The sequence below is a fragment of the Mauremys reevesii genome, linkage group 4, assembly GCF_016161935.1.
Source record: "Mauremys reevesii isolate NIE-2019 linkage group 4, ASM1616193v1, whole genome shotgun sequence".
NCBI classification, from domain to species: Eukaryota; Metazoa; Chordata; order Testudines; family Geoemydidae; genus Mauremys; species Mauremys reevesii.
Window position 1 is genome coordinate 103,267,151 of NC_052626.1, and position 1,116,118 is coordinate 104,383,268.

The following is a 1,116,118-nucleotide window of genomic DNA, read 5'->3' on the forward strand; positions in this document are numbered from 1 at the left end:
GTCTAATTTGCTGGGTATGTAATTGGTGCATTATTTTTCCATAACAACCTCCCACATTTTTAAGCCATTTCTCTAGTTTTGGACTATTTGTCGTCTCCCAGAGAGAGGCTATCAGTAGCCTAGCAGCTACAAGATTCCTTCATTTCTCTTTGGGTGACTCTTTCTGTCAGGTTTTACACTTTTCTAGGGGTAGGGATTTGGGGGATGGGGTGGGGAGGTGGAAGCTGGTTGATCACAGCTTTTAAAAACAAATATTTCCCAGCCTTCAGTGTTTGGGTGAGGGACACACGAAGGCAAAGTCAGACGATGACTGGTGTTTCCTTGTACAAAGTACAAGCCATGCAGCCTGCGCGCTCCTACCCGGTCCCCAGGCTACAGGCGCCGCGCCTTCTTGGGGCTAAGGACACCAGCGAGAGAAAGTAAAAGTGAAACAAGGTCCCTTTGCCAATCGGACTGACAGAGCTCAGATCCGGCGCAGACCGAGCAGAGCGACCGCCGCCCCCTGGCTGGATCGGCCGCGGGCCATGGCGTGGGCAGGGGGCTCCGCTGGGCAGCGGTGCCTGCCGCTCCTGGCTCTCGGCGGCCTGCTCCAGCTGGCAGGTGAACAAGGCTCAGCCGGGGGCGGCCGGGAGGGAGACCCGCGGGCCACGCCGATAAGAGTTGCGGGCGGCCCCGGTACAGAGTCGGGCCAAGCTGCGGGTGCCCCATGGCAAAGGGGGACGGGGGGGCGCAGCGTCCCTGGCGTCCTGAGCCTGCGGAGGCACCAGGAGCCGCGGGACTGGGCGGAGCGCTGCTCCCACCCGCGCACACCCTGGAGCCGGGTGGGATGGGGAGGGTTTGAGGGGCTCCCCCCTCTCGTTGCAGGGGTCAGTTTGCCTGGCCCAGCTGGTGTCTGGTTTAATTCTGTAACTGCTCCGTGTTCCGATTCCCCGGCCCGGCCTCCCCAAAGCTCCCTCGCCTCTGTTTGCCAATCCGATCTGGCCTCTCCCTGGGGCTCAAGGGTTACCCTGCGCCTGGCTCTTTGTTTAAACCGGACGTTAATATTTAACTCGCAAAGGGCCATTCGTTTAAAAGGTCACAAGTGGAGGCTGAGCCCGGTGTGGAGGTGGCGATAGTGAGTCAGTGACAGTCCCCACTCTGACTGGTACCAGGGTGCTTCTTTACACTGTTTTATTAATTAGTGTTATGCTCTCATGACAAGAGATTGAGCGGTAAATCTAACGTAATTAGATCTCAGGCCACTACCAGCCTAAATTCCCCCTGTATTTTCAACGAGGTAGCCGCTGCTGTGCTTCCTGTTCTATACCCTAGGGTTGTGTAGTTTGCTGTGTGCTATTAGGCAGTTGTGGTTAACCACACAGTTGGCTACATGGTGAGCAAAGTGATTCCCCTCTAAGGTGACCAGATGTCCGGTTTCAGAGGGACAATCCCAATTTTTTGGTCTTTTTCTTATATACTCTCCTATTACGCCCCCCCCCGCCGATTTTTCACACTTGCTGTCTGGTCACCCTATTTGCCTCTATCAGTAATTTGTACAATCAGCTGTTCTTTAAATCGCTGCCAGAGCCCAGGGGCTCCCAGCCGCTGCTACCGCTACCATGGGGCTCCAGCGGTGATTTAAAGGGCCAGGGGCTCCCAGCCACCACTACCCTTTAAATCAGTGCCAGAGCTTTGGGCCAGCACTGGTGGTGGCCGGGAGCCCCAGGCCCTTTAAATCACCATGGGCTGCACTGAAGGGCTGGCTGGGGGAGTCTGTCCCTGTCCCTGTCCTTTCTGATTGAGCTGCTCGCCCCACCTTGTTCAGGACCCTGGCCACCCTGCGTACAGGTAAGTCTCTTAACTGATTCCAGGGGTGAAAGTAATTTATCCTCCCACCTAACTCAAAGCTGAAGTTGGTTCCTTGTTCAAGGCTCTCAATTCTTTATTCAAAGGCTAATTAAAAAAATTCAATGTAAGTTTACATTTTTAGAAATTTCACCAAAATAAAGGATATATAGAATAAAACAAAGGAAAGTTTTGTAGCAATATAGACCCAAGCAAGACCCCAAACCTACATAGTATAATTGTTTCTTAATTAATAAGTAACTGAAATTTCAGGAAATATAAATGACAAAATACTTGGGTTGCTAGACCATGCTGAAGCCTGTGCCAAAAACCCAAATACAAGCCCTTCAGGCAGGGCCAGCTCCAGGCACCAGCTCAGCAAGCAGGTGGTTGGGGCGGCCAAGGGGAAGGGGTGGCACGTTGGGCTCTTCGGCGGTGGGTCCCTCGGTCCCTCTCGGAGGGAAGGACCAGCCGCCAAATTGCCGCCAAAGAGGAAAGCAGCACGGTGGAGCTGCCGCTGATCGCGATCGCGGCTTCCCCCCCCCCCCCGCCGCTTGGGGCAGCAAAAACCCTGGAGCTAGCCCTGCCTTCAGGGACTCTGGGTATGTACTGTTGTTGCTAACCCCTGCTGAAAGCCATGCCAACATGTCTACACTTCACTGTTATCCATACTAGCTAGATTAAAGCTACCACAGGTACGCTTACATGTGCTATAATCACATTTTTCATTTGCAGTGCAGACATACCCTGCATGACCACTAAAAATAGGCTTGTAAAAGGATTCCAGCTATTCCTGTTGGACCAGATCCTTAGGGCTGGTTATGCAGTAGCCATGGATGGGGTAACCCCTCACTGCCATATAAACTGGGATTTATCCCACAACAGTTGGCTCAGTGCAGGAACATCTCACCCCTTCTTCACAGGTGCAAGTTGGGGAATTGTTTGGGAAGGGAAGAGGAGCTCACATAAATCAATTTTTTGCCTCTCTAATGAGCTCCCAATATCCCGGTCCCTCTCCATTACTTGGGCTGCAGTATTGCACAGCCACCTGCTGTGGTATAGAAGATGGGACCAAGATCCCTGTATTCTAAAATATTTTTCTTTTTCTTTTGTTTTGTAATATCCTTCTACTTCTCCACCTCTTCACCTCCTCTGGTTGCCAGCTCCCTTTCAGTGCTGTCAGCTGAAAGACCTGCATTGGGGAGAACATTCCTTTTAAAGTTCCTTTGGAGGCAGTGGGAAGAGAGAAGAAACCAACACACTATCACATACATCATGGCGCTATAAATATGCATTGCCTTGCTGATATCCTACTTCCACCACTACTAGCAGGGTGCAGGAATCATTCTGCCTCTGGGTAGGGGTGCGGATGAATTAATTGGCCACCCATTAGGGAGGAGTTTCCCCCTCCACATCTGCTGAAGTTGCCTCCATAACTGTATTGTGTAGTTGGGCTGCATAGGTATGGTGGGTTCCTCACTGCTTCAGGATTCTGCAGTAACAATTAAATTATTGAGACCACCATCAGACCTCCTATGATCTGTGCAGGTCCTGTCAATGCAATGAGTACAGTAAGAAAGTGACACAACCTCCACTCTATTGTTTGGTAACCTTCCTCAGGCTCAGCATATGCCATCTCTTGTCATCTCTCCACTCTATGGAGTGTTATACAAGGCTTCCCCAAGGTCCTGATATGTGAGCAGTCAAACTGCCTGATCTCAAGAAGTTGAAAATCAACAACTCTGAGCCAAATGTGAATACACAAGACTTAGGTGGAGATCACCAATTTGAGAGACTGATGTCACAGTTCTCTATATTATTTGGTGATGCTGCATTACATCATCCTGTGTGTACAGAATGCAGCAAATATAGAATGCAGCAAATAGAGACAAGAACAGAAATGTACTGTGGCAAATTCAGGCCAATTAACTACCTGGCAGCCAGCAAAATAAGGTTCAGCTGGGGCAGGGTTGGAAAGAAACTAATCCAGGTTCAGCTGCTGGAGCAGATCTATCACATAAATCTGCTGAACCTGGCAGGATAGTTCACCATCACATCTTCACAGAGCCCGGGGTGAAGGTGCACGCCACCATATACGGATCCCGGAGGCCAAGAGGAAGGAAAGAAAGGAGTCAGGAAGATGCTGGTAGGGGTGAAGGAAGAGTCTCATAGTCCAGTGGTCCAGTCCCGTGGTTCTGGTGCCAAAGCCAGGCGGCAGATTCTGCCGGAAGGACTATATCAATACACCGTTCTTCTTTGGATTACATGGGGGGGGCGCTACCTTCCAGCCTAAGCTGGGTAGAGGCAGTATTAGATACCTGAGAAGGGGGCGGCTGACCGCCCGCCCCAAGTGTTCGATCGGGTTAGCTGAAGCCAAATACCGTACCTGAATAGAAACAGTGTCCCCAAGCAGGCCCATAGGCAGCCAAGCAAAAATGTGTATATTGAGACACCCTTTCTATTACTTTTGGCACCTTAAAGACTAACACATTTATTTTAGCATGAGCTTTCGTGAGCTACAGCTCACTTCTCATGCTAAAATAAATTTGTTAGTCTTTAAGGTGCCACAAGTACTCCTGTTCTTTTTGCGGATACAGACTAACACGGCTGCTACTCTGAAACCTTTCTATTACTGTTGTCATTTAGACTTGCCCAAGATTGAGATCATTATGGGGATACTGGAGTTCTTCCCTGGCTATTTTGAAACAGCCTGTGGAATTCTGAGACGTTTCCAAAGATAGATTCTTGCATGAAATCTATCTGTATTTATTATTCATCCGTCTCCTCAAAGGGAAGGAAGAATTTTTTTATTTCAGAAGTTGGAGGAAGCTCCCAGGGAGAGGCAGTTCTAAGATTTGATTTTGACAAATAGGGAGGAACTGGTTGAGAATTTGAAATTGGAAGGCAGATTGGGTGAAAGTGATCATGAAATGATAGAGTTCATGATTCTAAGGAATGGTAGGAGGGAAGACAGCAGAAAAAAGATAATGGATTTCCAGAAGACAGACTTTGGCAAACTCCGGGAGTTGGTAGGTAGGATCCCATGGGAAACAAGTCTAAGGGAAAAACAGTTTGAAAAATTGCCAACTCCCTCAAATAAACATTATTTAGGGTGCATGAGCAAACCATCCCACTGCATAGGAAAGATAGGAAGTAAGACCACCCTGACTTAACCAGGACAACTTCATTAGCCCCCCAAAAATAAAAAAGGATTCCTTAAAAAAGTGGAAACTAGGTCAAATTACATAGGATGAATAAAAAACAAAACAAAACACACAACACAAGCATGTAGGGATAAACTTAGAAAGACCACGGCACCAAATTAGATTAAACTAGGTAGAGACATAAAGGGTAACAAGAAAACATTCTACAAATACATTAGAAGCAAGAGGAAGACCAGGCACAGGGTAAACCCATTACTCACTGAGTGGGAAAGACAACAAAAAATGTGGAAATGCTAAATGCTTTTTTTGTTTCAGTTTTCACCAGAAAGGTTAGTAGCAATTGGTCATCTAACATAGTAAATGCCAGTGAAAATGAGGTAAGATCTGAGGGTAAAATAGGGAAAGAACAAGTTAAAAAATACTTAGACAAGTTACATGTTTTCAAGTCAGCAAGGCCTGATGAAATACATCCTAGAATACTCACGGAGCTGCCTGAGAAGATATCAGAGACATTAGTGATTATCTTTGAACACTTACGGAAGATGGGAGAAATTCCGGAGAGCTAAAAGAGGGCAAATATAGTGACAATCTATAAAAATAGGAATAAGGACTACAGGAATTATAGATCAGTCATCTTAACTTCAGTACCCAGCAAGATAATGGAGCAAATAATCAAGCAATGAATTTGGAAATACCTAGAAGATAACTAAATAACAGTCAATATGGATTTGGCAAGAACAAATCAAACCAATCAAATTGGTTTTTTTGACAGGGTAACAAGACTTGCGGATGGTGGAAAGTGGTAGATGTGATATATCTTGACTTTAGTAAGGCTTTTGATACTGTCTCACAAGACCTTCTGATAAACAAACTAGGGAAATATAGCCTAGATGGAGCTATTATAAGGTGGGTACATAACTGGCAGGAAAACCATTCCTAGAGAATAGTTATCAAGGTTCTCCATCATGCTGGAAGGGCATATTAAGTGGGGTCCTGTAAGGATCGGTTCTTGGTCCAGTTCTGTTCAATATCTTCATCAATGATTTAGATAATGGCATAGAGAGTACACTTATAAAGTTTGTGGACAATATCAAGCTCGGAGGGGTTGCAAGTGCTTTGGAGGATAGGATTAAAATTCAAAATGATCTGGACAAAGTTGAAAAATGGTCTGAAGTAAATAGGATGAAATTCAATAAGGACAAATGCAAAGTACTCCTAGGGTGACCAGATGTCCTGATTTTATAGGGACAATCCTGATTTTTGAGTCTTTTTCTTATATAGGCTCCTGTTGCCCCCCACCCCCATCCTGATTTTTCACATTTGCCGTCTGGTCACCCTAAGTACTCCATTTAGGAAGGAACTATCAGTTGCACACATACAAAATGGGAAATGTCTGCCTAAGAAGGAGTACTGCCAAAGGGATCTGGGGGTCATAATGGATCACAAGTTAAATATGAGTCAACAGTGTAACACTTGCAAAAAAGAAAAGCAAACATCATTCTGGGATGTGTTAGCTGGAGTGTTGTAAGCAAGACACAAGAAGTAATTCTTCTGCTCTACTCTGTGCTGATTAGGCCTCAACTGGAGTATTGTGTCCAGTTCTGGGTGCCACATTTCAGGAAAAATGTGGACATAATGGAGAAAGTCCAGAGGAGAGCAACAAAAATGATTAAAGGCCTAAAAAACATGACCTATGAAGAAAGATTGAAAAACTTGAGTATCAGAGGGGTAGCCATGTTAGTCTGGATCTGTAAAAGCAGCAAAGAATTCTGTGGCACCTTATAGACTAACATATTGGAGCATGAGCTTTCGTGGGTGAATACCCACTTCATCGGATGCACCACTTGCATCTGACAACGTGGGTATTCACCCACGAAACCTCATGCTCCAATACGTCTGTTAGTCTATAAGGGGCCACAGAACTCTTTGCTTTTTGAAAAACTTGAGTTTTTGTAGTCTGGAGAAGACAAGATTGAGGGGGGCATGATAAGTTTTCAAGTATATAAAAGGTGGTTACAAGGATGAGGGTGAAAATTTGTTCTCCTTAACCTCTAGGATAAGATAAGAAGCAATGGGCTTAAATTGAGGTTAAGGGAGGTTTAGGTTGGACATTGTGGAAAGCTTCCTGTCATGGTAGTTAAGCACAGGAACAAATTGCTGAAGGAGGTTGAGGAATGTTCATCTTTGGAGGTCAAGAACAGATCAGACCAGTGGTTCTCAACCTATTTACCATTGTGGGCCACATATGCAGCTCTCTATGTGTTATGTGGGCCGCATCCACACAATATATAAACTACCTGTATGACTCTGAGGATGTCACATGGGCCACAGCTGTGTGCTGATTGGGCCGCAAGTAGCTTGCGGGCTGCAGGTTCAGAACTACTGGATTAGACAAATTTAGTTATTACTTATTCCTTCCTTAAGTGCAGGGGACTGAACTACTGTGGTCCCTTCCTATTCTTACACTTCTATAATTCTATGACAAGGAATTGGTGGTATTGTGTCCCTCTTCCCCTCACCCCAATGGTGATGGGGACCAAGCAGCACAGTTTTTCCTTTAGAGGAGATGGACAAATGGCTTCTGACTGCGACACTGAGACTAGTGCTGAGGGCACTAGCTTGGGACTCAACTGGGTTAAGTTCTCTGCTCCACAACTGACTGCCTGCTTGGCCTTGGGCAAGTCATTCAGTCTTTCTATGCGTCATATCGCCATGGGTAAAATGGGGATAATAGCACTTCCCTAACTTACAGGGGTACTGTGAGGATACAATACATAAAAGAATCTGAGGTGCTCAGCTATTATGGTAATAGGGTCCATATAAATACCTGGGAGGGATGGATGGATGGATGGATAGAATGCACATTTCTCTTCCATTAGGTTCTAACACAAAACTCCAGTGTATTACATGTAATATGCAGTGTATTCACTTCTAAAGTTCCCCCTGCACTTTAGTTCCTAAGGACCTGGGCCGCCCACCTAGCCTGTGGTATCTCTATTATTTCATTCAAATAAAAGCAATTATCAATTTAGGAAAGAAAGCTTTTGTTCGATTACCATAGAGAGAAGTTATAAAGGGTTATGGGTGCAGAAACAGGCTACTAAAATATTGAATGATCCTTCAGCCAAATAACTGCTTTAAAAGGAACCTTGCCTTTAGGGTGTATTGCTCAAAGTATATACTTTCTGTTTTCGAAGAAACTCTTCAAGTGCTGATGGGAAGCACGCCACAAACAGTGTTACTGAATGATAACATCTCCATACCATGCATGATCTCTGGGTACAGTACAGAAGAACTGGATATCAAGAAAGTGGGAGTTACCTGGAATCTTAAGACTCCGAGAGCAGACCAAGAAGAGGAAGTATTCACATTTCATGCTGGAGACCATTTTCCCCATAGAAGTGGGGCCAGTATGTCTGACAGTGACCTGAGAAGAGGAAATGCTGCACTGTCTCTACCACAGATACAGTTTAAGGAAGCAGGAACATATACCTGCCAAGTTACTGTCACCCCTTTTGATGCTCAGGGAACAGCTGTTTTAGAGGTAGTTGGTAAGTGATTTTATTGTACCATTTCTTTCATATTGTATCATGGGGACTTGCAGACAGATGATTTGAATATGGGAGTCCATCCTAGTGGTACTAGTTTGCTCACCCTACAGAGCTTCTGTGGAGGAGTGGGAATTCCATGATATAAGTGGACTAGCCTAAGAAGTTGGGTAAGTTGTGCTGCCAGTAACGATGGCAGGAGTCTGGCGAGCACACCTGCCCTGGGAGTGTATATGTGGATTGGCAGTCTTCATCTTTGGGGTTTGTCCTGATATTTTCTATACATCTCCATCTCAGTTGCCTTGGAGAGGGAACAGTCCCTATTCTCTATTCACCGTCACTTTTCTTGCTACAAGCAGAGAAGACTGCAGCTCATTTTTCCCTACAACAGCTCCACAGTAGTATCAGTCAAAATATTCCCCTTCCATGATTTTTTTTTGCAGATGAGAGAAAATATGGATCTAAGTAAGCCTGGTTGTCATAATCATTAAGGTTCTAGCCAGATAAGGTTTTCATTATCCAAACCTTAGATTTGCAGTGGCATTTCCACTAGTCTGAAATGCTCTAAATCTGAGACACTATTATTCTCTCTACACACACACACACATATATATATATAATGATGGAGCAAGGCCAGATGGCTACAGGAAAGTACTGAGGAGCAGGTATGTTAGCTCCAGGCTAAGCAAATCCCTAGTACCATGGGAACCAAAATGGCAGTTGCTCCAGGCTAATCAAGGCACCTGGGGCCAATTAAGAACTTTCTAGAAGGCACCAGAGAGAGCTACATTGATTGGAGCACCTGCAGCCAATCAGGACAGGCTAATCAAGGCACCTGGTATAAAAAGGGGAGCTCACTCCAGTCTAGGGAGGAGGAGCCAGAGGAAAGATGTGTGCATGAGGAGCTGGGAGCAAGAGACACAAGGAACTAAGAACTGAGAGGGGGTACTACTGAAGGATTGAGGAAAACACCATACAATCAAGCAGCATCAGACACCAGGAGGATCCTGTGGTGAGGATAAAGAAGGTGTTTGAAGGAGGCTATGGGGAAGTAGCCCAGGGAGCTGTAGCGGTCAAGCAGCGGTTACAAGTAGCACTATAGAGACTGCTGCAATTCACAGGGCCCTGGGCTGGAACCCGGAGTAGAGGGCGGGCCCGGGTTCCCCCCTAGCCCCGCTACTCCTAATCAGACATAGAAGTAGTTGATCCAGACTATGGGTTTCATCCAAGGGGAAAACCACTGAGGGGAAGAAATCCGCCAATAAGCGCAGGACCTACTAGAGGAGAGGAGGAACTTTGCCTATATATATATATATATATATATATATATATATATATATATATATATATATATATAAAAATATATATATATATATATATATAAAAATATATAAATAAAATTTAGAAAGAGCAGAGAATAACAAAACCACCAAGGTCCCAATGAACATTAGTGCTGTTTATCATCCAAGTAATATTCCCTACTGCAGTCATATTTCTGGAGAAAGATGACACGATTAGGGGGAAAAAATTAAACATTGAACATATCAGACATTTAGGTAATGTGTGTCATAACAAAACTAACATTATTAAGGTGTCACCATAGCTATGATTATAATCTAACATATTCTAACTTTTTTCTCCGTACAGCTCAACCAACTGTCAGCCTGTCTCCAAAAGAAGTTACAATAGAAAGTGACAAGGAGAAGACTCTGTCATGTGAAGTCAATAAGTTCTATCCAAATTTAGTTGACATTAAGTGGATGAAGATTTCAAAGAATAACCAGGACAGTAGCGTAACAGCAGAGGATATCTGCACAGGAGCCTCTGTAGAAAATGAAGATGGCACATTTAATGTCACTAGTAAATTAAGGCTGCAACCGTCTTTGCAAGATAATGGAAATGTCTATAGATGTATTGTGAGTCACAAAACATTTCCTTCTGAGTTACTTCTCAATAGCATTTTAACTGTCACAGGTAACCATCCCTTTTAGGATCTTATCTCTTTTCTTTTGATATGTCATGTGTTCCAGAATGCTATGTCTAGACCAGGGGTAGGCAACCTATGGCACGCAATCTGATTTTCAATGGCACTCACACTGCCCAGGTCCTGGCCACCAGTCCCCGGGGCTCTTCATTTTAATTTAATTTTAAATGAAGCTTCTTAAACGTTTTAAAAACCTTATTTACTTTACATACAACAATAGTTTAATTATATATTATAGACTTATAGAAAAATACCTTCTAAAAATGTTAAAATGTATTACCGGCACACGAAACCTTAAATTTGAGTGACTAAATGAAGACTTGGCACACCACCACTGAAAGGTTGCCAACTCCTGGTCTAGACCGCTTTTGAATGAATTTAAACCATGTCAACCTTTTGCTATCCCTGGGGTGCAGTGATACCAGATGTCACTTAAGAGAGACAGCAGGGCAGGAACTGTCCATTCAGTGACACTCAAAGAAACAACTTTGGGAGTGGGAGGAGTGGCAGAGCAGCCAAGGAGAGCCAGTCTACAAAAAGAAGAGGTTGAAATATGTTGGTGCCACTGACACCTTTGGATATCAGAGCTGTTCCAGGTGCACCATCTTAGTGGCGTGTATTTTTGGTGGTAGGTCGGGCTAACAACATTTTTGTGCCTCTCTGAGCTTATTGAGTTGATCAAGACTTGTCTTTAACAAAAGGCTGGTTTTGACTCTACAATACATTGCAACACATTTTTGTGGTCTTCATCCTTGAAGGTTTGCAAATATGTAATGTTTTAAGTGGGCATTTCAGTACTCTTAGTGGTCTCTTATTATGGCCTTTGGAAGCTCTGATCTGATCCAACAAAACATACCTGGCAGTTATTCTCTGGTCTCTTTAGTAGTTCAATGGGTAATAATTTTAGGCCTACATTAACTTATCTGTGACATTACAAATATTCAACAAGGAAATGCAGGACTAGATTGTTTCACTAAATTCTTTGATTTGAGCAAGTTTAGGATTATCAGTTTTTTTTTTCCCATTCACAGCCCCCAGGTCCGATTCAAGCATTTTAATTGGAGTGGTCGTTGGAACAATAATAGCCTGTATTCTTGTGCTTGGTTTGGGAGTTTTCGTGTACGATAAATGTTTTAAGAAAAGTAAGTAGTTTTAAAAGTGCACTGTGCTAATGATATATTAATGGCAACTAATAGACTTAGAATTCAAATATTCACAAGAACTAACGCTAGTGGACAAACTTACAAGAATCAGTCCATCACCATGCTCTGTAGCTGCCCAGCAGTCAAGTGAAGGTTAGTCAAATGTCCCAAAAGCAGTACACACCATTGCTTTTGTTCCCCTGCTTATCCAGCCCCCCATTTTCACTGAATCCGTCAGATGCCTCTGAAGCCCTTTGGGGAAAAAATTGGGATCATTTTGTATTTTACTAGAACATTTTAAACAAATTGGAACATGGTAGATATTAAATAGGAGAAGTGACTTGGTAAGAAATGCTCTGCTTTCATATACTGTCACAAAAGGATTTGCTCTTAAAGTTGCCTTTTATTGGTTTAGTAGGTGAGACTGTCGTTCTGAATTCTTCCAAACGAACACAGCATCAGTAGTAACTGGAACTAACTGAAAGTGATAACTTTTAACAATATGATCTATTTTTTTAGTACTAACTGTACAGAAAAAATACAGATACATAAAAAGCGAGATGAAACCCTTGCTCAGATCACCCCTTTATTGAGAAAGATTCATGTGAAAGACTGAAAATTTGAGGACTATATGTATCTGACCATATAGTCACTTATCTGCCAAGGACTGTGGAGAAGAAACAATGATTGGGGCATTTGAATCAAGGGAATTCAACCAGGGCCGGCTCCAGACCCCAGCGCGCCAAGCGCGCGCTTGGGGCAGCATTTTGCCGGCAGGGCGGCAGGCGGCTCCAGCGGACCTTCCGCAGTCATGCCTGAGGGAGGTCCATCGGAGCCACGGGACCAGCGGACCCTCTGCAGGCACGTCTGCAAGAGGTCCCCCGGAGCTGCAGGACCGGCGACCGGCAGCGCGCCCCCTGCAGCATGCCGCCATGCTTGGGGCGGCCAGATTCCTAGAGCTGCCCCTGAATTCAACCATATGGTATAGTAAAAAAATACAGCATTGGTAAAGATAGTTCATGTTGATAAGCACAATGCTTTAGCGTACAGAAATACAGTGTAACTTTTATGTAGCAGAGGTAGAAAAATTGCACTTCATTTTTTAGTTTGTCATTTTTCACAACATGGTGCATTGTGCAACTAACTTATATATTTTATTGCAGTTCCACCAACAATAATTGCATTCATAGGGAATGTGGAAATGAAGCACTTGGAAGACACTTCTTTGTATTGTCAATTTTCTGGCTTTCGTCCAAAACCTATAACTGTAGCTTTTTTTCTGAAAAAGTATCAACAAGAACAAAAGGAGACAATTTACTATTGGAACAGTGAAAAGGATGTCATCCAACGAGATGAGGAAAGTGCTGCTCTCCTGTCTATGTCAAAGAATTTTCAGTTTCAGATACAGTTGAAGTCACTAGATAATGGCACTTTTGAAGTTCCATGCATCATTCGTATATCTCCAAATGTGCATGAGCTAAACAAGGCAGAGCTTTCTCTTGAAATTACGCACGAGGCCCTTCTGCAACATCCTGCTATCGAAATAACAGAATTGAAGGTCATAGGTAAGCAAAGTGCTTTGCAGTACGCAAAGTTTAGTTTCTTCAAGTTCAGTCACTGTCTGAATTAAGACCATAAGAACTGCACAATACTGAGTCAGACCAATGGTTAAGCCCACTCAGTATCCTGTCTCCAACAGTGGTCAGTACCAGAGCTTCAGGCAGAGCGTACAGAACAGGGTAATACTGGAGTGATCCACCTGTCTTCCCCTCCCACACAGTCAGATGTTTAGTGACACCCAAGACATGGGGTTATGTCCCTGACCATCTTGGCTAGTAGTCATTAATGGACCTACTCTCTGTGAATTTAACTAGTTCTTTTTTGAACACAGTTATACTGTTTGGCCATCACAGCATCCCAGACCAGTGAGTTCCACAGGTAAACCATGTGTTGACTGAAACAGTACTTCCTCTTGCATGTATTAAACTTGCTGACTGTTAAGTTCATTGGGTGACCCCTGGTTTTTGTATTGTGGGACAGGGTAAATAACACTTTCCTGTTCATTTTTTCCCACACCCTTCAAAATTGTATAGATCTCTATCAGATTCCTCCTTAATTGTCTCTTTTTGAATCTGAACAGCCCTAATCTTTTTAGTCTCTCTTTGTGTGGAAGCTATTCCATCTCTCTGATAATCTGTGTTGCCATTCTCTGAACTTTTTCCAATTCCACTGTATCCTTTTTGAGATGGGGCAACCAGAACTGGACACAGTATTCGAGGAGCAGGCACAATATGGATCAATATAGTGGCATTATGATATTTTCTATCCCTTTCCTGGTAGTTCCTAACATTCTGTTAGCTTTTTTGCTCACTGCTGTGTATTGAGCTGAAGTTTTCAGAGAGCTATCCATGACTACTCCAAGATCTCTTTATTCAGTGGTAAGAGTTAGTTTAGACCCTATCATTTTTTTACAACATGCATTACTTTGTACTTTTCAATGTTGAATATCATCTGCCGTTTTTTCATCCAGTGACCTAGTTTTTTGGGATCCCCCTGCAATTCTTCGCTATCAGCTTTGGACTTAGCTATCTTGAATAATTTTTCCCCAGATTCCCTTTGCTTGAAGATCTTTGGCATTACTTACCCTTACTTGGCATTGCTGTTGGTAACATATTATGTCCTATCTATGTGGTAATGTTAGTATCTCGGTACTGAATTCTTAAGTGTCTTCTCATATTTTTCCAAGAACTAGTAAAGTCACAAAACACTAGGATATTTCTCTAGTTTTCATTTGGAATGCTTGGAAACATGGATGCTTATGAATAACAGACCCTTCTAAGTAGTCAGAAAGTATCATGACATGTATCCGAAGTGGGTATTCACCCACGAAAGCTCATGCTCCTATGTCTGTTAGTCTATAAGATGCCACAGGACTCTTTGCTGCTTTTACAGAAAGTATCATGTAGATTTTGCATTGGAGAACTTAAAGGTTACACTTGAGATATACATAGAGTCAAGAAGCAATTACAGATGCCTTGCTAGCACGTTGGCCTCTGCATCATGGCCCAAAGAAAGCATGGTCTGTGGCATGTTAAAATTAAATGGGCTTCCTTAATTGGAATAGAATCCAGATCTACCAACTCTCATTTAAAACCAGGGACTAACTGTATATTGAACTTGACCCCAAAGCACAGAACTCTTCTACTGTGTCATTGACAACATGGGTGAGTGTAGCTGCTTAAGATAGATTTGTTGTCTTGGCATTACATTTTCAGTATTGGAATGGCAACTGTTACATGTAGATTGAGAATTATTTTCTTCCGCTGGACATTGAAAGTGTGTTCTTGATTTCAAGCTCTTTATAGGTTAATCAATCTTTTGTATCTGCTCCTGAAATTTATATTTTGGGTCTAGAACTGAGATGACAGCTAGTTTTGCTTTCTCAAACTGACTGACTGCTTAGTAGAACAGCTGTGTTAGTGTCTAGCTCTACATACAATGCATTAATGAAGCAACTTTCTGCCTGAAGTTAGAGGTAGTAGTATGTATGTCTGCTTTCTGTTCAGTATATAATATTGATAGATGTCCAAAGGGATTCTTCTTGTGGGCAGTGGGGTAGATTTCTCCTGAATAAATATCAGAAAATCTCACTTGCAAACACATGTAGACGTCTGCAGAGAGAGAAGCTTGAATTTAACCTTTTATTTTGTGATTTTAGTTTTTTAAGTTCACCTTTATGTGTACCTGAGCTCAGTATTTTATTTGGCCCACTGTGTAATATTTTATTTGCATGAACTATGACACTCATGTATGAGTGCTAAGTCTTAAGATTGCAAATGAGATGGATGTGGTAGAAGAATCTAGACATAAGGCCTCCTGCAAGATGCTCAGCACCCCCAAATCCCATTGATTTCTATGGGAGCAGATGGTGCTTAGTACCTTACAGAACTGGTCATGTGCTGATTATCACATTTTAAAAAGCTGATTCTTGTTAAATGCACAAATCTGATTGTTTTCCTTTCTAGCCGTGCCAGTGTTGGATCCAATCCTGTGTTCTACAGATGTGCCGAGACCAGATGAGCCTATAACTTTGACTTGCAGAATTCATTCTTTTTTCCCTGAAACAATTGAATTGGCTTGGTATAAAGATGATGTTCAATTGCCAGAGAAACCCTTCATTAGTGATGTGACAAGGGGACCAGATGGACTTCTCTTCTGCACCAGTAGCTTAATATTACATCTTGGAGTTAAGGATATTGGAAGGAGATTCATATGCAAAGCTAACCTTAAAGGCTCACACCAATATAAAGAATCTTCTTGGAAGCTGGAAAATTTGAGTAAGTTAATTCTCAAAATACTATTTTATTAGTAGAATGAAAACTATAACGACCATCACCATAACACACACACTGCTTTTAAAGGAAAAATTATCGATCTCTGGGTCACTTTCTGCAGTACTCAGGTGCTCCCTTTTAAAAGGTGAAATACAGCCCTCCACAAAGGGCCAGCAGAAGGCTTAGGCACCATCAAAGCCACATTTTGTGGATTTAACTGCTGCATAGGTCTAGAGCTGCTAGATCTTTGCATGGGTGAATTTTATCAAAAGGCAACATCCCCAGTAGGAAAAGGGGTGTATTTTTACACATTAACAGACACGTTAAAATCCTATGGTAGGAAAGACCATTGCAATTGTAATAAGTAGGAGCTTCGGTGTCACCTCAGTGAGCTAACACATATTGAAATATGGATTTTTAAACATGTAAAAACCCAAAGAAACCACATTTTTTCTTAGTGAAGACAAGGCCTTCCTGTTCTATCTCTAGGCCAGATCTTACACTCCTTATGCAAACAAAATACTCTTTGAAATCACTGCAGGTTTTGCCTGACTAGAAAATGAGTGGGTAAGTACAGAATCATGTTTTATACTTTTACTATCTATAAAAGAAAACCAAGAACAAATTCCTCCCCTAGAGTTTTCTTTAAAAATCCTGTGCATGGTTCAAGTTACCAATGTTTCTTTTCTGATCCCAGACTGATGCCTGCACATGCAAAGTTTCAGTTCTCAAGGAGGTTGGGGACATTTGTAAACTACTGTACAGAAATGTGGCATGTTTTATTTTCTGAAGCATTCCTCTGGGAAATCTCTCTCTCTCTCTCTCTCTCTCTCTCTCTATCAGGGGCGGCTCTAGGAATTTTGCCGCCCCAAGCATGGCAGGCAGGCTGCCTTCTGCGGCTTGCCTGCAGACGGTCCGCTGGTCCCGTGGCTTCAGAGGACTTCTCGCAGGCACGTGGGAGGTCCTCCAAAGCTGCGGGACCAGCGGACCCTCCGCAGGCTAGCCACCGAGGGCAGCCTGCCTGCTGCCCTCTCCGTGTCAGCAGAGCGACCCCCGCAGCTTGCCTCCCCAAGCACGCGCTTGGCGTGCTGGGGCCTGGAGCCACCCCTGCTCTCTCTATATATATTAGGGCTTCCAAGTGATTAAAAAATTAAACATGTGATTAATTGTGCTGTTAAATAATAGAATACCATTAATTTAACTATTTTGGATGTTTTCTACATTTTCAAATATATTTATTTCAATTACAACACAGAATACAAAGTGTACAGTGCTCACTTTATATTTTTGATTACAAGTATTTGCACTGTAACAAATAGTATTTTTCTGTTCACCTAATACAAGTACTGTAGTGCAATCTCTTTATCATGAAAGTTGAACTTACAAATGTAGAATTATGTAAAAAAATTGCATTAAAAATAAAACAATGTAAAACTTTAGAGCCTGCAAGTCCACTCAGTCCTACTTCTTGTTCAGCCAAACGCTAAGATAAACAAGTTTGTTTACATTTGCAGGAGATAGTGCTGCCCGTTTCTTGTTTACAGTGTCATGTGCAAGTGAGAACAGGCGTTCTCATGGCACTGTTGTAGCCAGTGTTGCAAGATATTTATGTGCAAGATGTGCTAAAGATTCATATGTCCCTTCATGTTTCAACCACCATTCCAGGAGACATGTGTCCATGCTTATGACAGGTTCTGCTCAATAACAATCCAAAGCAGTGTAGACCAATGTATGTTCACTTTCATTATCTGAGTCAGATGCCACTAGCAGAAGGTTGATTTTCTTTTTTGGTGGTTCAGGTTCTGTAGTTTCCACATTGGAGTGTTGCTCTTTTAAGACTTCTGAAGGCATGCTCCACACCTCGTCCCTCTAAGTTTTTGGAAGGCACTTCAGATTCTTAAACCTTGGGTTGAGTGCGGTAGATATCTTTAGAAATCTCACATTGGTACCTTCTTTGCATTTTGTCATATCTGCAGTGAAAGTGTTCTTAAAATGAACAACGTGCTGGGTCATCATCCGAGACTACTATAACATGAAATATATGGCAGAATTCAGGTAAAACAGAGCAAGGGATATACAATTCTCCCCCAAGGAGTTCAGTCACAAAATTTAATAAATGCATTTTTTATTAACAAGCGTCATCAGCATGGAAGCATGTCCTCTGGAATGGTGGCCAAACCATGAAGGGGCATACGAAAGTTTAGCATATCTGGCATGTAAATACCTTGCAATGCTGGCTACAAAAGTGCCATGCAAATGCCTTGTTCTCATTTTCTGGTGACATTGTAAATAAGAAGAGGGCAGCATTATCGCCTGTAAATGTAAACTAACTTGTTTGTCTTAGTGGACTGAGTGGACTTGTAGGCTCTGAAGTTTTACAGTGTTTTGTTTTTGAGTGCAGTTATGTAAAAAAAATCTACATTTGTAAGTTGCACTTTCATGACAAAGAGATTGCACTACAATATTTGTATGAAGTGAATTGAATTGAAAAATACTATTTCTTTATCATTTTTACAGTGAAAATATTTATAATAAATATACACTTTGGTTTCAATTATAACACAGAATACAATATGAAAATGTAGAAAAACATCCAAAATACTTAATAAATTTAAATTGGTATTCTATTGTTTAGCAGTATGATTAAAACTGTGATTAACCATGATTAATTTTTTTGAGTTAATCCCGTGAGTTAACTGCAATTTATATATATAATAAGACATCAAATAATGTAACAGACATTCATAGATGTAACACTTCTCTTTGTCAGACAGGATATGCTATTTTTTTACAGAATTGTATCATTTAGAGTCTCTACCTCTTCCCCATTGTTTTATTTCCATTTTCATTCCTATTTTCCTGTTTTTCTCCTTCCTCTCCTGTTGCTCACATACAGCTGTTAAGATCTTTGCTGTCATTGGGAGCACTACTGTGAATTTCTAATTGATAGAAACACAGCAGAAGGTCTGTACTTTTGTTTCTGTTTTCTCTCAACTGCCTAATCATTCTACCTTTGCCTTATTTGTTGTTTTATTTGCAGTATTTACTCCAAAAGTCTCAAATATTGTATGTGAGCCCAGTATCCCTGAGAGTGGGGAGGCCATCACATTATCTTGCCAGGTGACAGATTACCACCCAGCACAGTGTCAGGTGCGCTGGATGAGAGGCTTTGAAGAACTCACCAAGGCTGCAATTAAAACCCAGGACCCTCAGCTTGATAATGCAACAAATCTGTACCACAGAGAAAGCCAAGTGACATTTACACCTGAACCTGAGGACCATGCAGTAGAGTTCACTATTGAAGTCATCCATTGCAACAGAACTACAAAGAAGTCCTATCCCCTCATGTTAAAAGGTGATTATTTAATTGTCTGTTCTTTGTGCAAGGTACTCCTGCTTTCTCCTTAAGTCTTCTTTACATTATATGGGAAGGGCACAGGCCTAGAGCAGATGTTGATGTTGGACCAGCATTAACTCTCCTGGAGATATCTGATTAGTGACTCAGGAGGAATACTGTGTGGTGCATCTTCTCCCCTGGCTATTCCAGCCATAGCACAGCTCCCCGCTGGCCACAGACCCTGCCCCCACAGAGTTGAGGTGTGGTGTGAGGAAACGGAGTGAGCATGCAGTGAAAATGCTGCTCCTACCCTCTTCACCACCCAGTCTGGCTCCGCAAGATTCAGCTCCCTTCCCCTTGTATGTAAAGGGGAGAACAGAGTATTTTAATCAAGTAAAACACTTACTTGTCCCAGTGTCAATAGCCAACAGATTTCTGACAAGCAACCCTGCAATAACAAGCCAGTGTATGCAAGGTAGGGAAAAATACTCCATAAAGAAAGATTTAGGTTGAGAATTTCAAAACCACTGAGAGGATTTGGATACCTCATTGCCATTAACTTTAATGGGAACCAGGTGTCCAAATCCTTTAGGCAAATTTAACAATCTCAATCTCAACAACAAGAAAACAAGTACTCTTAGGTGTTATGGAACATTTCCCTCTCTGTGTCTTTTTTAAGACTAGAAGTATGAAGTAACTTCTTGGGATCTCTACCAAAAAGCAAAGAAGGAACTATTTTTTTAGAAAAACTCTGTAGCTGAACAGTTACTGAGAGGTATATAAACTAGTGCAGTGTTTCCCAAATTTGGGACGCCGCTTGTGCAGGGAAAGCCCCTGGCAGGCTGGGCTGGTTTGGGTGTCCACAGGTTTGGCTGATTGCGGCTGCCACTGGCTGTGGTTCGCTGCTCCGGGCCAATGGGGGCTGCTGGAAGTGGCACAGGCCAAGGGACATACAGGCCACTGCTTCCCGCAGCTCCTATTGGCCTGGAGCAGTGAACCGCGGCCAGTGGGAGCTGCAATCGGCCGAACCTGTGGACGCGGCAGGTAAACAAACTGCTCTGGCCTGCCAGGGGCTTGCCCTGAACAAGCAGCATCCCAAGTTTGGGAAACACTGAATTAGGGAGTCAAACTCTATAGCTTTTGTAGGCCAAGCTCATTGCACACACCAGGGCCCCCCTTCATCCCTCCATTCTCCACCACAAGCTCCCTGTATGCCACCCTCCCATCCCCCTCTTGCAGGGACTCCCTGCACCCTCACACTGTCTCTTATGACAGGGGTCTGTGTCCCCTCTCCGCCCCCCGAGGCCCATACCATTGTTCTCCGTTCTTCCTCCATGCCAGGGTTTCTGTTTTCTCCCTCCATTAGCCCTCCCCCATGGTAAGATCTCTATGTGCTCCCCCATTTTCCCATTCTAGAGGCTTTGGGTGCACTCTCATTCTCCATGCTCCCTACTCCCCTCTTCCAGCCCATGCCAGGGCTCTGGGTACCACTCTATTCCCCCCTCACTATTTTTGTTTGTTTTTTGGTTCTCCCCTTCTCTCTGGGAGATAAGTCATTCAGGGTGTCACCATATTAAACTTTATTGGGAAGATGGGCAGAGCTTAGATGGTGGGAGGGAGTTAGGCTGGATTGGAATGTGTTAATGAGTGCCATCAACTGCTTGTAGGATCTATAGACAATTAGATAAGTGGTTGAAGCTGTTGTCTGTGCTAACCAGATGCTATCGCTCATCTTCATGCATCCCACTTTCTGATTTTCGATTTTTCACCAAAATCTAGAGCATTCTGCCCACTGATGTCTATAACATTTCCTGAAATTTTGGAATTAAGCAGATGCATCATTTACGAGTTCTTGCATTACATCCAGATAAAAACAGAGAAATGTCATCAAATTGAGTGTAGGACTTCACTTCCCTTGGCCAATTATACACATGTATTTATGGGGGTGTGCAAAGTTATTCTTGTAATATGTTTAAACTACCAAAAGCACAGTCAATTCCTTAACCCTGAGCCTTTGGTTACTTCCTGTGTATCAGACCCAGTAGCTACCAACTTCACATTCTACTTTGTCTATATTTAACATTAACACAAACAGTAGTAGTACCTTCTTGAATATTAATTTTGTTTATGCAGATAAAATATATTTCAACACTTTTTGCAGGTTTCCCAAGAATTACAAGTATTGTTCTTAGTCCAAATGATGCAGAGTATGGAAAACCCCTTTCTCTGACCTGCAAAATCATGGATTTCTATCCCAACGCTATTCAAGTCCGGTGGTTCCAGGAGAACGATGAAATCAAGAAGGGTTCATCAATACACGAGCCAAAGCAGGATACAAGGGGCCTTTTCTGCACATCTTCTGCTCTTCAGCTAATACCCTCTGCTCGAGATTATGGCAGAAAGATTGGTATAATGGTGATGCACAAGACTCTGACAAAGCCCATTACAAAAAATGTGTATCTAAAACTTCCAGGTATGTTTAACAAGTCTGTGGGTCTATGACAGAGCAATGAGTTTTCTAGAACATGAGGAAAAATGTATTTTTGTTTTTCTGATAGAGGGCCAGATCCACCAACCATGGTGCTGGAGGGTGTAAATTATACCCTCTAGCAACAATGAGATTCACCTGACTATTGCTCTCCCTATTTGTGTTCTGCCAGGGGCAGTTTAGGCTCCAGTCAGGAGTCCCATAGATGGAATCTGCTGAAAAGATCTAGGGCCAGAGTTTCAAAGGTAGATATGTGCCTAAAGGTGCAGATAGGAACCTAGTAAGATCAACAAAAAGCACCTATATGATATCAGTGCCTAATTCCAATGGCTTTTCAGTGGGAGTTGGGCACTTAACCTGCCAGACCCATTCATAAATCCAGCTAAGCATTTATCTGCATCTTTGAGCACCTGAAGACCTTTGTTAGTCTGCCCCATTGACCATACCCCACTGCTGGCTACTTTTGGTGTAGCAGCAGTCCATAGAACTCTCCCTCCAGACCACCCCACCTTGAGGGACTTTTTGCCTCTGGGACCTTGTGCATTGGTTCATGTTGGCAGAAATTAGGATTAACCCAGGCTGAAATTAAACCCAAGGTTTGTCTTTTGCTAGCCATTTAAAATGCCAAGTTTCAGAAAGATTTGGGTTTCCTCCCCCTAGAAAATGTGTTACAAATAAAGAGACACCCCTTTCTTTCAAGTCTCTCCTAACATGCATCTTGTCTGTAAATGGGCCTAGTCACTTTGCAGTTAGACACCTGCAGCTGGTCTGTGTCAGCTAACTCAGGCTCTTGGGGCTTGGGCTGTAAAGCTGCGATGTAGCTGTTTGGACTTGGGCTGTAGCCTGGACTCTGGGACCCTGTGAGAAAGGAGGGTCCCAGAGCCCAGGATCCAGCCCAAGTCTGAAGATCTACACTGCACTTTTACAGTCCCACAGCCTGAGCCCCATGAGCCTGAGTCAGCTGACATGGGTCAGCTGCGTGTTTCTAACTGTAAGGTAGACACACCCTTAGGCCTGGTCTACACTAGGCGTTTAAACCGGTTTTAGGAGCGTAAAACCGATTTAACGCCACACCCGTCCACACTAAGAGGCCCTTTATATCGGTATAAAGGGCTCTTTAAACCGGTTTCTGTACTCCTCCCTAATGAGAGGAGTAGCGCTAATATCGGTATTACCATATCGGATTGGGGTTAGTGTGGCCGCAGATCGACGGTATTGGCCTCCGGGCGGTATCCCACAGTGCACCACTGACCGCTCTGGACAGCAATCTGAACTCGGATGCAGTGGCCAGGTAGACAGGAAAAGACCCGCGAACTTTTGAATATTTCCTGTTTGCCTAGCGTGGAGCTCAGATCAGCACGTGTGGCGATGCAGTTAAAAATCAAAATAAAGAAAGAGCTCCCGCATGGACCATGCGGATGTGATCGCTGTAAGGGCAGGCAAATCTGTTCTATCAGCGCTCCGTTACAGAAGACGAAATTCAAAATCATTTTTAAAAAATCTCCAGACAGACGCTATAGCAGGGGCTCAGCGCACTGCTGCGTGACAAACGTAACGGAAAGCCCAAGAATCAAATGGACGCTCATGGACTGGAGGACTCAAGCTATCCCACAGTTCCTGCAGTCTCTGAAAAGTATTTGCATTCTTGGCTGAGCTCCAAATGCTTCTAGGGTCAAACACAGTGTCCACGGTGGGTCAGGGCATAGCTCGGCAATTTACGCCCCCCCCCCCACCCACCCCCAGAAGTGAAAGGGAAAACAATCCTCTCTTGACTCTTTAACATGTCACCCTATCTTTACTGAATGCTGCAGATAGACCCGATGCTGCAGCACTCAACACCAACATCCTTGCTCCCCCCCGCCATGGGTGGCTGATGGTGCAATACGACTGGTATCCGTCCTCATCATCAGCCTATTGGCACATGGGGCAGTGCAAAAGGACTGGTAACCATGCAGACTAGCATCGGTGAGGTCTATCAAGGGTGCCTGGCCCTAATTTTTCCTGGTAGATGGTACAGTATGGCTGATAACCATCATCGTCATAGCAACAGGGGCCTGAGCTCTGTCAGCCCCCACACTTCATGTGTAAAAAAAAAAGATTCAATTGCCCCTGGACTAGCAGAGGGATGCTGGGCTCCTCTCCTCCACACTCCTTACTGTCCTGTCTGGACTATCATAGCAGCTGGAGGCTGCCTTCCACTCATTTCTCACTAACAAGTCAGTGTGTCTTATTCCTGCATTCTTTATTACTTCATCACACAAGTGGGGGGACAATGCTACAGTAGCCCAGGAAGGCTGGGGGAAGAACAGAATCAACAGGTGGGGTTGTTGCAGGAGCACCCCCTGTGAATAGCATACAGCTCATAATTTCTGCAGGATCTGACACAGAGCAGCTGTGCTCTCTGATACAGTGGTTCTCTAGTACACTTGCCCATATTCTAGGCAGGACTGATTCTATTTTTAGATACCAAAAAGGAGGGATTGACGCTGGGGCCTTGTCTACACTACAAGACTATTTCGAATCAACTTAGTTCGAATTTGTGGATTCGACCTTATGAAGTCGAATTTGTGTATCCATACTAAATACACTAATTCGAATTTCTGAGTCCACATTCACGGGGCCAGCGTCGACTTTGGAAGCGGTGCACTGTGGGAAGCTATCCCACAGTTCCCGCAGTCCCCACTGCCCATTGGAATGCTGGGTAGAGCTCGCAATGCCTGCTGGGGGAAAAATGTGTCGATGGTGGTTTTGGGTAACTGTCATCATTCAACCGTCACTCACAACCACCCTCCCTCCCTGAAAGCGCCGGCGGGAAATCTGTTCGTGCACTTTTCTGGTCGGTTACAGCGCGGACGCCACAGCACTGCGATCATGGAGCCCGCTGCGATCATCGCTGCACTTATGGCCGTTGTCAACTCCTCGCACCTTATCGTCCACCTCTTCCACGGTCAGCTGCTGAGAAATCGGGCAAGGAGGCTCCGGCAGCGCGGTGAGGAGAGTGGCGCAGACCTCTCAGAAAGCAGGGTACGCCGGGCAGTGGAGATCATGGTGGCAATGGGTCAAGTTCATGGTGTGGAACGGAGATTCTGGGCCCGGGAAACAAGCACGGACTGGTGGGACCGCATAGTGCTGCAGGTCTGGGATGAAACAGAGTGGCTGCGAAACTTCAGGATGCGTAAGGGCACTTTCCTTGAACTCTGTGACTTGCTGGCCCCTGCCCTGAAGCGCCAGGACACCCGGATGCGAGCAGCCCTGAGTGTGCAGAAGCGAGTGGCCATAGCCCTCTGGAAACTTGCCACGCCAGACAGCTACCGGTCAGTAGCGAACCACTTTGGCATGGGCAAATCTACCGTGGGGGTTGCTGTGATTCAAGTAGCCCACGCAATCATTGAGCAACTGCTCTCAAAGGTAGTGAACCTGGGAAACGTTCAGGTCATCATAGACGGCTTCGCCGCGATGGGATTCCCAAACTGCGGTGGGGCTATAGATGGGACTCACATCCCTATCCTGGCACCAGCCCACCAGGCCAGCGAGTACATTAACCGAAAGGGCTACTTTTCCATGGTGCTGCAAGGACTGGTGGACCATAGGGGACGTTTTACCAACATCAACGTCGGGTGGGCGGGCAAGGTTCATGACGCGCGTGTGTTCAGGAGCTCTGGTCTCTTTAGACTCCTCCAGGCAGGTACTTTCTTCCCGGACCACAAAATAACGGTTGGGGATGTGCAGATGCCTACAGTGATCCTCGGGGACCCAGCCTACCCGCTAATGCCCTGGCTCATGAAGCCCTATACAGGCGCCCTGGACAGAGAGAAGGAACTCTTCAACTACCGGCTGAGCAAGTGCAGAATGGTGGTGGAGTGTGCTTTCGGACGTCTCAAGGGGAGATGGCGGACCTTACTGACTCGCTCGGACATCAGCGAAAAGAATATCCCTGTAGTTATTGCTGCTTGCTGTGTGCTGCACAATCTGTGTGAGAGCAAGGGCGAGGCCTTTTTGTCCGGATGGGATGTTGAGGCAAATCGCCTGGCTGCAGTTTACGCTCAGCCAGACACCCGTGCCGAGAGAATATCCCAGCGGGAAGCGCTGTGTATCCGGGAGGCTTTGAAAGCAAGTTTCCTCGGAGATCAGGGTAACCTATGACTCTCCACTTGCTTTCAAGAGAAACTGACCCTGGGCCTGTGTCTGTTTGTGTCGATTTCGATCTGCGGCTACATGCCGCGTTCTCCAAGTTTCCCCCACTTCCAAAGCACGTTTTAAAGCAAAGTAATTGTTACACTCATTATTAATAAATCTTTGTTTTACTTTGCATTTCTGTTCTGGTGTTGAAACATGGACGCATACTGTGCCTGGCACGGTGTGCACTGACGTACAGACCGCTTCCTCCATAGAGGACTGACATCCTCCTGCTCCTACATAGGTCTCTGGGGTGGGGGACGGCTGAAAGTGGTTCTGCATGAAGGGGAGGGTTTGCAGGAAGGGGCGAGTGGTGCCTTCTTTGCATAGGGGTTTGGATGACGGCAGTGGGCTGCGGGTTTGTGCGTAGGAAGGGGTGATGGGTGTGGGAGAAGGGTGAGTATCTGTCCGTGGATGAGGGCTCTTGTTGGGGCTCAGGGCAGCGGATAGGCTCGTTGATCCATTGGAAGTGCATGGTAAGGGCAGCCTGCCTTTACATTAATGGCGTGGCAGGTGCTAGGACCCTGGACAAGCATACACATTACGGAATGACCAGGGGCAGCATACACAACACAGAATGACCCTGGTGCCTACTGACTGCAGTGTGTGTGTGCCCCGCAGTTGATCCTTTCCCCAAGTCTGTACCCTGGTACTGTAGGCTATACCGTGCAAGTATGAAACCCCTGTCCACCCCATACACCGAAAAATCCTCTGACAGGAAAGACATGACCGAAACAGTGATTAACAGCAAACATCTTTTATTAATCTAATAAACAGTGGGGGGATGAACCTTGGATTTGGGACTGGCTGAGCCTATAAGGGAAGCACTTCTACAAATTTCTAACGTGAGAAGTGCGGGGTACATGGTCGCTCTGTTCTGGTTCAGTGACAGTTCTCACGGCCTCTACCGCCCCTCCGTCTTGTACTTTTGGGTGAGGGGGGTCCAGGACTTCTTGGCGGGGGAGGGCGATTGCAGAGACACTGCAGGGGGGCCCTGTCCTCCAGCCTGCGGTCCTGCAGGACATCAACAAGGCGACGAAGCGTGTCCGTTTGTTCCTTCATGAGACCAAGCAGCGTTTGGGTGGTCTGCTGGTCTTCCTGCCACCACCTATCCTCACGTTCCATGAGTGTGCGATGCTGCTCACATAGGGTCTCCCTCCAGTGTTTCTGCTCTGCAGCCTCTGCTCGGGAGCAAGCCATCAGTTTAGCGAACATCTCGTCCCTAGTCTTCTTCTTTCGCCGTCTAATCATTGCCAGTCTCTGCGAGGGGGATGCCGGGGCAGTCCGGGAAAGAGCCGAAACTGTGTGATGGGGAAAGTTAGTGATTTCCTTGAACAGATACATTTTTGTGAACAGTGAACACCGTCTAGTCAATTTCTATGAACAAGACCGTACCGGGCAACAAGTCTCACGTGGTCTCAAGAGAAGCACGACATTTTGGGCTACGCTCTGATTGGCTGCGGCATTGCACAGGAGAGCGGAGAAGTCGGGAGAGATAGCTGAATCCGTCTAGCAGAGTCCTGGTAAGCCTTACAGTACATTATGCTTATCAGTTAACGGATAGCTGTGCCCTCCTGCTAAAGGCAATCTGGAAATCAGATACTATGACCCTTTTCCAGCCACTCCCGACACTGCAGGGGAAAGATCAATGTATGCTTTTCCTCTGTGGCCTACAGCACGTGGCTGCTAAGCGAGGGGCTTTGTTATGCAAAGTATAAGTAAACCATTAAGAACAGTAAGTATTCGCTAATTGCCCTAATTAGATGCAGCACTTCATGAACGAGATTACCCTGAGGCGGGTCTCTCAAGTACAGAAAGACAGGATGTTAAGGGAAGCACTTCACCGACCGGGACCCTACGCGGCCATGCTGGTTGAGGCGATGGTTCCCCTGTATCTACGGATGTCGTGGCATGGAAGAGTGTGCTTCACCGGAGGACCAAATCAGGCACCTCTTCCTAGAAACCTCCTGCGGAGGGTATTTGAGGAACTTTTTGACGCATTTGTGGAATTGTCCATGGAGAACTATTGTTCCATCCCAATCTGTGTGGACCTACTGTTCGTATAGTTTCCAGTTAAAAACTTTTAGATATAGTATTTAGATATAGAATTTCTATTTTTTGTATACATGTTTTCGTACAAATAAATGTTTTCTTGTTTATACGACTTACCGCCTGATCCTTTCCCTGACTCTGAGTCCGGGTTCACGGCCGGGGAGGGTTGGTAGGGGATCTCTGTGAGGGTGAGGAAGAGATCCTGGCTGTCAGGGAAAGCGGCATTGTGTTTGCTGTCGCCTGCGCCTTCCTCCACGGACCCTTCGTCATCTTCCCCATCGGCGAACATCGAGTAGGAACTGTCCTGGTTCACTATGCCATCCACTGAGTCCACGGTCACTGGTGGGACAGTGGTGGCAGACCCACTGAGAATGGCATGCAGTGCCTCGTAGAAGCGGCATGTCTGGGGCTGTGCTCCGGAGCGTCCGTTTGCCGCTCTGACTTTTTGATAGCCTTGCCTCAGGTCCTTGACTTTCACGCGGCACTGCATTGCATCCCGGCTGTATCCTTTCTGTGTCATGGCTTGGGAGACCTTCTCGAAGGTCTTTGCATTACGCTTGTTGGAGCGCAGCTCCGACAGCACAGACTCCTCGCCCCACACAGCGATCAGATCCTGGACTTCCCGGTCTGTCCATGCTGGGGATCTCTTTCTATTCTTCCATTGGGCTGACTCCTCTGCTGGAGAGCTCTGCATCGTTGCAGGTGCCGCGGAGCTCGCCCCGATGTCAAAGCAAGAAATGAGATTCTAACTGTCCAGACAGGAAAAGGAATTCAAATTTTCCCGGGTCATTTCCTGTGTGGCTGCTCAGAAAATCCAAGCTCGGACTGCTGTCCAGAGCGTCAACAGAGTGGTGCAGTGTGGGATAGCTCCCGGAGCTACTAAGTTCGATTTGCATCCACACCTAGCCTAATTCGAGCTAGCAAGTGCGAATTTAGCGTTACTCCACCTGTCGGGGTGGAGTACCAAATTCGAACTAAGGAGCCCCCTAGTTCGAATTAAATAGCTTCCTGGTGTGGACGGTTGAGCGATTAGTTCGAATTAATGCTGCTAAATTCAATTTAAGGTCCTAGTGTAGACCAGGCCTGGGAGTCATTCCCAATTTTGGCTTTTGCGCCCCTGGCTAAGAGCAGCCAGGGGCACTTATGACAGCAGCAAATGGTGCAAAACGACTGGTAGCCATGCTCATCTTTTTACCAATTTATGGATTGGTAGATGGTGCAGTATGGCTGATAACCATCTCTGCTGTCATGCAAAAGCAAAAGCATGCTGCTGTGTAGCGCTGCTGAATCGCCTCTGTCAGTGGCATCTAGTACACATACGGTGACAGTCACAAAAGGCAAAACAGGCTCCATGATTGCCATGCTATGGCATCTGCCAGGGCAATCCAGGGAAAAAAGGCGTGAAATGCTTGTCTGCCGTTGCTTTCCCAGAGGAAGGAGTGACTGACGACATTTACCCAGAACCACCCGCGACAATGATTTTTGCCCCATCAGGCACTGGGATCTCAACCCGGAAATTCCAAGGGGCGGGGGAGGCTGCGGGAACTATGGGATAGCTACGGAATAGCTACCCACAGTGCAACGCTCCAGAAGTCGATGCTAGCCTCGGACCGTGGACGCACACCACCGATTTAATGTGTTTAGTGTGGCCGCGCGCACTCGATTTTATACAATCTGTTTTACAAAACCGGTTTATGCAAATTCGGAATAGTCCCGTAGTGTAGACGTACCCCTAGAATCTCTACCTCCCCTTTCTGAGTGGAATGGGACCTGGATTGCAGATGGGTAGAGCCCTACCAAATTCATGCTCCATTTTGGTCAATTTCATGGCCATAGGATTTTTAAAATAGTAAATTTCATGATTTCAGCTATTTAAATCTGAAATTTCATGGTGTTTCAATTGTAGGGATCCTGACTCAAAAAGGAGTGTGTGTATGGGGGGTTTGCAAGGTTATTGTAGGGGAGGTTGCAGCACTGCTACCCTTACTTCTGTCAGCTGCTGGTGGCAGTGCTGCCTTCAGAGCTGGGCAGCTGGAGAGTGGTGGTTGCTGGCTGGGATCCCAGCTCTGAAGGCAGAGCCACCACCAGCAGCAGCACAGAAGTAAGGATGGTAGTGTATGGTTTTGCCACCCTTATTTCTGTGCTGCAGCCTGCAGAGCAGGGCCCTCAGTTAGCAGGCACTGCTCTCCAGCCACCCAGCTCTGAAGGTAGCAGCAGGGCAGAGGTAAGGGTGGCATGCGATGGTATTGGCACCCTTACTTCTGTGCTGCTGCTGGCAGGGCGCTGCCTTCAGAGCTGGGCATCTGGCCAACAGCCACCACTCTCCAGCCACCCAGCTCTGAAGGCAGCACAGAAGTAAGGGTGGCAATACTACGACCCCCCTAAGTACCTCCAAGTTGAGGAACACTGGTCTCCCCCATGAAATCTGTATAGTATAGGGTAAAAGCATACAAAAGACCAGATTTCACAGTCCGTGACGTGTTTTTCATGGCCAGGAATTTGGTAGGGCCCTACAGATGGGTGTTCCTGACACATTTATTCAATCACAATCCTCATCATTCTAATGAAGTGCTTAGCAGCACATGCCACTCTTTGGCCTTACTCCTGCTACTGGAGAGAAGTGATTTAGTGGCAGAACTCATTGATGCAGGATCAGATTCCCTGGCGCTCTCTGTTCTGCTTAGCACTTTTAACCTGTGCTTATATGGCAGAGTACTGTGCACGTGGCCTTGTGCAGGATCAAGCCCAGGTGCTCTGTCCCATAAAAAACAAGTGAATATTTTCTCTTTTGCTGGTTAATTTTCTTTTCTTGCTAATCCCACTGATAGTGTCCAGGAGTGTTTTACTGCACTGTGTTTCTAATGGAAAACTATCCCTCCTTTTTAGCCAAGTCTCCTGCTGTTTCTGAGATTAGAGCAACACCCGCATCACCCAAGGTCAACGAGACTGTCTGTCTTGAAGTTTCCATATCAGATTTTGTGCCGGAAAATATAAAAGTTGCATGGTATAAAGACTGGTTAGAGTTACCTAAGGACAACCATAACATAGATACTCAAATTGGAAAAAATGGTTTATGTTTCTCTACATTGAAAACACAATTTACTACTAATGCAACTGATAATGGAAAAATGTTCAGATGTGAGGTTATTCATCCAGAAACAAACTCCTGCACAGAGAAAAGGTTTATATTGAAACTTGATGGTAAGTTGGATTTTTTAATTAAGGGCCTGTAATGGGAGGCACTCACCTCTTGAGTGCCTGCTAGCAGCTGAGTGTGGTACTGCAGTCCTTTTCTCACCTTGTGCCTCCTACAAGCTGTTGGCTGACCTTGGTGGGTTTTCCATGACTTGACCCTCTGGCTCAGTCACTGAGTCCAAATGAATCACTTCCAGGGTAGTAAGGAGTTCAATAAATGAACGGTCCTGTTGCCCTTACTAGGATGTTCAGCCCTAGCTCTGAGCCCTCACATAAGTTCTGTCCCCTTCTTGGGGTTTATGCCACTGTGGCAGTAGGGGAAACCCAGGCTTGGCCCCCACTCCCGGTTCCAATCTATGGACATTATAAACAGCAGCTACACGTTGCTTGATTTTAGTTTGTTGCTGTTTCTTCCTGGGGCCTCTTCCTACTTGGCCCCTTTTAGCCCTCAGGGCTAAGGATTTTAGGTTCTCTCTCTCTCTCTCTGCAAACCCAGTTTAAGCAAATTCAGCAAGAAACAAACTCTGGTTCTCCCTCAAGAGCACAGCACTCTTATCCTCTGATCCCAGCTAGGAACTAACCTTTTTAAGGATCTGCAGTTCCTTTTATCTGAGCTTGCTAGACTCTGATTGGCTGCTTCCGTGAAGCCTCTCTAGGCAGACTTGGAGGACCCACCTTTGCTGCTCCTTTCTGTTTCACTTTGCTGCAGGGTATAGCAGAGCAGTGTGGCGTCCTGTGGGGAGCCACAAAAGTCAGGTGCACCCTATCACAGGGCCAATTTTAGGTTGGGTAATACCTTACTCTACAGATACTCACACTGATTTCAGTGGAACTGGCTAATGAAGGAAGGGCCAGATTTTAAAAATATTTAGGCAGGTAAAGTTGCCTATCCATCTTTAAGCACCTAAATATCTTGAAAATCAGCCGCCAAGATACCACTCAGCATGAGTAAAGTCAGGATCTGACCCTAAATAAGCTTGAGTCTCTATATAAGTATCAATGTAGAATTCACTGCCATAGGATACTCAGTTCTGAACCTTAGCTTTCCCTCCCAGCGTCATCCACTGAACTAACTATATCCACTTCCTTAGCTTTAGAGAGAAAATGGCCTGTTATATTATTAAAATCGAGATAGAACCTCTCAAGATACTCATGCTCAAAACTTGGCTTGTTTTAATGATCAGAGAAAATAAGTGAAATGAGTAAGTGAAGTAAGTTTTTAAAGGCTTATGTTGAGTTCAGAGGAGTTTGGATCAGGTCCTCTGACAGTGAATGTGAAAACAGATGTATTAAATAACAAGGGATGAGAACATATTTATAAGGATGCCATGGAACCGTACAGAATTTCGTAATGTATATAATTGTGTGTTTTCCTACTGATATGTTAACTACCCCGCTGATAAATGTATATTTATTATAGATAATATGGTATTTCTTCCTACTTTACAGATTTTTCTATCAGCACTGGAGATATACCCACTTTGACTGGATATCAGAACCACACATTGAGTGAGTTTTATATCAAACTGAGAAAAATTGCAAATCCTCCTAATAGCAATGGTCCAACCCATCACCTTGTCCCCCTCAGGCACAGGGGATGGAAAGCCTAGTAGGAGATGTGAGAAGGCCGCAATACTGTCTGTATGGCATCCTCCTCCCATTTCTCATATGGGTGTGGGATCAGGGATGTGTGTGTTGGGGCAGAATGGTGGTAGTTCAACCCTGCATAGAAAGAATCAACTCAAAAAGACCCCAAACTTTTTCACAGAGCCCTTTCAGCTGTGGAACCTCCTTGTGGATGGCTGAGGGGATTCTGGGGTACATGGCAAGTGGGGTAGTTGGAGAAGACCAGAGTAGGAACGTGAACACGCAGGGCTTCCACACAGATGGTCCTGGTCTCCAGCATATTCACAAGAACCCTGGGATTTGGGGACTGAAACCCCTTTTTGTCCCACATATAGAGGTAGCAAACCCACCACTCCCCACCCCCAGCTGGAGGAATAATCTGTTGGAAACACCACAAGTGGAACCTGCTTAGGGATGATTTGAACCTATGCCACTTTGTCTTCAGTTAATTAGTTGGGAAGGGGTTCTGTCACTGCAGGAGCACCTCCTTATGTCCAGGCGTGGCATAACGGCTCTCTCCCAGTATGGTACCCCCAGCCAATGGTCACTCTTGGTCTGGTCTCTCTTCCTGTAACTTGGCCCTCTGGCCACATCATGATTACTTCCGGAGTAATACAAAGCTCAACATAGAACAGTTCAGTTTCCTCACAAGAGGATCTTTGGCCCCAACTCCAAGCCCTGGGTCGTCACACCCTTTCCTTAAAGCTTTCCAATGTCCTTTTGCCCATCTCCTGGTTCATACCAACTTACCAATGGCTGACAGGGGAACCTGGGCCCTCCCACTACACTGGGTTCCAGCCCAGGGACACTATAACCAGCAGTCAAGTCTGCTCAGTCCCATAGGTGCCGACTTCTTTTACTGACCCTCTCTGCCCCCGGCCCTGCCCCGATTCCACCCCTGCTCTGCCCCCTCCCACCCCTGCCCCACCCTCATTCCAACCCCTTCCCCAAATCCCCACCCCAGCCCCGCCTGTTCCCCGCCTCCTCCCCTGAGCGCACCACGTTCCCGCTCCTCCCCATTCTGGCAAGGCGGGAAGCACTGATAGGTAGGCAGAGGAGCAGGGACGCGGCACGCTCAGGGGAGGAGGTGGAGGAGGAGGTGGGTCGCGGCGTGGGGGAGCTTGGCTGCCAGTGGCTGCAGAGCACCCACTAATTTTTTGCATGGAGTTGGCGCCTATGCTCAGTCCCACTCCTTGCTGCTGTTTCCTTGGGCTCCTTTCTATCCAGCCTTTCTCAGGCATTTCCCCCACAACCTCTCTAAGTTGACCCTTCTCTCTTGTACACCACAAGAGCCTGCTGCAACCCAGTAGCTACTACCTCCCCAGCTGCTTGCCAGTCTTTTCTGCTCCTCAATAACTAGGATCTCAGGGCTGCTGCTTCCTCCTTACCATCGCTCTGTTCCCATAGGGTGGCTGCAGGCTCTCTCACCCGGCAGTCCCCCTTCTTCCTTGTTTCTTGGTGCAGCAACCTCATCGTACAAGACTATGACCGCCCCTTTCTTCATTTGTTTTTAGTCAAGTTTCCCCCCCGCCCCATCCAGTCACTCAGTTTAGTTTCCTTAAGGAAACGTAGCCAGGGTGTTTTGGGTTTTTTTTGTACTATTCCATTTCCCTAACATTCTCACTAGTCCCTTTAGAAAAATCTTTAATTCTAAGCAGACTCAATGTTTCATAAAGAAACTTTTTTTCCATAGAACATGATCAACAGTTTCTGTGCTTTTGTACAGATTACACAGCCCGTCTATGTCTTGTTAATAAATGACCTTATCATTTAAGGCACAATGACCTACTAACACTCTAAAAATGACTGCAGACGCTCCCTGACTTATGCAAGCGTTCCGTTATGGAACGCCTTGTGTAACTCGAATTTTGCATGTCAGAAACATATATCCGACAATTACGCAAAAAACAAACAAACCCGAAACAAAACAAAACCCTTCTATTTCTAGCTTACGGAACTCTTTCTGTAAGTGCAGATTTGCGTAAATTGGGTTTGCGTAACCTGGGGAGCGTCTGTACTTCACTTTTTCTGTTGTGACTGTGGACTATAGTATTATCCTTGATTTTTGAGCATATATTATAGAACCTTTGTCTTTCTGTTTTCTTGGTCCATAGTTCTTGCCATTCCTTTGCACGCTCCTCCCTGGCCACACTTTTAAATTCTTGTCTACTTAAGGGTATATCAATATCCCTCTCAATTTAAGAGCATGTTTTGCTGTTTTTGTCAGCCATCTCATTTCCAGGCCTTCTGATATGCCTCAGGATCCATGCTGTTGTTACTTGCTTGCATTATTTCCGTAGTTAGGAACATTATTTCATGTATTATGTCATTTCCGCTTTCCAAAGTCCCTGTTCTGATTATCATTGTGCCTGACAAGGAATCAGATAAAATTACAGCTGCAGCTTGTTGCACATCTTTTATCCAGGTTAGTACCAACCTTATCCCCATTACTTCAGCCATCAGAATGGTCACCTAATTTGATAGCCTTTTTGATTGCTGGATTCAAAGACTAGGAACAGACAAGCCTGTTCCCACTCTACCAGTGCTGTCATCTTTTGATCCATCTGTATAGACTTGGCAAAGCTGGCCCCATTTTTCATAAATTCAGAAATTTCATTGGTCATAATGTTTTTTTCCCTTTCCCTAGTTTTTTTCATATAGCTCCAAATCTACAAATGGTGGAATAACTGTTCAGCTGTAATTTGATTTCCCATGGCTAACATTTTTTAGTTCTCTTAATTTTTCTTTTTTACATATCTTCTTCTTTACCCATTTTTGACCTGATAGTATGGGGAAGTCTCTGGCAATCTATATCATTTGTCTACTAAACTCTCAGCAAGCTCATAAATCCATTGTTTACTTCTATTTTCATTATTCCCTTTTGCCCAAAAGGTTTGATGTAATAGTTTCATCATTAGATTTATGGGTGCTTCTCCAGTGGCTATTTGCAGCACATACACTGGTGTTATCGTTGTGCCACATGCCAGTCTCAGAACCTAGAAACCTGGAATTGCTCCAGGCCCAAGCGTTGTTTTTGTGGCTGAACCAAAAGCTTGGGCTCTGTCGTCTAAACTGGTCTGCTCGATGCTTTATATACCATCATCAGTATCGTCTTATTTGCACCCCATTTGTTTCCAGCTACACTTTTAAGTGAGTTCATCTTACTTTTTATTATCTATGTGACCTGTCTGAGTTAATATATATCAAAACACTTCTCTTACGCACATAAACTTGTGAACTGTCTGAATTTTTTCATGATAAAGAAATAAGTCCAATTTTCCCAGATTTTCTCCCTGGTTAAAAACATTCATTTTGTTTGTGCAAGTGAGAATTTAAATCCCCAATCATTTCCCCACTTGGAAATTCTCTGGAGTGCTACATTTGTCTTTTCCATGCTACTTAAAGTATTTTTGGTTAGTCCATATAGCACAGTCATCTGTGAAAAGGAAAATACCTATTCCTGTCTGCACACTTTCTGGAAAGTTATTTATTATAATGGAAAACAAGGCAGAGCTGATAATACACCCTCATGGAGTTCCATTTGTAAGCTTGTAGGTTTTTGATAACGCTGTTCCCAGTTTGACTTGTATAGTTCTGTAAAAGCAGCAAAGAGTCCTGTGGCACCTTATAGACTAACAGACGTATTGGAGCATGAGCTTTCCGACGAAGTGGGTATTCACCCACGAAAGCTCATGTGTGATCCAGCCAACAGATCCAGACTAACATGGCTACCCCTCTGACACTTGTATAGTTCTGTCACTTAAGAGGTCCCTTATCCTCCAAAACATTCTCCCTTTTATTCTAGTTTTGACCAGTTTATATAGGAGGCCTTCCCTCTCTAGCATGTCATATGCTTGTTCAGTGTCCAGGAAGACAGTTATCATAAAGGTCTTAGCCCTTATGCTTTTTGGTGCCTCTGTTTCTCGTCTCACTATATGTTCTACTGTCCATCTTCCTTTTTTGAAACCACTTTGTACCTCAGTTACATCATTTTTCTTCAAGTATCCCACTAGTCTTACATGTTTCATTTTGCCCATGATTTTCCCCACACATGGCGTGAGGGCAATAGGCATCAGATCTGGTATGTACCTTACCTGATTTTCTAACTGATATCACCAATGGTGGTTTCCACTCTATTGGCAGCAGTCCTTTTTCCTCAGACATCATTATATAACCACAATAGACTCTTTCAACCCCCTTCTGGCAAGGGTTGAAGCATTTACTTATATTATCTTTACCTGTAGCTGTGTTTTTCCTTTTTCTAATGATTGCAATAAGCTCCTGTGCACTAACATTTTTGTTTAACACATCACCAATATATTCTCTCCAGCCGTTTAATAATTCAGTTATCCTCAATAAACCTCCTTTTTCACGAAACTCGTTGTTTTAATTCATATCACTACTGTTCTTTTGGAATGTTTTTGCTAAAATGCCTGCTTTTCCAACATTGGAAACCTCACTTTCATTGTTTTCAGTAAGACCAGGTATACATGTACTTTTATTTTTAAGTCCATTGATTCTTTGAATTTGCTTATATATTTTTGAAGTCTTTGATTCTTTGTTCAGTTTCCCCACAGAATTTTCTCCAGCTTTCTTTTTTTGTGTTTTTGATAATTCTTTGTGCCACCACTTTACATCGTTTACAATTCATTAAGTTGTTGTTCATTCTAATTTGCAATCCTTGTTCCACCAGGGATCCAGATTTCTAAGTCTGGGGCAATTTGATGTTTTATAGATGGCCAGATCAGCTGCTACTGTAATTCCTTTTATTAAGTTATTGAATTCTCCTAGGTTATCATATGTACCATTTATGCATACATTCGCATCACATTTATTCTTGAAAAAGCCCTAGTCAGCTTTTGGAAAATTCCAGCTAGGAACTCCTCTTCTGTTTTTGACATTTTCTCAGCCTTGGTACTCAGTAAGTGTAGGGAAGTGAGCTTGTCCCATTCCATCTTCATTATGAATTTTCCAGCTGCATCTACTAGCTGGTAGATTGAACACAGGTTTACTTATTAGCCATGTTTCTTGCACCCACATTACATTAGGCTTTTTTGACATTTCAAAGATGACTTAAATTCCTGTCCATGCATTATTAAAATATGCAGATTCAAACTAATGATCATTAAGACCATGTTATTTAAGCTGAGTTATTGCCTTCATTTAAAATTGCATGAATGTAATCTATTGAGCTCTTTAGATATTCTGTTTTTGCTATGATTTTAATCCTTTCATTTTCCCACCCGCCCATCTGCAAGATGCAGTTAATTGCTTCCATAATGAGCACTATAAACTTCTCTTCACCTACATCAATACATCAACCCCGCACCCCCATCCCACCTCTTCCTGTCCTCTCTCTGCCCCAGGCTCTGCCCCACTCCACCCCTTCTCCCAAGTCCCCACCCTGCCTCTTCTCACACCTGCCCCTTCCCTGCCTCATTCCACCTCCTCCCCTGAGCATGCCCCATCCCCACTCCTCCCCCTTCCTCCCAGAGCCTCCTGCACACTGCAAAACATCTGATTGCAGTGGGTGATAAGCGCTGGGAGGGGGGGAAAGTTGAGCGGTAGGTCCACCGGCAGGCGAGAGGTGCTGGGAGGGGGTGGAGTTGGCTACCAATGGCTGCTAAACACCCACTAATTTTTTTTTAGTGGGTGTTTAGCAGCCATTTAGTGGGTTGGCACTTATGTCCCTATGTCATTTTCAGCGTTCACCCTCCTGTCAGTTAGGGGTCTGCTGCAGCCCTACACCCAACCTGCTCCTACAGCCCAAGCCTCACTGGCTTCAGCCAGATGCTAGCATGCAGCCCCATCCCCGCCCAACCTAACCTAACCCCAGCCCAGCCCAGCCCAGCCCCTTCTCACCTGCAGCCTACAGCCAGCCAGTCCCCTTTCTGCCACAGACTCATTATTTTTATACTAACTGGCCTGCTCCTGCCCAGCTGAACTTCCAGATAAATTAAGTCTGGCTGTCCCCCTGGGTGCAGTCAGCTGATGCCTCTCAGGCCCACATTAACCCACTCAGGGTCCCTGTGGGTCCATACTCCATCACATCAATGTAATCATAAAAGATATCAGTGACATGTAAATGGAAAACATATAACTAACAGCAGAATGCAGCTGATTAATGAAATGGCCCTGGTGCTGAGGCCTTTATTTGTAATCCTCTTTTTCTGACAATTGTATCTCTGTTTAGGCCCTAGACCCATCAATCAAGAGATTAACACCCTGAAGATAGAGTGCATTACTAGCAACCCAAAGGCTGGTGAGGATGTGACACTTCTCTGTTTTGTACGTGGATGGACTACAGAGAGTACCTATGTTTCTTGGTTTAAGGGAAAATACCCCATTGAAGATGGAATAGAGAACACAGACTGTGAGGATGAATCTGGTTTTATTACTTCTGTAACTTTTAAACCTGAAGAACAGGACAAAGAATGCAAGATCAGATGTGAGGTTTCTACCGAAGAGGACTCCTTTGAGGATTCATATATTTTAAAACTTGCATAATCTCCCTTCAGCAACTCTATTTCAGTGCTTCAAGGGTTCAGTGAACTGTTACCTCATTTTAAAAAAAAGCATCTTTCAGGAATTAAAACTTTATCAACGTATACAAATACATTACTCAGGAGAACCAGGGTTTGAGAAAATATAGCTGTTTGGGACCCAAGTTCTTCTGCAGGACTGAAGTTGTCTAGACCCATTTTTCCCCATCTCAAGTATTTTTAACTTTGATTTCTTGGCCAGAGACTGTAATTATCCTATGATAAAAGAACGAAGGAAAATGGTTTTAACACCAACAGAATGAGTCCTTAATTAAAATGCATATTCACCAAGACTTGGAAAAATTATGAAATATTTTTTAAACTTTATTAATATCTTGGAAGGTTTTTATTGTAGCAATAGGGAAACAGTCTGGGAGTGAATTTGAAGGAAATCTCTTGGCTATAACTGAAGGGCAACTACTTCTGTATCAGAGGGGTTCCAGCATAAAGATACTTTCACTGTATGATGTAAATTACCCAGAAAGAGAGATGTAAACTTCCACAAATTCTTGAAAACATTCCTTTATATTGTCTTAAAATAGAGAAGGTGTAGATACTATATTTGAAGAAATTAAGGAACTCTGGTAATGTGTTTGACTTGATTTTTAATGGGGCTGAGCACACACTGCTTTTATTGATTTCTGTCCTGAATTTAACGGGTGAGCAAGATTGGAAATCAGTCTTTTTAAAGATTTTGTATATTGTATTTTGTATATTCAAAATCATGAGTAACTTCAGTGGGCACTGTGAGAGTTTAGCCCTTTGAAAAATCAGCCTATTATTGTTCTTAGATTTATGAAACCTTTCAGAAGACCACCTGAAATACAGTTTTCGCTGCTAGTATTCTAAAGGAAAACTAAGTCAGATGGATGTTACACACTCTTTGTTCCTGCATCTGCTTTTTTACCACACATATCTATGGTGCTATATTGTAATATGAAACACAGTGATGATGCTTTAAAGTCTGCAAAATAACACACCATATGAAATGGTGGAAAAAAGTCCTCGCAGGGTGATTTCTTACAAATGCTCATGATGCCACCAGAATATTTTGGATTGTAAAGGGGCTGGTGAAAAAAGTTTTAGCCCCAGGTTCAAGGGCTACAAAGTGAAGTTGAATAGTTTTAGCTTGCATATACTGTTAAAGAGTCACTCTACCTTTCAAGCACCATGTATGCTAAGCAGAAATACACTAAACTAGGAAATAATTTAAATAAAAAATGTATTTTTCCACCTCAATGATCCCATAAAATGGAACAGACCAAAAATCATGAGAGACTCTTAAGAGCACTCAAGCTTGTCTAAATATAAAAGTTTAGCGTAACATGCATCTTTGAAGTAAAATATAACCTTTACGCCAGTGCTGAATTACTCAGGATGGGTTCTAGAGAACCCTCAAGAGGAGAAAACTTCTGTGTGGACACACAGCAGTTCTTGCGAATTCCAGGACAGTTCTAACAGAGGAATGTTTGCATGTAGACAGGGCCTCAGTTTACCTGTACAGTCATAGGTAAATTCCAGATAAGATTTTGCCTTTTCCTTATGGTTTCTAGGTACCTATGGTGAATTCTGCAGGATTCAGACAATTATTTTATGCTAAATTATCCACCATTAATGCAATTATTGACATTAATCCTACAAAGTGTATAAATATTACCAATCAGGGTTTTGGTTTTTTGACATTCCCTAGCAAAATCAACTGTCATTTTTGCTGGGCAAGTCACAAACCACTGACCTCTCCCTGAGCCCTTATCGATCTACATCTCTCCTAAGAAATTTGCTAATCTTGCCCCTACTCTTTTCATCACCAGACATCCATTATCTCCTCTCTATCCCTTTGCCTTTGGATCTATTTTCCCACTCACTGGTTTCCAACCCCAATTAAGAGGAAGAACATAAAAAGAGCTAGGTACTCACTAGCTGAAAGAAAGAGGGGGAGTTGCAGCTGGTAACTGTTAAGGACAAAATTGCTCTGTTGGGATGGAGCTGGCGCTTGCTCCCAGATTGAAAGGGGCCAGCTTGTGACACAGGAACCTCTTGATGCCACCTGGCAGAAGGCATAGATAGTGCATAGAGCCTTATAGGGATCTCCTGGGTCAGTTATATGCATAATAATTCATAAAGAGTGGCATGTGAGATATCTGCTAAGAGCCACAAACACCCAGCTCATCATAACAATTTCAAAATGTATGTAAAGATAATATTATAAGGAGTATGTTCCTATACTGGAAATTATGTTCTTAATGTCTGTGAGTTAAAGCAGGTCACCATGAGGTGATAAACATGTTTCTTTCAGACAGGCAGGAGACAGCTATCTGTCTGGTTGTATGCAAAGTGAATATTGTATACTTCACAATGGATGCCTATTTGCATACTAAGCAACCAGATAATCAAATATTAATAAATTAACAAGAGATCATAAAATCTACAGGAAGGAGCATGCAGCCAGATGGTGTCTGGTTTAGGAATAAAGATCAAAGGGCTCTTTTGATATATCTGGGGTTGCAAAGGCACACCCTAGTATCTTTCACCTAGGATGGAAGCTGACAGCGGGCTTGCTTCATGAATGAAAGATCCCAACCAGGCATCTGCAATACACTGGAAGGATTTTGGGTGAGCTTTTGCTCTTATGACATAATAATGGCCTATTAGTTAAGTTCAGCCTCTAGTATGTGTGTCATGCTTTTATCTGATCTGTAACCCTTTGTTTTTAATATTGCTGCTTGCTATCATTTGAATCTCTGGTCTTGGTTCAATAAAATTGTACTTGCTTTCCCTATAAACAAATGAAATGCTTTGAGTTAAGTGGAGCTGTGTTTGGAAAGCTCTGATGTATAGCTCCTTTGGGAGCAGAGGATCTGGGAATTCTGTGAGAGTCCAGTAGCTCAGGAGCTGGGCACGCTAGGGAAATACCGTTGAGGATGTGAGGTCGGAGTGTGCCTATCGCTAACCTGTAAAGAGAGAGCGAGGCCTGCAGAAGGCTGGAAGGCAGGGCTTGTATTGCCAGAGGCTGGTGGTGCTAGGGAACTGACTCAGGAGGCACATACAAGGATTTCTTGCAGTTTCCATGGGTACGTCAAAGTTAGCCGACCAGTTTGGTGCTAGAAACAGTGACAATTTCAATGATAAGGTATTTAGAAATTGATATTCACTTTTCTTAATATGTTATCAGTCTATACATGATAGCTAACCTGAAACACTGCAAAGTCCCTAATTATAATAGGAGCTTACATAATGTACATATAGAAGAGCATACACTATGCAAACCGAACGCAATTCACAAATACAAAATTAATTTGGTCTCTGAAGCTAGAGCAAAATACCACTATAACTCATGGCATTCTGCAATCAAGACAATCTACCAAATGATACTTAAAATTAAAAATAATTTAATGGAGTTACAGCAGGGATGAATATAGTCCAACATTTTACAGACAAATATGTATTATTTGTTACTGTCAATACCTATTTCTAAAATTGGAAAGTTTAAAACTGTGTTCTTCTCACTGTTTAGCTTCTGTTTACTATGTATGTTTTTCTTAGCTTCAACAAAGAAAATAAATTAATCAGTTCACTAGCACAGTGCTGCAAAGTTTGTTGCAAAAAACAAATGAGGACTTAACATTTTAAAATTTTTCCCATTAGGATTTTAAAGTTTGGAAGAAGTTTATTTTGAAAATAGGTCTCTAACTTAGAGTACTCATTCAAAATACTTTATCTTCCCATAAGCAAATATTTGTTTTCATTATCATTTACATTCATAAAACAGGCTGAAAAGGAAGCTCTGTGACTAACTAAAATGTTAATAGGAAATCCCAATCTAGACAGATATGGGAGAATATCCACAATGATAAAAACTTGTTGGACACAGATGCCAGGGACACCAATCTGACAAAAGGAAAAAAAAGAAAAAAAACCCTCATTTTGTTTTGTTTTTATAATTCCTTATAATCAATATAAAAAATGCTTAGGATTTTTCTACACACGGAAGTTGCACCGGTTTAATTTAAATCAGTTTTATTAAATCAGTGCAACTTGTATGTGTGGACTCTCAATTTAAAAGAGGTTATATCAGTTTAGCTTGCACCTCTGAATTTACTGATGCAACCCAAACTGACCTAATCTAAGTTTAAACTGGTAAGAATTATCTACAACCAAAATTGCACCACTTTTACTAAATCAGTAAAAAATAAAGTCGTGCCTTTAGTAAAACAGGTACAACTGTGTGTTCAAACCAGGCTTAAGAGCCCCTATAAGTCTAATGACTTAAAACATGAGCTGTAGATACAGACATTTAAAGTCACTTGTTGGCTCCTGTGTAAAACTACTAAAAAAGACCCAGCATGGAGTAAAAGTTTGTCTGAAACGGGTACATATTTTCTGCTCACAGCCAAATTTTTACTTTCACTAGTTTCAGTAAAGATATCAAATGGTTTAGACTGATGGTCTCCAAAGCTTTTATCAGTTTTAAACAGATTCAAACTTGTTTAAACTATACATCCCTTTTGGGGAAAAAACACTTTCTTTAAAAAAAACCCAAACCCATTTTATAAATAGAATACTACACTACCACGTGTCTGACTCAGCCAGGCACCTGAGGTGCTCATACTTGACAACACTCACATCCTGCTACTAGGACTTTACTCAGAAAACCTCATGTTGCAAAGGTGAGATATTAAACTGCAGGGACCTCAAAGTGGCAAGGAAGACAAAATTGAACTATGCGCTACCACTTAAATGAATGACCATTACATTTTCCCACACTGATAACACTGCTCTACAGCCAAAATGCTTCTGAAATAAATGTAGTCCAACTTTACTAATTCTGGGTCACTGAGAACGAAAATGATGCTTAAAATTGTTGATTGGCTCTAGTTTTCAAGATATGCTATTGGGTCAGTATATACGACCCTTGACTTGGGAATAGCGGAGGATAAGTGAGTTATAAAGGGAAGGGAATCTCAATTTAAACCAGAAATTACTATAATACATCTTTGACTGGATCTATGAATAAATCTATGACTGGGTTTGGACAGTACTTGCTTTTTAGGCAAAACAATGAATGATGCAATCTGAAGCTGGTATTGCATCATACATGATATGAATTGCATCATGTTATTCCTAGAAGTCATGGATGATGCAATCATAATGAAGCTTACATCACTCTGCTGAACAAATTGCCCTATATCAGCTCTAGAAATCATACAGTGTCGTGCTCTCTTATTTGTCAGTGTTTGATTTTGTAAAGGGACACATTTCTGTTTAGCCAAAGTGAGCAGAGATGCCTCGTATTTGTGTGAACAGTGCAGATAACTTCTGCTATGTTTGTGGTGAAGTGACTTTTGCATCACAAAAGCACAGTATAACCACTATGGTTAAGAAAGCCTATCACCTTTATTTTGGCTGCAAAATTGGAGATCAGGACAAGAGGTTGGCCCCACACATATGCTGCAACACTTGTGCAACAAATCTTCACCAGTGGTTGAACAGGAAAAGGAAATCTATGCCTTTTGCAGTGCCAATGATTTGGAGAGAGCCAACAGATCATACCAGCAATTGTTACTTCTGCATGGTGCCTCCAGTTGGGAAAGATGTGTCAAAGAAGAAAAAGTGGACTGTGCATCATCCAAACATTCCATCAGCTATACGCCCAGTACTCCATGGAGAAGGACTGCTGGTTCCTGATGCACCAGAATCATTCTCACTTGAGTCAGACGAGGAAGAGGAAGAGGATGAAACTTCTGGTCCTGAACCATCAATGTCACAGGACCCACATTTTCTCCCATCCTCCTCCTCTGAACCACACCTCATAACACAAGGTGAACTGAATGACCTTGTCAGGGATTTGGAACTACCCAAGAGTAAGGCAGAGCTGTTGGGCTCCAGACTACAGCAGTGGAATCTCCTGGCAGGTGATGTTAGGGTTTCCATGTTCCGTGACCGTCAAAAGGATCTTGTCCCATTCTTCTTCATGGAAGGTGACCTCGTAGCCTGCAACAACATTGATGGTGTGATGGCAGCCCTCAACATCGTTCACGATCCAGATGAGTGGAGACTGTTCATTGATTCATCGAAGATGAGTCTTAAAGCTGTTTTACTGCATAATGGCAATGTTTTGCCATCAATTCCAGTTGGTCATGCAGTCCATATGAAGGAAACCTATGACAACATGAAACAACTTTTGAGGTGCATAAACTATGACCAACATCAGTGGCAGCTTTGTGGCGATTTGAAGGTTGTTGCTCTCTTGCTTGGTCTGCAGACTGGATACACAAAGTACTGCTGTTTTCTCTGCGAATGGGATAGTCGTGCAAGAGATTCCCACTACATCAAGAAAGACTGGCCACTCCGACAGTCATTGGAGCCTGGGAGGAAAAATGTTCAGCATCCATCACTTGTTGAATCAAGGAAGATTTTGTTACCACCCTTACATATCAAGCTGGGTCTGATGAAGAACTTTGTCAAGGCCATTGACAAAACACAAGCAGCTTTTAAGTACCTCCGTGGAAAATTTCCAAGGTTAAGTGAAGCTAAGATAAAGGAAGGTGTCTTTGTTGGTCCTCAGATTTGTGAACTTCTTTGAGATGATGCATTTGACCATGCACTGCGTGGCAAGGAAAAGACGGCATGGAAAGCCTTCCAGTTAGTGGCAATAAATTTTCTCGGAAACAACAAGGCAGACAACTACAGGTTGTTGGTGGAAAACCTCCTCAAGGCATACAAAAGCCTTGGTTGCAACATGTCACTAAAGATACATTTTTTGCACTCTCATCTAGATTTTTTTCCAGCGAACTGCGGAGTAGTGAGCGACGAGCACGGCGAGCGATTTCATCAGGCCATTGCAACAATGGAGAAACGCAATCAGAGCAAATGGAGCCCATCAATGCTTGCAGACTATTGCTGGACAGTGACAAGAGATGCTCCATTTAATGAATACAAGAGACAAGCCAAGAAGTGACGAGTAGACACTGAATAGGTTTAAACTATGTACTTAATAGTTTTTTGCCTTTTGGTTCATAATAAATTTTAGTTAGATAACCCTTTTGCTGATTTTTAAAGTGTTACATAAACAGGACAGGTGAAATATTATCATGTAAAGCAACCATAAACACATGAAAAGACCTAGGTTTACAATTTATGATTAAAACTCTACTATCTACACAATATACATAGACATAAAATGTAAAAAACTTAAATATCTTAGAAACAGTAGCCAATCAGTTGTTTTAATTGTCATATTTGAATTCAGCACATCAAAATACATAATAAATAGCACATTTTATCTCTGAAGCAGACAACTTCTCAAAAATTGTAGACCAGTGTAACTTGCAATCTAATTCCTCCATCAGCAGGGGCGGCTCTAGGAATCCGACTGCCCCAAGCACAGCGGCATGCCGCGGGGGGCGCGCTGCCAGTCGCCGGTCCCGCGGCTGCGGTGGAGCTTCCGCAGGCATGCCTGCGGGGGATCCACCCGAGCCGCGGGACCAGCGGACCCTCCGCAGTCATGCCTGCGGGAGGTCTGCTGGTCCGCGGCTCTGGTGGACCTCCCGCAGGCATGACTGCGGAAGGTCCGCTAGAGCCGCCTGCCGCCCTGCCAGCAAAATGCCGCCCCAAGCGCACGCTTGGCGCGCTGGGGTCTGGAGCCGGCCCTGTCCATCAGGTAATCTATGCAGATGGAGGCGGTAAGATAAAAACCACCTACGTTCATTTAAGTCCACTTCCATTTTGTCTTCTGTATTGGTATTTGATTCAAACAAGTCTTGTTTTGTTCCATCCTCTTCTTCAGAGTCTGTACTTTCTTCACTGTCCGTACTGCCCGAGCTTCACAAAATAAAGGGATTGTTTACATTCATTACTGAGAAGGAATTCCCTGGGGTGCATTGGGCTAATGGAGTTTTCCCAAGATTAAAACAGAACTGCAAATCAAGTTAGCATGTAGGAATGAGGCAAGTCTGACCATAAACACTGAGGGATCAGCTGGAACTACACTGCAGCATTAGCTATTAAACTTATTCTTCAGCACTGCCAGAAAGAATGAAGATTTTAGGGTGTTTTTTGACTTGACAAAGTTAACTGACCCATCTCCTCTCCCACAGCAACAAGGGAAAGGAAAGATGGCTGCCACTGCCCTCATGCAAGGGCAAATAGGAAAGTGGAGGGAGTATAGCTACGAGCCAGGCCAAACAGGCAAAAAAGCAGAGATGGGTTTCTTAATTTGTTCCACATGGGCCGCTGCAAATGCTAGAGGAAGCTCAGAAGTCGTCCTAAGGAGAGCAGGGCAACCAGATTCCCCACACCTCTTCCCTTCCAGACTGACATCCAGGTTGTTTCTTCACTTCTGCATGGACAGGGAGAACAGACAATAGGGTATATGGTGCTACTGTGCAAAGGTCAGAGGAGACATTCCAAAGAGACCCCTGAAAGGAAACTCTGGATGACTGAGTAGAAAGCTGAAGGGCCAGTGGAAACACTGGGGAAAACAGATTCCCCATAATCTGCTCTTTGAAAAAAAGATCTCCATTACAGCAGCACAAGGAGGGGGTCCTTGGCACTACAGAGCCTGAGTACACTGGCCTCCTGATGGTGTAGCATGCTGAAGGGAAGGCAGGCTCCTTGGGCTGGACAGCTCAGTGCCTCTGGAAATCATAACCAGGAGGATGACTGCAGAGGTTTGGACCAAGTGGCAGTGGAGGAAAGGAGCAAGGATGGAAGAAAAAAGGAAAGCTGAAGAAGTGCTGAGTAGCAAAGAGGGTTGATGCCTAAACCTCTTACAGAGGCAAAAGATGGAAGGGACAGGTGCTGGGCCCATCCTCTAATAAGTTAAGAACAGCAGCAACTACTCAATTTCTGTCTGAATTCTCTTTGTTAGGCAGGCCTTCCAAGCGGTCAAGAATCTGTACCAACAGATGTACTCAGTGAGGTTCTTCTGTACTACAAATTGGATGGAAAACAAACACTATTCACCTGGATTGTCTCTGGGATTCTGGTGTAAATGCAATGTGTTTTTCTTCCCATATATCTTCTTCATCAGAACCACCATCATCAAACTGCTGTATTCTCTCCTTACAGCATGCCTCAAACAATGCAATATTCCCCTACAGCAGAACACAAAGCGAAAATATGAACAGGAGTAAAGACCATTCACAAACTGTACACTACTCCATTTTAATATAGTCTCAGAAAAGGATAAAGGTGCATATAAAGAGCCCACACTATATCCCATGAATAAGATATGTGCCCAGATTTGGATTAATCAGCTGTGACTATGTTTTCTATGAGGGCAGTTCAGGAAACTCTGCCCTACAGAGTAACGGCATTTGTTTTACCATTTCCTGCTCACTCCCCTGGACATAGCTAAAGAACATGAAGTTTTGGTGACATTTTTCCCATTGTGGATTCTCTCTCAGCTCACTGCACCAAAGAATGCTCCATATTTTGGCGGGGAGTGGTGGGAGGTTGAAGGGAGAGGCACACACAGTCAAGGAGGGAGAGGTTAGCACACCAGAGAAACAATTTCTGGGGAAAAATCTTTACACTTCTGTCCCCTTTTCCTTTTACCTTGCTGGCTAAGACCATATTTTGCATTTTGGTGGAAGATTGAACGGCTACTACCCACACACTATAAACTGAATAAACAAACAGCACAGGCCCAGAGAATGAGATCTGAGTCTATTCTGAATCTGAGGGCTTGTCTACCCAGTGCAGCAATATGCACTAAAGCAGTGTAATTTCTAAAATACACCAACATGTTGTGCAGTAACTTTCTCATACAGATGCTGCTGGCATGCTCTAGAAGTTCCCTAGGGTGTATTAACTTAGTACTGTCAACAAATACAACATTACCGTGAGCTAGGGAACTCCTAAAGCAGTGGTTCTCAAAGTGTGGGGCACGTCTCCTTAGGGGGCACAGAAAGGATGACAGGACCATCCCCCATAGGGGATAGGAAGGGAATGCCATGCTTCCAGCCCTGCTACACCCCCAGATCAGCTCAGTCTCCAACCCCATTCAGACCACAGTCCAGCTCCACCGCCAGGCCCAGCTTTGCTCTCACCGACAGCTCCACTCCACACTCCATCCTCAGCCCAGCTCTGCCCTCATTCCTTCTCCGTCCCCAGACCAGCTCGCCTCTAGCCCCAGCTCCTCCCCCAGCTCTGCCTTCAGTCCAAGGTCTGCTCCTGAGGAAGCCTTGACTGGGCAGTAATGGTTGGGGGTGGGAACGGCGGCGGCAGCAGACAGGGCAGCGCATCTGGAAAAGTTTGAGCAGCACTGTCCTAGATCATGCCAGCATGGGTCTACAAGGGCCAGTTAGCACATAACACATTGACACACATCCCTCTAGTACGCTATGCTGCACTGTGCAGACAAGCTCTGAGGCACCTCTACCACAGCAAACAGGCAGCTTTTTACTGACTTTCCTTTTAGAGCTGGCTAACAGAAGCACTTGTATCTGGTCATACCTTAAAGTGAAAATGGCTCTGCTCAGAAGCTGATATAGAAAGCAGTGATCAAGTTTCCCAATGACACAGAGGCTTTACATCATTACAAGAAAGTGGGTGGATGAGCTACTCCTCAAAGATAATAGTGAAAAGAATCATTTGACCCACCACCATCCTACATGCTGAAGACAAGTTCTAAAGTTTTATTATTTGTTTAGCAGTCCACTCTCAAGCACAAAAAAGTCATGATAGCAGCAGGAACGTATACTCACACTTTCATTTGTATTGAGGGTAAAGTTGATATCTGACACTCGATCAAAAGACACACTGCAAAAAAAGTACAGATTTATGTACTAAAAGCAAAAAAGATGCTGAAATGTACACAACAAATACAGAGACATTTTCATACTCAACTCTTTACTGCGCAAGAATAGTAAGAGGACTTAAAACTATAAAACTTAAAAGTGGCAGAGTTCTGTGGCACCTTATAGACTAACAAACGTATTGGAGCATGAGTTTTCGTGGGTGAATATCCACTTCATCAGATGTATGTAGTGGAAATTTCCAGAGGCAGGTATAAAAATGCAAGCAAGAATCAGGCTAGAGATAATGAGGTTAGTTCAATCAGAGAGGGTGAGGCCCTTTTCTAGCAGTTGAGGTGTGAACACCAAGGGAGGAAAAACTGCTTTTGTAATAGGCTAGCCATTCGAAGTCTTTGTTTAATCCTGAGCTGATGATGTCAAATTTGCAGATGAACTGAAGCTCAGCAGTTTCTCTTTGGAGTCTGGACACAAATCAGATGTTAGGAATGGCAATATACAAAAACCTGTAGGAGAACACTTCAGTCTCCCTGAACACACAATAACAGATTTAAAGGTAGCCATCCTTCAGCAAAAAAACGTCAGGACCAGACTTCAAAGAGAAACTGCTGAGCTTCAGTTCATCTGCAAATTTGACATCATCAGCTCAGGATTAAACAAAGACTGCGAATGGCTAGCCAACTACAAAAGCAGTTTCTCCTCCCTTGGTGTTCACACCTCAACTGCTAGGAGAGGGCCTCAACCCTCCCTGATTGAACTAACCTCATTGTCTCTAGCCTGATTCTTGCTTGCATTTTTATACCTGCCTCTGGAAATTTCCACTACATGCATCTGCTGAAGTGGATATTCACCCACGAAAGCTCATGCTCCAATACGTTTGTTAAGGTGCCACAGAACTCTTTGCCACTTTTACAGATCCAGACTAACACGGCTACTCCTCTGATACTATAAAACTTTAGTAGCAATTTCCTACGCAGCAAGAAAATGTGTGTTTAGGAGAAACATGCCTCCTACTATCATTCAGTTAAACAATTTATCAAATCATGGGATGTTTTCCATGCACAAAATCTTACAAGGCAGTTAAGCCAATAATATAAAAAATGGCTACCTTTTATCAGAGACATGGACAAAATAAATCCAAATAAAATAACTAAATGCATGTAATGTGGTCAAACACCACACATCTCAATTTCTTTATCTATTTTTAAAATAGAAAAATAGTGAATACACAGTTCCAAGGAATGTCTACAAACTGACAGAATAAATTTAAAAAAATGAGTTGTCAACTAAGGCCCTAAATCCATCAAAGAGATCCATGCAGGCAGATTTTACACCTGCCCATGGACTTCAGGGAGACTCTGAAGACATCATAATGGTCCACCAAGGCAGATTCTTTTGGAAGACTGGACCCTAAATGTAATGTGTCAAAATTAATTGTAAACTTATTTCCTGCGCAAAGAAACCTGATGACCCTTTTCTTACTAACTAGTGAACAGAAAGGAAAACAATTTCATATGTGAAATACTAAGTTCAAAAACTAACATTTATTGTCCCTTTAGGCCTAAAAACTGACCTCTCCACAGTGAGCCCACCTGCAGAGTTTCATCTTAAGGACTGCAAACATTCAGTACTCTTCATGTCTAAAATACCCTTCCTGCAGATGTGAAATAGGGGAAAAAGTCTGCCAGCCTTTCAGGTATTCTCTCTTTAAGCACATATATGAGTGAGTTTAAAGTTAGCTGTGCATTTGTTAATCTTCCCCTAAATCCTCACAGCATTAAAGATCTGTTGGAGGAGGGGGTAGAAGAGAAACAGCATTTACAGTTCGTTAGATATGACCTTCAAAGTCAAAGCAGATCAATTTTTAGGCCCAACAATTTTAACAATATTCCTTTCACATAAAAGGACTAGAATCACATAACTGAACCACCATGCAAGTAACTAAAGAATAGCCAGCATTTACAGCTAGAAAGTAGGTAAGATTACAAGCAATGAAGTAACTCATATATATTATTTTTTAATGAGAGTCATGTGGTTTCTGATGGGCGATATCAGGGATCAAATTCATAGTGGTACCTAGAGGCACAACATCTAGGCAGAGTGCACACCTCAAGGGATCTGCATTATATTTATATAAGCATCTTGTTAATTATGTGTCATCTTCTTGACAGACTCACCCAAGCAGTATAGTGTGCTAGCTCCTATGGCAGGTGTATACCAAAAATACTGCTATCCAAGTATATTTAACTAACTTAAATTGACCTCTTTTCTACAGACTTCCACCTCCTGACAGTGAATCTTCATCTCTGCACTCAGAGGTTTCATATACAATTCCCTTCCCTGTTGAAAAGGCAGGAGTCAACCTCAATTAGTTTCCCATACTGTTTTGTAGGACAAGCTACAGTAAGGTATCAATAATCAGTATGACAACACTAATCTGCCTTAAATATTTAACTGCTGTCTTGGATTTGTTTTAAAAAGGATACTTTGTGCCATGCACACTTAATTCAATTTAATAAAATATGGGGATTAGACAGAAACTAATACTTATCACCAGCTTCAATTCACTCCTTTTCCAAGAGGGATTCTCAAAAGCATGGTCCTTTTTTCTTTTTTCTAAGAAATAGGGATCATCCTAAAGATTCTTGGGTTGTATTTTACCTAGACTAAAACTGTTCCCATTTTTAAGTTCTTCACTTACCCTAACTGTAGAAGTGTATGTCTGAACTGCTTTGCTCTCGAACACAGATAGATTTATGAAGCCCTTCCTTACTGTCCCCTACAGAAAACACTCATGGATGTGTTGCTTCTGCCAACTTTGCCAGGAAAAGTTAATTTCTGCTATGCACCGTGGTGTAGAATATACCCCATGTCTATCTACTATGCCTAAAAACTATCCCACCTATGAATTCTGCCCACACCAGAGCCATGTGCCAATGGTCTTGTGAATAAGAGAACAGATCCATAGGTTAAGTATGCTATTAAGAAGTCTAGTTATATAGTCACAAGCAATGTGTTCTCTTATGTAGCTACTGTGGGTTGGGGGGACGAAAGAAATAGTTTTGCTCTGAAAAATTGCTCAGGGAAGCTAATCTGCTCTTCCTGAAGCACTCAGTATAAGAACTGACCATGTTAGTGCTGATAAACAAGGCCAAATGCAGACAGCTCATGATCAGTCAAGGCTGCAGTTAATTACTGGGACACAGTCAAATGTGAAATCATGCAATAAAGAAGAAAATCCAAAGTTAAAACCAGCATAAAGTCATACTCACTTCCCGATGTCATCTTGATCAGCAAACTTCTCATTGTTGAAGCCAAACTGGTCAATAAAATTGGACGTCATTTGTTGCATCTGATAATCAGAAAAGGCCTGGCAATCCCAGGACCAATGACAGTGATATAAAGATTCTAATAATACTCTGAATACTATTTGCCCATTTTGCTCCAGAAATAAATTGTGTTAATCTAAACACAGGGGGTTATAAATTAATTTGTTTTAAATCTATAAATTATCTCAGCCACTGAATATACACTGACCCACATTTGATGGCTTTGATGCCAGCTTGGTAGCAGCTCTAATAGGAAAGTTAATCTTCACTCTACATGTGGTCTTAAATACCACCTTTCCAAATGCATTTCCCAGGACACACTGTGACAGGATAGCTTATTAGGTACCAAAGAAAAACTGCCTTCAACCTTGTCAACATGAAACTTTTAAACCACATGACTCATGGAAGAGGGGAGAGCAGGGCATTGTTATAAATAGAAAAAAAATGTGTGGGTAAGAAGTTATCAATCTCAACTATAAGATCTAACAGTATCTCTCGATTACCTCCTCCCCCCCCAAAAAAAACACAACTAGAAATCAGAAGAGTTAATGCAGACATACCACACATCTAAATTTAATGTTGCCAACTCTCACAATTTTGTCACAAATTTCATGAGATTTGGGGGGTTTAAGGTTCTTTGTTTTTTAAATAAAGTCTCGACAGACCTCAGATTACTGGCTTTAAAACTTGTGAAATTTCCCTTATTTAAAATAACTATTATTTTCAGTGGGGCTGAAGCCAAACTGCTCTCTGCCAAAACAGTCACCATTCTCTACAGACTTTGCATGTTGAAGGGAGACTGCAACCTCATTGTTTTCAATGAAACTTAACCCAGGTTACCCTCAGGGAAGATAGCCACTCTCTGGACTGTATGGTTAGTCAGCTAGATAGGATGTGGGAATATGAGAAGCCATAGATGGCCTGAAAAGGAGGTACTGAGAAGGTAAGGTATAGAGGAATAGATAATGGCAGAGGGGAAAAAAAACACAGGGTTGGGTTGGGGACAGGAAATTATGGAGGAAGATAAAACAGGGCAGTGATGGGGAAGGAGAGGGATACAATGGCAACTTTCTACACTCCTGGGATTAGGAGTGAATAAGGGGAACCTCCATCCAAGCAGCTACTGGAGAAGCCTGCCTTTTTGCATGTGTTTCATGTAGAATTTTGACCTGAAACATTCACAAGTGCCAATCAATCCCTCAGGTCTTTTATAGTAAACAGCACTACATTGGGCAAAACATATGGCTGGCCTAGTAATATTAGACCTTTGTTCTTCCTGCGCTGACTGTCCTTATAAAGCATTACTAGGTTTTAGAAAAGCACTAAACACTTCTTCTGTAAAGTACTTTGATAGCTATGGATGAAGAGAACCTATTACTGAATGCATGTGGATGAGAAGACATTCATAAAGGTGTTATGTTAATGATAAATGGAATGATGAAAGAAACTAAATTAATGGTGAAAAGTCAATTAGATTTTAAAAATTCTATCAGTTTTCAAGTGAAATAAGTGTAGGCAGCAACTTCTGTTTTATCAAATATATAAGTCATCCTAGTGACAGTATCTTTTAAAGCCTAATAGTGGGAAAGAGCACGCTAGAGAAGCGTTCCAAGACATAGTTAGCCAAGAGTCAGAACCTGCTGACATTTTGACAGGCCAAAAGGCAGATACAAGCTTTACAAAGTGAAAAATGAATGGAATCGCTGATATACTTCTGCTTGTTGCCCTTAAAATAAAGGGATCGGCAGAAAGATTTACAGCACGAGACCCTTCTTGGTGGCACCATCTCTAGGGTTTGTCATGAACTTCCCTAAACAAAGCTCATCAAGCAAGAAGGGGGAGTTAATTTTACCTTTAAAACTCCTAAAAAAAAAAAAGGTAGCAGAGCAGTCCTAACGTCTTTATGGCATCATAAATTAAGTTAGAAGTCAGGTGTGAAAAGTTATGAAACACGTCTGAAGATTTACTTTATAAAAAGGAATGATTTCTCCATCCAATAAAGAAAAACATTTTGCCTGCGAAAAGATCCCTTTTGCCTGAGTCATCAGGATCAAATCTACTTTAGGTGTTCTCATCTAGGGCAGCCTGAGATTTTACTTAGGTCTTTGAAGATAAATTTGGAGAGATTTTCATGAAAAGGAAAACACCACTTTTCATATTCAGTTATGCAGACTTGCATTTATTCCTTAACTATGCCTATATCACCAACTTTCTGGAAATCTCATGATGCTGCACAAGCATCAGCACAGCTCCGCTGGTGCTAGCAATTGTAGGAGCATTAGTGTACACTGGTTGGTTGTCAGAATTTTTAACCACTAAGTCATCTAACTTTGCTCACAGCAGGTCCAGACAACACAGTAGTAAAAATGCCAGCAGATGGTCTACAATATCACTACCACTCTTACCAGCACTAGATTTGATGGAGTCTTAAATTTTGCCCACAGAGCTCAATGTTTGAGATTACTTATGTGTGCATTACAAATTCTTTCTTGTCGTGTGCTTTGCAAATTGGGAGAACAAATTTCCAGTCATGAGGCAGCAGACTCTCCCCCTAATATTTAAAGTAAGGAAGGTCTTTAAAAAAAAAACTGTCCTGAGAATGAATTAATGAAAGTTTCCTTCAAAATGATAGAGTTTTAAAATTATTTCTGATGACAGAACTGACTGAGGCATTCCACTGATCAGAGACAGACAGAATGAAGACACTTCTGGACTGAGGATTCTTCATTAGAGAGAAATCGAACATTAGAATGAGACTGGTCAGGAAGCTGAAGAAAAGAAAGCTGGAGGCTGCCTGTTTTAGTCTGGGCCTCAGTAAATCTGGCAAACAAAGTAAACCCACCTAAAAAAGGTTAATAGGTTCCCAGAAGATCAGAAGAGTAGAAGGAAAAAGACTACCAGTGCACTAGACATTACAGTGCCTCCACTTATTCTAGAAAACTGATCTGCTCTTCCTTACAATGGTGTCTCCAGTCTACTGTCTTTCACGTCATACTCAGTTTTCTACAGAAGACACTATATCAAGGTACAGTTCTCTATTCTAGGCTTAAAAAGGACAAGAAGTCTCATGACAAACTCTTCTAAGACACTAAAAAGATTGTGTTACACCATTATCCCATATAGCATGCAACAGCAATGGTCCATCTGCATTTCTCAGGTAGATTAACTACCTAAACACATGCAGTTGCTGTGACAGTCTAGGCAGAGCTCACACTGAAGTACACAGTTAGAAGATGGTGCTTGAAGACTATGAAGGGTTTCTAAAAGATTCCACATTTCTACAGAAGCTGCTACCTTGCTGAAGACACCAACCCCATCAAATCTAGAATGGTGCAACTAAGATGCAATAAATCACTGAAATATCAGACATGAAAAAGTTAATTATCGTTTCTAAAATTAACAAAAACCTCAAGCAAACTTTTGGAACAACTGCACTTTATATAAATGATAAAGGCATATAAACTTTAAGAACTACAGACTGCAGTACTTGGGTTGAGGCAGTTATAAACAGCTAATGGTACAAGCAGCAATTTAAATAACTTTTGTTTAGTAACTTGAATCTATAGCACCTTCAGGATTGGAGATCTAAATCAATGTACACTGTATTCAGATTTTGACAGCTTTCACTTTCCTCCAGTGCCAACAGAGGAATAAGGAAGATGTACATTGCAAATGGAATGATGCTAGTACAGAACAGCTGTCACCCTTCACCCATCAAAAATGGCAAAGTACCAGAAGTGCTTCCAAAAACTATTTTCTAAATGAAAGTGCTAACTCAAGTAGACTGCTATACAGTTAGTTGGTGCTCTCAAAAACACCACTCATTTGTGTGGCATTACCATATTATATCCTGTAACATTGTCAATTAGCAAACTATAAATATGTATAGAACTTTAAACTGCACACTGCCTACATTTTTTATACACTTTCCTGTTTCACCACTGAATTCTCCAAATGGTGTTTTGCATCAAATGCAACCACCCATCCCCAAAGACAAAAATCCCACAGAAAAGCTACTTTTACAAAGAAGGCACACCTGTGAACAACACTGTTAAATTAATTTAACTCACTTGCTGCAAAGAAGAATCCTGTGAAAAACCAGTTTCTTTAAAGTCGATTTCATCATCGCTGGATGAATGAATGTGGCAGGTAGTAACCTAGACAAAAAAGTTTAGACAGCTATTTAATTAAACAAAAGGCTTTATGTAGATTAGAATTATTATGCAAGGTCATTAATTTCATTTTTAGACCAGCAAACACACTATTCCAACTGTAAATGCATATATTTCATCCACTAACATATTTGCATGTCACCAGTCATTACATTAGTGTTTGACACCTTTAGTGAATAATTCCATCTTTAACATCTAGCAAAACTAACTCTAGAGTTCCTTCAATGGATGCTACTTAATAGGTCCAAACTGGCCAAACAGGACAGGAGCAAAACTGTATCTTACCATTTAGATACAATATGAAATTATTCCAGTTAATAAGGAAGTTCTTCCATGAAGATGTGCTTATTAACAATTCTACCAATTAAGTGTAGCAGTCATCCACTGTGAATCAAAACACCTTTTACCCAGTTACAGCACTACACAGTTGAAGAAGAACACTGTTTTTGAGGGTGGAAGCTGAATTTGCTTTCCACTGAAGCACTGGCCACTGCTGGAGTCAGCCGCTGTCTTGCCTCACCAGTGTCCAATATAGCAATTGCTACGTGCCCATAAATCTGGAGACAATTTAACAAGGGGGAAAAACAGATTTAAAAAACCCCAAAATTAAAAAAAAACAAAACAAACCCCCCCACATTTTTACAGTTACACATCAGGGTCTTGATCCTCAGAAGTGCTGAGTGACTACAGCTCCTAATTAATTCTCAGAACTGGGTAAACATTACTAAGATCAGGTTTAGTAATGCTTTCTACGAAAACTAAAACACTGCATAGCGCAGTTGTTTTCAATCCGTGGTCTGCGGACCCACAGAGCCAAAACTAGGCATTTTAGTGTCCAAGGTGAGCAAACACATTTGCACCCCCTGCCATTTTTCATTATTTTCCCACCCCATTTTTTCCATTTCCATGATTTTGCACCCTGGGCAGCTATCCCACTCTGGTTAAGGCCCTGCTAAGGGGTCCACAAAAGGTGACTATGAAAATAAAGTTTCAGATCCAAGAAAAGGTGTTCCGTTCAGCTGATTAAAGGTATGTGAATACCCCCACCTACAGGTCAAACCCCAGAAGTGTTGTCATTACTGTAGAAGCCCACAGTTTAGTGCCCTCTCTCACACAGTGTGAAATGCCGTGCCGAGAACAAGCAATGTTTATGGCTGAATTTTGTTCAATCAGTTTTTAGTCTATGATTTTTACAGCAGGAGCCAACAGACCACAGGTTGAACTTCCAAAGGGGTCCAGCTCCATTCAAACTTTAAGGGTCAGCAAATGAAAAAAGGTTGAAAACCACTGATATAGAGAAGAGAGACCAATTCTTTTATTTGCTATTTTGAAACAAATTATCCACTTTCTGAAACAAATATGACAGCCTAAAAAATAATACCTTTAACGTTCAATTCACGCATAACAACAAATCAGTTTCACTCCCTAAAAACTACCCATAATCTGAGATCAAAGAAAGAATTCTAAAAGTGTAAAAATAAAACAGCAAGATTTTTCTATGCAATGTTTTTTAATTCATGGCCCCACAGGGGAATGGAATACTACTTGTTTTAAACTACTTAAGTAACCAAATGAATCCTTGGAACAATTCAACAGTAAACTGCAAATTACTTATAAATTATAGTGTGGATTGTGCATACGGTATATTTTTCACTTGAAAATTTGTTTTAGGCCTCAATTAGGCATTATAATATAGAACGGAGTAAATCATGTCATCTGATCTTGCTTTCTAGTCTACCAACACCATCTGTTCAGGATTAAACACAATCCTAATCACTTTTGTTTCAACTTCAAGTTTCTTAAATTTTAACTAGTAAATCTGTAAACAGGTAACTAAAACACAAATAAAATCAAACCGAAGTAAACACTTAAACCCTCAAGTCAAAATTCCAGATAACTGAACGGGCTTGAAACCAAACTTAGGCATATCTGCAAGAAAAACACTTCAGGATTCTTATCAAGCTCTTCATTTAACACAGTCAGTAGGCTCAAGCAAGTACTAGATTAAAAGACCAGTATCTGAACTCTTGCTCTAGTAGTTACCAAAGACAACAGCGAAACAGTTTTTACAGTTTGAGAAAAAAAATTAGAAGCTACTTAGTGTTGTTTACAAGTACCCATTGTGTATTCACTATCAGTTCTAATGTCTCCTTGAGATTTTTCATGTCTCATGAATGGAGCAATTTACCATTAGGATACACAAATTAATCTTTAAATGCATACCTTTTCCCCACAGAAATCACTTTCCTTAACTATTTAAGATTTTCAAAATAAGAATTGTGTTAAAGGTCCCAAAGTAATAATGTAAGAAAGGCTTTTTATTTTTGATGGAAGAGATACTATAATCATGAAAAATTGGAGATCTTTACGATGATTAGTTATTTCAATGAACTTCCAACAGCAAACTTGCTTAAAAGTGCTATTTTAATTAGAGCGTACGTCAGACCAGTTAGTGTACCTGGAGAAATCAGACCCCCATTTGTGAGAGACTTGCAGTTATCAGACTCAAGGGGGATCTACTACAGAAGAGCTAGGAGTCTTGCAGTTAATTCAAGAAACTTAAACTGAGCATGAGACAGTTCAGCATTAAACTCTGTTGGCCCCACTTTGGCTGGAATTCTGTTAGATATACAGTTTTAAAAGGAATGGGGCATATCTATATCAAAGAAAGTTAATAATCCAATATTCTATCTGGCTTAAAAATTTAGACTGACCTGGAGAAAACTTGTAAGAAAACCTGCTGGAGACTCTGACCGCACAACACTAGTAATCTATATTTTGGATTAATGTTTCTCAGATTAGGTTATTATTTATCGTGGCAGGTTGTTTTACCCCAGGATCAAGAAAAAGCTTTTCTCAAACAAAGAAATGTAATGGTTCCACACATTTACCTAAACAACGCAACATTTCTAAATGTCAGGAGGCTATGAAGATTATAAATTGGACCAGAATCACACTGCAAACCTGTGGGCCATTTCCAATAAGGCCACAGATCAAAAAAATTCATAGGATGCATTGTTTTCTTGAATAAATATCCAGTGCAGTTCTGACTAGTATCCACTGCAGATATCAGAAAACCCCATAAATTCATTGTTTTCATGCCTGTGTTAGGCAAATCTAGGGTTCTCTATTTTTATTTCACACATGGCCTTCTGCTGTGAATCTTGCATTGTTGTACTCTCACATGAAAATTTTAATAAATTAAGAACAGATTTAACAATCTTTATTCATTTTTTGGTCCAAATTAGTGATGTATAATTGCCACTTAGAGAAACCATAAAGAAACCAGTGATCCTTGGAGAAATTTAAAAAAAAAATTATAATGAGGCCCAAGTAGGCAACCACCTCAGTTTATAAATAAATAAATAATCAAGTTTGTCCTATTTTGAGTTGAGGGACCTGACTGTGTTACACTGACACTTTGACTTTAAATACAAACAAACAGAAAATGCTGTCTCTGTTTAAGACTATTTCTGCACCTCACAATTAGATGTGTTTAGACTATAAAAGGCCAATGTAAACTCTGAATCACTCAGTGCAGAACAGAATAATCATGACAGGACTTTAATCAAGGCAAAATTATATTTCTTCATTACAAGTGAGGTAGGTATTTGTGTGCATCATTCAATGATGCAGGAAGCAGTTTCACTTTAACTGTATGTATGTAGACTTGCTTACATATTGTACATGAAAACCCCAGCTTCAGCAATTTTAGTCTCAATTCTTCAAGCAGTTTTGGATTTACAAAGACCCCAAAGTGACCTCTTCCTGTTGGGTGGTACTTTAAGAGTGAGGTGCAATACAATATGAGCCCAACTCCAAACACCCTTGCAAAACCATATTAAATTGCCAATAAGGCAGCCGTATTTGCAAAGGAAACCAGGGAGGTGCCGATGCCACAGTGCAGCTACTGGAGAGGTTTGATGACATTCTGTCTGAGAAGCATGATGGCTGAAAAAGCCGCAGTGCAACTGTATCCCTGACACATGGGAAGGGAAAAGGATGCCCTTATAACAGCAGTAACTTTTCAAACTTCATCTTACAAAACCTACTAGATCCACGGTGTTCCTTTTGTTAGTTTCTCCTAAGGAGTTTGTACAGAAGGTCTCCCATCGCTCCCGGACATCATCTGGAAGCTCTAGAGTAAAACGGAGGAAAAAAGTTTTAGTACCAGTATAACTCAAAGCAGTTAGTTTTCACTCTCAGCTCCCAAAGTTAAACTTGCAAAAATCACTGCAGAACATGTTATGCTATACATACAATTGCAAATTTTCTCAGGCACTGTTTATTCTAACAAGGTGTGGTTTTCTGGCAGACATTTCCAGTCTATTAGATGACAATCTGAATGGCTCACTGGTGCAGTAAGCCTGTAACTGTACATGAGTATAAGGAATGTGGAAGTAACCTCGAGCACATGAGGACTTGGGAAAGATTAACACTGCAAGAAGGAACACATGGGATATCTGAGACTGAGAAGGCCTATGCTGGAGAGATTAATTATTCTAGAAGTACCTGTGTAAATAAGCCATTCTCCAGAAGAAGATACTTGACTCAGTGTAGTTTTCATTAGGGCAGGCCACCAGTGTTCCCTCTATTTTTTCCCCACACACGTGAAGAATTAATTTTGTTATGTGTACCAACATGGAGGAGATGTGTGACAGATCACCTTTGTATTGGTGCACATAACAAAATTCATGTGGTGGGGGTGGGCCCAAGGGGTTTGGAGTATGGGAGGGGACTCAGGGCTGGGACAGAGGGTTGAAGTACAGGGGTGTGAGGGTTCCAGCTCGGGGTGTGGGTTCTGGGGTGGGATTGGAGATGAAGGGCTCAGGGCTGGGGCAGGGTTGGGGTTGGGATGAGGGTGGGAAGCGGGCTCCGAGGTAGAGCTGGGGATGAGGAGTTTGGGGTGCAGGCTGCCCCGGGGCTATGGCAGGGAGTGAGGATTCCCCCCAGCTCTCTATACAGCAGCATCTGGGCTAGGAAGAGGCACCTCTCCCCACCGCAGCAGCTCTGGGACTAGGGGCGGGGCTATGGGATAGGTCCCTCTCCCCCACCCATGGCAGGTCGAGGGGTGGGCTGGGGCTGGGAAATGGGCACCTAACCTCTGGCCATGGCAGATTGGGGGGAGGGAGGGGCAGGCTAGGTGGGATCCGGGAGAGGGGCACCTGTCCCCCGGCCATGGCAGGTCGAGGGGCCAGGCTACGTGGGGTCCGGGAACCTCTCTCCCGGCTGTGGCAGGTCCAGGCCAGAGCTGGGTTCAGGTTGGGGAAGGAGCACCTGTCCCCCGGCTGCAGCAGGTTCACCAGGGCTAGGTTTCCTAAGCCCCTGCGCAGTGCTTAATAAGCTGCTGTGTGGCCACGCTGCTCAGAGGGAATTTAGCAGGCAACCCCCGCTCCATTTATTTGAAGCAGCCATGGCACTGCTTCCCTAAGTTTGGGGAGAGCAAGTCATATAATTTAATAGGTTACTTGGACTTACACAAACAGTAAGAAGTCTGCTTCTTTCCCTAGGACAAAACTTTTGGCAAGAAAGCCCCTATTAAAAGCTGCCTTTTACATTCCTAGCATGATTTAATTCTACAAATCCAACTAACAGAATGGTGAAACAAACCTGTTGAAGTTTAATGTTACCTTTAATAAGCTGTTGTACTAGTGCGCTGTTTGGCCCCTTATCAGTACTGTGCACAATACAGTTAGCTATCCTTGTTAAATGACCATATAACCATGCCACCTTCCTCCTTCAGCCCTGAAAAAGAGAAGTTCAAATGTTCATCTTCCCAGATAGCTGGCTGTTGAAGTATTTTGTAGTTATGGAACGTTAAGCCTATAAATCCAAGGAAGCAACACAAAAAGTTAGACCAGACAAGCGAGGAAGCAAAGTACTTTAAATACTCGTAAGGAGAATGAGTAATGTATACTTCAAACCAAAATGTTTTTTGGGCTGCTAAAACACATTTTTTGGGCTCCCTCTCTGAACTGTTTTTAAAATACATAAAGCTATCCATAAAGAAAGAGAAGCATGTTTAGTCATCAAGTTATTCTCCTGCTTCTACATAGTTTTGAGGGAAGTTAGTATGGTCAGAATAAGAGCAAAAATCCATTTAATATTAGATTCAATTTGCTAACAGGTTTGGAGAACCTACCTCACATAAGACGTTCAGACACCTTTCCTGAAAACTAATACTTTTCACTTAATACTTCAAAATATTCCAAAAAGGGAGTTTTGAGCCTCTAACAGTGCTAAAATAATTCATTAATTCAGGCTACAATAAAATATTCCCAGATTTTGTAAAGTCTGTCTCAGGGCTAACCTAACACAAGAGCTAAAAAACTTCTATGTACCAGATTAGTTGGGACTATAGTTTGAGAATGGCATTCAGGACATTACTAGAAATTCCTAGATCTTTGTCCAAAGTGTTCCGCTGCCAAAGCTAACGTGCCTGATGCATCCGAAGAAGTGAGCTTTAGCTCACGAAAGCTCATGCTTAAATAAATTTGTTAGTCTTTAAGGTGCCACAAGTACTCCTGTTTTTTTTTTTTTTGTGCCTGACAAGGAACTGGATATAGCAGCTCCCAGAATGACACCTTGCAGGGCTGAAGGACAACAGTTAAGACTAGCCAGAGCTGGCCTAGCCTTGAGAAACTGAAAGTTAGAGAAATATCTAGATCTGAGCTTCACTGCCAAACACCAGCAGCTGGTTGCAGGACAGGGATATCTGTCCTCAGCCTGGACATACTGGCTGCATTAGAGGAAAAGCAAGATTGCGTTAAGGAACCACTTGCCCGGTTGGACAGGCAGGCATCCAGTCTGCTGTTCAAATGAGCTTCTCAGTTATAAAAGCAACTAGATGGGCAGCTCAAGATAAAGAAAACTTAGAAGCCACATCTTGCACAAAAAGCTTGTCTACACAGGAGCACAAAGGAAAATTAATCCAAATTAACTAAAGGTGTTAAAGTGGATTAGTTAAAATGCATTAAACCCATGTGGAAACTCATGCAGAATTAAAGTGACCTTAATTAGGGTTTGTTTAAAGAATTAAGGACTTGTCTACACTGTGCCACAATGCACACTGTGGAGGTGTGAAAAGCAGATTACACCAAAATGTTATGCTCTAACTGCCCCACATGGATGCTGCTGGCACAAACTAAAAGATGTGTAGTTCACATTAACATAGCCCTGTTTGAAAGACTGCATTAAACCTCTGTGTAGAGACACATTCAGAAATGAAGTGGTCTTAAATCAATATAACTTAATGCAGGGGTTCTCAAACAATGGGTTGCGACCCCAAAGTGGGTCTCAACCCCATTTTAATATCAGACACCTTATTAAGAGTTACACTTTTATCAAAGTCTCTTAACCGATGCCCTTTCTTCATATGAATCAAGCCTGATTATAGTGAATATTTCACCACCCCAATCCACAATAAGAACCAAGACAAGATGTTCTCATGAGTCTTTTAGCTACAATTCAATCCAATCCAATTTAAAACTCATTTGGTCTCGCTTTTAAAGTTAATTGATTAAAGCACTAAGATCCACATGGAGTGTTGTCAGTTACTGTATGTAGAGAGGCAAGACAAGCCCATCAATGGAGAAACACGGCCATCAAGCAGAACCTCCTTGAGTATTGTGAAAGCAGAGAAGTTATTTAAGCATGGCAAGCTTAAGCACTGACATACACTGTGTGCACACTTACAACCAAGTGTGGTGTTCTTCCAGACTTAATCTGTACAACATTTACTCCTGGGGGAATACTACACATGCAAAGAATTTATGTCCCCCGCAGATTTCTTTGCTTGCCTGCAGAAAAATGACTTTCTGATGGGGAAGCAAAGGAAGCCACAGGAGCAGTCAATAACCCTTCCTAGCAGTATGTTTTGGGTGCCCAGGGCAGCCGTCAGAGAGGTAAATCATTGTGGGGCAGGAGGTGGAACTGAGGAAGACCCAGCAGGTGGCTCCTAACGTGTGCAGGCTCAGCTGCTAGTCGGAGCTGGGCTAGGGAGGACGGACTTCCTCTTCCCCTGCATGGCATTCGCGGCCAGGTCAGACCCACCCAGGAGATTTCTCCCCCAGCTGCAGAAAGCTCTGCAAACTCGTGCACCCTCTCCCCCTGCTTCCTGCGCCCATTGCTCCTCAGCTGCAGGGGGAAGGATCTCTGTACAAGGAGCTGCTCCCTCATCTGCTCAACCCCTGTGCATCCAGACGCCCTCATACCAAGACCCTCCTGCCAAGCCTCACCCCCAACCCCCTGCACTGAGATCCCTGCCGATGAGCCCCAAGCCATGCACACTCAGATCTCCACACTACCAAGCCCCAACCAGTCGCACCTCAATAGCCACCCCACTGAGCCCTACTCTCCCAGCATCTGGACCCCCCCACCCCACTGAGCCTCCCACACCCAGACCCCACTGAGCCTCAACCACCTTCACCTGGACTCCCAACAGAGTCCCATTACTATTGCACCAAGAACCCCCCAACAAGCCCCTCTGTATCCAGATCCCCTCCGCACCCAGATACCCGACTAAGCTCAGAGGGGCAGGGCTCTGGGGTGTTTCTGGGGCAGGACCCGTCCTTGCACTGTCAGGATTGGGTGCAGCCTCACTGCTGAGTCTGTGTCTGGGATGGGGGTGGAGGGAGCTGCACAGTGATCTCTCACCTCTGTGCGGCCAGTGCCCTGTGCTCCCGAGTGCCATGCTGGATCCTCCACATTTATTTGACAAATTAAATTTAAAGAATTTTTCCAGCATTTTAAAATACTGTATACAGAAATTTAAATTTTTTTGGTGCAGAATTTAATATTTTGGCACAGAATGCCCTCAGGAGTAAACATTGTTTGGCTCATTGTTTTACCTCTCCCTTTCTATCTGGTGCTCTATAAATCCTACATGAGTGATTGCTCAGGGTTTAGGGGTTTTTTTTGGGGGTGGGGGGAATTAAGGAGACTGAAGGCCTGAAGTGAATGACTTTTGTGATTATTTAATTACCATTTCCTCCCTCTCCCTCATTCCTACAGTACATCTATCAGCCTAAAACATGTATAAATTAGCATAACAGATGACTTGTTATCCTTGTAACTGTCCACATATGAGGCAGACAAATGACGGGCAGTTTCTCTCCAAATTTAAATCATGGTCTATTTTGGCGGTTGGAGGTACTACTTCCTATTGTAAGTTTGGAAGTATTTGGATATCACGGAAATGGGCATGGTATGAAAACCTATGTAATAGCTGGTCTCTCATTTCTGTCTATACCAAGACGAGAAGCAGACTCCACAAGACCAGAGCATTTGGCCAGGAATAAAAACAGCGAAAGGAGGAAGAATATGGATTCAACATCAGAAAATGAGAGACTATGTTCTATTATAAAGACAAAAAGATTGTAGAAGTTAAAGAACCAAGCCAAGAACAGCCCCTCAGTAATTTTGCTTTATACTGCATCCCCTCCCACAAAGCAACTCATGTGATGTTTAGATTGTAAGCGCTTGAAGTCCTTGTCTAAAGTGTCAGGCATAATTTTTGGTGCTATATAAATAGTGTGTAGTATAAATTAATTGGTGTCCTGTCACAGGAGTGTAAGTCTCACATTAGGCTCCCAATTTTAATAATCCTTAGGGGGAAAAAAACAAAAAAAACTTACTGAAGAACAAAACAACTGGGATTTCTTTAGTTATATTTACTACAGTTTGCAATAAGAGTTAAAGGTGGGCTTGCATATTTCTTACACAAGTCACTTCCATGCGTTCGCAATACATTCTCAGTTCTTTACTGAAGTAGGTTACCAGCCACAGCTATCAAGCTGCTTTATATGAAAAAGTCAGAGAACTGGCCTGTGGCCTGGTTCATCTTTGAGAAAGTCTGCACATCTTTTAATGGGAATTTGAGGTTAGTAGATCTGTAGGCAGTCATTTTCCATACTTCTTCCTCATGAGAGTTCAGTGTCAACAACACTATCCAACAAAGCACACCAACATCTTTGCAGAATAAAAAGTTACTTCGCTTATACAGTAACTGAGTTCTTCAAAATATGGGCCGCTACTGGTATTCCACTGCTGGTATGCATGCGCTCCATGAGCCAAACACCAGAAGATTCTTGCCAGCTGTGTCCATTGGTCTGTGCCTGTGCCCTTTTCCTCCTCATGTGATGAACTGAGGGCATAAGGGGTGGTGCAGACCAACAACTTCTACCACAAATAGCCCTAAGACCAGAGGGGGAGGGCAGTCACAGAACAGAGATAGGAACCGCACACCTTGAAGAACTCCAATTACTATGCAAGATAGGTAACATTCCCTCAAGTAATGGTCTATGTGTGTAATTCCTGTCGATGACGAACAAGCAGTACTGATTGAGGAAGGGGATGCAAGGACATCTGCTGCACCACCGATCAGAGGACTGCTCTGCTGAAGGAAGCATCAGATGAAGGATCTTGTACCAGGCTGTAATGTCTTGTAAAGGTGCGAACAGAGCCACACATTGTCACTTTACAGATTTTGAGGAGAGGGATGTCTTGAAGTGAACCTACTGATGCAGCCTCAGCTTTAGTTGAGTGAGTCCTCACATGATGGTGGAGAAGGGGCATCGTTAACTCAAAGCAGGATGCAGCCCAAAATCCATTTGGAAAGGGTCAGAGGAGATTACTTCCCCTCCCTTACATTCCACAAAGGATTTAAATAGCACTTTACCCTTTGTAGGTAGAAAACGATGGTCCAACAGATGTCCAGAGTGAAATCTCCTATCCTTCACTGGGTGCCATGAAGCTTTGGAAAGAAACAGATAAGTGAATATTCTGATTTAGATAGAACTCAGAGATTACATCAAAAATTCACCTCCAAAGTAGTCTCAGTGAAATTTTGTCTGTGGAAGAAAGTGTAAGGCAGATCAGCCAGGAGGGCCCCCAGCTTATCTACTCCTCTGGCTGAGGTGATATCAACCAGAAAGGCAACCTTCATCGACAGATGAACATGATGCCAAGGGTTCACACAGTCTTTGTTAATTCTGACAGGACTAGACTGAGGTCCCCGCCAAGGTAGGTTTTGTTATCAGAGGTTCTAACACCAACACTATCTTTTAAAAAACATTCTTCACCACTCTGGTTGTTCTCCAGAGGGTGACAGGTCTTGATAAGTGCTAAGTGTATCCACATAGAGCTAAGAGATACTTCCAAAGTCTTTCAAGAGAAAGGTAGTTCAAAATGACAGGGATGTTGTCATTTTCTGGGGTTATTAGACAATGTTGGTGCCAAGCCAAAAACTCCTTCCCACTTTTCTGTGTAGCACTTGTATGGAATCCTTCCTACAGTTAAGGACAGATTGTACTGCTTCTGAACATGCCTTTTCTAGGTTTGTTGCCCATACAAATATCAGGCTATCAGGTGGAGGAATGCTGGAGTGGGATGTCTGATCTTGCCTCTGTCCTTGTTCAACAGGTCTGGGAAGAGCTGAATATGGATGCATGGGCATGCTGATATCTGGTGAATGCTGGGAAACCAGAATTGCCTGGGCCATCTGGGCACAAATCAACATCATTGATACTCTCTGTTGCTTCATATTCCTCAGAACCTGAGGTAAAAGTGGAACATGTGGAAAGGTCTGTCAGTTGTCCTCCTCAGTTGGTGTTTAAATTACCTGTAGTCATCACATGGTAATGATGAGGTCGGTGTAACCACCTCTCCTGCACTTGAAGATTCCAACCCCATTTGAGCTGGTGATTCCTCCTCTTCCCTCCATTAGTTTTTGTGGTTCAGGATCTTCTCTGCAAAGGGAGGGCTGTCTGGATTCTCTGTGGTACTGTAAGAACTGTCGCATGTATGGATCCCATGGACCCCAGTAAGGCTAATGTGAGGAGACAAAAGGGAACTGGGGTGGTCTCCATGGGGTAGGGTACAATTGATTCTGGGGTGCACAATCTCTCTGATGAGATACAGACTCCTTGTCTCAGTGATGGGACTCGCCCCCTAACACTCAACTCATCAGATGAGGTAGCAGGTTCAAAATCCACGGGTGGTGCCGTTGATCCTGGGATCCTTACACCCCATCTGGTAGATGGTATCAGTGAGCGACACTCCCTTTCCTGCATGACTTGGACGAATGGTGTGGAGATGTCCCTGCTCAGGATCTGTTCTGACAGGAGTAGGGATTCCAGGTTAGTGAAGATGGCCATGTCCTCTGGGCAGCATACCTAGCCCTAGACTCAAAGGGAGTGGGATGGGCTCCCTTTTCATGGCGCCGCCAGCAGTAGTCTCATTGCAGTCTTTGGTACCAATGACTCATTACAAATGCGTAACGGTACTGTCTGTGTAGGAGGTACCCATTTTTGTTTTTATCTTGCCTGTACAGGGATTGCCCCACTTCTACACATAGTGCTGGTTTCAGGGTGCTTTTGCCCATCAGATCTGGGAGAATGCTAGCATTCTCCTTGTGCGATCCTAACACTCCTGTACCAGGGCATAGCCCTTCACTCAACTTGTAAGTGGTTGGAGAAAAGGCCCTCTCTTTGGATGAGAGCCTGGAGGAATCCTTCGCTCTACTCCTATGAGCCCCAGACCTGGAGCCACAGTGCCAGGAATGGCACTTCTCAGTACCTCTTCCTGATGTACAGGAGGGTCTGATGGACCAGAGTTGGATTAAGGGCTCACACCAGGGTCCATTAGGAATTTCCAAACCCTACACTTATTGGACCAACAGGTTCAGTCTGGGAAGGATCAACATTGCCAGGGGAAGAAAAGTGTAAGGAACTGAAATCAGAAAATTAAAAGGCCAACAGAAGCTTTAGTCCAAGTGTCAGTGTGCTTCCTTGCCCAAGTTATTTTACTAGCTTAACTTGTAATTATCTTTTGTACATGAATAAAAATACACTTCACATCTACTGACAAAAGGAGAAAAGCACGTTCAACATATTCCATGTTTGTTTATGCCTCTTGTAAAATTTGTTTTAAGGTGGGAGGGGGAAAAGGGAAGAACAGATTAAAAGCTGTATTATCCAGCATTTTACCAGCTGGAAAGCTCTATAAACCAGCATTTCTGATCTTCACTGAAGGTCCGATTTATCGTCCGGTTGGCACGAGGCCAGCAAGCTCCCTACCTGGCTCTGTGTGGCTCCTCGGAAGGGGCGACATGTCCCTGGCTGCCCCTAGGTGGAGGAATGGCCACGAGGGGTTCGGGGTGTGGGAGGGGGCTCAGGGTAAGGGGTTGGGGAATGGGAGGGTGGTGCTCACTTTGAGCGGCTCCCTGCAAGCGGCAACATGTCCCTGTTGCTCCTAGACAGAGGCTAGGCTAGGCGGCTCTGTGCACTGCCTGCGCCCCACCCCGAGGACTGGCTCGGCAGCTCCCATTGGTTGGAAAATGTAGCCAATTGGAGCTATGGGGGTAGCACCTGCAGGTGGAGGCACACCTCTGCCTAGGAGTGGAAGGGATGTTGCCACATGTGGGGAGCCACCAGAGGTAAGTGCCACCCGGATCCAGCAGCCCACCCCCCCTCCCACCCCCCAACCTCCAGCTCTGAGCCCCCTCCCACACCCAAACTCCCTCCCTCTTAATTAACTGGAATTTTTGACTTACCGATACCCCCTCCCCATTCCCCCAACATGCTGGATAACAAAGCTTTTACTGTAGTAGACTCAATTCTAAACTGATCACGCATTCATATGTTACATCAAATCTAATGTAGCACTTCAATTTTTGGGAAAGGAGTAAAGGCTTTGTTACTCACTGTTTCTTCTCATTCATTTCCCATGCTTCAAGTATTCATTCCACTAACTGGCACTTAAGAAAAAGCTATTAAAAAAAAGCATTTGCTTAGTATTTCTAGAAGCTTAAGTACAAAGTATCATATATTAAGATAAGTTCAAACAGAAGTAGCAATTAGTTTCAGGCAGAAAACTATTAGATCACATAACGGATTTTTAAGTTCACACAACAAAACTCAAAGTGCATTAAGCCCTTTTCACTATATTAAAGACCAAAATTCTTAAGATCAGCACCCTACAACTCCTATTTATGCATCTAAGTAAGTTTTCAGGTCCCTTTGTTCTCAACACAATCTGCTGAGTACTGAACATTTTTTAAAATCTGGCCCTAAGTGAACTATGAGCTATATTCAGAAAATCTATTTTAATGAATGACAAAATTAATAGCCTAGAACGTCCAGATTACCCTAACTTTGGGTCCCAAATCATATACTGTTTACAAGCCTCATACAATGTTTACAGGCCTCCCAGCAAACCAGAAAGGATTCTCTTCAGAGCAAGTCAAATCTACTCTTAAGTTAAAGGGATTCCTCTTCAGACAGACCCAAGACACTAGCTGTCTCCCACAACAGTCTCATCCTAGGAATGGATGAGCTACTGCTGCAGCCTTCCAGCCCCTAGCAGACAGGAGAGCAATCTACCGTGCAGCAACAAAACCATGCCTTCAACATGGGTAGTGAATTGTCACTAAATTTTTTTTTTTAATATTACATGCCTCTATTTAATAAGACATGGTTTTATTTCCACTAGAAAGAGAAACAGCTACAATAGTTAAGAACAAGGCTTACAATGTCAGAATGTCCACAAAAGCACAACTTACATGTTTCAGTAAGAGATTGTCCCCAATGGAGTCCTGATCTGTAATTGTGCCATTTTCTGTACTCTCAAGGGGACTTGCAAGAATCAATGCAATACAGATTTCTACTTGAGTATGCAAGAAGTTATTCCATGTGTATTTAAAGAACATATCCTGCAAGACAAATTCAAAAGGAGTTGATTACACACACTGGGGTCTTTTCACTGAACAAAACAAGCAGCAGTGTAGTTCTAGAAAGTCAGAAGTAACCAACAATCTCTTAAATACTTTAAAATTTTGTATATGGCTTAGATAGCAATTTATTGTTTTAGAACAGGGGTTGGCAACCTTTCAGCAGTGGTGTGCCGAGTTTTCATGAATACACTCTAATTTAAGGCTTTGTGTACGGTAATACATTTTAACGTTTTTTAGAAGATCTCTCTAAGTCTATAATATATAACCGAACTACTGTTATATGTAAAGTAAACAAGGTTTTCAAAATGTTTCAGAAGCTTTATTTAAAATTAAATTAATATGCAGCTCTTATTAGTTTAGTGTGATCCTTGCCCTTGCTGTTCCTTGCTGAGTTTTCCAGTGTCTGGTGGCACCTATTTAGATACTTTAAGCTGCACACAGGCTTCTGAGTAATCAGTTGATAACCGGCTGGCAGGAGATCAGTGGCTGGAACCCCAGATTGGCAGCTGAGGTGAGTGGAGCTGGTAGGGCTGAGCAGGGCCAGAAGCCTGGACCTTGTCTGGCAGGAGGCCTACGCTGGAACTCCAACTGGAAGCAAGGTGAGTGGAGCTGCAGCTGGCAAGGGGCCAGCAGCCAGAACCCCAGAGCAGCAGCGGGTTGAGGTCAGCCTGCCCATCTCTGGTGTTTCGGGGTGGACTGAGCATCTCCGCCCGCCTCTGCTCTGCGTTTTCAGCTGCTGGCTCCTGCCAGACGAGGTCTCAGCCCACTGCCAGCCTGGGGTTCCTTCCCCCCAGGCCAACAGCGGGTGCTGCGTGGGACCCCAGCTGGCAGGAGCCGGCGATGGAAACCCCAGAGCGGTGGCAGGCTGAATAGCTCAGCCCACCGCTGCTCTGGGGTTTCAGCTGCCAGCTCCTGCCAGCCGAGGTCTCAGCCTGATGCCAGTCTGGGGTTCCTTCACCCAGGCCAGCAGCGGGTGCTGAGTGGGATCAGTGGCAGGACCTCGGCTGGCAAGGGGCCAGCAGTGGGAACATCAGAGCGGCGACGGGCTGAGCGGCTCAGCCCGCCCCGCGTGCCATCAAAAAAGTGGCTTGCGTGCCACTTTTGGTACGCGTGCCGTAGGTTGCCAACCCGTTTTAGAAAGACAAAAATCTATGCACATTTGGCACCTAAATAGCAATTTTACAACCCATAGTTGCCATATGATGTAGATCAGTACTGGTCAATTTATAGATAGGGAAATAGAGGGACAAAAGTTGAGTCAGAAAGACAACCCAGATGTCTGTACTTCCAATCCTACCCTTCATCCCTACAATACTTTAATATTTTTAGGTTCAAGTACTGGGTACAGAAAGGCATATAGTAAAAAAATATGCCTTTAAATGTTATTTTTTCTGTCTCTTAGATCAATTATGTTTCTCGTATGGAGACAAGAAATTGGCAGCTGTCACTGGCAACATTCAGAATTATGAGAGAGTTCTTAGAAATACTCAAATTTAGCATTGCCATTATGTGTGACAGACATGGCAACTTCCTGTAATATACTTGAAAAACACTATTTAATTAAAATTAAGTAACTTGGAGTCCAAAGATACTCAGACTTTAAGGCCAGAAGGGACCATCGTGATCATCTAGTCTGACCTCCGGCATACTGCAGAACACAGAACCTCACCCACCTGCTCCCGTAATAGACCCCTACCTCTGGCTAAGTTACTGAAGTCTTCAAATCATGATTTAAAGACTTGAAGTTACAGAGAATGCACCATTTACATTATTTTAAACCTACAAGCAACCTGTGCCCCATGACGCAGACAAAACACCCCCAGGGTCTACCAATCTGACCCAGGGCAAAATTCCTTCTCGACCCCAAATATGGCAATCAGTTAGACCCTGAGTAGGTGGGTAAGACCCACCAGACACCCACCTAGGAAAGAAGTCTGTATAGTAACTCAGAGCCCTCCCCATCTAGTATCCCATCACCAGCCATTGGAGATGTTTGTTACTAGCAGTCACAGATCAGCTACATGCCATTGTAGGCAGTCTCATCATACCATCCCCTCCATAAACGTATGAAGCTCAGTCTGGACATCAGTCAGTTTTTTTGCCCCCACTGCTCCCCTTGGAAGGCTGCTCCAGAACTTTACTTCTCTGACAGTTAGAAACCTTGGTCTAATTTCAAGCCTAAACTTGTTTATATCCATTTCTGTCAGGTCCACACTGGCGCTTAGCTTAAATAACTCCTCTCTCTCCCTGGTGTTTGCTCTCTCTATATAATATACTTCAGAGGGATAATCATATCTCCCCTCAGCCAAGCTCTTTGAGTCTCCTCTCATGAGGTAGGTTTTCCATTCCTCAGATCATCCTAGTAGCCCTTCTCTGCACCTGTTTAGTTTGAATTCATCTTTCTTAAACATGGGAGACCAAAATTGCACACAGTACTCCAGATGAGGTCTCATCAATGCCTTGTATAATGATATTAACACTTCCCTGTGTCTACTGGAAATACCTCGCCTGATGGATCCTAGGACTGCATTACATTTTTAACGGCTGCAACTCATTGGTGGCTCACAGTCATTGTAAGAACATAAAAGCGGCCACATTGGGTCAGAGCAATGGTCTATCTAGCTCAGTATCCTGTCTTCTAACAGTGGCCAATGCCAGATGCTTCAGAGGGAATGAACAGAGAGAGGTAATCAAATGATCCATCCCATCACACATTCCCAGCTTCTGGCAAACAAAGGCTAGGAACACCATCCCCGCTTATAGTGGCTAATAGTCACTGATAGACATAGCCTCTATGAATTTACGTAGTTCTTTTTTGAACCCTGTTATAGTCTTGGCCTTCACAACAGGCCTCTGGCAAAGAGTTCCACAGGCTGACACTGCATTGTGTGAAGAAATACTTCCTTTTGTTTTAAACCTACTGCCTATTAATTTCATTTGGTGACCCCTAATTCTTGTCTTATGAGAAGGAGTAAATAACACTTCATTATTTACTTTCTCCACACCAGTCATGATTTCATAGACCTCTATCATATTCCCCCCCTCCCCCGCAGTCATCTCTCTTCCAAGCTGAAAAGTCCCAGTCTTATTAATCTCTTCTCATATGGGAGCTGTTCCATATCCCTTATCATTTTTATTGCCCTTTTCTGTACCTTTTCCAATTGCAATATATCTGAGATGGAGCAACCAATCTACATGCAGTATTCAAGAAGTGGGTGTACCATGGATTTATATGGAGGCAATATGACATTTTCCGTCTTATCTATTCCTTTCCTAATGATTCCCAACATTCTTTTAGCTTTTTTGACTGCCACTGCACACTGAATAGATGTTTTAGTGAAGTATCCACAATGACTCCAAGATCTCTTCCTTGAGTGGTAACAGCTAATTTAGATCCCATAATTTTATATGTATAGTTGGGAGTATGTTTTCCAATGTGCATTACTTTGCATTTATCAACATTTAATTTCATCTGCCATTTTGTTGCCCACTCACCCAGTTTTGTGAGATCCTTTTGTAACTCTTCACAGTCTGCTTTGGACTTACCCAACTATTCAAAATAGTTATCATCTGCAAATTTTGCCACATAACTGTTTACTCCTTTTTCCAGATCATTTATAAATGTGTTGAACAGAACTGGTCCCAGTACAGAACCCTGGGGAACATCGCTATTTACCTCTCTCCACTATGAAAACTGACCATTTATTCCTACCATTTGTTTCCTATCTTTTAACCAGTTACTGATCCATAGAGGACGTTCCCTCTTATCCCATGACACCTTACTTTGCTTAAGAGCCTTTGAAAATCTAAATACACTATATTCACTGGATCACCCATGTCCACATGCAGTTATGTATCACCGGCGCTAGATAAAAATTTGCTAGCTTTGTTTTTAGCGTTGCAACATCTCATTCATTCCCGTACCGATCAGTTTTTTATTGCTCATATCCGAAGCCACCAACCATTCCCTGGCATGTTGACAGAAGGCAATGCCCAGGCGGATGCCCAACTCAGGGCGTTCCCTTGTACTCCTATGGAAAGTCATGCCCTACACCATCAAAATGCCAAGGCATTGGCTAAACAATTTCAGATCCCTCTCTCAGATGCTCGAGGTATTGTTCAACAATGCCCTCAATGTACTCTTAACCCACAGGGTCCTCCCATAGGGTGAATCCCGTGGTCTCGAGCCAATCAACTTTGGCAGATGGATGTCACCCTTTTTCCCCCTTTCTCCCCTTGGAAATACCTGCACGTTGTTGTCGACACGTTTTCTGGTTACATTTGGGTAACTGCCCAAAAAGGGGAGGCTACCAAACATGTTTGTAATCACTTGATTCGCAGTTTTGCGGTTATGGGCAGCCCCATTGAGTTAAAAACCGACAATGGCCCTGCTTACTGTTCCTCCGCCATGGCCGCCTTTTGTGCCCGGTGGGGCATTCTCCACAAATTCGGCATTCCTTATAATTCCCGGGGTCAGGCCATTGTTGAACGGGCTAACCGCACCCTAAAGGAGGCCCTTACTAAACAAAAACAAAAAGGAGGAGTGCCCCTATCCTTACCAGATAAGGAAGAATGGCTAGCTCGTGTCTTGTTTACACTGAATCATTTAAATTTAACTTTGTTTAATAATCAGTTTTCGTCTAGAGCCCAGCGTCATTATAGACAGACCGAGCCCCTTCCGGCACCAAAGGTGATATATCGCAAGCTGCCAGGACCAGAGTGGAGCTTGCCCGTGCCGCTAATCACCTGGGGCCGGGGCTACGCAGCAGTGTCAACTGAAACCGGCCCTGTGTGGGTTCCCGCTCGCTTTGTAAAGCCGTGGAGAGATGGCCTGGCATCAGGGGCCAAAGAATCCCATTCCGGATTTCAGCCTGACCCTGACGGAGAGGGTGGACAAGATTGACAAGGCTCGAAAGCGTGGCACACCCAACGTTGCCATAACTTGGGGACAAGTCAAAGCTTTATCACAGCAAGCTGAATATGTATTAGAGCAAACTAAGGCAGATAAGACTACAGAAAATTACTTTCTTGCGCTAATAGCCAGCTTAAATGCTAATTCTCTTTGCTGGATTATGTACATTTGTGTGACCGTTCTGTGTTTGCCGCAAGGTGTTGCAACCCCTCTCCCTTCCACTAATGTGTGGGAGACATTTATTCACACTTTAAATCAGACATCCTTTTGCCTCTCCCAGCAAGTTACGGTGGGAGACATTTTAGGTACCTGTCTGATTCCTGTATGCCATAATCCTAATGATGTTGAAAATGCTACTTGGTTTTATTCCAGTCTGGAGCCCAATTCCACTATTCATGGTTTGGGCTATGCTGGCTATCATAATTGGGGACCTCAAACACCTCGTAGACCAAGGAATGCGCTCGCCCTTCGCACCCCCTATGCTGCCACACATAATATAACCTGTGCCCGCATGACTAATTGTACCATGAGTAATTGTAAGCATTTTCCTGCTCCAGCAATGAATTGTTCTGCTGTGACAAATATCTCCTATTTATATAAGCATGTACAGCTACCGGATGGGTGGTTTTGGACATGCTCAGGATATACTTTCAATTATATGCCCGCCAATCTTAGTGATGGCACTTGTTGTTGCCTAAGCCGACTTGCGCTCATATTACCAATCAAAAGGCAACTGTCAAACAATTTGCGAGTTAGTCGCAGTCTCCCTTTGGATGCTTCCTGTGATAGCCATGTACATTTACTTTCTAAAACCGAGACTGTTGCTTTGGCTGTTTCTCTTGTCGGGGTCCCCGGGTTGGCCACGGGAAATAGTATGCGAATTAATGGCTTGGCTTGCGCGGCCACTAAGGCCTTAAATGCCACATCTACCGCTATAGCCCTCCTTAATGATGAGCAGGACGACATCCGTCATGGGGTGTTGCAAAATCGAGCGGCTATAGATTATTTGCTTATGCTGCATCATTATGGGTGTGAAAAGGTTAATGATATGTGTTGCTTTAATATTTCTGATCATCATCATTCAGTTGAAAATCAACTCAAGATAATTAAAAATTTAACGGATCAAATCAGATACAATCCAGACCCCTTCGGGGGATGGTGGGATTGGCTCTCCTCATGGCTTCCTAACACTGGGTGGTTGCATCAGCTTGTAACCTTTGGGGGACTCACTGTACTATTACTCGTGCTGTTTTGCTGCGGCATTCAGTGTGTCCCTTCACTTGTTTCTCTCTTCATTAAGGGCTGTCCATGGACTAGCCCGGAGCCCCCCCAAAAGTATTAGTCATAGTTAACAAAATAAAAAGGGGGAGATGTAGGTACAAGTGCTGGCAAGCCACACTGTATCCGCATTGAACCGTTTATTAGAACAGTATAGTATGCACTTTCTGTTATGCTATCATTAGTCACTAGACAATGGCCCATTGAGGAGAGCCAACCTTAATCAATTAGTAGGAAATAAATAAGTATATCAATCATGTAGTAATGAGTAATTTGCTTATGAGAGAAGTATATTAATCATGTAATAATAAGTAACCTGCGTGTAAAAGAAATGAATAAAAGGAAAGGTCCGGGACTTTCCTGGGACGCCTCACTGCAACACCGTCTCTGTTTCCCGTTACTACACTTCCCCAACAAAATCATATTCATCTAGGTGTCTGATAATTCTGTTCTGTACTACAGTTTCAACCAATTAGGCTTACCAGCCTTACCCTGTGATCAAGATATACATCCAGGTCTTTCTCCTTTGCCGCTTCAACTGATAAGTCCCCAGCTTAGAACAAAAACTGTTCTTGTTAGTCCCTAAGTGCATGACCTTGCACTTTGTACTATTAAATTTCATCCCATTTCTATTAGTCCAGCTTTAAAGGAAATCCAGATCTTTTTGTAGGATATTCCAGTCGTCCTCTGTACTGGCAATACTGTAGGGATATTAAAGAAGGTTTATATTAAACATGGTTTATATGAGAAATGATTTATTGATTTATTGTTAATTGATACTTTATAACTTAAGGTTTATGTTAGAAGTAAATTTGTGATTCCCAACATTTAGCCTCTAACCTGCAAGCCACCAGCTGTGTCTGTGTGAAGCCTGCTCAAAGAAATACTTTGTATAAAACTTGTTAAACATTAATTAACTGTAAGTAAGCCAAAACTGTAGCTGTTATAGTGTATAGATAGAGACCCCCACCCTCTGTAAGTTTTCATCTCACTTTATCTTTGCTTGTTAAAAGACAGGGAGTCTCACATAAATTGGTAACACCCCAAAAGGTAAAGAGACAGTGAAATAGATGTGATTAAAATAGAGAATGTATGTGAATGCATGCCTAGTTTAAACAATGAATGAATGGTTAGGGAGTCACCAGCCTGAAGAATTCAGTGTTGGCTGAAGAAGGTGTCAAGTGGGATCAACCAGATGACACCCACCACACCTCAAAGGAAGGAAAAACAAAACATCTAATAACATGGAGCCAGCCATCTGCTGATTGATTTAGCAACAGCAGAATGAAGCAACTCCTATGAACTAACATAGGGAAAAATTCCTATAAAACTGGACTCTAAAGAATAAGGACTTTGAGTCTATGTTTCTTCTGCCAGCCTCCAGGAGCATCAGATGCATCTGACACAGACTTGGCTCCATCCTCATGACCAAGATACCTGGCCAGTAACTTGGCATGAGCAACATCTAGGCTGGTAACTATAACATCTATACAAAACCTGAATGAATGATTGTGTAAATAAATATGTGTGTGTGTGTGTATAAGGAATAAGTAGTAATAGAAACAAGTAGAAAAACATTGTTTTTTGTTTTGTTATGGTATTTACAATAAATGTGGCATCTTTGCCTTATCCCTCTTAATAAGATCCTGCTGGTTTTTATTATATTGGTACAACAATACCTCCCAATTTTGTCTCATCTGCAAATTTTATTAGCACACTCCCACTTTTTGTGCCAAGGTCATTAATAAAAATGTTAAATAAGATTGGTCCCAAGACTGATCCCTGAGGAACACCACTGGTAACCTCCCTCCAGCCTAACAGTTCACCTTCCAATATGACCCATTGTAGTCTCCCCAATATGTATTGTTTATAGCCTGGGGCTGGGGGAGAGGGGAAAGAGAATGTTATGTGAATCTTGGCAAGTGTTATGAACTTCAAATGACTGTATTAAACTATGTGCCAGATAAGAATGGACTTTTAGGACATACAGTGTTAAGTGGTTCTCCTGGGAATCTCTAGGGGGACGTGAATGTAAATTTCCCACATCCAGTTATGCAAAAACCCAGAGTTTTGAAGCTACCCCCGAAGAAATGATATTGTTGATTACCTGTTCCTGGAACCTGAAGATCGAAGACCCAAGCTGAATAAAGGAAAACCAAACTATTCATGGTAGTTCTGAATCTGAGATAGTTCTGACCTTGTAACCATGGGGAAAAACTCAGTCATGGGTTTTGAAAAACTGACACCTATCCGAGCCCAAGGTTAGTTGGGGTGATCTCTGGTAAGCTTATTAGCATGCATGTAGGTTTTTATTGTTTAATTTTTTTTCTGTAATACTTTCACCTTAAGAATAAGTGTGCTTGCTTAGATAGGGTTGTGTGAGCACTTTGCTTCCTCTCCAAATGATTTAAACAGCTAAGTGCAGACGCTGCTTGCCGGGAATATCACACAGCGTAAGAAGGGAACTGTGCAGCCTGGAAAAACCCTAATTAGAAGAGAGTGGAGACCTGGGTCTCTGCCCAAGAGATGTGACTGCTGAGGAAGCCTAGAGTGGGTGTCCTCAAGGGACCACAGAAAGGGAATACAGGTGCAGTTGCCCTGAACTGTGACGTAATGCATAATTCAAAATGTCTTTAGGAAATAGCAACAGTCTTCCTTAAGAAAGTGCTATTAAAACTGGATGGTTACTACTCACAGTAATTAAGCCTACCATGAGATTTATGGTATTTCCCATTCCAAGTATAGGGAATATCATAGTAAACTTTGCATTGCGGTAAAATCATTTTAAAATGGCATCCACTGCAGAATATGAAGAACGTTTATATGGCTTAGGCCTAGTTTTATTTTACACCCTACACTAATACAACGTATTATACAAACAGCATACCAAATTAAGATTATATAAAACGGAGGTGTTATGCAAAATCAAAGACGACAAAAATAATGGCAACTAATAAAAAGGTTAAAGCATAAGTAGGAAATAAAAGTCAACCTCGAAAAAATGCATGCTAGAACATAAGGCAAACATACACATTCAGTGGGAGAATCTATGTGGTAAGAAGATTGCCAATTATATACAAGTTTTCAAGTGCAATACAATGGCGAAACAACGACAGGTTTGGCAGCATACAGAGAGGTACCACTTCAGACGAGGAAGATAAAGGACTGGTTATGTCACAGATGGGACTGTACTTAATGCACTATATACAGTTGACACATTTAAAAGGAATTAAAATAAAAAAAATTAAGGTCAGGACAGAATGACTCAGGAAGAAAGAATAAAAGCAAAGTAAGTTTAGGTAGGTTGTCTGAAAGAATTTGAGCATGGGGAGATAGCAAAGATAAGGTAGCAATCTAGATCTGTCTGTAGAGTGTAAACACCAAAGAGTAAGAAAAACTACGTACTATATAGAGGTCTAAAGGGTAAACTATTAAGCAGAGCTGAGGAAAACTTTTGGTTACCATCGGGAAGAGAGTTTAACAAAATCCAGATGGTGGAATAGTCTCACAATGAAAGTGGTGAAAGCTTCATCACATGGCTTCCTGTAAAACACTCTAGGGCACAATCTGCACTGACAAAACGAATAGACGTTGTGATATCTTAACAGGACTTTACCATCTACTTTCTGTGATTTTATAAAAATGAAGAGGATAGTGTAGAGCTCTTAACAGTGTAAGTAAATTATTCTTACCAATACAACTCCTATACTGTTCAACTCCATAATTTCCAAGTTCACATTGTTTGTGTTAGTCTGTAGAAGGCTGGATATCAACCTAATCACATTTAAGCGAGTGTTTCCCACAGGCGGATCCAATACGCCCCATGTTGTCTTCATAACAGTTTTCTAGACAAAAAAAAAAAAAAAGAGTCCATGGGAACAATTTTTTTTAAAGTACACATTTCTTTCAAGTCAGCTCGGTGTTATTTATCCACAAACAGAAAATGTGGTAAGAATCTTGTATGGCCAATTTGGCAGCAGTAGCATGACATTTTGTTGTGGGACAGTTGTTTTAGTTCCATACGTTAACACTTATTTTCTAGCACTATGGATTGGGAACAATGAGAAGACAATTAGGCTGGGGGAAAATAAGATATGGCATATACAAACTTAGTGGCATTATGGACACCTAAAGGAGCTGCATTCAGCCCCATGATGGACATTTACCGGAGAGAACTGTGATTCAGAACACACTTCATCAAGCTTTAACTATTCAAGTCCAGTGTGTCTAGTTAAGCAGTTTTTGTATTTATCCAGGCAAGAAAATTAATAATTATTGTAGTCAATTTTCTAAAGTCAGAAGAGAGAAATAAACCTTAGCTGCAGACTTCAGAATAATTATGTTTGTTTTAATGAAGAGAATGTTGTAAATACTTAATGGTCCCTACTGCTGCCATATAAATGCCAGCATACTTGCACAGGAATTTAGGAATTGAGATACCAGATCAGAACAGTGGTTTGTGTACTCAGATAAACTGTCTGACAGTGGTCAATACCAGCTGCTTCCAAGGAGGGCAAAAAGCTCATAATGGACAGTTATGCAATAAACAGCAAACAGGGATTAGAAAGAAGTGTCCCCGTCATTTAGTGGTTCAGTTGTGCCCTGAATGGAGATTTTATCTCCTTTCTAAGAAAGCATCCTATCTACCTACTACAAATATGGATATTCTCATTATCCTTTAAATTCTGTGCTCTTGACTACAATTATCTTAGAACAATGAGTTCTGCAGGTTTCCTTAAAAAAAGTGCATTTTTCATTTTTATATCTGTAGCCTTTCAATTTCACCAGATGTCCCTGGTGATCTACAAATGATCTACCATCTCTCCTCTGTCTTTTAATTGACCTCATATTCTCTTATGCATATCTCTAAAGTGAGCTTTCCCAATCTTTTCCACAGTGTATATGGAAGCTTTGTCTCGCCCCCCATTATACAGCCTTCTTTTGGACCACTTATTTCTGCTTTATTTTGGTATGTCATACAAAAGCATGCTCCTTTCCAAAGAAAGGAAAGGATATTTTATTGCATTTTAGTACAATTGCTTTTTCTCTATTTTGCTCAATTAAACAAAGTCAAACAGTTGAAAATATGAACGCCAATACATTACAGGGGTAGTTGATCACTAATGAATAGCCAAACGATAAGTGGCTCAGAAAAAGGCTTATTGTCTCTGTGTTAAAAAGGCTAAAATGTACTTTTTAGCTTTCATTAAACTGGTTTCTGAGTTAAAAACAGTGGTTACTAACCTTTCGGTAACCACTGTTCTTCAAGATATGTGGCTCATGTCCATTCCACATTAGGTGTGCGCATGCCACATTCACCATTGCTGAAGATTTTTCCCTCAGTGGTATCTATCAAGGCAACTAGCACCCTCTGGTGCTGTGAGCTCATGCACCAGCATAAAGGGGCCTGGACAGTCCCACACCCTCTCAATTCCTTCTTGCCAGCTAACTCCGACAGAGGGGCAGGAGGTTGTGGAACGGACATGAAGAACACATCTTGAAGAACAAGAGTTACGGAAAGGTTAATAGTTTTTTCTTCTTTGAGTACTTGCTCATGTCCATTTCACAGTAGGTGACAAGCGGTACACGAGGTGATGGGCTCAGAGTTCAAGGACATTCAGACTGCAACACTGCTCTGCAAAACTTGGCATCATCTCTGGCCTGCTGGGTGATATGGTAGTGGGTGTAGAAGGTATGAACTGATGACCAGGTCGCTGATCTGCAGAGGTCTTGGACCAGGACATGGGCCAGAAATGCTGCTGATGAAGCCTGAGCCCTGGTCAAATGGACAATCAAGATGGCAAGAGGTTGGACTGCCCACCTGCTTGTAGCACGTGCACATACAGGGAGTGATCCAGGATTAAATTCTCTGGGTTGAAACTGATAGGCCTTTCTTCCTGTCTTCTACTGACAAAATTCTGCGTGGTTTGGTCCTCTCCATGTAGAAGGCCAGGGCGAGTCTAACATCCAGCTAGTGGAGACACCACTTCTCTGCGTTCCTGTGCGGTTTCAGCCCGATTACTATGAAACTACGAGACCACCTTTGTAAGGAACACTGGGTGGGGACGCAGTTGAACCTTGTCCTTAAAGAACACCATATACGGAGGTTCTGATGTAAGGGCCCTGATTTCTGAGATCCTCCTGGCCAAAGTAATTGCTACCAGGAAGCCAACCTTCCAGGAGAGATACAAGAGAGGGAACGATGCCAGTGGCTCAAAAGGGAAGGCCCATGAGTCTTGATAAGACCAGGTTTAGGTGGAATCAGTTTGAAAATCTGAGGATAAAATCTAATCCCTTGAGGAAGAGGATGGCCATTTCATGAGAGAAGACCGATGTACTGTCCATCAGAGGGTGGAAGGCTGAGATTGCTCTTAGATGCACTGTGATCGATGAAAAAGCTAGTCCTTGTTGTTTCAGATGGAGCAGGTATTCCAGCACAGACTGGAGGGGAAACCAAGTCGGAGAGACACCTCGTTGGGAAGGCCACACAGAAATGCTTCTACTTGGCTAGGTAAGTCGCTTTACTAGACAGTTTCCCATTACCTAGCAAGACCTGGTGGACTTGTTCTGAACAGGCCTGTTCTGCTGGGATCAACCATGGCACACTCACGTGGTCAGGTGGAGGGCCCAGAGGTTCGAGAGGAGTAAACGGTTGTGATCTTGCAAGATCAGGTCAGGGTGGGGCAAAAGTGGAAGTGTGGGTGTTACTGCCAGGTCCAGCAGCATACCAAACAAATGTTGTCATGGCCAAGCAGTGGCTGCAAGGATGACCCTTGCTTTGTCTCGCTTGACTTTCAGAAGGACCCTGTGTACCACAGGAATGGGAAGAAACACATAGAACAGGAGCTCTGCCCATGGAAGTAGGAAGGCATCTGAAAGAGAACCCAGGCTGTGACCATGTAGTAAGCAAAACTGCTGACATTTCCTCCACCTCTGACTTTGAGGAACAGGACTCTTCAGGAGACCATGGGGGAGCAGTACCCTTTGTTTCCATCGACCAGTGCCGTAACAGAGATATCTTTGCCGACACCAGAAGGGCCAGTTTTCCTCTGGTCAGTACCGAAGGGCCTGGTGCTGGATATGAGCTCGGGGCAACATGCTCCATTCTGTTCAACATGCTCATCTGAGCCAATAGTTGTCCCATCAGGGCCCTGGCCGCTGCAAAGGTCTCAAGGTTGGAAGGCACTGCAATCCCGCTGGATGTTCCCTGGCATTGGCAGATGGCCCCGCACCGGACCCAACGGCATCTGCAAGCAGGGTGGAGTCGATGGTGCTGCTAGCAGAACAGGAGTGGACATGTGGTCTGACACAGGTTGCACTTCCCATGTTTGTCCTTCCTCAACATTGGGCAGTGTCCTCTCTTGGACCAGCTTCTTGTGCTTCTCTCTCAGTACTGGACGGGTGCTGAGAAACATGCAGTGCCAGAGAGTGCTTTACATCGAAGCCGAGGCACAGAGTCCAACTCTGATGCAGGTCTAAGCGTGGCTTCCATTAGGACAGCTCTTAGTCTAGCCTCCCTGTCCCTTTTTGTACAAGACTTGAAGTTGCGGCAGATTTGGCAACACTCTTATGTGAGCTTCTTCCAGACATTTCAGAGTGTGGGTTGCCCACCAGCACAGGCTTGCCACAGGAGGTGCATGCCCAGCCCCTGGGGCAAAGTAAGAGATGGGGGGATCTCACTATATACAGTAATATTATCTACACTACTACTAGAAATTAAAATGGAAGGTAACTAAACTAGAGAATAACAGAAACCCCCCTGAACGAATCCCTTGCCGAAGCAAGAGAAGGTGTTCCAGTGACAATCATGGGTGTTAAGAAGAAACTGAGATGGTGTGGGGGACTGGGCCCTTTATAGTGGTCCATGAGCGCATGGCACCAGAGGGCACTAGAGCCAGCCTGATGGATACCACTGAGGGGGGAAAAAAATCTCTGGCGATGGTGCATGCAGTGCACACACCCCTAACATGGAATGGACATGAGCAAGCACTCGAAGAAAAATTATTATTTTTAAAGCCTTTATCACTAAATGACAGCCTGTAATCTGTCTCCATTTTCATTTGGATGAGTTACAGATTCCACTTACTTTCGGGGGCTCAAGTAGTAGCTCATGGAAGGATGCAAGTCGTGCTTTTATGGCTTCTAAAACACTTTTGTTGACTGAATATGTTGAATGGCTCATGCCCGGAGGACAGATCTCTATATGACCTTCAAATCTAAATATATAAAGAAGAGTTTGATGAGTATATTGCAGGATTAGTTACAATATTAACTCAAGTTAGAAACAATCTTAACACAGGTTTACAGAGCTGGTGCTATAACTAGAAAGACTATAAACAAAGGGTAAATCTAGAGCAGTGGTTCTCAAACTGTGGGTCAGGACCCCAAAGTGAGTCATGGACCCGTTTTAATGGGGTTGCCAGAGCAGACTTAGACGTGCTGGAGCCAAAGCTGAAGCCCAAGCCCTACTACCCAGGGCTGAAGCCAAAGCCAGAGAGCTTCAGCCTTGGGCAGTGGGGCTTAGGTTACAGGCCCCCTGCCTGCAGCTGAAGCTCTTGGGCTTCAGCTTCCCCACCTGGGGTAGTGGGGTTCAGGCAGGCTCAGTCTTCGGTCCCCTCTCCTCAGGGTTTGTCTGGTCATTTCCTCCTGTATGGAGTTGGCAACACTGCTTAATAGCAAGTCATCGTTAATCCCTAGGAAATGCTTTATGCCAAACAGTAAAAGCATGTAAGGCCTGGCCTACACTTAAAAATTAGATTAACCTAGCGGCAAAGCTCAGGGATGTGAACATTTTCATGCCCTGTGTGACACAGTTAGGTCAATCTAACTTCTGGCATAGATATGGCTAAGTCAGGGGTGGGCAAACATTTTGGTCTGAGGGCCCCATCTGGGTATGGAAATTGTATGGTGGGCCAGGAATGCTCATGAAATTGGAGGTTGGGGTGCGGGAGAGGGTGAGGGCTCTGGTGGGGGTGCAGGCTCTGCGGTGGGTCCAGAAATGAGGAGTTCAGGGTGTCGGAGGAGGGTGAGGGCTCCAGCTGGAAGTGCGGGCTCTGGAGCAGGGCTGGGGATGAGGGGTTTGGTGTGCAGGAGGGTGCTCTGGGCTGGGACTGAGGGGTTTGGTGGGTGGGAGGGGATCAGGGCTGGGGGGGAACTTGGGTGTGGGAGGTGGTCAGGGGTGCAGGCTCCCAGCTGCGCTTACCTCAAGCAGCTCCTGGAAGCAGTGGCTTGCCCCCCCCCCGCCCTTCCGGCTCCTATGCACAGTTTGCACTTTGGGCAGGGGCAGCATGCGTAGCCCCCAGCTATCCCTACGTGTAGGAGCCAGAGGGGGGACATGCCACTGCTTCTAGTAGCTGCGCAGAGCCACATGCAGAGCAGGACAAGCCCCTGACCCCACTCCCCGGCAGGAGCTCGAGGGGTGGATTAAAGGGTCTGACCGGCCAGATGCAGCCCGTGGGCCGTAGTTTGCCAACCCCGGGCTAGGTTGACGAGGAGTTAGAATACTTAACTTAGGCCAATTTAAGATTGTAGTGCAGATATGCCCTAAGTCCCCAATAACTTTCACTGACAGTCACTTATGCTCCTATGTCACTTTTAAAATTTTTCATCAAGATGACTAAAAATATTTAGAAGCATTTGTGTTCCTTCACAGCTAAGTTTTGAGACACAATGTCGAGCACGACAGCTGTAAATTGTAATGTCACGAGCCCAATTCAAAGCAGATCTGCTGCCAACGTAAACCCTGTGCCTCTGGCAGAGGAATCAACTTAAACAAGTAAAAAATTCAAACATTAAAGAGAGGCAAGTATGAGCAAACCGATAGGGAAGTGATCAAGGAGCGCGCATCATCTTCCTCCTGTTTCGGTTCTAGAAAAAGGAAAAGATTGATGCAAGGAAAAAAAGTTCTAGTCTGCTGAAGACTAGGTTGCAGATGCTTTGGGGTCAAAATAGGCCCATGGACTGGACCCAACCACAACAGATATTAAGGACCGCACCTGTTAGCATCAGCTAAGAGCAGAAGCTGAAACACAAGGAAAGCAAGACCAGACAGAAATGGCTTGTGGTCAACAGTCATAAGGGACACTCAGATGGGAGACATCAGCTATCAAAACAAGGCTGTGAAATGTAGGAACACGTCAAACATTTCATACCATGCTTTTCATAGAATCTGAGAATCTTGGGACCAGACCACAACTGAGAATACTGATGTGCTCAGACACTTATAATTCCATCACTGTAGTATCTAAACATAAGCTGATATGAAGGCCAGCATAAAGGATTTCAAAACCTGAGAAATAAAGCTGGTATTTTAGGATGCAATCTAAAAGTTTATATGGCTATGTTTTTACATTAGATCAAGAGGACCCTTCCAGGTGGGAAGCTGGCAGATACCTGTTGGGGGGTGCGGGAAGTGTATAATACATCCTGCAGTTCATGGAAGGATGCAAGACATGCCACCTCTACAAAAGGTAAATTCAGCAGCAGCACAAATCTCACAAAGGATGTGATCACAGATTGGGGGCGGGGGGAGAGGGGAGTGTCTTACATTGGTCGTCTTGTCTCAAGTAAGGTCAGTAATATTTGGACTGCACTGACTATTGCAGACTCATTTTTCTCTTTATGAAAAATATTTGATAGTAGTTGTTCTATAATTTCTTGCCTAGAGAGAAAACATCAATAAAGTTAGACATACAACTTTTAAAAATACAAATAACTGTTTATACAGAGACAAGCAACAAAGAGTCCTGTGACACCTGATAGACTAACAGACGTATTGGAGCATGAGCTTTCATGGGTGAATACCCACTTTGTCAGAGGCATCCAATAAGCCTGTTAGTCTATAAGGTGCCACAGGACTCTGTTGCTTTTTACAGATCCAGACCAACACGGCTACCCCTCTGATACTATACAGAGACAAGCAGTTACAGTGTTTCTTTGTAAAACTGCTGGCCAAGACTGGATGGAGGTTCAGAGCCATTTTCACATTTTTTCCCTCCTCCCACAATATTAAACTGGTTTCCGTCACCATTTTTCTGGCAGTTATTAGCCCACAGCAGCAGATCTAAGTGTTTTAAATCCAGGCTTCTGTTAAGTGCCAGCATAATGCACAACTATCAGACTAGACCTACCATGCATAACACTGTGTGATATGAAATTAAATTCAGCTTTGCTCACTTTCATAAATTTAGTTACTTCAAGAAACATCCATACATTTTGTTGGCTGCATGTAATGGGAAAGTAATTATTGTTATTTCCAAAAGGCTTCAAATAACTAAAAATAAATGCCACCATTCTCAGAGGTACAAGGCAAATAAATAAGAAGTTAAACTGTCCAACATACTTTTCTAGAGTTGCAAGCAGCGGGTCTGGTTCTGAACTGTTCTGTACTTGTAACATCTGATCTCTGCTCAGGCGAATAATTTCACAGAGCGACTGTGATGCATTTGAATGCCTCTGAAAAAAATATTTTTTGTTGTTGTTTTAAGAGCAGTATAGGACTACACACTATCTAAAGAACACTTCTCATCCCAGAAATTATGAAGCTGTGCACAAAAAAACATGACCATATGCCAAGCACTTTGTGTTATTTTACAGGGTAAGGTAAAGTTTTTTTCAAACACATTTCTAAACATCAAATGCCTTTAGACAGGACTCCATTCCACTGCCACCAAGATGGCAGAATAGCACTGCTTGGAGACTCCTGCCATCCTATCTCATCCCCTCAAGAATTTCAGGGGCCAGGTCTGATAACAGGTACTAATTCCATAAATAAGCAAAGTCAATACTGACATTAGAGTCCTATTTCTGATTACAGTATTGCTTTAAGATTTTCTGTCAGCTAACACAGGCCTACTAGAATCATAACTGCTTTTAACAGCAATAATTAATAAGCTAAACAGCTGGATCTTGACAAGCAGAAAATAATACTTACATCTTCATCTTGAGCTGGATGTACAATTTCTACAAGCCGCTGGATAATTCTCTCCTCATTTAACCACTGTAAAAAAATTTAGTGATATTGAATAAAAATGCAGTATTTTTCCTTTAAATCAGAAAAATATACAAAGCATAACCTGAGCATGTTGAGGGTCATCTATCAAAATTTCTTTAGTAGCACTCTTATTCTTCAAATTAATATTTTTGTATAATAATAAATTCAAAGTTTTCAGACTAGATACCAAGAGTAGAACAGAAATGTGTAGTGCCAGTGACTACTGCTGGCCTACTATAATCTTTTGTGGAAAGTAATTAAATACAATTTATGAAAAAGGCTTTCTATTTGCTTGATGATAGTGGCATCACACTTGACACGTTGCATTATAACTAGACTCTGAACAATAATGTTGAGGTACTGGGCTCCATATCTTCCAAGCTTTCTTCCTTATTTTCTCAACTTATAGGTAAAGAACTCTTCTCTATGAGAAAAACAGATTACCGTACTGGACCTGAAGAAAAAGGCAACACCATTTACAGGTCTTGGGATCCCAGAAGACTCATCTTCACATACTAGATGTGCACACATACCCCAAACTCCCATGTATTAGTGCAATTAGCTAAAACTGTCAGTGTAGCCCTCTGAGGAACACGTTACCAAACTGTTATTAAACAGCATTAAAAAAAATAAAAAAGCTCAGTTGGCAAGTTAAGAATTTGTATCTGTGCGCATAAAGAAATAAAATTAAACTTTTTGAATGGACTCCTGAGGCACTCGATGGATGGCTCAGAGGCTTTTACAAACGTGAGTACACAAAATGTATTATAAAAGTGGGTTTCTTTCACCTAAACAGATTCATCAGCAAATATATTAAAAACAATAACTCAAGCCAACCCCGTCCCCTAAAGCCTGGGGAGAGACTTCAAACTGCATTTACGACATGCTGAAGTGATAAATGCATCTAGGTGCTGGCAAAACCAAGGCAGGATTCATCTCAAGAAATCCTCCTCAAGTACATTCTGCCAAAACTCCCTGCCATTGATAATAAGGGAGCTCTTGCTCAAATACCTCTGCTGATCTCATACCATACTTGCTGCATTTGCAAAAGGCAGTATCTCTGTTACCCACATCCAAACTATTCAGAGCTTCATAAGGTGATAAATTCAGGAAAAAAATGCAGTGTCATTAAATACCAGATCTGCAGTAATTCTCTACACTGAGGGCTTGGCTACACTTACAAGTTGCAGCGCTGGTGGAGGCTTTCCAGCGCTGCAATTACACCCCGTCCACACTTGCAGGGCACAACCAGCGCTGCAACTCCCTGGTTGCAGCGCTGGCTGAAAACCCATCCCGGCAGGGGTATAAGGAGTGCAGCGCTGGTGATCCAGCGCTGCTCAGCAGGTGTGGACACTCACCAGCGCTTTAATTGTCCTCCAGGGAATAAGGAGTTATCCCAGAATTCCTGTTCAGCCACTCAGCTCATCAGTTTGCACTCTACTGCTCTTGCCTCAGGTGACCCGCCCTTTAAATGCCCCGGGAATTTTAAAAATCTCCTTCCTGTTTGCTGCAGCCAGGTGTGTGTGGAGTGCAATCAGTTAATCTTTCCAGGTGACCATGCCTCCACGCGGCAAACGAGCCCCAGCATGGAGCAATGGCGAGCTGATGGACCTCACCAGTGTTTGGGGGGAGGAATCTGTGCAGGCACAGCTGCGCTCGAGCCGTAGGAATTACGATATCTTTGAGCAGGTATCAAGGTCCATGCTGGATAGGGGCCATGATCGGGACGCACTACAATGCAGGGTGAAAGTTAAAGAGCTGCGGAGTGCCTATTACAAAGCCCGCGAGGGCAATCGCCGATCCGGAGCTGCCCCCACGACCTGCCGTTTTTACAGGGAGATGGACGCGACATTTGGGGTGACCCCACTGCCAATCCCAGGACACCGATGGACACTTCTGAGCAGGCTGGGGGAGAGGAGGAGGAGGAGGCGCAGGCGGAGGCGGAAACCGCGAGTGAAGCTCCTGGGATGGGGGAAGACACCCCAGATTTCCAGGAGGCATGCAGCCAGGAGCTCTTCTCAAGCCAGGAGGAAAGTACCCAATCGCAGCAGCCAGCAGTTGCAGAAGGACAAGCAGAGGAGCGGGTTACCGGTAAGCGGCTTTTATTTTCTGGGTGGAAATGTTTCTGGAGAGGAAGGGGGGTTATGGCTGCATGCATGCCAGACTAGTAGATGTGGAATAGCCCGTTGATGTGGTCTATCACGTCGCGGTAATCTGCTTCAGTTATCTCAGCAAAAGTTTCATCCAGAGCGTGGGCAATATGCCTGCGCAGGTTTATAGGCAGAGCCACTGTGTTCCTTGTCCCAGTCACGCTGACGCGTCCGCGCCACTGTGCTGCGAGTGGTGGGGGGACCATTTCTGAACACAGGCAAGCCGCATAGGGTCCCGGGCGGAATCCACATTGCTCTAAAAGAGCCTCCCGCTGTTCCCTAGTGACTCGTAGCAGGGAGACATCTTCCAGGATTAACTCCTGTGAAAAATGTTGGGAGACTCTTTAGTGAAGAGATAGGGAGATAGTGAAGATCACCCCTGCAGCTGCATCTTCACTCAACCCCTCTATCACTCCAGATTACCCAAAGCAACCAGCTCCCCTCTATCAATCAAGCCCCATTTCTCCCTCTATAAGCACCCCTCACTCACCATTTCGTGGCTTCTGTCATGTTATGCGTGTGGTAAAAGAATGCTAAAGTGAGAACTCCCTCAGTGTAACAATTCATGTCTGGAGATAGTGGATACAATGCTGCCCCTGTTAAATGTTGTCATTTCTGGGTTTCTACAGTGACCTTGACTACTGGACTGAGCAGATGTTCCACAGCACAAAGGCTTCAAAATTTGAGAAAAAATCCCCGAAAGAGCAAAGAGGACATGCTGAAAACTGTTCTTCATCACTCTGCTAGAGAGAGTAAGGAACTGAAGGACGGGAGAGAGAAGGAAAGCAGGATCCGCAAGAGAAATGCAGTGGCCAAGAGGAAAAGCACAGAGCGGCTGCTAAGCATCCTGTCGCGCCAAGCGGACTCTATCGAGTCACTTGTTGCCATGCAAGCAGAGCACTACCGTGCTACTCCCCCCCCCCCGTCCCAAAGCTTTTTGCCTTGTGCCCCAATGTCAGCTCAAACCACCTTTCCCCAGCATTCAGGTTCTTACCACCACCTGCTGCCTCCAACACCTCTACGTTCCCCAACCAGCCATGATACCTACCACCACCCTTACCCTCTGCACTCAACCCCCATCACCATGCAGTATATGCACCCTGAAGTGCAGGATTCATTAAACAGCACTCCAGACAGGACATATGCAAACTTGTGACTGTACAGTTCACCAACCCACACCCCTGCCCTCTTGTGTTCATGAAATGTTGTGTGTCTGTCTGTCAAGGAAGTTTTTTTCTTTTCAATAAAACAATTCTTGGCTTTGAAAACAGTCTTTATTATAGCAGATAGTGAAAGATACCTTAGCCCAGTAAAGAAAGAGGCACTGCAAATCATTTTAGGGATAATAGAATAACAGTGTAAACAGTGCAATTCACTCCCATGCAAGGCAGCAAACATTACTGTTGGCTTTCAGCCTCAAATTCTTCCCTCAAGGCATCCCTAATCCTTGAAGCCCTGTGCTGGGCCTCTCTATTAGCCCTGCTCTCTGGCTGTGCATATTCAGCCTCCAGGACTTGAACCTCGGTGGTCCATGCCTGACTGAATGTTTCACCCTTCCCTTCACAAATATTATGGAGGGTACAGCAAGCGGATATAACCGCGGGGATGCTGCTTTCCCCCAAGTCTAGCTTCCCATACAAGGAACGCCAGCGTGCCTTTAAATGGCCAAAAGCACACTCCACAGTCATTCGGCACCGGCTCAGCCTGTAGTTGAACCGGTCCTTGCTCCTGTCAAGCTTCCCTGTATAGGGTTTCATGAGCCAAGGCAGTAACGGGTAAGCGGGGTCTCCAAGGATCACAATGGGCATTTCGACGTCCCCTACTGTGATCTTCCTGTCTGGGAAAAAAGTCCCTGCCTGCATCTTCCTGAACAGGCCACTGTTCTGAAAGATGCGTGCATCATGCACCTTTCCAGGCCAGCCTGTGTAAATGTCAATGAAACGCCTGCGGTGATCCACAAGCGCCTGGAGAACCATAGAGAAATACCCCTTACGATTAACGTACTCTGATGCCAGGTGGGGGGGGGGCCAGAATAGGAATATGCGTCCCATCTATCGCCCCTCCACAGTTAGGGAAACCCATTTGTGCAAAGCCATCCACAATGTCCTGCAAGCTCCCCAGAGTCACGGTCTTTCTTAGCAGGATGCGATTAATTGCCTTGCAAACTTGCATCAAAACGATTCCAACGGTCGACTTTCCCACTCCAAACTGGTTCCCGACCGACCGGTAGCTGGGAGTGGGAAAGTCAACCGTTTCCCACTCGGAAACGCATGCACGCATCTTTCGGAACAGTGGCCTGTTCAGGAAGATGCAGGCAGGGACTTATTTCCCAGACAGGAAGATCACAGTAGGGGACGTCGAAATGCCCATTGTGATCCTTGGAGACCCCGCTTACCCGTTACTGCCTTGGCTCATGAAACCCTATACAGGGAAGCTTGACAGGAGCAAGGACCGGTTCAACTACAGGCTGAGCCGGTGCCGAATGACTGTGGAGTGTACTTTCGGGCATTTAAAAGCTCGCTGGAGGTCTCTGTATGGGAAGCTAGACTTGGGGGAAAGCGGCATCCCCGCAGTTATATCCACATGCTGTACCCTCCATAATATTTGTGAAGGGAAGGGTGAAACATTCAGTCAGGCATGGACCACCGAGGTTCAAGTCCTGGAGGCTGAATTTGCACTGCCAGAGAGCAGGGCTACTAGAGAGGCCCAGCACAGGGCTACAAGGATTAGGGATGCCTTGAGGGAAAAATTTGAGGCTGAAAGCCAACACTAATGTTTGCTGCCTTGCATGGGAGTGAATTGCACTGTTTACACTGTTATTCTATTATCCCTAAAATGATTTGCAGTGCCTCTTTCTTTACTGGGCTAAGGTATCTTTCACTATCTGCAATAATAAAGACTGTTTTCAAAGCCAAGATTTATTTTATTGAAAAGAAAAAAACTTCATTGACAGACACACAACATTTCAGGAACCTAAAAGGGCAGGGGGGTGGGTTGGTGAACTGTACAGTCACAAGTTTGCATATGTCCTGTCTGGAGTGCTGTGCAATGGCTGCTGCACTTCAGGGTGCATATACTGCATGGTGATGGGGGTTGTGTGCAGAGGGTAAGGGTCGTAGTTCTCAGGGCTGGTTGGTGAACGTACAGTGGCGCGGACGCGTTAGCCTGACTGGGACAAGGACCACAGTGGCTCTCCCTATAAACCTGCGCAGGCACATTCAGCCAGAGCGTGGGCAAACTTTTGAGGAGATTACTGCAGCCGATTACCACGAAGTGATAGACCACATCAATGGGCTATTCCACATTTAGGCATGCATGCATGCAGCCCTAACCCCCCCCCCCCTCCCAAAACAGTTCCACCCTGAAAATAAAAGCCGCTTACCGGTAACCTGCTCCTCTGCTTCTCCTTCAGCAACTGCTGGCTGCTGCGATTGGCTACCTTCCTCCTGGCTTGAGAAGAGCTCCTGGCTGCATGCCTCCTGGGACTCTGGGGTGTCTTCCCCCATCCCAGTAGCTTCACTCGCGGTTTCCTCCACCCCCCCCTCCTCCTCCTGCTGCTCCTTTCCCCCATCCTGCTCAGAAGTGTCCATCGTGGTTGTCGGACTGGCAGTGGGGTCACCCCCAAGTATCGCGTCCAGCTCCCTGTAAAAACGGCAGGTCGTGGGGGCAGCGCCGGAGCAGCGGTTTCCCTCGCGGGCTTTGTAATAGGCTCTCCGCAGCTCCTTTACTTTAACCCTGCACTGCAGCGCGTCCCACTCATGGCCCCTATCCAGCATGGACCTTGATACCTGGCCAAAGGTATCATAATTCCTACAGCTGGAGCGCAGCTGGGACTGCACAGCTTCCTCCCCCCAAACACTAATGAGGTCCAGCAACTCGCCATTGCTCCATGCGTGGAGGCATGGTCACCTGGAAAGATTAACTGATTGCACTCCACACCTGGCTGAGCAAACAGGAAGGGGATTTTTAAAATTCCCGGGGCATTTAAAGGGTGGGTCACCTGAGGCCAGAGCAGTAGAGTGCAAACTGATGAGCAGAGTGGCTGAACAGGAATTCTGGGATATCTCCTAATACCCTGGAGGCCAATTACAGCGCTGGTGTGTGTCCACACCTGATGAGCAGCGCTGGATCACCAGCGCTGCACTCGCTACACCCCAAGCAGACCAGGTGTTCAGCCAGCGCTGCAGCCAGGGAGTTGCAGCGCTGGATGTGCCCTGCCGGTGTGGACGGTTACTAATTGCAGCGCTGGAAAGCCTCCACCAGCGCTGCAACTTTCAAGTGTAGCCAAGCCCTTAGTTTCCTTTACATGGATTGCATTATCTCCAGTGAAGACAATATTAATAGAGAAGGAAGATGCTATCAGTGATGAGCTTTTCAAATCTTATTACGTTAAAGTAGTTTAAAGTTTTGTTCATAACTATAAAAAGGCTTTTTTATTAAAAAAATTAAATAAAAATTCAATGCAACTCAAGTGCAAAGTATCTGATGTGCATCTGAAGGAAGCTACCCTTGGAAGCCTACCTTTATATAGAGTATCCCTAATCTAAAGTGATTAGTTTATTAAAACTGGTTACCTACCTTCCGTAACTGTTATTCGAGATATGTTGCTCATGTCCATTCCAAGTAGGTGTTGGTGCAGCACATGAACGACTGTCAAAAGATTTTTCCCCTAGTGGTACCCATTGGGTTGGCTCTGGAGCCCCCTGAGGTGGCACCTTCATGGCAGTGTACATAAGTCCCTGCCGACCCGCCGCCTCTTCCAGTTCCTTCTTGCCAGATACTCCAGAGGGGAGGCATGTTGGTTGTGGAATGACCATGAGCAACACATCTCGAAGAACAGTTACAAAAGGTAGGTAACCGTTTTTTCTTTGAGTGATGGTTCATGCCAAACCCAAGTAGGTGACTCCCAAGCAGTTTCCTGGAGGAGGGGTCAGAATTCATCAAGCTGCAGACTATCAAATGTGGCATCAACCCTAGCCTGTTGTGTAATGGCACAGTAAGACGAAAAAGGTATGGACAGACAACCACGTTCCTGCCCTGCAGATATCCTGAATGGGGACCTGCACCAGGAATGCTGCAGATAAAGCTTCTGCTCTAGTGGAGCGCGCCATCAATGCCGGGGCTGGAATCTTTGCCAGGTCATAGCACATTCTGATGCAGGCCATGATCCAAGAAGAAATTTGTTGGGATGAGAGAGGAAGCCCTTTCATCCTTTCAGCGACAGCGTTGAAGAGTTGCATCTGTTGTCAGAGTTGTACCGGTGTGGTGCTCTGCTTTCTCCTTGTTGATATCACTCGGCTGCGTGTGTGAGTTCCCTCTGTGTGCTGCCCCAGCTCTGCGCAGATAGCTGACACAGCAGACCCGACGAGACCCCCCAATAACCACAGAGTCCAGTAAGATGCAAAGCCACATCGGCTAGGTTTATTGCGACCTTGAACACCCATGCAGGGTCCCCGTAGATTACTTAGTCTACCGGGCGTACTGCGAGAGAGTGCCCGGCTCAGTCAGTGACGGGACTTTCAACTGCCCCCTAGACCGGACAAAGACACCGCCCCAGGGATGCATTTTTATACACAGATACAAACAAGTTACACATCACACCTGACGTATTGAGGTGCAATCTTTCTACGTAGCACGGTACAACCCCTCTACGTATTAAGGTGCCGCCTCTCACCTTGTACATATTGGTTTGATTAAAACAACTCTATTTATCATATTACCCTTTTGCCCCTGTTTTACTTCTCATATACACTGTGGGACACACTGTCACAATCCCCATCCCAGTATTTCAAAACACTCAGCCTGCTACTAATGAGGAAACAGGTTATAACTGGAATTGCCCTAATAGGAGTGTGTTTCTATCTGTGTCACCAAAGTAAAAGGGCCAGAGTACACCAGCAGACTGGAAAAACATGGTTATGCTTGTATATAACTATACAAAATAACACAACCAAAAATAAAAAGTAAAAAGTTATTACCTTATTTAAAACTTGTAGCATAAATTTGATTAAAAAATATTAATGTTTGCCAAATGTACTGTATTAATTTGGTAACAAGGAATTTTGCATTACTTTATATTTAACATTATTTTAAAACTCTGCTATATGGAAATAAGAAAAGCCCATGTTTTAAATATTAGTTAGTATTTAGGATTATAAGCAGAGAGTACATTTCTGTTGCTTGGCAACCATATCTTCAAGAAAGTTAGGAATAATTGCAGCTGTTGCATTCCTGAAGGGTTAAAATAATTAATTTACTGGATTTAAAGTTTTTACCTTGTTTTCTTTTGTTTTTTGTTTTGTTCTGTTTTCAATTGCTTTATTTTTTGGAGGTTTTTGTAAAAACTATAACTTTTAACTTTTAAAACAAAAAGAGAGCCGAAGTGAGAAGAGGAGGGGGGGAAGGGGAGGGTGAAGAGCAACCCCTAGGAAGGTAGCGAGACCTGAGCCAAGAGAGATTAACTCTATCAAGGTATTTGAAAGTACAAGCAGCAGCAGCAAGTTTAGCAAACTGGGAAAACATATAAAGGACAAAGCTTAACTGGTATGTAAAAATATTTGAAAAAGAAGGTTATATTTTTAGATATGAGTGCAGAGTGTGGTTCCGTGGGTCAAAGCAATTGGGAACCTGCACAGTTGGGAATTGTGCCCCTGGTTTTTATCCTGGCTGTGAGAGGAGATTGGGGGTAGTTACCTGCTCTTGTAAAACGTGAATTTGTTCCCCCAGTGTCTGTTGCATTTGTGTGCATGCCAAATGGATGGTGAGGGTGCCCTTTTTTGCTGCAGTTAACTGTTTCTGGGCAGCTCCATGTGTTAATGCATCAATTCTAGGTGTTAACCTGCTTAATTTCAGTTTTTTACTTTGAAATTCTTTTTTATTCACTCCCCTGCGATTAAGTCGTAGTTCCTGTCTCCTAATGTGCTCTGTGAACTGTTCCATTTTTTCCTTCATTTGATTTACCAATTCAGTGAGAGTATTGTTTGCTACTCTTTCCTTCTGTGCACTTACTTGTCCCGTTCTGACAGGCACCAGTCTAGGTTCCAGTTTAAGTTTAACTGGAACCTGGTTTTTATCATAAGGTGATGGTTGCAATGCAGTGGACCCAGTTTTATCTTTTAATTTTACTAGGGCCACCTTTTTCCACTTCTGTCCCCATTCTTCAGGCAGAGAGTAGCTACCTGAAGCCTGCTGTTTACCACCAATATTTATAACAGGGGACGGCACATGTATTTTTTGTAAGTTCCTTACAGCTGTTTCCAGTGTTTCACTCTGTTCCTGTACTGGTTGTCTCTGGGCTGCTTGCCACCCTGCAAGGGGGGTGGGAGCATTCCAGGGCTGTGTAGCTTCTTTTGGTTCTTTTAACTCTTTTTTTGTTACTGTTACTTGCTTGGCCAGCATGCCAGCATGCTGTTTAAGCCATGTCACTGCCATAGACATGAGTTGCAAAATTTTTGCTTTTTTACTTTTATTACTATTTCTCAGAGCCTTGGTTTCTACCATTGCTCTACATATGCCAGTCCATGTTTCCCCACTCTCTTTTTAAAATTCATATGGACCCCCTTTACTGGCACTCCAGCGGGTCCTGGAGTTATCAAACTCCGTGGGGATCAAAAGGGAGGGGATCAGGGGGTTGCCTAGCTCGAGGTTTGCTGCCATGTTGGATTGCGATTCTTACCACGGCAGGTTCGCTTACTCACCAGATCAGCGGTCGGGGTCACCAGTGTTGTCAGAGTTGTACCGGTGTGGTGCTCTGCTTTCTCCTTGTTGATATCACTCGGCTGCGTGCGTGAGTTCCCTCTGTGTGCTGCCCCAGCTCTGCACAGATAGCTGACACAGCAGACCCGACGAGAACCCCCAATAACCACAGAGTCCAGTAAGATGCAAAGCCACATCGGCTAGGTTTATTGTGACCTTGAACACCCGTGCAGGGTCCCCGTAGATTACTTAGTCTACCGGGCGTACTGCGAGAGAGTGCCTCTTGGCAATGGACCCGGCTCAGTCAGTGGTGGGACTTTCCACTACCCCCTAGACCGGACAAAGACACCGCCCCAGGGATGCATTTTTATACACAGATACAAACAAGTTACACATCACACCTGACGTATTAAGGTGCAACCTTTCTACGTAGCACGGTACAACCCCTCTACATATTAAGGTGCCGCCTCTCACCTTGTACATGTTGGTTTGATTAAAACAACTCTATCATATTACCCTTTTGCCCCTGTCATTGGGATGGGCCAGCCTGTTCTTTGTTATCTGTGTGGAATGTGCAAGTATGTAAATGTTCTGATATCTAGCGTTCAGTACCTTTTAGGAACGTATCTTCTTGCAGCATTAGCCCTTTCCTTGCTTCTGTGAGCAGGGCCTGCCTCTGGCTCACAGCTTAACTTTGCTTTATGTTAGCAAAGTCTTGACCATTACTTTAGTTTAGGCCTCAGGCCTCATACCAGGCCTTTATTAGGGCCTGCACTTACTACAGCATCGACTTTCTAAACGGCTTTGTACACTCAATGTAAAAAGCCAGTTCTTGTCTAACGTTCAGAGCATACACTCTCTGTCATTGGCATGTAGGTTCCGGAAGAACACTGGCAGGAAAATGTGCTGATTTGCATGGAACTGCAAAACTTCTTTGGGGAGAAAGGCCAGGTGTGGACACAACTGCACCTTGTCCTTATAGAATCTCTATAAGGGGGCTCAGAAGTTAACGCTTTAAGCTCAGACATCCTTCTGGCTGAAGTTATGGCCACAAGGAAAGCCACCTTCCAAGAGAGAGCAAAGAGCAGGTTGCTAGAGGCTCAAAGGGGGGTCTCAGGAGCCTGGAGAGGACCAAGTTGAGGTCCCATGGGGGGGGGGAGGGGGAGAAGGGGAATCTGTCGCCGCACCTGTGGATAGAGTCTGTCTAGCTCCTTAAGGAAGTGTCCAACTACGGGGATAGCAAATACTGACTGCCCCACACACCTGGGTGGAAAGCGGAAATAGCTGCCGGGTGCACCTTAATTGATGAGACCACCAGCCCCTGTTGTTTTAAGTAGAGTAAATAGTCCAGTATAAAGGGGATTGAGGATTGGAGTGGAGAAAGTACCCTTCTGCAAGGACCAAAAAGAGAACAGTTTCCACTTGGCCAGATAAGTGGCGTGAATGGAGGGTTTTCTACTGCTCAGAAGAACCTCCCTAACCAAGTCGGAGCACTGAAACGCTAACAAGTTCAGCCGTGGAGTTTCCATGCTGTAAGGTGGAGAGATTCTAGATTGGGATGCTGGAGGCAGCTGTGGTCCTGCGTGATGAGGTTCGGAATCATGGGTGTGTCCAACGAGAGGTCTAACAGCATGGAGAACCAGTGTTGGTGGGGCCATGCTGGTGCTATGAGAATAAGCGGTGTCTTGTCTTGCCAGACCTTGAGGAGGACTTTGTGGATGAGAAGGAAGGGTGAGAACACATACAGAAGTCTTCCCACCCACAAGAGGAGAAAGGCGACCAAGATGGAACCAGGGCTGTGGTTCAGGAAGGAGCAGATCTCCTGGCACTTCCTGTTGCTCCGTGTCACAAACAGATCTATCTGGGGAGAACACCACCTCTGGAAGATATTGCTGGCAACGTCCGGGTGGAGAGACCATTCGCGGCCATGAAAGGACCTGCTGAGGTGATTAGCTAGTTTGTTTTGTGAGCCTGGCAGGTATGACACCTCTAACTATATCGAGTGGGCAATGCAGAAGTCACACAGTTTGAGGGCTTCCTGGGACAGGGGAAAGGAGTGAGCACCACCTTCGTTGTTTATATAGAACACTGCTGTAGTATTGTCCATTGTCCTCTTGAGCCAGGCCCTCAAGCCTACTCCAGCACACACACAAGTAGGGACATACCCAGCTGCAGAAAGCCAGACACTGAAATTAGCTCTGCATGGGAAGACTCAGCTAGCGAATTGTGCAGCAGTCGAGTGCACACCACTTTCTGGAGTGCAAACTCAAAATTGTATCGTCTCGCATTGCACAGAGGACTGTGCGGTGTAAGCTCATGAAAATTGCTTCCTCCCTCAATGTGGAGGAAGATATGCACAGCTTTTTGCCCCCCCCTCCCCAGTTTTGAAAACTGTTTTTAGAGAAAACAAAAACAAATTTATTAACTACAAAAGATATAAGGGATAGCAAACAGATCAAAGTAGGTTACTGAGCAAATAAAACAAACACACAAACTAAGCTTAATACACTAAAAAAATTGGTTACAAACAGTAATTTCTCACCGTAAATGTTGTTTTAAGCAGATTGCAGAGATGCTTGATGGCTAGGGGCGGCTCTAGCCATTTTGCCGCCCCAAGCACGGTGGCATGCCGCGGGGGGCGGTCTGCCGGTCGCCGGTCCCGTGGCTCCGGTGGACCTCCCGCAGACGTGCCTGCGGATGCTCCACCGGAGCCGCGGGACTAGCTGACCCTCCGCAGGGATGCCTGTGGGAGGTCCACCGGAGCCGCCTGCCGCCCTCCCGGCGACCGGCAGAGCACCCCCCGGAGCGTGCCACCTCAAGCACGCGCTTGGCGTGCTAGGGCCTGAAGCCGCCCCTGTTGATGGCAAGTGTCTCTTGCTTGCAGATTAAAACTCCAGGTTTTTCTTTCACAGGCCAGACACTTTCCCAACCTGGGCTCAGTCCCTCCCCCCCTCCACTTTCTCTTTGTTTCTTAGGCCTTGTCTACATTGGCAAGTTTCTGCACAGTAAAGCAGTTTTCTGCAGTGTAAATCCTGAGGTGTAGACACTGCCAGGCCACTTAGTGCACAGATACTCCTCAGTTGCAGCGTTGCAAAAAAAACTACCTTGATGAGCGTCATAAGCCTTACAGCACAGAGGGACCAGTGCTGTATTGGCAGTGTAAACACATAACAGCGCAGAAAGTAATCAGTTGGCCTCCAGAAGTGTCCCATAATCCCTCAAGTGGCCGCTCTGCTCGTTTTGAAGTTGGCTGCCCTGGAGATATGCACCCCTCCCCTTTCAAAGCTCCATTTCTGACAGCTGTTGTGTGCTGATCTTTTCCAGAACACAGAGCAAACCATTAATGTGGAATGCTCGTGCTGTTGAACACGGGGTGGGGGGGGTGGGGGGAGGTGCGTGTGTGTGTGTGCGCGTGTGCTGTGCAGAAAGTCCAGGGAGGGAGGCTGGTCTGATGTCAGCGTTTCCCACTTCCCCTGGCTCAGGACTGGTTGCTTCCTGCCACTGTCTGAACTTCAAAGACAGCATGTTGACACACTCTGTCCCCCAAAACACACTGTCTGTCCTCCCACCCTACACACACAACCCCCACCCCCCCCCACACACTCTCTCTCTCTCTCTTTGCCTGCCCCCCACTTCAGTTGAAAAGCAACTGGCAATGTACTAGGATGCCCATGGAACAATGGGATTGGGAAACCTGCATCATGTGATGCTGTGCCTGCCCCACAAGGCATTGCAAACCCTTCCCACAGCACCCTGCAGCCAGTTGCACAGTGGGATAACTACTACAATGCACTACTCTCTTTGCCGTTGCAAGAGCTGCTAATGTGGATGCACCCCACTGTCATAAGGAGCACAGTATAGACACGCAACAGCAGTTTAATTCCAGCACTTTAATAAAAGTGGTATAACTTGTTGCACAGAAACTTGCCAGTGTAGACATACCCTTAGATGTTTCCAGCAGTCATCCTGGGCGGGGATTCAGTGAAGAATGAACTTAAGTCACTCTCTGTTGCATCGCAGGCGTATATGAACAAAGCTCTTCAGTCAGTTTGATTGGCAGCAAAAGGTCCTTTATTTTTCTCCAGCATACATCTTTATACTCTTGAAGCAGGCAAGCAAGCAGTTGCTAATTGGTTAACAAAATTAACACAGCCGCAGCTGTAACCCCATAGGGTAATTATCATCCTAACACCTGTTTAACTTATCATCCTATTTACAATTAGCTGGCCGCTCAAGGCCAGCCCTTTACACACAGTTTCCAGTGTAATCGGCTCGTCCCAGAAGCCTAAACAATCTCAGCATTTCACATTCCATTCCCAACACCTCCCCCCTCTACCCAAAATCAAAAAAGGAGGGAAAGAAAAAAGGGATAAAAACATTAGCAAAACATTTCCAACTTATAACAGCATAACACCACAATCTATCACAAGCCAAAATTAAAACTTTATAAAGCCAACCTATATAACCATGCAATTCTTAACATAACCCCAACAACACCAAACAAAAACAAAACACAACAAATAAATGGTGTAAATTCTACAGGATTCCCCCCTTCTCTATAGCACACCAACTTGTGGCAAACTTCTATTACCAAATCACCCCTCAGATGTCAGGCGATCAAACTGACACTGAGGGAGGGGGGGTCCTAGAAAAAACACAACATAAACCACATAAAACGCAAAAGACAATTCTGGCCAGAAAAACAAACAAACAAACACCACAAAACAAAACATAAGACACATAACATAAATTTAACTCTATAAATAAATGCATGATACATAAAATGCTATGCAGCTAACACCAATTTTCTTAATATCTAAAAAACAAAACAAAACTACCCCTACTGGGCAAGCAATCATTACATACAATATACAAATACCCTTAGTACCATCAGGCAAAAAAGGGAAAATTACATCATCAATTAAATCATTTACAGTAATACAATTGCATCCTGACTTACTTCTAAATTCAAAGCTATTCACAGCTTAAGGGTTCTTACTATTAACTTCTACTTTTAAACCCCCAAAAAAATCACCACTTATATACCCTTAGCCTAATACAATTACAATTACATAGCACAATATACAATCTTCAACTAATGCAACAAAATTATTTATGACCAAACAATTGCAAACTAATATCTTTGCCTAAATTTATTTACAAACATTTCAAAACCACCAAAAACTTTTCTCTTTAGCATCTTTACAAAATTCAACTGCTATTCCCTCCAGCAACCACAGAGTTAACTTTGTACTCTGCCTAACATTACTCGCTAGTAGTTAATTACCTTTTCTATCAACTACACCCTCAAGGTTATCAACCAGTATTCCAAGCTTGTTGTCTGTTGCCCGCCGCCTGGGCCCGATCCTTTTTTCCTCTTCAAGTTCTCTATCTATTGCGTGCCTGCCTGGGCCCGATCCATATTTCCTCTTGCTAAACCGTTCCTTTTATGGACACCAACTTATCCCACTATCAATTTAGCTAGGAGGGTGTACTTCTTAACTAGCCCCTACCCTTCTGGTATCTTCTGTGAACAACTATCTGTACTTTCCCACCGTGGGGGCTACATCAAATATCAAACAATCATACAACTGCCAATAATCAGTACATAATACAGAATTTACAAAAATCTAAAAAGGCTAACAAAAGCACTTTACATAAAGGTATTTTGGGTCACATAAATTCAAAGCCATTCTCCCAAATTACCTAAATTTATGCCTAAATAACACCATAAACTCCCCCCCCCCTTTTGGCTGAGTTTTCTCAAACTTTAAAAACAAAAAAAACTATTAAACTCTAAAAAACCGGGGTAATACCATTTACAATCCAATTGGGGGGGGGGGCAATACATGCTAAAATTTTATCCAAAACACAGGGCGCAGCCTGTAGAAGAAACCCCAAAATCCAATCAATACCACATTTTTCAGCAGGAGTCCCAAATTTTTTCCTGCCAGTGTGCAATTCTTTGCTTCTTTACCAGGGTCAGTTCTCAATGCCCTTTTAGTCAGGAATTTCTAGACATTGGCAATATCAATGATGTGAGTGTTTTTTCTTCTGTTCCACCACCATCATGGTTCAAGTTCTACGGGGGAAATAATCAGGACATCATCCTATACATTCAGGCAAAGCAAAAATTATCTCAATCAATTAAATCATTCAGGGAGGATCAAACAAAAAGGATCCTGGCACAGCTAACAAGCAGTTGTCCTCCAGGGGCTCAAGGTGTGTACATCTTGTTGCTTTCTCAGTCATTCCATCCACCATTGCAGCAGTCATCTCTAATACTGACACTGTTGCAGTTTCTTCAGTCCTACTGTTTGCAGCCTCAAATCCCGAATGAGCAGTGGTAATATCTTGGACTAGTTCAGGAAATAGTTTTCCAGGCACTGCTTCTAAAGGCTTTAAAGTTTCAGCTGAGGTTTCCATAGATGTTACAGTTTCTGCAATGATTTGTTCTTCAATTGCTGCAGCTGTAACAGGCACAAATGTTTTTTGAGCCCCAGAGCTTTCAATACTAAAAATGGGTGAGCCAGTATCTGCCAGCTGCACAGCTAAATTCTCTTGCTCCTCTTCGTCTCCCTTTCCACACACAGGCAGTTCTTGAGGACACATGTCGCTCTGTAGAGGGGCCCCATTTACAACTGCCTCTGGGCATTCTGATACTAGGTTAGATGGCGCATCTCCTACATCATTCTGCATGGGGGCCTCAGCTGCAACCGCTTCAGTGGGCTCTGATTCCAAGGTAAACACAGGATCTTCTACCTCTGTCGTCACAGGTGCCTCAGTTACCCCACTCTGCATTGCATCCCCAATAAAAGCTTCCTGAGTGATCTGCCGCCCGTCGGATCCCTGAAGCCGAGCAGTTCGGGTGGGCTTGCGCAAAGTGATGTCCATAGCAAAGGCAGGTTGGGGAGGGCCAGTGGATCCAAACCCTCGAGACCCGCGGTCAATCGGGGTCGATCGGGGCACACATCCCTCGAAAGGTATTAACTGAGCAAGACGTGTACCAGCAGTTATAGTCACAGGGGGACAAAGGGCGCGTACCATCATCCCAATATTCCCCGTATGGTCGGCATCAATAAGGCCAGGCAAAACAAAAATACCTTGTTTCGATGTTGACGAACGGCCAATCAAAAGGGCACTCAATCCAAATCCTAATGGGCCATCGGTGTTGGAAGGAAGAACTTGAACCTCGTCAGTCTGTAAAACTACATCTGTCGCTGTGGCCAAATCCACTCCGGCACTGCCACGGGTTGCTCCGGTGAGGTGTTCTAGGCAGCCGGGTTGGCGGGTGGAGGCACTTGTGTCGCCGCGCCTCCGAGGGGCGCTCCGTGATCCGCTTCCGGCAGCGGTGTTCCATCGTTTTGTAACGCGCCCAACAGTCGGCGGCGCGATGTCCAAACTTATCACATCGTGTGCAAGCGCCAGTTGCAGCTTCAGGTAACACATCAGAGGCCCGCTGCCCATTTTGCATAGGGCAGTCCCGCCGGAAATGCCCGGATTTTCCACAACCAAAACAGGGCCGCTGGCCGGGTCGGTCTTCTAGCCCCCGCTGTCGCCCGAGCAGGTTGTAATGCCACGGCCAGTGCAGAGGCCTGTGCCTTAGCATGAATTGCTGCCTTATCCGTCTCCTCAAGCATAGCGGCCCTACCACATGCCTCAATCATTTCCATCAGGGTCGCAGTCTTGGGCAAGGTGGCTAATATACGGCGGCAAGTGGGATTTGCATTCTGGGTTGCAAGATCAAGTCCAACTGCAGTTCTGGCCTCTGGCGTCAGATTAGGAGATCTATCAATAGCCTCTCGAAGGCGATCCAAAAAGGTGGAATACGGTTCCGATGGGCCTTGTGTAATTTTAGCATAGGGAGGGGTCGGCTTCCCCATCTGGGGCACCGCTTTAAAGGCAGCCAAGGCTAGTTCCTGTGATTGCTGCAGGATCCGGGTTCAAGGCGAGCTTGCAAATGCGGGTCAACAAAGCGACCGGCTCCCAAAAACATATCAGCAGTGGCCACGCCGAGGATCATCATCCGTAAATCCAAATTGCGGACAAGAGCCAAGTCAACTCTCTTAGCCCAATCATCTTTCCACAACAGTTTCTGTGTAGGTGTAAGAAGCATGTCAGCTAGCTTAATCGCATCAGACGGACACATTGCTTGGCCAGCAAATACCTGTTCAATGATAGACTGTACATACGGATTATCTAGTCCATAAGCCATAATCGATTTCTGCGCTCACGGATCAACTTCCAATCCAAAGGGGCCCACCGCCGTCTATGATTAGGTGTTGAGGGTCTGGCGGAATCGCCGGCACGGCCTCAGGTGTTCGACCTTCATGGATGGCTTCTCTGTAAGCTCCGTGCCGGCGCTGTACCGGCGCCGGAGGGTCCCCAGTTGGAGGCCCGGGGCGGGGGGGCGAGTCGAATGAAAGCACTTGTGAAGATGCGATCGCGATGATCCAGGTGGAAGACCTTCCAATTGGTCCAACTTGTCACATATATGCTGCAGCTGTCGACCCTGGCGCTCCATCTCCTTATAGAAGGCATCAGACTGAGTAAACTGAGTAAACGTAGTCAAATCGGGATATGGGTTCGATGGCACATGTTCCACCCGAGCCTCCTCTGTTCCCCCGCAATCGTGGCACCCCCAGGCCCCGTGGACACGGCATGGCTTTGGAGGGGGTGCATACGGCAAGGCTGTCTCCATAGGCTCGGGCGTATCGGGGGGTAACGGGACCGTAGCAGGATCAATCATGTCGGGGCCGATAGCCACATTGGAGGGTAGTGGGGCCGTAGCAGGGGCAACATCATCCATGGGGAAGGGGTCGGAAGCCAAAGGTATCACCGTGTCCTCACCACCGAAAAACTCTCTGGCTCCAACCGGCAACACAGAAGGCATTCCGGGCGTTGGGCGGCAAAGCTCAGAAAGGGCCGCCTGCACTCCTGCCTCGGCCGCGAGAGTTTCTACTATCTCCTTCGCCTTATTCCATACTGGACTCAGGGAGAAGGCCTCCTTATCGCCCTGAGCCACCGACTTCCAAAGCTCGGAGCCTAGCCGCTCCCAAACAGTTTTATCAAAAATTGTACTTGGTTGAACAGAAAGTCCCCTTCTCCGTCCCCACCGCAGCAGACGGGATAACGACAGAGGGGAGCTTCTCTCCCTGCCGCTCCGCGATGCGCATCAAATATTCATGCACCGTCCTTTCTTCCGCTGATGCAGCGGTTCCCATGTTAGCTGCTCACCTCTGGGCTGGGGTGTGCTTCCCTTTTCAGACGCCCTGCGGCTTGCCACTCGACACTGAGCTCAGGTGCGCCCCTCTTTTCGGATGCCCTGCAGCTCCTAGCCGCTCGACACTGAACTCAGGTGCGCCCTTCTCTTCGGACGCCCTGCGGCCGCCGCTCGACACTGAGCTCAGGTGCGCCCCTCTTTTCGGACGCCCTGCGGCTCCTAGCTGCTCGACACTGAGACTCAGGTGCGCCTCCTTTTCTTCCTTTCAGTTCAGGCCACCAACACTATCCTCATTCAATCACGTCGGGGTCACCATTTGTTGCATCGCAGGCGTATATGAACAAAGCTCTTCAGTCAGTTTGATTGGCAGCAAAAGGTCCTTTATTTTTCTCCAGCATACATCTTTATACTCTTGAAGCAGGCAAGCAAGCAGTTGCTAATTGGTTAACAAAATTAACACAGCCGCAGCTGTAACCCCATAGGGTAATTATCATCCTAACACCTGTTTAACTTATCATCCTATTTACAATTAGCTGGCCGCTCAAGGCCAGCCCTTTACACACAGTTTCCAGTGTAATCGGCTCGTCCCAGAAGCCTAAACAATCTCAGCATTTCACATTCCATTCCCAACAACTCTCCGGCCTTAAATAAGTTTTACATATAGCAGGAATCCTTTCTTTTCCAATGTGGTCTCTTCCCCCCACACCCCTTTCTCCCCCAGTGGAAAAATACTGGATTCTATTATGGAGTCCAGTACCATGTGACTTTGATCACATGACCCTGCAGTGTCAAAGCAGCCATGAGTCAGAGGCCATTTGTAGCATCCCAGGAAGGTGGGAAATTAGCATCTTCAAAGACCTATTGTTTTTCCCATAATGGCCCATCCACACTGATTGCATTCTGTCTGGTGGGCATTCCTCAGGTGCAAACACTTTTGTAGTACAGATGTATAGTCAATATTCCTAACTTTAGATACAAAAATCCTACATGCATACAAATAGGATAATCATATTCAGTAAATCATAACCTTTCCAATGGTATCTCACAAGACCTATCTTGCATAAAATACATCTTAGATATGCTATAATCATATTATAACAATATTTTTATAAAGAATATGGGGTGTAGTGTCACAAAATTGTCACCAGAGACTTCATGTTAAAAGATTTCTCCCAGGTCATCTACATTTCCTTATATTTTGATGTCATTTGAAAGTTGGTTCCTGCTGAGTCTTTTTTTTTTTTTTTTAAACACATCACTCTTTGAAATAGTAAGCTGCAGAAGTCAGTGCTGTTCCTGAGGGAGAAAATTTTTCAATTTAACCTACCATAAAGACACATCTAATTTCAAACTAAAATACAGCTAAATTCCATTTGCAGGGAAGTAAATGGATATGGAGGAGCATCCAGGCTGAGATAGCCCCCTTATATACTGCATTAAAATTATTCAGTTTTTCACATTCTCCTGTTTCATTATGAATAGATGACTGCTTCATTCCATAAATTTCAAAATTACAAAAAATGAAAGGAGGAAATAGATAAGATTGTTTGCAAGATAATGGTGGCAGTTCTTGCATTACAACTCTCTTCCTATGTCTTTTTATTCTCTTAGGATTCTCATCATTTTGGAAAAAACATCAAGCAAGCAATGGTTGACATCATCGCTTTATTTGGCGTTGGTATGAACTCTACCAAGTGATTCCCTAATATCAATGCCAGTGTCCTACCATTGGGGTGAGAACTCTTCTGATCAATGAATGAAAGCAAGGTGTACTACGCAACGGTTAGAGGGGCATTTGGGTCATAATCATCCAGTGATCACCTGTGAATAAGGATTCAACACCTAGGCTGAGGTTCAAATGTCCTATCACTTTGCAATAGCTCAGAAGAGTTTTCTTCCCATAAGGGATAACTTTAGACATCCTGTGTGATTCTAGGGATAGTATAAGGCAACATCATGTGAAAGGCATGTGTACTGTAGCTACTGTAGGCCTGTCTCAATTTTGTGTACGTTTAGTAACTTTTTACTTAAAATCTGGGTCTACTTGTATTTCATAATTTAGTGGATAAAATTTATTAAGTCAACCTCAATCAGCAGAATGTATTTGACTTCATACATACTGGTAGCAAAACATCAATTAGTATATCTGCTGCTTCTGTCTGAGAGTGACAAGGCTTGTGGGTATTCATCTAAGTTGTCACTTTTAAAGGTATTTCTTTGCATTGAAAATATATCACAACCTGACATAACCTATGTAATGCACTAACTGAAAATATACTGTGCTTCTTGGAAATAAGTATATGCTGCAGTGGGTGGTAAAATAGTTGCATTACATAAGAGAATGGCAGGTATCACCTATTTTCCTCTGTTTTATAAGCATATAGTTTACCACATCTTAAATTTTATTACCATCCGAACATAACTGCATGTTGTATGAGCCAGTGCCTTAAAAATGAAAGGCCTCAAATACAGGGAAATCTTACACTTTAGTGATTTGATCACTAAATCAAACAGTTCAATTTTAGGAGATTACTTCACATCTTGAGCACCGATTTTGGGAAAAGTTGGTGTTTTGCATTCCCTTCAGTAAAGTCATCCTTAGGTTCAATCTGATTTCCTTTATGCATGGAGTTTCACAGAATTTTTGATTATTGAAATGGTGGAGTCCATGACATTTTGCAAGCATGACTCAACAGAAGTTGTATACATCCAGAATTACTTTGAAGTTATAATTGTCCTATCACCATTGTAGTCAAGAGGAGTTTTGCTTACTTAAGTACCACAGTTGGACACTATGAACCTGACCTGCGTGTGCTGAGTACCAACAACTTCTACAACTTTCAGTGGAAAATGAGGTGCTCAACAGCTTTCAGGATCATAACCGACACTGACACTTTTGATATATAATGTGGCATATTGCCTTTTTTTTCTGTTTGAAAATCTGGCAATAATACATCTGAGTATCTTCAATAGATTAAGGGGAGGAAGGCCAGTATACCTATTCTGTATCTGATCTTTTCCCAGAGCTTTGCAGAATAAAAATGTCAACAATACCAAAGCTGTGTCCTATGCAGAGTAAAAAAGACACCACTACAGTAGTTTTGTGTTGTCTTATTGAATATAATATAATATTCATTCAAAGCAAGACCATCATGAATTCAACAGAGACAACAGTTCTGCTATGAAGTGGCCTGGAAACTTTTTTTTGTGACAAAGTAAAAATAAAATCTTCACTGTGTGTTTGGTCTTTTTAAATGTCTAAAGTGCTTAACCAAATGAAGCGTCCTTTCCCTTTGGAATAAAATAAAGTTTTACATTTCAGCTTGTTTTCAACAATTCCAGATAGCAGCTGTAGAAAAAAGTGGAAGTGGAAAAAAGCCAATTTGGTCTTATTTAGTATCTGACTAAAATCAGTATTGCAGAATATTTTCCCATCTGAAGTGCTGTGTTGGCAACTTGCCCAAAACCTCATGCACAGCTCTAGTCCCCCAAGAGCTCTGGGGCTATTCTATCTTGCATCAGCAGTAATGGTCCTCCAGAGTTTTCATGAGAGCCAGGGATTGTCAGACTGCAGTGTGCTCTGACTATGCCCCCTCCTCTCCCAACAGGGCCAGGCAGAAGCATTTACATTGACATTAAACTACCCAAGGGTTTCCAATAAGACCAGGGAAATCCTCAGCTACCCAATTAAGGTGGCCTTTTTGCATTGCTGGATGCAGGGGCTCTCTGTAAAATGGAGTAGGTTGCAGCCTCCTTCATCATTACCAGGGAGGTGTGGCTCTTGGACACAACAGGGTTCCTATGCCTGCTCATTCTTGAGCCAACTGGCCAACCCACCTATTTGATGGTGTTCGTAGAACTGGGTGGAAATTTTTCATTAGAAGTTTTAGCTGAAAACTTGGTTTTGAATAAAACAAAGACTTTGTGGAAACTTTGTTTTTCTGAAAAACAAAACAAAACATGTCAGTCACTTGGTTTCCCCCTTTATTCTAGTAGAAAAAGGGGAGGAGGGAGTGGCAGTGTGGGGGTAAAACAAAACACAATTTCTCACACGTTTTTACTCCATTTCACCCTCTTTTCAACTGGAAAAGTGGGATTTTTTTTATTAGGTTTGAAAAATGAAAGTGGCATATAGTCTTTTTTTTTTTTACCTCCCCCCATTTTTTCCCAATGGGGAACAAGTAAAATGTGAGTGGTGGGGGGAGGAGTGAAAACAAGTGTTTCAAAATGTTTGACACAATGGGGAAGATTCTGGGTTGTTATTAATTTGGAGGGAGGGAAAATCGATCAGCTCTAGTTAATATTGGCCCCCCTCTCCTCTCACTAGCCCCGCTCTCTCCTTAAAGGGGGAGAGCGGCGGCTACAGCCAGGGCTGGGACACGGGGCAGCAGCCATTGCCCCCAACCTGGGAGAGAGTCACGACGCGGCCTGGGGCCACAAGGTTCTGCATAGACTTGTCCCTTGCGCTGTTTGCGTCCTACAGGTTGACCCGCTCCACTCGGGAAAACCTGGCACTGAGTGTTGAAGGCGCTTCAAACCCAACGGCGCGCGGAGTCCGCGCCGCTGAGGACACGGACACACACACACAGCCTGCTGCTGCTTCGACAGCTGCGTTTTACTTCCACGGGTTCGCGCGCGCAGCCTGGCGAAAGAGACGGAGGGCGGCGCGCGCGCCGGAGCACTTTCAAACCTAACGGCAGCAGCTGCGTTTGGTCTCGCGCCACGCCCGTGACCCGACCGTTGCAGCTGGCGCCTCGGGGAGGGGGTATGATGGTGGTGCAGGGGCTTCCTAGCGCGAACACGGCTACGCTGAGCATCTGAAAAGCCGGGCGAGACCGGGCCTGAAACTAACCGAGAGAAGGCTCTGGTGGCCCTCGTGGGAGCAGGAAAGGTTGAGCCCGGGCGCTGCCCGGTAGAGGGCTCCGGCTCCTTGGACGGGCCCTCACCACCTCCTTCTGAGGGCTGAGTGGGAGAAGGGCTCCCAGGACCTGCGCTGGGCCTTTGCAGTGGGCAAGGGGGGAATCCAGCTTTGCAGTGAGGAGAAGGCCCAGCTAGGACTTAGGCCAGTGCCGTGGTGCCCCTTCTCTCCCCCCGGGGTGGGGGTGTGGTGATGGCTGTTGGGCGGGGTCCCTGTCTGTGAGCCCAGTGAATTGAGTGACACAGGGCTCAGGCAGGATGAGCGCCATAAACAGCAGCTCGGTGGAGACCAAGTTGGATGGACACTACCATATCATAGGGATGAGGCGGCCATTCATTGTGCTGCTGGTGTTTGTGAGCTGTGCTGTGGGAGGTAAGACGCTTAAGGGCTCCTAATATTGACATGATAGCAAGCAGGTATAGTCACATATTGGATGACTGTAGCACGGCTTGTTCCTCTCAACCCAAGTGAACCTTGCAGACCTCTGGGAATAGAAAATCACTTGCTTGGCCTGTGTGATACCAGTCCTTTTCAGCATATGTGTCAGCAAAGTGTGTGGTTAATTATTGGAAATGGATCAGACCTAATTGCATTATGACATCAGACTTTTCACTTTGACTAGTTTCACCTTTTATCTCTAACCTTTTGCTCTCTCCCTGTGACCTTCACTGCCGCACAAGTTATATCATTGGGCTTCTCAGCTCCTTTTGTTACCTCTCTCTTCCTGCCTCAGCTTCCCTCTGCACTCTTCTTCCTCATCATTCTGTTCATCTCCTTCCCTTGTTGTGTCTCACTTGACTTCCACGAGCTCCACTTTTCTTTCTTTTGTTATTTCTCTGGTCACATCCCCTCATCAATCATCCATTTCTAGCCCCCCTGGCAAAAAAAATAATCGATCATACATTTTTATATAACAAAAGAGGTTCCAAAAACAGCAGGAATCAAGCCACTAATTGGAACCTGAATCTGGAACCAAATGCAGTTCTGCTTGAGCTATGTTAACCTCTTCAGTTATTGTTTCTCTGTTGCCTTTTAATTAAAGTGGTTTTCCTAATTGCTATGACCTACCTGAGACATGGTTGCAAGCTAGCAGCCTTGTCAGTGGAGAAACAATAGTGCAGTTATCATCCTGAGAAAGTAGCATTATACCAGAATTTACTCCAAAGTGTAATTCAGAATTCCAGAGGGCATAGTCTGTCCATCATGCTGCCTAATGTGTAATCATCATAAAGAGAGAAAATTGCCCAAATTAGATATAAAATGAGCTCTGCATATTTAGTTGAAAAGAACTAAACCATACAGAAGAACTTGGTTCCAGTGTAATTCCAGATAAAGAAAGAAAAAAGCTCATGAGAAAGGAGGCACCATCGTATAATGGCTTAGGAACTACATCACAAGATTTTTAAAGATCTCAGAAACAGAATGTACTCTGGACACTTTGGGTACACTCTCCCAGATCACCTGCTATTTCATGGTCAGTGCAGTCCTCCCTATCATCATTTTAAATCTGCAAGTTTACTTACCTTTACAAAGCACTAGAAGCTGAACGTTTCAAGCTTCTGCTGATGAGGTATTGAATAGAAAGGTACTCCATGCTGTGGTATTTTCCTTTTCTTTAAACTTTTTCTCCTTGAATTCTGGCTTTCCTTATTTTTTACACAGCTTTTCTGTTAACTGTTTTCCACCTTTACAGGACCAACAGTCTTAGTGATAGGAGGAAGAGAGAAAATTAAGTTCTTAGCTGTCCATTTCTTTTGTCTGAGGTATAGGGTTTGCTGATCTAACCCATCATTGCTTCAAGGTTACAGAGGTCTTACCATGGAAGAGAGTAAAGGAGTAGACCCAAACTGGCAGAGAAAAGTTTTGAATGTCAGTGAAGCAAGACTTGCTCTCCAGCCCCCTGCTCTGGGATGGGCAAAGGCCAGGGTCTGTTTTTTTCAGCAGCAATGGATGCAGACAGGGCCGGCTCTAGACCCCAGCGCGCCAAGCCGCGGGACAGTGGACCTCCCTCAGGCATGACTGCGGAGTCATGCCTGCGGAAGCTTCACCGGACCCGCGGGACCAGCGGCCCCTCTGCAGGCACGCCTGCAAGAGGACACCAGGAGCCGCGGGACCGGCGCCCGGCAGCGCACCCCCTGCGGCATGCCGCCTTGCTTGGGGCGGCCAAATTCTTAGAGCCGTCCCTGCATGCAGATCCCTAAGACCACTGACTGCAGGGCCAGCATTAGGACAAATGGCACTCTGGGCAAACTTGTATTTGGTGTGCCTGGTGCTTGTGGGATCCCCTATTGCCCCTGGGTTCCCCTCCATCACTCCAGCCCCCATCAGCTCCTTGGGCTCCCCTTTCCCCACAGTGCCCACAGGAAGGACTGCAGAGGGAGGAGTTTCTGAGCCCTGGGAGTTCCCTTAGCCATACACTCCTGACCACTCTTCCCGAGCCCTGGGAGTTCTACTGTGCTATACGCGAACCTGTGTTATATCGGGTCACGTTATAGCGGGGTAGAGGTGTACTCAGATGCTACAGTACAAAGCTACTTTGAATTTGGTAACATGTAACTGTGGCAAATGTTTTTGGGGAGGTGCTAATATGATTCTGTTGGTTAGATTTTTTGCTGGTGTATTTTCACTGGTGTATTTTCAACTAGACTTGATATTGAAAATAGGAAAAAGAAGCAAGTAATTGGTTTTATTGCACAATTAAATGCTGAATAACACTATCCTAGTTAACTGAAACACTTCTTCAGAAATTGTCTCTGCAGATCCCCATTATGGGATTTGCCTTCACTATATACCTTCCCTAAAGTGAATTCACACGTTGGATTATTTTGCTGTTTATTCAAAACCCCATTTGGTTAAACACTTTCAGATGTCCATAAAACATTTTGTGTTGTATTGAGGTAATCAGTTCGAGGCATAGAAAATAGAAGGGGGAAGGAAGAAAATATAAAATATCATTGGCAGATATAGTGAGTGCTTTTTGTTATGCTTGTCTCACTTTGCACATTTGAGCCAAAGGGAAATACCAATTCTGATTAGTGCTTACCAGTCAGACCAAGACCTTGAACTAGGAACATACATGCAGTTGTGCACTGGATATGAAAATAAGTACAGGTTGAACATTGAGTTTATGCATGTTAAATGTAAATTTTCACAACTCTTATATTAGCCTGTTTTCAAACCTAAAATCAAGTAGCAGGTACAGGAGAATTTCAGGTCAGATCTGCTGGGCTGCTTCTGAGCAGAGATGCATGTTTTAAAATTATATACAATGATATTGTTTCTATGTATAATAATCTCTTTTTATTTCCAGCTCTGTTGAGAACCATTCTGAAGAAATCACACATTCCTATTATTATAATTCTTTCTTTGATTGGCGTTCTCCTTGGAGTAGTGGGCTACTTTGTAAAGGAGGTACAGTATATTTAGTAACTATAACCGTTATTAATGTGGGCCATAAGGCAACACATGGGTTTTTTGTTTGGTTTGTGTTTTTTTTTCACCCCACAGGGTTATAAATAGAGAGAGAGTTTAATTTAGTGCAGGGGTTCCCAAACGGTGGACCATAGAACACTATCCTATATGACTATCCTTGTTTCCAGATACTAAACAACATTCAGAGGCAGCTAAAAATACATATCTAATACTAGTTTTCCATACAAGATATTTCTGCAGCTGGCACAGGGATGCTATGAGATTGTCAATGAGAGGGGAGTAGACCTTATAATTGTGAATGAGATGGGTTTGCAAGAACGCTCTTTCTATTAAGAAGTAGTTCATGCTATCAAAATATTTGAGAACTGTTGGTCTGGAGGTTAAAGTTCCAATCTAGGCTTAGAGATCTGGCTTTCGCCCACAATTGTCCCAATTTCCTCATTTGTGGAATAAGGATAATAGTTACTTAATTCATAGGGTCTTCTATAGACCCTATGAATAAACTGAATATTTATAAATCATTTTGAGATACTCAGATGGTAGGCACTGTAATTGCAAAGTATAGTTTCTGGACTGCCTGTTGTGGAAAAAATCATTTTGGTAAAACCTCACTTTTCATTACTGCACATAAACAATAGATTATGTGCTTACTGTTACACATTTGGGGCCTATTCATAAATAGTTTACTGAAGAAATGTTAGTGGAATAAAGTGACGAGAGTGTAATTGTTTCTTATCTCACAGCCTGAAAACTGAAGTAAAACAGGAATAAGTCTTTAAATGTGTATAGATATAGTGTGTCCTTCTGTTTAGTAAAAAGAAACACCAAATGTAGTTTAAAGGCTATATTTAGTTGTAAAGCAACATGTTTTAATCATTACCAGCTAATGAGAATTATCCTTTCTTTAGGAAAATAACTAAAAAGTACAAATGCAGAAGAAGATTAAAATCAATGATTAAATCAAGGTTTCCTGCTTGCTGGTTTACATTGTGATTAAAATTGATGATTTAAATCATTTCACTCTGCCACAGAGCAAATTAGTGGTAGAGATGGGTTTTATTACCCAACCATTGCTCAGTCTTAAATTTGTTTAGTCCACAGTAATGCACTAAACTATTGCTGCATCTCTGCATATGCATCAACAGTTATTCCCATTTTGTGACACTGCATTTGATTTTTTTCTTTCTTTGCACTTATCTTTATTGAATTTTATCTTGATAAGCATACTCTCCACTCCATTTTCCAGGTCATTAATGAAAATACTGAATAGTACCAAACCAAAGCCTGACCTCTGTTGGACCTAGGGTGACTAGATGTTCTGATTTTATAGCGACAGTCCTGATTTTGGGGTCTTTTTCTTATATAGGCTCCTATTACCCCCCCACCCCCATCCCGATTTTTCACATTTGCTGTCTGGTCACCCTAGCTGGACCCCACTAGATAGATGTTCTCAATTTGACAACAAACCATTGATAACTGCTTGTTGAGTATGGTCTTTCAACCAGTTGTGCATCCACCGTATAGTAAATTCATATAGACTACATTTCCCTAGTTCGTTTATGAGATTAGCATGTGGGACTGTCTCAAAAGCCTTACTAAAATCAAGATATTTCATGTCTACAGCTTCCCCCTATCCACTAGGCCTATAACTCTGTCAAAGAAAGAAATTAGTTTGGTTGGACATGATTTGTTCTTGACAAATCCATGCTGGCTGTTCCTTATAATCCTATTATCCTTTAGATACATACAGATTGAAATGGACTTTTCCAGTCTGCTGAGAAATTCTACAGATGTTCACAACCAAATATTTTCCCCAATTTTTTTCTTTTGCTGCCCAAATTCAAAAGTCAGTTATGCACTGAATTGTGGTCACTTCCAAAGCCTCTTAATAGGTTGTGGGCAACTTCTCAATTCTGCTCAGTTATAAAAATTTCACCTAAGACAATCTCAAATGCCTCGATTTTAAGAGTTTCTTCAAGCAGGTTTGGATTTTGTATTGTCCACCTGCAACTTGCAGGGTCCATATTTGGTCCCATTCCCTTGTCACATGTTTTTTTTATGGTTGTAACCTCCCTCACGAAACTAACATTTTGCTCTGTAAACTCTTTGTGTAGCCAAATCTAGTTTCTCTTTTTGTTCCTCCTCACTTCTAGTCCATGGTATTGCCACTACTCCCAGAGGCTCTTCTCTTTCAAAAAATCTTCTCATTATGATTATTATTGTCAGGCAAGAGGCAGAGAGAGCTCTTCTCTCCTGTAAAGAACTGTTTCTGATTTTTCTGCAAGAATAAAGAAATTTTGAAAATAGTTCTGTAGTTTTATGCTCAACTCCAGGTCTTCCTTACATATCAATCAGAAAATTGCCCTTCCTGGGTTTTCCTCTTCTTCTTTTAAGTCGCCGATAAGAGATTTGGCATACTTTGGAAGTGGTCAGTTCGAGCGCTCTTCTCTTTACGTACGTAGAATTAATCTATTCATACTCCTTATTTGTGCTCTGGAAGGCCTCAGAAGTTCTGAAAGCTTCTAGATTCATCATAGCTAGCTGGATAAGGCCTTGTATTCTTCTATGCGTACCCTCTGCATTTTCAAGTTTCAGCTTCTGTTATATCCCGTGGTGTCTTATTGGCCCTGGGGTTGGATCTTAATTCTGAAGAGGAGCCTGATCTGACACTGATTTTGGCCTTTTCTTTTGAAGCAGGGCTTTCCCCCTTGATTTGAGTCTCAAAGAGGCATCCTATTCACTAGGCCAGGGGGTAGAATAATAAAATATCAGGGTTGGACGGGACCTCAGGAGGTCTTCTAGTCCAACCCTATGCTCAAAGCAGGACTAGGCCCCAGACAGATTTTTTGCCCCAGATCCCTAACTGGCCCCCTCAAGGATTGAACTCACAACCCTGGGTTTAGCTGGCTAATGCTCAAACCACTGAGCTATCCCTCCCCACTTGTGAGTTGGGATCCCAAAGTGGATCATGACCCCCTTTTAATGGAGTCCCCAGGGCTGGTTTTATACTTGCTGGGGTCCAGGGCTGAAGCCAGAGCCCCACAGCCCAGGGCTAAAGCGGAAGCCTGAGTCTCACTGCCTGGGGCTGAAGCCCAAGGGGTTCAGCCCTGGGCAGTGGGGCTCAGGTTACATGACCCCCGCCCAGGGCTTCAGATTTGGCCCTCCAGCCAGGCTTGGGTGTTGGTCCCTCCTCCTGGAGTCGTGTAATAATTTTTGTTACCAGAAATGGGTCAAGGTGCAATGAAGTTTGTGAACCACTGCACTAGGCTTATTAGATGATGCTGGATTGGCATAATTGACGGTATTGGTATATCCCACCTGTAATGAACAGGGTATGGGCAGTCAGGCTTAGTGGTACTTGCAGGAAGTCAAAAACAGACAGCATCAGGTACTAAGCCGAAGGCCAGAGCCAGACTCTGGTGCCGAGCCAGAGATCAGAGCTGGAGACAAAGTTGGGTGCCAGGCCAGGTGTCAGAGCTGAAGATAGCATCGGGGTAAGGCAGAGGAGCAGGGGTCTGGAGTAGGGCAGGACAGCAGGAACTGGGAGTAGATGGGGGTCTAGGATGGAAAGAAAGGAACCAGGAGCAGGCAGGAATGCAGGGCTCAGGAGTCAGGTGAGGATGAGGGGTCTGTAGTCACAGACAGCCAAGGATTCCTCTGGTTCAGTGGTTTTCAACCTTTTTTAATTTGTGGATCCCTAAAATATGTTGAATGGAGGTGCAGACCCCTTTGGAAATCTGAAGTCCGCAGACCACAGTCTGAAAATCAGTGGTCTAGTTGCTAGGGCAACTTCCTCTTGTTATTTCCTGGTTCATATAGTACTCCTTAGCCGGTTGAGGGGGTTGAACGTTTCCCACAATTTGGGAGTTTTGGGAGCAGGGTCCTCTGTGAACTAGACCATCCCATAGACCCTTCCCTAGTTACTTGAGTGAGTTGCAGGGTGGCAGTTATGTCCTGAGTGGTGCCTGGGGACCTGTGGGGAGGCTTGTGATCCCTCCCACCACCATGGATGCCTTTAGCATATTGGCTATCTCCTAGGTATCCTTATCAAACTTGGAAACCTGGCTCCCCTGTTCCAGTCAGGGAAAATCTGTATCTACAGATCTGAGACATTTGGATCCTAAATATTAAGAACTGACAGTCAAGGAACATTCACCTACTGTGGTACTTGATAAACTTTTTCACTGTCCAACATAAAAACAGTGATGCAAAGAGGTTTGTTTGTTTGGTTTTTTAAAGGAGACCTTGGTTTACTTGATTTTTGGCAAACACTTCAACGCACTCACTCTAAAACTGAAAATTTATTGATCAAACACAAGAAAGAAAAAAAATGTAAAACAAGCATTTATATTGAAAATGAAATTGACTGATTCTGCATTGCAAGCTTAATCAAAACCTTTAAAATCTTTACCTCCTTTTGGAGGTAAAATCTGAGAGTCTCATTATCAGAAAAACTTTTTTGACAAAAAGGAAAGAGTTAACTTTACCCTCATTCCTGATGTATAAAGGTCTTTACTAGGGCTGTCAATGAGTCACAGTTAACTCCTGTGATTAACTGAAAACAAAATTAAAGCATTCATTTTTTAAACATGTGTGACATCTGATTAAAATAGGACCATTGTTGCAACCACTATTATATATTTGCAACAAATCTTGTACAAAATGTGGCATGTAAGATGTCTATGAAAATGTTATGATTTTCTGGTTGTGATTATGCTATCTGTATGCATGTATTATTCTTGCATTTGAAGTTATGAATATTGGCTCTATACCTGGATTTCAAATGATTGCTCCTGGGGTAACGCCCATAAGGTAGTTAGCCAGCACATCTTGGGGGGACTATTCAAAATAAGTGGCCCATCAAAAAGACACTTGACTCATAATGGACCCTGGGAGATAATGGACTTTCCTGCTGTGACAAAGCAAAATTTTGCATGGACATGTGACTTGCCCATGTGACTCCAAACTCCTATCTTTTACCTGTAATTTTCCATTAGCTGTGCTGAGGGCTTTGTTTGAAAGAATGGGTTTCCCTCCACATGGCAGAAGCTATAAAAGGCCCTGGAAATGCCTTTATCTTGCTCCAGCCTCTTTCCTGCTCAAACCTCTGGACTTTGAACTTCTGCTAATTGGAGCATTCTAACCAATGGGCAGAGGAGTTTCGCAAGGGAGTTCTCCAGGTGAAGGAGGAGCTAATACAGCATCTGTGGGGTAAGTGACTGTCTGTAGTGTGTGTTTGTTTGTGTTTGGGGGTTACTTGCTGTGTGCTGAGCTTGTGTTTGTCAGTCTGTTTGTTTGTTTGGTTGTTTGAGGGACCGTGTGCTGTGGCTGGCAGTTGGAGGCAGGTTTGAAAGCTCGAAGCCTCTGGTAATTGGCTGAGCCTTAATCAGTGGGCGGGGCATTCACTCAGGCCAGGGCTTTATAAAGCCGCGCACAAGTGACCAGGGGCTGCTAACAGGGAGTTTCGCAAGGGAGTTTAGAAGGGGAGTGGGAAGGGAGTGGGAGTCCCTCGCCGGCCGTAACCCCTTCCCTGCGGCCCCCCCCTAAAACCTTAAAACCTGTAAACCGAACCACATTCCAAAACACCTTTCTGTAAACTACCCTTCCACTAACTAGGAGACAATGCAGGCAGAAGCCCAGCAGCAGAGTGGGGGCTATCCAGTTTATTGCACTGAGTGTTGCATGTATGATTACCTGCCCTGTGGGCGGGTGGCGTATGTGTGCAGTCGGTGCAAGGAGCTCCTGGCCCTCAGAGACCATGTACGGACTTTGGAGGTCAGGGTGGCGGAACTGGAGGAGCTAAGAGAGGCAGAGAGGTATGTTGATGAGGCTTTCCGGGACACTGTAGAATTGTCCCACCTCTGCTCAGACAGCTCCTGTGCTGTTGAGGAGGAAGAACGGCCCAGGGAAGTAGAGCAGTCGATGGGAGCAGAGGGAAACCTTCCCGTAGTTGGGACCCTCCTTCCAGATGGTGCTGGGGTTGCCTCTCGCACTGAGGTTGCCTCTCCGGGGGAGGGAACTCCAGTTTCTAGGAAAAGGCAGGTGTTAGTAATGGGAGATTCGATTATTAGAAATGTAGATAGCTGGGTCTGTGATGACCGGGAGAACTGTATGGTGACTTGCCTGCCTGGTGCGAAGGTTGTGGATCTCTCGAGGCATCTAGATAGACTTATGTGTAGTGCTGGGGAGGAGTCAGTGGTCGTGGTACATGTAGGTACCAATGACATAGGGAAGGGTAGGAGAGATGTCCTGGAAGCCAAATTTAGGCTGCTAGGGAAGAGACTGAAATCCAGGACCTCTATGGTGGCATTTTCAGAAATGCTCCCAGTTCCACGCGCAGGGCCAGGTAGGCAGGCAGAGCTTCAGAGTCTCAATGCGTGGATGAGACGATGGTGTAGAGAGGAGGGGTTCACGTTCATTAGGAACTGGGGTAACTTCTGGGATGGGAGGAGCCTGTACAGGAGAGATGGGCTCCACCTAAACCAAAGTGGAACCAGACTGCTGGCACTAAACATTAAAAAGGTTGTAGAGCAGTTTTTAAACTAGGAGATGGGGGAAAGCCGACTGCTGCAGAGGAGCGTGTGGATCGGACACAGACTTCTCTTAGGGGAGAGTCTGATGATAGAGAATCTCCAGGTTATAGTCAGGAGCAGAGGACTGAAAAGTATAATGTAAGGGCCGGATCAGATGATAAACAGTCACATAAAAAAGAATCTGGCACATCAGAAAAAGGCAGGCTAATAAACAGGGACAAGTTTTTAAAGTACTTGTACACAAATGCCAGAAGTCTAAATAATAAGATGGGTGAACTAGAGTGCCTTGTGATAAAGGATGCTATAGATATAATAGGCATCAGAGAAACCTGGTGGACTGAGAGCAATCAATGGGACACAATCATTCCGGGGTACAAAATATATCGGAAGGACAGAACAGGTCGTGCAGGGGGAGGAGTGGCACTATATGTGAAAGAAAGTGTAGATTCAAATGAAGTAAAAATCTTAAGCGAATCCACATGTTCCATAGAGTCTCTATGGATAGAAATTTCATGCTCTAGTAAAAATATAACATTAGGGATCTATTATTGACCACCTGACCAGGACAGTAATAGTGATGATGAAATGCTAAGGGAAATTAGAGAGGCTATCAAAATTAAGAACACAATAATAGTGGGGGATTTCAATTATCCCCATATTGACTGGGAACATTTCACTTCAGGACGAAATGCAGAGATAAATTTTCTCGATACTTTAAATGACTGCTTCATGGAGCAGCTGGTACGGGAACCCACAAGGGGAGAGGCAACTCTAGATTTAATCCTGAGTGGAGCACAGGAGCTGGTCCAAGAGGTAACTATAGCAGGACCGCTTGGAAATAGTGACCATAATACAATAGCATTCAACATCCCTGTGGTGGGAATAACACCTCAACTGCCCAACACTGTGGCATTTAATTTCAAAAGGGGGAACTATAAAAAAATGAGGGGGTTATTTAGACAAAAGTTAAAAGGTACAGTGACTAAAGTATCAGAGGGGTAGCCATGTTAGTCTGGATCTGTAAAAGCAACAAAGAATCCTGTGGCACCTTATAGACTAACAGACGTTCTGCAGCATGAGCTTTCGTGGGTGAATACCCACTTCTTCAGATGCAAGTGAAGAAGTGGGTATTCACCCACGAAAGCTCATGCTGCAGAACGTCTGTTAGTCTATAAGGTGCCACAGGATTCTTTGTTGCTTTTACAGTGACTAAAGTGAAATCCCTGCAAGTTGCATGGGCCCTTTTTAAAGACACCATAATAGAGGCCCAACTTCAATGTATACCCCAAATTAAGAAAAACAGTAAAAGAACTAAAAAAGAGCCACCGTGGCTTAACAACCGTGTAAAAGAAGCAGTGAGAGATAAAAAGACTTCCTTTAAAAAGTGGAAGTCAAATCCTAGTGAGGCAAATAGAAAGGAGCACAAACACTGCCAACTTAAGTGCAAGAGTGTAATAAGAAAAGCCAAAGAGGAGTTTGAAGAACAGCTAGCCAAAAACTCCAAAGGTAATAACAAAATGTTTAAGTACATCAGAAGCAGGAAGCCTGCTAAACAACCAGTGGGGCCCCTTGATGATCAAAATACAAAAGGAGTGCTTAAAGACGATAAAGTCATTGCGGAGAAACTAAATGGATTCTTTGCTTCAGTCTTCATGGCTGAGGGTGTTAGGGAGATTCCCAAACCTGAGCTGGCTTTTGCAGGTGACAAATCTGAGGAACTGTCACAGATTGAAGTGTCACTAGAGGAGGTTTTGGAATTAATTGATAAATTCAACATTAACAAGTCACCGGGACCAGATGGCATTCATCCAAGAGTTCTGAAAGAACGCAAATGTGAAGTTGCGGAACTATTAACTAAGGTTTGTAACCTGTACTTTAAATCGGCTTCGGTACCCAATGACTGGAAGTTAGCTAATGTAACGCCAAAATTTAAAAATGGCTCTAGAGGTGATCCCGGCAATTACAGACCGGTAAGTCTAACGTCGGTACCGGGCAAATTAGTTGAAACAATGGTTAAGAATAAAATTGTCAGACACACAGGAAAACATAAACTGTTGAGCAATAGTCAACATGGTTTCTGTAAAGGGAAATCGTGTCTTACTAATCTATTAGAGTGCTTTGAAGGGGTCAACAAACATGTGGACAAGGGGGGTCCGGTGGACATAGTGTACTTAGATTTCCAGAAAGCCTTTGACAAGGTCCCTCACCAAAGGCTCTCACGTAAATTAAGCTGTCATGGGATAAAAGGGAAGGTCCTTTCATGGATTGAGAACTGGTTAAAGGACAGGGAACAAAGGGTAGGAATTAATGGTAAATTCTCAGAATGGAGAGGGGTAATTAGTGGTGTTCCCCAAGGGTCAGTCCTCGGACCAATCCTATTCAATTTATTCATAAATGATCTGGAGAAAGGGGTAAACAGTGAGGTGGCAAAGTTTGCAGATGATACTAAACTGCTCAAGATAGTTAAGACCAAAGCAGACTGTGAAGAACTTCAAAAAGATCTCACAAAACTAAGTGATTGGGCAACAAAACGGCAAATGAAATTTAATGTGGATAAATGTAAAGTAATGCACATTGGAAAAAATAACCCCAACTATACATACAACATGATGGGGGCTAATTTAGCTACAACGAGTCAGGAAAAAGATCTTGGCGTCATCGTGGATAATTCTCTGAAGATGTCCACGCAGTGTGCAGAGGCGGTCAAAAAAGCAAACAGGATGTTAGGAATCATTAAAAAGGGGATAGAGAATAAGACTGAGAATATATTATTGCCCTTATATAAATCCATGGTACGCCCACATCTCGAATACTGTGTACAGATGTGGTCTCCTCACCTCAAAAAAGATATTCTAGCACTAGAAAAGATTCAGAAAAGGGCAACTAAAATGATTAGGGGTTTAGAGAGGGTCCCATACGAGGAAAGATTAAAGAGGCTAGGACTCTTCAGCTTGGAAAAGAGAAGACTAAGGGGGGACATGATAGAGGTATATAAAATCATGAGTGATGTTGAGAAAGTGGATAAGGAAAAGTTATTTACTTATTCCCATAATACAAGAACTAGGGGTCACCAAATGAAATTAATAGGCAGCAGGTTTAAAACAAATAAAAGGAAATTCTTCTTCACGCAGCGCACAGTCAACTTGTGGAACTCCTTACCTGAGGAGGTTGTGAAGGCTAGGACTATAACAATGTTTAAAAGGGGACTGGATAAATTCATGGTGGCTAAGTCCATAAATGGCTATTAGCCAGGATGGGTAAGAATGGTGTCCCTAGCCTCTGTTCGTCAGAGGATGGAGATGGATGGCAGGAGAGAGATCACTTGATCATTGCCTGTTAGGTTCACTCCCTCTGGAGCACCTGGCATTGGCTACTGTCGGTAGACAGATACTGGGCTAGATGGACCTTTGGTCTGACCCGGTACGGCCTTTCTTATGTTCTTACGTTAGGACCTTCCAATGATTTGGAAGCAACCAGAGACTTATTAAGCCAGCAGTTTATTCCATTACTGCTACAAGCCTGAACCAAGAACTTTGCAATTACTATATGTATTTGATTCCTTTAACCAATTTTAACTCTCACCTTTTTTCTTTTTTCTTTTTTCTTTTTTCTTTTTTCTTTTTTCTTTTTTCTTTTTTCTTTTTTCTTTTTTCTTTTTTCTTTTTTCTTTTTTCTTTTTTCTTTTTTCTTTTTTCTTTTTTCTTCTTTTTTCTTTTTTCTTTTTTCTTTTTTCTTTTTTTATGAATAAATGTTTATCAGCTAGATTTTTGGGTAAGATTTAAGTTTATATATTGACCTGAGTGTGTGGCTTGTCCTTTGGGATCAGAAGAACCTTTTATTTGAAGAGATTGGTTTTAAAGAACCACTCATCTCGAAGTCTAGTGTTTTCGGTGGTAATATAAGGACTGGAATGCCTAAGGAAACTGCTTTCTTGACTTCTTGTTAGCCAGTGTGGTGAAACAGAAGTTTACTTTTGTTGCTGGTTTGGTATATCCTATGAGGGATTAGCCACCAGTCTTGGAGTGTATCTGCCCAATTTCTCAGCACTTTTTCCTGAATTTGGCATTCTCAGTTGTGACCCACTGAGGCATGGTTACTACGTGTTAATCACATACCTCTGGGCGGGAAGGGGAGGGATTAGCTGTGGAGGGATCTGACAGGGTGCAGTCAGGTGCAGTAACCCAAGCTGCCACCAGAGGGCGGGAAGAGAAGAGAAAGTGGCTCCCATCCCGGCTACAGCAGAGAGGTAAAGATCCTGATCCTGCCATGCCCCATGGCCTCTTGCTCTGGGGACCACCCCATTCCCCCACTGTGCCCCATTGCCCCTGGCTGGCTCTTCAGTATGGTGACTGACCACCCCTTTGCCCTCAGCCAGACCTTTGCTCCAGGAACCACCCCAGCCCTGTGCCCCATTGCCCCTGGCCGGCCCCTTGCTCCAGGGACCTTCTCCATGCTCTGGGGACCAACCCCTCACATGCCATGTCCCAATACCCCCAGCTGGCTCCTTGTTCCGGGAGGCATCCCGTAGAGAATGGGGATCTGGCAAATTCAGTCTCCCTGCACTAGCCCCTCTTCCCCTGCGGCATGTGGAGTCCGTAAGATAAAATCCACCCTCCCTTGTATACAAGGGCTCACTCAGCTGAAGAGAACTCACCTAGCTCAGTAAAAGACTCTGTTTAGCAATGTGATTAAAACTTTGATTAATTGTGATTAATTATTTTAATCACTTGACAGCCCTAGTATTTACTTTTCCTGTTTCTAACAAATGGGAGCACATAAGGTGGAGGAGAGAGAGAATAGAAAAGGTGGGGGAAATGCAGCTTTTTTTTTTTTTTTTTTTGATTCTGGGTGGCTCATCAGTTATGAATGGATGCTTTGGCTGGCAGGTCAACTGTTGCTTGGACTCTGGTTTACATTCTGTTCAGGGATGTCATCTGCTTGGGTCTTTTCTCCTTAGGGCATGATTGTAGTCATTTCACTATGCTGATGCAGTGCAGCTGATTTCAGGATTTGATGGAAGGCAGAGAGAATGAGATATGGGATAGGAGTAAGTAAGTGGTGAGAGAAGCAGAAGGTAATACAAGGAAGAGAGGCAGAACAGGATCTTATGTGCTTCCATGATGCTAGCAATTAGGTATCCCCACTGATGGGTTGAGGACTGGATGTCATCTGCTTGGGTCTTTTCTCCTTAGGGCATGATTGTAGTCATTTCACTATGCTGATGCAGTGCAGCTGATTTCAGGATTTGATTTTCAGGACTCACAAGTGAAGAACAAAGTTCTTTGAGCAAGACCTAATGGCCTTCATCTCAGGAAGAAAGTCTTTCAGTCTGGTCTGCTTCTTTTTCTTGGTGGTCAGGGAAGATGAGATTAGTTGAGATGATGAGCTGGCTTGTGCAAGGACACGGGATGATATGTATTTTTTTTTTCAAAATCTCTTTTTAAGAACACCCAGAAAGAAAAAAGTGGGCTGAATAGTCCCCTCTCCTTATTATTTTGTCCACCAGTTAGGCCTAATATCCAACACACCAATTTTGTTTGATTAATTTCTGGTTCTCCATTTTCTGTTTTTAACATACATGATTTCTCTATAGTCCTTGAATTATATCGATATGACCTTTTTTTTTGTTTGGACTAATTTAGTCTCTGTCTGGTTCTCCTGCACCATTTGACTTATTTCCCATCAGCATTTGTTGTTATAGGTTATTGTGGCATCTTACGAACTTTCACATACTTTTTATGTTTGAGCTCACAATTGGGGTAAACTTGTAAACCCAGTTATCACAGCAGGGATTTCTCTCAGCAGTCTATTAATTTGAGGTCTCTGGAATCACCAAGACTCTCACTTGGCCGTATATTTCGCTCTCAAGTAATTTCTCCCACAAGTATAGAACACAGTAGAGCAAGTTGCTACAAATGATAGGTCAGCAATGTTTTATGTGCGCAAAGGGGGAGGACTTGTTCATAACAACTTTGCAAAAAGTCTGTATAGCTATGAGTCTGGTGTATTTTAGAGTCCACCCGATTGACCTACGTGGTAGTGAGAATTCACAATGAGATCATCGGTCATCTGAGCAGGGATTCTACTGAGATGCACAAGTGGTCACTAAAGGATTCACTGACTTAGGACATTTTCAACCTTTGGGATTTTCTGAACATAGATCCTTTCACAACAAGATTCAACACCATCAGGGGCGGCTCTAGGCACCAGCGGGCCAAGCGCCCGCTTGGGGCGGCATCCTGGGGAGGGCGTCATTTGGCTCCGGTGGAGCTCCCGCCGGCATGCCTGCGGCAGGTCCACCGGAGCCCGGGACGAGCGGACCTGCCGCAGGCATGACTGCGGCGGGTCCCGTCTTCCCGCGGCTCCGGTTGAGCTCCCGCAGGCATGCGCCTGCGGCAGGTCCGCTCGTCCGGGCTCCGGTGGACCTGCCGCAGGCATGCCGGCGGAGCTCCACGAGCAAATGCCGCCTCCCAGGAAGCCGGAGCCGCGGGAAGAGGGGACCCGCCGCGGGACTGGGGAAGGGCGGCGCAGCGCTCCGCGCTGCTTGGGGCAGCCTACTTTGTAGAGCCGCCCCTGAACACCATGTGCCCACTTCTGTTCAAGAGCAGGCTCAGACATTTAGTTGATGACAGATGTGTTCTTTCTCAGTTGGAGGATTGATCTAATGTATTCTTTTCCCTCTTTCCCATTAATATTAAATGTGGTGGCAAAGATAAGGCTGGACTCAGCCACAATGATACTAGTTGACTTGGTAGGGGAGAAACAGCAATGGTACATTCTGATGGGATCCCTGGAGTACAACCTGGAACTGTGGGACCACTGTGCCCCCTTAACTCTGAAAGCTATGTTGGTGACAAGCAGCCAACCCCTTCCAGGCGCTGTGATCACTCAGCCATCAGCACGTGGAGACTCACACCCTGCAAAATTGCATGAATGCTCTCTAAGTCACTCATGAATCATACAGAGAGAAGCACCAACCAATTCCACCCAAGCCTTGCACCCCAGAAATATACCCCCTTGGACAGTCCAAGCTCATTAATTAGTTTGTCGCTTCCTCAAAGGAAAGTGGACATGTACCAGTCTTTGTAATCAGAGCCGAGATTTCCTGTGCACCTCAACCAAAAACACAGTTTTAAATAAAATATAAAATTGATTTATTAACGAAAGAAAGATAGATTTTAAGTGATTAGAAGTAGCAGGCATAGAGATCAAAGTAGGTTACAAAGGAAATAAAAATAAATTCACAGTCTAAATTCCACAGACTAAGCTAGATTGGAATCAAGCAGTCTTTCCCCCTAAGAGATGTTATAGGCAGCTCACAGTTCTCAATACACAGGCTGGATTCCCTTCCCAGCTTGGGACTAGTTCAAAGTCTCTGTCTTCCAAATGATCTTCCAGGTGTTGAGATGGGGGAGGAGAGAGGCCAGGTGATGATGTCACTGTCGCTCTTTTATACTTTCTTCCAGCTGCTAGAAGAATCTTTGTTGTGACGTCGGGATTAGGCTACCCTCATTGTGTACGTGCCCTCTTTGAGGAGTCTCTGGGATAGTGGATTCTTCTTGATTGGCCATAAATGCCTGTCTGGCCAGTGATAGTTGCTCCTTTGTCGTTGCTGAAAAGACCAGCTGTGGGCATCTTCCAACCTCACAACATATTTCAGTAACACATATAGCAATACTTCATATACAATGATAGTACATACAGTTCAACAGTATATTAAGGTTCAACAGATCAAGACTTTTAAAATAATACCTCGCAAGGCATGCATTGTACAAAACATATCATGATCATATGACAGTATTGAATATGGGGGTTCCAGAGTTCCTATTTTGAGGTACAGAGTGTCACATATATGGACTTATTTTTCTTATGCAAAGGAAATTACAGCTTCTACCATTAACACTGGATGTGCTGTTCCAGCAGCAAGGGAGTCTTTTATCCAGATCCTCAACTGTTACATCTAGCAGCTTGGGGAATAGGACTTTAACAGATTTAGAGAAATCTTGCTCCTTAGATGTGCAATGTGTTTCAAGAACAGGCAACTAGAAAATGTTATGATTTGATATAGAAAAGATTTGTTGTATAATTGCTTGATTTAAAAATTGGGTTTATTTAGTCTGAAGAAGAGAAGACTGAGAGGGGACATAAGAGTTTTCAAGTACATAAAAGGTTGTTACTAGGAGGAGGGAGAAAAATTATTCATCTTAACCTCAGGATAGGACAAGAAGCAATAGGCTTAAATTGCAGTAAGGGTGTTTTAGGTTGGACATTAGGAAAAACATCCTAACTGTCAGGGTGGTTAAACACTGGAATAAATTTCACAGAGAGGTTATGTAATCTCCATAATTGGAGATTTTTAAGAGCAGGTTAGAGAAACATCTGTCAGGGATGGTCTAGATCAGCAGTTCTCAACCAGGGGTCTGGGCCCCCCTGGGGGGCCACAGGCAGGTTTCAGGGAGTCCACCAAGCAGGGCCAGTGTTAGACTCATTGGAGCCCAGGGCAGAAAGCTGAAGCCCTGAGTTCTGCCACCTGGGTTTGAAGTTGAAGCCTGAGCAACTTAGCTCTGTGGGGCCTGCTGTGGCATGGGGCCCCAGGCAGTTGCCCTGGCTGCTACCCCCTAATGCCAGTCCTGTCTTTTATATGTAGAAAACCAGTGGTGGTGGCACATGTGGACCATGGAGTTTTTATAGCATAGTGTGGGGGCATAGAAAGAAAAAGGTTGTGAACACCTGTTCTAGATAATACTTAGTCCTGCCATGAGTGCAGGGGACTGGACTAGATGACCTTTCGAGGTCCCCTCCATTCCTACGATTCCACAGTTCTATGATAAGGATATTGATCTTGCGTCAGCTCCTATTCAGTGTATTTTAGAATATTTATTTAACTTTAAAACTGTGTTTATTGCCTCACTTAAAGTACATTTAGCAGCAATAGTAGCTTATCATACATCTACTGATAGTAAATCTATCTTTTCACGTGACTCTTAAAAAGATTTTGAAGGGTTTATTAAACTTGTATCTGCCAGTAAAAAATCCAGTTCTTCCATGGGATTTAAACTTGGTATTAACAAAACTTATGTTTCCACCATTTGAACTCTGTCAGGGTGTTCTTTATTTCATCTTTAAATTAAAACAGCTTTTATAATAGCAGTCACATCTGTTAGAAGAATTTGTGAACTGCATGCATTGATTCTTGACCCTTCCTACACTGTTACTCAAAGTCAAAATTGTACTTAGACATCAGCCCATATTTTTTCCTGAAGTAATTTTGGACTATCATGTTAATCTATTAATTTACTGGTCTTCTTTCCTAGACCTCATGCTCATAAGAGGAGTCTAGATTACATTGTTTAGATGCCAAGAGAGTTTTGTCATATTATGTGAATAGGACTGAGGAGTTGTAGGCTTCTCCCAAATTATTCATTTCCTATGCTGGAAATTTTAAAGGTCAAGCTATCACTACATAATTCTTGTCTAGATGGGTTAGGCAGTATATAGAGGAGAGTTATAAGATCTCTTCTGTTTCTCCTCCTGGGAACTCACTGCACACGAGCAATAGCTACCCCTGTTATATGTGCTAGATGTGTTTCCCTTACTGAAATTGCAAAGCCACCACTTGGCGTTCTAGTCACTCTTTAACTTAACGTTATGCTTTAGATTTTGTAGCTAGATCTGAGGCTCAGTTTGGCAGAGTGGTGCTTCAATCTTTAATTAGGAGGACCCTGTGTCCCTCTACCTTTTTATTTACTGCTTGCCAAATGATCCCAAGAATAGAAATATGCAGAGGACACTTGAAGGAGAAATGAAAGTTACTTACATGTAGGTGGAGTTGTTTGAAATAAACTCTGCATATTCATATTCCCAGTCTGCCTTCCCCTTTTCTGCTGAGTTCTAATCAATTTTATACTCTATGTTAACAGTGGTAGGAACTGAGGTGGCACCATGCCCCCTTTTATAGCCTCCCCCTCAAAATGTGCTTGAATGATGAGGGAAGGAGTAGGAAGGGTGCATGTGTGCTCTAATGGATACTGTATCAGCAGGTTCCACCATCCAGTCTGCACTGGTTGGTGCATCCCAAGAATGTGAGTATGCAGAGTCCATCTCAAAGAACTCTAGTTACAGGTAAGTAACCTTCATTTATTTCTGTATATAAAACTTCAATGTTTTCTCCCCAGGTATCTTTCATACTAGGTTCCTAGGTTTAGAGGGAAAGGCCTTCTGTGAAAGAGTTGTGCAAGTCTGTCATCTGGCAGTCTACGTATATTTGTTACAAGGCACTACTGACTTTTACTGTGAGCTTCATAGATGCTTGGCCTTAGATGGGTGCTGAGCATTGTCATTTTGTAATGGCCTTTTTCTCCCCAGCTGGGGAACCTGTGTGCATGGTTACTTGGAACCCATTGGTCCAAATTTTTAAAAGAGGCAGTGCAGTTTGGTGAGAGGAGAATGACAAATATTTAGAAGTCAATGATTGATCATATTGTCTTGACAGTTTGAACAGCAAAGGGAAATCAGTTGGTCCAGAATGATGATTACTTAATATCCTTCCAGATTTACAGATAGGAAAAAACCTTTTAATTCCCCCCCCCATTCCATAATATATATGTATTTCCCAGAAATCACTTAATAAATGTACTTTACTTTCTTTTGTATTGTCAGTTTCGCGTTTTGATAGAATACATTGCAGAAATTGATCCGATCCTGTTTCTTCATATGTTCACACCTGTTATAATATTTACTGCCGCTTTTGAAATGGATTTTTATATATTTCGGAAATCATTTTGGCAGGTAAGATGTGATTTCAGAAACTTCCTATTAGAGTTCATTATATGGAAAAGATAAGAGGTAATTGTGTCCTTGTTTTTCTTTGTGGCTGTAAAGTTGCAATGGTTTGGTATAAATTATAAATTATAAAAAGAAAAGGAAAAGCTTAATTGGAGCAATAGGACTTTAGAAACCTTTTTACTTTTTTAAATGTAGCGCCATCTCATCTGTGAGTTGGGAGTTTGCCTCTCTCAACCTGGAGTGAAGAAGAGAGAGGTCTTGGGGAGAGAGAACTGGGGTAGGTCATAGCCCTCAATTTCTCTGTCTTTCCAGTGCTGATCTTAAGGTCGGTGGGGGAGGGTATTAGAAAAGGTCTGCTCAACAGAGAGCTTAGAGGCAACTTCAGTGTAAAAGACCCAGTATACTCCTCAGGAAATTCTGCCAGCCTTGTTTTCTCCTTCACCACCCTGTCAGATGTCCATTCAATCCCTTCAGGAAAGAGAGTTGTCCCATGGTTACCCAGGCTGCCACACATTTTTCTGGAGTGAGTGCTCCTTTCAGCACCTCCAGCTAATTCTACTATCTTTGAGCATGAAGAGTTTCTTCTTTAGCATGCCCCCATCCCTCAACATCCAGAATTGTTCCTCAATCTTGAGAGGGGGCACAGGTGCTCCTTTCTATGCTGCAGTTCCAGTATTCCTTTGACAGCTGTTACCAGGTAAACCAGTTGTTTAAAATATGCTGATTTGGCTGGCACTGCCTGCTGCTGATAAATAAAACTAGCTGAACAGGGAGAAAGGCTTCTACCTATGAAAAAACATAAATGGATGAGGATTAGTTGGTTGCACCTAAATATATAAAAATAATAAACAACATAGATGGCTCAGAAAGTAATACCTGTAGTTAAGGTTGCATGCATTTTCCATTATAAGATTTTGTTTCAGTTGCTTGTAACTTTGACAAACTTAAACTGTTTGGGATGAAAATTTCCATGCTAGAGGTCTGTATGAATCAGAACGTGTCTGGCAAGTTTCAGCTAAAATTATAAAGCTGTTTCCAAGAACAAGGTTATGGAAAAACACGTTTTGCCCATGTAAAAGAATAATTCTTACAACTCTTTCATTGAAAAAACATAGCACCTCTGCTGTGGAACAAGATACTTTAAATTTGTCATTGGGGCAGGGTTGCTCTGGTGTCAGAGTTGTACCTTTTACTTTGTCTGTGAAAATTTGCCCAAATTGGGCATGTGCTCAGTGGAGTCTAATAAGAGTTTGACAGCTAAATTCTCCAAAGAGTCAGTCTGCACTGAGCATGCTCTATCCCCTTGCAGCTCCTATATGCTGACCGGATTGTGCATGCGCTATCTCAGGGTTGGAAAGGACTAGCAGGACTTTCCCTGCAACTGCTTCTCTTGGCTGCTGGATGCTGCTTGGCATTGGGTATGTGAACAGAGAGCAGGCAGACTGTCTTTCCTGTGCTCTCAGTGCTCCTGGTGCTGGCACTTAGTCAGTGAGGAGGAGGAAACAGACAGACTTGAATGCAAAAGGATCAGGAGTGTGGGTGGAAGGGGTGAGATATGCAGGGCAGAGAGACACTGGAGCTCAGGGGTGGATTTAGGAGCATGGGGGGAGGGGAATAGCAGCAGGACAGTAAGGGGAGATATGAACAAGTGATAAGGGAAAGAGATGCGGTGGAGGAGAGGGGAAAAAGCAAAGGATAAGGATGATAGGAGCAATGAGTGGGGACAGAGGCAGCAGTTAAACTGGGGGGAAATGGACCATGCCAGAGAGGAGCAGGAACTGAGGTGGTGGGGATAGGGTAGAAGGGGCCAGGGAAAGGCTTGTGGGGGACAGGAGCAGAAGAGTCTGTAACCACTAGTTACTACGTTCCCTGACATAGTTTAGATTTTAACAGATTATTCTTGAGTCTCAACATTCCTTTGCTTTCTAGTAAATAGTTGTGAAACCTTTTGGGTCAAGTGTGTCTCCATCCCCCTCTAGTGGCAGGTTCACATGGAAAAGTCTTATACTAATACCAGTTACTACAATAACTCAAGTGACAGAGGACTATGCTGTGGCTCTAGAGATCAACCCAATCCTGCTGAAGACCGTATTTGGGATCGTTATGGTTCCACAGAATGGAATTTTTGTTCTTTTCAGTTTTATGGGTTTTTAAAAAGGAAATTGCATCCAAAATTTTAAAAGAATATTAAGTTTGCAAAGTCCAGTATGCAAAGTTAGGAAATTATTGAATTAAGTGTGCTCATGCAACCTTAATTGGCCCTCTTGTTTATGCATTAGTACAGTCTTTAGTTACATGATCTCACAGTATATTTTCTTCAGGATCCCTACCTCATTTAGTGCACCTGATGGACTGTGCTTTGGGAACTCATTCAGGATGTTAGGTGAATGAAGTTCTTGTGTATAGGATTCCTGCCTCATTTGTTGCAGAGGTTGGAAAGTGTGATGAATGAGGAAGGGAACTGCAGGAAGAGAAGGGATTGCCTCATGGTTAAGACAGTTGAATGTCACACTGGAGAACTGGACTCTGTCCCTGCTTATGCCCCAGAGCTTCTTTGTGATGCAGGGCAAATCACTTAAACCAAAACTTTCATAGATGTCCATGGTGTATTCATCATTTTCTGAGTACCCAGCATGAGACACGGGTCTGATTTGCTGAAGTGCCGAGAACTCGCAAGTGAGGTCAATGGGAGCTCTGCTCTGAAGATATAAGTGCTATAAAATGCTAAGTACACTGACAAAAATAAATTAGCTGACCTTTTTGACAATTTTGTTTTTAATCTCTGTCCCTGAGTTTCCCCACATGTAAAATGGGGATAATATTCACCTCATCTCATGGGTTTTGTGAAGATAGGTTCATTAACATTTGTAAAATATTAAGATACTCTGGGTATGTCTATACTACCCGGCGGGTAGCAATCAATCTGTTGGGGATCGATTTATTGTGTGTAGTGTAGATGCGATAAATCGATCCCCGATCGCTCTCCCATCGATTGCTGAACTCCAGCAGTGCGAGAGACGGAAGCAAAGTCGACGGGGGAGCCGCGGCTGTCGATCCAGCGCTGTGAGGACGTGAAGTAAGTAATTTTAATTTGATCTAAGATACGTTGACTTCAGCTACGCTATTCTCATAGCTGAAGTTGCATATCTTAGATCAATTTCCTCCCCCTCCCCAGTGTAGACCAGGCCTATGATGACACCACTGTAGAAAAGCCAATGAGGAAATTAATAATTATATTCAATGCAGGGTTTGGATGGTGTGCAGCAAACAATGTATGGCGTTACACCCCGAATGATGAGAATAAAAAAGAAATATTGACTAGCTACCCATTCAGTGAACAGCTGTCCGTCCTGTGCATTGTATGAGGTAGAGTCTGGAAAATATTGGATGTAATCATATAGATTCATACATCTGAAGGCCAGAAGGGACCACTATGATCATCTAGTCTGTCCTCCTATATAATACAGGCCACAAAACTTATCTGAAATAATTCCTGTTTGAACTAGAGCACATCTTTTTAAAAAAATCCATTCTTGAGTTAAAAATGTCCAGTGATAGAGAATCTACCACAACTTTTGTTAAATTGTTCCAATGATTAATTACCCTCACTGTTAAAAGTTTACACCTTATTTCCAGTCTCACAGTCTCAATTTGTCTAGCTTCAACTTCCAGCCATTGTATCATGTTATGCCTTTGTTTGCTAGTTTGAAGAACTCATTATCAAATATTTTCCCCCTGCAATCAAGTGATCTCGTGACCTTCTCTTTGCCAAGCTAAATAGATTGAGATCCTTGAGTCTATCATTGTAAGAAATGTTTTCCAATCCTTTAATCATTTTTGTGGCTCTTCTCAGAACCCTTTACAATTTATCAACATACTTCTTGACACACTGTCATCATTGTAGCAGATCCCAAGGGGACTTAGTCTTCTTGCAGATAGCCCACTACCCAGATGGATCTCTAGCTAGTCATTAAGGTGGTCATACTTGATATGCAGTTTATGTCCATTGTTGGCAATCTTAGCATGCCATCAGACCTTTTTCATTGCCACTTGATTGCTGGTGGTGTAGCTGCATTTCCTTGGTGTAAACACTTTGGTCTTTTGTCCTAATAATATGTCTATGCCAAGAAAGCTGCCAAAACTGAATCAGTGCTGATGGATATGGTTGCTGGGTTCAGCTTTGAATACCCTTATTTCTGATCTTGAACTGTCATTTAATATGAAATAGCTGATGAAGACAACAAGAATAAAAAATGTCAATTTAGTGCTCTATGGCCTTGCTTGGTGCTCACATTTCGCTGCCACACAACAGAGTTGGTATAGCCACGATTCTGTAGATCTGCTGCTTGGGGTCCAGACTTCCCCACAGAGTCCACAGAAAGGCCTGAAATATGACAACAGCTGCTGCTTTGCAAGTATCCACATCTTTTAAGCATCCTCCAGCACTGTCAATAATGCTTCCTAAGTATATGACAGTTGCCACCTGCTTTATGTCTCACCTGGAATGGTAAATACTAAGCTGGTTGTAATCTGTACCAGCAGGCTGCTTGATGGTGTTTTTTGAATTTTGGACACTAGAGCTAGTAAATAAAGACTGTATTGTAATACGTATGCACAAGGGAGCTGAATTAGGATTGCATGAGTAACTTTAATTTTGGCGTTTCCTAACTCTTGAGTGCAGTCTTAGTGTTCTTATAACATAAGGTTTTTTTAATGTAATTATTATATAGATAAAGATCGACTATGTTCCCCAACCCTCACTTTAAAAAAAAAAAGTGATCAGTATGTATATCAGCACTTCAATATTTGCCTTTTCAGTTCAGATATAAACTCTTTTGTGAAAGCTGACAGTTAGAAACTGGCTGAAGAAATTATACAGAAATGTTTAAATTAGAGAGAACAAAATGAAATCTGAACAAAGAAACTGTTATCCAGCCGCTGATGGGAAAAAATATCTTTGATTCCTGCAGTTTGGTGGTGGTTGGGAAAATATTTTAATGCCCTTTCAATTTTCAGTAGCTGAAAGCATGCACAGACCAAATTGGCATTGTACATGACATAACCCAATATGCCATCTCCTGAGAAGCACATGTATCTTCTCATGGAAGTCTGCAAGTCCTAAAAGAGCCTAAAAGTTTGTTTATAGTACTGTACCAGTTAGTTGCTTTAGTCATGAACCTGGACCATATTGTGCTAGATGCTGTATTAACACAGAACAAAAATATGGTTCCCGCTCTGAAGAGCTTATAATCTAAATAGACAAGACAGACGAAGGGTGGGGAAAGGGTATAACGCACAAGCAGAGTGAACAATGTGATGGCAGCAAACATCATGTTAGTTCTATTATTTTTTTCTTTTGCTGGCTTTAGTTAGGAGGAAGGATAAGCTCAAGGAAGGGAAGAGAGTAAGTGGAATGGGAGAAGAGGGTTAGAGGGGTGATGCTGAGGTGAAGAGGTTGTGGAGGAGGAGGAGGGCTGGAACAATAGAACAGCGCAAAAAAAAAAGTTCAGTCAAAACTGTAGAAAGTTCTTCAAAAAACTAAAAAGGTGCAGTCACTGATTCTGCCCCTACTAGCTGGAGTCTCTGGCTGTCCCCTTTGCACTTTTCTCTCAAACCTACATGGCAGGGTGAAGGGGAAGACACCACCTGGGTTCTAGTGCATAGTTCAGGGTCTGAGGGATGTTGTGGGGAAGGTACCAGACTGGGTATAGGAAGTGCCACTTAAATACTTCAGATTGTAGGCTGAATATTGGTAATTTGTTAGAGAGGCTTGTTGTTTTGGCAAACGCCTGCCATAGCACTAGGAAATTGGGGGTTCTTCATATTGACATGCGGATTATTGCTTCAAATCCCAGTGCAGTCGTGCTTGCAAGTCTAGTAAAGAAATTAAAACTTCCAGCTTTACAATATTTTTTTTAAAACTACTATAGGTGCTTGAAGGATAGTTAAAACAGCCCCCATTAACAATTTACTTGATGGGAAACCTCTTTGAACAGTTAAAAGAATAGGCAGGTGATAGGTGATATCATTTGAAGTGGCCAGAATAACACACAAAGCAATTCACAATTCAGCCACCCATGCAACCGTAACCCTGTCCTGTAGTGATGCCATGAGTTTAAAAAAAAAATCTGTTTTAAAAAAAAATCAGTTAAATTTAATCCAGCACTACAAGCAGTGATATTATTCACTTGTGATTGTATGGTTATTGCAGGGTGTCTGCACAAAGAGGAATTAAGGTTGTTCACGTGCCTTAAAAACTGTTTATTTTAATTTCTTAACATGTTTGGATTTCTATTAATTTAACCTTAACTCTGAAATTCCTAGGGTTTATAATGCTTATTTATGGGATAATTATAATATCTCAATAATATTTGTACCTTTTAAATTACTTATATGCATTCAACCGTAAATCCAATTTAACATAGTTTTTGTCTGGGAATATAAAATGAATAATCTTGTGATACAATAGGATCTATGAATACTTTAAAATCTAATAATACATTTATGAATTGTCTTCACAGATATTTCTACTTTCAGTTCCTGGCTTTTTGCTGAATTGTACTTTAATTGGAGTGTTAACTTATAAAATCAATAAGTATAACTGGAACTGGCTCATTAGCATGTTGTTTGGAGTCATTGTTGGCACAACAGATCCTATCCTCTCTGTGGCTTCTGTGAAAAACATTGGTATGTCAATTTTTCCAACAGTTTGGAAAGTATGAACATTTTTAGATTTAAATAATCTTGCACACAGTACAGAAATTGAGACCTACTGTATTTCATCACTCTTGCTATTTTTTTAGCTTATCACATTCTTGAAAACAAAAATGGGGAAGAGGACTGGGAAAAATGAATTGCTAACATTTGTAAACAATCGAGGAAGACTCCCCAAAATAATAAAACAGAAGTTATAAATTGAATGTGGTGGACAGCAACAAAAAATTGTCAAAACACTCCATCGTGTGTGTGTGTATGTGTGTATGTATATATATATATATATATATATCTCCAAATATAACTGGTGCTATTAGTTATGGAGCTCTGCTTTGGATTCAGACAGGTTAATGTGAGCTAAAACAAAAGCCTCCGCAAGAATGTCATTGAAGCCAAATTATATTTAGGGCAAGAGCAAACTTAAAAAAAACAACTACTATTCTTTACTGACCTTTGTCTTTAGAACCCATAGTGAGTGATACAGTGACAATGTAACTAAACATAGATGGAGACCAAATGTTTTATAAGGGAAGCTTTTGTCCATTTCATTCTGAGGGAATGAAAGAAGCTAAAGAGTTGTTTGTGATTTTTGCCAAAACCCTTAAAATTCTTAACCTTGAAGTAAAAGTGACTGTCCCTTATCTCTTTGAGCATAGGGAACATGCTAAGATCTGAAACTTGTTTTTTTTCCCACAGCTGTAGCTAAAGCTTCCCCCAAAAACTTCTGACAAAAGAGGCCTGGATTTGAATGGGTTCTAGAGATGACATTCTGATCTCAGAACTGGAACCACATGTTCCTTCTGGCCACTGTATAAGAGAGAAGAAGGGCATGAGAAGTGAATCTTGTGGTGTGACAAAAAGCATCATAAATAAGGAAGAGCCTTATACGTGTTTTGAAGTTTCTCATATGTGATTCTATTATTCTTAGATTTTAATTTGAGAGCATCTTAATAGTTTGCATCCAGGAGAGTCAAGTTGTAGAGATGACCAAGCCACAGCAGCACATAAAGCTCAAAAGAAGGTGTCATGGTCTATTTTGAAAGATATTTATATTATATAGGATCCTTAGATAAAATTACCCCTTCCACAAGGTTGCCCTCTTTTTGGTATGGGAAGACATTTCTGAGTCCATCTTAGAAATAAAATTTTGACCTTTTTTTCCTTAACAGATTTGTATAATGGGGAGGCAGAGCTTACAAATATTTTTTCCAACTTGTAGGCAGCCACTCTGAATTAATATCTTTTAAATATTTAGGAATAGAAAAATATTGATCCTTACATTTTTTATTTGAAGGGGATTTCTTTTTAGGGTTTCTGAGGATTTAGAGTCTGCATCTTCAATCTTGAGGATTTTGCTAATTTTAGAAATTAATTTGAGTAAATTGGTCTACTACCCACAAAGTCAAACTAATATGGTTGAGGAGTCTAAGATGAAGAAAAAACTCATATTCTGGAGGATTATGATGTTAACCCTTGTAGGGCTTGTGTTCACTAGCAAATTAAGCTGTTAGAATACAGCCTTGAGGAATCCTGTTAACTGGCATGATGATAAATGTGAATTTGAAAGTCAAAATGGACTGGAACAAGACGTGTTTAACAGTGTCAGCTGTTCAAGGGTAAACCCTGGTTCCAATAGGGGTTTTCTCTTTTTTGCTTCTTTATGCTGTCTAAAAAAGGCCTGAGAAAATTGAACAATCCCTCCCCACTTTTTGTTGTTTTTAAATATGAAGAAGTCTTGTCTTCCATGTTTTGCTTGAGGTCTCCTAGAAGGTCTGGAGAACTGGAATTCTGTATTTTAGAATGTTTGTTTAGTTTAAAAGTGGGCTCTTAACTTTCAATTTCTAAGCTTTCTAATGTGTATGTTTTGCATCTTTGTTTGAAAATAGTGTTTTCTTAAGACAATCCATCAATGCTTTGTCTAGAGAAAGAGACCCCATTCATAACTCCTCAGATGCTAGAAATGATTCAAACCCAAAATCAAGTTCAAAATCAAGATGACTATTTAGAGCCCAGCACAGAGAATCACTTATCTAAGGGTCAAAATAGGCATGGCTTTGGCCATAATTTTACCGCAATGTTTAAGATTTGCAGTGAGCCAAAAATTTATTGCATGAATGGTATCCTAGCAGCATTCATCAATTGCCAATTCTCTCTAGTGGCTAGAATTGCTTGTGCTATGCCTTGGTATCCCCTGGGTAGAATTGCACACAATGTATCTCAAAAAAATTCTTTCTGAGTTAATGGAACCACTCACTAGATTCAATGCGAAATAAGGCATAATTCTTGGCCCTTATCCAAATGTCCCTTTGAGGTGAGGTAAGGTAAGACTAAAGAACATGCTGAAAGCCTGCTTAGTTTTTACTGTAGAGGGAGGGGAACTGTCACGGATTCACAGGATCGGTGCTACACCCCCAGCTTTGGAGGAACCCCTTCCATGTGCCAGACCCCAAGTAGTTTCACTCTTCCTTCAGGGTAGACCACGCAGCCTCACTGCCTTCTTAGACTGAACCTCTGTGGCTCCAGCACTCCTGCTTCATACTGTGAGCTCTGTTCAGCAAGTCATACTGAGATACACTCCTGGTAGACACTTATGCACTCTTCAGGGATTAATGCACCTCACCAAGTATCTGCAGTGACACTCTAACAGCATTGTCAAAAGAGTAGGGTTTATTAGTCAGGTGGAACACAGAATAGTAAATCTGTAGGTTGGCATAGAGAAAGGAAGATTAAAGCAGAGTCCAAGTCCAGTCTGGTTAGCTCAAAGCCCAGCTAAGCCGAACTCAACCTTTCTGTCTGACCTTGTTCAGCTCCCAGGTGAAAGCCCCTGACTCCTTCCAGCAACCAACTGTTACCCCTTATCAATCCTTTGTTTTTGAGCCGGGGCATTGGGCTCAGCTTCCCCGCTCAGAGATGGCAAAATCCATCTCTCTCTTAGTCATGGGTTGCTAGGTGTCAATGCCCTGGTGATTGGCTTTTTCATTGTATTCTTGGATGTTCCATTGATATGGGGTTGACCTCAGACAGTCTTTTTATAATGAACCAGTCAGGCTCAGACAGCTAGGGCAACATTCATACCTGTGTCTCTTAGCCTGCCCTGAGAGCAAACAGCCCTTTTTCTCTCACTGGGTAACCATGCAAAATATAAGGGAAACTGAAGCACACATAGGTTTCATAAAAATATTACAGAAAATTCCCACTTCATCACAAGAGCATATCCAGAGGACAAAGATAATTCAGGAGTTACAGGCCCTTTCCCAGGAAAATTAAAGCTACTCTTTTGAGGTCCCACTTCAGGCTGTACAATTTTCCACGCATCCTCTTCATTCATTTTGATTGCACTACCAGTGTTGTGTCTTATCAAAAACATGAGAATTTCCATATGTGATTAGAGCAGAGGTCTACTGAGGCTACATCACTGTATTGTCTTTTATTAGACTTCTCACAGGAATAGAGATCTACATAGGATAGGGTAAAAAAATAAGTTTTTATTAACAAGCATTTTCCAATATTAATACTCAGCAGCATAGCTCACCACATAAAGAGAGAGAGAGAACCTGTATATAAGTCACTTCCTGAGCCTCTCTTAAATTAACAGTGTGCCCAGATATATGTATCATATGTACAGTATGTCCCCCCTATAAATAAAAGAAGTTTGGAGATGCCATTACCAATGTTCCTGCTTCATAACAGCATTAGGACATGCCATAGTCCTTCCATTCTGTGTTTACAGCTTTATTTGGAGTGACACAGCCATGGTGTCATCTGGTGATTGTATTTGTGTTGATTATACTCTTCAGTCTGCCTGGAGGGTAGTTCTAAGGGCTTTTTTGTATCACAGTCTTTTCGTCAGAAAAGGACCTAGGGGTTACAATGGACGAGAAGCTGGATATGAGTCAACAGTGTGCCCTTGTTGCCAAAAAGGCTAATGGCATTTTGGGCTGTATAAGTAGGGGCATTGCAAGCAGATTGAGGGACGTGATCGTTCACCTCTATTCGGCATTGGTGAGGCCTCATCTGGAGTATTGTGTCCAGTTTTGGGCCCCACACTACAAGAAGGATGTGGAAAAATTGGTAGAGAGTCCAGCGGAGGACAACAAAAATGATTAGGGGGCTGGAGCACATGACCTATGAGGAGAGGCTGAGGGAACTGGATTATTTAGTCTGCAGAAGAGAAGAATGAGGGGGGATTTGATAGCTGCTTTCAATTACCTGAAAGGGGGTTCCAAAGAGGATGGATCTAGACTGTTCTCAATGGTAGCAGATGACAGAACACGGAGTAATGGTCTCAAGTTGCAGTTGGGGAGGCTTAGGTTTGATATTAGGAACAACTTTTTCACTCGGAGGGTGGTGAAGCACTGGAATGGGTTACCTAGGGAGGTGGTGGAATCTCCTTCCTTAGAGGTTTTTAAGGTCAGGCTTGACAAAGCCCTGGCTGGGATGATTTAGTTGGGGATTAGGTCCTGCTTTGAGTAAAGGGTTGGACTAGATGACCTCCTGAGGTCCCTTCCAACTGTGAGAGTCTATGATTCACTTGCTGTTTTTAGCATTACAAATCATATTTTTGTTAACGGATGTGGTTGCACCAATATGAACAGTCCTTAGGTGTCTGCAGATTCACCTAACTAATTGTTCATTTTCTGTCTGAATTACATATTACCTGAGTTGATCTGCTAGTTAAATTACTATGACAGGGTGCCACTGACCCCTTAAATTTTGCATAATTATGATGGAGTTTTTTGTGCGATTTCAGTGTTCTGGAATTTGTATCATAGAATGATTTCAATTGTCATCCATCCATCCATCTCTGTTTTATTTTATTGTGATCTGCAACTCTAGGCATTAAAATAAAAGAGACTCCTTCAGAAGTATTACTGATTTGAGCCATCTGCTTATTAACATCTGTGCCAGCCCCAACTGCCCTGCCCCACTCTCCCTGGAGCTCAGGCTGTCTGCCCTGCAACCGGATCCCACCTGCTGCTTCCAATGCCCAGGATCCTCTGGCCGCCATTAGTGAAATTTTTCTGGCAAACCCCCGTAACGTTCTGCCAACACCCTGTAACATTCTGCGAACCCCACTTTGGGAACCTCTGATCTATCTGGATTCCCAAAGCCAGTATATTCAACCATAGAGGACTTATCATTTGTGGGATCCAAACTTTTCGCAGACAAAACAGATGAGTTTTTACACACTCTTAAGGACTCGAGAGTGACATTGCGATCTCTGGGCATCCACACACCTAAGATCAAAAGATGACAGGGCTGTTATCAAGCCCCTCAAAGATTCTGACCCCCTCCATACGCACAACACAATAGATACTACTATCATCAGGGTCAAAAACAGAAAACCTTGAGGAGACAGCAATCTGCTCCCTCGAATACTACCTCTTAGCCATTAACCTCCAGACAACCAATTTGAAGCCCTGGTTAAGGGCCCCCATAACCCGTCTCTTTCAATGCTGGAACCATCTACAACTTGCAAGACATTTGGAGATCGCCTGATTTCCATTTTACCTGATCTGGCATAGTATTACAACAGACAGATGGGTATTAGAAATTATCCAAACTGGTTACTCCAACTCCCTTACTTCCAACCCCCCTACTTACTCCCTGTCAGGGTTCCCTCCCCACTCTGAACTTTGGGGTACAGATGTGGGGACCTGCATGAAAGACCCCCTAAGCTTATATTCCACCAGCTTAGGTTAAAATTTCCCCAAGGCACAAATTCCTTTCCTTGTCCTTGGACAGTATTGCTGCCACCACCAAGTGATTTAAACAAACATTCAGGGATGGGGCCACTTGGAGCCCTATCTCCCCCCCCCCCAAAATCTCCCCAAGCCTCTTCACCCCCTTTCCTGGGGGGTGGGGGGAGGGCTTGATAATAATATACCAACGGTTAGGTTAACAAAGTGAGCACAGACCAAATCCCTGGTTTTTAGGACACTGAAAATCGATCAGGTTTTTAAAAGAGGAATGTTATTAAAAAAAAATAAAAGAATCACACCTGCAAAATTAGGATGGAAGATAACATTACAGGGTAAATAAAAAGATTTAAAACACAGAGGATTCCCCTCTGATTCTGCTTCCCAGTTACAAAACAGAAATAAAATTACCTCTTAGCATAGGGAAAATTCACAAGCTAAAACAAAAGATAATCTAACACATTTCCTTGCTATTACTTACAGTTTTTGTAATCTTGGATGCTTATTTCAGGTAGGGTTTTAGGAGATGTTTTTTTCCTGCCCTGGTCCCTCTCTGTCCAAGAGAGAACAACAAAGAGAGCACAAACAAAAACCTCCCTCCACAGATTTGAAAGGATCTTCTTCCCTTATTAGTCCTTTTGGTCAGGTGCCAACCAGGTTATTTGAGCTTCTTAACCCCTTACAGGTAAAGGAGGGATTTTATGCTCCCCGTAGTGGTATGTTTGACACCCCTGTTTCCCGTGCCTCTTCAGGGACCCCTCTCACAAACATCTACTGTGAGAAGAGGTAACCCACCTCATATCTCTTGGAGCAGTAGAACCCATACCATCCGAGTATAGAGGGAATGGGTTCTAGTCCCACTATTTTCTCATACACAGAAAAACAGGAGGTTGGAGATCTATCCTCGACCTACGGCGACTCAACAAATATGTGAAAAAACAGTGATTCAAAATGATCACACTAGGCACCATAAACCCTGCATTAGGAAGGGGGGACTGGTTCTCAGCCCTCAACCTCCTGGATTAATATTTTCATACATACATACATTCCTCACATCGAAAATTTCTACGATTTGCAATAGGACAGGACCATTTCCAATACAAAATTCTACCCTTTGGCCTTTCCACTGCGCCTTGGGAATTCTCAAAGGTATTAGCCGTAGTAGCTGCCTATCTACGCAGGGAGGGAATCGTGATATTTCCTTACTTGGATGACAGTCTGCTGAAAGCACCAACACTACAGGCAGCCATAGAGTCCACTGAACACACAAGAACTCTGTTTAGCAGGTTAGGCCTTCAGATAAACATACAAAATGTACTCTAACACCAGTTCAACACCTGGAATTTATTGGAGCAGATCTCAACTTCTTTGAGGCAACTGCCTCCCTACCAGCAAAATGATTTCTGACTCTAACCAACTTGATCTCCACAGCGCAAAACAGCCCGCAAGTGTCTGCCAGAACTTGCCTACAAATTCTAAGCCACATGGCCGCAACGACGTTTGTGGTCCGACATGTAAGACCACTATACAGTGTCTACAAGCTAGGCTCCAGACAAATTATGTCCTGCATAGGCACAGTATAAACAAGCGCCTCACCATGCGGATACAATCAAAGACTCCTTTTTATGGTGGACCAGACCGAACAACGTTGGGTGTGGGAGGGGTGCCCTTCCTACAGAAACCACCGTTGCTCACTATCACCACAGATGCATACATTCTAGGGTGGGGAGCACATCTGCAACTACACTCTATACAGGGCTGATGGTCCATAGTGGAGTCCCATTTTCATATAAACCTGCTAGAACTGCGAGCGGTTTGGAACTTGCTCCCTCTTTTTATTGCTAATCAGAGACAAGATGGTGCAGATTCTCATGGACAATGTGGCTTGTAGATTCTACATAAACAGACAAGAGGGAGCATGATCACACTGCTTCTGTGTGGAAGCCATGCGACTTTGGCAGTGGTGCATCAAGCACAATGCCTATATTATGGCATCAGACCAACCTGGCTGTCAGAATACCTTGAACAGGAAGTTTTATCATGATCACTAGTGGGAGTTGAACACATGGGTAATCCTAGATATTTTTCCAACATGGGGGGTTCCCAACAATAGATCTTTTTGCAACTGCACAAAACACCAAATGCCCCCAGTTTTGCTCCAGAGCAGGACTCGGTCCACATTTTATGGGCGACACCTTCATCAAGTGGAATGCCCTCCTACTATACCCTTTCCCTCCCACCCCGCTTCTAGCCCGCATGCTTCACAAGATCAAACAAGACTGATCCAGAGTGATCCTAATAATCCCCACATGGTCGTGACAAACATGGTACCCTTATATTCTGCACATGGCTATCTGTCCACCACGCACACTCTCACTTCTACCTCACTGCTATCGCAGGACGCAAGTCACGTTATCCATCCAGATCCCTGGAGACTTCATCTCAAAGTTTGGCTACTGCATGGCTTAAACAGCTGTAGGGCAACTATCCGACTCATGTACATACATAAATGGAGGCGATTTAACTCATGGTGCCAATGCAAACAGACTGCACCTCTGTTAGCCCCCTTACCTCTCATTTTAGACTACTTGCTGGAACGCAAACAGATGGGCCTCTCCATGAGTTTGATACATGTACATCTGTCCGCCATCACTGCATTCCATCATAAAGTAGATTGATTCTGTACATTTACGCATCCACTCCCTAAATGCTTTTTTAAGGGTCTCTCCAATTCCTACCTGGAAGTTCAGAACCTCATGCCACTATGGGACCTCAACGTAGTCCTCCACGCCCCCACCTTTTGAGCCCAAGGCTATAAGCTCCCTGATACACCTTTCCATGAAGGTTGCATTCCTAGTGGCCATTCCATCCGCCAGGAGGGTTGGAGAACTGGCAGGAATCATGACCGATCCACCTTACACAATCTTTTTCAAAGATAAAGTATCCCTTAGACCAAATCCCAAGTTCCTACTTAAAGTTGTCTCATCTTTTCATCTCAATCAACCGATACACGTACTGACATTTTTTCCTAAATCACATGTGGACAAGTGACAGTCCAGATTACACTCCCTGGATATCCTCAGGGCTATAGCCTTCTTCATTGATAGAACAAAATCTTTTCGCAAGTCTCCAAAACTGTTTGTTCAATCACTGAATGATCAAAAGATAACGTCATTTCCAAACAAAGTCTATACAAATGGATATCAGACTGCATAAAATTGTGTTACCTCTAGGGTGACCAGAGGGCGTGTGTGAAAAATTGGGCCGGGGTGGGGGGTAATAGATGCCTATATAAGAAAAAGCCCCCAAAATTGGGACTGTCCCTATGAAATCGGGACATCTGGTCACCCTAGTTACCTCCAGCATGAACAACAACCCCCATGGGGGATCCGCATACATTCTACCAGAGGGCCTCTCAGCCTCCATAGTGTTTCTTAATAATGTTCCCATCACAGAAATCTAGGGCCAGAACCTGGGCTTCGCCACGCACATTTACCCAGCATTGCGCTTTGCAACAACTTGCATCTTCTGATACTATGTTTGGGCACACCATACTTTCATCTGCTACAAATTCAACTCCAAAGCCCACTCTTTCCACTAGAGGGCACTGCTCTGAAGTCACCTAAAGTGGAGCACCCACAGGGACATCACTCAAAGAAGAGAACATTACTCACCTTGTGCAGTAATGGAGGTTCTTTGAGATATGTGTCCCTGTGAATGCTCCATTACTCTCCATTCTCTCCTCTGCTTTTGAGTTTTATTACTAGGCTCTGCAATAGAGAAGGAACTTGGGGAACGGTGTGTCACAGTGCCAGAATCTCCCTTTATTGCAGAAGGTGAGTAATGTTCTCTTTTAAAGCTTTTTTAATCAGTTGTGGCAACCTCAATCCCAGAAATCTATTTTCCTCCTTATTCAGGTGCAGTCCATCCCATGAGAACAGTTGACTGTCCATGAATGCCTCCCAGTAGTCAAACATCACAAAACCCTTTTTATAGCACCATTGTCTGTGTCATTTATTGATCGTTATAATTAGGGCCCTACCAAATTCATGGACCATTTTGGACAATTTCATGGTAATAGGATTTTAAAATTGTAAATTTCATGATTTTAGCTATTTAAATCTGAAATTTCATGGTGTTGTAATTGTAGGAGTCCTGACCCAAAAAGGAGTTGTGTGGGAGTTGCAAGGTTATTGTAAGGGGGGGTGTTGCATTTCTGCTACCCTTACTTCTGTGCAGCTGCTGGAGGTGGTGCTGCATTCAGAGCTGGACAGTTGGAGAGTGGCTGCTGCTGGCCGGGAGCCCAGCTCTGAAGGCAGAGTCGTCGCTAGTTGTAGCGCAGAAGTAAGGGTGGCATGGCATGGTATGGTATTTCCACCTTTACTTCTGGTGGCAGGTTTGTAGAAATTTTGGTGGTGCCCAGAACCCGCCCCTGCCCAAACTCTGCACCCCAAACTCTGCCCCTCCACCTGCCCAAGGCTCTGGGAGGGAGTTTGGGTGAGGGAGGAGGACTGGGGTGCAGGCCCTAGGCTGGGGCATGGGATTGGGGTGCAGGGTGCAGGCTCTGGGAGGGAGTTTGGGGATGGGAGGGGTGCAGAGGGATGGGGTGCAGGGGTGAGGGCTATGGGGTTTGGAGTGTGGGAGAGGCTCAGCATGAGAGTAGGGGTGTAGGGGGTGAGGACTCTGTCAGGGGCTGGCAATGTGGGGTTTGGGGTGTGGGAACAGCTCATGGCAAGAGTAAGAGTGTGGGGGGTGAGGGCTCTGTCTGGGACTGGGGATAAGTTGTTTGGGGTGCTGGAGGGGTCAGGGCTAGGGTAGAGGGTTGAGGGTGTGGTGGAGGGTAAAATCTCTTACTGGGGGGGTGGGCTCTGGGGTGGGGCAGGGCTGGGGATAAGTTTGGGGTGCAGGCAGGCTGCTCCGGGACGGGACAAAGAGGAGGATTCCCCCCAGCCCTTTCCCTGCTGGCGGCAGCAGTAAGCTCTGGGGGAGGAGCCCCCCTTTCCTTTCCCCCCAGCAGCACACTGTTACTGCATGTGCTCCTAGGGCCCCCCTCAGGTCCAGGAATCTCCCTCACCTTCCCCGTGGTGGGTGCCGTGGGGTGCTGTTGCCCCTGACTGTAGCCTCACTGCGGGTAGGGGATGGGGCTACCTCCTGGCCCAGCATGGGGCAGGAGCAGTGACTGTGGGCAGGGGGGAGGGATGCCAGAACAGGGAAGGGTTTGAGGGGGAACGGCAGGCTCAGTCAGTCCGCCCTGGCAGTGGAGAAGGAGGGCACTAGGACCCTGCGGCAGCAGTCGCTGCAGGGAAGCAGCATGGAGGAGACAAAGACAGAGATGCTATGCTCCGGGGCCCGGGAAAGGCGAGTTGGGGGTGGGGGCAGCAAGTCGGGGCCACGGGACACTTGGGGGGGGGCACATTTTGGTGGAACTGAATATTGCTGGTGCCCAAGCACCACGTGGGTATGGAACTCGCCACCTATGTTCTGCGCTGCTGCTGGCGAGGTGCTACATTCAGAGCTGGGCACCTGGCCAACAGCCACTACTTTCTCGCCACCCAGCTCTGAAGGCAGCGCAGAAGTAGGGGTGGCAATACTGTGACCCTCCCCTAAAATAACCTTTTGATCCCCCTGTAATACCGTTTTGAGTCAGGACTCCCAATTTGAGAAACACTGGTCTCCCCTGTGAAATCTGTATAGTATAAAGTAAAAGCATACAAAAGACCAGATTTCACAGTCCGTGACACGTTTTTCATGGCTGTGAATTTTGTAGGGCCCTAATTATAATCTTGGTGCTTTCTAGGGATGGGTAGGATTCCACTGAAGATCACCTGAGCATCCATATCTTTAAGCATTTTCCCCAGCCTGGTGAAATCTTCCTTGATGCATTTCACTGAGAATCTATCAGTATAATTTGTTCCCACATGAGGGACAATCAGTGGATTCTTTCCTGCTCCCATTAGGAGCCTCTTCAGCCTCATCTCTGCATTCCATATTTTAGCTCCCAATAGACAGCATACCCTTGTGTTCTCCAGATCCACTCCGGTGACAGGCCTGTCTGTTCTTAGGAGGGAGTTCCCAGTCACGTACATTTGCCTCTTCCTGGTGTTGGTGCAATTCTCTGGCCTTCCTCCTGTTCTTTCTGGCTGTAAATCTTCTTGTCTTCATTTCTCACTTGTAATCTTTTGCAAGTCATCCTCTATTCTCCTGGGGCTCCAAACTCTGGCTATCTACACTTCTTATACCCCTCTTTTTGTTGGACTGGTCACATGCATAACATGTACTGAATGCTGCTAATGAAAACTTTCTGAACTTTTGTGCTAGGGCACATGGACACCATCAGTAGGATTCACATGTGCAGAACATTTGAAAGAACCACAGTTACTATCTGGCAGTAATCGTTCTATACTTATCTGTAACAAGAATTATTGGAGATGAGCCTCTGCATATTCACACTTTGTGCTCTATGCCCCACTTCCTTAGAGTTTCAGGTTAGGAATTCCCAAATTATTGGAAGGAACTGAAGCATAGTTGAGGCCATCCTCATTGTTCATACCTTCAGAACCCTCCAGGATGGGAGGGGGAAAATGGGGGAAGAGGGGTGAATAGCCCCAACAGACACTGCTTTCCAAAAGGTGCTGGAAGCTTGTGATGCAGCTACTTGATCCCACAAATGTGAATATGCAGAGGCTAATCTAGAAGAACTCTGGTTATAGGCAAGTAACCTCCATTTATGCAGCCACCTCCCTACTTATCTTCCAAGTTATTGATTCTATGCAGATACTCTGGAAATATATTTTCTGCATCAGCATATGTGCCTGTTGGTTGTACAAACTCTCATTACCTCAAGTTATTTTCATGGCTTGGTATTTGACTTTAAGAATGTGAATCTGTGGAAATTCAGAGAAATGCCACTTAGGATAAGTAACTTAGGTCTTGTCCACATGCAGAAGTTGCACCAGTTTAACTTAAATTGGTTTTAAACTGATTTAGTTAAACTATTGCAAATCCCTTTGTAGACACTCTCATTTCATTGTAAGAGTGGCTTATTCTGGTTTAACTTAAACCTATTCCAAATCAATTTAAACTAAATTGAAATAAATTTGGTTTAAGTTGAAAAAAGTGTGTCCACACAACCTTTTGTGCAGCAAATTTACTTAAAGTGGATTAAAATCACACCTTAGGTTGAATTGGTGCAATTTTCCTGTAGCTAACCCTCTAATTTTTATTAGTGTAGTAGAAGAGTTTCATATAATAGTTTGTTCTATTTTCTTTTTTTTAAGGTCTTTCAAAAATCGTCATTAATCTAATTAAAGGAGAGTCTTTGTTCAGTGATGCTACCACTGCAATTGTTTTTGAACTTTTCAGGGATCTTGTATCTGACCCACATACTGAAGTTGGTAAGGCAATATTTTCCATAATATTTATTCTCTTTTCATCCTCCGTTATTCTGAGGCCTGTGAGATCCTAGTTATGCAACAGAACTCTGATTTCTCTGGTAAACGCACACTAAATTCTATGATAAATTGACACTTTTGAGACAGGATAAAATATATTTAAAACAGAAGTAAAGATGCATAACAGTACCGAATGATACTAGTTTTTATAATGTTTAATAGTTCAGTAAAGCTATTTGGGTTAAAATAAACACCTTGTTTTTCATATTTCCTGTTGCCTCTGAAATTTCAAAATTGTGACATTTTAGAATTGACATTGTATAAACTGATTATAGCAGTTGGGAAACCAGAGGGTGTGGCCATTGGGCTGAGCATGTGTGTTGCAAGAATCAGATTTTTGTCAGTGGATTGTGAGGGGGTTTATTTGGAAGACACATTTACATATCTAACTTTAAGCTCATTGAGAGTTTCAAAGATCCAGTTGGGCGCCCTCCGCTGACCATCCTCCAGACTGCAGTGAGGAGATCCAAGCCTCTGGATCCTTGAGTGTTTTAAGCCTCCAAAGTTTGCATAGAGTCCAGTCACTGCTCAATCTTGGGTTCCCTAGGCACATCCTCAAGGTGCAAATTCTCTATGTCTAATTCTCCCTTCTGAGAACTGTAATCCACTGTCCAGCTGCCTTGCCTTCCTCCTCCCCACCCGAGCATAGCGTTAACTCTTCAGACTCCCTCATAGTTAAATATATTCTCTTCCAGAACTCTACCTCAAGCTGTAAGCCTTCTGATTTACAGTTTAATTCTTTCTGGAGGCTCATAATAATTGCAAAACATATAACACACATGGATTAACTTTCCACAGAGTCTAACACATTTTTTTATTTCCTTAATCATATAAAGTACAAGAGAGAACAAATCATTTAGAAAAGAATAAACATTCTAACTGCAGTACACCCTTCCTAGCTAATCCTTCCTATGGGAGTCCATAGGGGTGACCATCTGCGTCCAGCAAAGCAGACAGGGTTTGCTGCTTCACCTAGGCTTCTTCACTCTGGGGTGCTTCTCCTTCATGAAGTTCTCTTCCCCCAGCGCCTATGAGTATGCTCTCTTCTGCCACGTGCTTCCTTTTCCTGTGTTCTTTCTCTTGTTTGTATGCCCCACTTCCAATGTCTTCTTCCTTTGTTGTGTCTTTTGGTAACTTTCCACTGATCCAACCTTCACCCCCATCCCATCCCATCCCTGCAGAGGGGCAGGGTAAAAGTGGTTTTCTTAAGCTTGAGGTCACGTGTTATTTCTGAGTGTTTGCACCTGGGTTGTTGAGTTCAAAGTACCTTCCTGTTATCCTCAGTCTGAGGAAGGCATGCTTTTCAGGCTGATAAGACACGGTCGATACACAGAGAGAGAGGCATTCATGATACAGTGATTTTTATTATAAAATTTCATTATGTCAACCAGAATTCATAATTTGGACAGACAAAGCTCCCAAATCATCATAGGGGACCCACTAGCACTTATGAATTTTAGGAGGCCTATAAGAGCCTGGCCACCACAGGTCTTACCCTATTGTGGTTGTATAGAGGAGGGGACCAAACAAATTTATTTTCCACCATTTTTGTTATAGAGAGTGTAATTATCTTTTAAAGACTCTGAAGGATCTTGTGTTTCCAATCAGCTCCCTGTTGGAGGTCATCAGGAGGACCTCAAAAGGAATGTTTGGTCTCATTGTCGGTTTTATGTAACCTTTTTTTAATTGACAATATTGACTATGCTTCATGTGTTTTTGGAGCTGAAATTTCCCCCAATATTCATGGCACTCTTGTTTCTGAGCTTTGATGCTTTGTGTATAGTTCGCTGTAGTCACCATAGTCCTATACCTCAGGACAGATTGTTGGGAGGGGTTTTTTAGAGATGAAGTAGAACTGTGGCCAGTGTTGAGTTTGGCATAAAATTTGAAAACATTCAACCGTGGGTAGGCTCTTACCTTTGCAGCCAATCTCCAGCAGTGACTCTTTCTGGAGGTCTGTTGTTCTGGATGACCCCAGAGTTAAACTCTGCAAGATTAAAATCATTATCTGACATTGCATGCAAAGATATGAAAGAGTAAACTCATTTTTTGATAGAAATGTCAGAACCCTCTGCTAGCTTGGCTAATTCACATATTTAAAAATACAGTGGAAATTTGCTTACAAAAATTCATTAAAATTGCTGTTGTACTACAATACTTTCTTGTCCTCAAATATCTTTCCTGGTTTTCATAAGTCTGTGGGCTTTTGTTGTTGTTGTTGTCAAACTAACGTTCTTTTTGAAGACATGTGGAGAGAGCTTAGCTGAGCATTTCCTAGTTATCGAATGTTTGAATTTGGTGTGTTGAAGTCTTGCATTCCAGAAGATATAGGGACAAGAAGTCTCTCTTGTGCAACAGAAATTTTAACTCCACTTGAATGCATTTTTAAAAAGTGAATTACTAATTTATAATTCAATCTTATTTTCTTCTTTTACAGCAAAAGAAATTATTATTAAACTAGTATTAAAATTTATTGCAAGTACCATATTTGGATTTTTGAGTTCAAGAATAGTTAAATATTGGCTGTCTCATATCGTTAATGATGGATTAACTGAAGTAATTCTAAGCTTCTCAATGACATACCTGATTTTCTTCATTGGTAAGACAAGGAATAACTATGCCCCTATTAATTCAACTAAACAAAACGGAACCTGATTTTCTGAGGGGTTTTTTTGTTATGCGTATTCAAATATACATTTATTTACTAACAAAAATGTTACATTACAGTGAGGTTAACCTAGCCATGTGTGACATATTTAACAGCATAAACAGAAATATGGTAAATTACATACTTAATATCTAAACCTAGGAATGAATAATGTTGTATTGAGAACCTTAAATTCTGCATTACTTTGCATTTGACTGCTTTTATTTTAACTTTAATATTACATTAAAGAAGCATCTTAAAATTGTATATAATTTCTTGTAAATCCTGTAAATCCAGGTGCCTTAGTTACCATGAGTCCAATTTTGCAGGGTAGAGAGGAATTAAAACTAATAAATGGAAAAACTGTAAACAGTTAAACAATTTTAAGCACTGCAGGTCAGTAAATGAAAGTTTTACTGTTCTCATACTAACATTAACAAGGCTACGTTGTACATCTTTTTTATTTTATTATGTAAGTTTAACATGATTAGTTTATGTTAAATTATATTATTTTAAAAAGAAAAAAGATTACAAAATATTACATATGGTGTTTGCAAAATGGCCACATAAAGTTTTCAGTGCAAATATGTGGCCTCACATGGACAGTCAGTATATTACATAGCACTTTTTTTTGCTTATGTCACTTTTGGAGAACTATAAGTAGACAATGAAATTGCAGCATTTAGATTTGAGGCTCAAGCTTTCTGTAGTTTTGGTGTTCTTCAAATCAGGTGGACAAGGTAGTGCATCCAGGCCTGGGTAGGAGTCTTTGTCTCATGTCAAACCGCTCAACTACAATGCACAGTGCTCTCAGAGGTAATTCAAAGCTCCAGCCTCTCTGAAAGGGATGCCTTCATATTTAAATAATTAAAAAGGCCACACAACCCTATATAAATAGAAAATAGGGGTTTGGGGTTCATGAATTTGTTCATTTATTCTGAGAGGCTAAAAGCCCACACAAATATTTTTCCAGGTGAATCATAATATGTATCAGTGTTACGTATAACGCTGTGGATCACAGACAATATAGACACTTGCATTTGTGCTGATACAGCTTTTTTCAAGGCTTTTTTAACTTATGATCTTGAGAAATTTTCCTGCCCTATTGTTGTTGAGGAAATAGTGCACAGATCCCCTTAAGTTAGAGATTGATTTTACCCATTCAGAGAAAAGAGAGGTTTTCTTATCTATTAAGAGTCGATAAGACCATTATTCTGTTGTACTGTGGTTTGCACTGCTAGTATGCAAAATTTTGAGAAGTCCTTCCCTTCCTGACTCACCCAAGACCCAATCCCAGTTTCATCCCCTAACTGTCTAGTTGATTATTAAAAATACAGGGGGGCAGGATCAGCAACAGGTCACACACACAGTGCAGTCAGTAGGCACCCTGGTTGGTCTGTGAGGTGGTTTTCATGTTCTTCTTCGAGTGATTGCTCATATCCATTCCATGTAGGTGTGTGCGCGCCGTGTGCACATTCGTCGGAAGACTTTTACCCTAGCAACTCAGTGGGTCAGCTGGGCGCCCCCTGGAGTGGCGCCACCATGGCGCCGGATATATACACCAGCCGACCCACCCACTCCTCAGTTCCTTCTTACCGCCCGTGTCGGTCGTTGGAACAGTGGAGCGCTGCTTAGCTGACCTCCACTTCCCTAGCAACTCGTAGTTTCTCTCGTTAAGTATCATATATAGTTCAGATTTTTATAGCTGTAGATAACTTTATTTGTTTGTAGTATAGTATAGTGTATTTATTTCACAGGGGTTCGGGGTTTATCCCCTTCCCCTCACCCGGTGCCGGGTCCGATGCCCAGTCCACAGGGTTTTATAATGCTCGGCCGGCCTCAAGCCGATGCCGACAAGAGATCCTCTCCTAAGTGCCTCGAGGAATCTCACCTCACAGATAAGTGCCGCATTTGTGAGGCCTTTAATCCGAGAACAAAGGGGAGCGGGACTTTCGTCTCAAGCAGCTCCTGACGGAGGCAGCTCTTGCTCCTCCTCTCGGCACCGAGCGCTGGTTAGTCTTCAAGGAGCGCCCCCTCGGCACCGGATCGCCGGTACTGCCAAAGCCTCTCGGCACCGGCCGTCGATAGCTCCGATGTCCACCCGGCGTGGATCCCTCTCCTGGAGGATGAAGAGGCTCAAGATTCTTGCTGCGTCCGAGCCGCCTGCTCCGCAGCCCGAGTGCTATGCTAAGTCGGATCGCCCGGCACCGATGTCTGCCGTGGCGCCGACAATATCCGCACCGCTAACTCTGGCCATGCAAGAGCCATCGAGTCCGGTGCTGGAAAGCTCACTGGTACGAACCGTGGTTGAGCCTGTTATTAAGCTGCGTCGGAGCCGCCTGCTCCGCAGCCGAGCGCTCTACTAAGTCGCACTGCCCGGCACCTATACCTGCTGCGGCACCGACAGTATTGGCACCGTCCACTCCGGCCATGCAAGAGCCGTCGAGTCCGGTACCGACACGCTCCCCGGTACGAGCCGCGGTTGAGCTCGCTCTTCAGCTGCGTCAGAGCCGCCTGCTCCGCAGCTGAGCGCTATACTAAGTCGGTCTGCCCGGTTCTGATACCTGCCGCGGCACTGACAATATCGGCACCGTCGACTCCGGCCACGCAAGAGCCGTTGAGTCCAGCGCCTGAACGCTCCCCGGTGCGAGCCGTGGTTGAGCTCACTATTCCCTCCACGCCGGAAACATTTCCACAGTGAGGGAGTTGATGGCAGTGACAGAGCCTGCGCTGCTTCAACCCCCGGCACCGCCGGTGCGGGTTATATTGTCTATCGGCGAGCCTGTCTTGCTCAGGCCACCCTGCGTCGGCACCACAGAGCGGCACCATTCACGATCACGGTCCCACAGATGTTCTCGGTCCTGTCGCCAAGCCAGGTGCCGGCACCGCTCACGGTCCTGGCACCGTTCCCCATATCGGTACTGGTCGTACCCGTGGCACCGATCAGCGTCCCGTTCCCCGACCTGGTACACTCGGTGCCCATCCAGCTCCCGGCATCGCTCCAGGCACTGGACTCCCGTAGACACTCCCGGCGTCGAGCCTCGAGATCTCGGTCAGCCTCCCGGCACCGCTCCGGTCGCAGGTCTCATTCTCGCTCCCAGTACCGGTAGTCCTCACGGTACCAATCCCCGGTGCCGCGTCGAGCGCCATGAGCTGGAGAGGGAGACTCTGCCCAGGGCTTTAACTTCTCCATGGCCATCCATTCGGATGTGCACACCAGAGTCTTCCGGATGCCCCAGGCCAGGACCCTGACCCCCATCAGTGGCTGCCCTGTACATCTTGGGCATGCCATCAGGCCAAAGGCCTACCTGTGATCCCATCGCGCTCTGTTCCATCAGAACACTGGGTACCAGGGGCGACAGTTAGCCATCCCCCTCTGACCGGTACGGAGGAAGTCCGGTTCTGCCACCGGATTCCCACATCCCACCAGATCAGGAGGTCATCCAGGAGCATGAGCCCACACAGGACCCACTTGTCCCTGGCCTTTCTTCTCCCTCCGCCCCAGATGAGGCGGTGGCAGAAGTGTACTCCTTGGGCCCTCCCCTAATCGGCCTGGGGGCCCATCAGGACCTCCCGAGACGGGTGGCATTCACTATGAATCTCCAAGTGGCCACTATCCCGCCCGTGGGCACGGGAGTCGAATACATGTGCATGGTATCCTCCAGGGGCGACGGGCACCTATATGTACGTCTTTCCCCCTGCTCCCTTGTCATCTAGTCCGTCAATGAGACGCAACGCCATGGCCTACAGGGACCAGACCCTATGTCCAAGGGGGCTAGGCGAATGGACTTCCTCGGCCATAAGATGTACTCGGCAGGCGCCCTGCAACTTCGCGTAGCAAACCAGCAAGCCCTGCTTAGCCGTTATTATGGGCGGCGGTGGGAGAATTTACGGAGTCGGTTTCTCAGATCTCCCGTCAAGAGTTTGATGCCCTCCTGGAAAAAGGGCCGAAAGTGGCGAGAGCTTCCCTCCAGACCTTGTTAGATGTAGCGGACTCCACAGCCACGACTCTGGCCTCGGGTGTTGCCACGAGGCGCATTTCATGGCTCCAGTTATCGAGCCTTCCCTCGCAGCTCCTGCACACTATACAGGACTTGTCCTTCAATGACAAAGGCCTGTTCTCAAAACTGACCCTAGGCTGCAAGGCCCAAAGGACAGCGAGGTCACTATGCACTCCCTCTCGGCATGTACATGCCGATGTCTCACTGCCGACCTTTCCGCCAGCCTCACCGCCCTTACCCTACGCCTAGACAACGACAGGGCTTTGCCAGCAGGCGACGCTGAGGCAGTCGTAGGCATTGGTCGGGACCCCTAAAGGGCCAAAATCAGGGTCCTCCCAACCACCAATCGAGCAAACCTATCCCTCCTCGTCCCTCTTAGGGACCCCTCTCACGAGCAATTCCTCTTGCAAGAGGTGCGGGCGCTCCTCACCATCGGAGCTATAGAGGATGTTCCAAGGATGAAAGGGACAAAAGGTTCTAGCCCCACTAGTTCCTGATCCCCAAGGTGAAGGGAGGTCTCAGACCTATCCTAGACCTGCAGGAGCTCAACAAGTTATGATATACCTGGAGTTCCGCATGGTATTCATGGGGACCGTCATCCCATCCTTGGATCCCGGAGACTGGTATGCCGCCCTCGATATGAAGGGTGCGTATTTTCACGTCGCCATTTATCCTCCGCACAGAAGGTACCTCCGGTTTGTGGCCAACCGTCATTTCCAGTTTACGGTCCTCTCGGTCAGCCTCTATACAGCCCCTGTGTATTCACGGTGTCTGGCTGTAGTCGCCGCCCTCTCCGCCACCGTCGGATACACGTTCTCCGTCTCTGGACGATTGGCTCATTCCAGGGGCCACCGGGGCCCAAGTTACCACTCGTGTGGGCGTCGACGAGGTCCTATTCCTGCGTTTAGGCCTGATGTTCCATATAGCGAAATCCACCCTGATTCCCACTCAGGGAATAGACTTAACTGAGGCCACCCTGGACTTCAGTATCGCACAGCCTGCTTACCTACGCCTTGATTTCATGCGATGGTAACCATTGTACAAGGTCTACGGACCTTCCCGGCAACTTTGGCTTGAACTTGCCTAGGTTTTCTGGGCCACATGGCTGCCTGCACGTGCGTAACCGAACATGCCAGGCTTCGCCTCCGTACACTTTAATCATGACTCACCTCAGTGTACCACCCGGCCAGAGACAGCATGGTCATGGTTGCCTCGATCCCCATGAGCGTCGTAGGCTCCCTCGACTGGGGGTCGACGCCCTCCCTGACGTGTGCAGGGGTGCTGTTCGATCCACCTCACCCTCACCCTCAGTGTCCCTCATGATGGACGCCCCCATCTCTTGGCTGGGGTGCTCACTTGGGTCAGTTTCCCACTCCAGACCTTTGGTTGGCTCAACAGCTGCCCTTGCACATCAATGTCCGGGAGTTGAGAGCAGTCTGCCTTGTGTACCAGGAGCTTCAGCAGCACCTACAAGGCTGTTGTGTCTCGGTGTTCACAGACAACACAACGGACACCCATTGCATAAACAAGCACGGAGGAGCACGGTCCTCCTCTCTTTGCAGGGAGCTATCCAGCTCTGGGACTCCTGCACAGCTCAATCGACGGACCTGGTAGCGTCCTTTCTCCTAGGGGTCCGGAACACTCTGGCGGATCGCCTCAGCAGTTCCTTCCTGTCTCTCAAGTGGTTGATTCCTCCGGCTGTTATCCATTACGTTTCCGGAACTTCGCTCTCGTGGGAACAGAATGAGAGAGAAGTTCTGCTCATGCCAAGGCCTCTCCCCGGGCTCGATCTTGGCTGTTTTTCTGATGCCGTGGACGAGCCGTCTGCCGTCCGCTTTCCCACCGCTCCCGCTGGTTCGCAAGGTCCTAACACTCCTCAGGGACAGAGCGCATCTGATCATGATCGCTCCAGCGTGGTCCAGGCAGCACTGGTACACCATGTTGCTAGACCTGTCGGTGGCCAACCAATTCCCCTTTGCCCAGACCTCATAACGCTGGATAACGGCAAGCTTTACCACCTAGACCTGCAATCCCTGCACATCTCTGCATGCCTGCAGCGGGCCTAAACCGATCCGAGTTACGTTGTTCTGCCTCGGTTCTACAGGATTCTCCTGGGTGGTAGGAAGCCTTCCACTCGGTTAACATATCCGCCCAACTGGCAGTCTTTCTCTTGCTGCTACGAAACACAATGTTTCCCCCACAGAGGTTCTGATCCATTTCCTCTTGGATTGCCTATGGTCTTCAAACAGCAGCGCCTGGCACAGTTCATCATTAAGGGTGCACTTGGCAGCCGTCTCTACCTTCCTCCCAAGGGAGAGTGGCCGCTTCATATTCTCACACGCTGTGGTTTCTAGGTTCCTCAAGGGCTTGGGGCATTTATGCCCCCAGGTTCGCTGCCCCCACCAACTCCTGGGTCTTCAACCTGGTTATAAGCAGACTTATGCCTGCTCCATTCGAACCACTGACAACATGCTCGCTGAGATACCTGTCCTGAGGGATAGTTTTTTCCTTGTAGCCTTTGCATCGGCTGGACAAGTCTCCGAGCTTCGGGCTCTCACAGTGGACCCACGGTACACTATGTTGCGTAAGGACAAGGGGCGGTTGTGACCATGTCCGGCCTTCCTCCCTAAGGTGCTGTTGACCTTTCATATCATCCGCGATATCTTCCTTCCGGTCTTCTTTCCAAAGCCCCATTCATCGCGACGGGAGCACATTTGCCCTCCCTAGACGTCCGTAGGGCGCTCGCTTTTTATGTCGAGCGGACAAGCCTTTTTGTACACCCCCAACTCTTCGTTGTATTGGCAGACCGGATGAAGGGTATACCTGTCTCCTCCCAGAGCTTTCCATCTTGGGTGACATCTTGCATTTACACCTCCTGTGACTTGGCCCATGTTCCGTCGAGCCACCTTACTGCTCGTTTCACCAGGGCTCAGGCTTCTGCTGCTGCCTTTCTGACTCACATACCCTTCCAGTGCTACTACCTGGTCCTCTATCCGGACCTTTGCCTCTTTGGTCTAACTGTCCAGAGATGATGCAGCCTTTGGCTCAGCAGTTTGCTTTCTGCAACATCTCACTCCGACCCCACCGCCTACGTAAGGCTTGGGAATCACCTACATGGAATGGATATGAGCAATCACTCGAAGAAGAAAAAAGGGTTACTCACCATTGTAACTGTTGTTCTTCGAGATGTGTTGCTCATATCCATTCCAAACCCACCCTCCTTCCCCACTGTCGGAGTAGCCGGCAAGAAGGAACTGAGGAGTGGGTGGGTCGGCTGGCGTATATATCCGGCGCCATGGTGGCGCCACTCCAGGGGGCGCCCAGCCGACCCACTGAGTTGCTAGGGTAAAAGTCTTCCGACGAATGTGCACGTGGCGCGCACACCTACATGGAATGGATATGAGCAACACATCTCGAAGAACAACAGTTACAACGGTGAGTAACCGTTTTTTCTGTGTGGGTGGGGGGTACGTGACTTTGTGGCGGGGGAGGGCAGTTACAGATCTTCTGCAGCGGTCCTTGTCCTGGACCACAGAGCCACGCAGCTGGGGAATCTGTAACCGTCCTCCCCCGCAAAAAGGTCACATAGCCACCGCACACAGAGTCCCGAAAAGGAGGGATGGCAGGCTCCGTTGAAACAACCAGTCCGGCACTGCAGACCGCTCTAGGAGCAGGAGCCTGTCATTCCATGAGTTTAGAAGCGGTCTTTACATCAGTACACACCCTACCCACCACAGTCTGCATCCTAGTTTTAACCCTTTCCCGCCAAAGCAGTAATAAAGAAAACGGTGTTCATTAACAAAGTGCCATGCATTTTAGTTTTAAACGTGTGTTGGAAGGGGGGGAGCGGGTTGAACAGGGTATGTAACTGCAGAGGATAGTCAACATTAACTGGGTAAAGAAACGGGGGCAGGTTCAGCTTCTCTGTGTCGAAGAAAAACTCAGTTCTCGCTTTTTGTTTGGGTGCAGCAAAATCAAATACTTTATTATTTCTCCAGTAATTACAATGGAGGGAGAGAGTGCCATAGGACACAGGGTCCTGGACAGGTCTCTCAACTGGTAAACAATTACATCAAGCCTTTATACCTTTGTTACAGACAAGCTTAGACAATCATGGAGACAGTAAAAAGCAACAAATACATTTTGTTTATACATAAGCTTTTCTGCTATCTTACTAGAAAAAGCAAGACTGCACATTGCAAGGTCGTAATACTTTCACACAGTTCACTCTGTCTTACATTATCTTGCTTCTACAAATCTCACGTCATAAGGGTCACAGTATGGCCTGACTCTTGCTAACTGACTAACATGCATTAAAATCCCCTTCAAATCCTTATTAATTCTTTCCTTGCTTCCACACTCCCCCCTTTTGTACTTCTAGTACAACAAACAATTTCAAATCTCAATTCGCATTAAACCATGGAGTTTAGATTCTACAGCAGATATGTCAACCTGAGGGGTTGTCAAGGGATGTAATGACAATGCATGATTAGCATGATCATGAAAGGTATTATTACTATAATTATGTTTTTTTCAAAAACAACAATAATAACATAATCCTAAACTAACTAACAACACGACAAACAATAACATTCCCATAGGAATAATATAATGGGGTTGTTGTACAATTTTGATCACAAAGCATAAAACATCATACCTAGTACATAAAGTAAACACTCTATAAGCTATATGAAAGGCATTCTTTTCAGCTTAATATATATTCTAAAGCATGTGAATTTGCCCTTGCAATTCAGAGATTCTTTGAACCTTTGGTAACAATGAAAGCAAATTTTGAAACCGATCAGGCACTACCCTAGTCCAATCAAAATATACCTGAAATCTAAGAGCTACTTGCAACATTCTATCTGCATTCTATCTGCAGGCCAGTAAATGATATAATTGCCTGCAGCAGTGGTAAGATCAATATGTATATCTCGTCAAGTGTTATTCTAGGGGTACTGTCTATAAATCAGGTAGGTATACCAGGTGGTCTAATTTCCCAGATGTCTCGGCAAATAATTCAGTTCCACATGCATCCTCCCCATGGATCCAGCAGGATTCGGTATGTGGGAGCCCACACCCATCCTAACCGGTCCATATGCTTGGAAGGAGCACTGTGAATGTCCACACTTCCATCCAGAAAGTGTCCAAGTATGTCTTCATGACCACAGATCAGATGGTACTCCTGACGTGTCTGTAAGGGCAGTGGGCCAAGTCTGGTCTAGATCCCACTGCAATGCCTTCCCAGCCTCAGTGATATTGCAATACCATCTCTATCAGTAACTTCTGGGTCATAGAACTAAGGGCTGAAATGACATGTAACTTACCAACTCCAGCCTGTACTGAAGATAGCTGAGCTTCAAAAATAAGGCTAGTGGCCTTTTCTAGTTGGCCCAATTTCTTATCATGTTCTTTGCTTTTAAGATATTGGCCCTAGCCCACAGGGATCTGCTCAATTCCCTTTTTGTCCAGAGGAAATAACCCAGGCCTTTTGTTGTGCTAATCTAATGGCAGCCCCTTGTGAGCAATCTGGGTATGTAGAAGTGATTTGAAAACCTGATAAGGGCAATGTCATTTAAAATCCAATTAGGGAGGGCAATACATACTGAAGGATTTATCCAGAACACAGGGCGCAGCCTGTAGAATAAACCCCAAAATCCAATTAATACCACAGTCCCAAGCATGGGTCCCACAAATTTCTTCCTGCCAGTATGTAATTCTTTGTTTCTTCACCAGGGTCAGTTCTCAATGTCCTTTTCAGCCAGGAATTCCTGGACTTTGGCAATGTCAGTGGAGTGAGTGCTGCTTCTTCTTTCCCAAAACAATCAAGGTTTAGCATCCTACAGGGGAGAGGTTGCCAGCACATATCACCCTGTAATGGCTTTGCTTTTTTCTAGAAAAGTCTAAAGGCACAGTTGGTCTGTCAGTGGACAAGGGAGAGGTTGCCAGTACGGCACCTTGTCCTTATTCCTGCTGTCCAGAAGCACAGTGGAACTAGAAGAAAGAATAGGGTAATCATCAGTAGGAAAATTCTCCTGATGCGGAGGGGTCTTTTTTGCAGTGAGAATCCTGGGTCCAAGCAGTCAGTCTGTGGCACTGCACAACGGTGTTGGTAGTCAGCAGGACTTGGAAAGGGCCTTTCCAGCGTGGAGCCAAGGCAGTCCTTCGTTGATGGATCTTTATGGAGACCCAGGCTCCTGGTCCCAACAAGTGGCAAGGTTGCACAGGATCCTTCGGTAGTGCTTCCTTCACCTGTGTATAAAAAGACTTAACACATTTCATTAGTGCCTGACAATACTTAAGCATTATGTTATCCAGCAAATGAATGTCCATCTGAGCTGGGGTTAGTGGGGATGCAGTTGGTAGGCGCATTGGATGTCCAGTCAAAATTTCATGAGGGCCGAGTCCAGTCTTTCGATTGGGAATGGCTCTCATACACATCAGTGCCAAAGGAAGGGCATCTGGCCACTTCAAGTGTGTCTCAGCACAAATCTTGGCCAGTTTATTCTTTGTAAGTCCCGTTCTGGCGTTCCACTGTCCCAATTGTGGGTGGTGAGGGCAGTGAGTTGCACATAACCCCTTTACAATCTGTCCAGTAAAATGAGTTCCAGGATCACTGTTGATAGTCACAGGGATGCCAAAACGTGGTACAAAATCTGTAAGCAAAGACATCTACTGTCCTGCAGGGAAAAGCTTCAACCCAAGTGGTAAATACATCAACTAAAACTAATACATATTCATAACCACAACATTTAGACATTTAAATAAAATCAATCTGAATATTTACAAAAGGTCCCCAAGTCGGAGAGTGGGCTGGCCGCTGCACACCAATCTCGTGTAACTGCAGCAACCATTCCCCCCCCCCTTCCCTTGGTAGGCAGCCAAGCGGTGTCCTTGACTGGGGCCAGCGCATGTTAGCCATTCTCTTTTTTCTCCCTTCTTGGCGTTTTTTTTTCTTTTTTTTTTCCGTTAACATACAAAGGAAACTTTTACCCTTTACGTATACACCTTCTTTTATACCATGAACACATAAACATTACTGTTATACAGTACATTAGTCTTATTATTCAATGTATGCCACATATACCCTTTCACTAAAATAACCTTATTACAGAACTTTGGAACAACAAGCCAGGACAAGCACACCCACTTTGAGAAGTTCACTTAATATAACCTCTAGTCCAATAGCTTTCCACCATCCCCAGCCCTCTGGCTAAAAGTCTGAGGTAGCCAGAAGGATCCCTTGTACAATATGGGGAGTGGGTTAACTTTTCATGTCCTTGCTTCCAAAGACTGTCAGTATGATTTTAACAACAATTCTCAATTAAAAGATTTGGCCAATGTAGTTTCTTTCTCTTACTGAAGAAAATGTATTAGACTTTAGTATATCACATTTTTCTGATGTAACCAAACACTTAGAATACAAAGTTGAACAAAACAAGTATCTGCATTGCAATGCAACATTTTCGCTTGATGTCAAATCAGACCATCTCATGAAAATATTAAACACAACAATTTTTGGCCACGAGACAAACACCACAAAACAGAACATAGAACACACAACATAATTGTGACTGCCAGTAAATCATAGTACGTTGAATGCAGTGCAGCTGGCATTAATGTTCTTTGATTATCTGAAAGACAAAAACAGAGGTCCACCCCTTCGGGGCAGTTAAATACTTAAAATATACAAATACTCTTGTTGATTCTAGGCAAAACAGAGGAATTACCCCATATTTTCTCGTATGTGTTTCTTAGACAGCCCTGGTTCAGCGGCCTCTACCTTATCAGTTAGTTAATTTGCATTAACACAGATGCTCTCCGGCTTGCTTTTTTTACTGTTAACTCCTGCTTTTAAACACTGACAGAAAACATCACCTCTTACAGTGCCGTTAGAGCCTAATACAATTTTAATTACATAGCACTATATCCATTTTTCAGCTAATTCAACAAAATTGGTCACAGCCAAATTACAATCTAATAAATTTATTTGCCTGAATTCATTCACAAACATGTCAAAGACACCAAAAAACTGTTCTCTTTAGCATTTTTACAAAGCTCAACCGCTGTTCCCTCCAGCAACTCCCTTCCAACAGCCACTTTACCAATTCAAATCACCATTCCAAATATCCTTCTGAGTATATGAAATTCTCATGGTCATATTCACTTACTCTGTCTTTCCACTACACCCTCAAAAGTTTCCAACCTGTTTTCCAATCTCTCTGTCTGTTGCCTGCCTGTCTGGGCCCGATCCTTTTTTCTCGCTGAGCCGTCCCTATCCTAGGCACAACTTGTGCCACTACCAGTTTAGCTAGGAGGGTGGGCTTCACAACTAGCCCCCACCCTTCTGGTCTTTTCCCTAAAACATTTTTACTCCCAAACTACTCGAGTCCTCCCTAGTAAGGCTTGCCACCTGGGCAAAAATACATGGCCATTGGGTAAAGGCCATTTACTTAACACATAATCCAAACCCCTTTGGGGGTCTACCCAGAGACCCACCCATTTGTCTGCTGACACTTAAACAGAAAAGAAAAGTACACAGAGAGCAAAGAAAATTACAGTCTAAGCCAGATCTTTCCACTTCTATTACATTGTCCGTTACAGGGGGGCGGGACAGTAAAATCTCAGGACAACCTCAGAGCTTCATCGCACACATGGCTTCCACCCTGAGGAATTACGAACGAGAAGTTCAGTTCCGCTCACACACCCAACGCCCAAATGAACAGAGCAGAAAAACAACAGTAACCGGTTAAACAAAACAGAACAAAACTAAATAGTGCACCAAAACCAAATAGTGTTTCCTTATTCTATTAGAGCTCACCTTTAATCATGCAATCCTTATCATATAACACCAACAATACCAAACAAAGTAAACACAAAATAACAAGGGTAAAACAGATAGATGGTGTAAATTCTGCAGGGCTCCCCCATTATTAAGTGCTCACCAAACTGTGACAAATTCCTGTTACTAATTTATTCCTCATGTCAGGTGATCAGACTGACAGAGCATATAATCAAATTTTAAAGCTTCATTAAAAATAATAAAACAACAATGGAGAGTATTGGGAATGCTCCCACCTCACACAGGAAAAACATGAATGCCCCAAGCCTTAAACCACTTTAATACTCACACATGTCTCACTGGGAAGTTAAGCTTTGCAAATATAATTCCAATTCTGTAACTTGTACTGCCTTTGGTTTGCCTGTCTCTATTTTCCACAAGCAGCTGGGGCTGAAAGCAGTTTTCCTTTGCACTTAGCATAGTCCGCACTGATTCTCGACCTTGAACACAAAACAACTTCTCCTATCTCTGGGTGAAGCCGAATTTCAAATTAACCCATTCCTAGACAAATTCCTCACACTGTGTCAGAGGTTTTTCTTTGTGATTAAAGCTCCACTGAGATATATGATCTTATCTAGATTGAAGGTACCTTCTAATGGGCATTATTCAGATGGCTTTTCACGCATGTACAGATTCCAATCATTTAAATACCTGCAGGTTTTAGGACCATAATGTACGTACATGTAATATGCTGGGGTACCCTTAGGGGGTGAGGTGGAATATTTAGACAGTCCCTTATCCATTTTCTACTAAGGAGATGATCAGACTGTCAGTAGCCCACACGGAAGGGAAAGGGGAGGGAAGATGGGTTCACACACCCCTAGACCCAGGCAGCTTCCTCGCCGGACTATGCCAGGCTGAGTCAGCCCACCGTGGGTCGGATCTCCTAAAGATCCCCTAGTTACCGGGCTAGCCCAGTAACAGCCACTCACACTGGTGTACACACACACACACCAAGGCCTCTTTTTCTTCCTTTTTCTCTTTTTTAACCTTTTTTTTTTTTAACCACGATGCATCTTTACCTGGTCCGGACCAATACCATGAGGCGGTATGACAACCCCTCTTGAGGCCGTAAAAACCCCTCAGCACCGGTGCATTCTAATGCATTTACCTATGCATTACCTTATGCATTACCTTATGCATTTCCTTGGCCAACTCAGCAGTTCCCAGTACTGCTATAAACTAACCTTATTGGGGCCTCTCCCCAATACCACTTTGCATCTGATCCTGCCGCACAGTCAATAAGTTCAGATGGCGTGATCCCAACAGAGACAGACGTCCTCACGGAAAGTCCTCCTCCGATACCCCAATAGAGATTTCAAAAGGTCTCATACCTCTCATGTGGCGCCATGGGGTTTGAAGGGGAATGATCCGTAGTAGTTGTCTGTGGGTCTGTGGGCGTTGCCATCCCGGACGAGCCCCCAAATTGTCGAAGAAAAACTCAGTTCTCGCTTTTTGTTTGGGTGCAGCAAAATCAAATACTTTATTATTTCTCCAGTAATTACAATGGAGGGAGAGAGTGCCATAGGACACAGGGTCCTGGACAGGTCTCTCAACTGGTAAACAATTACATCAAGCCTTTATACCTTTGTTACAGACAAGCTTTAGACAATCATGGAGACAGTAAAAAGCAACAAATACATTTTGTTTATACATAAGCTTTTCTGCTATCTTACTAGAAAAAGCAAGACTGCACATTGCAAGGTCGTAATACTTTCACACAGTTCACTCTGTCTTACATTATCTTGCTTCTACAAATCTCACGTCATAAGGGTCACAGTATGGCCTGACTCTTGCTAACTGACTAACATGCATTAAAATCCCCTTCAAATCCTTATTAATTCTTTCCTTGCTTCCACATCTGTAAACAAACGTAACAGAGGTTACCTCGCTCACCGAGGAACCTAGCTTTCAAAGCCTCCCGGATGCACAGCGCTTCCCGCTGGGCTCTTCTAATCACACGACTGTCTGGCTGAGCGTAATCAGCAGTCAGGCGATTTGCCTCAATCTCCCATCCCGCTATAAAGGTCTCCCCCTTGCTCTCACAGAGATTGTGGAGCACACAGCAAGCTGCAATAACAATGGGATATTGGTTTCGCTGAGATCTGAGCGAGTCAGTAAGCTCCTCCATCTCCCCTTGAGATGTCTGAAAGCACACTCCACCACCATTCTGCACTTGCTCAGCCGGTAGTTGAAGAGTTCCTTGTCACTGTCCAAGGCGCCTGTATAGGGCTTCATGAGCCAGGGCATTAGCGGGTAGGCTGGGTCCCCGAGGATCACTATAGCGGGTAGGCTGGGTCCCCCGAGGATCACATCTGCACATCCCCAACAGTTATTTTGTGGTCCGGGAAGAAAGTTCCTTCCTGCAGGCGTCTAAACAGACCAGAGTTCCTGAACACACGCGCGTCATGAACCTTGCCCGGCCATCCGACGTTGATGTTGGTAAAACGTCCCCTATGGTCCACCAGTGCTTGCAGCACCATTGAAAAGTAGCCCTTTCTGTTAATATACTGGCTGGCCTGGTGGTCCGGTCCCAGGATAGGAATGTGAGTACCATCTATAGCCCCACCACAGTTTGGGAATCCCATCGCGGCGAAGCCATCTATGACGACCTGGACGTTTCCCAAGGTTTCCCCTTGAGAGCAGTAGCTCAATGATTGCGTGGGCTACTTGCATCACAGTAACCCCCACGGTAGATTTGCCCAAGCCAAAGTGGTTCGCTACTGACCAGTAGCTGTCTGGCGTTGCAAGTTTCCAGAGGGCTATGGCCACTCGCTTCTGCACAGTGAGGGCTGCTCGCATCCGGGTGTCCTTGCGCTTCAGGGCAGGGGACAGCAACTCACAGAGTTCAAGGAAAGTGCCCTTACGCATGCGAAAGTTTCGCAGCCACTGTGATTCATCCCAGACCTGCAGCACTATGTGGTCCCACCAGTCTGTACTTGTTTCCCGGGCCCAGAACCTCTGTTCCTGAGCATGAACATGACCCATTGCCACCATGATGTCCACGGCACAGGGTCCCGTGCTTTGTGAGAGGTCTGTGCCACTCTCACACTTCATGTCCTCACTGCGCTGCCAGAGCCGCCTCCGCCCGATTTCTCAGCAGCTGACTGTGGAAGAGGTGGACGATCAGGTGCGAGGAGTTGACAACAGCCATAACTGCAGCGATGATCGCAGCGGGCTCCATGCTCGCAGTGCTGTGGTGTCCGCGCTGTCACTGACCAGAAAAGTGCGCGAACTGATTTCCTGCCAGCGCTTTCAGGGAGGGAGGGCGGGAATGACGGTTGAATGATGACAGTTACCCAAAAGCACTCTCGACACATTTTTTCCCCCAGCAGGCACTGGGGGCTCGACCCAGAATTCCAATGGGCAGCGGGGACTGCGGGAACTGTGGGATAGCTGCCCACAGTGCACCGCTTCCAATGTCAACGCTTGCCCCGTTAGTGTGGACTCACAAAGTCAAATTACTGTCCTTAGTGTGGATACACACGTTCGACTTTGTAAGGTCGATTCCACAAATTCGAGTTAAGTTAAATCAAACTACTCTGGTAGTGTAGACATACCCTTATTTGTTGTTTGTCCTATTTCTGAAATATTTTTCATTGAGGCCAATCACTTTTTCTTTATATGTAGTTTAAACTTCAAGTTTTTTCTGTTGTATTATCGTTGGTTAAGTGCTTCACTTGAGCCAAACTTGGGTGTGATTTTCTTACTCTTCTTTAACCATTTCTCACTCCAGCCAAGTGCCTCTCCCCTCTCAACTTCTAAATATACTTTATTGTGAGTTAAATAGCATTCATGGGGGAGGCTGCTAGATCACCTGCATTGGTGGCCAGAACTTCTGCTCTTTCACTAGTCATTTCTGCTTGTTCAAGAGTGACTTAAGCAAAACTTTCATCTTGTTAGAGACTGACATTTCCCATTATAGAAATACCATTTACAGGTAAGAGAGAAATCTATTTAAATTTGAAAACTATGCACAGTACGTTTTTTACTTAGAAAGATATTCTTAATTTGAATGATGTCCCTGTGGGTACTCCACTTCAGGTGTCTGTGCACCCCTGTGCTGTTGATCAGAGAATTTCAGCAGCAGTATCCATCTGGATTGTGCGTGCGCCGTGGTTGTCTTGCAGCACCATTGGCACCTCATCTATTGTATGTGCGACTCGACACCCTCAGTTCCTTCTCAATTGGTCCCAGCCTGAGCTGGAAACCTAGAAAAACTAGTTCAAAATAGTTTTAAGTTTCATAGTATAGTTAGTAGTAGTTTAGCTAGTCTTCATTAGTCTTAGTTACTTAATTTTTTTCTTTTTCTTTCCTCAGAGCAGGAAACATTCAACCACACTCAACAATGCCTGGTTCTCCGGGTTTTAAAAGATGTGGCGCCTTCTGAGACGCTATCCCTGCCTGACAGTCATTCCCTCTGTGTCCATTGCCTTGGTGAGTCACACATCTCCCAGAAGTGCACTCAGTGCAGTACTTTGAAGGCCAGAGCTAGACAGGATCAAGACTTCCATCTGAAGCTCATCTGACTGGCCTCTGACTGGCCAAAAGACTCCCAGGTACATCACCCTCAGTGAAGGATAAGGCTCATTCCTCAAAAAGATCGAGGAAAAGAGCTATGACCTCACTGCAAAGACTAAAAATAAATGGTCTCCTGCTAGGTCGCTGTCCTCAGTGCCAACCGCATTGCGGGTAAGCACCTTTGAGGCACCAGGCACCTCTGGCACCATCCACACTGGGACCCCATTAGAAAGAGAAGAAGTCAAGGCACACATCTAAACCTTCCTCCTCCTCCTCTATGGCACCAACAACACCGGTGAAATACACAGTGCCAAAACCCTCACCAATGGCTGTGCCACCACCACTAGTGCCGACAACTTCCTTGGCACTGACAGAGAGGGTGAAGATGGCATAGTCCACACTGAGCAAGTCAGGTCAGAAACCATCGGGACTGTCCATGGCACCTTCTAAAATACTGACATCGGTAACAAAATTGATGGCACTACATCAGTTTCTACACCAGAAAGACATCATGGTATCCTCAGTACCGCTCTTGCTGCTCTTCAGCACCGATGGCTCCCCAGAGCATACAGCACCGGAGCCTCACCCACTGCCCCTCCATGCTCTAGCAATGAGGATGATAAACAGGAAGAGGTTGCTTTTGCTTTGCACCACTCTTCACCTGTCAAAAACAGACCACCTTTGGGACCCATGAAATCAAGGGCTCAATATGGGCAAGACATTCAGCCTTAGTACGGACAGCCATGGATGTGCCCACCCATGCCTTTTCCCATGCAGTGGTCACCCTGAGACCCATGGGCAACATACAGGACACATTACAACTGACCTCCAACCCCTCTTAGAGGAGAGATAAGATTGCCACCACCGTGCTGCATACCGGAGACCTCTGATGTCCCTGAGGAAATGGGGGATGAGAAAGAGGAGGGCACAGAGCAGGACATGATCTCACCTGCACATAACTCCTCATCACCAGACAAAACCATAATGCTCCCATCACTGCCGATGATTTTAACCAGTTCCAAAAACTGTTTAAAAGGGTGGCGCAGAGTCAGGAGATCCCTGTGTCTGACACACAGCACAAACTCCTCCAGATTCTCCAGACCTCTTAAACCTCTAAAATTGCGCTACCCATAAATGACGCCCTGATGAAGCCAGGAGAGACTGTTTGGCAAACACCAGCTACTGTCCCACCAACATGTAAGAGGGTGGACAGGAAGTATTACATGCCTGCCAAGGATATAAACTTCCTTTCCTCCTCCTCCCACCCCCCACCCCCAATTTCCTGGTAATAGAGGCCTCAAACCAACACGGCAAACAGCCACAGTATAGATCTAGTATCAGAGGGGTAGGCGTGTTAATCTGAATCTGTAAAAGCAGCAAAGAGTCCTGTGGCTCCAAAACATCTGTTAGTCTATAAGGTGCCACAGGACTCTTTGCTGCTAGTATACATCTACTCCACAGATAAGGACTGGAAGAGGCAAAAGGTCTACTCTTCTGAGACCTTACAGTTCTGTGTGGCAAACTACAGCATGCTCCTGGCCAAATATGACTATGACAGTTATGGCAAACTGAATTATTTTATTAATGACCTTCCAGAGGAGAGGCGGGAACAGTTCAAAGGTTTACTCCCCTAGGGACAACTTGTCGCCAGAACTGCACTACAGGTGTCCCTTCATGTGGCAGATATGGTGGCAAGAACAGCCAAAGCTGTTGTAATGCGCAGGGCATCCTGCCTGCAATCATCAGTAAGGCTGCAAGTCTGTCACAGAGGTCACAGAAGTCACAGATTCCATGACCTCTGTGACTTCTGCAGCGGCCAGCAGCAGCAGTTTGGGTGTGTGGGAAGGGGCTCAGGGCTAGGGGCAGGGAGTTGGTGGGTGGGTGGGGCGCTTACCTCAGGGTGGGGGGCTCCTTGGCTCCCACTGGCATGGCCCTGAAGCTCCTAGGCGGAGGAGGGGCCAGGGGGCTCCACGTGCTGCCTGCAGGCCCCGCCCCCCACAGCTTATGTTGGCTGTGGTTCCTGGCCAATGGGACCTGCGCAACTGGGGCATGTGGCGGGAGCAGTGCGTGGAGCCCAGGAGTCACTCAGGGCTCAGAATTGGATACACTGTTAAGTTTCACAGTGCTATCCTCGATCACTCAAGCAACTCTGAAGCTCCTTTGATCCACAGTGGGGCATTGCTCTACAGTTACCTGAAGTGGAGCACCCATACAGACATCATGCGAAGAAGAGACAGTTACTCACCTTGTGCAGTAACTGAGGTTCTTCAAGATGTGTGTCCCTGTGGGTACTCCACTACCCACCATCCTCCCCTCACCCTGTACTTTGGAGTTTGCATTAGGGACTCTACGGTAGAGCAGGAACTGAGGGGGTTGGGTCACATGCATGATAGATGAGGCACCAACAGTGCCGTGAGACAACCACTCTGCATGAGCGACCCAGACGGACACTGCTGCTGAAATTCTCTGATCAATGGTGCAGGAGTGCACTGATACATAAAGTGGAGCACCCACAGTGGGACACATCTCGAAGAACCTCAGTTATTGCACAAGGTGAGTAACCTTGTCTTCACTCACGTGTGTTGGAATATTTATGCACTGCCGTATTTTTCCAGGGACTGATACTGTCTGACTGATGCTCTGCCAGGGTAATGTTAGGTCCCCATAACTGCCTATGCTTCCTCCCCTTGCCACAAGTATTGCTTCAACCAGCCTGCCTATGAGCCCTTCCAGAGACAGAGTTAGAGCACCATAATTATTGTATTACGGGAGTTGTGAGAAGGCTATTTTCTTCTTCGAGTGACTGCTCATGTGTATTCCACAATAGGTGTGTGTGCTCGCCATGTGCACTGGTGCCGGAAGTTTTTCCCCTAGCAGTACCCATAGGGGAGTGCCTCTATGACCCTTGGAGTGGCGCCTCCATGGCGCGGTATAAGGGGCGCTGTGTGCTCCCCCCACCCTCAGTTCCTTCTTGCTGCCAATGAAGGTGCTTGCGAACTGCTCTGCTCCAGCTTGTCTGCAGCTTTCCTCTAGAACTGTTGTTCGTTGGGCACCGGGTACCGCATTGTCGGCGCGCGGTGACCCCTCGGTGCTACCTACCAGTCGGCACAGCTTCCAATCCTTGGGACACTCCAAGAAGGCTAAGAAGAAACCTTCCCTGCTGCAGCCCCAGAGCAGACTGTGGGAGAGGCTAGACGCATGTTGGGCAGTCCTTGGTCCCCATTGGCCTCCAGGCCTCCGACTCAGGTCAAGCAGAGTAGTGTGGCCTATTCGGAGCAGGCTTCCCTGACTGTCTGGATACCCACCACGCCTGAGGACCTGCAAATGGCCTGGGACCTTATGTCCTGCTGGTGCCAGGGGTACCACTAACGCTGGCTCCCTGGTCCAGAGGCAAGCCACTGTTGGGATTTCCACAGTGGCCCCCCTGCTCGGTACCGTTTGCGGTCGAGGGAATGTTTCTGACGCTGTTTGCTGCTCAGCGCACTGCCCGGTGCGGTAGTCCATGCCAGTCACCTTCGACCCCTACCAGGTTGTCTGGCTGGGTTCCGACTAACAGGAGCTCCAGGCACCGCTCCGCTCGAGACCAAGACTGATGGCACCAAAAGTCCTTGTCTCTGAGGGGCTATTGTAACCAGTTGTGACATGAACATTGACACCGTTCCTCTTCTTCGTCTCACTTCAGGACCCTGCTGCAGTACCACTCCTGCAGTCCCGGGCGTCGATTGCTGGCACCTCGCCGTCGCGGATCCTCCCACCGGAGCTGATTGCGGAGCAGTTGCTACCATTGGCACCGTTCCTGATGCTGCCGCTCATCCCAGTCTAGGGACAGCCGCAGATCGTACGCCAGCCCGGCTTCCCTTTGTAGCCGTCGATCGATGGGACAGGCCAGTGAGGCTGAACAGCCTGCTCCGCTGGTGCCACAGCAGTGGCACCGGGCTCCTTGGCCGGCACCGTGGTATCAATGGGCCCCATGGCCCCCGATGCTGCCCCTGCGGCTGCAGAAGGTTCAACAGGAGGTGTATATCAACAAAGGGCATCGACTTCGCATCCAGTGCCTAATTTCTTAGTGACAGACGCAGTCCAGTGACGTGGCATGCAACAACAGCCCTGAAACACAACTCATGATAAGGACTGGAAAAAACTTGAGCAGTTTTGGAAATAAGGCTTACTCCTTGGCTACTCCTCACCTCTGCATAGCCAACTATGCAATATTACTAACAAAATAAAACTATACAAACTACACAAAAATGTTCAAATTGATTAATTTATTGCCAAGAAAAAGGGAGAACAATTCACAGCACTTGATTCTGAGGACAGGGCTGCAACATCTCCGTTGACGGTGGGTGCAATGAGAAGTTCATGGCTCTCTCTTTCTGGCTTCTCCAAAGAGGTGCAATTCATGGTGGAAGACTTGCCAGCCCAAATTATTCGCCAAAAGGACAGACGACTCACTCCACTCACTCACGGACTCATGAGCGATTCTCCGATCCTTGGGAACCTATAACCCCAAACCGAAGAGGGAACAGAGGAATTACTTTACATCCCAGCGATACCACTGGCCAATGTATTCACAACAACAGCGGTGATTTGACTCACAGGGTCACAGACACAGGCCCTGAGGGGACAACAATCTGCTTCTCAAGCTGTATCCCAACCATCAACTTCCCCTAATAAGAACTCTGGTGGATGGAGACCAATGCTCAACCTCCGATAATTCAACAGGTTTATCAGAAACACAATGATTCAAGATGGTCACACTATAAGCGACTGCCTGCTAAAAGCATCAACCCAGCAGACAGCATTGCAAGCCACTGAAGAGGTGGTAACCCTCTTCATGAATCTGGGCTTACTAATAAATACCGAGAAGCCCACTCTAACAACAGTGCAAGAGCTGGACTTCATTGGGGCCCACCTCAACTCTCTATAGCCTCACTACCGAGACAATGTTCTTTCATTCTCACCAGCCTCATACTCACTTTGTGAAATAGCCCACAGGAATCTGCCAGGACTTGCCCCCAACTCCATGACCACGTGGCAGCCACAACAGTTGCTGTCAGACACACCAGATTAAACATTGTTTGCCTACAAGGAAGGCTACTTATCAACTTTGTTCCATACAGGCACAGCATAAACAAGCACCTCACGATATCAGGCAAAATAAAGGACCCCTTTCTCTGGTGGGCAAAACTGACCAATGTATGCATGGGGGCATCCTTCATTGAGACCACAAATGCCTCACTCCTGGGATGTGGAGTACACCTGCACCCACATTCTGTATAGGGCTGCTGGTCTCCTGCAGAATCCCTTTGACATATAACCCTATTGGAACTTTAAGCTGTCCGCAACGCTTGCTCCCAATTCCTGCCATTCATCAAGGACAAGGCTATTTGAAGCCTCAGCTTGTATGTATTATATATACAGACAAGGGGGAGCACACTCACAGTACCTCTGTGCAAGCCATAAAACCCTGACTATGGTGTGTCAGCCTCAATATCCACACCACCACAGCAGATACCCTCAGCAGACAAATTTCTCAGGACCGCGAAGGGAGCTCGACATGTATTTCAGTACTCCTACATGTATTTGAACACCGGGTGTTCCCCTCAGTAGACCTTTTTTTAACTGCACAAAATACCAAACACCCTCGTTTTTGTTCTGGTGCAGGTCTCGGTGTGCAGTCGTTAGATGATGCATTCCTCCTAGAGTGGAACGCTCCCCTTCTCTATGCCTTCCCTCCGATTCCTCTCTTGAACCGAGTGATCCACAAGATCAGGCTTGATGGGCCACAGTAATTCTACTATCATGGTCTCGCCAAACCATGGTATCCTTACCCCTCAGTATGACCGTGCATCTATGAATCATACTCTCACTTTGTCTCACCCGCTGTCCCAGGACTCAGGCTGTGTCCTGCATCCACAGAAACTCCGTCTCAGAGCATGGCTCCTCCATGGCTCACAGAACCTGAGCTGACCTGTTCAGAGGAGGTACAAAATATAGTTACACAGTGGAACAGAAATGAACTGTTCTCATACACCCTGAAGGGGAGATGAGTTAAGGTCTGGTGCCAACTAAAATGGATGATTTCCATCCCAGGGACATTACCCTTTATACTGCATTTCCTATTAGAACTCAAATGGTCAGACCTACACATGAGCTCAATAAAAGTCAATCTACCTACCATCACAACATTCCACTCCAAGGTGGATTGCCATCCTGTCTTTACCTATCTACTGGCCCAATGCTTCCTCAGAAGACTCAATAATGCCTACCCTGAACTGTCATAGAATTGGAAGGGACCTCAGGAGGTCATCTAGTCCAACCCCCTGCTCAAAGTAGGACTAATCCCCAGGTAGATTTTTACTCCAGTTCCCTAAATGGCCCCCTCAAGGATTGAACTCACAACCATGGGTTTAACAGGCCAATGCTCAAACCATTGAGCTATCCCTCCCCCCTTTGTGAGCCTACTACACCATGGGACCTGAACCTGGTCCTTCAAATCATCATCTCTTCCCCACGTGAACCCAGGATGACATAATCACTGCTACACCATTCTATGAAAGTAGCATTTCTTATAGCAATGACATCTGTCAGACGTGTGGGAGCACCGTGGGTTTTCATGGTGGAACCCCCATACATGGTCTTCTTTGAGGATAAAGCCTCCCTCAGACCACACCCCTAAACCCCACACAGATAGAACAGATTACACGTTCCATAATTTTGATGTTCGGAGAGCATTGGCTTCTTACGTTGACAGGACTAAACGATCCCATAAATCACCCAGTCTGTTGCTATCCATCACTAAATGCTCCAAAAGGAGCACCATCTCTAAACAAAGACTTTTCACGTAGATTCATAATCACACAAAACTCTGCTATCATCAGTTGAACTGCCAATCCCTCATGGGGATTCACTCACATCCCACTAGAGTCTTATCAGCCTGAAAGGCTTCCCTGCACAATGTACCTATCACGGACATTTCTAGAGTTGCTGCCTGGGTCTCAGCCCATACCTTTAGACATGGTCTATATGCCTTAGAGCAACAGGCAACATCTGATACCTCTTTCGAATGCTCTCTACCATCAGAGGTCACGACTTCGACTCCAAAGCCCCTCCTTCCATCGGAGGGCACTGCTCTGAAGTCACCTAAAGTGGAGCACCCACAGGGACAGCACTCAAAGAAGAAGAGAAGGTTACTCACCTTATGCAGTAGCTGGGGTTCTTTGAGATGTGTGTCCCTGTGGGTGCTCCACTACCTTCCCTTCTCCCCTCTATTTCAGAGTTTCTTTATTAGTCTCTGCAGTGGAGAAGGAACTGAGTGGGAGTTGGTTGCACAGTGTCGGTTAACTGCCTGCAGCAGCATGAGGCAGGGACCAAGCATATGCAATTCAACCGGCACAGCTACTAAAAGTCTCTGACTATGAGCACAGGGGAGCACGAACACCTAAAGTGAAGCACCCACAGGGACACACATGTCGAAGAACCCCAGTTACTGCACAAGGTGAGTAACCTTCTCTTCTCATGGACAACACTGCCTTGATGTTTTTACATCAACAGGCAAGGTGAGACCGACTCCTCTGCCCTCTGCCAGGAAGCCCTCAGGCTGTGGGACTTCTGTATAGCCCACAACATTTGCCTACAGGCCTACCACCTCCTGGGCGTCTGGAACTCGTGGGCAGATCGCCTGAGCATAGACTTCTCCTCTCAGCACTAGTGGTCTCTACACCCAGAGGTGGTGCACAGACTTTTCCAAGAGTGGGGAACTCTCCAGGTGGACCTGTTCGCGACTCGGCAGAACCGCCAGTGTCCCCGGTTCTGCTCTGGGGTGGGGGGGCTGGGAATGGGTGCTATCTCCGATGCCTTCCTTCTATCCTGATCAGGCCAACTTCTCTATGCCTTCCCCCCGATCCCACTGATTGGCAAGGTCCTGGAAAAGATAAAGACGGACAGGGCATGGATCCTCCTTATTGCCCTGGCGTGGCCCAGGCAACATTGGTACGGGGCCCTCACGAGCCTGGCAGTTGCCCCACCATGGCCATTACCATCATGCCTGGACCTGCTCTCCCAGGACCAGGGCTGCTGCCTCCACCCCAACCTAGCGGCACTCCACCTCACGGCGTGGCTGCTCAATGGTTAGGCTGGGAGGAGAGGACATGCTTGGAAGGGGTTCAGTGCATCCTCTTGGAAAGCAGGTGACCCTGCACGCTTCGAGCCTACTTGGCAAAGTGGTCTCAGTTCTCCCAGTGGGCAGCTCAGTGGGGCGTTTCACCTGTGGCTGCCCCGATCCAGCTCATTTTAGACTACCTCCTTCATCTCAGAGCCCAAGGCCTAGCGCCCTCGTCTGTCAAGGTGCACTTGGCGGCCATATCGGCCTTCCACCAGCTGGTGCCAGGGGCACACAGTATTCTCCCATGCTTTGACTGACAAGTTCCTTAAGGGTTTGGATCATCTCTTCCCGTACGTTAGGCCCCCAGTCCTGCAGTGGGACCTGAACTTGGAGCTGGCCCGGTTGACGGGTCCCCCTTTTGAGCCACTAGCTACATGCTCTGTCTTGATTTGATATAGTTTGACTGATTTGAGTGTTAGGGTTGCCTGAAAATTTAAACCAAAGAGATTACATGCATTTTTTGACAATACTGGTTATAGAGTTACAGTTTATTTTCTTCTTTTCAAATCAGTAAATCTGCTAGTGAAAAATTAGAGTGGGGGGAGAGAAAATTTTGTTAGACTAGTGGGAAATCAAAATGTAATATGTCCCTTAATAGCTCAGTCGTTTCAACTAAATAAATATTATTTATTTCCAGACCTATGATGATATCACTTTTAAGGCTGGTGCTGAAGCAAGAAACCAAACAAACTAGCCTGGGTAGTTTTAGCATAGTTAAAAAAATGCAAGAGAAATAATTGATTTAGGAACCTACCAGTGTAGGAACCAATAACAAGAAAAAGAAGAATTTGAAGGAATTATGTTTCTCTTTTTAATTATATTGCCAAAACTTATTTTTAATATTTTCTCCGATAGTACAAATAACACATTTTAAAAGTTCCCCAAAAAGCAAACTTAAAGTAATTATTTTAAGTAGGCAAATCTAATCATGAATTAAAATATAGTTTGTCACCTACAGTAAATTAAATGGGATTTAATGTACTTGTTTTTCTTCTCTTTAGCTGAATGGCTTGGAATGTCTGGTGTTATCTCGCTCACTGTTTTGGGACTTCTTTTAGATTCTGTAAGCTTTAGTCCAGGGGTTGATGAATTTATCTTTAGGTGAGTATTTACTTCCATTTTAAATTAACTGTTTTATGTCCTTCAAGATATTCCTTGTTGCTACTTATGTGTCAGGAGAGGGAACTGTGTTTATAATCAGACTAATCTGATCAATAATGGAACATACAAATGGTCCCTGGATTAGATGCTCTTCCAGTGGAGTGGTTCATTCATAATTAAAAAACAAACAAACTAGCGTTCTGGTTAAAACACAGAGAAAAGTTGCCTTAATTCCTTCTGGCTTTGTGGAAGGAGCGTACCTTGAGGTTCTTCTTCGAGGAGGGTCCCTAGGGGTGCTTCACTTTAGGTGTTCATGTGCCCCTGTGTGTGTAATCAGAGATTTGTAGTATCAGTGCCTGTTTGGGTTGCACATGCACAGTCCCCATTGGTGCTGCCTCAGGTGGTTATCTGGCACTGTGAGACCAACCCCCTCTCAGTTCCTTTTCTACCGCCTTTGGCTTGAGTCGGAGCATCTAGTAGCACCTCTGTGCCTAGTCTTATTACCATAGTTTTCACTAGTTAGATTTAATTCTTGCTCTTTATAGTTAATTCTTTTCTCCTCTTCTTTCCCATTAAATTTATTTTGTTTCTCAAAAAAATTGTTTTTTCATCAGACCAGAAGTTTAGGTTTCTGTTGTTAACTGTTAGAGTAGGCTATTAGTTTTTCCCCTTACAGGGGGAAACACTCCTCTGAGAGGCATCACCGGTTCCCTGGGTTTTAAATGCTGCCTCACCTGCAGACTTTCAGTACCTGTGTCTGACAGGCACTTGCAGTGTGTTCACTGCCTCGGTGAGACACACATACCTCAAAAATGCTCACAGTGCCACAACCTAAAAACCTGGATCAGGAAAGCAAGAGACCTACAATTTTAAATTCCGCCTAACGGAGAAGTCTCTCCGGCTGGCATCTGACCCTGAAGCATAGATAGACCCCCACCTGTCAGCAATCCTTTCTCCATGGCTCAGACTAAAGATCATCCCTCTAAGAAGGTGGCAAAAAGTGGGCCAGAACTTCTCTGCCTCGGGAATCTGCCAAAAAATGGTGTTCCTCAAACTAGCAAACCCCATTGGTACCGAGCGCACCGGCCTTCTCCATGGCTGAAGTAGTGGGACCCTCCAGTACCGTGGGTACCAAAAGATCAAAAGACTCCAAGCAGGCTCATTCTGACACGGGCAGTAAGGGAAAACCGAAACCCCATGCTTTAGTGCCGACAGAGCTAATTAGACACCTGGCGCTGAGCGGCTCGGCACCGCTGCAGATCGTGGTGCAAACTTCTGTTGGTATAACGCAATCCGTGCACGCATCAACACTGTCAATCATGCTGCAACAGTCGGTACTGACTGCTACACCTTTAAAGGCACTGATGCTACTGGCACCACAGCAATTCCTGCACCAGAAGGACCTAATGATCACCTCGATGCCAGAATTTCCTATTCTGAGCACCGATGTCACTCAGGCATGTTTGGTACCGAGCCACCTCACCACTCTACCTCGATCTGCTCCCCCATTCTCAAGTGATGAGGATGAGGACGAAGGGGAAATATAATCTTCACACCATTCTTCTCCCATCTGCATGCCTACCAGACCAAATCAACCACCACAAAGGGGATATCATACTGAACCCAAAGATTGACTCTGGTATGGGCACCTTTTCCACTACACTGGACTTATTGGAGCCAATGGGTGGAATACCCCTCACAACACCACAAATCTCCCAGCCCACCCAGGTTGAGCGTGTGTCATTCACCCTTACCTTTGGTGCTGGGACCATCTGAGCTTCCAGAAGAGGTGACTGAAGAAACGGATGAGATCTCTGAGCAGGAGATGGCACAAGCAGCCCACTTTTCATCATCTTCCCCCAACAACACTATCATGCCCCACCTTCCAATACGGGAGATGATTTCAAACAATTTCAAGACCTTGACAAGAGAGTTGCGAGCTAATTGGACGTTTCAGTGGAAGAAGTCCAGGAAGCACAACATAAACTCCTAGACAGCTTGCAGACATCGTGTTCCAAAATCGTTCTACCCATAAATGACCCAATTATGGAATCATCAGTAAAGTCAATTTGACAGACCTCAGCAACAATCCCACCCATGTGCAAGAGGTCTGAAAAATATTATGGGCTGGCAAAGGGAATGGGGTTCCTCTTCTCACACTCCACACCAAATTCCTTGGTGGTGGATGCAGTTAACGAATGGGGCAGACAACAACACTGCAAAAACATGCCTTATAATAGAGATTGGAAGAGGCTTGACCTCTTTGTCTGTAAGGCCTACTTCTTGGCGACTCTACATGTTAGGATCACCAATTTTGAGGCATTAGTTGCCAAACATGACCATACTAATTATTCAAAGCTATCAGACTTTATTGATTTTTATTCCTGAGGAGAAAAGAGAGCAGTTCATGTCCATTATCTCGGAAGGACACCTTATAGCCAGGACAGCATTGCAGGATGCCCTGGACTCCTCAGACACAGCAGCAAAGTTTGCAACCACTGTGGTAGTGATGAGAAGGGCATCTTGATTACATTTCTCTGGGTTCCCCTGAGAGGTGCAATCGACAGTTGAAGATCTTCCATTCAAAGGGCCTAAACTCTTTGCAGCAAAAACAGATGAGTCCCTCCACACACTCAAGGGCAATGTTGAAGTCCCTGGGCATTTATACACCTAAGATCAAAAAAAGACAGGGCAGATATTATGCCTCACAGAGATTCCGGTCCATTCACTACATGCAACCGCACAGACGATATGAACAACAAGGGCGGAGATAGCCTCCACCTCAGCCTGCTACATCTCAACAACCAACCTCAAGGCAGCAATTTTGAGACTTTGTTTGAGGGCCGAGACCTGCACATCATTCAGAATCACAAGATCAGATTGGACAAGTCCAAAGTCATCCTGATAGCCCCCATATGGCCTTGACAAATGTGGTTCCCTTACCTTCTCAGAATGGTGGTGTGCCAACCACACATTCTTCCTCTTCTACCTCATCTCCTTTCTCAGGTCGCAGGCCATATCCTTCACCCAGACTTAGAAAGACTCCATCGTATGGCATGGTTAGTCCACGGCTCTGAGGACCTGAAATGACATGCTCAGAGGAAGTACAGAACATTTTATTAAATAGTCGCAGAACAACCACCTATCACATATATCTACAAATGGAGATGATACAATACCTGGTGCCAAATGAAACAGATCACAGCAATCTCTACCTCGTTACCTCTGATACTGGACTACTTGCTGGAACTTAAGAAATTGGGCCTCTCCATGAGCTCAATCATGGTATACCTCTCATCTATCACAGCATTCCACCACAAGGTGGACGACTTATCCATTTTTGTGCACCCAATCACCAAGCATTTTCTCAAAGGCCTCAGCAACATTTATACTGAAGTATGAACTACTTCTCCATTATGGGATTTTAACTTAGTCTTCCAGGGCATCACTGGACTCCTGTTTGAACTATTAGTGACGTGCTCCCTCCTCACCTTTCAATGCCTCACAGATTTTCTTGTTGCCATCGCATCCGCCATCCACTATTCATAATATTCTTCACGGCACACCCACTATTCATAATATTCTTCAAAGATAGTTACCCTAAGACCTCATTTCTAAGTTCTTACCTAAGGTCATCTCATCATTCCATCTCAACCAACCCATCCACCTACCAACATTCTACCCAAAACCTCATGAGAATAGATGGGAGTCAACACTAGATGCCCTGGACGTCTGTGGTGTGCTAGCCTTTTACACAGACAGAACAAAGACATTCGGGAAGTCTCCAAAATTATTTGTCTCAATCACTGAACAGTCAAAAGGAGATGCTATATCTAAATAAAGACTGTCCAGATGGACTTCAGAATGTTTCTAATTATGCTATCACCAATATGATCTTCAACCTCCAACGAGGATTCACACACATACCATCAGAGCTCTATCAGCTTCAACAGCATTTCTTAACCATGTCCCCTATGGACATCTGTATAGTGTCAACTTGGGCCTCAGCCCATACATTTACACATTGTGCATTAGAATATCACATATCATCTGATGCACTATTTGATCTTACTGCATTATCATCTACCATGACTTCAACTCCGAAGCCCCTTCCTTCCACCGAAGGGCACTGCTCTGAAGTCACCTAAAGTGGTGCACCCACAGGGACACTTGTCAAAGAAGAAGAGAAAGTTACTCACCCTGTGTAGTAACTGAAATTCTTTGAGATGGTTGTCCCCATGGGTGCTCCACTACTGCCGGTTCTCCCCTCTACTTTGGTGTTTCTCACTAGATGCTCTGCAGCAGAGAAGGAACAGAGAGGGGGTTGGTCGCATAGCACCAGATAACTGCTTCAGGTGGTGCAACCCAACCAAGCACTGCTACCAGAAATCTCCAATTACAAGTGCAGGGGCACATGAACACCTAAAGTGGAGCACCCACAGTGACAACCATCTCAAAGAACCTCAGATACTGCACAGGGTGAGTAACCTTCTTATTTATATCTGTAGTGAAAAAAATTTGATCTCATGTGAAAAGGCCCCTGTGAATCTCTTTAAATTCTCTCCCACAAAAATCACTTGACTATCTCTTCATTTGTCCAAGTCTAGCTTGTTCATTTATTTCAGCTTGCCACAAGGACATCACCACTCAGAGCCACATTGATCAATATATTGAAAGCAATTAAATTAAACTTTGTTCAAACAAAACATTTGTAATGCAACTTCAATTTTAATACAACTTACAAAATTTAAAAAAATGTAATTTAGAACAGAAAACGGAGTAGGTACTGTCATCTATAATTTCTTGCTTTTTTCAAAAAGTAAATATTCAGAAAATTACAGTTACCAATTTTTAAGAAGCATATAAACAATATACATGAAAAGTGGCTGTAATTTTGTATCTTATTTTTCATGTAATCCTTTCTTAGGAGACATAAATCAATTATTCTTTTAAATGAAACAGTATAACTTACCAAACCCAAAAAACAAACCCAAAAACAAACCCAAAGGGAGCACAACAGCGGCTTATCAAAACAATATGTAGGGTATCTGTACCTGTAAATCCTCCATACACCACACCACCATAGTCACTTGAGGACACCTTCCAGCTCCAAATCATCACCTCTTTTGGAAGGAGACTCACATTTCTCTCCCTCCTGATCAGGGTTTTAAATTTAGACAGCTTCCTGCCTTACACTTTAATATCCCCAGCAAGCCAGTCTGCCTAAAGACAAGGTCCAATGCTTTGCTTTTTCTCTAAGGGCTATGAATAGTATACTGTCAGCAGTTACAAGTTACCACACAGCTCTTTCTGTTGAAGCACATTTATACTTAAAAGTAAAAGCATAGGGGGATATAGTGTACTTAGATTTTCAGAAAGTGTTTGACAAGGCCCCTCACCAAAGGCTCTTAAGCAAAGTAAGCTGTCATGGGATAAGAGGGAAGGTCCTCTCATGGATTAGTAACTGGTTAAAATATAGGAAACAAAGGGTAGGAATGAATGGTCAGTTTTCAGAATGGAGAGAGGTAAATAGTGTTGCTCCCAGGGGCCATGTACTGGGACCAGTTCTATTCAACATATTCATAAATGAGCTGGAAAAAGGGGTAAACAGTGAGGAGGGAAAATTTGCTGATGATACAAAACTTCTCAAGATAGTTAATTCCCAGGCAGACTGTGAAGAGCTACAAAAGGATCTCTCAGAACTGGGTGACTGGACAACAAAATGGCAGATGAAATTCAATGTTGATAAATGCAAAGTAATGCCCATTGGAAAACATCTTAACTGTTCATATAAAATGATGGGGGTCTAAATTAGTTGTTACCACTCAAGAAAGAGATCTTAGAGTCATTGTGGATAGTTCTCTGAAAACATCCATTCAATGTGCAGCAACAGTCAAAAAAGTGAAAAGAATGTTGGGAATCATTAAGAAAGGGATAGATAATAAGATAGAAAATATAATGTTGCCCCTATTTAAACCCATGGTATGCCCACATCTTGAATACTGCATGCAGATGTGATTGCCCCATCTCAAAAAAAAGATGTATTGTAATTGGATAAGGTTAAGAAAAGGGCAACATAAATGACTAGGGGTATGGAACAGCTTCCATATGAGGAGAGATTAATAAGGCTGATCCTTTTCAGCTTGGAAAAGAGACAAGTTGGGGGGCGGGCATATGATTGAGGTCTATAAAATCATGACTGGTGTGGAGAAAGTAAATAAGTGTTATTTACTCCTTCTCATAAGACAAGAACTAGGGGTCACCAAATGAAATTAATAGGCAGCAGGTTTAAAACAAACAAAAGGAAGTATTTCTTCACACAACGCACAGTCAATCTGTGGAACTCTTTGCCAGAGGATGTTGTGAAGGCCAAGACTATAACAGGGTTCAAAAAAGAACTAGATAAGTTCATGGAGGATAGGTCCATCAATGTCTATTAGCTGGATGGACAGGGATGGTGTCCCTAGCCTCAACCCTCTTCCCCCAAGCTCCCACTCCCGCCCTGTCTCTCCTCCCATCCCATTTTGTAGTTGTGCATTTGAGTTCTCCTTCCTAAGTGTAGAAATTTGCTCTTATCTCTGAATTTCATTTTGTTGATTTAAAACCATTTCTCCAATTTATCAAGTTTGAATTCTAATCCTGTCTTCCAAAATGTTTGCAGCCCCTCTGAGCTTGGTGTCATCGACAAATTTTATAAGCATGCTTTCCATTATCCAAGTCACTAATGAAAATATTGAATAGTGCTGGACCCAGGACAGATCCCTGTGGAACCCCACTAAATACATCCTCCCGGTTTGACAGGAAGCCATTGATAACTACTCTTTGAGTGTGGTCTTTCAACCAGTTATGCACCCATCTGTGGTAATTTCATGTAGACCACAAGTCTGTAATTTGCTTAAGAGAATGTCATGTGGGCGTGTGTCAGAAGCCTTACTAAAATCACAACTGCAGCTTCCCCCTATCCACTAGGCCAGTGGTAATCAACTCAGAGATCTTCCAAAGGGTACATCAGCTCATCTAGATATTTGCTTAATTTTACAACAGGCTACATAAAAAAGCACTAGTGAAGTCAGTACAAACTAAAATTTCTTACAGGCAAAATGAGAAAGTAAGCAATTTTTCAGTGTGTGTGACACTTGTATTTTTAGGTCTGATTTTGCAAGCAAGTAGTTTTTCAGTGAGGTGAAACGTGGGGTACACAAGACATATCAGACTTCTGAAAGGGGTACAGTAGGCTGGAAAGGTTGAGAACCACTGCACTATGCCATATCATGGACTTGAAAATTCTTAGTGGTTCAGGAGTTAATTTCTCAGTCTTGGGATTTAAGATAACATAAGAACATAAGAAAGGCCGTATCGGGTCAGACCAAAGGTCCATCTAGCCCAGTATCTGTCTACCGACAGTGGCCAATGCCAGGTGCCCCTGAGGGAGTGAATCTAACAGGCAATGATCAAGTGATCTCTCTCCTGCCATCCATCTCCATCCTCTGACGAACAGAGGCTAGGGACACCATTCTTACCCATCCTGGCTAATAGCCATTTATGGACTTAGCCACCATGAATTTATCCAGTCCCCTTTTAAACATTGTTATAGTCCTAGCCTTCACAACCTCCTCAGGTAAGGAGTTCCACAAGTTGACTGTGCGCTGCGTGAAGAAGAACTTCCTTTTATTTGTTTTAAACCTGCTGCCTATTAATTTCATTTGGTGACCCCTAGTTCTTGTATTATGGGAATAAGTAAATAACTTTTCCTTATCCACTTTCTCAACATCACTCATGATTTTATATACCTCTATCATGTCCCCCCTTAGTCTTCTCTTTTCCAAACTGAAGAGTCCTAGCCTCTTTAATCTTTCCTCATATGGGACCCTCTCTAAACCCCTAATCATTTTAGTTGCTCTTTTCTGAACCTTTTCTAGTGCTAGAATATCTTTTTTGAGGTGAGGAGACCACATCTGTACACAGTATTCGAGATGTGGGCGTACCATGGATTTATATAAGGGCAATAATATATTCTCAGTCTTATTCTCTATCCTCTTTTTAATGATTCCTAAAGATAGTTTTGAGTCTAAGGCCTGGTCTACACTACGCATTTAAACCGAATTTAGCAGCATTAAACCGAATTAACCCTGCACCCGTCCACACAACGAAGCCCTTTATATCGATATAAAGGGCTCTTTAAACCGATTTCAGTACTCCTCCCTGATGAGCTGGAGGCTGCCTCCCCCTCATTTTATCTCACTAAAAGTCAGTGTTTCTTATTCCTGCATTCTTTATTACTTCATCACACAAATGGGGGGACACTGCCACAGTAGCCCAGGGGGGTTGGGGGAGGAGGGAAGCAATGAGTGGGGTTGTTGCATTGGCACCCCCTAGAATGGCATGCAGCTCATCATTTCTGCAGGATCTCTGGGGCTCTGACACGGAGTGGCTGTGCTCTCTGGTTCTCTGGTACACTTGCCCCATATTCTAGGCAGGACTGACTCTATTTTTAGACAAAACATAAAGAAGGGAATGACCCAGGGAGTCATTCCCATTTTTGTCCATGCACCCCCGGCCGACCTCAGCGAGGCCAGCCAGGAGCTCCCATGACAGCAGCAGATGGTACAAAAGGATTGATAACCATCATTGCCAATTTCCAAATGCAAACGGTGCAAAATGACTGATAACCATCATCTCATCGCCAGTTTACAATGGCAGACGGTGCAATAGGGATGGTAATCGTCTCTGCTACCTTGCAAAGGCAAATGAATGTTGCTGTGTAGCACTGCAGTACTGCCTCTGTCGTCAGCATCCAGTACACATACGGTGACAGTGACAAAAGGCAGAACAGGCTCCATTAACACACAGCCTTCAGAGTGTAACTTGCTCCCAGCTACACAGCATTGAGTGCTACTAGCTAGCCACTCATGAATTACACTGCAGAAGAACATCAGCAGATTCCCACTCCCAGACTTTCCCCCAGAAGTGTGCATCTTGTACTTCTCAGTACTCTCCTGAATAATACAAGCTCATAGAAAGTCTGTCATTTCATCTAAGGAAAATGATATGGACAAATCTTGATATCCCAAGCAATGGTTCCCAAACACTTAAATCCAAACACAAGGTTTAGATAAAACAAGAAGATAAATGTATTGTGCATAAAAGTCAAGATAGAAAAGAAAAGAAAAAAAATGCAATTTAATACCCAATGTAACAGGTTAAGTGAACTTAAAATCTTAAAAGCAAAAGGTTTTTCTGACCATAAGCTGTAGTAAATTTCATAGGCTGGGTCTCTTTGCAGCCTTGGACCCCTTAGTTCAATGTTCTCCAGGTATTCATTGATGTTATTAGCAAAAGGATGGGAGGAGAAAAGGTGAAGTGGAGGGCATTGTCTCACATTTTTATACCACTCTCCCCTCTTTGAGGATTACCTCAAGCTGCGATGCAGGCAACATGCAGTCTGTTGCCGATGTGAGGTATGAACCATCTCTGTGATGAAATGTACATTTCTTGTTTACACCTTCCCGCCTGCTGGTGAATGGCTGCTTTAACACCTGGCCCTGGCCAGTGTGCCTTTCTGAAAAACTGGTTTTATGCGTATTATCCAGAATTATAGCATATTATAGTAACAATCATATAGCAGAATTTATAAATTAATATACAATGCTGATACACGTTTTACTCAGACAATAATGTTCAGCAGATTGTAACTTTTCAAATGATACTTCACAAGGCATACTTCGTACAAAATTTATCATAGTCCTATGAAATGGGTGAACATAGGGGTGCTGCTGCCAGTCCCTCTTTGAATCTTGTTAAATTCTTGACCCTTGGTGATATACTGTAACAATATGTTCCAGATAATAGCAGGCAGTAGCAGATAATAGCTTCCAACTACAGTCTGTGAATAAACAGCCAATATGAGGATTACATTAATGTTTATTCTGAAATGAAGACTAGAGCTGTGTTTTTTATAATCTATCCCTGTGCTTTTCTTTAACATAGGTTCTGGGCAATGCTGACATTTTTGGCTCATGTTATGATATTCATTATAATTGGAATTGTGATAGCTGTAAAAACCTTTCCATATGTGACTATTCGTGATTTGTTTTTTATCTTAACACTGTATCTTGCACTGATTCTTATAAGGTAAGGACTACTGTTTGCCCCTATGTAGAACAACCCTCTGCCCCATCCCCCTGCCTTTTTTTAAATCATGATTGCACATATGGCTTTAAAAATATTATCATCTGTTTTATGATGTTTTAAACTGCATTGCATTTTCTTTGTTTATGCAGGCACTGGCATGTTGGGGTGCTTTCAGAACTACAATTCTATGTTTATTTTAGATTTTATTTAACACTAACAGCAATGAATTCAGCTTCTAACAGTAATTGCTGGAATTACATTAATGCTTAGCATTTTGTGGGCTTGCAGGGGTAACCTTGTTAATAGGATTACTTTGCTAAATCATGGGCTGAGTCTGATCAGTTGCCTCATAGAGAATGTTTGAACTCTCATGGCCTGGTTGTATAAGAGGCAAAGAGGAAGTTCTACAAAATTTTGAATGGCAAAATTGTGTGGCATACAGCTTAAGTAATTCAAGCTGTCATCATTCTGTGGTTTAGTCTGTTGGGACAAAATATCAGATTTTATGGATAAAATCATATGGATTGGGAATGAACTGTCTGCTTCTATGGCTGCAGAAAGGAATCTGAAAGGGACAAATGCTATATCTTCTCTGAGTTTAGTTTGTGACTTGTGAGGAACTAGCAATTTTGGGAGCACTTTGTTCCAAAACCATGTCTTTTGCTCTGAGTAGTTCTTGGCTGGTGAAGGCCAGTGAGGAAGTACTGGGTCCATTGCTAGCAGAGAAAGGCAGCATTTCCCTTAGAACAAGGACAGGATGCCAGCTTCTCTGAAGGTAACGGCTGTGGGAATTTTGGTCAAACAGAAAAAACAAAAACCCCACCAATAGTACAACAAAAACCGCTGACAATCTGGCTGACTATCAGCCAGTATCCAAATTTGATTCTCAATCAAATTTATAGAGAAGTTTGCAGTAAGACCACTCTTACAGTACTTAAATGCCTTGGATCTACTTGACCCTTGGCAACCAAGGTACAGACCTGGATATGGGACAGTAAATGCACTATTGTCCCTGGTTGATTTTGATCTGGTGGTGAATGAAGATCAAGTATCTATGCTAATATTGTTAGATCTATCAGTGTAACCCTTCTGCTCATCAGAGTTGGCACAACAAGGGCCGGGTTCAGTATCTAGGGGTTCCGTTTCAATAACACCATGCAAAATCGGCTCGAGCCCCCACCCAGTGACCTGGGACAATTACATACCACCCCCCTGGGTGCCTCTAAAAGGCAATACTTTCCCTCTCGCAAGCACAGAGTCTGAGTGTAGCAAAAGCCTTTTAATAAAAGTGGGAAATAATGCGGCATTATGTTGGGGAAACACCACAAACAGGATTCATAACACAAACCATGAGCAAAAGACCCACCCCCAAGTAAGTTTGGCAGTGTCCTTTTCCCCTCAGGGTCCTAAGTCCAGCAACCTAAAAGTCACCCCGCCCGCAGTTTCTGTCCTTGGTTAGTACAGCCCCCAAAGTTCAGAAGTTCATCTGCAGAGTTTACCTCCCAGCCTGGGTAGAAGTAGTGGGGGAGGTATGGGGGGAATCTTATATGCTCCGCTGCTCGGGTTGATGGCCGATTGCCTGGCCTCTCCGTGGGGTTCTGCTGCAGTCTTCACCACCAGCTGCGCCTCTACACCAGCTGCACTGCTGCGCTATCCGCTCCTCTCCGCTAGCCGTCCTGCTAGCCGCTCACTAACTTGTCTTCAGGCACACCCTCCTACTTAACACAGCTCTCTGTGATCTCAGCTCTCAGTGATTTTAGCTGGTAATAGGGGAGCATCAGTGCTGGTACACCACTAGCCTAAAGTAGGTCTAATGCTTAGACCTAGGTATTAGTGATCTCAGCTCTGCAGCATGTAACAAGACTCCTAATGGAGACAAAATTAGCTCTGTTATTACACAGGGGAGAGAGGAGGGGGTCAGAGTGGTGTTTGGGGCCCATACTACCAGCTACAAATAACTGCCCCTCACCTCTATCAAGTCACTGGGTTTTGGAACCCATGTCGCTTGGCTAGCGAGTGCTACTTGGTTGAGGGCGAGTCCCTTCAGCATAAAATGCTAAGTACAGTTCTACTGTCCTTGATTCACATAACCAGGATAACAATGCTTTATTACTCCTGCCCCAATAACAAAGAGACTGGGGATCTCACAGCAGCCAAAGTGACCATTTGGGCAAGCAATCCCTTCATGCTAGGCAGGGTGGGTATGCCCATGCAAACGAGATCAGCCCCTGAAGTCCTTTTCCACAGCTCACCACCAGATGTCAGGGTAGAGTTCATTCTGACTCTGCTTACATCAGCAATCTTCAATACCATAGTTCATGAGGTAATATTGATTCATTTGCACACTGCATCAAAAGTGGATGCTGTTGCTTTTGGTTGGCTCTTCTTTCCCAGCTTAATGTTACCGTTGGATGGTGTGGGATCGTAGCTACTCCCACTAAACACCATTTGAAGTTCTTTAGTGTTCCATTTTATCTTCCCTCCTGTTCAACATGTGCATGGGATTGTTGAAGGGTTTGTATAAAGGTTTGGACTACAATGCTTTCAGTATGCTGATGACACCCAGCTCTATGTCTCTATCTCTGAGCATTGATATTTTTGCTCATTATCTTATTCTTTTATTCACACAGAGGTCTAGTTGTTTTGTTCTTGAGCCCTCTTCTGAGCCGCCTTGGTTATGGATTTAACTGTCGCTGGGGAGCTGTTATTGTCTGGAGTGGAATGAGAGCTACTTTTACTTTGAATATGGCTCTTGGGATTAGCCAATCAAAAGATCCGGGTATAGCAGCAATGAAGAACATGGTAAAAAAAAAATTTAAAGGGCTATCTACATTTTTTTCAAAACTTGTTCATAACTTGTACTAGATACATTTTGTTGGAATAAGTGATAAAACAATTATAAGGACGTTCAGGACCAGATTTTTCAAAGTAAGTGAGCCAAATATATTTGCATATGAGTAATCCTTGCATAAAATAACCAGCACAAGTACACACAGATTATTTAGTTACATAAAATTAGCACTTTCAAATCTATTCATGCAATTATGAGTACCTAACTTTGAAAATCTAGTCTGACTAATTTTGATTCATAATAGAAATATGCATGTAGATGCTACTTTTTATATTTAAAGATGCATTGCAGTTTAGTTTGTTTAAATGTTTATATATAATCTGAATTTTCACATACTATACAATGGGTCAGTATTGTTTCATTAACATTTTCAATATACTTATGTAATTAGCACAGAAATATTTTTACTACAGTTAGCTGTCCCTCTTAGAACTTTATGTGGATTCAGGTGCATCATGTGAGCCTTTGTGAACTAATCCATTTTCTGCTAGGGATGCTGTTATCTGGAACTGTGTTTGTTACAAGTGCTTATGGCTAAGATTTTTTTAAAAAAAAGCATGCTTGAAGTTGGGTCCTAAATCCATATTTAGGCACTCTGAAAATCAGGCCAGTTATTTAGTTATCTCTGGAGTTAGGAGGCTGACTTTAGGTATTCACTTTGAAAATTTTCTCCTATATTCTCTCCTGTGAAACTTTTGATGATTCTGGAACTGGAGCCTCCATTGTTAGATGTCTCTCTATTGTCTTGTATTTAGAAATGTGGTGGTACCAGAATTTAAGATATCAAAAATGAAAATCTCTGCCTCCATCATTGATGGTATCATTGCTTACTCCCATGTAAGATCTGAAACTCTCTCTGTTTCTGTACCTCAGGGATCTGATCTTCCTTTGCAGGAATTTTATTCACCTGTATCCTCAGCTCTGCATGGTAGTAGGAGTCCTTCTCCAAGGATGTTTTTGCCTTCATCTAGGCAACCTCGGTGGAAATTCTTCGCACTTCAGATTTCATGCTTTATAGAGGTCTTGTTCCACGGATCCCATCCTTTTATGGCACCATATGCCTTATCTTATGGGGCACAAATGTGGCCATTTGTTGACCCTCACCTTTTCCCATCAGCTCCTTAGTCAGCTGAATCAAGTTGCAGGGGGAAATTGTTGCTTTCTGGGAATCCTGCTGGACACACCCCATTATCCTGTCAGGAACTCTTAAGAACCTGCATCACTAGGAATCTCAGAATGAGCAGGAAGGTCTTGTGGAGGAATATGCCGACCAACCTACCCCTTTATCCATATCCTCAGTATCACCTGATGAGGCTGTGACACCATCAAATATGTTAACTTTAGATTACTTCAGGACCTCCTTAAAAGGAGGTGGACATATTAGATATTCCTTTGGAATTGTCTAGTAGAGAGATCATTAATTGTTTGACTTTTTTGCACTGGATATCCCAGGATCAATTAGCCATGCCTATTAACAAAGACATCCTTGAACTTGCTAAAAACTTGTGGCGGACTCTTGCTGCCTTTTCTTGGCTGTATCTTAGAGGGCAGATCTTGGGTTCCAAGTTCCTCTGAAGGCGTTTGAGTACTTTTTTATACATCTGGTACCTGGATTGCTGTTTTTAAAAATGGCTCATGAAAAATTGAAGTTGCCTGGGCTTTCTAGTTGTTCTCCAAGAGATAAAAGACCTAAGAAGATGGAGCTTTGGGGGAGGAAGGTTTATTTATCTGCTTTCTTGCAGTTTTGTAGGCCAATTATCATGCCTTGTTGGCTAAATATGATTTTAGGCAATGGGACAATGGTTTACATATGTCTGAGAAGCTTTCTTAAGAGACCAGAGATGAGGACATCTAGGAGCCAGCAGGGAAAATGGCTGTCTAGATCTGGCGCTCCTGCTCAGCTTCACTAAAATTCACTGACATCTGCTATTATTCTAAGGCCACAGCTTTTGTCTCAAAATGGTTCATCCTGCTTTTTAACATCTTAGTAGCAGATGGATCCATTTTTGGAACACCCTTTCCTCTCTTACTCTCTCACCACCCTCCGCCCCAAACTACAAGGAAGCAGAGGCTCTCTGACAGCCCTATGCAGGGCAGCATGACACTACTTGCAGAGGAGGTCCCTCTGCCTGGGCCTTTGATCAAGTCTATAAAATGCTAAAGCAGATATCTGAAGAGCAGATTCTGCTTAGGAATATGTCAGAGGATATCTCTGAAATTAAAGCCATGACTGATGCACACCAGGTCACTTTTCAGGGCCTATCTCTCCAGGATTGGGGAGGCTGAGAATCACCAGAGTTAAAGGGAGCCAAAGAAGTTCCCACCTCAGTGCCGTATCTCTCATATCTGCCATCTTGCCAATATGTAAATTGAGGCAGACTGAAATCAACACACTACATCCCACTGATCAGGAACTCAGACCAGTCTTGGTGCCATAGGGGACAGTATCTATATTGTATCCTCTCACTGTGGCACCAGGGTTGATTGATTTGCCTAACAAACTGTGCAAACTGGGGTTGGACAGCTATCAATCCAATCTCCTGACTCCATTTCTAACAGTGGTTATGGAGTTTTGTTTTACTGGTTTTGTGATTCTGTGCTGCATCCGCTCCTATGTGCAGCTTACATGAAATGTTGCTTCAGATCATTTTGAATTTCTTGCTAGAAGTTTTCCAGGAAAGTTAACACCCTACAAATCCATGCTTCAGATGTATCTGATATCTGTGGACCTATCACCAGGAAAGAAATATGTTCTCAGATGTATTTGAAATATTTGTTCTGCTCTTCAAATTTTAAAGGGCACTTGCACTGACCAATGCACCTTCAATGGGATTTGTCCTTTGTTTTACAAGTTTAATGGGCTCTCTTCTGATAAAAAATTGAATTGCTTTCTCTAAAGGTGGCATTTGTAGAGACATTCATTTCCATTCTGAAGGTTAAGGAACACCACTTCCTAGTTATCTGTCCATCTCTTCAGTTCTTTCAAGATTGGGATGACCACCATGGAGACATGTGGACTTAGTGGGTCAGGATTTCACCGGGTCATGGTCACTTTTTGGATCCTGACAAGTTTATGTCTGGAGTGAATCCCGAGTTCCACATGGATCAAACCATTATTCGATTCACTTTGTACCTGGACTTCGACTTCTCTCAGGAAAAAAAATATTCCTTTTGTGTGAAAAGGGCTTTGAGGTTTTCTCTCTCCTGTATTTACAGTTTTAATGAGGTAAAACAGTTTTTTTTATGTTGTTTCAAGGGTGACAATGAGAAAAAGCAGCCACCAAGATACTGTTTAGGACTGCTAAGTCCTTGATCCTCAAGTTCATATAGTGCCACTCTTCTATACCTTGGAGGATTAAAGGCATCTGCATAATTGCTATTTGGGTATCTACAGATTGCAATATGTCACTATCAGCTAGATTTCTGCTCCTCAGAGAACATTTCTATTGGTCAGAATTTGCTTACATGTACCATGTAAAGTAAGCTACAAGTAACACTTTAAGGTAATCTCTGATGGTCTGCTCACTACATCTATCATATGTTCATTCTGTTTCTCTCTATTAGTAAGATGGGAGAAGAGGAATGTGTAACAAAGGCAAATTACTTGTTTGTAATTCCTTTTGCTGTAGTCTTGTCCCCTCCTACACCTCCTTCGTCCTGGGTGCTACTTGAGAGTGTGGGTGGGGTTTTTTTGTTGTTGTTTTTCTTTGAGGGGTGGGATGAGGGAGGGTTTTTCTTTGAGGGGTGGGATGAGGGAGGGTTGTGGTTTTGTTTTTTGTTTTTGACCTACCTGGTTGTTCCTTGTCTTTTGCTCTTGAATAGTCTTAATAGAAAGAAATGGCTGCACTGATGTTTTTATATACCAATCTTACAATCTTGTTTCCTGTAGTGGGGTTATAATGTTATCTCTTCATACTTTCTTCCTCTTGGTAGAATGGGGGAAAAAAACGATACAAAAGAAAGGTAGTATGGTCCAGTGGTTAGGGCACTACCCTAGGGCTTGGGAGATCTGGATTTGATTCCCTGCTTCACCACAGACTTCCTTAACTTTGGACAAGTCCCTCAGTGCAACGAGGATAATAATACTTCCTTAATTCACGGGATGTTGTGAGGATAAATACATTGAGAAGTGAAGTGCTTTGAGAAGCATTATTAAATACTTAAAATATTTAAAAAAATTATTATAAAAAGGAATTACTTTTAATTTAATTTTCCTTATTTGGACATTCTGGCAGCCGTGAAGAACATATGGTTAAATTTAGCAAAATTATGAATAAACAAAAACATCCACAGTTTGAAGATACATAGTTGCGTTGCACTGTTGAAGATGATGTCAGCAAAGGCATTGTTTATGGAAAATATGTAGAGTACCTCACTGTTCAAAATAATTTGCATTTTACTTTATACTACTGATGATAACACTGATTTGAAGTGGTGAAATGCTCTCTTTGTTTTTCTGTTTTAGATATTACTGTATGCAGGAACAGCATCATTAATGACTTTGATGATTAATTCTACCACGGTGAAAAAGCTGGTTACAACACTGGGTAAAACACACTCATTGATATTGGGGAGGGAAGGAAAATACTAAAAATAATATCTTTGATATTCAGTTAATTTATAAAATCTGCTTTGTTCAGTTCTGGCCTATTTGGAAGATATTAGATTGAGTGCACTAGTGTAATGTTATTACTTTTTACAGTGCATTCTGCATGGATATATTAATTGGACAATTAACACAAAATAGTAAAATATATAAAAAATCACAAAACAAGGTATGATGTAAGAGTTATCAAAATTGAGTTCACTATAACTCCAATACCATTTTTACAATACCCCTTTGTATAGATATTTAAAATTGTTATCCGAGAGCTAATTGATTTATCAAAATCTTGTTTAAATAAGATAAAATACAGCCTCAAATCAATGTTTTTAAGGTTTATTATATTTAATGAACTCTAACAAAATTTTGTACATATCTGCACTCCTTGTTTTGTCCAGGGAGTGAAAATACCCAAAATTATTTAATTATAAATTGTTTGTCAAAGATTTCCCTGTCACATAACAGAATTCCTGGCAGATAATGTTGTGTCCACTTACTAAAGAGGAAGACGACTACAAACGAAATAAACAAACAAAACAAGCCATCAGACAAATGTAATTATAAAATCACCAGTACAACAGCTTCTAGTTTAGCCCAGAAACTTCCACAGTTAAAAATCTGGAGTCCTCCATCCTAAACGAGCAGCAGGATTGGAAGTTGGATGGGGAGATAAGGAAAACTACAGCAAAGTACACACAGGATATGTCTACACTATAAAATTAGGTCGAATTTATAGAAGTCAGTGTTTTAGAAATCATTTTTATACAGTCAATTGTGTGTGTCCCCATACAAAATGCTCCAAGTGCATTAAGTCGGCGGACTGCGTCCACAGTACCGAGGCTAGCGTTGACTTCCGGAGCATTGCACTGTGGGTAGCTGTGAGTAGCTATCCCACAGTTCCCGCAGTCTCTGCTGCCTATTGGGATTCTGGGTTGAGATCACAATGCCTGATTGGGCAAAAACAGTGTCGCGGGTGGTTCAGGATACATGTTGTCAGGCCCCCCCTCCCTCCCTCCGTGAAAGCAATGGCAGACAATTGTTTCGCGCCTTTTTTCCTGGGTTACCTGAGCAGATGCCATGCCATGGCAAGCATGGAGCCCGCTTAGCTCACCGTCACTGTACGTCTCCTGGGTGCTGGCAGACGTGGGACTGCATTGCTACACAGCAGCAGCTCATTGCCTTTTGGCAGCAGACCGTGCGTTATGACGGGTAGCCATCATCATCATACTCCTGGGTGCTCTTTTAACTGACCTCGGTGAGGTCAGTCAGGGGCGCCTGGGCAGACATGGGAGTGACTCAGCCAGGTCATTCCCATCTTCTGCCAAGCACCCAGGAGATGACGATGTACTGGACCATCTTCTGGCAAGCAGCCAGGAGCTGACGATGGCTAGCAGTCGAACTGCACTGTCTGCTGCCACCCTAAAGATGTAAAATATAGATGGAGTGGATCAAAACAAGAAATAGACCTGATGTGTTTTGTATTCATTTGCTTCCTCCCTCCCTCTCTCCCTTCCTCCCTCCGTGAAATCAATGGCCTGCTAAACCCAGAGTTTTGAGTTCGATCCTTGAGGGGGCCATTCTGTGAGACAGTTGTTTGTGTTTCTCCTTGATGCAAAGCCACACCCTTTGTGGACTGTAATTTCCTGTAAGCCATGTCATCAGTCGCCCCTCCCTCCATCAGAGCAAACAATCGTTGCACGCCTTTTTTCAGTCCACACGCCATAGCACTGGGATCATAAAGCCTGCTCAGATCACTGCAGCAATTATGAGCACTGTAAACACCACACGCATTATCCTGGAGTAGATGCAGAACCAGAACCTGCCAAAGCAAAACCAGGCGAGGAGGTGATGGCAGCGCGGTGACGAGAGTGATGAGGACATGGACACAGACTTCTTGCAAAGTATGGGCCCCGGCAATGTGCACATCATGGTGTTAATGGGGCAGGTTCATGCTGTAGAACGCCGGGAAACAAGCACAGACTGGTGGGACCGCATAGTGTTGCAGGTCTGGGACGATTCCCAGTGGCTGCGAAATGTTCGCATGCATAAGAGCACTTTCACGGAACTTTGTGACTTGCTTTTCCCTGCCCTGAAGCACCAGAATACCAAGATGAGAGCAGCCCTCACAGTTGAGAAGCGAGTGGCGATAGCCCTGTGGAAGCTTGCAACGTCAGACAGCTACCGGTCAGTCAGGCATCAATTTGGAGTGGGCAAATTTACTGTGGGGGCTGCTGTGATCCAAGTAGCCCATGCAATAAAAGATCTGCTGATATCAAGGGTAGTGACTCTGGGAAATGTGCAGGCCATATTGGATGGCTTTGCTGCAATGGAATTCCCTAACTATGGTGGGGCGATAGATGGAACCCATATCCCTATCTTGGCACCGGAGCACCAAGCCAGTGAGTACATAAACCGCAAGGAGTACTTTTCAATGGTGCTGCAAGCACTGGTGGATCACAAGGGACGTTTCACCAGCATCAACATGGGATGGCTGGGAAAGGTACATGATGCTCCCGTCTTCAGGAACTCTGGTCTGTTTCAAAAGCTGCAGGAAGGGACTTTCTTCCCATGCCTATAGTTATCCTTGGGGACCCAGCCTACCCCTTAATGCCATGGCTCATGAAGCCATACACAGGCAGCCTGGACAGTAGTCAAGAGCTGTTCAACTATAGGCTGAGCAAGTGCAGAATGGTGGTAGAATGTGCATTTGGATGTTTAAAAGCATGCCGGTGCAGTTTACTGACTCGGATAGACCTCAGCGAAATCAGTATTCCCATTGTTATTACTGCTTGCTGTGTGCTCCATAATATCTGTGAGAGTAAGGGGGAGACGTTTATTGCGGGATGGGAGTTTGAGGCAAATTGCCTGGCTGCTGGTTACGCGCAGCCAGACACCAGGGCAGTTAGAAGAGCACAGCAGGATGCGCTGTGCATCAGAGAAGCTTTGAAAACCAGTTTCATGACTGGCCAGGCTACGGTGTGAAAGTTCCGTTTGTTTCTCCTTGATGACCTCTCCCGCCCCCCCCCCCCCCGGTTCACTCTACTTCCCTGTAAGCTAAACACCCTTCCCTCCCTCCTTCGATCACTGCTTTCAGAGGCAACAAAGTCATTGTTGCTTCACATTCATGCATTCTTTATTAATTCATCACACAAATAGGGGGAATAACTGCCAAGGTAGCCCGGGAGGGGTGAGGGCAGAGGGAAGCGCTGGGTGGGGTAGGGGAGGAGGGAAGGACAAGGCCACACCACACTTTAAAACTTAAAAACTTTAAAACATATTGAAGGCCTGCCTTCTGTTGCTTGGGCAATCCTCTGGGATGGAGTGGCTGGGTGGCCGGAGGCCCCCGCACCGCATTCTTGGGTGTCTGGGTGAGGAGGCTATGGAACTTGGGGAGAAGCGCTGTTGGTTACACAGGGCCTGTAGCGGCAGTCTGTGCTCCTGCTGCCTTTCCTGCAGCTCAACCATACGCTGGAGCATATCAGTTTGATGCTCCAGCAGTCAGAGCATCGACTCTTGCCTTCTGTAGCAATCTGACACCACCTATCCTCTTCAGCCCGCCACCTCTCCTCATGTTCCTGTTGTGTTTTCCTGTACTCTGACATCGTCTGCCTCCATGCATTCTGGTGTGCTCTGTCAGTGTGGGAGGACAGCAGTAGCTCTGAGAACATCTCTTCCCAAGTGCGTTTTTTTCGCCTTCTAATCTTTGCTAGCCTCTGCGAAGGAGAAACATTTGCAGCTGATGGGGGGGGGGGAAAGGGAGATTGGTAGTGAAAAAGACACATTTTAGAGAACAATAGGATCACTCTTTCTCGTTAAACCTTGCTGTTCACATTACACAGCACATGTGCTTTCGTTACAAGGTCACATTTTGCCTCTTATATTGAGGGCCTGCCGGTGTGGTGTGAGAGATCACTCACGCAGTGCCAGGCAACAGAATTCGGCTTGCAGGCAGCCATGGTAAGCCACAGTCTTTTGGCTTCTTTAACCTTCATAACATGTGGGAATGGTTTCAAACAGCAGTGCCCTCATTTCCCATACCAAGCAGCTGTTGGGTTGGCCATTTAATATGGGTTTGCAATTTAAAAGGAGGGGCTGCGGTTTGCAGGTTAGCATGCAGCACAAACCCAAATAACCACTCCCCCCACGCAATTCTCTGGGATGATCACTTAACCCCTCCCCCAACCGCATGGCTAACAGCAGGGAACATTTCTGTTCAGCCACAGCCAAACAGCCAAGTAGGAACGGGCACCTCTGAATGTCCTCTTAATAAAAGCACCCTATTTCAACCAGGTGACCATGAATGATATCAGTCTCCTAAGGATAACACAGAGAGATAAGGAATGGATGTTGTCTGAAAGCCAGCAAACACCGGGACCATACACTGCCATACTTTGTTATGCAATGATTCCAGACTACGTGTTACTGGCCTGGCGTGGTAAAGTGTCCTACCATGGCGGACGGAATAAGGCAGCTCCTCTCCCCAGAAACCTTTTGCAAAGGCTTTGGAAGTACATCCGGGAGAGCTTTCTGGAGTGTCCCTGGAGGATTTCCGCTCCATCCCCATACACGTTAACAGACTTTTCCAGTAGCTGTATTGGCTGCGAATGCCAGGGCAGATTACTCATTAAACATGCGTGCTTTTGAACCATGTGTAATATTTACAAAGGTACACTCACCAGCGGTACACTTCTCCGCATACAGGGTCTGGGAGCCCACCTTGGGTGGGTTTGGGAGATACTGGCTTCCAGGGTGAAAAACGTATCTTGGCTGTTGGGGAAACCAGTTTCTCCGCTTCCTTGCTGTGAGCGATCTTCAATCTCTTCGTCATCATCTTCCTCATCCACAAAACCCGCTTCTGTGTTGCGTGATTCTCTATTGACGGAGTCAAAGCACAGGGTTGGGGTAGTGGTGGCTGCACCCCCTAGCATGGCATGCAGCTCAGTGTAGAAGTGGCATGTCTGTGGCTCTGCCCTGGACCTTCCGTTTGCCTTTCTGGTTTTGTGGTAGGCTTGCCTTAGCTCCTTAATTTTCACACGGCACTGCTGTGTGTCCTTGTTATGGCCTCTGTCCTTCATGCCCTTTCAGACTTTTTCTAATGTTTTGGCATTTCGTTTACTGCAATGGAGTTCAGCTAGCACGGATTCATCTCCCCATATGGCGAGCATATCCCGTACCTCCCGTTCAGTCCATGCTGGAGCTCTTTTGCGATCCTGGGACTCCATCATGGTTACCTGTGCTGATGAGCTCTGTGTAGTCACCTGTGCTCTCCACGCTGGGCAAACAGGAAATTAAATTCAAAAGTTTGCGGACCTTTTCCTGTCTACCTGGCCAGTGCATCTGAGTTGAGAGCGCTGTCCAGAGCAGTCACAATGGAGCACTCTGGGATAGCTCCCGGAGGCCAATATCATCAAATTACATCCACACTACCCCAAATTCGACCCGGCAAGGCCGATTTCAGCACTAATCCCCTTGTCAGAGGTGGAGTAAAGAAATCGATTTAAAGAGCCCTTTAAGTCGAAAAAAGGGGCTTCGTTGTGTGGATGGGTCCAAGCTTAAATTGAGGTAACACTGCTAAATTCGACATAAAATTGTAGTGTAGACCAGGCCACATTGTCCAGGAAGTAATTTTCTCTTGTATATCTCCTCTTCACCATTCTACAGCAGAATTTTGAAAAGAGAGCAGATGTATTGAGTAATATACATTTGAGAAGGAAGACTTACTTTACAAAGGAGGCTATAGCAATTTGTGTTTAAAGGCTGCTTTTGAAAACACAGTCAAGTTCCTGCTTTTAGTGGCTAGTGAAGATGATGGGCGGTCATGAAAAACAGTGTGACCAACTTAAGAGCCACAGCGCTTATTGATCTGTAAAGCGTAAAGTTAGCCTTCTCTTTTTTGATAATCACTGAGGGAAGCTATTGCTTACATGGGAAGAGTTAATTAAAAACATATTTTTACAGTTTTATGTAACAGCAAGAATTATGACAAAGCAACCACTTTGTACTGACAATGTGGTTAATCATAGTATCATAGGACTGGAAAAGACCTCGAGGGGTCATCTAGTCCAGTCCCCTGCACTCATGGCAGGACCAAGTATTAATGTTGTATAAACATCTGAGATATATGCATGATATATCCTGACTTTGGTAAGGCTTTTGACCCAGTCTCACGTGACATTTTTATAAGTAAACTAGGGGAATATTGTCTTCTGAAATTACTGTAAAATGGGTGCACAATTGGTTGAAAAACAGTACTCGAGCAGAGTTATCAATGGTTTGCTGTCAAATTAGAAGGACGTATCTGGTAGGTTCCCACAGGGTTCTGTCCTGGATTCGGTACTGTTCAATATTTTAATTAAAAACTTGGATGATGGAGGAGAGTACACTTTTAAAATTTGTGGAGGACACCAAGCTGGGAGGGGTTGCAAGCACTTTGGAAGACAGGATTAGTATTCAAAATGATAATGATAAAATTGATGTGAAATCAATAAAATGAAATTCAGTAAAGATAAGTACAGAGTACTACACTTAGCAAAGAAAAATTAAGTACACAAATACAAAATGGGGAATAACTGACAGGGCAGCAGCACCTACAAGAGGATAGAGATTAACTGTTCTCCATGTCCACTAAGGATAGGACAAATAGTAATCAGATTAATCTGAAGCAAGGGAAATTCAGGTTGGATGTTAGGAAAAACATTCTAACTATAAGGATAGCTAAGCACTGGAACAGGTAACCCAGGGAGGTTGTAGACTCCCCATCATTGAAGGCTTTAAATAATAGGTTGGATAAACATTTGTAAGGCAGTCACCATATACTTAATCTTGCCTCAGTGTTTCAGGGCAAGGAGATTGACTAAATGACCTCTTAAGATCACTTCCTTAAGATCACCAAACAAGCCCTGATTTGAGTCTTGGCTAAACAGTTGAAACATAAATAATATAGCAGTTGGTGGTAGAAGCTTCATGTTGATAAATTTTGTAATGATTATTGTTGAAAGAATTTGCAGAAGTATTTTAGGGAGTTAGTTTCATGCACAAGAAGAGGGAGATAATTCCAACAGTTGCATTGAAGAAAGCATCAAGGTACAATAGGGAGAAGTCTGGATTTGAGCTTTTCTACACTTGAAATTTGTTGCAGGTTAACTTGAGTTATTTTGCGTAATTAAACCCACTTTGGAAGCAGGGTTGCTGAGTTATGGGATGAGTTTATCTGCAAAGAAGTGTATGTGAATGCATCCCCATCCCAAGCAACTGTTGTGATCTTATAAATCCTCCTACTGGTATCCCACAGACGTATTCCAGCTACCTGGATCAGCCTTTCTGTTTACTTGTGTGCCCTCTATTGTTCCAGAGTCATCCTGACTGGATGTCACATCTCTTTTTAAGTGCTGGTGCACATCCAGGGTGCTGTCCTTTGCATTTCCAGTTCATGGAATTCACATATTTGTGTCATACTTCTGACTATTAAGCAGTCATGCCTCATATATCACTATAGTCCTATGCTGAGGGCCAGGACTTAATTGCCCTTTGGGGAGAGGCACATGTACAGACTACTCCGAATTCTAGCCACTGCAATGCACAAATATACATGCAGCTGTCCAAACAAATGGAGTAGGTCACCACCAGGACCCAAGCAAGTGCTGCATTAAAGGAAGGTACTCCAACTGGATTATAAGCAGGCCTCAAGTCATGCCAGAATGCCCCAGAACACCATTCCAGCATGCCAGAAATGTCTTCCAGTACTGTTACTTGTGACTGATAGCACTGGAAGTGGATTCCAGACCTTCTTTTTTTAGGACTCCAGCACTTGTTATAAGACTGTGAAGGACAATAATAGGACCACTGGGAGAGCTTGTAGCTGCTACAATGAGTGAACCATATATTTGTGAGAGATCCCACCAATCACTGAATTGTATAGACACTACTGAGTACACCTCCACTGATGTCAGACAGGATGCAGACCAGGAGATTGTTAATGAAGTACTGGATATTGACTCAGTGGACCAAGGGACAGATGCTGCTCCAGAGACCAAGGAGCTGTCCAAGACACAGCTAGAGGTTGCACTTGGATCACCAGTAGAAACCCAATCAGTGGAGGGTGCAACTTCCAGTAAGTATTGTATGATACATAATATATTACAACTTTATGGGGGTATTTAAACAACTTAGTTCCAGGTGTCATTAGGGTGCTGCCAAATGTTGGTCTACCCTCTGCCTGCCTCCTGGGTTTTTAACCCCCCTTCTCTACCAGTTACTCAAAATAGTGGCCATGCGGGAGAGTGTACAAACTCTTCACCACCCCCATTCTTTTTAAGAAAGTAAACACACAACCATCACTTAAGCTTATTGTGTACTGCTCCACACACCCCTATCATGGCTTATTGATCTCTCTCCTTCCCAGTCATTCCTCCCCAATCAAGTCTCTGTCTCCCCAGCCAAATTGGTTGCACTGCATGGGTTAACAAGGAGATAGTTTGAAGAAAAGGCACTTTTATAGTGTTGGCAGATACAGGAAAGAAAAAACAATAAAATTATTTCTCTGGCTCAGGACTTTATTAATACCCTTAGCTTTAAGGCATTGTGCAGTATTATAAAATAAATCAGCTGTCACACTACACAAACATTTCCAAGAATAAAGACTATGGGTTACTGCAGAATTCAATTTCTCTTGCAGAGCACTTTACGCTGATCTGATGGTGTTAAAAATGGGAATTAAACCACAGATAATTCTCTAATTTGGTATGAAGACTGCATGACTATGCAGCTCTTAGCACTGCCAAACTGAATAACTGGCTAAATAGGTGATTTATAGGGGTCAAGGGTATGTGTGTGTGGGGGGGGAGTTTTGTGGAATGTCGTAGCAGATACTGTGGAGAGAGGGGGTAGTATGATTCTTATGGCCTCCTTATCAGCATTATGGTACCAGTTTCCTGCGTGATAGGAATAGCTAGGATTGTCAGGAGGGCTTTAAACTAACCGTAGAAGGACAGAGTGATAATGGGGCAATCATGACACAAACACCCAAATAAGAAAACCAACCTCAAGGCATCATGCATTTTAACATATCCAAGCACTAAGGTGCATGTAAGGAACAGATTTTTAATTGTTTATATGCTAATGCTTGGTGCCTATACAATAAACAAGAAGAATTGAAGATACTCATGAGAAAAAATATGACATTTTTGGTATTACTGAAACTTGATCGGATGGCTCTAATAACGGGAACATTAAAATTGATAATTACAACCTGTTCTGTAAGGAGAGAATGGGAAAAAGGGAATGGCACTCAACATCAGACACCGTTACGTGTTAGAGTCATAAATGATTCAGAATCATAGGACCTTGAGTGCTTATGTATTAAAGTTCTAACTAGTAAAACTGAAGTTGGGGTACTGGTGGGTATCTCTTACAGATCACTTAATCTCACTAGAGAACAGGACAAACTCCTCCTTAAATATCTGTCTGTAATGTGTAGAAAGAAAAATTGTTCTTTGAGTGCTTGCACATGTCCATTCCAATGTAGGTGTGTGCATGCTCTGAGCAGAATTGCCAGAAATTTTTCCCTTAGTGGTATCTGTTGGGTCAGCTTTAGTGCTCTCTGGTGCTATGCACTCATATTGCCAAGATACAGGGCCCTGCCAGCCCCATGCCGCCTCAGTATCTTTTTACTGCCTGTGACAGGGCATTGGAATTGTTCTCTTTGCTTCAGCAAGCTTTTCCCAGTGGTTTTTCCACTCTTTTTGCAGTGTATATAGTTGATTTGGTTGTATGCCTTTTTTTTTTAAAAAGTTAGTAAATGTTTGGAGTTTTCTCCATCAGTTAGTGAAGTAGGTTTGCTTCTCAATGACAGGGCATGCCTCTGTCACTGGGTTTCAAGGCCTATGGCAAGCCAGTGTCCTTGAGTGACCTGGACTTAAGTTGTCTCAAGGCCTTGGGAGAGACTCACATAAGAGACCACTGCCAGATGTGCAGGAACTTCAAATCTCACACAAAAAAGGACCAAGAGGCAAGACTGAAGGTCATTCTTATGGAAACAGCGTTAAGACTCACTTTGGAACTGAGTTTCTCTGGTTTCGCACCGAGTACCTCGGCATTGGTGCAGAGTGATCCTCTCACTGTGTGAGAGTCTCTGCACCATTCCCCATTCCTCATGCCCAAGAAGAAGCACAAGACGCAGCCATCTGAGACGGGTCATTCCCCAGTGCTGAAGATGATCAGGCATGGGGACTGGGACAGAGTGAGACCTAAGTCAGGCTACACCTCAAACTCAGCACTGCAACAGCTGGTATCAATGACCCGGGAGGCCCTGCTGACTCCGGCACCAGAGGTACTGTCTTTGTGCAGACAGCACGGGACTCTTTCTCTTCAGAGATTGAAGGGGAGTTCTCCTCTCACCCTCGGAGCCACCCGTGCTACTGTCTGAAGCACTCCTACCCTGACATGACCCAAGCCCAGGGTTCCCTCTTATGCTCCTGCTCAGTGGTCTCTGAGAGCAGTGTGCCACCACTGGCTAGATGATCCGGAGTCTCTCCTTAAGGTGGGAGCCATGGAAGAGATTTCACAAATCTGGAGAATGAGGGGTTCTACTCCCATTACGTCCTAATTCTGAAAGCCCAATGTGGTCTCAGGCCGATTCTAGACCTGCACTACCTCAAGAACTTAAAGTTCTGCGTGGTGTCCCTGACTTCCATCATTCCCTTTCTGGATCCTGGGGACTGGTATACCACCCTCAATTTAAAGGATGGCTATTTCCACATATCGATTTTCTGAGGACACAGAAGGTTCCTCAGATTTGTCTTCAACCATACACACTACCAGTTTGCAGTACTTCCGTTTGGCCTGTCATCTGCTCCGTGGGTCTTCACCAAATGTATGGCGATAGTGGTGGCCTTCCTGAGGAGATGGAGAGTATGGAGCTTCCCATATCTTGACAACTCGGTAGTCTAGAGGCCAGTCCAGGGTTCAAGTGGTGTCCAACTTCCACCTCATCCAGTCGATTTTCCAGGCCTTAAGCTTACTAATAAAGATTCAGAAGTCTACCTTCATCCCAGTACAGAGGATAGAATTCATCCACTCAGGCCAGAGCCTTTCTCCCAGGAGGCCAGTTTGAGGCGATCATGGCCCTGGTAAGGTCCCTCAAGGTCCACCCAGTTTCAACAGCATGGAGCTGTCTAAGACTCCTGGGCCACATAGATTCTTGCCCTTACGTGGTGAAACATGCACGACTGCACCTAGACCCCTTCAGGAATAGCTGGTCATGGTGTACTTGCTAGGGCATCACCATTTAGACTCGGTTCTCACTGTACCTCCCTGAGTCCTCACTTCCCTGGATTGGTGGCTAGACCAGCGTATAATTTGTGCGGGAGTTCCCTTTTCGCGGCCCCAGCCATCGATGTCCCTGGTCTTGGATGCATTGGAACTGGACTAGGGAGCCTACTTGGGACCCTTCAGGACTCAAAGGCCTCTGGTCTCCAGAAGAGCTCTCTCTCCACATGGTCAGAGTGTTCAGGGCAGTTCAGCTGGCCTGTCAGGCATTCCTGCCTCACATTATGGGCAAGGATGTGTTGGTTCTTACAGACAACATTACAGCTGTGTGTGCACTCCCCCCTTTGCCAGGAGGCAGTTTAGCTCTGGGAGTTCTGCATAGTGCATTCCACCTCAAAGCTTCTCACCTGCTGAGAGTTCAGAACGAGTTAGTGGGTCCCCATTTGAGCTGCTAGCCACGTCCTCACTAACATACCTTTCCTGGAAGGTGGCCTTTTGAATCAGCCAAAAAAGATTTTGGAGATTCAAGCTCTCACCTCAGAGCCCCTGTATATGATTTTCTTTAAGGATAAGGTGCAGTTGCATCTGCACCCTGCTTTCTTCCTGAAGATGGTTTCACAGTTCTGTTGCAGTTAAGCAATCTTCCTACCAGTTTTCTTTCCAAAACCACATGTGAATAGGGAGGAGCAATGTCTCCACTCTTTAGATGTCAGTTGGGCCCTAGTGTTCTACATAGAAAGGACCAAGCTGTTCCATAAATCTACCCAGCTGTTCATAGCAGTAGCTGACAGGATGAAGGGCCTCCCTATCACCACTCAGAGAATTTTGTCCTGGATCACATTGTGCATTCGCACATGCTACAATCAGGCAGGTCAGGTTACAGGCAGGTTAGTTCTGCCTCCAGCTGACCTAACTACTCATTCCATGAGATCGTAAGCTTCCTTGGCTGCTTTCCTAGTGCAGGTCCCTATTCAGGACATCTGCAGGTCAGCAACTTGCTCATCGGTGCACACGTTCTTGGTACACATCACCCAACAGGCCAGGGATGATTCCAGCTTTGGCCAAGGGGACTTACAATCAGCACATCCATGAACTCTCGGCTCACCTCCTATACGACGGCTTGGGATTCACCTACATCGGAAAGGACGTGCAAACACTCGAAGAATAAAAATGGTTGCTAAACTTCTGTACCTGTTGTTCTTCAAAATGTGTTGCACATGTCCATTCCAAGACCTGCCCCTCCTCCCCTTTTATCGGAATTGGTCAGAAGAAGGAACTGAGGGGGGCTGGGGTCGACAGGGTTCTTTATACCGTCACTATGAGTGTGCAGCACCAGAGGGTGCTAGAGCCAATCCAACAGATACAATTAGGGGAAAATTTTTCCAACGACTGCACTCAGGGTGCACACACTCCTACGTCAGCATGGACATGTACAACACATCTCCAAGAACAACAGTTACAGAAGGTTAGTAACCATTTTTTATCATGGATGACTTAACCTGGGGGACATTGGTTCAATATTTTATGTAGCCAGTAATAAAACTTCCTTGCAGTTTCTAAAAATAATAGATGATTTATTAACATAGACAGTCCTGCATCCATCATGTGATAGCTCACTGTTGGAGTCCATTCTGATGGGCAAAGAGATAATCACTGAGATAAAGATTACCAGTCTCCTAGGTTCCAGTGATCACAATCTGATGACATTTGCCCTGTGTAAACAGAATATAGCACTGTCACAGGTTTTCCTGCTCACTGCTAGGGTGCCTCCTTGTTGCACATCTTGGGATTAGCTCTTGATCTGTTTGATGCTTCCTCCTTTGGTTGCTTGCCTTGTGGTCAGTCTCTCTCTCTCTTTCTCTGGACTCAGTTGCTTCCTCTTTGTGGCTTGGCCTTCTGGTCATTATAGTTTTCCCCTTCCAGTCTCACTGGACTGGCCGTCTGAGTATTATTGCTGGCAGTCCTCTAATTCAAGGCTATGCCAGACCACCCCATACCACACCCTGTGCTATCTTCAGTACCTCGCTGTCGTGTTTTGGCATTCAGCATTGATTAGTGAGAGGTGGTGTGTCACGTAACCCTGAGTGCTTTAAAATGCTCTGCTGCTGTAGCCCTCAGACTTAGATGATCCCAGCCAGCACACAAGCATTCACGGAGTGTCTGTGTGTTGAGCAGCCCTAGTTCAGCGACTCTGACTTCAGAGGACTGCTTGTTTCACCACAGATGCACTCTGGTCTCTGCCAGCCTTGGTTACTGCTAACCAAGGGGCCCCAACAACCCTCAGTCCTGAATTTCCGCAAAACATTCTCCAAATATTTCCTCTGAAATATCTAGCCCTCTCCTGAACATTCAGAAGAGTAATAAGATCTGTTGCTCCTTTAAAGTGACAAAATCACAGCAGCTTGTTGCTTTAAACTAGAGTTGTTCATCACTTAAGATCAAACACAGAACTAGTTTGAGAATAAAAGTAAAAAAAATATTTAATGAAAAAATGAGAGGATTTAAGTGAGTTCAAGTGTAAGGGATAAAGTCAGAAATAGTTACAAACAAATAAAAGTGAAAAAGATTTCTAGTGCCTAAAACTTAACAAAACTACAGTCTTCATTCAAGGTAGGATTCTTACCACACCTTCTTCCTGCAAGATGGCTGACCACACCCTTGGTCAGAATCTCCCACAGAGTCCAAGGTTCGCAGTTCCTTTGTCTTCATGGGTGAAAGATAACTTTCGATTCTTTGCCCCTCTCTTTTTATAGTTTAGTGAACTTGTGAAATATATTCTTTTCAAAGTTCAGCCCTCTCCTATGAGAAAAGGTGCCATTGAATCTGAGAAAGCTCAGGGCTGGGTTTTTTTCCTGCTGGTGCTTTCTACAATGCAAATCAATCTATCCTGAAGTCTCTTGTATGCCACTGTATGGCTACTTGACTGTGATTGCCAGTTATCTGTGATTGCACCTGGATGGAGGCGTTGGCCTTTCCTTTGTCTGGAAAAAAACTATTTACTCACTTCCCAGACTTGTCAGACTACAATATGTTTGAACCAATCTTCTTCACATTTGTACAAGCCTTTGGGCATTTATTGTAGATATATCACACAAGAATATTAATAATCAGTGTGTTATTGGTTTTCCAGTGATACCTTACATGACCCCTATTAGATACAGATTACGACACAAGTGAATTGGGGTATGTCCAACTAGTCAGGTGAGCTGAAACTCACTACCTGGTACCAGTAAACCCCTTGCCCTCTGGCAGGGGGATACTTTTAGGGTCACACTCGCCTGTTGCCAGTACCACCTCATTCCTCAGTACCCTTGTGTATGGTGAGGCAAACAATTACTCCTCCTCTATATGTTCCTCCATTAGACTATGTAGATTAGGGCTTTCAGACTCTCAGATTTCAGATCAGAGCTTTTATGATTGCCCTACCCTAGACTACCATCTCCTGAATGTTTTCCTTCAAGGGATACTTCAAGGCTTGGGTGGCCTTGACCTGCTCAACACCCTTCTTGGTATGATCAATCCTGGTTCCCTTCTCTCCACCCCTGGTCATATTGGAACCCTTGGGCTGTTCACCACCAACAGTTCTCTAAGGTACCCAGTGCTTATAGGGAACTCCAGAGTCAACACTCTCCATTCCCCTACAGCACTCTGCACCTCAAAGAACAAGATGTTGGAGAAGCAAGAAAGGAGAGCAGAGGAAGACGCTACCGCACAGACAAATAGTTCCTTCTTGTCCCTAAATCAGAGGTTCTCGAACTGGGAGGTGTATAGGCCCCCCTGGAGGGGTGCAAAATGTATTGGGAGGAGGTGTGAAGTTTTAGGAAAAAAACTTACTGCATACATTTTACCCACAGCAATGAATAACTAGCAAAGCTGATTCCTCCAGACATATCAGGTCTCAGATGGCACTGTGCATTTTGATGGATTTCTGTTAAGCTTGCATAATATTATACGAAGTTGTTTCCATCTGTACATTAATCCATTTGCTTTGATGCAGTGTGGTGGGGCATAAACTACTACAGACACAAAAAAGTGGGGGCACGATCAAATAAATTTGAGAACCGCTGCCCTGAATGAAACTGTTATGCCACCTCCAGTTGTGGCAAATGCCTTTAAATGGTTTCAGGATTAGATGAAAAAAGTGGCAGACTCTCTTGAAATCCCATTAGAAGAAGTCCAAGAGACTCAGCACAAGTTGCTGGACATTTTTCAAAGACCATCTTCAGCACAGAGTATCCCTTTCTGTAAGCAAAGCATTGTTAGAACCTGCAAAGACAATTTCTCAGACCCTGCCACTTCTTCCAGCAGCCAAAAGGGCAGACAAAAAATAATACATTCTAGCTACAAGTTCAAAATTTTTATTTTCTCATCTTGTCACTAACTCCTTAGGTGTTGATGTTGTAAATGAATATAACAAGTAGCACCATATAAGGCTATCCTATATGATAAAGACCAAAAGCATATAGATCTCTTCAGGGCCGTCCTTAGGATTTATGAGACCCTATGTAGTATTATTAAACTGGTGCCTCTATGCTCCACTGAAGGCGGCCTCCAGCCGACGCCGCTGACCCCAGTGTGTTGAGGGGGGACAGCCACCATCCCCGTCCATGGGCCCCCAGAACTCCCCCTGCCATTGCTGACACACACCAAGCTTTGTACACAGCAGACACTGTGGCAGTGGCTGAAGGTAGGCTTCGTGTTGTCACATGGAGGCTGCACCTTCCCAGAGCCCACGGCCGTCCTTCAGCCCTTAGCCACTCCTGGCTCACCTTGAGCATTTTGACAGGAAGTACCAAGCAGTAATAACAACAGTAATACAAGTATCAGAGGGGTAGCCGTGTTAGTCTAGATCTGTAAAAAGCAACAAAAAATCCTGTGGCACCTTATAGACTAACAGATGTATTGGAGCATAAGCTTTCGTGGGTGAATACCCACTTCGTCAGATGCAGCGGGTCTGATAAAGTGGGTATTCACCCACGAAAGCTTATGTTCCAATACATCTGTTAGTCTATAAGGTGCCACAGGACTCTTTGTTGCTTTTAACAGTAATACAAGGTGTGTGTGTGTGTGTGTGCGCACAAGACAGCGTGTGTGTGTGTGTATGAGAGAGCACGCAAAAAAAAACCCATGTGTGAGAGACCGAGAGTGAGCCTGTGTGTGTGTGTGACTGTGTGTTGGGGGACTGTGTGACAGTGTGTGTTGGGGAGTATGAGACTCTGTGTGTGTGACAATCTGTATTGGGGGATTGTGACTCATGAGAGACAAGGTGTATGTGGGTGTGAGAGCCAGTCTGAGTGTCAGAGAGACTGTGTGTGTGTGTGTGTGTGTGTGTGTGTGTGTGTGTGTTAGGGAAATGTGAGAGACATTGAGCACACTGTCACTAAGTTCTGCGTCCCCCCCCTCACCCCAGGTTGGCCTGGCTCCCCCCACCCCTCTCAGCTGACTCACGTAAAAGTTTCACTCCTCTGGCCCTGGTCTGGCCCCTGCCTGAGCCCAAGTGGCACTGCCCAGCAGGGTCCAGGGAGGGACTCCACTCCAGGCGGCAGCGGGCCGTGCCGCCAAGCTGCCAGTGACCAGCCGTGTTGCTCTGGGTTCCCTGGGGCTGGGGCAGCAGAGCCGGAAGCTGGAGCCCTCAGCCGGCTAACTGAGGAGCGAGGGAGGGAGGGGGCAGGGTTGGGGAGAAGCCCGCTGGCCCAGCATGGGGGAGGAGCCAGAGAAGAGAGGATTCCAGCCACGGCCAGCGAGGGGAATGGTGCCCCAAATTTTCAGGTGCCCTACGCAGCCGCATGTGCTGTGTATGCCTATGCGGCCCTGGATCTCTTTGATCATAAGTTACTCATCTGCCACCCTGCATTCAGAATTGCTAATTACCAGGCAATTCTGGCAAAATATAATCACATTAACTATTCAAAATTTAATTCCTTTATTGCACACCTCTCACAAGGGCAGAAGAAACAATTTCATGCCTTCATCATAGAGGGACAGCTTGTTGCAAGGACAACTTTGCAAGCTTCTCTCAATGCCACTGACACAGCAGATCCCTCCATCTCCACAGCTGTAGTCATGCATAGAGCCTCATGGCTAGAATCCTCAGGATTTCAATGTGAAGTCTAGAACACTGCAAAAGACCTACTCTTGATGGTCTTAAATTATACAATGAATACACCAATGATTCCTTGCATTTGCTGAAGGACTCTAGGTTAGACTAGTACTATGTGAGCATATATATACCTGTAAATAGAAGGAGATTTAGTCTCAGACAGCTCAGAGATCCCACCCATCCCAGTTTCCTACCTACCATGCAGTGTTGAGCCACCTAAAAAGAAACCCAGAATGCAGAGGGGAAAGTTCTCAACCACTGCACCTTGATCAACACAGCAGCCATCATCTGCAAACCATTTGTTTTGATGCCTCAGACCAGGACCACACCCCTACAATCTGGATCTAATGTTGTACCGCCCTGCCCCCCTCCATCCTCATACCTTTGGGGGATCTTTTCTCATTTCCACAGCTCATGGGAGTAGATTACCACCAACAGATGGGTCTTGGAGGATATGACCTTGGGCTACTCCATCATCTTTTCACTCCATATCTCCCTCACCCTCCTTCCCCATCCCTTTTGAGGGCCCCATTTTTTGAACCTCTCCTGAGGCAAAAGTTCTCCCCCTCCTCCACTCGAGAGCCATGGAATCAGTTCCCACTGAGTACAGAGGAAGCAGACTTTACTGTAAGTATTTTCTGTTTCCTAAAAAATGGTGGGTGGAAGGCCAATTCTAGTTCTCATGATGCTGAATACCTTTGTCAAAGAACAGAAATTTAAGATGGTAGCACTCACAAGTATTATTCAATCCCTGGATCTGGGAGACTATTTTATGACCCTCTCCTTCAAGATGCATACTTTCATGTCATGATACATCCCTCTCACAAGAGGTCCCCTTGCTTTGTCATATGTTAGGACGGCAATCAGTATTGAGTCCTCTCTTTCAGAGTATACCACCCCTAATGTGTTTGCAGAAATTATGGTGGTAGTCGCTGCACAGCTTCACCAATGGGGAGTAATTGTCTTCCCCATTTCAATGATTGGTTTCTAAAAGAGCATCCCTACGTAGAAGTTCAATCAGTGGTAAAGAAGGCTATTTTACACTCTCAGCCTTCAGCTCAATACTGCAAAATCTTCCCTCTTACCTCTATAGTAGATAGAGTTTATAGGGGCTACTCTGATGCCATGACATCCAGAGCCTACCTACCAGAGGACAGATTTCTCACTCTGACACACTAAATCACATGAGTCCATATGAGCACATGGTCACTGCCACATTGTGCCTGCCACTCCGTGGGCACATGGCAGCATGTACCTTTGTCATGGCATACACTTGCTTACATCTACCCTGTTTGCAGGTCTTGCTAAGGACAGTTCATATCTTCAACAGAGACAGTCTGAACAAATTACTCTTTAGTCCCAGCTGTGTGCTAATATCCTTCAACTGATGGAAGAATCTGGACAAGGTGTGTTCTGGACTTTCCTTCCACCTTCCTCCTCCTACTGTCACCACAGTTTCAGATGTACCTCTCCTAGCATGAGGAGATCATTTACAGGACCAAACTATCCAGGGCAAATGGTCTTCCCAGGAGTCTGCCTTACATAGCAGCATTCTGGAGCTCAGTGCTGTGAGAGTCACTTGCTGCTACTTACTCTCCATGATAAGAGGTCAGTCTGTCTGCATAATCACAGACAACAGGGCCAGAATGTTTTACATAAATCAACATGGTAGACTGAGATCCGGTTCCTTTGCTCAGAAGCATTCAGATTATGGAACTGGTGCATAGTCCACTTAGTCCTAGTCTCAGTAGATTATTTGCCCGACCTCTGATGTACCATAGCTGACAACTTCAGCAGACATTTAACTCAAGATCACAAGTGGGAACTCAACAGATAGGTACTCAAACAGATATTTCTTACCAGGGTTTTCCAAACATAGACCTTTTTGCCATCATTGTTAACTGGAAATGTGTGAAATTCTGTTTGAAGGGAGATTGGGGATGCCGTTCTCCTATCTTGGTCAAGAAGTCTCCTGTACTTCTTCCTTCTAATGTTGCTAATCCTCATGGTTCCAAATAACATCAGACAGGACAAAGCCATAGTAATCTTGATTGTACCAATCTGACACAGGCAGATGTGGTTTCCTCACCTACTTTGCCTCTTCTGCCAGCCAGCCATCAATATCCTGCTGAGTCCCAGTCGTCTCAGGATTTGGAGAATATTTGTCACTCCAGCCTGAACGCTCTACGACCAGGGCCGGTGCAACCATTTAGGCGATCACCTAGGGCGCTGGGATTTGGGGGGTGCCATTTTCTTCAGCAACAACCACAGCGGCCGGATCTTTGGCCGCCCCAGTTGCCGCCGGCATTTAGACGGAGGGAGCTGGGGCAGGGGAGCGTGGGGAGGGCCGCCCACAGCAAGTAAGGTGGGGGGCGGCATGCAGAGCGCCCTGCCCCAGCTCACCCCTGCTCTGAGCACGAGCATCCCGAACATGCCGTGGCTGCTTCACTTCTCCTGCCTCCCAGGCTTGCGGTGCCTAAGCTGATTGACGCCGCAAGCCTGGGAGGCAGGAGAAGTGAAGCAGCCACGGTGTGCTCGGGGAGGAGGCAGGGCAGGGGTGAGCTGCTTCACTTCTCCCGCCTCCCAGGCTTGCGGCGCCAATCAGCTTAGGCACTGCAAGCCTGGGAGGCGGGAGAAGTGAAGCAGCGACGGCGTGCTTGGGGTGCTTGTGTGCATGTGCGGAGCAGGGGTGAGCTGGGGCAGGGGGGTGCCTCAGGGCAGAGGGGGGGGCACTGCCGCGGGGGCACAAGGTGGAAGTTTCGCCTAGGGCGCAAAACATCCTTGCACCGGCCCTGTCTACGACTCAGGGCTTAGTACCTAGATGGCTCTTGGGATTAGAACCTTTCTGTGCCAGAGAAGTTCAAGATGTCATGTTGAACAGTAGAAAGGAATCCACCAGGAAAACTTACCTTCAGAAATGGAAAAGATTTTGCCACGGGTGCACTCATCACTACCTATCTCCTGTTGAGTCTCGTATCTCGGAGATTCTAAAATATCTTCTCTCTAACCTAAGGAAGTCTGTCTTTGAGCTCCATTAAAGTTCACCTAGAAGCCATCACAACATTTAATTCTCTTGTGTAAAGTTTTTTGGTATTTGTACACCTTGCAACTTCCAGTTTCATCAAAGTTTTATCCAGACTCTCTCAATGTCAGAGCCCACCCCAATTGTAGACTTGACTTTAGTTCTTAATTTTCTGATGGAAACCTCCCTTCAACTAGTTACCTGTACCTATTTAAACCTGGCCATGAAAACCACCTTTATAGTGGCAATTACTTCTGCTCAAGGATTGGTGAATGAGGGGCTTTGATGGCTGATCCCCTTTACGCTGTCTTTTTCAAGAAAAAGAGATGCCTCCAACCACACACACAGTTCTTACTCAAATTAATCTTGGACTTTCATATCAATCAAGCTATTCATCTGCTGGTTTTCCATCCTAAACCTCATCAGACTAGGGAGGGTACTGTCCTATAGACTTTATACATTAGGAGATTGCTAATATATTATTTGGACAAGGCTAAACCTTTTTTAAATTTCTCTCAGGCTATTTGTGTCTATTGCAGACAAAGTTAAAGGGGTTCCATTGGCCACCCAGGGACTTTCTAAGTTGGTTTCTGGCTGCATTTTCTCCTGTTACACTGATGCTAATGTGCCATGCCCTCTTAAGGTGACAGCCCATTCGCCCAGATTTCAGTCCACATTTATCACCTTACTGAAATATGTTAGACTATCCTATCACAGAAATCCAAAAAACTACATGGGCTTCAGCTCACACTTTCTCAAGACACTATGCCTTATTGCATGCCTCTAGAGCAAATGGTACCTTCAGTTCTGCAAACAGTTCTGGACCGGGTTCCAAAGCTCACACCTCCTTATAGACTCATAGACTCTAGGACTGGAAGGGACCTCGGGAGGTCATCGAGTCCAGTCCCCTGCCCTCATGGCAGGACCAAATACTGTCTAGACCATCCCGGATAGACATTTATCTAACCTATTCTTAAATATCTCCAGATATGGAGATTCTACAACCTCCCTAGGCAATTTATTCCAGTGTTTAACCACACTGACAGTTAGGAACTTTTTCCTAATGTCCAACCTAAATCTCTCTTGCTGCAGTTTAAGCCCATTGCTTCTTGTTCTATCCTTAGAGGCTAAGGTGAACAAGTTTTCTCCCTCCTCCTGATGACACCCTTTTAGATACCTGAAAACTGCTATCATGTCCCCTCTCAGTCTTCTCTTTTCCAAACTAAACAAACCCAATTCTTTCAGCCTTCCTTCGTAGGTCATGTTCTCAAGACCTTTAATCATTCTCGTTGCTCTTCTCTGGACCCTCTCCAATCTCGCCACATCTTTCTTGAAATGCGGTGCCCAGAACTGGACAGAATACTCCAGTTGAGGCCTAACCAGCGCAGAGTAGAGCGGAAGAATGACTTCTCGTGTCTTGCTCATAACACACCTGTTAATGCATCCCAGAATCACGTTTGCTTTTTTTGCAACAGCATCACACTTTTGACTCATATTTAGCTTGTGGTCCACTATAACCCCTAGATCCCTTTCTGCCGTACTCCTTCCTAGACAGTCTCTTCCCATTCTGTATGTGTGAAACTGATTGATTGTTCCTTCCTAAGTGGAGCACTTTGCATTTGTCTTTATTAAACTTCATCCGGTTTACCTCAGACCATTTCTCCAATTTGTCCAGATCATTTTGAATTATGACCCTGTCCTCCAAAGCAGTTGCAATCCCTCCCAGTTTGGTATCCTCTGCAAACTTAATAAGTGTACTTTCTATGCCAACATCTAAGTCGTTGATGAAGATATTGAACAGAGCCGGTCCCAAAACAGACCCCTGCGGAACCCCAGTTGTTATACCTTTCCAGCAGGATTGGGAACCATTAACAACTACTCTCTGAGTACGGTTATCCAGCCAGTTATGCACCCACCTTATAGTAGCCCCATCTAAATTGCATTTGCCTAGTTTATCAATAAGAATATCATGCGAGACGGTATCAAATGCCTTACTAAAGTCTAGGTATACCACATCCACCGCTTCTCCCTTATCCGCAAGACTCGTTATCCTATCAAAGAAAGCTATCTGATTGGTTTGACACGATTTGTTCTTTACAAATCCATGCTGGCTATTCCCTATCACCTTACCACCTTCCAAGTGTTTGCAGATGATTTCCTTAATTACTTGCTCCATTATCTTCCCTGGCACAGAAGTTAAACTAACTGGTCTGTAGTTTCCTGGGTTGTTTTGATTTCCCTTTTTATAGATGGGCACTATATTTGCCCTTTTCCAGTCTTCTGGAATCTCTCCCGTCTCCTCTAGCTAGAGGCTCAGATAACTCCTCTATTAGCTCCTTGAGTATTCTAGGATGCATTTCATCAGGCCCCTGGTGATTTGCAGGCATGTAACTTTTCTAAGTGATTTTTAACTTGTTCTTTTTTCATTTTATCTTCTAAACCTACCCCCTTCCATAAGCATTCACTATGTTAGGCATTCCTTCAGACTTCTCGGTGAAGACCGAAACAAAGAAATCATTAAGCATCTCTGCCATTTCCAAGTTTCCTGTTACTGTTTCTCCCTCCTCACTGACCAGTGGGCCTACCCTGTCCTTGGTCTTTCTCTTGCTTCTAATGGATTGATAAAAAGTTTTCTTGTTTCCCTTTATTCCCATAGCTAGTTTGAGCTCATTTTGTGCATTTGCCTTTCTAATCTTGCCCCTGCATTCCCGTGTTGTTTGCCTATATTCATCCTTTGTAATCTGACCTAGTTTCCATTTTTTATATGACTCCTTTTTATTTTTTAGATCATGCAACATCTCGTGGTTAAGCCAAGATGGTCTTTTGCAACATTTTCTATCTTTCCTACCCAGCGGAATAGCTTGCTTTTGGGCCCTTAATAGTGTCCCTTTGAAAAACTGCCAACTCTCCTCAGTTGTTTTTCCCCTCAGTCTTGATTCCCATGGGACTTTACCCATCAGCTCTCTGAGCTTACCAAAATCCGCCTTCCTGAAATCCATTTTCTCTATTTTGCTGTACTCCCTTCTACCCTTCCTTAGAATTGCAAACTCTATGTATTCATGATCACTTTCACCCAAGCTGCCTTCTACTTTCAAATTCTCAACGAGTTCCTCCCTATGTTAAAATCAAGTCTAGAACAGCTTCCCCCCAGTAGCTTTTTCAACCTTCTGAAATAAAAAGTTGTCTGCAATGCAGTCCAAGAACTTATTGGATAGTCTGTGCCCCGCGGTGTTATTTTCCCAACATATATCTGGATAGTTGAAGTCCCCCATCACCACCAAATCTTGGGCTTTGGATGATTTTGTTAGTTGTTTAAAAAAAGCCTCATCCACCTCTTCCACCTGGTTAGGTGGCCTGTAGTAGACTCGTAGCATGACATCACCCTTGTTTTTTTACCTCTTTTAGCCTAACCCAGAGACTCTCAACACTTCCGTCTCCTATGTCCATCTCCACCTCAGTCCAAGTGAGTACATTTTTAATATATAAGGCAACACCTCCTCCCTTTTTCCCCTGTCTAACCTTCCTGAGCAAGCTGTACCCATCCACACCAACATTCCAATCATGTGTATTATCCCACCAAGTTTCAGTGATGCTAACAATGTCATAGTTGTATTTATTTATTAGCACTTCCAGTTCTTCCTGCTTATTACCCATACTTCTCGCATTTGTATATAGGCATCTAAGATACTGGTTTGATCTTGCCTCCCAGTTTTGCCCTGACCCTCCTTTCTCTCTGCCATTATAGCCCACGCTCCCTCTTGTTTCCGACCCATCTCCCAAGTCTCCATGTTCCCCACTTACCTGTGGGCTTTGCTCACCTGTCCCCGTCGAACCTAGTTTAAAGCCCTCCTCGCTAGGTTAGCCAGTCTGTGTGCAAATAGGGTCTTTCTCCTCCTCGAAAGGTGAACGCCATCTCTGCCTAGCAGTCCTTCCTTGAATAGCATCCCATGGTCAAGGAAGCCAAAGCCCTCCTGGCGACACCATCTTCGCAGCCAGGCATTCACCTCCATGATGCATCTGTCTCTGCCCGGGCCCCTACCTTTGACAGGAAGAATCAAAGAGAATACCACCTGCGCTCCTTTAGAGGGTATTGCCAGGAGTCACCTCAAGTGGAGAACCCATAGAAATACTACTCAAAGAAGGAGGAAAGTACAGTAACTGGTGTTCTTTCAGATATGTGTCCATATGGGTACTCCACTCCTTTCCTTCTGCTTTGGATTTTTATCACCATGGGACTGTGTGGTAGAGAAGGAACTGAGCGTGGTTTCTCCGTCGCAGCCCTATATAACCTTGGTATGGGGCATGAGGCTAGCTAGATGCATAAGCATAAGTTTATGTAGGGGATGGTATGATGGGATAGCCTAATTTTGGCAATTCATTTGGCAATTGATCTTTGATTATCAGCAGGTAAGTATGCCCAGTGGTTTGTGAAGGAATGTTAGATGGGATAGGATCTGAGTTACTACAGAGAATTCTTTCCTGGGTGCTGGCTGGTGAGTCTTGCCACATGCTCAGGGTTTAACTGATCGCCATATTTGGGGTCAGGAAGGAATTTTCCTCCAGGGCAGATTGGCAGAGGCCCTGGAGGTTTTTCGCCTTCCTCTGCAGCATGGGGCACGGGTCACTTGCTGGAGGATTCTCTGCAGCTTGAGGTCTTCAAACCACAATTTGAGGACTTCAGTAACTCAGAGATAGGTTAGGGGTTTGTTATTGAAGTGGATGGGTGAGATTCTGTGGCCTGCATTGTGCAGGAGGTCAGACTAGATGATCATAATGGTCCCTTCTGACCTTAAAGTCTATGAGTCTGTAAGCAGACCAAATGAGCACTGCTGCCAAAAACCTCTGATAGAAGGTACAGGCATGCCTCAAGTGGCGCACCCAAAGGGACACATCTCTAAAAGCTCCAGTCATTGCACAAGGTGAGTAACCTTTTCCTTTTAACAAATCTTGGGAAACTGCATAAATTCCAAAGGATTGGAGAATTGCCAGTGTAGTTCCAGTATTTAAGAAGGGTAATAGGGATGACCCAGCAAACTATAGACCAGTTAGTCTGATGTTCAATATCAGGTAAAATAATGGAATGGTTAATTCAGAATACTATCAGCAAAGAAATACAGACTAAAAATATAGGTGGGTCTTGTCAAACAAAACTGTGGTCTTTTTCTGACAGGATTACAGGTCTAATGTATGAAGGCGGCAGTTTTGAAATAGTATCAGAGGGGTAGCCGTGTTAGTCTGGGTCTGTAAAAAGTGACAGAGTCCTGTGGCACCTTGCCACAGGACTCTGTCGCTGTTTTGTTATAGTGTGCTTGGATTTCTCCAAGGCATTTGACTTAATGCCATGTGACATTTTAGTTAAACTTGAATTATATGGAATTAACAGACACACATTAAATGGATTAAAAACTAGTTTAGTGACAGATCTCAAAATTATATCAGTGAGCAGGGTTGCTTCAAATGAGGTTGCCTAGGGATTGGCTCTTGGTTGAATTATATTTAATATTTTTATGAGCAATCTAGATGATATAAAATCTTTGCTGGTAAATTTATGTAGATGTCTCAAAGATTGGTGAGATAGTAAATAATGAGGAAAACAGGTTACTGTTAAAGAATGATCTGAATCACCTTGTTAAATGGTCACAACCCAACAAAATACATTTTAATACAGCCAAATGCAAGGTAATACATCTGGGAACCAAGAATGCAGATTGTACTTAGAAGATAGGAGACTTTGTCTAGGAAAGAGATGACTCAGAGAAGGATTTAGAGATCATTGTAGATAATCACCTGAACAGGAGCTCTCAGTGCAAAGTTGTGGTAAAAAGCTAATGCAATCCTTGATAATATAAAGGGAATATCAGGTATAAGAGGTTAAGTGATCTTTTCTCTGTACAGAACATTGGTAAGACCACTACTGGAAAACTATGTCCACTTCAAGAAGGATATGGAAATAGGGGAGAGAGTTCAAAGGAGGGCCACAAAAATGATCAAGGGGATGGCAAACAAGCCTTACAATGTGAGGCTTAAAGGGCTCAACTTATTGATCTTACCAGAGAATTGGTTGAGAGATGACTTTTTCACTGGGTATAGATAGTTATACAGGAAAAGATATCTGATGGAGAAGGGCTTCTCAATCTGACAGAGGCTGACAAAGGCATAGCAAGTTCTTCCAGTGATTGCATGTTCTACTTCGGCTATATGCTCACCCTGTGCACCACAGTTGGAAGTTTTTACCTTAGCAGTACCCACTGGGGCAGTGCATGCTCCCTCTGCTGCCTTGTGCTGCTTCATGATAGTATAAAGGACAGAGCCACCCCAGATCCTTCTCAGTTCCTTCTTACTGCCTCTAATTGGTAGTTGGAGTGCTTTGTCTTGCTTCTGAAAGTTTCTCTCCTTACAGGGAATATATTTTCTTTTTCTGTAAAATAGTCAGTGGTTAGTTAGCAGTTTAATATAGGTTTTCTTTGGTTTTTTTTTTAATTTATCTATAGAGTGCTGATGCCCTATACTGGGATATGCCTCAGTCTCCTGGGTTTAAGCTTTGTGCCTGCTGAAAGAAAGCTATGCCATTGAGTAACCATGATTCCACCTGCCTAAAGTGCCTCATTGAGGGTCACATTAGAGACTACTGCCAGACTTGCAAGGGTTTCAGGCCCTGGACAAAAGAGGACAGAAAGGTGAGACTGCACCATATCCTCATGGAAGCCACCATGCATCTGCTTGCTGAACCTTCCCACTTGGGATGCGCACTGAATACTTTGGCATTGGTGAAGAGTTGGACATTGCTTCAGAATGTTGGCTCTGGTCCCCTTCCCCAGTGCCAGAAAGAAGCACAAGTGGTCAGAATCATTCAAGGACCTGAGACTAATCTCCACTAGATATTCGAGGTCTCCAGTACCATCCACACGTAAGCACTCAGGAGGACAGGGTATGTCATCCTCAGGAAAGAGTTCTTCCCCAGTACTGATATTTTTGAATCAGGGGTCATTAACTCTGGCATCGGTTCCTGGAGTATTGGGATCAAACTCCATTACAGTACCAACTATTTCCGTGTACCATCATCAGCACCAGGAAAATACTTCTGTACCAACAATACCAGGAGCCTATGCAGCAGCATGACACCAACTTTGCCTCTCAATGCAGACTCCTGATGGTACAAAGAGATAGCTTGGCTGGTACTGGTGGCTCCTGAGGCCCTGGTTACAGACTTAGTTTAGGTTTATAATCAGCCTTCACTATTGTGGGGAGCTAAAGTGTCAAGTGTTTAGTGTTTCCTTGACCAATGCAGTCCAGTACTGGTATTTCCAGAGTGATGACCTCAGATTTCGGCACCACCTGGCACAGCACCACTGTCATTGGGCAACACAGAGTCTTCCTTGAAGTCTGAGGTAGACTTTTATGCTGAGATAGATTACTACCTTCTCCTTCATGAAGGGAGTTTTGTTACAGGTACCCAACAGATTTCCAGAGACAGCGACCCATGGAGAAGTTGTTGCTGGGGTCCTATGCTTTACCCATGGCACTACTGGAACCCATGTGGCATGCCTCCCACTTTCAGATCCTCCTTGGTTCTTCAGCCTTTCAGATATCCTAGCAGATGATTTGCTAACTCACATAAGGGGGTCCAGGAGGTTATCGTCGGTACCAAGCAAAACTCTAAAGGCCTGTAAAGCTTCAGAACCTCCACCTACTACACTGCAGGAGGCTCAACCTCAACTTCCTTTGCACTCATCATCCTCATTGCCTGATGAAACTGTAGCTGCTTGGGATTCCTTGCCTGTGCAAGATGACTACTTGGCTTAGCAAGGTCTTTTAAAGAGAGTAACTACCTCTCTTAATATTCCTGTTGAAAAGGTCCAGGAGAGTTCTTACAGACTCGTGGACGTTGTGGGTTTGGCAGTGCCTTTTAGAGTGGCTATATCTATCAGTGATGCCACACTAGAGTATACAAACTCCTTGTGGCAAACATCATCTTCTCTGGCTCCAAAAGCTAAGAGAACCAAAAGAAGGTATCATGTTCCTTCTCAAAGCTATGAACATTTTTATAACCATCTTTGGCAGGTTCCTTAGTTATCTTGGTGGTGAATTAAAGAGTACATCAGGGTGCTGAATTGAGTACCAGTCTCCTGGATATCGGAGTTCCCTTTGTCCCTCCCTTTCCCACATTCATTCTGTTTATGAATCCTCCTTTTCTGGGTTGGGGAGCTCAGCTAGCAAACCTACAAACTCAAGGTTTGTGGTCTTATCATTATTTGACTCTCCATATATATGTGTGGGAGTTGCAGGCTTGTAGCGGAGTGGTCACCCCACTCCGGCCTGATAGGGGTTAAAGCAGCCCTGGAGAGGGCTGTGGCGGAGAAAAGCTGGGCTAATTGGGAAAGCAGCCACAGCTGTAGCCAATGCATTCAGGGCCCAGCTGGCCCTTATAAGAGGGCGGTGGGCCAGAAGGATAGAGAAACACTCTCTTTAGCTTCTTGAGAGAGAAGGACCAGGCTATCTAGGAGCTGAGAAGGGTACCTGAGGTGGAGCAGTGCTGGGGAAGGGCAGATGGAGCTGGGGAGCTCCAGCCTAGTAAAACCCCAGGCTGCAGGCCTTGCAAAAAGGCCAAAAAGGTACTGGGGCTGCAGAGGGGCAGCCCAGAGATAGGCAAAGACAGCAGGTCTTAACCCCCCGTTGCCGATGATGAGTGGTTTACAGACTGCAGTCTGCGCCAGTGAGTGGGGCTAGATGGTGACTGACAGTAGCCACTGAGGCAAGGTGGGGATATAGGGTTGCGGGTTCCTCTGGGTGGGGAGACCCAGATTGTGGGTTACTGTTGGGGCAGAACCCTGATGTAGCGGGCACTGGGATCCAAAAGGGACAATGGGGGGCCTGCGGCAGGCGAGACACCGGCCTCCAGAGGGCGCTCCAGGCTGGAACAGCTTATTCCTGAGACAATCAGCAGGAGGCACTGCGCCAGTGAGTCATTGCTCTGCCACAAGTCTGTTCATCTGTTCATTGCCTATTGGGATTTTCACCCTCACAGCAAGTTACAGACACTGGGCTACTCTATTCTACTGTGCTACATCGGCGCAACTGTGCCACTGTAGTGTGTCGGGTCAAGATGTGCTTTGCTGACAGGAGAGCACTCTCCCGTCAGCATAATTACTCCACCTCAATGAGAAGTAGAAGATGTGTTGGCGAGAGAGCATATCCCACCTACTTAGCGCTGGTGTGGACAGCCCTTAGGTTGAGGTAACTTACGTCACTCAGTGGGGTGGTGTTTTCACCTCTTAGTGATGTAAATTACATCGACATAGGTGGTAGTGTAGAGAAGCCCTTTACAGGTCCTCATGAACAACACTGAGACAATGTTCTATAACAACAGGCAGAGAGAAGCCAGATCAGACAGAGTCTATCAAAAGGCGATACGTCTTTGGGAGGTTTGTATCACTGATACAATTCATTTTAAAGCCTCCTATATTCCTGATGTTCAGAATAGCTTGGCAGACCTCCTGAACAGATTGTTTGGGAGAGATCATGAATGGTCTCTGAGTCTGGATAGTGTGAGATTAATTTTTCAACCCCGGATGTGGGAGGGGTCCCTTACATAGACCTGTTTGCTACTTGTCTCAACAAGAAGTGCCATCTTTTTTGTTTGAGAGCAGGTCACAGTAAGGGATCTCTGAACTCTTCCTTACTGTCTTGGAAAGACAAACTGCCATATGTCTATCCTTCCATTACACTCCTTCCAATGACATTTCTCAAGCTCAAGCAGGATAATGCAAGCATGATACTCATAGCACTGGCGTGTCCTCACTGCCATCTGCTGAGCCTGTCGGCCATGTCTCCTTTGACACTACCTTCAGATCTTGACCTGATCTCCCACAGAACCATGGTCGCTTGCTACGTCCCACCACATATGCTGTCTGTCTTATGGCCTTGATGTTCTCTGGTTAAAACCTTAGGAGGCCGAATGTTCGAGGACGGTGCAAAACATTCTCCTGAACAGCAGAAAGCTACTCGATACACTTACCTGTTGAAATGGGAATGATTCTCCTTATGGTCAAAGCAGAAAGGGGTTTTGCCAGTGCTTGCTTCTGTCAGTCAGATTCCTAAGGGTCAGTAGCTTATAGATCCATGTTGTGGATCCCATTGCTCCCTGGAACTTAAATCTGGTGCTATCAAGGTTGATAGTCACCAGTTCAAAGGGTAGACCCATCTGTTCTTTCCTGCATTTCTCTATTAAAGTATCATTTTGGTAGTTGTTACCAAAAAGGGTGGCAGAGTTACACAGTCTTTTACAAGGACAAGATATACTTATGTCCACATCCAAAATTCCTGACTAAACTAGTAATGGACTTCCACCTCAGTCAAGCCCATTGTGACACTGCATTCTATATGTTTATGGAAATATGCTTATGAGTGTAAATATGACATAACTGTAATATGCTTTGTGCTAGATATGCCATGTAACATATCTTTGCAAAGGTTATGATAATCTGAATATATTCATCCTATTTGTAGATGTCACGGAGTCCCCGGGCGATGCTCTGGAACTGCTCCCCACAAAGCCAGTTAGGGCTTTGGGGAGCCTTCTCTCCCATGGAGCAGACCGTCTTCAGGGCAAGAAGCTCACACGGCTTCACCTCCTGGGTCTGACCTTGGAGCATTCAGCATATGCCCCTCCGTGCACTTCCCACAGCGAGTCCACTCAGACGGGGTCCTGGGAAAGCCAGAGGGTCCTGTATGCACCCCCAACTTCACAGTCAGATGTGACTCTCATCCAGCCAGTAAAACAGGGGTTTATTAGATGACAGGAACTCGGTCTAAAACAGAGCTTGTAAGTACAGAGAACGGGATCCCTCAGCCAGGTCCATTCTGGGGCCCAGTGAGCCAGACAACCCCGTCTGCTCTCACTTCCCGTCCCCAGCCAGCTCCAAACTGAACCCCCCTTCAGCCCCTCCTTCTCTTCTGAGTTCCTTTCCTGGGCCAGGAGGTCACCTGACCTCTTTGTTCACCTTTAGCTATTCCCTTGCAGGGGGAAGGGCATAGCCAGTTGTTGCCAGGATACAGAGTGGCGGCCATTTATGCACACTGGAGACTTAAGAAATGCATAGGGGAACCTGAGGCACCCACCCAGTATTCAGAGGAAACATTAAGAACAGTCCCATTTAGTCACAGTAGGCAAGTCTGAAGTTATGAGTGTTGGCTCTGTGCTTGTATTTGAAGTGTTTGCTGTAGGAAACACATAAGGGAGATTTGGCCAACATATTTTGAAGAGGCGATTCAGGTAATTAGGAGTACTTAACTAACAGTGGACTTTGGGAGACGCCAATCCACATCTGAACTCTCCTGGAAATGTTCAAACTAACATGTAAACAATGGAACTCATTTATAAAACTTTTCTTAAACATTACATTAATATATTGTCTCATACTATAGAATTAGAATTTATAATCCCCATTCCATGATGAGATATCTTTGAGCTATAATGTATCTTAATTAAAACTATCTTTAGATACATTTTTCTTCAAAACACATTTGATTAAAAAAATTTTGATTTAAATAAAAATAATCAGATTTTTTTTATTTTTATTTTTTAAATTATTGATTTTTATCCACCCTGATCCAAAGTAAGGACAGCCTGCAGAAGGGCACATGCCTCCCTCTGTTGGCTTCTCGCCAACCCACTCCCATCCCACCAGCAACCTGTAGAAGTAAATATTCAATAACTAGCCTGTGTCTTCTGCACTGTGTTTAAATAAGCCACATTCCCCTAATGCGCATAGCCCACCTGGTCTTTATTAACCTTCCCTAAGTTGCCAGAACAAGTATACACACCCTGGATGATAGGACCATCAATAGCTATTAGCCAGGATGGGCATGGATGGTGTCCCTCGCCTCTGTTTGCCAGAAGCTGGGAGTGAGCAACAGGGAATGGATCACCTGATGATTACCTGTTCTGTTCATTACCTCTGGGGCACCTGGCATTGACCACTGTCGGAAGACAGGATACTGGGCTAGGTGGACCTTTGGTCTGACCCAGTATGACCATTCTTATGTCACCCAGCCCTACAACACAGGTCCAGGGATCCTACCCAAATGGGGAAGTCTGTGAAAATGTCTTACCGTCTTGAAGGTCACTGAAGACTGGGAAGAACCTATGGGAGTGGAATTCCAAAATCGAACAAAAAGCAACATTTTATCAGTGTTGACATGGTGATTACAATTTTGACGATAACTTGTTCTCTCCGCCCTCTTCCCCCCCACCCCGTGCAAAGCAGCTGACACATTGTGGCAATCACACACACAAGGGTGCTAACATTGATTTAAATGCCTGTCCAATTTACATAGGAGTAAAAGGAGCTCAAGAGATAACTTATTGAAAGAAATTGCATGCACATCCCAATTGAAGGATAAAAAGGTGAAAGAGTAGAGGGAAGGGTTCCTGAAACATGAAAAAGAGAAGAGAGAAAAGGACAGGGAAATGGTTAGATCCTCATAGGCAGAGTTGCTGGGAATGATGGAGAGGAAAACAACCCTCCTGGAGAACATTGTGGTTCATTGATCAAGGACTGTAACACAGCATATGATTCCCCTTTACTCTGACATCTTCACATTCTGGAACACACCATTCACTGCAACAACACCCAGAAATAGGTTATTTTCTAGACAAAAACTTCAGCCTGTCTCCTGGTCCTTCTTCCTGCAAGGCTTAAAGTCTTGGTGGATCTGGCAGTGGTCCCCCTACATGTGCTTCTTGCAGGCACTTCAGGCAGCTTGAGTGCGGATCGCTCTGAGGCACCAAGGCATGCCTCAGCACCAGGAAACGGATAAAAATGCCAATAACTCAGTAAGTTACAAAAACTTTCACTAAAACTACTTGCCACTAACTAACATGTACAAATATGCGAAAGAGAAGATCACTGAGAGAGCTTGCCAAAGAAAGGATGACAGAAGTTACAGCAATCGTCATAGGCAGTAAGAAGGAACTGAGGAGGCGCACGGTCAGCTGGGTGCTTTGTACCAGTGCTATGAGCACACAGCACCAGAGGGTCCTCAAGCTACCCTGATGGGTACCACTGGGAAAAATTTCTGACAACTGTGCTCAGAGTGCAAATACACCTAGAGTGGAATGGACTTGTGCAACACATCTTGAAGAACAACAGTTACAAAAGGTTAGTAACCTTTTTTTCTAGACATTCCATGCTTCAGGACAACAAAGAGAACAGTGGACAATAGGAAACCCCCTTATTTCCCTCGCCTGCAAGAAATAGACTCTTCTGCCCCATCCCACCCTCCAAGCTGCTGAGAATAGTTTTGAGCAGCTTGCTTATACACACTTGTGACCTTGAAACCACAAAGTGATCTGCCCACTACACTTTTATATAATTTTTTTTAGGTTCTGAATGGGTTTTTAAATTTGCAAATTATTTATTTTTAATAATAATTTTACTGTGAATATGGAGTACATTTTAATTGGTGTATTATGTTTATTAAAAGTAAATTGAAAATGTCTTTGCAGTTGTATTTCTGCATCTTGTACAATTAATTATAAAGTTTACCTTCAGTGAACAAATTCATTAAACAGTTCACTAAAATGTCTCACATGAAACTTAATAAGAACTTTGCACGACTGCACATACATAGCAATACTTGTGCAGTAATCTTGATTAACACCTTGTACAAAAGAATATATATTGTTCACAAATGGCCTGTAGCTTCAGAGTTGGAGCACAATGGATTCCTGACTCTGCCCCTCAGCAGTTGCATCATTTCATAGGTTCCTTCCCTCTGGCTGTTCAAAACCTTCTGCAAATCTGCCAATCTCCTCCTTGCCTCCATCAGTAAGTCTCTCTCCCTTTCACAAAAATTGTGCAAAACACAGCAGGTAGCTATAATCGAAGGCAAATACTTTTCATCTATATCCAGCCTTGACATTGGGCTCCTCCGTTTACCTTTCAGTCTTCCAAATGTACATTCCATTATCCTTCTGCAAATACTCAGGGTATAGTTATACAATTCCTTTCTACCATCCAAGAGTCCAGTAAAATGCTTCATAATCCAGGAAAGTAGGAATAACCTTGGTCTCCCAGAATTACTGTAGGAATCGTAACACTTTTATTGTCCATAGATACTGTGATGGAGCAAGGCCGGATAGCTACAGGAAAGTACTGAAGAGCAGGTATGTTAGCCCCAGGCTAAGCAAATCCCTAGTACCATGGGAACCAAAATGGCAGTTGCTCCAGGATAATCAAGGCACCTGGGGCCAATTAAGAACTTTCTAGAAGGCACCGGAGAGAGCTACAGTGATTGGAGCACCTGCAGTCAATCAGGGCAGGCTAATCAGGGCACCTGGTATAAAAAGGGGAGCTCACTCCAGTCAAGGGAGCAGGAACCAGAGAAAGGAAGTGCGAATGAGGAGCTGGGAGTCAGAGACACAAGGAACTAAGAACTGAGAGGGTGTACTACTGGAGGATTGAGGAAACACCATACAATCAAGCCATATCAGACACCAGGAGGATCCTATGGTGAGGATAAAGAAGGTATTTGAAGGAGGTTATGGGGAAGTAGCCCAGGGAGCTGTAGTGGTCAATCCGCGGTTACAAGTAGCACTTTAGAGACTGCTACAATTCACAGGGCCCTGGGCTGGAACCCAGAGTAGAGGGCAGGCCCGGGTTCCCCCCAAGCCTTGCTACTCCTAATCAGACATAGGAGGAGTTGATCCAGACTGTGGGTTTCATCCAAGGGGAAGACCACTGAGGGGAGGAAATCTGCCAATAAGTGCAGGACCTACTAGAGGAGAGGAGGAACTTTGCCACAATACCATGAGAGCAGAAGTTCAATTTATCATTACAGAAAACAGTCCAGAGTTTCTAAAGATCCTGGCATCATGGACCTTTCCAGACCACCCCATATTAATGTTTGTGAACATGGTGATTAACCAAGACCTGCAGCACCAGGGAGAAATACATTGTTCTTCTGATGACCTCAGAGGCCTGGGGGGTCAGGGTAGGCAAGGAATAGGTATTTGGATCCCATCAGTGACCCCAACTGTGCATAACCATTAATAACCTCCTGTGCATTGCCCTGCTTTATTACCCAGGGGACAGCACCTTCTTGGAAGCAGCATATGTCTCCATGACAACAGTCTCAACAATTGATCATCTAACACCAGACTGGTTAGCTACTGATTGCTAGCAATCAAGTGTGGTAAGCTTCCAGATGGCAATGAACATAAGAACGGCCGTACCGGGTCAGACCAATGGTCCACCTAGCCCAGTATCTGTCTACCGACAGTGGCCAATGCCAGGTGCCCCAGAGGGAGTGAACCTAACAGGCAATGATCAAGTGATCTCTCTCCTGCCATCCATCTCCATCCTCTGAGGAACAGAGGCTAGGGACACCAATTTTTACCCATGCTGATGTGCCAGATTCTTTTTTATGTGCCTGTTTATCATCTGATCCGGCCCTTACATTATACTTTTCAATCCTCTGCTCCTGACTATAACCTGGAGATTCTCTATCATCAGACTCTCCCCTAAGAGAAGTCTGTGTCCGATCCACACGCTCCTCTGCAGCAGTCGGCTTTCCCCCATCTCCTAGTTTAAAAACTGCTCTACAACCTTTTTAATGTTTAGTGCCAGCAGTCTGGTTCCACTTTGGTTTAGGTGGAGCCCATCTCTCCTGTATAGGCTCCCCCTATCCCAGAAGTTTCCCCAGTCCCTAATGAACGTAAACCCCTCCTCTCTACACCATCGTCTCATCCACACATTGAGACTCTGAAGCTCTGCCTGCCTACCTGGCCCTGCGCGTGGAACTGGGAGCATTTCTGAGAATGCCACCATAAAGGTCCTGGATTTCAGTCTCTTCCCTAGCAGCCTAAATTTGGCTTCCAGGACATCTCTCCTACCCTTCCCTATGTCATTGGTACCTACATGTACCACGACCACCGGCTCCTCCCCAGCACTACTCATAAGTCTGTCTAGATGCCCCGAGAGATCCACAACCTTCACACCAGGCAGGCAAGTCACCATACGGTTCTCCCGGTCATCCCAAACCCAGCTATCTACGTTTCTAATGATCAAATCTCCCATTACTAACACCTGCCTTTTCCTAGAAACTGGAGTTCCCTCCCCCGGAGAGGTAACCTCAGTGCGAGAGGCAACCCCAGCACCATCTGGAAGGAGGGTCCCAACTATGGGAAGGTTTCCCTCTGCTCCCATTGACTGCTCTGCTTCTCTGGGCCTTTCTTCCTCCTCAACAGCACAGGGGCTGTCTGAGCGGAGGTGGGATAATTCTACAGTGTCCCGGAAAGCCTCATCAACATGCCTCTCTTAGCTCCTCCAGTTCCGCCACCCTGGCCTCCAAAGTTCGTACATGGTCTCTGAGGGCCAGGAGCTTCTTGCACCGACTGCACACATACGCCACCCGCCCACAGGGCAGGTAATCATACATGCTACACTCAGTGCAATAAACTGGATAGCCCCCACTCTGCTGTGGGCTTCTGCCTCCATTGTCTCCTAGTTAATGGAAGGGTGGTCTAAAGAAAGAGGTTTTGAAATGTGGTTTGAATTATAGGTTTTAAGGGGACTACAGGGGAACAGATAGGACCGACAAGGGACTCCCGCTCCCTTCCCACTCCCCTTCCAAACTCCCTTGTGAAACTTCCTGTTAGCAGCCCCTGTTCGCAAAGCTGACTTTATTGGTCACATGCTTTTCCACAGTGAAGAGAGCTTGCATGTGCTGCTCCACCACTAGAGCTCTAGGGCAAGCTTTACACAGATCTCCAGGAATGTGGCTTTTGACATCCTGAAAGTGCTGTCACTGCTGCTGGCCATCGTAGACCTGCAGCACTATCTTGTCCCACTAGTCAGTACTATGTGTCTGAGCCTAAAAGTGTTGGTCCAATGAGTGAAGTTTTGTCAGTGAAAAATCTAAGAGACTCATCTGCTTGATTTCAGTCTCCTCCTCCTCAGGTGACCTTAGCACTCTGATTCTGAAACGTTTGCACTATTTTACATATGCTTGTGGCATCCTGTTTGTATCATCTCCTTGAGGATAGTAGCATGTACCATGTTTCTTCCCTGCTGCTTGACAGTGCTTTGAAAATGTCACTGGCTCACCAAGGCCATGCGGATGTTGGGATGAAAGGAGAGGAATCATGGGAAGGTTTTAATTTGACTCCAAATATCCTAATTCTATTTCCTTCTGGTAGGTATCCCACAATATGTGGTGAAAAAACTCCCAGAATGCCCACAGCACAGTGGTGAAGCAATGCACCATTGGATGTCTGCCAGGAATACTAAACCTTTATTTCAAAACATTGCTGTGCTAAGTGATACGGGGCAAAAGGATCACAATGTGCTGTGTATGTACTGCTCACACAACAGTTGTTGTGAAGGCACTTAAACAAAAGCCACAGCAAGTTTCAAGCGTAGACATCCTCTCAGGAAGGTGGTTGTGGAATAAAAGACAGGAAAAGTGAAAAACAGAACTGTAGAAAAGATGAGGTTCTATAAAAATCTCTAACGCTCACAGTATTACAATACAGTACCAAACACTATCTGAAAGAGTCCTCAGTTAGCTAATGAGAAAGAGACCTTAAAAAGAGGGAAATGGATTGCTCAGAATAGCACAATACATATTCATGTAAAAGACCCTATGGAAAAGAACAGCCCAATAGTCCTATTCAGTTGCCGCTGGAAACAAATGGGTCTGCAGAGTAGAGAAGCTGGTGAGAGCAGCATTCAGCTGCTGTTACAAAGTGGAATATCTGGGTTTTGGCAATGGTCTGAGCATATGGCTTCTTAGATTAAGACTTTTACCCTGCTCCCAGCAACTTTACAGAAATGGCCTTCCAGCCAGTCAGTCACCCAATAGTCTCAGTCAGGGATTCTCTTTAACATCTGACAACCTAAATGTATTCATTTTCTTCCTTTCCATAGGTCTATGTAATATTACTCTTCCAAAACGTATGGCAATGTACAGTGCTGTTCAGCGTATAAAAGAAATGGAGGCCAACACATGTTCCATGTTGAAACTTGATAGATTCGTAGCTGATGCAAATTGGACTGTGACTGAAGAAGCAATTAAAATTGATTACCCTTATAAAGTGAGTAATTTCTTTTTATTATATTTATTACAAAGAAAATTATGTAAGAGGCAAAAGTAATGCTTGAAACAAAAGAATGATTCACAGCTTTTGATTTACACTGGCATCCATTGCAAGAAGGGTAGACTCTCCAGTATTAAGTTTACAGACTAGTAGGAGAGAATTGTAATGATAAATGAGGTCTCCGGCTTGATGGAAATATCTGATATGCCATTAATATTATGGGGCTTTTATGAAGGGGGAAAATTAATATACCAAAAAATTAGGGGCTAGATATCCTGCACAGACATCCTTAGAGGTAGATTGTTCAGATCATTATTTGGGTTGTACTGGGGCTAGGATTCAGACTATGACTAGATTAATCCATGACACTCTTGTGACCCGTTAATTAATTCAACTTTATTATTAACTCTGTATCGGCATTTGACTAATCATCCAGTAGGTCACTAACCAGAATATATATTTCCTTCTAATGCTCAAAGAGCATCTACAGTAGCATCTACTAAACTTTTGAAAATTAATCCTCCCCTTCAGAAAAATTAAAACAATTTCACCCTTTTATCCTTCACATTTGGTGTTCAAGGCCTACACAAATGAACAGTCACTCAGAGTACATTGTATAAATCTTTATAATATAAGAACATAACATAAGAACATAAGAAAGGCCGTACCGGGTCAGACCAAAGGTCCATCTAGCCCAGTATCTGTCTACCGACAGTGGCCAATGCCAGGTGCCCCTGAGGGAGTGAACCTAACAGGCAATGATCAAGTGATCTCTCTCCTGCCATCCATCTCCATCCTCTGACGAACAGAGGCTAGGGACACCATTCTTACCCATCCTGGCTAATAGCCATTTATGGACTTAGCCACCATGAATTTATCCAGTCCCCTTTTAAACATTGTTATAGTCCTAGCCTTCACAACCTCCTCAGGTAAGGAGTTCCACAAGTTGACTGTGCGCTGCGTGAAGAAGAACTTCCTTTTATTTGTTTTAAACCTGCTGCCTATTAATTTCATTTGGTGACCCCTAGTTCTTGTATTATGGGAATAAGTAAATAACTTTTCCTTATCCACTTTCTCAACATCACTCATGATTTTATATACCTCTATCATATCCCCCCTTAGTCTCCTCTTTTCCAAACTGAAGAGTCCTAGCCTCTTTAATCTTTCCTCATATGGGACCCTCTCTAAACCCCTAATCATTTTAGTTGCTCTTTTCTGAACCTTTTCTAGTGCTAGAATATCTTTTTTGAGGTGAGGAGACCACATCTGTACACAGTATTCGAGATGTGGGCGTACCATGGATTTATATAAGGGCAATAATATATTCTCAGTCTTATTCTCTATCCCTTTTAATGATTCCTAACATCCTGTTTGCTTTTTGACCGCCTCTGCACACTGCGTGGACATCTTCAGAGAACTATCCACGATAACTCCAAGATCTTTTTCCTGACTCGTTGTAGCTAAATTAGCCCCATCATATTGTATGTATAGTTGGGGTTATTTTTTCCAATGTGCATTACTTTACATTTATCCACATTAAATTTCATTTGCCATTTTGTTGCCCAATCACTTAGTTTTGTGAGATCTTTTTGAAGTTTTTCACAATCTGCTTTGGTCTTAACTATCTTGAGTAGTTTAGTATCATCTGCAAACTTTGCCACCTCACTGTTTACCCCTTTCTCCAGATCATTTATGAATAAATTGAATAGGATTGGTCCTAGGACTGACCCTTGGGGAACACCACTAGTTACCCCTCTCCATTCTGAGAATTTACCATTAATTCCTACCCTTTGTTCCCTGTCCTTTAACCAGTTCTCAATCCATGAAAGGACCTTTCCTTTTATCCCATGACAGCTTAATTTACGTAAGAGCCTTTGGTGAGGACCTTGTCAAAGGCTTTCTGGAAATCTAAGTACACTATGTCCACGGATCCCCTTGTCCACATGTTTGTTGACCCCTTCAAAGAACTCTAATAGATTAGTAAGACACGATTTCCCTTTACAGAAACCATGTTGACTATTGCTCAAGAGATTATGTTTTTCTATGTGTCTGACAATTTTATTCTTTACTATTGTTTCAACTAATTTGCCCGGTACCGACGTTAGACTTACCGGTCTGTAATTGCCAGGATCACCCCTAGAGCCCTTTTTAAATATTGGCGTTATATTAGCTAACTTCCAGTCATTGGGTACCGAAGCCGATTTAAAGGACAGGTTACAAACCTTGGTTAATAGTTCCATAACTTCACATTTGAGTTCTTTCAGAACTCTTGGGTGAATGCCATCTGGTCCCGTGACTTGTTAATGTTGAGTTTATCAATTAATTCCAAAACCTCCTCTAGTGACACTTCAATCTGTGACAGTTCCTCAGATTTGTCACCTACAAAAGCCAGCTCAGGTTTGGGAATCTTCCTAACATCCTCAGCCGTGAAGACTGAAGCAAAGAATCCATTTAGTTTCTCCGCAATGACTTTATCATCTTTAAGCGCTCCTTTTGTATTTTCATCGTCAAGGGGCCCCACTGGTTGTTTAGCAGGCTTCCTGCTTCTGATGTACTTAAAAAACATTTTGTTATTACCTTTGGAGTTTTTGGCTAGCCGTTCTTCAAACTCCTCTTTGGCTTTTCTTATTACACTCTTGCACTTAAGTTGGCAGTGTTTGTGCTCCTTTCTATTTGCCTCACTGGGATTTGACTTCCACTTTTTAAAGGAAGTCTTTTTATCTCTCACTGCTTCTTTTACATGGTTGTTAAGCCACGGTGGCTCTTTTTTAGTTCTTTTACTGTTTTTCTTAATTTGGGGTATACATTGAAGTTGGGCCTCTATTATGGTGTCTTTAAAAAGGGCCCACACAACTTGCAGGATTTCACTTTAGTCACTGTACCTTTTAACTTTTGTCTAACTAACCCCCTCATTTTTGTATAGTTCCCCCTTTTGAAATTAAAGGCCACAGTGTTGGGCAGTTGAGATGTTCTTCTCACCACAGGGATGTTGAATGCTATTGTATTATGGTCACTATTTCCAAGCGGTCCTGCTATAGTTACCTCTTGGACCAGCTCCTGCGCTCCACTCAGGATTAAATCTAGAGTCGCCTCTCCCCTTGTGGGTTCCCGTACCAGCTGCTCCATGAAGCAGTCATTTAAAGTATCGAGAAATTTTATCTCTGCATTTCGTCCTGAAGTGAAATGTTCCCAGTCAATATGGGGATAATTGAAATCCCCCACTATTATTGGGTTCTTAATTTTGATAGCCTCTCTAATTTCCCTTAGCATTTCATCATCACTATTACTGTCCTGGTCAGGTGGTCGATAATAGATCCCTACTGTTATATTTTTACTAGAGCATGAAATTTCTATCCATAGAGACTCTCTATGGAACCTGTGGATTCGCTTAAGATTTTTACTTCATTTGAATCTACACTTTCTTTAACATATAGTGCCACTCCTCCCCCTGCACGGCCTGTTCTGTCCTTCCGATATATTTTGTACCCCGGAATGATTGTGTCCCATTGATTGGTCTCAGTCCACCAGGTTTCTGTGATGCCTATTATATCTATATCCTCCTTTATCACAAGGCACTCTAGTTCACCCATCTTATTATTTAGACTTCTGGCATTTGTGTACAAGCACTTTAAAATCTTGTCCCTGTTTATTAGCCTGCCTTTTTCTGATGTGCCAGATTCTTTTTTATGTGATTGTTTATCATCTGATCTGGCCCTTACATTATACTTCTCATTCCTCTGCTCCTGACTATAATCCGGAGATTCTCTATCATCAGACTCTCCCCTAAGAGAAGTCTGTGTCCGATCCACACGCTCCTCTGCAGCAGTCGGCTTTCCCCCATCTCCTAGTTTAAAAACTGCTCTACAACCTTTTTAATATTTAGTGCCAGCAGTCTGGTTCCACTTTGGTTTAGGTGGAGCCCATCTCTCCTGTATAGGCTCCTCCCATCCCAGAAGTTTCCCCAGTTCCTAATGAACGTGAACCCCTCTTCTCTACACCATCGTCTCATCCACGCATTGAGACTCTGAAGCTCTGCCTGCCTACCTGGCCCTGCGCGTGGAACTGGGAGCATTTCTGAAAATGCCACCATAGAGGTCCTGGATTTCAGTCTCTTCCCTAGCAGCCTAAATTTGGCTTCCAGGACATCTCTCTTACCCTTCCCTATGTCATTGGTACCTACATGTACCACGACCACCGGCTCCTCCCCAGCACTACACATAAGTCTATCTAGATGCCTCGAGAGATTCGCAACCTTCGCACCAGGCAGGCAAGCCACCATACGGTTCTCCCGATCATCACAGACCCAGCTATCTACATTTCTAATAATCGAATCTCCCATTACTAACACCTGCCTTTTCCTAGAAACTGGAGTTCCCTCCCCCGGAGAGGCAACCTCAGTGCGAGAGGCAACCCCAGCACCATCTGGAAGGAGGGTCCCAACTACGGGAAGGTTTCCCTCTGCTCCCATTGACTGCTCTACTTCCCTGGGCCCTTCTTCCTCCTCAACAGCACAGGAGCTGTCTAAGCGGAGGTGGGACAATTCTACAGTGTCCCGGAAAGCCTCATCAACATACCTCTCTGCCTCTCTCAGCTCCTCCAGTTCCGCCACCCTGGCCTCCAAAGTCCGTACATGGTCTCTGAGGGTCAGGAGCTCCTTGCACCGACTGCACACATACGCCACCCGCCCACAGGGCAGGTAATCATACATGCGACAGTCAGTGCAATAAATTGGATAGCCCCCACTCTGCTGCTGGGCTTCTGCCTGCATTGTCTCCTAGTTAGTGAAAGGGTGGTTTACGGAAAGTAGTTTTGGAATGTGGTTCGGTTTATAGGTTTGAGGGGGGGGCCACGGGGAAGGGGTTAGGGCTGGCGAGGGGTTCCCACTCACTTCCCACTCCCCTGCCGAACTCCCTTGCGAAACTCCCTGTTAGCAGCCCCTGGTCGCTTGTGCGCGGCTTTATAAAGCCCTGGCCTGAGTGAATGCCCCGCCCACTGATTAAGGCTCAGCCAATTACCGGAGGCTTCGAGCTTTCAAACCTGCCTCCAACTGCCAGCCAGAGCACACGGTCTCTCAACCAACCAACCAACCAAACAGACTGACAAACACAAGCTCAGCACACAGCAAGTAACCCCCAAACACAAACAAACACACACTACAGACAGTCACTTACCCCACAGATGCTGTATTAGCTCCTCCTTCACCTGGAGAACTCCCTTGATACTTCATCGTCATTCTTTCCAACGTTTCTTAGCATTTATATACTTTAAGAAAACCATAACAATGCCATACTTTTTTCGAATAACTTTGGTTTTAAATAATTTATTGATTGTAATTTATTCATAGGAGTATAAATAAGCTTCTTGAGAGTAGGGAACACAGCCATCCTCCTTGATTCACAGAAGGAAGAAGAGAAATAGTTCAGAATCTTTCTGAAAAAAGTTTTAATTTTTAATATAAACATACAGTTTAGATCCTTAGATTTCTTTGCCATGATGAAATACTGCAAATTTAATTTCTGACTTTATTGTCTTGATGTAACAATTTCCATTTGTGTCTAACTCCATATGGAGATTAAATTTGCATTTGAATTAGCATTTTTAATTTAATGTTAGCCTTTGTTTTTTAAACATAGTTCTCTTAGTTAGCTTTTTGGTTCTCATGTTTCCAATATGTTACGATCAGTTCACTTGTTTCTGTTTTTCTTATTTAGTTTGATATGGAGGAAGCTTCCCAAATTGTTAGAACACTTAAATGTCCAGATTGTAACACAGACATTTCAGATGAGACAACACCTCAACAAATTGCTGACATACTGGAAGAAGCCAGGTTACGTCTTTTAACAGCACAAATAGTTAGTATTCCATCTATTTGGTTATATTCTTATTTTTCACTATTAACACACATATTTTAATTTTAGTACTATTATTATTTAAGGAATGGGTATCCAAATGTGACCTGTGGACCACTTTGGACCTCAAGTCTTTAAATTGTGGCCTTCAAGGATAACAGTGTTAAGAAGAAATGTTGTACTTGACTATAAACTGAAAATGTATACCCTCAGCTATGTGATGTGACTTTTAAACTGAAACATTTGAATCAGCCCTGTTACTACAAGGAGGAAATCAATGGGACTGCTTTCCCATCTATCTCCCACTGTTTCCCTTGGAGCCTCAGGAGCAGCTCTGGTGTGAGCCTAGAGTGCTCTGACCAGCATCTGTGTCCCTTCCTTGTTGCAGCTGCTAAACAGCTCCCCCACTGGTCCTCTGCTGCATCCTAGGGAAGGGGTGAGAAAATAATTCTGGCTTGTGCATTAATTTCTTTCTTGTCAGGCATTGAGAACCCCAGAGATAGCATGATAGAAGTTTGAGTGCATCTATATTGGGCCTATGGGAGTATCTATCAAATGATGGCTCCTTTTCCCAATGCAGCCACCCAGGGCAGCCAAGGAAAGAATTAGAAAAGCTGAAGTTGAGAACCCACAACTGATTATGGCTCCCAGATTCTCTGCCCTACCTCAGGCTAGAGAATCTTTGCTCCAGCTTGATTCAGTCCTCAAGAGACCATACTCCAGCAAGGGATTGTCAAGAATGCAGTAAACACCAGTTACTCTCCCCTCCACATGCCCCTTTACATCAGGAGCTGCAGGCAGGGAGGCATAGGCTCTGAATTCAGTGGCTTTGTATCCACTTAGGACTCTCGCATATATGGGGGACTTACTAGTTTCTGCTCCTTTTGTGTTGTGTGAGTGGAGTAGGATAGAGAATCCACCTCAATGTACTGATTGTGGTCCCTTGATCTTTTTGAAATATGTTTGGCTGTCCAGCTGAAAAAGTTGGACATCACTGAATTAAGGATAAACTTAGAATCTTTCTACCTTCTAAGGGTATGGCTACACTGGCGATTTGCAGCGCTGGAAAGCCTCCACCAGCGCTGCAATTAGTAAGTGGCCACACCTGCAGGGCACTTCCAGCGCTGCAACTCCCTGGCTGCAGCGCTGGCCGTATACCTCACTCAGCATGGGGAATAAGGATTCCAGCGCTGGTGCTGCAGCGCTGGTCATCAAGTGTGGCCACACACCAGCGCTGTGATTGGCCTCCAGGGAATAAGGTGTATCCCAGAATGCTTTTATAAATTACTCTCTTTGTTTTGTTATGCAGCCTCTCTTTGTTTTGTTGTGAACGAGCTCCGATCGGAGCTCCGTTCTGTACCTGGCTGTAAACAATCAAATGAGAGGCAGGCAGGCAGAGTGAATGAAACAGAACGGAGCCCATCGAGCTCCGTTTGAACTGCTTATCTATAAAAACAAACACTGATCACAGCAAACAGGAGCTATCTGTACCTGGCTGTGAACGATCAAATGAGAGGCAGGGGAAACAGTGTTGGATGCAGGCTGTTAGGGTTTGCAAACATTTTGTGATTTTTCCAATCTCTCTCTTCCCCGCTCCCTGTCACAGTACACCACAGGGAGTGAGTGAATCAGGGGGCAGTCTGTGTTGGAGGCAGGCTGTTTGCAATTAGAATTAAGACTAAGGGCTCATGAACATTTTGTGATTTTTTTCCAATCCAGGAAGCTAACACACAGCGTTGGCTCCAAAAATCCCCTCTCTCTTTCCCCCCGCTCCCTGTCACAGTACACCACCCTCCACCCCCCTCTTTTGAAAAGCACGTTGGTGCACTTGAATGCTGGGATAGCTGCCCATAATGCAGCACTCCCAACAGCGCTGCAAATGCTCCAAATGTGGCCACACACCAGCGCTGGTAGCTGTCAGTGTGGCCACACACCAGCGCTGCTCCTACACAGCTGGATGACCAGCGCTGCAAACTACCAGCGCTGCAAACCGTAAGTGTAGCCATACCCTAAGACATGTGCTGAAAGATCTGATTTTCTGCATAACACTTATTGGCATTAGTAACACCTAAAATAAAGCAGTATTTTCAGCTTTCCTGCCTTAAGTATTAGCGATGTGAGTAACTGTTTCTAGAGATCAGAGAAACCTGAACTCTGATCTTGATAGATAAATAAAAGAAAAATGATTTTCAAATCAGATGCAGTGTGGAAGGAGAGTTATGCCTTTGCTCATTTTCTTACCCAGGTGAAACACACTGAGTTTAAGACAATAAGACATGGACCTTGCCAAATACCAAATTCAGTGGCCTTTTATGCAGACTGTCACAGTTTCAATGTAATTGCACCTGTATTTCCTCCTCCATGGTCCACTGCAGGAGTTCCCAGTCAGGTTTCAGGCCTCCAGACATCACCTATCCCAGGGCAGAGCCCTTTGTCCCACCCTCTTCTGACCAGGAGTTTTAAGGCTCCTCTGATCCTTTACTTTGTGGTACACTCATTTATTAGGGTTACTCTTCTGGAGGGTGGGGGTGTCTGTAATTCTATCAATGTACTGCTTTATTATTTGTGTTCTCATACGGAGCCTTACTTCTCCCTTCTTCCCTCCCAATGGAGCTATTCTGCAGGACCTAGGTTCCCCAGGGCTGGGTTCTTCCAGCCCCAGAATCAGACGAACACACACATTAACAGAGTACATCTGAGAGGACTGGGTTAATTAGCACTCCCAAACTGACCACTTATATGTCCCTAGACTCAGTAGGCTGGGTCAAGCAGCGCCTCCAGGCTGTCACTTTCATATGCCATGGGCACAGCCCTGGAATAGAGTGTGCATGAGCAGGCTGGATCGAGCAGCACTTTCAAACTGCCTCCCTCATATGCTCCAGGTTCAGCACATCCCTATCCCCACTTTCACATTACAATTGTTCTGGTAGTAACCCACTTGATGAGCAAACCCCACCAGATTTTTGGGTGCTGCAGAGATCTTTAGCACAGGTATGAGGAGTGTTGCTGTAGAACAAATGGGGAAGCCAGAAAACACCTATGCGGGGGGAGGGGAAGAGAGAGAGAAACAACCAGCTTAACCAAATATTTACTGCCAGGTAGTAACCATACAAGGGGAGCCAAACAAAACAGTTATAATATTAAATCTAAATTTAATTTGATTATAAAAGTCAGGTTTAGAAAACTATAACTGATTACACAAGTCAGGGTCAGAAGGCTATACCTAGAAAGAGAGAGTTGGGTTCTCACCATTCCGTGAAGCTTGAATTGATCGGGGTTCCCGCGTAGTGGTGGTAGCTGAGGGTCCGGAGTGCTGGAGACAGGCAGAGCCCTCAGTACGATCAGTCAGGAGAACATGAAGTCCCAGTGGAACTGATGCAGATGTTGGATCCAGGCATCAGAGCACTTACTTGAGCATGGGTAGTGGTTTTTGTAGGGAAAGAACAATGATTTAAGGGAGAAAACTAGATTTGTTTAAGGGGAAACTGATGGCTCAAGAGATATACCAAAGTTGTTTTGTTCAGGCTAGTCAATGGGAACTGTTCATTCCTGGGTATGGGCGGTGTCCCTTGGAGGGAGCTCACAATGCATTTAGGCAGCTTCAGTATTTTGAATACTACTAAAGGATTTATTACTAGAATTGGTCTGATAACTACTGATCTGGGTGTGTGCAGATGTGGGTTCATTAACATCTGAAGCAGAGATCCCCCAGAGTTCATTGCGGTTCTTGCCTTGGAATCTCTGTTCTCCATTCTGTATGCTAATAGGGATGCCTCCCTGTCCCATCCTTGATGCAAATGAGGCTGAGGGAGTTTCATTAATCCTGTCACCCTTGTCCAGAGGGGTTTAGATGTGTCTTCAACTGCCTTTTCGTTGCTTTTTTGTAAGTCTTTCTTCTGAATGGCTTTGGTTCAAGCAGAGGCTGGGGGGTGTGGGGAAGGTCTTTTGTGAGTCAAACAGGCTGGGAACTGCGCCCTGGTTCCCCAAGAACACAAAGTTTGATAGGTGACACTGAGGGCTATGAACAGTATATCGACAGCAGTTACAAGTTACCAGGGAGGTCTTTCTAAGCAAGCACATTTGTTCTTAAGGTAAAAGCTTTAAACACACATTAAACATACCAGGAGTCACCCATCAATCTTCTGAGTCCCTAGTAGGCCAAAATCTTTCCAACCCTTCCACAAGATTTGAGGCTATCCCCTTGAACAGAAGCCCCTGTCTATTTGATCAGTCAGGAAGAAAGGCCTGAGTCAGTTTAAATGCAGCCTTTTTATGCAAAAGCCCTTGGTTTGTTTGTTAGTCTCTGAAAAATCTAGGTTGAACCAGTATATGCCAGCCCAGTTTACAACTGAAGTGATTGACTTTAAGCCCTCCCCACTGTTTCTGGTTTCTGAAGAAGCTGTAATAACCCTGTCCCTGAAGCTGCATACAATCCCTAGCCTACAGTGATATATAAACTTAATACAATATGGTCCCTAGACATATTGCATAGGATTGCAATATCCATCACACAGGTGATATGGTGGCAAGCGATGTTCGCTCTGGCCTGAATGGCCAACAGATTTATAGATACACACATCAAGCTTTTATGCAAAGGTACAGAAAAAGCTTGAGGACATGTTCTGTTCAGGGCAAATCTTTTTGGGGAAAAGCCTTAGTGAGTGTTCTTCTTAAACAATCATACCATTGACCTAGACTCAGCATCATTACCTCTGACAGCTTGGATGCTGGCTGGCTGATATCCACCGAAAGAAGCTGTTCAGCTGAAGTTCAGACCATCCTGTTCCAAAACAGGAAAGTCTCAACTACACTGGCTTCTAAAACTTAGGCCTGGTCTACACTAGGACTTTAAATCGAATTTAGCAGCGTTAATTCGAATTAACCGCTCAACTGTCCACACCAGGAAGCCGTTTAATTCGACCTAGAGGGTCCTTTAGTTCGAATTCGGTACTCCACCCCGACGAGGGGAGTAGCGCTAAATTCAACATGGCTATCTCGAATTAGGCTAGGGTGTGGATGCAAATCGAACTTAGTAGCTCCGGGAGCTATCCCACAGTGCACCACTCTGTTGACGCTCTGGACAGCAGTCCAAGCTTGGATTCTCTGACCAGCCACACAGGAAACGACCCGGGAAAATTTGAATTCCTTTTCCTGTCTGGGCACTTTGAATCTGATGTCCTGGTTGGACATCGGGGCAAGCTCAGCAGCACCTGCAACGATGCAGAGCTCTCCAGCAGAGGAGTCCATGCAATCCCAGAATAGAAAGAGGTCCCCAGCAAGGACAGACCGGGAAGTCCTGGATCTGATCGCTGTGTGGGGCAATGAGTCTGTGCTTTCGGAGCTGCGCTCCAACAAACGGAATGCAAAGACCTACGAGAAGGTCTCCAAAGCCATGGCACTCAGAGGATACAGCTGGGATACAACGCAGTGCCGCGTGAAAATCAAGGACCTGAGACAAGGCTACCAAAAAGTCAGAGCGGCAAATGGACGCTCCGGAGCCCAGCCCCAGACATGCCGCTTCTACGAGGCACTGCATGCCATTCTAGGTGGGTCTGCCACCACTGCCCCACCAGTGACCGTGGACTCTGAGGATGGCATAGTGTCGACGGGCAGTTCCTCAGCGATGTTCGCCGATGGGGAAGATGAGGGAGGGTTTGTGGAGGACGACGCAGGCGACAGCACTTACAATACTGCTTTCCCCAACAGCCAGGATCTCTTCATCACCCTCACAGAGATCCCCTACCAACCCTCCCCGGCCGTTAACACGGACTCAGAATCAGGGGAAGGATCAGTCGGTAAGTGCTATAAACATGGAAACATTTATTTTTTAAAAAACAGGAATAAAAACTATATAAAAAGTTTTCCATATAAAACTATATAAAAAGAAGGTCCACACATATAGGGATGGAACAGAAATCCTCTTGGGACACTTCCACGAAGCTCTCGTAGAGGTGCTCGAAAAGCCTCCGCAGGAGGTTCCTGGGGAGAGGTGCCTTATTTGGTGCTCCGTGGAAGCACACTCTTCTGCGCCAGGCCATCCTCACATACAGCGGAATCATTGCCTCGACCAGCATGGCAGCATACGGTCCTGGTCTGTGCAGGGATTCTCGCAGCATCCTCTCTCTCTCTCTCCGAGTGACCCGCCTCAGGGTAATGTCGTTCGGCGACTGCTGCATCTAATTAGGGCAATTAGTGTACTGTTACTATTGTGAATGCTTGACTTTTACTTTGCATAGCAATGACCTTCGTTTAACAGCCACGTGTTGGAGGCCGCAGAGGAAAAGCATACAGTGATCTTTCCCGGGCACAGCCGCGAGGGGCTGGAACAGGGTCAGACTTTATGCTTTCCAGATTGCCTTCAGTGGGAGGGCACAGCTATCCATTAACTGTTAAGCAGCCTATAGTATAGGGCTTACCAGTCCTGGCTGATAAATGGATTCAGCTGTACCGCCCCGCTTGTCCGATCTCCGGTGCAAGACCGCAGCCACTGAAAGCGTATTCCGAAATCTCGAACTTGTCCTGAGAGCTCGTGAGACTAGGTGCCCTGTATGGTCTTGTTCACAGAAACTGAGTAGACTGTGTTCAGTGTTCGCAAACATGTATCTTTTCAAGGAAATCACTTCCTTTTCCCCATCACACAGCTGCAACTCTTTCACGAACTGCCCCGCCATCCCCCTCACAGAGGCTGGCGCAGATTAGGCGGTGAAAGAAAAAGACTAGGGACGACATGTTCTCGGAACTGATGGCCTGCTCCAGAGCCGAGGCGGCCGAGCAGAGACAGTGAAGGGAGACCCTATGTCAGCACCAGCGCTCACACATCGAACGGGAGGACAGGTGGCGGCAGGAAGACCAGCAGGCGACTCAAATGCTGCTTGGGCTAATGAGGGAGCAAACGGACACGCTCCGGCGCCTTGTAGATGTTCTGCAGGACCGCAGGCAGGAGGAGAGAGCCCCCCTGCACTGTATCTGCAACTGCCATCCCCCGCCACAAAGTCCTGTCCCCCCCTCACCCAAAATAACAAGAAGGAGGGGCGCTAGGAGCTGTGAAAACTGTCACTGCACCCCAGCAGAGCGCTCATGTACCACACAGCTCTCATGCCATAAATTTTGAGAAGTGCTTCCCTTCCTGGATCACCCAGTCCCAAATCCAAGTTTAATCCCCCCACTGTGTAGTTGAGTATTAAAAGTAGTTTGTTGTTATTCACTGTTTCCGTCACGTTTTTCTTGTCAGAAGACTTTGTGTGAAGGGGGGGAGGGGTTTTTTAATTGCATAGGACAGCCTCCATTACCAGGGTACAGACTTGGGGGCAGGATCAACAGCAGGACACACACAGACTGCAGTCACTAGGCACCAGGGTCAGTCTGGGAGGTGTATGCTGCTCCGGGTCAGTCTGTGAGGTGTATTCTGCCCCAGGGTCCTAGCGCCTGCTATCCACAAATGGCAAGGCAGGCTGCCCTTACCATGCCCTTCCACCCTAGCCACGAGCCTCTCCGATGCCCTGAGCCCCAGCAAGAGCCCTCATCCACGGACACATACTCACCCTTCCCACACACCCCTCACCCCTTCCTACGCCCCAACCCCCAGCCCAGAGCCTGCATCCAAACTCCGTCCCAAAGACGGCACCCCTCACCCCTTCCTGCAAACCCACCCCTTCCTGCACACCCACCCGCAACCGTCCTCCCCCCAGAGACCGCTGTAGGAGCAGGAGCCTGTCATTCCTCTAGTGTAGAAGCGGTCTGTACATCAGTGCACACCGTACCCACCACAGTCTGCGTCCATGTTTCAACCCTAGAACAGGAATTCATAATTAAAGAAAACTTTGTTAATAATCAGTGTTCCATTAAATTTATTTTAAAACGTGTGTTGGAAGGGGGGAAACCTGGAGAACGGGGTATGTAACCGCAGATCGAAGTCAACAGTCACTGAAACAGGCTCAGGTTCAGCTTCTCTGTAAATCAAGTGGACAGTCATAGGTTACCCTGCTCTCCGAGGAGCCTAGCTTTCAAAGCCTCCTGGATGCACAGCGCTTCCCGCTGTGATCTTCTATCGGCACGGCTGTCTGGCTGAGCGTAATCAGCAGCCAGGCGATTTACCGCAACCTCCCATCCCGCCATAAAGGTCTCCCCCTTGCTCTCACAGAGATTGTGGAGCACACAGCAAGCTGCAATAACAACGGGGATATTTTTTTCGCTGAGGTCCGAGCGAGTGAGTAAGCTCCGCCATCTCCCCTTGAGACGTCCGAAAGCACACTCCACCACCATTCTGCACTTGCTCAGCCGGTAGTTGAAGAGTTCCTTCTCACTGTCCAAGGCGCCTGTATAGGGCTTCATGAGCCAGGGCATTAGCAGGTAGGCTGGGTCCCCGAGGATCACTGTAGGCATCTGCACATCCCCAACCGTTATTTTGTGGTCCGGGAAGAAACTACCTGCCTGGAGGCGTTTAAACAGACCAGAGTTCCTGAACACATGCGCGTCATGAACCTTGCCCGGCCACCCGACGTAGATGTTGGTAAAATGTCCCCTATGGTCCACCAGTGCTTGCAGCACCATAGAAAAGTAGCCCTTTCGGTTAATGTACTCGCTGGCCTGGTGGGCTGGTCCCAGGATAGGGATGTGAGTCCCATCTATAGCCCCACCGCAGTTTGGGAATCCCATCGCAGCGAAGCCATCTCTGATGACCTGGACGTTTCCTAGAGTCACTACCTTTGAGAGCAGTTGCTCAATGATTGTGTGGGCTACTTGAATCACAGCAAGCCCTACGGTAGATTTGCCTACGCCAAAGTGGTTCGCTACTGACCGGTAGCTGTCTGGCGTTGCAAGTTTCCAGAGGGCTATGGCCACTCGCTTCTGCACAGTCAGAGCTGCTCGCATCCGGGTGTCCTGGCGCTTCAGGGCAGGGGACAGCAAATCACAGAGTTCAAGGAAAGTGCCCTTACGCATCCTGAAGTTTCGCAGCCACTGTGATTCATCCCAGACCTGCAGCACTATGCGGTCCCACCAGTCCGTGCTTGTTTCCTGGGCCCAGAATCGCCGTTCCACACCATGAACTTGACCCATTGCCACCATGATCTCCACTGCGCGGCGTACCCTGCTTTGTGAGAGGTCTGCGCCACAATGTGAGTTCCTGTCCTCACAGCGCTGACGGAGCCTCCTCGCCCGATTTCTCAGCAGCTGACTGTGGAAGAGGTGGACGATAAGGTGCGAGGAGTTGACAACAGCCATAAGTGCAGCGATGATCGCAGCGGGCTCCATGCTCGCAGTGCTGTGGCGTCCGCGCTGTAACTGACCAGAGAAGGGCGCGAACAGATTTCCCGCCAGCGCTTTCAGGGAGGGAGGGCGTGATTGACGGTTCAATGACGACAGTTACCCAAAACCACCCTCGACACATTTTTCCCCCAGCAGGCATTGGGGGCTCTACCCAGCATTCCAATGGGCAGCGGGGACTGCGGGAACTGTGGGATAGCTTCCCACAGTGCACTGCTTCCAAAGTCGACGCTGGCCCCGTTAGTGTGGACTCACAAAGTTGAATTAGTGTCCTTAGTGTGGATACACAAATTCGACTTCATAAGGTCGATTCCACAAATTCGAGTTAAGTAGATTCGAAATAGTCTTGTAGTGTAGACGTACCCTAAGTGAAAGAGGTTTTGTATTTGGGCATCTCAGCACCAGCTGCCTCCCTTGACAACACTCATTTCAGCAATATTGGACTACCTACTACCTGTGTCAGGGTGTACAAACCCAGCACTAGCCAAACAAATGTTAATGATCTGCTATGGGCAAAACAGCCATACCCCACCACAGCTGCAAAGCATATCAGTCCTAGAAGAAACAACCAGCTTAACCAAATATTTTAAAATATTTTAAAACTTTTACAAATGAATTACCTGAGGCCACTGAACTGGACTACAGCTGGCCAGGGCCCTCTTGAAGGAATGGTGGCCTGCCACTGCTTTCTGTTAGTTAGGTTCCTCCTCCCTTTTGGGACCTTTAGTAGTCCAAGAAAGACTAGATTCTACAGGACGTAGTTGGAGGGTGGTCTCTCCCACACCTGGATCTGTACTAATGACTACCCAGGTGATGAGGACTAGGTGAGTGCAGAATCCTATCACATCCCAAGGGTGTCCTATGGGAGACCAAGTCCATGACAACGTGGTAGAGAATCTGAACAACTTTCCAACCCCGTTGAAGAGTATGACACACACAAAACCCCCTAAATTTCCTCACCCTCTGGTGAGATCTGATAGAGTCTAGAAAATGGATAAATCTGGAGCAGTTACTCAAATGGATGGTGGAGAAACAAAAGCAGGTCACACTGCAACAACAACAGATGGTGGCCCACAATAGTAACAGGCAGCCCCTAGCAGCGACAGCTGATCTGCGAGTTGGTTTCCCAGCAACAAGACCACAGCAAAGACTGGTGCAGCAGATGCTGGTGTTTTTACAACTTTCAGGAACCCTGGGCCTTTTAGATTGCTGCCAGAGCCCCGCTGCTCAAGCCCTGGGGTAGTGGCGGCGGCCCAGGGCTCTGGCAGTAATTTAAAGGGCCCGGGGCTCCCAGCTGCCACTACCATAGCCAGAGTGCAGGGCCCTTTAAATCTCAATTTAAATGGCTCAGGGATTTAAAAGCTCCACCTCTTCCGTAGTGCCTCAACCTGCAGGGGTGGGGCCTCAACCTCCTGCTCAGGACTCTGGCGTACTGGTTAGTCTTTTAAGTTACTTTCACCCCTGCTGACTAGGGAATTTATTTCCTGTCTAGACTTGTGGAAGAGCTATTTAGCCTCTTACAGATCAAGACCATTCAAACATCTGCATACCAGCTTCAAATGAACAGCCTGGATCAGTGGGTTTCAAACTTTTTAGGTTGCATACTCCTTTCCAAATAATGTAGTCTATGGGATACCCCCATCTGAGATAGGGTCATAATATACCTATGAAAACACTCTAATACTTGTTAGTAAATATTTTAAATGTGGATGCATGTGTGTTTTTTTTTCCCTATGCATTTGCAAAGACTCGAATGAAAATTTGACCTTTTATATTTTTTGAAATACAGGGTAGCTTATTAGAGCTTTTGATGCTTCAGAAAAAAAGAAAACATTGACTAATGTTGTTTGTAGATCCTATATTTACTTGGGGTTTTCACTTTTGACTTTATTAAAAAGGCAGTTTGCAAGAGTAAATAAACAGGATCTTTGTCAGCACCTCTGGGCTCCCAGGCAGCAGCTGCCACGCTCTGGCTAGCACCTGCCACTCTGAAGGCAGAGTGGAGAGCAACGGCTGCTGGTCAGGCACCCACCTCCGAAGACAGTGCCGCTGCCAGCAGCAGAGTAGAAGTAAGCGTGGCATAGTATGTGTATCGCCACCCTTACTTCTGTGCTGCTGCTTGAAGTAGTGCTGACTTCAGAGCTGTGCATCTGGCACCTCTGGGCTCATGACCAGCAGATGCTGCTCTTTGTGCATCCCAGTGCACAAATCAAGCACTGCCTCCCCATCCCATTGCCCCAACTTCCCTTTCATGGCTTTGCGCCCCAGGCTCACCTCGCTCCTTACCTTTTGACCACAGTGCCCCCTCCCACCTCCCGACCACAGCGCCTTGGGCAATCACTCACGCTCATAAGGCCATCCCTGATTCCACTTGCCCTGCCTAACAGTCTGCACAGGGGAGTCTGCGCAGGCTTGCATCTTTCCACTCAGCTCCCAACCTTGGCCTGTCTGCCGTTAAAAGATTTTTCTCCTTCATCCTCTGACGAGAGCTCAGGTACCTTGAGGGGTATGTGTTTTGAAAACTGTTTTGAAAACCACTGGCCTAAGGTTTAACAAGCCTTGAAACAAATGTTGAAAAATTTTGTGGTCTCAGAGCCCAGACACTGGGACCAGTTCCTTCCTCCACCTCACCTTTTGCCCCTACCAGGACAGACACATCTGGCCTGTCACCACATTGAAATACCCCTGTGACAATGAGTCTGAGAGATGCCTTGGCCACTTCCCCAGAAGATATGGGAGGTGGCTTGGTGGAAACTGCAAACCACATTGGACCTGGGTGTGGCAAAGGAGTCTCACAGTGAGTGAAGGAGCCCCGTTGTACTGGAACCCAAGCCTGACAGCACAACTTGCTTTTGCATTGATTTTCAGAAAGTCACTTAACCCATGGGATGGTTACCCACCTTTGGCTCTCCTACTTTTAGTCAAAACACTGGTGTTTATGATAGCCTCTGACCATCAAATTCCCCATTATTTGCCTTCAGGTGGGAACTGGACAGTTCACATGACCTTGCCCCTCTGAGACCCTAAAAGGAAGGTGGGCCAGGCCTCAAGCAGTTATTTTAAAGCACATACAGGTAACTTGTCTGAGGGCATTGGACTGCACTACAACTGGCCAGAAGGGAGGCCTGCCACCAGTGTCCATTAGGTGTTATTTCCCTTCTGGGACCTTCAGTATCATCGGAAGGGGTAGACTTTCATGAGACTTATCTGGAGGGCTGAGTGTCCCACAACTGGACCTGTACTGACTGCTCAGGTAGTAAGGACTGAACACCAGGTAGGTGCAGGATTCATCACACCTCAGCGGAGTGCTGTGGGAGAGCAAGCTCAAAACACTAGTCCTGAAACAGTCTGGATGACTACATCAATTAGTTTATCCCTATGAGTGTTCCACTTCAGGTGTGCATGCATGCCTGTGCTCCTTCAATTGAAGATTTTCAGTAGCAGTGTCCACTGGTCTGCATCTGCACCTTACAGATGCTTGTGCTCCAATCTGAGAGCAGATAGGGAAAGGGTGGACCTGCTACAGCTCCAGTGTCTTTGCAACTGCCGGTAGCCTGAGATGGATTCAGCTTTGCTAATCCAGCATTATTCTCACCCTATTTTAATTTAGTTAGTTCAATTTTGTTATTCTTATCTTGTTTCTTGTACATGCTTTATATTTTGAGGGGATCTCTTTCCTTCACCTTTTTTATGTGCCTCACAGTCAGGGCTTCCCTGTCCACCTCAGTACCCTTGTTTGGAGTTCCAGTTAAACCGCAACCGGTCACTGAACACCTGTCTTGCTGGTACCAGGCAGATTTCTGCTTAGGTTATGCCCAAACCCCCAGGGCTTAAACATTGCCAGACCTGCAACAGGTCTTTTCCCCTCAGTAATGGACATTCTTCATTGAGTGGTGTCCTTGTGGGTGCTCCACTCTAGGTCTCAGTGCATCCCTGTGCCGGAGATCGGCGATTTCTCACAGCAGTACTCGGCCGGAGAAAGGACACGAACAGGAGTCATCTTGTGCAGCCATTGGCACCTCCTGTAGCGCGCGCTCCCCTGACCATCCCCTCAGTTCCTTTTCAACTGTCCTCAGCTGCAGACAGAGCTTCGCGGCAGAGCTCTCTTTCATACTTTCTGGGGGGGGGGAAATAAAGTCACAAGTTACATAGGAACTTCTTTTTAATCTATACTTAGTTACACTGTTTAGTTAGACTTAGCCCTGGTCTACACTGTGGGGGGGCGGGAGGGAGGGGGTGTCGATCTAAGTTATGTTTCAGAGTAGCAGCCGTGTTAGTCTGTATCCGCAAAAAGAACAGGAGTACTTATGGCACCTTAGAGACTAACAAATTTATTTCAGCATAAGCTTTTGTGGGCTACAGCTCACTTCTTCGGATGCATAGAATGGAACACACAGACAGAAGATATTTATACATACAGAGAACATGAAAAGGTTGAAGTACGCATACCAACTGGAAGAGGCTAATCAATTGAGATGAGCTATCATCAGCAGGAGAAAAAAAACCTTTGAAGTGATAATTGAGATGACCCATAGAAGGTGTGAGGAGAACTTAACATAGGGAAATAGATTCAATTAGTGTAATGACCCAACCATTTCCAGTCTCTGTTTAAACCTAAGTTAATTGTATCTAATTTGCATATTAATTCGAGTTCAGCAGTCTCTCTTTGAAGTCTGTTTTTGAAGTTTTTTTGTTGCAAAATTGCCACCTTCAAGTCTGTCACTGAGTGGTTAGAGTGGTTGAAGTGTTCTCCCACTGGTTTTTGAATGTTATGATTCCTGATGTCAGATTTGTGTCCATTTATTCTTTTGCGTAGAGACTGTCCGGTTTGGCCAATGTACATGGCAGAGGGGCATTGGTGGTACATGATGGCATATATCACGTTGGTAGATGTTCAGGTGAACGAGCCCCTGATGGCGTGGCTGATGTGATCAGGTCCTATGATGGTGTCACTTGAATAGATATGTGGACAGAGCTGGCATCGGGCTTTGTTGCAAGGATAGGTTTCTGGGTTAGTGTTTATGTTGTATGGTGTGCGGTTGCTGGTGAGTATTTGCTTCAGGTTGGGAGGCTGTCTGTAAGCGCGGACTGGCCTGTCTCCGAAGATCTGTGAGAGTGAGGGATCATCTTTCAGGATAGGTTGTAGATCTTTGATGATGCGCTGGAGAGGTTTTAGTTGGGGGCTGTAGGTGATGGCTAATGGCGTTCTGTTATTTTCTTTGTTGGGCCTGTTCTGTAGTAGGTGGCTTCTGGGTACTCTTCTGGCTCTGTCAATCTGTTTTTTCACTTCAGCAGGTGGGTATTGTAGTTTTAAGAATGCTTGATAGAGATCTTAGAATCATAGAATCTCAGGGTTGGAAGGGACCTCAGGAGGTCATCTAGTCCAACCCCCTGCTCAAAGCAGGACCAAACCCAACTCAATCATCCCAGCCAGGGCTTTGTCAAGCCTGACCTTAAAAACCTCTAAGGAAGGAGATTCCACCACCTCCCTAGGTAACCCATTCCAGTTCTTCACCACCCTACTAGTGAAAACGTTTTACCTAATGTCCAACCTAAACCTCTCCCTCTGCAACTTGAGACCATTACTCCTTGTTCTGTCATCTTCTACCACTGAGAACAGTCTAGATCCATCCTCTTTGGAACCCCCTTTCAGGTAGTTGAAAGCAGCTATCAAATCCCCCCTCATTCTTCTCTTCTTCAGGCTAAACAATCTCAGTTCCCTCAGCCTCTCCTCATAAGTCATGTGCTCTAGCCCCCTAATCATTTTTGTTGCCCTCCGCTGGACTCTCTCCAATTTATCCACATCCTTCTTGTAGTATGGGGCCCAAAACTGGACACAGTACTCCAAATGAGGCCTCACCAGTGCTGAATAGAGGGGAATGATCACGTCCCTCGATCTGCTGGAAATGCCCCTACTTATACAACTCAAAATGCCATTAGCCTTCTTGGCAACAAGGGCACACTGTTGACTCATATTCAGCTTTTCGTCCACCGTAACCCCTAGGTCCTTTTCTGCAGAACTGCTGCCCAGCCATTCGGTCCCTAGTCTGTAGCAGTGCATGGGATTCTTCCGTCCTAAGTGCAGGACTCTGCACTTGTCCTTGTTGAACCTCATCATATTTCTTTTGGCCCAATCCTCTAATTTGTTTAGGTCCCTCTGTATCCTATCCCTACCCTCCAGCGTATCAACCACTCCTCCCAGTTTAGTGTCATCTGCAAACTTGCTAAGGGTGCAGTCCACACCATCCTCCAGATCGTTAATGAAGATATTGAACAAAACCGGCCCCAGCACCGACCCTTGGGGCACTCCACTTGATACCGGCTGCCAACTAGACATGGAACCATTGATCACTACCCGTTGAGCCTGACCATCTAGCCAGTTTTCTATCCACCTTACCGTCCATTCATCCAGCCCATACTTCTTTAACTTGCTGGCAAGAATACTGTGGGAGACTGTATCAAAAGCTTTGCTAAAGTCCAGAAATAGCACATCCACTGCTTTCCCCTCATCCACAGAGCCGGTTATCTCATCATAAAAGGCAATTAGGCAAATCTTGTAGGTGTTTATCTCTGACTGAGGGATTGGAGCAAATGCAGTTGTATCTTAGAGCTTGGCTGTAGACAATGGATCGTGTGGTGTGTCGTGGATGGAAGCTGGAGGCATGTAGGTAAGCATAGCTGTCAGTGGGTTTCCAGTATAGGGTGGTTTTTATGTGACCATTGCTTATTAGTACAGTAATGTCTAGGAAACGGACCGCTTGTGTGGATTGGTCTAGGCTGAGGTTGATGGTGGGATGGAAATTGTTAAAATCATGGTGGAATTCCTCAAAGGCTTCTTTTCCATGGGTCCAGATGATGAAGATGTCATCAATGTAGTGCAAGTAGAATAGGGGTGCTAGGGGACAAGAGCTAAGGAACCGTTGTTCTAAGTCAGCCATAAAGGTGTTGGCATACTGTGGGGCCATGTGGGTACCCATAGCGGTGCCACTGACTTGAAGGTATATATTGTCCCCAAATGTGAAATAGTTGTGGATGAGGACAAAGTCACAAAGTTCAGCCACCAGGTTAGCCGTGATATTATCGGGGATACTATTCCTGATGGCTTGTAGTCCATCTTTGTGTGGAATGTTGGTGTAGAGGGCTTCTGCATCTATAGTGGCTAGGATGGTGTTTTCTGGAAGATCTCCAAGGGATTGTAGTTTCCTCAGGAAGTCCAGTGGTGTCTCGAAGATAGCTGGGAGTGCTGGTAGCATAGGGCCTGAGGAGCGAGTCCACTTAGCCAGACAATTCTGCAGCTGCGTGAAGTTATTCACATAGTTATTCATGTAGCTGAAGTTGACATACTTAGATCAACTTACCCTGGTGTCTTCATCGTGGTGAGTTGAGTGCTGCCGCTCCCCAGTTGACTTTACTTGCACCTCTCGCCAAGCTGGAGTACAAGAGTCAATGGGAGAGCATTTGGGAGTCGATTTATCGCATCTAGACTAGACAACGTGATAAATCAAGCCCCGCTGGATTGATCGCTGCCTGCTGATCTGGCGGGTAGTGAAGACATATCCTTAGTCTATACATAGTTACATAGTTTGGTTAGTTCCTCTAAGAGGTTTTTCTTAAAAAAAATTTAAAAAAAAAAAGGTGGGGGGGGGAAGAAGAAGGCTTTTTCTCTCCTTAACTCCCCGTTTGGGAACAGTTTCTACAGTTTACCATTACAATTAACTCCCACCCTTATCTCTGGAGAGGCGGGAGAGGCTTAACTGCAGACATGCCGGGCTCAACAGGATTTAAAAAGTGTGACTCCTGCAGTGAACCAGTGCTGGTCTCTGATAGTCACACATCCTGCGTTTGCTGTCTGGGAGAAACTCATATTTCCCAGAAATACACGCATTGCACCAACTTAACATCAAGGGCAAGACGTGACAGGGATCTTCGCTTGAAAATGCTTCTGCTGGAGAGATCCCTCCAACCTCCGCAAGAGATGTCCTCTGGGGAGTCTCACAGACTGAGATCCCTGAGCTCTGATAAGGCTCCAACTTCCAAAACTGTCAGGAAGCGAGCCTTGACCTCTCTAGCAAGGGTCTCTCAGAAAAAGAGCTTCCCCTGCAAAGTTTTTACCCTCAGTGCTCCACTCATCCAGAGTGACCACTTATGAGGCACCGGGCTCCTCCAGCACCATCCCTCAGTAGACCCCTGCTGAGCCCCAATGCATGGCACCAGAGCTGAGATGTCAAGTCTCCTCCACAGCACTGACTACCCCAGTGCAGAGCACAGCACAGGCAGCAGCACTGTGATCAATGCTGCCACCATTGGCACCAACCCAAGACTTGCTGCCGCCTAACAAGCTGAATCCAGCACCAGACAGTGCTGCAATGGTCAACCACAACCTCAAGGCGGGACCAGCGTAATTCCTGCATCCTGCTGACAAAGCAATTTCTTATGCACCGTGTGACAGAGCGATTCTGGCGGGACCCAACTGAGAGTGCCAAATCAGGACCAATTGCTTAAACTGGGCAGTCAAAGCCCTAGGCTGGGGTTTTTCCACCTCTAAGGCAAACCAAACCAGCCAGACAAAAAGGACTTTGGTCTCACCCCACTGGCTAACCACAAGTCACACAAGCAATTTCCTTAGACACTCCAGTCTCCCAGCATCACCACCAGTGCACTTGTCCTGGGGATGAATGGTTATGAAAACCAACACCCCAATAAAAGAAAAAGGTTCTCTCGATCCCAAAGGACCAAGCCCCAGACCCAGGTCAATATACACATCAGATCTTACCCACAAATCACGCTGTTGGCAATCCTTTAGAATCTAAAATCTAAAGGTTTATTTACAAAGGGAAAAAGGTAGAAATGAGAGGTAGAATTGGTTAAATGGAATCAATTACATACAGTAATGGCAAAGTTCTTAGTTCAGGCTTGCAGCAGTGCTGGAGTAAACTGCAGATTTAAATTAAGTCTCTGGAATACATCCCCTGCTGGGATGGGTCATTCAGTCCCTTGTGTAGAGCTTCAGTTTGTAGCAAAGTCCCTCCAGAGGTCAGAAGCAGGATTGAAGACAAGATGGAGATGATGCATCAGCCTTATATAGACTTTTCCAGGTGTAAGAATCTCTTTGTCCTCACTATGGAAAATTACAGCAAAATGGAGTCTGCAGTCACATGGATAAGTCTCTGCATACTTTGCTGAGTCACAAGGCGTGTCTGCCTTCTCTCCATGGGTCAATTGTGTAGCTGATGGTCCTTAATGGGCCATCAAGCCAGCTAGGCAGGGCTAACACCAGCTTGTCTGGGATATTTCCCAGAAGCAGAGCATAATACAAAATACAGACAGTACAGAGCCAATACTTATAACTTCAACTACAAAATGATACACAGACATACAGACAGCATAATCATAACCAGCAACCCAGAACCTGGTCTTAGACACCTTATATGACCCCCTTTACTTAAGATTTGGTGCCACTACAGGACCTTGGTTGCAACACATGTTCTATATGGTCCCAATTTATATCAATAACGTCACACACCACAGTTACCACTGCTTGGCACCAAACACTCCCTGAACTACATAGCATGGTACCATCCTTCATCTCCTGCACCACTCTCCATGCATAGTGGTGAGGAAGAAGATGTGGAGAACACTCATTTCTCCTCTCAACGTTCATCCCTATCACAGATGAGACCTACATGGAATGCTGTGAAGCCTAAGCCTCATCCCTCAGAGCATTCACAGCCCTGGTATAGAAGAGGAAGAAATACTATCAGAGGCAGACTGGATGATTCACCACCTACCCTACACTCATCATCTGCACCAGACGAAACAGTGATGCCGTCTACCCCTATGACATCAGATGACCTGAAACAGTTCCAAGAACTCTTCAAAAGAGTAGCAAACAGCCAGGAAATTGCCTTACATGAGGTGCAGGAGAAACAACATAAGTTGTTAAAAATCTTACAACCAGCATCAGCGACCAAGATTGCCCTCCCCATGGATGAGGTTATAATAGAGCCTGTGGAGGTAATATGGCAAATACTGGCTTTGGCACCACCCATCAACAAAAGGGCTGACAGAAAATACTTCTTTCCAGCCAAATGCATGGAATTTTTGTTTTCACACCCTCAAGCTTGCTCTCTGGTAGTAGAGGCTGCTAATCAGCGCAGTAAACAGCCACATTTCCGCTCCTCACTGCAAGATAAAGAACACAAGAGACTTGACCTCTCTGGGTGGAAAGTTTACTCGTCATCCACCCTTCTGCTTAGAGTTGCCAACTATTCTGCTCTACTAGCAAATTACAACTACTCTAACTATAGTAAAATACAAGAGCTCGTGGAGGACCTCCCTGAGCATAAACATCCTCAACTCAACGCCATGATCAATGAGGGTCAGTTAATAGCCCGCAAAGCACTGCAAGCCTCAATGGATGTAGCAGACACAGCTTCCTGATCAACAGCAACAGCTGTGGTTATGAGAAGAACATCATGGTTGCAGGCTTCAGGAATTCCAAAAGAACTACAGCTAAAAGTGGAGAACCTCCCCTTCAATGGGGATAAACTGTTCTCGTCTCAAACATATGACGCCCTCCATACCATGAAGGCTTCCCGAGCAACACTGCGTACACTAGGCATACACCCACCGCCTGACAAACGTGCTCACTTTATACCATACCAGAGGTCATGAGACACCTTGTTTAACCGTCAACAACCACAATACTTCACTCAGAACAGACCCAAACAACGGGCTCAGAAACAACAAGCTCCACAGAACCAGGCCTCGTTCACCCATTCATCTCCATCTAAGCCACAATTTTGAAGTCTTGGTCAAGGATATGCACAACCTCCCCACACCTCTAGTGCCAACAGATACCCCATCCCACAATTTTGGTCACCGCCTACACCCATTTTACCATGCCTGGGCTATGATAACCACAGATAAATGGGTTTTGGAGATCATACAATCTGGCTACACCTTCCTGTCGCAACCCTATACATAGTTATGGCTCTGTATGGCCAATTGTCGGTCCACGGACATCTTGTTCTGCTAAAAGGACAAGGCAGCCTCCATCTTGGACCAGGTTCTTGTTCCACAGGAGAGGGCAGAGACCTAATTCTGCCCAGCAACACCGTGGTGTCGTGTGCAACCCTGAGGTGCGGTGTGCAACATTATAGTGCTGTGTGCATTTTCCTGCTCTTTTCTGCCTGGTCATCTAGGGGTCAGGCTAGTGCCTTGTGCAGAGATGCCAGTGTGCCGTGTACAGATCCTGTTGGCGTGGGGGGCAACAGTTCAGAGCCTGAAGGGTGTAGGAGCCAGGGACCAATCAGATGCTGACACGAGTGAGTGAGACCCTTCAAATAAAACTAGGTTTCCCCCCAAAATTTTTGTGGAGTGTCCGCGTGTCAGCTGAAGGGCCTGATCAACCTTTCAGCCAGGGTCTCCTCCCGGTATAGCTAGCTCGTGTCGTGTCGTTTTGGATTCATTATCGCTTTGGATTTATCGTTTTGGATCTATTTCTATCAGCTCGTCATGCTTCTGGTGTCTGCTCTGCTGGTCAGCTGCGCCTGGAGTGCGGTATTTGCTTTCTAATTTCTGACAGTTTGCTTGCCTAGCTCCCTCTCTTTTCCCCCTCCCCAACTCGGTACCAAGTGTATACAGTATATAAGAGTTGAATTATTGAGCTCATAATTGCACAGTTGTTTAGTTTGTGTAGTTGTTCTGAGTTTTAGTAGATAGTTAACTATAGACTGTTTTAAGTTGTGTGAGTTACTGCTCTGTCTTTGTCTGGAGTGCTTGGTGCTAGGTGCTGTCTCCACCTGAGGATTAGCTGACCAAGGGGTTACTGTCCCCGCGGTCTGTGTGAGTGGAACCTGCACAATCGCAGCCGCACCACACTCTGGGTAAATCCCTTAGTGTGAAAGCAAGGGCGGTTGAGGCAGTGGCCTGTGGGTCGCTTTTCTGTGTTGCACCGGGCACTGCTCTGACGAACCCGATTTCCTCCTTGTGTAATTGGTGTGTCTGTCTACTCAATGTGAAGCAGTGAGCAGTATAGATTTGTATTGTTAATGATTTTTGGGTGTGTCTGTATTGTTTAATAACATCCCAGCTAAGAATTGCCTCCTTCTCCTTGGCCAACGTTATAACTATCCCCCCAATAAACGCAGCCACTTGGCTTTGCACCTTATTCTGGTCCAGCCTCTCCCAATACCAAAGCTGATCGAACCGCAATCAGTTTCGGACACTTCCCTTTCACAACCATCCCCCCTACCCTCCCTCCTTCCCTGTCCCTCTTCAGGGACCCCTCTCATGAGCTCCTTCTGCAACAGGAAGTAGACCACCTCCTGCTGCTGGGTGCTGTAGAACCAGTACCACATCAATACCAAGGGAGGGTTTTTTATTCCAAATATTTCCTGACAGAGAAGAAAGGAGAGGGATGGAGACCAATCTTAGAACTCTGAAAACTCAACAGGTTCATATGCAACCACATGTTCAAAATGGTCACTCTGGCCACAATAATCCCAGCGCTAGTCATGGGGGACTGGTTTTTAGCCCTCAACCTCCAAGATGCATACTTCCTTATTACAATACATCCTGCCCAGAGAGGTTCCTGAGGTTCACAGTAGGACCCAATCACTACCAATACAGGGTCCTTCCCTACGGACTGTCCACTGCTTCCCGCGTATTCTCAAAAACCCTCATGATAGTAGCAGCACATTTACAACGCAATGGAATCATAATCTTCCACTATTTGGATGATTGCCTTCTCAAGGCTGCCAACTGACAAGAAACGGCAGGCATGCTGAAGACCACAATAGACCTGTTTCACCAACTAGGTCTACAGATAAACGAAAAGAAATCCACCCTGGAATCAACCCAGCGATTTAAGTTTATCGGAGCCAACCTAGACTCCATATAAGCCAAGGCAATATTGCCAAATCACAGATCACTAAATTGACCAATCTTATTTCCATGGTGACCGTCAGACCACAAACTTCAGTGAGGACATGCCTTCAGATTCTGGGATGTATGGCAGCTACAACTTTTGTAGTAAAGTATGCCAGACTCCATATGGCTGCCTGCAGCACTGGTTGAGCATGGTCTATGCATTCAGCAAACACTCTCTCAACAGAAGTGTTACACTACCACCAAGGGTTATCCTCTCCCTACAATGGTGGACATAGCCAGAGAATGTATGCTCCCTTTCAACAAGACACCTTGTCAGTGACTATCACAACAGATGCCTCCCTGATAGGTTGAGGCGCCCACTTGCAGGGCCGCCCAGAGGGGGGGGCAAGAGGGGCAATTTGCCCCAGGCCCTGAGCCCCACAGGGGCCCCCACCGGAGTTTTTCGGGGCCCCTGGAGCGGGGTCCCTCACTCGCTCCGGGGTGCCCAGCAAACTCTTGTGCGGCCGGGCGCAGGAGCTTCTGCCGCTCCCGGTCTTCGCTGGCGGGGGGTCCTTCCGCTCCGGGGCGGAAGGACCCCCCCGCTGGCGAATTATCGCCGAAGACGGAGCGGGACCCGCCGCCGAAGTTCAGCCTGGTCTTCGGCGGTAATTCGGCGGCGGGGGGCCCTTCCGTTCCGGGACCCGCCGTCAAAGTGCCCCGAAGACCCGCGGCGGGGGCCCCCCTCTGCCGAATTACCGCCGAAGACCGGGCTGCGCTTCGGTGGCGGGTCCCGCTTCGGCGGTAATTCGGCGGCGGGGGGGCCCCGCCGCGGGTCTTCCGGGCACTTCGGCGGAGGGTCCAGGAACGGAAGGGCCCCCCGCCGCCGAAGACCCCAGGCCCCCGGAATCCTCTGGGCGGCCCTGCCCACTTGGGTCACCACAATGTACAAGGCAAGTGGTCTGCGATGGAAACCCAACTACATATCAATTTCCTGGAACTCCATGTGGTACACAATGCATGCCGCCACTTCCCCCGCACTCATACGGCAGACCTCAATCTCTATTCTCACTGACAATGTGGCATGCATGTTTTACACCAATTGCCAAGAAGGAGCCAGGTCTCACTCACTATGCGTAGAAGCCATGAATTTATGGAACCTGTGCATCCGCAACAATATAAACATCACAGCATCATACCTACCAGGGTGCCAAAACACTACACCCAACAACCTCAGCAGGCACTTCTCACAGAAGCACGAGTGGGAAATCCACGACAGGGTTCTCGACACAATATTCCAAAAATTGAGTCACTCAGTAATAGACCTTTTCACCTCAGCGACAAATCACAAATGTCCACTCTTTTGCTCCAGGGCAGACCTGGCACTGGGGTCGTTGGGGGATGCCTTCCTCATCCCATGAAATGTGTCACTCATGTACACCTTCCCACTGATCCCACAGGTCATCCGCAAGATACGACTCGACAGAGCATACATCATTCTCATTGTCCCCACATGGCCCAGACAGACTTGATTTCAGTACCTCTCACGTCTAGCAGTCTGTGCCCCACAACCGCTGCCTTTCCAGATGGACCTCCTGTCCCAGAACAAGGGCCTGATGCTCCATCCAGACCCAGCGAAACTCCATCTCAAAGTGTGGCTCCTCTCTGGTTCCAACATGGGGAATTGAACTGTTCAGAGAAAGTGTAACATGTATTACTAAATACCCTCACCACTAGATTCTCCCTTTGGTGTCAGCAAAAACAGCTGGATGTGACCAAGGCACCTCTATCTGTGATCCTAGACTACCTACTAGAACTGAAGGAAATGGGGTTAGCCATAAGCTCTATGAAAATACACCTCATTGCCTTTACGGCCTCTATGAACAGATAGAAGGGACTTCAATATTTGCTCACCTGATTACACGGTGCTGTCTAGCATGTATACAGAACATGTACCCAGAAGTACACCAACCTGCATCACCATGGGATCTCAATCATGTGCTCAAATGTCTCACAAGACCACCCTTTGAGCCTCTAGCAACCTGCTCGCTCCTTCATATGTCAATGAAGGTCCCATTCCTAGTCTGCCAGACGTGTCAGTGAAATAGGAGCATTGATGGCTGAACCACCATACATTGTATTTACCAAAGACAAAATCATGTTACGTCCTCACCCAAAATTCTTGCCCAAAGTGGCTACACATTTTCATATTAACTAAACCATACACTTACCTGCCTTCTATCACAAGCCACATAATGACTCTCAAGAAGCAACGTTGCACATGCTGGATATAAGATGAGCTGTAGCCTTCTATTTGGACAGAACTAAACCATTCGCAAGTCACCAAGGCTATTTGTCTCTACAGCAGAGCGCTCCAAGGGCCAGAGACTCCAAATGGGGCTTTACCTGTATTCAAACTTGCTACCGCCTGCATCACAAAGAACCCCCCACGGGCATCAGATCCCACTCAACGCAAGCCATGACAACATCGATTACATTCTTGAACAATGTCCCCTTTAATAGATATTTGTAGAGCTGCAGCCTGGACATCAGAACACCTTTTTGCAAAGCATTACGCTATCACCCTAGGCCTTGTCTCAGTGCTCTCATCACACACTTATGCATAACTCCGACCCCCTACCACCCATGGTGGGGTACTGCTCTACAAGCACCTAGAGTGGATCACCCACAGGGACACCACTCGATGAAGAAGAAGTTACTCACCTTATGCAGTAACGATGGTTCTTCGAGATGTGTGTCCCTGTGGGTGCTCCACTACCCACCCTCCTCCCCTCTACTTTTGAGTTCACACAGCCAAGCTCTGCAGTAGAGAAGGAACGGAGGGGATGGTCGGGGGAGCGTGTGCTACAGGAGGTGCCAATGGCTGCATGTGACAACTCCTGTGCGCACCCTTCCCCCGGCAGAGTACTGCTATGAGATCTCCAATCTCCGGCGCAGAGATGCAGTGACACATAGAGTGAAGCACCCACAGGGACACAGATCTTGAAGAACCATCATTACTGCACAAGGTGAGTAACTTCTTCTTCCATCTGCTTCCATTGCCTCAGGGAGGCCCATATTCTGTCTAAGTGTAAATTCTGCAGAGGCTTCAAGAGCAGATCTAGAAAGCAGAGGGAAGACAGAATCAAATTATTTCTCTCATTTCTTGAGACCTGCTGCTGATTCAGAGCCTGACACGTGTGCCCTCCCACACCATACATCAGCCTTTCATTCCAAAATAAGAGAAGGCACAAATCCCTTGTTAGAGAGTTGAAGAGGAAAGGAAGATGCCCCAAAGACACCATATATATATATATTAACTATGGCCCTGAGATGTATGCTGATTGGGCTGCAAGCAGCCTGCAGGCTGTGGGTTGAGAACCACTGCCTCAAACCATAGCGTGGGTCTGCCTGCACTGCTAGGCCACATGGCAGCCTCCACCTTCATTACACCCCACACCAGTCTGCATTCAAGGTTCCCCCAACCCTGGCTGAGGATGGTCTGGACACCCAGCAAACACAGCTTGACCAAGAGGGTATCTATTCTGCAGAAGGCTCTTGGCTCCACCAATTGGTGGAAGGAGCCTCACAAGGTCTGTGAGGGAACCCCATTCATGCACCCCCCCCTTAAGAGGAGCATTACCACAGATGCTGCATTGCTAAACTGGGGAGTTCAGTTCCAGGGCCTTACAGCTGAAGGCAGGTGCACTCCCTGATAGTCCACAGGAAGAATTATTTATATGGAATTATCCACATAATATAAATGTAAATATGTAAAATGAATTTTTTTTTGTACTCAATGATATTGATATGTTGTAATATATTTTTATTCTAGCAAGAATAGAGAAAAAGTTAGCAAGTCTTTTTTCATCATTTACTTTGTAGCAATTTTTATGTTAATTCATGTTTTTGAGGATTTTTTGTTTTTATCTAGGCTAGTTATCAGAAGCAATACCACACTGGAATGCTTAACCAAGATGCTGCCCAAACATTAATAGGCGCAGCAGAAAGCTGTGTTGATATTAGAGGGAAGTAAGTGCTTCATTTACTTTATTGTTTATAATTGAAATTAGTTGGATATCAGACAGTATGTGCCAGATGTTCAAATATGGGTGTAACACAGGAAATGTACATCCATTGCATTCACTAATCCCTAGACTTGTGCTTACAAGTGAGCAGCCTGTAGATGCAGGTACTTGATGTGCAAGCAGTCACATAACTTAATGGGCTGGTATAGAATTTTATAGGCATATTCATTGTTTTGAAAACGTGCTCCTACTGTACATGTTCTACATATGAATAGTCTAAAAGGGGAAGTTTTGTTTTAAAAAACAGTGAATAACCTAATCAAAATAGTTTAGTAATTTTTAAAACAATTTTTGGTGCAAATTAGTCATCGTGAAAGTAGCCAGACATTATAGCCTTGTAACTGATGTACTCTATTATTTACATAACAAATACAGCATTGGCAACAGCATTGTAAGCTGACTTAAACCATCCTTGACCCCCTTTTAGAAGCACCACCTTTAGAAGTGAGACAGAAATTTCATCTCCATGCCACTTTTATCTGTCCATCATAGTATTATGTACTAGCATCTGTCACCAAAGTACCTGAATGCCTCTAATTAGATCTCCTCTGGAAGTTCATTTAACAGCCAGATTCCTGCAGTTGAAAATGCTTTATCTCTGACCTTTATGCACTTAGCTCTGTTTTTTCTTACACTCCTCTGGAACAATGCAGATAACTGTCTTGGCAGTTCTTAGAAAGACATGCAGTCTCTCTCTAGACAGGGAAGATGGTACAGTAGTTAGGGCACTAACCTGGGACTAAGGACAAATGGATTCAATTTCCAGTTCTGCCACAGGCTTCCTGTGTAGGATTGCCAGGTGTCCAGTTTTCAACTGGAACGTCTAGTCAAAAAGGGAAACTGGCAGCTGATCGAAAGCTAAAGGTCCAGTTACCTGCAGTAGCTGGCCTCTGCCACCAGGGAGGAGGAGCAGAAAGAGCAGCAGCTGCTGCTGGAGCCTGGAGGCGAGGATCTGCTTAGCAGATGCTGCTCTTTCCACCCCCCAGCCTGATGGTGAGAACTGGCTGGCTCTTGGACCAGGCGCCAAAGTGGGTACCTGCACCATCGCGGGGGGGCCCTGTCTGCCCCCTTTGCCCCACTATGTCCCAATTTCCCCAGCCCCTTGCTCTGGGGATGGACCCGAATTTCTCCTTGGCCTCGCTCCACAAACCAACCTCCCTCCTGCCCCGCTGTGCCCCAATTTCCCTACCTCGGCCCCTCACTATGGGGACTGACCCGTCATGCTCTGCTGTGCTGCAATTGGACAGGCTCCGCATCATCTCCTCCCAGTCCGGCTCTGCAGGCGGCGAGTGAGTCTTGGGAGATGGGAGAGTGAGTGATGGGGCAGGGATGGAGAGTGAGTGATGGTGGGGGGACAGGTTGGACGGGTGGTGGGGCCTCAGAGAAAGAGGCAGGGCAGGAGCGGGATTCGGGAAGAGGCATAGTTGTTCAGTTTTCAGGGATTAGAAAGTTGGCAACCCTATTCCTGTTTGATTTTGGGCAAATCACTTAGGCCTGGTCTACACTCGGGCATGGATCAATATAAGTTACACAACTTCAGCTACGTGAATAACGTAGCTGAAGTCGATGTACTTAGATCGACTTACCGGGGTGTCTTCACCACAGTGACTCGACTGCTGCCGCTCCCCCGCCGACTCTGCCTGCGCCTCTCGCCAAGCTGGAGTACAGGAGTTGATGGAAGAGCGCTCAGGGATCAATCGGTGCCCGCTGATCCAGCCAGTAGTGAAGAGATAACCTTAGTTTCTCTCTGTCTCAATTCTTAATCTGTAAAATGGGGATAATGTTTCTTTCTTGCCTCACATGGTTATAGTGAGGATAAATTTATTAGAAATTTTGAGGTCCACAGTTCCTATAATATTGTAGGCTATATAAGTACCCAAGATAAATAATGTAACTGGGAACTGATTCATTAATGGGTCTGAAGATTGAGATCGGACGTAGAGGTAGTCTTTGAAGGGTCCAAATTACAGGGGGGGAATGTTCAAAGCAGTCCAACCTGTGGAGGAGGCATCAGCTATGTTTTGCAGAAGTGGCGGGAGACTTTGCATTTTTTTCATATGTAGATTCAGATACAGTGAATTACAATAATCTAGTCTGGAGTGAATGGTAGTGAATTACAAATGCTGTTGCTTATAAATAAGGCTACGTTGTAGTCATGGATTTTTAGTAAAAGACAAAAATTCATGGCCTGAGACCTGTTCATGACTTGTACTATATATCCCTGACTAAATCTTGTGGGGCGCACAGCCTGGGCCCTCCACTAGTGCTGGCGGAGTTAAGGAGGCTTGCAGGCTCCCTACCTGGCTCCTCACGGCTCCCTGGATGCAGGAACATGTCCCTCCCTCAGCTCCTAGCTCTGCGCACTGCGTCCACATCTCCCATGGGCCAGGAACTGCAGCCAATGACAGCTGCGAGGGTGTTGCCTGTGAACAGAAGCAGTGTGTGGAGCTAGGAGCTGAGGGAGGGAGGGACATGTCGCTGCTTCTAGGGAGCCCCCCTCCCCAAGATAAGCACTGCCCTGAGTCCCCTCCCACACCGAAATTCCTTCTGCTGGGGGTGGGGCAGTGTCCCAAGACTGCCCCAGCAGCGGCTGGGGTTGCATGGATATCCTGGAAAGTCACAGAATCCATGACAAACTTGCAGCTTTACTTATGACTGATATTACAGTAGTGCCTAGATGCCACATTGTGCTAGATGCTGTGCAAATGCAGTAAAAAACAGTCCTTATACTGAACAACTTACATTGTAAGTAAACAAAGTGCCTAAGTGCCACAGAAAATCAGCGGGGCGTTCATCTGAAGTGGGGTTTTTACCCACGAAAGCTTATGCCCAAATAAATCTGTTAGTCTTTAAGGTGTCACCGGACTCCCCATTGTTTTTTGGGGGCATTCTTGACAATTTTACTCTAAATGACTTTCCCAAGGTAAGACAGAAAGTTTGTGAATGGCCTGGACACTGAACTCAGATTTCCTGAGTCCTTGTCCAGATGCCTTAACCACAAGACCATCCTTCCACACAGTAGTAGTCAGAGAAAAGTTCTTGGATACTGAGGTCTGTGGATATCATACTAAGGTACTTATTAAAAAAGGCGTGTTTTATATTTTGCCCTTGAATGTACATACGACATTTCCATTTACTTCAGTAGGAAGCACATGCAAATATAAGTGCAAAATTTGGTCTCTATATAATTTCATAGATTTTAATAGACATAAAATTGATAACAATACTTTGGTCTTAATACTATATTTATGGAAACTCTATTCGGTTGATCTTGTGGACCAGATCATCAGCTGGGGTCAACTGGTGTAGCTTCACTGACTTTGATGGAGCTACATCAGTTTACATCATTTGAGGATCTAGTCTGTGTATATATTATAGCTTTATTTTCTAGTAGTATACATTTGTGTAATGACATCTTTCTTTCTTAGATTTATGAACATTCATGAGGTAAAGACATATTGGGAAAGCAAAGGACTACTAGTTTCCTTTAAGAAATTGTTATCTGATTGGGTTTACAATGTGAAAGATGAAAAATCTAAGCCAGCATGGTAAGTACAGTATAATGTACATCTAAATCTTTATTTAGGTTATTGCATCAACTTAATTGGGCTATCAGCATACAGCTATTACTTACACCCATTGTTAAGGTTATTTTTCCATATTAATTGCTCTATCTTTTCTTCTGTAAGAGGCATTTTTACCATGCATAGATTCTAAAGTCAGAAGAGACCATTGTGGACATTGCAGTCTGATCTCCTATATTACACAGGCCATAGAACTTCTCCAAAATAACTCCTTTTGAATTAGAGCATATCTTTTTTTTAAAAATCCAATCTTGATTCTAAGATTTTCAGTGATGGAGACTCTACCATGACCCTTGGTAAATTTTTCCAATTGTTAGCTAGCCTCACTGTTAAAAATGTATACTTTATTTCCAGTTTGAATTTGTCTAGCACCGACTTCCTGCCATTGGATCTTGTTACACCTTTGTCTGCCAGACTGAAAAGTCTATTATAAATTTTTTTTCCCTGTCTATGTATTTATAGACTGTGATCAATCATGGGGTCCTTCAGCACTCATCACTATGGTTATTAAAGATGAAGGAATGTATTTCTGGCTACTATTGGTATCTTGATTACACAAGGAACTCACAGTTGCCAACTTTCATGTAGTAAATACGCATCCCAACTTTTACAATAAGCCAAAAATCAAGCTAATCCCAGTTCAAAAAAAGGCCAAAACAAGCCAATCCCTAAGAACCCCAACACTCTATGTGACTAGAATCTCCCTGGCATGCAGTCTGGGACTGTGGTGGGCCCACCATGCACCCCTGACTCTCTCCCTCCTCTTGCCCCTGCTTGCCACCACCCCCTTGCCCCCAGTGGTGGATTAACAAATTTGGCACCCCTAGGCCGTCAAAAAATTGCCGCCCCCCCAGCTCACCTCTGCTCCCCCACGGTAAACCTGGGAGGGATGGGGGAGAAGGGGAGTTGTGGCACGCTCGGGGGATGGCAGCGGTGGAATGGAGGTGAGCTGTGGCAGGGAGTGGTTCCCTGCTTCCCCCCCCAAGAGTTACTCTCTGCGCCTGCCAGCCCCAGCTCACCTTTGTTCCGCCTCCTCTGATCATGCCGCTACTCACTTCTCCCTTCCTCCCTCTCTCCCAGCGCTTTCGCATGGCAAGCCTGGGAGGGAGGGGGGAGAAGGAGAGTTGCGGCATGCTTGGGGGATGGCAGCGGTGGAGCGGAGGTGAGCTGGGGCAGGGAGCGGTTCCCGGCCCCCCTGGGTTACTTCCCACGCCCGCAGGCCCCAGCTCACCTCTGCTCTGCCTCCTCCAAGCGTGCCGCTACTCGCTTCTCCCTCCCTCCCAGCGCTTTCGCGCGGCAAGCCTGGGAGGGAGGTGGAAGGAGGGAAGCACGGCGCACCTGGGGGAGGAAGTGGGCCGGGGATTTGGGGAAGGGGCGGAGTTGGGGAAGAGTCGCGAGCAAATTTGCTGCCCCTGCAAATTTGCCGCCCTAGGCCTAGGCCTTGTTGGCCTAGGCGATAATATGCCACAGCTTGCCCCTGCTTGCCAGGTGCCGATCGAAAAAAGAAGCAACAAACTGCAACAAGCTACAAGTCCAACAAGCTACGAGTCAAACAAGCAACAAGCTACAAGCCAAAAACTAGCCAACAAGCAACTCACAAGCCAGTTAAGCCAAAAACAAGCCCAAATTTCTGCTTTTTTCCCCACCACAGGTTTGGCATGTCTGAAGAAACTGTATTTTCTTCTTTGAGTGATTGTGCACGTGCATTCCACTGTGTGTGTGTGTGTGCCCTATGTACAGTTGTTAGAATTTTTTTCCCTCAGCAGTACTCATATGGCGTGTGCTTTTTGGTATAAAAGGTAGGGCTGCCCTCAACCCCTTCAGTTCCTTCTTGCACCAACAACGGTTGCTGGGAACTGTCTTGCCTTGGCATGTTCTCTTGGCGTGTTTTTTAGTTGTAAATAGTTCCCCATTGGTATCATTTTAATGTTAGTCAGGTAGCAGGATAAGTTTTAGTTTAGTTAAAAGTGATTTTTTTCATACCTGGCTTGTGGTTCCATTTTTCAGTACCAAGGAATGCCTCAGTCACCAGGCTTCAAGCCCTGTTTTTCATGTTCCAAACTGATGCCCATGACTGACCCACACTCTGTTTAAAGTGTCTGGATGAGTCTCACATTAGGGATCAGTGTCAAATTTTTAAGGACTTTAAGCCAAGGACCAAGAAAGAAAGATAGGCGAGGCTGAAGTTTCTGTTGATGGTGGCTGCTCTGAGACTATCTTCAAAGACTTCCCATTTGGAGAATGTGCCGAGTACTTCAGTTTCTGTGAGAAACGGTCCTCTGATATTGGCCAAGTCCTGGCACTGTTCGCCCTTCCTGGTGCAGAGGAAGAAACATAGCTTCCAAGAATGTGACCAGGAAAGGAAGATTGCTGGTTTCTAAGTTTCCCCAAGCAAGGGGACAAAGGGTCAAGTAGAGTGCAGTCAAAATTGATGCACTCCTCATCTCAGTCATCAGCTAATGCTGTATTGTGGATTCTGGCACTGGGGCAGGCACCATTGAGTCCAGGGCCTGGTAAGGTACCTTCAGCTTCTTCAGCACTTGCCTTCTTCTCTTACTCGTTGCTCAGAGACTCTTATGCTTCTGTCCACGCTGAAGGCTTTTTTGGCGTTGAGAGACTTGAGTTTGTCAGTGCTGGCTTACCTAGCAGTGCAGGAAGTTGCTCCTCCAATATTACCAGACCACACTGTGTCAGTCTCCTCAGCGCAGCATCAAGTATTGCATCAGTCTCCTGCATTTCAGAGCTCTCATCTGACAGTACCGTCAAGAGGAAAGCCGATTACAATGACCTCTCGTTTCTTCATATCAGCACCAGTCCCTGAGTCATTTTTTGAGTCAGAGGTTGACTGGGCCCAGTACCAAGCACAAGGAAGTGGATCGTGGGGATCCAGCCATCTGATTATCAGAGGAGGTTCAGCCCTTAACCTGCATTGGCCTCATCCTCCTCTTCCCTAGATGAAATAGTTCCCTTGGGAATCACGACACCCCTACCTAATGACTGAAGAGCTCACCAGGAGCTTTAAAAAGAGTCACCTCGGCCTTGGCTATCCAGTTGGAGAAGGTTAGAGAACTGTCCGATCATCTTTTTGGCATTCTGGTGACAACTGACCCATTTCATGTGGTCCTACCAATCAATGAGGTGATTTTAGAGCCCATCAAAACCTTGTCACAAACTCCCTTGCCATTTCCATCCACATCTAAGAAGGCTGATCACATATACTATATTCTCTCCGAAGACTTGGAACATTTGTGTTCCCACTCCACTCTGGAGTTACTGGTTGTCTTGGCTGCCAACAACAAAGAATCCTAGGGGCAACAAGTGGCTACCCCTAAGTCAAAGCATGCCAAAAACTTGACCTGTTTGGCAGAAAAATTGATTAAGGTAGTATGATTATAACATCTGGGACTCTACATTGAAATTTCAGGACAAGCTCCCTGGGGACACTAAGCAAGAGTTTCTTTCACTGGTGGAGGAAGGGAAATTGGTGTCTAGAACTTTGCTCCAGGCCAGTTTAGATGCTGCTGACTCAGCTGCTAGGATCATAGCCTCTGCCATCACTATGTGCGGGTGCTCTTCGCTGCAATCTTTGGGGCTGCCCCAAGAAGTTCACAGGACTATTCAAGGCTTGCCATTTGAAGGGTCTTCCCTCTTTTTGGTGCTGATGGATGATACATTTCATGGCTTAAAGGACTTCTGGGTGACTCTAAAGTCATTATGCATATATTCACTGCCTCAGACTAGGAAACACTTTCGTCCTCAACAGTCTCACCGATACCCAACTCTTGTGCCTTGCCAGGACCTAACAAGGAAAAAGTGTCAGAGTTTTAGGTGCAGGCCAACCTCTTCTTCTACTACAGCAGCTCCTTGTTCATCTAGGCATCCTGGGGACACTAAACAAACATTTTGATGAGTCGGTCAAGGACTCCATACCAGTCTCTCTAATCCAAGTCTCTCCATACCCTCTGTTTGCAAACTGTGTATCCCACTTCCTAAGTGTTTGGTCACTAATTACTTCAGAGTAATGGGTCTTAAGCACTGTGGAAGTGGAATACATCCTTCAATTTGTTTCTACCCCTTCTTCCCTCCCTCCCTCCCTGTCCCTCTTCAAGAACCACTCTCATGATGAAGTCCCTCATCTGGGTGCGAGCCGTAGAAGAGTTTCCACAGTGTCACAGAGGGATGGGGTTTTATTCCCACTATTTCCTAATTCTGAAAGCAAAGGGAGGTCTCAGACCAATTTTAGATCTGGATCAACTCAACAGATATCTGAAAAAGATGAAATGTGACATGGTCACACTGGCTTCCAGTATTCCCTTCCTGGATCCTGGAGACTGGCATGCCACTTTCATCTTAAAGGACACATACTTCCATGTGGCAATTTATCAGTACCACAGGAAGTATGTCAGGCTTTTGGTAAGCCAATCTCATTACCAGTTCACTGTGCTGCCTTTTGGCATGTCTGCAACTCCTTGAATTTTTAAAAAATGTATAGCAGTGGTGGCTGCAATTCTGAGGAAGTTAGGTGTGTAAATTATAGCAGTGGTGGCTGCATTTCTGAGGAAGTTAGGTGTGCAAATCTATTCCTACCTGGACAACTGGCTTGAGAGAGACCAGTCCAGGATTCAGGTACTGTCCAGTGTAGCTCTTACCCAGGCAATCTTCAATGTGCTGGTGCTATTAATTAAAAGAGAGAAGTGTATCCTCTCCCCAGTTCAGAGAATAGAGTTTATTGGGACAGGTCTGAATACTACTCAAGCCAGAGCTTTCTTCCAAGTCAAGATTTCAGACAAATCCAGTCCATCATTCTGGATCTCAAGGCTCACCCAGTCAGAACAGCATGGAATTGTACGAGGCTTCTGTGGCATATGGCCTTTTGCACATATGTAGTCCAGCATTCCAGATTATGCCTCAGGAAACTAAAAGGTTGGCTGGGCTCTATATTCTTACCAAACTGTCAGCCTCTGAATGGTGGTGATGGAGCCCTTTCATATTTTAGGCTCTCTAGATTGGTGAACAAACTCTGCCAATATATGCATAGGTATTCCCTTTGTCCATCCTTAGTCTTCATTGACATTAGTGATGGATGCATCTGCTTGGGGTTGGGCGGCTCATCTGCTTCTCTGCAGATGCAGGGGTTATGGTCGACAATGGGTTTGATTCTACACATAAAAGTGAGAGAGTTTAGAGCTATCCAACTGGCATGTCAGGCTTTCCTCCCCCATTTCAAAGGGGGGGAATGCTGCTCGTTCTCACAGACGATAAAGTGGCAATATTGTATCTCAGCAGCAGGGAGGGGCCCTCTCTTCCCTGCACGGCCATGAGACAGTCCAACTCTTGGATTTTTGCATTGCCAATTTGATCAATCTCAAAGCCTCTTGCCTTCCAGGGAATGCAGAATGAGCTTGCAGATCATCTACACCAATCATTTGAGTCACCACGAGTGGTGTCTCCATCCAGGTATAGCCAGGTTTATTTTTCAACTGTGGGAGACTCCCCAGGTGAACCTGCTTGTAATGAGAACCAGCAGGAACTACCAGCAGTTTTGTTCCCTTCAGGGTCACAGTCCAGGTTCCCTCACAAACACTCGCTGTTGACCTGGGTGGACAAGCTCCTGTACACTTTCCCAGTGATCCCACTCCTTCACAGAGTGCTACTGAAAATCAGACTAAATCATGCTGAAGTAATACTTGTAGCCCCAGCTTGGCCTCAGCAGCACTGGTTCTTCACTTTCCTGTCCGGCTCACTTCCATTGCATCCAGAACATAAGACTGGCCATACTGGGTCAGATCAATAGTTCATCTAACCCGGTATCTTGTCTTCCGACAGTGGCCAGTACCAGATGCTTCAGAGGAAATGAACATTGCAGGGTAATTATTGAGTGATCCATCTCCTGTCGTCCATTCCCAGCTTCTGGCATTCAGAGGTTTAGGGACACCCAGAGCATAGGGGTTTCATCCCTGACCATCTTGGCTAGTAGCCATTGATGGACCTCTCCTCCATTAATTTTCCTGGCCTAATTTCTCAAGACCATGGCTGCCTACTCCATCCCATTTTTCAGGTGTTCCATTTAAAAACATGGATGCTCCATTGCTAGACCCTCAGGAAGGGTCTGGTTCAAAAGTGTTTCAGAATGTGCTGTTATACAGTAGGAGGCCATCAACTAACTACTTACCTGGCTGTGTGGAAGTGATTCTCTGTCTGGTCCCAAAAATCTGGAGTTTCCCCAATCCATTCTTCAATCTGGCATATCTAGGACTATCTGTTATACCCAAAACAACATGGGTTGATGGTTAGTTTTATCAAACTCCACCTAGGAGGTATCTCAGCTTTCCACCCTCAGGTTGATAATGGCTCTGTATTTTCTAAGACAATGTCAATAAGATTTTTGAAAGTCGTGGAATAGTTGTATCCTCAGGTATAAGATCTGTTCCCCCCGTGGGACTTGATCTTGGTATTGTCAAAACTGATATTGTCTCCCTTTGAGCCTTTAGCTACCTGCTGCTTGTTACATCTTTCAGTGAAGGTAGCATGTTCGGTGGCCATTACTTCTTCCAGGATAGGTGAGCTACATGTACTTATGTCTGGCCCTCCTTATAAAATTTTCTTTAAAGACAAGATTTACGTGTGCCCTCATCCAAAGTTCATTTTGAAAGTGGTGACTAACTTCCATATCAACTAGGCGATTTACCTACTTTCATTCTTCCTGAAACCTCACTCGAATAAAGATGAGTGGCTGCATACTCTGGATGTCAGAAGAGAGTTGGCATTCTACCTCGACAGGTCCAAGCAATTCCACTTGTCTTCGTAGCTGTCACAGATAGGCTGAAGGGGATCCCAGTCTCTTCTCAAAAGATTTTGCTGTGGATAGCCTCCTGTATTTGCTTGTGCTATGACATGGCTAATGTTACCCTGCCAAGCAGAATGACAACACATTTGACAAGAATGCAAGCATCCTCTGCAGCCTTTCTGGCTCAAATGCTTATCCTGGACATCTGTAGAAACTGTTCCTCTCTCTTAGGGCATTAAGTGACATTTCTGAACATATGTTACTGGCACCCAGATGTGCCAGTCTTATATATACATTTAATAATCAGGGCTCTGTGTCTTACATGAGGCTATAGAATTTGCTGTGCAATTCACCTTATACCCACACCTTTCTAGTGGATTGTGTTCTAGAATATATGTTTTCATATATAAAAAGATTGTTTCAAGCCCTTAAAGTTATGGAGGTAATCTTGAAAATATGCGCCATATGTAACAGATGCACTATTTTTTCCTGAACCTGCAGACAGTCTGAAAAATAACGTTGAGAGGTGTAAACTGCCACATTCATATGAACTCTGAAACCTAATGATTACAATGTTAATATTGTTAGCTATTTTTACAGTTATGTTGTCGACACAAATAAATCTGCGTCAGAAAATGTACTAAGGCTGTCAAGCGATTTAAAATATTAATCGTAATTAATCACACAATTAAAAATATTAATCGCAATTAATCGCATTGTTAAACAATAATAGAATACCATTTATATAAATATTTCTGGATGTTTTCTACATTTTCAAATATATTCATTTCAATTATAACACAGAATACAAAGTGTACAGTGCTCACTTTATTTTTGATGACAAATATTTGCACTGTAAAAAACAAGAGAAATAATATTTTTCAATTCACCTAATAAAAGTACTGTAGTGCAATCTCTTTATCATGAAAGTTGAACTTACAAATATAGAATTATGTACAGAAAATAACTGCATTCAAAAATAAAACAATGGAAAACTTTAGATCCTGCAAGTCCACTCAGTCCTACTTCTTGTTCAGCCAATTGCTCAGACAAACAAGTTTGTTTATATTTACAGGCGATAATGCTGCCCGCTTCTTATTTACAATGTCACTTGACAGTGAGAATAGGTGTTCGCCTGGCACTGTTGTAGCCAGTGTCACAAGATATTTACATGCCAGATGCACTAAAGATTCATATGTCCCTTCATTCTTCAGTCACCATTCCAGGGGACATGCGTCTATGCTGATGATAGTTCTGCTCAATAACGATTCAAAGCAGTACAATCCGATGCATGTTCAACTTTCTGCTGGTGGCATCTGACTCAGATGATGAAAATTATTTTCTTTTTTGGTGGTTCGGGTTCTGTAGTTTCTGTATTGGAGTGTTGTTCCTTTAAGATTTCTGAAAGCATGCTTCATACTTCATCCTTCTCAGATTTTGGAAGGCACTTCAGATTCTTAAACCTTGGGGTCGAATGCTGTAGCTATCTTTAGAAATCTCACATTGGTACCTTCTTTGTGTTTTGTCAAATCTGCAGTGAAAGTATTCTTAAATAGAACAACATGTGCTGGGTCATCACCCGAGACTGCTATAACATGAAATATATGGCAGCATGTGGGTAAAACCAAGCAGGAGATATACAATTCTCTCCCAAGGACTTGAGTCACAAATTTAGTTAACACCAGGGCCAGTGCAACCACTAGGTGAACTAGGCGGCCGCCTAGGGCGCCTAGTGGTTGAGGGTGCCTAAAAGCCTGCTCAGGCGAGGAGGTGGAGTAGAGGTGAGCTAGGGTGGGGGGCCGTGGGGAGGGCTGCCCGCAGTAATGGGGGAGCGCACAGGGGAACGGCTCCCTGCCCCAGATCACCTCCACTCTGCCTCCTCTGCTGAGCACACAGCCCCAGCTCTAATTCTCCTCCAATTGGTGCCACAAGCCTGGGAGGGGAGCTGGTGTGCTCAGTGGAGGAGAGCTGGGGCGGGCTCCCCGGGCGGTGTTAGCTGCTGCGGAGGGGACGGGGTCAGCTGTCGCAGAGTCGGGGGAGGGCTCCCCAGGCGGGTTAGCTACTGCAGAGTGGGAGGGGGCTCCCCAGGTGAGGTTAGCTGCTGCAGAGTGCAGGGGGCTCCCCAGGCAGGGTTAGCTTCGGGGGGGTAGCTACTGCAAGGGGGGCTTCCTGGGTTGGGGGGTGGCAGGTTGGGTTAGCTGCCACGGCGGGCAGGGTTAGCTGCTGCGGGGGGGGGGCTCCTCTAGTGGGAAGGGTGGGTAGGCGTGGTTAGCTGCCGTGAGGCGGGCAGCGTGTGGGGTTAGCTGGGTTGGGGGGTGGCGCAAGGTGGAAGTTTCGCCTAGGGTGCAAAACTTCCTTGCACCGGCCCTGGTTAACACACATTTTTAACAAGCGTCATCAGCATAGAAGCATGTCCTCTTGAATGATGGCTGAAGCATGAAGGGGCATATGAATGTTTAGCATATCTGGCAATAAATACCCTGCAATGCAGGCTACAAACATGCAATGCAAATCGTAGAACTGGAAGGGACCTCGAGAGGTCATCTAGTCCAGTCCCCTGCACTCATGGCAGGACTAAGTATTATCTAGATCATTCCTGACAGGTGTTTGTCTAACCTGCTCTTAAAAATCTCCAATTATGCAGATTCTTCTTTGAGTGATTGCTCATATGCATTCCAGTTAGGTGTGTGCGCGCTGTGTGCACGCTCGTCGGAAGATTTTTACCCTAGCAACACTCAGTGGGTCAGCTGGGCGCCCCCTGGAGTGGCACCGCTATAGCACCAGAGATATACCCCTGCCGACCCATCCGCTCCTCAGTTCCTTCTTACCGCCCGTGACGGTCGTTGGAACAGTGGAGTGCGGCATCGCTGTCCTCCACAACCCTAGCTTCTCGCTCTTGTTTCTACCTTGTTGTGTATATAGTTCAACTTTAGTATAGTTAGAGTTAGTTTACTAGTTTAGTTGTAGTTAGTATATAGTTCACTGGGGAACTGGGGGACTAGCCCCCTTTTTCCCTGACCCAGTGTGGGCTCATGCCCAAGGCACCGGGGTTTAAGCCGTGCTCGGCCTGCCAGAAGCCGATACCGGTTGGAGACCCTCACGAATCTTGCCTGAGGTGCTTAGGAGAGTCTCACCTTCCTGATAAGTGCCGCATTTGCAAGTCGTTCAAGCCCAGAACAAAAAAGGAGCGGGACTTTTGCTTAAAGCAGCTCCTAATGGAGTCGGCACTTAGCCCTACGGCACCGGCACCGACCACACAGCAGTCTGCATCGGTGAGGAGCGTGCCTTCGGCACCAGCTCACTCCGGCACCAATGCCCGGCACCGACAACAGCCGGCACCAGTTCCCTGGCACCGTTCCCTCTCCCCCTTGGGGAAACGCAAGGTGGCGTCGACTTCGTCCTCCAAAAAGGACCATACGTCCAGGCCCGTACGCCGAACTCCGGCACCACCAGCTCCGGCACCACCACTCCAAGCTCCTTCTAGCGCGGCACCGTCGACTCCGGCACCACAAGGGCCGTCAAATCCGGTACCACTCTGCTCCCCGGTTCACACCGCGGTGGAGCTGGCTCTCCCATCAACTCCTGAGACTTTTTCGACGGCAAGAGAGCTGATTGCGCTGACGGAACCAACACAGCCTCAACCCCCGGCACCGCCGGTGCGGGTTGTCAAGTCAGTTGGCAAGCCGGCCATAATGAGGCCTCCTTCCCCTGACCACCAGGAGAAACGTCACTCCAGATCTCGATCTCGGAGACGTTCCCGCTCACTCCGCTGTCAATCCCGGCACCGCTCGCAGTCCCGGTACCACTCTCCATCGCGGTACCGGTCGTATTCGCGGGGACGCTCACGATCCCGGTCGCCGGACAGACGTTATCGGCACTGGTCTGTCTCTCGGTACCACTCTCGGTACCGCTCGTCCCGCAGCCGTTCTCACCATAGAGACTCGAGATCCCGGTCGACCTCCCGGCACCGGCATGGTAGATGGTCCCGATCTCACTCCCGGCACCGACAAGACCGGTACCATTCACCGGTACCATCCCGGGACCGAACAGCTGGATTGGTGGCACCGTCACACGGCTTCTCGGCACCGCCATGGCCTTCGAGACAACCATCCGTCTCCTCCCACGCCGGCAGTGCTCCTTACCAGCAGACCGAGCAAGGCCAGGACCAAGGTCCTCCTCAATGGGCTTTCTGGACCCCGTGGGCGTACCACGAGGCGCAAGGTGCCCCATTCGTGGCTCAGCGCTCGGGGCCGTCCGACCATCGAGCTCCAGAAGCCACGATTAGCAGGCCTCCTCCCACGGACACGGAAGAGGCACCACTGGCATCCGAGGAACCTGAAGCTCCTCTCGCTGCAGACGCTCCTCCGCCGCTCACTGACCCACCACAGGACCCTCTGGTACCGGACCTCTCCTCCTCCTCCTCCACTGATGAGGCAGTTGCAGGAACATCCTCCTCGGGTGGTCCTCCTATTGACCTTCGGGCGCATCAGGACTTATTGAGGAGGGTAGCTCAAAATATGAACCTGCCGGTTGAGGAGGTAGCAGAAGTAGAGGACCCAGTGGTGGACATATTGACAGCGGATGCCCCCCACCAAGTGGCCCTGCCGTTTATACGTACCATTCAAAACAATGCAGATTACCATATGGCAGTCCCCGGCCTCCATCCCACCAACTGCTCGGGGAGTGGAAAGAAAATACATGGTCCCATCAAAGGGCTATGAGTATCTGTACACTCACCCTGCTCCCTGCTCGCTGGTAGTCCAATCCGTCAACAAGCGTGAACGACATGGCCAGCAGGCGCCGGCTCCTAAGGCGAAGGAGGCGAGGCGCATGGACCTTCTAGGCCGTAAGATCTACTCGGCTGGCGGCCTTCAAATTAGGATGGCCAACCAGCAGGCCCTTCTAAGCTGCTACAGCTTTAATACATGGGTGTCTGTAGGCAAGTTCACCAAGCTTCTGCCACAAGACTCCCGTCCTGAGTTCATGGCCCTTTTGGAAGAGGGTAAAAAAGTGGCCAGAACTGCCCTTCAGGCCTCTTTGGACTCAGTGGACTTGGCGGCCAGAACCCTGGCCTCTGGTATAACAATGAGGTGCATATCATGGCTCCAAACCTCGACTCTCCCACCTGAATTACAACAAACAATTCAGGATCTGCCCTTCGATGGTCAGGGTCTCTTTTAGGAGAAAACCGACCCAAGGCTGCAGAGTCTCAAGGACAACCACATTACGATGCGCTCGTTGGGCATGCACACCCCGGTGACCCAACGTAGGTCCTTCCGGCCCAAGCCGTACCGCCCCTACAATCAGCCCAGGCTGCGACCAGACACCAGGCATTGTGGCAGGGTGAATCGGCGAAGGCAGTCGAGCAACCAGGGGAACCAAACCCAACCGTCCCCGAAACCAGCTTCGGGGTCGAAGCAGAACTTTTGATGGGACGCCCGAGGACGGCCCACCAGTTTCCCTACCAGATCCTTCCCCATCTTTTTCCAACCATCTCTCCCATTTCCTCCCTGCTTGGTCCCAGATATCATCCAACAGCTGGGTCCTCCGCATGGTGGAAGCGGGATACCACCTCCAGTTTGTTTCTCCCCCTCCCTCTCACCCACCCTACCCGTCCCTCTTCAGGGACCCCTCTCACGAGCAATTCCTCTTGCAAGAGGTCGAGACTCTCTTGAGTTTGGGTGCCATAGAGGAGGTGCCAGAAGGCATGAGGGGCAGGGGGTTTTATTCCCGCTATTTCCTAATCCCCAAGGCAAAGGGAGGTCTACAACCAATCCTAGACCTGCGAGAGCTCAACAGATTTATGGTAAAGCTCAAGTTCCACATGATAACCCTCGGGACCATTATCCCTTCCCTGGATCCGGGAGACTGGTATGCCGCCCTCAACATGAAGGACGCGTACTTCCATATTGCCATTTACCTGCCTCATCAATGCTACCTTCGCTTTGCCGTCAACCACCAGCACTACCAATTCACGGTGCTCCCCTTCGGCCTCTCTATGGCACCGAGGGTCTTCACCAAGTGCATGGCTGTGGTTGCTGCAGCCCTCCGCCATTGTCGGATATACGTCTACCCGTACCTTGACGACTGGCTGGTTCGCGGGACTTCCCAACAGCAGGTGTCTCAGCACATGAGCGTGGTCACAGGCGTCTTCCGCAGGCTAGGCCTTATGGTCAACGCCGAAAAGTCGACATTGACTCCAACGCAGAGGATAGAGTTCATTGGGGCAGTTCTGGACTCCAATCTGGCCAGAGCCTGCCTCCCTCTGCCCCGGTTCCACGCCATGGCTTCGATCATTCGAAGCTTCCAGTCCTTCCCGACAACGTCGGTGCGCACCTGCCTCAGCCTACTAGGTCACATGGCCTCATGCACTTTCATGACCCCGTACGCGAAGCTCAGGCTTCGAAGTTTCCAAACGTAGCTCGCGTCCATATACCGCCCGCACAGGGACAATATAGACACGGTGGTCACGATTCCCAGCTCAGTCCTCGACTCCCTCAACTGGTGGTTAGACCCAGCGGTGGTATGCGTGGGAGTCCCATTCCACCCTCCCCAACCCTCCGTAGCGCTGACCACAGACGCCTCGTCCTTGGGGTGGGGTGCCCACCTCGGCAACTTACACACTCAGGGCCTCTGGTCACCCCATGAGCTGGCCTTACATATCAACGTCAGGGAGCTGAGGGCAGTCCGCCTGGCGTGCCAGACGTTCCGAATACATCTACAAGGCCACTGTGTATCCGTGTTCACGGACAACACGACGACAATGTTCTACATAAACAAGCAGGGCGGGGCGCATTCCTCCCTACTTTACCAAGAAGCCATCCAACTGTGGGATTTCTGCATAGCCCACTCTATCCATTTAGTAGCGTCCTTTCTCCCGGGAGTACAGAACACCCTGGCAGATCGCCTCAGCAGGTCATTCCTGTCTCACGAATGGTCGATCCGTCCCGATGTCATCCACACAGTTTTCCAGAGGTGGGGCTTTCCCCAAGTAGACCTTTCTGCCTCCAAAGAGAACAGGAAATGCCACAGGTGCTGCTCCTACCAGGAACGCTCCCCGGGCTCCCTTTCAGACACCTTTCTCCTCCCGTGGACGAGGCACCTGCTGTATGCCTTTCCACCATTTGCCCTCATTCACAGAGTGCTGCTCAAGCTCCGGAGGGACAGAGCCAACCTTATTCTCATTGCTCCGGCATGGCCGAGGCAGCATTGGTACACCCTGCTGTTCGTCCTTTCAGTGGCGGAACCAATTCCCCTGCCGCTATGGCCGGATCTCATAACGCAGGACTTCGGCAGGCTTCACCACCCGGACCTGCAGTCCCTTCACCTCACGGCTTGGCTCCTCCGTGGTTGACTCAGGCGGAGCGGTGTTGTTCTGCTGCAGTACAGCAGGTGCTTATGGGGAGCAGGAAACCTTCCACTAGGTCGACTTACCTCGCCAAGTGGAAGCGTTTCGCCCACTCGTGCACTCAGAATGGCTTCGATCCTCACCTGGTGTCTATTCCAAAGATATTAGACTCCCTTTGGTCCCTCAAGGAGCAGGGCCTCGCGGTCTCCTCCTTAAAGGTGCACCTGGCAGCCATTTCGGCCTTCCAACCCAGCGAGGGTGGCCGTTCTATTTTTTTCTAACCAGATGGTTTCCCTGTTCCTTAAGGGACTAGAATGGTTGTACCCACAGATCCGGCGCCCGGCCCCTACCTGGGACTTAAACCTGGTATTAGCCAAACTTATGGGGGCCCCTTTCGAGCCTATGGCCACATGTTCCCTTTTATATCTTTCCTGGAAGACGGCCTTCCTCGTTGCTATCACTTCGGCGAGGCGAGTCTCAGAACTTTGCGCCCTGAGGGCAGACCCACCTTATACAGTCTTCCACAAAGACAAGGTGCACCTCCAACCACACCCCTCCTTCCTTAACAAGGTGGTGTCTGCTTTTCATGTAAACCAGGACATCTTCCTCCCTGTTTTTTTCCCGAAACCGCACTCATCGCGCCGGGAACAACAGCTTCATACTTTGGACGTCCGTAGGGCTCTAGCTTTTTATATAGAGCAGATGAAACCCTTTCGGCGGTCGCCCCAGCTCTTTGTGGCAGTAGCGGACCGCATGAAAGGCATGCCAGTCTCATCCCAGCGGATCTTGTCTTGGGTGACATCCTGCATCAAGACATGCTACGAGTTTGCTCATGTTCAGGCTAGCCACCTTACTGCTCACTCTACAAGGACACAGGCCTCCTCTGCCGCCTTCCTGGCCCATGTCCCCATCCAGGAAATCTGTCGGGCGGCTACCTGGTCTTCTGTTCACACCTTTGCTTCCCACTACGCATTGGTACAACAATCCAGAGATGATGCAGCCTTCAGCTCAGCCGTCTTACATTCTGCCACGTCTCACTCCGACCCCACCGCCTAGGTAAGGCTTGGGAATCACCTAACTGGAATGCATATGAGCAATCACTCGAAGAAGAAAAGATGGTTACTCACCGTTGTAACTGTTGTTCGTCGAGATGTGTTGCTTATCCATTCCAGACCCGCCCTCCTTCCCCACTGTCGGAGTAGCCAGCAAGAAGGAACTGAGGAGCGGATGGGTCGGCAGGGGTATATATCCGGCGCTATAGCGGCGCCACTCCAGGGGGCGCCCAACCTACCCACTGAGTGTTGCTAGGGTAAAAATCTTCCGACGAGCGTGCACACGGCGCGCACACACCTAACTGGAATGGATATGAGCAACACATCTTGAAGAACAACAGTTACAACGGTGAGTAACTGTCTTTTCCACAACCTCCCTAAGCAATTTATTCCAGTGCTTAACCACCCTGACAGTTAGGATTTTTTTCCTAATGTCCAACCTAAACCTCCCTTGCTGCAATTTAAGCCCATTGCTTCTTGTCCTATCCTCAGAGGTTAAGAAAAACAGTTTCTCTTCCTCCTCCTTGTAACAACCTTTTACATACTTGAAAACTGTTATCATGTCCTCTCTCTGTCTTTTTTTTTTTTCAGACTAGACAAACCCAATTTTTTCAATCTTCCCTTATAGGTCATGTTTTCCAGACCATTAATTATTTTTGTCGCTCCTCTCTGGATTCTCTCCAATTTGTCCACATCCTTCCTGTGGCACCCAGAACTGGACACCATACCCAGTTGAGGCCTAATCAGTGCAGAGTATAGCGGAAGAATTACTTCTCTTTTCTTGCTTACAACACTCCTGATGATACATCCCAGAAGGACGTTCGGGTTTTTTTGCAACAGTGTTACACTGTTGACTCATATTTAGTTTGCGGTCCACCATGACCCCCAGATCCCTTTCCACAGTACTCCTTCCTATGCAGTCATTTCCCATTTTGTATGTGTGCAAGTGATTGTTCCTTCCTAAATGGAGTACTTTGCATTTGTCCTTATTGAATTTCATTTCTCCAGTTTATCCAGATAATTTTGAATTATAATCCTATCCTTGAAAGCACTTGCAACCCCTCCCATCTTGGTATCATTTGCAAACCTTATAAGTATACTCATACAACACAACATTCTGTGATGTGGTCATCTGTACACACTTTCTCTAAGCATTATTCCATCACTCAGGCTTCTTGTGCTGATGCAAACTTTGGCAAGTTGGTACTTTGTTGTTCAATTCAGAAATCCCACCAATTACAAGAGAACTGCTGATGAGTCACCTGGAGTAGAATGTATATATGCATAATCTCTTGAAGGAGGAAAAAAACATTACTCACCTGTACAGTAACTGTTGTTCCTCAAGATGTATTGTGTACATATGCATTTCACGACCCTCTCTACTCCCCCCTACTTCAGAAGTATGGTCATTTTGCAATGTGAAGGAACTGAGGAGTTGGGGCGGCTCAGCCCTTTATGCCCTTTGCACAAGGACATTAAGGGCACATGCACAGTCCAAACGGCAGGGCCTGCTCTCGTTTTTTTGCCGTCCCAAGCAAAAAAAATTATGGCTGCCCCCCATCCCAGTCCTGGGCTCCCCCCCCCCGTACCTCCCTGCTGCCCCAGCCCTGGGCTCCCTCCTACCCACACCCCCTGCCGCCTTAGTGCTGGGCTTCCCCCTTTCCCCTACCACCAGTGCCCCCCCACACCTCCTGCCACCCCAGCCCTGGGCTCACCCCCCCCCCACCTGCACCCTTCTTCCGCCGCAGCCCTGGGTCACTGGTAACTCACTCCCAGGGCAGGTCATTCAGCAGGAATTTTGGATGTGCACAGAACACAAACAGGATTGGTTCCCATATGGTTACAGAACTGCAGTAAAGTGGAACAATTTTCAGCTTGTGTGATTGGAGGATATCAGGATGCATATTATAAGACTGTCCTCCATAAATGAGGAAAAGTTGAGGTGCCTTTATTATTCTTTTGTTCCACTCTTTCTTTCTATGGGGAATTTGCCAATGCAATATCACTGTCTTTCTTTTAAACAAACAAACAAAAAAAAGGCAATGGCTGTTGAAAATAGCAATTCCAGTCCTAATAACCACTGGGAAGCATTTCTTGCTCATATTTATCCTACTTTTTCTACAGCAAGTTACAGTGGATCAGTATATTTGATTTGAGAGAAATAAGTAACAGCTGCCCAAACCTTGTTTGAGCACTCCTGAATTTTGAGGTGTTCAAATCTGGAAGGCAGGTGCTGGGTGTGTGTGTGTGTGGGGGGTGGCTGTGGGCTCCGCGGGGGAGCATGGCAGCATGTATGCAGCAGCGTGTCTGGAGCTGCGCGGAGCCAGACACGCTGGTCTGAGTGGCACAGTAAGGGGGCTGGGGGTTGGAGAAGGGGTAGGAGGTTCCAGGGGGGCAGTCAAGGGACAGGGAGCAGGGGGAGTTGGATGGGGTGGAGGTTCTGGGGGCAGTCAGGGGACAGGCTGCGGTTGGATAGGCATGGGAGTCCCAGGGGTTTGTCAGGGGACAGGTAGGGAGTGGGGTCCTGGGGGGAAGTGGGGAGGGGTCTCAGGAGGGGGCAGTTGGGGACAAGGAGCAGCGGCGCTTAGATAGGGGGTGGGGTCCTGTGGGGTAGTTAGGGGCAGGGGTCCCGGGAGGGGGCAATCAGAGGACAGGGAGCGGGGCGGGAGTTGGATGGGTTGGGGTTTCTGTGGGGGGCAGTCGGAGGGAGTGGATGGTGGCAGGGTGGGGCTTCCCTCCCCCTGAAGTGTCCTATTTTTTTAATATTAAGATATGGTCTCCTTACCATTCACAGCACGGTGCTGCATGAGGTCCCCCTCCTTCCTTTCCAGTTGGTAGTGGCCAAGGGAATGCTCCGAAATGTAGTTCTTTCCCTGCTCCAGGGCTGGTTCTATAGGCAGGGAGCTAACCAAGGAACTACAGCTCCCAGAGCCCCCTGTTGGTTCTCAGCTCCCAAGCTCGATCCCTGCCAGCTGCCGCCCCTGCAAATGGGCTGCCCCAAGCAAGTGCTTGCTTTGCTGGTGCATAGAGCTGCACCTGCCAAACAGTTCTGCTGGTAAAAGTTTCTGACTCCAGTGCTTTGGAAGCACATATATCTGAATGTACATGTGCACAATGCATCTTGAAAAACATTACTGTCATGGTAAATAACCATTTTTTTGGGTGAACAGTGCCTTAGATATTTCATTAGTATATAATAGCTTAATTTACATAAACTGTTACTTAGAAAAATTGTAATTATTAGTTACAATTAACTATTATTAATGGGGGGAGGGATAGCTCAGTGGTTTGAGCATTGGCCTGCTAAATCCAGGCTTGTGAATTCAGTCCTTGAAGGGGGCCACTTAGGGACCTGGGGCAAAATCAGTACTTGGTCCTGCTAGTGAAGGCAGGGGGCTGGACTTGATGACCTTTCAGGGTCCCTTCCAGTTCTGAGATAGGTATATCTCTATATATTTTTGTATTGTTAAATTACATACTTATTACTAGAATATCAACTAATTAGTGTACTATTGTTTCAATTAATTTCTTGCTGAAATATATAGAAAATCCATATTCACCTGTTTTTAGACAAAACAAATTTAATGTCATAATAAAAAATTCCTAAAATTATTTTCTCAACTTTTTTTTTCCAGGAACGAGATTGTGAAGCCGTGTCACTATATTGTATTTATGGATGAATTTGAGTGCACAAGTTACATTATAACATTATTGAATTTAATTCCCATTCTAATAGATTTTACACATCTAGATGAAACATATATTAAACAACTAAAAATCTGTAACTACTATTTCATCAGTTTGTATATACTGGAGGCATCATTAAAGGTACTTATGAATTATATTTTTTCCCATGAATGGTAATGCTTCTTGTTGTTTTTTCTTAGAAATGCAAAATTCTGTTTAATTATAGATGCCTACAGATATTTTACAAAAGGGATTCTCTGTTATAAAAGTCAATGGCTTCTTCTATTACATTAATTCTTAAATGTTCTTCTATTATATTAATGAAGTTTTCTTTAGATTAATATGAATTTTTCCACACCACAGTATAAAATCATTAACTTTTTTCTGAACTTGTTAATGGATGATTCTTGCTTTTTGCATAGAGCTGCACTATTATGTCTTGTGCTTTGTGTACGACGGCTTAGATATACTCTGTATCGCTTAGTCGTGAAAGTATTGAGTTGCTTCCTCCGAGACAACAGTTACATGTTTGTAAGAGACCTACTGATAAAGAAAGGGGGAGTAATTTTTATCCCAACTTATATTTGCTAGTTTCCGAACATTGAGCTTCAGTATCAGCACAATCTTCAAGTGGCCTCTGCAAGTTCTCACTTTTGGGATGAGCTGGTGATGCAGTTCTGATAATGGAACATTTCATATCAGTGCCATTAGTTATGTTCTTCTTCAAGTGCTTGCTCATGTCGATTCCATTCTCGGTGTGCGTGCGCCCATGTGCATGGCCGTCGGAGATTTTTGCCTTAGCAGTACCCTTAGGGCCGCCTATGGCACCCTCTGGAGTTCTGCACTCATGATTTGGTATATCATGCACTGCCAGCCTTATGCCCTCTCAGTTCCTTCTTACCACCCATGATGGTCAGTTGGAGCACCTTTCTTGCTTAGCAAGAGCTAGCAGTTTCTCCTTTTTGAATTTCATGCCTTAGGATCTTTGTACATAGTTTGCATTTGGTAGTGTTAAGTAGTTGTTAAGTGCAGTAACTCCTCATTTAATGTTGTAGTTATGTTCCTGAAAAATGAGACTTTAAGTGAAATGATGTTAAGTGAATCCAATTTCCCCATAAGAATTAATGTAAATAGGGGAGTTAGGTTCCAGGGCAGCTTCTCCTACTCTGCAAGCACCGGAGCGGGGGAGCTCAATCCTCAGCCTACCCACTCCACCCCTTTCCCTTGACCCGCCTCTTCTCCCCCCGCACCTCCTCCCCCTTTACTTCACACACTGCGTCCTGGCAGCACGGCCAGTGGCCAACGCAGTGGCTGTATTGGAGCACGTGGGGCATACCAGTGATGATGATGCCCCTTTCACAGTACTCCTCGGTGGCTGAATCAGAGCATCGGTTGGTGGCTCGACCGGTGCCGGGCCCGGTACCGAAAGCCTATTCTGAGGTCAGCGCGGAGGAACCTGTGCCCACCCCTAAGCAGGGGCGGCTCTAGACCCCAGCGCGCCAAGCAGGCGCGTGGGGCGGCCCTTCCCCGGGGGGGCGGCATTTGGCTCCGGTGGACCTGCCGCAGGCATGCCTGCGGCAGGTCCACCGGAGCCCGGGATGAGCGGACCTGCCGCAGGCATGACTGCGGCGGGTCCCCTCTTCCCGCGGCTCCGGTTGAGCATCCCGCCGGCGGGAGCTCAACCGGAGCCACGGGAAGAGGGGACCCGCCGCGGGACCGGGGAAGGGCGGCGCAGCGCACCGCGCTGCTTGGGGCAGCCTACTTTCTAGAGCCGCCCCTGCCCCTAAGCCTCCTTCTCCGCCAGTGGTTGAGACTCCAGTACCTCCACCAGTGGTCCAGTCTTCCTCGTCATTCCTGGATGAGGCAGTCGCAGGACCTTCCAAAGCTAGCTTGACAGATGGCTTTAGGGAGCCTCAAGCCCTTTTCCGGCGCATGGCCGACAACTTTGGGCTTCAGGTGCAGGAGATGGCAGAGCAGGGAAGACACCATCTTCAATGTCCTCTTGGTTTCTATGCCCATCCAGGTCACCCTGCCAAGATAGCCAGGACCCTGTGGCAGAGCCCCTCCTCCATCCCTCCCACCTCAAAATGGGCTGAGAAAAAGTACTTTGTGACAGCCAAAGATTTTGAATACCTTTATACCCACCCACCCTGGACTCGCTGGTTGTGTCTGCAGCCAACGAGGACAAGCAGGTTTCCACCGTCTCAACTCCCAAAAGCAAAGAGGCTGAAAAACTCAATTTATTTGGGAGAAAAAATTATTTGATCGCCAACCTGCAATTCCGGATGGTGAACCATCAGGCCCTGCTGAGCCGGTAGAATTTTAATCTCTGTGACAATCTTAAGAAGTTCCAGGAATCCCTCCCTCAAGGTCTAGCCCAAGAGTTTAGCACCCTAATAGAGGAGGGTACTGTGGCGGCCAGATGTTCCCTGCAGATGGCATGGGTCACATCAGTGGTGGTCATGTGATGCAGCTCCTGGCTCCAAACAGCAGACATCTACCAGGAGATGCAGGCCCCGTTTCAGAAGTTCCCTTTCGACAGAGTTGGTCTGTTCTCCAATCAAACAGATGCCAGGCTGCATGAGTTGAAAGACACTGGGGCTACCCTTCACTCATTGGGCATGAACATGCCGCAATCAGCCAGGAAGCCCTTTCAGCCACCACTGTTGCCAAGACCCTGGCAAGATCCCATCAGTGATCTACAAGGAGAAGGGATGCTGGTTTTAGTCATCATCACCCTTTTTCCTCCCACTCGCCAGCCTAGTCCGGACCTGCCAAACACCCAGGGAGCCTGAAGTGATCATTTTGAGGGTGCACCTGAGAGAGATGCCCCTGTCAGTCAACCGGATCCTACCCACCTTTTCCTCAACCACCCCTCTCTCTACTGCTCAGCCTGGTTGCGGCTTACGGCAGACCACTGGGTCCTGGACATAGTAGCTTGGGGCTATACCCTGCAACACTAGGCTGCCCCTCCATCCTGCCCCCACCCCACTTTCCCGTCCCTCTTCAGGGACCCTTCTCATGAGCAACTCTTCATTCAGGAGGTCGAGAAGCTCCTGGGCTTGGGGGCTGTGGAGGAGTTTCCTCGGGACATGGAAGAGGATTCTACTCCTGCTACTTCCTAATCCCAAAGGCAAAAGGGGGCCTCAGACCCATCCTGGACTTGCGTGGCCTCAACAAGTCTCTCAAGAAGTTGAAATTCAGCATGATCTCCCTGGTCTCTATCATTCCTTCCCTGGATCCGGGGGACTGGTATGCCGATCTTGACTTAAAGGACGCTTACTTTCATGTCTCCATATTCCCAGGGCACAGGCATTTCCTGCATTTCATAGTAGCTGGGTGCCACTTCCAGTTCATCTGGGCAAGCTCAACACGCAGGGCCGCTGGCTGCACAACCATTTGGCCCTTCATATCAATGTCAGGGAGCTCAGAGCAGTTCACCTGGCCTGCCTGGCGTTCTTGCCCCACCTGAAGGGCAGGGTGGTTTGGGTCCTGATGGACAATACAGCCGCAATGTATTACATCAACAGGCAGAGAAGCACCAGGTCTTTGGCCCTTTGTTGGGAGATGCTCAGCCTCTGGGGCTTTTGTATGTGGCATGACATTCATCTGGTAGCCGCCCACTTGCCCGGAACCAGGAATGTCCTGGCAGATCACCTCAGCAGGAACTTTTTGTCTTGCTACAAATGGTCATTTCATCCCGAGGTGGTTAGCCTAATCTTCTGCAGGTGGGGGACTCCCCAGGTGCACCTGTTTGCTTCCAGGCAGAACAGAAAGTGTCATGTATTCTGATCTCTGCAGGGCAGGGACAAGGGCTCCTTGTCAGATGCCTTCCTGGTTCCATGGTTGGGAGCGCTGATGTACGCCTTCCCACTGATTCTGTTGATCCACAAGGTCCTGCTAAAGGTGAAGCAAGACAATGCATCAGTTATCCTCATAGCCCCAGCATCTAAATTTCCTGTAAGCCATGCGGCTGGACAGCAGGCTATTTAGCACCACACAGTCACTTGTGGAACCTGCTCAGCCATCCTGCCGGGGGAGGAGCACGCCATAGGCACCAACTTCCCCCATAGTCGGGGGGTGCTCAACCCCCCCTTCTGCCCCAGGCCCTGCCCCCACTCACCCCCTTCCCCCATGTCCCCTCCCTGCCTCCTGTCCCAAGTGCACCCTGTCCCTGCTCCTCCCCCTCCCTCCTGTAGCTTCCTACGTGCCACAAAACAGCTATTTGCGGTGGGTAGGAGGCACTGGGAGGAGCTGGTCAGCGGGGCCACCAGCAGGTGAGGGGCAGGAGGAACTTGGCTGCAGGTACATGCTACTGAGCAGCAGCTGCTAATTTTTCTCTGTGAGTGCTCCAGCCCTGGAGCACCCATGGAGTTGGTGCCTATAGGGTGCCCCTCCCCCAGCCCCAACTCAGCCCCAGACCTGCTGCGGCCAGGGGAGGGGCGGCCCAAACCTAGCCCCGGCCTGGACCTGCCATGGCTGGGGTGCCTATCCCGCGGCCCCAGCCCTGGAACTGCTGCAGTGGGGAGAGGCACCTCTCCCCACCAGCCCAAGTCCTGCTGCAGCTTAGGGGAGTCCTCTCTTCCTGCTGTAGCCCCAGAGCACCCTTCTGCACACCAAACCTCTCATTCCCAGCCCCCCCCCCCCAGAGCACACACCCACTGCTAGAACCTTCACCCTATGCACCCCAACCCTCTGCCCCAGCCCTGAGCGCCTCATCCCTGACCCCACCCAAGAGCACTCACCCCCAGCCAGAGCCACCAAACCCCTGGACCCTCTGCCCCAGCCCTGAGCCCCCTCCCACACTCCGAACCCCTTGGCCCCACCCTCACCACATACATTTTCTTATGTGCACCAATATGAAGGTGATGTATCACACATCACTCCATATTGGTTCACATAACAAAATTCATTCTGCACATGTGAAGGAAAAATTAGAGGGAACACTGCCCAGCGTGGCCTTGTCGACACTGGTTTGGCATGCTGCTGAATCTTTCAGCAGTCACTCCATTGCAGCTACCTCTCTGGATGGATCTGCTGTCCCAGAACCACGGTAATCTACTGCGCCAGAACCTGGCATCACTGCACTTGACAGCTTGGCTGCTGTGTGGCTAAATATGGATGAACGGGAGTGCTCCGCTGGTGTCCAACAGGTACTGCTGGGCAGCAGGAAACCTTCCACCAGGGCTATCTATGTGGCAAAGTGAAAGTGGTTCATGTGTTGGGCCTCAGACCGATACATTTGTGTGGAAGAGGCCTCGCTGAAGGACATCCTGGACTATTTACTGCATCTTAAGCTCCAGGGCATGTCGCTATCTTCGATCAAGGTATACCAGTCAGCCATTTCAGCATTCCACCCTCCATTTCAAGGCCGATTGGTCTTCGCCCATCTCATGACAGTGCAGTTCCTGAAAAGTTTGGAGCACCTTAACCCACATCTCCAGGACCCTGTCCCCCCTTGGGACCTGAATCTTGTGCTGTTGAGGCTCATGGGTCCCCCCCCTTTGAACCCTTGGCTTCCTGCCCCCTCCTGCTTCTCTCCTGGAAGGTCTCCTTCTTGGTTGCTATAACTTTGGCCTGTAGGGTGTCTGAGATCAGGGCGCTCATGTCCGAGTCGCCTTGTACACTCTTCTATAAGGACAAGGTCCATCTGTGTCCATACCCGGCTTTTCTGCCCAAGGTCGTCTCCCAGTTCCACACTGGTCAAGACATTTACTTACCAGTCCTTTGTCCAAAACCTAATACAATGGATGAGGAATGCAAGCTGCATACCCTGGCTGTCAGACAGGTGCTGGCCTTCTACATTGATAGAACAAAGCAGTTCCATAAGTCAATGCAGTTGTTCATTGCTGTCACTGACAGGATGAAAGGTTGCCCAGTGTCAGCCCAGAGAATCTCATCTTGGACCACGGCCTGCGACTGCTACTGCTATGAGCTGGCAAAGGTGCTCCTGCTGGATATCGTGACAGCTCATTTGACTAGGGCGCAGGCATCAGCAGCAGCCTTCCTGGCGCATGTGCTGATCCAAGAGATCTGTTGGGGTGCCACCTGGTCATCCAGCTACACATTCGCGTTGCACTACACACTGATCCAGCAGACTTGAGATAATACTGGCTTTGGCAGAGCAGTGCTGCAAGCAGCAAGACTCTGAACTCTGAGTCCACATCTGCTGATTGTGCTTGTGAGTCACCTAGAATGGAATTGACATGAGCAAGTACTCGAAGAAGAAAAACAGTTACCCGCCTTTCATAACTGTTGCTCTTGGAGATGTCCATTCCATTACCTGCCCTCCTGCCCCTCTGTCAGAGTTGTTGGCAAGATGGTACTGAGAGAGCGTAGGGCCGGCAGTGCCTGATATACCGCAGCATGAGCGCGGAGCTCCAGAGGGCGCCAAGCCAGCCCTACTGGTATTGCTAAGAACAAAATCTCAGACGGCTGCGCACGTGGGCGTGTGCATACCTAGATTGGAATTGACATGAGCAGCACATCTTGAACAACAGTTACGAAAGGTGGGTAACCAGTTTTTCTCATGCCCCATGTTGTTCTTGAGCATTCTCAGAACCAGGTTATAGAAGGGGTGTGGCACTTAAGACACATCAGTTCCTTCCCACTGTGGCTGGTTTTCTTTATTTGTTTTTATTTTTTAAGAGTTATTGTTTGTTTTCTATTAGTTTTGGGGTTCCTGGGCAATAGTATTGGCACTTGGATCCTGTGGTGTAGATCCAAAGGGGAAAAGGCCAGGATTCAAAATATAGGCCTGTTGTCCTGCTGTATTCTCCATTTTAAATCTTAGAGGAGGCTTGCCTGGGAGAAGGGCATTTTTCCTCACCTAATCCCTCGCCTTCCTAATCTGCAGCACCTTCACCCCAAGATTTTATAATGAATACTTAAGCAAACTCCAAGCCTCACTGCCCCAGGAGGCCCTGGCAGTAAACTCTCTGGATTCGAATCCATTAAACGATCTGTAAGTAAAATCAGACTGTATCAGCCTACAACGTCTTGGAGGGCAAAAACAATCTAAAACTCTTCATAAGGCACTGCCCTCCACTCCTGGAGTGGTATCAAATCCTTCAGTACAGAAGGATCTGAAGCCCCTACCTGTGTTGAGGATGCCATTTTGCTCTATGTACAGTGCATGGGAGGTCATGCTGTGTGGAGGACACCATACTGTAGAGCAAAATGGCACTCTCCACACAAGTAGGGTACCAAAATTGAGTTTTACAAGAGGCTCCCAATGGACAGATGCCACCACTGGTGACTGGGGTCACCAAAGCCCTCTTTTTGATAGCGTTGCCCTCAGAATATTTAGCGACACTGAGAGTGGGGGAGACCAGGAACTCGTGCAAGACAGCTCAAATAGGCACTGCTATGATTAAACGTTCCAATGTCAGAGCTGTACCATTGACATATCCCAAGAGTGGGAATGTGTAGAGTCCATCTTGAAGAACTCCAGTTACAAGGGAATAAACTTCATATTTTCAATAAAATAATTATCCGTTGAAAAAATGGAATTGGAAAGTCTTGAGATTTTTTCTGACCTTCTAATCATGTCTTGAAAGTAGAGCTAAGTGGGAAACAGCTTTCCTATTTCCATGAAAAAATTTGAGATTTTGAAAAATTTCCCTTCCACATCAGGATGATGATATTTTTCACAAAAAAATCAGAGAAAGATACCCCAGAATAACCAATAGTCCTTTGGCTATGGCGCCACTCTAGGGTGCAGGAGACATGGCAGAACCAAATTCAAGTCCTTGTTCTGCCTGATTTGGAGGAGGGATGTGAATGCAGATCTCCCACATCCTGAGTGAATGCCTTATCCTGTGGGATACAGTCAGTCTGTCACTCTTTCCTATTGGAGCTGTTCCACTTTAATTATTTATATAAATATTCATTGTGCTAGAAAGAGATAGTGTCCTAGGTAGGGGGAAGGATTTCTTCCCCCCAATATTCATCTCTGAAGTGACTGGCCCATGAATAACTCAGCTGCTCCTGCTGTGTTCTGGAGCCAGAATTTAAGTCTTAAAGCGTTTACATATCTGTTTCAATCTGCCTCCCTGCAGTTGCAGAAAGGTAATACTTCAAAGGTTACCTTTGAGACCAGAAGGGCTAGAAATATGTTGTTTGTTTTTTAGTTAAAGGTTTTAATTCTGCATAAATTGGTTGGTAAGACCTATGGGGAATTTTATGCACTGTTAATAGATGGATGAGTGGATTTGTCAAGCCTGGGTAGTGTTAAAAGATGCATTATAATTGTTTTCAGATTTGAGTAAAAGCTTAATATATTCTCTTGTTTTATAATGTAAATGATGTAATGAATCTAAATAAATACTTTGTTTCTTTTTAATAACAGGCTTTAGCCATGGGGAAGGCTTACATCTTTCATCATTGGAATCAGTTTGAACTAGTAATCATAATAGTTGGACTCATAGATATCATGATTATTAATATCTTTAAGCCACTTCACCCAACATATCATATGATTAAGACTATCAGGGTATTCCGAATCATTCGCCTTATTAGAGTTCTGCGTCTTTTGAAGGTAAAGATAAAATTTTTTTATAACTTTTAACAAGGAACTATAAAAGCATGCAGCTTTGTGTTTTATTTTTAGGTTCAGTAAAATAAAATGTAAACCAAATTCTTAAATGTTATTGTTTTAAATCTGTGTGGCTCCTCCTTGATGTGACATCCCCTTATGTGCTTTGCTGGTGATATCTCACAGCATGCTGCACTGAGAGCATAGGAGTATGTGGAATGCTTATAGAGCTAAGATAAAACCATGTTTCTTTCTCATAAAACTGCCTCCCCACATCTACTCTTAAATTTTGCATGGTATATCACATGATCTGTGGAACAATTGAATGCACTGTACTTTAGGAGAGGGTCATAACAGTCTACATTGAGGGTTAGGGGTGCACAACCTACCTTTTCCTCTCAAATCCTGTTTATTCTGCTATTTAAGAAAAATCAGACAATCTGAGGGTTGCTGGCCAGACCTTCTTCTTCTTGTGTTTTGTTTTTTAAATTCTAATTTATGAGGAAGGTTTTCTTCATCCTTTCCCCCCACTACTAAGTCTATTAATGCATAGAATTAAAGTACTTTTCTAGTTTCTGTTGCTTTCAGCCACCATGGTTAAACATGTCAGAAAGTGTAGCTTCAATACATATGCTTCATATGCTCACAAGCTCAGCCTCTGTTCAGGACTCTTATTGTGACTGCTGGAACTGGGATGAAAGAAAAAAACAACAACATTGTGGTGTACTTTCCCCATCTAAAATCCTAAGAGGGGTTGTGATAAATGAAGTGGGGGATTGCTCTTTTATGGATACCCAGCCAGCCAGTTAGCTATAAAATCCCTGTTAGTAGCTGTTCTCTACTTGCTCTACATGTAAAGGGTTAAAAAGTCCATAGGTAAAAGGAAGGAAGTAGGTACCTGACTAAAAGAGCCAATAGGAAGGCTAGAACTTCTTAAAATTGGGAAAAAAATTCCCCTTTGTCTTCAGTGTTGTTCTCCCAGAGAGCAGGGACAGGGCTGGAACTATGCTGTAAGAGCTTGCGCTAGGTATGAAAAATGATCAAATCATACCTAGAAACTACTCATTTGAAATCCCAGATATGTAAGTAGATCAGGAAATGTCTAGGAAGACGCGATTAGGTTTATCTCATTTATTTCAATATGGCTTGTGGACTCCTCTATGCTAACCCCAAATGCTTTTGCTTTTCTTGTAACCTTTAAGCTGGACTCCAAGAAGCTATCTTGATGCTTAATCCTTGTAAATGTGTTTTTTAAAACCTAGCAAAAAGCCTAAGTTCCAGATGTATTTTCTTTCTTTTTGTTTTTAATAAAATTTACCTTTTTTAAGAACAGGATTGAATTTTTGTGTCCCTAAGAGATTTGTCCATATGATGTTTAATTAGCTGGTGGCAACAGCTGATTTCCTTTGTTTTCTTTCTCAACTCTTCCACGGCGGGGGGCAGTGGAAGGGCTTGAGGGTACCCACAGGAAAGAATTCCCAAGTGTGCCTTCCTAGGTTCTAAAAGGGGTTTTTTGCACTTGGGTGGTAGCAGCATCTACCCATCCAAGGTCAGAGAAAAGCTGTAACCTTGGGAGTTTAATACAAGCCTGGAATGGCAGTATTAATTTTTAGAATCCTTGCAGGCCCCCACCTCCTGTACTCGAAGTGCCAGAGTGGGGAATCATCCTTGACAGGGGTTCACTTTATTCAGCCCCTGATCACCATCATTATAGGGAATTATTTTGCCTTGAAGCTAGATAACATGTAAATTTGTTATAAGTCCAACATATTTAGCTAGCCTTATAATCAGGAGTCATAGGCCTGGTCTACACTAAGAAGGGGGTTCGAATTAGGGTACGCAAATTCAGCTATGTGAATAGCGTAGCTGAATTCGAAGTACCCTAGTTCGACCTACTCACCCGTCCAGACGCGGCGGGGTCGAACTCCGCGGCTCCCCCGTCGACTCCGCCAACTCCTTCTGCCGAGGTGGAGTACCGGAGTCGACCGCGGCGCTTCCGGAGTTCGAACTATCGCGTCTACATCAGACGCGATAGTTCGAACTCCAAAAAGTCGAACTCTCCGTGTCGAACCGGCAGGTAAGTGTAGACGTACCCATATAGTGCAAGTGCTCATAGGTGTGTCAGCTGCAATGTATTACCTGAACTACTATCATGCCCAGAGTTGTAGCTGCAAGAGATTTCTGGTTTTCCCACCTGAACAAATTTTCCTGATCACGTGATTCACTTGGGTAACTCTGCTCCACAAGTTGGATCTAAAGTGAGCAGACTTATTTGCAACCAGGATGGGGCCATGGTTTTTCAAGTCATCTGGATTGTTTTGTTGCATCTGGAGAAGGGGCTGAATGGGAATCTTGATGGATCATCCTTTGTATTCAGACCTATTATTTGGAGACAGGAGTTTATGTATCTGATAGTCTCAACATCCTTTCTACTAAGACAATATAATTTTTTGTTTTTAAATTTGTATAAAGTGATCGTTCAGGTGGCAGCAGTGCATGTTGCCTTATACATGTCAGTCTTTTAAGCACATTTTGCCTGTTCTTTGGAAACTTGTGTATCATCTCCAGTGTGAGGCCGTGCTGCCCTGCCGCAGCAAATTGGTGCTCTTGGTGCTGTGGGAGTGCTATTTGCATCAATGAAGGTGTTATTACCTGGGAAACATGACCAATCAGCAAATTATTTCTGGTTTCAACACAGATGTCCACAAAAATTCTTCTTCGAATGCTTGCTCCATGTCGATTCCATTTTAGTTCATTCTAGGTGTGTGTGTGTGCCTACATACGTGGACGTCAGAGACTTTTGCCTTAGCAGTATCCATAGGGCTGGCTGTGGAGCCCTCTGGGGTGCCGCGCTCAAGCCGTGGTATTTCAGGCACAGCGGGCCCTATGCCCTCTAAATTCCTTCTTATCACCTGCAGTGGTCAGTCAGAACGCCTTTGTTCCTTGCTTCGCAAGTGGCCAGCTGTATTTTTTTTCTATCTCAGCCTTGTGCTTCTAGCTGTAAATAGTTTAACCATTGTTAGTTAGTTGTTAAGTAGCTGTTAAGTGTTAGATCAGGGGTTGACAACCTACAACACAAGTGCCAAAGGTGGCATGAAAGCTGATTTTTGATGCCACGTGGCATGGGCTGAGTCACCCAGCCTGCTGCCACTCTGGGGTTCCTGCTGCTGGCCCCTTGCCAGCCGGGGTCCCACCACCGGTCCCACTCAGAACCCACTGCCAGCCTGGGTGAAGGAACCCCAGGCTGGCAGTGGGCTGAGACCCCAGCTGGCAGGAGCCAGGGGCCAAAACCCCAGAGCTGGGGCGGGCTGAGCCCTACCCACTGCTAGCTCCACTCACCTCAGCTGCCGATCTGGGGTTCCAGCCGTTGACTTCCTGCCAGCCGGGGTCTGGATCTCCAGCCTGGAGTCCCAGCAGGCCACCCTCGGCTCTGCTCCTAGCCTTGTCCGATCATTTCAGCCTGCTTGGACAGACGCATTTGGATTTATTGAAAAGAAGGACCGTGCTATTTGTGCTTTCTGTTATGAAAGTGGTGTTTGTCACACATCAAGTGTTCGACATTTTGAAATGAAGCACAAGAAAACCTTTCTTGACGAAGCAGACAAGACTGAATCAATCAAAAAAGGCAGGAGCAGCCTCTGAGAAGCAAAGCAGTGTTTTTAAAAGCTTAAGTGTACTAAAAATCAAGCTACAGAAGGAAGTTACAAGATTGCACAGTGCATTGCAAAGAAACAGAAAGCCATTTACAGATGGGGAATATATAAAAGAAGTTTTTCTCAGCAGTTCGGAGATTTTGTTCAATGATTTGCCAAATAAAGATACCATCATATCTAGTATAAAAGAACTGCCCATCTCTGCCAGAACAATTGAGAGATGCATAAGTGAAATGGCAGAAAACATTAAGGAAAAGCAGACAACTGCATTGAAAGACACAACATTTAGTGTTGCAGTTTATGAGAGCGTGGATATAAATGACATTCCACATTTGGCAGTTGTTGCAAGATACTGTGCTTCTGATGAAATCCAAGAGAAACTGTTGCCTCAAACCCCTGCATGGCACAACAAAGGGGGAAGATACACTGGAAAGTTTTGTAAACCATTTTGAAGAACGAGGAGTTGACATCAGAAAAATATTTTGTGTGACAACAGATGGTGCTCCTGCCATGGTTGGAAAACAGAAGGGATTTGTAAAGTTACGTGAAGATCAAATTGGCCATCTAACAGTCAAATTTCACTGTATCATCCATCAAGAAAACCTGTGTGCTAAAATTTCTAATTCAGAGCTTAATAATGTGATGAATACAGTTGTGCGAATTGTGAATTTCCTTGTTGCTCAACCTGCTTCGACTCACAATTTCAAGCACTGCTAGAAGAGATGGACAGTGCTTATAATGACATCCCACTTCACAACAACATTCGGTGGCTAAGTCATGGCAAGGTTTTGGTGCGCTTTGTAAACGGTTTTGATGCAATCAAGGCCTTTTTAATCGGAAAAAAGAACAAAACTACCCTGAACTGGATGATGCCAAATGGCTGTGTAAGCTCATGTTTCTAACTGATATCACTGCTCGCCTAAACAAACTCAACGTCTGTCTCCAGGGTGCAGGGCAAACAGTTCTGGATCTTTATGAAACCTGGAAAGTATTTGTTGTGAAACCAGCAGTTTTTTCCAGGGATATTCAAACTTCTACTTTCTGCTACTTCCAACTCATAAAAGAGCTATCGACACGTTGCACTGTCAATGTCGATGAGATTGGAAAGTACATGCAAGAACTGGAATCAGAATTTTCTGACAGATTTCAAGATTTACAGCAATTTGGCCCAATTAAACCTGAAAAGTTCAATGAAAATGATTTGGATTTGTCTGTATTTCAGTGGATGGGTGTTGAAGATTTCGAAATGCAGCTCATTCAGTTAAAAAGCTCAGAATTGTAGACATCAAAGTTTGTGGATCTGCAGAGCGCACTTGAAGCTACCGAGAGAGATCATGGGGCCTCTATTCTGACCTGCTGGATGTCCCTGCCAGTGAAATTTAACTGTTTGAAGAAAATTGCATTTGCAATGCTTTCAGCATTTGGATCCACATACCTGTGTGAACAGGTATTTTCACACATGAAATCTGTTCTCTGTCCCTCAGAAGCCTATGTGCAGCTTAAAGTATCCAAATACATGCCAGACATTGGAAAACTCAGCAAGGAAAAGCAAGGGCAAGGATCACACTAAACTGATAAGATCTGCATTTTAATTTAATTTTAAATAAAGCTTCTGAAACATTTTGAAAACCTTGTTTACTTTACATAACAGTAGTTTGGTTATATATTATAGACTTTTAGAGACCTTCTAAAAAACGTTAAAATGTATTACTGGCACGTGAAGCCTTAAATTAGAGTGTATAAATGAAGGCTTGGCACACCACTTCTGAAAGGTTGCTGACCCCTGTGTTAGATAGTGTCCCAGTGGGGACATTGCCCCAGGTGGGGCATGCCCTGGTCCCTGGATTTTAAGCCGTGCTCTGTGTGTAACAGGCCTATGCCTGTTAGTGACCCACACAATAGTTGTCTAAGCTGTCTCAGGGAATCTCACATAAAGAAGCGCTGTCACATCCGTAAAACTGTTGATCCTCAGACTCAGAGGGAGCACAACATACATCTCAGGGCCCTCCTGATGCAGGCTGCCCTGAGGCCAGCTTTGGAGCCAGAGTGGCCCAATGTGGTACCTAGCGCTTTTACTTTGGTGTGGAACGCACACCCAGCACCAGGTTCCTCCTGGCACCAATGCCCCTTGCTAGTGCTGAAGAAGAAACCTAAGAAGATGGCACCAAGCAAGCCCAACCAGGGGGCTCTGGGCAAAGGACCTTGTTCGGGCCTTACGCCCACTCCAGACCTGCAAAAGGGCTCAGCCCCAGGGAGCTCCTCCCCACAAAAGGGCCCATCACCGACTCCAGGGAACAGTAAAGGGCCCAAGCTGATGGCGCAGTTGACACTCTCCCAGCTTCTGGCACCGAGAGAGCAGAGAGCGCCCCTAGTGCAGATGGCACCATGTGGAGATATGGATCTGGCTATGGCTCCCCGAATGGGCAAGGACTTGCACAAATCAAGTGAGCACCACCGGTCTCTGGAGCCAAGACAGAGCCCTCGGTCACCACATTCTTGGTCTCTGTGTTGGCCCAGGGCTCCGGCTTGCTGCTACAAGTCATCGGCTCCGTACTCCAGATCCCCATCCTTGCGCCGGGACTTGCCCAGCCATAGACTATCTCCCTGGCATCATTCTTCATCTTGGGTTGCTATAACTTTAACTTGTGGGACTCTCTCCTCAAATTCAAGGACTCCATGACCTAGGAGATGGCCCAGGAGTTCACAACTCTGGTGGAGGAGCGTACTCCGGCAGCTTGGTGCTCCCTCCAAATGGCCTGGGACGCAGCCAATTCAGCTGCTCTAGTGGTTGCCTCGGCAGTGGTCATGCAGCGAAGTTCCTGGCTCCAGACCACAGACCAGTCCCAGGAAATGCAGGCCTCTATTCAGGACCTCCCGTTTGACAGTGTCAGCCTTTTTTCCAACAAAATGGATGCTTGTCTGCACAGCCTGAAAGACATGAGGGCGACTCTCTGCTCTCAGAGGATGCATATTCCTCAGGCGTTGAGACAGCCATTCTGCCCTCCTCCGCACCTCAACAGAGGCAGCCTTGGCAGGCACCTGCAAGGAAAAGGGATGTAAGGTTTAGTCACCGTCACCCTTTGTCGTCCCGATCTGCTGCGCAGCCTGGCCCGGTGAAGCACCGAGGGAGCCAGAAGTGCTCATTTTGGGGGTGTGCTCGGGAGCCATGCACCAGCCAACTGCCTGGATCCTTCCCTCCTTTTCCTCAGCTGCCTTTTTCCCTACCTCTCGGCCTGGTCACGGATTACATCAGACCATTGGTTCCTGGACACAGTAACTCGGGGATATACCCTGCAAGTTTCGGCAACCCCTCCCTCTGCCCCCTCCACCTTCCCCATCCCTCTTCAGGGACCCTTCTCACAAGCAACTTCTCATTCAGGAGGTCAAAAATCTCCTGGTCTTGGGGGCTGTGGAGGAGGTTCCTCAAGATATGGAAGGAAGAGGATTCTACTCCCACAACTTCCTAATCCCAAAGGCAAAGGCGGGATCTCAGACCCATTCTGGACCTGGGTGGCCTCAACAAGTCTCTCAAGAAGTTCAAGTTCTGCATGGTCTCCATCATCCCATCCCTGGATCTGGGGGACTGGTACACCACTCTCGACTTAAAGGACGCTTGCTTTCATGTCTCCATATTTCTGTGGCACAGGCATTTCCTGCATTTCATAGTGGTTGAGTGCTACTTCCATTTCACGTTGCTACCCTGTGGCCTGTCTTTGGCCCCTAGGGTGTTCACGAAATGCATGGCGCTGAGGGGTCCCAATCTTCCTGTATCTCAATGAGTGGCTCATCAAGGGCAGGTCTACGGGGAAGGTGCACAAGAGGCAGTCCACCTGCAGCAACCCGGGTCTATTAATAAACACAGAAAAGTCCATGTTAACACCATTTCAAAGGATTGAGTTTATCAGACTCACGTGGGCCAGGGCCTTCCTTCCAGAAGCACATTTTCAGGCCATGTCAAGCTTAATCCCTCCTATAAAGATCCATCCACTCACCCTGGCCCACATGTGCCTGCGAATGATGGGCCACATGACCACGTACACATGTGGTTAGCTATGCCTATCTTCATCTGTGGCCTCGGCAAGTGTAGCTAGCCTTGGTCTACACCCCCAGCAGGCACACCCTGGACCATGTGGTCACAGTGTTGAACCATGTCCCCCTGTCTCTGGATTGGTGACAAGGTCCCAGGTCAGTGCTGCAGGGAGTCCTCTTTGCAATCTGGTCTCCGTCGATCATCCTGGTCTTGGATGTGTCAGATCTGGGTTGGGGAGCCCATCTGGGTGTGAGCTCAGCACCCAGGGCCACTGGCTACACAATTATCTTGTCCGTCATATCAATGTCAGGGAGCTCAAAGCAGTTTGCCTCGCCTGCCAGGCCTTCTTGCCCCACCTGAAAGGCAAGGTGGTGCAGGTCCTCACAGAAAATACCACTGTGATATATTACATCAACAGGCAGGGTGGTGCCAGGTCTTCAGCCCTTTGTTACAAAGTGCTCAGCCTCTGGGATTCTTGTATGCGGTATGCCATTTATCTGGTAGCTATCCACCTGCCCGGAGCCAAGACCGTCCTGGCAGATCACCTCAGCAGGACCTTCTTGTCTCACCATTAATGGTCACTCCATCCGGAGGTGGTCAGCCTAATTTTCCATAGGTGGGGGACTCCCCAGGTTGACCTGTTTGCATCCAGACAGAACACAAAGTGCCACATGTTCTATTCTCTGCAGGGCAGGGACAAGGGCTCCCTGTCAGACGCCTTCCTGATTCTATGTTCAGGAGCTCTGATGTATGCCTTCCTGCTGGTGCCATTAATCCACAGAGTCCTGCTCAAGACGAAGCAACGATCATCCTCATAGTCCCAGCGTGGCCTCATCAACACTAGTTCAGCATGCTGCTGAGTCTTTCGGCCACCACCATGCTGCACCTACCTCTTCGGCAAGATCTGCTATCCCAGAGCCACAGCAATCTGCTGCATCCGAACCTGGTGGCACTGCACTTGACAGCCTGGCTACTGCGTGGCTGGGCGCCCCCTGGAGTGGCGCTGCTATGGCACTGGATATATACCCCTGCCGACCCATACGCCCCTCAGTTCCCTCTTACTGCCTGTGTCGGTCGTTGGAACAGTGGCGCGCGGCTTAGCTGACCTCCACTTCCCTAGCTACTCGTAGTTCTCTCGTTAATTCTTGTGTATATAGTTCAGATTTATATAGTTGTAGTTAACTTTATTTGTTTGTAGTATAGTTAGTGCATATAGTTCAGAGAGGTTCGGGGATTATCCCCTTTCGAGCACCCGGTACCAGGGCCTATGCCCGGTTCACTGGGTTTCAAACCGTGCTCGGCCTGCCACAAGCCGATGCCAACAGGAGATCCCCACGACTCCTGTCCTCGGGGAATCTCACCTAACAGATAAGTGCCGCATTTGTAAGGCCTTTAAGCTGAGAACAAAAAAGGAGCGGGACTTTCGTCTCAAGCAGCTCCTGATAGAGGCAGCTCTTACTCCTCCGCCCTCGGCACCGAGCGCTGGACAGTCTTCAAGAAGCGCTCCCTCGGCACCGGATCGCGCCGGTACCACCAAGGCCTCTTGGCACCGGCCGTCGCCGGCACCGACGCCCGCTCGGCACCGATCCCTCTCCCCGAGGGTGAAGAGGCACAAGACTCCTGCTGCGTCTGAGCCACCTGCTCCGCAGCCTGAGCGCTATACTAAGTCGGACTGAAGTTAACTTGATGGTTTTACCCCAATATTGCTGCTAACATAGCAAATAATCACTTATTGATTCTAAAACAGGAAGCTCAAGAAGGAAGCTGTTTATTTAGTTGGCAGGCAACAATCAAAGAACTTTTACTCACAGCAATGATAGTCTTTAATTGATTTAGTTGGTGTTTTCCTCCTTGGAATTCACTGTAACTATAGTGGCTAAACTATTTCCTTTCTCTACTCCTACTCCACCCCAGCATAAAAAAATAAGTACAAGATTTACAAGACACTTCATAAAGAGGATTTTTCACTAAACAATGGCAACCTTGTTTTTCTGGAGAACTAACATAGGTTATATTAAATTGTACTGCTGAACTTCTAGGTTATTTTAAGAGCACATCGAGCATCTGGATCATGGGTAGGCAAACTTTTTGGCCTGAGGGCCATATTGGGGTTCCGAAACTGTATGGAGGGCCAAGTAGGGAAGGCTGTGCCTCTCCAAACAGCCTGGCCCCTGCCCCCTCTCTGCCCCCTTCCACTTCCTGTCCCCCTCAGAATCCCTGGCCCATGCAACCCCCCCCTGCTCTTTGTCCCCTGATTGCCCCCTCCCAGGACCCCCCCCACCCTTAATTGCCCTTCCGGGACCCCACCCCCTATCCAACCTACCCTGCTCCCTGTCCCCTGACTGCCCAGACACCTATCCACACCCCCACCCCGCGGACAGGCCCTCCCACGCCTATCCAACCCCCTTCCCATTCCCTGTCCACTGACTGCCCCTGCCCCCCTCCCCCAAGAATCTCTGCCCCATCCTACCGTCCCCTGCTCCCTGTCCCCTGACTGCCCCTGGGACCTCTTGTCCCTTATCCAACCCCCCGCTCACTTACCATGCCACTCAGAGCAGCAGAACTGGCAGCTACGCCACCCGGCCAGAGCCAGCCACATTGCTGCGCTGTGCAGCAGGAGCTCACAGCCCCATCGCCCAGAGCGCTGGCAGCACAGCGAGCTGAAGCTTCAGGAGAGGAGGGGAGGGACCCGCTGGCCATAGTTTGCCCACCTCTGATCTGGACAGACACTCTGTTGTAGTATTTATATAAATCAAAGTTAAATGAAATATAAACATACAAATGAAGTGTATTTATCTGTATAAGAATTCCTATTAGAAAAGTTGACATTTTTATTAAATAATGTATTTTGTTTGCAGATGTGACTTATTTCATTATTATTTATTTCAGCTTGTGATACCAAGACTGATAAACTTATTGGAAAAACAAACAAACAAACAGCTAACCGTTAGATATGATATTGCTAAGGGATATGTGCAAGGTGAAGAAGATACAAAATATTTAATTGAACAGATTTCTGGTTATGAGACAATTTCTAAGGTGAGGGAAAATAATAGAAAGTATAGGAAATGGTTTAAAATGTGTGCTTTTAAGATTTTAATTTATATTCTTTAAAAAAGTTAGATTTAAATGGATAACAGGAAGTTAAAATAGATAAAATAAAGATGTCAGAATGATTAAAAACAAATTCTAGCAGAGCAGATACATGACATTACTGCACCTTGTCAAAGGGTGATGGAGCTGCTGCTGCATCTGGCAGACTTCCAGTATTCTTAGTCAACCAGACCTCCTCTAAGTATTCCCACAGCAGCCTGGCCCTTCTACAACATGGGTTCTTCTTCGAGTGCTGTCCCTGTGGGTGCTCCACTCTAGGTGCTGTCCCTGTGGGTGCTCCACTCTAGGTGACGGTGCGTCCCGGCGCTGTCGATCGGAGATTTTTGGTAGCAGTGCCTGGTTGGGGCGCATGCACCCAGATGGTATCTCCCGTCTAGTTGGAATCTTCCTGAGTGCGTGCGCCCCACACCCTCCTCAGTTCCTTCTCAACTGTCCTCGGCTGAAGACGGGACTCGGAGCAATGCTGCCTTCTCTTCCCTGGTATCTATAGGAAACAGTAACAAAGAACATAGACATAATTATTAATTACTTCCCAGTTGTTTCCCTTCCTTTAGTATAGTTACATAGTTAGTTACTTAGTTTAAAAAAAAAATCACTTCAGACTTGTCTCTCACTGAGACACTCTCCCCTGCCATTTCTAATTTACAATGCCAGGGGCTTCAGGATTCAAGAGGTGTGTTTTCTGGCACGACTCCATACCAAGGTTGAATGGGCACTCACATTGTGTGAAGTGCCTCGCGGAAGCCTACATCCCCGCAAAGTGCCTCTACTGTATGAGCCTCGAGTCGAGGGCTCGGCACGACAGAGACCTGCGGCTTAAAATGCTTCTCATGGAGAAATCCCCGCAGCCGCTTTCGGAGATGGGGAAAGTTAAACCCACTCCCACATCCTCCCCAGCCAGATCGAAACCGGTGGGGAGCGTTGCTTCACCCTCCCTGGAGCGGAGGCAAGAAGCAGAGCAGTTTCATAGGAGAGACTCTAACAAGGGTAAGGGGTCTCCTGCGAGATCCCTACCCTCTGTGCTGACAGCGCCAAAGCTAGGCGCCTCAGCCCCGGATCACACCTCAACAATGGCTCCCACAGACCGTAGAGGCGGAAATTCAACCTCCTGAACACAGAAGGATTCCGCGGCACCAAGCGCCTCAGCGCTAAAAACAACCGCGGAGCCGGCCGCGCTCTGCCCTGGTGCCGACAAGGACGTTGGCACCGCAAGCCTAAGGACTAAAAATAGCCGCGGAGCCGGCTATGCGCTCTGCCCCGGTGCCGACAAAGCCGTCGGCACAGCAAGCCTGAGGACTAAAAATAGCCGCGGAGCCGGCTATAGCTCTGCCCCGGTGCCAACAAAGCCGTCGGCACCGCAAGCCTCAGCGCTAAAAATAGCCGCGGAGCCGGCTATGCGCTCTGCCCCGGTGCCGACAGAGCCGTCAGCACCGCAAGCCTCAGGGCGGAAGAAGAAGAAGAGAGGGGGAAAAAAAAAAAGCCACGGCTCCGACTGCGTGCTCTGCCCCGGTGCCAGGAAGGACGTCGGCACCGAGCCTGCCTTCCGCCCCTGCACCAACAGCAGACCCCCTGCAGGGCACCTCCAACCGACCCACTGCACCGCTCACACTTTCACTTTCGCTTCTTAACATGACACAGGGCAGTCCCACCACCTGAACTGGCTACCTTCACTGAGCGCGAACCTGATCTACAACAGCAAGCAGAGTTCTTCGCACCTCCTTCTCCTTCCCCACTGGAGCCTTTTTCCACCTCAGGCTAAGGGTCCGCAGCCTCCAGCCTCAGTTTCCCTACTTCACTCCCTATAAATGAGGCACTCTTGGAACCAGCTGACGCTCTCTGCAAACTCCAGCTTCTTTATTACCAACCTGCAGAAAAGCCGAACATAGATACTATGTTCCTGCTAAGGACGCTGACTTCCTATTTTTTTTTCACAACTGAACTCTTTCATTATCAATGCAGTCGCACAAAGAACGAAACAGCCACAATATCAGTCCACCCCGCAAGACATGAACCTTAAACGCCTTGACGTCTTGTGTCGCAAGGTTCACACATCCTCCACTCTACAATTCTGGATCGCAAACTACCTTGCACTCCTTGCCAGGCATGACTTTGATAACTACAATAAACTTTTGAATTCGCCTCTTACATTCCAGAGGACAGGACAGTGGGCTTTAAATCAATTTTGAGCGAGTGCCAATTGATTTCCAGAACAGTCCTACAAGCCTCTTTAGACACGACAGACACAGCAGCCCGTACAACTGCACCGGCCGTGGTTATGCGCAGATCTTCATGGCTTTCTGCATCTGGCATCCCTAAAGACTTGCAGAACAAAGTGGAGGACCTCCCCTTTCATAAACATAAACTGTTTTCTTAAAAAAACAAAACAAACCCACACCTGATGAACTACTTCATACAATGAAAGATTCTAGAGCGACACTGCGCACCCTGGGCATTCACCCATCTCTTCCCAGGGGTCAACGATATCAACCCAAACCTTACCACATAAATAGGAATCGCGCTAGACCCCCTAAGCGCAGACAAAATCAAGCTCAAGCAACCACTTCCCATCCATCTGGGAATAAACAACAATTTTAAAAGGTTGGTTCAGGGTCTGTACGACCACTCCTTGATTCCACAGCCTATTTGCCCATTTTGCCACCGCCTCCAGAGTTTCCAACATGCCTGTCAGCAAATTACACAGGACTGCTGAGTCCTCGAGATAGTTCAGTCCGGTTACTCTAGCCCATTCATATCCTATCCTTCTCCCCTTCCCCTTCCCTCTTCAGGGACCTCTCTCATGAGCACCTGCTTCGCGCAGAAGTTGCTTATCTTCTACAGCTAGGCGCAGTGGAGCCTGTGCCAATGCTACATCCAGGGAAAGATTTCTACTCCCATTACTTCCTGACCCAGAAAAGGTCTGGGGGCTGGAGGCCTATACTAGACTTACGCCAACTGAACAAATTCGCGAGGATACAAAAATTCAAAATGGTCACACTGGCCACATTAATTCCTGCACTAGATCAAGGGGATTGGTTTTCAGCCCTCGACCCACAGTACGTTTCTTTTCATATATCAATTCATCCAGCTCTCAGACGCTTTTTAAGCTTCACAATCGGTCACGACCATCTCCAATACGGAGTTCTTCCTTTCGGCCTCTCCACAGCGCCAGGAGTTTTTTTCCTAAATTCTAGCTGTACTCGTGGCTCACCTCCACAAACATGGGGTCACGCAGTTCCCCTACCTGGACGATTGCCTCATCAAGGGCAACTCCTATGGCGAGACACTCCAAGCTACTCTTTCACTATCACCCTCTTTCACAGCCTAGGCCTCCAAATAAACGCCCAAAAATCCACCCTGACACCTACACAACAGATTGAGTTCCTCGGAGCTCATCTCAACTCAATCCAGAGCACAGCCTTGCTCCCATATCACAGATTCCTCGCTATCACGCAGCTCAAACGCACACTCTCTATTCGTCCAAGGACACAGGCAAGACTGCCTACAGCTCCTTGGTCATATGGCAGCCACTACCTTCATACTCCAGTACGCCAGGCTGCACATGAGATGTCTTCAGGGCTGGCTCAATTCCAATCTCAAACCCAACAGACACACCTTAGGGATGTTGTTAACTCCGCCTCCCAACTTCTAGCTTCCCTACAGTGGTGGACAAGACCAGAGAACCTCTACACTAAGGTTTCCTTCCAGAACTGATCCCCAGCACTCGTGCTCACCACGGACGCTTCCCTAATTGGTTGCGGAGCGCATTTAGAAGGACACAGGGCACAAGGCTAGTGGTCTGCATCAGAGTCACACCTACACCTACACATAAATCTCTTATTGCTCAGAGCTGTGAGATGAGCGTGCCTTCATTTTCTTCCCCTCATAAAGAACAAATACCTGCGAGTCTTAACAGACAACATAGCATGTATGTACTACATCAACAGACAAGGGGGAGCACGCTCACATTCTCTTTGCATGGAAGCCATCCGTCTATGGAATTGGTGTATATAACGTCAAATACAGACCACCGCTTCCTACCTGCCAGACTGCCACAACACTACTGCTGACACACTCGGCAGGCACTTCTCGACGGAACACGAATAGGAACTGCACCCCACAATACTTCAACAGCTCTTCTCCCTCTGGGGCACCCCGTCAGTAGACCTCCCTGCCACAACTCAGAACCGAAAATGTCCCCAGTTTTGCTCCAGAGTGGGACTCAGAACTGCATCCCCAGGAGACGCATTCCTCATCCCGCGGAACACCTCTCTCCTGTACACCTTCCACCAATCCCTCTGCTACACGGGGTTCTTCGGAAGATTGTGGACCATAAGGACCGGGTCATATTTATTGCCCCAGCTTGGCTGAGACAGACGTGGTATCCCTACCTACTCTGCATGTCCTCCCATCACCCACGGGCTCTCCCCAACAGGCCAGATCTCCTTTTCCAGAACAATAGACTGGCTCTTTACCCTGAGCTCCTCAAGCTCCACCTCACAGCGTGTTTCCTTCATGGTTCCAAACCCATGAACTAGCCTGTTCTGAGCAAGTCCGATATGTCTTCCTGCACAGTAGGAAAGACTCCACTCATAAAACCTACCCACAGAAGTGGAAGAATTTCGCCCTCTGGTGCTTACGTAATCACTTAGTGTCCAATATGGTAACCCTCCCTATCATTCTAGACTACCTCTTGGAACTAAAACAAGACGGACACTCGCTCAGCTCCACCAAAGTGCACCTGGTGGCACTTATCACCTTCCATGACCTCTTAGCAGGTTATTCACTCCTTACTCACCCAACCATAAAACGATTTCTCACAGCCCTGCAAAACCTCTACCCTGAAATTCACCCAATAGCTGCTTCATGGAATCTTAACCTCGTTCTACACGCTCTCATGAAGCCTCCATTCGAGCCCTTGGCTACCTCTTCTCATCTCCATATATCCATGAAGGTGGCTTTCTTAGTTGACATAACATCGGCAAGGAGAGTAGGTGAAATGAGTGCCCTGATGGCCCACTCTCCCTACACAATCTTCTCCAAAGACAAAGTCACTTTGAGATCACATCCTAAATTTCTTCTAAAGTGGTATCTACCTTCCACCTCAACCAACCTATATACTTACCTACTTTCTATCCCGAACCTCACAAGACTCCACAAGAGGCAACCCTGCATACTCTCGATGTCAGGCGAGCAATTGCCTTTTATTTAGACAGGACTAAACCATTTCGCAAGTCTCCGCGACTCTTTGTTTCCATTACCAAAAGAATCAAACGGTATGGCTATCTCTAAACAACGACTGTCCAAGTGGATCTCTGACTGCATCAGATCCTGTTACCGTGCGAAGAATCTTCAACCGCCTGAAGGCGTTAGAACTCATTCCACTAGAGCCATGTCGGCATCCATTGCCTTCTTACACAATGTTCCCATTCCTGATATCTGCAAAGCGGCTACATGGTCATCTAAACACATGTTTGCAAAACACTATGCTCTAACGCAAAACACCACGGCAGACAAAATAGTAGGTCATACAGTACTATCTTCAGTACTCCCTGCCGTATCTCCAAAGTTCCACCAACCGTAGTGGGTACTGCTACACATTCACCTAGAGTAGAGCACCCACAGGGACAGCACTCGAAGAAGAAGAGAAAGTTACTCACCTTGCAGTAACTGAGGTTCTTCGAGATGTGTCCCCCTGTGGGTGCTCCACTCCCCGCCATCCTCCCCTCTACTTTGGAGTACTAAGATTACTCTCCACGGTAGAGAAGGAACTGAGGAGGGTGTGGGGCGCACGCACTCAGGAAGATTCCAACTAGATGGGAGATACCATCTGGGTGCATGCGCCCCAACCAGGCACTGCTACCGAAAATCTCCGATCGACAGCGCCGGGACACACCGTCACCTAGAGTGGAGCACCCACAGGGACAGCACCTAGAGTGGAGCACCCACAGGGACACACATCTCGAAGAACCTCAGTTACTGCAAGGTGAGTAACTTTCTCTTATGGCTTAATGTCATTCTAACCATAATTCACTCACTCACTGCTAACCCCCTATATTTAATGGACTTCAGCAATATTTGTACTAAAATGTATTTAAAATATGAACTCAAAGGTGTATGCATCTTTCCTAATAGAAATTGCATTTTCCTTTATCTTACAGGAAATAAATAAAATGATGGAAAACAATAAACAAGATGGTATGAAAGAGCTAGGTATGTAAAATGGAGATAATCTTATAGTCAGTGTGCCACCTCTCATAGCAGGAGGTCACCAGACAAACCCTGAAAAAGTCACTAGATGTAGCTGTTTTAAACAAGCAAAAGGAGTAAAAAATGTCACTAAACAAAATTTCCAAGGAATTTCATATAAATAAATAAACATCTCTCATAGAGCTGGAAGAGACCTTGAAAGGTCATTGAGTCCAGTCCCCTGCCTTCACTAGCAGGACCAAGTACTGTCCTGGACAGATTTTTTTTGCCCTAGATCCGTAAATGGCCCCCCTCAGGGATTGAACTCACAACCCTGGGTTTAGCAGGCCAATACTCAACTCACTGAGCCGCGCGCACACACACACACACACACACGCGCGTGCTACCCGCCGGATTGGCGGGTAGCGATCGATCTATCGGGGATCAATTTATCGCATGTAGTGTAGATGCGATAACTCGATCCCCGATCGCTCTCTTATCGACTGCTGAACTCCAGCTCGGCGAGAGGCGGAAGCAAAGTTGACGGGGGAGTGGTTGCCATCGATCCCGCGCCACAAGGACGCAAAGTAAGTGATTCTAAGTCAATCTAAGATACGTCAACATCAGCTACGCTATTCTCGTAGTTGAAGTTGCGTATCTTACATCGATTCCCACCCCCCAGTGTAGACCAGGCCATAGGCAGGAGTTGTAGAACAAGCATCTCAGAAAGGTAATTAAGAAAAAACAGAAAACTTACAAGGAGTGGAAGATGGGAGGGATCAGCAAGGAAAGCTACCTTATTGAGGTCAGAAAATGTAGGGATAAAGTGAGAAAGGCCAAAAGCCATGTAGAGTTGGACCTTGCAAAGGGAATTAAAACCAATAGTAAAAGGTTCTATAGCCATATAAATAAGAAGAAAACAAAAAAAGAAACAGGACCGCTAAACACTGAGGATGGAATGGAGGTTAAGGATAATTTAGGCATGGCCCAATATCTAAACAAATACTTTGCCTCTGTCTTTAATGAGGCGCTTAGGGATAATGGTAGGATGACAAATGGGAATGGAGGTAGATATTACCACATCTGAGATAAAAGCCAAACTTGAACAGTTTAATGGGACTAAATTGGGGGGCCCAGATAATCTTCATCCAAGAATATTAAAGGAAATGGCACATGAAATTGCAAGCCCATTAGCAAGATTTTGTAATGAATCAGTAAACTCAGGGGTTGTACTGTATGACTGGAGAATTGCTAACATAGTTCCTATTTTTAAGAAAGGGGGGGAAAAGGTGATCTGGGTAACTACAGGCCTGTTAGTTTGACATCTGTAGTATGCAAGGTCTTGGAAAAAAATTGATGTAGTTAAGGACATTGAAGTCCATGGTAATTTGGACAAAATACCACATGGTTTTACAAAAGGTAAATCATACCAAACCAACCTGATCTCCTTCTTTGAGAAGGTAACAGATTTTTTTAGACAAAGGAAACACAGTGGATCTAATTTACTTCGATTTCAGTAAGGCATTTGATACGTGGGGGAAGGATAGCTCAGTGGTTTGAGCATTGGCCTGCTAAACCCAAGGTTGTGAGTTCAATCCTTGAGGGGGCCACTTAGGGATCTGGGGCAAAAATTGGTCCAGCTAGTGAAGGCAGGGGGCTGGACTTGATGACCTTTCAAGGTCCCTTCCAGCTCTAGGAGATTGGTATATCTCCAATTATTACCTTCCACATGGGGAATTATTAGCTAAATTGGAAAAGATGGGGATCAATATGAAAATTGAAAGATGGATAAAGAACTGGCTAAAGGGGAGACTACCACAGGTTGTACTGAAAGGTGAACTGTCAGGCTGGAATGAGGTTACTAGCGGAGTTCCTCAGGGATCGGTTTTGGGACCAATCTTATTTAATCTTTTTATTACTGACCTTGGCACAAAAAGTGGGAATGTGCTAATAAATTTTGCGGATGACACAAAGCTGGGAGGTATTGCCAATACAGAGAGGGACCAGGGTATCCTACAGGAAGATCTGGATGACCTTGTAAACTGGAATAATAGTAATAGGATGAAATTTAATAGTGAAAAGTGCAAGGTCATGCATTTAGGGATTATTAACAAGAATTTTTTATATAAACTGGGGACGCATTACTTGGAAGTAACAGAGGAGGAGAAGGACCTCGGAGTATTGGTTGATCATAGGATGACTATGAGCCGCCAATGTGATATGGCTGTGAAAAAAACTAATGCAGTCTTGGGATGCATCAGGCGAGGTATTTCCAGTAGTGATAAGGAGGTGTTAGTACCATTATACAAGGCACTGGTGAGATCTCATCTGGAATATTGTGTGCAGCTCTGGTCTCCCATGTTTAAGAAGGATGAATTCAAACTGGAACAGGTACAGAGAAGGGCTACTAGGATGATCCCGAGGAATGGAAAACCTGTCATACAAAAGGAGACTCAAAGAGCTTGGCTTGTTTAGCCTAACCAAAAGAAGGCTGAGGGGAGATATGATTGCTCTCTATAAATATATCAGAGGGATAAATACCAAGGAGGGAGAAGAATTATTTAAGTGCAGTACAAATGTGGACACAAGAACAAATGGATATAAACTGGTCATCAGGAAGTTTAAACTTGAAATTAGATGAAGGTTTGTAACCATCAGAGGAGTGAAGTTCTGGAATAGCCTTCCAAGGGGAGCAGTGGAGGCAAAAGACATATTCTTTCCTGGGTGCTGGCTGGGGAGTCTTGCCCACATGCTCAGGGTTTAACTGATCGCCATATTTGGGGTCCGGAAGGAATTTTCCTCCAGGGCAGATTGGCAGAGGCCCTGGAGGTTTTTCGCCTTCCTATGGAGCATGGGTCACTTGCTGGAGGATTCTCCGCACCTTGAAGTCTTTAAACCACAAGTTGAGGACTTCAATAGCTCAGACATATGTCAGGGGTTTGTTACAGGAGTGGGTGGGTGAGATTCTGTGGCCTGCGTTGTGCAGGAGGTCAGACTAGCAGATCATAATGGTACCTTCTGACCTTAAAAATCTATGAGTATAGTCACAAAAATTGTTCACAAGCAGCTCAATAGTGTTAATAAAATCCATTCCATGCTCCTCTTGCTACATTCTGTTGCACACCAGAAGCAACTACAACAGTACAATGTGTGACAAAGTTCCTCCTCTGCCTTGGTGGGTTCTGCGCTTATTGGCAGATTTGCTCGCCAGACCATCCTTACCCATACGCAAAGTACGCAGCTGCGTAGGACACCAGGAAATTTGGGGCACCAAATTTCCTGGTGCCCTGTGCAGCTACATGCTGCTCCAGCCCATACCCTGCTTCTTCCCCAGGCCGCCCCCCAGCCCCACGCCCATTCCACCCCTTCCCCAAAGCCCCCACCCCGCCTCTTCCCGCCCCTGCTCCGCCTCAGCCCCACCCCCACTCCCCTGAGGTGTGCAGCAGGTTTGGGCCTGCACTCACCGGCGGCGGGAAGTGCAGCAGCTCAGCCCCAACTGCGCTTCCTGTGAGTGCTGAGGGGTGGTTCCCCCACCCTGTCCCCGAAGCCAGCCCTGCCCCCCACCCCCATGGAGCCCTGGGGCCAGCCCCCCCGAGGAGGCCTATCCTCCCTTCCCCATGGAGGGGCTGCGTAGGGCCCCAGAATAGCTAGGGATGGCCCTGTTGCTCGCCTCAGAGATTCATGGCAGTTCTCAGTTGGCCACTTTTGCCAGTGGCTCAAACCTGCCATTCACTCAGCTAACCTCAGCACTGGCCAACATGGGTAAAAGGAGGAGAACAATCTCCACAGTCTCTGCTGACCCACCTAGTGGGTTGGAGGACAGCCCAGAGACCTTCCCCTCTGGTGGGACCCTCAGTCCAGGTCAACTCCTCTTATATTCAATAGGGAGTTAGGGGGATGGGGGGAACCCAGGCCCACCCTCTACTCCGGGTTCCAGCCCAGGGCCCTGCGGATTGCAGCTGTCTACAGTGTCTTCTGTAACAGCTGCATGACAGCTACAACTCCCTGGGCTACTTCCCCATGGCTTCCTCCCAACATCTTCTTTATCCTCACCACAGGACCATCCTCCTGATGTCTGATGATGCTTGTACTCCTTAGTCCTCCAGCAGTACACCTTTTCACTCTCAGCTCCTTGCACACCTCTTGTTCCCACCTCCTCACATGCACACCACAAACTGAAGTGAGGTTCTTTTTAAACTAGGTGCCCTGATTAGCCTGCCTGTCCAAACTGATTCTAGCAGCTTCTTAATTGGCTCCAGATGTCCTAATTAGCTTGCATGCCATAATTGGTTCCTGCAACTTCTTGATTGTTCTGGAACAGCCCATTATCTTACTCAGGGAAAGGGGATCTGCTTAATCTGGAGCTAATATATCTACCTTCTATCACTCTCCTGTAGTCATCTGGCCTGACCCTATTACAACTGTCATCATCAGGAGGGTGCAAGCTGCTCATTGGGAAGGGTGTTCTGTACACTGCAGCCCAGGTTGGCTGGGGTTGGTTAACTTCAGCTGAGCCTCCCTTTCTTGCCAGCCTGGGTTTGAGCCAACAGGTGAGTGAAAGGGAGAGCCGAGAATCGGGGGAAGAGGGCATTCCCCTGACCTGAGCGCAGCACTGCAGGGAACCAAGAAAGTAGATTTAAAAACAAAAATCCACTAGCTGGACCCCTTCCCCAGGTTTCCAGGGTTTAATTTCTGATAACAGCTGGGTATCTAAGCCCAAGCCAAGCCAGGTGAAGGGGAGTAAAGGGGAACCAAAATCAAGCTAGCTCCACCTTTGATATCTGTAGTAAGGGCTTCATCCCTGGAGGCCCAATGCCCCCTGCTATGGCCCTGTCTCATCCCACTCCACCTTCCATCCCTGCAGCTCTTCTTGCTAGCTAAACTGCCTCCCAAGTGTACCAATTAGGTAGGGCAGGGGGACTACAGTCCCCTCTGAGGCTCTGAGTTTCATACAGGAGGTAGGCTCCCAGGTAGAGCTCTTAACTGCTCAGCATAAGTGCAGAATGTGAGTTCTGCAGAGAGGTGCTTCTCCCAGCTTGTGTCCCTGGGGCCAGGAATCAGTGTTTTGTTTACAAACAGGAGCAGGGTGATTAAGATAAGAAGAGGCTGGTAATTAAATTAAGGATGGAAGTTGTTAGATGAGCCTGTAAAACAGGAATCCCTTGAGGGGCGGTGACGGGTGAAGAGAGAACACAGGGGACTCAGAAGAAATATAGCCAAGACTTCTGAGCCAACATTACATTCAGAAAAGAGGAAGATGTGAGGGGCAAAAGAAGGGGCCAAAACCCAGGGAAGGGATAGCAGTAGTATAGAGAATTTCCCACTCTACCTGTGGTACTTATGTGGCCCCATCACTGTAGTATCTGAGTGCCTCACATCACAGCCCCTCGGTGAGGTAGAGCAGTGCTGTTATCCCCATTGTACAGATAGGGCATTGAGGCACAGAGAGACTAACAACCAGATTTTCAAAGGTATTTAGGCACCTACTGGGATTTTCAAAAGCTCCTAGAAGGTTAGGTGCTTTCTAAACCTCACTAGATGCCTAGCTGCATCTTTGGGTGCCTAAAAACATTTGAAACTCTGTCCCTAAGGCACTGACCTGAGGTCATACAGGAAGTCCATGAGGAGGAGGGAGTAGAACCCAGATCTCTCAGGGCTAGCTCCCTATCCACTGGACTAGCCTTTCTCTCTGCTGCATGCTGCAAAAGAGACCTCTGATGGATGGGAGCAAAACATAGCAGGCCAGATGTCCTGGTTGACAGTATCAAAAGCAGCACAGAGGTTAGGAAGGATGAAGAAAGAAAGAGAATGAGAGTCAATGAGAGGAGAGCACTTAACCACCAATAGATGGCAGGTTCTGCCCCAGGCTGAGTTGTACAGCAATGTCTGCTGTGCAATTTTAGATTTTAACTGAAAACCATTTTGTTTTGTCATTTTTTGTTCTGAGTTTGAGAAAAGGAATGAGAGTGTCATATGAGTATCAGTGTCATATGAATATCAGATGTGATTATGCAGCAAAGAATCCTGTGGCACAGTCTATAAGGTGCCACAGGATTCTTTGCTGCTTTTACAGATCCAGATTAACATGGCTACCCCTCTGATACTTGACAGATGTGATTATATATCAAATTCTTAGGGTTTCAGCTGTATTCAGACCAAGAACAGAAATTGCACCCACAGAGTCCATGAAGTCAACCGTTATTGTCATGATTTGTATTATTCAGTGGGCACAATCTCTGTGCCCAGCACTGTTCAGAATATGCCAGAAAATGTAGTCCCTGAGCCAATGCATATAAGATGTGTATCTCTGGATAAGATGGCTCAGATATTTAAGTTTGAAGTGTATAGTTATTGACCACACATGTTATCACATGTTCACTGTGATGTTTATATCTGTGAGTGGAAATACTGATGGCAATACACGTTTTACTTGATTAAGGACTAGAAGATTTGACCTGCCAGCTTTCTTTCAAGAGGAAGAGCTGCCCAGAGCTCCTGTGCCTGTTTATTTTCGTTTCCTGCCTGCAGTGGCCCTGGTATACCTTAGAAGTCTCAATTTTACCCAACTTTAAAATCTGGAATTTTCTTGGTGTTTGATTTAAAATATTCTCCTGTGAAAACCACAACTCAGTCTCTGTAGTGTTGTGTTTAAGAGCCTTCTGGAAAGTAACTAGCCTTTAAACAGAAGTGAAAGCAGTGTTGCCAACTCTCATGATTTTGTCATGAGTCTCATGGTAATTATTGTTTTCCTTAAAACCCCAGCTCCTGGAATCAAGTGGATATGTGATGATTTCAGCCTTCATTCTTAAAGAAAAATGAAGTTTCTAGCCCTTGTGGCTGTGGAGAAAGCCTCAAACGTGACCCCAGTGCACCTTAAAGGCTCAAAAAGCACAATGTAAATAAAAAAAAAATCTATTATTTTTACATAATCTCATTATTTTAAAGCCAATCTCATGATTTTTGGTGAGCCTGATTCTTAATTTTTGAACATTTGGGGTTGGCAATACTATGAAAGTGACTTGTAAGTGTCAGTTTCACTCCTGTTTAAAGTTATTTTCTAGTATAAACTCATGGGGCCTTGCCCTAATAGGATGTTTCTAGAAGTTAAATAATCTATTCCAAGCTTGTTGAACTTCAAAAAAGTGATAGAAAGTAATCTAGGTTTTTCTACAATTGTTTCAATTGTTATGTTCAAGAGTTAGTAACAAAGTAAGAATATACATTAATTTTTTTAAGCCTAACCAGTGTCCCTTATGTGAATTGACACAAGATGTCAGAACAAATATTAGAGCTGAGAGGGGTCTGATATTTATTTAATTTTCTTTCTTTCTATAGGAATTAGAAATTATTATCTGACAGGAGCACTGTATCTAAGTTATTATCTGCAAAAAATCAAGAGTTTTCAGGTGCCCAAGTAGCCTTTGGAATCACGGTTAAAGTTGCCCCACCTACCAAAATCTGAAATGGCACCCCTGCTGCCTCCCCCTCCCAGCCTGCTTCATTAGCCAACGTTCCCTGCATCACAGGGTGTGCTACCTATTACAGAGCAGCGAGAAAGAACACATTTGGGTAAAAACTAGCCCTGACTAATGTGCTGCTCTCTCCAAATATAGTCACAAAATTATCCCCATTTCTTTGCAGTCTGTGTACTGTATCTTGAAATAGCTGAAAGAACAGAGGGAGTGGATTGGAGCCAAGGCTCCTTATGTACCTTTGGCTCTATATATTCAGTTCCTTAGGATATTGTGTGTGCAGACCCAACAGCCAAAGCTTTCTAAAGGATTTTGGTGAAGAGGTGAAACAGGTAGTTGTATCTTAAGCAAACTGGTTGAGAGAATGGATTTTTAAGCCCTCTTTGTTATCATGTATTCACATCTTAGATTGAATACCTTTCATTGAGAAGTAATAGTTTATCACAAAGGCCTTGTCTATATTAATGCTGCAAGACAATGTAAGTTATGCTAGTAAAGTTATGTAAGTTACATAACTTAAGTCAATGCACCTTACATTGACTTAAAGCAGTATCTCCACCACATTATGTCAACAGGAAATGCTCTCCCATCAACATAGCTTCTGCTTCTCATTGAAAAAAATTAATCATGATTAATTGCAGTTTTAATCACACTGTTAAACAATAGAATCCCAATTGAAATGTATTAAATATTTTTGGACATGTGCAAGCATTCAAAGAAGAAAAAAAAGTTAGTAACCTTTCCATAACTGTTGTTCTTCAAGATAGTTGCACATGTCCATCCCACAACTCAACCTCCTACCTATAGGCGTGTTCAGCACATTTCATTAGGGTGTGCACCCAGGGAGCCCTGCCCCAATCCACTCCCTCCCACTTCCTGCCCCCTGACTGCCCCCCTCAGAACCCTCAACCCCCGCCCCGCTTCTTGTCCCCTGAATGCCCCCTCCTGGGACCCTGCCCCAAACTGCCCCCCAGGACTCCACTCCCTATCTAAGCCTCCGTGCTCCTTGTCTCCTGACTGTCCCCTCCTGAGACACCCCCACCCATAACTGCCTCCCTAAGACCCTACCCGCTACCTGTCCCTTGACTGCCCTGACCCTTAGCCACACCCCCGCCCCCAGACAGACCCCCAGGACTCCCATGCCTATCCAACCGCTCCCTGCCCAGACAGGATCCACAGAACTCCCGACCCATCCAACGCCCCCTGCTCCTTGTCCCCTGACCGCCCCCTCCAGAGACCCTCCTGCCCCCTAATGACCCCCCAGGACCCCACCAACTATCCAACCCCCCTGTCCCCTGACTGCCCCAACTCCTAGCCACACTCCCACCCCATAACACTCCCACCCCATAACAGGGAGGTCACGGTAGCAGCGTGGGGTTCACTGTATAACACAATTACAACAACTTTGTGCAGCTGCCGGGGAAGTTTATACAGGCAACAAATACACCCTCTGCCGGCGGGCGGGACCTGTCACCCCAACTCATAGGTGCTGACTTTTGGTTTTGCCGGTGGGTGCCCCATCCTGGCTCCACCCACTTATCCAAGGCTCTGCCCCCACTCCACCTCTTCCTGCCCCATCCCCCTAGACCCCCCTGAACACCACCTTCTTGCAACTCCCTCCCCTAAATGCCTTCCACCAGCTGCTCACTCTTTCTGCCCCCTCCTGCCTTAAGGGTGAGGTGTGGGTGCTGGAGGGGTACTCTGCCAGTTTTGAGGGGAGTCTATTTTCAACATATTTATACACTTTCATTCTAGTTATTAAAAGTGTGTCTATCATCGGTATCTCCTTTTCCTGATGTTTCCCAGTTCTTCTTCAAGTGCTTGCTCATATCGATTCCAATTAGGTGTGCGCGCGCCGCATGCATGTTCGTCGGAAGACTTTTACCCTAGCAACACTCGGTGGGTCGGCTGGGTGCCCCCTGGAGTGGCGCTGCTATGGTGCCGAATATATACCCCTGCCGTCCCATCCGCTCCTCAGTTCCTTCTTACCACCCATGTCGGTCGTTGGAACAGTGGAGCGCAGCTTAGCTGTCCTCCACTTCCCTAGCTTTTCACTCGTTTTTCCTGTTTATTGTGTATATAGTTCAGTATTTTGTATTTATAGTTAACTTTTATTGCTTTTAGTAGTAGTTAGTGTAAATAGTTGAGAGGGATCGGGGCTTAGCCCTTTTCCCTCGCCTGGTACCGGGCCCATGCCCAGTTCGCCGGGGTTTAAACCGTGCTCGACCTGTCATAGGCCGATGCCCACAGGAGACCCTCATAGCTCCTGTCTCAGGTGCCTGGGCGAACCCATCTTGCGGACAGGTGCTGCATTTGCAAGGCGTTTAAACCCCGGACAAAGAAGGAGCGGGACATTCGCCTCAAGCAGCTCCTAATGGAGGCAGCTCTCACTCCTCCTGCATCAGCACCGGCCACGGCACCAGGAACGAGTACCTCCTCCGCACTGGGGAGCACCGGCACCGTGAGGACCCCTAGCCAGCAGCCGACTCACACCTGGCACCGGTCAATCTCCCTGCGTGGCAAGAAGCGCAAGGCTCCTACGGCACTCGCATCTGAGAAGCAGTCTGAGCGCACACCGAGGTCAGACAGCCCGGCACCCTCAACTGCCGCGGCACCGACACCTGCCGCACCGTCGATTCCGGCCTCACAGGGGCCGTCGAGTCTGGTGCCCGTCAGCTCCCCGGCTCACACCGTGGATGAGCTTATTGTGCCATCTACGCCGGAGACATTTTCAACGGCGAGGGACTTGATCGCCCTAACGGACCCCGGGCCGCCTCAGCCCCCGGCACCACCGGTGCGGGCTCCTCAATCATTAGGCAAGCCAGCCATGATGAGGCCTCCCTCACAGGGCACCGTTGAGCGTCGCCGCTCCGGATCCAGATCCCGCAGACGGTCGAGGTCCAGTCATCGATCCCGATCCTGGCACCGTTCGCAGTCCCGGTACCGATATCCATCAAGGCACTGGTCGTACTCACGGCACCGATCACAATCTCGTTCGCCGACGCGGTACTCCCGGTCCCGGCACCGATCCCGGCACCGCGCCTCCCGTAGCAGGTCAAGATGCAGGGACTCGAGGCGTCGGTCGACCTCCCGGCACCGTGCTGGTAGTAGGTCCCAATCTCCGTCCCGGGGACACACTCCGTCCATGGGACACACGGGTCGTCGGTCTACAGACACCCGCCCCATTCCAGCACAGCTCCTCCATGGCCGTCTCGACACGCATCGGTCTCGTCTCATGCAGACTCTGCCTCCTATGGCGACTCGGACAATAACAGCAGAGTCACCCAGAGACCTCACGGCCCAGAACACGGACCGCAACAGTGGCCCTTTTGGACGCCTTGGGCATACCATCGGGCCCAAAGCGAACCTGCTGTGATGCCACGTCCTGTTGCTGCAGAGCACCACATGCCAGAGGCAACGATTAGCCGACCCCCACCGGCTGGTACGGAGGATGCTCCAGCGCCCGCACCGGACGTCCACGTTTCTCCAGCCCCCGATGTTGCCCAGGACCAGGAGCCGCTTCTGGAACCACTCGTCCCGGGGCTGTCTTCCTCCTCTTCTCCAGATGAGGCAGTAGTGGGCACATCCACATCGGGTCCACCTCCCATTGACCTTCGGTCACATCAGGACCTCCTCCGGCATGTGGCACAGAACATCAACCTGCCCGTAGAGGAAGTCCCGGAGGTGGAAGACCCTGTCATAGATATTTTGTCAGTGGAGGCACCCACCCGGGTGGCCCTCCCTTTTATTCATTCAATCCAGGCCAGAGCAGATACTATCTGGCAATCTCCGGCATCCATCCAGCCGACTGCCAGAGGGGTTGAACGGAGATACATGGTGCCCTCCAAGGGCTACGAGTACTTGTATATACACCCCCCTCCCTCTTCGTTAGTTGTGCAATCTGTTAATGAGAGGGAGCGCCATGGCCAACAAGCCCCTGCCCCAAAATCTAAGGAGGCTAGGCGCATGGACCTATTAGGCCGAAAGGTCTATTCTGCTGGGGGCCTCCAGCTAAGGGTAGCGAACCAGCAGGCCCTGTTGAGCAGGTACAATTATAACACCTGGCAGTCAGTAGGCAAGTTTTCTGAGCTGCTGCCTCAGGATTCCAGACAAGAGTTCTCAGCATTGTTGGAGGAAGGCAAAAAGGTAGCGCATACCTCGCTCCAGGCCTCCCTGGACACGGCAGATTCGGCAGCTCATACAGTCGCCTCTGTCATAGCGATGCAACGTATTTCGTGGCTTCAGGTGTCGGGCCTGCCACCTGAGCTTCAGTATACAATCCAGGACCTACCATTTGATGGCCAGGGCCTATTTTCACAGAAGACAGACCCCAGGCTACAGAGTCTGAAGGACAACCGGGTGATCATGCGTTCACTCGGAATGCATACCCCTCAGACCCAGAGACGGTCCTTCCGCCCCCAGCCTCAGTGCCCTTACCCCCCACCCAGGCCAAGGCAGGACTTTGCTAGGCGTCGAGGTCACCCTAATCGTAGACGGCAGTCTGTACCTCAAGGGGGCAACAATAATTCTGGTTCCGCTAAACCATCTGCGGGACCCAAACCAAACTTTTGAGGGTGCGCCTGAGAGCAGCGTACCGATGACCTCCCAGGATCCCTTTTTGTTTTGCAACCGCCTTTCTTCCTTCCTCCCTGTGTGCTCCCAACTCACCTCGGATCGTTGGGTCCTTCGCACGGTGGAGTCGGGATACCACCTGCAGTTTATTTCAACCCCGCCCTCCCACCCCCCACTCCTCGTCCCTCTTCAGGGACCCCTCTCACGAGCAACTCCTCTTACAAGAGGTACTCAAACTCCGTGCCATCGGAGCTATAGAGGAGGTACCGGAGCACTCAAGGGGCAAGGGCTTTTATTCCTGATACTTCCTAATCCCCAAGGCAAAGGGGGGCCTTCGACCTATCCTGGACCTGCGAGTACTGAAAAAGTTCATGAGGAAGTTCAAGTTCCACATGGTATCCCTGGGGACCATCATCCCTTCCCTGGATCCCGGAGATTGGTACGCCGCTCTCGACATGAAGGACGCATATTTCCACATTTCCATCTACCCTCCGCACAGACGGTATTTATGGTTTCTGGTGGGCCGCCAGCACTTTCAGTTCACAGTCCTCCCCTTCGGCCTCTCCACGGCCCCACGGGTGTTTACAAAGTGCATGGCTGTAGTTGCGGCCTCCCTCCGCCATCGTCGAATTCATGTTTTCCCATACCTCGATGACTGGCTGATTCGAGGGACTTTGGAGGCACAAGTCACCACACACATGCACATCATCAAGAACCTGTTCATGCGTCTAGGCCTGCTACTCAATCTAGAGAAATCCACTCTAGTGCCTACGCAAAGAATAGAGTTCATCAGGGCGATGCTAGACTCCATTCTCGCAACAGCCAGTTTGCCTTTGCCTCGATTTCAGACAATTGTCTCCCTCATACAAACGCTCCAAGACTTCCCGACAACCTCAGCTCGCACTTGCCTCCGCCTCCTCGGCCACTTGGCAGTGTGCACATTCGTAACAAAGCACGCCAGACTGCACATGAGGCCCCTTCAAACTTGGCTCACCTTGACAAAGCGCCCAGGCAGGGACACCATGGACATGATACTTACCATCCCATTGAACATCCTAGCCTCCCTCAACTGGTGGAGGTCGCAGTCCCTGGTGTGTGCGGGCCTCCCATTCCATTTCCCGCAACCCTCCGTGTCCTTAACAACAGACGCATCATCCCTGGGATGGGGCGCTCATCTGGGGCGCCTTCGCATGCAAGCCCTCTGGTCCCCTCAAGAGTTGGCGTTACACATAAACATCCGGGAGTTGAGAGCAGTCCGCCTGGCGTGTCAGGCGTTCCAGAATCAGTTGCAGGGTCATTGTGTCTCGGTCTTCACAGACAACACAACGGCCAGGTATTATATAAACAAGCAGGGGGGAACACAATCCTCCTCCCTTTGTCGGGAGGCGATTCTACTATGGGACTTTTGCATAGCCCATCCAATAGACCTGGTAGCATCCTTTCTCCCAGGAGTCCGGAACACTTCGGCGGACCAATTGAGCAGATCCTTCCTCACTCACGAGTGGTCCATCCGCCCAGACGTTCTCTATTCTGTCTTCCAAAAGTGGGGATTTCGCCTCATAGACCCTTTCGCCTCCCGGCAGAACTGGAAGTGCCAGCAGTTCTGCTCCCTGCAGGGTCGCTCCCCAGGCTCCCTCTCGGATGCATTCCTGATCCCGTGGAACGAACACCTCCTTTATGTCTTCCCTCCATTTCCGCTTGTCCACCGAGTCCTCCTCAAGCTCCGCAGGGACAGGGCTCGCCTAATACTAATTGCTCCAGCGTGGCCGAGGCAACATTGGTACACCCAGTTGCTTGACCTCTCAGTGACGGATCTGATCCCCTTGCCACTCTACCCAGACCTCATATCCCAGGACTTCGGCAAGCTTCACCACCCGGACCTGCAGTCCCTTCATCTGACAGCATGGCTGCTCTCTGGTTAAGCCAATCGGAGTTGCGCTGTTCGGATGCGGTGCAAAAAGTCCTATTGGGGAGTAGAAAACCTTCCACGCGAACGACATATCTCGCCAAGTGGAAGCGCTTCTCCTGTTGGTGCGCTCAGCGGGGATTCCTTCCGAGTCAGGTGTCCATCCCCACTATCCTGGACTACTTATGGTCCCTTAAGGAGCAAGACCTGTCAGTCTCGTCTATACGGGTGCATCTTGGAGCCATTTCCGCCTTCCATCCGGGCGAGGCGGGCAGTACAGTTTTCTCTCACCACATGGTTTCCAGGTTTCGTAGAGGTTTGGAACGACTGTACCCTCAAGTCAGGAGGCCGACCCCCTACCTGGGACCTAAACCTGGTGTTGGTTAAGCTCCTGGGTCCCCCCTTTGAGCCTTTGGCTACCTGCTCGTTGCTGTACCTCTCCTGGAAGACAGCCTTTCTCGTCGCTATTACATCGGCTAGACGAGTTTCGGAACTTCACGCTTTCACTGTATATCCCCCTTACACAGTCTTCCATAAGGACAAGGTACAGCTTCGACCACACCCGGCATTCCTCCCTAAAGTGGTTTCTGCATTCCACGCCAATCAAGACGTTTTCCTCCCCGTTTTCTTCCCGAAACTGCACTCATCACATCGGGAACAAAAACTACATACCTTGGATGTCCGTAGGTGTGTATATTGAGAGAACCAAGCCCTTCCGGCGGTCTCCTCAGCTCTTTGTAGCCGTCGCTGACCGAATGAAGGGCATGCCGGTCTCCTCCCAACGAATTTCTTCTTGGGTGACATCATGTATCCAGGCATGCTATGACTTGGCACATGTTCCCGCTGGACATCTCACTGCCCACTCTACTCGGGCTCAAGCCTCCTCTGCCGCCTTCCTGGCCCATGTTCCCATCCAGGAAATTTGTAGGGCAGCTACCTGGTCTTCCATCCACATCTTTGCGTCGCATTACGCATTGGTTCAGAAATCTAGAGACGATGCTGCCTTTGGCTCAGCGGTCTTGCACTCTGCGACATCTCACTCCGACCCCACCACCTAGGTAAGGCTTGGGAATCACCTAATTGGAATCGATATGAGCAAGCACTCGAAGAAGAAAAGACGGTTACTCACCTTTGTAACTGTTGTTCTTCGAGATGTGTTGCTCATATCCATTCCAAACCCGTCCTCCTTCCCCACTGTCGGAGTAGCTGGCAAGAAGGAACTGAGGGGCGGATGGGTCGGCACGGGTATATATTTGGCACCATAGCGGCGCCACTCCAGGGGGCGCCCAGCTGACCCACCGAGTGTTGCTAGGGTAAAAGTCTTCCGACGAACGTGCACGCGGCGCGCACACATCTAATTGGAATGGATATGAGCAACACATCTTGAAGAACAACAGTTACAAAGGTGAGTAACTGTCTTTTCTTCTCTCCACCTGTGTCCCTTTTCCCATCTCTCTCTGCTCCCCACTTTTCTGGTGGCTCTGTTTAGCGCCTGCTCCCACCCACGCACTCAAAGCAGCTCTGTCTCCCCCAAACCCCACCCCCTGCAGCCTGCCTGGAAACTACATGCCTTGACACAGAGAGAAGTTTAATTCAACAGCCCAGCATAGAAATGGCCCATTCATTCATTCTGCTGTGTTGCTCCAGCTCTTCCCAATCCCAGGGCTGCAGCCCACCCCTGCTTTGACTCCTTCACACACTCTACAACTTTTGTGGGAGGGGAGCCCCTAGTAGGACCATGGCCAAAGGCAGGGAAGTGGGGGCCAGTTGCTTCCTCCACCAGGCTGCAGCATCCCAGCACCCTGAAGCAAGAGGAGCTCAGGTGTCCCAAGGTGAAGCAGGACAGCACCTCCTGACTTGAAGCTGATACAGGGGGATGGATGTAAAGGAAAGAATTCCCTGGGAACTGGGGTGGGAAGGGGGATCCAGGGGAAGGGAATCAATCCTTCCTTATGCTGGGAGGAGGGGATAAACTTCCTCTCCCAGGAAAAGTCCCTCAGGCAGGCTTGATCTGGGCATGGGGGAGGGGGAGACAGCTTTGAGCTGGGCAAGCATTACTTTCCCAGGCATGAGAGAACTGTAGGGGTTGGGAAGCTCCCAGAGCCTGTGTGGGAGGGGTCTGGGCAGCATCTGGGCTTGGGGCGGCTGCTCATTTGCAGCTGGGGCTGGGGCTGCAGTGAAGCCCCTCTGGACAGGTAAAGAAGGGGGAGGGGGCGAGCTGTGGGCCCCAGCCCAATTTTACTCATCAGACACAAGGGAGAACTTTTCTTAAAGGAGCCATGTCCTTTGGTTTGTCCCCCTGCCCAGCACTATGGGGATCTGCAGCTGGTTTCTCCTGGCTGAAGGGGGAGCACAGGTCCTGAGGGAAACACCAGGGTGGGCTGAGATTGGCTGGCTCAGTCCTTGAGAAAGCACCCAGCCCATACTCCCCCCAGCAGCTCCCTGGAGCCAGCTGAGAAGCTGCCCGCCCATCTCCCCCAAGCTCCCTGCCAAGAGGTTGCCCACCCCTCTGCAGCTAGCCCAGAAGCTGCCATGCCCTGGCTGTTGTTCCCCCTAGCCCAGCTCCCTCTACCCTGAAAATCAGAAAGACTCACCTCTGCCTGCAGTCTGGGCGCTTCAGCAGCTGCAGGGGAAATAGTGATAGGCGGGGATTTCGCGCCAAAGAGCTGATTGGCTGCAGCCAGCCAAAGAGCTGATGAGGGCTGCTGCAGTATGCTAAATAGCTGATTGGCAGTTGCCAACAACTGATCTCCCCAGGGGGTGCTAAGCAGCCTCCTCCTCTTCCTCCTTCCCCCTCCGAGCCTCCAGCAGGGGAGGGGGAGGAGCAGCCTTCCCAGATGGAGCTCAGGCATGATTAGGGTGTGCCTAGGCACACCCGGCACACCCCGTGCGCATGCCTATGCTCCTACTCCTCTGTCAGAGTTGGCCGGCAAGAAGGAACTGGGGGATGCTGTGTTGTCGGGTCTCTTGATACCGGTGCCATGAGCACACAGCACCAGAGGGTAGAGCTGACCTGACAGGTACCACTGTAGAAAAAATTTCTGTCAATTGTGCTTGAGGCGCGTTCACATCTAATGTGGAAAGGACATGTGCAACACATCTCAAAGAACAACACTTATGGAAAGGTTCGTAGGGTAGGGGTTGGGTTGTGTCATGAATAGTTAGTAAAGGGTTAAAGCATAGTACCTGGTGGGCACCTGACCTGAGGACCAATCAGGGAAGAGAATTTGAAACTCCTAGGAGGGAACTTTTCCCTCTGTTTGGGGGGGTCTTTGTCTTTAGCCGTCTGGAGTTACAAGAGTCCAGATGTTTTAATCAAGTCTACAAGTTTCCACCTTTCTGAACTAATTTCTTCTAGTCAAGATAGTGAGTATTAGAAAGATACTTTGTGTCCTCACCTAATAATCCTATGCTTGCAATTCTGTGTGTTTGTTATTGATTATTCTTAATTCTGCTGTTTTGTTGTACTGAGAAAGAGAGAGGATTCTCTCCAGAACTTAGCAAGGTTATACCCTATGAGTGTCCAGCTTGGGCTCATAGAGATTCTGTATTTTCTTGTTTTTTCTTTTAATAAATTCTTTCTATAAAGACTTGATTAAATCCCTTCTACGGTGGATAGGGGGAGGGGCGAAGACACTCTCTCGGTGGTGAGACAGGCTTATCTCCGGGCAGAGAAGGGAGGGGGAAGAGAGTTCCTCCTGGGTTTGATTCAAACAGTTTGAATCAGGTATCTCTTTCCAGTGGCTAGGAGAGAGAGAGGGGGGGAGGTTTCCCTCCGATGAGTGGATCTGTATTTCCCCAAGGAACGTCTCTGGAAAGAAGGGAGACAGGGGGAAAACAGGGGTGTCCCGGCCCACGTAATTGACCGTGGTGGTGGCAGCAAAGGGGAGACCTACCCTAGGATTTTGGGGTGGGGGAAGACATGCTGGTCCTCACTTTGAAACCCCCCCAGCTTCAAGTGAGGGTAGACCCATGACATGGTGGCAGCGGAGTTTCGAACCCATTGTTAGAAGGAGTTTTTTTCAGCTGGGCTACGCTGAAGGGAGCTATTCTCTTTTTCTTTCTTGTTGCTTGGACAGGCAGCTTGAGAAAAAGGCGGTTTTGAAGCAGTTTCAGGGTTAGATTTTCAGTTTCTTCCAGGGCTTTCTGTTACAAAGCCCCCTGTGGAGCGGTGTTTTCGTCCATTGTGAGAGGAGATATCACTCAGGATTCCTGAGGTGGGGGGAAGTGCTCGACAAAGTACATTCCCATCCAACAGGAAAAACAGGTTTGGGGGGGGAGAGAGAAACCCTCCAGCCAGGTTTTTTTTTTTTCTCCCTGTGTCTTTTGAAAGGATCAGGAGACAGGAGAACACAGATCCCTGAGGAAATAGACCAGATTTTTCTCAGGGGTATTGTTAGCAGCAGCCTTTCAGCTGGGCTGCTGAGTACAGCAACTCAGAGCAGAGGGAGACAGAGGAATTTTTTTTTACTCTTTCCCTCTTTCTCAGTACAAAACAGTAACATTACACAAACCACAATTTGCTATACAAAGGATTGTTTTCTCTTTCTTTACTCAAGTTATCATAGCCAGGGTTAGGGACTGTCAAACACCTGAGACAGTTCACTGACTGCATAGGGGTGTGGCCAGCACCAGAGGCACACAATCATGAGTACTGGTGAAACAATTAGCAAACTCGACCTGGCCAGGCTGCAGGCTGAAGAAAAACAAAAAGAACATCAAAGACAGATGGAACTAATTATTGCAGAAAGGGCCAGGGAAGAAGCTAACCACAAGAGGGAGCTGGAGAAACAAGAGGCTGAGCACAAGAGACAAATGGAAATCCTGAGGGAGACCCACCGGCAGGCTCTGGAATTAGAAAAAGCTAAACAGCAAACTCCACCCAATCCAATCCCTCTTCAACCTACTGATCAACCTTCCCGGAGAAAATTTCCCGCCTACAGGGCAGGTGATGATGTTGAGGCCTTTTTAGAAAACTTTGAGAGGGCCTGTATTGGATACCATCTTCCTAAAGATCAATACATGCTGGAGCTGAGGTCACAGCTCAGCGGACAATTATCCCTGGTGGCAGCTGAAATGCCTAGAGACCAGATGGACGACTTTCCACTGTTCCTAACCAAGGCCAGACTCAGAATGGGCATCACCCCTGATCACGCCCGTCAGCGGTTCAGAGCCCAGAAATGGAAACCAGAGATGTCATTTCCAGAGCACGCTGCTTACCTGGAAAAACACTATTTCTCCTGGATATCAGGATCCAAGGTTAAGGAGCTAGACGACCTACACCTCCTGATATTGATGGAGCAGTTCCTAGATGGTGTTCCTGAGAACATTAGACGCTACATCCAAGATGGTAAACCAAAAACTCTCACTGAGGCAGGAGAGATTGGAGCCAGATGGATGGCATCGGTAGACAACACGAAAGCTACTGCCAAAGGGAGCGAATCACACAAGGTAGCCACCGAGACTAAACCTTACCATTGAGGGCCAATCAAGCCCACACCTACAACCCAAGCACAGTCACACCCTACCTCTTCTTCTACCTCACCAGTTTCCAGTAAACCAACACAACCCCGTGACCCATCAAGTGGGCGATGTTTTGGATGCAATGAACTGGGGCATATCAAAGCCAAATGCCCGAAGAACCTGAACCGGGTCCAACTCCTTGCACCTGCACACCAAGGAAACCCAGACTTAGATATCTCTCAAATACCCGTATGCTTTAGGGAAACTTTGAGAGTGGACGGAAAGGAAGTTATCGCATGGAGAGACACTGCAGCACATGTGTCAGCTATCCACCGAACCTTCGTGGACCCCAAATTCATCAACCCGAAAACCAAAGTGACAGTTCGCCCCTTCATGTCAAAACCTGTAACATTACCTACAGTGCATTTACCTGTCCAGTACAAGGGCTGGTCAGGGACGTGGACTTTTGCTGTCTATGACAATTATTCTGTCCCCATGATTCTGGGCAACCACTTGGCCCATCACGTTGAGCCGCCAGAAACAGAGGGAGTGGTTACACGCAGCCAAGCCAGACGAGCTGCTGCACCCATCCCTGTTCCTGAGCCATCCACCAAGACCCCGTCTGTGTTACCAGAGACCCAGACAGAGGTGGTGGAACCGGATCCCATGCCAACACCTACAGCAGCCATACTACATCCAGTCCCAGAACCGGAACTGGAAGAGCAACCAGCGGCAGTACCAGCACCGACGCCAGCGCTTACAACTCCGCCGCCGGAGGGCGACAATGGGCCAAAACTGGCAGAAGCAGCAGACAACCCTACCCTAGAGGCTCAGCCAGAGCCTGAAATGACACCTTGTGCACCAACGGAGAGCGGTTCACAGTCAACAGACACCATCTCATCACCTACATCACTTCCAGAGGAACTGGTGTCTCCCGCCTCAAGGGAACAGTTCCAGACAGAGCAGGAAGCCGATGACAGCCTCAAGAAAGCATGGGCGGCAGCACGCAGCAACCCACCGCCTCTCAGCTCCACTAACCGATCCCGGTTCGTTGTGGACCAAGGACTTTTATACAAGGAAAGTCTTTATGGTGGACACCAGGAGGGCTGGCATCCTCAAAAACGGTTGCTAGTTCCGACGAAGTACCGGGAAAAGCTCTTAAGCTTAGCCCATGATCATCCCAGTGGCCATGCTGGGGTGAACCGAAGCAAAGACAGGTTGGGAAGGTCCTTCGACTGGGAGGGGATGGGCAAGGACGTTGCCAAGTATGTCCGGTCTTGTGAGGTATGCCAAAAGGTAGGGAAACCTCAAGACCAGGTCAAGGCCCCTCTCCAACCACTTCCCATAATTGAGGTCCCATTTCAGCGAGTAGCTGTGGATATTATGGGTCCTTTCCCAAAAAAGACCCCCAGAGGAAAGCAGTACATACTGACTTTTGTGGACTTTGCTACCAGATGGCCGGAAGCAGTAGCTCTAGGCAACACCAGGGCTCAAACGGTGTGCCAGGCCTTAACTGACATTTTTACCAGGGTGGGTTGGCCCTCTGAAATTCTTACAGATTCGGGAACAAATTTCCTATCAGGGACCATGAAAGACCTGTGGGAAACTCATGGGGTGCATCACTTGGTTGCCACCCCGTACCATCACCAAACTAATGGCCTAGTGGAAAGGTTCAATGGAACTTTGGGGGCCATGATCCGTAAATTCGTACATGAACATTCCAATACTTGGGATCTAGTGTTACAGCAGTTGCTGTTTGCCTACAGGGCTGTTCCACATCCCAGTTTAGGATTCTCACCATTCGAGCTGGTATATGGCCATGAGGTTAAGGGGCCATTACAGCTGGTAAAGCAGCAATGGGAGGGGTTTACACCTCCTCCAGGGACTAACATTCTGGACTTTGTAAGCAACCTTCAAAACACCCTCCGAGACTCTTGGGCCCTTGCTCGAGAGAACTTAAGAGATGCTCAAGCGCAGCAAAAGGTCTGGTATGATCGACATGCCAAGGAGCGGTCCTTCAAGGTAGGAGACCAGGTCATGGTCTTGAAGGCGCAACAGGCCCATAAGATGGAAGCGTCCTGGGAAGGACCATACATGGTCCAGGAGCGCCTGGAAGCTGTTAACTACCTCATAACATTCCCTGATTCCTCTTTAAAGCCTAAAGTGTTTCATGTTAACTCTCTAAAGCCCTTTTATCCCAGAGAATTACAGCTCTGTCACTTTACAGTTCAGGAAGGAGATGACACCAAGTGGCCTGAAGGTGTCTACTACGAAGGTAAAAGAAATGGTGGTGTGGAAGAGGTGACCCTCTCCACAACCCTGCAACGTCTGCAGCGGCAACAGATCAAGGAGCTGTGCACTCACTTCGCGCCCTTGTTCTCAGCCAACCCAGGACGGACTGAGCAAACCTGTCACTCTATTGACACAGGTAATGCTCACCCGATTAGAACACCACCCTACCGGGTGTCACCTCATGCCAAAGTTGCTATTAAACAGGAGATTGACAACATGTTGGAGATGGGTATCATCCGCCCTTCTACCAGTGCATGGGCATCTCCAGTGGTTCTGGTTCCCAAACCAGATGGGGAAATACGCTTTTGTGTGGACTACCGTAAGCTAAATGCTGTAACTCGTCCAGACAACTATCCAATGCCACGCACTGATGAGCTATTGGAAAAGTTGGGACGTGCCCAGTTCATCTCTACCATTGACTTAACCAAGGGGTACTGGCAAGTACCACTAGATGAACCCGCCAGGGAAAAATCTGCCTTCATCACCCATGCAGGGGTGTATGAGTTTAATGTGCTTCCATTCGGATTACGGAATGCACCTGCCACCTTCCAAAGGCTGGTGGATGGTCTACTAGCGGGATTGGGAGACTGTGCAGTTGCATATCTCGATGATGTGGCCATTTTTTCTGATTCATGGCCCGAACACCTAGAACATTTGAAACTGGTTTTTGAGCGCATCAGGCAGGCAGGACTAACTGTCAAGGCCAAAAAGTGTCAAATAGGCCAAAACAGAGTGACTTACCTAGGACACCAGGTGGGTCAAGGAACCATCAACCCCCTACAGGCCAAGGTGGAGGCTATCCAACAGTGGCCTGTCCCAAGGTCAAAGAAACAGGTCCAATCCTTCTTAGGTTTGGCCGGATATTACAGGCGATTTGTACCACACTACAGCCAAATCGCTGCCCCACTAACTGATCTGACCAGGAAAACCCAGCCAAATGCAGTTAAGTGGACTGATGAGTGTCAGAAAGCCTTTACCCAGCTTAACGCGATGCTCATGTCGGACCCTGTCTTAAGGGCCCCAGACTTTGACAAACCCTTCCTAGTTACCACTGATGCATCTGAACGTGGGGTAGGAGCGGTACTAATGCAGGAAGGACAGATCACAACTTCCATCCTGTCGTGTTTCTCAGCAAGAAACTGTCTGAGAGGGAAAGCCACTGGTCCATCAGTGAAAAAGAATGTTACGCCATTGTGTATGCCTTGGAAAAGCTACGCCCATACGTTTGGGGCCGGCAGTTCCAACTACAAACTGACCATGCTGCACTAAAGTGGCTGCACACCAACAAGGGAAACAACAAGAAACTTCTCCACTGGAGCTTAGCTCTCCAAGACTTTGACTTTGACATTCAACACATTTCAGGAGCTTCCAACAAAGTTGCTGATGCACTCTCTCATGAAAGTTTCCCAGATTCAAGTGGCTAAAAACTGTTCTTAATATGTTTTCATGCTTAGTAGTCGATGTAATAGTGCATGTGTTTTATTACTCTGGTTGTTTTACAGTTCTAGGAGGAAATCGCCGCCAGTGGATCCCACTGTGACGATTTGGGGGGCGTGTCATGAATAGTTAGTAAAGGGTTAAAGCATAGTACCTGGTGGGCACCTGACCTGAGGACCAATCAGGGAAGAGAATTTGAAACTCCTAGGAGGGAACTTTTCCCTCTGTTTGGGGGGGTCTTTGTCTTTAGCCGTCTGGAGTTACAAGAGTCCAGATGTTTTAATCAAGTCTACAAGTTTCCACCTTTCTGAACTAATTTCTTCTAGTCAAGATAGTGAGTATTAGAAAGATACTTTGTGTCCTCACCTAATAATCCTATGCTTGCAATTCTGTGTGTTTGTTATTGATTATTCTTAATTCTGCTGTTTTGTTGTACTGAGAAAGAGAGAGGATTCTCTCCAGAACTTAGCAAGGTTATACTCTATGAGTGTCCAGCTTGGGCTCATAGAGATTCTGTATTTTCTTGTTTTTTCTTTTAATAAATTCTTTCTATAAAGACTTGATTAAATCCCTTCTACGGTGGATAGGGGGAGGGGCGAAGACACTCTCTCGGTGGTGAGACAGGCTTATCTCCGGGCAGAGAAGGGAGGGGGAAGAGAGTTCCTCCTGGGTTTGATTCAAACAGTTTGAATCAGGTACCTCTTTCCAGTGGCTAGGAGAGAGAGAGGGGGGGAGGTTTCCCTCCGATGAGTGGATCTGTATTTCCCCAAGGAACGTCTCTGGAAAGAAGGGAGACAGGGGGAAAACAGGGGTGTCCCGGCCCACGTAATTGACCGTGGTGGTGGCAGCAAAGGGGAGACCTACCCTAGGATTTTGGGGTGGGGGAAGACATGCTGGTCCTCACTTTGAAACCCCCCCAGCTTCAAGTGAGGGTAGACCCGTGACAGGTTGGGTTTTTTTTTTTTGGTAGTTTCACTGTTTTAACATTGATGGACTCGCTGGCTGACTATCGGTGGGTAGCGATCGATTTATCAGGGATCGATATATCATGTCTCGTCTCAACGCAATATATCGATCCCTGAACATGCTCCCATCGACTCCGGAACTCCACCAGGGTGAGCAGCGGTAGTGGAATCGACGGGGGGAACCGCGGCCATCGATCTTGCGCCGTGAAGATGGGAGGTAAGTCGAAATAAGATACGTCGACTTCATCTACACTATTCCCATAGCTGAAGTTGCGTATCTTACATCGACCACTCCCCTCCCCTCCCCCCTGTGTAGACCAGGCCCAAGAGTTACTTGCTTGTAGATGTCAGATCTTAGATGTTCCATGTTGCTGAGTCAGGCCATAGACATCTCAACTATATGACAAAAATCCCAACGCAACAATAGTAAAAAATCACAAAGCTAGCACAAAGTTGGAATTGAAATCATGGGAGAACACCAGTTGTGCATGCATGCATACAAACAGTCATGTAACATAGAGGAACAGTTCCCCATTTTTCAACAGTTCCTGTTCTACAGGCTTATACTTCCCTTTTATATTTTGTTACTTAGAGCAAAAAGTATTTTTCTGCCAAAATTATAATTTTGGAGTTTGATTTTCATATATAAACTCATCTGCCTCAAACATAGATGGGGAGGGAGGATGTCATAGTCTGTTTTTTTGCATCCTTCTTCACGGTAAGAGCAGATTTATAACTTTAGGTGAAGGATTTTTTTCTATATAAGTAACTAGGAAATGACTATGACAAATGGAATTACACCAAGTAATTTTCCTTTTATTGATTTGTCAAGCATATTTAGTATTTCCCCTCAATGTGTTACCATTGAAAGCATATTTAAGTAGAAAACTTGGAACATTTCTTATTTATTTTAGGTTTAATGCAGCGTGATTATCCAGATATTGTTACTGCTGTGAAAACCAAACAGGTAGTCCAAACTGTGCTAAACACAGCTACAGAAACTCTTAAAGTATTGATATCAAGTGGAATTGTTGATAAAAATGAAGAAGCAAAATTACAAAAGGTAATAAAAGCATTTCAGAGTGTTCATGTATGTATTAACTGCTCAATGTATGCCTTTCCATCATGCCACCATTGTAAGTGCATTGTCAGTAATTTGCCTGAGACCTCTACCTCCAAGGCTTTTAGTGTGACACCTCTCAGAAGCACAAAATTGGTCTGTTTGGGTGTTGTTTTTTGGTCTAAATAACATGTTTAAAAGAGCTTTTAATGTGGAAATGACAAATATCTAAACATAATCATCCAGCAGGATTCTTGCACTTGGGTCTCTGCCTCCTTGTCCGAGTCTGGTAGAACTCCCCACAGTTCAAAGAATATTTTATTCCTGACATCAGTATTGGTAGGGTAAATGTGAACCAGTGCTCCCTACTGGCCATTGCGTGTCATGCCACATATAGTAGAAATAATTCCAGTAATTTCCTCCTTGGCCATTGTGAGGGAAGGAGCTCTTGAATTTCTGTGACTTTAACATTGTGTCAGCTCTTCATATATCCTTGCTTTATTTTCCCCATTGTCTGGTTGGTTCTGTGGTTGTTTAAACAGTAAGCCCTCCGTCTTCAGTGCTTCAATAAATTTTTATTTCAGGCTACTGCATTGTATTTGTCCAGCACCCTCTGTCCAGAAAATTCTGACCTGAGCACCAGCCTGTCTTTGAAAGTTTTTTTTTGGCACTGCTTGTTTTGCTGTTCACTAAGATCCAGGCCTTCTTCCCTAAATTAGTAGGGAGTTCCAGACACTTGCATGAGACTGCATGAGAATCTGAGCAAAGAAGGCTGCAACTAGAACTCAGAAAAATAAGAAGAAATATCTGCTGCTGAGGTACTCCAGGACAGGAACTCTGTAAGAGGCAACCCTATCTTCTTTGAGTGATGGTCCCTATGTTTATTCTACACGTGGGTATGCGTGCATGCCATGCACCTGAGTTCAGAAGTTTTTCCAAGCAGCATCTGTTGACCCACACATTCACAGTGTGTCTCCTCATGCTCCCAACCAAGTATATAAGGCGTGGTGTGGATTGATACCACTCCAGTTTTGTCTTACTGCTGCATGGTCTGAATCGGAATCCCTATTCCTTCTTTTCCATCAGTGATGCACATCAATGGTGCCTCTTGGTGAAGAGCAGCATCTCCAAATCCTTCCCACCCAGAACTAGAGAGGCCCTTGAGCTCCAACTCTGCAAGTTCCTGATGGAAGAGGCAATGAGGCTCTGGAAGCACTCTGATCCTGGCCAGGGACAGTCCCGCTGTATAGTGGTCTCTTCCAACTGGTAGTGCCCTTCCCAGCACGAGCCATGGTGTGGAGATGCCGGTGTTACCCAGGGTTTTCAGAACCCAAAGCTGTGGTAACTTAACTGTTTCACTTCACGTGGTGTCAGGAATAAATCAACGGGGACACAGTGCTTCTAGCTGATAAAAGATTGATAGAAATAAGCATGCTCTCATCCAAAATTACTCTTTATTAGATTTAAGCACACACAGAAACATAAGCAATAGGTTTAGAACATCCAAAATAATTACCTAAAATCTGAGACGGTATCGAGTAATTATCAGCAGGTCAGCAATTTCCCATCTTTTCCCTGCCAGGGAGTATGCTGTCCGGAAAAAGTCACTCAGGATAGCTTCAGAGAACTGTTCCAAAGTATCCTCTATTATCTTGTCTTTTTATAACTAATTTTTACAAAACACATAGCTCATAGTGACCCCTACTGGGTCATCACGTCTCCTAACTTCAATAAGTTCAACATTAGCCATTCTTAGCCATAATAAGCTTTTATATCAAAGGTGCCCAAACTCTAGGTCTCCATCCACTTATTTTCTTTTGGTCTCATAATTTGTTGACTCTTTTCTCCCCTTCTACCATTCTAATTAGCAGAAACTGCAAGCCTGCTGCTAGTATTTGACCTTGCCTCCAAAAGCCCTGCTTGTCCAAATTATCCATTAACTATGTGATGATTTATTTTATTAATTAATAGTAGCTCAATGCACACAATATGGCTGCAATTAGCTTGATCAAATTTTGGGGTAACACTCCCCTCAATTCCGGGGTAACACTGGTACCAAAGCCCAAGGGCATGCCCCACCACGAGAGTAAGAAACACTCTCATCAGCATAAGAGCAGATCTCCACAGCAGACTGCTTATAAGAGAGACTTTTTCTCTCTGAACCATGCCATGTTAGATGAAATGTCATGCGTGGACCCTGGAGGGTAAGGCAAAGAAATAGTAGGATCCGTTGGTACTGTCAATGACTTGATACCAGGACACTTGGAGTGCCTGGCTACAAGTGTGGCTCCAGGTGCTCCATCAGTGCTGCCTCACCGGTATGCTCTGACTGCTGAACCGGTATGCTCTGACTGCTGAACCGGGACCTTCTGGAGTCTGAATGGGCACCCCACAAGCCCCAGGATGTACATAGAAGTTCATAACACTGGAGGAGGTATTCCTGCCGTACCTACATGTCTGCTCCTCTCGGGCCTGTCCATTCTTTGGGTCGTCCCCATACCTGAGGATGAATCATTGCTCCTGCTGCAGCAGAGGGCCCTTCCCCATCCATCAGACCAGTGACCTCTGGTAGCAATGGTCCCACCATTTCCGATGAAACCATCATCTGACTCAGAGGAGTCCCAGGACATAGCCCCAGCAAATATTGCCACGCAGGAGCCCAGACTAGCAGCCGAGGCACCCTTATCTGCCCAGCTATGACCCCCCTGGTACCACTTTTCCTGGGTTCCATCCTCTACCTTGCATAGAAGCCTCAGGAACTATTCCAGGGATAGATGCATGGGAACGATGAGGTTCCCAGTAGCGTGGTTCCCTGTGGTGTGGTCTCAAGCTCTATACACCTCTGTGCCTGTGTGGCCTTATTGGGGACCTCGGTCATCGCAAAGGAGACAAGATTGCCCACACATGCCTAAAACTCCTTCAGCCATGGCTACAGCTACGCAGGTGGCAACTAAATGCCTACCAGCTCAGGTCTCCCCCAGTCATGAGGAAGAGGAAACAGCACTTCTCCGAGTAGCACCTGCAGGATCAGCCATCTTATCACTTTCGGATGAGGCGGTGGTGCCTCCCATGGCCCCACAATTGAATGTTTTAAAGGATTTTTAAGACCTCCTGAAAAAAATAGCAGCAACTTGTGGATTTTTGCAGTCTACTTCTCTTGGTAGGTAGCCTATCTAGAGTCTGCCTCCAGTCTACCTCTAGATAGGCTAAGCTTGCCTATAAGTGATGGATCTGTTCCAATTGCTATGAGAGACTCCAGTTACAAGTATATCCATGTCTAGAAAGGTGGGCAGAAAATACCAAGTTCCACCCAGAAGTGAGACAGAAGAGAACACCACCAAAAGAAAAGAAGCTGAAGAGATGAGATTTATTCTGCAGAAAACATTATTTTTCTGCAAGCCTCCAATTTCTGCTAGCTAATTAGCAACCTCCGATGGCAAGATGTAATTTCCATATCTTTGAATAACTCTTGGTCTTCAATGACAAGTTGCTGTCAGACTCCTGCGAGGAGTTCTCATCCTTGGGTTGCTGCAGGCATTTGTTAGCTAAAACTGGCCTGCAAGCTGAATTAGATTCAGCAGATACTGCCTCTTGTTCCCTGGTCATGGCTTTGGTGATGTGCAGGTTATCATGGCTACAAGGATCCAGCTTCTCCAGAGAAGTCCTCATGAGTTAAGGCACCCTATGTAGGCCCAAGAGGAGTTCCAGGAACTGTCCTTACAACAAGGTGGATATCTCTGCCAGTTGTAGTGACAAACCTGCCTCTCAGCTTGCTCTTGGACTTCTGACCCATGGCTGTGACTCTGGCTCTGATCTTCAGTGCTATTCCTGGCTTCTGACCATCACTCTCTGACCACTAGGCATGACAGTCAATGCTCCAACCAGTAGGTCTGACCACTCAAGCCCCGGTCATGACACCCAACATCCTGAGGTTCTCAGCTTCCTAACCCAGGGCTCTACCTCTGGTGACAGACCTATTATCATCTGTCAAGGAGAAGATCCTACACCCACCCCTGAATTCCCTTCATCGCACAGCCTGGCTTTTGGATGGATGTTGAGTGTAAAATGACTCTGTTCCTCTCCTGTTCAAGACCACCTAGCTAACAGCATAGGCGCCAACTTCATGGGTGCTTCGGGGCTGGAGCACTCACGGGAAAAAATTGGTGGGTGCTCTGCACCCACTGGCAGCCAAGCTCCCCGCCCCACCCGCCTCATCTCACCTCCGCCTCCTCCCCTGAGCACGCCGTGTCCCCACTTCTCCTCCCAGCACTTGCTGCTGCAAAAAACATGGTGTAACAAGCTCTGGGAGGGAAGGAGGGATGGGGGGAGGAGTGGGAATGCGGCGCACTCAGTGGAGGAGGTGGGGAAGAGGCGGGCCCGGCATAGGGATTTGGGGAAGGGGTTGGAATAGGGGCAGGGAGGGGGTGGAGTTGGGGCATGGACTCTGGGGAAGGGTTTGGAATGGGGGTGGGGCAGGAGTGGAGTCGGGGCAGGGCCGGGGGCAGAGGTCAGTTGAGCACCCACTGGCGCCAGCAGAAGTCGGCACCTACGGTTAATAGTGGGAAGGACTCTGAAACAACCTTACCAGGCAAAAGGGACAAGGTTTTCTCACTAGTGTCATCAGAAATCCCTGAACCCTCAGGAAGTCTCAATACTGACAATTCTAGACTACTTGTTAGAACTGAAACACTCTATCCTATCACTGAGCTAAGTAAAAGTAAACATCACAGAAAACTCAGCATGTCAACTATGCATAGAGGTCAATATCTTTTCTCACCCAACAGTCATAACATGTCTAAAGGGCCTAATAAGAGTGTTTCCATTTATCAAGGACCCTATCCCTCCATGCAATCTGAACCTGGTTCTCTCAGTGCTCATGGGCCATAGCTTTGAACTGATGGCTAAGAATTCTTTTCCATACTTGTCACTGAAAACATCATTCTCGGTAGCAATTATCTTAGCAAGGAGGGTAAGAGAGATGTAAGCACTGATGGCTGATCCTCCCTGCACATTTTTCTACCCAGATGATATTGTTAAGAACATACCTCAAGTTTTTATCAAAGGTCAAGGAATTCCAGCTGAATCAGTAAATCCACTTACCCGTGTTCTTCCGTAGATCTCACTCTAATAAAACAGAGGCAGCTTTTCACACTTTGGATGTCAGAAGAACTCTGGCATTCTACCTCCAAAGAACAAAGCTCCAGATCTTCACCAAAACTCTTTGAGTGCATCTACATTGCATTGTAAACCCAGGTCTGCCAGACCCAAGCTTGTGGACTCAGTATTTCCAAGCCTGCATTTGAGCATCCACTCTATATTGTAAACCTAGGTTTACAGTTGCTGGACCTGGGTCTCAGCTGTATGCATACTGCATTACACAACTACCTGACTTGAGTCTGCAGCTTGAGCTGTATCCACACTGAAAAATGACAAGTCTTTCACCTGAGTCAGAGAGGGATTAGGCTCTGATGCAGTCCCCTAACAGATTTGCTGACCCAAATCTGATGAGTTTTTGTGTGGATGGAAAGAGGGCTTGGGCTCAAACAGTGTAAACATATCGTTTGTGGCTATTGTAGAGAGGATGAAAGGCAAAGCCATATCCTCCCAACATTTATTGAATTGAATCAGACTGTGTGAAGACTTGCTATGAGACTACAAAGGACTCATCTACTGTCATTAAAGCTGATTTTATTGAGAGCTCAAGCAGCCTCCATAGCTGCACTAAATAATGTATCTATCCCAGTTATATGGAAGACAGTGACCTGGAGATCTATCCATACATCCACTAAGCACTGTATGCTTACCAAAGCCTCCAGGTCAGATGCCACATTTGGCAAGGCTGTGCTCCGGTCATTAATTTTTAACTCCAAGCTCCCATCTCCAATGTACTGGTCAACTACTTAGGAGTCACCAACACTGGAATGTTCATATGGAGAATCATTCAAAGGAGAATGAGAAATTATTTACTTTGTACAGTAACTGTAATTCTTTGAGATGTGTTGTCCAAATGCACACTCCATGACCTGCCCTCCATCCCTTCTGCCTCAGAGTTCTCTGGGGAGGAAAACAAACAAACCTGGGATTCTGTGTTTGAGAGGAAATTGAAGACAGTTGGCTCACTCTCCTCTTTTATGCACTTGCTGAGGAGCACAAAAAGCTGCAGGGCCCATGCATACCAAACAGACATTTCTGGCCAAAAGACTAACATGCTAAAATAAATTTGTTAGTCTCTAAGGTGCCACAAGTACTCCTGTTCTTTTTACTCACCTTTGTAACTGTTCTTCGAGATGTGTTGCTCATATCCATTCCAAACCTGCCGTCCTTCCCTTCTGTCGGAGTAGCCGGCAAGAAGGAACTGAAGGGCCGTTGGGTCAGTAGGGGTATATATTCGGCGCCATGGCGGCGCCACTCCAGGGGGCGACCCAGCTGACCCACCGAGTGTTGCTAGGGTAAAAATCTTCCGACAAGCGTGCACGCAGCGTGCGCACACCTAATTGGAATGGATATGAGCAACACATCTCGAAGAACAACAGTTACAAAGCTGAGTAACCGTCTTTTGTTAACCACCCAGGCCAAAGTAGGGCACCAGTTCTGAAAAGACATAATTCAGTGGGACTACTCATAGTGTGGAAAGTTAAGCATGTGTGGAAATCTTTCTAGTTTTGGGGTCTAAGTATTGGTATGATAATAAAAGCTATTTAAGAAAGGGCAGAATAACATGGAGGCTTATACGGGGGGAAAAATGTTTCCGAATGAAGAGGTTCAGTAAAGAATAATCCACGCTTAAAGCGTTTATCTTCAGAACAAAGAGAAATTAATGCATGTAGATTACGTGTGGGTTCTTTTTCCCCTTTTTCCCCTGTTTAGATGATTCTGCAAAAAAAAAAAAACCTTGGCACTCTTCCATCTACTATTGCACCACCTACTGCAGAGGAGGTTTTACATGGTATCAGTTGGTTAGAAAATGAAAAGAAGCAAATTGAGTTCTTCCAGGTAATGTTTAGCTTGCTGACATGGTTCCAGATCCTTTATAATGTTCTGTTTTCAAAAGGCAAATATTATGGAGGTGCTTATATTGACTGTATAGTTATGGCTGTCTTGAGTTCGGTACTTAAAGAAGGGATTCAACCTCTGTTATGTACAAAGGATGCAGCATATCCTCCCCAAATTTACCACAGTTATTCTTTGAATATTAAATTAATTTTATGATAATTTACAAGTAAATCTCTTAATTAGTTTGATTTAAAACATAATTTTAAAATGGGCCCTTTTAAGAAATTTAGCATTTGTGAGAACTTTCTTTGGGCCCAAATGATATTAATAATGGAATAAAACAGACTCTTTGAACTTTTCTTATATTTAATGCCATTGCAATGTCATGTATATCTAAAGAAATTAGGTTCTAATTAAGCTAAATTATTAATAATCAGTCTATTGAATTGTTATGATTATAGACAGGGCCAGCTCAATAGTTCAGCTCATTCTTACATGGAGACATTGGGACATCAGAGATAACCAATCATAGACTATCAGGCTTGGAAGGAACCTCAGGAGGTCATCTAGTCCAACCCCCTGCTCAAAGCAGGACCAATCCCCAACTAAATCATCCCAGCCAGGGCTTTGTCAAGCCTGACCTTAAAAACCTCTAAGGAAGGAGATTCCACCATCTCCCTAGGTAACCCATTCCAGTCCTTCACCACCCTCCCAGTGAAAAAGTTTTTCCTAATATCCAACCTAAACCTCCCCCACTGCAACTTGAGACCATTACTCCTTGTTCTGTCATCTGGTACCACTGAGAACAGTCTAGATCCATCCTCTTTGGAACCCCCTTTCAGGTAGTTGAAAGCAGTTATCAAATCCCCCCTCATTCTTCTCTTTTGCAGACTAAACAATCCCATTTCCCTCAGCCTCTCCTCATAAGTCCTGTGCTCCAGCCCCTGAATCATTTTTGTTGCTCTCCACTGGACTCTTTCCAATTTTTCCACATCCTTCTTGTAGTGTGGGGCCCAAACCTGGATACAGTACTCCAGATGAGGCCACACCAATGTCGAATAGAGGGGACTGATTATGTCCCTCGATCTGCTGGCAATGCCCCTACTTATACAGCCCAAAATGCCATTAGCCTTCTTGGCAACCAGGTTCCACTGTTGACTCATATCCAGCTTCTCATCCACTGTAATCCCTAGGTCTTTTTCTGCAGAACTGCTACCTAGCCATTAGATCCATAATCTGTAGCAGTGCATGGGATTCTTCTGGCCTAAGTGCAGGACTCTGCACTTGTCCCTGTTAAACCTCATCAGATTTCTTTTGGCCCAATCCTCTAATTTGTCTAGGTCCTTTTGAGGCCTCATAACACTCCCTCTTTGGCCAATTCGCATGCTGCAGTTCTATTGGTTGAAATGAGTCAGTGGCATGAGAAGAACTATGTACTTGTGTCAGGAGATCTCACTAGTAGATGACGTGGCAACTAGATTGTCTCCTGCTGTCACTGTTCTTAAAAGTTCCATAGTCAAATATTAGTTCCTTTGTTTTAGCCTCTGTGGGAAAGTTGAACACCTTCAGTGGAACATGGGGACATCATGAGGGAGTGAACCTAACAGGCAATGATCAAGTGATCTCTCTCCTGCCATCCATCTCCATCCTCTGACAAACAGAGGCTAGGGACACCATTCTTACCCATCCTGGCTAATAGCCATTTATGGACTTAGCCACCATGAATTTAAGGGGACTGGATAAATTCATGGTGGCTAAGTCCATAAATGGCTATTAGCCAGGATGGGTAAGAATGGTGTCCCTAGCCTCTGTTCGTCAGAGGATGGAGATGGATGGCAGGAGAGAGATCACTTGATCATTGCCTGTTAGGTTCACTCCCTCAGGGGCACCTGGCATTGGCCACTGTCGGTAGACAGATACTGGGCTAGATGGACCTTTGGTCTGACCCGGTATGGCCTTTCTTATGTTCTTATATGGGGCATATGGATGGCTCCTCCCATGCCTAGCACATCACCACTTACCCCTCCAATTTGACATACATCCCTGCTGACCTTTCCCAGCCCCTTCACATCCCTTCTCACTGCCTCTCCAAAGATATGGCTGCTTCCCTTTTCCTTTGGCTCCACCTGGTGCTTCTTTCTGGTACTGGTGGTGTCAAAGGCGGATGTTAGGGAAACTGGTGCTATGTAATAATATTAGGTGAAGGTTTGGCATAGGGAGAGCCAATATCTCTACTTTGTAAGGAGTGAACCTGCACTCCTGCCTCAGTTTAAGTGTAAAAAAAAATTACAAAAATGTTCATTGAGTGTCTTCTGCATATTCCCACTCTTTGAACTTGCACTAACAAGTGCAGCAGCATACTTTAGAACTATCAGATCAAAGAGGCTTAACTGACAAGACCTCTTGTAATAGAAGGACATGAAGTCAATTTTGTCTCTTTTTGTGGGCCTGAGGTGTGAATTCTACAGGTAGCACAATGTGCCGGATATGACAGGTTCAGTCACAGAAACCCCGTTGGGACTGCCACCTGATGTGCTGAGACTACCTCTGGGTCCGTTTTCTCTGGCAGCTTGGGACTTCAGTACCCTGTCTTGTTGAGCCAGACATGCTAGCCTGCTACAAACACAGACCCAGGTCTGAACCACATCCCTCAAAAGCTGCAGACTTAACTGAAGACGGCCTGTCTCTAGCACCCAGATACCCAGTTCCCAATGAGATCCAAAACCCAAATAAATCAGTTTTTACTCTGTATAAAGCTTATACAGGGTAAACTCATAAATTGTTTGCCCTCTATAACACTGATAGAGAGATATGCACAGCTGTTTTCTCCCCCAGGTATTAATTACTTGTTCTGGGGTAATTAATAAGCAAAAAGTGATTTTATTAAATATAAAAAGTAAGATTTAAGTGGTTCCAAGTAATAACAGATAGAACAAAGTAAATTACGAAGCAAAATAAAACTAAAACATGCAAGTCTAAACCTAATACAGTAGGAAACTAAATGCAGGTAAATCTCACCTTCAGAGATGATCCAATAAGCTTCTTTCACAGACTAGACTCCTTCCTAGTCTGGATCCAGCAGTCACTCACACGCCCGTAGTTACTATCCTTTGTTCCAGTTTCTTTCAAGCATCTCTTTGGTGTGGAGAGGCTATCGTTTGAGCCAGCTGGGCCTTTTATATTTTCTCTCAAGTGGGCGGAAACCCCTTTGTTCTCTTGTGAAAAATCACAACAAGATGGAGTCTGTAGCCACCTGGGCAAGTCACATGTCTGTGGATGATTCAGCTTTTTGCAGGCCGATGCCATTGTTCACATGTTAGTTTGAACATTCCCAGGAAAGCTCAGATGTGGATTGGTGTCTCCCAAAGTCCATTGTCAGTTAAGTGTTTCTTGATTGGACACTTACTGAGAATAGGCTTTTCTCAAGAAGCTGACCAAATGCTTCACTGAGGCTACTTAGAATCAAACAAGTACATAGCCAATATTCATAACTTCAAATACAAAAATGATACACACATACAGACAGTATAATCATAACCAGCAAACTACAACCTTTCCATAGTCACCCCACTTGGCCTCCTCTGTACAAGAACTGGTGCAACCATAGGACCCTGGTTGCAACAATGATCTATACAGTCATTGTTTATGTCAATAACGACACACCGGAGATTGATTCCTCCCCTAAGCACTTCAGACATTGAATATATGCATCAGATGGCAGGAAGACTTCTAGGAGATCTGGAGAGGTTCATTTTCTTTCACTGCTGTGGTTGGAAGAAACTGAGGTGACAATAGGCATCAAGCCCTTTTTACATCCACACTCTCATTTGTCCTGTTTTGCTTCACCTTTTCTTGGGAAAAATTTTCAAACATGAATGCATGGAACTTGCACCACCAGTCTGTTGTATTTGCACATATAAATGAGAACTAACTTTATAAAATAGGTAGTTGTATGTTCAACTGCCTGTTATTATGGCAATTATCCAGTCTATCCAAATTGCAGGAAATTGTGGTGCGCTTGCATTTTTCCAGGCACACTTACTGCATGTATGTTTCAAAATGTGATCTCTCAAATCAGTCTTGTAGGCAGGTATATTCAATACATTGTAATGAAGATTCAAACTTTTCAAACTGATGCTATAGAAAAAGAAACTATTATAGCCTGCCCTCAGCGGTGCATAGGAGAAATAATTATTGTTCTTAGAGTGATTGGCCACATGGACTCCACTCTTGGTACTCATACACCCCCATCTGCAAAATCAGATTATTTTGGCCAGTAGTGTCCATTGGGGCTCCGATTGCATCCTAAGTGCCTTTGTAACCAAGGACATAAAGTGGAAAGCAAGCCCAGTTGTACCTCATTTCCTTCCTACCACCCATGGCAGCAAAACTGAACCTCAGCATTGTCCATCTGCATCTTTGTGTACCGTGTGCTACAATTAGAGTTAGTTAGTCATTAGAATAGCTAGTTAGTTGCTAGTTAGATAGTAGTGTATATTAGTGTTTTTACCCATTGGCACGACTGTTCCCCCCCACAAAAAATTATAGTCAGATATTTAGATTTACACTAGACCCCACACCTTTCCTTCCCCATTCAGGGGCTTTAGCAAAATGGCAGAACTGAAATCCCCTGTATTCAAAGCCAGCTCTCTTGTGAAACTTTGGTAAATGTCTCTTAATGACAGACACCCTGTTGGCCCCCCTTTTTTGTCTAGGAGAGGGATAAATTCCTGAGCAATATTCCATATATTGCTCCTTCTCTAAGTGAACTCAGAAAGCTAGAGAAGCCCACCTAAAATTATTCCTCCTGGAGCACTCAATGCAAGCTTCCTCAGACACTGGAAGGAAGGACACAGCTAAAGCTCAGGCTTCTGGTCAGTCCCTCTCCATGAGCGCCCTGGTGAGCTGACATTCCACCTGAGCTCTTGGGCTATACTCACCAAGAGGCCCCAGTCATCTGCCTTCATTTTGGCATCACTTACCTCTGATAGAGATAGAAAGGAGCACTGCTCCAGCTTTGAGCAGAGGCGTAGGACACCTCCTCTGGTACCTGCCAAGTCAAGACACAAATCATCAAACATCCGACTTATCTTGGACTCCACTATCAAAGTGCCAACAGCCTAGAAAGATTTCCTCTGGTGCCCAGTACCAACTATCAAGAGAGCACCAGTGGTACCCACTAAGTCTGCTCACCACTTTCTCTCAGCACTAACTTCAGTACCCAGCACCTCCAAGAGAACTGATACAAGGTACCAAGTCCCTTCACCCAGTATCAGGGTCATAGCCATGGACCAGGAGAAGTTGAAGTGGCCGGAACCTCCCAAATCTACACGCACAGAGAAAGACCTGAATAAGCCTATCTTTTCAGGTGTAAATTATTTTCATTTGCCAGCCTCCAAATGCACATGGCTGACTACTAAAACCTTCTCTCCAGACAGAACTACCTGAATTGGTATAAACTGTCTCAATTTGTGATAATCACTCAAAGAAGAAATAATGTTTACCTACCTTATAGCAAATGTGGCTCTTTGAAATGTGTTGGTCACATGGATTCCACAACCCATCCTCTTCCTCCCCCACTACTACAAAGTCCTTCTCTTCTGGTATCCTGTATTGTTGAAGGAACTACGTGGGGCCCATTATGCCCTTGAGTATGGGGTGAAAGGACATCTAGCAGGCATGGCCCCAGCCCAATACTACTGGCCAAAAGAATCCAATCTTGCACACATAGAGTGCATGTACACCAAGAATGGAATTCACATGGGCAACACATCTTGAAGAACTACATTTACTGTAAGGCAAAGAACCATTTTTTGCTGAACACATGCACTGAAAATAAACAGCTCTAATTTTAACCCACAGAACACTGGCATTATGTTCTCGTCTAGTTCAGCAGGTCTTAAATTTGTTGGACGTCTGTGGGAAGCTGGCAAGTCACAAGTTAGTGCTTCTCCTCATTTCCAGCTACTCCTACAAATGTCCACATATTGCATTAAAGACAGCTAAAATACCTAAATACTGTCTTACTTTAGTTGCCACGGGGGTTCTATATGATTGTGAACAAGTAGGAAATGTGTCCATGAGACAATCCTTCTATTAAGGTGTGTCCACATTGAAAATTTTCAGAACCCCTGTCCTAGAGTGATTCTCCTCCTATTGTGCCCTGTTTCCCACTTCTGCCTATGCCTCACCTCTTCCTTGTGTTGAGAACCAATACCCGGGAAAGACATAGGATCTGGAGAAACTGATATGGTACTCAGCATCCAGGAAGGTGACAATGAGATGTGTCAGCAGCATGGGGTGGCTGGCTTACTGGAAAGGGGGAAGGATTTTCCAGTGCTCATTGTAGAGTCAGGAGAGGATGAGGAAATTAGAAGAGACATAGTAGGGAGAGAATAGGGAAGGAATGCTCTTGCTATTAAAGGAAGGGGATGGAAACTAGTTATATTTGAGTTCTCACAATTTAGAACCCTTTCAAGGATATGGCAGTTCACAACTTAGAACTCTCAGGACAAGATACTTCTCATGGTTAAAATGGAAACTTTCACATGACAGTTTCTTTTGGTGCACATTTTTTTATTTTTACTTGTAAAGAGTGCAGATTACAGCGACTGCTTCTGAGCTGAGTATGCCAGAGAAGTGTCAAACAAAATGTCCCTTCCCCCCCCTGCATACCAACAACACACATTCAGCATTCATACGGATTGTCTAAAAATGATAAACTCTGATGAAAATGTAAAAGATAGGGTGATCATACAACCTGAGTTAACCAGGACAGCCATGAAGCCCCAGTGTCCCAAGAATTTCTTTCAGGGCACCTGAAGTGTTCCAGTTTTTCATTTCATCAAGCAAACCATTTGTTTGTTTGTTTATAAGTTCAAAATGTTCAAATGTTATACCAAATACAATTTGTTCTGTGTTTACCAGGAACTTAGTTTAGTGGAATAATGTATGTTCAGTATAAAGAACAGGTTTTGGAATGAAAAGTTGAATGAATGTAGATGCTATCAAAGCTATTTTTTGTCAGTGACATTTGTTCAATGTTTCAGAATAAACTCATTCAGAACTCTAATTTGCTTGGAAAAAAATCCTCCACTCTGAAAAATATGCACAAGTTGCTATTGCATTGGAAACTGGCAATAACAACACCATCATGCATTTTAAACAAAAATGTACTTTTTACTTTAGTATGAGTATCCTGTGACCCTAAAAAAATAACCATATAAAAGTAACTTGATTTTTTACTTTGAAAATAGGGTTCTCTTAACGAGAGATCTGTTACACTTCAAGTGTTCGCCTTATGCCTTACATAACCCCCTAGCAACATAAAAACATAATTAAAAAGATAAGTGTTGATTTTTTTGGTGGTTTCTATGTTTAAGTTAAAATTATTTTAGAATATAACTATCATCTTCCTTTAAATAATCATGATCAATATTTGTCATGTTTTGGCCTCTGTCGTTACTTTCCTGAAGGGAAGTTGCAATTTAATGACAATAAATGTTAGTGCAGTATTAGCCAGCATTGTTTTTGTGATTATTTGGGGAAAAAAACTCTACTCTGAAACATTCTAATAAAATCTAAAAATCCATCATTACTATTATATTTGTTGTTTTGTCATTGAATGCTCAGAAGTGTGATAGGTGCTATACTTTCTGTACTGTTTGGTTTAAACTTACAATGAATCTACTTGTGGTTTTTAGAAAAGAGCAAGGATCAGTTATTATGACTATGGAACCATTATATATGAGGAACATAAAATGCCAGAAGGAATCCACCTAATTATTTCCGGGATGACAAAGGTAAGTTTTATGTTTACTGCTCAAAATGTTTTGTTAAATTTCCAGTTGGTAGTCTCAAGGGAAATAAAATGCTGGAGATATCCTTTTAAACTCTATTTGAAAATTTTCAAAGTTCACCTTAATTAAATTGTCTTCCTAGATCTTGGAATTGTGTACCCGCCACGTGAACACTGGAATAATTAATAGCAGTTTGTCTTGTTGAGGCTGTGCATTTCAGTGCATGCTCAATGATGTGGAAAGGTTATAAAAACGCAATAGGTTCTACATGCTAAATTCCTATTTTTTCCGTCTGCCAACAAATCTTACACCTGCTGGTCTTGTTATTATTCCCTTTCAGAAGTCAGGTTTTTCTGCTTACTTAGAAGTTAGTACTAACAGTTCTTGGGTAAGGAGCACTCTTCCAAGGGGTATATAGCTTGTACCACCTTTTCAGCTGAGGGTTGAGGAGCTCCCCTACTGCTGAGGTCTTCAAATCTGACCAAATGAGCAATCTTAAAATGCTCTCTAGAATTTCCTTAGCCTCTAAACAGTGTATGTAAAAATCATAATGTGTTTTTTTAATCAATTTATAACAGTGTGTCCTTAAAATTATAGAGAAGGGCTATATCCTTTAGTATGTCATTATGATATCCTGTCATCTCCACTTCCTTTTTCAGGGAAATCTTCTCATGAGAATTTACTGAGGCAGAAGTTGCCTTCACAATGTTTTGCAAGAAGACTCCCTGATCTTATGAGAGGATGGAACATGTTCCATCCTCTCATAAGATCAGGGAGTTTTGTCCTAGGTATTTTCTCATGCAAAGAAATGTTGGGGACTTTTGCAGATACTTGATCTAAGACAGGGGTGGGCAAACTATGGCCTGTGGGCCAGATCCTGCCCCCCAGCCATTTTAATCTGGCCCTCGAGCTCCCACTGGGGAGTGGGGTCTGGGACTTGCCCCACTCTGGTGCTCCAGCCAGACAGCAGTGTCAGGGGCTGCTCTGCATGGCTCCTGGAAGCAGCGGCATCTTCCCCCTCTGGCTCCTATGCATAGGGGCAGCCAGGGGGCTCCAGTCTGCACGCTGCCCCCATCCCAAGTGCCACCCCCTCAGCTCCCATTGGCCGGGACTGACAGCCAATGGAAGCTGCAGGGGTGGTGCTTGAGGATGGGGCAGCCCACAGCAGAGCCACCTGGCCGTGCCTCCATGTAGGAGCCAGAGGGGGTCATGCCGCTGCTTCCAGGAGCTGCTTGAGATAAGCGCTGCCCCAAGCCTGCACCCCCGAGCCACCCCCAACCCCCTGCCCCAACCCTGATCCCTCTCCCCACTCCAAACCTTCTTGCATCCCAAATCCCTCATCACCAGCCCCACCCCCAAAGTCTGCACCCCCAGCCAGAGCCCTCACCCCACCATTCCCCCCAACCCCCTGCCCCAGCCCTGATCCCCTCCCACCCTCTGACCCCTGGGTCCCAGCCAAGAGCACCCTCCTACACCCCAGAGTCTGCACCTCCAACCGGAGACCGCACCCCCTACCCCACACTCTACCCACTAACCCAGAGCATCCTCCTGCACCCTGAACTCATTTCTGGCCCCACCTCAGAACCCGCACTCCCAACTAGAACCCTCCCCCCTCCCACACCCCAACCCCAGTTTTGTGAGCATTCATGGCTCGCCATATAATTTCTATACCGAGATGTGGCCCTCGCGCCAAAAAGTTTGCCCACCCCTGATCTAAGAAGTCTCAGCAGGTTCCTTAAAAAACAAATAAATAAAAATTATTCCTATATGGTGACCCTTCGTATCAAGCCTGTAAGCTTCCTCAGAATTCACTTTCAGGATACCTTTCCTCTCAACCTAATAAAGGAATCTCACAGGAAATATTTTAGATTTTATTAGTGTAATGATCAATGCAGTTGCTCTTTAGTTTTAGAATCATAGAAATGTAGGACTCAAAGGGTCCTTGATAGATCGTGTAGTCCAGTCTCCTGCACTAAGGCGGGACTAAGTTTTATCTAGACCATCCCTAACAGGTTTTTGTTTGACCTGTTCTTAAAAACCTCTAATGACAGTGAATCCACAACATCTTTAGATAATTTGTTCCAGTACTTAGTTACCCTTATCTTGTCTAACCTAAAATTCCCTTGCTGCAACATAAGCCTATTACTTCTTGTCCTCTTTTCAGCAGTTAAGGAGAACAATTTATCATCGTCCTCTTTATAACAATTTTTTAAGTACTTGAAGACTCTTGCCATGTCCCCCTTCAGTCTTTGCTTCTTTAGATTAAACAAATCCAATTTTTTCAATCTTTTCTCATAGTCATATTTTCCTAAACCTTTAATCATATTTGTTACTCGCCTCTGGACTTTCTGCAGTTTGTCCATATCTTTCCCAAAATGTGGTGCCCAACACTGCACAGTGCTCTAGCTGAGGCCTTATCAGTGCTGAGTAGAGTGGAAGAATTACTCCTCTCGTCTTGCTTGCAACACTTCTGCTAATATATCCCATAATGATGTTCACTTTTTTGTTTGCAATAGTATTACATTGTTGACTCTCATTTAGTTGGTGATCCACTGTAACCTCTAGACCTTTTTGTGCAGTACTGCTTCCTAGGTAGTCATTTCCCATTTTGTATATGTGCAATTGATTGTCCCTTCCAGGGCCGCCCGGTGGGGGGGGGGGGCAAGTGGGGCAATTTGCCCCAGGCCCCGGGCCCCCATAGGGGCCCCCATGAGAATATAGTATTCTGTAGTATTGCAACTTTTTTTTTATGTAAGGGGCCCCTGAAATTGCTTTGCCCCAGGCCCCCTGAATCATCTGGGCAGCCCTGATTCCTTCCTAAGAGTGATACTTTGTATTTTTCCTTATTGAATTTCATCCTATTTATTTCCAGCCATTTTTCTAGTTTGTCAAGATCATTTTGAATTCTAACCCTGTCCTCCAAACTGCTTGCAATCCCTCCCAGATTGGTATCATCCTAAAACTTTATAAGTATACCCTCTATACCATTATCCAAATCAATGATGAAGATACTAAATAGAGCCAGACCCTACACAGAGCCCTGTGGGACCCCACTCAATATGCCCTTCCAGCTTGACTATGAACTATTGATAACTGCTCTCTGAGTATGCTTTTCCAATCAGTTGTGTTATAGTAAGTTCATCTAGACTGCATTTCCCTAGTTTGCTTATGAGAAAGTCATGTCACGGAGTCACCAGGGCGATGCTCTGGAACTACTCCATATGAAGCCAGTCAGGACTCGGTGGGAGCCTCCTCTCTCTGAGCATACTGTTGCCAGGGCAAGAAGCTTACGCAGCTTTGACCTTCCTGGGTCTGACCTCGAATCATTTAGCATCCCCTTCCACACCATGCGCTTCCCACAGCAAGTCCACCTGGGCAGGGCTCCTGGGGAAGCCAGAGGGCTCTGCAGTCAGCAGTGACTCTCAGCCAGCATGTAGAACAGAAGAGTTTATTAGTAGACAGGAACACAGCATAGAACGGAGCTTGTTAGCATGGAAATCAGTTACTTTCAGCCAAAGTCTATCTTGGGGAGTGCTGGGTCAGAAGCCCAGGATTCCCCCTCTTCCAGTCCCCCCCAAGCAGACTGCCAGCTTCCAGCGACCCAACCTCAGATATCCCCGCTGCTGCTCCTCCTTGTCTTTGTTTCACTTCCCAGGCAAAGAGTCACCTGGTCGTCACCTGGTTGCATCCCCCTTCTGGGTTTCAGGTTACAAAGGGCACCAGTCATAGCATAGGTGCAGGCAAATGGAGCAACCTCACCTGCTCCAGGGGTCTCAGCCAAAGTCACACACCGCTATTCCCACCACCAAGGTGTTGGTGCAGCACACAGGGAAACGGAGACATACACAGTATTCATGCAAAACAGTAAAACTCACATAGGCTCAACAGTAAGACTCATACAACATAACAAGGGAAAATCCCCATTTTGTCACAGTGAAATAGTATAAAAAACCTTACTAAATTTTAGATATATCCCATCTACTGCTTCTCCCCTATCCACAAGGCTTGTTACCCTGTCAAAGAAGAATATTAGGTTGGTTTGACATAATTTGTTCTTGACAAATCCATGTTGATTGTTACTTATCACCTTATTATACTGTAGGTGCTTACAATTTGATTAGTTACTCCATTATGTTTCTGGGTACTGAAGTTAAGCTGATGGGTCTATAATTCCCTGGGTTGTCCTTATTCTCCATTTTATAGATAGATAGGTACTATATTTGCCATTTTCCAGTCCTCTGGGATAGAATCATAGAAGATTAGAGTTGGAAGATACCTCAGGAGGTCATATAGTTCAACCCCCTGCTCAAAGAAGTACCAATTCCAAGTAAATCTCTCCCATTCTCCATGAGTTCTCAAAGATAATCGCTAATGGCTCAGAAATCTTTTCAGCCAGTTCTCTGAGTATTTTAGGATGTATTTTGTCAGACCCTGACAATTTGAAGACATCTAACTTGTCTAAGGCCTTGTCTTCAAGTACAACTATAGTGGAGCAGCTGCACTGGTGCAGCTGCGCCACTGTAGTACTTTAGTGAAGACACTACTACTAATCAACTTCCCTGAGAGGCAGTAGCTAAAGCCTGGTCTACACTACGCGTTTAAACCGGTTTTAGGAGCATTAAACCGATTTAACGCCACACCCGTCCACACTAAGAGGCCCTTTATATCGGTATAAAGGGCTCTTTAAACCAGTTTCTGTACTCCTCCCTAACGAGAGGAGTAGCGCTAATATCGGTATTACCATATCGGATTAGGGTTAGTGTGGCCGCAGATCGACGGTATTGGCCTCCGGGCGGTATCCCACAGTGCACCACTGACCGCTCTGGACAGCAATCTGAACTCGGATGCAGTGGCCAGGTAGACAGGAAAAGCCCCACGAACTTTTGAATATTTCCTGTTTGCCCAGCGTGGAGCTCCGATCAGCACGTGTGGTGATGCAGTTAAAAATCAAAATAAAGAAAGAGCTCCCGCATGGACCATGCAGACGTGATCGCTGTAAGGGCAGGCAAATCTGTTCTATCAGCGCTCCGTTACAGAAGACGAATTAAAAACATTTTAAAAAAATCTCCAGACAGACGGCATAGCAGGGACTCAGTGCACTGCTGCGTGACAAGCGTAACGGAAAGCCAAAGAATCAAATGGACGCTCATGGACTGGAGGACTCAAGCTATCCCACAGTTCCTGCAGTCTCCGAAAAGCATTTGCATTCTTGGCTGAGCTCCAAATGCTTCTAGGGTCAAACACAGTGTCCGCGGTGGGTCAGGGCATAGCTCGGCAATTTACGCACCCCCCCACCCACCCCCAGAAGTGAAAGGGAAAACAATCCTCTCTTGACTCTTTTACATGTCACCCTATCTTTACTGAATGCTGCAGATAGACGGGATGGTGCAGCACTCAACACCAACATCCTTGCTCCCCCCCCACCATGGGTGGCTGATGGTGCAATATGACTGATATCCATTGTCATCATCAGCCTATTGGCACATGGGGCAGTGCAAAAGGACTGGTAACCATGCCGACTAGCATCCGTGAGGTCGATCAAGGGCGCCTGGCCCTAATTTTTCCTGGTAGATGGTGCAGTATGGCTGGTAACCATCCTCATCATAGCAACAGGGGGCTGAGCTCCATCAGCCCCCACCCTTCATGTGTAAAGAAAAGATTCAATTGCCCCTGGACTAGCAGAGGGATGCTGGGCTCCTCTCCTCCACACTCCTTACTGTCCTGTCTGGACTATCATAGCAGCTGGAGGCTGCCTTCCACTCATTTCTCACTAACAAGTCACTGTGTCTTATTCCTGCATTCTTTATTACTTCATCACGCAAGTGGGGGGGACAATGCTACGGTAGCCCAGGAAGGCTGGGGGAAGAACGGAATCAACAGGTGGGGTTGCTGCAGGAGCACCCCCTGTGAATAGCATACAGCTCATAATTTCTGCTGGATCTGACACAGAGCAGCTGTGCTCTCTGGTTCTATGATACAGTGGTTCTCTAGTACACTTGCCCATATTCTAGGCAAGACTGATTCTATTTTTAGATACCAAAAAGGAGGGATTGACTCAGGGAGTCATTCCCAAGTTTGGCTTTTGCGCCCCTGGCTAAGAGCAGCCAGGGGCACTTATGACAGCAACAGATGGTGCAGTGCAAAAGGACTGGTAACCATGATCATCTTTTTACCAATTTATGGATTGGTAGATGGTACAGTATGGCTGGTAACCATCTCTGCTGTCATGAAAAAGCAAAAGCATGCTGCTGTGTAGCGCTGCTGAATCGCCTCTGTCAGCGGCATCTAGTACACATACGGTGACAGTCACAAAAGGCAAAACAGGCTCCATGATTGCCATGCTATGGCATCTGCCAGGGCAATCCAGGGAAAAAAGCCGCGAAATGCTTGTCTGCCGTTGCTTTCCCAGAGGAAGGAGTGACTGATGACATTTACCCAGAACCACCCGCAACAATGATTTTTGCCCCATCAGGCACTGGGATCTCAACCCGGAAATTCCAAGGGGTGGGGGAGGCTGCGGGAACTATGGGATAGCTATGGAATAGCTACCCACAGTGCAACGCTCCAGAAGTCGATGCTAGCCTCGGACCGTGGACGCACACCACCGATTTAATGTGTTTAGTGTGGCCATGCGCACTCGATTTTATACAATCTGTTTTACAAAACCGGTTTATGCAAATTCGGAATAGTCCCGTAGTGTAGACGTACCCTAAGTCAACAGGAGAAGCTCTCCCATCGACATAGCACAATCTACCTGAGGGAGTTAAGTCTGTATAACTATGTTGCTCGAGATGTTGATTTTTCACCCTCCCCCCCCCCGAGCAATATAGTTATACCGATATAGGTCTGTAGTGTAGACCTGGCCTAAGTAATTCTTAACTTGTTCTTTCCCTATTTTAGCCTCAGATCCTACCACATTTACACTGATGTTCAGTATGTTATTTATTCAATCACTGCTAACCTTTTTGGTGAAAACTGAAATAAATAAGGCATTTACCACTTCAGCCATTGCTGCATTTTTTGTTATTGTGTTTCCCTTCTCATTGAGTAATGAGTCTACTCTGTCCATGGTCTTTCTCTTGCTCCTAATGTATTTGTAAAATGTTTTCTTGTTGCCCTTTATGTCCCTAGCTAATTTAATCTCATGTTGTGCCTTGATTTAGTGGATATACTCCAGTCTTTCTCACTCGGAAAGATTGCCTTACCAGTGAGTGAAGTGATTATGGATCCAGCAAAAGAGATGTGGTAAACACCAACCATAATGACCCCAACGTCCCATAAGGTGGACAAAAATACCAAGTCCCACCTAAAAGGGCTGAATTCTTCTATACCCGTCTGGTGCACTTCTCATTCACGGTGATGGTAGGCTCCATTTGCAGGCTCCATTTACCCTAAATAATTTAATAAGGCAAATTAAATAAACTAGAAAAAAGCAGAAATATGCCTGGCAGACAGCTAGCTTACTAGTTTTCTTTTATAATTGAATAACAATTATCAAATGAACCTTGTATGTACTGAAAAAGCAAGAAACATTATGGAGTATTAAAATACTTATATCTGTTGTGTATTAGATATCTTCTGTCTTGAAAAGGTAAACGGTGTATATTAGCACTTTAAGAGCAAAAGATTCTATTAGAATAGTGCATTTGTTGTATAGTGCTCTTAGAAGAATTCAGATTTCTAATCAGTATTCTCTAATTTAAAATAACCACTTCTGTAAATGTCTCAGTAGTAATGACATGATGTTAACACTTGTCTCAATTATGTATTTGGATAACACTGGGAAAAATTAGGAATAATTATTTTTATTTTATTCCCACCCCATTTTTTATCTATATCTCCTCAGATTTTTGTTTTATTTTTATTATTTTCATTGTCAATTGCTATAGCATCTGCCACCATAGACTACTTAAAATTAAATAAATACATAAAGTACTTAATGTGGATGGTCAAAATGTCGGCCACCTCTTACTGAGAAAAACAGAGCCTTGCATTCATGTCAGTAGTCAGCTATGCTGACGCCATTCCCTGAAAGTTATGAAATTTAGGTTCTGGTGGATAGTTAGAGGAAGGGAGCTCCATAATCAGGGATACGGAGAGCACACTGCTGCTGATTCTAGAAATTTCTATTCTGAGAACTGATAGCAAAAATGTCCTAAATGATCTCTCATTTAGGGCTTTAAAGGTCATATCTGATGTCTTGAATTATACTTAGAAGTAATTGGGTATCTGAGCACAGATAATTGCAGTAAAAAGTTTTTGCCTTCATAGTTATAGACACCGCTGTAGTCTCAAGAAAAAATATCTATGAAATTCACACACCCCCTCCAAAAATATGAAAAAAAAACTGTGGGTTTTTTTTTGTTTTGTTTTGTTTTTTGTATAAAGAAAATGACATCAAACCTCAGTATGCTAAAATGCCTCATATTCTGATTTCCTGCAGGAAAACTCTCAGAGTACAGGTTGCAAACCCCCTGCAAAGAAATACATAAAGCAACTACTTGATCAAACATTCACACTTTCACAAAATAATACAAAATTGACTTCATGGTGTTCTGTGACATTGCCTTCACGAGTAGGATTTTCCCAGTCATTAATAGCTCCCCACTCACCCATTCAAATTTGCTCTGTAAAGTTATTCCTGAAGATTTTATGTTCCCAGTCTGAGAGAGAGAGTGTGTATGTATTTTTATTAAATGCTTGCAAAAACTCAATTGTGAGGATTAGCAGACCAGACTGTCTGAGAATAGCAGATAAATCAAAACACAAATTTCTAATTACCATGCTCATAAATGTCCCAATCTCTGGTCTAGGGAAAGCATTAAAACTTATTCCTGATCATGACAACAGTGTTTAATCTTTGGGAAAAGAGTCAAGTTTGGCAAAAATGGTTCTTTTTTTTATATTCAATTTAAGGTTTAGTTAAGTATTTCTGCAGCTCTGGGAAAAATCATTCTGTTAGGACTCTGGACATAGGATTGATTTAGGCCCTACAGGGCTCAGTCAGAGGACTGCAGCTATTTCCACTATGTTACAGAAAGAAGACCCTGTATGTGAGGATCATCAAATGAGACTGTAACTAGGAAGGAAACTTAGGAAGTAACCTGAAAGTTAATTTGTGGACCCCAAGAGTTAGAGAAAAGGCTGGAAAAGCTTAAATTGCTATCAACTCCCATCTGCCTGCTATGACACTTTTTTCATCATAAAATATAACATTCTTCAGTGTTCTACTTGATGGGTTTTTTAATCATATCTAAAGTGTGTGTGTGTCTGTGTGTGAGAGAGAGAGATGAATAGTGCTTAAAATATGGCTTAAAAGAGAAGTGCAAAGATTTGGATTCTCCCTATTGGATGCTCTGAAGAACTCCCTGGTGTGGGGGGGACCCACCAGCAATTACACTGTACAATTTTGCTTGTGGGGAAGACAAATCAGCAGTAGCTCCTCTAAAAGATCCTTGTAGTTTTTACATGGAAAATGGCCTTTTTCAAAGGTCTTGTCTAAACTGGTGGTGATGTGTAAGGTACATGTAGCTATATGCCACAGTTAAAAAAAAAAAAAAAAAAAAAAAAAAAGCAGGCTTGTTCACACTGTGGTGTATAGCTACCTATCATAGTGAAAGGTTCTGGCAGGGGGGAGACAGCGGGGACTGCCAGAGCCTTTCCTTGCTGGAGTCTTTCCCTGAGGCATAGAGAGGCTCCAGTGGCAGGGATGCAGTGGTACACTACTCTGCTAAAAACAGTAGTGGGAACAATAGTAGTGGGAATATCAATAGTGTGAACATTGGTTGTGTAGAGAACTATGTAGGGTATATATCCTAAGGTTCTAATTGTCTTTACTCTACTTGCCTAAATAGTGCCTCATTGTTTATGCTGTTGTTTATACCCATGCTAGGTTGGCATGCAGTGTATGTACTCTACATGCCACCATAAATGTAGACATAGCCCTAAAGTCCATCCTAGTAATGGAAGAATTAGTCTGCAGCTGTTCATCTAGGAAATATTCTGTTGCTGTTGGGGCCCATAGATAAGCAGAAATAAGAGTAGAGTAGCAGATAGTACAATTCATCAGGAAGGCAAGAACAAGAAGGATCTTGGGGCAGGGCGAGTTGTTCATCTGTGAGTGGGGCTATGATTGGCTAACCCACGATGGGACCAAACAAATGATGGGATGTCCTTGTCCTTGCATAGAAGTTCAGGACTGAGGTGAAGTTGGGATACAGAGAGACCTGAGAAGCAGGGTGAATTGTGAGAGAAAAAAATGCAAAAAATTGTTACAAATTAGTTTATATTGCTTCAAGTTTAGTGAGCTGGAAGTGAAATAAGTTGAGATATCTGCAGTGTTTGTAAATTGGCTAGTAATGGTTTGCTGATTATTATTTTAAAATTATTTTAAGTTGTTTTTCAGTTCTCTAATCCTCTTAGGATCTTTGCTTGACTAGGAGAGTGTGATACTTAACAGAGACTCTCCAGGACCTGTTCAAAGATAGCTAAATCATTACCCGGCATGGTAGGGGAAGGAGGTTCAGAAGTAACGTTAGTACTTTTGCTCCATTATTCTGCAGGAGCTGTGAACATCACAAAGATAATTCTTTTGGTTTCCAAGGCAAAGTGAGAGTATGTTCTTTTCTCAAGGCCTGATCCCAAACCCAGTGAAGTCAATGGAAATACTCCTATTAACTAAATTAGGGTTTGGATCAAGTCTTCAGAGCACTGCCTGGCAATCGCTGGAACCATGCTGTAGCTATACGTAAGGCAATGGAGTGAAGGACAATATTAGGGCTTTTATAGAAAAAATGGCAACCCTGTAGAATGATCAGGGTTGAAAAACTGAGGACTCCATTTGGCTGATAATTTTCTGCACTGATGACTGTTTTGAGGAAGTTGTACAGTTATATCTTATGATTAAAATGTATTTCATACGTGTGACCAGGGCCGGCGCCAGGCAACAGCCAAGGTGCTTGGAGTGGCCAATGGGAAGGGGCGGCATGTCCGGGTCTTCGGTGGCAATTCGATGACGGGTCCCTCAGTCCCTCTTGGAGCGAAGAACCCACTGCCGAATGGCAGAGCTGCTGCTGAACTGCAGCTGATTGTGGCTTTATCTTTTCTTTTCTTTTTTTATTTTCGCTTTGCTGCTTGGGGTGGCAAAGAAGCTGGAGCTGGCCCTGCGTGTGACAAATTAATCTCTTTACTGTTTGAGTTTTTAAATCAAAATTATGCCTGGATCTAGTAAAAAATATCAGGTGACTTTATAGTGTTTTTAGGGGGGCTATATTTGTATGACTACTAATATTAAGATTTTTTTTAAAGCTATGTTAGGAATAAGTACATTAAAAAACCTGTACTAATGGTGAAACTGACCAGATCAAACCACTTCTCTTTTGTCTAATAATATATGTAAATTGTTTTTGATTAACTACTTCATAGTGCTTTATAGAACATCCATATTCATGTTAAATTTTTTAGTAATTTTAGCACATTGCAACCCATAACAGTCATTACTGTTGTTTCTGAACACCGAATAAAAATTTGCTCTCTGAAGTGGCATTTTTGCTTTTTCTGATATTCAGCTTAAATGCTAGAAATAGCCAGATCATTTTCTTTTCCATGATTTGTGTGTCAGAAATCTTTCAGAAATTTTTAATGTATACAAGAGCATTTATTTTTCTGTCACTTATCTATTTAGCACACAGTTAGAAAATGACATTCATAGTTATAAAAACGAAATTTACTCATTTTATGTATATTTATGGTTAGCTTGCTTATTTTATTTGCATTTTTATTTCCTTGTTAGTTCCTATTTGAAGAATGTATGTGATATGTAGGGAAATTTTCATGAGATCCAAACCATTTAAATATTTAGAGGTATTTAAAATATATTTGTATTATACTTCTGTAAATTGAAACCTTTAAGAAATGTGGTTTGTGCCAACTAAGAAGTTTTGTGGGCTGCATGAGGGTATCCATAAACACATGGATCCTTTTTCAAAACAGTATTTGTTAAATGAAGTATTCATTCATGGAATATTTGAAACCACTAAATACCGAAATGTTTCATTTGTCTGCAAGCTTGTTCTTCTATAGGCAATGTGAGGAGGGTTCATCTCTGTACTTTTCTGTTTATCTTGAATACATTTTGAATACTGCCTGCAGATGTGGTTGCCCCATCTCAAAAAAAACGTACTGGAGTTGGAAAAGGTTCAGAAAAGGGCAACAAAAATTATTAGAGGTATGGACAGCTTCCATATGAGGAGAGATTAATAAGATTGGGACTTTTCAGCTTGGACAAGAGACAACTAAGGGGGGATATGACAGAGATCTATAGAATCATGATGGGTGTGGAGAAAGTAAATAAAGAAGTGTTATTTACTCCTCATAATGCAAGAACTAGGGGTCACCAAATTAAATTAATAGGCAGCAGGTTTAAAACAAACAAAAGGAAGCATTTCTTCACACAACGCACAATCAACCTGTGGAACTCTTTGCCAGAGGATGTTGTGAAGGCCAAGACTATAACAGGGTTCAAAAAAGAACTAGATAAATTCATGGAGAACAGGTCCATCAATTTATATTAGCCAGGATGGGCAGGGCTGGTGTCCCTAGCCTCTGTTACCTGTTCTGTTCATTCCCTCTGGGGCACCTGGCATTGATGACTGTCGGAATACAGGATACTTGCCTAAATGGACCTTTGGTCTGACCCAGTATGACCATTCTTATGTTCTTTTCCTTTTCTGTAAAGAGCCATTTTCCAGGTACAGTATTTTATTTATTGTTCTATTTTGATTGAATTTATGTAGATGTTCAAGTCCAGCATGTTAGTCTAAATGTCTTAACCACTCAATAGCTGAGGGAAGGGCGCTGTGCAAGTCTATGAGGGAACCATGCAGCCCTTGCCGATGGATGCAGACTTGGAAGTATATGGTGTACTTCGTCTAACTGCCACAATGGCAAAGGCCCTACTTACAGTCATTTGCAGCATATCTGATCAGTCTACATCTGAAACAACTGAGCTTTGTCTATAGATGGCGATGGTGTGGAAGATTAAAATCAGAGGCCTGGACTGTTGCATTGGTCACAAGATTGGCATTGGCTATTTGAAGCTTGTTCTTGCCAGCTGCAGGTGACATATGGTGTATGGAAAGCTGAGGACCAGTTGGGAGGGGTCAAGGAACTGCCAAAGGAGAAGGGGGCCACCCAGACCCAGGGAGCCACAGGACTTGAAGGCTCCCCTAGAAGAGACTGTTCAGCTAGGATCCCCTCAGGACTGATTGGGCCTCGAGCAGTGGTCACTGTGAGGATCAAAGGTGCAGAATGTAAAGCAGTGCTTGACACTGGATCACAAGGGACTATTATATTGCAGCCATTCTACCAACTGATGTGTAGGCACCTGCTATTACTCCTGGGGGAATTCTGCACCAAAAAATCACCAAATCCCCTCTGTCTAATAGTAATGTAGCTAGTATTGACCCTTTACTTCTAGTTCTTCTTTGAGTGCTGTCCCTGTGGGTACTCCAATTCAGCGCCATTGATCAGAGATTTTCTGTAGAAGTGACTGGTCGGGCCATGCATGTGCCATAGCTGTCTTGCGGCGCCGTTGGAGTCTGTTCAGCGTGCGCACAGCCCGACCCCCTCAGTTTCTTCTCAACCATCCTCAACTGAAGACGGAGCTCAGGGCAGTGCGACAGCTTCTCCCTCAGAGATAAAAAAAAATAGAATCATAGGACTGGAAGGGACCTTGAGAGGTCTTCTAGTCCAGTCCTCTGCACTCATGGCAGGACTAAGTATTATCTAGATCATCCCTGACAGGTGTTTGTCTAACCTGCTCTTAAAAATCTCCAATGATGGAGATTCCACAACCTCTCTAGGCAATTTATTCCAGTGCTTAACCACCCTGACAATTAGGAAGTTTTTCTTAATGTCCAATCTAAACCTCCCTTGCTGCAATTTAAGCCCATTGCTTCTTGTCCTGTCCTCAGAGGTTAAGAAAAACGATTTTTCTCCCTCCTCCTTGTAACAACCTTTTACGTACTTGAAAACTGTTATGTTCCCTCTCAGTCTTCTCTTTTCCCGACTAAACAAACCCAATTTTTTCAATCTTCCCTCATAGGTCATGTTTTCGAGACCTTTTAAATAGATTTTTTTCCTTAGCTAAATAGTTAATTAGTTTGTGGTGTTTAAAAAAAATTAACTTTTCTTCCTTCCCTGTTTCCCAGCTTCCTTCAAAGCATGGACTGCAAAAGTTCTCAGTACACTTCAGACACTAGTTTGATCATGCCAGGCTTTAAAAGATGTGGCTCCTGCAGGGAGGCCATGCCTCAGTCTTACGGGCACTTTCTCTGTGTGAGATGCCTCAGTGAGACGCACATACCATTCAAATGCACCCATTGCAACAACTTGAAGGCAAGAGCCTGGCGTGACCAGGATTTCCGCCTCAGAATGATCCTTATGGAAAAATTGCTCCAACCAGGATCAGAAAAGGACACCGTGAAGCCTTCGCCCAAGTGCCCACCTACTCGGTCTGAACCGACCAAGAGCACAGCCCCATCAGCTGAAGAAAAGAGGAAGTGAGCCTCGACCTCTCCGCAGAGGGAACCGCACAGAAAGAAACTGTCTCCTGCGATGTCATTACCATCGGTGCTAATGACCCCGACAGTCAGTGCGTATGACTTCCCCAGCACCTCCAGCACCAGCCACACCATACATAAGAGCAAGGAGTCGAGACATGAACCATGCCACATCTCCTCCTCTGCACCGACCGTATCAACAACCACATTGGAGTTGGCACCAACCATGCAACCTCAGCCAGAGCCAACTATGACCATGTCTTGCTCAGCGCCACTACCTTGCCTGGCACTGCAATGGGCCCACCCACCCCGACAAAGGCAAAACAGAAGACACCTAAACACCTGACTGCCATAGATAAAACATTGGCACCGCATCCACTGGCACCACAACAATTTTTAACTCAGAAAGACATAATTGTTGCATGAGTGCCCCAATCACCTCTCCTTGACACAGAAGGACCACCAGTCCTCTCATAACTGAGTCACCTATGGCACCGTCGATGTTGAGTGATAGTGACAATGAGGACCAAAAGGATGGAGTCTTTTCACCACAATGCTCCCCTACACCTCAACATAAATCTGCTGGGGGGGACACAGCAACCTAAAGACCATCAGGCACAACCTCACTACCCATCATACGGCCCACCATGGATGGATCCTCCCATGGCATTCCCCATGCAGTGGCCACCTTGGGACCCATGGGCAGCATACAAAACCTGTTACAATCGAACCTCCTCACCACCTACAGGAGTACTCCAATTCCCTCCTATATCTTCATGGCTATCATGATGTGCAGAGCCTCATGGCTTCTGTCATCCGGTATACCAAAAGAACTCCAAGTAAATGTAGAGGACCTACCTTTCAACGAGAACAAACTATTCTCCTCAAAAACTGATGAAATTCTTCATACCATGAAGGACTCTCATGTGACTTTTCGCACGCTTAGCGTCTATACACCACCCCCAAGAGGAAACAATACCAACCCCACCACCGAGACAAAGATACTCAATACACCTGCCCTCATCTGAGGTTGGCAGACACCTCAACACCAACAGGCAAAATCACAAGTGGCATCTCAACCCGCAGGAAACAAACCACAGTTTTGAATGCTTGGTTGAGGGCCTGAACAACCCCCCCTTTACATCAGCACCTACTGTGATGGGTTACCCCCCCTCCAGGGTGCCACCTGATGTACTGGAGTCCTACTGAGCCCACCTGTTCCACCAGCCTGGGCTCCCTCACCCTGTCTTGCTGTGCCAGGCCCTCAGGTCTCTTCTAGCAGACACACAGGTAGGAACACACCCAGCTGCAGAAAGCCACAAACGCTGAGATCAACTCTGCATGGGAAGGGTCAGCTTGGGGATTGCTCAGCACTCAAGTGCACACTCCCTCTGGGGTGCAATCCCAAAATTGTATTGTCTTGCACTGCACAGAAAACTGTACAGTGTAAGCTCATGAAATTCGCTCCCTCGCACAATGTGGAGGAAGATATGCACAGCTTTTTGCCCCTCCACCCCCAGTTATAAATTGCACAAACTGGGTTTATAGAAAACAAAACAAGTTTATTAACTACAAAGAATAGATTTTAAGTGACTATAAGTGGTAGCAAATAGATCAAAGCTGATTACCTTAGTAATAAACAAAAACCACAAAATGATCTTAACACACTAGATAGGTAGGATATAAATTAGCAAATTCTCATCCTGAATGATAAACAGGCTGGCAGACTCTTAAGGCACAAGTTGCCTTGGCTTTCCCAGGTTTTCATACACCAGCTAAAGATCCTTCTAGCCTGGGACCATCACTTCCCAGTGTGTTGTTGCAGGGAGAGTGAAGTACCATCATGATATCATTGTCCCCCTTTTATATCTTCTTCCTACTTGCTGGAAAGCTGTTTTGCTGTGACCTGGGTCAAACAGTTCCCATTGTATAGTGCTATCTCTGAGAGGTTTCTATTGTACACAGTTCCTGGGGTTATCCTTGTGATTGTGTGCATTCCTCAATAAGCCATTAACATTGTTTGTCCTTTTTACTGTTGTACCTGAAAGGCTGTTTGTGAGTGCTTTCAACCGCACATATTTCAGTAACACATACATAACCAAACTTCATAACTTTACATACGATGATAACAAATACAATCCAACGAGATATTAATGTCTAGCAGATGGAGAATTTTAAAATGATGCCTCATAGGATATACTTTATACAAAACATACTAGCTACATGACAGTGGTGAATATTGGGCTGTCAGGGTGTCACACCTACCCGCCCATTTGGTCAAGGTCTTCTCACTGCATGAGTGGGATGTGCAAAAGGAGTAGAACATAACATCAGACTCTTCACAGAGAGATCTAGGAAGATTGCTCTCTCAGAGATGGATGACGTGTGTCATCTTCAGGAGCTGATTGCAAATGGCATCATTACAAAGTCCCACAGCCCATATGCTTCACCCATTGTGGTGGTCTGTAAAAGGAATGGGACAATCCAGATGTGTATCAACTACTGCACTCTAAACAGCTATACTGTGGTTGACCAGTATGCCATGACTCGAGTACAAGATGCCTTAAACTGTTTGCTGGGAAGCAAGTGGTTCACAGTATTGGATCTTCAAAGTGGATACTACAAAATCCCCCTGGGAGCAGAAGATAAGGAGAAGCCAGCCTTCATCTGCCCTCAAGGGATTTCTGGGGCACCTGCCACATTTCAACGTCTTATGGAGAAAGCTGTGGGAGACATGAACTTACTGCAAGTCTTAGTTTATTTGGATGACCTGATTGTATTTGGAAGAACATTTGGAGGAGCATGAAGAAAGACTTCTTAAAGTGCTTAACAGGTTGGAGGCCTATGGACTGAAGCTTTCCATTGATAAATGCCAATTCTGCAGACCATCAGTGAAGTACATGGGTCACATCGTGTCTCAAGAGGGTGCAAGTACTGATCTGGATAAAATAGAAGCACTCACTACATGGCCACACCCAAGTAATTACAGAGAGCTTAAGACCTTTCTCAGAGTTAGTGGTTACTATTGCAAGTTTGTGAAGTATTATGCTACCATCACAAAGCCTCTGAAGGATCTTACCAGGGGATGCCCATCCAGCAAGAAAAAATCTAAGACCAAGAGTAAGGGGAGGTCCCCAAGGCCACCTGAGCAGAAACACTATGGCCCCTTAGAGCCTTTTGGACCACGATGAGACGAGAGATGTGAAAGGGCTTTATGAGAAATCATTAACTGCCTAACTCATGCTCCCGTCCTAGTCTTTGCTGACCCAAGCAAGCAATTTATCCTACATACAGATGCCAGTTTAGAGGGTTTAGGAGTGGTCCTATACCAGGAAGTTGAAGACAAACATAAAGCTGTGACCCTTGCCAGCCGAGGGCTGTCAGATAGTGAAACTCGCTACCCCATCCACAAGCTGGAGTTCTTGGCCTTGAAATGGGCCATCACTGAGAAGTTTTGTGATTACTTGTATTGTGCTAGATTTCAAATATGGACAGACAACAATCCACTGACTTACGTGTTAACAAGTGCTAAGCTGGATGCCATAGGGCAGAGATGGGTGGCTAGCTATGAGTTTAGCATTCAGTACCGATCAGAGAGAAGCAATGCCACATTCCCCCTCTCTCCCAGAAAGTCCTAAGTACCGCCAAACAGCTGTTAGGCGGTGGTTGGGAAGTGCTGGGAGGGGAAGGAGTGGGAACATAGTGCACTCGGGGGGAGGAGATGGGGGTGGGGGCAGGGCAGCTTGGCTGCTGGTGGGTGCTAATTTTTCCCCATGGGTTCTGCAGCCGTGCAGCACCCACAGAGTAGGCACCTATGCCAGCCTTGATTTGCTGCTGGCTCCATGTGACAGAAGGATTACAAAAGGAATTGTTCAAATGGGCTGCCATGAGCAGGGCTAGCCTTAGGAAAAATGGTGCCCTGGGAGGAGTGATGCAGTTCCCCCCCCACCCCCTGCAGGAGAAGAGCTTGGAACATCCTACTCAATAAATGAACAAGCTGCTTACAGTAATTAAAATAATGTCATCCTGTGCTCAAATTGCTTGTGCTAATAAGGCTAATTGACAACAGCAAGCATTAACTGTGATTAGTCATATGCATCTAATATCATCACCAGTGCCTATAATTTTCTACATAGAGGGAATTTCACATCTGTTTAAAATCATTTGTCTGCTGTCTGCATTGGTGTTCTTTCTTATATTATTCTATAAAAGAGATTCTTCTAATCATCTACTGTACATAAAAGTTGGTCTTTTTCAAACATGTGAAGTGCTAGATGTTGGAGAATAGCATACCACCTACTTTATTCTTAAGCATATGTATTTATATTTAATTAATAAATTTGAGTTTCCACTATATTGCATTAATCAAAAATCTCTTTATGCGAGTTCCCTATTCTACAGGATGTAGATTGCTTACAACAGAACGTTCCACTGATGGAATTAATCAACAGGAGGTATTTCATGGTAAAAAAGATGGGCCAAAAAGTTCAGTTTTGTAGGAATTTAATCGGTATTTCTTTTTGATATCCAGAAAGAAATACTTATCGGGGGATATATGTTCCAAGGTTTTACATGATTCCCAGTGTTAGTAAACTTTTTTTTCTGTAAGTGATACAATATTTATTTTAGAGTAGAAGCAAATATCAGAAAAATAATATACAAAAATAGGTAACTGAATTAACTTTTAATCTGATAGATTTTATAAAATGATTTTTCACGAGAATAAAAAAATCTGTATATAAAATATAACAGCACATTTAAAAGAATAAAGAAGAACGTAACTAGTGAAAAATGTTAATTTTTTTAAAATTGAGACAATGTTTCCATAACTCAAACCTCTAGCGAGAGAGAATGCAAAGTATTAGACCCTTCTACTTCAATCAGGTCTGCACAGGAAGAGCCCGACACGCACATGGAGCCCCATGAACTGAAAACAGTCTACATAGGGGTGCAGAGGTCTGCATTAGCAGATCTGATCAGGACCCAAAAAACACATAGAATCGTAGGCCTGGAAGGAACCTCGAGAGGTCATCTAGTTCAGTCCCCTGCACTTGTGGCAGGACTAAGTATTATCTAGACCATCCCTGACAGGTGTTTGTCTAACCTGCTCTTAAAAATCTCTAATGATGGAGATTCCACAAGCCCCCTAGGCAATTTATTCCAGTGCTTAACCACCCTGACAGGAAGTTTTTCTTAATGTCTAACCTAAACCTCCCTTGCTGCAGTTTTAGCCCATTGCTTCTTGTCCTATCAGAGGTTAAGGAGAACAATTTTTCTCCCTCCTCCTTGTAACAACCTTTTATGTACTTGAAAACTGTTATGTCCCCTCTCAGATTTCTCTTTTCCAGACTAAACAAACCCATTTTTTTCAATCTTTCCTCATAGGTCATGTTCTCTAAACCTTTAATCATTTTTGTTGCTCTTCTCTGGACTTGCTCCAATTTGTCCACATCTTTCCTGAAATGTGGTGCCCAGAACTGGACACAATACTCCAGCTGAGGCCTAATCAGCACAGAGTAGAGCAGAGGGATTACTTCTCATGTCTTGCTTACAACACTTCTGCTATTACATCCCAGAATTATGTTCACTTTTTTTGCAACAATGTTACACTGTTGACTCATATTTAGCTTGTGGTCCAGTATGACCCCCCAGATCCCTTGCCACAGTACTCCTTCCTAGGCAGTCATTTCCCATTTTGTATGTGTGCAAGTGATTGTTCTTCTTCGAGTGATTGCTCCTATGCATTCCAGTTAGGTGTGCGCGCCGTGCGTGCACGGCTCTTCGGAAGATTTTTACCCTAGCAACCCCGGCGGGCTGGCTGGGCGCCCCCTGGAGTGGCGCCGCTATAGCGCTAGATATATACCCCGTCCGGCCCGTCCGCTCCTCAGTTCCTTCTTCCCGCCCGTGACGGCCGTTGGAACAGTGGAGTGCTCCTTTGACCTCCACATCCCTAGCTCACCTCTGTTTCTCATTTTGTATTTAGTGTATATAGTTAGTTAAGTTAGTTATTAGGTAGATTAAGGGGAATTAGGGGGGCTTAGCCCTCTTTTCCCGTCCGGTGCGGGCTTATGCCCAAGACACCGGGGTTCAAGCCCTGTGCAGCTTGCCAGCGGCATATGCCGATTGGGGACCCTCACGACTCCTGCCTGCGTTGTCTTGGTGAGGCCCATCGACCAGATAAGTGCCCAATTTGCAGATCGTTCAAGCCTAGAACGAAAAAGGAGCGGGACATTAGATTGAGGCAGCTCCTAATGGAGTCGGCGCTTACCCCTGCGGTGCCGACACCTTCAGTTCCGCTGTCGTCCTCGGCACGGAGCGCTCCAGAGGTCCCCGACCGGTCCGGTACCGAGACTCTTAATGAAAAGCAGCCGGCACCGAAGCCCCGGCACCGTTCCCTCTCACCATTGGGGAAACGAAAGCCGCAGCAAAAGTCTATGAAGACATCGGCATCGGGACCGCTTGTCCAGCAGCCAGTGTCGGCCCCCTCGGCACCAACCTCGACAGCGCATAGACCATGCGCGGTACCGTCGACTCCGGCACCGTCAGGGCCGTTGAGTCCAGTACCTCCGTGCTCCCCGGTGCGAACCGTGGTCGAGCTGCCTCTCCCGTCCACGCCCGAGACTTTCTCGATGGCAAGGGAGCTCATAGAGCTCACAGAGGCACCAAGCCTCCGGCCCCCGGCACCGCCGGTGCGGGCTGTACAGTCAGTGGGTAAACCGGCCATGATGAGGCCTCCTTCCCCTGACAGACGGGATAGAAGGCGATCCAGGTCCCGCTCCCGATCCCGGAGACGGTCACCTGCACGCCGATCCAGGTCCCGGCACCGGTCACCATCCTGGTACCGCTCTCCTTCTCGGTGCCGGTCGCAGTCCCGGTACCGCTCCTCATCACGGTACCGGTCGCACTCCCGGAGACGATCCCGGTCCCGGTCTCCGGACTGTCGGCACCGAAGAAGGTCCGGATCCCGACACCGCTCCCGTCACCGTTCACGGAGCCGTTCCCGTCGATGACGGTCGAGATCGCGGTCAACCTCCTGATACTCACGCGGTTGATGGTCCCGCTCTCGCTCCCGGCACTGCAATGACCGGCACCGGTCCCCGGCACCGTCCACGGACAGACTAGCGGCATCGACGGCGCAGTCCCTGAGCGCCTCTGCCCCCCCGTGGCCTTCCCGCCAACCATCGGTCACCTCGCACGAGGGCAGCGGTGGAGAGCACCGGGCAGACCCCCAAGGGCAGGACAACGGTCCACAGCAATGGGGCTTCTGGACCCCCTGGGCCTATCACAAGGCTCAAGGCGTCCCCTCCCTGCAGCGACCCAGGGCCTCCGACCACAGGGTGCCGGACGCCACTGTCAGCAGGCCCCCTCCATCACCTCTGGCTGAGGCTCCACCGCCGCCTGTACCGGCGGAGCATCCCGTAGAGGCGGAGGCTTCGCACCCCATGGACGAGCCTCAGCTACAAGCCATGGGCCAGGGCCTGTCCTCCTCTTCCTCGCCGGATGAGGTGGTGGCGGGGTCTTAATCGGAGGGGGATCCGATGATGGACTTGCGTGCCCACCAGGACCTCCTTCATCGGGTGGCACAAGCCATTGACCTCCCGGTCGCAGAGGCCACGGAAGACGAGGATCCGGTTACTAGGGTGCTTGGAGGATCCGGTTACTAGGGTTACTAGGGTGCTTTGTCGAGGGCGGCAAACCAGTCTCCCGGTTCCAGGGAGGGAATGATAGTCCCCAGGGTTACCATGTGAAACTTGAGCTTGAGCAGGTATCTGTTGAGCTCCCGGAGGTCTAGTATAGGTCTTAGACCTCCTTTCGCTTTGGGGATTAGGAAATATCGGGAATAAAATCCCCTGCCTCGCATTTCGCTCTGCACCTCCTCTATGGCACCCAAACTCAGCAGAGTCTCGACCTCTTGGGAGAGGACTTGCTCGTGAGAGGGGTCCCTGAAGAGGGATGGGGTGGGTGGGTGGGAGGGAGGGGGCGAAACAAACTGAAGACGGTAACCGGACTCTACCGTGCGTAGCACCCAGTTGTCTGTTGTGATCTGGGACCACGCTGGGAGGAAATGGGAAAGCCGGTTGAAAAATAATGGGGAAGGATCCGGTAAAGAGACTGATGGGCCGTCCTCGGGCGTCCCATCAAAATCCCTGCTTTGGCCCTTGAGGGGCCTTGGGGGGCGCCTGGGACTGGGTGCGGCGGTTGCCGGATGGCCTACGCCGGTTCAGCCTGCCTCTATGCCCATTATCAGGCCGTGGCCTGGCCTGATTGAATGGCCGATATGGCTGCTGCCTGAAGGACCTCCGCTGGGTAGCTGGCGTGTGCATGCCCAGGGTGCGGATGGCAACACGGCCATCTTTAAGGGTCTGGATTCTGGAGTCTGTTTTCTCCGAGAATAGGCCCTTGGTATCGAAGGGCAGGTCCTGTAAGGTGTACTGGACTTCTGGCGGCAAGGTGGAAGACTGCAGCCAGGAGATCCTCCTCATGGTCACTCCTGATGCCAAAGTTCTGGCTCCGGAATCTGCCGAGTCCAGTGAGGCCTGGAGGGAGGACCTGGAGGCTTTCTTGCCCTCCTCAAGCAGGGCTGAGAATTCCTGCCTGGAGGATGTTGGAATCAACTCCATAAACTTAGAGAGGGCCACGAAGTTGTCGTAGGTGTAGCGGCCAAGGAGAGCCAGCTGATTGGCTATCCATAGCTGAAGGCCGCCCGCAGAATAGACCTTCCGGCCCAACAGGTCCATCCGCCGCGCATCCTTGGACTTTGGCGCCGGCGCGGGTTGCCCATTTCTCTCCCGGTCATTCACAGACTGCACGACGAGGAAGTCTGGGGTCGGGTGCGTATACAGGTACTCGTACCCGGTCGGGGGAACGGAGTACTTTCGCTCCACGCCTCGAGCAGTGGGAGGGATGGATGCAGGCGACTGCCAGATTGTAGTGGCATTCTTCTGGATGGTGCAAATGAAGGGCAGGGCCACTCGCATCGGGGCCTCAGCTCCAAGCACCCTAGTAACCGTATTTCCATGTCGTGATTTACCCTCCTCATTGATGCTACCTGCGTTTTGTCATCAACAGCACGCACTACCAGTTTACGGTGCTTCCCTTCGGCCTCTCCACCGTGCCGAGGGTCTTCACCAAGTGCATGGCAGTGGTTGCCGCAGCCCTCCGCTGTCGTCGTATACACGTTAACCCGTATCTCGACGATTGGCTGATCCGTGGACCATCCCGCCAACTGGTAGCAAGTCACATGACCACGATCCTAGCCCTGTTTCAGCGCCTAGGACTTATGATAAATGCCGAGAAGTCCACGTTGACTCCATCGCAGAGGGTGGAGTTCATTGGAGCGGTCCTGGATTCCAATTTGGCCAGGGCCCGCCTCCCTCAACCTCGGCATCAGTCTCTGGTCTCTTTAGTTCTGGACCTGCAATCCTTTCCCACAACAACGGTGCGATCCTGCCTCCGCCTCCTGGGCCACATGGCATCATGCACGTTCGTCACTTCATACGCGAGGTTGCACCTTCGCCCGTTTCAAACTTGGCTTGCGTCGGTGTACCGGCCACACCGCGACTCCATAGATATGGTGGTCATGCCCACGAAGCCGACCCTTGCTTCACTCAGCTGGTGGCTGGACCCAGAAGTCGTGTGTGCCGGAGTCCCATTCCGCCCTCCTCACCCATCCGTCACCCTGACCACGGATGCTTCGGAGCTGGGGTGGGGGGTGCACCTGGCCGACCTACACACCCAAGGTCTCTGGTTGCCCCGAGAGCTCTCCCTGCATATCAATGTCAGGGAACTGCGGGCGATTCGCCTTGCGTGTCAAGCCTTCCGCTCCCATCTCCAAGGGCGCTGTGTGGCGGTGTTTACGGACAACACGACGGCGATGTTTTATGTCAACAAGCAGGGCGGGGCCCGATCCTCCCTGCTTTGCACGGAAGCGATGCTCCTGTGGGACTTCTGCATAACCCACTCGATTCACCTGGTAGCGTCCTATCTTCCAGGGGTGCAGAACACGCTGGCCGACCGTCTCAGCAGGTTGTTCCTTTCTCACGAGTGGTCCCTTCGTCCAGATGTGGTACACACAATTTTCCGAAGGTGGGGGTTTCCCCAAATAGACCTGTTTGCCTCCAAAGAAAACAGGAAGTGCCACCGGTTCTGTTCTTACCAGTGTCGCTCCCAAGGCTCCCTGTCGGATGCATTCCTCTGCTCCTGGACGGTTCACCTCCTATATGCCTTCCCTCCGTTCCCACTCGTACATCGGGTGCTGCTCAAGCTTCGGAGGGACAGGGCCCACCTCATACTCGTCGCTCCGGCCTGGCCGAGACAGCACTGGTACACTCTGCTGCTCGAGCTCTCAGTACAGGATCCCATTCCCCTCCCGTTGTGGCCGGATCTGATAACGTAGGACTTCAGCAGGCTCCGCCACCCAGACCTGCAGTCCCTCCATCTTACAGCCTGGTACCTGAGTGGTTGACCCACGCGGAACGTGACTGTTCGGCGGCGGTCCAGCGAGTCCTGCTAGAGAGCAGGAAAACCTTCCACTCGCTTGACTTACCTCGCGAAATGGAAGCGTTTCGCACTCTGGTGGGATCGGAGAGACCTTAATCCGTTCGTCGTCCCTATTCCAATGATCCTGGACTACCTCTGGTCGCTTAAGGAGCAGGGTCTCGTGGTCTCATAGTTGAAAGTGCACCTAGCGGCCATATCCGCCTTTCGACCGCCCGTCGGTCACCAGTCTATCTTCTCCGATCCGACGGTTTCCCGCTTCCTAAAAGGACTAGATCGCTTGTTCCTGCCAGTACAACGTCCTACCCCGTCCTGGGATCTGAATCTAGTTTTGGCCAGGCTCATGGGAGCCCCCTTCGAGCCCTTGGCCATGTGTTCCCTGCTCCATCTGTCGTGGAAAACGGCTTTCCTCGTTGCCATAACCTCAGCGAGGCGAGTTTCCGAGCTTCATGCACATCCACCGTATACCATCTTTCATGCAGACAAGGTTCAGCTTCGGCCACACCTGGCCTTCCTCCCTAAGGTGGTATCAGCCTTCCATTTGAACCAGGACATTTTTCTTCCGGTTTTTTTTCCCGAAGCCTCACGCCTCGAGTCGGGAACAACAGCTTCACACCCTGGACGTCCGCAGGGCCCTCGCTTTCTACATAGAGCGAACAAAATCCTTCCGGCGTTCGCCCCAACTATTCGTAGCGGTTGCGAAGCGTATGAAAGGCAAGCCGGTCTCCTCTCAGAGGATTTCCGCCTGGGTAACTGCATGTATCCAGAAATGCTACGAGCTTGCTCGTGTGCCAGCTAACCGCCTCATCGCTCACTCTACGAGAGCACAAGCCTCGTCTGCTGCCTTCCTGGCCCATGTCCCCATCCAGGACATCTGTAGAGCGGCCACCTGGTCTTCTGTCCACACCTTCGCTTCCCACTACGCGTTGGTGCAGCAATCCAGAGATGATGCAGCCTTCGACTCAGCAGTCTTACACTCTGCCACGTCTCGCTCCGACTCCACCGCCTAGGTAAGGCTTGGGAATCACCTAACTGGAATGCATAGGAGCAATCACTCGAAGAAGAAAAGGTGGTTACTCACCGTTGTAACTGTTGTTCTTCGAGATGTGTTGCTCCTATCCATTCCAGACCCGCCCTCCTTCCCCACTGTCGGAGTAGCCGGCAAGAAGGAACTGAGGAGCGGCCGGGCCGGCCGGGGTATATATCTAGCGCTATAGCGGCGCCACTCCAGGGGGCGCCCAGCCGGCCCGCCGGTGTTGCTAGGGTAAAAATCTTCCGAAGAGCCGTGCACGCACGGTGCACACGCCTAACTGGAATGGATAGGAGCAACACATCTCGAAGAACAACAGTTACAACGGTGAGTAACAGTCTTTTTTCCTTCCTAAATGGAGTACTTTGCATTTGTCCTTACTGAATTTCATCTTATTTACTTCAGACCATTTCTCCAGTTTATCCAGATCATTTTGAATTTTAATCCTATCCTCGAAAGCACTTGCAACCCCTCCCAGCTTGGTATCATCCTCAAACTTTATAAGTATACTTTCTATGCCGTTATCTAAATCATTGATGAAGATATTGAATAGAACTAGACCCAGAACTGACCCCTGCGGAGCCCCACTCGATATGCCCTTCCAGCATGACTGTGAACCACTGATAACTACTCTCTGGGAACGGTTTTCAAATGAGTTACACACCCACCTTATAGTAGCTCCATCTAGATTTGATTTCCCTAGTGTGTTTATGATGAAAACATCTAACTTGTCTAAAGAACGAGGAGTACTTGTGGCACCTTAGAGACTAACAAATCTATTTGGGCATAAGCTTTTGTGGGCTAAAACCCACTTCATCAGATGCATGCAGTGGAAAAATACAGTAGGAAGATATATGTACATAGAGAACATGAAAAATGGGTGTTGTCATACCAACTATAATGAGACTAAGGTGGGCTACTATGAGCAGGAGAAAAAAAAACTTTTGTAGTGATAATCAGGAGGGCCCATTTCCAACAGTTGACAAGAAGGTGTCAGTAACAGTAGGGGGGAAATTAGCATGGGGAAATAGTTTTTACTTTGTGTAATGACCCATCCACTCCCAGTCTTTATTCAAGCCTAATTTAATGGTGTCCAGTTTGCAAATTAATTCCAATTCTGCAGTTTCTCATTGGAGTCTGTTTTTGGAGTTTTTTTGTTGGAGAATTGTGACTTTTAGTTCTGTAATTGGCTGAGGGGCATTGCTGGCACATGATGGCATATATCATATTGGTAGATGTGCAGGTGAATGAACCTCCGATGGTGTGGCTGATGTGATTAGGTCCTATGGTGATGTCCCTTGAATAGATATGTGGACAGAGTTGGCAATGGGCTTTGTTGCAAGGATAGGTTCCTAACCCAGGAAATCTGTTTAAGGAGAAACTCAAGGACATTAGATCAACAGCCGGGTCTTTGTAGATGTCACAGTTTCCCCGAAGGAGCTACAGTGTTTCATCCTTCAGGTTTGAGACAACAATACTCAACCCACTTACACAGGCGGCGAGTTCTATTGGCCCATGGTGCCTGGGCACCAGGAATATTCCTGGCCCGGGGTCTAGTTCCAGCACTGTTTGAGGCTGGGTCTCTCCCCTGGCCCCGCCTTCCACCCCCGGGCGCTCCCCCTCATGCGTCCAGCAGGTGACTTAAATGGCCCTGGGGCCCCTGCCCACCACCAGCTGTGCAGCGGAGCTGAGCAGCTTCTGCCTGCTCGCTCCACATGGCTGCCGGCCCCTCCCTGTGGCCCCTGGGCAGAGTGAGTCAGGTCTGTGTCTACACATACTGCTCTCTCCCCAAGTGCCCCTGGGGCCAATAGGAAGCTGTGGGGACAGTGCCTGGGGGTAGCAGCATGCGGGGCAGTGCCAGGGGGTAGCAGCATGCGGGGGCCCCCAGCCCATCCTGCCTAGGAGCCCTAGGTAAGCACCACACCTCCCCACACACCCTATCCCAGAGCCCGCACCCCCCCACTCCTTTCCCACATACCCCCTCCTGCCCCCAAACTTCCTCCCAGAGCCTGCACCCCTTCTCACACACACCCTCCCACCCCTAAACTTCCTCCACAAGCCTGCACCCCCCCTCCTCCTTCCCCAGCCCAGAGCCTGCACCCTCCCCATCCTGCACTCCCAGCCTGGAGCCTGCACCCAGAACCCAAACTCCATCCCAGAGTCTGCACCCCAGACTCCCTCCCCCACTCAGACTCCCTCCTAGACACCAACCTCTCACCCCTACTGCACCCAAACTCCCTCCCAGAGACTGCACCCCTCCTGCACTCCAATCCCCTGCCCCAGTGCAGGTCCTGCACCCCAGACCTCCTCTCCCCCACCCAAACTCCCTCTTAGAGCCTTAGTCAGGTGTGGGGAAGAGCTCTGGGTGTTCTGGGCACCACCAAAATTTTTACAAACCTGTTGCACCTGCCCACTTACCCTTCACAGAATAGGCAATTTCAATAACAGCCACAAACCAACAGAAGAGAAAGGCTTTTAGGCCGTAGTCCACACACCAACCACTTGAAGCCACAGATTTGTTGGGATGTTCAGGAGTCCACATCCAATTGTACCTACTGTATACCCTTCTCTTAAGATAGGAGATGACTTAGCAAATATTGGAGATCAGATGTTATTCTGATCCATCTATCTGTGGTTCTTAGAGATAATTTCTTTAGACTATGTACCATTTAATTTTCTTCACTCTCTCTACTCAACTCACCTGCCTCCTTCCCTTTTCAGGGACTTTTCTCATGAGAATCTGTTAAGAGTTGAAGTTCAATCACTCCTCCAGCTGGGAGGGAAAAGGAAAAAGCTGCTGTGGAATTTCAGGGAAAATGTTTCTAGATATTTGCTCATTTCTCACCCACCCCCAAAATAGAGGGTTTTGTCCAGTTCTGAATCTCAGGAAGTTCATCTCATTCAGCAGAAAATTCAAATTCTGCATGAGCACCACACTACCATCTGTTGTGCCTTACCTTTCCTTTCATGACTGGTTTGGGGCACTTGAGCTAAGGGATACTTATTGGCATCACATGTTCATTTGCAGTTAATGATTGGACAAGATCACTACCAATACAAAGTTCTCCCATTAGGCTTTTCCATGGCACCTTGAGTATGCAAAATGCCTCTCTGAAGAAGCAGGGCATCCATGTCTACCTGTACTTAGACAATAACCTGAAAAGAGCATTGTTAAAGGCAACTCTCTCAGAGGCCAAGGAAGTAACATGTAGGCTATTCCAAAGCTGGGGACTGAGCAACTGAGAAGTTTCACTCCACCTCCCCCAAAATATAAAACTTATTTAGGTAGTTCTGAAATCAAGGAATTAAGGAAAGGTTTTCCTAGTAGAAGAGAATACTTGTCTCAGCAAGTTCTATTCTTCCTCAGTCTGATGGGACACACCCCCATCAACAACCTATGTAACCCTGATTTACAATGTTAAGAATGAGACCATTACAGCATTGGTTGGCAAGCCATTACAAACCCAATGTGGACAGCATATACATGAGATTCTACTGCCTAAAATGGTGCTCATTCCTTTTACTGGTGGGCAACAAGAAGAAAATGTCATTCAAACCATCCAGCTCTATCTGCTATGGTAACCTCAGACACTTCCAGCGTTGGCTGGGGAGCACGATGTCAGGGGCTCAGGATTTATAGCCATTGAAACTTCCGGGAACAGAAGCTTCATGTAAATTATTTGGAACTGAGAGTAGTGAGATGGGCCATTGAGGTTTTTCTTCGTCTAAAATATTGAGTAGAGCAGGTGCTGATAGCAATGTTTTATTTGAACAAACAGAGGATATCCACTCAAGCCAATTCTACAAGAAAACCATGAAACATTTCAAGAGGTGCAAACCTCACAAAATCTATCCCATAGCTATTCACCTAGAGAAAAAAGACCCACTGAGCAGAAATCAGTACGACCAACACGAGTAGTCTCTGAAATGCATTAGTAGATGGGATTTTCTTCCCATAAGGTCATCCAAAGCTAGACCTGTTTGCCATGAAGCACATCACCAAATGCTAAAGGTATTTCTTAAGAGCAGGGATGGACAGTACATCTATATCAAACACATTTCTTCTTGAATAGGTTAAAAAAATACTTTATACTTCCCCCCACCAGTTCATCTAAATTCCAGAGTTCTAAAGAAGATTCAACAGGCCCAAGCCATAAGTAATATTAATAGCCTACAGATGAACCTAGAAACAATGATCCTCAGATCTACTTTAAATGTCACAGGGAACTTATGTGACCATCCTGATCACTTAGAACTCCTCACACACAAAAAAGGTCTCATCCAGCACCCAGACTCACATTTGTTCCATCTCACAGCCTGGCCCTTCAGACCTTGTCTTCAGTAGAGTTGGATTGTTCAAAAGGTGTGCAAAAATACTCCTGAACTCCAGGAGACAATCCACATATTTCTGTTATACACGTAAAAGGAGAAGGTTCTCCTCATGTGCAGATGACAACATTACTCTGTCCACAATTGAGTATATAGTATATCTAAAATCCCAAGGGTTCTTTCTCTCTTCAGTTGGAGTACATCTGGCAGCAATTTCTGCCCATCATGTTCCAGTAGACCAAAAGACTATTTAGCTACTCTGTGGTTAAAAGGATTTTAAAGGATCACATCAATACTTGACCTTCCATCAGAGAACAGATTCCTATTTGAGATTGTACTCTGGTACTCGCCTAATTAATAGGGACTCTTTTCAAGCCCATTGGGAAATATTCTGTATGTTCTCTATCCATCAAAACAGTTTTTATTATAGCCATAACGTCAGCTAAGGCCTGGTCTACACTAGGGGGGTGGGGGTGGGGAAAAATCGATTTAAGATGCACAATTTCAGCTACAAGAATAGCGTAGCTGAAGTCAACGTATCTTAGATCAACTTAGGTTGACTTACTTCGTGTCCTCGTGGCGCGGGATCGACGGCCGCCACTCTCCCATCGACTCTGCTTCCGCCTCTTGCCCTGGTGGAGTTCCGGAGTCAACGGGGAGTCTAGACGAGATGCAATACATTGATCCCCGATAGATTGATCACTACCCGCCGGATCGGGTAGTATGTGAGAGCTACGGGCCATGACCTTCCTTCACAGTGTTTCACAAAGATAAAGTTGTTTTTATGCCCTCAATCTAAGTTTTTGCCTAAAGCAATAACTGACTTCCATGTGAACCAATCAGTTAATCTGTTGGTATTCTTGCTTCGAGTTCTCTCTTATCTAGGTTAAGCTAGACTGCACACACAAGAGGAGAAGAGCTTTTGCCTTCTGTTATCTCTAAAAAGGTCAAAAGAACACAGGAAAGATTCTAACTTGTTTGTAACATACAAATGCTAGGTTACCATGCACAGCAACTTTTAAAATGGATCAGACTCTTCATAGAAGAATCTGATAAGAAAACCAACATGTCTTTGGTAGAGGGTCTTAGGTCTTGGACCAAGACAACATTTATGGGTTGTCTTGGACACATTCTGTTATAGAAATATATAGGATAGCCACTCTGAGTTCTCCATATACATTCACAAAACATTATGCCCTTGACCTGGCCTCAAAGTCTGATGTGGAGTTTGGCAAAGCAGTACTGGAATCACTGTGTAACTACATGCATCCGACGAAGTGGGTATTCACCCATGAAAGCTCATGCTCCAATACGTCTGTTAGTCTATAAGGTGCCACGGGACTCTTTGCTGCTTTTACTGTTTAACTGTTCCTCATCTCATCTTTCTAGGAGAGAGTACTTCTTGCTGAACTTCTATGCGTGGGAATGTGCAGAGGCAACTTGAAGGAATGGAGATTTACCAGTAACTGGAGTTCTTTGAGGTGGACTTTGCACATTCACACTCCCCCGCTTACTTTCTCTTCTTCCTTGGAAGCCTAGTAACTTAACTGATTTTATGGAGGCAGTGAAAGGAACTTAGGAGGTTGGTGTGCTCCACCCATTTTTATACCTTAGTTTTCTGAGCAATTGGAGCGTTGGGGGAGGGGAGCTGAGTGCTCCTGTCAGTGTTCCCTCTCCACTCTGAACTCTGGGATACAGATGTGGGGACCTGAATGAAAGACCCCCAAGCTTATATTTCACAAGCTTGTGTTAAAAACTTCCCCAAGGCATAAATTCTTCCTTGTCCTTGGACAGTATGCTGCCACCGCCAAGTGAGTTAGACAAAGATTCAGGAAAAGGACCACTTGGAGTTCTTGTTTCCCCAAAATATCCTCCCAAGCCCCTTCACCCCCTTTCCTGGGGAGGCTTGAGAATAATATATCAGCCAAATAGGTAACCAAGATGAGCACAGACCAGACCCTTGGGTTTTTTAGGACACTAAAAACCCAATCAGATTCTTAAAAACAGAACTTTATTCTAAAGAAAAAAGGAAAAGAAGGACCTCTGTAAAATCAGAATGGAAGGTAATTTTACAGGGTAATAAGATTTAGAACAGAGGATCCCCCTCTAGGCAAAACTTTAAAGTTACAAAAAAAAACAGGAATAAACCTCCCTCTTAGCAGAAGGAAAATTCACAAGCTAAAATAAAAGATTAACACATTTCCTTCCTATTACTTACAATTTGTAATCCTAGATGCTTAGTTCAGGTATGGCTTTGGGAGATGTATTTTCTCTGCCCTGGTTCCTTGCTGACCTGGAGAGAACAACAAAGAGACAAAACAAAAACCTTCCCCCACAGATTTGAAAGCATCTTTTACCCTCATTGGCCCTTTGGTCAGGTGCCAACCAAGTTATTTGAGCTTCTTAACCCTTTACAAGTAGAGGAGGGATTTTATGCTACCCTTAGCTGTATGTTTATGACAGCTCCAACGGGCATTGCTTTCTAAAGAATACCTCTGCAAATTGCAGAGTTAAAAAGGCTGATCTGCATTTTGATAACTCCAGAGGAAAATAGAAATTTAAGCAGACCTTCCAGATCATATTTTTCTGGATTTATGGACCAATGTAGGGGCCAGTCATATTCACTTATGTTTGGATTTCACTATTGGTGAAAGGCTATAATTAATATTTAATTTCTGGTTGATCTCTTCCTTTTGTTTAAATTGTATTACTTTTTTTGTTTTGAGCTATGTATTTTTCTTTTTCTTTTTAATTATGTAACAGCTTTGTGGTTCCAGTCCCAGATATGGAGTTGCTAAAGATGTATATGAACGGAGAAATCCTAAACCGGTGCCATATACTGACTACCTGGTCAGTGGAGCAATAATAGGAGAGTTGAATTGCCTAACTAAGCAAGAAATGGAATATACTGTTACCTGTGAAACTACTGTTCAGGTCAGTGAATGTGACTTTAAGCTTTATCTGTATCAGAATGCTCTTCTATCTAATAGATCAGAAATTTTTACATTGCTATTTATAATAAAATGATTTAGACCAAAATAGCCCATAGCTCCTATTGACTTCCAAGTTGGAAAGTTTTGGCCCTAAATTTAAGAGTTAAAGGCCAAAATGTTCTAACTTGGTTGCTTAAAATTAGTCTCTTAAACAAAAGTGGCCCAATTTTCAGAAGCGCTGAACCAGTGGTGTTGAAAAAGAGATGTCTTGCAGACTTGTTATCGTACTCAGGAGAGGTGGTCTCTCCTCCTATGGACCTTGTGGGGTATGTAGAATTAGACAATCTCATAGTGTCTAGCCAAGAAATTCCATATAATGGAATTTTCTTTTTCTCTCTCTTCTTACAAAATGACCTAGGAAATTAACTTTAATATATTAAGAGAAGTTCAAAATTAAACAATTAAGCATTCAGCATTTTGTACATACAACCTTAACTCTGCTTTATTTCTCAAATACTACTACTTTTTATAACTTTAGATACATACATGTAGCATCTTGCAGTACTGTGAACCAAGCTGCCTATGACAGAGTAATTTATATGATCATTTAAGTTATTAAACCATTTTTAAATCACTGTACATACATCTGACGAACTGGGTATTCACCCACGAAAGCTTATACTCCAATACTTCTGTTAGTCTATAAGATGCCACAGGACTCTTTGTCGCTTTTTACAGATCCAGACTAACATGTGATTCTTCTATTTATTTTTAATAAAATTCTTCTTTTAAGAACCTGATTGATTTTCAGTGTCCTAAAAACCCAGGGGTTTGGTCTGTGCTCACTTTATAACCAATTGGTCAGTATATTATTCTCAAGCCTCCGCAGGAAAGGGAGTGAAGGGACTTGGGGGCTTATTTTTGGGAAACAGGGACTCCAAATGGCCTTTTTCCCTGGATTTTTTGTCTTAATCACTTGGTGGTGGCACCAATACCATCCAAAGACAAGGAAAGGACTTGTGCCTTGGGGAAGTTTTAACCTAAGCTGGTAGAAATAAGTTTAGGGGGTCTTTCATGCAGGTCCCCACATCTGTACCCCAGAGTGGGGAAGGAACCCTGGCAGACCTCTAAGGCTTTATCTGGGGTCTTTTGGAGTTGCTGATTTTGTGTTCCTTCCTGTCTGAGGTAATCTACAGTAGTTAACAGTTTGTGAATACCCCCAAATGGACACCAGGTCAAAGCGTATTGACTTGTACTGGAAGTAGTATCCATTGTAGGCAAAATGAACCCATTTCCTATGTGCAGATACTAGTGGTATACCTTCTTGAGGTGGATTAATGATATGAAGTGCCCTTGTGAGATAACTGCTAGGGTAAACTACATTGTTATGATTTCCCAATTCCTATATTGTCTACTGAATGAGTGAAATAAGTCAGCATAGTGATATATACTGTTGGGAATATTTTGCTAGCTTGGCAGATGGTAGTGTGGGAAGCTTGAGATGTTTAGGTTTTTAGGTTGGGTTAATTAGGTTGTGAGTTTTGTTATGAGAAGTTGGCCTTGGCTAACTTCTCTCTAGCAGGCAATAATAGGATAATAAATTAGAAAGCTGTTTAGGATGATGTTATCCTATGAAGTTATAGCAGTGCTTGTGTGTATTTTGTTAACCAATTAGCAATTGCTTGCTTGCCTGCTTCAAGAGTATAAAGATGTATGCTGGAGAGAAATAAATGACTCTGTTACCAATCATACTGACTGCTGAACATATGTCCACGCCCGCATGAGGTGCACTGAGGTGCAACAAATGGTGACCCCGACGTGATTCGTATCGAATGAAAGTGTCGGTGGCCTGACCCAGGCGGAGAAGCCTGAGCCCAGAGGCGAACGGCCAGGAGCCTGAGCCCAGAGGCGGGGAGTGCTTATCCGACGTGACTCGTATCGAGTGATGATAGTGTTGGGAGCCTGAGCCCAGAGGCGAACGGCCAGGAGCCTGAGCCCAGAGGCGGGCGGCTGGGAGCCGCGGCGGGGAGTGCTTGAGAAGCCCCCGGACCCCGACGTGACTCGTATCGAGTGATGATAGTGTCGGGAGCCTGAGCCCAGAGGCGAACGGCCAGGAGCCTGAGCCCAGAGGTGGGCGGCTGGGAGCCGCGGCAGGGAGTGCTTGAGAAGCCCCCGGACCCCGATGTGACTCGTATCGACTGATGATAGTGTCGGGAGCCTGAGCCCAGAGGCGAACGGCCAGGAGCCTGAGCCCAGAGGCGAGCGGAGGAGCTGCGGCGGGGAGTGCTGGAGAAGCCCCCGGGCGTCCGAAAAGAGAGGCGCACCTGAGCCCTGAGGAGAGCGGCTATAAGCCGCGGAGGAGAAGGGCGGCTATAAGCCGCGGTGGAGAAGGGCAGAGCAGCTAACGTGAGTACCGCTGTATCAGCTGAAGAAAAGATAACACAGAAGCTTTATTTGCACATTATGAACCGACAGGGGGAAAAGATTTCCCCTGCTGCACTGATTCACTTATTAAGAAGAGAGGGAGAGAAGCTCCCCTCTGATATGTTGTCCCGTCTGCTGCGGTGGGGACAGAGAAGGGAACCTTTTGTTAAGCCGAGTACAATTTTTAATAAAACTGTGTGGGAGCGGCTAGGCTCCAAGCTTTGGAAGTCGGTGGCTCAGGGCGATAAGGAAGCCTTTTCCCTGAGTCCAGTATGGAATAAGACAAAGAAGATAGTACAAACTCTCGTGGCCGAGGCAGGAGTGCAGGCGGCCCTTTTTAAGCTTTTCCGCCCAACGCCCGAAATGCCTTCTGTGTTGTCGGTTGGAGCCAGGGAGTTTTTCGGTGGCAAGGACACGGTGATACCTTTGGCTTCCGACCTGGATAATGTTGCCCCTGTTATGGTTCCACTACTCTCCAATACGCCCGAGCCTATGAAAACAGCTTTGCCGTATGCACCCCCTCCCAAGCCATGCCGTGTCCACGGGACCTGGGGGTGTCACGAATGCGGGGAAATAAAGGAGGCTCGGGTGAGACACGTGCCATCACAAGTCTATCCCAATTTGACTACGCCTATTCAGTTTACCCAGTTTAATGTCTTTTATAAGAAAATGGAGCGCCAGGGTCAACAGCTGCAGGCCATTTATAATAAGTTAAATCAAATGCAAGGTCTTCCAGCTGGATCATTGTGGAAAGAGGGGGAGCAGGCAGAGGCTCGTGAGGAGGTGCTCCGCTGGAAGCGAGCCCTGGACGGGAAAACTTTGGAGTGCATGGCACAGGCAGAGGCTCGTGAGCAGGCAGAGGCACGTGAGGAGGTGCTCCGCTGCAAGCGAGCCCTGGATGGGAAAACTTTGGAGTGCATGGCGCAGGCAGAGGCTCGTGCCGTGGCCCCGGAGGTCGTTCGGACCTACAAGCAAGTAAGTTGTTTTGGCAGCAGCCCGGAGAAGGCGTCCCACGCTGGCTGGTCTGAGCCGGGGACAGTGCCGGGAATACCGTTACGCTTCTCCGGTATGAGCAGCAACAGCTGGGTGTTCTGACATAGGATTTACAGTTTAAAAGAAGCCAAGCAGGGAAAGAAAAGGACAAGGTAACGTGCTGGCTAATCTCTCCCTCGTCCGCTGCAGCCCCCACGTCCTGATTATTTCCCCCGTAGAAGCTGAACCACGACGGTGGTGGAAAAGAAGAAAAAACACTCACGTTGTTGATATTGCCAAAGACCAGAAATTCCTGACTAAGAAGACATTGAGAACTGACCCTGGTGAAGAAATAAAGAATTGTACACTGGCAGGAAGAAATTTGGGACTCCTGCTAAAAAATGTGGTATTGATTGGATTTTGGGGTTTATTCTACAGGCTGTGCCCTGTGTTTTAGATAAAATTTTAGCATGTATTGCCCCCCCCCTAACTGGATTGTAAATGATATTACCCCCCCCCCCATTACTAACCCCGGTTTTTTTAGAGTTTAATTGTTTTTTGTTTTTAAAGTTTGAGAAAACTCAGCCAAAAGGTTTGTTGAGTATTCTCGGGGGGGGGGGGGAGTTTATGGTGTTATTAGGCATAAATTTAGGTAATTTGGGAGAATGGCTTTGAATTTATGTGACCCAAAGTACCTTTATATAAAGTACTTTTGTTAGCCTTATTAGATTTTGTTAATTTTGTGTTATGTGCTGATTATTGGTTGTTGTAGATTGCTTGATACTAGATGTAGCCTATATTTAAAATAGATAGGCTGATTGCAGATGTTGTAATTAAAGTTATATGCATAAAATGTAGCCCCCACGGTGGGAAAGTATAGATAATTGCTCGCAGTAGAGATTAGAAGGGTGGGGGCTAGTTAAGAAGTACACCCTCCTAGCTAAATTGATAGTGAAATAAGTTGGTGTTCATGTAAGGAACGGTTTAGGAAGAGGAAAAAAGGATCGGGCCCAGGCGGCGGGCAACAGACAACAAGCTTGGAAAACTGGTTGATAACCTTGAGGGTGTAGTTGATAGAAAAGGTAATTAACTACAAGCGAGTAATGTTAGGCAGAGTAAAAAGTTAACTCTGTGGTTGCTAAAGGGAATAATAGCTGAATTTTGTAAAAATGCTGAGAGAGAAAAGTTTTTGGTGTTTTGAAATTTTTGTAAATACATGTAGGCAAAGAAATTAGTTTGTAATTGTTTGGCTATGAATAATTTTGTTGCATTAGCTGAAGATTGTATGTAGTGTTATGTAATTGAGATTGTATTAGGTTTTATGGGCATATAAGTGGTGATGGGTTTTTTTTTTTAGTGTTTAAAGCAGAAGTTGATAGGAAGAAATTTTAAGCTGTGATTAACTTTGGATTTTAGAGGTAAGCTAGGAAGCAATTGTATTATTGTAAATGATTTAATTGATGATGTAATTTTCCTTTTTTTGCCTGATAGTAATAAGGGTATTTGTATATTGTATGTAATGATTGCTTGCCTAGTAGGGGTAGATTTGCTTTTGCTTTTTAGATAATTATAGAAAATTGATGTTAGTTGTATAGTATTTAATGTACCATGCATTTATTTATAGAGTTTACATTTATGTTTTATGTTTTATGTTTGTTTGTGATATGTGTTTTCTGGCCAGAATTGTTGTGTTTTCTGCTGTGAACCCCCCCCCCCTCAGTGTCAGTTTGATCACCTGACACATGAGGGATGAATTGGTAATAGAAATTTGTCACAATTTGGTGAGCAATAGAGAAGGGGGGAACCCTGCAGAATTTACACCATTTATTTGTTTTATTTTTGTTGATTTATATTTGTTTTGTTTGATGTTGTTGGTGTTGTATGTTATGAATTGCATGGTTACAGATGAGCCCTGTTATTGATGTATTTTTTTTTGTTGTTTGTTTGTTTTGCATGCCTTTTGCTATATAGTTTGGAGTAGTTTCTTGGATGTTTTTAATTTTTTTTGTGTTTAAGAATAGTGGGGAGATGTTCGGTTGCATCTTCCCTATGCTGCCTTGGTGGAAAATTACAGCAGCGTGGTTACAAGAATAGAGGGATGAGATAAAGTTGTTATGAGAAAGTAGGGGAATGCCAGGTGGCCTAGCTGAGATTGTTTTCAAGGTCCTAGGTGGATTCCGGCGAAGTGGGTCCGGCCTTGGCTGCGTCCTCGGGCGCGACAGCAGGCAGAACCCTCCTGGCCCCTTGGGCCACTTGCGTTACCTGGAGGGGGGGTGTGATAGGTGAGAGCAGGGCACTGCGGAAGATATTGTTACGGGTTAGTTAGATAGCTGGTGTTTTATTTGCCCCTTTGCTTTGGCTTGTGTGAATGTAGTATTGATATTGTGAGTTTGGGATTGTTTTGCTATTGCTTTTTTTTTGTTTTGATTTTGAGTTAAGGGGGGAGGTGTTGGGAATATTTTGCTAGCTTGGCAGATGGTAGTGTGGGAAGCTTGAGATGTTTAGGTTTTTAGGTTGGGTTAATTAGGTTGTGAGTTTTGTTATGAGAAGTTGGCCTTGGCTAACTTCTCTCTAGCAGGCAATAATAGGATAATAAATTAGAAAGCTGTTTAGGATGATGTTATCCTATGAAGTTATAGCAGTGCTTGTGTGTATTTTGTTAACCAATTAGCAATTGCTTGCTTGCCTGCTTCAAGAGTATAAAGATGTATGCTGGAGAGAAATAAATGACTCTGTTACCAATCATACTGACTGCTGAACATATGTCCACGCCCGCATGAGGTGCACTGAGGTGCAACAATATACTAGCAGTGCCCCCAGACTGTACCATTTTCTGATTGGAAGGGTTATTTCAGATAAAGAGGCAATTTTGGTTGTCATTGCTCAAGTGAAAGAGATAACAGCTGCTGAAGCCTGTAAAGCCTCTGAGATAGCCTCATTGTTCTTGATAAAGAAAAGAGTATGCCTTCCTCTATGTTGGTCATTTAGCAATAAGTCTTCCTCTATCAGGATGGCTATAGTCTTGGCAAATTATCAGCCGTGAAAAAGGAGTCCAGGTCTCATCTGATGAATGTTGTAGAATTCCTTAGCCAGCCCTTCCAGCCACTAAAGTACAATTGTTCTAGGCACTATACAAAAACTGGTAGCTAATACTTTAAATTTTGCAAAGACATTTAGTTTAAGCGTAACATTAAAAAGGTCTTTGGAACCTAAGTGATTGAAAAAAAGAACAGGAGTACTTGTGGCACCTTAGAGACTAACAAATTTATTTGAGCATAAGCTTTCATGGGCTACAGCCCACTTATCGGATGCAGTGATTGAAAACATTTATGACCTCATCTATAGCTAACAGCAATAAAAATGGTGTGGTGTCACTTTTGTTGACATTTCTCATCATCATCCATCAAAGTAAACCAGGAACTGTCAAAGTTCTTATCTGAAAAGGTTCCTCTCTGTTATTATCCATTTGTAAGGCATCCATTGCTGTAATGCCATATATAATAATGAAAAGCATAATTTTTGTTCCAATGGACTGCATTAACCTATTTACATGATTTTATTAACTTATAATTATGTAAATTATTCATTAATTTTATAGCACTACCAGTATACTAGTGCTCTAAAGACACGTACAGATCACAAGGAACCTGCCTTTAAAAAGTGCATAGTTTGAATAATTAAAAATATGTCTTTGTTCAAACATTTTAAAAGGGAAGGGGAAGAGATGTGCTGTTGTAGAAATTAATTTTATTGCGGTTTTATTTCAGACGTGTTTTATTTCTATGAACGACTTGTTCGAAGCTTTTGATGAGTTTTTAGAATGCCCATCTTTGGAATATAAAATATGGTTCAAACTTGCCCTTGATATCACTATCAAAGCTTTCAAGGAAAAGCTTGCTTACCAGGTAAATAATCTACTGTAGCTGTAATAATGACAAATATATATTCATTTGGAGTCCAATCCTGCTACACAGAGCATTCTGCAGGAAGGATCTTCTGCATGTCAGCCTGCTCACTTGTGCACAGAAAGGGAGCTCCCCCATCTCACCAGACCCTGTGGAGGATTCTCTGGTGGTCCAGTGGAGGATTCTCTGGTGATCCAAAGAGAGTTTGTGGGCTTGACATTTTTCAGGGTTAGCCGAGCTGTCTGGGGTGAATTGCTATGACCTGCTCACAGCAGGAGGGAATTTTGTCCGTGTTTGCCAGCGGAAACCCTTGCCCACTACCAGCTACTTGGCAAAACAAGTTTTGCTCGAGGCTCTACAAGCCCCCACTCTTTCCCAATACAGGCTAGCAATTTACACATCCCAGTTTGTTACACTCAAGTGCTTAGTATTTATATGCTAGAGACCCACCATGTGCACCAATCCACTGACTCAGAGGAAGCAGTGCTCCCCACCCAGTTCACAAATTTCATCTCAGTCTACAAATAAAGATCAGTTTGATTTTTATTAACAGAACTCGATAGAAATTCAAATAAAAGCAAGTATAAGGGTTTAGAAACATAAGGTTACAGGTAAAATAAAAGACATTAATAAATATACACTATAGATTGCATTTTATAAGAAAACTGAGGAAATTCCAAAGGACTGCCAGCATAGTTCCAATATTTAAATAGGTAAATGAGATGATCTGGGGAACTATAGGCGTATGTCAACCCTGAGTAAAAATAATGGAATGGTTAATTTGGGACTGTATCAACAGAGAATTATATTTTTAGCCTCTAATTAAGGCCAGTCAGCATAGTTTCATGGAAGATTACTTCCTGCCATAGGCATCGACTCTGGAGTCCTGGAGCACCCATGGGGGGGGAAAGTGGGTGCTCAGCACCCACTGGTAGCCCTGTGGATCAGCTTCTCCCCATTCCCCCCAGTGCCTCCCAACCACTGGCAGGCACCACCAATCAGCTCCTCCCCTCCCTCCCCAATCAGCTGTTCAGCAGCATGCAGGAGGCACTGGGGAGGAAGGTGAAGAGTGGGGGCAGGAAGAGGCAGGCTGGGGGGGAGCCTGGGGGAAGGGGCAGGGCCTCAGGCAGAGCAGGGGGATCAAGCACCCGCTGGGAACTCAAGAAGTCAGTGCCTCTGCTTCCCATCCTCTACTCAGATTACAAAGGCACTGTGTTGACAAGGATTTCTCCAAGGCATTTGAGTTAGAGGGAATGATTAAAGGATTATAAAACATGCCTTATATTGATAAATTAGAGTGAGCTCTTTGAGCCTAACATACAGAAGGTTAAGGAGTGACTTGATTAAAGTATCCACAGGGGGAACAAATGTTTAATAATGGGCTCTTCAATCTAGCAGAGGAAGATAACACAAGTCAATGGTTGGAAGTTAAAGCTAAACAAATTCAGACCGAAAATAAGATACTTTTTAACGGTGATTGTTATTAACCATTGGAACAATTTTCCAAGGCTCATGGTGGATTCTTCATCACTGACCATTTTTAAATCAAGATTAGAGATTTTCCAAAAGATATGTTGAATTATTTTGAGGAAGGTCTGTGGCCTGTGATATACAGGAAATCTGACTAGTTGATTACAATGGTCCCTTCTGGCCTCAATATCTATGAAGCTCTGACTTAATACAATGTGACATTTTGTTTAAAAGACTTGCATTATGTGGCATTACCAGGATACACATTAGATCAGTGGTTCTCAAACTTTTGTACTGGTGACCCCTTTCACATAGCAAGCCTCTGAGTGCAACCCACCCCATAGCACGGCATAGACTCACCTCTGCAGCGCCTCCTGTTGATCATCCTCAGGAATTAGCTCTTTGACCCAGGAGTGCCCTCTGCAGGCCCAGTGATCTGCTTGCCATTGGCCCCCTGTGTCCCTCCCAGGACTCTGCCTTCTGCAGTACCCCACAGTCTTATTCTGGGTTTCCCCACCCCAGGGGAACCCCCACCCCCTGTCATGGGTACTGCCAGTCTCTGTTTAGCCCCCACACCCTGGAGCAGGCTACAGTCTATCAGCCAATCATCACAAGCAACAAGGGGTTTGGACTAGCTGCCTTTACCCACCTTCTGGCTGCCCTCTGCAAGCCCACTACCTAGGAGGCCTAGAACAAGGCCCTGCAGCCTATGGAGTTGCTAGCCTAGAGCTTCCCAGCTCTTATAGCCTTTCCACAGCCCTGCCTCCCTCTCGGTCCCCTGGGTGAGTTCCCCAGCAGCCAGGCCTATGTCCCTCTCAAGTCAGAGAGAGGCTGCTCCCTCTGGCTTCCCTGGCCTTCTTATAAGGCCCAGTTGCCTTAAGTTTGTTTCAGCACAAATCTTGGCCAGTTTATTTGTTTAAAATCCCGTTCTGGCGTTCCACTGTCCCAGCAGACTGTGGGTGGTGAGGGCAGTGAGCTGCACATAACTCCTTTACAATCTGTCCAGTAAAATGAGTTCCACGATCACTGTTGATACTCACAGGGATGCCAAAACATGGTACAAAATCTTTAAGCAAAATTGCACAACAGTCCTGACATCTGCTTTCCTGCAGGGAAAAGCTTCAACCCAATTGGTAAATACATCAACTAAAACTAATACATATTCATAACCATAACATTTAGACATTTAAATAAAATCAATCTGAACATTTACAAAAGGTCCCCAAGGAGGAGGATGGGCTGCCCGCTGCACACCAATCTCGTTTAACTGCAGCAACCATCCCCCCCTTTCCTTGGTAGTCAGCCAAGTCTTAGCCGAGAGCGGTGTCCTTGACTGGGGCCAGCGCCTTCTCCTTAAACTGAGCATGTTAGCTATTCTTTTATATCTCCCTTCTTGGCTTTTTTTTATTTAACCTACAAAGGAAACTTTTACTCTTTACTTATACTTCTTTTATACCATGAACACATAAACATTACTGTTATACAGTACATTAGTCTTATTATTCAATGTATGCCACATATACCCTTTCACTAAAATAACCTTATTACAGAACTTTGGAACAACAAGCCAGGATAAGCACACCCACTTTGAGAAGTTCACTTAATATAACCTCTAGTCCAATAGCTTCTATCATCCCCAGCCCTCTGGCTAAAAGTCTGAGGTAGCCAGAAGGATCCCTTGTACAATATGGGGAGTGGGTTAACTTTTCATGTCATTGCTTCCAAAGACTGTCAGTATGTAAATTTTAACAACAATTCTCAATTAAAAGATTTGGCCAATGTAGTTTCTTTCTCTTACTTAAGAAAATGTGTTAGACTTTAGTATATCACATTTTTCTGATGTAACCAAACACTTTGTATTCTAAGTTGAACAAAACAAGTATCTGCATTTCAATCCAACACTTCTGCTTGATTTCAAATCAGACCATCTCATGAAAATATTAAACACAACAATTCTGGCCATGAGACAAACACCACAAGACAGAACATAGAACACACAACATAATTTTGACTGTGCCAGTAAATCATGGTACGTTGAATGCTGTGCAGCTGGCATTAGTTTTCTTTGATTATCTGAAAGACAAAAACAGAGGTCCACCCTTTCTGGGCAGTTAAATACTTAAAATATACAAATACTCTTGTTGATTCTAGGCAAAACAGAGGAATTAGCCCATATATCCATATATTCTCGTATGTGTTTCATAGGCAGCCCAGGTTTCAGCGGACCCCTTCTACCTTATCAATTAGATAATGTGCATTAACACAGATGCTTTCTGGCTTGCTTTTTTTTTACTTTTAACTTTTAAACACTGAAAGAAAACACCACCACTTACAGTGCCCTTAGAGCCTAATACAATATTAATTACATAGCATTGTATACATTCTTTAACTAATTTAACAAAATTGTTCATAGCCAAATGATTGCAATCTAATAATTTCTTTGCCTGAATTTATTTACAAACATTTTAGAGACGCCAAGAACTCTTCTCTTTAGCATTTTTACAAAGTTCAACTGCTGTTCCCTCCAGCAACTACAGAGTCAACTTTTCATGTTCCTTAAAAATCACTTGCTTGTCTCCAACAGTCACTGTTATCAACTCAAATCACCATACCAAATATCCTCCTGAGTATTTGAAATCCTCATGCTTATATTCACTTACTCTTTCCTTCCACTACACCCTCAGAAGTTTCCAACCTGTTGCCTGCCCGCCTGGGCCCGATCCTGTTTTTCTCTCTGAACCATCCCTTTCATGGGCACAAACTTGTTCCACTACCAGTTCTTAGCTAGGAGGGTGGGCTACTCAACTAGCCCCCACCCTTCTGGTCTTTTCCCTAAAACATTTCTACTTACAAGACTACCCGAGTCCTCACTAGTAAGGCTTGCCACCTGGGCAAAAATACATGGCCATTGGGTAAAGGCCATTTACGTAACACATAATCCAAACCCCTTTAGGGGGTCTATCCAGAGACCCACCCATTTGTCTGCTGACACTTAAACAGAAAAGAAAATTACACAGAAAGCAGAGAGAATTACAGTCTAAGCCAGATTTTCTACTTCTATTACATTGTCTGTTACAGGGGGCGGGACAGAAGGATCTCAATACTACCTCAGAGCTTCATCGCACATATGGCTTCCACCCTGAGGAATTACGAACGAGAAGTTCAGTTCCGCCCACACACCTAACGCCCAAATGAACAGAGCAGAAAAACAACAGTAACCGGTTAAACAGAACAGAACCAGAACCAGATAGTGCACCAAAACCAGATAGTGTTTCCTCATTCTATTAGGGCTCACCTTTTAATCATACAATTCTTAACACATAACACCAACAGTACCAAACAAAGCAAACATAAACTAACAAGGGTAAAACAAATAGATGGTGTAAATTCTGCAAGGCCCCCCATTCTTAATTGCTCACCAAATTGTGACAAATTTCTGTTACCAACGTATCCCTCGTGTCAGGTGATCAAACTGACACTGCAGGACCGGGGGTGGGGGGTAGAGAAAACACACCATGTAACCAAATTTTAAAGCTTCATTAAAAATAATAAAACAACAATGGAGAGTGTTGGGAATGCTCCCACATCACTCAGGAAAAATATGAATGCTCCAAGCCTTAAGCCACTTTAATACTCACACATGTCCAGACTGGCCACGTCTGTGTATAATGGTCAGAGAAGGGGGAATAGGTGGACAGGAGATTATCCTGTATACAGCCTGTTCAAAATTTCCAACATGCTTCCACTCTTGGGACGGCTGTTCTTTTACACCCAGGAATCTCCTGCGGTGTCTCTTTCAGAGATTCCAGTTCAGGTCAACTGCCTGTGGCTTTTCCAGTGTCACCAAGCCACACCAGCTACAGGGTCGCAGAAGCACACTGCTGAATCTCACTGGAAAGTTAAGCTTTGCAAATATAATTTCAATTCTGTAACTTGTATTGCCTTTGGTTTGCCTCTGTCTCTATTTTCCACAAGCAGCTGGGGCTGAAAGCAGTTTTTCTTTGCACTTAGCATAGTCCGCGCTGATTCTTGACCTTGAACACAAAACAACTTCTCCTTTATCTCTGGGCTAAGCTGAATTTCAAATTAACCCATTCCTAGACAAATTGCTCACACTGTGTCAGAGGCTTTTCTTTGGTGATTAAAGGCTCCTCTGAGATATATGATTTTATCTAGATTGAAGGTACCTTCTCATGGGCATTGTTTAAATGAATTTTCACACGTGTACAGATTCCAATCATTTAAATACCTGCAGGTTTTAGGACCATAATGTACATACATGTAATATGCTGGGATACCCTTAGGGGGTGAGGTGGAATGTTTAGACTGTCCCTCACCCATTTTCCACTTACACACACAGAGAGGGTGCCCTGTCCGCGCTAGCGGCTCAGAAACTAAGGATCTTTCCCTACAGGGCACTCACACAGGAGAGACTCACAAGGAAGACTACGACTCTCCTACACCTCCCTTCAGCAAAGAGCGTCGGCTAGTCTCTGGGAGACGGCGCCGCTTACTCTGATTGCATCCAGTGAGATGATCAGACTGTCAGTAGCCCACACGGAAGGGAAAGGGGAGGGAAGATGGGTTCACACGCGCCTAGACCCAGGCAGTTTCCTCGCCGGACTATGCCAGGCCGAGTCAGCCCACCGTGGGTCGGATCTCCTAAAGATCCACTAGTTACCGGGCTTGCGTTAGCGTAGCCCTGATCATGAGCATTCGCTTCACAGGGTATTCTGGGCGTCTTCCGGTAACAGCCACTCACACTGGTGTACACACACACACACACACACACACCAAGGCCTCTTTTTTTTTTCCTTTTTAACCTTTTTCTCTTTACCTTTTTTTTTTTTTTTTTTTAACCACGATGCATCTTTACCTGGTCCGGACCAATACCATGAGGCGGTATGACAACCCCTCTTGAGGCGGTAAAAACCCCTCAGCACCGGTGCATTCTAATGCATTTACCTATGCATTACCGTATGCATTACCTTGGCCAACTCAGCAGTTCCCAGTACTGCTATAAACTAACCTTGTTGGGGCCTTTCCCCAATACCACTCTGCATCTGATCTTGCTGCACAGTCAATAAGTTCAGATGGCGTGAGCCCAACAGAGACAGACGTCCCCACGGACAGTCCTCCTCCGATACCCCAATAGAGATTTCAAAAGGTCTCATACCTCTCATGTGGCGCCATGGGGTTCGAAGGGGAATGATCCGTAGTAGCCGTCTGTGGGTCCGTGGGCGTTGCCATCCCGGACGAGCCCCCAAATTGTCGGAGAAAAACTCAGTTCTCGCTTTTTGTTTGGGTGCAGCAAAATCAAATACTTTATTATTTCTCCAGTAATTACAATGGAGGGAGAGAGTGCCATAGGACACAGGGTCGCCCCAGTCCTGGACAGGTCTCTCAACTGGTAAACAATTACAGCAAGCTTTATACCTTTGTTACAGACAATTTCTAGCAATAATACAGACGGTAAAAAGCAACAAATACATTTTGTTTATACATAAGCCTTTCTGCTATCTTATTTGTCTCACTCCTAACAAAAAGCAAGACTGCATATTCGGTTATCTGAATTGCAAGGTCGTAATAACTTTTCACACAGTTCACTCTGTCTCACATTATCTTGCTTCTACAAATCTCACGTCATTAGGGTCACAGCTAGCCTAACTCATGCTAAGTAACTGACATTCATTAAGATCCCTTCAAATCCTTGTTAATTATTTCCTGGCTTCCACAGGGGCATGGCCCCAGCTGCAGCCACTTCCCCCAATCAGCCAGAGGTCTACTCCCTTGCCCAGCCCTAGCCCTCTGCAGGGCTTTTCCAACCCCTTCCGGGCTGGAGCGGGTGTTCACCCTGCTACACCCCTTACAAATTAAAAACACTTTTGATTTAGTTGGGGATTGGTCCTGCTTTGAGCAGGGGGTTGGACTAGATGACCTCCTGAGGTCCCTTCCAACCCTGAGATTCTATGATTTAATATATTTAACACCATTATAAATGCTGGAGGCAAAGCAGGGTTTGGGGTGGAGGCTGACAGCTTGTGACCCTCCCCCCCGTTATAACCTCACAACCCCCTGAGGGGTCCCAAGGCCTTCCCCTCCCCAGTTTGAGAACCCCTACATTAGATAGATTGAAAAGTGGCTCAGATCTCAGTTGCAAATGGGGAGATATCAGTGGGGTTCCCTCCAGGGATCAGTTCTTGGTTGAATGATATTTAATGTTTGTATCAACCATGATAATTATATAAACATCTTGCTGGTAAAGTTTGTGGATAAACAGATTGGTGGGGTAGTAAAGGGAAGACAGGTTTCTGTTTCAGATCATTTTGTATCACCTGGTTAAATAGTCACAGTCCACCCAAATGCATTTTAATACAGCCAGTTATAAGGTAATACATCTGGGAGCCAAGAACACAGATTATTCCTATAGAACAGGAAAGCAGTGACCCTGAGAAGAATTTAGGGATGATTATAGGTAATTGCATCAATGAGCGTTTTTAGAGTATTGCTGTGGCAAGGAGGGCCAATGTGATTGTTGGATTCATATGAGGGAAATATCCAGTAGAAGGATATGAGCTTGCCTTTGTGCACAGCATTGGTAAAACCACTGCTAGAATACTGCGTCCAGTTCCGGTGTCCACACTTCAAGAAGGATGTGGAAATACTGGACAGAGTTTAAAAGAGAATGAGAAATAGGATCTAGGGGCTAGGGAAAAAAACCTTATAATGTGAGGTTTAGGGAGCTCAACTTATCAAAGAGTAGGTTGAGAGTGAGACTACTTGATCATTGCATATGGATACTTACACACGGAAAAGCTATCTGATAGTGAGGGGCTCTTCAACCTGACTGAAAAAGGCATAACACAAGATTCAAAAGTTGGAAGGTGAACAAATTCAGCCTTGAAATAAGATGCAGTTTCCTAGCTGTGAAGGTAATTAACTATTGGACTAGCTTACCGGGGAGGTGATGGGCTCACTATTGCTTGAAGTCTTTAAGACAATATTAGATATCTTTTTAAAAGATGTGCTTTAATTCAGCTGCTGGGAGAAATTTTATGCAAGGTGTGGGAGCTGGAAGGGGAGTATGAGGACGTTGGGGTGGATGGTAATAGTCATCCTGTCTTGCCTTGGAATCTGTGAATCTGAGAGTCCCCTTGTTCATTCATGTTCTTTGTGGACCACAGGGAGAATGGGTTTGCCCTCAATATGCTCATAATGATTGCAGGTCTGTATTAAGGTAATGAATATATTAAAATCTTGTTCTTCAGCTGTTGCCTACAGAAGTCAGGAAGAAATTATATTGCAGAACAGGGAGTCGGGGTAGGTAGGCTATTTTCCACCTTCCTCTGAATCATCAGAGATTGGCTACAACTGAAGATGAGACACCAGATAAGGGTGGACCTATCCTATGAGGTGATAGAAAATCCTTTTTCTAGATGCCTGGCTGGTGTGTCTCCCTCATATGCTCAGTCAGTCATATTGCTAGCTAGATTTGGGGCTGTGGCAGAATTTCCCTTAGTCAGAGCATGTGATTTGGTTCACCTCCTGGGAGTAGCTGGGTTCATCCTGCCTAATCAATTCCCTGCTGTTGCACAAGCTTTTGGCATTGGTGACAGCTTGGTCTCTCTGCTGTTCTCTACCTGCGGACACAATTTAATCTCCTGAGGACTGAAATGTTTTAGTCTAATTAAAAGTCTTTGGGCATACTATGAGGGCTCTGAGTGAAAATCTATCGTGTTATACAGAAGGTCGGATGAGATGATCTAATGGTTCCTTCTGGCATTAAACTCTCTGAAATTATGATTTCCTACTTTTCTGCACTGTTCGTAGAAAGAATGGAATAAGCCTTCTAGCATCTAGCTAGAAGGTTATGGTTTTTTGGGGTGTGTGCACGCACCTGCACAGAGGCCTCAGCAGGTTAGAAAGCCAGTGGACCTTCCCTCCAAAAAAAGACACCACCAGATAGATTTGAAAGGGGAGTTACCAAGGGAAGCTATTTCCTGGCTTTTCTGTAAGAAGGGGATTGGACTATGTAGGGATGGAGAACAATGAAGGTTGGTGGGATTGCCCTAAATTTGGATAGTTCAGATAGAAATGTGAACTTCTGGATATTTATCCAGCCATGTTGGGACCATTTTTGCTATGCGGGGGATCAGTACACTATCTGCTTGTATAAAAATGTGCAGGGAGAGGCTAGCTTCCTCTGCATGCTGCTGTGTGCATTTTTTGGAGAACCCTACTCCCACTGCATCTGGTAAAGCTAGCACTGATGCCCAGATGGAAATTAGGAGCCTAAATACCTTTGAGGTTCTGTGCCTGATAGCCTGCAGCAAGACTGGGTTGAATCAAAATTTTTAGCTCTAGGTAAACATTATGTACTCCTTCCAGATCAAGTTTTAGATGCGGAGTAAAAGAAAAAGTAAAACTTTCAAACTGAAAGGTAGGCAAATTATTGTGTCGCTGTTGCTAGCTCTTCCTTAGGTTATAGGAGAATCGCTATTTGTGTGTACTGACACAAACTGATTATCCGATAAGATTCCTTTCTCAAAAAATATATCTACATAGCTAAAATACATTACATATTGATTTTCCTCTTATGGAATATAATTTATTTTGGACAAATCCAGTGTTTCAAAAATGTACAGTACAAGGCTTTTTGTTATGTTCTTATGTATGGAAAAAATAATACATCTTACGTGGCTTCTAATTGCAGGATTGGTCATATAAGACGTGTATAAAGTTACCTAATGTTTATGTGATGGATGTACCAACCCACAGCAAATGGGATATTTATGATGGAACTATGGATGATGTTATTCTTGTGCATGGAAGTGTACAAGATTGTAAAACACCGCAACCTTACTTTGCACCCTGTATTTTACCTAAAACTTGCTATCAGGTAAGAAGAATTATTGTTATAAAAAGTCTACAATATGGAGGAAAAAAAAAAGTGACATCCTCAGAATTCTCTCTCCTCTACAAACTAATAATCAGAGCACCAAAAACAACAAGAGTGTTACAAGATGCTTTCAGATTCTTAGAAAATAATAAGAGACTCTCCTCCTTTCAGGTAGAGAACATAATGTAAAGCATAGATATTTAATCAGGATCTTATTTGAATGTCTTGTATTGCCATAGCTGAGCTTTTGTTTGGGTTCGTTCAAACTCTGTTTGGAGACCAACTCTTTTTATATGAGCGATTTACAAACTTAAATTTCAAATTAATCTGGCAAATCAAAACACAAAATTGAGGAAACTAATGCCCATGCTACAATGAAAACACTAATGCAACTTTAACTCTAGTGTTCCTGCTCTACCATACTTACTTAATAATTGCGATGCCATATGTAAAATTCCAAACAAAAACACTAAATTTTGTAACAGTTAAGATAGCTGGCAGATACAACCAACCCAAACATAAAAAACCCTATGAAATCCAGAGTGATATCAAACACACTATACAGCAAGTGCAGGTCTTCATCTGGTCTCATGCAGTATTCATGTATATCATCCACAGCAAATGGTCAACCAAAATGTCATTAACTCTGGCTCTAGAATGATGTTATCTTACAATTTTAAATTTTACCCCTTTATCTACTGCCACAACCTTGTTTTAAAAAACATTGATTCACACAATTAAGGATTTTCATGATCACATCTCTACTTTTAATGTGTTATTTTTTATATCTAATAAAAGTTCTAAGGGATATATTATACTATTGCTGAAGTTATCATTAATTTTGGCTTTTAATGTCTTTCAGCATGATATTTATTCATTAATTAAAGTTTGTCTTTTTGCAAGGCTAGAATTTGCAGAATGTCTGAACAACCAAGAGTAAAATATTCCCGTGTGCTTGGTTACTGATAATTTCAAACTTGTTGCTGCAAATGAAGAAAATTGTTCGGCTTTTCATGTCTTACTCTTGCTGACTACAGGGGGCAGTAGTTAAAATAGTTTTGGTTGGGTGCTTGTTTATACATGTAATCGATTATGAACGTGAAGATTGTACTTTTTATAAATTAATTCGCTATGTAGTCTGTGATAGTATTTGTTGTATTTGAGCACAATACAAGTATTGTACTGGGATCCCACTGGATTTTTTTAAGTGCTACACTATGCAATTATGAATATAAAGATGCATCCATCAAGTTACATTAGTTTAATTTAAAAATTCACTTAGAAAATATTTATTTCAAGTTTATAAAAATATTTTAAACTATACAACATATATATTTACTATTTAAATACTTGTCTTTAAATGCTAATATTTAGATGTCACAAGTATCAACACTGAATTTTGTTTCTAAAATGGATACTATACAATGGTCCCGGAAATGTTCTAGGATTGTTTGTTCTGATTAATTCTTTCACTGTGTTTTTAACCATCATAATATTTAACACCAGTGGTTTGTTTTCTTCTCATTTGAATATTTTGTTTTTTTAAAAACAGATTGTGATATAAAATCTGCCACATTTTTATTTTGAACATTTTAAAATCTTGTTCCTATTTTGGTTTTATTGTCAATTTAATTGTTCCTCAAGATTTCTTCCCTGCCCTTAGCTCAGCATGCCTGCTGAGCTCCTAAATTCTGCAAGTTTTCCTAGGTTCCACCACATCCTGCAGCCCTCCTGGGCATACAGTTTTCTTGCCTGAGTCACCTGCCACATACTTTGTAGCTCTTCTAGGTTCCGTACCTCAATCCTTCCTCCTAGTTCCATTTTTTTAGTCCGTGTAAACTTTAAAGACTGTAGGAGCTGGTGTAGTTCCTGCTGACTCACTAAGGTCTGCCTATAGGTCCTGTGGACATTAAAAGTCTAGAAGGAGTAGTAATCAAGGCATGGCGTGTGAGGAAGAAAGGGAGGCTGGGGAGTAGGGGGAAGCTGACATGGAAAGGTTTCCTGGCTGGGGATCCAAGCATCCAGTGTTATGCAGAGCTCTTCAGTGCCACAATGTTCCTCGGGTCTCAATGCCCTGCAAAGTGTTTTGGCTCATGTGCCCACCTCTAAAGATTTTGAGTTCTACAGTGTGTCCTACTGTGCATGTAATCAGTTTTTCGTATGGGATTTTTTTTCTCTCTCTCTAAATGAAGTTAAGATTGAGAGCACATACCAAAGAAATATGAACCACAATATACAACTTTCTATACCTGTTGTATTACATGAAGTTTACAAGCTTAAATGTCAAGTATCAGGGGGGTAGCCGTGTTCTTGCATCCGAAGAAGTGGGTATTCACCCACGAAAGCTCTTGCTGCAAAACGTCTGTTAGTCTATAAGGTGCCACAGGATTCTTTGAAGCTTAAATGTATAGCTCTGGGTTTGAAGCTGCTGGAGGAATCAGTGTTTAACAGTTAACTGTACTTTGAGACTGTGTGCATGAGATGTTTAATGGTTATACTATAGTTTATGGTTTAAAACTAGATCTGACAAAGGGTCAGAAGAAGGGGTGAATTTCAGATGGTTTCAAACATGGATTGGGTCACTAGTAAAAATAAATAAGGTAGTCTTGAGTCTAGCTCTTTATGCCTCAGACATGTGAAGTCCAACATATAATCTGACAAAATGCAGTATGATAAGCAGTATGTACTACAGAAAGGATGAGAACAGGTTGCTGCAAGACAGAAGTGAGGTGTATTGAATGGGTTTTGGAAGGAGGATTGTAGTGGTGTGGTTTCCTATGCTAAGTTTTGGTTCTGGCAATATTTTAGGTACAAGGAACTGCTGCAGTAACAAAACTGCTAATTGTACGAACTACTACCACTATGAAGAGGAAGAGTAGTAGTAGATGCAGTAATGCGTGTGGTCGGAGACAGGGTGAGGAAGAATATGTTTCTCATATGCATGTAATTCTTAAAAAATGTGTAAAAAATGCATGGTATTTAGCACTTAATTATCTAGAATAGTTGAAGCTACATTAAGTAACATACCAAAACAAACCATTTCAAGAGGCATCTAGATGGAAAAATAATTAAGTAACTATAACTCCCTCTCTCCCCACCTGCTTCAGTCAAACAAGTTATTGGTCTGAATACAGAGGTAACTGAGGGCAGGTCTACATTACTGCTTAAGTCAATCTAACCTCACTCAGGGGTGTGAAAAATCCTCTCCCTCCACCCCCATCTCACCAAGGTGGAGTAATTATGCCAATAGGAAAGCGCTCTCCCATTGGCATAGCATCTTCACCAGACGCACTGCAGTGGCACAGTTGTGCTGATATACCACTGTAGTGTAGACTTACCCTGAGCAAAATTCTATGGCCTGCATTGAATGGGGGACAGACTGATGATCTAATGGTCTCTTCTGGCAGTTAGCTATGCATCTGCCTCCTAGCCACCCTTCCACCATTATATTTCTGCCATCCATGAAGAGGGAATCTGTAATCTGGCAAGTCTTAACTTTTGGGTGAATGATCTTTCAATCTTAATTGTACTCTTTTTTTAAATTGTAATGTTCTAGGTTTTTAAAAAAACACCAAACAAATTCTACTATGTGCATCTTTAACAAACCCCTCCCTCCATGTGTCATCAGCAGACTTCTTCTCTGGGAAGTAGCCAATAGAACAGGAAGTGTAATACACAAATAGTAGGTATATGTGTAGGAGTAGCCCCATTTTAGACAATCTAACCAAGGACAAAAAATTGTCAGACAGTGTGGTTAAGTAGCCTAGACTTGTCTGCCATATTAGAGATCTGTGTTCCATTCCCAGTTTGCATAATCTCTCAATGAGGGGCAGAGGGGAGTGAGCCCTTATTCATTCTCTTGCTTGTCTCTGTGCTACCCTGAGTTAGAGCTCCAGTGACGTGCTGAAGTGACACATCAGGGACCAGTGCGTGTGCAGTGTACTACAATGTTGAGGGGTTTGGCAGGAAGTAAAAAAACAAATTACTATACAAACCACAAATGGAAAACGTGAAAAAGACAATCACAAGGGACTCATGCCCATGCTAGGCTAGTCCCTTGGTATAGACTCATAACTATGTACCATCTTTTGCCAGCAAGGGGCACACTGCCCTCTATAAACAGCCTCCTCTCCCAATTTTACAACAATTGAATTTGAAAAGATTGTTTGTATAGTATAGCTAATACGGTATTTTTTGCACATACAGCTACCATTGGAAATGCTGAAGAAACAGATGGTAGCAGTCGGCATTCACTAAACTCAGATTCTGTAAGTTTGAAACATACCGAATATAAATCTGTTTTGAAGTGAGCACCTTCAATTTAACCTTAAGAATACTGTACAACACAAAAGACAAGAATGTTCACTGTAAGGGGATTCTACTTATTTTTACATTTCCAAAAAGCAGTCATCACAAATATCTGAGTGAATGTAGAGGAATAAGACAACATAGTGACTACGAAAACAAAAAGATTGTTGCCCTCTTTAATATTTAACTATATAGTGTAATAGCCACATCCCTCCATTCCTTCATCCAGGCAAAAGGCTGAGAAAATAGATCAGCTTTGCATTCATGCCCTGAGTCAATAGACTCTGGCTCTGTTAGTAAATATCCAAACTGAGGGTCCTCTAGTAGGAATTCCTCAGCTCCAGAGATTCCAGATGTAGAGATTTTTTTTAACCAGTGTCTAAGTTGTCTTCATCTGCCATTGTATATATACAATGTATATATACAACCAGCGTCATGCACTTTGTAAGCACCCTGGGGACCAAGAGAGGCCAAAGGGTAGTGCCGTGACTTGGAAATGGCACCCTCCCACTACAAAATGGAGGAAGCGCCTGTGGCCCAGGAATATAAAAATGCGGAAATAAGAGTCTTTCAAGTCAAAGGCAGCGTATCAGTCTCCCGAATCCAGGGAGGGGATGATGGGGACCAGGGAGACCATGCAAAACTTCAACTTCATGAGAGACTTGTTGAGGCGGTGCACATCCAGGATGGGTCTGAGGCAGGGGTGGGCAAACTTTTTGGCCTGAGGGCCCCATCTGGGTACAGAAATTTACAGCAGGCCATTAATGCTCATGAAATTGGAGTCTGGGGTGTGGGCTCCAGCTGGGGAGGCAGGCAGGCAGGCTCTGGGGTGGGGCTGGAAATGAAGGATTTGGGGTGCAGGAGGGTGCCCCGGGCTGGGATAGATGGGCTCAGAGGACGGGAGGGGAATCAGGGGTGGGGGTTGGGGCACAGGGGGGTGGGGGCTCAGGGGGTGCAGGCTCTAGGCAGAGCTTACCTCGAGCAGCTCCTGGAAGCAGCAGCATACCCCTCTCCGGCTCCTGTGCGGTGCTTCCCCTGCAGCTCCCACTGGTGGAGCGGCGCAGCAGGGGAACACGTCACTGCTTCCAGGAGCCATGTGGTACGTCCTCCGACCCTGTTCCCTGGCGGGAGCTCAAGGGCCAGATTAAAAATTCTGACGGGTCGGACGCAGCCCCATGGCCATAGTTTGCCCACCCCTGATCTGAGGCCTCCTTTCACTTTCGAGATTAGGAAGAACCAGGAGTAGAACCCCTTTCCTGTCACATCCTGAGGAACCTCCACCACAGCCCCTAGACGCAGGAGGTTCTTGACCTCCTGAACAAGGAATTGCTCGTGAGAAGGGTCCCTGAAGAGGGACAGGGAAGTGGGGGGCAGCAGCGGCCAAAAATTTCAGGGTACAGCCCCATGATATTATATCCAGAACCCAGCGATCTGACATAACCTGCAACCAGGCTGAGTGGTAGGGGAACAGGCGGTTGAGGAAAAGTAGCAGTGGATCTGGAGAATTGACTGGGGTGTCACTCTCAACCATGCCATCAAAATGAGTGTTTCTGCCCCACAGAATGGTTGGTCTGGCCGGTTTGCGCAGATGAGCGGGAGGTAGAAGGGCAGTGACGACTAAAAGTAGTGTCCCTGTCCTTTCTTTTTGCAGGTCCAGGGTGAGACTGCCATGACCTCAACGGAGGGGGCGGCCAGAATGGTTTAAGCACCGACTGCAGTGTGTGAATAGCCAGGGTGTCCTTCATCTCGTGCAGCCTCACATCAGCCTGCTCAGAAAACAGACCACTTCTGTCAAAGGAAGGTCTTGTATAGACGTCTGCATCTCCTGGTAGAAACCTGCAATCCTAAGCCAAGAGCTGCGCCTCGACCACTGAAGATACCACCACCCTGGCTGCCGAGTCCACCATGTCCCTGGCCATCTGAAGGGCACAGCAGGCTGTCTCCTCCAAAGCCCTCCCCACTCCACCCATTCTCCATCACACCTGACACCTGCTGTCCTTCCTGTCACTCTGGTCCGTAATATGGCTGTCAGCTTTGACTCCACCTTTGTTCAAGACCTGCACAACATCCAGGCCATGTCCAAATCTTCCTAATATTGACTCCCTAACATAGCTAACCCCTTTTCTCTTCATACCACTAAAATTCTGGTCTGGATCTTGTCCTCTCAGATAGGTTGTGACATGGCCAGAATATTCTCCCACTTCTGGGTCTCTCCACTTGCTCTCTTTTCTTCACTGCTTGAAATTCAAACTTCTGGTCTTTACAGACCGTCACAACTTAAGTATCTCTACTCTGTCAGCTTTCATTACCCATTAATCAGTTTCTTCCATAAGCACTGCCATAAAGAGCAACACTAAAGAGTGCATGAAACACCCTTCCTAACTAGTCCATAAATCTATTACTCTGTTCTCCTTTAAATCCTTCCTCAAGAGCAACTTTTCTCAAGATGCCTACCAAAAAAAAACCCCCAAAAACAAAAAAACCAACCCCAACTGATGACAGATGCCCAGAGGGACTTCTGGTATTTGTTTTGTCTTTGCAAATAAACATGCCTGTAACTATTTTCCCCATCTTCTCCCCCAAATGTTTTTGATGTCTCCTTTAAAATTAAAATTCTTTGAGGCAGGAACTATGTGTACCTCCAAGTTTGTAATTTAGCACAAAGGGGGCGCAATTTTGATTACAGCCTCCAAGTGCTACCTCAATTCAAACAACAGTTGGTAATAATAAATTAGCTGACCTAAAGTAAGCCCTAAATACATTTACTGAAAACCCCTTGTGCAATCTCAAGTTTCACTCCCATGGTTCAGGGAAAAAGAGGGAGACTGATCTGAACACCCAAGTCTCTCTGGGACCCTGTCAGTTTCATTATACCAATTTTCTATCAGCAGCAGCCTAAATAAATACAAATGAGAGAATATAGTAAGAATTTGTATACAGTGCCTAACTCAAGGAGGAACAAGACAGAAGGACTGATGCAAATTTCTATATCCTCACTACTTCTGGACATCCTCACATCCCAAAGCTTTCCAAAGCAGCAAATGGGGTTTTAGCCACACAAATATTGACTCTAATGGGAGTTCTACTGCTCCCACAAAATTCTGTGCACTGCTTTGAAACATTTATAGATTAGGATTACAAGGAATGAAAAGACGCATGATTACAATGGTCAGAGAGCTGATTTGATCAAAGCTTACCATACTGCATTCTGGAACATTCCCCCGGTATGTGGGATTGCAAGTTACATGTTTTCCTATTCCAAGCTACTCCCCCATCTTTCACATTGACCTGATCTCTGTCTTACTAGGCATGCTATTAGTCTAGGGGACTTTCCTTTCAAATTAAAGGTATTTTGGGACTTTCATCTGAAGCTCAGGTCTAACTATATAGTCTCCTTCAGAGGGTTAGAAGTCAAAATATCTTTCTACAATTATTTTTTCACTCTTCTATGGCTCTTAGAACGCCAATTCTATAGCAAAGTACTTGTGAATGGAAGCAGCTTAGGCAGGAGGTAAAAGAACCATAATAGTAGTAATTGACTTCATACTGCATGGATCAAAAAAATAAGGCCCAGTCAAACTAAAAATGGACTATAAAATTTAAAGAGACAGGGATTGACTAGGAGAATAGTTAGATGTGTGATTTACTCAAACACTGGCCAAAAAGAGTCATTGCAATTTTTTTTATATATACAGAAGCATCACCCTTTAATTCTTTTGGTTGAAAGCAGACAGATGGCTTGTCCACACAGGGAAATTTACTGATATAACTCATTTTAACACTTATTCTGGAACAAGAGTATTCACACAGGGAGTTATACTGGTATTATCATACTGGTACAGGTCTCCTGGTAAGTTACCTACGTAGACAAGCCCATAGATAGGTCTGAAGATCCTGGAATTCTAGCACTTATGTTCATTAACAATGCAATTGGGAAGTGGGGTAACATGGGTTTGAGCTGGTAATTTTTAATCCACTTTGAGCATATGTTGGAAAAGCTAGATGACAGGAGGGAGAGAAGGGCACACAGACTGTTCACTGCTGCATCCAAAGACTCAAGAGGCTAAAGGCCATCTTAACTAACTAAAAGCTCTGCCCAAGTCTCACTGACTAATAAAAAGTAAAGTTAATATTAACACTAATAGCTTGCTTTTATACAGTGCTTTTCTTCCATGGATCTCAAAACTCATTTCAGAAGAGGTCAGTATCCTTACCCTCCATTTACCAATGGGGAAACAGAGGTGCTAAGAGGAGAAATGACTTGCCCAAGATCTCCCTGGAAGCCCATGGTAGAACCGGGAAGTCCAATGCTCTACTCATTTAAGCCACTCTGCTTCGGTTATTCATTTGCACATAATTTGAATAATTTCAGTGCACTTACCCTCTGGCTGTGTTGCAAGTGGAGATACATTTGCACTCAGGGGATCCATTGGTTCTGTGTTTGTTTCCATTTCCACAGGAGAATTACTTATTAAAGACTCTTTAGAACTTAAATACAAATGAAAGTGAATTACATTTTGGAAAAAGATTTCTAAACATTAAAATGCAATTTGCTCACATGCAACCGGAACCTTTAAAAATAATGTTTCTATCAACTCCAGAATCCTACTGAAATCAACTATACTAAAACTCATCCAAGAATATGAAAAGAATTTTAAGGATGCAAAGTCAAACACTAAAAAGTTAGGAAACGCCAGAATTAAGATTTCCTGGTTTACTATCATGAAGAGCATGCATGTGTGAGAGAAAGGGGGGCATTGGATAAAAAGGACATGGGTAATTTTTTTTTGCCCCTTGCAATTTCCATTTCAATATATTTTCAGCTATATATTGTCCCTTTCAAGGAAATGGTATCTGGGCAAGAGGGTTGCTCAATCTCTATATCCAAATCAAATCAATGCCATCTATGCCAATGAGGTTGATCAACCACCAACAACCACAAAGGTGGTCTTTATAACATGGATGCTTGTCCACTGGTATCTGGATTAAGATCTAAAAATTTATACATCCCACAGAACCCCAGACAGCACATTTCTGCCACTTCCAATCTGAAATAAAATGATTTCTTGCCCTGATTCAGCAAAAATATCCCTATTCATGAAAGCATGCATTTAAGTCCCATAAATGCTCCATACAGGATAGCAGTCCACCCACATGCTATCAACTGCAGAATTAGGGTCTCATTTTGAAGTGAATTTGAAACAGTGGGTTTCTTCCTTTACTATCCCAAGGGCACAAGATGCAATTTACACAGTAGGGACTGGGACCCCAAAACTGCAGCAGAAACCTTGAAATTATGCAGCTCTATTCACCTTTACTTCCAAGCAGGGCCGGCTCTAGGTTTTTTGCCGCCCCAAGCAAAAAAAATTTTGGCTGCCCCCCCATCCCAGCCCTGGGCTCTCCCCCACACCCCCGCCCCCAGCATCCCCTGCTGCCCCAGCCCTGGGCTCTCTCCCCTCCCCCTGCCACCCCAGCGCTTGGCTCCTCCCTTTCCCCCACCAGTGCCCCCCACACACACCTCCTGCCGCCCCAGCCCTGGGCTCTCCTCCCCCCACCTGCACCCTCCTTCCGCCGCAGCTCTGGGTCACTGGTAACTCACTCCCAGGGCGGGTCATTCAGCAGGAATTTTGGATGTGCACAGAACACAGACAGGATTGGTTCCCATGTGGTTACAGAACTGCAGTAAAGTGGAACAATTTTCAGCTTGTGTGATTGGAGGATATCTGGATGAATATTATAAGACTGTCCTCCATACATGGAGGAAAAGTTGAGGTGCCTTTATTATTCTTTTGTTCCACTCTTTCTTTCTATGGGGAATTTGTCAATGCAATATCACTGTCTTCTTTTTAAACAAACAAACAAACAAGGCAATGGCTGTTGAAAATAGCAATTCCAGTCCTAATAACCACTGGGAAGCATTTCTTGCTCAATTTTATCCTACTTTTTCTACAGCAAGTTACAGTGGATCAGTATATTTGATTTGGGAGAAATGAAGTAACAGCTGCCCAAACTGAGCTTGAGCACTCCTGAATTTTGAGGTGTTCAAATCTGGAAGGCAGGTGCTGGGTGTGTGTGTGTGGGGGGGACTGTGGGCTCTGTGGGGGAACATGGCAGCATGTATGCAGCAGCGTGTCTGGAGCTGCGCAGAGCCAGACACGCTGGTCTGAGTGGCACGGTAAGAGGGCTAGGGGGTTGGAGAAGGAGTAGGGGATTCCGGGGGCAATCAAGGGGCAGGGGGTTGGATGGGGCGGAGGTTCAGGGGCAGTCAGGGGACAGGCAGCGGTTGGATAGGCATGGGAGTCCCAGGGGTTTGTCAGGGGACAGGTAGGGGGTGGGGTCCTGGGAGGAAGTTGGGGGGGTCTCAGGAGGGGGCAGTTGGGGACAAGGAGAAGGGAGGCTTAGATAGGGGGTGGGGTCCTGGGGGGCAGTTAGGGGCAGTGGTCCTGGGAGGGGGCAATCAGGGGACAAGGACCAGCAGCACTTAGATAGGGGGTGAGGTCCCAGGAGGGGGTGATCAGGGGACAAGGAGTGGCGGGGGGGAGTTGGATGGGTTGGGGTTTCTGTGGGGGGCAGTGGAGGGAGTGGATGGTGGCAGGATGGGGCTTCCCTCCCCCTGGAGTGTCCTGTTTTTTGAATGTTAAAATATGGTCTCCCTACCATTCACAGTGCAACTCTCCACTCACAGCACGCTGCCGCATGAGGTCTCCCTCCTTCCTTTCCCATTGGTAGTGGCCAATGGAATGCTGGGAAATGTAGTTCTTTCCCTGCTCCAGGGCTGGCTCTACAGGCAGGGAGCTAACCAAGGAACTACAGCTCCCAGAGCCGCCTGTTGGTTCTCAGCTCCCATGCCGCCCCTGCAAATGGGCTGCCCCAAGCAGGTGCTTGCTTAGCTGGTGCATAGAGCCGCCCCTGCTTCCAAGCAGTCCAGCTCAGACAATATCCCTTGTGTTATTTAAATTTGATATTAAATTCAATTTATTGTACAATGCCCCCAAATTTTCAATTTTGAAATGTGCCGTAGATTTTGGTACTGTCAATGTTTAATTGCATTGCAGAAGCTACAGGAAAAAAATACAGATATTGGCAGGTAGATAGGTAACAAAACCCCAAACTGTTCCTTATTAAATAGTTGGATGCTTGTTACAGAGAGGGAATACATCTCTTTCCCATCATCTATGAGCAGAGGTCATTTTAAGCTTGGGAGGGCAGTTTGAATTACTTGGTCCTCACACTAGTAATTCTTGACAAGCTAGCTGCCAATTGCACCCTGCCCCCATTTTGGGTATTGAATTGAAGATCTGTAATGGTGACATTTGAAATGATATGAGACTTCATTTTAACAACCCAGTGGAGATGAATGGTGCAGTTCACATCTCTTGGACCAGCTGCTTCAGGGCAGCTGCAGACTCAGGCAGACATCACTGCATCTGTTTAACTGATTTATATTCTGAATATTATCTTCACCAACCATGCAGGCAAGAGACTAAGGCATGGTCTACACTACAAAGTTAGGTCAACCCAGCTAACCCTGAGCAACGCAGTTAAGCTGACCTAACCCCCAGTGTAACTAACAATCTGTCAATGGAAAAATTCTTCAGTCGACCTAGCTGCCGCCTCTCAGTGATTACCTATGCAGACAGGAGAACCCCTCCAATTGCTGTTGCTGTAGGCAGTGTCTACGCTGAAGTGCTACAGCGGGGCAGCTGTTGCGCTGCAGCTGTGCTGCTGTAGTGTTTCAAGTGTAGACCAGCCCTAAATGAAAAAGTACATTCTGGAGCACAATAATTTGGCAATTTTTTGAAGATTCACATTTATGGGGATATTTACATGGCTACAATCTCATTATACCTAGGTCTCTGACTATTTCTGATGTAAACCAATACACAGCAAAAAAAAGTGCCAAACACTTCAAAGTACTATGGGACTGTCTAAGCAAGTCACCCTGGGCTTCATGGAGTGGATGAATTTTCAGTCATATGCAAAACTATTTTCTTTACATCACAAAACAGAGCCATCATAGACTCTTTCAATTTATTCCACATTAAACGGCTGCATGTGTCACTTAGGCCCAATCTACAGCCATAGTCCACTTATATTTAAAAAAAAAAGAAAGAAAAAAAAAGTGTGGCTAGGACCCAAACATCCTAGCAATCAACCAAATTGATTAGCAAGATATGATTAGATACCATCTACACCAGAAATGGACTGTATCTGGGTCTCCTGAGTAGATTATAGTTAGAATCATAGAATATCAGGGTTGGAAGGGACCTCAGGAGGTCATCTAGTCCAACCCCCTGCTCAAAAGCAGGACCAATTCCCAACTAAATCATCCCAGTCAGGGCTTTGTCAGCCTGACCTTAAAAACTTCTAAGGCAGGAGATGCCCCCCACCTCCCTAGGTAACCCATTCCAGTGCTTCATCACTCTCTGAGTGAAAAAGTTTTTCCTAATATCCAACCTAAACCTCTCCCACTGCAACTTGAGACCATTACTCCTTGTTCTGTCATCAGGTACCACTGAGAACAGTCTAGATCCATCCTCTTTGGAACCCCCGTTCAGTTAGTTGAAAGCAGCTATCAAATCCCCCCTCGTTCTTCTCTTCTGCAGACTAAACAATCCCAGTTCCCTCAGCCTCTCCTCATAAGTCATGTGCTCCAGCCCCCTAATCATTTTTGTTGCCCTCCGCTGGACTCTCTCCAATTTTTCCACATCCTTCTTGTAGTGTGGGGCAGTTGTAGAGTAGATGACACCCTTACACACAATATCCCTTTTAACTCCACAAAAAATCCTCAACATGGTACAGCAAACTACAAGTAACACTAATTATGTTTAAAGCAGAACTCCATAATGTATTATGCAAATACTTTTGCAAAAGACATTCATATGCCCACTGAAAGGGACCAGTGCCAGCTCCATTATCATTGGCAGCTGGTAGCCTGGGCTGAAGAATAATAAAATTCTCTTACCTTAGAGAAGATGTAAACTCTGAAAAAGAAGTCCAGCCAGTTTCTTTTCCTGGCATAGGTTTTTCTGTGCTCCATACCTCACAACCCTCGGTACCTCTGGGAAGCATCACATAGCTATTAGGAGAGCATGCTCAGAAAGGTGTCAATGAAAAGGTGGCATTGAAAGCAGGGAGGGAAAAGGGACTACATCTCTCAGCACGTCACAACTTGAACATCGACAGATGCTTCATACATGTGACAAAAGAAACTTCATGTATCATCTGGACCTGCTTCTTGGCCCATTAATCTAGTCACAGTGCTAAACTCTGAGGGTGCAATTCTGGCTCTATTGAAATCAATAGCAAAAATCCCACTGATGTCAAAGGGGCTTGGATTTCACCCTGAGGCCCTGGATTCAAAGACTCCCATTGACTTTGGTTGGCTTAGAATCAGTGCCTGAAATCTCAAGAGGAAAAAGATGTATTCTGCAGCTCCATCTTCCACAGTTCAGACACACAGTTAGTGGTGGCAGTTCAGTTTTGTAAGTTGGCCACTCCCCCTTGACTTGTGCACTTGTGCAGCCCGCTAGGACTCCTGCCATCAGGGGAACAGTCAATGGCAGTTTGCTTTGCTTGTGACCATGTCTTTGCTAACTTTAATTTTTAAAACATACTGGCTCAGCAGATGATTTGTCAGTAACTCAGACTAATGTCTGAATCAAGAAGTTTTCAGATCTTATCTGTAGAGGAGTTTTAATGTATTGAAAAGCATACATTGCATATTGCACTTGCAATGGTTGGATCCACACAATACAACATGTAGATTAAATGAATTCCTTAATTTAGTTCATTAAGACATTAAGCACTATAACCTAAACAGACATCTTCATGGAACATTTGTTTTTGTCACAAATATTGCTGCCTGGTCTTGCATTATTAAATTCCACTTAATATTAATAATCATTGTTAGAGCCTTTCTTTAAATGATGAGAGCATTCGTGTTTTAAAAATGTTAACATATCAGAAATTTATTATATTCTTTGCAACCCCCTAAATAAAACAGCCTGCTATATGCTAGACCTGGTTTCTAAGAAAAAGCATCATTCAATCAGGATAAATCAATACCAAATGATCATGCAAATCAACACAACAATCTGATTTCAAATTTAAGTGACAGAACATAAATTTAGCATGCCCAATGTTGCTTAAAATGTTACACATGCCTTTTAAAAAATGCAATTGACTTTCATTTGTCTGGCAATAAACAACACTGCACATACTTTTTGCTACCAACCTGAGTAATAAAAATGGTGCTTTTTGGTGAGAATGGAATGGAATCCTTGATGCTCCTGTCTTCCTCCAACTGCCAGGCGTGGCAATAGCTGAATGCACCTTGGCTTGGGTAAGAGTTCTGAGATTTCCAACAGATGTAAACATTGATTTTATAATCTTTTAAGGCAGAGATTTTTGATGGAATGGAGTGGGGAAGAGGGTTGGTCACTTGTAAAAATTAAGAATGTCCAGTGCAGTGTTTGTGGGACAGTGCTGCCTCAGTCATACTTTGTACAGATTCATTTGTAAGTGGGTAAAATTGGAACTCAGAACCAGATGGCTGATGTTTTTTGTTTGTTCTGTTTTTACCAAATTCTGCCTGTGAATGTGGAGTGTGAGAAAGTGACGATCACTTAAGTGAAATAACTTGCATATTGCTCTCTGATGAAGGAGGCCAGTTAATCAACCGAAAAAAAAAAAAGACTTTCAGATGAGACGGTGGGAGTCTGTGATGTAAACTCACAACAGCTAGAAATCCAGAGTAAAGGCTGCAAATCTATTCGTAACGCCCCCTGGTGCTAGCAATAGTCCAGCACATACCTGCTATGTCAGCCCAGGCACTGAGCCACAGTCCCTAAACACGGACACGGAGACGAGGGTGCCAGTCTTTGAGGGTCAGTTCCCGATCTGCGGAGTGGGGCTTAGCCCCCTGACAGCCCGGGCCGGTCGGGTACATTTCCCAGGCGCTGCCCGAGGGGCACTGACCTGTGGGTGGCTGCACAGTGCCTGCAGCCCGGTCACTGCCCTACATAGTCACAGCAGCCACCTGCTGGCTCCGATCCCCGCCCGGGGCGCTGCCTTATTGGGGCACGTGTCCGAGGGAGGAAAATGAAGGGGAACCGCTCAGCCCCGTCACTGCCACGACCTGGGCCAGCAAAGCCCCCATCCCTACCTCAGAGCATGGGGTGGGGAGCGGGCTCTGCCAGGCAGTGCTGCCGGCTGCTCGGGCTGCTCCTGTGTTTCAGCGGCGCGCTCCAGCCTGCAGGTAAAGGAGGGATCCCGGGTCCCATACGGCGGGGGAGGAGCGGGTCCAACTTCGGCTGCCCCTTGGCAAAGGGGATATAGGGGCAGGGTCCCTGGGGTCCTCCTGAGCCTGCGGATTCTCCCAGCCCAGGGTCCTGGTCCTCCCCCACCCCCCGAATACTGGTCCGGAGGTGGAGTGGGTGGGTCTGTCTGGGGGCAGGGGTGACACTTCTGGCGTCCCAAGGCTGAAGCTGGTTCCTTCGTCCCAGGGCTTTATTCCAAAGGCCATCAAAAGTCATTGCTGCGGGCTTATAGTTTTAGAAATTTCACTCGACTAAATGCTCTTGTATGTTGTAACAATAGATATTGGAGCAAGACCCCCAATCCCACATGGGGTAATGGCCTCTCACTTGCAATAAGTAATGAGGGTGTGTAACTGCCAAATAACTTGACACATGCCTGAAACTATTAATCTGTTCTGAGGTAGATGGCACATGCCACTCCCTGACCTGAAGCTTTACTTCTCTGCAACATGCTGTCATATATCACCCCCACCCAATTTTCCATTTTGCAAATGCTCCTGGAGTAAGGAATCGGCTTTGAGTAGCTGTGAGAAAATCCTTGGCACGCCAAGGGACTCGTCTTTATTACTATTGGGCTGTTCCGAAGTAGCTGGCACATGCCATTCCCTAACACAGCTTTATTTCTGGCCCCCTTCCTTCCTTTCTTATTCAAGGGGCATTAGCAAACTGCAAGAGGGTGGGGGCTATGGGGTGGCAGCATTTAGCCCAGAAATATCACCTGAGGTCAGAAAATGGCACGTACCAGCTCCTTCAGAACAGTTTCACAGTCTCCTCTCATTGACAGCAAAAAGTGCACACAGCCTTTAACAGCGGAAAGGCTAATTTGACACATTTTCTCTATAAAGCTTCACTCCAAACTGTAATATGCGAGCAAACCTAAACATAGTGTCAATAGCATGGCATAAATATTCTACCCCAGGGACTGATTTCATATCTAAGAGACGTCCTATTGGGCAAAACCTTAAGAGTTAGAGCTGAGAAGCTCTCAGCTGAACTATTTTTAAGCCACAGATGGGTTGTAGCCTCTCAGGCTAGACAGCCACTAAAAATAGACATGTAAAAGGGAAGTACTATGCCAGGTATTCCTGGTGGACCAAATCCTCAGGGCTGGTTATTTAGTAACAGTGGACAGTGGTAATCCCTCACTGCCACATAAACTGGCCATGAATTGGGCAGATTGATCCTCAGGACAGTTGGCTCAGTGTGGAAGCGCCTCACCTCTTCTTCACAGAAGCAAGTTGGAGAATTGTTTGAGAGAAGAAAAGGAGGTCACCTAAATCCTTACTTCTCAGATCAACTCACAATAACCCAGTGCCTCTCCCTGGCTTGGCCAGCAGGATCTCATAGCCACTGCTATGGAAAGAGGGATGGAGGATTCCTATGTTCTAAAAGATTTTTCTTTTTCTTTTGTTTTTCAATGTCCTTTTAATTGTCCGCCTGACCTTATCACCTCCCTTGGTTGCCAATTTCAGTGCTGTCAGCTAAAAGTTACATAAGGGAGCACAGTCCTTCTAAAGTTCATCTGGGGGCAGTGGGAAGAGAGAAGAAACCAACCCACCACCACCACCCACATCATGGCACTATGAGTATGCAGTGCCTCACTACCACTTCAGGAATCATGAATTCTGTCCCTGGGGGTGGGTGGGGATGAATTATTTGGTGACCCATTAGGGATCAGTTTCCCCCTCCATATCTGCTGAAGTTGCCTCCATAACTGTAGAGCCCAATTTGGCTGCATAGATATGGTGGGTAGGTTCCCCACTGCTTCAGGACTCTGCAGTAACAATTAAATTCTTGAGCCCACCATCAGACCTCCTATGGTCCATACAGGTCTTGTCAATGCAATGAGTACAGTAAGGAAGTGATACAACCTCCACTCTATCCCCTGGTAATCTTCGTCAGCCTCAGCACATGCCATCTCATATCATCTCTCCACCTGATGGAGTGTTATACAAGGATTCCTGAAGCTCTTGGTATGTGAGCAGTATGAGTCTGAGTTCAGAAAGTTGAAAATCAGTAACTTTAAACCATGTGTGAATGCACAAGACTTAGAGGGAGCCCCCAAATTTGAGAGCCTGAGGTCACAGTTCTCATCATTATTGGGTGAGGATGCATTACACCATCCTGTGTGTACAGAACACGGCAAATGGAAAATAGGGACAAGAGCAGAAATGTACCTGAATGGAGACAGTGTCCCCAAGCAGGCCCATAGGCAGCGAAGCAAGAAAATGTGCATATGGTGCCATTTCTATTACTGTTATCACTTAGATTTGCCAAAGATTTAGATCATTATGGGGATCCTGGAGTTGTTTCCTGGATATTTTGAAACACCCAGTGAAATTCTGAGTCATTTCCAAAAATAGACTTTTTGTAGTAATCTATCTGTATTAATTATTCATTTGTCTTTCCCCTCAAGGGGAAGGCAAAAGAAATTGGTGATGTTGTGCCCCTCTCCCTAGCAGTGATGGGGAGCCAGCAGGGCAGTTTTTCCTTCAAAGGAGATGGACAAATGACTCCGGGCTTAGGGCACTAGCCTGGAACTCACCTGCGTTCAATTCTCTGTGCCCCCTTCCTGCTTGTCTGTGGGCAAGTCATTCAGTCTCTCTGTGCGTCATATCCCCATGTGTGAAATGGGGATAATAGCACTTCCCTACCTCACAAGGATGCTGTGAGGATAAAATGCATAAAAGAGTCTGAGGTGCTCAGCTATTATGGTAACGGGGTCCATATATATCCCTGGGATGGACAGATAGATAGAATAGACATTTTTTCCCCCATCACATGCTGCTGTAGTTCTACCACAAAGCTCCAGTGTATTACATGCAATATGCAGTGTATGCACTGCTAAAATTCCTCCTGCATTGTTGTTCCCAAGAGTCAGGACCACCCAACTAGCCTGTGTTATCGCTATTATTTCATTCAACTAAAAGCAAAGATTGTTATTCATAAAGCCATCATCAATTTAGGAAAGAAAGATTTCATTCAATTACCATAGAGAGAGGTTATAAGGGTTATGGATGCGGAAACAAGCTACTACAAAACTGCATGATCCTTTAGCCAATAATAACTCTTTTAAAGGAACATTGCTTTTAGGATGTATTGCTCCAAATATACATTTTCTATTTTTGAAGAAACTCTTCAAGTGTTGATGGGAAGCACCCCACTGATTGTGTCACTGAATGATAACATCTCCATACCATGCAAGATTTCTGGGTACAATACAGCAGAACTGGATATCAAGAAAGTGGGAGTAACCTGGTATCTTAAGACTCCGAGGGCAGACCAAGAAGAAAAAGTATTCACATTTCATGCTGGAGCGCATATTTCGTATAGAAATGGGGCCAGTATGTCTGACAGTGACCTGAGAAGAGGAAATGCTGCACTCTCACTACCACAGATACAGTTTAAGGAAGCAGGAATATATAGGTGCTATGTTATTGTTGCCCCTTCTGATGCTCATGGAACAGCTATTTTAGAAGTAGTTGGTAAGTGACTTCATTGTACCATTTCTTTTATACTGCATCACCTGGAGACCCAAAGGCAGAAGATTAGAGTCCATCTTAGTGGTACCAGTTTCCTCACCCCCTGAGCCTTTGTGGGGATGGGGTAGGGGTGGGAATTGCATTATATCAGTGGAATAGCCACAGCACCTGGGTAAGCTGTGCTAACAGTTATGGTGGTGGTGTGGTGAGCCCAGCCTTCTACAGGAGATTTTATATGGGGATTAGCAGTTTTCATCAGGCTAATGTGTTTGGGGTTTATCCTGGTATTTTTTCTCTCTCTCCATCATAGTCGTCTTTAAAAGTACACAGACCCTATTCCTTATTCACTATCACATTCCTTGCCACAAACAGAGGAGACTGCAGTTCATTTCCCCCTGCAACCTCTCCATAGTTGTATCAGTCTAAATATTCCCCTTCCATAATTTTTTGCAGGTCAGGGGAAAATATGGACCTAAATAGCCTGTTTGTCATAATTTCTAAGGTTTTGGCCAGGTAAGGTTTTCATTATCTAATCCTCAGACTTGCAGTGGCATTTTCAATATCCAAACATGCTGTAAATCTGAGAAACTCTATTAATTTTGTAGATATTTATTTACAAAGAGCAGAAAATAACAAAACTACTAAAGTTCTAATGAGTATAAATGCTATTTATCTTCTAACGAATATTCACTCCTGTGATCTTGTTTCCGGGAAAAAATGACTAGATTAGCAAAAGACAAACAAACCCAAAAACAAATACCCCCCCACCCAAATTCCTGCAATGAACATTAAACTCTGCACATATCAGATATTTAGGTAATGTGTGTATTCAGTGTACATTAACACTGTTAAAAAGCCAGAATATCCCTGATGATGATGACAGTAATATAACCTTTATATCCATACAGCTCAACCGGAAGTCAGCCTGTGTCCAAAGGAAGTTACAATAGAAAGTGACAAGGAGAAGACCCTGTCATGTGATGTCAATAAGTTCTATCCAAATTTGGTTGACATTAAGTGGACAAAGATATCAAAGAATAACCAGGACAGTAGTATAGCAGCAGAGGATATCCACACAGGAGCCTCTGTAGAAAATGAAGATGGCACATTTAATGTCACTAGCATACTAAGGCTGCAACCATCTTTGCAAGATAATGGAAATGTCTATAGATGTATTGTGAGTCACAAAACATTTCCTGCCAAATTACTTCTCAACAGCACCTTGACTGTCACAGGTATCCATCCCCTTTAGGGTCTTATCTCCTTTCTTTTGATATATCATGTGTTCCAGAATGATGTGGCTAGACCTTTTTTGAAGGAATTTGAACCTTGTCAGCCTTATGCTGTCCCAGCAGTGCAGTGATACCAGGTGTCATCTGAGATAGACAGCAGGGCAGGAGAGCTGGCCATGCAGCGACATTCAAAACAGTCAGCTTGCTGACATGCCAGCCAGAAAGGGAGTGGGAGAAGTGGCAGAGGAGCCAAGGAGAGCCAATTCAGTGAAAAGAAGGGGTTGAAATCTGGTGGCAACTTTTCAAATGTCTGACGTTTTGATATCAGGGCTTTTCTGGATGCACCATTTTAGTGCCATATATTTGTGTTGCTAAGATTGGGTGACACATGCCACATTTTAGGGCCTCTCTGAGCTAATTGAGTTGATCCACAGGTGTGTTTTACAAAAGGCTGTTTTGACCCTACATTTTATTATCCTCATTCTATAGAATGTTGTTAATATTTAAGTTTTTAAGTGGGCATTTTGATACCCATAATGCTGTCTACTTATGGGGAAGGCATTTTGAAGCTGTGATTTGATACAACACAATGTGCCTGGCGGTTATTCTGTTATTTCTTTAGTAGTGTAGTGGCTAGTAGAAGTTTTGCTCCTACTTTGACTTTCTTATTACATCAATTTCCAATACTCAGCCAGAAAAATAACCAGTTAATCACTTACTGTGAAAGTGTAGGTGCAGTCCACTAAATTTTTTTTTTAACATGAACAAGCATAGAATCAGAATTTTCTTTATTTTTTTCATTCACAGCCCCCAAGTCAGCTTTGAACAGTATAATTGGAGCAGTCATTGGAACAATAATAGCCTGTATTATTGTGCTGGGTTTGGGTACTTTCGTGTACTGTAGGTGTTTGAAGAAAAGTAAGTAGTTTTAAAAGTTCATTGTGCTAAGGATATCTTAATGGCAACTAGTAGCTCTTGTGAATGCTTGAATTCTAAGCCTTAACACGTGACAGACTAATAATAATCAAAACCTCAGAACGTTCATTATCCACTCACTCACCCATTAAGTGAAGGTTAGTCATCTCCCAAGAGCAGTGCACAACACACTTTTGCTCCCTTGGTTATGAAAAAAACAATGTTTGCTAAATGTGTCAGGTGCCTCTTAAGCTCTTTGGGACAAATTGGGGTCATACTGTATGTGACTAGAACATTTTAAACAACCTGGAACATGATAGCTATCAATCAGGAGAAATGACAGGCTTGGTAAGAAATGCTCTGCTTTCATATACTGTTACATAAAGATTTGCTCTTAAAGTTGCCTTTTATTGGTTTAGTAGCAGGAAATTATTCCACACAAACAGAGCATCAATAGTAACTGGAACTAACTTAAAGTGGTAACTCTTAACAGTATGATGATCCATTTTTGTTAGTGTAACTGTCCAGAAAAAAACGCTGACTCTCACACACACAAAGGGAGAAGTAACTCCTGCCCAAATCACTGCCTTCATGAGAGAAATTCATGTAACAGGCTGAAAAGTCAGAGGCTGACCATATAGTCACTTATCTGAGAAGAACTGTAGATAAGGAAAAAAAAAACAATTGGGGCATTTGAATCAAGAGAACTCAACTGGATGGTTTATCAGTACAAAAAATAATATATAAAATCTGACAGCATTGGCAAACATAAGTACATAACATTTAAGTACATCAGAATCAGAAAGCCTGGTAAACGACCAGTGGGGCCACTGGACGATCGAGGTGCTAAAGGAGCACTCAAGGATGATAAAGCTATTGTGGAGAAATTAAATGAATTCTTTGCATTGGTCTTCATGGCTGAGGATGTGATGGAGATTCCCAAACCTGAGCCATTCTTTTTAGGTGACAGATCTGAGGAATTGTCCCAGACTGAGGTGTCATTAGAGGAGGTTTTGGAACAAATTGATAAATTAAACAGCAATAAGTCACCAGGACCAGATGGTATTCACCCAAGAGTTCTGAAGGAACTCAAATGTGAAATTGCAGAACTACTAACTGTAGTCTGTAACCTATCATTTAAATCAGCTTCTGTACCAGATGACTGGAGGATAGCTAATGTGACACCAATTTTTAAAAAGGGCTCCAGAGGTGATCCTGGCAATTACAGGCCCGTAAGCCTGACTTCAGTACCGGGCAAACTGGTTGAAACTATAATAAAGAACAATATTGTCAGACATATAGATGAACATAATTTGTTGAGGAAGAGTCAGCATGGTTTTAGTAAAGGGAAATCATGCCTCACCAATCTACTAGAATTCTTTGAGGAAGTCAACAAGCATGTGGACCAAGGGGATCCAGTGGATATAGTGTACTTAGATTTTCAGAAAGCCTTTGACAAGGTCCCTCACCAAAGGCTCTTATGGAAAGTAAGCTGCTATGGGATAAAAGGGAAGGTGCTCTCATGGATTGGTAACTGGTTAAAAGATAGGGAACAAAGGGTAGGTATAGATGGTCAGTTTTCAGAATGGAGAGAGGTAAATAGTGGAGTCTCCCAGGGGTCTGTTCTGGTACCAGTCCTATTCATAAATGATCGAGGAAAAGGGGTAAACCATGAGGTGGCAAAATTTGCAGATGATACAAAATTACTAAAGATAGTTAAGACCCATGCAGACTGTGAAGAGCTACAAAAGGATCTCTCAAAACTGGATGACTGGGCAACAAAATGGCAGAGGAAATGTAAAGTCAATAAATGCAAAGTAATGCACATTGGAAAGCATAATCCCAACTATACATATAAAATGATGGGGTCTAAATTAGCTGATACCACTCAAGAAAGAGATCTTGGAGTCACTGTGGATAGTTCTCTGAAAACATCCACTCAATGTGCAGCGGCAGTCAAAAAAGTGAACAGAATGGTGGGAATAATTAAGAAAGGGATAGATAATAGGACAGAAAATATGTTGCCTCCCTAAATCCATGGTACGCCCACATCTTGAATACTGTGTGCAGATATGGTTGCCCCATCTCAAAAAAGATATATTGGAATTGGAAAAGGTTCAGAAAAGGGCAACAAAAATGATTAGGGGTATGGAATGGCTTCCGTATGAGGAGAGATTAATAAGACTGGGACTTTTCAGCTTGGAAAAGAGAGGGCTAAGGGAAGATATGATTGAGGTCTATAAAATCATGACTGATGTAGAGAACATAGATAAGGAAGTTTGTTTACTACTTCTCATAACACAAGAACTAGGGGTCACCAAATGAAATTAATAAGCAGCAGGTTTAAAACAAATAAAAGGAAGTATCTCTTCACACAACGCACAGGTAACCCGTGGAACTTCTTGCCAGAGGATGTTGTGAAGGCTGAGACCATAACAGGGTTCAAAAAAGAACTAGCTAAATTCATGGAGGCTATGTCCATCAATGGGCAGAATGGGCAGGAATGGTGTCCCTAGCCTCTGTTTGCCAGAAGCTGGGAATGAGCAACAGGGGATGGATCACTTGATGATTACCTGTTCTGTTCATTCCCTCTGGGGCACCTGGCACTGCCCACTGTCGGAAGACAGGATACTGGGCTAGATGGACCTTTGGTCTGACCCAGTAGAGCCATTCTTATGTAATTAATTTTGATAGGTTTTTAGTGTATTGAAATTCAGTGTGATGTTACGCAGCAGAGATAGAAAAATTGCAGTTAATTTTTTCACTTGTCTTTCTTCAAAATGTGGTGCATCAAGCAACTAATTTACATATTTTTCCTTGCAGCTTCACCTGTGACGTGACACTCCATATTCGTTATAGAAATATGCCTACGATATGAATATGGCATAACTAAGATATTTTATGCAAGATGACTCGTAAGATAATTGGAAAGGTTATGATTTACTGAATGTGATTATCCAATTTGTATGCATGTATCATTTCTGGAGTTAGGAATATTGACTATGTAACAATTTCAACCATGGTTATACTTGGAGATGCCCACCAGAGAGTAAGCAATCAGCCTTGATGGGCCATTAGGAAAAGACAATGAGTCTTTAAAGATATGGATCTCCCATCTTCTGGGAGTTCCTTCCTGTGGACATTGCAAATAAACCTGGTTTCATAGTTGCTTTGACACTACTAGGTAACTGGACAATGTCACCTGGTACAAAGTACCACCTTGGACACTGCTGGTACTTTCCCACTGGAGACAAAGGCTTCCCACCTTATGTAAATTCTATTTAAGGTTGGGGAGTAAGACAAAGAGGACTTTCTCCATTGCCTTCCTGCCCAAGAAGAAAGACGGCTGAAAGTACCTGAAGAGACAAAGGAACCGAGCAGAGGACAAGGCAAGAGCTGAGTCCAGGCTGAGCCAGGGGGTCCAGTCTTTAAAGAGAAATAACTGGACCTCTAAGCTACAGAAACTCTGCAACTTGCCTAAAATAACAGAGCGAGAAATTACATTTTGTAACCTGTGTCTTGAGTGTATTAAGCTTAGTCTGCGTGTTTGGTTTTATTTGCTCAGTAATCTGCCTTGTTCTGTTTGCTATTCTTATAATCACTTGAAATTTACCTTTTGTTGTTAATAAACTTATTTCTTGTTTATAACGTAACCCAGATTGTGCAATTCATATCTGGGGGTGGGGGGTGCGGGGCGGGAGGGGGGGAAGAAGCTGTGCATATCTCTCTCCACATTGAGGGAGAGGGTGATTTTTATGAGCTTCTGCTGTACAGATTTCTCTATACAGCACAAGACAATATTATTTTGGGTTTTCACCCCAAAAGGGATGTGCACGTGAGTGCTGGGTATAATCCCTGAGCTGAGTCTTCCCACACAGAGCTGGTTGCCGTCTGTGTCTGCAGCTTGATGTGGCCGTACCTGTGTGTGTGCCAGAGAAGGCTTGAGAGCCTGACACAGCAAGAGCAGAGTGAGGAAACCTGGGCTGGTGGAAAGGGCAAGCTCAGTAGGTCTCCAGCACATCAAGTGGCATCCCGGAAAAGGGGGTTCCAACCTGTCACATCACCAAAAATAATACCATTCATAGGGCATGCGGAAATGAAGCATTTGGGAGATGATTTTTTGGATTGCCAGATTTCAGGCTTTTGCCTAAAACCTTTAACTGTAGCCTTTTTTCTAAAAAAGTATCAACAGGAACAAAAGAAGGAAATTTACTCTTGGAACAGTGAAAAGGGTGCCCTCGAATGAGATGGGGAAAGTGCTGCTGTCCTGACTATGCCAAAGAATTTTCAGTTTCAGATACATTTGAAGTCACTAGGTAACGGCACTTTCGAAGTTCCATGCACTATTCATGTATCTCCAGATGTGCATGAGCTTGACAAGGCAGACTGCTCCCTTGAGGTGACACATAGGGCCCTTCAGCAATGTCCTGCTGTTCAGTCAAGAACACTGAAGGTCATAGGTAAGCTAAGTGCTTTACAGTATGTGACGGGGTTGGTTTAGCTTCTGCAAGTGCAGTAGGTTTCCTGTTGACAGGGTCATAGCTGGCATTACAATAAAACATTTCTCAAAATGAATATTGAGTCTAGTGCCACACTGCAAATCCGCATGATGGGAGATTCAGGCAGTAATTTGTTTTTTTGGGGTTTTTTTTGCTTCAGGGTATTGAGGCTGGGTGTTTTTTTCTGAGGGTAAGAGCCATTTGCTCTGCCTCAGGCTTCCTTTCCTAGATGATCTCTGGGCTTTAGTTATCCTTATCTGAACACATAGTGTTGCTGGTGGTAAGATAATAGGTCCTGTCTATGTGGCTATGTTGTTATATTAGTACTGAATTCCCCGGCATCTAGTCATTCTCCTTGTTCACCGCCTCCCCAGTATAAAGCTGTTAAAGTCACAAAGTGCTTCCCTAGTTTGCATTTGAAATTCCTAGAAACATGGATGCTTGAGAATGACAGGTCCTTTTAAGTATTCATAAGCATCACATACTTCTTGCAATGGAGAACTCAAAGGGTACACTTGATATGGACATAGGAATTACAGACGGTAGGAAGTATGCCTGGCTAGTATACTGGCCTGCCACCCTAAAGAGGGCAGAGTCTGTGAATTGGTGGCATGTTTAACCTCTGAAAACACCCAAATCCCTGGCATATATGTTGTCTTTAGCAAATGATGGCTGGTGACACCCCTTTTGTTACTTCTCAGCGATGCAGCAATATGAATTTTGCAACAAATCCCACTATCCTGACCTGGGTTTTGATGTTACATGATTGAAGTCAGTGGAAGCTTGACCATTGATTTCAATGGGCACAGGTTCAGGTGGTGGTCAGAACACACATGTGGCAGCTCCCTTTTGTTATGTAAGTTAGGGCACAATTCAACCCTTACTCTATGGTAACAGTGTCTCTAATTTGGTAGATGTGTGCATGTGAACCCTATTTTTTCATACATTTTTGTACAACTTAATGCTTATGAGCAAGAAGAATTAGTAGCAATGGCTTGAAGCAAACTGGCGTAGATAGGTTCTCACTCCAGCTTTGCCAGTGTACCTCACTACTGATTGGTAGCATCCCTACAGACCCAACTCCTTGTTTTACCTTGAGGGGAGATACACAGTTTTATTTGAACATGGTAAATGTACACACACACACATATATATATATTGCATCAGATATAGTTCAGCATAAGGATAACAGAATTTAAAGATGAATATATTACACAAGAGTTGGTAGAACAGTGTCAATAACATAGTATTCGATAACATTCAGATCTAGTATTTTACTACCTGATAATATTCAGGTGGAAAGTCCTACATAGATTTGCTCTTCTATTTAATAATACAGAACTTGACATTTAAATTTGTTATTTTAATCATTGACTGTTGTGATTAATGTGGGCCCTTTAACTGGAATAAGATCTACATCTACCGACTCTCATTCAGAACCAGAGACTACTGTATATTGGGCCCAGATTTCACAGAACTTTTCTACTGTGTCAAAGACAACATGTACAAATTTTAGTTGCTTAAGGTGGATATTGATGTCATGGCATCACATTTTCAATGTTGGAACAGCAGGAGTTACCTGTAGATTCAGAATTACCTGTCCCCCAATCACTGACATTCTTGATGCCAAGCTCTGAATCAGTTAAATGATCTTTTGTATCTGCTTCTGAAATTTAGGAGTTACATCTAGAATTGAGAAGACAGTCAAGTTTTCTCAAATGGATTGACTGCTTAGCAGAACAGATGTATAAGGGTGCAGCTTCAGTGTATCAATGAAGCAATCTTCTGCCCAAAGTTAGAGGTACCAGTATGTAATGTTTGCTTTCTGTTCAGAGCCATAGGTGAGTAGTAGAGCCTCATATAAAAAAAATGCAGTTTTTTATACTAAGTATTACATATGGAAGTTTCAAATGCATACTGCAAAGTGCACACTCATGGTCTATTTTCCATGCTAGCTTTCAGATCTGTAAGTTGTGATTTGTGATTCAGAGCATAATCTTGGGAGTATTTTGTTCTAAATAAAAGTATATAATATTGTTAGACATCCAAAGGAATTCTTATTGGTGGGAGATGGTTTGATTTTTCCTGAACAGACATCAGAAAATATCTCATTTACAAATACACGTAGAATACACCAGTGGGAAGCTAGAATTTAATCTTTGTTACATTTACTTTGTGATTTTGATTTCGTTAAGTTCACTTTTTGATGTACCTGAGGACAGTATTTCATTTGGCACAATGTAAAATGTTTTACTTTTAGTGAAATGATGAAACTTGGGAAAATGCATCTGCCCTTATAAAACCTCAACAGTTGCCATTTTAAGAGATGCCCCAGCATAAGAGCTGAGAGCGTGCGGTTTCTGGCAGGAGATACTCAGACTGAGACATATATTGTTCATCAAATTTTAAAAAGTGTGCAAATCTGATAGGTTTCCTTTCTAGCTGGGCCAGTGTTGGATCCAGTGTTGTGTTCTACAGATGTGCCAAGACCAGATGAGCATCTAACTTGCACCGTTCATTCTTTCTTCCCTGAAACAATCAATTTGGTTTTGTATAAAGATGAATGAGTGCCAGAGAAAGCCTTCATTAGTGATGTGACTAAGGGACCAGAGGGGCTTTTCTTTTGCACCAGTACATTATCATTTTGTCCTAAAGTTGAGGAACTTGGAAAGAAATTCATCTGCAAAGCTCAATGTAAAGGCTCACACCAGTATAGAGAATCTGCTTGGATGCTGAAAAATTTGAGTGAGCTAAAATCTCAAAGTGCTATTTATTTTCTTTTAGTAGAATGAAAACTTTCTAAGTGTCCCCACTCAAACCCTTTATGCATAATAATCCCCTAATCCCCAACTGCCCACTTCATTTCAAGTGACCACCTCCAATGTGTGTTACTCCTTCTGCTTAATCTGTCCCAACTTGTATTTACCTCACAGGAAGGGAAGAACAGTATAAGGTGATCCTGCCTCCTGAAACAAAACAACTGAACTTCGGAAGATATAAGCAAGGACAGAAGCCATCTTTGGCATCCATCACTAGCCAGACAACAGGGGCATAGAACTCTTATGAGTTGAGACAGATAGGTCCTTCAAGAAAGGGGTGAGAGTTGAAGTCTCTGGAACCAAATATAAGTGAGAAACATGCAGGAGAGAGAAGCTTGGCTTGGGTTTTACTTTTCAAAGAATACATTGCAAAAGTTTACTGATCTATAAAGATGGGGGAGGGAGGCCTGAAACTGAAGTGATAAACAACTGAATCAACTGATTGTATATAATATTACTGTATTATACAAGTATATAGAGTGAGGTCATTTCTGAAAGCTAATGACAAATAGGTGATTAATATCATTGTGAAATGTATGTATTATTATATAAGGAGTTACGGATAATCATTGATATTAGGCCATACGGCCTGCTCAGACAGGAGGGAATGTCACAGCTATGTACCTGTCTTCTATGTAAATTAAGCATAGTGGAATCAGGAACAATGAAAGTCTAACTTATATAGAAATCATAGAGGACAATGTATTTATAGAACATTTTCTTATTGACTTGTGTGTCCTTTGCTAGGCATAACTCATTTTGTGCCTTAGCCTTTCAGATTTTGTACCTACATGCTTGTGCTATTCTTTTGTACTTATTTCTAGCAATTTGTCCATGTTCTACTTGTGTAGGATTCCTTTTTGATTTTCAGGTCATGAAAGACCTGATGGATCCATATGGGCCTCTTCCTATCTTTCCTTCACATTGGGATAGTTTGCTGTTGTGCCTTTAATATTGTCTCTTTGAGAAACCGCAGCTCTTCTGAACATCCATTTTGCTCAGATTTTCTTCCCACAGGACCACTTCTGAGTTTGTTAAAATCTGCTTTTTAAAGTCCATTGTCCTTAATTTGCTGCTGTCACTCCTCCTTTTCCTTAGAATCATGAAATCTATTATGTCATGATTAATCTCACTAAATAAAGATGTCCTCAATACATCTCAATAATTTATTAGACATTTTATGTTTTGCTGTATTACTTTCCCCAACAGATGTCTAGGTAGTTAGACTTTCCCACTACTATCAGGTCTTGTGTTTGGGATATTTCTGTTATTTGTTCTAAAAATGCTTCATCCACCTCCTCTTTCTGATTTGGTACTTTATAATAGACCTCCACCATGATGTCACCCCTAGTTGAGTCTGGGAAAAGCCAGACTTGAAGCAGAGCTCTATGTAGCTCAAAAGCATCTCTCTTTCTCTTAAAGAAGTTGGCCCAATCAAGATATTTCCGGTACCTCACCCACCTTGTCTCTCTAATATCTTGGGACCAACATGGCTACAACAATACTGCAAGTAACAGAGTGGAAAGTCTCTACTTTTACTTCTGTGCTCTTTCACTTCCTAATCATTTTACTTTTTCCCTATTTGTTGTTTTAATTTGCAGTATTTACTCCAAAAGCCTCAAAAATTGAATGTGAGTCCAGTATTCCTGAGAGTGGGGAGGTTGTCACATTATCTTGCCAGGTGACAGGTTAGCACCCAGCACAGCGTCAGGTGTGCTGGATGAGAGTCTTTGAAGAACTCACCAAGGCTGCAATTAAAACCCAGGACACTCAGATTGATACAGCAACAAATCTGTACCACAGATAAAGCCAAGTGACATTTACAGTTGAACATGAGGACCAGGCATTAAAGTTCACTACTGAAGTCATCCATTGCAACAGAACTATAAGAAATGCTTGTCCCTCAATTTAAAAGGTGACTGGTTTTGTGCAAGCAGGCTGGCTCTAGGTTTTTTGCCACTCCCCCCACCAAAAAAAACACCACACACCTTTCAAAATACAAATATTTATGGTGCTATATTATAATCTGAAACACAGTCTGCAAAATAAAAACACCACCACCACATGAGATGAAGAAAAAAAAACCCCTTACCATGGCAACTATCATTCTTACAAATGCTCAAGAGGTCTTCAGAATATTTTGGAGTGTAAAGTAGCTGGTTAAAATTCTAGCCCCAGGCTACAGGACTTTGAAGTGAAATTGAACAGTTTTACCTTTTATATGCCGTTGAAGAGACACTCTAAGAGTTAAAGAGATTAATTCAAACAAAGATATCTTTCAGGCACCATAGACATATGCACAATACACTAACTAGGACAGTTGTAACAGTGGAACACCCACATGTAGACAAGGCCTCAGTTTCCCTATCCCAGCCCTCTTATAAGGGTCAGCTGGGCCCTCATTATGCCAGCCTCTTGGGGCATGGCCCCCAGCTGAGGCTGCTTTCCCCAATCAGCCCCACTTTTCCTTCCCTGCCATAGCCCTCTCCATGGGCTGTTTTAAGCCTTTTAAGGCAGCAGCCAGTGACCACCCCACTACACCCTCCCTATCAAAATAACTATCACTTCAGAGAAACAATTTTCTGGACAATTCACAATCCACTGACCTCTCTGTATTCCCTTATCCATCTACAATCCCCCTGGGAAATATGCTAACCTTGCCCCTACTCCCCAGGCTGGTTCTCTCCTTTTCTTTACCAGACACCCAATATCTCCCCTTTACTGCCAATCCCTACCCTTTTGCCTTTGGATCTATCTTCCCACTCAGCCTGTCTTCCAAGCTACTGGTTTCCAACCCAACAGCAGAGCTACTGACATTTCCACCCCCTGAAAAAAACCCTTCCAAGGCTAATTCTCCAAATCAGCAAAGGGGTGTTGAGAGTACTAGCCACCCACATCCAACCCCAGTGTTGTGTGTGCATTCCAGTAGCTTTGGGGGTTAAAAATGTAATTAGCTTAAATGAACAGGCCCTCAAACAAAAGACATTGTTCAATTTGTTTACATATCTGTGAGATTATTTACCAGCTTCTCGGGGCAAAGAGAAAATGAAATGGAAAAAACAACATACAAGAAGAGTTAAATACTCACTAGCTGGAAAGGTGAGACGAAGTTGCAGCCTGTAGTTGTTGAAGACCAATTTGCTCTTTTAGGGGCACAGCTGGCTCGCTCGCCCAGATTTAAAAGGCCAGCTATCAAGACAAGAAAAGGGTCACATTTCCCACTAGGCAGTTATAAAGCAGGGAGATTTCAAGGGAAAGGGGCTAAGCACCTTGCCCCCGCCAAAGCAAGTCCATTTCCCTGTAAATAAAAAAAAAATCTCTGCTCAGAAGTACATTAAGTAGCCCCGTGTCCTCCACTACATCATGGATCAGAGAATGCTGCTGCTGTAGCCATGGGAGCTAATGGTAGACTGAGGGATGAGAATTTTGTGCAGCTGGTGCAGAGTTTGTGGGATTTGGCCAAGGGTTTCCCAAATGCTCAGTTTATGTGTGTGTCTCTGCAGCAGGCCCTGTCCCTGCCAAACCATTTTAGGAAAATGTATCTGCTTACTAGAAAATTTATTTTGAGTGCTCAGGTCCATGGAGCCATTACAATGGGTACTTCAGCCTGCTTGGGGGCAGAACCACCACCTGTTAGGCATTGGTTGGCAGCTAAGCCAGACCTTCCTGCTGCAGAACTTTGCTGGGGAAAATTCCAGACTTTAGTTCAAATTTCTGACTAATACTTCAGCTCAAAAATGTGTCCATGTAATTCCTAGTCATGTCCTAGGGCTGCATTTGATTTCTGGGGAGACTCTCTCCTTCAGCTCTGTTTCGTCTTCTGAGATGTTTGCAGCAGTTGCTGCCCCTTCAGGCTTCAGCGAGAGAGCTAGGCTGACAAAAACAGGTGAAAGGAATGGCCTGTGTCCCTTGCTTCTCACATCCAGTGTCCCATTGGGAGCCTATCTGGCTATGTGGGAAGAATGCAGTTTTCCTCAGAGCCAAGTCTGGCTGGGTGGTCCCCCGGCCCTTCTCTCCTACGCCAGAAAAGCATGAGGCAGGACTGGAGAAGTCAGCTCTGATGGGATGCAGGCTACAGCGCAGGCCAGGGCAGGGTAACCTAGACCACCCCTCTCATGGCAGGAAAGGAAACATGGAGCCCTCGGAGAATTACTGTCTATGGGTAAGTGCAGATATTTTAATTTGCTGACTGAACTCAGTATTAATAGGTGCATCAGAAGACGAACAGGAAACAGAGTAAAGAGAGCCTGCAAGTGCTCTGCCTTGGGGAATTCCTCCCAGTCTGTCATTGCAGACTCATATGTGTGACAGTTCTTTAAAGCTTTATTGTGTTTCTGCCTCTCAGTGGTTTGAAAATGTCTCAGTAAGCCAGAGCTGCATACAGCAACTCATAAACCCCCAGCACGGCTAAGAGCTGGTGATATCTAGACGCTCTCAAGAATATCTTCTGCTCTTTTAATAGCACAGCTTGGGCGAGGGTGTATAGGTTTGTATCACGTAGCTTTCTCCTGTTGCTAACATCAAAAATAGTACACAGAGTCATTTGTTACACACAGTGAACAAAACACCCAGCAGACATTTTGAACACACTTCACATAATCTTGTAGGACCTAAAGCCTGAAATATTTTCCTAGTCTTTTTTCAGGCATAGTTCACATTGATCTCAGTGGGAGCTTCGCTTGAGTAATGACTGCAGGACTGGCCCTTCAGTTTTCTCTGTCTTTGGGTTAACTCCTTCTCACCACGGACTTCAATGAGACTACATGTTTGCGTGAAGTTAGACAGGTTAGGCCCTTTGAGTCTGATCGAAAGCCCACTGAAGTCTATGAGAGTTTTCTATTGACTTCCATCGGCTTTGTATAGGCCTGTTGTGCTCCTGTATACTGTGGACATGGCCTTTTACACTTCTCAAATTGGGGCAGTTATATCCGAATGGAAGCCAGTGTGTGAGGTCAAAATGTAGAGAGTGACACTAATCAGTGCTGATCTTGCAAATTTTAGAGGAAACACAAGTGTGGCACTGCAAGGGAGGGGGGGTGAGGAAGAGAAATGCTAGTTATTTAAAAAATCCCTTCTTCCCATGAGTCCTGTCATTCCATCCTCATGCCCCCCTCGCTTTCATTGCTTCCATCTTCCACCTAGTTAAAAAACATAACATTGTATTTTCTCCCTGTTGTTCCCAGCCCCATAGCATTAACTGCGGAGGGAAGATGATACACAAAGGGGGCATTATAGGGGAATCATTGACTCTTAACCTTTAATTTCAGGGCCTCGCAGCAGGTCAGTTTCCATTGCTAGTGAAATTGGAGTTCATGGAGTCAGGCATCTTCTAATGTGAGTTATTCATTCATACTACATACAGTAAATGTGGCTGGTTTTCAGCAGAGAGTCACAATCTGCAAGCAGGCAATCTGCTCTGCAGGGACTGCTCAAGCTCATGTCCCCCCTCCCCCATTACCATAGTATCTGAGAGTTTCACACTCTTTAACATATTTATGTTTATGACACTCCTGTGTGGTTAAGGAGCATTAAAATACCAGTGTCACAGATGGGGAACTGAGACACCGCATGACTAAGTGACTTGTCCAAGGTCACACAGGAAATCTGTGGAGAAGCAGGGAATATGGAAGTAGTTCCCAGCTATTGCCCTAACCACTAGACAGGCTTTCTGCTCTTCTTTAGTTCAGTCATCACAGCCCAGCTGCCCAGGAACAGCTCCCTTCAGCCTGTCTCTCTCGGTCTCCAACTGCCTTTTTACACTCCTCCCTGACCACCCTCAGACTCCCTGCCTCTCTCTGCAACCCCCCCCCCCCCAACTGGCATGGGACCTGCTTGTCTTGGCAAGCTATCGCCCACCAGTGCAAGGAAGAGCAGCAGATTCACTCCTTAGTAGAGTCATCACACTGCCTCTGGGATCTACAACTGCAGAGGCTTCATCCACATTTGTCTCACCTCTAAAGCCAACATTAATTGTTTTCATTCTAGAGGGAACTCATAAAAAAGCCACTACTATAGTTTCCTGAAAACCCACCTGTGTTGTGAAACCCACAAACTACCTGACCATGGCTAGGCAGCCGATACGCTATGACTAATGCTCACTCACTAATCACATGACTGTCTCAACATTCCCTTGTGCTCCCCATCTGTTTGTGATATCCAACTGTTGTCTCCTGCCTCAGCCTTTGCTTGTAAACCCATTTGAGCAGGGTCATTTTTTCATTATGTGTGTGTACAGCACTTGGCACACTAGGGCCCTGCCCCGGCTGAGGCATGGAGACACAGTACATATATTAATTAATACAACTAACAGGGCATCTTTCATCAAAAGCTCACAGACTGCTAAACATCAGCTAAGCCTCACAACACCTGTGTGAGGTGTGCAAGTGCTCAGACAGGATGGTGATAACTGGGGTTTAAACACCCAGACAATGGTTATCACCATTTTACAGATATGTTAATGAAGGCAAATCTTACACACTGGTGATCTCTGTGTTAGGAGCATTCCCATAAAACACATGGGTAGACCCCTATTGCAAGGTGGCAAAGGGCTCTGGGTGGACACAGAATCCACCTGTGCAGAACAGTTTGCAGGATTAAGGTGTCAGTGTCTACAGCAAAGGCACCAAATGAGTAAGTAACAGATGGGACTAGAGTGCAGGATTACTGAACCTATTCCCCAGTATCTAAACCCCAACCTATTCCCCAGTATCTAAACTACACTCCCTCCCACAATGCACTGCAACATGAACAAAACAAGATGCTTTGTTAGACCTTATTAGTATCCAATTGCTATTAATAGGCCACTAATTCTTCAAGTTTTATTAATAAGAATCAGTGACAGGTGAGAGTCTTCATATTTCACATAACTGTTTTCTGTGTTGCTGAAATCTATGTAATTCTTATGGTTGTTTTTTTGGAAACAAATTCTTCAGAGCTTTTTTTCACAAAATCAGATCTGTGCCAGCAGCTCTACAATACTTAACCAGCATATGTGTGTGTGTGTGAAAGAGAGAGAGGGGGATAGGAAAAGGATCTCACTTTATTTGGTACCTGCTCCTGTCTCCTGAACACCTTTTTGGTATTCACTCATCTCAGCTTAGGTCAGTAGCCGATCAAGCCTTTGTTGTGGTAACTGCCGAGGCATGGCACTTATTCCTCCTTGATATCTGTCTCAGTTCTTCTCCCATCATATTCTTTTAAAGACGTATTTAAAAAATATGCTTGCTACAACGGCTTTTGGACCTTCCCTTGTCCCCAGCCGCCACATGCATCTGCTTGAGTTTGCTTCTGGTTTTGAATGTTTTTTGTTGCAGATAGTTGTAATATTGACATTTGTATTGTGTTTTATACTATATTATGATGACTTGTCCATCAGTGCTTTGTGGCAGGGCCATTTATAACTAATATTGGGCGCTATAATGCTATCATTTTAAAAACATAATGCCTATCGATTTCAATGGGGAACGCTGCATAAAATTGATGGCACAACAGAGCCAATTATTCTTATTAACTGACTAAAAATTATGTTAAACTATGACAAATATCTTGACTAGCTTTCAATTGATTTTTATGAACATGATTCACCTGTTTTTTCTTATAATCCCATCTGTTAAATTGAATCTTCTCCCTTATTGCCATAATATATTAATAGCTGAGTCATGACACTTGGCTTTTCACAAACATAGATATTTATTCAGGGCATGATCCTGAGTTAAAAGGCACTAAATGTATTTCTGAATAAAGTTTCTCATGTACATGTTTGCAGAATTGGATCCTTTCTTTCATCATTTTAATTTACCCTGCTCAATATTGCCAAATCGAGCACTAAACAGCATGAACTGTGAGCTTCCCATAACTTAATAACTGTTAATGGCCACTTCAGGGTACCTCCTAGGGATTACCCACATCAGATATCCAGGGGACTCTCAGAGAGTTCAAAACCCCCACTCGTGGACTACACCTATAGAAGAAATAATTTAGCTTCATGCTAAGATAAAGTTTTTTCCATACAGAATGATAGCACTAAAGCTTTAACTGGACCACTCAAAAGAGAGAATGTGCTTGGTTAGTGTAAACCCAAACTCACGGAAAGCTTCAAATTTTGGGTGTTCTCACATCCCTTGTAAATAACAGTTGATGGCAACAAAATAAAATGTTATTCACCATTTTTAATGTCCAGAGGCACTATTAAACATTTAACCTTTTTCCTCACGATTTTTGACTCTGAAATTTCTTTTTTGTGTGTTTAAAACCTCTAAAGAACAGGAGAATTTAAACTAAGAAAAATAAAAACTGAAAACAGATTTATGAAAGTCTTGGTTAAATTCATGAAAATCTTGGTTAAAGCCACAGAAACCATTATTTTGTGATTCCTTTCTTTTTCATTCTCATCCTTGAGATTCCTTTCTTTGGCATCTGTTACTCCAACCCTGGAGAAAACTAGGAGGTTTCCTGCAAATATACACAAAAGATGGTCCTGAAAACAGTTCAGTAACAGCAAGCTCCTCCTCCCAGCTTCGCTCTCCTCATCTCACAGAAAACAAAGAGACTCCGTGTAGCTTGAGTAATACAGATTCCCTCGAGGGAAGAAGAATCATGGGCACTTGCATGGTAGCATTGCTTAAATTGCTTCTCATGTAGGCCAAATCCTAAAAAACACTGTAGTGTAATAACAGCTTCCAAACAATTTCCAGTAAACATCTACAAGTATATTTTACACACTGATATAAGGCACAATAGAGAAAAGACAATGATTTTTCAGGTCATTTGAAATTCCCCTATTGATATTTATCTATGCATTTTATAATGACAGGATGGTAGGGTAGTGACAGGTGGCAAACAGAAGAATGTATTCTCAAAGGGGCATATGCCTTCCACCTGCACCTAGGAGAAACATGCAGAACTACCTTTCAGGAGCAGAATGGCACAGAGTCAGTAAAACAAAGGGTAGGCAAATAACATTGCAATTAAATTGAATTTTAAAAAAGTAACCACCACCAGAAACATATTTAGGCTTTTCCTAATTTTTTTAAATGTTGCATTTGTTTTTGTTTTACCAAAATATAAAATGTATATGTTCAAATTTTCCTTGCATACTGCTATACATTAGTCCTATTTTGATCATAAGCTTTTCCGGACAGGGAACTTGTCTTCTCATTGTGAAACACCTACTATACTTTTAGCACTGTACAAATAATAAAAAGTTTGTTAACCCTTTGGAAAATTAGACACATATTTACATGCTCCTAAGCATTCATTTAGCTGGCAGCCTGGCTAGTGCCAGTGCAAGCCTTAATGTTGCTAAAATATGCAACTATTAACATAGTTAAATACATTAAAATAAATAGTATTTTTAATATTTTAAAATGGACTGAGATTTTATTTCTGGAATTGCATTTCATTTTACCATAGATTCTTATTTAGTGAATATGCAACTTTCCTTTTCCCTTTTGACCTTAGTTTGCATGAATGTGTTATGACACTGACAAGTCTAAAAAAACTGATCAGAGCAATGCTAACACAAATTGTTTTCGGAGTTATCTAGTGCATAAGAGACAAAGAGTTGTCACACTGAAACTCCTTTGACTAAAAGACCGTTAGTAATGTAACCTCACGCAGCTTCTTATGAAATACCACCACCACACAACTTCTGTCACTAGTGTGGGCCCTGCTTAGGCTTAGACCAAATTCCCTTTCACTTCAATGACAGTTTGCAGTATTTGTAAACAATATATTGTAAATTGCATTAGCAGGGTCCTATACAGCAAGTCTTCCACACGGGGAAATGCTATTGTTATTAATGGGGGGTTCCTCATGCAGAGGATTTACAGCATCAGGCTAATAGAGACTGGCTATCCAGTTTTCTCTCTTCTATTTGTAAACAGAGTGAATTTGTTGTATGAATATGGATAGTTTTCCAGTAAGTGCCTGATCCTGTATTAACAGCACACACAAAACCAATATAGGCAGGGAGAATTTAAGGTATGAGGGGAATTTAGGCTCAGACCCTAAGTGAAAAGGAAACAAAGGTGACATGGCACCCAGGAAATGGACTGCATTGTCCCATAAGTCCTTCCTTTTCATGACCACAAATCACAGTAACATAATTTTTAAACTTGGAAAAAATTTAAAAGGTGTTGCTGAGTGCATGCAGATACTGTTCAATGTAATTTGGGCCTGCTCTTCTGCAGCTTTTAAGATGACTTTCTACATAGAATCTCTGATTTTATTTAATTTCCTCCTTATTTTATGGCATTTACTCTGATGTGTAGGACTGGGAGATGAATTTTCATAAGTGTCCTACTTCACTATGGCAGGGTTTTTGTTTGATTTCTTAAATACAGCCACTTAATATATTTAATTTCTTCCCATGTACAACACATTTCATTCATATCATAGCAATTAATATCTGCTGTTCTTTATAAAGACAAAGTATTTTTAGAACCATAGTTGCATCATTCACTATCAGAAATGTATATTAAATATATTATATGTTTATTTTGTAAAAGGGTTTTAAAATGTACAAAAGCATGCATTTCATATTGCTTTTGCAATCAACAGATCCAAACATACAATATGGACTAAATACATCTGTAAGTTTATTTCTTTAAGACATAAAACACCATAACATAAACAGACACCTTCATATCTGGACTTTTTTGGGGTGCATATCTTACTGCATCGTCTTTCTGTTATCATTTAAACTCCATGTAACTTTAATAATGATCATTGAAGACTTTTTTCCTGTATTGTGATTGTTTGCTTATAAAACCAGTTTAAAAACATTAACTTTCTGAGAGGCATTGCAAGACCATAAATAATGCAACCTGCTAGGCTACAGATAAACTTACTTTTCAAGAAAAGGCATTATTCAGTGAGGATAAATCATCCAAAATGATCATGCAAATAAACAAGACAGTCTGAACTGAAATTTCAAGCAACAGAATAAAATGTTTCCAAACCCAATGTTGCTTAAAAATGTTGCACGGCTTTAAAAAAAATAAAATTAACTTTAATTTATCCTGCAATAAATAATACTACACACACCTTGTGCTACCAACCTGGCTAAGAAAAATAAGAGGCTATCTCAGTGTTCTTGTTTATTGCATTTTTCCTCTAAAACGGTGTCAGGAAGGCTCATCAGTTATGGTAAATTTGGGCTTCAACCTGAAAGACCTCTTCCTACTGGTGCTTTTAGGTGACAATGGGATGGAGTCTATGATGCTCCTGTCTTCCTCCAGTTGCCTGGCAGTGCAAGAAGGGGTGGGCACTTTCACCGTTTTGCCAAACTTAGAGTAGTCCACTGAGTACCTACCATCTTCCTCGGCCACGATGGGCACAAACCTTTGGCCCCAGAGGATTTCATCGGCCAGGTAGGAGGTCCTGGCTTGGGTGGTGATGCCAGTGGTCTCCACCACCCCTTCCAAGATGACGATGACTTCTAGGTCCTCGTGGTGGTTGAGGTGTAGGGGGGAGATGTCGTAGAGGGGGCTGTTCTTGTCTATCACATGGTAGATGAGGAGCGGGGAGACCAGGAAGATGTTGCTTCCTCCCACTGGGTTCTCCATCTGGATGTCTATCTGGTTGAGGGGCACCACCTCGCCCTCCTGGCTGGTGGTCTTCTTCACCACCTGCATGCGGATGGTGGCGCTGATGATCATGCTCTTGCGCAGGTCACCCACCCGCAGCATGAAGCAGAGCCTGCCCTCCCGCAGGGCGATCACCGCATGCTTGCTGAAGATGAGGGTCTCGGCCCGGCGGTGCGCCTGAGCCGTCTTCATGAAGATGCAGCCCAGCATGATGGCGTTGATCACCAGCCCCACGATGTTCTGCACGATCAGCACCAGGATGGCAGCCGGGCACTCCTCGGTCACCATGCGGCCCCCGAAGCCGATGGTCACCTGCACCTCGATGGAGAAGAGGAAGGCGGAGGTGAAGGAGTGGATGCTGGTCACACAGGGCACGAACCCCCCGGCCTCCTCCCCAGCCCCCCGGCTACCCCCTGCCTGCAGCTGGGTGCTGTGGTCCAGGTCCCCGTGGGCGAAGGCGATCAGCCACCAGGTCATGCCGAAGAGCAGCCAGCTGCACAGGAAGGTCATGGTGAAGATGATCAGCGTGTGCGGCCACTTGAGGTCCACCAGGGTGGTGAAGACGTCCTGCAGGAAGCGGCCCTGCTCCCGGATGTTCTTGTGGGCCACGTTGCAGGTGCCGTTCTTCCCCACGAACCTGGCCCGCCGCTCCCGGGCGCGGTAGCGGGCGTGCTCCGGGACATCCTCGGCGAGGCGGGTCAGCACATACTCCTCGGGGATGATCCCTTTCCTGGACAGCATGGCTCCCCCGAGGCGCTCAGCAACGCGCCATGCCGGCTCCCGCGGGCAGCCGGGCACACGCGGCTCCTCCCCACCCTTCCCCGGCTCTGCTCCCAGGCCAGGCTGGCTGCTTCCTCCGTCCCCGCGGCCCCGTCCTGGGCGAGCCCCAGCTGCTCACGCCAATCACAGCCCCGGGAGGGTGGGCATAGGCAACGGGGAGGCAAAGGGTTAGTATCTGGCGCACGGCTCCGGATTGCGGCAGCCAGGGCTTCGGGCATGCAGAGCCTCCGGCCGGGCCTGTCCCCGAGGCGGGGAGCCCCCCCCGCCACCCGGGAAGGGGACGATGCACGGAGAGGTGCGCTCAGCCCCCCTGCGCCTGGCACGACTGCAGCGCTCCCTGCGCCGCCCGGTGCAAGCGGGGAGCACCAGGGGGCGCCTCGGCGCCAGAGATTCCCGGCTCAGGTGGATGGAGCGGGGGCGGGGGGCACCGAGGGAGCCGGTGTCACGAGACGGGGCGTGCAGGGGGCACACAAATCCCCTCTGCTTCAGCCGGGGGGAAGGAAACGCGCAAAGGGCCTCACCGTGCAGGTCCCTGCGAGCGGCGGCTCGTTTCCCTGCAGCCCCGCAGAGATCTCACTGCACCAGCTCCGGCTGTGTCCTTACTCAGAGACAGAAACTGACCCGCAGGAATCGCCAGCCTGCTCGAAGCAGAAGGGACATCTGCCTCCCGCCCCCAGCCAGATGTAAATACAGCTAGCCGAGAAAATAGTGTGAGGGAAAGAGGATGGTGTGTGACCACCGGGGAATAGCGGGGACTTAAATGCCCTGAAATGCAGCTTTCCTTGCCCTGCTCCTGGTATAGCCAGCGGTTCTGGGGTTTGAGCTTAATGGTCTTCTAACAAACAAAAAATTCCCATCGTTATCCATTGCTGCGCACTGCAATTAAAAAGGAGTGGTTTGGCTCTCTTTATATTTACATTCTGCTGCTGTACTGAAAGCTAGCTCTGTTCTGTGCAAGGGTTGTTTCCTTTTAGCAGTGGACCATGGCAAGATTATAAATAAAATGTTTTTTAAAAGGGAGGTTTGGCAAGTTTTTCCAAGGGGAGGTTTCTAGTCAAATTGTTGCACTTCTTAAGCAGGTTCAGATCAGGGACAGAACAGATGGGGATAATGCAGACCTAGACAAAGGTCACTCGGCAAATTCATTTGTAACCTAAATATTAAGATCATTTTTAGCACCATGATTCTCTGAATCCCAAACAGGTATATTGGGGAACCAATCTTGTTTTTTCCTATCAATTTCAAACATTGTATCATGTACAATTAAAAAAGGTTATATAATATTGATTGGGGCATAAAACTGCAGAAATTCTCAACTTCTGATTGCTGATCCATGTGATAAATAAATACATACATCTCTGAGCTGTTTCTGTGGCACATAGCCTGCTGGTATGTAGGCTCCATAAATATTTACATTAAATTTTATTAATTATCTTGTTTCTTTAGTAGTGGTCTTGATTGAGAGTATTTTGAGGATAGCTTTACCTCTGGTTTCTATTTTTTAATATGATTAAGTTTTGTGTTGGTCTAACTTGTGCTGAGGAAATGACATATAACATGGCTCTTTTTAAAGAAAACTTTATTAAAAGGAAATTCAGAGGAGGTTGCATTGCAATTTTTATTTAAATAGTAGGAAAGGCTGCATTTAAGAATCAGGTAGTTCAACTGGATAATGAAGGATGGAAACTTTGTTTACAGAGGCCCTAATCCAGCAAAGCACTTAAACCCAGGCTTAAATACAAGCATGTAAATACATTTATACCTGCACTTAAATGAATCAGTGCCTGACCAAACCAGCACTAATTGAATTTTCTATAATTATTTATCATTTATCCCTAAACTTTTAAAAGAAAGTTTACTGAATGGATAGCTAATAAAGCAGAAGAGGTTTTTTTAAAGCCAAGAGCCAGTGTTCCAGTATGAGGGGTGGAGAAGATGTGAACCATAGCAGGAAGGCATATGAACGCAAGCAAGGGGTTGTTGGATGGACCCTGCAAATGCAGTAGAAGAGAAAGGAAGGAGGGAAGGCTTAATCCTACCCCATGTGTATTTTAAAACAACAACATGACTTCAAGAGATGTTAAAATTGCAGGAGGAAGTAACAAAAAGAAGTAACCAGAAATTATATCTGGGTGCACACGTACTCACACACCATGTGCAACCAAGAGAATGTGCATTATTTAACTACAGAATCTGGAATGATTTTTCCAGAATGTATAATTAGCAATATTTTTTAAAGGGCACTATTAGTGGGTTTATGCTCAAAACTCATTGAATAAAGACAATAAGTAAGTATACTGTTTTATATTTGTGCCTAGACAGTAAAATGATTCAATTGCTTGAGTTTACCAGCATGTACTGCCTGGGGTGTCTTTCTTTTGTGTTAATGTTAAGAAAGAATATACACAAAAACAATTGTTTTGTCCTGCGTTAAAAGGAAAGGGTGGGAGGTTCAAGGGTTGTGCGCATTGGTCAAATCCCCCTTAAGCTTTGGAGGGTTTAAGTGTTGTGCCATAAAATGTAAGTAGTTATGGGTGATGATTTACTGGATACTGTATCAATACTATAAAGGAGGTTAGTGGGTGGAAGCCAACCAGTCTTTGAGGTTGAAATAAACTATGCAACTTCCGCATCTAATGTTCTTGTGGCCTGACTATTGATTTTAGAATAAATATTGCTGACTATACACTCTTAGCTTGGAAAAATCATTCCAGATTCTCAAATTAAATTGATTAATGTTGCCTGGATAGTTTTAAAAATATGGATAAACAGTTACATACACACACATCCAAACACATCTTAGACTGACATACATATCTGGAATGTATCTCCTTTGGGAGGCTCTGTTTTCAATACTCTCTCTCTCTCCTGCACCCCCTGTTCCCCATTCTGGGGCTGTCTTTCATGCCTTTTTGATCTCTAACACAAAGATGGTGGCGAAATACTCTGGCACCCTGGTTTTGTGGGCTGTGCTCTGAGCCAAGGATGCTTTTAGTTTTCCTGTCCACTTTATTTTTCTTGCAGATATTTTGGTGCTGAACTCTAAAGTTCAACCCTTGTACATGGCAGATGAAAATTTTGAATGGTAAAGAATCTGTTTAAATTCATGCACAATATGAATAGTTTTACTCAAACAGGATTATTTTCTACATTTTTTGAGGGTTTTATTTTTTTTTAAAAATCAGCTAAATGGAGAAACTAACTTAAAGGATCAGATGCTAAAGGCCCAGTTCTCCACCTCATTGTGTCTTGTGCAGCAGTTACTTACACCTGTGTAACGTAAGTGCAAAGTGCGTGTAAAATGTTTCTATACTTACTTAGTGTTTTATACTCACTTTACAAAGCTATAAATTCCCAAATAATAATCCTACTAAGGTGCTGAGGCACTAGACAATCAGGCTCTGTTGAACTCAATCGATCAATCAATCACAAAATCATTTTCTTATTCTTTCCATTGTCCTCCAGAGGGCAGTAATTACATTCACTTGAAGTGAAACTGAAAAGAAAGGGAAAAAAAAAAAAAAAGCCTGACACCCTTTGTGTCAAAAGGAAGCTAGCTCACTAGTGCACTAATTTCAATGCTTGGGGGCAATAAACCAGAAGTGGAACTTTGAAATAGGGTAACATGAGCCAGAGTCAGATTTAGGGGCAGGTGACCGCCTGGGGTGCTGTGCTCAGGGTGACATGGGCTACAAATGCAATAAAAATAAGGCATTCAGAAATTTAACAAGAGGAGGAGGGATGGGATGTCAAAGACATTCCTCGCTATTTGGTCTAGGACCAGCCCTGACATGGGCTGCACTAGCAAGGATGAGCTGGCTTTCTACTTTCCTTTCAAGAATTCTCAGTCTTGCAGATCTGGCAGAGGGTTTCAGTGTCCCTCACCTCTGGTGGCTGTCACTTACCCACTTACTCTGTTCTCCTCCACCACCAGCACTGGTTGTCTGTGCACATAACTTCAGTCTGGGACAGCAAAACCAGTGGCTTTTTGATGAAGAATTTAAATAGCAGAATAAAGAGAAGCCCTGTCTTTATGGATCAAGTAACAGATATTTAGAAGAGAAAAAAGGTGGCAGTTCTTTATGAGCCAACCTGGTTTTGTTTTAAGTGGTGTAGGACAAATAAGGAATTACTCAGATCACAGGAACAACCCCTCAGCCTGAAGGTTGACGCATTGAATAAAGATGGGACAACAGACCTTTTGCTCCTACAAAATGGATTTCATATTCTTGTACATTTTTCTTGTTGTTTTGCCTTGCTGAATCATTTTGTATGGGAATTGTGGTTTTATTATGATGGACCCATAACTATAAAATAACATTAAAATGGCACTGTGATATTACTGTTTACTTTGCACTTATATTAGACCTTTAGTCCAAGGACCACAAAGTGCTTCAAAATATGAATTGAGCCTTGCAGCCCCCCATGAGGTCAAAGTATTATCAGTGTAGTTTTACAGATGGGTAAAGTGCGAGAGTGTGCGTCAAAAAGTAAGTCATTAGCAGAACTGGGGATTCTAAGTGACTGATAGTCACATTATCCTGACATCAGTGGAGCCAGAATTTCACCCTAGGAGTCCTGATTCCTCTTGTCCACTGGACAATAATACGCCCTCTCTTGAAATAGAATTAAATGTTATTAAAATGCTGATTTTTTATAATGCTACTATTTATCATAGTGGAATCATTTCCATATTGCAGCATGTAGCGGGATGGCTACCCGCTCCTGCCCTTTGGGGCTTTAAAACAGCCCTGGGAAGGGGCTTTTGGCTGGGCTGATTGGGGAAGTGGCTGCAGCTGGGGGCCACGCCCCAAACTGAGCCCAGGGCCTTATAAAAGGCCAGGGAAGCCAGAAGCACAGACAGTCTCTCTCTAGAGAGAGATGGGCCTGGCTGCAGGGAGTTAGACTAAGTACCTGAGGAAAGTAGGGCTGGGGAGCTCTGGCCTGGAAAGCCCCAGGCTGTGGCCTAGCAGAGGGCTAAAAGGTACTGGGGGGTTGCAAGGGGCAACCCAGGGGTAGGCCAAGGCAGCAGGTCCAAACCCCTTTGCCTGTGATGAGTAGGCTGATACTGCAGTCTGCCCCAGAGTGTGGGGCTAGATAATGACTGGCAGTAGCCACTACTGAGGCAAAGTGGGGATAGTGGGGTGGGGGTTCCCCTGGGAGGGGGAGACCCAGTCAAAGGGGCACTGGGGTCCTGGGAGGGACACAGGGCGAATAGTAAACAGGTGGATCACTGGCCTGCAGAAGGCGCTCCGGGCTGGAACAGAGCTAATTCCCAGAGTCACCAGCAGGAGGTGCCACAGGGGTGAGTACAACCCTGTTACACAGCACTATAGGCAAATCCTGACTCTGCACTTCAGCAGGTACAGATTCCAGAAATAGCTTCATGCCCCAGCCAGGCTCCCTGCCCAAGGATAGGTAAATGGCTTGAGAAGTGGTAAGCTTCCCTCTGCACAGTAGCTTTGAAATCCAGCACAAAAAGCTTCTGAGTTAAATAATCCTGAGAAACTCCTTCCAAGGAAAAGGGTGGTAGTGGGGACATCAGACCCCCCAAGACATGCAAAATAATTTAGTCTTGTGGGGCTAATGTGCTGCTGCCTCATGCATTACTAATCTCTGGGGAGACAGGGATCAAGGATCCCCTAAAGGACAGTGAATTTCCAACCTTCTTCTAGGGCTCCACAGCTCTCACCACAGAGCAGCCACTCTGCATCGGTCACTGCATGTGCCTGACCAGCCCCAGGATTTTAACCTCACAGGAGTAAGGGCCCTTTGAAGCCCTTAGGATTTGGCCTTTGATATGGGGGAAGTATTTCTCTCTCATATAAAATATAGAGTGCTGGGAACACATGCTAAGTCTATTAATCTTAAGTGGCATTTATTTAATTAGGCCTCTAAGGTCACACATTCACTCACCAGCAAGCTACCATGCAGAAGGAAATCATTAGCTATGAATCAGAGGCAACTGTCATGTACTAACTCTCATGTGAATCTTCTCTGTAAAATCCAGAAGCCATTTTGAATGCCCTCACACAGTTTTATCACTCAGAAATCTTATTCTTATTGTATTTTAGTTGTGTCCTCTCACCATTAGTGATATGCTATAGCAGATATAGATGCTACACATTCTATGATGCTCACTTGCGCACTATAGAATCGTCTTCTGTGGCACATGGCTTTAAATAATTTTACTGCTGTAACACACTAGCAGTACTTGTAGTTTTGCAGCTGAATTTTTGAAGCTCTCCTTGCCACCAAGTTTCTTTGGAAGGGGGATGTTTCCTGGTTCTTGTTTTCCGTCTCTCCAGATATAGGTGGCAATGACACATCTGACACATTTTATTTATGTAACTCCATTGTACCTCCCCATTTTTACTGTTCCTAGCTCTCTCAATCCAGTTTAATGCCATTTCCCCAGTCACATTGCACAAACAACAACAAGCCAATGCTGCAAAAAGGGAATCATTTCTAAACTTGAAATCTGTATAGTGGTATTTGTAACTGTCCACTTAAGCAACACAAACAGTCTTCAGGTTTTCCTGCTTCCCACTGAGGCACCGGAAAAGAATAATTAGTGCATGAAAAAGTCTCATGATAAATTTGAGATGGCTGGTTGCAGAAAACAATCTTTTGAAAATGACAAACTAGTGCACCACTCAAACTGGATTTCCCCAGACATGCCAGATTTCCCAAATTCTATGAATTCCCAACCAGGGAAGAGGACAAGAATGTGCATCAGAAGTTACTTGAAGACAATACCAGAATAAAATTGACTGTAGCCTTCTTCTGACTCATTTATGTTGAGAATGTTTAGAAGTTTGTGTATTCTCAAAAGACTGCTTCTTTATATCAGGGAAGAGGAGGAGTGAGGATAGGTAGTTGTCTAGCAATTAAAGAAACAGGTTGATTACAAGGGTGTCAGTGCCCTTGATAAACGATAGTCCATATGCATGTATCACTTAGTGATAAGTCACAGCGAACTAGAGAGACAATGTGATAGTGAGTTGAACACATGGAGGGCTTGGAGACAATGAACTATATTTTACACCTGGCTTTTCCACTCACTTGTATTAGGCAAGTAACAGCCTTTCTGAGCCTCAGTTATTCATCTTTATGAGGGGCATAGTAGTACGTTTACCTGCCTCATAGGGATGTTGTGAGGATTAACTAACGCTTGGAAATAGTGTGCATTATGTATTATTTTATCACAAGCCTGGCCTGCCTCTGGGAAGGGGGTGGTTGGGAGCACTGTAACAACCTTCAGCACTTTAACAGGAAAGCTGTAGTGGTTCTATGGCCCTTTAAAAACTCAAGGGCCTTTATCATTAGTATGATGAATAGTACCTGAACAGGCTTATCTAGCCTGAAGTCTCCCTCCTCATAGGTGGCTGGCAATCCTATGGATTTGCCCAACTGTTCCAAGTCTTGTTACTGGGCAGCATAGCAGTGGTGAATTGAAACTTGTGAGTGGGCTGCTACTTCAACAAAGCAGGTGAAACAAATAAGGTGCATCCACAGAATTTATAAACTAAAACCACCCCTCTTTGCTTGGGGGATGTTTCAATTCCCCATCCAAATGGCAATTATTGGGCTCCACAGTCTCTCAGAACTTGGTTCAGGCACTCACAGATCTGTGAACACTATGGTTTCCCCTTGTAGACTGTTGGTTTCTGATCCTTTTATTAGAAAAAGCTGTCAGTCTATGAAGAAATCTCCTCTGACTGGCTGTCCTGCCCACTTCTGAAGCAGTCAGCCCTTCTGCTTCCCAGCTAGATTCTGCTTTCTACCATCCCATCCCAGCAGGTGATGACCTTGCTTTGGTTATTATACACTCCATCACCTCCTATCTGGACTATAGCAATGAAGTGTACATGGGCATGAAGCCAACAGTTTTTGGGAAACTCCAACTAGTATCAAACATTGAAGCACATCTCCTCAGCAACACTGGCTACTGCAAGTGTAATGCCAACAGACCCCGGTTGCCGGTGGGTGGGATCGAACCTGGGACCTCTGGAGCTTAGTGCACGAGCCTCTACCACAGTGGTCCCCAACCTTTTTCGTCACGGAGGACCATGATGGCGGACGAGCATCTGCCAAAATGCCACCGACAAGTGGCAATGTCAATAGGTGTCGTTGCCAAAATACTGCTGACAAGCAGTCATCCAAAGGCGTTGCTGCCGAAATGCTGCTGAAAATCGGTGGCATTTCGGCGGCAACACCTCTGGATGATGCAGCTTGTCAGAGGCATTTTGGCGGATGCTCATCTGCCGGCCAGTATGCGGGTGCACTTAGATGCCCCAGCAGGCGCCAGGGCGCCCACGGGCACCGCATTGGGGACCCCTGCTTTACTGCATGAGCTAAAAGCCAACTGGTACAGTACCAAGAGTGAATTACTGTACAAAGTATCATTGTGGGGGTGTATTGGCTAACTGGATCCTGAGGAAAAAAATGCAGATATAACTACTCCCCCCATGAATTATAGATCTCAAACATCCCTCCACACTCAAACTGTCAGACATCAGCAGTTTTATTGCTTTCAACCACTTTTACTGTACTGTTGCATACTACTGCCAACGCTGTAGAGCAGACTTATTAATTGCTTTCTTTCTCTTTCTCTTTCTCTCAGTGCCACTAGCTGGGACAGAACAACACACCCAGAAGGTGTGTGGGTTACACAAGGACAAAAACCCTGCCAAAACTAAACACTCCACTGCATACACAATTCTCTGCTTGGTGAGAGAATGAGAGAAAGAACAAACCACAAATGTCAGATGTCAGTCACACCACTTAATTCATTACTGTAGGGTGCTCATGTACTACTGTGATGAGAACAGAATGAGAAATTATGTAGAATAGACTAGAAAAACGGAGTGATGGGAGCTGGGGTTTTAGTTCATGGCCCTCTCTAATCAATATAGTGTTAATGATAGCAAACGGGGAACATCAGCAAAGCACATGATCTCCCAGAAGATGCATACACCCAATACAGCTCTTGAATGTACTTAGAAGGGGTCAAGAGAAAAGGAATTCTATTCTCTAGCTGTCCTGGGCTCACTCCATCTATTTGTGTGAGTAAAGAGATGGTTTCAAGGTCTTTCAGAGCTCATCTTGCTAATTAACACCACCAGAGATGAGGCTGAATCTCAAAATTCAGATCTAGATTTCAAACATCCCATAGTTTGAACAACTCATTATGGGAACCGGGGTGGCAGAAGGGCTGAGAGGGCAGCTCTGAAGTTTGGATCAAAATCCTGGGCAGATTCTGAACTTCTCCAGTGTTTGGGAGGGGTCTTTGTATCGAAGATTTTGGCCACGTTTCTAGATAGTACAGCTCAATACAGGCTGAAATTAGATACCTTGAGTGAGAATAAGGGACATGGGTTGTGACTGAGGATGCTAACTGGATGCAATGTAGTAAAGAAGAGGCCAAGGGGACATGATCAGCATCAACAAGTAACAGTATACTGTATGAAGAAAGAAAGGGAATTATTAACGCCTCGGAGTGGTAGGCTAAGGAAATCAATGCTTTAGAAAAAAACAAACCTTTGATGCACCTCTTACCTGCTGCTGTCTAAGTGAGTACTTTGTCGTATACAGAATAGGGATAAACTTAGCATCATCTGTGACACAACAAAAGGTCCAGTTGCAAGAGTGAATTACTGTACAAAGTATCATTGTGGGGGTGTATTAGAAAACTGGATCCTGAGAAAAAAATGCAGATATGACTACTCCCCCCATGAATTATAGATTCGAGCGTTCCTCCACACCCAAACTGTGAGACACCCGCAGTTTTATTGCTTTCAACCACTTTTACTGTACTGTTGCATATTTTTTCATATTTTCTGCTGAGCACCTATCCCACTCTGATCTTTGTGATGGTAGAGAAGAAGCAGAGTTGAAATTGCGTTGTTTCAATGTATATTAGAGCTAGGAAAATATTTTCACCAGGGCTCCAGACATGAACACCTGACACCTTAAGGCTGTAATGTATCTCTTTCTCTCCCCAATCCACTTTAGTCTCCAGAACTATTACTTAATAGGGAGTTGGAATTGCAACTTTTGAGATTAAGTGGTTATTGCTGTAAATATGGAGAGAGAGCAATTTCCTTAGAGTTGCACCTGCTATTCTCAGGAAAAAAAATGCAGTAATGAAATATTATCAGCAGAGGTTTCATTGTTAGTAATAAAACAAACCCTGTGTCAATTGTTCATATTTGCTGTACATTGTGCCACATTTCAGCCATGTATTCATCTCAAATCACCCAATTCACTGGTCCTTAGTACCAAAAAAATCCAGCAAACAAAAAGGAAAGGCACATGGATAATTCATTAACAGATAACAGAGACCCACTCAGGTTATTTCAAGAATGGAAAAACTCAGTATTTTATTATGAAATAATCAATATTTTATTTACAGGTAATTTACATAATTAGAAAATGAGTAATACAATTGCACTTTGAAAGGCTTCATTTTATCCTATTATTTATCGGCTTGTACAAAAGAAGCAAACACACTGTCTTCTTGCTCCAAAAGAACCTCAGGCTTATCATACTCCAAAATAACCCCTCTCTTCATTACAATGACTAAATCTGCATTCAGAATAGTGTGTACCCTGTGCTGAAAAGTAAACAAATGAAATACAAGTTCAGTGTATTGATCATAACTGCAAGATAAGACAGAAATCAGAAATTCTAGAAATCAGTATTCCTATCAAAGTTCAAGCTTGATGGAGATGACTTAATTCCATTTAGTAAAATCTCATTACTATGCCAATTATGTAGATATATATTTAGGCCCTAATCCTGAAACTGACTCCATGGGCGTGGATCCCTGTAACCCGTGCATGGTCAATGGAGCTCTATGCAAGCCTGGGAATCTGCACACGTGGTGTCACCTGCAGGGTCAGGGCTACAGATGCACTTTTACAGTATTTTGATATTGCTAAATACGGATTAGACAAATATGGCCCTTTTCCTACAATTTATCATGTCATCTTTATTAAGATGACTGTGTTTCTAAAGCAAATGCAGCTGCTGAGATTACATTTACAACTGTGGTTGTAATAAACTGGGTTTATTTAAAAATATTTGTGTATGAATTGTGTATTTTAAAACCTGTTATAGAACCCAGAGGCTAATAAAAATGTATGCACAATGGCAACTTTAAAAAAAGACAAACACAACCAAAAAACTTCCTCTCCACACATCCCCAAACAAACAAAACAAGGAACTCAAATGCAAAAAACTCTGTGAAACACTACCTAAAAATTAATGAAGAGAAGTCATGAAATTCTAAATTAGGATTCCTGCAGCAATTGTATATTAAACACATTCAATGTGTATAAAATAACACTATGTACACTAATACGCAATATTACATACATGCAAGAAGGCCAAGTTATGATTTCTACAGTAACTCTATGAATTTCCTGACTTTTGTTTGCATAAAATGTCACTCATAATATAGCTTTAACATTTTTAAAATATACAATAACCTCTTATTTCATTGCCCAAAGACCCATTTATTTTTAGAAAATAAAGGATTGAAAGATATTTATCAATAATGACATGACTGTCAAGTACATTTCTTTGGTTCAGTTCAAATCTTCTCTTTATTAACTAATTCTAGTTATTACTGTTTGAGGTAATTTCTAATCATTTTAAAATACATAGGCTAATAAATCTGATATTATTTGGTTTTAATGTTAAATATTATCTTTGAAAGCTGCTAAAATGCTTATTTAACTTATCCAGCAACTAAGTACTATCCAACAGCATAGTGTCATTTTTGTTCTTCTTAAATTAAAGTATGATGGCTTAATAAGGGACAAATCTTACTCCCAGATAGGTATGTACAATTTCCATTGAAGATAGTGGAGTTAAACCACAGTTGAATTTTGCCTAAAATGAATGTCACAGAAAATACACAATATCCTTATATGTGGTCCTTTGAAGTCAATGGTAATTACTATTGTGAAACATTTCAGGATTATGCGTTAAATATTTAAAATACAAATATATGAACTACTTTCTAAATGGTTTAAATGGAAAATAAATGTAATTTTTAATTAAATAAGTGCCATATTAGAAAGCAATAGACTAGAGAATCAGAGAAATTAACAAAGTACATGATGCATTGTTTTACATTTCAGGTACTTGTTTGCATTTGAAGAAGTCACACAGAGTGTACTTACTGCTATGGTTACCACAGTACGGTCAGCAAACGCAGTCATTACAACTTTCTGAAGAATGTTCTCCTACATAAAGGAAAAACAATTATTATTTTTAAATAACAGATTCTACAGTGATGGGCATAAAAATAAAAACAAGTGTCAAACAATTAATACTAAGGTTTTTTTATTAACAGTAAAAATATGAGAAATTAACAGCATGCTAAATTAGGGTATTCTAGAATGATCATTCTAGAATGGGTCGAATTCTGTGAGCAACCTCAACTTATTGAATTTTGATACTACTACTTAGTTAGCTCTTACATAGCACTTTTCCTTTGCTGACCCCAAGGCACTTTACTAAGAAGGGACGTATCACTATGTCTGTTTTAAAGTTGAGGACTATGTTTTAAATCATGTTGTTGCAAAGGAATATTCACTTTGCTGCCAATCCCGCTCCATTCTGGTATTCAGTGCTGTGCATTCTTTCTGTCCCACCGAAAGCAATGGAACATTACGATATACTCGATACAGTTGACAGCACTGGAGGTGTGTTTTGCTAGATGTACCTGGCCGGTACAACAGTAGAGGAGGTCTTTAAGACAGTCTTAAAATACTTAGCTGTCCTCACAGCATGTTCACCCATTGCTGTTTATGAATGTATTGGTGTGTGCCAAGCTCAGCAAGGCATCATCATTAGAATAGTTATCTTCATATTATCTGTTCCTAAGGTTCACGTGCCCCAGTGAATGTACTGCTTGCTTAATACATCAAAATTCAAAAATGTGTTTTAACTGGTCTGTGGGTAACTGCTAACATGGCCCTCAGCACCACAGTCTCAAGGCTCTACACAGCAGTAACTTAAACCAACCGGTACTAAAGATTTTTATTTACTCTAATAAACCACTACAATAATTTTCTGCACTTATGTAGTGCCTTCCTTCTGAGGATCTCAACATACCTTATGACAATCTTTGATAACGGAGTTTAAAGTAACTGGGAACAAATCAACTTAGAATATTCTATTGTATTTGGCTAAGACCAGCCAGGGCATTACTGGTGTGCAGTTTATCTTCTACTAGGGACTCTAGCTTGCACTTGCAGGAGGATAGATGCAATGATCTAACAGGTCTTTTTTATTTCTTATTTATTTACTTGACCTTACTTTCAGCCCCCTGCATGGCAAAAACTTCATCACTTGTCTTCTCCATCATGCTGAAACATTCACCAAGAAACTTGCTATGCTTGGCTAGTACAAGTTGGAGGAGGCATAACATTACCAGCCAAGTTTGTCCTCAACTGACCACCATAGCTAAGCCTCTGAAGACTTATTTACTTTAGGAAACTGAACTGTCAATACAAAAACATTTGCACCAATGCTTCAATTTAGTATATAGTGAGGGACTATCAACCCCTAGTAAGATAGATTTATCAGACTAGTTAACAGTGACTCTCATATACGGTCAATGTCTATGATGGAGCCACTTGTAAACACACTTGCAAGGAAACTTGTGTTCACACAATATTAAGTAGAAATATTTTACATAAGTTTAATCTCTGGTTACTAACAATAGTGTGGCTACCCTCTCTGAAAAATCATGTGCCATATAAAAAAACTTGAAACTCTGAACTCACTGTTGCCATGTCAATAGATGCTGTGGCTTCATCCATGATGAAGATACTTGTCTTCCGCACAAATGCCCGTGCTAAGCAGAACAGCTGTCTTTGCCCCTGGCTAAAATTTTCTCCACCTTCTGTGACTATGGCATCTGGACAACAAAAATAATATTTAGGCTGTTGTGGGGGAGGGGAACACAGAGAGCATGTTGACAAAGTAAGATCTCATGTTAAGAATTTTTAAGATAATTATTTATAGGTCTTAAGTTGCAGGTGCCCAGTTCTGCCACCTTTACTCACATTAGCAATAACACTGGTTTCAGCAGCATTACTCATGAAGTAAGTTACTATTCATCACGAGGATGGCAGAACAGGACATAGTTATTTTCAAAATTAATGCATCTTATGCACAGCAATGAAAACCCAAAGTCCATCACACATATAGTTAAATGTAGCTCTTCATATAAATAAAAATGGGCATACTGTTCTGACATGTCTGAAAGAACAGCATAAAAAGAACTATGCCAAATAAATAAGAAACTGAAATACTATAGGGAACCCTCCCCTCCAACATATTTTGATGTAAATCAAATGCAAAGGGGAGAAATTAATATATGAAATGTGTCTTTCTGTTTTATAAACCTCCCACAATGCCTGTGTAAAGCACTCTAACCTAATTTGTTGATATGTTTCTTGCAAACTAGACAACTAATCCCTGGAAGACCTCCCTTCTACAAATTTGGTTGAGTGTTTCACTTTATCTAGCTTACCCCGATGGCGAATAACTTCTGTGTATACACATTAAATTGAGGAAAAGCAAACACTGTTAAAAATGTGACTGACTTCAAAGGAACTTGTCAGACCAACTAGTTGTTACAAGCTATTTTAAATGGAGTTGTATCTTGTTGCCTTCTTGAAGGAAAACAACTTTACGTGAGACAGCACTGACTGCTTGTGGGCCCAACCCTGCAGTCCCTACTCAGGCAAAATCCTACTGGAATCAAAAAGAGCTTTGTCTGAATAAGGTCCGCAGGATCAGACTCCTTGTGCACAAAAAGAAAGGTACAGCAGGTGTCATGCAGCATAAAGAGTGACAATAAAAGACAGGTGATATGCATTTTTCCAAGAGCAGATTGATTTGAAATCACAAATGTATCCCTTGTAATATTACACATTTGAGTACTACTAGTTACCTGGGATGTCCTCAATTGACATTAAAGTCATTGGGATTTTAAACTGTTTGGAACTATGCTCCATGACTGCACAGTCAGCTGTTGGATATGATTAAGAATGCGCTAGGCATACAATGGGTGATTAGGCTACCTAAAATTCACGTTCAGGATTTTTTAAAAAAAATTGATAGGGCTAGTATTGATAAATGCATAAGAAGGGCAAAGTTTTGCTCTCACTAACTTCAGTGAGGTAGAACAGGTGTAACCAAGAGCAGGATTTAGCTCATGATGTTACCATTGTTGTTGTTTGTTGAGCTTGGACAGTGTGCTCAGCTTTGTGCAGAGCACAGAGTATGATATAGTCCCTGTCCCAAGGAGCTTACAATGCTGTGCTTTGTAATGTATTGTACATTTCATACTTGATTTTATTTTATTAAGAACAGCTGTCTGGATCAGTCTGTAGAGTACATTTCATTCAGCACACAATACCTGTTTCATTTGCCTATTCTAAGATTCATTTTATGTGTCTGAGTACTGCACTCAAGTACTTAAATGCATTTGCAATAGTGAAAGTAGCTTACAAGAAATGCTGGAATTCTAAAGGAGACCTAACCACCCTACAGAAATCCAAGGGCATTGCTCTTTCAAGGGAAAAAATCTGGGGAAATGCTGCCTTCTGGCGCATATTAAAACACAGTGCATCACTCACAAACAATTCCATGAATACCAATGTGATTTTAACATGTTTATGTGACAGACTGTATCTCTCTCTCTAGTATAGCTATTCACAGTACCACTCCAACCATGCAGTATTATTTGAATATATTACATAGTTGGGTTGTAGACTTACTTCATTTCCTGAAACAGGGTCTTTCTTCGATTTTGTGTGTGGATTGGGGCATTATATCCCACTGCCAGCTTATATGTCCATCTTTTTTTCCCCATCCCATAAGAAAATCATTTTCTCTAATTTGTTTTATATTTCCATTTGCAACCTCCTTAATATCTCAATTACCTTTATATCTGTTTGCATACACTTGACTTATTAGTGTATGCAAACAGTGAGTGGCGTACCATGACATTTTTAGTAAGGCATACAATTCTACACTTGCATGCAAGGTGTGACCTTGCATGCACCACACTGTGTGGAGGATGCCATTTTGTTCTAGAAAACTGTGTACTTCGTGTGCGTTTGTGGGCCGGAAGGAACTGTCCCACAGACACAGCTGGTCAGGGCTTTCGTATTCTTGTAGTACGTATTCCTGGGGCATGCAATGCATGTGTTGCATACATAGACAGTATGCCACTGGCCACAGGACTAGAGACCAAGAGCGAAAATCTGGCCTTACTGAAGTCAATGGGAGTTTTGCCATTGACCTCAACAGGGGTTTAATTGACATCCCAGCGGCAGTCATTTATATCTTTACAGGCTAGGGGTAAAACAGGAGAGGGAGCTGGATGGGTCCCAGCACATCTATCTGACTTCATACAGGGCCCCACAAAACCTTGGGCGAGCCTGCCTGATCCTAAGTGGCTTCAGTAACAGTCATTTTGCTGTAAGTTACTAACTAAATGTTAAATAGAAATGAATTTAACACTGGAAGCATTTTCCCAAAGCAAAAAGAAGCATTACCTAGACCCCCTGGTAGTGCTTTCACCACATGTTTGAGTTGTGCTATTTCCAAGGCTTCCCACAGCATGCTGTCTGTGCATTTCTTTTCTGGATCCAAATTAAACCTAAGATTCAATACAGTTAAAAGTTAACTATCAACATCAAATTCACCCATACACCTTTATATTTGTGTGGTTAAAAATACACACACACGTAAATATACATGGATTAAACACTTTGGGCCTGATTCTGATCTCACCTCAGTCCAAGTCAGGAATAGCTCCATGGAAGTCAGTGGATTTGCTCTGAATTTACACCAGTGAGACTGAGATCAGAATCTGACCCTTTGAATCCAACATGGCCCCCTTTTAGTTTTTACAATACCAGTTTGTGGTACACAGAATGATCAGCATCATGCTGAACTACGAAACACAAAAGGGCATCACCACAGCGGAACAGTAGCTATAAATTACTCAACAGTTGTTATCAATCACTCTGAGTGCATCCTTAGCCTGTTATCACCCAAAATAGGCAGTGATAAGTGCTAATCTCCTTTATGTCATATCATGTTGCTTAAAATATAACATGATATTCAGAATAAAAGACTCGCAGCGGCAAATGTGATCTTTGGTTCACTTTTTACTGCTAGTGTACATGTGGTGAATGTCCAGTGTTGGCCTAAATAAAATCTTGAATAAGTAAACAAACAAAACAAATATATACTGCCATTTTATCTTCTGATATAAATAATTCATGCCCTATTCAAGCGAGCACAGGAAATAATCTGCCTCAGGAGAAGTCTCATGGAATCAATAGGCAAACTTCAGCAGTTTATAAGTCATTATAAATGAAACTCCACTCTAACTACTTTAATGCCCAAATTAGCGTACATAGGCAATATAACAATTTATTAAGGGTCAGATTGTCCCTTTTTGTGGAAAACGTCATAGGAGGGGATGGCATTTGTTGGAAACTCTGAAGTTCTCTTCTCTGAGTTTCCATTTCACCTTCCCCACATAGGAAGGAGGTTTTGAACTCAAAAGGGCAAGGTCCTGGAAACCTAACAGAGCACTAAGCTCCAAGCCAAAAACACCTGAACCGCTTTTGCACTGCTTCCCTGGTTCCCTTCCACTCTCCTTTGTTACGTACCATGGCGGCTCCCCGACCCTCACATCTTCCCCACTTCACCTCTAAAGGGCTGGTTAATGCCAGTCTCTCAATCTCCTGAGCTGACTTCGGCTGGCTAACCCACTGGGTCCTGAGGATAGCAGGTCACAGACAGTGACTAGTCCCAGGTCCCACCTTAAGGAGAAATCCCTCCTAAACTGTGGAGCGTTGACCAGGTGCAGTTGCTCTAGAAGGGCTCCCTGGGCTCCAAGGAGGATGTGGCGAGGAGCATACAGAAAAGACAATGCTCCCCTCTTTTAATTAAAGGTAGTGGAGCATGAGGCCTCTTATTACCTGCATAGTTTGCTGCTGCTCTTTCTGTGAAAATCATAATTTGGGATAACACAAATCCTAGCTGTTTCTTGTTGTTTGTGCTTTATGCTTACCGGATTGTACCGCTGAACAAAATAGGATCTTGGAGAATGATTGACAGCCTGGATCTTAGCGTCTGTAAAGGGAGCTTTGCAATATCTATGCCATCAATGATAATCCTCCCTATTCAAAAGATCATTGAGAGTCTGTTAGATTGTTCATCACATCATATAGCTAGCAACCAACAACACAACTTGATTTTAGTTTGTATTATATTACAGCGAAGCATGCAAGACTAACCCTTGGGCTACATATTACTTTATTCACCAGTGAAATGAATTACTGCTAAGCAGAAAGTGCAATTCCCTTGAGACTAAATCATGGCAGATGCCAGTTATATTTTATGAATATTATATGTCCCATCTCGTTGGTTGTTGATTATTGTGTTGTTTGCTATATGATTACAAGGGGTTAATTCAAGCAGGGGTTAGGCACACAGGAAAGGGGACAATAGCTTCAGACAGCCCTAGTTACCATACTTAATGGACAATGTAGGTGTCAATCACTTTGAAGTTTTACATCTAGCTAGCTGATGAGTTGAACAGTCTGGCTTGGCAAGGGTGGGGTGGGAAAACAGGCAGCAAACTGGAACAAAGAACTTTCAGGAACCTGCAGCACAGGGAATGAGAGTGCTGGGGAACAGACTGAAACCCCGTCCCCCAACCTCTAGGGTTTCAGTCTGCTCCCCAGCACTCTCTGGGATGTTTGGGTTAAGCTCCACCTACATAAGCTTTAGGTCAGGTAGGTATGTGTGTAAACCTTTTATTGTGTTAAGCTTCTTTTTCTCTTGTTGTGCTTTGTTCCTGTGATTAAGCAATGCTTTGTTTTGAAAAGGCTGTAGTGGATCACTGTGTACACTGGTCACGGCTCCCAGAAGGAAGACTTGCAGGTAGCTGGACCTAGTCAGACCTGCTGAGCAATCACAGTTGGTACTCGAGTTATTGTAGCCTTAGGGCCACTCTGAAAGTGGGAGAATTGGGGGATTCCACTCTAGAACAGGCAAAAGCCTAGCACCCAAAGGGATGCATGCAGAGAGACCTGGAAGGGGTCAGAGCCACACAAATAATTATATATTTAATTTGCAGGATGTCTAATAACCCAGAATAAATTATCAGATGTTGATTTAGTGCAATGTCATAAAGATACCGGAGAACATAGCTAAGTTGCATTTGTTGAGGAAGGCAAGTGCAGGGTGAAACTTCTTCCCTTCAGGTCTCTAAGGGTTCACACTCTGTATACTGTCCCTGAGTTGTTCATGCCCCAAGCTACAGAGGGATCCAATTCTGTTCTGTTCTATTCAGGTTCTTATAGCCCCTCCACCACAACCATATCCAAGTGCCTTCCTGAGTGCATTAAGTGATGTGACTAGCCTCTATCATAAGTGGTTCTTTCTTTCTCCCCTCTCCTCCCCACGTGAAAATGTCAGGAACAGTTTGTTTATGATGTTCTAGAGCAGGGCAGAGAGGATGAGGAGTGTCCTCCTCAAGCTTTAGCACATATCCTTCCTGTGCCCTCTATGCTTCCTGCCCTGTTTGGTTTGCTCTAGCAAGCGTAGTCAGAGGGGATGTCTATGCATGAATTGTATGTGGATAGGCCAACCAGAAATGGACTGCAAATGAATACTGCTTCTACAGAAAAACATTATATCCATATTTTGCTGAGAAGTGAACAGAGAGAGAGAGATTTTGGCTCTAAGAATATTCATAGGGAGAGAGCCCACCTCCTCTCATGGCAGCTAATGTGCACATGCAGCGTAGGGGGATGAAGGTTCTTTTCATGAGCACTACATAGGAGGTGTATGAGGAATACTCCATTGTGCCTGTGTTCAGAGTAACAGGCAAATAAACATTATTTCCAGATGGGTTGAAATAGAGACATCTAACTCAGACTGGTGCACATGACAATTCCCCAAGTAGCCTCTGGGCTCATAGTAGACCCAGGAGGTAGTATTTGCTATTCTTATACATCAGCCCTGGAAATACTGTCTCACAAAAGAGGTCATAGCATTGTGGAGTGATGGGAAGGGATTTTGAGATGGGGTAGGGTGAAAGATGGAAGTAACCACCTGTTTGGACACAGAGTGGGTAGCAAAAGCTCCAAGTTATTCTTGGAGCCTTGAACAACTCTGTCCTTGGACTCACCTGCACTATAGCATATCTTTTCAACCCTCCCTGCTGCTGATAAACACTATGCTTGTTAGTTTGTGTTGGAGACAGAAATATGCTGCCTCTGCACCTTTGCCTACCCCTTTAATGCATACTGGTAAATGCTTAAGAAAAGATCTAATTGACACATGAAGAGTCTCCCTCTCAACCTGACATGCAAGTCTACTTTTGGAAGTAATTAAGGCTCAATCCTGATCTCTCTGAAGTCAATGGGAATTTTGCTATTGACTTCAAAAGGGGCAGGTTCAGGCCTTATAGGAAACCAATACTGACACAGAATATGGATTATTTAAAAAATACACGTTTGAAGTCCTTTTCTATTTTTAATGGAAACACTTGCCTGAGGCTGCTCATGGCGTTAGAAAACACTGATCACGTTGAATGAGATTTTATATTGAACTGGGTTATCAATAAGGCAGAAGCTGATGAAAGACAGATGGTCCCTTGCTTGGAATAAGCCCAGCAACAATGCCTAGCACAGTCTTTGTACAGTCTTTATAATTCACGGCTGTTAGTGTCAGATGAAGAAAGTTCAAAGTTGCATCCCCAGGGAGCTAACCCTGACTGGAGGGAACAGGTGTGAGCCTACCTTCAAAGGTGTCAACCATTCTGAAAAAGGCAAGAGAGAAGGAGGATTTCCCACTGCCTGTTCTGCCACAGATTCCAATCTACAACACAGAAACAAGATGAGTAGAACATTAAATGAGTAGGAAAGAGAAATATCTGTACAGGGCATTTGCAACAAACATCTTGGGGTGAAATTCTGGTCCCATCTGAAGTCAATGACAAAACTGAATTGTCTTCAGCAGGGGCCTTATTTTCACCTTTTTGTCTTTTAAAAGAGAATTGGACATTCAGGGTTAGATTTTTGGCTGGCCCTCCATGGGGATGCTAGGGCACAGTGGGCCACAGGGAGACCTTCCAGAGCACAAGGAGGGTTGGCTAGTGCTGCCATCAAAGCTTAGTACCCCAGAGGGGGTGTGTCTGGGTGGGAGAGTCAATTGTATGATGGGTGGGAGACACACAAGATTAAGGAGGTGAAAGAAGATTGAGGGGAAAGGGACAAGTTGGGAGAGATGACCAATGAAGGGACAGGGTAGGGAAGCCATTTGGGAATGATGGAGTGTATATCTCACATTACAAGTGTCAGTGTCCCTTATTTTGAGGCCCTATGTCCCATAGCAGAGCACCAGAAGATTAAGAAGCACTGTACATCACTGTAACAGTACACATTTTTTAAGGCACCAGAGCAAAAGCATAAAGAAACCGGTATACGGGATCAGGACTGGAATATATTATTTTGGAGGAGGAAAAACTTTGGAAATCATTAATAAAAAATAGCTTAGTACATTCTCACCACTCTACAGTTTCTATTACAAGCTGGTCTGACTGGGGAAAGAGTCATTTCTCAAATCATCTCCGCTTTTTTACCTTTTGCCCTGGAGAGATGTGAGCACTGACGTGCTTTAGGACTGGCTTTAGGTTGCTGTCATACCGGACACTCAGGTTCTGTATTTGGATCTCACCTCTGTCAGGCCAGTTCTGAGGAATCTGTGAAGGAGCTGTACCCGGAGCATAAAAACCCACTTGTGATCAATTCATCAACTCATTAAATGCTGTAATAAGTTATTTATGGCAATTCACTGTGAATCATTAAATATTTAACGAGTTCTTTTCTCAAGCTATACAATACCACACTCACAAAGGAGCCCTTCATAATTTTCAGCTTCCGTTTTTAGAAGGCCATTGATCCTTTTCACTGCTCCCAGCTGGATCTCCATATCAGCCAGGTTACGAACCATCCAGTTCAGGTAATTAGACACCTGACATAATATAAATAAATAAATGTCACATTTTGCTAATATGAAATACTGGAAAAGAAACACCATAACACCATTAGGCCACAAAGCACTTCATTCCTCCAGGACAGCTTTTTAATTGTTTCTGTGAAGTCTATTTAGAATACAAAGTCTTAATAAGCTGAATTAAACATTTGGTGCACATTAACAGAGTGGCAAGACTGGCTGCAAGTTAAATATCCTAGTTATGGTGCTCTGGTATTATGGTGCTACATGCCAATATTTAAAAAGAAAATAAAAGCTAAAAGAGAGAGCGAGAGAGAACTTTTCTTTTTTAAAAAAGCCTGAATATCTAGAATGAAAGATTGCAGCATAATGATGAGTAAATTAGTGATCTAATAATGCTATTTTTCAATTAGAATGAATAACATTTTGATATATTTATTAATAACTACACTATATATTACTTACATGGGATTTAAGAATTCAGAAAAGAATATGCTTAACAAACATATCACCCACGTAATATGAATTGAAGTTAATGTACTATTTCAGAGTTTTTACAGCTTTCCAATATGGCTGTGTATACAGTACCTTCTGTCCTTCCCATCTTTGTGCCCTGAAGAAAATATTGTGTGTGGGAGAAGCCACTCAATGCATGATTTAACTTACCATAAGAGCATAGGTTAGTCCTAAGCCCACAAGTCCTGAAGAGAGCTGATTGTACAAGGACTTGGTAATAGAAGTCACAGCTGCTATGAGAACCACACATGCTCCAATGTATTCCTGAAGGAATATGAAAAAGCTTCATCACTATATATAGAGAGACCATGCAAATGTTTTGGTAAGTTCAGTTTGAAACAATAAACCCTTTAAGACTGAATCACATGCTGAAGATTTTAAATAATCTGTGGATAGAGATGGCCTGTTAACCCCCATTTTTGTTGCCATTTCCCTTGTCCCCTCTCTCTCACACTTCTTGGTATTGTCGGTTGTATCCATGGTTGTGTCCCCATCCCATCTTAAATTAGGCTTGGTCTACATATAGTTTTTGTACTAATATAACTATTTCAGTTAGGTGTGTGATGTTTTACTGAAATAGTTATATGGATACAATGGCTAGTATAAAGTCAGTTATACCCATTAGATAAAGGTGCCATATATTAGAATAGCTTATTCCCTAAATTTACAGGAATAAGCTATACTTGTATAACTATGTCCACACTAGAGGTTATGGAACTGGTATAGTTAAAGTGGTACAATTTTTGTATATAGATAAAACTTTAGAATGGGAAGTCAGCGGGGCAGGGACTGTCCTCCCCTACGGCCACATCTATGCTGGCAACTGGACAAAGGTACAAGGCTGTGTGTATGCTTGCCCATATATCCCACAGCTGCACAGAGTGTCCAAATATGCTGTGCTGGACACAGGTGTACACTCTGAGCCTGGAAATACCCGTGTCCACACAGCTTTTTTTTTGGTAAGCAAGGTTAGCACTAGCATTTCAGGGGCAGTATCCCAAGGCTCTATGAGTCACAGGATACATTCTAGGATCTGCCTTGCTGTGTGTTAGTGGGCGTGCAGATGCCTTCACACATCTGGTGATGGAGCTCCCACTCACCCCTCTTCTGCCCAACTGGTAGAAGACATGGCACAAGTGACTGACGGTGCCCGGCTCCTTCTTGTGAGACAAACGTGACTGCATTGCAATATGTGACTGGTGAGAATTTTGGGTGAAAGGATTCAGACCTCTCTCGCAAGCCAAAGACTGATGGCCAGGATGGGGAGTAATCCACTGTTGCCCCATGACACAGAGATGGAGGAGACTACTGGCATTGCAACTGTAAGTCCATGGGAGGCCACCATGTCTGGACCAGGAGAACCAGCACCGTTTGGTGGGATTACATAGTGTTAGAAACTTGGGATGATGACCAGTGGCCACAGAACTTCAGGATGAGGAAACCAACAATCATGAAGCTCTGTGGAGAGCTGGCCCCAACCCTACGGTGGCAGAACACAAGGTTTTGGAGACCCATCCCAGTGCAGAAGCAGATGGCTATAACCTTCTGGAAGCTGGCAACATCAGACAGCTATTGGCCAGTTGCAAACCACTTCAGGGTGGGGAAGGCCACTGTCAGGGTCATGGTGGTGCAGGTTTGTGAACCCATCAATGCACTCATCTACCCACACATGGTTACCATCACCAAAGTGCCAGAAATTATAGTGGGGTCCCAGAGAATGGCCCCATACAATTTGGAAACACCATTGATGGCACCCACATCCCCATACTTTGATGATTGAAAGGAGCGAGTGAGTACATCACTCATTCTTAAAGGCTTAGTGGACCACAAAAGCAGATTCCTGAATGCTGTCCAACACACAGGACAGGCCATGACACTAGAGTGCTGAGAAGATTGGGATTGTACTTGAAGGGGGAGGAAGGGACTTTATTCCCCAGAAGCAATGTGGTTCTCTTTGCCCACAGTTATTCTGGGGGACGCCACATACTCGCTCCTACACTGCCTAATGAAACCCTAGCCCAGCTTTAACATCCTGGTAAAATGGAGAGTCAACTTCAAACTAAGCAGCTGCAGGATGGTAGTGGAGAACACCTTTGTACGGCTGAAGACTTGTTGATGATGCTTATGCTCTCGGTTAGACGCCAATGTAGGCAATGCTGTCTGTATTACTGTGGCATGCCACATGTGCCCTTCATAACATTGGTGAGATTAAAGGTGAGTACTATAGGACAGAGTGCGTACAGGCAGGGGCGGCTCTAGCCATTTCGCCGCCCCAAGCAAGGCGGCACGCCGCGGGGGGTGCTCTGCCGGTCGTCGGTCCCACGGCTCCGGTGGCCCTCCCGCAGGCGTGCCTGTGGATGCTCCACCGAAGCCGCAGGACCAGCGGACCCTCCACAGGCACGCCTGCGGGAGGTCCACCGGAGCCGCCTGCCACCCTCCCGGCGACCGGCAGAGCGCCCCCCGCGGCATGCCGCCCCAAGCATGCGCTTGGCGTGCTGGGGCCTGGAGCCGCCCCTGTGTACAGGACAAGATGGGCTTGCAAAACCTCACGGGATCAGGCTGCTCCATAAATGTTCATACTGGTTCTGGACAGTGGGCCAGGGAAACCAAGGATGCAATTTGTGCCTACATTATGGAGCAATAGGCGTGAGGTAGGTGACTGCAGCCTGGTCCCAAGCAAAGTGCCACACCCCATGCAGCCACTGTAAAAATAAAAGAAGGAACATTCCCTTTCACTTGTGTTTCAACACAGGTTTTTTCCTCTCCCAATGACTGTCATTAGCCGATTGTTTAGGTAATGACTCATTAACTGGGGCAGGGCACCTCTGCAAGTATAGCACCCTCTGGTTTGTGATTGGCCTGCAGATGGTGTCTGACCAGTTAAATTGCACTTATTGTTCTTTCATTTTGTGTTAATGTTCACAGCTGCTCCCAGACCACAGTTCAGGTGGATTACTTTAGTATCTGAAGGATCTTGAGAACAGTTGATAAAGCGTGTGGGAGGGGCTTTTACAACTCATTTCTGGTGAGTGTGATTGTGTGGGAGGATACAACTGCTAACCGGCTGTTAACTGTGAGCACCCCATGGTTTAAAGTGGTTGTGTTTTTTTTTTTGCAGGGCTCAGGGTGCAGGAAGGGCTGTTTTAGCACTGTTCAATATGTGATGGCACAGCTAATTCACTTTGTTTTTCCTGTTGTTTTGTCAAACCCATACAGAAGTTTACTCACCTTCTCTTCCTTGCCCCCTCCCCCAGCCCCAGTTAATAAAATTACGTGTTATTTCCAGGACAGGGAAGTTTTGGGGGGTGGAGGATGGTTCTGGGAGGGTCAGACTGGACTTCGCAGTTTTCTATCCCGGAGAGTTATATGACTCAAAGCACTGACTGATGGATCCCAAAACTGAAAGGGAAAAAAACTGTACCTTTACCAAAGCCCAAATGAAAGGTCCACACACAAATAAAAGAAGTTAACATTTACTGAAACTAGTACATTTAGCATAATTCTGAACATTTTTTTAAAAGGAACTGTGAATGAAAACAGAATGGATCAGACTTCCTGAAGAACGTTAAAACTTCACTCCCTATGGCCCTTGATCTTCCCCTACTCTGGACAAGGCAGGGGAATGCCTATAAAACATTTGGGGGGGTGGGGGGAATGGGACAAAAAGGGGTGTCTCTTGCATGGGGTTTGGGGGCTAGACACATGCTAGCCTTCAGGCAGTCTTGGGCTCATTGTTTCTCTCATCCACAGTCACAGGATTTCCCCAGGGAGGGGTTTCGGTTGCCAGTACAGAGTATTGTGCCTGGAGTCTTGCAGCCTCCCACCCCCATCACAGAGGGTGGGGGTTGGGTCCTCTAATTCAGCAGCATAGTGGGCTGCAGGTGCAGGAGGAGTAGTAGCTGGAGGAGGAGGTGCCAGCTTATGGATACTGGCGCAGCTATTGCGGCAGGCAGGACCTGAATCCATTCCACCTCCCCTTATAGCAGGGACTGCAACAGGGTATGCTCCCTGTCCCCTTGGGCAACTCCCATTCCATGTACCTCTACCCCGAAATAACACGGCCCGATGATATAACGCGGTAAAGCAGTGCTCCGGGGGGAGCGGGGCTGCACACTCCGGTGGATCAAAGCAAGTTCAATATAACGCGGTTTCACCTATAACGCGGTATGATTTTTTGGCTCCTGAGGACAGTGTTATATCAGGGTAGAGGTGTACCATGTGTCCTGCTCCAGGAACCAGATCATTAATGCCTCCTGCCTTTGGAAAAAATGTTCCTCCCACTTCATAGTCTGTTGATCCAGCCCAATAGGCCATTCCTCTCTTTCCCTCAAAGTCAAACTTTTCCTGGCTCCTTCTGTCGACCCCAATGAGCACATCCTCCAGTGTCATGCTTTGTCTGCCCCTAATGTCCCTGGGCTGTTGCTCCTGGATCCCAGAAAGAATGGGCTCACTCTTCTCAGATGAAGGTCCTGCCAAGTCAATCACAAGAGCAGCGTTATATTTTATCTTTCTTTGGAAAGCAGGTAAGAAATCCCCCCACATAAAATAACTTTGCTGTGGAAGGTCACAATAGTGGTACTTTTCAACATTTCAGGCATGAGATTGTTTCAGTATCCTCGGTTCTCAGACATCTTTTGCAGCCCCCATGAAAGGAGCACCTGCTGACAATGGGAGTTAACATCAACTAATGGTTTTTAAAAATGTAATGTCTTAAAGTGTATGATTGGGCTGGTGGGCGCATTTATTTCTGGGGCAGTATTAATGGTTCACTAATAATCCATTCTATAGCTTCTGCAAAAAAGCTTTATAGTGGTTCATGGTAATTCAATAAAATGTTGAATTTACAGTTGTGTCTTGGTTGGGGACCATCTGGGAGAGGGTGGGGTTTAACTTACCGGCTTCAGGTTCTAGTTCCTGCTGAGTAGAGAGGTCCTCCTCTAGGTCATCAGGAGGGGTTTGCTGAGCCATCTTCTCCTTGCAGAGGTGCAGGATGACATGCTCTTCTTTCTCCAAGGCTTCCTCCTCTGCAGTCCCCACCATCTCCACACCGTGGCCTTCATCAGCATCCTATCAGCTGATGAGACTGGTGAGGGTTGGGGAGGGAGTCATGCATCACCACAGGCTCAGTAGCGGGAGCCCGGGAGAACATGTGGTCCAGCTCCTTGAAAAATAGGCAGATTGGAGGACCTCTCCTGGAGCAACTGGTGGAGTCTTTTGCCCTCTGATACCAGACCCTCAGGTGCTTTATTCCTTCCTGGGACTGGGCCAGAGTACAATGAATGCCCACCTGCACCAGCTTCTCTGCAACTTCCCATTACAGGTGTAAGTTTCTGGTGCTGTGGGAGAAGTCATGGAAAATGGTGAACTCCGACCACACATTTATTAGGACCTGGGTGTGGCTGGGTGACCGGGCAGCAGCTCTTGAAGCATGTTCCGTGGTCACGTGTACTGATGAAGAGAGTCCAGTGGAAAACTGTTGTGAAGGGGTCAGCACAGCTCACCACTACTGGTGAGAATGGGGGGGCATGGACCTTTACATATTTGGATAAGGGTCAGGCAGGAAAAGGTTCAGTACATTGTGGGAACAGGGCTGGAGGACTATTGAACTCAAGACATGCCCCTTACCCCATCCACCCTACGCACTGGCATGGGAACGGGGCCATGCCACAGCCCGAAGCATGTTCATACCCACACCCCTCAGGTCTACTAGCGTTTTTTCCCTGGACAGGTCTTGAAACCTGTATTTCTGGGTTTAGATGTGGACAGTAGGGGGTTCTGGCACAACCATGTGCTTGGACCATGTCCAGTTGCCAGTGTAGATGAAGTCTTTGTTTATACAGTGCCTAGTACAATGGGATCTTGATCATCTCTAGATGCTTCTTCATTATTATTCCTTATTTGCTGAATAGAATACAGGCTAGTCCCCTTTCCTCTGAGTCACCAAATAAACCTGAGTTTAGGTGGCAAATATACCAGTATATGTGAAAGTCTAAAATTAATGTGCAGATTTACATGAAATATACACACAGATGTACCTGTAATGCATATGGAAGGATAACACATTTATAACATGACTAGCAACAGCTTTGTTACATCAGTGCCTTGCAGAAACAGATACAAATGCTAACACCACACAGCATAAGAAGCTCTCTGTATTGCCTTCCTGAAGACTCATTTTTAACAGATAATTTCTTTCACCTACCTGCTGTACTTGCAGTACAAGGGGAACAAGAACACAAAAGGCAATAGCCCTGTCCTTTGGCTGACCCAGAAAGGGCTTAGGCCCAAATCCTCACACATCCTACTGGTGCAGAAAGCACCCAATACAATGGAACCTCAGCAGGGGTAGCTGGATGGATGAAGCGCAGGTGTACTGATATGCACAGCCCCTGTGGGATCTTGATACTCTGATCATTCTCCTCCACACAGGGAAGGGAGTCCTGATAAAATTGGGACTGTCCTGATATTTAGGCGTTTGTCCCACGTCCCGACCAATTTCATGGCACTCCGTTTCCCCCCCTTTTTTTGCTCCGCTGGCACCCCTCCATGTGTGTCCTGATATTTTCTTCCTCTCATCTGGTCACCCGGGCGGGGGGGGGAGGGGGAAGGGAGGAAAGGGCCATGAATCCTATTCCAGCTCTGGAATAACAGCTGCAGCCTGTGGGAAGAATTCCTCCCCTCCTGCACTCCACTGGACTTTCATCGACTGGGTGATTGGGCAAGTTTTCTTTAAAAAGACATGTACACGGCAAAGGTATAGGCTGGATAACTCTCATATACATCAGTGGGGTACCAGGATCAAAGTGAAGCATAAATCAACCAACCAACCACACACAGAGTAATGTACTTGCCATGCGGACTTCCAGCCAGCGATTGGCAGCTGTAAGGAAAAGGGAAGCGATATTGTTGGAATCTGTATATTCAAGAAGCTTCTGTCGGAACCGGCCTTCATACCTTCAAAACAGAAATGGCAAAGCAAGAAGTCAATGTGTGCCATGAGGCCTTGGGAAAGTCAAACAAACAAACAAACAAAAAAACAAAAAACCATGCATTTAATGGGACATATTTTTAAGAGCGATTCAACCCAGCCTCCTAATCCGAATACCCAGATGTTGGAGTGTATATATTATACACACACAAACAGCATTTACATGCCCAAATTGTGGAGCTGTCAGTTGCAGCATGCTGTCACAGCTTCTAATTATTGATAAAACTTTAATTTTAAAGGTCTACATCACTCAACAATTCAATAACTGGAACCTCCCGAGTGTCCTACAACATGACCATATGCAATCATCCCTCAGCCACAATGTCCTTTCTTTAGGAACAAATAAGATTTTGCTGCCTTCTTAAACTGGAGCTGACATTTTATATACGACTCTGGGACTAACACTGGCTAGCTGGACAGTTCATGTTAAAACTATAATTTGTAAATGACAACAGACTCTGGTTAGTCATTCACTACCATGGCAGCAGTGAGGAAGGTGGCTTGAAATAAAGAAAAAGATAAGAGTCTGAGAAAGTGTGTGCACACACGCATGTGAACGAGAGTGAGCGAGAGAGTGAGCAAGTGAAAGATATGTTAGTTCTACAGAAAACACAACTCCTCTTTTCACCTGACCATATAAAATCGAGTGGGTTATTTGCTATTTGTATTGCAGTAGTGCCTAGGAGCCCCAGTCATGGATCAGGACCCCACAGTGTTAGGGACTGTCTCTTAATTTGTGCATAGACAATGCCCAGTACATTGTGGGAGCTCTGAACTACAATCAATAAAAGTAGCAATAAGACTTCTATAAACCAGTTTTGCTCTCTTCAAAATAAACCAGCTGAAGAGTGAAGAGGCTTTTAAATACAGCAAGTTCGTTTTAAGTTTACTACTGTAGAACCACACTGACGCACACTAACAACTAGAAGAACATTTGCTAGTTAGTAAAACTTCTGCATTAGGCCTTGATCCTGGCAATGATGTCAGTGGGGCTCCGTCTGGATGCAGCAGACTGCCTACTCTAGTGCTTTGCTGGATCAGGGTTTCGGCTAGTACTCAAATCAGTCAGGGTAATATACCAAAACATGCACTTTGTACATTTATTTTGATAGCTACTAATGATACTACACAGCATACTAGTAAATGGACTGTAAAATAGTTTGTAAAAGAAACGAAGTCTTGGTTATAAAATACAACTGTCCGTTATCAAATCATTACACACAGACATGAAGAGAGAGACAGCCACTGTTTTGTACAAATTATAAAGCATGAGTATTAGTGAAGTTCCACTGTGTGTCAATTATAAACATTCCTGTATCCCCTTCCATGTACAGGCTAAAAAGTAATTACCTTTAAAAAAAATCAGTCCCTCTTTATTAAAATGTCCAGACTATTCACAGATTATCCCAGTGATCATGACACTATAAAATGCTAGGGATTCTGGCACTGTGAAGTCAGCAGTGGAACATGTGTGTGGGGGTGGAATTGCTCATGAGTACAATTTGTCATTAGAGTGCTGCAAATTTCTCAGAATCTCACTACAGAAATTGTCCCTAAAGTGAAACACTTCCCTGGGAAAACCTTGTTTACGTTTTATTTATTATTTAGGACAGACCATTTCGAAGACAATATATGGAGATGGTATATTTACTCCCAGGATACTTGATGAAGGATTATTTGTGGCTGCAGCAACAGCAGCTGCTATCTTTCTGATATAATTCCTGGATTTTTATAAGTTGCTCAAAATGGCCAAGAGAAAATACAGGACTGTGTTATTTTTAGGAATGCAGGGGCTGGGTACTTTGCTCAAGCTTTAAAGTCTAAACTTCAAATGCCACTGCTACCATTCAATATGCAGCTGAAAAGCAGTATACTCCTAAAAATAGCCAAGATACAAGCTGACACAGAAGCTTCGCATGTAGATGGAATACAAAACCTACTGAATGTCTCCTGCTGTTTGGGGCAAAGATTCATCAGTTAGCCTGGGATTTCAAGCTGATGAAATCGCGAACATGAGGCTCCCTAAATTCTGAACAGGCTTTGCTGGAGCAGTTCATTTTACGGTGATGGAGAGGAGGGGGGAATCACGAGGGAGTATTCTAAACAACCAAGGGTATCAGTGAGATGGTATTAGAAGTGATTTATTGTAGCAAAATCTGAAGCAGTGCAGCACTAATGGTCACAAAATCTCTCAATTTCTGCCAGAGTAGAATAGGATTGGGATAAGAGACGAAGTGAAAAGCAAGGATTAAAAAGCAGAATGGAATAATAAATTTCCCTAATGAGGCACACAGGGGAACACATACCAATAAACTAGAGAAGGCTATTAGCACTTAAACAAACAAAAAGCAAAATCATAATAATTAATACTGAGAAATACTATGCTGCTTTCCAAACAGCAGCAAAATGCCAGCAGACTGTACTCTCATTCAGCTACGAAGTTCAGAGCCTGACTGGGACAATTTAAATACTAACATAATTAAATACAGGCAATATGTTTTTTATCTCAATTTTTTTCTGTTCTTAAAAAAATAAAACAGAAAAGAAAGGAAATTAAATGCAAAAGACCCTATAACTTTGTGGATGAAAAGTATTATACAATTATGTAAATGAAACATTAAGGTTGTACAGGAATGACCACAAAGAATTATTTCAGAGTGGTAGCCGTGTTAGTCTGTATCAGGAAAAACAATGAGGAGTCCTTGTGGCACCTTAGAGACTAACACATTTATTTGGGCATAAGCTTTCATAGGCTAGAACCCATGCATCTGATGAAGTGGGTTCTAGCCCATGAAAGCTTATGCCCAAATACATTTGTTAGTTTCTAAGGTACCACAAGGACTCCTTGTTGTTTTCACAAAGAATTATAGAATTCCAAAGGTGAGCTGTCAGCAGCAACATTAACTTGCAACATATGTGTATGTGTAGATGAGACAGGGCTTTGACTCAACCCAGAAATGACAGAGATAATGTTGGTTTGGGAAAGCAGCTGGTAGGTTTGGCAGAACTTTTACTGGCACATCTCAGGGAATATAATATTTGTAATACAGAAGCACAACTCAGGTGTGTTATTAGATCTTCCTCAGCTGTTTCTGGAGGTCTAAATAGAGGTTATGGCCAAGGACCAGTCAGGCAAGCAAGGACTTAGAGATCATTGTACTGTTCTTTAAATTCTTCATAAATGCCCAGATTTGTAGCCACCAGCCTCCATTCTTGCAGGTGTGGATTAAATAACTGGGGTGCAATTTTGCCCCTCCACCCCTGAAATTATTGGCATCCACATTTTAGGTCACTTAAGTGTCCAAGAACTTCATTTACTGATGCAGTTAGGTACTTAAACTTCTAAGTGACCCAAACTATAATTATCTGCACCTACAAAACTGGAGGTGTAAAAGTGATGCCCAGTTAAGAGCAGGCTGAACATTTCATTCATGACATATATCCTATATCTAATATATATCAAAACACAATATAATTTTTTCTCAAAAATATACCTGAATGCTCGTATAGTGGTTAAACCTTCCACAGTCTCTGAAAAATGGCAAAGTAATGGCAGCTGAGTGCTGTCATCCAACTGTTGCAGGTCCCTGGAAATGATTTAAAAAAGAAAATCAGTTTTAATAGTACTGTGATCCTTCTGAAACAGGCACTACAGTTTCTTGGGGAGTAAAATGAAACATCTACAGAACAGAATCTCATGCCCATGAGCCTAAAATGGCAGAATTTCAAATGCAAAGACCCTGAGATGTTGCTAATGGGACTCTTGCACAAAGACAGATACTCCTAGAAAAACAGGAGGATCATTCTTACTAAACTGAAACACACCGTGCTGGAGCTCTGGGAGGTCTTACTGAACTTCGCCCCCACATGCGCCTTGTTCCTATATTCCAGTTTCTCACGTGGAATGATTTACTTCTGAAACACCATTCTGGCTTCAATTAACTCAAATGAATATAAGCAATGGATTTTTGCTACACTGCTTAGCAATAACCACCAAATAAATGTAGGCATTGATGATCTATGTAAAGTTAAATTCTGTTTAGTCCTGCAGGAAGTGGGAAAGCGCGCAGGTAGCCCCTTCTCAATTTGGGCACACATGCAGGATCTAGGTAGAAGGCTTCCATTTGCACTCCTTGAACACTGTGGAGAGGGGACCTACGTGGCTGTAAAGGGACAAAGACAGAAATAGGGATATTGTTGAGGTCTCTCAACTCTTTATGGGCCTGCTGGCATCTAGTAGCAACTGAGGTTGTGAGTGCATGCTGCATCTTTTAGAGGCACCTGTGGTACTGATGCGGAGTAAGCTCCACCCCTCAATTTTCCTCCTTGATCTCTGAACTTTTCATTTCCATCTGCCCTGGTCAAGCTAAATGGCTTTAGCCATTTCTGCTTTGCTGCTATATCTTCACACTTCTCCTAAGGCTCAACCCCACTGGAGCATTTGGCTTTTGTTTTGTGGATTGTGACTTCTGGCATGGTCATTTGTTTAATGATGGAAACAAACTTTTCTCCCACTCAGAAATTCTAATTTAAATAGTTATAAACAATGCAGCTGTAAAATGATACATTTTTACTGTGATGGACCTGACTTGCTTTCATGTAGGGATACAGCCTTGGCAGGGCCCAGTTTAAAACTCTCTATTCCCTGGTACCAGACCATGAATTTCAGAATATCAGAATGAGCCCGGTCAATGCTCTTACCTTGAGGCCACTCGAAAGTATTTCTGGATGAAATAACATATGATAGCGAGAGGAAGCAGGGCAATGAGAAACATTGGTGTGACGTAGGAGATTACAGCAAGAGCAGATACACACAGCAAAGTGGAGCGGCTCAGGCACTCCAGGGTAGCAGGAATGTGCTGGATAAATAAAGAGCATTAAATATCAAAGGGGTAATACACAAGTCAACATCTTATCTCCTCCCACTCACAAAAAAAGGATACCATAACTTTGAAGATTAACATTTCTGAACTGGCTGATGGATTCTGGGGAAACTTGATAGTATTTCTATGTAGCTCCTCTGCATGCATACATTGCACAGCACATTCCTCCAAAAGAATACATGTTGCATGGCTAGCAATAGAGATGCGGTTAATAACCAGTCAGCTTCAAGGCCTGTGATTATCCTAGGTACCCTCTTTAGTTGGAGGTGCTCTAAACATCTTTAGTTCATTCTGGTGCAAGTGCTCCAACCCTGAGACAACACTGTGTCCCTTTACATTTCTTTATAGAAGAAATAAAATAACCAAGACCCTGCAGCATCTGAAAAGCCTCTAACCAAACAAGTATTTCAGCATGGATTTTAAAAACAAGATTCCCTTTTTTTGAACACTGCAAGCCATAATGGAAACAAATATAAAATGCATTCAAAACGCAACAAAATTCTCAGATCAATTATAGCTAAATGAGATTTAGTCCCTCTTAACACAACATGGCGGCATTCAGACAGTACATTTTCTGTGCTGAAGATGATAGTGGAAAATTGGCATGCATTTCTGGAGAATAGATTTATGTGGTTGCTGTACCTGGTCGATGGTATTGCAATCAGCTGAAAATCTGTTCAAGATGCTTCCCAGTGGTGTTGTTTCAAAAAATCTAAAATGGACAGTAAATAGGAAAGGTCATAAAGTTAATACGCGAGTAGATATTAAAATACTTTCCCATTTCTTTCCATTTCTCTTTAGCTCTGTACTGAGCTGGAACACAATCTACTGATAACAGTGGGGAATGAGTAATAGGTCTATAGTCTCTGTTGTGCTGAAGTCAGCCCAAACTTATTGCATTCCAAAACCAGACATAATAAAGGAATAACTGTGTCCTAGCACTATGAATCATCACGCCAGATTTCACAAGACTTCCTCGCACAATACAAGTTACATAATTAAACAAAATATTTCATATTTTAAATATATTATATATAATATGAAATATTTTGTTTATTTAATATGTATTACACACACACACAAAGCACTCCTCAGTGAGGAAAAATACAGACAAAATGTAATTGCAAGTCTTGCATGATCATATTAATTTTTCTTGGAATAGCAACATACAGTACTGAAAAAATTATCAGTGTAAAAGGATTAATGACATTTTAAATGACCTGAAGTTATTGTGGGGATATGACAGCAAGGTGACCATAGGGAGATGTGTATTTTAGGTTACAGTCCACCAAAGTCATTGGGACCTTTTTTAGTACAGGAAGCAAAGGATATCAAATAATTTAGAAAGGATTTTTAAAAGGATGCAGAGCGGATGTTAACTCTATTACTGCCTATTTCATTTTCTATTTAGTGTTAATTTTATATTCTATCCATTAAGTATGGATACATAAAACAAAGATTAAATGAAGGTTACACTTTTCCATCGTTAGAGTTAACTTTAAAGTGTGGTTCTATTTTGAAAAGTAAGTTTGCAAAAATAGTGTTGAAGGGTTCCATGCTTATTGTCCCTTAGTGACTTCCTTGTCAAATGAAGCTTGCAAATAAAAAGATATTTTTCTAACTGCCAGCCCTATCCTGGGCTCTGACAGTAAAGCTGGGTTCTTTCCCTCTCATGCATCATCACCAGAAATAAAAGTTATAAAGGCCAAATTAGGACCACAGCAACACTTGTGCAATCCCACTATCTTTAATGACACCATTGGTGATACTTCTTCCATTCTGTTATCTTCAACAGTTGCTCAGGTGTAAATATTTATACCTCAGCAACTGTTTCCATTGATGATGAATATCATGGAATAGAATCTGCAGCTCATGGACTCCTCCTCTGTTTCTCTTGTGTAAAAGAGTAAAAAGAAGTAAAAACTTATTTTCAGCAGATATGACTCTGGGGAATCAATCTGTTGAATCAGAAGGTAGAATTTTTATATAGTGTAAACATGTGTAGTGTCTATTGACTTTCAATGAGCCAATTCACATTTTTTTTTATTCACAGTAACTTCAGAATGGAACTGCACAGGAAAGGCTGCCTTGAAATAAGGAATATCAAGTCTCTACCCTGCACTACTGCTTACATTAGAATCAAAGTAGTACCTCATTGGTGCCAAAATAATTTTATTCAGCAGACAATAGTGTAGTTTTTTGGCAACTTTTAGACCAGTCCACTCCACTGCTATTGACGTGACAAGACACAGTATAATCCCAAGGCAGCAGAGAATGCTGAACACCCTTGAATAGCGAGAATGATTATATTCCTATGTAGTAAAGAAACAGAAGCAAAAATATTATTTTAAGTATTTTAATAATTTAAAATACAGTTTGCATTAAGAGAAGGGGAGGTGGGATTGACAGCCTTGAGGAAGAAGTTCTCTTTTCCTCTACACAACAGGGACAGAACAAGCTTCCCCATTTTGTTTTGCTAATGATTCTCTGCCATAATTAAGCATTATTCAGGAAAAAATGCTGTTTGGATTAGATTAAAAATTCAAAATCCATGGAATCTCATAAAAAGAATCCAAGGATTTTATGCATTAGTTAATTCCAGTTGGGGTAACAGATACCTTTAAAGACTGTAATATGACATGGTAGTAGCCCCTTTTCAGTGGGAGCTGGAGAGAGGCCAGAAAAATGTAAAATAAATTATTAATAACTTCCCATTAAAACTCGTCTTTAATAAAATAGTCTCTAGGGATGAATCAAAGGCTTCACTGAAGCCAATAGCAAAACTCCTCTTTGGCTTCAGTGGCATCAGGATTTCACCCTAGGTTTCCATCCAGCCACTACTTGTGATACCTTGGATTGAAAAATGTTTAAAACCATATTTAGACCATTGTCAAGACGGCTTCTTTACAGACATTAATCCCTTCAGAGAAGACAACTGGAATTTTAATGAAATAATGTCATCGTTGTATCAGATCCATGGAGATAGTTAATTAGTCTGTCTTAAAAAATACGTTAATTATGACTATGTTGTTCAACACAAATGATGCCTTTTTTTCCTTGGCAGGATAAAATCCCCTGGGAGGTGACTCTCTGGTTCACCTGAGCAATTAGCAAGGTAAGTTAGTGATTATTGGCAATTTAATGCCAAAGGAGGCTGGGATGGAAATATGCATGACTGCACTGTATATGTCACACCTTGCCAATCTTAGGCAAGCCTACCATTCTGTGCAAAATTAAGATAAAAGTCAATCAAAGAAGAATAACCTGGAACAGACAGTTCATTTGGAAAGATCTTTGTTCCCACTTGTTATGAAACTCAGCCTGAATGCTCTACCAGCAGCCAGAATGCTGCAGCACAGAAAGAAAGGAAAAAAAAAGAAGAGCTGTGAGTTCTATCAAGACTATTTTAGAGATGCAAACATAGTCTGTCAAGCAATGCTAAGGGTGGCAAAAGGAAAAGAAGAGCAGAGAGAGAGAAACTAAAAAAACAAAAACAAAACACCCCCTCCCCTGAAAATGTGATGGCCCTGAAAACATTCTGTGATGTACATTTCAGTAGGAATATACCATATTGCATGTCAATGGTCAAGCAGAAGTTAGCACTGGGAGATGTTTCTTTGTCAAATTAAAGAACTGACTTAGAAGTACAGTACCTGGCATACAGAACAATTCTTTTGTACTAGGTCACTCTTTGCAGAAATGACATCAGATGTCCACTTTGCAAGCCAGTAGTCAATAGCCACCATAACAGTGTGTTTTAAGAGCTGTGAAAGGACGAGTAAAGGCAAGAGCAGAATCCCTGCTGAGCTGAGGTACTTCCCACAGGCTCGCCAAGGCATCTTTGCTCTCTGATGTAGCACAGAAGATAGGTTGTCATCATCATCACTTTCTGTTATTTCTTCTGTAATCAGCGGGGGGAAAAAAGACTGTTGGATTGTAACATTGCCCTGGAAACCTTTTATATTCATTTTTTTCCATATCAAATGGCAGGTGCCAAATTGCAAAATAAAAGGACAATTCAAACTATTCACATGCCATGAATTTTTCATAAATGCATCTGTCTGTTAGTTACACATTTTTATCTATTACTTATGTAAACCCCAATTCAGCAAAGTCCCTAGGCTGGTGCTTAGGAGCTTTGCAGAATCCTAATCACAATGCTGTAAATGAACAAGCTCTCTGATGGGTTAAATATGGCAAACAAATATGCCAACAAATTGCATTTTAAAGAAACAAGTAAAATGCAGAGCAGAACACTCACAAATTGCAGGGTGATTATCATAGCAAATATTCCTCAGAGAACCAGCACGAGAGCAGAGTTGGTTTTTGAAGGAGTGGAGTGGGCACTTGGCAAATATTCCAAGCATAAAGGACTGCATGAGATGGAGTGAAGTGGAAGATAGGTGTAGTAGTATAAGACAGCAGTCAAGATTGAAACTGAGATGGAATGTAAGGAATGGGAGTTCGTGTAGAAGCAATAAGATCAGAGATGAAGGCTGGAGTGGGGGTTGCACACAGTTTGAAACCAAGGAGAGGAGATTTAACTTAATATGAGAGGGGAGAGAAAGCGAGTAAAGGAGCACTTGCATCTTCATAGATAGACATCATGCTTAGTTTACTGAATGGAATACAGTTTTAGGGTGAAATTACCTCCTCAGTTTCCAACACACCTTTGGAGTCAGTCATAAGTGCATGGTCATAAGTGAAGGAAAAGTTGGCCCTCAATAATCAATGTCTTTACACCAATGTATTTGTGACATTTATAGTTTACTGGTTCAAGATTTTCTTGATAATAATGAAATAAAACAGTGATTTTCTTTTCTAGGTAAAAGCATAAGCCAGTGTTCCCAGGCTATAGATAGGTCTGTACTAGCTGGCACTAGCTATTCTTCTTTAATTCATCCATTCTCTCACATTCAGATAGCGTTTAAATTATTTTAAAGGTACTCAGAATTTTTTTCCAGACACCATGATTTATACATGCTTGGAATAATTTAATCTTTGTAAATTAATTTATTTGTAATCCAGAAGAAAATATAACCTTTGCATGACTATCAGTATGAAAGAAATAGCGTGGGTATATGAATGCTACATTATTATGGCTTCTGAGGCTCACCTAAAGTTAGTTTTCATGAAACATAAGTTTCTTAAATAACTGCTAATAAATTAATATGTGCACAGTAGGATTTGTGGGCATTGTAGAAAATTCCCCCCAAATGATCTGGTAGGTTTGTCAAATAAACATTCAAATACTTTAATACACATGGATAGCGCTAAATATTTGTGGATACACTATTACCTAAGGTTACCTAGGGAGGTGATGGAATCTCCTTCTTTAGAGGTTTTTAAGGTCAGGCTTGATAAAGCCCTGGCTGGAATGATTTAGTTGGGAATTGGTCCTGCTTTGAGCAGGGGGTTGGACTAGATGACCTCCTGAGGTCCCTTCCAACCCTGATATTTTGTGCTTCTATTTCCTTCTTGAAAAAGGAACAGAAAAATCTCCAGCAAGCTGCCCATTTGAAATTCAAATGCTTCTATGATTTTTTTAAGCTAAAGAGGCAGATTCCCATGTGCCTCAGAGCTCATTTTGGTGCATCTGAGCAGAAGAGAGGTGTCTTAAAACCACTTTTGTGCACCCCTGGTCCTAGGGCCAGCTAGGGGTCATAAGGTGAGCAGCCTCATGTTTGCATCCCCCATCCTGAACTGCACTGTGTGCTCCTCAGCCATAGACAATAGTATGGGCCACAGTCCCTGCTCTGAGCCGCTAACAAATTCGGCAATTGAGTGTGTGGGTGCAGTGCTATATCCATGCACAGCTCCACTGAAGTCATTAGGGCTCTATGCAGAAGCAGTACTCAGCCCATGTGCTAACTGCAGTATCAGGGCACAATATCGTAAATTACACAATCTATAGTGCCATAAGGGTGCATGGCCAAGTACAGAGAGAATGGGTACACCTTCTCTGCCCCTGAGGCTTCTACAATCCAGAACCATAAATTACAAGTTGCGGAACAACCTTTGTTATTTCCTATATTAACTTCCAAATCAAATATGGGATTATTTTTGTGTGCGCATTTTCCTGATTGGAAAAAAGGAACAAAATGTTTTCAAAATGTAGTGATATTTTTTGAACTGTGAAACAAATCAGTCCAAATAATACTGGCCTAGATTTTCTGCTAATGCAATTGGACAAAACTCCACTAAAGTCAGTGGACCTGGGCTCTCTTACACCATGAAAAAATTGGGCCCACTAACTCTTGTGTATTGTTGTTGGAAAGTTTACTAAAGCCCTAATTCAGGAAAGCATGTAAGCACTTTCTTCAATCTATCCCTATTCAGGAAAGCATTTAGAAGCCCATGGTTATGCTTAAGCATATGTTTAAGTCTGATTGAGTTTGATGCGAGTGAAGCAGATGCTTAAAATGAAGTATCTGCTTTAGAGCTTTCCTCACTAGGGATGCTTTTCCAAATCAGAGATCCTGTGGGAACAATTTTGACAGCTCCTCACAAGGCCATGGTTAACCAGCACCTTCAGATTGCTCTCTATTAAAGCTCAGTTTTAATATGTAACTCTTAGGAGCCACAATCCACATAAAGAACCAGGCCACAGTTCCTCCTGGAAAAGATTGATTTTGTTACGAACTTGAAATTTGTGAATTGATTCCATCTAAAACAGTTTGAACTGTAAAACAACGATGCAGTCAGCATTGGGTCTCAGGGTACCCTTTTAGAAAAATTACTTTACCTTCATCCTCTTCATCATCTTTTAGCAGAGCTTCTCGGGAATACCTGGTCCTCCGGAGGTTCTTCCTCTCCAAAACAGTTTTTCTTTCTATTATAGTTTCCTAAAAGCAGGACAAGTCATGTGGCTTTGCTTGATAAAGTTTTTTAAAATTACAGATGTCACAAAATGTATTTTCAAACCAGTGTGTCAGTAAAAAGGAAAGGAGAGGATTACAATTGGCTGTCATGAATGTTTGATGTGCCATCTATTTTTAAATCCAAAAGGCATAAATCATTCCCAGTGTAAAGCAGGGGGCTGTGCAGCCTTAACACCCCCCTTCCCCGTCAGAAGAAAGTGGGACATGGGCCCGGGTCCCTCCCAGATTCAGGTCATGGCTGGAGTCCTGAAACCTGACTGGGTACTCCTGAAGTAGACACAGAGAGGGAACACAGGTAACGTTCCCCTGAAACACTGACAGTCAGGACATGAATTCCTTCCATCTTTGGAGGCTGATTCTGCAGTCCTCACTCAGGCAAAGCTCCCATGGAAGAAAGCACCTGCCTGAGTAAGAACTATAGTTTCAGATGCTGGATCTTCCTATCTCATAATATTTTAATTAACAAGATCTAGTCTAGTCATTTGTGGTTATATAAGAATTTTAAAAAAATTAAAAACAGTACAATGGCTAAATTTAACACACGTTTCCATTTGCAGCATAACTATTCCTGTACATGTCACTAACTCAATTTTCTCTGTACTTAATGGTCCAATTCCATACTCCTCATGCAAGAAAATTCCCTATAGGGCTTCACTAAAAAGGGTGGATGTAGGTCCTACCTAGTATGGAGAAAATATGATACATGCAGATTTAAGGTTTTTGTCTTAATAAATGGAGCAAAGTTCATTCAAGCGAAGTTCACTCTCTCTCTCTCTCACTCACACACACACACACACACACACAAAGTGTTACTAATGTTTTCAATTTAAAATGCTTCACCACATAAGGAATACATTTTTTAAGATGCTGAGAAAAATACATAATAAACCTTCTCCAGTTCTTGGTCCTGTCGATTCATGAGTGTTTTCCAGTGTTCAAAGAGCTCAGACTCTGATTTCTGAATGTCCTTGAGTGTCCCTTCTCTTTGAATGGTACCATCCTTCATTGCAATGATCTAAGAGGTTAGGAATACAAACTGTCAAGGAGATATTTGGTTATATTTATGAAGCTCCCATCCAGTGATCTGGACACTGTACAAATAATAAAAACAATACTATTCCACAGATCAATAGAGACAACACGGATACATAGCAGAAGGAGGATATCCTAAATTTGTTAGTCTCTAAGGTGCCACAAGGACTCCTCGTTGTTTCTACTTGACATTATGATTCAAGACACTTCCCATTTTAGCAAACCCCAGCCTCTCTATCAGCCTCAGAGTGGCCTGTGAAGTGCTGCCAAGGATTTAGCTACCCCTTAGTCAGTTGTTCCTCTTTCCCTTCTTTGAGAGAAACAAGCAACTTGCCCTTCCTCGGGGAAGCATTCATTTTTTTTACTCCAGAATGGACCCAATACTTCACAATAGCTGTCACCATCAGAAGGGATGGGGATCTTATTCACAGTTACAATCCCCAGAGTCTTCAGAGCTTTGGCAAGCATCATGGCTGAAATCCAAGCAGGGATAACACTGGTTCAATCCTCTGATGTGCCGCCTGAGCTGAGCGTGGTGAACCAGAAAGGGGGGTGGAGTGGGGTTCATTCTCTGATCCTCCCAATCCTGGGATTGGCTAGGGCTTCTTCCGCCTACCAAAACAAATTAGAGCAGCCTCAGCTGTTTCAAACTGTACTGTCCGGGAATGGTTCCTTGTAGGTTGCTCCATTGATCCAGGATCACTAAAGCATATAATGCTCAGGCCCCTCCCATTCCTGATAAGCCCCCTACTGCACAGGGGATGGGCAGAAGGAGCTGTTTTAGAGCCAGCTCTTCTGGTTTTATGTCTGCTGAGGATTCCTTTATGGTAGAGTGGCACAAAGTGATTTATTGCAGGGCAGGATGGAGCCCCTTATGTTCATCGCTCCAAACATGAATTCCACTTTAATGGAGTAAGTAAACTCAGGATATGAGCCCACACAAAGTCTGCTGGCATCCTGGGCTCCTCATCCACAGACAACATTTGTTATTTCCAAATGACACAGGAAATTCCCTCTCCTCTTCAGCAGCCTCTGAATGCCAGGTTCCATATGCCTTCCTTTGCCCTTACATCATGGCATCATTTGCTTTGAACATGCACAGAATGTATGCCATAACTACATCTATTTTTGCTTCATTTGTAGGATGGCATGTATTATGTTTCAAGCATCATCAGTTGTAGTCAGCATGAGATACTCTTGGATGTGATGTGGCTCAATGATATGGCATATTACCTGAAAACAATTCAGTATGAAGCACAACCTCCCCACAAGCCACATTTAGTTGAATTTATCTTATTGCATAAAACAGATTTTTTAAAAAAAGACCTTTTTAGTTCTCACAGGTTGAAATATTTAAAAAAAATGTAAAATGAGAGTAAGCAGCAATTGAGGCTACTCAGCAGAAGAGCTTCCCACAGTGAGTTTAAGGCAATAGATTCTCAGAATGTCTCTAGTTTATCACAAATGCATATTTCCCTTAAAAAATCCTTTGCTTGCTATGCTAATTTTTATAATTAAAAAGGGTGGCATGAGCTAGTGGACTGAGAACAAATTTGGGCACAGAAATTACATAACATGGCATTTGACTAATGTCGAAGAAAAACTCAGTTCTCACACTAACGTTTGAATTCTAAAAATGCTCACATGCCCCTTTGAGTATTGGGACCCCACTGTACCAGGTGCTATGCAAACATATGTGAAGAGATGGTCCCCAGCACAAGGAGCTTAGTTGGTCCTAGAGTGTATAAAGACGAGTGAGCGAGCCAGGAACTCCTGTACTTTAATTCCCTGCTACTGACTTGCTACATGACATTGGGTAAGACAATTAACCCTACTGTTAAAGTGGGATAATGACACCTCTTCTGTAGTGTGTCATGAGAATAGGGAATGAGTCAAATGCTGCTATTACTTATGCAGTGAAGTCAATGCCATTGTAGTAGCATAAAATAACAGAATTAGCCACGCTGGGTCTGATTCTCCACTGACTTACACCTGTTATACGCATCACCCCTTGTGCAAAGGGGGCGCAAAACACATTCTGTCCTGGTAATATTTTATACCCCTTTTGCACAGATGTGCATACAAAGTGCTAGGCAGTGGAAATTCAAGTCTGTTCATTGAATTTTATCATTTTTAATTTATATCACCTTAGTCTGAGATACTGTGGGGCCTGGACAGATTTTTGCCTCTGCGCTGAAATAAGCTACTGTTTCTGAGAATTAATCCATTTCTTATAAAAAAAAAAGTTTATCCTTCAACGCTTATTCCCTTTAAAAAACACACCTCGGCATCCTATGCCTCATATTAATGACACAGATTGCTTTTAATTCTTTGTTCCTAGCTTACAACTCTCTCTAAACACAGTTTATTAACAAGATAACAATTTACAAGTTAGAGCTGTCACCATTGAAAAATGAAATCACAGGCTTCTAGCTACATGCTGTGCCCAGCACCTTGGCTCTTCATGCAGGAAATTACATGTAAATATTCTGGTTCCACAGCCTGTTTGCCACCATGGGCCTTTGGGAAATGCAGTGGGGTTCTGGTTATTAAAGCTTTCCAAACAGTAAACGTTAGATGGAAGAAACACACCTTTTTGGAGGAAATTATTATAGTCACATTGGTCTAAACCTGAAGAATGGGGTTTAACTCCTAACTCCTATTGATTTCAAGTCAATGGGCCTCCTTCTGATCTCACTTGCACCAGTTTGAAAATAACGTAACTCCAGTAACTTCAGCAGAGTTACTTCTGATTAACACTGAGGAAAGCTGAAGGAAATGAAGCTCAGTGACTTGAACTGACAATTTCAGCTGAAGTCAATGGGAGCTGAGGGTATTCAGCACCTCTCAGGCATAGGGCTAGTCAAAAATTTTCAGTCAAAACATTTTTTTAACCCAATTTTCCATTGAAAAACAAACACTTTTTCAAAATGTCTCTGTTTTCTATGGAAAAGTTTAATTTTTCATTGAAAAATGAATGTCTGAAAACTGAAAATTTTTGAAGCACCTAGACTTCACCTTCCATGATGCATCACTGCCATGATGCATCGCTTCCCCTCACCACAGGCTGGACTCTGGTGCATCACAGGAGATGTAGTCTGACAGGGAGCCCAGTCTATAGAAAATAGGAGCACGAGGCACCCACACTACAACTCCCATGAGGCACCACAGCAACATTTGTGAATTGGAATATTATAGTCTTTGACCAAAATATTTCAGATTTGGATTTTTCACTGAAAACTTTATTTCCATGGAAAAAAAATTGACTTTTTGTTTTGTCTGTGCCAAAAATTTCCACAGGAAAAAAAGCCCTATTTTTTGATGACCTCTACTCAGGAAACACCTTCTAAAACCGGGACTTTAATTCTCTCAAAGGTTTTGCAGGAAAGTTTAGGCGTGTCATTTGAGATATATATTTCACATTAAAAGTCTGAGAAATTTCTTAATGAATAACAATAGCAACAACTAGTACAAGTCTTGTTGCCCAGCCTTAGACAAACTCCCACTGGCTTTAATGAGAGTTTTGCCTGAGAAAGGACTGCATGATCTAGCCTAATACTAGATAATGACAACTAATTATAACTTGCATTTTAAAAGCCCCTTTGCACCTTGCATACATTTGGGCCTATACAGTATTACAGTAACAAAAATATTAAAAAGAATTTATTATTATTAATAACCACTCAGAACATTTTAAATAAGGACAACAGACATGTTTTTGACAAATGAAAAGGAGGGAAGAGGTTATTAATATAAGGCCAACAGTTGAACTCGTTTAAAAAATCATCTTTGGAAAAAATGCATATAGGTGTTGTTTAAAAATGGGAACGAATGGACTAAGACAGATGTCTAGAGGGAAGGAATTCCATATCCTAGGGACCACCACAGCAAAGGCAGAATTGCTTACTTATCTTAGCATGATGATGGTAAATGACCGAAGGATGAGGTCAGAGCAGACATTATAAAGAGATTTAAAAACCAACAGGACCAGCTTAGAAATCTATCTGCAACGTTATGAAAAGCCAGTATGAAGAATGCAAGGGTGGGAGTGGTATGAGAATGCTTGCTCAGGCCAGGGAATAACTGTGCTGCTGCATTACATATCTATTGCAAGTGACTGAAGCCCTGCTAGGAGAAGTAATTACAATAATCAATCCTTGTGGTCAGGAAGGCATGTGTTGCCGGTGCAAGATAACAACACAATGAAGAAGTGTGCAACCTAATCAAAAACAAAACAACAAACAAAACTTTGGTATTTGTACATGAAAGTGCTACTTCTATTTAGTCTAACTACCTAAATAACGGAATTATTTTGAAAGGGAAAGTGCCCATCTCAATATGTTATTTACTACAAATGAAGGCCAAGAAGTGTCAATTTTTTCCCCTTGTGTCTTCCTTTGACTCAATCTCCTTATAATGGTTTTCTTCTGTGGTAATAAAATAACTGCATAGTGATGTCAAAGATATAAACAGATTTATTATTCCAATATCTTCAGTTGTTTAAAGGACATCATGTAAACCAGATTCTCAAAAGGGACTTGTGATTTTGGGTTTCGGTTTTTGGGTGCTCAACTTGAGATGCCTTAAAAGGGACCCAATTTCCAGAATTGCCCACCCTCTGAAAATCAGGCCCCTTTAAGGTGTTTCAAGTTGAGAATTGAAAAATTAAAGGGCATCCAAAATCACTAGTCAATTTTGAAAATGTTAATAATACACATTCTCCCTATGCAGTCCTGTTGATACAGAAATGCAAAAAGATTATTTTCAGTACAGGTGAGTCTCATCTTACGCGGGGGTTCCGTTCTGTGGTTAGCGCGTAAAGCGAAAACCGCATATAGTCAAAATTATATTGAGTTGAATGGCAGGCGGAATTGCCCGCACTAGAGATACAGTATTAAAATTGTTATTTTTCCTCTTTTTTTTTGGTTTTTGCCAACCACATAAAGCTGAAATTGCACATGTTAAATGCGCGTAAGTTGCAACAGACCTGTAATGTTTATTTTATAGAAGTCACTTACAAGTCACTTTTCAATTTCATCATTAAAAATGACAGCTTTCTTACCCAGTCAGCATGTGGCAGGTACTGTAGTTTGTGGGTGACCAGGATAATGGTTCTCTTGTCTTCCCTTAGCATTTTCAGGATCCCTTCCTGCATAAGATGGTCACTTAAGTGGATATCCAGTGCAGAAAACGGATCGTCCTAGCCATGAGAAAAGAGATTAAGAACCTGCCATACTGCTGCAACCAAGCCTTTACAGGATTTAATGGAAGTGATATATTTTAACACTAGTGCTGTCTTCAGTTAAGTCAGTTAGATCAACACGGACAACCAGAGGGAGGAGAAGATTAACAGTAAATCAATATTTTGCAGTGGCAGGGGATTCTCAGATAGATGGCAACAAAGCATGAATTATCTTTTTGCAATGACTAAGCTGAAAGATGGTAATTTTAGCTAGACTTGTGCTGTGGTTTACTGAGCCTTAGGGTAACTGCCAGTTTATTTACCTGCACTCTTCAGATATTGATATACTGGCGTAACTAAGGGCTTGTCTACATGGCACTGCAGTACTGACAAGCCCCTATTTAGGCCTAACATAGTGAAGTCAACAGTAGCCTAAAACTAAAGTGTGCCTGACTTGAAGTCCTTCAGAGAAACAGAGTATAAGCACATCTTGATTTCCTTGATGACATACTTGCTCCATTGTGAGTTATCTATTTCCACCTCTGAGAGAAATTTCCCTATTGAAAAACCACTGAGAGAGAAAGATTGATCAGTTCTATGATCTTGACCAGCTGATTGCTTTTAAGGGCTAAAATTAGATTAATTCTGTCCTATTGACTCACTGATTTGTATTTAATTAATTGAGGAAAGATCTAACATTTTTGAGGATTTATTCATTTGATCCCATTTATATTCAGAATTACGAACATCGCATGTAGAAGGTGGTACTAATATTACTGGTAGGATTTACATTGTCTTCCCACTGGATATTGTTTATTAAGGTAATTATACTGATTCTTTTTATGTGGAATGTGGAATTTTGCTCTCTGAGCATTGAGTTAAGTCTGCTCTATCCCACTGAAATCAATAGGAGTTTTGCAATCAAATTCAGTGGAGGCAGAGTTAGGTCAAAGTTAGATGCTTTTGAAAATCTGACACCCTTATTCCCCCCGCCCCGAATTTTGGAATAATGTCATATTGTAATTACATTTAATACGTTTATTGTTGTATTGGTACATTTACAAAAATCAATAAAAATAATTTAAAATATCTAGAAGCAATGATGATGTAGCGATGATGATTTTTGAGGGTGTAATAAATCAGAATATAATAAAATGAAGGGTAGAAATGAAGGAAATTCAAGGTGTCAGGTATGGTCACACATATGTTACAGTAACCTCACACCCTGACAAAGAGTATATTCTCAAATCTTTGCATGGAGTTTTAGTCACCTAGTTCCAAGTGAAGTCCATGGGAACCATACATCTAAAACACTGTGCAGGGTTAAAAAAATATATCTGAAGTTGACAGGTGAAATGCTGAATTCCCTTGCTCTATGGATTTGGATCAAAACTGATCATGTTCCTTAACTATGGTTTTCATGCATGCCTGCTACATATGCAATGTTGTACTCTTCGTGATAGACAAAGGCAACTTATGGCCCAATATTGGCCCTGCTCCACTGTGGCACTTGGCAAAAAAAAAACAGTAATAATTGGAGATATACCAATCTCCTAGAACTAGAAGGGACCTTGAAAGGTCATTGAGTCCAGCCCCCTGCCTTCACTAGCAGGACCAATTTTTTCCCCAGATTCTTAAGTGGCCCCTTCAAGGATTGAACTCACAACCCTGGGTTTAGCAGGCCAATGCTCAAACCACTGAGCTATCCCTCCCCCATAAAAATTTACTTGCAGCGCCCGTCTCCGCCACTCCGGATTCGGGGATCTGAACCCGACTCCCTTTCGATCGGCCGAGGGCAATGGAAGCCATTGCCCGTCCCTTCAGAACGGCGCTCGCCTATCTCTTAGGACCGACTGACCCATGTTCAACTGCTGTTCACATGGAACCCTTCTCCACTTCAGCCTTCAAAGTTCTCGTTTGAATGCAGCTCTACTTGTGCTATATTCACTGCCCAGGAAAGGGTTTTCACTCATTGGGGCAGTCACATAATTGCTATGAGCCCTTCTCATAAAGACAGACCTATGAATCTGCCTCCTAGGCTCTTAGAGATGTTGTCTGATATGTAGTGCCTTCCTGACTCCACATGACATGGCTGGCACAGAGGACTTTAAAGGGGGTCATACACTTGAAAGCTGAGCTCAAAAGGGAAACTATCAGCTAGGAGAATCAATAAACCCATTAGTGAGCATGTGTGTGTGGGGGGGATTACTTGATTCTTCCTCATACTAATCCAAGGACCTAATCCCACTCCCCATAGTAGCTCCATTGCGGTTGGGGCAAAATACGCAGAGAACAATTCAGGATGGGCAGAGAGTTTGTTTCCACAAAGAAAAGAGATGCCTTAGGCACAGACAATATTAATTTTATGGATGAGAATTTAGGAATTTTTACAAATACTGCAGTCAATATTTGAAATGTACTAGCTCAAATAAAATCTTGAAGTACCAAAAATAAATGCAGTGGTCAAAGCAGCATTTCAAATAGAAACTGTGGAGGGCATGTCTATATTGCAGCAGGGAGTGGTGTGGACGTTGTGACGTGGGCGATGGCATGGGTCAGCCACCCAAGCTCAAACCCAGGGGTCAGAGGGACTTGGACTTAGGCTGCTATCCCATGCTGCCATCCATGTCACAACATCCACACTGCTATTTTTAGTGCACTAACTTGAGCCTGTCTACCCAGGCTGGGAGGCACATTCCCAGCCACAGAGTAAAGTGAAGGATCAAATCCATGATTTCTATTTACATTATTTATCTTAAGATCTATCTGTGGTATTTGTGGGGAGGGGGTCTGTCCCCTGTGTATCTTAGCTATAAAAAAAGTAAAATAAAGTAGTACATATTTCAATTGCGACTACCCCTTTGGTTCAGTGGAGCAGAATTTCATTTTCTGCCCATTAAACATTTTGAATGAATATACACCTCTACCTCGATATAACCTGACCCGATATAACACGAATTCGGATATAATGCGGTAAAGCAGTGCTCTGGGGCGGAGGGGGGCGGGGCTGCGCACGCCGGTGGATCAAAGGAAGTTCGATATAACGTGGTTTCACCTATAACGTGGTAAGATTTTTTGGCTCCCGAGGACAGCGTTATATCGAGGTAGAGGTGTACTTGGTGCTGCAACGTACAGCTCAGACATAATGGCATCTACTCACCAGGAACACAACATTTGTCTGCTGGTAAAGTGCTCTTGCCACACTGATGCGCTGGCGCTGCCCTCCAGAAAGATTAATACCCTGGAAGTAAACAGATAAAAAAATAATAAATTGATCACAAAATCTCTAATCCAGCTCTAAAATCAGAATACTTAAATTTTGCTTTGTTAGAAGTTTTTGTGGAGAAGACACCATGGAGTGAAAGAATCCAGGTATATCTTTTTGAAAAAGTAGCCCTACTGTTCATTTGGGAAAGCAGCAGACTAATTGCCTTGATATCTGGAATGCTCTACCATGAATTTTGGGCCACATATACACAACTGTAAAATTGTTAAAGCCTTCATTGCTATTGAGCAAATGCAACTGCAATGCAGATTACACTGATTTGCTGAGATGTTCCATATTTCCTCTTACAAGATAAGAGGAAACTTTTAGATGACCTCAGTTGTATGCTACCAGCAGCTGGAACTGACTTTTTAATGTTCTTTGTCCACACTCAAAATGTACTTCAACATCAGCAGAGAACTTTTAGTGCATTAGACCCAGATTTTTAAAAAAATAGGTGGCTAAAGTTAAGTTTTATGTCTATATTCAGTTCCACGGGAAAAGCTGTGTGCTTGACACGTTTGAAAAAAAAAGCCCATTTGTTCAGGTGCTTAAATAAGGTCTTAACAGTTTAACTTTAGTCCTTAGACTCATTTTTTTAGTGAGAAGGTCATGATGCATTGGTGGTGCCACTGAAGAGATCTGGGTTTGCAGATGACCTTTGGACATTCTGTCCTTGAGCTGGGCGTATAAACTAAATGACATTTTCAGCTTCTGGTGGGGTGGAAAGGAAGGGTAGAGTTTTCCCATAACACATTTATTTTTCTTGTAAAGGTAGCAGCAATTTTTAAAATTACGTTTTAATTGGCACTCCCCCAATCATTTATTCAGAAACATTGGTTTGAGAACATTCTTGAGGCATGTGAAGGTTTGTATAATGCTGTGATGATATATTATTTATCTAAGGTATCACAATTATACTAGGTAACTGAATTACAAGAGGCATTTTTTAATCACAATATCAGACTATGTTGAGATGAAACATAATCTGGTGGCTATGAGAGATCTAGGTTCTATTCCCAGCCCTGACTCAGATTTACTGTGTGTAGTTGTAGCCGTGTCGGGCCCAGGATGTTAGAGAGAAAATGCGAGTGAGGTAATATCTTTGACTGGACCAACTTCTGTTGGCGAGAGAGAAGTTTTCAAGCCTCACACAGCTCTTCTCAGATCAAGTTTACCTGAAGAAGAGCTCTGTGTAAGTTTGAAAGCTTTTCTCACTCACTAACACAAGTTGGTCCAATCAAAGATATTACCTCACCCACCTTGTCTCAGAGATTTACTGTGTAGCTTAGAGCAAATTACTTATCTCTGTGCCTTGGTTTCTTCAGCTGCAATGTATTAGCATTTTCCTACTTCACCAGGGTATAACAAGGCTTAATTCATTGTTTGTTAATTACCTGATACCTTCAGATGGAAGGTGCTCTAAAAATGTAAAGTTTTACTTTTATTATATGCCTGTAGACACCAAACTGCAAAGAGTGACACTTGGGCACTGATATTTCAGATAGCGACTGTGGGACTAATAAAACATTCTGACAGCAGAACATTTAAACCAACACATTTCACACAAACAGCAATGTTCCCATATTTACCAAGCGACGAGCTTTCAGACTAATGATCCAAAAGTATATTTAACTCAAAGATTTATTTGGCAACTAGAGTACTGAAACGATTTAAAGAAAAAACACAAAAACAAATCCTGTAGATGGTTACTGACCCTCTCTCCAATCTGGGTTTGGTCTCCATGAGGAAGAATGTCAATATCAGGCTGAAGGGAGCAAGCGTCAATTACTGCTTTGTACCTGTGGAAACAAAAAAGATAATGCAAAATCCACACAGATATTGCCAGAGAAACACTCTTTCTACCTGCATAGGAGCAAAGATTAACCAGCTGTAAAAAGTCACACGGTGGAAAAGACTTGTTTGTTAGGCACTAATTGTTCTAATGGAATCCCTTTCAATCATAGTCAAGTAAATGACATTTTGGCTAGCAAAGCACCTTAGACCAGGGTCGCCCAGAGGATTCAGGGGGCTTGGGGCAAAGCAGGGGAGCTTTGGCGCTTGTATTCACCCAGCGGTGGTCCAGGTCTTTGGCAGCATTTCGGCGGCAGGGGGCCCTTCAGTTGCTCTGCGTCTTCAGCAGCACCGAAAGGCCCCCCCCCCCTGCTGAAATGCCGCCAAAGACCCGGACCGCCACCAGGCCAGGGCTCGCGGGGCCCCTATGGGGCCCGAGACCTGGGGCAAATTGCCCCACTTGCCCCCTCCCTGGGTGGCCCTGCCTTAGACCAGCTCCCCAGACCAATTAAAAATATTTACAGGCTAAAAATAGGCAGAGCAGGCACTGGTTCTTTTATGATGCATTGTTATTCTTTGAGCTTTACTTGTTTGCAGCATCAGGACCTTAGTTTCCTCTGTTTGTGTGGGCCTTTCACAGAAACAAGGGAGAAACAGTAAAAACATATACAATGTGATTGTATAGCCACCAAAATTGGGAGAGGGACTCAGGAGTGGAGATGGATAGGAAATGGTTTTCCTGTTCCACATTGGAACAAAATGGAGATCTTCAAAAATTTTCCACCAAAAAAATCAAAATAAATAATAATAAACAAATGAACAACAGAGAGTGAGAGAGACCCCAAAATAGTCAATAGCCAGTACTTAGGGCACTCAGCTGGAATACAGGACACCCATGTTCAAGGCCCTGTTCTGCTGGTTCAGAGATTCTGTTCTGGAGTTTCTCTCTCTCTCTCATTATGACCAGAAATTTCACTCTGACCCAAGAAACGCTCTTCAGAACTAGTCCTTTCCTGCAAAAAGTTTCAATTTTGAAAAACCGACATTTCTGACAAAAAACTGTTTCACTAGAAAATTCCTAGCCAGCTCTACTCAGGAGCAGGTGAGCAGGGGCAGCTCCGGGCCCCAGCATGCGAAGCGCGTGCTTGGGGCGGCATGCTGCGGGGGGCGCTCTGCCGGTCACCGGGAGGGCGGCAGGCAGCTCCGGTGGACCTCCCACAGGCGTGCCTGCGGAGGGGCCGCTGGTCCCGCGGGACCGACGACCGGCAGAGCGCCCCCTGCAGCGTGCCGCCATGCTTGGGGCGGCAAAATGACTAGAGCCGCCCCTGTAGGTGAGACACCTGATACTATTTTAAACTCACTTTAAGAGACTTTTTAGGTTTCAAGTTAACAGGAACTTGTAAAGATCTTAAGTATCAGAGGGGTAGCCGTGTTAGTCTGGTTCTGTAGAAGCAGCAAAGAATCCTGTGGCACCTTATAGACTAACAGAAGTTTTGCAGCATGAGCTTTCGTGGGTGAATACCCACTTCTTCGGATAACAGAAGTTTTGCAGCATGAGCTTTCATGGGTGAATACCCACTTCTTCGGATGCTTGCATCCGAAGAAGTGGGTATTCACCCACGAAAGCTCATGCTGCAAAACTTCTGTTAGTCTATAAGGTGCCACAGGATTCTTTGCTGCTTGTAAAGATCTTATTCAATCAAGTGGGGTTATTCTATCAATATTTCTAATTAAGCTTGTTCAGCTGTTTTATTGGAACCCTAGCAGCCAAGAGAGAGCAGAGCACTGGTGGCAAAAATGAAGGGAGACATGACAACATTCCTAGATTCAGAAGCCACCGGGGCCATATTTGTCACTGACTTTCATTCCATGCAATTCCACTGGAGTCAATGATTGCACACGGTCTAAATCTGAGTAGAATTTGGCCTATTTTATCTCCTGGGCAATGCAAAACAGTCATTTGGAAAGAAAAATGTTGCAACAGAGCACTTAGCAAGACCCCTTTAAATAAAAAATAAAAATCTACTCAAACTATTTTTATTTTTCAAATAGCATTATTTTTTGCTACTCTCTCTTTCCTTTCCAAAGTCAATAATAGTAGAAATTCAATGCCAAATGCTATTTCAGAATGTAAAAAAATGGAGTTCAAAGATTAGCTGATCCACCCAGGTTAAGCACAAACATACCACTTATCGTCAATAACATCTCAAATTTTTAAAATTTAAAAAAGTTTTAAGATCAACTTACAAGAGAGTTTACTCAAAAGTGCCACTGTGGTCTGTTAAATACTGTGCATCACACATAGCTATCCTTTGGAAGGAACAAAAGCTCCTAAAATGATTTTTTTGGTGGATCTCCATGCACTACGAAGTCAGATGAACTTTTATCATACATACATTTTCACAAGAAATTGATCAAAATACATCAAATATCAAAATATGTCTGGCTGAAGGAGCAGTTTATAAATTTATGCCTCAGAAACATATGGTCAGTTGTTCACCTAACAGATGGCCCCAGACCTGGAGCTGAAGTGTTTGTTTAATGTTCTGTGTTTTTTGAAAGGAGAATGGGTTGTCTAGTAATTACTTTTGCTGGCACACCAGCTTCCTCCCTCAAAACAGCATTATTTAAAGTGCAGTTACATTTGTAATAAAAAAAACAGGGTTCCAGCATATAACCTAAGAGTTTGTAACACTGATATTATTCCCAACAGTACTGAGCAGAAGTTGCAAATGCCACAAATATGGGCAGACAGTACACAATGGAGAGGCTGGCTCTGGAAGTGTAAGACATGGGTAAATACAATGTCATATCTGGGAAATTATAAGGAGTTTTCACAGTTTTCTTGTGAAGAGATGGTTCAATATTGAATAATAAATGTCAGTAATGGCATGTGTATCTCTGGGGTAGCCCAGTTAGCTGAAACAATGTTATCATTGGACATTTATTGTGGTAATCTGACGTAAACACTGGATTATTTTGCAATGAAATGAGTAACTTTAGTTCCAGCGTCTCAGCCTTACAGGAGCATAACTCTGTTTTCTTAGAAAAATGAACCAAATTCTACTCTCCTCTATACAAATGAAACTCCCACGGAAGCCAAAGGGCTCAATTAAGCTCTTGGAGCCAAACCCCTGTCAGAGGGAGTAGGAGAGGAGGGGCACCATCTGAGCAGCTGTGACTGAAGGCATTGGGACTGATTTTGAGTTCGCTTATGCCAATATAAATCAGGAGTATCTCCGCTGAAGTCAGTGGAATTAAACGAGGACAAATTGGAACAGAATTAGGCCCATTGTGTCTGTCTCATACAGGAGCAGATAAAATACACCCAATTCTTCTTCCATTACACTAGTGTAAAATCAGAGTGATTGAGAACAGAATTTGGTCCAGAGCCACTGAGCCCGCTGAGTGGATGACTATCCTCTCTCTCAGGAACATACGTCTGTTGTGGGGACATGGACCACTATCTAAATAGTGAGAAGTTCCCTCTTGCATTCAACAAGCAATATTATGTCTGCTGTCAACTCAGGACTGCTGGCGAGAAGGAGATCCCTGAGTCACCTGACCATGCCGTGCATCATACCAAGACACCATTACTGGCAAACCAGGTAACCAAGGAGGAGAATATGACCTGTTAGCCATAAACAGCTAATGCAGTTGTCTCTGTGAAAGGCAATTAATCTTTCCCTTCCTTTTATTGGCAGGGTGCTGAAACATGTTACCTTTGTTTGTTGAAGGGGCTTTCAAAAATGATATTCTCTTCCACAGTAGCATTGAGCAGCCATGGTTTCTGTGAGGCATATGCCACTGATCCTCTTTTCCTGGAAAAACAGGAATTCCCACCTCATCAGTACAATTAAAAAACAAAACAAAAAACAAACATATAACGCAGAAACTGGTAATGAGTCTTCACTAATGCAACCTTTCTATTTCCCTTCATTAAGGCAAATGAATTTTCCACATATCACATCTCTCACCAAAGAAATGTTATATAATTAGAACCCCTCTTGCATATTGTCATTATTTTCCTAACAAAGGTTTTGAATGGAAAAATACATTTGTTCCCTAATTTGTTTTCTTCTTTGACGTGAGTTTAAGAGAAAGCTAACACACAGCATATTCTGCTGGAGTAATGAGGGTATTGTGAGGCAAGCCAGTAAATGCAGGGAAGTCTAGTTACAGCATTGTTCTGAGAGCCTAATAGAAAGTATATAGCAGCTGACCAGACAGGTATCACAGAGGAATACATAATACATTTGAAAAGGCATATTTAAGGAGTTCAAAAAAACAAACAAACAATAACAAAATAAACACAGTGTTTTCCCAAAATAATAATAGTTATTTGGATTTCTCAGGTAAAATATTGCCCCATAACACAGAAAAAGTAATAGGAGAGGGCTAGTAGTGAGGAAGACTCTGATAGATTCCCCTTGTGTAGTTGTCTCCATTTTGTCCCACCAAATGCAATGTTTGCCCTCACTGTGCAACAGTAGGTAGGGGTCAGCCTCAAGAATCTGCAGGTCTCAGAGAGTACACCCAGTCTATCACCACAGAAGGCTTGGTCCTCCTACTCCTCCCACTCCCCAGTATTTCAGAGGCATGGTTGCTAGGGGTTTCTCACCAGTGATAAACCATGGTGCCTCCTCTATTACAGGGTGGGAGGTTACCTCAGTACAGAATCGGCCTGACTGTACTGACGTTAATCCAAATTGAGGACTCTCAGCACCTTGTAGGATCAAGACCTTAATTCCCACATATGTAGCCAGACAGTTCCTGGATAAACATAGGGTACTGACCCCTAGTGGCCTTCCTCATTCAAGTAGTCGGTTTCAATGAGACTGCTCACCAAAGTAAGATCAGCAAGATTTGGCCTGACGTGTTTCATTTAAATTAAATAGTTTTTTCCCTTTTTAAAATGTTGCCTGCCTTCCCCAGATCACTATCTTTGTCTGCTGGAGCAGCCATTTCATCACTCCTCTTCTAGCTGGACATTAATGCAATTCAAATCATGTGCTGACAGCCAAGTGCGCTGGACACCTTTCTTATCAGAAACCGAGGTCATCTGCCCTGATCTTCTGTCAAGTCTTCAGGAAGACTTGCCTAGAAATTTTTATGAGACAAGTTTCTTTGAGGAGCAGAGAGGACAGTGTTATGCTACCCAAAAGGCTTTATTAGCGCATTCTAGACATCATTTCTGAGCACAAAACGTACACACTCAGTTGGAATTTTAATTATGTTTGATGAATATTCTTGGCTCATAGCTGAAATGAAACCTCAAAAACCCTTTACTCCTAGGGCTAACTCCTCACAGGCATTCAGTCCTAACTCAAAAAGAAACCATTAGTTAAATTATTGTGAAGTTTACATATAATTTTTAGAAGAAATCAGTGCATATGTTATAGGATTAATATGTATTCATCAATTCATTTTAAAGTCCAGAGTGTCTCTCATTCACTTCTATGGGTTAAAATTGTACAAGTTCTGAAGATTGCTGAAAGGTTACTGCAAATTAGTTTTTTCTAAATAGTTAACTGCTAGTGTGATTGTGATGTTTCAGGGGGGAAAGTCTTATGGGAAATGTGTTTTGTCTTTTAAAACATTGCTATGGAGACTAGCACACTGTGGGTGAATTCACCCATGTACACTGAACCAGCACAGGCACATTGCTTAAGTCCCATTTAACCCATATTTTGAGCCCTTTAGTGGCCCACAGGACTTGTGTTGGCCCTCTGCACAGGGGTGAATTTCATCCTCTTTACATCCAATTCTTCTTAGCTGGAAGCTGAGATCAGGTTTACACACAGGGGTAGATCCCATATTTATTACATGGGCAAAATTCTCGTGAACTCTTACCTGCGTGAGAAATTTATGCCGAAGCCCATAGTGTCTCCCATAAGGAATCTAACTGCTCATTCAAATCTCTCATTGAAATCAGAAGAATAATCATTTGAAACTATTAACTTCACTGGAGAGTATCCAGTTGACTCAGAGTCAATTCCATATTGATGTATCATTTAGGAACATAGGTCAAAAGTTTCAATTATTTACCCAAGTCCATATTCAAGCCTGATTTTCAGAAGTCAATTCAAGTCAATTTACATAATTAGCATCTCTGAAAATAAAGCCATTTATTTAGTTGTTTATATATGGATGCAGATGGTTAACTTTTGACCACCAAACAAAAAACAAACAAACAAAAAATCAACACACAAAAAACGTTGTGGAGATAGAATTGGTGAGGTGAGATACAGTATTTTGCAAACCCTTTATTGTGCTTCTGGAGCCCTGGGTCAAAATTCAGGTTGAGCATTTCTCAAGTTTTTGCAAAATTCATGAATGTCTACTGCTGATACAGCAAAAACATTACAAGTCAGCACTGGCATATCTGAGGGAGGAACATACACTGGGTTGGTCTTTATACCAGTCTGTGTTACTCTTTCATTTTTACAAGAAATAAACTGAGTCCCTGCTTTTTTCCCCTCCAGTCTGACTCAGGTCCCAGGGTAGTAGAATGCTGCTGCATTACCACCTATGAATACACAGAAACATCCATTTATATCATTGTCTAATTTATACCAAAAAAAAGGTCTACATGCTTAATTGCTTTTCTGTTTGTTTTCATCTGTTCTAAAGCTTGCAGCAGCTGCACAGAAAGTAAAATAATTCAATCTGATTTCCCAGGAGGCTCAATAGTTGCTACTCATTAATAGGAGACTGATGTTCTTTCCAATTAGGTTTTAAAATATTGTACCTGACTTCCGTGTCAACAGCGGTTTCCTTCTCTGGGCTGCAGAAATCAAAATATCAGTTATTTTTTTAAATCTGTAGACAGCCTACCAGACAGATTAAAATATTCTAACACAAAAAATGTGAAACTAAATAAGTAAAAAATTATATATATTTATGGTTTAACATTCCAAATACAGTATCACAAATATAGCTATATAACAGAAGTAAAGGTCCTTAATAAGTACAATGCTTTTCTTTATGATATGGAAATACAGCGGAGAAATTGGTAACTCGAAGGGCCCTAACTTGAGAAAAGCTGTATACCCTTAATGGAAGTTGAGGAAATGCTAATTACACAACACTGTTATATACATTGCCTTATTTGTTATTAATCTTCATAAAAATCTTAAAATCTTGTAGGCTTCTCTAATTCTGATCAGATTTTATGTTCTGTTTCAAATCACCTAATTTTTTATTTAATGCAAATACGTTAAAGCATTCTTGTACGGATGCAACTATGAGACAACTGAGTGCCTCTCCTTCACATTCTTGCAGCCTTTATGCACACAAAACTCCCATTTATTCCAAAGGATATTGCTAAAGTATTGCAGAATTTGTATGCTGTTGCACATTTAGCATATTTCTCAATTCAGACAAAAAAAACCCATGTATTCAAAGTCTGGATTATTTAAACATTTTTTAAAACAGAAAGCTGATGGAAATGACAGCTATACACTTGGAGCCCAAATCCTGCAAGACCAGGACATTTATAAGCAGACAAATATCTAGCTATAGAAATCACGAAAAAAGAAATATTACAGGATTAATTGTTATGAAAACAGTAAAAAAAAACCAGTACATTTTGAAAAAAATGAAAAGGGGATTAATTGCAAGGCATTGCAGCTGTTTTTCTGTATAACATATAATCCAGGAACTCATACAGAGTCAAATTCTGCTCTCAGTTCTCCCATGCAGTCACATTGATTTTAGAGGGGTTGCATAGATGTGAATTAGGGCAGAATTTTGCCTGTAGTGCAAACACAATGTATAAGGATTTCACAAACTGTTTAAAAACTCAAAATGCAAACACAAAGGAAGATTAGAACCTTTAACAAACCATGTTTAGTAGGAATAGTAACAAATAAGTGCAGCTTTATGCTAAAAACCACCCTGAAATACAAGGAGCTCTCTCTATCTATTTGTAGATATCGATAAACACACACTACAAATGCACAGCAAGATGTTACAAATTTCTGACAAAATTCCTACATCTGAATGAAATGTGCAGGCTATTCTTCTTGTTGTTAGTAAGGTTAAGGATATGCAAATGACTTCTAATAACTTGACACTTTAGTGCTAACAATGAGCAGATATAGCTATTACAGCAAATGGTGTGCAATAAATTATTTTTTATTTAAAAAATAACAGTAATCTTGTCTACAGTTTGTCAGCTGCCTCTCTGTTTATTAAATTATTTTCATTTTCCTGGCTGCATTTTTAATATAACTGATGACACAAATAATGAAATAACTACATTTTGCACAGCGTCTTAATCCAGTGTAATGCAAACCAATAAAGAATCAGCAAGCCATATGACTTCTGTCTCTTTATAAGCAGTCAATTGATAACCCTTATTCACAAAGAAATATTAGTTGGTTTGACAATGCAGAACAGGTAAGGAGAACAGAAAACTTGAAATCAGGCTCAGGAATTAGGCATAAGGAACTGCTTTATAGTAATGGCAGATAAAGAGGCTGTAAAGGAACATTGGAGAGTAAGAGGGAAATGTACAGTAGGTCAGGAATAAGATCTTGTCAAAGGGATCTATCAGATGCATAATTAGGTGGGAAATAAGCATAGTGAAAGGTACTCAATCTGATGGGTAGGGGGACAAACTTGAGAAACAAGCAAAGCAGTAGCGGAGGAGCATGATGATCCAAAAGTACTATCAGTAGAGTAATTAATGCTTCAGAGAGCCAGGAAGACATTCTGGGTCAGTAAAGGACACACACTACAGGGAGAGCCAGAAAAAAGGACATAGGGTGAAATCCTGGCTCCACTGAAATCAATGACAAAGGTCTCATTGATTTTAATGGGGCCAGGATTTCACCCATGATTTTTTAGAACTGTCACCTGTACAACATTCCACATGTTTGCATGCCAGGCTAAGATGCCAAGCACGGCAATGTCTGTTCCAGAATGAGATTTGAGAAGTATTCCAGAAATCTAAGATGAACTCAGCTCTCAAATTAGCTATAAGGCAAACATGATTTCCATGCCAGGATGCCCAGCAAAGACATGGACTAATCTGTACTCCCCACACGTTTTTTAATTTCCCACATGCACGAAGACCTGGGGCATGTGAAAATAAAAGCCTCATGACAGGATGAAGGAAATGAAGACAAGGGTAAAGGTGAAAGATTACATTAACAAATGAGACTTTTAAAGTGATAGTGCTAGAAAGTGCTGATTAGCGCTGAAAGTATGGAACTAGGGAATAACCTGATTTAGGAATTTACAGTGGGATTTGTGAAAGTACTTACGTGATTTAGGAGCCAAAGTCATTTAGGTGCTTTGGAAAATTTTATCCTAAGTGGCTTAAGAGCACAAGTCCCACTGACTTTAAAAAAAAAATCCTCACCTTACTTTTTTTTCTTTAATGGTATTTAATAGTTTGACAAGCTAAATTCCCGTTTGGTTCCTTCCACTGTGATTAATTTAGTAGGAAGTAGAAAGATCAACAATCACATATAATACCATACCTGACATCTTCCCCTGTCTCGCTGTCAGGAATACTGCTGCATCACAAATAAAAAGCAGACAAAGATGGTTTACTTAAGTAAATATGAGCAATCTGCCCCAGAAAGAGTAACAATTAAATTCTACTTTGTGTATAGACTGCAAACAGTGTTTATCACTGGCTGCTGCTGTTTGAAGACAGCAGCATCTGTTCCTTCTACAGAAATAGCACTTTGTTTTAGCAGTCATAAAAAAGAAGTGAATTTGTGTCCAGCAGTGTTTTCCTCATAGTCAGCTCATTCAGCTCTGAACAACACTTGAGACTTCTATAAGTGCCTAGGGCTATGTCTTATCCAGCCAAGGTCAACACTGTTCTTAGGAGGTGTGTATATGTACGTAGGTGTGTAAGAGGGACAGAGGATTATTGTCTAGACTATTTTCAAATGTATCAAGTTGTTTAAAAACCAAGTTGTTTTGACACAGCAATCTATTACATATATAAATGTGCCATGCCTTTTCTGAGTCACGCTCATTTCAGATCCAGTGAGGAAATGGAAAGCAGTGTTTGTGTCCAATGGGGATAACCAAATGAAATTAGGAAGGGGCATAATTTTTGTGCTTTAACGGGGGTGACCTAATTACCCCATTTGTGTGAACAAATGCAAGTTTGTGCAGGCACATGGGAAAAAACTGCACCTGCTGTTTAAAAAGCTAGGTTATGGTCCCTTTGAAAAGTTAGTCCATAATAAGCCATCATAGTACCTATATTCAATTGACTACAGAATTCCTGAGAGCTTGCCAACATGTTGTTGTATTTTTTCTATGCATTATTGTACTAAAAAATTCTCTCCCCCACACAATTAACCTACATTTTACTCACATAAGCTACTACATAATCAAAAGTAAACCCCACCGCACTTTCCTGTCCAAAAGCTCATGAATCTTAATGCATAGCAAGTTTATTCAACAGCAATATATTCTTTACTGAAACACTGAAAAGGCTGATATATTGAAAATCTTCTCCATCCCTTGCATGCCCTCCACAAGGACCAGGGACAGTCTCAGTCCCTGTAGCACACATCACCCCCAAATGGGGGCAGGGAGAGGTAGAGACTTGGCCTCATTCCCCTATGTCAGCCTGTGGAGTGGGTTAAGAGCAGGATTATGCAGCCTGCATGGTCCTTCTCTGCACTGGGTAGTGCAGGAAGGGACTGTATCTGAGATGGGCAGTACGGATCCTTTCAGCCTCAGGTGGGTCACTCATGGCCGGTAACACCCATTCTACTGAGCTCTCCCTCAGGCAGCTTGTGACACCCTACTCAAGGCAGTCCCTGAGTGGCATCATCACCCTCTGAATAATTAACACGTGGTCCAGCAATACACTGTGATGAGCCTGTATCTGAGTTACTGCATTACCTGAATCCTGATCCTAGAAAGTGTCGGTTTTAGTACAAGTAATGCTAAATCAGGTCCTTGCTCTGTGTTCCTGTAAAGTATTGAGCACATTTTCTCTGAAAACATCTGGTCAATATGTAGTGGCAGTCAAAAAAGCAAACAGAACATTAGGAAAGGGGTAGATGAGATAGAAATTATCATAATGCCACTGTATACATCGATAGTATGCTCACACCTGGAATACTGCATACAGTTCTGGTTGCCTCATCTCCAAAGAAAGATATACACCACTACCTTGATATAACGCCACCCGATATAACACGAATTTGGATATAACGCGGTAAAGCAGTGCTTCGGGGGATGGGGTGGTGTCGGGGCTGCGCACTCCGGTGGAGCAAAGAAAATTTAATATAACACGGTTTCACCTATAATGCAGTAGGATTTTTTGGCTCCCAAGGATAGCGTTCTATCGAGGTAGAGTGTATTAGAATTGGAAAAGGTGTAGAGAAGAGCAACAAAACAAAAGGGCAGCTGCCATATGAAGAGAGATTAAAAAGACTGGGACTGTTCAGTTTAGGGAACAGACAAATAAGGGGTGATAAGATAGAGGTCTATAAAATCATGAATGGTGCGGAGAAAGTGATAAGAAAATATAATTAATCCCCTTCACATAACACAAGAATTAGGAGTCACCCAATGAAATTAATAGGCAGCAGGTTTGCTTTAAGCATAAGGAAGTACTTCTTCACACAACACAGAGACACCAGTGCAACTGATTGCCAGGGAAGTGTGAAGGCCAAAAGTTAACTGGGTTAAAAAACCCACCAGATAAGTTCATGGAGGATAGGCCCATCAACGGCTATTAACCAAGATGGTCAGGAATGCAATACCATGCTCTGGGTGAACCTAAACTTCTGACTGTCAGAAGCTGGGACTAGATCACTTGATAATTGCCCTGTTCCATTCATTCCCTCTCAAGTATCTGGCACTGGCCACTGTCAGGCTACTGGGCTAGATGGACCATTGATCTGACCTTGTATGGCCATTCTTATATTCTTAGGATAACATTCCCCCAAATTCAATCTTCTTTTTGCATTCTTCCGTGTCCTCTGTCTTCTTCCCCTTGCTTTACCTCTTTATCCCCACTTTTCTGCATAATTATGGCACCTTAGAGGCATTTCATTCCAATTCTTATAGTGGCACATTCCAAGCATTACAGCTGTGACCACTGCATCTAGGGCCAAATTTAAAAAGATATTTAGGCATCTAAAGATGCAGATAGATGTTTAGTGGGAGTTTCAAAAGTGCATAGGCACTTAATGCCCATTGAAATCACTGGGAATCATACATTTTCTCTTTAAAATATATGAAGGACAGACCTTCCAATTTCATTAGAGCAATGTCCTTGTGGGAAAGAATTTGGAGCAATGGAATTAAGAGTTATTTTGCAACGTGAGTTACTGGAGCCAAGAATTGCTCTGTACTATAACATAGACCATACTAATCTGGGGCACATATTACTGCCTGAGCTAGGACAGCAAATTATGGTGATTTTTTTGATAAGATTACCCTCTTTGAACCTTAGGCCTTGTCTACACTGGCAAGTTTCTGCTTAGTAAAGCAGCTTTCTGCACTGTAACTCCTGAGGTGTACACACTGCTAAGCCACTTAGTGTGCAGAACCTGCACAGTTGTAGCACTGTAAAAAAAACTACCCCAACAAGAGGCATACAGCTTTCTGCACCGAGGCTACAGTGCTGTGGTGCCAGCGTAGACTCTGGTCAATTACAGCGCTGCGATTGGCCTCCGGGAAGTGTCCCACGATGCCTGTTCTCGCCTCTCTGGTCATCGGTTTAAACTCTACTGCCCTGCCTTCAGGTGACCAACCATCATCCCCACCATGTAAATTCCTTTGGAATTTTGAAAGTCCCCTTCCTGTTTGCTTGGTGATGCGTGCAGAGGTCTCAGCATGTCTTTCCAGGTGGCCATGCCTGCTCCACGCACCAGGCAATTCTCCACTTGGAGCAATGCTAAGCTACTGGACCTCATCAGCATTTGGGGAGAGGAGGCTGTCCAGTCCCAGCTGTGCTCCAGCCATAGGAATTATGATACCTACGGATAGATTTCACGATGCATGACAGAAAGGGGCCATGACCGGGACACACTGCAGTGCAGGGTCAAAGTGAAGGAGCTGTGGAATGCCTATCACAATGCGCAGGAGGCAAATCGCCGCTCTGGCGCTGTGCCATTCTTGGAGATGACCCCACTTCCACTGCAAAGGCCGCTGTGGATACTTCAGTGGCTCACATGCCAGTCGAGACTGGACTGAGCCAGGAGGATGAAATCTTGGACAAGGATGTGGAGGGGGAGGGGGACCCAGAGGCAGAAGATGACTTGGAGATCTGAGATGCATGCAGCCAGGAGCTCTTTTCTACCCCGGAGGAGGCTAGCCAGTCACAGCTGTTGGAGTTTGGCAAAGTGAAAACAGGAGAGGAGGCCCTTGGTAAGTGGCTTTGATTCTGGGAACTGCTGAAGCAAGTTGTTGGGGGCAGGAGGGTTGCAGAAAGCATGCTTGTGTTTGTCTGATGCGCGTATCACCACATGCCTAGTCTGAGGCGGACCAGGCTGTTGATTGATTCCCCCACTTCACGGGAATCTGCCTCAGAGATCTCCAGGAAACTCTCATGGAGATACTGGGCAATCGGCTGCTGCAGGTTCTTTGGCAGAGCTGCTTTGTTTCTTACCCCATTAATGGTAACTTTCCCACGCCACTCTGCCGTCACTGGAGTGGGGACCATTGCTGCACACAGGCAAGCCTCATAGGGGCCAGGGCGGAAGCCGCAGGCTTGGAGAAGACCCTGCCTTGATTCCCTGCTAACCCTCAGCAAAGAGATATCTTTCATAATGAACACAGCCTGTGGAAAATGTACTGACAGGAATGATTATCAGCCCCCCCCTACAGTGCTGGCTCGCCCCAAGAGCCATGTGACCAGTGTAGTAGGGTCCGGGAACACTGATTGACCCTGCCCATGTGGCTACTCACCATTTTGCAGGGCTTCTGGCTCATGTGTGCTTGCTTGGGGTCAGCTAGTTAGTGACAGGTATGTGAGTACCGGCAATAATAGCTCTTCAAACCGAGCAGCTCTGTGCCTGCCCTCCCCTGCAGCTGCTGTCGCAAAACTCTTTCCCATTCCCCCGCCCAAGACACTGCCAATACACTTGTATCAACCTCCTGGCTCCAGTCTGTACCAGTGTAATTCCACTCTTCCCCCGTCACAGTCCAGCACTGTGGTCTTCCACTGCACTCAACACCCATCCCTCTGCAGTTTGGCCCTGCTGAAGTACAGTACCTGCAGCATTGTACTACAAAGGAGAAGGTTGGATATGATCCTTGGACATACACAGATCTTTAGCTGTCCTGGGACCCCACCTCCTCCTGGGAATTTCCCTTCCCCCATCCTCCTCAGTGCTGATGGGGTTTTTTGTTTGTCTCTCTCCTCCGGTTGTTGTTTTTTAATAAAAGAATTGTGTTGGTTTGAAAGCAATCTTTATTCCATTAACTGAAAGCAAACAGAGCCCTGCAAAGCAACAGACATCTTAAACCTTCATATTGCATCATCTGCACCAATCACAATCACCTCCTAGCATTACAAGCACTGCACTCCCAAGTATAGCAACAAATATTAGTGGCTTTCAGCTTCAAATTGCTGCCTCAAGGCATCCCTGATCCTTATGGCCCCACACTGCACCCCTCTAATAGCCCTGGTTTCTGGCTGTTCAGTTCAGCCTCCAAGTGTTGAGCCTCAGCGGTCCAGCCCTGGGTGAAGCTTTCACCCTTCCCTTCACAAATATTATGGAGCATACAGCATGCAGCTATAAGCACTGGAATATTGTCATCGGCCAGGTTCAGCCTCCCATATATGCAGAGCCAGTGGGCCTTTAAACAGCCAAAAGCACACTCAGTCATTCTGTACTTGCTCAGCCTGTTGTTGAACCACTGCTTGCTGCTGTCAAGGTGCCCTGGGTATGGATTCATAAGCTATGGCATTAAGGGATAGGCAGGGTCTCCCAGGATCACAATGGGCATTTTGACTTCCCCTATGGTGATCTTCTGGTCCGGGAACAAAGTCCCTGTTTGCAGATTCCTGAACAGGCCAGTGTTCCAAAAGATGCATGCGTCATGCACCTTTCTGGAGCAGCCTGCGTTAATGTCCGTGAAATGCACACGGTGAGCCACAAGCACCTGGAGAAAGAGAGAAATACCCCTTCCAATTAATGTACTTGGTGGCTACGTGGTCTGGTGCCAGAATTGGAATATACGTGCCATCTATCGCCCCTCCGCAGTTAGGGAAGCCCATTTGTGCAAAGCCATCCACGTCATGCACATTGCCCAGAGTCACGGTCTTTCGGAGCAGGATGCGATTAATGGCCCTGCACACTTCTGTCAACATGAGTCCAATGGTTGACTTTCCCACTCCGAACTGGTTAGCAACTGATCGGTAGCAGTCTGGAGTAGCCAGCTTCCACAGTGCAATCGCCACACACTTCTCCAGTGACAGGGCAGCTCTCATTCTTGTTTCCTTGCGTCGTAGGACTGGGGAGAGCTCATCGCACAGTCCCATGAATGTGACTTTCCTCATCTGCAAGTTCTGCAGCCACTGCTCAGCATCCCAGATGTGCACGACGATGTGATCCCACCCCACCACTCAGTGTTTGTTTCCTGAGCCCACTGTGGTCAGCACCTCCAGGAATTCCACAAGCAATCTTGTGTCAAAGTTACTAGGCGTGGTGACATGCCACTCATGACATGTTAGTTAGAATGAGCAGCATACTGGACAACAGTTTGGGATCCATTCCTGCGCAGAGTGCGCAGTACACAAACCGTTGGAATATGACACCAAATGTGGATGGAAGCACAGGGATTGCTGGGATGGGAAGCAGTGCATCACAGGGCTTTGGGTCAGGACTCAGGGATGCCCTGCAACTCCCTCCACCTTCCCACAAGTCTTAGCAGCAGAAGAGGAAGAGATGCTCTGTGGGGTAGCTGCCCAAAATGCACCGCTCTGAATACCGCTGCAAGTGTCGCAAGTGTGAACACGCTATTGCGCAGGAAGCTAACAGTGTGAACACACAACCACCATTTCCCTTCAGTGCTCTCTGAGCGGTGCTGTAGCTGCTGGCACTGTACCTCTGCCAGTGTAGACATCCCCTTAGAATCTGCCTGGCCAGAAACTAGGGCAGTCTTATCAAATCAGTGCAGCCCCCATCTGATAGCTGTACTGCAGGTGTGTACAATTTACAAAGGAGGTCAGTAATCCCTGTGCTTCCACACAGTGTGCAGAGGCGGTCAAGAAAGCAAACAGGATGTTAGGAATCATTAAAAAGGGGATAGAGAATAAGACTGAGAATATATTATTGCCCTTATATAAATCCATGGTACGCCCACATCTCGAATACTGTGTACAGATGTGGTCTCCTCACCTCAAAAAAGATATACTGGCACTAGAAAAGGTTCAGAAAAGGGCAACTAAAATGATTAGGGGTTTGGAGAGGGTCCCATATGAGGAAAGATTAAAGAGGCTAGGACTCTTCAGCTTGGAAAAGAGAAGACTAAGGGGGGACATGATAGAGGTATATAAAATCATGAATGATGTGGAGAAAGTGGATAAGGAAAAGTTATTTACTTATTTCCATAATACAAGAACTAGGGGTCACCAAATGAAATTAATGGGCAGCAGGTTTACAACAAATAAAAGGAAGTTCTTCTTCACACAGTGCACAGTCAACTTGTGGAACTCCTTACCTGAGGAGGTTGTGAAGGCTAGGACTATAACAGTGTGTAAAAGAGAACTGGATAAATTCATGGTGGTTAAGTCCATAAATGGCTATTAGCCAGGATGGGTAAGAATGGTGTCCCTAGCATCTGTCTGTCAGAGGATGGAGATGGATGGCAGGAGAGAGATCACTTGTTAGGTTCACTCCCTCTGGGGCACCTGGCATTGGCCACTGTCGGAAGACAGATACTGGGCTAGATGGACCTTTGGTCTGACCCGGTACGGCCGTTCTTATGTTCTTATATAACTGAAGCCAACACTCAAACTGGGATCCCTGCAGAACGTTCTACAGACTGTGGTTCTGAAAGATGAAAAAAGAATCGTGCCCTCGGGAACTCAGTAGGAGCTGTGCTAAGGTTGTTTCAGTTGGAAGCTCCTGGGTACACGTGACAGATAGCAAAGCAAATGTGATAACTGCTGGATTTGAACCTGTCATACTTTGGTGCAATGGGATAAAATAAATTGAAACCAGTCATGACCTTTACACTGTTGTTGAGCACATACTTGGCCCACAAGCCAGTGATATTTATAAACAGTCTGATAAGACTCAATTTCATCTGCTTTAGTTTAGAATCAGCAGTTAAAATAACATTTTAATGATGTTATTTTTAAATAAAATATTTACAGTTTTACTGAAATGGAGTTATTTCAGCTAATCAGAGTGAAAGGATGCTGTACACCTGCTGATGCATAACTTTCTGATGGTTATACTCTGGTTTCTCTCCAAAGCTGTGTAGATAGAGCACTGGACTAAGACTTGGGAGACCTGCTTTCTATTCTTGGCTCTGCCAACAACCTGCTGGGTGACCTTGAGCAACTCACATAACCAATCAGTACCTCAGTTTCCTGACCTGTAAAATGGGGATAATGATACTGACCTCCTTTGTAAAGCACTTTGAGCTAGGTTTTATCAACAATTATGAAAATGTATAGCACTCTGACTGGCTGAGGGTGCAGTTACTTCTCTGAAACAGCAGCAAAGAGTCCTGTGGCACCTTATAGACTAACAGATGTTTTGGAGCATGAGCTTTCGTGGGAGAATACCCACTTCCGTTTTGGAGGATGAGCTTTCGTGGGAGAATACTCACTTTGTCGGATGCAAAGCTCATGCTCCAAAACGTCTGTTAGTCTATAAGGTGCCACAGGACTCTTTGCTGCTTTTACAGATCCAGACTAACATGGCTACCCCTCTGATACTTCTCTGAAACAGTGCATTATGTAAAATCCCTGTTCATTGATTGGCTGAGAATCATTATTAGCCAATCAGAGTGTCCTATAACTGCATGCTTGTTCCTTAATTCCCAGTCAGCTGGAAGAAAATGTATTTATATCTGCTAGATTTCTGTGCAACTTGTCCATAGACTTCATGCAAACAATTGTACCATAAAGAGTCTTATGACACAGTGCAGCTAGTAAAACTGGAAAAAAAATCTATTCTTGTAATATGCACAAGATAAAAAACATTCACACACATTTATCTCTGATAATGAGCAGAGAGAGTGGGGTGTTACTGAAAATCTTATAAAAGTGTAGTATACAGAACATTAATTGAAATTTGACTTGAAATTTAGAAGACCAGACTGCGACTGTCCCTTATTCAAGTTTTGGGGTGCAGTAGCTTTCTCTCTGCATTGTTCATACAAAAGCCAGACCTAACTACGGCCTGCCCTTTTGGGAGCACAAGAACAACTTCTTCTGTGTCCCCTTGAGAAGAACATATGGACAAGACTACACTCCCCCAGCATGGCCCACAAAGCAGGCCAGGTGCATCAGGGAAGTATCCTGAGCATATTGCGATTTATCCAATATCTATGATGCGAGACCATTGATGAGACATGGTGACCTTTAGGACTAAATTCTCTCCTTGGATACGTGACCACAACACACACTGAATTCACAAGAGCTGTGCACATGGCTCTGAGGGTAGAATCTGGCCCTTTTCTAACCTATTACCATTCAGCACAAACATGAAATCTTTAAATAGTTACCTGTTCCAGAATACGTTCCCGGAAGTCTTCTGCATCTCCCCAAGTGTCGCTAGCAAGAGTGAAGACTTACCACAGCCCACCTGTCCTACGATCATTGTTAACTGACCTGGGAGAGTGGAAAGCATATTTGAGGTTCTGATTACCAGACATTTGCTGAACATGTGTTATTCTATACATCTGCTGTGGTTTTTTACCTTGAGGGATTCGGATATCAATGTTGGACAATGTCGCAGATCCTTCAGATGTCCAGGTGAAAAATCCATTTGTGATCTATGGCAATATGTTGAGAAATGAAAAATGGAAAAACAGCATCAGGGCACACCTGTTTGTTTTCGGCGTATGAGAGAAATATCCGTCGTCATCCTTAAATTGGACATAGGACCAGAGGTTGCCTCTGCTCAAAGAAGTAAAGCTGAGGCTTTCAGGCCCTGATTTTCAAAAAGGGGCCTCCCTTTCTGTATATAATACTCTGCACCCATGGTGAGTGTGAGAGCTGGTTGCAAAAAGGTGAAAAGCTTTGGTGAAAAGTTTTTGAATTATTGTGTGAAATAATTCTGATGAAATTCTGAAAATTAAAACAATTTAACCAGCTCTTTATGTGCATGTGTCAGCCTTCGTGTGATTCTACTACAAATGCTGCAGGTTACCTTGTGGGTTTGCCACATCTTAAGTGATAGGAATATATCAGGATGCAAAATATGGGTGACATTCATCCCTGTGCAGAGAGCAAGCACCAGGTCTATGTATCACTTAAATGGTTCAAGGGCCTTGGCTGCGCTCTGTAGACCCCGGAATGCCACTCTTTATACATAACTGCAGTCAGAATCCCAAGTATAACAGGCTTACAGAATTTTTCACATAATACATCTTCTGAAGCAGAAATTAGGTATTGCGGCCAATCGTCACTCTTATGCTATTTTCTTTTGTGCTTCTTATGTATGATTCTCTGCCAAGTTTGGAGGTAACTTTTCCCCTCACCTGGATTTATCTGATCTTTTCTTTACTCCTTTTAAAAATTACTGTAAAGTAGTGCTCCAGGGCTTTAACTGGAGTGAGGCTTTCCTGTGACACTCCAATAAATGGGGACCTGAGGAGCAATTTTCCAATACGGTAAATAAATTGGGCTGCTTGTCCTCTCTTACTGAGAGAGAAGCAGGGAATGACTCCACTGAAGAAGCCAACGGGTTTACAGCGATGTAAGAGATCAGTCAGGCCCAGCATGTTTAGACCTGGGAGAGAGGTAGAACGGGGCATCTTTTTGTGTTGGCTTGCAACTTCCACAGGGGAAAAGTGACATTTGTTACCTTGGGGAGCCCCCAAGAAAAAATGAGAGAAAGGCTTTGGGGTCCTTCCCTGTCTCTCCAGAAGAAAGAAGGCAGCCAAGGAATCCTCACTTGAAAAAAAAGACTCACTGGGGAAAGGAACAGCGTGGAACTGTCTGGGATGAAAGAGAAGCCAGGAACACCAGGGGCTTGGGAGCAGCCTTGGGTCAGCTTGTGACAATGGTGACAGCTGAGGGAGCCAAAAATTACAGTTGCTGGCAGCTGGCCCTTGATCTTTTTTTTTCTACCCTATTTGCAGTCAAATCCTGCACCCATTGTCTCTGGCTATATCACTACCATTCCAGAGTCCTGGGGGCTGCAAAATTCTCTCTCTTGTCTCAGCACTGCCTGATGTTCTTTTCCCCAGAAAGAGTGGATCTCTGAGAAGGAGCCTATCTTCCTGGCAGTCTGCCCCAGGCTAGAAGGGTTCAAGGACTCAAAAATCAGAACAGTAATCCCATTTCACCTCTGAGCTGAGTCAGGATATGTACCGGAGTCTTCGGAGTGTAACAGCTAATGCACTAACCAGTTGTCCTACTTAGTCCCTTTAGTAGTAAATGAACTGGCACAGCTATCACTCATTTTGTTGTGTCAGGGACGCATATGCTGTCATAGACAGGCTAAACAAATAACCCCATCATTATAACAGCTATCAACATTTGCTGCTGCCAAACAGTTCTATAGCAAGTCAGACACATCCATCTTTAAAGTGGATTAGGGGCTTCTAATCCTTTCTTTGGAGAAGCTGGAGGAATTTGTTTTGAGGTCAGGGCTAATTATTCAAAAACACATGAACTGTAGAAGGGCTGAAGGAGCTTTAAGGAGGACATACACACAGCTATTCAAAAGCAATACATTGAAAATCAATTCAGCAATCTGTTCTTTACTTGAAGCAAAATGGATGGCAATAGCTTCTTTGGGAAACAGTGGGGATAAAAGTTACTCTTTGCCTTTGGTTTCTTTGAGCGGAATTAGGTGTCTGGCAGCTCTAGGTTATCCATTAATTTTTGAACTTGGAACCTTGCTGTAGGAGTTCACAAATGATTATTAGTCAAATTTAGTAACAGCATTATTAGAAAGAGTGACCTTAATATCACCTTTACACAAAAATCATCTCCTTCTGTGATGTTAACAGGTCTTCTCATGTGAGAGCTGTAATTGTTCCAGTCTTCTCTGGCAGGCCTCTTACGGTTAACAACTTTGAGGGGCTGTGCAGGATCAGGAAGACAGAAATACATGGTGAATGGTGATGGGACCAGGAGAGTGCCTTCAAAACACTCATGTTATGATCTACAGGAAACGGGATATTAAGATTTTTTTTGCAATTGCAGCCATTAATTAGTAGGAAGTGAACAAGATTATTGGAGTGATCTGTCAGGAATTAGCAAGGGGAGTAAATCAGTCCACCCACACAGTGTACAACTGAACATTATTACTTACAACCACCTGGTATTTGCTGTGGTTGTCTGCACTTCTTGGCTCTGAACATTTATCATGTTCTTCTCCAATTTCTTCACTTGACAAAAATTCACTCAGTTTCTGCACACTGAAAGCAGAGAAAAGGGATTGGGCAGAATGCAGAATGCAAAATTTTTTATCAGTGCAATGTTCATTAGAGGATACCCACTGCAGTGCCCCAGCTGTTCAGTTTACTGGGTGGCTTATACATTTGTTCTCTATAAAAATATGCAGTAAGGGATGTTTCTGCAGTGAAATTTAAAAACTGTGCAGTGTTCTCCCATCACAATCAATAATTATTTTAGATACTTCTTGGGTCCTTCTTCTACTCATACTGTCAGTGTCTAGGAAGGAGAAATTAGGACAAAATATTTCTTTAGTTTAAACAGTGAGATAGGGATTAAACTTAATCACAGCTCATTTTTGAAGCCACACGCTAAAGCAAAACCATTAATAGGTCACTTAAATTAATGAAGTACCACACAATTAGTCCTGAGCAAACTGACAAGAATTAGGACCTCAAGAGAACCTGTTCTACGTCCAATGGGACAAATTCATCAACCGTGTCAGCTTCAGAGATGAATTTAGCCCACTGTGGCACTAAGGATGAAGCTGGCCCAGTGTGTTTACAGAGGCAGACCTGCCTAACAAATACAATTGTAAAAAGAATCCTGGAGACCAGCATTAAAGAAGAATGAAAAAAATACTCCCTGAATATTTAAAATTTAGTTTGTTAGGAGGCTAAATATCTTTATCCAATCATAGCCCATAATGGTGATTCTCCTGAGTGGCTGCATATGCTTTACAATGTCCATCCATGTACACTGCTGAGACAATAGGCACATTCATTCTGCAGCACTAGAATAATGGATTAAATCCTGAACAACTCAGTACCAAAAAGACTGTGACAACAGGGAAGGAGTTCAAATAGCAGCAACCAAAACGAGGAGGTGCTGGAGGTACCGATTTATGAAGCAGGGCTGAAATAACTGATTTAAATATGTCTCTCAGCTCAATGGGCGAAAATGTGGGGAGCTACACTGAGTGTGCCGTATTAGCATAGTGAGGTACAAACCGTGCCTTGGTGTGCCATTCTGGGCAGGGGAGCCCTTGGTGAGGACAGCAGGCAGTATTTATACTGCACTCGCTCACTGGGGGTTTCTCCTTGGGAGGTTAGCTTTAGTTTCCTTTAAGGACTCCATTGGAGCTCCACTTACCAGGTTGATGCTCTGAATCAGTTCATCTGTGGCTGTCTTGGACACATTCCCTGCACGGCCACCACTACCCCCTTTGGGATTGGTGCAGGCCACCTGTGGGCTTCCCAATACAGAGGTGGTTGCTGGGCCCTGGTGCCAGCACAAATCCACCTGTCCACCTTGGGCAACCTTCCTGTGGCCAAGGGACCGATGCCATGGTTTGCTTGACTAGGGAGTGAATCTAGTCTGTGTACTCATGGGGTAGGCCTCATGGGGGTGGGGTTGTGTACAGTCTCTCTCTGATTTTCCCAAGAAGGAGAATGGGTGTACAGCTCCACATCAGCCCCTACACAGGACAATGGTTAAAACCAGTTTGGCCCAGCACAGTCAGTTAGAAAATCTCTAGTAGATTATTTAGTGCACCCCACTGAAAGGACAGAATTGTTCCCAACATTATTTTCTATTGCTTTGTCCAGTTTAGATATAGTGACACGATGTTACCACCTCCTCCCTTGGTCTAACATACCTCCCCATTGAGAACTGTTGTCCTGGTATTCATCATTACTCCTAGCTAAATCCCTTTGCCCCACACTAGATAATTAATTCCCCTCTTTGGTTTTTAAATTCTTCAGATGCTTGTAGACACTAGACCAGATTCACTCCCTAGTCAAGCAAACCATGGCATCGGTCCCTTGGCCACAGGAAGGTTGCCCAAGGTGGACAGGTGGATTTGTGCTGGCACCAGGGCCCAGCAACCACCTCTGTATTGGGGAGCCCACAGGTGGCCTGCACCAATCCCAAAGGGGGTAGTGGTGGCCGTGCAGGGAATGTGTCCAAGACAGCCACAGAAATGTGTCCAAGACAGCAGGACGACTCAGGAGCTCAGCTGAGCTGCCCAGCTGGTGCCAGCGGCTGGCCACGCTGCAGCTGGGGGGAAGCGGGGGAAGGGCCGGGGGAGCCTCAGCCTCCTCAGCTGGGAATCCTGGGAGCAACAGGATGGTCCGGCCCGCGGACCGGAGTTCTTTACCCACCCCCTGGCCCTTTAACAACCGGTTCTCCACGGAGGTCTAATTTTAGCAACCGGTTCTTGGGAACCTGTGGGATCCGGCTCCAGCTCACCACTGGCAATAACTTGGTAGCAAGAAGGCAACCAAATAGTAGCTAAGGGCACTGCTAACAAGAGTGACACATGGCTATCTGGGTCTTAATCTTATTTAATCAATTCCCTGCCATTGTAAGCAGGGACCTCACGCACTGGTAAACCTCAGTTCCTCCTATTCTCTGCCTGTAGCACATAATAGTGGAGTCTCCTAAGGGCTGTAATACTTTTGTCTAATTTCATTTCTGTTCCGTTTAGTGCACAGGTGCTGGTGGCTTGTGGTGGACAGGAGGTCAGACTAGATGATCTGGTGGTCCCTTCTGGCCTAAATCTGTTTGAACCATTTGTGCATGAACAGAAACCCTGTCCCGAGGCAACCATGCCACTAACTATTTACAAACTGTGAGAAATTCTACAGCGGAATCATTAGCCGTGCCCAAATATGTGCTTGGTGCAGCGTGACCAAATATGTGCTTGGTGCATTAGCCATGCCCAAATATGTGCAAGGTACTTTACTGTACTGTAAGGGCCATTGGTACTGTAAGGGCCATTGGAATCTCCATGATCCTGAGACGGATCCAATGCAGGCCACAAGCCCAGTTTGCCAATCTGTAGTAGTCCCCGGTGGACTGCTACACTAGCTGGGAATTGCAGGAGAGGACTCTATTCCAGTCACTGCCCGCATACACTTGGAAGGAGGGTGTGCATAGAGATGGCTACATTGGCTTTACATTGCTGGATGATTTTGCCACATTGGAGGAATCCTCAGATCTCTGTTTAATTCCCCTTTGCACTACTAGAATAACACAGGTAGAATTAAGCATGAGACAGGATCTGGTCCATTGTTTTGGTAAGGCCTTAGAGAACTATATGTAATGTCACAAAGAGGTAGAAAACATGAATTAATGTTTATAAAGCACTTTGTAGAGGATAAGTGCTAAGAATCATTTTATTCAATCCTGAAGTCTTTGATCAGACAAAACCACCACTGAAATGAATGGGGGTTTGGCTTGTTAAAGACTGAAGTGTTAGTTCTGCTATCACTATTGTTGGCCACAACACTCTCTTGCATACAGTTGGCTATGAAATTGATGTGTCTTAACCACATTAGCCTGATGAGCCATTGGCTCAGGGGAACTTGGACTTTGACAAACATTAAGCACATTCATTATGAAAAGGAAATTCATTTGGTCCAGATTGAGAATTTATTCACTGAATTTTTTCCCTGTTGACTTCAAAATTTTTATTTAAAATTGTTCTATCACAGAGCTTTCCCTGCTAAAATCTAATGCTCCCTGGACTTGCAGCCAGAATCAGGGGAAAAGAATGCAGCCCAAGTGATACATATTGATGTCCATGTGCTTTTCTGATTATTTTGTTCCCTTCCACATATTTGTATGTGGGTGGGTGGATGGGACATATAGCCGATTTTAAACAAAAAAACCAAAAACTTAAATGAGCTTTTATCGCGTATTTCCTGTTTCTATATACACACACGTGTGTGCACGCACATACACAGAGCACAGCACAGAATACACTGTAGCCACCACAGTGATGTTCATTTTACATGACAAAATCTACACAGTGGACCATACAATAATTTATTAACAAGCAGTAACTATCAGTTTAAAATACACAGGGCCAAATTGTCTGCTGGTGTAAATGGCTGCAGTGTCAGGCTAGTTTGCTCCATTCTGCCTAATTCCGAGAATTGGGCTCACATAGCATAACATGGGACAACACTTACGGTAAGAGGTTGGAAAGCAATTTCCAAATAATGGTGAAAAATAACCACAGCATTATTTTTGAATTACACATTGGGGAATTGAACAATAATGACTCTCAAATGGAGGGAGGTTTTGTCCAGCAACTCTTACCTGACCAGAGCTTTGACAGTAGATCTGACCACACTGGAGAGCAGGAACAGTGGGGTGACAAGAATGTGAAAGAGGGAGAGTGAGGCAAAGGCCACTGATGGGGAGAAGTCAGCATTTCCAGTCAGGTGGGCATGGACCACAAATGTCTACAAAGATACAATGATTAAAAGTCTTAAAAGAAGCAAACACAGAAAACATTTCACATTGCACTGTATTCTCAATCATGGAATGGGCAGTTTATTGTTTTAATTGGGAAACATCATGCAACCAGCCACTGCAGAGCTCCTCCTGGCAGTCATCATACATTTGTTACAATTTGCTGTTCATACATCAGTTACGTAAGAAGATTTTTAGGGTCTCAGCTTTTGGTCTCACGTTGTTGTAATTCCTTTAATCCAGTGGCAAGAGGCATAATTTTGGTTGTGTGATAAGCAAAAAGAGACAAGCACACTAAGGGCTGGTCCACACTAAGAAGCGGGGTCGAACTAGGGTACACAAATTCAGCTACGTGAATAGCGTAGCTGAATTCGAAGTACCCTAGTTCGAACTACTCACCCGTCCAGACGCCGCGGAATCGAAGTCCGCGGCTCCAAGGTCGACTCTGCCACCGCCTTTTGCAGTGGTGGAGTACCGGAGTCGACCGCAGCACTTCCGGAGTTCGAACTATCGCGTCCAGATTAGACACGATAGTTCGAACTCCGAGAAGTCGAACTCACCGCGTCGACCCGGCTGGTAAGTGTAGACTAGCCCTAAGGGTCAGATTATAGCATTTAAGCACTAGTACACACACGGGTTCTTAATATGGAGCCACCCAACCATAGCAAGATTTCCGTGAGGGATTGTGTCCCAGAGGTACTATCCCTCCCATAGTTCTGCAGTGAGACGGGGGGGCCTGGACACTGCTCCATCCCTTTGAATGGTGCAGCCTGCTTCCTGGGGCACCTGGCCAGCTCTATAGGCACGCGTGCGCGTGAGAGAGAGAGACAAGGTTCAGGGCTATGATAAATTGTGAGGGGTGCTGTAAGGGAGCAGTCCCAGTGCCCCAGAGACTTGAACAGCAGGAGCAAATAAATAAAAGAACGAACAAACAGGCAAGACCCATATATGTTTTAATGGAAACATTTAATGATGAGATCATTTATGATCGAGAAAAAAAAAACTTTGCTAGAATGGCACTTCAAATCATGTCACACCATATACAGAATATCTAGTCCTGAATAACCAGATCCATAGTGGGCCATGTTCTGAGCTCCTTGCACAGTTTTCAATCCAGTCTCATTCAAACAAAGTCCCCCGGGATTCTATTTTCTGATATTTATTGCATGAGCTCAGTAATTACTCCTCAACATGCAAATCATTATGGTCTTTCTCTCCTGAAGGCCTGGTCTACATTGAGCTTAAAATTTTTCCTCATTGTACTGGAACCATTTTAGCTCCATAGGTTGTAGTCCCCTATGCAGAGCATGAGTACAGATAAGGTGTCAGTGATTTTACAACCATGTTTGTCTAGACTTGTTCTAAGCAGGGTTAGAGGATACAATGATAAAAATGCCTGTGGTATTGTCTGCACTCATGCTCCCACTGTGACTACCACCAGTAGACCTGCACTAGGGCTTCTGCCACTGTGGAAAAGGTTAAGAAGAAGCTCAGTGCAGACACAGTCCCAGATCTGTGGTGAGCCTGGGAAGAATAAGGATTTTGTTCTATATAGTTCTGTTCCCACTCCAATGAGAACCAGGTTGGACCATTACAGAATCATAGAAATGTAGGGCTGGGGAGGACCTTTAGAGGTCATCTAATCCAACCCCGTGGTGAGGTAGGACCAAGTATGCCTACATCATCCCTGACACTTGTTTGTCTAACCTGTTCTTAAAAACCTCCAATGATGGAGATTCTACAAAGTTCCTTGGAAGCATGTTCAAGAGCTTAACTATCCTTATAGTTAGAAAGTTTTTCCTAATATCTAACTTAAACCTTCCTTCCTGCAGATTAAGCCCATTACTTGTTATCTCACCTTCAGTGGCCATGGAAAACAATTGATCACCATCCCTCTTTATAAACAGACCGTAATGTATTTGAAGACTTATCAGTAAGGCTAAGATTTAGTAACAGGTATTTTTAGTAAAAGTCATGGACAGGTCACGGGCAATAAAAAAAAATTCAGGGCCCGTGACCTGTCCATGACTTTTACTATATAAATACCCCTGACTAAAACTTAGCAGCTCTTAGGGCCCAGGGAGCTGCTGCTCTGGGGGGGCTCAGTATACCGCTGCTGCGGGGGCCAGGGAGCTGACGGCTAGCCCCTGCACTGGCCGTGGGGGCTGACTACCCCCAGCCACCCCTGCTCCAAGGCCCCAGGGACCACTGCTTGGGCACTCCCTGAGGCCAGCCGCCCCGGGACCGCCTGGGAAGCAGCCGGTGTGGCTGGCCCCAGGGTCACTCCAGCAGCGCCTGGTGTGGCTGGCTGCAGGGTGCCCCAGGAACTGGCCCCAGGATCAGCCACACCAGACATTGCAGCTGCGAAAGTCACGGAATCCGTGACTTCCATGACCTCCGTGACAGAATTGCAGCCTTACTTATCAGATCTCTCCTCAGTCTTCTTTTCTCAAGACTAAAACATGCTCTCCTCTGGACTCTCTCCAATTTGTTCACATCTTTCTGAAGTATGGCACCTAAAACTGGACCCAGTTGAGGCCTCATCAGTGCCAAGCAGAGTGAACAATTGCCTCCCATATCTTACATACAACACTCTTGTTAATGCACCCCAGAATGTATTCAATTTGTGATCCATGTTAAACCTAAAATCTTTTTCTGCAGTACTACCACCTAGCCAGTTATTTCCCATTTTGTATTTGTACATCTGATTTCTCCTTCCCAAGTGTAGTACTTTGCATGTGTCTTTACTGAATTTCATCTTGCTGATTTCAGACCAGTTCTCCAATTTGTCAAGGTCCTTTTGAATTCCAATCCTGTCTTTCAAAGTGCCTGCAACCCCTCCCAGCTTGGGGTCATACACAAATTTTATAAGCATACTCTCCTCTCCATTATCCAAGTCATTAAAGAAAATATTGAATAGTACCAGACCCAGAATGGATCCTTATAGGACCCCACAAGATTCCCCCCCCCCGTTTAACAGCCAGCTATGGATAACTGTTCTCTGAATATGGTGTTTTAACAGTTTTGCATCCATTTTACAGTAATTTCACCATGACCAAATTTCCCTAGTTTGCTTATGAGAATATAATGTGGGACTGTGTCAAAATCCTTACTAAAAAGAAAGATACATCATGCCTACAGCTTACCCCTTTTTAGCCACTAGGGAAGTAATATTTAATAACCCACATAGACACTTCTTTTTAAACTAGCAAAAGCAAGTGAAATCAGGTGTTTCTGGTGTAGTATTTGACAGATCTCAGTTTGGAATTTACCAGCCTTCACTTTAAGAAAACCAGGTAGACCTGGCTTGTAAACATTGCTATTTTAAAAAGTTCATACTTACTGTAAGTACAGCTGCAATTGGTATTGCTGCATTCATGAAAACTGTGAAGGAAAACATGCATCACTATTTAGATAGTCTGTACTGAGCGGTCAAAAATATTTACAATATAATGAGTATATAATATAAACTAGTATTTGACATTATCATGGCATTTCCTATGCTTAGAATAGGAGAAATTCACAAATACTGTGGTAAATTTAACTACTGCAGCCAATATATTTGTATTTTTTTATGGTGCCCACAGTATATTGCACTCCAGATTGTCAAAATACAGAGCAACTATCAAATCACTGTATGAATAGATTATTGGCTTATACATTGCATTGCACTGTCAATAGGAAGTACAATTTTTTTTCCTGGTACTCTTTTGGTGCAATAGGTAGCAACTGTGCCACTTATGACATATCGTCCACTCAATAACATTCCAAAATAATTACAATCATGATTACAGTAACAGAAGCATTTTGAGACAGGAGTTAACTGTCAGGTTACTGCTGGAAGATCAGATTAATCCCTGGCTTCAACGGAGTCACTCCCTGTATACCCCAGGAATGGATTTGGCCCATCCTATTTTGCTATTTCAGGAGAGAATCATTTAAAGGTTCTATTATAAAATTGCAGGACTACAGTTTCTCCTCTGGTAAAAAACAACAAGGAAAGGGGAGAGGGGTCGGAAGGGTGACAAGTTTTTATACTGATATTTTCTTGTAATCATCTCTTCGATGAGCCAGGGTTTGTGATCTAACAGAAAGGGAAAGGAATGGGGTCGCTTAGGTCAGGAACCTGCAGAGAATGGTCCCAAAAGCTGCAGAGAATGGTCCGAAAAAGCTGCAGATCCCTGATGATAGGGTTAGAGCTGAAATCTCTTCACATAGTGGGAAAAAGGGTGTTCTTGTGATTAAGGCAGTGACCTGGGCTTTAGAATGCCTGGCTTCTATTCCAAGCTCTGCCAATGACTTCCTCTGTGACCTTTCGACAAGCCACTTGACTCTCTGTGACTCATTCCTCATCTGGGAGATAGGGATAATAATACTGGTTTTATCAATCTTGTTCTTTTAGATTGTAACCTCTATAGGATGGGGACTGTCTCTTGATATGTATTTGTACAGTGCCTAAATATGATGGGGCCTACAAGTGCTGTTGCAATACAAATAATGAACTGTAGTTTCCTCTCTGTCCTCTAGCTGTATGGTCCCTCCTGTGGCATGGTGCCATTGAATTCTCTAATATGGCCAGGTTATTAAGCACAGATGGTTGGGGACTGGAAAGAATGTGGCTTCTGGCTGGGGTCCACTGTCAGACCGGACATGAATATAAACTAACAGCTCTACATAATGACTAATTATCTATTTGGAAGCACAGAAAGAACCTTGCTTGTTCGTGTCAGAGTCAGCTGTGGTCACATCACAAGCTACTCACCCCTCTATCTAAACTCATTTCCTTGAGCTTTTGTTTTGCCCAATCTTATTTCACTATCTAAATATAACTGAGAAACAGAGATTAAAAATGTAAAATCTATTGAAAAAAAAATCAAGAAAATTAATTCCTTTCCCTAAGTTAAATATTTTTCTCACTGTAGTAAGAGGTGAACTTCGAAAGGTCACAGATTACTCATTTGTATATATTCTAGTAATTTGTTTTAAAGAGCAACTGATTTAATTAAGTATTTTGTTCTCAAGCTTCCTGCACCCACTAGTGGAAAGGCCTGGGATTTATGCAGTTATGCAATTTGTGCAATGTGCAGCACTGTTGTAGCCATGTTGTAGCTACAACAATGTGCAGCACTGTTGTAGCCAGCATCCTAGGATATTAAAAAGACAAGGTGGGTGAGGTAATATCTTTTAGTGGACCAACTTCTATTGGTGAGAGAGAGAGAATCTTTGAAGAGTACACGGAGTTTTTCTTCAGGTCATTCTGTGCAATAGTTAACCCACAAGAATGGGAAAGACATCTGCTTGTTATCATTACTGAACATAGCACTCTCTCAAATCTCTTTTAAGAGGGGCATTAGGCATATTAGGGATGGATTTATTAGTGGGGGAACTCTATATCCTAGTAAAGAGGACTGGGAAGAAGTTGGTAAAGTACAAGTAGGAGCTAGTGAGGAACACATACATGTAAAAGAAAAAAGTCCTATTTAAATATAACACATGAAGGCAAGCAACAGAATATTGACAAAATGCACAAGTGCTTATATACAAATGCTAGAAGTCTAAATAATAAGATGGGGGAATTGGAGTGCCTGGTATTAAATGAGGATATTGATATAACAGGCATCACAGAAACTTGGTGGAATTAAGATAATCAATGGGACACAGTAACCAGGGTACAAAAATATATATATAGGGTGACCAGATGTCACGATTTTGGGATCTTTTTCTTATATACGCTCCTATTATCTGCCACCCCCTGTCCCGATTTTTCAGATTTGCTATCTGGTCACCCAAAATATATAGGAATGAAAGAGTGGGTCACATCAGTGGGAGAGTGGCACTATATGTGAAAGAAATCACAGAGTCAAATGAGTGTCAAAAATCTTAAATGAACCAAAGCATCATAGAACCATGGATAGAAATTCCATGTTTGAATAATAAGAGTATAGTAAAAGGAATATACTACCGACCACCTGATGAGAATAGCGACAGTAACTATGGTCAGGGAGATTAGAGAGGCTACAAAGACAGAAACTGCAAAAATAATGGGGGATTTCAAGTATTCTCAAATTGACTGGGTATATATCATCTTAGTAAGAGATGCTGAGACAATATTACTATATACATTAAATGACTGCTTCATGGAGCAGCTTGGAACCCACAAGGAAAGAGGCAATACTTGATTTAGTCTTAAGTGGAGCACAGGATCTGGCCCAAGAGGTGAATGTAGCTGACCTGCTTGGTAATAGTGATCATTAACATCCTTGTAGGGGAAAAATTCTAATGAAACCCACTACAGTAGCATTCAACTTCATAAAGGGGGACTACACAAAAATGAAGAAGCTAGTTAAACGGAAATTAAAAGGAACAGTTGCAAGGGTGAAATGCCTGCAAACTGCATGAAGACTAGTTAAAAACATCATAATAGATGTTTTTAAACTAAATGTATACTCCAAATTAACACACACACACACACACACACACACAGTAAGAAGACCAAAAAATGCCACCTTGGCTAAACTATAGAGTAAAAGAGGTGGTTAGAGGCAAAAAGGCATTGTTTAAAAACTGGAAGTCAGATCCTAGTGAGGAAAACAGAAAGAAGCATAAGCTCTAGCAAGTCAAATGTAAAGTATAATAAGGGAATCCAAAAAAGAATTTGAAGAGCAACTAGCTAATTACATCAGAAACAAGAAGTCTGCCAGTCAGTGGGACCATTGGATGATCAAGCAGCACTCAAGGACTCTTTATATTGGTCTTTGCTGCAGAGGATATGGGATATGGAGACACCCCCCCCCCACAGCTATGTCATTCTTTTTATGTGACAAATCTGAGGAACTGTCCCAGATTGAAGTGTCAATAAAGGAGGTTTTAGAACAAACTGATATCTTAAAACAATACTAAATCACCAGGACCAGATGGTGTTCACCCCAGAGTTCTGAAGGAACTCAAATATGAAATTGAAGAACTACTCACTGTGGCATGTAACCTATTGCTTAAATGAGCCTCTGTACCAGATAACTGAAGAGTAGCTGACATAACATCAATTTTTTAAAAAATCTCCAGAGGCGATTCTGGCAATTACAGGCCAGTAAGCATAACTTCAGTACCAGACAAACTGGTTGAAACTATAGTAAAGAACAATATAAAGCAGACACCAATAAACATGGTATGTTGGGGAAGAATCAACACAGCTTTTGTTAAGGGAAATTATACCTCACCAATTTATCAGAATTGTTTGAGGATGCCAATAAGCATGTGGACAAGAGTGATCCAGTTGATATAGCATACTTGCCTACTAGCATACTAGCCTGGTCAATAAGCATGTGGACAAGAGTGATCCAGTTGATATAGCATACTTGCCTACTAGCATACTAGCCTGGTCCACACTAGGACTTTAATTCGAATTAACGCTGCTAAATTCGAATTAACCGTGCACCCGTCCACACCAGGAAGCCATTTAATTCGACCTAGAGGGCTCTTTAGTTCGAATTCGGTACTCCACCCCGATGAGGGGAGTAGCGCTAAATTCGACATGGCTATGTCGAATTAGGCTAGGTGTGGATGCAAATCGAACTTACTAGCTCCGGGAGCTATCCCACACTGCACCACTCTGTTGACGCTCTGGACAGCAGTCCGAGCTCAGATGTTCTGATCAGCCATACAGGAAAAGCCCCGGGAAAATTTGAATTCCTTTTCCTGTCTGGCCAGTTTGAATCTCATTTCCTGTGTGGACATCGTGGCGAGCTCAGCAACACTGGCAGCGATGCAGAGCTCTCCAGCAGAGGAGTCCATGCAATCTCAGAGTAGAAAGAGGGCCCCAGCATGGACTGACCGGGAAGTCTTGGATCTGATCGCTGTGTGGGGCGATGAGTCTGTGCTTTCGGAGCTGCGCTCCAACAAACGGAATGCAAAGACCTACGAGAAGGTCTCCAAAGCCATGGCACTCAGAGGATACAGCCGGGATACAACGCAGTGTCGCGTGAAAATCAAGGACCTGAGACAAGGCTACCAAAAAATCAAAGCGGCAAACAGACGCTCCGGAGCCCAGCCCCAGACATGCCGCTTCTACGAGGCACTGCATGCCATTCTCGGTGGGTCTGCCACCACTGCCCCACCAGTGACCGTGGACTCTGAGGATGGGATAGTGTCGACGGGCAGTTCCTCGGCGATGTTCAACGATGGGGAAGATGAGGAAGGGTTTGTGGAGGACGAGGCAGGCGACAGCACTTACAATACTGCTTTCCCCGACAGCCAGGATCTCTTCATCACCCTCACAGAGATCCCCTACCAACCCTCCCCGGCCGTTAACCCGGACTCCGAATCAGGGGAAGGATCAGTCAGTAAGTTCTATAAACATGTAAACATTTATTTTTTAACAAAACAGGAATAAAAACTATATAAAAAGAAGGTCAATGCATATAGGGATCGAACAGTAATCCTCCTGGGACAGTTCTACGAAGCTCTCTGACAGGTACTCGAAAAGCCTCCACAGGAGGTTCCTGGGGAGAGGTGCCTTGTTGGGTGCTCCGTGGAAGCACACTCTTCCGCGCCAGGCCATCAGGAGGTATAATGGGAGCATCGCCTCGACCAGCATGGCAGCATAGGGCCCTGGTCTGTGCAGGGATTCACGCAGCATTCGCTCTCTGTTTCTCCTGGAGACCCGCCTCAGGGTGATCTCGCTCGGCGACTGCTGCATCTAATTAGGGGAATTACTTTAATGTTACTATTGTGAATGCTTGACTTTTCCTTTGCATAACAATGACCGTCGTTTAACAGCCACGTGTTGTAGGCTGCAGAGGAAAAGCATACAGGGATCTTTCCCGGGGACAGCCGCGAGGGGCTGGAACAGGGTCAGACTTTATGCTTTCCAGATTGCCTGCAGCAGGAGGGCACTGCTATCCATTAACTGTTAAGCAGCCTAAAGTTTACGGCTTACCAGGCCTGGCTGCTACACGGATTCTGCTGTCCTGCCCCGCTTGTCCGATCTCCAGTGCAAGACCCCAGGCAATGAAAGCGAATGCCGAAAATTCGAACTTGTCCTGAGAGCACATGAGATTAGGTGCCCTGTATGGTCTTGTTCACAGAAACTGAGTAGACTGTGTTCAGTGTTCGCAAACATGTGTCTTTGGAAGGAAATCACTTCCTTTTTCCCATCACACAGCTGCAGCTCTTTCCCGAACTGCCCCAGCATCCCCCTCACAGAGGCTGGTGCATATTAGGCGGCGAAAGAAAAAGACTCGGGACGAGATGTTCACTGAACTGATGGCCTGCTCCAGAGCCGAGGCGGCCCAGCAGAGCCAGTGGAGGGAGACCCTCTCTCAGCAGCAGCGCTCACACAACGAACGGGAGGACAGGTGGCGGCAGGAAGACCAGCAGGCGACTCAAACGCTGCTTGGACTAATGAGGGAGCAAACGGACACGCTCCGGCGCCTTGTGGATGTTCTGCAGGACCGCAGGCAGGAGCAGAGAGCCCCCCTGAACTGTATCTGCAACCGCCCTCCCCCGCCACAAAGTCCTGTCCCCCCCTCACCCAAAATCACAAGAAGGAGGGGCGCTAGGGGCCGTGAAAACTGTCACTCCACCCCAGCAGAGCGCTCATGTACCAAACAGCTCTCATTCCCTAAAGTATGAGAATTGCTTGCCTTCCTGGCTCACCCGATCCCAAATCCCAGTTTCATCCCCCAACTGTGTAGTTGAGTATTAAAAACAGTTTGCTGTTCATTACTGTTTCCGTCATGTTTCTTTGCAGAAGAGTTTGTGTGAAGGGGGGGGGGGGAAGGGTTTCTTAATTGCATAGGACAGCCACCATTAACAGGGTACAGACATGGGGGCAGGATCAACAGCAGGTCACACACAGAGTGCAGTCACTAGGCACCCGGGTCACTCTGCGAGGTGTCTGCTGCCCCAGGTCAGTCTGGGAGGTGTATGTTGCCCCAGGGTCCGAGCGCCTGGCATCCACAAATGGCAAGGCAGGCTGCCCTTACCATGCCCTTCCACCCTAGCCATGAACCTCTCCGATGCCCTGAGCCCCAGCCAGAGCCATCATCCCCCTACACCTACTCACCCTTCCCACACACCCCTCACCCCTTCCTGCAAACCCACCCCTTCCTGCACACCCTCCGGTAACCGTCCTCCCCCCCCCCAACGACCGCTGTAGGAGCAGGAGCATGTCAGTCCTCGAGTGTAGAAGCGGTCTGTACATCACTGCACACCGTACCCACCACAGTCTGCGTCCCTGTTGGAACCCTTGAACGAGAATTCGTTAGTAAAGAAAACTTTGTTAATTAAAAATGTTCCAATAACTTTATTTTTAAACGTCTGTTGGAAGGGGGGAAACCTGTTGAACGGGGTATGTAACCGCTGAAAAAAGTCAATAGTAACTGAAACAGGGGCAGGTTCAGCTTCTCTGTAAAGAGACTGGACAATCATAGGTTACCCTGCTCTCTGAGGAACCTAGCTTTCAAAGCCTCCCGGATGCACAGCGCTTCCCGCTGGGCTCTTCTAATGGCACGGGTGTCTGGCTGAGCGTAATCAGCGATTTGCCTCAACCTCCCATCCCGCCATAAAGGTCTCCCCCTTGCTCTCACAGAGATTGTGGAGCACACAGCAAGCTGCAATAACAATGGGGATATTGGTTTCGCTGAGATCCGAGCAAGTGAGTAAGCTCCTCCATCTCCCCTTGAGACGTCCGAAAGCACACTCCACCACCATTCTGCACTTGCTCAGCCGGTAGTTGAAGAGCTCCTTGTCACTGTCCAGGGCGCCTGTATAGGGCTTCATGAGCCAGGGCATTAGCGGGTAGGCTGGGTCCCCGAGGATCACTGTAGGCATCTCTACATCCCCAACAGTTATTTTGTGGTCCGGGAAGAAACTACCTTCCTGCAGGCGTCTAAACAGACCAGAGTACCTGAACACACGCGCGTCATGAACCTTGCCCGGCCACCCGACGTAGATGTTGGTAAAATGTCCCCTATGGTCCACCACTGCTTGCAGCACCATTGAAAAGTAGCCCTTTCGGTTAATATACTGGCTGGCCTGGTGGGCCGGTCCCAGGATAGGGATGTGAGTGCCATCTATAGCCCCACCGCAGTTTGGGAATCCCATCGCGGCGAAGCCATCTATGACGACCTGGACGTTTCCCAGGGTCACCACCTTCGAGAGCAGTAGGTCAACGATTGCGTGGGCTACTTGCATCACAGCAACCCCCACGGTAGATTTGCCCATGCCAAAGTGGTTCGCTACTGACCGGTAGCTGTCTGGCGTGGCAAGTTTCCAGAGGGCTATGGCCACTCGCTTCTGCACACTCAGGGCTGCTCGCATCTGGGTGTCCTGGTGCTTCAGGGCAGGGGCCAGCAAGTCACACAGTTCAAGGAAAGTGCCCTTACGCATCCTGAAGTTTCGCAGCCACTGTGATTCATCCCAGACCTGCAGCACTATGCGGTCCCACCAGTCCGTGCTTGTTTCCCGGGCCCAGAATCGCCGTCCCATAGCATGAACGTGACCCATTGCCACCATAATCTCCACGGCGCGGCGTACCGTGCTTTGTGAGAGGTCTGTGCCACTCTCACACTTCACGTCCTCACCGCGCTGCCGGAGCCTCCTCGCCCGATTTCTCAGCAGCTGACTGTGGAAGAGGTGTTCGATAAGGTGCGAGGAGTTGACAACGGCCATAAGTGCAGCGATGATCGCAGCGGGCTCCATGCTCGCAGTGCTGTGGCGTCCGCGCTGTCACTGACCACAAAAGTGCGCGAACAGAGTTCCCGCTGGCGCTTTCAAGGAGAGAGGGTGGGAGTGACGGTTGAATGATGACAGTTACCCAAAACCACCCTTGACACATTTTTCCCCCAGAAGGCATTGGGGGCTCTACCCAGCATTCCAATGGGAAGCGGGGACTGCGGGAACTGTGGGATAGCTGCCCAGAATGCACCACTTCCAATGTCGACGCTTGCCCCGTTCGTGTGGACTCACAAAGTCGAATTAGTGTCCTTAGTGTGGATACACAAATTCGAATTCATCAGGTCGAATCCACAAATTCGACCTAAGTTAAATCGAACTACTCTTGTAGTGTAGACATACCCTCAGAAAGCCTTTGACAAGGTCCCTCATTAAAAGCTCATAAGCAAATTAAGCAGCTATGGGGTAAGAGGGAGGGTCCTTTCATGGGTCAGTAACTGGTTAAAAGATAGAAAACAAAGTGTAAGAATAAATGGCCAGTTTTTACAATGGAGAGAGAGGTAAATAGCAGGTTCTTCCAAGGATCTGTACTAGCACCTGTGATATTCAATATATTCATAAATGATCTGGAAAAGTGGGTCAACAGTGGCATGGAAAAATTTGCAGATGATACAAAATTATTCAAGATAGTTAAGTCCTAAGCTCACTGCAAAGAGCTACAAAGGGATCTCACTAAATTGGGCCATTACGTCACAAAATGGCAGATGAAATTCAATGTTGAAAAGTGCAAAGTCATGCACATTCTCTGAAAACATTCTCTCAGGGTTCAGTGGCAGTCAAAAAAAGGTAACAATGGTACAAACTATTAGGAAAGAGATAAATAATAAAACAGAAAATATCATAATGCTACCATATAAAACCATGATACACCCACACCTTGAATACTGTGTGCAGTTCTGGTCACCCCATCTCAAAACAGATATATTAGAATTGGAAAAGGTGCAGAGAAGGGCAACAAAAATGAGTTGGGGTATGGAACAACTAAAAAGACGAGGACTGTTCAGCTTAGAAGAGACATCTTAGCGGGGATATGACAGAGGTCTATGAAATCATGCATGAGATAGAGGAAGTGAATAGGGAAGTGTTATTAACCCTTCACATAGAACTAACAGTCAGCTGATGATATTAATAGGCAGTTTTAAAACAAAACAGTAGGTTTAAAACAAATATAAAGAAGCACTTCTCTCTCTCTCTCTCTCTCTCTCACACACACACACACACACACACACACACACACGCGCGCGCACAAACTGTGCAACTCATTACCACAGGCTGTTGTGAAGGCAAAAGTATAAATGGGTTCAAAAAGGAATTAGATAAGTTCACGGAGGAAGGTCCATCAATGGCTATTAGCCAAGATGGTCAGGGAGGCAACCCCATGTTCCAGGCGTCCTTAAACTTCCAATTGCAAGAAGCTGGGACTGGATGACAGGGCATCGATCATTTGATAATTGCCCTGTTCTGCTCATACTCTCTGAAGCATCTGGCACTGGCCATTATCAGAGACATGATACCGGGCTAGATGGACCACTGGTCTGACTCAGTATGGGCATTCTTATGTTCTTATATTTTTGCTTGGCAGAATTTGATTTTTATGGGGGGTTTATTATTTTTATAGCTATCTATATTTTTAAGCATTCTTTTCAATTATTGATTTACATATTCACAGTTCAAAATTATGGGTTCTAAGCATTTTTTCAATTTTTATTGATTTAAATTTTCACAGTTATAGGAAATTAAAAGAGGTCACACAATAATTAACGTTTTTATCTCAATTTCTGCTATCATTAAAGTTCTAGAACAGTTAAAACCTCAATTGTTAACATCACCTGCCATAATATACAAAGTAAATATCCTAAAATCAAACTCTAAGACATTCTCAAGCAGTATTTTCTTACTTTGCCTATCTGTAAATTTCAAATATTACTGATGGAAATATTTTTTTCCAGTTCATGTGTGTACAGTGAAGTTGATGTTTACTGACATTTACTGATAAAAGTCTACTTTTTCCAAGCCTAAGCATATTATAAGATACCTCATTGCATCTATCATAGGAAAATATCAGTAGTTTCGTAATACTAAAGAAAGAGGTTAACCTCAATTTTTATTTATATCCATGCCTGTCTTTTCCTCTCACCAGGCTTAGTCAATGTTCAGACAGTAAAAATATTCCCAAGTTATTTTATCTTCTCCTGCGGAATATCCTCATTTGACCCTCAAACAGTTTTGGCTGACTCCTTGGCTGTCATTTTTTGGACATGAACTCCCAGAAGGATTTAATGTGCTGTTAGAGATTGGTAGACTATCCTTCCTGTTTTCAAACATTAAAAAAGATCTTTAATGAATCCTGAAAATGTACTCCATTTTTTCATGTTCTGTATGTTTAAAAAATGAATTTGTCCTGTTAATGTAGCTCTAATTCTTATTTAGAATGTTTGCAATAATGAATATTGCATATATTTATATTTCCAGGCAAAAACTTGGTTAAAGCTAGAATTAAATTGTAAATATTGATCAATAATTAGGCAATTTTTTTAAAAAAGAAAATGATTCCTCCTCCCCCACACAAAACAACCAAAAAATGTTTAAAAGCCTGGAAAATTCAAAGTTATGTTTACATTTTAAAAAAAGATAAAATGAAATGTTTGTGCTCAAGTTCAAAACAACCTTAACTCTGTCCCCCATGACCTTCCTGCTGCACAGTTGTCACATGTATGAAATATGGAGAAATTTTGATGCAGGACCTTTGATAAGGAATGTCTTTCTAAGGCCTTTAAGAAATTTGCATCCTAGAGCTCTGGGTTTCTTAAATCCACTAAGCCACTGTATTTGAAATTTACCTGTGGGAGTTTTGAAGTACATAGATTTGGTTTTTGTGCATGTGTAAGCAGAGAACCCAGCAAAGTTTGGTCATGGATAGACCCTCTTTTGCTGCAGACTGCCCACCGGCAATATTCTCCTCCAGTGTATGATTGTAACAGTGACCTATCCAACTGATTCACTTGTGGGTAGGGGGAAAATTGTTGTTGTAGTCAGGACTGGAGGTGAAATCCTGATTCTATGGAAGTCTATGGGAGTTTTGCCAGTTATTTCAATGGGGCCAATTAATTTCTTTAAATGAAACTATTTTAAACAAACAAACAAACAAAAGGATGCATTACCATTGTCAGGCAAACGCAGTATATTGAAGTGTTTTTAAAAGAAATTTATTTCCGAGTTCAGGTATTGCAGATGAGTTGGATTCTGTCAAAAGCATTGTCCTTGGACAAAGGGAAACAGAACTGAGAAAAAAGGAAATTAACTGAACACCTTAAATCTGGGATCAGGTACTGTGCTTTTCCATCTGCAGATCTGATGCTGGTTATGCCTGTCACTCTACTTATATCTATATTGAGAAAAATAATGAGTTCTGTGCCTTTATAATCCCCATATAGTATGCCAGAGCATCAGCTAGCGTAAATCAATGTAGCTCTATTGACAGCCTAAGGGAAGGTCTACACTTAAAAAGCTGCAGCGGCACTGATGTAGCACTTTAGGGAGGATGCTACAATGCTAATGGGAGAGCATCTCTCATTGGCATAGTTAATCCACCTCTGTGAGAGGCTATAACTATGTCAATGGGAGAAGTTCTCCTGTCAATATAGCGCTGTCTACACCAGGGGTTAGGTTGTTATAACTGCATCACTCTGGGGTGTGGATTTTTCATGCCCCTGAGCAACATAGTTCTGCTGATATAAGTTTGTAGTGTAAACGTGGCCTAAGTTAAAGCAGCAAAGATACAGATACTCCTGACCTGAGGTTATAGGAACTTTTTACAGCCTCTTTAATTATAGGCTTGGCTCAGCTCAACTCAGAGGGAGAGTAAATGCTTTACAGAAGGCTATGAGATGAAGTAAGATTGAAGAGGGAATAAAAAAAACCTTGGAATGCTGAAAATTGCTTAGGGTCTCACAGCTTCACCCATCCCCAGAATACTAGGATCCTGCTGAGAATCACCATAGTTTCATAATGAAACCATTTAGGTAAGAAGCCTGTGATATCTTTCTGTTCTGCAGCCTCATTACCATAGAATCATAGAATATCAGGGTTGGAAGAGACCTCAGGAGGTCATCTAGTCCAACCCCCTGCTCAAAGCAGGACCAATCCCCAACTAAATCATCTCAGACTGGGCTTTGTCAAGCCTGACCTTAAAAAACTCTGAGGAAGGAGATTTCACCACCTCCCTAGGTAACCCATTCCAGTGCTTCAACACTCTCCTAGTGAAAAAGTTTTTCCTAATATCCAACCTAAACCTCCCCCACTGTAACTTGAGATCATTACTCCTTGTTCCGTACCGAGGTGTATTTTGCTTGATACGTGGTACTGTGATACAACGTACTATGAAATCACATTGGAAATAAAGCCATAAGTCAATAAGGGCCTTTTGCAGCACTCTTCTACATTTTTAGCTGTCTGTTGTTCATAGGAAAAATCCCTATGAAATCACAGGTCCAATTAAAACAGCAATTAGGCAGTTACTCCTAGTCTGAACCTCCAGGAATTTTTTACAACCCTAAATGATGCACAGCAAGACACTGTGTTGTCCTGAATAAAACCAAATATCTCTGCTTTGCCTTTGGAACTTCCCAACTCCAGTATGATCCTATTACTGTTCCACAGGCAGCAACATAGACTACTTCTGTTGAGTAATCTCAGCTACCCTAGCTAGCCAATTCTCAAAGAGGAAGTGCTATACAAGCAGGCTTTTTCACCAGTGCAACAACAGGCCCTAAATCAGCTATCTTGCACAAGGTTTTGTAGCTTGAAGTTCAGCTAATCCTGGATTACTGGGGCTGTACAAGGAATTGCGATGACTTTTCAAATCTGCAGACCCAGGTACAAATGCTAGTTTAATTTGCACACATCATAAAACCATCACATAGCTGGCACTAGCCATTCCAGTGAGGCTTAAGACTGGAAAAAAAGAAAGTGATGCTAGACAGGATTGGGGAGCATAGGCAGAGTCAGAGGAGGAAGGTTACACAGCACTAAACTCCCCTAGGGAGCCCTCCTCTAGCTGCTGCTATTTGTCTTTCACCCTGACCTCCAAATTCACATTTTGTAAAAGAGAAAAAATTCTATGGATACTTGAATTGACACATTTTGTAGATATTAGGTTTCTTTAGCTCATTAAGGGCCTAATTATTCAGGGCACACATGCATAAACCGAACTCTATTGAATCAAAGGGAAGATCTGCCTGCACAATAAGGAGTATGGGATCAGACCCTAAAGCAGCAGGATCTACGGCAGCTGAGAAATGGTAAACTCATTAGGAGATAATAATGTACCAGTACATGAGCTCATCAGTGTGATAAGGAAGCAGCTTACTTGATATGGAGGTATAGAGAGCAAAGGCCTTAAGGCTGGTCATTTCCTTTTGCCGGGTTTCCTCCACACTGCTGTGAAAGATATGTTCCCAGGCATAGAGTTTAAGGAGTTTAATGCCCCGAAGCATCTCATTTGTTTTCTTCAGTCTCTCATTGGAATATTCCTGCAACAATTACATGTAAATTAATTTAAGGAGGATTACTAGAGCACCTTAGAATGAGGATCTGTGTCATTGTGTAAACTGCCTGCAGTCCCCAGCTGGTTGCATACAGTAATCAGTCAATAATATTTTCAATGGCTCTGCCTACTCAACTGTTCCTTTCTAGGGGTGTGATTTTCAGAAGTGTCTAGGTGACTTAGGAGCACAAAGTCCCACTGACTTTCAATTTGACTGGTGCGCCTAAATCACCTAGCTGCTAATGAAAATCTCACCCCTACAGGGGCTTTCAGACACACCCAGGGGTTGGCATGACTTTTAGTGCCAAGAATGTTTGCTGAATTTTCACTGTGTAATGAAATATCCCCACATAAAGTAAATCTCAGTAGCTGCTGACAATCTGAAATAAACATTTTTACATGGTAATTAAAAGCCACACAGACTGCCACTGTATAATGTGCTAGTAATGATGTACTAAATTGAACACATATGTTGTTTCGTAATTCGTTTCTTTTTCTCCAAGGCAACCCATTATTGATCAGATATGAGGATGGAGGCCACACACATTTCTAGAGGAGTTGATACTATGGAAGGTATTTGGAGGTGGGGATACTTATGTATAACTCCCATTAATACTCAGTGCTACTTGTGCATACTCAGGGCAAAGTAGATCTCAGGGAGCAAATCTTGTCCCCTGACCCCCTAAATGGGCTCACATGGCTGGAGAGGCAATGAAATAGCGATTCAACTGAGTATAGGGACAGGCTTCAGAGGGGGGCTCCACATTCTTTGTGCTGTGAAGCACTGATCCGTGCCAACTTGGGCTGCAGCAATGCAGGTGATTGGGTGGGGGGAGAATATAAGTGCAAGTCCAGGGCAGGGTTAAGGGATGACCAGTGGCTATGCAAACTGTGGGGTTCTACTGACCAAACCCCCACATGTATCATGTTGCGTGGCTGCTAGTACTTTTCAGAGGCTACCGTAATAGCCAGGTGTGTTTGCACCGATACTCTGTGACAGTGGTGCTGGAACATTTTTAATAGTGGGCGTGCTGAAAGCCAGCCCCCTTACCCCTGTCCACCCCACCGAGCTGAGGCTGAGAGCTGGGGCCCCAGGCATACGTGGCTGGCAGCCGGGACCTCAGGATTCTGCAGCAATCCCCCGCACCACTAGTTCCTGCGCCTATGCTCTGTGACTTGGTTCTGAGCTAGACTGAAGGAGTCCTTCTCTCTATGCCCCCCCTCCCCCACAACTAGGTTCATTTTTTGGGGCTTTGTGTGGGATGAGCATTTGGCTCTATTATGTACAATAGCATTTCAGTGGACACAATGATCATTGACTGAGTTTTAATTTATAAGACAGGAAAGGAGAAGAATGATCAAATCTCAAGTTACTGTAAAGAGGAAAAAACCCCAACCATTTAAGAGAATAATTCTAAGACAAATTGTGTCCTTGCTGCTTGTCTTTTCATCACTTTCACATCCTGCCTTTGACATACTAGAATGTTACAAAATCTTTGACAGGCAGTATTTGGTCAATGTCATAGGCTTAGCTTTGCAATTCTAAATGCAGATGAATGAAGAAATACCAGAGATACTTACCAATGTGCTTCTTTGGGCCTGTGAGAGTTTCGTTGCCACAAAATACTGGACAGGTGCAAGAACTATGATCACTACTGCTCCAATTAAGGCACTGATTCCAAGCAGGTAGTAGAGCAGAAGCACACCTACAATAATCTGATGTAAGAAAGGGTGAAAAGACAAGGAATTACCTCATTGTAGATGCACAGCAAAGAATAAGCAGACAGTGAAGGCCATAAATGCCCCTGGATTGTGTGCTGAAAAACAGGAATTCACTATGACAAAGCCTGCCTCAGGGTTTCACGTACAACCTCAGAAGTTTTGCTTGATATGCTGCATTACCAACCTACCACATAAAGTGTTTAAAATCCATCAAAACTATGCAATCTCCAAGGAAGGCATGTGGTCTGAACAAAGATGGGAGGAGCAGAGGTCAAGCCAAAGTACAAAAAAACCCCAAAAAACCCAAACCCAAACCAAACCCATAATTATGGTCAATTTACCCTGCTCAGAGTCTCATTAACTTACTACTGGTAGAAAAAGCACAGCTTCGTGTGGAAAAATATGGATGTTCCAGTGTGATTCTAAATAAACATACAGGGATCTTCTTTCATTGGTGGGTTGTGTGTTTTTAATCTCAGATTGCAAGAAGTTTAGAAAAGCTTGCTGTACATTTCTGTACTGCCTGGATTCCCTGTTATAGATAGTACCATATACAGAATATGGCAGTGCTCTGTATTGCAACAAAGTACCATAGGTGCTACTGTAATATAAACAATAAAAATAGTTGAAAATCTTTTCATTTGGTATTTCTCGCTGTGCTGTTGACAGTTACTACAGCCCTTTCCCCCGCTTGGTGATTGGATGACATGATGTGTACTTTATTATACTTGCTCATATTTTTGTCTCCCCCCATTTTTTTTTAATTAAGGGGAAACCTATAGCTCCAAGTTTGATCTCAATCTTTCAGTCCATGATGCATGGGAAAAGTCTAATTTCATTCATTGGGATTTATACATACAAAAGAGTGGCGGTTTCCCACAATGGAGAACAGTATTAAAGAATGTTAAAAATACAGTTGATATTTTACTCATTTTGAATTTAAAGCAGAGAGCAGGATATTATAGTGTGCAGTGATGGCACTGCTGCAGACAAAGGCCACACTGTACATTATAATGCACAAAGAAATAAGGAACAAAATCATTGGAGAATTAATGCCACTGAGACTCTCCACTTCAAATAAACTCAGCTGTAAACTTGTAAGAAGTTTCATGATCCTGTGTGTCAAACACACAGTCTCTTAGTGAATGGAAACAGCCAAAGGACAAAATGCTCATTGCCAGTCTATGCTGCAGGTATTGAGGTATAAAACAACAGCGCAGATTGGAGAGGAGAATTTTGCTCTTAGATCCTATAAACATCATTATAAATGTAACCCATCAGTCAAGACATTCCCAGTAATGATGTACTAATGTACAAATGTGTGAACAATTTGGGCTACTGACATTCTATCCAACACAGATTATATAAATTAAACTCTAACCTTCCACATAAAGTCAGGGCATAGGACATACAATTAGAAAATCAATTTCATGTGCCATTCTCCTTAAGTTAATTAAAAATATAATGTAGTAATTTCCCTAATACTTTGCCTAATGTTCTCTCTGTCTGGGCTCATTCCTATAATGCTTACATACGTATAACTTCCACTGATATCAGAGTTACGTTCACATTAGGAGAGTAGGATGAAGACCAAGCCCATAGCTTCCACTGATATTAATGGGAGTTATGCGTGCATATGGAGAGGAAAATAGACTCTTTATTTTTCCCATTAGAGTCTGATCTTATTCAATGGGTTAATGTAAAGCTTCCTTTGACCCTTTGCACCCACCCCCTGCCCCAAATAATCCTTTGGTGCATCTCTACAGATTATTTAAAATGTATTAAAGTTGACAATGCATACTTTTAAAAATACCCTGCAGTGTTTACTTAGAAAAATACAGTGTCATGAAAGGTATAAAGGAGGAATAGTACATGCTGGATGGGAATCCTCTAGGAACAAAAGTTAAATATTAATTGAAATACACTTTACAAACTGTTTACAAACTGATCCTATAAAAGTCTTCCATGGGCATGATCCATAGCACACTGAAGTCAACGGGATTCTTTCCATTGACTTCAGTAGGGTGTGTTTCAGTGTAGAACTGCCTCTGAAGACCTCAATGTCAGTTTCTTCCATGGAGCTGTTTGTAGCAAGAGTCCCTAAATCAGTAAGGGGCAGATCTTCCCACCCAAGAGAGAGTCTTGGAAGGATGTGAATATGCCATAGAACCCTCTGTGAGGAGGAGCCTGGCAGCACAGCTCCAACTAAGGCCAGAAACCCCATGAGTTCATGAAGCCAGTGCAAATGCACAGGAACTCCAAGTAGACGGCCCTAACCTTTGTGGACTGCCAAGTTCTCAGGGGATCCACTGACTCTAGGGATGGAACAGAGAGGAGCAGGAAACCTGTTTATTTTATCTGCCCCAGAGACAAGTTTTGTGGGTGCAAACATATGAGGTTCACTGTCCAAGCTGTGGGAGTGGCCAGCATCTGGGACAGCAGGACTATGATCCTGTACTTTACAGTTGATTAAAAGTGATCCTATCCTCATCTTCTCCCCCATACTGTGATATGAAATGTAAACGTTTTCAATATACAAAGCATGCATTGGACAAAAATACCTTTGCAGTACAAGGGTGTGGATATTAGCAGCTAAAACATCTAATTATTATTGCAATGAATTCTAATCCTCATCATATAAGACACCACATAATCATGATATGCAGTGTTGTTGTAGCTGTGTTGGTACCAAGATATTTGAGACACAAGGTGAGTGAGATAATATCAGTTGGTCCAATAAAAGACATTACCTCCTCCACCTTGTCTCTCTAAAAGAGTGGCTAGTTATTGTTCTCAGCCCATTCAAATATTATCTGGCAGCTAGCAAGTAGTTACATCACAATTCCCAGAGGATCATGGTTTTAAAAAATCCTGTAATGAAACTTTACATAACTTCCTTTAAGCAAAACCTCAAAGCTCTTCTCTGCCCATGACAGGGATATTTATGACAATTTACCATGACCAAGAAACTCATTAGTATGACTGATTCTGTTACAAATGAATAAAAATCTGCCTTGTGTCTGGTTTTAAAAAGGTAAAGTAAAGTATGTTTGATTAAAAATATAAATTATCCTTCTCAATGACTTGGAGGTTTAAGGATGTGGGATTTTCCATAGAGAAAGGAGGACATCTATGGCAGAAAGGTAAAAGCCCTTACAGGGCCTAATACTGCTCCTAGGGAATTTTTCTATTGACTTCAATGGGCTAGAATCAGGCAGGTACTGAAAGCCATAGCAAAACTCCCATTCACTTCAGTTGGAACAAGATAGGGCTCAGTCTGTACACTTTTAGAAAAAAATAGATACATGTGCAAATCTTCTAATCAAGGAGAAGTTATTAAACTCATAAAAATGGCTAAAATGTTGGTTAAGTCTGTCCAAAGTAAAAATTAATTTGTTTTAAATAATTGCTTGGTTTGTTCAATTTTTGATTAAAAGACTCTTGAGCATCCATTTAAGTGCTCATGCCGTATTATTAGGAAAAGCAATGAATGTGTGTGGGGCAAAGGCATCTTGGAGAAGAGTCTGACAAACTTGATGCAGAATTCATTGATTTCTATAGCACAGTGCATTTGGCATGCTACAAAAACAACATGGGAATTATCCTGATTTGCTGCAGAACGCTGTAGGATAACAATGCATTTTAATGTAGATATATTTTTTGCTAGGTTGATAGGAAAGTTAGAACTCTCATTGATATTGGAGATAATATTTTCAAAAGCTAAAGGATTGTTGTATACTACACAAAACACAACAAAATGAGTCTGATTCTCAGTTACATTGAGGACCCTTGACACTGACTTCGCAGTGTAAAAGGAGCCTTAAAGTAGGTGTAAATGTAACTTACACCCAAATTACAGCCCTTTTGCCCTGCCAGACTAGTGTAAAGGGGCCGGAGTGTAACTGAGAATCCGGCCTTATGTTTTCATCAAAGACACAGATTCTTCTGTGTGTCTCAAAGCTCCTTCAGCAATGCCTTTTTATCTGGGTACAATTCACTGTGTACATTTGTGGCAGGATAACTTTACAGCAAATGGACACAGTGCCCTAACATCCAGATTTCTTTTAAGAGCAAACAACCAGCCTGTCATCATCTCTTCAATATAGTTACTTTCAGTTATAATTGTCTTTGCAAGCTTTGCTGGAAATAATATTCATGCCGGCACATGGGCATGCGTACACACACACACACACACACACACAGACACACACACACACACTCTCTCTCCCTGCTGCCCTCCACCCCCTCCAATAATGATCTCATTTATTCCTGCAATATCAGAGAAATTCAGGGTTTAAGCACCAGCATGAGTTCAAAAAACATATTTCTTTGTGAAAACATTTTACTTATAATTGTTATGAGTCACATCTTAGGCCTTTTATACCCTAGAAAGTTGCACTATTTTAACAATACAAGTATAGTTAAAGTGGAACATACCCCCTTGTGTGTATGCAGTTATATCAGTAACTAAAACTATGCTATAATTATTTCCATTTGAGAAGGGGATTAAGGTATACCAATAGAAAGCACCTTTACACTGGTGCAAGTGCATTCACACTAGGGCTTGTACTGGAATAACTGTATTAGTAAAATAAAAATCAGATTGCCTAATGGACAGTCACTTTCAAATGTAAACCAGAAATTAGAGCATGAAGAGCCCAGGGGAGCTGCAGCCATTTATACCATATGAAGATCTGGCCCTAAAAGTGAAAGCAATACAAAAAAAAAAAAAGCTGCTACTTTGTAATTTGTTTACTACTTGTATTTTAGTCTGCTTTCTGCATAGCCAGCCTCCCTTCTGTGCCAATGGACATTATTCTCAATTCTCATGCATTAATTTGACATCTGAGGTCTGATGCAGCTTCTGTGGGAGTCAATGGGAGTTTTGCTACTGAATCATCCACAATTCCTCGTGTTCCAGCTCATGTCATGACATAGAAGAGCTTCAATCAAGCACTAATATTATTAGAATGACAACAGAAAGCATAAGGTAATACATTAGATATTTCAAAAGTGTGAGCATTCTCCAGGCAGTTCAAGAGGGGATGATTAATTGGATTGCAAGTGAAGAAATAAAGCCTCCTCATCCAGAAAACATCACTTCAGCCTCTCCACATGGCCTTCTAATAACATGCAGTTCAGTAACACGTGAAGTAACGTTACTTGACGTTATCTCACTTCCAGCACTGACTGTTAAATATAACTTCTGAACAGCATTAGATGGAAATGGGTTCAATGAATAACGTTACTTTGCTTGCTCAGATAATTGTTTAATTCAACTCTCCCATTTTTGATGAACCAATTCATTTTTCTGTACAAGAACATCACACAATTATTTATTCCTGTAGTCCAGACGCTAGTAACAATAATCATAAATGGGGCAGATGAGGATGTGCTGAAAGACACTGTTGTGAAAAAGCTAGGTATAGCTGGTAAACAAGAATTCTATTATGTGAAAAGTTTTGAGGTTTCAACATTTGTTTTTGGTCCACAATTGGGATGAAACTGAGTTCTCACACACACACACACACAGTTAGGGCACTCATCTGGAACAGAGCAGTCACCCATACCCTAGAATGTATCCCAGGTTAGTTCCTTACCTTCCTGGGTACTAGCTATTCTGGCCAATGGCTATTCTAGACTCATTCACACACCAAAGATTCCATCCTGGACCTGAGAAACCTATTTAATGAATCTGCATTTGCTGATGAAAAAAATGTCTAATCAGTAAATTCCTAACCAGCTCTAGAAATAACACTTATTTTTACAAAATCTAGCCTATTAAGTCCCTCTGTTCTTTTGACTGACAAACTTTGCTATAGCTACTTCAGTCTGATTTGAGAGTTATGCAAATGACAAACTAAGTTAGGAAAAAAGATTTGATGTGGGAATCCAGTGTATTGCTCTGGCAATGACAAGCACCATTGTGTTGGGGTCTTTACCATGCCCTTAATCTGCACATGAAACTCCCATTTATGGCAATAATTCTAATGTGAAAAAACATCTATTTGTGGAGAAAATGTAGCATTATTTATTGCATCACTAAAATGTAAGAATTTTTGCACTTTTCTTTTAAAACATGTTATAAATAATAAAAGTGGTAAATCATTTATTTGCATTACATTTTACACACATTTAGATCTTGGTATGAATTTAGGAACAGGCTTTGCTTGAGCTCTGCAGACCTTATATTGTTTGACGGTTTACATTTTTGTCCCTGCAGTTTTCAAAATATTGGAATTGCAAACTAGTACCTCCCAATTCCCTGTGAAATAAAAGTCTATAAAGCCAGGAGCATAAAATAGCTGCCTTTTATTGCAAATTAAAATTTCAGGGAAGCTGAATAATAATACTTAGATCTCCAAGTGCTTTACAAAAGAGGGCATAAGAATCATTATTCTGATTTTATGGTCACAGATACACAGGAACAGAGAAGTTAAGTGGCTTGCCAAAGGTTACAGCAGCAGCACCAGGAGCAGAACCCAGATTTATTGACTTCTAGGCCAGTGCCTTATCCACTAGACTACTGTGGTATCATCGATACTAAATGTTTTTTTCTGATCCAGAAGCCTTATTTTCTCAATGCCCAATGGATGATTACATTATCAATACCCATATGTTCAGGCCAGCTGCATCCTCATACATACCCTCATGGAAATTATACCTGCTTGGGACAGGAGTAATCAACATGAAGCTTAGAGCAGGTGAGTTAGACTACATCCATCCTTCTGACTTTTAGATTATCCAGACCATCCCCTATGTAACTCTGCTCACAAAGTACCTTTGCAGTATGAACAGAACAGAAATACCACTGATGTATTTGAAACTGAATTGTCTACTTTAAAAAGCAGCATATTAATTTAGAGTCTGTTCTCTTTCATTGTTGAGTATTTATATTTGTCAGGTGGGCATTCTTGGCAAAAACAAAAAAAGCAGCCCAACAAATACAATCGGAGTTGCTGTATTTATGTCAGATGAAATAATTTCCATACAGTGACACTGTAGTACTGTCAACCTCCTCTTGAAATTACCAATGGGAGTTTCGGAGGTTTCTATGGTTTTGTTAAATATTGACTTTTCCAAACTAAATTGCACTCTCTCTCTGTTTTAGTGGGTTAGACACCTAGGGACTTTGTGCTTTTTTCATCTTAAAGCCCTGATGCAAGCAAAACTGATTTCACTGGGCATTACACATGCATAAGGGCTTCAGAACTGGGCAATTAAGAGCCAACAACTGGTGGTGGCAGTACTGTACAAGTGGAAAAAGAAGAATGAAGAACTGTGGATGGACATGTATATAGAGGAGAGCAAGGAAAAAGGAGGGGACAAGGTAGCAAACTGATTTCATGTGGCAAACAAAGCTGTGCAATCGCATGAGCATGAGTTGTGATTGGGATTTGCTGCTAGTTATAGTATCTGGATACATTAAAAGGCACCTGTGTAAAATAACAGCCACAGTCATTTGAAATTATTAGTACCACAAGCCCACATATTACACTGTGTATGTAGTGTAGCTTTTGGCTAGGCTAAATACTGTAGCAAATTAGGCCAAATAGGTACCTAAAACAATGCAGTTGCCTGTGTAGAAACAATTGTGTTTTCTTCCAGATTTTCATTTGGTCTGTCTGGAATTCACAACAAGAGGAAAGAGTTGTAAAAATGTAATGGCCCTGAAGGATATTTCTAGGAGTAGGATTAGTGGGTGCGTGTATTATCCTCTGGGGCAAGGCAGCAAATCATATTTTGGGATATAAATTTAGTGGCCCGCGTCTAGCTCCTGTTAAACATTTATCCACAATGAAAACCAGTACAAAATACTGTGCAATTTGACAGGATGTTGGCACTCTATGACTGACAGAGATCCAGGGCTAAAATAGCAGAGGAGTCAGGATGAAATGAGCTGTACCGGGAGGGATTTGGTGAAAAGTATACACAGTGCCCATCTGTACAATACTCCTGGGGGCCAGTGCTATTAGTTTCCCACTTTCATGAGCACTAAAATTGAAGACTAATGTTTAAAATATGTTTTTGAAAACAGCTTAAGAAAGGCTAATGAGCATAGGTGTTTAAGTGAAAAAGGCCTGCTGTTACTGTCCTTGGGCTTGAAGGGGAGTTTGGCATGTGCTGGAGGCAATGGCAGTTTTGTTGAATGACTGAAGAATGCAGGATTGAGCCTTAGGTGATTTCAATAAGCCCCTGCTTCCCTTACACCTTCCAGTGGATCACCAATGGGATTCAGAAAACAAGTGATTGTAATGGTCTATGGTTAGCCCCTTTGCTGTTGTGTCACAAGGCAGTGAAGGTAATGGTGCATCAAAGTAATGCGATTGGTACAAGGGGCAGCACTTGATGGTATTTGTGGCAGAAAACTAAGTCTGTTGGCAACACTCCAAGAGTTAATTCCCAATATAAGTCTAACACACTGTCAAATTACATGCTATTTTCAAACACCACCTACACATTCTTGAGGAAATTTATGACATTCTAAGTGACAACCCTCTTTTATTCTTCTTATAACATTCTTATTTCTGTTAAATCCATTTCTATCTTCTTGTTCTCTCTGCTTCAATAAAATTCATGAGAGAATGATCACTATAGGCATAAGTACATTAACAACATACGAACATTCCATGTTCTTACCTGCACAGGCATAGCCCAAAGGTTAGGGCAGAGGAAGAAGAACCACATCAGTTGGTTGGTGTCTATGGCAACCAGGTTACAGATCTGGCCTGCAGTCATTTCCCCCATAGACATGTTGGAAGAGGAAAGTTGCATAATCTTATTGTATATTTTTGTCTGGAAATTAGAACATTAAGTTTCATGTTTAGAGAAAAATCAGACAGCACTGACTGCTTTACATTACCATTAAAATGGCTTGATTTCTATGTTTTAGAGCAGTGGTTCCCAAAGTTGTTCCGCCGCTTGTGCAGGGAAAGCCCCGGTGGGCCGGGACAGTTTGTTTACCTCCCGTGTCCGCAGGTTTGGCCGATTGCAGCTCCCAGTGGCTGTGGTTCGCTGCTCCAGGCCAATGGGAGCTGCTGGAAGTGGCGGCCAGTACGTTCCTCAGCCTGTGCCGCTACCAGCAGTTCCCATTGGCCTGGAGCAGCGAACCGTGGTCACTGGGAGCTGTGATCGGCCAAACCTGTGGACTCAGCAGGTAAACGAACAGGCCCGGCCCGCCAGGGGTTTTCCCTGCACAAGCGGTGGAACAAGTTTGGGAACCACTGTTTTAGAGAAACTCCCACCACATGAAGGGCTGATCTTAAAATAAAACCGATTTGTTATTTAGAAGACAAATGCACCAAAAGGTGGCCAAAAAGCATTAGTGAACACACACAAAACAAGATCTCCAGTTTCAAACAGAAGAGTGCCCTAGTCCTGCATACTTTGAACAAAAACTCCTATTACTTTCAATGGGATTTGTGCATGTGTGTAAGAAATGTATGCTTAAGCTCTTTTTTAATGGGACTTAAAATTTCCAAACCTCCTGTCCTCCACTCCCACGAAAAACTCATAGAGATCAGATTCATAACATTTTGCTAAACATTCCCCACTAGGGAGGCAAGTGCAGTCTCTATGAGGTGAAGCCTCATATAGCCGTAGGACCTACTGGTAACCTTAATTGACACCACAGATTCTGCAAGGAAAGCTGGTCCTGTCTGTGGTACTTAGCTTCTCTAACTTCCCATGATGTTTGGTTCAGGCCTCACCCAGCCCGAGGATCTGTTTTGCTGTGCTGACTTCACTGTGTGAATTTAACTCTAGATTTGCAATAAAAATGTCACAAACCCACAGATGAATAATATAGTTGGCCTAATTCTCCTTTCAAGTAAAAGCCATTATTACGAGAGGGGAGAATTAGGCTCCATGATTCAGAAAATAAGTAATATGCAATATTTGAGAAACGCTTTTTACCAATTGATTTTTAATTTCGGTACTAAAGCTATACAGCTTTGCTTCATGGCTGTTCATGAGACTTATTTGATGAAAGGCACCCAGATTCCATGTATCCATTGCATTTAGTATGAAGGAGGAAAGGAGGAAAGGAGATGAAAGGTTGCCACGAAATCGAGATACTATAGCACAAAGAGAACTTATCAAAAAAACCCTATATGGCTGGAAGACTGTCAGGCAATTGCTGCCCTTCATTCGCCTGCCGCCAGGATGTTTGCTAAAAGCTCTCCATTGGAATCACAACAGAATTTCTTAGCGAGCTGGACCTTTGTGTAACATACAGTACAGGGATGTCCCCGACGGGCCTCGGGACCAGGGTGGAGTACAGGCTGGCCCATCGGGGCTCCTCGCCCTCCAGAGGTGGCAAGAGGTCCTGCCACTTGCAAGAATCTTAGCTTGAGACAACTATCCTGGAAGTAGTGTTTGGCAAGCGCACTCATTTCCAGCAACTGAGTAACCCTTTAAGGGAATTTTGTATCAGTTTCTGGCAACTATATTTTAAGTACCTTTCATAGTTATTTGTGGTTTGGGGGGCAGCTAAAAGTAGTGGACAATGTGGGAAACCAGGCTAAGGAGGAGAAGAACAGGTTGGTAAAAAACAAACATTTGTGATTTCCTCTCACATTTTGGATCAAAATTTTGTTTTCACAGACATTTTTTGATCAGCTCTAACCAAGGCAATACTGGTTGGAATGGGTGGAATCCAGAGATCTGGCAGCTAAGAAGAATTTACAATGGATAATCAGGAGTGGATTAAATAATTAGGCAGCTAATGAGAGTCCTTGTAATAAATGGGTACTTTCTGTGGCTGTTAGTGTATTTGAATGGATTGGATGTTTAATTAATGCTAACTATTACTGGGCTGACTGTTCACATCTCTTAGGGTATGTTTTGACCAGTGTATCTGGCAATATTAACTTATAACATTACAGTTAATTATTTTATTTACTGTTAGAATTTTTCTAACTGCAGAACTCTGTATAGCAAATAAAGTCATTCTGATCCAGTGTTTAGAGTTATATTATATTATGGGCCAAATGGTGGTGTGATCAGGTGCACAGGGAATCTGTTCCAATATGTCAGAGCACAGGGGAGTCCTCCAAGAACTTGACTCCTGGAGGCACTGGGTCATGTACTGTGTAAGAGAGAGAGGGATACTTCCTGTCCGAGGGAGACTCCAGGTCCCTGCAAGGAGGTGGGGGGCTTGGAAAATGAGCAGGGACCAGAATGAGGTCCCTGCTGAGAGGGTGGGCAACCAGAATTCCTCCCCTCCCCCCAAAATATCTGAATTGGTGCCATTGCACTCTCATGATTCAGAGCCTACAATCTCTAAAAGAGAACATTAGGAAGAAAGTTCTCCTATGAGCATATTATTCCATAAATGGCAACTTCTGGGGCCTTGTACTTCCTCTGCATCCATTACTGACCGTTATTAGAGTCCGAATACTGGACTAGAATGGCTGATAGTGTGATGTGGGATAGTAACACTTACCTTGATGGGAGAGCTCCCAATTTACTATGATATAATTAAATAGAATTTAAACCTATGCGTCTATTACAGCTGTTATATTTCTAGTATGTATGCACTTTCCCTCTGTAGGCATGTTACTTATTATCATCTTGGGTACCTGAATTGCTCCTCTCAAGTTAATTCCAGTTTCAATGGCGACATAGTATGATGCCTGGAGAATTGTCCTTTGCAACAGAAGAGCGAAAAATAGAAGGACAGCCAAAACATAGGCATTGGCCAGGAATTCTTGAGATGAAATAAAGAAAACACCAAGAATTTTAATCTGTAAGAAAAAGAAAGTTAGAAAACAGATTTAATTGGAATTTTTTTCCAGTCAAGCTTATTTTTGTACAATTCATGTTTAAAGAGTTCACTTTATTACTTTGGAAGTTGTTTCAAATCTGACCCGATACTGTCAGTCTGAAGACTCAGGAAGACAGTGGTATATTGCATCAGACTGTGAAGTCTATTTTTGCAATCAGAAGAATTAGTAAATTATTTTTATTTAACTGTAAAATTATATTCAGCAGATTTTTTTTGATGGAATAACAGAAATCCATAGAGAGACCCAAACCCCTTAAAAAGTGGGAAGGGGGACTAACTCATGGAGAGAAGGGTTTTAAGAAGTCAGCACCTAAGCTGCCAGAGAAGCTGGCAAACAGGGACATTTTATAAGAGGGTTTAGAGAAAGAGAGTGCAAGAGGCAGATACATCTAACAAATATACTCTAATCTTAGGCCAATAACCCCTCTTACCCCCACCCCCCAAACCCAACCAAACAGACAAACAAGCACCCTCACCCCCCCACAACCCCCGCTCCCCCTGAAACCCTGCAAGAATAAAAAGAATAATGCAGGCAGAAGTCCAGAAGCAGAGTGTGGACTATCCAATTTATTGGACTGAATGCAGCATGTATGATTACTAGTGGGCAGGTGGTATATGTATGCATATGGTGAAAACAGCTCATGGCCCTCAGAGATGCAATACGGGCGCTTGAGGCCAAAGTGGCTGAAATGGAGGAGTCTAGGGACACAGAAGTATATAGCTGAGACTTTCAGGAACACAATAGAAAGGTCCCACCCTCAGCTTGACAGCCTCTGTGCTGTCAAGGAAGACGAAAGTCTCAGGAAAGGAGAATATCAAGCTGCAGTGGAGGGAAACAATTCCATAGTTGGAACCTTCCTTCCAGATGATGTAATGGTATCCTCTTCCACTAAGGATACCTCACCTGGGGAGAGAACATGAGTTTCTAGCAAGAGCCAGGTATAGTAATGAGGGTTTTAATTATTTGAAATATAGATAGTTGGGTTTGTGATGACTGGGAGAACAGCATGGTAAATTGCCTGCCAAATGCGAAGGCTGCATATCTCACAAGACATAGGGAAAGGTAGGAGAGTGGAGGCCAAATTTAGGCTGCTAGGTAACAGATGATAACGTTTTTTGAATCCACATGAAGGGCAAGGAAGACAGGGAGAACTGCAGGATCTTACTGTCTGGATGAGATGATGGCATAGGGAGAAAGGTTTTAGGTTTATTAGCAACTGGGGGACTGTGACGGGGCAGAGCGGCCCCGCACTGGTATAGCAGGGGTTAACCCTTACTTCCTGGCAGAGGAAGCCCCGCCCCGGAAGGTCTGCTGGGCATGCTCCAACTGGAGCTCAGATATAAAAGCCTGCAGATCAGCTCAGTCTGGGCTGACTGCTGGAGGGGAAGGATGCATGCTGCTAGCTCCTGCAGAGAGAGGGCCTGTGAGTCAGGATCCCGGGAGTCAGCCCTGCCGAGGCACCACCAGAGACACTGACGGAGGATGACCTAGGGGAGGAACAGACCGGAGGGCCCCTCACCACAGAAGCACTGCCATTCCTGGTAGGAAGTGACCCAGGGGAAAAGTAGAGATAAATGGTGTTAAAGCTATATTACCGCTCAGTGTGTTGTGGGTGGATCCCCGCCAAGCGAGTAGCAAGTAGAGCTTGCTGCTACCAGGGCCCTGGGTCGGGGCTCGGTGAAGAGGGCGGGTCCGAGTTCCCCTACCCTCTCACCCTGAACCATGAAGGATTATATGGACTCTGGCTGTTAGGCCATGCTACCCTGCCTGCAAGGGGGGATTATATGGACTCTGGCCATTAAGATGTGCTACCCCACCTGCAAAGGGGGACTGTATAGACTCTGGCCACTAGGCCAAGCTACCCCAACTGCAAAGGGAGATTATATGGACTTTGGCCGCTAGGCCACGCTACCCTGCCATGAAGGGGGGTTATATGGACTCCGGCCACTAGGTCGCACTACCCCACCCGTAAGAGGGGTTATATAGACTCCGCCTGCCAGGTCACGCTACTTCGCCTACCGGGGGAGAGAAGAGCGTACGATCAAGGGACAGTAACAGACGAACCGTAGAGAGGCCAACACTGAGACTAGAGAGAGGCGAGGTGAGGCCTCGGCACCCTTCCAGCACCTGCCACAAAGGGGCGCTGTGGTGCCAGGCCCGCTACAGGGACCTTTTAGTAAAGGAGGATCCTATACATGAAGGATGGGCTCCACCTAAAACAAAATGGAATTAGGCTGCTGGCATGTAAAATTAAAAAGGTTGGGGAGGATTTTTTTTAAACTAAGGGTAAGGGAAAAGCCAACAGTTGTGGAGTGGCACATGGTTCAGGTGGAGTCATCCCTTATAGATGAATTTATTAAAAGTGGAAACTATATTCTAGTAAAGAGGATAAGAAAAGAATTGGTAAAGTACAGGTAGGAGTTAGTGAGAAACAGTCAAAAGTACAAAAGTCCCATTTAAAGATAAGACATGAAGGCAAGAAACTAAATATTGACAAAATGTACTAGTGCTTATATATAAATCCTAGTATCAGAGGGGTAGCCGTGTTAGTCTGGATCTGTAAAAGCAACAAAGAATCCTGTGGCACCTTATAGACTAACAGACGTTTTGCAGCATGAGCTTTCGTGGGTGAATACCCACTTGCATCCGAAGAAGTGGGTATTCACCCATGAAAGCTCATGCTGCAAAACGTCTGTTAGTCTATAAGGTGCCACAGGATTCTTTGTTGCTTTTATATAAATCCTAGAAGTTTAAATATTAAGATTAAGTGAACTACAGTGCCTGATGTTAAATAAGGATACTGATATAATAGGCATCATAGAAACTTGGTGAGCTGAGAATAATCAATGGGACATGGTAATACCAGGGTACAAAATATATAGGAATCAGAGTAGTTCATGTCAGTGGGGGAGTGCCACTAGATGAGAGGGAAATCAGAGTCAAATGAAGTACAAATCTTAAATGAATTAAACAGTACTACAGAATCTCTTTGGATAGAAATTCCATGCTTGAATAATAAGAGTATAGCAGGAGGAATGTACTACCAACAGCCTGTCCAGAATGGTGACAGTGATTGTGAAATGCTCAGGGAGATTAGACAGGCTACAAAGGCAGAAAATGCAGTAATGGGGAATTTTAACTATCCTCCCATTGACTGGGTATATCAGCTTAGGAAGGGATGCAGAGATAAAATTTCTATACACATTAAATGACTGCTCCTTGAAGCAGCTTGTCCTGGAACCCAGAAGGGGAGAGGCACTTCTTCATTTAGTCCTAAGTGAGCACAAGATCTGGTTCAAGAGGTGAATGTAGCTGAACCACTTGGTTATAGCAACCATAGCATAATTAAATTTAACATCCTTGCAGAGGAAAAAATTTCAGAGAAACCCACCACAGTAGCATTTAACTTCAAACAAGGGAGCTACATAAAAATGAAGAACCTAGTTAAAAGCATTGGCCTGCTAAACCCAGGGTTGTGAGTTCAATCCTTGAGGGGGCCACTTAGGGATCTGGGGCAAAAATTGGTCCTGCTAGTGAAGGCAGGGGGCTGGACTCCATGACCTTTCAAGGTCCCTTCCAGTTCTAGGAGATGGGTATATCTCCAATTATTAAAAAAAAACATAAATTAAAAGAAAAAGTCATAATGGTGAAATGCCTGCAGCTTGCGTGGAGACCATTTAAAAACACCATAATACCGGCTCAAACTAAGTGTATACCCCAAATAAAAATAAAGGGAAGAGGACAACAAAATTCTGCTGTGGCAAAACTACAGAGTAAAAGAGATGGTAAGAAACAAGAAGGCATCCTTTTAAAATTGTAAGTCAAATCCTAGTGAGGAAAATAGAAAGGGACATACACTCTGACAAGTCAAGTATAAGAAGGCAGGCCAAGCAAGAATTGGAAGAGCAATTAGCTAATGACAGAAAAACTAACAGCAATTTTTTTTAAAAAGTACACAAGAAGGAAGTCTGCCAAACAGTCAGAGGGGCCACACGATGATCAAGGTGCTAAGGGAGCACTCAAGGAAAGCCATTGCTGTGAAATAAAAATGAATCCTTTGCATCCATCTTCACTGCAGTGGACATGAGGGTGATTCCCACACCCAAGCCATTCTTTTTAGGTGACAAATCTGAGGAAACTCACCAATCTATTCATATTTATTGAGGAAGTCAACAAATACGTGGACAAGGGCAATCCAGTGGATATAGTGTAGTGAGACTTTCAGAAAGCCTTTGACAAAGTCCCTCACCAAAGGCTCTTAAGTAAACTAAGAAGTCAGGGAATAAGAGGGAAGTTCCTCTTATGGATCAGTAACTGGTTAAAATATAGGAAATAAAGGGTAAGAATGGTCAGTTTTCACAATGAAGAGAGGTAAATAATAGTGGAGTCCCTGAAGGATCTGTAGTGGGACTGTGCTGTTCAACATATCCATAAATGATCTGGAAAAAGGGGTAAATAGTGAGGTGGCAAAATTTGCAGAGGATACAAAATTACTCAAGATTGTTACTCTTTGCAGTCAGATTTGGATTTAACTAAGAGACCTCCCTAAACTGGGTGACTTGGCGACAAAATGGCAGATAAAATTCAATGTTAAAAGTGCAAAATTATGCATGTTGGAAAAAATAATCCCAACTACACATACAAATGGATGGGATCTAAATTAGCTGTTACCACTCAAGAACGATCTTGGAGTCATCATGGATAGTTCCCTGAAAACATCTGTAGCAGTCAAAAAGGCTAATAGAATGTTAAGAGCCATTAGAAAATGGATACATATTAAAACAAACTATAATTCAACTATATAAATCCATGGTATGCTTACACCTTGAATACTGCAGTTCTGGTCCCATGTTAAAGAAGATATTAGGACTGGAAAGGTTGCCCTTCTCTGCACCAAAAATAAATAGGGCTATGGAACAGCTTCCATACGAGGAAAGATTAAAAAGAGTGGGACTGTTCAATTTAGAAAAAAGCTGACTAAATGGGGATATGTTAGGCTATAAAATCATGAATGGTGTGGAGAAAGTGAATAAGGAAATGTTATTTACCCCTTTACATGACACAAGAACCAGGGGTCACCAGACTACATGAATAGTCAGCAGGTTTAAAACAAACATAACAAGCCTCCCAAGGAAAGGGGGTGAAGCGGCTGAGGGGGTATTTTGGGGAAATAGGAACTCCAAGTGGTCCTTTTCCTGAATCTTTGTCTAAATCACTTGGTGGTGGCAGCAACACCATCCAAGGACAAGGAAAGGATTTGTGTCTTGGGGAAGTTTTTAACCTAAACTGGTAGAAATAAGCTTAGGGGGTCTTTCATGTGAGTCCCCACATCTCTATCCCAGAGTTCACAGTGGGGAGGGAACCCTGACATGGAATTATAATCAAAAACCAGTCAGAGAACACTTCAACCTCTCTGGACACTCAATTACAGACCTAAAAGTCACAATTCTTCAACCAAAAATCTTCAAAAACAGACTCCAACAAGAAACTGCAGAACTAGAATTAATTTGCAAACTGGACACCATTAAATTAGGCTTGACTAAACACTGGGAGTGGATGGGTCATTATACAAACTAAAAGCTATTTCCCCATGCTAATTTTCCCCTACTGTTACTCACACCTTCTTGTCAACTGTTTGAAATGGGCCATCCTGATTAGCACTACAAAAGTTTTTTTTCTCCTGCTGATAATATCCCACCTTAATTGTTAGAGTTGGTAAGGCAATCCCATTTTAATGTTCTCTGTATATCTTCCTACTGTATTTTCCACTGCATGCATCTGATGAAGTGGGTTTTAGCCCACAAAAGCTTATGCCCAAATAATTTTGTTAGTCCAAGGTGTCATAAGTACTCCTCATTCTTTAAGCATAACAAAGTACTTCACACACACAGTCAACCCCTGCAGCTCATTGCCATGGGATGTTGTGAAAGCCAAAAGGATTAGTGGGCTCAAAAAAGAATTAGATAAATCCATCAATGGCTGTTAGTCAAAACAGCAACCCCATGCTCTGGTGTTCCTAATCTCCAACTGCCAGAAGCTGGGACTGGATGATAGGAAATGGATCACTCAAAATTGCCCTGTTCTGTTCATTCCTTCTGAAGCATTAATAACTAGCCTTTGTTAGAGACAGGGTACTGGGCTAGATGGACCATTGTTCTGACACAGTATGGTGGTTCTTGCATTCTTTAATGGGCAACATGACCCCCTTTCTGCAAGGTTCTGAAACACATGATTAATTTAACTGACTTCAGTGGGATTATTCACCATCTTAAAATTAGGCACATGCTCAGTTATCTTGCAGACTATGGGCCAATATCCAAAAATTCTGTGTGAGAGTTTCTAGTGCCCAGGATAATCAGTAGCATGTCTGCCAAAATCCTCTCTCCTTCATGCAGTGGCAGTGCAAACTTCCTTACACGGTTTCCTGCCAGCAGTCCTCAGCTTTCACCTAGCAGGACTCCTTCCCATAGTAAGAAGATAGTTCTGCCTCTATCCACAGTTCCTGGCATCTCTGCTGAGACTGTCAATGAAGTGACTAATCAGTACCAAATGTGGATTGTGGTTTTGTCCTGTGGACACCTGTTCACTGGGAATTGGACTGAGGCCAAACAACTCATTAAACATTGGCCAAACTGAACAGCTATCAGATGGCAAGAACTTTCACTTAGCACTGACCTAGGCTGGATTTGAATGAGTGAAGGTCACTTTATCCTCCCATCTTCTAGTGACATGACATATCTTATAAAGGGAGTTAGCTGACTACAGAGTATTGAGATTCACACTCAGGCTGAGCTCAGCTTTCCACAAGTAACAAAAAAACTCTGCCCTGAAGACCCTGACTCATTCAAGGATTCCTTACTCACACGAGTAGTTCCATTGAAGTCTCAGACTACTTATGTAATATGTCAGTGGACTATTCACAAGAGCATCAAATATTATATGAGTGAGTCCCAAGCTCCCAAAATAGAAGCATACACTATTTATTTATTTTCTACCATCAAGACTAAATTGATGGATGCTGTTTTCCACAATAAAAACCAATGACAGAAGAACAATTTCTGTTACCATAGTGAAAGAAACATCAGGCCATTTACCATCATTCACGTGACATAAGTATTACAAACCACGGACCTTTAATCTAGCAGAAATGCTTTATTTCAGGTGATTGCCATAGAGTCAAATCTCTGACAAAATTAAGGTTACATTTAGGTACACATAAAATCGTTGCTATCAAGTACTTGCATCCAAATTTTCCAACTGCTCATCTTCTAATTTTAGGCACCTACGTTTTTGGGTGCTCACAAGCTGAGTTACCCAAAGTTACAGACCACTTTGGAAAATATTTGCCTTAGTTTAGAAAGGGCTACATCCAATATTAGAGCCAATTCATTCAGTTATCCACATGCTAATATATACTACGTGTATCAGCCAGAAAATCATTGATTTCAGTGAGAAAACCAAACCAATTTACAATCTTTTGTTAGAATTGGAAATGGCAGTTTCTATAAGACTGAGAATTGAACTAATGAATAATGTTGATCTAATGGAATTCACATCAAGTATGTTTCAAAAATTTACTACTTTGTTTAATACAGTTTATCACGATTTTTAGAAACAATTTGCAGGCAACTAAGTATAAGGCCCCGATTCATCAAGGTACTTTAGCACAGACCCAACTTTAAGCATATAATTACTCATTGAAATCAACATTAGTCATCTGTTTCAGTACCAGAACATGAATGCTTGATCTTTCTAGTTCATTTGATACTTGATGGTATCACTTGGAGTAGTGGAGAACAGACAATGCCAAAGTTAAGGGCAACAACTGCATGGACTGGTACTAATTCTGCATTTGAATCCATATCAAAAATACACCCACTGAAAACATGTTCAACCAGATGCAGTCTCCAAAGCATATCAACAGAACACAGAAAATCTTTGGTGATACTTGTTTTGCTAAACACATACCAAGTAGAAAATTTCTTCAAACAATCATGCTACATGCCCATCCATTATAGTTATGAAATTATGGCAAATGGAATATTATATTGTATTTTTAATTATCCACAGTTTTATAGATTTCACATTATTCAGAGGTAGTGTCAATATACATGAGCACTGTACATACATATAGTAAAATGAAGTCCCTGTCCCAGATTGTTTATGATTTTGGCATTTCAGGTAACAGTGAACTCCACTCTAATTCTTTGGAGATGGAGCTGCAGCTGCAAACTCAAACTCCTGTGAAAATCAAATAGAATGGAAATGAACACCCAAAGTCTCACAGTTTAGCATGGAAAGCATTAGCCCACAAAATGAAGGTACAGAGTGTTACTGTAGGTTACTTGTGCCTCGTAGCAGGAATACTACTTGGGGGATGGGGAAACATGTGGATAAATCCCTCATTCACATGTTGAGGAGGGAGCTTAAGCCCAAGTCTCCTCAGACTTTTGCTCATTTTCCATCTCAAAATAGACCCTTTTTAACCTTGTGTTCTTTAAAATAAAGGACTGGGCATATAGGTGGCTGGTGAACGGCTTCCACTTACTACGGATGACCATGCCTGTTGTTTAACTTCAAATCGGTGCATGTGTAGCCTCTGCTCACACTTAAATGGGAGTGCAAAAGCCTTGTGTTTCTTCCTGCACACTATGCAAGGACTTGCAAATTCAAGGCAGATAGCTATGTGGGATTCACCTGTCTTAGGAAGGCACCTCAGAACCCTTTGTGTTCAAGTATTGTCACCTCAACAAGCCACTGTGATACACACTGTGGCTGCCCAGAGCACAAAACATATAAGCAATACAAGAATCCAAAGTTCCTGCTTTACCAGATGTTGCATGAAGGCTCACAAGTGAAAAATGGACACCAAAGTACTGCACAACTGCAATACAGTATTAGGTTGTTTTGCAGAGTAAGCAAATTTTATTCTAGGAAAAAAACCAAAAACGTATATAATTTATAGCGGTGAATTATCCCTGCCGGGAAGTCTCATTTGTTTGCACCAGTGAGAATCATTCCATCCAGTTACCCTTTCCCAGGAGGCTGAGTTACAGCTATTATCTTCACTGAGATCTCTTTTTATCTCAGATAAAGCTAAGATAAATTTGCATCTCTGTAATACTAAATAAAGTCCTTTCAAGAAAGCAGAGTAACACCAACTTACAGATCTGTAACTTTAAGGCATAAAGATGACAAAGATCCTAATATGGTGACAAAAACAGACTATGTATCAGTGCAATGGTCAGATATAAAGCTTGCAGCTTGTGCTTCAGTACATCAAAGGGCACAATTTCTCCCTGGAGGGCTGCACTATTAGTGGTATCCTACATATACATTTTGGTAATATTCTTTCTGCCTCTCAAGAAACAGAACAGTTTTGCAAACAGAGAAATTTTAGTGCAGTGCTGATTTGTATTAAGAACTGTTTTGACACTTATCTACATTTCCATTGAAAATAAATCTTTTAAAGCAGTTAAATTCTAAGACTGACCTTTCATTTCATTAAGAATTTCAGAATCCTCTAATTAAAGAACTGGAGCAAAATTGCTTCAGTCTTCCAAATGTAAAAGAAAGGCCAGTCTTAGATTCTGTTTTAAAAGACTGCAATTTTTATTGGAGTTCTTTAATTAGAGGTTATGAAATATTAAGCATCATTTCCATTGTAGTTAAGCAAGGACAATTTATGAAATGACTAACTATATATTTTAAAAAAAACTGTATGAAAAATAAACCGTTGAAAAAAAATGATAAAAGTTTTCTGATTATTTTCCTCCCCAACCATACCAACTTGAGAGAATAAGTGAAAATCTAATTAAAAGTTTTTGTATATTAATGATAGATGGTCCTTTGCAGCAAGATAATGTCACCACTTAAGTGGGAAGGTGATGGAACTAATCTGTCTTCCTTTTAAAAATCCCCACAGGTATTTTATATAATTGAATGTTTATCAACAAGATTTATGTTACTGATCTCTCAGATCTCTCTTAAAGCTCTGCATTCACAACACTACAATGACTTTATTATTTTGCCTTACTCAGACTTTCCATTACACATTGTTGACCCAGTGTGACATTTTTTGTTAAAAGTTGTTAGGGATACTATATCGTGGGACAATCTTTCAGATTGTGCTGATCTATTACCACAAATATGCATGTGCTTCATATAATAGTATTCCCTGTTAGGAAGATGGGCAACATACTTTCAGTTGGAAAAACTAGAAGGAAACTATTGTGTTCTCTGAAACCTAAACAAGGCACCTGTTAATTTGTTGGAATTAACAAAAGATGCTGAAATCTAGCCTCAGAAAAAACTCTAGATATTGGATTAACAAGGAACTTGTGTTTCTGAAGTGTGGCTATAGAGACTTCTCCCACAGTCACATCTGTATAATGTGATCCATGTTTGTATATGGGCGAAATCTGGTAGAACTTTGGCAGCTTTCCTACCATACAGAAGGCCACTAATATTTTCTTCTTAGGCATTCTCGGCCAAATTCTTTGCTAATGTAACTCCATGGACCTCTGCTGCTGGAATTACACCAGCAGAGAATCTGGGTCTTTGTTTTCCAAAGGGGCATTACATAACCCTTTAAATGCAGCTATTGAAATACAGCTACTTAAAACCACTGATACCCTTCATACCATCCTTAGAATACTTATCACAATGTTAAAAAAAAATGTACTCCAGCCTAAACATAGGAGTTATTAATGGATTTTAATGGAGATATGAATGGATTCTATCCAGTAATATGCTGAGTGCTAAAGCCCTGATCCAGCAAAGCACTTAAGCAAGTGAAGTACCATTGACTTAAATTTAAGCATGTGCACAAGTGCTTTGCTGGACTGGGACCAGAGTGCTCAGCACTTTGCCATATCAAGCCCTATAATTTTTAGGGTTCCCTCCCTCCCATGTTTTTGTGGTTTTGCTGTATAAATCTGCCCTTGTTACTTCATCTATGATTTCTAATGTTAATTCAGGATGGAAGATACACATCCCATTGACAAACCAAACAGGCTGTCACATCATGAGGATCTTTTCTTCAGTGCAAGATGATTGAGGTACATACAAGCTAAATATCATGAACATTCCAGGAGGTGAACAATGAATACTGATGCTATAGAGTTATAAACAAACATTGAAAGCTTGATAGAATTTATAAAATTATAGATCTGTTACTTGCTGTGGTACTGCCAACGGTACTTATTACACTGCCCATGATATCCATATGATCTAAGAGCCCAGACATTCAGTCTCTCTGACTGAGGGCTTGAAAGATGCAGCAAATACCATATATTATCCCCATAGCTATTTACCTTAAAGCTGCCTTTAGTATCTTCTGATTGTTTTTGTAGTTTGCTTAAAGCAAAAATGATACAAGCAGAACTGTGGATAAGATAAGAATATTAACTGTCCATGTCAGAGTCTGAGGTTTTTTAACTGGTACTGTGTATACAATTTCATAAAGGAAAACTTTGTTATAAAGTGATGATTAGCATTGGTTCTCTGTGACATCTCCCCAGTGCAAGCCCTTTAGAGCAAAGAAATGTCAAGTTATGGGGCATCTTGTAGCTGCACCTTAATGCCCACACAGCATGTTTCCACTGATAGTGACAGACACTGTATTACTACAGAGAACTTCCTTCTGCCTCCATCAGATACAGAAATCTGCAACACACAAGCATCACTCACAGGATAATGCAAAACCTTCATTACAGTTTCTTACTTCTCCCGCAACACACACAGCATAGCATACTTAATCTGTGAACATATCAACCCCCATTAGTTGCTAGTGTCGTAGGGTTTGTAATTAATGTTTTGCATTACACTTTGGGCCAGATTCTAACCTGCTACTTCAGCAAATAGAGAATCAGACCTACTGACTTCTATGGAGTTAATCTAGATTTGAAACTGAGATCAAATCTGGCCTTTCATAGACAAACGTCTCCTTCCCCCCGCAAATTATCTGTATCTTCATAAGAAAGATGTGGAGAAATTGGAGAAGGTCCAGAGAAGAGCAACAAGAATGATTAAATGTCTTGAGAACATGACCTATGAAGGAAGGCTGAAAGAATTGGGTTTGTTTAGTTTGGAAAAGAGAAGACTGAGAGGGGACATGATAGCAGTTTTCAGGTATCTAAAAGGGTGTCATCAGGAGGAGGGAGAAAACTTGTTCACCTTAGCCTCTAAGGATAGAACAAGAAGCAATGGGCTTAAACTGCAGCAAGGGAGGTTTAGGTTGGACATTAGGAAAAAGTTCCTTTCAGGGTGGTTAAACATTGGAATAAATTGCCTAGGGAGGTTGTGGAATCTTCATCTCTGGAGATATTTAAGAGTAGGTTAGATAAATGTCTATCAGGATGGTCTAGACAGTATTTGGTCCTGCCATCAGGGCAGGGGACTAGACTCGATGACCTCTCAAGGTCCCTTCCAGTCCTAGAATCTATGAATCTATGAAGATTGTCTTTTAAAAGGTTCTGCCATCTTTGTTTTCCCACTGCTAAAACATTTTCTACATTCCCAGGAGCAAACTTTTAATAAGGGTATTCACCCTTTGATTCAGCACAAATAAAGACGTTTCCTATTCAGTGACACTGCTAGCGTATTGGGGGCCCTAAAGAGGAATATTGGGTGGGCCTTCCCCCAGTACTAAAATAGACAAGTTCTTATAGTAAAAAGCAAACGGGGGCTCCCTTGAGCTGCCCGGGGCCCCAAGCAATTGCTTAGTCTGCTTATACCTAGTGCCAGCTCTGTTCCTGTTGCAAGGAAAATCACACAGAAAAGCTTTTTCATAACAGACCTAGGCACATGCAGGTTTCTCTAAGTATATTGGTTTATTTACATATAGCTTGAATTGAAAACTTGGCACTTATTAGCAATACATTTCTTGTTATTTTGCAAGCAATTTTCACAGTTGAAGTCCAATTCCCGTTTTGGCAGTGAAGCTAAGTGAAAGCCAAGCCCAATGAAAAGAAAAGGCTTCTCTGGTCATCATTGTACCAAAGGCAAGATCCTATCATCCAGTCTTTCATGGTCCATAGTGGGACAGTGGACCATTGGGCTCCTTGCAAATGGCTGCCGGGAGTGAGAATGAATGGGCATACTCAACTTGGGGCTTTAGCCCACCCACCGAAAAAGGTTTAAGGATTTCATTAATAAATAAAAGAAGCTCTAAGTCTGGAACAGAAGCTTGTTTATCTCACTTTTATTAATAGTAGACAAAAAGTGAACTATGGACAAGATGGGGGACGGCCTATACCTGAGCTGTTGATTACATTGGAAAATGAATTCCTTCATATTTTGCTTTTGTTACCCCCTAGGTTCCTCGCTCACCCAAGACTCTGACAAGGAAAAACAGCCTCTAGAGGCTCTTTGACCCCCACGCATGATGAGATTGGCTGTCCTTTTGCAGCATCTGACTGCAAAGAACCATAGGCTCCATGATGTCTGATCAGCCCCCTCCCTTTGTGAAAAGAGAACATGGAATTCACACAGGATTTGGATTGGGGGGGGTAAGGAGGAGTAAAGAGATGAGCCAAACAGCAGGCTCTAGGAGGTAGCCCAAGAAAAGTGGTAGATGTCTGGACCTAACCTAGGTTTCTCTAGAGAGAGGGGAGCAGATGCCCTTGTGCATAGAGTGAGAAAGAGGATCAGTAACCTTCATGAGAAAAGGAAAACAACTAGTCTGGCTACAGAAAGAGTGGCAGAAGCACAGACCAGTGAGAAGGAACCCTGCTTACCGAGCCATTTCCCAGCAAGTGTAGAAAGGAGCCAGAGCCTGAGACCCTTAGAGCTTGGCTACCAAGAGCCAGCTGTTACCCTGCAAAAAGATAGGGACTTCAAAGCATCTGAGACCTTCAGAGGACTATACCTGTCCTGGGCTGAAGAGAACAGTTATCAGGGGACTGTCCCTACTACAATAACAAGTTATTTTAAAAAAAATTCTAGTCCCCCACCACCAAGAAAAAAAAAAGCTGTCTATGCTCTTGGCTGTTGGCGTTGAAAACTCCATATGCTTTTGCAAAGCAAGTTTGTTTAACTCTGTTCATTACATTTTTGAAGAAAAGGTCTCAAGAATTACCCCATATTTCACTACCACCACACTCAAAGTCTACAGGCTAGATCTATGGCCAGGTGGCACAAAGGGGCTTTAAAACTGCCTTAAATGGGCATACCTACCCATGGCTGGAATAAAGCTAGCACAGCCAGTTGTATGCCACCCCCTCAAACTTTGCACTTCCCTTTCCACTGGGCAGCGAAGGGGGCATGACCAGAGACCACTGCATTATGGTGACCCCTAACGTGCATAATTTAGAACAGCCCAGATGCTGCCCATCAATTGCACACAATGGATGGGGTTCCATCCCGAGTTTATCAGGGCCAGTCTTGAGATTTCTACAGAGGGGGGAATCATTAGTTGAAGCTTGTTAGGGGAAGTTAAACAGAGCAGAATCAGTAAATGCCTTCATTCCAGGCAAATCAGCAAGAGTCACAGCTCATGAGTAAGGCTGCGATTTTGTCACGGAGGTCACAGAATCCATGACTTCTAAAGACCTCCGTGATTTCAGCCAGCGTTGGCTGGGAGCTGCTGGGTCCCCTGCCACCTACGGAGGCAGGGACCCCCGCAGCTCTCCAGCAGCCACCGGCAGCAGAGGGGACCCCTGGAGCTAAGAGCCTCCAGGGTGGTGGGGGCCCCTGGAGCTCCCAGCCTGCCTGCAGCTGCCCAGCCTCCCCATTTTGTCACCAAAATCTTAGCCATACACATGGATTCTCCATAGCATTTTGCAGCAATATTAGCACTCTTTCCCTATAGTCTGTTATTTTCATTTGCATTGGCTATTCTTTTACTGTTTTCCACTGAATTTGTTGTTTATTGTCTCCAAATATTAGGATAAGCACCAGAAGATAAAAGGACTGTTGTTGGATAAGTGAATTATTGTTTCTAAGCTTAAAAGCGATGTCAAAAATCTCCCCCCCTCCAACACATGCAATACATTTTGTGATAGACCCAGGCCAGTTGTGAACAGCAGAGTAGTCGAAGGGAGATCTACTGGCCACTGGAGAAGCAGTTTTCTGTTCCCTGAGTGACCAGAGCAGGGGCTGCTCCAGGCTAATGAGAACACCTGACTCCAATTAACCTGCTAAGAGTCAGGTGAGGCAGTTAAGCACCTGACTCTAATTAAGGCCCCTCTGATGCTATAAAAGGGCTCACTCCAGTCAGGCTGGGGGAGGGTGAGTGAGAAAGAAAAAAAACTGGGATCAAGAGGCATGCAAGAAGCTGAGAGTGAGTAGGCATACTGCTGGAGGACTGAGAAGTACAAGCGTTATCAGACATCAGGAGGAAGGTCTGGTGGTGAGGACAAAGAAGGTGTTGGGAGGAGGCCATGGGGAAGTAGCCCAGAGAGTTGTAGCTGTCACGCAACTGTACCAGACAGTTGTAGCTGTCACGCAACTGTAGCTGTCACGCAACTGTACTAGACAGCTACAGTCCACAGGGCCCTGGGCTGGAACCTGGAGTAGAGGGTGGGCCTGGGTTCCCCCCAAACCTCCCAACTCCTGATCAAACACAGGAGGAATTTACCTGGACTGTGGCTTCTACCAGAGGGGAAGGTCTCTGGGCTGTTTCCCGACCCATAGGGTGAATCTGTGAGGCGAGCAAATCCACCAATAAGCGCAGGACCCACCAAGGTAGAGGAGGAACTTTGTCACAACTTTAATATTTAGTGTAGGGCCTGATCCAAAGTACTTTGGAGTCAATGGGATTTAGATCAGGCCCTTACAGGAAACAGTGTTATATGAAAAAAGAGAAAAGAAAATCCATGCATAGCACAAATAATGATTCTTTCCTAGAAATGGTACCAACCTGACTTGGCAGTATAGTGTGAAAATGCTCATTGTGCCTTTGTTCCTGAGAATAATCAAGAATTAAGTCTTTTTTTTCCCTTGTATAGTATTCCCTTAGATAGCATCCTCTAAGTCTCTTATAGTTGACCTTTCAAAGATGAGCTCCCTCAAGACGCTGATGGAAACTCTGTCATAGCTCAATTACTTTGTCCTTTACTTTTATGATAAAAGCCTGCTGCTGCTTCAGTCCTCTAAGACAGCCCACGTTGTCAGAAATTAAAAGATGGACCCCATCCTTAAAATAAACTTATCCCTTTTCAGAGCATAAGGTCTTCAGGCAGGCACCGAGGCTCCAGTTCAAGAAAGCACTTAATCACATACTTAATTTCAAGCATATATTTAAGTCCTTCAAGGGGACTGCTGTATGTGTTTAAGCACTGTCTTGAATAGAGATGTTTTCCTGAATTAGGGTAGGGTGACCAGTCAGCAAATGTGAAAACTCAGGACAGGGGGTGGAGGGTAATAGGAGCCTATATAAGAAAAAGACCCAAAAATCAGGACTGTCCCTATAAAATCGGGACATCTGGTCACCCTAAATTAGGGCCCTAGACTTCTTATGTGTGTTGACAGCACCTAGTACATTCTTGGCACCACAAGTGTACAAATAATGATCATAAATAATAAACAATTCCAAATAAGTAATCAAAACACACTTCAGGAGTAGCATGTGTGTCAGAGGCCAACCACTATATGTTCATTTAGGGCAGGGGTTGGCGACCTTTCAGAAATGGTGTGCCAAGTCTTTATTTATTCACTCTAATTTAAGGTTTTGCGTGTCAGTAACACATTTTAACGTTTTTAGAACGTCTTTCTATAAGTCTATAATATATAACTAAACTATTGTTAAATGTAAAGTAAATAAGGTTTTTAAAATGTTTAAGCTTCATTTAAAATTAAAATGGAGAGCCCCCTGGACTGATGGCCAGGACCCAGGCAGTGTGAGTGCCACTGAAAATCAGCTCGCATGCTGTCTTTGGCACATGTGCCATAGGTCGCCTACCCCTGACTTAGGGCATGATCCAAAACCCACTGAAGTCAATGGAAATCCTACTAAAATTAATTGAAGTCTTTGGATCAGGCTCTTTGTTAAGATATTCTAGGTAGTACCTGCGGACTGATGGTGTTGTTTCCTTTTCCAACATGGTGAACAATCCCAGAGATACAGAGCGGACCAGCAAACCCAAGCAAGTCAGCCAAAATACGGAAAGTGCTGCTGAGAACTAGTGGTCTCCCAAATGCCCAGCAGAGAGCGCACCAAATTGATTTGGATCCTTGTGGATATGGAGACCTTTTGTTCTGCCCATAATAAAAAAAGAAAAAAAAAGGGAGGGGGTATATAAACATTGCAACATATAAATACAATTGATATTTTAAATTTTAAAAATGAGCCTCAGAGTAGATAATTCATAATATTGATTTGGTAAGCAGTAACCTCTGGGCTAGAGCTGTGCAGGAACTAGAATTCTGTTTCATGGGAAAATCCACAAATTTAAAATTTTATTTTTGTTCTGAATCAGAATGAAGTATAACATTAAAAAAATTTCCCATGAAATGAAGTTTGACCACAAATGATTTTTTAAATCAAATCATTTCATTTCAATTTAGACTTAAATGTATAGTATAGATTGCTAAACAAATAATAAAATTGGAACATTCCATTTTGAAAAAAAGTTTGTTTTGGGGAAAAAATAATAATGAAGCCTTCTGAGAAGGTTGAAATGGAAGGCTTCATTATTATTTTTTCCCAAAACAAAATTTTGTTGAAGGCGATATGTGTTTGTGCAAAGTTTCAATTTTGTCAGAACAAAATTATTTGATGGCAAAACATTTCACTGGAAATTTTTCAAGCAGCTGTACTCTTGGCCTTGTGCCAAAAAGGAGGGGACCTTTTTTTCTGATTAAACAGGAAGACTAAGAATGGGTAGCCACAAGACCCACTTATGCTGATTTGGCTTATGAGTTGAACAGTAACACAATGGTTCTGCAACGTAGTGTTACATTAAAAGCCATTTTGTGCTAAAAATACAGGGGGAATTTGTGCAAATTTTACATAGTCTATAGTGAGACTGGCACAAGTTGCATTGCTCTATAGGGAGCAATGAGAGGTGTTGTGTCTTAGAGTTATAATTCATCTCAGTTTGCCCACTGCTACATGGTGTGAATTAGCTTGATAGTGGCAGAGCTGGCCTATTCCTCCTCTCTGCTCCTTACTGGACGCCAAAGGAGTAGGGAGGAAGCAGTTCCTGTTCTCCATTGAGTTCAAGCCTGGAATGCTGCTTTGTCCTTAAACAGGCTGCACACGACTGGGGAGGGAGTCTCCTTACTACCTCTTATACCACTGCACACATACATATAAGGGGCAGGTAGTGGTCTTAAGTGAAGACCACCAAGCTAGTTCATTTCAGGCTCAATCCTGAATTCTCTCTCAGGAAAAGTCCCACTGATCTCAATAAAAATTAGTCCTATAAAGTCCCTGTAAGATTAGTCAAACTTATTTTAGGTTCTTATTAAGAGGAAAATTAACCATCCTCACAAAAGTATAATCCACAGTTGTGCAAACAATTACATTTCCATAATTGTACCTGCAAACCAAACATTTGCACATACAAATAGCCATTTACATGCACATCTGGTCATAATCATGCACAACCACCACTGTAAATGCAAAAAGTGCACATACAAATTAGGCACTCAGCTGCATGCTTGATTTAATGCAAACCAGGCTCTTAATACCTAGCATGTTTCCACTTTATATTTTTATATGAATGTATACTGTTACTATCAAAAAAGTAATGAGGAATTTTAAGCAATGTGTAAACACCACAAAATGTGTAGATAATCCCAGTTGTCTTTTTCCCCCCTCATACCTTTTGTGCTTCAAAAGCCTCATTAAGGCGAATGTAATTTGTCAGAGCTCTCATGGCGATAGGCAGCTTGCCTATGGCTTTCAAGTCTATTGGCTTTTTATGGGCGGTCTTGATGAATGTATTCATCCACCAGTATGTTCCTTTGGACAGCAGATTCACAAAGGGCTGTAGGAACCGAACTCCAAGATCCTGAAGATCCTCGGGTGGCTTAACCTCTTTGGGGGTTTTGAAGAAAACATATCTCTGAAATCCAAAAATCCCACCAAGAATCACATCAAGTGCATGGAAAAGAAAGAGACAAATCTGTGTAGAAGGGGATACTGAGATAATAGAAATGCCTATCATTGTTTAGGAGGAGTGTATGGCTGAGATTTGCAAATAGACTAATGAAATTAGGCTCCCAACTCCTATTGAATTTCAGTCAAATTTGGGCACCTAATTTCCTTAACTTACTTTGAAAATTCCAGCCTAAAAAGGAGAAAGGATTCAAGCCCTGAAGGAAGCCCACACAAAGATCATATTTTGCCTGTGAATTTAATCCTGCACTGGGGAAATATATTAAAGCTCAGTGAATATTTACAATATTTTATGTTAAAATCTACATTGAAGATTATTCTGTCCAGTGCTGCAAACTGCACAGTACAACACACCCCCATCTCCTGCAAACTTTCATAGAGAACCATTAAAATTAGACTGCCCATGACACTAGCAAATATTTCCATTGACTTAAATGGGAGAAAGATCAAGCCCCTAGACTACGATGTTTCATGCTGCAAGGATCAAAGTTCTTGTACAATATACCATATTTAAGAGTATCTTGTAGTACTATCACTAGGGAGTTCTGCTCAGACAAAGATGACATGACATGGCCCATCATTTGCTCCTACAATATTTATTAACATGGAATTTAATATACTGTAGTGTTGTAGTTAATTATGTAAAGCCATATTGATTAAAATTCTATTTTTAATTAAATCCCATGCAACCCCAGCAAAATCAACAAGGTTGAATGGGTATAAGTGAGAAGAGAATTTAGTCCATGTATTTCAGGTTTTTCCCTTCTATCTAATTACATAGATATATGCAGATGGGTAAATCTATTAAGCAGATCCATTCAGGGCTTGAAATGACAGAGTTGGTGGCCTGAAGCCCTGCTTCCTTCCATCATATTCAGCAACAATAATTCTGTGTTTATAAATAAGCCTTATTTAACCCAATTTCAGTTTGTTGCTGCAATTTATTTTCTTTCCAGAAAATAGCCATGTCTGGGAAAAAGGGAAAATGACCTTTCACTACTTGCTTTCTACTTCCATTTCTAATAAGGATTTTACTGGTGATTCTGTCCAGTGATCATTTAATATAACTTTCACTCCTGACTGCTGTGGAGAGATTTTTTTTTCCAACAAAGCAATAAGAGTGACAAACTGAACATTCTATGCAATTCTTGATTAAAAACTACAATCTCTTGTGTACAGTCTCTGCTTCTGAACTGTTTGTCTTCAATCATTCATATTCTTAGGCCTGGTCTACACTGGGGAGGGAGGGGGGGTTCGATCTAAGGTACGCAACTTCAGCTACGCGAATAGCGTAGCTGAAGTGGAAGTACCTTAGTTCGAATTACTTACCCATCCTCACGGCGCGGGAATCTCATTAGATTACAAAATTATATTAAAAGAACCATATTTAAAAGCAAGGTCCTGTTGGTATCACAGCTGAGTCTCATTATTCCATGAGCTGACAGTTGTCAATTGTGAGATTAATATTTAACTTCCCATAGTCTGATCTACAGTGTATGTTCTCTTGAATGTCTATGAGCAGGCAACTTTTCCCTAATGCCTAGTTTAATTCAGTGCTGTGTGCATTGGGTGAGAGAAGTGATAAGGTGTTTTGGATTGTATTTCATGTAGCAATCTCCAAAGCCATCTATTAATAGGGATTCTGATTGTGGCCATAGCAAAGAGGAAATAATCAGAGAGGACTAAAGTTGCTCTAGCACCATGATAATAAAATAATAAATAATAATAATAATAATAAAAATCACATTGTGTGTGCTCTCAGAGACTGGAAAACAACAGATAGTCAGTGACACCCACACAGAGTATGTTTTCAGATAGAACGGACTATCCATTTCACTGTATCTTTGCCTTTATGAAGATTAATGATTTCTGAAGACTGAAGTTGTCAGTCATATAAGAAACATCTTTTTAAAACAAAATGGATGAAATTCATTCTGAATTGCCAATACAGTAGAGTCAAAGGAGTTTGCAATAAAGATGAATTTGGCTTAATTACATTACTCAGGTGCTTGGTTTTCAAATAGGTCTCTATTTCAGCCTGATTTTTTTTTTTTACATTATGCAGCCAGATAAAAGAAAAGGAAGAAACGGAAATTAGAATTACCTGGAAATTTAACTTACCCTCACCCTGATGACATTAATTTCTACAGCTAGTAGCATTCCATACAGAATAACCAGAAGTCCCGTGAGGCAAAATCGAAGCTGAGAAAATCCAACCCCATTATCACAGAACTTTACAAATTTGATAGTTTTGGTTATAAAAGCTAAGGTCCAGTAGAACAGCAAGGCTGCCAATAAATAAATAAATAAATACAACAAACATTAGTCAACATTGATTGTGGAAAACTAATTTTAGACAAAACTAGAAGACTGTGTTAAATGGTTACGCAGAAGGGAAATGACAAGCATGCATGAAACTAGGCAGCGCTCTTTCTCCTGTCAAAATAGCAATACAACCAATTCAGTTTCCAAGAATGTGAATAATAGGATGAAGTTTGGGTCTGATCCTGCTCCCATTACATTCAGTGAGACCATGGAAAGTCTTGCAGAAAGATCTTCTTGTGGAAATTTCGACCTGCTTGTAAACCTATGCCCACATCAGTCCCTCCAAGGGAGTGGTGCTGTTTCTTTGGGGGAGGCCAAGGGGCTCAACTCCAAAGCTTTTGGATTCTGGGGAATCCACACAGTTTGGTCTGGATGTTGACCTAGATATTCTGCTTTCCTTACCTGTGCAGAACTCTACTTGATGTTAAAGATAAAAGCCACCAAACAAACCTGAGAGCAAAATTTCCCCCTAAAATTGCTGCTTTCCTCAGTGAGTATGTACTATACAAATTTCACACAACACAGAATACACAAGCAAATAAAAGAAGGAGAATGGCGCTTAAGTAGGAAATCACAACTTTTGTAGAGTATTGATTTTCACAGAGCATTTTCTATTCAAGTGTACTCAGACGGCAGCCATCTATAGACAAATCATTCCACCAAGGGGCTCTGGTGACATTGAAACCCCAATCTGGAGTTTATTTCATGTCATTCACCATATCATGAGACAGCTCCTCTGGGAGTAGTTTTACTAGTGTCAATTATCTAATCATTAACTGAGTAGGATGAGCCGGGAGTTGACCCCACATTTGGTTTTATATATTTAATAATATCAGATTGGATTGTTCACTCTGACAGTAGAACAGTATGGGGAGGGAAATGTTGAGAGTATCTGTTTGCAGCATTTTCTCCAATTCTACTCTTGCAAGGCTGGTTTGTCACCACCCCAGGCAGAATCAACTGTGAGGCTTACTCAAAGCTGAATGGTCCCAAGGGGATCCATGTAAATCTCAAGCAATCCACAGGAGGACAAGGCACTCTGAGATATCGCAGAAATGGAAGAGGGATGGAGACTCAGGTCCATCTGATCACATTTTCTGTGGAGGAGTGAGATCCATGTGTGGAGAGTCCTCTGCATTAACACAACCTGGTGGTGAGATCTGGCCCATGGTCTGCAATCCCACTTTCACTGAAGTAAATGACAAAACACCCATATATTTCAATGGGAGTGGCTGTAACACTATAGGAGTCCCCATTGTGGCACCTTTAGTGTTTATATTAATGCTACAAGACAATGGAAGCACGGCATTTCATCAAGACAGAACTTCCATGGGCTACAATTACTTATCAAAGATTAATGAATAGCTGTTACAAGCGCATGACTGCTGTCAGGGAAACCTGGTCTTCCTGTAGTAGGAACAGGCCAGATGGTAAGAAAAAAGCCCATAGATGGTCAGATCTTCAGGACTAGCCTTTGGTGGCTAGTGAAGCTCAGGGCAGAATGGGGTGGGAGGGCCTTGTGTTTCTCTCTTGTTTATAGGATCAGATCACCCTTTCCTTGAAGCCCCACAAGTTCAGTCTCTTGCTCAACTTCAGGGCTCTGCATATAATCTCACCCTTGCCTACATCTCTGCTGCTATTTCTGGCTACTCTTCCTCTTGGTTCAATTCTCTCTCTTTAATGATCTCTCCACTCACTCCCATCTGCTTATCTCTTTCAAGTTGACCCCTACACTTGGAAAATCTCCTACTCCTTGTCTGCCATGTGTCCCTGTCTTTCCTCTTTCAAATCCACTTCTTTTTGCAATACTTTCTACCTTGTTCTACTCTTCACTTCTTTGCTTCATCTGCACCCTCTTTTTTGGTCTAATTTATCTCACATTGTAATCCCTTTGGGGCTGAGAATGTATCTTACTCAATATTTTAAAAGCATTATATAACTGTAGGGTGCTATGTAAAATCATCATCAACTGTGGGTACCCCTTTTAAAAAAATATAGAAATATTAATTTAAAGTATCTGGTATTAGCAAACAAGGCCATTCTTCTTTTGGGAATTAAGGTACAAGTCTATCTGGCCAATTTTCCTAATTACAGGATTCATTTTACAAAGCTGTTCTTGCCAAGTAAAAAGCTTGAATTTTACCTGAGTAGGTCAGCTGTGTAGTCTTAGAAGGTTCTAACCCTAACATCCTGAGATAATAGGTTGTACAAACACATGGTAAGAAACAGTCGCTGCCACTAAGAACTTGCAATCTAAATAGACAAGACACAGAGAGTAGGGTAATGATCCTCATTTTATATGTGGGGAAATAAGGCAGATGGTATGTCTACAGTGCAATTAGACACCTGTGGCTGGCCTATGCCAGCTGACTCGGGCTCATGGGGCTCAGGCTCAGGGGCTATTTAACTGCAAGGTAGACATTCGGGCTTAGGCTGCAGCCTGAGCTCTGGAACCCCCTGCCCCCTCACAGGGTCCCACAGCCTGGGCTCCAGCATGAGCCTGAATATCTACACTGCAGTTAAACAGCCCCCGAGCCCAAGCCTTGTGAGCCTGAATCATCTGGCACGGGCCAGCAGTGGGTTTTTAATTGCAGTGTAGACATACCCAGAGAGATGAAATTACTTGCTTAAGATCACACAGGAAATCTGTAGCAGAGCTGGGAACTGAACCCAGTCCAGCGCCTTAACCACAAGACCATCTTTCCTCTCTAGTCTTCCTCTTTCTAAACTCATTTCTTCTTTGTTCACATTTTCTCACATCTTTGTCTATTGGTTCATCCATTTGCTGAATGCCCAAAATTCCTGCTGCTGAGTTACAGGGAGTTGCGTGAGAGTAACATGCCTGGTTTTGCAGACCTCGTGGGCATTTAAGTAAGCAGCGATTAATGAAATGCACAGTGTCTGTTTAGAGAGAAGTCCTGTGCATTGTTTAAGGGAAATAGGAAGGATGTTCCATTTTACAAGACAATAATCTAATTCTGAGGGAATAAATTATGAGTAACAGACAAGTAGTGATAGTAATTAGTGAACCATATTACAGTCAGGGACAGTGAATCAGCCCTTCTATGAATACAAGTGAACTAGTACTCTATTAATAAAATACTTTCCCCCATGCCTTCCCAACTTAATGCTCCCTACTGAAAACTCCAAATGCCATCCAAATCTTATCCCTATCTTTAAGCCCTATAAAGACAAATATGTGTTTTTGTAGCTGTTAAACATAATGATCAGATACTACAATTCTGTTATGTATTCTGTAATATTGAGAAAAGAAAGAAGGGGTTTTCAATTTACATATAACATACCTAATATTTTTCAAAACAAGACAGAATACATTTATGAATGTGGCATTCCAATTTGTGCTATTAAAGCTGTATCCCTATTGTGTTCCCACTCTGCAACACAATTTAGACAGCAACCAAATTTGGCCTGATTAGTTTTGTCAAAGTTAGACTCAGGACTCACAGTTTGTCAGACCACTCTGTTTTATTAGCACAGCGCTCTGCTAATAACACCCAGATAATGTGAGCACCATGCAAGACACAAACTATCTTATTTATACAGATAAAAGGGTGAGAACTTAACAAGGTAACAAAGGAAGCAGAATCAGATAAGTTTACCTGGGCTAGGCATGCATATCTTATTTCCTTACTAACTATTACCCATCTTCTGTTAATGTTTCGCCATTAGCACCATTGTTTATGCCTAATGTTTCTTTTCCTGGCACCTGTATTTCAACATTTCTTATTTCTGCTTAAAGGTACATACAACATTTCTTTAATCCATTCTTATTTTTACAATATAATTCATTCTACTTTCACAGTTTCCTATGGACCTTATATTCCTACTGGCATCATCAGTTTTTCTATGGATTTCAGTAGACTTTGGATCAAGCCCTATAAAACCCAGTTCCTCTAGGAACTATTTGCAAATTTAGGGCCTGACCCTATAATCTAATCTGTGTAGATGGCACCCTGAACCTGGGTGGAGCTCCACTGGGACTCTGCACGGGCATAAAGGTCCATTCATGGGGATCCTAATGCAGAACTGGGGCTTTATTTATTTCACGAGGGATTAAATTAGATTGGTTTGGTAAATTTATCAGTGAAAGATACTTCTTTCAGTTACTTTTCTGGTACACCCATTCTAAAACTTATCATAAGCTTAAAATTTTGTACATGGTTCCCAAATAATTTGTTCACACTAAGGACTGTAAAGATATATTACTTCATATCCATGTTGCAATGTAGGGGTTTGATTCTTAAGTAAATCAATAATTTCAAACATCTCCTCTTTATGTGCTCATCTGCATAAAATCATCATCATTATCTAACCTCACTCTGTCAACCTATGCTGTCAGAATTAAAATTGAAAGTAGGACAACAGTCTAAGATCTACCAATGATAAATTTTTAAAAGATCCCCTCTCTGTATACTCATCTGCACAAATTATTTTCTTCAGCTATCTCAATAGAATGCAGTAGTGATAGCAAAACAAAACCAACCCCTCCTACCCCCACTCCCATCACTTGACAGGAAAGTGATCTAGCAATTTGATTATCTTTTGGTCTATTAACTGTTTAGAATCCAATTTTCAAAAAAGTCTCTTGACTATCAATGATAATTGGGTACCTAACTCCCTTAGGCTGCTTTGAAAACCAAAGCCTCAATGCTTTATTAATTATGATGATTATTACTACTAGTCAAGTATTTCCAGATGCCTCCCATGGGATCTGTGTGCTAGGTACTGCACAAAAACATAATGTAAGATCCCTTTGGGGATGGGATTATGTATAAAATGGCTAACTAGCTGCACTACATTCTCAGTGATTTAACAGAGGGAATGTGGAAACAGTGTTGCATTATTAAACACTGTATTATACAATATGAAAAAAATCACTGTGACTGAATTTCTTCTATCGCTGTAACCAGCTGGCAGTGTTTGCGTGAAACAACCCATCTTGCTAGCAGATGTCTAGCCTGTCAGGAAAAAGGAAAATGGGATCTGCTGACTCACCAAAGCAGGTGGCTCATTACCTGAGATGGGTCTAAGGGATGTAGAGAGGTTATCTAGAGTGTGGGCACAGCAGTCCTGGGAGAGGAAACCTAGGGGCAGCCAGCCTGGGGAGAACATTTGAACTCATTTTTATATTATTATCTCTGTTGTTTGCTTTACCAATTAATCCAACCTCAGGAAGAGAGAGGAGTTTGTGCTTTACATACTGTGTGGACTACATTTGTAGGGCAGGTAAGCAATAGTGCCTGATTCTAATTACATACATTTTAATATGATTATCAGTGAAATAAAGGCTCTGGACCAAATCCTGCCTTTGTTCACATCTGTACAGCCCCACTGCCTTTAATAGGTTTGCACAGATGCAACTGAGTAGGATTTGACCCTAATAGATGGGGATTGGATTTAGCAAACAAAACAAAAAAACAACAACCCTATACCTACTGTACACTTAAGACCTGATCCTGTAGTATGAAGAACATTCAAGGGAGTGGGAGAGCTGCAAGCACATGTTGACCAAGCCCAGGATGTCGCATTGCCTATCTCCACTGATCCTGCATGAGCACCTCCTCTGAAATGTATTTCCCCTACTCACCCTGCTAAATCACTGGATAACTTTGGGCAGGAACAGGCCCTACATTCAAAAGTCTCACTGGCAGTTTGTCAAATAAAGAGTCTATAGGCATCATACAGAGAAAGATCGTTGTGGCATATATAATATATATGTAGGGAACACAGTGCATGGAGTTGTGAACCAATCTCAGCACAGCCTCTCTCTCTGTGCTCCAGGCTAGTCAGAGATGAAGAAAAGCAGGTTCTTTGATCAAATTTCAGAATAATTTAAAATAAACAAAAGTGTTATCCTAGCTGCTATCCATTTCTGGTGCTCTGGAAAAAAACACCTCTATTTAGTGCAGGTCTTGGCTTGGCCATCAGAAAGAAAATAATTTCAGCCTTTAAGATGATACTGAATAAAATATTGCAGTGATTGCTGAGCTCTTTCTAGATATCACGGATGGACAGTACTAAGAGTAAGGCAGAGCTCCAGACATTCTATGGATTTTCTCCCAAGGTGCATACTGTTGAAAATTCCCCACTGACATTAATTAGGACGGCAGGATCCAGTAAGTAGCATTGAGGATTGAGCTTTGCCATATGTTATTGTGGCATCCAGACTATTGCTCACCCCTTTGGGTTTGTGTGTGTCTTTAATTGTACTTCTGCCAGGGACCTTCAAGATGTTCAGCTTTTAGAACACTAACTAGATGTTACCCACCCTTCCTCCCAACCAACCCTTACACACTTTTAAAAGACACAATTGCATCATCTGACCATTTTACAAAGGCCATGGAAAAACAGGTGTAATAAATGAGGCCCCCACAACTGCATCCCATTGTAAGCAGAACTCACCATGGAATTATATAGGGAATCAAGCTTAAAAATGAATGGGATATGGATTTGAGTTATTGCTAGCAAAGGATCAAGATGGCAGTTTAAAGCACTTAACTCCTACAAACTTCCCTCTCCATCCTCTGTACTTCCTGCTTTCCTCTCTGATCTCCAGTACCATTAAAAACAAAAGTTAGGTAGTTTGTTACAGATTTCTTTCTTCCTCCCTAGAGTGACCAGATGTCCCGATTTTATAGGGACAGTCCCTATATTTGGGGCTTTGTCTTATATAGAGTCCTATTACCCCTACCCCCATCCCAATTTTTCACACTTGCTGTCTGGTCACCCTACTCCTCCCACAACAATGGAGCTTATGTAGGAGAAAATCTATTTTAATGTGATGCTGAACAGTACAACCTACCCATGTGCTGCTTGTGAGTGTCATGTGGCTCCACTGCTGAGATCTGACTGCAGGTTGTATACACAAAAGGGCTAAACAAATAAATGAAATAGAGGATGATATATATTTAAGCCATATTTAAAAAAATAAGAAACTAGTAATTTTAGATGCCCAACTTGAGATACCTTAAAAGGGCTAGGGATGGTATCCCTAGCCTCTGTATTGCCAGAAGCTGGGAAATGGGCAAGGGATGGATCACTTGATTACCTATTGTGTTCATTCCCTGGCATTGGTCACTGTTGGAAAACAGGATACTGGCCCTTTGGTCTGACCAGTATGGCTGTTTTTATGTTCTTTTTTCCCCTCCATAGGGGAGGGTGCTTAGACACCTTTCCGGCACCTCAAGTTGGGCATCCAAATTTTTGAGGAAACCAAAATTGCTAGTCACATCTAAAAAATCTTGGTCTGTGTTTTTGGCCTTTACTTTAACCAGCAAATCAACCTTTCCATGGGTTTCAATGCTGACTTGACTGTTGCTTCACTTCTTTTCAGGTAGGTGGCGCGTTACTTCCCTTAGTGCTATTCTAATGATGAAGAAACACTGAATGTGCTCTTCCGTCAGTTCACAGTGCACCTTTCTATTAGAGTCCTGGTTAGAAAAACCTGCTCCAAGGATTTGCAGCTGATACCTAACTGTGTTATTTAAATTACAAGGGACTCTCAGATTTTCAGTATCCCTGAAACATTGCTATAATGAAATGTAATTTTAGATAGAAAAAATCTGCCACAACAAAAGAAGAACTTGCTAAGATTAAATGAAAATTGAAATAGCTACTGAGCTGTATTCTGGGGAAGTGCCATCTCAGATGGATTTTTTCTGTAATATTTTCAAGACTCATGGGAAGTCACCAATTGACAATTTGCCTCCTATGATATAGAAAAAGGGTAATTCACAGCCCCAGACAGCTCATATTAACATCTCTATTAAAGAAGAAGAAATCCTTCTCCTACTACTTTTTTGCATTATAACAGACTAACTCCAGTGGAAATAGCTCATCTGTTCCTGGCATGGAAGAAGCAAAATGCATTAAAAAAATACCTGTGAAACACAATCATAGTAATCAGATACACAAAATGCAAGCTCTTCAGCATGAAAACATGTTGTGGAAAAAAGTGTAAAGAATTAGAACTCACAGAGACCTTGCTGAGACGATGTGTAGGAGTGCACTCCTACTTTTATGCTTTCAGCCATAGCAGGGTGCCAGGAAATGTGTAAATACGTAGTGAGCACTTTCAAATCTCTTGTAGTCTGAGATTAATTTATCACACCTACACCTTTTCCAAGTGGGATTTCTTTGAAATCCACTGCTATACTTCATATAATGCACCCTACAGTAGTGTCTTTTTCTGTAACTACTTAGAGTTTGCATGTACCCTCGTTTTCACAGTAAGATACACAGTATTATTGTAACACTTGGGCCATTTACAATACTTCCTCTTCAAAAGTTCTGAAAGCAGTTTACAAAGGAGAATTTTACTGACAAGGAAACTGAGGCACAGACAAATTAAAATGATGAAGGTCGTTGTCAGAACCACTTTCCCCCGATTCCTCCCACATTTCAGACCGCGACCACTTTTATATTGTTTAAAGCACTTTTAGATGCTTTATAGTTTTATATTACAGTTTTATATTACGCATTACACTAAGTAAGCTGGTTTAGTTAGCACCTGGGCTTTTGAGACTACATTCGTAACAACTGCAACTCTCTTCTACTACCTAAGGTAAAAAAGCACATGGCCCAAATTCATCCGAGAAAATTCCAGAGTCAACACTATGCACCTCACAGAAGTTGAATGTGTTGGAAAGCTTAGGTTGCATAAAAATAGCATATATCATTTAAACTGAAGTTTGATAATGGGAACCAGTAGAACAAAACATAGCTTAATTTTATCCGATAAGCAAGCAAAAACCTAGCCGAATGAGTGTATGGAGTTACTGCCAGAACCTGTCAGACCTTAGTTACAGAATTAACAGATAACACAAGAGCAACATATTCACACATCCACAGCTTTCTGTATTGTGGAACATACCTATTAATAACTTTGGAAAATTTGATGTTTCGATGTTATGGTAGTAAACAACAGATGTGATGGCTGCCAAGAATGCCATACCAGCTGGCATGTACAGGTGCAAATGACGGGATTCTGAAACCCTTAAAAATAAAAATAAAAAATTATATATACACATACATACACAGCCACTCACCCCTAAACAAAGCTTAATCATATATTTAAGTATACACTGGTTTAATTGTCAGTTATTCACCTCTCTTGTTACTTACCATTAGACTTGGCACAATGTGAGTCTTTTTTAAGAATTGACAGATAATTAAAATGTTTAAATCATTTTTTATTTTTAACCATTTACATTTTTCACAATTGTGCAAAATTATGGGCTTAACACATTTATTTTTTTTATCCATTTAAATTTTCACAGTTGTGGGAAATTATGGAAGAAGGTCAGACAATTATTTAATAGATTCAAAAAGTTAAAACTTCATAACCATTAAAACACATTGTCAAAAATCATGTCAAAATATACAATGCAAATATCCTTAAATCCCCAAACTCTAAAAAGTTCAAAAGCAGCATTTTTCTTACTTTGCTTATGAGAAAATTTCAATGATCATCTATAGAAATATTTTGTGTCAGGTTGTGTGTGTACAGTGAAATTGTACAAATTCTAACTCATTCCATTTTCAACAATTACAATCAACAATCAAACAAACCAACCCACCCAAATAATCAGGGAATTACAATATGCCTTGAAGACACAATCCTGCATTGCAGGTAAGGCAGAATTGCCCTGAGGGTGCAGTTTACTCTTCAATGCCTGGTCAGCCATTTCTGCCGGCTGGCGGATAGTTGGATGAGCTATAACCCCATTTCCTCTTTTCCCCATAAGGTAGTAAGGACAAAGCAGCCCCTCTGCTCCCCAGAAATCAAAGGCTACAATTCAGCCTGGCTCGTTTCTGAGCCACTCAAAGTGAGGGTGGGGACATGCAGGGTGAGAAATCTGTGAACAATCCAGAAGTGGGAGAGTCAGGAGAATGTATACCTTCATCCCCCAGCCTAATGGAAAAGCCAGTCGAGAATGAATGTTTCTCTGGCTCCCTCTGCCCCTCCCTTATATAGGGAATCGAGAGGCAGTGGAGGGTATGCATATGAGGTAGAGGTGGGGTGGAAAGAGCTGCACTTTGCGAACAGGGGCTGCTAACAGGGAGTTTCGCAAGGGAGTTTCGCAAGGGAGTGGGAGCCCCTCGCCAACCCTAACCCCTTCTCCATGGCCCCCCCCTAAAACTTATAAACCGAACCACATTCCAAAACTACTTTCCGTAAACCACCCTTTCACTAACTAGGAGACAATGCAGGCAGAAGCCCAGCAGCAGAGTGGGGGCTATCCAGTTTATTGCGCTGACTGTCGCATGTATGATTACCTGCCCTGTGGGCGGGTGGCGTATGTGTGCAGTCGGTGCAAGGAGCTCCTGGCCCTCAGAGACCATGTACGGACTTTGGAGGCTAGGGTGGCGGAACTGGAAGAGCTGAGAGAGGCAGAGAGGTATGTTGATGAGGCTTTCCGGGACACTGTAGAATTGTCCCACCTCCGCTTAGACAGCTCCTGTGCTGTTGAGGAGGAAGAAGGGCCCAGGGAAGTAGAGCAGTCAATGGGAGCAGAGGGAAACCTTCCCGTAGTTGGGACCCTCCTTCCAGATGGTGCTGGGGTTGCCTCTCGCACTGAGGTTGCCTCTCCGGGGGAGGGAACTCCAGTTTCTAGGAAAAGGCAGGTGTTAGTAATGGGAGATTCGATTATTAGAAATGTAGATAGCTGGGTCTGTGATGACCGGGAGAACTGTATGGTGACTTGCCTGCCTGGTGCGAAGGTTGCGGATCTCTCGAGGCATCTATATAGACTTATGTGTAGTGCTGGGGAGGAGCCGGTGGTCGTGGTACATGTAGGTACCAATGACATAGGGAAGGGTAGGAGAGATGTCCTGGAAGCCAAATTTAGGCTGCTAGGGAAGAGACTGAAATCCAGGACCTCTATGGTGGCATTTTCAGAAATGCTCCCAGTTCCACGTGCAGGGCCAGGTAGGCAGGCAGAGCTTCAGAGTCTCAATGCGTGGATGAGACGATGGTGTAGAGAGGAGGGGTTCACGTTCATTAGGAACTGGGGAAACTTCTGGGATGGGAGGAGCCTATACAGGAGAGATGGGCTCCACCTAAACCAAAGTGGAACCAGACTGCTGGCACTAAACATTAAAAAGGTTGTAGAGCAGTTTTTAAACTAGGAGATGGGGGAAAGCCGACTGCTGCAGAGGAGCGTGTGGATCGGACACAGACTTCTCTTAGGGGAGAGTCTGATGATAGAGAATCTCCAGGTTATAGTCAGGAGCAGAGGAATGAGAAGTATAATGTAAGGGCCGGATCAGATGATAAACAGTCACATAAAAAAGAATCTGGCACATCAGAAAAAGGCAGGCTAAAAAACAGGGACAAGTTTTTAAAGTGCTTGTACACAAATGCCAGAAGTCTAAATAATAAGATGGGTAACTAGAGTGCCTTGTGATAAAGGAGGATATAGATATAATAGGTATCACAGAAACCTGGTGGACTGAGAGCAATCAATGGGACACAATCATTCCGGGGTACAAAATATATCGGAAGGACAGGACAGGCCGTGCAGGGGGAGGAGTGGCACTATATGTTAAAGAAAGTGTAGATTCAAATGAAGTAAAAATCTTAAGCGAATCCACAGGTTCCATAGAGTCTCTATGGATAGAAATTTCATGCTCTAGTAAAAATATAACAGTAGGGATCTATTATCGACCACCTGACCAGGACAGTAATAGTGATGATGAAATGCTAAGGGAAATTAGAGAGGCTATCAAAATTAAGAACCCAATAATAGTGGGGGATTTCAATTATCCCCATATTGACTAGGAACATTTCACTTCAGGACGAAATGCAGAGATAAAATTTCTCGATACTTTAAATGACTGCTTCATGGAGCAGCTGGTACGGGAACCCACAAGGGGAGAGGTGACTCTAGATTTAATCCTGAGTGGAGCGCAGGAGCTGGTCCAAGAGGTAACTATAGCAGGACCGCTTGGAAATAGTGACCATAATAATATAGCATTCAACATCCCTGTGGTGGGAAGAACATCTCAACTGCCCAACACTGTGGCCTTTAATTTCAAAAGGGGGAACTATACAAAAATGAGGGGGTTAGTTAGACAAAAGTTAAAAGGTACAGTGACTAAAGTGAAATCCCTGCAAGTTGTGTGGGCCCTTTTTAAAGACATCATAATAGAGGCCCAACTTCAATGTATACCCCAAATTAAGAAAAACAGTAAAAGAACTAAAAAAGAGCCACCGTGGCTTAACAACCATGTAAAAGAAGCAGTGAGAGATAAAAAGACTTCCTTTAAAAAGTGGAAGTCAAATCCTAGTGAGGCAAATAGAAAGGAGCACAAACACTGCCAACTTAAGTGCAAGAGAGTAATAAGAAAAGCCAAAGAGGAGTTTGAAGAACGGCTAGCCAAAAACTCCAAAGGTAATAACAAAATGTTTTTTAAGTACATCAGAAGCAGGAAGCCTGCTAAACAACCAGTGGGGCCCCTTGACCATGAAAATACAAAAGGAGCGCTTAAAGATGATAAAGTCATTGCGGAGAAACAAAATGGATTCTTTGCTTCAGTCTTCACGGCTGAAGATGTTAGGGAGATTCCCAAACCTGAGCTGGCTTTTGTAGGTGACAAATCTGAGGAACTGTCACAGATTGAAGTATCACTAGAGGAGGTTTTGGAATTAATTGATAAACTCAACATTAACAAGTCACGGGACCAGATGGCATTCACCCAAGAGTTCTGAAAGAACTCAAATGTGAAGTTGCGGAACTATTAACTAAGGTTTGTAACCTGTCCTTTAAATCGGCTTCGGTACCCAATGACTGGAAGTTAGCTAATGTAACGCCAATATTTAAAAAGGGCTCTAGGGGTGATCCCGGCAATTACAGACTGGTAAGTCTAACGTCAGTACCGGGCAAATTAGTTGAAACAATAGTAAAGAATAAAATTGTCAGACACGTAGAAAAACATAAACTCTTGAGCAATAGTCAACATGGTTTCTGTAAAGGGAAATCGTGTCTTACTAATCTATTAGAGTTCTTTGAAGGGGTCAACAAACATGTGGACAAGGGGGATCCGGTGGACATAGTGTACTTAGATTTCCAGAAAGCCTTTGACAAGCTCCCTCACCAAAGGCTCTTACGTAAATTAAGCTGTCATGGGATAAAAGGAAAGGTCCTTTCATGGATTGAGAACTGGTTAAAGGACAGGGAACAAAGGGTAGGAATTAATGGTAAATTCTCAGAATGGAGAGGGGGAACTAGTGGTGTTCCCCAAGGGTCAGTCCTAGGATCAATCCTATTCAATTTATTCATAAATGATCTGGAGAAAGGGGTAAACAGTGAGGTGGCAAAGTTTGCAGATGATACTAAACTACTCAAGATAGTTAAGACCAAAGCAGATTGTGAAGAACTTCAAAAAGATCTCACAAAACTAAGTGATTGGGCAACAAAATGGCAAATGAAATTTAATGTGGATAAATGTAAAGTAATGCACATTGGAAAAAATAACCCCAACTATACATACAACATGATGGGGGCTAATTTAGCTACAATGAGTCAGGAAAAAGATCTTGGAGTCATCGTGGATAGTTCTCTGAAGATGTCCACGCAGTGTGTAGAGGCGGTCAAAAAAGCAAACAGGATGTTAGGAATCATTAAAAAGGGGATAGAGAATAAGACTGAGAATATATTATTGCCCTTATATAAATCCATGGTATGCCCACATCTTGAATACTGTGTACAGATGTGGTCTCCTCACCTCAAAAAAGATATTCTAGCACTAGAAAAGGTTCAGAAAAGAGCAACTAAAATGATTAGGGGTTTAGAGAGGGTCCCATATGAGGAAAGATTAAAGAGGCTAGGACTCTTCAGTTTGGAAAAGAGAAGACTAAGGGGGGACATGATAGAGGTATATAAAATCATGAGTGATGTTGAGAAAGTGGATAAGGAAAAGTTATTTACTTATTCCCATAATACAAGAACTAGGGGTCACCAAATGAAATTAATAGGCAGCAGGTTTAAAACAAATACAAGGAAGTTCTTCTTCACGCAGCGCACAGTCAACTTGTGGAACTCCTTACCTGAGGAGGTTGTGAAGGCTAGGACTATAACAATGTTTAAAAGGGGACTGGATAAATTCATGGTGGCTAAATCCATAAATGGCTATTAGCCAGGATGGGTAAGAATGGTGTCCCTAGCCTCTGTTCGTCAGAGGATGGAGATGGATGGCAGGAGAGAGATCACTTGATCATTGCCTGTTAGGTTCACTCCCTCAGGGGCACCTGGCATTGGCCAGTGTCGGTAGACAGATACTGGGCTAGATGGACCTTTGGTCTGACCCGGTACGGCCTTTCTTATGTTCTTATGTTCACTGTCAGAGAGCTGAAAGTGCTACAGAAGTCGCTGGAGCTGAGTGCGCAAAGGATCTGTCCTCCAAGAGATTACTCAGGGCATGGGGGTCGAACCACTGCTCATTCCTTGGGTCTGCGCATGGGGAATGCAAATCCTGCCCCCAAAGGGATAATCGGGGGAAATCCCCACACATTGACATAAGTGAGGTCACATGGGCAACCTTTGCCCTAAATGCTTTGATTAATTACAAGTAACCACTATTGGTAACAGGAAGACTTATATGTGGATACCTTAATGTCACTAAATTTATAAATAAGGGCAGATTTTTATACAACAGAGTAGAATTCCAACAGTGAGAAGCCAATATTTTAGGGATCACATATTTTTACACAGATTTCCGCAGAGTTCTTCTGTCATTCCATGTTTTAATAGATAATGCTGTAGGGAGTAGGAGGTATTTTGCTATAACTCACAAACAGAAGCAAGCTACAGGAATTCTACTATATAAGCATATCACTAAGCCATTTTTACAACACAGTAGCACGGGTCTATTGCTGGTTGCCAAAGCCTTTGACAGCCTGACTACTATCAAGAAGGCTTTTAACAGCAAGACTTGTTTTGATTTTAGGAAGATGATGAGTCTCTTCGCTACAGGAACAAAATCTGTTTTTATTCACAGAACAACTTGCTAAGCTGCCGAGTGCTCCAGAGACGTGATTGTGGGCTGGCAGTCCTCCAGTATAGTTAGGAACTTTGACTCTCATAAGGATGCACTTATTATTCAATGGCAGTGTTCTGGGCCAGTTTAAGAATAACCTTAAAGAGGGCAACATTCTGCTTCAAGTCCCCACATCCTTATAATTAAAAACTAAAATCAGTATTAGAAAAGCTCTAAAATGTCTTTTGGGTGCTGAGGGATTTCCTATTTAATGTATACTTACAAGGAGATAAAATATATAATAAAATAATAATAAAAATGGGCAAAACTAATACAGAGAGATATAATTCAGTTAAACTAGGGTTACTGCTATGCAATCCATGATGTTTATACATATATACTCTCAGCCTCTTAGGGTAAAGAAAACAAAATAACTAGTGGTACCATAAAGTACTCTTGGGATTCATACGACTTGCTTTATTCAGAAAATTTTTCTCATATTTTATTACATATGTTTATTACATAAACTCTTATGCCAAATTTCAGGTCATAGGTAAAGGAATGGTAGAATTAAATAAGAATATATATGCTAGTATATTAGTCTACTCCTAACCTTGTTCCCAATGAATGGATAAAGTCAAACACACATTGATTTCAACTGGAACAGAACCAGTTTATGTTTCATTCTGTTTATATTTCAACTTTAGTAAACAGGATTTGGTCCCATCATAGTAATATGAGTAGCTCCACTCAACGCAAGAAGGCAATAGGTTTGATTCTTTTCTCTCACACACTGGTGGCACATCAGTAGTTACTCTGTGGAGGTCAATGGAGTTACTCCAGTGTAAAACATGTGTGAGAAGAGAATCAGGTCCAATGAGCCTTTGAGGAAGGCAAACAGAACTTGGCTCATGGAGGAATATTTCTGACCTAATCCTGTACATGGGAGTTTTGTCTGAGCAAGGACTGTGGGATCAGGTCCTTAGATGTTTCATTAAAACATCACCATCTGCTTGAATTGTCAAGATATAGCTAAGATTATCCTTTGGAATGATAGTGTCATTAAATTTAACTAAAAATGATTCAGGGCCAGGCCATTTTTGTGTGTGCACATACTTGGCAAGGTCTATGGAATTTCTGATACAAAGTCTGTAGGTTAATCACCATGAACACAGATTACATGTTTATAACAAGCCAAATGGCTTAGATGAAAATTTAGACAGGGGAGTAGTACTTACATAGAAACCCTTCAAAGATAGTTGGTGTTATCAAGAAGAACTATGCATCCACTTACCCATCTGACACTATGCCCTCTGCTATTTCACACACCAGCACAAACAAAAGGATGAAAGTCAAGATCCAACGTAAATTGTGGCCGGGAAAATGAAGCCAAGTGCTATGATGTATATGAACTTTGGAACTCTGACTTCCCCATCCTAAATGTAAAAGCAGAATCATCATGAGGATTTTTATGCACAACCATAACCCCACACGAGAAAATGTTCTAAACTAAAAATGTTGACCTCTTTTCTCTCTTTCATATTTAAAAGCAATAACTGAGTTGGAAAATGTTACAAGTGAGGACTCTCACTGTGTAACTATACTGTAAAAACGTGACATTGGGACTGATCCTACATTCCTGGTGCACTAAACACTTCCGAGACCTACAGTGGGTGTTTTAGTTGTAAAAAAAAGTACAGCATAGGGCCCAAGTACGAAGGGAAAAAAACAGTGACACATTTAGACCCTGATCCTATAAACACTTGCATGTTTATAACTTTATTCAAATGAATCAACCCACTTAAATCAATGAGACTACTCATGCAAGTAAATTTATGCATATATTTAAGTATTTGCAAGATTGGAGACCATGTAAGAACTTTATTATGGAATATAAGCCAAAAAGCACACAGAATATATAACAATCTTCCAGTAAATTTAATAATGTGATTCCAAATAATCTCAAACAATATTTATAACAATATATATTTATAACCAATTTATAACTTTTTAAAAATTCCAGTATTTTTACTATAATAAAATCCTGTGCAATTAATTTTATCAATATAATTTAGGAAAAAAAAGCATAAATTTCACAGAGTAATTCTTTTTTTTTTTTGACAGGCATCTTTGCTCACAAATACCATTGCTTAATTTAAAAAATTAAAGCAGTAATATTTAGTTCTTAAGAAAGTTAAATACTAGAGCATAGCATGGCATTTATGCTGCCCAGATTTCTGCATAACAGCTCCTCAAATGACTGCTTTGAGCTTTCGTGAGCAAAGGACACCCGTTTTGACACATTATGTTGTGGTTTTGTGTTGTGGACAAACATCCCCCAGGAATCAGACTGACTCGTGTAACTTATAAATTTATGCAGAATTGGAACTCCTAGTTTCAGTAATGAAGAAGTGTATTAAACCGCTAGGCCACCTACTGGTAGCCTCAATATAATGTCTGGTAGTGAATTCATGCTAATATAGCTTAACTTTCAGTAAGTGGTTGTATTATTTGACAATATCAAATCAACTTGCTCCAAAACAGTAGCTTTCTGATTTTAGCAATAAACTTGTTCTGTTATTTCCTCAGCTTGCAAAGTTCATAGGGCAAAATCCTGAAGTCCTTATGCAGTTTCTACTCAATCTGTACATGGGGAAAACTTCCACTAACTTAATGGACTTGAAGAGGAGTTTTGCCTGCATAAAGGAAGTCAGTTCTTGTAGTCCATATGGTTTTCCAAAGTCCCCTTATTATAGGCAAATCTGAGCTACATGTGTTAATGGAAGCATTCACTCTTACTAATTTATATAAAATAATAAGATTATAATAGTTTGGGGAAATGATAGCTTGATTGATAGGTCATCCTAAAGTATGCATCTAGTCAGTATTACTTTAAACATTTAACATTTTAGCTGTCTATTAACTTTTAAACAGTTTAGTCCAGAGGCAACAAATGATTATATTGGTACAGACAGCTTGATTAGTTACACTGTTTATACTGTGGTACCTCAGGATTCTCTGATGCATTGGCAGAATATGGCTAAACTGTCCTTAATGAACATTTAAGGGTGTCCCTTTCTGTCAATTAAACTGTGTTAACATTAGTAGCTTGAGTGAACATGCTGAATAAACTCAAGTGACACAGGATTTTCAGAAAAGCTCAGCAAGACTCAAGCCCTACATCTTCTGAAGTAATGGACATGCTACCTTTGACTTCAATAGGAGCAGGGGCGGCTCTAGGCACCAGCGGGCCAAGCGCCCGCTTGGGGCGGCATCCTGGGGAGGGCGTCATTTGGCTCCGGTGGAGCTCCCGGAGCAAAAATGCCGCCCCCCCATGCCGCCGGAGCGAGAAGAGGAGACCCGCGAACTGGGGGGGGGCGCGGCGGCGCGCGCTGCTGCTTGGGGGGCCTACTACTTTGTAGAGCCGCCCTGAGGAGGGAGGGCCCTGGCTGTGCTGCGAAAATCGCGTGTGTAGGATTTTCCCATCAAGAAACTCGCTCTCCCCTTCTCCTGCCAATCTGGAATGAGCGACTGCAAACCACCCGCTCAGAGGCGACTGGAAACAATGTCAGGCTCCTCCATCAAATGCATGCAGTCGCGATCTTTGCCCCTGACCCATGTGCCAGCGGATCAGGCCCCAAGCTAGCGCTTTGTAACCCAGGAGCGAGCTGTGGGCTCCTGGGGAATGCCCCGAGGCACACTGCAGCGGGTGGATCCATCCAGAGAGGCAAGGTGTAAGGTGAAGAGACAGATGCTATGGCTGAAGCAAGCAAGAAAGCAAAGGCTCCCTGCCTGGAGATCTGGAGCAGACTAGGCAGGCTGCAGAGCTAGGATACCAGCGAGAAAATCATAAATATCCCCCCGCCCCCGCGCACAACAGAGCAGCCCAAACGGGCCGTGCAGCCGCACTCACCTATGAAGAGGATAGGGAAGGTGATGAAGAGCAGGAAGACGTGCGGCACCACGTTGAGCGCGTCCACAAAGCAGCCGTTGTTGAGCACCCCTTTCTCCACGTTGTAGGCGGCCGAGTTATTCTCATTGCCACAGAACGCCAGGGACATGGTGGAGGAGCTGGGACGCTGCGCGCAGCGCGCAGGGGAGGGGGGCGCATCCACACACACATAGACGGGCGCGGCGCTGAAGGCAGCGGGGTTGGCCTCCCTCCCCGGCATTACCTGCGGGACATGGTGCGGAGCCCCGGGCCCCGGGGCAGAGCGCGCGCCGAGCGAGGCATGGGAGAGGCCGCGGGGGCCGCCAGCAGCTGCGCCCCAGAGGCGCGCGCGGGTCACCGTGCCGGAGAGGCGCCCTTCGGTCCGCAGCCCTTCAGACCGGCTGCCCAGTCCTAGGCCAGCAGGCGGGAGGCTGCCTCGCTCCCCCGGCTGCTAGGATGGGAGCAGCTGAGGCTGCAGGACGAGCAGGCTGGAGACTACGGGAACATCTGGCAGCAGCATCGCAGACAGAGAAACTAGAGGAGGCTTCGCCCTGGTGGCCGCTCCTCGCGCGCCTCAGCCGCTGTTACTGCTGCGTGAGTGCAGCGGCAGCTCCGGCCTTAAAGGAGCCGCCTTCCTCCCCCCCCCGCCCTCTGCCAAGGAGGCAAGGGCAGCAGCCTCGCCTCATCTGCACCCCCGCCCACGCACTCTCCAGGGCAGGCCTGGGGTCTGTGGGAAAACGGGCCTGGGTTTGGTTTGTAAACATTTTGCATGCCTGTGCTTGGGCTCTCTGGGGGAAATCTTTCAAGTCCTCTCTGCCCCAGCCCAGAACTGTTGGCCAAAGAAAGCCCAGATTTCCTCTGGAAAAGGACAAAGAGCCCAGGAGAGATCATCCCCACCCCCACCCAGCACTCTCAGACCCATCCTCCCCCAGGCACTCAGATCATATGGGGAAATTGCTACTCATCCCCAATCTCAAGCTGAGAAAGTCACTGCACAGGGTAGGCAGGTGCTGTATCCAGCCTTTTTATTCAGGTTCTTATACTGCCCTCATCATCATGTTACTCCATCTCTTTCCAGTGGTGCATTAAGTGATGTGGTTCTTTCTCACATCCTCTTCCCAGGTGTCTCTCAGGGTCTCCTCCCCCCAACCAGCTCTGCCCATGCAAGTGACTGCCTGCACACTAGTTGTTGTAATTCTGGGCACGTCCTGGAATAATACCAAAATGAATCCTGCTTTGGGGATCTGGATGGATGTCCATTGGATATTAGGTAGAAATTACTATTGTAATTACATTTGTGTTTCACAATGGCCTTGAAATTGAAGCCAGCTCCCCAGCCTTGAAAGATTAATGCATGATTGGAGTGGTTAGTGCTCCCCTGAATTAAAGTAGTAAGAGCTTGTGGGGTTCAGAATGAGATCTCATGGAATCTAGATTATCTCATGGGATTTTCTATGGAAATCCCTGAGCTATTTCACTGTAAACCTCACAGCCCTCCACTATTTTTCAATTGTCAGCACATTTGTAAATAAGTGTCAAAGAAGATCAACTTTTCACATTTTTAGCTTGAAGCAAAAATGTGAGACAACTTCCAAGTTTTCAGAACAGCATTTCTTTTGTCATGAAAGAAACTTATTTAAAAAAAGGAAAGATGGTGTGTTGTGGAGGCTAATGGTGGAAGTTTCAGAGGTGGCTAGAGGAAGGATACTAATTTCCCATGAAAATTAGTCATCCAAATTCCCTAAGTGGCTTTGAAAATTGCTGCCTAACATCCTGTATTTATTATCAGGAGACCACATATAGCAGCAGTGTAAGCATCCTCCTGGTGGCCTGATAGTATTGCTCATGCCTTTCCTGGAGGGATCACTTTTAGGGATGGGAGACTTCTAGGGGTAGGGAGACAAAAGACCTGTTTCTCCACTACTTTGTACAGTCGTTTATACCCATGCAAAGTGCAGGTAAGACACTGCCAAATCAGAATGGGAGCATTTAAATCCAGTTTGATAGCATAAGGTGCAAGGCAGTGGAGGACCTGTACCAGAGTCTGCATTCAAGAGTTAGTTTCTTTGTTGAAATGTCCAATCAAGTTGTAAATGAATGCTAACTGAGATGGTGAATTTTGCTCTCTTTCACCGCCCCCACTCCACAAACCCTAGATAGATCAAGTTATTACTCCTACAATCTGGAAAGAATGATTTCATTTTTGTAATTTCTACTTTTAAATACTTGAGGCAATCAACTACTATGGTGATAGAGATACCTAGATTGGGGGAAAGATTTGTTTTATTTTTTTTAAATGATGTGTGTGTCACCCAGGATAATATATCTCAACCCTTTACCAAGTTTTTATAATAATGAAAACTAGAGTGGGTCCAATGGTCCAAAGAGAATAATGTGAAACTAAAAGTGCCTGTACATGGGAGGAGGAAGAGGAGAGCTAAGAAGGAAGAACAAATGGAAAAAGCTAAAATGACTAAAGTGTTGTTATAGCTGTGTTGGTCCCAAAATATGAAAGGGACAAGATGAGGGAGGTAATATCTTTTATTGGACCAACTTCTGTTGGTGAAAGAGAAAAGCTTTTGAGCTGTGGAGCTTGAATGCTTGTCTCGCTCACCAACAGAAGTTGATCCAATAAACGATATTACCTCCCCTACCTGGTTTCTCTCAAAAGGATTAAAGACAAACTGACCCATGCAGAAAGTTCTTGAACAGTATGGGGTAGAGCTTGCAAATGGATCTGTCCTGCCTGTCTTCAGAGGGGCTCTGCATAGGCACAGGTATGCAGGATGCAACAATTTGCTGGATCTAGCTCTAATCATTGAAAACAGACACAGAAGGACATTCCAGAGAAGGGGTTGCTGAAATGAGGAGGTTGCACCCTTATCTTGATTCTAGTAGAAACTGGTTGTCCTTGCTGTCTGACTTCAGTCACTTTGGAGTGACAAAAGAGGAAATAGTCACTCAGGCAGCTTGGATATATGATTTTTAGCATCTTACATGCTGTCAGCAAGAGCATTTCATTAATTCATTTTCTATAATAAAACAGCACTGTGTTATCAATGCCAGGGGACCTATGCAGCTGTAATAGACTACAGATTTTATGATATTTATATACTCAACAGTTCTTGGGTTTTGTTTCTCCATCAAAATGATGACATTATTAGATTAACAGCTTTTTAACAGCTGCACCCTGGACTCAATACAGATTTCTAAATGAGTGTAATCATATCTGAAACTGGTTTTATCGAATTTACTCCCTTGGCTATTTCTGTCTGAAATGATTCCAGATGAAATTTAAATTCTTCATCAATGGGCTTTGGATCAGGGCCTAGGTAAATGTAAAGTATCAAAATACTTGATAAAATTCAATAAAATTCTCAATAACTATTGTGGAAGCCAAATATTTTCTCATTACGGATGGGTCTGTATAAAACCCTGGATACAAACAGGGCGCAAGCAAGCAAACCAGTTGCTTGTGAGTAATTCATGCAAATAGTCACATTTTAAAAGTTGAAAAGCAAGTAAATAAAGTCATATGTATCTTGGCTTGTGTTTTATGCTTCAAACTATAACCACTACAGGATGCATTTCATCTGCAAAATCTTTTTCATTTGCACAAGAACTTAACAGTTTGGACAAGAGCTTAATCCTAAAGAGCTGGCAGATGAAATTCTGTCTATACTGGTTACATTTAGAAAGTATAAAATCTAAGCCAAATCATGTATGTTTATTTTTCAACTTTTAAAATATACTTATTTCTATATACAAACAGTTAAAATACTGAAGTCCCTGCCCTGAAGTGAAATAGAAAAACTGACAAAGATTAGGGGAAATAAATTATCATCCCCATTTTACAGATGGGGAATGAAGGCACAGAGAGATTGAATGACCTGCTCAAAGTCATGTAGGCACTCTGTGGCAGAACTGGGAATTAAATTCAGATCTCAAGTCCCAGTCCAGTTTCTGAATCACAAGTCCATCTTCATATGCTAAAAGTATCAATCAAGATACTGTAATTCTTGAACCATGGACATTTCACAAAATACTCTGCAGGGAAGTGGATGGCTCAGGAATAGGGGATTCAATATGTATCCTTTAATTGGTTTCAATCCAGCAGAGAGTAGATCACTAATATGGCTGTTTGAAGTTAGTTGCCTCAGTCCAGGTCCACACATCACAGAAAACACATTTCTATTAACAGTGTATTGTCAGCTTTGAAAGAACAGCCAGGAACCTACACTCTCACCCCTAGGAAATGAGTAAGGCAGAGAAGCATGGGTAAGCTTTAATTATTGCTACCCAGCTGTACATACTTTGTAGATATATAAACAATTTCTGACTCTAGTATTGCTGGTCAGGTAACTTTTGCAATCATTAAACTCACTTAAATATAACCCTTTTTTCTCCAGAGCCCTTTCACAATCATTTTTACTGGTAGCTAGACTGGACGAGATTCTGAATCAGAGCGGGAATTTTCAGTAAATGGCGATACATTGTAGCTACAGTTTAATTACAATAAAACATTTAACTGTTTTAAAAATAATTTAAAATGTAGCATATTGTGCTTAAAAATCAAAACAACTGAAATTACTTGGCATGTTGATGTTTTATGGGTGAGCCATTCAAACAAAGTCAAAATATTAGATCATGGCAGCATCAGAGTACTTACCTGTATGATTCGCCAGGAAAAATACTTAAAACACAGACAAACAGAACAAAACCCAGAACATATATTTAGACACTTTTAAAGTTTGCATTTTTACAGACAATGCCTGTATTTTGTCCCTGGCATAACTTCATTAAAATCAATGGGCAGAAGTGATGAATTTGGACTAATATAATTTCTTGCTTACTATTGCATCAAGTGGTATTCTCTTCCCCCTCACAAATGGTTACCGGTTCTATTGTCTCCTTGGTATTTAACAGGTATCATTAACGGATATTATATAAGCATATTAGGGAAAGATAGACATCTATAGGCCAGATTCTGTTTCCTTTACTCATAATGGTGAGCAATTGTTCATGCAAGTAATCCCCTTGACTTCAGTAGGACTACTTGTGAAAAGAGTTGCTCACCAACTTGGGTCAAAAGGGTTCACAGTTTAGCCCTATGATAATAACCGTGATGCTCTTTGACTTCATTGGGTTTTGACTCATGCCCCAAATAGATACACTTTTCATTTAAAGTTGACTTGCAAGTCTTTTATTGAGCCTTGTGATAATAGGAGATTTAGCTGATGAATGCCCCAGAGGCAGAGTAAAGGAGAAGTATGGTAACTACTGGTCTCCAAAGTCCGGTTCTTGTGGGTTACATGAACCCTATAGTATTTTCCCATGCAGTAGCTATTACCTAATATTTCTCAAAACTTCTGCCCAATCCCTTTTCCCACACTATCTTCCCTATTTCCACAATGCTATCTTTCTTCCATCTTTTCACACGATTATTGCTCCAACTATTCAATAAAGGATCAGGGTCTGGACAGTAACCAGCACATTTGATAGCCGGACAGAAATTTTGCTTGGCAAGAAATGCTATAGAGGCTGCCGGAGGGTTTGAAATTGAATTCCAAACAGGTAATGGATAATATCATCCCGAAAGACAATCTTCTTTATATCTGATTGGACGTTGAATTTGTTTACCAATGATGTAAACAGGTAATGGACTTAACTGCCTTTCACAATTTAATACCTGATTGCTGAGTTTGTTTCCAACAGCTCAGAAAACATACAGCATTTAAATGAAAATGTTCACAATTGCTTCCTGCCTTTTTTATTGTTCCTCGCTCCTTAATTCAGCTGTGGTATGTGGACTCCTCTCTCTTTGCTTTTTCTCAGCAATACTAAATATCAGAAGTGGTTCTACAGCATAAAATCATGCATCAGAGGGTATAAATTATATGGATCATTATTCAGGCTTTAGCTTTCGTTTGGAACTTAAATACATAATTAGGCACATAAATAAGTTACCTGATTTTTCAAAAGCACTGGGCAGCCACAGCTCACATTCACTTGAAAAATAAGGCCACATATTTAGGCATCTAAATTTAGGCACCGAAGTTGGAAAAAATTGGATGTGGGATTTTGGAATGTTCAGAGGACCAAGGCTTGAGAAGAAATGATCATCTGAAACTCCTACTAAAGTCATGGCATTTGCAGATGCTGAACACATCCCTTTCTGCTGTGGACTCATAGAGGCTTGATAAATATTTGATATATAATTTATACTTTGGGAGAAATTCTTCTCTCAGATATAGGAGGTGAACAGCAGTTCATGTGAAGGGGAACTGTGTGTGAGTATCTAATGACAAATTTCCTTTCAAAAGAAGAAGGGCTCATGATCACAAATCAAAATCCTTATTGCTCAGCAGCAAAAGATGCTATTTCATCATCTGATAGAAAATAATTGGTAACAAAACAAGTGAACTGTCAGTGTAAGTGCATTGCTATTGTAACAAGCCAGGATAGCCATAAAAGCATATGAACAGAGGTTAGGAGGGATGCATATTCATTCTAAATAAATAATAATTTTTTCCATTTACAATTTGTGACCTTCATTAAAAATGAAGAAAGGACTTACAAGTAAGTCAACCTGTTTTAGAGGGGAAAGGAAACACATGTTCTTTGTTATGGCTGATGCCATGTTATATGCATTAAGAGAGTGGGAAAGATGATCCTGTCTGAAATTTGTTATGCCTTTGGGTATTGGATCCAATTTGTGGGAGTAAATGGGCTAGAGGACCATTCACCCCCGCTTTCCATCTGTGCATTCATGAAAGAATGAATGAGGGGATAAAATAAATCTGTTTCTTGGACCATGATGCTGCCCAAATTCATTACAAATATTGTAAATACAGGGAACTCCAGTCTTCAATGTGCAATCAGTAGTGCTCCCACCCCTGTAATGTTTCAGATTAGCATCGGCACTTCTTCTGGGGTGTACGCCACAAATGCTTTGCACACTGAGGTACACCTTGACCTGTCATGAATGCAAAAAACAATGGGGCTTTCCAGAATGTAAGGGAAAGTGTTACTTAACCACGACAAACATTTTGCAGCCTTTGTCAAATCAAACCATCTTGCTTTCAACACAATAACTAACTCAGTATTTCAACTGGGATGAGTACACACATGTATTTTCAAAGCAAGAATGTACAACTCATAAGCTCAGCTGGAAAGGGAGAATGAATATTGTAGAATGAAATGTGTATAAGAAAGAGGTATTAAAAAAGTACCATTACACCATAGAACAAGTGCTTTGATAGGACCAGACTGTGAGTCTCTCTGGTGAGTTACTCACATGAGTAGTCTCATTTACGTCAGTGGGACTATTTGTGAGAGTAATTGGGCACCAACAGGAATAAGGGGTTCACAGAACACATTCTTAGATTCTCCATTAGTTACCAGTAAATCAATTCATGTGAACATTCTGGTTAAAGATTCTACAAGAGAGGGATTCTTCACAGGATTTTTTGTTTTACTTCATACAAAAATATAAATAGTTGTGAATAGCTGCATAATTTAATGGTATTTTTGTGTAAAATTATTGTGATACAACTCGCATTCAGATACTCAAACAGTATAAAGTAAATGAGCTACCAATGAGCTATAGTTCCATTGTTTGGTATATATTCCAAGTTAGAAATCTAAGATTTGCTATACATTCAGTGGGTCTGATTCTCCTCTGAGTGTATCTTTATGGAAACAGTTGAGTTAAAGTGGTTTTTTTGAGATCAGAGTCAGACCTTCCTTCAGCCTCAGGGTTCCTTTCAACAATGGGAGCTGAGTGCATGTGCAGAACACACTAAAGGTGCAGGGTGTTCATTTGCGTATATTACTTTATACCTTGTTAATATTCAGTACAAAGGTTAGCTCAGCAACTTCCACATCACTCATCTTCCTCTTCCTGCATATGCACATTCAGTCCCAACATAAGAGCTAGTAGCATATTCAATAGGGTTTTTTCCTGTTCATTTGTCCATTTTCCTACTTTAGGAAAGAGTCAGGAGTCCAGACTGATGTCGGAGAAAAACAGAGTTTTTACTTTTTGGTTGGGTGCAGCAAATTAGATACTTTATTATTTTTAGCAATTGCATGGAGGGAGAGCGCTAAACAGGTTTTTTTTGTTTTTTTTTACAGGTAAACAGTTACAGCAAGCATTTATACCTTTTGCTATATATAATGATATCCAACAGCTGCATTTTGTTTATATATAGGTTATTTTGATATTTTATTTTTTAAATTTTTATTTAGACTATAGTTTACATTTTACAAAAACTGCAATAATTTCATACAGTTTTTTTACTTGCCTTACACAATTTTTGCTTCTACAAGTCTCGCATTATTAGGTTTACAGCTAGCCTAACTTTTGCTTCCAAAACAAAAAAACTTGTTTGCATTAAAATCCCCTTCAAATTTCTGTTAGTTCTTGCTTTACTTTCACACTGAGATACCTTGTAATGAGCATGCCTATGCCCTCATTGATTTCAGCTGGCTTTGCAGGCGCTCAGCACCTTTGAAAATTAAGCCCCGTGTGTTTCAAGTTGGGCACCAAAACACAAAGGCAATCAAAATGGGTGGGCACATATGAAAAAGTAGACGTAAAGCATCTAATTTAAAGTGATCTCAACTAACCTCCCATTTCCTCCTAGCCACCCCGTATTCTCTCGTAAATGAACGTACTGTTGAAATCATTGAACTATCGGACTGTACCTGGTTCATTTGATAGCATTAAATGGTCAATGTTTTGGGTACTTCCTGCAGTATGTTCAAATGCCGTGTATTTCTCAGGAGAATAAACTAAGAACAAACTCATGCCAATGAACAACTTGTGCTCAGGCGCAAATGTGTTATTCTTTTGTAAATGTAGTTACTGACTCAGTTCAATGCTTCTGAGATTTACTTACCACTACTGGAATCTCTCATATTCAAGAGTTTCTGCATGCTTATACTACAGGAGGGAATCATATACATGTCCAAAGAAATAGATATCAATTTATTAATTTCTAAGTGATTTAAGGGGCAAAAGTCACTAGCATCTCTTAGAACTGGTCCCAAAAATCTCATACTAAATTTAAATCTAAGATATGAATTATTTGTTAAAGGTTATTAGGAACACAATGAAACTACCACCTTTCTTCTTCAGAAACAAAGGACGGCTTTCTTTTTAAGTACACATGAAGACTACAGTTAGTTGCTTTGTTTCTTTGCCATCTGGGAATTGGCCCAAGTTATCTTCTGAATTATCAAGTGAATTATCTCTGCATTACAATTAAAGCAAAGTTAAAACAGCACCTTAGATTTGGAGTTTCACTGTGCACTTTAGCTGTGCCATTATTAGCTAGAATTATGCAAATACTCATGAAAAAGAAAACAAGAAGTATTACAGTTGGTCGAGCTTTTTGCCACTGGAAAATTTTTCAGTGTTTAACCACATAGATCACAAAATGAAAACCTGGTGTTCCATGTACACAACATTGCAGATCATTTTAAATGAACAGGTTTACAAGTTTTCTCAGAAAAGTTTTACCCTGAACATTCTAGTTTTGTTTTCCTATTGTATCCATAATGAATATGACTTTATGGCCTGAGTGCTGCAGTCCTACCACAGGCAACATTAATCTTGGTTTCAGCATCTTAGCCCACACATGGACTGTGGCTGAAGTTTCTAGAGGCACACAACTGCCATTGCAAAATCAATGAAAATGAGACGCCTAACTTCCTAGGCTCCTTGGAGTCCTCAGCCTGTAGGCTTAGATCTTATTTTGCATAGAGTTTTCCATACCATTTTTAATCTAAAGTGCATTAGAGAGTATTACTCTTTGAGACACTGCAGATTTGTCTGTATCTAGGAAACTAGTGTTCACAAGTCATTGGGATTTGGAGAGTCTAGATACAAGTTTTAGATAAATCCATTCTAAGCATGAAATGTGGAAGCTTACCCGACAGCAGTAAATCCTGGGAGTCCCCCATTATCCAAAATAGGACCAAAATTCCTATGATCAGCTCTGTGTTCCAATTAACAAGAAACCCACCGCTCTGAATTGCAGGTCCCCAAATGCCCTTACCCTGTGAGGAGAGTTAGGTATTTGGCATGTGTAAGAAGCAGGTTGCTTCACACCTGTCTCCAGTAATATGCCTGATCCCACATCAGTGTTATAAGTCTGCTGCACCCTCACTCCTTTCTTCCCTCATCTTTCAATTGTCATGAATGCTGATGAAAATAAAAAGGTTTTGTTGCTACAAAACAAAACAAACTGGGCACCCAGCCTCCTGGTCAGTGCACTGACAACTGTCTCCCAAAGGGTCAACACTTAGACCTTGTCCCAGTTTGCCAAACCACCTAACTACCACCTGTTAACTAGCACAGTGGTGCACTAAGGAAGATGAATAGGAAGGCATAGGCAATTCACCATCAGGGGAGAATTCCATCCTGACCACCAGCTATGATGACCAGCACAACCTTTTGGCTAAAGAAGGACCAAATTAGCTAAGTTTTAGTAATTCAGCCAGCCACACAGCAGCACTTTGTAAGTGAATCCACCCCAGCTATGCTGAGAGGAGAAGCAGTTTTCTAGCAGACATATCTAAAGAAGAGGGTAGGGAGGGGGAGGTTTTTGGCATGGGAGATATTTTGGATTGCATGGCAAGGACATTAGTAGGATGGTTCCACTCAAATGAATCAGCAACAAAATAGGTAATAATATAATGTTCACCTTTAAGTGTCAGTGCTTGGCTTCCCCTTGAGATGAATGGGGGACATCACCTCTCAGAACTATCGCTTCAGGCAATATAAAGACAAAACTGCAGCAGTTAACATTGTGAAGGTTATTGTCACAACCAAAAAGGTTAGAGAGACATTTTATTACAATGAAAGCTTAGAGTCTGGAGCACAATTCTGTTGCAAATCCAGTGGCCAAGAGATTAGAAAATATTAGAAGCTCTGATTAAGGGATTTATGGTAAGCAAGATGTTTTTAGATTAGATGCAGAGTCAATGAAGAGGGAGAGAGAAATAGACAGTTCCAAAGAGCCGCTACTACAGAGGAGAAAGTTGCCACAGCAATGAGGAAGGAGCAGAGAAGAGGCTGAGGAACAATGATGATATCCTTCTTGTAATTAGAAGTTATGTGCTATGCATTAGCAGCTATAAGGAAATTCCTTGTGGAGGCTAGAGCACAGCACTAGGATTCTATTCCTGACTGTGCTACACACTCACTGTGTATCGATGACATGATCAAGTTCAGTGAGAATAATACCTACCTCCCAGGGATATAGGGAGTCTTAAAAAAAGTCATTGTTAATCTAAAGCCCATGGCTCTGATCCTCAGCTGTGCTTGAAGCAGGACCTAAGGTGGGATGGACAAAGTGACCGCCGAGAGCCTGGGGACAGCCTGGGACCAGTTCAGCACAGGGCAATACTGGTAGTAGCCCTACTGGGGCCATTTCACCAGCCAGGCTTCGCAGGAGCTCAGCAGCAATAAGTCTCCTGCAGTGGAAGGCAGGTAAGGAGTAGAGTAGATCCATCCAGTGATCTCCCCATACTAAAGGACTCCATATCCCTTTTGGACAACTTAAACGTGCAAACGTCAGTCATAGCCCCCTGTATTTTGTACACATTTATACTCTATTACTAGTAACTATGGGGCCAGGAGGCAGGAATGGTGAATATCCAGTTTACAGTTTTAACCAATTATGCAGTGTGTTTACTTATTGAATTTCCCTGAGCTTGGACAATGAAAATCAATAGGTTTTCTATGCAGTCAGTTTCACTTTCAGCTTCTCAGAGCAACTGTGCGTGTCACAGACATTGCAGAGGAATATTTGTTTCTGAACAACTGTGTCCAAAGGAATTTGAAATAAAATAATGGGAACATTTTTATGAATCTTAGGTTTTATATAAACTTATTTTAAAAACATTTAATTTTGGGGCCATATTTAATATATCTGTACAATGCCTAAGACAATGGAATCCCAATCCTGGGTGAGGCTTCTGAGTGCTACCATACTATTGATAACAACAGCAGTACTAATAAATGTCCTTTTAACTAATGCTTATAAAGCACTTGCAGATTCTTCTATGAGTGATGCTATAAGAAAAAATATAAACGTAACCTCCTTTAAATGTAAGAATGAACATTCTTGTGTGGGTTGTAGGTTTCTAAAATGCTTTTCTTCACAGCCCAGACTTTTTAACAGTGCAAGCTGCAATGAAATGGAAATTTGTTTTGTCTGATTATTCCTGTGAAGTGGATAGTCTCCCTTTCCCCTGAGAAATGATCAAAGTCCTTCTGTACATGTGTAAGTCCTTTTTGCTGATGGTAACACTCTTTGCTATAATGAACTGTGTGATAGGTCTCTTAAAGTGAATCCCCATGGACACATTCATTGCTTTTTTCATCTATCCCTTGTTCCTAGGAGATTTTCCAACAATCCATTTTCACTTGCTGACACAGACCCTTCAGACTTGTTTCTTTCAGTAATTTCAGTAAAGACGATGGGCCTGACTCTCATTTACACCAAGACCCCTTTCCTGCTCTGTCTTAAGGTGAGGTGTTAATATAATTGCATGTATGAGTGTAAATGAGAACCATACTGAATTTTATAACTAGGAGGCCAGTTCCTAAGGCTTAAGAAAAATACTTTAGCCAGAATTTATGGAGTAATTTGTAAAAGCTGAGTCTCTCCTGCAAGTCATATGACTGGGCAGAGCCCCAGGCACTTCTCAGACTAATTCCATCCATCTGGATACCCAGGGCCTGTAGACTATAACCTGAATCACCAGCAAAAGGCTAGTAAGCACAATGCGGACAAAAACATCCTGCCCACATATATGAAATTACAGTGAACGTTTGAAATGTTCATGTGAATGGTGCAAACTTCAGATTCTGATCTTGCTCCAGATTTGTGAATGCGTCTGGTTCCGAATTTGTCTTTCTGGTGGCTGTAAATTGCCTGTGTCAAAGTGCTTTCCCCAGGCTCACTGTAACTATACGTGCAGGGTCTGTTTCCTTCTGCCTTCAAATAGCATGGAAGACTCATTTTCTTGGTCATGGGTTTGATGGTAGTGCCCAAGAATGATTTTTCAGACCCACCTGCAGCAAGACCAATCCATCTGTAAAATCAGCTTGGTCACTTCCAGAGATTCATAAACATCCCTCTCTAAAGCTCTGGGTAGAATGGAGCATTTGTGTTTACAGAATTAATGGGGCAATGTTCTTTTAAAAGAGCTGGACTCTGTGATAAGAAGGTGACACAAGGGTTGGTGGAAATTTTCTGCGTGCCTGTGTTTAGCTATCAGAATGTGAAAGGAGGCGTCATGTTCCAAGGTTCAGCTGAGGAAGGAGTTTTGCCTGTATAATCATCTCAAGTCTGTTTCTCATCTACTGTGTCACAGCAGGATGGTGAAGACAGCAAGATCACACTGTGTTCAGCTGGAAAGCAATCGAGGGGTGATGACTCTCTCATGTGTGCCACTGGTATGCCAACAGCACAAGTTCATTTTGCTCTGGCCAAAATGTGTGGGGAAGCACAGGTGATATTTCTCTGACCATGAAGCCAGTCATGGCTGTCCTAACTTATGCCCAGTTGCCTATGACCCCAATAGTCCATTCCAGCAACCAGGGATTGCCACAGCGTAGAGGAATGCTGGCCACATCCCTTTTTACCCAGAGACACCTCCTATTCTGGGTCAAGGATGCTCAGATACTACAGTGATGGGTGCCATATTATAGATAAAAATTCCATCCTCATTTACTCCTGAGCAACACGGCTGACTAAGTTCTGCAACTGGTCAGTGGTCTTTGATTAAGAGAATGTTTAAGCAATGAACAATAAATACCTTTGGGCCTGATTCCCTGGGCCATTCTGGCTCCTCTGCTCATAGTTCTAGAGAAATTACGTCATATAAAAATCCAGTTGTGTTGCCCTGGTTTAAACTAGCACAGAATTTTTGTCTGTTTAATCCTTCTATCTAGGTACTTAGCCATCCATTATGTTAGTACTTTGAATATATTTGTTCAGTTACACTTTGGTTTAGTTAACTATTTAAAATACAACATTAATAATCTAGAAGGTACTTTTCATTCCTTGTTTTCGTGGTGCATTTCAGTTGCTTTCAATATAGCAGAAAAAGTCTGATGTAAGAAACCCACCAGCAATAAGCCAGGCAACTTAAAATCTAAAACAAAACAATTCCTCTTCTTACACTCTTCCTCACTCCCCACTTTTTGTTGTCCATATCTGATGCAAATTAATAAAGTAAAATGCCACTGCAATTAGATCTTCTATTCCACGCAGAACAATATTTTACATATTACTTTGCACTGATCTGTCAGCCCTAAAGTGACTGTCAAGATGTTCATATATGAGTTGAATAAACTGTTGTTTCTATGTAGTACCAATAGATTGGGCTGCCTCTCTCATTCTCTGCGTTAGTCATATCTTGATTTGCATTGCTGATCTTCCTTTCCTACCACCAACTTTCTGTAGTTGGTGCCACATGCACTGAAATTCCTTTGCAGTATTCCTGAATTCCTTTGAGCGAAGTATAGTGTGAGTAATCAGTTCTCCTTAACAAAGGTGTACCATGTGATAGGTGAAGGGAAGGGTTTTGAAGAAAACAATCCAGAGTCAAAAGCACTATATTTAAGACGATGCAAGTTCTAAATCTGACACATCCTGTCGTCTTCTCTTCATTCATGATTATCTGTATGCGGGACATGATGATTACATTATAAGTCATTGCACTGGAATGGAATTGTCTTAGTAGCTCTACAATTTTTTACCCCCAGTTATGCAGTTCATTCCTTGCACTGTGGTTGGTTGGGTGCTGTCTGATTTGCATTATCTTTGCACATTTGGCAAATCCCTCTGTTCTAACTGGCCAACAGCCAGTGTTAACTAGAATTCGGGGATTTGCAGAAACACTTATTTCTGAATAACTATAATGAGAACATGCAAATTGCTCTATTCCCATTGGCTGTTACAATTATAGCTGGTCAGAAAATATCCCCCCTTCCCATGGAGATTTTGAACTTTTTTTTTTGTCAAAAAACAAAACATTTTCAGTTTGGGGTATTCAATTTTTTGATGAAAAATCAAAATTTTCCTCAGAAAGCTGACACTTTTTGAAAAAGTTGTCATTTGCTAACCCCTCCCTCCAATATTCTGTCAAACAGTTTTGATGAAACATTTTCACACAGTCCTAGTTAAAGTCCACCTGCTCTGGCTGGCACCTATGCTCAGAACTCGCAAGCTGTTTGCCAGAAACAAAGATGCAGGCTCACCTTCCCTTCCAGAAAGGACAAAACAAAAAGCCCCTCTCAAAGGTACTGCAAGAGAAACTTTGTTTTAAAAAGGAGTTTAACTCTTGATTTCTCTCCTGCTCCCTTCCCCTACAGGTCAGCAAAGTACTTGTCCACAGAACAACTGTCAGATTTGTATCTATGTTCTTTGACCCATTCTCTCCCTCCTAAATTCACTTTTAAGCACTGTGTAAACAAAATCCCTTTGCAGCTGCTTGAGGCTGAAGAGTTTTGCTGACTTGTGAGAAGCGAAGTAGTTAGAGGAAATAGAAGATGGGGGAAGGAGGAAGAAACTTTTTTTTTTAAACATTCAATTTAAATTCAGCTCATTTTCTGCTTTCACTTAAAATCCAAATATTTAGAATTAAGTGTAACCATTACAACTCTTTATAATAAGCACTTGCTGGCCTAATAGACCTTGGCCTTGGACTTTAGGCCCTGATCCAGTAAACCACTTAAGCATGTGTACAGTCCTATTGAAATCAATTGACTTCAACTGATTGATGGGCCTAAAGTTAAGCATGTGCGTAAGTTCTTTGCTGGATCAGGGCCTTATTAGTCACACGATATGGTCATTGCCTGGTAAACAGGAAGCAGCTTCTAGCCATGATTATGTACCAATGTAAATAACCTTTCAAATCTGCATCCCCCACAAGTGATATCCACTATATTAGTAACTATGTGTTGAGTTTTTCCAGTGCTGGAAAATCTATATAGAACTGCAGTGGATCAGATGCTGTATTTTCTCCAAATAGCTAAATAGTCAACATTTAATGCCAGCATTTAGCTATCCAGCAGCTGCTAGTCTGCAGTGCACCTATTACAAGCTAATACCTTATAAAACTTATTTTCTTTGTTTGATGCACTATTTTAGGACACATCTAAGGACATATTTATGTTTTGCCTCTGGTCTCTTGATCCTCTCAGTACTGAACACAATTTACTTTTCAAAGAGGTGTTTTTTATACTTTTTCCTTTTTGCCTCCCTTCATTTTATTTAGAATCTTGTGAATGGCTTTCCCATCTCCTTTTCCAGTTAGCAGTTTCATTTCTACTCCAGTCATGTTTCAATGAAAGCTGAAAAGGCCACGGCTATTTCACATAACTTACTACAAATGTGCATAGTTCCTGACCACACCAAGCTACTCTATCTTTTTTCTCTGAAATCATAAAGTTAACAGAACTCTAGGAACAGAGTTTTTTGCCCCAAGTGTTCCAGCAGAGGGCACACAAGAATGCAAAATATTTTTGCAGGTCTCTCAAAGACAGATACTATTTTTCTTATGTTAATTCCTTGTTGTGGCAGACCTGAAATAAACAAAAAGCTAATGGGCTTGGGATTTTCAAAAGCACCTCACATGATTTAGGAGCACAAATTCCACTGAAAGTCAATAGGACTTTTGCTCTTAAATGACTTAAATTTTGAAAATCCCATCCAGGTTTGTGATTTGAGGTGGCGTAAGGGAGACTGGGTTTTATGAGTCTGGTTCTAACTATCTGCTCTGGTCCTACCGAAGTCAATGGCTAAACTCCCATTGACTTTGTTAGGAGCAGGAACAAATCTTCACCTACTAACCAAGGAATAAACATCGTAAAAGAAATAAGAAGAGAAAGGGAGAGAAGAAAACAGAAGGGGTGGGGGGCATGAGAAAGAAGAGAAGCACAAAAGAAAAAAAAAGGGAAAATAGAGAATAAAAATAAATGGAAACAGAGTGGGAAGGGCATTTCCTGGGGACCCAAAGCTGTTAGTGAAAAACACAATTCATTAAAACAGCCACACTATAATTTCAGAGTCTTCTGCACAAAAATGAGCATTGATCCCCTGTGAACGTGCAGCCCCTGCGCATGTGCATGTAGCAAATAGCCCGCTCACAGTTTCTCCAGAAATCAAACCTCCACATGAGGATTCTGGCAAACAGAAAATCCTTAATGTAAAAAGAGAAGACACACAGAAATCAACTGACAACAGGAACAATTATATAGGATAAAGTGGGCAGATAAACACTGAAGGAACATTTAGACACTGGGACCAAATTCTACCAAGATTGACCTATGGTGACAAAAGGGGGACTTTAGGGTTACAAACCTGGTGAGTCTGAAGACCAGTTCCTTCTGAAAAAGAAAAATAGCGTTTCAGTGGGTCAGAGTCTCAGGCCTGGTGCTAGCCCCTTTTTGCTGCCTGAGTGGTGCAAAGGAGTCAGAATCGGGCTACGTCAACCCAGCTGACACTTTCCCAGGTGGTGGAGAACTCTCCTTTAATGTAAAGTGGCTAGAGCTGGTTTCTGTAGTAACTGCCCTGGCACAGCTTTGCCAATTCACAGCTGACATATCTCATATTCACAGCTGACAGTCTCTTAGGGACCACATACATCAGGTGTCATATATTAAACTGTCATAGCCTCAGTGTGGCTGCTTTGAGAATCAGGGAGCCATAAGTGGCCTCTGAGGTGACACAACCCTTGTTCAGGGCAATGGTATAAACTGACAGTCTAACCCACTGTTTGCAAAGTGCTGAGATTCTTGGAAGGAAAATGCTACTTAATTCAAAGTATTATGAACGAATGCAACCAATTTAAAGGAGCCTACCATATTGATGTGTACACAGCCCCCCCACAAGGTGTGTGAGTGTCAGGGCCGGCTCCAGACCCCAGCACGCCAAGCGCGTGCTTGGGGCGGCATGCCGCGTGGGGCGCTCTGCCGGTTGCCAGGAGGGCGGCAGGCGGTTCTGGTGGACCTCCCGCAGGCGTGACTGCGGAGGGTCCGCCGGTCCCGCGGCTCCGGTGGGGCATCCGCAGGCACGCCTGTGGGAGGTCCACCAGAGCTGTGGGACTGGCGAGCGGCAGAGCACTCCCCGCGGCGTGCCGCCATGCTTGGGGCGGTGAAATTGCTAGAGCCGGCCCTGGTGAGTGTGTGTATAATATATATATATATAATACTGCTTTTAAAGAGGCATGACCTCTTTAAAAAGCATATTCAGAGGAAAATATGTATCATATGCAAAAGCTATAGCTAAACTGTGCTTTTAAGAAAATATTATTTGTGTTGTGGTGGGGCCTCAGGGCCCTGATCAGGGCTCCTTAGTGCTGCGTGCTGTACAAACACATAACCAAGTTTTATGCCTTCTATCCATAAGACTTCACATACTTTGCCTGTGACAAACACACACAAAGCAGAGGGAGAAGCCACAAGTCACTCCTACAATTCGTGCTTCAGCTCAGAGAGTGCGAGGATGAGCTGAAGACAACTGTGACTAACAGGGCCAGGAAATTCCTGAGAGAGTAAGAATGATTGCTAACAGTTCTGAGAAAATCTTCCTTGGACTATTTATCCCAGAGAGTGATAGTGGCCTTAACTAAACAAACAGCTCTGAGAAACTAGAAATATTCCCTCTGAGATTTGAGTAAAGGAGAAAAAAAAGAAGAGAAGTTTATGCTAAAGACAGTTAGACACACACGTGATATTGTTCGTGTGGCACTCAGACCTGTTGCTGTTTAGTGTATCTGATCAGAATTTCCATACTCTGAAAGAAGACACCATATCTCAATTGGATAAAAGAGAAAGTCCCATTTAACTTACTGCAGTCGTCTAGTAGCTGGTTTGATTCACCTACAAAAGTACAGGCATCCCCTAATATGAGCTATGTAATCATGGAAAACCTATTACAGCAGCCAGGAAACAATATGATGGCAGTTCAAATGGTGCCTTTGACTCATTTAAACACCTTGGAAAATTCTGCATAAAGATGTATCCAGTGAAAAAATTGCTTGAAAACTGAATTTATTTCTAGCTTAGGATCTTTAGCATGAATGGCTAGAAGAGGTGAAGAAATGACTCAGCTCCTAGATTTGTGATAGCTAGAATGAACAAGAAGAAAACACTATATGTCCAATTGTTAAAAACAGACTTGAGGTTCCAGAAGTTTCAGCAGCTTCTTTTGAGTGCTCCCATGTTTGCCACCAAGGTATTGAATCAGAACTAATGGATACAACTCCTCCTCCAAGAAACCAGCGCTCAAACATCAGTGATGGATGGCAATATAACACCCCTCAGAGAAATGCTGTTTTCTCAGCTGCCTCTTATGCATTGTAAGTGATGTCTGAATAAATCAGCTGGTTAGGCAGAAGTGGAGAGGAAGTATGGTCTTATGCTAAGGAACTATGCTTTGGGTTCAATTTATAGTTCCACCCAGGGCCGGCTTTAGGAAGTGCGGGGCCCAAGTCGAACAGTTTTGACAGGGCCCCGGCAGGGATGGCTAAAAAAAAAAAAACATGTAAAAAAACACATGGGGGCTTGTACTCACCAGGTGGTGCTCTGAGTCTTTGGCAGCACTTTGGTGGCGGGTCCTTCACTTGCTCCAGGTCTTCGGTGGCATTGAAGGACCCACTGCCGAAGTGCTGCCGAAGACCCGGAGCGCTGCCAGGTGAGTACAAATTAAAAAGGCACCTCTAGCCAGGGAAGGGATTCTCACTGGGCGCAGGACCCTCTTAGGCGCGGGGCCTGATTCGAGAAAATTGGTAGAACAGGCCTAAAGCTGTCCCTGCACCACAGACTTCCCAGGTAATCTTGTTCACTAATTCTCTATGCCTCAGTCCCCCATCTGAAATAAAAAATGGAGATATTTCCTCTCTCTCACACCGTGTCTAGTCCTGTCTACTTAGATTGTAAGTTCTTTGGGTCTCTCTTTTATATGTCCGTACAGTGCCTAGGGCACTAATCACAGTTGGGGCCTCAATCTCAATATACTACTACTTTATCTGCTGCAGGTGTGTCACCGGATACACTGAGGGTATATTGAATGTTCTACTTTTGATAGGATCACTAGGCTGCATGATACTTTTCACTAGACAGTGCAGAGGGAAGCAACATGTGGCAAGTGGGGAGCCAGAGCAGAAGAGGGAGCATGCTGTGCTGCATTCTCCTCCCTTGGCCCTATTCTGATGTGCTTAGGTTATTCCATTTGGTAGGGACTCTACATCTCTGGGAAGGGAGCAGCTGAACTCTGTAGCATGTCCCCAAGCAACTGGGAATATCTGAAAATCTGGGAGAGGGTTACTGCTGCTCAGACCAGCAATAGCTCCATCTATCCATCAACAACTTTCCCTCCAGCCCCCCAAAAGTGTTTTTGTTTTGCTGCAAAGAAGCTTGTTATTCCAGATTGGCTTGGAAAAACTGTATCCTCAGCAAATTGCTATTATCTGCTATTATACCCCCAATACATGTGTGCAAAAAAAGAAACAGGAGTTCTTGTGTTTGGCACAAACAATTTTATTCTTGCGCTATTTATTTGTAAGAGAGTGATTTTAACATGTATCCTACCCAGATACATGAACTGGTTTATTGATAGATTACTGCATGTGAAACCAAAGAGATCAGCTCACACTTAAAGATAATCAGTGCACATAGTGGTACGCCATTATGATTCAATTTGAAATTAATACTTTGTTATTTTGTCATGTTATACATTTAGGGCCCAATCCCATATGCCTCGAGCAGATAAAATTTCTAGTGTGTGTGAACTATGGGCTTCAGCTCTTAGTAAATTAGAAAGGAAAAACCTAAAGACAACATGACAATACAGATAGGAATATATGTAATGTCTTTGTGTTAGGTGTCTTTTGAAATCTGATGTAATGGAATATTTAGATGATATAGGGGCTGATTCTGTAAGAGAGCTAAACCAATTTACTCTGCCAAGGATCAGGCCCTCTGTGTTATTAACATCTACCGGGTGCTTGAATATGACAAGATTTTTCACTTATTTAAGAAAGTATTTGATTGAGAAATAAAATCTGTTAGTTTCTGCTTGATTTTCTAGTTGTTAAAATGTCTGTGAAATTAAAAACTGCTTAGATCTCTGTGCATGTTGTTATTTAGGGTAATCTAAGGAAGGCAAGATGAACTTTTACTGCACGAAATGTTCAATGGCTTTAAAAGAGATTCAGAACAAGTTCTAAAAAGTACAATTTTATCAGACAATTTCTTTTAAAACCAGATTAGTTACTATAATCTAATATTAGTTAACTGTAAGACACTGAGTCATTGATACTATGAGGTTGTATTTTGGGTGTGATCCTGCACCTTAACATTAATAGTCTCATTGAGTACTAATCACATGAGTAAGGGTATCCTTAACTGGGTCTCTTCACCTATTGATACCTGAGGGCCTGATTTGCTACCAATACTCAGGCTGTCGTACTTCACTCTGAACAATTGCATTGACCTCAGTGGGAAGCCTTGCTGACTAAGGTATTATGCAATGGATGAAACTCACCTCTGTACAGAGAATCAGCATAAATCCTTTGCACCATTTAAGCTCCCCCTCAAGCATTCAAAATCAGTTTAGGTCAGTGGTAGGCAACCTGTGGCCCACAGGCCACATGCGGCCTGTCAGGGTAATCCACTGGCAGGCTGCCAATTTGTTTACATTTGCACGGCCGCCCGCAGCTCCCAGTGGCTGTGGTTCGCCCACCACTGGTCTAGGTCTTCTGCACAGTGGTGAATTTCACTCAGTGTGTGTAAGGGAGGCAGAATTGGGCTCTGATTGATTTACAAGGATAATCTCTATTAATGTTAACAGGAGTTACAAACACTGACACCTCAGTAGAAAAATACAATATATAGGGTACAAATGCCAGACACCCCCCTCCAAGCTGACTTATGAAACTGCTTGAGAGAAAGTATATGATTTTCAACCTCCCATCTGTGCATACTGATGTACATTTCTAGGCAAACTGCGGGTGCACTTTTGGAGGCCGGTTTTCAAAATTTGGCCCCTAAACCTTATAGAAAAATAGATTTTATAGAATAAACTATTTTGCATTGGCAACATTTCTCAGGAATTATCTTTCTCCTATAACCACATGTTGCTTTGGATCTATGGGAAGATCATGAAATTACATAAATTGCCCAAAGAGTCTAAATATGAGGTTTCTCTCTAGTCCAGTTGAATTCTCAGTACAGTCTAAAATCATATATCTCTCATATAAAAGTAGATTTTGCAAAGCTATTGATTTGATATTTATGAATCGGCAGCTTTCTTCAGGGCACAGACTTAGTTTCTTCAGCTTTACCTTCTTTACTTTAAAAAAATGTCCTGCAATAGAAAAGAAACAATTAGCTAGAATGCATCTTTAGGACTTTGTGATAAGCACCATATAAAATAATGAAATCACAACTGGTTGATTTTGGTTTGCATTTTATCTAACCACGGAGAGAATGACCACAAAATCTTCATGCAGACCTACATGAGAAGTCTTATCTTAGTCCTTCTAGGGGCCTGTAATCATATTTAGAGAAACCACGAATGAAAAGCATACAGAAAGTTTACACTATAAACTGAGTTTGAGAAGCAGTTAAGGATAATTCTTGGGACAATCACTGAATGACAGCAGAGTAATAGAAACAGGCCCACAATAAAATGGCAAAGAGACATGAATAGTTGTTGACAGGCATACCAAGGTATAATATGAATCGTAACTAGGGCTGTCAAGCAATTAAAAAATTAATTAATCATGATTAATCACACTGTTAAACAATAATAGAATACCATTTATTTAAATATTTTTGGATGTTTTCTACATTTTCAAATATAGTGATTTCAATTATAATACAGAATACAACGTGTACAGTGCTCACTTCAGTGCTCACTTATATTTATTTTTTATTATAAAATATTTGCACTGTAAAAAACCAAAAGAAATAGTGTTTTTCAATTGTAGAATTGTGTACAAAAATAAATGCATTCAAAAATTAAACAATATAAAACTTTAGAGCCTACAAGTCCACTCAGTCCTACTACTTGTTCAGCCAATCGCTCACACAAACAAGTTTACATTTGCAGGAGATAATGCTACCTGCTTCTTGTTCACAATGTCACCTGAAAGTGACAACAGGTGTTTGCATGGCACTGTTTTAGCCAGCGTCAGAAGATATTTACATGCCAGTTGCGCTTAAGATTCATATGTTCCTTCATTCTTCAACCACCATTCCAGAGGACATGCGTCCATGCTGATAACAGGTTCAGATTGATAACAGTCCAAAGCAGTGCGGACTGACACTTGTTCATTTCCATCATCTGAGTCAGATGCCACCAGCAGAAGGTTGGTTTTCTTTTTTGGTGGTTCAGGTTCTGTAGTTTCCAAATCAGTGTGTTAAGACATCTGAAAGGAAGCTCCACACCTCATCCCGCTCAGATTTTGGAAGGCACTTCAGATTCTTAAACCTTGGGTCGGGTGCTGTATCTCTCCTTAGAAATCTCATATTGGTACCTTCTTTGCGTTTTGTCAAATCTGCAGTGAAAGTGTTCTTAAAATGAACAACATGTTCTGAGTCATCATCTGAGACTGCTATAACATGAAATGTATGGCAGAATGTGGGTAAAATAGAGCCGGAGACATATAATTCTTCCTTAAGGAGTTCAGTCACAAATTTAATTAAGGCATTATTTTTTTAATGAGCGTCATCAGCATGGAAGCATGTCCTCTAGAATGGTGGCCGAAGAATGAAGGGGCATACAAATGTTTAGCATTGTTTAGCATATCTGGCACATAAATACTTTGCAATGCCGGCTACAGAAGTCCCATGCAAACACCTGTTCTCACTTTCGGATGACATTGTAAATAAGAAGTGGGCAGCATTATCTCCCATAAATGTAAACAAACTTGTTTGTCTCAGTGATTGGCTAAATGAGAAGTAGGACTGAGTGGACTTTAAAGTTTGTAGGCTCTAAAGTTCCGCATTATTGTCTTTTTAAGTGCAATTATTTAACAAACAAACAAAAAAAATCTACATTTGTAAGTTTTACTTTCCCAATAAAGAGATTGCACTACAGTACTTGTATTTATTTTGTTTGCCATTTTCACAGTGCAAATATTTGTAATAAAATATAACAATATGAAGTGAGCATTGTCAACTTTGTATACTGTGTTGCAATTGAAATCAATATATTTGAAAATGTAGAAAAACAGCCAAAAATATTTCATACATTCCTATTGGTATTCTATTGTTTAACTGTGTGATTAAAACTGTGATTAAACGTGATTACTTTTTTTGATTTAATCACATGAGTTAACTGCAATTAATCAACAGCCCTAATAGTAACTCTTGTTCTTTGGACTTATGGGAGTAGTAATTTTAGTTGCCTAAATAACTATAAATTCCTAAAATAAGAAAAGTGGGGCTGAGATATTATTCATGTAATTGTTTTCCCAACTGCCTATGTAACAGTAGGCTCTCCCATGTCTGTGTGGGTGAGGATCCAATCCTGCAAGCAAGTGTGCCTCTTCTGAGGAGACCACTGGGGCATGAGAGCACTCAGAACTGACAGGATCAAGCTATACGTGTGTGTGCATATGTACAAGTATTTGTTTTGTGGTGGAAAGAATGATAATTATTCCAAAGACCAAGAGAAAAAAAAATCAGGAGAGGCACCATGATACACAAACAACAATCAAATGTGCATGGGATCACACTGATTCCAAACAAATATCAGCTCCAGTTTACTGTAACAGAACCCTGGAGGGTCTGATTGTACAACAGGCATTTAACTAGGGTGACCAACATATTAGATAGAAAAATAGTTTCCTTCGGCAGGAAGCATTATGTCTGTTTGCTGAGGGAACTTGTTTGCTGCCATCAATACACATAGAATGCAACTCTTTGTTTAGGTAAGGTAGAATTTTTCTGATGGAAAGAACCGTAGCTCCATCAAATCCCACTATACCTGCCTCTGGCAGATGAGCCTGCTTTTAACAGGCTTACTTAGATACGTTATTTTATGGGATGCTAGATAAGCCACTATCTCGGATATTACTATTACTCAGTTAAATGGACTGTCACACCCATAATCTCAGATAAAAACTAAATCTGCATAGGGCTAGAGTGTGTCTTTAGGAACAACCCTGAGCAAGGGTAACTAGGCCCCTCCAGACCAGGCAGTAGACCCTGCTAGTGACTCAGCTTCCCCTTAGATTCAGTCAGTTACTGACTCCCGGGTCTCTGTAGTGACCTCGGCCCAGACCCTCAAAAGGTATTTAGGTGCCTAACTCCCACTGAATATTAGGCCTCCCAGAGATTATCTTCAATCTCCATCCTGTCCTCAGTGCTTAGTGGTCCCATTTCTTTCCAGGTTTTCTTTTTTCTTATATGGCTAAAGAGCCTTTTACTATTGATTTTAATTTTCTTTGCATGGTTCTTTGTTCTGCTGGGCTTTCAGCTGTTCTCCTTTTATCCCTACACTTCTTGATCTGTTTTCCCATAAAACATGCACATGCTCATAAATGCTGATAACTTGAAGTTATGCACTTAAACACTGTCAGTTTTCAATATAGATTAAGGATCTGATTTTTATGGCTTCAAAGCACCTACAGCTCCCACTGAATTCAGCTGGAGTTGGGATGCTCAGCACATCTGAAAGTTTGGCCCTCTAATTGTGCTGATCATGTTGAGCTGACAAAATGCATGTCAGGCAAGAACAGTGAAAACTGCCAGTCACCCACCCAGGGCCAAATCTACAGCTGGTGTAAACCAGTGTAGCTCCACTGAAGTCAATGGACCCATGCTGATCTACATCAGATGAGAATCTAGTCAAGGGATAGGGCCAAATTCTGCTCCCAGATATTCATGAGCATCTCCAAGTCAGTGGTGCTGTACAATTTGTCTTATCTTGTGTAAACTAGTAATGTGTAACTATTCACATGTGTAAACAACATGTAATCTTTTGTCCTACACCTCTAATGTAAAACATTTAAAAAAAATGTCCTACTAGTTTTTGGAAGATAGTACAGTGATTGGTGCTCCACAAGTGCCTAAAACAGATACATGTAACCAGACACGTTTTGCTTAGCATATCAAAAAGGAGCTAAAGCAATATAATTTTTTTGTTATTTTGACAAGTTAATTCTAATCCCCTCCCAGAGAAAGGCCCAAATGTGTGTGCTGCTGTCTCTTACTATATCTCTACAGTGTGGCCCTGATCCTTGTTATTGCCTTTAGTTGCTACTGTAATATTAATAATAATAATTATTATTAATTCAATTATGATCACTAATACAATTGATTAAAAAACATAGTTTAAATGTTATAATTCTAAACTGTAAGTCCTTGTGCTCTCAGCAAAATCAGACAAGGCAAAAGCGCAAAGGACACACCAATACACCATGTGAGATCCAGGTAAGAAGACAGACTGAGGCATGCAATGCACAGGCATGCACATGCTTTGGAAAAAATGCATCCTCACAATGAAACAGTATGTATCAACCCAGCTCTGGCTATTCACCACTGCAGTGGCTACAGCTGCAGGAGATACCCTTGTCTGTACACAGCTGCACTGCCTTCAAAACCCTTTCTGTTTGTGTTGGGACTGATTGTTGATGAGGGAATAGTAGGGCTAAATGTACAGGATATGAAAACACACAATAATGATGAAAGTTATTTCATTGCTTGCTGGTATGTGTATAGGTATTAAACATTTTTACTACCGTTTCTGGGTCAGATCCAGAAACCAGCTGGTGTAAAGCAGTGTAGTTCCACTTAAGTCAGTGCAACTACTGTGATTTACACCATCTGAGGATCTGGATCCCTGTAGGCAATGGGAAACTTCCAATTACCAGTGCATTTGGCATAGGTACGTCTGCAAATATGTCTCCCTGGGGCAAGTTAGAAAACAAGGCTCTGTTTTTGAAAATATCTGTCTGAAATAAAACAACTGGTATCAATATAATGTGCCCATTTGGTTTTAACGCACCTGGTCCTTTGCTTAATTGAATCTACCGATTAGTTTTGCATGATGTCATTGCTTTAGATATTTGTAATATTCACTAAGGTACTTGGGAGCCTAAGGGAATGTCTACACTCTGAACCGTATCAAATGCTTTACTGAAGTCCAGGTAGATTAGATCTCTTGCGTTTCCTTTATCTAAAAAAATCAGTTCTCTTCTCAAAGAAGGAGATCAGGTTGATCTGGAACGATCTACCTTTTGTAAAACCATGTTGTATTTTATCCCAGTTACCATTGACCTCTACGTCTTTAATTACTCTCTCTTTCAAAATTTCTTCTAAGACCTGGCATGTAATGGAGGTCAAATTCCAGCTCAAGGAGAGTGACCCACCCTAGCTCTGATTGAGTTAGCGTATTAAAAATAGAGCACAGCCAAAGCGGTGAGAGGGGCTAGCCACCGTGAGTATGTACCCATCCAAGGTGCTAGGCATGTATTTGGGGCAGCTAGTCCTTCCTGCCACTTACGCTGCTCTGGCTACACTCTGTTTTGAGTGCACTAGCTCGATTAGCGCTAGCGCACTATGTCTCCTCAAGGTGGCATTTATACCTTCCAGCTCAAAATGTAGACATACCCCCCTTAGTCTCAGTGAATGCCCCAGTTGCTTTTGAAAATGGGATTAAGGCACTTCTGAAAATTCCCCCCAGGTGACTAATTTATTTAATTAGCCAAGTATAGTAGTTGCAGTCCAAAAAGAAATAATTAAATCCTCAGGCTTGAAGAAGGAAGTTTATAGTGCAGTGGTCCCCAAACTTGTTCTGCCGCTTGTGCAGAGAAAGCCCCTGGCAGGCCGGGCCGGTTTGTGTACCTGCCGTGTCCGCAGGTTTGGCCTATCACAGCTCCCAGTGGCCACAGTTCGCTGCTCCAGGCCAACAGGAGCTGTGGGAAGCCGCGTGGGCAGAGGGACGTACTGGCCGCCGCTTCCAGCAGCTCCCATTGGCCTGGAGCAGCGAACTGCAGCCAGTGGGAGCCGCGATCAGCCGAATCTGCGGACGTGGCACGTAAACAAACTGTACAGGCCTGCCAGGGGCTTTCCCTGCACAAGCAGCGGAACAAGTTTGGGAACAACTGTTACAGTGTATAACAACATCTATGAGGAAGGCAATTAATGACCATGAATACAGAAGGGCATGTGGATTACAGTAACTGTTAAAATAGACAAACATTCCTTAGTAATGTTATCTGTATGTTAAAAGGCAAACTAGCCAGTCTGTTGTTACTAGCTGTTTAACTGCTGAGGAAACAGAACATATACACTTACATTTCATCATCATATTCCTTTGGAGGAGACACTGCAATGACTAAGTCAATCCAATCCTGTAAAAAGAATGTATTATCGTTAGAGACTTAAGCAGCCAGGTAATTCTCTCTCTCGTTACATGACCCTTTGAAAGGAGAACTTTCACAGACAGCTTCAACCAGATCAGGATTAAACATAAAAGGGACAAACTCTGCCCTCAGACACATTCAAGCAACCTCATAGGTGGAAAGTTGATGAGTCAGAGATCTATTGAGAGGCTACTCCACATAGCAGGAGGTGCAGAGGGAAGGCTACTGTACCAACATGGCAATATCATGAGAAGAGTCATGGAGGAATCCATTGCTAGGAGGGAAAAGGGCAACAGGAAAAAGATCTATTTGATACTGGCTGAAGTCAGTCTCAAAAGTCTAAGGAGTGTTTTAACAAGCTGGTTAATTCTGAATTACATCCCAAAATCAACAAATATTTTCTCCACTGCTGTGTATCAGACTCTTAGGATGATCATTTATACCCTGCACTGGGCAATTTTATTACGTGATATCATTCTTGTTTAGAAGATTCTCACTGTAGCCAAAACCCTAGTTTTTCGTGCATCCATTGTGAAGGATTAGATAAAACTATGATGCTGTGATAAAGTCCTTGACAATTCCCAATTCATTTTCAATGTTTACATCTTGGAAAGACTTACCATGAACTGCCCAGAGCAGAATACATTTAAACCAAACAACTTGTGTGGCTGCTGTGTACTTCTCAGGGGGAAAACACCCATTCACTCACCCCACCCACATTCCAGGCTTTGGCTAGAGTTGTCTGGGCTTCTGTCAGTGTCACATCAACTAAAATCTTGCCATTCACAGCCATTATTTCATCCCCTTTCACGATGCCTCCTGGTGAAGCAAAAATATCATATCAGCAACATAATTTCTGTCACAGACTTCTCTCCCAGATGCTTCTTCTTCACACACATTCAACAAACATCCCTATGTAAATTAGCCTGAAGCCTTTCCTAGATGTACACTGCAGTAGTGCAGAGAAGGTGGCTTGTTGTAAATGAAAATAAGTGGAAGCTTTAAGTGCTGGGGCAGTGAGCATAACATTCTTCTGTTGGTTGTGGCCAATAAGGGCTAATCAGTCTCTGGTTATGAACACACTATGGTAATATTAAGGGGGAAAGTTTCAAAGGTACAGATGGCAGGTAGGTCCTTAACTATGGAGATGGGTTCCTAGCCACCACAGTGGCTTTTAAACTTGCTGACAGTGAACTCTCTTAAATAGGGAAGCCAAAGGTATTACAGGAACTTAGCTACATTTTCCCCTCATTTACACTCAGATTCTCATGCCTGCAGGATTGTTTTGCAGGATCAGGGGCATCCTTAGGAACTAGAGAGTGAATTACATATGGAATAGAAGACTAAGGGCTTGTCTACACTACTGCTTAAGTTGCTGTAACATATGTCGCTCAGGGGTGTGACCCCCCTACCCAAATGACGTAAGTTACATTGACATAAAAGTGGTGTCTACATTGTGCTGTGTCGGTGGGAGACGCTCTCCCGCCAACATCGCTTCTGCCTCTCACTGAGGTGGAGTAATTATGTTGAAGGGAGAGCGCGCTCCCGTCGACATAGAGCATCTTCCCCAAATGCGCTACATCAGTGCCACTGCAGCATGATAGTGAAGACAAGTCCTAAGTGTTATCTCTGAACTGCCCTGTTCTCTGATCCTCACAAGAATTTAAAAAAAAACAACCCAGAGATTTTGTAAATTTAACTTCCCACTCAAGGAGCTCTCCCAGCAGTGATCTGCCACTGCCATGCACCCAGCCCAGCATATTGTAGCTAAGGCCACAGACTTCCTGTGTGATGCTGGGTAAGTCACAATTGTTCTGTGCTTCAATCCCTGTTCTCTAAAATGGAGATGATAATATTTTTCGGTTAGTCTTTGTCTGTCTTGTAGGCCCTTTGCACACAGAACTCGCATTATCATTTTCGAAATAATCATATGAGGCCAGACTCTGTCACCCTTGATTTGAATGGTGATGACTTACACTGCAAGGGTGACAGAACTGGGCTGTTAATAATGAAGTAGCTCTCCATCTTTCTCCTCTTCCCAATTAGTGGCCTTCGGCTGCTGCTGCTAAAATGACAACAGCTGTGGCTTTTTCTTTATATTTAGTGGAAACCTGCCAGAAAATCTGGCCAATTCCAATTATTTTTTACTGTAAACCATACCAGCTCCCAAATGAAGGGCCTAGTTCTGAAGCGGCTCTGAACATGAAACTCTTGGGGACTTAATCTGCCTCAGATATTTCTCTGGTGCTTATAGGCATCAGCCAGTCAGGAAGAAAGCGTAAACTTGGGAGGCTAACAGATGAAGTGCTTTAGAAACAGGTTCAAAATCCTGCTGACTTTCCCCAGGGTACTCACCGTGTTTGTCTGCGGCACCACCCTCATAGATAGCAGACACTACTATTTTTCCAATTGGGGAATCAATGCCTCCCTCTACTGCAAGATCTAACGGTCCTTCCTATTAAAGAAAACGTTTTAGTTCAGAATATGCTACAGACAGACACCACAATCAGTAGGGGCCTGATCCTTCCACCCTTACAGTGAATAGGACTATACACATAATAGTTGCAGGATCAGGTCCGTGGTGTATTCTGTGGTAGTATCAGTGATCAAGGTTTTAATTAGTGCTCAGTGATTTTGAGTGTCTCATTCTTCGAGTGGGCACTTTGAGACATATAGGAAAGGCTTGATTTTTAGCATCTTTGGAAACTCAGGCCTCTTTAAGGTGTCTGAAGTTCAGCACCCAAAATCACTTAATCCCTTTTGATAATCTTGGTCAACATCAAACCAGTTAATATAAGATAATGGACATAATTCTTCCATGTTATTTCAATCAAAGAGGTCCAAGAATGACCACTGTTATGCTGAAATGGTGAAATAACAGCAATAAAACAAAACAATGTCACATTATTGAAATAAAAATGTATGATTCATTACAATTTGAACATGCTTTTAGCAAAAGAAGAAAATCAGGAAAAAAATAGTTTGTCTTTTTAGAGAGTTTGAACTGTGCAAGTTACCTAGATTGACTTAAAATCTAGGTGTTACAACTAAATAATCAACACATTCAGATTTATTTTTGTTAGCATTAAATACTGTGGTGACTTTTTACATGAAGTGTAAAAAACATGAAGTTTTGAAGTGGGAAGAAGAGGTAGCTGGGAGAAGGAGATGCAAACCTGCAGTGATTCATAGATTTTATAGTATGCCAACCCCACTGCTATCTAAGGGCATGACTATACCACACAATTAATTCAACTTAGGTTGAGCGCAATAATTCAATTGGCTGTTCATGTCCATACTCTACTCCTTCTATTGGTGGTGCACGTCACCAAGAGTGCTTGCACTGACTGACATGGGGCATTGTGGGGCACTGACAGCTGGAGCCCCGCCATCAAAGGCAGCATCGATGTAACTACATCGACCTAAGCGCTACGCCTCTCGTGGAGTTATTAGGTTGGCATAGCAGGTGAGTTAAATTGGTGGGAGGAACATTGTAGTGTAGAGACTTAGAGAGTCAGGTCGACGTAAGCTTCCTTATGTCGATCTAATTCTAGTGTAGACTGGGCCTAAGATCCTATAATTACATTGTCTAGATGTTACCATTAGTTTCCTTAACTCTTATTCAGTAGACATTAATGTTTTTCCTGATTAAGAATTCGTCTGGTGTGAACTGTAAAGTGGGGGCATAGGAATGGGAGTGTGGCTTGAGGAATTTGAGTTTTCAACCTCCTTATGGCCCTGATTCAGCAAGGAACATCCTTCAGCATGCACCTAACTATAAGCACAAGTGTAGTTCCAAGGAAATGGAACTAGTCATGCTTAAAATTAGGCACACACTTAAGCAACTTACCAAACTGGGGTCCATGCTTTTGGTTAGCTCAGAAATAAAACTTTCAGAGGCTTCTAAGTCACTTAGATGCGTAAGTCCCATTTTCAAAACTCACTTTTGAAAATGTTCTCCCTAGTGTTAGCATGAGGGAGCTGGAATCAGTACTGACTGCTTTCTAACTTGTCATTTGTACACACCGTTCCTTTGTGTATTACACAAGATTGGTTTTAGCATTGTTTTCATAGGTACATGTCTCCAATAGTAAGTCTGCTGCTTTGTGATCACTTTGTGACCACTGTTCGCTCTTTCCACTCAAGTCTTCTCATTTCACGATCTGGGTGCATGAAGATGGGCTAGGGAAACATACCAACTCTGTGTCAAAAATGACACATGCTTAGCATCTGGATTAGTCACAGGGCTTGACTCTGCAAGGTGGTGAGCAGCAACTATGTGGTGAGTACACTCAGAACTGGGCAGAATTGGGCCCTTAATAAAGACTAGGCTTGTAGGGGTTCCCTGACCTGTGTGTGGGCTTTGTTCTGTATACCCCTCTGAGTCCTAGGGGTTTGGGAGAAACATGAAAACATAATGCTATTGAAGAAGTCATGAGGAGTGGAGAGAGCTAGCAGGGAGCGGGTGCAGGAGGAGGTTGCGGTGGGGAAGCACTAGTGTTTCCCTCCCTTCACCACCCAAATCTCCTGTCATTTGTCGGAGGGGAGTCCCAATGTGGTGATGGACAGGAGAATCAGCAAGAGTACACAGTAACAATATAATCATGTGCCCCATGTACTCTGAAAAATCAAGAGCTCACCAGATCCACAAAATGTCTTAACCCAATTACAGGGGTTACCTTTTTAATACGTAACAGCCGCACATCTTTTCCCATGATCTGATCTGCTGAAAACTATCAAAAGGACACATCAGTTAGTCATTTCCACCTTTACAAACCAGCTGCATGAAATCATTCAGATGAAGCATATAGTTTACAAGGGAAGGTGTGCACCTCTTCTAAATCAGAGTTATGGGAAGAACAGAATGCTAGTCCATTGAGGACAATTTGCTTCCTTAGCAGAACTACCTCTGGTCTTAAAGGGAGTTCTACAGGCACATCACAACAGGGCCGCCCAGAGGATTCCAGGGGCCCAGGGTCTTCGGCGGCAGGGGGCCCCCACTTCGGCGGTAAGTCGGCGGCGGGGGGTCCTTCCGTTCCGGGACCCGCCGCCAAAGTGCCCCAAAGACTCATGGCGGGGACCCCTCCCTCCGCCGAACTACCGCCGAAGCGGGACCCGCTGCCGAAGTGCAGCCCCCACCGTGGGTCTTCGGGGCACTTCGGCGGCGGGTCCCGGAACAGAAGGGCCCCCCACCGCCGAATTACTGCCGAAGACCCGGCTGCACTCTGGCGGCGGGTCCCGCTTCGGCGGTAATTCGGCTGCAGGGGGTCCTTCTATCCCGGGGAGGAAGGACCCCCCGCCAGCGAAGACCGGGAGCGAAGAAGCTCCGGGGGCCCGGGCCCCGCGACAGTTTTCCGGAGCCCCCGGAGAGAGTGAAGGACCCCGCTCCAGGGCCCCCGAAAAACTCTTGTGGGGGCCCCTGCTGGGCCCGGGGCCTGGGGCAAATTGCCCCACTTGCCCCACCCCTGGGCGGCCCTGCATCGCAAACCAAGGATAGTATGTAACCCTATGTTTCCCACATCATTTAATCTTAACCTCTGTGGCATAATTAAATCTTCTCCTTACCATTGTATAGGGGTCAAAATCTTCCACATACTTCTGGAAGCCCTGAAAATAAATAATTGTTTAGTTATATTTAGATCACACACACAAAATTCCACCAAAATTACTAGTGAGAAAACTACTCTAAACTACAAAAGATGGTTAGAACATAACATGGAGAAAGACATGCAGGTATCTGATATTCCTCCTGACATAGATATTTAATATCCTTATTATAGGATGTTAGTCCAGGTGGGTGAGGTAATATCTTTTTGCACACACAGTTGTTACTGGGGAATTTCATGCACTGGATGAGGTACACCACATGTTGTGCTAATTTTTGGTTTTACGTGCATGATACATTGGTGGGGATGGTATTAAAGTATGGAAGAAGATGCTGTGGGATTGGAGATGGGTCTGATTCTGGGTTTGTTTATGTTGGATGTGGTGGTGGAGTGAGTTATATTGAGATGGGTTTATTTTAAATTTTTAGGGGATCCGCTGCCTTTTTAGCTTTCAGGCCCAAGCCCATTACCTTAAGCACAGCATTAGGGGAGTAAGAAACATGTGTGGGCACGTGGTTGTTTGTGATTATCTCATCTCAAGAAGGTGAGACATTCTTTGGGGTATCCTGGGAGGTGCTGGGTGAGCAGCATGGGTAGGGTTTTGAGGTTTATGAAAGTTTGGCATTAATTCTGTTTGTCGCTGTATTGATAACTTTTGCAGCTTTGAGAGCCTTGCTTGTGCACCCAGCTCTGGCAGTGGCAACACTTCTGTGGCCACTTTAAGCTGCCGTAATTTGGGGCTATGGACACTTGGGGACAGAAAGATCGATTGTGGGAGTCTGGGTCCTTCAATCATTGACACGGTAGGTGAAGGGATACTAGGCACACGCCAGGGGTGCCATGCTTAATATCAGTCTCATTGGTCTGGCTTGGCCTCTCCATCTACCCTCAGACTCAGTCTCTGTTTCACTGAATACAGGTGACAGAGTCTCTTGTCTAGCAGAAGCAAAGGTTTCTCCACCTTTTGTTAACAAGAGGAGCGCTATGTTGTGCCCATTGTCTTCTTGGCTGCTCTTAAATGCCCAAGTTGCAGCAGTAACTAAAAGTGCTTTTGTCCATCTGAATCTGCCAAAGCAATTGTGATCTTTCCTCTGGGGCATGAACTTTACCAGAGTCTTACAGGCCTTTTTCACCCCCACCGTGAATTACTGCAGTGCGCTATGCTCAGGGCTGCATCTGAAGAATACTCCAGTCTCAGCTACTGCGACTGCTCTCTTGTTTAGCAGTGCTTCTCACACACAGCCCATGGCACCAGTGCTTCTCACTCTGCAATTCCAGCACTTGACTCTGCTCCCACTGCTCTAAGAGAGTTAGCCCTTCAGACCCTGTCCATTATTATACCTTTTCCCTGACAGGATGATGCGTAGGGGTTCAAGACCCCCTTTTGGTGAACGGGCTATGGGGAGGTCTTGATAAATCTTTTAGTTAACAATTAGCCAGCTCACTCAGTACTAACCATGTTCAATTAAAATCTTAGGAGATAAAATCCTGACCCCACTGAAGTCAATGGGAGATTTGCCATAGATTTCAATGCAGCTAGGATTTCAACCTTAACATTGTATTCATGCACCTAGACAGCATGTTAGATACTAGATACATTTAACATTATGATTATATTTTAATTATTATTGTAAATTTTACAATGAAAATGGAAACCAAACTGATCCAGGTGAACAACTGATTTTAAATAGTTGATTTATGTATCTGATTTTAGGAGGTAAGGTTGGTCTAGGCAACCATAGTGTTGGAGCAAACACCCTTGAGCAAGGAGTTCTAATTTGGTCAGAACCACTGCTTCATTATGTAACTGAGGTCAAGTCACTTGACCTTCCATAGTCAAAGGTCAACCTCATGAAAACCAGATGTTGCCCCTGAAGAAAAATTTCTTGGGAAAATATATTTTAAACAACAGCATAAATAAGTAGGTAGATAGATACCTTTGAACAAAAGAGAACACAATCTGGATCCAATAAGCACACAAATGCCATACATTCTTTGAAATATATTAAATCTTTCCAGGAAAAATGGCACCACAGACATTCACAGTGTATTCAGTGCTCTAAACACTGCACATTCAGGAGAGGGCTAATATTTCAGTCACGTGGCAAAACCAGATGAAAAAGAAACCAAAGGCCCAATCTTGCCCTCAGGTTACAGGAGTGCCTCTCTGGGGAAGAGGCTCATCACCTCTCATGGGACTAGAAGGTAGAGTGAATAAAGCATGGATTTTTTTGGTTCATAGGCAATTCCAAAAAAACTATTTTAAAAGTTTTGTTTTGGGTCAACTGAAACAGACATTTTTCAAAAATTCTAGGTCAGCTGAAAAGTCAAAAATACCTCAAGTCAAAACAAAATGCTTCATTCAAAACCAATTGTTTCAATTTCAGACATTTTGACCAAAAAAAGAGAGAAAAGGAGGAGTAGATTCACAAGATTGCTGGATAAGGAGGAGGAGGTGGTGCCTTCTTTATAGGCCTGGCAATTGGGGCACTCACCTCAGGACACCTGGGTTCAATTCTCCCCCTCCCCCTACACCTGATGTGGAGAAGGGATTTCAGCTTGGGTCTTCCACACTACAGGACTGTGCCCTCACCACTGGGCTATAGGATATTCTGGGATGGATTTTCTCAATCTCTCCTCTTGAAACTGTTCCACTTTTCAGAAAGAATTAAAGAGTCATTGCAGCATGGAATCGAACCTGTGCCTCCCACAGCCTAGGTGAATCCCTTAACTACCAGCCTGTAGAATTATTCTCACTCTCTTTGCCTAGCCCATTGACTATCCACTGCTATTCACAGTCGCAATTTATAATCATTCATTCCCACCACTCACATTTGCTGAATCTAATCCTCCTTTCCTTTCATCAAAATGCCTGAAAATCAAAATGAAAAGTTTCACTTCAACGTTACTAAGTTGGACTTCTTTTGGTTCACTCAAAACTATTCTGCAAACTTGACACAATTTGCAAATAGCTGTGATGACCCAAAACTGCATTTCTCAGTGAATAAATTATTAGTCCAAAAATGCTGCCCAGCTCTACTGGAGGGTAGGTGGTCAAAGTCTGTTCATTTACTAACCACGCAACCCCACTTTGGGTTCTTGGGGGACTGAATGCATGTCACTGTGAACAGAATGACTCCAGTAATGCTGTATATTTGGTAGCCCAAGCAGCCATTTGCATAGACTTCTAGATGAAGCATAAGGTTAAAAGTTGCAAACCAATGGGAGTTGGCCACTGAAATCCCATCCTACATATTTAGCAGCAACCAAGCAATTTAAAAAAACAACAACAAATAAATAAAAAAACCCAAAACAACCAGGGAGAACTAAAATGAAGTAAAAATAAAATAAATGAGGAGGTTTTCTGAATATGCTAATGTTATACAAGCAGATTATAATATCATTCAGTAGCAATCAGTCCCAGAATCCCACTTTTTGTTGTCTGAGACCAATCCAGTATTTCTTGCTCATCCAAAACTGTATTTTTACAAGTAGATCTTTGCAACCTTGTGGAGCCCCACTCAAGTCACTGGTGCTCTGCATGGCTGCAGAGGTCCATCCATATGGATCCAATTGCAGGATCTGGGCCAATGTTTCACGTGTTACTAATCTGATGATCAGAGAATCTTAAAAACCACAAGGGAAAATACTAATGATTAAAACATGTTCACCCCCAAAGAATATGCTGTTTAATTCTAATTCATTCTCCATTTTTCTAGTCAATATCGTATCTGGAGAGGAGTAATAAAACAGAAAAGTGCATGATTGTCCTGCTGGCTGTGGACTGAAGGGATCTGTCACATTTCACAGCTATTCAAATTGTTTATTAATTTGAGAGCACTTACAAAAATACAGCAGCTCTGAATCTAACGCATACAATACCAAGTCTCCATTTATCTGAGAATATATTATGTATAGCGTAAATTTTTCCATCATCAATAATTTTTAGTTTCCCGATGATATCTAGTATATTGCATTGAAACTGGATTGTTCTTTAAAAAAATCTATTAAACCCTTCACTTTTTAAAAAAGCCCATGTTAAAATAAATGTCATGAAAGGCACAAAACTAATAAAATCAAAGAAAACAGTTATGATTTGCTCTTCACTGCTGGCTCTGAATTCAAACAATTGCACGGTCATGCTCTACTGCTGTTCCATAGAACATGGTAACGAATCCAATATAACTGGCAATAGTAAAGGTGCTTTGTACATGACTTGGCACATTTAACAGCAAAGAATTTTTTTTCCCCTCATGTTAAGCAATGACCAGGGATTATTCCATCATGGTGAAATGTGACCAAGCTGTATTACACCATGCAATAGCTTTCCAAGGGAACCTCATCACTTGGTTTATTTGAAACTGGACAGAATCACTAGAAGTAGTATCATGGGGACCAATCCTGTATTGGAAAAGGGTTGGACTAGATGATTTAACAGCTCTTTTCCATCTCCAGTTCCTGTGATTTCAGTCAAAAAAAACTAGTCTATCAATAATAATGCTATACCAGTTAGCTATTTGCTCTGGAAAATAATACACCTATTACAACAGATGGCACAACAAGCAGAGTGCAAAACAAAGAGAAACAACCAGTACTGATCAGACAATTGGTTTTTTTTTTTATATTCTGACCTTGGTTATAGATGCCCAACTACCCTAAAACTAGCAGTGAGTACATGAGTAGCTGAAGAGAGAATTTGTCCTATGGTATCTACTCTCTTCTTATTCTCTATATTTAGCGTCTGTTTAGGTGAACACATGCACACATTGAAAGATTATAAAGACTAATAGTTTCCATGCATTAGGGCAGTAGTGCATCTTTGGTCTGAAAAGTTGGTCAACAAAAAAGAAGAGAGAAAAAGACACGGTTATCATCTATGAACAGTCAAAACAAAAAAAGTACCACACAAACAAAGAGGGAAAGTGTTATTTTACTTGTTTTTTGTTAGATCTAAATGATGAATTGTAAACCACCATCCTTTTAAACATCTCTTGTGGCTGCAAAAAATAAAAGAATTAAAAAAAAAAAAGAAGAAAGAAAAGTGCCAAAGCAGACATTAATTTTTTCCTGTAAATAAAAATCAACCAACCTATCTAATTTCTCTTCATCCTTGTTACTTATAAAGGGCCTGGTTCACTCTGACATTTAGTAGTACTAATTCCATTGAGTACTTTCAATGGGGAGTAATCATGGAGTCAAGTATTACTGAATGTGAGTAGAGGGGGAAAGAATCAGGCCCTAGATAATTAATACACATTTCTATTTAACAAGATTTCTTAAAATCATTTTATCAGGCTTCATTTCACCCCTCAATTTTCAAAGCGAGATCTGCTCAGTCTGTTATACAATTCCCACTCAAGTCAATGGAAACTTTAATGCAAAAAACGTGGCCAATGTTTTGAAAATGTACGGATGAATGACAGAGTTATTTTAAGATTCCTCTTTCCCATCAGGTTACTCCCCATCTTGCAGGGCGAATTCCACTGAATAACAGACAATTCTTCTAAGGAATGGGTAAGCTGTAAGGACATCAGGATTTGGTCCTGGATGGAGGCATTCTTCAAATGTCTCTGCTTGATAAATTAGTTCAATTTGATTGTGGAATTCTGAGGTCTGTTTTGGAGGAATAGTTCTGTTGACTAAGGATCAAATGCTACTCATTTAACTTAAATGAGAGTCCCATTGACTTGCTTGGGATTATTCACAGGAACAAGTCAAGCCTCCATTTGATTGTCTAGCAGAACTTTCAAAGTATTGGTTAGTAACACTTAAATGAGATTCAACCTCCTAATGTTTTAGGGTCTATCTGACTCCAATGTGCACAAAAATGTAAACACAAATTTTCATGCTAAATATGTGCTTTTTCATACATTAAGAATTCTCAAACTAGGATGAGGTCCATCTTTCCACATTGGTTTTCTCATCGTACCTGTTGTGTTTTTTCAGAGAATCATAGAAATGTAAGGCTGGAAGGGACCTCGAGAAGTCATTAAGTTCAGCCCCTTGCATTGTACCAGGACCAAGTAAACCTAGACCATCTCTGACAGATATTTTTCCAACTTTTTATTAAAAGCTTCCAATGATGGGGACTCCATGACCTCGCTTGGAAGCCAATTCCAGAGCTTACCTACTTTACAAAGATTTTCCTAACATCTAACCTCAATCTCCTTGCTGCAGATTAAGCCCAATATTTCTTATCTTACCTTCAGTGGACATGGAGAACAATTGATCACTGTCTTCTTTATAACAGGCCTTAATATTTTGGAAGACTCTTATCGGGTCGTCCCCCCCAAGTCTTCTTTTTTCAAGACTCAACATGCCCAGTTTTTTTAACATTTCCTCATAAACCTTTTATTATTTTTGTCGCTCTCCTCTGAACTCCTTCCAAATTGTCCACATCTTCCCTAAATTGTGGTGCCCAGACTTGGACACAGTACTCCAGCTGGGGCCTCACCAGCATCAAGTAGAGTTGGACAATTACCTCAGGTGTCTTATATACAACACTCCTGTTAATACACCCCAGAATCATATTAGCCTTTTTTTGCAGCTGCAGCACATTGATGACTCATATTCAGTTTGTGGTCCACTATAACCCCCAGGTACCTTTTCAGCAGTACTACCACCTAGACAGTTATTCCTCATTTTGTAGCTGTTCATTCGAGTTTTCCTTACTAAGTGAAGTACTTTGCACTTGACTTTATTGAAATTCATCTTGTTGAATTCAGACCAATTCTCCAATTTGTCAATGTCATTTTGAATTTTAAACCTGCTCTCCAAAGTGCTTGCAACTCCACCTAGCTTGGTGTCATCTGCACATTTTATAAGCATACTCTCTACTCCATTATCCAAGTCAATAATGAAAATAGGGAATAGTACCAGACTCATGACTGACACCTGCGGGATCCCATTAGATACACCCTCATCAAGCTATTGCAACTACTCTTGGAGAACAGTCTTTCAAGCAGTTGTGCACCCACTTTATAGTAATTTCATCTAGACCACATTTCCTTAGTTTGCTTAGGAGAATGTCACACAGAACTCTGTCAACAGCCTTATTAAAATCAAGGTATATCGCATCTACTGCTTCCCCCGATTCACTAGGTCAGTAAGCCTATCAACGAAGGAAATTAAGTTGACAAATCCATACTGACTATTCCTTGTAACCCTATTATCCTCCAGGTGCTTACAAATGGATAGTTTAATAATTTGCTCCAGTATCTTTCCAGTTATTGAGGTTAGGCTGACTAGTCCATAATTCCCTGGGTCCTCCTCCTTTCCCTTTTTAAAGACAGGTACTATGTTTGCCCCTCTCCAGTCTTCTGGGTCTTCTCTCATCCTCCACGAGTCCTATAACAGGGTTCAAAAAAGAACTGGATAAATTCATGGAGGATAGGTCCATCAATGGCTATTAGCCAGGATTGGCAGGGATGGTGTTCCTAGCCTCTGTTTGCTAGAAGCTGGGAATGAGCAACAGGGAATGGATCACTTGATGATTACCTGTTCATTCCCTCTGGGGCTCCTGGCATTGGCCACTGTCAGAAGACAGGATACTGGGCTAGAAGAACCTTTGGTCTGGCCCTGTATGGGTGTTCTTATGTTCTCAAAGATAACTACTAATGGCGCCGAGACTGTTTTACCTATTTCCTTAAATACTCTTATGATGAATTTCATCAGGCTCTGATGACTTGAATATATCTAACTTATTTAAATATTCTTTATCTTTCCCTATTTTGGCTTGCATTCCTTCTCCATGGTTGTCTAAATTAATTGTGTTGAGAATCTGGTCATCATTAACCTTTTTGGTGAAGACTGAGGCAAACTACGCATTAAGCATTTCAGCTTTTTTGATGTCATGAATTATTAGTGCTCCTTCCCCCATTAAATAGAGGACTTACATTTTCCTTCATCTTTCTCTTGCTCCTAATGTATTTAAAGAAACTATACTTTACTATATTTTCCTGAACCCAATACAATCCTGAATAGATTTTGTTATCCTCAGACTACTACCTGCATGCTAATAAAATAGATATGCTACAGTTTGGAATAATTTCATACTGAGTGTCACATTAAATTTATAAAGACTTTGTGATAAAACATAATGAAAAAAATCTACCCAATTAGGGGAAGAGATTGGGGTCTTCTTTTAAGAACTTTCCACGCACAGGCTAACTGAGGACATTATACATTTCTAAATTCAGAAGGTGTATAAGTTTATTGTCCCTGTCTAGGCAGCTGTTCAACGAGATTGAAAATAAACGTGGCCACTTAGGAAAATGTTCATTCATTTTCAGCATTAGTGTTGTGGGCAAAACCAGGGCACCAACATCAGTGCAGCTGAGCAACTGAGGTGGTGAAAGACACCTACATGCTTTAGTGTAGGCTGTGAAAAGGCTAACAGCCAAGGATCTGCTTCACTCCCATCGACTTCAGAGGTGCAGAATTAAGCTTCAAATCCTGAAAACTGGGGCAAAACTCAAGTAATAAATCTTTCCTTCAAGAAAACTGTGTTAAACCACAGGGGATTTGAAGGTAGGACTCATTAGCACTAACAAACGCATCAGAGCTTTCTAATAATTGTAACAGACCTGGCCTGCAGCTCCCTTCAAAGATGAGGTTTTGCCTTTGGAAATCCCCACATCCCCAGCACTATTTCATTGCAGCGATACACCAAGTTATCTGTGCCAAACTGTGTGTAGCTCCTCCATGAGTTGCTGCTGTATTCTCTATAGCACAGCACAAGCAGAGCATTCCCACTGCATTTGGCCATATATAGGCACTCTCAGGGTTTAACTTCACATGTATTTCTCCACCCAAAAATTGAATTTATCTGTACTTGAGTAGATGGAAGACTTGGGTTTACTGGGCTGAATCCAATTAATATGAAAGATACAGCTACACTGCACTAAAGACCTGTGGCATTGCTGTGGCTGGCTTGGATCAGCTGACTTGGGCTCATGGGGCTCAGGCTGCGAGGCTTAAAACTTGCTGTGTAGATGTTAGGGCTCGATCACAGGCTCGGAAACCAGCCTGAGCCCAAACGTCTACAACACAATTTGTAGCCTCCAAGCCCAAGTCAATTGACTTTGGTGCTGCAGGTTTTTTTTATAGTAGTGTAGATACAGCTGAAGACTTAAATAAGAATCGATAGAGAGACCACTTCTTCTGCTTGGAAGACTTATTATTTTCTTGTCCCCGTTGGGCTGCCTAGCTAATAGTTTGCTTGACTAAAATCCAACCCTGTTTTTGACTGTTAGAACACAACTCAATGAATTCCTCAAAAATCAGTCTCCAATGACTGATAAACACAACTTTTTACCATATAAAGAAACAAGGTGGGAGGAACTATGTAGGTTGTTTGTACCAGATACAGAATCAGGACAGGAGTATCTTTACAGGTCACGTGTAAGGAAAGGCATTAACAAAGGAAAACTATTTTGCCTTTGGTGATTTCACATATTAAATTGAAGAAGCTACTGAATTACTCCTATTTCTAAACATTTACGTAAATCAGAAATGATGACAAACATTATTCCCTCTATGAGAAACAAATTTATTTTTAGACTTTTCAGGAGAGATCCTGTATAAACTCTGTCTGTTAAGCATGCGGTAGCCTGCATTTTTCCTGGGTAAAAAAAAAACGGTTCCGTCTTGTTTATATTATTTAAATATTAAACCCCAGTTCACAATGTACTGCGACCTTACCTGCGGACAGTACAAACAAGCATAAAAGACTAAGTGACAGTAGGAAGCTAGAAAGTGGAATTACAAATGTAATTTACAAAGTAATTTGCTTTGATAATCATGTCAGAAGAATATTTTCTCCCCATATCCATGAATTCCCAACTAATAATATAAAGCAATTTGGCAATAAAGGAGATTGACACCTGCAACATTATAATAGCCTTGTGATTTGGAAAACATGTGTACATGCATAACAAGTAATGACAAGGTTCCTTCTGAGGGAGAATCTAGTTTCCAATTTTTCAAGGAGTGGCTACAATATACATGAAATATGTTGAACTTAGACCAGTGGTGCTTTTGCAAACAGACAGTTTTACAATGCATGTCACACTTTTTTTCCAGATGTTAAATTATATTAACTCTGGATTATCATTTTGGTCTTTTTTTTCTGAGCAATTTCAAATTGCTTGGGATGCTGGTAAATTATTGAATTATTAGTTATTCCACACATTGCAAACTAAAATGAAATTTCCAAGTATACAATTGAATGGAATATCTATATTCACAGTCTTTTTACCATTACATAATTATGGTCCTGCCGCTTGATGCATGGGCAGGAATTAATATTTATCTTGTAAAAATCAGCTCTCTTATGCACATAGTGGCTTGAGAACGTGTATAACATAGCAGTTCTGGACTGAACGTGTTTTTGATAAAAATGATCATTAAACAGCTACTGTATCTGTTTTAATTGTAGTGTTGAAAACAGAGGAACAAGAATCACTACATTATTAAAGCAGAACGTTCTGAATATTTTAATAAATGGCAATTATGGATAATATGCAACTTAATTTTTAGAGTTCAGAATTCATAACACAACCCTGTAATTCAAGAATTTTAAGTGCCGATGTGATTTATTTTTCATCATAAAGGAGGCTTTCTACTGATCTCAATGGGGATTGGATCAAGGCCTATCATACTAGCATCACTCATGAGATAATAGGCAAAATTGCAATAAAACTATACATATAAAATGATGGGGTCTAAATTAGCTGCTACCACTCAAGAAAAAGATCTTGGAGTCATTGTGGATAATTCTCTGAAAACATCCACTCAATGTGCAGCGGCAGTCAAAAAAGCAAACAGAATGACGGGAATCATTAAGAAAGGGATAGACAGAAAATATCATATTGCCTCTATATAAATCCATGGTATGCCCACACCTTGAATATTATGTGCAGATGTGGTCATCCCATCTCAAAAAAAGATATATTAAAATTGGAAAAGTTTCAGAAAAGGGCAACACAAATGATTAGGGATATGGAACGGCTTCCGTATGAGGAGAGATTAATAAGACTGGGACTTTTCAGCCTGGAAAAGAGTCAACTAATGGGGGGATATGATAGAGGTCTATAAAATTGTGACTGATGTGGAGAAAGTAAATAAGGATGTGTTATATACTGCTTCCCATAACACAAAAGCTAGGGGTCACCAAATGAAATTAATATGCAGCAGGTTTAAAACAAACAAAAGGAAATATTTTTTCACACAATACACAGGCAACCTGTGGAACTCTTTACCAGAGGATGTTGTGAAGGCCAAGACTATAACAAGGTTCAAAAAAGAACTAGATAAGTTCATGGAGGAAAGGTCCATCAATGGCTATTAGCCAGGATGGCAGGGATGGTGTCCCTGACCTCTGTTTGCCAGAAGCTGGGAATGGACAACCGGGGATGGATCACTTGATGATTGCCTGTTCTGTTCATTCCCTTTGGGGCACCTTGCATTGGCTGCTGTTGGAAGACAGGATACTGGGTAGATGGACCTTTGGGCTGACCCAGTATGGCCATTCTTATGCATCCATTTAACAAATTTAGTCAATGTGATTGTTCTCATGAATAATTGCCAGTAATGGTCGCAGCTCTGGGCCATCGATTCTTACTCAGACAGAACTTCCATTGACTTAAATGGTAGTTTTTCCAGATTAGAAACTTCAAGATTGAGTCCTTACTTTCCAAATTACTCATTATCTCTTCTGCTCTCAAAAGGCCAAACCTTGTAGTCCCTAACACAACAAAATTCCAGGCACCACTGCAAGATTTAGCCCAGACACTTTTAGTCTAAGATTTTGGTCAGAGCACAATACATCTTTATATACACTGGAAACAGATGTGAAAAAGAATCTAATTGTGTAACACTTAACAGGACAACCACAACACCAGTCTACTATATGGTCCAATTTAATTTTAACAATGTACATCTTTTCCTTGGGAAGGGAATAATTTGAAATGTGTATAAATCATATAACTTTTGTTTCCTTGTAAAGGCAAAAATTAACATTGGCAATCTTGCCACTTATGGCAAATTGGACTTTTTGAATGAATACAAAAATGATGAAATCAAAACAATGTATGAAATAAAAATATAAAAACCCCCTCCAAACTCCTTGCTGTGAGAAAGAGTGACTGTTATTCACAAAGCCACACTGAGACCTTTAACACTTACCATCTGATTATTCAGAACAATTCAATGTGGTTTATGGTTAGGAGAACACAAGGACAAACTTTGAACCTTTAAAGACAATTCAACAAGAAAAATTCCTACAACTTTACCACACTCAATGAAGAATATTAGAAAAGGCTTACCAGGGCCTCCGGTTTGATTGTTGGCCTGACCATAAAATTAGGATCAGGTTGCAGCATGACTGGCTTAGAGACTATAGGTACCACTGGCTGACGCTGGGTAGGTGGGCTTGGAGCAAATTGCTATCAGGGTTCAATTTAAGAAAATTACAGATAATGCAATTTGTGCAAACCAATCATATTGCAGGGGCACCACAATATACATCATTTCATTGCTAAGATCTTATTGCCACTAGTATAACAAAAAGCTGTCAGAAGTATTTTATTAACTGATCTATAATGATAATAAGACAAAACATAATGTAATTCCCGGTAGATCTAAATAATGACTTCTTTTCCTTAAACCATTACTTCAGAGGGATGATGGAAAATTTTATCCCTGCATTTGGCACTTATCCCATAGAGGCAGTGAACTGATTTAAGAGCTAAAGAAGTAATGCTAAAACAATGAATGTAATGAGACAGCGAACCTGAATTGGAATTGTGATACTGTTAAAGATATACTGCAGTCAGGTGGCTAAACTGATCTTCTAAAGTGAAATTCACCAGGTCTGTAATTTATTATTATTATTCCATTAGAAACATATTAAAAATCACTCATCTTGGGCTAAGATCAAGAGTTAGTCACAGTATTAGTCCCTTTACTCTATGAAATACAGTAGATACTCTGAGGAATTTCAGAGTTAATCATCTGACATGTACAAATTAGGTGCCTGATCCTACACTCCTTACTCAGGCAAAACTCCCACTGACGTCAATGAGAGTCTTGTCTGAATAAAGAGTTCAGGACTGAGCCCTATGGGTTTAGATTCTGACTCAGCTCCAGCACTCCAGTTGACATTTCTCATAGGAAACATGATGTATTCCAGATATCATGCATGTAGTACAAGCTGTTACTATGGAAATGATTGGAATAATTTCCAGTAAATTGGTTACACAATCCCATTTTTACAGCAAAAAGGAGTATTTTTTAGAATTTAGAGAAAAGTTTTGGAGTCAGGTCTTTGAAAGTCACCAGGGAATTCTCTGGAGTAGCATAGTGTTTACCCACACAAAATCTATTGCTAACATTGATTAAATGATCTCAGAAGAATCTGAGGGTTCATAGTGATCAACTCTCTGAAGTTACTCTGGATCAGGATAATATCTCCAGGAGTCTCACTTACTTCCAGAAACCTGGCTCTACAGAGTGGCCTAGTGGAAGAAACTTGGATCTGGCCAGTCTGGAATCAAAACCAATTTGAGCTGTTTTCAGGCAAATGGGTGTTCTGAAAAATAGCTCTCTATCACACTCGCTTAGGAATATGAGTAGCTGTATGAACCATCACTATTTTGGAGGGACCAAAGTGAATTTCTTTTTCCTTTATTAATCCTTTCTATGACAAACTAGTGGTGTTTTCACATTTGAAGACATCAAGGGGATATGAAGAGATACTGGTCTGATACGTGGAACCACAAGTTGCTTATCACTGATAGACCTTTCCCAAATATAGGAATCTTGGAATATCTCTGGTGCTAGCTTACAGACTCTTAAAATGACTTTAAAATATTCGCTATGCAAGTCCCTTTCACATCTTCAAAAATGTCCATTTTTTACAGCTTACCAGGAAATGAGTCTGAAGTTTTAGATTAGTTATACCTCAGGGATAATAACTACCTGAGGACTTTTAAACCAATAATGAACTTCCCCATTATCCATTTCAGGCTTAAGTGTTGCCTGAGCCTTGTGTTGGCCCTCTGCACAGGAGTGAATGTCATCCCTTGTGAGAAAATGAACATGACAGCTGTACTGAACTTTGTGAAACAGTCTAATCTAGTGGTGGGCAACTTTCCCATCAGGGTCATCCTCTGGCAGGCCACCTGACGAATGGCGAACCACGGCCACTGGGAGCTACGGTCGGCTGTGCAAATGTCAAACTGTCTGGCGGCCTGCCAGTGAATTACCCTGATGGGCTGCGTGCGGCCCGCGGACCACAGGTTGCCCACCACTGGTCTAATCTAATAGCCATAGTATAGAGAAACTATTTTCCAATCAAATAAGTTCCTGATATCCATTAAACTATGATCACTGTTAAACTCAATTTCCTATGTTTACAAAATACTATAGTTTCATATGTGGTTTCTTTCTTTAAAGGCACACCTTCCTGAAGCATCTTTTTGTAGTTTGTTCTTATTCTACACACAGGCGACAAATCTAGTCCTGGCCAGTGCAGCATTGGGAAGTGGGGATGTAGACTGGTATATTCCCTATCAGACAAGTGGGATTGACGAAAGGTGGAATGGCCATCTCAAGAAGGAGGTAAAAATTACCGCTTCTCTAAACAAGGAACCATGTGTATCTGAACATCTGCCAGCTGGCACGTGCTTCTGTGGGTGGCATATGCATTAACCCACCTAGTGGACAAGATACACCCATAACCCTCAGATCATGCTTCCTGCAGATATATTATAAGGGCCAGTGCATCAGCTTGGTCTTCTCCCATCTCACTCCTGTGCATAAAAGAGGGATCCTGTCCTGCTGTCCCACAGGAAGGTGAAAAGGTTCTCCATTGTCTTTTTCCTTTCTACACATTCTCCACACCAGTGCTATACAGTGCATGGGTAAGCCCATAACAACCTTTAAGAAATGGACTCCAAAGACTTTTCCCTATATGCCAGTCTATCAAACTGGACACATACTTTTTCAAGTGTTATTTTCTAGATGCAGTGTATATGTTTCTATTGTATCATGGAACATAAAGGGGGAATCAACAGACCCATGTTATGGTAGCAGTTTGTGACGTTTGTGAATTTATTATAGGAAGAAATTTAAAAATAGCTTCTACTAACATAATACTTGCATTCTACTGGAAATTGGGGGTTACACCCTTTCTTAGCACACATCTCTCTTCTAATATGACCCAATGTCTACATACACTTTCAGTAAAACAATCGAAGACTGCTTATATTGGGCTATATTTTTCAGCTGTGATGCTATCCCAAACTGCATTTAAAGTACATAGGATTGTAACTATGTTGTATGTCTCCCTGACAGAAACACAAATACACAGTACACAGAAAAAATATTGTACATGCAACATGCATGCTTCAAGCTTATATTTCTGAGACTGTTGAAATGTGAAGACTCATTGTTGAGAAAGTCTTTTATATTCTTAGAGCTTAGCACTGCTAATTGGTATTTGAAGGGCGATATTACCCAGTATCTTGTAAATGCAATGACTGCCTTACACACCAGAATCCAAAGATATGATGGCCATTTTTCAAGGGGGGAAATCATATCCTGCACCCATCTGAAATCATCCCCTTTTAAAATTCCTTGACACTAGCATTACATTGAAAGTTCATTGAAAACCCTATATTAATTATTAAAAGTTTATGACATACCAGTGGATTGCTTGATGCAGATGATATTTTGCCAACATGAGAAGTGTTTCGTAAACCCTAAACAATAATAGCTTCATTACTGCATATCTACTAATCATACTTATGATGCTCATATCAATTCATGCCACATCTATGAACAGTTCATAGCCAATAATATTTGACAGGTAATTTCACTCCTTCAGCACTGGCAAGCACCTGGCAGAACTTGCAATTAAATGGCAACAGTGAAGAAAATGATTGATGCTGAAAAGATTTAGAAACTTATTTGTATAACATTAGGAAAGGATGTTTATGAAACCAGAGTAATAAATCTTTGTTTACTTCAACTTTGGCTGGTCTAACAACAGGGTTTCATATTTAAAATCAGATAGATTTATTCAGTTGATTGGGAGTAACTGAGTCAGTTAATATTTTCCGAGGATGAGATACAAGGAAGGAAACCAGTTACTTCTTTGGGAACATCAAATGTTTGTGTTTTGCCCAAATAATATAAACTAAGCTATTTAAGAAGGAAACAAGCACACCAGGCCAGATTCGGAACTCAGCTGGACCAAACCCACGGTCCATGTGTTCCACTGTCATGTCTCTGACAGTGTCTAGTATCAGACATGTAAGAGGAAGGTGTAAAAAAAACCCACAATAGGCAGAGTGGGTAATCTACCTGTCTTTAGTATTTGAGCTATACAACTAGGCCAGATTCTGATGTGAAACCCCACCAAAGACAAAACAATGGGTTTATATGCATATAATATAATAAGTTTGGCCCAATATTAATATTTTATTGATTAAGAGATAAAATCTCCTCTCAGACCTACCCTTGATTAAGTTTGGTGGCAGCTGGTGGGTGCTTAGAACTTTTGAAGATTAGGTCACTTATTTAGCTGCCTAATGTGGATTAGAAACCACCCAGGGCCTTCACCCCCAGAATATTTATTGGGTTACGACAGGCCATAAACATTTATAAATGGTTCCTGAGCACAAAAAGGTTGAGAACCACATTTAGAAAACCCATCTTCCATAAAAAGATGCCGCAGTTGTTCTAATTCCAGAGAAGCTAAAGTGTTCTTGAAATGTGATTATAAACTATGTTTATGGAGTCCCCTCAATAATCAGACTATGTTTATAACAAAACAAAGATTCATAATTCACTCTTCTAAAACTATCCTTTCAATAGCAATAATCTGCACATTTTCATAGAGAACTAAGAAGTCATTTCAATCCTTTGCCCATTTGTCCTTCCCCTGTTCAGCTGCAATACCCACAACACAGTCGTTATTCCAAATGATCTTGCAGAAAACCACAGCACACAATGCAGCAAATCCATGCAGAAAAACATGCAGAAAAACCACCACAAAGGGTCCCAGCTGAACTGTTTGAAACTATTGTAAAATATCTGCAGAAAGATCTTTTATTACAAAGATTTGAGTATGTGCCTGATGTTATAGTCCTTAGTAAAGAAAAATACTCGTATGATGAAGTCACAGAAATATTTTCCCCTGGATAATAGTATTTAATATATGAATTTTTTGAAATATTCAGTATAGATCCTCTTTTTGAATAAACCTAGTGAGTTTGTAATAAGGGACAATCAGAGTATTTCCCCAGAAAACTAACTACTAAAATGACAAACCCCTCAGATTTGTAGTAAGAATGTTTAGTCTTGTTCCCATCAAAGGATTACTATTGATGCTCATTTAAGAGTTCAAAAGTTTCTGAACATGCGACTTCAATCTAATGTTCTCTGTCCACTACTTTCCCTGAGTAAAACAATTCAGGGTCATATTTAAACCATATTAGCTGAATACTAATATTTCTACTTTATAGATACTTTATATCTCATTCAACTACAAAATAATCTACTTTTTGTTTTTCTGTGCAGATATAGTTAAATAGGTCACATGATTTCTTTGTATTTAAAATATGATGGGCTATAGGTAATAATGGTCAAGCACAAAAGATGCTATTAACTAATGCATTCTGCAAAAGATATTTGCATGCAGAAGATTTGGAACATTATGCAGAGCAAACACAAATATTCTCCATCTGCTATTTGTACACATCACTAATGATAATGATGTATATGCAATGAGAGGAGAATATAATTAAATTATACCTTTGGACTTGATAAGTAGGTCTTTTCATTATTCTGAGAGCTAATGGGTCCAAACGTAGATCTTCCTCTGTAATTTTTTGCTTCCCAGCCATTCAAGGACTCTGTAGGGCCAGAAGAATGGTAACTGTGGTTTCCCATTCTTTCCTCTAAGAGGGTGGGTGGCAGACAGAGAGATCCAGTGGTTTGACTGGGTAAGGAGGCAGGGGGAGGAGGTGGGGGAGAATGCATCCCAGTGGATGATGATAAAGTCACCCGTGAAGCTGCAGAAGGTGAAGGGGCTGGACCTCTTGAAGATGGGACATTTGATGAAGAAAGTGGATGAGCTGCCGATGTTGCAGAAGTTGTGTGAGGTGTTGGAGGGAGAGGTGCTATGTGTTTTGTAGGCTTGTCAACTTCATCCAGGTTAATATCATCAAGGTCTGTGGTGTGAAGCTGCAGACCACCTGCAAACCTCCGCATTGATGTAGCAGAAGGAGAAGCAGAAGTATGTCCACTTGTCAGCTAGTGTAATGACAACAGAGATCTGCCTTAACTGTACACCTGCCTATAATGGACCAGAAGAAACTAAAGGCAAGTAGCAGGACACCACAAGCTATAATTAATGCAGTACTGTAAGGTCTTGGGTTCTTACTAAAAACACCTGTACACAACTTTTTCCTGAAGCCTTTTTGTGTACAAAGAGCTCCAGTTTTTAAAAAATACAGTTAATAGAAATACAGTACACAATTGCTGTGCTGGGAAAATAAAAAGAGCAGACAAATAAAGCAAAACTAACAGGAAAAAATACTCATTGCAAAAGTGGCTGATGTAAGCGGAGAGCACTTTTCAAGAAGCTCCTGAAATTCGAAAGTCATTTAAAAGGATTTCCAGACCAGATGAAAAAAAAAAGCCATGAATCTGAAGTAAAGGTTGTAAATACATATCAATAAGGGTAAAATCCTTAATCAGCACTGAAGTTTAAAGAGAAAAAATAGAGTGCTAGGGAATTCACGGTTAAAATACCCCAACCAACCTATCACCACCCTAGAGTCCTGAGTGTCTGATAAGCAGTTCTGGAAGTATATCCACCTGGATTGTGTATGTGATAGTGATGATGTCCTGGTGGGTGGAAGCTATATGCATGATGGTGGAGCACATATGTGGGAGGAGGGTAAGTGCTTGATTTAGTCTCAATGAGTTTGGTGTTGTCCAAGCAAATCTCTGCAGAGCTTAGACAATGCAGAGTAGCCCATGCAGAGCTTGAGTCCTTATTGGGCTTATGAACTCCACAGGAGTCAATACAGGAACTAGATGTTCTGAAGAAGTGAGTACATTAATCCGGATTTGGGGGAGTGGAGAAGGGGTTCTATACGAATGAGGTCTAAATGTTTCCGATAGTCATTTGTCATGGATCATATTAAAATGTTTGTGAAAGTTCACTTAATCAGTATTCTCTTATCCACTATTTTGCCCACTCCCTGGAGGAATGATTAAAGAGGCATAAGTTACCCCTAGAGAAAGCAAAGATATTTATCCTAGTCTTATTTGACTTTACTTCTTCATCTGGATTACTGCTCTGTCCATAATGATAGTCTCAATTAAGTACCATAGAGTGGCTCCACCATCTAAGAGGCTGCTTTTCAACCCTTGGGAACTGCTGCTTGTTTTAAGAATATATTACAATTAATAACAAATAATAATATATAATGGCTGTTAATAGCTCAGACAGGTTAATCTCTAAGAACCAACCTGTTCTCTTGATTTATACTGGTTTACTCTCCTCAGATAGTTTTACGGTAATAAAGTAATTAGTGGCAGCCTAAATACAGTAGTGTGCTAGTAAATAGTTCCGAGCAGCAAAGCTCTGAAAATATGTCAAGGAGTTTGGCCCTAATATCATGCCTCCTTCGTTTCCACCACCAAAGAGGACTGCAATCCACCAGATTGCAGCTAGTGAGTGCAGAAGGTGTGGGGAATGTCTGCAGAAACATATCTCTCTCCTCAAGAGTCTCTTCCATTGGAGAGCCACATGGCTTTGGGCACTGGGCCAGGAGGAACAGAGGACCAGCTGCTCTCTGCTGACTGTAGAATTATCCAAGTGGGAAATCACCACGGGTCCCCTGTGCAGCTGCTATTGTTCATTCCCAAGGGAAGTCATCCTGAAGCAGCTGTGCTGGGAGGGGAGCCAGAGCAGCAGGATGGTGGGAAAACATCTCTGTGGATATGGATTTATAAGGCCATAAACCTTTCTCTATATGCCCCCTCTTCTCAAACTCCTCCCATTTAAGGGGAAGATTTGAATGAAAGTTTATTAAGTGACTCTTGTAGAGTTCTCTCAGCTTTTCTCTCTTTCCTTTACATATTTTCAAGTGAGGATATGATTTGGCCCTTTGTTATCCCTATCTCTCCATGGTACTAGGATGCATTCAAGATCCTGACTATCACAGCATTCTTGCCTGGAAAGCATCATTATTACAGGTGGTAAAGTCCTCATAGCCTTGAGTTTGAATATGGCTAGCAAAAGCCATCCTAGCCAATCTAGCAGGGTCAGCTAACAGGATACAGAACTATCAAGTGGTCATGCTGCTTTTCAGTGGATGTCATGTGGTCACATTTACCAATGACAATGCATTTCCCAAAGAAGATAGAGCCCTGAAAAACATGCAGATGTCAAATGCTAAATACTGTCTATGTCAATCTTAAAGGCTGAAAAGGGAAAGAACGGGAGAGGTTCTTCTCACTGCAAAACCTCCCTGCCTGTCTAAGAAACATACAAAAGTCATTTAGATATCACAGTGGAAGGATAAGCAAGAGCTTTCTTTTACCTCAGGAGAATCATTCTCCACAGAGGAGATTTGTTCTAACCGTGTCTGACAAAGTCTTTCCACCCAGTGCTGAACCTTTTCTGATTCCTCCAGATCTTCTCGCTCTGTTTCAGATACCTTAGTCATATCACCGTGGCATAAAAAAGGGTTAATAGGTTTACACCACACACAACATTAGAAGATACAACATGTATTTGACTTTAAAACACTTTCTGTAAAAACAATCATGCTCTTGTGAGTCATTTTCTATTTCATTACCTTCCATTAGGCCTGTCCTTGAAACCCCCTAAATATCCCATGTGAGAGTACTGTAGTCTTTAAACCAGTAGGACTACCCATCTGAGGAAGAAGTGCTCTTGTGAATAAGAAAGCTCAGGATACAGTTTCTCATCCATTAGCAACAGAACAGTGTATTTTGTTATCCTGTGTTTTTTAAGTATCTGACACATTGGAACAAACTCTCCACGGAAACCAATAGCGTTATGCTAGGAGATAATTTGGCCCACTGTCTTTTTGACATGCAAAGATTTAATAAACTTTCTACAAAATACCCCCAAACCCACACCATATTCTACTTTCCTCCCATTTCCTTTTATTGCAGTTTGCTATAATTTCTCCAGGGCCGCCCAGAGAGGGGGGCAAGTGGGGCAATTTGCCCCAAGCCCCGCAGGGGCCCCCACGAGAGTTTTTGGGGGCCCCTGGAGCAGGGTCCTTCACTTGCTCCGGGGGCCCCGGAAAACTCTCATGGGGCCCGGGCCCCCTGAGCTTCTTCTGCTCTGGGACCCGCCGCCGAAGTGCCCCAAAGACCCACGGCACGGGGTCCTTCCGCCCTGGGACCCGCCGCCAAAGTGCGGGGCCCCCCGCCACCGAAAACCCCAGGCCCCCTGAATCCTCTGGGCAGCCCTGAATTTCTCCTCTCTATTTTTAAGTGATGCCTTGTTTGAAAAGAACTCAGTCCTCCCTTTAATTTTACATCCAACATACTACTATGCTTTGTTACCTCAATTTAAACATTTTCTTCATTTCCTCATATTGTTTCTGATTTTTAGTAGTTCTTTTTTTTCTATGTTTGTTTTGCACTGACTTCCTGATTTTCATTTTTACAGATATTCATATTTTTATTGCCAAAAAAAGCAAGCTAAGAAAAGGAAAAAGGTGGGCACTGATCTCAACATAAGCTTAGTATTCTTCACTTGTTGCCAGGTATACTGAACAAGATCCAGAATTTGTTATTTTAAATAACCCACATCTGCAGACAAGCCCAGGGCCCACCTCAGCAAGTGCCATAAGGTACCTTCTAAGTTAGTGAGACTACACCTGTTTTGAGTTAGACACATGCTCAAATATCTTGCTGAACTGGGTCCCAGACACGCATGAGAGTCAAAGAGTTTTGCCTGCAGAGGGAAAGCAGGATAAAATAGAAGGAAATAATCAAATTATACAGATATATAGTCCAACGCTTATCACAACATACCTCTTGTACAAGCCGGTTGATTTTCAGCTGTTTTTCTTTTTCCAACATCCCTTCTTTTTCTTTGGCAAGTTTTTGCTCAAACTCCAGTTCCTTTTTACACTTTTTCTGTTCACACAGACTGTCACTCTTCAACTTCTTTCTCTCTTTCCCTTTCTGGGAGGGTTTTTTTATTACACAAAATAGTAGTGTGTATACTTTACAATGGCTTAGAACATTGCAAAACTTTGAGCTCAATTGAGCGTTTAGATACATGAAAACCTGTCTTGGAAAATTAGCCACTTTCTGTATGTGTGCATAAGTGTGGTGGCTGTTTTTAAAACAATTCTAAAACCCAGTCCCCATCTTATTGGGTGAAATTCATTCTTATTCAGAAGGCAAACAGAAGGCCTATGCATCACTTAAAGATCATACAATGTTGGTACTATTACATACTTTCCTCTTCTATAACATTTCAGCATGTGGGTATGCTGGGGTAGTAAGTGAGAGTTATGATATTCATAAATAGTTACCATAAAGTAGTCATTTCTCACCCTTCTGCTTGTCATTAATTTCATGATGGCTTTCACATAAGTGCTCATGTATTTACATGTAGGAGTGAACCCTTCCCTTTTAGCCTGTAAAAAGCCTTTATTGCATCACACATCCAAAGCACCACATAACATGCATTAGGAAAGACAGAGCAAGCAATTGCAAAGAAAAGGCTCAGATTAGTGTAGTGTACTAAGGAGGCAGTGTGTCTGAATTTTAGGGATGGCAAATGGGCATTCATGGGAGCTACAGGATTAAATGTTCTCACATGCACTGGCCACTTAAAGATGAGCTAACACTGCACAAAGCAATCATAAGAGTTACATTTATGATGATTATTTTTTTTGGCTTTAAAACAGTGCAACTAAAGGCCCCTGAAACTTCTGGATAGAGACTTTGATGTCTGTGCTCTAGCTGGTCAGGGAAAGAAAACCTGCTCCCTTGATTACAGTGACCATCTGCTGGGTTCCCTGAGGCCAAGTAGTAGTGCAAGAGGATAGACTGCATACTCCAGTTTTGCACAGTGAAGAGGTGCTGCCTGGTTCCTGCCACTGCCACTGCAGTGAGAGGCTGTGCTCCAGGCTTGGTTGTTAGAGGAGACACAGCACAGTGAAGAAGCATGAGCTGTTCCTCTTTTCAGCCAATAGCTCTTCACTGTGGCTTGGGGAACCCAGGGCACAGTGACAATCATGCTACAATCATTCTCTGCATAACAGGATTATTTTATCAGCCCTGCGATACTGCAGTGAAATGTAGCAGCTCACACCTCTAATCTAGGCAATAACCATTTGGAGGATTAAAAAAAATGGACAGGGATTCTTCTTGCTGGTAAAAAAGATCTGCCCTGATATGTGAGTGATTAGAACTTGGCATTACTGCGATCAGTGAGGTTGTATTGTATTGGCTTCACAATTAATTTGGCTATTGTTGCAAAGATTAACCTTAACAGGTAAAATGACTATGTTGTGAAAATGATTTAGTAGCATCAAACACCTAATTTCTAATCCCCATGTTTTAGCCATGATGTTTAGTTTGTATTACAAATGTTTTCATGTTTTGTTTAGAGCTAGTTACTGTTCATACCATTCACGGGGACATTACTTTATTCTTTACAAAGAATGGTAAATATAGCATGGAGGTTCATGTGATAGATGGTAACATTTTGTACCTGTAGATGAAGACTCACACTGACCTCTCTGTATGATACTGGTGCTGTAGAATAGCAATGTGTTCCCATTAATCTTAGCTGAACGAACTACCATAGCTCAAGTCAAACTCTACAGAGCCTGAGTCATCCTTTCCATAGATCATTTTTAATGGATTCATAATTCACTGTTTGCAATTTGCTCTGTACTAAAAATATCTTTAATAGGAAGTGAATTTCTTTTACAAAAATTGGTTTGTTGTTTTTGTGTGGGCTGAAACATTTTAAAAACAAACAAAATAAAAATAGTTTAGATTAAAAATACATGTTTTCAAGTTTTTAGTCTATCGTGTGCGTAGATTTGAATAGTGGGTAGTTTCGCCTTTTAATATTTTTCCAAGTGCTTTGAGAACTTCTAAACATATAGAGGTGCAAAGCATATAATTATACAGAATAACTTTGGCAGTAAAACCAATTTGCACTTTTACAGCACACCTTATGTTTTTCTGCCACATAACCTACAGTACTGATGTTGGCTAGAGTATGAGATGGTGGTCAGCACTGATATTTTAACAGCAAAGAATCCTGTGGCACCTTATAGACTAACAGACATTTTGCAGCATGAGCTTTCGTGGGTGAATACCCACTTCTTCGGATGCACCCACGAAAGCTCATGCTGCAAAATGTCTGTTAGTCTATAAGGTGCCACAGGATTCTTTGCTGCTTCTACAGAACCAGACTAACACGGCTACCCCTCTGATACTTGATATTTTAACGTTAACCAACAGCACAAAGTGGTATCTGAGATGTTGCAGATGTTTCCTATCCTACGCATACAGAAATAATTGTGGCTTGTAGTAAAAGATGACCTTTTAAATGGTGACTATGGTAAATATAGCTGACGAGTCCAGGCTGTGATCTTGATTTCCTTGCACACCCAAAACTATAAATGAATTGATGGAGGAGCAATGCAGGATCTGGCTCTGGCTCTATGATGGCTCCACCATTAAGTCCCTAATTGGTTTTGATCATCAACCTGGTAGACATTAGTAATATACTGTTTATAATAGTGTCAAAAGTTACTGAAAAATAAAAGAAGACGAATGTATCAAGAGGAACAGAATATTATTTGAAACACTACTGCATGCTTTAGAGATGATACTTAAAATATACTACCCTGTTTACCAGATTTTAAGAGTATGTATTGATTGTTTTCTTCCATTATGAGTCAAATTCATTTCTGTTAAAGATCTATTCACCACGTAAGCTCCCACTTACTGGTAAATTTCCAAAGGCACAAATGGGAGCGAGGCACTCAATTCCCATTTATTATTTGCCTCTGAAAATCTTCCGTTAAAGCACTATTTCAAAGGCTTATGGGGAGCATAAAATTTGCAAAGGGATGCACCCCTTTGATCCAGTTTTCCAATGTTTTGAGCACCTCCTGAAAGGTATGGCTAGCTATCAATTCCCATTGCAAGCCGTGGGAGTTGAGAGCACTCAGTACTTCAAAGATCAGCCCCTCTAGCTGCACTCCAAAGAAACTTGCTTGTACATGCACATGTTAAATGAGAAAGCAGTTGAATATACTGAATCCATATGAAGTAAGATAGTCGGTCACATAATTGCCACACTTAGAAATAAATGTACATTGCTGTACAATTTATTTAAAAAAATACAGAGGAGAGAAAGAAGTAATTTCAAATGCAAAACCCACAGCAAATTTTCACTTATATCTCTACACACTTTGTACCTTGCGAATTGTGGGAAATTTCCCTTCATATCGATAAAACCAACCAAAAGCTATAAAAAAAAACAAAGGAAAAATATTTGCTGGAGAAAAGTCCTGAAATGGTTTAGATCAATCTGGGTCCATATGTAACTGGTTAAAAGCTATCTGAAGGCAAAATAATGATGGTATTAAATGTCTGCAGTGTTGCATTGTATTAAATGATGGTATTAAATGACAGTTCCTTTATCAAATTTGATCAAAAAGCAGCATCTGTACATTTACTAACATGTTTACCTTATTGATACACTTTTGATGTGAAACGAAACAGATGCAACAGCCAGCCTCTATACAAAACCTGACAGTCATTCTCATTGTTATTAGATGCACATTGTCATGCCTATTGCTTTATATTCAGTGTAACAATTTGTTAGCAATAACATATTGAATGAAATCAAATAAACGATTAAAAAACATCCAAGCTTGTGCACAACATTTAGGGAAACAACAAACCCCTTCATTCCCTATATGAAGTATTTTTGTTTAGGGAAAAAAAAAGATTTTCTTAAAGCCAAGTTCATGAAGTTTAAAACCATACTGTTGGCTAATGCATAGGACATATAGTAACTCTATTTTTATATATAAATCTGCTGATGATACAAAGCTTAATTAATAGCATCCGCTTTTTTAAAATTTACTGACAGAGTCTGTTTCATTTAGGTGTCTCTAGAGCACAATAGCAGCAATACATATTCTGAGCTCTGTAATTTTGCTAGCATTTACCAGCCAATGGACTGTGGGTCCTGCCCTAGCAACTGAAAGCAGCAAGAATAGAAAGTGTTCAGTCTAGTGTCAAGACTGACTGTCAGGAGGAAACGAAATGTAGGAAGACTCTGAATCAGGATAGGAAGCCAAGGCTGAAGAGCAAACCTGTTTGTTCTGCTTTGTGATCACTCCATCCATGTCATCTGCTGCAAGTTGGTCATGTGCAACTCCCTTTAAATCTACTAAAGAAACAAAGGTGGGAGGAAATGAGGAGACAGAAATGATAAGGTAACTGAGGTTTCCACAAGGTAAAAAGTGAACCTCACTGAGATCTGTAATATCATGAAAAAACCAAGGTATAATCAATTCCTGATTTACCCTGAAGAAAATAAGGTCTTCATATAGCACCATGGCCTGCAATGCACTGTAGCTAGGCTGGGTGAGGAACCTAGTGGCTACTCTGAAGTTTGACCATCAACAGTTATCTTGGGTCTAACTTCAGAGAGAAATGTCACCTCTTTCCCTTATTCTATAGTAGCCCCTAGATTGAGGCCCCACTGCGGGAGGCACTGCACAAACATAGTAAGAACAAATCTCTGCCCTAAAGAGCTTCCAATTTAAATAGACAAGAGAAATGAACAGTGGGAGAAAGGAAATATCATCCCCTGCATTTTATGACTCGGAAACTGAGGCACAGAAAGATTAAGCAACTTGCACAAGTTGGAATACTGGGGCAGAGTCAGGAATTGAACCTACCGGTAGATCTCCTGAGCTCCAGTCTAGTGTCTTACCAGTACTACTTTCCTACTTCCTGTTGTGCATAAAAGTGCTTCAAAGCATTTGGGCTTTTTTAGTTTAACCAGTTCCTAATTTAGCCTTTTATCTAGAAGTTAAGCTTCAAACCATCCTAATTGCCTTTGAAAAGCTCAGTCCAGCAGACAGGCTTACTGTTAATGGGCACTTCTATGAAAAGTTCGAGTGCACAAACAGCAGCTTCTTACTGAACAGGACCATTCCCTGTGATAAATCCTACTGAGGCAAAATGCCCTCTGACTTCAAGGGAGTTTTGTCTTAGTAAGGACTACAACATTTGCACTAATTATTTTCTGGGGAGGGAAAAGGAAGAATGAGGAATAAGAGAGGGAGAAAGGATGGAACGGGAGCAGAAAAGGTGGGGGGGAAGGACACCACAGTGTGAATGGATTAGAACAACTGAAAAGTGAAGAACACGTGTATCCAAGCCTTATGGAATCCACAGTAGGAGATGTGAGTGTTTGTCTCCTTCTAGTGTCTGGTCCACATAAGATATTAATGTATTTGCTTTATGTGCCAGACAAAGGTCTTAGGCCCCAAATCAGTACACTCTTATGAGCATGCATAAATTTAACCATGTGAGTGGTCCCATGAGAACTAAGTAGATCTGCTCACATGCTTAAAGTTAAGCAGATTCTTAAGTGCTTTGCTTTATCTGGGCCTTAGCATAGAAGGGCCTAAGCTCAATCTTCATTTTTCAGTCTCATTTTTCATACCACTTGCAAAATCATCAGAATGCCAACAGCAAACAGTCAGCAGATAAGTCAAAATCCTGACTTCCAAAAGTCATTCTTCACATGAAGAATGAAAATTTAAGTCACGCTTTCTATAAAACTCAGAACAGATTTCCGTAAAGTATAAAAACTGAAGGGAATAATTTGCTCAAAACAGATATTTTCTACAACTGTTGGAGAAATTCAACCATCCCTGAATATATCTGTATTTCACAAAGTTGAAAATTTAAAATGTATCTGTATTTGATTTGTCAAGCAGAGTAGGAATACTGTAGGTTTTTAAAAAAAGATCAGCTTGCTCAGAGGTTTATTGCTGCAGTTAAAAGGTGTTGGATCTTTACAGTGTGATTTGCAAGATTGTACAGGAGACTGGGGCGTTTTTCAGAGTTTTGTTATAATTTCTAAAGAAATAAATATTTGCTAGAGCCTGTGATGCATATTTGCACAAGTGTGTCACAATATCCACCAGATCCCTTGATTTATTTAGGGGACAAATGCTTAAACATAGGACATGATGAGTGTGTCCCCAAGAATGATCATGCATTAGACACAAAAGACCCATATTTGCACATGCAAAACAGTAATAACAATAAATAATAGTACTAATACCTAGCTCTTATATAGTGATCTTCATCTCAAAACACTTTACACAAGGAGAGCAATATCATTATCTCCATTTTAAAGAAAGGGAAACTAGGCACAGAGGTGCGATGAATTGCCCAAGGTCATCCCAGCTGGCCAGTGGCAGAGCTGGGAATAGACTCCCAGTCCAGTGTTCTACCCATTAGCCCACATTGCCTCTCCGTAGTAATCATTGTTAGCCCATTTGCATGCACAAATACCCATCAACGTGCTGAACAAAGCTCTATAACTAATTCAGTGCTCTATGTACAATAAGTAGGCAATATGCCCTTTCCCAGGACTCTGCAAATGGTGCTCTGCGGGGCTGAGAACCATGTCAGAGTCAGCAGACAGAGGTCAGGAGGCAAGCAGCCTCACAGTGGGCCTGGATGGGGACAAGGTGTTTATTTATTATCTTCCTACCAGGCATCACCTGAAGGTGCTGGAAGATGGATAACCACTCTCTCCTCAAAGATAAGTAGCAGGAAGGAGTTTACAGGACACCAGGCAGCCGTCCCCACATCCTCCAAAGACTTAAAAAGTAAGGACTCTGGGTCCTAGTTGAGGGGAAGGGTTGGCAGTGGTTTACACAAACTGGATACTTCATGTGGACTTGGACCCCGGTGATCCACATGTTTCAGCTGGTAAAGCTCAGATGAGCTGAAACCTGCACGTTGCCCTCAGCTCTAGTGGTAGCTCCAGTCCCTCTTCGCCAAAAGCAGGAAGTTCTATATAGATTTCTCCTTTTTAAAAAAAGCGAACACCCTCCCCTTTTCTCCCAGTAATAAAGCCAGAGCACCAAGCCACTGTGTCTCCAGCTGTAAGTACAGCATTGCATCTCTGCATCCTATCCCTCCATCTCTCAAGATTTCTCCCAAGTCAAAGATGTCAAATAGGGAAATGAAACCAAGTCACCCACAGTATTTTTCTGATTATCTACTGGATACAGAAAGCTCAACACTCATTTAAAGTAAGAGATCAGAAAAACTTTGAAATGTGACCCAAGTAGCAAAATGCCAGTAACTCCTGTAATCCATTATGCACTGACATTTTATGCCAAGAGATTAAAATAAGACTACGAATGCAACATATTTCCACCTCAGTCATTCACAGACATGTATACACATACGGTATATAAGAATTTTGGGTAGATTTTCAAATGGGAGCTGAGGTTTTTTTAGGCACCCAGATGAAGTGGCTAGACTTTCAAAAGTGTTCAGAGTGAGCACATAGCAACTCTGATTGAGAACAGCTCAAAGAAAATCTTGCTTTTAGTGCACATGAAATGTGCCAGGTTGATATCTCTGGAGACTGAGGCTCCCTGAATAGAAACAGCAAAATACACCCCTCCACGATGCACCTCAACCCTGACCTAGAGGGCTCATCATCATGGTAGGAAGATCAGTCTCCATGTCAACACATTTCTTGGCTGAGACTGTGAACATGGCTGACAGTAAGTGTGGCAGTGAGTTTTGTGACAGATGTCTATTAAGTGGGAACTGGATGGATACAACTAAACTCATCTCTCATAGACCTCCAAACAGCCATCAGGTGTTAAGTTTTAGTCATGACTGCCATAGGTTAGATTTGAACTGGTGAAAACACTCCATCTCCATGACCATTGTTGAGTCATAATATTGTTCCTCAAACACAACTGTTTTCCCCACTGACTAGGATGGAACCAGTCACTTACTTCTGTGTTTAGGAGTAGGGGCTGGATGTACATCTGCAGTTATAGTTTTTACAGGCTTAGGTGGCTCTTTAGGCCTCCAATCTTCTTCCCATTCCTTTTTAAATTTCTCTTCTTCTGCTGTTATCCTAAATATATATAGAAGAATATTATTTCTTGAAATTCTCATTTAAAAATATAACTTTGTAAACTACAAATTATTTATTTTTCTTAATTTGAAATACAAACCATTTCCTTCCAACTCAGCTAAAAACCCAAATTTTAAACATATAGAAATGGCTGCTATTTCACTTCTGGTCCAACTAATATATTCAACTGAACAGAAAACACACTGAAATAATAAACAAACACTTCTTGTTTGTTTTCTAATGATAATATATACTTTTTTCAAGTATCAGAGGGGTAGCCATGTTAGTCTGGACTCTTTGCTGCTTTTACAGATCCTGTGGCACCTTATAGACTAACAGACATATTGGAGCATGAGCTTTCGTGGGTGAATACCCACTTCGTCGGATGCATGTAGTGGAGATTTCCAGAGACAGCAATAAATATGCAAGCAAGAATCAGGCTAGAGATAATGAGGTTAGTTCAATCAGGGAGCATGAGGCCCTCTTGTAGCAGATCAGATATTAGGAATGGCAATGTACAAAAACCTGTAGGAGAACACTTCAATCTCCCTGGACACACAATAGCAGATTTAAAGGTAGCCATCCTGCAGCAAAAAACCTTCAGGACCAGACTTCAAAAAGAAACTGCTGAGCTTCAGTTCATCTGCAAATTTGACACCATCAGCTCAGGATTAAACAAAGAGAGTGAATGGCTTGCTAACTACAAAAGCAGTTTCTTCTCCCTTGGTGTTCACACCTCAACTGCTAGAAGAGAGCCTCATCCTCCCTGATTGAACTAACCTCATAATCTCTAGCCTGATTCTTGCTTGCATATTTATACTTGCCTCTGGAAATTTCCACTACATGCATCCAACGAAGTGGGTATTCACCCATGAAAGCATATACTTTTTTGTGTTTCAATACTAATGAGATACGGAGGTAATGCATGCAAAATGCAAGTCACTGCCTTTATACACACATGACAGACCCACATATAAACTGGTTGAATTGCACACTGGGGTAAGGCTTGGAGAAGCCAATTCTGAGCACTTTATAGAATCAATGATTTTTAAGACCAGAAGGGATTATGATGATCATCTAGTCTGCCTGCCTGAATAAACCAGAACAGGGAACCTACCTCACCGAATAATTTCTACATTGAGGCCATAACTTCTGTCTGAGCTATAGCATATCTTTTGGAAAGACAACCTGTTGTGACTTAAAGACTTCAAGTGACAGAGATTCCATTACATCCCTAGGTAAGTTATTCCAATATTTACCTGTCCCCACTGTTAAAAACGTGTGTCTTATTTCTACATGATTTATTTCCATTTAAATTATTGTTTCTTGGCATAGCTAGAGCACACAAAAGTGTAGCTACACCCTGACAGGAGTTGGCTCAAGAAATAACTATAGCTGAGACAACTAAACAGTGACACCACTGTATAATTAAATTCATCATGTCTGGAGAAGGACTTCTAACAAAAACGAACACTGTGACACTCTAGAAAGGGAGAGTTCAGAAAAATGAAGAAACTAGTTACAAAGAATCCATGTATGACACCCTGGCATCACAATATTCACCACTGTCATGTAATTAGGATATATTTTGTACAAAGAATGCCTTGTGAGGTATCATTCTATAAGTCTTAATCTGCTAGACATTAATATCTCGTTGGATTGTATGTGCTATCGTTGTATGCAAAGTTATGAAGCTTGGCTACATATGTGTTACTGAAACATGTTGTGAGGTTGAAAACATCCACAAGCAGCTTTTCAGGTACAACAGTAAAAAGGCCAAACAATGTTAATGGCTTATTGGGGAAATGCACACAGGCACAAGGATTACCCCAGGAACTGTGTACAATAGAAACCTCTCAGAGATAACACTACACAATGGGAATTGTTTGACCCAGGTCACAGCAAAAGAGCTTTCCAACAAGTGGGGAGAAGATATAAAAGGGAGAAATTACATCCTGATGGGACCTCACTCTCCATACAACACCACACCTGGAAACACCTGAGGAATAAAGACTGAACAGGAGGGAATGGATGGTCCCAGGCTAAAGTAATTTCTAGCCTGTTTTTTGAAAACCCGGGCAACCCAAGCTACAGAGCCAAGGCAGCTTGTGCCTTAAGAATCCGCCAGTCTGTTTATCACTCAGAGTGAGAATCTGCTAATTCATATCCTACCTATCTAGTATGTTAAGCTCAGTTTGCGGTTTTGTTTATTTACTAGGTTATCTGCTTTGATCTGTTTGCTATCACTTATAATCTATCCTTTTGCAGTTAATAAACTTATTTTATGTTTTAATCCAAACCAGTGTGCATTTGACTAAGGTGTCTGGGGGAAATCTCAGCTTGGTTACCACAAGTGTGCATGGTCCTCTTCACATTGAGGGAGAGTTTGACTGGGTGCTAAACCTATATACTGGCCAGATTTGACCAGGGCAGGACAGTAGTGCTCTGGGGTCCAAGGCTGGTGGTTAGAGAGCCTGCATGTAACTGCAGCTGGGTGTGTCTCTACCTGTGTGAATGCTGATGAAAGTGCAAGCTTGGAGGGCTTTGCAACTTGTCGCAGCAGCACAGTGTGAGAGGGAACCCAGGCTCGTGGGTCAGAGGGCTCAGTGGTACCCTAATTCCAGGTGGCACCCCAGGGGAACCTGTCACACCATGATCAGAAATAAGGAGATTTGGGGGAGATAGGGGAAATATTGGCACAAATGGGACTTAGGATCTCATGTCCCACTAACCTTCAGTGGGAGTTGGGTGCCTAACTTTTTAATGCCCTTTGCAAAAACCCTGCTTAAAATCCTTAGACTCCACCCACCCCCGGTGGAGATTACTTACAGCACACAACAACAAAAGTCCACGCTGGTGTACACATAATCATCCCCCCACTCTTCCTACAAAAAACCTAAACAATAAAAGGAAACAGGAACGCAATATGGTTAAATGTCAAGGTTTGAGTGGTTATTCACGGCAAGCCGATATTCTTCTGAAAATGGAAATCCAGCTCAACACAAGAGTGCGTGAGCTATGGCAGTAAAATGGCGATTGGAGAGCTAAATGGGGATTTACATCAGGTGTGTGGGGGAGGCTGCCTACTGACCTGAACTAGGTCAGGACCAGCCACGTATTCGGTGCCTAGAGGCAAAAACAGCTAGATTGATGATGGAGAATTTAACACAGGATAGCCCCTACTATTGCTGATATTGGCATTACGTGACAAATAAACAATGTTTGACTGAAACTGCAGAGTCTACAATATATCTGACATATCCTTCCTCAGGAGCTGCATCCGCCATGGCAATTACAAGAAATGAATCATAAGGATTCCACTTTCTTTATATTTCTGAAAACAATTTTTGCTCCGCCAAGCTGTTCAGAGCTTTAGCTGAGTAACCCTCTAATCCTCTTGATTTAACTCCTTCCATCCTCCCACTTACTACTGTTTTATCAGCTCTGTTGGTTTGGGTCATATCTGCAAACAGATTGTAAAACCACTGAGATGGAGATTATGTACGGCAACATGCCAAGCACATTCTTGGGCATTTTGCTAATAAATAAAAATAGATAGTAAAATAAAAATGTTTGAACAAGGAATAACTGCATATAACATTTCCTCCCATTTCTCATAACTTGTTAAAGATTGCTGCAATCACAAGTGACACATAATCCAATAATATAATGCAGCATTTCTGCTGTTGCTGAATTTTGTACCATAGAGCACACCTCTCAGTGATGTAAAAGATATATTTTCAATTGTGTCATGTCATAGTGTAATTCACTGGTTTATGGTAGCAAAGTCCTCCAGTGTCACAGATCCACATGATAACCCTAATTTATGGACTTTGCATTTGAATCTCATATAGCCACTGCTGTTGCTGCTATTTGCATTACATGACAAATAAACAATGTTTGGAGTTAGTTAAAAGACTAAAAGAAAAAAAAAAGATTTAAAAAAGCCCCACACATACGCAGAGGACTCTACTGAATATACATCAGAGGAGGTTAGTCTAGTAATTAAATTATTTGGTAGCAACAGAGTCAAGACCAATAACTTAGAGGTTGCCCTGCATGTTCTGGCTAATGTAATTGCTAGTAGAGTAGACTTTTATATAAAACAATATGCCAATAGGTCCGGAAGGGTGATTCATAAAATAGTACTACTAACATATGACACAGAGCCAACAGTTTCCTTGGAAGATCCATCTTCCTAGTTCCTGTAAAGAAATTGCAACCTACAGGGCATAACTCATTCTGTACAGTTACGGATTTTTGTTAAATAGAGTTTGCTCTGCCAGGAAAGGCGGCAAGCTACAGAGATGCTAAGGCAAAGACTTGTATTCACGTTCAGAACACAAGGATTGATAAGAGATTTTCAAAGTAGCACCTCACTGAAGTGAGAGTATTGGTGGCACTGCTTGCTGAAGCCTTTGAAACTCTTCATTGAAACCAACCACATGGCCTGAAATAGTTATTGTGGGTAACATGCTCTAAAGAACCCAGGTGACTTGGGAGCATAAGTTCAGAGCCTGAGCTTCAGTGTGAGTTGAAACTTCAGAGCGCTGTCTATACAACTATTTTGTACAAGCCCGGATAGCTCCAGTCTGTTGACCTGGGCTGGGAGGCTCTCTCCAAAATGCTGTGTAGACATACCATAAGTCACTTAGGTGCTTTTGAAAATGTTACCTGTCATGTGCATGAACACTAATGATAGTAGAGCTTGTAAGCTGCAAACTCCACTTGCTGATGTTGCATTCGTGAAGTGCTGAAATAAAGCTACTGAGGTTACTTAAAGAACTTCAGATATGGTGATACATCAGCTTCACAATAATTTAGGCAGCAGAATCTGATAACTGCAGCAATTTTAAGGAAAGAGTTTCAGGGAAAAGGGTCTTAAGTCTTTAAAAAGGGAGTGAAAGTTGGGGTTGCCAGAAACTGCTCTTGTCCCCGATATCTGTCGTGGCAGCTGGGGAAATATACTCCGTTCTGCATCCAACATGCCATCACTGATTCACAGAGCCCTGTGCATGCCCTGTGTGTTGTGCAGGATTTCAAATTCTAATATAGATAGATCAAAAGCAGTCAAATGAAATGACGCAGGTGGAAAGCTGTTTAATGTGACAGGAGAGGCATGTCTGAATATTTCAGAGTAAATTACAGTTACAGAAAGCTGCATCAGAACAATTATAGAATATGAAATCTCCAACACTCATTTTCCAATTTCATACTATCATATAATTTGTCAAAATTGTTCAGAAGAGAAAGTGATAACGTACATTAAAACAGTGAACCACATAGTGATTGGTTGTTTTTTCCTCCTCCAGTTCTAAATGTACAGCAATATTTAAATTACATTGATAGTTGCATCCAACTTGCTTTTTAGTACTGTTGATGGATGGGCTGCCAGAAAGTCTTCATAGATTTTAAGGCCATAAGGGACCATTATGATCATCTAGTCTAACCTCTTGCATAACGCAAACCACAGGACTTCCTTGAATTAATTCCTGGTTCAAGTCCAATAGCTGTGGTTATAAGTAGATTAACTCTTTTAGAAAAGCCTCCGCTCATGATTTACAAATTTCCAGTGATGAAGGATGCATCACAGTCCTTGGTATGTTGCTCCAATGATTAATTACCTTCACTGTTCTAAATTTGCATCTTATTGCTAGTCTGAATGTGTCTAGATTCAAATTTCAGTCACTTAATCTAGTTATATTTTTGTCTGCTAGAACAATGAGCGCTCTATCATCAAATTTTTGTTTGCCATGTAGTTACTTTAGACTGATCAGAATCACCCCTTACCATTTTGATAATCTAAACAGGTTGAGCTCGAGTGTCTCATTATAAGGCATATTTTCTTTTCCTTTAATCATTCTCATGGCTCTTCTCTGAATCCTCTCCAATTTTTCAGTATCCTTCTTGAAGTGCAGACACCAGAACAAGACACAGTATACCACTAACAGTTGACAAATACATAGCTAATTTCCCTACTCCTACTGAAAGCCCCCCGTGTTGACATCCAAGGATTGCATTAGCCCTTTTAGCCACAGCGTTGCGCTGCAAGCTCATGTTCATCTCATTATCCCCAGGGCCCCCAAGTCTTTTTCAGTCACTGCTTTCCAGAATAGAGTTTCCCATGCTGTATGGCTGGCCTATGTTCTTTGTTCCTAGACGTACAACCTTACCTTTGGTTGTATTGATTCTCATATATTTTGATTGTGCTCAGTTTACCAAGTGTTCCAGATCGCTCAGTGACCTGTTCTCTTATTATTTACTACTCTCCCAATCTTAGTGTCATCTACAAACTTTACTAGCAATGACTTTGTGTTTTCTTCCAGATCACTGATACAAAATGTTAAATAGCATAGGGCCAAGAACTGACCCCGGTAGGGCTTTGCTAGAAACATACCTGCTCGATGATTCCCTATTTACAATTATATTTTCAGACCTCTCAGTGAGTCAGTTTTTAATCGATCTAATCTGTTCCATGTTGATTTTATATCATTGTAGTTCCCTAATCAAAATTTCATGTGGTATCAAGTCAAATGCTTTACACAAGTCTAACTATATTCCATTAAATTTAATGTGGATAAATGTAAAGTAATGCACACTAGAAAATAACCCCAACTATACATACAATATGATGGGCGCTAATTTAGCTACAACTAATCAGGAAAGAGATCTTGGAGTAATTGTGGACAGTTCTCTGAAGACGTCTACGCAGTCTAGTGCAGCGGCAGTCAAAAAAGCAAACAGGATGTTAGAAATCATTAAAAAGGGGATAGAGAATAAGATGGAGAATATCTTATTGCCTTTATATAAATCCATGGTACACCCACATCTTGAATACTGCATACAGATGTGATCTCCTCATCTCAAAAAAGATATACTGGCATTAGAAAAGGTTCAGAGAAGGGCAACTAAAATGATTAGGGGTTTGGAATGGGTCCCATATGAGGAAAGATTGAAGAGGCTAGGACTTTTCAGCATGGGAACGAGGAGACTAAGGGCGGATATGATAGAGGTATATAAAATCACAAGTGGTGTGGAGAAAGTGAATAAAGAAAAGTTATTTATTTGTTCCCATAAGAACTAGGGGCCACCAAATGAAATCAATGGGCAGCAGGTTTAAAACAAATAAAAGGAAGTTCTTCTTCACACAGTGCGCAGTCAACCTGTGGAACTCCTTACCTGAGGAGGTTGTGAAGGCCAGGACTATAACAGGGTTTAAAAGAGAACTAGATAAATTCATGGAGGTTAAGTCCATTAATGGCTATTAGCCAGGATGGGTAATTAGCCAGGTGTCCCTAGCCTCCGTTTGTCAGAGGGTGGAGATGGATGCCAGGAGTGAGATCACTTGATCATTACCTGTTAGGTTCACTCCCTCTGGGACACCTAGCATTGGTCACTATTGGCAGACAGGATACTGGGCTGGATGGACCTTTGGTCTGACCAGTATGGCCATTCTTATGTTCTTAACACTGTCACCTTTGCCAGCCAAATTTGTAATCTCTTCAAAAAGTGAGAGTTAATTTAACAAGATATTTTTCACAAATCAGTGTTGGCATTAGTTATATTACCTTCCTTTAATTGTGTATGAATCAAGTCCTGTATCAGCCACTCTATTGTTTTGCATTGGATGGAAGTCAAGTTGACAGGCCTATAGTTACTTGGCTCAGCCTATTTAGCCTTTTATTATATAATGGCACAACATTAGATTTCTTCGAGACCTCTGGAACTTCCCCGCTGCTTCAAGATTTATTAAAAGTCAACAGTCCAGTCCAGAGAGTCCCTTGACCAGCTCTTTTAAAAGTCTTGGATACAAGTTATCTAGACATGTTGTAGCAGGGTGGACCCTGCTCCTGCCCTGAGGGGTTTAAAAGCAGCCTGGTAGGGCTTGAGAGCTGCTGCTCTAGGCTGGGCTGATTAAGGAAGTGACTGCAGGTGAGGCCATGCCCCAAACTGAGCGACAGCTGGCCCCTATAAAAGGCCAGGGAAGCCAGAAGCTCAGACAGTCTCTCTCTGCAGGCAGAGAGAGAAGGGCCTAACTGCAGGGAGCTAGAGACTGGATACCTGAGTGAAGCAGGGCTGGGGAAAGGCTGAGGAGCTGGGGAGCTCCAGCCTAGAAAGCCCCAGACTGCGGCCTAGCAGAGGGCTAACAGGTACTGGGGGTTGCAGAGGGCAGCCCAGGGGTAGGCCAAAGCAGCAGGTCCAAACCCCTTTGCCTGTGATGAGTAGGCTGATACTGCAGTCTGCCCCAGAGTGTGGGGCTAGACAATGACTGGCAGTAGCCAATACTGAGGCAAGGTGGGGATAGAGGGTGAGGGTTTGGGTTCCCTGAGGAGGGGAGACCCTAAGAGAAAGGGGTTACTGCCGGGGGCCGCACCCCATGTAACAGGGCACCGGGTCCAGGGAGGCACACGGGGGCGACTGAAGACAGGTGGATCACCAGCCTGCAGAGGGTGCTCCAGCACTGGAATGAGCTAATTCCCGGAGTCACCAGCAGGAGGCGCCGCAGGGGTGAGTCCGACCTGTTACACATGTTTTAGTAGCTGCTGTTTAACATCCTTCTTAGTCACTTTAAAAATGGAAACTATTTTGTCCTCCACGCCACCGCTTATGATATGAATTCATCATCACCTTGCTTTTTTCAATGTACAAACCAGAAATGTATTGAACATTTGTGCCTTTTTTGCATTATTATTGACGATTCTGCCATTTACATCTAGTAATACATTAACACCATAGTTAGGGTTTCTTTTGTTCTTGTTATCATAAAGACTCTTCCTTATTGTCCTTCACTCTGCTGGCCATGGATTTTTCTTTGAGTTCTTTTGATTCCCTTACCAATTTTCTACAATTTCTAGCTTCTGACATATATATTATCATCGTTCCCTTTCTCCCTCACCCATGTGTTATACATTATCTTTTTATTTTTATTGCTTCTTTCAACTACCCCTCTAAGCCATGCTGTTTTTCTAACCCGGGTAACCTTAACTCTCAGTTGTGGCTTTTGGAGCATCTAATAAAATGTTCTAAAACAGTTCCGAATGATCATTAACATTTTTGTGTTTAAGTTTTTTCTCCCATCTGCTGTGGCTCACAGTTATTTTCAGCTTTATAAAACAGGTCCTTATAAAGAACCTAGTACATAATGTCGTCTCTGCTTTGGACTTTATTGTTTGCATAAACAAATATAATCAAGTCATGGTCACTGGACCTTACAAACCACGTTTAAGTTCTGCGATCAATTCCTCTTTATCTATCAAGGTGAGGTCTAATAGAGAATTCCCCTATATTGGATGCAACACTTCTTGAGTTAGGAAATTGTCATCTACAATTTTGAGAAATCACCAGGATGTTGTAGAATTGGCAGAGATTTCCAGCATATGTCACTCAGAAAAAACATTTTTGTATGCCCTACATTTGGAATTATCATAAGCTGCTTTAAAACAGTACCTTCGCAGTCCTGAAGAGAAATTTCATTCAGATATGAAATGTATATAGTAGAGCAGGTAAGGAAAGCTTGATCTTTTTTTTCCTTACCCATTTATTACTTGATGAAAATGGAAAACTGTTTCCTTTTCATCAAAAATTTTCTATGAAGATTTTGGAGGTTTTGTTGAAAACTGAAAAATTTGAGATGCTTGGGCAAAAATATGAAGTTTTACTGAACTTTTTCACTTGACTATACAATTTTTTTTTCAGTTTTTGGTCACTCAAACATGAAAAAATTCAATTTTCACTGAACCCCAACTTTTTCATTGAAAACAGACATTTCCTGTGAAAAATGGCAATTTTGTCAAAATTGCCATGTTTTGCTGGAAAAAAAATGTGGACTATTTATTTATTTATTTTTACAAACTCTAGTATTTAATTTCTCTTTAAATGTGTATTATGCAACATATATATAGCACAGGAGGAAAATGATTACTTACTGTTCAATTTCTTTACGGTATCTTTCTTCTTCTTCTGCAGCCTTTTGAGAAATCTCCAGTTTCCTTCTGCAATACAGAGAAATTTGCATTTAGAACATTTAGAGAAAATTAAGTTGTCATGTGTATGCTAGTGTAAAACTATATATATATATATATATATATATATATAAAAATAAAAATGAGAACAAATATGCATGGGGAGAACATGACACGAGTTTCCAACATTTAAAAAAGGGTTCATTAACATTCCTAGCCCTCATCACACCTGCTTGATGATTCCCGATGGTCTCCATAGCCCACCAGAGCAACACAGCACATCACTTCTCTAAATTCTGAAGCCACTCTGACCCTCAAAGATAACTTTTTAGTGCATTCTGCAGCTGTCCAACCATGTTCTCTGTGATGGGATGGAGTCTGACTGCCCAGCTCAATGACAATCGCGCATTGGGTAATGATATTGGAGGTGATGGGGTTTACTGATGTCCCACTTCAAGCGTGGAGGGATGGTTTCTGTCCCAGCTAACTGACAGCCAGGGAAACTGAAAGGCCCACCAGGCCCAAGACAGATGTCTCCGATGATGGCTCTGAAGTGTAGGTACAGATTAAATTCACATGGTAACTTTGCTAACTCTAAGGAAAAAGGCAAGCTCATGGACTATATGGTTTGCCACAAAATTAAAATGAGAGAGATATGATGAGGGGTTTTCAAGGAAATATGTAAAAAAAATAATATAGGCATATGTGCTGCTTCTCCTCTCCACTTCTCAATAAACAAAGAGAAAACAAAGGTAACTAGGTAAACTAATGCAAAAAGCATCAGCACTGACATTTTAGGTTCAACCTTTCTATTGCCAAATCATTGTTAATAATATAGAAATATATTTTATCATCCAATGAGTAATAAAAGCCATTCACTTTAGAGACCGGTGATTTTGTACATGATATCTGATGAAGAAATTCTAATTCCACAGAATGAGACAACTTTAGGACAACTTTTTTTCATTGGTAAAGCCTCAGCAAATCATCCACATCCAAGTTGCTCTCCCTACTTACTTGTGTGAAATTTCCTAGGCAAACATGCACAACTGGAAGTGGACAGGACATTTGTCTCTAGACAAGGGGAGAAAGGTGACTGATGATGCATCAAGATATGGAAAGACATCAACAGGGAGCATAGAACCCAGGCCTCCATGTCTTTCTAGGTGAGTACTTGCCACAACAGAGGCTAGGTCTACACTAGTCGGGGGAGTCGACCTAAGATACGCAACTTCAGCTATGCTATTCGCATAGCTGAAGTCGGCTTATCTTAGGTCAATTTACCTGGCCGTGAGGACAGCGGCGAGTCAACTGCTGCCACTCCCCCATCGACTCTGATTCCTCCTCTCGCCACGGTGGAGTTCCGGAGTCAACGGCAGAGCGATCAGGGATCGATTTTATCGCATCTACACTAGACGCGATAAATCGATCCCCAATAGATCAATCACTACCCACCGATCCGGCGGGTAGTGTAGACATACCCAGAGACAACCAGACCCACTCAGGCCAATGGCTTTCTTTCTGTATTCTTGACCTGTTTACTCACAAATGAATCGGCTTCCTTTTAATAAATAGGCAGCCTAGATGAGTATGGGAGCCAATAGTTACCCTTTGAACATCCTGTTAAATGTGAGATGTAAAGGCTTTAAAGTCAGAAGACTCTTAATCAAAAAGTTTTAGCATTAGCTGAAGAAAGCATCATTCTCCTGGAGTTGTTCTGGCCTGGACTGCACTTGGTCTCTGCAGGGGTCCTCCACCTACCCCTGGAGGAGGAGGACAGGGCCTGAAGTGCCTGCGCACTCAGGTCCATGTCTTCTCCCTCCAGGCCCTGCAGAGGTTCCTTTATGGTGCAGATAGTCCGGCATGCTACACAACTCCCAGCTCCATGTGCAGAGGTTGGTCCTGGCGGAAGTCACCAGAGTCAGAGACCTCCTGGACTACAACTGGGAAGACTGGCTGGATTCTCTGATGCTCGCTTGGTGCATGGGGCTCTCCAGGCCTCGTACTCCCCAGCACTTCAGGAGGTGAGGGCCACTTTACTGCCCAGTGCTCGAGGTTTCCTCAACCGGGTCCTGTGAGAGGGAATGCTCCACCCACCTTCCACCTCAGGCCCTCTGGACATTTTCATCAGGCCCCTTCCCCGTGGACCTACCCGGCTGTCCCACCCCTTTACCGCGAGCTGGCTGCATGACTTGCAGCCGGTTCTGTTCTGGACCATGCCAAGGCAACATCTGTACACACTCGTGCTCCACACACTTCATGTCCTCACTCTCGCGTCCTGCCCCGACATGAAGTGGTGGGACCTCCTGCCACCTCTGGAAGGTGAGGAGCTCCGGTGCGCCAGCCTATATTCTGCCCTGCTCCCGAGGCCAACTGGGGACATCAGCTGGTGGCTCCTTCATGGAGCCGTGAGCATGGGTGTGTACTTGGTGTGGTTCACCCCCGTCCCAGAAACCTGCCCCTTTGCGGTGTGAGCGAGACCCTGGTGCATGTTTACCTGGAGTGTGCCAGGTTGCAGCCCCTATTCTGGTTCCTCTTGAACATCACGTTCTCATCTACGCACTCCCTATCCATGGCCCCACGAAGTCGCGGGACTTCCTTGTCAGCCTCCTCCTAGCCCTGGCCAAAATGGCCATCTATAAAACCAGGGAGAGGAGGTTGGCCGACGGGGTCTCCTGTGACTGTGGGGCCTATTTCCGATCCTCCGTCTGCTCACGCATCTGGGCAGAGTTCCTCTGGGCAGCATCCACTGGCTCCCTTGATACCTTCAAGGAGCAGTGGGGACTGTCCGGGGTTCTCTGCTCGGTGTCCCCGTCAGGTCCCTTGGTTTAGCCCTCTGACCTCACTCCTGTCCTTTTTTTAATCTTTAGTTGTTCCCCGTACTCGCTTGGTATCCCAGTCCTGTGGATACTCCCCTTAGGCTTGGGGGAAGGTCCTTTAGTAGTGGGCGGGCTAATGCCCACCCACTTCCTGGATTCCAATACGATCACTCTCCTGTAGCCATCTGGCCCAACCCTGTCACAATGACATATCCCCTTGAAAAAAGGCAGGGCTTCACGTACTCGGGCAGCCTGCTTTGTGTGGTAGTGGGCACTTGAGCATGGTCCAGATATCACTCTTCACCCTACCACTGCTCTCCAACACAGTTCCGTCCCACCTGCTGTGGCTCTCGCCTTCCATCTCTTCTGATCCTACCAGGCCCCTGCACACTCATTCTCCTGCTGGTCAGATGACAATCCTTTCCCAGCCTCTCCCACTTTGGTTTCCTATTGTCAGGAAGGAAGAGGAGCCAGAGAGTCTTCAGACCCACTGTCACCTGTGGCTGTTGGTTCCCTCCCTCCAGGTTTGGTATCTACAAAATACTGATAGCCTTCATTTGTTACCCTCCGTGTGGGGTTTATATATATATATATATATATATATATATATATATAGGGAGAGAGTGTGTGTGTGTGTCACTGGCACATTCCTTGAGATGATGAATCCAGAAGGATCTTAGCTCTGAAGTTCCAAAGTGCCCACAACATCAACAGAAAAGGGAATTGAAGAAGAGCCTCTCAGCAGCAAAAGAGTTAACATTATTAGAGTGTCCTCACCATTATTTCACAATTATTATTGCCAGTTCCAAGTGAAAGGAAAGTTGAACAGATCTCCTTCCATCTAAAGCACTTACTGTCTCTCTTTCTCTTGCTGCTCTTTGAGGAGTTTGTTAGTCTCTAATGCAAGCCGCTTCTGATGCATTAACTCCTGGCGCTCCTGTTCACGAAGACTCGCCTCTCGCTGCCTCTCATCCTCAGTCATGAACAGCTCTCTCCCCTGCAATCACAGCATAAAAACAAATTCATCACTAAAAATCTGAGTTAACTTATTTCCCCTAAAAAAGCCCCCAAAAAAACCAACCTCCAAAGCTGATACCATAAATGTACATTAAAATGCTTCCTCCTATCACTTCTACCAAGTAACACCTTCTATAACACTGTTTCCAAATAGCAATGATCAAACATGTCAGGTCTGTGAGCAACTTGGGTCCCAATCTGTGATGTGCTGAGCACCTCCTATACGGTGCTGTGCACCCTCAGTTCCTGCTAAAGTCAAAGGGAGTAGAGAATGCTCATAACCTAGTCAGAAGTGTTCAACATCTCCCAGGAGAAAGCCTCCCCCCCCTTGCTTTCTTCAATACCACTCATTGTAATTTATAATAGGAGCATGCACACAGTGTGGAGAAACACATCCATTCTCACACCTGTTTTCTATTGCTGCCCATCCAAGTGGTGTGAAGGTAGTGCCAGAGGAGTTATGCGTGGGTGGATGTGCAAGCATCACTATTTCAGTATGAGTGAATAAGGATCCAAAGGGAGTGGGAGTGGGAAACAAGGCTAGTCAAATCATCTTGTCTGTTTCTTTCTTCTCTTCTAGTTTGAATTTACAGTTCAATTAAAACATATGGAATACTTTCATCTAAAAACAGCAGAGATAACATAATGGAGATATTTGAAGGGGACCCTTTGTGACTGATAGGGCAATTTCCTTCAATGCCCTTGCAAAACCTCCTTGTATTAAATTTATGTGTTATGAGGATTGTATGTAACCTCTCTGGGGGGAGATGTGACACATATTGCAACCCCAAGCACTGCCTTTTGGGTCCATTGTTTTTTAAATGAACAGGTTACATCTGATTGTGTTCTACTCCATGGGGGAGGGCTACTACAGCTCCTCCAGGAACTAGAAAGAGTAGGTGGTGATTAAGGGAAATCAGCCCCCTGGGAAGGCTCACCTATACTAGTTCAAAGTCGATTCTCCAGACACCAACAGACAAGGAAAGGACTTTTGGATAAGTAGCCTGAGTTTAAACTGATTCAGGGCCTTCTTTCTGATCCAGCAAACAGATAGAGCCTTCTGTCCCAGGAGGGCCACCGAATCCTTGCAGAAGGGTTGGACGGACTTGAGCTACTTTTCCCCATAAGTCTGATGGGTGACCTCTGTTTTTAATATGCCTTCTCTATAATGCTTTCACTTTAAGAATAATTATGCTTGCTCTGTATGGTAACTTGTGACTGCTGGCAAGTATGCTAGTTATAGCCTTAAGAGAGAAATCAAAGCACAGGTACTGGCCTGTTTAGGCAGTCTGGCTTGCTGGGGATAGTGCATTGTAAACCAGAGAGCTGTGCAGCCTTAAAAATCTTGGTCAGAAAAGAGTGAGACATGAGTCTCCACCCAGGAGAGGTGATGGCTAGGAGCAGGAAGCCTAAAGTGAGTACCCTTGGTGGACCACAGAGGAAAATACAGGTGCAGTTGCCTTAAAACTGTGATGCTCTTGAATACTCAAACCCTGTTACCATGTGACTGGGATTGCTTCAATGAAAAACGTGTGTTAATTAGGAGGGCTGGATTCTCCACTTCGCTCAGGCTCAACGTGTATGGATCTGGAGAAGAAACAGTCAGAAGAGAACTCACCATAGCTCCTATGGCAGCCTCCCCTCATCCCTAGAATAGGGTGTCTGTCAGGAGACAGAGGGGGCATGCCAGGGGCAGGGGTAAGGTGTGGCATAGCAGAGTTCCACTCTAGAAAGGACCTAATGCCAATGGCATTAAAGTCAGAATAGGTCCCCAGCACCTCCAGCATCTACTGGTGCTGATTAGCACTGGACGTAACTAGCTCCTTAAGCCCCCGTGTCTGCTGTTGAGAATCCAGCCTGGAATGTTTATTTAAATGAAGTTTACAAGGCCTGTGGACAATTATATTTTAGTAGGACAAAAGTGACTTATTTGTATAAATCTCCACGTCTTCGGATGAGGCTACTTCCCATGAATGTTGGCTGGCCCAATGTTTGAAATAAGGATTATGTGCTTCCTTATATATGTGGAAAGATGAAATAGAACTTATGCACCATAACCAAGCCAGACATCTGTAACTGGTTATAGCATTTAATTAATAACTAGCGATAACAGAGGAGAAGTATGCTGTGAACACTGCCGTTCATAAGGATCTGTTATGTCTCATTGCTACTTTGTGATCCGCTTGTCTGTCCATGGTATCTACCTATTGTCTCGTCTTATACTTTGGGCCAGAGATCATCTTTTTTTGTGTGTGTTTGTACAGTGCCTAGCACAAAGGGACACAGATTTACCACTGCGGCCCTAGACACAATACAAATAAACAACAACAAATCTATTATGCACTTGGATCTCCATAGTGACTGAAACCTTTAGTATTTTAATATTAAAAGATTGTACTTATAGTACGTGTGGCTGTAATGGATAAAATACATACACACACACAAAATAGATTCCCAAACCAAAAAGACTGCATTTAATACTTGTTGCCCCAGGTAACGTAAACAGAAAATAAGGGCAAAATTCCACACACACACCCAGGTGTGCATGACACTTCTTGTCTTCAACAAGCAGCTGTCCAAAGTCATCCAGGGGATAAAATGCTGGTCTTTGCATGCTGATTTTTTTTTTAATCTTCACATATGCTTTCCAGATGCTGCTAGAAATGTATGATGTGCAAATATTTACATTCGGCTAAGTGCATTGACTTTTAAATGGATAGACTCTTGAGGAAAAGTGATCAGATATGTGCTAAGTGCTCAGATACATTGGTGCTGGAGACCAGTATAAAACCCTAAGATACAGTAGATGGAGTATTTGGTTCTCCTACCAATGGCATGTACATTCTGGTCATTCATAAATATTTCTAGTGCTTAAAACATCAGGGAGTTTAGAAGTGTACATCTAAAATAGCTTTTTAGCTTTCATGAGAGTCACTTATGTAAAATCATTGTGCATGAAGCAGAGGATGAAGACTATTACCCACTGTGCATGACCAAATACTAATGGCTAAGTATTGGAACTATGTTCATAGAGTAGTTATACAACAGATGGATTTCACCCAACTATACTCCAGAAAGCATCACACATTATCCCACTCCAAAGTAGCCTGCATTTTAATTGTTTAAATGATTATTCTGGTAGGGGATTGAGATGACTAATCTAATAGCTTTTCACCATCTCTAATTTCTAATAATCTGTGATTTTATGACAAGTGACAGTGAAATTCTTATTATGCTATGGGCCAAACGTTAATAATATCTGCATCTGTTTGTGTTTGCAAAAATTTGCATTTCTTCATGCACATCTGTTTGTTCAGTTGGGTACTGTCCATGCACAGCTGCCCTTTGACGTCTTTGGCCATATCATTTCATTTCCTTAGAAGCCATTTTTTGGCTCTGCCCTCAGAGTATCCTCTTTTAGAACCCTCCCTCAAACAATCATTCACCTAAGTGCTCTGTCCTTCAAAACTGCATCAATAGAGAGACTGAGAAAACAGCAGAACAGACCTTTCAAATCCTCAAATGGCAAGAAAAACATTTTAGTTTGGCACTCTGATTTGTTGAATGTTCTTTTGTATAACTGTGCAAAGGTAATAATGCTCTTGGGAATGGAGAATGTCAGCAATAACTGGTTTCTGCTGTTATCAAAGGCATTTAGTCAGCCAAAGAATACTATTTATTGTTTTATATGTTTATGCCATGAACATTAGCCCTTAGATACTATACTAGATGTTGTCTCCCCTATTAATTTCAGCTATTCAAGAACTGGTAACAAGTAAATATTAAGGTTCATACACTGCCTGTGATTTGCACATGTTACTTCAGTATTTTATTGTATGGGGCCCTAAAGTTTACTCTAAGAGGGTTTAAACAATAGAACAATTATTCAAATCCCATTGACGTCAATGAAAATATTCTGACCTACTTCAGTAGATCAGGCCCTAAAAGGGCACACTATCATCGTACAAAACATTAGAAGTGGCACATTATGTTTATTAGTTGAGACAAAGGACCAAATTCATTTCTGATGCAATGCCACTGGAATTAACATTTACAATACGAATTAATTGGCCTAGGACTTTATTGAGGCTCAGTCCTGCTCTCACTTAAATCAACAGGCGTTTTGGCCATTGGTAAATATATGGGAACAGGCTCTTAGTCCCAGTGTTACTCTGCTAGAGTACACTTAGCATAATTCTCAAACAAATAATTAAAAAATGATTCCAAACTATACTAGCTTGGCCAAATCTAGCAGTGCAAAGCAAATTTTGAGACCATACAGATGGTTAGATGTGCACTATCCCAACTCCTGTCTGCATCCAAGCAGAGCTCAGCACAGCTCAGGAGCTGAGAGTGCAAATGTGGCTTTCAGCTACCCTGATCTTGGGGTTGTCAAGCCACTGGTCTGGTCCTCAGTATAAAATAGAAAAGCCTGTGGCTTGCTCTGTTTTACATTGGCTACATAGCCATTAAGGGCTATCCCAACAGCCAGGGATTACCAGGCAGAGGGGATATTGGTTGCATCCGCTTTCTCCTAGGAACAGAGAAGTAACATAGGAGTCACTATTGCAATTCTGCACCAGCAGAGGATTTCCTAGACAGAGAGACTCTTTCATGGACCAATGAAGCTGGCTCAAAGGCTGCTTCATACCACCAAAGCATTCCAAAGCATCCTTAGTAGACTAGAAAATGTGGACCATCAGGGCACACACACTAGTTTTATACCACTGACTTCAATGGATTTACTTGTGATCTACACCAGTGTGAGAGTAGCATCTGGCTCCCTGACTTCAGTAGATTTACACTGGTGCAAGTGAGTGCAGAATTTGACCCATTGTCTTGCTATTAACTCGAGTTAGCATTTTAGCTACATTCTTTGCTGGCAAAATTTGATTTGATTTTTGTATCAGGCCCTTTTAGTGACTTCAAGCCAAAGCCTATTGAAGTATATGGAAAGATTCCTGTTGACTTTAATGGGCTTTGGATCAAGGCATTCAAAAAGGGAACATGAATTTATGTTGAAACAAAGACTATTGTATTTATTATTGCCTACAGTTTTTTCACATGCTTTCTGCTTTTATAGGTTCATTACTTACGGCTCCTGATACAACAGAGATAGTTAGGGTTCGACTGCTTTTTAACACTCTCACAGCCTACAAAAACAAAGTGAAAAAGTCAGTTTCAGTGTAAAAACGTTATGTATGAAAGGAAGAAAGAGAAAGAAGTAGGATAGTTTTCCTACTCAGAGTTTTATAGATTTTAAGGTCAGAAGGGACTATTAGATCATCTATTCCGACCTCATGCACAACACAGGCCATAGAATTCCATCCAATTCCACTTGTATTAAGCCAAATGACTTGTTTGGCTAAAGCGTATCTTCCAGAAAGGCATCCAAGTCCTGATTTGAAGACATCAGGAGATCAAGAATTCACCAGTTCCCTTGGGAAATTTGTTCCAATGGTTAATCACCACCATTGTAAAAAATTTGTGTCTTATTCCTAACTCTAATTTGTCTGGCTTTATCCTGTAGCCATTGGCTCGTTATGCTTTTCTCCACTAAATTAAAAAGCTCTTTAGTACCCAGTATTTTCTCATCATGACGGTACTTATACACCGTAATCAAGTCATCTCTTGATCTTTTTGATCAGATAAAGAGCTGCATAGTGAATACAGGAGTGTTGGGAAGTCATAAAGGCTGGAATTTTCAAGGGACCTACTGAAAATCAGTGAGAGTTGGGTGCCTAAATCTTCCCTAAACCCTTTTGAAAATCCTAACCTGAATATATATGACCAACCCCGTTTAGGTGGCATCACCTGGGCACCAGCACTTTTGGCGATGAAGCTAAGGCAGAATTTACACAACTGCGGGGAAGTTTCCATACACATAACACTTAATATAAATATAATAATGTGGCTAAATAAAAACTCCTTTTCCCACCTCTTTGTGGTCCACATTAGAAAAATCCACTCCATTTACTTCAACAATCTGATCACCAATCTATAAGAAATAATTAAAACATAGCATATGACTTTCTTTGTTATGGGTATCCTTACACTTTTTTCCCCTTCTCCTGAAAAAGGTCACAGAACATGACTTCATCAATGGATCCCAGACCACTGTATGAAATTACTACAAAATAAAATTACCCTGTAACATCTCACTTGGAGCACAACATACTCACCTCCAGCCCCACCTCAGCAGAAAGAGAACCTGGTTTAATATTGCTGATAAAAATGCCTGGTTTTTGTGTTGGACCACTGGAAATGCTGGAGTAAGCAGAGAAAACAAATGATATAGGATAACACAATACAAAGAAGGCATCATACCTGCTGAACTAGTGTCTGCTTCTAGGTTAGGTATGTCTTGATATTTGCTTCCTGTATTTCTCACCGATTTTTGAAAAACACACTGGACCATATCCTCAGCTGATGAAACTCACCATAGCTCCACTAAAATCAATGGAACTATGTTAATTTACCTCAGCTAAGGATGTGACCCACTGGATTTAACATTATCATTACAGCATATCCTGTCACAGCCAATATTGTTTTTCCAGTTGATCACAATGCCTATGCATGACACTTATCACAATAAGCTGATAGGAGAGTAATACTATGATAAAAATATTTTTGGCCAGATCCTTTGCTGCTGTAAATTGGCACTGAAGTCAATGGAGCTAATCCATTTACGCCAGCTGAGCAACTATTCCATATAAAACATGTTAATGAGTGAGTAATTGCTTGCATGTTCATTCAGGGTGCTGAGGAGATCTACACTATCACTCAGTTATGTATAACATAATATTCTTCAGAACTATGGACCACACCAAGAGGGAAGTAACAGGCAGGAAACCCTCTATACCTCATCCTTCTGGGGTAAAAATCCTAAAGCTGCAGCTAAGAAAACATGTAGACCAAATATGGCAAAGATTTCTGAAGTATGCTGACTGACTGCTGCTTTTCCTGCATCAGGCAGATGCACTATCCATCTTTCTATGTTTGCAACCAGCTTTATTCCCTTAATTATTTGCTTCAAGTTGTTCAGCGGCTGGGTAACAAATGAAAACATGAAGAGTGCACAGAAATATAATGCTGGTCGGTACAACGTGAATGCACATTGCATAGAAATGGTATTTCATCTTACAGCGCTGGCTAACCAAAGATACAGAGACCATCTGAATAAAGGTAAGTATAAGAAATAAAGGGTCAGATTTACTAAAGGTATTTAGATGCAGATAGGGACCTAGTGGGAATTTCAAAAGTGCCTCAGTTAGGTGCCGAACTCCCATTTCTTTTGCTTAAGTCGATTTAAAAAAAAAAGGTGTGAATTAAGACCAATTGAGTAATTTTGGTGCCAAAAGTAGGATGGAGAGCTTTGGAAAGAGTGAATAACATTATAACTAAGGCCATAAGAAAGTTGTGATTTTCTTTTTTTTGTTCAAAAGTTGCAGCCACAGTTTGTTAAAGTTGCAGTTGTGATGGAAATGCATCTGATGAAGTGGGTATTCACCCATGAAAGCTTATGCTCCAATACGTCTGTTAGTCTATAAGGTGCCACAAGACTCTTTGTTGCTTTTTACAGATCCAGACTAACATGGCTACCCTTCTGATAAATTAAATCAATGGCACTCAGGCACTTTTGAAAATTCCACTAGGCACCTATCTGCATATTTAGGTATCTAAATACCCTTTAAAAATTTAGCCTTTAGACACCTAAATAATTTATTTGCATTTGAAATTTAGACTTAGGCTCCTAAGTTACCTAAGTGCTTTTTAAAATGTTACCCTTAGACACATACATTGTCAATAAAAATAAATAATTTGTTTCTTTTGATTTATAAGTAACTAAAAGGAAAAAAGTTCCTATACCATGTTCTAGGTGTCTTTTATGAAATAAGCTGATCACATTTTCCATTTTGAACATGGTTAAAACAAAGATAGTAGTTCTTTTGTACTGACTTAAAGATGCGCCTAAATGGAGGTGCAGAATTTGGCAAGTAGACATTTATGCTGCAGTATTAAGTGTTTAAATAACACATTGTACAAAGGTATTCCCACACCTTTGTCAAAATATTAGATTGTATGTATATTTTGCTGATACTACACAAAGACTGTTCTGCTTTTCTCACTCCACAAATTACAAATGTTTCTTGCAAACCATATTAATTGGGACTCATCTACATACCTGCATCCCATGCCCTTTGAACCAATCAAACTAATGAAGACTTTCTTCTCTTTATTGTCCCTTCCTCCAGATGAAGCGAGCCCAGCAATGCTGCCTTTTCCCTCCTATAGTAAAAGAAAGAAGGGGAAAAAGACTGCAGGTGAAATCCTGGCTCCAGTGAAGCCAATAGTAAAACTCCCATTGTGTCTGGATTTCACCCTACATATTTACAGTTTACATTGCTATATAGTCCAAATTCAGCCCCAGTGTAAGGAGGAGCAATTACATTAACTTCAATGGAGCTGTGCCAGGACTGAATTTGACTTTTTATCTATTCGGAGAGGATTATCACAACAGTCAAGATACATCTCAGGAGGAAAGTAGAAAAAAAGTTAAAGCAAGGGCATAAGAGAAAAATGATTAGCTTGTGCATATCATGACAAGAGTTGCCTAAAATATATTGATAGCCCTCATTACCTATTATTTTAATGGACCCTTCCCTGATATAAACCTAGGGAAAGCAAGTCATGGGCTCTCTTAGCACTGCTGTAACCCGTGGATGTCATTCATAGATGTATTTGTTCTTCCATTAATCTCCCACACTCTAGGAATTTTAACCTCTAATAACACAGTTAAGGTATGTCAAATAATCTATTAAAAATTGCTTCTTGCAACATAAAGCATTGGCTTGCTGAGTCACCAAACTCAACAGAAGTTATTGATTCTTTTATTTATATTGGTAGAAACATTTCATTTCTAACACACATTTTCTGTATTACTGCTTCTAGAGCTTTTCATTTTCATATTTGTCTACTAAACGTTTGCAGTTTATTTACCATCTGCTCATCACCCGGGCATCAGAGCAAAAATATACAAAAGTCTAAATTTTCCAGGAGTAGTTAGTGATATTGAGTGTTCTAGCTGAGACCCCCTGAAGGGGCTGATTTTCAGAAAGATTGAGCATTTGCCTTCTGAAAAATCAGGCCCCTTTAAAAGCCCTCTCAGTTCAGACACCCAAAAACGAAGGCACTCAAAAACACAAGTTACTTTTGAAAATGTAGGTGATGCTTTTTAGTTATGTTTTCTAACTATCAACCTCATCCAACTCCCATTGAAGTTAATGGAAGCTTTTTCTATTGATTTTAGGAAGAGGTGGATAAGGCCACATAGGAATACACTGGTAGGACATTAATAGCTGTTTGTTTCAGATTTCACTTAACAGGTTTTTGTACCATCAAAATAAATGCAATCACTAAAAAGTTAAGTACGGGGTGGGGGAGGAGCGAATTAAATATCGCTAAGTGTTCCCAGAGGGCATATTACTAAAATAAGATATTAGGTGTCTTACCCCAGAATCTGACACAAACTGATCCACAAATTGCCACTTAAGAGGCTCATCTGGAGAGCTAGAAGTAAAAAAACCAAAATGGTTAAATATGATGAGGAAAATAGTTTAAAAATGATCAGTATATTGAATGTGGCTTCAATCCAGCCTTCTATTTTTCATCCACACATAAATGTAGGTACTATTGATAAAGAATTATATTGATTTTGTAATCAAGTACTTAGATGTCTAAAGGGCAACAGGTAAACACGCAATAATTTACATCAGTAAAGGTGGAGGTAGAGCTGGTAAAAAAAACAAAACAACCCTGTATATAATTTAGCAAACTTTTTGAAAAATTTCTGGTTTTTGGAAACTTTTTTCAAAAGTCAAAAAATCTCAACCAGTTTATACAGCTAGTCAAAACACCCCTCAAAAATCTAAAAGATTTTTTTATCAGAACATTTCGGTTATTTCCCCCCCACCATTGAAATTCAATTTTTCAACAAAAGTCATCATAGACCAATCATGATTTTCAAAACTTCAGCCAGCTTTAGTCAGAGGCTGCTTCTAAAAAACAACTCCGAAAGTTAGGAAGATGCAAGAACTTTGGAGCATTCTGCTAAGGTAATTTGGTGATGAATTTGTCCGAGTTCCAGACTGATTCCACTGATAATGCAGAAAGATAAGCTTGCTTATTTAAGACAGGGAATCAGATCCATCAAATGAGGCAGTACCCTGCCAAATCAGCCAAGGTGTATCATTTTAATCAATGATAAAGTTGGCCATTATCAACTTTCTAGAGTATCAATGGTAGATAAGAGATTGCAGAGGAAATGAAGAATCTAATTTGTATGTTGGATATGAATTTAGGAAAGGGACTGAGTGTGTTTACCTTTTGACAGGTATCATGCCGACATCTGCAAGAGAAAAATATGTCAGGTAAATCTTCCTGCAGATTATGAATTAGCTACATGACATTCTCTCTGTCAGTGTGGGAATTGTAGCAACTCATGTGAATTTTGCATTACTTACGTCTTACTTTTATGGACACTATTTTCTTTGTGCGGATGAGATTTATTACTTCCTCATGAGTGCATGAAGAGATGGAGTATCCATTTATCCGAACTATCTCATCTCCAATCTTAGAAATAAGAAATAGAAGGAAAATCTGTTATATGATTTGTTTAAAAACGGAATCTGTGTAGAAAAGTCTCTAAGCCACTTGTATAAACTGACACTCTCTTTGATGCAGAGGTCATGTGACTGGAACAAGCACCGTTTTGGATAGATAGCAGAATACCTTGAAGACCTCTAGAATCTCAAGTAAAGTACAGAGTGAGATTTAACATAAGAACAGCCATACTAGGTCAGACCAAAGGTCTACCTAGCCCAGTATCCTGTCTTCTGACAGTGGACAATGTCAGGTGCCCAGAGGGAATGAACAGAACAGTTAATCATCAAGTGATCCATCCCTTGTCACCCATTCCCAGCTTCTGGCAAACAAAGGCTACGAACACCATCCCTGTCCATCCTAGCTAATAGCCATTGATGGACCCTATCCTCCATTAACTTACCTAGTTTTTAACCCTGTTATAGTCTCGGCCTTCACAACATATTCTGGCAAGGAGTTCCACAGCTTGACTGCGAGATGTGTGAAAAAATACTTCCTTTTGTTTGTTTTAAACCTGCCACCTATTAATTTCATTTGGTGACCCCTAGTTCTTGTGTTATGAGGAGTAAATAGCACTTCCTTATTTACTTTCTTCACACCAGTCATGATTTTATAGACCTCTATCATACCCCCCTTAGTTATCACTTTTCCAAGCTGAACAGTTCCAGTCATATTAATCTCTCCTCATATGGGAGCCATTCCATACCCCTAGTCATTTTTGTTGCCCTTTTCTGAACCTTTTCCAATTCCAATACATCTTTTTTTGAGATGGGGTTACCATATCTGCACGCAGTATTCAAGATGTGGGCGTACCATGGACTTATATAGAGGCAATCTGATATTTTCTGTCTTATTATCTCTCTCTTTCTTAATGACTCCCAACATTCTGTTTGCTTTTTTGACTGCCACTTCACATTGAGAGGATGTTTTCAGAGAACTATCCACAATGACTCCACAATCTCTTTCTTGAGTGGTAACAGCTAATCTAGACCCCATCATTTTATATGTATAGTTGGGATGATGTTTTCCAATGTGCATTACTTTGCATTTATCAACATTGAATTTCATCTGCCATTTTGTTGCCCAGTCACCCAGTTTTGAGAGATCCTTTTGTAGCTCTTCGCAGTCTGCCTGGGACTTAACTATCTTGAGAGTTTTGTACCATCTGCAAATTGCAACCTCACTGTTTACCCCTTTTTCCAGATCATTTATGAATATGTTGAATAGAACTGGTCCCAGTACAGACCCCTTGGGGACACCACTATTTACCTCTCTCCATTTTGAAAGCTGACCATTTATTCCTACCCTTTGTTTCCTATCTTTTAACCAGTTAACAATCCATTAGAGGACCTTCCCTCTTATCCCATGACAGCTTTATTTGCTTAAGAGCCTTTGGTGAGGGACCTCCTCAAAGGCTTTCTGTTTGTTTTGGATCAATTGAAACAGTTTGTTCTCACAAAATTAAAAATGTTTTGTTCTGATTTCAACTTTTTATATTATAATGTAATATATAAGAATTTTATAATATAATAAAATAAATTTTAAAACAAAGTTGTTTTGAATAAATAAGTCAAGATGTCTTGTTCTAATAAGGTCAAAACAGAACATTTTGACCTTATCGGAAAACTTCTTTTGAAATTTTTTTCAAAACCAAATTTTGATCTGAATCAACATGTCCCCACAAAAAGTTTTAGTTCCAGTTAAACAGCATTTTCCAACAGAAAACCATTATGTTGAAAAATATTCAGCATCACTAATGCAGAACTATGTGAAAATTATCAATTGCTACTGTGTCGCATCCACCTTTTTTCTGAATTTAAGCAGTCATCAAATTGCCTTGTCTGTATTGTGGCTATTATGCACTGTACTATTTCATATTTCAGTGCATCCTTCATCTAGTCTTCACTTTTTCACTTTCCTGGATCACCACCCACTTTTTTTGGTTCTCAGATCTCCAGATCCTGCAGAAAGAGTCATGCACAATTATTTGCCTTCCTTGCTCATGCATCCAAACATGTGTTTCTCCATGCTTATTCATGTTGAAACTCTTGTCTGATATGGCTAACATCAACCATAATGGGGCATAAAGAATTTTCCTCTGCTTGATTCCAGGACCATTTCTACCCATGCTCCCATTAACACTCTCCCCTTAGGCAACTACAAACTAGTCCTCAGTATAGGAGGGCATGCAAGTGACCGTCAAGAAATTCTTTCACAACAAACTACAAACATTACTCCCTACTTCCAATGTATTTTGCCTGATCTCTACAAGCTACACAACTAAATTCCTTGGGTCTATTTCTTGTTTCATCTTCCATGGCTGTCCCCACAAACTGCTCTAATTTGTATTACTGTTGATAATGAACATTTATATAAAATGCGCTATTGAAGTCAATGGAAATTTTGCCATTGACTTCAATGGAGCAGGACGGTGCTCTTACCATCAAAACTTTGTGTGGCATTTTACAGAAAAGACATTCACATATGGATATTGTTTGTAGCATCACCTATAAGTTTGCTTCACACCTTCCATTTTAAGATCCTATTTTCAGTTGCATGTAACTTTGACAAACAGCAACTGCTTGAGCTGAAATTTTCCATGCCAGGTGTCTACCTGAGGCTGATTTTTATTTTTATTTTTTTTTGAAAGCTTCAGTAAAAATGGTTCAGCTGGTTCAGAGAACAAAATTAGGGGAAAATATGTTATTTCGTCAATGTTTAAAACAGACATACAACTGTTTCATTTTAGAGGCTCTTGCACACCTATGACTTGGAGCAGGTATTGAACTTTGGTGATGGAACAGGGGTGTTGCCCAGATGCTTAGTTGAGGTTTGTCACCCTGATTCTATCTGTACCAGACATGCTCCATCACAGGGCTGCAGAGACTAAGCAGGACTTTGCCTGCAATTGTTCTTCCCAGCTGCCTGGGGCTGCACTGGTGCCAGGCCCTGGAACAAGGGCAATTTTAAGTGCTTCTTCAGCTGATGCCCAGGCAGGGTGGAGAAGGCAGCAGCCTGTCTGCAGTACAGAAATATAAGGAGTTTACAGGTCAGGAAGACAGACAGGAGTGAGGGGTGGGAGGAGCATCATCCGTCCTGCACAGTGAATGAGGGAAGGATCCTGTGGAAAAAATACTATGCAATCCTGTAAATAAAGATTGTATCATAATGCACATACATGAGGAGGCCACATTAAAGTTCCACAGGCAACTTTAACGCTGGCATTTCCTAACTTTTGAAAGCTTGACTTTACACCCTTAGCGTTCTTTTTAATGTAGGGAGGTTTTTTGTTTTTTTTTTAAATAATACATGTCATTCTATTCAATGGGCCAGATTCTACCACTTTTACTCATACTGAGAATTATTCCTGATTTCACTGGGACTAGAGTAAGGTACTACTGCCATGCTTACTCATGTTGAAACTCTGGTCTGATATGGCTATAAAGACTTAACGGTGCAACCCTTCCTCTAGTGCAGTCAGGGGTTGTTCCAGGCACCAGCGCAGCAAGCACGTGCCTAGGGTGACAAGCCGCGGAGGGCAGCCTGCTGATCGCTGTGAGGGCGGCAGTCAGGCAGCCTTTGGCGGCAGGTACGCCGAAGGCGTGGGACCGGCAGATCACCCGCAGATACACCGCCGAATCTGTGTGACCAGCGGACCGCCCGCACGTGGGCCACCGAAGGCCGCCTGACTGCTGTGTTTGAGGCGGCAAAAAACGTAGAGCCGCCCCTGAGTCATGGGTGAGGACATGCTCACTTGTTTTCATTAATGGGACTCCTTGTGTCACTTTATCATGTCTTCCTATGGGGGCAAATAACATTTCATTTTGCCTGTAAAGTGCCATGCATACCTATGACACTGTACAATAACAATAGCATACACTGATAGATTGAGTGTAATTACCTCAATCGTCTCATTATTGTTTTTTTTAAAAACACTGATTGGATGATACGCATAAAAGTATAGGATTCCTGAGGGAAATAAAGATGTTTTCACACACAGAATGGAACAAATCCTGTCCGTTCACAACTATTAACTGATGTGTTTGCTCCACCTACTGGGCAAACAAAATCATCATCCAGGGGAAGATATGGGGTAGAGTTTTCAAAAGGATCAGAACTGGCTTAATGATGCTTTCACTGAAGTCAGTGGGAGTTTTCCTATGGGCTTTAATAGGAACAGAGCTAGGTCTGCACACAGTGCTTTGGAAATCCCATTCGCTGTCAAAAAAAATTAAAATAGGGGGATCCTCCAGTCTGATCACCTAAATTTTTGCAGGACTACTCATTACATGGTTCCCACTACTGTCTACTTGACCTGTTCTTAAATAATCTGACCCATACTAGAGTTGTGGAGGCGTACATGGCAGCTTAGCATACATGGCAGATGCTCTGTGGCACCATTGCTCACCACAGATGCAAATGCTATAGAGGAATGGGCCAGGGAGTGATGATCATTATCCTCCTTAAAGCCTAAGAGATAAATTTGAAGTGGCATTAACTCATGTGGTCTCCTTCACTCTGGAAAATAAAGGAGGCTTTTGGGGTAGCAGTGGCTTCTATTAGTTCTGGCAGCATGACTGCAATGGAGCTGCTGGGAAGCACAGCAGGAGGGCTCAGAGATGGTGTGAAAGCACAGGGCTTCTGTGCAAAGGGAGCTGGACTTGTGCAGATCCTCCAGAGTCCATGCAGATCCTTTGGGAAGGGTCTAAGGAATCTGCAGGGAACCACTGCTTGTTTTAGGCAGGTGGGATAGGTGAGTGATTCCCGCCCCCCCAGTGGAATGACTCTAGGAAAACTCAGTAATAGAATCTTTGCAAGGTTTTCACTCATATCAGTCCTGCCTCCCATGACTATTTTTTATAGGTCCAGGCCTCAGTGTGTAACTATTTAACTATAAACATGGAATTTTAATCTCTTTGCACTTTTGTGTTTATCCCATGTATAATCTGTACAAAATAAACAATTTCCATTTAGAATAAGTTATTTTCCATTGGGTTAAATGGAGCCTTGGTGAGACTCAAGATAAATCGATCCAAAATAAAATAATTTCAAGCCTAGTGCTACACAAAATATCCTCCCAGGCTTGTGAGCCTTGCAATTGCAGAAAACTGTAGTTCATAGAAATCCAGTGTATTCAGAGAAAGGATGAACCTAGTGTGATGGAGTGCAATGCCACATTGAAAAATCTCAGTTCTGCAGAGCCACTTTCAGTTAGGTCTGGTTTAAACAGAATTTTTGCACTAGTATAACTCATGTCAATTAGGGGCGTGATTTATGTTTAAACTAACATAGTTATACTGGCATAAAGGTACCTTATGCTGGTATAGCTTATTCTCCTCTTGGGCCTGGTCTTCCAGGGGGGGCGGGGTGTCGATGTAAGATACGCAACTTCAGCTACGGGAATAGCGTAGCTGAAGTTGACTTATCTTATTTCGACTTACCTCCCATCCTCATGGTGCGGGATCGACGGCCGCGGCTCCCCCGTCGACTCCACTTCCGCCAATTGCCCTGGTGGACTTATGGAGTCGATGGGAGCGTATTCGGGGATCGATATATCACGTCTAGACAAGACGTGATATATCGATCCCCGATAGATCGATCGCTACCCGCACAGACTTGTACCAAAATAACTAAACTGATTTTAATTCACCCCTTTTGTTATTTTCGTGCAAGTATGAGTGAGGCCTGAGAGTCAAAAGCACCAGAGGCAGAACTCTGCCAGATCAAGCAGAATAAGATAAAGGAAAAATAATTTTTATTTTGGTTCTAGAGAGCATTTTTCATATTCTGTGTAGTCCTGAGTGCAAACGTATTGATAATATTAGCAATCATACTGGCTTACATTATAGTTGTTATATACAACATGAGTTCATACCTAACTTTGGATAATTAGAAATTTATCCAGTAATTGTGCCCTGATAATTCTTTCAAAGACCTAAATCCCTCTCTTTAATCAATATGACACAGCTATTTAACTCCTATCATACCTATCACATGCAGAGCTCAGCTCTCAGTTGTATATTTTTAAAATACGCTTAAGCCACATCTAAGTTGCATATTATCTGAAATACAGAAGATTTGCTTTCACTATTTCGCCAGTGTGCTGCTGCATCATGCTAAAAAATAACCAAAGCAGGGATTCTAAGATTTTTTCATGGGGTGAAACATATCCTAGTAGATAGCTCTAACAGCTGCTTTTTGTTCCAACAAAAACATCAATTTTTGTCATTTTAAAACTGAAAACCTTGTGTTACACAACTTTCTGTCACAGAGTGCTCCCTTGCAATGCAGTGGAACATTGCAACAGCTTTGCCTCTGTTTCCCCTTGGATTTCCATGACTCTACCCAATCACCCATGCCTTCCGGGCTGTTTTGGTGAGTGTGCCCTTTGTCTAAGTCACATTTAGTCCCACACTCAGGCCTGTAAACACTTCTTCCTCTCCTTCTTCGCTTTGCCTCCAGGGTTCCTCTAAGAGCCTTCTCACTAAAATCTGTGAAAAGTCCTCTTTGTTCCCTTCTCAGTTCTGGGTGTCCTCCATATTCTCAGGCAAATCCTAGCCTTTTCACTGGCCTTTGGTCCCAGGCTCACTCAGGCTCTTTCTTCAGACCCTTGCCATAAGAGACCTAACAGCCACACCCGCTTTCCTTCACCTCTTCCAGTGGAGAGACTCTGTGGATCTCCTCAGCCAGCCTGTCACAGAAGACTCGAGCCCTCAGGAAGGAGCAGTCAGCCTGCACACCTCCGCAGTCATCATCCTACTGCTGGGCTTTCTTCCTCTTAAGTCCCACACCTTGTCCAGGTGTGGCAGGGCACGGCTAACCAAATGGGGCTAGCTGGCCCCAAATCTCCTGGGCCCAAAAGGGGCAGTCCATCCTGTCACACCTTGGTTTTTGGCAGTTGAAAGCCCCAAATATGTCAGTTTTCAGCAACTAAAATATGAAAATTGTTAAAATATGAACTAAAATGTGAAAACAAAAAGTTCCTGAAATGAAATGAAAATGAAAACTTGAAAAATCCCATCAAAATGCAACATTTCTTACAGAAGTTTCCACTTTGATGAAACAGCCTGTCACAGAGTATGCTTGCCTTGCACTGTCCCCTGCTGGATGAGCACAGCACTGCAGGTGCTCTCTACCTCAGTTTCTCCTCACATAGGTTTTCTGTCTCTCCCAGAAATTCATGTGGCTCAGCCCTCTGGCTGGGTCACTCTCAGAGTTCAGGCCCTTTCCAGGGTAACAAAAGTCCAATGAAAAAGTACTTCCATCCCACTTGGGTTTTGTTCTCAGTTGCCCCTCTGAGCTTTTTAAGTCTCCCTACTCTGGGATAGGCCATTGACTGACAGGAGACTTTCCGACCCTATTACAGGACCCAATTTTCTCCCTGTGGTACTTCCCAGAAACTGAATTCTCTACCCTTTCATGAGGCCCTGGTGTTGTTCACACTGTCACCTGACCCCAATTAGTCCTGACCCTTAAGTTCAGAGGCTGCTAATTATGGCACTCCAAGGGCTGATTAGTCCAAGGCCTCCTGGTTCTTAAAGAGGCAGGTCACCCTGTCCCATAGCCATTGTTTGCTTACAACAAATTTAAAATGAAAAATTTCGACCGGCTCCAATAATAAAGGAATTGTCTGAGAGCTCACCTCCTTTCCTGTTTGAGATCATGTGGGTCACCTTCTCTCCTTTTCACAGTTGCTTACATTAAAATAGGGATTCCCAAACTTGGTTTACGGCTCGTTCTGGTTAAGCCGAGATGCTTTGTTTAGCTGAGCGTCTGCAGGTACGGCTGCTCGCAGCTCCCAGTGGCCACGGTTCACTGTTCCCGGCCAATGGGAGCTGCAGGAAGTGGTGGCCGGGCCACGCTGCTTCCTGCAGCTCCCATTGGCTGGGAACGGCGAACTGCGACCACTGGGAGCTGCAAGCGGCCGTACCTGCAGACTCTCCAGGTAAACAAAGCGTCATGTGGCCTGCCAGGGGCTTGCCTTGAATGAGCCGCGAACCAAGTTTGGGAACCACTGCATTAAAAGGAAAGGGAAGCATGCATTTTTAGCTGTTTTTAATGGGACACATGGTTTACAGGCAGGTTTTGTATTGGGAAAAAGTTAATCACACTATCTCCCCTTCCTATTTGTTCTGCTCCTCTGTCTTCCTCTGCACTCACTTCTATGCTGCCTGGTCTCCTTTTCCTCTTCTCTTCTGAACATTCCACACACTTGCCTGGTTTTCCTCTCCTACTGTACATCCTTGTTATTAGGTTTCCTTCTCTGCTGGACACGCTGACCAGCCACTTAATCTTTTTCTACTCTTGCTTTCCTGGACATGTTGTCTGACGTGCTGCTTTCATCAGTCCCCTGCCACTTCTGGCTTTGCAGCTCCAATTCTACTGGTGCATCAAATCCCCAAGGGCCACGCTAGTTTATTTTCCTCCTATTTAGCTACCATCCCTGGTAAAGGTAGCTAGGAGAAAGGGTCCTCCTTGTCTCCAGTTGCATTTTCAGATCCTCAGCCTCTTCACACAATGCACAATATTGGGGGTGTTCCTAAGGGAGGGGATGTAGGGCAGTAGCTGGGGACTCCCTATGTTCTGGCTATTCCTGGCTGCTGGACTGGCCCAAATTAGGGCAGCCTTCAGGCTACTCCAATCTGCATTAGGGGCCAAAATGGCCCTAGCTGCTCCGAAACCAGTAGAGGTGCAGAGGTGATGTAAAGTCACTTCTCCTTGAGCCCTCTGTTGTGCTTAACTCAAGAAGAGAGATAACCTGATCTTCTTGTGTTTCAACCCTGATTTACAAGGACCAATTGTAAGGGTGAAAATCGTTCACTTTCCATGCATATTCTGCCCTTGGCATCTCTGACCAGATTGTAAACAAAGCTCTGCATTCCCAATTTTGATGATGGTTTTCATGACCTAGAGCAGTGATTCTCATACTTTTTGTACTGATGACTCCTTTCACACAGCAAGCCTCCGAGTGTGACCCTCCTTATAAATTAAAAATGGGGGTTTTAATTTAATTTTAATTTAACCGGGGCTTGAAGCTATCAGCCCCCACATATGGCCATGCTGAGGGCTGACAGCCCCATGGAGCTGAAAGCTTGTGACCCCCTGAGGAGTCATGACCCCCAATTGAAAACCCCTGACATAGAGGCTTCAAACTGGAATCAGAATCACCAACTCTTTTTCACATAGATCACAAAACCACCATCTGACTGTAACAATTTTCAGTCACCAGTCAAATCAAGATCAGTGACCTAGAGATTAAAGTCTTCATTATCCCATTACAAATCCCGAGTCAACAAGACCTCATTTTAATTGATTCATGGTCTTAAAACAAAACAAAAAACAATAATGCAGGCCTTTTCACTGAGTTTAAAGTAACGGCCCTGAAAGATATGCTTCAGGATCCATATTTTAGCACCTCCTGATTATTGTACATATTTAACCAGTTATTAGTTAACATATTAAAAACTTTTCAGTCAATTGGCTCAATTTCAGCATTGGTGTAAGCAATCTCTTTAATAGATTGTAACTAGCAGTTCTAATGTACATTATTAGTTAGATAATCTGCTCCAGTGAAATCTAATGCTGTGTTAGGAGATGCATAGGCATATAGTGGCCTTACTCCAGGGTAGTCGTTATGGCCTGGAAAAAGCGGGAATGGCCAAACCATTGCTGTGCTTTGTTTGTTTCATGAATTAAAGGCTTCAAATCAAGATTGGATGTATTTTTTAAAAGATATGCACTAGTTCCTCCACAAGATATGTGGCTCAGTGCAGGAGTGATGGGTAAATTCCTATAGCCTGTGCTATTCAAAAGGTCAGACCAAACCATGATATTGGTCCCTTCTGACCTTAAAAATCTATGAATAGCGTCCTGTCAAAACATGCACCGTATTCTTAACGTTAGTGGAAGTCATGTCTGCACACAGAGAGGACACATAAAGAGGAACTATTTAAATGCTTTTTTGAAAGGGTGAACATATGTTGAATGCTGGGAAGATGCCCTCATTTCAGCATTCCTTTACTTTGTGTCGTTATGTTAGTTTGCTATTTTCTTTTGTTTTAATTCAACTTTCTTCTGATCTATTTTGAATCCTTACATGTTTGAGATCAATAGCACAGTTTCAGGATACTGAAGGGTTAGCCTACTTCTTTCTGGGGTTAAGTCACACTCAGGTGAATCCAAAAACAATAGTTCCTTCTAGGTTGTCTCAAAATGGCTCTTGCCATTCTAGTAGTAATACTAAAGCCCTAACTTAAACTTACAAAACCAAGGAGGTTCAGAATTAAGACTGATACCACCATGTTTTTTTGTCCCATTGAGCCCAATTATTACAAACACACAGCATGTAGCATCTCTCATTAAAGAAGTGATATCTGGCCAGGTTTTGAGTTTTCAATCAGTTTCCTTCTCCATTACCTTACATCTTGCAAAGTGAGAGTGCTGTGTGTGTAAAATGGAGTGACAGTGTTCTTTCAAGGTGCAAATCAATGGAGAATTAGGCTATATAGTGCATTCTATGTATTTGTCAACACAACCAATGCATAGTAGAAAAATTCTTAATAAAGGCTGTAACAGCATTAAGTTAGATAATACCTTTATTTTGCCTTTACATTTCAAGAAAGAGAACTTGCATCATGATTAAAATAAGATAGTCGTGTTGACTGTTTCAAATGTCTGTTTTTGTATATTTTTCCCCTTTCATTATTCATACTAATCTCAAACCCTTTCTTTTCAAGAGAATCCTCATAGATATGAGTATCTGAGAAAGCAGCACAAAACAGAGAAGAAACAATAAAACATGAAAAGGATAAGTGCTCTTCATTCAGAAAAATCATGAAGTCATAGTAAAAAGGTCAAAACTTCAAATGTTTCAGTCAAATTCCTTGACTATACAAACATTTAGAAAGGCAGAAACCACTTCAAGGAATAATCATCATGAGAAATGAATTAGGATAAAAAAAAACAACAGGGGCTAAAACTGATTTTATGATAAAAGATCATTAAACCTTTTCTCAGACTGCATTTTTGGAATAAAAAAGTGTAGAGATTTAGCTAAATAATGCAGATGGGTGAAATTTCAGAAGCAGTTGGCTTTGCCATGAGACAGCAATTTAGAACAATGAACAGCCTGTCAATTCTCCTTATTCACTTGGTTTCAGAAAGTGTCTAGTGCCGCCTATTATGGAGGCACCTTAAGCTGATCCTTACCACATAATATCAACAAACCCAAGCCAGACAGTTAGATTAGCAGCAAAACACCATCTGTTCATATTAATACATATAATCAACAGGGGCGGCTCTAGGATTTCCGCCGCCCCAAGCAGGGCGGCATGCCGTGGGGGGCACTCTGCCGGTCGCCGGTCCCGCGGCGCCGGTGGACCTCCTGCAGGCATGCCTGCGGATGCTCCACCAGAGCCGCGGGACCAGCGGCCCCTCCGCAGGCACGTCTGCAGGAAGTCCACCGGCGCTGCGGGACCAGCGGACCTTCCGCAGGCATGCCTGCGGGAGGTCCGCCGGAGCCGCCTGCCGCCCTTCCGCAGGACGTCACCCCAAGCGTGCGCTTGGCGCGCTGGGGTCTGGAGCCAGCCCTGATAATCAAAGTCTAACACATTCACAGTAACATATTCAGGGATATATATTTTTTTTATTGTTCACACTTTGCCTTTGCCTGAGAAACACAAATGGAGTTCTGAATTAGTGTGTCCCTGGCTCAGAGCTCCTGTGAAGACTCACAAGAGACAATGAATCAATGTGAAATACTATGGCAATTGAATATGAAGTGAAGCTCTCGCTGCCCTTCCCACTTGTACTTTCACCAAGAAGAATGAATGGGTTGCCTTAACAAGCTTCGATCTTCCAAGAGCACAGCATCTGAGTGCATTTCTGAATCAAGGTTGACTGAAAATAACCTTACCTAGACTGCATCAAATGATTGGCATTGGTTTGAGACAACTGGTGAATAGGAGACAGATGATTAGTAGTACTATATGAATGTTCTCGTGCGACAGCTTATACAGTTGCCATTAAGTTCATTACTGTTCAATCACATTAGTATCTTCCAGATGTGACTGTCCTCTGTCTTGCTTTCCCTGTTCTTGCAATGAATGAAGAGAACACCTCTAATGAACTGAACCCAGGTTGAGAATGCATCAGCTGTCCATGCTCCCCTTTCCGAATGTCTAGAACAGCTCATACAGCTAGCTCCTGAATGATACATTAAGATCTGCGTCTGGTGTTTCTCTCCTAGCAAATACCTGATGGAGAAGGGAGTTGTTGATTGACCACAGTCCACAAGAAGTGTGCCTCAGGCTTGTATCTCTTGGTGAATTTTCCTTTGACACCCGCCATGAAGGAGAGCTACAAAATTAAGATCTTGGTGCAGAATCACTTTCTCTGTATCAGTAGATGGGACTAATCTAACAGTGACTCTGATTTAGTAGATGGCTATATATGTACACATGAACTTTTTTTTTTTTTTTTTTTTAAGATTTAAACAAAAGTCTGGGTGAGTTACCTGAATTGGGCAGGCCAATTGTGACTACTTAGCCTGTGATGCACATGAATCTTCAGGAGCGGAAGGGGATAGTAAGAAGGTGCACTTTTTATTTTATTCAATTTAAACATAAAATTAAGAAGTACCTAATCTGATGCATTTTGGGAAAATATTAAATACAATCCATAGAAGCCAGCATGTCCAGCAACTTATTCCCCACATAATCAAAATTAGCCAGACAAAATAAATCATCCTACTCACAAACATCAACCCTTACTGCACTCCTCTCCAGTTAGATAGTTTAAGCATTCTTATTTCTGATAAAGAGAGGTCCAGCATATGGCTTGATAGACATTTTCATTCATAATTTTCTCTTTTTCACCCAGTTAAGATGTGTGTGTGAACAAGGAGGAGGAACAAGAAATGATGCACATTTTTCTACTCTTCATTTGGTATTTGTGATGGTGTGCCCCATAAGGCTTTATGGAAATATGCTTATGAATGTATATATGACATAACCAGAATATGTTTTTTTGCTACATATGTCATGTAACATATCTATGTAAAGGTTATGATCTACTGAGTCTATTAATCCTATTTCTTTGCATGTATCATTTTTGTACTTGAAGTTAGGAATATCAGCTGTATACTTGCTTGATAGCCTTAGTAAAGCACTTGGTCAGCTTCTTGAGAAAGGGGTGTGCAAATTAAGTGCCCCATCAAGAACCACTTAGGCCAACAATGAACTTGAAGATGCCAATCCACATCGGAGCCTTCCCAGGAATGTGGTTTGGCAGGTAAGAAACTCAGTCATGCATGGACATGTGACTTGCCCATGTGACTCCATCTTGGAGCTGGACTTTGCATAGGAGAGAAGAGGGGGTCTCCACTCACAAGAGAAAGTCTATTTAAACCCCTGGAAGACCCCTCCATTTGGTCTTCAGCTGGCTAAAGAGCCTCTCCACCCCCAAGGATACCTGAAAGAGACTGGAACAAAGGACAGTATCTACAGGGGGTGTGCGTGATTGCTGGACCCTGACTAGAAGGAGACTAGTCTGTAAAAGGAAACTTACTGGAACTGGTGAGGTTTTTATCTGTGCTCAGTTGTCTTACAGTATTAGACTCAGACTTGTGTGTTCTATTTTATTTTACTTGGTAATTCATTTTGTTCTGTCTGTTACTACTTGGAACCACTTAAACCCTACTTTCTGTATTTAATAAAATCACTTTTTACTTATTAATTAACCCAGAATATGTATTAATACCTGGGGTGGGGGGGCAAACAGCTGTGCATCTCTCTCTATCAGTGTTATAGAGGGCGAACAATTTATGAGTTTACCCTGTATAAGCTTTATACAGGGTAAAACGGATTTATTTGGGGTTTAGACCCCATTGGGAGTTGGGCATCTGAGTGTTAAAGACAGGAACACTTCTGTAAGTTGCTTTCAGTTAAGTCTGCAGCTTTGGGGCATTTGTTTCAGACCCTGGGTCTGTGTTGGAGCAAACTGGTGTGTCTGGCTCAGCAAGACAGGGTGCTGGAGTCCTAAGCTGCCAGGGCAGGAAAGCAGGGGCAGAAGTAGCCTTGGCACATCAGTTGGCAGGTCCCAAGGGGGTTTCTGTGATCCAACCTGTCACAGTATTATCCCCTTTTTCTTTGTAAATCACCACATCCATATTTTATGTTTTCAAAAGAACTGGTCTTACTGCATTATTTATCCCAAGAATTTATCCACAGAAGAAGCTATGATTATGTGTTTTTATAGTATCTAGTGCACTTGGGTTCTAACCTGGTTGTTGCTTTTAGACATTACCACAATATAAATATTAAACAATAGTAAGATATCAACGGAATTTAAAATTAAAATCTAATTGCACTCAAGAAATTATTTCCCTATTAGGCAAAATTTACATTTTTGTTATTCCTGATTTTCATTGTTTACCCTTTATTTTAAGTGCTGTGTCCTGTATTTATTAGGCTTTTGGCAACTTGAAAGGTTCTTATGTTTTCCAGTTAGAGAAGATCTTCTGTTGAATGTATTTTACATTTCAATATTGCTGGGTATAAAGCGTGAATGCTGGTGCCACGCATAATCCTCCTTTTATGCCATTCTTCAGAATTGGCATATACAATCAAACATGAAAAAGAATTTTTGGTTTACATAATAATAAGGGGTTGCGAGGAAGAGGAAAATTTTAATAGCACTGGCTGATTTACCACATTTCATGAATGTGATTAAAAAGGAAGAAAGATTTAAAAGCGCAAGTTCCTTAGTGACAGTTACATAAGGAGATTAAATAACATTTCTGACTGGATTCTTTACTCAGATCATAAGAGGGTTTATTGCAGCAGTATGACCAAGAATGTGTTTTCTTACCTGAAGCCCAACACTGTCTGCTTGTCCACCTTTAATTAGTTGGGAGATAAAGAGGCCACAAGTAAATTCCAGTCCTCCTCGCACACTTATTCCAAGCCCTTCAGGATGCAAACGATCCAGTCTCACTTCCTTCAGCTTTCTGTAAATGTATTAATGTATCATTAATGAACATTACTTAATGAACAACATCATAAGTTGTGACAATTGAAGCTTCATTTTAAGCATTTTTAGTTACTGCTTAAAATATTTTCAGTTGTCATGCTTAGACTTGAAAAGAAAATATGTGACTAATATTTTCAAGACACATTTCAGTCCAAACAATAAATTTAGTCCCCAAAGAACTACATCTAAGACAACTTCAGTGTCTGTGATAGCATGCACAGGATATAGATATTTTATTCATCAAATCATGGCTGAATAAATTACATTTCAATCAAGAATTCCTGCTTGTGTTCATGTGACCTACATTGTTCTACACCAATGGGTCTCAAACTTTTTTTACTGGCAACCCCTTTCACACAGCAAGGCAATGAGTGCGACCCATCTAATAAATTAAACACACTTTTAAATATATTTAACACCTTTATAAATGCTGGAGGCAAGAGGGGTTTAGGGTGGAGGTTGACAGCTCACAACCCCCGATGTAATAATCTCATGGCCCCCTGAGGGGTCCCAACCCCCAGTTTGAGAACCCCTGTTCTACACGTACCTTGATCGTTTAGGCGTCAGCTGATCATATTCCACCTGATGTTTTAATGGGATAAGGGGACGGATGGCATCAAACAGCGGCAATCTACTTGGTTCATTAATCACAAGCTTTAGGTCCCCTACCAGTACTGGGAGATTCATGGATCTATAAAAATACATTGAGGAAACAGGACTGGGTGATCAAAATACTAAAAAGATTATATTTTCTGTTTGTAACTCATATTAAAACTGGATTTGTGTGTGTGTGTGTGTGTGAGAGTGTGTGAGAGTGTGTGTGTGTGTGTGTGTGTGAGAGAGAGAGAGAGAGAGACAGACAGACAGAGACAGATTTGTTTAAATGGTTCTTTATGTAGTTCAAGGCCAAGAATAAACAAGGGATATATTTTTCCTATATAATTTAAAAATAAAACTAGTATAAAGATATTTTTCTAATTCATGTAAACTCACGTTCACATTGTCTATGTAATTCTTTAATCCACAAATGTCTTGTCAATATGGTAAGGAAGACGGCTTTATTTAGTTTTATTCTCAGAAATACCAACAGTAGACCTATGTACATCTTTGGTCATAACATTTAAAACCAGGTAAACTTCTTCACCAGGTTTTAGATTTTATTTCAAGCCTGAAACTGTGCCCATATTTTCAAACCTTTTTAGTGAACCTGGGTCATGTTTTCAGCAAACTTCTTCTCTCCATGGATTCAGGAGATAGATGTATAGTTGCAATCCCCAAAAGCCACATGGCACTGAGTGGTTGCAGCTAAGTATGTTTGAATTTCCAGCTCACTTGAACTCAAAACAAAGTGAAATTCAGTGGTGGTGAAATCACATAAACCAACTATATAAATACAGTTGGAACCAGCATGAACAGAAAACTGCTTATTTTCTTTGAGTTCTATCTAAGAGTCCTTGTTACTAACTTTATCAATTTTGAGACATAGTCATAGGGCCAGATTATGTTGTCACGTCACACCAGTGTGAATCTGGAACAACTCCATTGGCTTGAGTGAAGCACAACAGACCACAGAACTTGGCCCATATCTATCTATTCACTGTCATCACAGCATTTAGGTACCCTGCAGATTACTTTTCTTGATGTGCATGTAACCCATTAATATTAATAGAAACTAATACACATCATAATGAGATTATACCCCCAAATATTTAAACTTATTTGAAAAGAGTATTCAGAGTGAAACAAATCCTAGCTGTTGGCCACAATATGTATTTGTCTTAACTTTTTTATTTATTATGAAGTACGGTAGCAAGAAAGGTAAGATCATTCAATAAACCTCAATAGCAGCACTTGATATTTTACTTAAAACTCAGTACAATTTCTGAACTTGTGGGGAAAAGTTAATGGGGGGATATTTGTTAATTTTGTAACTGTAAGGAAGTTTTAAATAATTAACAGCTACTGTTTCATACTGGTTTCACAAGCAACAGGCAATGCTTTATGAATGGAGAAGCAATTAGACAGACCTCAGTGAAACTGAATCGGATATGCAGCTGAGGCCATACAAAACGGTAGCTCAGTACAAAGACCACATGGAAATTTGGAAACTTCTACATTTCACTTCACTGAGATGCCATTAATTAAGATATGAATGGAAACAATGTCCATCAGAACCATTCAGCTATGAAGTGTGGAAAAAATATTCTCATCTTTTTTAAGAAACAGTGGCCCAGATGCCGATCTCAGTTGCACTGACGTTAATGCACAGTAATTCCATTGATTTACACAGGTGTAACTGGAATGAATAATTGACCTGATATCTTGTAACTGATGTTTTTGTCTTTTTGTTATAGAAAAACAAAATGCTGCAATGTGCAGGGCAAAGATTTCCAGGTTGAATTTATTAATAGTCTTTCTGCTAAAACAGTCCAAAGTATTTTTGCATGTTGGAGAGATTTATAAAAAGAATGAATCTAAAAATCGAATAAAATAAGCAAACTGACTAGTCAAACAATTTTGCTCTTTCCTATAAAAGATGCTCATGATTTTTTTCCTATTATAAACTATCAAGTTTCCATTTATTTATGTAACTGGTAAGTCATCACAAACAAAATAACTTTATGATCAAACTTAAACCATGCTCATTTCTTATGTACTGAATTGCAGAAGTATGACGACTCTTTAAAATAAAACTAGGAATTATTACTTCAGCTAGTTTTCTACAGACTACCTTTAAGATTATTGTTTAAATTAGTTTTTAGCTGTTTAATCTTTAAATAAAAATGCAATGGATCTATAACTGCTTTTAATAGTCTGAAGTTAGAGCTTACTGGTGGTACATCCGTAGCACATCATAAAGGTAATCCTTCTCTGCTTCATTGTCAATAAGCAAGTCAACCTGAAAACACAAGAACATCATTGTAATTCTATGACTTAATAGCCACAAATGTTGAAAGTATAAGACATTCACAAATTCCTGAGCAAAGGGACAATGATTTCAATGGGAAAAGTCATCTAATACACAAATAAGATCTTTGAAAGGCAGTATTACTTCAGAATTTGAAACCTAAGGCAATGCTGATTTTTTTCTTTTTAATACTAACGGATTGACTACCATGTCCAAAACTTGTCACCACATATTTTGAAAGCTACCATTCCATTTAGTACAGCATGCTGTAATATCACAAGCTCATCTTACCTTATAACGACTGTATTGTTGAATAAATATTTTCAGAAACCTTTTTGGCCATTCATTAATATAGCACATGCTTTCACAACCAGAAACGTCACAATCAAGATAACTATACTATATGTTAAGTGGCTTTAAAGTTCTGATTTTCACATCTCTCATATACTGTTAGGTAAACTACCCACTAGCCTAGATTCTTCCTCTTGGCTCTGGTACTCTGATAGAGCTGGCTGCTTGCTATTCATTACTTCCTCACTCTGTAACAGTGCATTCACTTAAACTAGTGTCAGATTACAAGGCTTCCACTTTTAGCTGCACTAAAACAAAATAAAAAAGTTCAGATCTGTCGCATGTCAATTTCTGCCTTCTGGGAGACCCATGAAAGCCCACTGGCCTCCTTTGTAACAGCAGATTATTACATCACAGAAATTTTGCTTTTAGACAAGATTAATGTTTGTGAAAACATAATTTACATCTAAGGTAAAGTTACTGTGACAAAAAGTCCAAGGACAAATGTGAATGTTTAAGCATATTCCTTTTATTCTAGGTTTACAATATCTTTGCATTACATTTTAAGTTAAATTAATGCTTCACTTTGCATTATAAATCTCTTCCTGCCCTCCAAAACCAGCATGATTCCACATATAATTGATTGTCTGTGACTTTTTCTCCCTGCAACAAAACACTTACTGCACAATTAAAAGTTAGACACTTATGCACAGGCATGATTGTTTGACTGATAGTATAAATAAGCAAATTGCAACAGTGAACTTCAGAATCCAGGAAAGAAAATGTGTGTAAAAATCTAATAACATGGTTGCACTCATAACTTGGTGATATACAATGAGCCAAATTCTCCATTGATCAACAGACCTCCAAGGGTTTTCACATTGGGTGTAAATACAACACAAAATCTGGTACAATGGATCTAAGCACTGCTTCTAGCTAAGGTGCCACAGACGGGTGCTTAAGAGTCTTGAGAAATATGTCCAAATCACTAATAAATTCTCCCTACAGACCTCGGACCCAAAACAGCAACCCTTCTCCCTGTCTGACTGGAGGACAGACCCTGTAGAAATGGTACACTACTTACACAATATGCTGTGCATCAAGGGTAGGCTTGGAAAGATTGTTAGTAAATGTCAATTTCATCGTACATACAAACTGAGGAAAATATATTTCCATTGCCTATCTGTACATTTCTATTATTGTCAAAGAAAGAAAAATGCTGGTTACTAGAGTTTGATTTAAGGATATTTATGTTGTATATTTTGACATACGATGTTGACAATTTGTGTTTTAGCAGTGACAAAGCTTTAACTTTTTGAACCTCAACATCAAATGCCATTAAATAATTATTGTCTGACCCACACATTTTCCCACCTCCATAATTTTCCAAAACTATGAAAATTTTAAATTGGTAAGAATTGAAAAAAAAATCTTTACAAATAAACATTAATATTATCCATCAAAATTACAAATAAAAAACCCCCAAAACTGAATTCTACCATGTTTACTAATGGGGCTGTAGCTGTCATATGTTTAGTTTTAGGTGGGGGTAGCATGTTCCCCACTCCTCCTAGTTTTCAGTAGTGGGAGGGAAGAACACAGTGTCTAAATCTTGCTGTTTCTTCTAACACAACATCCAGCCTTTTCTCTCTGTCCATTCCACCAAAATTCTCATCAAAACCTTCATCATTTCATGACTTGATGACCCCTAGCTCCTTCTCTCTGGCCTTGACAAAGGCACGCTTGACAAAAAGGTACTCCAGTCCAATCAAAATGCTGCTTTTAGGATCATTTTCTTGGCCTGTTGCTCTGACTGTATCCCGCACCCCCTCCCAATTTACAACCCTCCACTGGCTTTCACTTTTGCACTGCAAACATACACCACTTTTTCTTCACCTTTAAGATTTTCATGGCTGGGGCCTGCCCTACCTTAATGATCCATTCTGGCCTTCAGTCTATGAAACTCTACCAATAAACTCTCAACCCTCCCAACAATACCAGCCTCTAGTGCCTGCTCATCAAAATTTCCCCTCCAACACCTTTGTGCTCTGTCATATACTACCTCTTATGCATGGAAGAAACTCCCCATAAAAATCTGCAAAGCCACCCCTGGTATCATCTTTAAAATTTCTCTCTCCTGTGATACCTACAAAACACTTGATGAAAACTAGGCAGTTTGTGTGCTGCAACTGCAGGGTTTTCCATTCAAGATTACCATTTTTCAGCAGCTTTGTCTTCCCCACTCACTGGACTGTTGTATCCATCTGTTGTCTCTTGTCATTTGCTTATGTTGTAAGCTCTTTGTAACAGCCACTCTTTTGTTACATGTGCATTTTGCCTATCACAATGGGTTCCTGCTAGGGACTCTTCCCAGAATGGATTTAGCCTAATAACACAAAATATCAGCATTTTATACCAATCTAATCCTTGAGAAATAAAAACATGGAAGACACTTGAGAGGAGGAATAGGGATATACCGTTCCATAGATTTTAAGGCCAGAAGGATCCACTATGATCATCTACTCTGACTTCCTGCATAACACAGGCAATATAATTTCACCCAGAGATTCCTGCATCAAACCCATAACTTCTGGTTGAACTCCAGCATTTTTTTCTTTTTTCTTTTCTTTTTTTTTAAGAAAAATCCAAGACTTCAAGCGATGAAGAATTCACCACAGCCATTAGTAAAGTGTTCCAATGGTTAATTAATTACTCTTGCTCTTAAAAATCTGTTCCTTATTTCTCATCTGAACTTGTCTAGCTTCAGCTTCTGTCCATTGGCTTGTTATGTCTTTGTTTGTTAACTTAAAGAGCCCTCTACTGACAGAAACTTCTTCTCCATGTAGGTATTATAAACTATGATGAAGTCTCCACCCTAACAGCCTCCTTAATAAGCTAAAGAGATTGACCTTTAGCCTCACGCTATACATGCACTTTTTCTAGAATTCAAATAATTCCTTTAGTTCTTTTCTGAATCCTTTCCAATTTGCCAATATTCTTTTTAAAAAGTGTGGACACCACAACTGGGCATGGCATTCCACTAAGGATGTCCCTGATGCAATATCCAATGGTAATAACACTTCCCACTTTTCTACTTCTACTAGATACTCCCCTGATTATATGTCCAAGGATAGCACCTGCTCTCTTATAGCCACCACACTGCATTACAAGCTCATATTCAGCTGGTTATCCACCATGACCTTTATTCATTTTCTGAGTCACTGCTTTGAAAAATACAATCCCCTAACATGCTACAGTCCCCTAATACGTGACCTAAATTTTAGATTCCTAGCTATTTGACCTGGCATTAGCTGTATTAAAAACATATTTTGTTCAAGTAAATCCAGCTTACCATGTGATCTAGACCAGTGGTTCTCAAACTAAGGCACGCGCCGCTTCCTATAGCCCCCATTGACCTGGAGTGGCAAATTGTGGCCAGTGGCAGCTGCAATCAGCCGAACCTGTGGACGCGGCAGGTAAACAAACAGGCCCGGCCCACCAGCGGCTTTCCCTGGAACAAGCGGCGGCCCTAGTTTGAGAACCACTGATCTAGACCTCTCTGCAGAACTGAGCTGCCTCCTCCACCAAGTTTTGTCATCTGCAAACTTTACCAGTAATGATTTTATGTTTTCTTCCAGATTATTGATAAATATATTGAATAGCATTGGGCCAAGAACAGATTCTGACTAGAAACGACCCCACTGGATGATGATTCCCCATTTCCTTTAATTTCTTATGATTTGTTATATGAAACATTGTAATTTATATGGTTTAATAGACCTTATGGGCCACATTCTAATCACACTTAACCCAGTTTTACACTGTTGAAACTCTGCTGATTTATGGTAATGATTAACATCAGTGTGAGATAAATTAGATCTTTTGGTTTATTGTGTACCAGATGGCAAGATATTGTATATTTTGACTGATTCCAATAGATTATACTTCAACTGCATTAATATGGGTAATAAAGAGATGCTGGAATGCTAAAGGTGATGCAGAATCAAAAGAAAACAGCAACTATGTTTCTGACTTGCCTAGTACTACAAAAATTAAAGAAAACTGTAGTTCTGCTGGTGGTTCTTTAAATGTGAGACTATTATGGATGGTTGACTGCTTTTTGGCTTAGGTACAGCATATCTGCTCTAAATCTGTTAAGAACATTAAATAGATTATTTGCTTTTATTTGCAGCTGTAAAACAACATTTTATTGCAAACAAAAACAGACATAAGAAGCAGCAAAAGACAACAACATCAGCCTAAAAAAAAAAACTTTTAGGAAAAGATCCCACACACACACTTAAGGCTACACTGTCTGGTCATACAGATTTTGCTACATACAGTTTTTAATATTTTGACTACCCTAATTCCCACATATCATGTTTTCACTGACCGTCATGGATTTTGCACGGTCACAAAGAACCTCCTTCTACTTCAATGGAGAAAGAAACACACTACATGTTCATCTTCCTCACTACAGTGTTCAACTCAGACTTCCCCCACAATCACACAACACACACTGCATACTTGTGCACAATTGTCTAGCATATTTGCTAATGTTGCTGAGATTGTAATTAATGTTTTCTATTACATATATTGTAAGGGAGATTAGTATGTTTCCTTATCTGTTGGAGGTAAAAGATGTGAACACTATAAGTGGAAAATGTATTGTGTGGGTGTTAGGTCATGGTGAAGAGATGTCCCATAAATTGACATTTCCTTGCTTTTAAGAACATAAGAACGGCCATACTGGGTCAGACCAAAGCTCCATCTAGTCCAGTATCCTGTCCTCCGACAGCAGTCAATGCTAGGTGCCCCAGAGGGAATGAACAGAACAGGTACTCATCAAGTGATCCATCCCCTGTCGCCCATTCCCAGCTTGTGGCAAACAGAGGCCAGGGACACCATCCCAGCCCATCCTGGCTAATAGCCATTGATGGACCTATCCTCCATGAATTTATCTAGTTCTTTTTTGAACCCTGTTATGGACTTGGCCTTCACAACATCCTCTGGCAAAGAGTTCTACAGGTTGACTGTTCGTTGTGTGAAGAAATACTTCTTTTTGTTTGTTTTAAACCTGCTGCTTATTAATTTCATTTGGGGATTCCTAGTTTTTGTGTTGTGAGAAGGAATAAATAACACTTAGTTATTTACTTTCCCCACACCAGTCATGATATTATAGATCTCTATCATACCCCCCCTTAGTTGTCTCTTTTCCAAGATGAAAAGTCCCAATTTTATTAATCTCTCCTCATATGGAAACTGTTCCATATCCCTAATCATTTTTGTTGCCCTTTTCTGAACCTTTTTCAATTCCAATACATCTTTTTGAGATGGGGTGACCACATCTGCATGCAGTATTCAAGATGTGTGTGTACCATGGATTTATAGAGGCAATATGATATATACTGTCTTATTATCTATCCCTTTCTTAATTATTCCCAATATTCTGTTTGCTTTTTTGACTGCCACTGCACACTGAGTGGATGTTTTCAATGAACTATCCCCAATGACTCCAAGATCTCTTTCTTGAGTGGTAACAGCTAATTTAGACCCCATCACTTTATATGTATAGTTGGGATTATGCTTTCCAATGTGCATTACTTTGCATTTATCGACATTAAATTTCCTCTGCCATTTTGTTGCCCAGTCACCCAGTTTTGAGAGATCCTTTTGTAGCTCTTCACAGTTTGCCTGGGACTTAACTATACTGAGTTGTTTTGTATCATCATCTGCAAATTTTGCCCGCACGTTATACCCCCTTTTCCAGATGATTTATGAATATTTGAATAGAACTGGTCCCAGTACAGACCCATGGAGGACACCACTATTTACCTATCTTCACTCTGAAAACTCACTATTTATTCTTACCCTTTGTTTCCTATCTTTTAGCCAGTTGCCAATCCACGAGAGGAGGTTTTTCATTGGGCGGAGTTCCGCCCACCACCCCCTCTTTTTTTTTTTTTTGCTTGGACAGTTGAACTCTCAGAGCAATGGGTGGCAAAAAACCTAGAGCTGGCCCTGGTAGGATGTCAGGCTTACTCAACCTATAGTATTTATTGATATAAGAATTAGCTCAGTGAAAACAAGTGCAGCCAACAAACCCAACCAAACAACATGTCAGGATGCATAAGGAAAATACTGAAAATGTTATAATGTCATTGTATAAATCAATGTATTTATATGCTTACCCTATCTCAAAAGGATATCGCAGATATAGAAGGCATTCAGAGACAGATGACGAAACCCGAGGCATGGAAAAACTTCCATATGAAAAGAGATTGGACAGATTGGAATTGGTTAACTTACTTAGGAGTCCAAGTCAGAGATTTAGGACAGAGTTATAGAGAATAATGACTATTACAGAGAAGATCAGCTGAGTACTTCAATTTACACCCTTAAAATACTGTACAAAAAACAAGAAAGAATTCCATGAAATTAAAAGGAAGCAAATTTAAAACTGATAAAAGAAAACGGTGTTGTCACATTGCATAATTAATCAGTGGAACTTGCTACCACAAGATATCACTGAGGCCAAAACCCTGTAGGATTAAAGAGTATCGGACGCTTACATGGATAAAGAGAACATCCACAGTTACATTAGATGCTAAAAAACAAAAGGAATGTAAACCCTTGTATTTCAGGGAGTAGGCCAACCTCTGGCAGGCACCAGGAAAAAACTTCCCCTAGGAGCAAGTTGTTCCATAACTGGAGTTTCTTTCCTCAGAAGCATCTAGTACTGGCCACTGTCAGAGACAGGATTTTTGACCATTGGAATAATTCATTCTAGCAATTCCTGTTACTATCAGTGCAGGCATTACAGGTTTAAAAATCAAATGCATTATTAGTAGAGTGATGCAGAAACAAAAAGATACTTTATGAAAGTATGAACATGCCATGGCATATGAAAATTTGTCTTTTTCCTAAATGAACTTCAGTAAATGCACCATTAAACCTAGAAGGGATGCAAACAAACCAGTAATGAACAGTGACATTTTCTGCCCTTTCTAAATTCTGACAAACTGGAAAACAAATAAATTCTAAGAAGTCTTGGTACAATGAACATCTGTGGCCTGGTTGTTTAACATAAGTTAATTAGAACTGTCCTTTGCATAAGGATATATATAAACTATTACTTGAAGGGTTCAAATGCCACAGGATCACGTCTTAGAGTTTATATTATCTTTCTGCAGTTACAGAGAATGCTTTGAAAACTAAATGCAGACACTTTCATTAAGAAATAAAACATTATTGACAGAGTCACAAAATAGGGTCTGTTAATACGGAGATACCATACACTCATTATTTCAGGGAATACTTACTACAGTTGTATAATTTTGAATCCTAGGATACCACAGTAAATCATTTCCTTATGGATTGTTTTCACTCTATTTAAATCCATGACTTTTTTTGCTTTTAATTTACAATATTAATAAAATTTATCACTCACAACATAATTTAATTATATGTGCATAGTAATCTGATATTCAGCCAAGATTTATTTATTCTATAGAAAAAAGATTATGAAAAATATCAGAGGTATGTGATCTCAAAAACTGTAATGCAACTGAAATACAGTATAATTAAACTTTCAAGGCATACTGCAGGGTCCATTTGTTTTCCCTGGCCTTTGAGAAGAGTTAGAGGAGACTGAAGCACTAGGCAATGTTAAGATATAATTTATACTTAGAGCTTCTGCTTGGTAGAAAGGAAGAACTGATTAACATTACAAAATGAAATACAAATGTAATTTAATTGATAGGAGACAAAGAACCTGTGTAAGGGCATATTTTACTGTTCTAACTCAAAAGGATAAATATTTGAAGTTATGGATGCAAAACAGACTAAAATTAATATTACTGCATCACTAAAACCATGCAGTTTAACAGTTTAAGCAAGAGGCCTTATCCTGAAACTCTTTATTTAGGTGGGTAGTCGTTACTCTCACATTCATCCTAGTTACTTTCATGGAAGTCTGTTGAGAGTAAAGATTTCTTGCATGAATATCTGTTAGCAGAACTGGACCCAGGTTGATTTATAAATTATTGCCAACATGAAAAGGAATAGGTCCAACGTCCAAGACCATAATTATTGCCTCAGAGACACAGGCCTATCAGATCTGTTGCCCAGCCCAACCCAGAGTTAGAGACAGTGATGGTTAGCAAGGCAGACATTTTATTAGACATTTGTAATCATTTGGATATTTTAATATCAAAACATATCCAGAGCCTTAATTTGTTTCCTTGTAGGTGCTTCTTCTGGGTCCGGCTACCTCAGTCTAGCCAATTTATTTATGAAAGCTTTTATTACAATTTTATATTTAATACATAAAATACATGTATCCTCTCTTAAAAAGCCACAGAGGGGAACTGCAAAAATCAGATGCCTGACAGAGAAGCTCTTTAAAGGTTGGACTGCATTGGAAACTTGAAAGATATTTTAAGCAGTTGCTTAAGGCTGAGCTCTGATGCAAGACTCAATTTCTCAGAAACAGACGTTTGGGCCTCACTGAATGAACATTTGTGTGGGCAGATTACAACCTTACATGTCATGCAAATTGGGTTGCTAGATACATAAAGAATATTTGCACATGATTGTGCATGGTGGACTGGACACATAAAAGTAAAGACCAAACAGAATTCCTCTTCATCATTGGCAATTAATGCTGGTTACTGCAAATGGTGATTATTTGGCCTTGAGCTTTCGGGTCTGGGTTTACTTTCTCCATTGTGAACTGGCTAGTATTGATTTGATTTGACTCAGATGGAAGAAACAAAATAGCTTTTGTTTAATAAACGCAGCCCTGCCAACTGCCAAGTCTCACTTCTTCCAAGAGACACTTATTTTTTCTGAAGAGTTTTAAAATCAACTTTAAAAGTCTCCTCTTCTTTTGAGGGAGTATGCTGTGTGTTTTTTTCTGTGACATTTATCAAATTAACGGTAGAGTTCCTGTTTGTTTTACACCACCCCGGTTTGTGAGCCTTGTAATTCAGGTCAAATTCAAGAGCTAGAAGATGGAGCCAGACAACTTGTCCGGTACGTTTCAATCAAGCCATCAACTTTCTGTGCCTTGAACTAGAAGCCCTACCCGGGAGTGAAGTCCCAGTCCTCCCGGGAGAGGTTTTCCTCCCCACGGCTCAGGGAGAAAAGCTTTGTTCTGCTACAGGCACTTCACGTTCACCCCCTTCCCCAGGATCCGGGTTAATTGATACCAAGAGTCCATAGTCCCAGCAAAATGTCCCCTCGCCTCTCCCAGCGAGCGGCAGCCACCGAGCCGGGCAGCGTGGTGAGAAAGTTACCGATTGCAAAGGGCAGAGCGGGGCTGCAGCGCGCTGCTCTCTTACCTTGTGCCTGAACTCCCTGGCTACCTTCCGCTCCATGACAATGGGGGGCCCCGAGCCGGCAGCTTTCCTCGGGCTTGTTTCCTGCTCACGGGCAGCTGCTCCTGCGGCTCCTCCTGGTCCCCGGCAGACAGGCGAGGGGTGCAGAGCCCAGGCCGTGCGCTAGAGGGAGCGGCGCGGCTCTGCTGGAAGGGCTGAGTGCGGCGATAGGGCACCTGCAGCTCAGCAGGGTGCTCAGCACTTTCAGTCCCCTCTCCACCGCCAGTTCCTCCCGGCTCGCCTCCTGCAGGTAACCACTGACACTCAAGGAGCAGAGAGAGCCCTGACAAACACATAGCTGCTGAACCCAGCTCAGCTCCCCTCCTCACCCATTTCTGTAACTCTCTTTTCCTTTTCCCAGGCTAGGGGAGTCACCGACTCTGCTTGCTCCCTTGCAGCTGCTTGTTGCAAATTGGTCACTGCCCTATGGTCAGCACCAATCATTTAACAAAACACGAACCGGGCTCCTAAAACCGTGATATTGACTTACAAATCATGAGTTTTCTTTTAAACAAATACATTTTGAAAGGGTTTGGGGGGGGGGGGCTGGTGGGAAAGGGGTGTGGAGATTTGAACCTTTAGGGCAGGGGTGGGCAACCTTTCAGAAGTGGTGTGCCAAGTCTTCATTTATTCACTCTAATTTAAGTTTTCACGTGCGGCTCATACATTTTAACATTTTTTAGAAGGTGTCTCTCTATGTCTACATATTATATAACTAAACTAGTTTTGCATTGTAAAATAAACAAGGTTTTCAAAATGTTTAAGAAGCTTCATTTAAAATTAAATTTAAAATGTTGATCTTATGCCACCAGCCCGCTCAGCCCGCTGCCGGTCTGGGGTTCTGTTCACTTAGGCTGGCAGGCGGCAGCGAGCTGAGCAGGGCCTGTGGCCAGGACTCCAGCTGGCAAGGGTCCAGCAGCCAGAACCCCAGACCAACAGCAGGCTGTGCAGGGCTGGTGGCTGGGACCTCAGCCCACTGCTGCTCAGGGGTTCCATCCGCCGGCTCCTGCCAGCCGGGATCCCGGCTGCCGGACCCGCTCAGCCCGCTGCCGGTCGGGGGTCCTGGCCCTGCCCACATACAATGGGTACCTACCTTCTCCCTGGTTCTGGCCCATTCTCTTCCTCTCTCTGCACTGAGCTCAGGGTGGGAGTGCACTGAGCACAGGGCTGGGGGTGAAGGGTCTGGCCAGGAGCTAGAATGAGGGAGGGGGCTCAGGGTTGGGGCAGGAGGTTTGAGTGTGGGGCACTTACTTGGGCATCTCCCATTTGGTGTGAGGGGTGCAGGTGGGAATGTGTGGGGGGGTGCAGGAGCTCCTGTTTGGTGCTCAGAGTGGGGGTGGGGATGTGGAGGGTGCATGGAGTGTGAGGGGGCTGGGAATGTGGGGGGTGCAAGAGTCAGGGCGGAGGGCTGCGAGCATTTGAGGGGGGTGCAGGTGTCAGGGCAGAGTGGGTGCTGGGGATGTGTGGAGGTGCCAGAGTCAGGGCTGGGGTCATGGAGGGAGGGTGAAGGAGTCAAGCAGAGGGCTTGGGTGTGTGTGTGTGGGGGGTGTCAGGGCAGAGGGCTGGGTGTGTGTGTGGGGGGGGCATCAAGGCTCAGGGCAGAGGGCTGGGTGACTGTCCCCCTCAGAACTCCCAACCCCTCTGCTCCTTGTCCCCTGACTACCCCCTCCTGGGACCCCTGCTCTTAACTGCCCCCCAGGACTGCACCCCCTATCTAAGCCTCCCTGCTCCCTTGTCCCCTGACTGCCCCCCTAGAACTCTACCCCCTACCTGTCCCCTGACTGCCCCGACCCTTATCCACACCCCTGCCCCCAGACAGACCCCCGGGACTCCCATGCCTATCCAACCACTCCCCGCCCCTTAAAAGGACCCAGAACTCCTGACCCATACAACCCCCCCTGCTCCCTGCCTGCCCCAACCCCTCTCCACACCCCTGCCTCCTGACAGGACTCCCAGAACTCCCGACTCATCCAACCCCCAGCTCCTTGTCCCCTGACCACCCTCCAGAGACCCCACCCTAACTGCCCCCAGGACCCTCCTTGCTCCCTGTCCTGACTGCCCTGACCCCTATCCACCCCTGCCCCCTGACAGACCCCGGGACTCCCATGCTCCCTCCAACCCCCTCTCCCTGACTGCCCCCTCCAGAGACCTCTCGCCCCTAACGACCCCGCCTGGGATCCCACCCCCATCCAATCCACCCTGCTCCCTGTCCCCTGACTGCCCCCACACCTTATCCAACCCCCCAGCCCTGGACCCCTTACCATGAGGCTCCAAGCAGAGCCAGACATGCTGCCCCACGGGAGCAGACAGCCCCACCCCTCAGAGCGCTGCGCGCATGGCGGCAGGGCTCCAGAGGAGGAGGGGGGGCTTGCTTGCTGCTTGGGGCATCACAGCCCAGCAGGGACGGACCGACTTGCGGCGCGCGCCGTGGGGAGGCTTGGGCCTTTGCCCACACCCCGCATTACGCTCTATGCTCCTGCCCCCCGAGGGGGGGAGGAGAGGGCAGAGGAGAGAGCTGGCCAGGCTGAGGCAGGATATTTGCTGGCACTCTGAGTCCCAGCAGGCAGCAGCCATTAAAAAAAAAATTGTGCCCACTTACCCACACACACACATGCCATAATGCCCTGCTTTCTTTTTTAGTGTTTCCAGCCAGGTTTTCATGCATTTGTCTGCATCCTTGACAGCTTGGCACTCTCATTTTGTTCATGTTTTCTTGTATTTTTTCTTTTTTTTCTAGGTGAATAGTCAAGACATTTCAGCTTTCATAAAAAACAAGAAGTTTTTAGCCTTTGTACTTATAAAGAAAAACTTAAATACCTGAAGCTCCAACGCTCCAGCACCAGGAGGCAAAGAAAAGAGAACCCAAAGTTGTTTTTTGTTTGTTTCTTAAAGCTGCATTGATTCATGATTTCTGAATGCTTGGGGTTGTCAGTACTGCCACAAGAATAAAGATTTTTTTTTAATGGATGTTGAGAGTGTCTCATAAGCCCATCTTTCCTGGGGCCGAGGCTTTAATAAAACCAACAAAGATTGACAGACTAGTGATAAAAATGACTAGAGTTGGCAACACTGATAATTCTCTTGGGTGAGGCTGAGGGCATGAAGAATCAAGTGAGAGTTTATTGAACTAAAACCTTTGGCAATTTCCCATTTGAGTTTTACATCATGGCGTTCTTGGTATGCTGCTCTTTGACCACACCAGAGTGAAGAGGATCAGCACCTTGCACAATCTGGTTGGCAGTTTGTAAAGCACTGGTGACATCAAGCAATATTATTTATAAATGCAAAATATTTTGGGCCATAAAATAACTTTTCAACTGAAAAGAGCAAGTCATAAACACTGTGGTGTAATTTGAATGACTTTTCTTGCATCCTCTCAATACAAATCAGATGCAAAGTTATGACAAACTATAAAAACAAGTCTGCCAAAATAAGGGAATTTAGATATGTTTGCTATTTTTCAGTCCCTCCTTTAGTACCTAGTACCTGCAGTTGACATGGGCCTGATCTTAATTATGAGAGCAATCCTTATTCAGATGAGCAGTCCCACCGAAAACAGTGGTTATTCATGTGAGTAAAGTTATATACATGCTTAAATGTGTATAGGACTGGGGCCTAGAGCTTCTGAAAAGAAAAGCAAGATTGGGTCCCTGGTCAGGAGCCCAATTTGAGGCTCATTGAAGTCAATAGCAAGTTCTCCATTGATTTCAGCAGGCTTTGGATCAGGCCCCAGATGCAATTCCTAAATACAATGGGAAGAATTGAGGCAGATATGATAGCAGCCTCACCTCTGCAGCCTTTGCTTTCAACCTGGTCCCACTTAAAAAAACCCAGTTTTTATGCTTTTCCAGCAATACACATTCATTTATTTAATAAATAGGACCTAATAATATGCATTTCTATAAAACAATGTTACAGGGAAGTTACATTATTATAAATATGTTAGCCACCAGGACAGCAGGGGTGGTGATGTGGGATTCTGAATGGGGCATGACAGCAGTGCAAATAAATAAAAGCCCATCTTAGATGGTCTCCAAAATACATTTTGTTAAAAACAAACTGTATACTTATACATTATGAAATGTGTTGTATGCATATAAATTGTGCAATTATAATGTATACTGTACTAACAGGAATGATGATGATGTTCGTCCATCATTGTCGATGAAGACCTCAACAACTCATTTGTTCAATGACTGGACTCTGTGTGTCCGAAGATGACTGATCAGTCCAATTCGGGCGTAGAACGTACTGTCACACGTCGGACAGACATTTGATGGCACTGTCGATGATGTGCGGGCAGCTCTGGACTTGCGCAGCTCACGCTTTCTTTCAGCCTCAGCAGTACGCCTCGCCTCAGAGGTATTACTGCCTGTGTGAATGAGGCTGCGCCATGCTGGACGGTTCAGTGCGAGGGTTTCCCATGTTGCGGTGTTTATCTAACAGGAATAAATTGCAGATCAAGGGAAGACTAGGGTCAAAATTCTGGTCCCCACTGCACTATCTTTGCATTATTCTGGAAGGACAAATAGAGTTGGAAACTGACCACATCTCACAGAGTTGGCTCCTGCACCATCTCCTCTGTATTCAGTGTGTGTATGTAGCTGGCAGATAATTTACTGGAGATGTTAAAAGTTGTCTGAGTTCAAACCTGACTGGAATAAAACCTGTAACTGGCTCCCTCTCTTCTGCCTCACCACACCAGCAAAACACAGGTACTGCAGAGGATGTGGATCTAGGACTCTTACTAATTATATTTAAGAGGACAAGAAGGACAGATTCAGTATATCCACAGATCTCTAGTAAAGACACATAGTATTTTCCTGAAACATAGACAAGAGCCTGACCGGAATGAAAGCCAACACACAGCTGAATGAAGAGTAAATGCACACAAATAGTTGACAACATATTTGATGCAGTTTATATTATAGATGGAACTGGTGGCACTGCTTATCGTCAAAGTTGCCTTACATTTTCCACTATAAGACCGTGTTTTCAGTTGCTTATAAATTTACCAAACTTGGACAATTGATGCTGTAATTTTCAGTGCCTCAAGCTGATTTTTTAAGTTTCAGATAAAACAATTCAGCTGTTTCAAAAAATGAGATTAGTGGAAAGTATGCTGTTTAGTCCAAGTTAAAAAAAATCCTTACAACTGTTTGAAATGCTCCAGCACCTCCATGCTTTGGAGCAAGGACTTTACACTGAGCAAGAAAGGTTGCACCTTGTACTGTTCCCATGAAAAGTCATCCAAATTAGGGCAAGTTATAAGCTTTTGAAAACCTCAATTCTCACACGCTCATTAGAGGCTTTGGAAGTTTGATGGTTAAATCCTGTGAAGATTCTCCTTGTACTGAGCATGCACCATCTCACAGCAGTAGGTGCTGAGAAGAACTTCCCTGCAATTACTTTTCTCAGCTAGTGGGAGCTGATAGGCTGCTCTCAGTCCTATTCCCAGTACCACATCTGTCTTGTGCCCTGCTGGCATCCAGCCAATGTGGAGAAGAAAGCTGCCTGAATTGAATGCAGAAGGGACAAGAAGTGGACCTGGTGGAGGGAGTAGATGAGACAGAACTTGGAGTGGAGAGACTGGGACAGGGATTTCATGAGTGGGTGGGGCTGGGTGGAAGAGCCAGGGGTGGGGGTAAACAGAGACCAGATTGGGAGCTACTGAGACCAGACAAGGAGCTAGGCAGGGGAGACTAGGACTGGAAGCCCTAGAGGGCTGAGATAAGACAAGAAGTTGGAGGTGGAGGTGCAGGGGAGCCTGGGTTAAGAAACCTAGGAGACTGGGGTGAAGAGTTTGGGGTAAGGCTGAAGTTGGATGAGGATCCTGGAGAGGGAGTCTGGCAGGCAAAGTGAGAGGAAGATTGGGATTGGGAAGCACAGGAGTTGAAGGGTCTGTAAGCACTAGAGAATACTCCCTGCCAAAACCTGGGGTGAAACAAACAAACAAATGCACATCCTTAACTTTATTGCAGGTTGTATCTTCATTAGTCTTAGAAAGTAAGAGAGGTGAGTAAGATCCTTTATTGGACCAACTTCTCTGGAGGAACCGGGTGGAAGGTACAAGTTTTTGAGCTATACAGAGATCCCAACTGCTTGCTTCATTTGAAGTGACTGCTTCCAATATGTCTTGTCCCTTCTCCTTAACAATCTATCCCAACTTGTATTTAGCTCAGGCACTCTGCTTACTTCTCCAAACATGAAGAAAGGCTCAATGTAGCTCAAAATTTGTACCTTCCACCAACAGAAGCTGGTTCAATAAAAGGTTTTAACTCACCCACCTTGTCTCTCTCATACTTAACTTTAGTCACATGAGTAGGCCCAGTGCCTTCAGTGAAACTACTCATGTATGCAGGACCAGGGTATTAACATGGGATTGTGCCAGATAAATGATTTTAGTGGGAATTAGATGCTTAACCAGCTTAGGCACCTTTATACATCCCACTAGGTGCCACTGTGCATCTTTGGGTGCCTAAATACTTTTGAAAAGCTACTCCCAAGTAAACTGATAGCATGCATTGCAACACACTGGCAAGTACCTTCTAAGTAGAGAAGTGATTAATATGGTATTTCAGTACAAAAACTTTCATGCCAGACATTTTCATTGCAGAATGCAGAAATAGATATGCAATATATTTTAATTCAATCTCATTCAAATGTGACACAGTCCACAAAGTAATAGTCAATTAAAAGTGAAATAATTATGATAGTATTTTTAAACACTGTATATCTGAGACCACAAGGCCTGATTTCAATATTGCTTGCACCAGTCTCTCCCTTGCCCCCCCCCCAAATTAGCATAGCTCCATTACCTAATGGGGATCAGAATCAGGCCAGTGTGTCCTAACCCAAATCTGCTTCAGTCCTCTCAGGCTGATCTTGTCTTGGGTAATTTCCCTTGCTAGTATCATTTAGAGGAGCGGTTCTCAAAGTGTGGGTTGCCACCCCATTTTAAGGGGGTTTCCAGGGCTGGCGTTAGACTGGCTGGGCCCAGGACCAAAGCCCAAGCCCCACTGCCCAGCGCTGAAGCTGAAGCCCTGAGCCCCACTGCTCGGGGTTTGGGCTTCTGCTTCAGCCCTGGGCGGTGGGGCTTAGGTTACAGGCCCACCCACCCAGAGATGAAGCCCTTGGGCTTAGGCTTTGGCCCCAGTGCAGCAGGGCTCAAGTAGGCTCAGGCTTTGGTCCCCACTCTTGGGGTCATGTAGTAATTTTTGTTGTCAGAAGGGGGTCATGGTGCAATAAAGTTTGAGAAACCCAGATTTAGGGTTTATTCTCTTCTCACTTGCACTGGTACAACAACAGGGTAACTCCAATAACTTTAACAGAGTTAGGTTACCATATGTCCGTATTTTCCCAGACATTTTTAGATATTTAAAAATTCCTCCCAGACAGTGATTTAAGGACTAAAAAGCCAGGCATGTCTGGGAAAATACGGACATATGGTAACCCTATAACAGAGCTACTCCTGATTGACACATGTAAATGCAAAGAGAACAAAACTTATAGCCTACTTGCTTCTTCCTGTAGACAGAATAGCAGTTTGCATAAAAATATAGATGTGATAAAACAAATACCACCGTACACAAGCTGGAATGAATGAGAATCAGTCAAATTCATTCTGTGGGCAATGCCTTTACTCAACTCCTTTAGAAATTGTCTTAAGTCCTTCCAGCTGATAATGCCAAATTGCCTATTGGTAGATCAATGCTAGCCAAATCTACTTCCTTCTGTATGTTATTAGACTGTGCTAATGCCCTCAAAGCCTTGTCAATGCTACAAAAAATTACCCAGCACTGACACTGCATGTCAGCAAGGGGAGCAGCTGAAGATGTTTTAGTTTTAAGTGTAGACAAGGGGAAAACTGTATTCAGCACCATGTCAGAAATCATGGTTAGAGCAGAGGTGACTCCATCATACAAACCCCTTATCTTCTCCCTGTAGCAACCCCAACACCAAGGGGCACTTAAAGGCTACTTCTTCCAAGTACTAGATGCATGATCTTATCTTGCCCTTGTCTCCTACATAGATAAAATAACATGAAAGGTACCCAGAAGGCCAGTTAGACATAATGTATAACTTATCTGCAGAACCCACAGCTGTAAGATATTATGGAGGCAAATCTTTTTGTAAGAGGATTAGACATATAAGTTTGAAAGATAAAATAGCTATTTTGTTCATGCTTCAGGTAATAAATTGGTCAATTGAAGTCAGAAAGAGCTTCCTCCCTGTAGTAGTGGGTAATGCAGCATTAGGTGTATTATGGAGATTTTATACCTCCTCTGGAGCATCTGGTATAGAACTTACTGGAGACAGGATAATGGATTTGATGTACTATTGGTCTGTTCTGGTAAGACATGTCACGTTACTCTGTGCATAAGCACACACACACACACACACACACACACAGAGAGTATACAGGTCCACAAATACATCCCACCTTCTAAAACAGCATGCTAGAGATCTGGTAAGCTATGTGATAGTTCTGAAGGTTACATTATTTCAAATATAAACCATATTAAAATTTGATGCAACTCTTTTTCCTTGTTAGCTTTGGGGCAGAAATTCCTGCTTAATAACAAATATAGCACACACAGACATCTAAATGGGCTTGCTGTTGGTTTCAGAGGTTGTTTTTTGATCATTAAGAAAGTGAAAAGGGTAGACAATGCAACCCTTATTACTTACAACCAGTGGAATGCAAAAACAACAAGGAGTCCTTGTGGCACCTTAGAGGCTAACAAATTTATTTGGGCATAAGCTTTCGTGGGCTATAAACCACTTCATCAGATGCATGGAGTGGAAAATACAGCAGGCAGGTATAAATATACAGCACATACACATCCATGCTTCTGATGAAGTGGGTTATAGCTCACGAAAGCTTATGCCCAAATAAATTTGTTAGTCTCTAAGGTGCCACAAGGACTCCTTGTTGTTTTTGCTGATATAGACTAACACAGCTACCCCTCTGAAACCTACAACCAATAGAAAGGTTTCAGTGAAAAACAACTACCTTGCATACTTTTATAGTTGGTCCCAAAAATGGATTGAATTATCTATTTTATCTGTGTCAGCTGGATCCTGTTGCTTTTGATCTGTTTTCATAATTCCTGTTGATGTCAATACAATCAAAGTCAGTATACCTTGTGGGCCAGTGAGAGAAGATGATGAATAGTCCTGCCTTGGACTGAAGGCTGCATACAGCCTAAAATACCTGTTTGGGATTATTCAGAAATAATTGCGTAGAAATTAAAGAGGAGAAACCTTTTAATGTCTGTCTTTCTCACTTTCAATCTCCCCAATGTTTAGAGATTGATATTTTCATCAAGAATTCCATCATTTCAGTAGAAATTAAACACTTGTTGCAGCAAGAAACACAATCCACAGGGACAAATTACAAAGGGAGAAAAAAATCTTTTTAATGACTTACTGTTAACAGACTTCCTAAAGCAGTCAGAAAAGGACTCTTTTCATTTGAGACAGTTCTCACCTGGCACTGGCAGCCTCTAAAGCTTCTGTTATAAGATATGCAAACCTGAAGAATGAAGGGGAGTGGGGGGATAGCAGATGGAAGAGGGATAGAATAAAGGAGAAGTGATCAAAAGGAGGAATGATAGAGGAAAGAGAGGAGTAAGAAGTAGAAAGAGGTAGGAGAGAGGGCAAGATGGGTGTGAAAAGTATTTCCACACAGAGGCAATGAGAGAGATGGAGCTCAGGAGTGTGAGTTTGCAATGAAAAAGGAGGAGGGTTACCAGAAGCTGTGGAAGTCATTATCAGCCTAGACCTATCTATACTCTGTTCTCTTTGCACCTCTCTCACTTTGATGTTTAATGACAACTTTGCAGCTATGAAACTTTTATACTGATGCTAGCATAAGTAATCCTTCTATTAAGCCCTGAGGAATACTTGCTGGAAGCTGGTGGCAATTGCTTGAAGGTGATAGTGGCAGATCCTTCTAAATTCTCAGCAGCTGGGTCTGGTGCTTGAGTTTAGCCATGACGAGCTCTAGCTTCTGTGAATCGTTTGTGTGGCTGTATGCCCTTATAGGATGCAGAGGGGAAGGGCAGCAGAGGCTTACATTCTTATTTCAGAATTATGATACTGCTAAGTATTTTTGAGATATTAGGAATTTCTCAGCATGAAACAGATAATGAATGTGAATAACCTGAAAGAAAATTCATCAGCAGAAACCATTTTCCTGAATTTACCACAGGGTAAAGGGGGAGGAATTGGAGGTTGATGAATAAAACACAAAACCCACCATATCTTCATTTATTCCCACCGTTTATTCTCTTTCTTTAGTATGGGGTTTCCCTCTTATAGGAACTTTTCCCCCTCCCATTATGCCTTCCTGAGTCTGGCCTTTTAAATTTGGCTAAACAGCTCCAGATTTAAGTAGCCATTTAGTACCTAGATGCTTGTTGTGTCTTTCTCTCTACTTTTTTTAAAAATGTTTCTGAGAAACTGGTATATTTGTATTTGAATAATGTACTGATATGTTATCAGTTCTCTTAACTGTGAGCTTTATAGAAAGCTTCCTGAACACAACCCTTTATTCACAGCTACTCCTACTTTTCTATGATTGTTTGGAATCTTATCTGCTGACCTTGGTAGCAAAAATAAATGTTTTAGTCCTGTTAGAACTGCACAGCCAATGAAGTGATGTGAGAATGAGCTCCTCCATACTCAAATTACAGGGGCAGACCCTTTATTACTGATAATGCACAAGCCAGAAAAAAAATATTTTTCAGCCCACCCCCGGTGTGTTTGTCTGGCTGGTAGTTAGAAAACAAAATCAGGTAGTTTTACTGGTAAATAAGGCCACTGTAGTCTGGAGTCACTGACACTGGATGAAGGTAGAATCCCATGTTACCGAGTCACTGTGCAGACTAGCACTGCCTTGATTGTGAGGGAGTCACCGAAGGGAAGGAGGGGGTGGGACCAATTGGGGGCCTTTGATAGCGGCCGAATTATGGTAATCGGAGGAGGAGTCCCGGCGCCCCAGGCGTGGGGTGCTGCGGAGAGGGCTGAGCGCTGGAGAAGGGACAAGGAGAAAAAGAAAAGCCAGACGTAGGAAGAGCAAGCGAGGGCTTGTCCGCCCCGCTCTTCCCTCTGTTCTGCAGTGCTGTGCGCCCAGCCGCACTGAGATGTGCCCAGCGTGCAGGTAGGGAGCAGGCGGGCCGGCGTTACTTCGCTTTCCGCCGGAGAGCACCTGCCTCCTTCTCCGGGGGAGTTCGGCCTCCCGCTCAGGCCAAGCGGATGGAGCCCCGCTTCCAGCCCCACTGGCTTCTCTATGTTGGGCTCTCCTGCGTCTGGATCTCCCAAGGTGAGCTGCGCCTCGGGAAAGGGGGGAAGCGCTCTGCTGGGAGGGGGTGGCTTCGTCCCCCGACCCCTTGGTTAGCGCACTTCCCGCTGCCTTTCTCCGGTGGGGGAGAGGAGCCGCAGGGCAGCCCCCGGGCGCGCGCGGCAGGGGGACAGAGGATGGAGCCGCGCGCCTGGGGGGGAAGGGGCCGAGCTAGAGCTCGGGGGGAAGCAGCTGTCACGCTAACCCTGGCGACTGTCTTACAGCCCTGTCTGCATGGAGCGCCGGGGCGCAGCCCGCGCCGAGCGGGGACCCTCTGCTTCCCAGGTAAGAGGCTTCAATGGATTGGCTCGTTATCATCCCCAATGCGGGGGAGGGGGGTGATGCGATGGGTCTATTAGCGCCTAGCCTGGCTGTCTTTCCTTCTGCGCCCACCGGAGCTGCTTCAGTTACCCTGGGGGGCGGGGGGTCCTTGGGGACCCCCGTTCCATCCCTCCCTGCTGCCCCTCCAGGGACCTCCGGAGCCTGGTCTGAAGAGCAGATGGGATTCTCCCCCCGTCTTGCATGGCACGTTGGGGGGGCGAGAGGTCACAAAAGCCCCTAGAAGAGGAGCCCCTGGTCAGGGAACAGCCTGGACTCTCTGTGATCTGACCTGCGCGCTCCTCACGCTGAGCAGCCGTCGGGGGGGGGGGGGCAGTGGTTTAGGCGGGCCGGGCCTGTGGACTCAGGCGCTGGAGGAGCCCCCGGGAGCTGGTGGCGGGCGCTGTGGCAGGGACATCGGTTTGACCCCCCCCCGGGGTCGCCTTTGGCGCCTGAGAGCGGCCGCCGCCCGCAGCCGTGTAGGTTTGAAGCGCAAACTCGCTGTGTGACGGTTACGCCTGGGTAGTAAAGGTGCGGATTACCTCCGCCGAACAGACCCAGCCTTGTTCTTCTCTTCCCCAGGAACGGCAGCCGTGCAGGGCCGCGGAAAGGGGATCCCGTTGCGCCGGCAAGGCAGGTAGGCGAGGCGCAGCCACTCACCTGGGCGAGCCCTTCTATGCAGGGCGTGCTAGTGCACAGCTGCAGCTCGGGCCACCAGTTAGCTACTCACTTACGTGTCAGAGGAGGGAGTCCACCCGCTGAGAGCTTGGGCAGCGTTTATATTCCATCATGTTCTCCCGAGCTGGGAGACAAACTCCGTTTTCTTGTCCGCCTGTGGCAGCTAACTGTGTTAGACAAGTTGTGCTCTCACAGGCCTGCAATGAGCGCTGGTTGTCTTTAGCCGTGGATGGTCCTTTGCCTTTATGATTTATCGAAAGATTAGTCGATGGGGGAGGAATTGTGCATGAACCCTACCAGGAAGAGAACAGGTACATCGACTAATGTGTTTAAATGTTAGACATCCTTAAAATGGCATTTAAGAGTACTATTTCTCCCCATGCTAATTTCCCCCCCTACTGTTACTCGCACCTTCTTGTCAACTGTTGGAAATGGGCCATCCTGATTATCACTACAAACGTTTTTTTTTCTCCTACTGATAATAGCCCACCTTAACTGGTTACTCTCGTTATAGTTAGGTATGGCAACACCCATTTTTTCATGTCCTCTGTGTATATACATCTTCTTACTGTATTTTCCACTGCATGCATCCAGTGAAGTGTGTTTTTGCCCACAAAAGCTTATGCTCAAATAAATTTCTTAGTCTGTAAGGTGCCACAAGTACTCCTAGTTCTTTTTGCTGATACAGACTAACATAGCTACCACTCGGAAACATTTCTGGTTGTGTTTCTAATCTGAAATGATGGGAAATCCTGCTGTGTTTCCTTAGCACATTGACAATCTAGCTAGCCATGTCAAACTAAGATTTTAGAAGGTGCAAATTAATGGGAACTGTAGATGAAAATTAGATTTTTTTTTTGAAAAGTGAATCAGTAATGTATGCTCAAACGATTACATTTTATATTTCTTCCACTAAGCATATTGAATTGATGGTCTTTAGCAACATTTCATACAGGGCAGTATTTCAAGGATTAATGAGCAGTGCATAGGGAAGAGTGTTATCATTGCTTTCCAGCCTTGAAAAAACACACACACACACACACACACTCAAACTTCGCAATAATGCGCCTCACCATAACGCGAAATCACATATAATGCAATCATAAGTTGGCTCCCCTTTAAGACCTAATAACAGTGGTCCCCAATGCCATGGCGCCCGCTGGGACATTGATGTGCCCCTGCCTAGTGCCCGGCAGGGGAGAGAAGCTGCGGCCCCGTGCCTGCCAGGGACAGAGAACTCTGAGGCTGCGGGTGCCGGTGCTCACTGTCCCCAGCAGGTGTGGGGCAACGGCTTCTCTCCAGCTTGGATGTTCATTTTTTGTATGTATTTTACTTTGGCAACAGAATACTATCCTATTCAGCTTGCTTCTGAAATGCAATTTCCCTTATTACTTTGTATGCTTTTCTGTCTTTGATTAGGGAAAGAAAATCCCATTTTGCACCCTTTAATTAGGTTCCCAGAAGGGAATCTGGTTCTGTCTCCTCTTTCTCTCCACTGTTTGTTTCTGGAAAAGTTCAGTGGAGAGAAAAATATGCTACACAGCCACAACCAGGTAATTAAGTCGACCACAGATAAAGTCAAAGGCTTTCTTTAAAAAGGTATTCAGGGAACAGTAACTGGCTCTTTGTTCCTTCTATGTTAGACTACTGATCCTAAATCACTCAGCTCAACCTTTTGTGGGAAATACTGTGTATATCTGGTAGATTAAAAAAAGTTAGCTAAAGTCAGCACTTAATTATTGAGATGGGATACTGATTAACGTGTAATATTAACAGTAGTTATCCTACCTCCTTTTGAGTCTTCTAAAAGTGTGTTACAAAACTGTAAAAAGGACTTGAATGTTAAAGCTCTTGAGCATGAAATATTGTAAATAATAAAGTTAACCAAATTTTAAGGTCATTTTTGTGGACATAGTTGTTATGGTTTAACTAACTATATTTAAGAATGGCCATACTGGGCCAGACCAATGTTCCATCTAGCCCAGTATCCTGACTTCCAACAGTGGCTGTTGCCAGATGCTTCAGAGGAAGTGAACAGAACAGGGCAATTAATCAAGTGATCCATCCCCTGTCATCAAATTCCAGCTTCTGGCAGTCAGAGGTTTGGGGACACTCAAAGCATGGGGTCACACCCTGACCATCTTGGCAAGTAGCCGTTGGTGGACTTATCTCATTCTTTTTTGAAACCAGCTATACTTTTGGCCTTCACATATCCCCAGCAACAAGTTCCACAGGTTGACTCTGCCTTGTGTGAAGAATTACTGATTTATATTTGTTTTAAATCTGCTGCCTGTTAATTTCATTGGGTGACCCCTGGTACTTGTGTTATGTGAAGAGATAAATAACTCTCTTCCTCATTCACTTTCTCCACACCGTTCATGATTTTATGGATCTTGCTCATATCCTGCCTTAGTCATCTCTTTTCTAAATTGAGCACACCCAGTCTTTTTAAACAACCATAATCATTTTTGTTGCCCTTCTCCATTTCCAATCCTGATGTACACTTTTTGAGATGGGGTGACCAGAACTATATGCAATATTCAAGGTCTGGCCATTTCATGGATTTATATAGTGGCATTCTGATATTTTCTATTTTATCTATCTCTTTCCTAATGATTCCTAACATGTTAGCTTTTTTGATTGCCGCTGCACATTGAGCAGATATTTACAGAGAACTATCCATGATGATGCTAAGATTTTTCTTGAGCAGTAATAGCTAATTTACACCCCATAATTTCATATATATAGTGGGATTGTTTTCCAATGTGCATTACTTTGCATTCATCAATATTGAATGACATTTTGTTGCCCAGTCACTCTTTCATTACATTCATGAATAATATAATTTTTACAAATTTGGCAACACTTCTTAACTATAGTTTCCAAAAAGATTACTCATGTTGTAAACTGGTGTATAATATGCATAGACATTGAAAAGCTGTTTACTTTTATTAAAATTGTACAATGTTTATATGTAAAAGATCACTGAATTGAGAAAACTGTAGGAACTGCTGTTTCAGATCTGGAATAAATGAGTGAATTGAATGATACTGTTTAGGGTGGTAATGTATATTTAGAATAGATGCTATTGCAAAATAATCTTTTTAAGACAGAGACTGAGTAAAAGTTACTAGAGGTAAATGTAGCTGGATCTGACTCTGGAGTGGCCACTTATTATTATATTTATAAAAACAACAAGGGGTCCAGTGGCACCTTAAAGACTGACTAAGATTTATTTGGGCATAAGCTTTCGTGGGTAAAAAACCCTCACTTCAGATAATTTTCACTCCATGCATCTGAAGAAGTGAGGTTTTTTATCCACGAAAGCTTATGCCCAAATAAATCTGTTAGTCTTTAAGGTGCCACCGGACTTCTTGTTGTTTTTGTGGATACAGACTAACACGGCTACCTCCTGATAATTTATATTTATAAGTTTCTGCTTTTGATGAGCCAATGTGAAAAAACGTTAACTAGCATTACTTCTTGTTAGTACTGGAACAAAGAAACTGGGAATTGTTAAGATGACATACCAGGTGTCTTTATGTCAAATGAATGGTTAATTAGATTTTATACTTCAGATGAGCACATTCTGTACACTGCAATGTAACTGGCACTGTGTGAAATAAAAATAATCACTTGAATTCTTATATATAGGAAACTCTGCTCTTCTGTTAAGTATAAGACTAAAGCTGGGTTGATGGTTGCAATTTGATACTTTGAGTAGGAGGGGTGATGGAACTCTTAACAGTTCTGAAGGACTTTTTAAAGCCTCAATCATAGTTTTATGCTGTTACTGTCCTTCCTTCTGTATTGCTCTTAATTGTTCGCAATTAAGACAGAAGTGACTTGGCATTTGGAACATTTTCTACTTTGTGAACACCTTTGTTTGATGTTCATACTAGCCTCGAAATGTAGTGTTTGATACATTTTTACAAGGTTTGATGCCTTTTGTATATTTTCAACAAAACTTAATGACCATGGGTGCATTAAAGCACACTTTTTACAAGAGCTGATATAAAAATATTCCCTATTTATAATGGGGTTGCAAAAGAAAATAGAAAAAAAATGGTTGGTCATTTTGAACTTTGTTTCCTATACAAAAGTCTACAGAAAATAGTCTTTAACTAGTGGTTCTGAAAATGGGTGTTTTGTTTTATTACATTGCAAGCACTGATACCTCATCTGTTACTATGTTATCTGACTATCCCATTTAATATAGACAGTCTCTTGTTAACCATATACAGGGGCGGCTCTAGGCACCAGCTAAGCAAGCACCTGCTTGGGGCAGCCCATTTGCAGGGGCGGCATGGGAGCTGAGAACCAACAGGCGGCTCTGGGAGCTGTAGTTCCTTGGTTAGCTCCCTGCCTGTAGAGCCAGCCCTGGAGCAGGGAAAGAACTACATTTCCCAGCATTCCATTGGCCACTACCAACAGGAAAGGAAGGAGGGAGACCTCATGCAGCAGCGTGCTGTGAGTGGAGAGTTGCACTGTGAATGGTAGGGAGACCATATTTTAACATTCAAAAAACAGGACACTCCAGGGGGAGGGAAGCCCCATCCTGCCACCATCCACTCCCTCCACTGCCCCCCACAGAAACCCCAACCCATCCAACTCCCCCCTCACTCCTTGTCCCCTGATCACCCCCTCCTGGGACCTCACCCCCTATCTAAGTGCTGCTGGTCCTTGTCCCCTGATTGCCCCCTCCCGGGACCCCTGCCCCTAACTGCCCCCCAGGACCCCACCCCCATCTAAGCCTCCTTCTCCTTGTCCCCAACTGCCCCCTCCTGAGACCATCCCAACTTCCCCAGGACTCCACCCCCTACCTGTCCCCTGACAAACCCCTGGGTCTCCCATGCCTATCCAACCGCTGCCTGTCCCCTGACTGCCCCCCTGAACCTCCACCCCATCCAACCCCCCCGTCCCTTGATTGCCCCCGGAATCCCCTACTCCTTCTCCAACCCCCTAGCCCTCTTACCGTGCCACTCAGACCAGCGTGTCTGGCTCCACGCAGCTCCAGACACGCTGCTGCATACATGCTGCCATGTTCCCCTGCAGAGCCCACAGTCCCCCCCCCACACACCCAGCACCTGCCTTCCAGATTTGAACACCTCAAAATTCAGGAGTGCTCAAGCTCAGTTTGGGCAGCTGTTACTTCATTTCTCCCAAATCAAATATATTGATCCACTGTAACTTGCTGTAGAAAAAGTAGGATAAAATTGAGCAAGAAATGCTTCCCAGTGGTTATTAGGACTGGAATTGCTATTTTCAACAGCCATTGCCTTTTTTGCTTGTTTGTTTAAAAAGAAGACAGTGATATTGCATTGGCAAATTCCCCATAGAAAGAAGGAGTGGAACAAAAGAATAATAAAGGCACCTCAACTTTTCCTCCATGTATGGAGGACAGTCTTATAATATTCATCCAGATATCCTCCAATCACACAAGATGAAAATTGTTCCACTTTACTGCAGCTCTGTAACCACATGGGAACCAATCCTGTCTGTGTTCTGTGCACATCCAAAATTCCTGCTGAATGACCCGCCCTGGGAGCGAGTTACCAGTGACCCAGGGCTGCGGCGGAAGGAGGGTGCAGGTGCGGGGAGGAGAGCCCAGGGCTGGGGCAGCAGGAGGTGTGTGTGTGGGGGGCACTGGTGGGGGGCAAGGGAGGAGCCCAGCGCTGGGGTGGCAGGGGTGGGGAGGGGGAGAGCCCAGGGCGGGGGCCGCAGCGGGGTGGTGGGGGCAGGGGCGGGGGGGGGGGGAGAGCCCAGGGCTGGGATGGGGGGGGCAGCCAAATTTTTTTTTGCTTGGGGCGGCAAAAAACCTAGAGCCGGCCCTGACCATATATTACATTGGAATCTAGATACTAGAAGCCACATCTTCAAAAGCAAATGGATAAAATTGTATCTGCAGTTTTTTCATATCTCTATATACAAAAATATTAGTTGTACATGCAAGCTACATTTTTTTCCTATAAATTGGGTAAATACCAAACCACAACATATGCAAATTATATTTGCCTGTACATCTCCAAGGCTTTGTACTTTGAAGAAGTTATCAAAATAATGAAATGCATAATATAGGACTGTGGGTTGAAGCCCCTTTGATTAAATGGTCCTAAAGAATGTTGTCTCTTTAAATTTTCTGGAGACTGTTAGATTAATGATGGCCAGGGCTGAAAGGTTAGACTGTATGCCTAAACTGTTTTTAAAGTGCTGGCACGAGCTTCTATTGTTAGATTAGGACTAGACCAACTCCATTTCAAATTCAAAGATATGTGATACAGATGCCCAGTATGGAAGCTGGGAGCCGGGGGTTGTTTGCATTGTGAATAGTTAAGTTACTTGATGGGAGGACAGAATGCAACCTGGGGAAAGAAAGAAACTGAAGAGATTAATATTGAAAGAATGCTCTTCCCCCCTCCCCCACCAAAAAAAGGAATTGAAAGAGTAAAAGGAATCTCAAAATAAGAGAATTGTAGAGCAATGGGAATTCCAACAAAGAACAACACATGTGAAATGGACTAGAAACAATGAAAGCCAAAAAGGTAATTTGAGAAAAGGAATGAAACTGGATCTAGAGGTATCTAACTCATAGTAACTTTGCAAACATGGAATGGGGGAAAACAACAAGACAAATTAGAAAGCTTAGCTGCCTAGTGGAGATGACAGCAGAAGTTTTCAGGAAAAAGGGAACCTAAGAGGAGAACCTGACTATATTTTTGAGCAATACATGATGGAAATTTACTGAGTGCGGGAGAGGGAATGAGACACAGATGACAGGAAGCTTTTAGGGCCTAACCCAGAGTTTATTGAAGTTGATTGAAAGGCTCCCATTAACTTCAATGGACTTTAGATCAGGCCATGACCTTAAAAATGGAATATATCTTTACTTTAAGAAAAGACCTTGCATAACTGTATCCTGTTAGTAACGGTTATTTTGTTTCAGGAGTACAGAACACAAACAATGGTAAATGATTTTGCAGTAGTAAATTCCTAGCTGTTCATTTCTTGGACTATTTCATTTGGTGATGAGAATTTCCAAAACAGGAAATTGTTTGCACTGATTGCCTTTGTTAAATAAAAGCATGAAGGTGTAGAGGCTGTAATTTTTAGGAGGTGGGGGAAAGGGGAGTGTGTGGATACAGTTTTTGTAGCTCATATTGGTATTTTGGAAGTTGTTACTATGTTTGTTTTTTTTAAATCCTCTGTATAATAACTGGAACATAATGTGCTCTGGGCTCGTTTATAAGAATCCTTTATTCCAATCTATTTAAAATCCTAATCCCTGCTAAAAAGTTGATGGCACAATATGGCCATAATCTATTTGACTACTCCGAGTCATTATCTAGGTATGAATCCTAGTAAAAAGGTCAGAATTTACTATTGGATTTTATGAGGTGAAAAATAGCTTGAACAAACAATAATATAATTTGTTTAAATGAGTTTGGTTTTTTTCTTGTTTTTGTAAAGGAGCCTGGAACTTCAGTTTATATCTCTTCATCTACTACAACATCCTCATCCTGGGAAAGAAGCTTTCGTAGTATGAAATGTGAAGAATCCAGTAAGCTACTTTTTTTTTTAAATAAGAAGAGTAATAGACAACTCATGAAATAGTTTGATATGAGTATTAAGTCCTACACAGGGAATTAGAACAACATATGGAAAAAAAATGTTTTTACAGCACTTACCATAATAGGGCCTCACCTGATTAATCTGCCTGTTTATACCAGTGGCTAAACTGTTCTCATAACGGTATATATTTGTAATTTATTTGCACATTATAAGCAACATTATTTTAATTTGAGGTCATGTTCTTCTTTCTGATACTACTTTGAGTCTTTTTGTAACACCCGTTGGTCTTCCATTTTATGTTTCGGTTGTTGTTGTTCTGGTCTGCTTGTTTTTCCATGCAGGATCTATTTTGGAGACTCTCCGATTCCTTCTGCAGACATTTATCTTTCATGTACCGTGTATGTTTTGATTTAGCTCCATTGCTTTATAAATGTTCCCAAAACACCTGGGGTATAACAATAATATATGATTCAGCACATTTCTATCACATAAAAATCAAATGTTCAATGGCTTCACTTTTTATTGTGCTGAGATTAATAGATGAGAGAACACAATCTATCACAGTGCCAGAGTGCCTAAGAACAGTCTACAAATTAAATAGGCATATTAGGTCAAAGGGACATTATTGCTTTGAATAGCATGTGTCTATAGGTTTTTCTATTATGCTTTTCACAAATTGATATTCTAAAAAGGCTTTGGCTTTCAGGGTTTGTGCTTTGTAACTGAGCACTAGGGCTAAGTTGAGGTAGTTGCATAGTAATTCTCAAAATAATGATTACCCAGTTATTAAATTATATTGTATTTATAATCCCTAGTTACAGTTTTGTTTTAATTCTCCAAACCTTGTTATAGTTCCATTCCCATTGTGGGCAATGTATATATTTTATTATGCAATATCTAATGTTACCATATGCTATTTTTTTGAATAGAATATTTACTTCTCAATTATATTTGTTTTCTCAAACACAGTGGTACCATATTCTATTCCCATATTTAGTAATGTAAATCTGGAGGGATTCTGTTGAACTGAGTGGAGTTCCTCTAAATTTAAACCAGCATAAGACAGAGCAGGACTTGGCTCATTATCATAACATTTTGCATAAATATGTAGGTAACAAAAATAGCATGTCACCATTCACCATTGCACACCTCTCTGATTGTGTATAAAGCACCATGACCCATTACTTTTTGGTCAGTACTGTTAGCTAATGACTGAGTTACAAGATATTGTGTGTCTTGAAACTCTGGAGAAACACATAAGCAAGGTAGCATCTCATTGAGGATGAACTGTTCATTTAGCATGTGAAAACTATGGGCCAGGTCCTCAGCTGGCATAAATCAGTGTAGTTCAATTGAATTCTCTTTCAACCCTCATTGTGATTAATTTTGCCCTCTTAATGAAGCCAGTTACTTATACAGAGCATGAAGTATAGTAATATGGATGCTTTATACACAAATATACAGACAAGATCCTTGCTCCAGAGAATGAATAGTCTAAACAGGATGAAATTCACTCTTGTGGAGAGGAGAGAGCCAATACAGAGTCTATGCACCACTTAAGTTTCGCTTTAGATCTACAAGTCAGACTTAAGTGCTGCATACCATAGCCCTCTGCACAGGAGTGGATGTCACCTGTGATGTTCAACGTGATGGTGCTTCACCTGCTTTATTCAGAGGTACTCCATACCCTGGGAGAATATGCAGCTCACAACACAATACCATATGAGATTTAGTTGTTGAATCCTGTAGCACAGAACCTCCTGCTTCTATGCAAGAAAATCCTTCCACTTATTCAAAGAGAATATCCCAAAGATACACAGAGTTTTGTTAGTAAGCAATGTTGACTGATGAATCATGTGGGTATGTGTAATGTGTGTGGGGAAGAGGGAGGGGTAATTTCTTTTGTAGTGTCTCCCATCTTTCTGTTCCATGTTGTATAATGCTCTTCCAGGCACACGCAATCAAAAAGTTGCTTGCCAAATGCAGGAGGTTGCTTTGTCTTGAAAGACTTGCCATGGGCTATTTTGAAAATTGCATTGCTATTGAGAAATCAGAGTGACACACTTGTGTCACTTGAATGCTGGCAAAATCTAAACCCAATTTATCCCATTCTGTGCAATTTCTAGCACCGGATTTCAGAGAGGGTCAGAAACACTTAAATACATGCTGAGAGGACACCCTCAACTCCAGTTTGAAAAGATTCATTTGGCTTGAGAACATGTTGGGTTTTTTAAGATGATTACAAATTGAAAGGAAGCTGAATGCTGGCATGAGAGGTTGTTCAGTGAAAGCCTAAAGAGCTACTTGATAGGTGCAACAAAATTAAAGTAACCCAGGTTTCCACTTGCACGTTATCTGAGGCCTTCTGAGTGACTACCCAGTGAAGCAGGACTGAAATCAGGCTGTACTGCACTAGTAATACTTAATTGTTTTACACACCTTCTTGTGAAAGGAAGGACAACCTGAAGACTGTCAGATCACCTGACTAATTTTGTTATCAGTGTAAACTGTTATCTGGGGATTCACTCAATTTTCAGAACACAGCAGCACCTCAACCAATTCAGACAACCCAATCAAAGTGGACATTTGCATTTCATTTAGCTTATCTAGAAGGACAGATGCCTAATGACCTTCACACTGAAGGCTAAATTACTCTTGTTAAAGGTGGTATCTCACCACTTTGCTAAAGGCACTGGCTAGTGTAACATGCTGGGAGTCAAGATTCCTTAGTTCTATTCCCAATCTTGGGAGACAGTGGGCAGGACCAGGAATGAAAGGTGCTAGGCTATTATGCATAAAATTCATCCTACTTCAGAGACCCATTAGTAGGCTTATGCATCACTTACGTTCTCTAAAAAGGGTATGTGGTACAAAAGTCTTGTACAGGTGTAACCTGCAAACATTCTGGGTGTGGTGTTCTGTCCTATCTAGTGGCACAGAGACCACTTACAGAGAAAGATAAAGTGAGTCTGCTCTGCAGCTTTAGCTAACAGCCAGTTATCTTTTAGCTCATGCAGTGGAGGCTCATGCACTGTGCTCCAGAGGTCCCAGATTTGATCCCGCCTGCTGACAACCGGGGTATGTCGGTGTTTCACAGGCTCTATGCAAAGGGGTGAATTTTCACATGGAGGGATTGAGGAAGGCAGCTGTAGAGTGCAAAAGGGATTAATTATGTCATTATCTAAATCATTCTTGATTTGTGCATTTTCAATAATCTGGGTTGTATTTTCCAGTGCCAAATTGCTCTTTGTGAAAATGCTCACAGGAAAATTCCTCTTGTACAGGGCAGGGGATTGTCCACTATGGTAAAGCTAGCAGAGGTGGTGTAGTTACTACCTATGATTGATGCTCACCCTATCCCCAGTGTAAGGGGGAGAAAGATGTATGCTGGGGGCAGGAGTGGGCATAATGGAGATGAGCTCCACTACAGCTGATCTTCTGCTATTGGAAACTCCCTATGGAGTTTCCACTGGGGAAATTAGATTAGGCCACCTGCTGCTCTAAGTTTGGCAGGGGCTGGGCATTCACAGTTTGGTGAGTTGCAAGCAGCTTCCTGTGCCTGCCACGGTCCACAACGGCTGATCATACACAATGGAAAATTGGGGCCTCTGTCTTTGTTAGAAACGTATGTCATGATAATGAGCAAACAAACAATTTACCTGCTGCGTTTGTCCTGCCACAGTCATGCTTGCAGCCTGGAGAGTATTTTCAGTGGTCTTTACTCACTCCTAATGGGCAAAGTGTTGGAAAATGGTGAAAAAGCTTATATTTTTGGGTGGGAGAATCATCCCTGGCCAGGATGAAAGATAAAAAATGGGAGGTTTTCAGGGGAAAAATAATCCATATGGGGTGAACCATAACAGAATGTTTTGGCTTCCCCCGGGAAGGCTCTTGTCAATTTTACCTGTGAAATTGACAAGAGCCTTTCAGCCCAGCTGCTCATGCTCCGCAAGCAGCTCCAAAGAAGGTGGAGAAGAAGAGGAGCAACCAAGTTCTCGGGCTTTGAAACAAAGTGGGGAGGCTGAGCACTCTGCCTTGGCAGCCTTCTTTTTTGTCAATTTGACTGGAAAAAAGTGAGCTTGACGGGGAAAGTTACTGGGAGCTGTAAGATAATTCTGACCCAGCAGCCAGATGTTCATTTGCAAACAGTTTTAAGGCAGGTTATATATCTAGGCAAGCTGGTGACCCATAACTACCCCTTTCTCCAAATGATTGTTAACTTTGCCGCTTGATAAAGTGGAAGACCAGCTATTAATGTAGGCTGGAGTGCAGCACAATACACAGCCTGCAGAGCTTGCCTTCCACCCCCCAAAAAGCTCTCCCAATCCCTCTCAACTCTGACTGGTTACATCCCAGTGTTCCAGTCATGCTGAACTCTGTGGCCTGTTGAGTGGTACCTTTGTGACAAGGGCAGCTGTATTATGCAGAAGCAGCATCCCAGGAAACTTTAACCAGGGCTTGAATCCAGCTATCCAGAAATGGGAGAATAGGGAGCTGATCCATTGTTCTGACTTGCCACTTAATATACATCTCAAATAAATTTGTAACTGAAATAGTTCCGTGTAAGTGTGTGTGTGTGTACACACACACACACAAATTTCAAAATCTCATACGTTTGCAGGACAGAAATTCCATTTTCCAACCAGATCTAGAGACAAGAGACAGTGATTAGGTGGTTATTGGTTATGCTCTCAGACAATCCCTCTTAATCACTGTCTCCTGTCTCTAGATCTGGTTGGAAAATGGAATTTCTGTCCTGTAAAAACATTTGAAATTTTGAAATTTGTATTTGTCCCAGTTTGGAACAAAAAGTCAAAATCTTGATTTCCCCCCCCCCCCCATGGAATTAAATAGTTCACTTTGGAAATGTCAAAATGTTGCTTTCAGATATTGTTGAAACAATATAAATATTATATAAATAAAACATTTATTATATTAAAATTAATTCCCCAGATGAGAACTTCTAGATAAGGTGACATTTTCCTTACATACATGTAGGCTGAAATGTCAGAGTCCCCTTCATGAAAGTCAGTGTGCCTAATATGGAGAAAGCACAGCTTCTTTCTGTAGACTAATTGTGAAGACTGTGGATACACTTGCAGTTGAATGTGAAAATTTTCATAAATAGCAGCCTAAATTAGCCTCCTAAGCATAGATTTAGGTGTCTAATTAGCAAAAGTGCTGAGTAACTAGCAGCACCCATTGAAGTCAATTATAGTTCATGGGGAGGTGCTAGGTCCTCAGCAGGTTTTGCATATCAGACCACTTACTTAGGTTACCAAGTATGGATTTAGCCACCTATTTTTAAAAATCTTGGACAAAAAATTTCTCCTCTTCTGAGAAATCTTACAGGTGCCAGCATAGGTGCAATTTTAAGGAAAGGGAGTAATTCTTAAGAAGATCAAATTTCTTCTGTTTTGTAAGATTTTAAGTGTGAGCATTTTATAGTGAAACTTGTACTGTGATCAATAAACCAACTCCATGTAGTTTTAAAAGGCAGGATTCAGAGTGGTTATGCTGTCATAGGACAATTCCTGTATAGCCATAGTTCAGTTTATCCCACATTTAGCCCATTATTTAGAAGGGTTATTCATGGAAATTATAGTGGGTGATGCAGTTACCCAGTGTATGCATTTAAAGGCAGTTGTGCAAATGGGTGCCCATGCAAAACTTCTGGGTGTCATTTTTGAGGCCCATTTGAAAATCAGATCAAATTCCAGTTAGTTTTAAAATGAATATGGACATTATAGTCTTTTCATTAAACTTGAAATTTCTTAATTTCTCTTTGTTGTTGAAGCTGCAGTTACTTTTGGCTGGATCACTCTCACAGGATACCTTTCAATGCTCAGCTTTACTTCAGATTATTTTTTATTAGTAGAATTAAAGTTTTAAGAAGAAAGAACTATATGGCTCATTTTATCTATAATGGTATTTTTTACTGAAGTTCTCTAGTGCTGGCATAAATTAGGCACCTGCTATAGCAGGTGTTTGTATAAAATTGGTAATGAAAAATATCAATAAAATGAACTTCTAGCTGAGGACAGGAAATGAAGCAGGAAAATAGCATTTGAAATTAAGTTTACTGGTAAATTACTCTAGCAAGATAGCAGCTAAAGACTTCAACAAAAGACAGTCACAGTAAAGCAATAGGAATGCATCCTTTCCTGACTTGTCAAAACATTTTGATTTGTGATCTTAAAATTAGTCTACAGGAAATAGAATTCATCCATTCTAGTAAAATAGGTCAGAATGAGTTTATGGTGGTCCTTGTGTTTTTTGTATTTGTGTGCAGGGAATGCCAATATTTGGAAGAAAACAATGCATGGGAGATGACTTTGCATCATAAAACATGGGTGCAAATCCTTGAAGCCTCACTCACGAGCCCGAGCCCAAGCCCATTGAAACCAATCACAGTACTTGCATGTAGGTTTTCAGGATTGGGCTTCATATGAGTATCTCTAAGGGTAGAGAAAGTTCAAATTTTAAATAACACAGTCATCTCTTTCAAAAGCTGAAGTGAATCAGGACACTTCATGATGTCACTGTACACAGGGGTGGCTCCAGGCACCAGCGTACCAAGCGTGTGCCTGGGGCAGCAAGCTGTGGGAGGCAGCCTGCCAGTCACTGCAAGGGTGGCAGTCAGGCTGCCTTCGGCGGCATGCCTGTGGGAGGTCCGCCGGTCCCGCGGCTTCAGGTACGCCAAAGGCACAGGACCGGCAGACCTCCCATAGGCATGCCGCCGAAAGCAGCCTGACTGCTGTGCTTGGGGTGGCAAAATACATGGAGCCTCCCCTGACGGCACACACTATTGATTGTGATTTGACATTAATGTTTGAAATGTTCCCTAGAAGTAGAAGAAAACAGTATCTGTTTCCAGTGAAACCTGGACCTTATATTGTGTTTCTGTACACAATTTGTGAGTTATAAGAATTGTATGAGCAAAAATATGCTTCTATCTAAAGACTGAAGTATTTTTAGAGGGAAAAATAAGTAAAAACAAAAAAGGCCAAATCCAAAAGCTGTACCTACCTGAGGTTACTTTTTTCAAAGTTCAACTTGCCTGGTTAGGGCTCCAGTCTTAAAATGATAATGATGCATTTATTTTCATACAAATGATGATCAAGCTTTTCTTCTCTGGATATTATAAACTATCTTTCTACTTTTGTATACTTGTGGAGATAAAATTGACAGATTTGTAACTGGAGTTATGTATGGTTACTAAAAGTCAGTGATTTTCCATGTAAGCTCAAACTTTAAAGGATAAAGATGGGCAAAACAGGCAAACCCATCAAAATGCCCATGCGGATATTTTGGCCCCCAATGTTGCAATTCAAGGTGCTAATTTGGTAGTTAACTGCATATTTCTGCTGGTCATACATCATATGTCATACTTTGAAAATTTGGCCCAAAAGATTCTGATAGAGATCTGCTCTGGATAAACCAAAGTTGCCATTACAAATCAAAATGTTTCTGCTTTCTATACTCTAGGTTCATTGTACTTTTATGAATAGAAATATTTTACATTGAAAAGTTGGAGAGTAGCTAGGGAAACTAAAGCATCAATCTCTGCTTTGATTCAGGTCCATATTTGTAAGATTGATTTGTGACTGGTACACGTACCAGTTATCAGAAGGAATGGGAATTACTAGTGGCCTAGCAGTTAGACATATCTAGACTCCATGGACTAACAGGTTTGAATTTTGGCAGGGCTGACTTAGCTCTTCATCCATTTTAGTGTTCGGGGTCTTTTAGATGCTAAGATATCCTGCCATCCTTGTGTTGACTCCCAGATACTCCAGTGATAGGTGGGTTACGAGTGCCTTGATATGCCATAGCCTTTTTATCGAATATAAATCTTCTCTGGTGAATTTCCAAGCCTGAATTGTAGTGTATTGCACTGTTCATTTGGCTGCAGTCCTCCATGCCATGTGTGTCTGCATTCCAATAGTGAAGTTATTCCTGTATGGGTAGGTCCATACTTACCCGCTGGGTCGATGTGGAGAGTTCGACTTCTTGGAGTTCGAACTATCGCGTATAATCTAGACGTGATAGTTCGAACTCCAGATGCGCTCCCGTCGACTCCAGAACTCCACCACCGCGAACGGCGGTGGCGGAGTTGACGGGGGAGCCACGGACTTCGATCCCGCGGCATCAGGACGGGTAAGTCAGTCGAACTAAGGTAGTTCGACTTCAGCTACGCTATTCACGTAGCTGAAGTCGCATACCTTAGTTGCCCCCCCCCCAGTGTAGACCAGGCCTTTGAATACTGTTTGTGAAGCTCTTGGGATCCTTCAGGTTGAAAGATGTCAGCCTATCCAGTCTTCAGATGCACAGCTAATACCCATTGGCTCACATGCAAGTTATATTCAGTGGCAGAATTGGGCCTTGTTAATGTAAGTTATTATCACACTTAGTTTGTAATAAGCCTTGTTTCTTCACTTAGATGGAGTCATGTGTTTTAATGGAGGTGAATGTGTGCACAGAGAGTTTTGTGACTGCAGTCGATTTAATGCAAGTGGATCAAGATGCCAGACAGGTGTGTAGGGGAAAAAAAAAGATTTATTACAATGCAATCTGTCCAGGGATGGGTTAAGAGTATACAGGCCCCACAGCCACATGGACATCCTTTGCCAAAAGACAAAGCTCATCGTCACTCCCTGCCCTGGGAACAGCCCGTACACTAGCAGAGCTGGAGTTGCACAACTCCCAGTCACTGCTTGCTATCCTTCTGGCCTTGAGTTATGCAGAGAGATACCCGAAGAGTTGGAAGTGTTAGCTCGTATCTCCTCCGCCCTGAGTGTTGCACGTATCCTGTAGTGGGACTGCAAGCCCAAGCACAAATGCATTGTGTTTCTTAAACTTTCCTGTTCTTTCAAAAAATAAAAGGTTAATGCTTTTCAAATTGCTCTCCTTTTGTCTGCCTAGTGCACAACACAGGTGCTGAAAGGGATAACATATGCCGAACATGGGGCCAATACCATTTTGAAACCTTTGATGGGCTCTACTATTATTTCTCCGGGAAATCCACATATGTACTTGTGAGACAGAATGAAATAGATGAACAGAGTTTCTCTATACAGGTGGGAGACTGCATTTTTAAGTCAGTTTCATACTATCACAGGGCATTAAACTCACAAGTTATCTGTAAGTGGAAAAATGATCTGTAGACAAGTTACAAGGGTTTAAAAAAAAGGTAATAAGTGGAGCTATACCAATCTCCTAGAACTGGAAGGGACCTTGAAAGGTCATTGAGTCCAGCCCCCTGCCTTCACTAGCAGGACCAGTTTTTGCCCCAGATCCCTAAGTGGCCCCCTCAAGGATTGAACTCACAACCCTGGGTTTAGCAGGCCAATGCTCAAACCACTGAACTATCCCTCCCCCTATCAATGGTATTAACATATATAGGCATGATCAGGTGAGGTGCTGAGCACCAGAGGTGGATGCAGCACCCAATTCAATGGGGGCACTATACTAAACTTTTCTGGGACATATTGAGTTATAGTCAAGAGGGGCACCAACTACCTGCAGCAGCACCCTCTGCCCTATCACCACAATCCTAATCCCAACCAAGTCCAGTGTGGAAGGATGGGGGAGCTGGATAGTGAGCCCACCCTGCACTCATCCCACAGTGGCAGCTTCTGTTTTGTGGGGCTGGGCCTGGCTTCCCACTCTGGGTATTGTGACCTGGTGCATGGGCTCACAATGCCACTCAGGTTTGGCAGCTGTGGTTTCATGATTTCTGTGGGTGCAATTGAACATATGAACCACAGCTAAAGTGCCTGGTCACAATTCCACTCACTCATATTTGGCCAAGCTCAGTGAATTCCCACAACTCCCAGTTGCAGTACTCAGCACCTCTTGGGACTTGGCCATGTAATACCAGATAATCAAACTCATTTTAAATTCTACTATATATCTGTATTAGAGTTTCTGTAGTGCCTGTCATTGCAGTATGTAAGCAGCATAGTTTCATAACTATGAAATGCATTTTTAAAATATCAAATTTTGAATATTAACTCATCTTTAATAGAAATAGAGCTACTACTGATAATACAGAAGAAGCTGAGACAGACCAGCTTTCAAAAATAGTTCCATCAAATACATAAATTAAGAGACTGTTAAATTATCAGGTTGTAAACGTGCAGGCCTCATTGCTGCGGCACCTGCTGCTGGTCTCATTCAAGGAATTAGCTCATCCAGCCTCTGGAGCACCCTCTACAGGCTGGTGTCCTGCTGCCGCTACCCCCCCACATGTCTCTTCCAGGACCCTAGTGCCCCTTTAACTGGGTGCTGCCCCCTGGAAGTACCCCACAGTTCTGTGTCTCCCCCTCCCAGGGGAACCTCCACCCACTATCCCCACTTTGCCTCAGTCTTGGCTACTGCCCAGTCTCCATCTAGCCCCTGTTCACTGGGGCAGACTGCAGTATAATCTGCTCATCACAGGCAAAGGGATTTGAACCTGTTGCCCTGGCTACACGTGGGCTGCCCCCTGCAACCCAGTACCTAATAGGCCTTACCAGGCCTGCAGCCTGGGGCTTTCCTAGGCTGGAGCACCCCAGCTCCCTTGGCTTTTCCCCAGCCCTGCTTCACTCCAGATACCTGGTTAAGCAAGCTCCCTACAGCCAGACCCTTCTCTCTCTGAATGCAGAGAGAGACTGTCTGCTTGAGCGCCTGGCTCAAAAGCCTTTATAGGGCCGGCATGGCCCCAGCTGAGCCTGCTTCCTCCCAATCAGCCCAGGTGTCTTGCCCTTCCACAGCCCTCCTCCAGGGCTGTTTTAAACCCTCAGGGCAGGAGCAGGTAACCACCCCGCTACACAGGTGCATTATTTTTATACATTAAATATTTAAATAGTCTTTCCCACACATTATTTCAGCCCTCTAATCCCTTGCCCTTTGCTGAGTCACCTCAACAGCTTCCCACTGCACTGCCCAGCAAGTTCAAACTTCTTGTCCTTGCATGCAGCACCTTACTTCATTCTGCTTTTTCCTGCATCTTTGATTGGTCTTCCTTATTTTCCCCCCTGTCCTTTATGCTCTGCCAATGAAGCCAACCTTTGATCTCCTTCTCCCACAAGCATGTCACTGCTGTGTACTTATTTTTCTGTGTTAGTGTATTGCCATTGTTTCCAATAGCTAAACTCTAGGGAAAGCAGTAACTTTCATTGCATCATTTTGTCAACTGCAACTCATATAGTCACCAGTTCCTGTTAGTAGCATTGTATCTTAAATAGAATTTGCTTTGTACACTGCAAAACTGGGAGGATATGATCAGGCTCAGAATCTGGAGAGATGATGATGGCCAAATTAGGCCAGGTCTACCCCTATATCTTAAACTGAAAAATTTCACACCCTATGCAACATAGTTACATGTAGCTGTAGATGCAGCTAGGTTGATGGAAAAACTCTTTCTAGCTCCATAGCAGGTGTCTACACTACAGCGGCATAGCTGTAGTGCTGCATATCACAATTTTTGGCAGTCTTGGAGAAACCCAGGACTGAAGCCATGGTGACCAAACTATCCTGTTGCCCCTTGAGATCATTGCTAAAAGTCATGATTGGGACAGAATGTATTAGTTGGGCAGCATAGGGAATGTTGAGAATGTTATTAAAATGTAACTTCTCCCCAATAATATCATTTGGCAGGTTCATAATGATCCAGAATGCAAATCTTCACCCTATTCCTGCAAAAGGTCTGTTAGCCTATTTTTTTCTGGAGATGAAGAAATAAAGTTGAGCAGTGAGGTCATCTACAAAGGATTTGGGTAATTACATTCACATTTATTGTGGTATGTTTTGTTTTCACATTGAATCAATTCTCATGACATTGTTTACATCACCTTACATATAAGCAGCATCACTTATTGGCAGCTAAAAAGCAAATATGCCATCCATATTGATGGTAACATTTCTGCAGTTTACAAAGTAGCGCACTAGGAGAATGATATTTAAACTGTTGTGGTATTAGACAATAAAATTTCTTCATTCATGTTTGGAGCTGGATGTGAATCTGATATAACTCCGTTGGCTTCAACTGAATTACTATAGATTTATATCAGTGTTACTCAAAGCACAGTTTCCCTCAAGTTTATAGGGAAGTCATTAAATCACTGAGTAATAATTCCTTTACATGGAGATTTTTTTCATTTAAAAATATAAAATTTCTTTGCTCTTTTGTCTTTAATTATGTTTGCTTCATAGAGTTCAGTTACCTCGTGCTATAGGAAATGTACACATCCAAAAACTAGCTGGATACATCCTAGTCAGACACCGGTATGCATTCACTCTGGCTTGGGATGGTACATCTGCAGTCTATATAAAGTTGACACCAGACTACTTGGGCAAAACACATGGGTTATGTGGAAACAACAATGCTATACTGCAGGATGAGCTTGAGACTAGTTATGGTGAGTATTTTTACATATCTGTTATGATGTTAATATAGGTTTGCTTCAGTTCACTTCAATTTTCTTGGTCAAAAATTACTCCCTTCAATGTAGTTTTTATGGTAATCTTAATTTGTCTTTAAAAGTAGATCTGTATTTGAAATTAAAATAAGGTATTGTAACCCTTCTGTCAGGTGTTATCTGTAAGGATATCTGGGTTCAATATTGGCTCCAGGGTTATGGTTAGGGATGCCTTTCAAAATAAACTCAGCTCAGCACCCAGCTAGAACTGTACTCATACTTTGGGTTCTAGGAACCTAAAAAGTAGATAGGTGTTTTTTTTTTATTTTGGTTTTTTCTTTACACTTGACAGTGTTCCCTCCTCTCTCTCTAAGTGCCCAAGGAGTCTCTGGCAACCTGAAAATACCACTACTATTTTGGGAGGATAAGTCAGTATATAATTAAACTTTAACTTGTAATTAAAGAAAACCACCAAAAATTCAAGCAATGTGTCATTTCATTTCAACCAAGATTTCTACTAGTGATTTCAGACCCTCAGTTTCTGGGCACCCAACCTGAGGCACGAGATGGTCCAGATTTTGAGGGTGGTTGGTTGGTACTATTTGAAAATCAGGCTTTTTTAAAGTATCTCAAGCTGAAATCCCCAAATCACTAGTCATTTTTGAAATTCTTGCCCTTAAGCTTTTTCTGTCTCATTTTCTCCAAAAATAAAAATGATACTATTTCTATACCTTTTGAAGTGGCCTTTCAAGTTTAATGGCTTCTTGCAGAGTGCAGCCCTTAGCTGCCTTCTCCCAGCTGGTCCTTTAAATTACCCTCACCCAGCTTGACGAAGGATGAATGCTATACTATAGTCAGTTTCAGTCCTCAAGGCACACTTTATTGGTTAAACCAAAAACGTAGGCAAAAAACATTTCCTGTGCCAAACATGGGCTATAGTTCCCACAGGTGTTTCCCTCACCTCTCTCAGACATTTCAAGCCCTTGCCCTGACCCAGGGACCCCTTGTTGTTCTCATTCTCCAGGCCCCTTCCTGGGAGTTTCATATAACTGGGTTCTTTCCCTTAATCCATAGTCTTCTGTAGAAGCCTTTCTGCTCCCTGCAGCTCTCACTTTCCAGGTCATTTGCCTGGGAGACACCAACCAGTTGGGCTATTTCCAGAGCTCCAGGGCCTACCACAGGGCCTCCCTAACAAGCTGAGACCTTGCTGGTCATGATACGGACTTTCAGGCTATCGACCTCACCTTGCAGCCTCGGATGGGAGGCCCCTGGGCTGACCCAGCTCTTAAAGAGACTGTCATTCTTTGACCTGGTTGTTAAGATCTGAGGTACTCGGATAGAAGAGGCTATACAAATGCAGTTATTGTTCTGTGTCAAATTGATGCTTTAATATTTGTGTGTATTTCTTAGGAAAATTGACTGAAGACATTGCAGAGTTTGTAGAGAGCTGGAGGGAAAACCGTCCACAGGGCTCACCTGACTGGGATAAGTCTTTTACCTATGAGCCACCCTGTTTGACCCAAAGCCAAGACTCTTTACAGGTGTGAATCAAAATTAACAAGAGAAATTAACAGTCTGTAATTCTTATAGAGTCTTGGTCAGTGCATCGAGGGAGAATAAAGTTGCTGCCCAGTGTGTCCTTTGCTACAGGAATGCTGTGGTGCAGAGCAGGACTTCTCCCCGCAGGCTGTGAGGAAGGGGATGAAGAGAGACTGTGAAGCAGGAGCAAACTGCAAATCGCTATTTGCTATTCCTGCTTATTGCTCACTGCAGCCTATGTACTGGCTGGCTGAGAGGCTAGATATGTTTTTTTCAGGGATATGGTGTGCAGTGCAGGCTGGTGGGTTTAAATGTCTGCCTTTCTCAACTCAAGTATTATAGCGAGATTCTGCCTTCCTACTTCTATGGGAGGGGTGGGGGATAATACTGGGTTGAGGGAGAATTGCTTCTCCTACCATCTTCTTTCCCTCACTTAATACTCAGAGTGCAGGATTTAGTCAAAAACTTTTAGTATTGGGTATGATGTTTATGTTAGTGTCATCTAGTTCCAAGGTGCATATTTTTTCCTTACACTGCCTCAAAGACATAGACTATGCTTAGTTAGAAAGGGGTTTGGAGTGGTTGATGGAGTGGTTCATTCTTGCACTTTTTTTCATGTGCCTTCTCTTTTTTAAATTTGTAATGTAGTCCTTGATCTTTTGGCACATTCTACTGTCTCATCATAAGAAAAGGTGCAGCCTGGAAACCAGGCCAGTGGCTTCTTCTAGATCTGGTGCCAAAACAGCTGCTTAAAGAGATTAAAGCACTTTTCTTGCCACTGGGGACCAAAATTTCATCTCTGTAACCAAGGAAGAAAAACTCCGGTGACATTCTTGAGCAATATTTTTTTCAAGTTGTACCAGTGAAATGCTGCAAACCAAAGGGCCAATCCTGGAATCCTTTCTTAGGCAAAGCTATTTTTTTTCAGAGAAAGGACAAAATGCATCATAAGTGGCAGCAACAAGGGTTTAGCTATTACCCCTTTTGCCCACCCCAGTTCCAATATTTTCCCCCTCTACATGATGTGCTTTGGGGAAGCCCCCAAGATGAAATATTTTCTACTGAAGCCAGTGACAGATGACTTGAGAGGTCACATTTTGTTGTGATGCATTTTATTGTATATTTTAATTGACCTACACGCTGGGTGTCTGCAGCCAGGGGATGCTGGAACTTGCCCACTAGGCTGACAGAACCAGAGTGTATTGACCCTTGGGCATGTTGTGAAGCCTGAAGGTATATTTGAGAGAGGTTGTCTGGTCCTCTCAATTCAGGGCAGGAGGGGTTTGAAGCCTTTATTGATGACAGGTAAATGTTTAAAGTGTGCAGAAGTTTTTTTTTGTGGTGGTACGTGCACTGAGCTTAGAATGGGCCCTACCAGAACACAGACTACAACTTTGAGTGCATTCAGATTGAGCTCTAACACAGAGTCTAAGGTTCTCATCTTGGTCCCTATCCAGTGATTGTACAGACAGTAACAGACAGCACTGAGGAGTCAATGTTGTGACAAGCTTAGGATGGAAAGCAGCCCTGTTGAGAGAAATTTGGGCTCCCAGTATATCATGTTTGCTGACCCCATCCCATTTCACCTCAGTTACAGGCAATTTTGGGGGGGACTCTGAACTAAAGCCTTGGAACAATAGACACCTCACTCCCTTCTTCCTTCTCTAGTCATCCAGAAACTGTTTCCTAGCCTGAGGTTACTTAATGAGCATGCCACATGTTTTGCTTTTGCACCGTATGCTATGCTGCTTATGTTTTTAAGAACATTCCTTTCACAACAGCAATCTCTTTCTTTTTAGAAGGCATATGCTCTGTGTAATACACTACTATGGCCCCCATTTGAACAATGTCATGATTATGTGAGTCCTCTTCCTTTCATGGCCAGTTGCACCAATGACCTCTGCATGTAAGTAATCATTTTTTGATAATTCAAAAGCTGGTAGATAACAACATTTTCTTCATCTTTTCAGAAAATATATCTGACCCTTCAATGCATGTCTTTTCTGCATAACACTTTGTATCTAGCAGTTCTTGTGATGTAATAAATGGGCCTGGCTTTATACCCACATACCATCACAGATTCAATGGAGTTACTCTCAATTTCTCTGGTTTAAGTGAGAAAAACCTCAGGCCCAGTAACTTTCAATGAGTTTTAAATTATCCAATGTATCTGTCCTTTAGTGTGTATGAATTTTACTGTATATGCTATGCTATAATCAGTATGTTCTATTCTAATGGTGCAGGATTGCTGCATCAACAAACAAATAAAAAAAATCTTTCACAAAACATATGTTAGTCTGACAAAGAGAGACAATCAATGATTTTTTAAAAATCTACACTCCTTGATGATGATTCTGTCATCTGGCAACCTGATGCACTGTTTGTCTGAACTGTTCTGACTGTGATTTAAAATGTAAGATTGCTGGAGCAAAGACAGCCTTTTGCATCCTGTACCATGCTGAGCACATTGATGGCACTCTTAATGCTTTCCTCTTGTTCCCTTGATAACTTTTCTGAGATAATTTTTTCTCTTTGTTAAAAATCAAGAACCTGATTCTAATCTCACTCTCGTTACTTTTACATTGCTATAAAAGACCATTGATTGTAATGGAGTTGTTCTTCATTTATACCAGTATAATTAAGATCAGAATCAGGCACCATGTATATTGATAAGTAGTCTCCCAAGCAGGGTAGAATGTTTTATTCATTTAAGAACTTTAGGTTATTTAACCAACACAGTATTTCAAAATGTTATTACTTACTAATATAAATTCAAATACCAGAACATACATATTGTTGAAATAATGAAAGACTTAGCAAAATGTTTATGAAGTTATGGATGCATATTTATATGATTATAGGGAGAAAGTAAGGTCATGCCAATTTTTATTTGTATAAGGTCAGCAGCTGATAATGCAACTTGGTGTCGAGCATTAACTGAATATGCCAGGACCTGTGCTCAAGCAGGAAAACCCCTTCATGGATGGCGGACGCACTTTCAGCAATGTGGTATGTTGGCTACTCACACACTTGAAAATATTACCCAGTAGCTGAACTTTGAGACAGTTCTGCACATCTTTCTTTCTATTGTGGTTCAATGTGCTTTCCACAGACAACATAGAGCTGACTGCACTTCAGTGCTGGATGAACTTCACTATGTCTAATTTTTGCACTTTTAGTCTGTACTTGGGAAACTTTCATTATGAAAGGTTCTATATAAATGTAAGACTGTCACAAATTATGAAGCCTATGTTTTTTAATAACTTAAAAACAAGGCTGCCCAGAGTGGGGGGCTAGTGGGGCAATTTGCCCCGGGCCCTGCAGGGACCCCCACGAGAATATAGTATTTCATAGTATTGCAACTTTTTTTTTTATGGAAGGGGCCCCTGAAATTGCTTTGCCCCAGGCCCCCTGAATCCTCTGGGCAGCCCTGCTTAAAAATGCCTTAAAATAAATCATCCTGTTAGAAACATTGTGGGTTATCTATTGTAAATGTGCTGTCTCAGATATTGATTATACTCCTTTGATTTCTGAAATATAAAATTTGCAAGGACTTAAAAATGTTTTATTCAAGTAGCACTTGCATAAACCTTCACAATTCAATATGTCAGATTTGATACATGGATTAAAAAAAGTAAAATATATGAAAACAGTGTGAATAGTATTAACTTCCACTGAGGTGGTAGCATAATGCCTTTTCATTTCTCAGCTTGTTTCATTTTTCAGTTATTACCTGTGAAGAACATTTAATCTACAATGAATGTATCGACTGTTGCCCGGTTTCATGTCAGCAAAAAACACAGTGTATTGACAGTGAACTTCCCTGTGTCGATGGATGCTACTGTCCAGATGGTAACACAGCCTTATTTCTCAAACTTGTTTTATCTATGGCTAAACTTACCCTATGGCTAAATTTGGCCTTCAGATATGTGTGTGAGCCTTGGTGAAACTAATGGGGACGAGGCTGGGGAGGCAATCTGGGGATCGAGGCACACATTTGTAAGGGGGACTCATCATGGCTGCTGCCTCAACAGGGGGGGCCCTTCAAGCACTGAGTGAGCCTTTCCTACTCTTGCAACCAGTAGTCAGGTGGAACCACCACAGAAGCAACAGAGGTCTACCCCCTGCGCAAGAGGAACTGATTTGCTCTGGTGTTGGTTTTGGGGTTAGGCAGTTTCCTCCCTAGTTCTAGTGGCTGCTGCTCATCTCTCTGCTAGAGGCTGTCTGCAGACTCAGGCAGACATTATGGCACTGGTTACATGTTCAAGCTCTCTTTTGCAACCATGAAGGCTAGAAACATACATAGTTATGGGTTTTTTTTAATGAAAGCTGAGATTCTGCTTATGCTGGGAGCTGGGGTCCTAGATGTGTCCCTGTTTGTATAGAGGGACGCATCTAACTTTAACTTAGCCTTGTGCATATACGTAAATGCAAAATCTTGTCCCTATTCTCCATTTGCTACTGCCAGTTATTGGATATATAACTGTCCGGAAGGGGATGGATCAAACAGAGTAGTGATGTTCCATGAGTCTTAAAAGTGGTGCCCCTCAGTAATTCTCTGCTGGTATGTAAGTGTAATCATCTCTGTTCTCTGCTTAGTTTCCAGTGAGCTATTGTGCTATAAAATGTATGGCCAAAGGCCAAGAGTGTCAAACAATGAGTGCTTGACGTTAAGCTCCCAGATCCATAAGACACTTAAATAAAGCAGTGTGACTTTCAAAGATACTAAACTTTAACCAGCAGCTCCCAGTGACTTCAGTGTATCACCAACAATAAAGGGATTAAATCTAATATTTAATTAGATATATTTTTTTCTGCAAGATGGAAGATATTTACTCCATAGGGCCATTAGTTTTATTATTAGAAGTACTAGTTAGGTAGACAAAGCTCCAGTCACCATTAATGAAGCTCATTCACATTTATTTCATGTTGGATTATTCCTTCTAGGTCTAATTTATGAAAATGAATTATGTGTCAAGTCTACAGAATGTCCATGTGATTATCATGGAAATTCCTATAGAACGGGCTCTCTGGTTCATGAGGAGTGCAACAACTGGTTAGTAACTTCCCTTTTTGTACTGCATACTTTGATTAATCATTTGATCATGAGACAAAAAGCCCTTTCTTACATCCCCTACTTTTATGAAAATACAATCAATATGTATATAACATATTTTGTCTGATTACGGAGGGGCAATGAATGCACTTTTCTTTTCACTTATGAAAGGCAAATCAGAAAAATAAAGCAGATAAATGTTAACAAATTAAATAAATGTAGAAATTTTTACATAATTGCATCTGATTTTCTGTTGGTGTAAATTGGCACAGTTCAAGGGCTTCAGTGGAGTTGTACCAATTTATACTGGGATAAAATTTAGCTTAAACCCAAATTCAGATAAACTGTGGAAACTCAAGATAAGTATCAGACATCTTGTTTTAGTCTCTAAAATAATCTTCTTCTCAGGTATCCTTGTTTAATTTCCATGGTGTTGTCAACACTTCTTTGAATCTAGAAATTCCCTAGGGACAGGCAGAATCTGAATTTGGATGGTAGATCAAATATTAGGATAGTGAAACTGCTAGGATAATATTAGAAAGAGTCAACTTATAGGGTCAGATGTTAATCTTAGATGGAGAAATTTATACAATTATAGAATCCTTAAAGTTACACAGACGCTTATTCTGGGCTCACCATTCTTTACTGTGATCATTAATTCATTTTGCAGCTGCACTCTGCATTTACCAGTTGCATGACCTGTACTTGGTGATTTATTAATCAGCTACACAAGGCTGGATTTTTCAGAGCTGCTGAGTACCTATGCCTCCAAATGAAGTCAATGAAAGCTCCAGTTGCTCAACTCCCCCAAAATTCCCTATGTCACTAATGTTCTCTTCCCTTTGTGTACTCAGGAAGCACAAATGGAGTGGAAATCAGGTCTCCTGCAGGGGCTTTCTAGGTACAGAGGAGTCCTCCTTGGACACTCATTGGGTATAGTTGGTTCCTTCACCTCTTTCTCCCTACAGCCTCTGGTGCAACTGGTATGTGTTCTTTGTGGGGAAGGATTATGGCTGGAGCAGGCTGCGCTCTGGTCATCTCCGTTTAGTGTATAGTCCTTTGGGGAATGTAGCCAGCTGGAACAAGATAAAGCAGCCCCCAGGCTACTCTAACCTGGAGTCGGACCCATAACTGGAGCCAGAGCTATTTTTGGGTCTCAGTTTTTCATCCTCTCCCCAGCCAAGGCTGTGTATGGGAAGGGAACCCCACTTTGCTAAATATTCCTTTAGGCTCAGGCAGAGCCAACTCAGCTTCTGTCAGCTCCTCATCAGGCTTCCACAGCCTGGGAGGTAAATAAGCAATGGAGCAACCCATGGGCCTCAAATCTGGGTCTGTAGGACAGGAGTAGCCATGCTCCAACCCACCACTTGGTAGCCTGCTGACAGCTGCTTACCCGGGACCCATGAACTCCAGTTTGAGGCGCCTCCCCTGAGGTCCTATTGGTGGGGTGACAGAGTAGCTGATTGGCCTGCTGGTCCTACTTAAGCCAGCAGCAGGAACAGGAAGCTGTCTGAACAACTGGAATTCACCCTGTTCTGGACTCTGTACCTTGTGCTTCCTGTCAGGGCTGGCTCCAGACCCCAGCGTGCCAAGCGGGCACTTGGGGTGGCATTTTGCCGGGAGGGCGGCAGGCGGCTCCGGCGGACCTTCCGCAGGCATGACTGCGGAAGGTCCACTGCGGAGGGTTCACTGGCTCCACCGGAGCCGCGGGACCAGTGCACCCTCCGCAGGCACGTCTGCAAGAGGTCTCCCGGAGCTGCGGGACCGGCGACCAGCAGCGCGCCCCCTGCGGCATGCCGCCGTGCTTGGGTCGGCCAAATTCCTAGAGCCGCCCCTGCTTCCTGTTCCCCTGGCTTGACTCCTGGTGTCTGACTTGTGGTTCTGATCTCCAGTTTGTCTCCTGCTTCTTACCTCCTGACCTATCTGATACTTGACTTCTGTCTCATGACTGTGGACTCTGTCTCTGACCACTAGGTCTGGGGCTGCCCACTACCCCCACTGTGACACAACCAGAGCTACTCCCCTCCCCCTGCAATCCAGTAGGCAGCAAGTGGGGGAACTGCTGAACAGCTGCAGCAGGGAAGGGACAGGAGCTGCTCATGAAGTTCTGGCTCATAATGGAGCTGCTTCTGGGATGCAGGGGAAGGAGTGGAAGACAGCTGAGCAGGCAGTGTCCTCTAGCTCCTTCCTGTAGTGACCAAGCTGATTCAAATGTTTCATTTAAATAATTGCAAGGCATGGCTTGGGGAAATGCATTTTCAGTTTATAATCAAGACCATATTTTAACATTGTGAAACCTGAGGGCCACAATTTAGAGCTTCAAGAGCCACAGATTCAACACCAATAAAATAGATCATTCTGTGGTGTTGAGCGCAAAAATATGAGACTGCATTTTAATAAGGCTGATTAGAGAAGCTTGTTTCTGCTGTTCTGGATGCTCTGGGATAGCCGGATTTCATGGGTCCTGTGGGAATTACACTTGACAGACTTTGAAAGCAACAACACTAAATCAAACCATTGTCTTTTTATGTGTGCTGTAGTCTGGAAGGTGAAAGAGTCTTAAAGACATGTCTGGTGAGCAGACAATGCAAAGTGGTGATGTATAATGAGATCTGTGCTCAAGGATCTCTTCCTCCTTTCATTCTTGTAGAGATGTAGATTTTGAGATACAAGCCACACCACTCTTACAGTTACAGTACACCCTGAATATGTTTTTCCACAAAGAAGCATTAAGTAGACTGCATATCTTACCTTCAAGGCCAAAGAGAAGATGTTCTCTCTTTGACAAGATCAAATTGTTCTGCTGAGCAGGATGGATACAGGTTTCATTTCAATAAAATGAAAAATTGAACAGCTTTCAATTTTTTTATAAACCTCTGCTACAGAAAATAGACACCTTCAGTCTTTGCCTTAATATTATTGCTTAGTGTTATTACAAATTGCTGTCCTTAAAAATGTTGTTAGAACTTCTATTTCAATAGTACTTAAATGTGTTTGGCCATGTTCTTGCATACCATAGGCCTTGCAAAGTGACTCTCCTCCACCCCACTTCTTCATGAGTTAAAAACAGGATGGTTCTGAACTGTAATAATAAAAATGCTATTCTGATGTGGGCATTCCATAACTGCACCAACTATTGCTTTCTGTACTGAAAAAAAATTGCTAAGGGAGAGATTAATGATGCTGGATACACCATGCACCATGATAGCAATAGCATTTAAGATGCAAGGCTTCCTATTTTATGAAGAGTAGAAGGCATGTTGCAGGACAAACAAGTATTTGATACTTTCCATTTTTTCTTCAGACTCATTACATATTCAGAAAAGTCTCACCATGTAAATATTTAAGGGGTTCTGATGCTGCAGAGAAACATCTTGTGAGTCTGAACAAAAATCTTAGAAAGTGAGACTTCCCTAAAACTCAGCCCTGTACAATACAGTCCTTTAATTAACAGAATTGTTCCATGTTGTTTTTTCTTTTACTAAGGAGAGGTGATCAAGTTCAGGTCAATTCCTTTTTTTTTAAATCTGAACTTCTATATCAAGCACATCCAACAGGTTCAAATAAAGTTTGGATAAACATCCACATTTTCAAGTGATTTGATCCAAACTAAAGCTCCCTGACCTTTTAAGGTTCATTCATCATTAGTTTTTATACTGATCACTAATGAGAAAAAAGCAAGACTAATCCTAGATTTTGTGGGCCTCTGTGCAAACTAACAGATGGCACATCTTTCAGCAACCTCCCCACTTATAATAGAGTCCAACCATTGCCCACAATATCTGGGTCTGGCCATCTTCTGCTATTGCTGCACCCCTCCATCCCACTTACACTTTTGGTGATGTCTTCATGGAGCAGAAAACCAGGAGGTGGAGCTGATGGACAATGTTTGAATTTTTTTTAATATGCAACTTTTGATTTTTCTTTCAGTACTTGTATTGGAGGAAAGTGGACCTGCACAAATCTTACCTGTCCAGGTATGTGAAAAGGACCTGGGGTCAGGTACCTCAGAGATTCCAAAACATTATGTTAGTTTATAATAGCCAATTGTTACTTAAGGCCAAATTCTGCCCTGAGACATATTTTAACAAGATTTCCTATTGTACAGCATGTGTGTCTCTTTATATAACTACATATACACATACACACCTATACACACATTGTAATAGGTATTACAATGGCCTTCATAACAGCCATCTTCATTTATTCAGCTAGATAACGCCCTTCACACTACGTTAGTTGAGTGGTGTTATAGGCAGAACTGGTGGCACTATCTTTAGTTTATGTTGACCAACACTTCCCATTATAATTTGAACTGTTTGAGCTGAAATTTTTCATGCCAGATGTCTTCCTCAAATGATTTTGTTTTTTCCAAAAACAAGAGTAGGGAAAAATACATTGTGTTGAACACATTCTTATAGCTGTTTCATTGTCAATCTCTAGCACTGCTTTCTTTGGAGAAATGACTTGAAATTTGGCAGTGGGGCTTGCCCTGATATCAGGAATTAAATTTTTGTTCCTGTGAAAGAAAAAAAATCCCAAATCTAGCTGAGTTATAAACAGATAACCTTATCTTAATGCTGGTATTTAACTTTTAAATGCTTGACTTTACAACCTTAATGGGCTTAGGGTGACCAGATGTCCCGATTTTATAGGGACAGTCCTGATTTTGGGGTCTTTTTCTTATATAGGCTCCTATTACCCTCACCCCCGACCCAATTTTTCACATTTGCTGTCTGGTCACCTTAAATGGGCCTTTAACACCGTTTTCTGTGTACAATAATATATAAAGAAATAAAAATAATCAAGAATCCAAATTTGACACATCCAATTATCCACCTGTTTTAGGGTTTTCTGTAATGCTCACCATTGTGATATCTAAGTCCCAACAGTTAATAGCCTTACAAACCTATAGAGCAGTGATTATTAATATTCAGAGTGTTAGTTTGCAGTGGATTCCAGGAGAATTTCTAAGATCAAGTGTTCATATTCTAACTGCTTTATGTGGGCTTGGTTAATGCATTCCCTCCCTGTCACTAACACTTGAGTACAGCACATGAATAACATTATTAATCAGTCATTAAAGTTGTTCAATCCATACCAGAGTATTTTAATCTTATAGTAATAATAAAAGTTGTAGAGTGTTTACAACAAACACTTTTTTGCTCTGTAATAAAGGACTTTATCCTTTTTTTAATATCAGCTGAATGCTCTGTCTCAGGAGACATTAACTTCATGACATTTGATGGGCGCAAATACACTTTCCAAGCTACCTGCCAATATATTCTGGCAAAAAGCCACAGATCTGGCAAGTTTACAGTGTCTCTGCAAAATGCTCCTTGTGGACCGGTAAGGCTTAATGCTTTCTAATTATATCTTCTATTTTCTGTTACCCGAGTTAGAAAAATGCATTCAGTATGGGGGGGGTTGGAAATCCACAACCAACAACCTGTACAACGTAACACTTTAAAAATAAGACTGTAGCAATGATTTTCTTTAATTTATGTTTAAAGGCATTTAAATAGATTTTTTTTTGAGGAGTATTGTAGAGAGAGCCTCATACATCTGCATCCAGAGAGAGGAAGAGCTGTGTCTTGGGATCTTGATCTCGGATCTATTAAAGTTAATCAAAAGCCTCCCATTGACTTCAATGGACATTGGATCAGGCCCTGGGTGAGGGGGGGGGGGAATAGAAAAGATGAGCTTACTCTGAAATATAAATGTTGGTATTGTCCTGGAGGCTTCTGGGTGTGGTGGGCTCTTCTCTCTCTTTGGGACTGCCGTAAGCACATAGCGCAAATAACATAGCAGTCACAGAACACTATTACCATTCTCAGTGCAGGGGCTTCTCATTTTGCTTCATATAACTTGTAAACAATTTTAGCTGCGGTGCTTAGAAAGCTGCATAAAGTTTTGGGTACACCTGTCGAGAGTGTTGATGGTGGTGAACTCTGTGTGTGTGTGTGTGTGTGTGTGTGTGTGTATGGAAAGTATGGCTGAGTCTAGGAGTTCTGCTGTCTTAGGCAAATGGGCAAACAACTGCCCATCAGTCTGTAGTCACATACAAAAGTTGCGTGTCTGTTCTACATGTGTGAAGCCAGTCCTGTGTGTATGTATATCATTGTAACATTACTTGTGCTGATGAATACAGTATATTGGACAAGGTTTTTATTACCTTCATGATATCTAATACAACCCTGATTGATATAGTCAGCTGGAGCATTTAACTTTGTGTTGTGGTCTTGTTAGACCTTGAACATAAACAAAGTTGGGTCAGGTCTATACTAGTCTTCCAGGGAATACCTAGTTGCTGTGGGAAGTGGTCACAGCACACATAAAAGATATTAGATAAAAACATACTCTTGCTGGAAGGGTGCAACATAATGGTACTTTATTGCTTAGAATTTATGACAATAACACACGAGAGAGAGAGAGAGAGAGAGAGAAAAGGCTGTTCCTTAAGGCAGAGAGTCACAACTCACCCCACCTTGCTTTAAGCTGGCTCTTTTCAGACTGACTCCAGTCACACACTTTACTACAGAGCCCTCTAGCCTGCAAATGGGATCATGAACCCCTTGCCCCCACCACACATTCTTCAAGTGATAGCTTGTAATTCCAACACAGTCCTCAATGCACCACATTTCTGAGTGTCCAACTTCCTTTTTTTGGATGGTTGCCTTTTTATTTACTTCAGTAGGTGCTATATATGTACACCCAAGGGCAGAATTTGTCCAGTACGTAGCATCTATTCTGAACTAATGCTCCAATATTATGTCGGGGTCACAGTGCTATGGCAGTTGCCATGTTTGAGACAAGATAAAAAACTGAACTGCTGGCCACCTGTTCTAAGAGTAGAACAGGTTAAACTTTGTGTCCTGGCCAGATTCCAACTTGGGTAATTACATTCGGAGTCTGATTTTGATCTCACTTAACTAGTTTAAATCAGTAGCAACTCTACTGATGACTCTGAAGTTTATATAAACTGCACAGACTGCCCTCTATTTTGCTTTTAATTCCATTTGCCTATAGCATTCTCCTTCACTTTCTATTCAAAACTGACGTGCATTTCTAAATAGTCACTGTGTTTCACCCCTGAGAGGGCTGCATTGATTACTTTCTGTAAATCCTGAGACGTTGCTGACTCCAGTATTATAGTCTGAAAAAAGCTCAATCCTCATTTTTAGTGCAATTAAAAAAGGGAGTGTAACAAAAAATAGGAACATAAACATTAAAGAATACATGTGTCTGCTTCTACAGGGTTTGTAAAATCGGCTAAACTTGAGAAAGAGGGATATATTTCAGTTGTGTCCTGTGTTGCTGGACTAATGGCTAGCAAAATGGGATCTCCTGAAGAAACACTGTCAGCAGTTCAGTTAAGCAAATTGAGATGTGATGGCCTCCCTCTTGGCTGGCTCATCAGGTCATAACCTGCTAGAGCTTGAGCTCTATAATTTGGGGGTGGGGGTGAAAAAACTCTCATCCTCTGTATTGGGACAGAGAAGGAAACTCATAATACTCGCTCATCAGTGGGTTACAGAGGCTGACGCAAGATTAGGTCAGTTTATGCTGTCTTGGCTAGAGGGAGCTGTTTCTTAAGATGTTGCCAATAGACAATGAAGGCCTTGGTTCAAGTTTCTGTTATGATAATATGCAAGATGCTCATTATGGGCCTTATTCTCCACTCCCTTTCAGCACTCCCTTGCCTCTGTGCAAAATAAGCAAGAACTTGGGCCTTGCTTGCTTTGGTGGCTTTGTGCTGCTTCTGCTTTGTAATGTTACCATAATGTTCGTGTCTCACCTTCTGGGGTAATCCTCAGACTGCATACAGACGTGGGAGCTGTTCTCACCCTCTTCTTCACTGCAGACACAGGGGTCGTGCCTAATTTATCTCTGTGGCCTGGTGATTTCTAGGTGCCAGAATAGCCTCTTGGGGCAGTAAGCAGCCAGGCATAAGTTGGAGCAGCCATCAGGCCATTCTAGTATATGTTGGGACCCACAACCAGACCCAAGATCAGGATCACTCCAACATACTTGTGTCTTGTGCTGAGTCTAGACCAGAGGATCTGTTTCCATAAATCCAAAGTGAGTGTAAACTCTACAGCAGGTATAAGTGAGTGGAGTGTTCTGAAGATGTAGGCCCCTGGAAAATCAGAACATATGTGGTGTAAATCAAGAGTAGCTTGAAGTTAATCCAGACACCACTGGAGTAGGGGTGTGAAACATCCATTAATTTGCTTAAATATGTGGCCCCTGTTTGGCAGATAAACTGCTTTACACTAGGGAACATCCAGCATGTGTTTCCCTTATAAGAAATAAATCTGAATTGTAATCTAAAAGCTGTGTGTTACAGAAGCTCAGTGGCCTGAGATTTTTGGTTCTTTTTTTTCTTTTTTTTAATGACTATTACATTTTTTTTTTACTGATCAGTCCCATCACATTCAAGCAGATTAAAAAATGAAGAAAGAAAATACCTGAAGAGATTCCAGACCTTTGAATCACAAAGACACTAGTCAGCTAGCACCTTAGAGCTGGTGACATAAATAGTCATCAGGCAACAAGTGGTTTCAGAATGATGTGAAATTTTGTTTAAGCACTTTTTGGAAAGCGACTCAGGAAAGTGATCAGCACAGCTTAACCTTATCTGAGTTTCAAGTGACAACATCACTGGCTTTGTAGTTTGTATGATGAGGGATTCTGAATATAAGAATTTTTGTTAAGTGTCTAGTGAGAGAGAAAGCAGTTCATGTGAAAACACCTGCTGATAGTTGGCTGAGGCAATGTTATGAAAGAAACAATTCACTGAAACAGAGAATTATTGTCAGGTAAAGTTTCTTCTATAGAATCCTTGGTGGAGATAGCAAACCTTCTGCAGAACAATGTTCGATAGTTAATAAATATTAACCCATTATATGGCTACAGTTTGTTGTACATAGAAGCTGGAAGGCATTATTTGCAAGTTTAGGGCCAAGTGTTCAGTCAGTCTCTGAAAATATGCCTGAAGATTTTATGGCACAGCCATTTTCATGTGCAACATTCTTTACATTCACAAATAAGAATGGCTGTACTGGGTCGGCCCAATGATCCATCTAGCCCAGTATCCTGTCTTCCGACAGTGGCCAATGCCACTCAGAGTGAATGAACAGAACAGGCAATCATTGAGTGATCCATTCCCTCTCATCCACTTCCAGCTTCTGGCAGTCAGAGGTGAAGGAAACCCAGAGCGTGAGGTTGCATTGCTGACCATCTTGGGCAATGGCTCCCGGGCCACACACAGTCTGTGAGGGTAATCCGCTGGCGGGCCGCGAGACAGTTTATTTACATTGACCATCTGCAGGCACGGCCGCCTGCAGCTCTCAGTGGCCGCAGTTTGGCCAATGGGAGCTGCAGGAAGTGGCGGCCAGCACGTCCCTTTGGCCCGTGCCGCTTCCCGCAGCTCCCATTAGCTGGGAACGGTGAACCACAGCCACTGGGCTCTGCGGGGGGGGCGTGCTTGCGGACGGTCAATGTAAACAAACTGTCTGGCGGCCCGCCAGCGGATTATCCTGATGGGCCGCAGGCTGCCCACCACTGATCTTGGATAATAGCTATTGATGGACCTATCCTCCATGCACTTATCTAATTCTTTTTTGAACCCAGTTATACTTTAGGCCTTCACAATATCCCCTGGTAATGAGTTCTGTAGGTTGGCTGTGCATTGCATAAATAAATACTTCCTTTTGTTTGTTTTAAACCTGCTGCCTGTTAGTTTCACTGGGTGACCCTTGGTTCTTGTGTTATGTAAAGGAGTAAATAACACAAAATCATTAAATGACATGATCTTAGCATAAAAATTATTGAATACATTTTTATTAATTCAGTGAATATTGTCAATAAGTCAACATCAATAATATTAATTGTTAGTGCTGTCACCATGACCATGCTATTGAAACACTTTGTATCCCATGCAAACCATCTATATTGGCTTAAAAAGGGGTTTCTACAAAATGTAGCCCATTCTGAACCTCTTTATAAAAGAAGAAGTTGGATAACTCAGTCATGAAATCTATTTTTATTAAAACATGTTAAATGCAAGTTTAAAAGTAGGACGATAGAATTCTGAGAGGCCAAGTCAGTATAATTTAAAAGGGAAAGATTGCTTTCAATGCATCCACTTTAACTATCATTTAAACATGCTTACCAGTACTGCACTAGCTGGAATATCCCATTCATTTCTTTCCACCAGTAGTTTTCTGCAGCACATTACATAGGTCCATCCTTTCAAGGAAGAATGTTTAAAACATATTGTTTTCAAATGACTCTTTGTTCTGTTTACAAATCATGGCCCCTGCAATGAGCTCTGTATGGATGGGCCCAATACCCATGCAGAATTTCAGTGAAGTCACTGGTACTCCAGATGGGTGCTAGGATCTAACTGCAGATTGGATTCTAAGAAGATATTATGTTAGGTTACACATTTACAGCTGAACAAACAATATACAGCAAATCATTATTTGATGAACTGAGCCTCTTTTTCTGCTGGTTGAGAAATTTTTTTGTGTTTTGAAATAACTTGATAAAGTTTTTGCTATTATTTGTAAATTCTGGATGGGTATCAAACAATTAGCTATGATAATTCAATACTTGATATTCGGGATTCTAGCCATGTTGGTTAGTTGATTAGTCACATAAGCAATATGGTATTGTTTCAGTTTCTTGACTGGATGAGAGTCACTCTTATAAACAAGCAGACATGAAGAAGCCAGTCAGGCTTTGAAATAACATGTACAAATACTGAACTGTGTTTGGAAAATCAGCTATTATGTGCACAGGTATTTAATTTGCTTGTGCAGAGGCATGTTTTTGTGTGTACAAATACGTGTCTAGTATATGTCCCTATCAGTAATCCAAATAGTTGGTAGATCTGAGAAAATATTTCAGCAGTTTTTTTTTTTAAACTGCCTCTTTTAAGTAAAATATCACTGCTGGTGCTTTTTAGTGATACAGGGAAGTCCTTGAATGCAATTGGTGTTCCATATGAGTCTGTTGCAAATCTACACTTTAATGGTGCTGCATGACCCCATAAAACAAATTATGTATGCGAGTTACTGTCAATTGCTTTTTCTAGTAATCTCTTAACATTCAGTACTCTGACTTCTGCCTTGCTATTTGTAGGAGGAAACAGTGGAAACCTAGACACTGGTGTAAATATTTTAAGTTCATTTACTGAATAATGTCTGCAATGAACATTGTCTGGATTTGTAAAAGCAGCAAAGATGCAAGTAGTGGAAATTACTGGATTGTATATCTAGAAAATATGAATTCCATGTGCATTAATGTGTACTTGGTGGAATAATAGTTGCAACAAACTTTGCAAATAGTTCTGTCCATTTAAATGATGTCTAGGCAAACTTTCTTTTCTGCACTGGTTTTCATGCACTATTTCTGATATCATTGGCTCCTTAGATTTGTTGTAATTATTTCTGTGTTTGTACAGTTCTTAGTACAATGGGGTCCTGGTTGATGACTTCAACTTCATAATCATCTTTTCAGCATCTGTTCATGTTTGGTTAATAAGCTTCTTCATGAGCTAGTCAAACAAAAATGAGTCGGTTACATTATGTGAAGGCAGACAGCTAAATATTGACAAAAATTATAAGTGCTGTATACAAATGCAAGAAGTCTAAATACTAAGATGGGTGAACTTGAGTGCCTGGTATTAAACGAGGATATTGCTATAATAGGCATCACAGAAACTTGGTGGAACAATGATAATCAATGGGACATGGTAATGCCAGGCTACAAAATATATATGGCAGAGCAGATTGTAATGGTGGGGAAGTGGCTCTATCTGTGAAAGGAAGCATAGAGTCAAGTATAGTAAAAATCTTAAATGAGTCAGACAGTACCATAGAACTCTCGATGAACAACAAAATACTATGTACTATTCAGCCTACATACTCTTGATTTCATTTGCTTAGCCACAGGTATGTCTTGAATGCAACCTCTTCTTATATGGTTTTCAGTTTGTCTTTCAACCTCTCAGTGGATTTATGGAGGTCATCAGATTTGCTCCTACATCTGCACTGAATTTCACGTTTAATTGGGCCATGATCCGCTAGAAGTCAGCACTTAAAGTGTTATGTGTATACTCATTCACTTTTTGCTTGCAGATTGACCCAAATCCTTTCCCTGTGCCCCGCCTAAGTAGCCAGGTTGGATGCTGGGTTTTTCCATGGAAAATGTGTAGTAAGTGTTGGTGGAACAGAATCCTTCTTACTCTAGTGATAGAGAAACTGGAGAGCTTCTCTATGGCTGCCGCTCTAGCTTCTGGGATGTGGTCAGTGGCTGATCCACCAGCTGTCTCTCAACCCCCCAACTCTTGTGACAGTGGGACATTTCCCTTGCCTTCCTATAAGTGGTCTCTTATAACCACTTCAAGTGAGACACTTTCACCGGCTATTGCGGCAATGCCTGCCTCACACTGAAGGTTTTTAATATGATTTGCCAGATTTCTGTTGCATCATCATGCTTATGCTGTATCTTCAATACTTGAAGTTTAACCAAGTTACTTGAACCTAAGGCCAATGGTAAAGGTTTCAAACATCTCTCTTTGGTATTGTGTTCTGTTGTAGAAGAAGAAATGTCTATGAAAATACATACATACATACATAATTTATTAAGAAAAAAACTGAACAAACATGATAGACCTGGTCACTTTGGGGTCATTTGTGAGTCCTCCTACTTGCCTACATAGGAGAGTAAGAGGATGCAAAGAGTCCACTTACTCTCCTGAGTGGGTTACTTGCATTGTCAGAGTTTGCACTGAGGGAGAGCAGCACCTGTGGGCTGCAACTTCCCTTCCTGTGAGGATGGTGGGGAATGGGCAAAATCTTAGCTGTGCTGGTCCCCAAACACCCCAGCCTGTTCACTGGAGCCAGTGCAGAAAGTGAAATAATCTGTGCTGGCAAAAGGTGTGATACAGATGACTCCCATTCTGGAGCAAAGAAACAGCAGAAACCAAATTGCGACCCTGCTTCACAGTCTGGTTCCCGTGCTGCTCAGATATGTACTTAAAATGTAACAACCAACTTTGTTACCACAATTCAAAGATGGAAAAGCCTTTGCAGGTCATCTGTTCCATTTCACTTCCAGTGTGGGATTGGCCCCTACTGCACATTTTCTAGGGTTTTACCTGCTTACAAAAGTACCAATTGCTGAATTTTATTCTAACAAGTAAAGTCTGTTAGTTCTATTTGACTTATCAAGCATTTCTTTTCCCTTTCCCAGTGCTATTTCTTTGAATGGGAGGCTAAATGGGTTCAACTACTCACAAAGACAGAGGTACTTGTCTGGAAACTCTGATAGCTATTGAATCATCTGTGTGGATAGTTGCCAGGTTATTTAGCACATGTGTCTGTAACTGTGATACATTGGAAAAATTCAATGTTCAATGAATCTTGAACTCATACTGCCTTCCACCTGTTTGGTGTGGTATCTAGTTGTAGTTCACTCTACTGTAATATAAAACATGCTGGAATATTAAGTGCTCAATACTTGATTGAGGTACCAAGTGGTTTCACTACTTGCTCTAGGTTTTTTCTTACACCATCTATTTTCTTTATCTGGCTACGTTTCTTTGTGCAAATTTACAAAATGTGGGCCAGGTAGGTTTTGCATGTCTAGCTTGGATCATGGGAATCTTTCACGTTGCAAAGGCCATTGCTAACAAGCCACAGGTGTACACTGTATGAGTATAGAACTGCCTTCTTTTGACAATTTTTATGCCAAAAGCACATATTTTGAAGTCCAAAATGAAAGGCTGCAGGTCTGGGAAAAGTTTTCTGACTATCCATGCATGCTACAGCTCCAAAAGAAGCTTACTAGAAACCCTGAAAAAGTGACAGAATCAAACATTAATTTTTAACAAAGCCCAACCTGTTACAACATTACACAATAGAATCATGAGAATAATATTCAGTAAATAATTTACTTGATGCATTTTGCCTCTTTTGTTCTGTTCACAGAGTATTCATGAGCTGCCTACAATGTAGTCATATTTATTAGTTATTTGAAATTATTTGTGCAACATTTTCATTGAATAATTATTGGTCTTTCAATTTCAGAGCACTTAGTTTTCTGCAGTTCAAATATTCAATTTATGAACTTTAAATGGTGTTGGTTGGTTTTACCATGTATGGCACATTCCTAGATTAGATTTAATGCAATTCTCTGAATCAGGTTTCTGCTGCAGAGTCCTGGTGATCACTTACAATGCAAAGTCTGATTATTTAGATGTCTTGGTTGCCTTTTATGCCATTGATCACTGGGTGTCACTGACCTGACTGCAAGGAACTACCAGGGGTCCATTAGAATGATTTTGTTCCTTCCTTTGGTGTAAGATTTAGCTAGTGTTCATAGGGAACCAATACAACTCCCAAGTATCCTCCTATATGTTATCCTGGCTGCATCATTCTTATCACTGTCTTAACTCAATAAGTATGTGGTTGGATACAGTGGCACAGCAGGCATGTGTCATCAAAGTCCTGTTGCCAGTGAATCTGCAGAGTGGTTCTGAGATGAGCTTTAACCAGCTAGATAAGAGGACTGCTTGTAACACATGGCAAATAGGGTGTAGGCCAGTGGATTTCAGATCTCAATGAGCCAAAATATACTTTAAAATCATATACACAGTGGAACCTCTTTTTATATATATCATATATTACTATTTGCTTTCAAAAGCATTCTAGGTTTAAAATGTTTAGAAATAACTTAGATATGGCAAAAATCCATTTCCATTTAAATAGAACGACTGACTCAAATTGTTTCTGTGCATTATAATGTGCAGAACGTAATTTTATTTACAGCATCAACTTTCAATGAAGTTTTTCTGGAAATAAATGAGCCTGATCCAAAGCCTACTGAAGTTAATGTAATGTCCCATTGATTGCACAGGGCTTTGTACCAGGCCCTATAAAAAGATTTTGCTGTATTTGTTTTTATGTCTCTTACTTTTGAGCTGTATTTGTCTAATATGTTACAAGTGTATTCAAACATCTATATTTAAATATCTCAATATTAACTTTGTTTTAAATTGAACTTTGAAGCCACATATTTTACAAATATGTTTTTCTGAAGGGTCAAGATACAATTGAAAATTATTTACAGTTTCCCCCCTCCATACTTCTGCTTTAACATTTAACCCAACTCAAAATGTTTCTCTTACTCCTATTTGCAGAACCAAGATGGATCATGTATCAAATCAGTCAATCTGATTCTGAATCAGGATCCCAAGAGGCAAGTGACTATGACTCATTCAGGAGATGTTTTGATATATGATCAGTACAAAATTAGCCTGCCCTATTCGGATGGTAAGGAATAATAAATATATAAGTAAATAATGCGTATCAAGCAGCAAAGCAGTATTTTTAAAACTATGTGTATGAATTATATTGTTGCCATTGACACATTGCTAATTCCCCATAGGATGGTACCAATTGGTGTTTCACTAACTAACTGCAGTGTTATTTAATGCCTTGATGATGACAAAAATATTCATTATTAGTATTATGCCAGAAGCCTCTTACACGAAGATAAAGTAAATTGTACCTTTGACAGGCCCATAGTCGATTACTCAGACTACAAGGTCCTTTAGTTCTGTCCTAAAAGCAAAATTCTCTCCAATCATCATTGTATGTCTTGACTCTGACTTTTCTCCTCTCCTTACTCATACAGAACTCACAGCAATGTCAGTGGGAGTTCTTGCTCTACTTACATAGCATAATGGTGTTGGGATCCACCAGAGGAGTTCTGCCTTAAGTTTGGGTTTCATATTTTCTCAGTGCATTTTTAATATATCATTGTTGGGAGAGACGGGTATATATTGCATATTAAACCATAGCCCCATCCTGCAAGGATCTGTGTTGGCTTCAGTGAGAGCTTAAGGGCACTCGACATCTTTCAGGATCAGGCTCTGTGGGAACTGTCCAAAATGTCTATGCTTCATGCAGTATTTTGCCACGATCATGATGATGTTGCCTGCCTACAGCTGATAATCTGAAAAAATTGTGTTTTTAAAACTATTTGATTCTACTTACTCTTTATGAAATTGCCAGTGATCCATTGTGTTTTTACACAACTTGAGAGAATGTATCAAACATTTAGTTTGCCTTATGAGACAGTAAAATACATCCTATCCTCTTATGATACATCAGTATTGTTTTTTGGGGGGTTCAGAATACGGAAACTGTAACTGACATAAATTAGAACAAGGTTCTTAACCATTTTTTTTCAATTTACCTTTTTCCCCCCCTTCCCCTCCCCACCAGATTCTTTTGAAATCAGGAAGCTCTCCTCTGTATTTTTGCAAGTAAAGACCAACATTGGACTACAGATACTGTATGACAGGCAGGGGCTAAGGCTCTATCTTCAAGTTGACGACCGATGGAAGGATGATACTGTGGGCCTTTGTGGAACCTTCAATGGGAACATGCAGGATGACTTTTTGTACGAATGACTACTGTCTTTTTTCATATATTTAGAGTTGTATAGAAAATATACATGCTAAAGACTCTTGGACAGATACCAAGAGTTTGACTTCATATTTCCCACTTTCCCCCCTCAGAATGCTGGAACTGAGAAGTTGGTTTTGGTTTGCTAGAAGGGGAAACCTTTAAGAAACTGAAAACAGCATTGATGTTGATGTCTTTTTTTTTAAAATGAAAATCATCATATAAAAGTACACTAGAATATAAACAAGTCCTAGTAGCTCCCAGACCTAGTTTATTTGGAGACTTGTGCCTGAAAACTTCTCCTTCCTGAAGGACTTTCTGCTTCCTTGCAAGCCTGTCCTTATCTCTTTCCAGATTCTAGTCTCCACTACCATTCTAATCTCCTTTCTCCAACAGAGTCCCCATTGTGCTGAATCTTGCAGCCCAGCAGTAGATTTCAAAATGAATTTGCCTGTTGTTTGAGCTTCACTTTGCTGTGAATGCATTGGAACATAGTTAGAGCTGCATGAGCACCCCAGTGAAACATATTAAATCTAGACCATTTCGCTCTGAAGTCTGTTTGCAGTCTTGCCGACTCAGCACAGTGAAGTGGCTTCAGGATGAAGAATCAGTCAACTAAGAAGGGAGAAAGTAAAGGGAAAGGAGTGAAAAAGGATAAAGGGGAATTAACAGAGCAGAAAGGAGTTGAGGGACATTCTTCTGACCTGTCAGAAGGAAAGAAAAGAAGTGTTAATTTTTAAATTAAACTGAATTCTTTTTATTAAAGCTGGTAGAAAAATGGGAACATTTTTCACAAAACAATGTTCCTAATTTATTTGAAAAGTTTTAGAACTATTCCCCTCCCGCCAATTAGCTCTACTTTTTATTTTAAAGATACAAAGAATCATCAGGTAAAACTGCCTAGATTATACTGGGATGTGCCATTAATTTGCCAATGGTATTTACAAGATGCCAAGATAGTCTTACATTCTTAAAAGTTTAATTCTCAATCATCAGATGTTTGCAACACACTTCTCAATCGCCAAACCTGCCCATCTGTAACACAGGCCATCCAAATGGGTGACAAATGAGTGAAACGTGACAGCTGCACCATAACTGGAAGAAAACAGTGTTTAAGTATAAAACCATAATTGAGATCTAATGCCATAATTGACAAATTATAATGGTATTAAGGGTTTTTTCTCACTGTGTGAAGCACATGATCTGGTTATGCAATCTCTTAGGGTACATCTACATGGCAATAAAAGACCTGTGACACAGCCATGGCTGGCCCGGGTCAGCTGACTTGCGCTTGCGGGGATCTAGCTGTGGGACTAAAAGTTGCTGTGTAGGTGCTCGGATTGGATCCTGGGCTCTGAAACCCAGCGAAGGGAGTTGGTCTCAGAAGCTGGGCTCCAGCCCAAGCCCAGATGTCACAATTTTTAGTCCAGCAGCTTGATCCCTGAGAGCCTGAGTCAGTTGAGCCAGGCTCTGAGGCTTGGTGCCATGGTTTTTTTATTGCAGCATAGATGTACCCACAACCTCCTGCCCATCCTCAATTAACCTGTAACCAGTTATAAACCTGGTTGTCTTGCTTTACACAGTGATGAAAGCGCCTTTAAAAACCATTCTAATTTGTCAATTATGGCAGGACATCCAGAAAAACATACAGGTATCATACAGAGGTGAGGCTCAAGTGAGAGTGGGTGTGTGCATGCCTATGGCAGTGGGGTCCTGGCCCAGACTACCCCCTACACTACAATTTTACAGTCCCTCAGTCTGAACCCCTTGAGCCCGAGTCTGCTGACACAGGCCAGCTGCGGGTGTTTAACTGCTGTGTAGACATACCCTCCTGTTGGAGCGCTGCCTGAGAGCAGTGAGACAGGGATGCTGACCAACTCCATTGCGGGATGTGATGCAGTTGAGCAGTTATGTTGTAAATTTGTGACGTTGTCAGTGACTGACCTTTGTCTTGCAAAAGATCTCCAGTAGGAGTACCTGAAAGCACCCCACAGCTGTTTGGAAACTCCTGGAAAACTTCATCGGCATGTGCCTCTGGGTATGACCATTCACCAATGGACCCATGTGATGTCCACCTACAGGCAGGTGAGCAGTAAGGATCAATCATTATTGATTTGACACCAAAATGTTACATCCTGCTGTATCTCTGAGCCCAAGCCACAACAGCTAAACAACTATTTTCAGTGTACTAGTACGAGCCCCACTAGCACAAGTGTGTGGATCCAGGCTGGGAGGCTTGGTCCCAGATGCAGTATAGACATACCCATTAAGGCCCAGATCCACAAAGTGTCTAAGTTCCAGTTTTGGGCTCCACTGTGATCCATAGAACTCCTGCTTGGCTATTGTCTAATCCTGTAGGCACATGTGTTTCTGCCTCTGGGCATGTGCACTGCTGCCTTACTCTAGGCCACCAGGTACCTCTCTCATACCTATGCCCCAGAGCAATTTGTAAATTGCAGGAGAAGAGACATTTGTCTGCCTAACTCAGGTACAGGGGATGATCCAGTAGGTGTACTCAGAAGCTGCCTTCTGGATTGGGTCCCATTCAAAATTGTTGTGATGATGATGCTGACCCTATAACTTTTAGCACAGTGGTAAGAACTTTCATCTGGGAGGTGGCAAAGCCAGGGTCCAATTCCCCATCTCCAATGACTATCTAATTGTTTATCCAAAGCAGAATAGCTTCAACAGGAGAGATTGTGGGAGCCTCACACCAGAATATCCTGTAGCTCAGTGGTTACAGCACACTCCTCAGTGGTGGGAAACTGCTGTTCAAATCCTTCCAAGCTTCAGGCAGAAGGGGGGACCTGGGTCTCCCAACTCCCAGGTGAGTGCTCTAACCACTGGGTTAAAAGTTATAAACTGGGTACCATCAGCACCACCCATTTTGTGTGGTGTTAGGCAGGTACCACTACCACCTTCTCCTCCTCCTATCATTTGATGTGGAGTGAGGCAGGTGCCTAATGCATTCTCACAAGAAATGACATAGGTGTGTAAGCTGCTTGACTCCAGGAGAGGGGTTCCCTTTTGTGGATGATTAGCAGAAATAGGCATCTTCCTGCAGCCTGGGCTTAGTGCCTATCTCTGTGAGAGGGGCAGGGCTTAGGACACATCCCTCTTGTCGGCACCTTCCATTGGCTAGTTTAGGCTTTGTGGATTGCAGTGTTATTCCTGTGTTTTTCTAGGCTCAGCATCACAATGCTGAAATCCCTTTATGGATTTGGACCTGACTGCTTCTCCAGTCATCCATTGCTATCAATAGAAATTGCATTGAAGTTGCACATACAGATCTACTATAGAGTAAAATATGTTCATAAATCTTTTGCTATGGTTAACTTCAATAAACAGTACTACTTCCTCCTCTAAGAACTCTACCAAGTGTTAATAGTTTTGGAGCTAAAATATGTTTGTTTTAATGTGTTACCTTAACAGCCTCTTATGCAGCAGAAGCTTGTAGCATCGTTACAAAAGAACTCTTTGCCCCTTGCCACACCTATCTGAGTCCTGTTTCCTATTTTGAGCAGTGCAGAAGGGACACCTGCAAATGTGGCCAGATTTGTTTGTGCTCTGCTTTAGCCAATTATGCTCATCAATGCCGAAGACATGGAGTGATGATAGATTTCAGATCTAGCATCCCAGACTGTGGTAAGTTGTCTTTCAGTTCAGGTCTAATATCTTAATGTCATAGCTTTTATGCATGGTGGTGAGCAAACTAAATGGGATGTTGCCTACTCCATATATGGGACCAATGAATTATAGTTCATTCTTTTTATACACGGTACTAGGATGTGGTTGCTTTTCTCACCAAATCAGAATAAATGCTGTCATTTATCAGAAGGTCATTTCTAATAGCTCTTTCTCTGTTCTCCCACTCACATATCATAACATATAATTATCTTAATCTGAGAATCAAGGATGAATTTTTTTCAAAACAGACTAGGGATGACACATCTTCCACTATTTCTGTGTGTCTAAATCTCCTAGGCTACTTTGAATATCTCATTCCAAATGTCTGTATTGGTGCACTTCATGGGATGGATAAATAGCTTCTGTTTTTCTCTATCATAGTAGGGCTCTGTGGATTTTTTTTAAAACTAGTTCATTGATGAATTAATGTGTTGATATCATAGCTAATGTAAGGTAGCAGAAATCTACATTTGAAAGATTTGAAATCCTCCAACAATTCTTCAAGAACCCGAGTCTCTCTTTTTCCCCATTGATATGTGGCAATTGTGGTCAATCCCTCAGTTAGTGGAACTACACTAAACTGCATATGTTATTGACTGTTGTTTTATGTGGCATGCAAACAAAATTTCAGATTCTGTGATTCAACAGCTGTAAAGCACCAACATCTTAATCAGTTTCTTCATTGTGTTTTTGTTTAAGATATTGTGCACTTTTCAAAGCACTCACTTGAGAGCCAAGCATGTTGAGAGTTATAAAGACAAAAGGCCAGAGTCTGATCTCAGTTACACCAGTGTAAATCTGGATTAACTGCAATGACTTCATTGGATTGACACTGGATTTAAATCTGTGTAATTTATATCCCATGGTGTTATAATAGCAATTCTAATGTAACTAGGATCCAAGAAATAATGATGTTTTATCAGAAAATGTGTTGCCCTAAAAAGATTTATGAGATTGGAGTGTACTTGAATCTCTTGCACTGTAATTAGAGAGATCTATTTCATTTGGATAGCTCTTTCATGTGAAGACACAAAGGAGTACAGTACCTGTGTATCTACCTGTGGCCAAACTTGCCAAACATTTTCTATGCCAGAGACATGCAGCGGTGATTGTGTTGAAGGTTGTGCTTGTCCTCTTGGAATGTATTTGAACAGCAAGACTGAAAGATGTGTACAGAGGTAGGTATAACTTGCAGCGTTGACAGTGAGTCTAAGTACCACTTTAAATGTGTACATTTATATTTTCAAATCAAAGAGAGTTTAGAAGCTGAGTGCTTTGTGTATTCTGTAGATCAATATACATCTCCTCTAGATCTAGCAGGTTTTTAGTATCACACAGAATCATGTTAATCATGAGGTTTTGCAGTCCTTTGATTCTTAAACTCAGCCTTCACAATTTGGTGTGCTGTTTTGAAAGGCCAATTCTTAGCAGTGCAAAAAGCAGGGATAAAGATGTTCTTTCATTTCCAAAGACAGTTTTTTATTATAGTCTCCACTGAATTTCATCATTGCTTTATCAATGAATTCCACATACAGTTTTGGTGCCTTAACATTTTACCTGTCCTGCAGGAAGGGAATGCCTTATTTATGGGGCCTTTTTGTTATTCAATAGAGTTCCCCCTGCAGAGCAGACAGTCCCCTGGAAAGCTGAAATTGTAAGGCTCCAGGTCTTATGACGTGGTATTGATGATGATCAGTCTTTACATGCTAACTGTTTTTGAATATCGGAGAGGTAAAAAGGGTAGGGACTTTGCTAGTGCTATTGATTTTATGTGGAAAGCACTCATATACAATGGTGAGGGGCATCAGTATGAAACCTAGATAGACAGATAGGTAAGCGATGCAGTGCTGTGCCCTGTTTTTATCTATCAGCTTTACCAAAATTGTGCATTTTCAGTCCTGAGACCACACGCACTCCTACAAACATTAGCATGAGTTCTTTTAATCTTCTAAATAAATGACTGCTGACAATACTTGGAGACACTGGGCCAGATCCTCAATTACACTGGTGTAAATTTGGAATAACTCCCTTGCCTTCCAGTGAGTTACTCGGGATTTACACAGATGCAGCTGGGATCATACTGCCATATGTTTCAAAAACATATGGGATAAAATCCTAGCCCCATTAAAGTCAATGGCAAAACTGCCATTGATGTCAGCAGAGTCAGGATTTCACCTATGGAGTGGAATAAAATAATCCAGGCGGCTTCTGAGAGCTAGTGCAACATTCATGCCTCTCTACTGTGGGACCAACAGAGATGTAGAACATTCAGAGGTTGGGGAATCAGGACCATAAAAAAGAAAATGGAAGTCAGGAATTTACATGATTGCAGTCATAGGTTTTCATGGATCTCTGTCTGGATGTGTAGAGAGTCTTACCCTCCATGCCTTCTAGTTCTTTCACCAACAAACAGTGACCACATGAGAACCCTAGAGTCTGTCTGCAGATGGGAGTCTCACAGAACTAAGGGGATTCATAATTTCACTTAATACATTTTAAACTAATTCCTGATGAATATGGAGTTAGGAGAGGGAACATGCAGTGCAGAATGCCTCTCCTCCATGCTCTAACTGTATCTCTTTCCATACAGCTCAACCAGCTGTACAGATTTTATATGGAAGGAAAAGTGGTGGTCTCATTTGTTACTCTCATGGCATTCCCTGTGGCTGTGTTCCCTCTTTTCCATGCTGTAGGCTGTAGAGACTTGCTTTGCTGCTGCTTCTTCTTCTTTTTTTTTTTAAAGTAGAGTATAAACTATATATATATATTTTAAAAATACTAGTATGTTAAAGTGATGATGATGATGGATTATCATCACTCTTCTATTACTGTCTGAAGTAGCTACTCCAGATTTCTTTCATATTGCTATTATATGAACTAATCCTTTGCATAATAGATAGTGTCAAAAAGCTCCTGACCTTACCTTCATGGAGACACATCTTGATGCCCTGATGGTAACAATACCATGCGAAGGATCCAGACCAATACACCATGCAGAACAAGATCATCAACTTTTTGAATGGCAATAATTAATGGTTAATGTGAAGTTTTTTTTCTTCCTCATGTCTGTCTTCTAATTCATGATGTACATGTTCCCATATGATCAAAATTATTTGTTTTTCTCCTCTGCAGGAATGAGTGCCCTTGTTATTTGCAAGGAATTGAATATCCACCCGGAGAAAATATTATCACCTCTTTGGGCAAATGGTAGGGCATGCACCTTGTTTGGGTTTTTCCCCCCTGTGCTCTGTCAAGTCATTTGCACTATCCTGTTTTATCTTTTACTGAGAATTCTGTAAACTATCTTTAAAACGTCCAGACTTTCTGCCTCTCTTTGGACAGCACTGTTGCTGTGAAATGCATGCTTCCAGAAATTTCTTCTGCTGTGCTTACCCTCAGAGCCTCCTGTAAATGGGCTCCGCAACACTGAGTAGATAGGCATGCAAGTTAATGGTGCAGAGAACCTTGAGGACTTCCCTGGCATGCCCAACCCCTTCCCTGGCCTTCCTCTTCCAACCTTGTTGAACCCCACTGAGATCAGGGAGGCAGAACTCCAATCCAGGCACAGATGAGGGCCAGGGAGCAGGGGGCCTATATTCCTGAGCCACTGAAGATGGATAACCATAATGAGCAATGAGTGCCTCTCACTGGCAAGGTGCATGTTATTTTTCACAGTTGCCCTTTGTTTCCCATTATACTCACAACATTAAAGAAGAAAACTTGTTAAACTATTCTGAATGCTGCCAAATGCATCCTTTTCACCCATTAATTTTGCCTGGCAAAGGTAAATTAGGGGATGGGTCAAATTTCAACCCCCTTCCCCTGTATCAAACATCCTATTTTACTTTCCCTGCATTTATTTACATGCAGAACAGATGGCTTTGACTCTGGAAAAATCTGGCTAGTTAATAAAATACATCAGTTAATCTTTAAAGTCTGATTTCCCATTTACCTGACTAGGCATCAGTATAGGCAGAAACCCAATGGTATAGTGTGAATACATGCCAGTCCTTCTCATGCACCCTTGCACCAACAAGTACACTGACCCAGTAAAATATATAAACTGTTCTTTGATTAAGTCTGTCTTCACTTTGGGGTCAATACTGTCTCTGACTTCATGCCCATGGGGCGTGTACCCTGGCAATGGAGCTGTGGCAGTTCTACTGTGCATGCAAAAGAAAGAAGTGCACAGAATTTAGTGGAGGGGTGCAGAGCCCTGGTTTTATGAGAGCTTTTTGGACATTAATATTTCCTACTGAGGATTTGCCTCTTTGTGAATATATTGGAATTATTAGATGGTTGAGATCCACTGACTGACATGTTTTAAATTCTAAGGCCAAATTCATCTCTTCCTTGACTTCAGTGGAGTTACATTGGTCTACATTGTGAGTAGACCTCTTAGACAGTTGTAAGATTATCTTGCTTACCGTCTGGTTAGTCATGATTTTCTCTGGCCACACTTTAACATGGATTTATGCAGGTCAATTGATATAGAGCCTGTTTTACATACGAGTTACTGTATGGACAGTGGGTCTACATGAACTAGTCATATCTAAGAGACATTTTAGGGTAATAATATCAATGTATATGGGAGATCACGAACAAAACTGCGGAACATAACAGAATGTATTTGCCCATTGCTATGTACTTGTTAAAAACGGTTAGGGTCTTTATCAGGCTCATCCAATCCTTTGTCCTAATTGTTCCCTTAGTCTCCTCTCACTTTTAGATTTGAGTTCCTTTCATACTTGAAACAGCCTCTTATTGTTAACTTTCTGCCAAGTGCTCTAGCTATCTTTTTTTCAACCACCTCCTTAAAACCCCACTTACACTGTGATGCTGTCCCACATCCACAACAGCTCTCTCCCTCACCGTTTTTGTCCTGTATTGTTTTTCCATATTTTTCTCTCTGAATTAGATTGCAAGCTCCATAAGACAGAGCCCCCCCACCTTTAGTGAATTTGGATAGTTGTGTAAAATATATGTTGCTCTAAATACAATATTAAATCCGCAATAGCACAGACAGAGGCATTTTTGATATTTTATTTACTGGCTGTCTAGCAGAGGTGAACTGGGGAGACCACAACTGTCACAGAAGAATAAGTGACTAGGACTAAAGTTCACTGGCTGAAATTCTCCTTTAGTATAGCATAGAATCTGAATTAGAGCCAATACTATTATTTTCTTCCCAGAGACTGAGTGACTACCAAATTTGCTACTGTTCTATAAAGTAATAGACTATTTTGGCTGGAGTTAGACAGGTACAGAAAGTGCCACCCGATGAAATGGGCTGTAGCCCACGAAAGCTTATGCTCAAATAAATTTGTTAGTCTCTAAGGTGCCACAAGTACTTCTGTTCTTTTTACAGTATTCAGTGCTGCTTTGCATAATGTTTGCTGCAATTATGTTTTGGGTTTAAGCAGTTCATTGGTTTTCTTTGCACTGGTTTTATTGGTAGAGGCATGAAACAAATCGTGCCTCCCCTCCTTTAACCCCACCGTATTAGCTCAATAGTATGGGAGAAGCTTTCACTGTGACTTTTTCATTGTGTTTCAGCCTTGACTAAATTTTGCTTTAGTAGCTTATAGTGGCAGGGCTGGGGAAGTGAAGTCCAGTGATTTTATTTTGTACAGCACAGCATTTTATCTTACAGAATTGATGTTTTGAGCTATCTTTGGAGTCATTTGGATTTTCATTTGACTCGCCAGTTCACTCTTCTGCAGCTTCTTCAATCAGCTGAATATTTACAATAGTCAACCAAAATATTTTTTGTGAAGAGTAATAGTTTACTTTGTTTATTTAGAAGGGGCTTTCTCTTACGCAGAGTTGAAGTCTAATGAATAGCTTGCTATAGCTGTGTATGTGGCTTTTTTTTACTGTAGTTACATATTTGAATGCTTAATGTAAGATACATATGATACTGTTTCACAACCGGGTCTGCTTTTGCTACCATTGCAGTCAATGATAAAACTCCCATTGATATCAGTAGTAACAGGACTCAACCTAGTAATTTAATAACATTTTTGTGTCAGTCCTCCATGGGCTCTATTCTTTAAACTTAGCATTTGTATTATGTAATGTTTGTTTATTACAAGGACTGTTCTATTCTTTTAATGTATATGTAAGCAGCAATATAGGCTACTTTCTTAATACCTTATATATTAAGAACCTTCTGAACAAGACAACACAAACTCCTTTATTGGTTATCTTCATGCATACACATTTATATAATTCCTTTATTTTGAGTAATATTTTACACATTTTTTTCCAAGTATAGATGAATGGTAACATTTCAGACCTTCCTGGTTTTAATTACAGCTTATATATTTTTGTTGCAGCCATTGCAAAGATGGAATGATGAGCTGTGAGAACAACATTGGTAAGTGAAAGAGACTCATTAAGGTATGGAAAAGAGATGGTGTAGACAGACCCTGCTTCTTCCGTGATGTCTCATTGATTATAGTGGGACTCTGTGAGGGCATAAAGGTCCCTTTGGTAAGTGAAAGAGACTCATTAAGGTATGGAAAAGAGATGGTGTAGACAGACCCTGCTTCTTCCGTGATGTCTCATTGATTATAGTGGGGCTCTGTGAGGGCATAAAGGTCCATACAATCATCACTTGGCAGGACTGGAGCCTTAAATTAGAAATTTAACCTATGGTATAACTAAAAGTAGGGTTAGAGTAAAACAATAGAAGCTCTGTTGAAAGTACTGGCTACCTGTGAGAAAATGCTTTTTATCAATATTTTAGTATCGTGAAATGTTTTCAGATTGATAATGCAACCTAAGTTTATTATGTAATGTAAACAGCAGATCTTCACATGAAGCAAACATAGGCCAGTTTTGTGTCTCAAAATGTTGGAAAAACTGGACATTTCCAATATTTTTACAAACTGAGATTTTGTTCCCCTCCCAGTTCTAGCTAAGTACTATTTCTGTACTGTCAGTTTTTACTTTCTCCCCAGAGTGGTATAAGAATTATAATGTTGTGCGGGTGCATAAGTAAAAGGAAAACATTATAACAATTGCTTCTTGTATTATAGTATCTTTACTCTGACTAGCAGATCCCGAGGGGTTAAGGGCTGGACTTTATGAAAATGTTACCTTTCATTTCAGATGAAAAAAAATCTAACTTGCTGTGAGGTGCAGGATATTTCAGTTTATTTTGAAACTGTGGGTCCTTGACTCTCTTATGAATACTGTAACTGATCACATTGCAGGGTGTCACTGCAAGTAGTGTTGGGGTACAGCAGTCTCCTTGATGTCTGATACCACATTCAGAGTCCAAGGGCAAGCACTGTAGATGCTCCAAGCACTGGACTCTCCAGGCTCTATCCTTCAGTTCCCCAAAACACTTGCACAGTTCAAGTAATGGAGAATTCTTTTGTTAGGGCTGCCAGAAATAAACAAGGGAAATACCCAAGGCACAAAAATTTCCTTAGTGGTTAAAACAAAAAAGAGAGAGAACCAAGTTTCCAACCCAGTGCCCAGGAGCAGGCCGGTCGAGGGGTATACAAAGCAAAAGGCTGCTGTGTAACCCGGCTGCACCAATCACTTGCCTGCAGTCAAGAGCCTTGTGTTCTTGCTCTGACAGCGACTGGACCCCTGCCAGCAACAGGGGAATCTCAGCCCAGCTGTTAGGGCCTTCAGGTCCAGCTCTCAGGCTACCTGTTATCCATTATTCCCTCCACAGCCAGCTCCCAGCTGCTGCTCACGTGTAGCCTCTGGCTCCCTCCTGAGCCAGGTAGTACTGCCCTTTCCTGTGCTTGGGGGATTATGGAACCTTCCCCAGGCTGGTGGTTAAACTTGGAGGGAACAGTGCACAGTAATGAGCAAGTAGGTTCACTAGACTACATTTATCTTTTTTCTTCTTTTCCAGCTGGATCAGATTCATAGTGGCTGTATGGGGTTAACTGTCTGACCAGGAGTTATAGATGAACCCACCCCCATGATTGGTCAAATTAATCTCTGGGTTAAATCAGCACATATTAATTTTCAAAGCTTTCTACCAAATCTGAAATTTCAGGAATGATGAACATCTGCAATATTTTGTTTTCCAGTACACAATTGCCCAGCGGGCCAGATTTATGTTAACTGTAGTAATCCACATGCTAACATGGAGTTTAGCAGAGAGAGAACCTGTGAGAATCAGCTGCTAAATCTCACCTTCTCAGCACATCTTCCTTGTCTTTCAGGATGTGTTTGTCCACAAGGGTAAGTCCAAAGCACCCATGCCTTTCATTGCACCAGCAAAGATGGCTGTACTCTCTGTACTGACAGTTGAATAGCTTATTGCTTTGGGTTGCCTTTATAGTGGTGAAAGACACAGCACTTACTACTTAGAGAACTTGTGATGTCAAGGAGGAGCAAGTTCTGTTCTTAAGGACTCACCAGACAAAAGGCACGATCTTCTGGAGGCCTAAGATGGACGGGTGATGTCAAATCTCTAATACCTCATAATAAGGACGAGGCCAGAGGGGTTAGCAAACATAGCCGGGGCTTATTCTGATACTGCACCAGCAAATGTGTTGAACCGTTTTGGCATCAAATATGGCATATTGGTGTGTAAGTGAAAGTTGTTTTAAAAGACAAAGAAGGAGAGTCTCACAGGCACGATTAGCAGTTAGGTGGCCAAATTCCATTAGCTTTCAATGGGAATTAGGGCTTGTCTAAACTTGAAATGACCTCACCGCACATTAAGCGATGGGGACCATTGTCTGGCTTGTTGGGAAAGGTGTGCGCCCCTTTAAGGGCTAGCGAGCTAGGAAGTGACTTTCTGCTGCAGATCAGGTCTGGAGGAGATGACCCATTCCCCCAGGTGACTGGAAGATGGTGGGGACTATACAGGCCCATGCTGGTGCAGGAAAAGCACTCTTTTTATGTGGACTAAGAGGAGCAGCAGCCACTCTCCCACCCATGGAAATGGTAGAATACTGGGTTTTGTCAGGATCTGCTGTGGACACTGTGCTGATTGCTCCTTTTCTGGGGAGCTGTGAAGGAATTTGACCAAGTTGAAGTGGGGTGTTTTTGCCTTCCCCACAGTAGATTTGGGGGGCTTAGTTGGGGTGAAAATGAAAATGCATAATCACACAGTATTTTTTCCACAGGACTCCTGCCTCATTCAGTGCACAGGATGGGCTCACAAGGGACAGAGTTATGAAATGAAATCACAGGAGTAGGATTTGCATTGAAAATATCAAGCTCTACTGATAAGACAGAATTGACAGAAAATATTTAAATATTTTCTCTGTCAAAAATGTAGTGCTAGATCCTGGTTAACGGTTTGGATGTTTCAGGCAAACACTGCCAACCTGTTACAATCCCTTAGGTTACATACTATTTCTGTGAAACCCCCTGTGGGGCAGCAAAACAGGTTTCTGCGCCCTGGTAATCTTTTCTTATGAAATTCAACCTGGCTGCAAAGGCTTGTGTTTTGGCCCCTTCCACATGGGGCATTTCTATAAATAGCCAAAATGAAGTGGACACCTCATTTATAATGCTCTCACTGCCTTGTGTCACTTCAGCTGACTCAATGTGGGGCCAAAATCTCAGGTTACACAGCCTTGGAAACTAGGTTTTGTTTTTGAAAGTTAATCTATCTTTAATCTCTGTAAGAAGTGACACATTCTGCAAATTATAGGTGTGTAAAGTCAAGACACACTGCAATGTCAACACTTCTTGCACTAAGTTGTGCCCTCTGTATCCATAATTGATGTATATATGTGGTCTCCATTTACATTCCTCCCTGTCTGTTAAAATAGAAGCTTTTTACAGCGTCTGCCTATTAGCCTACCATGTAGCATTTGGATGGGGAAGAGGTGAGAGGGAGGGAAATGGGTTGAGATGGGAAGTTGGCAAATGCAAGTGCTCTCTGTCTGCAAGAAGTCATTTGAACTGAAATATGGGCACAAAATCCTACTTTGCACTTGATCATATCTAATGTCTCTTAGGTGCCAAAAATGAATACTTGGGCAGATAGGAAGACTTAGACTTCATTGGCAATTCTGTCTGTCAGCAAGACACATTACTGCAGCAGGTGGATGTGAAGTCCATCTAAGGTGTCAAATTATTTATGCACAGGGAAGTTTTCTGCAGTTATTTCCATGACAGGAAATGGGACCATCTGAACCACATTAGTACTCAATATGTTAATAGTATATTTTTTCCCCAAAACTCTATATTCTGATAAATGAGAATAACTTTGACTCATCAACAATTAAGAATGTTGACACCTCTGTTTTTTTTTTGTGTGTGTGTGGAGAAAAGCTAAGGAGAGATTTTTACCTTCATTCTTTGTGCCAGAGAAACATCTCTGATTTAGTGGAGCATACAGTAAACATAAATGAAAGCTGACAGGACATTAATTCTGCTGTCTTGCCTCAGTGAATCAGTCATTAAAACTAGATCTATATAATAGATTGTGGTTGTCATGAGCTACAGTTGGAATATTATTTTCTGTGGAGTTCAGGAAGAATCTTGACACTTGCTTTAAAAGTGATTGCTTGATGCAGTCGTGTTCTTCCCCTAGGTGTATCCCCCTAGATGTAGAAATATTTCCAGATGAAGTCATTTGGAGCAGTGGGTTATCGCCAGTTCTGAATACTAAGCTGTAGCATGTAAAGTTGGGTACCAAAAATTATAGGCCACTTTTGAAAATTTGGCCCAGTATCTCTACTGGTGCCAACTGAGTTGACCAGGATAGCTGGAGAGTGAACATTGTTCTGTGAATTAGATAAAATAGTGTTTCTAATATTCTTATTTTTGGGAGACGTACTGATGTAACATTTTTAAATTTGTATTATACTTTATATAAACTGAGCCAGAACATTTGTTCTTAACTATGAAATTGAATGTTGGTCTGAATACAGCCCCCAAAATGATTTTATGTTATAATTCCTTCTGCTAATACTCCAACATTTTAAATGAGTGCCCTGACTTAGAAATCCTGATTAGCTTTTCCATAACAGTTGTTTCCTAAAGTCCAAAAATTCAAGCAGTTAAAGTTGATGCAGAAAAATATTGGTCATAAATCAAAAATGAAAAAATAAAGATTTGTAGACATGAGTTATAAATATATTTAAGACAAGACCTACTGATCTTATAAAGACATGCAGTCTTAGCTACAATGACAGCCAGATGAGCTTAATTTTATAGAATATAGAGAAGATCTAGTTTACCTAATAATATATAATGAGAACAAATGCACACACCTGAAAATGAAAGATAAATACACAAAATTTAAAACTATTTTTTTTCTCAGAGAAATATCAATTTTTGGAATGTTGTTTCCCTGCAATAGTAGAATTACAATATATAGACTGATAACTGCATTTGGGGTCAGAGTAATTTTTCTCCATACTGGTAGGGACCTTTTGGAACATGCACTGAACATTGAGTTTCCTCTAGTGCAACGAGCAGAGGTTAGGAGACAAGATGTCATGGGGATAAATTAGAGTAAATACTAGTAAAAAAGCAATCATCCTCTTCTGACCTTGTAGAGGGAGCAGATGAATATTAAATGTGTGACACAGACCTTGAGCCTTATTAAGCAATTAAAACTCGGACGGGGCAAATAGATGGGAATTGTATACCTTTTACCTGAAAAAAAGAGAAAAACACATAATTCAAAGCCTTCAAACAAGGGGTTTATTGAACAAAAAAATTAAGTAAGAGCTCTGACACCAAGGAGGAATCAGTATGAATTGTTTTTTTTAATTTACAACTGCGTGTCTTATGACATGATGATATTGTGTCAGTCCAAGAATTAAGTGAATCCATACATATTACCAGTCTGACAATGGTAAATATGTCAGCCTTTACTGTATTGACAAACCAAGTTAATGCTAAATAATTGGTAGGATTTTCTCACAAAGCTCCTGCATACTTTGTCTGAATGTAGTTTGTTTCATCATTTAAATATGAAAAAGTTACGATGCAAAAAGGAAGGAGACATCGCAAGGTTGAAAAAATAAGGGAGATATATTAAATACCTTCCATTAAAGAGGTAATCTATTAATTGATTCAGTATCACTCATCTCTTTTTATATGAATGCAGAGTTGTGTTATGGTTTTCACAGTACATATATAGAATTTTACATGACACCAGATTTATTTACTTAGTTAAAATTTCTTTCATATATGTTCGGTTTCTTCATAAAGCCATTATTCAGCTACCCACTGGCATTTATTTGTTGTGATTTATGGTTGCTGTGTATGTTTGTGTGGCTATTGCTTTACAAAATTAATAAAATATATGAAATTTAAAGATAAAATAGTAATGTGATCTCAAGTATCATGGTTTGGGATTTTGAACAGTAATCCCAGTACCAATCATTCCCATGCACAAACTGAATTATCTGAGGTATGTCTTTAGTTCTGCTTATTATATAGGGCTATTTGCATGCTGACAATTTGCATATTCTTCTAAAATGATCATATATTACATACATATGATGTTCATAATTGAAGTCAATTTAGGAAGGAAGTGGGTTGTTCTTAAAACTCTTCTATTACGATCCAAGACGTACATTTACTTTTACTCAAGCCATGACATCATCTTTGTGAGGTTTCACTTAAATTGGTTTAGATTAATTTGGTAATTTACTGTTAAAAACTAACGTGATTGAAACAAGGGTTAAATTAATTTAAATGTGTCTGTATTAGGAGTTTGTATCAGTTTAACTAGATTGATATTCTTGAGTTGATTTAGTAAACTGGTACAACTTTCTTAGCATAAACAAGTTCTGGTATTACTTAAAGCAAGTATATTGTAGGTTGAAGCTGCTTCCAGTTTTTTCACTAATACAATTGGCCAAAACATTAAACTTGGCTTCATCTAACACAGAGACTGTTTTGATGCAGTATGTGAAGAGTTGGAAATGTATATTAAAAACAATTTTAGATCCTAGCAGACAGGCAAGAACTTCACATCATTTGTTCTAGGATTCTTTCTTTCTTGAGCTCAGAGTACATTCTGTTAGAGCTCTTGATCAAATAGTACCACATGAAATCTAAGATGCATATAAAATGAGTGGTTTATTATATCTGATAGTATAAAGTACCTGTATTTTCAGTATCTCAATCAGTTTACATCAATTAGTGTTAGGACAATATGAAATTTTGTACTGTTAGAACAATATGAAATAACACTTCTCCCCCCATTTTTTTAAAGTATGACTGCAGGAGGAAAATTGTTCCAGGAATATAGTCTATGTAATGTTGCCATAGCTTGTGCTTCACTGACAAACTTAGGTCCTGCTCCTTTTATAAGAAATATTTCATCCATAGTTTTCATGACCCAATATCTTCTCAGAATTTTTAACATCAAGACTCTCTCTCTCTCTCTCTCTGATTATTTGAATATTTCTGTACATCCATGCTCTGTCACAAGAAAGAGGAAAAATAATGACCTGTTCATAACACAATTAGTTGTGATTCTTCAAACTAAAACTCCAATTGTTTGCTAAAGAACAGATATAACTCAGCATAACCCAACAGTTTTATATGGTCTTTAATCAGAACATAGAGGCAGAAAGCAATAGTATGTTTCTGTACTCCTCAGTTGCTTAGTGTCCCAGTTTAACATAATACAATTTTGACCCTGATCCATTGCAAGCTTTCCTTTTTGTTGAACAGGCATTGGATGGGCCAGATCCATAATCATCACTGGAAAAGGGAAGCTCTCATTTATTATGACTTCAAACCTATTCTTCCTATTGCCCTTGAGATAACTTATCATCTGGTTTATTAAAAGAACTTTCCCTTTTCCCCCCTCTAGTATCAAGGCTTTAGCTTCAGTGGGAGCAGGAGATATGGGTCTTAAAGCATGAATAACTATTTATAAGCGGATTTTGTCAGAATGAAACCTGAGGATTAACTGGAATTTCAGTGCCTATTTTAAGCAGTTTAAAAAATATGAGAGGGAAACTTCTGTGTGTGTGCGTGCCCACGAATTGGCTAATGATATTAATGCAACAAAGAGGCCATCATCATGCTTTGCATGCAATTATTTCCCCTTTCTTAGACAGACAGCCTTTGTATTCCAAAGTTTGCAAAGAAACTTGACCTAGTTTAGTCCTTCATTTTCCCCTAAAGCAGCTTTTTGTACACAGCAATAGTTTAATCTTCCTATTAATTTTCCCATATGGCACACAGCAGACTTAACTAAAGGTAAATTGTATTCTTACTTTTACAGTAATTTTTTGCTCCTCTTTGTTAGAGATGTGTGTTCCTTCAGTTCTCTCAACTCCTTCTTAAAGATACTGAATAGAAAGTACCTCTATGGATATCTGCGTTAACTTCAGAAGAGCAGAATTCTCCTTTCCAGTCTATACTGTGTACATTCTTAAGTCATTTCTCAGGCAGAATTTCAACTCATGCAAGTAGAAGCTTCATGTACAGAATATGGTAAGGGAAGTTCAGCTCACTGATATAAGATCTGTGGAACAGAAAGGAAGCTTCCCCTTGCTCTTTGTGCATGTGCATATATTCTGTTTCTCCAGTTTCTCTGTGAACTTGTTGTACATATTTTTACATAAACGCACCACCCCTTTAATTAATGAATAGCTCTGGCTTGTCCATTGCCTGCTTGGTTGTTGGTGCTCCAGTGGGGCAAGGATAGAGACTCATCAGGCTCTGCCTGAGCCTAAGGAAGGATCTAAGAAAGGATGATTTCCCTCCCTCATACAGCTACCCAAGGCGGCCTGAGAGAAGGGAGACTAGAGGAGAAGCCAAGAATCAGCAATATGATGGCTGCCTGCTTCCCCGACACAGCATAGATTAGAGTAACGAGGGGGCTCCTCTAACTTGTGCCAGCTGAAAACAATGTTGTAGGACCCATACACCAGATGGCAATAGCAATGCAGCAAGCTCCAGCCCCCTGTCCTGGTCCCCGACATGTCCCATCACACTCCCACTGTGCCCCACTGCACTGTGAGCTGTGGGGCAATGGAGGAACTGTCTACTCTGCCTTTGCACCTGTTGGGGCTTCCCCCATGCTAGGGGAATCCCTGTCAATAGACTTGTAGATGTTTTCTGCTTTTTGTGTTGCTCAAGCAACACAAGAGAGTGGAACAGGAGAGAAAATCTGCATCAAAATATTGATTTGTAGCTCCTCGATCTTTTTGAAATAACATGTTTGGCCCGTAGGTCAAAAAGGATGAACACCACTGACTTATGGGGTCATGATCAGTCTTATGCAACTTTGTGAATAACATGCAGATTTAACTGGTACTACAAGGGGAAAATAATGAAAACAGCTTCAGGTGAAGAGAATCTCCACGTTGTCTAAGAAGCTCCTTTTCCACATCTTAATAGAGGGGCATTGGGATGAAGCAAAGGGAAGTTGTAGTGTGTGGGATATATTTTTGTTTTGTTTTTAACATGTAAACATGTCAGAGGAGGCACAATTATTTTACTTGGGACTGTAGATCCAAACTTATTTGGAGGCATGATCATAACTTCTGTACCTCATGAAATTTCTAACTTCTCCACTAAACCTGAATGACTTTGCCATATACTTGTGCAGTATAGCCAGCAGGATTTTATGCATGCTCCAAGCAGTGTTGGGTACATGATTATGGATAAGCTGCATACCCCAAATCATTTTACCCGGGTATTCAAGATACCTGTGCCAATTAAATATTTCTTCTCAATGTTTTATTCTTGATTAAATATGTCAGATGCTGTCAGTGCTTAAAGATTTAAATAGAGGATAAACATACCTCCACTATTATAAACTGAATAAAAAGACTGGGAACAGCCAAGATATTCTTTGGTCTTTGTTTTCTGATCCCTGCTGACGCTATGAAAAGAAGACAAATAGATGAGTATTCCTTTATAAAGAGAGCTTTCACTCTTCCTTACAGGTGAGCTTTGTGGAACACTTTGTAGGTATTTCAGTATTTTAAATAAGCATGTGCTCATAGGAGAGAATGCATGCTCATGTCTTCCAGGAGAGTGAATTGACTATCAGGATATTCCCACTGCATATTCCTTTTTGACTATCCATTTTCTAGTACTTCATATTGGAAAGATCAACAAAGAGCAAGAATAATGATCTTTTTTTTTTTTTAAAGTTACTTTAACTTTTATCATTATTAACACAGATGAGCTGGGAAAATCTAATAATTGACTTTATACAGGTGTTTATTCTTATAACTTTAATCTAGTAAATTCACATTTCCATGCAGTATAATGAATCTTATCCACAGCCATAACACAATTCCATATACCTTGCATGCTAATTTCATTTTATTTAACCTGCTAAGAATCAAGAGGACCTCAGGCCTTCTGATGGCAATAACACAAACACAATTGAGAAGGTGTAGTCAATAGTTTGCAGCATCGATAACATCACTCCATCTCCTTTGCTTGGCTGTACCTATTTATTAGATCTTCCAGAAGCGTTTCCCTTCTGTTATATTTCCCTCTCTACATCATTTAAGTCATAATCAGCTGGTGTATATGTCCCATCATATGGGAATCATTTGCCCTGCTCAGCTTCTGCTGAATATTTGTCACCTTTACAACATCCATTTGTGTTTGATCAACCTCATCGTTATCGGTTTATTTTGTTCAAGCTCCAAAAATGGTAACCAGACATCATGAAATCTGCTTGATCCTTGTATAAAGTTAGCTGTCATTTTTTTCCATTGTAATGATATTTGATCCCTTATTTCTTCATGCCACTAATCTTGGGATCAATCTTTTTTTTAAAAAAAATGAACGGTCACACAACTGCTGCTACTAGTGATTGTGTTATCAATGGATCCTGATAGGATCATCATCTACCATGTCACAACTAAGCAATGCAAGTGAAAAACTTCAGCCCTTGGTCTTGGAAGTTGGAGGCAAATTGTGATCTATGTTCATACAAAGGTGTGTGTCACCTTCACAACTACCACCCGGTAGTCCTGCTACTTATCCCTTTCTCATAGGACTTCTGTGCTTCCAATCATAAGATATGTAATTGGCTCTTTCTTAGTTCCATGCTATTTGCTGACCATCTAGTGGTCTACTATGTTACTAAAATTTAGCTGGAAGGATTAGTAGGGGTGACCTCTTTGAGTGAGATACTACAAAAGAGTACTGGAAAGGAAGCTCAGATTCTATATCAGAAAAAACAATGAGGAGTCCTTGTGGCACTTTAGAGACTAACAAATAGTCTCTAAGGTGCCATAAGGACTCCTTGTTGTTTTTGCTGTTACAGACTAACACGGCTACCACTCTGAAATATATCAGAAAAGGAAGGTGAAACATCCGGTTCTAGAATTTGTCATTTTTGTGTCCTGGACATGCTATTACTTGATATAACACCTGAATATTCTGGATAAATTGTGTCATTATATACAGTTAAAAAGCTCAGTCTGCCTGTGATTCTTTTGCTTTTCTTGCTGTGCTCACCTTCTAAGAATGGCCTTGTTACTGTGATCCTCTTTGGTTAAGAGGCATAGCTCTTTCTTGTGCAGAAATAATCCTAAAAATCTAAACAAATGTATGTGGCCTAATAGATGGAGCACTGGGCTGGGACTCAGGAGAAATGACTTCTACTCCCAGCTCTGTGACTGGCCTGCTGTGTGTCTTTTGGCAAGTTACTTCATCTCTCTCTACCTCAGTTTTCCACTTTATAAAATATAGATAATGATACTGACCTCCTTTGTAAAGCACTTTAAGACCTACCAATGCAAAGCACTATATAAGAGCTAGGTATCATTATTATAATAGGTATGTAGCGTTATAGAACATAATGTCACTACTAATCTCTGTCTTTCTGTAGTAAGCATAGACTAACTACTATGGACCTGGTGGTTGCACTAGTCTTAGTTCTTACAGAGTACATTAGAGGGAAAGAAGGGCCTTTCATTGTCTGATCCCAGCACTGCTCTAGCTGACTTTATTTAATGGACAGAGACCTCACTAATGTTATTTCTAGGAACATACAACAGACTATCCATGTTTATGTTTGGAAACAACCCCCCATTGATATATAATAACCTGTAAGACTAAAATAAATCATATTTTTAAACATGCAAGAGATAAGTCTGTTAGGTATTTATATTTGTATTCTAAATACATTGTGCTATGGCCCTCTAGTTAGGTGTCTATTTTAAGGAACCTCACACACAGAGATGGATAAGATGGTACTGCTGCTGGTCCATGACATTTCCCCCTTTAAAGGTCCTTACCACATTGGCTGCAGCCAGGGTCCTGACAGGCCATAGGACAGGCTGTCACACCTTTTACCTGCTCTTCACTTCCACAGATTTGTTCCAGATTTATACTAAGAGAGCCTTACATGTAGCCTGTGTTTTGGGTGGCCAATTTTTTCAGCTCTCTCTAAATGAAGGCGTAGTTAATGTTCCCTCATTTAACCTAAATGGAAAGTAGCTGTTTTGCCCATCATTTTCACACCAGTGTAAAAGAGATTAAAAACCAGGACCAGTGTGCCCAATGACCATTCAAGGATGTCCTCAAGGAATAATCGACAAAATGTTTTAGTCAAATGTTGGTTAAAACCAGCCTTAATGCAGGTGACAATGCTTAGCACTTGCACAGTACAAGAAGCAAACTTGGAATATATTTTTCTTGGTAGTATAAATCCCCAAACAATTATTTTCTGACTTGCGGTGCACCTAGCCATAAAATCAATAAGATATTATGTAGTTTCATGGTACTATGCTTTGACATTAGTGTTTCCAGATCACACTTTTTCATTTATTAAATAGTAGTGAGGGGGTTGTTTTTGTTTTTTCCACTTTAGACTAGAATGCAGTTCATGAAATGCTTTCTACTATGGCTAGGCCTGCTCTGCACCTTTGGAGAGCTATATATTTTAAAATGGTCTTGGAGAACACTCTTTCTTTGCCCAATGTTAGCCATATATACTAAGTTGACCAATTGGGGCATTTTTTTCTTAGGCTTAGGCTTGCTCTTATAAATTAGAACCACAAAAAAGACTATGTTAAGTAAACTGAAAATTTCAGCATTCCAAGTGTAATGAGATGCTGTAATCCATCCAGAAATATTGTGCCTGCTTCCCTCCCACCCCCCAAAATGAGAATTGCTTCTTATTGTATTTTTGTAATAAACAGGTCGCATACCAGATCAAATAACACGTAAGAAGCTTAAATGAATTCCTGAAAGGTTTTTTAAAAAGAAAAATCATCACTTTTTAATTTGCACAAAGTAAACAATGCATTTAATGTAATCCTTAAAAATATCTGTCTGTGGCCAGATAAATTTAACAATGTAGGAGGAATGTAATTTTGTCTCCAACATTTTATAAAGCCACCTTTTATGACAAATATACTTTTGAGTGGTGTCACGGTGATCATATCCCCTGCACCATGCATAAGATATAAATCCTCAAAACTCAGTTGTAAGTCCTCTCCTGTTGGTACATGTCAAAATATCTTCTTTTCCAAATGACTTATTCATGTTTTTTATTTACACAGGATTTAAGGAAAGAGCATTTAATTTTACATTTTTAATGTAAAAAAACTAAAAACAATATGCAATCTACGTCTTTAACGGGTACCCCCCAAACTCCCACATGATTCACCCTTATTAACCTTTTCCCCCTCATTGTTCTTTTAGGTTAAACAGAGATGTGGGATGGTCACTCATAAATACTTGAATTCCTCAGGATAAGTGGATACCTGTTTGCCTAAGTGTTGGAGGCGTGTTTGGCTCTGTACTCCATTACCTGCCCATTCAAGCATTATGCTATTATATATGCTGAATCAGCATCTGTTGAAGTACCACCTCCAGTTGGGTGCTTCCAGATCTGATATTCATACTGGTGAAGTGCTGTTTGCTGGTGTTGACTTACGTTTTTTAAAAGTATTGTTATAGGATGACTGAAGGGATAGTACTCTATTGAGACAAGGAAGGAGACATAAGGAGACTTTGTTTTGTTTCCTCGAGACTGAATGTGCCTCTAGGGCTATATTTAAAGAAGCAAAAGTAAATACTTTGTTTCTCTTACCGTTTGCTGTATTTATTTGCTGCTCTCTAACATGCTGCAGTGCTTCTAGATCTCCCCCAAATGCCAGGTCTGTTTATTTTCTAAGCACCTCTTCCCCACTAGTCGTGCTGAAGGGGTACTAATGAATTCCAGAAAATGCTTGTAATATATCAAAGATAGACTTACCATTACATTGTATCCTGTTCTAATGACATTTTGAGACTTAGAAATAAATTGGTTGCATTTTCAGGTTACACTTTTAAAAAACTTATTGCAGTGATCACCATTTAAGTCAACATTTGCCAACACTTACCACACAGAAATTTGAGAAGTCACATTTCTTTCCTATTGTGAGCGTAGGAACATATTATATCTGTGTTACTGATTGATAATTGATTGTAAATGTTGACTTTTTAACGTCCACCACTACAGTGCTTTATATTATTGTTACAATGTATTATATTGTTACCTCTTTTGACCCCAGCATTTAGCCAAAATTCAGGGTCTAGCAAGTTATTTCTATTAGGAGGAGAAATTGATGACATGGTCAGTTATTTCTTTGGTTCAGTCCTGTTTTATTTACAAAGAAACTGTCCTGTTTCCTGAACACAGAAGGATCAAATGGCAGGAGGCAGTTTCTCTGCTCACCGTTCCAAGTGTCTTTCCAGCCAGCACTTCAGCAAAAAGCTCTCAGCTTTTTCTCAGGATAATGCTACAAGCTGTTCTCTGCCAGTCCTTGGCTTTCTCCTGCCTTCTCTGTGTTTCTGTGGTGCATCTGCCCCTTTTCTCTCACACACAGACACACAGCTGCAATCAAATCAATCCCCTACCTCAGGATTTACATTCGGCATGCAGTGAAACCCTTCTACCCACACAGTTTGATTTCTGAGTGGCCTTACATATAGCATATATTTTGGATGGCCTATTTTTTCAGCTCTCTCTAAATGAAGGGGCATTTAATGTTCCTTCATTTAACCTAAATGGAAGATAGCTGTTATATCCACCAGCTTCAATGAGGTTGCTTCCAGCCCTAGCATAACAATATCACCTCTACAATCTTCTAAAGTTCATTTTACTTCAGAAGTGACACATTTCATTTTGTTGAAGGTAGTTCCTAACAGCAGGAAACATATATATTATATTACAGTTATTATAGTTACAGTTGTTTTACTTTTTTCCCCTCTGTGAGCGTAGTTGAGTTCAATTCAGATAGTTCTTATGCTAACATTGTGCAAAGTACAAAGCAGGCAGCTGTTTGATCTGAATCCAGAAAGCAGCTGCTATTTATTAACTGGCAAAGATGCATGAATCTACTGATCTGCTAACTTTGGTTGAATTGTCCTCCTTGTTGAAAACTACTTCAACCATAAAGTGAGGTTGGTCATTTAGCAGATAACTTGTTATTCTGCTATGCTACAGGTAAAAACTACACAATCCAATAATATTTCATCTGGCACATATACATATATACACATTCATACAAAGAAAAGCATGATTCATTTTTTGATTAATTATATGTGAATAGAAAGTTCCGACAACCACAGCTCAGGAAAATCTAATATTATCCTCTCAGTCAGACATGAATGACAGCAATTTTTTCTGTTTTTTTCTCTCACACACACCTTACCCTCACTGAAATCCTGACACTGTCTAAACTCTGGGCTGAATTCTGCCCTCAGTTTAAATACATGCAACTCGCACAAGGCGATAGTGTGGCTGGTGTGTAAAGACCAGAATTTAGTTCAATGTGTTTAATCAACACAAGTTCCACACAAGAAACACTCCTGAGCAGTCACTAACTTTCTGAGAGCTTGTCTGGATGAATAGTTAGTGCACAGCAAGCTGGGGTGTAAATTTGGAGCATACTAGCAGAGCAAAGAGATGCTCATAGGACAGTGGGATCAGTCTGTCCAAGCCAAAAACCACCTCCTGGAGCAAATGGAGGAACCGAGGGGACTGAGGTTGATGGTCCAGGAGAGGGCAGAGAGGTATGACAAGCGTAAAAGCATGGACATTTGAAGTATAAAGCATAGTGACTGCTGACCAGGAAACTTAAATCCCCACAGAAGATTGGAGTAAGGATTCAAGCACCCAAGAAGATGGTGTAAGGGTGTGGATTCACCATCCAGTGAAGGACTTGGTATTGACAGCCACCATTACAACAGTTGTGTCTACTATGGAGGCTGCAGTATTTGTAGTAGCTTGTATGGCTACCCAACAAACCCAACTCCTACTGGAATAGAAAAAGGTAGAAGATAGGATTGTGGCAGTGGATAGGGTCAAAGAGGAAATGGCACAAATGCACATGCTACAGGTCCAAAAGTTTAAGGCCTTGCAAGAACACAAATAAAGCGCTCCTCAAGGGAGCAAATCTTAGCCCAAGGTATACTGCAGAACAGGACCTGGCCCATCTCAGAATTGAAAAAGACACCATGGAACAGCAGTGTTTGTTGCTGCAGAAGAACCTGACTAAGCTTTTGAACTTGCTTAAGGTCCAGTTGGTGCTGAAGTCCAGCATGGCTAAAGTTAAAGACCTGGAAAGGCTGAAGTAGCCATCCTGAAAAAAGGCTTGGACTTATGCGGAGTGCAGTCACTGCATCATAAAGATGGATTGAGCCAGCAGGGACCACAGGCTGATGAAATTCAGAGCTGCCCTGCCCTAGGTCTAATGATATGGGATCAAAACAAAGCTGCAAGGCAAAGCCACAACCTGACCTCTGCTAAAAAGAAGAACCAAGCCAAGCCACTCAAAACCCACCAAGGTTGTATAGTAGCCCACAGAGGGCGCTAGGGGTGAAAAAAGGATGGTGGTACCACACCCAGCGCCTAGGAGGCACTCAAGAGGTGAGTCCCCCCCATGACAGATACAAAATGGGAGTGTTGCGCGAGACGCCACTTGGCAACCCTGTCAACCAATAGTAAACAGTTGACTATTCAAGAGCTCTAAAGTGCCCTGACAATTAATTAATGTTACAACAGCATAATTCTGCCAGCAGGAACATTCTCCAGGAACAAATTAACTACACTAGGCCAGCCAATGAATCCTCTCCAATGGGGCCACTAGATGCTACAGTAATACTAATAATAAGCACAGGGTACAGCAGTTTTGTTGTGCCTCTGTTTCTCCCGTCAGCTAGTAAGGATGTTATTCATGGCATTGGAGTACACTCACAATAACTGGTATTTGCAGTTTCCCTCCCGCCTGTTACCTCCCTTGCATCATGGGTGTATCATTGTGGGCAAAATCTGAGGAGTTTGCAGAGGGGGTGAGAGAAGCCTCAGAGGCAAGTTTGTGGGTGGGACCAGGGAATTTCACTGGCCATATGACTTTGCATAATGGAGGGAAGTGAGTGAACCATGCACTGAGCCTGCAGAAAGGCCAGCACTGTGGTAGTGACCATGGAGTGACTCTTTTGCTGGTGCAGCCTGTGGAGATGATTCTGTACTTCTCAAGCCCAGGTACCTGAGCTTGGCAAAAGTGAGAAACATTTATCCCTTAGGCTTTTATTCACTCAAAAATGCCATTTTTGCTTCTAATAATTCTCTGCTCCACCCCCATGGACATTATTTAAATGAATGCAGGAGCCTAATAAGGTGGCAATGAATTTGATTCAGTACAGGTTGAGTTTGATGAAGGAAGGTAGAAATAAGTGTGCCCTTAGCACTGATCTTTAGGTTGCACGTAAATAGGTGGTAGAAATAATGTCTGATACTTCAGAAGAAAAGGGAGAGTTCTGGGCATCTCTAGATGGCATATTGTTATGAATTCTTAGATTGTTGAAATCAACCTAGTTCTTTGGCTTTACAAGAGAGAGAGCTGTTATCACTTATTTTATCAAGTGTAATATTACAGAGATGGAAGTTGCATTTGGTCTTAGCTTGTCAACGTGATGTTCTTTGTCTCTGAATGTGGCCTATTCAGTTTGTAGCTTAAACCAGTGGGAATTTTTGGTCTTGTAGTTAAACTGTCCAATAAGTGACAGAAAACTTGAAATGGGTATAACTTACAAAGGACATTTCAAATACTCTAAAGAAAATTAGTCTTTCAGTTTAGTGCTTTCTTGTTTTCCTGGTGGTGTTACCGTGTTCCCAGTAAAAGCCCCAGAGTGGAGAAGTTCTTGTTGTTTTGTTTTAATTCATACTGAATTGGGGTCTAGGTTATAATCACAGAACTTGGTTTACAAAACACTAATTCCCAGTGTACACAAAGAATAAGTGCTGTGCTGAATGCATTTGATGCAATAATTTAATTTTTCCTCTGCGTTCCTGCAGAGAAAAATATGGTGACACCAACCAGTTTGTCCAGGATATGACTGTCAATGATGAGATGCTCCCCTGACTCTCATAATCTAGTACACATATATTACAATGGTGAGCAACAGATATGACTTTTCTGAGCAAATTGGACTAGTCTAGTGGATTGTCTCAGGGAAATTCTCTGCATGCATGTCGCAGAGAAGAACTTTTATTCTTAAAATCTAATTACTTTTCAAAGAAACCAACATCAGCCTGGCAGCAATACTTATGATTATTTCTTGACTAGAGGGAGTAAATGTCAAAACTTGGCTTTTTTTTAATTAAGATAATTTTAGATGTTATGGGGCCTTCAAGGGATCCCTCTCCCCTTTTCTATCCAATTAGCATGTTTTTCTCCACAATTTCTGCACAGGAGTAGGAGTTTGCACTAGTAGAACCCAGTGCAAGCTGGAGTCATAAGGCTTACAATGAAGGATCTACTTCCTACTATTGTATCTAACTAAGGATTCACATTTTTTAAAAATTCTCATTTCTCATTCTATAAATCTGTTTTTCACTGGTGGCAGCTGAAACTTCTGAAATCCATTAATGTGTCTTTGAGACCTTTTTGAATTCCCATCATCAAATGGTACATCAAATTGCACAAGAAAAAAAATTGACACAGAACTTATGGTGGATTCATTGGAGAATTATTACTCTGTTTTAACAGTTCATTTATCATTTGCTGTGTATTTTCCAAGTATTTGTGTAAATTTTAAATAATTCCATGCATTTATGTATTAAGTCCATCTTTCCTGTTTCACATCTCCATTTATTTATCCCTAGTCTGTTGGTTTCAGGGTTTTATTTTAAATGTTGTATTTGTTGCTATATTTTGTGCTGGTGAACAAGAATTCTCCCTTTTTTTCATATGTTGTTGGAATCCCCAGATATTTTCCTGTATGCTCCTTGAAGTTCCAATTTTTTTATCTTACATCAGTTATTACATTTATAATCATGAATAAGAAATGTAAGTCCTGATTCTGTAAATATGCATGCATATGGTTAACTTTACCATTGAAGGCACTGGAGCCACTCAGGAGGTTAAGCATGCGTGAGGAGAAAATACTGGAATCAAAGAGCTCTTTAATTTAGCAAAAAAAGAAATAAGAAACAGTGGATCAAAGTTAAAGTCAGACAAATTCAAGTTAGAAATAAGGGACAATTTTTTTAACAGTGAGGGTTTTAACCATTGGAACAAACTGCCAAAGGAAGTAGTGGATTCCCCATCTCTTGATGTCTTCAAAACAAGACTGGATTCTTTTTTTGGAAGATATGCTTTAGTCAAACACAAGTTGCAAAGGTAACTGGATGAAATGTATGGCCTGTGATGTACAGGAAGTCATTCTAGATGATTGGTTTAATGGTCCCTTCTGGCTTTAAAATCTATGCATCTACGAATAACTCTTACAGAATTAGAGCTTAGTGTTCTATTCCACTGTTTAACTTTAATTAAGGGTGGAATATTCAGATACCTGTGAATGGAAATGTGTAAGTACTGGTAAAAAAAAAACTTGTATTAGGAACAAAAAATATATTTTTGAGTTCCCAAAAGGATTTAAAATACTGCAGTTTCTTTTTAAAGAAAAATGTTGTGGCGTTAATTACAAATTATTTAAAAGAGCGGTGAAAAGATTTATAAATGTATAGATCTGAAAAATATATTTGCATTGAATGCATACTTGATGTTTTTTTGACAGCCTTGTTAAACATGGTGATGCATGCTTTGAGCCAGATGAATGCCCATGTTCATGGAAAGGAAAGGAGTACTTCCCAGGTGACAGAGTCATTTCTTCCTGTCATACCTGGTAAGCAGAAATCTATCTGGCTGTTTACTGTTCTTGATTATATTTTTCAAACCAGTTTCTAGTATTTTATTTTATTTTTACATTTGGGTTCAAATAAATGTTAAAAATAGAACTTTTATTTAGAACTGGAACATTATCACAAGAGACTCCCAAGTGACTGAATAACAGCATATTATTTGGAAAAAGGGAGTCGCATTATAGGCAGGAGTTAGAAGAATCATAATCTTGACTATCAGTATTCCAAGGTAATTAGATATCATTGTATAAAACACATAGGGCCAAATTGAGAGGTGCGGTAAATGGCAGGATAAGTTGCACGTTGGTAAGACAGCCTACATGGGTATATATTGGTATAAGTTACATGCCAAGGGATCAGAAAAGGAGACTGTATTGGAACTAATAAGCATGCAAAATAAAGGAGAAATGGAGCCTGCTTTCATTTGTACCCACTTCTACCTTCCTGACAACTGCTTCTCCTGTTAAAACCATTCACTTCTACTCCTTCAGTTCATAATATATGAATCAGTATAATTCAATATGATTAGTCACCATATACAGTAATATCCATTGTATCAGGTATTTCACAGGATGAATCCAACCCATAGTTTATTCATAAAATGAGACTTCCATTCATTTAATCAACAGGTATATCATAGTTATTCATTTTCAAACGAAATATATTACATGTGGCATAGATGCATATTAAGAAAAAGAAAATATATAACATACTATATTTAGTGTAACTGTTACTGCTATGCTACAATTATATCAAGGGGCTGAGTCTCAAAGGCCTTTTTTTGGGGGAAAAATTTCCCAAAGTGCCTAAGTTCCATTTTCAAAAGAGACTTTTGGGATTCTAGCTCCTAAGTCTTATTGAAAGCTTTCCGTATGCTTAAGTTGCCTTTGAAAATGGAATTTAGGTTCTAAGGCTCACATAATTGAATTCTTAGGTGCCTATCTTCAGTTAGGCACCTAAATACCTTTGAGGATCTGGGCCTAAATCACTTAAGCAAATCTGAATTTTTTCTATCATGCAAAACTCCCTTAAATTAAGGACGGAGTAAGGACTGCTGGAACTGGACTTACTACTAATGTATCACTATCTGATTCCAAGATTCAGCCTCTGTTCAAACTACTATATTGTATGCAAGCTATTCCTTGTTACATGTATTTGATTTTTTTATTGATGTGAACTACTACATAATGTATTAAATTTAATAGTGAGGCCATTTTCTTTTTACTGGTTCAATATAAGAAATGCTGGTGTCTGGTACATTATGGAACCTACAGATTCAACATACAGTTCAATGGATGTCATTTCAAACTGTATCAATTCAACATGTAATATTTTTTTTCAGGGTGGGTTTTATTGATATCATTACTACATAACATTTCAGTCTGCAACCTATCCATACTCCTAACACTTTGTAGAACTATATTTTACTGGGTTTGCTTTTTTATTAATATTTCTAATCTTTGAAAAATGATCCATAAAATAATGGTGATTATTTGTCTGTTTCTACACTTGATATTTCACTATTGATCATACTTTTTCAGTATCTGCCAGCATGGGTCATTTCAATGCACCTTCCATCCCTGCCCATCAATGTGTACTGCATATGGGGATCGGCATTACAGGACATTTGATGGACTCACATTTGACTTCATTGGAGCTTGTAAGGTTCATCTAGTTAAGGTGAGAATTTTTTTTTAAAGTCTCCCCAAATCCAGATAAAAAAATTAAATAGGTGAAATATCTGCAATTTGCAAGTCTTGTAAAGATTTTTTTGCTACTTTTTCAAAAATCTTCACTTTATTTAATATCACATTGTTTCATTTGTATGTTTAACATTATAATGTAAATAATTTATTTTTGTGTTATACGCTAAAGTTGAACAAAACATAGCAGCAGGAAAAAAGACAAAATGTACAGTCACATCTAGGGAAACAAATGAAGCTGACAGGGCCTGAGGATCTCCAGGCTTCTATGACATGCAGAGTACAATTCAGCTTCCATTCCACCTCCTGCTTACCTGTACATTATGTTGATGTTTCACCTGTCACTTTATGAACTTTGTCGCTGCTAAAACTTTGGACCATGATTTAGTTAGAATGGTTTGAGGTTCACCCAGGCCAGTAAGGTGTTCAGTCAACATCTGTCTTATAATCCTGGGTATCTTGTGGCTGTGCAGCTTTGGTCCAGAACTCTTACCCCAACAACCTACCAACAGCCCACAAGCCTCAACCTGGCTTTGCCCAACTTGTTTACTTCTTGCAGGCTGACCTTAGTACCTTCTAGCCTTGAATTTGCCCCAAAATCATCCTACTGCAGGGACCAGTCCCTCTCACTAGAACCTCACAGAAAAAGTATTAGTGTAACATTCCAACTTGTGAGCTTACTAGAAGCACATGCTTTACTGAATTTATGCAGCATCACTGATTTATAATTAAATCAAATGAGTATATTAACAAAGGGGCATGGCTTAAGTGATACCAAGTAAAAGAGATAAAGGTAGAGACACAAGCACATAAAAGTGAAAAACACGCATCTAAAAGTCTAAAACATAATCTAGCAAGATCCAGTCTTTGTTCAAAATGGTTTCTCTCACCCACAGCCTCCCTTCCAGTTCTTCACTGGTTGACCTGGCCAGGATCCATCACAGAGATCAAATTGGTTGGTTCCTTTGTTTCCTTACAGTGAAGGATAAAGATGGAGTCTCTCTCTGTCCCTTATATTACCAAAGGAATAGTCTTTACCTTACAAGTCAGGAATGCCTCCTGAGGATTCAGTCTCCTGTCTCTCTCTGGGGCACAGGATCCATGTTAATTCTCTGACTCTTGAGTTCAGACTCTAGATAACCCCTGCTGGTTTAACTTGATGGCTTTGTTTACTGCTAATATGTAAATTGAGGTAAACCCACATTCCTTTGTGTATGACAGACCTGTTTATTACCTTTACCTAGCCTAGGCTGTCTTTGTCTTAAACATGTTCTTGTAACATCATACAGAAAGTAACTAATAACTTCACATATAAGGTTAACACTTGCATTTTACAGTTATATTAATAACCAACATGTTATTAGCTTTCATATGATACGTCACAAGGCATATTTTGTACAAATTTTGCTGTCACGTGTAGGGTGTGAATACAGGAGTGTCTAGGGTGAAATATACTTATAGCACATTGAGGTTACTGCTACGGAAAAGAAAAAAATGATCATGCATAACTATAGCAGTGTATTATTGATTCAGTTTACATATTTTTTTTTTCTGCAGAGCACTTCAATTACTAGTTTTTCAGTCATTACAGAAAACGTTAACTGCTTTAATACTGGAATAATTTGCAGAAAGTATATTTCCATTAATGTTGGAAAATCTTTTATAACATTTGATGATGACACTGGAAATCCAGTAAGTTTCATTTTTTAGCCCCGAAAAAAGGGAAAATGTATATTTGGGACTGGATGGTCTTGTCTATATACAAATACTTTAAAACTATACTAATTCCCTCCTGACCCCTAAAACAGAAAGTCAGTTGGACCCACAGTATCCTAAAAAGCACTGTTCCTGTACTATGGGTGGGGAGGGTGGGTTCAGCTAAAGTGGGTCAAGGAGATTGAGAGGTCCCAGGAAATGGTTTCCATTAATGATTGTGCGGAGTTGGTGCCCATTTCTCTCTGGTCAGCCAACAGGCAACACTACACCCAGAGAGAGGAGAGGCCTACCTATGTGTACTCTTCTCCTTTAATTCTAAAGCTGTCTGGTGCTTTGTTGATCCAGTCAAGTCTCCCACCCATTAAAGTGGCAATTCATCCTATGAATCTGGATTTCAGAATACTTCCATACAATTGCATAAAATACGTGCCAGTTTCTAGTGTGCTCCATGGTTTGGGTTGATTTTTCATTACTCTAGGTCAGATTCTGCTATCTTCATACAGAATGTTGTTTATAATATAACATATAATATAATATAATTAATTACAATACACCTCTACCTCGATATAACGCTGTCCTTGGGAGCCAAAAAATCTTACTGTGTTATAGGTGAAACTGCGTTATATTGAACTTGCTTTGATCAACCAGAGTGCACTGCCGCACCCCACCCCCCGGAGCGCTGCTTTGCCGTGTTATATCCAAATTCATGTTATATTGGGTGGTGTTATATCGAGGTAGCAGTGTATATAAAAGTTTTTTTTCTCAGTGTGAGAAAGGATGGCAGACTCTGTCCCTATATAGTTCAAGAAAGCACTCAAATATATGATTACATTAATCTATAATCAGGAAAGTACTTAAGCACATGCTTAAGTCTTGCTCAGTTCAATGGAAATTCAGTTTAGTTTTGCAGCTCTCAGGCACCTGTTCAGCATTTTAGTATCCTACCCACTCATACTCTCCTTATCGACCCTGAAAATGTGAAAAGTCATAGATGTTTGTTTAAAAAAAAAAAACCAAACACTCAAAAAAACATATAAGGCAGGTAATCCACAACAACTCCAGCATTAATCATGGCAAAAATCCCCCGTACATTTATTCCTCTGTGGCAATCACTCAGTATTGGGACAAATTTTTAAATCATTCCCATCGTTCATTTTATTGATGTAGTTTGTTTCCTGACAAGCAGACAGCTTTTAAAGACTTTACTTATATTATGTGATGGCTTATTTTGTTTTGAACAGAGTCCATCTAGTTACATAGACAAACACCAAAAAATACACTTATGGAAAGCTGGATTTTTCACACTTGTTCATTTTCCTAATGAACACATCACCATTCTGTGGGATCAGAGAACAACTATTCATATACAGACTGGACCTCGGTGGCAGGTAAGCAGAGATCAACACACCTAAAGTCATTTGTACAGTATTGAAAGACTAACATAACTATCTGACCATGGTTCAGAGAATAGACTAGAAGATCTATCAAACACATGTGCCGACTCAAACAGTTCTATAGTAATTGAATTAATATGAAGTAAATGATCAAAATTATAAGCAACTGAAAATGGGTGCTTATAATGGGATATGACAGGCAACCGTAAGAATGGGTAAGGCTAGTAGCACTGACTAATGCATATAATTTTTTTAGGGTGAACTGACTGGATTATGTGGAAATTTTGACATGAAAACAATAAATGAAATGAGGACTCCAGAAAATTTTGAGTTAACAAACTCCCAAGAGTTTGGAAGTAGCTGGTCAGCTGTAGAGGTAAATAATAACAAAAATGGCTTTCCTAGTAAATCCTTGTTGTGTAACACTTTTATAGCTCATCAGCCTCAGAACCAATAATTTCATTCCTGGAATCTCCCCTCAGTTGCAAATAGTATTTAAAATATCTACTGACCTTACTATAATAAGTAATTAAAGTGAAGTGGGAAAAAAAGGACAGGAAGTTTTTTCTTCCTAAAGCACTGATATATGGAGGATTGATGTGCAGTATTCTGTTTTATGTTTGTTCTAAATGTACTGTGCTTTTTCATTAAATTTAGTACATTGCTCAAAGAGTAATAGAAACTTTTAGAGAATCAACCCTCTAAAATATTCCCATCTATTGCACTATAGAATGCTGTAATTAAAAAAATGTGTATTTTTAAATATTTTATATGCAGTATTTATATAAATATTTATTTTAAATGAATTAATGTTGAGTATTTAGCTTAGCAGAAGGAAACAATGCTTTACCAAATCCATATGCACTTCTGAGATTGCTATTCAAAAGTCCAATTGAAACTTTTTAAAATAAAACATTAAATAATGAAAAAACTCAAGGCTTGCTTATATGAGTAATCTTTATTATTCATACAAGCAGGACTACATGTGTGAGTAAGGCTTGGACCCCCAAAAAGTCGTCCTTTTTCCACAATGGGCTGTTCCGTCTTCGCAGATTTACCTTCCTCTATTTAATAATAAGTCTTAGGTTGTCTTGACTCCTACGATGAGTGCTTTAGAAATGATGCATTTGATTTGTGCTCACATGAATTATTTGAAAGCTGATTTTTTTTTTAAAGGTTAGGTTTTGAAAGTTCAGATAGCACAGTGGTTGTGAAACAAGTTTCTGGGGGGTGACAAGTTTGCTTTCTGGTTTAGTGTGTTGACAGCTCTGACATTCGAAATCCATGCAGTTTGAACCCACTTAGAGAGCCATTTGCCAAGAAAGAATGTGGGATACTGTTAAGTGAAATGTTTGAAGCTTGCCATCCAGTGGTGAGTAGTGATGACAAATAAAATGATGTGAAGTTCTGTGTATACGATTAAAAAGAAACCTTGCATCACTTTAAATCCCAGTCCTATCTAACATGACAGAGTGAGAGAGAAAATGTGACCCATATCTGTTCTGATTCCGATCCATTAGCACTTGCTCATTTACTTTAAATCCCAGTTTCATAACGATCACGTGAGCTCAGCTGATCTCCAGTTCATCTAGACACATTTTAACTAACTTGATATACTTTAGGGTCTGATTGTGCAACTCTTACAGTGTAGACCCATGTAGAGAGCACTTTACAATATTTCAATAAGAAAACTTAGCACTGGTAATAATTGATTTTTCTTTTAAGTTTGGTCACACACAACAAGACTTCATGACAATAAGAGAGGAAAAAAATCACAGAATTATTTTTATGAAATTGTCTATATGGAGAACAGTTCATCACTAATTTCACCACGTTTGATCACTTTATTAAATGATGATGTGTGTCCAGTGGTTCTTAACAAGCTTGCTAAGTTTATTTATTTATGGAAATTAATATTTCTAATTTTTAGCTTATTAAAGTTTAAATTACAAGTAAACACTGTTACCCTGTCCCATACTTCAAGTCAACATAAACATCATATTACTGCACTGATTTCTATGTATTATTTGATTTAATTCAATTGTACTACTAAACAGTGTACAAGTTTCTCATGACTATGATGACACTTTGTGTTTTAGGCAGACACTTAAACTAACACCTATCATATTTTGAAGTCCTTACTTGTTAAATTGTCAAAGTCTGATAGCTCTGTATTGAGATCACTCGTCAAAGTCTATGTGAATTATTTTATGTTATTACAATAACATTTATATTCTTCAGGTTGACGTCACCTGGTTTTATTCAAACTGCTTGACAGACACATGTGGTTGTAACCAAGGAGGTGATTGTGAATGTTTCTGTACAAGTGTATCGGCATATGCACATCAGTGCTGTCAGCATGGAGTCGTAGTAGATTGGAGGTCCCCCAGAGTGTGTCGTAAGTTTTCTCAACCAAGTACTGGGCCCAGCACATTGCCAGTCTATACACTGGATCAAGTTCTGAAAAAGTAACCAAAGTTTGAGTCACATGAGCACATCCCTTTTAAAGTCAGAGCAACGGCCGCAGAGCTGTTGGTTGGAGTCCCCAGTTTCAAAATTGAAGTAGATGAAGCCCTCTGCTTGGTTTCTATTCCCAATCTGTGTGAGAACTGCTGGTCTATGTTTGTGGGTGACACACCCACACTTTCTTCTTTTCCCATTACTTTCTGGAGACCCAGCACAAGATATCCCATGGGATGTGGATGGATGGATGGAGTCACTTGTGTGGATTTTTCACTGCTCTCGAAATGTGAAGTGTCCCCAACATAGCTGATATGAAGCTAGCTGTACAGCATATAATCAGAGCATAGGCCAAGTCCAAACTCAATTATTTTGGGTGCAAGAGATAAGAGGAGCTGCAAGGGTCAAATCTTAGAGTCCCCCTGCAGGAGGCAACACCTTTACATGCTTTACAACACTGCACCTGCAATGTGGAGGTGGGGAAGGATTAAAGAATGTTCTGAACAAAGTGTAATTCAAGGTTTAAAATATTGCTATATTATTGTTTGTTATTATGAATACAGTTTTGACAAGAGGCTGCAGCTGAGATTGAGGCACAATTGTACAGCGTCTATCACAAACACATAGTAAAAGATAGTCCTAACTGCAAGGAGTTTATAGTCTAAGAATGCAAGACAGGCAAAGGGTGGCAGAAGGGAAGTATTTGTACATTACAGTTGACAAGGGAGGCACAGAGAGATTACGTGAGTAGCCTAAGGTTGCACAGGGAGCCTGGTAGAGTCGGGAAGCTACATAATAGCTTCTGACGTGGATTATACGCAGGTTCACCTCTACCTCGATATAACACTGTCCTTGGGAGCCAAAAAATCTTACCGTGTTACAGGTGAAACCGTGTTATATCAAACTTACTTTGATCCACCGGATTACGCAGCCCTGCCCTCCCGGAGCACTGCTTTACCACATTATATCCAAATTCGTGTTATATAGGGTTGCATTATATCGGGGTAGAGGTGTATTTTAATGTCGGCAAGGAAAGATTGTAAAGCTGAGTCTTGACCACTAGAGGTCACAAACAGATAACCTTATGTGTTTGCAGTGAATGTGTGCTCTGAGTTTAGTGCATTTTTACTCAAATGTTGTAATTAATAAAATTTTGTGCAAAATCTAACTTAGTTGGCATTTGGTTTTGAGCAGCTTTTGTTTGTCCATTCATTAGTGGGTTAAAGGAAAACTTGTTTTTCTCTAAATTTCAAATCTGCAAAATGTCTGTAGCTAAGTGTTTCTTTCCCTTATTTTTTTAGCGTATGACTGTGAATATTTCAATAAAGGTAAGTCCTACAATAATGATGAAGAGCTGATAACAAAATGTTTTCTTGCTTTCTTATGGTGTATAATTATTATCATTTTGAATAAAAGTAGAAACTTTGGATCCATCTTCATGAAGAGAAATGGAAGTTGCAAACACTATATTGTTTTAATATTCAGGTTACTGTATTGCAGGTTTGCTTTGCTGTTTCCAAGAGCTAGTGATCATGGAATGTACTTCATATTGAACATAGACCTACTTCACTAATATATAACTTATTTACAATTAATGTAAAAGTTTGAAGATCATAAATAAATAACTGTTCATTAAGTTACTAATGGCATATTTTAGCCAATAGAATTTGTGCCAGCCAATCACATTAGTAAAAGCAGCAAAGAGTCCTGTGGCACCTTATAGATTAACAGATGTATTGAAGCATAAGCTTTCGTGGGTGAATACCCATTTCATCAGATGCATGTAATAGAAATTTCCAGAGGCAGGTATAAATATGCAGGCCAGAATCAGTCTGGAGATAATGAGGTTAGTTCAATCAGGGAGGATGAGGCCTTCTTCTAGCAGTTGAGGTGTGAACACCAAGGGAGGAGAAACTTCTTTTGTAGTTGGCAAGCCATTCACAGTCTTTGTTTAATCCTGAGCTGATGGTGTGGCTATCTTTCAAGAGATAGCCACAAACAAGAAACTAACTAACTAAGACAGTCTGACCTGAACAATTTTCAGGATTCAGAGTACCTTGTAAATCTGCCTGTTGAACCTATGAAGATATTTGTTTGTTTTTGGATAGTCTCCAGACACTGGATTGGGCTTGTAATGGAGCCAGTTCTCCAGAGGGAGATTGGATGGGGCCTCCAGTAGAAGAGGCTACTTGTGCCTCTCTACACTCTTTGCTCACCATACAAAAGGGCCAGAGAACATCTGACTAAAGGATTTGCCTTGCCTGGTGATAGGGATTTTTTAAAGCATTTTAAATTTGAGCTGAATTGCTCATACAAGTGTTATATAGTAGGTTTTTAACTGATAAATTGCTATTTCAACATTTTAATTTAAATACTGGAAAATTCAGTAATAAGGGATTATTGCCATTTTATAATTTCTTTTCTGTATTTTTTTCCACAAATGAAGTACCATATGACTGAATGACTGGAAGTTTGAAAGCAGCAAAGAGTCCTGTGGCACCTTATAGACTACATCCGACGAAGTGGGTATTCACCCACGAAAGCTCATGCTCCAATATGTCTGTTAGTCTATAAGGTGCCACAGGACTCTTTGCTGCTTTTACAGATCCAGACTAACACGGCTACCCCTCTGATACTGGAAGTTTGAAAGTATAATGTTCAAAATTTAAGGACTGGAAACACACTTTACAGTGATAAAATCAAGGAGCTCAATTTGTTTAATTTAAGAAAGTGAAGGTTAAAGGGTAATTTGATCACAGTCTATAAGTACTGAAATGGGGAACAGAACTTTGTTAGCAGAGTCTAGCAGACAACAGTATAACAAGATCTAATGTATGGAAGTTGAAGCTAGAGAAATTCTGACTGGAAATAGGGTACACATTTTTAATTGTGAAGATAGTTAACTAGAGCTGGGTGAAATTTTTGTCTGAAACTTTTTTCAGTGAAAAATGCAGATTCAGTCACTCTGAAGCATTGTATAAATTCATATCAGTGTCATTTGAATTGTTTCAGTTGAAAAAATCCTAAAACAAAAATTCTAAATATTTGACATGTTGTGGTTTCAAAATTACCTTTAATTGTATTAGAAATCAATCATCAATGTTTGAAAATAATCCAGATTGAAATAAAACATATAGGTTTTGCTGAAATTAAATGATTTGTTCAGCTTAAAATTAATTTTTTTCTTTCAATTTGCCAAAAATTTTGAAAAAGGCTGTTTTTGGTCTGACCTGATTTTTTTTTTTTTTCCCCCTCCAAATTTTTGGAACAATTGACCAAGAATTGTGGTAGATTCTCCATCACTGGAAATTTTTTAAATCAAGATTGGATGTCTTTCCAAAAGGCATGTTATAGTTCAAACAGGAATTATTGTGGGGGAAGCCTGATAGTCCGATTTACACCAGAGGCAAAACTCAATTATCACAATGGTTCCTTCTGGCTTTATAATCTATGAAAAATTATTCCAATGATCCCTGGATGTAGCAAAATAAAATTAGATAATAAGGGGTACATTTTCAAATTGTGATGTTAGTTTTAGCTGTTATTAAAAGCTGTGGGCAGATAATTACTGTAAGTGTGAGTATGCATATGTGTATATCTATATGCCTATATATCCACCACATTTGTGTTAGTAATAGCCATGTGATAAGTACATTTATCATATACCTTTCACCCCCTTCACCTTCTTTTTACCTGCTAATCCATTTCATCAGGACTTGTTATAATAGGCCAAACAGCTGCCATTTTTTAAAAAATCATCCTGCCACAAAAGCACATCCTCCTTCTCCCCAAAATATTAGCCTGGCCTAAGGCTCAAGAAGGCTAAGATTCAGTCCTGGGCCAGTGATGGGCTTTTTGTGCATAACAATGTCCTGACTTACAGCTGTATATCTCATATTCCTCCAAAGCTGGAAACAGATGCTTTTTATGTTGCCAATTTATTAATGGGATTCAGTACATAATTCATGCCTTGAAAGAGCCTGAGATATCAGACTTTAATTCATGATAATTATTAGTTATAGAAATGCCATTTCAGGACATTTTATGGCTTTTTCTGACCCCTGTACTTTGCATGCAGGGGAACTAAGAAACCTGGCTTTAAGGCAAAAGGATACAAAAAAATAGTTCCAGTTAATTTTTAAAAAAATAATCCTAAAAATATGTTTTTCTACAGTATTATTGGTATAAGCAAAATAGGTGATGATGTGACATCATAGGAAGTATTTATCAGCATGTGTTTGAGATCATAGTGTAACTCACCCTTCGGCTTTATCACATGTGAATAAGACACCCAATTTCAAATTCACGCTGATAATACCTTTATATCACACTACTACACCACTGTGTGCACATGTATACAAAAAGATAACATTATACATGCACTCTTACTATCCAAGAAGTTCATTTATACATGATGACATTAGGCAGTGTGGACCAGTGCCTTAGGCTATCTAGCCTGGAAGTCTGAAGTTCTAGGTTCTGATCCTGGCTTTGCAGGTAATCTTGGGTGTAAGGTATTTCTTAGGGGGAGGGATAGCTGAGTGGTTTGAGCATTGGCTTGCTAAGCCCCGGTTTGTAAGTTCAATCCTTGAGGTCCCTTCCAGCTCTATGAGATAGGTATATCTCCATATATTATGACTACTGTTAAATGGAGACAAGATGGATGAGGTAATATCTTTTATTGGACCAATTTCTGTTGGTGAAAGAGACACATTTTTGATATTACAAAGAGCTGCTCTTGAGTTCTGAGAAAGGTACTCAGAGTGAGTATTGTTAAACATAGGCATTTATATAATGCTGTGAGCTACTGGTAGCATCCTTATAATACAAAAATATATTAATCCTATAGCTGAAAATCATCTAATAAATGTTCACTATATTTCAGTATAGCTATTTAGCATTTAAATATATATTTGCTATAAAGTACTACCAGACATCTGCTAAATAAATCACATCAGTTGCAAAAAATGTTTGTATTATTTTGCATGTCAAATAGTTAATTTTCAAATGTAGAGGAAGCTGTGTGAATTTTTACAAAACCTCAGATCATATGTATATGGATAATACACCCATTTCAAATTCAGGCTGATAAGACTCTTTTATACCACACTACTTCAGCATTGAGTCTATGTAGATACAGGTAATATAATTAGGCTTGGCAGAATTCAATTTTTATATTTTTTGTAATTTTGATGGATAATATTAATATTTATTTTTATGCCTGTTTAGATTTTTATTGACCTTTAAATTTTCATAGTTGAGGGAAATTATGGTGTGTGGGGGAGTCAGACAATTATTCAGTAACAGTAGACATTGAGATGCAAAAAGTTATAAAAAGCTTTATAAATGGTTAACACACAAACTGTCAAAACTACATGTCAAAATATGCCAAATAAATATCCTTAAAACAACAAATCATGCCTATGTTTAGTATTCATTTACTAATCCATTTGTAACAAGTCTAGTCTAAATCATTAGATTTTGACTGTAATAAGTTCTTAAGCAGCTTTTTTCTTAATTTGCCTATCTGTAAATTTTGATTATTAGTAGAAATATTTTTTCTGAGGTTTGTGTGTATACAGTAAAATCGATGTTTACCAACATTTACTGGTAGAAATCTAATCCTTCCAAGCCTAAATATTATATGTTCATTCTTATTATCCATATCTAGCCATAGATTCTAAGGCCTGAAGGGATCACTGTAATTATCTAGTCTGGCCTCCTGCAAGATTATTGTCCACATGCAAATTTTGCTGTTTGGGCACATAACCAGGAGCACAACTGAGGTGTCAGCTACATTTTATGTTAATTGAACCCAATTAAAAATGAAACCTAGAGGGACATGGAGGTAAGGAGGAAAGGGGAAAGTTCTCACAAATCTTTATGAAATGAAGTTGGAAATTCTATGCAGTCTAATTACAGCTAGTAGATGGAAGTGTTGTTTGGTTTTGTTTTTTTGCGGGGTAGGGGTTGCTTCAAAAGGCACTGCCATTTCATTTTAGCACATGAAGCCAGGAATAGTTTTCAGGCTGGAGTTGTTCTCGTTTAATTTGCTACTACATGATTGCCTAAGATAATATGAGAGCTCAAGCATTTGTGACACTCAACATGAATGTTAATTTTGGCTTCTCTCTCAACAGTTCTGGGAAAGGGTCCCTACAAACTGGTCAGCTACTTGGATGGAGAAGTTACAATGGCAGCCAAACTGTTGGGTGGCTATGTTTTCCCAGTGAGAGCAGAAGATTTTGTTCCGGGAGATGCCGTGAGCTTTATGCTGACTTCAGGATGGTATAAGCCCAAAGCACATGGTAAAGTCACTGCAACCTGAAAATAAACATAGATAAAGACAAAGACAGAGTGGGGAATGAACACACACAGCAAATTCTGCCCTAGAAATACAGTCCTGCACCTGAAGACAGAATTGCTCACAGACCTTTCCTCTGCAGCTGTCAGCAGATTCTAAACTTTAACAATGTCCGCCAACCTCTGCACCATGGGTTTTAATTGGGTGATTCCAGCTTTATAAATAAATACTTTTCGTTTTCAAAACAACATTGTAACCTCCACATTTGTGATGCTGATGAAATACTGCTGTTATTTGTGCATCCAATTTCACTGCCAGGGGGAAAATTTGTTATAATAAATATTTTAATGATCCTTAACCCAACATGCACCAGAAATGTCTGATCCTGCTGATCAGGTCCCTAGAGAGCCTGTAAGGAGTAGACTCTGCACCTCCGACCTGCCCTAGAGCAATGTGTGGGACCATAGAATGGGTCATTGTGGGTTGGCTGAGGGAATTGCAGGGCTCTAACTAGTGAGTCTGGTCCCACTGTAGAACTGGCCCAAAATTACATGTAGGAGAGTGCAGAGGGACAGGGCTGTTGCTTCTGCTCTTAGACTGTAGCAGGAATCTCAGTTTTTCTATACTAGTGCCCTATATCCTGCCTTTGATTTGGGCAGAAAGGTTTTGTCTCCTTTTCCAGCCATGCACAGACCTCTTCTACTCAGGCTTTACCCTGCCTACCAGGATTTGCAGACTCCATTATAACATTAAGAGGATGTCATTTAGTCATCTGGCCTTGGAGGAGTCTACAAAATCTGTATAACAATTTCTTTGCATCATCAGCCCAATTATATTGGAATTTCCTTCATGATTATCCACAGCAGCCATATAGATATGTAATTTGTAGTTTTATAAATTAGATAGTAAACTGTATCCCAGAAAAATGGATACATTTTATTAGCTTCAGACCAGTGATAAAAGAAGACTGGGAGTTTTTGGTAATAAAGTAACTGTTGTATACAGAGTAGGTGATACAAATTGCATTGCCAATGTACCCGCTACAGCCAGTAATAGAAAATATACTCTCTTCCATGCAATTCTATGTTTCAAATAAATAAATGTTGTCATACTTGGAAGATAAGTGGTGCTCCAGAAATATGGTACAGAGCATAATAAAACATCTGTTTAATGGAGATTATTTGTTCTCTGTGCCCTCCTTTTAAAAGAAATATTATCCAGTCCTCAGGGGATAGTTGATTTTACAGTTGTTCTATGGTTATTTTAAACAGAATACCACAGTTTACAGAAAAATAAAATGAAGTAATTCTGTGAGCAACAGGTGCTCATAATGGACTAGGTTCTTTCATTGAGCAGTACCTTACTCTGCAAGTGGTCCCACAGAAGTTTGCTTGAAATCAGTGGGACTGTTTTAGTGGTAAAGTAATGGTCAGCATGTATAAGGATGCGACAATAGAGCCGTTACTAGTATAAGGGTAGGCACATTCCAAATCTGTTTTTAACATTTTTTGTCCTAAGGATGGCTGGAGAGCTGACTGCTTGGAAACTGAAAAACATGACCCTACAAGCTGAATGTAAAATGCATTTTAGTTACTTCATTTTAAATGAATAATTGAGCTTTTGAGCTATAACTTCCAAATGGGCAAGCATAACTTTGTAAAACTGGTGAGACTGTATCTTAATTTTGGATAAAAATAAGGCTAACAAAGGTAGTGAACTGAAGTTATATGTTCACTGTGGGCTAGATTATTGCACCCTCATGTTGACAAGTACCATACCATGCATTATAGTCCCGTTGAAATCATTGGGACTACCAGGTACTCAATATGAGTAAAGCCAGCAACAGGTATGCATATTTAATATTTTTCCTTAAAAGAGCTGGGCCAAGTTCATCCTTACTGTGCTATTGACTTTAGTGATGTTACACCAAAGATAAATCTGGCCCACTCTGCTTAGTCCAGTGAATATGTTGTGTTGTTTTTTCAGATCCCAACTTGGTTTCATTTGAAGCAGCTGACCGACCAAATTATTTTCTTCATTTGGCTTCCAATGATACCCTGCTTCTTTCCAAATGGGAAGAAAGTGAAGAGTTCCATAACAGATCAACCTTTGCCATCCACAAGAACACATGGCTCCCAGGATACAGTTCCTTTGAGTCATTTGCAAACCCAGGATTCTTCATCCACATTTCAGCTTCTTCAGTTGATCTTTTGAAATATAAGCATTCAGAGAAATTCAGACTGTCGACTCTTTTTAAACTTGTAGGTAGGTATTAAAATTAATATTTTATGAACTATAATTTACTACTTTAACCACATTTTGAAAGTGTGGGAGCTTTGTGGGCCACATTCTGCCCTCATTTGCATCATCCAGCATTACTCTTTTGACTGGAATTACTCTAGATTATCACTGGTATAACTGAGAATTTTGTGGTCTGATTCTTCTTCCTCACCATTGCAAATTAGGAATAACTCAGTTGAAATTAATGGAGTTGCACTTGTATAAAACCAGTGTAAGAAATATGAAAATCAGGGGTTGTTTGACATTAGAAACAATGGGGAAACATACAGTAAATTGAAATTTAAGGGAGGATGTGGTGTAGTAATGATAACAGTGGGGAAGATTATTTTGTTTACATCCAACAGCTTGTAAAATACAGATTATTTTATAGAGTCACACTTGCTATGGAGAGAAGTGGAATAAAGAAAACCGTTTTCAGAGTGGGGTATAATAAAACACACATAGACATACAGATTAAAAAATACATGTGAAAAGAAAGCAGCTGAAGGAATGTGAACCAAATTGTGATAATGATTACAGTGAAGATGAATATAGAAGGATGAAGTGAAGAAACACCATGTTGAGTTTCCCTGGAGAAAACATTTTTCGTGTCTTTTCCATTTCCTTCTAGGTTCAGGAATCTTCTTATTTAATTTTTTGCATAAAGATTCCTGAATAGATTTTTGAGGAAAGTTGTTTAGGCTGACATGACTCTAATGTCATAGTAGAGGTTGAAGTACAACCTCATTCATGAAGCTTAAATCAATACAACCTGAATTGATAAAGAAGAGTAGTAGGTCTAAAGGAAAGTCTGGGCTTTAACATTGTAGTGGTTCGTGTCTTTTTCATGTATGTCAGTGAGGGGACTCTCTCAAGATAGATCTCCGCAGCATTCCTCCTATTCCTGGGACAAAAAGGCTTCTGTTCAAAGTGGGCAAGGAATAAGTGGGGCAGAGCAGAGGACTGGCTACACTCTGCTGAATTGTTTCCTACAGACCCTGCCTATGCAGAAATTCAGTCAGGAGTTAATGTGACTTGGAACTGTATTAACTGTCTCTGGGTCCCCACAGTGGCTGCCATTAAGCAGGCACAAGCAGGCACCAGTCAATAGAAGCTATGTTGCCAAGGGAGCAGAAAGTCAGTGGAGCCATGTGGAGGGTTGGATGTTTGTTTGGTAAGCTCCTGTCTCTACAGATTTGTGAGCCTGGGAGGTATTTTTCCTCCTGCACACTTTAATGGTTCCCAAATCCCTCACTGTGTGTGTGTGTGTGTGTGGGGGGGTACTTCCTAGTAAATTCTGTGAGGTGAAACTCTGTCCCTCTCCTTCCACAGGAAATTTCTCTGGGAAGGGGGTGATCTGGCCTATGGATTTTAGCTTTAGATGAAGGAGCCTAGTTTAATATCCTTCTATGAGTTGGGTGACTCTCTGAACTCAAGTGCACATTCCTCATGGGAGCAATCCACACCCAGCAATGAGACTAAAAATTGGTAGAGAAAATGACATTATTAGCCCAATTCTGGTACGGTCCTGTGCCTAGACACCTACCAAAATCCCATGGACACCAAAAATTTATTCCACACTGGTTTTGGCTCCTTGCAGAACTTCTGGTGAGGCATTTCCACAGGCCATGCAGAACAGGAGCTCCAGTGGGACCTGTTGGGCACCCGTCTCAGCAATAGCACTCATGCAGGGTGTATTCACACTTGTAGGAGTAACTTGTGAAGGGACTGCTGTTGGCCAAGACTCAAGTACACAACTATGCCATTTTAAAGAACAGACAGTATTTCATCAGCTTGTGTGCTAGATACTTCAGAAGAGGAAGAAGATAATCACCCTGCATTTGTCTCTGTTGATCTGTACTGCCATTTTGTTAATTATAGATGGGCCTCAACTGTAAAATTCAGATCCTGAATTCAACCTCCACCCCCCATTACCCAAAAAATTCAAGGGTGTTTGGATCCAGAGCTTTGGTTCAGGCCCATATCAAATGTACCTATAATGATTTTATTTCTGTGGAAAGGTAGGAGTAAAGAATGAAGCAGCACTTGTAATACAGAGGGGATTCCTCTGAAAAAGCTAGAGGGTCCTTATAAAGAAATGTGTGATAGAGTAAAAGTTTGATTTCCCCCTCTGCCAAGATTTTCTCTGCAGGAGTTATTTATTGATCACTTAAACTCTGAGCTGTTAGCTTAATGGGCCTGATTTTCTGATAGAGGCTGAGTGCCCTTAATTCCCATTGAAGTCATTGGTAGCTACAGATACTTAGGCTCCCTAAAAATCAGGCCCAAATGCTTTTTCACAGAGCTGTGCATTGAAGGCTAAACCCTGGCTCTGTGTTATGTGGCAGTAACCTCTTGCATGATCTAGCTGTATGCCACACCAACTAGTTCTGAGGCTGTTCAGCCTAGTGCACAAGGAATTGTGGAGGGTATCTGCTCCTTTGATTGTGTGCAGCTGCTCAGGGGTATAGGGAGCTCATGCAGATGGACACAATGGCTGCCCCAAATAACAATACATAAATCCTGTAAACCCCATGGAACTGCTTCAGGAGAGTGTGAGAGAGGCTGAATGTGTCACTGAGAGAACAGTGTTTGGAGGTCTCTCCCTTTCTGCTGTCCTGTAATCGCCATAGGGGATGGTGAATCTTCTGCCCAGTTGTTCCCATCCTTCAGTCCCTGGCGACCATTCCATTTTAGAAGGGTCAGCCAGGCAGCGCTATGGACACTGGCTATGGATCATGCAGCCCATTCATTATCACCAGCTATGACTGCCCTGAAGGAGAACCTGTCCCTCTATCCCCTTCCCCACCCCCTGGGATCTCAGAGAGGCTCTGCCTTTTGTGATGTCATCCCTCAGTCTTCAGCTGCCCTACATGGCAATTGGGACAGGGAAAGGGAGGGATAGAGACACAGATTTCTCATTTGGGGCCCATGTGTCTGTTTCTGTAGGTGATTCTTAGGCAGTTACAGATCTTGTTGATACTGTAAACTGTTGCAATCTCTTTGGTGCATACGTGTGTAGGGCCTGGATTTGATGCTGAATGCCTGTACTGAAATACCAGGAACAGATTTTTGAGATTTTGAGGGTGCAAAATGTATGAGAGAGACAGGAAGAAGGTAGATGAGAGAAGATGATGGTGGGGATAGTACAGAGAGATTGGGAAGGGGAAGTGGGAGGGAAGGAGTATTGGGGAGAGAGCCTGGAAACTCAGGAGGTGGAAGAGAACACAATATAGGAAAAAGAAGATTGAGAGAACAAAGATTACGTACTATAGAAAATTATAATGAGTGGAAAATAGAGTGAAAGACACAGGAAAAGATGGTAAAATACATAGGGAAAGAAAATTGAAAAACAGAGTGAAGGGAAAGGCAAAAGAACAATGCAAGGTAGGCAAAGTATTTTTAAATATTTGTACTTCATATAAAAATAGATGTAATAAATAATGTGTTGTAATTTTTTTTAATGGATGGGACAGAATTCAGTTAGGTTCAGGCCTGGCTGGTTATGATGTTTGTCTCTTGATTCTGACTTTTTTATGTGAAATATAATTCTGCTTCCTGTAGTTGCTACCCTCCTCCTCACCGACCAACACCCACTTCCCTCTGTGGTTGCAGCTATCAGTGTCCTGGTTTTTATTTTGAAAATATGGTTCACTTTACATTAGTAACTATTAACTTCCTTAATCAGACCTAATTTACAAACTGATTAGTCAAAGTCACAAAGTCCTTTCAGTCACACACCCTGAAAAAAGTTTCAGCAGGTACAAAATGCAGTTGCCTGTCTTCTCATCAATACAGGTTTCTGGGAAGACATCCACCTGGTGTTGTGCTCTCTGCACCAGCTCCCCACTGTACAGAATCCAGTTTAAGGTCTCTGCTCTGATATTCAAAGCTTTCCATTGAACTGGCCCTAGCTACCTGAGAGGTCACCTCTTCCTCTATGACCATGACCTCCAATTACATCTATATTGTAATGGAAGAATGGAATTCTTGAATAGTAGCGACCATGAATACAGGAGATGTGAGACCTTAGGAGCTGGATCTAGACTATGGAAATTACTTCCACTAGAACTGATAAAAAACAAACAAAAACCCCTATAAACTAATCTACCTATTTCTCATGTAGATTTGGAAGGGAAAGAAAGATCATTATTGTTAATTGTTTTAAAATACTTGGGAGCTGCTATTACATACAGGGGGCCTTATAACAACTTACCGAGATATAAGAAGCTATATTGGCCTGCAAAATAAAATAAAACAATGTTCATGAAGTAACATTTAGTTCAACATCAACTTGCCTTTGTCCAAATCATTTATATTGAATATGCTTAATCCAAAAATTCTTTGTGGACCTCAGTGGCAATTATTGCTTCCTCAACGTGATGGCTTGTGTGGTATTCTAAAGTCATTTACAAAATGTACATTATTTTTTATATGGTAAGGATTTTTATGCTATAATTTTAAATGTATCAGTAACTTGTTTACTGCTGCTGTAGGAGTATGTTCATAGATAGCACTGAAGTGCAAATATGTTATATCAGTCCTTCATATTCTGTCTCTGAAATAGCTTTTGCAAGCAAAGGAGGAAAATGAAATATTGCAACAAATGAGGCATCATTTGGCTGTGTTGTACAGTTACCATTATAAACCTCTACTGTTAGGCACAGACAAATCTGAAACAGGCACTCACTTATATGACAGAAGAGACCAACTGTATGCCTTATGGAGCACCCTGTTATCAAAACATTGAATTAAAGTGTTAATGGTGGCATTGTGAATCTGCCCATGTTTTGCGGTGCATTATGATGACAGCCTAATGCAGCTGTTGACTGGCACACTCCAACTTCATGAAAAATGACAGATTTTGTCATTGCCAAATGCCTGTTGCCTCCTGACAAATGCCTTTAATCACAGAGCTGCTGAAGTTTTGAATGGCAGAGTATATGGAGCTAATGCTATTACCAGAATGTTCGTAAAACATCTCAAGCAAAGGCCTCTTTTTGGACATAACAAAAATGTTTCCTTGGTCTTTTATCTTTGGGGGGGGGGAATGGAGAAAGTTAAAAAGTGATGCAATTCTCAGTGGTCATGCATTAACACAGAGTGGTATGTCTTTTCAAGTGTGAAGTCTTTGCCCTCCAGTCATTATGCCAAAAAATCCTATCTATGCTCATGGAAAACTGAAACAATTTACCTCAGCAAGTGGGATCAGATCGAATGATCAAGAGGCATTTCATTAATCACCACATCCGAAGGTTTGGGTTTCAGAGTTTTATAAGCAGAGAAACATAGAGCTCAAATCTTTCTCCGGCGTACTTTCACAGGGCTCAGTCTGCTGATGTAGGGTAATTACATGGTCTAAAAATACAGCAGCATTTGTTTAAGTTAATGGAAAAGTTACACTGGCTCCAGAGTGCAGAGGCAAAGGCAGATTGAGTTTCCTGCTGACTATTGTAAATGCTTTGCATATTAGATCAGAAACTTTCCAACTGGGAACTGCTATTCCTGAGGAACCAGAGGGTAAATACTGGGAGGAGAATCATAGGCCCTCTAAATCCCTTGGCCAGAAAACTCTTCATGAGTCCTCTTCATGTTCTATGACGCACGTTCAGAAGGAAGAATTTGTAATGATCCAATTGCCACAGCAATAGACGCATACTTATTTGTCTGAAGTCTGCTGAAGTGTTACTCTTTCTAGTTTCATAGCAATAAATACTGTAGTATTGAAATGCATTAGATATAAATTAAACAGCTGTGATGGAATACTGCAATACATTTTTCACAAATGACCACATGAATTTTTAAATGAAGTTGTTTCAACCATGCTCGTATTTGTCTGCTGCTCCTGTTCCTGAAAATGTTTGAGTGGTCATGTTGTTCATTGAATTTTAATATTCTGTGCACACATGTTCACAGGAAAACAAATTTTAAATTTGCATGTGCCAGAATTTGCACTAGCAGTGGATGCATGCTCATCCAATTGAGTAAAAGAAAAATCTTTAAAAAGAACAGGAGTACTTGTGGCACTTTAGAGACTAACAACTTTATTTGAGCATAAGCTTTCGTGGGCTATAGCCCGCATCCGAAGAAGTACTCCTGTTCTTCTTGCAGATGCAGACTAACACGGCTGCTACTCTGAAACCTGTCAAAAAGAAATCTTTGAGATTTACCTGACAAATCACATCTAAGTGCACAGATCAAATGTCAAATAATAGCAGTCAATCCATAGAATAATACATTTGAATCTTTTGAATAACAAATAAATGTGAGGAAATCACAATCTTTTCATAGATATATCTTTGTGTTCTGCAAACTTTTGTTCTTAATAAAACACTGCAATTTCTTACAATAGCTTTTCATCTGAGTATCTTAAAGCATTTTACTAATTTAGGTGTTTAACTATCTAATACCTCTGTGAGGAAAGCAGTAATATCTTCATTTTACTATGAGGGAACTGAGGCACAGAGAATTTAAATGACTTGTCTAAGCTCACAAGGAAATTCCAGAATAGAACTCGGAAGAACTGAGTGCTAGACTTTTGCCAAGTGCACAAGACTTCACTTTGATAATTTGTTATTTTTTCAAATAATAATTTGAATAATTACTCAGACATATGCATGGAATGTAGTTAATGAGGGTCATGTGTATTTCTGTTTGAGACAAGAACTGGATCTTTCTTAGTTAATTTTAATGATTGTATCTTATACATCAAGAAAGGATGTTAAAAACTGGAAATTAAATTGATTTTTTAAGATATAAAATTACTTTTTTTTGATAAAAGCATCTTTCATGTTTTATCAAAATGTACATACAGTCTATCAGTTTTTATTTAGTTTATCTGTCTGTTTCCCTCTGAGAAACAAGATGGGTGAAGTATTATCTTTTATTGGGCCAACTTCTGTTGGTGAAAGAGGCAAGCTTTTGTGCTTACACAGAGCTCTTCTTCAGGTCTTGGAAACATACTCGGTGTCACACAACAATGGAAGATATCCCTCTGTATAGGGCATACTTTTAAATGTCCTTTTTTAGTTATAATGAGGTGCTCTTGAGTTTACACTGAGCTCTTCTGTTTTGTTTAAGTCCAAGTGATCATTATTCTGGGGCTGATGCTGAGGAACTACTGTGTACCTGCAAATCCCAAGTAAGTCAATGAGAACTACAGGTTCTCAGCATCAAGCTGTCTTCACAGTGGCATCAGAACTTTCTGCTATTTATATCACAAATGGGCATTTGACCTCCTGTATTTGTATGAATAAGCAAGAAGAGATTAATCTGTTGTGATAGCAACAGTATATGCCTCAAAAATCACATCAATAGCTGTGAGGTAGCTAAGGCAATTATACCTGAGAGCTAGATATCTATGTTTTGGTTTTGATTATATTTTGACTGGGGAAGCAGTTCATTCTGCCAGTATTATTTGCCTACATGCTTCAGTGCAGGAGTTTAAAGTACATGAGCAGAGGTTGTTGGTGCTTGCATGTGAGTGAGTAGATAGAGTTTCATGCTCCTTAGATTGGCTAGCGCCTCAGATACATGCTAAGTGGTTGAGCAGTGTTGAGCTGCTGTTATAAATTGATAGTCATGACTAGCACTGCTTGGATTCTGAGAAGAAAATGAAAACTAACAGTAGCAAATTGTATCCTTGCATATTGGAAAATCTAAAGCAAAAGAAATAAGGAAAGAGTTTGAAAACAAAATGAAGGCATTATCTACACATGTAAAAAGAGGGGCAGGGATGTGAATCAGTGAGTCCTAGACTAATGGAAAAATAATTATCATTAAAACAATGTGCATGTGCCTCCTGTGAGGTTTTCTGGCTGCTTTCCGACTACCTCCAATATTCCTCCAGTCTTCCTGCCTGCCTGTTCAGTTCTTTTAGATGCTGCCTGATCCTCAGTACCCTTTCCTATGTACTTTTGCACTTTATGGGCTTTTTGGATTTGGATTTTGCTTAGGCTAAGCCAGTGTTTAGCAAAGCAAGGAAATGCTGTAGTTTCATGTGAGTGCATTTGCATCAGATATGGGCTCCTCTGTAAAGCGAGACACAGCATTAGATGCATATTTATAAAGTCACACAGTGTAGTCAATTGCTGACCAATTCTGACTATATTTTACCTTCTTATGTGTGTAACAGAAAAATTGTAATAGAAGCAGACCAAGAGAGCAGGCATATAACTGTTGTATGGATTGCTATAGGCAAGCTTGAGGCAAGCTGATCCTTTCATGTATTGAGCACCCTCAACTCCCACTGCAGCACTTAAGTCCTAGAGCCCAGCTTACTTTTGTATCTGTGATTTGTGTAATACATTTGGTCATGAAATTGCACATTTAGATCCAAGTTTTGTCTGACTTTTAATCACTCCTGTGTGCTGCCTCCTCTCCCTAATTATTTCAATGCCTCCTATGCGGTAGGTAAATTATTACTATCCTCGTTTCAAATGGGAAATAGAGGCCCAGAGACTAGGGTCAAATTTTCAAAAGAGGATATCTATTTTGAGTGTTTCAGTTTTTAGGTGCCCAGTACTGAACACTAGGGCCTGATTTCAAGAAGTACTGAGAACCCCAAATTCTGGTTGAAGCCAACGAGAATGTTGGTTCCACAGCACCTCTGAACATCAGTCTCTATTTGACTTAAGCTGGATATTCAGAATTAATGAACACTGAAAAATGTGGGTCTAAATGACTCAAGAGAACACCAAGTGCATCAGTGATAGGATTAGGACTCAGGAGAACCGGGATCTCAGTGTCATTATTTAATCTCTAGGTCAGAATATAAAAAAAAGTAGGATACTTATTATCAGAGAATTAATTTCAGACGTCAGGAAAAAGGGAATTAATATGTTAAAACCTAGGGCGTTGTGTATAGAGAACACAGTATTTCTCCAATATCCAAACAGCTGTGACAGAGCTAAATATGGTGTTTGATAAAATATATACAAATATTACAAAGTATATGCCCCAATTCACATTAGACATTTCTGTACTAACATGTTCATCAGCTGTGACTGACATACTAAGGTGCTCAGCTCTTCCTCAGGTAGTAGAAACATGGGTTTGGTTGGCATGTAAACTGGAATGATTGTCATCCAGAGAATAACTCCTTTTTCTGTTAAGGATATATCATTTCACTGGATAGAAAGCAAATTATGATAGACTTCATCAGAAGATATGTGGATTCCTTCAAATGCCATGACAAATCCTTGATAGAGAAACATATAAAAACTCTGATGTAAAAAGCTTAGCTCATTGTCAGTAAAATGAACATCACTACTTTGTTGTGAGTGAACTGCAGTATCACCCAAAATACAATCAACTGCTAGATGTTAGAGGAAGACTGTAAGCACTGTAAACATGGGAAGCATGACATGGAAATGGCTGATTAGTGTCATATGGCAACATAAAGTGCAGGTACTGTGACACAGATGAAATCCACAGTATCAGAAACACATATAAAGAAGTTACATTTTCTATTATGGGGGAACAGTAGCTATAGTGACAATAAAAGTCTAGGTCCACTGTGGAATTTAATTTCTATAATTGATATAGGAGAGAGAAAAGTTTCTGTACCAGGCTGCAGAAATGGGTGCATAAGTGACTTTATTGATTGTTTTTTTCCCCTGGTGTTCCTTAATCCTTATCATAGAATCATAGAATCTCAGGGTTGGAAGGGACCTCAGGAGGTCATCTAGTCCAACCCCCTGCTCAAAGCAGGACCAAACCCAACTAAATCATCCCAGCCAGGGCTTTGTCAAGCCTGACCTTAAAAACCTCTAAGGAAGGAGATTCCACCACCTCCCTAGGTAACCCATTCCAGTTCTTCACCACCCTACTAGTGAAAAAGTTTTTCCTAATATTCAACCTAAACCTCCCCCTCTGCAACTTGAGACCATTATTCCTTGTTCTGTCATCTTCTACCACTGAGAACAGTCTAGATCCATCCTCTTTGGAACCCCCTTTCAGGTAGTTGAAAGCAGCTATCAAATCCCCCCTCATTCTTCTCTTCTGCAGACTAAACAATCCCAGTTCCCTCAGCCTCTCCTCATAAGTCATATGCTCCAGCCCCCTAATCATTTTTGTTGCCCTCCGCTGGACTCTCTCCAATTTATCCACATCCTTCTTGTAGTGTGGGGCCCAAAACTGGACACAGTACTCCAAATGAGGCCTCACCAGTGCTGAGTAGAGGGGAATGATCACATCCCTCGATCTGCTGGAAATGCCCCTACTTATACAATATTACTGTTCATAAACTGTATAGAGCAGTGGCAAAATGGAGAGGTGGAGGGGTCTAGTGAAGAGGGCACTGGATTAGGAGTCAGGAGATCTGAGTTCTGCTGTGTGATCTCAGGCAAGTCACTTCACCTCTATGTGCCTCTGTTTCCCCTCCCACATTTGGTCTATTTAGACTGGAAACTCTTTGGGGCAGGGACTGTCTTTTTACTGTGTTTGTATGGTGCCTGGCATAATGGATCACTAATCTGATTTGGGGTCTCTAGACACTCCAAATAATAATAATAATAATTTAATAATAAACAAAAGTAGAAATTTAATTGGCCATATGTGACTTACAACTGAGACACACTTAACACAGTTCCATGCTGGCTTAAGCACAGCATGAATTACTGCTGTGGTAACATACAGGGTGTGGATATAGTAGGTGGGCTCATTGTCCATGTGCTTTAGTCTTATGAGGTGCTGCTGAGCAACTTGTAGAATGCGCTGATCTCCTGTTGCAGTCAGTGGTAACTGAAGGTGCTCTGTGCTTACTGGGTGGAAGCTCTCCACCAGTTGCTTCAGTCTGCTCTAGTTTCTGGCCATCAGTTTGTAGACATAGGAGTAAGATGTCAAAAACTGTATAATGCAATGCAGTGATCAAAACCCCAGAGAAAATTAGCATGATTTGCCTGGCAAGAAAACCATGTAGCATCTCAAATTGCAACATTAGCTGCTCAGGGATAAAACCTGGTAGGGAATGTATTGCACTCATTTGGAAATGGTGCTAATTAGGGCTGTCAAGTGATTAAAAAATTAATCTTGATAATCACACTGCTAAACAATAATAGAATACCATTTATATAAATATTTTTGGATGTTTTCCACATTTTAAAATATATTGATTTCAATTACAATACAGAATACAAAGTGTACAGTGCTCACTTTATATTTATTTTTATAATAAATATTTGCACTGTAAAAATGAAAAATAGTATATTTCAATTCAATTAATACAACTACTGTAGTGCAATCTCTTTATCATGAAAGTTGGACTTACAAATGTAGAGTTATGTACAAAAAATAACTGAATTCAAAAATAAAACAATGTAAAACTTTAGAGCCTACAAGTCCACTCAGTCCTACTTCTTATTCAGCCAATTGCTAAGACAAAAAGTTTGTTTACATTTGCCAGAGATAATGCTGCCCACTTTTCTTGTTTACAATGTCCCCTGAAAGTGAGAACAGGCATTCGCATGGCACTGTTGTAGCCAGCGTTGCAAGATATTTGTGCCAGATGCGCTAAAGATTCATATGTCCCTTCATGCTTCAGCCACCATTCCAGAGGACATGCTTCCATGCTGATGATGGGTTCTTCTCGATTAAAAATCCAAAGCAATGCAGACCGATGCATGTTCATTTTCATCATCTGAGTCAGATGTCACCAGCAGAAGGTTGATTTTCTTTTTTGGTGGTTTGGGTTCTGTAGTTTCCACATTGTAGTGTTGCACTTTTAAGACTTCTGAAAGCGTGCTTCACACCTCGTCCTTCTCAGATTTTGGAAGGCACTTCAGATTCTTAAATCTTGGGTTGAGTGCTGTAGCTACCTTTAGAAATATCACATTGGTACCTTCTTTGCATTTTGTCAAATCTGCCATGAAAGTGTTCTTAAAATGAACAACATGCTGGGTCATCATCCGAGACTGCTATAATATGAAATATATGTCAGAATGCAGGTAAAACACAGAGGAGGAGACATACAGTTCTCCCCCAAGGAGTTCAGTCACAAATTTAATTAATGCATTATTTTTTTTTAATGAGCATCATCAGCATGGAAGCATGTCTTCTGGAATGATGGCAAAACCATGAAGGGGCATATGAATGTTTAACATATCTGGCACGTAAATACTTTGCAATGCCAGCTACAAAAGTGCCATGTGAATGTCTGTTCTTACTTTCAGGGGTCATTGTAAATAAGAAGCAGGCAGCATTATCTCCCATAAATGTAAACAAACTTGTTTGTCTTAGCGATTGGCTGAACAAGAAGTAGGGCTGAGTGGACTTGCAGGCTCTAAAGTTTTACATTGTTTTGTTTTTGAGTGCAGTTATGTAACAAAAAAAAATCTATCCTTGTAAGTTGTGCTTTCATGATACAAGTACTGTATTTCAATCTCTTTATGAGATGAATTGAAAAAATACTATTTCTTATCATTTTTACAGTGCAAATATTTATAATAAAAATAATATAAAGTGAGTACTGTACACTTTGTATTCTGTGATTTAATTGAAATAATTATATTTCAAAATGTAGAAAACCATCTAAAATATTTAATACATTTCAATTGGTATTCTATTGTTTAACAGTGTGATTAAAACTGTGATTATCGCAATTAATTTTTTTAACTGCGATTAATTTTTTTGAGTTAATCGCATGAGTTAACCATGATTAATCGACAGCCCTAGTGCTAATGAATCTTAAGGCACAAGGGCTCCCAAAATATGACTTATAGCTTATGACACAAATTGGCTGCAGCAATGTTGTATTTAGAACTCATTTGACCTGGATAACGCACTAGACAGGTAGGAGTCACATCTGATAATATTACAATGAATAAGGGAAGTGGTGAATTCACACCACCCCAGCTGGAGCCCAAGAAGGCTAGAGCCTCAAGGAGTCCTAATCCTTCTCTGAGCTTCAGGGTGTGCAGGGGACAAGGGATGCACAGGCTTCACCATCCGTTAGGATGATGTACCCTGCTTTTCTCTGATGTGACTGGCCCATTATATGGATTGTGTTATAGGTGGGAAAAGACTTGTCCCCTATTAATGTGTGCACAGGACTGCAGTTATGACTGGCCTTTGTCTGGTGTGCACAGTAAAAGGGGAAGGCTCACATATTACACTGTTAGGACCCAGTACAAGTACGTAGATAGTGTGACAGGGTCAGGCCAGATGGCTACAGGAGAGTGTTAGAAGGTAGATATATTAGTCCCAGATTAAGTAGATCCCTTTTCCCTGGGTAAGGTAACAGGGGCAGTTCCAGAAGAAGCAGGAACTTACTGGAATCAATTAAGGCAGGCAGGCTAATTAAGACACCTGGAGCCAATTAAGAAGAAACTGCTAGAATCAATTAGGACAGGCTGGCTAATCTGGGCACCTGAGTTTAAAAAGGACCTCGCTTCAGTTTGTAGCGTGCATGCAAGGAGCTAGGAGCAAGAGGCACTAGAAGCTGAGAGTGAGAAGGCATATTGCTGGAGGATTGAAGAGTACAAGCATTATCAGACACCAGGAGAAAGGTCCTGTGGTGAGGATGAAGAAGGTGTTGGGAGGAGGCCATGGGGAAGTAGCCCAGGGAGTTATAGTTGTCGCACAGCTGTTCTAGGAGGCACTCTAGACAGCTGCAGTCCACAGGGCCCTGGGCTGGAACCCGGACTAGAGGGCGGGCCCGGGTTCCCCCCAAACCTCCCAACTCCTGATCAGACACAGGAGGAATTGAGGGGAAGGTCTCTGGGCTGTTCCCTGACCCACATGGTGAATCTCTGAGGTGAACAAATCCGCCAATAAGCACAGGACCCACCAAGATAGAGGAGGAACTTAGTCACAATAGATACCTGCTTCCCCTCAACGCTTCTGCACAAGTGCTAGTCACAATCTGGCCCTAACTGTGTGTGTATTTTCCCATAATTTTTCAGTGCAGTTTGCCCGAGTCAGATATTTTGGCACATAATCTCCTTCGGTACTCTACTCTCATACAGCTTTTTGGGTTAATCTAGTTTTCTCCCAAGGGATAACTATAATATTGCTTTCTGATCACTGGAAGGTATATCCTTCTTCTAATCCATCCCTCTGGAGGCATTTTAGTAGCTGACATGAGTGATTAGGTGCATTCCTTTTGTAATTTACACACTTACAAAAATCCAGCTTTGCTCAGTTTAACATTCTCATTTGTCTGAAATTCCCTGACTGGAATGAGAGATCTCCAGTGGCCACACAACTTTAATTTGCTAAGTGTTTACTCAGCAACATTCATAATTTCACCCACTACCTACCCATGTTTTCTGAGAAATGGAGAACAGACATGCACCCCTCTATTACTAGAATATTTCAAGCACACACATTGTCTACTTTGCTCATGAACATCTTAAAACAGGAAATAACATTTTTTTTGTTGTTGCTTAGTATGTTGCTATGTCTTTTGCTGAGATTGGTGGGATATAATTCAGGGCTTTCTATTATGTAAAACATCCTGGGAATTCAGTCAGGATGTTTTGGTTTTTTTATGTGAGCATGTCTGGATTATATATAGGCTTGGAAGAATTAGATTTTTATTGGTAAATGGCAGTAAATATGGATTTCACTGTACACGCAAATCAATGAGAAAATATTTCCATTGATAATTGAAATTAACACATAGGCAAGGTAAGAAAAATGCTGCTTGAGAACTTAAGGATATTTACTTTGTATATTTTGACAAGTTGATGTTGACAATTTTGTGTTTTAATGGTTATAAAGCTGTAACTGTTTGGATCTCAACATCTGCTGTCATTAAATAATTATTGTGTGACACATACCTCGTCCATAATTTCCTGTGAACATTTAAATACATAAACATTTAAAAATATTGCTTACAATACATCTATATTATCTGTCAAGATTATAAAATAAAAATTGAGTTCTGCCAAGCCTAGTTATATAGCAACCACAGTTATGAACCGGGGACATTGAGTTTACTACACAGCTATGAAACCCATACATTACTTGGTTAGAAGTATATGCTTTCTAAAGAACTTTGGGCTTGATTTTTTAAAAGTGTTGAATGCTTGCAACTCTGTTTTGAAGTTACTGGGATATGTAGGTGCTCATCAGACCCAATCTGTTTGGTTTTTATCTAATTTTGAATGTAGAATATATAACGCATGGCTCCTGCCTGCATATCAACTCTTTTACACAGAATATAAAAACTTGTGCATTTATTGAAAATTGTATGTAAAGTATTCCCTCCTCCTGTCGCTATCAGATTTAAGCAACTGCAGATTCTCCCACTGGAACAGGATACACATGCTTAATAATTTATAGCAAATGTAATTTAGTAAATTCACTTGCTACTACAATAAAACCAGTGTTTCTCATAGAAATAACAATTCAGGGATATTATACAGACTGGCATTGTTAAAGGATAACACTAGGTGGCAACAGGTACACTCTTTTAATATAGAAAATGGGGAAGATATTAAAACTTGATTTACACATTCTTTTCTGCTCTATGAGAATTATTATTTTTATCAAGCAAAAGGGGACTTGTATTACTAGCAATATTATAACAACTACCCATAAGTGCAGATGTACCTAGGCTGAAGAGACAAATTTCTGACATCTTTTGGAAAAGAGCAGGGCCGGCTCTAGCAATTTCGCTGCCCGAAGCATGGCGGCACACCGCGGGGAGCACTCTGCCGCTCGCCGGTCCCGTGGCTCCAGTGGACCTACCACAGGTGTGCCTGCGGATGCCCCACTGGAGCCGCGGGACTGGCAGACCCTCCGCAGGCATGCCTGCGGGAGGTCCACCAGAGCCGCCTGCTGCCCTCCCGGCAACCGGCAGAGCGCCCCCCGTGGCATGCCGCCCCAAGCACGCGCTTGGCACGCTGGGGTCTGGAGCCGGCCCTGGAAAAGAGTCACATGTCTCTAAACAAGTGTAAAATAGCAGTGAATTAAAGAGCCTGATACTTCACACTCCTCACTGAAGCGAAAATCAGTGGGAGCTTTTTCAGGACAGAAGTCTTGAATACCACCCTAAAAATAGAATCATACATGGTAGCAAAACATATTTTCAAGTAATAAACACTGCTCCCCAATCTCTAATTCAAACGTTGTGTGGTGCAACTGCTCTGCGTCAGGTTGCCCAGGTAGCATAATCTGGCCTGGTGTCCAGTTTAACCTGCTAAGGTAGGCTCATATAATGCACTCTTTCCTTGCTCCCACTGCCAGTGCAACCAGAGAAAAGGGGCTTGGGCTAGGACACCAGAATGATATGGTGACCACTGGATACATTTTTGGTTCCCTATAGTTGTTGAAGTCTAGCAGATCTTTGAGAAGCCCTGAGACTCATCTAACATGGCACAGGGGGACTTGCGTGCAAACAGATAGCGCAGGATCAGGCTAGCGCAAAGGAGAACTTCAAGCAATGCTAGGTTTGTAATGAAAGAGATGCTGGGGCTCAAGCAATTGTTTTATTTTCAGAACTGATGCAGCAAAGCCAGAGGTGCCGGGACTCAGCCCTGGCACAAATTAAGCACTGGCCTTCAATTATCTCTGTGTGTGTGTGTGTGTGTGTGGTTTTTCTTCTTAACACTTCCTCTATGAAATGGCATAATTATTTAATAAATCTGTGAAGACACTACTTATTAGAAGAAAATTGGGAAATTTTCATTCTGGCCCATGCACAAGAATTTCACACTTTCCCTAACTGCTTTTGCTATTTGTATTTCAATTTTGTGATTTTAATACCTTTTAATAAACACTGTTCCACAAAGATGCTACTAAGGTGATGCAGGTGATTTTTAAATTCACCATAGTATTGATTTCATTTAACAGGACACCCTTTTTTAAAGTAACGTGTGAACTGTGATTGTAGTTTTCCAAGACTTGGAGTGGTGCTTGGTCATGATAAATAGGAGAAATCTATACTACTTTTACTGTTTCTATACTGCCTTTTTACTGTTTCTGAAACGATCAACCATTAAGAATGTATTTTTTAAATGTAATGATTTCTGATTATTTGCTTGTTTGAAATGGTGTTTCAGTTTTCCTCTAAAGTAAAAGCTGTTGCACTGTACAAACCTTTTGGAAAGTTTCCTTGTGTTGCCTAATTTTGCACACCAAATAAACTACTCTTGCTGATGCAACCTCTTTTAAAAAACATCATTAAAGTAGCACATTAAATAAAGTAGCATGTTCTTCTAAGGCTTTCATAGTAATGATCTTACTGAATCAACATTACTCACATTGGTTTCATGTTCTTTCCCCGCTGAAAATTCACAACAGTTCAGCCAGAGTTATCAGAAAAGTTATATAGTTTATTCTTTTATTTTTAAAACAAACAATCTTCATATTGCTGAATTGTCTGTTAATTCTTGCTGCACTGTCAGTCTTCAAATTGTTTTAGTATGCACTAGAAAATGTCAACTAGAATACAATGTCACATTTTCTACTGCATAGTGTAAAACAGTTTGCATATGCATTACTCTGCATGTGTAATATACAGTGGATACACTTAATGTTCATTCCAGTTTCAGAGATACTAAAAGCTTCAAAGATATCCCCCATTTTAAATACAGTTAATAGAAATAGTAATATTTCTAAAACCAAAATGAACCTTTTAAGTGTGATCACTATAGTGTGTACGTGTGTGTGTGTGTGTATATATACACACACACGCATGTAAATATATATGTGTGCATATGCATATTGTTGTGTATATATGTCTCTGTATAATAAATCATGTATTCTTCCAGATGCCAAATTTAAGTTTCCAGCCCATTCTACATGTGAATGGCGTTATGATGCCTGTACAAGCCCCTGTTTCAAAACATGCAGAAACCCTTTGGGACAAAACTGTCAGGATGTACCAAAGTAAGTATCTGCATTTTTCTAGAATAAAAGTATATAATGGTAAGTACATATGACACTGGATATAGTTCAGTACCATGGCACCATATTCATTAATCAAAATTCAGTGAAGGAGGAAGTAGTGGAATTGTAGCCATTGTGGTAGCTACATTAAAGTGATGCCCTTGAATGGCAGTAATCTTTCAAGATAGTGGGTATCCTAAATTAAGAGCATCTTTGAAAAGATATGGTAGTCAGCTAATGTCAAATAGTTCTGGCCCTGCTCCTCTCATGATGGCATTGCAGCAACCATATCTGTCCCTAACAAAACTATTGAACAAAATTTTATTCCAGAGGGCAATGGCTCTCTGGTATTTCTAAATGAAAGTCTTTAATATTGGAAGGACAAACAATCATTCCAAAGACAGAGAGTTACATAGTTCACATGTTAGCTCAGATCTGCAAGAATGGAAACATGGTCAGCTGCATCTTGAAGAAATGTCCTGAGCTGATGAGAACTAGAAAGGTCCATTATCAGGGTCCTGTGCCTTAAATTATTTAGAAATGTAGAATGCTGTCTTAAAATGTAATACTTTGTCTATAACCGACTGCTTGAATACTTAATACTATGTTTCTCTTTTAGAGTGGAAGGATGTGTCCCCATGTGTCCTCTCCATATGGTGTTGGATGAAGTCACTCAAAGATGCGTGTATTTTGAAGATTGTATGTTCAAAAATTTTCACTTCGTTATGTTTAATTTGATACTTAACTTATGACATTACTAGATACCTAAAGTAGTATAGCCAGAATTTTCAAACATGGGTGTCCAAAGTTAGACATCTAAGTCCATATTTAGGGACCTACATAAATGGCCTGATTTTTCAGAGATTTTGAGTCCTGGCAATATATCAGTGAAAATTAGGCCTCTTACTTAAGTGACCCAATGCAGTTTTTACATTTCTAACTTTAGATGCCCAAGTTCATAAATTTTGAGTTATCATTTAACATGCTTTATAGTTGAAACAAATTTCTTTCTTAAAATATAAGACAAATTATGAAGAAAATTAAGAGGTTCCTTTTCCATAAAACTTTCAGTAACATTAAATATATAGTCAATGCCTTCCCTAACTCTTTTTTCTTAGAAGCTCTAAAAAATATTAGAACCCTGAAGAAAGGGGCGGGGGGGGAAGATAGGACTAGTTGACTTAATATGGATCCCTTCCACCTCTAATAGCTTAATGATTCTAGTATAATGATTCACAAACTAACATCTATTTTTGCCTGGTTTTAGGCATTGAGCCTTCATTTGATGTTCGACCTTCACCGTCCACTATGAGAACACCAACTCTTTCACATGTAACTTCCAGTTCTTTCAATGTCTCAGCTGCAGCAGTCCTGAGTAAAGTAGTAACTTCATCTCTTATACCTGAAACAAAAGACACAAAAACAACACGTGCATCAAAGTGGCAATTCAGTGCAACCATAGAAAAAACTAAATTTTCAACTGTTCTTATTCCTAATACAACCATTTTAACCACAACTATATCACCAAATGTTTCGGCATATTCAACTGGAGCTACATCATCTGGCAAAAGCACTATTGCAATGTCTGTATCACCAAAATCTAATGTAAGCTTCCCTTCAGTACTTGATGATTTTCCATTGACAACTCCTGCCACTACAGAAATTTCTACAGGTATACAAGCAACTGCTAAGGTATTGAGTGCTACAGAGCCTGAGACTGTAACTACAACACATGCAATGACTAAAATCACTGAAACAGAAGGCAAACCAACTTCTACTTTTATTTTAACGGGGACATCGTCAATAATAAGAGTAACAGAATCACCAGTCACAACTACTGCAATATCGGAAACATCAGAAATAGGGATACGTTCCACAATGGAAACAAAACTAAAACCAGAAAAAACTATAGCCCCTTACTTGGTATCAGCCACAGAACAAACCACCACATATTTCACCAAATACACTATGTCACCATCTTTGGAAACCTCTTCTTATGCACCAACAGCAAATCAAACAAGAACTTCAGAAGGAACAAAACCAAGTACTGAACAAACTTCTTCCATAATAGCTTATGTCACTGAAACTTCATTTTCTCCTCTGATTACTACATTATTTACACTGAAGTCACCAATGACTTCAGAAACAACAAAAGGAACAGTTGCTTTAACCAAAGAAGAAATAAAAACCACGTTTCCCCAACTATCTACACACCCTGTTCCATTATTACATGTAACACTGTCAGTTACTGAAACGCCTACATATATGGTTCAAAACTTGACAGGTAGTGCAGGGGTATTCCTTGCCACAACTCATCGTGCAAAGACAGCAACTCTGCAAACTAAAGAGATGTCACCGTTGTCGTCGTCATCATCCTCAGGAATAACTGGCTTCCTATTTACAACTGGTGAAAAAGAAATAATACAAGCAACCACAAGTGTGGAGCAGCCATCAAGTTCATATTTTTCTCCATATTCACTGTATTCTAGTTCAACTACAACTGCAAAACCCAGCACTCTTCCTACAAAAAGGCCTTCAATGTCCGATATAAGTGCTGCTTCTCCAGCTTTAGCAGAATCAAAAGAAACTTTGCAAACAGCATCAACTACTGAATATCCACCATTCATAGTTCTAAATATGACAGAAACCCCGACTACTTTATACACTAAATATCCTGTTTCATCTCCTACTGCCAGAGCTATTCCTTTGTCCACAAAAGTAACATCTAAAATAACAGGCCCCTATGAATTATCAGCAAAGCCAACTACATTCTCACAAAGAACATCTACTGAATACAAATCACCTCTATTTCTTAATACAACAAAGATGAGCATTGCACCCTACACTATTAGAATGACATCAGCAACAAAAACATCTGCTTTAGCAAAAGAAATCATGGATTTGGTCCCTACAATTCCATTGGTAACTAAACAATTGGAAACAATGCAAACAACATTCATCACTGAATCTCCATATACTCTTCTTAATGAGACTAAAACAACAAGGATCATTGTCCATCCAGATGAAGCACAAACAGAAAAAATTACTAGTGTACATACCAGAAAGCCAGCTACATTTTCATCACCACCAGCAAGCTCCCAACCACCTTTCATTACTCTGCTTCCACTATCCACATTTAGAAAAGAGATATCAACGACAGCCACTAGTTCTATGCACACATCATCTGAAGCTACTGTTACAATGACCATAACTTTATACCCAAGAACATCAGTAGTAAAATCTACTTTTGCAACAGAAGGAAAGACTCCTCATTTGACTGCCTCAACCATATCCACTATAGAAGAGCAACCAAGTTCATTAACATCACCATCACCTGCGGAACTGCCAGCAAAAGTCACTTTGAATATTACTGATGCCACAGTATCCCCATACTCTGAATTCAGCAGCAGACTAATAACTAGTAAAAAAGTGACAGCAGTCAAAGAAAGGTCAACTTTGCCCACTTCTGTTACACCTCCATTAACAAAGTCACCTCACATATTCCCTACCGCTCAGTATCTGGCAGGGACATCAGTTTCTCCATACACTTTAACACAAAAAATACCTAAGGAGCCAGCCACTACAAAGCATCCAGTACAGACTGAAACAGTTTCCACAGTCTCAAAGCCTACAGTTAAAACCATCGCAGAACCAGTAAAACAAACAGCATCTACAACTCAAATATCATTAATCAAAGATTATGCCTCCTTTGCTACAACTTCAGTAGGTACTTCCTCTGTTCAAACTTCATCAGCAGTGATGGTTTCTCCACAGATCAGAGAGGAATCTGCTATACCACGTTTCACTACGAAATTGACAATAGAACATATTCCTTCAACTCCCAAACCTTATTTGGAAAGCAAAAAAAGTACCACAATTTACCAGCCTCCAACAGAAATTTTGACCACCACTATTCATCCAAAAGCTCTCTTTAGTACAACAGAATCTATAGGAGAATTCACCGCCTTGTACCCATTCCTAACTACCTCCCGACCTGCAGTGGCTCTTTCAACGTTATCTCCTACCTCAGTAGTTCCAGCTAAAGTTCTTTTGACTACTGAAAAAGAGTCATCCTTAATCGATACTGTCTTACAGACTTACATACCAGGAACTGCCTCAGCTTTGCAGACAAAACTCCCAACTTCAACCAGAAAAAAAATGGATTTGACTGTCAGCACAAGACCCCTCTCTTTTTCATCAACAGTAATTACAACTTCATCTCCATTAGCTACAATGAAAAAAGAATTTCCATCATTTCCTACCCAAAAGTCAGATTCCAGTTTTGAGTCCACACAGCAGACAGCAGTTACTGAACCAATAGTTTCTAGTCAGACACCTACAGTCTCTATAGCCATATTTCCTTTATCGAAGTTAACATCTCCATCACTTATTCTACCAGAAACATCAGAAACTCCCATCATAATGGAGGAGGAGTCATTAGCAGGTGCCCTTTTAACACCAGTGATCTCAACAGCATCCACGTCAATGGGCAAAAGTGCTACAGAGAAGACTGTGGTGTTGTCTAAGCATGTGCCACTTTCAACTACTTCCTACAGTTCCACATTCCAACCAGGAACGGTGTTACCAGCTACCACACATTCTTCAACTACAGCCACTGTTTTAGCACCTTCATCAGTAAGTAGTGTAACAGCGGAAAACATCACTACAGCATCAGCTACTTCAGGGAAAACAGCAGCAATAAGAGAAGCCCTCACCACCTCATTGTTTTCAGGGAAACCCATATATTTTTCTGTTGCTTCAGAAACAGAAAAAGCCATCACCTCTGAAACAGCAGAGCCTGCAGGGCCGGTACTGGTTACAAAACCACAGTCTCTTCCTATGCCAGGCGTCACAGATTTGATTACCCCCACCTTAAAAACAACACAGACGTTTCATTCTCCATATTTCACAAATATAACTGCTATACCTCCTAAACTAGGTGTATCAGTTTTGTCCACCATATATTCATCCTCTGAGCAAAAAACTGCCTCTTCTAGTGCTGCATCATCGGGCACCACTATTCAAACCCCAAAACTTGGAACACTGCCTGTAACTGAGGTCCACACACCCTCAAAGAGTTTGTTGTTAATGATGCCAACCCACTCAAATGCTACAATGGCTGCATCAGTTCCTTCATTTGCCTATTTATCTACCAAACCCCTTTATGAGTCTGCTACAGAGTATTCTGATGGACTAACAACAGCTGAAGGTATCTCAGGAGTCACAGCATCAGTTTTCATGCCAGCTAGAGAAACAGCAACGCTCCAAACTTGTGTAGTGAGTAACGTTGTTCATGGTTATCTCTCTGCCCATCTGTAAATAGACGGGAATGTAGATTTATGTATGGTTAAGTCCCCTTACCACTAGTGCTGAAATAATTATTTATGTGCCATATATTTTTGTATTCAGTATTAAAAAATCTATCAAACTATGAGGCCAGATACCTATCTCAATTACATGTGGGTAAATCTGGAGGAACTCCATTGCAATTAGTGGATTTCATAATTACTGCAATGTAATGCTGCTTTGGACCTCAGTTTCCAAATGGGGTGATTTTTCATGGAATACCTTTGGCACCATGTGCCATTTATGTTCCTCAGTAGAAGGGATCCTTTGAACCACAATCTACAACTTTCTGGCAGATTGTTTCCTGACATGACTATTCCCTAAACTTACTCAGCCATCTTTGCCATCTCTATGATCCTTGCATACTTCTCTTCTGTATTTCTGCCTGATGTATTGTCTAAATCAATAATATTGTTCTGGAATTTAGAACAGAACCATGGTTTTGTACCATTTTCACAAATTGTGTAATTTTCAGTGGTGCTGAGCACCTACAGCTTCCATTGCCTTCACTGGGGTTTGCAAGTGTTCAATGTCCCTAAAAATCAGGCCTACTTGTCTTTTCAGTAAGCATTCTGCAAAGTTGTGTCTTTAGTTTGATAAGAATGGTAACCTATGTCTTTTAAATATGCCTTAGCCAATTACAGAGAATGAGTGCATAAAACACATTTGCTTGGATGGACAACTAATCCAAGTTAACAAGTCACAGAACTGCCCTTACAATGCAACTCAGCCCAGCTGTGGAGTTCTAGGGCTCGCTGTTCAGATCAATGGTGACAAATGCTGCCCAAAATGGGAATGTGCATGTAAGTTTTACTTATGCAGTACTTACATTAATTCAGTTTTATAACAAATTGTTGAATTTATAAGCAGATTAAGAATTAAAGTTTCTATTTTCTGGACTCTGGAGTAGGAATAGAAGATAGAGTTTATATACATCTTCTTCTCCAGGTTACTCATTGCTTAATACAGCATAGAAGCCTAATTCTACTTCAGTCAAAGACAAAACTTCTGTTGACTTAAGTGAGAACAGCATTAGATCCATAGTAGCAAACAACTGGTGCAAGGACAAGCAATGCAAGTAACTACTCAGGGTCTTTTGATTTGTAATGACTGGGAGTAGAACTCTGGGCCCTTTGAAGCACAAATACTTTAGCAGTAGGGCTGGAAAGGAAGCTAACTTTCCACTAGAGCTCCCAGTCCAGGAGCAAAACTAGAAGGGGAAGCAACTCAAGGTCCAGTGCGACTCCTACCTGTAGTGACTCCGTAACTTTTAGTAGCTTGTGGTCCATGAAAATCCACAAACTATACCCGTATTAGTCACATGAGTCAAATTCTATTCTTGGATGCCTGCAAGAGGCTCCTATTGAAACATGCAGAATTTAGTTCTTTACTGACCAAAAAATAGCACAAAAATACAAAAAAAAGCTGAAAATGTTTTGCCAAGTTAGTAAACCCTTAGAGGAAATAAGATTAAATCATACATTTATGCAATTTTATTTGCATGCTTTATATTGCTCACCAAAACAAGGAAATAAGTTAGGAAATGCCTTTATTTTATTTATTTTTTTAACCAGGTCGTTGCACATTTTTCTTTGATCTGAGCTTTGTAACCTTTGATGGGAATCATTTGGCTTTATTTAAAGAGGCAGCCTACATTATTAGCCAAACTCAAGATGAAACTATAACCATCCATATTCTTGACTGCCAAAATACCAACATGGTAACTAACTCTGTTTTTATTCTTTATACCCTCGCTTGCTAAACAAGGTTAAACAGTACAGTGAATAAAAGTATACTCTACGAAGTTTTTATTGTATGTGCTTATACATAAAGTAATATGGGATTTTAAAATTACAAATTATTAAAATACATTTTACATCTCTGTTTAAAAGAATACAGTGCTTTTCTTTTTTCACCTTATTGCATAAGCATAATTCCTCATGACATTACTGCAGGAGTAATGGTTAGTCAGTGTTAACCTCATAGTACAGATGGCAGAACTGAAATATTGAGAGGTTAAATGATTACATATATGTGTCACACACACATATCCAGGTCTATAATAATGTGTTAAATACTTCAGTAACGTAAATGCCAACTTTGTGTATCTTTCTTTATATGGCTTTACTGTGGGAAACTCCTGTATTTAGAATTAAACAGACTATAGTGATCCCCTCTACATTCTGTTGTATGAAGTCTGCAGGGTGATGATTAACACGTGAACTCCCTCGGGGCTCTCACCCTATCATATATTTGCAGGCTACCTGCATCTTACAATATATGAATCTCAACAGCTTAATGCAGAGACTTCTGCATCGCAAATTGCTAAACTCAAACTTCAAAGACAAAGGTTCATAGAAATTGCCAGTCTGGATCAGACCAGCAGTCCATCTAGCCCAGTATCTAATCTCTAAAAGAGACCAGTGCCAGCTGTTTCACAGAAGAGTGCAAGAAACCCCGAAGGAAGCAGTTACAGGAGAACTTGCCCCCCCGGGATAGTTCTGTCCTGATCCCCAGTAGTTTAGACATTGGCTTATGACCTGAAAATGAGAGTTTGTACTTCCCAAACTCTTTGTTTCCTCCCCAATCTTTACTATTATAAATGGGCATTCTTGTTACCCATATAAATATCTGGCTCATTTATAAACTCTTCTAAGTATTTGGCCTCAATGATATCTTGTGGCAATGAGTTCCAGTGGCTAATTATGCAGTGTGTGAAAAAGTATTTTCATTTATGATGTTTGAATTTGCTACCTATCAATTGCATTGAATGTCCCTAATTCTTGTGTTACAAGAGGGTGAATAGAATTATGCATACATTCCTGATACGACTTTCCTAGAAAACTTCTTGTTTTGTGTACGTTTATCTTTCCCCCTCATATTTGTGTCTACCCTAAGGAAAACAGTTTGAATCTTTTAAATTTTTCTTCATGTGATTCTTTTCCATGCCCCTAATCAGTGGTGTTGCTGTGTATGAACTCCTTGTATTTCAGCTTTTGAAATGTGATGGTTTAACACAGTTTTCCAGAACATAATAAATTGACACATTTAATGTAGACATCCTGAAGGAATGTTATTTAAATGAACATTATTCCACAAACATAGCTCATACAAAGAAAGAAAGACTTCTTAGTTAATCTGTATAAACTTCATTCAGCAGATGTGTTCCTCTTTCAAAAACTGAACATACAAAAATGCCCCTAATGTCCCATTACTTAAAAATACTAAATAATTAGCATGTAAAAATATTCACATCTTAACTAAATTTCAAAATTTTTGCTTTCTCTGCAGGGTCACTTAAACTTGACTTCACTGTGCCTGGCAATGCTGAATTTAACATATTTGTCAAACCAAATCATCATTGATCGTTTAAACAGAAAAGTAAGTTCTTGGGGATTTTGTTTGTTTGTTTATTTGGTTCTCTCTTGCTATTTACATAGTATTTTACTTTCCCCTTAATAGAATAAGAGATTCTAAGGCCATTGTGATCTAGTCTGACTTGCTGTACACCACAGGTCATAGAACATCCCCACAATAATTCATGTCTTTTAGAAAAAACATCCAATCTTGATTTAAAAATTGCCAGTGATGAAGAATCCACCACTATCCTTGGTAAATTGTGCAAAAGTTAATTACTCATACCATTAAAAAATTGTCTTATTTCCAGTCTGAATGGGTCTAGTTTTCAACTTCTAGACATTGGATAGTGCTATACCTTTCTCTGCTAGATTGATGAGTTCATTATGAATAGTTGTTCCCCATGTAGGTACTTACAGACTGATCAACTCACCCCTTAAATTTCTCTTTGTTAAACTAAATACATTGAGCTCCTTGACTCTATATCACTATAGGGCATGTTTTCTAATCTTTTAATTATTCTTGTGATTCTTCACCAAACCCTTTCCAGTTTATCAATATGCTTCTTGTATTGTGGGCATCAGAACTGGACACAGTATTCCAGCAGTGGTCACACCATTGTCAAATACAGAGGTAAAATAACCCCTCAATTCCTACTCAAGAGTCCCGTTTGTGCATCCCAGGATCATATTAGCTCTTTTGGCCCTGGTGGGAGCTCATACTCAGCTGATTATCCAGAACAGCCCCCCAAAATCCTTTTCAGAGTCTTTGCTTCCCAGGATAGAATTCCCCATCCTCTAAGTATGGCTTAATTTCTTTGTTCACAGATTTACGTATTTACATTTAGTCATATTAAAATTCATATTGTTTGCTTGCACCCAGTTTCCCAAGTGATTGTAGATTGTTCTGAATCAGTGACCTGTCCTCTTTATTATTTACAACTCCCCAGTTTTTGTGTCATCCACAAACTTTATCAGTGATGATTTGATGTTCTCTTCTAGATCATTGATAAAAATGTTAAATACAGTAGGGCCAAGAATTGATCCCCACAGGACCACACTGGAAACAGACCCACTTGATAACAAATCGCCATTTACATTTATATTTTGAGACCTATGACTTAGCTAGCTTTTAATGCATTTAATGTGTGCCATGTAAATTTTGTATTGTTTTAGTTTTTTAACCAAAATGTCATGAAGTACCAAGTTAAATGCCTTACAGAAGTCCAAATATAGTATGTCAATGCTATTATATTTATCAACAAAACTTGTAATTTCATGGGGAAAAAAATATCAAGTTAGTCTGACAGAATCTATTTTTCAAAAACCCATGCTGATTTTCTAAATTATATTACCTTCCTTTAGTTTTTTACTAATCAGCTCCAGTATCAGCTGCTCCATTATCTTGCCTGGGATCCATGTCAGACTGACAGGCCTAAAATTACCTGGATCATCCCGTTTACATTTTTTAAAAATTGGCACAGCATTAGTTTTTCTCCGGTTTTCTGGAACTTCCTCGGTGCTCCAAGACATATTGAAAATCAGAGTTATTGGTCCAGCGAGCTCCTCAGCCTGCTCTTTTAAATCACTTGGATGCAAGTTATCTGGACCTGCTGATTTAAAAATGCCTAACTAATTGCTTCTGTTTAATATCCTCCAGAGATACTAGTGGGATGGAAAGAGTGTTATCACCGTATGATGAGACTATATCATCTCTTTTCCCCCTAATATAGAATAGAAATATTTATTGAAACATTTCTGCATTTTTGCATTATTATTGATAATTCTACCTTTTTCATGTAATAATGGACCAATACCATTGTTAAGATTCTTTTTCTTCCTAATATATTTTCATAACTTCTTATTCTCCTGAACTCTGCTGGCCATAGCTTTCTCTTGTGTCCCTTAGCTTCCCTTATCAATTTCTACAATTCCTAACTTTTGATTTATATTAATTACTATCAATCCCCGCTTTCCTCTATTTGTTGTAAATGATTTATATATTTTTTACCTTCACTTCTGTAAACCAGGTTGGTTTTTTTAGCCAGCACAAGGGTTTCTACTGACCCTGACTGGCTTTCTTTGGTTAGCTCTTGGTCAGGAGAGTTCTTGGCCTCTGGCCTCTAATTAGTGGTCTGCTTCAGTCTCTTTGCCTCTCTGGAGGCAGCCTAGTGCAGGGCTATTATCCTTTCACTGTCCCAGACCTTTCTATCTTCCTTTCCTTCTCTGAGATCTCTCTTTTTATGGCAGGCTTTGTTTTCCCTATTGGTTGCAGCTGTGGTTGCCTGCCTCCATGACAGGAAGTTGGGGGCGGGGTGGTCAAGCTTCTTGCCTTCTCCCCCTTCTGACTCAGCTCAGCATGAGGTTTGTAGACCCCATTACAGGCATCTGATAAAGTGTCCTTAAATGTTTCCCAATTATCATTCACTTTTTTCCGTTTAAAGTCTTCCTTCCAGCTGATTTGGCTCAGAATTGTTTTCACCTTTGTGAAATTGGCCCTATTAAACCACCAAGTGTATATATATTGTGGTTCTAGACTTTATTCTGCTTGCACATTATAAATGTGATCAAGTCATGATCACTTGCACCTAAGCTACCATTAACTTTTAGTTCTGTGATCAGTTCCTCTTTTTCTGTTAGAAGAAGGTTTACTGTATAGTTCCCCCATGCTGGCTGCAACACTTTTGGAGTTAGGAAATTGTCATCTGTAATGTTTAGAAATCCCCAGGATGTTTTAGTACTGGCAGCATGAGCACCCCAAGCATATGTTGTTCAAACTGAAGTCTCCCATGATCACACAGTTTTTTTTTCTCCTACACATTATAGATAGCGGTGTAAGGTGCATAATAAACCTGTTATATACTGTTTTAATTATTAACATTATACATTGTCAGAAATTTTCCGGTGCCTCCAAATAGGGATTACACACTTGCTCATTGGTCTTTTTCTCTGCATGCACAATGGAGTTTCTGTAATACTAACAGTTTGAAATTTGAGAAAGTAACTCATAAAATTGAAGCAACAGATTGAAATGGGTGGGTCCATTTATGAACCAGAGCACACAACAAATGAGAGTCATGAATCTTTAGTAAGGCTCTTAATTCATTCATGTATCCTGTACAATGCTTCCCATTTACAATCATGCTGGACATACCTCACTGTCCTGGGGGTACCCTTATAGCTCCAATCATCTCCCCTTAAAAAGAAGTGTGTGAGAAATTTTGAATAGATTTATTTAATTTAGAAACAATTTTATCTATCATTTCCCTGGTTTTGTACTTATTACAGAAAATATTTCCATAAAACCATAGCTTTTTATTATCTGAAATGTTCAGTTCTTCCAGTAGTTTGATCCTAGATGGGTGATCCCCCTTAGTGATAGGATGGTCATTTCAACAGCAACTAACTGAGAGCTTTTTTTCTTGTGTGTGTGTATATATTCAAAGTATATTTTTAAAAAGAAGAAACCCAGTTGTGACTCACCCTGTACTACAGCCAAATATGTTGCCAGTGTTGTATGAAGAAATCATAGGGATAGTCTCAAACGATCAGTGACTTAAAAGTTGTTTGAAAAGAATCAAATGTTTTCATTTTAGCCCCCTCATCGAGTGCTTTTGTACAAATCGTCAAAGTTTGTTATGGCAACAGCTGAGTTTTGCATGGTAGAAGAGTTGACTAGGTTTTGCATGCCTGTCTCTTGAAACCATAATTTGGGCTAGGCTGATTCAAAAGTCAGACCATGTTCACAGAGCATTTTGGAAAACCTGGACTGTGTTTCCAATGAATAACAAAACCAATTCATGTTTCATTCCAAAAATTTCATGGACATATATTGATCACATAAAGTAGAAGAATAGCTTCCAGTATAATGAGGTGTTCAGATTACTGCTGTGCCTTTGTTTATACCATCTTTTTAGATAACTGTAAATTCAAGATATGCCTGGCCTACAGTTAGAAAATATGGATTTAAAATTGAGGACACTGGCTTCATGTACGTAATTGAAACACCAACAAATATCAGGATTCAGTGGTTTCACAGCACTGGTATGATGATCATAGAGTCAAATACAACCAGTGAACCAAAAGTCTTGGGACTATGTGGTAAGTAGAGAGTTCTGTAAGCATTCAAATGTTCAAATGCTTTGCTGAAGAAGGGAGAAGCTTTTTCCTGGTTACAAATAATATCATGAGCAGGTTCAGGCGTACACATGTCAGTATGGAACCTAAAAGGATGATCATAGAACAATTTAGATAGTTGTGAATGTTAAAATAGTGTAAATATAGAACTGTTGTTAACCATGTTAATTGTTGAAATGCTGATTGATGCCCAGCTGTTGAAATGCAATTATTTTTTCTTGGAATTATGCCTTTGGATTTAGGCTATTTGAATCACAGGCACAAACACTGAAGTAATGTCCAAATAGATAGCCTAGTCATAAGGATGAAATGTGTCTTACGTTATGCCACCCTTGGCATCAAATGAGGTCATTAATAGATTTAGTGTTTGCTATCCATCAGATAGGAAATACAATCTGCTATTTTCACTTTCCAAAGGCCTGTATTTATTTAATGGGAGGGATAGTGATAGCTATTAACTTTATAGAAGCAGTCTACATTGATCTTGTTGCTGAATTAGTTCAGAGTTGTGTGTGTGTGTATGCCAATAACTTTTAAATTATGATCACTGTTAGGTTTCTATGGTATGTACACATGGTTTCATTGTTTCTGGAAGTTGTATGGATGAGATGTTAGGTCTATAGCGCTATATTCATTGATATAAATCGCCACTCTGACATTTGAATTATCCTCTGCTGTAAAGTGGAGCTTGAAATCAGGAATACAAAGTTCATCATTACTCTATCTTGCCAATTTCAGAAAGGGCAAATATATGTAGCACAGTATCAAATACCAGTGATAGCTCAGTCAAGTTCCATGTCCTACAGACAGTAACATGCCCCAGAGAAGGAGAGCTTGAAATTAATATCAGTATAAAATTTATTATTATGTTCACTTTATTCTGAGTTTTTTTTTCTTTCTTTTTTTCTGACTTAGTCCTAATCCTTTTTAATGTCCATCTTACTTAGAATAAACAGAATCAAGAAGATAAAGATAAAATGTTTCGTTAAGCCTAGGATTATATTTAGCCTGCAGGATTTCTTTGTTTTACTAGCCTGATTTCCAGGATTCATTCTGAGATAGCAATCAGTAATACATTTCCAATGCACATTACCTGTTACACAAATGTCTTGTAACATTGTTGTTCTTTCTAGGCTGGTGCATCAAGCCCTTCTTCTGCAGAGGGTTGCTCCATATTTTCCTGGCAGATTTGCCCCTATGGCTCCTGACTTCTCCACTTCACCCACATGAGGGAGCTATTTGGTGCTCCTGCTTGGTGGCAACAAGTATCTGTCTTGGAACAAGCTCTAGCATAGACAATAGGGAATTGGCCAATAGGGGGCTCAGATAGAGAACCCTCTGCCCCCGTCCCCCCACGCAAAGAAATGGTAGCTGTTGAGGCATCATGGGTTTGGGGAGGATCATGAGGGTCATTGCCTGAAGGAGACAGGAAGATAGTGGGAACCTGGGTGCCTCAATAGGAGCCTTTCAATAACGTGTTTCAGAATTGGAGGGGACACAATGGGATGAGCTGCCCCCATACCTTAATTTCCTAAGAGGGAAGATCTTTCGGTCTGTTTGCTGCTGAAAGCTGCATTTCCAATACTACTTTGGGAGCAGGGAGACGACATCCCAAAACATCAGGAGGGATAGGAGAGACCACTTTCCTCCCTGACCCTCCCTGCACACTGTGGGTGGGCTGGGGGGGCTGAGGTGAGTGTGAGTCTGTTTTTTTAGCCACACAGCCACCACACAGCCTGGAACTGCTGCAAAACTAACTAAAAACTAAATGCCTACTGAGCACCTCAGTTTGCTTTTTTTTTTTTTTTTCTTTCCTTTACTTTTACAGTGGGAGTTACTCCCCACCTGTGCAAGATATGAAGGTGGGAGAGACTTGCAACAGTCCTGTGGAAAGTAACTCTTTGTGAGTCTCATCATATTCATCCCATTTTGTTTCATAAACTCCATCTCCTCACAAGGCCTCCTTATGCTGACAAAAGCATGAGCCAGAAATAAGTTTCCCCCATGAACTATTTGCAGCTTCCAAAAGATTTCTTCTCTCCAAAGGCCTGTTCTTACCAATGAAATCAATAGGTGTTTTGCCAGTGGCTCCAATGGGAGAAGGATCTGGCCCCATGTATGGGTGAAAAATGATAAAATCGAGCCAATTCTCCTTTCATTGAGAGAGGATTAGATCCCTCTTGAATTACTGGACAAATATCTTTGGAACTAGTCCATATAAGTACAGAGACTGTGAGAAAAAGGAACTTTCTAAAAACCCATTGCAACAAACAGTGCTTCTTAGAAAAAAGGGATAGTGGATTTGTCCATCATGTTGCTTTTATAGTTGATGGCCCCGAAAATAGCTTCCAGAGGTGATTGATGGAGCACTCCGCCACTTTACATTGACCAGATGTCTTGCCATAATCTTTCCCGCCTTGCCACAATATTGCCCCTGTTCCAAGTTTAAAACAGAGATGAAATGTGATGCTGCTTTCTGAGCAATGAATGTAGAAAAGACTGGTTCTTTTCAGCTGAGGATTGATATTAATGTCTCTCTGGGTGCCAAAAGCTACACTTCAGTATGCTATTTCTTAAGCTTATAGGTGTTCAACTCAGCCCAGAGGTAGCAGCATGTTTGGGGGTGTGTGTGTAAAACTTAATACAGTGTCAGATAAGTACGTCTAGACATTTCACGGGAACTCCTTCTTATATCACAATGACATTTCCTCTTTTTGCATTGTTGGTTAAACAAAGAGCTGCTTCTATGTCCTTTTAATTTTTTTAATGAGTTTTTGTTTAGTGCTTGTGAAACTGAGTGCTCAGAGAATGGGCAGTCACTCTCCGAGCTGCCCTAAACAGCTCTTCCAATGGATCAGTGCATCCCTCCCTTCAATCTTCATGTCATTCCAGATGTCTCTCCTGAGCAGAGACTACCAGTTATACCAGTTTATGTTGAGGATGGATGGTTTATGCTATAGGCAGATGACCCCTTTGGGCTACAGTACATTATGGCAAACTGGATGGACTGTAGAGGGCTCCTCCTCTTTCACCTTTACACAGAGGCTGACAAAATGCATGGGGCTGTGGGGTGTTAGTCCCAGCTCTCTACTAACATCCTTATGGAAGTTCTCACGTGCGTGGCAATAGAGTTAAGTGCCAGCAAATGGTGGTAGAGTTCACTGGCTGCAGAGCAGGGTACATGTTCCACCTTCTGTGTGGGTGTGGTGACATAATTCCTGCTCTGAAGTCCATGCCAGGAGCATCCATGAGGAATTCTTATAGTACTTTCTTACTTCATAGAGGTTTGTGAGATTATATACATCAAAGATTTTGAGGCACAAAGTTATTATGTTAATGGGGGCCATATTAAGTTCCTTAGTACCTAAGAACTCATAGGTAGAGAATTCCTTCTGGAGGCTCTAGATGCAATACATCTGCTTTCACCCACCTTTGGTACAAAGAGCAGAATTCTGCCTTCTCTTACTTTGTGCCCCTTCTTTCTTCCATCTTTTACATTTCAAAAATAATATTTCTTTTCCTTACTTTCACTTTGCTTAACTTGTTTGTGGATGAACAGTTGTGCATTTTGGTTTTACTAGCAATCTGCCACATTTTGTTAGACTCTGATACTAATATGCTGTGTATATAGTTCAATACTTGGAGTATGTCTACATTGTTATAAAAGACCCACAGCAATGAGTCTTAGAGCCCCGGTCTTGACTTGGGCTTGTAGGCTCAGGCTGCTGGGCTATAAAATTGCAGGGTAGACGTTTGCGCTCAGACTGGAGCCCAAGATCTGAGACTTTTCTCCTTGTGGAAGCCTGAGCCCTGTGAGCCTGAGTCAGCTGACCTGGGCCAGCCATGGCAGTGCCGCATGTCTTTTACTGAGTGTAGACAAACCCTGTGCTTATTGATTTTAATCAGAAAAGCTAGCTAATTTATTTGAACTTCAGTTATGCATCAAGATAAAAAGGTGCACAACCCACAGCAGTGCTAACATATTGTTTACTATGATCATATGCAGGTTTCTGTGATGGAAGCTCAGCAAATGACCTGATGCTACCCAACAGAACAGTTTTAAGCAAAACTGATGCTCCATCGAATTTTATAGACAGCTGGCAGGTGCCAAGCACATTAAAGTATGTTGGAGAAGACAGGCACCAGGAAACTAATTGTTCAGTCATGGACTGTTCCAGATGTTTCAGCTTGGTGTTGAACCAGACCTTCAGTAGCTGTCATCCTTATGTACGTTAATTTCAGCGGTTTACTGTATTAGAGATTTAATTTTGATAGATTTTTATTTATTTGATATGATGTTTTTAATGTAGCTAAATACAATAATGCATCATAAATTTCATGAGTGATATCTGTGCATCTTGTTATAACTTTACATTTGTTGTTGAAAATTAACTGAAGACTGGAGCTGATCAGTATGAGACTTGCATTACAGCAGCTGACACTCAAAATCGGTGGCTGCCATATTGGTTTAATATGAATAATACAGTTTTATTTGAAAGTGACCCCAGTAAAGGCACTCATGTTTCTGCATCATATAAGACAAAAACAGTCCACTTAAAATCAAACAGATGACAGTAGATTATGACGAAAAGTGCTGGAAAGGTATGAGAGGGAAAGAATAAGTCTGGGTCCTATAATGGTAATTCTATGAATACAATATATATAGACAAAGGAAAAAAGGTTTGAGGTTCAAATAGGTCTCAGATGTAGCCAGCAGTTAAGCTTTAATGGGTTTTAAAGACCAACATTGATAATTTTGTGTAGATTTGTGGATCACTTCTGATTGCATATAGGAGCTGAGCAATGCATATCAATGTAATGGAGGGGAATTTCACACAGCCCTGTTTGTACCCAATTTACTGATTGCCCAGAGAGTGAAATATGCTCATGATTGTTTAGACTCATGAACAAATGTGCTGGTACATTTTGACTGAGCTGCAGGCCATGGACAAGCATAGTAATCAATACTCTTGGTCAAGGTGGCATGTAAAGCAGTCATGGGATACATAATGACATAAGGTACAATTTTCCCAGTCACTTAAGTCCCATTTTCAAAACCGATTTAGGAGCCTAAGTCTTATTGACTTTCAATGAAACTTAGAGTTCTAAGTGAAAATGGGACATAGGCGCTTTTAAAAATGTTACCTATGCAAACTATGCAATTTAAACACTTTTATGACACATCCAGCACTTAGAGCAACCTGAGCTCTCCATTCCACGTTGGCTGAGCATTCCTCAATGGAAGCCAAGGAGCCTTGTTGTAGGAACAAACCTATGAGGTGCCTTCTGCCACCTCCAGGCTTTGTCTCATTTTAATGGGTGAGCCTGGTTCAATGCAGTCTTACTCTACTTCTACATCAGTGAGACTCCACTGAAATCATTAGTTATGTAAAAAATTGAGTAACACAGTGGTGAATTGGATTTTGTATGCTCAAGGTTGGTAGCTGAACTCCATCTGCCATCCAATCTATCTATCCCATAATAGCCCCACATGGCACCACCTTAAAGCGAATAACAAACACATAATGTTAGACAAAAACATATTTTTGACAAACTGTGGAGGGAAATCATTTACGAGGTAGAAACATATTGGAAAACCAATGAGAGCTGTAGGTAACATGCTGGTTTGTGTCCCCAGCTGCCATTCTTTTCAGCTGTCTTCTGGATTAGGCTGGATTCTCTCCCAACCATCCAGAGCAGGCATTGGAAACTTATCATTGCTTCTAGGTGTTTCTCTCTAAAGGAGACTACACCTAGATACCCTGCATTCTCACACATGAAATAGGAGGGTAACACTAGATGAGAGGCTAAAGTCTAGATGGAAATACAGGGGGAAAAGGAAGAAAAACAAAGAATGAGGTATTTCATGACAAGAATGATTGTGCCTCCCACTGGGAAGAATAGTATTAGTTTTTTGCCCTAAGCATCCCAAATTACTTGGTTCAGGGAAAATAAGAGTTCCCTGCATTCTTTTTACATTCAGGAACCTTCATTTTCAGATGCCCTTGAAAAATAAATCCTCTTCATTTACTTGGAAAAGCTGGGTGCCCAATGCCTCTTCTGTATCTTCAGTCCAGCCTGGCAGACCTTGTGATTTCCCTGTCACTAGCTCATATAATTGCATGATAGTATCCCCAAAATAGTGGAGAAGTTCACCCTATTGCATCACGATATGAAGGTACATTCACTGTGCAACATTAATCCATGTATTTATTATTTATTAGGTTCCACCTGAATTATTCTGTGACCTGTGGGTTCAAGATGTGGAATACATTCGGAATCCTTGTGTAGCACTGGCTGCCTATGTGGCCATGTGTAACAAATTTAATATCTGCATAAAGTGGCGAAGTTCAGATTACTGCTGTAAGTACTGTGTTCTAAGGTGTATTGCATGAGGTTTCTTTAAAGCATGAGTTATTGCAAGTCAAAGATAATGCAATGTGTTTTAGTGTGGTGTATTTATAGAAATAGATCACAGCTGATCTGCCTGCTTTGCAGCATCACAATACATTTAGATTCAGAGTTCTTGCTTAATAAGTGCTCAGATGCCATGGTGATGAATGATCTATCACCTAGAATCTAGACAGATAACTAGAACAAAGACAGGTGGTAGCATGCTAAGATAGCTGCAGGAGAGAGTGAACAATGGAAAGGATTTTTTTTTCTTGTTGCTCTGGAGTGATCCTCTCTGGCCCATGCTCAGATTCGCACTAAAGAGCTTTGAAAAAAGCTGCACCCAGCCTTCTTTGGCTGGAGGAAGGACTACAGCAATAAGAGAGTGTTTGGAAAGTAAAGAGCACTAACTGGACAGAGAGAAGAGGATCTTGGATGAATACTTCTTCATAAATAGTATTAAAGAATGCCTTACAGACACACCAGTATGAATATACGTGGATTACAGCTACCATGTGTAAGTGCTGTAGATGAAGGAGTGCGTGGCTCAGGAGAATGGTATAATAGAAATGGAACAGGGAAAGTTCTGTGGGAAATAGTACTTTAAAATCATGACATATATGATATTTTTATATACAGTGTATATATACACACACACACACACACTCTCTCTCTCTCTCTCTCTCTCTCTCTCTCTCTCTCTCTCTCTCTCTCTCTCTCTCTCTCTCTATTTGGAAATCAAATAAAAAATGTTTCATACAGGCATATGTGATATCTTTGTAAATAAAAGACTTTTTTTTTTTGTGGGCAAGGATTTTTAAGTAAAAATACAGTCCGAGAATAGAAAACTGTGAACTACAAAGCAGACTGTAAGGTTGGTAACTTTTTCAACTGATACTGCTCTTACTCACAAATTATTATTTTACTATAGAGCTCACAAGATAAGTCTGGAAATATAGTCAAGTATTAGAAACTTGTTGAAGAGACATCACCCTCTTTTATTGTTATACCATAGTGACCTCTGCTGGGGGTACATAGTAGGCAAAAACAGTGAAGTCGTCTTCATATTTTCTGGTCGCTAGATGGAGATGTGTTGTGATCCAGTTTTTAAGAGCCCAGAATCCTGTGATTATAGGGGCATGATGGATATTTCCTGTGGGGTATCATGAGTATTTTTGGTAGTGATGAGCTGAGTAAGATCAACTCCCTCTTCAAACTAACCCGTAGGGTATTTGTTTTAACTTGAGCCTTCCCCATTCCTGAGCAAGCACTCCCTTTGTAAACTGAGTTTTGACCTCCCATCATGGCCATCATTCCAAGTTAGCAACTTTGTGTGGGTTAGGCATCATCACATCGAGGGGTTTAGTGAGCATGCTGCACTCTGTGCTGACCAGACTGCAGACTTGCAGGGCCTCAACACAACTTGTTAGAACTATGTCCTTTCCCCACAGCTCTCAGACCAAGAAGATGATCCATTTTTGGCTAACATTAGTAGCCTTGCCATTGTAGATTCTTTAGGAAATATGTACTCATAATAATTGTAGAAGTCATTAGAGTAAGGAGACTGACCATTATTAAAACTAAAAATCTCTCCCTTGAATGCTATGAGCTGGTCGTTGCAGGACAATGGCCTTCCACAACATTCATTTAATAAAATTTCTCACTTATTCGTTAGCACAGATAAACCTGTAAAGAGCTACCATATATGAAAGAAGAGAGACATTCTCCTAAAGTTTTCAAGAAGTATGATTAAAGCAAGCACATTGTTTTGTACTGCAAGTGAAAATAGAAGATTTGAGATTTTAAAAGAAGAGTGATCCCCAGCTGCTGTAAATTTGTAAAAATTGAAGCACTGATTTTCACCAGCTGAGGATCTCATCTTACGTGTTCTGCAGACAGAACTACATCAAAGTGAGTTGCTGTAAACTAGAGACTAGATATTGTCATTTAAACCGACTACCCATTCACGCGCCTCATATAACCATATTTGAAGCTGTTAGAAGAGAAGAATGTGCAAAAGCAGTTTGAACTGGATACAAAAGACAGCACCAATATGTATCATCCAACAGAATCATTAATGCCAATATCTACTAAGTATGGCAGCATATCAGTAGTTCCATTCATAATAATTTGGGTGAAAAGGTGTTGAGTTTTGTAGCCCGCATATGCAACTTGGTGTAGTTGATAAAGATTTGCCAGAGCCAGGGGTGGCCAACCTGACCATGAGAAGGAGCCAGAATTTACTGATGTACATTGCCAACGAGCCACAGTAATACATCAACAGTCCCCCATTAGCACCTCCCGCCCACCGGCAGCCCCGCCAATCAGTGCCTCCCCGCACCTCCCGCTCAGCTGTTTCATGGCATGCAGGAGGCTTTGGAGGAGCGAGGGCACAGCAGGCTCAGGTGAGGGGGCAGGAAGGGGTGTAATGGGGGCAGGGCCTGTGGCAGAGCCGGCACCCCCCAGCATGTCGGAAAATTGGCACCTGTAGCTCCAGCCCTGGAGTCGGTGCCTATACAAGGAGCTGCATATTAACTTCTGAAGAGCCGCATGTGGCTCTGGTTTGCCTCCCCTGTGCCAGACGCTACAGTAATCAAGATATTTGTCATTTCATTTCCTCTTGGAAATATTCAAACTATTTCAATAAAAATATATTTAAAGATAAACCTACATGTTTAAATGTTTTAAAAATCTGAACTGGTTTGTGAGGGAGAAGAAATTGTGTGTTGGGATGGTTTCTCTGGCCCTCTCCCCACTGCCTCCAAAAAGTTTAGCTATTGCCTGGGGAAAATATGTTATGTGGGAGGGAAAATGAGTTAAATTGTTTACGAAGTTTGCTCTTGACAATTTTGTGTAGATTTGTGGATCACTTCTGATTGCATATAGGAGCTGAGCAATGCATATCAATGTAACGGAGGGGAATTTCACACAGCCCTGTTTGTACCCTTCTGTACCAGACAATACCCTTATGTGCTATAGATCTTCAAAATGTGGTCTATTTTAAGTGTTTTATTTCCTTGTTAGCTTTTCCCTGCTCAGAAGACACCTCCTACCAGGCCTGTATAGCTGCCTGTGACATTCCAAGAACTTGTCAGAATGGTGAACCCATTCCTCAGGATTCAGAGTCCTGCTCAGTGCTGACAGAGGGCTGTGTCTGTTCTGAGGGGACCATTCTTCACCGTGCTCACTCCGCTCTCTGCATTCCAGAAGAGAAGTGTGGTATGTATTGATCTCCCCTTTTTGATTGTTGCCATCTGTCAAGTGATGACCACATTCTTGAGCAGGCCTCACTAATTAGTGGAGTTTCCTATCTGATGGCTGGGCTGATGATGCCTAACTCAGGGGTACTCTGGAGTTACAGCTCCAACATTGCAGCATGTCCTCCCAGCAATGCTGACTCACATCCATCCTCCCTCTTCCATTTGGAGTGGTCAGCATTGGCCATTAGCCCAGATCCAGACACTAGTTTGCAATCACACACATGCCATAGAACAACAAGATGGTCAACTCTGAAACAGCATTAAAAATTTCTGTCTTCTATTGCAATAATTTAGCCTGCACAGACAGTTCGGGAGCACCCCACGCAGTAGGGGAGATTTGGAAAACCTCCCTTAGCGGATGCTGCATGCACAAATGTGTTGACAACGAGACCATTATTCCTGTGGAATACAACTGCTCAGATATTCACGACTTAGACTGTCAGCGCTTTGGGGAAGTGGCTCTGATTGTTCCTGATGATCAGACCTGTTGTCCTCAAAAGATATGTAGTAAGTATCCTTAACAAAGTATATGAAAATATGACGTGTCCTTTCTGGCATATCCCACTTCCTTTGTGCTATGGTTTGTTTCTATACTACACATGCTATTTTGGAGGTCAGAATGGTGAAAGCTGTTTTGTTATGCAGTAAAATTCTTATAGTGGCTGCCTGGCTTCTTTATGTGGATCTGAATTTGCAGCTGGATTTGTTGCTTTTTTGAATGAATCTTACATCTAGCAACTATTGAAAGCAGTTACAGGCTAGAGTCTATAGATTCTTTTAATTGGCCAATAAAAATAAATCAACAGAATAATCCCTAATTTCGAAGAAATATAGAGATCATTTAGCCTCTTTGCAAAGTAAATTGGTAGCAAAAAATCATATCAGAATTAGGGAAACTTTATATGCAAACGTTTCTTGAAGATCCCACATTCAAAAACAAATGTTACAAGTGACTATCATTGTTCATGCCTATGACAGATTGAGATCAGATTGTTGCAAAGAGTTCTCCAGGGGGAATAGATTTTTAAAGTTGGATTTTCACAAGTGTTTAGGGTGACCAGACAGCAAATGTGAAAAATCAGGACGGGGGTGGGGGGTAATAGGACCCTATATAAGACAAAGACCCCAAAATTGGGACTGTCCCTATAAAATCGGGACATCTGGTCAATCTCCGAAGTGCTCAGCTTTAGCCTAACTCTGCTTCCAGTGAGAGTTCGGCTAATGCTGAGTGCTTTTGAAAATCCCACTATTAGTCTTTTTGCATGTGTTTTATTGTTTGTTTAAAAAAAAATGAAACACAACTTGATGTTTTCCATTTAACATAACAGACCTGTACTGAATATTGTAGAAGTTCATCATTTCTTTTTTGTATGTTTTTTTTTAATAGTTTGTAATCAGAGCTTTTGTGAATCCTTTATCCCTGAATGTAAGGGCCTGGAAAAGCTAGTCACTTACTATCGTGAAGATTCCTGTTGTCCCAATTACACTTGTGGTAGGTATTTTTATGAAGAAGTAAAAACAGAGAACTATTTTTGGCAGAAATGTCTGTATTATACCAGCATTTTGCAATATTCAAACTTATTCTGATGTGCTACAGATTAGAAGTTCTTGCAGGATTTCATAGTGTGAAAATTTTGGAGTGAAACTATAAACCATTTGCAAAAATGGATTGAGTTTCACAGGAAAAAAATGTCAGTGCAGACATCATTATGCCTGTACAGAGCTCTCTTTCACTTGTAAACCCAGGGTTGGATTCTAGTGCATCTTGTGCAGGTGCACTGGCAAAGTAGCCTTCTGTGCTAGGATCAGGCAGAAATGTGACCTAGCACTCTGTGGAGTGCTGAGCCAAGGGCACGACTAACATGCATAGCTGTGTTCCTCTGCTCTAAAGGGCTCTGTCCCAGTGACTTGGGGTTGCAAGACTATGATCTCCTCTCTGCCTGCTGGTGCCTGGAAGCAGGCACTGAGGTTAGCACATGCAGCTCCTTCTTCAGTTCAGATGTAAAGAGTGCTGATGAGTTTGCTACCTCCTGAGCTGTTCTGTCTGTGACTGTCCTGCACAACCCAGACGGCTCAGGAAGCCCCACTCAGCTGCTCTCCTCCTCCCAGTCTTAGGTAAGAAGAGGCAGAAATTCCTCCTGTGCTCTTCCCTTCGTTTTATTTTCTGCATGCAGTTTGCATGATGTTGTTGTCTACTTACCTTCCTCTGTGGTGTATTTAGTTGAAGGGATGAAAATGAGTGCTTATGGAGAATGTTATTTTCACAAGAGTCCAGTGTCTGGGATGTAGGTGCCTTTTGGTTTATTATTTCATAAATCTAAATACATAGATACGTTGTTCTGAGATTGGCTTGACCTTGGTGATGCTATAGTGCCTCCCCCCTTTGCTCTTGCAGGCAAGGGGGGGCACCATACTTTTGCCCAAAGATTGACATTTAACAAAAAATGTTTTGTGCTTGTTTTAGAATGTGACCCATCCAAGTGTGAACCAGTGGAGCAGAGTCAGAACTGCCGAGAAGACCAAACTCTGATTGCTGCTCGTGTGGAGGGGACCTGCTGCATATCTTATATATGTGGTATGATATCTTCACTTAATGTGACTGTGCGTGTTAGCATATAGGCAAGGATAACTGGATAATCATGTATCATTTAAGGCCACACTGGGGCACCCAACACAGCTGTTTAAAGCCCAGATGCCATTTAAAAACTGTTTGTTGCGTGTATAGGACAAGGGAAACAGAAGACACCATCCCATGTGCGGTTTTTTGGGGAGCTTCAAAACAGCCCTGCATGATGTTGTAGCAGAGCTGGGGATTCCATGGAATGGGGATTGAGGGCTGGGCCAGTGTAGATCAGCAGCTCTCAAACTATGGGGGAGGGGGCTCTCAAGGGAGGCATAAGCAGTGTGCCTTTTTTTTAGAGCTATGGCTGTCAGCCCTGGGTGGCTGGGGCTCATGCAGAAGGGCTGTGCACACCTGTGAGGCAGAGATAAAGGGGACAGCTGGAGCCTCATCACCCAGGCTCAGGCTTTCCTTCCGCCCCATTCCCTCTCCAAGAGGCAGCCTGGGCTCAGGCTCCTCCCACCCCAATTCTTCACCTGGAGGAGGCGGGGCTCCGGCTGTCAGCCCCAGCGTGGCAGCAGCAGTGCAGGAGTGGCAATGTGGCACTAAGTCTGCTGTGGAAAGTGATAACGATGAATATCACTTTTCACATTGCCACCCTTACTTCTGTGCTGCTGCTGGCATGGTGCTGCCTTCAGAACTGGGTTGCGGTATATGTACTTGTGTATGGGGGGGGCGCATAAATGACTACAGACACAAAGAAGGGGGGCCTGATCAAATAAGTGTGAGAACTGTTGGTGTAGATCAATAATAAAATAACACTCTTGGCATCATGCAAGATTTCCACTTGCTGCAGTATAGATCTTTGCCGTACAGCCAATAAACTGTCCTGTATGTGTCCCTCGAGTATACCCTTTGTTTTTGCACTCTATTGATTTCAGTGGAGCACAGGGTGAATCTTCCTGGCACGCATGCAACCTTTAAGGCATTAAAGAAAAACTGTCAAATAGCTGGGGTTTCAGTAAAGACTTCCACCTGGGACAAACCTTAAATGCATTTGTACCAAAGGAATTTTCATTGCTGACAGCTTTCTATGCTCACTCTGTTAGCATGGAAGTTGTGTGTTGAGTGTGGAGCTTTCTCCTGCACAACCCGTTATCCTTTTGCCTGTGTTTGATGTCATAAATCTTTCAACTAGAAATGCTTGTGATACCAAAAATTCAATACTGTGTTTTTGCTGCAAGTTCAAGTAAGAGGATACAACAGGTGTCAGGGATAAAGCCTTTTGTTGGGAATCAAAGATGCAGTACATCCTCACTATAAAGCCTTTAACAATTATGAATCTTGGGCTATTGTGAACCTGATCCCTGGATCCCACCTGGAGCCCTGCCACTGCAGTAGGGAGCTCAGAGCTTCTCTGGCCTCGGGGCTATGGCAGGGAGCAGAGAGCTGTCTGCTCAGGCTGTGGCCCAGGGCTGGAGGAGTTCTTAGCTCCTGCTGCAGGGCTTGAGATATCAGTCCAGCAGTGCTCTTTCAGTATAGTGAACCCCTGGCTATAACAAACAAATGTCTTGGATTCCCAGGGGTTCATTATGGCGAGGGTGTACTGTGTTTATGTTCAGGCAGACTGAGGGTGCTGTAAGACAGCTGAGTGACTCAGCAGGCAAAATACAGTTACAATTAGCAAGATCTTGTGTGCTATGTCTCAATAACATTTTCAGTTCCCTTCCTTTCTTGTATTTAAATCTTTATTTTCTTCAGCATGTGGGGTTTGCTCTGATCAGATACCAAAATGTCAGGAAGGAGAAGTGCTTATCGTGGATGGCAACACTACGGATAGATGTTGCCCTGCATACCAGTGTGGTAAGTTGATTTGATTTTTTTTTTTTTTGTGATTCTTAAATGAAAATAATAGAGTCACTGAACTGAATTTCCTAGTAATAAATGTTCAGTGCTATAAATGGTGGAATGGATATCTCTCTCCTGTTGGGCATATAATTCTGTCCTCTCCAGTGCTGAACCTATACTCTTATAATGTTTAAAATATCATGTTCATAAAGCAACATCTATACATCTGTGTCATGCCTGGGTACTGGTCATTCCTGGCACTGAATAGTGGAGATTAATCGAGATCAACATGGAGCATTGTAAAACAATTTTAAATGCAACTCCTCACACTCCACCCCGGCTGGAGCTTTTCATGAGTGAGCAATTCATTGCCTGTGCTTTGTGTTTCTGTTCATAAAAAAAAATATTAAAATATTTATAACCACATGTTGAAGGTATTTTTTTCTTTCTTTTAGTTTGTGAAACTTATCGTTGCCATGAATTCCAGTGTGCACTAGGAATGTCTTTGGTGGAAGTTTGGAGCCCAGAAAAGTGTTGTCCCTATCGTACATGTGGTAAAATGATCTGTGTTCATTTTAACTATGTTAGATCCTGTTGAGCTGGTAAGATCTCTGTGGCCTTTTAGCCTGAAGGCTACAAAATAATCAGAGTTATTCAGCTGTTAACTTGCCCAGGGTGCAGGCTGTTTTGGATATGTCTCCCATGTAGAGGTGCTGGTGCGCAGATGAAATAGGGAGTAGCCAGCTCAAAGCAAGGAATCTCTTAATCTACCAGATTTTTTCTTTTTTCAGAGAGATCGTAAAATAAATAGTTCTAATAGCTACAGGGCAAAGTGGTCTATGGGATCCATTTATTTGGGATTGGGGGTCAGGCTGGAACAGAAGTCAGGTGCAATTTGTCTCCACAGTATTGGGCTCAGCAGGAGATGTTTCAAAAGCCAGCAGGGCTTCTGTAGTGACTACTTGGTGCTGTTTGACACTTTTTTGTTTTAATGCAAAAGGCAAGATACTTTTCTGAATGACAATTTCTGTTTTTGTTTTATTTTAGAATGTGCATGTGATACAATCGCTAAACCTCAGTGCAAACTGGTATGGAATCCGTCTTGTTAAAATGAATTATTTTAGAATTTTCTTAGCAAAAATATTTAAAGCGTCAGTAAATTATGATGAACTTCTTTATCTTTCTCCTCTTTTTACATTGCTTTAGTGGATAGATTAGATAATTATGGAATAATAAAGCTGAAATGTTAGTCATGAACATGGTTTAAAACCTAAGAAAAAAAATCATGCAGACTAAAATGACTAGCAGGTATCAATTTGCTTTTCTCTTTTAGGATCAAATCCCGCCCTGAAAAATACAGACACAGGAACTGCATGCACACATCAGAGGACAGGATTTAGCATTTATTCTGTCAGAAATTAAAGACTTACATTATCATTAATTTAATACTATCCTGTCATGATGAATATGTCAGTGTTTTTTAAATATCAGGCTCTGATTCAGTAAAACACTTAGTCATGTTTCAATGGGACTGCTTACGTGCATTCTTCTCACGCGCTTAAGGTTCGGCACAGGCTTCATTACTTTGCGGGATGAATATATTTTGAATTCATTGTGATTATTTTATCCAGAAAAATGTACTATCCTTGGAATAATCAATAACAAATGTAATTTAACATTTTAATGAACAAATAGTATTTTTCTCTCCATGAAATATTATAGTATAACTGTTTAGAAAAAGCTAACAATAAAGCTGTTATTAATAGGTTTTTAGAGGTTTGTTTGGAGCGGGAGAGCGGGAGGAAGGGATGAATTTGATTAATCTTTGGCCAATTTTCTTTCATATGCACTATGTAAAATGTAGGATCATATTCTCTGCTTGTATAATTCCATTCACATCAGTGGAGTTATCCCAGCAAATGACATGGCCCATACAGTAGGCAGATTTCCATTAATGGGTGTGCCACTGGATTTCAGTCTTGACCTGCCGTGGCCTTTCCACTTCAGTTTCAAACTCTTCTTATACTGTAATCATTCTCACTTTGGAGGCATAAACAAATGTCCAATAAGTCACAGCTACTAAACTAATTTTCACTTGTGGGTGACCAAAGTCAGATTCCAGTCAAGGCTTCAGAGGTAAAAGACTAGTGCAGGGGTCGGCAACCTTTCAGAAGTGGTGGGCCGAGTCTTCATTTATTCACTCTAATTTAAGGTTTCATGTGCCAGTAATACATTTTAATGTTTTTAGAAGGTCTCTTTCTAGAAGTCTATAATATATAACTAAACTATTGTTGTATGTAAAGTAAATAAAGTTTTTTAAATATTTAAGAAGCTTCATTTAAAATTAAATTAAAATGCAGAGCCCACTGGACCAGTGGCTAGGACCCGGACAGTGTGAGTGCCACTGAAAATCAGCTTGTGTGCCGCCTTCGTGCTATAGGTTGCCTACCCCTGGACTAGTGTATTAACTATGCCACTTAGCCCTGAAGTGAAAGTTTAAGGGAGAAAAATCAAACAGGCAAACACTTGTTTGTGACATCACATTCTCTTTTTTTCTTTTGTGTGGATAGGGGGAGAAACTGCAGATAGATGAACAGTTTCAAAACAGCACAGAAAATGTTTGTGGCTGTACTAAGTACAAGTGCGGTAAGTCGGAGAAGAGTTTGTGTCAAAGACATATCCCCTACAGTGCTAAGGGTGGATCACCTGCTGTGGACCATGCATTCACTTCTGAAGCCTGGCACCGAGGGGCAAGAATTCATTGAAATACCCACACATAGGGTTGTGGGATGGAGCAGAGAAAAAGGAGGGTACATGTTAGGCTCTCTCACTAACTGCATAGTTGTGTACAGCCTCCCCCCTGCATACCTGGACATAATTCCCACTGCAGGAGAGCAGGGCAGGGCAATTGGGGACATGAGTTGGAGGCAGTGCTGAGATGCTGATGAACAGCTAATTCAAGCAGCATGTTTCTCTTCACGGGGCTCAGTCCTGCAGTACTGAGCACTAGCCCCAGCCCAGCAAAGCATGTAAAGGATATGCTTAACTTCTAGCCCTTGAGTAGTTCCATTGATCCATTATGAGACTGCGGCACAGGTGCTGCAAGTTAAGTATGTGCTCAAGTGCTTTGCAGGATGGAAGTCGCAATGCTCAATGCTGTGCAGAAGCATATCTCATGCTTCTGAGATATGCTGCAAAGCATATCTCAGAAAGTACAGAATGAGGCCAGAAGAGCCTCAGACTTGTGCTGCTCTGTGGAGCAGGAATTCACACACGGTACTCAGTAAGCCATATTAAGGGTTGCAGGTTGGATGGAGTCAGTGGCACCTGCTGCAAAGACATGTTGTTATTTCTGGTCTAGGGGCTTGTATACACAAACATTTTAGTTCTTGGAAAGCTGGGGTGTGATTTTATCCTGCGCTAGCCTGCCATGCTCTATTGCCTGCATTCACCCTGCTGACACACATTAACTGTTGGTTAATTTGCTTTGATCCAGTCCTGCACATGAAATGCAATCTGTTAGGTCTCCACTTTCAGTTCCTGCAGATCTCCAGACTGCAGTATGTGTGAAGTTCTTTGGGTGTGGCCTCAAACTCTTATGTTGTACCCTGATATGTATGTATGATTGTATGTCAGTAATTCTTCTCCATTATATAAATATACACGTGTTTCCCTTTCACCCAGATGTACACAGCCAGAGGAGTGTATACAGGGCTTAATTTGGAATGAAAGAGGTGCCGGGCTCAAGCAATTTTTTTTGCTTTCATAACTGATGCAGCAAACCAGAGGTGCTGGGGCTATGAACTGCCAAGCCTAGAGGTGCTGGGGCTCAGTCCTGGCAAGCCCCAGCACAAATTAAGCACTGATTGTACGGCCTTTTGCCTACAGTCATTGTAAGGCTCCTAATAATGGAATATTCTATCCACTGCTACATATCTGGCATTGTTATGGTAGGAACAATTTTGGGGCTGTAGTGAATGCAATTAAACATTCTTATTAAAGCCATAGGGCTAGGTGCTCAGCTGGAGTAAACTGGTGTCGCTGTATTGAAGTCAATTGAACCGTGCCAATTTCCTTCAGTTGAGGCTCTGACCCCATTTTTTTTAAAGATATATTAAACACGACATTAGCTTTTGTCTTCCTAGTCACTCTGTAATAAACATTACCTTTTGTTTAGCTGTTGTAAAGCCAAAGTGATTTGTGTGAGTGTGTTGTATATTTTTATATACTGTTGCAGTGAGAGACAAGGTGTGTCTGAGTAACGAGAGAGGAGTACTGCGTCCTGGACAGACAATTATGGAACACACACCTGATGGCATTTGCTATACTGCTTATTGCACAAACATGATTGATCCCTCCACCAAATACTACAGGATAAATATCTCCTGGACAAACTGTGTCATCAAGTGTGAAGCTGTAAGAAATTCACAATTTTAGACATTCATTTTGTGTTTAGTAATCTTGATTAAACTATGACTTTCATTGATTATATTCATAGGAACTGGGTGCTGAGATTAACCAACTATGAGCTCCTTCCTTAATGATCTATTGTAGCTCTTCTGATTAAAATTGTGCGCTGTTAATAATAATGTAAATTTAAGGTCAAACTCTGGCCCCCATTAATGCAGCAAACTTTAATGCTTCTGTATGCTGGCTGGCCTAGACCTATTCGGTGCTTTCCTGTGCAAATTATTTTGCAAAAGTATCTGCATGAGTTGGGGGTATAGGAGGCTGTGGCTGGCTGGATCATAGAACATGCATGGTAAACTAAACAAACTTAACTTTTGAACCCTAGACTTCACCCCAGAATAACCCCTGTTCAGCTCTACTCATGGAGGACATGTGGATCAGCCACTCTACGAGTTGGGATTAGCCTTTGCCACAAAATTCAGATCCACATTTGGAGCTGAACTTCCTCAGGGCTGCTTAAATCGGTTTTTACGTTGGCCCATTATAGAAGTAGGACCTAGCTTGAAAGTCCAGATGATGATCTGAGCATCCAGAGAATGCAAGGGGGCTCAGAACTGGGGCCCATCTCTGGTTTCAGAAGAGCCAGTACTGGTGTGTAACACTAAGATATCATGATGAGAGGTATAAATTCCTAGAGAAGAAATAGAACACTTCTACCCCACTTTCCCCTCTAGCCTCAGCTTCTTTGGTGCGCAAATAGCAACTAGAAATTGGCTCTAGCTGAATATTTGTAAAAATGAAGAAAAACTTTACTAGAAATCCTGTAAAAAAAAATGAACTATATAACCCCTATCCCCCACACAGCCGAAGTGTCATCTTGTCTCCGTACAAAATACTGTGAATTAATCCACAGCAAAAGTCTTTTTCTCTGTCTTTAGTGTATGAATTTTCCTGAATACATATTGATTACAATGTGTAATACATCAGAATTCAAAAGCACATTGATTGTTGGATAAGCAGTCACATGCACTATTTAAAAATTGCAAAGGGCCCAATTCATCTCTCAAAGTCAGTCTCTTCGCATTGATGGCAGTGAAAGCTGGATCAAGCTCAGTAACATCTTATAAAAAGTGAGTGTATAAGCTGTAGAGTGAAATGTAAAATAATAATTCTAAAAGCTTCATACCAGCCTGAAAAATCTAACCCATGAAACTAACATGGTATCAATATATTAAAAACAATTATAATATCTATTCTCTGTCTTGTTATCTAGCAGGACTAACACGTTTGATTTTTGCAGAATCAAGTATACGAGCCTCCAAAAGATTTAACAACTTGCTGTGGTCACTGTAAGAATGTATCTTGTCTCCACACTTTCCGCAATGGGACAGTCTCCAATTTTAAGGTAAGTTTTTTTTGTTAAAAATAAATAAATAAATTACCTTTTGAAAATACCGAGAAGTGACCCAAAACTTAACTAGATGCTATATGTAAATTCTGACATCTGACTTGGGCATGGTTCCCATTGCATGTGCACTGAAGGACGTATTTGTCCTTATGTTAGCAATGCATTTATGTTTCAACAATAATAATTGAACTGATGCCTCTTTTAAAAAAAAAATGTAAAACCAAACCGAGAAATAGGCTCTCTTGCTGTATCACTGAAATAGATTACATCTTGATTATGCTTTTTTAGTGATCCTCACTATAATTTTATGCTTTAAAAGTTCCATCTAAATTGTATTTTGCAGGAGGTATCTTTGTACTAATTCAGATAGGGCTGTGTTTTATTGCATTGTTTTCAGAAATAAAAATAACAACTAGTGACGTCTTGTCCCAAGTTCTGGTGAGGGTAATATTTTACAATTTTTAAACAGCCCGGTATTACTTGGATTTCAAACTGTGTCAAGTATGACTGCACAACCACAGCAGTAGGACCAGTTTTAATTTCATCTTCCATGAGCTGCCCACCCTTTAATGAAACTGAATGTGTGAAGGTCAGTATTTTTTAGACAGTTTATTTCATTGTTATAGTTTATATTTGCATTTGAAATTTTATTTTTGACTGTTCTAAAGTCTTCCAATCATCTCAAGAAGGGGAAAAATTATAGTGTCTGCTTAGATCTTTAAAAGCAAAATGTTGACTGCTCTAAGTACTCTAACTATACAAAACTTTTGCCTACACATTTGCTGGATCAGCAAGCTTCCTGGGCTACAAAACTGTAAAGGACACTCCATATTCTGAGAGGATACGTCCCCCTTTCAAGCAGGTTTGTAATGCCAAGCTTAGCCTGACGCAGCTGTCCAAAACTGCAAGCACTTCTGGGTTTGATCATTGTCACAGCTGGGTCGTGAGTGACTAGACCTAGTAGTCAGAGTCGGAGTATAGCAGGGGTGGGCAAACGTTTTGGCCTGAGGGCCACATTGGGGTTCCAAAATTGTATGGAGGGCCGGTTAGGGGAGGCTGTGCCTCCCCAAACATCCAGGTGTGGTCCAGCCCCAGCCCCATATCTGACACCCCCCCCCCCGCTTCTTGCCCCATTATGCCCCTGGGACCCCTGCCCCATCCAACCCTCCCTGTTCCCTGACCACACCCAGACCCCCTGACTGCCCCCCACTACCCTATCCAACCCCTCCTCTCATTCCTGAGTGCGCCTCCAATCCCTGCCCCCATTCAACCCTCCTGTTCCCCGCCCTGGGAGTGCAGGCTCTGGGGTGGGGCCGGGGATGAGGGGTTTGGGGCACAGGAAGGGGCTCTGGGCTAGGGCCAAGGGGTTTGGAGTGTGGGAAGGGGTGCGGGCTCTGGGAGTTTGGGTGCAGGAGGGGGTTCCAACCTGGGACAGGGGGTTGTGGTGAGGGTGGGCGTGCAGGGTTTGGGAGGGGGTTGGGTGCAGGAGGGTGTTCCAACTGAGGCAGGGGGTTGGGGTGCGAACTCCGAACTTTGGCCAGGCAGCACTTAATTCAGTCAGTTCCCAGTCGATGGTGCAGTGGAGCTATGGCCCTGGCTCCATGCTGCTCCCAGAAGCTATGTCCGGCCCATAGGTGGATGGGAGGCTCTGTGTGCTGCCCTCACGCCTGCAGGTGCCGCCCCCGCAGCTCCCATTGGTTCCCGGCCAATGGGAGCTGGAGAGGCGGCACTAGGGGTGGGGACAGTATGCAGAGCTTCCCTTTATCACCCCTGAACCTATGTGCTGAATATGCCAGCCACTTCCAGGGATCCTGCCTTAGCCCTGCTGCACCACCAACTGGACTTTTAATGGCCCGGTCAGCAGTGCTGACCAGAGCCACCAGGGTCTCTTTTTGACCAGCCATTCCAGAAGAAAACTGGATGCCTGACAACCCTACTGCCAGATGGAGGGTTGGAGTGTGCCTGCTGGGGACACTGGGTCATGACAATCATAGACTTCTCTTTTCTAACTTACTTACTGTATATGGCAATTTAACTCATAAAAATGATGGAAAATTTAAGCTGAATATCAGGAAAATCTTCCCAATAGTAAGATATATGAGACTGTGGTATAGTCTTGCAGAGGAGGGGAGGTCATGAAACTTCCATTGGTCTGAATGCATAAAATTAGTCTGGACAAAGTAACCAGAAAATGTACTCTATGGAATTATTTTGTATAGTTCTCTCTTAATTCTGTGGTGGGGTGTGCATGTGAGGGTACTAAACCAGGGAACAGTCTTAAAGGAACTATACGTCTGTAATACCCCTTCCTAGATGACAGGAATGGAGTGGTCCGTCAGAAAACAGAGGCCCAGTTAGGTAGAAGATATTTTCCATTCTAGCCCCTAAAATGGCAGATGTGGAAGAGCAAAAAGGGTTTAGCAAAAGTAAAGTTAGTAGAAAAGTCTTCTCCTTCTTTCATCTTTTGGAGTTTTTGAGAAAGCAAGAAAGTTTCAGTACTTTTTCGGTGATCACCATGTGAGAGACCTGATGAAACAAAGTTGAAGAGATCACTTTGGCTTGTAGGAGTGAAATGGGACACTGTAACTGACCCAGTACCACGGTGAAATTATTTAAGAATGCTTTGACATGGACTGTAATTATTCTGTCTACTTTACTCCAGTTGGTGCTCCATCTTACAATGTCAAAGACAGTGAGCCGTGGCTAGAATGGACATTTTGCTGAGCAGAGATTTCTTTTTATGAGAATTAACTCAAGATCAGTTTTGTTACCATAACTGTGGTCTGCAAAGCATCAACATTTACTTTCCAGAATCACATGGTAGAATCTGTTCTAAGTTCTGTTCAGGTACCACTATGATAATGATTAATGACAACTACTGAATATTCACATGTGTTAATAAGCTCAAGTTAAATCATTTAAGGCCAATTTCTTCCCTGATCCAAACCACTGACGTTAATGAGGTTGCATGGAATTGTAGGTCAGAATAGAATAAGGGAAGTCACCTCTAATAGCACTGGTATGTAGGTGTTATGATTAAGAAATTATTCTAATGTTTGTTTTTCTTTTTTGTTTAGATTGGAGGTTATGCTGTGCCCTTTCTAGAGGGATGCTGCAAAACATGTGAGTGACTAATGAGACTTCAGGAATCAGAAAAGTCCATTTAGCATGTGATTATAATAGGAGCAAGACTGGCTTACGGTTTCATGAGGGCTTGATTCTGACCTCATTGACACGAGAAGAAGGATGGCCTTTACTAATACTTGTCAGAAGTATATTGACTGGAGCTAATGGAGTTAGACTAGAATAAAACTGGTGTGAGATCAGATCCAGAGTCCTTTTTATGTTCTAATATGATACTTCCAAAATCCAGTGAGACAAACTCTCCATTAAAGTTAGAGTTTTTGCCATTGACTCTTATGAGGTCAGTATTTGGCCTGATGGCTTTGAAGTGCACCTATCCTCTCCAAATTAACCTGCAAATGAGTGTTTAATTCTACTTTAATCCTTCAAGATCAGTGTTTTATCTGTTCAGATATTCTTGTCGTAAGTCACAACAATTTAATAAAATTATTTGTATTTCCTTTAACATAGGATTTAAAAATTTATCTTCATACCAGTAAAAATTTAAATGAATATAAATTTGAATATAATATGAGTATAAATAAATAGATGTTTATGGCAAACATTATTTAAACTCATATGCAATTGACTGAAGTAAAATGGAGTTTGAGGAGTCAAATGTTGTGCAGACTACCTTTATGAGAGGCAGCATGTTCTGGGAGACTGACCAACAGGTTAGGAGATAGCAAGTCCTAAACTCTGCCCCCAGCTCGCCTAGTGATGTGCTGTGAGGAATTGGCAAGTCACTTTGGGCCAGGTTCTGTCACCTTACTGATGCTGTGCTGTGCCTTACTCATCTAGTAGCTCCACAGAAAGGAATGGAACTACTTGTGGAGTCAGGTATTGGACTACTCAATATGAGCCAGGTTGGCAGAATATGGCCATTGCCTTCTCTGTCTCTGGTTTTTCATCTGTAAAATGGAGATGCTCTTCCTCACAGTTGTGTTGAGGCTCACAGGAGCAAGCAAACTTAAGTCCATTAATGGCTATTAGCCAAGATGGATAAGGAATGGTGTCCCTAGCCTCTGTTTGTCAGAGGGTGGAGATGGATGGCAGGAGAGAGATCACTTGATCATTGCCTGTTAGGTTCACTCCCTCTGGGGGACCTGACATTGGCCACTGTCGGTAGACAGGATACTGGGCTAGATGGATCTTTGATCTGACCCAGTATGGCCATTCTTATGTTCTTATGTTTAAACTTCCCAGAGGACTGAGGGGCTCAGTTAGCTAATATTTGTGCAGCACCTTGCACATATAAAGTGCTATAGAAGTGAAAGAGATGTTCCATATCTTAGAAGTCACTGCTACTAGTTTTAATCTTTATTCTGAAGAACCACCCTTTTTCTTTCTGCTTCAGTAAAGTTTCCCAGTTGCCTGGGAGGTATAATAAAATCATGAAACTTATGGGAGTGACTTCTAAGATATAGAGCATCTCTTTCATTTCTATAGTACTTTACATGTGCAAGGTGCTGCACAAACATTAGCTATCACATGTAATTGGTTTAAAGGGACATAACAAATATTACAATAAGCAATAATTTCCCCTGATTTATATTATTTAGGGTTTTTTAAGATTCTACTATATAGACATAAATATTTGGTCTCTTTTCCTCTATCCTTATTTTGCTTTTTTTTTTTAAACTAGAAACGAATGATCTTTTTTTTTTTTTTCTGAGGAGGAAAATTGTTGATTAAGAGGAGGAGGAGGGAAATCTGGTGGCTATTTATACTTTACAGGATATTGGTTAAATACAATTTATTCTAGCCTTGCGTTAAGGCAATAAAGAGAGGTTTTTCCATGATTCCATGTAACAATACTATAGGCTAATTATGCTCACATGATCTCATAGATCAACATATTATCTGAGAATCCTCAAGTCGTCTTTCTTAAATGCAGAATTGCACATTATAATATAGCAATACCACACATTTATTGCGAAGTATCTCATTTCATACCAGAATTTGTTGGGAAACATTTTAAAATGTAATGGAACTTGTAAATTCTCCAAATTTTGAAGTAGTTGAATTTTAACTAAACAGAGTAATTACCCAGGTTGGCCAGGATACTGAAGTTAGCATTATGAAGAATACCACAGAATCTTTACAGGGTACGTGAGGTAATATGTTTCATTGGACCAATTTCTGTTGGCCAGAGAGACAAGCTTTTGAGCCACACAGAGCTCTTCCTCAGATCTGGGAAAGGTACTCCCAGCAACAGCGCAGAAGAGTCTGTGCCCACTAGAGCACACTCTCCTCCAGAGCCTGGAATGGAAGCCAGGATTCCTGAGGCTCATCAGAAATTTCATCATGTGGCATCATATTGAGACACACCTGGGCCATCAGCAGGTTTGGAACCTTTAGATCCACCCCACAGATCTCTGCCTTTGAGCTAGTGGAGTAACTGATACAGTAGATTGTCATCTTCTATGTGGACCGTCACTAGAGGGGGATGAGATGCTTTGCCAGTGGGTTTCAGAGATATTTGCTGATAGCAAAACAATGATGAGCCTCGGGAATCCTGGGTTCCATTCCAGGATTGGAGGTGTGCTCTAGTGGGCACAGACTTTTCTGACCATTCCCCCAAGCTTGATCGCTTCTACCCTATCCCATTCAACCTGTCACAGTCTTGTCTTTTTCCCCACACTAGGCTGCCCCTCCCAGTCCCATTCTCTTCACCTTGGCAGTCCCTCCCTCCACTCCCCAAGATTGTCATTCCAGTCTCAGTCTCCTTGCCCAGCAAGTCCTAGTCTCATCCATCTGGACTCCCCATTCAGTCTCTGACCTTCAGTCCCAGTCTCCTTGCCCAGCCATTTCTAATTTCCAGCTCCTAGTCCCCAGTATCTTTGCCTAGCCAGTCCTAGTCTCCACTCTACTCCTTTCCTGACTCCTCATCTGATCTGTCTGTCTGTCTCTCTCTCCCATCCTGACCTCTAGCAGATGTTGCCCATATTTTCCATCACCACTGACTCTCAGTTAGGGTGACCAGATGTCCTGATTTTATAGGGACAGTCCTGATATTTGGGGCTTCTTTTTTATATGGGCTCCTACTGCCCCCCACCCCCATCCCGATTTTTCACACTTGCTCTCTGGTCACCCTTCTCTCAGTCCTAGTATCCATCCCTGGCTCCTCATTCAATCTCAGTGTCCATTCCCCCAGCTCCTTGTCCTAGTCTCTTTGCCCAGGCAGATCCAGTTCTCCCCTCACACCTTGTCTCCTTGTCAGATCTATCTCCATTCCCCCTCTCAGCTCCTTCCTCACACTCCACTAGTTCTCAGTTCCAGTCATCCTCCTTGGCTACTCATCTGATCTCATTCCACCCCCCAACACACACTGGTTCCCAGTTTCCCTGCCCCTAATCCCTCCCCAACTCCTTGTCCCAGTTTCCTGGCCCAGACAGATCCAGTCCCTCCACCCTGGATCTCAGTTCCATTCTACCATCCTAAGCCCAGTCTTCACTGCAGGCTCCAAATGCCAGTCATGGTCTCTCTTACTATTCCAATTCTCAGTCTGTTTCCCTCTCCCCATCCCTGCTATCCTCCAGTCCCAGTTTCCACTCCCATCCCCGAAAGGATCCTTGCCCTAATCCACTTCTCCTGCCACCTCCTGCAGGTTTGGTTCTTGTCCTTGCTGCATTAAAATCAGGCAGCTTCTTCCTCTACACTGCCTGGGCCCAGCAGGGAGGCCATTGCGAGCACAGGAGAGAGAGCCTCCCTGCCCTCAGATTTGGTGGCTGGACCCAGATCCAGCATGGCCTGTAGCAGCCCAGAGCCGCAATTGCAAGGAAAGTCCTGCACAGCCCCAGGCTTCAGCATGCTTAGTTTGGATGGAATCTTCAGGGAATTTAGCTACAAAAACCTAAGAAAGCTGTGTTAACAATGTGAGAACTGCAGTTTTTCAAAGGCTTATAATTTAGCCAAATGTGGATGGATTTTCATGGGAACAGCAAAAAGGCCACTGCCCTGCCAAATTTTGAGCCTCTCATCTAAAGCCGGGGGCTCCGGAGCTCTTAAGAGAAAAGGTCGCCAGAACTTTGCAACATGAGCAAAACAGTGTATTTTTCCTTAGCCTCATTCTCAGAAATCACTGAATGTTTTGACTGAAAATTTCCAAAAAACTTCACTCTGAGGCAGACACCTGGCATGGCAAAATTCAGCACAAATGATTAACTTTTGGCAAAATTATAGGCAACTGAAAACAAGGTCTTTTAATGGGCTGTGTCAGCCAACCACAGTGGTTGATGGTACTACCAGACCCACATATAAGAAGATAGATGAATTCCCACACATCAGTATAAGCAGGTGGAATAATAGCCTAACCAGTTCTGATGATAGTAGGGATTCAGTGCGGGGCGGTGGTGCTGGTGGGGGAAATGACGATGCTACATACCTGCTCCATGGAAGAGAAGCACAGGGATCTTTGGTAGTGGTGGGAGGGGACTTCATTACCTCCCTGGGCTGCCCTCCTTGGATTCCAGTCCTCCTGTCTTCCTGCACTGGGGTTACCACCTGAAGACTGCTACAGTGGGAGATGGGTAGCCAGGATAAGGGTTCCTCATGTTTTTATTTAAGAATTACATTTTTGGGGTAGTGATGGCTGGAAATCACAGTAGGGAGATCAATTTCCTCTGCCAACACTCTTGTTAACTAGGGGAAGAGGAGAAAGGATTTTGGGGTCCTTTGTCCTGGTGGGCTCTGTCCTTTGCATGCCAGAAATCTGTTTGACACTTGTCCCTGGTTCTGAAATGCATTTTTTCCCATAACTGTGCACTCCATTCAATTGTCCCAGCTGCCATTGCCTCCCCTGACATTATATCTCAGGGCACTGACAGCCATTTAAGTCAGCTAGTGGACAAACAATCTCTCCAAGAGCCTTAAAAAAAGCCGTGTACTTTCTTGTCAGCTGGTAAAATAATTTGATATTATACTTCCAGAAGGGCCAAAATTAGAACCTTTTTGTGGATTTAGATAAAACAGGACCATTTCTTTTGGGCGTCATTTTCCAAAACAAAATCGAACCAGCAAATTAGAGCCAGAACTTTTTAAAATTGCATTTGCAATGTGTAATACCTATTCATATTTTTCAATGGATAAAAATAAATTCAGAATTCATATTCCTAATACTACTGATTGTATAGCTGTATAACCTTGTAGATCCAGCATTTATTGGATGAATCATATGGCCCAGACTGAATATAAAAAAAACCTGTGGCAATAAGATTTTCATGATAAATAGTAACTGCATAAGACATTTTATGAATAGGATCACTAGCATCTTGTCTTCATTTGAAATACCTTATCCTCATGAATCACTATGATTTTTCTCTCTAATTTTTGCAGTAAAACTACAGTTTAAAACATTGTCCTGCAATGAAATCTACAGGAATTTCACAAAAACATTGAGAACTTTCAAAGATAACTCTTGTGGGAAATTACATTCCTTCCATCTCTTGGCCCTAAGTCTAACAGTAACTTTGAGGGTCAGATTCTCCACTCACTTACACCAGCGTAAATCAGGAGTAACTTCATTGAAGTCGTCAGAGTTAAAATTAAGGTAAAACTGGTGTAAGTGAGGGGGAGAATAGGCTCAAAATACATCACAAGTATCTAAGCAATATTGTTTGATTTCCTCCTATTCTTGCTATTGTTTTCTAGATATTTTATATTTAATAACTACTTCATCATAACACAATGAAATTTTAAGTCGATTTCCTTTTTTTAAGTTTCCTTTTCAAACATGGGTGTGTCTGACCATAAAATGTTGACTAGTGATAGTGACCCTTTTGTGTTATGTGTAACATGTTCAAAATGTAATATTCTTACCAGGTTCCGGAATGTCATTGTTGTTCCCATTTCCCGTTAGCCCAGTCACACCTACAGCTAGCGCTAACTGTAACTCAGGTACATTTTCTTGGAAATCAGTAGGAACAAGTCAACCAGCACCATTGTTGATTTCCAACAATGTACTCCCTGATAGGAGCATCAGGCCTCATGTCATCAAATCATGTTTGAAAGCTGCATTGTAGTATTAACTTCTCATTGTTCAGAACAGCTCAGATATGTTTGGGGTTTTTTTCTTTTCATTTTGCACTGTATGGGCAGTGCATTGTTGTTAGCCAACAATGTACTGTTAGTAGTATGCATTTGCATAGTATTTAGTTTGCTGCATGTGTATTTGCTACGTTTAGAAAGTTGGCTAATCGCTTTATGTTTATAGTGCTGTAGAACGTAGAGACTAATTGCTTTGCTCATTAAAGCTTACTGTTCAAATAACTCTTTAAAATATTATAAGGCATTCAGTAGCATATGTACAAGAAGCAGTCCATATTTTCTAATCTATTGAAATCAGGACAGTATTCTGGAAATATATACCAAAATAATTGGAGACAGACAAGTATCTGCCTTACAACACATGGTATGAATGCTAACCTTCACTACATTAATCATGTGAAAACACAAGTACACTTTGCTACATAGCAAGTGATATTGACTGTAACTATATAAACTATCTGTGCTGCAACATCACTGAAGGCCAGATTCTGCATTCATTTGTACAAATGTCAGTCTGGAAGAACTCCATTGATTTCTGTGTCATTCATCCTTATTGATACCCAGGTAAATGAGAACAGAATTTGACCATCAGTGATGTTACAGCACATATTATTGTGTATATAGTTACATTGGAGGCACTCATATAACGTGTTTGAACCAAACAGAATGTACAGAAGAATCTCATTACAGTACATATAGTTACCTACAATGTCATATGCTATCTATATGAAAGTTGTTCTAAGGCAAACTATGCATGTCTGTCAGTAAGTGTTACTAAGAATCATCAACACACACATGCAAATACTTTGCATTCTGCACTTGTTTCTGAGAAGTGACACACTTGCAGTGCAGTCAAGATTAACTCAGAGCCATAATTGTACCTGAAGAATTCCCTACCCCAGGCATCATCTACAGTGTGGTAAGAGAAGCAAAGAGCAGGAATACAACTGACCATTTTCAGATATGGTTCAGTTGGCCAGGGACCACTTCCTTGGAGACAAAAGAAACAATGGTGAGTTGTTTCTTTTAAAAAATGTTATTTTATCTTTTCTCTGTTTGACGTGCCTAGTGGGCTTATTGCTTGCCTATTCAATGTGCTTTTATCCTATCCAAGATATAATTCATTGATACTTTTGCCATAGTCAGTAGCTAACTATTTTTTATTGGAAAAGTAAGGGGAGGAAATAATCCTCTTAGAAAAAAATCCACGTTCTAAAAATCTCTACTGTACTTGGAGTCAGTTGTTTGTCAAAACTTACATTTGCTTTCTTAGAGAAGCAGCATTTCCTAGTGGTTAGAGCAAGGAACTAAGCATTGGGGCTCATGTGCTAATCCAGTCTTTGCCATGATTTAATATGTGACTTTGGGCAAACCAATTTGTCTTGGTTTCCTTGGGGATATTAATATCCACCTTTTGTATAGAGTTTTGAGTTTCTTGGATGAAAGGTACTACCAATGTATAGGTGGAAAGTATTGTGAGGCCCTAAGGGCTAGATCCACAAAGATGACTTAGGCTCAGAGTTACAAAACCTAACTTTAGGTGTTGTGACACCTACTGGAATCTGTAGGCCTGAGTTAGCCACCCAGGCTCCCTATATAACACATGGAGAGAGATCAGTGCCTAAGAATGCAGTCCACAAAAGCCAACACTCCAAGTGGAGAGCTGCCTAAGCTAGTTCACAGGAAATGCCAAGGAGTGGGGCAGGGCCAAAGCCCTGCCTCTCAAATGGAGTTACGCACCTAATTGGGGACTGGAGGAAGGCAACTATTTCTGCTCAAGATTCTCAGCCATGAACCCTCTCCTAGAATTAAGTGGTTAAGCATCTTTTCTCCCCGCCCCCAACCCCTCCCCCCAAACAGCTATTCCTCCCCCTTCATTTGAACCTTTAGTTGAAGCTAGAGCACTCAGCCAGGATGTGGAACACTGGGGTTCAGATATCCCCCCTCTCCCTATTGTGGAGTAGGGATTTGAATCCATGTCTCCTACCTCTCCAGCAAATGCCTTTACTACTGGGCTTTTGGATATTCTGAGGTGGCGCTGTCGCAGTCTCTCTTTTTGAAGCTATTCAATAACAAAATAGTTTAACTGGGAATTGAGCTTGGGTCTCCTGCATTCAAGGTGAGTGCCCTCACCACTGGGCTAATGGTTATAAGAGGTGCGCCAACCACCTCCTCCTCTGTCTGTCTGTGTTTTGTGTAGGGCCTGATCCCTGAGACTGTCCCCTGGATTAGGCCTGGGGAACGCCTTATTTGAGACTCTCTCCATGGTTTAGGAATGAGATAGGTGTCAGGATTTAGGTGGCTGTGCATATGCTCATTGGCAGATTTTTAGGTGCCATGGGGACTTTTCAATGGAAACTTAAATACAATGGGAATTAGGTGTCTACAGAATTATGTGACTGCTGGGCTGGGGTTCTGAGGATCTACATTTTGGACTTAAGCACCTAAAGTGGCAATTAGGTACCAAAATCCATTTGTGGATCTAGACCTCAGCATTCTACAGTATGATGCAGTATGGGATCTGCAGTAGAACTGCAGTAATTCAACTAATAGAATGGACTTTCTCTTTTAGATCTCCTTTGTGATGTGGGTTCTCCAGCAGGAAGAAGATCATTTCCTTTGCAATCAGACACAATTCTTTCACTCCTGCAACCACTGAACTTTCTGCATGATCTCTCTTCTTCAAATATTCAATATTTCCCCCTTTAATTATGTTTACCCCTTTGTTCATTTTATATATAAACAGATATTTTAGAATGTGTTTATCTATATGTTTTGTATCTTTTTTTCTTGTAAAAATAAAAAAATACAGGTAGTACAAATAAAAATTGGAATTAAGTATTTTCTCTTTTTATTAGGGGTTGTTTCTCTGTCTTTTTACACAGAAAGTATGAAAACACAAACCTTCCCCCAAACCTGCCTTACATAGTTGGCAAATCCATGTGTTGTAAGGTGTCTATTACCAAAAATTTATTAAATACAATCGTTTGATAGTGTTATGGCAGAAAATGTATGTACTATCAATAGTCTTCTCCCAGGAATGGTTACTTCATTTTGCCTTCAGAAAACATTGTATTATAGGTAACGCATTTTCAGAATGACAGAGGCTACAATACTGTGTAAGTGGCTTATGGATTTTGTCCTTAAAAAATTTATAGATCTGGAATAAATACATTAGGCCTGGTCTACACTTGGACTTTAAGTCGAATTTAGCAGCGTTATTTCGAACTAACCGCTCAACCGTCCACACCAGGAAGCCATTTAATTCGAACTAGAGGGCTCTTTAGTTCGAATTTGGTACTCCACCCCGACAGGTGGAGTAACGCTAAATTCGACATGGCTAGCTCGAATTAGGCTTGGTGTGGATGCTAATCAAACTTAGTAGCTCCGGGAGCTATCCCACACTGCACCACTCTGTTGACGCTCTGGACAGCAGTCCGAGCTTGGATTCTCTGGCCAGCCACACAGGAAACGACCCGGGAAAATTTGAATTCATTTTCCTGTCTGGGCACTTTGAATCTGACGTCCTGGTTGGACATCGGGGCGAGCTCCGCAGCACCTGCAACGATGCAGAGCTCTCCAGCAGAGGAGTCCGGGCAATCCCAGAATATAAAGAGGTCCCCAGCATGGACTGACCGGGAAGTCATGGATCTGATCGCTGTGTGGGGCGAGGAGTCTGTGCTCTCGGAGCTGCGCTCCAGCAAGCGGAATGCAAAGACCTTCGAGAAGGTCTCGAAAGCCATGAAAGACAAAGGATACAGCCGGGATGCGATGCAGTGCCGCGTGAAAGTCAAGGACCTAAGACAAGGGTATCAAAAAGTCAGAGCGGCAAACGGACGCTCCGGAGCCAAGCCCCAGACATGCCGCTTCTACGAGGCACTGCATGCCATTCTAGGTGGGTCTGCCACCACTGCCCCACCAGTGACGGATTCCGAGGACGGAATAGTGTACCGGGACAGTTCCTCCTCAATGTTCGCCGATGGGGAAGATGAGGAATGGTCTTTGGAGGACGGCGCAGGCGACAGCAAACCCACTCCCGCTTTCCCTGACAGTCAGGATCTCTTCATCACCCTCACAGAGATCCCCTACCAACCCTCCCCTGCCGTTAACCCGGACTCAGAATCAGGGGAAGGATCAGGCGGTAAGTGCTATAGACGTGTAAACATTTATTTTTTATAAAATAGGTATAGAAAAAATAGAAATACTATATAAAAATTTTTCAATGTAAAACTATATAAAAAGTAGGTCCACACATATAGGGATTGAACAATAATCCTCTTGGGACAGTTCAACAAAGCTCTCAAAGAGGTGCTCAAAAAGCCTCCGCAGGAGGTTCCTGGGGAGAGGTGCCTTGTTGGGTGCTCCGTGGAAGCACACTCTTCCGCGCCAGGACATCCTAATGTACATTGGAACCATCGACTCCACCAGCATTGCTGCAAATGGTCCTGGTCTGTGCAGGGCTTCTCTTAGCATCCGCTCTCTCTGACTCAGAGTGACACGCCTCAGGGTAATGTCGTTCTGGAAGTGCTGCATCTAATTAGGGCAATTAGTGTACTGTTACTATTGTGAATGGTAGACTTTTACTTTGCATAAGAATGACCCTCGCTTAACAGCCACGTGTTGGAGGCCACAGAGGAAAAGCATACAGTGATCTTTCCCGTGCACTGCCGGAAGGGGCTGGAAAAGGCTCAGACTTTATGCTTTCCAGATTGCCTTTAGCGGGAGGGCACGGCTATCCATTAACTGTTAAGCAGACTCTACTGTAAGGCTTACCAGGACTGGCTGCTAGACGGATTCAGCTGTCCCTCCCCGCTTGGCGTCTCTCCTGTGCAAGACCGCAACCACTGAAAGCGTATTCCGAAATCTCGAACTTGTCCTGAGATCTCGTGAGACTAGGTGCCCTGTATGGTCTTGTTCACAGAAACTGACTAGACTGTGTTCACTGTTCGCAAACATGTATCTGTTCAAGGAAATCACTTACTTTTTTGCATCACACAGCTTCGGCTCTTTCCCGGACTGCCCCGGCATCCCCCTCGCAGAGGCTGGCTCAGATTAGATGGCGAAAGAAAAAGACTAGGGACGAGATGTTCCAGGAACTGATAGCCAGCTCCAGAGCAGAGGCGGCAGAGCAGAGACAGTGGAGGGAGACCCTGTGTCAGCAGCATCACACACACATCGAACGGGAGGATAGGTGGCGGCAGGAAGACCAGCAGGCAACTCAAACACTGCTTGGTCTAATGAGGGAGCAAACGGACACGCTCCGGCGCCTTGTAGATGTTCTGCAGGACCGCAGGCAGGAGGAGAGAGCCCCCTGCACTGCATCTGCAACCGCCCTCCAACGCCAAGAAGTCCTGTCCCCCCCTCACCCAAAGTTACAAGAAGGAGGGGTGGTAGGGGCCGTGAGAACTGTCACTGCACCGCAGCAGAGCGCTAATGTACAAGACACCTCTCGCGCTCTAAATTTGTAGAAGTTCTTCCCTTACAGGATCACCCAGTCCCAAATCCAAGTTTCAACCCCCCACTGTGTATAACATTATTAAAAGCGGTTTGCTGTTACTCTCTGTTTCCGTCACGTTTCTCGTGTCAGAAGACTTTGTGTGTGTGTGTGGGGATTTTCAATTGCAGTGCATAGCCCACATTACCAGAGTACAGACTTGGGGGCAGGGTCAACTGCAGGGCACACACAGACTGCAGTCACTAGGCACCAGGGTCAGTCTGTGTGGTGTATGCTGCCCCGGGTCATTCGTTGATGTGTATGCTTGTCCAGGGTCCTGGCGCCTGCCATCCCCGAATGTAAAGGCAGGCTTCCCTTACCATGCATTTCGACCGTAGCCACGAGCCTCTCCGCTGCCCTGAGCCCCAAAAAGAGCCCTCATCCAGGGGCAGATACTCACCCTTCCCCCACACCCCTTCCAACGCCCAAACCCACAGCCCACAGCCATCATGCAAACCCCTATCCAAAGACGGCACCCCTCGCCCCTTCCTGCAAACCCACCCATTCCTGCAACCCCCCCCCTACATGCACAATCACCGTAAACCGTCCCCCACCCCACAGACCTATGTAGGAGCAGGAGGCTGTCCGTCCTGTTTTGGACAAGCGGTCTGTACATCAGTGCACACCGAACCCAGCACAGAATGCTTCCATGTTTCAACCCAGGAACAGAAATGCAAAGTCAACGAAAGATTTATTATTAATTACTGTTACATTTCATTAGTTTTAAAACGTGCTTTGGAAGTGGGGGAAACTTGGAGAACCGGGTTTGTGAGCTCAGATCTAACTCGACACATACAGACACAGGCCCATGATCAGGCTCTCTTAAAATCAAGTGGACAGTCACAGGTTACCCTGCTCTGCGAGGAAACTAGCTTTCAAAGCCTCCCAGATGCACAGCGCTTCCCGCTGGGATATTCTCTCGGCACGGGTGTCTGGCTGATCGTAAACAGCAGCCAGGCGATTTGCCTCAACCTCCCATCCGGCCAAAAAGTTCTCGTCCTTGCTCTCACAGAGATTGTGGAGCACACAGCAAGCAGCAATAACTACGGGGATATTCTTTTCGCTGATGTCCGAGCGAGTCAGTAAGCTCTGCCATCTCCCCTTGAGACGTCCGAAAGCACACTCCACGACCATTCTGCACTTGCTCAGCCGGTAGTTGAAGAGTTCCTTCTCACTGTCCAAGGCGCCTGTATAGGGCTTCATGAGCCAGGGCATTAGCGGGTAGGCCGGGTCCCCGAGGATCACTGTAGGCATCTGCACATCCCCAACCGTTATTTTGTGGTCCGGGAAGAAAGTACCTGCCTGGAGGCGTTTGAAGAGACCAGAGTTCCTGAACACACGCGCGTCATGAACCTTGCCCGCCCACCCGACGAAGATGTTGGTAAAACGTCCCCTATGGTCCACCAGTGCTTGCAGCACCATTGAAAAGTAGCCCTTTCGGTTAATGTACTCGCTGGCCTGGTGGGCTGGTGCCAGGATAGGGATGTGAGTCCAATCTATAGCCCCACCGCAGTTTGGGAATCCCATCGTGGCGAAGCCATCTATGACGACCTGGACGTTTCCGAGAGTCACTACCCTTGAGAGCAGTTGCTCAACGATTGCGTGGGCTACTTGCATCACAGCAACCCCCACGGTAGATTTGCCCACGCCAAAGTGGTTCGCTACTGACCAGTAGCTGTCTGGCGTGGCAAGTTTCCAGAGGGCTATGGCCACTCGCTTCTGCACACTCAGGGCTGCTCGCATCCGTGTGTCCTGGCGCTTCAGGGCAGGGGCCAGCAAGTCACAGAGTTCAAGGAAAGTGCCCTTACGCAGCCTGAAGTTTCGCAGCCACTCTGTTTCATCCCAGACCTGCAGCACTATGCGGTCCCACCAGTCCGTGCTTGTTTCCCGGGCCCAGAATCGCTGTTCCACACCATGAACTTGACCCATTGCCACCATGATCTCCATGGCGTGGCGTACCCTGCTTTGTGAGAGGCCTGCGCCACTCTCCTCACCGCGCTGCCGGAGCCTCCTTGCCCGATTTCTCAGCAGCTGACTGTGGAAGAGGTGGACGATAAGGTGCGAGGAGTTGGCAACGGCCATAAGTGCAGCGATGATCGCAGCGGGCTCCATGCTCGCAGTGCTGTGGCGTCCGCGCTGTAACCGACCAGAGAAGGGCGCGATCAGATTTCCCACTGGCGCTTTCAGGGAGGGAGGGCGTGATTGACGGTTCAATGACGACAGTATCCCAAAACCGCCCTCGACACATTTTTTCCCCCAGCAGGCATTGCGAGCTCTACCCAGCATTCCAATGGGCAGCGGGGACTGCGGGAACTGTGGGATAGCTTCCCACAGTGCACCACTTCGAAAGTCGACGCCGGCCTCGTTAATGTGGACTCAGAAGTTTGAATTAGTGTATTTAGTGTGGATACACAAATTCGACTTCATAAGGTCGAATCCACAAATTCGACTTAAGTAGATTCGAAATAGTCTTGTAGTGTAGACAAGGCCTTAGAAATATAATTGAATACATAAGAGACAGTGGACACTGTCATTGATACATGGAATAATTACACATTTGAAAAGTGAAGATTTAAATACAAATTGCCTCTTTGTCAAAGAGGTTTTGATATATGCTGTGATGTATTATTTATTATCTTCTTTTGCATCCCTTTAGCCTATAACACATATAGGAACATTGCTATTTCTGAAATGTTCAGAATTGTGAGCTGATGTTTTTCAATCAATGCATACTTTGCAGGTAAGGAAGATGGGAAATTTTGTAAAAAGGTGACTGTTAGGATGACTATCCGCAAGAATGACTGCAGGAGTAACACACCAGTAAGTAACTATCATCATTTGTTTCCGGGAAAGGGGGGAAAATAAGGAAAGGTGGAAATGAGAAAAGATGTGGTGGGAGTTTAACTCTGCTGTTGTATGCATTCTATTTCTGATTTGGCCTCAGGGCAAAAATTGGCATGTACCACAGATCGATCTGTAGTGGCTCACATGCAGTGGTCATCATTTTAAAAATTCAACATTTACTAATAGTTACAATGCCGTAGTATCTCAAATACCAGTTATACCGTACATTTATAATTGGAAATACAGATCCAGACCTTCAAAGCAATGAGCACTTGTCTACCACTGAAGTCAATGGGAATTGAGGGTGTTTAGCACTTTACGGGTGATACCCAGTGCCTTACAGGATTTGCCCCTGGAAAGAACTGTCTTTTTAATAGTGATGACAGTAAACAGTGTATTTAGCCTGTAAATGCCACAGGATAGGGATCATGTGTCCTTAAATTCTTCAAAAGCATCATGCTCACCCGTGGCACTATCTGTAGGAAGAATGAGGCCATAATCTCGGTGCTGGTGTTTCACTACGTAGACTATAATGACACTTACTAAGACAATGTTAAACTGAATGTTTTGTTCCAAGAGTAAATGAACATGGGAAGTATAGTTCCAAATTGGCCCTTGGGGTGGAACTGTTCATTGCTGCTCTCCTGCGAGACCAGCAGTGCCTTACCGAGCAGCATGGCAGTGAGGTGTGTGTCAGGGATGGGGAGTGGGCAGGAAAGCAGACCCAGAAAGGCAGGGTATGTGGGAAGCAAGCACTAGTCTGAGGGTATGGAGAGACAACTGAGACTTTCAACATGGCCACAGGACTTCCGCCTCTCTCCCCCACCCCCCTCCCCGAGTTAATGGTTGAGCAGTTGGAGGAGCCCATCTGTAAGGTTAAGAAGTGTTCTGAATGGAAGGGATACCCCATGGATATAAAGGAGCTACCAGCTGAAGTTACTGTAAGCAACTGTTACCGTGTTATTGGAGTAAAGTTCTTCAGTTTTCCTAGGGAGTGTTTCTGTACCCGAACATTCCTCCTTGATAAAGCAAAGAAACTCCAAAGGCCTCATCATGTACTACAGCCAGCCAGTGACACTGAATATTGTGCATTAGCCAAAGTAACATTATGTATTCTTTACAATTAAATCTCAGAAAACATTTTGCTAGAGCTGAGTATGTTGCATAGTGGCCAAATCTTAGTCTCATTGAAATCAGTGGAAAAATTCCATTTGACAGGTCCTCAAAACGTGGGCCTAGCTGAGTCATTTTTTATTCACATAGGCTGAGATTTTGAAAGAGGCATAAGGTAGTTTGCTGCCCAGCTTGCATTGAATTTCAGTGAGATTTGGGTGTCTAACTCCTTAAGGCTTCTTTAAAAAACCTGAGTTTGAGATTTTTCAAATCATTTAAATGCAATGATCATTTAAAATGTTCATTAACAGGTAAACATTGTTTCATGTGATGGAAAATGCCCTTCTGCTAGCATTTATAACTACAACATCAACACATATGCAAGATTCTGCAAATGCTGCAGGGAACTTGGGTTACAAAGACGAACTGTGCAATTGTACTGCAGTGGCAACTCAACATGGGTCAACTATTCAATCCAAGAACCTACCGACTGTTCTTGCCAATGGTCTTGAAACAACATTTCATAAAAAAGCAGCCAGTGAGTCCGACTATGGAAGATATACAATTATTCTCAGTATGATAAAGATATTTTTTATATCTTGTTTTTAGAAAATACAGTTATCCATCCACTGAATAGTATCATTGTTAATATTAAAAAAACACTGCTGTTTTGGACTCTTCTAAATTTTGAAAGAAAGGATTTGCATCACCCATTTTAAGTTATCTTAATGTTCACTTCCTAGGAATCATCTCAAGAGTTCTCGTGATATGTGCCAACATAAAAAGGAAAGGGGTTTCCTTTGAAAGAGACAATCAGAGGAATAATGCTTTATATTTTATTTCTGGAGGTTCGATCCATTCTTTGAAAGCCACCTAATGGTATTTTAAATACCTGATACATAAGATGATCTGGCAGTGGTCTAAGATCTTGAATGTGTTACAATAGTGAAAATACACTTGATGCATATGAAAGAAAATTACATGGAAAATATTAGAAGAATATCCAGTTAAAATCAAATTGATATTGCAAAATAAGGCACTCATGAGGAATTAAATTATAGACACTTTTACCAGAGAAACATTTTCAATATTGATAATTGTATATAATATTCCCTGATAATAGGTTTGATTTTTCCAATGTATTTTACATCGTAGTGTAAAACCATTATGTCAAATGTGTAATGTATAGGAAATATAGATTTTTTTTTCTTTTAGGTTATCCAGATTAGATATTGGTAATAGATTTATCCAACATATAAACTGTATGATGTAAACTGAAAACGTACAAGTTTATCAAATGAAAAACACATTTCCCATTACAGTTATATAGATGCACTTTGTCTAAACAAACCCTTGCCTTCTAAAGTGCACCACGTGTTAAATGTGACCTGTACTGTTTGTTTAGGAGAATTAACTTTACACTGAACCTTAACTTTTTAAAGAACATGTTAAATTATTTTCATAAAGACAAAAGAAAATCAAAATTATATTTGGTCTCATGTATATTTTAATAAAGATAAATAGTTAAATCAATAAAAATTGTAACCTCCTATGTCCAATGAATGTTTTATGTTGCAAAATCTTCAAATTGTAAAGTACAATGTTCACACACACAATTACTTTTTAAACTTGTAACAACTGACCATATTATGAAGCCAAATATTTTGTTAACCAACCCTCACCACAACCATGCCATATGAATGCAGCAAAATTCCAATTGCTTTAATTTTAAGTAGAATTTTATGAGCATCTAAGATTTTAAACTTAGGAACCTAAAAAATAGAAGTGTATTGTTGCCTAATAAATTGTAAAAAAGCTGAGGGGGGGGGGGAAAGGTTCAGTTAATCCAAAGAAGAATGTTTTGTTAAAATCAATCACATGAACATTTTTGCTATTAATGTTTTATATACTGTACATGTCATTCCTATAACATCTAATAAAAACAACAGGAAGGCTTATTTTGTTACAATTTGTTTTCTTATTAATATTAACAACTGCTTACCTTTGTCATATTTACTAACGTTTTGTTTCAGAAGTAGTCACTATTTATTCATTTGTTTTTTACTGTAGTTAGTATTAATAGTCCAAGCGTCTGATACTAAGCTGTAGAAGAAAAGAGTTTAAGCACTAAGGTTTAAAAACACTCCCATATAAATGTGTACATTTTTGTTCTGAATCTTTCAAACATATTTTCATCCCCAAAAATTCAGATTTCAAAATTTTCATATTTTAGTCAAAATAAAATAAAAATAAATCCCTGCTTCTTACCGATATCACAAGATGGCTTGTCTCCTGATCCTCACCAACAGACAATCCCATATTCTGGAGAGACAAAGTTATCAGTTATGGATCTATCTCTGAATCTTTCCTTCAGAAACAATTTGTTCCCAAATTGTGAAACAGTATAGAATTATTGTAATGAATAAATGTATCCTAAACAAACAGAGCAACTTTCTTACAGTACAACAGTTGTACAGTCAATTCCTTTAACACTTCACTTATTAGGGATGGAGAAATTATTTTTAGTCTGCATTGTGGTAGGAACCAAACAGACACATAAAGGGACATTTCTGGTCCTAAAGAGCTACTTTCTAAATAGATAAGACAGACAAGCAGAATACAACAGACAAGCAGAAAACTGGGAATTGAGACACAGGTGAGCTAAGTGACTTTCCCAGAAAAGCCTTTGCATAGCTAAGCTCTCTCAAGTTCCAGTCCAGTGCCTCCACCAGAAGATCATACATCCCAATTGACATCTAGTGACAGAGACATTGACAGGTAAAGGAAATTTTCCTTTTTCCATCAAGGGACACATCCACCAGATATGAAATAGTGATCACTAAGCCTAAAGTGTTAAAAAGGTGGGGTGACTGAAGGCCCAATTTGGTTGCCATTGAATTCAATGCCGAAACACCCATTGCCTTCAGTAGTGCAGGACAAAGCCATAAAACACTTGTATGGCTACACTTACAGCGCTGGTCATCCAGCAAAATGTTTGCAAACCCTAACAGCCTGCATCTCATTTGATCGTTCACAGCCAGGTACAGATAGCTCCTGTTTGCTGTGATCAGTGTTTGAAATCGCCAGTGTAGCCAAACTGGAGCAGCACTGAGCTGTCTAAAAGTCTGCAGTTAAAGATATTGGGAAAGGGAGTTAAAATCTGAGATATGCTACAGCTGCAGTAAAAACTAGAAATCTGAGCACATCTGTAAACAGGAATCGAACTTTGTCATCTCTTCCACTTGTTTAGACAAAGCAAAGTAATAAATGTTGTGTTAAGTTCCTACTTCTGATTTTGAAAACATGGGGCTTACACTGAGAAAAGCAAAAGGAAAGATCCATGGTAGCAGTGGCTTGACATCGGAAGCCACCTTTATCCTATTGTCAGCACTAAATCCCTCCACAGATGCTTCTCTCTTCTTTTCTGGTTAGTTCAAAGCAATCCAGGCCCCTACACTGCATTTACCATACCCTACATTTGTACAAAATAACAGAAGAAGAAATGGCCAATTTTGCAAAAAAGTCTGGTGCCAGCCTGACACATTAACATCACTAGGAAAGGCAGGTTGTGCATGGAAAACTGATAGTTTCCCCCTAGTACTTTTCCCCTTACTGTAAAATATAAACGATAGTGACTATTATTTGTCATTTATAGCCAAATATTGATTACACTCTGATATCTGACATCATCTTCCTTTAAATTTAGGAGATCTCTGTGATAATGGTGGGGCAATATTGACTTCAGTTGTGAACACTGTACATTTAGATTCTAGGGTTTGTTTGTTTTTTGAGTAACTTATATGTTGACACACAAATGTTTCTTCCAAGCACAGACAACATTGTTTCACTTACTTTTCTTACTATTTGTTTTTCAAGTAGATCTGTCAATACTGCATTTATGCAGTGCTACCACACATAGTAAATTTAGTGAAACTCTTTAAACTTATCAAACAAGACCAATATCTAGATCAGTGGTTTTCAAACTGTGGGTCAGGACCCCACAGTGGGTCGTGACCTCATTTTAAGGGGGTAGTCAGAGTTGGCTTAGACTTGCTGGGTGGCGGAGCTCAGGTTACAGAGTTGTGGCCTGGGGCTGAAGCCCTTGAGTTTCAGCTTTGCCACCCGCCTCAGAATGGTGAGGCTTGGGCTTTACCCCCCCCTCCAGGGCAGTGGGGTTCAGATGGGCTCAGGCTTCGGTCCCCACTCCTGGGGTTGTGTAGTAATTTTTGTTGTCAGAAGGGGGTTGCGGTGCAATGAAGTTTGAGAACACTTGATCTAGATCTTTTGATGGGAACAATGAGACAAGAGTAGGTAATTCTCATGATAACCTTCAAGGATCATGTGCACATGATAAAATATGTGGAGCAATTTTCTCATCCTTCTCATTGATTTCTTGAGCCCAATCAAAGAACTCCTCTTTAATATGGAAAATATTCTTTGAGGGTGAAATCATGACCCTATGGAAGTCAATGGGAATTTTGTTTTAGAGTTAAACAGAGCCAGGATTTCATCCCGGTTTTGCAGACGGTGGGTCTGATTCTGGTCACAGCTGTATCTATTCCTATTAAAGGAGTTCTAGGTTTATGGCAATGTAACTGAGAACAGAATTTGGTCCTCTTATCTTATTTAGAATTAAGAGGTACAATGAATAGCTCTCTCATTGCTGAATTGTCTTCCAGTTTTCTAGGTAAGAGTGAAACATTTAATGAATTATTTGAATACAGAATTGTTGATTCTTCAATTAGTTATTGATTGCTCATCATTCATTATATTTCTTTTCTTATTTGAATTATTTCAGTGAATCCTAGGTGCTTAGAAGACAGTGATTCCTGGGAATTATATGTGTGATCTTTCATCTAGAACCTAGAACATGATGAATTTTGGTAATTCAAAGAGGTCTATTAAAAACAAATATATCTCATATCTGATGAATTGTGCCATCTAGCTTCTCATCCTCTGGATCAGGCATTTGGAGGACAGATCTTTCCTGATCTGCATTTTTGCAATCTGCTGAGTTAACATGTTGACTAATCTAAAAACTATGGTACTGGTGAGTCCACCAGCTAACATGAATTACCAGTCAACACTTTTTCATTGTTAAACATCCTGTATCTCCCTGACAGCCTCTGTGGCATGCATTCTATGCAGTCATACAAATAACATTCACTCTTTCCCCACCCTCACCTCACCAGCAGCATCCCTCCCCCTTGTTCAAGTGGCTAACCATGAATAATTTTAAAAAAATGGCAGCTGTTACTCAGATGGTGATAGCTAAAAATAACCCCAGTCATAGTCTCCCAAATGGCCCAGTACCTAACAGACTGTCAATCTTCATGTAGCATTTTATGTAGATTGGCCCAAGACTAAAAAACTCATCGACATAGCACAGGTAGAGGGTGGAGATTTGAGTAACTACCATTCATGAAGTATATTGTAGAGATTTTGTTTCTTTTGCATGTTATTTAGCCTTTCCTGTATGCTGATTCACCCAGGGCATCTTTTAAATCTCTCAGATCTGGCTGTGATGTAATCTATCTGGCATCTGTTCAAGAGGGCTCACTGTGTAATAGATACAGCTGTTCTGGGGACCTTGCAAAACATTTGACCACTTATTGTTAAGAGCATGGACCCCCTGGTATCCTGCTTACTTGCAATCTTAACCCACAGGCAGTCTAATGAGTGCAGCTGGGCCCCAAATGAGCCACCTGATTGGCTAAACCACCTGATTGGCTTAGGGGATCATAAGACCTGCTCTAAAGAGCAGCAACAGGGTACTGGTTGCCCAGAGTATGGGAGTGCAGCTGTGTTAGTTTCTACTTCTGCCTTAATCTAGCCCATCCAAGCCTTTGACCCAGCCCTGCTTTTGTCTTCCCTGACTCCAGGTAACTCAGTTCTGATCTTTAGTTCTGTTTTCTGGCTTGACTCTTGGCTCTGGCATTTGACTTCTGATTCTGGTGCTGATCTTTGGCTCTGATTTCTACCTCTGCCATTTGGTCTGATTCCCTGCTCTTGACTCCTGCTCCGGCTAACAGCCCACGTCCCACTGCCTACCACATACATGATCTAGTTGAATGAATCTATGGTGGGGGTTAGTTAAACACTCACACCCTATGTGTTAATGGAACAGTTGACTATATTCTAGTATTTGACTACACCATGCACCTGATCAAAAGGTATATGACTTAATATCACATGGTCTGTTTTCAGTAACTATGAGGAGAACAATGGAAAAAATGTATTTGAGAATTATTGAATGAATGACAGGAAAAAACTTAAATTACTTGTCAAAACCAGTCCCAGTGTGTCTAGAACTATCTGCAGAACAAAAATAGTTATTCACAAACAATGAATTTGAAGAAAAGCCAACATTTTTTGAATAATCCTAGTGAATTGCTCTCAACCAGCTCTAGCCAATGTATATCCTCCTCCAACGGAAAAATCTGAGATGGCCATGGTCAATTTAGTGTCAAAGCACTGTGGCATGTAAGCTTAGAGAGGTTTTAAAGATGTGTGGATTTAGGCCTTCATTATACAGATTGTGGTCTAAATCTTGAAAGGCAATTAGTGATTTTGTGTGCTTTAGTTTTTGGATGCCCAAAAGGGGAGAAAAAGCTGAGCACCTGCCCTCTAAAAATCAAGCCCTTTTAAAGGTGTTTCAAGTTGACCATGCAGTAGCATAGAAACTTCTCAACATGTTGGCCTTTACTTTTCTGGTCATTTTTCATGTCATGATCAAACATCAAATTCTGCCCTCAGTTTACACCCCTGAAATTAACATCAACTTCAGTGGGACATGGGTGTGTGTTGCCGAAGTCTGACTTTAGTTTAGTTTGATAACCATGTTTTGCCCCTGCTTTCTTGGTTTATGTTGTTACCAATGTGCTGACTAGTACAGGAATCATAGCTAAATAAAACCTGCAACAGTCATTGTGAAACAAGTAGAGAGAACTTTTTAAAAAGCTAATTATTTAGCACATTATCAGTCAGCCATGAAAGTAAATCATTTGCCAGCTAGTCATTAATGTAATAGATGACCGTTAGCCTTAGCCTTAATAGAATCTATGAGATATTAGTTAGTCCAATTAAAGGGACACAGGAATTGCCATACTGGATCAGACTAGTGGTCCATATAGTCCAGTACCCTGGCTCCAGCCAGTTGCTTCAGAGAAAAGTTCAAGAAAACCTGCAGTGGGCAGTTATGGAATAAACTGTCTTTTTACCCTGGAACATTGAAGGTTTATATCCCTTTCAAAGCTCTTGTTTATTTAAAAATTGTTACTATTATTACTGTGCACATTTTTGCTCTCAGAATAAACATCCTGTCAGTTTTTGCATTGTGCTAAGCTCTTGACTTAAATTGCATCTTGTGGCAATGAGTTCCATAGGCTAATTGCACGTTGTGTGAAACTATAGTTCCTTTTATCAGTCTGAAATTAGCTGCCTTCCCATTTAATTGCATGCCTCCTTATCTGGTATTGTGAGAAAAGGTAGATGCCATTCACCTATCTATGACATTTATTATTTTCCATTCATTTATCATTTACTCTTTTCCCTTACTGCAGCCTCAGTCATAAATATGCTATAAAAATCAACAAATCGACATCTTTTTACTAGACATCTCGGTGCCTTTAAGTTCTAGTGAAACTGGAGCATTAAATATAAACTAAGTTAAAAGCTTGGGTTTATAATATTAAAAGTATTATTCCCTGACAATCTAATGGAGTCTCTCAGAGGGGTGGTTCCATGGCCCGTGGTATACAGGAGGTCAGATGAGATGATCACAATGGTTCCTTCTGGTCTAGGAATCAAAACACCAACAGCCACTAAAGGAAGCCCAGATACCACAGTGAGAGGAGGGAAATGCTCTCTTAAGGAACCAAAGAAAAATCGCATTAACTCCATTAATAAACCTACTAAGCTTTGTGATTGTTTTAGAGACAGAGCCTCCTTCTATCTTCTGAGGGGCTTGCCCAGCTCACTAAGAGCTGGATCATAGAAGCCATCTCTTATCCTTGTTCTGCCCTTTGGAAGCCTCCCTCTTGCTGCCCAGAAGGAGTCTGAGACACTCAACTGCCAACACGCCCTGATAATGTCTATGTTCCTAAGGCCTGGTCTACACTAGGCGTTTAAACCGGTTTTAGGAGCGTAAAACCGATTTAACGCCATACCCGTCCACACTGAGAGGCCCTTTATATCGGTATAAAGGGCTCTTTAAACCGGTTTCTGTACTCCTCCCTAACGAGAGGAGTAGCGCTAGTATCGGAATTACCATATCGGATTAGGGTTAGTGTGGCCGCAGATCGATGGTATTGGCCTCCGGGCGGTATCCCACAGTGCACCACTGACCGCTCTGGACAGCAATCTGAACTTGGATGCAGTGGCCAGGTAGACAGGAAAAGCCCCGCGAACTTTTGAATATTTCCTGTTTGCCTAGCGTGGAGCTCAGATCAGCACATGTGGCGATGCAGTTAAAAATCTAAATAAAGAAAGAGCTCCTGCATGGACCATGCGGATGTGAACGCTGTAAGGACAGGCAAATCTGTTCTATCAGCGCTCCGTTACAGAAGACGAAATTCAAAATCATTTTTAAAAAATCTCCAGACAGACGCCATAGCAGGGGCTCAGCGCACTGCTGCGTGACAAATGTAACGGAAAGCCAAAGAATCAAATGGACGCTCATGGACTGGAGGACTCAAGCTATCCCACAGTTCCTGCAGTCTCCAAAAAGTATTTGCATTCTTGGCTGAGCTCCAAATGCTTCTAGGGTCAAACACAGTGTCCGCGGTGGGTCAGGGCATAGCTCGGCAATTTACGCACCCCCCCACCCACCCCCAGAAGTGCTTTCCCAGCGGAAGGAGTGACTGACGACATTTACCCAGAACCACCCACGACAATGATTTTTGCCCCATCAGGCACTGGGATCTCAACCCGGAAATTCCAAGGGGCGGGGGAGGCTGCGGGAACTATGGGATAGCTACGGAATAGCTACCCACAGTGCAACGCTCCAGAAGTCGATGCTAGCCTCGGACCGTGGACGCACACCACCGATTTAATGTGTTTAGTGTGGCTGCACGCACTCGATTTTATACAATCTGTTTTACAAAACCGGTTTATGCAAATTCGGAATAGTCCCGTAGTGTAGACGTACCCTAAGTCTCACTACAAGTGAGAGGGCAGGATGTCCTGCCCACAACTTCTAATCACTATGGTCTCAGCAAAATTCCTTCAGGCATAGATTCAAACAACCTGACTGAGAGGATAGAGACTAAAAGTGTGTGGGTACAGTGTGTCTTGGCTACTGCCAGTTTGTTTCCCTGGGAGCCCATGAGACAGTAGCTGGAACTGGGCATCTTCATGAGAATATGGGAGTCTTAATAGTAGGGCTAGAAGTATTTTGTATTTACTGTGAAAATATTGGAAAGGAAAGAAACCCTTTCTCTTACCTTTAAATTATTTTGATTTTTATTTTTTTATTAAACCCTCAATTTTGTTTCAATTAAAAAAAGAAGTCTCCTTTTTCTCCCTTCTCTTTCCACTGGAGGGAGAAAAGAAAGGAGACAGTGGAGGAGATTAAAACAAAGAAAGAGAAAAACTGAAAAAATGTTGGTTATATTTCTCAAAAAAATTAAGCAATACAAAAATGTTGCAAAAAAAGTTCATATAATTCAAAAATCCATTTTTCCTCAAAAAATTACCTAGTCAGCTTATCAGGTGTGCAGATATTTTGTTGCATTTGCTATGCCATGTGTGTGCCTCTTTGTGTGCAGTTTACACTTCCACCCTCGTGGAGGGAGAACCAGCACAAGTCCTAGATGCTACTTAGGCATCACTTAAACAGCATTTTCAGAGGGCAAGTGGGAATTGGGATTTCAGAAAACTCTGAATTTCAGCTTTAGACAGTCCTCAGTAAAACTTCCTGAATGTAGAAACTAATGCTAAAACTATATCTTTAGTAATAAGCCTGAGTCTCACTCTGGATCTGGTAGTAATATTTATGTGCAGTTATGCAGTTCAACCAGTAGATGTTGCTATGCTCTGTGGGCAGCTATAGAAAAGGGTGGGGTCACTAGAAATAAACCAAAATGGAGTCAGACTGGTTTGTAAATTAGTGCTGTTTTCCCTGATAAATGCCTGTTTATGAAGACCTGTGGCTCAACATGTTGACAGAGCTGAATGCACCTGAATGTCCAGAAAGTTCAGATACAGTTAAAAATGAAATTTGGGGCTTGTGTGTGGAGGAGCTGTTGTGGAGTATGGCTGCAGGGGGTCAAAAAGGTTAGCCTTCATATTGGAAGTTGGGGCTATTTGGCTTCACAAGAGAACAGATGACTGCAGCTAACAGCAGGCTCTGATTTCTGCAATATGACAGCTAAATAGCGTATGAATAAAATAATGTAATTGTTAAAATACAAGCTCTCCTTGCTTTAACACACGCCTTGAGCCTCTGTGTTTTTACAGAGATTTCTTGAAATATTGCCGTTCTACTCCCAGAATGTACTTTTAGCATTTACTGCACTTCTAGAAGCATTCAGTATTTTTACTTCCCTAACTCACTGGTGTGTTGTGAAGATAAACACACTAAAGATTATGAGGGAATCAGGTGTTATGAAAATAGGGGCCATTTTAGGTAATAGCTAAGATAGACAGATAGGAAGTAGAAGAAAACATACAGATCTGTGTACAAAAAGCGCCCCAAATACTGTACCTCATCCAATCCCCAGGATTGAATTCATATCATAAGTCAACATTTGTTTCTCTGCTTTCTTCTCCTTGACACAAGAAAAGGGGAAATGGAAACATTCTTAGGTTTTTGGCTTGACCATCTTGTAGCACTTTTAAATCATCTGTCAACACTGTCATGAAGTTGCATTCATTAAAAAAAAATCCCTCTCTTAGATCCATCTGTTATATAAATAAAAATAATGCAGCCCTATATTTTTATGGTACACTAATCCTGCATGGCTATGGTGTAATTATCAAATGATTTCATGCTACCCTGGTGGCAGGCAACATCTAGACCACTGAACACTTGCTGTGGATCTCTTATTAAATCCTTCTTGCACAGTTTCATTCACAAATTTACCATGGCTTTTAGAACAAAATAGTTTGATGCTTATATGGTGATATCAAATAAGGGCACTATGTTTCCAGAATGTGGCAATGTTTTTCAGATGCTCCACTTCACACTTTATTAAATAACTATTGGCAAACTCCACGGTTGCCTCCGTTAGCTTTAATATTTAATTGGAGCCATATAATTTAAGGACAGTGCACTGCTACTCATGCTTAAGAATACACTTTCTGAGCACAATTCACCCCTCCCTGCATGAAGCCCAGATGTTTGGGCTTTGTGAGTGGAGCTCCACGGGCTGGAGGGAGTGGAATTCACTTACCTGGAGGCTGTTCTGGATCCACAATTTCCTTGTCCCCACTGTTTGGAGCTGTCACAGAGGTGTCCTTATCGATGATATGCAGGTGGCTCCCAGGCCTCCTTCAATGGTCCCCATACACAGCTCCACTTCAAAGATACACCACTTAAGAGGGGCAGGTGGGCTTTTGACAGCCTCCTGCTCCTGGTAAATAACACCATGTCATACTATGATAACCAAAATCCAAAGAAAATAAGATTTTCATTGTAGTTTATCTTTGGAAAGACCTTAGAACTTTGCCTGGCAGAATCTGCTGTTAATCTCTACAAGGGAGTTTTACCACTGACTTCAATGGGGCAGGATTTCTTCCCAAATGTCTATGCAATTTGATGGGGCTGAGGGCTCAGAACCTTCCTGGCTTGTGATAATGTTATTTAACAAATTAAAGTCAGTGATCTCTGATATAGTCTATGGGAAACAGTTATTGGAATTATTAGCTAGGCAATGGAAATAAGTTTTTAATCAAATAATTTAATCCACTTAATTGTGGAAATAGTTAGTGAGTGACATCTCATAACCCTATAGAATTAGACATTTGTCCAGACTGACGGGAGGGTGGAATTTCTGCTGGACTTTTTTATGTAATATTGATTTGCCTGAAACTTTCCCTCTTGGGATGATGTTTGCTATGAACAAGTAGAAGGGAAAAAATGCCATCTGGCCCAATGTACAATCAAGTCCACTGTTAAACAACTCTTCTGAGGTTAAGAAATCTTCCAGTGCCCTAGGGAGTCTGGAGCGCTCTAACAAAGATGTTTTCTCTGGCTTTGCAATTTCTCCCATTGTATTTTTCATACACTGTACATATCAAACTGAAATGTTTGTCTTGGTCTCTGGGTTTTGTCAAGTATCAGAAATTCCTTGACTTAAAAACAAAGGAATTATTATTACAATCTTTATAAATCAAATCTGCTACTGGATATGAACATATTTTTCTCTGTGCAGAAATTTTTCTTCTGTTAAGTTTATTTTAATAACTGCCTGAAATATTTGCATTATATGATGTGGTTAATCATTATTATTTCTGGGAGGACATTGCAGATTAGCTGAGTCTTGTATCTATCTGAAATCTCACCAAGTAGTATTTTTTATCCTATCCTTTTTTTCTTTCTAAATTATATTAGCTGCTCATGAATGCTGGGGGCTAAAGCTAGACCTAGTACAGAAAAATTTCACACACGCACAAAATGGAAGCTGCCTAAAACTTTGAATCCAAGATCCTACCAATTGCCTTGGAATCAAATGTTGAAAGAAAACCAAGAATTCTATAGTAGTTCCTTGTTAAAGGCAACATTCTGCTACCCTTTCTCATGTTCAGTTGCATGTTACTCCGTGAATAGTCCTACTGATTAATAGACCCATTGATGAAGTGTTCATTGAACAAGGACCTGCACAATGTAAGAAAGGGGAGAAAATTCTAGCTCTTAACTGGATTTATCTATTACTATTTATTTAGAATAGTAATGCCCAAAAGTGCGATACAGACGTTTAGGAAGACACCCTGCCCAGAAGAGCTTACCAAAAACAGGTGAAGGGTGGGGTGTGAAAGGGTTGTGTAAAAAGGCAAAGTCCTGGCAGCAGTAATAGGAACATCTGGAGGGAATGACAAAAGGGGATGAGTTAGCAGAGGGTAGGATAAAAGGTAACGAGGAAGAAAGGGTAGAGAGGTGTGCAGGTAGAGAGAGGAGGAGGAGGAGGAAGGTGGGGTGCAGAGAAAGCAGAGGGATTCAGGCTGACAGGTGAAGGACTTGAGTTGGAAGGTGAGATGAGAAAGGGGGTTGGGGGGAAGGCAATCAGCAGAGGGAGAAGAATGTTCATGGATGAAGTTATAGAGGGAAGAATTTTTTGTCATCAATGGCATCCTGAGGTACTTTTTTTTATGGCCATGGGCCTGGGGGGGTGGGGGTAGGGGTGGAGGAGAGGGAAAATGCCCAGAGGCCAGAGCAGATGGACATGCCCTCAGAGAAAGGCTCTCTGCTGGTGTCTGTATCTCAGGATCAGGGGTATCCAGACTGAGCCTCATCCTGCTTTACCACTGTGTCTGGTGAATGCCAGAGAGTCTGTGGTGTTTCTGAGGATGCCTCTGCCCCTGAGAGTTGCTACCCACGTGGTTGGGAGGGGGATGTTTCTGCTGGAGCCTGGTGACCTTTGGAAAGGGTATACCTGGGTGAGGCTGGTGTCTAGGTCTGGGAGGAGCTGAGGTGCGTTGGCTGTTGTAAAGACAGTTCAGATTTCTGCAAATGTCCCCTTGTGCCCAAATCTGTGCCCAACTCCAGGGAGTTGTTTTGGGTCCATCTCTATATAGTAAATAGAATTTCAAAAAATATTAAAATTCTTGTTAGGTTAGTGATCAGCTGGTGAGGGATTGCAGCCCAAGGGAAGAGTTTAGTGTCAGCTTTTCTCTTCAGACTAGAATCCTTGTCCAAATAGATCAAGAGCTCCACAAGGAACTCATTGCCACCATAATTATTTCACTAGAGGTTTGAGCTGCAAAATCAAGAAAAGGGAGTTCAGTGAAATAGAATACAGGTAAGATGCTTACAGCAGATGGTGCTATCCCACCTCCTTCCTGGCCATTTAGGAACCTGATTATCTGTCTGCCTGGTACAAGTGACTCCCATTAACTTCAATGGCAGTTATTCCTACCTTTGAGCTGAACATTAGGCCTCTGAATTTTAAGCCGCCATATAATGGCTGCCTCTTCCACAGATGCACTGGAGCAAAGGCCTCTACCTGCTCCCTAAGTGTATGTCTACACAGCAACTAGTCACCTGTGGCTGGTCCATACCAGCTGACTCAGGCTGGGGCTGTGGGGCTGTTTCATAGACTTCCAGGTTTGGGCTACAGCCTGGGCTCCAGGACCCTATGAGGTGGGCAGGTTCTGGAGTCTACACAGCAATGAAACAGTCCTATGAGCAGAGGCCAGCTGTGGGTGTCTAGCTGATGTGTAGAAATAACCTACATCTCCTGCACAGGGGAACTATAATTTGGCCTTTAGTTTGACTAGAGATGGTGGTCAGAAGGGGGGTGGGGGAATTATCTTCATTATCAGAGATGGCTGTAAATACTGGATTTGTTAGAATGAGAGGAGACGTGTTGCGGTAAAGGCACTGGATGGAGATTCAAAAGATCTGGGATAAATTCCACATGACTTTGGGCAAATCATTTAATCTCTTTTTACCTTAGCTCTTCATCTATAAAACTGAAGGGTGATACTGCCTTTCCTCCATCCTCTGTCTGTTTAGCTTGCAAGCTCTTTGAGGCAAGGACTGTTTTTATGCATGTGCACAGCACCTGCCACCGTGGGATCCTGATATTAGCTGAGTTTTGGAGGTGATAGCATAACACAAGTCATAAGAAAAACAACAGTAATGTATGGCAAATCCTACATTTGGGACCGTTACACTTGCCAGTAAAATGGAAGCATCCAACAAGACTTTAAATGATTAAACAGATGCAGTGGCTATTCCTTCAAGTGGTGGTGTGTTCAGTTGTGAAATCAACCTCCATTTATCTAAAGTCTTCTTCAAATCAAATAAAAGCCAGATCGTTTTGTCAGCAACGCTATTTTTGCCCATGTCACCAAAGACCCTGGTCTCTTGTTACAGTTTTGTGAATTCCCTCTCCTCTTCTCCGATACAGTTAACTTAAGATCTTGATAGCTGCAGTAGGCTAGAAACCTAGATGAGTTACATGTTTACCAAGTACGTGACTCACTCATTGCTCACCCAGTCTATTTTTACTAATGTCATTTGAAGTTCAAAATAATTGAAGATGTTTACAACATATTATTTAAAATAAGATACTGCTGTTCTCCCTTTTAAGAAAATCCTCATCAAGAACATTTAAGATGTGCATCTAATATGTGGAATTAGGTCAAAATCCTACCTTAATTACTTGAGCGAGAGGTGCCTGGGGACAGATTGGGAAGTGGTGCCAGGTGCATATCCAGCACCAGAGCCAGCTTACAGATCTTTGTTTTAAGTCACAGGTTCATGTAACCATGTCCAACATCATCATAGCCAGCCAACGGAGATTCCAAAAGAAATTATATACGCGCACACACAGCAGAGATTTAAAATACAAAACAAAAACAGAAGCAAGCAGTGGTTCTCTCTCTCAAACACACACACAAATACAAAAATAGTGGTTATTGAAGTGTGTGTGTACGTACGTGTTTTGGAACAATCAAGTCATGCACATTGTTAGCTTTTGTAATTGCATTCTTTTTACTGTTACTTTTCTCCTTCTTTGTTCCTCTTGCTTATTACACACCACAGTAGCACCTTGTCTTTCAAAGGCCTAGGCTGTAAGCTCTTCAGGATTAGACTTGCTTTTTAATTAAGTGTTTACAAAACACAAAATGTAATGGGGCTACAATCCTTACTGGGGCCTCTGGGAGCTACTGCAATATAAACAATTACATTTTAAAAGCTGCTAAAAGAAAATTAAAGTTGCAAAGTCAAGCAAGTTGCCCCCTCAGTGTGTGGCCCCCAGGTCTTGACTAATGCATACCATCCAAACCCAGCAAACTGACAGTGGAGGAAGAGGATACAAGGAGATATTGATTCTCTACAAGAGGCTGGGTTTCTAGGAAAGAACTGTATCATAGTACATATGCACAAAGGGGCCAAATTAAGGTTGCACCAGGCAACCTTATGTCTGGCGCTTACTAATTTTTGAGTGCTTGAATTTGCAACCTTAACATTCTCTTAGTAGTTTTTCAGATATAACTTCCTAAGAAGTTTTTTTTTAATTTTTTTTTTGTGAAAACTAATTCCATCACATGGAACCATCTTGACCCCCAAATTGGATCATCAGCAGGGTTTTGACCTTTAGATCCACAGCAGAGTTAACGGATGTTCTTATCTTCTATGTGAATCAACATAGTGATCAGAGACACACTTTGCCAATTGCTATCACTGCTATTTGCAGACAGGAGAGGAATGTAGAGACTCAGGACTCCTGGGTTCAATTCCAGGTTTTTGAGGTGGGTGTGCTCTAGTAGTTAAAGGCTGTTCTTCCCCTATGACCCCGTCCTGTCTCTCTCCTCCTCTGCTCCGATCTGCCCCTCACTGGCTTTTGTTTCTCTTCTACTCCTATCCACCCCCTCATCCCAGCTCCTGCCAAACTTGCCTTCTGGTCCAATTCAATCCCCTTCTCTCTGCTTCTGTCCACCATCCTCCACCATGGTTTCTGCTCCTTCCCACATTGCACCTATCTACATCCAATCTGCTGCCATCTCCCACTCTGAGCATAGCTACAAACCCCCATGCCCTGGCTCCAGGGCTGGATTAAGGCATGTGATAACTAAACTACAGCTTAGGGCCTTGCAATATGAGGGGCCTCTAAAAAAGGAAAAGGTGACTCCATTTCAAATTTTATCAAAATTGGTTGATAAATAAAGGAGAGATGGAGAAAAGAAGATTCCCTCTAAATATAGACATTTTCATTCAAATTTGACAAAAATATACACATCTGGCTACACAAATACCCTTACCCTTCACTAATTGTTCATTATTGACGGGCAGGAGGCCGGGGCTGAGAAAAAAACAATAATTGCACTTGTACAATTAGTGTTTCTACGAGTAAGTCTGCTATCGGTCTCTTAAGGCAGCATTTTGTTGGCCAGCTACTACTGGTAAAATTCTGAGTGTGCCTTCATAACCTATTCAAATAAATAAATAATCTCACTGCTGATAACATTGGAAAAAATATGAGGTCAGAGATGGTGGTGTCATGAAGCAATCCTGCCAAGCTCATACAGGAATTGGACTCGTCCTAGGAGTGACATCATGTATAGCATCTCCCTTGGCGGGTAATAGCCAGAAGGCTGCCATCTTTTGTTTAAGGTCCAGCACGCTCAGTCATATAGTGCCTTCACTCCTGTTTTTTCTTCTTTTTAAGTGTTAGTGTGTTCTTTCTTCCTTTGATCTGTACATATATACGGTTGTGTATTTTAGTGCACACACCACTTTCTGCTTCATGTGCTATCCATGATTGAGTTTGCAGGTGACTGTCTTATGGATTTGGGTCGAGTGGATCTTGAGGAGGATAAATTTGTGTTGGCTTCCCTTTGTCAGTTTTGGGAACCTTCACAGTAAATATCAGAGTGTGCTGATGAAAGGATAAATAGAGGGTTTGAGAGAAGTGAAGGAAGATATACACATATATCAAAATATTCTGAGTACTTGGTGAGCAAGTCATTTCAAACTATGTGTATATATGATTTATAGGTTATTAAAGCCTAGAATATTCATTATATTTGCTTGAATATAGGCTAGTTTTTCTCACTTTCTCAATGCCTGTCTAGAGATTACCAGGCTTTTTTTCTGGTAAACTCTTTCTTCCTCTTTCACACATATAGCTTGTTGATACTCTGTGTGTCTGAGGTGTTTACTTGAGATTAATTGGTGGTCCTGGGGAAGACAGAGGCTAGAGAAGCGAATGTGAAGAGAGATGTCTGCCTCGAAAATGCTGCAAGTCATCAATGACTTTGCTCTCCAAAAATCATGGAAGAAAATGTTTTAAATGTCAGTGTGAAAATTAATGTGATGTGCAAACAGACATACTGCAGGTTGTACTGCTGCCATCAAGTAAGCTGGTCTGTGTAACTGTAACTGCTGTAGATATAAAGTTTTCATATCTACTAATTTAGAAATTATAGATGAAAATATGTTAGTTTGAAACTATATTATTGTGCAAACAGGCATATTGCAAGACATGCTTTAGTTAGATTATTCTATTTTTACAACTTCACCTTTGTATATATGCAAATATAAAGTGTTCGTGTTATATATTCAATGTCCTTTCTGTGAAAATAATAATTTTTTTTTATGGTATGGGGCCTCTTACACTTGACATAGCTGAGGGCCTCAGAATGTCATAATCCGGCCCTGCCCTTAGGGTGACCAGATGAGAGGAAGAAAATATCGGGACACAATGGGGGGTGGGGGGTTGCCGGTGGAGCAAAAAAAAAAGAGAGAAAAAAAATGGGATATCTAGTCACCCTGCTACTCTCCCTTTCTTCTCCTACCCAACTCTCTCTCTTCCGGGGCTCTTGCTCTCTCCCTGCTGCTCCTTATCCAACCTCCTCACCCTCTGGCTCCTGCAGTCCACACCCACTCCTCTCATTTCTCACTCCTACTGCATTCAGATCAAGTGGTTCCTTCTCCTTCGTGCTGCCTGGGTGCCAGCAGGATGAGCATTGAGAGTACAGGAGAGACAGCCTCTTTGTTCAGGTGCCTGGCACCACAGTGGCTCCTAAAAGCTGGGCGGAGCAATTGCAAGAAAAATCCCAGTCCTTGTAGCTCTCGGCTGGAGTATGCTCAGTTGCTCTGTAGGAATAGATCATGTGCAGTCCACTTGGCATGTAGGAGCTGAGCGGGACAGAGCATGTGCAAGCTGAGATTTTTCAGAGATCTATAACTTGGCCAAAATTGGGTGAATTTTTACAGGGAACAGCACAAGCCACATCCCTGATCCAAAGCACTGAGGCACTAGAGCTTCTCAGTGAAATGGTTGTGAGAATTTTTTCTAACATGGGCAAAATAATGCATTTTTCTTAATCATATTCTCAGAAACAGCTGAACCGTGTTAGCTGAAACTTTCAACAAGCAGAAACATTTAGATTGCCAGAGTGAGGCAGACACCCAGCCCGGACAACTTCAGCCCAAGTTTGGCCACAGTTATAAGTCACTGAAAACAGGGTCTTTTAATTAAAACTGGATTAAGTGTTTTTCAGCTGAACTTTAGCCAATTTTTTTCAGCTGGGGTGGGGAACCCAACAAGTTCAGGAAAATATTCAAACACTTCAATTAGAAATGACTTTTCATATTGAAATTTACTTCAGTTTCATTTAAAATTAAAAAAAAAATCCAGAAGCTAAATGAAATGATTCATTTAGGGTAGAACAAAATGTTTTGGTCAAGGCAAAATTATTTTTTTTAACTTTCTTGGTTTGCTGAAAAAATAAAAAGTCCTGAATATTTTTACATTTATTTCTGTTCCGTCAGCAAACAACAAAAAAGTGATTCATTCAACTCTACATATAGTGGAAAGTGTCAAGCAACCTTAACTATAGGTGGTTCTACCAGCTCTATCTGTAATAATGAATGAAGAATAATTAGAACTGATACAGTAGATGAAGGTAGGACCTATATGTGTACACTCAACTCGTTGCCATATGATATCCTCCTATGACAGGCAGAGTAGATACCAACACCTATAGTTAAGTTTGCCTCAGATTTCCATTAGAAGACCCTGTTTTCAACTGGTTATAACTTTTTACATATAATTACTATCTACAATGATTGCCATGAAAAAGTCAACATTTGCCCACCAGGTAGCACTCAATCACAGTTATTTCCTATTGTAAGACCAGGGAGAAAAGTGGTACTTCTAAGAACATTGAGTGATAACTGTTGACAAATAAGGACTTTTGAATGGCAGCCACTATATATGTGTGTATAGATAGACAGTATAACTATGTACTGTGTATATAATATGATACAATTTTTGACTCAGAAAGGACTAGATATAAGTCAGATTCTTCAGTTCCTCTATCTTGTCTCGACTGCTATTTTCTGAGATACTAAGAATATTTTCTAAATGGTGAAATGTTGTGTCTAAAATTTTAATGTATTTTGCATAACCTAAAAGGTTTTTAGCACCAGAAAAATTCCATTTTCCTCAGTCCAGTTTCAGGTTCCTAACCTGATTTTCTGGGCTTAATCCTCTTCCTGTTGAAATCAATAACTACATTGTAATATAATGATTCACATTCAAGGTTCAACCATAGAAAATTAAGGCTACATGCTGATTTTACTGCCATTGTTGAAAGATGATCTCTTAAAATGTGTAGGAGCACAATAAACTCTTTAACTCTTTCAACACTATTTTTTTTCTGGCAGTCAGATCATTTGCTGGTGGAGCTGTTTTATATATAAACAATGCCTGTGCCACAAACACATTTTAGGTGAACTGTTTGGATTTAGAAATAGAGAAAATAATGTTATAAATGTTTTTTTGGGGGGGAGGGGAGGGGAGGGGAGAGGGCTTGATCCTAAGGATGGATAATTCTGACACTTGTGACTTCTACAGGTACCATTTGAAAACAAGTAATAAGCACCAGGATTCTCCATCCTTTTTTCTTGTTCCTGATGGCTTCTCCCTTCCCCACACTGGGATCAAATAAGTGCTATTGCCATGGTAGAGGATGATACCAGATGAAGCTCTGACAGGTGTGAAAATCCTGCCTGTTCCCCCATGCACAGGAGAACGTGAACAATTATACTGCCACCAGCTCCTCCTCCTCCTCAGTGCTGAGGGTAATGATGTAGGGGTGATACTGCTGCAAGGAGCTGAAAATTAGAACACTATGTGCCCCTTGGTGGTGGTTGCAGATTGCAGCAGTGGAGAAGTAAAGCAGTAGCTACACTCTGCTGCCTTTGAGGGGAGCCCCTTGAGACAAAGCTGTGAATGGCCAGAGTGAAGCCCAGTGCCTCAGAGTCAGTGATAAGGAAGGGCTATATCTCCAGGGGATGAGGGATGGGGAGAGAGTGCTGGGCCTTGGGGGTGAATCTTTCAGTGCCTGTGAGGGTAGGGGAGAGGAAGAGAAAAGAGGCTTTCCTCCCCTTGGGAGTGGACATTTCCTGCTGTCTGCCAGCAGAGGTAGAAACCAACTAAAGTCTTCATTTCACATTTGAGTGATTTAAAAAAAAAATTGTGACCCGTGGCTTAGTTTGATGAACTTTCTTTAAACTTTGTAGAAACATTTTTCTTTGCCCTTAGACTAAATATGGAAATTTTCAGGCCAAACCAATTTTCCAAGCCAAATCTATGGGAAGAAGGGCTAAAATGGAGCTTTATAATGGAAGCCATTTGTGATCTTAACTATGGAGAGGATAAGTCACAGTATCCAGACTTATAGAGTACAGAGAGAAACACATGCATCATATATGTCCCCAAGCTCTGCTACCACCATGTGGCTTATTAATGAAATAAACGCATCTGAAATATCAACCCTGCAAAGGCTTTTCCAGGGTCCAGTGAGATCCACACCCCAAGATGCTTGAAGACCATCCCCGGCTGTTTCCCTTTTTCTTTCCAAATTTTTAACAAAAGAAAAATCAAAACCAGACTGCTGGATATATTAAAAAATATATCCAACAACTTTCCTTTGCTTCCCAGAGGTTCCTTTTGAATCAGTGTTGGTATCTCCATATCCCTCCATCTGCTCTAAGCTGCCTTCTCCCTTTCACCAGTGAGTGGGGAAAATGTAGTGCTCACTGCTGAAGCATAAAGCTACAATCTTATTTTATGATGTTACAGAAAGATTAGGAACTTCCCAACCTTTCCATCTTTCTGGAACACCCAAAAGAAAATGCGCAAACCTGTAAAGGAAATTCTATAGCATACCATTAGGGGGAGCCCTGTCCCATGAAGAAGGTCATAGAAGTGTCTGTGTACTGCTTTCCTCTCAATACAGAAGAACCTCAGAGTTACAAACACTAGAGTTATGAACTGACTGGTCAACCACACACCTCATTTGGACCCGGAAGTATGCAGTCAGGAATCAGTGACCAAAAATGAAAAAAAAAAAGGCAAAAAGCAAATACTGTACTGTACTGCATTAAATGTAAACTAAAAAAATAAAAGGATCGTTTAAAAGAAGATTTGACAGGGTAGGGAAACTGTTTCTGTGTTTGCTTCATTTAAATTTAGATGGTTAAAAGCAGCATTTGTCTTCTGCATAGTAAAGTCTCAAAGCTGTACTACGTCAATGTTCAGTTGTAAACTTTTGAAAGAAGCACCCATAATGTTTTGTTCAGAGTTATAAACATTTCAGAGTTACGATCAACCTCCATTCCCGAGGTGTTCGTAACTCTGACATTCTACTGTAGTTATGCTGACTGCTTCCTATTTACTGAAACTCTCCCTTTTACTTTGCATACCAGGCATGGGAAGAAATTAGATTGACAAAAATCATTATAGTGTCCTGTTCAGTGGTTTCTTATGAAAAAGCTGTGTCTTTGTTTAGCTTAATATTAAGGCGCAGTGATAGTATGGCATGTGACTGTAAAAATATCATTGTTTATAGTGTCTCACTGATTCCAGTTCAAATGTATCCACTATACAGTAATAAGGATTTTTTTTCTAATCGACAGCCCTGCAGGTGTAACCTAAAGTCAGGTTTATAGGGGTTTGTTTTGCCTTTCCAGGGACAGCTTGTGCAGCATCACTAGTCATAAAAATTATGCAGAAAAAATATTGTCCTCAGTTAGATTGATGCAAACCCCATTGTCTTCCAGTTGTGCCCTCATGATTTGTCCAGGTGATTTAAAGACAGAATTTAGCCCGCCCATAGAACTTTGTCAACAATGTTGTTAGTGATGCAAGAGCCAGAATTGGATCCAACTCCCTCTCTCGTAGCAGTGTGCGTTCTGCAGTGCTAATGGGAGTAAAAAGTAGTAACGGCCCCGCAACCCAAATCTAAAGTAGACAGCTCTGATTAGGAAGCAAATGCGTTGAGTAAGGTGCTCATTTTACGTAGTCCTTTCTTGCAACAAAACTACATTTTAAAGGGATACTGGCAAAGTTAAGAGGTCACAAATTTAATTCCCATGCTTCCTCTAAACATTGTAATCAAAAGCAATCCCTCCAGATTAGAAAAATATCACCCTTCAAAATGGTTACAATCCCAGTTTTTCTGCTGAAATAACCCACAAGAACAAACACAGAATACTAGGCTTGATTGCAAATGTGTGCATGCCATGCTTTTCTGTCAGGGTCTATACCTCCTCTCTGCTTTCCAGCTCTATTCTTGTGAGCTCAAGGTGTTTATTGACATTTACAATCATCCTGCACTTAATATTATAACTGAATATTCCAGAAACTGGCCGAGAAGGTTTTTAATGTGATGTGACCAACCAAAACAAAAGCTGCTTGATTTAATTTCAGGATTAGCAGTCTTGACAGTGTACTTGCAAAGTACTCCTAAAAACCAACTGTTTAATGATATTACTTTTTCTCCCTGGATGTAGTAGACAATCTCTGTAGTGATTCATATTTCCTTTTACATTTATCCAATACTCATTTTGAAGGAGGATTCTTACCCTTTGGTTATGGTGCCTAGCAGATTGCTTGAGCTGTGTGGTTTTGTTTTCCTTTCAACCATTTGGTGTCTTTTTGCGTTACTTTTTAAGATACAGGGGATAATCAGCTCATGTTCATAGTGACTTATTTTTAGATTTGTTCCTGATTTGGTTGCAGTTTAGGAACTTATATTACATGGTTTTACTAGTAATATCTAACCCTTGGCTTCTCAAGAGTGTAACACAGTATGTGACCTAGACATGAGACTAAAAGTGATGATAATATTTGATTTAGAGTACAAGTTTCAAAACAAATGGGAACATTTCCTAGACAGAAGTTGTAATATGCATTTGAGAACTCAAGAAGCTAAGGTATCTGATGATATCCTACTTAGGTTTATTTGAGAAAAAGGATCTTGAAATAATCATACATTTAATATTTCCTTGCCATTACCAATTATAGTACTGTGCACAGAACAGTGGTAAAAGAATAAAAATATCTGAATAGTTAGGTATGTAATATGTTTATTTTGAGACTATTGGCACTGCATTGCCAGATTACACCATTAGCCATCAGGTACAGCAGTTGCTTTTGTCAGTGGCAATATCGGATTGTGTCAAAGGAAGGTGAAAACCAGTGGTAATACGTCTTACCAATAGTTCAAAGCTGTATATGCTGGGAAAAGGCTTCTTGACCAATGCAAAGATCAGATTTTGCCCTGAGAGATGGGATTTGGTTATCATTATCTCGCATAATTCCATTAGATTATTTTTTTACTATATTCCAGTCCTTTTCAATCCATCTGCAGCTCTCCATCATTCAGCTCCAGGGAAACCCCGTCTGTCCGATGTACCACATTACACAGCAAGTGAGAGAAGGTTACTGGAGTACCTCTGGAAGGTAATGCCAGACAGAAACAAGGGAGGATAGTACAGGCACATTGCACACTTGCAGGGGTTCCTATTTGGAACCACATTTTGAACAGTGGAGCAGGGAAGGTGGTCATGTGTCCCAGAGACAGTAGTATATTGCAGTCATCAGTGCCCAATAAAGAAGAAGTGTGTGTGGTCAAATGGCTAAGGCACTGGACCGGGCTCCATAAGACCTGAGTTCTGTGCTTGGTTCTGCTACTGACTCTCTGTGTGATGTTGGATAAGTCTCTTTACTCCTCTGTTGTCTGTATAGACTATAAGGTCTTCTGGACAGGGGCTGTCTCTTGCTATTTGTTTGCATAGTACCTAATGCAAATGGGACACCAATCTCTATAATATAAAAATAAGGGAGGGGGGGTGTAATTGGTGCCAGAGAGAAAAGAGTAGCTAGTCTGAGAAATAGAGAACAAATGGGGAAAGGAAATAACAAAAGAAAGGGGAGGAGGTGGAGAATGCAAAAACAGCTCATTCCTGGTTTGGTTAATCCATTTAAATGTAGAATCTGGGCCATAGGCACATATTTCCAGGTTTCATTATGCTTCCCAACGTTTCCAGGTTTCATGAGGCTATTTCTGCTTCCTGTGTTGTGAAATGTATCTCCAATAAAGTTCAGTGTAGGGATCTCTGTCTCTGTGGAACTGTAAGTGTGGGTGAGGAAGTGTTAGTCCACATGGTGACTTCACAAACAGACAGTTACAGCAGGAGTAACAACACATCTCAGAGCTCCTGAGTCCCATGGAAAGCATTACATTTATGATGATGCTAATAATAGGGGTACGTGGAACATGGAGCTCAGTTTGGGAGATGATAAAAGAAATACGCAGCACCCATTGGAGTCCCTGAAATACCCTTCAGACTCCCAGACATTCAGCTAGCCAGGAACACTTTGCTATAGAAGCATCTGGGTAACTGTAGTGCCGTTTGCATCCAAAACATTGGTTACTCTCACTTCATTAGGCACAGGTGAAAAACTTGCTCTTGTCTTGAGCTTCCGTCCTGTGTGTCCTAGCCCAGCACCCTCTGTTTTAAGACCACCCATTATATGGGGTGTGCTAGCTGCTCTGGGCTCCAGATGTAGTGGATGTCATAGGTTCTCTAGACAGACTCTTTGGTGCCAGGGGTCTGCAGTTGCTTTTGCCACTGGATGGGAATCTGGCCCCAGGTATATACTTTCATGTACCAAATGGATAATTTGGCAGCACTCTGTGATGTCTGAATGAATCGGATTTTTCAGTTCATCCTTATGTTTAAAATCATCTAGAATGATCAGTGCCATCTGACTCAGATCCATATTATTTGGCACCCTTATTAACTATATAACAAAAGTACGAGTAGACTGAACCATCTTTCTGGGACTTGTCATTGTTCAGGAGGGTAGAATAGGGACAAATTGATGCTTCCCTTAAACACTGCATTAGAAAAAGGAAGAATAATTTTACCACAAATTGAATTGAATAAAGAAAACACTATATAACTGACTCAGGAGCCACTGAAGCACTTGTGTTTCTCCCAGCTAGCCTAGGTACAATGGTCATGGGCCTGGCAGAGAGGCAGAGATCAAAAACATCTGAAAATGTGAAAGTGTTGGGAACTGTTGAGGTGTAGGACCAGCTGGTGTCTGAATTCATGTGCCCATTGCAGAGGGCTCATAAGGGCCACACACAATTGCAGGACTCAAGGGAGCATAGAGACTGCTCCCTCTGTGCATCCAGAGGTGGCAGGGAGGAGATGCAGTGCACATGTGCGCGCACACACACCCTTAGCTAGGGAGGTCAGGAGGAGGATAGTGCTGCACCTTCTCAAGGTCAAAACTCTTAAAATCACAATCTGGCCTTTAATTGCTGGGCATGAGGATGTTCAGCTGTCAGCTCTTTCAGCCACTTCGCACATCTGGCTGGGGTGCTAATTTTTGCACCATGACAATGAGACAATGAGACTGGTGCTTAGCAAAGTAATAACTCATTAGAGTGAACTGGAGAAAATCACAATTAGCTGCACTGAATTTTTATTTCTTATCATACAAGTTATCTTTGAATGCCCAATTCTAGTTGGCTAGCAGGTGTTTAAACTTTTAAGCAGGCATCCAGCCATAAATGGAAAAGTTGACAGGGTTATGAAAACTCCACCTGTGACTGGTTAGTCCTGCCAGAAACTAGGTAGAAATACATTGTTTCAATCTGCCAAACACTTTAAAAATTGCTATCCAAAAGGATGGATTCCACACATGGAGAGTAATTCTATTCCATTTTCCAACTTTTCCTTTTTGTTTTTGCTTGATTGATTTGCAGATGGATGTCTCTCAAAATGCGTTAGCACGTTTCAAAATGCTATTTGCTGTGAAGCTCCAACTAACATACAATAGACTGTCTAGAACTTAATGGGCAATACCACTGCTAGATGGAACACCACTGAAGCCATGTGGTCCAGTGTTTCACTGTGCCATGAATTTTGCACCAGAGGAGATGAGACGGTGCAAAGGGTACTACACAAAGCTAAATAAATCCAAAGAAAAGACATCTTTATGTAAAGAGTGGGACACCTGCATAGGGCTTTTCATGGGAGAGTGTGTTACAGAGAGGCAAGAAAGTGGTTTTATCTTCAAATTGTCAAAAGGTATTTCTCCTTCCTGAGACCCCTTATACTTTTTTTTCCTTTTGTGCTCTCTCCCCCTTGTTAGATTGATTCCTGAGAAGAAGGTTGGTCTGGTGCTTAAGGCACTGGATTAGGATTCAAGTGTTCTGAGTTCAATTCTTGGCTGTGCCACAGGCTTTCTCTTTGAGATTGGATAATGTTCTACCTACCCAGAGTGAGTGTCTGAGGTTAATTCTTTGCTTCTGGAGTGATACTCATCAGGAGAGGAATGGGGTGCTTCCACTCTACCAACATTCCCTACCATTTATATGTGAGTCTAGAGGACTCATCCTCCAGGCAGTGAGACCTGTGAGAAGATGCACAGTGCTGTATATGTGATGAGGCCTGAGGATGCTGCACTGGAAAAGTGCTCTGACAGGCAAGAGTGCTTCTTGGTGGGGTTGGGAGACCTACAGGGAGTGATCCAATGCTCAATGATGCCAGTGGAAAGGCTCCCAATGATGGTTGGGTCAGGCCCTAAAATGAGGAAATTGGTACCTTTTCATGAAGGCTTGAAGGTGAGGAGGGAGGTTAAAAGTTCTCAGTCTTCCATAGCCAGAGCCTCAAAGACTTGTGTGTTCCCTCCAAATATGGGAAGCCTGTGACAATCTCTACTGGAAAGAGTTAATCCACCAGGAAGACAGAGGCTAAAGAAATACACCAGGAAAAGGGCCTCAAATTTGGACTGAGGGTGGCCATCTTAAAATATGTATTACCAGCCAGAAGTGATTGATTGATAGCAAAACTGTCTACACGCCTGAGTTTATAAATGTCTCTGGTAAATAAAAGGTTAATAACTGTGTTTATGGTTAGAAAAGACCCCTGCCCTCAGATACACACACTTCACTGTACCCAGCTAATCCCTGGAGCAAGGAGGTTTAAGGTAATTTGTGGTGCAGCTGTCCTTTTCTGGAACACAAGCAAATTCTCCTGCATATGGTCAGCTGCAAGAACAAATGTCTATAGCAAATGAAAAAACAAGATGTTCAACCGCAGCCTTCTGCTCATGCAAGAAGGGCACGTGAGCAGGGTGTTTGTATGGTCTGAATCAAACTACACAGCACGGAGGGGTTTACTGCACGGCTTATGGCCAAGTGGAAGCAACGTGTCAGTGGTAAGGAAAGAATGTTGGTGATAGAAACCCAACTGATTGACATACAGTGGCTATAAAGTCATAGTAAATCTATTGTTTCGCCAGAAGGAAGGAGGATTAGAAAACGTATAATCATTACAATCCCTGCACGATAAAGCATCAGATCATGGTCGTTCTCCCATTGCTGATGTGGGTCTTAATGGGCCTAATTCTGCAGTCTGTACTCAGGCAACACTCCCATTGGCTTCATCTGACTGAAACTGTAGTCCATGGACATTGTACCTGAGTAAGAACTGCGGAATTTAGCTCAGTAATTTTAATGAGCCAAGTTGTCTGCTATACTTGAGAGCAGAACCTTTGCTGCAGTGTAATCTACAAACTAAAGCAAGGTAATAGAGGAGAAAACTATGGTACATCTCAGACTTTTAAGATCCCAGGCTTCAGTCTCCATGTCATGTTCCTTTATTTTTAGAGTTAGAGTTCTTGTCTAAGAGTCTCATCTTGTTCCCATTAAAGTTAATGGCAGAATTCCGATGTACTTCAATAGAAGCAGGATTCAACCTTATGAGAATCATTTTCTTTTATGTCTTGAAAATGAAGAATGAGATTAGTCAAGTGGGGATTTCATCAGAAATCAGAGGCCAAATTCAATCCTGATCTAACTGCTTTGAAGTGGGTGTGCTCTCTCTTACACCAGGCCTGAATTTGGCTCCACATATTGAAATCTATTGCAAGAAAGGTGTTTCATAGAACAGTGATGTCCTCTGTGGATTTGTCTACACTGTAATCAGACACACGCTGCTGGCCCATGCTAGCTGACTCAGGCTGTCTGGGCTTGGACTGTGGGGCTGTTTAATTGCTGTGTTGACCTCCAGGCTTGGGCTGCAGCCTGGGCTGTAGGATCCTTAAAAGTGGGAGGGTCCCAGAGCTTGGGCTGCAGCCTGAGTCAAGAAATCTAAGCCTTGCGAGCCTGAGTCAGCTGGACTGGGCCAGCAGCAGGTGTCTGATTGCTGTGTAGATATACCCTGAGTTAGGTACTAGGATGCATATTTTGACAATCAGCTAAATCAGGCTGCTAGATATTTTAACACCTCTTCTTAGCAAAGACACTTAGCTGCTTTTATATTTATTTATATATTGCCACAAATGTGGAGTTCTAGAGCCCTAACATTCTACTAGTCCTACAGGATGATTCCCACTGAATATTGCTGAGTTACTGTAGAACAAAACACAACCTCCTTTCATGCCAGGCAGGAGGAATTTTAATGTCCCATGTCTGTACACAGTACATTGTCACAGCAAAAAAGAGAGTCCCCCATCTGAAAAGAACTTCAACCAGTGGAATACTAGTGACTCAAGGGGCCGGCTTTAGGGAGTGCAGGGCCCAATTTGAATAGTTTTGACGGGGCCCTGGCAGGGATGACTCACCCGGCAGCGCTCCGGGTCTTTGCTCCGGGTCTTCCGCGGCACTGAAAGACCCGCCGCAGAAGTGCTACCGAAGACCCAGAACTCTGGGTGAGTAAAAATTAAAAAGGTGCCTAAGTTAGGCGTTCCTCTTTAGGGTTTGGTACCCTCCTAGGCGTGGGGCCCGCTTAGGTGTGGGGCCTGATTTGGGGGAATCGGCCTAAAGCCGGCCCTGCGTGAGTGTCTCCATTGTTCATGCCAGAAAAGGAGTGGGGGTTGAATTCTTTAAAAATGTTTTCAAACCTTTCAACAACATCAGTGAAAATGTTGATATGAGATGTTTGATAAAGTATGTTTGGGAAATGACTGCCTAGGATGGAGTACTGCAGCAAGGGATCTGGGGGTCATAGTGGATCACAAGCTAAATATGAGTCAACAGTGTAACACTGTTGCAAAAAAAGCAACCATCATTCTGGGAAGCGTTGTAAGCAAGACACCAGAAGTAATTCTTCCACTATACTCCACGTTGATTAGGCCTCAACTGGAGTATTGTGTCCAGTTCTGGGCACCACATTTCAGGAAAGAAGTGGACAAATTGGAGAAAGTCCTATGAGGGAAGACTGAAAAAAATGGGTTTGTTTAGTCTGGAGAAGAGAAGACGGAGAGGGGATATAACAGTTTTCAAGTACATAAAAGGTTGTTACCAGGAGGAAGGGGAAAAATTGTTCTCCTTAAACTATGAGAATAGGACAAGAAGCAATGGGTTTAAATTGCAGCAAGGGAGGTTTAGGCTGGACATTAGGAAAAACTTCCTAACTGTCAAGGTGGTTAAGCACTGGAATAAATTGCCTACAGAGGTTGTAGAATCCCCATCATTGGAGATTTTTAAGAGCAGGTTAGACAAACACCTGTCAGGGATGGTCTAGATCGGGGCAGGCAAACTTTTTGGCCTGAGGGCTGCATCGGGTTTCATAAATTGTATGGAGGGCCGGTTAGGGGAGGGGGTTGTGTCCCGGCCCCCACCTCCTATCTGCGCCCCCTGGGACTCCTGCCCCATCCAACTACCCCTTCTCCCTGTCCCCTGACTGCCCCTAGAACCTTTGCCCCTGACTGCCCCCTGCCGCCCCATCCAAACCCCCCTCCTTCCTGACTGCTCCCCCCAGGACCCCTGCCCCATTCAACCCCTGTTCCCCAAGACTGCCTTGACCCCTATCCACGCCCCACCCCTCACCACCACCCCGAACTCCTCTGCCCTCTATCCAACCCCCACTCCCTGCCCCCTTACTGAGCTGCCCGGAGCTGCCTGGAGCTGCAGCCGGGCCACCATGTCACCACTGCCGCCACGCAGCTCAGAGCACCAGGTCAGGCCTTGAAGGATGGAGAGCTGCATGGATAAACAGGTTTGGACAGTTTTTATCATCACCCGAACTTGTAGATATTTATCTTAACTTGGTTTCTTTGACTCTTAGTGCTTGACTTTTGTAAATGAGGCAAGTGTGTTTTTGCCACTCGGCTGACTTCTGCTGGTTTCCTACCAAGAGTTTATGTAACAAAAATGGATATGAATGTGTAGTAAAATGGCCCTAAATAGCAATAATGTTCATTCTGGGGACTCTTCCCTTTGAGAAGCCATTTTTTAAAAAGAAAAAGAGTCTGAAAGGACTTAAAGGGTTACCACATACAAATATAAATGTTTTCAGTGAGGTTCTTTGCCTTGTGTTATGCAGGAGGCCTTCAAATCTATTAATCTATAAAATGTTATCACTCGATTTCCTTTTTTTTCTTTCTGTCTTTATTTGGCAACATCTATGTTAAAAGAATGGAACTGCACATGTGATTAACACCATTTAACACCTTGGCACTGCTGAATGTGCCCTCGTTACCTGGAATTTCTACCAATATTGTCTGAGTAAAGCAGCAGTCATTTTCCTTGGGCTAAACTGGTTCCCAGGAAAACATCCCGATAAAGTGGCTCTCCACACTGAGTGGAGTGTACTGTATTTGTTAACTGTTGACAGACACCTAATTTATTTCCTTAGTCAGCATAATGAGTTTAAGCATAGAAATTTCATTACAGTTGATTCTGCAGCATATATTTACATATATTGGTATATTTAAAAATAAGTTTGTTAGTTATAAGACTATAGGGAACTGCCAAGAGAAAACAATGAAATATCTCATCCAGAATCCTGTCTTCTGTAGTGACCTATCCCAGATGCCTCAGAAGGCGGGGGGGAAAAATCCCAGAATGCACCATACTAACTGATAATTGACCAGAGCACCAGGATTCACGTTTTAGTGTTTTCAGACACAGCTACCTTTGCTATTAATAAGCCATCTTTTGACAGCTGATCCTATAAAAGTATACAAGTTCTCTATCTTAATTGATGCTGCTGCAAAAAAAGGTTTTAATGCTGAGTTTACTGACATGCAGGGACATATTTTGAGAAAGGCAGCTCTCCTTCTGTGGGTTGGCTAGCTCCTGTAAAACTGACATCCTTATTTTTGCACCCACCATTCAGTTTGTTCACCACCATGGCTGAAGGGAACAGGTGGACAAGGATAGGTGACAAGAAAGATAGATGAGAGGAAAAAATAGAAATAATTTATGTATACTCTGCTACAAATGGCCTATTTGTTTCAGATATGTGTCAGCTAGGTTTGGTCTTGCTTGGGAGAAAGAAACTGGAACTGAATTTCTCTTACTACTAACAAGGCCAACAGGCCTTCATGTACTAAGATGTTTTACCGAAAAAATTGGTCTAAAACATATACTGTTTAGATAATGGACACTTCTAAACATGTCTTCTTTTAAATATACTACAAAAGCTGAGTTTATCATCAAGAAAGCCTTGAATACACGAGAGCTACAGTAATTGTCAGACAACTACCTACAATAAATCCCAAACTACTCAAGCTAGCTACACTGGTTGAAAACAAAAAATCTCAGCATTATTCAATAATGTTGGCAAGATTTCCTGGAAATGTCTCTCCCATCATATTTCTATCAGACCTTTCTTGTACAGCAGATTCTGCAGTTGTGAGGTCATAACATCTCTGAGTAGGAGCTCCTGAAAACAACAATAGTAATTGGAGTGAGAATGCATGTTAGAAAATAGCTGCTGGATGAAAGAGAGGAATCCATGCACACATTAAAAAATGTACATTTGCAATAGGAACGTCTATGCTGTGATTTCTCCAAGGCTACTTACAAGTGAGAAGGTGATGATTCAACCCAAGCCACTAAAATAGGTAGAATAACTTAGCAAGAAACCTTCTTTGGACTAAACCTGTGATAGTCTTTCATATTTATTCCTTCATCTTTTTTGTCTTAATAGATGTATTTTTATCCCTAATTAGAATAAACACTGAATGTGTTAGCTAGTAATGAATGTTTACGATCATGGTGACCTTTGCTTGGAGAGACAGGCTTCCCCTTGAACCTTGTCACTGCTGTCCCTTCACAGGAAGGACTATGGTAGAGCTGCATGGAGGATGTTTCAACCTTGTCAAACTTTTCATTTTTTTTCCCCATGGAAGTGTTGCGTTTTCTGACTGAAAAGGGTCCCATCAGAGTTTTTTCTCACAAGCTCTCAACTATAGTCTCAAATGGTGTGAAGTCCTTCAGAGCCAGATCTGGCAAAGGTTTAGACTTGGGAATAACTTTACTCAGGTTAACCCTATGTCTGAATCTCTACTTAAATATATGGCCTTCGTCTCTGTAGTACCTTGGCGTCTTCAGAGTCCCGTTGACTTTAACTGACAACTAACCTGAGTAAAGTTACTCATATTTAAAGTATTGAGACTTTAGTCTCCAAACTCATTCTTCTTATCCCTATCATGAGAAGATACCGACAACACTTAAACTTATATATGGATGGTGTGCACCAGCCAGATACAGTCCCTATCTTTTTCACTTCGAATTAGAACTGGTCAGGAATCTTTCTTAGGGTTGCCAACTTTCTAATTGCACAAAACTGAACACCTTTTCCTGCCCCTTCTCTGAGACCCTGCCCTGCTCACTCCATCCCACCTCCCTCTGTCACTCACTCTCCCCCATCCTCACTCATGCACTCATTTTCACCGGGCTGGGGAGGATCCCTTTTCGGCTGGGTGTTCTGGTTGAAAACCGGACACTTGTTGGAAAGGCTTCTCAGATCCAGCATGGAATTTCTTCTCTGGAGACAAGAGAGAACCTGGGTCTCCTGCATCCCAGGTGAGCATCTAACCACTGGGCTATTGGCTATTCTGCAGTGGGGTTGGGGGGCATTGGTGGGTCTCATACACTCTTCATCCAAATTTTTGAAAGGTCTTATTTTTGTTCCAATGTGAAAACAAATTTCAAAATCTTGACACTTTCCATAAAATGGAATTCTTGTTTTCTGACCAGTCCTACTTGAAATGACTTTCTCTCAGTAACACTTGTACTCTGCTTTTTTTTAAGCCATCAGGCCCTTGTATTTCAGTAAATTGCACTAATGGTTGTAAATATGTGATGCAAATATATTACTAGTTTATTTTTCAGCTGTTCTTCATCAACCCTGAAATTCTGAGATGCACAGGACAGAGCTCTGGGAATGGAAAAGTTTAGCTTATATGTCTAAATTAGTTGCAGAAGGCCAAATTCCTCTCTGTTGCTGAAGTAACTCCTTTGACTTAATTCAGGTCATTCTGGATTTACACCAGTAACTGATATCAGAATCTGGTCCTAAACTTCTGTGTGACATGGGCCAAGTCATTTAACTTCTTTATTGTTCAATTTACCCATCTGTAAATTGGGAACAACAATTGCCTACCTCATGGGGTGACTTGAGGCTTAATTAATGCCTGTTTCTAGAGACTTTGAGATCCTTGGATGGAAGGTGCTAAGGAAGAGTTAAGTACTATAACCATTCTAGTTATATATAACAATGCCCTGGAAAAATGAAATGGTAAAAAGACAGAGAACTGAAATAATTCACATTTATCACAAAAGCCTTGCAAACAACTTGATTTATGCAACTTCTGAACCCCACCCTGTTCAGTCCTACAAAGGGTTAAAACAGCAGCAGCTGGTCTCAAGAACTCTGGCTTGCCTGGTCCTTATCTCACTGTTATCCTGAGCTATTAACTGGCCACAGTTACGAAACATATCAGTTACTGCCATCTGTTTTTCAGGAGGCACTCATTGGATCGTGGCCAGAAGAGGGGATTAAGTGGAGAGAGGCAGAAATGACAAAATGATTCTATAGTATTCTGGTTGTACAGTTGGAGTCCCTCATACTGTTACTTGCATGTACAGTCTGCAGTCACCAACAGCTGCAAAGAATTAAGCATAAAGATAAACTGTGAAGACTGTTTCAAAGCTGCTATAAAGGAAATGCATTTCTGCATGCAGTTGTAACATGGGGATTGTGCAGAGAGAAGTGAAGGCATATAAAGCAAAAGCGTATAATTAGATATATGTGTTGTGTGTATTTTAGCTTTTTATATTTGGTATTTATCACTCTGTGTGCGTATTTTGGCCCTCCACAAGAAACAAAAACAATCGATTCTGAATGTATTAACTCAAAGGAAAATTCTATGAATGAGTTGAATAAAACTTCTCCTTAGCAACATTCATTCTTTTGTACTCTCCCCTCTTACAGTTTATGACCCAGATTCTATTTAAATAGCAAAGAGACAAATCAGAGACTGCTTGTGAAAGTGAAGGCGTGAATTTCAGCACAAACAATCTGTGCTTTAAAAAATACTGAGAGATTTTTGGCAATTAGTAATTTACTGGGTTTTAAAATATTTTTTTCCCCAAATGATAGATAATCCCATTATAATGGGAGAAAGGAAGAGTTTTCAATGTGATTCCTGGGATTCAAGAAACATTATGGTTCAACAGCTGTACTTTTGATTCTGAATTTTATTAAAATCAGATTAATTAAATTATTCCAAACTATGCCATTCTGCCAAAATAAAGCTCTTTGGATTTTATCATCTTGGTAAACTTAATTAAGGTTAATACAGATTTTATTTTCAAGAAAAATACTACTTCAGATCTTTTAGTTAACTAATGTTTAATATCCTTCCTTTATATTTAATTAATACATGATAGTCAATATCCTAAGGTTTAACATTAATGGGAAAACTAATCAAACTTTTTATAACACAGAAGATAAAATAACCATGTTGCACTGTAGTAGCAATATTAACTCCTCCCCGCTATCTGCACTTGATTCCCTTTGCTATTAGCATTCTGTACATCAGGATGGGCCATACTGATCTGAATCTGATTCGCTCCAACTTTGTGGTGTTTCTGTGCACACGGGTGCATTTCCCTTTGACATTTTGACAAGTAATTCTTAAAGAATTGGAAGGAGAACTAAACCAAGGTTGATACGCTGGAAATATTTAGGTAAAATGGGCACCATTAAAACTCAACATACCCTGCCAAAGGCACTTTGTTTCTTCCTATACTTTAATTACAGTATAACGGTATTTTCTATTCTCTGCAGCAGCAAATGCTGAGATTTAATAGTGCTCACTGTACTCGGTTACTAAACCAATTCTCTGTTTCTGCTCTTTCATATTTAATTGGAAATTGTATAAGTAAAATATTCATTGGCTTCTGAGAATGAAACTTCTACTTGTTGATTAGCCAGCTAATTGCTATGCTGCCTAGCTGCTACCTATCAGTATAGATTTGGATAGCAGAACTTGTTTAGAACAACACTATGATAGCTATTGCTTTGTGCACAGCTTTAAAATAGGCAGCAGCTACTCGTGGCACATGCAGACGTAATAATCCCCTACAATTCCATTCACTCAATAAAACCTCACATTATTTCATGGTAATACTCACAAGTTGCTGTGGTTAATTCCATGCTAACTGACCACACCTGTTCTTCAGTTACTTCAATCAGCAGAAGACATTTTAGTGATTCACATATTTAGGCCTACTATGGCTGCTTTGCACAGCCCAGGCAGCATTGAGCTGAAATGACAGTTTAAACAGACAGGTTTCAGAGTGGTAGCCATGTTAGTCTGTATCCGCAAAAAGAATGAGGAGTACTTGAGTCTCCAATGAGAAACTGAAGAACTGGAATTAACTTGCAAACTGGACACCATTAAATTAGGCTTGAATAACGACTGGGAATGGATGGGTCATTGCACAAAGTAAAAACTGTTTCCCCATGCTAATTTTTCCCCTACTGTTACTCACACCTTCTTGTCAACTGGGCCATCCTGATTATCACTACAAAATATTTTTTTCTCTTGCTGATAATAGCCCACATTAATTGATTAGTCTCATTAGAGTTGGTATGGCAACACCCATTTTTTCATGTTCTCTGTGTGTATATATATCTTCCTACTGTATTTTCCACTGCATGCATCTGATGAAGTGGGCTGTAGCCCACAAAAGCTTATGCTCAAATAAATGTGTTAGTCTCTAAGTGTTACAAGTAATCCTCGTTCTGTAAACAGACAGTGGTCGACTTCCTGGGGGATCCCTAACCGCTGAACAGCTTCTTAGGTCATATGTAGCCAGGTATAAATTAGAGCAGCTGTGAGGCTTCTCTGACTTATGCTGGAAACTGGCCTGAGCCACCTTTGCCCACCTACCTCTACTGCTCAGATGTAGCCTGGGATTGGGGTGCAATGTTTTTATATCCGCTTTTCTCTGAAGGGAACATGGCTGAAGATAAAACCCTGAGAAAGCCTGAATTGCTCCAAGCAGAAGAGGATATAATAAATTCCTAGGGGAAAAATCAGTAACAATAAACAATACCTAGCTACAATTGAACAAATCAAGTTGTTTGTCCCATTCAATTCAATGTCCGTAGCTACTCCTTAAAAATTGCTTTGTAACAAGCCTTATGAATGTATTTTGTGGTCTCTTTGAAGTACGTTAATGACCCAGACAGTAGCAGTAAATGTGGCTTAGATGCGGGAGGGGAACATATTAATCACACTGTCAGATTCTTTTGCAACATCCCCCACCTCAGGGTTATGTTAATTTCTCTTGTATTTTAATAATCAGTTTGAACTGGATTAAGAAGCAAAGATACTTTTCAAGAGAGCAGCCTTCCTGAGGAATTTTCTTTACTGCTGAATTTTCAAGTACCACAATAGTAAAGGCAATTGCTTTTTGTGTGTGTGTGTAAAAGATGATGGGCCAAATTCACCCCTGGTGTAACTCCATTGAGGTCAGCTCCATTACATTAACAGAGTTTAAAGCAGGGATAATTTTGTCCCAAGTTGGTAAAAGTCCCACGATAAACATATGTCTTGAAGGACCTGGGTTATATGCAGCTCTCGTATCATACGGTGAAAGAGAACTAATAGAACACCTTGGAGCTGACAGAACTACCTAATTTGTTATGAAGTATAGTTTCCAAATACCGCCATTCAAATGCAGAAGCTAGCTACCTGACCAGAAGACTCAAATGTAGGGCCTAATAAAAAAATCCCATTGAAGTCAATTGACTTTCCATTGACTTCAATGAGCTTTGGAGCACATCCCTAACTTACCTAATTATTTCTAATGCATGACTTCGCAGACATTGGCATGTGAATTCCACTTGGGTGGTTTGATCACAGCTCAAGATATACCATGACAATGCAACTCCCATCTTCGCTGTGCATTTCACAGCCTTGCACACACACATGCCTGATTATTTCAATGGCTCCATTCCCATAAATACAGTCCGGTCTTTCAACATTTGCTGCTTCTTAAAGCTTCTTAAAATACAACAATATGTCTACTGTCAGGGCCACAACTGTAGCTGATAATGCCTTTATCACAGAAATAATATAGTTCACCATTGTTTATGCTGACTGGAGAGGCTGTGCTAGCATTCTGCTAGAAAGTGCTGTGGTTTTAACATAGTTCAACAACAATCCAATGTGATTCTTTCATTATTGTAGGTAGAACCTGTATGTGATATGATTCATGTCCCTTTGTACATAGGAGACAGTCATCTATGCTGGAATGTAGATAACTGATGTAGTGATAGAAATACAGGCTGATTTAAAAAAAATGAATATGAAGGTAGTGGGCTAATTTTAATAAGAGAACACATGAGTATCTGATAAACTCAATACATGCAATTACATTTGGCGCCAAGTCCTGCCAGCATTAGTCACATTGAGAAGTACCTTTCTCTGTGATCAGCCCCTCTTGGGACTGGCAGAATTGGACCCCCAGTTATTATGGTTGGGATTTTCAAAGGGGCTTCAGAGATTTAGGCTCCCAAATCTGTTTTGGACACCTCCCAACCTAAAACAGTCTCTATAAAACAATGATTTCAGTCACCTTGCCTCGGTGTAAGATGTGTCTCATTTGGGATAGTATTCATTCTGCTCCATGATAGATTCAAATTCTGTCATTTAAAGAAAGAAAAGTAAGTTTCTAGTCCTTGTGCTTATGACGATAACCTTCCAAGTGTAACTAATACAGTGTTTTCTTCCTGAGTCTGCAGACAGTCTTAAACAACAGGTCTAAGAGAAGTGAAAACTCGCATCTAAAAACATATTACGCATATACCATTTTTTCATACACCAAAATTGTATACAGCACAATAGTGTACACAAATTAGTAACTGCTTGTGCAACTAGGCAAACAAAGGCCAGAAATAGCAGTGGACCTAAAAGTGGCCAGCATATTATTTCCTACTGCACCATCTATAACAATGGTTTTCAACCTTTTTTCCTTTGTGGACCCCTTAAAAATTTCAAATGGAGGTGTGCACCCCTTTGGAAATTCAACCTGTGGTCTGCAGACCCCTATCACAGATATTGTAGACTAAAAACTGACTGAACAGAATTCAACTATAAATGCTGCACATGCTCGGCACGACATGTGACGTTGCGTGAGTAAAGGGGCTAACCTGTCTATGGTAAAGACAACACTTCCAGGTTTTGACCTGTAGGTGGGGGTATTCACATACTTTTGATTGATCAGAAAAGTGGAATGTCTTTTCTAGTATCTGAAACTTGATTTTCATAATCCCCTTTTGCAGACCCCTTAGGTATAGTCTGCGGGCCACAGGTTGAAACCTACTGCTGTATAAGTTGGTAACTACTTAAAGGCTGCTTTTTGTACTTCATACTCTCACAAACAACTATTGTTATCAATGGGAGCTCCACTGTGTGTTGAGAACCTATATAGCCTTAATGCGGTAGACCTAGTGCACAGATCAGAACTAGAAATATAATTAGGCCCTCTCCCCAGAATGAATTTGATGCACCTGTTCTAGAGCAAGGCTAACTTTTGGGTTGTAGTACTATGTATTCAGGTGTATAAAAGGAGCAAGAATTTAGAATGCTATTCTACACAGACAGATATTAATAAAAAGGAAGATCAGATTTTGTCCTTGGATTCAGTGGGAGCCATACACGTGCATCTGAGTGCAGAATATGACCTACAGTCTATAATAGGGTGTATTCCAGGTTATTTTAATAGTGAGGGGGAGTCTTTCAAAGGCAAAAGACATTGGTGGGAGTTGGGTGCCTAAGTAACCATTTGTACCTTTGAAAATCTTCCACATAAATATTTGCAGTAAATCCAAGCCAGGGGAGTATTTTCAGGACAGTCTATTTACACTTAAACTTATTTCTTAAAATAAAAATTGGTCATTTTAACAGGTGGCAAATGTTAACTTATCACTATGACCTATGTGGAAAGATTAATTTGTGGTCTCAAGGGAACGGGTTCTAACAACATTTGTTTCAATTTACTTAGAAAGGTATAAAAGGTTATCTTCAACCTTACCTGAACTTTTTTTTAAGTAAAGACTTAAGCTGGTGTTTATACATCAAGATCTGAAGACAGTAATAACTTAATTCCATAACATGAGGTCAAATAAAAATAAAGCATTTGCTTTCACAGCAGCAATTAAGTGGAACACCTTCTCTGTGGTTTTAAAAATGGCTACTAATCTGACAAGCCTTGGAGCTTGCTATTGGGAAAACCTACACATGTCAATTCACTGTGCTGTTGATGTCCTGTTGAAACTAATTACATTGTTTCATCTGCGTTCAGGACCACAACTGGTACAACACTAGTGAGGGGGGAAATATGAAGTTTGTTAATTGAGCTAATGAACAAGGTAACAATGGTACGGTGGCAGTTCTGTGTTATATGAACATCCACCTGGTGAGTTAACACTGCACATTATATATATTATTTTTATAGCAGGGTCTAGAGAACCCAATGTGCTAGGCACTGAACAACCATATAAAAGAGTCAGTTTCTGCCCTGAAGAGCTTATATGTATTATTGCCCACATTTTACAAATGAGAAATTGAGACACATACATTAAGTGACTTGCCTATGGGCACACAGGAAGTCTGTGGCAGAGACAGAAATTGAATTCAGATCTCCTGATTCCATAAACACATGTTGGTCCATTTTCAGCTGGTCTTTACAAATGCACACACATTGTGTGGTGAATACAAGACTCCACATTTGGGTAACTGCACAAACAGGCAGACATCAAGCTCCCTTGCCCAATTTGTGTGCACAAGTGCCCATTTCACATTACTGCAGTGACTTAGGTTTATGATCAAGTAAAGGTCTTATAGTAAAATGAAAGGTATTAGTGCAATACATTTTTCAATAACAAAGGAAGCAAATAAAGTGGTTACTCCTAAAAAGCCATCATCTGACAAGTTTCTGCACCATGACATTTGAAATGCCCCCCTTCCCCTCCCCCCCCCATACTTAGAACAGGAAATAATGTTGATAACGCTGTAGAATCTCTTGTAAATGCTGACTTTTATTTATTTATTGTAATGGCAATTTCCATATATAGCAGTGAAGGGCCAAATTCTGCTCTTTTGATTTAGACTTAGCCACGCAAACCCCTATTGATTTTAGTGTGAGTTTCACCTGATCAAGGACTGTATTATTTAGCCTGGGACTTTTAAAAGTTACAGCAATCATTAAAGCCATTTGTGTGTCATATACATGTGAGGATCACTTTGGAAAAGGGGGCTGGTAGGGAAAATTCTCAGTTCAATTTTTCTTTGTGTAAAACTCTTACAGAACTGAATAGAAAATAATCTTTCGATAGGATTTTTCAACTCTCCTATATAATTTGACAGAAAATTATATTGCTTTATATAATTTTTATAGAAGGATTCAAAAAATCTATAGAAAGGTTAGAATTCTCTAATTAATTCCACAGTGTTTCGCATAATCCCTAGATATAATTCAACAGAAATAAACCTCCACTTTTCCATGAGAGCAAACAAACTGGGTTTGGTCCTGGAGTACCTTGTACCTGATGTAGTCATTTGCACCTAATATAAAGTAGGTGTAAAAAACTATCAAATCACAATTCTCCACTCACTCATGGCAGTGGTAATATTTTGTACTGCTCTGGCATTCACTTTGCTCAGATATAAATGACACTCCAGTGTACATAGCATGGAAGACTCAGACCCACTGATGCCACAAAGTTTTAATATACATTATCAGTGCAATCATTTTGGTTAAAATATTGGAGAGAGGTCTGTAGTAGGCAGGATTTGGTCAGATTGTCACACATTCCTGTAGCAAGCGGCAGCCATCTCAGCTGTGACACAGTTGGCTTTCCAAAGTGTGGAATTAGTGTAATTGGCAGATGGCATTTTGATAGATTCAGGGATCATTATCAGGCCACCTGCAGAGCAGTACAATGGAGTTGGGTCATGGCAAAGTCATTCTGGTTTTGTTCCCTACAAGCCGGACAGTATGGATTTGGAGAAGATACAGTCTGGCTCTGTGGAATTCTAATGTGTGTTAAATAAAACATCTGGCTATTCCACTCTAGGAAGCCAGGCTGTGCTGTTGGCAACTGGGGTAGGAGGTAGAACTAATTAATACCCATGCTGCGTCATGTGTGGCAGTGTCTTGTAGCCATGGATTTACTGGTAGCACAATAAGGTGGAAATGATTTGTGAATGACTAGAGAGTTCATGGCTATTAGGAGTTCCCCTAACAAGATGCCTTGTAACCTTGTGGTGTGTAAATAAGGCTACAGCTTTTCCCTCCAGTGTGACAGTGAGTTAGTCTGAAGCAGGCCCTGGGGGCAAATGCAGGAGCTTGCGAATTGTTAAATGAGAATGCCTCCACTTATTGAGGTATAATATTTCATCTCCTTTTATTAACAGAGAAAGGCACGGTTTTGTTTAATGAAGTTGATCGCTGTAAGTCACTGGTCCAAACCATTAGTCCAGAACTCAGCCTGAGTAGCTGGTCTGGGTGGTGGGCAGAGGTATGTTTAGAAAGGGGGATGTTGAACTAGCTTCCGCTATAAAGTACATACAGGATGATTTATATGGCAGTGCATCCTTGGGCCATGCCCCACCCCCACCTTCTGCATTATCCATGTGCAGTTCCTCATAGGACCTGCCTTGCATCAGAGTCGCACCCATTCTTTTTTAAAACTGATAGTAGCTAACGTGAACATATTTCATGAAACTGATAATGACTGTCGACCTGAGGGGTGCACCAGTCCTGTGAAACTGTTGCCAGAGTTTCTTCAAAATCTAAAATCACATTTATTTAATTGAATCTCGGTAGCATATTGGACTGGGAAAAATTGACTGCAATAGGAAATGGAAAAATGGTGATCAAAGTTTGATGTAACCCTTTGATTCTATTGAAGCATCAGAAATACTGTAAGTGATACCAACTCTCAGCCATATTCATCACTGGTGTAAGTGGGCCCAGCCCTGATTGACGACAATATAGAAAACTATCTCATCCTTATGTTTATCCTTTGCCTCTTGCCTTCGCAGACACACATACATATCAATTTGATGACTGTAATACTGTATCACTGAAATGCGTTTTTGATCAATCCTGTTTCATAGCAGTTCTTTTTAATATAATTGGTGTACAGTGAAATTTGCTGAGCAGTGTTTACAAAAAATCAATATCAACAATTTGCAAAACAGACAAAAACATAGTGAGTTTTCCTTTCTGGGTGAATGTGGAAAATTGCGCAAGCTTTGTAGTAAAAATGTCGCTGCCTCCCAAACATATTTATGACACACATATTAACTCTGTGCACAACCCATACATCATGCAATGATTTTCAGGACCAGCATGTTGCTAGTTTACATCTGATAACTTAAAGGACACCTTTTAGATACATATTATAACAACAGAATGTTGCGGGTAGAGTGTGTGTCAGGTCTGATATGAGTTACAGTACAGTGGGTCCTCTGCCAGCTGGCATTGAGGGGCTCCCAAGGTCACACCTTGTCTATCAAGGAGTCCCCTCCTACAGCTGTTGTTCTGACTGCTGCCCGGTAATTTATGCTAACTATTTCACCATTCATCTAACAATGTAAAATAGAAGTGAAAACATCATATTATGATAGGGTGACCAGATGTCCCAATTTATAGGGAAATCCTGATATTTGGGGCTTTTTCTTATGTAAGCGCCTATTACCCCCCACCCCGTCCCGATTTTTCACACTTGCTGTCTGGTCACCCTATATTATGAAGATGTACAAGGAAAAAGTTTTAAAATTTCAAAATATGAGGAGGCCTTTAACTATGCATGGCAGGACGGAAAGGAGTTACTATAGGCTTCACTTACTAAAGGGAGCTTCAGCTTTCAATTGTTTGGGAAATATTGCTCTAGGGTTAAAATCTGGTGTTGTAACTCCAATGAAAACTTTAGAAACTCAAATACCAGTTAATTTATTTGAAACTGGCAGTTTCAAAGCACGGACCTTGGGTTAACTGGGAAAGAAAGTCAGTTAATTTTGAGACTTAACTTGGGAAGGTAGGGCTCTGAGCCTGCTCCTATTGAAATGAGTAGGAGTTTTGCCATTGATTTCACTGTGTGCAGAATCAGGCCCTAGCATTGTAAATTCTAGCTTCAATAACATTAGAGTTTATTTTGATTTTCATGCTCCTCAACTGTACAGATAAAGTTAGGGCAGTAACATTTGGCAAGTCAGCATAAATATTGACTCTCTTTTTTAGTCCCATTGACTGTGTTCCTGATTCATTATCCATGGAAAGAGAACTGCTGCTTTGAATAGGAACTAAAGGAAGAACACTTAAGAGTTACAGTGCTAGTGATGCTTAGTCCCACCTCTAAGACCATTGCTAATCAGCAAGTAACACTTACCTGAAAACTGCAAGCTACCAAAACCACACTTTTCTATTGCAAGACTATTTGGCAGCATGGAACCTAGAGTGCACCATACTTCACTAGGTGCTTAAAAATCCTTTCCATACTCACACCATTGTTTGATCCTTAAAATAATATCCCCATCAGATTGTCTACACTCAACCTGCTCTGGAATACTGCACAACAGCCAAAATAAAGTGGAACCACGGGATGGGTGGTAATCATCCTGCCCCAGGTTTGGTGGTGGAAGGGTTAAATCTGGATCTGTGACATGTTTGCCTCCCCTGCAGGGATTACAGTGAAACCGTGACATGGAAAAATGTGATTGAGTCCTACTAATGGCAATTTCCCTCATCAGGAAGGATGTATAAAAGGCGAGGGGTAGGGGAGAGGTGCTTTTCTTTTGAGTCCTGAGACAGAGAAACAGGTTTCATTTGAAAGTATCGAAGGGTTTAGAAGGAGAAACCTTAACCATATTTGTTGGTTTTCTTTGATATCTTCTTGTAAGTGGCAATTTTGTGTTATACTTTAACCACAGGAGGATTGATTAGCACAATACAGGCCACAAACTGGTCTCATTTCCACCCATGCAACCCTACTGATATCAATGAGGTTGCATGGGAAAGTATTCTAGCATTCAACTGGGATGAGGCCAATAATTCTATAGAAATTGCTCAAAAAATCCTATAGACTATAATAGAGAATGTTCCTTCCTTAGAACTGTTAAACCATCCAGTAGCAGTTAAGGAGTTATATCATTGCAGTGGAATTTTGTATGGTATGTTTATAAATTCCACCAAAAAGCTGTATCATTCTAGAAGATCATAAAGATGGATGTAATTGCAGACAGAATTTGCCCCTACAGAGGTAAGCCAATCTATACCTGCCAGGGAGTGATACATGCATTCCTATCACAAAGCTGCTTGGAGCAAATACAGACAGAGCAAAACTTGGTTTAGAGAAGCAAAATAAAAGCCCCAAATTGTTTTGGGGTCTTGCAAATACAACTCTTGTTAGAGAGAACCTCTGCTCATAAATGTAGAGGGGCCAGGAGGAGAGACTTGACAATAAGTGAGTTTCTATGTAGGGACAAAAATGCCAGCCTTGCTGACCATGACTGACCTTCATCTTATGTTAGTGTTTGCATATTACTGTACATACTATTTTATGCACATGATGCTGACTAACTGGTCTGCACTTTTCTAATGGCTTCTGTGTTCCAGAGCAGAGGTACTGTTCCAGTGTCACAGGCCTAAAGGCCCTCACTTAAAATAATTTGTCAGATAGAGGACAAGACCATATTGTTCTTCCCAGCAAAAGAACTGTTAAATTCTTTCCACAAATGCAAAACCATCACGATTTATTTTAATCTATATAATTTCTCACTTCAATTACATAGAACAGGCGAAAGCAAAAGCAACCAGTTAAAAAAAAAACCCACAAACTTTTCTGTCTGCCAGAGCGTTGACCAGAAGTGGAGATTTCTTCTGATTGCCTCTTGGACAAAAGGGGTTGGGTTTTTTTGTTGTTTGTTGTTTTTCTTAAAGAACCCAACTCTAGTTACATCCATGTAAAAACCCCAAGAGCGTTTCCCATTATACAACCTGCCATCTGAAGTTATTCCTATCTATGGGCAAGTTTAGAGAGTTTAAGGGAACAAAACACAGGTATAAAAAGGGGGCTTTGGAAAGAAAAAGAGATGGTTAAAAAGAGCTCCCCAGAAAGAGAAACCCTGCTTTGCTTCTCCCCTTTCTTTGCATTTTTGGAAATTCAAAAGAACAGAGAGTGAGTAAATTGGTCCCACTATGTCTACAGTGCAATTATAATCCCTGACTGGCCCATATCAGCTGATGGGCTCGTGGGGCTCAGGCTAAGGGGCTGTTTAATTGTGGTGTAGACTTTCGGGCTGTTTTATCACTAATTGCTACATATCTGTGGTTTGAGTGAAATGTCTTTTCTTTTGATGTTGTCACACAACTTTCAAAGCGGTGAATATTCAGCTTAGCAACTGTTTTATTCTTCCATGCAGAGCTTCTTCATTGATAAGTAACTTTGGGGCAGTGACTGTCTTCAGTATGTCTGTACAGTGTCCGACAAAGTGGTGCCCTGATCCCTGATGGTGCATTTAGGGGCTATCGTAATACAAATAATAATGTCCACTTGAATTTACAGCATACTTTGAAAGACATGTGCATGGCAATATGAATGCAACACGGCCTTTTTTGTCCCTACCAAGTAGAAGGATCTTTCTTTTCCTTTCCCTTTCTGGATGCTTTTATCCATTATTTCACCTGTTAAACATGAAGCTCTCAAGTCTCATTTGGAAGGCAGTGGTAGAAATCCCAATGAATTACACACAGCACAGAGACAGCAAAATAAACATTTCCTATTGTGCTAAACATCTGTCTTCAGCACTGTACTGTTTCCTATTGGCAGCAGTAATCACATTAGCCGTTTGACTGACATGTGAATGTGGTGGTGGGGCTGGACGTTGGGTATTTCGCTGTAGTCTGCTAAGGTGACCCAATTTCCAGCATTCACAAGCAAGAAAGGCTGAAGAAAAATTAGCCAAAATTTGTTAAAAACTGAATATATTGAGCATCTCCTCAGCTGCTGTAGTTCAGCGTCGCTCCATTGAAGGAAATAATATCGACCCATAACTTTGTGCTGCTTAGCTCTATTTTCATCATTCCACTAACAAAATACCTTCACTCATTGTGTATATATTGTACTGCTTATTATACGCATTTATGTGGTGCCTATTATGGTAGTACCTACATGGATAATAAGGCTTAAGCTGAGACATTTGAGATCTTGGTAAGAGAGACCAAACACATATGCCTGGAACAGATGCATTACTGCCTGTATTTTGGAATAAATGTATTATGGACTGAAAGTATGATAAGATTATGTTTTCACTAATCTTTCATGTGTAAACATGTAGTGCCATATTCCATTTTTGGTTGTAGAGTGAGTGATTCATGATAGGTATAAAAGCTGAACGTTGTCTAAGAAAGAAAGAAAGAAAACAGTATATGCAGAAAATGCAGGAATTCCTTGTTAGATAAACAGATAAGCATAGAGAATGTGCCAAAATGAAATCAATGGAGCTGTGCCAATGTACAGCAGCAGAGGATCTGGCCCAATAACTATAATGTGGTTTTATTGATAAGGTTATATTTTTTGAGATCTGTTCTTTCACGGATTGGCAATGGAGTTTTTAGGGTATGGGTGGTGACTCCCAATGTGCATATATGTTGACCCTCCCTGCACTCTGAATTCTGTTGTTTATAGATCTGTTGAACAGTATTTAAGGATAGCAAAATTAATACTGCCCCAGCACATTTCTTCATTTGGGGGGAAATACTTTTCAAACATGCTTAACGCTGTCTATTTTTGCACCCAGATTAGTCTCTCTCGAGTATGAACAGCTGTAGTTTGGGGACAATTACATACAAGGGAAAAATTCATTACAATGATTTTACATGATACTTTTATGAATAGCATCATACCAATTCCCAGCTTGTATCACTTGTCACAGTGCCATTTACCTCAATAGAGTTATGACAATATACACCATCTGAGGGTCTGCCCCTTTGTCTTCAAGTAATAAAATGCATGGGCTGCACATTTAGTTTATAAAAGTAAGTTCAGTGACTCCTGACCTCTACATCAGCTGAATATAGCTCTGAAGTAGGCTACAATTTTACTCTAGCTACATGTCTAATAAGTACTATTTTCTGTATAATGGGGAGCATTTTTAACATGGTTTCTATCTTTGACACGCCTAGTATGGAGTATAAAGATCACTTCCAATGTTAAACAGTGTGTTTAATTTGTACCTTGTGCACCAGTCTGAATATATTCCCCCAGACATTGAGTGAATATTATGTTAAACTGGGAAGAATAGCACAAGTGGTTAAAGGGCAGGGCTAGGTGTAAGGACACGTGGTTTCACTTCCTGGCTTTGACACTAACTTGCCCTGTGACCTTGGGCTTGATCCTGCTTCCACTGAAGTTCCAACAGCAACATATCTATTGACTGAATAGTACAAGAGGCCCAGAACCTCAGGAGCCAAGTACAATCACAGTGTTTGCAGCCTATCTTGAGTCTAGTCCTGGTGCTCTATTCTAGAGGGGTGGGGAGGAAGAGATGGGGTTGTGGTGCTGTCTCCCTTAGCACTGGGCTGGCTTGGTGCAGGAGGAAGTGCATGTTGCATCCTTTCAGAATGTATCGGTGGCTGTGATCTCCGTGTTCCTGTCTCAGACAGAGTGCTTTTACTTTGGGGTGCTATTCCTTTGCTCTGACTCTAACTCTAGTACTGGACTGAGTTAGGGGCTAACTCTTTGTACCAGTTCCAGTTAATAATTTTTACTCTCCCACCTCAAAGGGCTGTTCTGAGAAGTAATTGATTAGAAAAAAGTCCATTTGTTCGTGCCCTTGGGCAGGAGGTGGGTTGATCAGGAGGGTCTTCTGATGGGCTATTCTTATTAAAGGACTGGCTATTTTGCTCTTGGTAATCTGTCAAGTGTGAGGCTGACTTTTTAGTTTTTATTTCAAGTATCTTTTGTTCCAGTTGTTCTTCAGAGCTTGGGGTGGTGCTGGAAAAAGAAAAAACTAAAGTAATAAATAATGGTCCAGATCCTCTGGACCAACCACCTTCCCTGAGCCACTGGGGATGGGGGGAGGGGCGATGTAGAGCCAAGGGCAGGTGAATCCCCACACAGCTGGTTAAATGTCCTTTAAGGTAGCTTTGTGCCACTGGAGTGATACAAAGTGGTTTTAGTAGGAGTTAGGCTTGGCCCAACGTTTGTATGGTGCCTTGAAGATTGAGTGCTAAGAATTATTATAATTATTTCCCCTTTCTCCATATTTCATTTAAATGTTGGACCCAGATCTGTGTGTGTGTGATGCACACACGTGCATACATGCCCACATGGCTGTGAGGCAGCTGTAATCTCTGCAAATATCAGAACACGGAGGCATCTTCTCCTGTTGCTCCTGTAACTCTGTATGAAACATTCAGCAACAGTACCCACCCACCATGCAGTGGTAAATCAGGTAATTTCATGCCCACTGAGATGGTCCTGCAAAGAGATGAAATAACTCATGTCACCATTATAACCTTAGGCAAAATATAATTTAAACAAATTGACTTGTTTATACTTGTCTCTGTGGCTAATTTATTGAGATTTACAGTAGCAAGCCAGGTCCTCCACCTCACAGTCGTTACTGGTTTACAGCTTTAAAGCCATTGGGAAAGTTCAGATTATAAACTTTTTTTTTTCTTTTAGGAGGAGGTTAGGTATTTCAGCTATGGCAGGACTGAATTTCATGCTCCTCTGGTGTCAGACACTATTACTTAAAATAGTTCCATCCCCCATGTGGGCTTAGCTGGTTTCTCTTACACTTTAAGTGAGTGATAGCTTACTGAAAGAAGAGGAATGCAGGATTCCTGGGGGTTGGAGGCTCTTTCTGCATCTATGTATATAGATACATACCTAAGGTATATACTACATACCTACATTTTTCAAGAAAGATTTACTAGACTTAAATAGCAACCTACAGATGAAAGTTAGGGATTGTCTGTTACAAAGATCGATCATTCAACCTTTGATGGGATCCTTGATAGAGATATTTGCATGATAGCTGATCATGTTTTTTAACATTGCGAAGATTGACGTTCATAGCTGTCCATATCAACTATGTTAAGTGCCTTTCTTCAGTAGATCCCCAATGGGTCAACTTCTCTGCTAGGATAAATTGGCACAACTCCTCTGAAATCAATCAATTTACACCAGCAGATTATGCTATGAAGCAGAGCCTCAGCTGGAGTAAATTGCTATTGCTTCATTCACTTCAATGAAAAGGTAACTTTAGAAGGGCATTTAGTGCTTAGGTACCTTCCTTTACCTCTGTGCCCAAGTGGTAGGATGTATGACAGCAAAGGCAGGACACAAACAACAAACTTCTTTATTCTGTATACAAGTTACATTCTAACAAAGCTGGATTGTTTTGGGAAACAGGTTTAATATGATCTCAGTAAAAAAGAATGAGCTTGGGATACTAGGCATAGTTTCCATGTGCCTGTGTGCTGAGGGAAAGCATACTCTGTAATTTAGTGAAACTGAATGGAAACAGTGACCCAAGCACTGAGGTTAAAACATAAAAATGAAAGACCAGAATTGTGTAACATGGGCACAGTTTTCTAATTCTTCCATATATTTTCTATTCAATGGAAAAATTAAACCTACGGATACAGACAGCATATAGCAGGAGAATCATATGCCAACTGTCAGTACATTGTACCTGGGCAATTTTTAATAGCCAGTTTTTGCTACAAAAATGTTCTGGGCCATGTCTAAGAAAGAGGGGGTACGCGGAAGGCAAACTGAATTGGAGAACACGTGAAGTCCTGATCCTGAGACCCTGAATCATGCAAGTTTTTCTTATGCGAGAAGTCCTCATGGGTAGAAATCAACAGGATTATTCACATGAATAAGCACTACATGTGTGAATAAGGGTTACACGATTGAGTCCTTAGTTGGGCTCTCTGCTATTTCATGTCTTAATCATCAACGCATGAATGTTTCTTTGCTAACCAAGAAAGGTATGTCTTGAGGTACACTGTATTTCAGACTGGTGCTCCCTGGTCCTGCTTTCCTTTCAGTGCGTCATAAAGCAGGATTATACTGTAATGAACTGGATTGTAGTCTAATATATTCAGAAGAGGTTGTCTTTGAAAACAAACCATTAGTAACCATCACATATAAACCATTTCTGTCCGGCAGTGTCCATTAGTAGGGACCTGCTGGACTGTTCACACAGCAGTCTTCCGTTTTAACAGTGCACCACTCTCAAGCGTGATTTGAGTCCATGTTATTAATTTATAGATGGCTTTAACCTGTAAAATTTGGATCTGTATCTTGATCTCAGACATCCCAAATTATCACCCAATGTAATCTATGAATCATCTTTCCACACTGTAAAGCTTATTCCTCCTCTTCCCCGCCCCCAAAATAACCCTTGTGTAAAACACTTTCAGATAGTCACTACTTCATCCACCACTTACAATCAACTCTTTAACTCAGTTGACAGATTTTTGCCAGTTATTATGAATCCTCAGACTTGAAGTTACTAGATCTCCAGGCCATTGCAGTTATAGGTTTTTCATCTATGGAAGGTTCTTGGCTAGTGTAGTAAATAGGAATGAGATAGTATCTCTCTAAATATTTTGTGAGCCCTCTAGTGGCACTCACTGTCTTCTACGTTTCAGAAGCCACCAGAACAGGGGTAGGCAACCTATGGCACGTGTGCCAAAGGCGGCACACGAGTTGATTTTCAGTGGCACTCACACTGCCTAGGTCCTGGCCACCAGTGCAGGGGGCTCTGCATTTTAATTTAATTTTAAATGAAGCTGCTTAAACATTTAAAAAACCTTATTTACTTTACATACAACAATAGTTTAGTTATGTATTATAGACTTATAGAAAGAGACCTTCTAAAAACATTACAATGTATTACTGGCACGCGAAACCGTAAATTAGAGTGAATAAATGAAGACTCAGCAAACCACTTCTGAAAGGTTGCCGACCCCTGCACCAGAACCTTGCCAGAGCTAGCAGCAGCTAAGCCTCGTATTGTGTGTATCGTTAGCAAACATAATTATTTGGAACACACCCTCCCATGCCCATCTTGTTCCTTCTTTACATGTATATTATGTAAAGTGCAAAAGATGCAAACAGTGGGCGACAAAGCTAGGATCCTAATCACAGAAAACAGTGGTACAGAGAGTGACTGCAGAGCACTAATGAAATTGAAAAGAAAACTGCAGCCCCTAGGACTGTGAGTAACCTGCTCATTTAGAGAACTTAAAAACCAGTTACAAATGTCTGGCCGTTTGAGGAAAATGGACTTGTTTAATAACTCAGTACAGGACTGGCCCACCTGTACTAGAGAACGGAATGGTGCATAAATGATGGGGAAATGTGGTGGCTTTACTGAGTGTAACGGGCTAAAACATACAACCTGTTGCACTGGGCAACAGCTCCTATTAAACTCTCATACAAAGATTTTGCTGAGATTGTAGAAATTCTATAAAATCACCCATCTCCAAAGCCACTGGAGATTGCAAAGTGTTTCTCCCTCTAGAAACAGAATAAAAAAGAAAAAGAAACAATTTCTGTGTGCCTGAAGTGGGGAAATTAACAGATCATTGCCAGTTTGGAGAGCGTTTGTGATGGATTAAGGGACCCTAGTTAGTGTGTAGGTTGCAAAATGAAGCAATCCAAAACTAGCTGTGGACTGAGACTGATTTAACCCTAACACGTTCACTAGAAATTGCTGTATCAATGGAGACAGCTATTTAAGACGCCAGGAATCTGCAACCGCATGATGTGATCTGTGCAATAAATAAACCGAGGGTCAAGCCAAAAGCACAGCCTGGGCAACACTCACAGTGTGCTTTGGTTGTGGGGGTCTCACAGTGCAAATGACTCTTGGTTCAAGGACAAACCTTGTAGAAATGGGAAGAAATTGAAGCATATACCAATGCAGGATTGCAGATTCATCAGTATGTAGCTGACAACATGGAGTCTACTGAAATTGCTATAGCCTTTCTACAGCTCTTTAGTTTAATTTAAACAACAAACAAATGTTTGGATTTTTTTTTTTTTACAAGTGGAAGGAGTAAGACTTAAAATGAGGCTTGATACACGGTCTGCTGTTTCCGTAATTTCACAGCAGGATTGTCGGAGACGGCTTAAAGAGGTGAAACTGCATAGAAATTCAGTGTTCCTAAAACATACAGGGGAAATCCTCACTCTTCTCACTCTTTGGGAGTGAGGGTTTACAGTGAAGGTAACCTGTAACAGTAAACAGCATATCATATGCTAAATCTCTAGCAATGGGATCATGCATGACTGGGATTCAGCTACACTGACAAAGCGTAAAATGCCTGCAAGTTTAAAAAGAAATTATGAACTCAACTGCAAAACTAAAATTAGCTGAATTTTTGGACAAGGCAGCTCGTGTCTTTCAGGATGGTCCTGAAAATATATGAAAGCAAAAATTATGCTTGAAGAAGGAGAAATTCTTAAATTTAGCAAAGCTTTTCTGGTACTTTTAGCATTACAGTTAAAAATAGAGGCAGAACTTCAGCACTTACAGGATTCTGGAATTATATCCAAGTTTAGCTGGAGTGAATGGAGGACCCACAGGGTCAGTGATGCCAAAGAATGGGGCTGTTGGTACTGCAAGTGAATCAATATCCTTTACCTAGAATAGACTATATTTGCTTCATTAGATGGTGACAGGAGCTTCTCCAGGATTGATCTAGCCCAAGCCTCTCTATAAATGGAGATTGCATGTTGTCACAATTGTGACAATACTTCACAACACACACAGGCTTATTTCAAGATAATGAACTTACGGTAGTGTGGATATGAAGTTAAACATTCAGTTTGTGGTAGAATGCATAAAAAGGCCTGATTCTGTTCTCATGCTTGTTTATATTATTACTTAATATTTCTATTAGTGTAGCACTTGGGAATCCCAGTCAAGAATCAGGGCTCCATTGTGCTAGACTCTTTACAAACAAAGAAAACTGTCCCTACCCCAGAGAGCTTGAAATATGGCAGAATGCAAGTGGAGGACAAAATGGACAGATGAGGTAGGGATGGATGGGTGGATGAGAGTTAACAGAATTAAGAGAGTTTATCAGAAATAAGTCTCAGCTTATTGCTTGCTTAACCAATGCCAGATGGTAGTGGTTTGTACAAATTAACTCCAGTGGAGTTGCAGACAGGAAGTATGGTCTGTTAAGGAACTAGCCTAGGGTCTGGATTCAAGTCCTGCTCCACAACAGACTTCCTTTGTGACCTTGAGCGAGTCACATAGCCTTTCTGTGCCTCAGTTTCTCATTTGTTAGTCAAGTCCAGGCAACATTAAAATGAGACCTTCTGAGACTGAACCAATCTTTAAAATATAGTATCATATACAGCAGGGGTCGGCAACCTCTGGCACGCAGCTCGCCTGCGTAAGCACCCTGGCGGGCCGCGCCAGTTTGTTTATTTGCCGCATCGGCAAGTTCGGCAGACCACGGCTCCCACTGGCCGCGGTTCGCCGTCCCAGGCCAATGGGGGCAGCGGGAAGCGCCACGGGCCGAGGAATGTGCTGGCTGCGGCTTCCTACCTCTCGCATTGGCCTGGGACGACGAACCGCGGCCAGTGGGAGCTGCAGTCCACCGAACCTGCTGACGCAGCAGATAAACAAACTGGCCCAGCCAGCCAGGGTGCTTACCCTGGTGAGCTGTGTGCCAGAGGTTGCTGACCCCTGCTCTACAGTAAGAAGACATGTTCTGTTTGTACCTTTGGGCAATCTTTCTGGACAGATAATGTTGGGATTCCCTTTTCTTCAGACAGAAATCTACCTATCAAAATCAAAGCGCTTTGAGGCCATGCTTTCAGCACACTGCTGGCTGTTTGATGTAGAGAGTAGTTCCATAAATTCTGCAAGTAACGTTTGCTGTTGGAGTTGGTGACATTATCAAGTTTCCTAATGCAGATTCTTTTCAGAGGAGCAAGCCTTCAGCTTTTCTTCGTATGGAGACTTAATGAGTCATTATTTACTTTTGTTACACTGTAACATGGAGCTTGGTTTCTGGAAAAGAAAATGTGCCAGGGCTGCAGCTAGACAAGAATAGCCTATTTCCCATAACGACAGTTTGCTTCAGCTCACCCACCGAGTGTAAAGCTTCTAGTGATTTCCAAAATCAAATTCCCATTGCACACTTCCCTATAGCAGGAATCTGGCCTTTCATATCCAGGGACCACTTCATCACCCACTGAAGTGTAGGTTTCTGGGGTCGAAGGCAGAAGCCAATTAGCAGCACACAGCAACACTACGTAACAATTTAGGATGAAAAGTGAAACATAATTCATTTCAGTTATAACTATAGAGAAAAGTTAGGATGGCAGGAAATAATGGCAACTGTGATGAAACCAGGACACTGGGGCTAACACTTCTCATGGATCTTTAAAAGATAAGTGGTCAGGACCTCAGTTGTATGTCTCATCCAGATGACTATACATTCAGAAGCTTAGCGTCCTCTGGGGACACTGATTCAGTACTGATGGGAGATATGAACAATAGATAAACTTGCTTGGTGTATGTTTTACTGAACTTTTTTCCCAAACAGGGGGAGTTTAGGTAATTTAAGCCAAATAGTAAAGTAAAGGAGTCTGTTTGCTTAAACTGAACCTTCAAATGGTGACAGATTTTTGTTTTAAATTGATGAATGAACGTTCTCTTCAAACACGTGTAAGGACTTCAGAAGAAATTTTAGTGGGGAAAATTCCCCAAGTTAGGACACAATATGTTCAGTGCACGGCAAAATCTCTGCGTGAGGAAAGATGGACATTTGAACACCTAATTGAAGAATATATGGCATAAGATGGACAAACAATCTCCTCCTCATGGGCAAGAATGAATTGTAGCTTTCATTTAAATTGGGAAATTGTTCCTCTGTGGAGATGGGTGCCAAAGTCCTTTAGGGGTTGGACTAGATGACCTCCTGAGGTCCCTTCCAACCCTGAGATTCTATGATAAGCAGGACACAGGGCATTTTGTCTGGAATGGCTTGAACAGCTTGGCTGCTGAAAGACCAATTTTCCCCCTCAAATATACACATCCCACTTCCAGTTAACTCAGTGGAAGTTGCATGTGCACACCAGCTTCATTAGTTTCTATAGTGTGACTATAGGGCTAGATCCCTGGGTGGCTTCAGTGAAGCTACCCTGATTTACACCAGCTGAGAATCGAGCCAATGGCGTTTGACAGGGTGATGCATTTACAGGAAGGCTCTTCCGATTTTATTTTCAAGGATCCCAAATTCAACAACTAGCACTTATCACTTTTTTTAAAAAATCTTTTTTTTTAAATCTACCTGCCGCTCAAATGTATATTTAGCGTGTGCACTATGAAGGTGCATGAGATTAAATGAGAGTAGTCTTTATCCCTAAAACAGTTGTGTGGATGTTACTACAAAGAGTTTTACTGAACAGAAGCCTTTTGTTTCCCCTGATGAGATGTGAGCTGAGATGACAGCCACCTTTGTAGGATGTTTTTTCTCTGAAATAGCTCCTTTAGCTTGACATAACATTCCCTATTTAAACACTCTGCATCCCTGTAAGTAACTCCTACAGGTTCTTTGGATGTTGAGCCAGAAATATTGGGTCGTTTATGGTGTTATGTACCATGTAATCATCACTAGGACCATACCAAACCTTTCTCTTATGAAAAGGGATTCTGCCACTGTACCAAAAGGAGTGCTGGGGGGAAAATCTCCTCTCACAAGCAAAAATATTTTTTCTCTTAGCAGAATGGCCTTGCCTTCAGGATCAGGGTGGATGATATTTGCCAGATGATGGTGAATTTTCAGTCTCTCACACCCATGTGGTACACTATATTGCAGAAGCTTTGACTGCAGTTTACAAAATGTCACCACGAAAACTTGACTGTTTGCCCAACTCTGATTATCGCTCAGGAAGTCGATGATGAGTAGGCTTAAGCTCTAATCATGGAAAGTGAGAATACCCACCTTTTATGGCACGGCATTTGTTGGCAGCATTGTCTGATATAACCAAGCCAAGATTAAAGGATTGGAAAGTAAGCCAGCTACCCAACTGCTGCTTCCATAGTTATAACTCGCCAGTATATTGATTACAGTGGAATCTTTTTAAAAGCCTCTGAAACAGTGGCCTGAACATTTCCCTGGTAACCTGTAACTCTGTAACTTGAATAAGACGGAGGCAATATTTCACATGAGAAGTGTTAAATGTCCCATTGCTGATCCTTTAGACCACTCAGGTTCTGATAGATGCCCATGTAAATTTGAACCCTTCCTCTTTTTTTTCCCCCCACAGTGTTTGTGATTTTCTCAAACATGCTGAAGTGGAACAGCCCTTTTCAAAATGTTACTGCAAGTAAAGAACCCCGAACCTGATTCTCTTCTCACGAATCCCTGGGATACAGCAGGAAATGGAAATGCCCCAGGGTAGAATTGGTGTGAGGGAAGAATCATGCTCCATCACTCTTCAATTCCAATGCCTTCATAAGGATAGTAGAAGTACAGTGACATGTCTGAGTTTAATCCATTTTTAGTATTTAGGGCCAAGATTTTCAAAAACAGGATCCTAATCTTAGGCTCCTGAATCCTTGTATAGAAATCTGCCTGATCTTCCAAAGTGATGAATTTTTGTAATGCATCAAAGAGCAAAATGATGATAAACTGTAGCTTTCTCCAGCTTTCTACATCATAATTGTATATTCACATGTGGTTTATTCTAAAAGAAGTCCAGGGGAATTGCTCCATCCAGTGTTGAAAGGTAAGACTTGCACTGCAAGATAATAAAGTTACAGCTCCTCTGTGATCCCAGCCCAAGGTGTTTGAGATTAGAAATTCTGGCCCTGCTGAAGTAAATAGCAAAACTCCCACTAGCTTTAGTAGAGCCAACAGTTTCCTGCTGATCAATCCATCATTATAAAGGACATCCTTCATTCTTAGTCTATATTTGATCTCCATTTACACTTTTAAAACTCTCTCTTACACAAAAATGGCAAGAACATGAAGCTGACGCTACAGAAGATGGTTCTAATGCTGAAGTAATCTCTTAGAAAACTCAAAAGTAATTCAGAATCATTCTAAACTTCCTTTGCTGCTATTTGAATCTTTACATATATACTATAATGTCCTGATCCAGCACTTCAGCACATTGACTTCAATAGGACTATTCAAAATCATTTAAGCACATGCACTTAACTGTTTTGCTAAATTAGGGCCTATATGCCACAGATTCAGACAATTGCTGGAGGAAATCTCCCAGACCTAATGGTGTGTGAGGTAGTCCTAGGGAACCATCAAAAGTAGGTAATTATCCCATGTCTTGGAATAATAATATCAAGCTACACAGCTCATTCTTCTGTATCCTCACTATTGTAACTCCAATGGTCATATAAACCCTCTAAAAACTCTGCACTCTTTAATATGCACATTTCCTCACTTTTGAATGCTCATGGTTTTATATATAAGCATCCATATTAACTGGTCTAAGGTGAAGAAATGGAGAAAAGCAAAGTCCATGCATAAGGAGATGTACTCATCTCAGAAGAGAAAAAGGATGCATTGGACTATAATTATATGTTTCATCCATATAGGTTAGAAAACAATTCTTCACTAGAGAAGGTGGATTAATTAGTTGCTATTTGTAAAGCATTTGAAAAGGAGTATTATATTCAGATTCGGTTCTTTGGGCCATCATCCTCTAATGTAAAGTTTGCCCATACAAACTCCCAGTGCAGTAAATGAGATTGTACAACGTATAAATGAATCCAGAATTTGGCACTTAACTTCTCTGAACTTTAGATTGTAAGATCCTTGAGGCAGGAACTGTCTTCTTCTGTCTTATACAGGTCACACTGTTGAGACTTACTTGTAGAAATAATAATTATTAATAATCATTAGGAGTGATTTTTTAAAAAAACAACAAAGATGCACAATTTCTTTGGAAATTTTTCATGAAAAAGTGTCTAAAGTCAAAAAAGTGTTGACCAGCAGTAGTAGTAATAAAATCAGCTTTGAAGCCTCTACATGTTGCCTGCTCTTGGGGCCAATGAGCAGTATGTGTCCACATTTGAAGGCAGAGTTTGCCCTTTTGTATCTGTTTTTTCCTATGTGTATATTTGGTACATGCTTTTCACAGTCTTTATTTCCAACATTTTAATTTTTCTGTATATCTTGCTGAAGTGCCATTTTGAGGAGGTGAAAGGATAAGCAGTATTCAGTGTATGAAGTTTGTTCTGGGTGTGTTTAATGATAATGGTTTTGCACAGAGTAACATAATGAGTGAGACCAAAGATTTCACTTACTTTAGTTTTGTGGTGCATGGAATTGAATACCTAAAAGGTCAGATGTTTGATCCGACTGGGTTTCTGATGGCATAGGTTCCCTGTGTGACGTCTGTGACTGAAATAGAGTGTCACAAAGCAGTGTATCAGCACTAGTGTGTGAAAGGTGAGCACTGTGAAATTTCACTCTTCATCAGAGAATTCATCACCTTTCAGATGCCAAACCAAAGTCTCCCTTCTTAGCCAGTTTAAGTGAGAGCAGCTAGTACTTAGGAGTTTTTTAACCTGAGGATACAAAGATTTGTTTGCTTTTTTAAAAACCCTGAAATGTGTCACAAGATTTGTGAAGAGGGAAAAAGGTATACTTTCATCAGACTTAAAACTCTCATTAACACCATTTTAACAACACTGGATTTGATTATCACCTTTTAAAAACCTGAGAAATCGAAGGGCTGGTCAACATTTAACTTTATGCATGTAAAATAAAATTGTATTGGTATAGTTAAAGTGGCAAAACCTGAAGTGTAGGAAAGCCCTAAGCTGGTGACTCCTTGGCTTCTCTGCCACAATGAAAATCATGAACAAAGATTTGAGAAAATCATTCTGCTCTCAGCCCCTATTTCCATCCCTCTTGTTTAGTATTTTTGTAGAACCCAAATTTCAGAAGTGTGCAGCATCCACAACTGGTTCCAGATTTCGAAAATGCTCAGCTTCCATTTGTTCCAGGAACAGTTGCCTAACTGCCTGAGAAGTCACTCACTCATTCTGGCAAAGAAACCAGCAAATCCACAGCTAAAATTTCTCAGAATAAATGTGAGACAAGTTTATCAAAATACCATGCCACCAGTAATCACATTTTTATAGAACATCCATATAGCATCTTCTTCTTCTTCTTCTTCTTAAAACCCCACATTATTTTTAAAACCACAAATATATTCCAAAAAGTTATCTTTAAAAGCTGACTTGCCATCTCATGTTACTCCATAGATCAATGGCTCCTTGGCTTCAGAATATGACACAGAATACTCATCTTGCCACAGAATTGTCCTCCAGAATCTAAATGTTCATTAAACATGTCTACCTGTTTATAGCTGCAGATAGACCCCTATTCAAACTGAGCATAAATCATGTGGTGATTTGTGCCTGAGTCTGCAAACAGCCTGAAACAATTGTTTTGAGGGGAGTGAGCTATTCTGTTCCTCCTGCTGGGATATTAACTCTGAAACATTATGCCCTGTTTCAGGAAAGTACCTAAGCACATGCTTAATGTTAAGCAACTGCTCAAGCACTGTCCTGAATAGGGGTACTTTCCTGAATCAGGGCTTACCTGGTGGCAATGTATGGTCAACACTACAAACAAACTATTTCATGGTGATTAGCTGCCCCTACCAAAATCTCCATCTCTTACAAGTAGAAGCCATCAAATCTTGTTTACAACCAAGCTGGACCTAAACTCATAAGCTTGGTTCTGGGAGCACAAGACTCTGCCTATGACAGTTACATGAAATTTCATTTCTTTTAATGTAGCAAGCTTTTGAAATGCTTGTGGACACGTGAGACTGAGGGACTGTACAGAGGTGCTACACAGAGCCCATTCAGTTCTGTTGTGACTTCTATTTTCATCACCATGGCTGGGGACTATCGATGAGAATTCCAGAATGAGATGGGCTTGGAAGTATTATAGCAATACAAGCAACTTTAAAAATGATCAACACAGCATCACATACATGCAGGGTGACAAGTGGAATTGCATAGGCCTAAATATGTGTTTAAACTAACTGATATATAGGGAAATAGCTGAAATGTTTCTTGGCAACCAGGTTCATCTGGGGGATTTATGAATATTAATCCAAATATTTCTCTTTATCCCAGCAGTTACTTCAGTCTGCTTGTTTTCATGTTCTCTCAGAAGTCAGTGGGTGTTTTGCCATTGACTTCAATGGGAGCAGGAGCAGGCCCTCTACTGGGGCTTTCTTTAGCTGTGCATTTCAAGATTTGAGGTTGAGAAGTTTGAAATGGAGGGAACTTTTTCCATTTTACCTGCATTTCCTTTCATTCCTGAAGCATCTCTTCTGTTTGGACATTTTGTAGAAACAGAATTCCATTGCGATGAAGGTGTGTGTTGGGTAGGAAGGGAAATAGGGTGAAATGAGAAAAATGGGGAGGAGAATGAATTCTCTGTTTCTACTGGATAAACACAATGAGGTCATGATCCAAAGCCCACTGAAGTTGCTCAAAAGATTCCCATTGACTTCAATGATCAAGCCCTAAATCTTTAACACTTATGAGTAAACAAGATTTGATGGCTTCTACTTGTAATTTGCAATAGAACAGTTTTTTCTTTACTTGTAACAACTTCATGAGAACCAGCCAGGTTCTTATTTCATGTGGATCTTTGTCTATTTCATCAGTCGAACCAAGGCAGTATTGATATACAGACCTGCCAACGCAGCGGGAGGGGGCAATTGCCCAGGGGCCCGGGCAATTTAAAAGGGTCTGGGAACCACCGCCGCTGGCTGGGAGCCTTGGACCCTTTTAAATCACCTGGGCAGGCTGCAGGGCTCCTAGGCATGAGTGGAGTGGTACCGGCAGTGGCAAAGGCAGCTGGATGGGCATGTGGAAGCCCTGGCCATGCCAGAAGGGCGCCCATTGACTGTTCTTCCCTGGGGCCCAGAATTGCTGTCAGTGGACCTGTGGATATATTCTGCCTTTTCCTCCCCAATACTAAAGTCTGTTGACTTAAAGTGGGAAATGCCAAATTTTCTTTTAAGCCTTCGTGACAGGTGCATACTAATTGAGCTGCAAATCTGCCACCAGTTAGTGGCTGGAGCAGAATGGTTCTCTGGACTTATACAATAAGATCACAATCATCACTTCATCTTGGGGCTTAATTAAATGGATCTTAAGAAACTGTATAGCAATGAAAAATAAAATAAAATAAATGAAGTGATTCTTAGTGTCAAGATCAGTTTAGACCAGGGCTTCTCAAACTTCACTGCATTGCGACCCCCTTTCAACAATAAAAATTACTACATGATCCTAAGAGTGGGGACCGAAGCCTGAGCCAGCCCGAGCCCCAGGTGAGGGGCGAGAGCGGGGAGGCCAAAGCTGAATCCCAAGGCCTTCAGTCCCAGGCAGGGACCTGTAAACTGAGTCCTGATGCCCAGGGCTAAAGCCCTCAGGCTTTGGCCCCGGGTGGTGATGCTCAGGCTTCAGCTTCAGTCCCAGACCCCAGCAAATCTAAGCCAGCCCTCAACCCACTTTGGGGCCCTGAGCCACAGTTTGAGAACCGTTGGTTTAGACCATTTTATTTTAAAAAGTGAAACTGTGGTTGCCCTTAAACTTTTCAATTGCTTTGGATAACATTACTTTAGAATTTGCAATCTTTCCAAGATATTCCCTATAACTTGTTCACAGAGATATAGTCTTATTCAAGAGAAAACTGCAAAGTTTTGAAGGGCAATTACTGTATATGCTCACTTAGGGTCTAATCAAGTCCATCAGATTCAATAGAAAAACTTCCGTTAAGTCAATGGACTTGGGTCAGACTCTTACTGTATAACTTAAAACCTCTGTCAATCCACGGGAAGTACACAGTGAACTTTTTGACTTGTGCTATTTTAGATGGCTGTACTACTCATACTAAAACTGATGACTTTGCCAGTCAGGTGCTATAATTATGAGTCTGAGGCTGGGTGAATATCAGTGAGCAAGCTGCTTATAAAATATACAGATGCTTGATTTAGCTTTAGAATAATTAATAACACTCTAATTCAGCAAGGATTTTTAGCATGTCCTGTTGAAGTCAATGGAACTTAAGTATGTGTTTACATGCTATGCTGAATTGGAACCAGGTTAAGCAATACAGCACCTCTATTCCAGTTCTTAAATGATTACTCTGCAGTGGCTCAAGGGAAGAAGGATGGTGGTATGCTAAAATAACAGGCGACATCGTAGCTTTCCTGTGTAACACTAGCAAGTTATTAGGTTCCAGATTCTGATACCCTTACTCACATTCAGCGGTACTTTGCTTCATGTGGAGTCCCATTGCAGTCAGTGGAATTTCTCATGGAATATGATGCTGCTAAAACAAAGTAAGGCTACTGTTCCGGAAAACACACAAACCCGCTCTGTCATCTAGTCTTATTCAGGAAGCACTCTAGGCGTGTGCCTAAATCCCATAGAAGGCAATGGGGCTCAAAGTTGAACATGTGCTCGGGCGAATGCCTGAATAGGGATGCTTTCCTGAATCAGGGCCCAAGAGTGTTAGAATCTGGTCCTATATGCTGTTGTGATTAGCAATAACTTCCACAAGACTGGGTTGAAGCTGGTCACGTATTAGACACTTATGAAATTTTACCCAAAATATTTTGCTTAAGTCCCATTTTTCAAAAGTAATCGAGGGCTAGATCCATGAAGCGACACCTAAAACCTATGTTGACCCTAGCTACATTGCTTAGGGCTGTGGATAATTCCACGCACTGTGTGACATAGGTTGACCTATTGACAGGAGAGTTCTTCTCAAGGGGGGGAATAGGAGAGTTCTTCTCAAGGGGGGGTGGGAATTTACCACAGTGATGGAGAAATACTACAGCGACGGAAGGGAAGTGTCTATGCTACAGCGGCATAGTGGCAGCAGTGCAGCCTGAGCTGCTGTAATACTTGTAGCATAGACAGAGTGTTGCAATGCCTAATGTTTAGGTGCCATACTGCCTAGTGGACTCTTCAGCCCCAAGTTAGGTACCCACACTCCCAATACAGTGCGTGGGGAGAGTTAGGCGCCCTAGAAAGAATGGAATTCACAAAAAGTAGAGAGCTGAGCACTAGGGGGAGCTGCCTAAACTAGCCAATAGGAGAGGGGTATGCCTTAAGTCCTGCCCCTCAAAGGGAGTTAGGTGCCTAACTCTGGGCCAGAAAGAGGCATTTCCCTCCACTCAGGATTCACAACCATGAACTTGCTCCTGGAGTAGGTGGCTTAACCAGATCAGCCCTTCTCTCCCCTTCTCCTGCACCCTAAAAGCCTCCTCATAGAGCCCAGTGGTTGGAGCACTCACACTAGATATGGAGACTCAGGTTCAAATCCTCATTCTGCCTGGTTTGGAGCAGGGACTTGAACCTAAGGGAGTACCCTAACCTCTATGTCTCTGGCCCAGTGAAAACGTAAGTATTTCCTATAATAAATGGTACATAATTAGAGCTGGTTGGAAAACTTTGGATAGAAGAATGTTCCCTTGAACAATGCAGTTTTGTCAAAATTTAAATGATTTGTGGAAACATGAAAATTGTATTGCAATAGACAATAGAAAAAAGTAGAAACAATTTTGATCAGGTAAAAAAAAAGTTTCATTTTTACTTTATCATTTTGATTAATTTCATTTGGATGTTTATATTGTATTAAAATATTAAGCATTTTGGAGTATATAAATATAAATATAATTATATTACAATTTAATTTAATATTATCTTTAGTTACAAAGTATATTTAATATTTTAGTACAGCACATTTTTTCCTTATTGAACTAACAAGTTTTCTTGATCCCAAATCAAATTTTTCAAAAATGTTGTTTTGTGGGAAATTTTGGCCTTTTGTTCTGAGTTAAAATGATTTTCTTTTTGAAATGTCAGAATTTCCCAAAGAATTTAGATTTTGTTTTTTGACCAGTCCTACAAATAACTAATCCATTCACTGAAATTAGGGTTGGTTTGTAAATGATTAACATATGGAAAGAAGGACAAAGGTGCTTCACCAAAGCCGTTTAGTAAGTCCATTCATATTCATTAAAGCACTTAAGACCCATTGACTTAAGTGCTTTCAAAATCCACAAGAGTTTTAACCTCATGCTTAAGTGTTTTCCTGAATTGCAGCCTAACTTTGCAACAGATATTCTTTGCAATGTATTTGACCAGCTCTGCTAAAATATCAGGCCTTCCCCAGTGGTATGTGCTTGGTTTCTGGTGGGTCAAAGGATGCTGTTCCCATGTACCCCTTGATACTAGCTTGTGCTCTGCTTTCATTACCCACAAATAATTGATTCCTGGGTTGAAAGCTCAGAAGAGGAGGGCAACACATTAACTCTGAAGAGAAACTGCAGCAGAGCCCAGCGGGAAGCGGAATAGGAAGTGGAAGACAGTGGAATTAAGGGGTGGCCAACTGCTGGGGGACCTTGTCAGCAAACATTAACAGGGGCATGGGAGGAGGAGGCTGAGTATAAACAATTACACAGTTTTCCTCCTAAAACTCAAGAGGGAAAAAAACAACACTACTGTGGAGAATAACAGGTGTATCTTCAGATTCTCCCCCAATCCCCGCCTGGCTCCTAAGCTAATTTAGGTGTCTCAGATCATGGAATGAATACAACACGATAAGGCCAAAACCTACAAAGAGTATCCATGCCAATATAGACTGTAAAATAAAAGCAAATGAAAACCAAAATAAAACAGCTTTTATTCACATGAAACAATAAACCTATTAGCTCTGATAATCAATTAAAAATATTATACAATCAGGCAATCACAGATGTAGAAGCTTATCTTCCTTAAAGTCATTATAAATCATATCCTTTCCTAAATCTCTCGATTCCCTCTTATTGCTTATATTCTAATCCCTGCCCGGGTATCATTTTCATTGCTAAACATACTGTTTGCCAATCAGTTTATTAAGGTTTGCCTTGCCAGTGCCAAAACAAATGGTCTCATTCAAAGATAAAAGGAAGCCTAATATTAAAATAATAATTTCACATCTCTGCTTGTAGAGCCTAATTATTGAAGAAATTGGCACATAGAATCTCTGAGGTGATATGGAATTTGTATGTCAATAGCGAGCTCCTTTGAAGTTGACCCATGCTGTTCTTGACTGTGTCAGGCATTTCAAGCCCTTTGGGTTATAATATCAGGGAAAGAACACTTTGAAGAAAGGTCTAATTTGTGAAACTGTCTTGCTTTCTACTATTTGGCACATATAGACACTGAATCATGGTGCCTATAAAATTTGTGAAATACAGACCACAAACCGAGGTGATTCCAACTGAACACACACACACACACACACACACACGTATTTTAAAGATACATGAAGATTTCGGTGTTCTTCGGCTGTATTAGCTATACAAGGTTGATGCTGATTCCTTAGAAGGACGACTTTTCAAAATGAAAATGGCAGTAAAAACCTGTGTTGGTACAAGTCCTTTGGAATTCTTCAGCACTCCAGTTCTGCAGGCATTGGTAGGAGTTGAACAGCAAATTTCAATACATAATGGGGCATTTCTCCAGCAGTGATAATATGGAGGCACAGAATAAACTCTGAGCTGCAAATTTTCCCCAAATTTCTAAACACCTTTCCCTCTTTTGGAATAGTCACGTGGCATGGAAAGGGCTTTAACAGACACAGACAAAGGGGCACATGTGGAAAGGGCAAGCAGACATGCCACATACATGAGTCTGGTAAGAACAGTAGAGGAGTTTCCTTGTGCCTGTACGCAGATCTAGGCAAGTAAAGAAAAAAGGAGGTTATTTGCTGTGAGTGGTAAAAAAGTCTTGATGGTACGAGGCTTAGAACAGTGACATTGATGGAGCTGTGCATGAGCAGTTTAAATCTTGTAAGGTTAAAGAACGTTCCTTATCTGTAATTGCTACAAAATAAAATACCGGTAATAGCAAAACAGGGTAGAGTAGCAGCATTCTGAAACTAGGCACTATCAAGCAGGCAGCTTGAAGGCTGAAGAAAGTGTTGCTCTGTCAGCTTACAAATCTGGTTGGTGAGGCTGCCAATGGGTGTGAGGAGGCTGTCATGAACTAGAAACAGACCTACTGAGAGCTGTTCTCGCTGCAAGTCTGCTAACATATGAAATGTGGATGAAACATGTTTATTTTTCTGTGGTTTACCCACAAAGTCTCTTGTGGAAGTAGCAGAGGTGGAAAATTTGCCAGAGTGTAGCTGTGCTACTGTTCGGTAGCATGAGTGTTGGGAAAGAAAAGCTGTTAACTGAGAAGGCTTTTTAAAAGCTAAAACATTCCATGACATTTTGATCTTTAAATCAGCCAGTAGCATAGAAACACGTAAAGTAAAGTCTGGGTGATGTGACCAAATGTCTGAATTTTTAAAAATGTCTTTTAAGTAAATAATAAAGCGGTGGAAGCATATCTGAACAGCGTCCCCTCGTTATGTGGATAGTATCTTTCAAAAGGGAAATTAAAATGGCTTTCAGTAAACTGCATTGCCTGTCTGTAACCCCTGGTTTCTGGGATAGCCATAATGTTTATCACCTGTTACCATCAGTGTTAGGATGACATCTCTGGTTACTCAAAGTGCAAACAAACCTGCTTGATGTTATACTCCTAGGTGCTGCAATGCAATGGTAGCTGTGCCAATTGACAAATATGTTTAGCTATATTAACAGTTAATCTAGAACTAATTTGTTGTTTCGTATCTTGGACAAACTTGTGCTCCTGAGACTCTCCACTGCCGCATCTTGATGACTTGATTAATCACATTGTATGTAGCTTATGCAACATGGGCCTGATCCAAAGTCAGCTGAAATCAGTGGAAAGATTCTGATTGACTTCAGTGGGTTCTGGATCAAGGTCCATGAGGAGAAGCCGAACTTCTCCGAGCATCATCAAAACTGAAAAATATAAAACTGAATGAAGAATACAATGCTACCTGTGAGAGTTTACCTACTCGATAAATCCTGATGAAAATCCACACAGCACTCAGTGATGTGGTAGAAACATCTCTGAAGAACAGAATGTAAGTTTGTCTACTCAGATTACTATTTTTAATTAAAAAAATAACATTTTATGTTAGTGGGCAAGTAGATCAGACACCATTGCTCAAGGTGCTTGATAAATGTTTAGGAAGTACCAGTCCCCACCCCAATGATATTAGTGTAGCAGACAAGACATAACAGGTGGATGAGATAAAGAAACTGACTGAGGTGGAGATGACAGGGGAGACTAGGTAACAAAAATAATAAAATGTAATCCTTAGCCAATTAAGGGAAGTGATCATAACTCTCCAACCGCCTGCCTATTATCAGGTTTCATTTTACTGTATACTTTATGAAAGAGGGGCAAACTTTGTACAGCACAAAAGCAACAATCTCTTATAGTCACCAGGCATAAGTAAAAGCACAATACCTAAAGAGATTTATGGTTAATTTGCTGGTTTTGTTTTGGGTTATAAAACCTACAGAAGAATGTGTAATATTTCAGATACCTATCGTTGTGGTATCTAAGTGCTCGTGAAAAAAAATAAGTGCAATAGGAGTGTGTTTTAAAAATTGCACTCGGCAATGTATGTCTCTACTTTTACTTTGAAGTGATATTTAATTTCCTATACGGCATAATACTTTATCTAATTTACCCCACAGACTAAGATTATATTTATCTACCTCTGATACTTCAGTGTAGTTCTCTACCCTAATACATGCTCTTGTCCAGCTGATTCTCAAAATGACATCACCTGGTACAGGTGACGTCACCAGCCACTGCCCTGTTGCTAGCCTTCCCTTCTTAAGCAAGGTTATTGAGAAGCTGGTGACTGATGAACTGAAAAGGTATCTGATCTCCACCAGTATCCTCAACCCTTCACAGGAGGAGGGTATGGAGATGGCAATCGTAGCTCTAGTGGATGATCCTTCATAGCTGTGGTTAAAGATGATGTTCTCATAGAGATAACAATCCACAGTCAGCTTGTTGGTATTTGTGAAAATGTAGAGGCTGTGCCTGATCCAATTCCTATTGACTTCAGTGGGAATTGGATCAGGACCTAAAACTGTAACCATTGAACAGTCTTCTCTGTTGAGTTCCAGAGTCCTTTGGCCTAACTATAGTAAAGGGATTTGTGGAACCACTAAGAGATATTGGGACTGAGCTGGACTTTCCATTGTGCTGCTGTGATTCTTGCATCTAGCAATAGTAAATTCAGCAATTCAGATGGCATTCTATTTAGCCAAGGATTTGCCTCTGACATGTTCAAATCACAATCCTGATTATAGAGGGCATTCTCGTGTCTCTGAACCTTTACCTAGAATAGTCTGGCTCTTCAACAAGTCCATCACACATGTCTGAATCTCCCCGTCTCCCTGCATTCTCACTAGAAGAAGTTTGACTTGCTTCCAACCATTTTACACAATGTGAATGGCAGGCAGTAAACCCCATGTACCATTTTTTATTGGATGGCAGGTGACAGGTGCAGATTTAAGTTTTTTGTTGAGTTGATTCTGTTCCAGAATTCCTCTGGTTCATCAATTGTTTTTCTCCTGAGCCCCCATGCAAAGTGGTGGTTTTTTTTGTAATTTGCTGCTACATCAAGTGCACAAGCTTTTTACTTCTGACTTCCACTCCGAGACTGGCTTCCTCTGTGCAATGGGTAAATCACCTCTGCCAAGCTGAAAAATGGGGCTAATACTTACATACTTCATAGGACTAATTAGTTTTTGGTCAAAAAATTCAAAAATGGGTATCTAAAGTTAGGTTTTAAACCTCTTAATTAGGTACCTAAATCTATGGCCTAATTTTTTAAAGGGCAAAAAACACAGAAGGTGGGTGCACAACCAGTTGGAAAAGTGTACTCAGAGTAGTTATCAATGGTTCACTATCAAGCTGGAAGGGCATGTCAAATGAGGTTCCTCAGGAATCTGTCTTTGGTCTGGTTTTGTTCAATGTCTTCATAAATGATTTGGATAATAGCATAAGAAGTACATTTATAAAGTTTGTGGATGATGTCAAGCTGGGAGAGGTAGCAAGCACTTTGGAAGACAGGAGTAGAATTTAAAATGATAAACTGGAGAAATGGTCTGAAATAAATAGGATGAAATTCAGTAAGGACACTCAGGAAGGAATAACCAGTTGTACAAATGAAAAATGGGAAATGACTACCAAGAAATGTGTACTGCAGAAAAGGATCTGGGAGTTATAGTGGATCACAAACCAGATATGAGTGAACAATATAATACTGTTGCAAAAAAAACCAAAAAAAACCATGTTATTCTGGGATGCATTAGCAGAAGTGTTGTAAGCAAGACACAAGAATTAATTCTTCCACTCTACTCAGTACTGATAAGGCCTCAACTGGAGTACTGTGTTCAGTTCTGGGTGCCACACTTCGGGAAAGATGTGGACAAACTGGAGAAAGTCCAGAGGAGAGGAACAAAAATGATTAAAGGTCTAGAAAACATGACCTATGAGGAAAGATTGAAAAAAATGGGTTTGTTTAATCTGAAGAAGAGAAGACTAGGGGACATATGACTTCAAGTAGGTCAAAGGTTGTTATAAAGAGGAGGGTGATAAATTGTTCTTCTTAACTACTGAGGACAGGAGAAGAAGTACTGGACTTAAAATGCAGAAAGAGAGACTTAGGTTGGACATTAGGAAAAACTTCCTACCTGTAAGGATAGTTGAGCATTGGAACAAATTGCCAAGAGAAGTTATGGAATCTCCATCATTGGAAGTTTTAAAGAACAGGTTAGAAAATCTGTCAGAGATGGTCTAGATAATACTTAGTCCTCCCTTGGTGAAAGGGACTGGTCTAGATGATCTCTTGATGTCTCTGCCAGTCCTACATTGCTATGATTCTATGTCCATTTCTTTAACCAAAGTTAATTTGAAGTGCGGGGCTCCACTGTGCTAAGTAAGGAGGATGACTTGGTCTGACATATTTGTAACTCTGCATCTGACATACTTGTGACAAACCGGATTTAATGTAGTGAAGGACTGTGCATTTTGAGCTTTGGAAATACATTCTGACCCTTTTGTGGCATGCATGCTTCGGACATAAATATATTTTGACATTTTTAATGTGATATGAAACCATATGGAGACGCTCTTGTGAAATACAATGAACTTATGTGTTTTATATCACTCTATTTCGAGACAGCTGGAACAGACTTGGAAGAAGGGCTATAACTATAAACACCATTAGCCTTTTTCTTTCATCTGTGCTGATCACTGCCATCCTTTTTCTTGTACTTTAAATCTATACAGGAGGCTGGCAACCTGCTCTATGTACTAACAAAGGGCAAATTGAAAGCTACCAGCCGAACTAAGACCTTGGGGACCCGATTTTCATCCACGCTAAGGCTCCTTTACACTGCTCTGGCTGTGTAAACGATGCCTGAACCTGAGCATAAATTACATTTACATTTGTTTTAAACCACTCTAGCAATGTAAATGATCTTTAAAGGCATCTTAGTGTAAATCAGAATAAAGCCCTAAATGTCTTTCTGAAAAGAGAATCTTTGGTTCAGACACAAGTTGTTGGGAAAGATGCAGGAATCACTGGATGCCATCTATAGCTTGTGTTATGTGGAAGATCAGATTAGTCCCTAAAATCTATGAAACTACAGTAGCTGAGCCCAGGATAATTCATATGAAGTAGCGAAAAATGGATCTCAAAGTTAGGGACAGAGGTGCTGGAACTAGGGGTGCTGGGGGTGCTGCCACCCCTGGCTTGAAGTGGTTTCCATCATATACAGGGTTTATAGTTTGGTTTGATTACTCTCAGCGCCCACACTATACAAATTGTTCCAGCACCCCTGGCTAGGGAAAAGTCTGAGTGGAGTGAAATGAGTTCACGTGTAATGTTAATGCAAGAATCTGGGAGAAGAAGGGGGAAACACATACACAGAGGCCCAAGACTGGAGTAGCAGCGCTGGTTCAAGCTAGAGAGTTGCCTTGTCTGTACTGTGTAGGGAAGCTTGTTTAAGGCTCACTCAGCTTGCACCATTGCTTTTGGGTTACCTTATTTGAGTGATCACCAGGGGCGGCTCTAGAGCCCAGCGGGGCAAGCACCCGCCTGGGGCGGCCATTTCCCAGGGGGGCGGCAGGCTGCGCCGGTGGACCTGCCGCAGTCATGCCTGCGGGAGGTCCACCGGAGCCCCGGGACGACCGGACCTGCCGCAGGCATAACTGCGGACGGTTCGCTGGTCCCGCGGCTCGGCTGGACCTCCCGCAGCCATGACTGCGGCAGCTCAACCGGAGCCGCCGGACCAGCGAAGCGTCCGCAGCCGCGGGGGTCCAGCTGAGTCGCGCGACCAGCGGACCCTCCGCAGTCATGCCCGCGGCAGGTCCGCTGCTCCCGCGGCTCGGGGGCGCCTCCCGGGCATGATTGCTTGGGGCGGCCAAATTTGTAGAGCCGCCCCTGGTGATCACCAAATCTATGTATAGAAGAAAGATACAAATAATGTGGGAAAACAAGGGAAAAATGTAGAACTGTTTATAGTAACTGTAGTTCAAAACTGGAAAGCTGGCTGGTTAATGGCCTGACTAAAATATTCTGTCAGTTTATCATTTATTAATAAATAATCATGTAATGCGGTGTCTGGGAATGCTAGGCGCTTAACTGCATAAATAGGAAGACCTGGTCCCTGCCCTGAGGTGCTTGCAAGCTAATGTATATATGACATGCTGAATGGGAGGTAACAAACAGCAGGAAGGGATGGGGTGAAGGAAGATTGAAGGACACAGCAACAGTGGTGTTCAGCAGGGATACACACAGCTTTGTGGTTCAGTCCGTTGAGCACTTATTTTATTATATGCATAATGGTGGTTATTGCCTTGCTTCTTGCAGGCAGCATAGATGAGATCAGTCTCAAGGGGAAGAATCCCAGTGAGCTGAGGAGTAATAGTCTAGTGGTCTACAGGTAGGAGAGCATGGCTAGCACAGGAAAAAAGCCAGAGGATGTGTCTGGAAGCAGCAGGAAATCACACAACAAACCTGATCTTCAGCTGGTGGGAAAGGGTTTAGCTTCCGTTATTTCAATGGAGCTGCCCGTTTACAGCAGCTGGGGATCTGGCCCTAGGTCACACATGCAGGCGAGGGCAGAGTTATGTAGAGCCTTAGAAGACAAAGGGTCAGACTTTTGTACTGAGACTCTTAAAGATACAGCACAGAATTTATAGCCCAGGCAGGGTTGGTGGGACAACTAAGGTGGGATAAGCTACCTTTTTGCCTTCCTGATCCTAGGCTGTTTCAAGGGTTGCAGAGACCCCTGCCTAAGTTATGGCAGCCTTCCAGGGCTGTCCTACAGGCTACAGCCTTGCCTGGAATCTCCACAGTACTGTATGCTGCTGCCTTAGCCCAGACATGGCAGGGTGTGCAAAGGAGTCCTTAGAACACGGCTTTATGGCTCTAGCATCTTCCACAGCACCTCCACTGGAGGGGAGGGAGGATTTTTCTTAACTCAGCTGGAACTTAGGCTTTTAGGGCCCTTTTACCTGCATAAAGAGGCTGGATCTGGGTTCCCGATGTCACCTTAGAAGTTTAACCTTGATGCAGTGGACAAGGAGGAGCCATTATTGACAGACTGAGGTGGTTAGGTTAGGAAGATGGTTTTAGCTGCCACATCATGCATGGACTGGAGAGTGAATTTGGGGAGGCCAGGGAGCAGGAAGAGGCTGTAGCATTCAGTACTGACAGTGATCAAGAGCCCCTTGAATACTGACCTTATTCTTAAAATGCACTTGTGTAGCGTAGGCCTGGAAGAGCAATATCCAAGTCAGCTCGAGGCTCTGGATGCTACTGAGAATGGTGCCCGACTCCAGTCACTTTGCCTGTTTGACAGTGTGAGGCTGGTTTGCAAAATGAGATGACATCCTTGGAGACAAAACAAAGACCTCTGACAAAATAATGTCATTGTTTTACAAGCTCTGCAGAGTGAATTGATGGGTGGAGGGTGGTTGGCACGTGCATGCTGCATCCAGATCAAACCTCTTTAACAGCCACTTAGAAGCAGCCCTCCCCCCTTCAATTGGTTTACAAAGGAAAAGGAAGATGATGAAAAACCCCTCCCAGCCTAGCTCATTTAAGGGAACCAAAGAAAACCTTTTTTTAGTAATTAGCACTGTCCCTTGCTTTGCAAGCTGCTTGCAACAAGCATGTCAACATCTCCATGCTCGGATTTCAAAGACAGTTCTCTGAACCAGCTGCATCTGAAGAAATCAAGCATTTTTTTGAAAAAGATATAATGCCAAGCCTTTTGAAATGAAAGCTGGGGCAGGCCTAGTGGAGATTAATGTAGGAAAAAATGCTGCTTGCTTGATAAGCCACAGATGTCTCTGAGATTTGTTGAGGTTGTTGACAGCTCCTGATGGTTTGCAGCTTGAGATTTTTCCCCCTCACCCAAATACACATCAATACAGGTTACCAATACTATGGATACGTGCTGCTGACACTGTTTGGCATAGGGACAGGGATCTTCCAGAGACTAGAGATAATGGGTCAGTTCCTTAGGCCTGGTCCACATGCAGATTTTGTACTGTTTTGACTATTCCAGTCAGAGGAGTCATTTGTTTACTGAAATAGTTATACCAGTTCAGCCTCCTAGGATGACACAATTATACCAGAACAAAGCGGGAGGCAGTGTTGCCTAGCGGACAGACCACTGGATTAGAACTCAGAAGATATGGGTCCTATTCCTAGCTCTATCACTGGTCTGCAGGGTGACCTTGAGCAAGTCATTTCACTACTCTGTGCCTCAGTTTCTCCATCTGTGATATGCAAATAATGATACTGGCCTCCTCTTCTGAAGCTGTGTAAGAGCTAGGTATTATTATTATAGCAGTATAGATTATTCCCCTACCTCTATGGAAATAAGCTATACCAAAGCACTTTTATACCAGCATAATTGTGTCCACACTAGGGAGCTTGTACCCACTTTAACTATACTGGAAATTTTGTATTTAGATGAGACAGTAGTTGGTGTAAATCAGGATAGCCCCACTGAAATCAATGGAGCTGTGCCAGTTTACACAAGCTGAGGATATGGCCCAAGCATTTTACATTTAGGCCTGGTCTACACGGGGAGGTGGGGGGGAGGGATGTAAGATATGCAACTTCAGCTATGGGCAGGGCCGGCTCCAGACCCCAGCGCGCCAAGCGGGAGGGCAGCAGGTGGCTCCGGTGGACCTCCCGCAGGCATGCCTGCGGAGGGTCCGCTGGTCCCGCGGCTCTGGTGGACCTCCCGCAGATGTGTCTGCGGAGGGTCCGCTGCTCCCACGGCTTCAGTGGAGCATCCGCAGGCATGCCTGTGGGAGGTCCACCGGAGCCGCGGGACCAGCGGACCCTCCGCAGGCATGTCTGCAGGAGATCCACCGGAGCCGCGGGACCAGCGACCGCCAGAGCGCCCCCCGCGGCATGCCTCCCTGCTTGGGGCGGCGCAAATCCTAGAGCCGCCCCTGGCTACGGGAATAGCATAGCTGAAGTCAACATATGTTATTTTGACTTACCTCCCGTCCTCACGGCGCAGGATCGACAGCCACAGCTCCCCCGTTGACTCCGCTTCCGCATCTCGCCCTGGTGGAGTTTCGGAGTCGATGGGAGCGCGTTTGGGGATGGATTTATCGCGTCTAGACGAGACACAATAAATGCCCCTTATTTCCATACGACCAGTCCATGCTTTATTATGTACAGATTTATATATGAAAATTGGCATTTTCATATTTTCTCTTTTCATTTATACATTCCTCCATACTTGGAGGTTCTTCACGTTATTTATTTAATTATTTAACATTTATATTGCAGTAGCACCTGAAGGCCAAAACTAGGCTGGGCCCCATTGTGCTAGGCAGTCTGTAAACATATAATGTAATGCATATATTTCCACCAGTAGGCATGCACAAGGCACTTAAATCCAGATCCCACCTCACAGCTAATGAGCAGCTTTGAGCCCTTGCTAATGCTAAGCCCTGGTGGCATTCTCAGACTAGGCAGTCCCTGCTTCTCTCACCTGTGGGTCCAGTCCATTAAGTGTTCTCAGAGCATGCCTACAGGATTGCGACAGTCCTAGAGAAGCAGGTTGGAAATTTTTCAGCTCAGGTGCCAGGCATGTCTGCAAAATACCCAATAGCTCCGTGGTTCAGGCATTCACCTGGGACATGGGAGACCTGGCTTCAAGTCCCTACTCCAAATCAGGCAGAGCAGGAATTTGAATCCAGTTCTCCCACATTCCCAGTGAGTTCCTTAACTGCTGAGCCATTGGCTACAGAGGGTCTGAGCTACCTAAGAAGCTGACTGGCTTAGGTGCCTAATCCCAGGAAATGGCTCATGGTTGAGAATCCCAAGCAGAAGGAGGTACCTATGCCTGACTTGTCAGTCTGGGGCCTAAGGCCCAGATCTATGGGAGTCAGGCACCTAAGTACCTTTGTGAATCTGGGCCCTAAGCTTCTGCATTTCTTTCTTGGCTTGCTTGCTGGCTTCTTTCTTGGCTAGCTTGCTGGCTTCTAAGGTTCCCTTTCGTGTGTGCCTTTCCTTTCCTATGGATGCCTAACTTAGGGCTGAAGATTCTGCTATGGAGTAGGGCACCAGAACATTGCAGTCTGGAATTTCAAAGCCACCTGCGAGCATCCAAATCCTTTAGGCAACACTGAAAATTGAAGCCTAAATAGAGAATATCAGTAAGTGCTGTCCTGGAAGCATTAAGAGCACCTGGGGGTCGCTTACTCCTTTGACCTGTCCAGACCAGGTGCATCATGGAAGCATTATCCATGGCCTCCAAGAGAAGTGTTCAGTCTATTCTGTTCCTATAGCAACATTATCAACTGTACATCTGAAGAAAGAAATAATATTCATCCCAAAAGAAACTGTATCTACTACGCCCTGTGAAGAGAGAGTTTCAGGTGATCTAATGCTGGGGCTTAACCCTGCAAGGTGCTGAGCACTCTCACAAGATGCTAAGTGCCATCATCCTCCACTGATATCAGTGGAAATTCAGGATGCTCAACACCTTGCAGGACTGAGTTTTTATGGAAACCTAACTCACATTAATCAGTATCTGTGGCTGCATGGATACTCCAGCTCTTCCCATCACCACCTCCCGAAGAGATGCAGGAGATGCTCTGATGGATGTGGAGCTTACACCAGATTTAGGATGGAGTAATGGCCACTGAGCAATGCTGGTGACTTTTCACTAACTGATGGGAGGACTCCCCACCACAACTCCCCCCCGCGCGCACACACATCCCCAGCATTCAGCCAAGTGGCTCAGGCTAGACACTGAAGAGCAAATTTTGCCCGTAAGAACCCAGGATCAGAAACAAGAGGAAGGAGATTAGTCAAGGAGCCTGGGATGTCAGGAAGAAAGCACGGGCAGGGTGAAGTGGGCAGAAAAGTTTAGGGTCATGCTGTAATGATTCATACCCACCTGCCCCCCAAATACAAAGGACGCTATGCTGATGCAGTGATCTTGGTTCTGTTGCCATCTTAATCAGAAAGGTCCATTACCTTGTAGTAATTGTTTAGTTTAAACAGGCTGAGGCTACAGGAATCCACAAACAAATGAGCACTTAGGTGAATGACATCTCTTGCTGCTCTATGGTACTTTCAATTTGACAAGGAAAATAGTTTTTTATGTCAGAGACTGTGCTAAAAAGGAGGTGAGATATGCTCACTGTTGGCTGATGGCAGGAGTGCTGGAACAATTTGTATAGTGGGGTGTGTTCTTTTTATCTAATCCTGTCTTACACCAGTGCAAAGACACTGATTTCAACTGACATACTCCTGAATTACAATGGTGGAAATGAAAGGAGAATCTGATCCATTGGATTAAATCTAATTTTGGAGTCAGAAATTGGTTTTTGCTCCCCAGATGTTTAAAACTGTAGCAAATTTCTTTATTTGAAACCAGCCTACTTGGAGACTGCACTTTTTTTCTATTTAACATCTTTTCTTTTTTTCTATTTATCGTCTTTTATAATGTCTAGTCACAAAGGATCCTTTATCTTAACAAACTTCTTAGATAAACAGAGACACTGGGATAATTCCACCCATCGTTGAAATGTAGCTACCTCTGAGAGAAATTGCAACCGTTTAAGAGCAAACTGTAATGTTCCGCAAACATTTAAAACAGAAAAAAGAAGAAATTTATTGCCAGATAGAACTGAATGGGAAACATAGGCAAGTACAATATATTTAAGCTAGTCCTAATGATCTAGCAGGCTGCAAATGATTCCATGGTATTTGCCACTGTCCCCTTTGGGAGAGTTATGGTGCATGTAATTAACCTTGAACAGTCCTCTTCTGGGACCTGATCCTGTGTCCATTGAAAGCAATAACAAAAAGCTTCAAATGATTTCAGCAGTGCAGGAGCAACCCTCTGGGTCTTAAGGAAGATTTTGGAAGGATCAGAGCAGTTTGTATCAGGAATAGTGTACTCGGAAATCGGAAACCTGGCTCTCAGGGAACTTGCTCCCTGGAACTAGAAGATGAAAGTGCCAGATATTTATGCGGAAAGAGATTTGGCTATAAAAAGACTGATTCTCATTGACACTAAATCCTCTTTTGCACTTCTGTTGGCTGGAAATGAGAATCAGGCCTCATATGAGTCAAGTTAGAGAAAAAAATAAAAGCTTTCCTGTGTCATGGGAGTATATTTGGGGTGGATGGAGAAATATTTTATACCCGTTCAAAGCCCAGTAATTTTTACATGGTAATGTCTTCAATTCACAGTTTAAGAAGAGAACTTCTAAAGAGATAACTTAAAAAAAATTAAAAAAGAGGTAGAGAGGACAGTCACAATGTTGAAGAGAGAGAAGGAGAGAATCAGCAAGCCAAACAGGAGAAGGATACAACCATAAAGTTCCATGACTTTTGTTTCCAGTCTGGACCACTGTCTAGTGGGATGAACCTACTGGACAACAGCTGAGTGAGATTTATTTAACAACTAATCAGGGGTGAACTCTTCCCTGGTGATTCTCTATAGCCTTGTCTTCATTAGGAAAAAAAGGTGTGTTTTTACCTCATATTGGGCCTGGTCTGCACCTAAAACTTGGGTTGACCTAGGTATGTCACTATGGATGTAAAAAATTCATACCCCTGAGACATACAGTGAAGCTGACCTAAGACCTGGTATAGACACTGCTCGGTCAATGGAAGAATTCTTCCATTGATCTAACTACCATCTCTCAGAGGGGAGAATAACTACAGTCATGCACAGGGCTGGCTCCAGGGTTTTTGCTGCCCCAAGCAGGAAGAGAAAAAAAAAAGCCGCAATCGCGATCTGCGGGAGCTCTACCGCCACTGCTTCAGTCTTCGGGGCAATTCGGCGGCTGGTCCTTCGCTCCAAGAGGGAGAGAGGGATCCGCCACCAAATTGCCGCTGAAAAGCAGGACATGCCACCCCTTCTCCGTGGCCACCCCAAGCACCTGCTTGCTGGGCTGGTGCCTGGAGCCGGCCCTAGTCATGAAAAAACCCTTCTGTTGCTGGAGCAAGTGTCTATGCTATGGTAGCACAGCTGCAGCACACTAGCCTTAGCTAACATGGTCACTTGCAGTAGGCAAACTCCTAGTGAAGAAGGGAGTTGAAATTTTAATGGGAGTTAGCAGATCGAGTCTCCCTTGTAGACTTTATCTAAACCTTCATGTGTGATCACTACAAACTACTAGCAGTTTTTTCCTAGAGAAGACATCCTGAAGCAATGCACATGTGAATTTGAAGAATGCACTTCACTCATGACCAAGGTTATGACCACTGAGAAAGAAAGAAGCTGCTACAGGTTGAACCTCTCTAATCCAGCACTCCCTGGTCTGGCAACATCCGTGGTCTGGCATAGGCGCCGACTCCATGGATGCTCTGGGGCTGGAGCACCCATGGGAAAAATTAGTGGGTGTGGAGCATCCACCGGCACCAAGCTCCCCCACTGTGCCCTCCTACCCCTGCGACTCTCAGGTGCTGGCAGCCCTGCACTTACCAACTCCTCCTCCTCCTCCCTCCCAGCACTTCCAGAGTGCCGCAAACAGCTGATTTGTGGCTATCAAACTCTGGGAGGGAGGGGAGGACCTGGGGCTGGCGGCTGGGACCCCGGGCGAGAGGCCAGTGGCTGGGACCTGGGGCCGGCATTGGAGCCCCCGGGGTGGGGGCCGCATTAGCACAAAGCCTGGGGCTGCTGCAGCACCTCCCCACACCTCTACTTCCCATGCCTATGGAGACCCACTGGCACTCTGCATTGACCTCCCATGATTTGGAAAATTCTCTGATTTGGCACTGGTCAGGTCCTGAGAGTGCCGGACTAGAGAGGTTCAACCTGTAGTTTGAACGCCCTTGTTCTCAAACACGTGTGGATAAGTGCAGTTTTTTTCCAGGAAGATAAGCCTTGCAAACATTTCTCCTCTAGTCCACAGCATTAGAAAATTAGCTGTGACTCTCTAAAGAGAAAACAGCTTTTATATAATTTAAAGATATTTGTCTATAATTTTATAATGTCTTCAACAAACATGATTGATGTTCTTGGGAAATTATTACCTCCATGGGATTACTTTTGAGTAAAGGTATGCAGCCTTTGTAGTATTGCAGCCTAATGTTTCACATGCTCCTGGAAATAATGTAGGCAGCAAGCTATATTATATGTTATATGCCAGCAGTGACCTTTCTCACAGGAATTCCATTCCTTGGCTGGATTAAGATCCTTCCTATTTTGCCTTCTTGGAAGGGCTGAGGGCGTGTGCTCAAAGGGAGGTTTATTTTAGACAAGCAATAGATTTCATTAAATCTATTATTAGTTAGGGCTAGTTCCAGTCTTAAAGTGAAGTTTTTCTTTAATTTAAAAAGTGAAAACATTCACCTTTATTTTTGCTCTTGTATCCATGCATAGTCTTAATTCTTCCCTTATTTAACTTAAAATATGAAATTATCACATCCTGTATTGATTACCAATGAAAATTATGACAATAGCACAGTAAGAAAATGTTACAAAGCAAATGTTCCCTCTGACAAGAGCAACACCGTTTTTTGTAAAACTATGTTCACTAGAAAATATCTTGTCAATTGGCTGCGGGAATCAAGCTTTGAACTCCACTGAGAGAGGTTTAGTTTTCCCAGACCTTGATCCAAAAAATCCAGTGAAGTCAATGATAATCTTTCCATTGTTTCAAATGGGCTTTAGATCAGAATCTAATTTGGTACATAAAGCATGATTCTAACAACATGGTCAAGTATCTATTTCCAGCACACTCCAAGAAAAATTTGCTCCAAGAAATCTTTCTTTTTTTATCTTTTATAAAGGAGTGTTTTCCTAGCATTTCTCTGTCTTTTCATCTCCTGATGCAGTTTCATCTATTTAACATTTGAGATATTAACCTGCCAGTGAATACTCCAGCATTCCTTTACCTATCCAAAGCATCTTTGTTCATTCTTGCACTTTGTTTGTGAAGATTGCCAGGTCACCTGAATATCCTGTGGGGTTTTTTTTCCTTCTCTTCCTTTCTCCAGCCCTCTTAACATGTAATTGAGTGTCACATTGAAGATAAGAGGCAACAGTTTGCCTCTGAAGTAATATAGCTATTTCAAATCAACCTGGTTTTACTTCCTCCGTCTTTATCTGCTATTTGTTCCAAAGATTCAAATCTCCATCTCATTGTGTTCTCTGAAATCTTATCAGCTTTCCACAATGGTAAAGTCTCTGGAGTGTCAGAATGCTCAAAGTCCATTTCAACCTGACTGGTACAGTTTGCCTCCTGCATAGCTAGAAATACTATGGCATTGATTCATGGCATAAGACATTGGCCGAACAGCTACAGAGTTTGGATAGATAATTTTGTATGTGCAATTTTTGCACATGCAAAACCACAGATTGGCAATATACACAGAGTTGGTCAAAATGTTGAACAAATTGGTTTTCATAAAACAAAATGGCCCATAAACATAAATGTTCACAAAAAACTGATTCAAATCTGGTTGCGTTTTTTTGCGGGGAAAGGGGGTGGTGGGATTACTGACAAATTTTGGAAAGCATTTTGATGTTTCTGATTAAAAATAATAAAAATAAAACCCAGTCCATTTCAAACTTTACAGAATGGAAACAACTTAGAAATGTTGAAATCTTCTTTTCCAATTTTTAAAGTTTATCAATTAGCTCTAATACACATCTCTAAACTCAGTATCGTGCTTACAAATACGTAAACATTAAGCAAAGATATTCAAATACTAGTTTGTAAACTTACAAGAATGCCATTCTTGAATTTATATTTTATTTTATTTTATTTTTATTACTTGCTTTTTGGTACATGAGGACCAGCACAGTGGTTGTAACGCATCTTAGTGTGTACAGACTCATTTCACAACAATAATTATCAAAAGTACTTATATGATGCCTATCTGAGCCCTACCTCATCAGGATATTGTGAGGTGAAATGCTTTCTATTTGAATTCCTTTTCCTGTCTGGCCAGTTTGAATCTCATTTCCTGTGTGGACGTCGTGGCGAGCTCAGCAGCACTGGCAACGATGCAGAGCTCTCCAGCAGTGGAGTCCAGGGAATCTCAGACTAAAAAGAGGGCCCCAGCATGGACTGACCAGGAAGTCTTGGATCTCATTGCTGTGTGGGGCGATGAGTCTGTGCTTTCGGAGATGCGCTCCAACAAACGGAATGCAAAGACCTACGAGAAGGTCTCCAAAGCCATGACACTCAGAGGATACAGCCGGGATGCAATGCAGTGCTGCGTGAAAGTCAAGGAGCTGAGACAAGGCTACCAAAAAATCAGAGCGGCAAACGGACGCTCCGGAACCCAGCCCCAGACATGCCGGTTCTACGAGGCACTGCATGCCATTCTCGGTGGGTCTGCCACCACTGCCCCACCAGTGTGCGTAGACTCCGACGATGGGATAGTGTCGACGGCCAGTTCCTTGGCGATGTTCGCGGACGGGGAAGATGAGGAAGGAGATGAGGACGGGGGGGGGGGAGTCGACAGCGCTTACAACGCTGATTTTCCAGACAGCCAGGATCTCTTCATCACCCTCACTGAGATCCTCTACCAACCCTCCCCAGCCGTTACCCCGGACCCTGAATCAGGGGAAGGATCAGTCTGTAAGTGCTTTAAACATGTTAACATTTATTTTTAATGGAGCAGGAATAGTTTCTAGTTGAAAAGAAGGTCAATATATATGGGGATAGAACAGAAATCCTCTTGGGAGATTTCCGAGAAGCTCTCCTGCAGGTAATCGAAAAGCCTCCGCCTGAGGTTCCTGGGGAGAGCTGCCTTATTGGCTGCTCCATGGTAGCACACTTTTCCGCGCCAGGCTATCATCAGGTACTCCGGGAGCATTGCCTCCACAAGCATGGCAGCATAGGCCCCTGGTTTGTGCTGGCTTTCACGCAGCATGCGCCCTCTATCTGCCTCAGTGACCCTCCTCAGGGTGATCTCGCTCCGAGACTCCTGCATTTAATTACAGTAATTTGTGTACTATTAGTATTGGGAGTGCTTCACTGTTCCTTTGCATAACAATGAGTGTCACTTTACGGCCACGTGGTGGAGGCTGCAGAGTGGCAGCATACAGGGATCTTTCCCAGGGAACAGACGCGAGGGGGTGCAACAGGGGCAGAGTTTATGCTTTCAGGATTGCCTGTAGCAAGAGGACAGTGGTATACATTCACTTTTAAGCAGCCAAAAGTTTTTGGCTTACCATGCCTGGCTGCTCCACGGATTCTGCTGTCCTGCCCCGCTTGTCTGATTTGCAGTGCAATCCCCCAGGCAATGAAAGCGAATTCCGAAAATTCGAACTTTCCCTGAGTGAGTGCTGTGCATGGTCTTGTTCACAGAGACTGACTAGACTATGTTTCTTCTTTGCAAAAATGTATCTTTATAAGGAAGTCAATCCCTTTTTCCCATCACACAGCTGCAACTGTATCCCGACCTGCTCCAGCATGCCCCTCACAGAGGCTGGCGCAGATTAGGCGGCGCAAGAAAAAGACACGGGACGAGATGTTCGCTGAACTTATGGGCTGTTCCCGAGCCGAGGTGGCCCAGCAGAGCCAGTGGAGGGAGAACCTCTCTCAGCAGCAGCGCTCACACAGCGAACGGGAGGACAGATGGCATCTGGAGGACCAGCAGGCGACTCAAACACTGCTTGGACTAATGAGGGAGCAAACGGACACGCTCAGGCGCCTTGTGGATGTTCTGCAGGACCGCAGGCAGGAGGACAGAGCCCCCCTGCACTGTATCTGCAACCGCCCTCCCCCGCCACAAAGTCCAATACCCCCCTCACCCAAAATAACAAGAAGGAGGTGCGCCAGGGGCCGTGAAAACTGTCACTCCACCCCAGCAGAGTGCTCAAGTACCAAAAAGCTCTCATTCGCTAAATTTTGAGAAGTCCTTCCCTTCCTGGATCACCCAAGCCCAAATCCCAGTTTCATCCCCTCACTGTGTAGTTGATTATTAAAAGTAGTTTGCTGTTCATTACTGTTTCCGTCATGTTTCTTTACAGAAGACTTTGTGTGAAGGGGGGGAGGGGTTTGGTAATTGCATAGGACGGTCACCATTACCTGGGTACAGACACGGGGGCAGGATCTACAGCAGGTCACACACACAGTGCGGACACTAGGCACCCTGGTCAGTCTGGGAGGTGTTTTTCATGTTCTGTGCATAGGCGGCAGGTGCCCTGTTCCAGCTATATTTGGAGCTGGGTCTCTCCCCCAGACCTGCCTGGATCGGGCCCTGGCCCCCACGGGTCTCCCCCCCGCCCCGCCGTGCTGCGTACCTGCCTGACAGTAGAGCGGCTCCCCGCAGAAATGCTGTCTGGTGCCCCAGGGTCCTAGTGCCTGCCATACACAAATGGCAAGGCAGGCTGCCCTTACCCTGCCCTTCCACCATAGCCCTGAGCCTCTCCAATGCCCCAAACCCTCAGCCCCAGCCAGAGCCCTCATCCCCCTACACCTCCTCCCCCTTCCCACACACCTCTCACCCCTTCCTATGCCCCCACCCCCAGCCCAGAGCCTGCACCCCTCACCCCTTCCTTCACACCCACCTGTAAACGTCCTCCCCCCAGTCCTCCCCCGCCACAAGGCCACATAGCCCCCGCACACAGAGTCCCAAAACGGAGGGATGGCAGGCTTAGTTGAAACAACCAGTCCGGCAGTGCAGACCGCTCTAGGAGCAGGAGCCTGTCATTCCTCGAGTGTAGAAGCGGTCTGTACATCACTGCACACCCTACCCAACACAGTCTGTGTCCCTGTTTCAACCCTTTAATGCGAATTCATTAGTAAAGAAAACGTTGTTAATTAACAATATTCCGTTAACTTTATTTTTAAACGTGTGTTGGAAGGGGGGAAATGTGGTGAACGGGCTATGTAACCGCAAAAGAAAGTCAACAGTAACTGAAAGAGGGGCAGGTTCAGCTTCTCTGTAAAGAACCTGAACAGTCACAGGTTACCCTGCTCTCTGAGGAACCTATCTTTCAAAGCCTCCTGGATGCACAGCGCTTCCCGCTGGGCTCTTCTAATCGCACGGGTGTCTGGCTGAGCGTAATCAGCAGCCAGGCGATTTGCCTCAACCTCCCATCCCGCCATAAAGGTCTCCCCCTTGCTCTCACAGAGATTGTGGATCACACAGCAAGCAGCAATAACAATGGGGATATTGGTTTCGCTGAGATCCGAGCGAGTCAGTAAGCTTCGCCATCTCCCCTTGAGACGTCCGAAAGCACACTCCACCACCATTCTGCACTTGCTCAGCCGGTAGTTGAAGAGTTCCTTGTCGCTGTTCAAGGCGCCTGTATAGGACTTCATGAGCCAGGGCATTAGCGGGTAGGCTGGGTCCCCGAGGATCACTATAGGCATCTCCACATCCCCAACACTTATTTTGTGGTCCGGGAAGAAACTACCTTCCTGCAGGCGTCTAAACAGACCAGAGTTCCTGAAAACACGCGCGTCATGAACCTTGCCCGGCCACCCGATGTTGATGTTGGTAAAGCGTCCCCTATGGTCCACCAGTGCTTGCAGCACCATTGAAAAGTAGCCCTTTCTGTTAATATACTGGCTGGCCTGGTGGGCCGGTCCCAGGATAGGGATGTGAGTCCCATCTATAGCCCCACCGCAGTTTGGGAATCCCATCGCGGCGAAGCCATCTATGATGACCTGGACGTTTCCCAGGGCCACTACCTTCGAGAGCAGGAGCTCAACAATTGCATGGGCTACTTGCATCACAGCAACCCGCACGGTAGATTTGCCCACGCCAAAGTGGTTTGCTACTGACCGGTAGCTGTCTGGCGTGGCAAGTTTCCAGAGGGCTATGGTCACTCGCTTCTGCACAGTCAGGCCCGCTCGCATGCGGGTGTCCTTGCGCTTCAGGGCAGGGGACAGCAAGTCACACAGTTCAAGGAAAGTTCCCTTACGCATCCTGAAGTTTTGCAGCCACTGTGATTCATCCCAGACCTGCAGCACTATGCGGTCCCACCAGTCCGTGCTTGTTTCCCGGGCCCAGAATCGCCGTCCCATAGCATGAACATGACCCATTGCCACCATGATCTCCACGGCGCAGCGTACCGTGCTTTCTCAGAGGTCTGTGCCACTCTGAGACTTCATGTCCTCACCACGCTGCCGGAGCCTCCTCGCCCGATTTCTCAGCATCTGACTGTTGAAGAGGTGTACGATAAGGTGCGAGGACAACGGCCATAAGTGCAGCGATGATCGCAGCGGGCTCCATGATCGCAGTGGAGTGCTGTGGCGTCCGCGCTGTCACTAACAGGAAAAGTGCGCGAACTGATTTCCCGCCAGCGGGAGTGACGGTTGAATGCTGACAGTTACCCAAGACCACCCTCGACACAGTTTTCCCCCAGCATGCATTGGGGGGAAATCCCAGAATTCCAATGGGCAGCGGGGAGTGTGGGAACTGTGGGATAGCTTCCCACAGTGCACCGCTTCCAATTTTGACGCTTGCCCCGTTAGTGTGGACTCACAAAGTCGAATTAGTGTCCTTAGTGTGGACACACAAATTCGACTTTGTAAGGTCGATTCTACAAATTCGAATTAACTTATATCAAATTAATCTGGTAGTGTAAACATACCCTAAGCAACTTGCCCAAGATCACACAGGAAGACTGTGGCAAAGCAGGAAACTGACCTTTGGTCTTCCAAGTTATCCTAGGGTACTTAAGGAACTAGCTGAAGCAATCTCAGAACCATTGGCATTTATCTTTGAGAACTCATGGAGAATGGGTGAGGGCTCAGTGGACAGGAGAAGGGCAAACATAGCATCTATCTTTAAAAAGGGAAACAAAGATGACCTGGGCAATTATAGATTAAGCAGCATAACGTCAATACTTAGAAAGATGCTGGAACAAATTACTAAACAATCAATTTGAGAATAATAAATTTACAGGGAATAGCCAGCATGGATTTGTCAAGAACAAATCATGTCAAACCAACCTAATTTCCTTCTTTGACAGAATTACTGATCTAGCAGATGGGAAGAAGCAGTAAATATGATGTACCTTTTTTTAGTAAGGCTTTTAACCCAGTCCCACATAGCATTCTCATAAGCAAACTAGGGGAATGTGGTCTAAATGAAATTACTATAAGGAAGATGCACAAACTGGTTGAAAACTTATATTCAAAGAATAGCTATCAATGGTTTGCTGTCAAATTTGGAAGGTGCTTCTAGTGGGATTCTCCAGGGGTCAGTCTTGGGTCTGGTACTATTTAATATGTTTATTGCATTGGATTGTGGAGTGGAGAGTTTACAAAATGTGTGGATGACACCAAGCTGGGTGACGTTGCAAGCACTTTGGAGGATAGGATTAGAAGTCAAAATGACCTTGACAAATTGGAGAATTGGTGTGAATTCGAGAAGATAAAATTCAATAAAGCCAAATGCAAAGTACTTCACTCGGAAAGGAAACAAAAATCAAATGTACAACTGCAAAATGGGAAATGACTGGTTATGTGGTATTACTTCTGAAAAAGACCTAGGGATTACAGTGAGTCATAAATTGAATATGGATCAATAATGTGAAGCAGTTGCTAAAAAGACCATCATCATTCTTGGCTATATTAACAGGAGTGTTGTATGTAGCACATGGAAGGAAATTGTCCTGCTCTGCTCGGCATTGGTGAGGCCTCAAGTTGAGTACTGTGTCCAATTCTGGATGCCACAGTTTAGGAAAGATGTGGACAAATTGGAGGGAGTCCAGAGGAGAGAAACAAGAATAAGTTTAGAAAATCTGACCTATGAGGAAAAACTTTAAAAAAAACGGGGCATGTTAAATCTTGAGAAAAGAAGACTGAGGGGAAACCTGATAAGTCTTCAAATAGGCAAGACCTGTTACAAAGAGGACTGTGATCAATTGTTCTCCCTGTTCACTGAATGTAGGACAAGAAGTACTGGTCTTAATTGGCACCAAGGGAGACTGAGGTTAGATGTAGCTAGAAAGGTAGTAAAGCTGTGGAATAGGCTTTCAAGGGAGGTCATGGAACCTCCATCACTAGAGGTTTTTAAGAACAGGTTGCACAAACACCTAACCTAGACCATCCTGATAACTTGGTCCTGCCTCAGCACAGGGCGACTGGACTTGATGCCTTTTTATGGTCTCTTCCGGCCCTATATTTCTCTGACTCTAAAAGTCCCAAGCTATCAGACTAACCACTGGCCATGCTTCCAGTGATACACTTTTAAACAGGCACTATTAGGCCCCTCTTTGGAGGCAAGGATGCAGTCAACCTCCTGTTCCAATTTGGTATGTTCCTGAGCTATTTGTGTAACTAGCTAAAGGTCTGCTCTGAGCCTTTAAGTAAAGCTCTGATAGTTTTACCTGCTATGGCCTGTATTATCCACATGTGCCTAGCCTCGGATCAATCCAGATCATTTTCTGTTATGAGTAAAATACAACACTGCATAGGTGCATAGATCTTCAGTTATGCACAGAACCAGAGCCCTGGGTTTGCGGTCTTTGTTTTTATGGGGTCACCCAACTATGTAATTGTAATTTAAATTCTCTTGGAGTTGAGATGAGGCAGAGGGGAAAGTAAATCCGGTTGTTTCAGGAGCCGAAGACACAATGTGGAAGTACCTCTGTATCTTTATAGTGTTCTTTATAGCCAGCTCATGCTCTAAGTCCCACCTACAGTAGAAAGTCTGGCATTATTAATAATAATTTCTTAAAACTATTAATATAGCAGTGGATTTTCTAAATGGATTTATAATTATTTTCTTAAGTGATTGCACAAGGCAATTACATTCATTAACACCAATAAAGCATTGGTAAGTGAAACTCTATTTTAGTATTACTAAGAGATGCATACATTACGAAAGATAATCTTAATGGAAACATTTGTGTTACTTTGTTGTTTTGAGAGGGATAACTGCACTGCAGCTAAACTATTACTTTAAAGTGGTGCTTTGTGCCATATTTTCACAATCCTAATGGTTATGGTTTATTTACGCCCCTTAGTTGTTGAGGAATAGATGTATAGCATATGAGATTGTCTGGAAGAAGTAATTACAGGGGAAAAGTGACTTGTAAAGTTTTCCTTAAAAAAAAATCTCGCCATATAAAATGTCAGAAGTACCAATGTCACATAAAACCGAAGTGGGATTTCTTTTGCAAGTATAAGGCAAAAATGTAATTTATGCCCATGTAATTAACGGTGTTTTAGCACTGAAATATACACCATGTTCAGAAATAAAATCACTAGCCCCTTTCACACCTGCATAGCATATGGAATTCCAAACAATTAAAGCAATTAATATCTACTTAAAAAAGGAACAAATCTATGGTACATTTATTTAGCAAAAAACATATGGCAGGACTGGAAACAAATGCGGTAGGTAGAATACGTGATAAGTGAAAGATGTGCTGTCTATGGATAAGCTTATTTGAGAAGTTGTTTCATTATCTAAAATAGACGTGGAACGACTTTGCAAACAATTAAAATTTTGTGAGTCTTCATTTATTTTAATATAGATTGTACAGGTTGGCTTTTTGGTTGGTGTTTTGTTTCTTTTAATGGTAATGTGGAATCGTGTTTCTGCTTGTAAAAAATGTGTTTTAATCCACTGAACAAAAATATAATTGAAGGAACCCATGAGTTAAAAATCATACTTAAGAAAACAAATGAGTTATGTTTCTAGTTATGATCTAAATTAAAACAAATTAATTTTTTTAAAAAGATCTTAAATTAGATCATTCATTTTACTGTCTCCAGTTTATGCAATTTGTTTATTTATTTAACTTAATTCAAGTCTACATGATTCCATATGATACCTGGGTCAGTTTCATTTTGATTCTCATATACCATAGGTGGCATTAATTTGCCATAGTTAAGTTTGTTTTCCCCTTTAATCTAAGAGACTGACATGGTTCCCAAATGGGCCGTGAGAACCATTTTGCTAAAGTTGTGCTGTGGCTGCAAATCTGATTAGTCCACTCTGTGGGCCATAGCCAAACTTAGGACTTGTCTACATACAGATGCTACAGTAGCACAGCTATGTCACTGCAGCTGTGTTACTGTAGCACCATAGCGTAGACCAGGGATCAGTAACCTTTGGCCCGTGGCCTGCCAGGGTAAGCACCCTGCAGGCCGGGCCAGTTTGTTTACCTGCCACTTCCACAGGTTCAGCCGATCGCAGCTCCCACTGGCCACAGTTCACCGCTCCAGGCCAATGGGGGCAGCAGGAAGCAGCGGCCAGCACATCCCTCGGCCCGTGCTGCTTCCTGCTGCCCCCATTGGCCAGAGACGGTGAACCGCGGCCAGTGGGAGCCGCAATCAGCTGAACCTGCAGACGCAGCAGGTAAACAAACCAGCCCAGCCCGCCAGGGTGCTTACCCTGGCGATCCGCATGCCAATGGTGTAGACCCTGTTACAACAACAGAAGGAGTTTTTCCATTGCCATAGTTAATCCACTCCCTTGAGAGGTGGTAGCTGGGTCAACGGAAGAATTCTTCTGTCAATTCAGCAGTGCCTATGTAACCCACACACCTCATGGATGTGGTGTTCTGTCCCATCTAGTGTCACCGAGACCACTTAGAGAGAGAGAGAGAGATTAACTAGTCTGCTCTACAGCCTTAGCTAATACCTATATGGCTGTTAGCTCATACAATAGAGGGTCATGCACTAAGCTCCAGAGGTCTCAGATTCAATCCTGCCCAACAATTGGGGTTTGTTGGTGTTACAAGTGGGGGCTTGTCTGAGATTTCAACTGGGAAGTCTCTGAACCTTGGGACGCCCTTCCTCAGGTAGGGGAAGTATGTAACCCACACACCTCCTGGGTGTGGTGTTCTGTCCCATATATTGTCACCGATACCACTTAGAGAGAGACATTAATGAGTCTTCTCTACACCTTAGCTAATAGGTATATGGCTTTTAGGTCATCCAGTAGAGGCTCACGCATTAAGCTCCAGAGGTCCCAAGTTTGATCCCACCTGATGACTGGGGTCTGAAAGATCTTAAAGTCATTGTGGATAGTTCTCTGAAAACATCCACTCAATGTGCAGTGGCAGTCAAAAAAGTGAACAGAATGTTGGGAATCATTAAGAAAGGGATAGATAATAAGACAGAAGATATCATATTGCCTCTATATACATTCAGGGTATGCCCACATCTTGAATACTGCGTGAAGATGTGGTTGCCCCATCTCAAAAAAGATATATTGGAAAAGGTTCAGAAAAGGGCAACAAAAATTATTAGGCGTATGGAACGGGCTGCCATAGGAGGAGAGATTAATAAGACTGGGACTTTTCAGCTTGGAAAAGAGACGACTAAGGGGGGATATGATAGAGGCCTATTAAAATCATGACTGATGTGGAGAAAGTAAATAAGGAAGTGTTATTTACTTCTTCTCAAAACACAAAAACTAGAGGTCACCAAATGAAATTAATAGCAGCAGGTTTAAAACAAACAAAAGAGGGGTTTTTTTCACACAACACAGTCAACCTGTGGAACTCCTTGCCAGAGAATGTTGTGAAAGCCAACACTATAACAGGTTAAAAAAAGAACTAGATAAGTTCATGGAGGATAGGGCCATCAATGGCTATTAGCCAGGATGAGCAGGGATGGTGTCCCTAGCCTCTGTTTGCCAGAAGCTGGGAGTGGGCAACAGGGGATGGATCACTTGATGATTACCTGTTCTGTTCATTCCCTCTGGGGCACCTGGCATTGGCCACTGTCTGAAGACAGGATACAGGGCTAGATGGACCTTTGGTCTGAGCCAATAGGGCTGTTATGTTCAGTAAAAATAATTATTCAAAACAAAGCAAAAAGGTTGCTTGGGAGGTCAATCAATGTGCTCCCCTCTTTCTGTCTGTTTTCTTAACAATCACCTCAAATGTAGCTTTCATGGCCCAGAGCCCCAGCTGATATAAATTAATTTAACTCCACTGAAGCTGCAGATCTGGCCCCTTATGTGTGACTTGCTTCACTCTCATCTTGGCTGTTGGTATGGTGGCATGTTTTAGCTGGCTCCCCTGGGGAATTTTTCAGAAACTGTGGTTTTACCTGCGTTTCTAGCTGGGTTTGCATGTGTTGTCAGGCCTGTGTGAAGATCATATGGGTTTGTGGAGAGCTTTCTGCCAAACAGAGGGTAATGAGTACAAAAACTGTGGACTGTGAGGAGGAGGTATGGAGAAGGGTGGTCTGCCAGAAGAGTGAACCTTTTGCTTCAACTGTCATTTTTAAATTACCTCTGATCACAGGAGAGAAGGTAACTTTATAAAGTCTGTGCTGGTAAACACAGAAAACGAACTTTTATCTCCAGTCAGATTAATATATGGTACAATTCAAAACAACATAAAGATCTTCGTCCAGGTCTTGGATCACTGATATTTGTCAGAGTCCCAGCCTACTTAATTCCGGTTCCACAGAGGTTGTCTTTATTACTAGTTTCACATCAGTCCAATAATGCAGTTCTGGACTGACTCCCACTTAATGTTTCTACCTACCAATAGGTAGGTGCTGTGGACTCCCACCTGTCTGTCCAGATCCACTGCTTTCCTCTAGCTGGGGACTTCTAAGAATGAGGCTAACAAGCCTTGTGGCTAGGGGGAAGCGGTAGATGTGGGCTATCTTGACTTTAGTAAGGCTTTTGATACTGTCTCATATGACCTTTTCATAAACAAACTAGAGAAATGCAACCTAGATGGAGCTACTATAAGGTAGGTGCAAAACTGGTTGGAAAATCATTCCCAGGGAGTAGTTATCACTGGTTCACAGTCATGCTGGAAGGGCATAACGAGTGGGGTCCCACAGGGATTGGTTCTGTGTCTGGTTCTGTTCAATATCTTCATCAATGATTTAGATAGTACACTTATAAAGTTTGCAGACAATACTATGCTGGGAGGGGTTGCAAGTGCTTTGGAAGACAGGATTAAAATTCAAAATGATCTGGACAAACTGGAGAAATGGTCTGAAGTAAATAGGATGAAATTCAATAAGAACAAATGCAGAGTACTCCACTTAGGAAGGAACAATCAGTTGCACACATACAAAATGGGAAATGACTGCCTAGGAAGGAGTACTGTGGAAAGGGATCTGGGGGTCATAGTGGATCACAAACTAAATATGAGTCAACAGTGTAACACTGTTGCAAAAAAAGCAAACATCCTTCTAAGGTGTATTAGCAGGAGTATCGTAAGCAAGACATGAGAAGTAATTCTTCCGCCCTACTCTGCACTGATAAGGCCTCAATTGGAGTATTGTGTCCAGTTCTGGGTGCCACATTTCAGGAAACGTGGATAAATTGGAGAAAGTCCAGAGAAGAGTAACAAAAATTATTAAAGGTCTAGAAAACATGACCTATGAGGGAAGATTGAAAAAATTGGGTTTGTTTACTCTGGAGAAGAGAAGACTGAGAGGGGATATAACAGTTTTCAAGTACATAAAAAGGTTGTTATAAGGAGGAGGCAGAAAAATTGTTGTTCTTAGCCTCTGAGGCTAGGACAAGAAGCAATGGGCTTAAATTGCAGCAAGGGCGGTTTAGGTTGGACATTAGGAAAAACTTCCTCACTGGCAGAGTGGTTTAGCACTGGAATAAATTGCCTAGGGAGGTTGTAGAATCTTCATCATAGGGGATTTCTAAGAGCAGGTTGGACAAACGCTTGTCCGAGATGGTCTAGATAATACTTAGCCCTGCCTTGAGTGCAGGGGACTGGACTAGATGATCTCTCGAAGTCCCTTCCAGTTCTATGATTCCAAGTTACAGGGCCCACTTTCCTCCTTATATTTTTTAAAAAGTTCCTCATAGCACACGAGTAGGAATCAATTTAATATCATGAACAGAGTAGAAGCTGATCAGTTCTGTCTTTTAACCCTTTCCTATGTTACAAAAGCAAAGGGGCAGTTGGCAATATTAATGGCAGGTACATTTAAGATAAATGAAAACAAATACTACTAAGCATAACTGGAGGAAGTCTCCTTCCATACTGGCCTGGCCCAGCTCCTGTACCCTGCTGTGGCAGCATAAAAAAGGCATGGAAAAAATCATTTGGCTGACTAGGGGAGAATCCCACAGTGCATAAACTCCTGTAGAAGCTGTATGCAGGACCCCTTGCAAGCCCAAGTGTGGGGAGAATGCTGGGGGCAGATCTGGGGCTGGAGAAACATGATTGGAGTAGAGCCAAAGCACATAGTACTGTAGAGATTCTGGGCAAAACTGACACCCAAAGACAGCCGGGGATCACTGCTGTAACTTAGTTTGCTTCACAGGCCTGTCTAAATTGCTTGGGGGTTAGGAAGGCAGACAAGCCCTTGAAACAATATAGAATCAGGTGCACCAGTGGCTTACAGCTAACTTAGCTCTGCTCCTCCAGTTTGCACTTGTGTGCTGCACCTCCAAGAGGCACAGCACACAATGGGACCAGTGTGTAGGCAGCCTAGCCAATTAAATGGCGGAGGAAGTAACACAGCCAGGTTTGAAGAAATGCTGGTTAGTCCTATGACTCATTTAACATTTGCAGCTTATTTTATTGATAGACAGTTTTGAGATGTAATTATGCATGCTTGATAAGGGTAAACAAATGTCATGGTAATGGCAGAAGCTGATCATCTCAGGGGTCAGGAAGGAATTTTTTCCCTCCAGCTGCACAGCATTGTGTAACAAGTGTGGCAGAGCATGGGTTAATCTCCCTGTGAAGGCTGTTGCTGAGGCAAGATACAGACTTGATGAACTAATGATCTGAAATGGTATTACAAATTTGGTGTATCTGTGTTTAAATGTTTATATGGTTCAAGGCTCTGGCTCTTTCAAATCTGCAAAACAAAGCATTTGCACAGACCACGGTTTTCAAAATAAAAACAAAAAGACTCTGCACTGCACTCCTCATAGCACATTCATGTGCATCTCAGAAGTTGCTCTGTTTAAATCGGTGTCTTAAACCTCATAACCAAACTCAATCTTGCCATCACTACAATGGCTGAGCAAAAAACTTTACAAAAGCTGAAATGAAAAAATGACTAGAATTGCAGATCTCAAATGAGCTTGTCTCTAACAAGTGAGATAGTTTTGGCAGCAATTGTGCTAAACAGGGATTTTCCAAGCTTGGCTGCTAACATGAGATTCCTTGTTTAGGATCACATTGCTTGTAGATTACAGAATTGGCCACAGAATAGACACACTGCTCAAATGACAGATTTGTCCAACCTGTGCTGTATTACAGGAAACCAGGCCATGTTTTGTAAACCAGAGATAATATTTTCCATCTGCAACCAAGTACAAGATTGATGAAGGACATAAAGAATATTCTGCAATGGAGAGTGACTGAACGGGAAGTTGCAAGGCACCAAAATCAGAAAAGGCCAAGATTACATTTCATTTGTATTTATTGTTTTTATTTCTTCCTTTATCATGTGGTATTCTGAGCATCAGTATTTGTCTCTCTAGAAACGTACTGCTAGGAACCCACCAGACCAGCTACCAATAGATAAAAGGATCCTCCATAGAGGCTTTCATGGACTCTGCTGCACTTTAAGAAACAATTACTATTTAGCAGTCAATTGTTGACATTTTTCCTAATAACAGATGTAATGCCTTTTCATGGGAAGGCTGCAAAGAAGGATAGGACTAGCATTCCCAAAGCTGATGTCTTTTCTTGTCTTTCCTAGTATTCTCAAATGTGTTTGTTCAGAAAACCCCAAAGCCTCACTGTACATTACAAAATAAATCTGGAAACAAGAAGCCAGCTAGCACCATAAAGGAGCTCCCTGATTCTCATGGTGCCATCCCATAGCAAGTGCTCCCCTCCTCTCACCCAGGGACATTTCCCCCGCTACTAAAATTAAGGAACGTTTACATTAGGGTAGCACCAAAGGGCCCCAGGGAGGATTAGGTAAGTATATGGCCTCTGGCACTGTAGTATCTGAGCACTTCACAGTTTCTACCGCTGTGAGATACTATTATTCCCATTTTGCTGGTGGGGATCTGAGGCACAGAGAGGCTACATGACTTGCTAATGGTCATATCAGACATCTATGACCGAGCAAGGACTTGAACCAGGTCCTAGGCTAGGAACCTAGCCACCATATGACCCTCTTTCCTCTTCTGCCCCAGGTATTATAGTCCCCACCCCTTTGGGGGTGTATATATTTAGACTTTGTAAGGTGCTCCGCTACCAGGATAACATGCTTGCGATAAGTACTGAGATACGTACCTTGCTCCCAGTTTAATGCTCATTAAATATCCATTTATTCTTGTAGCATGAGGAAGTAAATAGAGGTGCCCAACTTACCTTTTCTTCTGTATTCTTCTTCCTTCTTATTTATTATTTGCATTGTGATAGCACCAGTCATGGAGCAAGACCTCTACCACAGAGCTTACAACCATATTCCCTCCTATTCAACGCTCCAATGAACTAAACCGTCACTTTCTATAAAGAAGTGTTTCCATGCCTTTTATCACTCTAGTCATCTATCTCTGAACCACCTCTATTTCTTCTATAGCTTTTTTCAGATGGGCTGTCCAGAACTGAACACTGTACTCCAGGTAAGGGCACACCATTGATTTGTACGATGACATTTAAATATTTTCAGAGTTATCTAATCCTTTCCTGATGGAGCCTAACGTGTTTACCTCTTTTGTTAAAAACATTGCTGCACACTGAGTAGAGGTCCTAACTGAGCCGCCCACAACGAGACTCATCTCTTTTTCCCGAATGGGTACCGTTAATTTGGAATCTGCCTATGTGTATGAGCAGTTTGAGTTATTCTTTCCAAAGGACATTACTTTGCACTTTTATCAGTGTTGCCAGTCCATCATTTAGCTTTACTTTCTCCTTCTGACACATATCCTTTACATTAAGCATACTGTTGCTTAAATTCATTTGGAGGTTTTGTTGTTTTTTAAACACAAAGTGGAGCATGCCCTCTGACAGCTAGCATTAGGTTTGCCCAGATGACTCAGATCTATATCCTTTATGCATGCGTGACCTGTGAAGGAGGTAAAGAGCGTGGAAGGAGCCATCTCCAGTGACTGCTCCTCCTCTTTTCCCCTATGTTGGGAGTCTGTGGAGCCTCTGCACAGTAATTCTGCACGTCAGGAAAAGGTGAAAGTGTGTGGGGTCCAGGAACAACCATTCTTGGCTGCATACTTTGTGGATTTGCATAGTCCTGGAAAGATGAAGAAGAGTTAGTGCTGGTTCCTGGCCGCCTCCTCCTTTACACCAGTGGTTAGAGTTCCCACTATGCTAGGCACTGCAGGAATACACAGTCAGAACTAGTCCCTGCCCCAGAAAACTTATGATCTAAATAGGCAATGGTTAAGTGACTTGTCCAAAGTCACAGAGCAGATCAAGGGCAGAGTCAGGAATAGAACCCAGGTGTCCTGGTCTAATGCCGTATCCAGTAGACTACACTGACTCTCCAAAACAAGGTATGGGTTATATGTGGAGATAACTCATGGTAATGTAGCTGCTTGGAAGGAGACTAGCGAGTGCAAAGGGGACCCAGGATTTGCAGGGCTAGAGGCTGGTTTCTCCAGGGAGTTTAGCAGTCTGGTGGTTTTTCAACTTGCCCTCTCTGTGAACATGGAAACCCCTTCAAATAAAGGGAGGATCTGGAATAAGTTCTAGGACGAGAACCTTGTCCAGTCTTAATAAACTCAATGGCACAGCTCACATCAGTAAAACTAGGCATGTGTTTCAGGATCAGAGCCATCGTTTGGAAGATGGTCATTGTTATGAAAGGGCAGGGAGGATTAGAAAGCCCCAGTTTGTAATTTGAAAGTCAAAATAAAATGCATTTTAGGAACAAAAGCCTGAATGTGCAGAGCCACACAAGGGTAAGTATGAGTTTAAAAAGTTGGAAACGGGAACTAAACTGCACAAAGACGGAAGCCCCACCAACATGGGTCTTCCCAAGTGTAGAGGCAGCACACCTAGGACATTATGCTCTTGTGCTGCACAGATATCCATACAAATTTCACACAAGGGGATCCTCAAAAAACAGAATTTGGCTAAAATTCTTTCTTCCAGACTGTGAACCCTGCAGCAGTCATAAGAGTTTGTCTTACCCACTGTGTGAAAAATGCACCATGTTTAGATCAGGTAGCACACTGCTCAAATGTACTGGTTAACCAGCTGATTTCAGAAAACCCACAAGAGCTTCTGACATAGCTGTATGTAGTGGGTTTACAAGAGAGGAGCATCTTACACAGATTTCTACTTCAGAAGTCCTACTGTAGTGACACCAGTCTAAGGCCAGGCCCTTACCAAGTTTCTTAAACAATATGTATAAAATGTTGTTAAAAGTACATCCTGTGCACGTAGATTAACAATTGAATTGACTGCAAAATTTCATTTAGAAAGCATGTATTTTTAGCTATCAAGAGACGAAATCTAATTTTCTTTGAATGATTCAACAGCAATAAAATAGCCAGACAGATTCAAGCAAAAATTTTAATACCAAACAACATTGCTTCCCAACATAGTATGGCAAACTTTCTCCCAGCGCAAACCTTTCCAGTGATGTTATAATCTATTGAAAACTGGGGTTATATGATGGAAATGTTGGCAGACTCTTAGTGGCATTTCTAGAGGGTGCCATTCTAAAAAAACATTCATCCTACTAGACTAATCACCGTGCATTTAACGTTTGCTGAAAAATCAGAGATGGCTCTCCTTTATTCTTGCTAAAGAGTGTTTAGAACTTAGGTATTAGAACTGTGTTGCAGTTGCCAAAAGTGAGATCCCTACAGCTGTTTCATCTAATCATTTTTAGTCCATTTAATCTCCCTCTGTAGTCTGTGTTCCTTCCTTCCACCTCATCCATTGAGCAATATGTTCAAGAAGCTTTGTAAAGAAAACTATTTGATATTTTGAGAAGTCATTTCAACATCCTTTTGTTCCTGAATGTATTATTAATCAGAATACAGTAACCAAGCATTGTACATCTAACTTGCCAGCCATTCAATATTAGATACCAGAATAGTTGAAGGTTTAAGTTGTTGGCTTGTAAGAAGATGCAATAGATGTAGGTTCAAACCTGACTTCTGGTAGTACTCTCCTTTACAACAAATTTTGGAAAGAACGTTAAAACTCAGGCTTCAGGGCTTAAGCCAATATCTAATTGTTAAAGAACAGGCGGAGACCGGGGGCAGGGATGGGGGAGAGATCACAGATCTATTTAGTGGGGGATCTTATACCTTCCTCTGAAGTATCTAGTTTTTGCTCCTGTCAGAGGCAGGATATTAGACTAGGGCTAATCCACTCTGGCTATACCTAGGTTCCTAAATTATCAAACCCTGGCAAAACCAACCTCTTTTGGTTTTACTGGACTTTGCTTTTCTAAATCTCTAAATGATTTTAGTTCTCCTAGAAATGAGGTATTTGGCTTTTGGTAGAACTAGGCAAAGGCAAGTAACTCAATCAGCTCTGCCAGTGAACTTCAGTGTCAGTTCACCTATGTTTGCACTTCTGGGATTTTGCTTGGCAGTTTGGGTTCAAGCACCTCTGAAATGCAAAGTGAAATTCAGTTAAGCCCCCTGCAGTGGGAGCTGTGTGAGAATATCTGAGGACAACATTTGACCCTTTAATGTAGCTCTTCACATTTCTTTTCGAGAATGACTTTGTGTGATTAATGTGCTAAATGGAACCAACCAGAATTAGCTGGTGTTTAGAGCTAGTCTGTGATGGGGTATACTAAAAAGGGTTAATGAGCTGCTGTGGGCCTACTTTGCCCTGCCCTGTTATGTTTGCACTCGCTGTCAGGTAACGAAGGGGCAATTAAAAAGGGGAGGACAGCTCAGGTGCTGGCTGACCTGAGTAGAGAGCAAACCCCATTTCCTTTGCTCTCAGAGGAAAGGCCCAACCCTGCACTTCCGCAGGGAGTGTGAGCTGCCAGAGCCCAACTGGAGGACGGCAGGCCAGGCAAGTTTGCTTTAAGACTATTTTTCTGTGCTTGATTATAAAACACTATTGGCTGAGGTTGGCCTGCCTGGGAACAGCCTGAGGTACCTGCTAAGACAGTTTCAAGGAACCCTGACCAAGGATTGATATGGGGAACTGCCTCAATGAACGCGGTGGGCTTTTTGCACCCTGCTGGAGCCTGCCCGGTGGCTTGTCTGGTGGCCTGAAGCGTGTGTGGTCACAGGGTCAAATAGTTGAAAAAGCTAACCAAAAAAAACCCCTTACTCATGGATCTGAGCCCCGAGTTTGATCTGTTGCTACTCATGGCGTCTTACCTGTGAATATTTGGTGACCACTGGACACTGGTTAACGTATCGGTGAATTCTGATAGCTTCATGAATTTTAACATATCCGCTCAAATGTCTTCTCTGTATAAATCTCTCTAAATAGCATGTTTGCTCTAATCAGTGATTATTCATCCAAACGTGTGTACTCTAAGTGTAGCATTTGTATTACACTAGCACCCGACGGCCTCAACAAGAACTGAAGCCCCTGTGTGCTAAGTGCTGAACACCAAGTAAGAGTCTGCCCTTGCCCCCAGAAGCTAGCCATCAGTTAATTAATCTCCTGTTAAAAAGCTGTCAGATCCAAACAGGCTGCTGAAATACTGATATCCCTCTCCAGCATACAGTTGGAGAAGTGAAAGGGTGGACAGTGAAAACTTACAGATAACTATTTATATTTAAATAAACGAGTATCCCTTTTTATGAGAGGCGCACACAAACAGGGACTATACATTTTTACAAAAAACTTTTCAGAGCACATAATTTGAGCTTTGTGGAAATGTACTCTTAAAAATATAGCAGCTTGGGTGGATCTGAGACAAATTCCTCTCATCTATGAAGTAATATTTCATCCGTCAATGTAAGGATCCCTTTTTGCAAAGACTTCAGTGGCGTAGAACCTTCCAGGCCTTTGCAGTACCTTTCTTATTATGAAGCGGTATCTGAGCCTAGAACCTACCTAAAATACAGGGGGAAATACAGAATCTGCATTAGTCTTAGCTTTGTTTTTTATGTTTCTAAAGTTATGTGATGCAGGTCACTGGTATTTTGCTGGTTTCTAGGTTAGATGCTGTGAATGTGTGGGTGCCTGTGTCTGAATAAGGAAAGAGAAGTTTCCTGGGGAACTACACCTTCCATAGGGTTGCCAACCCTCCAGGATTGTCCTGCAGTCTCCAGAAATTAAAGATTAATCTTTTTAATTAAAGATTATGTCATGTGAAGAAACCTCCAGGAATACGTCCAACCAAAATTGGCAACCCTAAACTTCCACCTCAAAATGTGAAAGCTAAATGGCTAAAATGCCTTGCAGGAATTCACTGCAAAAGACACTGCAGACAGGAGGGGTAGACATGGAAGAGGAATGTAGATAAACAATGTAGTTAATCATCCATCATTTCAAGATGCTGACAGGAGGCGTGTGGGTCGCAAGGCTTTTGTGGTATTGCCATTTGGAGAAGGCTGTAACTCTTACAGCAGGAATATTTGGGCTTGAACTAGGATGCCTTGGCAAGAAATAAATTGGTCATCTGCTCAGAGTCATGTGGCAAACAGGTGCCAAGGACCTGGATATTGACCAGTCCAACTTGCACCTGGCTTCACCCTGTCCTTCACTTTTCAATTCACACCCCACGAATGTTATCCATAGGCTAGACACATTAATAGGTCACATGTCCTTCTGCTATGTTATTGTGGCTTGATCCTGCTAATTAAGAGAGACAACAGGGAACCAAAGAAGCTTTATTTTTGTGGAGAAAGTTAGTAAAATTGTAGCCCCTGGCGTTAGTTTTCATAAAAGATACTACGTAAGACGAGGCAAACTATGCCTGTTTGTGGATTCACAAAAACTGGCAAAGGTGGAGACAATTTTTACAAAAATCTGAAGTTCTGCAATAAAAATTGGTGTGAAAACTGAAAACAATTTATGCTAAATCTTCATATTACTTTTTCAGATTTTGAGCTGTGCCGATTTTATTGGTCATACACATCTCACAGTATTGCCTCTTGCATTCTCTGATGACAGCAATAAGCTCAGCCAATCATTTTCCCCTGGGGGCCGATAAAGCACTAGATTCTCTAATTTCACTAATGTGCTAATGTCCCATTAACATGATGTGGCTAAGAAGCAGTGGCAAAAGGGCCACTGGAAGAGAGAAACAAGGAAGCAGCTGACCCCCACTTCAGCTTTGCTTGGGATCTCATTGGTTTTCTCCATGCTACATTCCATTTCCCTCATCCAATGTCATGACTCAGAGTGCCAGAGCACTTCTATCACTGCAAGAAAATTTTTGGCAGTGTGGCTAGATTGTGGCTAGCCCTGGCATGTGAGAAATGGGGAGGGTGCAAAAAGTGTTTGCTCCACATGCCTTGACTCCCTGTGTGTGGGCTAGTCACAATCCCTGCTCTTGAACTCCCTGATGCAAGGATGAGGAGAGTCCAGCATCGGTAACACTGGGGCCTGGAGAGAGTTGAGGGCCATGGTTCTGCCTTCTCCCCTCACCAACCCGAGCCAGTCCAGGGGGAAGGACATGGGCATAGTGTTCTCCTCCATTGCCCCTAGCCTTTGTAGGGCCCCCAGACTCCCAACCCTGCATTGTGCCGCCTTTGCCCCAATCCCAGCAGCCCCTTCTGTGCCCTAAATCTGCTTCCCTGCACCTCTAATGCCGGTGCTGTGCCCCCTTCACCCATAATCCCTGCACTCCCCCCTTTGCCCGTAAACCCTGCCCCTCCCACCTGTGCCCCATCCCTTCCCCTCCCCCCAACATTCCTCTATGCCCCCCTACGGGGCTGTGAGGTAGGGAGCGAGGAGCAACACCAAGAGCTCTGTGTATCCAGGTCACTTTCCCCAGCTGTGCTGCTGTGCTGTAAGGTGAGCATCAGAAGCTGCTGCTCTCCTGCCCACCCCATATGCAGCCCAGCTTGGGAAAGTGACTGGGATGCAGGGAGCCCTGATATCACTCCTCACTTTCCTGCCCCCTCACAGCCCCCTAGGGCTGTGTGAAGGAGCAGCGTCAGAGGGGGCGAGGGGAGCGAGCAGCAATGCCGGTTGCTCCATGTATCAATGTCCATTTCCCCACGTGGGCGCAGGAGTGGGGTACGGGACTGTCCTGAACACAGTCTCCAAGGCCTGACAGAAAGGCACCACAGGCTGTGTCCTGTATGCAGGACATCAAGCAGGCTGTGTTTGAACACATCTAAAGCAACCACAGCCAGGTTTATGTTCCACTTCACCTATGGGAGCAGTAGATGCGTAGAGCAGCTGGGATAGGGTACAGGGGTTGGCTACTACTGGACTGGATCTATGGAGGCTTGAAGGAAAATACTAAGTAATGATGGAGGTTATAATACAAATAAAAAAGCAACTTTGAGTGTTTAGAGGGTGTTCGTGCAGGGAGAGGAAGGTGAGGAGATCATGGTAAAGTTCTTAAACGTCTTCTCATTGATATTCCTTGCTTCTTCTGGTTCCCACCTCCCTCCCCTTCTTGCACACATTGTCCTGGGTTGAAGTTCTGTCACTGACTGTGCAGGTCCATATGTGCAGTCCCATGACCAGCAGCACATCTGGGTTTTTAACATCTGTGCCATTAAAGTATGGTCTCTTGTTCAACTCTGCCTTGGCTAGTGTGCGCTCAGGGCCATTGATCAGATGGAGGAACAGTCATCGAATGAATTAATGTGATTCTCTGTCCTTTTGGACAAGTCTAAAGGAATACATTTTTGCTAGTGAAAATGGAAGTTTTCCTTGTGACAAAAGTTTCAAAGCTGCATCAGATGTGACTCATCACTTTTTTATAATGTCAAAATTTGCTCAGCTGAGATGAAATTCACCCTCTATAGAGAAGGCAAGGATGAGGCCCACATAAACCCTATGCTGCAGTGGTGAACAGGCCTCCTGCTGGACCCTCTGCACAGGGACCAATTTTAACCCTAACTGAATAGGGCTGCTTCTACACAAGCCAGGTAGCTCTTCAATTTCAGCTCCTTTTTAATTCCTGTTCTAATGTCTAAGGACAAAATTCTGAAGTCCTTAGTCCATCAGAACTCCTATTGAGCATAGAATATGGTCCTCATTTATCGCTCATACCTCTGACACTGGCACTAAGATGCTATTTCTAACAACTGAATACAGGCACATGAGATTCTGGGAAAGATTTACTAAAGTTCAGTGGGCGTTAAGTGCCTAAATACCTTTAATGATTGTGGCCTAATTGACTAAAGTGCAGATAAGCACCTAGTGGGATATACAAAAGTGCATAAACCATTTAGTCTTCTAACTACATTTAATCCCAGTGAGAGTTAGGCACTTAACCTGCTTAGGGACGTTGTAAAGTCAAGTAGGTACCTCTCTGCGTGCTAGGTACTAATAAAAAAATATTACTTAAATCTGGCCCTTTGTCCCTGCTGAGAATAGCGCTGGAAGCTGGACACTTGTGAAGGTGTTGCCAAGCTCTGTGTTGATTTACTTAAGTGTATTTAAGCAAAGAGAACAGCATTATATGGTTACACATAAAGGGCCAGATTCTGGCACTCACTCCTGTCTCTTTGAACCCTGTGCTGGTAGCGCAAATAGTCAACTTCACTGGCTGGTGAAGGGAAATTTTTGGCAGCTCTACTGCACCCTCATTTAGCATTTGTGGTGATGGCCAAGGTACATCTACACTGCAGCCAGGCTGAGCTGGTAGAACAGCCCCTTTGGGCCAGAGCCAGTTGAGCACAAATCAGAGCAGCACTTAAACTCCACTAACTTTGGGGATCAGCCCAGTTGCTACCTAGCCCCAGGATTAAAGGTGGTGGTAGCAGTGATTTAAAGCCACCTTTCTCTTTCCAGCCCCTCTGTTTTGAGAATCTGGCCCTTAGCACTTTTAATCCACATTTGAACAGTGGATTAAATTCCTCTCTGGAGTCATGGGAGGGCTGAGTGTGGTCTCTTCTGTTCCAATCTGTACTCAGAGCGTTCCATTTGCCCTTTCATCCCTGCAGAGTACATGTTTAGAAAAAAAAACATGTACATGTCTGAACATTCATATCGCCACACTGCCCCAAGCCTCAGCAGCAAGGAGAATCTTTCACTTGTTTGCCTCACTTGGTTGTAAACCTTTAAAAATACCGCAACTAATACCCTGGGTGAAGCAGAAGATTAATTTCTATACCACCTGGCAGCAAGCTATGGATTAGGCTGATGTCCCTAATGTGGGTCTAATGTCCTATGAACACAATACTCAGGGACCCAAACAACTGGCCTCTTGTTTAAACAATGAGCTTATTGGTCTTGTTAGCCAACACTCTTAAATTTTCATTTTTTCCCCTTGGTATGCAAGCTCTTGTGATGTGGAGAATTGTTTCAGTGAAGAGAGACTGTAAACCTGTTCAATTAAAGCAAATTATCAGAGCCAGCTGTTAAGGCCCCATGAATGCCAGTGGTTTCAGCAAAGTAAATAAGGCAGACACGCTCTTCCCTTGGCACGGATACAAAGATTTGCCCCTTTTTTCCTTCTGACAAAAGGGAGTCTCTGTTCAATACTAATTGTTAGCAAAAATAAGAACAATGTAAAGCGCAGCATGTGAAGGGCCCAGAAAGACACAGTCTGCCACAGATAGCAGTAAGATCTCTACATATGATGTATGTAACACATGCTTACCCCTCGCATAGAAAAACACGTGTTAGATATAATGCACTATGTTTGCAGTTCCAAGAAATAGATTATCATAGTTTTGGTGTGACTGTTCATACGCTGAGAGAATATACACACAATCCATTGTGACTACCCTGCATACACTACTATCCTCACTTACTACAAAGATCAGATGGTTCTTTTAACTCTAGCAGCTCTTTTAGATGCATTTGACCATCAGGGGGTTTGGTGACAGCTTGTTGGTCTTATCTGGGGTTGGAATGGCTCAAGTGGCTCAAATTCTCCCTATTAAAAGAGCAGTGTTGGGTGGATGCTTAGTTACCTCACAGTTACTCTCTCATGGGGCACTATCTACTTGTCCACTAGTCAGTGTACCGATGATGCCAGAGTTGAGGTGAAAAGGGATTGCAGTGTCTTCTCTAGTCTGATGACACTTACTCTGTACATCAACCCACCCAGGTGGTGCAGTTTAGAGTTTACCCAGTGTCTGATTAAGAGTGTGCCTTGGATGAAAACTAACTGACAGATGAGAGGGAGATAATATTGGTAGGTTGGAGCAAGGAACAAGAAGAAATGATGGGCATAATATACTGCCTGAAGTGAAATGTGCTTGTCATTTGTTACTCAGCATTCACAATCTTGATATCGTATTAGTCACGCTGCTTCTTGATGCGTAGATAGCAGCTGTGGTCCAGTGATTCTTGTTCCCCCTTTCCCCACCACCCCTATGCACCTGTCAAGAAGAAGGAAAAGGGAAGGGGGCACCAACATCATTATATTTCCCCTCTGAGGAGGGCTTTACTATAGTTGATCTGTCACCTTGAGATTACACTAATGTAATAGCCTTCCTATGGGACTAAACCTCAAGACGATTCAGAGACTTCAGTTTGTGCAGAATGCAGCTGCTTGTTCATTAATTAGCATCTCATTCCAGGATTATTATTACTATTATTTATATTACTCTTGCATCCGACGAAGTGGGTATTCACCCATGAAAGCTCATGCTCCAAAACGTCTGATAGTCTATAAGGTGCCACAAGATTCTTTGCTGCTTTTACAGATCCAGACTAACATGGCTACCCCTCTGATATTTATATTACAGTAGCACAACTGAGATTGGGGGCCCATTTGAGGTAGGTGGTTAAAAACATCCTAAGATGCAGGCCTTTCCTCGAAGAGCTTACAAGCTAAATGGACAAGGCAGACAAAGATTGGGAGAAAGGAAGAGGATATTGTACTGTCATCCCCATTTTGCAGATGGGGAGCTGAGGCACAGACAGATTATGTGGTTGGCCCCAGGAAGTCTGTGGCATAAAGTCTAATCCCAGTACTTTAACCAATAGACCATCCCTCCTCTAATGAATGCTAGGTCAATAGTGCATGACACCAACCATGGTTAGTTTATGGAGCATAAGCTGTTAGTTTTGACTTATAATGTTCTAAATGAGTTGGTCCCTGGTAACCTGAGTGGTACACCTCTCCTAGTATGCAATACTGTACAGTTGCAATCAACGAGGCAACTGAGTTGTTAGTCCCCTGGATTTAAATGTAGGGTCAATGGCAGAGCATGGTCTGTGAAGGACTGCACTCTTGGTCCAGAATAGCCCAAACTTGTTGACCTTCCGGATACACTGCAAGGTATATTTGTTTTCTTTTTGGCTTGAAGAACACTGAGAAAAATTGAGGCGAATTCCATTATCAGCTGGTTCATTGTTGTTGCTTTGTAAGTGATGGCTGTTTAAAGTCAATCTAATTTAGTTAATCTGTTTGCTTCTGGGTTAATTGGGTGCAGTTTAAATATGTATATCAGCACCAAGGACTTGAGAGAGGTGCTTTTGCAAATCATTTAAAAAAAAAGATACAGCATAGTACAAAGTCTATGTGCCGCTGACTCCCATACACTAAAGTAAAAATTGCATCTGTTTTTTTAAATCATTTGTAGACCATTTCTTCAGCTGGTTTCAATCTGGGAGTAGCTCCACTGAAGTTACTGGAGCTACAACAGTTTACACCTCCTGAAGAGATGGCCCTGTATTTTTATATGCTATTATCAAGTCATAATCAAAGAAGGTAAATCTTCAAAAGCACTTAAGTAACTTAGGAGCCAAAGTCCCATTGACTTCCAATAGGTTTTAGGCTCTTAAGAGTATGTCTACACTGTGATAAAAGACCATGGCATGGCCACAGATGGTTCAAGTCAGCTGACTCAGGCTCATGGTACTCGGGCTGTGGGGCTATAAAATTGCAGCGTAGAAGCTCTGGCTGGAGCCAGGGCTCTAAAACCCTCCCCTCTTGCAGGGTCTCAGAACCCGCTCTCCAGTCCAAGCCCCAATGTCTACACTGCAATATTATAGCCCTGCAGCCTGAATCAGCTGATCTGATCTCTGAGATTCAGTGATGTAGACTTTTTTATCCCAGTGTAGACATACCCTAGGTGCTTCTGAAACTCTTAGCCATTCTAGGTTACACCAGTGCGTCCACACATACTATCTTTACTAAGCAAGGCACTGGATTTTCAAAATGTTTTTTTTTAATATTCTGTTTAAAATAGAAGATACAAATTGAGTGAATGCAGTGGTTATGACTACACCGGATTCTTTAGGTGTGTTTTTATATAGACTAGATATAGAAAGGATAACAAAGGAGCAAGTTCATCCCATCAGCATGCCTTAATCCTATTGAGGGATATTTCAATGTCTGTAGGGTGGGATATTTCAATGTCTGTATCAATTTCTATTGTTGGTATCACCATAGCGAAGAGATTACCAGTTACATTGGTGGTTTTAGTGATGTAATTCTATCCATTAGTCATAGGTGTTTGGTTTTTAGAATTAGTTATACCTGTATAAAAAAAAATCTAATGACTTCATTCTAACAGAGTACAGAATCAGGCGTATGATCTGGTGCAGATGCTCTGTTCTTTGTCAGAAAGCGAAAACACCGAAGTTCAGATTCTGCCACCTTCACTCTCACTGGGAAGTATTTTGCTCCTCAGGTGGTCCCATCTATTTCAGTGGAGTAAGGTACTACTCACGGTGAGAAGGGTGATAGAATCAAGCATTTAATGCCTTTCATTTACTGGACTAGATTTGACGAGAACGCTGCTTCCAACAACGGGGCCATAGTCAGCACAGAGACAAGATGAGACGGTATGAGATGAGAACTTTGCTTTACAGTAACTTGGAAAAAAGTTCCAGTCTCCGAAAGAGCCATGGGGATCCTGACAATCTCTTGTTGCAAAGCAGTCAGACTGGCTGGCACCCCAAAAGTAGCTTCTTCATCCCAAAGACAGCTGCAGTGTGTGCATGACGACACACTTTGCCAGTCAGGAGAGAGCTGGCTGAAATCTGTCAGAGCACGCCCAGAGCAGTCAAATGCCAGAGCCAGGGGGCCAGCTGCCTGATGGCAGTAAACACCATTCCAGGAGCAGTAGGATTGGGGGAGGGAAATACCCTCTCTCAATTCAAGCAAGAACTTACTGTCTAGCACCAGGCAGAGGTGCATTATAAATCACACCTGCACTACAACTCAGCCCCAGAGGCTTGTTGTAAAGATACTGTGCGATAACTGCAATATGCAACGTGCACAGTGGCAGGGAGGGGATATGAATTATTTCAGATGAAGATGGGTAAAAGAGCTTGGTAATAAATCAGTCAGCTTCCTCAATGGCTGCTCGATGATTTTCCAAAGAAACAATGACAATCCCAGCAATCTGAAAGGGATCAGAGAAAAGAAGCAGGATGTTTCATATAAGACCTAACGTCAACCATTGTGTCAAAGTGCCAACATGTGGCAGGAGTTCTTTTCTCATATTTTAAAAAAAGGGATGTGCATGCAGTCCCTTTAGATACATGTGCAGGAACTGATAATTGTGATAAAGTTACAAAAAGTGTATGGCTAGTCAAGCTCCTGAGGAAATGATTCCTCTAATGCCAGCATCCAAGTTTGAAAACTGAAGCTACAGTTTGGTTACTAGCTAGTGTGTTGCTTGGTGGTATGATAGTGATATCAGAAATATAACTCATCCCAGAGGTGTCCAGGTCAGGGACTGTCGCATACTATGATTTTGCACAGCACCTAAAACAATGAGTTTCTCACCGTGATTGCGACTCTAGATGCTACAGCAAATATAATTAATAGCTGACTTCAGTATGTTGGTATACAGCAATTCTATTAGTTTAAAAGTTGGGACTCTCAGACTATTATTTGGTTCCTGATCGCTCAGGGTAATGTGACACTTCTCTCACAAGTGGGTATAATAAAGCCAAATTCCAGCATGGGTAATTACATTCCACTAATCAGGGCTTTAGGTTACGTCTACACTGCAATAAAACACCTGTGGCTGGTCCAGGTCAGCTGACTTGGACTCATAGGGCTGGGCTGCAGGGCTATAATATTGCATATAGATGTTCTGGCTCCAGCTGGAGTCAAGCCCTGGGATCCCACAAGGGGGGAGGCTTCCAGGGCTTGGGCTCCAGCTGGAGGCCAAACATCTATACTGCCATTTTATAGCCCCACGAGCCCAAGTCAGCTAACATGGGCCAGCCACGGGTGTTTTGTTGTGGTGTAGACATACCCTTAGAGTTGGTTGGAAAACAGGACTTTTTTTTATGGAAAATGTTGACTCTTTAATTGAAAAACTGAGCTTTATCAAATGTTTTCAATTTTCATCCTGAAAGCTTTTGACAACCTGGATATTTTCTGCAGAAAGCAAGTTCTCTGATTGATTGAAAGCCCAATTTTCTACTGAGAAACAGTTTCAATGGAAATTGTTCAGCCAGCCCTATGGATGCACTTCCATCCATTTCTTCTCTACTTATCCAAACTGTTTAACAGTATGCAAGAGTACCACATCCATTATGTTTTACTCCAGTGGTGGTGAAGTGATCCCTATTTTTTATATATATATATATATATAATATGACTTTACAAACTATATAGTATAGCTTGTAAAGCCATTGGGATAAAATACATTATGCAAATATATGTTTTCATTAATATTATTTGAAATTTCCAATGGTTGACAATATGCATAGTTCCACTCTCTCCGATTATTTTTTTTGCATGGTACAGAAAATATGTTCATATGTATTTATGCCTCATTTCAAAATCTCATGTGCACCCTGTGTCTGTGCCTGGCACCTGTATTCAATTCCCAGGTTTGTTTTTGGGGCATCCTCAAGTCTTACACATGTAAATACAGTAGCTTGTAACTTTTTTTCAAATCTAGTTCTATGCCTATTAGAGAAGACCATATAATAGCATTAAAGGGTGCTGAGAGCCCTGTGAAGAGGCTGTCAGTTCAGAGAGGAAGTGAAGGTGTCTGACCAGAAAAGGCAGTTAGAACTCCCAAGTAGCACATCTGGACAGACTATCATGAGAACAAATTGTGGCTGAACTACAGCACAGAGTGCTGAAATACTACCAGTTGGCATCTCTGAGCTTTAGAAATTAGCTTTTGAGAACATGACTAGCAAATGATACCCCACTAGATTTATCAGTGTGTGAATAACATACGCCGTTACTTGTGCTCTGAGCATCTCGTGTGCATTCAGAAACTTAAAATATTGTGTTACCAGACTCTCCTGTTTGCAGATTAGTCATCAGTGAAGAAATGGTCAGTATGACTGCTGGATTTGGGGAATTCCAATATCAAAGTTTTCTTGGGTGTAACACAGTTAAATTAGCTGTTATTTTGGTGAATTTCTGTAAATAGTTCACAGTCCTTTTTTCACTGTAGAATTCCAGGCTGGGCTGTAGAGTCCTAGAGCCTGGGCTCTACACAGTCTACACAGCAATTAAACAGCCCTGCAGCCTGAGCCCCATGAGCCTGAGTCAGCTGGCATGGGCCAGCCACAGGTGTTGAATTGCAGTGTAGACATACCCTGTGGGGCAGGAATTACTAAGAATACACAAAAGATCCACAGTGCTTAGACTGTGTTAGTCTTAAACGACACATGGAGCTTGCTTATTTTAGAAGCTTCTATTACATTTTGGAATTTAAGATCAGAACTTGTGCGATAGCTCAGTGGTTTGAGCATTGGCCTGCTAAATTCAGGGTTGTGAGTTCAATCTTTCAGGGGGTCATTTAGGGAACTGGGATAGAAATCTGTGTTGGGATTGGTCTTGCTTTGAGCAGTGGGTTAGACTAGATGACCTCCTGAGGTCCCATCCAATCCTGATATTCTATGTGTACCTGCTTTAACCTTATAAATAATTCTTGTTTCCTTTTCCTATATAATAAATCTTCAGATCATTTATTATAGTATTGGCTAGAAGTGTTGTCTTTGGTGCGAGATCTAAGGTACAATTAATCTTGGGGGTGAGTAAGTGACTGGCTTTTTGGGACTGGGAATACCCAGAATATTGCTGTGATCTTTGGTGTAAGGAATCATCTATCACAAAGGTAAACTTACCTGGGTGGCAAGACAAATTGAAGTGCCCCAGAGGACTGTCTGATTCCACGTTAAGGATGTTCTGGTACAGGAGGAGTTTACACTTGATAAATGTGTGATAGGTAACCCTCCACCCCATCCGGGGTGCCACCTGATGTACTGGGGGACTGCCTGTTCCACTAGCCTGGAATCCCTTATGCTGTCCTGCTGAGCCAGACCCGCAAGCCTCCTCCAGCGCGTGCGCGCACACACACACACACACACGCACACACAGCTGCAGAAAGACACAGACACTGAAATCAGCTCTGCATGGGAAGGCTTCAGCTAAGGAATTGCCCAGCACTCAAATGCACACCCCCTCTGGAGTGTAAACCCACAATTGTATTGCCTTGTGCCACACAGAGAACTGTACAGTGTAAGCTCATTAAATCCGCTCCTGCCCTCAATATGGAGGAAGCTATGCACAGCTTCACCCCCCAGCCCATTATGAATTCCACAAACTGGTTTTAGAGAAAACAAAAACAAGTTTATTGACTACAAAGATAGATTTTAAGTGACTATAAGGGTTAGCAAACAGATCAAAGCAGATTACCTAGCAAATTAAACAAACACGCAAGCTAAGCTTAAGACACTAAAGAAACTGGTTACAAATAGTAATTTCTCACCCTAAATGTTGCTTTAGGCAGCTTGCAGAGGTTCTTGAAGCCCAGCTGCTCTTGCTTGCAGCTTAAAACTCCAGGTATTTCTTTCACAGGCTTTGGCTCAGCTCTTCTCTCTCCTCCCCCCGATACAGTCTTTGTTTCCTAGATGTTTCCAGCAGTCAGCCTGGGTGGGGATTCAGTGAAGAATGAACACTGATTATGCCCCTCCCCTACCTTAAATAGGTTTTGCATATGGCAGGAATCCTTTATTTTCCAGTGTGGTTCCCCCCACCCGCTTCTCAGTGGAAAAATACTGGTATTCTATCATGGAGTCCAGTACCAGGTGACATGATCACATGACCCTGCAGTGTCAAAGCAGCCATGAGTTAAAGGCTGTTTGTAGCATCCCAGGAAGGTGGGAGATTAACATCTTCAAAGACCTATTGTTCTCCCTAAAGGTCTATTGACTTGTTCCCAGCTAGCCAGCCAGACTGATTGCATTCTGTCTGGTGGACATTCCCCAGGTGCAAACACTTTTGTCGTACAGTTGTATAGGCAATATTCCTAACTTTAGATACAAAAATGAGATATGCATACAAATAGGATAATCATATTCAGGAAATCATAACCTTTCCAATGATACCTCACATGACCTATCTTGCATAAAATACATTATGATTATGACACAATCATAATATTATTATGAAAAATATGGGAAGCAGTGTCACAAAATGGTTGATGAAATCCAAGTATAGAACTTACTGCCAACTGGAGGTTTGTACCCCATTTCCTAAAAGCCTGCCCTGAGGTTGGTAGCCACATTATTGAGCCACTGCAGGATCAGGGCTAGCATTAGACTCTCTGGGGGCCAGGGCAGAAACTAAGGAGTGGGGCCCCAAGGAAGGCACATGCAGCGGTTGCTGGGGGCGGAGCCAGTGTTGGGCACAGAGGCATTGACACTAACAGTAGGCTGGCCAGCCTGCTGAGATGAGTCAGGGTGCAGAGGGTGGGCCCTCCCTCCTCTCTGGGGGGGCTGCGCGGCGCCCTGGGGCTGTGGCTGGGGGGGGGCTGAGTATGTAATTTAGCTTTGTGGGGCCCCCTGTGGCATGGGGCCCAAGGCAATTGTCCTGCTTTCCACCCCCTGACACCGGCCCTGTGCAGGACAGCTTGACATGCTGAACCCCAGGTGTTCAACAAGGCACAGTAGCTTTCACAATGGGTGGTAAATCTAATTTAAAGAGGCAGCTGAATTCTATCACTTATAGTAAGTGTGCATATTTATCTTTTACTGTGAGACGTGGCTTCCGTTGTCTGAGGCTTGGCATTTAGCTGTGCACCAAATCTTATCATTGTCTATTGAGGTACTGTGTTGTAGACACAGGGACGAACTCTGATCTTAGTTACACTTGTATAAATTCAGAATAACCTCATTGATTTCAAGGGAGTTGTTCTGGAGTTAAACAGTGTAAGAGCAAAATCTGGTCCATGAAATCCACTGTTTTGACCATCTGCTCTACATACCAGTGATTCTGTGAACCCAATGGCCTGCTGCTTTCTTCAGGTCACAAATAACAGGTGAATACACACACCCTCATACAAATGTGAAACATGATTTCCCTTGAGGAAAACCTTGGATGTACCTATTGCTATAATTATAGCTACATTTAAAAAAAATAATAAAGACGATAGCTAAGTTCAGCTCAGAGTTTGTAAACAGATTCTGCATCATGAGCTTATCAGAGGAGGATCTGGCATATTTCTAAGGAATAGGTCATTTGAATTAAATTTTTAGGTTCTAAAACTTGGGAGAATTCTGAGAAGATAGACCTGCTTGCTGCAGGTGTCTTCAAGTTCTCTTAGCTCATTCTTTAAAATTGCCAATAGGATATTTGGAGATTTTCTTAGTAAATGCTAAACCCACACTGCAGGCACTTTGTGCTGGTCTACTGGGTGTAAAAGCAGCTGCAAAGCCAATGGACCTATTTGCCTGAGGTGGGAGGGAATCCCCAGCTGGTGAAGGAGCAGGGTAGTGGCTCCTACACAGCCCCTTTCCTGCCCCGTGTATGGGGCTGTGGGTAACTGTTTCTCCTGGGAGCAATCTCAAGGCTGGGACAAAGGTGAACAGTGGGGTATCCCAAGGTCCTATACTGGAATTAATTATTTGGAAAAGGGAATCGGAGAAGTGGAAAACAATTATTTTGTTTTTTCAAGACTAGAGAAGACTGGGGCATATAACACAACTACAGTGACTGGGCAGCACAATGGCAAATGGAAATCAGTGCTAAAACTGCAAGGTAATGCACATTTGAAGGAACAATCTGAACTACTTGTACAACATTCTGCATTAGCTAGAACCACCAAGGAAAAAGGCCTTGACTCATTAAGGAGGCTTAATGAAAATATTTGCCCAGTTGCAAACAAAATGTGAGGATGTATAAAGTATGGGCCAACAAAAATATTACGACATTCTATACATTCATGCTCACCTGTAGTATTGTTTTCAGTCATGGTTATGTTAGCTCAGAAAAGAGATACCAGAAGTAGTTCAGAAATGGCTAACAAGTTATGAGAGGATGTATGGTCTTGTTTGTTAAGGCACTGGGTAAGACCTCAGGAAATATGGGTTCAATTCCTGGCTCTGCCACAGATTTCTTGTGTGACCTTGGGCAAGACACTTAATGTGTCTGTGCCTCAGCTGCCCATCATGTGTAGAAGCGAGGACTGGTGGTGTCAGGGAGCTGACAGCCAGTTAAGCACCAGCAAGTCTCCCTCAGTGGAGGGTAACAAGATGACCCAGAGACCCAGGAACTGCCCCAAATCATAGTGCACTAGAACAAGGGAACTATTGGCCAATAAGGAGAGGGTCACGAGTGTGGGAGACAACCTGTACAGAAGCAGGACTGTAGGATTCACTCCTGCAAGAGATAAGAGCAGCCCTGAAAACTAACTGCAAAATGACTCTCCACCTTAGCTTTCCCTCAGTAAGTTCTTCACATGCACCCACTCAAACAAACATAACCCCTATAAAACTAATAATTTTCCTATGGGCTGGGAATGAAAGGAGGAAGACTTAAAAACACACTTGGGAGGAGCTCTGATACTACAGTGATGAGAGCCATATAAGTCTTAGAGAGAGCTGACCAATACAAGGTTTCTTGTAACTTCCTGTGAAATAACTGGTACTGCCACTATCAAATATTGGTCTAAATGGACCAATGGCAGCTTCTATTTCCCTATACCATATTGTAGATATTAAGCAGCATTTTTACATATGTTTCTTTACAACAGTTTTCTAAACTAAACATGTAGTATGAATTATGAACATTTCTCATCTATCAGATTAGTTCCACACATAAAATAAATCTTGAACATGACAACATTTACAATATTAAGAACCTGGGGTTTGGGACTGATCGAGGAAAAAAAAATAGACATACCAGTTGTGCACATGTTATCTTCCCCTGTAACAAGCTTTTACTACTCCAGTCTCATAAATCTATGGGTTTAGTGACCTTTGACAGGTTAAGAGGTCCTATGCCACCCAGATATCTGAGAGGCATCCACACTAGCAAATAACTGCAATATTCAGAGTGTAACTAGAGTAGCCACTATTGAATAGTTAAAGGCATCATGCTCTCCTTCTTCAAATTAACCCCCTTCTGTGCAGAAAACCATGCAGTAGTAAATCCTGTTGAAAAGACTGAAGCTGTGCTAAGAATCCTTAGCAGTCACTGATGTCCATTGTATTTTCTTCTGCTTTGCCCTTATAAGATCTTAGCTGGAAATGGATGATCCATTCTGGAGGCAATAACATTGACATTGACACTGCTTAACATTTGAACCACTGTTTTGGATGCTCAGAAAGGTTTGATTTTCTCTCACCCCTGCTGTATTTCTCATTTCTGTGCTCCTTTGCATCTCCTGATTCTGGTCCATCTAGAAGCAGACGCCATATAAATTTCACAAGAAGCCTGTTTTATATAAGATTCCCAAGCCTTCTTTTCAGTGACAAGAAGTTCATCTAGTTCTGATACATAGCACTAGCAGTGGTATTTTAGATCTTGAACTTCTCTTTATCACATTAAGGGCTCTGGTCCAGCAATTGATAATGGATGGGCAGACGGCTGTCCATGCACAGAGACTCACAGACTTTAATTTCTGTTTCTCCTTTCTCTGATATCACTGGCTACTATGATGGAGAAGTCTTTAAAAAAAAAGATTCCAGTGAAGCTCTGAGCAGGTGCAACATTCCACCCAGAATTTGGGCCTGTATTTTAAATACTGTACATAAGAAGATGATACATGACAGAGAAAGAGCCAAGAGGAAACATCACCATGATGCAGTTTTCAAAAGCAAAACAAAATGAACTCACTATAAAAGAAAGCAAATTATTGTTGTGCTTCCATACCTACTTGTGTGACTGAAAACTAAAGAGGCAGCAAAAAATTTACATGAGTAAATGCAAGCTTCTGATGATGACAAACCCTCCCCAATGTATTTCATTTAGTGTTGAGTTAGTTACCTATCTAATAATTTCAAATCTGTCTTTCAGGTGGGAGGTTTGGCTGACATTACCTTCAGAATCTCTCCCCCTGCCTCTTCCCCTCTATTTTAACAAATATAGATCCTCATCCCATATTTAAATGATGTGCAGACTTTACACTAGTTCTCTGGGCTTTGGACAGGTATGAATTTCACCCTGTTTGCATTTATTCAATGAATATGGTTTTGAATTAGTCATTCTATGGATTAGTCACAAATATTCAAACAAAACTGTGTTACTTCACCGTAACTGGTCATGTCATTTAAATAGAACTGATTCTGTTCTTTGTTCCGATGAATATGCAAGGATTCTGGGCATGAATACTTGGTGCTAGAATTTGAAATTCACTTTATTATACATGCAGTTTTGAAATGAGATGTGTGACCATTTTGTCAGTACAATAGTGTGTAGGAGAGAAAAGGATGGTTGGCTGGTTAAGAAGCTGGACTAGGGCCAGGCCAGGCACCAAGGCCCAAATTAACAAAGATTCTTAGGCCCCAACTCCCATTAAAGTCAATCTGAGTTAGGCACCAAAATACTTTTGTGAATCTGAGCCCAAGGGGAGACTGTAATTTCCCAATCTGTCTCCCACTAGCTCCATTTCCTGCTGCAGCCTCCCTGTGAAGGGGAGAACCCACACAGATCCAGTTTCAGGATATAGCCCTAAGTGATTTGTCCGATGTTACACAGGAAGTCTTCAGCATAGCATAGATTTCCTGAACTCAACCCAGTGCCTTAATCCTAAAACTGTCCTTCCTATTCCGTTTACCAGCGTGGCATATGAGCACCTTCCAGTCATGCAATACAGTTTCTGCTGCCTGAGTGGATGAGTGGAACTATAGACAGAGACAAACAATGCACTTCAGGTATAAATCTCTGGCCAAACAATCATTCATGCTAACAACAAGGAGTCCTTGTGGCACCTTAGAGACTAACAAATGTATTTGGGCATAAGCTTTTGTGGGATATTACCCACTTTATTAGATGCATGGAGTAGAAAATACAGTAAGCAGGTATAAATATACAGCACATGAAAACAACTCCTCGTTGTTTTTACTGATACAGATTAACACGGCTACCCCTCTGAAACCTGTCATTCTTTCTAACGTTCATGCATTAGACTGTCTCATCTTCTCAGCAAGTTCAGCATCATTTCAAATGGTCACTTTCCAAAAGATCAAAAACTTGTCCTCTGCCCAATTCCCTAATACATTCTCTCTTCTCTCTTCAGCATCCTGCTGTTTCTTCTCTCTCTGATATCAAAGTTTGCTGGTTTTCAACTTTGGTGAACACTGTTGCCTCAGTTTTCTATTGAAAAGTCATTTGTTAGTGAGGTTAGGTGTTAAATTGATGGGAGAGGCAAATACATTTATCTTTTAACCACAAAATGGGGATAAGCAGCCTGATAGCAATGGGCACTTTCTCACACCAGTCTATTACTAAGACTGAGAGGGTGTTGCAGTCTCCACGACCATTCTAGTCTACACTTCTCTGCAGTAATGAGACCACCAGCAAGGGTATCAGTGCCAGTGGTGGTGGTAATTTTTGTGATGTGGACACCTGTCCACTACAACTTTCAGTGGGAAAACAATTAATTTCACATAGCCCTTTAGACAGTTGTCAGATGGCAACATCTTTCAGTCATTAATGACCTGAGCCAGTTTCAAAGTGACCTGTGAGTTACAGGCTCTGTTGCCCATAACCAATTCTCTGCACTATCCACTCCCTTCCCTCTTCTGTGTAGAACTGCTATGTAGCACTTTCTGTTCATATAAGCACAGATGATAGAACTAATTAGGTTAGATTCTGACACCTTTGCTCATGTTGTCTAGTATCTCACTCTGAATAGTTCCACTGGTTTCGATGGATGGCAAAATCTGGGCCACTTTTTGCCAATTTTTTGTTTATTTATTAAGGGGTATTGGACAAGGTAGTTTTTTTTAAAAAAAAAGGAAAAATGGAAATTGTTTCTTTGTGATTCTAGAACTCTATCTGCAACTAGAAGTTTGTGCAGCAGTAGCAGCCACAACTGTAAATAATAATAATAATGTTGGATAACAGACTCAGAACTCCTAGATAAGGTCCCATGGGGAGAAAATCCTAAGGGATAAAGGAGTTCAGGGGCACTGGCATTTTCTCAAGGAGCCAGTTTACAGTTGTGTCTCTAATATTATCCGGATATTATTCTTCCTCACTGTCCCTCAGAAGAGGCCAATATGGCACCATCAGGAGCTCTTTAATGACTGAAAGGAAAGGAATCCACAAAAAGCAGAAACATGGACAAATTGCTAAGGAGTACAAAAGATTAGTGCAAACATGTAGGGTCAGGATCAGAAAGGCTAAGGCACAAAATTAGCTACACCTAAAAAGGGTCATAAGAGGCAATGAGATATTCTTTAAATACATTAGGAGCTAGAGAGACAAAGTAAACTGTGGGTCCCCTACTTAGCAAGGAAGGAGAGCTAATAACAGATGATGTCACAAAAGATGAGGTGTTTAATGCCTTTGCTAAAAAGGTTGTTGGTGACCAGATACACCACACAATTAACATTAACAACAAGGGAGAAGGAATGCAATCCAGGATAGAAAAAGAACAAGTCGAAACATTTGGATAAGTTAGATGTATTCAAGTCAAGAGGGCCTGATGGAATTAATGCTAGGGTACCTGGGGAACTACCTGAAGAAATCTCAGAACCATTGCCAGTTATCTTTGAGAACACATGGAGAACAGGTCAGGTCTTAAAGGACTGGAGAAGAGCAAAAATAGCACCTATCTTAAAAAAAGGGAATAAGAAGACCCAGGGAATTATAGACTAGCCTAACTTCAATACTTGGTAAACTATTGGAACTAATTCCTTAAACAATCACTTTAAGGAGAATAGGGTTATAAGTAATAGCCAATATGGATTTGTCAAGATCAAATCATGCCAAACCAACCTAATTTCCTTCTTTGACAGGTTCACTGGCCTAGTGGATGGGGGGAAGCAGTCGATGTGATATCTTGATTTTAGTAAGGCTTTGACACAGTCCCACATGATATCCTCAGAAGCCAATTAGGGAAAAGTGATTTAAATGAAATTATAAGGTGGGTGTTCAACTGATTGAAAGGTTATATTTGAAGAGTAGTTATCAATGATTGCCTGACAAACTGGGAGTGTGTCTCTAGTGGGGTCCTGCAGGAGTCAGTCCTGGGTCTGGTACTTCTCCATGGTGGGACCATCAAGAGCAGCCTGGAGAACTACTTTTTGCTTCATGTGTATTAGGGTGCAAGAGAACAGCCTTAAGGGTCTGCCATGCAGATGCCGCACTTGTACTTATTCACCATCCTATGCTATTGGTGCACTGGGTGGTGGGTCATATTTTGGTTTCCCAAACCTCTATGTTAGGAATGGATAAGCCGTAAAGTTACAGGTGCCCAACTTGAAACATTTTAAAGGGGCACAATTGTCAGATGGGGTCAGATGCTTCCTGAAAACCAGACTCTTATTATTTGTCTCAAGTTGGGCACCCAAAAACTGAGGCATTAAAAATTAAGTAGCCTATTTACTACAGATGCATATTGATTGTCTGTAACTTACTCAGGTAAAGGCTGCCATTCATTCCTTCTCTGTGAGCTACTGTATGTGAAAAATCCCTGTATAAATACCAAATGCAACTAAGGCTGCTTGAATTAACTTGTCTGAACTTCAATGCCTTCTGCAGAGACTGCTTTGCAGCTGAGATTTCAGTTTGCCACAGCACAATTCATTTAAGCATCCTTAATCATACTGGAGATTGATGCTAAAGAGTCCTCTCCTTCCATTATATTTTAATGGCTCTTGTATCCATTGAACATTATGCACCAACTTGGACCATGATCCAAAGCCCACTGAAGTCAATGGGAGTTAATGCCCTAGGTTTGATGTGAGGTATATTAAAATTCAAGCATACAACTAAAGACATGAGGAATTCTTTTCCACACTATTGAAGTTGCGAGGATTACACCCTGATATAAGACTTTCTCTCCCCCTCACCCCAGTGCTATTGAATAGATTACATTTATTTCATGCCCTAAATCAATCATGTTTGGAATTTAAATTTCATTGTTTATAAAATATTTTTCAGAGTGATCAGTGATAGCAGGAAGGGGCTTGTGTAGGATGCAATGCTAACCAGAAAGAAGAGAGAAAAAGGATAGTATTGTACCTGAACTCCAAAAAGAACAGGAAATCAGTAATTCAAGCAATAACATATCTTGTCCTCAAGGAAACTTAAATTAGGAACTCTGTGGAGAAGTAGACAAGCATGAACCACTTATTACATTTCCTGTCTTTAAAAAAGAAAGTGTGTGAAAAAAGAAATTTTATTGCAAGCCTAATATTATTTGCTGTCTTTCTTAAAGGCCCATATCCTGGAGTCAGGTGATTATGGGAACATCTAGCTGTCATGATTTTGGAGAAAGTTTAAAAACATGATCCCCAAATACTCAAACCAGCAAGAAAACCGAAAGAACCCCAAATTTGTTTTTTTAAATTGTCACACTTTTTAAGCCAGTCAGTCACTTATGCTTTTTGGTTTTGGTTTTGGTTTGGTTTTTTTGGTCCTAACTCATAGTTTTTGAATGTTTGTGTTTGGCAATACTGGGTGTATGTTGCCTTTAGTTCTAATATTTCAATTGAGACAAATATAGTGTTTAAAACAATACAATACTCTGATACTGGGATGATGGGCATAATGTAGGATTCCTCTAGCTCTTATATTACAAAGACTATAAATAGAGCCAATATTTCACAAAAATCCTTTTATCCTTCAGGCACCGAATGCAAACACATGTCGTCTTTGAATGGAAACCTCCCTTGATCCAGAGATAAAAGATCCTGAACATAATTAGAAAAGTTCTTATTTTCTTAACTGAGCGATCAGTTATGAGGACAAAGGAGTTCAGCAAAAATCAACATTTTGCTCTTTTTGCTATATATGATAAGTCTCCCTATTCTTCCAGGTTTGGATTCTGAAAACCAGTAACTGCTGGGGGGGGAGGAAGATATATGACCCTGTAAAAACACACGGTGAAAGATTGAGACCAAACATCTGCTGCCTACTTGTGCAAAATTTCAGGTACAGTAATTATGTACAGGGTTGTCCTCCCTATCTTCAGGTACCTTGGACGTTTTCCTCAACAATGTGCCATTTAATAGTGGTGGGGAACATGTGGATCACTTCTGCGGGCCTGGGGAATTTTAAAAAATGTTACCTTCATTAATGGATTTCTTGTAACTGTTTTTTTGAAATTTTAGGATAGGGATCTGATTATACATAATTCCCCAATGCTGTATATATCATGGGCTATAGTAATCCTCTTTATATTAATCCTTCATGCTGATCCTCTGCCCGCCCAGCCATTGTTATACTATATATTTAGTATTCACGTTAGTTATATACCAAACTACAGGTTATTTAGAGAAGGCAACAATTCTCCATGTTCTTTGTTGGTAGCAGTTCCTTTGATCTGTTGCACAAATGGTGGACATTCCAGCTTGATGACAGATGCAGTGTAATGCCAGTAAAATAAGCAGGGTATCCCCCTCCAGCATTTTGTATGAATAGCAGTATACAAGGCATATTTGTTTATAGCCCCTTCTGAATCCTTTCTTAAAGGCATGTTCTAAGCATCTCAGTTGCCATTGCATCATTGTTGTTAGAGGGCATTTATTGGCTTTCCTATAAACTTCTAAGACTGTAACTTTATCCTCTTTCTTTATGCCAAGTATCAGCCTATAGCAGCTGGTTGCAAAGCTGTTTAATCTCTCAGAGTGCTCTGGTTAAAATCCATGACTCATAACCATACAAAAGTACATCTAGGCAAGATGCCTTGAAAACATTTAGCTTTAAGACCAATGAAGTATCGACTGTCCTCCAGAACTTCTCAAGTGTACAGAACACACTCCAAGCCTATCTATTCTTGCATGTTCTTTACAGTGGATGATTGTTCTCTGCTGAAACGAAGTAGTATTTGAAATTGTGAACATTTTCAATTTCATCTCTTGAATTTAGACAAGTTCTGTAGCAACAGCAGAACACTAATCTTTTGTTGCACCAACTCTTCCACTGTGCGTTCTCCTGTTGTAAAGATGCTGTTGTGATATATAGATATATAATAATCTGCTAGCCAAATATCCTAAACAACCAGGGCAGAAAAATACAGCTACTTGGTAGGGCTCCTAAAGTGTACTTCCTTCTTAGGATTGAAAAGAATGCCAGTGCATTTGTCTACAAACTCACGACTTCTTAACACCAACTGCCTCATGTGGACCTCATGAAAACAGTGTATCCAAGAGATGTAATGGTCTAGCACAGCAGAGCAAACTTGAAGAAGGGAATGTTTATTCAAAAATAAATTGACTTGGTTGATGACTTGCTCTATATCCATTGCTCTCACTATTGATAGAGATGTTTCTCCTTAACAAACCAGGGACAAATTTTGTCCCCTGATATTGCCTCAATACACTGGTCTGGCAATGTTTACGGGACATTAATGCACCACAAGGGACTGGGGGGAAATTCCAGCACTGCAAGCACAGTGTAGAACCCTGATAAGTCCCTATTAGCACAAGGACTAAGAGTACTACCCAGGGTGAAAACCATTTGTTCTGTCATGCTCCCTGAATTGTCCACAAGGCACAGCGCCTGCATTTTAAAGGAATAAAACGTTGCAAGCTATTTTTTGTGCACTGCATATTGTATAATTAACACTGTCAATCAATTTTCTATTTAAAACAGGGTTTAAAATGTAATTTTCCCCTTGCTGGTTAAATGATGTGAACACCTGTTTGCTGAATTAGAAACTTACCCTGTTTCTACTCATTTCCTTCTGCAAAAGCTTGGCAAAAAGTATGAGTAAAAGGGCGGACACTAGCGCTGTCCATAGACTCAGAAAGATAGAACTTCATAAACCTCCACTTGGAAGATTTTTGTTCCCCACAACCGTGAATAGAGAGAGTTAACACCTGGTGTAAAACTAGATTAACAGTGGTGAATCAGGCACACAGTGGGCAGTCACAATGCCTCTTGCAAGTTATTATGTGAAACCTGATGCACACTGTTGTCTGCAGAAGCATGGCAACTCTTAAAGACTTGTACAAAGCCTAATTTAGCCATTGGGGACTTGGGGGAGGAAAGTACTGGACATCTCTAAAGTGTCATAATAAACACAGGGTGCCTGACATTCTTAGCATTCCATAATTCTCACTTTGAATTGTTTGTTATAGATCAAAGTAACCATTGAACCACTGCAGTGTTTTAGACTGTCCAAAAAGAAGCATAAAAAATCTTAATTAGGTATGGAAACTTTTGTTGAGAGAAAGGTGGTAAATTTCAGTCCAATTATTTGGGCCATATCCATCAACAGTTTTATTAAACATATCTCAGAGGAAATCCAGTAAGTGTAGGGAGTGTCCATATAGAAAGTATTACTTACCTCTCTGTTTGGAAGATTTACTACATATCTGGTGTCCTTGAGGTGAGGCAGAGTGTAAAGCCATGTGACCTACCAAAACTCTTTGAAACATGTAAATATGAATGAAACACCCAGGAGAAGTGGAGAAATCCAACCTATTGCATTCTGAGCTGAGGACATCTTAACATCAAAGTAAATAGAGGCTGTGTAAGCAACTTTGGGTCTGATAATCAAAGTCATCTCACCCCAGCCCCACCAAAAAAAAAAAAAAAGCTGGATTGGTTCTTCTCCCTAATCCAAGGGGAGCAAAGAACACACAGAAGGAATGTTCAGAAAGGAAGGATGGTCCAGTGGTTAGGGCAATGGGAGACCCAGGTTTAACTCCAAACTCGGCTACAGATTTCCTATGTGACCCTGGGCAAGTCATTCAGCCTTTCCATGCCTTAGTTCCTATCTGCAAAATGGGGGGGAGAATAGCACATCCCTACCTCTGAGGGGTGTTGTGGGGTTATTAATGTATTATGGGAAGTGATTTGGGGTGTACTAATGAAAAAGGCAATACAAGAATTAGGTATTAAAATAAGTCACAATTTCCCTCCCCACAGGTGGCTAATAAGATGGAAAGCTGGGAAACCACAGAGCACAGGAAAGGAGATAAATGGGGAACAGCAAGAGTGTGCAGAGCTGTATGGGTGAATGGTAGCAGCTATTCAAAGTCAGCAGTAGCTCTCTAGAATCAGCAGAAGGAAAAAGTAGCAGCAATAGTTGGAGGGTGACCCGAAGCACAGAATGGCCGTGAGAAGAGGGTAAGAATGAGAACCTTGAATACTGTGTGAATGACTGAAGAGAAACCAACAACAGCATGCAGACCCAGTCATCCCATAAGGCTGTCCAGGAAAAGCCGATGCACATAATCCATGGGAAAAGGAGTGCAATGTACTTATCTGTTGTCCCATGGAAAATCCTTCTACTGATCATGTCTGGTAGGTGCAGCAACAGAAACGATGGGCAGATAACGGGAAACTCTTGCTATCAGGGCTAGTATTTTCAAAGGGGCTTAAAGAAGTTAGGTACACAACTTATATTGTAATTTGATGGGAACTGAGCACCTTACTCCCATGGACCCCTTTGAAAATCTCAGTCCAATTATATACAATGTAATCAATGAAAGCCCCTCCTGGTGGTATACAGATCAGCTGTGCAGTCAGCACATCCAGCTATGCTCTGGGATATCCATGTTCCAGACTGGAATATAACTTATCCCCAAAATATGGAGATGAGCACCACTACTTTTTATTAGCAATAGTAACTTGCTTTTTGAGAGTGGGGGAAGGTATGATATGGAGGAGCTGGGGTGAGCATAAATACACAATAAAAGGACTCAAGGGCATTGGTGCAAAGTCAAAATTACTCAAATGGCAGGGTTATGAATTCAAAGCAGAGCTCGGTCTAGAGAGAATCTGGGACAGCTAGTAGTGAACCAAATCTCAATCAATCACTTGTGCTGCCTGCAACCTCAAAAACCATTGTTTAAACAACTCTTTTATTTGAAAACTGCTGTAAAAGCCCCAAATACTGCAGGATAGGATAGGTTATTATAGTGCTTTGTGCTGTCACTATAATCAGCTGCAGGTTTGTTTGTTCTAATAAGAACAAGTTTTGGAAAGTAAAAGTAGGAATTGGATAAGTTTGCAGAAAGGCTTCTGTTCTCAGAAACAGATCTTGAACAAAAAAGTTTTCTTGAACAAAATTGGGTACAGAGGGTGAAATGCACCACCCACATAGTGCCTGAGTACAGAGAGTCTGAGGCTTGATATGAATTCACCCCCTCAATCCAGCACCAGGGTGTGGGGCTACTTCACAGACCAGCTCTCTCCCCAGTTGAGGCTTTTATTTCTCCAGGATGTAGTAGCATCTGCAGCTCTCTTGTGTTGGTTGCATAAGGAATGGATGTGCATAAATACAGTTCCATGGCCCCTCTTCTGACCTGTCTCTGGACTACCCTGGCTCACCCCAAAATAGACCTGCTGCAACAGGCTTGCAGAAGACACTTCTGTTGTGCACATGCACCCCTGCGCAACTGCCTAAACAGCTGTGCCCTCATGTAACCCCTACATTAGGGTCAGGTGTTATGGAGGGCCTTGGGCCAGCATGAGTTTGGCCCAGGGAGCACAGCTAGTTTATTTGTCCGGACTACTACTTTACAGGGATGTAAAATCCTCTAAGTAAAGCTGGAGAGAGAGAGATTCAGTGTTCATCTCTGGTTAATAAAAAACAGTGATTGGCTAACCATGCTCAGGAACTTCCCAGAGGGAAATAAACAAAGATGGGTTACTTGGCCAATGGATAAATCTAGCAGTTGTGTAGTATGCAAGATTAGTAATTGTACTTTCTTACGTTGCCAAAGAATTAGCCACAATGTTTTATAAATTTGTGCTATGAAGTTTATTCAGGCGGAATTATGCCTCAAATGGCCGTTTATGTCTCCATTAAAACCATTTAATGGGGCCCGTGAAACAAATCAATTGTACATAATCAGTTTTGGTAGTTAGAACTATTCAGTGACTTAATTTCCATTAAATAAAGGCAACATCCACAGGAAAACTAGTGTTTTCCATTTAAAAAACAAAACAAAACTTGTAAAACTTTTCGCTGTTCCCAGCTTGTGTGCTGTGGAAATGCTTTGGTTCTGACAGTTCATCTGTGTAACCTTAGCTTTCAGCAGCATGAATAACAATGTCTGAAAGTGGCTTAGAACTATGAAAACATCTCCATTCCACGGGGAGAGGAAAAGTCTTAAAAACTGCTCAGATTTTTTTTTTTAAGCTCTGTTAAAACATACCAACCATGCACACAAATCTCTTCTGGATTTGTTCCTTAATGAGAGAGTGCAATGTGAATATTTGTCTACATCCAGCAGCTACATGGTTGCCACTCCAATCCCTGTTATTTAAGAAACGGGGCCAAAGGCAGTGCTGATTTACACCTCACACAATCCTGTTGAAGTCAATGGGATTCCCAAAGGTTATACGTCATTCGCCGAGCTTTGTGGGGTGGTGGGGCAAGGACAGAAGCAAAATCTGCGCACAGGGACCCAGAGGTAAGATTAGGCCCTCAGGATGTCAATGTGTGCAGCAAACCTGAATCTGATTTTTCACTGCATTGTCAAAATTCAGGCCAGTTTCACCATCCTTCCACCTACTAACCCTATGCCTTTCAACACAAACAGACAATTCTTCCTCCCCTGGAATGTCTTCCTGAATTGCCAAATTTCCTCCTAGCTCTAGTCAATAAGGGAAATTCACCTCTGTGCAGAGGGACTGTCACAAAACCTATGCACTAGTTAATCCCTACTTCTATTTTTTGAGGGCTTAAGTAGTGCTTGCCTTGAGCCGGCTGTCTGCAGAAGGGTGAATTTAACTCTGGGCAAATAGGGATCCAATTCACCCCTCCCCCTCCCTAAAATCAATGTGACTTGAACGGGAGTTCGATCAGACCCTAAATGAGAACTAGAAGAACTAGTGTTTTGTATTGGTTGGATATTTGAAGAGTAACCAGAAATGCAATCTTTCAGATAGCTGTGCAACATATGGGGTGCAGCAAGTAAAAAGCAGGTTTCTCAATCATAAAGTGTGTGTTCTTGGAGACGGCAGACTGTTGGAAGTTGTCCATTATTTAGTGCCCTGGAGTGTCTTGCACTGGGAGTCTTATCCCTGAAATATGTGGATGGCATATTGTCACGTTCATGAACATGCACATGACATGTCACTGCCTCCCACTGAATATGAACTCTAAGACGAACATTGTCTCTCTCCTTCCCACAGATCACATCATTAAAAATAAATATTCTTCATGGTTAAATTACATATTTTGACTGCCTTCCTAAATCTCTAGGTTCCTTGTTTTAAAACCATTAATCCACATTTACATGGTTCATCCACTGAGCCTATCTATCAGCATTAAGTTTAACTCCAGCAGTTGGGTAAATATATGAGTTTGCCTGACCACATATCCATTTCGGCCTTATGAACTTCTTTTGCTGCCTTTGTGAAAAGCTTAGTAAGAAACCTTTTAGTTCAAGTGTCCCAAAACAGTAGGTCACTTTAATACTGGTTTTAAGGAATAAATTCATAGCTCATGTGATCTTATATGCACTTGCAGAATTGTTGCACTATGAGTGGTTTAATCATCTTAATAAGTAAAATTGTAATAGGCACCAAATTATGTGAAGTGGCATATTGTTATTTGTTAAGCATTATTGTTGCAATCATAGGAATTATCACACTGGATCATATCAGTGGGCCATCTAGTCCAGAAATAGGAAGGAAGGGGCTGAAGGCCAGAGGCTTCAAGGAAAGGTACAGGAAACCCCACATTGGATAATTATAGAATATATTTGCAATAAGGGAAGGTTCTTCCTAACCTCAGGAAGTTAGTAATTATTCCCTTCCCCTGAGCATAAGGGTTTATAGCCCTTGTTCATTTTTATCCTATTTAATATAAATATGGATTACACCCTTGGGTTCAGTTTCATGTGGCAAAGTATTCCACAAGTTAATTTCACATGGTATGAAAATTTTTTCCTTTTAAAAGATATATTTTGTTTTCTTTTCATTTAATTGGGACTCCCCTTGTCCTAAAAAAGATAAATAGAACCTCTTGATATACATTCCCTATTTTATTTTATTGACCTCTTCCATGTCACCTCTGATTTGTCTCCTCTCTAAATCCTAATCTTTTTCCACTTCTCATATTGAAATCCTTCCGTGCCTCTAATATTTTTGTTGCCCTTCTCTGGACCCCCACCCCTTCCCCCCCCAATACATTCTTTCTGAGGTGGGCTGACCAGAACATATTATTCAGGGTGAGGCTGCACAATCAGTTCATATAATGTTATTTCAGTGGAATACTTACAGTCCCTAGAGAAGGGGTGTGAAGGTGTGACAGGATTATGAAGATCATAAGATGGCTCAAAGATTGATACTATGAGGAAGGTTTTGGGATAATCAACCACTGGGAGGCATTCACAGAAAAGATTCTTCTCAACTGATAAACTTGACTTGAGTACCTGGGGTATTAATTTTCTGGGATCAAGGCTGTCATGATAAGGGTTTGAACTAGGAAATGAGGGGAGAAGGTTGTGAGAGACTCCTGAAATCACCATGCCTGGCTTCAATACACAGGAGGAGGAAAATCAGCTAAATTAAGATATAGGAAGGAAAATGGAACACCACAAGATGAGAATATGGACAGAAAGGAGAAGAAAATACAAACATTGGTTGAAGTAGTAGTCAGGTATGTGTTACACTTAGTGAAAAGACTATACCTAATCTGGATAGAAAACTGGGTGGGGATCGGAGGGATACAGCTGAAATGCTTGTACATAATGCAAGGAGCCTGGGCATTAAAATGGAGGAACTGGTGGAATTCCAGGTCAAAGCAGGTACAGTATTACAGTAACATAGTGAAATAGCACTCATGACTGGACTAGAGGTATTGAAGGGTAAGTGCTATTCAGGAGAGATGGGAATAAAGGAAAGGTAGTGGGATTGCTTTGTACACCAATGAAGTGGTAAACTGTAGGGAAATACTATAATTTTGTATGGACAAAACAGAATCTGTCTGGGCCAAAATCACTTTGGGAAAGGATTGTAAAAGAGGTTCTGTTGGGATAGGGCTAGGGGGTCTGATATAGGCTCCCAGAGTCTGACTCTGATATGAATAGTGATCTCTGTTAGAGAAATCATTTTTGGGAATTGTCATAATGGGAGACTAACTTCCTGGATATAGATTGGAGAATAAATTCTACTAATACTGATAAGGTCCACTTATTCCTAGATGTGATAAATGACAGTTTTCTTCATCAAACCAACTGAACCAACAAGAGGCGAAGCAAATTTAGATTTGGTTTTGGTAAGTAGTGAGGACGTCATAAAAGAGCTAGTCCTAGGAAGTGACCTTGGATCAAATGATCATGACTTGATTTCAGTTTAAATGAAATGGAAAGATAATCAAAACTAGGTTGGCAACTATGATACTTTATTTCAAAAGGGCACACTTGGGGAAATTAAGGGAATTATTTAAAGCAGGCAACTGGACTGAAGAGCTCAAGGATTTAAATGCAGAGGAGGCTTGGATTTCCTCAACTGTATGAAAATTGTCTGAAATTTGCATCCCAAGCAAGGGGAAACAACTTGTAGGGAAAGGCTCCAGACACAGCTGGATGAATAACCACCTCAAAAAGTTATTAGGAGTAAGTAGAGAACCTATGGGGAGTGCATAAAGGGGCTGGTTAGCAAAGAAAGCTACATCATAGAGGTCCGATAATATAGGAATAAAGTGAGAATTGCTAAGAGTCAAGTTGAATTAGCTCTTGCCAAGGAAATTAAAATAAGGAGATATTTTAGTTATATATAAAAAAAAAGAATGAGAAAGGATGAGGTCGGGCTGCTATACAATGTGGATGGGAAGGAGATTAAAGCTAATCTAGGCATGGTCCAAAAATTAAATGAATACTTTGCCTCAATTTTCAATAAGGATGAAAATATGGAACCTGTGCATGAAGGCAGTATGGCTGATGGAAATGAGTGTCTAGAAATGGAAGCTACCACATCTGAGGTGAATTATCAGAGTGGAGGGAGGTTATTAGTGGAGTTCCTCAAGGATCAGTCTTGGGACCAAATCTGACTGAGTATTTTTATTAATGACCTTGGCATAAAATCTAAGTGTGTTAACTAAATTTGCTGATGATACAAAGATGGGAGACAGTCAATACAGAAGAGGATTGGAAGAGTATACAGGAAGATCCGGATGACCTTGAAGATCGGAGTGATAGAAATAGGATAAAATTCAATAGCACAAAGTGCAAGGTCATGCACTTACTAACCATAAGAATTTCTGCTACAAGCTGGGTGCTCATCATTTGGAAGAGACAGAGGAGGAGAGAGACATGGGTGTGTGGGTCAATCACAGGAAGACTGTGCACCACCGGTGTGAGGTGGCTGTGAAAAAAGGCAAATGGGAACCTAGGATATATTAGGTGAAGCATTTCCAGTAAAGATAGAGAAGTATTAATGCCATTGTGCAAGGCACTGGTAGGACCTCATTTGGAATACTGTGTACAGTGCTGGTCACCCATGTACAAGAAAGAGGAATGTAAATAAACAGGTGCAGGGAAGAACTACTGGGATGATCAGGGAACTGGAGGGCTGTTGGGGGGTTGAAGTCTGAACCTGGCAGCTCCACCCAGTGGCAAGAGTCAATGGCCATAGTACCCAGTGGTGAGAGTCAGTGGCTGGGGATAAGGGGACCTAGGTCCCTCCCTGCACCATTGGGTTTCAGCCCAGGACCTTGTGAATAATAGCTCAAATATTTGGCTTAGGACCAGGTGCACTTATGCTTGTCCCTTGGGCCACTTCCTATCCCATCTTCGGCACCTCCGTCAGTGCCACTAGTCAGTTTTTTTTTTATTCAGTTCTCTCTGATTGTGCTCAGGGGGAGGGTCTTCCTCTATCAGCCATGGCCTGTCATTCCCGGCCCCCATGGAGTGAAGGGCCTTTGGTAATTTGGCAGTGGGCCTGGCCCCAGCAGCTTCTCTGCAGAGTTTGCAGAGTTCGACTGCTCCCCTGCTCCATCAACCCAGACTGAGCTGAGCTGCTCCCTTTTGAGCCCCCTCCTCTAATGTGAGCATGCTTTGCAAGTATGGCTGAGCAGGGTCTTCTGAGCCCAGAGCTGTTCACCAGTGTGGGGCTCATCCACCCCATTGTAAGGGCCTATATCATGAGAGGACACTGGAAGAGCTCAGCTTGCTTAGGCTGATGGGATATGATTACTCTTCATCAACACATTAGGGAGGTAAATACCAGGTAAGGTAAAGAGCTAGTTAAGCTAATGGACAATGTTGGCACACGAACAAAAGGATATAAACAAATTCAGACTTGGAAATTTGAAGAAAGTTTTTCTAGCCATCAGAGAAGTGAGGATCTGGTACAGTTAGGAGTTGTCGGGGCAAACAGCTAAATTAGTTTTGAGAGAACTGGATAAATTTATGAGTGTGATGGTCTGATGGGGTTGCTTGTGATAATAGGGGACATGGCTCAACAGCCCTGGGTCTTACTTCTAATTTGCATCTATGCTCCTAAATGCCCAAACTTCAGGGTTTCAGCTGGCCACCTGCAGGGGTCAGGAAGGGACTCTCCCTTCCACTGTATTCTGGGAGAGGGTTTTATCTCCTTCCTATGAAGCAGGAAGGATGGGCCCTGGCTGGAGATAGGACGTTGGACAAGGCAGGGCAGGCTCTGAGGTAGCAAAGATCATTCTCTCTCTTAGGTGCTTGGCTGGCTGGTTCTTGCTCACATGCAGGGTCTAACTGATCAACATACGTGGGGTCAGGAAGGAATTTTCCCCCAGATCACATTGGCAGTGCCCTTGGAGGAGGTGTGGGACAGTGCAGTTCACCTTTCTCTGCAGCATGGGGGTGCAGGGCACTTACAGGATTATCGAGCTCTCTCATTTAGTCATTTCCCTGCTATCGTGGGGGCCTTAGGCACTGGTGCAGCTCCATCCCTCTGTCTCTCATGGGCTGTAATACTTTGTTGGGTTTAGTGTGCAGATGCTGGGTGGAGGTGGTGGCCTATAATATATGGGAGGTCAGACTAGATAATCTGGTTTGCCTTTCTGGCTTTAAACTCTATAACTTGGACTATAATACTCCAGTGTTATTTTTTATCCCTTTAACACAATCTAGTATTTTTTTTTCTAAAGACCCACTAGACATTGAGCAAAAATGTTCATAGGGCCATGCACAGTGAAACCTAGATAATTTTCATAAATACTGCAGTTAATTTAGAGCTGATTTATGTATATATAATTAAAATTGCTCCTTACAGCATGCTGCATTTTTGCAAATTAAAATCCAGCTACCATAATGTTTCCTAATCATCTGTTTTAGCTAAGTCCTTCCTTAATTTCTCACAAGCTTGAGCAAACTAAATAATTTTATGACATCTGTATAATTTGCGCTTCTTATATAAGTCAAGCAGCTTGATCATGTATCAAACTGAGGGCTAGTGGCTTTTGGCTATGCTGTTGTATAGTCCAGATCTTCTGCTTGGTTCCTGGAGTCTGTGTTTTGACTGACAGTCTGACCTTCCCAAGTCACTTGTAACCTCTGATTCACCACTTTCTGAAGTATCACTGTCTTATAGTTGGAGGGAGTTAATATGACTCCTGTTATTATAACTTTTTTTGCTATTTATCAGGCTGTCTGAACCATTCATAATGTGCCCTCAGTAGAGATTATCTATGGGTAACACAAAACTGAATTCACATGGATGTCCATCATTTCATAGTAATTCTCTCACCAGGAAGATACAATCCATGTTCTCAAATCCCCATGGCCCTGAATACTAAATAAACAAAAACTAGTTGGAAGTGTGCTGGGATCTTCTATTGAAAATACTGAAAATTAGTTTTCTTGTTTTTTAAATGTACCATTTTCTTTTATTCTTTTAATGGATTTTCTCATTAATTTTCTTTGGCTAACTTAAGATGTTGTAAATCAGTTCTCTACATAGCTCTGCCAGGGACTTGCTACATGTCTTTTGGTTTAGTCTGAACAGTAGCTGAACTAGGTTAGGCAACAGGCAGGTGCATGGGAGGGATGGAAGGAGGGATTACCCCCTTCCATAGCTATACAACCGTTACAGAGCCATTCTGTTTGAGCTTTCTCAAGGAATCCAGAGAAGCAGTTTCCAGCATGGATAATTGTTTTATTTTGACCCTTTTTAACAATCAATCAAAACCTTGCATACTTTTCCCTGAAAGTCTGTGCACACCCAGTAGCCCCTTTCCCAAGTCTAGCCCTCATGCCAGTAACCAAAATGCCCTGGCTCTTAACTCAGAGCCTCAGTAATAAAGGACTTCACACAGTCTCTCTTCTATCCATTCAGTTTCTGCAGCAATTCCTCTCTGCAGTAGTCCAAATAACAGTCCATTGGGAGCAGGCTCCATCACCTCTCAGCTGTTTGGGGAGTGTTGCAGTCCTTCTCTACTTCCTGTTGCCCTTTTTAATAAAGATCATTAATTAAGTTCCAGCTGTTTCTCAGGTGCAGGTGGTGTGGCTAATCAGCCAGCTGCAGGCCTCTAACCCCAGAGGAATGGTACCCTTTATACTTTTACAAGTTGATAACTGAGTCAAAATTAAAAGAAAAAATGGAAGAATGTTATAAAAACATTGTAGGCCTGATTTATTCACTCAATTATTACACCTTTTAACACTGGCGTGATTCCACTACCTTTGGTGGATTTCCACTAGCATGGAACCTGTCCAAGAATTAGACTCTCACTGTTTTCGTTCTTTACTCTCTTTTGACTAATGGACATTGTCCTTGTTTACTGTTGGATCTGTGGAGAGGAAGTCCTTAAAATCTATTTAAAATTACACTTAGAAAATGACATCAGGAATCATAACATTCAAAAAACAGTGGGAGAACACTTCAACCTCTCTAACCACTCAGTGACAGACTTGAAGGTGGCAATTTTGCAACAAAAAAACTTCAAAAACAGACTCCAAAGAGAAACTGCTGAACTTGAATTAATATGCAAACTAGACACAATTAACTGTGGCCTAAACAGAGACTGGGAATGGTTGGGTCATTACACTAATTGAATCTATTTCCCTATGTTAAGTTCTCCTCACACCTTCTATGGGCCATCTTAATTATCACTTCAAAAAGTTTTTTTCCTCCTGCTGATGATAGCTCATCTCAATTGATTAGACTCTGCCTGTTGGTATGCATACTTCCACCTTTTCATGTTCTCTGTATGTATAAATTTCTCCTGTCTGTGTGTTCCATTCTATGCATCCGAAGAAGTGAGCTGCAGCTCACGAAAGCTCATGCTAAAATAAATTTGTTAGTCTTTAAGGTGCCACAAATACTCCTGTTCTTTTTACTTAGAAAATGATTTACATTAGGCAGAAATGTGTTGTTCCAATGGATGTTGGGTTGTTCTGATGGAAATCCAAAGGTACTTCAGCTTCTTGACAGTCACTGATAAGCCAGGTGCTAATCAGTACAGTATTTCCACTTATGATCATAATTAATTTTAAACAGTAGCAGAGGGCTGAAACCCTGTGTATGGTGATAGACAAGTCAATCTATGCACATCTGAGCTTCTTGATGTACGATGCTCAGATACCTCACTGGTGGTAACTACTGTAAATTTTTACCTTCCCTTGCTACATCAGTGAGTCAGATCTATGTTCTGAAATGCATGAGGAAAAAAAACATTACCAAATAGCTGTACATTTGAAAATGTATTAAGATCCCAACACTTAAAAAAATTGAAGATTATATGCCTTTTGTTACGGTAAGTAAAAAAAATAGAATAAAAATATACACTAAGGCTTTTGGGGGAAAAATAACAAGCTTCCCAGACTTTCATTGACAAAAATCTGTATCCTCAGCCTCTCCCTTTCTATCTTCAGATCTGGAAGCCTTGCAAAAGAGAAATGAAGTGGAATTCACAGACATACTCTCAAAAATATCAGGCTGTATCCCATTAGAAGAGATCCAGGGAACCTTTTAAAAAAAAAAAAAAAAAAAAAAAAAGCAACCAGACTTATTTGCAAAGTAATTCTTTAGCCTTTTCTGCCAAGTGTTAAAAGCTCTATAATAGGGAGTGCAATATGAAGGCGCACCATGTAAATGGCTATTTATTAGCCCCCAGTTCATTTTTGTTCCATTTTATAGAGTATGCTACTTCAAAACAGAATGGAAAGGCATTTACATGACTCACCATCTAGATTATAGACCATGACTGGAACAATAATTGCAACACTTTCTAAAAGCTACAAATACAGTTGCAAATCATACAGAAAGTATGAAAGCTCTGGTTACAACTCCAATGAGCCTTCAGATTACTTTATCTACCATGCATCACTTGGCAACAAAATCTAATAGTTGCTTACTATTGTCAGATATTATTACAGTTAAAGTAAAAGAAAAAGGTGGACAGTCACTTTAAACACTCTTGGCCATCAATGGAGAAATCTGAAAGGTCACTAATACATCAGTCATGAGTCAGAGAGATCTGAAAGGTCACTAATTCATCCTTCTCCTTCTAAAAGAGTCAGTTAACATGACTTTAATTTATGCTCATTATGCCTTCATCGTCTTTTAGGATTTATGAGGAATGAGTGTGATTGTGGGGCAAGGAAATATTGTTCACATAACCAACTCTGCTGGTTAGCTAGTTAGACTTGGGTCCTGGCAGTTTGGGGAGTTTTCAAATCTGAGGTATAAAATGGATGAAGATTAATCCCTAAATGCAGTTTATCACAACACATGCTACCATACATACACTTTTATATGCATACACACTGTGTAACTATACAAACTGTGTATTTTTTGTTTGCCTCCTCCATTTAAGTTAAAACATTTCCATTAAGACCCCAAAATACTATTTAAATTACTAACTAGGCCTGATCCTTTCTTAAAGCGCCCCATCGCGAAACTAAAGAGCACAGAACTTCCTCATTGTGTCATCATAATAATCCCCAGATCAACCACTAAGTGATGTCACAGAGAAATGGCAATTAATGAGGAAGAACAGCAAGTAGATAGGTATCATCTTTTCAGCTAAAAACAATCCTGTTTTCATGTAAATAACCTGAGTAATAAAAGTTGATGGATGAGAAATCAGGAAATATGGGTCCTATGTTTGGGTCATACTGGCTGCCCTGGGTACAAGACCCAAGGGGAAGAAGGGTTTGTAAAGGTGGCTGTAAAATGCCTTTGATCTTCTGTTATTCTGGAGCTAGCTGATGGTACATTGAAGCCACTGAGTATTGCACACTGCTTTCCTTTGCCATGTCCCCTAGGCTGGAGGCTGAGTTGTTGCTGGCTACATATACAACCATCGTGCCACTGGGGATTCCTCTATCCCAAAGGAGCCCTCAGAGGCCAGCTAGGTCAGCTGTACAGCCATGGCATAAAGGGGCCATGACAGATCTAAGAATCAAGCCCTCTATACCTTTAACTGTGTCTTTGACTAGTGATTTTCAACATTTTTCATTAGGCATATGTAGGCCATTAAATATCATAATTTCTAACTCTGATGCAATATTGCCAACCCCAGGTATTTAAAAATCATGATTGGCTTAAAATCATTTATATAGAGAGATATAGTTCTTTTTATTTATCTTCTGTGTTTGGGGGCCTTGGGGACACATGTTTTCAAGCTTTTCTTTACAACCAGGAGGGCTAGAAACTTATTTTGTCTTTAGAATGAAAGCTGAGATTCTCACATAATCACATGACTCCAGGAGTTGGGATCTTAAGGAGAACACCAAATAGCAAGATATTTGGAATAAAATTGCAAGAGTTGGCAACACTGCTGTTGGCATATCATTTCACATTCTTTCTTTGCATGGCAAATAATGGGTTTAGTGTATAATACAGCTTTCTTCCTCTGAAATACTGCTCCAATGGAGGCACTTTGTATTAACTGGGAAGGGGCAATGCCTATTAAAGGTTTTTGGCTCTCAAATTTACTTTCTCCCTGTAGTTCAACAGTGTGGATTTATTAGCCTTCCAGGCATGCTATCAAGGCCATCTTTTTGATAGGCTAGCAATTGATGTTGTAATGTGTCTAAAGGTATGGCTAAGCACAAATGTAACTCAGAATAAAAGAAAGAAGCAGTATTTTGCTAGTTTTACCATGTTTCTACATGAAAGAAACAAATTGAATTAACACACATTAAGAAGCTTCTGACTGCAGAATACAAAAACAACAAGATGGACATGTTAAATCAGGACACATTAAAACATTGGTTAAGTTATTCCAATGCCACTACCTCTCTATAGCAATTGTTTTGCCACGTGTTTGATGGGGCCCTCTTTCTAATTATAATGTTTTATTTTTCCCATCAGTGAATATTTATGGTGTAAAGTAGCCATCAGCACCAGGGATGCCATATTTTAGCCTCTGAGTTTTGATCTCTAGGGCTCCACAAATTGCAGTTACTGTATATTCTGCAAGTGAAGTTTTGTGAATTTGAAATGGAAGATGAAGAGTTTGTTCATTTTAAAGTTAAAATTTATTTAAACATTATTTGTGTCATTAATCCACAGTGTGTCTGGCCACGGCAAAGGTGAAAACAAACATCAGTTTATAATTGGGAAACTGGAAAAGTAAGAAGAAAAGACGCAGCAAAGGTGCAATTAAAAACATGACCCTTGCACTTTGCTATTAAAGTTAACAATCGGGCTCTACTAGACTGCCAGAACAGCAGGTTCTGTAGTCTAGGTCCCATCACTCACAGTGCCCTGCCTCCAGTTCTCAGGAGTATGTATCTATGATCTGAGCCATGCAAGGGCATGAGGGAGAGGCTACTTGCACTATTTCCACATTGTGCTCCCAAGTATGGTCTGCATGGGCTCACTGTGTGGCCCGCGAGCAAGTGGTGGGGTGGGGCTGTCGGGTTCACCCAGGACCAGTGCAACCATCTGGGATTTTTCCTCCCTCTCCTCCCTTCCCCTCACACGGAGTGTGGCGTGGCTTATTGGGCGCCTGGGCCTGATTTAGCTGCTCCCATTGGCCTCCAGCAGGCAGAGTCCCTCCCCCGCCCCCCCCCACCTCAGAGTCGTGTCGCAGCACTCTGCAGGGGAGGGGTTAGGTGCTCGGCAGCTTGGCTGGCTCCACATGGAGCCAGCGGCTGGAGCGGCGTGGGGTAAGGGGAGTCCTGGGGAGCAGTCAGGGAGCAGGAGGATGGTTGGATGGGTCCGGAGTTCTGGGGGCGGGGGAGAGGGTTGGATGGGTCGGGTGTTCTGGGGGGGCTGTCAGGGGGCAGGGGTGTGGAGAGGGATGGGAGCAGTCAGGGGACAGGGAGCAGGGGGAAGGTTGGGAGTTCTGTCAGGGGGTGGGGAGTGATTGGATGGGGCATGGGAGTCCCAGGGGTCTGTCTGGGTGCGGGGGTGTGGATAAGGGTTGGGGCAGCCAGGGGACAGGTAGGGGTAAGGTCCGAGGGGGCAGTTAGGGTGGGGTCTCAGGAGGGAGCAGTCAGGGGACAAGGAGCGGGGGGAGGTTGGGGATTCTGAGGGGGGTAGGGAGTGGATGGGGGCGGGGTTCTCCTCCCAGCCTCTTTTTTGATTATTGAAATATGGTAACCCTAAAAAAGTGGTGCCCTGGCTTGGCAGGGAGGAGCCACCTTCCGGAAGCACCAGAGAGCCAAAGTGTTGGCTTGCAGGGGCAGCGAGCCCCAGCCATGGAGGAGCCAGTGCGGCACAGGGGGGCAGCAGCCCTGCAAAGGCGACAGCACTGCTAGTTGGGAGCAGCCACGCCCCCCCCCCCGGGGGGCTCCTGCTGGCTGCAGCAGATATATGCGGTCAGCGGCCCCTGTGCGCCCCCCGGCTCCCCCCTCACCACGCTCGGGCTTTGCAGCTCCCGGGCATGTGAACCACTGGGACGCGGGGCCCCGAGCCTGCTCCGGAAGGGGCAGCGGTGGTGGTGGTTCACAATCCCAGGAGCTGCAGAGCCCAAGCGCGGTGAGGGGGCACCTGGGGGTGTGTACATGGGGGGCTGGCGCCCACATGCATCTGTTGCAGTTTGCAGGAGCCCCTGTTGGGGGGAGGTGCTGGGCTGCAGCCTAGGCAGGTGGGGCAAGGGGCAGGGCTGCTCCCCACTAGCCATGCTGCCGCCTTTGCAGGGCTGCTGCCCCGCTGCACCGCACCGACTCCTCCATGGCTCAGGCTCACTGCCACCGCCAGCAGGAACCCTCTGGCTTTCTGGTGCCTCCGGAAGGCAGCTCCTCCCTACCGAACTGCTGCAGCAGCCCAAGCCCTGCAAAGCCAGTTATTGAACTCTGGGCTGGAGCTGCCAAGATGGGGTGGAGAGGGCTCACGGGGGGGCTGTGCACCCTCCAGGGGAGTTCAGGGGGCAGGGGGGTGTTGTGTTTGCGGGGGGCTGGAGGGGTTGTGTTTCGGCGGCACTGGGTGGGGGTTCGGCCCTCAGCTGTTTTCTTTACGAGTTGTGCAGACCTAGTCTAGGTAATCTTCGCTATTATTTGACTCACCTTGACACCAGCACTCTAGTTACTATATGCAAATAGCTGTTACATTAAATATGTTCTTTGCTTATCTTGTACATCATCGAAAAATATTAGTTAAGCTCTGTTTATCCTCATGAAACATTCAGAAACAATGTCCCTGCAGAGATGCCAGCAAGAAGTCTGGTGGAGAGCACATATCCTCTCACCAGATTCCTGCCATTCCCATCTCTCATTGAGCCAGTCTGGAATGATGAGACTGCAGCCAAAGTCCAAAAACATTATGCAGGGTACAGCTTGTTCCAGCCATTACAGGAGATTGCATGATGATCAGGGAATTCAAAGCCCAGAGATGAAACTTCAATTGAATGCCTCTAAATTTTCCAAATAGATGATATGGGAACTTTATACCTGGGGCTGAGAAATATTCTGATTGCATTTGTTAGCATGTTATCCTCTTTTTCTATCAGTTTTTAAGCAGAACTTCCCACTGAAGTCAATGAGGAACTCTAGTTAAACATGGATGGCATTAAACGATGCAGGAAAAACCGTTATTTGGGACAAGATTCTGATATCCAGACTCGTGCTTATTAGTTGATGTTTAAGAAATTTCATTGAAACTAATACGATGCTGTTCAATGTGAGTAAAGGAGTTCAAATTTGGCCCATTGTAATGAGGGAGATTTTTAAAAACTGCATTATACTGGATGAGGATGTGCTTATAGGAGGCAGTGTGGTCTAGTGGATAGGGCCTGCAACTCAGGAAACTTGAGTTCTAGTCCCAGTTCTGCTGCTGACTTGCTGGGTGACCTTGGGCAAAACACGTCACTGCTCCATGCCTCAGTTTCCCCATTTGTAAAATAGGGATAACGGCCCAGCTCCTCAAGGGTCTTCAGGCACCTAATAATTGGGTTTAAGATTTTTTTAATGTCAACACTTCTGATGATTTAATTTTTTTTATAGACTGTTTGAGTCCATTAGTGTAACTCTGTTGGGTGCTCAAACATCTCCAACAAGAAATGCATTATCTAGTATCAGCTATGATAGGGGAGGAAAGCAGATGTTTTTAAAAGTAAGAAACTTGATAGCTATGATGGATTCATGGTGTAAAATATATAAGCTCAAAACCCTTTCTATAAAAGGAGCCAAAACTCAGAAGGAATTTGGTGGGTAAAAAGGCAGAAACATTGGCTAATACAGGGGATGAAAACCCTTTCATGTCTAAGGGTATGTCAACACTGCAGCCAGAGGTGTGATTGCAGTACATGTAGAAATGTGTGTGGACATACCTGAGTTAGCCTGGATTTAGCTAGCTTGAATTACAATGAAGTCAGGGCAGCCTGGGTGGCAGCATGGACTATACAAACCTGTCCAGGACTCTGGGTAAGTACTCAAGCAGCTAGCTCACTGCCATTGTTATTCAAGCTAGCTAGATCGAAGCTAGCCCAGGTATGTTTCCACTGCTACAGTCACCCCTCTGATTTCTGTGCTGATACTCCCTAAGTCACTAGTTACAATACAGAGCAGGTTCCTAGTGGCTGAAATTTGTTACTGTCTGTTGTCTGTCTTGGTGTCAGTTCAGTTCCAAGTGGACAGGTTCCTATATTTAAGAAAAGCTTACTATCATAACAGGAAGGCTTGCTGGCTGATTTACTGTTTGACCCTAGAGCGGTCTCTCCATGTCAGGACTGAAGCACATTGGTGCAGCAGCATGGGGCAAGTGTACACTTTTGCTACCTGTGCTGTGCCTGTTTCATAGAAAAACAGGGTCAGATTTTCAAAAGCTCAGCACCCACAACTGGGGCTAGAGTTTCAAGATCTTATCTCCCATGTAGGCATCTGTAAATAAGGGCCAGGTTCTCAATAGTGCTCAGCCCTAACCAGCTCTCTTTGTGACACTTATGGCCAGATTTGTTGCTGATCTCTTTAGAAAAAAACTGGCCACGCACTGGTTGTATAAACAGGAGCCGAACTCTCTTGAAAATTTGACCTTGATAGTGGATGCTGAGCTATTTTCAAAAGCTAGACTATAGAGAGCTTGGGCCAGATCACCCACTGGTATAAACCTATTTCATTCCATTGACTTCATTTGAGCAATGCTGATTTACATTAGATGAGGTTCTTGCCCATTGCATTTTCAATTTTATAAATCTGACATCATCTATAATCAGTGAGGACCTGATGGCTTCAGAGGGCTTTGGATCAGCCCTTAAGTTAATGTAAAATTAGAAGACAGTACATACAATTTTTAAAAGAATACAATGGACTTAAAACCCCTTTCAGAAAAAAGGATGCGCACTCCAGCCTTATATAAGCAGTGTTCCCGGGATAAATTAGCATACACTATAACTGAAGTAATTCCTTGTGCAAAAAGTTAGAACCACGACAGGAGCAAATATTGAGTGTTACTCTAACCAAGTCCCCATTTTTGTGCCTGTAACTTACACCAGTTTTCACCTGGAATTATTTGAACCCACAATTTAGGCCAGTTGTTCATCTATGTACCTGATTTTGGGGTGACACTCAGATGCTTAGATGTTCAAGTGACCTAATTTGCATCTGCAAATAAATAATTTACAGGTACAAAACCAGATGCTGAAAATCTGTCCTTTAAAGTGTAAGGTCTGAATCTGACCAACCATAACATTAGCAGCTTGTCAAAGAAGTGTTTTAGTCCGCACCAGAGACATGTACGTTTTAGTGCCCAATAGTGTGGCCTGCAAACATAGAACTGTTTGAACACAGTGCGCATTAACATAGCACTACATTAATGCGCTCTAGGGAACTCTTCGTTCACACAAGCAGGGTCCACAAGGGCCATTTAGTGCACAACACATTAGTACATACTAAAATTTACACACCCCTGGGGCAGACTACAACACCGTTTAGATAAGCCCTAGAACCTGATCTTGACTTGGCATTGGGGCATCTTTGGCTATTTTGTAAAGTGTCGTGCACATCTTCAGTGCTAGCTAAGTAAGAAATTATATTAACCATTTTCACCCAGATTCAGATATCAGTTATAGGCAAAAAGGATCTTTTAGGCATTTATCTCAAAGTCACAATGAAGTCTAGGAAAAACTCAATGTTCACCAGGAAGATGGCATCAAAACATTACGTTTGCAAGACAAATATTGCAAAACACAGAAATAGTAGAAAAGGGTAGTTTTCCACTGGGGCAGACTGACACATATGGCATTAGCATCCTATCTGTTGGTGCAGTCATTAATTTTTTTTAGCTTTGGGACCAAGTTAATTTCTGCTTCTGTTTCTGAAAGGGAAAACATTTCTCTTTCCTGTTTAGTGAGAGTAAATACATCCTGAACTTTTTCATTCCCTGGCTTTTCTTACCCGACTCACAACTGGTCACAATGATTTACAGCTAAAATGCATCACTCTGGGAGACGTAGCAAATTTTCCAGAAAAGGGAAGAACTCTGTGGTCAGATCCTCAGCTGGTGTAAATCTGTCACAGATCCATTGACTTCAGTTGAACTAGCCCAAGTTACACAAACTGAGGATTTGGTCCTATATTTTTATCCTACTGTTGATCCAAACTATCTCAAGTGTGATGCAGTACCTTTAAAAGGGTGATTTCAGAGTCCAATGTTGTTCCCATTGAAATCAGTGGGAGTTTTTTCCCCACTGGCTCCAACTGCATGCCAGCTCTGTGCTTAAACAGAGTGTCTGATTTATTGGGTTGCCTTCCAGGGGGCTTGTTGTAACCTAATGATAGTGAAGGCCAATGATTGTACTGTTTAATAGGTATAAGATTAGCAAAAATTCTGCTTGGTGGGGATGCATTCAGACCAGGGGTCAGCAACCTTTCAGAAGTGGTTTGCCGAGTCTTCATTTATTCACTCTAGTTTAAGGTTTTGCGTGCCAGTAATACATTTAACATTTTTAGAAAGTCTCTTTCTATAAGTCTATAATATATAACTAAACTATTGTTGAATGTAAAGTAAATAAGGTTTTTTAAATGTTTAAGAAGCTTCATTTAAAATTAAATTAAAATGCAGAGCCCATGGACAGGTGGCCAGGACCCAGGCAGTGTGAGTGCCACTGAAAATCAGCTCGCGTGCCATAGGTTGCCTACCCTTGATTCAGACAGTACCAAGGTGTAACGGGTCGGACTCACCCCTGCGGCACCTCCTGCTGGTGACTCTGGGGAATTAGCTCTTTCCAGCCCTGGAGCGCCCTCTGCAGGCCGGTGATCCACCTGTTTACTACTGGCCCTCATGTCCCTCCCAGGACCCCAGTGCCCCTTTAACCGGGTTTCCCCTTCCCAGGGGAACCCCCACCTTCTATCCCCACTTCACCTCAGTAGTGGCTACTGCCCAGTCTCTATCTAGCCCCATTCACTGGGGCAGACTGCAGTATCCAGTACTCATCATCAGCAAAGGGGGTTTGGACCTGCTGCCTTGGCCTACCCCTGGGCTGCCCCCTGCAACCCCCAGTACCTGTTAGCCCTCTGCTAGGCCGCAGCCTGGGGCTTTCCAGGCTGGAGCTCCCCAGCTCCTCAGCCTTCTCCCAGCCCTGCTTCCCTCAGGTACTCAGTCTAGCTCCCTGCAGCCAGGCCCATCTCTCTCTACAGCCAGAGAGAATCTGTCTGGGTGCCTGGCTCATAGCCTTTTATAAGGGCCAGCTGTGGCCTGATTGGGGTGTGGCCCAGCTGTAGCCACTTCCCCCAATCAGCCCAGCTTAAGAGCAGCAGCTCTCAAACCCTGCCAGGCTGCTTTTAAATCCCTCCAATCCAGGAGCAGGGGTCCACTCTGCTACACAAGGTTTTAAGTGATGTTTAACCAGGCAGTAAATAGATATAGAAAAGAAATTCTAAGATCTTCTATTAATATATCAGGCACCAAATAAAGAGAAAGAAGAAATGCAATGAGTGTCATTTTTTATCTTGTACCAGTAGTTAGACCGTAAGCTCTTTAGGGAAAGGGATTTTTTTTTGTTATGTGGATACAGAGCTTGTACAATGGTACCCTGATTGCTGATTGGGGCCTCTAGACTCTTCCACAATGAAAATAATAATAAAAATGGTCAGCTGTGTATTTTACATCATTTAAAACTCTTATCAAACTTTATTAAAATGGCCTCTTTGCTTTTTCCTGCTGTGCCAATTAGAGAGGTTTCTATTATACTTATAGAAACAGCCATTTAAATGTGACAGGATATTGTGGGGAACACATAATGGACAATTTTGCATCCTGTATGTGCTTCAATAGTTAATCTTATAAGCCCTCAATAGAGGTTAGAACTGGATGAAACTCAGAATTGCTTTTCCATAGGAAATTCTGACATTTCAAGATTTATTTTCATTCCAATTAGGAACAAAATCAAACATTTTTGATATTTTCCACTGAATTCTGGAAAAATGTTTGAGGTTGATCAAAATGCTTCGATCTGAATAAAAAAAGTTTCATTTCAATTCTGACTTTGAAAATTTTATATTTATATTTTTTTAAAAAATTTAAACAAAAAGTAGTTTCAAAATTAAAAAAAAACCAAAACATTCCATTTTGCAAAGGTCGAAAGAGCACATTCTGACCTTATCAAAAAGTTAAGATAAAATAAAACTTCATCAAAAGTGATACATTTCTGCAAAGAGAGTCCTTTTTGACTAATTGTCCATTTGTGGCAGAACAGTTTCCACTGGCAAATTTTCAACTAGCCCTAATAGATGTAAAGATAAGTTTCAACTTGGCCTTTGAATTTCCTTTCATATTAGTACTTAAGTCAGATTTGTGACATGGTTATCTGTGGTTACATGCATGTTCTATAGTGCTACCCCTGACTATTGGGTCATGGATCCCATGATGCAGAAAGTAAGCTAATGGCCTCTCCCATTTATTCCCCATTTTTCCTGAACGAGGTCTCACCACAATGCAGTCTTTATCATCACAGACAAGAGAAGAAACTTTGTTCTCATTTATGGTACCCCCTCACACACAAATAAATTCACTTAAAGCAGACGCTGGGTCAGACATTTAAAATTGACATCTATTTGTTGATTACATCAAAGAGTAAATTAAAACCCACTGAAACAATAAAACTTTATAAATGTATGTGCTGTAGTATTTTGAAGTGGATGTTGGATAAATGTATTGTTGTTGATTCAATGTATGTGACTTTATATTTTGTACGTGGACCCTGATAGGCACATTGTATATAGCAGAAATTCAATAAATACATGATGGTAGTGGAGTGGATAATCAGTTTATTTTCATGAGTTTAGGAATAGTCATGATTGACAGAGCCATAAGGTGGTTATTTTGGGTCATCTTTTATGAGTGAAAATTAATTCATATGAACTACCGTCATCCTGTAGCAAGTAACAAATGAGTACCTGTAGTCTTCTTCAAGTAATGAGGTCTTTTCCCCGAGTACCAGATGTGAACCAACTAGCAATGTGTATCCCAGCTTAGGAAAAATTCCATGCCACGTTAGGGTCAAAATCACTCATGGGCCAAGCCGATGATCGTCACAATTAAAGTTTTGTTCTGTGTACCACACTATATGAATCCACACTTCTGAGATGCAGGCAGTAAAAAGCAGACTAGCAACATGCCTGCATTTTAAAGTGTGGACTTCTTTTCATCTTCTGTCCACTCAATATATTAGTTGCCATACAAAGGCAGTATGTCTGATACTTAGGTGTGTAATAATCATGTACTTGTTCAAAACTAATGTAGCATCTTTGCAGGAGGAGGAGAAGTAACTAAGGGGACCCAGACAACAGTTGATTGTGTGCTTTTTTAGTGGAACAGCAGATGCCCAACCACTAAGAAGTAAAAATATCCCCATGTAACTTTACTCCAGTTGACACAGCTTGAATATCTCAGTTATGAATACAACTTACCAGCCATGAGTTCCATCATTCCGATTCCTGCTAATAATAGTCTCCATGGAAAACCTGAATACAGCAGGTCTCCTAACAGAGAGAGAGAGAGAGAAAGAGAGAGAGAGTGTGTCCATTTTGTTTGTATTGTCTCAAGTTAAATGAGATACAAAAAAAATATTTCACCAAATAATGAAGTCAAGTTATATCTGTTCCTGTGTGAGTACTCATAGGCTAGGGGGGAGGCACTGGGAGCCCTCATCAAAACACCCAAGCAGAAGGCAACCACAGTGCTTGCAAGCTCTTAGTGCAAGGAAGGGACACCTAGGTCTACTAGCAGCTCTGCACGGGTTCAGGCAGTTTGAGGCTGAGGCACTCAGGCCCAGATCCTCAGAGGCATTTAGGCACCTAACACCCAGTTCTCTTGCTCTAATACCGGGAGAATAGGACCTGATTGTGGTCTCCTTAACAGCCATGTTACATCCTTGATATCCATGAACAGTTTAGGAGGGAGCAGACTTGGGCATACTATTTTGTGAGTAGACTTGAGTGAATCAGTCATGTGGATGTTTTTAAAAATCAAAATGGGTCTATTTTTGGAGTTTGGACCAATGGGAGGTAAGTTTCTGAAATCTAGAAACTGATCAGTGACAATGTCTGAGGTGTCCATCTGAATGCCTGAGAATTCAGAGAGGATTTTCACATGACCTTTTTCTCCTGTCAAGTTGGGCTGCTTTTGACTGGTTACAAGGCACAGCTTCTAAGTGGTCAGTGAGGTATATTGACTCGTTCTGAAAATACCAGCTACATTTTGATGGGAATTTTCCAAGATGCTTAAGGGAGCTAGGCACTTCAAATCCTACTGAAATCCATGCTCCTTCAAAAGTCATGGTCTTTGGTACACTCTCTCTTTGCACCAGTCAGAAAGGAAAAATAGTTCCCTGATGTGGTGTGGGATGAAGCATCTTTGCTGTTCCCTTCAAGGCAAACCCAGGATTTCTACAGTGTGAGTAAGAAAAATGAGTTTGGGGCTTAGGGCTTCCTGATTATTGCTAAGTCAGGACAGCAAATAAACTGACCTGTTCCTCTGTTAGAACTCCACACTGTTCTCAAAGCAGCAAGGGAGTTTGCTTACCCAGAATGATCTTTAATTATTTTTAAAGACTTCATTCCCCTTGAAGCTCAAGACGTTTGCTAGCTCTCTCATTTCATCAGTAACATGCTTGCTCTAGGCATTCTGAAATTAGTGTTTGAGTACAGTGCACTGTAAAAGATAGCACAGTACTGAGGAGGAAAAGAGACTACCCAGGAGGGAAGGGGTAATATACCATGGCTAAATTCACCTCTGACATTAAATACATCCATCTATGTTCACTGAAATCAATTTCATGCTCCTGATATATAGTGTAAGGAGTCAGGTATGATCATAAAATATAAAGTTGGTAGCTCCATCACTAGTTCTGCTACATGGCATTTAGCATATTTTGCCAGACGACAGTGGGTAAAGAACTTTCTATACAGGAGCAGCCAATAATATCAAGGTTTTGCTTAGATTTCACATTATAGAGTCAATCTTATTGATCTGTACAAGACAATATATGAAGGTTGTTTTCTATGAGAAATTTACATGAGAGACTATTTAAAATATGTAGATATTATTATGACCCCCTACATAGCTCCTGCCCAGAAGGAACTTTATAATGTTATATGTTCTGTGCTTTCTACAGTACAGTAATAAAAAAAATTGGGCAAAATCCTGCTAAGCGCTTACTCAGGGATATACCCTGACCCCTTGGCTCTATTCCTTTGGACTGCTAGACTAATACAAAGGGGATGGAGAGCTGCTCTGAGGGGGCAGCCCAGGATACAGAGGAAAAGTCTGGTGGTGAAAAAGACAGCATAGCCAGCTGTCTCAGGTGCAGGGGCCATTCCTGGGTGAGTTTGGAGTGGAACTGGAGTGCACTGCTCCCCATCAATTCCTAACCACCACAGGGGACTGCATTAGCTGGCGTAATTTAAAAGAACCCTTAGGCTATTCTGAGTTCCTTCCATGGTCAGGCTGAGGCTCAGTGGAGAGGAAAGGTAACTTTTTAGAGTCACCATCCTCTACTCCAAATCTCTCCCCAAGTCCTGCACCAAGCACAGCTTGGCAAGACCCTCAGATCTGGGCTTCAGTTCTGACATAATGAAAAACTGTCATTAAAGCCAACTGGTGTTTTCCTTGATTAAGAGCTAAGAGCCAAATTATGACCTCAGAAGTATGTACATGGCTCCCCTTGAAGTCCATGAGAGCCGCACAAGGGTAGACTCGGTTCTTGAGACATCCAAGGGTAGCCTCTGTCCTTGAGTAGAGACTACAGGATTTGGCTCAGGGTCTCTAGAATGCAAAGTCTTACCTCTAAATTAATAACCATGTCCTCATTAAGCAGTACATATTTATTAATGCCTATGGAAAAATATTTGCAAAATGGGTTTAATTCCTTTCTCTGTGTTGTGTATAAAAAAACATTGACTACTTCAGCTCTTCTACCTCTATGTCTGAACATATTACTACATTTCCCTCTCAGTGGGCAATAGCTAGGGTGAAGGATTTTATTGTCCGATTCATCATCCCAGCAATAACGTCTCTCCTATTGTGCTTCACATTTTCTCCTGCACCTGTCGAGTTTATCTAGACCAGGAGTCAGTAACCTTTGAGAAGTGGTGTGCCAAGTCTTCATTTATTTACTGTAATTTAAGGTTTCGCGTGCCAGTCATACATTGTACATTTACAGGAGCTGGTGGATGGAACCCCAGACTGGCGGTGGGCTGAGCAGGGCCGGTGGCCAGGACCCCAGACTGGCAGCGGGGGCGGCAGTGGGGGCGGCAGATGGAACCCCAGACTGGCATCGGGCTGAGCCGCTGCCGGCTGGCATCCCGTCCGCTGGCCCCGCTCAGCCCGCTGCTGGCCTGGGGTTCTGTTCATCCAGGCAGGCAGCGGGCTGAGTGGGGCCCGGGACCCTGGCTGCCACTAAAAATCGTGCTGCCTTTGGCACGCATGCCACATGTTACCGGCCCCTGATCTAGACAGACAGATGCAACAAAAGTGGTCTGCGGAAGTGATGACTTACATCTTTTTGGATGTAATCCAGGCAAACTATCTTCAAGCATTTCTGCCCCATCAGCACTGATCCATGGAGACCTTGGTGACCAAAACAAGTCTCATTAATTTGGATTTTTAAAAAAATGTATGTCATTCCAATTGTGATTAGAAGAAATGTGAGTCTAAAAGTCATCAAATAGCAAATTCTGCCATAAGAAGCTACCTTATGTATTGACACATTTCTATGAAGGAACTATTATCATAGGACCAGTAGTGCTAATTACTCTAACACTGTAGAAGTAATTCCACTATAGGTTTTTCCTTTGTTTTTTTAGATACAATACAAGGAAAAGATGACTTGCAAATGCTTTTTTAAAATTGGGTATGCACCCAATTTTTGTTGCTTTAGTGTGCTTAAAGGGATTTTGTTTTTTAAAAAGGTGTTAGGGTTTCCTCTTCCTGCTTGTTTTTAGCCTCAGAAATATCAGGAACATCACATCTCATCTTCCCTAGTGTTGTTGGAGAACTTTTTGGAAATCTCAGAGCACATGGGCTGTGATCTCTCACACCTTTGATTAAAGGGGAGAGAGTGTGGAATCTTCACCAAAGTTGCCCTTTCTCTAACATGTTAATTAGTCATTGATGTTAATAGGTGTTAAAAAAATAAACACAAAACCCAAGGGTTATTAAGTCTATTTAAAATTCCCTCTGAACAGTTCAACATTTACTCTCTTAACTCTTGTGATGCTGTTATTTCACTAGTTTTCCAATTATCATAGACTTTTCCAAACTAGACAGGACCTGAATTTCTAATATAAATAATAAGCAAAATAAACTCTTTACAAACAACTAAAAAAAAAACCCCTTTCATGCCTTCTTTATACACCATGAAGAATCAAAGGAGGACACAGCCTCAGATTTTTCTTTAAGTAAATATTCTATATGATTACTCCAGAAGAAAGACCACAGGAAATTAAGGAAAGTACAGACCTGATCTTGCAGCCTTTACTAATGCAAGTGGTTCTTACTCATGAAGTTTCTTTTGTTTTGTGTTGGCTCAGGTGTAAAAAAGTAGCAGGATCATAACAGATTTCCCCTTTTAGCGAAACAGCAGATGAAATTAATCAGGCCATCATCCTTCAAAGAGAACTATGCAGACAGACCCCTGCATCCAGGCATAGCCCAACTGGTCTCAGCAAAAGTCCATGCACATGATTCTAGTTGCAGAATTGGAGTCTGATTTTTTTATCTCTTCTATCCATCACATATCCTGTTGTTAAACCAAAAGAGTGATTTAGATTATTGGAATATATCACAGGACACCATGGGTCAGAGGCATTATCCAGTTTATGATTAAACGAATTTTTTTCCAAGTACAACTTCTACAAAATCCAACACTGACATGTGCAGGTCTTTATTATATTTATGTTTTTATGTATGCTATATTTGTATTAATCATCATAAAAACATGAAACTAAAGCCAGTTGAAAAACAAAAACTAAATTTTCACAAAAAATGCAAAACAATTAGGGTTGTGTTTTTTAGGAATTTTCAAAAGTTTGGTTGAAATTTTAAAAGATTTTGACAAGTGCTACTAAAATTATGTTCAAACAAACTATGGCAATGTAGGAACAAAACAGAAACTGTAACTGCATCCAGTATGATGGGTTTATCTTCACAAATGTGTTGAATCACATCATGGCCCCAGTGACGGCAATGACTAAACCCCCACTAACTATAAAGACAACAGGATTTGAACTTCTGTAAAGTGTGATCAGAGCTTCACTGACTTAGATCAGAAGAGCGTGAGTACCCATTGCACCATTAATAGTACTCAGATTGTAGATATCTCACATGTGTTAAATGTAACGATAATAATACTCAGCACATATACAGCACTGTGTGTAATAATAACACTTAGCACTTATTTAGCATTCTCCATCCATAGTTCTCACATGGGTAAGCATTATTATCTCCAATTTACAGCCAGAGAAAATGAGGCACAGGTTGATTAAAGTGACTTGATCAAGGTCAAGCAGCAAGTCCATGGCACAGTATCGAGTAGAAAATAGTTCTCCGGCCTCCCAATGTCACATCACTTAAAGCTCTATATTTGCTTTGACAGAATGTTGTGGAGGTGGAGAAACATGGGTGTCAATTGCTGGAGGCAGAACTGAGACACAAATTTCTTTGGGCCAGCTGGGAGAACTGCACACTCATTAAAAGCTTCCACTGAGTGCAATGGGAATTTTTCCTGAGCAAGGACCTCGGGTAAGTGTCAGACCCTTTATGTTATTTACTGACACACTGGAATCTTCAGAAACACATTCACATTATGAACCAAATTCTGAATGCACGAGGCCTAGCTGGGAGCCTATTTCACAAGGCTGTTGTGAAGATTAATTAGTGAATGGCTCTGAAAGTGTGTGTGTTACATAAGTGTTAAGCATTATAATTTAAAGATATATTTTCCTTAAAAACAGACAGGTTATGAAGCATTTTGCTGCAGTGCTCACAGTATTTCCATGACAGTTTCTGATTAGTTACTGTTATCTGTCACTTTATAGATTGACTGTATTAGTCTAATCCTGTAGATTAGTGCCGATCTGTTCTCACCTCCATCTGGAAAAGTGATCATTCTTATAGAGCTCAAAGAATTGAGAAGACTAGGAGAAATGACACATCCATCCCATTACCTTGTCAATCATCCTCTGAACAATTACATTCATACCCTCAATCCACCCACATGCCCCTACTTAACAGCTTGCAAGATGTGCTGTTGCTTGCCTAATGTGAGAGTACCGATTATTTTTCCAGGAAGGTGATTCTACAGCCAATGTCTCAGAAATAGTGTGTGCTTAGTTACACTGTCAGTAAGACTCCGTATGAGTTACATCACAATCAGGCCTGCAGTATCACTCAGGCCTAAAGTTTGAAATTCACTCCATTATATAATTATTCACTTTCCAGTCCTGGATAATTTTGAACTAGATGCTTAACGGTTAAAAAAAAAGATTACGGTAACTATCTTAATGTGATCTATTTTCCACTCTCTCTACAAATGTTTGTGTTGATAGTGTGTTTTAGAGAGTTTGGAGCCTTGGAATAAGAGTTACAATTGATTGTCTTTATGGGCTGCATCAAATGGTGGATTTACAGCAGTTGGAAATGTATAGAGCAAGGGGTAGGAAAATGGGGGAAAACCTGGTTTGCTTCCTTGGTAACAAAACCTACAGCACAGCAGGCAACCACAGCATGATAATTAGGGAATTACAGCTGTTAGTCACAGAAAATATGCTGCAGTTGTGGGTCAGGAACCTAAGGTCATGGCACAGGAAGCAAAATTGTAATTTAGAGGCTGTGAGGAACTCGCTGCATATATTAGCTGCCTTGCTACTTAAGGCATCTCTACACCTGTTCCTCATGGCGGAAATCAAACACAGACAAAACACACGCCAAAGACATATAATGATCTGCCTATCACTATGCTGATTTGATTTATAAAAGGAACGTTATACTGCTCTGGAAAAAGACAGTAATAGGTATTTTTTTGTGTGTTTAAAAAGACAAATTCTTCTTTTAAAACACTTTTTTTTAGTTTCTATTTTTCCTTCATCTTTATTTTCCTGTAAGCTTTTAGGATTTTCTTATACATTCTGGCTCTTCAAGACTTTGAGACAATACAGACTGGGAAGTTCTCCTTTTCCTTTTGCAGTCTATATAATAATATAGTCGAATAAAATGATACTGCAATCTATGGATTTTTTTTCCTGAAATGAATAGAGATGCGGTCTCTTACAACACCTGGCAAGTGAATTGTCAAAGTGAGATATCTGTAATTTGGCTTATCTGTAATTTCTATGATTTTTAAGTTAATATTGGTAATATTTTCTTGTTGCTAAGAAAATATTGAAATCAAACCATTTCACTAAAATCATCTCTGTCTGCATAATATTAATGAGGGCAAACATAACAGAAGGAAAGAAATTGGTAAATGGGTGAGCAAACTTCTGTGTAGCAAAGGGCAAGTCTACACTACAAAATTAAGGCAACCTAAGTTATGTTGACGTACAGTCACCGCAGTAATTAAATCACTTTTGCATGTCCACACTACGTTCCCTGTGTCAGCGTGTCCTCACCGCAAGCGCTTGCACCAATTTAACAGTCAGTGTGGGGCTTTGTGGGAAGGCTTCTGAGAGCCAGCAACAGTCAATGTAAGAAACTGCATTGACCTAACTATGTCAGCCTAAGTGGTATGCCTCTCATGGAGGTTGAGTTAAGTCAGCATAGCGGGCGAGTTACATTGGCAGAAGCAACATTTTAGTGTAGTGTAGACCAAGCCAGATATGCATCTAGATCAAACAATAAATACACTAAGAACAAAAAAAGGTATGGAAAGATTTGCCACCAAAAAAAAAATGTTAAGCATGTAAAAAATATGGTAGAACAAGCAAAATGCACAAGGTGTAAAACTAAGCCAAGATTTTCAACAGAGCCTTAGGGAGTTAGGATCCCAAATCCCATTGAAATTCAGCTCCTTAGGCTCTGTTGAAAGCCCCATACCTAAGGAGTATATTCTGAAGTACAAACTCTTGAATGGAGGCACAAGTTAGCAACTGTAAGGCAATGACAATAAGGCCCATAATAAATAGCATTAGTAAATTATTGACAAAAAAGGTGTAGAGTTCATTGCTAAAGGATTCAAGTTCTGATCCTGCAGTCCTCACAGAGAGAACACTCCTGTTTGCCACAGTGGATGCTTGTTGTGAAGACTGGGCCCTAAATCAATTCTAATCCTAAAATAAATGTTCATAAAGTGGACTGGGGAGGGATAAGGGGGTGTACAATTCCCTGGGGTGAAAGAGCAAACACTAAAGGAAATCAGGAGCTAGTATTATACTGCACTAATGTACACTATCTACTTTTAAAATGGAGACAGAGTCTGATCTCAGTTACACCAGAATAAATCTGAAATATCTGTATTAAAGTAAAATGAGCTACTCTGGATTTATCCACGTGTAACTGAGGGTATGTCTACACTACCCACTGAATCAATGGGTAGCGATCGATCTATCGGGGATCGATTTATCCTGTGTAGTGTAGTGTAGATGCAATAAATCGATCCCCGATCGCTCTCCTGTTGACTGCTGGACTCCAGCTCGGCAAGAGGCGGAAGCAAAGTCAACGGGGGAGTGGCGGCTGTTGATCCTGCGCCACAAGGATGCGAAGTAAGTGATTCTAAGTCAATCTAAGATACGTCGACTTCAGCTATGCTATTCTCATAGCTGAAGTTGCATATCTTAGATCGATCCCCTCCCTAGTGTAGACCAGGCCTGACTGCAGAATCTGGCCTGCAGTTGTTAATTGTAGAACAAAGCTATCAGTTTTATTATGGCCTGATGCCATGACGTGTCAGGCATCTCTTGAGAAAAGTTGAGCCATCTCAGCTCCCACTGAGTTCAGTGTGAGCTGATAAATTCCAGCCAGGGATACCAACTTTCTACTCACACTAAATCGAACACCCTCGCCCTGCTCCCTGCCTCACCCCTCCTCCTCTGAGGCCATGCCTCTTCTCTGAGCCCTCGCCCCCACTCACTTCATCCCTCTTTCTGTCGCTCGTTCTCTCCACCCTCCCTCCCTCACTCACTTTCACCAGGCTAGCTCAGTGGGTTGGGATGCGGCTGGGGGTGAGGGCTCTGGCTGGGGGTATGAGTTCTGGGGTGGGAGCAGAAATGAGACATTCAGGGTGCGGGAGGGGGCTCTGGGATGTGAGAGGGGTGAGGTCTCCATCTGGGGGTGCGGGCTCTGGGGTGGGGCTGGGGATGACGGGTTTGGGGTGCCGGAGAGGGCTGAAGGCTGAGGGGTGGAGCCGAGGGGTTTGGAGTATGGGAGGGGACTCCTGGATAGGCAGGGGGTTGGGGTGTGGGAGGTGGTACAGGTTCTGGGCTGGGGGTTCTGGGCTGGGGCTGAGGGGTTCATGGTGTGGGAGGGGTCTCCATGTTGGGGTGTGGGTGGGTGGAGGCTCTGTCTGGGGGTGTGGTCTCTGGTGTGGGGCCAGGAACCAGAGATTTGGGGTGCAGGAGGGGGCTCCAGGCTGGGGCTCAGGGTTCTGGAGTGCAGGAGGGGTCTCTGGGCTGGAACAGGGGGTTGAGGTGTGGGAGGGCTCCAGCCGGGGGTGCAGGGTCTGGGGAGGGGCTGGCTATGAGGAGTTTGGGGTGCAGGATGGTGCTCTGGGCTGGGATCGAGGGGTTTGGAGGGCAGGAGGGGGATCAGGGCTGGGGCAGGGGGTTGGGGTGCAGGAGGGGGTTAGGGATGCAGGCTCCAGGAGGCACTTACCTCAAGCAGCTCCTGGAAGCAGCAGCATGTCCCCCCTCTAGCTCCTACATGGAGGCACAGACAGGTGGATCTGTGCGCTGCCCCATCTGCAGGTGCCGCCCCCGCAGCTTCCATTGGCCACTGTTCCTGGCCAGTGGGAGCTGAGGAGCTGGCACTTGGGTCGAGGGCAGCATGAAGAGTCCTCTGGCTATCCCTGGGCCTAGGAGCCAGAGGGGGGACATGCCACTGCTTCCGGGAGCCACACGGAGCCATGGGAGGCAGGGAGCCTGCCTTAGCCCCAGTGCACCGCCGACCAGATGTTTAATGGCCCAGTCAGCGGTGCTAACCGGAGTCGCCAGGGTCCCTTTTTGACTGGAGTTCCGGTCGAAAACCAGAGCGCTGACAACCCTAGTTCCAGCATCACTTGAAGAAACACTTATCTTCTGCTATTTTGAGGCACAAATTGGAACCAGTTGACTGATTTCTGGACCTCAGAGACCTACACAAGGCCACAATAGATCAGAAGCTATGGTTTCCAAGGGGTTGTCTAGATAGACATTTTCCATTGGACTGGGGCCTTAGGCTGTTTTCCAGGTGACTTTGTAATCCTCTGGTTACCTGAGAAATGCTTAACAATGTCTATTACGACAAGTGTGTGCCTCATCCAGTGCACCTAATGCTCCAATAATAGATAAGTGGGTGAAACCTGACAATCACTGCACTCTCAAATGAACTTGCACAGGAAAATGATAAAGGACAGAAACACCCTGTCACCTGTGGGTGATCACTCTATCTCTAACCTATTGGTCCTCATCTTCAAAGGAAACCTGCACAAAACTTTCAAAAGATGAACCTGGGACTTTAAATTCATAACTGTGCTAGACAGTAACATTCATGGATGGAATAGAGACACTGGATTTATGGCTTATTACAATAATCTATAACTCCCCAACCCCAACTGACTTTCCTCCCTCACTTTCTCTCTCCCCCCCACGACTGGAGGGATGTTAATGGGCCACTTCATCTTGAAGAGTCCCTTGAAATATGTGGTAACTACTTATACTGAACAATCTGTTCCAGCCTGTATTTAGCTGTGACATGCTATCATGTTGCCCAGACCTGAAGAAGAGCTCTATGTAAGCTTGAAAGCTTGTCTCTCTTACCAACAGAAATTGATCCATTAAAAATTTTTACCTCACCCAACTTGTATCTATGGTTCTTTATTGTCATTCCACAAAATAAAAACAAGGACGGGTTTTGGAAGTGATCCACTCCACATCCCCTTCAAATTTGCCTTCCTTAAAGTTCCCTCCCTCATAGTCTGTTGTTTAATGTTTAGTTTTTATTTATTATTTCAATATCTAACCAATTCTGAAGAAACATCTCTCATAGGCTCTAGATGCATTTGACACAATCAAAGGACAATGGCGTAAAAGTAAAGCCAGCAGCTGCCCCACACCCCAAAACCAGTAAATAAGAAAATAACCAACTAGATATGAAATCACTCCCAAATATCAACCCTTAGGGAAGGGTATATAAAAAGGCTTGTTTGTTTGTTTGGGGGGGTGGGGAACAGGTGGAGATTTTCAAAAGGCACAAAATGCAAATTAGGCACTCAGTTCTCATTGACTTTCAATGGGAGTTTGGGACCTAACTTCTCTCTGGGTATTTGAATGTCTACTCCTATGTGAATGCATAGGATTTGCAGCATGGTCTGAAGGCCAACAGATTCAGGCTATTTCATACCACGAGGTAGGGAGTAAATTCCAGAATTGAAGGCCCCTCATGGGAAATACCCTGCTACCATCTCCCTCTATGTTTGCTTATTTTGATTTCTAATAACCAAAGATGCCCATGCACAAGTTCTGAGTGACCTGACAACTAATAAAAATCAACACACACTCAGCCAGCCTTGTCTGTTCTACAAAGCAGCAACTTTAATATAAATATATTAACACCCCAATATTGCCAGACAGTAGCTCAGACTCCCCTAGATCTCCTCAAAGGCCAGTCACATGCCATAAAGATTGACAAAATCAGGCTACTTTGGACTGGGACAAGAGGCCATTCCAGAGCCCTGGGGCCCTCACAGAGAACATCTTCCCACCAGCCTCATCACTATTATAGCACAGAAATAGCATGAGTGCTTCTGCTGATCACAGCTCAGATAGAATGTCGTGGCTAGATAGGTGTGTCTGAAATCCAAGTCATTTGGGGCTTTAAGTCAAAATCAGCACCTTCAGCTCCACCTGGATGCCAGTATCCCATACTGTTAATTCTAGAGGCAAATGACAAACATGCACCCTCAATTAAAGGGGCAGATATATACCTGACCAGATCTTTCAGTTGCTTTCCTCAACTTAACAGCATTGCCTGCGTCTGATCAAGACAGAACTTCAGGAAGTAACTTCTCAACAAAATAGTTTGCTGTGCTGAAAAATCAGGTCAAGTGCTAGAGTTCAGGTCTTTTCTGCATCAGTTCTAATCACCAGCAAACTGGCCTAGGCAAGAGCCTTCTGGCTCCTCATATCTAAGAGCTATACTTCAGAACACAACCTAGACATACAGCCTCCTCCAAATGTAGCACCCAGCAAATAGCACTGCTGTAAGTAGGAATGGGATTTTCTAATAGAACTGTTTCATCAGAACAAATATACTAAAAATGGCCCTGAACCCCAGTGTATTAAGGTACAATTGAACTTGCAGCTCAACTAGCATGAGCTGAAATTTAAAGGCTAAATGTTTCATTAATCTAAAACCTCCTTAGGCAATATGTTAATTTGTAGTTCTGAGAATGGTGTAATGAGTCACTGACTAAAATACCCATTTGATAAAGCATCTATCTTGTTGCTACTTGCTGCGCAGTAGTTTCTCACCCAGGAAGATATGTATTTGCCAGACTTTGCTGTGATACAACATAAGGTTTGATAAATTTTCAGTCAAGCCCAACAGTGCCCAGTGCTCCTTTTTAGCAAAGTGAATAAATAATATTTAAGGATAGATCTATCCCTCCCCATGTAGTTTCTCACTAAAGGGGAAGAGCCTCTCAACAGCTGTTTCTTTGGAAGCAATAAATTACTTCCAGCATTACAGGTGTTTGTTATGGAAGCAGAAAGACACTAGTTCTCGCCAATAAAATTGTGTCAGATGACACAGCAGCTAAATATATCTGGTGAACGTCAACTTGATTCTTTCACATCTGATCCAATTTCTCTCTTTGGTGGAGCCAGCTAATATTTCATTAGACACTTGCAAAGAAAGCTCCTTGAGATGCAGATTTTAGTTTAAGTACTGGGTGTGGGAGAAGGAGAGCTTCAGGTGAATGGGATGTAATGGAAAGGGATCCAACCCAGAACCAACCGTATTTTAAACCAGCATTTCATGGGAAACTAACACAGCAAGCTGCTGGTATATTAATAATGTGCTGAACTAACAGGATGCAGCCAAAGCTGTAAAGTTTATTTCTGCAGTGCTACAGCAGCTGTTAGTGTGAAGTAAAAGCTTGTGGAGTGGACTCATGTATTGCACACTACTAATCTGAAAGCTATTGGCACAGAATTCCACCCCGAATCCCTGCTAAAACAAACACCGAAAAGTTTCTGCAAGCCTATTAAGTACAACTGCGAATATTTCCATCAGGAATAATGCCTGGGCTTCACTGTGGTTGCTCTTACACAGGTAGGCCAGGAACCATGTTCCAGCAGGGACAGAAGGTGGGAATGCTCCCCCTCGGCATGGTCTGCTTCTGAAGGTAGCCCCAGCACTGAGGCAGCCAGAATACCTACAACCTATGCCTCTCTGTGGCCAGATCCTGAGATCATGGAAATTGGCTTCAGTTTACACCAGCTGATTAGATTGTTGCCCTTATGTATCTAATGAAAATACATATGTAGACGTTTAAAGCAGGTTTCAGGGAATTCAGTTCCTCCCTATATTTGTCTGTCAGGAGCTGATTTTAGCATTCTTTGTTTCCTTTGCAGGGGTTGGGGTAATGAGATCAGAAACCCATGAAGCTATTTCTCCATGCTGCATGAGCTTCTTTCAGCTGTCAGCACTTATGAGGGAAGATCCTAAACTTATGGCTTGCCAGGGACATACTAGCAGCATTTAGAAGGGAAACACAGGATTCTGAATTCACATCTTGGTAAGATCAGTGAGGGAGGAACTGATTTTAAGGTATTTCCTTTTAAGATATAACTCATCATTTCGAATGCCTTGTAAGTAGACAGTTAGTTATGTTTAAAGCATGGGAGTCAGAGGATCTAGGCTCTGGTCCTAGAAATGCACAAACATCTTGAGTGACTGAGTTGGAACTGTAAAAAGCAACGAAGAGTCCTGTGGCATCTTATAGACTAACAGACGTATTGGAGCATAAGCTTTCGTGGGTGAATACCCACTTCATCAGACGCATGTGGTGGAAATTTCCAGAGGCAGGTATAAATGTGCAGGCCAGAATCAGTCTGGAGATAATGAGATCAGTTCAATCAGGGAGGATGAGGCCCTTTTCTAGCAGTTGAGGTGTGAAAACCAAGGGAGGAGAAACTGCTTTTGTAGTTGGCTAGCCATTCACAGTTTGTGTTTAATCCTGAGCTGATGGTGTCAAATTTGCAAATGATTGTGCATTGAGGCACAAGCCTGAGTAAGGAGCAGTGTGTAAGCTGCCAGGGTGCCCTGGGAGAGATTGTGCCACAAGGCAGCCCTCTGAGATGCAATTGCTTCAGTGCACTCTTGGATTGGGGGCAGGGAGTGGGGAAGTGATCTATTACTACAGCACATACTCTTCATCTGTGTCCACCCAGCTCCCCTGATTGGCACGTAACATGTTCCGAGTGCAGAGCTGTGGTTCTACCGGCTTGTTCACAGGAGCTAACACCAGCTGTGCTGCCCTTGTTTTTCCCTTGTACTCAGTGCTGTGATTAAGTCAGGTCAAATGCAGCCATGCAGGTGAGGTGGACTGATGTAGGATCTTAGTCCCATATAGACTCAGCCGCGAACACAGTAACTTTGTGATTGAGTTTTCCCATGTGTAAAATGGAGATAATACTTCCCTGCTGTACCTCATGGGGCACTCTGGGGCTTAATTAATTAAACTTTGTAAAGCACTTTGAGATCCTTGAATGGAAAGTCCTAGAATAATGCAAAGTATTGTAACCCAGCCGGCTATCTATAGAATTCATGGTTGTCACTGTGCTGAATATCCTGGCTGCTTGGAACTTCTAAGAGCACAAGCACCTTCTACTTCCGCTAGAGGAGAACCTCCACTAGCTGTTAGAACGATGGCCCCAATTCTGAACCCTGCCCCATGCAGACAGATCCCTCTGTAAATGCATAGCAGAGCAATTTGCTGGATTAGGACCTGAAAGGCAGGTACAGATGAGCACTTGTGATTCTATCCAGTAGATGGCAGCGGTTGTCTTTATGGTTGAATAACGTAGTGACTTGCCATTAGAATAAAAGGTAGTGGTAGGGCCATATCTCCATTACAGTGCCCGAGGAGGTCCATACATACACCATTGTCTGTTATTCAATCAGAGGCATGCTTGTTTTGTACAAGATGGAAAACTAGGTACCCCCACCTGAATTATTCTTTTTTTTTTAAATTCCAGATGGATAAGCTCTCTGGAGGAGGGACAGTCTTTTCATTATGTGTGTACAGCACATGGCACAATTGGGGCGCTAATTCCTGTCTGGGGCCTCTAGAAGCCACTCCTATACAAGTAATAAATAGTTAATAATTCCAATGAGATCCTGCTGTATATTCTGTAAATGACAAGTCATGTGAGAGGCTAGTGAGAGGCCATTCAACATGTTGTAAAGAACAAGCAAACACAGAAGCTACTAAGGTTTATTTCATGACTTTCTTAAACTTTAAGTAATCCAATTTCCAACCCCTGCCCCCCTGAGCGACTCTATTATGAGGATTATCTAATGGAAAAGACTATTGACTTGAAGAGAACATTGCAATTCATGGTAAAATTCCATTACGCTTCCTATTGGGTGTGTCCAATTACTTCCAGTATAAATTAACTAGGCAGTTGGGTGTATGTTTGCTTTTCGTAATTTCATATAGATAATTATAATTATGGTTTGAATTCATGTTTTCTTTAAGGGAGCAATGGTTTCACATGAAATTAAGGTGACAGAGTTTTCAAATTATTCATAGTTCTGTCACAACCCTATAGAATTATCTCAAATCCTGTAGAATCATTCAAATTTCCCACAAATTCCATTGCCAAGATCCAATACTTTAACGTCAGTGAATGTTGAGCTTGGGGACATACCCACTGTTTTATTTGCACTGCCACCGTGAAGTATCTCAAAGTATTACTTAAGAACTGCACAGTAACTGCAGGTACATAGAAATTACCTGATTGATGGCTGTGTCACCCTTACTAAGAGAAAAGCTACATGTCACTAATAAGAAATCCATGCAAATAAATTCACACCTGGATCACTTGATGATTACCTGTTCTGTTCACTCCCTCTGGGGCACTTGGCATTGACCACTGTCGGAAAACAAGTACTCGGCTAGATAGACATTTGGTCTGACCCAGTATGGCTGTTCTTCTGACCAAATCATACTGAAAATTCTCCAGTGACTATGAATGTTTCATTTGGTGAGTATGTTAGCTTCAGCTCCTTTAATTGGTTCATACCCTAGAATATACATATTCTACACACACTGTGTGTGTGTATAAGTGTGTGTGTATAAGTGTGTGTTTTATAAAAAGGCTTGGTATCCCTGTATTTTATATAATGGCATCTATCTTGCTGCTCATTAGCAGAGATTTTTAACTGGTTCATTTTTTTTTTGTTCTTGGAAAACAACTTACACCAGCAAACATTAGCTGATATTTTCAAAGCAATCCAGAAGATTTAGCCAACATCTTCTCTACCAAATGATAGAGTTGGAAATATCCAACTGGATAATGCACGACAAGTCCACGCATAAAGCAGGAAGAACATTATTCAGTAGTGTTAAAAATACTTTGCAGTTATATTGTGCCTTTCTTCAGAAGATTTCTATGCATTTTACAAATATAATCACTAAGTATGATAATACCAGTGGGAGTAGATGTTGTTATGCCCACTTTACAGTCAGTTAAACTGAGGCACAGACAGTGAAATCCTGGCCCTTTTGAAGTCAATGGTGAAACTCCCATTGACTTCAATGGGGTCTGGATTTCAACCAGAGAATATACATGATTTGCCCAATGGTGCAAAGCAAGTTTGTGACAGCCATGAGTCATAACTAGAACTGTGCAAAGTGTTCATATTGAATCCATTCAAACATGACCTTGGGTATGAGGTTTGAAGAGTCAACAATGTCAGTCCATGTTCAGTGGTTCATGTTCATGGCCTGAGGTTTGCAGCTGCACCTGATGAATGGCAGTTAAATCTCCCTTCTCCCCAACTGTCATTCCCTCTACCTCAAAGAGACCATGCAGAGGTGGATTCGTTTTCAGCCTTTGCAAACTAAATCTGTAAGGTTCAGGTTGGGCAACCGTCACAAACTACTTCTGTAGGTCTCACATACCTCTAACCCTGAGTCTTAATTACCCAACTTTGCCACCAGACAATGTTGTGTCTCCACAGCCTTGCTGCATATATGTTTAACCTTGTCTTGAACATCAAATAAACTGGGAAATCATTCTATTCTTGGGGCTCATGGATTAAGGATGATACTTTCAAACCAGTGGAACTCGTTGCCACAAGATCTCATTGAGACCAAGACATTAGACATTTATATGGCTAATATCCAGGAATTACAATAATAAATACTTTAAAAAATGTGGAAGGGATATAAACCCATCATGCTTCAGAGCATAATCTAAGCTTTTTGGGGGGTTAGCAGGTAAATTCACTAAGGGCAGATTATCCCATATCCGCCAACTGCAGGGTTTCTTGCACTTGCCTCTGAAGCATCTGGTTCTGGTCAGTGAAGAGCTACTGGAGTAGATGAACCACTGCTCTAATCAGTGATGGCATGAATGATACACAGAAGCCTCTTTTGAGAATTTCACTGCTATGTGTATGCCTAAAATCTGTGTGAGCAGCCATGCTCTGTTTTGGCATACTTTGCAGCTTGTCTGGCTGCACACTTCAAAAATAAACCTTATACTGAGCCTGCAAAGAAGGGCAAGTGTCTGATAGCTCCAGAATACACTTGTGCATGTTTTGTCTGTAGTTGGGCCCTGTTTTTTTTTTGTTTGTTTGTTTTTTGTTTTTACCCTTTTCACAGACTAAATTTGATTCTAAATATTTGCTAAATCTCTTTCGAACATGGTGAATCCCTAACATTGCCTTCTTATAGTCGGGTGGAGAACCAATCCAGGTATGCAACATTCCAGAATGAACCCTGAATACATGTCAAAGATGAAATGAGACAAGAAGAATGTTGTTGGCAATGGTGAGACCTTAAGGGCTTTCTCAGACCAGCTTGTCATTAAGTATAAGACTCACAGGAGAAATGCTGAAGAAGAGCCAGGCTCCACCTTACCAGCACTGTACTGTGACAGCTAAAGAGAGAGACAGTTGAGCTCTTCATTGCTTTTATTTTCTTGAAACAACTATTTGCCAGGCTAATTAGCACTAGGCTGAGTGCTTTTGCTAGCACCGAGTTTCATACAAAAATGCTAGTGAGACTGCATAATGTTTAAGCATCCATTGTTAGCAGGCCTAGCTAGATTTTGACGTAAAGAGAATTTTGCAATGATACTTCTTTTTATTCAAGGCAAAGCATTAACCATAGTCCACACTGGAAGTTCTCAAAGAAGCAGTTTTTTCATAGTGGGGAACCCTTTTGGAAAAAACGTATCTTACCACATAGGGCCTGCTACTGACTCCAATGAGAGCAGGACTAGGCTAGCTCTGTTTCCTGCATGCATGGAGGATATAATATTGTGAACATGATGCTCTTAAGCCCTACCCACACTATGGACTAAATTCTACTTCATTTTGAATGGGCACATTAGGGCCCTGAGCCTAAACCCATATAAGTCGACGGAAAGACCTCCATTAGGTCCCATAGGTCATGGATCAGACTCACAGAGAGTTTGAAGATGCAGGGAGTCTCTGATCTAACTGCCACCCCCATGCAGGAAGCAGAATGGTGACCTATCATTTCACTGAGCACGAGGCAGGGGCTTGGCTACAGCACCCGGTGGTACCTCTCAGCTCCAAAAAGGCGTCCCTGTGTTCAGGCCTTGCCTTCTCTGTTTCTGGATCAGCAACAGAGCTCAGCGAACACTTTCGTCTGTCAGTTCTGCCTAATCAGTTATAGATGTAATGAGCCTCCACTGACACAGCATCAGCAAACTCTAATTACTGTGGGTTTTGAGCTGTTGGATGCTAGAAATGCAAGTGCAAGCCAGTGAAGAGATCAGCAGCAATGACAGGACAGGAATGGGCCAGAATGATAGGACACAGAAAATACCCACCAATCATTAGTAGCAGTGACTTCTGCAAAATAGTCTGTCATCTTGGGATCTGATCCTACACCACAGAAGTCAATGGGAGCTCTGAGACTGACATCAGTGGATGCAGGATTGAACCCTTCATACACAAACGGAGGATCTCCTTCTGCTTTTGCACTCTAAACTTGCACATTTTGATTCTCTTCCCTAGGTTAAACCATGGGGCAGGAAAACAGTCCACACCACAAGACGGTGTGGCTGTTTGTCTGTACATCTGTTTGAAACATAATTTCTCTCCATGTTCTCTTCAGAGTCCACCTTCCTGGGTTTTTTAAGTGTTTTGGTTTCCCACCAACCAGCAGGAGGCTTCCAAGCTGTCACAACAGTCTTAATCCAGTGGAAAATGATTTTATTGTTGGAAGTAGTTGGAAGCAGAGTGTGAAAGTTGCATGACAGATGGGATTGAACATGGAAAAATAGACTCTTAGGAAGAAGCAGATTTGAGCATTAGAACTAAGTTCACACAAGGAGTGTTGGCTGAGAGTCAAAGGTAAGATTATGATCACATTGACCATTTTATTCTCATCTTCAGGTCTGTTGACCATAGTTTAATGCAAAGAGCAGCTATTATGAACCATGAGGAACTTTTATAGATAATAAAGTCTTCCAAATGTGCTGTAACACCCCAATGATCTACACTGGAGCAATACTTTTAAAAAAATATATAAAATAAATTACTTTTAAATGAAACGTTTGGGGAAGTGAATAATTCCAAAAACATGCATTTTTTAAAAAAACCCACAACTATAGATCCAATCACTCTGAAAAGGGGTGTAGATGGTACACATACAATAAAGCTAACATCAGTGTTCATTTTCTACAAGCCAAGAGATTTTTCTTAAGTTTTCATCTTCAGAAATTTTGCGATCGTTTCTAATGAGTTAAAGAGACACTCTCATAATTGTTAGGCTCTGAACTTCTAAGAAATCCATATATGTAAGAAAAGCTTTAAATATTTTTAGGATGCAGTCCCTAGCATATCAAGCGATGATTCCAAGAAGGACCCAAAGCTATCCCAAGTTTTCTGGGCCTGCCAGCAAGCTCATCCTCAGGGCCATGGTGGGTAGGTATTTCAGAGATGGGTCTTGATGATCTTTCAGCATGTTGGGCAGGCAAGTATAGAATATATGCCATATCATTCTCAAATCTTTATGTAAATGCCACTTAAAATTGCTACCCTGACAAAGTTTGGAATGTTAGACCAGATGGACTTTACTCCTGGAGGATTGTTTTAGTATCCCTTACAATTTCTGCCATTTTACAGATGTGTGGATTCTCTTTGGCTTACACCACTACCCAGGGTAAAAAACAAAACAATATTTCACACCTTCCATGATTCTTGTCATTCACTGGCATATTCCTGTATGGATCTGTTGGACTGTCATTCTCTATGCCTTCCCATTGCATCCTAGGAGGAATTAAGGGTAAGAGCTGAAGATAAAATAATGGAGTGGACAAGCCAATAAAGGCCCATGAGAAAACAGGCTGATGAATCATTGAAACCAAAGATTACATGCAAACAGGGGTGGGTGGAGGGATGAAGAGTTCCTTGGACATCATTAGAAACAGTGTCACATGCATACCCCTAGTAAAATAAAGTAAATTCTTCACAGTGTACACAGCTTCCTTCCTGCATTGCTGGGAGACAGTGATTAGAGGAGAAGCCTCATGCTATACATGTGATGAAGCTATGTAAGCACAGTCATGCTGTATGTATATTAGATATCTACATGTCTCAGGATGCTGCTTGGAATGTTTATAGTTAAGGTTTCAGGTCAGCTTTCACCCAAAGCTTCCTGTTTTCACTCACTGGTAGCTTACTCAAAATGCTTTATGGTTGCTCGTCCTTCCCTTGAGTAGCTAGCTCTTCTAGGCCAGCATGATTCTAGTCTTCTGCTATAGTTCGCAGTCCTTGCAGAGCACCAATGTAATAGGTCTCTTGTCTTCACATCCCCCCTTGCTTACCTCATTCTTTCTCAATGGGTGTAGGTGAACAGTACATTGAGCTGAGTCTTTGCAAGTTAAGGCTAGTGATCAAAGCTTTGTCTTCTTTTCCTATGTATAGCCAGACTCTTGTGGATGCTTGTTGGTAAAGGGACAACAGGCTGGCTTGCCATAGGATATGACAGGTGGCCAAAGATTCATCCCCTCTTGGAGGAGTCCATTGTTCCCCCACATCTACTCTTTTTTTTTTTTTACAGCTTTTCTTCTTGGACATCTCAGCACAGACTGACTCATGTTTCAAGAATGTACTACTAATTCCTTTTTACATTTCTCCCAGTGTATGAGAAGTGAGGAGACAGAATGGCTGATTGATTGATTATTATTATTATTTGGCACTTCCATTGTACCTTATATCCAAGGATCTTAAACATACTTTACAAATATTAACTAAATACGCCTCATAACACCCTGCTTGTAGTTCGTAAGAGAAATGGGCTCATGTCACCCACCACAAAAATCCAGCCACCAACTCTGGGGTAGAACACAACAGCTGTTTGACACCACATAGCACAACAGTTTAGGGTGGGTTATGATTAACCTTTGGCTGAATCCTCTTAGCTCCAAACTGTGTAAATGCACACATTGTATATGCTCTGTTCTTTCCTCTTCCATCTGCAGAAATCTGGTGTGTTCTCATCAATTTACTGCACTTACAAAATTCTGAATCATGGAACAGAGATTATGGGGAACTTTTCTGACGTTAAAAATCAGTCCATGCTTCTGGGCTATCTTTATTCTTCTGTCTTTCATTTTGGCCATTGCCTGTGTGACCCAGACTAGTGGCAGTTAATTCAGAAAGGACTTCTGCTGAGATGTCAGGTAGATATATTTATTGTGCATCTATTCACCAGACAGATGTACTCCAGCTATATTTTAGATCACTAAGGCTCACAGTTACATACTAAAAGGAGTTCATGAAGTTTTATGTTTTTCTCTCTTGAAACACTCATTTCAGCCAGCCCCGAAGAATCTGAGCCTATGTAAAAGTATATTGAGGCAAGTCAGGTGCAACTACGATGACACTCCTCTTCCTTTCATTATTATTTATTTGTATTTTAGGTGACCCCTCATAATGCTACTGTGACTGGGTCCCCATTGTGTTTGTCATTATACAAACACATGATAAGAGACAGTCCAGGCCCCACCGAGCTTAAGAACATAATAATGGTTATACTGGGTCAGAGCAATGGTCCTCCTAGTCCAATATCCTGTCTTCCAACAGTGGCTGGTGCCAGATGCTTCAGAGGGAATGAACAGAACAAGGCAATTTATTGAGTGATCCATCCCCATGGTCAAGTCCCAACTTTCTAGCAGTTTAGGGTCACCCAGAGCATGGGGTTGCATCCCTGACTATCTTGGCTAATAGCCATTGATGGATCTATCCTCCATGAACTTATCTAATTCTTTTTTTAACCCAGTTATACTTTTGGCCTTCACAACATCCCACAGGTTGACTGTATGCTCTGTGAGAAAGTACTTCCTTTTGTTTGGTTTAAACTTGCTGAGCATTAATTTCATTGGGCAACACCTGGTTCTTATGTTATGTGAAGGGGTAAATAACACTTCCTTACTCACTTTCTCCACTCACTCATGATTTGATCATATCTCAATTTAGTCATCTCTTTTCTAAAATGAATACTCCCAGTCTTTTTAATTTCTCCTCAGATGAAAACTGTTCCATACCCCTAATCATTTTTGTTGCCTTTCTTTGTCTTTTTTCCCTATATTTTTTTGAGATAGGGCTACTAGAACGGCACACAGTATTCAAGGTGTGGACATACAATGGATTTACAGAGTAGCATTATGATATTTTCTGTCTCATTATCTATCCCTTTCCTAATGATTCCTAATATTCAATTAGCCTTTTTGAGTGCTGCTGCACATTGAGCACATTTTCACAATAACTCCAAGATCTCTTTCTTGAGTAGCAACAGCTAATTTATACTCCTTCATTTTGCACATATAGTTGGAATTATGTTTTCCATTGTGCATTACTTTGTGCATTATCGGCATTGAACTTCATCTGCCATCAGCTTTGGACTTAAATATGTTGAGGAATTTTGTATCGTCTGCAACTTTTACCACGTCCTTGTTTACCCCTTTTTCAAGATCATTTATGAATATGTTGAACAGCACTGGTCCCAGCACAGATCCTTGGGGAACCCTGCTATTTACCTCTCTCCACTGCGAGAACTGACCATTTATTCCTACCCTTTCTTTACTAATTTTTAACTAGTTACTGATCTATAAGACCACCTTCCCTCTTATCCCAAGATTGCCTACTTTGCTTAAGATATTTTGATGAGGGATCTAGTCAAAGGCTTTCTGAAAGTCCAAGTACACTATATCCATTGGATCACTCTTGTCCTCATGTTTGTTGAGACTCAAAAATTCTAATAGATTGGTAAGGCATGGTTTCCCTTTACAAAAGCTGTGTTGATGCTTCCCCCAACAGATTGTGTTTATCTGTGTGTCTGATAATTCTGTTCTTTACTATAGTTTCAACCAATTTACCTGGTACTGAAGTTAAATTTACTGGCCTGTAGTTGCCAGGATTACCTGTAGAGCCATTTTAAAAAATTGGCATTACATCAACAATCCACGTGTCATCTGATACAGAGGCTGATTTAAGCAATAGATTACATAACACAAATAGTAGTTCTGAAGTTTCATATTTGAGTTCCTTCAGAAGTCTTGGGTGAATACCATCTGGTCCTGGTGACTTATTACTGTAAATTTATCAGCTTGTTCCCAAACCTCTTCTATTGACAGCTCAATCTGGGACAGTCCCTCAGATCTGTCACTTTAAAAGAATGGCTCAGGTGTGGAGATCTCCCCCATATCCAATAGAATGAATTCATTTAGCTTCTCCACCTTGGCCTTGTCTTCCTTGAGTGCTCCTTTAGCACCTTGATCGTCCAGTAGCCCCACCAATTGTTTGGTATTTGTCCAGTTTCTAATGAACCTCGTTTTTGTATCTTTTGCTAGTTGGTCTTCAAATTCTTCTTTGGTCTGCCTAATTATATTTTTACACTTGACTTGCCAGAGTTTATGCTCCTTTCTATATTCTTCTATAGGATTTGACCTCCAATTTTAAAAAAATGTATTTTTGTCTCTGCCTGTTTGTTTAGCCATGGTAGCATTTTTTGGATCCTCTGGCTATTTTTTTATTTGGGGTACACATATAGTTTGAGCTTCTATTATGGTGTTTTTAAAAAGTTTCCATGCAGCTTGCAGACATTTCACTCTTGTGACTGTTCCTTTTTAATTTCCATTTAACTAGCTTCCTCATATTTATGTAGTTTCCCTTTTTTAAGTTAAATGCTACTGTAATGGGTTTCTTTGGTATTTCCCCCCTACAAAGATGTTAGATTTAATTACATTATGGTTGCTGTTACTGAACAGTTCAGCTATAATCACCTCCTGAAACAGTTCCTGTGCATCGCTTACCACTAAATCAAGAATTGTCTGTCCCCTTGTGGGTTTTAGGACAAACTGCTCCAAGAAGCAGTCATTAATGGTGTCTAGAAATTTTATCTCTGCATCCCATCCTGAGGAGAAAGGAGACATGTTCCCAGTCAATATGAGGATAGCTGAAATCCCCCATTATTATTGGGTTTTCTGTTTCTGTAGCCTGTCTAATCTCCCTGAGCATTTCAAAATCACTATCAGCATCCTGGTCAGGTGGTTGACAGTATATTCCTACTGCTATACTCTTATTATTATCATTTAAGCATGGAATTTCTATTCATAGAGATTCTATGATACTGTTTGATTCATCTTAAGATTTTTACTATATTTGACTCTATGCTTTCTCTTTCATACAGTGCCACTCCACCACCAGTGTGACCTATTCTGTCATTCCTATGTATCTTGTACCCTAGTATTATCGTATCCTATTGATTATAATCATTCCACCAAATTTCTGTGATGCCTACTTGTATTAATATACTTATTTAATTTCAGGCACTCAAGTTCACCTGTCTTAGTATTTAGACTTCTTGCATTTGTATACAAGCAGTTATAAAATTTGTCAATATTCAGTTGCTTGCCTTTGCGTGATGTAATTGAATGAGACTCTTTTTCATTTGACTGTTTCTCTTGATTTCCTTCCTATAGGTTATCAACGTCTATTCTCTCCTTTTCATTAGAATACAGAATATCCCCTTTTATAGACTCATAGACTTTAAGGTCAGAAGGGACCATTATAATCATCTAGTCTGACCTCCTGCACAATGCAGGCCACAGAATCTCACCCATCCACTTCTATAACAAACCCCTAACCTATGTCTGAGTTATTGAAGTCCTCAAATTGTGGTTTGAAGACCTCAAGCTGCAGAGAATCCTCCAGGGATTTCTGTGTCCAAACCATGTGCTCCTTTGCATCTGTTGGCTTTCCCCCAGCCCTTAGTTTAAAAACTCCTTTACGACCTTTTTAATTTTACAAGCCAACAGTTTGGTTCTGTTTTGATTTAGGTGGAGCCCATCCTTCCTGTACAGGCTCCTCCTTTCCCAAGAGTTTCTCCAGTTCCTGATAACCCTACATTTCTCCTCTGAACACCATCATCTCATCCATGCATTCAGACCCTGCAGTTCTGCCTAACTGGCTCTGTGCATGGAATTGGAAGCATGTCAGAGAACGTTACCATGGAGGTTTGGACTTCAATCTCTTCCCTAGCAGCCTAAATTTGATCTCCAGGACCTCTCATTCCCTATGTGATAACAGTTGATATTTACAAGCTAACAGTTGAAAGTTTACAAGACACGCAGAGGGCAGGAGTGACTTATCCAAGGTTACACAGCAGATTAGTACCAGAGTCAGGAACAGAACACAGTTCCAGTGTAGTGCCTTGTCTACTTGACCAACCTCCTTCCCTTCAGCAGAACTTTCAGCTGGAGCAAAAGCCAGAGTTCTGTCATTTCAGCACTATTCAGAAAGCATTAAAGAGGGAGTCAAACCCCAGGCCAGTGTATTGACACCCTGAACTTGGATCTTTTTAATAGCTCCCAATAACTGTCCAAGAGAAACAACACATAATTACTTAGTATATAAATATTCACATTTAATACAAGCAGCAAGCAAAGCATTTTAAACATCACTTGAAATCTGTTGGATAGAGATGGTAGGGTGATCGGCATAATCCTTCTTATACAAACTTTCACTCTCTGCCACTTATGCTAAGGATATTCATGAAACATTAGCTTGATCTGAACATCTGCATCATCACTGTAGTGCATCAGGAGAACACTTACACTCTTTGTCTTAATCCATATGTCTGTACACATCCTTGTTTCCTACAGATCTTCCCCAGAGACTGTTCTTAGTCTGTAGTGTGGCCTAAAACATAGAGTGTATCACCTGAATCTTCAGAAACAGGAATGAAACTGCATGGTTTTATAGTCCATAGCTGTGCCTCCTACATAAATGCAGAAGACTCACTTTCTTTAGTTTCTCTGTTCTGATAAGTCTCTTGGAAGCCTCCCTTCCAGTGCACTCTCTAGGTCCACATGGCACTCCAGCATGGCCTAGACATTAGTTTTAATAAGAGCTTTCCTAGTAGGTAAAGATGGGAATAAGAGTCACCTGTTGCCAAGCAGGTTTTGAGAGCTAATCCTGACAGAAGCCACATTTCCTGGCCTTCTATCTTTCATCACCCAGCTGAGCCCAATGAGAATGCTCATCAGATCTTATATCACACTTCTCCCCACTCCGATTGGCTCAGCCCCTGAGCTGAGAATATATCAAGACATGTACATTTGCCTGCCATTAACGACGGCTTCTACACTGACTTAATCAGCTATTGCTTTTTTGCTCAGTAATTACCAATATCCTCTTGTGGGGTTTTTCCTGGTCACTTATAGCGGGCTCCCTGGTCTGCTCTGCACACCTAACTAAAACAAATCCCTTTCTCCTCCCTGATTGGTGCTCTGCCACTCTTTGGTCTTAAATATAAAATGCTGTATACAAAAACATGTAGATTACACCTGCATACAATGAAGTCAACAGCAAAATTCCCATTGACTTCATGGATCCAAACTTAGGCTAATGCTAGCTAGGAAAATATTAATGAGAACTGATACTAACCCTAATCCAGTGCCCCCTGACATCCACTGTGGGTTTTATCCAACACCCATTAAAAGACTCACATTGACTCTATTGGGCATTGGATTAGACCTATAGGTTCTGTTCCCTAGCATCCTAGTTGCCAGCAGAGCTGATGTCATCACTGTAAGAATGCCACTTTTGGAGGCAGATGAAAAGCAAATAAAATAGAAACAAGGGGAAAAACAACAAAATCAATTTAAAATGGAAAACAGTAAAAAATTGATTTTCTTTCTGTGTGAAGGGGAAAAAATCTCTCTCTCTCTTGCTCTCTCACACACACATACAAACCTAGTCCTATAAAAAGAATGAGTAAATCTTGCAAGAATGACACAGTTCATAAACAACCGCTAATTCGTGCCTCTTGTTTTCACTGCCTAATAGAGGAGTCAGGGAACTGAAAGCAGAGAAGAGGGAATCCATAAAACCTCTAGACATTCCATAAGACTGTGTACACCCTAGATCTTTTTCACAGTTTGACACACAAATTTTCATCTCACCCCCACAAACGGACCTTGGCAGGACACAGAAAAATGAGCACATAACAGCCATGTTTCTGCTGTGAGTAATCCAGCACACTCCAGTTCAAGGTTGCTTGCTGTTGGTGGAACTAAGTTTCCTGTTGTTATGTGGGAAATCTGTACTTTCCTATTACAATGAACAATGAAAAAAATTAAACCACATTAAAATGATATTTATTGATGAGAATTTCCCTGGTTCATTTAACATTATACAGCACATTGACCCTGTGGAATTTCATCATCTCACCCTTCTTCACATTTTTCCCACATCATTTCAACTTATACACATTGTCATGTTTTCCAATACAACAAAGGCAAAAAAGTACTGTCGGTCTGGAAAAAACAATGGGCCCAGAAAAAGGTACAAGCTCTCCAGAAGGAATGGTATAATGTGAGTCTCTTACTCCCCCAGAATATCTGTCTTGAGATGACTCACAGCCCAGAGACGACAAAAGTGATACTTTACATTTAAAAGGTAACGTACACAGAAAATGGAATCATAACTATCTCCCTTACCTTTAGGTAGCTACAGACATGAAAGCTGCCATTGTGGACAAAACACTGGGGAACTCCAAAACTAGAAGCACAAATCTCCACAGCTGAAGCTAAATTGCCAGCCTGTATTTGGGGGCTGTAACAGACTGACATCCCCTATAGATCAGGTGCAAAAGGGGACACACAACACACAAGGACCAGTGGGTTACACATCCACCAGACACATACCTGTGTTACCTTTTTTAGCAATCAAGCTAAAAGGGGGTCCTGAACCTGTTCACCTGCAAGCTGAGCCAATCAGGTTGAACAGCAGTGATCAAGCAAGGTGTGAAGGGAGGAGACAACTGATTTGCACATGCTACTTGCAAAATGCTGATGAGTTGACACGTATAATGAATATTAACAGGCAAAAACCTATATTTAGTGACAGTTAAGCTTACATCAGTATGGAAATAGGAAGTTAAAGGGAAAGACACCAGCATTTCTCTCTCCTTCACATTGCTTACAGTGCTATTGATAATGCCCTCCACACCAGGCTCACATCCAGCTCCAACAGATGCCAACATAAGAACAGCCCTACTGGGTCAGACCAAAGGTCCATCTAGCCCAGTATCCTGTCTTCTGACAGTGGCCAATGTCAGGTGCCCCAGAGGGAATGAACAGAACAGGGAATCATCAAGTGATCCATCCCCTGTCGCCCATTCCCAGCTTCTGGCAAAAGAGCAATACATAGCCCAACTTCATCAAACTTGCACTCCAACAGAAAACCTTAAGGGTTACCTCAGCCACGTTAAGGCAGAATAACTTCCCAAGGACATGGGATGTGACTCACTTAAGTGTTGGCATAACTGAAATAAGAACATATGCCTTTAATGGGGCTCAATTACTAGTAATAACTTTTATGTTCCTTACTCTAGAGCTCTTGCAGGGCTAGAAGCAGGTGCTGAGTCCCATTACAAAACTGAAAAATCTCCCATTCCCAAAGGGATTAAAATCCTGTTTCTAGCCCAGGTGGATCTTGACATATTGTACTTTAAACTGCAACACTACTTTATATCCTGAAAATCTGTCACTGGCCCAGCACTGAATCTTGCCCATCCAGAGCCCTGAGCCAGGCTATTTTAAGGGAAGGAGGAAGGGAAAACACTTTTATGATTGGTGGATTTTTAAACAATGATAGCTGTTTGAAGCTGTTGAAATGAATCCTGGTACAGATGGATCAGTGGTCTAAAGGGCAGGTGAGATGATCCATCTTATATCTCTGCAGTTTATCACAAAGATATCAACTCTACATAGGTGTAGATGACTTTTGTTGTGTTAATTATAGTACTTAGTAGAAGTGGACAAAATTCACAACAAACAATTTTGTGAATATAGCCCTTTTCCCTGACCTTTCCTGCAAAGAGAGATTGTAATTTTACCTATTTTTGTTTGCTGTGGGTTACTTGAGAACTGTTCCCGGGAAGTACTCCTTTGAATATCAATATTCACAATTTGGTATTTGAGCTAAGTGACTGGTAATGTCAGTTACATGGTTTTGTTTCTATTCCCTGATTGGATGAGCTACCCTTTACAAATGACTATAATCTGAAACACTTTCAGCTTCCCAGGAAATACTCCACAGTGCCTCCTTGAGCTCCTATTTCTCAAGCCTAGATTTTGAGATGCTTCCGAGCTGAGCTGCTGATTCTCACCACTGTCTGTATATGCTCTGAATATAGAATACGTACACCAGAGAGAAGAGGCAAACAGCAGCATTGGCCAGTCGGCATCCAAGGAGCACCACCAGTGGTCTTACCAATCAGGATGACTTTGAAGGAGGTTGAGTTGACAGAATACTGCCAGAAGGGTGCAACACATCCTTTAAATATGGTTTATGCCGTGTGCAGGGAAAAGGATGTAAGGGAGAGAGCAAGGAACATGAACAGATAGAGTAGCGGGGCCAAGGAAGCTCAATTATCCCTTGAGCTCAAAAATTCTCAATCTGATCCTGTAAACACCAATAGTACCCAGCCCCACCTCAAGAAATAACACTCACTACACATCCTTTTCAAAGCCTCTTTTCAGGCTCATCATCACAGCACCCGTGATAGGTAGTTAAGAATTGCTAGCTTGCATCCTACATGTGGAGAGACTAGGGTCTAGATTGTCACGATCCTGACTCTGTAGCATGGATGCAGAAGAGGGCGTATCCCCTCCTCCCTTAGGTTCCTAATTGGCCCATCTACTCAAACTGTGACTCTTACCATAGTGGAGAGAGTCAGGACTACTTTCCCAATAGTCCTTTCTGTAAGCAAGTGGGTGGGGAGGGGTGTTGTCTCTGCCGCTGTTTGCCAGACAGAATAGCTGCCTAGGTACACAATGGGGATGAACGGATGAAGTAACTTACTTTTCCTCCAGGGCACAGGGAGAAGTTGTGACTCATGGGAGTAGCTCTGATTTACAGTGTCCCCAGGGGCTGGTCTAGGATGGTGCAGCTTACTCACCACCTCTTGCTCAGGGCTGGGTGTAAAAGCACAATCTGGGCCTGAGTGACTTGCCCTAGGTCACCGAGGTTGCAAGGTCAGAATTCAGGAATTCCCAGCTCCCAGTCCTGTGTTCAAACCACCTCTGGTTTCTATTGGCCACTTCTGTTGTATCAAAGTCAGCAGCCATTCAGTAAGAAGGCATTTTAAACTCTCTCTCTCTCTCTCTCACACATACACACACACACACACACACACACACACACACACACACACACACACAGCTGAAACCTCTTTGCTTTTTGCCTCATGGCCCTGTCAAATAACACCAGGTTGTATGTGTCTTTTCTTGGTTCTGTTCCCTTTTCACTTTGCAACTGCAAAGTATTAAAAAGTTAGTACAAAAATGGTATGTGATAAATAACTTTGAAGAGCCCTTGGAAGAGCAATAAAGTGTTCTTTCATTCTTGCCTCCCCTTAGATGTGCAGGTGCAGGCAGTAAGGCAGGAGTGTAGAAAGAAACTCTTAGCCCTCAAGACAGTATAATTTCCAAAGCTGATATAATGGTCAAACGGCACATGAACATACCAGCCCCTTTCTGTCTGTCATCATGCTTGCCTTATTGTCCTGGGCTTTGCTTTGTTCGCTGCGAGTGGGCATGCTCTGTTTCTCAGCTGTATGCCAGCAGACATGCTGGCGCACTGCCCACCTTAAGTACCGTGCAGGCAGGATGGCGCCTCCAATACTTAAAACAATATTTAATGTTTTACATCATTGTGGGCTCACGGATTATTTTCCAAATCCATGAAGGACCAGTGGATCAGCATGTGGTTTGCTAATGCTGTACCAGGAAATAATGCATGAGAGGAAGAGATTAGTGAGCGGAGCGCAAGAAATTATAGCCGGCATTAGCCACAGAATAATGTACAGCATGTGATAAACTTCTCCTCCTGCGCTCTGCAGAGCATCTTACAATGAGCTTGGGAAGGGGAAAAGCACATGTAGAGGTAAAGGAATCTGCACTCAGACTTAAACACAGTTCTTTCATTTATATAATTTCAAGCCCTACCCTCCCAAAAGAAATCCTCTAAAAAATGAAAGTATAGTTTGGATCCGCTTAAAGGATGAAAGTTACCAAACCTCACTAGGGATGTGATTTGTTTTTGAAGAATAGTGCAGTTGAAAACCAGAATACAAATCTACCTCCCACATTCATGGGGATAATGTAGCAAGACAGCTGGAAAATGTCAACATCATCCCTAGAGTGCATTCAAAAACACAACGACCTTTCTGTGAAACCAAAGGCAACCAATTTTTGGAAGGCACCTATGGGCCAGATTCTGCTACCACTGAAGTCAGAAGCAAAACTCCAATTGGCTTCAATGGGGGCTGGCACAGACGCTTAATGGCAAGTAGAATGGTGGTCGTATCTTAGATAATTACAAATTTTACCTAAATCACTGTGAATGAAAACAAATAATATTTAATGTGGAAGAATAGTCAGAAAATTGCCTCTGTTAAAATAAACTCTTACCTCCATCCCATAAGGACAACAGAGCTACAGAAGGATTAAATTTGGCCTCACATGTCATCCAAGTCATATTTCCTTAGTTTATTAACAAAACACTAGTTTTCAGTATTGTTAGCCCTGCAGAATCAATACCATTGAAGAGAAGAAAGTCTTATTTGGGTCTAGAATACCTATAGTAGATGAGTTCTGAGTGAAGAATATGAATTTGGTGGTGATGGGCAGACCTTAAAAGAAAAGGAAATGTTTCAAATATCTGAGTTGACTTGCTGTGATTGCATTTAGAAAAATCAGGTTTCAGCTTGAGTAAAGACTAATTTTATTCACCCTCATTGTTATTAATTATGTGTATCACAATAATGCCTAGAAGCTCCAGCTGAGATAGGTACCCCAATGTACTAGACCAGGGGTTAGCAACTTTTCAGAAGCGCTGTGCCGAGTCTTCATTTATTCACTCTAAGGTTTTGCGTGTCAGTCATACATTTTAACATTGTTAGAAGGTCTCTTTCTATAAATCTATAATATATAACTAAACTATTGTTGTATGTAAAGTAAATAAGGTTTAAGACGCTTCATTTAAAATGAAATTAAAATGCAGAGCCCCCCAGACCGGTGGCCAGGACCCGGGCAATGTGAGTGCCACTGAAAATCAGCTCACGTGCTGCCTTCGGCACACATGCCATAGGTTGCCTACCCCTGTGCTAGACACTAAGCAGATATACAATGAAAGACAGTCCCTGCTCCACAAAGACAATTATCTAAATAAGGTTGGCAGACAAAGGAGGTTCTCATATCCTCATTTATAGATGGGGAGGTGAAGGACAGTGTAATTAAGCAACTTGCCAGGAGTCAAATAGGAGCAGCCTATGGAATCCAGATCTCCACAGTCCCAGTTCAGCGCCTAAGAGTCTATTCTTATCATGTGACTATTCCTGGTGTTTTTCAGTTAAATTACTTGCAAGAAGATGATGAGCAAAATTTGCCCCCAAATTTGCTATGGCAGTCACTGAGCAGAAAAAAACAAATGGAACACAAAGATGCCCCATTACACAACCACTATTTATGTCAGAACCTCAGTTAAAGAATACTGACTGAACTATAGTTTAAAATCTAGGACTGATTTTTAGTACTCAACATTAATATTGGAATTTTAGGCCCAGATTCAGTAGAGCAGTTAAGCATGTGCTTCAGTCCACTCCTATGCAGCAATCACTTAAGTGCATGCTTAAATCCCACTGAAGTCTATAAAACTTAAGCATGTGTTTAAGTACTTTGCTGAATCTGGGCTTTAATTTGCAATACCAACATAAATAATTTATCTGCAGATGCAACCCTTTGAATATTGAAATGAAAATGTTAGTTTTCAGCGAAAATCTGTAGAACAACCAGCTCAAAGCAAATTTCACCAATTAGCCTTGAGTAGTAAAATTTCCTATACAATCTTTCATAAGCTTGAGAAAATATTTGTCCTTTTTGGTTCTGGATTACTTCATCCTCATTGCAACACCTTCTAATAGGTTCAAGTGTCTTTGGTTGTGTTCACTTATAGAAATGTTAAGGATAAGGTTAATGCTATAGCAAAGGCTGCTACATCCAGTGGGATAAATTCATCAGTTTAAAAGAACTACAGAACAAAAGGTTATTATGCACTTGACACTTCAGTCCACCTCTGAAATATTGTATATTCCACTTAAAAACATCATTTTGTTACATTGTTTTGTCTGAATAGTTTTAGGATCAATGCGGAATTAATTTAAGTAAAGTATTTGTGCTCCAAGAATATCCTCAAGAATATTTCCCCTAAAATTTGATAGGGAAACGTGTGCTACTTTGTAGTATGATCCATTTCAAGTGTGTTCTAGCAAGGTAGGTAATCCTATACTGTTCACAGTTTTATAAAATTCCAGGCAATTTGAATTAATAGTGTAAAAGTATAGCACTTGCCATAAACATTGAGCAGTTGCTTTATTGCACTTGTCAAGTGCATTCCTCTCTTTGGTCACAGTTATGGTTAAACAAAGAATTTAACAACAACAAAAAATTAACTGGCAGTTCACAATAAAAAAGTGGCTCAATAAAAAAATCACAAAACCAGAAACTTGGAGAATCTATTGTATACCCCTAATCATATTTGATTTCTTGTATTTTTCTAACATGTTTTAGCTATTAGTCCAAATATAATTTCATGTAAGTATCATCACTTGCTGGAGGTATCTTCCATTCAGAAATTTATGACTGAGCTGTATATTAAAATATTAGATATTGGGGGAAAAACATGATTGAAAATGACAGACATAGGACATAGCCCTGTTGCTGTCTTTCAAGTTTATTTTACTAGACAATATTCTCTTTAAGACCAAACTGGAATGTTTTATATTTTCCCACTGTGCTGGGCACATAATGAGAGGCTTGTCATGGTTCTAGCATTTCTTCATCTGTGGCCACCATGTGGTAGACATACGTGAGGGGAACCAAAGTCCCCTAGCTGCCTTCTTTAAGACTACAGACTAACGTCATCAGCTCAACAAAACACCAAACGTTTAGCAGCATGGGACATGAATCCTGGCATCTTTGGTTTCTTCCCCTGATCCCGAACTGAGGAGGGTTCACTTCCATCCCACATGCTGCTATCTCTCCTCCAGCCATGGCTTAAGAATCTTTCAAAATTCCTCGCTCATTTGCTGCTACAGTTTGAAAGGGCAGGTGGCATCACCAAACTTAATTTTAAATTTTCCCCTTGCAGACAATAATAAATCCTTCCTACACTTCTGTCTTTCTATCCCAATGTGCGGTCTGAATGGTGGGGAATCTATAGTCCACGTAATGCAAATTACTTGATTTTATTTCCTTATATTTGGATTTGCTTTTCCAAGCTCTGATCCACAGCCCACTGAAGCAACTGGGAGTCTTTCCATTGAATCCCATGTGCTTTGATTCAGGTCCCTATTTTTCTTATAACTGGAAACTTTATTATGGATGTCAGTGACCCCTCCCACCCAATTCACTTCTAATTTCTTTTCCCTCTTGGTATTCTTGAGTTTTCACAATCTGTCAACACAGCTCCCTGCACACAGCTCCCTGCTTCTGATCTGATTATTTCAAACTCCTCTTGCCTTCTCCCCTTTTCTCTCTGACCCTGCCATCAACATTCAGACACCTGTTAATTTCAGGTTGGTTTTCCACCAGCTAATACTCTTCATCTTATTCTCCTTTTTAGAGTGTGTCATCTCTCTCTCATCCAGACTGGAAACCTAGACTAAGAGTTGGTCCATGGTATTGCATTTTGCTTCTGCTGTAGAATGACTTTGGGCTGCACTAGAATGACTTTCCATACCTGTATCTTGCATCGTATCTGCACTATTCTTTGTGCATACTGTGTAAATATTGTTACACAGATTGTCTTCCGGTTGTATGGCACCTTTAAACCTTTATATCTGATTAAACTTTTAGAGGTTAAAAGGACAACAGATTCATAAAGACGTATTCATTATTGTTTATTTCCAGTGTCACAGAGGTTGTTGGATTTATTTAATGTAATTACCCTAATAATATTTCAAAAAACAAATTAGAGGGTTTTTTTTTAAAAGTGTCTTTTTAAAATAAAATTACAAAATTAGGCCACAATGCAGAAAAGCTTTTAAACGTCTCTATTCAGTTGAGCACTTAAGCACATTCCTAAAGTTAGGCACGTGCTTAAATGCTTTGCTGAATAGGAATGGCCTATAGCATACAAGGGTCACAGAGCAATGGCACTATATCGACATACAGTAATGAATTTGAGATGGGTCTCACACTCTCATAGGAATAAACAGTTGCTTTAAAAGCTTTAAAAAAGGTAATAAATAACAGCAATGTGTTGAGAGTGGTGTCTAGCTGGATACAACTACTGTAGATTGGTGATAGATATGGTCTTGTTTAACATCTTTAGGGCACATTCTAATGCCCTTACTTATGCTGAATTTTATCTCGTGTCACAATTAGTCCCAGTGGAATCAATAAGATGGCTTGTCAAGTAAAGTGCTACCTGACTTGCATAAAAGTATCATGAGTTCCTTCATGAGTAATTTGAGAAAGATAATAGACATTAGGTTTATCTGCAAATTCCGTTAATCTAGAAAGAGTTGCAAACACCAACAAAGACATAGAAATAATACAAAGAGACTGAATGAGACTGGAAACACAGGCAGAAAATAATGGAGTGAAATTCAGATTGGAAAAATGAAAAGATACATCTACGATAAAAAATAATTTCACCTGGGCAATGAGAGAAAGCAGTAGCCAAATGTAAAGACAGAGAGAGAAAATATGGCCAACATTTTCACTGGCCACATTATTATGTTTAAAATAGTTGACTTATTGTAAGGAGACAAATTGTAGTAGAACCATCTGTACATAACTGAGATTCAAATTCCAGTCCTGCAATGGATAGCATGTGACTGCTGCACCCTGCAGAATGCAAATGAAGTCAATGGCTCTGTGTGGGCGTAGCAATCTGGACACACACCCTTAGCCATACTATTGGACTCTTGGAGCCAAACCTCGGAATTGTGGCATCTCCTTTGTCCCAATTTGATGTTACTCCACTCTGTATGAACTCTAAATGGTATCTGTATTTCTCTATTTATAGTACTGAGAAAGTGGTGGACAACTGGATGGGACAAAAAGCCTGCTTAAAATTACTCAAAGTTTGAATTAAAGGAGGGGAAAATCCTTTCTGAGTTTCAGGAGGCTACTGTTAATCCAAGGTTGGCTTTAAGGGATAAAAAGCCCATGTGTACTATAGAGCAGAGAAATAGATTATTGCCAGACCTGGTATACAATGAACAAAGTTCTTTTGCCATAGAAATAGCCATTGTGATGCAGTCATGATGGCTAAAAGCATAATTGCATCTGCTTTTACTGCATTGACCCCTGAACTTAAGTGTTATAATTTGAGAACCAGCTGTGTATCTAAACTCATGACACTGTAGTAGGTTTCTAGGTCTATCATACAAGCATGAGGGGGAGAGTCATTCTTGGTGATTATCATGGCCATCATCTCCAGCGAAAAATAAAGTTTGCCCTGCTGATTGAGATAGGTGCATGTTACTGTCACAACCCCAGCAGGTGTCAATTAGTCTGGACAGTGACATTATGGGTAAAACTGAGATTTATTGATTTGTTTGTTAAGTAAAAGAGGTCCAAGATAAATAAGTAGAATTCCTTCAGATCCTGTTAACAGAAATTATTCCAGTTCTATTTCTGGAACATTTAGCAGTAACGAAAGGTAATAGCAGTATGCTTCCTGTAACAGAGTGCTGGGCTGGAGAGCACAGTCCAGTTGGAGTGAGGTAGGATTGAACGTTTCATTTTGAGGGTAATGTCTAAAGTAGGGAGGCTTTTTATTCTGAAAAGAAAAGACGGGCAAATTGTTTTTGTTTTGTAGTGGATATTTTGCTTCTACTGTCTGTTGATTTTTTTCCCCCTCTCCCAAAGAACTAGTCAAGGATTATTGTAGTCTGTAGACTATAACAAGTAAACCATGTAACATGCAATTATGGAAATGCCCATGAAGTTACTTATTTTAAAATTGCTCCTAGAGAGTTTATTTCTAAGAGATTTTTAATGCATGTGTATCTGTCAGAGCTCAATGATTATGCAGATCCAACAGCTGCGATTAAACCATTTTGAAGATTGGCTATGAACTGAGAAACTAAGAAAATCTATTCGGTATTGAGCATACTGGTTCCAGTCCAGCAAAGCACTTAAGCATGTGTTTAACTTTAAGCACATAAGCAGTCCCACTAACAAAAAGGGTTAAGCACATGCTTAAGTGTTTTGCCAGATCAGCCTCAGTGCTCAGCAATGGCAGGATTGAACTCTAAGTAAATTACTATTTGGAAAACACTGTGTAAATAGAGGTTGATTTTTTTATAAACAGGATTGTCAGTTTTCAAAGGCTTCTAAGCCTAAATGTCACTTTTCTATTGCAGCAGATGCTGTCACTGGTAAGGTGACAGCTGCACCACAGTGATGAGCCACTACCAAGGGCAGCACATGTCTCAAGTTGCTGTTTCAGCCTTTGCTTTTGTGGATGTAAAAATCTCTTAGTAATATTTACTCAGACCAAAGGTTTGTCCACCACAGTAGAGACCATGACATCAAATCAGCAACCCAGTGCTAGGCCCGCTGATTTTTGTTTAAAATGTCTGCTGCCTTCAATTAACATAATCTAAAGGTAACACTACTGAAATTAAAAATGAAGCTATCCATATTGGTTTCTTTGGATCAGATCCTTAGGTCCTTATTTAGATTTTATTTAGGAAGAATGCTATTCCCATTCTTTGGCGAGGTAAATTGAACAAAAAACAACAACAAAACACCACAACAAAAGTACATAAGAACATAAGAACATAAGAATGGCCGTACCGGGTCAGACCAAAGGTCCATCTAGCCCAGTATCTGTCTACCGACAGTGGCCAATGCCAGGTGCCCCAGAGGGAGTGAACCTAACAGGCAATGATCAAGTGATCTCTCTCCTGCCATCCATCTCCATCCTCTGATGAACAGAGGCTAGGGACACCATTCTTACCCATCCTAGCTAATAGCCATTTATGGACTTAGCCACCATGAATTTATCCAGTCCCCTTTTAAACATTGTTATAGTCCTAGCCTTCACAACCTCCTCAGGTAAGGAGTTCCACAAGTTGACTGTGCGCTGCGTGAAGAAGAACTTCCTTTTATTTGTTTTAAACCTGCTGCCTATTAATTTCATTTGGTGACCCCTAGTTCTTGTATTATGGGAATAAGTAAATAACTTTTCCTTATCCACTTTCTCAACATCACTCATGATTTTATATACCTCTATCATATCACCCCTTAGTCTTCTCTTTTCCAAGCTGAAGAGTCCTAGCATCTTTAATCTTTCCTCGTATGGAACCCTCTCTAAACCCCTAATCATTTTAGTTGCCCTTTTCTGAACCTTTTCTAGTGCTAGAATATCTTTTTTGAGGTGAGGAGACCACATCTGTACACAGTATTCGAGATGTGGGCGTACCATGGATTTATATAAGGGCAATAATATATTCTCAGTCTTATTTTCTATCCCCTTTTTAATGATTCCTAACATCCTGTTTGCTTTTTTGACCGCCTCTGCACACTGCGTGGACATCTTCAGAGAACTATCCACAATGACTCCAAGATCTTTTTCCTGACTCGTTGTAGCTAAATTAGCCCCCATCATGTTGTATGTATAGTTGGGGTTATTTTTTCCAATGTGCATTACTTTACATTTATCCACATTAAATTTCATTTGCCATTTTGTTGCCCAATCACTTAGTTTTGTGAGATCTTTTTGAAGTTCTTCACAATCTGCTTTGGTCTTAACTATCTTGAGCAGTTTAGTATCATCTGCAAACTTTGCCACCTCACTGTTTACCCCTTTCTCCTAGGACTGACCCTTGGGGAACACTAGTTACCCCTCTCCATTCTGAGAATTTACCATTAATTCCTACCCTTTGTTCCCTGTCCTTTAACCAGTTCTCAATCCATGAAAGGACCTTCCCTTTTATCCCATGACAGCTTAATTTATGTAAGAGCCTTTGGTGAGGGACCTTGTCAAAGGCTTTCTGGAAATCTAAGTACACTGTGTCCACCGGATCCCCCTTGTCCACATGTTTGTTGACCCCTTCAAAGAACTCTAATAGATTAGTAAGACACGATTTCCCTTTACAGAAACCATGTTGACTATTGCTCAACAGTTTATGTTTTTCTATGTGTCTGACAATTTTATTCTTAACTATTGTTTCAACTAATTTGCCCAGTACCGACGTTAGACTTACCGGTCTGTAATTGCCAGGATCACCCCTAGAGCCCTTTTTAAATATTGGCGTTACATTAGCTAACTTCCAGTCATTGGGTACCAAAGCCGATTTAAAGGACAGGTTACAAACCTTAGTTAATAGTTCCACAACTTCACATTTGAGTTCTTTCAGAACTCTTGGGTGAATGCCATCTGGTCCCGGTGACTTGTTAATGTTGAGTTTATCAATTAATTCCAAAACCTCCTCTAGTGACTCTTCAATCTGTGACAGTTCCTCAGATTTGTCACCTACAAAAGCCAGCTCAGGTTTGGGAATCTCCCTAACATCCTCAGCTGTGAAGACTGAAGCAAAGAATCCATTTAGTTTCTCCGCAATGACTTTATCGTCTTTAAGCGCTCCTTTTGTATTTTGGTCGTCAAGGGGCCCCACTGGTTGTTTAGCAGGCTTCCTGCTTCTGATGTACTTAAAAAACATTTTGTTATTACCTTTGGAGTTTTTGGCTAGCCGTTCTTCAAACTCCTCTTTGGCTTTTCTCATTACACTCTTGCACTTAAGTTGGCAGTGTTTGTGCTCCTTTCTATTTGCCTCACTAGGATTTGACTTCCACTTTTTAAAGGAAGTCTTTTTATCTCTCACTGCTTCTTTTACATGGTTGTTAAGCCACGGTGGCTCTTTTTTAGTTCTTTTACTGTTTTTCTTAATTTGAGGTATACATTGAAGTTGGGCCTCTATTATGGTGTCTTTAAAAAGGTCCCATGCAACTTGCAGGGATTTCACTTTAGTCACTGTACCTTTTAACTTTTGTCTAACTAACCCCCTCATTTTTGTATAGTTCCCCCTTTTGAAATTGAATGCCACAGTGTTGGGCAGTTGAGGTGTTCTTCCCACCACAGGGATGTTGAATGCTATTGTATTATGGTCACTATTTCCAAGCAGTCCTGCTATAGTTACCTCTTGGACCAGCTCCTGCTCTCCACTCAGGATTAAATCTAGAGTTGCCTCTCCCCTTGTGGACTTGTAGAAAGCAAATATCCATGACAAGACCTAAATCCAAGTTGCCAACATTTTCATCAAAGAATGAAAAGCCTCTATTTTGTAGTTGGCCATAAGAGTTCAGTTCAGAGACATCAGATCCATCTATGAGAGCTCAGCTCAGTGCCATTATCTCCTTTTCTTGTGAGCATAGGGGAGGAGGTGAGAGATGCGGGGGGTATATGACATGTGGTAGAATGGAGTGGAATGAATTATGCTTGTATCAGGTGGTAGACAGTCCATTTTAGAGGTCATTATAATTGTTGATCTAAACATTGGATGGGGCATCCTGAGCATAGGTTGGGCACTCTTCGAATGGTTTAAAAAATCAAAATAAGTTTTGAAAAGTAAATAAATACTACACCCAGATTTCCTTCTGCACCCCGCTTAGTTTATCATCCTCTGAAATACCGTATACTGTCACTTTGAATTATTATAAAATGTTTGACACTGATAGGAATTTACCTCTAAGGACTGAGTAAATCTGAATAAGGAGCTCAGGACTTGGTCAGTTATATTTACTAGGGAAAGTACTTAGAGGAAAATGGAATTGCAATCCATTGCATGTACAAAAATTATATTCAGAACAATATCACTGGTCATCTGGGGCTGGATCCTGCAAGGTGCTGAGCACATTGACTTCAATGGGAGTGCAGAGTCAGAAGGTTTGCAATGCAGGTGCACAGCAATGCCACAGTCCTACTACTGCTAGTCTCAACTGTGGGCCCAATTTTCATGTGTTCAAATGCTTATGTTATGGCACCCAGTTGTGCACTAAGACATTGCCATTTGTAACAAGATAACAAGCAGACCACCCACCATACAAAGGTTGTTCCTTGTTTCTTTTCCTACCTGCTCCTCCAAACATTGGCCACCTCTACAACATGTCGATATTCGGTGGGTGGGGTGTATTTCTCCGGGCACCTGTTCACTTTGTCAGTCTCCAGTGATTTGTAACACACATGAAAGATACAGCAGGCACGTCTGTTGTTCATGGCCTGTTGTCGCTTTTGACTGTGTGTGTTCCATCTGCTATTGTTTGGAGCATTTTCCTTATTGACTAAGATCAAAGCCCAGGCCAGTGTGAGCGCACTGATTTTATAAGAGTAATAGTGGGGCAGCCCAGTATGTGTGTGATGGGGATGCTCTTTAACATCTCTCTTGCTGAGCTGAGCTTCGTATTACATTTCTCTAGCCCACGCACAAACCTACGTTTAAAATAAAGAGCAGGTAGCTGGAAAGGCAGGGACTATAACTCCTTTGAGAGGTGACTATGTAAGTGAGATTATTTCATAAATAAGTCTGAATGTTTATCATTTTAAGGCCAAATCATGGCAACCTTTCACAGTTTAGAGTAAAAGCTGTGTGCATCTGGTCCATCATTATCACATAATCAGATGCACATCCTTCTCTCAGATTTAAATAGATCAATAAATGTAACAAGCTTTTCTACTCAAGAATAAAGAATTAATTAATCTGGCCCCTAATCCACCAAAGCATACATTTAACTTTAAATATCTGAATAGCCCTGTTGACTTCTGTGGGTCTATGCACATGCTTAACTTTAAGCACATGCTTAACTTTAAGCACATGCTTAAGTGCTTTGCTCGATTAGATCCCCGGTCTTCCATTTGGATCAATTCCATCAGGGGTCTCAACTGGCCATTTTTTTATTTAAATGAACAATAACCTCTGTTGCATGCAAATGAGGTGTTCTTTGGTTTTAAATTACTTAAATTAGAAATGCTGAACTGTACAAACTGAGGTTTATACAAAATGTTAGTTACGCTTAAAATGAATGTCACGTAATTTGAAGTTTCCTGCACCATTATTTTGCTGAAGTCCCTTATTTTCATTTTTTCTTTTCTTTTTTTGTGTGGGTGGGGGCAGAGGGAGGGAGACGAGAGGGAATTGTTTCTGCATTTGGCCTTTGCATGTTGTGAGGAATGAAATCCAGGATGAATTATTTACTCTCTGCATATATCTGTTAGGAATATATTTTATCTGCAAGAGCTTTTTTGTTTCCACTTGGCAGCTCTTGAATTTGTGTGGCCTCTCCGTGCCAATGTATTGTTTGTGCTTTTCTAAGACCCTACTTTAGAGTACTATGTGTGTTTATGTAAGAGGCGTTGATGGCTAACACAGGCGTAAGCTCAGTAGGCCATTCAGAAGAGTGTCACAGAGGAATGTTCTCCTCTGATTTATGAGCACATTATAGTTATTCAGGTGGAGTGGCAGGACCTTGTAGTAAGCCCCATCATACATATCAAATGTGTTTTAAGTTCAATAGATCAGGCTGGAGTGGTACTGTTGGCTAGAGGGTGGTTAAAGAAGGTTTAGTTTCTGCTGCCAGGACTTAAAATCAAAAAGAGGTCTCTGAAGAATATGAGCTGCCTCCTCCTTGACCTTTGCAAGCCAAGATCACGTACTGTCTGTTTTATGAGTCTTTTACTGCCATCTGATAATCCAGTACATGCAGATTCAAAACAACAACAGAAGACACTCATACTGGCCCGCAAATCTGGCAGTCTTGGCATAACCAAACAGGTAGCCAGAAATTCTCAAGTCCAATTCAGTCTTTCCAAAGACATTTGCTCGAAATACTGTAAAAGGGATTCTCTCCCTCACCCAACCCATTTGATAAATTTCCTACGATATGTATGATTTTGTAATCAATTATGGGTCAAATTCTGTCCACAGATGCATGTGCATGGGTGAATCCCTAAGGCCAACAGAGCAAGTATGCCTACAGTATAGCAGAATTTGGCCAACAGACATCAAATGCTTAAAGATTCATTGGCACCTATTAAGAAGTTATTGGTCCTAATACTGCAGTCATTGGAAGGAAACATGAGTGAGGGTATGTTAGCATTTCAAAAGGATCCTCTCCTGATAGTGAGCACACTTAAAAGTTGAACAGGTTGTGTGCACATGCTTGAGAACAGGGGAAGGAAGCTAGCCATGATCTGTGTTGAAACAAAGCAGTAGCAGTTTGCTGTGTGCACAATATATTAGGAAACTGTTCCTCCAAGATCATTAGATTAATAGATTTAAGGCCATAAGATACCATTATGATCATCTAGTCTGACCTCCTGTACAACATAAGCCATAGAACTTCATCCAGTTATCCCTGTATTGTACCTAAAGCATATTCTAAAACATTGAGCTTAAAGCACAACCTTGTATTGAGACTGAAGTATATCTTCCTGAAAGTCTTGATTTGAAGGTGTCAAGAGATGGAGCATTCACTGCTTCCCTTGGTAGTTTGACCCAAATGGTTAATCACCCTCACTGTTAAAAAATTGAGCCTTATTTCTAATTTCAATTTGTCCGGCTTTAACTTTCAGCCGGTGGTACTTATACCTGTCTCCACTCTTAGTTTCTCCCAATAATTTGATAAGTAAGCATGGACATTTTGGGTGACATTCTTAAAATCACCATAGTAAGTGAGGAACACAAGTCTCCCATAGAGCTGGAAGGAAAATAGTTAGAGTCTTCCATTAAAATTTTTGAAAGAAACAAAACATTTTTTTCTCAAAAAATTTCCTTGGGAAAAGACTATTTTTTTGGTTTTCAATTTAGAAAGTAATAAAAAGTTTTCCGTGATAATTTTTATTTGACTGATTTTTTTTTTTTGACAAGCTTAACTAAGGTGCTTTTTGAAAATCCCACCCTCACTGCTCGAAAAAACATACTCTTCTGCTTGGTGTATAGGTAATGAGGATAGAGTATTGGAAATATGCCGTTGTTATTGTATGACATCACTGGATTGTTGTCTTGCTTTGAATATTCCTAATAGGTCAAATTATGAAGTCCTTACTCAATTTTTATTTAGTCTTTACTGAGGAAAACTCCACCATCTTCAGCTGAAGAACTGAAATTCAGTAACTAAGGGCCTCAGGATTTAGCCCTAGACATATAAAAAAGATCTAGCATATCTCTTATGTGCACTTGTATTGCATATGCTGCTAAATAAATCCTAACCAGATTATTTTGGTCACTTAACTGAAATTTCTAGACAAACTGCTTATATTTACCATAGTAAAGGATTATTAACTAATGTTCATGTGGCTTTCTAGTTTTGGAAAGAAATACCAGCATTCCTGCAACCTGAGACAGACCCAATGCTTAATGAATCTATCAGACAAGACTCATGGGAGAAAAATCAAAGTTTCTGTATGCTAAGATGTAGAGGGACCTATTACAAAAGAACAGTCCAGATATTATAAATTGGATTTTGGATTTTTTTTCTTATCTCTTCTTTCACCACATGCAATTTCAGAGAATAAATCAAGCCTTGGGAGTTAGTTAATAGCCATTACAAGAAAGAAAAATGAATCTGAGAATATTTCCTTAATTCCTTACATTCAGAATTAAAGGCTTAACTGCCATTTTTCTCTCTTAAAATGAACTGCTACTTTTTTTTTTTTACTTGGGACAAGGAGGATTCATCTTTCTAAATACCTGGAAGAGCTGTGGGGTCCCCCTATGTCCTCTTCTCCAAAGCTATCTACTCTAACCATCATTTTTCCACTCAAGGAGGATTGTACTGATATGCCTACACTGCTCTTTAATTAGAAGGAGGCATTGTTGCTGAGTGACACCTCATACAACTTACCACCAAACAGGGCTGGATTACCCAATAGGCAGACTAAGCACGTGCTTAGGGCACCAGCAAAGCAGGGGGCACCAAAAAAATGAGATTTTTTTAAAAAATGATATTTTATATTTCAAAAAAAAGGATCGAAGTAGTCATCATGGGCAAAATCAGAACTTCGTTAGACTTCCTTACACTCCACTACCCACTCTTCCCCCATTTTTCTGTTCTCTTTTTATTACTTATCCCCACCTAAACCAGGGGGTTTAGTACTAACGTAGATCGAAATCATGTGAGGAAATCAGAGACGAACTGATCATCCTACTCCTGGTGGTAAAACAGACATTGTTCTAGAAGGTGTGGATGTGTCAGAGATTGAACCTGCTCATGCTGTAAATAATAGGAGAAAAAATCCTGGTATGTGGGTTGATTTCAGTACCGATGATGTAGCTTACTGGATAGATCGTGGACCAAATGACTGTCAACACCACACTGGGCCATTTGAGAAATCACATCGGACTTTTACCAATGGCAAACAAACAAGATATTGTCCACAAAAAGTATTTTTTGGCATGAAAGCAAATGATGAGAAATACACTCGAGAATGGCTACTGTATTCACCATCAACAGGGTCTGTGTACTGTTTTGTTTGCAAAGTTTTTGCATATAAACCTTCAACATCCGGGTTTGTTGCAGATGGTTTTAGTGACTGGCGGAACACTGTTTTAATTGAACAACATGAAAATAGCACTACTCACAGAGATTCAATGTTGACATATTTAAATCGAAGACAGGGCTTTGAATTGACACAAAAATTGGAAGAACAAATTAAAGGGGAGCGTGAATACTGGCAACACGTCTTGCAGCATGTTATAGCTGTTATTCAAACATTAGCTGAACGTGGTCTGCCTTTCCAGGGATCAAATGACACATTTGGATCATTGCAGAATGGAAATTTCTTGGAATTGTTGGAGCTTGTGGCTCAGTTTGACCCATTTTTAGCAGGCCATATCTCAAAATATGGGAATGCTGGCAAAAGTAACCCATCATACTTATCCAAGACAATATGTGATGAACTCATTGGTCTAATGAGTGACAAAGTTCGTTCAGCTATTGTGGATGAAATAAGTACTGCTGGGTACTTCAGTTTATCTGTCGACTCTACACTTGATCTTTCATATATTGATCAATTGAGTATTGTACTAAGATATGTGTCTCCCACAGATGGAAAACCAGTTGAACGATTTATAACATTCCTCAATTTGAAAAGCCGCACTGGTGAAGAAATGGCAAATCAAGTACTGCATTATTTGTGCCAAGTTTGCAAAATAGATTTCTCAAAGTGCAGAGGTGAATCTTATGACAACACTGCCAACATGTCAGGGTGTTATCAAGGAATGCAGAAGAAGCTTTTAGAACAGAACAAATATGCCATATTCATACCATGTGCTACACACTCTCTCAATCTTGTTGGCCGCAGTGCTGTTGATTGTTGTCCGGTGGCAGTAAGGTTTTTCTCAACCGTCCAGTTACTTTATACATTTTTCTCTGCCTCAACACACCAATAGGCAGTTCTTAAAACATATTTGGGCAATGATCGTGTGTTGAAATCTCTTTCTAATACTCGCTGGGAGGCACATGCAGTGGCAACAAGTGCAATTCTGGAGTCCTACTCAAAGATTGTGGATGCATTAGAAAGTATAGCTGAAGATCAATCACAAAAGGGAGAAACTTATACAAGAGGCAGAAAACATTGCAAACGATGCAAGAACTAGAGTTTGTATTCATGTTGACCATGTGGAATGAAATTTTACCACACAAGTCAAGCTCTCCAAGAAAAAGAATTGGATTTGAAAACATGTGCAGACCTCTGTCAATCATTAGCAGACCACTTACACACTTTGAGGAATGATTTCAAAAGATTTGAAGACGTATCAAAAGATATTTTGCCTGATACTAACTACAAAGAAGCCCAGTCCCGCAAGTGAATCAGGAAAAAAACAAGCAAATGATAGCAGTGCAACAGAAACAGCACTGAATCCTAGAGACAAATTTCACGTATCTTCTTACTACGCTATAATTGATACACTTGAAGCTCATATGAAGAGGAGAGGTGAAGTGTACAAAGAAGTATCAAGTAGATTTTCTTTTCTAAACAATATGGACTTATCTGACAAACAATATTCACAAGGTTCCCAAAAGCTAGTTGACTCATACCTTGTTGACTTGAACATGAATCTCTGTGGAGAAGTATGGCAGTTCCACTGTTATATGCGTGCAAAGTTTAATGAAACAGGACAAATGAAATTCAGTCACATTGATCTTCATGACACTATATTGAAAGACGGAATACAATGTGTATTTCCAAATGTAGAGATCGCACTACATATTTTTCTGACATTGATGATTACTAACTGCTCCGCAGAACACTCTTTTTCTCAGCTGAAAAGAATAAAAACCCCTCAGAGAACAACGTGTCGGGCAGACTTGATTCACTTTCTCTATTGTGTATGACATCGTTGAGTCAGCTTCGATGAACTTATCCAGAATTTTGCAATCAGAAAATCTAGAAAGAAACTATTTTAATTTCAGCATACATGTAAGTTTTGTGTCATTTCGAAAAATAAAATTTTATTTTATGGTATAGTATTGTTTTTATTTTTAATTACATATGGTGGGGGGGCACCATAATCTTTTCAGTGCTTAGGGCCTCTAAAGGTCTTAATCTGGCCCTGCTCCAAGACTAAGCATGCTCATAGTACTTTCCCATGCAGAGTGCATTATGAGATAAACTGTTAGGAATAAAACATCTGTTAGAGTTCTTTGTAAGAGAGCACTGAGCTGAGTTTGTATCTCTTGGTGTGTCCACTGTCCTTTACTGCTACCATTACAGAACCACAACCAGTTGATATAACAAACACTAGGTTTGGGGATTGCCTCTAGACTCTGGCTCCCCAGGCCAGTGAGGTTCAGGTGCACAATGGGCATGACTCACTTGGACAGCAGGGAGAGGTAAAGGAGGGAATCGTCTACAGCCAATTATTAAAAAATAAAATAGCCACTGATGTCTTCCTTAAAAAGAGACCATATATGCTCTCTCATACCAAGCAGCAATGGTTGCCATTTTCAAAGTGAAGAGGATATCCCACTACAATAAGGAGCCAGGTACATGTTCATTTCTAACTCAGTTAGGAATGGGCAAACTGATTCAAATAAAGTAAGAATCTTCCTGAAGCTTACTCATCCTCTCTTCTGCAGCAGTGAAGCCAGGGGATGATCTTTTGGTTTCATTGCTACTGCTCTTTGCCCTCATTCTGGGGCTGACACACCCCAGAATCCACTGTGACAATAGAGTTCATTCATATTTCCATGACTCAGCATGAAGTAAAGTCAGCAGTGAAACAAAGTCTGCCTATCACCCAAAAGATGTTGGATGTGAGGGGTATGGAGTTACCAGCCAGACTTCAAAAAAGCTGCAGGAGGAAGAGTAGAGACAGGCAGGGGAGAGCTTGCAAGCTGCCACATTCTCTCCTCATCCTTGAAGATACTTAAAGGTAAGCAGTGAGCATGGAGTTGGCAGGGGGATGGTAGGTTCTGGAGAAATGCACTGGTTTTGTTAGGCAGTGAGTGAGCTTCACTGCAATTCATTCTGGTTTCATTTGGAACTCCTACAAACGTGAAAATCCAAGTGAAGCCCTGTGATCACATGATCCTGCAATGCAAACCTGCCAAGTATTATTCACTAGCAGATGTGGTCAAAAAATGAAAGCATATTTTCCTGAAAAAACACACAATTCTAAAGCTGTCATTTCAAAGTGTTTAAAATGGACCTAATTTTCATTATTTTACAAAATTTTAGATTTTTGCAATCAAAAACCTTATAAAATTGACATTTCCTGAAAGAGTTTTCAGGGAAAGGAAACTCTGGATAATGTTTTGATAAAAATCCTCAAAAGGAGATGAAATATTTCACAAAAAGTGATTAATTTGCACAGAAAAAAAAGTGATTTCAAAAACCCCTTTGTTATAAAAATTGCCACCAGCTCAGTTCACCAGAACCTTGTAAACTACAACTAGTAGTTTTCATGAAGTCCTGCTTAGATAACTATAGACTTTCTGCCACCAGTGGTGTATTTCTTGATCCACATTTTCCTGTTCAAATGAGAAGGGTTTGGGATTGAAGCTTTTCAACTTGACCATTCAATTTGGAAAACTAACTCAGCTTTCAAATGTATGATTCAGCCAGTTCCTTGGGTCTCATATTATAAATGGGGACATGACACTGGTTAGTCCTTTGTCAATGTACAGTTCTTTTTTCCTTAGGGCTAGCTTTAGAGAAAAGGGTCACATGTAAACTTGAATAATGCTATACAACATAATATGCCATTAGAAACAATGGAGAGGATTATTTTTTATTCTGAACATGACAAAACTAGTAAAAACAGCAAGGTTAACTTGACTGATAAAGTCAATTTTATCGGAAATATTATACAGATTAAAAGATTTTTAATTATATTCAAATGAATTGAATGGTTTCCTGAAGCTCTTTTAATCAAAACCAAGTGTGATGCAGAAGTTGCTACTTGGATGTCTTGCTCTGACTTTTCCATTTCATCAAAAATTAAAGGTTATGGAACAAATTAATTCCAGTTCTGCAGTTTCTCGTTAAAGTCTGTTTTTGAAGTTTTTCTGTTGAAGAATTGCCACTTTTAAGTCTGTTATTGAGTGACCAGGGAGATTGAAGTGTTCTCCGACTGGTTTTTGAATGTTACAATTCTTGATGTCTGATTTGTGTCCATTTATTCTTTTGTGTAGAGACTGTCTGGTTTGGCCAATGTACATGGCAGAGGGGCATTGCTGGCACGTGATGGCATATATCACATTGGTAGATGTGCAAGTGAACAAGCCCCTGATGGTGTGGCTGATGTGGTTAGGTCCTATGATGGTGTCCGTTGAATAGATATGCGGACAGAGTTGGCAACAGGTTTTGTTGTAGGGATTGGTTCCTGGGTTAGTGTTTTTGTTGTGTGGTGTGTAGTAGTATTACGTCTTATACACTGTGTATAAGAGGCTGGCATAGTCATGCACATATGAGGAGGTGTGATGGTACTCAAGTAAATTTTGTGCTTATTTCTGACTAACTGTGTAATAGTCACAAGTATATTCGTGCTTGAATAAACACACTAAGGGCCAAATTCCCAGTTGAACACTCATTCATATACAAACCCAGACAAACACATGTGCAAACAAGACAGATGTTGGCACAGCACAGATGTCTATTTGCAGCTGTAAATATGTGGGTCTGGAGGTGCAGTTGCAGGAATAGGCCACAATAGGATGTGTACACATTTGCAGGCGCATTCTTTGAGCCTATGGCTTAGAGTTTGGCCCTAAGAATATAAACAAGTTTTGGAAATGAAGTTGTATAGTTTTTTCATGATCAGTTATCAAACTTTAAATGCCAATAATACCTGTGTCACCTGCCTATAAAACATGATATAGAATATACATGGGCGGAAAATCATTTCTCATTATATTGGCATTTATATCAAAAGGTATAAAAAAATCTCATTTTATTTTAAAACTAAAGCAGATGATAGCTCAAAAGATTTTTTTCATACCATTTTATTTGACATAGTACAAATAATAGTCATGGTTTTTGAAACAGCTTGTTGTATATGGCATGTACCCAGAAAGTAAGTATGTAGTTATTTATGTCTTCTAAATTAGAACATCCTAAATTATTTCTTCTAAAGTAGAACCAAAACAACTTTTATACAATCTGACCCGGTAGCTTTAAAATTCATTTTCAGGTAATCTGCAGCAACATCTCATTAAAGTATAATAAACCCTTTGAAGTGTACCTAGTAGCAATACCTAGATCCACAAATAATGATTCAACAAAACAAAGAACACGTTCCTGTCTTGTAGCAAACCACATGAAACTGAACTAATGTATGTGGATTAAAAAATTATATTGCATACATTTGGGTCATAACTCAGTTTCAAATACAGGTTTTGTCAATAAAACAAATGTTAATGTTGCGAAATAAATACTTTTTTCTAGATTGATGATAAAGAAGGTTAATTTGATTAGTTAGTTTTAAAATGATTCCTGAAAAATCCTCCATATTCAAACCTTATAAATCTCACCGTTATGGGAACAGAAAAGGTTAAATTAAAATTTCTGCTGTTCCAAGTATATTATATTTAAGATACTTAAGCTTAACAGCTGAAAAAAAGACTTCTAAAATTAAATATAAAAGGATAGTTAGCTGTCTCCACTTGTAGTACTGGTTCCATAATCAGTGTTTCACGCCAGAACTTAACAAAATCTGACTGAAAACAATTCAGCTAAGGCATCTAATCACCTGCCCGGACTGTACAGTCGTGATGTTAGATGTCATAATGGTTATTTATTATTATTATTATTATTATTATTATTATTATTATTTTATTATTGGGGGGAGGGATAGCTCAGTGGTTTGAGCATTGGCCTGTTAAACCCAAGATTGTGAGTTCAATCCTTGAGGGGGCCACTTAGGGATCTGGGGCAAAATCAGTACTTGGTCCTGCTAGTGAAGGCAGGGGGCTGGACTTGATGACCTTTCAAAGTCCCTTCCAGTTCTAGGAGATAGGATATCTCCATTAATTATTAAATTACAATTGTGGGTGCACATTTTTTTTAAAGTGTCCCAAAGTTAGTGGGCTTCATGTGGCCAGACCTGCTGTCTTCCCTTTTAAAATGTATTCCTCAGTAGTGATACAAATTACTTGCCTACACCACCACAAAATAATTTTAAAAAATAGTCCATATGGCAAGTCAGTCTGAAGTTACTAAAAATTACAACTATGAAAAATTATTATTGCAGAGTGATTACAAAGTACTATCAGGCATTTCATGGTACCTCCAACTCAATAAGATCCTATTGTATATATGTTTTATGTGTGGAAAATAACTAATTTATTCTCATTGTTATGCTATCAAATTGTAAATAGTATTAAATATATACAGTTGGGTGAAAACTGTAACCTAGATTTTAAACTGCTTGAATTTTGGAGGAGTGTGATTTGAATCTCTGAATCAGAATCCATCTGCGTGACATGGGTTGCAAGTTAGATCAAAAATCAAAAGGGGCTTCTTTTTCTGTACAAGTTTCTAACAGCCAAAATCTTAAATCTAAACGTGAACAATGACCCTGATTTAGCTCCAAACAGAAACCAAAGCCTTGGCCTACCTAAGCCCTGATTCTACTCTCGTTTACCCCAGCGTACATGGGAACATAGCCATTTAAAGACTGGTATCAGACTCAGATATCTATTCCAATATTCTGTATCTTACTATGGCCAGCACCAGATTCTTCAGAAGAATGTACGAGAACTCTGCAGTAGGCAGATGTGGGATGATCTGCCTCCTGGTCTCTAATACTTAAAGACTGACTATAACATGAGATTTAACACTCCTTCCAAAATTTGTTATAAGTAATTATGATAACTTTGGATATTCTTGGTTTCCATATAAAATATCCAATTCTCTTTTGAAGTGTAAATCAGGAAGAACTCCACTGAGTTACATTGATTAAAAAAACTGTGTAAAACCCAGGCCCACAGTTGCCATGGCCCATCACCAATATAGAATCACAGAATATCAGGGTTGGAAGAGACCTCAGGAGGTCATCCAGTCCAACCCCCTGCTCAAAGCAGGACCAACCCCAACTAAATCATCCCAGCCAGCGCTTAAAGTGTCAAGCCGGGCCTTAAAAACCTCCAAGGATGGAGATTCCACCACCTCCCTAGGTAACCCATTCCACTGTTTCACCACCCTCCTAGTGAAATAGTGTTTCCTAATATCCAACCTAGATCTCCCCCACTGCAACATGAGACCATTGCTGCTTCTTCTGTCATCTGCCACCACTGAGAACAGTCTAGTTCGATCCTCTTTGGAAGCCCCTTCAGGTAGTTGAAGGCTGATATCAAACCCCCCCTCACTTTTCTCTTCTGCAGACTAAATAAACCCAGTTCCATCAGCCTCTCCTCGTAAGTCATGTGCCTCAGCCCCCAATCATTTTCATTGCCCTCCGCTGGTCTCTCTCTCCAATTTGTCCACATCCCTTCTGTAGTGGGAGGACCAAAACTGGACACAATACTCCAGGTGTGGCCTCACTAGTGCCGAATAGAGGGGAATAATCACTTCCCTCAATGTTCCTACTAATTCAGCCCAATATGCTGTTGGCCTTCTTGGCAACAAGGGCACACTGCTGACTCATATCCAGCTTCTCGCCCACTGTAATCCCCAGGTCTTTTTCTTCAGAACTGATGCTTAGCCAGTCAGTCCCCAGCCTGTAGCAGTGCGTGGGATTCTTCCTTCCTAAGTTCAGGACTCTGCACTTGTCCTTGTTGAAACTCCTCAGATTTCTTTTGGCCCAATCCTCCAATTTGTCTAGGTCACTCCAGCGTATCTACCTCTCGCCCCAGGTTAGTGTCATCTGCGAACTTGCTGAGGGTGCAATTCATCCCACCTTCCAGATCATTCATAAAGATAGTGAACAAAACCAGCCCCAGGACCAACCCCTGAGGCACTTCGCTTGATACCTGCTGCCAACTAGACATCGAGCCGTTGATCACTACCTGTTGAGCCCGACAATCTAGCCAGCTTTCTATCCACCTTATAGTCCATTCATCCAATCCATACTCTTTAACTTGCTGGCAAGAATACTCTGGGAGACCGTATCAAAAGCTTTGCTAAAGTCAAGATATTTCACATCCACTGCTTTCCCCATATCCACAGAGCCAGTTATCTCATCATAGAAGGCAATCAGGTTGGTCAGGCATGACTTGCCCTTGGCGAATCCAAGTTGACTGTTCCTGATCACCTTCCTCTCCTCCAACTGCTTCAACATGGATTCCTTGAGGACCTGCTCCATGATTTTATCGGGGACTGAAGTGAGGCTGACCCATCTGTAGTTCTCCAGGTTCTCTTTCTTCCCTTTTTTAAATATAGGCACTATATTTGCCTTTTTCCAATCCTCCAGGGACCTCCCCTGATCACCACGAATTTTCAAAGATAATGGACAATGGCTTTGCAATCACATCATCCAACTCCCTCACCACCCCTGGATGCATTTGATTGGGACCCATGGACTTGTGCATGTCCAGTTTTCCTAATAGTCCTTAACCTGTTCTTTCACCACTGAGAGCTGTTCACCTCCTCCCCATACTGTGTTTCCTAGTGCAGCAGACTGGGAGCTGACCTTGTCTGTGAAGACCGAGGCAATAAAACCATTGAGTACTTCAGCTTTTTCCACATCATCTGTCACTATGTTGCCTCCCCCATTCAGTAAGGGTCCTACACTTTCCCTGAACAACTTCTTGTTACTAATATACCTGTAGAAACCCTTCTTGTTACACTTCACATCCCTTGCTAGCTGCAACTCCAATTGTGCCTTGGCCTTCCTGATTACACCCCTGCATACTCTAGCAATATTTTTATGCTCCTCCCTAGTCATCTGTCCAAATTTCCACTTCTTGTAAGCTTCCTTTTTGAGTTTAAGCTCACTGAAGATTTCACTGTTAAGCCAAGCTGGTCACCTGCCATATTTGCTATGGGGGGAGGGATAGCTCAGTGGTTTGAACATTGGCCTGCTAAACCCAGGGTTGTGAGTTCAATCCTTGAGGAGGCCACTTAGGGATCTGGGGCAAAAATTGGTCCTGCTAGTGAAGGCAGGGGGCTGGACTCAATGACCTCTCAAGGTCCCTTCCAGTTCTAGGAGATTGGTATATCTCCAATTATTACCTATTCTTTCTGCACATCAGGATGGTTTAGTTCCTGCACCCTCAATAAGGCTTCTTTAAAATACAGCCAGTTCTCCTGGATTCCTTTCCCCCTCATATTAACCTCCCAGGGGATCCTGCCCATCAGTTCCCTAAGGGAGACAAAGTCTGCTTTTCTGAAGTATTTTTCTACTCTCCTTTCTTCCTTTTGTCAGGATCCTGAACTCAACCATCTCATGGTCACTGCTGCCTAGGTTGCCATCCACTTCTACTTCCCCTACCAATTCTTCTCTGTTTATGAGCAGCAGGTCAAAAAGACCATGGCTCCTAGTTGGTTCCTCCAGCACTTGTACCAGGAAGTTGTCCCCAACACTCTCAAAAAACTTCCTGGTTTGTCTGTGTATTGCTGTATTGCTCTCCCAGCAGATATCAGGGTGATTGAAGTCCCCCATTAGAACCAGGGCCTGTCATCAGGAAACTTCAGTTAGTTGTCTGAATATAATATATTCCCGGGTCTTTTTGCTAGAAGGGAATGGATAAAAATAAACCTGTTCCTTTGACAAGATCACATCACTAACCAGGTTTTGTAGGATGCTAGATGAATATATATGGTGTTTTCTTTGAATACCTGTTATGCCAAGACAAACTATTCTCCATAAAGCAAGCACAATAAGAGACATCATTGGTGTTGAGAGTTCTTCTGGTGAAGAGACCAGAGCTATTTTCCAATCCCAACCAACATAGGTCATTTAAAAACACCCTTTGACAAATTAGAGCCTAAAGCCATTCCAAGCCCAATGAATCAAAACTGTTCTCAGCATGTTCCAGTACTGGCATGATCCAATCAATTCCTCCCCTTGTGGGCCAATGCCATTTTATCCGGGATGTGCAATCCTGTTTTGGTTCCAGGCTGCAGGAAAGGAAGTAGAGTTTTGTTTCATTTTTTTACCAGATGAAATGCTTTTCAGTTGTGTTATTCTGTTCAAAACAATAATACATTTAAAGCCTAATCTAATGCCACCTTAAACGCGAGTTTATCACAGCCTGCCAAAAAGTGCCTCTCTTAATTTGATACAATACACTGATGTGTTGCACCTTTGGGTATCTGTTTCACTCCCTTAATGGTGGATGTAACTCAAAGGGTATTATGCAAAGTAATAGCCATCCCCATGTGGGGCCGCTGGACAAGCACATCTGGATGAATAATGAATATCATGTAGTCAAAGCTAATTAACTGCTCCATATTCATCATCATCCTGACATTGCAAAGTTGCTTTGCCTCCCCCTCTCCTCTCAACAGTTTTCCTCTTTGCTGTCTGCCATTTCTGCTTTCCCCTATTGGTGCCGAGAGACGCTCACTATTGAAAGCAAAGCATGTACTACTCAGGGCTGGTGCTGTTAACAGTGATCTGGGACCGATCTAAAGCCCATTGAAGTCAATGGGAGAATGTGTTTGTTTGCATTTCCTGTCCTGTTTTCTTCCAAACTTTTCACTATGTGGGCCTAGTATGGAAATCAGGCTCAGGCGAAACTGCCCTTGTCTTCAGAACATGGCTCTAGAGCAGATGGCTACTTGGCTCATTCTGGGGCCAGGTGGCCTGGGATCAGGGAACTGTAACTGGCTCAATACAACTCCCCACCCACACCCACACACACACTGCATCTGAGTTGGAGCTCAGGCAGGGTGGAGAATCTAACAGCCCCCCCACTCCAAGTGTAGGCCTAGGCTCACCAGTGGAGAGGTAGCATTCTAATTGACAGCTGGCACCGTCTGTCTTCCAACAGCAGGGCATTAATAACCATTAAAACAATATGAAGTTCTGACATGATGTCAGTGATGTTAACCCCTGTCAATCCTGTATTGGTACCTGTGGATAACTATTTTTAAACGTTTTTCTTAAAATATGTTTTTGAAAGCATCCACAGAATTAAACATGGCACTGGATGTTCAAAGTAGTTCTAATTTTTCACAGTTTAGGACCAACCACACTCTAAGCCATAGTTACTTTATGTCAAGCAGCTGCTAAATTTATTTGCAATTGAGTCGGTTTTAACTGAACTTTTGTAAAAAGTCACACCTTGTACAGCATTGTGAAACCCAGGGATTAAACTAGATTTTGGAAACTCTTGGTATTTTTGGAGAAATGACATACTATGTGCTAGTTATGCTAATAACCGGTATTTTGTAGCAAAACTGACCTGGCATTTAGGAGTAAGGAACGCAGGCAATTTTTTCTTAATTGAGATTAGGAGTCAGAACATGGTGAATTTAAAAAAAAAAAAAAAGTGGTACATTAACCAAGCCCTACCCACAGTCCTACAGTATCTAGATATTTCTGCTGAAATAGCCACCAATGAGATAACTAAGAATACTGTCAATGTAGATGCTAGCATTAAGTTTCAGAATCAACATATATTAGGATGAATAGAGAGTGGTCACACCTCCCATGGCAATTGATTCTGTTTGTATTTGCAGATTTGGAAAGGCAACATTACACTGGGTCACATTCAGATGGTTGCCTTTGCCTTTTTTAGGCTGAGCTGTTCAAAGCTGCAATAGTATTTGAATTCCCAAGGCCAATTCAGCCTAATGGGAATTGGATGTCCACATTCCCCATGCTGCTTTGAAAATCTCAGCCTTACTTTAAAGAAAGCTTCAATTCTATAGAACCTGTTGGGACCACCTGATCAATGGATGGTATTGAGTACTGGCTTAGTCCAGCCCTTGGTCTAGATTCTTGTTTAACAACTGTTGTACTTCCAATGAGCAGGGAGTGGAAATGTAAAGACAATGGATATATAGTACAAGCAAAGAAGCTGTGTTGCATTCATGTACCAAGGGAAGAAATCACGCGCAATTGTGCTTCCCCCTGGAATTTGACCTCCCTATAAAAAAAAATAGCCCAAAGGATATTTAATGGGACGTATCCCTTAGATTGAGTGTCACAGAAAGATACAGATTCATTGTCACCCTACACTCCCTTTTCACAGTTAGGCTGGTCCCAAATGGGATATTAGGCAGGAATAAAGCCCTCACTCCAACTCCAGTGACTAGCACAAGCACAGGGTACCCAAACAAGTCTCCTTTGCAGGGAGTATTCCAGGCTGGGTACAGGTAGAGCATTGGTGTGACAGGAATTGATGGGACCCACATAATTCTGCAGCTTTACAATGGCCCACAGAAGCCGTTGTGGGAGGGGTACCATTTAGAGTAGCCCTGAGGGCTGACCTAGCCTATGCCAGGGACTGGACCAGCCTCCAGCAGCCCCAGTATATGGGAGGCAAAAGCTGCAACCCTTTTGTCCCTCTGTCAACAGCTGCACAGGGATGAATCTGTCCCCAAACCCTTTGTATAAAACAGGGATGGCCAACCTCTGGCTCCGGAGCCACATGCGGCTCTTCAGAAGTTAATATGTGTCTCCTTGTATAGGCACCGACTCCGCGGCTGGAGCTACAGGCGTCAACTTTCCAATGTGCCGGGGGATGCTCACTGCTCAACTCCTGGCTCTGCCACAGACCCTGCCCCTACGCCACCCCTTCCCGCCCGCTCGCCTCAGCCTGCAGTGCCCTCGCTCCTCCACCCAGAGCCTCCTGCTCGCCACAAAACAGCTGATCGGGAGGTGCAGGGAGGGAGGGAGAGGCGCTGATTGGGGGGGCTGCTGGTGGGCGGGAGGCGCTGGGAGCAGGGCAGGGAAGCTGATGGGGGGCTGCTGACGTATTACTGTGGCTCTTTGGCAATGTACATTGGTAAATTCTGGCTCCTTCTTGGGCTCAGGTTGGCCACCCCTGGTATAAAAGAGTGGTATATAGTGCTGAGAGTGATTCCGAAAAGCACATCAACACAGCTTTATTCCTGCTCTTGTACGAGAAAGAAAGGGGCTGACCTTTATTTTCCATGCAGATCATGCCGGTGAGTTTCTTTCCTCACAAAACCTCCCACTTCGAGCCAGCAGAAGGGCAAAGCACACAGCAGCTTTGTGACTGTTGGCCCCAACACAATTTACCATTTACAAACTAATCCTCCTTAGTTGGAGAGCGCAAGGTCTGCTAAAGCTCTAATGTCCTTCTCTGATTCTTCATTGTCCGCACTGACAGAGAGAAGCTGAAGACCTAATCAGTGTGTAATTTAATCGGTGTCCGGGCTGTGTCCCAGTACAATGCTTTGCTTGTAGTGCCACGGGTTAAGTCAGCCAGCTACTGTTATGCTCCACAGCAGGTGTGAAGAATGTCACTCGGTGTAATTATGTGTTACCACTTTGTCAAGTTCCATTTCTGACACGGCTTTTACTCACCACTTAATGATTGTTTTTGCAAGTGGCAGCAAGCTAATTGTAGGCAATACAGTAAAGGGCACCTTTAATATTTTTGGTACTGGATTGGGAATTCCTCGTAGCCTAACAAGGATCTCAGACAAAGTAGAAGTGTCTCTGGTGCAGATCCCTGAAAACACGTGCAGCTGCTACAGAGTCCTGCATTTTCTACCTTCAGACCAGTAAGTAATAACATGTGAGCTGATATTCCAAAAATGCTCCTCTCTTTTGTTCCTCACCAGAAAGTGTATTTGTCATTCCCCCCACTCCTTTTGACCATGGATAAAAGTGCCTGTGTAATTTAGGCACTAAAGTCCCATTTTCAAACATGTCTTAGATACTTAGGGACCAAAGATTTGTAGATACATAAATATACAGATAGGTGTGTGGTGTCACTTCCAGGTGGCTAACTGTATGAAAGAGTGGTATGGTCTAGAGGCCTGAGCACAGGTATGGGAGCCAAGAATTCCTGAGCTCCAGTCTGGACTCTGACACAGATTCCCTCAAAGGCCTTGAGCAATTAATTCCCTTAGTTTCTCTACCTCAGTTTCCCTATTTATAATATCATCATCAATACCAATAATAATGCTGTTGTGTTTGGAGGCCAAGGCTGCATTGTGCACTGTACAGACTCATAACAAAGGGACAGTCCTTGCCTCAAAAATCTTATAATCCAAATATAAGACTATGGACAAGAGTTGGAACAAACAAAATGGAGATAACACTGTCTACCCCTTATGGGGTGTGTTGTGGCCTTGCTGGTATATGATATTATTTCAGATTGATACATTTCTATGTAATCCTACATGAAGAATAAGGCTACTGACTCTAGTCCTTTGTCACCAGACCCTAGATCTTGTGGCTGGGGCAAGAAAAGAAAGTCCAGGTTCTTACCAACTGCGTGTCAGCTCTCATTACAGAAAAAACTATTGTATTTGTTACAGAAGCTATGAACTGAGTTAGGATACTTAGGATGTTTAATATGGCTTATTTAGCCTGGAAGAGAAGCTGCTCATTTCATCCATGCTTGCATGCTGTCAGCACTGACGGCCAACGTCCAAACATAGTCGGACAGTGGTTTACATGGCAGGGGTCGCAAGACATTCTTGCCTCCTGAATCAGGATTTAGCAATGCTGTGTGCCAAGCCTGAAAGGCACGCAGAGCATTTGCGACTTGGCACCTGCGGAAATCCTATTTCCTGATGAATAGAGGCCTCCAATATTAATGTTTTTCTCCTTGATTTAGGCTGGGCCATGCTGTAATGAAATATGGCCCGAATAATCACCTCTTACAATCATCTGCCATCAGGACACTGGGAAAAGTCCTTGCTCAGCATTTCCTCAGTCCTTATAGAGGCTTCAGTGGGAACTGGCTTGAGTAAGAACTGAGTATACACAGAACCAAAAAAAAAGTAAGGGCCTCAGGATTTAGCTCTAAGCACTTGACGTATGTGAGAGTTTTGTGGTGCAAACCGATAGAATGGCCTGACTCTTGGCGATGTGATGGAAGCATCAGAAGCAACAAGGTTTGGATACAGTCTGGATAGAGCATGAAGAGGTCAGAGCAGTTTAGGAGAGAGCTGTTTCAGTAGCATGAAGAGGATAGAAGTCAAATCTCAGGGGATCTAGGGTGGACTGGAAGGGAAGGGGGGGAGTAGAAGAGGAAATAGGGGAACTGGCTGCACACTAGAATGGAGTGTAGTGGAAACCCCATCCCCTGCAGGCCAGGGTGTTCAAGGAGGGTTTCATAGGAAGCCTCCTAAAACTCTCCACAGAGTTCTGCAGCTCTGCACTGCCCCTTACTCTAGGCTGTGCCTAGTTGGCATGCTCTGAACAGTATGACTGCCTCTATTTATATCTTCTTCTAGCATTCATTTCCACGAGGAGATGCTAGAATATTGTGTTCTATTCTGTGTGCTGGGTTCCCAAATCTGAACTCCTCTGCATACCCTTGTCTCCTCCCTCAGGCTGGGCTGAGCAGTGAGGTAGCCAAAAGACAGCTAATGTGATGTACACTTTTCAGGGTCTTCCTCTGTCCTATTGGTCATAACAATGTGCATTCAAACAGCTGTTCGGGCCTACATGAAGCACCTGCTGTGGTGAGCAGCAGCTGGGGTTCAGTTTGGGTCCAAAGGGCTGGGGCCAAGCAGACTGACTGCATGTGCATTAATCCAGCCCCACTGCCACCTCCACCAACAACAGGTGCCTCTTTGAAGAGAGGAGGTACAAATATCTGGGGAGAAGCCTAGCTTTATAAAGGACACTATGGGCCAGATCCTCATCTGGTGTAAATCAGCACAGTGCAATTGACTTCCAAGGAGCTATTTACACCAGCTGTGTGTCTGGTCCACTTGCTTCATAGTGCTTTTCTTGGTTTTCCATTTTCCCAAGAGATTGTGGGGAGTTTTTGTTTGCTGGTTTTTTCCCTCCTTGTTCTTTTTTCTCTTTTTACTCTGACTTGGTTTTTTTTCTAAACTTTTTTTCTTTAAACTTTCTATCCTTTTCTTTAGAATTACTGGCTCAGAGTCATTGGCTATACATGTCACATTGTCAGCTCCTCCTTCCCACCAACTAAATTCTCTTACAGTTGCCCCCTTTCCTCATCCCTCACAGGATGTCCCCCACAATTCCACCGGGTGTGCCCTGATGCACAAACCACAATGGTGTGGTAATTGGATATAGATTCATAGATTCATAGACTCTAGGACTGGAAGGGACCTCGAGAGGTCGAGTCCAGTCCCCTGCCCTCATGGCAGGACCAAATACTGTCTAGACTATCCCTGATAGACATTTATCTAACCTACCCTTAAATATCTCCAGAGATGGAGATTCCACAACCTCCCTACGCAATTTATTCCAGTGTTTAACCACCCTGACAGTTAGGAACTTTTTCCTAATGTCCAACCTAAACCTCCCTTGCTGCAGTTTAAGCCCATTGCTTCTTGTTCTATCCTTAGAGGCTAAGGTGAACAAGTTTTCTCCATCCTCCTGAAGACACCCTTTTAGATACCTGAAAACTGCTATCATGTCCCCTCTCAGTCTTCTCTTTTCCAAACTAAACAAACCCAATTCTTTCAGCCTTCCTTCGTAGGTCATGTTCTCAAGACCTTTAATCATTCTTGTTGCTCTTCTCTGGACCCTCTCCAATTTCTCCACATCTTTCTTGAAATGCGGTGCCCAGAACTGGACACAATACTCCAGTTGAGGCCTAACCAGCGCAGAGTAGAGCGGAAGAATGATTTCTCGTGTCTTGCTCACAACACACCTGTTAATGCATCCCAGAATCACGTTTGCTTTTTTTGCAACAGCATCACACTGTTGACTCATATTTAGCTTGTGGTCCACTATAACCCCTAGATCCCTTTCTGCCGTACTCCTTCCTAGACAGTCTCTTCCCATTCTGTATGTGTGAAACTGATTTAGGAGCTCTTTGCATTTGTCTTTATTAAACTTCATCCGGTTTACCGCAGACCATTTCTCCAATTTGTCCAGATCATTTTGAATTATGATCCTGTCCTCCAAAGCAGTTACAGTCCCTCCCAGTTTGGTATCATCTGCAAACTTAATAAGCGTACTTTCTATGCCAACATCTAAGTCGTTGATGAAGATATTGAACAGAGCCGGTCCCAAAACAGACCCCTGCAGAACCCCACTTGTTATACCTTTCCAGCAGGATTGGGAACCATTAATAACTACTCTCTGAGTACAGTTATCCAGCCAGTTATGCACCCATCTTATAGTAGCCCCATCTAAATTGTATTTGCCTAGTTTATTGATAAGAATATCATGCGAGACCGTATCAAATGCCTTACTAAAGTCTAGGTATACCACATCCACCACTTCTCCCTTATCCACAAGACTCGTTATCCTATCAAAGAAAGCTATCAGATTGGTTTGACACGATTTGTTCTTTACAAATCCATGCTGGCTATTCCCTATCACCTTACCACCTTCCAAGTGTTTGCAGATTATTTCATTAATTACTTGCTCCATTATCTTCCCTGGCACAGAAGTTAAACTAACTGGTCTGTAGCTTCCTGGGTTGTTTTTATTTCCCTTTTTATAGATGGGCACTATATTTGCCCTTTTCCAGTCTTCTGGAATCTCTCCTGTCTCCCATGATTTTCCAAAGATAATAGCTAGAGGCTCAGATACCTCCTCTAATAGCTCCTTGAGTATTCTAGGATGCATTTCATCAGGCCCTGGTGACTTGCAGACATTTAACTTTTCTAAGTGATTTTTAACTTGTTCTTTTTTTATTTCATCTTCTAAACCTATCCCCTTCCCATTAGCATTCCCTATATTAGGCATTCCTTCAGACTTCTTGTTGAAGACCGAAACAAAGAAGTCATTAAGCATCTCTGCCATTTCCAAGTTTCCTGTTACTGTTTCTCCCTCCTCACTGAGCAGTGGGCCTACCCTGTCCTTGGTCTTCCTCTTGCTTCTAATGGATTGATAAAAAGTCTTCTTGTTTCCCTTTATTCCCATAGCTAGTTTGAGCTCATTTTGTGCCTTTGCCTTTCTAATCTTGCCCCTGCATTCCTGTGTTGTTTGCCTATATTCATCCTTTGGGATGGAAAGAATTTCTCATTCGTAAACATTCTATAATCCAGCACAGTTGATGTCCCCTGAGGTATGTCTCTTCAAGAGAAATTATTCTGGACAATTCAGGCATTGCTTTGGATATTTTATCTATGGGTATATCATCTCTGGATATTTCCAATACCTAGTGAAGCCTCCAGGTTTTGTTTGCTTGTTTGTTTTGTCTGTATTTTTTAATCCTGCTAAATTATTGGCCCCACAGGTACCTTGAGTTCCACAGTCTAATTCAGGGGTTCTCAAACTGGGGGCTCAGGGGGTCATGAGGTTTTACATTGGAGTGTCATGAGCTGTCAGCCTCCACCCCAAACTCCGCTTTGCCTCCAGCATTTATAATGGTGTTAAATATATAAACAAGTGTTTTTAATTTACAAGGGGGGGTCACACTCAGAGGCTTGGTATGTGAAAGGGGTCACCAGTACAATAGTTTGAGAACCACTGGTCTAATTCCACAGATTTGATCCAAGACCCTCCACTTACGCTATTTTCCACGTCAATAGGCTACCAGAATATCACAACCTGGAACTAGCTAGGTAGTTATAGAGCTGTCAGCATTGCCGTGTCTGAACGCCTAGCCTAGCTCAAAAAGATTTCATTGTTTAGAATCTGTCCAGAGCACTCATCTCAAAGATGAACATTCAGAATAAGCCATTAGAATCCACCCTGTCACACTCATTTATTGCCAGGAGGAAATGTGCTCCTGCCTCCAATCCCATTGTAACATCCACCCGCTCATTGTGGTGCTCTGTCTCCCCCGGGAGTGGTGAACAGACCATTCAGGGCATGTCCACACTGCAAAGAAAAACCTGCAGTGCTGAGTGTCAGAGCCTGCGTCAATTGACTTGGGGCTAAAAATAGCAGTGTAGAATGTTCCTGCTCTGACTGGAGCCAGGTTTCAGAGCCCTGGGTGGGAATATCTATGCTATTTTTAACCCTGCAGCCTGAGCCCAGGAGCCTGAGTCAGTTGACCTGGGTTTTGAGACTTGGTGCCACTGCTTTTTCTTTGCAGAGCACGGCTGTAGCATGCGTGGGTAACAGAGTTGCTCTTTTAGCTCAGTCAGTACAGACTCACGGTTTCATATCCACAGGTCCCAGATTCAATCCCTGCTGCTAATGACCCTCTAGGGGAGTGGTATTACACCATGTATCCTATCCACTTTACACACCTGTTAATTAGGGGCTTGATCCAAAATCCATTCACCTCAACAGGAATCTTTCCATTCACTTCAATGGACTTTAGGTCGGGCCCTAGCTCCTTTTCTTCTTCCATCCCCTGCATCTCTCAGCAGACACAGATTTTTGTGTTTAAATAAAGTAAATGTCGTGATCATGGAAAGTACCAAGTTATCAGCACTGGAAACTACACCTGTGGAATAGGCACAGCAAAAAAACAGCAGCAGGATCAAGACTCCCGGCTATCTGCCTCAACCTGCTTTCAGAGGGATCACTTCTAAGGGTGAGAAAGTGAGTAATCCAGTCTTCATGCCCATTTAATTTCTTGTCTTGCTACCACGACCTCTAGCAAAAGTGCCAAATGTGGTGGTGGCTGCAACGCCACAGACACCTGTCCTCTCAGAAGTGGACTGAGGTTTCAGTTCATTTCACATACACCACTTATCTGCTTCCAGATGCCCACAGCTGATCTGTGCTCAGGGCCGGCTCCAGGCACCAGCATTCCAAGCTGGTGCTTGGGGCAGCGGTCTGCAAGGGGCGGCAGTCCCTGTTGTTTTGCCCCCAAGCAGTGCGCCGAATTGCCGCTGCGGACGGCAATTCAGCGGCTTCAGCTAAACATAGAAGCTGCCGCCGAATTGTCACCGCTGTGGAAACGCGCCTGCTGCCCTTAGGGCACACGGATTGCCCCCGCCGTCTGCGGCAGAAATTCGGTGCGCTGCTTGGGGCGGCGAAAGCTGTAGAGCCGGCCCTGTCTGTGCTGGATTCAGATTTAGTTACACAGAGCTGAAAGGGTGCATGAGCCAGATTCACTGCCCTGCTCTTCTTCTTTTGCACCACTCAAAGGCACAGAACTGATGTAGTTCAGCTCCTACACCTCCCCCTGCAGCCCCAGTGTAGGGGATAGAGTGTACACTGCCCCAGCTATCCCTAGCTGGTGGATGGCTCTTTGAGGACTATTACCAGCTAGTGTAAGTTAAAGCAGCCCCCAGACTGTTTTAACATACACTAAGATGGGGATTAAAGTGGAGACAAACAGAAAATCAGGAAGCCATAACCAGCTTTCCAACTTATTTTCTCTGCTGCCACAATCTCGGCCACAACAGCAAATCTCGCCTCACATTCCAGTACCAATATCCTCAGCCATCTGGCCCTTCATCTTTTCCTTAATGATTATGTGTAACCTAGCTTTGCTTACAATCATTTGAGTTATAAAACTATAAGAGGAAAAGGCAAGAAAGCAAACCAAAGAGTTTTGCACTAGTGAAGTTTGCAGCCAAATTAACACAATGTGAAATTGCTATGGACCACTATTTTAATATGAGAGTCATAGAAAGCACTGATATTTTTACATACAGGTACATACATTCAGAAATTGTACTGTATTTGTTTTCCCGTTATACTGTGTCTTCAAGCATTTTATTTACTAAACTCTGTGGTATGTACTAGGAAGACCTGATACTTTACCAGAGGGGTTCAGAGAACTGAAGAACTAATTTGGCACAAAAATGTTGCATAAATGTATTCTCTAAAAATATAGAGCTCAGTTTTACAGAATGAATGAGGAACTCAAGCAAACATGATGAAGGAGTACAGAGTGCATTAGCAGGCTTCTCAGCTGACGAAACCCAAGGATTCTTCAAATTCATAAATACAACTGTTGGGAGATTGTCCTTAGCTTCTCTAGACTTCTGAATTCCATTGGAAGCTCTGACTGTAATGCTGACCACAGTGCTAAGTCAGGAATCAGAGCAGCAAGTGGCATTTTGCAGATGTACAGAGAAGGCTAAATTGTTTAGTCATGCACCTGTTGTGCCCACAAACCGCCAAATTTGTGCAAATGCACATCAGGAGGATTGCAAGCCCAAGTACGAGTTTTCAGTTATCCAATCTGTGCCCAAATGAAGTATTAAGTTGTGACTTGGACTACATGTCCCCTCCTTTCCACTCCTGAGCAGCCTATCCGGACTTTAGGTGTGCCTGCCAGTGCAACTGAGCTCATAGAGAGCATTAGATTACTGTTCTTAGAGCAAGGGGGAAGCAGGGAGAGAACTGTGAGTCACTTGGGTGTCTCTGAGGCACAGTATCTGTTGGGGCAGTGAAGCTTATTATTATTAAACCTTTATATTGAGGTAGCATGTGTAGGCCACGACCAGTTTGGGCTCCATTTTGATAGATATACAAGCATATAATAAAATGCAGCCCTTAGCCTGGAGTCCTTATGCACTGCCCCTTGCTCAGGACTTTGCTCTGGCACTTTCTCAAGGCCCAAAACTTCAGGTGAGTGTGTAACCCTCCTGCTAAATTGGGTGACAACTCCCTCTCACCCCAGACAAACTTCTCAGTTCACTGCCAGCCCTTACTTTGCCTTGCAGATAGCACTTGGGGCACTCCAGTTCCTGATCCACCAGGAAGAGCATTCCTCTGAAACATCCATCCCTGTAACTGGATACTCACAGAAACTAGCAAGTCCACTATCTCCAAAGAGACAGTGTATACACAAGGTTGTTTGATTCAACTAAGAATTCACACTTTGTTTATTATTACAGCACTAATATCTACCTATGATAAAATAAAGAGACACATTAACAAAGACAGAGTTTTAAGTGATACTGAATAAGGCTAGGGAAAACAGAATCAGTTACAAAAACAAAAGTATAACTTGCTTCAGAGAAACTAAACATAACTTTAGCAAGCTACACTACTTTGGCTAAAGCAGTTTTCTCATCCTCAAAGTTTTTGTGTAGAGCTTGCTAATTTTCAGTCAAATCAGGATCCAGATTTTTATGACTCCACTATGCCCTGCCAGAGGTCTCCTCAGTAAATGGATAACAAAATGGACTTTTGCATCTTCTTATATTTCCCAAACTTTATTGTCTTTGTTTCCAGAAACAAGATGAACCCCTGGGATTCAGACTCCATGCTGATTTCACATGCCCCCCATCAACCTGGCTTTTCCTGTTGACTTCTGTGCAAATGCAGCTCACATTGTATTTGGCTCCAAAATGCTCAATTTACATTTAAAACTACCTTCCGTCCTCTCTGGGAGAAAACTGATTTCTCCCTTTGGTTACAAGCATTAAAGCATAATATCAGTAAGTATCCATAATTCCTCATATAGTATTAATACATACATTTCATAATGATATTAATGAGCAGTGTGTTACTGTGTTTCATTTGATACCTTACAAGGCACTATGTGTTGTCATAGTATTTGTCTATAATGTGTTAGGTGTTGTGAGTTGGTCAGGCCTGATAAGAGTTGCTTATACATGACAGCGAACCTATTGCCAGCTGGCAATGAGGGACTGTTGGAGTCACATATGCCTACAGGCACAACCTAGCCCCAAGGGTTCTGTGTGAGCAACAAGTGTGTGTGCATTGTTTGCAGGTGCACCTGTTGTACACACAGTTGAAAGTTCAGTCTGTGAAATGCAGTACTCTGATTTGGAAGACAATATAAAGACAACAGAGCAAAAATTGCTTAGCAGAATTCTTTCTACTACTGCCAGTTGACATGCACACTTCCTGCAAACCAGTTGTGTCTGAGTTATTCAACCTTTTTTCCCCTTCTTCTTCTCCTCTTCTGCCTCCTCTCCAGGTGGACTTTGGTATGCAAGGTTTAAATCAGAGAGCAAACTGCTCTGAGCGATTTGTATTGCAAAGACTCAGCTTGGCCACTTTTGAGTTATAAGAATGCTAACAACTGGAGTTAGTGGTTTAAAATGCTTTTATTATTGCACTCAACTCCAAAAGGCCTTTCAAAAAATGGTGTGGACAAACTGCTTTTGCTGTTTTGAGGGAAAAATGCAAAAGATCAAGAGGGAGATTTGCAAAGGCACAAATGACAGTGAGATGCCCTTGCAAATCTGCCCAAAATTACTACATGTTAAAAATGGGTTTCTCACACACAGATTGGGTGGGATAGTTTCAAAATAGGGTGGCCAGGGTAAAAGCCCCACAGCACGGCCACGACTGGCCCAGGTCAGCTGACTCAGACTTGCGGGACTCAGGCTAGGGGGTTAAAATTTGCTGTGTAGAAGCTCAGATTCAGGCTGGAGCCTAAGCTCTGGGACTCTCCACCCTCACAGGATCCCAGAGCTCAGGCACCAGCCTGAGCCTAAACTTCTGTACAGCAATTTTTTCAGCCTCGGAACCCGAGCCCTATGAGCCTGAGTTTGCTGACCTGGGCCAACCATAGGTTTTTCATCCCCACGTAGACATACCCTTAGACTAAAATACAGGTGGATATCTAGCTAATCTCCCAACTCTACTATCAACAGGCACTGTATGCAAGGCCTCCAGAAAAATATTTTCCAAGTACTTAATAAGCATCTAAATGCACATATGTTCTTCCGAAGTGGTGCAAATGCTGCTGGCTCAGATAGAAAGACTCTTAGCTTTTTTGGATTTAGAGATAGATGCTTTCTAGACTAGGTCAGTAATTTAAAAATTAAAAAGTAAAGTATTATACAGTACCACTATGGGTGGTGAAATGTAATAAACATTGTCCTAGTGACAACAGTACAGTAGCTGACAACTTCCCAACAGACATGAGGCCAAAGTCTGCTCTCAGTTGTACCTTGGAATTCCACTGAAATCAATGCAATGTAAAGGAGCAAAATTTGGCCCATGGTTACAGTAGAAGTCATCAAAGTCAAGGCAGTGATTCTGTTTCTGACTGGGCAGAGTATCTCAGAGGTCTTTAATTGGAACTTACAACTCAGCGTTCACCTTCAGAGCTGCTGTCTTTAAAGCATATTGAAGTAACTTGGTTATCAAAACTTAACAATGTATTGCTCTCACTGTATATAATCCCAGTACAGGGTGGATTTGGGATTCACTATACCTGAACTTTAAAGTATAATGCACCACAAAGGATGGATTGAGAGAAATGTTTTGAACAGAAAGCAAAAATGGTGGGCCATTCTCTGTTTGGCTTTACACTGGTTTACGCTGGTCCCTGGGATGTCCAAGAATCACCCACAGGCCACAGGCTCCTCTGGCCCTTGTGCAATCACCATCATACATGTGCAAAAGCCAGGCAGGGATGCACTACCTCCCAAGGAGAAGTATGTGCATCAGTCTCTGGAGAGGTCAGTGTGAGTAGTGAGCACCTCATAAAAGAACCTTGATTCACGTTATCATGAGCTAATTCAGTTTAAACTAAATGGAAGGATAAACAAAAATAGATCTGCAACTGGGGCCCTTGATATCCAAACGGCAAACTTAAAAAAATTAAGGGAATTAGTTAGGGAAGTGGACTGAACTGAAGAACTCAAAGATCCGTAGGTGGAGGAGGCTTGGAATTATTTTAAGTCAAAGTTGCATAAACTGTCTGAAGCCTGCATCCTAAGCAAGGGGAAAAAATTGGAGGGAAGGGTTGCAGATCAAGCATCTCAAACACGTGATTAAGAGAAATCAGAAAGTCAGCAAGGAAAGCTACCTCTTGGAGGTCAGAAAGTATAAGGATAAAGTGAGAACTGCCAAAAACCAAGCAGAGTTGGACGTTGCAAAGGGAATTAATGAATAGTAAAAGGTTCTATAACTATATAAATAAAAAGAAAACAAAGAAAGAAGAAGTGGAATCGCTAAGCACTGAGGATGGGGTGAAGATTAAAGATAATCTAGGCATGGCCCCACACCTAAACAAATACTTTGCCTCAGTTTTTAATAATGACAATGAAGAATTTAGGACAAAAGAAGAACATGTTTATGTAGTCTTGAGTCTCATTACTTACTAGGACAATGTACACTGTGGGCATGCAAAAAAATCAATAACCATCAGGGAACAGAAGAACTTCTAACATCCTCTAGAAAAGGAGATGAAAATATGGTAAATTAAACTTTTGAAGGGTTAATGAAGACCTTCAGTAACAGATCTGTGCCTAATTTCAGAGGAGGACTGGGAAAAGTAAAGATATTTTATATGCCATCATAAAGAAATTTAGAGCTTCTAAACATACTTAAGTAAGGGCTACTTGTGTGTTTGCACCCGTACAATCAATCAGCCCTGAGTTTCAACAAATTTCAGCCCAAAAGTTGGGGCACAAACCAGCTTCCATTGATCCAATGAGAGTAAAGGCACTGGTTTCAAAAGGATCAGGATCTAACATAAAGAAGCCATCATAATTTTCTTTACCATTGCTAACACATACTGATGTTTGCAGCATTCCAAACATATGGTGTTAACTTTTCTGAACTTTTTGCATTTCCCAAAAGTTTAGATGACACAACAGAAAAATATTTCTCAGTAGGTTCCACTTGAAGCCTTAGTCACACCGGTCTGGTCATCTCATTATCATACCATATTTTGTTGATGACCACTTTTACTTTAAAGAGGACTGAAATTCTTTCCTTATGTTTTGCTAGGCAGTAATCCCCTCAGATTCCAAGGTGCTTTTCATGTCATGACATATAATGTAATCAGTTAAAAAAACAACTTGGAAGTGTAGTCTGTTAATTTATTCTCTGCTGCACAAAGGAAAGCAAACACAGAGAAAATAGGGCAAGAATAGCGTATGTATAACGACGACACACCTCCAGTCATCAGCGGGTAGGATTGAACCGGGGACCTCGGGAGCGTAGTGCATAAGCCTTTACCACATGAACTAAAAGCCAACTCACTGTTAGCTAAAGCTGTAGAGCAGACTCATTTTTTCTCTCTCTAAGGGGTCTCAGTGCCACTAGATGGGACAGAACACCACACCCAGAAAGTGTGTGGGTTACACATGCATACCTTTTGAGTACATATTAGCTTATCATCATAGGTGCTGAAACTAGGGTTTCTGGGGATGCCACCTGTGACATAGTGGGGATTTTCCCTTGTTATGCTGTATGTGAGCCTATGTGAGTCTTACTATTTTGCATGAATGCTGTGTGTGCTTCAGTTTCCCTGTGTATTGCACCACAGTCTAGGTGGTGGGAATAAGGGTGTGTGACTTTTGCAGGGGCGAACAATTTATGAGTTTACCCTGTATAAGCTTTATACAGAGTAAAATGGATTTATTTGGGGTTTGGATCCCATTAGGAACTGGGTATCTGGGTGTTGGAGACAGGAGAACTTCTTAAGCTGCTTTCAATTAAGCCTGAAGCTTTTGGGGGATGTGGTTCAGACCTGGGTCTGTGTCTGTAGCAGGCTAACGTGTCTGGAACAACCAGGCAAGGAACTGAAGTCCCAAGCTGCCAGGCAAAATGGGCTTAGAGGCAGTCTCAGCACATCAGGTGGCAGTCCCAAGGAGGTTTCTGTGACCCAATCCATCACACTGGCCGTAACTCCAGCAGAGGATTCATGGCTGTAAATATGAGCAGAGGGAGGCATCTCCCTCCAGCCCAGAGATGGACGCCTAACTCCCTTGCAAGATGAGGCTTAGGCCACACCAAGTGCTTCAACATTTCTTTTTTGGCTAGTTTGGGTGGCTCCTCACTCAACATGAAGGCATTTGTGAATCTCATTCTTGGGCACTTAACACTCCCCAAGCATTTTATAGGAAGCCTGGGCACCTAACCATGGGCTGTGGTTTCTAGTAGGCAGCAGAGTGCTTAAAATTAGATATTGCAATACTGAGCCTATGTTCTGGGGGGTTGGGTGTGTTTTGTTTAGTTTTGTTGGTTTTGGTTTTTTTTCTGGGGGGGGCGGGCGGATCTAGCCTCCAGGGCCCTGATTCAGTAAAACACTTGGGCATGTGCTTAATTTTGAGACTGTAAATAGCCCCAGATTATGGGAACTTTCCCAAAGTGAGGAACACAGATATTGGGATTCCTAAGATTTTCATCCTTCCCTTCAATTTTGGAGGGTGGACTTTCTCTTCCTCTAAAAGCCCAACTTCACAGAACAGCTGCACTTATTTTGTGCCAAGTGGAAATACTGTAACTAAGAAAACAAACAGGATACAGCACTACTTGAAAACCAAGCCATAAGATCATAAGAGTGTTTGGAGGAGTGTTGCAAGCTCTCTCTTCCCCCTTCCGGATATGAATAGCATCAACTCTTTGACACCCACAGCATCCTGTGCAGTTAGTCCTGAGGTTATTCTGAAATGGAACTTTTTCCATATTGATTTTGATTGCAGTGCAATTTACTTGGTTTAACTTTTCTTGTTAGGTATTGGGAGTTCTACTAAAGGATGGTCTTGTTAAGACAGTGAACTGGGACTTAAGAAATCTGGATTCTGTGTCCAGATCACCCATAGGCTTTCTAGGTGACCCTGAGCAAGTCATATAATTTATTGGGACTCAGTTCCCAATCATTAAAATGGGATAATAATACTTCCCTTCCTCACAGGAGTGGTGTAGGATAATTAATTCACTAATATATGTAACGTACTGCCATAAAAAAAGAAGACCAAGAAAGAAAGGGCGACTTTTCTTCTGAGAAACTAGCCAGGTTGCATTATCCTGTAATATCAACACTTTATATTTTAACCCTCTGTATTACTGACCTAAAGGAACACTGCTTCATTGATATAAATGCAGAGTATATATCTTTTATCAGAAGATTTCAAAGCATTATTGTGAAATGGTTAAGCATCATTATATCTATTTTACAGACAGGTAACCAGAGTAGCTTCAATTGGAGGAGGCAGCATGTACATGTGATACCACATCTCCTTAGCTGCTGTCTAGTGCTCCAAAATTTCAGCTGCCATTTTTAAAAAAAGAAGGGGGAAAGAAATCTTGTCATGAAGATAAATTTCAAAATATAAGCTGAATGTAATTTGTAGTGAGGTCTGCCTGAGACAAGAGCACTGAAAGGTGTAAGCTGCCCCTGTTCATTGTAATTTGCACTGAAACATGCAATGGAAAATGGCTTTTTTGACTAAATGGAATCTTTCATTTAAAATATTTGGGTTTTTGGTAAAAAAAAACAAGATATCTTGGGGTTTTAAAAAACAAAAAACTGTTTTCAAAATAAAATTTTTGGTTTTTCTATGAAAACTTTTAATTTTTTAAAGAAATATTTAGATGAAAACTATGAAAAAATTTAAATTTTCATGGACTTTTTTTGCATGAGAAAAGTCATTTGCCAACCAGTTTTAAATATTGTTGACCAATATATGCTGGTTAACGCATGCACGCACACACGCGCACACACACACTAATATGCATTAAGCATAGATAGCATTAAGCACAAATATTATAGCAGTTATATAACCTAAATTGGCCTTTACTTTCTCTATAATCCTGTTCATTTATATGAAGTATCCCATAACACCTTGCATTAGCTGAAGTAAGCTTTGGCTTAAGTAGAGAGGAAAGTTGTCAGGCTCATGATACATGATTCTTTTACCATAGCACCTGGTAGGGAGTTATTCTCATAGGCTGGTCCCAAAGGAACAAGGCCGTCTCCAGACCCCAGCGCGCCAAGCGCGCGCTTGGGGCGGCATTTTGCCGGCAGGGTGGCAGCCGGCTCCGGCGGACCTTCCGCAGTCATGCCTGTGGGAGGTCCAGCGGAGCCGCGGCTTTGGGGGACCTCCCGCAGGCATGACTGCGGAGGGTTCGCTGGTCCCGCGGCTTGGGTGGACCTCCCGCAGTCATGCCTGCGGAAGCTCCACCGGAGCCGCGGGACCAGCAGAACCTCCACAGGCACGTCTGCCAGAGGTCCCCCGGAGTCGCGGGACCGGCACCGCCAGAGCGCGCCCCACCCTGCTTGGGGCGGCGGGATTCTTAGAGCCACCCCTGCAAAGGAAGAGGACAAAACATGATTGCTCTACCCTAGTACAAACCTAGGAGGTGCCTTCACATCTCATGGTATTTGGAATGCATGTGTTCAGAACAAAGACACAAAGGGTAAACCTAGGAATCAGAAAAACAAGGTAGAAAGCTGATTTATTAAAGGTAGTTTCAGATGGCGCACACAGAATCTTGCACTTGTAAACAGGTTCTATATAAAAAGATGCATTAGGAGTGTAACTTTGGGAGCAACCTTTCACATGAGGTGAATATAACAACACTGCATAAGATGGCATCCTGGAGATTGGTATCGTATAGAACAGGGGTGGGCAAACTTTTTGGCCTGGGGCCACACTGGGGAATAGAAATTGTATGGCAGGCCATGAATGTTCACACAATTGGGGTTGGGTTGTGGGAGGGGGTGAGGGCTTTGGTTGGGGATGCGTGCTCTGGGGTGGGACTGGGGATGAGGAGTTTGGGGTGTAGGAGGGTGCTCTGGGTTGGGACCAAGGGATTTGGAGGGGGATCAGGGCTGGGGCAGGGGTGCAGGTTCCGGCTGGGGGTGCGGACTCTGAGGTGGGGCTGGGGATGAGATGTTTGGGGTGCAAGAGGGTGCTCCATGCTGGGATCAAGGGGGTTGGAGAGCGGGAGGGGGATCAGGGCTAGGGCAAGGGTTGGGGTGTGGGGAGAGGCTCAGGGGTGCAGGGTCCGAGCGGCACCTACCTCAAGCGGCTCCTGGAAGCAGTGGCATGTCCCTTCTCCAGCTCCTACGCATGGAGTGGCCCCCAGCATTCAGAGCCGGGCCATGTCACAGTTTCCGGGAGCTGTATGATGCGGCCCACCGACCCGGTGCCCCAGCTGGAGCACCAGTGTGGCCCATGACCCGGCTCCCCAGTGGGAGCTCATGGGTTGGCTTAAAATGGCTCGCAGACCAGATCCAGCCCACAGGCCATAGTTTGCCCACCCTTGGTATAGAATGTTTTTTCCACACTATATAATTAATGGCTCACAGCAATAAACCTAACTGATATTGGTTATTTTGTCTCTTGAGTATATTTCATAACAAACCAAAGTACGGTCAAGCAATTGACTATACAATTTAACAATATGATAGCTGAAGAATCAACATTGTTAATTATTTTACTATTGATCAAAGCGGATTAGAAAGGATAGGGACAAACATAACAGGAAGATCTGCACAATCTACTTTAGTGACAACTCATTCTGATGCTTACACTTGGGATCATATTGCAATACTGTCCCACCAATCCCAAGCATTTAAAAATCATGTATGAGTCCCCCAGAAATCATGACCCTGACTTGAAAATCATGAGATTTTATAACATATTTTGGTTCTTTTTATTTGCTTTCTGGTTCTGAAGATTTTAGGGTTCACATTTATAGGCTTTTCTCTGCAACCAGGAAGGCTAAAAACTTTTTTTTTTAAATGGAAGAAAAGCTTCTCATATAATAAGATTCAGCAGCTGGGGCCTTAAATATTCTGAATGCTCATCATGAGATGATCTGGAGGCTATAGTGGATCACAAATTGAATATGTCAAAAATGCGATGCAGTGGCTAAAAAAGCTAATAGCATTCTGGAATGTATCAACGGGAGTCCTGTATGTGAGACACAAAAGATAATTGTTCCACTCTGCTCTGCACTGGTGATGCCTCAGCTGAAGTACTGTGTCCAATTTTGGGTGCCACACTTCAGGAGAGATATAGACAAAGTGAACAGCGTCCAAAGGAGATAAAAAAAAATAATAAAAGTTTTAGAAAACCTGACCTATGAGGAAAGGCTAAAAAAACTGAGCGTGTTTAGTTTTGAGAAAAGAAGACTGAAGAGGGTCCTGATAACAGTCTTCAAATATGTTAAGATCTGTTATAAAGAGGAGGGCAATCTATCATTCATGTTCACTGACCATAGGTCAAGAAGTAATGGGCTTAATTTACAGCAAAAGAAATTAAGGTTAGCTATTAAGAAAAACTTTTTAACTAGAAGAGTAGTTAAGCGCTGGAACACACTTCCAAAAGAGGTTGTAGAATCTCCGACATTGGAGGTTTTTAAGAACGGGTTAGACAAACACCTGTCAGGGATGGTCTAGCTTTACTTCGTCCTGCCTCAGCACAGGGGGCTGGACTTGATGACTTCTCAAGGTCCCTTCCAGCCCTACATTTCTATGATTCTATAGCAATACTGACACTTATTTCACAGCTGAAGAGGGAAGGCCAATGGAATGAACACTACCAAAGGGGAGCCAGTCTGAGAAACCAAGCTGAGCATGCACAGTCTACTGCAAGTGCTGTCAAATTGGCTTAATGTAGGAATTTAGAAGAGTACCACTCCCATCTCCCCCTTCCCTGCTATCCCATTTCAGTCTTTGACTGAAACACAGAGATCCCAAGTGACTTGCCCAAGGTACCACAGAAAGTCAGCGGCAGACCCTGGAATAGATCCTAAGAGTCCTAACTCTCAGAACCCTGCTCCGACCATTAGAGGGAACACGCACTTCTCCACCAGGAACTTTTAAAAATTGTGGTATATTGTGACATTTCTCTTTTTTGCCATAAACCCACTTTTCTTTTGAAATTACTATAACTTATTAAGTAATGTATTTACTACAGAACCACAGCTATGCTGGCATAATCCCATAGTGTAGACACAGCCTACAGAGATGGAAGAGGTTTTTCTGTCGCTATAGGAACACCATCTCCCTGAGCGACGGTAGCTAGGTCAATGCTTCTGTCGATCTAACTGTGTCTACACTGGGGGTCAGGTCGCCATAGGTACAGCAATCAGGGGTGTGCTTCTACATTGAAGAAAGTTTTTAAGTATGTACCAGGCTGTACTCAGACTCAGCAAACGTTTAAACACATACTTACTTTACTTGTATATAGTTCTATTGACTTCAGTAGGACTAATCAAGTGCTTATAATTAAGTATGTGCTTAAGTGTTTGCAGGATGAGGGTCTGACATACTAATTCACATTCTGCTTGTTGGAACCTTTTATTTAATTTAAATAAAAATTGAAGAATCTGAGGTCACCCCTTGGAAGTCTGAATAAAGACTATTTAAATATCTTAAAAAGCTGTAAATACTGAACTACCAGCATATGTTTTAGATTCACATTTTTCCCACGTTTCCTTTTTATGTGAATATTCTCAAATTATGTCTGATTTGCCTTATGTAGTCACATCTAATAACAATTAGAATGTGCAATGGAATAAAGATTCACACCAATGGAAAATGTATGAATAGACTTTGGGGGAGTAGTATTTTATTTAATCTATCACCTGATTTGCTTGAAAAAATATTCCATAGAATAAAATGTGACATTAAGCTTACTGAACAGAAAATCACTGAACAGAAAATTATCAAATTTGAAAGGTGCTGGGATTAACTGTGCTTCAAGTTCATTGATTTCTGCACATTATTAATTAAGGGTTTACCTTTAATAATGTACAGAGATGCAGTTATCCTTATATATGATAAAGTAACTCAAGAAGTTACCCTAGAACTTTATGAGTCTATTTTAAAGTTATTCTAGAAAGGAGAGGATTAGACTTTTATTAAAAATCAGTGATATTTTAATCTGGCCAGATAGGGTTACCTTAACAGACAATAGTTTGAGAATTATCAAAGACAAAAGGACTAATTCTGATGACAAAACACATATTGGAATAAATCAATTGGTTCCCAGAATTTTTGGAAATCACCTCTGTCCCTAGTAATATATTTGATTGCACAAGTTATGATCAGCTGTTTTCAGTTCTAGCAATACATGCTGTGTTTAATATCCATTGATATTAAAGGGAAGCATGTACATGCGTACTTCAGTGGAGGAATGTACAAAGGATAATGTCCTAAAGTGTCTCTTCAGTTGGCACTGCTGTCTTTAGCAATTCTGCTATCCACTTTGCTAAAGTTCTAAATGTAAAGTAATTAAACATAGACTGGATCCTGCAGATGGTTTAACAGACACATATCCAATACAAATGTGTGTGTGCATGATCTTGGCATGACTTGAAGCTGAGAACATTTTGAATATTGATTCTGCTGACTCTTGCAACATTTGCTATTGTAAACTCACAGCTGTAGGTATAAGCATGCACACTATTTCAATTGTATACGAGTTGGAGATGGGCTTGAACCAGAACCTCAGATGTAATGAGGCAGATATTCAACTGGTGTAAATCAGCATAACTCAGTTGAGATCAGTGAGACCATGCCAGTTTACACAACTTGAAAATCCGGCCCAAATCTATCACACACTTGATTAAAACCTTATTTGTTTGTTTTGTTTCTTGGTTTGTTTGTTTGATGTTCAGTTTTCTTGTTTATTTTATCACTGTAAATTTGTGGAGTTTATTTTAAACATATATATTCAGCATG

General features: G+C 42.7%; 7 protein-coding genes, 6 long non-coding RNA genes and 1 pseudogene across 36 annotated transcripts; 9 read left to right on the plus strand and 5 right to left on the minus strand.

Moving 5' to 3' along the window:
• The first annotated feature begins 444 nt into the window (after positions 1-444).
• Positions 445-42,535, plus strand: LOC120404294. Its single transcript, XM_039536555.1, has 11 exons — positions 445-600; positions 8,186-8,539; positions 10,184-10,510; positions 11,552-11,662; positions 12,826-13,227; positions 15,688-15,999; positions 19,037-19,351; positions 21,495-21,806; positions 30,936-31,250; positions 32,694-32,753; positions 39,064-42,535. Exons 1-11 carry the CDS (start codon positions 525-527, stop codon positions 39,375-39,377), a joined length of 2,898 nt encoding a protein of 965 aa, XP_039392489.1. The 5' UTR covers positions 445-524; the 3' UTR covers positions 39,378-42,535.
• Positions 42,359-90,589, minus strand: LOC120403964 (annotated as a pseudogene).
• Positions 90,590-114,013: 23,424 nt separating this feature from the next.
• On the plus strand, positions 114,014-418,975 carry LOC120404838 (sodium/hydrogen exchanger 10-like). Of its 11 annotated transcripts, XM_039537853.1 has the most exons (28): positions 114,906-114,941; positions 117,880-117,980; positions 134,575-134,656; positions 135,194-135,322; positions 141,841-142,006; positions 155,010-155,126; positions 157,621-157,782; positions 184,360-184,459; positions 194,447-194,590; positions 197,221-197,392; positions 201,907-201,988; positions 240,362-240,528; positions 246,243-246,383; positions 272,449-272,546; positions 276,031-276,150; positions 295,009-295,201; positions 303,411-303,599; positions 314,169-314,318; positions 320,552-320,603; positions 345,601-345,749; positions 352,614-352,739; positions 360,443-360,541; positions 393,719-393,889; positions 401,052-401,189; positions 411,373-411,558; positions 414,367-414,472; positions 415,765-415,826; positions 417,518-418,975. In XM_039537853.1, exons 4-28 carry the CDS (start codon positions 135,248-135,250, stop codon positions 417,569-417,571), a joined length of 3,219 nt encoding a protein of 1,072 aa, XP_039393787.1. In that variant the 5' UTR covers positions 114,906-114,941; positions 117,880-117,980; positions 134,575-134,656; positions 135,194-135,247; the 3' UTR covers positions 417,572-418,975. The 11 variants fall into 11 exon arrangements, with proteins under 11 accessions (XP_039393780.1, XP_039393786.1, XP_039393783.1 ...); XM_039537846.1 differs by lacking the exon at positions 134,575-134,656 and having other exon boundaries at positions 114,014-114,941; XM_039537852.1 differs by lacking the exons at positions 134,575-134,656; positions 414,367-414,472 and having other exon boundaries at positions 114,014-114,941.
• Positions 418,976-426,957: 7,982 nt separating this feature from the next.
• Positions 426,958-435,764, plus strand: LOC120404749 (natural cytotoxicity triggering receptor 3 ligand 1-like). Its single transcript, XM_039537710.1, has 6 exons — positions 426,958-427,126; positions 429,018-429,160; positions 430,319-430,672; positions 431,578-431,904; positions 432,709-432,819; positions 435,640-435,764. The coding sequence occupies exons 2-6, from the start codon at positions 429,127-429,129 to the stop codon at positions 435,654-435,656; spliced, it is 843 nt and encodes a 280-aa protein (XP_039393644.1). The 5' UTR covers positions 426,958-427,126; positions 429,018-429,126; the 3' UTR covers positions 435,657-435,764.
• Positions 435,765-437,183: 1,419 nt separating this feature from the next.
• Positions 437,184-464,801, plus strand: LOC120404193. 2 transcript variants are annotated; one of them, XR_005597854.1, is made up of 4 exons: positions 437,184-437,276; positions 440,249-440,411; positions 445,402-445,468; positions 464,655-464,801. It is a non-coding gene; the product is annotated as an uncharacterized LOC120404193 (long non-coding RNA). The 2 variants fall into 2 exon arrangements; XR_005597855.1 differs by lacking the exons at positions 437,184-437,276; positions 440,249-440,411 and adding an exon at positions 443,399-444,296.
• KCNJ11 (potassium inwardly rectifying channel subfamily J member 11) lies at positions 450,718-452,680 on the minus strand. Its single transcript, XM_039536264.1, has one exon. It carries the CDS (start codon positions 452,461-452,463, stop codon positions 451,261-451,263), a length of 1,203 nt encoding a protein of 400 aa, XP_039392198.1. The 5' UTR covers positions 452,464-452,680; the 3' UTR covers positions 450,718-451,260.
• Positions 457,451-461,276, plus strand: LOC120404191. Its single transcript, XR_005597852.1, has 3 exons — positions 457,451-457,486; positions 460,189-460,305; positions 461,129-461,276. It is a non-coding gene; the product is annotated as an uncharacterized LOC120404191 (long non-coding RNA).
• Positions 462,925-602,598, minus strand: ABCC8 (ATP binding cassette subfamily C member 8). Of its 3 annotated transcripts, XM_039536261.1 has the most exons (39): positions 602,009-602,598; positions 599,390-599,531; positions 591,989-592,110; positions 582,892-583,058; positions 580,475-580,717; positions 578,715-578,903; positions 561,498-561,662; positions 558,556-558,711; positions 549,775-549,909; positions 548,017-548,179; positions 534,259-534,299; positions 530,760-530,905; positions 526,570-526,675; positions 526,227-526,337; positions 524,002-524,077; positions 523,808-523,913; positions 514,615-514,650; positions 511,875-511,910; positions 508,846-508,944; positions 505,047-505,131; positions 503,225-503,305; positions 499,945-500,082; positions 494,740-494,865; positions 493,715-493,814; positions 490,623-490,870; positions 489,121-489,281; positions 487,612-487,681; positions 486,788-486,945; positions 485,581-485,673; positions 481,950-482,052; positions 475,249-475,362; positions 474,480-474,600; positions 474,209-474,339; positions 473,367-473,445; positions 470,627-470,735; positions 469,095-469,198; positions 466,308-466,441; positions 464,697-464,759; positions 462,925-463,120 (listed from the first exon to the last, which is right to left on the minus strand). In XM_039536261.1, exons 1-39 carry the CDS (start codon positions 602,265-602,267, stop codon positions 462,983-462,985), a joined length of 4,854 nt encoding a protein of 1,617 aa, XP_039392195.1. In that variant the 5' UTR covers positions 602,268-602,598; the 3' UTR covers positions 462,925-462,982. The 3 variants fall into 3 exon arrangements, with proteins under 3 accessions (XP_039392195.1, XP_039392197.1, XP_039392196.1); XM_039536263.1 differs by lacking the exon at positions 526,227-526,337; XM_039536262.1 differs by lacking the exon at positions 514,615-514,650.
• On the plus strand, positions 563,094-576,347 carry LOC120404192. The gene is made up of 3 exons (XR_005597853.1): positions 563,094-563,245; positions 572,684-572,764; positions 575,024-576,347. It is a non-coding gene; the product is annotated as an uncharacterized LOC120404192 (long non-coding RNA).
• Positions 602,599-622,582: 19,984 nt separating the features above from the next.
• Positions 622,583-728,151, minus strand: USH1C (USH1 protein network component harmonin). 4 transcript variants are annotated; one of them, XM_039538676.1, is made up of 21 exons: positions 727,849-728,151; positions 708,608-708,675; positions 706,324-706,467; positions 705,615-705,753; positions 690,608-690,716; positions 690,468-690,492; positions 689,597-689,654; positions 688,270-688,373; positions 686,267-686,351; positions 686,023-686,082; positions 685,181-685,237; positions 679,922-680,064; positions 676,213-676,278; positions 666,162-666,286; positions 662,466-662,542; positions 635,996-636,037; positions 635,110-635,163; positions 632,786-632,885; positions 631,140-631,249; positions 630,363-630,418; positions 622,583-624,420 (listed from the first exon to the last, which is right to left on the minus strand). In XM_039538676.1, exons 2-21 carry the CDS (start codon positions 708,616-708,618, stop codon positions 624,408-624,410), a joined length of 1,578 nt encoding a protein of 525 aa, XP_039394610.1. In that variant the 5' UTR covers positions 708,619-708,675; positions 727,849-728,151; the 3' UTR covers positions 622,583-624,407. The 4 variants fall into 4 exon arrangements, with proteins under 4 accessions (XP_039394610.1, XP_039394608.1, XP_039394607.1 ...); XM_039538674.1 differs by having other exon boundaries at positions 727,789-728,151; XM_039538673.1 differs by lacking the exon at positions 727,849-728,151 and adding an exon at positions 718,320-718,751 and having other exon boundaries at positions 662,466-662,539.
• A 1,166-nt stretch (positions 728,152-729,317) lies between these two features.
• Positions 729,318-890,464, plus strand: OTOG (otogelin). 6 transcript variants are annotated; one of them, XM_039537299.1, is made up of 57 exons: positions 729,320-729,684; positions 729,927-729,987; positions 730,603-730,657; positions 738,166-738,256; positions 746,711-746,803; positions 747,193-747,347; positions 749,911-750,029; positions 750,466-750,671; positions 752,082-752,212; positions 754,010-754,116; positions 755,110-755,219; positions 755,937-756,062; positions 757,158-757,266; positions 761,197-761,243; positions 762,470-762,615; positions 772,481-772,613; positions 773,571-773,748; positions 775,714-775,838; positions 777,186-777,398; positions 778,453-778,618; positions 780,573-780,647; positions 783,779-783,819; positions 785,501-785,654; positions 803,403-803,510; positions 805,068-805,206; positions 806,787-806,921; positions 808,187-808,333; positions 808,596-808,715; positions 809,595-809,711; positions 810,581-810,737; positions 812,101-812,127; positions 816,940-817,107; positions 819,090-819,368; positions 837,101-837,218; positions 837,838-837,917; positions 838,486-842,495; positions 843,199-843,367; positions 844,139-844,284; positions 845,856-845,945; positions 849,838-850,021; positions 854,064-854,284; positions 856,282-856,420; positions 859,475-859,669; positions 860,005-860,217; positions 861,098-861,202; positions 862,175-862,285; positions 864,032-864,133; positions 864,574-864,672; positions 865,166-865,206; positions 866,689-866,764; positions 868,356-868,534; positions 869,829-869,933; positions 870,406-870,525; positions 873,014-873,059; positions 887,342-887,421; positions 888,870-889,096; positions 889,302-890,464. In XM_039537299.1, exons 1-56 carry the CDS (start codon positions 729,618-729,620, stop codon positions 889,068-889,070), a joined length of 10,935 nt encoding a protein of 3,644 aa, XP_039393233.1. In that variant the 5' UTR covers positions 729,320-729,617; the 3' UTR covers positions 889,071-889,096; positions 889,302-890,464. The 6 variants fall into 6 exon arrangements, with proteins under 6 accessions (XP_039393237.1, XP_039393234.1, XP_039393233.1 ...); XM_039537298.1 differs by having other exon boundaries at positions 888,870-890,464; XM_039537300.1 differs by lacking the exons at positions 887,342-887,421; positions 888,870-889,096; positions 889,302-890,464 and adding an exon at positions 881,680-881,823 and having other exon boundaries at positions 729,319-729,684.
• A 3,887-nt stretch (positions 890,465-894,351) lies between these two features.
• LOC120404650 lies at positions 894,352-1,026,495 on the plus strand. Of its 2 annotated transcripts, XR_005598098.1 has the most exons (4): positions 894,352-894,440; positions 1,011,436-1,011,551; positions 1,014,495-1,014,872; positions 1,026,391-1,026,495. It is a non-coding gene; the product is annotated as an uncharacterized LOC120404650 (long non-coding RNA). The 2 variants fall into 2 exon arrangements; XR_005598097.1 differs by lacking the exon at positions 1,026,391-1,026,495 and having other exon boundaries at positions 1,014,495-1,015,464.
• Positions 1,023,647-1,041,093, minus strand: LOC120404648. The gene is made up of 4 exons (XR_005598094.1): positions 1,040,853-1,041,093; positions 1,039,891-1,039,961; positions 1,036,802-1,036,873; positions 1,023,647-1,024,078 (listed from the first exon to the last, which is right to left on the minus strand). It is a non-coding gene; the product is annotated as an uncharacterized LOC120404648 (long non-coding RNA).
• LOC120404649 lies at positions 1,028,024-1,051,999 on the plus strand. Of its 2 annotated transcripts, XR_005598096.1 has the most exons (4): positions 1,028,024-1,028,108; positions 1,041,988-1,042,133; positions 1,050,158-1,050,321; positions 1,051,784-1,051,999. It is a non-coding gene; the product is annotated as an uncharacterized LOC120404649 (long non-coding RNA). The 2 variants fall into 2 exon arrangements; XR_005598095.1 differs by lacking the exons at positions 1,028,024-1,028,108; positions 1,041,988-1,042,133 and adding an exon at positions 1,049,389-1,049,855.
• Positions 1,052,000-1,116,118: the final 64,119 nt, after the last annotated feature.

Bases quoted from the DNA above. Each gene is read 5' to 3' on its own strand.
- ABCC8 (XM_039536261.1), bottom strand. From the start codon at position 602,267: ATGCCGGGGAGGGAGGCCAACCCCGCTGCCTTCAGCGCCGCGCCCGTC. The intron at 580,718-582,891 runs GTAAGTTAAATT...TTTGGATTTCAG, and splicing joins TTAATGTCATCAGGGTGAGG to AGATATGTTTTCTTCAAAAC. The intron at 503,306-505,046 runs GTCAGTAACCAT...GTTTACTTCCAG, and splicing joins AAACCCAGATTGGAGAGAGG to GGTATTAATCTTTCTGGAGG.
- USH1C (XM_039538672.1), bottom strand. From the start codon at position 718,355: ATGGAGCGGAAGGTAGCCAGGGAGTTCAGGCACAAG. The intron at 636,038-662,465 runs GTTTGCTCTTCA...ATTTATTTTCAG, and splicing joins TCACAAAGCAGAACAAACAG to GGCTTCCAGAAGTATGTGGA. The intron at 631,250-632,785 runs GTGAGTACCCTG...TTGCTTCACCAG, and splicing joins TGGTGCCGCAGACAAACACG to GAGGCATCGTGAAAGGGGAT.
- LOC120404294 (XM_039536555.1), top strand. From the start codon at position 525: ATGGCGTGGGCAGGGGGCTCCGCTGGGCAGCGGTGCCTGCCGCTCCTG. The intron at 19,352-21,494 runs GTGATTATTTAA...CACTTTTTGCAG, and splicing joins CTATCCCCTCATGTTAAAAG to GTTTCCCAAGAATTACAAGT. The intron at 21,807-30,935 runs GTATGTTTAACA...CCTCCTTTTTAG, and splicing joins TGTGTATCTAAAACTTCCAG to CCAAGTCTCCTGCTGTTTCT.
- KCNJ11 (XM_039536264.1), bottom strand. From the start codon at position 452,463: ATGCTGTCCAGGAAAGGGATCATCCCCGAGGAGTATGTGCTGACCCGC.
- LOC120404749 (XM_039537710.1), top strand. From the start codon at position 429,127: ATGGAGTGTTATACAAGGATTCCTGAAGCTCTTG. The intron at 429,161-430,318 runs GTATGTGAGCAG...CTATTTTTGAAG, and splicing joins AAGGATTCCTGAAGCTCTTG to AAACTCTTCAAGTGTTGATG. The intron at 430,673-431,577 runs GTAAGTGACTTC...ATATCCATACAG, and splicing joins AGCTATTTTAGAAGTAGTTG to CTCAACCGGAAGTCAGCCTG.
- OTOG (XM_039537298.1), top strand. From the start codon at position 729,618: ATGGAGCCCCGCTTCCAGCCCCACTGGCTTCTCTATGTTGGGCTCTCC. The intron at 729,988-730,602 runs GTAAGAGGCTTC...TCTCTTCCCCAG, and splicing joins GGGGACCCTCTGCTTCCCAG to GAACGGCAGCCGTGCAGGGC. The intron at 757,267-761,196 runs GTTAGTAACTTC...TTTTTCTTTCAG, and splicing joins CATGAGGAGTGCAACAACTG to TACTTGTATTGGAGGAAAGT.
- LOC120404838 (XM_039537846.1), top strand. From the start codon at position 114,827: ATGAGCGCCATAAACAGCAGCTCGGTGGAGACCAAGTTGGATGGACAC. The intron at 295,202-303,410 runs GTACTTATGAAT...TTTTAATAACAG, and splicing joins TACTGGAGGCATCATTAAAG to GCTTTAGCCATGGGGAAGGC. The intron at 345,750-352,613 runs GTAATAAAAGCA...TCCCCTGTTTAG, and splicing joins AAGAAGCAAAATTACAAAAG to ATGATTCTGCAAAAAAAAAA.